General features: G+C 45.1%; 11 protein-coding genes and 6 non-coding genes across 23 annotated transcripts; 12 read left to right on the plus strand and 5 right to left on the minus strand.

The window, feature by feature from the left end:
- Positions 1-30,905: 30,905 nt before the first annotated feature.
- On the plus strand, positions 30,906-62,114 carry LOC119930863 (calcium-binding protein P-like). The gene is made up of 7 exons (XM_038749582.1): positions 30,906-30,990; positions 34,086-34,214; positions 48,403-48,474; positions 55,922-56,010; positions 61,220-61,277; positions 61,653-61,929; positions 61,982-62,114. Exons 1-7 carry the CDS (start codon positions 30,906-30,908, stop codon positions 62,112-62,114), a joined length of 843 nt encoding a protein of 280 aa, XP_038605510.1.
- Positions 62,115-62,257: 143 nt separating this feature from the next.
- Positions 62,258-112,108, plus strand: KIAA2012 (KIAA2012 ortholog). Its single transcript, XM_038749583.1, has 9 exons — positions 62,258-62,471; positions 75,306-75,399; positions 82,981-83,098; positions 85,000-85,126; positions 92,036-92,286; positions 96,009-96,214; positions 104,368-104,540; positions 108,891-109,110; positions 111,949-112,108. Exons 1-9 carry the CDS (start codon positions 62,423-62,425, stop codon positions 112,106-112,108), a joined length of 1,398 nt encoding a protein of 465 aa, XP_038605511.1. The 5' UTR covers positions 62,258-62,422.
- Positions 76,249-76,351, minus strand: LOC119931216. Its single transcript, XR_005452071.1, has one exon. It is a non-coding gene; the product is annotated as a U6 spliceosomal RNA (small nuclear RNA).
- Positions 112,109-118,771: 6,663 nt separating the features above from the next.
- SUMO1 (small ubiquitin like modifier 1) lies at positions 118,772-151,835 on the minus strand. Its single transcript, XM_038749094.1, has 5 exons — positions 151,696-151,835; positions 141,732-141,806; positions 139,266-139,343; positions 127,480-127,551; positions 118,772-119,618 (listed from the first exon to the last, which is right to left on the minus strand). Exons 1-5 carry the CDS (start codon positions 151,705-151,707, stop codon positions 119,550-119,552), a joined length of 306 nt encoding a protein of 101 aa, XP_038605022.1. The 5' UTR covers positions 151,708-151,835; the 3' UTR covers positions 118,772-119,549.
- An 8,109-nt stretch (positions 151,836-159,944) lies between these two features.
- On the plus strand, positions 159,945-190,725 carry NOP58 (NOP58 ribonucleoprotein). Its single transcript, XM_038749023.1, has 15 exons — positions 159,945-159,989; positions 162,640-162,716; positions 166,729-166,781; positions 168,937-169,061; positions 174,624-174,760; positions 176,725-176,789; positions 177,832-177,966; positions 179,791-179,936; positions 182,240-182,366; positions 183,962-184,125; positions 185,242-185,376; positions 185,548-185,609; positions 187,044-187,177; positions 189,501-189,613; positions 190,390-190,725. Exons 1-15 carry the CDS (start codon positions 159,945-159,947, stop codon positions 190,444-190,446), a joined length of 1,575 nt encoding a protein of 524 aa, XP_038604951.1. The 3' UTR covers positions 190,447-190,725.
- LOC119931243 lies at positions 166,887-166,975 on the plus strand. Its single transcript, XR_005452096.1, has one exon. It is a non-coding gene; the product is annotated as a small nucleolar RNA SNORD70 (small nucleolar RNA).
- Positions 169,704-169,792, plus strand: LOC119931244. The gene has a single exon (XR_005452097.1). It is a non-coding gene; the product is annotated as a small nucleolar RNA SNORD70 (small nucleolar RNA).
- On the plus strand, positions 179,996-180,078 carry LOC119931247. Its single transcript, XR_005452100.1, has one exon. It is a non-coding gene; the product is annotated as a small nucleolar RNA SNORD11B (small nucleolar RNA).
- Positions 182,523-182,605, plus strand: LOC119931246. The gene has a single exon (XR_005452099.1). It is a non-coding gene; the product is annotated as a small nucleolar RNA SNORD11 (small nucleolar RNA).
- An 82,455-nt stretch (positions 190,726-273,180) lies between the features above and the next one.
- On the plus strand, positions 273,181-565,274 carry BMPR2 (bone morphogenetic protein receptor type 2). Its single transcript, XM_038749003.1, has 13 exons — positions 273,181-273,256; positions 429,046-429,222; positions 429,868-430,038; positions 512,384-512,494; positions 514,207-514,298; positions 516,424-516,654; positions 520,060-520,174; positions 535,523-535,683; positions 538,278-538,425; positions 543,792-543,928; positions 547,888-548,060; positions 550,677-551,959; positions 557,880-565,274. Exons 1-13 carry the CDS (start codon positions 273,181-273,183, stop codon positions 558,149-558,151), a joined length of 3,147 nt encoding a protein of 1,048 aa, XP_038604931.1. The 3' UTR covers positions 558,152-565,274.
- A 13,104-nt stretch (positions 565,275-578,378) lies between these two features.
- Positions 578,379-580,535, minus strand: LOC119930869 (basic proline-rich protein-like). The gene is made up of 5 exons (XM_038749593.1): positions 580,420-580,535; positions 580,172-580,334; positions 579,525-580,111; positions 579,309-579,439; positions 578,379-579,253 (listed from the first exon to the last, which is right to left on the minus strand). Exons 1-5 carry the CDS (start codon positions 580,533-580,535, stop codon positions 578,379-578,381), a joined length of 1,872 nt encoding a protein of 623 aa, XP_038605521.1.
- A 156-nt stretch (positions 580,536-580,691) lies between these two features.
- On the plus strand, positions 580,692-687,552 carry FAM117B (family with sequence similarity 117 member B). The gene is made up of 9 exons (XM_038749594.1): positions 580,692-581,153; positions 581,247-581,370; positions 637,584-637,735; positions 660,881-660,973; positions 663,648-663,761; positions 673,018-673,161; positions 675,580-675,748; positions 679,772-679,892; positions 685,621-687,552. The coding sequence occupies exons 1-9, from the start codon at positions 580,692-580,694 to the stop codon at positions 685,937-685,939; spliced, it is 1,698 nt and encodes a 565-aa protein (XP_038605522.1). The 3' UTR covers positions 685,940-687,552.
- Positions 687,553-695,396: 7,844 nt separating this feature from the next.
- ICA1L (islet cell autoantigen 1 like) lies at positions 695,397-741,004 on the minus strand. 6 transcript variants are annotated; one of them, XM_038749283.1, is made up of 13 exons: positions 740,947-741,004; positions 734,334-734,502; positions 729,235-729,307; positions 728,835-728,958; positions 723,932-724,130; positions 716,485-716,610; positions 715,249-715,398; positions 711,841-711,939; positions 711,189-711,274; positions 707,677-707,726; positions 704,894-704,968; positions 699,124-699,369; positions 695,397-697,138 (listed from the first exon to the last, which is right to left on the minus strand). In XM_038749283.1, the coding sequence occupies exons 2-13, from the start codon at positions 734,493-734,495 to the stop codon at positions 697,023-697,025; spliced, it is 1,506 nt and encodes a 501-aa protein (XP_038605211.1). In that variant the 5' UTR covers positions 734,496-734,502; positions 740,947-741,004; the 3' UTR covers positions 695,397-697,022. The 6 variants fall into 6 exon arrangements, with proteins under 6 accessions (XP_038605211.1, XP_038605212.1, XP_038605213.1 ...); XM_038749284.1 differs by lacking the exon at positions 740,947-741,004 and adding an exon at positions 740,763-740,780; XM_038749285.1 differs by lacking the exon at positions 715,249-715,398.
- A 13,048-nt stretch (positions 741,005-754,052) lies between these two features.
- WDR12 (WD repeat domain 12) lies at positions 754,053-776,716 on the minus strand. Its single transcript, XM_038749611.1, has 13 exons — positions 776,510-776,716; positions 769,659-769,753; positions 768,763-768,857; positions 766,532-766,638; positions 765,261-765,376; positions 763,976-764,130; positions 763,165-763,210; positions 762,478-762,563; positions 759,861-760,001; positions 759,644-759,749; positions 759,309-759,441; positions 758,123-758,195; positions 754,053-754,417 (listed from the first exon to the last, which is right to left on the minus strand). Exons 1-13 carry the CDS (start codon positions 776,548-776,550, stop codon positions 754,340-754,342), a joined length of 1,272 nt encoding a protein of 423 aa, XP_038605539.1. The 5' UTR covers positions 776,551-776,716; the 3' UTR covers positions 754,053-754,339.
- Positions 776,717-808,258: 31,542 nt separating this feature from the next.
- Positions 808,259-866,303, plus strand: CARF (calcium responsive transcription factor). 2 transcript variants are annotated; one of them, XM_038749763.1, is made up of 15 exons: positions 808,259-808,343; positions 811,588-811,818; positions 813,626-813,746; positions 815,713-815,842; positions 818,911-818,995; positions 825,781-825,970; positions 826,963-827,083; positions 830,788-830,931; positions 841,724-841,957; positions 848,812-848,974; positions 850,694-850,769; positions 853,661-853,791; positions 855,351-855,735; positions 861,754-861,855; positions 865,928-866,303. In XM_038749763.1, exons 2-15 carry the CDS (start codon positions 811,603-811,605, stop codon positions 865,936-865,938), a joined length of 2,109 nt encoding a protein of 702 aa, XP_038605691.1. In that variant the 5' UTR covers positions 808,259-808,343; positions 811,588-811,602; the 3' UTR covers positions 865,939-866,303. The 2 variants fall into 2 exon arrangements, 1 of the variants encoding a protein (XP_038605691.1); XR_005451865.1 differs by lacking the exons at positions 808,259-808,343; positions 811,588-811,818 and having other exon boundaries at positions 813,711-813,746; positions 818,916-818,995; positions 861,754-861,983.
- A 26,252-nt stretch (positions 866,304-892,555) lies between these two features.
- NBEAL1 (neurobeachin like 1) lies at positions 892,556-1,101,914 on the plus strand. The gene is made up of 56 exons (XM_038748824.1): positions 892,556-892,658; positions 899,576-899,834; positions 921,153-921,244; positions 949,640-949,801; positions 952,106-952,187; positions 954,799-954,926; positions 962,608-962,690; positions 965,050-965,135; positions 974,980-975,286; positions 977,100-977,206; positions 984,915-985,001; positions 987,538-987,621; positions 992,371-992,469; positions 992,558-993,141; positions 1,005,402-1,005,534; positions 1,006,686-1,006,805; positions 1,009,279-1,009,582; positions 1,012,716-1,012,801; positions 1,014,500-1,014,589; positions 1,017,421-1,017,586; positions 1,020,163-1,020,296; positions 1,021,450-1,021,609; positions 1,021,724-1,021,826; positions 1,022,106-1,022,262; positions 1,023,170-1,023,328; positions 1,023,685-1,023,844; positions 1,025,617-1,025,705; positions 1,027,368-1,027,940; positions 1,029,340-1,029,515; positions 1,032,221-1,032,374; positions 1,032,669-1,032,797; positions 1,035,848-1,036,153; positions 1,036,247-1,036,396; positions 1,039,943-1,040,100; positions 1,041,253-1,041,377; positions 1,045,665-1,045,791; positions 1,048,842-1,048,990; positions 1,052,653-1,052,786; positions 1,053,900-1,054,001; positions 1,058,722-1,058,817; positions 1,060,578-1,060,702; positions 1,063,341-1,063,481; positions 1,068,360-1,068,490; positions 1,072,121-1,072,230; positions 1,073,196-1,073,313; positions 1,074,190-1,074,287; positions 1,079,815-1,079,931; positions 1,081,212-1,081,301; positions 1,081,877-1,081,986; positions 1,082,564-1,082,736; positions 1,083,091-1,083,185; positions 1,086,225-1,086,341; positions 1,090,366-1,090,527; positions 1,091,734-1,091,882; positions 1,095,112-1,095,247; positions 1,099,147-1,101,914. Exons 2-56 carry the CDS (start codon positions 899,784-899,786, stop codon positions 1,099,246-1,099,248), a joined length of 8,166 nt encoding a protein of 2,721 aa, XP_038604752.1. The 5' UTR covers positions 892,556-892,658; positions 899,576-899,783; the 3' UTR covers positions 1,099,249-1,101,914.
- Positions 984,054-984,126, plus strand: TRNAF-GAA. Its single transcript has one exon. It is a non-coding gene; the product is annotated as a tRNA-Phe (tRNA).
- Positions 1,101,915-1,108,629: the final 6,715 nt, after the last annotated feature.

Raw genomic sequence — 1,108,629 nt, forward strand, 5'->3', positions numbered from 1 at the left:
AAGCACTTACTATGTGCCAGGCCCTGTCCTAAGCGCTGGGGCAAGGGATGGGGGATGTTGGGGCGGGGAGGGCAGCGCGGACATGGGGCAGCGTTGGGTCGGTCCTGACGGTTGGCTTCTCCCTGCAGCAGGAGCGGCGGGAGCGTGGCCTTGGACCTCTGGGCAAGGCGGGCATCCTGGAGGGCAAACGGATCGGGCTGCGGACGGGCGGTGTCCGGACGGGCATCATCTGGCCAGGCGGCATCCGGGAGGGCATCCGGACGGGCATCATCCGGCCCGGGAGGCGGATCCGGCCCGGCCACTCGGCCAAGAGGCACCTGGTGGGCTGGTGTCGGGCCTGCTCTCCGGCCACGCTGGACAGGCTCCTCCAGGCAGGTTAGTGTGGACCCCCGGGCCACCGTCGAGAGGGTACACTGACGGGAGGGGACACCGGGGGACGGGGACACGGAGGGGCAGGGACACCGGGGAGAGGGGACATTCATTCATTCATTCATTCAATCGTATCTTTTGAGCGCTTACTGTGTGCAGAGCACTGTACTAAGCGCTTGGGAACTACAAGTTGGCAACATCTAGAGAGGGTCCCTACCCAACAGCAGGCTCACAGTCTAGAAGGGGAAGACGGACAACAAAACAAAACGTATTCACAAAATAAAATAAATAGAATAGTAAATAAGTACAAGTAAAATAAATAGAGTAATCAATCTGTACAAACATATATACAGGTGCTGTGGAGAGGGGAAGGAGGTAGGGCGGGGGGATGGGGAGGAGGAGAGGAAAAAGGGGGCTCAGTCTGGGAAGGCCTCCTGGAGGAGGGGAGCTCCCAGTAGGGCTTGACTTCCCAAGCGCTTAGTACAGTGCTCTGCATACAGTAAGCGCTCAATAAATACAATCGATTGATTGATTGATTGCTTTGAAGGGAGCACGAGGAGCAGGACAGAGAGTCGGTTAGATGGATAACAGGGTGGGAATTTTGCAATACCCTTCTCTCTCGGAGGTGTTTCACTTTTGGTCTTGTTAGTGGGCAAGCATGATTCTTCGAGACTGTGAGCCCACTGTCTTCTAGACTGTGAGCCCACTGTTGGGTAGGGACCGTCTCTATATGTTGCCAACTTGGACTTCCCAAGCGCTTAGTACAGTGCTCTGCACACAGTAAGCGCTCAATAAATACGATTGAATGAATGAATTTATTTCTCTTGATTTCTAACTGCACTTGAAATCTGTCTGATTCTTTGTTTCTCTGGCTGTACACCCAAAAATACAATAATAGGGGCACAACCCAGAGAAACGATCAGTGGTAGTGACTGCAGCTGGGTAAGACTGTTGATTGTTTGCAAAACAGTTTTTAGTTTCAGTTTGGCCGGAAAACTTTTGGTTGATCATCCAGACTAGGACACGAGAGGGGAAGGAATAATGAGATCAAGAAAAATGAAATTCAGTCTAATATCCTCTGAGTCCCTTTCCTGCTTCGCTTGACCATCCACATCGTTAAGCTGCAAAGTGGGTTGCCAATCAATCAATCAATCAATCGTATTTATTGAGCACTTACTGTGTGCAGAGCACTGTACTAAGCGCTTGGGAAGTACAAGTTGGCAACATATAGAGACGGTCCCTACCCCTTAGAGGGCTTGGAAAGGTTCTTTTAACTGCTTGTTCAAATACTAGCGCTTAGAACAGTGCTTTGCATATAGTAAGTGCTTAATAAATGCCATTATTATTATTATTATTACTATTTCACCGGGGAGAGGGGACACTGAGGGGAGGGGACACGGGGGTTTGGCAGATTGGGGGCGGGAAAACCGGGGATTGGGGCTGGCAGGGCGTGACCTCTGGGGATGGGGCCTCTAGAGAAGCAGCGTGGCTCAGTGGAAAGTGCCCGGGCTTTGGAGTCAGAGGTCATGGGTTCCAATCCCGGCTCCGCCACTTGTCAGCTGTGGGACTTTGGGCAAGTCACTTCACTTCTCTGGGCCTCAGTTTCCCTCAGCTGTAAAATGGGGATGAAGACTGAGACGCCTGTGGGGCAACCTAATCACCTTGCATTTCATTCATTCATTCATTCAATCGTATTTATTGAGCACTTACTGTGTGCAAAGCACTGGACTAAGCGCTTGGGAAGTACAAGTTGGCAACATATAGAGACGGTCCCTACCCAACAGTGGGCTCACAGTCTAGAAAACTTGTAACATCCCCAGCGCTTAGAACAGTGCTTTGCACATGGTAAGCACTTAATAAATGCCATAATTATTATTATTATTATTATTGTACTAATAAGGGCGGGGCTAGCAGGGAGTGGTCGGCTGGGGGGTCGGCCTGAGGCCCTGACCGGCAAGATGGCACCCTGAAGGAGGATGAGGACAATCTGCCCGCTTCCTCACGGACTGTGTGGCCAACCTGCCCGCTTTCTCACACGGAATGAGGGCACTTTGTAAGCTCAGGGAAACCTGTTCACTTCCTGAGGGAAGATGAGGACAATCTGTCTGCTCCCTGAGGGAGGAGGAGGAGGAGGACAACCTGTCCGCTTCCTGAGGGAGGATGAGGACAGTATGTCTGCTCCCTGAGGGAGGAGGAGGAGGACAACCTGTCCGCTTCCTGACAGGGGATGAGGGCACTTTGTAGGCTGAGGGCAACCCGTTCGCTTTCTGAGGGAAGATGAGGACAATCTGTCTGCTCCCTGTTGGAGGATGAGGGCAAACCGCTCCCTTCTTGACAGGGGATGAGGGCAATCTGAAGGCTGAGGGCAAACTGTCCTCTTCCTGAAGGAGGAATAGGGCAACCTGCTTGCTTCCTGAGGGAAGATGAGGATAATCTGTCTGCTCCCTGAGGGAAGATGAGGACAATCTGTCTGTTCCCTGAGGGAGGAGGGGGAGGAGGACAACCTGTCCGTTTCCTGACAGGGGATGAGGACAATCTGTCTGCTCCCTGAGGGAGGAGGAGGAGGAGAACTCGTTCGCTTCCTGAGGGAAGATGAGGACAATCTGTCTGCTCCCTGAGGGAGGAGGAGAAGGAGGAGGACAACCTGTCCACTTCCTGGGGGAGAATGAGAACAATCTGTCTGCTCCCTGAGGGAGGAGGAGGAGGACAACCTGTCCACTTCCTGAGGGAGGATGAGGACAATCTGTTTGCTTCCTAAGGGAGGAGGAGGAGGAGGACAACCTGTCCGCTTCCTAACAGGGGATGAGAACAATCTGTAGGTTGAGGGCAACCTGCTTGCTTCCTCAGGGAGAAGAGGACAATCTGTCTGCTCCCTGAGGGAGGAGGAGGGCAAACTGTCCGCTTCCTGACAGGGGATGAGGGCAGTCTGTCCGCTTCCTGACACAGGATGAGGGCACTCTGTAGGCTGAGGGTGACCCATTCGCTTCCTGAGGGAAGATGAGGACAATCTGTCTACTCCCTGAGGGAGGAGGAAGAGGAGAACAACCTGTCCACTTCCTGACAGGGGATGAGGGAAATCTGTAGGCTGAGGGCAACCTGCCCACTTCCTCAGGGAGAAGAGGACAATCCGTCTGCTCCCTGAGGGAGGAGGAGGGCAAACTGCCTGCTTCCTGACAGGGGATGAGGGCACTTTGTAGGCTCAGGGCAACCCGTTCACTTCCTGAGGGAAGATGAGGACAATCTGTCTGCTTCCTGATGGAGGATGAGGGCAAACTATCCCCTTCCTGACAGGGGATGAGGGCAATCAGTAGGCTGAGGGCAACCTGCCCACTTCCTCAGAGAGAAGAGGACAATCTGTCTGCTCCCTGAGGGAGGAGGAGGGCAAACTGTCCGCTTCCTGACGGGATGAGGGCAATCTGTCCACTTCCTGACACAGGATGAGCACACTTTGTAGGCTGAGGGTGACCTGTTAGCTTCCTGAGGGAAGATTGGGACAATGTGTCTGCTCCCTGATGGAGGATGAGGGCAAACTATCCCCTTTCTGACAGGGGATGAGGGCAATCCGCCCGCTTCCTCAGGGAGGAGAGGACAGTCTGTCTCCTCCCTGATGGAGGATGAGGGCAAATTGCTCGCTTCCTGACAGAGGATGAGGGCAATCTAAAGGCTGAGGGCAATCTGTCCTCTTCCTGAAGGAGGACGAGGGCTACCTGTTTGCTTCCTGAGGGAGGATGAGGGAAATCTGTCAGCTCCCTGAGGGAGGGTGAGGGCAACCTGTCCGCTTCCTAAAGGAGCATAAGGGCAACCTGTCCGTTTCCTGACGGTACGAGGGCAATCTGTAGGCTGAGGGCAACCTGTTTGCTTTCTGAGGGAGGAGGGGACAATCTGTCTGCTCCTTGAGGGACGATGAGGACAATCTGTCCACTCCCTGAGGGAGGATGAGGACTACCTGTCCCCTTCCTATGGCAGTATGATGGCAACCTGTCCGCTTCCTGAGAGGGGATGAGGGCAATCAGTCCACTTCCTGAGGGAGGATGAAGACAACCTGTCCGCTTCCTAACAGGGGATGAGAGCAATCTTTAGGTTGAGGGCAACCTGCTTGCTTCCTCAGGGAGAAGAGGACAATCTGTCTGCTCCCTGAGGGAGGATGAGGACAACCTGTCTGCTTCCTGAAGGAGCATGAGGCCAACCTGTCCACTTCCTGACAGGGGACGAGGGCAATCTGTAGGCTAAGGGCAAGCTGCCCGCTTCCTCAGGGAGGAGAGGAAAACCTGTTCACTCCCTGAGAGGGGATGAGGGCAATCAGTCCACTTCCTGAGGGAAGATGAGGACAACCTGTCCGCTTCCTAACAGGGGATGAGAGCAATCTGTAGGTTGAGGGCAACCTGCTTGCTTCCTCAGGGAGAAGAGGACAATCTGTCTGCTCCCTGAGGGAGGATGAGGACAACCTGTCTGCTTCCTGAAGGAGCATGAGGCCAACCTGTCCACTTCCTGACAGGGGACGAGGGCAATCTGTAGGCTAAGGGCAAGCTGCCCGCTTCCTCAGGGAGGAGAGGAAAACCTGTTCACTCCCTAAGGGAGAATGAGGGCAATCTGTCCACATCCTGAGGGAGGATGAGGACAACCTGTTCGCTTCCTGAAGGACCATGAGGCGAACCTGTCCATTTGCTGATTGGGGATGAGGGCAATCTGTAGGCTGAGGGCAATCTGCCCACATCCTGAGGGAGGAGGGGACAATCTGCCCACTTCCTGAGGGAGGAGAGGACAATCTGTCTGCTCCTTGAGGGACGATGAGGACAATCTGTCCGCTTCCTGAGGGAGGATGAGGGCAACCTATTTGCTTTCTAAAGGAGGATGAGGACGAATCTGTTGATTCTGGGAACATATTCAGTCTTTAAGGATCCGACACTGGTGGCATTCTTAACAACTCCCTGCTCTGGGGTTAATTAATTAATGATATTCACTGAGCACTTACAAGGGTGCTTACAAAGCACTTGAGAGTTGGTAATAATAATAATAATAATGGCATTCATTAAGCGCTTACTATGTGCCAAGCACTATTCTAAGGGCTAGGGAGGTTACAAGGTGATCAAGTTGTCCCACGGGGGCCTCACAGTCTTCATCCCCATTTTACAGATGAGGGAACTGAGACCCAGAGAATTGAAGTGACTTGCCCAAAGTCACACAGCTGACAATTGGTGGAGCTGGGATTTGAAGCCATGCCCTCTGACTCCAAAGCCCAGGCTTTTTCCACCGAGCCACGCTGCTTCTCTAGAAACGATTCCTACCCTCAGGGAGTCTACAGTTTAGCAGAACCGTGAGTTGGCAAGAGCCGAGGTTACTCTCGCTTTAGTATTTTTCTGCATCCCACAGACAGCCAAGACCCCGTGTCTACGGTTGGTAGACGAGGGCCTTGGTTCCTGACTCCCGGTTCACCTTCCGTCCACAGGTTATATCAGGGATTCTGTGCTTCTCCGGGAGAGTCTGCCGTTCATGCCACATCACACCAGGAGGCTGCAGGACCTGTCAACAACACCCCCCGAATACCACCTCCTGCCCATCTTCCCTGCCCTCCCTGCGTCTTTCAGGGCTCCGTTGGAGCAGAGTGTGGATCGAGGTATCGTTTTTCTTGAGGGGATGGGGAGGGGGAGAGGAAGGAGGGGCTCAGTCTGGGAAGGCCTCCTGGAGGAGGTGAGCTCTCAGTAGGGCTTTGAAGGGAGGAAGAGAGCTAGTTTGGCGGATGTGTGGAGGGAGGGCGTTCCGGGCCAGAGGAAGGACATGGGCCGGGGGTCGATGGCGGGAAAGGCGAGAACGAGGCCCAGTGAGGAGGTTAGCAGCAGAGGAGCAGAGGGTGCGGGCTGGGCTGGAGAAGGACAGAAAGGAGGTGAGGTAGGAGGGGGTGAGGGGATGGATGGACAGCCTTGAAGCCGAGAAGGAGGAGTTCTTGCTTGATGCGTAGGTTGACAGGCAGCCACTGCAGATTTTTGAGGAGGGGAGTGACGTGCCCAGAGCGTTTCTGTACAAAGATAATCCGGGCAGCAGAGTGAAGTATAGACTGAAGCGGGGAGAGACAGAAGGATGGGAGATAAAGATAGCATTGCTTGATTGTCTCGGTTCCACCCCGGGGCCTACTGTGTGGCCTGGGACAAATCATTCTTCTTGGTGCTTCAGTTTTCTTGTGTGTAAAATGGGGATAATCATACCCGTGCTCACTCCCTCCTATACTGTGAATCAGGGGTGGGGCCTGGACTGGGTCCTTCCTGATTGTCTTGTATTCACCCTGGGGCTTTGCACAGTGTTTGGCAAAGAGTAAGCCTAATAAGTACTAGTGTTATTATTATTCTGTGCAGACCACTGAACTGTACACGTGATAGAGTTCGGTAGAGTTAGTTGAGGAGTTTAATCAATCAATCAATCGTATTTATTGAGCGCTTACTGTGTGCAGAGCACTGTACTAAGCGCTTGGGATGTACAAGCTGGCAACATACAGAGACAGTCCCTACCCAACAGTGGGCTCACAGTCTAGAAGGGGGAGACAGACAACAAAACCAAACATACTAACAAAATAAAATAAATAGAATAGAGTTTACAGTCTAAGCAGAACAGGGAGAGTAACGAAAGTGTGTTCGTGTGTGTATGTGTGTTTGTGTGTGAAGCAGGAGAGTGTCACTAACCAGCTCCCCACTATAAGCTCTGATGGGAAGATGATAGTGGGAGTTACAGTATTAAGCACTTACTATTTGCATAGCACTGCACTAAGTGCTAGAAGCAGCATAGCGAGGTGGCTAGAGCCACAGCCTGGGAGTCAGAGGTTAGGGGTTAATAATAATAATAATAGTAATAATAATAATAATGGCAGTTATTAAGTACTTACTATGTGCAAAGCACTGTTCTAAGCGCTGGGGAGGTTACAAGGTGATCAGGTTGTCCCGCGGGGGGCTCACAGTCTTCATCCCCATTTTACAGATGAGGGAACTGAGGCCCAGAGAAGTGGAGTGACTTGCCCAAAGTCACACAGCTGACAATTGGCGGAGCTGGGGTTTGAACTCGTGACCTCTGACTCCAAAGCCTGTGCTCTTTCCACTGAGCCACGCTGCTTCTAATCCCGGCTCCTCCGCTTATCTGCTGTGTGACCTTGGACACGTCACGTCACTTCTCTGGGCCTCAGGGACCTCATCTGGAAAATGCGGACTGAGACTGTGAGCCCCACAAGGGATGGGGACTGTGTCCAACTCAATTTGCTTGTATCCACACCAGCGCTTAGAACAGTGCCTGGCACATAATAAGCATTTAACAAATACCACAATTATTATTATGATTATACAAAAAATCCATTCATTCTTTCAATCGTATTTATTGAGCGCTTACTATGTGCAGAACACTGTACTAAGCGCTTGGGAAGTACAAGTTGGCAACGTATAGAGATGGTCCCTACCCAACAGTGGGCTCACAGTCCACAAGCGAGAATTAGACCTGGTCACTGGTCTTCAAGGGAATCACAAGTTAAGAATCAAGGGTGAGAGGGAATTGGTGCCAGACACTTAAGGAAAGACAAATCACTGGGAAAACAAAAACAACCTAAAAAAACAAGGACATGGATAACTAGGAAAAATACTGTGTGCATGGAGAACCGTATGAGGCACTTGGGAACATATGATAGGAGTCCAATATGATCTCTATCTTTGAGGGGCTTACGGTCTAATGGAGGAGATGAGCAGGTACAAGTACAGATCCACAGCACATATGAATATATCTGTATATACCTTTAATTTAATAATTTATTTATCTATTTATTCATTTCTGTTAATGTGTTTCTCCCCCATGGTCTAGTATCTAGAGCACGGGCCTGAGAGACAGAAGATCATGGGTTCTAATCCTGCCTCCGCTCCGCCACTTGTCTGCTGGGTGACTTTGGGCAAGTCACTTCACTTCTCTGGGCCTCACTTCCCTCATCTGTAATATGGGGATTGAGACTCTAAGCCCCATGTGGGACAGGGACTGTGTCCAACCTGATTATCTTGTACCCCCATTCATTCATTCATTCAATCGTATTTATTGAGCGCTTACTGTGAACATATCACTGTACTAAGCGCTTGGGAACAGTGCCTGGCACGTGGCAAGTGTTTAACAAATACCACTGCTATTATTATTATTAGACTGTGAGCTCGTTGTGGGCAGGAATATGTCCATTTGTCGTAATATTGTACTCTTCTAAGTGCTTCGTACAGTGCTTTGCACACAATAAGCGCTCAATAAATGCAATCTAAGGAATGAAAGAAAAAGTCTTGCACAAACAGTGGGAACAGTAGTAGTAGTAATAATATATTAAGTGCTTACTATGTCGATGGCGCGACAAAGGGCCTGGGGTGACCCTAACCAGTGGGCTGCAGCTCCCAGAAATCCCAGTGTCATCATCATCATCATCATCAATCGTATTTATTGAGCGCTTACTGTGTGCAGAGCACTGTACTAAGCGCTTGGGAAGTACAAGTTGGCAACATATAGAGACAGTCCCTACCCAACAGTGGGCTCACAGTCTAAAAGGGGGAGACAGAGAACAAAACCAAACATATTAACAAAATAAAATAAATAGAATAGATATGTATATATCTGTATATACCTGTATATATGTTTGTACATATTTTTTGACTCTATTTATTTATTTGATTAATTTATTTGTACATATCTATTCTATTTATTTTATTTTGTTAGTATGTTTGGTCTCTGTCTCCCCCCTTTAGACTGTGAGCCCACTGTTGGGTAGGGACTGTCTCTATATGTTGCCAATTTGTACTTCCCAAGCGCTTAGTACAGTGCTCTGCACATAGTAAGCGCTCAATAAATACGATTGATGATGATGATGATATGTACAAGTAAAATAAATAAATAGAGTAATAAATATGTACAAACATATATACATATATACAGGTGCTGCGGGGAAGGGAAGGAGGTAAGATGGGGGGGACAGCTTATGTCCCCTAAGATGCCCCTGAAACACAAGTTGGCAAACATCTCCCAGAATCTCCTGCTTCTTGCCCAGCCTCACGTCATTTCAAGGTGCCGCCCGCTCCGAGACGAGGCGCTGAAAAAGGATCAGTCTCAGAGAAGAGTGAGGAATGGCTTGGTCCACCTCCCCTTAGCCGACGAAAGACATCCTGCCGGCTCCAGTCATCTTTTGACTCAAAGGCATCCCAGGGATTTTCATCCGTGCAGAAATTCAGATGAAGAAATTCAGAGAGGATGACAGGGGTGGCCCTGGAGGGAATAGGAGGCCTGTCCACCCGGGGAACTGGGAAACCGGATAGCTTTGCTGAATTCTGCTGGCTCTAGAGAAGCTCGAGGCTTGCAGGCGAGGCAGAAGGGAGGCCCCTGGGAAAGGCAGTGAGGCCTAATGAAGAAGCGTGGCTCATTGGAAAGAGAACAGGCTTTGGAGTCAGAGGTCATGGGTTCAAATCCCGGCTCCGCCAATTGTCAGCTGTGTGACTTTGGACAAGTCACTTCACTTCTCTGGGCCTCAGTTCCCTCCTCTGCAAAATGGGGATTAAAACTGTGAGCCCCCCCGGGGAAACCTGATCACCTTGCAACCTCCCCAGCGCTTAGAACAGTGCTTTGCACATAGTAAGCGCTTAACAAATACCACCATTATTATTATTATTGGAAAGAGCCCGGGCTTTGGAGTCAGAGGTCATGGGTTCAAATCCCAGCTCCGCCAATTGTCAGCTGTGGGACTTTGGGCAAGTCACATAATAATAATAATGATGGTATTTGTTAGGCGCTTAGTATGTGCAAAGCACTGTTCTAAGCGCTGGGGAGGTTGCAAGGTGATCGGGTTGTCCCACAGGGGGCTCACAGTTTTAATCCCCATTTTACAGATGAGGGAACTGAGGCCCAGAGAAATTAAGTGACTTGCCCAAAGTCACACAGCTGACAGTTGGTGGAGCACTTACGGTGGGCAAAGCACTGTACTAAGTGCTTCGGAGAGTACAATACACCAACAGACACGTTCCCTGCCCACAACAAGCTCACAGTCTATTGTCAGGCTGCTATTCATTCATTCAATCGTATTTATTGAGCGCTTACTGTGTGCAGAGCACTGTACTAAGTGCTTGGGAAGTCCAAATTGGCAACATATAGAGACAGTCCCTACCCAACAGCGGGCTCACAGTCTAGAAGGGGGAGACAGACAACAAAACAAGACATATTAACAAAATAAAATAAATAGAATAAATATGGGTAGGGACCGTCTCTATATGTTCCCAACTTGTACTTCCCAAGTGCTTAGTACAGTGCTCTGCACACAATAAGCACTCAATAAATACAATTGATTGATTGATTGATTAATTGATATGTACAAATAAAATAAATACATAAATAGAGTAATAAACACGTACAAACATATATACATATTTGCTATGGCTTCCAGCCCTGTTGGCCTCTGGGCCTTGGGTTTCATTCATTCATTCATTCAATCACATTTATTGAGCGCTTACTGTGTGCAGAGCACTGTACTAAGCATTTGGAAAGTACAGTTCAGCCACAAATAGAGACAATCCCTGACCACAACGGGCTCACGGTCTAGAAGGGGGAAGACAGACATCAAAGCAAGTAAACGGGCATCAATAGCATCAATATAAATAGAATTCTAGATATATACACATCATTAATAAGATAAATAGAATTATAAATATGTATATATGTATATAAATTATAAATATGTATATATACGTATATATGTTTCACTGATCCACCATTTATATATATAATATGTATAATATAAAATATCCACCATTCTATATATAGAATTATTAATATGTACATATATACGTATATATGTTTCACGGATCCACCATTTATATATATAACATATATAATATAAAATATCCACCATTCTATATATAAAATTATTAATATGTATATATATATATATACGTATATATGTTTCACGGATCCACCATTTATATAAATAATATATATATAATATAAAATACCCTCCATTCTATATATAGAATTATTAATATGTACATATATACGTATATATGTTTCACTGATCCGCCATTTGCCATTTGCCTTGCAGACCAGGATAGCCCCGAATCAGGAGAAGAATTAGAAGATGCCAGCCGCGCTGGAAAGAAAGACCCGGCTAGGAGAGTCGGGTTTGAATCTCCTCCGTTAGGGCAGGATGCATGGCAGATAAATGGAGCGAACGCACAGGTACAGTTTCTGGAAAAAAATTCTTATGACCGAAATAATAATAACAATAATTATTATTATGGTGCTTGTTTAGCGCTTACTATCTGCTAAACACTGGGGTCGATAATAATAATGATGGTATTTGTTAAGCGCTTACTATGTGCCAAGCACTGTTCTAAGCACCGGGGTAGATACAAGGTAATCAGGCTGTCCCACATGGGGCCCACAGGCTTCATCCCCATTTTCCAGATGAGGAAACTGAGGCCCAGAGAAGTGAAGTGACTGGCCCAAAGTCACACAGCTGACAAGGGGCGGAGCCGGGAATAGAACCCACGACCTCTGGCTCCCAAGCCCGGGCTCTTTCCACTGAGCCACGCTCCCTGTCCCACATGAGGCTCACAGTCTTAATCCCCACTTTCCAGAGGCGACTCTATTTATTTATGTATTTTACTTGTACATGTCTATTCTATTTATTTTATTTTGTTAATATGTTTGGTTTTGTTCTCCGTCTCCCCCTTCTAGACTGTGAGCCCACTGTTGGGTAGGGACCGTCTCTATATGTTGCCAACTTGTACTTCCCAAGCGCTTAGTACAGTGCTCTGCACACAGTAAGCGCTCAATAAATATGATTGATTGATTGATTGAGCCAGAGAAGTGAATTGACTTGCCCAAGGTCACACAACACACCTGTGGCGGAGCCGGGATTAGGTTCATTCATTCAATCGTATTTATTGAGCGCTTACTGTGTGCAGAGCACTGGACTAAGCGCTTGGGAAGTACAAGTTGGTGACATCTAGAGCCGGTCCCTACCCAACAGTGGGCTCACAGTCTAGAAGGGGGAGACAGAGAACAAAACAACGCATACTAACAAAAGAAAATAAAGAGAATAAATATGCACAAATAAAATAAATAGAGTGAGATCCCAGATCCTTCTGACTCCCAGGCATGTGCTATATAATAATAATGATGATGATGGCATTTGTTAAGCGTTAACTATGGGCAAAGCACTGTTCTAAATGCTGGGGAGGATATAAGATGATCAGGTTGTTCCGTGTGGGGCTCACAGTCTTCATCCCAGTGCTTAGAACAGTGCTTTGCACATAGTAAGTGCTTAATAAATGCCATTATTATTATTATTATTATTATTATTATTATTAATATTATCCCCATTTTCCAGATGTGGGAACTGAGGCCCAGAGAAGTGAAGTGACTTGCCCGAAGTCCTCCCCATCCCCCCCGCCTTACCTCCTTCCCCTCCCCACAGCCCCTGTATATATGTATATGTGTTTGTATGTATTTATTACTCTATTTATTTTCTTTGTACATATTTATTCTATTTATTTTATTTTGTTAATGTTTTGTTTTGTTCTCTGTCTCCCCCTTCTAGACTGTGAGCCCACCGTTGGGTAGGGACCGTCTCTATATGCCGCCAACTTGGACTTCCCAAGTGCTTAGTACAGTGCTCTGCACCCAGTAAGCGCCCAATAAATACGATTGAATGAATGAATGAATATTGTGTTCTCCCAAGCACTTGAATACAGTGCTCTGCACACAGTAAGCGCTCAATAAACAGGATTAACTGACTGATTGTCATTTCCTAGGACCCGGGGACCAAGGAGCACCAGGAAGCGCGAGCTTCGGAGGGAAGCAGAGGGCACCGGGGCAAGTCAGATCCCACTTTAGGGAGCGGCCTTGGCTTTGCCACGTTTGATACTTCTCATCTTCTGTGTGAGAAATCTCGAATTACATTCTATGGAGGCACGTTTCCCGACAGGAAGAAACCTCCCGGCGGTAAGAAGCCCAGGCCCTGGACTTCTAGATAACAATAATAATAGTAATAATAATGATGGCATTTGGTAAGCACTTACTATGTGCAAAGCACTGTTCTAAACCCTGGAGGAGGTTACAGGAGAAGCAGTGTGGCTCAGTGGGAAAAACCCGGGCTTGGGAGTCTGAAGTCATGGGTTCTAATCCCAGCGCCGCCACTTGTCTGCTGTGTGACCTTGGGCAAAACTTCTCTGGGCCTCAGTTCCCTCATCTGTAAAATGGGGATTAAGATTGTGAGCCCCAGTGGGACAACCTGATTACCTTGTATCTCCCCGAGCGCTTAGAACAGTGCTTGGCACATAGTAAGCGCTTAACAAATACCACCATTATTATTTTTATTATTCCAGGGTGATCAGGTTGTCCCACGTGGGGCTCACAGTCTTCATCCCCATTTTACAGCTGAGGGAACTGAGGCCCAGAGAAGTGAGGTGACTTCTATTTATTGTATTTTGTTAATATGTTTTAAAGCAGCGTGGCTCAGTGGAAAGAGCCCGTGCTTTGGAGTCAGAGGTCATGGGTTTGAGTCCCGGCTCCGCCACATGTCAGCTGTGTGACCTTGGGCAAGTCACTTAACTTCTCGGACCCTCAGTTCCCTCATCTGCAAAATGGGGATGATGACTGTAAGCCCCACGTGGGGCAACCTGATCACCTTGTATCCCCCCCCAGCGCTTAGAACAGTGCTTTGCACATAGTAAGCGCTTAACAAATGCCATCATTATTATTATTATTGTTCTCTGTCTCTCCCTTCTAGACTGTGAGCCCACTGCTGGGTAGGGACCGGATCTAGATGTTGCCAACTTGGACTCCCAAGTGCTTAGTACAGTGCTCAGCACAGAGTAAGCGCTCAATAAATACGATTGATGAATGAATGAATGAATGAATGAAAGAAACTGACAGTTCTCCCTGTCCAGTCCCGTCTTGGGCCCCGAGCTGGCTTTGACCTTCGACCTCTTCTCTCCACAGGGAAGCAAGAATTGATGGTGTCGGGGGAAGGCGGAGGAGACCGCACGATCCAGGAGCCCCCGGCGGAAAGATGCTCCTTCCCTCCTGCCCCAACTTCCACTGACCCAAAGCGGCGAGGGCCCAGAGAAGGGCAAAGCACAAAGGTTAATTCCCTCCATTCACCTGGACACAGGACACGGCAGAAGACTGGGGGATGCTTTTCTCGGGTTTAAAAAGAAATCCTTCATTTGGGTGGGAAATAATAATAGTAATGATGGTACTGGTTAAGCGCTGACTATGTGCCGAGCGCTGTTTTAAGCGCTGGGGTAGATACAGGGTAATCGGGTTGTCCCACGGGGGGCTCACGCTTTTAATCCCTATTTTACAGATGAGGGAACTGAAGCGCAGAGAAGTTAAGTGATTCGCCCAAGGTCACACAGCAGACAAGGGGCGGAGGTGGGAGTAGGTTTCAGTCAGTTTAGGTTTAAATCCAGTGAGAGTTCAGATTGGGTTCAAATCAGTTTAGGTTCAGATTAGGTTTAAATCTAGGGAGAGTTTAATGGGTGTAGAACACTGTACTAAGCACTAGGGAGAGTGCATTAGACTGTGCTTAGACTGTGCATTAGAGTGCGTCTAGACTGTGAGCCCACTGTTGGGTAGGGACCGTCTCTATATGTTGCCAGCTTGTACTTCCCAAGCGCTTAGTACAGTGCTCTGCACACAGTAATCGCTCAATAAATACGATTGAATGAATGAATGAATGTATTACAGCATAATTGGTAGTTTCCCTGCATATAAGGAACTTAGAGTTTAGAGGTTGGCTAAAATATTGGACTTAAATTGCAAAATTTGGGTGGAGGGTTATTTTCCCCAAACCTTCCCTTAATTCATTCATTCAGTCGTATTTATTGAGTGCTTACTGCGTGCAGAGCACTGTACTAAGCACTTGGAAAGTACAATTCAGCAGTAAAGAGAAACAGTCCCTGCCCACACCGGGCTTATAGTCTTGAGAAGCAGCGTGGCTCAGTGGAAAGAGCCCGGGCTCTGGAGTCAGAGGTCATGGGTTCAAATCCTGGCTCCGCCAATTGTCAGCTGTGTGACTTTGGGCAAGTCACTTCACTTCTCTGTGCCTCAGTTACCTCATCTGGAAAATGGGGATTAAGACTGTGAGCCCCCCGTGGGACAACCTGATTACCTTGTAACCTCCCCAGTGCTTAGAACAGTGCTTTGCACATCGTAAGTGCTTAATAAATGCCATTATTATTATTATTGAAGTGGGGAGACAGACATCAAAACAAGTAAAAAGGCATCAATATAAATAAATATAGATATAAATAAATATAATGCATAAATAATATATAATAAATATAAATTATATATATATAAATAAATCTCGTCCTTCTAGACTGTGAGCCCACTGTTGGGTAGGGACCGTCTCTATATGTTGCCAACTTGTACTTCCCAAGTGCTTAGTACAGTGCTCTGCACACAGTAAGTGCTCAATAAATACAATTGAATGATGAATGAAATAGACATAGTTATATACACATCAAAACAAGTAAACAGGAATCAATATAAATAAATAGAATTATAGATATGTCCATAAATACATAAGTGCTGTGGGGCAGGGAGGAGGGGAAGAGCTAAGGGAGCAACTTGGGGCGACACGGAGGGGAGGGGCAGTTGAGGAAAAGGGGGCTTAGTCTGGAAAGGGAGGAGGTGAGCCTTTAGTCTTCATTTTTCCCTCAACTTTCTTATTATTATTATCATTATTATTATCATTATTAATGGTATTTGTTAAGTGCTTTTCATATGTCAAGCACTGTTCTAAGCACTGGGGTAGATACAAGATAATCAGGTTGGACACAGTCCCCGTCCCACATGGGGCTCACAGTCTTAATCCCTATTTTACAGAGGAGGGAACTGAGGCCCATAGAAGTGAAGTGACTTGCCCAAGGTGACACAGCAGACAAGTGGCAGAGCCAGGATTAGAACCCAGATCCTTCTGATGCCCAGGCCCGGGCTCTGGCCATTAGGCTAGGCTGCATAAGTCAATCGCCGGCGTTTGTTTTCCATCTTCTGCGTGGCGACTCTAGACCGTCATTTCCCTGTGGGCCTGGAGTATCAATCAATTAATCAATCAATCAATTGTATTTATTGAGCGCTTACTGTGTGCAGAGCACTGTACTAAGCGCTTGGGAAGTCCAAGTCGGCAACACACAGAGACAGTCCCTACTCAACAGCGGGCTCACAGTCTAGAAGGGGGAGACAGAGAACAAAACCAAACATAACTAACAAAATAAAATCAATAGAATAGATATGTACAAGTAAGATAAATAAATTAATAAATAGAGTAATAAATATGTACAAACATATATACATATACACAGGTATATGTCTACTGGAGTATGATGGAGTAGGTCTACTTGTTGTTGTTTTATGGCTGTCGGGTTGTGACCGACCTGTAGCGACGCCATGGACACATCTCTCAGCGCATAGAACAGTGCTTTGCACATAGTAAGCACTTAATAAATGCCATTACTATTATTATTAAGAGAAGCAGTGTGGCTCAGTGGAAAGAGCCCGGGCTTTGGAGTCAGAGGTCATGGGTTCGAATCCCGACTTCGCCCACGCGTCTGCTGTGTGACCTTGGGCAAGTCACTTCTCTGAGCGTCAGTTACCTCATCTGTAAAATGAGGATTAAGACTGTGAGCCCCACGTGGGACAACTTGATCCCATTGTATCCCCCCAGCGCTTAGAACAGTGCTTTGCACATAGTAAGTGCTTAAAAAATGCCATTATTATTATTATTATTATTATTATTATTATTATTATATCTCCCAGAATGCCCCACTTCCTTCAGCTATCGTTCCGGGAGTGGGTCCATAGGGTTTTCTTGGGAAAAATCCAGAAGTGGTTGACCATCGCCTCTTTCTGCGCAGTCAACTCGAGTCTCCACCCTCGACTCTCTCCCGGGCCGCTGCTGCCCAGCACGGGGGAGTTTTGACTTGTAGCAGATTGCCAGTCACTCGCTAGCCACTGGCCAAGCTAGGAATGGAGTGGGTAGGCCTCTACTTCACTCTCCGTCCCGTAGTTGAGACTGGTAGAGGACTGGAAACCCTCCAGTTGTGACCCTGAAAGGGGAACAACACGTCTACTAACCCTGTTGTATTGTACTCTCTCAAGAGCTTAGTACAGTGCTCTGCATAGAGTAATCCCGCAATATACACCTTGGATTTTTTTTTATTGCAAAGCATGTACAAAGAGCTTGGGATATACAATGTGCATATATCTATAATTCTATTTATCTATTTTGTTGATATTGACACCCCTCTACTTGTTTTGTTTTGTTGTCTGTCTCCCCCTTCTAGACTGGGAGCCCGTTGTTGGGTAGGGACTGTCTCTGTTGCTGAATTGTGCTTTCCAAGTGCTTAGAGGGGAACACATCTACTAACCCTGTTGTATTGTACTCTCTCAAGAGCTTAGTACAGTGCTCTGCATAGAGTAATCCCGCAATATACACCTTGGATTTTTTTTTATTGCAAAGCATGTACAAAGAGCTAGGGATATACAGTGTGTATATATCTATAATTCTATTTATCTATTTTGTTGGTATTGACACCCCTCTACTTATTTTGTTTTGTTGTCTGTCTCCACCTTCTAGACTGGGAGCCTGTTGTTGGGTAGGGATTGTCTCTGTTGCTGAATTGTACTTTCCAAGTGCTTAGAGGGGAACACATCTGCTAACCTTGTTGTATTGTACTCTCTCAAGAGCTTAGTACAGTGCTCTGCATAGCATAATCCCACAATAAACACCTTGGATTTATTGATTGCAAAGCATGTACTAAGAGCTTGGGATATACAGTGTGTATATATCTATAATTCTATTTATCTATTTTGTTGGCAATGACACTCCTCTATTTGTTTTGTTTTGTTGTCTGTCTCCTCCTTCTAGACTGGGAGCCCGTTGTTGGGTAGGGACTGTCTCTGTTGCTGAATTGTACTTGCCAAGTGCTTAGAGGGGAACACATCTACTAACCCTGTTGTATTGTACTCTCCCAAGAGCTTAGTACAGTGCTCTGCATAGAATAATCCCACAATAAATACCTTTTATTTATTGATTGCAAAGCATGTACTAAGAGCTTGGGATATACAGTGTGCATATATCTATAATTCTACTTATCTATTTTGATGGTATTGACACCCCTCTACTTATTTTGTTTTGTTGTCTGTCTCCCCCTTCTAGACTGGGAGCCCGTTGTTGGGTAGGGACTGTCTCTGTTGCCAAATTGTGTTTTCCAAGTGCTTAGAGGGGAACACATCTACCAACCCTGTTGTATTGTACTCTCTCAAGAGCTTAGTACAGTGCTCTGCATAATCCCGCAATATACACCTTGGATTTTTTTTTATTGCAAAGCATGTACGAAGAGCTTGGGATATACAATGTGCATATATCTATAATTCTATTTATCTATTTTGTTGGCATTGACACCCCTCTACTTATTTTGTTTTGTTGTCTGTCTCCCCCTTCTAGACTGGGAGCCCGTTGTTGGGTAGGGACTGTCTCTGTTGCTGAATTGTGCTTTCCAAGTGCTTAGAGGGGAACACATCTACTAACCCTGTTGTATTGTACTCTCTCAAGAGCTTAGTACAGTGCTCTGCATAGAGTAATCCCGCAATATACACCTTGGATTTTTTTTATTGCAAAGAATGTACAGAGAGCTTGGGATATACAGTGTGTATATCTCTATAATTCTATTTATCTATTTTGTTGGCATTGACACCCCTCTGTTTGTTTTGTTTTGTTGTCTGTCTCCTCCTTCTAGACTGGGAGCCCGTTGTTGGGTAGGGACTGTCTCTGTTTTTTTTATTGCAAAGCATGTACTAAGAGCTAGGGATATACAATATGCATATATCTATAATTCTTTTTATCTATTTTGTTGCTATTGACACCCCTCTACTTGTTTTGTTTTGTTGTCTGTCTCCACCTTCTAGACTGGGAGCCTGTTGTTGGGTAGGGATTGTCTCTGTTGCTGAATTGTACTTTCCAAGTGCTTAGAGGGGAACACATCTGCTAACCCTGTTGTATTGTACTCTCTCAAGAGCTTAGTACAGTGCTCTGCATAGCATAATCCCACAATAAACACCTTGGATTTATTGATTGCAAAGCATGTACTAAGAGCTAGGGATATACAATGTGTATATATCTATAATTCTATTTATCTATTTTGTTGGTATTGACACCCCTCTACTTATTTTGTTTTGTTGTCTGTCTCCCCCTTCTAGACTGGGAGCCCATTGTTGGGTAGGGACTGTCTCTGTTTTTTTTATTGCAAAGCATGTACTAAGAGCTAGGGATATACAATACGCATATATCTATAATTCTTTTTATCTATTTTGTTGCTATTGACACCCCTCTACTTATTTTGTTTTGTTGTCTGTCTCCCCCTTCTAGACTGGGAGCCCGTTGTTGGGCAGGGACTGTCTCTGTTTTTTTTTTATTGCAAAGCATGTACTAAGAGCTAGGGATATACAATATGCATATATCTACAATTCTTTTTATCTATTTTGTTGCTATTGACACCCCTCTACTTGTTTTGTTTTGTTGTCTGTCTCCCCCTTCTAGACTGGGAGCCCGTTGTTGGGTAGGGACTGTCTCTGTTGCTGAATTGTACTTTCCAAGTGCTTAGAGGGGAACACATCTACTAACCCTGTTGTATTGTACTCTCTCAAGAGCTTAGTACAGTGCTCTGCATAGAGTAATCCCGCAATAAATACCTTGGATTTATTGATTGCAAAACATGTACTAAGAGCTTGGGATATACAGTATGTATATATCTAAAATTCTACTTATCTATTTTGTTGGTATTGACGCCCCACTACTTGTTTTGTTCTGATGTCTGTCTAGACTGGGAGCCCATTGTTGGATAGGGACTGTCTTTGTTGCCGAATTGGACTTTCCAAACGCTTAGTACAGTGTTCTGCACACAGTAAGCGCTCAATAAATACGATTGAATGAATGAATGAATATCTCCCCCAGCGCCTAGAACAGTGCTTGACACATAGTAAGCGCTTCACAAATACCATCATCATCATCATGAGACATGATTCCTGCCCACAAGGAGCCAACACTCCTCACCTGTGGGATTTAGCAATATTCCCGTTGTAATTTGGGGATTGGGAGCCAGGATAAAAAAAGGTTAAAGTTTGGCTTGTTCTCCTCACACCACCCTCGTTTCTCAGAAATAATATTTGGGGTCGCTGTACGAATTTCTGAATGTGCGCTTTGTCCGGCCCAATGGACGGTTTGTGCGGTCAATCAGACGCTCAGTTGCTAAGCGCCGGCCTCCCGCCCCATACAGGTCTCCAGGAGGATGGAGGGCGGCCAAAGCGCTGAGGTCGTGGCTTTCAAATGTTCAGACGTCGGGGGTTGAACCTCCATCCCGATTTCCCATCCAACTGCTTAGGAAGCGCAGGCTTCAGCGGAGCCATTTTTAAATTATTTTGAACTTTTGAGTGACAAAATGTGAGAGAGGTGAAAGTCCCCTGTTGGAAGTGCTCTAAATCTTGGAAACAAAATTCCTCCACCCAGAGAACGAATGACGAAAGTTAGAGGGCTTTTTACAGCAATTTATGAATAATTGGAATAGAAGAGGCAAATCTAGTACTGTTGCCTTTCCCCGGTGGGTTCAAAGGGGCCAGTTTGGGGTTGACTGGCAGCCAGCATCAGTCAGTCGTATTTATTGAGCGCTTACTGTGTACAGAGCACTGTACTAAGCACTTGGGAGACTACAATTCAACAGTAAACAGACACATTCCCTGCCCAAACTCAGGGATGTCTGTGATTCTGAGAAACAGCATTACTTAGTGGATAGAGCATGGGCCTGGGAGAAAAAAGGACCTGGGCTCTAATCCCAGCTCTGCCGCTCGTCAGCTGTGTGACCTTGGGTGAGTCACTTAACTTCTCTGTGACTCAGTTACCTCATTTGTAAAATGGGGATTGAGACGGTGAGCCCCACGTGGGACAGGGTCTGTGTCCTACATCCTAATAATAATAATAATAAAGATGGCATTTATTAAGCACTTACTATGTGCAAAGCACTGTTCTAAACGCTGGGGAGGTTACAAGGTGATCAGGTTGTCCCATGGGGGGCTAACAGTCTTCATCCCCATTTTACAGACGAGGTAACTGAGGCCCAGAGAAGTGAAGTGACTTGCCCAAAGTCACACAGCTAAGTGGCAGAGCGGGGAGTTGAACTCATGACCTCTGACTCCAAAGCTTATGCTCTTTCCACTGAGCCACGCTGCTTCTCAATTTGCTTGTATCCCTTCTAGCGCTTAGTTCAGAGCCTGGCTTGTAGAAAGTACTTAACAAATACCACAATTATTATTATTGTTATTATTATTATTATTATTATGGAGGATTGCTCGGGAGACGGGTTGGTCGATGCTCTGAAGAAAAGGGAAGATACCTCATGGCTACAGAAGAGGCAGAGGAAGCCTGGGGTCTAATTTTGGACTCAGCCACGATTGGTTAGGGACCGTCTCTATATGTTGCCAACTTGTATTTCCCAAGCGCTTAGTACAGTGCTCTGCACACAGTAAGCACTCAATAAATATGATTGAATGAATGAATGAATAGGCTGCTGCATGGAGAAGCAGCATGGCTCAGTGGGAAGAGCACGGGCTTTGGAGTCAGAGGTGAAAGGTTCAAATCCTAGCTCCACCAATGGTCAGCTGTGTGACTTTGGGCAGGTCACTTCACTTCTCTGTGCCTCAGTTACCTCATCTGTAAAATGGGAATTAAGACTGTGAGCCCCCAGTGGGACAACCTGATCACCTTGTAACCTCCCCAGTGCTTGGGACAGTGCTTTGCACATAGTAAGTGCTTAACAAATGCCATCATCATTATTATTATTATTATAATCCTGTCTCTGCCACCTGCTTGCTGTGTGACCTTGAGCAAGTCACTTCCTGCTCCATACCTCACTTTCCTCATCTATAAAATGGGGATTCAACAGCTGTTCTCCCTCCACCTCGAGACTGTGAGCCCCATGTGCTGAACTGTATGCTCCAAGCGCTTAGTCCAGTGCTCTGCACATGGTAAGCGCTCAATAAATATGATGGAATGAATCAGTGACTGAACGTGGGACAAGGATCGGGTCTGACCTGATTATCTTCTAGACTGTGAGCCCACTGTTGGGTAGGGACCGTCTCTAGATGTTGCCAACTTGTACTTCCTAAGCGCTTAGTACAGTGCTCTGCACACAGTAAGCGCTCAATAAATACGATTGAATGAATGAATGAATGAATCTTAGTACAGGCCTTGGGCACATAATTAAAAATAATAATAGTAATTGTTAAACGCTTACTACATACCAAACACTGTACTAAGCACTGGGGTGGGTACAGGATAGTTAGGTCCCACATGGAGCTCCTAGAATAAGAAGGAAGGAGAACAGGTATTGAATCCCCATTTTGTAGATGTGGGAACTGAGGCCCAGAGAAGTGAAGAGGCCTGCCCAAGGGCACACGGCAGACAAATGGCCGAGCCGGGATTAGAACCCATAGAATTATTTATCCTGATTTAAATTATATATTATAAATTAGTCTAAACTATTAATATGAACACTTTATAATTATTTAAATTGTATATTATAAAATATTTTAAATGAATGTCTGTCTCCCCTTCTAGTCTGTTAGCTCGTTGTGGATAATAATAATAATAATGATGGCATTTATTAAGCTCTTACTATGTGCAAAGCACCGTTCTAAGTGCTGGATAGGGAATGTACCTGCTAACTCTGCTGTATTGTACTCTCCCAAGCGTTTGGTACAGTGCTCCGCACAAGGTAAGCGCTCAGTAAGTACCACTGATTAATTGACTGATTGCTTGATTATTGTGGGTTAGCTCTCCTAGTTTCACTGGCCTCCGTATACACCAAGCAACCTCAGACATTCGCCACATTCACAGACATTCACAGAGAAGCAGCATGGCGTGGTGGATAGAGCACCGGAGTGGGAGTCAATCAATCAATCAATCAATCAATCGTATTTATTGAGCGCTTACTGTGTGCAGAGCACTGTACTAAGCACTTGGGAAGTCCAAGTTGGCAACATATAGAGACAGTCCCTACCCAACAGTGGGCTCGCAGTCTAGAAGGAGGAGACAGAGAACAAAACCAAACATATTAACAAAATAAAAATAAATTGAATAGATACGTAAGCACTCTGGTAGGTACCGGAAATCAGGCTGGGCACAGCCCTGTCTAATATAGGGCTCATGGTCTTAATCCCCATTTTACAGATGAGGTGACTGAGGCACAAAGAAGTTAAGTGACTTGTTCAAGAGCACACAGCAGACAAGTGGCGGAGAGGGAATTAGAACTCAGGTCCTCCGGTTCCCAGGCCCCTGCTCTATCCACTGGGCAACAACTTCTTTACATGGGGCGCCCACTTTTTACAAAACTGGCTCTGACTGAGACCCCAAGGCTGAGTCCCACGTAGGACAGGGACCGCGTCCGATCTGTTTATCTTATAGCTACCCCAGCGCTCAATAGAGTGCTTGGCGCATAATAAGTGCTTAACAAATACCACAATCAAAAGGTCATGGGTTCTAATCCTGACTCCACCCCTTGTCTGCTGTGTGACCTTGGGCGAGCGACTTCACTTCTCAGGGCCTCAGTTACCTCATCTGTAAAATGGGGATTGAGGCTGTGAGGCCCCATGTGGAACAGGGACCCGATTAGCTTGTATCCCCCCTCCTGGCGCATAGTACGGTGCCTGGGACATAGGAAGCACTTAACAAATACCACATTTATTATTATCCGCAAAATGGGAGCTCCCTGTTCCCGGCTGCAAGTTTAGATCTTGATTTTTTTTATCATCTTCAGGGATCCCATGCCTGGAAGTTACCACCCATCGCGGAAGGATCGCTCCGAGCCCGGATTCCCCCTAGGAGTCAGTTTAAAGAAAGGGAACCTCCCCGGGAGCTCTTGACTTTTCCGCTGGTCATTCAGTTCCACACTCGGCTTTCCTCCAAGAAGAAGAAGGCAAAAGAAGGTATTATCTGCTGTGACCGGGGCAATCCCGAGAAGCACGGGTCTGTGGTGAAGGTATAGAATGATGGTGGTAATGATAATGCCATCGTTATTATTATTGTTCATCATCATCATCATCAATCGTATTTATTGAGCGCTTACTATGTGCAGAGCACTGGACTAAGCGCTTGGGAAGTCCAAATTGGCAACATATAGAGACGGTCCCTACCCAACAGTGGGCTCACAGTCTAAAAGGGGGAGACAGAGAACAAAACCAAACATGCTGACAAAATAAAATAAATAGAATAGCTATGTATAAGTAAAATAAATAAATAAATAGAGTAATAAATCTGTACAGACATATATACATATATACAGGTGCTGTGGGGAAGGGAAGAAGGTAAGGTGGGGGGATGGAGAGGGGGACGAGGGGGAGAGAAAGGAAGGGGCTCAGTCTGGGAAGGCCTCCTGGAGCAGGTGAGCTCTCAGCAGGGCCTTGTTATTGTTATTATTATGATATTTGTTAAGTGCTCACAATATGCCAAGCACTGTTCTAAGCGCTGGGGTAGATACAAGGTAATCAGGTTGTCAGGTTGGCATTTATTAAGCACTTACTATGTGCAAAGCACTGTTCCTCTCCCCCTCGTCCCCCTCTCTATCCCCCCATCTTACCTCCTTCCCTTCCCTACAGCACCTGTATATATGTATATATGTTTGTACGTATTTATTACTCTATTTATTTATTTTACCTGTACATATCTATTCTATTTATTTTATTTTGTTAGTATGTTTGGTTTTGTTCTCTGTCTCCCCCTTTTAGACTGTAAGCCCACTGTTGGGTAGGGACTGTCTCTATATGTTGCCAACTTGGACTTCCCAAGCGCTTAGTACAGTGCTCTGCACACAGTAAGTGCTCAATAAATACGATTGATTGATTGATTGATTGTTCTAAGCTCTGGGGCAGATACAAGGTAATCAGGTTGTCCCACGTGGGGCCCACAGTCTTAATCCCCATTTCCCAGATGAGGTCACTGAGGCCCAGAGAAGTGAAGCAGCTTGCCCAAGGTCACACAACAGACAAGTGGCAGAGCCGGGATTAGAACCCATGTTCTCTGATTCCCAAGACCGGGCTCCTGCCGCTAAGCCACGCTTCTTCTCTGTATAGGCAACCAGAGATCTGAAAATGTAGCCAGAATAATAATGATGGCATTTATTAAGCGCTTACTATGTGCAAAGCACTGTTCTAATCAATCAATCAATCAATCATATTTATTGAGCGCTTACTGTGTGCAGAGCACTGTACTAAGCACTTGGGCCATGCTGCTTCTCTGTATAGGCAACCAGCGATCTGTAAATGTAGGCAGAATAATAATGATGGCATTGTTGCCAACTTGTACTTCCCAAGCGCTTAGTACAGTGCTCTGCACACAGTAAGCGCTCAATAAATACGATTGAATGAATAAATGAATGAATTTATCAAGTGCTTACTATGTGAAAAGCACTGTTCTAAGTGCTGGGTAATCACCGAGGTATGTGTTAAGCGCTTATTATATGCCAAACACCGTACTAAGGGCTAGAGTAATAATAATAATAATAATAATGGCATTTGTTAAGCGCTTACTATGTGCAAAGCACTGTTCTAAGCACTGGGGAGGATACAAGGTAATCAGGTGGTCACACGTGGGGCTCACAGTCTTAATCCCCATTTTACAGATGAGGTAACCGAGGCACAGAGAAGTGAAGTGACTTGCCCAAAGTCACACAGCTGACAAGCGGCGGAGCCGGGATTAGAACCCGTGACCTCTGACTCCCAAGCCCGGGCTCTTCCCACTGAGCCACTAATCTACCACTGAGGGTAGATTCAAGATAATCAGATCGGACACAATTCTCTGGCTCACATGGGGCTCACGGACTAAGGGGTGGGGGGGTGGGGGAGAACAGGTCCCGAATCCCCATTTTCCAAATGAGGAAACTGAGGCATGGAGAAGTTAATCAATCAATCAATCATCATCATCATCAATCGTATTTATTGAGCGCTTACTATGTGCAGAGCACTGTACTAAGCGCTTGGGAAGTCCAAATTGGCAACATATAGAGACAGTCCCTACCCAACAGTGGGCTCACAGTCTAAAAGGGGGAGACAGAGAACAAAACCAAACATACTAACAAAATAAAATAAATAGAATAGATATGTACAAACAAAATAAATAAATAAATAAATAGAGTAAAAAATATGTACAAACATATATACATATATACAGGTGCTGTGGGGAAGGGACTTGCCCATGTCACTTAGCAGGCAAGTGGCGGAGGCAGGATGAGAAATCCGGTGCTCTGTCTTCAAGGCCCGGGCTTTTTCCACATTCTCCCAGTGACACTTTATTCGAAAATCTCTTTTAATTTTAATATTATATAGGCCCAGTGTGCTTTCTCTCTTTGAACCAAGGTAACTAAGGAGCTTAAATCTGCCACCAACCTCAGGGCTTCGCTCCGTGAGCTTCGCGTGCCTTTCTGAAGCTCCCAACACGCTTTCGATTTTTGGCGAGATGTCAAAGGCTTAACTTTAAAATTACTCCTCAAATCACGCGGGGTTCGGAGAGCTTAGCGCTTGCGTTGAAACTGCCTGAGGCTGGGGGGGGGACATGGGTGGGAATGGGAAGGTCGGGGTGGGGAGGAATCTATATATACATAGATCTATATAAATATATATATATAGATATTTATATCTATATATATATTTATATAGATCTATATATATAGATCTATATAAACATATAACCTGTATATATGTTTGTACATATTTATTACTCCATTTATTTATTCATTTTTACTTGTACATATCTATTCTATTTATTTTATTTTGTTAGTATGTTTGGTTTTGTTCTCTGTCTCCCCCTTTTAGACTGTGAGCCCACTGTTGGGTAGGGACGGTCTCTATATGTTGCCAATTTGTACTTCCCAAGCGCTCTGCACATAGGAAGTGCTCAATAAATACGATCGATGATGATGATGAATCGTGATAATAATTGTGGTATTTGTTTAGCGCTTACAATGTGCCAGGCGCTGTCACTTCGCTTCTCTGGGCCTCAGTGACCTCATCGGTAAAATGGGGTTGAAGACTGTGAGCCCCATGTGGGACAGCCTGATTATCTTGTGTCTCCCCCAGCGCTTAGAACAGTGCTTGGCACATAGTGAGCGATTAGAGAAGCGGCGTGGCTCAGTGGAAATCAATCAATCCATCAATCGTATTTATTGAGTGCTTACTGTGTGCAGAGCACTGTACTAAGCGCTTGGGAAGCACAAGCCGGCAACATATAGAGACAGTCCCTACCCAACAGTGGGCTCACAGTCTAGAAAAGAGCCCAGGCTTTGGAGTCCGAGGTCAAGGGTTCGAATCCTGCCTCCGCCAAGTGTCAGCTGTGTGACCTTGGGCAGGTTACTTAACTTCTCTGTGCCTCAGCGACCTCATCTGTAAAATGGGGATTAAGACTGTGAGCCCCCCGTGGGACAACCTGATCGCCTTGTAAATTCCCCAGCGCTTAGAACAGTGCTCTGCACATAGTAAGCGCTTAATAAATGCCATTTAAAAAAGCAACAAATACCATCATTATTAGTAGTAGTAGTATACAAAAGAAGTAAAAGAAACTGATCCCACCTTTATTATTATTAATAATAATTATCATTATATAATATATTACATAATATATTATATAATATGGTATGATGCGATATATAATATAATAACATAACATAATATAACATAATATAATATGAAATATAATATATGATATAATATATAATATAATATAGTGTAATATAATATATGATGTTATGTTATATAATGTAATATATGTTATGATATAATAACAATTTATTATTAATAATAATAATGGCGTTTGTTAAGCACTTACTATGTGCGAGGCACTGTTCTAAGCACTGGGGTGGATACAAGGTGATCAGGTTGTCCCACGTGGGGCTCACAGTCTTCATCTCCATTTTACAGATGAGGGAACTGAGGCCCAGAGAAGTGAAGTGACTTGCCCAGAGTCGCATGACCCATGACCTTCTGACTCCCAGCCCTGTGCGCTTCCCATCCAGGCCATACTGCTTCCGACTCACTCATTCAATCGTATTTATTGAGCGCTTCCTGTGTGCAGAGCCCTGTACTAAGCACTTCCAATCTAACAGAGGGGCACAAGTGGACACAAATTGCCAACCTACAATAATAATAATAATAATAACAATAATAATAATAATAATAATAATATTGATCGAATATCCCCTGACTGCAGTGCCCTGCACTGAGTGCTTAGGAAAATGCCAAAGAGAGAAAGGGATTTTTCATGCCCACAAGGAGCTGACACCGTAATGGTGGAAAGGGACATAAAAGCATTTGCAAATCGAGTAATCCGATGGGTAGAAGAGTAAGAGAGATGAAACGGTCAAAGTCTGGAAGCCCACCGCTGTTCCAGAGGCTAAATTTGCTAAGTCGTCCCTAAATAAGAAAAACGAAGCCCTCTCAACCAGCAAAAACTGCATTCGCAAGCTTAAAATGCGTTAAGAAGGTCACCCCTCCCTCTAATAATAATAATGACATTTATTAAGCCCTTACAATGTGCAAAGCACTGTTCTAAGCGCTGGGGTAGATACAAGGTAATCAAGTTGTCCCACGTGGGGCTCACAGACTTTCTCCCCATTTTCCCAATGAGGTAGCTGAGGCCCAGAGAAGTGAAGTGACTTGCCCAAAGTCACACAGCTGACAGTTGGCGGAGCCGGGATTTGAACCCATGACCTCTGACTCCAAAGCCCGGGCTCTTTCCACTGAGCCACGCTGCTTCTCATGAAGCATATAGTAAGAGCTTAACAAATACCATTATTATTATTATTATTATTATTATTATTAATTGATCAGGTTTCTCCCCTTGGTTTTCTCTGAATTCTAGGGACTCCATGTGCTTTGCCCAAACTTCACACTGCTGAAGAGGGCTATTGGCAGGACCCCTCTCCCTGCCCAACGCTCCCAAGTCTGGTTCCAGGACATTGGCAGGGTCCGCCCCAGCCCAGCCTTGACGAGGACTCACCTGGCCCCCAAGGTAATCATCATCATCATCATCAATCGTATTTATTGAGCGCTTACTGTGTGCAAAGCACTGTACTAAGCGCTTGGGAAGTCCAAGTTGGCAACATCTAGAGATGGTCCCTACCCAACAGTGGGCTCACAGTCTAGTAGGGGGAGACAGAGAACAAAACCAAACATACTAACAAAATAAAATAAATAGAATAGATATGGACAAGTAAAATAAAGGTAATGATAATGGCTAATAGCTCTGGTAGTCACCAAGCGCCTTGTGCAGGCTGAGCCCTGCCTTATGATAATAATAATAATAATTATTTTTTTATTAAGCGCTGACTATGTGCAAAGCACTGTTCTAAGCGCTGGGGGGTTACAAGGTGATCAGGTTGCCCCACGGGGGGCTCACAGTCTTAATCCCCATTTTCAATCAATCAATCAATCAATCGTATTTATTGAGCACTTACTCTGTGCAGAGCACTGTACTAAGCGCTTGGGAAGTCCAAGTTGGCAACATATAGGGACAGTCCCTACCCAACAGTGGGCTCACAGTCTAGAAGGCAGAGCACTATACTAAGCGCTTGGGAAGTACAAGTTGGCAACATACCGCCTCGTCCCCCTCTCCATCCCCCTCATCTTACCTCCTTCCCTTCCCCACAGCACCTGTATATATGTATATATGTTTGTACATATTGATTACTCTATTTATTTATTTATTTCATTTTGTTAGTAAGTTTGGTGTTGTTCTCTGTCTCCCCCTTTTAGACTGTGAGCCCGCTGTTGGGTAGGGACCGTCTCCATATGTTGCCAACTTGGACTTCCCAAGCGCTTAGTACAGTGCCCTGCACACAGTAAGCGCTCAATAAATACGATCGATTGATATAGAGACGGTCCCTACCCAACAGTGGGCTCACAGTCTGGAAGGGGGAGACAGAGAACAAAACAAAACATATTAACAAAATAAAATAAATAGAATAGATATGTGCAAGTAAAATAAATAAATAAATGGAGTAATAAACAGTTCCAGATGAGGGAACTGAGGCCCAGAGAAGCAAAGTGACTTGTCCAAAGTCACACAGCTGATAAGTGGCGGAGCCGGGATTAGAACCCACGACCTCTGACTCCCAAGCCTTTTCCACTGAGCCACGCTGCTTCTCTCTCCAACTTTCTCTACTTATACCTACCCCAGCGCTTAGAACAGGGCTTGGCACAGATTAGGTGCTTAACAAATACCATAAAAACCAAAAAAAAAAAACAAAAAGAGCTGGAAAGCGGCCCAGGCCACCCTTTTCCCCCAGGGAACACAGAACGAGTTCTTCAAGGAAGCAAACACCGATCCCAGCCAGTCACTTACCACCGGGCCAAGATCATTATTATTATTATTATTATTATTATTATTATTATTATTATTTAAGATGGTATCTGTTAAGCGCTTCCTCTGTGTCAAGCGTCGACTTCTGCCAATCGCCATGAGCGATCCGATCTACCTGCCAGGAGAGTTCGGCCCGCCGTCCGTTGGGCGCAGCGTCTGTTTTCCGTTTTACGGGCATTCCGGTTTCCTTACTCATCCACTCAGGGAATCCAAAATGTTTGCACATGGGTCAGAAACTCTAAATAATAATGATGGCCAATTGTTGCCAATTTGTCCTTCCCAAGCACTTAGTCCAGTGCTCTGCACATAGTAAGCGTTCAATAAATACGATTGATGATGATGATGATGATGATGGCATTTATTAAGCGCTTACTATGTGCAAAGCAATCAATCATATTTATCGAGCACTTACTGTGTGCAGAGCACTGTACTAAGCACTTGGGAAGTACAATCAATCAATCAATCGTATTTATTGAGCGCTTACTGCATGCAGAGCACTGTACTAAGCGCTTGCAAGTTGGCAACATATAGAGACAGTCCCTACCCAACAGTGGGCTCACAGTCTAGAAGGGGGAAGCACTGTTCTAAGCGCTGGGGAGGTGACAAGGGGATCCGGTTGTCCCACAGGGGGCTCACAGTCTTCATCCCCGTTTGATAGATCATCATCATCATCAATCGTATTTATTGAGCGCTTACTGTGTGCAGAGCACTGTACTAAGCGCTTGGGAAGTACAAGTTGGCAACATATAGAGACAGTCCCTACCCAACAGTGGGCTCACGGATGAGGGAACTGAGGCCCAGAGAAGTGAAGTGACTTGCCCAAAGTCACACAGCTGACAATAGAGAAGCAGCATTCATTCAGTCATTCATTCAGTTGTATTTATTGAGCGCTTACTGTGTGCAGAGCACTGGACTAAGTGCTTGGGAAGTCCAAGTTGGCAACATATAGAGACGGTCCCTACCCAACAGTGGGCTCAAAGACTAGAGGACCGATCAGGGAGTTGAAAGCAGCGTGGCACAGTGGAAAGAGCCCGGGCTTTGGAGTCAGAGGTCATGGGTTCAAATCCCGGCTCCGCCAACTGCCAGCTGTGTGACTTTGGGCAAGTCACTACACTTCTCTGTGCCTCAGTTACCTCATCTGGAAAATGGTGAATAAGACTGTGAGCCCTATGTGGGACAACCTGATCACCTTGTAACCTTCCCAGCGCGTAGAACAGTGCCTTGCACATAGTAAGCGCTAAATAAATGCTATCATTATTATTATTAATTGGCGGAGAGGGATTCGAATCCATGGCCTCTGACTCCAAAGCCCGGGCTCTTTCCACTGAACCACGCTGCTTCTCTAGACGAGAGCATACACAGGCCCGCGTGCACGCACACGCAGCCGTGAGCTCCCACACACGCGTGTCCGCCCACGCTCACGGCCCCCACGGGGCGTCTGAGTCACACCCGGATTGTTCCAGCCGTAATTCCATGGAAATGAAGCCACGTCTGGCTTGGGAGCAGGGCAGCGTTGGGAAGGTGAGCTCCAGGCCACACCTGCGGAGCGGGGCAGGGGTGATGTTATAGACAGGCAGAGGGGGGAACCCCTGGCGCGGGCCCGGAGAGGGCTCCCCTCTTCTTCTCTCTGCATTTCAGAATAATAATAATAATGGTGGTATTTGTTGAGCACTTACTATGTGCAAAGCACTGTCCTAAGCGCTGCTTGTCTCCCCCTTTTAGACTGTGAGCCCACTGTTGGGTAGGGACTGTCTCTATATGTTGCCAATTTGTACTTCCCAAGCGCTTAGTACAGTGCTCTGCACACAGTAAGCCCTCAAGAAATACGATTGATGATGATGATGATGATGGGGGGGGATACAAGGTGATTAGGTAGTCCCACAAGGGGCTCACAGTCTTAATCCCCATTTTACAGATGAGGGAACTGAGGCGCAGAGAAGTGAAGTGACTTGCCCAAAGTCACACAGCAGACAAGTGGCGGAGCTGGGATTAGAACCCATGACCTCTGGGAGTCAGAAGGTCGTGGGTTCTAATCTCGGAGGCTCTGCCACTTTCATTCATTCATTCATTCATTTTTAGACTGTGAGCCCAATGTTGGGTAGGGACCGTCTCTATATGTTGCCAACTCGGACTTCCCAAGCGCTTAATACAGTGCTCTGCACATAGTAAGCGCTCAATAAATACGAGTGATGATGATGATGATGATGATTCCATTGTAGTTATCATCATCAATCGTATTTATTGAGCGCTTACTGTGTGCAGAGCACTGGACTAAGCGCTTGTCGAGCACTTACTGTGCGCAGAGCACTGTACTAAGCGCTTGGGAAGTCCAAGTTGGCAACATACAGAGACGGTCCCTACCCAACAGTGGGCTCACAGTCTAGAATACATATTTATTCATTCAATCGTATTTATTGAGCACTTACTGCATGCAGAGCACTGTACTAAGAACTTGGGAAACAAGTCGGCAACATCATCATCATCATCAATCGTATTTATTGAGCGCTTACTATGTGCAGAGCACTGTACTAAGCGCTTGGGAAGTACAAATTGGCAACATATAGAGACGGTCCCTACCCAACAGTGGGCTCACAGTCTAGAAAAGCAGAGTGGCTCAGTGGAAAGAGCCCGGGCTTTGGAGTCAGAGGTCATGGGTTCAAATCCCTGCTCCACCAACTGTCAGCTGGGTGACTTTGGGCAAGTCACTTCACTTCTCTGGGCCTCAGTTCCCTCATTTCTCAAATGGGGATTAAGACTGTGAGCCCCCCGTGGGACAATCTGATCACCCTGTAACCTCCCCAGCGCTTAGAACAGTGCACATATTAAGCGCTTAATAAATGCCATCATCATTATTATTATTATTATTGTTATTATGAGTTGTTATTGTTGTTATGGGAAGCAGCGTGGCTCAGTGGAAAGAGCCCGGGCTTTGGAGTCAGAGGTCATGGGTTCGCATCCCGGCTCCGCCACGTGTCTGCTGTGTGACCTTGGGCAAGTCACTTAACTTCACTGAGCCTCAGTTACCTCATCTGTAAAATGGGGATGAAGACTGTGAACCCCACATGGGACAACCTGATCACTTTGTATCCCCCCCCCAGAGCTTAGAACAGTGCTTTGCACATAGTAAGCACTTAACAAATGCCAACATTATTATTATTATTATTATTATTATTAATTTTAGAAGGGGCTCACGGTCTAGAAGGGACTCCCCGTCTTCCCACCCCCCGGCTGCAGCTGCTCTGTTGACCCTCCCCTCCCTTTGACTTTTGACCCCAAGGGGACGAGGAAGTCACAGGCCCCAACAACCTCCCATCGGATCCCGGCGAAGAAGGCCTCGGCCGGTCCCCCTGCACAACCGTCCATCACATCCACCTCCCCGGGCAGTTCGACCCGGCGTCAGGGGAAGGTAAGAAACGCTCTCCGAGTCGGCTCCCTCTTCCAAGCGGGGGAGGTTGAGGCCGGTGCTCCTCTGACTTTCCAGAGAGCGCAGAGACATCATTAAAAACAGGCAGACATCAATCAATCAATCAATCGTATTTACTGAACGCTTACTGTGTGCAGAGCACTGGACTAAGCGCTTGGGAAGTCCAAGTTGGCAACATCTAGAGACGGCCCCGACCCAACAGTGGGCTCACAGTCTAGAAGACTGCGTCAGCGCTCTCCCCCTCCTCTGCTCATTCATTCATTCATTCAATCGCATTTATTGAGCGCTTACTGGGTGCAGAGCACTGTACTAAGCGCTTGGGAAGTCCAAGTTGGCAACATATAGAGACAGCCCCTACCCAACAGTGGGCTCACAGTCTAGAAGACTGCGTCAGCGCTCTCCCCCTCCTCTGCTCATTCATTCATTCATTCAATTGTATTTATTGAGCGCTTCCTGTGTGCGGAGCACTGTACTAAGCACTTGGGAAGTCCAAGTTGGCAACATCTAGAGACGGCCCCTACCCAACAGTGGGCTCACAGTCTAGAAGACTGCGTCAGCGGTCTCCCCCTCCTCTGCTCATTCATTCATTCATTCATTTGTATTTATTGAGCGCTCACTGTGTGCGGAGCACTGTACTAAGCGCTTGGGAAGTACGAGTTGGCAACATATAGAGGCGGTCCCTACCCAACAGTGGGCTCACGGGTGTCTGCTGACAGCCAGCTCCTTCTGCCCGACAAGTTCCCGCACGCAGTCCGGCCTCCACTCCAGAGCTCCAGCGGGAGAAGTCGGGGGGGTCGGAGGAGGAGGCGTCAAGATGGGCTTGATAGGACATCATCCTCATTATCATCATCATCCTCATCATCATCCTCATCATCCTCATCATCATTATTATTAGAGAAGCAGCGTGGCTCAGTGGAAAAGAGCCCGGGCTTTGGAGTCAGAGATCATGGGTTCAAATCCCAACTCCGCCAATAATCAACTGTGTGACTTTGGGCACTTCTCTGTGCCTCAGTTCCCTCATCTGGAAAATGGGGATGAAGACTGTGAGCCCCCAGTGGGACAACCTGATCACCTTGTAACCTCCCCAGTGCTTAGAACAGTGCTTTGCGCATAGTAAGCACTTAACAAATGCCATAATAGTAATAATGATAATAATAATAATCCTCTTTCCCAGCCACTGCGGGAAGCTTGGGGATCGAATTGGAAATCAGCATGCCCTAACGGATGGAAAGAGCCCGGGCTTGGGGTCAGAGGATGTGGGTTCTAATCCCGGCTCTGCCACATTTTTCCTGTGTGATCTTGGGCAAGTCACTTCACTTCTCTGGGCCTCAGTTACCTCATCTGTAAAATGGGGGTAAAGACTGTGACCCCCCCCTTGGGACAACCTGATCACCTTGTAAACTCCTCAGCACTTAGAACAGTGCTTTGCACATAGTAAGCGCTTAATAAATGCCATCATTATTATTAATAATAATATAATAATTATATAATATAATAATATATAATAATATATTGATTAATAATAATAATAATAATGGGATTTGGTGCGCATTTACTGTGCATAAAGCACTGTACTGAATGCCGGGGTAGATTCTCCCCCTTCTAGACTGTGAGCCCGCTGTTGGGTAGGGACCATCTCTATATGTTGCCAACCTGTACTTCCCAAGCGCTTGGTACAGTGCTCTGCACACAGTAAGTGCTCAATAAATATGATTGAATGAATGAATGAATGAATGAATGAATTCCAGATAATCAGGTCGTTCCCAGTCCCTGTCAATTGATTAATCAGTCGTATTTATTCTCTGGGCCTCAGTTACCTCATCTGTAAAATGGGGATTAAAACTGTGAGCCCCCTGTGGGACAACCCGATCACCTTGTAACCTCCCCAGCACTTAGAACAGTGCTTTGCACATAGTAAGCGCTTAATAAATGCCATCATCATCATCATTTATTGAGCATCCACTGTGTGCAGAGCACTGCACTAAGTGCTTGGGAGAGGACAATAGAGAGCACAGGCCTGGGAATCAGAAGGTCATGAGTTCTAATCCTGGCTCTGCCACTTTCATTCATTCATTCAATCGTATTTATTGAGCGCTTACTGTGTGCAGAGCACTGGACTAAGCGCTTGGGAAGTCCAAGTCGGCAACCTATAGAGACGGTCCCTACCCAACAGCAGGCTCACAGTCTAGAAGCAGCTGTGTCTTAGTGGAAAGATCATGGGCTTTGGAGTCCGAGGTCATGGGTTCGAATCCCAGCTCTGCCACTTGTCAGCTGTGTGACTTTGGGCAAGTCACTTAACTTCTCTGGGCCTCAGTTCCCTCATCTGTAAAATGGGGACTAAGACTGTGAGCCCCATGTGGGACAACCTGATAACCTTGTATCTTCCCCAGCGCTTAGAACAGTGCTTTGCACATAGTGAGCGCTTAACAAATACCATCATTATTATAATTATTATTAGAAGGGAAAGACAGACAACAAAACAAAGCAAAATGTCTTCTGCGTGACCTTGGACAAGTCACTTCACTTCTCTGTGCCGCAGGACCTCATCTGTAAAATGGGGATTGAGACTGTGAGCCCCATGTGGGACAGGGACTGTGTTCAACCCAATTTGCTTGCATTCACCCCAGCGCTTAGTACAGTGCCTGGCACACAATAAGTGCTTAACAGATACCACAGTTGCTTATCAAATGCCATCATTATTGTTGCAGTGCCCGACACATAGTAAACAGAGAAACAGCATGGCTCAGTGGAAAGAGCCTGGACTTTGGAGTCAGAGGTCATGGGTTTGAATCCTGGCTCTGCCACTTGTCAGCTGTGTGACCTTGGGCAAGTTACTTAACTTCTCTGAGCCTCAGTTCCCTCATCTGTAAAATGGGGATAAAGACTGTCAGCCCCACATGGGACAACCTGATCACTTTGTATCCCCCCCCCCAGCGCTTAGAACAGTGCTTTGCACATAGTAAGCGCTTAACAAATGCCAACATTAGTATTATTATTATTATTATCAGTTGACAAATACCATTAAGAAATGTAGGGGAAAGTGTGGATGGACCCTATCCAGGCTATTATTTTTTTCATAGTATTTGTTAAGCCCTTTACTATAATAATAATACTAATAATGACGGGATTTATGAAGCGCTTAATATGTGCAAAACACTGTTCTAAGCGCTGGGGAGGTTACAAGGTGATCAGGTTGTCCCACGGGGGGCTCACAATCTTAATCCCCATTTTCCAGATGAGGGAACTGAGGCCCAGAGAAGTGAAGTGACTTGCCCAAAGTCACACAGCTGACAGTTGGCGGAGCCGGGATTTGAACCCACGACCTCTGACTCCAAAGCCTGGGCTCTTTCCACTGAGCCCCGCTGCTTCTCTATGTGCGAAACACTCTTCTAACCGCTTGACTAGATACAAGTAGATTAGGCTGGACACGGTCCCTGTCTCACACAGGGCTCGTAGTCTAAATAGGAGGGAGAACAAGTTTATAAGCCCCCAAACTTTCAGTGGAGGAAACTGAGGCACAGAGAAGTGAAGTGACTCTCCTTAGGTCACACAGCAGGCAACTGGCAGAGCTGGGATTAGTTGCCCTTGACTTGCTTCAAATCTTGGGGGATCTGTCTCCCCGCCCAGGGGACAGCGACCAAGTCAACCACTGTACTCTCCCAAGAGCTTAGTACAGTGCTCTGCACACAGTAAGCGCTCAATAAATACGATTGATTGATTGACTGATTGCTCCGCACACAGCAGGAACTCAGAAAAGACTATTGATGGCTCTCTCCCCCTTCTAGACTGTGAGCACGCTGTTGGGTAGGGACCATCTCTATATGTTACCAACTTGTAGTTCCCAAGCGCTTAGTACAGTGCTCTGCATACAGTAAGCACTCAATAAATACGATTGAATGAATGAATGAAATGTGTGATGGCAGCTCAAATTGTTGATTGATTGATAATTGATTGTCTCCCTCCAGAACAGTAATAATAATAATAACAATAATAATAATAATGATGGTATTTGTTAAGCACTTACTGGGTGCCAAGCACTGTTCTAAGCCCTGTGGTAAGTACGAGATAATTAATTTGGACACAGTCACTGTTCACATGGGGCTCCCAATAAAAGTAATAATAATAATAATAATATTTGTTAAGCACTTACTATGTGAAAAGCACTGTTCTAAGCACTTGGGCTTACAGGGTAATCAGGTTGTCCCACGTGGGGCTCACAGTCTTCATCCCCATTTTAATAATAATAATAATGGCATTTATTAAGTGCTTACTATGTGCAGAGCACTGTTCTAAGCACTAGGAAGGATACAAGGTGATCAGGTTGTCCCACGGGGGACTCATAGTCTTAATCCCCATTTTCCAGATGAGGGAACTGAGGCACAGAGAAGTGAAGTGACTTGCCCAAAGTCACACAGCTGACAATCGGCAGAGCCGGCATTCGAACCCATGACCTCTGGCTCCAAAGCCCGGGCTCTTTCCACTGAACCACGCCGCTTCCTTTGAGATTGTGAGCCCCACATGGGACAACCTGATCACCTTGTATCCTCCCCAGCGCTTAGAACAGCGCTTTGCACATAGTAAGCGCTTAACAAATACCAAAATTATTATTATTATTATGGGGCTCTCAGTCTCAATCCCCATTTTCCAGATGAGGTCACTGAGGCCCAGAGAAGTGAAGTGAGTTGCCCAAGGTCACACAGCAGACTAGGGGTGGGGCCGGGATTAGAACCCATTCATTCAATCGTATTTATTGAGCGCTTACTGTGTGCAGAGCACTGTACTGAGCGCTTGAACCCATGACCTTCTGCCGCCCAGGCCCGGCTCTAGCCACTACACCGTACTGCCTCTCCCTAAGGAGGGGGGGAAGGTCGTTGGCAGCGACTCTTCTGTTGATTGAATTCTGACTCATTTCAATTTATTTATTCTGTAGCAAGAAATGGATTCAGTGAAGCATCCTCCCTCCCCACCCCCCAGCTCCACCCAAAGTCAGCAGAGTTTTTTCAAGTTTCCAATTATTCATTCATTCACTTGTATTTATTGAGTGCTTACTGTGTGCAGAGCACTGTACTGAGCGCTTGGGAAGTCCAATTACCAGCAACTGTGCCCACAGAGGGACAGGTAGAGACACCATTCGTGGCCTAGTGGCAAGACTAGGGCTGTGAGCCTAGACTTTGTAGACTGTAAGCCCACTGTTGGGTAGGGACCGTCTCTATGTGTTACCAACTTGGACTTCCCAAGCGCTTAGTACAGTGCTCTGCACACAGTAAGCACTCAATAAATACGATTGAATGAAAAGAGGTCACGGGTTCTAATCCCGTCTCCGCCACTTGTCTGCTGTGCGTCTGTCTCCCCCTTCTATTCATTAATTCATTCAATGTATTTATTGAGCGCTTACTGTGTGCAGAGCACTGTACTGAGTGCTTGGGAAGTACAAGTTGGCAACATATAGAGACGGTCCCTACCCAACAGTGGGCTCACAGTCTAGAAGGGGGAGACAGACGACAAAACAAAACATATTAACAGAATAAAATAAATAGAATAGTAAATATGTACAAGTAAAATAAATAGAGTAATAAATATGTACAAACATATATACAGGTGCTGTGGGGAGGGGAAGGAGGTAGGGCCGGGGGGATGGGGAGAGGAAGGAGGGGGCTCAGTGTGGGAAGGCCTCCTGGAGGAGGTGAGCTCTCAGTAGGGCTTTGAAAGGAGGAAGAGAGCGAGCTTGGCGGATGGGCGGAGGGAGGGCATTCCGGGCCTGGGGGAGGACGTGGGCCGGGGGTCGACGGCGGGACGGGCGAGAAAGAGGCCCAGTGAGGAGATTAGTGGCCGAGGAGCGGAGGGTGCGGGCTGGGCTGGAGAAGGACAGAAGGGAGGTGAGGTAAGAGGGGGCAAGGTGATGGATGGACAGCCTTGAAGCTGAGAGTGAGGAGTTTTTGCCTGATGCGTAGGTTGATTGGTAGCCACTGGAGATTTTTGAGGAGGGGAGTAACAGGCCCAGAGCATTTCTGCACAAAGATGATCCGGGCAGCGGTGTGCAGTATAGATTGAAGTGGGGACGAGACAGGAGGATGGGAGATCAGAGAGGAGGCTGATGCAGTAATCCAGTCGGGATAGGAGGAGAGATTGAACCAGCAGGGTAGCCGTTTGGATGGAGAGGAAAGGGCGGATCTTGGCGATGTTGTGGAGGTGAGACTGGCAGGTTTTGGTGATGGATCGGATGTGAGGGGTGAACGAGAGAGCGGAGTCGAGGATGACACCAAGGCCGCGGGCTTGTGAGACGGGAAGGATGGTAGTGCCATCAACAGTGATGGGAAAGTCAGGGAGAGGGCAGGGTTTGGGAGGGAAGATAAGGAGTTCAGTCTTGGACATATTGAGTTTTAGATGGCGGGCAGACATCCAGGTGGAGATGTCTTGAAGGCAGGAGGAGACACAAGCCTGAAGGGAGGGAGAGAGAGCAGGGGCAGAGATGTAGATTTGGGTGTCATCAGCGTAGAGATGACAGTTGAAGCCGTGGGAGTGAATGAGTTTACCGAGTGAGTGTAGATAGAGAACAGGAGGGAAACGAGAACTGACCCTTGAGGAACCCGCACAGTAAGGGGATGGGAGGGGGAGGAGGAGCCCGCAAAAGAGACTGAGAATGACCGGCCGGAGAGATAAGAGGAGAACCAGGAGAGGACAGAGTCCGTGAAGCCAAGGTCGGATAGCGTGTTGAGGAGAAGGGAGTGGTCCACAGTGTCGAAGGCAGCTGAGAGGTCGAGGAGGATTAGGATAGAGTAGGAGCCGTTGGATTTGGCAAGCAGGAGGTCATCGGTAACCTTTGAGAGGGCAGTTTCCATGGAATGTAGGGGACGGAAGCCAGACTGGAGGGGGTCGAGGAGAGAGTTAGCATTGAGGAATTCGAGATAGTGTGCTTAGACGACTTGTTCAAGGAGCTTGGAAAGGAATGGTAGGAGGGATATGGGGTGATAACTAGAAGGGGAGGTGGGGTCAGGAGAGGGTTTTTTTAGGATGGAAGAGACGTGGGCATGTTTGAAGGCAGAGGGGAAGGAACCAGTGGAGTGAGCGGTTGAAGATGGAAGTTAAGGAGGGAAGGAGGTTAGCCCATTGTTGGGTAGGGACTGTATATGTTGCCAACTTGTACTTCCCAAGCACTTAATACAGTGCTCTGCACACAGGAAGCGCTCAATAAATACGATTGAATGAATGACTTGTACTTCCCAAGCTCTTAGTACAGTGCTCTGCACACAGGAAGCACTCAATAAATACGATTGAATGATTGAATGAACTTCACTTCTCTCTGCCTCAGTTCCCTCAAATAGTCCAGTGCTCTGCACACAGTAAGGGCTCAATAAATACAATTGAATGAATGACTGTAAAATGAGGATTGAGGCAGTGAGCCCCACGTGGGACAACCTGATTACTTTGTAGCTACCCCAGTGCTTAGAACAGTGTTGGGCTCATAGTAAGCACTTAACAAATGCCATCATTATTATTCAGTCATATTTATTGAGCTGGGTGCAAAGCACGGCACTAACACCTAGTAGACACCTCTCAGTGACCTCTCAGTCAGTCAGTGGATTAATCAGTGATATATTCTAGACTGTGAGCCCACTGTTGGGTAGGGACTGTCTCTATATGTTGCCAACTTGTACTTCCCAAGCGCTTAGTACAGCGCTCTGCACACAGTAAGTGCTCAATAAATACCATTGATTGATTTATTGAGTACCGCAAGGAGCTTGCCATGCGCTGGGGTGGATACAAGATAATCAGATTGGACACAGTCCGTGTCCCACAGGGGATCACAATCTTAAGCCCCATTTTCCAGATGAGGTCACTGAGGCCCAGAGAAGTGAAGCGACTTGCCCAAGGTCACACAGCAGACAGGTGGCGGAGCCGGGATTAGAACCCGGGTCTTCTGACTCCGATGCCCGGGCTCTAGCCACCAGGCCTGTTCTCTGTTCTCTGGTTTCCCTGCTGCGGGGGACGCGGCCATTTCTGAACAAATCGGTTGACGGATTGGGTAAATAAGGGATTTTATTTCCAACCAGTCTGAAAAGCGGGTTTCTTGGAAGATGTGAGAATTTCTTGGAAGAAGCGTGAATCAAAGGGCGGCGTTGTAAGCGTCGATGGGAATTGTTTACACAGCCACCCGCCTCACCCCTCCGCCCACCCCATAGACTGAGGTTTCTCTTTCATGATTGTTAGAGGCCCTCTTCCTACACCAATGGGATTCCTCAATCCTTTGTGGGAAAATGAACGTGCATTATGCTATTTATCCATTTTTTTATCCAGAGTATCAGTCTCCAAGGCCCATACTCAATAATTCATGTCTCTTCTTAATTTCTCCACTCCAGAGCATCTGTTTTTTGAACCAGGAGGGTCAATAAGACTAATTATGTCTTTCTCCTGTCCTATTTTCCAGCATTCCGTATTGCCGTGTTAATCCAAAATTTGCTGGAAGCGCACACGCGTGTGTGTGTGTGTGTGTGTTTGCATGAGAGAGTATGTGCATTTCTGTTTATGACCATATTCCAGATCAATCGTACTTTTCCTTTCAAGTTCTGCCACCATTTGCTAACCAGTGCAAATGGAAATATTTTTCCTGGCCGATTCATTAGGGAATATATTATCGGTGAGGGAGGAGAGGGGAGAACAACGATGCTTATTAAGAGGTGGAAAATGTTTATTAATGAATCTCCTCTCCTCCTTGATAATTGTGGTGTTTCTTAAGCATTTACAATGTGCCGAGAACTGTGCTAAGCACTGGAGTAGATTCAAGATAACAGATTAGTCACTGCCCCTACAGTGAAGGAGCCCCTTCATGCCTTGTTAGGACGGTTATTATATATTATTAGTATATTATTATCAATAATAGGGATGTCAGTGCACAAGTAGAGAAGCAGCATGACTCAGTGGAAAGCGCCCGGGCTTTGGAGTCAGAGGTCATGGGTTCGAATCCCGGCTCCGCCAGCTGTCAGCTGTGTGACTTTGGACAAGTCACTTCCCTTCTCGGGGCCTCAGTTCCCTCATCTGGAAAATGGGGATGAAGACTGGGAGCCCCCCGTGGGACAACCTGATCACCTTGTAACCTCCCCAGCGCTTAGAACAGTGCTTTGCACGTAGTAAGTGCTGAGCCACCAATCCTGGAAGGGGGAGGGGGGGGATTTGCTCTCCGAATTCACCACAAAGCCCGCAAATCATCTCTTGGATGGCGAAGATGCCATGAAAAGAATACTAATAGCCTGCCTTGGGAAAAAATCTCAGCCATGACCCTGAAAACCAGGGACTGTGTCTGTTTATTGTTGTATTGGACTCTCCCAAGCGCTTAGTACAGTACTTTGCACCTAGTAAGCACTCAATCAATACGAATGAATGAATAACTTCTGTCTTTTCCATTTGTGCCTGTCTTTTGAAGCTATTGATGCCTTTATATGTTGCCAACTTGTACTTCCCAAGCGCTTAGTACAGTGCTCTGCACACAGTAAGCGCTCAATAATTACGATTGATGATGATGATGCCTGTCTACTTGTTTTGTTGTCTGTCTCCCCCTTCTAGACTGTGAGCCCGTTGTAGGGTAGGGATTGTCTCTATCTGTTGCCAAATTGTACTTTCCAAGCGCTTAGTACAGTGCTCTGCACACAGTAAGCGCTAATAAATACGATTGAATGAAGGAATGAATGAATAAATGCCATTGTTATTATTATTATTATTATAAGTGGGTAGTTATTGCCAAAGCAGAAGTTGGCGGGGAGATCTAAGCTGCGGGGAAGAGGAATTAGGAATTAGTCAGGGCATCGCAGCCTGTTGTGGTCTGGGAACATGTCTACCAATCCTGTTGTACTTTCCCAAGCTCTTAGTAATAATAATAATAATAATAGCATTTATTAAGCGCTTACTATGTACAAAGCACTGTTGGAAGCACTGGGGAGGTTACAAGGTGATCAGGTTGTCCCACAGGGGGCTCACAGTCTTCATCCCCATTTGACAGATGAGGTAACTGAGGCCCAGAGAAGTGAAGTGACTTGCCCAAAGTCACACAGCTGGCAGTTGGCAGAGCTAGGATTTGAACCCATGACCTCTGACTCCCAAGCCCGGGCTCTTCCCACTGAGCCACGCTGCTTCTCTTAGTACAGGGAAGCAGCGTGTGCTAGTGGCAAGACCCCCCATCTTGGGAGTCAGAGGACATGGGTTCTAATCCCGGCCCTGCCACTTGTCTGCTGTGTGGCTGTGGGCAAGTCACTTAACTTCTCTGTGCCTCAGTGGCCTCATCTGAAAAATGGGGATTAAGACTGTGAGCCCACATGGGACAACCTGATTACCTTGTATCTACCCCAGCTCTTAGAACAGCACATTGGAAGTGCTTAACCAATACCATAATAATAGTAATACTAATAAGAACTCAATAAATGCCATTAGTTAACTTCTCTGTGCCTCAGTTCCCTCATCTGTAAAATGGGGGTGAAGACTGTGAGCCCCCCGTGGGACAACCTGATCACCTTATAACCTCCCCAGCGCTTAGAACATTGCTTTGCACATAGTAAGCGGTTAATAAATGCCATTAAAAAAAATGTCAGCTACGCCAATCTGGGACTGTCCTCACACCTCCAATTTGACGTTCACTGGCTAACATTCTTGACCCAGTAAAACTACTACCAATAATAATAATAATAATAATAATTGTGGTATTTGTGAAGCGCTTATTGTGTGCCAAGCACTGTGCTAAGGATTGGGGTAGACTCTGCTAATCTCCTCACCATACCTCGTTCTCGCCTGTCCCGCCATCGACCCCCGGCCCACGTCATCCCCCGGGCCTGGAATGCCCCCAATCCCTCTGCCCCTCCGCCAAGCTAGCTCTCTTCCTCCCTTCAAGGCCCTGCTGAGAGCTCACCTCCTCCAGGAGGCCTTCCCACACTGAGCCCCTTCCTTCCTCTCCCCCTCATCCCCCTCTCCATCCCCCCATCTTACCTCCTTCCCTTCCCCACAGCACCTGTATATATGTATATATGGTTGTACATATTTATTACTCTATTTTACTTGTACATATCTATCCTATTTATTTTATTTTGTTGGTATGTTTGGTTTTGTTCTCTGTCTCCCCCTTTTAGACTGTGAGCCCACTGTTGGGTAGGGACTGTCTCTATGTGTTGCCAATTTGTACTTCCCAAGCGCTTAGTACAGTGCTCTGCACATAGTAAGCGCTCAATAAATACGATTGATGATGATGATGATGATGATGATGGATAATCAGATCGGACACAGTCCCTGTCCTACATGGGGCTCGTAGTCTAAGGGGGAGGCAGAAGAGGTATCCTCAGTCTACCCCCCTTTTCAGAGGAGAAAACTGAGGTCCAGAGAAGTGAAGTAACCTGCCCAAGGTTACAGTGGGCAAGTGTCTGCCTTCTATCTCCCCTCCGTTCTGTCTTTCTCCAACCCAGTCTGCACCCTCCGCTCCTCTGCCGCTCACCTCCTCACTGGGCCTCGTTCTCGCCCGTCCCACCGTCGACCCCCGGCCCACGTCCTCCCCCTGGCCCGGAATGGCCTCCTTCCGCACATCCGCCAAGCTCGCTCTCTTCCTCCCTTCAAGGCCCTGCTGAGAGCTCACCTCCTCCAAGACGCCTTCCCAGACTGAGCCCCCTTTTTCCTCTCCTCCTCCCCATCCCCCCACCCTACCTCCTTCCCCTCCTCTCAGCACCTGTATGTATATATATATATATATATTTGCACAGATTGATTACTCTATTTATTTTACTTGTACATATTTACTATTTATTTTGTTAATGATGTGCAGCTAGCTTTAGTTCTATTTGTTCTGATGGTTTTGACACCTGTCTACATGTTTTGTTTTGTCATCTGTCTCCCCCTTCTAGACTGTGCGCCCGTCGTTGGGTAGGGACTGTCTCTATATGTTGCCGACCAAGCGCTGAGTACAGTGCTCTGCACACAGTAAGCGCTCAATAAATACAATTGAAAAGTGACAAAGCCGGAATCAGAATCCAGGTTTGCCCTCTCCTATCTTCCCTGGCGCACACACACCCCAACCGGCTATGTCTGTGTCTTTACCATAGAAGCAGCGTGGCTCAGTGGAAAGAGCCCGGGCTTTGGAGTCAGAGGTCATGGGTTCAAATCCCACTCCTCCACTTGTCAGCTGTGCGACTTTGGGCAAGTCATTTAACTTCTCTGTGCCTCAGTGACCTCATCTGTAAAATGGGGATGAAGACTGTGAGCCCCCTGTGGGACAACCTGATCACCTTGTATTCCCCCCCAGTGCTTAGAACAGTGCTTTGCACATAGTAAGCACTTAACAAATACCGTCATTATTATTATTATTATTACTGTAACCTCCCCAGCTCTTAGAACAGTGCCTTGCACATAGTAAGCGCTTAATAAATGCTATTATTATTATTATTATTATTACTATTATTATTATTATTTTATCCAACTATAGTTCTTGGGGCCAACTCCTCTCCAAACGTCCACACCAACAAGGTCTCCAAATGCATGGATTGTTTCCTGAATTGGAGACTGTAATCTAATGCAGTCATCAATCAGTGCTATTTACTGAGCACTGCGCTAAGAGCTTGGGAGAGTACAATGCAACAGAGTAGGTATAGGTGATCCTTGCCCACAATGAGCTTACAGTCTTCATGATGGGCAGGGAATGCATCTGTTTATTCTGTGTCGTACTCTCCCAGATGCTTAGAACAGTGCTCTGCGCCTAGTAAATGCTCAATAAATACCACTGATGAATGGCTGGATAGAGGCAGAGGCTGATGTTAATATAAATAAATAAATTACAGATATGGGCTGAAGTCCTATGGGGCTGAGGCGGGGATGGATATCAAGTGCCTCAAGGTTCCAGGTGCAAATCACCTATGGCCTCTCTCTGCTGCTCTGGGTGAGCAAGATAATAATGATAGCATTTATTAAGCACTAACTATGTGCAAAGCACTGTCCTAAGTGCTGGGGAGGTTACAAGGTGATCAGGTTGTCCCACGGGGGGCTCATAGTCTTCATCCCCATTTTACAGATGAGGTAACTGAGGCACAAAGTGAAGTGACTTGCCCAAAGTCACCAGCTGGCAATTGGTGGAGCCGGGATTTGAACCCATGACCTCTGACTCCAAAGCCCGTGCTCTTTTCACTGAGCCACACTGCTTCATGGAGGCTTGGAATAATAATAATAATAATAACAATAATAATAATAATGGTATTTGTTAAGTGCTTACTATGTGCCAAGCACTGTAAGCCCCACGTGGGACAACCTGATCACCTTTTATCAATCAATAATTGTATTTATTGAGTGCTTACTGTGTGCAGAGCACCGTGCATGGGAAGTCCAAGTTGGCAACATATAGAGACAGTCCCTACCCAACAGTGGGTTCACAGTCTAAAAGGGGGAGACAGAGAACAAAACCAAACATAATAACAAAATAAAATAAATAGAATAGATATGTACAAGTAAAATAAATAAATAGAGTAATAAATATGTACAAACATATCTACATATATACAGGTGCTGTGGGGAAGGCAATGAGGTAAGATGGGGGGATGGAGAGGGGGACGAGGGGGAAAGGAAGGAAGGGGCTCAGTCTGGGAAGGCCTCCTGGAGGAGGTGAGCTCTCAGTAGGGCCTTGCCGAGAGCTTAGAACAGTCCTTCGCACATAGTAAGCACTTAACAAATACTCTCCCCCTTCTAGACTGTGAGCCCACTGTTGGGTAGGGACCGTCTCTGTATGTTGCCAACTTGTACTTCCCAAGCGCTTAGTCCAGTGCTCTGCACGCAGTAAGCGCTCAATAAATACGATTGAATGAATGAATGAATGCTGGGGGAGGTACAAGGTTATCAGGTTGTCCCAGGTGGGCTCCCAGTCTTAATCCCCATTTTCCAGATGAGGGAACTGAGGCACAGAGAAGTTAAGTGACTTGCCCAAGGTCAATCAATCAATCAATCGTATTTATTGAGCGCTTACTGTGTGCAGAGCACTGTACTAAGCGCTTGGGAAGTACAGGTTGGCAACATATAGAGACAGTCACACAGCAGACAGGTGGTGGAGCCCGAATTAGAACGCCTGAACTCTGACTCTAAAGCCCAGGCTCTTTCCACTGAGCCATGCTGCTTCTCACTGGAAGGGAATCAGTGAATATTCCTTGTCCTTTTCTTTCCTCAGCGTGCCCGTCTGTGGATTCGGACGTCAGTTCTGAGGAAGAGGAGTCACCAGATGGTGCCCCCGCCATAAAGGGTATGTTTGCTTCCCGGAGTCCCTGGCAAAGCCCAAGTCGTGCGGTGGTAGTGGTACCAAGCGCTTAGTACAGTGCTCTGCACACAGTAAGCGCTCAATAAATACGATTGATTGATTGATTGGTAGTGGAAGCCAGGAAGCTCCCTCCCCTCCGCCCATGATGGACCTGCCTCCGTCCCTCCCCGACCTGCAGAGACCATTTTGGCTTGCCACAGTTCTGTCAGCCGGCCGGTTAGTCAGTCAATCACATTTACTGAGCGCTTACTGTGTGCAGAGCACTGTACTAAGCGCTTGGGAAGTCCAAGTTGGCAACATTTAGGGATGGTTCCTACCCAACAGCAGGCTCACAGTCTAGAAGCCCCAGACCTCAGCCCCACCCTGAGCCCCAGAAACGGTGGGGAGAAGGAGTCAATCAATCAATCATATTTATTGAGCGCTTACTGTGTGCAGAGCACTGTACTAAGCACTTGGGAAGTACAAGTTGGCAACATTTAGAGACGGTTCCTACCCAACAGCAGGCTCACAGTCTAGAAGCCCCAGACCTCAGCCCCGCCCTGAGCCCCAGAAACGGTGGGGAGAAGGAGTCAATCAATCAATCAATCAATCAATCATATTTATTGAGCGCTTACCGTGTGCAGAGCACTGTACTAAGCTCTTGGGAAGTCCAAGTTGGCAACATATAGAGACAGTCCCTACCCAACAGTGGGCTCACAGTCTAGAAGGGGGAGACAGAGAACAAAACCAAACATATTAACAAAATAAAATAAATAGAATAGATATGTACAAGTAAAATAAATAAATAAATAAATAGAGTAATAAATATGTACAAACATATCTACATATATACAGGTGCTGCGGGGAAGGGAAGGAGGTAAGACGGGGGGGATGGAGAGGGGGGATGAGGGGGAGAGGAAGGAGGGGGCTCAGTCTGGGAAGGCTTCCTGGAGGAGGTGAGCTCTCAGTAGGGCCTTGAAGGGAGTCGCCCATGACGACGTGGAGAACATGGACGTGGACATGATCTCGGGGAACCTAAGCTTGGGATCTGCCTGGGGAGCCCTAGGAAAGACAAAGCGGTGAGGCCTAGTGAAAAGCAGTAAGGTCTAATGAGTAGCCACCAGGTTTAGTGGAATGAGGCCAGGGGTGGGAATCAGAGGACCTGCATTCCCAGCCCAGCCCTGCCACTTGCCTGATTTGTGTTCTTAAGCAAGTCATTTCGCTTTTCTGGGCCTCGGTTGTCCCGTTTGTATTATTAGTAGGGCTAATTGCTGCCAAACTAAGAGAAAAACCAAATCATCCATTCACCCAGAGTTGTCCAAGGCAACAAAGGAAGGCAGCGCTGCGTAGTGGAAAGAGCAGCGGTGTCAGAGGACGACCCAGGTTCTAACCCCGCTCTGCCGTGGCAGGCTGAGGGACCCAGCGCAGGTCATTATTATAATAATAATAATGATGGCATTTGTTAAGCGCTTACTATGTGCAAAGCACTGTTCTAAGAAACAGGTATTTATTAAGCGCTTACTATGAGCAAAGCACTGTTCTAAGCGCTGGGGAGGTTACAAGGTGATCAGGTTGTCCCATGGAGGGCTCACAATCTTAATCCTCATTTTACAGATGAGGTAACTGAGGCGCAGAGAATTTAAGTGACTTGCCCAAAGTCACACAGCTGACAAGTGGCGGAGTCGGGATTTGAACCCATGGCCTCCGACTCCAAAGCCCAGGCTCTTACCACTGAGCCACGCAGAATTTATAATAATAATAATAATAATGATGGTATTTGTTAAGCACTTACTGTGTGCAAAGCACTGTTCTAAGCGCTGGGGAGGTTACAAGGTGATCAGGTTGTCCCACCGGGGGCTCACACTTTTAATCCCCATTTTACAGATGAGGTCACTGAGGCCCAGAGAAGTGAAGTGACTTACACAAAGTCACACAGCTGACAGAGCCGGGATTTGAACCCATGACCTCTGACTCCAAAGTCCATGCTCTTTCCACTGAGCCACGCTGCGTCAGTTTCCTCATCAGTAAAATGGGAAGATGATCGCTGCCCTCCCTCCTTCCTCTCCCCCTCCTCCTCCTCTCCATCCCCCGGCCTTACCTCCTTCCCCTCCCCACAGCACCTGTATATATGTATATATGTTTGTATGTATTTATTACTCTATTTATTTTATTTGTACATATTTATTATATTTATTTCATTTTGTTAATATGTTTTGTTTTATTTTGTTCTCTGTCTCCCCCTTCTAGACTAGTGAGCCCGCTGTTGGGTAGGTACCGTCACTATATGTTGCCAACTTGTACTTCCCAAGCGCTTAGCACAGTGCTCTGCACACAGTAAGCGCTCAATAAATACGATTGAATGAATGAATGAATGAATAACTCTTGGATTGTGAATCTCTTGTGGGACAGGGACTGAGTCCGGACTGATTATCCTTCATTCATTCAATCTTATTTATTGAGCGCTTACTGTGTGCAGATCACTGTACTAAGCACTTGGAAAGTATAATTCGGCAACAGATAGAGACAATCCCTACCTAACAACGGGCTCGTAGTGTAGAAGGCAGGGAGATAGACATCAAAACAAAACAAGTGGACGGGCCCCATTAACATCTATATAAATATATATATATATATATATATATATATATATATATATATATATATATATATACCTTGGATCTACCCGAGGCTTAGCCAAAATAAACACTGATTTATGAATGTAGAAATAATGCAGTGACTCTCACTTCTGAATTACTCATTTCGAAGGTCAGTAAGAGAGGAACAGTTTGCTGGTCTAATATGAAATGCATTTATAGAGTAAGGATAAGCACTTGGAAAGTATAATTTGGCAACAGATAGAGACAATCCCTACCTAACAACGGGCTCGCAGTGTAGAAGGCAGGAGATAGACATCGAAACAAAACAAGTAGACGGGCCTCAATAACATCTATATAAATATATATATATATATATATCTTGGATCTACCCCAGGCTTAGCCAAAATAAGCACTTATTTACGAATGTAGAAATAATGCAGTGAATCTCACCTCTTAATTACTCATCTTGAAGGTCAGAAAGTGAGGGGTAAGAGAGGAACAGTTTGCTGGTCTAATTTGGAATGTATTTATAGAGTAAGGATAAGCACTTGGAAAGTATAATTCGGCAACAGATAGAGACAATCCCTCCCTAACAACGGGCTCGCAGTGTAGAAGGCAGGGAGATAGACATCAAAACAAAACAAGTGGATGGGCCTCAATAACATCTATATATATATATGTAACAGAGTAACAGTAAGAGAGGAACAGTTTGCTGGTCTAATTTGAAATGCATTTATAGAGTAAGGATAAGCACTTGGAAAGTATAATTCGGCAACAGAGACAATCCCTACCTATCAACGGACTTGCAGTGTAGAAGGCAGGGAGATAGGCATCAAAACAAAACAAGTGGACGGGCCTCAATAACATCTATATAAATATATATATATATATATATATATACATATATATATATATATACATATATCTTGGATCTACCCCAGGCTTAGCCAAAATAAACACTTATTTACAAATGTAGAAATAATGCAGTGAATCTCACCTCTAAATTACTCATTTCGAAGGTCAGTAAGTGAGGGGTAAGAGAGGAACAGTTTGCTGGTCTAATATGAAATGCATTTATAGAGTAAGGATAAGCACTTGGAAAGTATAATTCGGCAACAGAGACAATCCCTACCTATCAACGGACTTGCAGTGTAGAAGGCAGGGAGATAGGCATCAAAACAAAACAAGTGGACGGGCCTCAATAACATCTATATAAATATATATATATATCTTGGATCTACCCCAGGCTTAGCCAAAATAAACACTTATTTATAAATGTAGAAATAATGCAGTGAATCTCACCTCTAAATTACTCATTTCGAAGGTCAGTAAGTGAGGGGTAAGAGAGGAACAGTTTGCTGGTCTAATTTGAAATGCATTTATAGAGTAAGGATAAGCTCTTGGAGAGTATAATTTGGCAACAGATAGAGACAATCCCTACCTAACAACGGGCTCGCAGTGTAGAAGGCAGGGAGATAGACATTAAAACAAAACAAGTAGATGGGCCTCAATGACATCTATCTATCTATCTATCTATCTATCTATCTATCTATCTATCTATCTATCTATCTTGGATCTACCCCAGGCTTAGCCAAAATAAACACTTTTTTATGAATGTAGAAATAATGCAGTGAATCTCACCTCTAAATTACTCATTTCGAAGGTCAGTAAGTGGGGGTAAGAGAGGAATAGTTTGCTGGTCTAATACGAAACGCATTTACAGAGTAAGGATCATTTTTTTCTTCCTCCGGCACAGTGGCCAGATAGAAATGACAGTTTTTCTGGAAACCTTTCAAGCTCTCTTTTGCTATTTCATTAGGAAACTTGACAGCTTTCCTCTTCAGTCATTTGTGTTGTCCTTCTCACCAGGACCAAAAGAAAGAAGGAATTTCCTAAGGCTTTTCTCTTTGATCTTTTCCTCCTCTCCTTTGCATCTTTCCCTAGGCCGGCTTTCCGCTCTTCTCTCTCTCCCTCTTGGTCTTTTTCCTCACTTCTTTCATGCTTCTCCCTTGGGCTGGAATAACATTCATTTGTTTACACTCTAGGTAGAGTAATTCCTCCTTGTAATCTTTTCACACAATCCACCCAGCCTCCCAACTGCTCATCTCCCCAACAGCAGTAGCAGCTGGCCCCGGCCATTTTCTTTCTAGCCGTTTTTGTTTTTTTAATATTTGATTTAAAACGGAAAGAGCCCGGAGACGGTCAGTTAGGAGTCCTGGCACCCTCAGCCCAGCTCCTCCAGTTTCCTGCTGTGGGACTTCGGGCAAGTCCCTTAACCTCTCTGGGCCTCCATTACCCCATCTGTAAAATGGGGATCAGATTCCTCACAGAGAAGTTGAGAGGTTTCAATGAGACAATGAGAAAAGCAGCGTGGCTCAGGCTTTGGAGTCAGAGGTCATGGGTTCAAACCCCGGCTCCACCACTTGTCAGCTGTGTGACTTTGGGCAAGCCACTTCACTTCTCTGGGCCTCAGTTACCTCATCTGTAAAATGGGGGTTAAAACTTTAAGGCCCCCCGTGGGATAACCTGATCACCTTGTAACCTCCCCAGCACTTAGAACAGTGCTTTGCATGTAGTAAGAGCTTAATACATGCCATTATTATTATTATCTTCTAGACTGTGAGCCCACTGTTGGGTAGGGACCGTCTCTATATGTCGCCAACTTGTACTTCCCAAGCGCTTAGTACAGTGCTCTGCACACAGTAAGCGCTCAATAAATACGATTGAATGAATGAATAATTAATGTGGTGGTAGCCCAGAGCTTAGAACAGTGCCTGGCACATATTAAGTGCTTAACAAATGCCACCATTATTCATTCATTCATTCATTCATTCAATCGTATTTATTAAGCACTTACTGTGTGCAGAGCACTGTACTAAGCGCTTGGGAAGTACAAGTTGGCGACATATAGAGACAGTCCCTACCCGACAACGGGCTCAGAGTCTAGAAGGGGGAGACAGACAACAAAACAAAACATGTGGACAGGTGTTGAGTCATCAGAAGGAGTAGAAATAAAACTAGATGCTCATCATTAAGAAAATAATAGAATTAGTAAGTATGTCCAAGTAAAATGACTGTGAGCCCCCACGGGGGACAACCTGATCACCTTGTATCCCCTCAGCGCTTAGAACAGTGTTTTGCACATAGTAAGCGCTTAACAAATGCCATCATCATCATCATTATCATTTTGTACAGACCTCAGTACCCTGTGAGTGCTCAATAAGTAATAATACTTAGTAATAATCATCATCATTATGGTATTTGTTAAGCGCTTACTATGTGCCAACCCCTCTTCTAAGTGCTGGGGTAGATACAAGGTAATCAGGTTGGACACAGTCCATAGCCCACGTTCATTCATTCATTCATTCAGTCATATTTATTGAGCGCTTACTGGGTGCCAAGCGTTGTACTAAGTGCTTATACTCTAAGCCAGGCACTGTACCAAGTGCTGGGGTAGATTCAAACTCAGCGTGGTTCAGTGGAAAGAGCCCGGGCTTGGGAGTCAGAGGTCATGGGTTCAAATCCCAGCTCCGCCACTTGTCAGCTGGGTGACTTTGGGCAAGTGGCTCAGCGGAAAGAGCCCGGGCTTTGGAGTCAGAGGTCATGGGTTCAAATCCCCGCTCTACCATTTGTCAGCTATGTGACTTTGGGCAAGTTACTTAGCTTCTCTGTGCCTCAGTTACCTCATCTGTAAAATGGGGATTAAGACTGTGAGCCCCCCGTGGGACAGCCTGATCACCTTGTAACCTCCCCAGCGCTTAGAACAGTGCTTTGCACATAGTAAGCGCTTAATAAATGCCATGATGATGATGATGATGAAGTCACTTAGCTTCTCTGTGCCTCAGTGACCTCATCTGTAAAATGGGGATGAAGACTGTGAGCCCCGTGTGGGACAACCTGATCACCTTGTAACCTCCTCCCCTTCCCATCCCCCTGCCTTACCTCCTTCCCTTCCCCACAGCACCTGTATATATGTATATACGCTTGTACGTATTTATGACTCTTTATTTTATTTGTACATATTTAGTCTATTTATTTTATTTTGTTAATATGTTTTGTTTTGTTGTCTGTCTCCCCCTTCTAGACTGTGAGCCCACTGTTGGGTAGGGCCCGTCTCTATAGGTTGAAAACTTGTACTTCCCAAGCACTTAGTCCAGTGCTCTGCACACAGTAAGGGCTCAATAAATACGATTGAATGAATGAATGAATGAATGTAAAATGGGGATTGACTGTGAGCCCCACGTGGGACAACCTGATTCATTCATTCAATCGTATTTATTGAGCGCTTACTGTGTGCAGAGCACTGGACTAAGCGCTTGGGAAGTACAAGTTGGCAACATCTAGCGACAGGCCCTACCCAACAGCGGGCTCACAGTCTAGAAGGGGGAGGCAGACAACAAAACAGAATATATTAACAAAATAAAATAGAATAAATATGTACAAATAAAATAGAGTAATAAATTCATTCATTCATTCAATCGTATTTATTGAGCGCTTACTGTGTGCAGAGCACTGTACTAAGAGCTTGGGCAGTACAAGTTGGCAACATATTCATTCATTCATTCAATGGTATTTATTGAGCGCTTACTGTGTGCAGAGCACTGTACTAAGCGCTTGGGAAGTCCAAGTTGGCAACATCTAGAGACGGTCCCGACCCAACAGCGGGCTCACAGTCTAGAAGGGGGAGACAGAGAACCTGATCACCTTGTAACCTCCCCGGTGCTTAGAACAGTGCTTTGCACATAGTCAGCGCTTAATAAATGCCATAATTATTATTATTATTATTATAAATAGTGTACCTATTGAGAACACCTGACAAAGCCTGCAATTCCTTCCCCCTCTGCTTTTCCCCGAAGCCGAAGTCGACCTCTCCTTCGAAGCAGGAGCCCGTCTTCCAGCAGATCTGAAAGGAAGCCCACCTTTGCCCCCAAAGCCCGACGAGAAGGTATGGACGTCGGTATTGATTTTTCGGGTTCGCTGGAGTCAGGGGAGAGTTTTTGTCCTAAGGCAGGGAGGGTGAGAAAAAGCTCCTCTCTTGCTTCACTCTGCATAAGCTCTGAAGCTGCCAAAATGCCTCAGAGAACAAGACTGGGACACAGGAGACCTGGGTTCTAATCCTGACACCAATTGTGTCCATCCCCCCCATCTTACCTCCTTCCCTTCCCCACAGCACCTGTATATATGTATGTATGCTTGTACATATTTATTACTCTATTTATTTATATATTTATTTATTTATTTATTTTACTTGTACATATCTATTCTATTTATTTTATTTTGTAAGCGCTCAATAAATATGATTGATTGATTGATTGATTGATTGATAAATACGATTGAATGAATGAATGAGTGCCCACAACGAGCTCACCGTCTACAGGGAAAGATGGTCATTGATATAAAGAAATAAAGCACACAGTAAGTGCTCAATAAATATGATTGATTGATTGATTGATTGATAAATACAATTGAATGAATGAATGAGTGCCTACAACGAGCTCACAGTCTAGAGGGGAAGATGGCCATTGATATAAAGAAATAAAGCACACAGTAAGTGCTCAATAAATATGATTGATTGATTGATTGATTGATAAATACGATTGAATGAATGAATGAGTGCCTACAACGAGCTCACAGTCTAGAGGGGAAGATGGCCATTGATATAAAGAAATAAAGCACACAGTAAGCGCTCAATAAATATGATTGATTGATTGATTGATAAATATGATTGTATAAATGAATGAGTGCCCACAACGAGCTCACCGTCTAGAGGGAAAGATGGTCATTGATATAAAGAAATAAAGCACACAGTAAGCGCTCAATAAATATGATTAATTGATTGATAAATACAATTGAATGAATGAATGACTGCCCACAACGAGCTCACAGTCTAGAGGGGAAGCAGCGTGGCTCAGTGGAAAGAGCCCGGGCTTTGGAGTCAGAGTTCATGGGTTCGAATCTCGGCTCTGCCAATTGTCAGCTGTGTGACTTTGGGCAAGTCACTTAGCTTCTCTGTGCCTCAGTTCCCTCATCTGTAAAATGGGGATTAAGATTGTGAGCCCCCCGTGGGACAACCTGATCACCTTGTAACCTCCCCAACGCTTAGAACAGTGCTTTGCCACACAGTAAGTGCTTAATAAATGCCATTATTAATAAATGCCATTATTAGAGGGGAAGATGGCCATTGATAAAAAGAAATAAAGCACACAGTAAGCGCTCAATAAATACGATTGAATGGATGAATCACTGCGAGTCTTCCTGGGATCCTGCGGCCCCTAAGTCCACCCTTGAAAAGCAGCAAGGATTTCTGCTACACCACAAGGAGACAAATCTCCTCCATCTCCAGAGGGACTGAGAAGGCGAGAGGGAGAAGCGATAACCTCAGTCACCTTCCCACGGGCGCTTGTGCCAGACAGAAACCGGCGGCAGCTGCTGGAATGTCCCTGGCTCTAAAGGCTGACAAACCTGCGGGGCGATAAGGAGAGGAACAAAGTGAGGGGCCACTTCCAAGGGAAATGAAGATAAAGTGCCAAAAAAATTAGAAAATGAAGATAAAGTGCCAAAAAAATTAGTAAATCATTCATTCCCTGACCTGCGAAGTCGGGGACTCGGTAGAAAATGCATGCGGCTGAAGGCTTAGGCCCGCCTCAGAAGGCCATATTTATTCTATTTATTTTATTTAGTTAATATGTTTTGTTCTCTGTCTCCCCCTTCTAGACTTTGAGCCTGCTGTTGGGTAGGGACCATCTCTATATGTTGCCAACTTGGACTTCCCAAGCGCTTAGTCCAGTGTTCTGCACACAGTAAGCGCTCAATAAATACGATTGAATGAACGAAGGCCAGAGGGGATACATGTATATATGTACATATGTTTGTACATATTTATTACTCTACTTATTTATTTTACTTGTACATATTTATTCTATTTATTTCATTTCGTTAATATGTTTTGTTTTGTTGTCTGTCTCCCCTGTCTAGACTGTGAGCCCGCTGTTGGGTAGGGACCATCTCTATATGTTGCCAACTTGTACTTCCCAAGCGCTTAGTCCAGTGCTCTGCACACAGTAAGCGCTGAATAAATACGATTGAATGAATGCTTAGAACAGTGCTTGGCACTGTTATTTCTTTATTTATTCATTTATTTTACTTGTACATATTCTATTCATTTCATTTTGTTAATATGTTTTGTTTTGTTGCCTTTCTCCCCCTTCTAGATGGTGAGCCCGCTGTTAGGTAGGGACCATCTCTAGATGTTGCCAACTTGTACTTCCCAAGCGCTTAGTCCAGTGCTCTGCACACAGTAAGCGCTCAGTAAATACAATTGAATGAACAAAGGCCAGAGGGGATATATGTATATATGTTTGTACGTATTTATTACTCTATTTATTTTACTTGTACATATTTATTCTATTTATTTCATTTTGTTAATATATTTTGTTTTGTTGTCTGTCTCCCCCATCTAGACTGTGAGCCCACTGTTGGGTAGGAACCATCTCTATATGTTGCCAACTTGTACTTCCCAAGCACTTAGTCCAGTGCTCTGCACACAGTAAGCGCTCAATAAATACGATTGAATGAATGCTTAGAACAGTGCTTGGCACTGTTATTTATTAATTTATTTGCACATACTTATTCTATTTATTTTATTTTGTTAATATGTTTTGTTTTGTTGTCTGTCTCCCCATTATAGACTTTGAGCCCGCCGGTGGGTTGGGACCGTCTCTATATGTTGCCAACTTGTACTTCCCAGGCGCTTAGTACAGTGCTCTGCACACAGTAAGCGCTCAATAAATATGATTGAATGAATGAATGAATGCTTAGAACAGTGCTTGGCACTGTTATTTATTTATTCATCTTACTTGTACATATTTATTCTATTCATTTTATTTTGTTAATATGTTTTGTTTTGTTGTCTGTCTCCCCTTTCTAGACTGTGAGCCCGCTGTTGGGTAGGTTCCGTCTCTATATGTTGCCGACTTGTACTTCCCAAGCGCTTAGTCCAGTGCTCTGCACACAGTAAGCGCTCAATAAATACGATTGAATGAATGAATGAATGAATTTGCTTGTATCCACCCCACTGCTTAGTACAGTACCCGGCACTTTGGAAGCTCTTAACAAATAACATAATTATTCATTCATTCAATCGTATTTATTGAGCGCTTACTGTATGCAGAGCACTGTACTGAGCGCTTGGGAAGTACAAGTTGGCAACATATAGAGACGGTCCCTACCCAACAGTGGGCTCACAGTCTAGAAGAGTGGGCTCACTTTATTGTTGTTGTTGTTGTTAGCGGAGAGAGAGTGTGAGAAAAAGTAGTTACAAGAGTTGTTGACCTGAGTGATTTAGTGAGGGGTCTTGGGGTCGGGAGGGAGGGGGCAAAGCCCAAGATAAAGCACAAAGCTCCCTGAGCTTATTGTTGAATTGTACTTTCCCAAGCGCTTAGTACAGTGCTGTGCACACAGTAAGCACTCAATAAATGCCATTGAAAGAATGAATGAATTTCCACCACATCTAATTCATTATGGGCTGGGAACATACCAACCAGCTCTGTTATATTGTATTCTCCCCAGCCCTTAGTAATAATAATAATCATAATAATAATGGCATTTGTTTAGCGCTTACTATGTGCAAAACACTGTTGTAAGCGCTGGGAAGGATACAAGGGGATCACGTTGTCTTAATCCCCATTTTACAGATGAGGTAACTGCGGCTCAGAGAAGTTAAGTGACTTGCCCGAGGTCACACAGGAGACATTATTTATTTATTTTACTTGTACATATCTATTCTATTTATTTTATTTTGTTAGTATGTTTGGTTTTGTCTCCCCCTTTTAGACTGTGAGCCCACTGTTGGGTAGGGACTGTCTTTATATGTTGCCAATTTGTACTTCCCAGGCGCTTAGTACAGTGCTCTGCACACAGTAAGCACTCAATAAATACGATTGATGATGATGATGATATGGGGAGCCAGGATTAGAACCCACGACCTCTGACTCCCAAGCCCGAGCTCTGTCCACTGAGCCACACTGCTTAGTACAGTGCTCTGCACACAGTAAGTGAAGCAGTACAGAAGCAGCGTGGCTCAGTGGAAAGAGCCCGGGCTTCGGAGTCGGAGGTCGTGGGTTCTAATCCCGGCTCTGCCACTTGTCAGCTGTGTGACTTTGGGCAAGTCACTTCACTTTTCTGTGCCTCAGTTCCCTCAACTCTAAAATAGGGATTAAGACTGTGAGCCCCACTTGGGGTAACGTGATGACCTTGTATATTAATAATAATAATGGCATTTGTTAAGCGCTTACTATGTGCAAAGCACTGTACTAAGCGCTAGGGAGGATATAAGGTGATCAGGTTGTCCCACGTGGGGCTCACAATCTTAATCCCCATTTTACAGATGAGGTAACTGAGGCTCAGAGAAGCTAAGTGTCTTGCCCAAGGTTACACAGCAGACTTGTGGCGGAGCCGGGATTCGAACCCATGACCTCGGACTCCAAAGCCCGGGCTCTTTCCACTGAGCCATGCTGCTTCTCCATCCCAGGGCTAACCAGTATCTAACGCAGTGCTTAGAACAGTGCTTGGCACATAGTAAGTGCTTAACAAATACCATTAAAAAAAGTCGCTTAACCTCTCTAGAACTCAGTTTCTTCTTCTGTAAAATGGGAACGAGAAACCGCTCTCTCTCTCTCTCTCTCTCTCTCTCTCTCTCTCTCTCTGTCTCTCTCTCTCTCTCTCTCTCTCTCTCAGATTGGTAGCCCCGTGTACAAAAAGGGACTGTCTTCTTATGATCGTCTCTCTATCCCAGCACTTAGCACCTAGTAAATGCCTAATAAATGCCATAATAACACCCACAGCTATCATTATTATTTATTATTATTATCATTATCTTTTAGACTGTGAGCCCACTGTTGGGTAGGGACTGTATAGGTTGCCAACTTGTACTTCCCAAGCGCTTAGTACAGTGCTCTGCACACAGTAAGCGCTCAATAAATACGATTGATGATGATTATGATTATCATTATTCTGTCCAGGGCCTAGGCCCCGGAAGGTATTTAATACATCTGAAGCAATGAGGAGAATTTCCTTTCCCAAGAGATGAGGGCAGCTGGGTGTGTTTCTGTTTTCTCTCCTATTGAACGTTCCCTGTGCTGTCATTAACCTAACAGGAAAGCGGAAAGGGACAAGGACACGGACGCATACTAGAGAATCTACAAGACAACAAAGGTACAGTTAGACGTACTTGGTTCCTTGATAATAATAATAATAATAATAATAATAATAACGGCATTTATTGAGCGCTTACTGTGTGCAAAGCACTATTCTAAGCGCTGGGGAGGTTACAAGGTGATCAAGTTGTCCCACGGGGGGCTCACAGTCTTAATCCCCATTTTCCAGATGAGGGAACTGAGGCCCAGAGAAGTGAAGTGACTTGCCCAAAGTCACACAGCTGACAAGTAGCAGAGCCAGGATTTGAACCCATGACCTCTGACTCCAAAACCCGGGCTCTTTCCACCGAACCACGCTGCTTCTCCTGCTTGATTTGGCCATTGGAAGGGCTGAACTGATCTCGAACAATATTGAAGTCTCGTTTCCTCCTAGGACCGGGAAGCCTTGTGCCAGAAGCCAAAAGACAGATTCCAGAAAGCCCAGGTGTGTCCCCGGAGCCGCCGATCCAGAATCCAGAGCGACCGGTTCGAGATCCAGAGCGGCCAGCCCAGGACTTAGGCCGGCCCACCCAATATTCAGAGCGGCCAACCCAGAATCCAGGGTGGCCGACCCAGTATTCGGAGCGGCCGACTCAGGATCCAGGACGGCCGAGTCGGGATCCAGGACGGCCAAATCGGGATCCAGAATGGCCAACTCAGGATCCAGGATGGCCAACTCGGGATCCAGGACAGCCAACTCGGGATCCGGGACTTCCAAATCAGGATCCAGGACGGCCAACTCGGGATCCGGGACGGCCAAATCAGGATCCAGGATGGCCAACTTGGGATCCAGAATGGCCAACTCGGGATCCAGGACGGCCAACTCGGGATCCAGAATGGCCAACTCAGGATCTAGGATGGCCAACTCGGGATCCAGGATGGCCAACTCGGGATCCAGGATGGCCAAATCAGGATCCAGGATGGCCAAATCAGGATCCAGCACGGCCAACTCGGGATCCAGGATGGCCAACTCAGTATCCAGGACGGCCAACTCGGGATCCAGGACGGCCAACTCGGGATCCAGAGCAGCCAGCCCAGAGCCCAGAGGGGCCAGAATCTCAGAATTCAGAGCGGCCGACCCAGAATCCGGAGCGTTCAGCCCAGAGGGCAGAGTGGGCTCCTCCGGGCTTTGACACCCCGTCTGGCGACCTTCCCCGTTGGGAAATGGGGATCCCAGGGAACTGGCAACAGATTGGAAGCAGCTCACTGAGAGGTGAGAGCGGCATCCCAACGCGCGCGGTGTTCGTTGGCTGTGGTTGTTGGGTAGGGACTGTCTCTATATGTTGCCAACTTGTACTTCCCAAGTGCTTAGTACAGTGCTCTGCACACAGTAAGCGCTCAATAAATACGATTGAATGACTGAATGAATGAATGTGGGGGCCCATAGCAAGCCCAGGGCATTCATTCATTCATTCAATCGTATTTATTGATGATGGTGGCATTTATTAAGGGCTTACTATGTGCCAAGCACTGTTCTAAGCGCTGGGGAGGTTACAAGGTGATCAGGTTGTCCCACATGGGGTGCACAGTCTTCATCCCCGTTTTACAGATGAGGGAACTGAGGCCCAGAGAAGTGAAGTGACTTGCCCAAAGTCACACAGCTGACAAGTGGTGGAGCTGGGATTTGAACCCATGACCTCTGACTCCAAAGCCCAGGCTCTTTCCACTGAGCCATGATGCTTTATTGAGCGCTTACTGTGTGCAGAGCACTGTACTAAGCACTTGCACTGTAGAGAAATAGCACGGGCTTTGGAGTCAGAGGTCATGGGTTCAAATCCCAAATCTGCCACATGTCTGCTGTGTGACCTTGGGCAAGTCACTTAACTTCTCTGAGCCTGTTACCTCATTTGTAAAATGGGGATGAAGACTGTGAGCCCCCCTTGGGACAACCTGATCACCTTGTAACCTCCCTAGCGCTTAGAACTGTGCCTTGCACATAGTAAGCAATTAATAATGCTATCACTATTTTATTACTATTTGACCTAGCATGGTGTAGTGGATAGGGCACGGGCCTGGAGTTGGAAGGTCATGGGTTCTAATCCCAACTCTGCCACTTGTCTGCTGGGTGACCTTGGGCAAGTCACTTCACTTCTCTGGGCCTCAGTGACCTCATCTCCCCCTCCTCCCCCTCTCCATCCCCCCTCCTTACCTCCTTCCCCTCCCCACAGCACCTATATATATGTATATATGTTTGTTTATTACTCTACTTATTTATTTATTTTATTTGTACGTATTTATTATATTTATTTTATTTTGTTAATATGTTTTGTTTTGTTCTCTGTCTCCCCCTTCTCAACTGTGAGCCCACTGTCGGGTAGGGACCATCTCTATATGTTGCCAACTTGTACTTCCCAAGCGCTTAGTCCAGTGCTCTGCACACAGTAAGCGCTCAATAAATATGATTGATTGATTGATTGATTGATCAAGGGGGCCACACCTCTCCCCATCTTCAATCATTCAATCATTCATTCATTCATTCATTCAATCATATTTATTGAGCGCTTACTGTGTGCAGAGCACCGGACTAAGCACTTGGGAAGTCCAAGTTGGCAACATCTAGAGACGGTCCCTACCCAACAGCGGGCTCACCATCTAGAAGGGGGAGACAGAGAACAAAACAAGATATATTGACAGAATAAAATAAATAGAATAAATACGTACAAGTAAAATAAATGAATAAATAGAGTAATAAATCCGTACAAACATATATACATATATACAGGTGCTGTGGGGAAGGGAAGGAGGTAAGGCAGGGAGGAGGGGGAGAGGAATTAATCAATCAATCAATCGTATTTATTGAGCGCTTACTGTGTGCAGAGCACTGTACTAAGTGCTTAGGTAGTACAAGTTGGCAACATCTAGAGACGGTCCCTACCCAACAATGGGCTCACAGTCTAGAAGCGGGAGACAGAGAACAAAACAAGACATATTAACACAATAAAATAAATAGAAAGGATATGTACAAGTAAAATAAATAGAGTAATAAATCCATACAAACATATATACATATATACAGGTGCTGTGGGGAAGGGAAGGAGATAAGGCAGGGGGATGGAGGGGGGGGGAGGGGGAGAGGAATCAATCAATCTATCTATCTATTGTATTTATTGAGTGCTTACTGTGTGCAGAGCACTATACTAAGCGTTTGGGAAGTCCAAGTTGGCAACATATAGAGACGGTCCCTACCCAACAGCAGGCTCACAGTCTAGAAGGGAGAGACAGAGAACAAAACAAGGCATATTAACACAATAAAATAAATAGAATAGATATGTACAAGTAAAATAAATAGAGTAATAAATCCGTACAAACATATATACATATATACAGGTGCTGTGGGGAAGGGAAGGAGGTAAGATGGGGATGGAGAGGGGGACGAGGGGGAGAGGAAGGAGGGGGCTCAGTGTGGGAAGGCCTCCTGGAGGAGGTGAGCTCTCAGTAGGGCCTTGAAGGGAGGAAGAGAGCGAGCTTGGCGGAGGGGCAGAGGGAGGGCATTCCAGGCCCGGGGGATGACGTGGGCCGGGGGTCGATGGTGGCACAGGCAAGAACGAGGCCTAACGGTGAGGAGGTTAGCGGCAGAGGAGCGGAGGGTGCGGGCTGGGCTGGAGAAGGACAGAAGGGAGGGGAGGTAGGAGGGGGCCAGGGGATGGATGGATGGACAGCCTGGAAGCCCAGGGTGAGGAGTTTCTGCCTGATGCGCAGGTTGATTGGTAGCAATCCCAACCCAGGCCCCCATCCTGCCTCAATGGACCACAAACCTCACCACATGGCCTTGTGAATAGAGCCCGGGCCTGGAAATCAGAAGAACCTTGGTTCTAATCCCAGCTCCTCCACTAGTCTGCTGTGTGACCTTGGGCAAGTCACTTCATTTCTCTGGCCCTCAGTTCCCTCATCTGTAAAATGGGGATTAAGACTGTGAGCCCCATGACGGACAGGGACCATAATTATTATTATTATTGTCATTCATTCATTCATTCATATTTATTGAGCGCTTACTGTGTGCAGAGCCCTGTGCTAAGCGCTTGGGAAGTACAAGTTGGCAACGTATAGAAAATGTCCGGGCTCACAGTCTAGAAGGGGGAGACGGACAACCAAACAAAATATATTAGCAAAATAAAATAAATAGAATAGTAAATATGTACAAATATGTATTATCCTGCCTGATTAGCTTGCATCTACCCCAGCGCTTAACAAATACCAAAAAAAAAAAAGTGGAATGGATTCCCAATCTGAAGGTGGGGGGCACAGAGTAATAATAATAGTTACAGTATTTGTTAAGCAATCTTTGTTAAGCAGAGAAGCAGCATGGCTCAGTGGAAAGAGCATGGGCTTTGGAGTCAGAGGTCATGGGTTCGAATCCCAACTCCACCACATGTCTGCTGTGTGACCTTGGGCAAGTCACTTAACTTCTCTGAGCCTCAGTTACCTCATCTGTAAAATGGGGATTAAGACTGCGAGCCCCACATGGGACAACTTGATCACCTTGTATCCCCCCCAGTGCTTAGAACAGTGCTCTGCACATAGTAAGCGCTCAACAAATGTCATTATTATTATTATTATTTATTAATAAAAATTATTATTATTATTATTGTTAGATTATTATTATCAAGGCCCTACTGAGAGCTCACCTCCTCCAGGAGACCTTCCCAGACTGAGCCCCTTCCTTCCTCTCCCCCTCGTCCCCCTCTCCATCCCCCCCATCTTACCTCCTTCCCTTTCCCACAGCACCTGTATATATGTATATATGTTTGTACATATTTGTTACTCTATTTATTTATTTATTTATTTTACTTGTACATGTCTATTCTATTTATTTTATTTTGTTAATATGTTTGGTTTTGTTCTCTGTCTCCCCCTTTTAGACCGTGAGCCCACTGTTGGGTAGGGACTGTCTCTATATGTTGCCAACTTGGACTTCCCAAGCGCTTAGTACAGTGCTCTGCACACAGTAAGCGCTCAATAAATACGATTGATGATGATGATGATACCAGGCATAGTACTAAGCGCTGGGTTGGTTACAAGCAAATCGGTTGGAACAAGGTCCCTCTCCCCCATAGGGCTCACAGACTTAATCCTCATCGTGCAGATGAGGTTTACTGAGGCCCAGGGAAATGAAGTGACTTGCCCAAGGCCACACAACAGACAAGTGATGGAGTCGGAATTAGAACCCATGACCTGGGTGACTTGCCCAAGGCCACTCAACAGACAAGTGATGGAGTCGGAACTAGAACCCATGACCTGAATTCCAGTCCCGTGCTCTAGCCACTCCGCCATGCTGCTCCTCTAGGATGTATCATCAATCATATTTATTGAGCGCTTACTATGTGCAGAGCACTGTACTAAGCGCTTGGGAAGTACAAATTGGCAACAAATAGAGACAGTCCCTACCCAACAGTGGGCTCACAGTCTAAAAGACGTCCATAGGACGTATGGTCGAAGTTGTTGGGAGCAGGGCCTCAGTTTACCTCGGTCCCCTCTCGCAGTCCTCGCGATTTCCTGGACGTCCATTCCATTGCAGCTGCCTGGAGTTGGGGATTTCAAAGTGAATCCGTCCCCTTTTGATGTTCATCCCTTCCTAGTTGCGGGAAACCCTTCAAGCCGCCTGGCAAATGTCCTTCGGATTCGCTGGGCGTCGGATTGTGGGGGGAAAAGCAATATTGTGTTAACCTGCCGGTCGTGTTTTCTCAGGTTTTTCTGGGTTTTTCGGAGGGTCTGCTCGCTTCCCATCCTCTTCCCAGCCCCAAACCACCCTCAAGGTCACTTTCAAGTGTAAATGAAACACAAATATGGGGATTCGATCCTCGTAAAAATATGCAGGCGTTGAAGCCCTAGGAGCCCAAGTTGGGGTTCATTCATTCATTCCTTCAATCGTATTTATTGAGCGCTTCCTGTGTGCGGAGCACTGGACTAAGCGCTTGGGAAGTACAATTTGAGAACAGATAGAGACGGTCCCTACCCAATGACGGGCTCACATTCATTCAATCATATTTATTGAGAACGTACTGTGTGCAGAGCACTGTATTAAGCGCTAGGAAAGTACAATTGGGCAACATCATCAATCGTATTTATTGAGCGCTTACTATGTGCAGAGCACTGTACTAAGCACTTGGGAAGTACAAATTGGCAACATATAGAGACAGTCCCTACCCAACAGTGGGCTCACAGTCTAAAAGGGGGAGACAGAGAACAAAACCAAACATACTAACAGAATAAAATAAATAGAATAGATATGTACAAGTAAAATAAATAAATAAATAAACAGAGTAATAAATATGTACAAACATATATACATATATACAGGTGCTGTGGGGAAGGGAAGGAGGTAAGATGGGGGGGATGGAAAGGGGGACGAGGGGGAGAGGAAGGAAGGGAACAACAGAGATGGTCCCTACCCACCAACGGGCTCACATTCATTTATTCACTCATTCAATCGTATTTATTGAGCGCTTACTGTGTGCAGAGCACTGTACTAAGCGCTTGGGAAGTACAAGATTTGCAACATATAGAGACGGTCCCTACCCAACAGCGGGCTCACATTCATTTATTCATTCATTCAATCGTATTTATTGAGCGCTTCCTGTGTGCAGAGCACTGTACTAAGCGCTTGGGAATTACAATTTGAGAACAGATAGAGACGGTCCCTACCCAGTGACTGGCTCACATTCATTCATTCAATCATATTTATTGAGCGCTTACTGTGTGCAGAGCACTGTATTAAGCGCTTGGGAAGTACAATTGGGCAACAGAGATGGTCCCTACCCACCAACGGGCTCACATTCATTTATTCATTCATTCAATCGTATTTATTGAGAGCTTACTGTGTGCAGAGCACTGGACTAAGCGCTTGGGAAGTACAAGATTTGCAACATATAGAGATGGTCCCTACCCAACAGCAGGCTCACATTCATTTATTCATTCATTCAATCGTATTTATTGAGCGCTTACTGTGTGCAGAACACTGGACTAAGTGCTTGGGAAGAACGTCAGCAACATGTAGACGGTGAGCCCACTGTTGGGTAGGGACCATCTCTATATGTTGCCAACTTGTTCTTCCCAAGTGCTTAGTCCAGTGTTCTGCACACAGTAAGCGCTTAATAAATACGAAATAAATAAATAAATAAATAAATAAATAATACAAGATTTGCAACATATAGAGACGGTCCCTACCCAACAGCGGGATCACATTCATTTATTCATTCATTCAATCATATTTATTGAGCGCTTACTGTGTGCAGAGCACTGCATTCATTCATTCAATCGTATTTATTGAGCGCTTACTGTGTGCAGAGCACTGCACTAAGCATTTGGGAAGTACAAGTTGGCAACATACAGAGACGGTCCCTACCCAACAGCGGGCTCACATTCATTTATTCATTCATTCAATCGTATTTATTGAGCGCTTCCTGTGTGCAGAGCACTGGACTAAGCGCTTGGGAAGTACAAGAGACTGTCCCTACCTGACAACGGGCTCACAGTCTAGAAGGGGGAAGCTGATCTGGACACAAAAGATTTGTACTTGTCCTTCCCAAGCGCTTAGTCCAGTGCTCTGCACACAGTAAGCGCTCAATAAATGCGATTGAATGAATTTGCCACGCAAATAATTCTGGACACAGACCAAAAGACCCCGTGACCCAACGACATGACTCACCCAACCCGACTTTTTCTTCTAAATTTCCAATCCACGGCGTGGGCGAGTTCCATACAACACGATGAGCTTCCCGTCTAAGCCAGGGTCATGGAAATTTGTGAAGGTTTAGGCGTTCAGGTAGCCATTCCCCCAGCCCGCATCCCATTTATTGGGCGCTTATTGGGCTTATTGGGCGCTTACTGTGTGCACAGCACTGGACTAAGCCCTTGAGAGATGACCAAGCAACAAAAAATAGACACATTCCCTGCCCACAATCAATCAGTCAATCAATCGTATTTATTGAGCGCTTACTATGTGCAGAGCACTGTACTAAGCGCTTGGGACGTACAAATTGGCAACATATAGAGACAGTCCCTACCCAACAGTGGGCTCACAGTCTAAAAGGAGCTGACAGTCTAGGGGGAGAGACGGACGTGAATAGAAAGAAATGAATGAAGGATGTGGACTTAAGTGGTGTGGGGCTGGGATTTGAACATATTTATTACTCTACTTATTTTATTAATGATGAGTCTATAGCTAGGATTCTATTTATTCCGAGGGTGTTGTCACTCGTCTGCTTGTTGTATTTTGTGTTGTCTGTCTCCCCCTTCTAGCCTGTGAGCCCGTCGTTGGGTCGGGACCGTCTCCGGATGTTGCCGACTTGTACTTCCCAAGCGCTTGGTCCAGTGCTCTGCACACAGTAAGCGCTCAGTAAATACGATTGAATGAATGAAGGAATACAGTGCTCTGCACACAGTAAGCGCTTAGTAAATATGATTGAATGAATGAATAAATGAATGTGAGCCTGCTGTTGGGTAGGGACCGTCTCTGTATGTTGCCAACTTGTACTTCCCAAGTGCTTAGTACAGTGCTCTGCACACAGTAAGCGCTCAATAAATACAATTGATTGATTGATTGATTACTCTATTTTACTTGTACATATCTATTCTATTTATTTTGTTTTGTTAATATGTTTGGTTTTGTTCTCTGTCTCCCCCTTCTAGACTGTAAGCCCACTGTTGGGTAGGGACCGTCTCTATATGTTGCCAACTTGTACTTCCCAAGCGCTTAGTCCAGTGCTCTGCACACAGTAAGCGCTCAATAAATACAATTGATGGATTGATTGATTGATTGATTCACCCCCATTTTACAGATGAGGGAACTGAGGCCCAGAGAAGTGAAGTGAATGAATGGGATGAAGACTGTGAGCCCCACGGGGGACAACCTGATCACCTTGTATCCCCCCAGTGCTTAGAACAGTGCTTTGCACATAGTAAGCGCTTAACAAATGCCATCATTATTATCAGGACAACAGGCCGGGGGATCCGGCGGGCTGGACGGGGAGTCTAGACTGTGAGCCCACTGTTGGGTAGGGACCGTCTCTAGATGTTGCCGACTTGTACTTCCCAAGCGCTTAGTCCAGTGCTCTGCACACAGTAAGCGCTCAATAAATACAATTGAATGAATTGGACAGATGGGAGATCCAGTGGGCGGGCCTCCTGGATGGGGGGATCCGGCAGGCGGGCTGGGATCACGCAGGAAACCCTGGGGTGCAGAGAGACTCCGAGGCCAAGGTGACTCCGAGGCAGGCGGACGGATGGATGGATGGACGGCTCCCAGCCCTCTGAGCGGCGAGACCGTCTCTATATGTCACCAACTTGTCCTTCCCAAGCGCTTAGTACAGTGCTCTGCACACAGTAAGCGCTCAATAAATACGATTGAATGAATGAATGACTGAGACCCAGCGGCCTTAGTTGGCATGAGGAATCGGAGGAATCCTCCAGCCCGGCCTCTCCACGTGGCCGACCCAAGGCCGCCATTCTGTGCAAAGGCCCGGCCCGAGGCCTCGACTGGTGCCTGGGGACCAGTGGGGGTTTCCTCGCCTTCCCCCGAGGGCAGCAGCAGTGGTGGCCTTGGTGGTAACATAATTTCATCTTCTCTTTATCTGGACCACCCCGCACCCTCCGCTCCTCTGCCGCTAATCTCCTCCCCGTACCTCGTTCTCACCCGTCCCGCCATCGACCCCCGGCCCACGTCATCCCCCGGGCCTGGAATGCCCCCAATCCCTCTGCCCATCCGCCAAACTAGCTCTCTTCCTCCCTTCAAGTCCCTACAGAGAGCTCACCTTCCCCCCTCCCATCCCCACAGGACTTACCTAGATCTCTGTCATTTTATTTATTTGTACTGATGTCCGTCTCCCCGTCTCCAGACTGTAAGCTCGTTGTGGGCAGGGAATGTTTATTGTTGTACTGTACTTTCCCAAGTGCTTAGTACAGTACTCTGCACACGGAAAGCACTCAATAAATACAATGGAATGAATGAATGAAAAAGCGATTTGCCCAAGGCCACACAGAAGACAAGTGGCGGGGTTGGAATGAGAACCCAAGTCCTTCTTACACCCAGGCCTGGGCTCTATCCACAAAGCCACGCTGCTTCTCTACATTGAATAATAATAATTCTATACGTCTATTCTATACGTCTCTATACGTTGCCAACTTGTACTTCCCAAGCGCTTAGTGCAGTGCTCTGCACACAGTAAGCGCTCAGTAAATACAATGGATTAACAAATACCATAAAAAAGAGGGAGGGTGGAGAGGAGAAATGAGGGCCTGAAAGGCCTCTTAGAGGATGTGTGACGTGTACAGGGCTTCGAAGGTGGTGGTCTGTTCGGATATGTTCTCCCTCACCATACTTACTATTCTATTTATTTTACTTTGTTAATTTGTTTTGTTGTCTGTCTCCCCCTTCTAGACTGTGAGCCCGCTGTTGGGTAGGGACCGTCTCTAGATGTTGCCGACTTGTACTTCCCAAGCGCTTAGTACAGTGCTCCGCACACAGTAAGCGCTCAATAAATACGGTTGAATGAATGAATGAATAATAATAATGGCATTTATTAAGAGCTTACTATGTGAGAAGCACTGTTCTAAGCACTCGAGAGGTTACAAGGTCGTCCCACGTCGGGCTCACAGCCTTAATCCCCATTTTCCAGATGAGGTCACTGAGGCACAGATAAGTCAAGTGACTTGCTCAAAGTCTCACAGCTGACAAGCCCAGAGAAGTGAAGTGGCTTGCCCGAAGTCACCCAGCTGACAAGTGGCGGAGCCGGGATTCGAACCCATGACCTCTGGCTCCCAAGCCCGGGCTCTTTCCACTGAGCCACGCTGTCCGTGTTTGGCTTTGCTCGGTCCTTGTGCTTTCTGAGGTGCAGGCCGCCCGTTCCTATGGAAAGAAAACCTTTGGCTCTGGGACAACCAGGGACTCCAAGGCGGAATCTCAGCCTCAGCAGGGAGCTGGGGGCGGTGAGTGGGAATGTTTAATCCAAGGGCTCTCTCTGCTGGTATTTTTGTGTCCTCAGCCCATTTTCTTTCTCTTTTGGAATGAGGGATCTTGCCCTCTTTCTTTCATTCACTCATTCATTCATTCATTCATTCATTCATTCAATCGGCCCACGTCCTCCCCCTGGCCCGGTACCTCGCTCTCGCCTGTCCCGCCATCGACCCCCGGCCCACGTCCTCCCCCGGGCCTGGAATGCCCCCAATCCCTCTGCCCACCCGCCAAGCTCGCTCTCTTCCTCCCTTCAAGGCCCTGCTGAGAGCTCACCTCCTCCAGGAGGCCTTCCCAGACTGAGCCCCTTCTTTCCTCTCCCCCTCGTCCCCCTCTCCATCCCCGTCTTACCTCCTTCCCTTCCCCACAGCACCTGTATATATGTATATATGGTTGTACATATTTATTACTCTATTTATCTATTTATTTATTTATTTTACTTGTACATTTCTATCCTACTTATTTTATTTTGTTGGTATGTTTGGTTCTGTTCTCTGTCTCCCCCTTTTAGACTGTGAGCCCACTGTTGGGTAGGGACTGTCTCTATGTGATGCCAATTTGTACTTCCCAAGCGCTTAGTACAGTGCTCTGCACATAGTAAGCGCTCAATAAATACGATTGATTGATTGATTGATTCCCAGACTGAGCCCCCTCCTTCCTCTCTCCCTCATCCCCCTCTCCATCTCCCCTCATCTTACCTCCTTCCCTTCCCCATAGCACCTGTATATATGTATATATGTTTGTACATAGTTATTACTCTATTTATTTTACTTGTACATATCTATTCTATTTATTTTATTTTGTTAATATGTTTGGTTTTGTTCTCTGTCTCCCCTTCTAGACTGTGAGCCCACTGTTGGGTAGGGATCATCTCTATATGTTGCCAACTTGTACTTCCCAAGCGCTTAGTCCAGTGCTCTGCACACAGTAAGCACTCAATAAATACGATTGATTGATTGATTGAGCGCTTACTGTGTGCAGAGCACTGTACCGAGCGCTTGGGACGTACAAGTTGGCAACATATAGAGACGGTCCCTACCCAACAGCGGGCTCGCAGTCTGTTAAGCGCTTACTATGTGCGAAGCACTGTTCGAAGTGCCGGGGGGAATACAAGGTGATCAGGTTGTCCCACGGGGGGCTCACAGTTTTAATCCCCATTTTCCAGATGAGGGAACTGAGGCCCAGAGAAGTGAAGTGACTCGCCCAAAGTCACACAGCCGACAAGTGGCGGAGCAGGGATTTGAACCCATGACCTCTGACTCCAAAGCCCGGGCTCTTTCCACTGCGCCACGCTGATTCTCAATCACAATATATTATTACCCAACAACGGGCTCACAGGCTAGAAGGTGGGGAGACAGACAACAAAATAAACCACGTAGGTAGTGTTCTTTCCGCTAGACCACACTGCTTCTCAAATGGTGGTGTCCCAGCCTGGGCGGCCTTGAGCCCGATGCCCAGCGACACGAGAAGGATCCTTCATCCCAGACCCGCTTCCCATCCGGAAGAGCTGGAATGATGATGCTTAGTACAGTGCTCTGCACATAGTAAGCGCTCAATAAATACGATTGATGATGATGATGATGATGATGGCATTTGTTGAGCGCTTACTATGTGCAAAGCACTGTTCTAAGCACTGGGGGGGGATACAGTGTGATCAAGTTGTCCCACGTGGGGCTCGCAGTCTTCATCCCCATTTTTACAGATGAGGTAACTGAGGCTCAGAGAAGTGAAGTGATGATAATGGCCTTTATTGAGCGCTTACTATGTGCAAAGCACTGTTCTAAGCACTGGGGAGGTTACAAGGCGATCAGGTTGTCCCACGGGGGGGCTCACAGTCTTAACCCCGTTTTACAGATGAGGGAACTGAGGCACAGAGAAGTTAAGTGACTTGCCCAAAGTCACACAGCTGACAATTTGCAGACCTGGGATTTGAACCCATGACCTCTGACTCTAAAGCCCGAGCTCTTTCCACTGAGCCACGCTGCTTCTCGAAGAGTAAACTCACACCAAACTCTTCAAATCTGCCCAATCCAGCCCCCTTTCTAAGCCACGCGCTTCCCCTGGCTTAGTGGATAGAGCCCGGGCCTGAGAGTCAGAAGGGGCATGGATTCTAATCCTGCCTCTGCCGCTTATCTGCTGGGTGACCTTGGGCAAGTCGCTTCACTTCTCTGGGCCTCAGTTCCCTCATCTATAAATCGGGGATTAAGACTGTGAGCCCCGTGTAGATAGGGACTGTGTCCAACCCAATTACCTTATGTCTAATAATAATAATGATAATAATAATGGCATTTATTAAGTGCTTACTAAGTGCAAAGCACTGTTCTAAGCGCTGGAGCACTGTTCTAAGAGCTGGCGCATAGTAAGCACTTAACGAATACCATAATATTGTGGTAGAGAGAAGCAGCGTGGCTCAGTGGACAGATAGGGGGCTTTGGAGTTAGAGGTTATGGGTTCAAATCCCGGCTCCGCCAATTGTCAGCTGTGTGACTTTGGGCAAGTCACTTCACTTCTCTGGGCCTCAGTTATCTCATCTGCAAAACGGGGATTAAGACTGTGAGCCCCGTGTGGGACAGGGACTGTGTCCAACCCAATTATCTTATGTCTAATAATAATAATAATAATAATGGCATTTATTAAGCACTTACTAAGTGCAAAGCACTGTTCCGAGCGCTGGAGCACTGTTCTAAGCACTTAACGAATACCATAATACTATGGTAGAGAGAAGCAGAGTGGCTCAGTGGACAGATCGGGGGCTTTGGGTTCAAATCCCGGCTCCGCCAAGTGTCAGCTGTGTGACTTTGGTCAAGTCACTTCACTTCTCTGGGCCTCAGTTCCCTCATCCGGCAAATGGGCATTAAAACTGCGAGCCCCTTGTGGGACAACCTGATCACCTTGTATTCCCCCCGGCACTTAGAACAGTGCTGTCTGTCTCCCCCTTCTAGACTGTGAGCCCGTTGTCGGGTAGGGGCCGTCTCTATATGTTGCCGACTTGTACTTCCCAAGCGCTTAGTACAGTGCTCTGCGCACAGAAAGCACTCAATAAATACGATTGAATGAATGAATGAATGTGGAAAGGAACGGTGGTCTTGGTTTCCCCAGGCGCAGAGGAGGCCAAGGGCGGCCTGGCCGGACTGGTCACCCCACCGCTGGACGAGCAGGACGTGGACTCCGGCGTGGGCTTCTCCCGGGAAAGGTACATTTGTCTCATGGGCGGCAGGGAGCCTGGCACCCACTCCTTCTTTCTCCTTTTCAAGGAGACTCCGCTCTCTCGTTCACCCCTCACATCCAAGCCGTCACCCAAACCTGCCGGTCTCACCTCTGCAACATCGCCAAGATCCGCCCTTTCCTCTCCATCCAAACCACTACCCTGCTCGTTCAAGCTCTCATCCTATCCCGTCTGGATTACTGTATCAGCCTCCTCTCCGATCTCCCATCCTCGTGTCTCTCCCCACTTCAACCTATACTTCACAACACTGCCCAGATTGTCTTTGTACAGAGACGCTCTGGGCATGTTACTCCCCTCCTCAAAAATCTCCAGTGGCTACCAAGCATCAGGCAGAAACTCCTCACCCTGGGCTTCAAGGCTGTCCATCCATCCATCCATCCCCTGGCCCCCTCCTACCTCCCCTCCCTTCTCTCCTTCTCCAGCCCAGCCCGCACCCTCCGCTCCTCCGCCGCTAATCTCCTCACCGTTAGGCCTCGTTCTCGCCCGTCCCGCCATCGACCCCCATCCCACGTCATCCCCCGGGCCTGGAATGCCCCCAATCCCTCTGCCCATCCGCCAAGCTCGCTCTCTTCCTCCCTTCAAAGAGTAATAAATATGTACAAGCATATATACGTATATACAGGTGCTGTGGGGAGGGGAAGGAGGTAAGGTGGGGGAGAGCAAGGAGGGGGCTGAGTGCGGGAAGGCCTCCTGGAGGAGGTGAGCTCTCAGTAGGGTTTTGAAGGGAGGAAGAAAGTGAGCTTGGCGGATGTGTGGAGGAGGGCATTCCAGGCCCGGGGGAGGACGTGGGCCGGGGGTCGACGACGGGACGGGCGAAAAAATATGGAACGCTTCACAAATTTGCGTGTCATTCTTGCGCAGGGGCCGTGCTAATCTTCTCTGTATCGTTCCAATTTTAGTATATGTGGGGCTCCGCTACTTAATAATAATGGCATTTGTTAAGCGCTTACTATGTGCGAAGCACTGTTCTAAGCTCTGGGGGGGATACAAGGCGATCAGGTTGTCCCACGTGGGGCTCACAGTCAATCCCCATTTTACAGATGAGGTGACTGAGGCTCAGAGAAATTAAGTCACACAGCAGACGTGGCGGAGCCGGGATTCGAACCCATGACCTCTGGCTCCAAAGCCCGGGCTCTTACCACTGAGCCACGCTGCTTCTCCTACTTGTCTGCTGGGTGACCTTGGGCAAGCCACTTAGCTTCTCCGTGCCTCCATTACCTCGTGTATTTGTCTGGAGCTCCAAGCAGGTGTAAATCAGGATAACAACCGCTGAGAGCAATTGAAGCTTTAATCTAGAGTGAGCCGCACACCTGGGAGTCATGGTAGGTTTCCGAGAGAGAGAGTTTCTTGTCCTGAATGAGGTTTGGAAGGCATAAAATAACCGTGCCTATGTGCCAAGCACTGTTCTAAGCACCGGGGGTAGATGCCAGGCAATCGGGTTGTCCCTCGTGGGGCTCACGGTCTTCGCCTCCATTTTCTAGATGAGGTAACTGAGGCACGGAGACGGTGAGCGACCTGCCCAAAGTCACACAGCTGCCAAGTGGTGGGGCTGGGACTAGAACCCACAACCTCTGACTCCCAAGGCCGGGCTCTTTCCACTAAGTCTGTGTAAGCTTGTGCCCATGATTAAGTAAGTGTGTGTGTGTGTGTGTGTGTGTGTGTGTGTGTAGTTGTGCAGCTCAAGGGCGAGGAGACCACCTGGGGTGTGATTTTTAATTCTATAATAATATAGAATAATAATAACATAGAATAATTCTATAATAATATAGAATAACAATAATAATATAGAATGATTCTATAATAATATAGAATAACGATAATAATGTAGAATAATTCTACAATTCTATTTATTCTGACAGTTTTGACACCTGTCTACTTGTTCTTTGTCATCTGTCTCCCCCTTCTATTCATTCATTCATTCAATCCTATTTATTGAGCGCTTACTGTGTGCAGAGCACTGGACTAAGCGCCTGGGAAGTCCAAGTCGGCAGCATCTAGAGCCGGTCCCTACCCAACAGCGGGCTCACGGTCTAGAAGAGGGAGGCAGACGACAAAAAGCAAGGCATATTAACCAAATAAAATAAATAGAATAAATACGTACAAATGAAATAAATAAATAGATAGAGTAATAAATCCATACAAACAGATATACACATATACAGGTGCTGTGGGGAGGGGAAGGAGGGATGGGGAAGAAGGGGAGAGGAAGGAGGGGGCTCAGTCTGGACTGACTGACTGACTTCTAGACTGTGAGCCCTCTGTTGGGTAGGGACCGTCTCTAGATGTTGCCGACTTGGACTTCCCCAGCACTTAGTACAGTGCTCTGCACACAGTAAGCGCTCAATAAATAGACACAAGTGGTGTGGGGAGGGGGGACGATGGAGAGGGGAGGAGGAGCAGAGGAAAAGGGGGCTCAGTGTGGGAAGGCCTCCTGGAGGAGGTGAGCCTTCAGTAGGGCTTTGAAGGGAGGAAGTGTGCTAGTTTGGACCCCCCGAGCAGGCCCTACTGAGAGCTCACCTCCTCCAGGAGGCCTTCCCAGACTGAGCCCCTTCCTTCCTCTCCCCCTCGTCCCCCTCTCCATCCCCCCATCTTACCTCCTTCGCTTCCCCACAGCACCTGTATATATGTAGATATGTTTGTACAGATTTATTACTCTATTTATTTATTTTACTTGTACATATCTTTTCTATTTTGTTAATATGTTTGGTTTTGTTCTCTGCCTCCCCCTTCTAGACCGTGAGCCCACTGTTGGGTAGGGACTGTCTCTGTATGTTGCCAACTTGTACTTCCCAAGCGCTTAGTACAGTGCTCTGCACACGGTAAGTGCTCAATAAATACGATTGATTGATTGATTGATTTGAGGAGGGAGGACATTCCAGGCCAGAATAGGAACAGAGCTGACGGGACGTTAGGATGTGGGCCAGAGACTGTGTCCAACCTGATTAGCTGGTAATAATAATAATAATAATGGCATTTATTAAGTGCTTACTTTGTGCAAAGCACTGTTATAAGCACTGGGGGGAGGAATACAAGGTGATCAGGTTGTCCCAGTCAATCCCCATTTTACAGATGAGGTAACTGAGATGCAGAGAAGTGAAGCGACTTGCCCAAAGTCACCCAGCTGACAATTGGCGGAGCTGGGATTTGAACCCATGACCTCTGACTCCAAAGCCCAGGCTCTTTCCACTGAGCCATGCTTCTTCTCTGGTACCCAGCTATTAGAGCAGTGCTTGACACATAGTAAGCGCTTAATGAATAAAATAATAATAATAATAATAATGATAATCCACTTGGTACAAGAAACATCTGCTTGTGACTCCAACCAGAGAGCCTTATCTGGTTGACCGTGAGCTCTTGGAGGGCAAGAACTGGGCTTCGCTAGGCTGGACATCCTTAAGCATTTAGAATAATAATAATAATAATAATAATAATGGCATTTGTTAAGCGCTTACTATGTGCAAAGCACTGTTCTAAGCGCTGGGGTGGATACAAGGTGATCAGGTTGTTCCACGTGGGGCTCACAGTCTTCACCCCCATTTTACAGATGAGGTAACTGAGGCCCAGAGAAGTTAAGTGGCTTGCCCAAGGTCACACAGCGTGGCTCAGTGGAAAGAGCCCGGGCTTTGGAGTCAGAGGTCATGGGTTCAAATCCCAACTCTGCCAATTGTCAGCTGTGTGACTTTGGGTGAGTCACTTCACTTCTCTGTGCCTCAGTTACTTCATCTGTAAAATGGGGATGAAGACTGTGAGCCCCCTGTGGGACAACCTGATCATCTCAGCACTTAGGACAGTGCTTTGCACATAGTAAGCGCTGAACAAATACCATCATTATTATTATGTGGTGGAGCCGGGATTCGAACCCATGACCTCTGACTCCAAAGCCCGGGCTCTTTCCACTGAGCCATGCTGCTTCTCTAACAACACTGTGTGGGCGGTAGATGCTTAGCATATACTATTGATCTACTACTGACACTTAGTAGATACTACTAGAGAAGCAGTGTGGCTCAGTGGAAGGAGCCCGGGCTTGGGAGTCAGAGGTCATGGGTTCAAATCCTGGCTCTGCCGCTTGTCAGCTGTGTGACTTTGGGCAAGTCGCTTCACTTCTCTGGGCCTCAGTTCCCTCGTCTGCAAAACGGGGATGAAGACTGTGAGCACCATGTGGGACAACCAGATCACCTTGTAACCACCCCAGCGGTTAGAGCAGTGCCTTGCACATAGTAAGCACTTGACAAATACCATTATTATTATTATTATTATTATTATTATTGTTATTATTATTGGTTGTTGGTGCTGGATGTGCCCAGGATCTAAGTCACTTAGCTTCTCTGTGCCTTAGTTACCTCATCTGTAAAATGGGGATTAAGACTGTGAGCCCCACGTGGGACAACCTGATCACCTTGTAACCTCCCCAGCGCTTAGAACAGTGCTTTGCACATAGTAAGCGCTTAATAAATGCCATCATTATTATTATTATTATTAGTAATTCGAGGTCGGACCTATGGCCTGGCAGGCCTGTGGTCATGGGAATGGGTTCCCTTTCCAAAGACAGCAGGGAGAGAGAGAGAGAGAGGAAAAAAAACTCTGGGAGTAGCTGATAGTCAAATTTACTGAGCGCTTCCTATGTGCAGAGCACCATACTAATCACTTGGAAGAGTACAATAGTAATTCATTCAATCGTATTTATCTTCTAGACTGTGAGCCCGCTGTTGGGTAGGGACCGTCTCTATATGTTGCCGACTCGTACATCCCAAGTGCTTAGTCCAGTGCTCTGCACACAGTGAGCGCTCAATAAATACGATTGAATGAATGAATGAGTTCTCTCTCCTCGACCCCCTCCAGTCTGGCTTCCGTCCCCTTCATTCCACGGAAACTGCGCTCTCAAAGGTCACCAATGACCTCCTGCTTGCCAAATCCAACGGCTCATACTCTGTCCTAATCCTCCTCGACCTCTCAGCTGCCTTTGACACTGTGGACCACCCCCTTCTCCTCAACACGTTATCTGACCTTGGCTTCACTGACTCCGTCCTCTCCTGGTTCTCCTCTTATCTCTCCGGTCGTTCTTTCTCAGTCTCTTTTGCAGGCTCCTCCTCCCCCTCTCATCCTCTTACTGTGGGGGTTCCCCAAGGTTCAGTGCTTGGTCCCCTTCTGTTCTCAATCTACACTCACTCCCTTGGTGACCTCATTCGCTCCCACGGCTTCAACTATCATCTCTACGCTGATGACACCCAGATCTACATCTCTGCCCCTGCTCTCTCCCCCTCCCTCCAGGCTCGCATCTCCTCCTGCCTTCAGGACATCTCCATCTGGATGTCCGCCCGCCACCTAAAGCTCAACATGTCGAAGACTGAGCTCCTTGTCTTCCCTCCCAAACCTTGTCCTCTCCCTAACTTTCCCATCTCTGTTGACGGCACTACCATCCTTCCCGTCTCACAAGCCAGCAACCTCGGTGTCATCCTCGACTCCGCTCTCTCATTCACCCCTCACATCCAAGCCGTCACCAAAACCTGCCGGTCTCAGCTCCGCAACATTGCCAAGATCCGCCCTTTCCTCTCCATCCAAACTGCTACCCTGCTCATTCAAGCTCTCATCCTATCCCGTCTGGACTACTGCACTAGCCTTCTCTCTGATCTCCCATCCTCGTGTCTCTCTCCACTTCAATCCATACTTCATGCTGCTGCCCGGATTATCTTTGTCCAGAAACGCTCTGGACATATTACTCCCCTCCTCAAAAACCTCCAATGGCTACCGATCAATCTGCGCATCAAGCAGAAACTCCTCACCCTGGGCTTCAAGGCTCTCCATCACCTCGCCCCGTCCTACCTCACCTCCCTTCTCTCCTTCTACTGCCCAGCCCGCACCCTCCGCTCCTCCACCACTAATCTCCTCACTGTACCTCGCTCTCGCCTGTCCCGCCATCGACCCCCGGCCCACGTCATCCCCCGGGCCTGGAATGCCCTCCCTCTGCCCATCCGCCAAGCTAGCTCTCTTCCTCCCTTCAAGGCCCTGCTGAGAGCTCACCTCCTCCAGGAGGCCTTCCCAGACTGAGCCCCTTCTTTCCTCTCCCCTCGTCCCCCTCTCCATCCCCCCGTCTTACCTCCTTCCCTTCCCCACAGCACCTGTATATATGTATATATGGTTGTACATATTTATTACTCTATTTATTTATTTATTTATTTATTTTACTTGTACATTTCTATCCTACTTATTTTATTTTGTTGGTATGTTTGGTTCTGTTCTCTGTCTCCCCCTTTTAGACTGTGAGCCCACTGTTGGGTAGGGACTGTCTCTATGTGATGCCAATTTGTACTTCCCAAGCGCTTAGTACAGTGCTCTGCACATAGTAAGCGCTCAATAAATACGATTGATTGATTGATTGATTGATTGATTGAGCACTTACTATGTGCAAAGCACTGCATTAAGCACTTGGGAGAGTATACTATTCATTCATTCATTCAATCGTATTTATTGAGCGCTTACTGTGTGCAGAGCACTGTACTCAGCGCTTGGGGAGTCCAAGTTGGCAACATCTAGAGACGGTCCCTACCCAACAGTGGGCTCACAGTCTAGAAGGAGGATTCATTCATTCAATCTTATTTATTCATACATTCAATCGTATTTATTGAGCCGTTACTGTACGCAGAGCACTGTGCTAAGTGCTATGATGATATAACAGACACATTCCCTGGGGAAAGGAGTACGGGAGTGTTTTCACATCCAGAATTAAAGTGCTTTACCCAGACTGAGCCCCCCTTTCTCCTCTTCTCCTCCCCATCCCCCCGGCCCTACCTCCTTCCTCTCCCTACAGCACCTGTATATATATATTTGTACAGATTTATTACTCTATTTATTTTACTTGTACATATTTACTCTTCTATTTATTTTGTTAATGGTGAGCATACAGCTTTAATTCTATTTGTTCTGACGATTTGGACACCTGTCTACATGTTTTGTTTTGTCATCTGTCTCCCCCTTCTAGACTGTGAGCCCGTTGTTGGGTAGGGACTGTCTCTATATATTGCCGACTTGGACTTCCCAAGCGCTTAGTACAGTGCTCTGCACACAGTAAGTGCTCAATAAATACGATAGAATGAATGAATGAATGAATAAGGACCGTCTCTATATATTGCCAACTTGGACTTCCCAAGTGCTTAGTACAGTGCTCTGCACACAGTAAGCGCTCAATAAATACGACTGGATGAATGAATGAATGAATGCCCACAATTAGCTTAATAATAATAATGATGGCATTTGTTAAGCGCTTACTATGTGCAAAGCACTGTTCTAAGCGCTGAGGGAATACAAGGTGATCAGGTTGTCCCACGTGGGGCTCACAGTCTTAATCCCCATTTTACAGATGGGGTAACTGAGGCTCAGAGAGGTGAAGTGACTTGCCCACTGTCACACAGCAGACATGTGGCAGTGTTGGAATTTGAACCCATGACCTCTGACTCCAAAGCCCGGGCCCTTTCCACTGAGCCTCGCTGGTTAGTCACCGCCGCCGCCGGGGACGGTGGCTTAAAGAGCGCCATCCCTTTGCTCTTTCCACAGGCCCGGGAACTCTGGAGCCACGGACCATCTTCCCGAGAAGCTACTTCTATCCGGAGAAAGTGGAGGAGAGGCCGGGCCGGGAGAGCTCCGAAAGCCAACTCCGGATGACATCAGCACCGTGAGAAGCAATAATAATAATAATGATGGCATTTGTTAAGCGCTTACTGTGTGCCAAGCACTGTTGTAAGCGTCCTGTGGGCACAGTGCCCTATCTCCCTCCACCTCCAAAAATAATACTACTAATAATAATAGTATTTGTCAAGCACTGTACTAAGCCCTGAGGTTGACAAGATCATCGGGTCAGACGCAGTTCCTGCCCCACAGTGGGTTCACAGCCTAAAGCAGGGTGGGGGGGACAGTGATCTCATCCCTATTTAACTGATAGGAAATTGAGGCCCAGAGCAGTTTAATGATCCGCTCAAGCTCACACAGCAGACAAATGGCAGGATTAGAACCCAGGTCCTCTGACTCCCATACTCAGGCTCTTTCCATGAGGCCACTTGCTTTTTTCCACCTCCCTTCACTTTCTTGCCCCCTCACCAACCTCCTTTCTCCCTCCTCCTACCCTCTTCCCTCCTTCCATCTCCCTCCTTCAACCTTCCACCCCTTTACTTCCTTCTCCCTTCCCTAACTATTCAGGGTGGATAATAATAATAATAATAATAGTAATAATAATAATATTTGTTAAGTGCTTACTATGTGCCAAGCACTGTTCTAAGCTCTGGGGTAATAATAATAATAATAATAATGGTGTTTGTTAAGCACTTACTATGTGCCAAGCACTGTTCTAAGCACTGGGGAGGATATAAGGTGATCAGGCTGTCCCACGTGGGGCTCACAGTCTTCATCCCCATTTTACAGATGAGGGAACTGAGGCACAGAGAAGTTAAGTGCCCAAGGTCACACAGCAGACAAGCGGCGGAGCCGGGATTAGAACCCATGACCTCTGACTCCAAAGCCCGGGCTCTTTCCACCGAACCACGCTGGGTAGACGCAAGGTCATCAGGTTGTCCCACGTGGGGCTCACAGTCTCAATCCCCATTTTACAGATGAGGTAACCAAGGCACAGAGAAGTGAAGTGACTTGCCCAAAGTTACCAGGGAATAGTAAATATGTACAAGTAAAATGGAGTAATAAATCTGAGCACTTGCGGTGTGCAGAGCACTGTACTAAACACTGGAGAGCACAGTACCACAATAACCCTGCCCACAACGAGCGTACAGTCCAGAGTAACCAGCCTACAGACTGGTTCTAATCCTCACTCTGCCCCTTGTCTTCGGCAGGATCTTGAGCAAGTTGTTTTTCTTCGGTGGGCCTCAGTTACCTCATCTGTGAGATGGGGATTAAGACCGTGCGCTCCGTGAAGGACACAGACTGTGTCCAACCTGACTAGAGAAGCAGCGTGGCTCAGTGGAAAGAGCCCGGGCTTGGGAGTCAGAGGTCATGGGTTCTAATTCCGGCTCCGCCAATTGTCAGCTGTGTGACTTTGGGCAAGTCACTTCACTTCTTTGTGCCTCAGTTCCCTCATCTGGAAAATGGGAATTAAGACTGTTAGACCCCCGTGGGACAACCTTATCACCTTGTTACCTCCCCAGCGCTTAGAACAGTGCTTTGCACATAGTAAGCACTTAACAAATGCCATTATTATTATTATTACCCAGCTGACAAGTGGCAGAGCCGGGATTAGAACCCACAACTTCTGACTCCCAAGCCCGGGCTCTTTCCACTAAGCCACGCTGCTTCTCCCAGTAGCTCCCACGGGGGAAGCTTGGAAGGAGCCCTGCCACCGCAGTGGGGTTTTTTTGTCACTTGTTTGTAACAAACAACCTGGAAATCCAGCTGGAGATGGAGGCACAGCTTCTTTATTTGGGTGGGCTGAGGGAACTGTACTGGGCAAAGCAGGTCAGGAAAAGCTCCAGCCTGTGTGGGTGGGGGCCCGAGTCCTGTGTGCGAGTTCTGATCCTGCGTGGGAGGGGTTTGAGCCTGTTTAGGCGGGTTCTGATTCCTCCCCATCTCCAGGGCAGAGAAGAGTCCGGGACACCGGGGAGAAGGAAGAGACACGGGGCGGCCCAGCCCGGCGTCCGGAGGAGCAGCCCCCGAGGAGCTTCGGGGGACCCGGGCCCCGGCAGAGCGGAGTTCGTTGTCGGTGAGGAAAGGAGCGCGTCTGAACAAGGGGGCGGCTCACAATCAATCAATCAATCAATCAATCGTATTTATTGAGCGCTTACTGTGTGCAGAGCACTGTACTAAGCACTTGGGAAGTACAAGTTGGCAACATATAGAGATGGTCCCTACCCAACAGTGGGCTCACAGTCTAAAAGGGGGAGACAGAGAACAAAACCAAACATACTAACAAAATAAAATAGAATAGAATAGATATGTACAAGTAAAATAAATAAATAAATACACAGACCCCAAATTAGAGGCCTTTCAAAGGGAGCCCCGAGATCCGAGAGTCCTGAGAACCCGAGGGCACAAAGATCTGACAGCCTCGAGAGCCGCTCCCCGAGATCCCGGAGTCCAAAGATACCAGCTCCCAAGAGCCCAAGATCCGAAAGCTCCGAGATCACAGAGTCCCTATATAGTAGATCCAAGAGCCCTGAGATCTGAGAGTCCCGAGATCTGAGAGCGCAAGGATCTGACGGCCTCGAGATCCGCTCCCCGAGATCCCGGAGTCCAAAGATGCCAGCTCCCAAGAACCCAAGATCCGATAGCGTGGCTCAGTAGGAAAGAGCACGGGCTTTGGAGTCAGAGGTCAGGGGTTCAAATCCCTGCTCTGCCAATTGTCAGCTGTGTGACCTTGGGCAAGTCACTTCACTTCTCTGTGCCTCAGTTCCCTCATCTGTAAAATGGGGATTAAGACTGTGAGCCCCACGAGGGACAACCTGATCACCTTGTAACCTACCCAGCGCTTAGAACAGTGCTTTGTACATAGTAAGCGCTTAATAAATGCCATTATTATTATTATTATTATTATTAAGAGCCCTGAGATCTGAGAGTCCCAAGATCTGAGAGCGCAAAGATCTGACAGCCTCGAGATCTGCTCCCCGAGATCCCGGAGTCCAAAGATACCAGCTCCAAGAGCCCAAGATCCGATAGCTCCGAGATCACAGAGTCCCTATATAGTAGATCCAAGAGCCCTGAGATCTGAGAGTCCCGAGATCTGAGAGTGCAAAGATCTGACGGCCTCGAGATCCGCTCCCCGAGATCCCGCAGTCCAAAGATACCAGCTCCAAGAGCCCATGATCCGATAGCTCTGAGATCACAGAGTCCCTATATAGTAGATTCAAGAGCCCTGAGATCTGAGAGTCCCGAGATCTGAGAGTGCAAAGATCTGACGGCCTCGAGATCCACTCCTCGAGATCCCGGAGTCCAAAGATACCAGCTCCAAGAGCCCAAGATCCGATAGCTCTGAGATCACAGAGTCCCTATATAGTAGATCCAAGAGCCCTGAGATCTGAGAGTCCCAAGATCTGAGAGCGCAAAGATCTGACGGCCTCGAGATCTGCTCCCCGAGATCCCGGAGTCCAAAGATACCAGCTCCAAGAGCCCAAGATCCGATAGCTCCGAGATCACAGAGTCCCTATATAGTAGATCCAAGAGCCCTGAGATCTGAGAGTCCCGAGATCTGAGAGCACAAAGATCTGATGGCCTTGAGATCCACTCCCTGAGATCCCGGAATCCAAAGATACCAGCTCCCAAGAGCCCAAGATCCGATAGCTCTGAGATCACAGAGTCCCTATATAGTAGATCCAAGAGCCCTGAGATCTGAGAGTCCCAAGATCTGAGAGCGCAAAGATCTGACGGCCTCGAGATCTGCTCCCCGAGATCCCGGGGTCCAAAGATACCAGCTCCCAAGAGCCCAAGATCCGATAGCTCCGAGATCACAGAGTCCCAATATAGTAGATCCAAGAGCCCTGAGATCTGAGGGTCCCGAGATCTGAGAGCGCAAAGATCTGACGGCCTTAAGATCCGCTCCCTGAGATCCCGGAGTCCAAAGATACCAATCAATCAATCAATCGTATTTATTGAGCGCTTACTATGTGCAGAGCACTGTACTAAGCGCTTGGGAAGTACAAATTGGCATCACATAGAGACAGTCCCTACCCAACAGTGGGCTCACAGCCTAAAAGGGGGCTCCCAAGAGCCCAAGATCCGAAAGCTCCGAGATCACAGAGTCCCAATATAGTAGATCTAAGAGCCCTGAGATCTGAGAGTCCCAAGATCTGAGAGCGCAAAGATCTGACGGCCTCGAGAGCCGCTCCCCGAGATCCCGGAGTCCAAAGATACCAGCTCCAAGAGCCCAAGATCCGAAAGCTCCGAGATCACAGAGTCCCAATATAGTAGATCCAAGAGCCCAAGATCCGAAAGCTCCGAGATCACAGAGTCCCAATATAGTAGATCCAAGAGCCCTGAGATCTGAGAGTCCCGAGATCTGAGATCGCAAAGGATCTGACGGCCTCGAGATCCACTCCCCAAGATAATAATGATGGCATTTCCTCTGGTCCTCAATCAATCAATCAATCAATCGTATTTATTGAGTGCTTACTGTGTTCAGAGCACTGTACTAAGCGCTTAGCACTCTTACCTCATCTCTAAAATGGGGGTGAAGACCGTTAGCCCCAGGTGGGACAACTTGATTACCTTGTAGTAATAATAGCAATAATAATGGAATTTATTAAGCACTTACTGTGTGCAAAGCACTGTTCGAAGCGCTGGGGAGGTTACAAGGTGATCAGATTGTCCCACATGGGGCTCACAGTCTTTATCCCCCTTTTACAGTTGAGGTAACTGAGGCATAGAGAAGTGAAGTGACTTGCCCAAAGTCACACAGCTGACAACTGGCGGAGCCAGGATTTGAACCCATGACCTCTGACTCCAAAGCCCAGGCTCTTTCCACTGAGCCACGCTCCACCCCAGCGCTTAGAACAGTGCTTGGCACACAGTAAGCGCTTAACATATACCATTATTATTATTATTATTATTATTATTATTTATTATTATGCACTTACTATGTGCCAAGCACTGTTCTAAGTGTTGTCTGAGATCCCCAAGATCCTTGAGTCCCCAGATCTGAGAACCTAGAGATAGTGGACGCGAAAGCCCCTAGATCCGAGAGCCCCAAGATCCCAGAGTCCAAAGATAGTAGCTCCAAGAGACCGAGATCTGAAAGTCCCGAGATCTGAAAGCCCAAAGATCCGAGAGCCTCGAAATGCAAAAAACTCCAATTTCCGAGAGTCCCAAGCTCCCAGAGTCCCAAGATAATAGATCTAAGAGCCCCGAGATTCCAGAGTCCCGAAATCTGAGAGCTCCAAGATCTGACAGCCTCGAGATCCGCTCCCTAAGATAATAATTATGGCATTTCCTCTGGGCCTCAGTTCCCTCATCTGTAAAATGGGGGTGAAGACTGTGAGCCCCACGTGGGACAACCTGATCACCTTGTATCCACCCCAGCGCTTAGAACGGTGCTTGGAACTTAACAAATACCGTTATTATTATTATTATTATTATTATTATGAGCTTACTATGTGCCAAGCTCTGTTCTAAGCGCTGTCTGAGAGCCCCAAGATCCTGGAGTACAAATATAGTAGCTTCATGAGCCCCGAGATCCAAGAGTCCCGAGATCTGAGAACCCGAATAATAATAATAATAATAATAATGAGGTATAATAATAATAATGGCATTTATTAAGCACTTACTATGTGCAAAGCACTGTTCTAAGCACTGGGGAGGTTACAAGGTGATCAGGTTGTCCCACGGGGGGCTCACAGTCTTGGTCCCCATTTTACAGATGAGGTAACTGAGGCACAGAGAAGTGAAGTGACTTCCCCAAAGTCACACAGCTGACAAATGGCAGAGCCGGGATTTGTTAAGTGCTTACTATGTGCCAAGAACTGTTCTAAGAGTTGGGGGATATACAAGGTAATCAGGTTGTCCCACGTGGGGCTCACAGTCTTCATCCCCATTTTACAGATGAGGGAACTGAGGCCCAGAGAAGTTAAGTGACTTGCTCAAAGTCACACAGCCGACAAGTGGCGGAGCCGGGATTAGAACCCACGACCTCTGATTCCCAGGCCCGGGCTCTTTCCACTGAGCCACACTGCTTCTCAACGATCCAAGAGCCTTGAAATTCAAGAGCCCCGCATTCTGGGAGACCCAAGATCCCAGAGTCCCAAGATACTAGATCCGAGAGCCCCAAAATCTGAGAGCCCCAAGATCCTACAGTCCCCAGATACGAGATCCAAGAGACCCGAGATCCGAGAACCCCAAGATCCAAGAGTCTCGAGAATCACGCCCTGAGATCCGAGGGCCCCAGATTCCCGGAGGCCAAAGATACTCGATCCGAGAACCAGTGCTCTGCACACCGTAAGCGCTCAATAAATACGACTGAATGAATGAATGAATGAGAACCAAAGATCCTAAAACCCAATCAATCAATCAATCGTATTTATTGAGCGCTTACTGTGTGCAGAGCACTGGACTAAGCGCTTGGGAAGTCCAAGTTGGCACCATATCGAGACGGTCCCTACCCAACAGTGGGCTCACAGTCTAGAAGGGGGAGACAGATAACAAAACAAACCATATCAACAAAATAAAATAAAATAAAAAGCTCTCCGGGCCCCAGGCCTCCCGGCCTCCCGATGGCCTACTGAGGCTCCCAGGCCAACTGTCCCCTCCAGCCTGGAACTGCGGGGTGGGGAGCGGGATGGGGACTGGATTGGGGGGGAGAGGGGGCAACTCATCCCCAGCCGTCTCGAAAACAGCATGGCTCAATGGAAAGAGCCCAGGCTTTGGAGTCACAGGTCATGGGTTCAAATCCCGGCTCTGCCACTTGTCAGCTGCGTGACTGTGGGCAAGTCACTTCACTTCTGGGAGGGGGGGCCTGGGAGGGAGGGCCTGGAATGGCCTCCCTCCCCACATTCGCCAAGCTAGCTCTCTTCCTTCCTTCAAGGCTCACCTCCTCCAGGAGGCCTTCCCACACTGAGCCCCCACCTTCCTCTCTCCATCCCCCCTGCCTTACCTCCTTCCCTTCCCCACAGCACCTGTATATATGTATATATGTTTGTATGGATTTATTACTCCATTTATTTATTTTACTTGTACATATCTATTCTATTTATTTTATTTTGTGAATATGCTTGGTTTTGCTCTCTGTCTCCCCCTTCTAGACTGTGAGCCCACTGTTGGGTAGCGGCCATCTCTATATGTTGCCAACTTGGACTTCCCAAGTGCTTAGTACAGTGCTCCGCACACAGTAAGCACTCAATAAATACGATTGATTGATTGATTCTCTGGGCCTCAGTTCCCTCATCTGGAAAATGGGGATGAAGACTGTGAGCCCCACGTGGGACAACCTGATCACCTTGTAACCTCCCCAGCACTTAGAACAGACTCACTAGACTGTGAGCCCACTGTTGGGTAGCGGCCGTCTCTATATGTTGCCAACTTGTACTTCCCAAGTGCTTAGTACAGTGCTCTGCACACAGTAAGCGCTCAACAAATATGATTGATTGATTGATTGATTATCTGGGCCTCAGTTTCCTCATCTAGAAAATGGGGATTAAGACTGTAAGCCTCACGTGGGACAACCTGATCACCTTGTAACCGCCCCAGCACTTGGAACAGTGCTTTGCACATAGTAAGCGCTTAATAAATGCCACTATAATTATTATTATTATTATGGGACAACCTGATCACCTTGTAACCTCCCCAGCACTTAGAGCAGTGCTTTGCACATAGTAAGCGCTTAATAAATGCCACTATTATTATTATTATTATTATTATTATTATTATTATTATTATTATTATTATTATTATTATGTCTCCCCCTTTTAGACTGTGAGCCCACTGTTGGGTAGGAACTGTCTCTATATGTTGCCAACTTGTACTTCCCAAGCGTTTAGTCCAGTGCTCCGCACACAGTAAGCACTCAATAAATACGGTTGATTGATTGATTGATTCTCTGGGCATCAGTTCCCTCATCTAGAAAATGGGGATTAAGACTGTAAACCCCACGTGGTACAACCTGATCACCTTGTAACCTCCCCAGCACTTAGAATAGTGCTTTGCACTTAGTAAGTGCTTAATAAATGCCACTATTATTATTATTATTATTATTATGGGACAACCTGATCACCTTGTAACCTCCCCAGCACTTGGAACAGTGCTTTGCACATAGTAAGCACTTAATAAATGCCACTATTATTATTATTATTATTATTATTATTATGTCTCCCCCTTTTAGACTGTGAGCCCACTGTCGGGTAGGGACTTTCTCTATATGTTGCCAACTTGTACTTCCCCAGCGCTTAGTCCAGTGCTCTGCACACAGTAAGCACTCAATAAATACGGTTGATTGATTGATTGATTCTCTGGGCCTCAGTTCCCTCATCTGGAAAATGGGGATGAAGACTGTGAGCCCTCTTGGGACAACCTGATCACCTTGTAACGTCCCCAGCGCTTAGAACAGTGCTTTGCACATAGTAAGCGCTTAATAACGCCACTATTATTATTATTATTATGGGACAACCTGATCACCTTGTAACCTCCCCAGCACTTAGAACAGTGCTTTGCACATAGTAAGCGCTTAATAAATGCCACTATTATGATTATTATTATCATCATCATCATCATCAATCGTATTTATTGAGCGCTTACTATGTGCAGAGCACTGTACTAAGCGCTTGGGAAGTACAAATTGGCAACATATAGAGACAGTCCCTACCCAACAGTGGGCTCACAGTCTAAAAGGGGGAGACAGAGAACAAAACCAAACATACTAACAAAATAAAATAAATAGAATAGATATGTACAAATAAAATAAATAAATAAATAAATAGAGTAAAAAATATGTACAAACATATATACATATATACAGGCGCTGTGGGGAAGGGAAGCAGGTAATGTCTCCCCCTTTTAGACTGTGAGCCCACTGTTGGGTAGGGACTGTCTCTATATGTTGCCAACTTGTACTTCCCAAGCGCTTAGTCCAGTGCTCTGCACCCAGTAAGCGCTCAATAAATACGATTGATTGATCGATCGATATTATCCGCAGGCCGTCGGAAGGAGGAGAGGAGAGCTGGGAAGAAGCGGAGTGCGGCCCCCAAGAGAGCGGAGGCGGCGGCGAAGGCGGGGGTCCAGAAGGGAGAGGGGGCAGCCAGAGGGCCCGAGACCCCTGATGCCCCAAGTCGGGGCGACGTGGACGACCCCCAACTCCACCATCCCCCTGCCCACGAGCCCCAGGGGCCCGCGGTGGCGAGGCCGAGCCCGGGGCCCGAAGAAGGCCCACGCGGCAGCACGGCAGAGGTAAAACCCACAAGCGAACACGAGGAACCCTTCAGTGACCTTAGAAATGCCCATCATCACCCGGTCACCTACCTTGTAACCTCCCGAGCGCTTAGAGCAGTGCTGTGCACATAGGAAGCGCTTAATAAATGCCATCATTCATTCATTCATTCATTCAATCATATTTATTGAGCCCTTACTGTGTGCAGAGCACTGGACTAAGTGCTTGGGAAGCACAAGTTTTTTTTTAATAGCATTTATTAAGAGCTTACTATGTGCAAAGCACTGTTCTAAGTGCTGGGGAGGTTACAAGTCCCACGTGGGGCTCACAGTCAATCCCCATTTTACATTCATTCATTCATTCAATTGTATTTATTGAGAGCTTACTGTGTGCAGAGCACTGGACTAAGCGCTTGGGAAGCACAAGTTTTTTTTTTTAATAGCATTTATTAAGCGCTTACTATGTGCAAAGCACTGTTCTAAGCGCTGGGGAGGTTACAAGTCCCACGTGGGGCTCACAGTCAATCCCCATTTTACATCCATTCATTCATTCAATCGTATTTATTGAGCACTTACTGTGTGCAGAGCACTGGACTAAGCGCTTGGGAAGCACAAGTTGTTTTTTTTTTTAATAGCATTTATTAAGCGCTTACTAGGTGCAAAGCACTGTTCTAAGCGCTGGGGAGGTTACAAGTCCCACGTGGGGCTCACAGTCAATCCCCATTTTACATTCATTCATTCAATTGTATTTATTGAGCGCTTACTGTGTGCAGAGCACTGGACTAAGCGCTTGGGAAGTCCAGGTTGGCAACATCTAGAGACGGTCCCTACCCAACAGCGGGCTCACAGTCTAGAAGGGGGAGACAGACAACAAAGCATATTAACAGAATAGAATAAATATGTACAAGATAAATAAATATGTACAAACATATAAACGTATATTCACTCACAGACTTAATCCCCATTTTCCAGATGAGGGAACTGAGGCACAGGGAAGTGAAGTGACTTGCCCAGAGCCACACAGCTGACAAGTGGCAGAGCCAGGATCTGAACCCATGACCTCTGACTCCAAAGCCCGGGCTCTTTCCACTGAGCCACGCTGCCTCTCTGTTGGCAAGTTGGCAACACCTAGAGACGGTCCCTACCCAACAGCGGGCTCACAGTCTAGAAGGGGGAGACAGACAACAAAATAAAACATATTAACAAAATATAATAAATAGAATATGTACAAGTAAAATAAATAGAGTAATAAATACATCATGCAAAAGATCCCTATGCTTAATTATGAAGTAGGATTTGTGCCCTGCCAAGCCCAAAATGAGAGTCAAGGGTCATAGTGGAAGCAGCGGGAAACAGCGTGGCTCGGTGGAAAGAGCCTGGGCTTTGGAGTCAGAGGTCATGGGTTCAAATCCCGGCTCCGCCAACAGTCAGCTGGGTGACTTTGGGCAAGTCACTTCACTTCTCTGGGCCTCAGTCACCTCATCTGTAAAACGGGGATGAAGACTGTGAGCCCCCCGTGGGAAAACATGATCACCTTGTAACCTCCCCAGCGCTTAGAACAGTGCTTTGCACATAGTAAGCGCTTAATAAATGTCATTATTATTATTATAGTGGAGAAGCAGTGAGGCCTAGTGGAAATACCAAATGCCTGAGAGTCAGAGGACCTCATCCCAGTTCTGCCACTTGTCTGCTGTGTGACCTTGGGCAAGTCACTTTACTTTTCTGTGCCTCAGTTACCTCATCTGTAAAATGTGTCCTTGGCTGTCCTCCTGTCACCTCAAATTTAGTAAGGCGAAAACCGAACTTCGGGTCTTCCCACCCTTATTATTATATATGATATATAATGATATTATATATCATTATTATTATAACTCATGTTGGTGTTTATTAAGCGCTTACTGTGTGCCAAGTGCGGGGGTGGATGCAGGGAATGTCACTGGTTATTGTTGTTTTGCACTCCCCCAAACGCTTAGTACAGTGCTCTGCACACAGTAAGCGCTCAATAAATACAATTGAATGAATAAAGGGGAAGCAGCGTGGCTCAGCGGAAAGAGCCTGGGCTTTGGAGTCAGAGGTCATGGGATCTAATCCCAGCTCTGCCACTTCTCAGCTGTGTGACTTTGGGCAAGTCACTTCACTTCTCTGGGCCTCAGTTCCCTCATCTGTAAAATGGGGATGAAGACTGTGAGCCCCACGTGGGACAACCTCATGGCCTTGTATCCCCCCCGCGCTTAGAACAGTGCTTGGCACATAGTAAGTGCTTAATAAATGCCATTATTATTATTATTATTATTATTATCTGTAAAACGGGAATGAAGACTGTGAGCCCCCGTGGGACAACCTGATCACCTTGTATCCCCCCCAGCGCTTAGAACAGTGCTTTGCACATTGTAAGCGCTTAACAAATGCCTTCATTATTATTATTATTATTATCCCCACAGCACCTGTATATATGTATATATGTTTGTACATATTTATTACTCTATTTATTTATTTTACTTGTACATATCTATTCTATTTATTTTATTTTGTTAGTAGGTTTGGTTTTGTTCTCTGTCTCCCCCCTTTTAGACTGTGAGCCCGCTGTTGGGTAGGGACTGTCTCTATGTGTTGCCAACTTGTACTTCCCAAGCGCTTAGTACAGTGCTCTGCACACAGTAAGCGCTCAATAAATATGACTGATGATTTATTTTTTTATTTATTTTACTTGTACATATCTATTCTATTTATTTTATTTTGTTAGTATGTTTGGTTTTGTTCTCTGTCTCCCCCTTTTAGACTGTGAGCCCACTGTTGGGTAGGGACTGTCTCTATATGTTGCAAACTTGTACTTCCCAAGCGCTTAGTACAGTGTTCTGCACACAGTAAGCGCTCAATAAATATGATTGATGATTTATTTATTTATTTATTTTACTTGTACATATCTATTCTATTTTATTTTGTTAGTATGTTTGGTTTTGTTCTCTGTCTCCCCCCTTTTAGACTGTGAGCCCGCTGTTGGGTAGGGACTGTCTCTATGTGTTGCCAACTTGTACTTCCCAAGCGCTTAGTACAGTGCTCTGCACACAGTAAGTGCTCAATAAATACGATTGATTGATTGTCTCTATGTGTTGCCAACTTGTACTTCCCAAGGGCTTAGTCCAGCGGTCTGCACACAGTAAGCGCTCAATAAATACGATTGATTGATTGATTATTATTATTACCCCGGCACTTGGAACAGTTCTTGGCACATAGTAAGCGCTCACACAGTAAGCGCTTAAATATTCCCTTTAGAGTGTGGGAGTATGCCATCATTCTTTCAAAACTTCTAGACCGTGAGCCCACTGTTGGGCAGGGACCGTCTCTAGGTGTTGCCAACTTGTGCTTCCCAAGCGCTTAGTCCAGTGCTCTGCAATCAATCAATCATATTTATTGAACACTTACTGTGTGCAGAGCACTGGACTAAGCGCTTGGGAAGTACAAATTGGCAACATCTAGAGCCGGTCCCTACCCAACAGCGGGCTCACAGTCTAGAAGGGGGAGACAGAGAACAAAACCAAACATACTAACAAAATAAAATAAATAGAATAGATATGTACAAGTAAAATAGAGTAATAAGCGCTCAATAAATACGACTGACTGATTGATTTGATTTCAAAAATCATCATCATCATCATCAATCGTATTTATTGAGCGCTTACTATGTGCAGAGCACTGTACTAAGCGCTTGGGAAGTACAAATTGGCCAAAAAATCTTGGTCTAGGCGCTCCCCGGGGACCGGCGGCAGCAGGACAAGACTTCTCGGGACAGGATCCGAGCAGAAAAAGCGGAGAAGAGGCGGCTGGAGGTGGAGAGGAAACGAAGGGAGCAGGAGGAACGGAAGCGGCAGCAGCAGGAGCAGCTGGAACGGATGGAGCGGATAAAAGAGGAATTTGAGCGCGAGCAACAGAGGAGAGCTGAGGACAACCGGTGCGTAGGCCTTGACCCCTTCTACCTGTATATATGTCTATATGTTTGTACATATTTATTACTCTATTTATTTATTTATTTTACTTGTACATATCCATTCTATTTATTTTATTTTGTAAGTATAATAATAATAATAATGGCATTTATTAAGCGCTTACTATGTGCAAAGCACCGTTCTAAGCGCTGGGGGATACAAGGTCATCAGGTTGTCCCACGTGGGGCTCACAGTCTTAATCCCATTTTACAGATGAGGTAACTGAGGCCCAGAGAAGTTAAGTGGCTCGCCCAAGGCCCCACAGCTGACAAGTGGCGGAGCCGGGATTCGAACCCATGACCTCTGACTCCAAAGCCCGGGCTCTTTCCACTGAGCCACGCTGCTTCTCTACATGTTCTCTTCTCTACATGCTTCTCTAGTATGTTTGGTTTTGTTCTCTGTCTCCCCCTTCTAGACTGTGAGCCCACTGTTGGGTAGGGACCGTCTCTAGATGTTGCCAACTTGGACTTCCCAAGCGCTTAGTACAGTGCTCTGCACACAGTAAGCGCTCAATAAATACAATTGATGATGATGATGATGATGATTAATTGGGTAGGGACCGTCTCTAGATGTTGCCAACTTGGACTTCCCAAGCGCTTAGTCCAGTGCTCTGCACACAGTAAGCGCTCAATAAATATGATTGATTATCAGGGGGCAGAGAGGAGGATTCTGGAAAATGGGGTTGTACATGTAAATATTTATTCATTTTATTTTATTAATAGGTTTTATTTTATCGTCTGTCTCCCCCTTCTAGACTGTGAGCCCACTGTTGGGTAGGGACCGTCTCTAGATGTTGCCGACTTGGACTTCCCAAGCGCTTAGTCCAGTGCTCTGCACACAGTAAGCGCTCAATAAATACGATTGATTGATTCTCTGGGGGCGGAGAGGAGGATTCTGGAAAATGGGGTTGTATCTTGTACATACTTGTACTTGTACTTGTACATATTTATTCATTTTATTTTGTTAATAGGTTTTGTTTTATCATCTGTCTCCCCCTTCTAGACTGTGAGCCCACTGTTGGGTAGGGACCGTCTCTAGATGTTGCTAACTTGGACTTCCCAAGCGCTTAGTACAGTGCTCTGCACACAGTAAGCGCTCAATAAATATGATTGATTGATTGATTGGGTAGGGACCGTCTCTAGATGTTGCCAACTTGGACTTCCCAAGCGCTTAGTCCAGTGCTCTGTACACAGTAAGTGCTCAATAAATACGATTGATTGATTCTCAGGGGGCACAGAGGAGGATTCTGGAAAATGGGGTTGTACATTGTACATACTTGTACTTGTACTTGTACGTATTTATTCACTTTATTTTGTTAATAGGTTTTGTTTTATTGCCTGTCTCCCCCTTCTAGACTGTGAGCCCACTGTTGGGTAGGGACCGTCTCTACATGTTGCCTACTTGTACTTCCCAAGTGTTTAGTACAGTGCTCTGCACACAGTAAGCGCTCAATAAATACGATTGAATGAATGAATGAATGAATGGGGTTCCCCAGAGCGACTGCTTGACGGCTTCCCTCCCTTGTCATTCATTGTCATATTTATTGAGCACTTTCTGTGTGCAGAACACTGGACTAAGCGCTTGGGTAGTACAAATTGGCAAAAAGCTGAACTAAATTCAGTACACTCTGAGATGCTCCCTGCCGTCTAGTATTGAATTCTGACTTTCCATCTGCTAGAACCACTAGAAACCTCATGGCCTAAATTCATTCATCCATACATTCAATCGTATTTATTGAGCGCTCACTGTGTGCAGAGCACTGGACTAAGCGCTTGGGAAGTCCAAGTTGGCAACATATAGAGACGGTCCCGACCCAACAGTGGGCTCACTCTCCCCCGGGTCAATCAAATCAGCTGCATTCATTCATTCATTCATTCATTCAATCGCATTTATTGAGCGCTTACTGTGTGCAGAGCACTGTACTAAGCGCTTGGGAAGTACAAATCGGCAACATCTAGAGACGGTCCCTACCCAACAACGGGCTCACAGTCTAGAAGGGGGAGACAGACAACAAAACATATTAACAAAATAAAATAAATAGAACAGTAAACATGTACAAGAGTACGTACATATATGTACTGAGCAAGCTACTGTGTGCAGAGCACTGTACTGACTGACTGAGCGCCTGGTACGCAATGAGTACTCAAAAACAAAACAATCGCAATAATAATGGCATTTGTTGAGTGCTTACTATGTGCGCTGGGGAGGATACCAGGTGATCAGGATGTCCCACGGGGGGGGCTCACAGTCTTCATCCCCATTTTACAGATGAGGGAACTGAGGCCCAGAGAAGTGAAGTGACTTGTCCAAAGTCACACAATGTACTTTGTGTACAATATGTAAAATAAATCATACCGCATAAAATAAATAAATAAATAAATAAATAAATGAATAAATGAATAAATGAAAATAAATAAATTATACCCCATGTACAGTATAAATTATACTGTATTATTATACAGTAATAAATCTGCCGCATAGAACATTTTCCTAAAAGCATAGCTTGGCCCACAGCTCTCTTTGCCTCTAAATCTTCCACTGGGTCCCCATATCTCTTCGTATCAAAAAAAAAATAACGCCTCACGATCTCCCCCCGGGGCTCTCAATCAATCAATCAATCAATCAATTGTATTTATTGAGCGCTTACTGTGTGCAGAGCACTGTACTGACTGACTGACTGAGCGCCGGGTGCGCGATGAGTACTTAAAAACAAAACAATCGTAATAATAATGGCATTTGTTGAGCGCTTACTCTGTGCGCTGGGGAGGATACCAGGTGATCAGGATGTCCCACGGGGGGGGCTCACAGTCTTCATCCCCATTTTACAGATGAGGGAACTGAGGCCCAGAGAAGTGAAGTGACTTGGCCGAAGTCACACAATGTACTTTGTGTACAATATGTAAAATAAATCATACCGCATAAAATAAATAAATAGATAAATAAATAAATAAATGAATAAGTGAAAATAAATAAATTATACCCCATGTACAGTATAAATTATACTGTATTATTATACAGTAATAAATCTGACGCATAGAACATTTTCCTAAAAGCATAGCTTGGCCCACAGCTCTCTTTGCCTCTAAATCTTCCACTGGGTCCCCATATCTCTTCGTATCAAAAAAAAAATAACGCCTCACGATCTCCCCCCGGGCTCTCAATCAATCAATCAATCAATCAATTGTATTTATTGAGCGCTTACTGTGTGCAGAGCACTGTACTGACTGACTGACTGAGCTCCTGGTGCGCGATGAGTACTTAAAAACAAAACAATCGTAATAATAATGGCATTTGTTGAGCGCTTACTATGTGCGCTGGGGAGGATACCAGGTGATCAGGATGTCCCACGGGGGGGGCTCACAGTCTTCATCCCCATTTTACAGATGAGGGAACTGAGGCCCAGAGAAGTGAAGTGACTTGTCCAAAGTCACACAATGTACTTTGTGTACAGTATGTAAAATAAATTATACCGCATAAAATAAATAAATAAATAAATAAATAAATAAATAAATGAAAGTAAATTATACCGCAAGTACAGTATAAATTATACTGTATTATTATACAGTAATAAATCTGCCGCATAGAACATTTTCCCAAAAGCATAGCTTGGCCCACAGCTCTCTTTGCCTCTAAATCTTCCACTGGGTCCCCATATCTCTTCGTATCAAAAAAAAAATAACGCCTCACAATCTCCCCCGGGGGCTCTCAATCAATCAATCAATCAATCAGTTGTATTTATTGAGCGCTTACTGTGTGCAGAGCACTGTATTAAGCGCTTGGGAAGTACAAGTTGGCAACATATAGAGACGGTCCCTACCCAACAGCGGCAGGCCTCACTTTACCTAATTGCTCTTTTCACCTGCTATTCTTCTCTCCTCCCAAACCAGACTCCTAGCTGTGCCTCGTTCTCAATCAATCAATCAATCGATCGTATTTATTGAGCGCCTACTGTGTGCAGAGCACTGGACTAAGCGCTTGGGAAGTACAAGTTGGCAACATCTAGAGACGGTCCCTACCCAACAGCGGCAGGCCTCACTTTACCTAATTGCTCTTTTCACCTGCTATTCTTCTCTCCTCCCAAACCAGACTCCTAGCTGTGCCTCGCTCTCAATCAATCAATCAATCAATCGATCGTATTTATTGAGCGCCTACTGTGTGCAGAGCACTGGACTAAGCGCTTGGGAAGTACAAGCTGGCAACATAACTCCCCTGTCTCTCCATCGCTTGCTTGACCGCCTCTTTGTGTTGCCGACTTGAACTTCCCAAGCGCTTAGTCCAGTGCTCTGCACGCAGTAAGCGCTCAATACATACGATTGATTGATTGATTCCTCGACTGAATGCCTCGGAGCTAATGGAAAAGGGTTTCAAACGGAGATGGATGGTCGACCACGGGAAATTTTTGAGGGGAAGAGAAATATGCGCAGAACGATTCTTTAGAAAAGTGATCTGGGATCACCAGTGAAGTTTGGACTAGAAAAGGGAGAGGCGAAAAGGTCGCCCCTCCCAGCCCCATTGCACAGATCCATTCATTAAGCGCTCGATAAATACGATTGATGATGATGATGATGATGATTAATCAATCAATCAATCAATTGTATTTATTGAGCGCTTACTGTGTGCGGAGCACTGTACTAAGCGCTTGGGAAGTACAAGTTGGCAACATATAGAGACAAGTTGGCAACGTATAGAGACAGTCCCTACCCAACAGTGGGATCATTCAATCGTATTGATTATTAATAATAATAATAATGGCATTTATTAAGCGCTTACTCTGTGCAAAGCACTGTTCTAAGCACTGGAGAGGTTACAAGGTGATCAGGTTGTCCCGCGGGGGGCTCACAGTCTTAATCCCCATTTTCCAGACGAGGTCACTGAGGCCCAGAGAAGTGAAGCGACTTGCCCAAAGTCACACAGCTGACAATGGGCGGAGCCGGGATTCGAACCCATGATCTCTGACTCCAAAGCGCGGGCTCTTGAAGCGGCGTGGCTCAGTGGAAAGAGCCCGGGCTTTGGAGTCGGAGCTCAGGGGTTCAAATCCCGGCTCCGCCACTTGTCAGCTGGGTGACTTTGGGCGAGTCGCTTCACTTCTCCGGACCTCAGTTCCCTCATCTGTAAAATGGGGATGAAGACTGGGAGCCCCACGTGGGACAACCTGATTACCTTGTATCATCTACCCCAGCGCTTAGAACAGTGCTTGGCACAGAGTAAGCGCTTAACAAATATCAACATTATTATTATTATCATTATTATTATTATTATTTCCACTGAGCCACACTGCTTCCCCGTGAGGAGGGAGGGCGTTCAGGCCACGGGCAGGACGAGGGGAAGGGTCGGCGGTGAGATTGATGAGACGGAGGTACAGTGAGAAGGTTGGCATCAGAGAAGCAGCGTGGCTCAGTGGAAAGAGCCCGGGCTTGGCAGCCAGAGGTCATGGGTTCAAATCCCGCCTCTGCCAATTTGTCAGCTGCGTGACTTTGGGCACGTCACTTCACTTCTCTGGGCCTCAGTTCCCTCATCTGGAAAATGGGGGTGAAGACTGTGAGCCCCCCGTGGGACAACGTGATCACCTTGTAACCTCCGCAGCGCTTAGAGCAGTGCTTTGCACATAGTAAGCGCTTAACAAATGCCATTATTATTATTATCATTATTATTATTATCATTATTATTATTCTTTGGGCCTCAATTCCCTCATCTGTAAAATGGGGATTAAGACCGTGAGGCCCCCCCATAGGACAACCTGATCACCCTGTATCCTCCCCAGTGCTTAGAACAGTGCTTGGCACATAGTAAGCACTTAACAAATGCCATTATTATTATTATCATTATTATTATTATCATTATTATTATTCTTTGGGCCTCAATTCCCTCATCTGTAAAATGGGGATTAAGACTGTGAGGCCCCCCCATAGGACAACCTGATGACCTTGTAACCTCCCCAGTGCTTAGAACAGTGCTTGGCACATAGTAAGCGCTTAACAAATGCCATCGTTATTATTATTATTATTATTATTATTATTATTATTATTATTATTATTATTATTATTTGAGCCTCAGTTCCCTCATCTGTAAAATGGGGATGAAGACTGTGAGCCCCCCATGGGACAACCTGATCCCCTTGTAACCCCCCCAGCGCTTAGAGCAGTGCTTTCCACGTCGTAAGCTCTTAACAAATGCCATCAGTATTCTTCTTCTTCTTCTCTGGGCCTCAGTTCCCTCATCTGTAAAATGGGGATGAAGACTGTGAGCCCCCCGTGGGACAATGTGATCACCTTGTAACCTCCGCAGCGCTTAGAGCAGTGCTTTGCACATAGTAAGCGCTTAATAAATGCCATTATTATTATTATTATCAGAGGGCGGCACGGAGGCCGGCAGTTCTGGGCAGCGGGCAGGGCCATCTCTGGAAGGTGGTGGGGCCGGGATGGGGAGACTGATGAATCCAGTTCACCAGGTGATGCCCACCTCTGGTGATGCCCACCTCCCAGTGATGCCAGTCCCCCAGGTGATGCCCACCTCCCAGTGATCCTCCAGTGATGCCCACCCTGGGGTGATGCCCACCTCCCAGTGATGCCAGTCCCCCAGTGACGCCCACCCTCTGGTGATGCCCACCTCCCAGTGATCCTCCAGTGATGCCCCCCCTACGGTGATGCCCACCCTCTGGTGATGCCCACCTCCCAGTGATGCCAGTCCCCCAGGTGATGCCCACCCTCTGGTGATGCCCACCTCCCAGTGATGCCTGTCACCCAGGTGACGCCCACCCTCTGGTGATGCCCACCTCCCAGTGATGCCAATCACCCAGTGATGCCCACCCTCTGGTGATGCCCACCTCCCAGTGATGCCAGTCCCCCAGTGATACCCACCCCTGGTGATGCCAGTCGCCCAGGTGATGATGATAATAATAATAATAATAATAATAATAATAGCATTTATTAAGCACTTACTATGTGCAAAGCACTGTTCTAAGCGCTGGGGAGGTTACAAAGTGATCGGGTTGTCCCCCAGGGGGCTCACAGTCTTAATCCCCATTTTCCAGATGAGGGAACTGAGGCCCAGAGAAGTGAAGTGACTTGCCCAAAGTCACACAGCTGACAAGCGGTGGAGCTGGGATTTGAACCCATGACCTCTGACTCCAAAGCCCGGGCTCTTTTCCACTGAGCCACGCTGCTTCTCGATGCCCACCCTGTGGTGATGCCCACCTCCCAGTGATGCCTGTCACCCGGGTGATGCCCACCCGCTGGTGATGCCCACCTCCCAGTGATCCCCCAGTAATGCCCACCCTGTGGCAATGCCCACCTCCCAGTGATCCTCCAGTGATGCCCACCCTCTGGGGATGCCCACCTCCCAGTGCTGCCAGTCCCCCAGGTGATGTCCACCCTCTGGCGATGCCCACCTCCCAGTGATCCCCCAGTGAGCCCCCCCCCTGTGGCGATGCCCACCTCCCAGTGATGCCAGTCCCCCAGGTGATGCCCACCCTGTGGTGATGCCCATCTCCCAGTGATGCCGGTCACCCAGGTGATGCCCATATCCCAGTGATGCCGGTCACCCAGGTGATGCCCACCCTCTGGTGATGCCCACCTCCCAGTGATCCCCCAGTGAGGCCCACCCTCTGGCGATGCCCACCTCCCAGTGATCCCCCAGTGATGCCCACCCTCTGGCGATGCCCACCTCCCAGTGATGCCCCAGTGAGGTCCACCCTGTGGCGATGCCCACCTCCCAGTGATCCCCCAGTGAGGCCCACCCTCTGGCGATGCCCACCTCCCAGTGATGCCGGTCCCCCAGGTGATGCCCACCTCCCAGTGATCCTCCAGAGATGCCCACCCTGTGGCGATGCCCACCTCCCAGTGATGCCAGTCCCCCAGTGATGCCCACCCTCTGGTGATGCCCACCTCCCAGTGATCCCCCAGTGATGCCCACCCCCTGGCGAGGCCCACCTCCCACTGATCCCCCAGTGAGGCCCACCCTCTGGCGAGGCCCACCTCCCAGTGATCCCCCAGTGATGCCCGCCCTGTGGCTATGCCCACCTCCCAGTGATGCCAGTCCCCCAGGTGATGCCCCCCCTGTGGTGATGCCCACCTCCCAGTGATGCCAGTCCAAGAGCGATCCCCAGGCCCCGGTGTTTCAGCTTCCAGAGGCAGAGGCTGGAGGAGGAGCAGCGGCGACAGGAGGCTGAAGCGGCCCAGAGGGAGCAGCAGGAGCGGGCAGCCCGGGAGCGGGCACTGCGCCAGCACCAACAATTCCTCCTGAAGCTGAAGGAAGCGCAGAGGAAGCGGCAGCAGGAGGAGGAGACCAGGGCAGGTGGGTGGACTGGGGGGCGGCGGGCAGCTGGGGGGGGCGGGGGGAGAGAGGACTGTCTCTAGATGTTGCCAATTTGTCCTTCCCAAGCGCTTAGTACAGTGCTCTGCACATAGTAAGCGCTCAATAAATACGATTGATGAGGAGGAGAGGGACCCAGGCGTCCGGCCCTTGGGAGCCCACTGATGGGTAGGGACCATCTCTAGATGTTGCCAACCTGTCCTTCCCAAGCGCTCTGCACACAGGAAGCGCTCAATAAATACGACTGAAAAACACAGTCGTTTAGACTGTGAGCCCACTGTTGGGTAGGGACCGTCTCTGTATGTTGCCAACCTGGACTTCCCAAGCGCTTAGTCCAGCGCTCTGCACACAGGAAGCGCTCAATAAATACAACTGAAAAACACAGTCGTTTAGACTGTGAGCCCACTGTTGGGCAGAGACCATCTCTCTATGTTGCCAACTTGTACTTCCCAAGCGCTTAGTCCAGTGCTCTGCACACAGGAAGCGCTCAATAAATACGACTGAAAAACACAGTCGTTTAGACTGTGAGCCCACTGTTGGGCAGAGACCATCTCTCTATGTTGCCAACTTGTACTTCCCAAGCGCTTAGTCCAGTGCTCTGCACACAGGAAGTGCTCAATAAATACGACTGAAAAACACAGTCGTTTAGACTGTGAGCCCACTGTTGGGTAGGGACCGTCTCTCTATGTTGCCAACCTGGACTTCCCAAGCGCTTAGTCCAGCGCTCTGCACACAGGAAGCGCTCAATAAATACGACTGAAAAACACAGTCGTTTAGACTGTGAGCCCACTGTTGGGTAGGGACCGTCTCTCTATGTTGCCAACTTGGACTTCCCAAGCGCTTAGTCCAGCGCTCTGCATACAGGAAGCGCTCAATAAATGCGATTGATGATGATGATGATGACTGAACGAATTGGTGTTCAATTCCGTGGAGCAGAGCCAGGCACCGACCTCCAAGGAGCCGACGTCAAACGTGCAGCAGGATGCGTGGCTCGGTGGAAAGAGCCCGGGCTTTGGAGTCGGGGGTCATGGGTTCGAATCCCGGCTCCTCCACGTGTCTGCTGCGTGACCTTGGGCAAGTCACTTCACTTCTCTGCGCCTCAGTTCCCTCATCTGGGAAAATGGGGATGAAGACTGTGAGCACCACGTGGGACAACCTGATCACCTTGCATCCCCCCCCCCAGCACTTAGAACAGTGCTTTGCACATAGTAAGCGCTTAACAAATGCCATAATTATTATTATTATTATTATTATTATTATTATTATCTGCAGCCCTCCAGGCTCAGGTGGTCATGGGTTCAAATCCTGCCTCCGCCAAATTCCAGCTGTGTGACTTTGGGCAAGTCACAACTTCTCTGGGCCTCAGTTCCCTCATCTGTAAAATGGGGATGAAGACTGTGAGCCCCACGTGGGACAACCTCATGACCTTGTATCCCCCCAGCGCTTAGAACAGTGCTTTGCACATAGTAAGCACTTAATAAATGCCATCATTATTATTATTATTATCTGTAAAATGGGAATGAAGACTGTGAGCCCCCGTGGGACAACCTGATCACCTTGCATCCCCCCCCACAGTGCTTAGAACAGTGCTTTGCACATAGTAAGCACTTAATAAATGCCATTATTATTATTATTATTATTATTATTATTATTATTAGCAGCAGCCCTCTAGGCTCAGGTGGTCATGGGTTCAAATCCTGCCTCTGCCAATTGCCAGCTGTGTGACTTTGGGCAAGTCACAACTTCTCTGGGCCTCAGTTCCCGGGGGGATGAAGACTGTGAGCCCCCCGTGGGACAATCGATCACCTTGTAACCTCCCGAGCACTTAGAACAGTGCTTTGCACATAGTAAGCACTTAATAAAGGCCATCATTATTATTATTCTTATTATTTGGTGAGCGCTTGCTATGTGCAGAGCACTGTACTACTACTACTACTACTAATAATAATAATGGCATTTATTAAGCACTTACTATGTGCAAGGCACTGCACTGGGGAGATTACAAGGTGATCAGGTTGTCCCACAGGGGGCTCACAGTCTTCATCCCCATTTTACAGGTGAGGCAACTGAGGCACAGAGAAGTGAAGTGATTTGCCCAAAGTCACACAGCTGACAATTGGTAGAGCTGGGATTTGAACCCATGACTTCTGACTCCAAAGCCCGGGCTCTTTCCACTGAGCCACGCTGCTTCTACTACTACCAGTGCTACTACTACTAATAATAATGATGATGGCATTTGTTAAGCACTTACTACGTGCAAAGCACTGTTCTAAGTGCTGGGCACTGTTCTAAGCGCTGGACTAAGTACTTAGTACTACTACTAATAATAATGATGGCATTTGCTAAGTGCTTACTATGTGCAAAGCACTGCTCTAAGCGCTGAAGACTGTGAGCCCACTGTCGGGTAGGGACCGTCTCTGTATGTTGCCAACTTATACTTCCCAAGCGCTTAGTCCAGTGCTCTGCACACAGTGAGCGCTCAATAAATACGATCGAATGAATGAATGAATGAAGGGGAAGCAGCGTGGCTCAGTGGAAAGAGCCCGGGCTTTGGAGTCAGAGGTCATGGGTTCAAATCCCAGCCCCGCCACTCGTCAGCTGTGTGGCTTTGGGCAAGTCACTTCACTTCTCTGGGCCTCAGTTCTCTCATCTGTAAAATGGGGATGAAGACTGTGAGCCCCCCGTGGGACAACCTGATTCATTCATTCATTCATTCAATCGTATTTATTGAGCGCTTACTGTGTGCAGAGCACTGGACTAAGCGCTTGGGAAGTCCAAGTTGGCAACATCTAGAGACAGTCCCTACCCAACAGCGGGTTCACAGTCTAGAAGGGGGAGACAGAGAACAAAACAAAACATATTAACAAAATAAGTAGAATAAACATGCCCAATAAAGGGGGAAGCAGCGTGGCTCAGTGGAAAGAGCCCGGGCTTTGGAGTCAGAGGTCATGGGTTCAAATCCCGACTCTGCCACATGTCTGCTATGTGACCTTGGGCAAGTCACTTCACTTCTCTGAGTTCCCTCATCTGTAAAATGGGGATTAAGACTGTGAGCCCCACGTGGGACAACTTAATCACCTTGTATCCCCCCCCCACAGTGCTTAGAACAGTGCTCTGCTCATAGTAAGTGCTTAACAAATGCCATCATCATTATTATTATTATTATGTGCGAGTAAAATAGAGTGATAAATACGTACAAACGTATATACAGGTGCTATGGGAAAGGGATGTGGACACAAGTGTTGGGTCCCCCTCTGCCGCCTTCTTGCCTGCCATCTTCTTGTCCCTGCAAAGTCCCTCGTGATTCCCTATAATAATGATGATGGCATTTATTAAGCGCTTACTATGCGCAAAGCACTGTTCTAAGCGCTGGGGACGTTACAAGGTGTTGAAGTTGTCTCCTGGGGGGCTCACAGTCTTAATCCCCATTTTCCAGATGAGGGAACTGAGGCCCAGAGAAGTGAAGTGACTTGCCCAAAGTCACACAGCTGACAATAATAATAATAATAATGGCATTTATTAAGCGCTTACTATGTGCAAAGCACTGTTCTAAGTGCTGGGGAGGTTACAAGGTGATCAGGTTGTCCCCTGGGGGGGCTCACAGTCTTCATCCCCATTTTACAGATGAGGGAACTGAGGCCCAGAGAAGTGAAGTGACTTGCCCAAAGTCACACAGCTGACAATAATAATAATAATAATAATAATAACAATGGCATTTATTAAGCGCTTACTGTGTGCAAAGCACTGTTCTAAGCGCTGGGGAGGATACAAGGTGATCAGGTTGTCCCCCGGGGGGGCTCACAGTCTTAATCCCCATTTTCCAGATGAGGGAACTGAGGCCCAGAGAAGTGAAGTGACTTGCCCAAAGTCACACAGCTGACAATAATAACAATAATAATAATGGCATTTATTAAGCGCTTACTATTTGCAAACCACAGTTCTAAGCGCTGGGGAGGTTACAAGGGGATCAGGTTGTCCCCCAGGAGGGCTCACAGTCTTAATCCCCATTTCCCAGATGAGGGAACTGAGGCCCAGAGAAGTAAAGTGACTTGCCCAAAGTCCCACAGCAGACATGTGGCGGAGCTAGTTTGTGGTACTTCTAGCCTGTGAGCCCGCTGTTGGGTAGGGACCCTCTCTAGATGTGGCCAACTTGGACTTCCCAAGCGCTTAGTCCAGTGCTCCGCACACAGTAAGCGCTCAATAAATACGATTGATTAATTGGTCCCTCCGCCCGAGGCTTCCCCGTTCCTGATCCCAACGGGGCCAGGTGTGTGCGACCCCCCAAGCGGTGCGTCCCCCCCGTCCCCCCGTCCCCGCGCTCTGTCCCGGCAGAGGCCGAGCGGCGGAGGCAAGCGGAGTGGGCCGCTCTCCTGGCCGAGGAGCAGCTCCGGCTGAGGGAGATGGCCCAGGAGGAGCGGCTGGAATACGAGAAGAGGAAACGGGAGGAGGGGGAGAAGGCCCGGCTGGAGGCCCAGGAGAGGAGGAGGAAGGAAGAGGAGGAGGCCAGGCGGGCTCTGGAGGAAGCCGAGGTGGAAGCCCAGCAGCTGGCCCGGTAACGACGTCCTCCCGCAGGCCGGGAATGCCCCCAATCCCTCTGCCCATCCGCCAACCTCGCTCTCTTCCTCCCTTCAAGGCCCTACTGAGAGCTCACCTCCTCCAGGAGGCCTTCCCACACTGAGCAAGCTCGCTCTCTTCCTCCCTTCAAGGCCCTACTGAGAGCTCACCTCCTCCAGGAGGCCTTCCCACACTCAGCCCCTTCCTTCCTCTCCCCCTCATCCCCCTCTCCTACCCCACCGTCTTACCTCCTTCCCTTCCCCACAGCACCTGTATATATGTTTGTACAGACTTATTACTCCATTTATTTTACTTGTACCTATCTAGTCTATTCATTTTATTTTGTTCATGCGTTTGGTTTTGTTGTCTGTCTCCCCCTTCTAGACTGTGAGCCTGCTGTGGGGTAGGGACCATCTCTATATGTTGGCAACTTGGACTTCCCAAGTGCTCTGCACACAGTAAGCGCTCAATAAATACGATTGATTGATTGACAAGGGGAGAGGCCGGGGCCGAGGGAAGTCGCTCACTCCACTGCCACGGGGCCGGCGGTCAGGAATCCCGGCTGCCGGCTCGTGGTTCCCGACCACCGGCCCCGGGCACAGAGGAAGGGTTGAGGGGTGGAAAAAGTTGACATGGGAAGTGGTGGACGAGAAGCAGGAGGAGGAGGAGGAGGAGGAGGAGGTACAGCGCTTAGTACAGTGCTCTGCACATAGTAAGCGCTCAATAAATACGATTGATGAGGTGTAGCTGCCACCTCTAGCATCATGGGAGGGTGAGTGGGCCATCCTATATTTTATTTTGTTAATATGTTTTGTTTTATTCTCTGTCTCGATCCCGATCACACACCTCTGGCCGCCGTCGACCCCCGGCCCACGTCCTCCCCCGGGCCTGGAATGGCCTCCCTCTGCCCCTCCGCCAAGCTCGCTCTCTTCCTCCCTTCAAGGCCCTGCTGAGAGCTCACCTCCTCCAGGAGGCCTTCCCACACTGAGCCCCTTCCTTCCTCTCCCCCCTCGTCCCCCTCTCCATCCCCCCATCTTACCTCCTTCCCTTCCCCACAGCACCTGTATATATGTATATATGGTTGTACATATTTATTACTCTGTTTATTTATTTATTTATTTATTTTACTTGTACATTTCTATCCTATTTATTTTATTTTGTTGGTATGTTTGGTTCTGTTCTCTGTCTCCCCCTTTTAGACTGTGAGCCCACTGTTGGGTAGGGACTGTCTCTATGTGTTGCCAATTTGTACTTCCCAAGCGCTTAGTACAGTGCTCTGCACATAGTAAGCGCTCAATAAATACGATTGATTGATTGATTGATTGTCTCCCCCTTCTAGACTGTGAGCCCGCTGTTGGGTAGGGACCATCTCTAGATGTTGCCAACTTGGACTTCCCGAGCGCTTAGTCCAGTGCTCTGCACACAGTAAGCGCTCAGTAAATATGATTGATTGATTGATTGATCCTATCTCCCCCTTCTAGACTGTGAGCCCACTGTTGGGTAGGGACCGTCTCTAGGTGTTGCCAACTTGGACTTCCCGAGCACTTAGAACCGTGCTCTGCACACAGTAAGCGCTTAGTAAATACGATTGAGTGATTGATTGATTGATCCTGTCTCCCCCTTCTAGACTGTAAGCCCGCTGTTGGGTAGGGACCGTCTTTATATGTTGCTGACTTGGACTTCCCAAGTGCTTAGAACAGTGCTCTGTACACAGTAAGCGCTCAATAAATACGATTGATTGATTGATTGATCCTGTCTCCCCCTTCTAGACTGTGAGAACTGTGCTCTGCACACAGTAAGCACTCAATAAATACGATTGATTGATTGATTGATCCTGTCTCCCCCTTTTAGACTGTGAGCCCACTGTTGGGTAGAGACCATCTCTATATGTTGCCAACTTGTACTTCCCAAGTGCTTAGTCCAGTGCTCTGCACACAGTAAGCACTCAATAAATACAATTGAATGAATGAATGAATGAATGAATAATCCCCATTTTCCAGGTGAGGTCACTGAGGCCCAGAGAAGTGAGGTGACTTGCCCCAAGTCACCCAGCTGACAGTTGGCAGAGCCAGGATTTGAACCCATGACCTCTGACTCCAAAGCCCGGCCCCCTTCTAGACTGTGAGCCCGCTGTTGGGTAGGGACCGTCTCTATATGTTGCCAACTTGTACTTCCCAAGTGCTTAGTCCAGTGCTCTGCACACAGTAAGCGCTCAATAATAATAATAATAATAATAATAATAATGGCATTTATTAAGCGCTTACCGTGTACAAAGCACTGTTCTAAGCGCTGGGGAGGTTACAAGGTGATCAGGTTGTCCCACATGGGGCTCACAGTCTTCATCCCCATTTTGCAGATGAGGGAACCGAGGCCCAGAGAAGTGACGTAATAATAATAATAATGATGGCATTTATTAAGCGCTTACTATGTGCAAAGCGCTGTTCTAAGCTCAATAAATACGATTGATTGATGGGTTGATTTCCACTGAGCCACGCTGCTTCCCCGAGGTGAACAGCAGAGGAGCCCATCATCATCATCATCAATCGTATTTATTGAGCGCTTACTATGTGCAGAGCGCTGTACTAAGCGATTGGGAAGTACAAGTTGGCAACATATAGAGACAGTCATCATCATCATCATCAATCGTATTTATTGAGCGCTTACTATGTGCAGAGCACTGTACTAAGCGATTGGGAAGTACAAGTTGGCAACGTATAGAGACAGTCCCTACCCAACAGTGGGCTCACAGCCCACCCTGGATAGGGCCTGGGCCCGGGAGTCGGAAGGTCATGGGTTCAAATCCCGACTCCACCACGTGCCGGTCCTGTCCCCACAGGCGGAGGGAGGCTCTGGAGAAGCACACGCGCTTCCAGCGGGATTTGGTGACGGAGGCCCGGGGCCTGGAGCGGGCCCAGGACATCTCCCGGCCCTGGGTTTACTCCTACTTCCAGCTCCTGCAGATGCTCAGCCTGGAGGAGGCAGCGGAAAAGCGCTAAGACGTGAGTCCCGGAATCCCGAAATCCCAGAATCCCGCAATCCCGGAGTGGGAATTGGGGTGGGAACAGATAGACGAGGAAAAGCAGCTGAGCTCTCCCTGCCCCGCCACACTGGGGAACTTAATTCATCTCCCCCGGCCTGCTCGTGGACCGTACCTCTCGACTCCAACCTGTCTTCTCCTCTATCTAATGACATTTATTAAGCGCTTACTATGTGCAGAGCACTGTTCTAAGCGCTGGGGGATTTACAAGGTGATCACTTCACTCCTCTGTGCCTCAGTGACCTCATCTGTAAAATGGGGATGAAGACCTGATCACCTTGTAACCTCCCCAGCGCTTAGAACAGTGCTTGGCACATAGTAAGCGCTTAATAAATGCCATCATCATCATCAGGTTGTCCCATGTGGGGCTCACAGTCTTCCTCCCCATTTTGCAGATGAGGGAACGGAGGTCCAGAGAAGTGACTTGCCCAAAGTCACACAGCTGACGAGTGGCGGAGCCGGGATTTGAACCCATGACCTCTGACTCGAAAGCCCGGGCTCTTTCCACGGAGCCATGCTGCTTCTCTGCCTCTAGACTGTAAGCTCGTTGTGGGCAGGGATTTTCATTCATTCATTCAATCGCATTTATTGAGCGCTTACGGTGTGCAGAGCACTGGACTAAGCGCTTGGGAGGTCCAAGTTGGCAGCTCGTGTGTTTATTGTTAGATTGTAATAATAATAATAATGATTCATTCATTCATTCATTCAATCGTATTTCTTGAGCGCTTACTGTGTGCAGAGCACTGGACTAAGCGTTTGGGAGGTACAAGTTGGCAACTTGTGTGTTTATTGTTATATTGTAATAATAATAATAATGATAGCATTGATTCATTCATTCAATCTTATTTATTGAGCGCTCACTGTGTGCAGAGCACTGTACTAAGCGCTTGGGAGGTCCAAGTTGGCAACTTGTGTGTTTATTATTATATTGTAATAATAATAATAGCATTTATTCATTCATTCATTCAATCGTATTTCTTGAGTGCTTACTGTGTGCAGAGCACTGGACTAAGCATTTGGGAGGTACAAGTTGGCAACTTGTGTGTTTATTGTTATATTGTAATAATAATAATGATAGCATTTATTCATTCATTCATTCATTCAATCGTATTTCTTGAGCGCTTACTGTGCGCAGAGCACTGGACTAAGCAATTGGGAGGTACAAGTTGGCAACTTGTGTGTTTGTTATGTTGTAATAATAATAATAATGATAACATTGACTCATTCATTTATTCATTCAATTGTATTTATTGAGCACTCACTGTGCAGAGCACTGTACTAAGCACTTGGGAGGTACAAGTTGGCAACTTGTGTGTTTATTGTTATATTGTAATAATAATGATAGCATTTATTCATTCATTCATTCATTCAATCGTATTTCTTGAGTGCTTACTGTGTGCAGAGCACTGGACTAAGCGTTTGGGAGGTACAAGTTGGCAACTTGTGTGTTTATTGTTACATTGTAATAATAATAATAATAATGATAGCATTTATTCATTCATTTATTCATTCAATTGTATTTATTGAGCACTCGTGTGCAGAGCACTGTACTAAGTGCTTGGGAGGTACAAGTTGGCAACTTGTGTGTTTACTGTTATATTGTAATAATAATAATAATGATAGCATTTATTCATTCATTCATTCATTCAATCATATTTCTTGAGCACTTACTGTGTGCAGAGTACTGTACTAAGCGCTTGGGAGGTACAAGTTGGCAACTTGTGTGTTTATTGTTATATTGTAATAATAATAATGATAGCATTTATTCATTCATTTATTCATTCAATCGTATTTCTTGAGCGCTTACTGTGCGCAGAGCACTGGACTAAGCAATTGGGAGGTACAAGTTGGCAACTTGTGTGTTTATTGTTGTATTGTAATAAGAATAATAATAATAATGATAGCATTTATTCATTCATTCATTCAATCATATTTATTGAGCGCTTACTGTGTGCAGAGCACTGTACTAAGTAAGCACTTGGGAAGTCATGTCTGCTGTGTGACCTTGGGCAAGTCACAATTTCTCCGAGCCTCAGTTATCTCATCTGTAAAATGGGGATTGATTGTGATCCCCATGTGGGACAACTTGATCACCTTGTATCCCCCCAGCGCTTAGAATAGTGCTTTGCACAAAGTAAGCACTTAACAAATACCGTTTTATTATTAGTAGTAGTATGGGTTCTAATCCCAGCTCCGCCACTTGTCAGCTGTGTGACTTTGGGCAAGTCACTTCACTTCTCTGGGCCTCAGTTCCCTCATCTGTAAAATGGGGATGAAGACTGTGAGCCCCTCGTGGGACCACCTGATCACCTTGTATCCCCCCCAGCGCTTAGAACAGTGCTTCGCACATAGTAAGCGCTTAACAAATGCCATCGTTATTATTATTATTATTATTATGGATTCTAATCCCAGCTCTGCCACTTGTCAGCTGTGTGACTTTGGGCAAGTCACTTCACTTCTCTGGGCCTCAGTTACCTCATTTGCAAAATGGGGATCAAGACTGTGAGCCCCCCGTGGGACAACCTGATCACCTTGTAATAATAATAATAATAATGATGGCATTTATTAAGCGCTTACTATGTGCAGAGCACTGTTCTAAGCGCTGGGGAGGTTACAAGGTGATCAGGTTGTCCCACGGGGGGGCTCACAGTTTTAACCCCCATTTTACAGATGAGGTAACTGAGTGACTTCATCATCATCATCATCAATCGTACTTATTGAGCACTTACTATGTGCAGAGCACTGTACTAAGCGCTTGGGAAGTACAAATTGGCAACATATAGAGACAGTCCCTACCCAACAGTGGGCTCACAGTCTAAAAGGGTGACTTGCCCAAAGTCACACAGCTGACAGTTGGCGGAACCGGGATTTGAACCCACGACCTCTGACTCCAAAGCCCGGGCTCTTTCCACTGAGCCACGCTGCTTCTCCCCCCGCCCCCCACCCCAGCGCTTAGAACAGTGCTTTGCACCTAGTAAGCACTTAACAAATACCATAATAACAATAATAATAAGCTAAAGACAGGGTCCCCGGCCTCGAAGGATGAAGTGTCTTAATGGAATTAGGCCAGACGACGTTCAAAACACGTTCCTAAATTGGGAATTCCCCAAGGTGACCAGCCTCCGGGATGGGTTGGCCCGGAAACCGGCCGACTGATTGGCTTCAGTGCCCTAGACTAGGCTAAAGGAAGGTAGAAATAGCATTTTTTAAGCACCCATTTAGTGGCGTGCACTGCTCCGTTCTCTCTTCTGGTATTTAAGCGCTTACCATGTGCCAAGCACTGTTCTAAGCACTGTTTACAGCACCCGGTATTCCCAGGAAGTCTCCCATCCAAGCCTGGTTAGCTGACTCAGCCCACCTGTCATCACCCATCGTATTTATTGAGCGCTTACTGTGTGCAGAGCACTGTACTAAGCGCTTGGGAAGTACAAATCGGCAACATATAGAGACAGTCCCTACCCAACAGTGGGCTCACAGTCTAAAAGGGGGACTTGCCCAAAGTCACACAGCTGACGGTTGTGACAGTTGTCCTCTTCTCCCACTCCCTTCGCCTTGACTTGCTCCCTTTATCACCCCCCCCCGACATTTCTTGCCTTCCCTTATGCTTTCCAGTCATAATAATAATAATAATGGCATTTATTAAGTGCTCACTATGTGCAGAGCACTGTTCTAAGCGCTGGGGAGGTTACAAGGTGATCAGGTTGTCCCACGGTGGGGGGCTCAGTCTTCATCCCCATTTTACAGATGAGGTCACTGAGGCCCAGGGAAGTGAAGTGACTTGCCCAAAGTCACACAGCTGACAGTTGGCGGAGCCGGGATTTGAACCCACAACCTCTGACTCATAATAATAATGGCATTTATTAAGCACTTACTATGTGCAAAGCACTGTACTAAGCGCTGGGGAGATTACAAGGAGATCAGGTTGTCCCACGGGGGGCTCGCAGTCTTCATCCCCATTTTACAGATGAGGGAACTGAGGCCCAGAGAAGTGAAGTGATTTACCCAAAGTCACACAGCTGACAATTGGCAGAGCTGGGATTCGAACCCATGACCCCTGACTCCAAAGCCCGGGCTCTTTCCACTTGGCCACGCTGCTTCTCTATATGTTCTGTCTTGTTGTCAAGACAGACATCTAGACTGTGAGCCCCGCTGTTGGGTAGGGGCCGTCTCTATATGTTGCCAACTTGTACTTCCCAAGCGCTTAGTACAGTGCTCTGCACACAGTAAGCGCTCAATAAATACGATTGAATGAATGAATGAATTTCGGACGCATAGCAACTCCGTGGACACCTCTCTCCCAGAACACCCCATCTCCACCTGCCAATCGTTCTGGTGGTGTACGCGTCTGTAATTTCATTTATTTATGTTAAATGTCCGTCTCCCCCTCTGGACTGTAAGCTCGTTGTGGGCAGGGGACGTGTCTGTTCATTCATTCATTCAATCATATTTATTGAGCGCTTACTGTGTGCAGAGCACTGTACTAAGCGCTTGGGAAGTCCAAGTTGGCAACATATAGAGACGGTCCCGTCCCAACAGTGGGCTCACAGTCTAGAACTAGTCTATAACTAGTCTGTTATATTGTATGTATATTAGTCTATATTATTTATAATTTATTTTTTGCATTTTTTAAGCGCTTACTATGTAAAGCACTGTTCTAAGCGCTGGGGAGATTACAAGGGGATCAGGTTGTCCCACGGGGGGCTCACAGTCTTAATCCCCATTTTACAGTTGAGGTAACTGAGGCACAGAGAAGGTGAGTGACTTGCCCAAAGTCACCCAGCTGACAAGTGGTGGAGCCAGGATTTGAACCCATGACCTCTGACTCCAAAGCCCGGGCTCTTTCCACTGAGCCACGCTGCTCCTATATATTAGTCTGTTATATGTTAGAGAAGCTGCGTGGCTCAGTGGAAAAGAACCCGGGCTTTGGAGTCAGAGGTCATGGGTTCAAATCCCGGCTCCACCACTTGTCAGCTGGGTGACTTTGGGCAAGTCACTTCACTTCTTTTAGACTGTAAGCCCCCTGTTGGGTAGGGACTGTCTCTATATGTTGCCAACTTGTACTTCCCAGCGCTTAGTACAGGCTCTGCACACAGTAAGCGCTCAATAAATACGATTGATTGAATGATTGATTCTCTGGGCCTCAGTTACCTCATCTGTAAAATGGAGATTAAGATTGTGAGCCCCACGTGGGACAACCTGATCACCTTGTATCAACCCCTTCTAGACTGTGAGCCCGCTGTTGGGTAGGGACCGTCTCTAGATGTTCCCAAGCGCTTAGTCCAGTGCTCTGCACACAGTAAGCGCTCAATAAATACACTTGAAAGAAAGAACCCGAGCACTTAGAACAGTGCTTTGCACATAGTAAGTGCTTAATAAATACCATTATTATTATTATTATATAGTACTCTCCCAAGTGCACATCACAGAGCTAAGCCCGCAGTGAGCGCTCAATAAATAGGCCTGACCGACTGACCTGACCCTGCTTAACTTCCGAGATCGGGAGCGTTCGGGATGCCACATGGTTGGGAAGTACATGATAGAGAAGTGACGTGCCCTGCCCACAAGGAGCTTACAGTCTAACTGGGAAGGCAGATCATCATCAATCGTATTTATTGAGCGCTTACTATGTGCGGAGCACTGTACTAAGCGCTTGGGAAGTACAAATTGGCAACATATAGAGACAGTCCCTACCCAACAGTGGGCTCACAGTCTAAAAGACTGATAGAAATATATAGAAAAATAAAAGACTGATGATAGAAAAATAAAGACTGATAGAAAAAAGGCAGATAGAAAAATATGTATAAGACTAACATTTGCTATTTAGGCGCAAGCTCCGCAGAGAATTAGGCCTCACCAAAATACTAAGGCGATACACACCCACACACAAATCCGTCCAGTAGATAAGAAAACGGGAGTTTACTCGGCCACTCTACTACCGTAATTAAGAGGTTTTGGTTTAAAATGGACAGAAGGGCATGGGAGGTTTAGAAATAGACTGTGAGCCCACTGTTGGGTAGGGACCGTCTCTAGATGTTGCCAAGTTGTCCTTCCCAAGCGCTTAGTACAGTGCTCTGCACACAGTAAGCGCTCAATAAATACGATTGACTGAATGAATGAAATAGACTTGACACTGAACAGGTGACAGAAGAAATGTTTGTTGTCCGAGTTTGGCTCAGGTGAGGTTTGCTTCCGACCCTAGTTGCTACGCGGCTCCATGGAAAGAGCCCGGGCTTTGGAGTCAGAGGTCATGGGTTCAAATCCCAGCCCCGCCAACTGTCAGCTGTGTGGCTTTGGGCCAGTCACTTCACTTCTCCGTGCCTCGGTTACCTCATCTGTAAAACGGGAATAAGACCGTGAGCCCCCTCGTGAGACAACCTGATCCCCTTTAAGCGCTTAGTACAGTGCTCTGCACACAGTAAGCACTCAATAAATACAATTGATTGATTGATTGTAACCTCCCCAGCGCTTTGAACAGTGCTCTGAGCATAGTAAGCGCTTAATAAATGCCATCGTTATTATTACTATTATTATTACTGCCTATGCTCAAGGATCTGGCTTTCTGTTCATTTTTAAGTTTGGCTCTAGCTTCTATTCCACGCACCTGAAAACAGAATTCCTGAAGTCCCTGTTTTTACAAATGTTTTTTTATTTTAATGAAGCTGGTACAGACAACGTCCATTTAAAACCCACGTCCCAGGCCAGAGAGTACAAATAAAGTCAAAATGAGCTTAGGAGCGCTCTGCTGCCAACAATTCTGCACGCAACCTCTGTTAACTGCTAGAAGGAATTTAGAATTTTTTCTGGGAATTTCGGCCGAGATTTAAAAAAACAAAACAAAAAAAATCTTAAAACATTTTCTGTGTCTCTTCGGCGAAGCCATCTCTGCAGGCCCCCCCCCTTTCCGATCCAGACCGCCAGGCTGGGCTTGAGACAGCTCCGGATTTTGGGAACGTGACTTCTCCGCATTTCAGTCCTCGGAAACCACTTCCGTCTCCCGTGGGAAGTTCCAGTCCAGGAGGGAAGCCAGAGGCCGGGCCCGGATGAAAGTCAATTAAAGAACACACATGCCGGTAGACCTGATCACCTTCAAGCGTGCAACGTGTGACCCTGGCGAAAGTTTGTGTGTTTCTGTATATGCATTTGGGTATTTTTTAAAATGGGGGGAGGAGGAGGAGGGGCCGCGGCTCGATCACAAGAGTTCAGCACAATGGAAACCAAATGATAGTGTATAATGAGCACGAGAATTCAAAATGCCAGACGCTCGGAAAGTCAGACTCTCGGGGACGGGGGTGCCAGTTTCAAACAGTGTTGAACACCACGTTACAAAAGAACTATCGTTGAAAAATAAAAAAGGATTGGGGGGGGGGGGGGAAGAAATAAACAAAAAACAAACTGGAGATCTAGACTGTCGAATGACCCCCCGTCTGTTCCTGATAAACTTCAATCACATCTTCCTCCTCCATTCCCAGCTGTGATTAAAAAAAAAGAGAGAGAGAGAGAAAGGGGAGACATTAGCAGCAACTGGAATAGAGGCCGTTAATCGGCCCGGTCGGACACGCTGGGAAAAGATGAGTTTCTCGGCCGCGGCGGGTTCCAGATGAAGAAAACGGGAGGGAAATGTTTGCCGGGGGGGTAGCCAGAGACGAAACCTCTGTGGCCGCTCTCTCTGAAAAAATAAAATCACTTTCCTTGTCCAGGAGAGTCGGCCCCATGTCTGAGCCCTTGGGCGCAGTTGGGGACTTTTCGTTGTTGACGTCCTGGGAAACTCAACGAGTTTCCAACAGCGATATATAGGTTCAGCCCCGAAATTTGATTAAGTCTCGCCACAGAAAATCCAAACGACGGGGTCTCAAGCTACCCGGCCGAATCCCTTCAGTGTCCTTTTCCAAAACGGGCTGGAAAAACGCCGCCTCGGGACACCGAACCCATCCGGGAATGGCACGGCTAACCAACCTGATTCGTTTAATCAATCATCAATCATATTTATTAAGCGCTTACTGTGTGCAGAGCACTGTACTAAGCGCTTGGGAAGTACAATATAGAGACGGTCCCTACCCAACAGTGGGCTCACAGTCTAGAAGGGGGAGACAGAGAACAAAACCAAACATACTAATAAAATAAATAGAATAGATAGGTACAAGTAAAATAAATAGAGTAATAAATATGTACAAACCTACATACATATATACAGGTGCTGTGGGGAAGGGAAGTTGCCACGCCAACTGGCCTACGGGACTAAGCGCTTAGTACAGTGCTCTGCACACAGTAAGCGCTCAATAAATACGACTGAATGAATGTGTACTTTCGGGAGAAAACTTTCTTGTACTGTACTCTCCCAAGCGCTTAGTGTAGAGCGCTCTGCATACAGTAAGCATTCAATGAATACCGGTGATTAGTAGTTGATTGACTGATTGAAAATAAATTCACCTGTCTGATCAGTTAACATTGACTAGTTAGACTGTGAGCCCACTGTTGGGTCAGGACCGTCTCTATATGTTGCCAACCTGTACTTCCCAAGCGCTTAGTACAGTGCTCTGCACACAGTAAGCGCTCAATAAATACGATTGATTGATTGATTAACACACGTCCGTGCTTAAAATCTCCCCGTGACCACCACCTCTCGCCAACTGGACGGCGACCCGAGACTTTATTTCTCCTCTTTTCCCCTTGAAAAGGACAGTGCTAAGCGCTTAGTACAGTGCTCTGCACATAGTAAGCGCTCAATAAATACGATTGATGATGATGAAAAGTTGCTTCCATTCTTACTCGTGGATTCGCCTCTTAAAGGCGAGGGGACGGAGGCGAGCAGCCCTGGGGCAAAAACCCCGAGAGGACACTTCGTTTTCCCCAAAATTGAGGCGACGGAGTTTTGTCACCCAAGAGCACTTCAATCATCATCATCATCATCATCAATCGTATTTATTGAGCGCTTACTGTGTGCAGAGCACTGTACTAAGCGCTTGGGAAGTACAAATTGGCAACATATAGAGATGGTCCCTACCCAACAGTGGGCTCACAGTCTAAAAGGGGGGAGACAGAGAACAAAACCAAACATACTAACAAAATAAAATAAAAAGAATAGATATGTACAAGTAAAATAAATAAATAAATAGAGTAATAAATATATACAAATATATATCCATATATACAGGTGCTGTGGGGAAGGGAAGGAGGTAAGATGGGGGGGATGGAGAGGGGGACGAGGGGGAGAGGAAGGAAGGGGCTCAGTCTGGGAGCAATGGGCAAGGATCCTCCCTGCCCTACTGGCCTGTAAGCCATCATGCCAACTTGTACTTCCCAAGTGCTTAGTACAGTGCTCCGCACACAGTAAGCGCTCAATAAATACGATTGATTGATTGATTGATTACCAGTGTTGGGCAGGTGGCTAGCTGTTGGGTAGGGGCCGTCGCTCTGTGTTGCCAACTTGTACTTCCCAAGCGCTTAGTACAGTGCTCTGCACACAGCAGGCACTCAATAAATACGATTGATTGATTGATTGATGGCTACTTTATCGGCTGAGGTTCTCGCGTTATTAGAAAGCAGCCAGACCATCTCACACGTGCTTCTCTTTCTAGAGGTTACGAGGGGCAGAGCCACAAAACAAGTTGGGAACAAGTACGAGATTAAAGCGTGGCTCAGTGGAAGGAGCCCGGGCTTTGGAGTCAGAGGTCATGGGTTCAAATCCCGGCTCCACCAATTGTCAGCTGTGTGACTCTGGGCAAGTCACTTAGCTTCTCTGGGCCTCAGCTACCTCATCTGGAAAATGGGAATTAAGACTGTGAGTCCCTCACTGGACAACCTGATCAACTTGTATCCTCCCCAGCGCTTACAACAGTGCTTTGCACATCATAAGCGCTTAATAAATGCCATTATCATCTTCATCATCCCAGCTCGGCCGCTTGTCAGCTGTGTGACTTTGGGCAAGCACTTCACTTCTCTGGGCCTCAGTTCCCTCGTCTGTACAATGGGGATTAAGCCTGTGAGCCCCCCCGTGGGACAACCTGATCACCTTGTCACCTCCCCAGCGCTTAGAACAGTGCTTTGCACATAGTAAGCGCTTAATAAATCCCATCATCATCAGAAGGAAAGCCGAGATGAGATTTTTCCCCCAGGCCATTTGGATGCAGGCAGGCAGGGAAGCTTTTCCAAACCCAGGGAGCAGCGTGGCTGAGTAGAAAGAGCCCGGGCTTGGGAGTCACAGGTCGTGGGTTCTAATCCCGGCTCTGCCACATGTCTGCTGTGTGACCTTGGGCAAGTCACTTCACTTCTCTGAGCCTCAGTGACTTCATCTGTAAAATGGGGATAATAATAATAATAATGGCATTTGTTAAGCACTTACTATGTGCAAAGCACTGTTCTAAGCACTGGGGGGATACAAGGTGATCAGGTTGTCCCACGTGGGGCTCACAGTCATCATCCCCATTTTACAGATGAGGGAATTGAGGCTCCGAGAAGTGAAGTGCCTTGCCCAAGGTCACACAGCAGACATATGGCGGAGCCGGGATTCAAACCCACGACCTCTGACTCCAAAGCCCGGGCTCTTTCCACTGAGCCACGCTGCTTCACTACTTCACTGCTTCAGATGAAGACTGTGAGCCCCACATGGGGCAACCTGATCACCTTGCATCCCCCCAGCGCTTAGAACAGTGCTTTGCACATAGTAAGCGCTTAACAAACGCCATTATGATGATTATTATTATCAGCTGTGTGTACTTTGGGCAAGTCACTTCACTTCTCTGGGCCTCAGTTCCCTCCTCTGTAAAATGGGGATGAAGACTGTGAGCCCCCCGTGGGACAACCTGATCACCTTGTATCCCCCCAGCGCTTAGAACAGTGCTTTGCACATAGTAAGCGCTTAACAAACGCCATTATGATTATGATTATTATCAGTTGTGTGACCTTGGGCAAGTCACTTCACTTCTCTGGGCCTCAGTGACCTCATCTGGAAAATGGAGATTAAGACTATGAGCCCCACGGGGACAACCTGATCACCTTGTATCCCCCCAGCGCTTAGAACAGTGCTCTGCACATAGTAAGCGCTTAACAAACGCCATTATGATTATTATTATTATCAGCTGTGTGACTTTGGGCAAGTCACTTCACTTCTCTGCGCCTCCGTGACCTCATCTGGAAAATGGAGATTAAGACTGTGAGCCCCACGTGGGACAACCTGATCACCCTACCATCATTCATTTCATTCATTCGATCGTATTTATTGAGCGCTTACTGTGTGCAGAGCACTGGACTAAGCGCTTGGGAAGTCCAAGTTGGCAACATAAAGAGACGGTCCCTACCCAACAGTGGGCTCACGGTCGTCATCGAGCCAAAGGCTTCCCTCCTTAGTGCCGGCTTCTCCTCCTGCCTGAGGCCCAGAGAATCGGGAGTTTTCCAGGAAGGTGGGATAGGGCAGGGTGACGGATAAACCGCAGGCCTCGGGCCGCCTGCCCAGATTCCCGCCATTCAGAGTCAGTCAGTCAATCAATCAATCAATCAATCAATCAATCAATCGTATTTATTGAGCACTTACTGTGCGCAGAGCACTGCTTCGCCTCAGAATTCATGGCAGGGCAAATCCCTCACGGCCCTCCTTTCCCATCTTTTAATCCACCAGTCAATGAAGCAGCGTGGCCTAGGGGACACGGCACGGGCCTTGGGGTCGGAGGGCCCTGGATTCTAATCCTGCCTCCGTCACTTGTCTGCTGGGCGACCTGGGGCAAGTCACTTCACTTCTCTGGGGCTCGGTTCCCTCATCTGTAAAATGGGGACAGAGACCGTGAGCCCCACGTGGGACGGGGACCGTATCCAATCCGATTTGCTGGTACCCACCCCAGCGCTTAGTAGTGTTTGGCGCAGAGTAAGAGCTTAATCAATACCATTCATTCACTCTTCATTCATTCAATTGTATTTATTGAGCACTTACTGTGTGCAGAGCACTGCACTAAGTGCTTGGGAAGTACACGTTGGCAACATATAGAGACGGTCCCTACCCAACAGCAGGCTTACAGTCTAGAAGGGGGAGGCAGACAACAAAACAAAACATATTAACAAAATAAAATAAATAGAATAAATATGTACAAATAAAATAGAGTAATTCATTCATTCATTCACTCAATCGTATTTATTGAGCGCTTACTGTGTGCAGAGCACTGTACTAAGCGCTTGGGAAGTCCAAGTTGGCAACATATAGAGACGGTCCCTACCCAACAGTGGGCTCACAGTCTAGAAGGGGGAGACAGACAACGAAACAAAACATATTAACAAAATAAAATAAATAGAATAAATATGTACAAATAAAATAGAGTAATAAATCTGTACAAACATATATACACATATACAGGTGCTGTGGGGAGGGGAAGGAGGTAAGGCGGAGGGGGTGGGGAGGGGGAAGAGGGGGAGAGGAAGGAGGGGGCTTAGTCTGGGAAGGCCTACTACTTTCAGTTCTCTGCTCCTCATTCACTCATTCAATCGTGTTTATTAAGCGCCTACTGTGTGCAGAGCACTGTACTAAGCGCTTGGGAAGTACCAGTCGGCAACATATAGAGACGGTCCCTACCCAACAGCTGGCTCGCAGCCCAGAAGCAGCGTGGCTCAGTGGAAAGAGCCCGGGCTTTGGAGTCGGAGGTCATGGGCTCAAATCCCGGCTCCGCACAGTGTCAGCTGTGTGACTTTGGGCAAGTCACTTCACTTCTCTGGGCCTCAGTTACCTCATCCGTAAAATGGGGATTAAGATTGTGAGCCCCCCGTGGGACAACCTGATCACCTTGTAACCTCCCCAGCGCTTACAGCAGTGCTTTGCACATAATAAGCGCTTAATAAATGCCATTATTAATTAATTAATTAGTTAGAAGGGGGAAGGAACTGTCCCTCCCTGGAGAGACCACAGAGACAGAGGGCTGGAGAGAGACAAAAGCACACAATAATAATAATAATAGTTGTGGTATTTGTTAAGCACATACTGTGTGCCACACACTGTACTAAGGGCTAGGATGGAAACAGGCAAATTGTGTTGGACACAGTTCCCGTCCCCTCTGGGGCTCCTAGTCTCAATCCCCATTTTACAGATGCGGTAACTGAATAATAATAATAATAATAATAATGATGGCATTTGTTGAGTGCTTACTATGTGCAGAGCACTGTTCTAAGTGCTGGGGAGGTACAGGGTGATCAGGTTGTCCCACGGGGGGCTCACCGTCTTAATCCCCATTTTACAGATGAGGGAACTGAGGCCCAGAGAAGTGAAGTGACTTGCCCAAAGCCACACAGCAGACAATTGGCGGAGCCGGGATTTGAACCCATGACCTCCGACTCCAAAGCCAGCTCTTTCCACTGAGCCACGCTGCTTCTCTGAAGCACAGAGACGTGAAGTGGCTCGGCAGACAAGTGGCGGAGTCAGGATTAGAACCTATGACCTGACTCTATCTTCTATGGCTGGCTCACACTCACACCCCCCCGCATCTTACCTCCTTCCCTTCCCCCCAGCACCTGTATATATGTTTGTACATATTTATAACTCTATTTTACTTGTACCTATCTATTCTATTTATTTTATTTTGTTAGTATGTTTGGTTTTGTTCTCCGTCTCCCCCTTCTAGACTGTGAGCCCACTGTTGGGTAGGGACCGTCTCTATATGTTTCCAGCTTGGACTTCCCAAGCGCTTAGTCCAGTGCTCTGCACACAGTAAGCGCTCAATAAATACGATTGATTGATCACACACAACTCACACACACACCAGCCCCTCCTTCTCCTCCTCCTCCTCTTCTGCTGGGCAGCAGGAGGGAGGAAGGGAGAGGTCAGGGTGGGGGCCGTGCCCCCCGGCCGCCAGTCATTCATTCATTCATTCAATCCTATTTATTGAGTGCTTACTGTGTGCAGAGCACTTGGGAAGTCCAAGTTGGCAACCTATAGAGACGGTCCCTACCCAAGAGCGGGCTTCAGCCGCCCCGCCACGGGCCGTCCCCAAGCCGAGACAGAGGTCAGAGCCGGCCCCATCCCGGCCGGGCGGGATGGAATCCCGTTCCGGGGTTGGGAGGCGGGAAAGGCTCCCGGTTCCCACGCCCTGGGGAGCCCATCGGGAACCGGTAGCACCGGCGGCGCCCCTGGAACGTGCCCGCTCGGGAGGCTCCATCCCTAGAGGCCGCATTTTAGGAGCCCAGCGACCCTGCCCGAGCCCCCGGGTGACACAGGAAATCTCAGGCAGCTGCAGGAGGCGGCAGCACCAGGTGGGACCTGTTGGTATTATAATAATAATAATAATAATTCTGGTACTCGTTAAGCACTTATGATGTGCCAGGCCCTGTTCTAAGCACTGGGGGAGATCCAGTGATGGCATTAAGCTCTGGCTGGAGATGAGGTCACTGAGGCGCAGAGAATCAATCAATCGTATTTATTGAGCGCTTACTATGTGCACAGCACTGTACTAAGCGCTTGGGAAGTACAAATTGGCAACACATAGAGACAGTCCCTACCCAGCAGTGGGCTCACAGTCTAAAAGGGGGAGACAGAGAACAGAACCAAACATACCAACAAAATAAAATAAATAGGATAGATATGTACAAGTAAAATGAATAAACAGAGTAAATAAATATGTAGAAGTGAAGTGACTTGACCAAGGTCACACAGCTGACAGTCGGCGGAGCCGGGATTCAAACCCATGAACTCTGACTCCAAAGCCCAGGCTCTGAGAGCTCACCTCCTCCAGGAGGCCTTCCCAGACTGAGCCCCTTTCTTCCTCTCCCCCTCGTCCCCCTCTCCATCCCCCTCATCTTACCTCCTTCCCTTCCCCACAGCACCTGTATATATGTATATATGTTTGTACATATTTATTACTCTATTTATTTTACTTGTACATATCTATTCTATTTATTTTATTTTGTTAGTATGTTTGGTTTTGTTCTCTGTCTCCCCCTTTTAGACTGTCAGCCCACTGTTGGGTAGGGACCGTCTCTAGATGTTGCCAACTTGTACTTCCCAAGCGCTTAGTACAGTGCTCTGCACACAGTAAGCGCTCAATAAATACGATTGATTGATTGATTGATTGATTAAGCGCTTACTATGTGCACATCACTATCCTAAGCGCTGGGGAGGTCACAAGGTGATCAGGTTGTCCCACAGGGGGCTCGCAGTCTTAATCCCCATTTTACAGCTGAGGTAACTGAGGCCCAGAGAAGCGAAGTGACTCGCCCGGCTGACAATTGGCAGAGCCGGCATTTGAACCCACGACCTCCGACTCCAAAGCCCGGGCTCTTTCCCCCCGAGCCACGCTGCTTTTGAGTGTTTCCGACGAAGGGAGGGCTGGGCTGCCTGGAACGCCCGAGCAAAATGGCACTCACCTCTTTTGGAGTATGATTATCGGCAATTCTCTGACCTTCGAAGAGAAACCTGAGTGAATTCATGGGGACGCCCTGGAAGAAAAAGAGGGCCGTGAATTCCTTCGGCAGATGCAGGGAGGAGAGCCCAGGCGGCACCCTGCCTCCAAAACCGAGGTTGACGTTTGGAGGGGTCGAAACTCCACAACTGGGCACGGGACTACATAGTTTTCCCCACACTTGCCGGGGCGGGCACCTGTCAAGGGCACGAGGCGTCCTTGAGCCTGGTGATCAGTGGTATCCCTTGACAGAGCCCGCTCCCCTCTCTGTGGAGAGGGCCCTTAATAAAAATAATAATGGGGTGCCCTCCCTCTGCCCATCCGCCAAGCTCGCTCTCTTCCTCCCTTCAAGGCCCTACTGAGAGCTCACCTCCTCCAGGAGGCCTTCCCAGAGTGAGCCCCTTCCTTCCTCTCCCCCTCGTCCCCCTCTCCATCCCCCCCATCTTACCTCCTTCCCTTCCCCACAGCACCTGTATATATGTATATACGTCTGTACATATTTATTACTCTATTTTACTTGTACCTATCTATCCTATTCATTTTATTTTGTTAGTATGTTTGGTTTTGTTCTCTGTCTCCCCCCCTTTCAGACTGTGAGCCCACTGTTGGGTAGGGACTGTCTCTATATGTTGCCAATTTGTACTTCCCAAGCGCTTAGTACAGTGCTCTGCACAAAGTAAGCGCTCAATAAATACGACTGATGATGATGATCTCCCCACCAACCTCCATCCGCATGCCCCCGAAAGCCATTAACCAGAAAATGGGCCTCTCCGCAGGCCTGCTGGTTTCTCTGGAGGCCGAGAATCCCCCTTGAGACTCCTGCTGAATTCCCAGATGGTAAAACCAGCGCCTATTTTCCGGCTGCGTTTCCTAGCGGCGGGGCCTTTCCAAGCCCCGACTTTCCCCCGGACCCGCAGGGCCGCGGCAGAATTCCGCCTCTCTCATCATCATCATCATCATCATCATCATCAATCGTATTTATTGAGCGCTTACTATGTGCAGAGCACTGTACTAAGTGCTTGGGAAGTACAAATTGGCAACATATAGAGACAGTCCCTACCCAACAGTGGGCTCACAGTCTAAAAGGGGGAGACAGAGAACAAAACCAAACACACTAACAAAATTAAATAAATAGAATAGATATGTACAAATAAATTAAATAAATAAATACAGTAAAAAAATATGTACTAACATATATCCATATATACAGGTGCTGTGGGGAAGAGAAGGAGGTAAGATGGGGGGATGGAGAGGGGGATGAGGGGGAGAGGAAGGAAGGGGCTCAGTCTGGGAAGGCCTCCTGGACGAGGCCGGGCACCCTCATAAACATCCGCCCTGACACCCATCTACCGATATCTGTGTTATACATTCACGCCGGCTGAGCTCCAAGATGGGAAGGAGATGCCCGGGTCGCCGCTAGCGGCCCGCTGGCTTTGCTCCGAGGCGGCGACAAGCAGCCGGTGTGTCTGCGAGGGGTCACGGGGCAGCCTGACAACCCTGGCGGGCAGGAAGCGACCGGCCCAGTCTCGGGGGAAGCCTGCCTCGAACCAGAAAATTCAAAACTCAGCGTCACTAACAAGGTGGTACGGGGCTTGAGGATCGCCCTAAACCTCTGCAGACACCCCAGGAAGAGACGAGCAACGGGCACCGGAGCCGAGCGGGGCGAGTGGAGAGGTGCGAAAGGAGACTAAACTGGGAGCGGTCCACCCTTCCTGCCCGGAGAGGAGACCCCTTGACGGTGGACGGGTTCTTCATCTCCTCCCGAATATCCGTCTCGGGATAGATTCTAGTTTTCCGGTCGCCAGGACAGTCATCCGCAACTGGGGGGTTGGAGCCCGCTTGCGCCGATTACACGGAAACAGTCCAAATCCGCTTCGGCTCTGCCCGCCTGCCTGGGACCTGGGCCTGGAGTTCGACGGTCTGACACTCAGTTTCTCCCTCTGGAAACATTTCTCAAAAAAAGTGGCGCCGAGTCGCCCTCCCTGCCCCGGACAAATTTTAATTTGAAAAACCGGCCAGTGCAGTCACTGATGTACCTCGTTCTTGCCTGTCCCGCCATCGACCCCTGGCCCACGTCATCCCCTGGGCCTGAAATGCCCCCAATCCCTCTGCCCCTCCGCCAAGCTCGCTCTCTTCCTCCCTTCAAGGCCCTGCTGAGAGCTCACCTCCTCCAGGAGGCCTTCCCACACTGAGCCCCTTCCTTCCTCTCCCCCTCGTCCCCCTCTCCATCCCCCCATCTTACCTCCTTCCCTTCCCCACAGCACCTGTATATATGGATATATGTTTGTACATTTTTATTACTCTATTTATTTTACTTGTACATAGCTATTCTATTTATTTTATTTTGTTAGTATATTTGGTTTTGTTCTCTGTCTCCCCCTTTTAGACTGTGAGCCCACTGTTGGGTAGGGACCGTCTCTATATGTTGCCAATTTGTACTTCCCAAGCGCTTAGTACAGTGCTCTGCACATAGTAAGCGCTCAATAAATACAACTGATGATGATGATGATGATGTCAGTCAAATGGCCAGCATTCAGGATGTGAGATCCGGAAGCCTTGGCCGTTTCTGAAAGCATCAGATATGTCTCTTTTCTGGTGGCCATCACCTTGCCTTGCTTCCAAAATAATAATGACGGTGTTTATTAAGCGCTTGCCGTGTGCAAAGCACTGTTCTAAGCGCTGGGGAGGTTACACGGTGATCAGGTTGTCCCACAGGGGGCTCACGGTCAATCCCCATTTTACAGGTGAGGTAACTGAGGCACAGAGAAGGGACTCTGCCCAAAGTCACGCAGCTGACAATTGGCGGAGCCGGAATTTGAACCCATGACCACTGACTCCAAAGCCTGTGCTCTTTCCACTGAGCCATGCTGCTTCTCCAAAAGAGCGGCCTCACCTCAAGGCGAGACTCGGCTAGCACTACTGGCGCTGGAATCAAACGAGAGCCTAAATTCTAACCGAATTTTGAAGGGAAGCCAAACTTCTTTATCACTGCTACCCCAGGAAGCCAGGGGACCGGTTAAACCGTTTCCACACTTGCACCTCAGACAGGAGAAACGTTATCCAAGACACACGGCAGAGCCTATGTCGTTACATGGGAAGCAGGAGCATAACTTAAAATAAACCCCCCGATTCTTTTATCATCATCAATCGTATTTACTGAGCGCTTACTATGTGCAGAGCACTGTACTAAGCGCTTAAACGCTTAAAGCTTAAGCGTCTTAAACGCTTGAGCGCTTACTATGTGCACAGCACTGTACTAAGCGCTTAAACGCTTAAAGCTTAAGCGTCTTAAACGCTTGAGCGCTTTTATATTTAAACCCGGTATTTGCCCCAATTAAAAAAAAAACACACTAAAAAACCAAAACAATTGTCACCCCATCTCCATTTTTTTAAAGCCCCCAGATAGTAATAATAATAATAAAGGTATTTATTAAGTGTTTACTATGTGCAAAGCACTGTTCGAAGCGCTGGGGGGGGGGATACAAGGCGATGAGGTTGTCCCACGTGGGGCTGTCTTCATCCCCATTTGACAGATGAAGTCACTGAGGCTCAGAGAAGTTAAGTGACTTGCCCCAGGTCACACAGCAGATACGTGGCGGGGCCGGCATTAGAACCCATGGCCCTTTTAGACTGTGAGCCCACTGTTGGATAGGGACTGTCTCTATATGTTGCCAACTTGTACTTCCCAAGTGCTTAGTACAGTGCTCTGCACACAGTAAGCGCTCAATACGATTGATTGATTGATTGACCTCTGGCTCCCAATAATAATAATAATAATAATAATGGCATTTATTAAGTGCTTACTATGTGCAAAGCACCATTCTAAGCACTGGGGAGGATACAATGTAATCAGGTTGTCACACGGGGGGCTCACAGTCAATCCCCATTTTACAGATGAGGGAACTGAGGCGCAGAGAAGTGAAGTGACTTGCCCAAAGTCACACAGCTGATAACTGGCGGAGCTGGGATATGAACCCATAACCACTGACTCCCAAGCCCAGGCTCTTTCCACTGAGCCACGCTGCTTCTCTAATCAGGTTGGACACAGTCTGTGTCCTTCACGGAGCGCATGGTCTTAATCCCCATCTCACAGATGAGGTAACTGAGGCCCACAGAAAAGAGGCAACTTGCTCAAGATCCCGCCGAAGACAAGGGGCAGAGCGAGGATTAGAACCAGTCTGTAGGCTGATTACTCTGGACTGTACGCTCGTTGTGGGCAGGGAACGTGTCTGTTTATTGTGGTACTGTACTCTCCAGTGTTTAGTACAGTGCTCTGCACACCGCAAGTGCTCAGATTTATTACTCAATTTTACTTGTACATATTTACTATTCTCTTTATTATGTTAATGATGGGCATCTACCTTTATTTCTACTTATTCTGACGACTTGACGTCTGTCCACTGTCTTGTTTTGTTGTCTGTCTCCCCCTTCTAGACTGCGAGCCTATTGTTGGGTAGGGACCATCTCTATATGCTGCCAAATTGTACTTCCCAAGTACATATTTATTACTCTATTTATTTTACTTGTACATATTCACTGTTCTCTTTATTTTGTTAATAATGTGCATCTAACTTCATTTCTACTTATTCTGATGACTTGACGCCTGTCCACTGTCTTGTTTTGTTGTCTGTCTCCCCCTTCTAGACTGTGAGCCTATTGTTGGGTAGGGACCATCTCTATATGCTGCCAAATTGTACTTCCCAAGTACATATTTATTACTCTATTTATTTTACTTGTACATATTTACTGTTCTCTTTATTTTGTTAATAATGTGCATCTACCATTATTTCTACTTATTCTGATGACTTGACGCCTGTCCACTGTCTTGTTTTGTTGTCTGTCTCCCCCTTCTAGACTGTGAGCCCGTTGTTGGGTAGGGACTGTCTCTACATGTTGCCAAATTGTTCTTCCCAAGTACATATTTATTACTCTATTTATTTTACTTGTACATATTTATTATTCTATCTATTTTGTCAATGATGTGCATCTAGCTTTATTTCTACTTATTCTGATGACTTGACACCTGCCCACATGTCTTGTTTTGTTGTCTGTCTCCCCCTTCTAGACTGTGAGCCCGTTGTTGGGTAGGGACCATCTCTATATGTTGCCAAATTGTACTTCCCAAGTACATATTTATTACTGTATTTATTTATTTATTTTACTTGTACATATTTACTAGTCTATTTTGTTAATGATGTGCATCTACCTTTATTTCTACGTATCCTGACGACTTGATGCCTGTCCACATGTCTTGTTTTGTTGTCTGTCTCCCCCTTTAGACTGTGAGCCCACTGTTGGGTAGGGACCGTCTCTATATGTTACCAATTTGTACTTCCCAAGTGCTTAGTACAGTGCTCTGCACACAGTAAGCGCTCAATAAATACGATTGATGATGATATTTATTACTCTATTTTACTTGTACATATTTACTATTCTCTTTATTTTGTTAATGATGTGCATCTAGCTTTATTTCTACTTATTCTGATGACTTGACACCTGTCCACATGTTATTCATTCATTCACTCATATTTATTGAGCGCTTACTGTGTGCACAGGACTGAACTAAGCGCTTGGGAAGTACAAGTTAGCAACATATAGAGACGGTCCCTACCCAACAGTGGGCTCACAGTCTTGTTTTGTGGTCTGTCTCCCCCTTCTAGACTGTGAGCCCGTTGTTGGGTAGGGACCATCGCTATATGTTGCCAAATTGTACTTCCCAAGTACATATGTATTACTCTATTTATTTATTTTACTTGTACATATTTGTTCTGTTTATTTTATTTTGGTAATATGTTTTGTTTTGCTGTCTGTCTCCCCCTTCTAGACTGTGAGCCCACTGTTGGGTAGGGACTGTCTCTAGATGTTGCCAACTGGTACTTCCCAAGCGCTTAGTCCAGTGCTCCGCACACAGTAAGCGCTCAATAAATACAACTGAATGAATGAATATATGTATACATGTTTGTACATATTTATTACTTTATTTTACTTGTACATATTTATTCTATTTTATTTTGTTAATATGTTTTGTTTTGTTGTCTGTCTCCCCCTCCTAGACTGTGAGCCGCTGCTGGGTAGGGACCGTCTCTATATGTTGCCAACTTGTACTTCCCAAGCGCTTAGTCCAGTGCTCTGCACACAGTAAGCGCTCAATACAATTGAATGAATGAATGAATATATGTATATATGTTTGTACATATTTATTACTCTATTTTACTTGTACATATTTATTCTATTTATTTTATTTTGTTAATATGTTTGGTTTTGTTCTCTGTCTCCCCCTTCTAGACTGTGAGCCCGCTGTTGGGTGGGGACTGCCTCTAGATGTTGCCGACTTGGGCTTCCCAAGCGCTTAGTCCAGTGCTCTGCACACAGTAAGCGCTCAATAAATACAACTGAATGAATAAAATCACACAGCAGACAAGTGGTGGAGTCAGGATTAGAACCCATGACCTTCTGACTCCCAAGCCCGGGCTCTGTCTACAATGCCACGCTGCATCTACATTAAAATTAAGGGTGTGAGTCCCGTGTGGGACAGGACCCGTGTCCAATCATTCGTTCATTCAATTGTAGTTATTGAGCACTTACTGTGAGCAGAGCACTGTACTAAGCGCTTGGGAAGTACAAATTGGCAACAAATAGACGGCCCCTACCCAACAACAGGCTCGCAGTCTAGAAGGGGCCAACAACCAAAAAAAACCAAAACCAGTAGACAGGTGGACAATCAGCTTAACTCATATCTACCCCAGTGCTTAGAACAGTGCTTGGCACATAGTAAGCGCTTAGAGAACCAGCGTGGCTCAGTGGAAGGAGCCTGGGCTTTGGAGTCAGAGGTCATGGGTTCAAATCCCGGCTCCGCCACTTGTCAGCTGTGTGACTTTGGGCAAGTCACTTCACTTCTCTGGGCCTCAGTTCCCTCATCTGGAAAATGGGGATTAAGTCTGTGAGCCCCATGTGGGACAACTTGATTACCTCATTTGTAAAATGAAGGTTACACTTCTCTGTGCCTCAGTTCCCTCATCTGTAAAATGGGGATTAAGACTGTGAGCCCCCCCCGGGGGACAACCTGATCTCCTTGTAACCTCCCCAGCGCTTAGAACAGTGCTTTGCACATAGAAGCGCTTAATAAATGCCATCATTATTATTATTATTATTCTCTGGGCCTCAGTTACCTCATCTGGAAAATGGGGGTGAAGACTGTGAGCCCCCCATGGGACAACCTGATCACCTTGTAACCTCCCCAGCGCTTAAAACAGTGCTTTGCACATAGTAAGAGCTTAATAAACGCCATCATTATTATCATTAAGTACCATAATTATTAGTTATTATTAGGGGGCTGTTCAATCATTCATTCATTCAATTGTATTTATTGAGCGCTTACTGTGTGCACAGCACTGTACTAAGCGCTTGGGAAGTACAAGTTGGCAACATCTAGAGACGGTCCCTACCCAACAGCGGGCTCACAGCTCTAGAAGGGGGAGACAGACAACAAAACCAAACATACTAACAAAATAAAATAAATAGAATAGATATGTACAAGTAAAATAGAGTAATAAATATGTACAAACATATATACAGGTGCTGTGGGGAAGGGAAGGAGGTAAAATTGGGGGGATGGAGAGGGGGCGAGGGGGAGAGGAAGAAAGGCGCTCAAGGTGATCAGGTTGTCCCACGAGGGGCTCACAGTCTTCATCCCCATTTTCCAGATGAGGGAACTGAGGCCCAGAGAAGTGAAGTGACTTGCCCAAAGTCCCACAGCTGACAAGTAGTGGAGCCGGGACTTGAACCCACGGCCTCTGACTCCAAAGCCCGGGCTCTTTCCACTGAGCCACGCTGCTTCAAAAAATCATGGCATGTGTTCATTCATTTTTCATTCATTCAATCGTATTTATTGAGCGCTTACTGTGTACAGAGCACTGTACTAAGTGCTTGGGAAGTCCAAGTTGGCAACATATAGAGACGGTCCCTACCCAACAGCGGGCTCACAGTCTAGAAAGGGGAGAACAAAACAAAACATATTAACAAAATAAAATAAATAGAATAAATATGCACAAATAAAATAGAGTAATAAATTTGTACGGCGCTTACTATGTGCAAAGCACTGTTCTAAGCACTGGGGGGAATGCAAGGTGATCAGGTTGCACCATGTGGGGCTCACAGTCTTAATCCCCATTTTACTGACAAGGTAACTGAGGCACAGAGAATTAATCAATCAATCAATCGTATTTATTGAGCGCTTACTGTGTGCAGAGTACTGTACTAAGCGCTCGGGAAGTACAAGTTGGCAACATATAGAGACGGTCCCTACCCAACAGTGGGCTCACAGGCTCACAGGGAAGGTGAGTGACTTGCCCAAAGTCACACAGCTGACAAGTGGCGGAGCTGGGATTTGAACCCACGGCCTCTGACTCCAAAGCCCGGGCTCTTTCCACTGAGCCACGCTGCTTCAAAAAATCATGGCATTTGTTAAGCGCTTACTATGTGCCAAGCACTGTTCTAAGCGCTGGGGGGGATGCAAGGTGATCAGGTTGTCCCACGTGGGGCGCACAGTCTTAATCCCCATTTTACCAATGAGGGAACTGAGGCCCAGAGAAGGTGAGTGACTTGCCTAAGGCCACACAGCTGGCAACGGGCGGAGCCGGGATTTGAACCCATGACCTCTGACTCCCAAATCCGGGCTCTTTCCACTGAGCCACCCCCAGGCACTGAAGCAGCTCCCAAACACGGGCATCCGGCCGGCTCCGGATGGGGGAGACCAGCCGCGCTGTGGTGGACCGGGAGGAAGGGGGGCCTCGGGCAGATTCATTCAATCGTATTTATTGAGCGCTTACTGTGTGCAGAGCACTGGACTAAGCGCTTGGGAACTCCGAGTTGGCAACATCTAGAGACGGTCCCTACCCAACAGCGGGCTCACAGTCTAGAAGGGGGAGACAGACGACAAAACCAAACATATTAACCAAATAAAATAAATAGAATAGATATGTACAAGTAAAATAAATAGAGTAATAAATACGTATATACAGGTACAGATACAAGGTAATCAAGTTGTCCCACAGGGGGCTCACAGACTTAACCCCCATTTTCCAGGTGAGGGAACTGAGGCACAGGGAAGTTAAGTGACTTGCCCAAAGTCACACGCTTTCTCTACCCCTCACCCCCTGCTCCCTCCCCAATTCCTCTTCTCCCCTTGACCACTTCCCTCCCTGTGGGAAAGAGAAAGGAAGCGGACGGAGGAAGGTTAAAAGGATCCCGGACTGAGCCCCCTTTTTCCTCTCCTCCTCCCCATCCCCCCCAGCCCTACCTCCTTCCCCTCCCCACAGCACCTGTCGATATGTTTGTACACATTTATTACTCTATTTATTTTACTCGTAATAATAATAATAATGGCATTTATTAAGCGCTTACTATGTGCAAAGCACTGTTCTAAGCGCTTGGGAGGTTACAAGGTGATCAGACTGAGCCCCCTCCTTCCTCTCCATCCCCCCAGCCTTACCTCCTTCCCCTCCCCACAGCACCTGTATATATGTTTGTACGGATTTATTCCTCTATTTATTTTATTTGTACATATTTATTCTATTTTATTTTGTTAATATGTTTTGTTTTGTTCTCTGTCTCCCCCTTCTAGACTGTGAGCCCGCTGTTGGGTAGGGACCGTCTCTATGTTTGTACGGATTTATTAGTCTATTTATTTATTTTATTTGTACATATTTATTCTATTTTATTTTGTTAATATGTTTTGTTTTGTTCTCTGTCTCCCCCTTCTAGACTGTGAGCCCACTGTTGGGTAGGGACCGTCTCTATGTTTGTACGGATTTATTAGTCTATTTATTTATTTTATTTGTACATATTCATTCTATTTTATTTTGTTAATATGTTTTGTTTTGTTCTCTGTCTCCCCTTTCTAGACTGTGAGCCCGCTAATGGGTAGGGACCGTCTCTGTTTGTACGGATTTATTAGTCTATTTATTTATTTTATTTGTACATATTTATTCTATTTTATTTTGTTAATATGTTTTGTTCTGTTCTCTGTCTCCCCTTCTAGACTGTGAGCCCACTGTTGGGTAGGGACCATCTCTATGTTTGTACGGATTTATTAGTCTATTTATTTATTTTATTTGTACATATTTATTCTATTGTATTTTGTTAATATGTTTGGTTTTGTTCTCTGTCACCCCCTTCTAGACTGTGAGCCCGCTGTTGGGTAGGGACCGTCTCTATGTTTGTACGGATTTATTAGTCTATTTATTTATTTTATTTGTACATATTCATTCTATTTTATTTTGTTAATATGCTTTGTTTTGTTCTCTGTCTCCCCCTTCTAGACTGTGAGCCCGCTAATGGGTAGTGACCGTCTCTAGATGTTGCCGACTTGTACTTCCCAAGCGCTTAGTCCAGTGCTCTGTACACAGTAAGCGCTCAATAAACACGATTGAATGAATGAATGAATGAATGAATCAGGTTGTCCCACAGGGGGCTCACAGTCTTAATCCCCATTTTGCAGATGAGGGAACTGAGGCCCAGAGAAGTGAATAATAATAATAATAATAATAATAATAATAATAATAATAATAATAGCATTTATTAAGCGCTTACTATGTGCAAAGCACTGTTCTAAGCTCTGGGGAGGTTACAAGGTGATCAGGTTGTCCCACGTGGGGCTCACAGTCTTAATCCCCATTTTGCAGATGAGGGAACAGAGGCCCAGAGAAGTGAAGTAATAATAATAATGATGGCATTTATTAAGCACTTACTACATGCAAAGCACTGTTCTAAGCGCTGGGGAGGTTACAAGGTGATCAGGTTGTCCCACGTGGGGCTCACAGTCTTAATCCCCATTTTGCAGATGAAGGAACCAAGGCCCAGGGAAGTGAAGTAATAGTAATAATAATAATGATGATGGCATTTATTAAGCGCTTACTGTGCGCAAAGCACTGTTCTAAGCACTGGGGAGGTTACAAGGTGATCAGGTTGTCCCACGGGGGGCTCACAGTCTTAATCCCCATTTTGCAGATGAGGGAACCAAGGCCCAGAGGAGTGAAGTAATAATAATAATAATAATGGCATTTATTAAGCACTTACTATATGCGAAGCACTGTTCTAAGCGCTGGGGAGGTTACAAGGTGATCAGGTTGTCCCACGGGGGGCTCACAGTCTTAATCCCCACTTTGCAGATGAAGGAACCAAGGCCCAGGGAAGTGAAGTAATAGTAATAATAATAATGATGATGGCATTTATTAAGCGCTTACTGTGCGCAAAGCACTGTTCTAAGCCCTGGGGAGGTTACAAGGTGATCAGGTTGTCCCACGGGGGGCTCACAGTCTTAATCCCCATTTTGCAGATGAGGGAACCAAGGCCCAGAGGAGTGAAGTAATAATAATAATGGCATTTATTAAGCACTTACTATGTGCAAAGCACTATTCTAAGCGCTGGGGAGGTTACAAGGCGATCAGGTTGTCCCACAGGGGGCTCACAGTCTTCATCCCCATTTTACAGATGAGGGAACTGAGGCCCAGAGAAGTGAAGTGACCTGCCCGAGATCACACAGCAGGCTAAGCGGCGGAGCCGAGATTAGAACCCAGGTCCCCTGACTCCGACTGCTTCCCAGACCTCGACGTCTAAGGACTGACAAGACTTGGTGCGTCCTTTGTCTTTTCCCACTGGAGAAGTCTCCATTCCCAACTCCTTCCTCCAAGGGACGTGGGAAAGGCGAGAGAGAACCATGCAGGTGATTGGGCTCTCGGGATTATTACCAACCTGTCTCTGACAGTACGATTCTTTGAGTTTCTTGAGATGCGTTGTCATTTTCACCTTGAAATGAATTTCACTGCTGTCCTAAGAACAGAAGAGAAAGAAGTTACCACTCTGTCAGATCTTTGGCGCGCTCACCGTGGGCAGAGCACTGTACTAAGCGCTGGGGAGAGTACAACAGGACAATAAACAGACCCATCCCCTGCCCGCAGCGGGCGTATTACAGTCCTTGTTGTCTTCGCTGCAAGCAACTGGGTCTGCTTCGCTGAACTCCTTATGTCAGTTGGTTAGAAAAATAAACTCGGAGGGACCCGAGTCTTTTAGACTGTGAACCTGCTACTGGGTAGGGACCGTCTCTATATGTTGCCAACTTGTACTTCCCAAGCACTTAGTAAAGTGCTCTGCACACAGTAAGCGCTCAATAAATACGATTGATGGATTGATTGACCCAGACAACGGGACCTCGGTTCTGCCGTGTCTTCTTCCCTCCCGGATAATAATAACAATAATAATAATGATGACGGCATTTGTTAAGCGCTTATTCATTCATTCTATCGTATTGAGCGCTTACTGTGTGCAGAGCACTGTACTAAGCGCTTGGGAAGGACAATTCAGCAACAAAGAGAGACCCTCCCTGCCCACGGCGGGCTCACAGTCTAGAAGGGGGGAGGACAGATAGCAAAACATGGAACAGGCATCATTCATTCATTCTATCGTATTTATTTATTTATTTATTTATTGGTGGCATTTGTTAAGCGCTTACTATGTGCAAAGCACTGTTCTAAGCGCTGGGGGGGGGAATACAAGGTGATCAGGTTGTCCCACGTGGGGCTCACAGTTTTAATTCCCATTTGCCAGATGAGGTAACTGAGGCCCAGAGAAGTTAAGTGGCTTGCCCAAGGTCACACAGCAGACATGTGGTGGAGCCGGGATTCGAACCTCTGACTCGAAAGCCCGTGCTCTTTCCACTGAGCCACGCTGCTTCTCTGAGCCCTTACTGAGCCCTTACTGTGTGCAGAGCACTGTACTAAGCGCTTGGGAAGGACAATTCAGCAACAAAGAGAGGCCATCCCTGCCCACAGCGGGCTCACAATCTAGAAGGGGGGAGACAGACAGCAATACAGGCATTAGAGAAGCAGCGTGGCTCAGTGGAAAGAGCCCGGGCTTCGGCATCCGAGGTCATGGGTTCTAATCCTGACTCCGCCAATTGTCAGCTTTGTGACTTTGGGCAAGTCACTTCACTTCTCTGGGCCTCAGTGACCTCATCTGTAAAATGGGGGTTAAGACTGTGAGCCCCCCAAGGGACAACCTGATCACCTACAGAGCACTGTTCTAAGCGCTGGGGGGAGGTACAAGGTGATTGAGTTGTCCCACGTGGGGCTCACAGTCTTAATCCCCATTTGACAGATGAGATAACTGAGGCTCAGAGAAGTTAATACCGTTAAGTTAATACGAACAAATACCGTAAAAAAGCAACAACCAACGAATGACATTATGGGTTTATAGTCTAGACGGGGAGACAGGCGTTTAGGTAAATGCATACAGTATGGATCTCTACATACTGTACTTGAGAGAAGCAGCATGGCTCCGCAGGTGGTGGAGGCGGGATTCGAACCCACGACCTCTGACTCCCAAGCCTGGTCTCTTTCCACTGAGCCACACTGCTTTAAGCACTTACTATGTGCCAGGCACGGTAATAATAATAATAATAATAATAATAATAACAATGATGATGGCATTTATTAAGTGCTTACTATGTGCAAAGCACTGTTCTAAGCGCTGGGGAGGTTACAGGGTGATCAGGTTGTCCCACGGGGGGGCTCACAGTCCTCATCCCCGTTTGACAGATGAGGGAACTGAGGCCCAGAGAAGTGAAGTGACTTGCCCAAGGTCACAGAGCAGACAAGTAGCGGAGCCGGGATTAGAACCCACGTCCGCTAACTCAAAGGCCTGCGTTCTTGTCGCCAGAGTACGGGATTCTGCCCTAAGGCAGACCCCGGCTGACCGGGCCGAGCCTCCCGACCACCGCCCTGTAAACCTCCCGGGCCACAGTTCCTACGATGGCATCGCTCCCCGAAACCCATGCTCCAAAAAAGACTCTCCAGGGGTCGGCCTTCCCACGTTTCCGCTTCTTCAGAACCGGAGTCCCGAAGGATCCGGGCGGTGAATCCCCATCAGTCCATTTCTACGCGCACAGAATTTGCCACCTTCCACATCCCGAACTAAAACGCTTCCCAGAACTAAGATCTATATCGGACCATGGTTTATTTTGCCTTAAACTTGGCCGCCTTCTCATCAACGGACGCACGGGGAGTGAAACAACAAATTGTCATTCCTTCCAACGCCCCTGGCACAAATCACACCTTTTCCCTGGGGTGCGGCCATTCACCAGGTTTGGGGAAAAGAAAACCAACCCCGACCATCTGGACGGGCACGTGCTAAAATGCACACTGGCGAAGCGGTGTAACTCACCTGTCCAATGACTTTGAGCTTAATGTATTCGCCTTCTTTCTTATCCCCCAAGTCTTCAGCTGAAGGTTTCGCTTCCTGAAAGGAAAAGATGATTAAAAAATCTCACTTCCTACCAGAAATTTTTTCACAAATACCAACATTATTATTTATGAGGTAACCGACGCCCAGAGAAGCGATGTAACTCGGCCAGAGTAATCCAGCAGACAAGCGGAGGTGTCAGGATTAGAACCCAGGGTCCTTCTGATTTTCCAGACCCACGCTCAAGCCACTTTAATAATAATATGGATGGCACTTATTAAGTGCTTACTATGTGCAAAGCACTGTTCTAAGCGCTGGGGAGGTTACAAGGTGATCGGGTTGTCCCACGGGGGGCTCACAGTCTTAACCCCCATTTTTACAGATGAGGGAACTGAGGCACAGAGAAGCGAAGTGACTTGCCCAAAGTCACACAGCTGACAATTGGCGGAGCCGGGATTTGAGCCCATGACCTCTGACTCCAAAGCCCGGGCTCTTTTTCCACTGAGCCGCCTCTGTGAGCAGTCCAGGACACGTTATATTGTTATGTATATACGTTTGTACATATTTATTACTCTATTTTACTTGCACATATTTATTCTAATTATTTTATTTTGTTAATATGTTTTGTTTTGGTGTCCGTCTCCCTCTTCTAGACTGTGAGCCCGCTGTTGGGTAGGGACCGTCTATGGTGCCGACTTGTACTTCCCAAGCACTTAGTACAGTGCTCCGCACACAGTAAGCGCTCAATAAATACGATTGAATGAGTGAGTGTATGAAGCACCCTGGGGATAAAATTATTAAGTGGCATAAAAACATCCTGCGCCATATCAGAATCAGTCACACAGGGGACAGAACAACTGTACAGACCCTCTAGACTGTACGCTTGTGGGGGGCAGGGAATGTATCTGTTATATTGTTATGTATATATATATATATATATATATTTGTACATATTTATTACTCTGTTTTACTTGAACATATTTATTCTATTTATTTTATTTTGTTAATATGTTTTGTTTTGTTGTCCGTCTCCCCCTTCTAGACTGTGAGCCCGCTGTTGGGTAGGGACCGTCTCTCTAGGGTGCCGACTTGTACTTCCCCAGCACTTAGTACAGTGCTCCGCACACAGTAAGCGCTCAATAAATACGATTGATTGAATGAATGAATGAATCCTCAGCCGGCCAAATACAGGCTTCGGGACTCCGGATGGACTCCGACAATTTCCTGCCATTTCCGGCCCCCTGGCAACTGGCAGGCACACCGACTAAAAACGGAACCGGTGACACTCGATCAGTCGATCAATCCTATTTACTGAGCGCTTACCGTGTGCAGGGCACTGTAGTAAGTGCTTGGCAGAGTACAACAGAACAGATTTGGTAGACACGTTCCCTGCCCGCCACGAGCTTATAGGCTAGAGGCGCAGGGGCAGACAATAACGTTCATAAATATATAAGTGCTGCGGGGCTGAGGGAGGGCTGAACAGAGGGCGCAAATAATAATAATAATGATGGCATTTATTAAGCGCTTACTATGTGCAAAGCACTGTTGGAAGCGCCGGGGAGGTTACAAGGTGATCAGGTTGTCCCACGGGGGGCTCACAGTCTTCATCCCCATTTTACAGATGAGGGAACTGAGGCCCAGAGAAGTGACTTCATCATCATCATCATCAATCGTATTTATTGAGCGCTTACTATGCGCAGAGCACTGTACTAAGCGCTTGGGAAGTACAAATTGGCAACATATAGAGACAGTCCCTACCCAACAGTGGGCTCACAGTCTAAAAGGGGGAGACAGAGAACAAAACCAAACATACTAACAAAATAAAATAAATACGATAGATATGTACAAGTAAAATAGAGTAATAAATATGTACAAACATATATACATATATACAGGTACTGTGGGGAAGGGAAGGAGGTAAGATGGGGGGGATGGAGAGGGGGACGAGGGGGAGAGGAAGGAAGGGGCTCAGTCTGGGAAGGCCTCCTGGAGGAGGTGAGCTCTCAGCAGGGCCTTGAAGGGAGGAAGAGAGCGAGCTTGGCGGATGGCGACTTGCCCCGAGTCACACCGCTGACAACTGGCGGAGCTGGGACTTGAACCCATGACCTCCGACTCCAAAGCCCGGGCTCTTTCCACCGAGCCACGCCGCTTCTCTTATCCAAGGGCAAGGATGACGTCGAAGGGAGTGAGAGAGAAGGAAGCGAGGGCCTAGCCGGGGAAGGCCTCTTGGAGGAGATGAGCCTTCAAAAAGGCTTGGGAAGCGGGGAAAGTGATCGTCTGATATGAGGAGGGAGGGTATTCCAGGACAGAGGCAGGAGGGGGGTGAGAGGTCGGGGACGAGATTAAAGACATCGAGGCACAGTGAGTACGTTGGAATCCGAGGAGCGGAGTAAGGAGTTCTTTAAAGCTGACGGCGAGAAGCTTTTAATTGATGCGGAGGTGAATGGGCACCGCCGGAGGTTCTCGAGGAGTGGGGAAACACATATTGAATGTTTTTGTAGAAAAATGATCCAGGCAACAGAATGAAGTATGGACCGGAGCGGGGGGAGACGGGAGGCAGGGACAGTAATCAAGGTGGGAGAAGACAAGTGCTTGGATTAACGCGGTAGCCTTTCGAGAGGAGACGATGGATTTGAGCAAGGTTGTGGAGGTTGAACCGATAGGAGTTAGTAACGGACTGAACAGGTGGGTTGCACGAGAGAGAGGAGTCGAGGATGACACTATACGGGCTTGTGAGGATGGTGGTACAGTGCTAAGCGCTTAGTACAGTGCTCTGCACACAGTAAGCGCTCAATAAATACGATTGATGGATTGGTATCATCTATGGTGCCCGGAAAGTCCCGAGGATACGATACGGGTGGGAAGATAAGAGACCCGTTGTTTGGGGTGTCGGTGGGACATCCAAGTAGAGACGTCGAAAATGTGAGACTGCGGAGGAGGAGAGAGATCAGGGTGGAGATTTGGGAATCATCCGCTACAGAGGTGGCAGTGGGAACGAGGTCCTCTCCCTTCCTCAGAAAGCGCTCCGTGAGAGGGGTTCGCTTGGGTTCTCGGTGCCACTCCTGGGCCACCGTGAGGTCACGAGCCGGGACCAAGAGACCGACAGACGAGATGGCATTAACAATAATAATGACAATGATGGCATTTATTAAGCGTTTACTACGTGCAAAGCACCGTTCGAAGCGCTGGGGCGGTTGCAAGGTGATCAGGTTGCCCCACGGGGGGGCTCACAGTCTTCATCCCCATTTTACAGACGAGGGAACTGAGGCACGGAGAAGTGACACAGTGACACAGCTGACAAGTGGCGGAGCCGGGATTTGAACCCACGACCTCTGACTCCAAAGCCCGGGCTCTTTCCACTGAGCCACGCTGCTTCTCCAATTAGAGGGGGAAAGTGTGTGGGCTGGGTGGTACCAGGGTGGGGGGAGAGGGCAGGGCGACCCCTGCTCCCCAAACTGGAGGGGGTGAAGGGGTGAGGCCGTACGGAAGGGCTCCCCGTGCCCGGCCCCCTGGAAGACACAAAAGACCCTTGCACACTGCTTCGATTTTCCGAGTCCGTTCCTAGAAAACATTCGGGCTCCACTGGCCTGTGTGCCATCATCGCATCGCAGTGGAAAGAGCCCCGGCTCGGGAGTCAGAGGTCGTGGGTTCTAATCCCGGCTCCGCCACTTAGCTGAGGGACTCTGGGCAAGTCACTTCACTTCTCTGGGCCTCAGTTCCCTCATCTGGAAAACGGGGATGAAGACTGTGAGCCCCACGTGGGACAACCTGATCACTCTGTATCCCCCCCCACGCTTAAAAGTGCTTGGCACGTAGTAGGCACTTAACAAATACCATCAATATTATTATTACAAGCCACGGGCGAGCTCGAGACATCTTTTCCAGCAGGAAAGGACGTGGACGAGTCTCGCGGGGGTCTTAAAGCTCGACGAGGCTGGGGGCAAAGGAAACGGAGCCCCGCCCGGCCGGATTCCCAACCCCAGTCACTTCCAGGCCCTGAGGAAAACGACGGCAGAGCCCTCGGAGTTCCTGGAGAGGAGGGGGGTGGTCCGCGGACCTGAAATGTGTTGGGTTCCCCTCTGAAAACAAGGGGGGGGCTTCCAAAGACAAGTTCTGGGCCGGGCCAGAAAACTGGGGCGCGGGAAGGAAAGAGGAAGGAAGACTAGGGATCGATTGTCTTCCCTACCCACTGCAGCCTCGTCGCTACAGCCCCTTCCTTCCTCTCATCATCATCATCAATCGTATTTATTGAGCGCTTACTATGTGCACAGCACTGTACTAAGCGCTTGGGAAGTACAAATTGGCAACATATAGAGACAGTCCCTACCCAACAGTGGGCTCACAGTCTAAAAGGGGGAGACAGAGAACAGAACCAAACATACTAACAAAATAAAATAAATAGAATAGATATGTACAAGTAAAATAAATAGAGTAATAAATATGTACAGACATATATACATATATACAGGTGCAGTGGGGAAGGGAAGGAGGTAAGATGGGGGGATGGAGAGGGGGACGAGGGGGAGAGGAAGGAAGGGGCTCAGTCTGGGAAGGCCTCCTGGAGGAGGTGAGCTCTCAGTAGGGCCTTGGATTGGCTTGTATCCACCCTAGTGCTTAGTACAGTGCTTGGCACATAGTCAGCGCCGTGAACAAATGCTACAATTATTATCCAAGGTGAATGACAATGGTCGCCCCGCCCTGAATTTGTACAACACCCATCAATGGCTTCATCTCGGCGGCCTCGGGGCTCTTGTCCTCCCTACTGATGGCAGGATGGTGATTGCCCCTGAGGTCAAGGAGCCACCCGGGCGATTCATTCAATGGTATTTATTGAGCGCTTACTGTGTGCAGAGCACTGTACTAAGCGCTTGAATGATGCCACTGGCCCCCAAGCCACCGGACTCCTGCTCTGGCCACCCTGCGGTTGGGCAGGCAGTGGGATCCGGCCGCGGAGGTGTGCCCTGGCAGTCCCAGCGGCCGGCCTGCTGAACGATAATAATAACGATGGCATTTATTATTATTATTATTAATAATAATAATAATAATAATAATAATGGCATTTATTAAGCGCTTACTATGTGCAAAGCACTGTTCTAAGCGCTGGGGAATTTACAAGGTGACCAGGTTGTCCCACGTGGGGCTCACCGCCTCAGTCCCCGTTTTACAGAGGAGGTCACTGAGGCCCAGAGAAGTGAAGTGACTTGCCCTAAGTCACACAGCTGACAAGTGGCAGAGCCGGGATTTGAACCGATGACCTCTGACTTCAAAGCCCGGGCTCTTTCCGCTGAGCCACGCTGCTTCCCAACTTCCCAAGCGCTTACTATGTGCCAAGCCCTGTTCTAAGCGCTGGGGAGCTTGCAAGGTGATCAGGTTGTCCCACGGCGGGGCTCACAGTCTTCATCCCCGTTTTATAGATGAGGTCACTGAGGCCCAGAGAAGTGAAGTGACTTGCCCAAAGTCACACAGCTGACAGTTGGCAGAGCCAGGATTTGAACCCACGACCTCTGACTCCAAAGCCTGGGCTTTTCCTAATGAGCCACGCTGCTTCCCAGATGCCAGGCAAACTTTAAGGGGCCGGCAAGATCACCCTCATCTGTCGGACTGAAAGCCCTAACTCTCCTCGTAATAATAACAATAATAATAATAATAATAATTACGGTATTTGTTAAGTGCTTACTGTGTGTCAACCACTGTTCTAAGCGCTGCGGTAGATACAAGGTGATGAGGTTGTCCCCCGTGGGGCTCACAGTCCTCCTCCCCATTTTCCAGATGAGGTCACTGAGGCCCAGAGAAGTGAAGTGGCTTGCCCAAAGTCCCACAGCTGACAAGTGGTGGAGGCGGGATTTGAACCCACGACCTCTGACTGCCAAGCCCAGGCTCTTTCTACTCACTGCCCAAAGGGGATGGTTTTTTCTGTAAAATGGGGAGGGAGACTGCGAGCCAGCCCCATGTGGGACAGGGCACTGTGGCCAACCCGACTGGCTTGTAGCCACCCCAGCGCTTAGTACAGAGCGTAGCTCAGTGGAAAGAGCCCGGGCTTGGGAGTCAGAGGTCATGGGTTCTAATCCCACCTCGCCACATCAGCTGTGGGACTTTGGGCAAGCCACTTCACTTCTCCGGGCCTCAGTTCCCTCACCTGTAAAAGGGGGATGAAGACTGGGAGCCCCACGTGGGACAAACTGATCACCTTGTATCCCCACCAGCGCTTAGAACAGTGCTTTGCACATAGTAAGTACTTAAATGCCATCATTGTTATTATTATTATTATTATTACTATTATTATTATTAGTATTAGCCAGCAAGGGGCTGCTCCCAGTGTGCAGTGGGCAGCGCTAGGCCCGGGCACGGGCAGGGATCCCTCCCCTAGCACACTCACACCCAGTCACCCTCACTCACACTCACACTTATGAGAAGCGGCGTGGCTCGGTGGAAAGAGCCCGGGCTTTGGAGTCGGGGGTCGTGGGTTCAAATCCCGACTCCGCCAACTGTCAGCTGGGTGACTTTGGGCAAGTCACTTCACTGGGCCTCAGTTCCCTCATCTGTAAAATGGGGATGAAGACCGTGAGGCCCCCCGTGGGACAACCTCATCACCTTGTCACCTCCCCTGCGCTTAGACCAGTGCTTGGAACATAGTAAGCACTTAACAAATACCATCTTTATTATTACACACTCACACACACTCCCACTCAGTCACACTCCCCCTTACACAGTCACTCCCACACACAGTCACACTCCCCCTTACACACACACTCAGTCTCACACTCCCACTTACACACAGTCACTCCCACGTTCAGTCACACTCCCCCTTACACAGTCACTCCCACACTGTCACACTCCCCTACACACACTCACTGTCTCACACTCCCCCTTACACAGTCACTCCCACGCTCAGTCCCACTCCCCCTTACACACACTCACTCGCAGTCTCACACTCTCCCTTACACAAAGTCACTCCCACACTCAGTCCCTCTAGACTGTGAGCCCACTGTTGGGTAGGGACCGTCTCTATATGTTGCCAACTTGTACTTCCCAAGCGCTTAGTACAGTGCCCTGCACACAGTAAGCACTCAATGAATGCGACTGAATGAATGCGATTGAATGAATGAATGAAACTCTCACTCACAGTCCCACACTCACACACACTCCCACTCAGTCACACTCCCCCTTCCAGTCACTCCCACACTCAGCCACACTCCCAGTTACACACACTCAGCCCCACTCACACACTGTCACACTGCCACTCATACGCACTCCCACTCAGTCACACTCCCCCTTCCAGTCACTCCCACACTCAGTCCCGTACTCCCCCTTACACACACTCACTCACGTTCCCCCTTCCACAGTCACTCCCACACTCAGTCCTGCACTCCCCCTTCCACACACTACCTGTCCCACACACTCAGTCCCGCACTTCCCCTTCCTCACACTCACTCCCCCTCCCACACTCCCACTCAGTCATATTCCCCCTTCCAGAATCACTCCCACACACACACACACACACACACTCCCACACACTCACTCCCACTCCCACACACACTCCCACACTCAATCCCGCACTCCCCCTTCCAGTCACTCCCAGTCCCACACACTCACTCACACTCCCCCTTCCACACAGTCACTCCCAGTCCCCCACGCTCACTCCCACTCCCACACTCAGTCCCTCACTACCCCTTCCACAGTCACTCACTGTCCCACACACTCACTCACACTCAGTCCCGCACTCCCCCTTCCAGTCACTCACTATCCCACACACTCACTCACACTCCCCCTCACACTCAGTCCCGCACCCCCCCTTCCACACAGTCACTCCCAGTTCTACAATCACTCACACTCCCCCTCACACTCGGTCCCGCACTCCCCCTTCCCACACACTCCCAGTCCCACACCCTCACTCACACTCCCACAGTCCGTCCCGCACTCCCCCTTCCAGTCACTCCCAGTTCCACAGTCACTCACACTCTCCCTCACACTCAGTCCCACACTCCCCCTTCCACACAGTCACTCTCAGTCCCACAGTCACTCACACTCCCCCTCACACTCAGTCACACTCCCCCTTCCACAGAGTCACTCCCAGTACCACACAGTCACTCACACTCCCACATTCGGTCCCGCACTCCCCCTTCCACACAGTCACTCACTGTCCCACACACTCACTCACACTCCCCCTCACACTCAGTCCCGCACCCCCCCCCTTCCACACAGTCACTCCCAGTCCCACACACTCACTCACACTCCCCCTCACACTAAGTCCCGCACCCCCCCTTCCACACAGTCACTCCCAGTCCCACAGTCACTCACACTCCCCCTCACACTCGGTCCCGCACTCCCCCTTCCACACAGTCACTCCCAGTCCCACACACTCACTCACACTCCCACACTCCCTCTCACACTCGGTCCCGCACTCCCCATTCCACGGTCACTCCCAGTCCCACACAGTCACTCACACTCCCCCTCAGTCCCACACTCCCCCTTCCACACAGTCACTCCCAGTCCCACACTCACTCACACTCGGTCCCGCACTCCCCCTTACACACACAGTCACTCCCAGTCCCACACACTCACTCACACTCCCCCTTCCACACAGTCACTCCCAGTCCCACACACTCACTCACACTCCCCCTCACACTCAGTCCTACACCCCTCCTTCCACACAGTCATGCCCAGTCCCACACACTCACTCCCACTCCCACACTCCCCCTCACTCAGTCCCGCACTCCCCCTTCCACAGTCACTCACTTTCCCACACTCACTCACACTCCCACACTCCGTCCCGCACCCCCCCTTCCACAGTCACTCCCAGTCCCACACACTCACTCACACTCCCCCTCACACTCAGTCCCGCACCCCCCCTTCCACACAGTCACTCACTGTCCCACACACTCACTCCCAGTCCCACACTCCCAGTCCCACACGCTCACTCACACGCGCCCTCAAACTCAGTCCCGCACTCCCCCTTCCACAGTCACTCACTATCAATCAATCGATCGTATTTATTGAGCGGTTACTATGTGCAGAGCACTGTACTAAGCGCTTGGGAAGTACAAATTGGCAACACATAGAGACAGTCCCCACCCAACAGTGGGCTCACAGTCTAAAAGGCTCAGTCTAAAAGTCCCACACTCCGTCCCACACAGTCACTCACACTCCCCCTTCCACAGTCACTCCCAGTCCCACACAGTCACTCACACTCCCCCTTCCACACAGTCACTCACTATCCCACACACTCACTCACACTCCCACACTCCCCCTTCCACACAGTCACTCCCAGTCCCACACAGTCACTCACACTCCCCCTTCCACACAGTCACTCACTATCCCACACACCCCCTTCCACACAGTCACTCCCAGTCCTACACTCACTCACACTCCCCCTCACACTCCGTCCCGCACCCCCCTTCCAAACAGTCACTCCCAGTCCTACACTCACTCACACTCTCCCTCACACTCAGTCCCGCACTCCCCATTCCAGTCACTCCCAGTCCCACACACTCACTCACACTCCCCCCTTCCCTACAGTCACTCCCAGTCCCACACTCACTCACACTCTCCCTCACACTCAGTCCCGCACTCCCCATTCCAGTCACTCCCCGTCCCACACACTCACTCACACTCCCCCTCACACTCAGTCCCACACTCCCTGTCCCACACACTCACTCCCAGTCCCACACTCGGTCCCACACTCCCCCTTCCACAGTCACTCACTATCCCACAGTCACTCACACTCCCACACTCCGCCCCGCACCCCCTCCTCCACCCAGTCACTCCCAGCCCCACACGCTCACTCACACTCGCCCTCACACTCGGCCCCACACGCTCACTCACACTCCCCCTACCACACGGTCACTCACTCAGTCCCACTGCCCCTCCGGCGCCCCCCCGCGGTGGGGGTCGGGAGTGTGTGCGCGCGGGCCGCATCGTTAGCGCCCGAGTGTGTGCGGCGGCCCACCTGGTCAGACATGTCGGCGGGAGGGGTGGGGGGGGGGGCCGGGTCTCCTCACTCCGCCGGTCGGTCGGTCGGTCGGTCGGTGGGTGGTGTCTCCTCACTCCGTCCGTCCGTCCGTCCGCCCCGGGGCTCCGCGATCCGGGCGCCCCCCGACCGCCGCCACCGCCACCACCGCCACTTCCGCCGCCGCCACTTCCGCCGCCGAGGCCTGCGTCACTTCCGCTCCCCGACCCCTCTCCCTCGCACACCGGCGGGAGGGGGCGAGTGGGCGGGGCTCGCAGTGCGGGGCGCGGCCGGGGATTGGACGAGGCCGGGGAGCGGCCCGGTGATTGGACGGGGCCGGCTCTGGGGGCGGGGCCTGGGACCGGGCCGGTGATTGGACGGAGCCGGAGAGTGGGCGGGGCCCGCTCTGGGGGCGGGGCCTGGGAGCGAGCCGGGGATTGGACGGGGCCGGCGCTGGGGGCGGGGCCGGCGATTTTACTATTCTATTTATTTCATTTTGTTCATATGCTTTGTTTTGTCGTCTGTCTCTCACTTCTAATAATAATAATAATGACGGCATTTATTAAGCGCTTAGACTGTGAGCCCGCTGTTGGGTAGGGCCCGTCTCTAGATGTTGCCAACTTGTACTTCCCCAGCACTTAGTAGTGCTCTTCACACAGTAAGCGCTCAATAAATACGATTGAATGAATAGTGCAGCGCTCTGCACACAGTAAGCGCTCAATAAATACGATTGAATGAACAGTACAGTGCTCTGCACACAGTAAGCGCTCAATAAATACGATTGAATGAATGAATAAATGAATGAATGAATCCCTCCTGCCTTACCTCCTTCCCCTCCCCACAGCCCCTGTATATATGCTTGTACAGATTTATTACTCTTATTTATTTTACTTGTACATATTTGCTATTCTATTTATTTTATTTTGTTAATACCTTTTGTTTTGTCGATTGTGAGCCCGCTGTTGGGTAGGGACCATCTCTATATGTTGCCAACTTGTACTTCCCAAGCGCTTAGTCCAGTGCTCTGCACACGGTAAGCGCTCAATAAATACGATTGAATGAATAGTACAGCGCTCTGCACACAGTAAGCGCTCAATAAATATGATTGAATGAATAGTACAGCGCTCTGCACACAGTAAGCGCTCAATAAATACGATTGAATGAATAGTACAGCGCTCTGCACACAGTAAGCGCTCAATAAATACGACTGAATAGTGCAGCGCTCTGCACACAGTAAGCGCCCAATAAATACGATTGAATGAATAGTGCAGCGCTCTGCACACAGTAAGCGCTCAAAAAATACGATTGAATGAATGAATGAATAAATAAATGAGTGAATGAATCCCCCCCCGCTTTACCTCCTTCCCCTCCCACAGCCCCTGTATATATGTTTGTACAGATTTATTACTCTTATTTATTTTACTTGTATATATTTGCTATCCTATTTATTTTATTTTGTTAGTATGTTTTGTTTTGTCGATTGTGAGCCCGCTGTTGGGTAGGGACCGTCTCTATATGTTGCCAACTTGTACTTCCCAAGCGCTTAGTCCAGTGCTGTGCACACAGGAAGCGCTCAATAAATACGATTGAATGAATGAATGAATGAATGAAAGGGAAGGGGCGGGGGCGGGGAGTGGGAGTGGCCCGTTTTGGGGGCGGAGCCTGGCAGGGAAAGGGGGCAGGGTGTGGGAGTGGGCGGGGCCGGGGAGCGGCCCGGTGATTGGACGGGGCCGGGGAGCGGCGCGGTGATTGGACGGGGCAGGCGCTGGGGTGGAGCCTGGGCAGGGAAAGGGGGCGGGGCGTGGAGTGGGCGGGGCCGGGGAGTGGCCCGGTGATTGGACGGAGCCGAGGAGCGGCCCGGTGATTGGACGGGACCGGGGAGCGGCCTAGTGATTGGACCCGGCCGGCGCTGGGGGCGGAGCCTGGGCAGGGAAGGGGCGGGGGCGGGGCCGGAGAGCGGCCCGGTGATTGGACGAGGCCGGGGAGCGGCCCGGTGATTGGACAGGGCCTGCTCTGGGGGCGGGGCCTGGGCAGGGAAGGGGCGGGGCCGTCCTGTCTCATCTCTAGGTATTTGTTAAGCGCTTAACAAATGTCAACAAAAGCACTTAGCAACTTGTTAGGCGCTTAACAAATAGTAACAAAAACACTTCGCAACGTGTTAGGCGCTTAACAAGTGTTAACAAAAGCACTTAGCGACTTGTTAGGCGCTTAACAAATAGTAACAAAAACACTTAGCAACTTGTTAGGCGCTTAACAGGTGTTAACAAGAGCACTTAGCGGCTTGTTAAGCTCTTAACAAATGATAACAAAAGCACTTAGCAACTTGTTAAGGGCTTAATAAAGGCCATAAAAACCAACAGAAGGGAAGGAGAAGCAGGGTGACACCGGCTGCTGCCCCCAGTCAGGATGGAGGGGCTGGGGTCATCATAATCATAATAATAATATATAGTATTATAATAATGATAACATAATCGATCAATCGTATTTATTGAGCGCTTACTGTGTGCAGAGCACTGTACTAAGCGCTTGGGAGGTACAAGTTGGCAACATATAGAGACAGTCCCTACCCAACAGTGGGCTCACAGTCTAACATCATCATCGATCGTATTTATTGGAGCGCTGACTATGTGCAGAGCACTGTACTAAGCGCTTGGGAGGTACAAGTTGGCAACATATACAGTCCCTACCCAACAGTGGGCTCACAGTCTAAAAGGGGGAGACGGAGAACAAAACCAAACACACTAACAAAATAAAATAAATAGAATAGCTATGTGCAAGTAAAATAAATAAATAAATAAATAAATAAATAAATAAATAATAAATAAAGTAATAAATCTGTACAAACATATATCCATATATACAGGTGCTGTGGGGAAGGGAAGGAGGTAAGATGGGGGGGAAGGAGAGGGGGGTGAGGGGGAGAAGAAGACATCACAACATAACAATTACTATATAATTGTGTTAATATATAATAATTATATATGATCATAATATATTATATTACATATTGTATGGTTATATATTATCCAATAATTATATTATTAATAGTATATAGTGATTATTGTAATAATTTATTATGATGATGATGATTGTATGATATATTATGATAATTTATTGTTATATATCATAACATATGTTGCCAACTTGTACTCTCCGAAGCGCTTAGTCCAGTGCTCTGCACACAGTAAGCGCTCAATAAATACGATTGAATGAATGAATGAATGAATGAATAAGGATCGCATTTGTTAAGCGCTTACTATGTGCCAAGCACTGTTCTAAGCGCTGGGGAGGTTACAAAGTGATCAGGTTGTGCCACGGAGGGCTCACAGTCTTCAGACCCCTTTTAAAGATGAGGGAACTGAGGCACAGAGAATAATAATTATAATAATAATAATGGCATTTATTAGGCGCTTACTATGTGCCAAGCACTGTTCTAAGCGCTGGGGAGGTTACAAGGTGATCAGGTTGTGCCACGGAGGGCTCACAGTCTTCATACCCCTTTTAAAGATGAGGGAACTGAGGCACAGAGAATAATAATAACAATAATAATAATGGCATTTATTAAGCACTTACTATGTGCCAATAATAATAATAATTGGCATTTGTTAAGCGCTTGCTATGTGCAAAGCACTGTTCTAAGCGCTGGGGAGGATACAGGGTGATCAGGTTGTCCCACGTGGGGCTCACAGACTTCATCCCCACTTTCCAGATGAGGGAACTGAGGCCCAGAGAAGTGAAGCAACTTGCCCAAAGTCACCCAGCTGACAAGGGGTGGAGCCGGGATTTGAACCCATGACCTCTGACTCCAATGCCCGGGCTTTTCCCAACGCTGCTTCTCCAATCACTTTTCTAAGCCCTGGGGAGATTACAAAGTGATCAGGTTGTGCCACGGAGGGCTCACAGTCTTCATACCCCTTTTATTCATTCATTCATTCATTCAATCGTATTTATTGAGCGCTTACTGTGTGCAGAGCACTGTACTAAGCGCTTGGAAAGTACAAGTTGGCAACATATAGAGACGGTCCCTACCCAACAGGGGGCTAGATTAATTTCTATCTACCTCAGCGTTTAGAACAGTACTTCGCAAGTAGTAAGCGCTTAACAAGTACCATAATTATTATCATTATCAGGTTTCTAATCTTGCCCCTATCACTTGCCTGCTGGGTGACTTTGGGCGAATCGCTGGACTTCTCTGGAACTCAGTTTCCTCATTTGTAAAATGGGGACGATGCATGTTTTCCCTCCCTTAGATGTGCTATCCACGTAGGTCTGGGCCTGTGGCCGACCTCTCATCTCTATCTAGTCACTTCTCTGGGCCTCAGTTCCCTCATCTGTAAAATGGGGATGAAGACTGTGAGCCCCCTGTGGGACAACCTGATCGCCTTGAAATCTCCCCAGCGCTTGGAACAGTGCTTTGCACATAGTAAGCGCTTAATAAATACCATTATTATTATTCTCTGTGCCTCAGTTACATCATCTGTAAAATGGGGATTAAGACTGTGAGCCCCCTTTTAAAGATGAGGGAACTGAGGCACAGAGAATAATAATAATAATAATAATAATAATGGCATTTATTAAGCGCTTACTATGTGCAAAGCACTGTTCTAAGCGCTGGCGAGGTTACAAAATGGTCAGGTTGTGCCACGGGGGGCTGACAGTCTTCATAACCCTTTTAAAGATGAGGGAACTGAGGCACAGAGAATAGTAATTATAATAATAATGGCATTTATTAAGCGCTTACTATGTGCAAAGCACTGTTCTAAGCACTGGGGAGGTTACAAGGTGATCAGGTTGTCCCCTGGAGGGCTCACAGTCTTCATCCCCCTTTTAGAGATGAGGTAACTGAGGCAAAAAGAATAATAATAATAATGCTGATGGGATTTGTTAAGCGCTTACTATGTGCAAAGCGCTGTTCTGAGCACTGGGGAGGTTACAAGGTGATCAGGTTGTCCCCCGGGGGGCTCCCAGTCTTCATCCCCCTTTTAGAGATGAGGGAACTGAGGCACAGAGAATAATAAAAATAATAATCATAATAATGGCATTTATTAAGCACTTACTATGTGCCAAGCACTGTTCTAAGCCCTGGGGAGGGATACAAGGTGATCAGGTTGTGCCACGGGGGGCTCGCAGGCTTCATCCCCCTTTTAGAGATGAGGGAACTGAGGCACAGAGAATAATAATAATTATTATAATAATAATAATGGCATTTATTATGGCATTTACAACTTGTACTTCCCAAGCGCTTAGTACAGTGCTCTGCACACAGTAAGTGCTCAATAAATACGATTGAATGAATGAATGAGTAAATACGATTGAATGAATGAATGAATGAATAATAATGATGGAATTTATTAAGCGCTTACTATGTGCAAAGCACTGTTCTTAAGCACTGGGGAGGTTACAAGGTGATCAGGTTGTCCCACGGGGGCTCACAGTCTTCATCCCCATTTTACAGATGAGGGAACTGAGGCGCAGGGAAGTGAAGTGGCTTGCCCAAAGTCACACAGCTGACAATTGGTGGAGTCCGAATTTGAACCCATGACCTCTGACTCCGAAGCCCGGGCTCTTTCCACTGAGCCACGCTGCTTCCCCCTCCCCCCTCCCCCTCCTCCTCCTCCCCATCCCCCCTGCCTTACCTCCTTCCCCTCCCCACAGCACCTGTATATATGTTTGTATGTATTTATTACTCTATTTTATTTGTCCATATTTATTCTATTTATTTTATTTTGTTAATATGTTTTGTTGTCTGTCTCCCCCTTATAGACTGTGAGCCCGTAGCTGGGTGGGGACCGTCTCTATTTGTTGCTGACTTGTACTTCCCAAGCGCTTAGTACAGTGCTCTGCACACAGTGAGCGCTCAATAAATACGATTGAATGAATGAATGAATGAATGAATGAACCCCACCCTCAGCCCTAGACTAGACTGTGAGCCCACTGTTGGGTAGGGACCGTCTCTCTATGTTGCCAACTTGGACTTCCCAAGCGCTTAGTATCAATCAATCAATCAATCGTATTTATTGAGCGCTTACTGTGTGCAGAGCACTGGACTAAGCGCTTGGGAAGTCCAAGTTGGCAACATCTAGAGACGGTCCCTACCCAACAGTGGGCTCACAGTCTAGAAGGGGGAGACAGACAACAAAACCAAACATATTAACAAAATAAAATAAAATAGAATAGATATGTACAAGTAAAATAAATAAATAGAGTAATAAATATGTTCAAACATATATACAGGTGCTGTGGGGAAGGGAAGGAGGTAAGACGGGGGGATGGAGAGGGAGACGAGGGGGAACATAGCACATAGCAAGCACTCAATAAATGCCATTATTAATATTATTATTATTACTGTTGCCACTGGGCCATGCTGCCAGTTCCCAGTGCTCTGCACACAGTAAGCGCTCAATAAATACGATTGAATGATTGAATGTTTTGCCAACTTGTACTTCCCAAGCGCTTAGTACAGTGCTCTGCACACAGTAAGTACTCAATAAATACGATTGAATGAATGAATGTGTTGCCAACTTGTACTTCCCGAGCGCTTAGTACAGTGCTCTGCACACAGTAACCGCTCAATAAATACGATTGAATGAATGAATGGGTTGCCAACTTGTACTTCCCAAGCGCTTAGTCCAGTGCTCTGCACACAGTAAGCGCTCAATAAATACGATTGAATGAATGAATGGGTTGCCAACTTGTACTTCCCAAGCGCTTAGTCCAGTGCTCTGCACACAGTAAGCGCTCAATAAATACGATTGAATGAATGAATGGGTTGCCAACTTGTACTTCCAGAGCGCTTAGTACAGTGTACTGCACACAGTAGGCGCTCAATAAATACGATTGAATGAATGAATGTGTTGCCAACTTGTACTTCCCGAGCGCTTAGCACACAGTAACCACTGCACACAGTAACCACTCAATAAATATGATTGAATGAATGAATGTGTTGCCAACTTGTACTTCCCGAGCGCTTAGTACAGTGTTCTGCACACAGTAAGCGCTCAATAAATACAATTGAATGAATGAATGGGTTGCCAACTTGTACTTCCAGAGCGCTTAGTACAGTGTACTGCACACAGTAGGCGCTCAATAAATACGATTGAATGAATGAATGGGTTGCCAACTTGTACTTCCCGAGCGCTTAGCACACAGTAACCACTGCACACAGTAACCACTCAATAAATACGATTGAATGAATGAATGTGTTGCCAACTTGTACTTCCCGAGCGCTTAGTACAGTGTTCTGCACACAGTAAGCGCTCAATAAATACGATTGAATGAATGAATGGGTTGCCAACTTGTACTTCCCGAGCGCTTAGTACAGTGTACTGCACACAGTAGGCGCTCAATAAATACGATTGAATGAATGAATGGGTTGCCAACTTGTACTTCCCGAGCGCTTAGTACTGTTCTGCACACAGTAGGCGCTCAATAAATACGATTGAATGAATGAATGGGTTGCCAATTTGTACTTCCCAAGCGCTTAGTACAGTGCTCTGCACATAGTAAGCGCTCAATAAATACGATTGATTGATTGATTGATTCTGCACACAGTAGGCGCTCAATAAATACAATTGAATGAATCAATGTGCTGCCAACTTGTACTTCCCGAGCGCTTAGTCCAGTGCTCTGCATACAGTAAGCGCTCAATAAATACGATTGAATGAATGAATGGGTTGCCAACTTGTACTTCCCGAGCGCTTAGTCCAGTGCTCTGCACACAGTAAGCGCTCAATAAATACGATTGAATGGAACGAACGAACGAACGAACGAACGAACGAACGAACGAACGAACGAACGAACGAACGAACGAACGAACGAACGAACGAACGAACGAACGAACGAACGAACGAACGAACGAACGAACGAACGAACGAACGAACGAACGAACGAACGAACGAACGAACGAACGAACGAACGAACGAACGAACGAACGAACGAACGAACGAACGAACGAACGAACGAACGAACGAACGAACGAACGAACGAACGAACGAGCACCCGAACGCACGAGCGCCTCGCGCGGCCGAAGGAGCCGAGTGACGCCAACACCGGAAGTGACGCAGACGCGCGGCCCAGAGGGACCGGAAGTGGCCCGGCCTGGGCCTGCCCACGTGGGTGGCGGGAGAGCGCGTGCGCGGGCTCTGCTAGTCCTCGTGCTCTTCCCCATCCCGGTGCTCCTCTTCCCAATCCCGGTGCTCCCCTTCCCGATCCCGGTGCCCTTCCCAATCCCACCCCCTTCCCACTTCACCATGTTGGTCCTCTTCGAGACGGCGGCCGGCTACGCCATCTTCAAGGTAAGTGGGAGCCCCCAGCCCGGCTTGGGCCTACCGTGCATTCCTTCTTTATTCTTTTTATTTTACTGGGTTTATCATCATCGATCGTATTTATTGAGCGCTTACTGTGTGCAGAGCATCATCATCATCAATCGTATTTATTGAGAGCTTACTATGTGCAGAGCACTGTACTAAGCGCTTGGGAAGTACAAATTGGCAACATAGAGAGACAGTCCCTACCCAACAGTGGGCTCACAGTCTAAAAGGGGGAGACAGAGAACAAAACCAAACATACTAACAAAATAAAATAAATAGAATAGATAGGTACAAGTAAAATAAATAAATAAATAAATAGAGTAGTAAATATGTACAAACATATATACATATATACAGGTGCTGTGGGGAAGGGAAGGAGGGGAAGGAGGTAAGATGGGGGGATGGAGAGGGGGACGAGGGGGAGAGGAAGGAAGGGGCTCAGTCTGGGAAGGCCTCCTGGAGGAGGTGAGCTCTCAGCAGGGCCCTGAAGGGAGGAAGAGAGCGAGCTTGGCGGAGGGGCAGAGGGATTGGGGGCATTCCAGGCCCGGGGGAGGACGTGGGCCGGGGGTCGATGGTGGGACAGGCGAGAACGAGCACTGGACTAAGCGCTTGGGAAGTACAAGCTGGCAACATCTGAGCCCCTTCCTTCCTCTCCCCCTCGTCCCCCTCTCCATCCCCCCATCTTACCTCCTTCCCTTCCCCACAGCACCTGTATATATGGTTATATGCTTGTACAAATTTATTACTCTATTTTACTTGTACATATCTATTCTATTTATTTTATTTTGTTAGTATGTTTGGTTTTGGTCTCTGTCTCCCCCTTTTAGACTGTGAGCCCACTGTTGGGTAGGGACTGTCTCTATATGTTGCCAATTTGTACTTCCCAAGCGCTTAGTCCAGTGCTCTGCACACAGTAAGCGCTCAATAAATACGATTGATGATGATCTAGAGACAGTCCCTACCCAACAGTGGGCTCTCAGTCTAAAAGGGGGAGACAGAGAACAAAACCAAACATACTAACAAAATAAAGTAAGAATGAAGTAAGTTTATACGTTTTATTTTGTTGTTTGGCTTATTCTATTTATTTTATCTTGTTAATATGTTTTGTGCTCTGTCTCCCCCTTCTAGACTGTGAGCCCGCTGTTGGGTCGGGACCGTCTCCTGATGTTGCCAATTTGTACTTCCCAAGCGCTTAGTACAGTGCTCTGCACACAGGAAGCGCTCAATAAATACGATTGATTGATTGATTGTTGGGTAGGGACCGTCTCTAGATGTTGCCAATTTGTACTTCCCAAGCGCTTAGTAAAGTGCTCTGCACACAGGAAGCGCTCAATAAATACGATTGATTGGTTGATTGGGTAGGGACCGTCTGTATATGTTGCCATCTTGGACTTCCCAAGCTCTTAGTCCAGTGTTCTGCACACAGTAAGCGCTCGATAAATATGATTGATTAATTGTTGGGTAGGGACCGTCTCTGTATGTTGCCAACTTGTACTTTCCAAGCGCTTAGTCCAGTGCTCTGCACACAGTAAGCGCTCGATAAGTACGATTGATTGATTGTTGGGTAGGGACCGTCTCTATATGTTACCAACTTGGACTTCCCAAGCGCTTAGTCCAGTGTTCTGCACACAGTAAGCGCGCAATAAATACGATTGATTAATTGTTGGGTAGGGACCGTCTCTATATGTTGCCAACTTGTACTTTCCAAGCGCTTAGTCCAGTGCTCTGCACACAGTAAGCGCTCAATAAATACGATTGATTGTTGGGTAGGGACCGTCTCTATATGTTGCCAACTTGGACTTCTCAAGCGCTTAGTCCAGTGCTCTGCACACAGTAAGCGCTCAATAAATACGATTGATTGTTGGTTAGGGACCATCTCTATATGTTACCAACTTGGACTTCCCAAGCGCTTAGTCCAGTGCTCTGCACACAGGAAGCGCTCAATAATAATAATAATGGTATTTATTAAGCGCTTAGTATGTGCAAAGCACTGTTCTAAGCGCTGGGGAGGTTACAAGGTGATCAAGTTGTCCCACATGGGGCTCACAGCCTTAATCCCCATTTTCCAGATGAGGTAACTGAGGCCCAGAGAAGTGAAGTGACTTGCCCAGTCACACAGCCGACAATTGGCCGAGCCAGGATTTGAACCCGTGACCTCTGACTCCAAAGCCCGCGCTCTTTCCACTGAGCCACGTTGTGCTGTTTTCACTAGGCCATGCTGCTTCTCAATACAAGTTTCACACTGCCCATTTTTAAGGATTGTAGAAACTGGCTTCTAAGAACGAAAGAGCGAAGCGACCGGCAACTTTTATTGAAAAATAGATGACTTGGTCTGGTTCGGGGGATGAGGGTACAGAAATGAAACATAGTTTGAGAGCTTTAAGAGGTTCAGTGAAATGGGAAGCCAGTTGGCCATGTGGCTAGCCATCTTGTTGGGGGCTAATCAATATGATATCTGCGGGAAGAATATTCAAATACCTGAACAGAATTGGGTGCACTTTTGATAAGCATATACAGAACTACTTAAATTAGCCTTTAACCCAATTACTTTGAGTCACTGACTACTGTGAGCATTAACTTTTCTCTCCTTTGTCAGAATATTAATAAATTGCCCGGCTTAACTCCCTTCTCCCAGGTGCTGAATGAGAAGAAACTTCAAGAGCTAGACAGTTTGTGGAAGGAATTTGAAACTCCGGAGAAAGCAAATAAAATGTAAGTGGTTTTTTGGGCAGTTCGTAAATCAGCCCCTAAATGAATGCTTACAGGGCACTTCTTCAGTTGGTTTTAACTTCATTATTCCCATTTCAGAGTAACTGGCCGGTTTTGTTTGTATCGTAAGATCGGGCTGCCGAACGGGAGGTTAATTTTTAGAAACGTGTGGCCTGTGGGGTTTAGTTTTATGTGCGCCTGTTGCAGGCAATGTTCCCTTTAGAGCAGGCTTAATGCAGAGGTGATTGAGGTTTAACAACACCCTATGCTAGAGAATAATCAATGATAATCAATGATAAAATAAGTAGGTGATGACATCACAGAGGGTAGTTAACAATTAAGAGGCTATTGCAATGATAAAAGCAGATGGGATCACGGAAAGCAGATAATAATTGATATGTGAGCCCTTTTAGACTGTGAGCCCACTATTGGGTAGGGACTGTCTCTATATGTTGCCTACTTGTACTTCCCAAGCGCTTAGTACAGTGCTCTGCATACAGTAAGCGCTCAATAAATACGATTGATGATGAATAATCCGTGGTATTTGGTCGATAACTTTGCCCAGTGGGAGCTTTCAAGCGGTAGTGTGAATGATTACTTCTGAAATTAGGGATCTAGAAACTGTCCAGAAGCGTTTTAGGCTTGATAAAAAAAAAATATTGGCTTTGGGGGCGTATTGTTTCCCCGTTACCGGTTTCCTTTTCACTTTGGAAGGAAGTCGCTTCGACACCTTACCCAGTGAAAGGAAGGAGCGGCCCGGCCCTGTCTTAGCCACTGTAAATTGTAAATTTAATTGTAAATAAAATTGTAAATTGTAAATAAAGGCCTGTAAATTCGGCGTGAGGAAGCCCGAGGAAGGACTGAGGTGTTGTGAGCTTGCCAGGAGGTGAAGTGGGAGACAGTCGTGGATGATGGAGATTGCCCTCCAGTTAAGAGCACTTTTCAGTTCGAGGGAAGGGACTACCCACAGAAGCTGTCGTGGGAAATCTTTTTTTCTCTATTTACTCCATTACTCTATTTATTTTACTTGTACATATCTATTCTATTTATTTTATTTTGTTAGTATGCTTGGTTTTGTTCTCTGTCTCCCCCTTTTAGACTGTGAGCCCACTGTTGGGTAGGGACTGTCTCTATATGTTGCCAGCTTGTACTTCCCAAGCGCTTAGTCCAGTGCTCTGCACACAGTAAGCGCTCAATAAATACGATTGATGATGATGATGATGATCTTTTAAATTCATTTTGTGACACGTGGTTTGAAGGGGCGGGGAAGCATAGTTTTCCACCACAGATAACCCTGAATTGGGCCGGCATGTAGACACTTTGGAAAGAAGGGGGGGCATGACATCAAATGGACCAGAAATGAGGAAAACCAGACTGAAATTCCACAGTGACAAAGGCCAAGTAGACTACAGTTAGGGATGACATTGGTAGCCACCCGAAAACAAGCTGAGGAAGGAGGAGTAGACATAAGTACAACAGAAAAAGGATACAATTTGAAGATGAGCCAGTTAAAGTAGCGCCTTCACTTAAACAAGTCAGCCCGCTGGTGAGTTGTTTCAGTAGGAGGGCAGTACGTGACTTAATTATGGTACTTGTTAAGCGGTTACTATCAGGAGGCCTTCCCAGACTGAGCCCCTTCCTTCCTCTCCCCCTCGTCCCCCTCTCCATCCCCCAATCTTACCTCCTTCCCTTCCCCACAGCACCTGTATATATGTATATATGGTTGTACATATTTATTACTCTATTTATTTTACTTGTACATTTCTATCCTATTTATTTTATTTTGTTGGTATGTTTGGTTCTGTTCTCTGTCTCCCCCTTTTAGACTGTGAGCCCACTGTTGGGTAGGGACTGTCTCTATATGGTGCCAATTTGTACTTCCCAAGCGCTTAGCACAGTGCTCTGCACATAGTAAGCGCTCAATAAATACGATTGATTGATCGATTGCCAAGCACTCTTCTAAGCCCTGGGGTAGATTCAAGCTAATGAGGTTGGACACACAATCCCTGTCTCACATGGGGCTCACACTCACCCCCATTTTACAGATGAGGTAATTGAGGCCCAGAGAAGCGAAGTGACTTGCCCAAGGTGAGCAGATCTGTGGTGGAGAGGGCATTAGAACCCAGGTCCTTCTGATTTCCAGGCCCATGCTCTATAATAATAATAATGTTGGTATTTAAGCGCTTACTATGTGCCAAGCACCGTTCTAAGCACTAGATTAAATACAGAGCAATTAAGTTGACCCACTTGGGGCTCACAGTCTTAACCCCCATTTTACAGATGAAGTAGCAGGCACAGAGAAGTTAAGCGACTTGCTCAAAGTCACACAGCTGACGAGTGGCGGAGCCGGGATTAGAACCCACAGCCTTTGACTCCCATGCCCGTGCTCTAACCACTAAGCCACGCTGCGTGTAATCTTATACTAAGCAACGGAGGGTATTGGGTCTTGTTTGGGCCGCTGTGTTTTTGGAAAAGGTGTTGGAGGAACAAGAAGAGCCCGGCAAAAGGAATGGTGAATGATTCCTAGAAGAACGTCCCAGGGGCTTGGAATTGTTCGCCCTCTCTCTTAAACTGTGATTTCCCCCCCGTGTGAGTCAGGGATTGTCCAACCTGATTCACTCAGCTCTACCGCAGCCCTTAGCACAGTGCTTGACCTATAGTAAATGCTGAACACCACCATATTTATTAATAATAATAATCATCATCATCAATCGTATTTATTGAGCGCTTACTGTGTGCAGAGCACTGGACTAAGCGCTTGGGAAGTACAAATTGGCGACATATAGAGACAGTCCCTACCCAACAGTGGGCTCACAGTCTAAAAGAATAATAACAATAATAATAATAATAATAATAATAGTGGTACTGGTTAAGCACTTACTATGGGCTGAGCACTGGGGTAGATACAAGGTCAGCAGCTTCTTTGTAGTCCCCGAGTGGAAGGGAGTGGGATTTAATCCCCATTTTTACAGAGGAGGTAACCGAGGCACAGAGCAGTGACTTGGCCGAGGTTAACGGCATCCGTGCGGCAGGGCCGGAATTAAAATCCACGGCCTCTGGCTCCCACGTCTGTGTTCTTTCCATTATCAATCAATCGTATTTATTGAGCGCTTACTGTGTGCAGAGCACTGTACTAAGCGCTTGGGAAGTCCAAGTTGGCAACATGTAGAGACGGTCCCTACCCAACAGTGGGCTCACAGTCTAAAAGGGGGAGACAGAGAACAAAACCAAACATACAACAAAATGAAATAAATAGAATAGATATGTACAGGTAAAATAAATAGAGTAATAAATCTGTACAAACATATATACATATATACAGGTGCTGTGGCGAAGGGAAGGAGGTAAGATGGGGGGATGGAGAGGGGGACAAGGGGGAGAGGAAGGAAGGGGCTCCCTGCTTTTCATCATACGATTATGTTTAGTCTGAAGGAAATCTGGTGGCATTGAAGCACTGTACTGGCCACTTGGGATCATGTGGTAAACGGGTCAGTGGGATTCTAAAGGGCTCCAGGGACAGACGGGGAATCGGAGGATCGAGTTATCGAAGGGAAAGATTCAGATGGACGAAAGGAAGAATTTGTTGGTTCTGATGTTGTGCCACACTTGTCAGTGCCGCAGTGTGCTTCTGACCCTGGCGATGGTTAAGGAAAGAGCACCATCGGTCCTGGATTGCTTATTGTGATTCAGGGGGCTCGATGAGATGCCCGCTAAAGTTCCTTCTTGTTCAGAATTCCGATTTTCCATTGATTTAAATTGTAAGCCAAAGGTTAAAATCCAGGGCCCCAAAGGACTGAAAGTGGCACCACTAAACTCAATTACGGTAAGAATCCATCGGTAGCATTTGAGCACTTCCGTGTGTCGCAGACTCTACTGAGCGCTTGGGAGAGTAGTTAATAGACATGATCCCTGCCCTCCAGGAGCTCACGGTCTAGCGAGAGGAATGCCTGCAATGGAGTTGCCGTCTAGAAAACCCTATTTCAAAATCCTAACGGTATTTTTTTTTCCCTCCCAGAGTGAAACTAAAACACTTTGAGAAGTTCCAGGATACAACAGAAGCGTTAGCAGGTAAAGAAAGAGCAATTCAAAACTCATGTGGCCTTTCCTATCTTTTTGATCCCCTTTCTTTATTCACACTTTATTTACTTCTGGGTTAGCCAGTCTCCCCAGCGCTTATCTGTTGTCAATGATGCATTCATGTTGAAACTGAATCCAAGTGATTTAAGTGAACAATTCGTCACTACCACTGAGACGACACAAAAACCGGCAAAATCGAATCAGACTCCTTTTTGTCTGAACGAAGCCAGCACTCATTCAGTCTTATTTACTGAGCGCTTCCTGTGTTCAAAGCACTGTACTAAGCGCTTGGGAGAGTACAATAGAACAGTAAACAGGTACGGTCCCACCCGGGCTGGCGTGGAGGCTTGGGGAGATGGTCTTTCTTTGAAAAGTGTGTGACATTGAGCCCCCGGCCCGTGTCGGTCCGAACTGTGGGTCGTAGACAAGGCCCCAAAGGTGGGAGCCCCGAGCCCCGACGCAGAGCCAGAGGGGGACGCGTAGGTCCGGCAGGCTCTCCGAGCCGCCCCGCTGGAAAACGAAGCTCCCTAGTCGCTTTGCACCCGGAATGATGTGCTGACAACGGAATATTTGCTAGTTTCACGAATACCCACGTGGAAACCCTGAGAAGTTTTTTTTTTAGTTTGTGTGTGTGGGGGGGGGGGGGTTTGCACCTTAAAATGAGGCTTTCCACCAGCTGATCATACCTACTGTCCACGGCGTGTTTTATACCATGAGTTGGGGAGAGTAGGGTCAGCTGCCCAGAGTCCAGGCTTTTGGGGTTTAAACCAACGGGGGCTTAGGCGGACAGTTTACGCCCTCCAAAAGTATCACTAGTCCAGTAATGTCAGAGGCTGGAGACCTGAAGACCTGAAGAATGCCACATTAAGGAAAACTTGGATTTGGGGGTTGGGCGTTCTTCCAACAACACCCCGTTCTCCCAAGGCCCCCGACGTAGGAAGACATCTTCTAGACTGTGTGCCCACTGTTGGGTAGGGACCGTCTCTATATGTTGCCAACTTGTACTTCCCAAGCGCTTAGTACAGTGGAAACCGAAGCTCCCCAGTCGCTTTGCACACAGAATGGTGTGCTGACAACGGAATATTTGCTAGTTTCACGAATACCCACGTGGAAACCCTGAGGAGTTTTTTTTTGGTGTGTGTGTGTGGTGGTGGGGGGGGTTTGCACCTTAAAATGAGGCTTTCCACCAGCTAATCAGACCTACTGTCCACAGCGTGTTTTATACCATGAGTTGGGGAGAGTAGGGTCAGCTGCCCAGAGTCCAGGCCTTTGGGGTTTAAACCAACGGGGGCTTAGGCAGACAGTTTACGCCCTCCAAAAGTATAATCACTAGTCCAGTAATGTCGGAGGCTGGAGACCTGAAGAATGCCACATTAAGGAAAACTTGGATTTGGGGGTTGGGCGTTCTTCCGACGACACCCCGTTCTCCCAAGGCCCCCGACGTAGAAAGACATCTTCTAGACTGTGAGCCCACTGTTGGGTAGGGACCGTCTCTATATGTTGCCAACTTGGACTTCCCAAGCGCTTAGTACAGTGCTCTGCACACAGTAAGCGCTCAATAAATATGATTGAATGAATGAAAAGTCCCCAAATTATCCCTCATGTTCTAGGAGGGGCATTACCTCCCTTCAAAGCCCTATTGAAGCCTCCAGGAGGCTTTCCCTAAGCCCTCCTTTCCTCTTCTCCCGCTCCCTTCTGCGCCACTCTGACTCACTCCCTTTATTCATCCTCCTCCCTGCCTCACAGCACTTAAGGACACATCTGCAATTTTATTTCTGTTACTGTCTGTCACCCCCTCTAAACTGTAAACTCACTGTGGGCAGGGAACGTGTCTGTTATATTGTACTCTCCCCAGCACTTAACACAGTGCCCTGCCCACAATAAGCCCTGGGGAAACTACGATTGACCCACTGACATGTGGTGATGAGCAGCGTTCAGCAATGCCTTCCATCTCCTTTTTCCTAAAGATCGGAAACCAAAAATTTTTGCTTTTCATTTGAATTATTTTACCCATTTTGGCATATTGGTGAGGGTATCACATCACTTTCTGAACTCTAGGGGAAGTGGTAGAGTTTGGAACCACTGTCTTTTCTTCTGTTTGATTTTCTTGAGATCCTTTCTGTGTTGTTTTTTTCCCCTTGCAAAGCTTCCACGGCTCTGGTGGAGGGCAAACTCAGTAAGAACCTGAAGAAGATCCTGAAGAAGATCGTAGCCAAAGAAGCCCACGAACAACTGGCAGTGGCTGATGCCAAGTTAGGAGGTGTCATCAAGGTAAAACTTCCTTTTGACCTGTCGCAAATGATCCTGAACAGAGATCGACTCTCTTGGGATTTCTAGCGGTGTTTTTATGCCGGCTGGGTTATGTCTGCCTCAGGTCTAGGAGTGGGGTATATGCAGATCAGGCGGGAGGAACGGATTGAATCAGAGTTCTTGGGTAATATCCTTTCATAGCAAAAAAAAAAATCTCACGGCATAATTGGAGAGGTGAGTTTTGAGTTACGTGCTTAACCTGGGTTTCATCAAAGGAGCCAACAGATAGTTTTCTCAGAGTGTTGCTCTGAAAGGTGAGTGGAAAATTTCTAACTTTAAGATAATCAGCTCTCTGTCTGTACTGAGCTCTGGAGAAAGCTTCCCAAAGTACCTCATCTTTGGAAAATGGCACTTCTTTCCCTTGCCATCTCCCTCACCATGGTTCTTTACCAATCAATCAATCAATCAATCAATCAATCAAATTTATTGAGCGCTTACTGTGTGCAGAGCACTGTACTAAGCGCTACCAATATTACCTGAAAGTACCACTGAAGCAACCTTTTAACTTATGGCATTTATTAAATGCTTTGTTGTATTAAACCATGCCATCTCCCTAAAGATGTATCTTTATTAATTACCAGTGAGTCATTTGAAGTAAGGTTCTTACCTGTTGTCAATGATGCATTCTTGTTGGAACTGAATCAGAATGATTTAATTCAACAATTCGTCACTACCACTGAGACAACACTGAAACTACGTAGAGTTGAATTCATTTCTTTCGGACTGTAGCCAATGCTCTTTGACTGTATCCGAATGGAGCCAAGGTATTTTTGAGAAATATTTTTTAAAAAATAGCAAAACTTGAGCGATTTTTTTTAAGTTTTGACTGTATTTTCAGACGTAGGGCTTTTGGGGGCCTGATGAATTTGCTGGCCTAAATTTAAGCCACTTTGCCCTCCCCTCTCCTTCTTCTACTTCCTGTCCCTTTTACTTACGTTCATTCCCTGCCATACCACCAGGAACGTGGTCTGTGTCATTTAATCAGGGGTAAATTTATTGAGTGCAGAGCATTGTTGTGGTAGAATACAAAACAACAGAGTTGGCAGACGTGTTCCCTGTCCACAGTGAGCTTCCCGTCTTGAGGAGGAAACCGATATTCATTCATTCAGTCGTATTTATTGAGCGCTTACTGTGTGCAGAGCACTGTACTAAGCGCTTGGAAAGTACAGGTTGGCAACATATAGAAACAGTCTCTACCCAACAACGGGCTCACAGTCTAGAAGGGGGTGACAGACAACAAGACAGAACATGTGGACGGGTGTCAAGTCATCAGAATAAATAGAAATAAAGCTAGGTGCACATCATTAACAAAATAAATAGAATAGTAAATGTGTATGAGTAAAATAAAGTAATAAATCTGTACAAACACTGAGGAGGGGAAGGAGGTAGGGCAGGGCGGTGGGGAGGAGGAGAGGAAACGGGGGGCTCAGTCTGGGAAGCAACATGGCCTAATCAATTAATCAATCAATCAATCAATCAATCAATCGTATTTATTGAGCGCTTACTATGTGCAGAGCACTGTACTAAGCGCTTGGGAAGTACAAATTGGCATCACATAGAGACAGTCCCTACCCGATAGTGGGCTCACAGTCTAAAAGGGGGAGACAGAGAACAGAACCAAACATACCAACAAAATAAAATAAGTAGGATAGAAATGTACAAGTAAAATAAATAAATAAATAAACAGAGTAATAAATATGTACAACCATATATACATATATACAGGTGCTGTGGGGAAGGGAAGGAGGTAAGACGGGGATGAAGAGGGGGATGAGGGGGAGAGGAAAGAAGGGGCTCAGTCTGGGAAGGCCTCCTGGAGGAGGTGAGCTCTCAGCAGGGCCTTGAAGGGAGGAAGAGAGCTAGCTTGGCAGATGGGCAGAGGGATTGGGGGCATTCCAGGCCCGGGGGATGACGTGGGCCGGGGGTCGATGGCGGGACAGGCGAGAGCGAGGTACAGTGAGGAGATTAGCGGTGGAGGAGCGGAGGGTGCGGGCTGGGCAGTAGAAGGAGAGAAGGGAGGTGAGGTAGGAGGGGGCGAGGGGATGGACAGCCTTGAAGCCCAGGGTGAGGAGTTTCTGCCTGATGCGCAGATTGATCGGTAGCCATTGGAGGTTTTTGAGGAGGGGAGTGATATGTCCAGAGCGTTTCTGGACAAAGATAATCCGGGCAGCAGCATGAAGTATGGATTGAAGTGGAGAGAGACACGAGGATGGGAGATCAGAGAGAAGGCTAGTGCAGTAGTCCAGACGGGATAGGATGAGAGCTTGAATTAGCAGGGTAGCGGTTGGGATGGAGAGGAAAGGGCGGATCTTGGCAATGTTGCGGAGCTGAGACCGGCAGGTTTTGGTGACGGCTTGGATGTGAGGGGTGAATGAGAGAGCGGAGTCGAGGATGACACCAAGGTTGCGGGCTTGTGAGACGGGAAGGATGGTAGTGCCGTCAACAGAGATGGGAAAGTCAGGGAGAGGACAAGGTTTGGGAGGGAAGACAAGGAGCTCAGTCTTCGACATGTTGAGCTTTAGGTGGCGGGCGGACATCCAAATGGAGATGTCCTGAAGGCAGGAGGAGATGCGAGCCTGGAGGGAGGGGGAGAGAACAGGGGCAGAGATGTAGATCTGGGTGTCATCAGCGTAGAGGTGATAGTTGAAGCCGTGGGAGCGAATGAGGTCACCAAGGGAGTGAGTGTAGATTGAGAACAGAAGGGGACCAAGCACCGAACCTTGGGGAACTCCCACAGTAAGAGGATGGGAGGGGGAGGAGGAGCCTGCAAAAGAGACTGAGAAAGAACGACCGGAGAGATAAGAGGAGAACCAGGAGAGGACGGAGTCTGTGAAGCCAAGGTCAGATAACGTGTTGAGGAGAAGGGGGTGGTCCACAGTGTCAAAGGCAGCTGAGAGGTCGAGAAGGATTAGGACAGAGTATGAGCCGTTGGATTTGGCAAGCAGGAGGTCATTGGTGACCTTTGAGAACGCAGTTTCCGTGGAATGAAGGGGACGGAAGCCAGACTGGAGGGGGTCGAGGAGAGAGTTGTTGTTGAGGAATTCTAGGCAGCGCGTGTAGACAACTTGTTCAAGGAGTTTGGAAAGGAATGGTAGGAGGGATATGGGACGATAACTAGAAGGTGAGGTGGGGTCAAGAGAGGGTCTTTTTAGGATGGGAGAGACATGGGCATGTTTGAAGGCAGAGGGGAAGGAACCAGTGGAGAGTGAGCGGTTGAAGATGGAAGTTAAGGAGGGGAGAAGGGATGGAGCGAGAGATTTCATAAGATGAGAGGGAATGGGGTCAGAAGCACAGGTGGCCGGAGTAGCACTTGAGAGGAGGGAGGAGAGTTCCTCTGAGGATACCGCTGGGAAGGATGGGAGAGTAGCAGAGAATGTTGAGAGTCAATCAGTCAATCAATCATATTTATTGAGCACTTACTATGTGCAGAGCACTGTACTAAGCACTTGGGAAGTACAAGTTGGCAACATATAGAGACGGTCCCTACCCAACAGTGGGTTCACAGTCTAGAAGGGGAAGGGCCTAGTGGATAGATCAAGGCCCTGGGAGTCAGAAGCACCTGGGTTCCAATCCTGGTTCTGGCATTTCTTCTGTGTGACCTTCAGCAAGTCGCTTCACTTCCCTAGACACCTCGGTTTCTTCATCTGTAAAACGGGGATTAAAACGGAGCCCTATGTAATACAGGCATTGGATCCAACCTGATTAGCTTGTATGGACCCCAGCACTTAAAACAGTGCCTGGCACATAGTAAGTGCTTAACAAATACCACTGTTGTTATTACTATCATTATTATTACATGAATATAAATAATCCTTAGAAATATCCATCAATGCTTTGGGGTTGGGGGTGGGATGAATTCCGAGGTCAGATCCAAGTGCATAGTTTAGCAAGTCGTCCGCTTTCCGCAGCAAGCAGAGAAACTTCCAGTTCCCCTGAAGACTTCACACCCTTCAGCTCCCACTGACTGGCCTCTTCAGTTAATTACACACGCTAATTCACATTTCCAAAACATTTTAAAGTCTTCCGAATTTTGCGTTATGCTCCCAGCAGTTAGGTTTCCTGTTAGATCTCATCCCCCCAACTCTGCAGGTGAATTGCTAACAGGTAATGATGATGATAATTGCATGCATTGAGTAGGTGGCAAGCGCAGTGCTAAGTACCGGGGAGTAGATCCAAAACGATGCTGATGAGAGCCTGGATTTCACGCAGCGCTAATAGCCAAGGAATTAGGGAGAGCTGGAAATTGAAATGTGGTAGTCTGAGGACAAGTGTCCTGTGGCCCCTTGTTTTGGCCAGTGGAGAAAGAACTTGAAATACCCTACACCAGCTGCGGGAAACTCAAAATTTGGTTACGGGCCAAAGTACTTTTAAAAACTAGTGGACTCATCTCTTCTCCGGCCCGGAGCCTGTCATTTTCCTCCCACCCCCATCCGCTTGTCTCATTCTAACCGGTAACTTAAAGGGAAGCATCCTGGCATTGTACATAGAGCCCGGGCCCAGGAGTCAGATGGCCATAATTTCTAATCCCAACTCTGCCGCTTGTCTGGTGGGTGACCCTGGGCAAGTCACTTAACTTCTCTGCGCCTCTGTTACCTCATCTGTAAAATGGGGTTGAGACTGTGAGCCCCACATGGGTCAGGGACTGCGTCCAATCTGATTTGCTCGTATCCACCCTAGCGCTCTGTGCGTTGCCTGGTACATAGTACGTACTTAGCAAATACCTTAATTATTATTAAAGGTGTGGTATTTGCTAAGCATTTAGTCTGTACCGAGCACTGTACTAAGTGCTGGGGTAAGGAAACTTTTTCAGATACGGTCCCTGTCCCATACCTGGGTTCAGAGTCTAAGACGGAGGGAGATCAGGGATTGCATTCTTGTTTTCCAGATGAGGTAACAGAGGCCCAGAGAAGAGAAGGGACTGGCCCAAAGTCACACGGCAAGCAAGTGTGGCTCAGTGGAAAGAGCACGGGCTTGGGAGTTAGAGGTCATGGGTTCTAATAAATGCCATTATTATTATTATTATTATAATCCCAGCTCTGCCACTTATCAGCTGTGTGACTTTGGGCAAGTCACCTTTCTTTGCCTCAGTTCCCTCATTTGTAAAAGGGGATTAAGACTGTGAGCCCCATGTGGGACAACCTGATTACCTTGTATCCCCTCCAGTGCTTAGAACAGTGCCTGGCACATACATAGTATGCACTTAACAAATGCCATCATTATTATTTGTTTTGTTCTCTGTCTCCCCCTTCTAGACTGTGAGCCCGCTGTTGGGTAGGGACTGTCTCTATATGTTGCCAACTTGGACTTCCCAAGCGCTTAGCACAGTGCTCTGCACACAGTAAGCACTCAATAAATACGATTGAACGAATTAAGTAGCAGGGTAGGGATTAGAGCCCAGGTCCTTCTGACTCCCGAGCCTGTAAGCGCTTTCCATTAGGCCTCATGGCTTCCCATGTCGTTAGTGATGACGCTGGATTAGGCCGGGCCGCCAAGTTCACCTTGTTGGAATTTTGCTTCCTGTAGGAAAAACTGAACCTGAGCTGTCTCCACAGCCCAATGGTCACGGAGTTGATGCGAGGGATCCGCTCGCAGATGGAAGGGTTGATCACCGGCCTGCCGTCCTCCGAAATGGCGGCCATGTGTCTCGGCCTGGCGCACAGGTAAGTAGTTGTTCCTCGGAGCGGGGGTCAGGCTGGGTGTAGGTCTTCCCCTTCCACGGGCCCCGCGGCCCTAGGGATCAGCATCCCGTGTTGGCCGGGATTTGGGCCCTGACTAAAACCCCGTACCTCCTCCCTGCCCCTCCGCTCTGTGTCAGCTCTGCACTTGGCCGCGGACCCCTTAAAGCGCAGCACTTAGGTCTCTATCCCTGTCCTCTACTACCTGGTTTTCACATCTGCCTCCCCCTCTAGACCATAAGCTCCCTGTGGGCAGGGACCGTGCCTGCCCATGCGGTTTTTTTCCCCCCAAGTGCTCAGCACAGCACCATCACCCAGTAAGCGCTCAGTAAATACCATTGACAGTGCTACGATTCAGGCTGGTAACTAGTGCCCATGCTTCCTTTTGCCTTGGGGTGTCTCCTCCCGAGGCCGTATCCCGACAAGTCAACCTCTGCATTCCCTCGAAACGCCAGGTTGGCATTGATGTGTGAAGTGCTTCAGTTTAGGGCGATGTTCAGTTATCCCTTGGGTAGGGACTGTCTCTATATGTTGCCAATTTGTACTTCCCAAGCGCTTAGTACAGTGCTCTGCACATAGTAAGCGCTCAATAAATACGATTGATGATGATGATGAGGGGCATCCCCTTCACAACTCACCCCCCACCCCTAATGTTTTTCATGTCGGAAGGGGCAGCGTGGCTAGCCACCTGCCCCAGCCCTTAAGATTTGCAAAAGAACCAGGAGTCAAGACGGTGAATCTACCTCTTCTTTTTTTGTTTTTATGGTGCTCGTTAAGCGCTTATGTGCCACGCACTGTACTAAGCGCTGGGGTAGATACAGGCCGATCAAGTCGGGCACAGTTCATGTCCCACGTGGGGTTCACAGTCTTAACCCCCTTTTCACAGACGAGGGAACGGAGAGAGATGATGCGACGGCGGACAGGTGGTGGAGCCGGGATTAGAACCGGTTCCGCCGGCTCCCGGGCCCGTGATCTTCTCCACGAGGCCGCGCTTCTTCCACTACAGTCCCTTCTAGACTGTGAGCCCACTGTTGGGGAGGGACCGTCCCTATATGTTGCCAACTTGGACTTTCCAAGCGCTTAGTACAGTGCTCTGCACACAGTAAGCGCTCAATAAATACGATTGATTGATAGTCTTTCTCTTGCCAGCTGATTTTCAGTTTCTTGTGGGTGGGGTAGGGGTCGGCTGCGGCCTGGGGGCTCCAACTGGAGCCGGACTAGGGTTCGAGTCTTTTTGGAGCCAGCGCGGAGCCGTGGCAGTGTCAAGACGGGTTGGGGGCGGAGGGTTTGTGGAGCCTGAGGGGCCCGGTGAGGCTCAGTTGTGAGGGTGATATTCCTTTTCCTCCTCACCTTCCCTCCTCTTCCTCCCTGCCCCCTTGAACCTCCACTCCCAAGGTCGTCCCCAAATCAGTCAATCAATCAATCAATCGTATTTATTGAGCGCTTACTGTGTGCGGATCACTGTACTAAGCGCTTGGGAAGTACAAATTGGCAATATATAGAGACAGTCCCTACCCAACAGTGGGCTCACAGTCTAAAAGGGGGAGACAGAGAACAAAACCAAACATACTAACAAAATAAAATAAATAGAATAGATAGGTACAAGTAAAATAACTCAACCCAAACTCAAAAAGAAAAGCTGCCCCCTCGAATTGCGCACCGTATGGTTTTCATAGCGGAAAAAGGGATAGAAGGAAGGGAACTAAACACAGAGAGTGTGTGAGTGTGGTTTCTCGGCCACAGGAATGGGTTTGTCGACTCTGAGGACTCTCAAGCGCTTAGTACAGTGCTCTGCACATGGTAAGCGCTCAATAAATGCGATTGAATTGAATTGAGGAAATGTTCAAGATCAGGTTTGGTCATCTGAATTCCAGAATTACAGTTTATGTTGCTTCTGACGTAGAAAAATGAGCTCTTCTGAGTGCTCAGTGTTCTGTTTATTTTCACAGTCTCTCTCGATACAAGCTGAAGTTTAGCCCCGACAAAGTGGACACGATGATCGTTCAGGCGATCTGTAAGTACTACCCTTGTGTTTTTAGGCTGAATTTTGCTTTTGGCTCTGCTCCGCGTGAAGCTTCTGCGTGGCTGTGGATTCTGAGTGGGTCTTGCGGGGTGGAGAGCGTCTCAGTGTCATCACTGAGGCCTTCGTGGAAGCTTTGCGGGGACCCCGGGCCAGACTTGGGAAAAGGAACTTCTGAATGGCCCCGAAATCCTCCTCCTCCGAAGAAACTCTTAAAGTATATCCAGGGCCAGGCTTTCTGGGACAGCCAGGAATGTTAGAGCCAAGCAGCCATGGGATAGGTAATGCCCGCCCCACCTCTTGAGAACAAAACCTGCAGAAAGAGGTATCAGAAAAAAATCCCTTTTGGTGATGTTGACTCTGAAGTCATTTGACTTCATAAGGGGGCTAACCATTGTTCCTAAATGGTGCTTTCTAGCGAGACAGGTGAACTGCTGAATTCCATACTTCTGAAGCAGCATAGCCAGTGGCAAGAGCTTGGATCTGGAAGTCTAATCCCGGCTCTGCCACATGTCTGCTGAGTGACCTTGGGCGAGTCGCGTGACTTCTGTACCTCAGTTTCCTCATCTGTAAAAGGGGGGGGGATTAATCCTACTCCCTCCTACTTGGTGACTGTGAGCCCTTTGTGGGACAGGGACTGTGACCAGCCTGGTATCTAGCCCAGTGCTTAGAAGAGTGCTTGGCACGTGGGGCTTTACGAGCACCAAAATTGTTATTATTCTGAAGCTACATAGCTTAGGTCTTCCTTTCAATTTAATGTGCAGCAGGAGAAGCATTTCCTAACCGGTAATCAATCAATCGGTGATATTTGAGGGCTTGTTATGTGCAGAGCCTCCCTTCCACAGGGGGTTGACTGTTGAAGTCACTCGAGTAGTTTGGGGTAAGAAAGAGAGCATGTTGAGCGGGGGAGTGAAAGAGGGTTGGAAGCAGATTTGGGGAAGATGCCTGGAAAACCGACTCTCGGATCTCTGCCTCGAAAGGGTGGGTTATTTTGGGGGTGGCGGCGTGCTGATTCTCTCCCCATAACTCACGGCAGCCCTGTTGGACGACCTGGACAAGGAACTGAACAACTACATTATGCGCTGTAGAGAGTGGTACGGCTGGCATTTCCCCGAACTGGGCAAAATCCTCACCGACAACTTAACCTACTGCAAGTGCTTGAGGAAAGTGGGTGAGTTGACCGCTAACCGTCCCTCTGGCCTCGAGAGCGTGTAGGGAAAGTTGGCGGTTTAAAAATTACACCAAAGCCAGGACTTCTTCACGCCGTATGTCTTGATGGGTCCCGGTCCACTCTGACCTGAGGAACCGAAATAGCCACTGGCTTGGTATTTGTGGTCCTTTGAGATGACCACGTGTATTGGGCTTGAGAATGGTCAGTGTGCAGGAAAGAATTTTTGAAAGTGACAGCTGAACCTTCTTGTGGGTGGAGAGAAGTAAGGGCTGTTAACGAGGCGCTTAGCACAGTGCTCTGCACACAGTAAGCGCTCAATAAATACGATTGAATGAATGTACGACACTTATGAATGGTCCCGAGTTCAGATGTCAGTGGGATTTTCAGATCTATATACCTATGTATATTTATATGTGCATGTGTTTTAATGGTGCTTGTTAAGTACTTTGGGACGGTGTCTACCACAAACCTTAGTACGGTGCGGAGCACAATCAATCACTGGTATTTATCGAACACCTTCTGTGTGCAGAGCTAAGATGAACTAAATGCTTGGAAGAGAAAACTGCAAGAGAGTTGGTAGACTCGGTAGTCACCCCTCTCCCTTCTCCATCCCCCCAGCTCTCAACCGTCTCCGCTCCCCTCCCATCCTTCCCAGCAGTATCTTCAGATGAGATCCCCTCCCTCCTCTCAAGTGCTACTCCATCCACCTGTGCTTCGGACCCCATTCCCTCTCATTTTATGAAATCTCTCGCCCCTTCCCTCCTCCCCTCCTTAACTCCATCTTCAACCGCTCACTCTCCGCCGGTTCCTTCCCCTCTGCCTTCAAACATGCCCACGTCTCCCCCACCCTAAAAAAAAACCCTTTCTTGACCCCACCTTCCCTTCTAGTTTACAGATGAGGAATCTGAGGCACAGAGAAATAAAATGACTTTCCCACGTTCACACAGCAGGCACGTGGTAGAGCCGGGATTAAAACCGAGTTCCTTTGACTGCAGGCCCAGGCTTTTCCCACTAACTCACCCGTGTTCGATTAGAAAATCACAATTCCAGTTTGTTCACCTCAGCGCATTTCATGTTTTTGGCCAGCTTTCGAACAATCCTTTGTGGTGGATCAACTTCAAAGATGTGCTCTACTGAGACTTTTTTTTCTCCTCACTCCCATTGAGTGAACTAGACAATTATCTAAATTTACATGTCCGTATTTTGGGAACCTCAGAATCAAACCCGGCTCTTGTCTTGGTTTTTTTTTTTTTTGACTCACCGTCTCTTTTAATAATAATAATAATAATTATGGCATTTATTAAGCGCTTACTATGTGCAAAGCACTGTTGTAAGCGCTGGGGAGGTTACAAGGTGATCAGGTTGTCCCATGGGGTGCTCACAGTTTTAATCCCCACTTTACAGATGAGGTAACTGAGGCCCAGAGATGTTGAGTGACTTGCCCAAAGTCACACAGCTGACAGTTGGCGGAGCCGGGATTTGAACCCATGACCTCTGACTCCAAAGCCCGGGCTCTTTCCACTGAGCCACGCTGCTTCTCATGTTTTTGGCCAGCGCAAACAATCCTTTGTGGTGGGTCAACTTTAAAGATGTGCTCCACTGAGACTTTTTTTTTTTTCCTCACTCCCATTGACTGAACTAGACAGTTATCTAAATTTAGGTGTCTGTATTTTGGGAACCTCAGAATCAAACCCGCCTCTTGTCTCGATTTTTTTTTTTTTTTTGACTCACTGTCTCTCTTCATTTTTTGCTGTTAGTTTTGGCTCCCCCCGCTCTTCTTTAACAATCATTAATCATCCCCTCCCTCCCCGTGCCTCTCAACAGGAGACAGACAGAACTTTGCCTCTTCCGATCTTTCTGAGATCCTGCCAGAGGAGATCGAAGGCCAGGTGAAAGCCGCCGCCGAGGTGTCAATGGGAACGGAAGTGTCGGAAGAAGACATAAGTAACATCCTCCACCTCTGCAACCAGGTATGGTCGCTTGTTACCTGTTGGATCTCAGCCCAGGTTCCCGCTTATCCCAGTTTTCTCGATGGCGATGATGATTTCTCGATTTTTGCTCTCCTGATGTAGCCGTGAGGGTGCAAAGTCACTACCTCATCTGATGCCATCTTGGGTTGCTTGTGTTAAAATACGAAGCAGGGGTGGGGGGCGGCTGAGTAAGGGGGTCTGAATGGCCAGGTCGTCGCGAGTACTCGTCAGTCCCTTGCCATTTCAAAGGGCGTCAGCGGGGAAGGGATTAGAGACGTGATTGTTTGGCTTTAGTGGTCATAATCAGCGTTGATAAATCGGGTACGATAAATCGCGGTAGCGCGGATCGCTAAAATCTAGGATCCAAAAGCCCTCTTTTTATCATGTGGCAGCCAGCTGCTCCTGAGGATGGGAGGTTTTTCCATCGTGCATTTCCCCATGCGACGTTCAGTCAGCACCCCAGTGAATTTAGGGAACCCTAGAGGGTGCCCGGCAAGAGGAAGAAAGAGGAGAAGCAGGGGCTGGGCGTCACCCATCCCAATTCATTCATTCAGTCATATTTTTTGAGCGCTTACTGTGTGCAGAGCACTGGTTAGCCATCTGTACAATACAGCCGAGTGGGTGGACGCCATCCCTGGCCACAGGGTGCCTCCCATCTGCAGCGGGAGACAGACGTTAAAGTAGATTAGCGATAGGGGAAATTGTAGAGTATAAGAATATTTACATATGTGTTGTGGGGTTGGGGTGAGGATCAAGGGATGCACAGTTGACACGGGAGGAAGAGCAGGTAGGGAAATAAAGGGCTCAGCCAGGGAAGCAGCGTGGCTCAGTGGAAAAAGCCCGGGCTTTGGAGGCAGAGGGCGTGGGTTCGAATCCCGGCTCCACCACAAGTCTGCTGTGTGACCTTGGGCAAGTCACTTAACTTCTCTGAGCCTCAGTTACCTCATCTGTAAAAATGGGGATTAAGACTGGGACAACTTGATCATATTGTATCCCCCCAGCGCTTAGAACAGTGCTTTGCACATAGCGCTTAACAAATGCCATGATTATTATTATTATAAGGCCTCTTGGAAGAGATTCATTCATTCATTCAGTCGTATTCATTGAGCGCTTACTGTGTGCAGAATACTGTACTAAACGCTTGGGAAAGGACAAATCTGAAAAATATAGAGACGGTCCCTACCCAACAAAGGGCTCACAGTCTAGAAGAGGGAGACAGACAACAAAACAAAGCATGTGGACAGGTGTCAGGTCATCAGAATAAATAAAAATAAAGCTAGATGCACATTATTAACAAAATAAATAGAATAGTAAATATGTACAAGTAAAATAAATAGAGTAATAAATCTGTACAAACATATATACAGGTGCTGTGGGGAGGGGAAGGAGGTAGGGTGGGGGGGATGGGGAGGAGGAGAGAAAAAAGGGGGCTCAGGAGATAAGTTTGGGGGGTTTGAAGGTGTGGAGAGAGGCGGACTGTCAGCTGTGAAGGGGGAGGGAATTCGGGGCCCTGGGGGAAAGCAGGGGTCAAGGGTCAGTGCTCCAGTGTTTGCTCCAAGACAGCCACCCACAAGCTTCCAGGTGTCGCTGGCCACACAGCTTTCCTGATTTTAGCACAGCACGGTTCCATCACACCCATCACCTTGCCAGACCCAAGAGTCTGAGTGTATTAATTGGGCTCTCATTAAGCAGTCGGTCCATCCCCATTGTTCCCCTGTGATTTTTGTCCCAGTCCTCCCACTTGCAGCGCCCTGATGTGATAGTTTGTAAATCATTCTTGTCAACCCACTTGGTTGTCAACTCCCGGGGCTGGGGTAATGATCGGGTGTGATGTTTCTGTGGTACTAGTCAGTCCAATGCTCTGCTCTCGGACGTGGATGACAATGGTGGGGATGATGGTCGAGGTTGGGGTGGGTCTTCCAGGATGAGTGGGCATCTTTAGGAGTCCTGTTCGTAGAACCGATTGGGTTCTTATAATTTCAGGTTGGAGTTTGGGACTCAGCGACCTTTTTTGAATTCACGTTTGGCTTCTCAACACACGGGGCCCTCTGTTGCCACGGTGGCTCGGAAACCTCTCGGCCCTCGGCCGATTATTTGCAGTGCGATTTTTCGCAAGTTTGAAGGCTCCCTGAGCCTTAAATTCCCAGCCCTGGGAAGGAAGGAAATACCTCCACCTCTTCCCACAGTCCTTGGTTTTCCAGACAAGGGGATGCGTCAGTTGCTCCGTGAATATGTCGGTCGGTTATCGGTCGGCCCCTTGTCACGCCGGGCCGTGACCGCTGCCGTTTGGGTGTTCGCTCCAGGTGATTGAGATCTCAGAGTACCGAAACCAGCTCTACGACTACCTGACCAACAGGATGATGGCCATCGCCCCCAACCTCACCGTCATGGTGGGCGAGCTGGTCGGAGCCCGGCTGGTGGCCCACGCGGGTAAGTCATGCCCGGTCAGCGCAAGTCTCGCCCTCCCGGTAATTTTGCCTCCGAGGACGGCGATCTTGCAGGCTTTGCTGCCCACTTCTTGACCGGAATCGAGTTCAAAAAGAGCTGTGTCCTTCGTAAGTCCTCGGGAGCCGGGGTGAGGGCCGAGTGATCGGTGATGATGTGCATTTGTTTGCCTGACTACCTTGTGGATAATGAAGGCAACTCAGTCACTACCTCTTCTGAGACACTTTGGACCCTTTGCTCAAACTGTTGGGATGCAAATTGAGCGATCCAAGCACTTTTGAAAAGGTGTATTTATCCATTTTTATGGTATTTATTAAGTGCTTAGTACGTGCCAGCCACTGCACCAAGCGCTGGGGTAGATACAAGCTAACCAGATTGGACACGGTCCATGTCCTATGTGGGGTTTGCAGTCTTAATCCCCATTTTACAGATGAGGTAACTGTGGCCCGGAGGAGGGATTTGACTTGCCCAAGGTTCCACCACCGACAAGTGGCAGAACGAGGATTAGAACTCAGGTCCTTCTGACCTGGCCCGGGTTCTATCTACTAGGCCGTGCCACTTGCAAATCTTAACTTCAGGGCTCCGTAAGCGACCGTCCCGAGGTGAATTTGAATTTCAGTCACGGGTCAGAAGTCCTTGCTTGAGCACTGTTTTCTCCGATCGGCTTTTGTTTGATGTGATAATAATAATAATAATAATAATGGCATTTATTAAGCGCTTACTATGTGCAAAGCACTGTTCTAAGCACTGGGTATTACAAGGTGATCAGGTTGTCCCACGAGGGGCTCACAGTCTTCATCCCCATTTTCCAGATGAGGGAACTGAGGCCCAGAGAAGTTAAGTGACTTGCCCAGAGTCACACAGCTGACAACTGGCGGAGCCGGGATTTGAACCCATGACCTCTGACTCCAAAGCCCGGGCTCTTTCCTTTGAGCCACGCTGCTTCTCTGATCTTAGTATGTTATCCACAAGAGAAGCAGGGTGGCTCAGTGGAAAAGAGCACGGGCTTTGGAGTCAGAGGTCATGGGTTCAAATTCCGACTCCACCACATGTCTGCTATGTGACCTTGGGCAAGTCACTTACCTTCTCTGAGCCTCCGTTACCTCATCTGTAAAATGGGGATTAAGACTGTGAGCCCCACGTGGGACAACTTGATCACCTTGTGTCCCCCCCCAACGCTTAGAACAGTGCTCTGCACATAGTAAGCGCTTAATAAATGCCATCGAAAAAAAAAAAGTCAGATGTGGGCTCCAGTTTTGTGTCCACCCTCCAGATGGTGCTGGGTTTGAAGGAGACTCGTGTGAGGTTGTTGGTCAGAGATTCCCCCCGAGGTTCCTCTTCCTCCTTCCCCATGTAGATGTCTACCCTTTCTCCTTGGGCACCAGAGCGGTGCTTCCTCGTGTAAGTGAATTCCCTGGCGAACACATGTTACTTGGCCTCTCCCTGCCCCTGGGGATGGAGTTCCTGTGTGTTGGGCTTGGGATGCCTGGGATCAGGGGGGTCCCGGATCCCGGCTCGGGGCTTCCCCGGTACGTCCAGTGTGAACTGGCCCCCTGACGCGACTGTTTCTTGACCCCCAGGCTCACTTCTGAATTTGGCCAAACACCCAGCCTCTACCGTGCAGATCTTGGGAGCCGAAAAGGCCCTCTTCCGAGCCCTGAAGACCAGGCGGGACACCCCTAAATACGGACTGATTTATCACGCCTCTCTTGTGGGGCAGAGCACCCCCAAAAACAAAGGCAAGGTGAGTTGTCAGGAGTAGACCCGTCCACGCCCAAACGTGGGGAACGCCCAGATTGCGTGCCCTGGCAGATTTTCCCTCCGCCTGCCTCGTAACCACCACGAGCCCCTGTATCTCGCGGACGGGTCCGGGCTTCCCTGTCCGTCATCGTCATCATCATCAATCGTATTTATTGAGCACTTACTATGTGCAGAGCACTGTACTAAGCGCTTGGGAAGTACAAGTTGGCAGCATATAGAGACAGTCCCTACCCAACAGTGGGCTCACAGTCTAAAAGGGGGAGACGGAGAACAAAACCAAACATACTAACAAAATAAAATAAATAGAATAGCTATGTACAAGTAAATAAATAAAGAAATAAATAGAGTAAATAGAGTAATAAATTGTCCACGGTCGATGATTGCCAGCTGAACTTTGTGCAAAAATTGATGGTGGAAATGGGTTTAAGGTCACCGCCGCTTCTTCTCGGCTTCCCACCCGATTCCAGTTGTTGGCCAGCCCGCGCGGCTCCCCGGCAGGGCGAGGGGGCTCCTCTCTGTTGCTCGTGTTGATTCCCTGGAAGAGCTTTGGGACGGGCCAGGTGCATGGTGGAGTCTTCCCTAACTGGCCTGGGAATAGCAACAGTGGCAGCCCAAGGGTCCTCACCCTCTTCTCAGTTGCCCAGGTTGCCACCCCTACCCCCCCACTCCTCTCAACCCTGAACCCACTGGCCCCCAACATTGTCCTGGGGCTTTGGCACAGCCAGAATTTACAAAGCAGCTTTCCAGCCTGATAAGCGGTAGGCGGGAGCAAGGTTAATTAAGGGTCAGGCACAATCCCTGCCGTCGAGGAGCTTTCAATCTAGCTGGGGAAGGCAGGCATTAAAATAAGTTATTTGTGGAGGGGAAGCAACCAAGTTTGAAGAGAGGTACAGGGGGTGAGGGGAGGGAGGGAGGGGGGGACCCGAAAAAATAAGGTGAAGTGCTGAAGCGGTAGTGGGGAGGGGAATGAGGTGGGAGATCAGAGATGGTTTGAGGAGGAAGCGCAACTGTGGCACTTGAGGAAAAATTTCTGCTATTAGCTGGTTCTCTCAATGGTTGGGGCAGGGATTCCTGCATTTATAACGTCCTCTCCTTCCAGATTTCCCGGATGCTGGCGGCCAAAACCGTGCTGGCCATCCGATACGATGCCCTGGGCGAGGACTCCAGTGCCGAAATGGGGGTGGAGAACAGAGCCAAGCTAGAAGTCCGGCTCAGGCACTTGGAAGAGAGAGGGGTAAGTAAGAGCCGTCACCTGCCCTGTTTGCCGTTGGAGCTGGGAAAGAAACCCCCAAACCGCAGCAGCTCCGATTGAACTTCTGGACGTTTTCCCGTCCATTTTAAGACCAACTATCGGTATCGTCGTCACTGGTGGTTAATTAGTAGCTGACATTTGCCTTTTCCTCAGCTGCGAAGAATAAGTGGAACCGGAAAGGCCCTAGCGAAAGCAGACCAGTATCTGAACAGGAGGTGGGTGCCGTGTCACTCTGGGGTTTCCATGCTCTTTGGGAGGCTGACGGGACAGAAACGCGCTTCACGAGTGTCGGCCAGGCTCTCGGCTTCCCCCGAGTCCCCTGACGGCACCTGGAGCCGGGGGTGACCAAGGGCAGTGAGAAGCTGTCTTCCTTCCTGGGAATTGGGAGAGAAATTTCCGTCTTGCCCCGGGGGCTCCACCCTGCCGTCGGGCGGGCCCCCTCTCCCCGGGCTGCGGGTGGGCACAGCCTGGAACCCCAAGCCAAGGGCAGGATGTAATCATTCATTCATTCATTCAATCGTATTTATTGAGCGCTTACTGTGTGCAGAGCACTGGACTAAGCGCTTGGGAAGTACAAGTGGTATTTGTTAAGCGCTGACTGTGGAAGCAGCGTGGCTTAGAGGAAAGAGTCCGGGCTTGGGAGTCAAAGGTCATGGGTTCTAATCCCGGCTCTGCCGCTTGTCAGCTGTTTGACTTTGGGCAAGTCACTTCTCTGGGCCTCAGTGACCTCTCTCCCCCTCTCCATCCCCCCATCTTACCTCCTTCCCTTCCCCACAGCACCTGTATATATGTTTGTACATATTCATTACTCTATTTTACTTGTACAGATCTATTCTATTTATTTTATTTTGTTAGTATGTTTGGTTTTATTCTCTGTCTCCCCCTTTTAGACTGTGAGCCCACTGTTGGGTAGGGACTGTCTCTATATGTTGCCAGTTTGTACTTCCCAAGCGCTTAGTACAGTGCTCTGCACACAGTAAGCGCTCAGTAAATACGATTGATTGATTGGGCCTCAGTGACCTCATCTGGAAAATGGGGATTAAGATTGTGAGCCCCACATGGGACAACCTGATCACCTCGTATCCTCCCCAGCTGATCACCTCGTATCCTCCCCACTTAAATACCAAAATTATTATTATTATTACTAATTATTATTATTACTTTTAGACTGTGAGCCCACTGCTGGGTAGGGACTGTCTCTATATGTTGCCAACCTGTACTTTCCAAGCGCTTAGTACAGTGCTCTGCACACAGTAAGCGCTCAGTAAATACGATTCATGATGATTGATGATGATCTATTTAGCCTCCTCCCAAAGCACCTGTGGCAAGTGGGCAGCTGGGGAAGAGGAGGCCGTTTGGGCCCGGCGGGGCTCCCACCCGTACTCGGGTCCCCTCCGAAGCATCCTGGGATGCCGGTGCCTGACAGGTTCATTGGCGGACCCCACCGGGAAGCCCTCCGTCCTTCCCTCCCCTGCCCCAGCTCACCCAACCTGGCTCCGTCCTGTGCCTTTAGGGCCAACGGTCATCTCCGAGCCCCTGACAGACCGATTTGCCAGTGTGAGTTTCTAACGCGTGGGGTTGGGTGGCGGCGGCGGCGGCCGCTGCTGCCCTTGCAAACCGTTAATTTCCGAGTCGCCTGTCGGTTCCAGCGAAGTGAAGACCTACGACCCGTCTGGGGACTCCACGCTGCCGGCCTTTTCCAAGAAACGCAAATTTGAGGAGGTGGAGGAGGAGGAAGTCCCGGCGGTCAAAATGAAAAAGCCCAAAATCACAGAGGTGCAAGGTGAGCGCGGCCTTGGTCCTCTCTCGCCGCCGGCGGTCGATGTGCCGCCTCGCTGTGAGGACGCTCTGCTGTGGGGCCCCGGGAGGGGCAAGGTCACCGGTTTGGGAATAAAGTATTCCGGCGCTGGCCTTGGAGAGGAGTCGGATGGCTTTCCTCCGACGGGGAAGCGGGCATTTAAGGATTCGAACCAACAGGATGCCCAGAGGGGTCCTGGATTCAGCCCAAGGCGGTTGCTGCCCTGTCTGCGTTTTGGCAAATTCATTCATTTGCCCAAGCAGCAGGAGAAGCGTCGTGGCTTAGTGGACAGAGCCCGGGCTTGGGAGTCAGAGGTCGTGGGTTCTAATCCCGGCTCCGCCACTTGTCTGCTGGGTGACCTTGGGCAAGTCAATTCACTTCTCTTTACCTCAGTTACCTCATCTGTAAAGTGGGGATTAAGACTGTGAGCTCCAGGTGGGCCTGTTTACCCAACCTGATTACCTTGTATCTGCCCCAGCGCTCAGAGTAAGCTCTTAACAAATACTGTAATTATTATTATTCTTCATTCCTTTGATCGTATTTATTGAGCACTTACTGTGTGCAAAGCACTGTACTAAGCGCCTGTTGGTTGCAACTCAGCCTCAGAGTCAGTAGCAAAATAATAATTAGTGTTTTTGGCACGTGTCTGATATGGACAGCCACTATGCTAAACATAGGGGTAGGTGCAGATAGGACAGTCCCTTTCCCTCATGGAGCTCACGGTTTAATAATAATAATGATGGCATGTATTAAGCACTTACTATGTGCAAAGCACTGTTCTAAGTGCTGGGGAGGTTACAAGGTGATCAGGTTGTCCCACGGGGGGCTCCCAGCCTTAATCCCCATTTTACAGATGAGATAACTGAGGCACAGAGAAGTTAAGGGACTGGCCCAAAGTTTAAGGGGGCAGAGCAGGCACCTTCCGGTTTTACGGGTGAGGAAACTGAGGTATAGAGAAGCAACTCACCTAAGATCACAAAGTGGGCCAGTGGCCGAGGCGGGATGCCAGCCCAGGTCTCCTGACTCCCAGCCCTGTGCTCTGGCCCCTGGGCCGCGGAGCGTTCTCCTGGGGAGTGGTCTGTGATGAGCGTTACCTGTCATTGCCTGACTCCTTTCAAAAGGAAGATGAAGGCAGTGTGTTAGTCACTACCTCTTCTGAGACCCTCCTCAGCAGGCCTCCAGCTCGGGTCTCTACCCCGGCGATGGGCGGGGTGGAGTCCCAGGATATCCAACCTTAACCGGGGGAGCTGGGCTGAAACAAGAGCGGGCCTCCCCCTCTCCTCTCTCCAAACGAGCAATCAATCAATCGTATTTACTGAGCGCTTACTGTGTGCAGAGCACTGTACTAAGCGCTTGGGAAGTACAAGCTGGCAACATCTAGAGACAGTCCCTACCCAACAGTGGGCTCACAGTCTAAAAGGGGGAGACAGAGAACAAAACCAAACGTACTAACAAAATAAAATAAATAGAATAGATATGTACAAGTAAAATAAATAGAGTAATAAATCTGTACAAACATATATGCATATATACAGGTGCTGTGGGGAAGGGAAGGAGGTAAGATGAGGGAGACAAGGGGGAGAGGAAGGAAGGGGCTGAGTGTGGGAAGGCCTCCTGGAGGAGGTGAGCTCTCAGTAGGGCCTTGAAGGGAGGAAGAGAGCGAGCTTGGCGGATGGGCTGAGGGATTGGGGGCATTCCAGGCCCGGGGGATGACGTGGGCCGGGGGTCGATGGCGGGACAGGCGTGAACGAGGCCTAACGGTGAGGAGATTAGCGGCAGAGGAGCGGAGGAGCAAGCCCTCCCCACAGACGGACAAATTCTGGAGAGACGCAGGGCGGGACGGGAAGCCCAGAGCGCTCTGCTTCGTGCGCCACCACCTCAGGCCGTGTGCTTCTCGTTGCCTCCACTTACTAATAACGATAATAACGGTGGCATTGTTTAAGCACTTACTGTGCCGAGCACTGGGGTAGATTTCCAACAAACAGGTTGGACACAGTCCCCACCCCTCAAGGGCGCACCGAGTCTAAAGTTTGGCTTGTGGGCCGTCCCCCATGCACCTGGGACAGGTTTTCAGGTCATCGCTGAGACCACTCCTGGGAGGGTGGGTCGTTTCATTGTAGGAGAGAAGGGAGGATCCGCGCCCTACGACCGTTGCCCGCACAGTCTCTTCCCCAGAGGACCTCACCACCTCCCACCCCTCTGAGAGGACATTGCCTTGGGGAGATGCCACAAGCTTACACCGGTTACCCGGCTTCTGGCCACCTGGGCTGATGAGACTCATCCCTGTCTGTGCTCTTGTCCTTAACAGAGGAGGTAGAAGAGGATGACACCCCCAAGAAGAAGAAGAAGAAAAAGAAAGATAAGAAGAAGACTGAAGAAGCCGCCTCTGAGGAAGAGGCCGCCACTTCGGTAGTAGCTGAAGTAAGATGCGGATTTGTTTCCATGAATCCCAGTTGGATCATTCATTCAATCGTATTTATTGAGCGCTTACTGTGTGCAGAGCACTGTACTAAGCGCTTGGGGTGTACAATCAATCAATCAATCGTATTTATTGAGCGCTTACTTTGTGTAGAGCACTGTACTATGCACTTGGGAAGTACAAGTTGGCAACATCTAGAGACGGTCCCTACCCAACAGCGGGCTCACAGTCTAGAAGGGGGAGACAGACAACAGAACGAAACATATTAACAAAATAAAATAAATAGAATAAAAATGTACAAGTCAAATAGAGTAATAACCCCAGCCCCGTCCCCAGATGGGTGGGATGATGTGTTAGCTGGCAGTGTGGGTCAGTGGTCCTGGTCTACATTGGTCTCACTACCATTTACTCGCTCTGGGTTGTAATGGGCCCCAACACTCGCAAACCAAAGACATGAAGGCTTTTAAAGCTACGAGGGGGCTTTTGTAAACCAGCTGACGCTACTTTGTAGAGCAGGCTTATCTTGCAGGTTACAAGGAGATAGGATCTGTGATGCTTTCATAGCAGAGTGTAATGTTGCCTTCCCGATGTGGATCAATCAATCAGTGGTGTTTATTGACCGTTTGCTGTAAGCACAGCCCTGTGCTAAGCGCTTGGGAGGGGACAGAGCAGCATTCGGTAGACTCGTTCCCTGCCCACAATGAGCATAACGGACTGTGGTAGGGGGAGCTTACTTGAACTCTGTCGAAATAATTCTTTTCTTTTTCAACTCTTGCAGACGCCAGAAAAAAAGAAGAAGAAAAAGAAGAAGAATAAAGCAGAGTCTGAAGACTAGTGAATAGTGCAAAGGAACCAAAGCTCTTAGGACAGATTTTGCTTATTTTCCCCTTGAAGTGCATTTCTGTCACATTTCCCACCAGATCTGTGCTTCGGAATATCAAGAGGGGAGAGAGAAAGAGCATCAGTGAGGTCATCTTTTCCCGCTCTCGGTCCGGAAAAAGACACTTACTTTGTTGCATACAGAACCATACCGGATCTTGTGGCATCTAGCTTCGCTGATGAGATCTTAATTCCTATTTGATAGACAAATAAAACTATTTTCTTTGTATCTTTAGTTAGTTGAATATTTGTTTTGTCTGGGACCCTAGAAATGGATTGGGGGAAAACCTTTCCGGGCCAGGTTAATGCCAAGATTGGGGTAGCCAAATACCCGTCGTCCTCTCCTCTCGGGCCAGTGCCCAGGATGGAAGCAGGACACGAGTTAGTACAGTGCTCTGCACATAGTTAGCGCTCAATAAATACGATTGATGATGAGTGGAAGATTCACCCCAGGACTTAGGCTCGACATAGAAGTGCCCAACAAGTACCACAATAATTAGTAAGGATGAGCACTTACAGTGGATGAGTAGAACCAATAATTAAAATGCTCATTTTTTTTGGATTAGGGTAAACTGGAAGAGTCATGCTCCAATTTTCCTGGTGGTACTCTTGTGTATATAACCAGCACTTAGAATAGTGCTTTGCATGTAATAAGTGCTTAATAAATGCCATTATTATTATTATTATAATTAAATCCCATAAGGTTAGGTAACCCCAAAATAACCATGCTTAAATAATCAAAAGTTTGCCGTTAGTCCAACAACCAGCAGAATTGGATTTTTTTAGTATTTCCTAATCAACGGTATTTACCGAGTGATCACTATGTGCAGAGCACTGTACTGAGAAGGAGTGTGGCTCAGTGGAAAGAGCCCGGGCTTGGGAGTCAGAGGTCATGGGTTCGAATCCCGGCTCCGCCGCTTGTCAGCTGTGTGACTTTGGGCAAGTCACTTCACTTCTCGGTGCCTCAGTTCCCTCATCTGTAAAATGGGGATTAAGACTCATGTGGGACAACCCGATCACCTCGTAACCTCCCCAGCAGTTAAAACAGTGCTTTGCACATAGTAAGCACTGAACAAATGCCATTATTATTATTATTATTACCAAGCACTTGAGAGAGTACAAATTGAGCACTTAAAGCAATTGAGTGCTTTCAATTGAGCACTTGAGCAATTAAGTGCTTAGTACAGTGCTCTGCACACAGTAAGCGCTCAATAAATACGATTGATTGATTGAGCACTTTCTGTGCAAAGCGGTCTATTAAATCTTCTAACTTTTCTGGGCTCTTTTTTTTTTTTTAAACGGAATTCGTGAAGTGCTTGCTATGTGCCAAGCACTGTACTGAGTGCTGGGGTAGATAACAAGTCATAAGGTTGGACCCAGCCCCTGTCCCACATGGGGCTCACAGTCAGAATCCCCCTTTTACAGTTGAGGTAACTGAGGCAGAGAAGTCAAGCGATTTTGCCCCAGTTCACACAGAAGGCAGGCGGGAAAGGGGGGTTTAAAACCCAGGTCTTTCTGACTTCCATCATCACCTGATAACTATCGCCGATGCTTCTTTTTGCCTTGGGGTGTCTCCTCCCGAGACTGTATCCCGACAAGTCAACCTCTGCATTCCCTCGAAACGCCAGGTTGGCATTGATGTGTGAAGTGCTTCAGTTTAGGGCGATGTTCAGTTATCCGTTGGGTAGGGACTGTCTCTAATGTTGCCAATTTGTACTTCCCAAGCGCTTAGTACAGTGCTCTGCACACAGTAAGCGCTCAATAAATACAATTGATGATGATGATATTGCATTGGGTAATATAGTAATAATAATAATGATGATGTTGGTATTTAAGTGCTTACTATGTGCCGAGCACTGTTCTGAGCATTGGGGTAGATACAAGGTAATCAGGTTGTCCCATATGGGGCTTACAGTCTTAACCCCCATTTGACAGATGAGATAACTGAGGCACAGAGAAGTCAAGTGACTTGCCCAGAGTCACCCAGCTGATCGGTGGCGGAGTCGGAATTAGAACTCACAAGCCTAGGCTCTTTCCACTGCTTCTCTATAAAAAAGGGTGCCGTCTCAGATGCCCACTCTTTAGAGCTCTGTGAGCCCACTGTTGGGTAGGGACTGTCTCTATATGTGGCCAATTTGTACTTCCCAAGCGCTTAGTACAGTGCTGTGCACATAGTAAGCGCTCAATAAATACGATTGATGATCATCATCAATCGTATTTATTGAGCGCTTACTATGTGCAGAGACTTGTTTGCTGTCCATTAGGCCACGTTGCTTCTCTAAACTGAGTAGTCTTGCTTGGAATTCCATGAAGTAGGAATGCCCCGGAAGGAGCGTATTGTACTTCCCAAGCGCTTAGTCCAGTGCTCTGCACACAGTAAGCGCTCAATAAATACGATTGAATGAATGAAAGGAGCGTGGCTCAGTGGAAAGATCCCAGGCTTTGGAGTCAGAGGTCAGGTTCAAGTGCCGGCTCCGCCAATTGTCAGCTGTGTGACTTTGGGCAAGTCACTTAACTTCTCTGGGCCTCAGTTCCCTCATCTGTAAAATGGGGGTGAAGACCGTGAGCCCCCCGTGGGACAACCTGATCACCTTGTAACTCCCCCAGTGCTTAGAACAGTGCTTGGCACATAGTGAGTGCTTAATAAATGTCAAAAAACTTTAGCCGTTTTACTGACACCTCATCATCATCATCAGCGATGTTCATTGAGCACTCACTGTGTGCAGAGCACTGTACTAAGCACTTAGGGGAGAACAATACAACAGAGTTGGTAATAGTAATAATAATAATGGTATGTTAAGCGCTTACTATGTGCCAAGCACTGTTCTAAGCACTGAGGTAGATACAAGGGGATCAGGTTGTCTCACGGGGGCCTCACAGACTTAATCCCCATTTTCCAGATGAGGGAATTGAGGCCCAGATAAGTGAAGTGACTTGCCCAAAGTCACACAGCTGATGAGTGGTGGAACTGGGATTCGAACCCACGTCCTCTGGCTCTCATTCATTCATTCAATCGTATTTATTGAGCGCTTACTGTGTGCAGAGCACTGGACTAAGCGCCTTGGGAAGAACAAGTTGGCGACATATAGAGACGGTCCCTACCCAACAACGGGCTCACAGCCCAGGCTGTTGCCCCTAAGGCACGCTGCTTCTGCGTGGTAATCATGTTCCCTGCCCTCAATGAGCTTACAGTCTAGAGGTGGAGAGAGGCATAATATCAATTAATAATGTGTAATTCATAAATATGTACTTAGTATCTCCCCATTAAGCAGTGTGGCTCAGTGGAAAGAGCCTGGGCTCTGGAGTCAAAGGTCATGGGTTCAAATCCCAGCTACGCCAATTGTCAGCTGTGTGACTTTGGGCAAGTCACTTCACTTCTCTGGGCTTCAGTTCCCTCATCTGGAAAATGGGGATGAAGACCGGGAGCCCCCCCCCGGGGGACAACCTGATCACCTTGTAACCTCCCCAGCGCTTAGAACAGTGCTTTGCACATAGGAAGCGCTTAATAAATGCCATCATTATTATTATTATTAATAAACCCACTGGTTTCCAAAACTAAAACCCCATGGTTCACCAACAGGGGGCTCCTTAAACGCTGTTAATGCACAGAAATTCAGAAGATATTTTTTGATTATAATAATAATGGCATTTATTAAGCACTTACTATGTGCAAAGCACTGTTCTAAGCACTGGGGAGATTACAGTTAGATCAGGTTGTCCCACGGGGGGCTCACAGTCTTAATTCTCATTTTCCAGATGAGGGAACTGAGGCACAGAGAAGTGAAGTGACCTGCCCAAAGTCACACAGCTGACAATTGGCGGAGCCGGGATTCGAACCCATGACCCCTGACTCCAAAGCCCGGGCTCTTTCCACTGAGCCACGCTGCTTCTTCGATTATATTATCAAGGCAGAGCAGCATATAAAGTATTAACTAAGTGACATCACTTTAGTGATCCACAGCTTTTTCCTCTAGCTGGTTTTCAGCTCTGCACATTAAAAAAAAAAAATCACTGCAAGCACACAAAATAATAATCATTAGAACCGTGGTATTTAAGCGCTTACTCTATGCCGAGCTCTGTACTAAGCTCAGGGGTTAATACAGGATAACCAGGTCTCTCCCTCAGCCCCACAAAAGATATGCATGGGGAAGCAGCGTGGTTCGGTGGAAAGAGCCCGGTCTTTGGAGTCAGAGGTCATGGGTTCAAATCCCAGCTCTGCCACTTGTCAGCTGCGTGACTTTGGGCAAGTCTCTCCAGGCTCGCATCTCCTCCTGCCTTCAGGACATCTCCACCTGGATGTCCGCGCGCCACCTAAAGCTCAACATGTCGAAGACTGAGCTCCTTGTCTTCCCTCCCAAACCTTGTCCTCCTCCTGACTTTCCCATCTCTGTTGACGGCACTACCATCCTTCCCGTCTCACAAGCCCGCAACCTTGGTGTCATCCTCGACTCCGCTCTCTCATTCACCCCTCACATCCAAGCCGTCACCAAAACCTGCCGGTCTCAGCTCCGCAGCATTGCCAAGATCCGCCCTTTCCTCTCCATCCAAACCACTGCCCTGCTCGTTCAAGCTCTCCTCCTATCCCGTCTGGACTACTGCATCAGCCTTCTCTCTGATTTCCCATCCTTGTGTCTCTCCCCACTTCAATCCATACTTCACGCTGCTGCCCGGATTATCTTTGTCCAGGAACGCTCTGGGCATATCACTCCCCTCCTCAAAAATCTCCAGTGGCTACCAATCAATTTGCGCATCAGGCAGAAACTCCTCACCCTGGGCTTCCAGGCTGTCCATCCATCCATCCCCTCGCCCCCTCCTTCCTCACCTCCCTTCTGTCCTTCTCCAGCCCAGCCTGCACCCTCCACTCCTCCACCGCTGATCTCCTCACCGTTAGGCCTCGTTCTCGCCTGTCCCGCCATCGACCCCCAGCCCATGTCCTCCCCCGGGCCTGGAATGCCCCCAATCCCTCTGCCCATCCGCCAAGCTCGCTCTCTTCCTCCCTTCAAGGCCCTATTGAGAGCTCACCTCCTCCAGGAGGCCTTCCCACACTGAGCCCCTTCCTGCCTCTCCCCCTCGGACCCCTCTCCATCCCCCCCATCTTACCTCCTTCCCTTCCCCACAGCACCTGTATATATGTTTGTACATATTTATTACTCTTTTTATTTATTTATTTTACTTGTCCATATCTATTCTATTTATTTTATTTTGTTAGTATGTTTGGTTTTGTTCTCTGTCTCCCCCTTTTAGACTGTGAGCCCACGGTTGGGAAGGGACTATCTCTATATGTTGCCAACTTGTACTTCCCAAGCGCTTAGTACAGTGCTCTGCACACAGTAAGCGCTCAATAAATATGATTGATTGATTGATAAGGCCACGGGCCAAGTCACCACTGCATCAGACCACTAGCCCTACCGGCCCAATTCGGTGTCCCTTGGTGACAGCGAGAGCCATCGTCATGATCGTGGAGGAGCCAACTGACACCTTACTCTGTTCCCTAAGGTGGATCTGTTGACCTTGAATTTTTCCGAACAGTTGTCAAACTACTATAATTTCAGTGGGTTCACCATCCTGGGGGGATGGGGGCCATATTCATTTATTCATTCATTCATTCAATCGTATTTATTGAGCGCTTACTGTGTGCAGAGCACTGGACTAGAAGGGGGAGACAGAGAACAAAACAAAACATATTAACAAAATATCCTTACGGTCTGCCTGTCAAACCAAATCCCGTGATTCCCCAGGGCTCTGAGGACCTCTCTCCAAAGCCCGATTGGAAGATGAATCGATCAATTAATCAATCTATCATATCCTCTAGACTGGAAGCTCATTGTATGTAAGAAATGTGTCTGTTTCTTAGCTCCCTCCTTCCTCTTCCCCTCCTCTGCCTCCCCATCCCCCGTTTTTCCTCCTTCCCCTCCCCACAGCACCTGTATATATGTATAGATGTTTGTACATATTTATTACTCTATTTTATTTGTACATATTTATTCTATTTATTTTATTTTGTTAATATGTCTTGTTTCATTCTCTGTTTCCCCCTTCTAGATTGTGGGCCCGCTGTTGGGTAGGGACTGTCTTTATATGTTGCCAACTTGTACTTCCCAAGCACTTAGTACAGTGCTCTGCACACAGTAAGCGCTCAATAAATACGATTGAATGAATGAATGAATAAATACGTGAATGAGTGAATGTCAATGAATGAATATTGTGCTCTCCCAAGTGCTTTGTACAGTGCTCTGCACACAGTGAGCGCTCAAAAAATACAATTGAATGAATGAATGAATTCCTGTATTGCACTCTTCCCAGCGCTTAGTACAGTGCTCTGTACACAGTGAGTGCCCAAAAAATGCAATTGAATGAATGAATGAATTCCTGCATTATACTCTCCCAAGTGCTTAGTGCAGCGCTCTGTACACAGTGAGCGCTCAAAAAATACAATTGAATGAGTGAATTCCTGTATTGTGCTCTTCCCAGCGCTTAGTACAGCGCTCTGTACACAGTGAGTGCTCAAAAAATACAATTGAATGAATTCCTGTATTGTACTCTTCCCAGCGCTTAGTACAGTGCTCTGTACACAGTGAGTGCTGAAAAAATACAATTGAATGAATGAATTCCTGTATTGTACTCTTCCCAGCGCTTAGTACAGCGCTCTGCACACAGTAAGCACTCAATAAATATGATTGAATGAATGAATGAATAAATACGATTGAATGAATGAATGAATGAGTGAATGAATGAATATTGTACTCTCCCAAGTGCTTTGTACAGTGCTCTGCACACAGTGAGCGCTCAAAAAATACATTTGAATGAATGAATGAATTCCTGTATTGTACTCTTCCCAGCACTTAGTACAGTGCTCTGTACATAGTGAGCGCCCAGAAAATGCAATTGAATGAATAAATTCCTGTATTATACTCTCCCAAGTGCTTAGTACAGCACTCTGTACACAGTGAGTGCTCAAAAACTACAATTGAATGAATGAATTACCTGTACTGTACTCTTCCCAGCGCTTAGTACAGCGCTCTGTACACAGTAAGCATTTGATAAATTGAGAAGCAGCGTGGCTCAGTGGAAAGAGCCCGGGCTTGGGAGCCCGAGGTCATGGGTTCTAATCCCGGCTCTGTCACTTGTCTTCTGTGTGACCTTGGGCAAGTCACTTCACTTCTCTGAGCCTCATCTGTAAAATGGGGATGAAGACTGTGAGCCCCACGTGGGACAACCTGATAGCCTTATATCTCCCCCAGTGCTTAGAACAGGGCTTCTGGACTGTGAGCCCGCTGTTGGGTAGGGACCGTCTCTCTATGTTGCCAACTTGAACTTCCCAAGCGCTTAGTACAGTGCTCTGCAATCAATCAATCAATCATATTTATTGAGCGCTTACTGTGTGCAGAGCACTGGACTAAGCGCTTGGGAAGTCCAAGTTGGCAACACATAGAGACGGTCCCTACCCAACAGCGGGCTCACAGTCTAGAAGGGGAAGACAGAGAACAAAACCAAATATATTGACAAAATAAAATGAATAGATATGTACAAGTAAGATAAATAAATAGAGTAATAAATATGTACAAACATATATACATATATACAGGTGCTGCGGGGAAGGGAAGGAGGTAAGATGGGGGGGTAAGCGCTCAATAAATACGATCGAATGAATGAATGAAGGCTTTGCACATAGTAAGCGCTTAACAAATGCCATCATCATTATTATTATAAATGCAACTGACTGACTGATTAACAGGAGGCTGGGTTGGACCGCTTTTTCCCTCAGTTTCTTCCTAGAAAGGAGAGCTTGGGAGTGGGGATTTCCTGTTGTCCAGACTCCCTGTAGTCTGGGAATTTCTCCACCCTGTTTATGTGACAATGGCCACTAACCGGCCCATTCTTCTTCCAAGGTCACAGTTCTTGAGGCTCATTCCACCCCTTGTCCTACCTCCTCCTCCCTTCCCCTGCAACTCCCCCCCTTAAAACTCATTCTCAGTCCCATCTCCAAGCGCAAGAATATCCCCACCCCAAGGTCCGGCCATTTAAAACCGCAGTAATAATAATAATAATAATAATAATAATAATAATAATAATAATAATAATAATAATAGCATTTATTAAGCGCTTTCTATGTGCAAAGCACTGTTCTAAGCGCTGGGGAGGTTACAAGGTGATCAGGTTATCCCATGGGGGGCTCACAGTCTTCATCCCCTCTTCTAGACTGTGAGCCCACTTTTGGGTAGGGACTGTCTCTATATGTTGCCAACTTGTACTTCCCAAGCGCTTAGTCCAGTGCTCTGCACACAGTAAGCGCTCAATAAATACAATTGATTGATTGATTGACCCCATTTTCCAGATGGGGTAACTGAGGCACAGAGAAGTGAAGTGACTTGCCCAAAGTCGCACAGCTGAATTGGCGGAGCTGGGATTTGAACCCATGACCTCTGACTCCAAAGCCCTTTCCACTGAGCCACACTGCTTCTCTACCTTAATACGGTCTTGTCTTATGCCGTCTAGTCATCTCCAACCCATAGTGACACCATGAATCAATCAATCAATCAATCAATCGTATTTATTGAACACTTACTGTGTGCAGAGCACTGGACTAAGCGCTTGGGAAGTACAAGATGGCAACATATAGAGCCGGTCCCTACCCAACAGCGGGCTCACAGTCTAGAAGGGGGAGACAGAGAACGAAACCAAACATATTAACAAAATAAAATTAATAGAATAGATATGTACAAGTAAAATAAATAAATAGAGTAATAAATCCGTACAAACATCTATACAGATATACAGGTGCTGTGGGAAGGGAAGGAGGTAAGAAGGGGGGGATGGAGAGGGGGACGAGGGGGAGAGGAAGGAGGGGGCTCAGTCTGGGGAACACATTCATTCATTCATTCGTTCATTCCATCGTATTTATTGAGCGCCATGCTACTTCCACACTTGCAACAGAGTTCAGAAATCTGAGAATTCCTTAAACCGTTCACCACATTCCTTGCTTCCCGAAAGATCCTCCATTGGTGGGAAAAATGGGAACAAGATGGAATGAGTGACTGAAGGATGAGCCGGCAGCTGAGATTTCTACTGATATCACCTACAAAGGGAGCAGAAGGGGAGGATGCAAGTCAACGCAATGAATGGAGAAATGGTGTTCGTCTAACCCCAGCTCTGCCACTTGTCTGCTGCGTGACCTTGGGCAAGTCACTTCGCTTCTCTGTGCCTCAGTTTCCTCATCTTTAAAATGAGAGTTCAATATCTGTTCCCCCGCCTCCTTAGTCTTTGACCCCCATGGGGGACAGGGACTGTGTCAGATCTGGTGATCTTTTATTTCCCCCGTTACTTCGTATGGTGCTTGGCACATAGTAAGTGCTTAACAAATATTATTATTATTTATTTTTTGTGGCATCTGTTAAGCACTTGCTATGTGCCAGGCACTGTACTAAGCTCTGGGGGAGATACAAGCTCATCAGATTGGACACAGCCCATGTCCCATATGGGGTTCCTAATATTAATCCCCATTTTGCAGATGAGGTAATTGGCCCAGAGCAGTGAAGTGACTTGTCCAAGATCAATCAATCAATCAATCAATCGTATTTATTCAGCGCTTACTGCGTGCAGAGCACGGTACTAAGCGCTTGGGAAGTACAAGTTGGCAACATATAGAGACGGTCCCTACCCAACAGGGGGCTCACAGTCTAGAAGGGGGAGACAGAGAACAGAACAAAACGTATTAACAAAATAAAATAAATAGAATAGATATGTACAAGTAAAATAAATAAATAAATAGAGTAATAAATATGTACAAACATATATACATATAAACAGGTGCTGTGGGGAAGGGAAGGAGGTAAGGCGGGGGGGATGGAGAGGGGGAAGATCATACAGCAGACAAGTAGCAGAGTCAGGATTAGAACCCAGGTCCTTCCAACTCCCTGATTGGTCTTCTAGACTGTGAGCCCGCTGTTGGGTAGGGACCGTCTCTATGTGTTGCCGGTTTGTACTTCCCAAGCGCTCAGTACAGTGCTCTGCACACAGTAAGCGCTCAATAAATACTATTGAATGAATGAATGAATGAATGAAAATGAATGAATGGGCTCACAGTCTAGAAGGGGGAGACAGGCAAAAAAACAAAACAAGCGCTCAATAAATACGATTGAATGAATGAATGAATGCTCTGTCAACTTGACCATATGATCATTATTAATTTTCCCTTGTTCTCCCGACTCTCAATGCTCTTCTCTCTCTTATTCAATCATTCATTCAATTGTATTGATTGAGGGCCTACTGTGTGCGGGGCACTGTACTGAGCGCTTGGAAAGTACAATTTGGCAACAGATAGAGACAATCCCTACCCAATAACGGGCTCACAGTCTAGAAGGGGGAGACAGACAACAAAACAAAACAAGTAGACTAGACCAGACTGTGAGCCCACTGTTGGGTAGGGACTGTCTCTATACGTTGCCAACTTGTACTTCCCAAGCGCTTAGTACAGTGCTCTGCACACAGTAAGCGCTCAATAAATACGATTGATTGATTGATTGAAGTAGACAGGCATCACCATCGGCCGAGCTTCCCACTTCATTGTGGCTCAGTGGAAAGAGCCCGGGCTTGGGGGTCAGAGGTCATAGGTTCGAATCCCTGCTCTGCTACTTGTCAGCTGTGTGACCTTGGGCCAGTCACTTCACTTCTCTGGGCCTCAGTCCCCTCATCTGTAAAATGGGGATGAAGACTGTGAGCCCCACGTGGGACAACCTGATCACTTTGTTTCCTCCCCAGCGCTTAGAACGGTGCTTTGCACAGAGTAAGCGCTTAACAAATGCCATCATTATTATCTCTTGCCAATCCCAGGAATTTCCTGCCCGCTCCCAAGTGTCCGTCGGCGCGTCCCAGCCCTGCGGATGTGAAGGGCCGGCCAGCTCCAGCCTTTTAGGGATTGTTTTCTCTGGAGGAAACGCTCTCTCGAGCTGCCAAAAATGAACAAAATGACGCCTACGACTCCTCACCCACTCCCTTCCTGTGCCCCTGCCACTGGAGAGGGCCAAAAACGAGATCTGAAAATCACACCGTTGAAAGGCGTTGGAAGAGGCGAGAACAATAATAATAATTATTATTATTATAGTAAGTGATAAGCACTTACTATGGGGGTGAGATAGGATAAGCAGACTGGATCCTGTTCCATAGTCCAGCGCTTAGAACAGTGTCCAGCGCTTAGAACAGTGCTTTGCACATAGTAAGCGCTTAACAAATGCCATTGTTTTTATAGTCATAAGCTCTCAAATTAGGGGATGGGGCAACAGGTATTGAATCCCCGTTTTAAAGATGAGGGAACTGAGGTATAGAGAGGTTAACAGTGCTTTGCACATAGTAAGCGCTTAATAAATGCCATTATTTTTATAGTCATCAGAGCTCTCAAATTAGGGGATGGGGCAACAGGTATTGAATCCCCGTTTTAAAGATGAGGGAACTGAGATATAGAGAGGTTAACAGTGCTTTGCACATAGTAAGCGCTTAACAAATGCCATTATTTTTATAATAATAATAATAATAATAATAATGGCATTTATTAAGCGCTTACTATGTGCAAAGCACTGTTATAGTCATCAGAGCTCTCAAATTAGGGGATGGGGCAACAGGTATTGAATCCCCGTTTTAAAGATGAGGGAACTGAGGTATAGAGAAGTTAACAGTGCTTTGCACATAGTACATGCTTAATAAATGCCATTATTTTTATAGTCATCAGAGCTCTCAAATTAGGGGATGGGGCAACAGGTATTGAATCCCCGTTTTAAAGATGAAGGAACTGAGGTATAGAGAGGTTAACAGTGCTTTGCACATAGTAAGTGCTTAATAAATGCCTTTATTTTTATAGTCATCAGCTCTCAAATTAGGGGATGGGGCAACAGGTATTGAATTCCCATTTTAAAGATGAGGGAACAGAGGTATAGAGAGGTTAACAGTGCTTTGCACATAGTATACGCTTAATAAATGCCATTATTTTTGTAGTCACTCAGAGCTCTCAAATTAGGGGATGGGGCAACAGGTATTGAATCCCCGTTTTAAAGATGAGGGAACTGAGGTATAGAGAGGTTAACAGTGCTTTGCACGTAGTAAGCGATTAATAAATGCCATTATTTTTATAGTCATCAGAGCTCTCAAATTAGGGGATGGGGGAACAGGTATTGAATCCCCGTTTTGAAGATGAGGGAACTGAGGTATAGAGAGGTTAATTCACTTGTCTAAAGTTATACACAGGCTCTTATTGTTATTATTATATTTCTTTAGTGCTTACTATCGTGGCTCAGTGGAAAGAGCCCGGGCTTTGGAGTCAGGGGTCATGGGTTCGAATCCCAACTCTGCCAATTGTCAGCTGTGTGACTTTGGGCAAGTCACTTCACTTCTCTGGGCCTCAGTTCCCTCATCTGGAAAATGGGGATTAAGACTGTGAGCCCCCCGTGGGTCAACCTGATCTCCTTGTTATCTCCCCAGCGCTTAGTACAGTGCTTTGCACATAGTAAGTGCTTAATAAGTGCTATTATTATTATTATTATTATTATTATTATTATTATTATTATTCTCTGGGCCTCAGTTCCCTCATCTAGAAAATGGGGATTAAGACTGTGAGCCCCCCGTGAGGCAACCTGATTTCCTTGTAATCTCCCCAGCGTTTAGTACAGTGCTTTGCACATAAGCGCTTAATAAATGCCATCAATATTATTATTATTATTCCCTGGGCCTCAGTTCCCTCATCTGTAAAATGGGGATTAAGACTGTGAGGCAACCTGATCTCCTTGTAATCTCCCCAGCACTTAGTACAGTGCTTTGCACATAGTAAGCGCTTAATAGACTGTGGGCTTAATAGACTGTGAGCCCACTGTTGGGTAGGGACCGTCTCTAGATGTTGCCAACTTGGACTTCCCAAGCGCTTAGTTCAGTGCTCTGCACACAGTAAGGGCTCAATAAATATGATTGATTGATTGATTAATAAATGTCATTATTATTATTATTACTATCTGTCAAGCACTGTCCTTAGTTAATCAGGTTAATCAGTTAATCAGATTGGACGCATTCTCTGTCCCACATGGGGCTCACGGTCTAAGTAGGCCGGGGGCCGATCTGGGATGAGAACTCAGGTTTTATGGGTCCCCGCCGTGTGCTCTAACCACTAGACAACACCGTTTGTCAGTGGATGAGGGCATCTCATCCATTATCCTGCCTTCGCACATACAATTCGTTCATTCATTCAATCGTATTTACTGAGCGCTTACTGTGTGCAGAGCACTGTACTAAGCACTTGGGAAGTCCAAGTTGGCAACATATAGAGACGGTCCCTACCCAACAGTGGGCTCACAGTCTAGAAGGGGGAGACAGAGAACAAAACCAAACATATTAATCAAAATAAAATAAATAGAATAGATATGTACAAGTAAAATAAATAAATAGAGTAATAAATCTGTACAAACATATATACATATATACAGGTGCTGTGGGGAAGGGAAGGAGGTAAGACGGGGGGATGAAGAGGGGGACGAGGGGGAGAGGAAGGAGGGGGCCCAGTCCGGGCAGGCCTCCTGGAGGTTAAGCGCTTACTACGTGCAAAACACTGTTCTAAGCGCTCGGGGGATACAAGGTGATCAGGTTGTCCCACATGGGACTTACAGTCTCAATACAAGCCATGCAACAAATGAGCCAAATAAAATGGATTCCCTCTCTGCTCACTCAAGGATTAAGGAGAGGGCTTCCTTAGCCCCGAGCATAGCCATGCCCTCCATCATCAATCGTATTTATTGAGCACTTACTGTCCATGGCAGCAGCGATAGGCGGGTGCAGCGTGGCTCAGTGGAAAGAGCACGAGCTTTGGTGTCATAGATCATGGGTTCATATCCCAGCTCCGCCACTTGTCAGCTGTGTGACTTTGGGGAAGTCACTTCACTTCTCTGGGCCTTAGTGACCTCATCTATAAAATGGAGATGAAGACTGTGAGTCCCACGTGGGACAACCTGATCATCATCATCATCAATCGTATTTATTGTGCGCTTACTGTGTGCAGAGCACTGTACTAAGAGCTTGGGAAGTACAAGATGGCAACATATAGAGACAGTCCCTACCCAACAGTGGGCTCACAGTCTAAAAGAGTGGGCTCACAGTCTCCTGATCACCTTGTAACCTCTCCAGCGCTTAGAACAGTGCTTTGCACATAGTAAGTGCTTAATAAATGCTATTATTATTATTATTATTATTATTATTATTATTATTATTATTATTATTATTATTATTATTATTATCCCCACCCCCAGGCTGTTGAGCGAGTTTCTCCGCCTCAGTCTAGGTCTTTGACAAGGCCAGAGAGTTTCCAGGCAGAACTGAAAAGACGCCTTCAAAATGGCAGCCTTCTGACCTGTTTGGTCTTCGAAGCCTGCTGTCTCCCCAAATCCCCTTGCCTTCTGCCTCCTCTTCGCTCCGGCCCTCACAGTGTAAAGTTGGCCCTTATCAATCAATCAATCGTATTTATTGAGCGCTTACTGTGTGCACAGCACTGTACTAAGTGCTTGGGAAGTCCAAGTTGGCAACATATAGGACGGTCCCTACCCAACAGTGGGCTCACAGTCTAGGAAGGGAAGACAGACAACAAAACCAAACGTATCAACAAAATAAAATAAATAGAATAGATATGTACAAGTAAAATAAATAAATAAGTAGAGTAATAAATCCGTACAAACATATAGACATATATACAGGTGCTGTGGGGAAGGGAAAGAGGTAAGGCAGGGGGATGGAGAGGGGAAGGAGGGGGAGAGGAAAGAAGGGGATCAGTCTGGGAAGGCCTGCTGGAGGAGGTGAGCTCTCAGTAGTACAGTTCCTGGCACACAGCAAGCACCTAACAGATACCAAAATTATAATTCACTTATATATTATAATTCTTCTAGACTGTGAGACGCCTGTTGGGTAGGGACCGTCTCTATATGTTGCCAACTTGTACTTCCCAAGTGCTCTGCACACAGTAAGCGCTCAATAAATACGACTGAATGAATGAATGGCCTGGCCCGACTGAGAAGACAGTCTGCCTCTCTTGGATATGGACCTATAATTTAATAGATTGGGAAGAGGAGTAGGTAGCTTATTTTGCCGCAGTCCTTTCCCCTGGTGAGCTACCTTTCCCAGAAACTCATGGGAGATCGTCATTATCATCATCAAACGTATTTATTGAGCGCTTACTATGTGCAGAGCACTGTACTAAGTGCTTGGGAAGCACAAATTGGCAACATCTAGAGACAGTCCCTACCCAACAGTGGGCTCACAGTCTAAAAGGGGGAGACAGAGAACAAAACCAAACATACTAACAAAATAAAATAAATAGAATAGATATGTACAAATAAATTAAATAAATAAATAAATAGAGTAAAAAAAATATGTACAAACATATATACATATATACAGGTGCTGTGGGGAAGGGAAGGAGGCAAGATGGGGGGGATGGAGAGGGGGGCGAGGGGGAGAGGAAGGAAGGGGCTCAGTCTGGGAAGGCCTCCTGGAGGAGGTGATGTGGAGATGTGGGGGAAGTTGGGAATCATGAACAAGCAAGATGTCTCCCCCTTTTAGACTGTGAGCCCACTGTTGGGTAGGGACTGTCTCTAAATGTTGCTGACTTGTACTTCCCAAGCGCTTAGTACAGTGCTCTGCACACAGTAAGCGCTCAATAAATATGATTGATTGATTGATGGAGAGAACATGTCCATTCAGGAGGTGGGAAGGTTGGGAGGGGCTGTGGTTCTCCCACTCCCCCACTGTCCCAGCCTTTGGGATATACAAGACTAAGACTGTGACTATTCATTCGTTCAGTCATATTTATTGAGCGCTTACTGTGTGCAGAGCACTGTACTAAGCACTTGGGAAGTATATGTTGGCAACATAGAGAGACGGTCCCTACCCAACAACAGGCTCGCAGTCTAGAAGGGGGAGACAGACGACAAAACAAAATATATTAACAAAATAAAATAAATAGAATAGTAATAATAATAATAATGATGGCATTTATTAAGCGCTTACTATGTGCAAAGCACTGTTCTAAGCGCTGGGGAGGTTACAAGGTGATCAGGTTGTCCCACACGGGCTCACAGTCTTCATCCCCATTTTCCAGATGAGGGAACTGAGGCCAAGAGAGTCATCATCATCATCGTATTTATTGAGCGCTTACTGTGTGCAGAGCACTGTACTAAGCGCTTGGGAAGTACAAATTGGCAACACATAGAGATGGTCCCTACCCAACACTGGGCTCACAGTCTAAAAGGGAGAGACAGAGAACAAAACCAAACATACTAACAAAATAAAATAAATAGAATAGATAGGTACAAGTAAAATAAATAAATAAATAAATAAATAGAGTAATAAATCTGTACAAACATATATACATATATACAGGTGCTGTGGGGAAGGGAAGGAGGTAAGATGCGGGGGATGCGCTTAGTACAGTGCTCTGCACGCAGTAAGCGCTCAATAAATACTACTGAATGAATAAATGAACAAGACGCTCCCTCCAAGTGTCAGTACCTTAGCTCAGGTCCAAGATGACGTCTGTGTTTACAGAATTCTCGGTGTTTATGGAAGGTGGGCGTGTGTGTTCACGAATATTTGGATGTTTATTGAACATTTAGGAATGCATAAACATTTGGATCCTTTCCCTTCTCTAAGTTGCTCTATCAAAACTAAATTCCTGCGGCGGAGACTTCTGCGGTGGTTTGAGAATCCTGGAGCCACCATGGATTATCTTCCGCCACCCGTCCCACTCGGGGCAGCAGATTTCCCGGCACGGCGCATGGATTAGATGCAATCCTGAAGCTCGGAATTTATGGGAGCTATTTTAAAGTCTTCTGTATCTAACGTGAGATTCCTAGGAGGGTTGTGGAATGGCTGGCTCCAGAGGCTGACTGGAAACCTTAGCTCCTTCCCGAGATAGTGATTTAAACGGGAGAGTTAGAGAAGCGGCCTGGTTTAGTGGAAAGAGCTAGAGGATTTGGGTTCTAATCCCAGCTTTGCCCCTTGTAATGATAATAATAATAATAATAATAATAATAATGGCATTTGTTAAGCACTTACTATGTGAAAAGCACTGGTCTAAGTGCTGGGGAGGTTACAAGGTGATCAGGTTGTCCCAAAGGGAGCTCACAGTCTCCATCCCCACTCTATAGATGAGGTAACTGAGGCACAGAGAATAATAATAATAATAATAATGGCATTTGTTAAGTGCTTACTATGTGCAAAGCACTGTTCTAAGCTCTGGGGAGGTTACAAGGTGATCAGGTTGTCCCAAAGGGGGCTCACAGTCTCCATCCCCACTCTACAGATGAGGTAACTGACGCACAGAGAGTAATAATAATAATAATAATAATAATGGCATTTGTTAAGCGCTTACCATGTGCAAAGCACTGCTCCAAGCGCTGGGGAGGTTACAAGGTCTGCTGAATGTCTGCTTGTCTGCTGAATGACCCTGGGCAAGTCCTTTCTCTTCTCTGTGCCTCAGTGACCTCATCTGTAAAATGAGGATTAAAGCTGTGAGTCCAGCGTGGCTCAGTGGAAAGAGCCCGGGCTTTGGAGGCAGAGGTCATGGGTTCGAATCCCTGCTCTGCCACATGCCCGCTGGGTGACCTTGGGCAAGTCACTTAACTTCTTGGAGCCTTAGTTATATGTTGCCAACTTGTACTTCCCAAGTGTTTATAATAATAATGGCATTTATTAAGCATTTACTATGTGCAAAGCACTGTTCTAAGTGCTGATAATAATAGTAATGGCATTTATTAAGCACTAACTATGTGCAAAGCACTGTTCTAAGTGCTGGGGAGGTGATAAGGTGATCAGGTTGTCCCCCGGGGGGGCTCACAGTTTTAATCCCCATTTTACAGATGAGGGAACTGAGGCCCAGAGAAGTGAAGTGACTTGCCCAAAGTCACCCAGCTGACAGTTGGCAGAGCCGGGATTTGAACCCATGACCTCTGACTCCAAAGCCCGGGCTCTTTCCACTGAGCCACGCTGCTTAGTACAGTGCTCTGCCCACAGTAAGCACTCAATAAATACGATTGATTGATTGATTGATTGATTGATTTAGTTACCTCATCTGTAAAATGGGGATTAAGACTGTGAGCCCCCCGTTGGACAACTTGATCACCTTGTATCCCCCCAGCGCTTAGAACAGTGCTTTGCACATAGTAAGCACTTAACAAATGCCATTATTATTATGTGGGGCTATGTTGTGGGAGCGCTGTACTAAGCCTATATTGGACTGTGTCCAACCTGATTAGCTTGTATAATAATAATGATGGCATTTGCTAAACGCTTACTATGTGCAAAGCACTGTTCTAAGCGCTGGGGAGGATACAAGGTGATCAGGTTGTCCCACGTGGGGCTCACAGCCTTAATCCCCATTTTACAGGTGAGGGAACTGAGGCCCAGAGAAGTGAAGTATTACTCTATTTATTTTACTTGTACACATTTACATTCACATTAATAGACTGTGAGCCCACTGTTGAGTAGGGACCGTCTCTATATGTTGCCAACTTGTACTTCCCAAGCGCTTAGTACAGTGCTCTGCACACAGTAAGTGCTCAATAAATACGATTGATTGATTGATTGATTTACTATTCTATTGATTTTGTTAATGATGTGCATTTAGCTTTAATTCTATTTGTTCTGATGACTTGACACCTGCCCACTTGTTTTGTTTTGTCGTCTGTCTCCCCCTTCTAGACTGTGAGCCCATTGTTGGGTGGGGACCGTCTCTCTATTTTGCCAACTTGGACTTCCCAAGCACTTACTACAGTGCTCTGCACACAGTAAGCACTCAATAAATACGATTGAATGAATGAATGAATCCCATCTTCTGTCATAAGGTTGCTCAGCTATGTGTAACCAGAGAGTTTTTGTGGTAAAGATAGGAAGTGGCTAGCAGCTAGAGCCTTGGAGTCATAAGGTCATGGGTTCTAATCCCACTCCCCCACCTGTCAGCTGTGTGACCTTGGGCAAGCCACTTAACTTCTCTGTGCCTCAGTTACCTCATCTGTAGAATGGGGATTAAAACTGTGAGCCCCGCTTGGGACAACCTGATGACCTTGTATCTCCCCCAGAGCTTAAAACAGTGCTTAGCACATAGTAAGCACTTATTTATTTTATTTGTACATATTTACTATTCTATTTATTTTATTTTGTGAATATGTTTTGTTTTGTTGTCTGTCTCCCCCTTCCAGACTGTGAGCTTGCTGTTGCGTAGGAACTGTCTCTATATGTCACCAACTTGTACTTCCCAAGCGCTTAGTACAGTGCTCTGCACACGGTAAGCGCTCAATAAATGCGATTGATTGATTGTACTTCCCAAGCGCCTAGTACAGTGCTCTGCACACAGTAAGCCCTCAATACATATGATTGAATGAATGAATGAATGAATGAATAATAAATACCATTATTACCTTCTAGACTGTGAGCCCGTTGTTGGGTAGGAATTGTCTCTATTTTTTTGCCGAATTGTACTTTCTAAGTGCTTAGTACAGTGTTCTGCACACAGTAAGTGCTCAATAAATGCAATTGAATAAATGAATGAATCAATCAATCATATTTATTGAGCGCTTACTGTGTGCAGAGCACTATACTAAGCACTTGGGAAGTACAAGTTGGCAACATATACAGACGGTCCCTACCCAACAGTAGGCTCACAGTCTAGAAGAATGAATGAAGTGGTATAATAATAATGATGATGGCATTTATTAAGCACTTACTATGTGCAAAGCACTGTTCTCAGCGCTGGGGAGGTTACAAGATGATCAGGTTGTCCCACGGGGGGCTCACAGTCTTAATCCCCATTTTCCAGATGAGGGAATTGAGGCACAGAGAAGTGAAGTGACTTGCCCAAAGTCACACAGTTGACAGTTGGCGGAGCCGGGGTTTGAACCCGCGACCTCTGACTCCAAAGCCCGGGCTCTTTCCACCGAGCCACGTTGTTTCTCTACGACGCAGTAAAAACTCAGGTCGCTGCCGTTGTCTTTGACTTTTTGACTCTTTTCCATACAGCTGCTGCCCAGCAGAGGTGAATCGACTTAATTGCTTAATTGTATCAACTTGATACAAGTTAATCTGGTGGGACGCATTTCGTGTCTCACCTGGGGCTCACATTCTTACCCTCCATTTTACCGATGAGGTAACTGAGGCCTAGAGAAGAGGAAAGACTAGCCCAAAATCACGTAGCAGACACATGGCAGAGCCGGGATTAGAACCCAGGTCTTTCTTACTCCCAGGCCGGGCTCCATAATAATAATAACAATAATAAATTCCCATCTCTGTTGACGGCACTACCATCCTTCCCGTCTCACAAGCCCGCAACCTTGGTGTCATCCTCGACTCCGCTCTCTCATTCACCCCTCACATCCAAGCCGTCACCAAAACCTGCCGGTCTCAGCTCCGCAACATTGCCAAGATCCGCTCTTTCCTCTCCATCCAAACCGCTACCCTGCTAATTCAAGCTCTCATCCTATCCCGTCTGGACTACTGCACTAGCCTTCTCTCTGATCTCCCATCCTCGTGTCTCTCTCCACTTCAATCCATACTTCATGCTGCTGCCCGGATTATCTTTGTCCAGAAACGCTCTGGACATATCACTCCCCTCCTCAAAAACCTCCAATGGCTACCGATCAATCTGCGCATCAGGCAGAAACTCCTCACCCTGGGCTTCAAGGCTCTCCATCACCTCGCCCCCTCCTACCTCACCTCCCTTCTCTCCTTCTACTGCCCAGCCCGCACCCTCCGCTCCTCCACCACTAATCTCCTCACTGTACCTCGCTCTCGCCTGTCCCGCCATCGACCCCCGGCCCACGTCATCCCCCGGGCCTGGAATGCCCCCAATCCCTCTGCCCATCCGCCAAGCTAGCTCTCTTCCTCCCTTCAAGGCCCTGCTGAGAGCTCACCTCCTCCAGGAGGCCTTCCCAGATTGAGCCCCTTCTTTCCTCTCCCCCTCGTCCCCCTCTCCATCCCCCCGCCTTACCGCCTTCCCCTCCCCACAGCACCTGTATATATGTATATATGGTTGTACATATTTATTACTCTGTTTATTTATTTATTTATTTATTTATTTTACTTGTACATTTCTATCCTACTTATTTTATTTTGTTGGTATGTTTGGTTCTGTTCTCTGTCTCCCCCTTTTGGACTGTGAGCCCACTATCGGGTAGGGACTGTCTCTATGTGATGCCAATTTGTACTTCCCAAGCGCTTAGTACAGTGCTCTGCACATAGTAAGCGCTCAATAAATACGATTGATTGATTGATTGATAATAATAATAGTGGCATTTATTAAGCACTTACTACATGCAAAGCACTTTTCTAAGCGCTGGGGGGATACAAGGTGATCAGGTTGTCCCACATGGAGCTCACAATCTTAGTCCCCATTTTACAGACGAGGGAACTGAGGCCCAGAGAAGTGAAGTGACTTGCCCAAAGTCACACAGCTGACAATTGGCGGAGCCGGGGTTTGAACCCGCGACCTCTGACTCTAAAGCCCGGGCTCTTTCCACTGAGCCACGCTGCTCTATCCACTAGGCCACCCTGCCTCTCAGCGAACAGAGGCCGGAGTGATAATAATCAGAATTATGGCATTTATTAAATGCTGAGGTGTCGTGCACTGTGGCAGAAACAAGATAATCAGAACAGACACAGCCCCTGTCCCACACAGGGCGCACAGTCCAAGAAGAAAGGAGAGGGAGGTAGCTTGTCACCAATAATAATAATAATAATGGCATTTATTAAGCGCTTACTATGTGCAAGGCACTGTTCTAAGCGCTGGAATAATAATGGCATTTATTAAGTGCTTACTATGTGCAAAGCACCGTTCTAGGTACTGGGGAGGATACAAGGTAATCAGGTGGTCCCACGGGGGGCTCACAGTCTTAACTTCCATTTTCCAGATGAGGGAACTGAGGCCCAGAGAAGTGAAGTGACTTGCCCAGAGTCACGCAGCTGACAATTGGCAGAGCTGGGATTTGAACCCATAATAATAATAATAATAATAATAATAATAATGGCATTTATTAAGCACTTACTATGTGCAAAGCACTGTTCTAAGCGCTGGGGAGGTTACAAGGTGATCAGGTAGTCCCACGGGGGGCTCACAGTCAATCCCCATTTTACAGATGGGGGAACTGAGGCCCAGAGAAGTGAAGTGACTTGCCCAGAGTCACGCGGCTGAAAATTGGCAGAGCCGGGATTAGAACCCATGACCTTTGACTCCAAAGCCCGGGCTCTTTCCACTGAGTCACACTGCACCGATGTAAAGATGAGGTAACTGAGGCACAGAGAGAGACGAAGTAACTAGTGTGAGGTGACTGGAGGACTCCTCCAGGAGGCCTTCCCAGACTGAGCCCCTTCCTTCCTCTCCCCCTCGTCCCCCTCTCCATCCCCCCCATCTTGCCTCCTTCCCTTCCCCACAGCACCTGTATATATGTATATATGCTTGTACATATTTATTACTCTATTTATTTATTTATTTTACTTGTACATATCTATTCTATTTATTTTATTTTGTTAGTATGTTTGGTTTTGTTCTCTGTCTCCCCCTTTTAGAGTGTGAGCCCACTGTTGGGTAGGGACCGTCTCTATATGTTGCCAACTTGGACTTCCCAAGCGCTTAGTACAGTGCTCTGCAAACAGTAAGCGCTCAATAAATACGATTGATGTTGAGGTGACACAGGAGCCTGGTGGCAAAGCGGGAAGAGAACCCGGGCCTCCTGATTCCCGGGTCCTGTCCTCGCTCCACTGAGTCACCCAAAAATACAAGAACGGGCAGGGAAACAGGAAATCTGCCTTTGTGGAGGTCAAAAAAAGCCTTTTCCTGCTACCCGCTTAACTGGAATCTCTTGGCCCTGAGAGCAACAGCTACAAGAAGCAACTGGGAACCCGATGCGAGCTCTTGATGGGAGCTCGTTCATTCATTCATTCATGCAATCGTATTTATTGAGCGCTTACTGTGTGCAGAGCACTGTACTACTATCAATCAATCGTATTTATTGAGCGCTTACTATGTGCAGAACACTGTACTACTATCAATCAATCGCATTTATTGAGCGCTTACTGTGTGCAGAGCACTGTACTAAGCTCTTGGGAAGTACAACCTGATCACCTTGTAACCTCGCCAGCGCTTAGAACAGTGCTTTGCACATAGTAAGCGCTTAATAAATGCCATTATTATTATGATTACAAGTTGGCAATAATAATAATAATAATGTTGGCATTTAAGCACTTACTATGTGCAGAGCACTGTTCTAAGCGCTGGGGGGGATACAAGCTGATCAAGTTGTCCCATGTGGGGCTCACGGTCTTAATTCCTATTTTACAGATGAGGGAACTGAGGCGCAGAGAAGTTAAGTGACTTGCCCAAAGCCACACAGCTGACAAGTGGCAGAGCCGGGATTCGAACCCATGACCTCTGACTCCAAAGCCCGGGCTCTTTCCACTGAGCCATTCTGCTAGAGATGGTCCCTACCCAACAGTGGGCTCGCTAATAATAATAGTAATGGCATTGGTTAAGTGCTTACTGTGTGCAGAGCACTGTTCTAAGCGTTGGGGGGGATACCAGGTGATCAGGTTGTCCCATGTGGGGGCTCACAATCTTAACTTCCATTTTACAGATGAGGGAACTGAGGCTCAGAGAAGTTAAGTGACTTGCCCAAAGCCACACAGCTGACAAGTGGCAGAGCCGGGATTCGAACCCACGACCTCTGACTCCAAAGCCCGGGCTCTTTCCACTGAGCCACGCTGTACTAAGTGCTTGGGAAGTACAAGTAGAGAAGCAGCGTGGCTCAGTGGAAAGAGCACTGGCCTTAGAGTCAGAGGTCATGGGTTCAAATCCCGGCTCCGCCAATTGTCAGCTGTGTGACTTTGGGCAAGTCACTTCACTTCTCTGGGCCTCAGTTACCTCATCTGTAAAATGGAGATTAAGACTGTGAGCCCCCCGTGGGACAATCTGGTCACCTTGTAACCTCTCCAGCGCTTAGAACAGTGCTTTGTGCATAGTAAGCACTTAATAAATGCCATTATTATTATTATTATTATTATTGCTTTTCACATAGTAAGCGCTTATTATTATTGCTTTTCACATAATAAGCACTTAATAAATACCATTATTATTATTATTACAAGTCGGCAACATATACAGTCCCTACCCACCAACGGGCTCACAGAGAAGACAGACAACAAAACAAAACATATGGACAGGTGTCAAGTCGTCAGAACAAATAGAAGCACAGAGCGGGGAATGTGTTTATGATTCATTCATTCATTCATTCAATCGTATTTATTGAGTGCTTACTGTGTGCAGAGCACTGTACTAAGCGCTTGGGAAGTACAAGTTGGTAACATATAGAGACAGTCCGCACCCACTAGCGGGCTTGATGTTATATTGTACTCTCCCAAGCGCTTAGTACAGTGCTGTGCCCACAGTCAGCACTCAATAATTACAATTATTAATAATACTAATAAATTACGGTATTTTTAAGCACTTATTATGTGCCAGACACTGTTCTAATCGCTGGAGTAGATACGAGGTAATTGGATTGGTTACAGTTCCTGTCCCATGTAGGGTTCACAGTCTTAACCCCCATTTTACGGATGAGGGAACAGAGGCACAGAGAAGTCAAGTGACTTGCCCAAGGTCACGCAGCTGGCAAGTGATGGAGCTGGGATTCATTCCAGACTGAGCCCCTTCCTTCCTCTCCCCCTCGTCCCCCTCTCCATCCCTCCCATGTTACCTCCTTCCCTTCCCCACAGCACCTGTATATATGTATATATGTTTGTACATATTTATTACCCTATTTATTTATTTTACTTGTACATATCTATTCTATTTATTTTATTTTGTTAGTATGTTTGGTTTTGTTCTCTGTCTCCCCCTTTTAGACTGTGAGCCCACTGTTGGGTAGGGACCGTCTCTAGATGTTGCCAATTTGTACTTCCCAAGTGCTTAATACAGTGCTCCGCACATAGTAAGCGCTCAATAACTACGATTGATGATGATGATGATGATGAGGGAACAGAGGCACAGAGAAGTCAAGTGACTTGCCCAAGGTCACGCAGCTGGCAAGTGACGGAGCCGGGATTCATTAATCGTATTTACTGAGTGCTTACTGTGTGCAGAGCACTGTACTAAGCGCTTGGGAAGTCCAAGTTGGCAACATATAGAGACGGTCCCTACCCAACAGTGGGCTCACAGTGTAGAAGACTGTGATTAAAAAATGGGATTAGAACCTGTGATCTTCTGACACCCAGGCCCGGGCTGTGCTTCACCAGAGAATTTTCCCAGACATCCAAAACATTCCCCTCTTAATAATAATAATAATAATGATGGCATTTGTTAAGCGCTTACTATGTGCAGAGCACTGTTCTAAGCGCTGGGGGTGGACACAAGGTGATCAAGTTGTCCCACATGGGGCTCACAGTCTTAATCCCCATTTTACAGATGAGGTAACTGAGGCTCAGAGAAGTTAAGTGACTTGCCCAAGGTCACACAGCAGACACGTGGCGGAGCCGGGATTCGAACCCATGACCTCTGACTCCAAAGCCCATGCTCTTCTCCACTGAGCCACGCTGCTCCCTCTTAAAGCGGGCATTGGTCAGAGTCGACATTACTCAAGCGTGCCCGCGCTGCCCCTGCTCTCCCCCCACCTCCAGTGGGCTGCTCTTTTTGTTTTTAGTCTTGGAGGTGCCCAGACAGACAGACACCATCTAATAAAAATAATAATAACAATCATTGTGGTATTTGCTAAACACTTACTACGTGCCAACACTTACTATGTATATATATATATACAGCACCTGTATATATGTACATATGTTTGTACATATTTATTACTCTATTTATTTTACTTGTACGTGTCAATTCTATTTATTTCGTTAGTATGTTTGGTTTTGTTCTCTGTCTCCCCCTTTTAGACTGTGAGCCCACTGATGGGTAGGGACTGTCTCTCCATGTTGCCAACTTGGACTTCCCAAGCGCTTAGTCCAGTGCTCTGCACACAGTAAGCACTCAATAAATACGATTGATTGATTGATTGGGAGGGTTGCCATTTTGGTGGGAAAGTAATTCTGTTGAAAGACAGTTGTTATTTCCTTGCCAAGTAGCAATGGACTCCTGTATATATGTTTGTACGTATTTATTACTCTATTTTATTTGTACATATTCATTCTATTTATTTTATTTTGTTAATATGTTTTGTTGTCTGTCTCCCCTCTCTAGACTGTGAGCCCGCTGTTGGGTAGGGACCGTCTCTATATGTTGCCAGCTTGTACTTCCCAAGCGCTTAGTACAGTGCTCTGCACCCAGTAAGCGCTCAATAAATGCGATTGATTGATTAATTGATTGAATAAATATGATTGATTGATTTGATTGCCAAGCACTGCACTAAGCGCTGGGGTCGATACAACATGAGAGAGAGAGAGAGAGAGAGAGAGAGAGAGAGAGCCCTTCTAGACTGTGAGCCCACTGTTGGGTAGGGACCATCTCTATATGTTGCCAACCTGGACTTCCCAAGCGCTTAGTCCAGTGCTCTGCACACAGTAAGTGCTCAATAAATACGATTGAATGAATGAATGAACGGGAGAGAGAGCAGGGATTGAATCCCCAGTTTTGCAGATGAGGGAACTGAGGCACAGAGATGCCCAAGGTCACCCAGCAGACAAGTGGCAGTGCTGGGATGAGAACCTGCCCATTTCAAAGTTCAGATCATCTTCACGTACGGCCCAGGGTGAGTCTCAGATTGTACCGATGGTACTTTCCGTGTGCCTGCACTGTGCTGGGCATTTGGTAGCATTTGAGAAGCAGCGTGGCTCAGTGGAAAGAGCCCGGGCTTTGGAGTCAGAGGTCACGGGTTCAAATCCCGGCTCCGCCAATTGTCAGCTGGGTGACTTTGGGCAAGTCACTTCACTTCTCTGCGCCTCAGTTACCTCATCTGTAAAATGGGGATTAAGACTGTGAGCTCCCCATCGGACAACCTGATGACCTTGTTGCCCCCCAGAACTTAGAGCAGTGCTTTGCATATAGTAAGCGCTTAACAAATACCACCACCACCATCATCATTATTATTATTTGGTAGAGACAGCAGAAGCGCTAGCCACCGTACGAAGAAAAATCATTTGCAAAGCAATCCTGAGCATTCTGAAACACAAAAACACCAGCCCTGGAGGGGTCGGGGGACTGAGAAGATTCCCCAGCCCTCCCCAATTCCTCATCAAGTCTGGTCCTGCTCAGAGAACAATGTGAGTGGTTTGTTTATAACTTGGCTTGAGTCACTAGTGGCAGCTAATTACTTTGCCAAAACAGGCCCAAATGTTCTGCTTTGTGAACAGCATAAAAGAGTCTGGGGTTTCGTTCATTCATTCAATCGTATTTATTGAGTGCCTACTGTGTGCTGAGCACTGTACTAAGGGCTTGGGAAGTACAAGTCGGCAACATATAGAGACGGCCCCTACCCAACTACCCACATTGAGCCTCCTTTTTCCTCTCCCCCTCCCCATCTCCCCCGCCTTACCTCCTTCCCCTCCCCACAGCACCTGTATATATGTTTGTACAGATTTATTACTCTATTTATTCTACTTGTACATATTTACTATTCTATTTATTTTGTCAATTATGTGCATCTAGCTTTACTTCTATTTATTCTGATGACTTGACACCTGACCACATGTTTTGTTTTGTTGTCTGTCTCCCCCTTCTAGACTGTGAGCCCGTCGTTGGGTAGGGACCATCTCTATATGGTGCCAACTTGTACTTCCCAAGTGCTTAGTACAGTGCTCTGCACACAGTAAGCGCTCAATAAATACGATTGAATGAATGAATGAATGAATAAATGAATGAATGGGCTCACAGATCTAGAAGGGGGAGACAGACAACAAAACAAAACATGTAGACAGGTGTCTGGCATAGTTACCCCATCAACAGGGGGATTACATTCACTGGAAACTCGAAGGGACTTTACTCATTCATTCAATCGTATTTATTGAGCGCTTACTGTGTGCAAAGCACTGTACTAAGCGCTTAACAATGGGCTCACAGTCTAGAAGGGAGAGACAGACAACAATACAAAACATGGAGACAGGTGTCTGGCATAGTTACCCCCATCAACAGGGGGATTACAGTCACTGGAAACTCGAAGGGACTTTACTCATTCATTCAATCGTATTTATTGAGCGCTTACTGTGTGCAAAGCACTGTAATAAGCGCTTAACAACGGGCTCACAGTCTAGAAGGGGGAGACAGACAACAAAACAAAACATGGAGACAGGTGTCTGGCATTGTTACCCCATCAACAGGGGGATTACATTCACTGGAAACTCGAAGGGACTTTACTCATTCATTCAATCGTATTTATTGAGCACTTACTGTGTGCAGAGCACTGTACTAAGCGCTTAACAACAGGCTCACAGTCTAGAACAGGGAGACAGACAACAAAACAAAACATGGAGACAGGTGTCTGGCTTAGTTACTCCCATCAACGGGGATTACATTCACTGGAAACTCGAAGGGACTTTACTCATTCATTCAATCGTATTTATTGAGCACTTACTATGTGCAGAGCACTGTACTAAGCGCTTAACAACGGGCTCACAGTCTAGAAGGGGGAGACAGACAACAAAACAAAACACGGAGACAGGTGTCTGGCATAGTTACCCCCATCAATGGGGGATTACATTCACTGGAAACTCGAAGGGACTTTACTCATTCGTTCAATCGTATTTATTGAGCGCTTACTGTGTGCAGAGCACTGTACTAAGTGCTTAACAACGGGCTCACAGTCTAGAAGGGGGAGACAGACAACAAAACAAAACATGGAGACAGGTGTCTGGCATAGTTACCCCCATCAACGGGGGATTACATTCACTGGAAACTCTAAGGGACTTTACTCATTCGTTCAATCGTATTTATTGAGCGCTTACTGTGTGCAGAGCACTGTACTAAGCGCTTAACAGCGGGCTCACAGTCTAGAAGGGGGAGACAGACAACAAAACAAAACATGTAGACAGATATCTGACATAGTTACCCCCATCAACAGGGGGATTACATTCACTGGAAACTCGAAGGGACTTTACTCATTCATTCAATCATATTTATTGAGCGCTTACAGTGTGCAGAGCACTGTACTAAGCGCTTAACAATGGGTTCACAGTCTAGAAGGGAGAGACAGACAACAATACAAAACATGTAGACAGGTGTCTGGCATAGTTACCTCCATCAACAGGGGGATTACATTCACTGGAAACTCAAAGGGACTTTACTCATTCGTTCAATCATATTTATTGAGCGCTTACTGTGTGCAGAGCACTGTACTAAGTGCTTAACAACGGGCTCACAGTCTAGAAGGGGGAGACAGACAACAAAACAAAACATGGAGACAGGTGTCTGGCATAGTTACCTCCATCAACAGGGGGATTACATTCACTGGAAACTCGAAGGGACTTTACAAAGTCAAAATGAGTCTGGCTGACTTAAAACAAACTTTTAAGACCCCAAACCCAATTATGCTTTGCCACCCATAACGACCCCCACAGATCTTGGACTTAAGCAGCTGGGAATGCGAGCTTTTCCGTGCAGAATGGGTATGGGAACCCACGCATCCCATCAATCAATCAATCAATCAATCAATCAAACAATCGTATTTATTGAGCACTTACTGTGTGCAGAGCACTGTACTAAGCACTTGGGAAGTACAAGTTGGCAACATATAGAGACGGTCCCTACCCAGCATTGGGCTCACAGTCGAAAAGGGGGAGACAGAGAACAAAACCAAACATGCTAACAAAATAAAATAAATAGAATAGATATGTACAAGTAAAATAAATAAATAAATAGATAGATAGATAAATAAATAAATAAATAGATAAATAAATAGAGTAGTAAATATGTACAAACATCCCACCACGGCACAATGCTAAAGGCTTCAGGAGTGGGTAGGCCGAGAGGAGGGCTAGGGAAATGCCAAAGTCGGAGTCTGTTTCTTTTTCCCAGACCCATCCACTGATTGTGGGGAACTTAGGGCAAATGTTTAGAGGGCGATGGGCGGCTGTGGGGCGAAATGTTTGGAGATCTTCAAACAAGAGCAACGTAAGGTATTTATTAATCATCAGTGGTACGTATTAGGGACCGTCTCAATGTGTTGCCAACTGGTACTTCCCAAGCGCTTGGTACAGTGCTCTGCACACAGTAAGCGCTCAATAAATACGATTGAATGAATAGAAGCAGCGTGGCCTAATGGAAAAATCTTGGGCCTGGGAATCAGAGGACCTGGGTTCTAAAGCTGGCTCTGCCACTTGCCTGCTGTGTTACCTTGGGCAAGTCACTAAACTTCTTTGGGCATCAGTTTCCTCAACTGTAAAATGAGGATTCAATTCCTGTTCTCTCTGCCACTTAGACTGAGCCCCATGTGAGACAAGGGACAGTGCCCAACCTGACTTTTATCCACCCCAGTGCTTATTCATTCATTTGTTTATTTATTCATTCATTTAGAGAAGCAGCGTGGCTCAGTGGAAAAGAGCCCGGGCTTTGGGGTCAGAGGTCATGGGTTCAAATCCCGGCTCTGCCACTTGTCAGCTGTGTGACTTTGGGCAAGTCACTTCACTTCTCTGTGCTTCATCTGTAAAATGGGGATGAAGACTGTGAGCCTCACGTCATTTTTAAGCGCTTACTATGTGCAAAGCACTGTTCTAAGTGCTGGGCCTGGGAGTCAGATGATGATGATGATGATGGCATTTGTTAAGTGCTTACTATGTGCAAAGCGCTGGGGGGATACAAGGTGATCACGTTGTCCCATGTGGTGCTCACAGTCTTAATCCCCATTTTACAGATGAGTTAACTGAGGCTCAGAGAGGTTAAGTGACTTGCCCAAGGTCACACAGCAGACACGTGGGGGAGCCAGAATTCGAACCCGTGGCCTCTGACTCCCAAGCCCGGGCTCTTTCCACTGAGCCACGCTGTCGCTCTAATGTCTTACCAATGTCAGATGTTGTACTATCGTTTCCGGTTTCTCTAGGAGAAACCGAGCGCTGAAACGTTTTCATTAGATGCTTGGATTAGGACCCCAAAACTGCGGTGAGGTCACTAGACCTCCCGGTGACATCATCATCATCATCATCATGGTCAAATACTCAAATCTGAGACCTCACCAACCACCCGGCTCTACTCTCCAGCCCTTCAGCCCTCCTTTCTGCCGGAGCAACAGCTCAATAAATAATACTGATGGATGGATTTGGCTCCTGCTCCCTAGGAGGATAATCCTGGCTGATTGATCCCTTGTGGAGAAGGAAGTTAAGATGGATAAACCCAGATAGGTACGCAACTCTCCTGTGTGTTTGCAGGATTTTTTTGCTAATCTGATTAGCTAACAGCCTCAGCTCCTGTCCAGCAGCTGATTTTCTCCGGGCTTTGGGCTACCTGTGTTTCTCTTTACCTAAAATCTTAGATCCCATCAAGGCTTCAGTGGGCTGGGCAGGGTAATCCCTTCTAATAATAACTGTGGTATTTGTTAAATGCATACTATCTCCAATAACAATTATGGCATCTGTCAAGTGTTTCCTATGTGTCAAGCGCTTTAACAAGTGATGGGGTGGATTCCAGATAATCAAGAACTGAACACAATCCAAGGGCTGTATTAAGCAGCGTGGCTCAGTGGAAAGAGCCCGGGCTTTGGAGTCAGAGGTCACGGCTCTGCCAACTGTCAGCTGTGTGACTTTGGGCAAGTCACTTCACTTCTCTGGGCCTCAGTGACCTCATCTGTAAAATAGGGATGAAGACTGTGAACCCCAACCTGATCACCTTGTAACTTCCCTGGTGCTTAGAACAGTGCTTTGCACATAGTAAGCACTTAATAAATGCCATTATTATTATTATTATTATTATTATTATTATTATTAAGCACTGGGGTGGATCAAAACAGGTTAGTGGCAGTCCAGTTTCACAGTCTAAAGGGGATGGAATAATAATAATAATAATAACGATGGTATTTGTTAAGCATTTACTATGTGCCAAACACTGTTCTAAGCGCTGGGATAGATACGAGGTAATCAGGTTGTCCCATGTGGGGCTCACAGTCTCAATCCCCATTTTAAAGATGAGGGAACTGAGGCACAGAGAAGTGAAGTGACTTGCCTAAAGTCACACAGCTAAGTGGCAGAGATTGTGGGATTCGAATCCATAATCTTCGAGACTGTGAGCCCGTTGTTGTAGGGACCGTCTCTATATGTTGCCAAATTGGAGTTCCCAAGCGCTTAGTACAGTGCTCTGCACACAGTAAGCGCACAGTAATAGAACCATCATTCTATTCTTCCCAGCCAGCCTATGGTCACCAACAGACAGAATACTGGGCTGGGTACTCCATTGGTCTGACCTAACAGAGGTGTTTCTTACGTTCATTTGAATTTCACTGTTGCTTTAGCATTTTATGTAAAAGAGTAAGTTAAATGATTTAATATTGTAATCATTATAATAATAATTATGGCATTTGTTAAGTGCTTACTATGTGCCAGGCACTGTGCTAAGCCCCGGGGTGGATACAAGTAATTGGGTTGGACACAGTCCCTGTCCCATATGGGGCTCACAGTTTCAACCCTCATTTTACAGATGAGGTAACTGAGGCACAGAGAAGTTAAGGGACTTGTCCTAAGGTCACCCAGCAGACAAATGGCAGAGCTGGGATTAGAACTCATGACTCTCAGGCCTGGGCTCTATCCACTAGGCAATGTGGCTTCTCATTTTTCAATCAATCCATCAATCAATCGTATGTATTGAGCACCTCCTGTTGCAGAGCACTGTACTAAGTTTTGGGTTGAGTACACTATGGCAGAGTCGGTAGACACGTTTCCTGCCCATAACGAGTTTACAGTCTAGAGGGAGAGAAAGACATTAATATGAATAAATGATGGCTATGCACGTAAGTGCTGTGGGACTGAGAAAGGGGTGAGTAAAGGGTGCAAATTCAAGTCCAAGTGTCACCCAGAAGGGAATGGGAGAAGAGAAAATGAGAATTTAGTTAGGGAAGGCCTCTTGGAGGAAATGTGCTTTTAATAAGGCTTAATAAGTCTTTGAAGGTAGGGATATCAACCAGTGATATCTACTGGTCACTTACTGTGAGCAGAGCACTTTACCAAGTGCTTGGGAGAGTACAGTACATTCGCTTACTGCCATTGTAGGTGGTTATAAGTTAAATATCCCCCCCACCTTACCTCCTTTCCTTCCCCACAGCACATGTATATATGTTTGCACGTATTTATTACTCTATTTATTTATTTATTTTACTTGTACATATCTATTCTATTTATTTTATTTTGTTAATATGTTTTGTTTTGTTCTCTGTCTCCCCCTTCTAGACTGTGAGCCCACTGTCGGGTAGGGACCGTCTCTATCTGTTGCCAACTTGTACTTCCCAAGTGCTCTGCACACAGTAAGCGCTCAATAAATACGATTGATTGATTGATTGATTGATTGATTGATATGGGCTGAGATTCAGATTCTCCTGATATAATATGATCCCTACGAGAGTATATATATATATAGTATATATATATACTATATATATATATTACTATATATATATTACTATATATATTATATATATATATTATATATATATATAATATTGACATATTAATATTATGTATTCTTTCTTGGGATATATCTATTTCCCGGGAATGCTGACACTGGGAATTTGATCCATGATCCCTTAAGTGACCCGGAGCCTATCTTTTCTGATTGATTGATTGATTGATTGATATGGGCTGAGATTCAGATTTTCCTGATGTAATATGATCCCTAGGAGAGCATATATATATATATATATAAAATATACATTAATATTATATATTATTTCTTGGGATATATCTATTTCCCAGGAATGCTGACACTGGGAATTTGATCCATGATCCCTTCAGTGACCCGGAGCCTATCTTCTCTGGCACCGTTTAAAGCTCCTTTTATTCCCTTTTCTGAAGCTGGCCAGTTGCAGTGCTGTGTTTACAAGAGAAATAACAGCTCATCTGTCATTCTCCTATTTCTCCCTAGTTGTTCTTGGAGAAGGGAACAGTTACTATAGAGTTTCCCTCGGACACAGCGGTCACTCCCTCCCCAACACTGAAGTTAACAGACTGGATGGGGTCGTGCAATCAATCGATGGCTATTTACCGGCTGCTGACCGTGTGCAGAGCACTGCAGTAAGCACTTGGGAGAGTATGACAGAATAAAGCCGGTAGAACCTGTTTCCTACCCACAAGGAATGAACAGTCTATAGGGGCGAGTCATTGTGATCGACTGCCCATTTTCAATCATCTCTTTACATTTAGCTAGTAAGTCCACCAATTGTCAGCTGTGTGACTTTGGGCATGTCACTCAACTTCTCTGTGCCTCCGTTACCTCATCTGTAAAATGGGGATTAAGACTGTGAGCCCCCCATGGGACAACCTGATCACCTTGTAACCTCCCCATCACTTAGAACAGTGCTTTGCACATCCTTGTTCTAGAATTTTCAAAGAAACTCTTACTGTAATCATTCTACCTGTAATCATCATTTGGTAATCATACTGTAATCATTCTAGACTGTGAGCCCATTGTTGGGTAGGGACCATCTCTATATGTTTCCGACTTGTAATAATAATAATAATGGCATTTATTAAGTGCTTACTATGTGCAGAGCACTGTTCTAAGCACTGGAGAGGTTACAAGTTCATCAGGTTGCCCCCCGGGGGACTCACAGTCTTAATCCCCATTTTTACAGATGAGGTCACTGAGGCCCAGAGAATTTAAGTGACTTGCCCAAGGTCACTCAGCTGACAATCGGTAGAGCCGGGATATTGCATTGGTAGAGACTTGTACTTCCAAAGCACTTAGTACAGTGCTCTGCACACAGTAAGTGCTCAATAAATATGACTGAATGAATGAATGAATGAATGAATGAATACCTTTTTATAATTTAAAGAACAGACAGTGGCTCTTTAGCTTGGCTAATGTGTAACCTGTCGCTAAACTTTACTTCTCTAATGTGGCTCCCTATTTCAGATTTGCCTCCGATATAAATGTACTCAACCATTTCCGATCATTTCAGTGTGCACTATGTGCTAAATGATAGCGTAGAAAGAATTCAACAGATCGGACACTGTCCCTGTCTCATATGGGGCTCACAGTCTAAAGAGGAGGGAGGAACAGCTTTGAATCCCTAGTTTACAGATGGGGAAACTGAGGCCCAGAGGGATTAAGTGTCTTGCCGAAGGTCACAGAGCAGGTTAGTGATGGAACAGGTTTAGAACCCAGGTCTCAGTTGATCAATCAGTCAATCAAACAATCAATGGCATTTATTGAGTGCTGACTGTAAGCAGCGCGGTGTACTAAATGCTTAGAAAGGTACCACACAATGCAGTCAGTAGACACAATTCCTGCCCAAAATGAGCTTTCAGTCTAGACGGGCAGAAGGACATTAAAATAAATTATAGACTGGAGAAATAGCAGAATGTAAGACTATGTACATAAGTGTTGGGGACTGAGATGGGGGTAAATATCAAATGCTCAAAGGGGCAATCAATCAGTCAATCATATTTATTGAGCACTTACTGTGTGCAGAGCACTGTACTAAGCGCTTGGGAAGTACAAGTTGGCAACATATAGAGACAGTCCCTACCCAACAGTGGGTTCACAGTCTAAAAGTCTGGGCAGAGATCCAGAGAACAGTGCTTTGCACATGGTAAGTGCTTAATAAATGCCATTATCACCATCATCATCCAAGCACATAAGCAACTCAGAATCAGGATGGCTTGGGAGTCAGAGGTCAAGGGTTCTAATCCCACCTCTGCCACTTGTCTGCTGTGTGACCTTGGGCAAATCACTTAACTTCTCTGGGCCTCAGTTCCCTCATTTGTGAAATGGGGATTAATATGATGAGAAGCAGCGTGGCTCAATGGAAAGAGCACGGGCTTTGGAGTCAGAGGTCATGGGTTCGAATCCCGGCTCCCCCACATGTCTACTGTGTGGGTCTGTGTGACCTTGGGCAAGTCACTTAACTTCTCTGAGCCTCAGTTACTCATCTGGAAAATGGGGATTAAAACTGTGAGCCCCACGTGGGACAACCTGATGCCCTTGTATCCTCCCCAGTGCTTAGAACAGTGCTTTGCACATAGTAAGTGCTTAACAAATGTCATTATTATTATTATTATTATTTTGAGACCTCATGTGTCCAACCTGATTAACTTGTATCTACCCCAGTGCTTAGAGTCCTAGTGTGTGGCACATAGTAAGTGCTTGACAAATACCTTAAAAAAGAGTTGAAGATTGTGGTCAGGGAGCAAAGAAGGGAGGGGGGAAAGGGTTTTGATAAGCTGGGAAGGGATGGGATAGGAGATGCAGATAGAGGGGGTGGAATTTGAAAGCAGGTGGGAAATGTCTTCTTGGAATGCTGCTGCAAGGGTGGGAGAGTCCAAGAAGGGGCAAGAGGAAGAAGGAATAGGAGAGATTATAGGGAGCCCATGCTTAATAGTTTTAATTTTATCGATGAAGTAAGCGAGTAGGTCATTAGGGGCGAGAGGTGCAGGGGATGAGGGAATAGGGAGTTTGAGGAGGGAGTTAAAAGCCTGAAGGAGTTGGCGAGGGCAATGGACATGGAAACCAAGAAGAACGGAGCAGTATCATAAATCGGGCGGAAGAGAGGTCAGGGTTAAAACAGGTGAGGATGAGGTTTAGATGGACAAGGTTGGCTTGGAATCTGAATTTCCTCCAGCAGTGTTCCACAGTTGGTGCGCAGAAGCAGAGGAAATGGTGTGCTTTCTACTAGACCACATTGCTTCTCTTATGACATTCTTCATGCTTTTGATTACATTATTCTTCCTTGTTAGTGGCTCTTTCATTCATTCAATCGTATTTATTGAGCACTTACTGTGTGCAGAGCACTGGACTAAGCATAACGTATAGAGACGGTTCCTACCCAACAGTGGGCTCACAGTCTAGAAGTGGGCTCTTCATTTGTTTATCTTTCAAAGCCCTACTGAGAGTTCACCTCCTCCAGGAGGCCTTCCCAGACTGAGCCCTCTCCTTCCTCTCCCCCTCCCAATACCCCCCCACCCTACCTCCTTCCCCTCCCCACAGCACCTGTATATATGTTTGTACAGATTTATTACTCTATTTATTTTACTTGTACATATTTACTATTCTATTTCTTTTATTTTGTTAATATATTTTGTTTTGTTGTCTGTCTCCCCCTTTCTAGACTGTGAGCCCATTGTTGGGTAGGGACCGTCTGTATATGTTGCCAACTTGGACTTCCCAAGTATAAGTTGGCAACATATAGAGACGGTCCCTACCCAACAGCGGGCTCACAGTCTAGAAGTGGGCTCACAGTCTAGAATCAGAGGTCATGGGTTCAAATCCTGGTTCCACCACTTTTCTGCTGAGCAACCTTGGGCCTCAGTTACTTCATGTGTAAAAAGGAGATTGAGACTGTGAGAGCCCCACGTGAGTGTGTCCAACCTGATTAGCTTGTATCCACCCCAGCGCTTAGTACAGTGCTTGGCACGAAGAAAGACTGTAGGCTCATTGTGAGCCTGTGAGCCCACTGTTAGGTAGGGATCGTCTCTATATGTTGCCAACTTGTACTTCCAAGCGCTTAGTACAGTGCTCTGCACACAGTAAGCGCTCAATAAATACAATTGAATGAATTGAATTAATTGCGGGCAGGGAACGTATCTATCAACTCTTCCAACTGCTTAGTATAGATTGTGAGCCCGTTGTTGCGTAGGGACCGACTCTATATGGTGCCCGTTTGTACTTCCCAAGTGCTTAGTACAGTGCTCTGCACACAGTAAGCGCTCAATAAATACAATTGATTGAATGAATGAATGAATGCTCTACTCACAGTAAGTGCTCAATAAATACCATTGATTGATCGATTGACAAGTACCATAAAAAATGCCTGATGCCGAAGAGATTGTATCTCAGTAAAAGAAGCTGATGCCCTCCAAGCCAAAGAAAATGCTGCACTGATCTCTTCTTTATAATAATAATAATGACAGTATTTGTTAAGCGCTTACTATGTGCAAAGCACTGTTCTTTCTGAATACACCACCAAGTACCCTATGTGGGAGGTGAAATGACCAATCAATCAATCAATCATATCAAATCTCTGATCTAAGGTCTATTTTTCAAAGCCCGCATTACCTAACGTAGAAGATCCTTAGAGCGGCTTTTCCGATGGGCTTGTGAATCGGGCCACCGATGAATCAATGTTTCAAAGAGCCAGACGTCTCTATGAATGCCGATCCTATCAGGGAATGGATCCTGGGAGAGAGACCGGCTCCATCAGCTCTGCTCTTGTTTCTGATCTCAGGATTCCTCTTTTTAATGGCCCACTGTATCTTGCAGGTCTGTGGAAAGAATCAATAGCATTCTGCCTCTACAGAAAAACATCCATGTTCTCGGAATGGTCTTCCAATATTTCCCCCTAGGGAAGCAGCGTGGCCTAGTGGGAAGCAGGGTGGCCTTGTGGAAAGAGTATGGATCTGGAAGCCAGAGGACTGGGCTTCTAATCCCGGCCTCACCGCTTGTCTGCTGTGTGACCTTGGCCAAGTCGCTTCACTTCTCTGAGCCTCAGTTTCCTCAACTGTAAAGTGGGGATTCAATACCTGTTCTCCCTCCCACTCAGACCGTAAGCCCCACGAGGGACAGGGACTGTGTCCGACCTGATTGATTTGTATCTACCGTAGTGCTTAGAACCGTGATTGGCACGTAGTAGGTAATAATAATAATAATAATAATGGCATTTGTTAAGCGCTTACTATGTGCAAAGCACTGTTCTAAGCACTGGGGAGGATACCAGATGATCAGGTTGTCCCACATGGGGTTCACAATCTTAATCCCCATTTTACAGATGAGGGAACTGAGGCCCAGAGAAGTGAAGTGACTTTCCCAAAGTCACACAGCTGACAAGTGGCAGAGCTGGGATTAGAACCCACGACCTCTGACTCCCAAGCCCAGGCTCTTTCCACTGAGCCACGCTGCTTCTCTCTTATTAGGTAATAATAATAATAATGATGGTATTTGTCAAACGCTTACTATGTGCAAAGCACTGTTCTAAGTGCTGGGGGGATACAAGGTGATCAGGTTGTCACCCATGGGGCTCACAGTCTTAATCCCCATTTTACAGATGAGGTAACTGAGGCACAGAGAAGTGAAGTGACTTGCCCAGAGTCACAAGCTTTATTTCTATTTATTCTGATGACTTGACACCTGTCCACATGTTTTGTTTTGTTGTCTGTCTCCCCCTTCTAGACTGTGAGCCCTTTGTTGGGTAGGGACCGTCTCTATATGTTGCCAGCTTGTACTTCCCAAGTGCTTAGTACAGTGCGCTGCACACAGTAAGCGCTCAATAAATACGATTGAATGAATGAATGAATGACAAGTGGTGGAGCTGGTATTAGAACCCAAGACCTCTGACTCCCAATCAATCAATCAATCAATCGTATTTATTGAGCGCTTACTGTGTGCAGAACACTGGACTAAGCGCTTGGGAAGTACAAGTTGGCAACATATAGAGATGGTCCCTACCCAACGCTGCTTCTCAATTATGGTATTTATTAAGCGCCAGCACTGTTCTAAGCACTGGGGTAGATTAGTAGGTGACTAACAAATACCATAAAAAAAAAAAAGCATGGACCAGGGGGCTAAAGGACATGAGTTCTAATCCCGGCTCTGCCATTTGCCTGCTGTGACAGTAAGCAAGTAACTTAGTGCCTCTGTGCTTCAGTTTCCTCATTTGTAAAATGGGGATTCGATTAGTCAAGCCGTCAATGGTATTTATTGAGCTCTTATTCTGTGCAGAGCACTGTACTAAGCATTTGGGAGAGTACAGTAGAGTAGCATGAGAAGCAGCGTGGCTCAGTGGAAAGAGCACGGGCTTTGGAGTCAGAGGTCATGGGTTCGAATCCCAGCTCCGCCACAAGTCTGCCGTGTGACCTTGGGCAAGTCACTTAGCTTCTCTGAGCCTCAGTTCCCTCATTTGTAAAAATGGGGATTAAGACTGTGAGCCCCACATGGGACAATTTGATCACATTGTATCCTCCAGCGCTGAGAACGGTGCTTTGCACATAGTAAGCGCTTAACAAATGCCATCATTATTATTATTATTATTAATTAGCAGACACATTCCCTGCCTTTAATAAACTGACAGTCTGTTCTCCCTCCTACTTAGACTGTGAACCTCATGAGGGGCAGGGAATGTGTCCAACTCTATTAGCTTCCATCCCCAGTGCTTCAAACAGTCCTTGACACATGTTAAGAGCTTAACAAATGCCATTTTTGACAGCAATGATTGAAATCCTCACCTGTATTAGTGCCTTTTCCTGAAATCTGGGACTTTAGGATTTATTTACAGATGAATCCATCCTCTTCTTCAGCAATTGGGTACCTGTGTCCGATCAACCGGGCAGTCAATTCCTAATTCTGACTGCTCTATTTGTAAACATTTTTTTGTCTTTTTTTACGGTATTTGTTAAGCGCTTACTATTTGCCAGGCACTATACTAAGCGCTGCGGTAGCTAGAAGATGATCAGGTTGGACACAATCTGTGTTCCACGTGGGCTCACAGTCTAAGTCTCTATTTTACAGGTGAGATAACTGAGGGTCAGGGAAGTTAAATTTCTTGCAAAAAGTCACACAGCAGACAAATGGCGGAGCCGGGATTAGAACGCAGGTCCTCTGACTCTCAGGCCTGTGTTCTTTTCACTGGGCCATGTGGGCTTCCCCGTTAAGACTGGAAAGTCCTCAGGCAGATAGATATCTCATTCTTCTGTTGTACTTTCCTTGATGCTTAGTACAGTACACTACACCCAGTGGGTGTCCAATAAATACCATCACTGCCTGCTGGGGAGAGGGAGGTGGCAGTGGCAGAGGGGCAATTTCCCTCTGCAGAGACTGATGGAGAAGAAGTGAATCAGGAGATTAGAAAAGGTCAAAGATTTCTTATAATAATAATAACATTTATTAAGCGCTTACTATGTGCAAAGCACTGTTCTAAGCGCTGGGGGGGATACAATGTGATCAAATTGTTCCACGTGGGGCTCACAGTCTTAATCCCCATTTTCCCAATGAGGGATCTGAGGCCCAGAGAAGTTAAGTGACTTGCCCAAAGTCACACAGCGGACAATTTGGTGGAGCCGGGATTTGAACCCGTGTCCTCTGACTCCAAAGCCCGTGCTCTTTCCACTGAGCCACGCCGCTCCTCTACGCTTCTCTTTTCTCCCTTACGGTGAAAAGTCAAAGGGGAATGTAGAGAATGGCGTCCCTTCTTATCATTCCTTTATTTTTCAATTTGAGGTGCCTTCGAGGCGCACGGAAAACCCAAACCAAGGGCACTGACCTAGAAAAGGGCCACTCCCCTTGAGCATTTGGAGATGGAAATTTCAAATAACGATGACGCCGTTGACCTCGCAAGGGGATTTGGCAAGGACTCCGCTCTCCCTTCTTCCTAAACCGTGGACCTCATGTGGGACAGAGACTGTCTCCGATCGCTCGCTTTATGTCTACTCCACTGCGGAGCACAGGGCTTGGCACAGGGTAAGCGCTGAATAGACACTCTAATGAATGAACGCCCAGTCTGCTTTCTTTTTAAAATAAACCCCTAGGATGTTTAATTAGGAGCCGAACACAACCCGAAAGCAGCATGGCCTAGTGAAAAGAGGCCAGGCCCGAGAGTCAGAGGACGTGGGTTCTAATTCTGACTCTGCCACTCGTCTGCTGTGTGGCCTTGGGCAAGTTGCTCAACTTCTCTGTACCTCCATTGCCTCATCTTGGGGTTGGGGATGCAATACATGGTCTCCCTCCTTTTTAGACTGTGAACCTCATGTGGGATAAGGGCTGTGTCCAACCTGATTATCTTGTATTTCCCCCAGTGCTTAAGACAGTGCTTGGCACCTAGTAAGCACTTAACAAGGTAATAATAATAATAATAATAATAATGTTGGCATTTGTTAAGCACTTACTATGTGCAAAGCACTGTTCTAAGCGCTGGGGGGGGATACAAAGTGATCAGGTTGTCCCATGTGGGGCTCACAGTCTTAATCCCCATTTTACAGATGAGGTAACTGAGGCTCAGAGAAGTTAAGTGACTTGCCCAAGGTCACACAGCAGACATGTGGCGGAGCCAGGATTCGAACCCATGACCTCTGACTCCAAAGCCTGGGCTCTTTCCACTGAGCCAAGGTATATATGTACGCATTTATTTAGTTATTTAAAAAAAGCCAAATCACTTTCCCTTGCATGCTTAGGGTTTTACCAAGTTTACCCAAGGAAATTGGGTATCCCAACTCTGCCAGTTGTCAGCTATGTGACTTTGGGCAAGTCACTTCACTTCTCTGGGCCTCAGTTCCCTCATCCGGAAAATGGGGATTAAGATTGTGAGCCCCCCATGGGACAACCTGATCACCTTGTAACCTCCCAGCGCTTGGAACAGTGCTTTGCACATAGTAAGCGCTTAACGAATACCATCATTATTATATTATTAAATTCCAGCAAGAGGAACAGCCAGGAAGAAGGAAGGAGGATTTTGATTCCCAAGTAGAGTGTGCTCACGTTAGAGCTTGTGAAACCATCAATCAATCAGTCATATTTATTGAGCACTTACTGTGTGTGGAGCACTGTACTAAGCGCTTGGGAGAGGGAAAAGAGGAAACGAGGGCTTAGTCAGGGAAGGCCTCTCGGAGGAGATGTGCCTTCATCCAGGATCAAGGCCCAAGGGAGAAACTCTATGTGAAGATTGTGAGAGTGGGAATGTAGGAGCACGTAGGGAGAGGAGGAGGAGGGAGAATGGGGTGGAAGGGGAGGGAGAGGAAGGGGGAAAGGAGAAAGGGAAAGAAATAAAACAGAATGAGAAAAGGGGAAGGCGGGGGAAGATCAATCAATGGTATTTAATAATAATAATAGTGATAATAATAATGGTATTTGTTAAGCTCCTTACTATGTGCCACACACTGTTCTAAGCGCTGGGGTAGATACAAGGTAATCAGATTGTCCCACGTGGGGTTCACGGTCTTAATCCCCCTTTTAGACTGTGAGCCCACTGTTGGGTAGGTACCGTCTCTATATGTTGCCAACTTGTACTTCCCAAGTGCATAGTATGGTGCTCTGCACACGGTAAGCACTTAATAAATACGATTGAATGAATGAATTGAATGAATAATACCATTATTCATTTATGTATTTATTTGGGGAGAGTACAATATAGCAATATAATAGACACATTACCTGCCCACAACAAGCTTTCAGTCTAGAGGGGGAGACAGACTTTCATCTTTATTTTACTTGTACACATTTATTCTATTTATTTTATTTTGTTAATATGTTTTATTTTGTTGTCTGTCTCCCCCTTCTAGACTGTGAGCCCGCTGTTGGGTAGGGACCGTCTCTATATGTTGCTAATTTGTACTTCCCAAGGGCTTAGTACAGTGCTCTGCACACAGTAAGCGCTCCGGGCTTTGGAGTCGGAGGTCATGGGTTCAAATCCGGGCTCCGCCGCTTGTCAGCTGGGTGACTTTGGGCAGGTCACTTCACTTCTCTGGGCCTCAGTTACCTCATCTGTAAAATGGGGATTAAGTCTGTGAGCCCCATGTGGGACAACCTGATTACCTTGTATCTACCCCAGCGCTTAGAACAGTGCTTTGCACATAGTAAGTGCTTAATAGATCGATCAATCAATCAATAAATACGATTGATGATGATGATGATGATCTAAATAACTAAATTACAGATATGGACTTGAGTGCTGTGGGGCTGCGGGGGTGACGGGTCAGGGGATGAATAAAGGGTAGAACAGTAGCTACTGATGCTGGATAAATTTCTGCCAGCAGACATTCCAGAGTGGTTATTTGGAGGTCGTTGCGAAGGGTCAGATAAGAATTCTTGAATACGAGGTCAAAAGTCTTCCCTGTTTCGTGGTATGGTAAGCTTGTGTATGCACGGCTCCAACCATTTTAGGGGAAGACCTGTGAGAACCTTAGACAAGCAGCGTAGCTCAGTGGAAAGAGCACAGGCTTGGGAGTCAGAGGTCATGGGTTCTAATGCTGACTTCACCACTTGTCAGCTGTGTGACTTTGGGCAAGTCGCTTCACTTCTCTGGGCCTCAGTTCCCTCATCGGGAAAATGGGGATGAAGACTGTGAGCCCCACGTGGGACAACCTGATCACCTTGTACCCTCCCCCGGGCTTAGAACAGGACTTGGCACATAGTAAGCACTTAACAAATGTCATTATTATTAATAATAATAATATTAATATTATTACCTAAATGGAAGAAGCTGGTGATGAAAAGTGGTGAGATCCCCTCCTTCCTCTCCCCCTCAGCCCCCTCTCCATCCCCCATGTCTTACCTCCTTCCCTTCCCCACAGTACCTGTATATATGTATGTATGTTTATACATATTTATTACTCTATTTATTTATTTTACTTGTACATATCTATTCTATTTATTTTATTTTGTTAATATGTTTGGTTTTGTTCTCTGTCTCCCCGTTCTAGACTGTGAGCCCACTGTTGGGTAGGGACTGTCTCTATATGTTGCCAACTTGGACTTCCCAAGCGCTTAGTACAGTGCTCTGCACACAGTAAGCGCTCAATAAATACGATTGATTGATTGATATATGGCACTGTGAAATCAATCAGTGGCATTTATTGATTGATTGATTGATTCATTCTTTCCATTGAATTGTATTTGCTGTGCGCTTACTGTGTGCTAAGCACTGTACTAAGCACTTGGGAGAGTACAGTAGAACAATCAACAGACATATTCCCTGCCCACAAGAAGTTTACAGTCTAGAGGGGGAGACAGACATTAATATCAATAAATAAAATGACAGATATGACATTAGATATGTCCAATGAACACTTGGACTAAGTACTTGAGAGGTATAATACAACGGAGAAGCAGCATGGCCTAGTAGTTAGAGCACTGGCCTGCGAGTCAGAAAGATGTGGGTTCTAATCCCAGCTCCACCACTTGTCTGCTGTGTGACCTTGGGCAAGTCACTTCACTTCCCTGGGCCTCAGTTACCTTATCTGTAAAATGGGGATTAAGACTGTGAGCCCTATGTAGGAAAGGGACCGCGTCTGACCTGATTACCTTGTGTCGACCCCAGCATTTAGAATAATGCCTAGCACACATTAAGGATTCAGTAAATGCCACGGACTGACTGACTGCCTGGTTTATTGGAAAAGAGCGAGGCCTGGTTAGTACAGTGCTCTGCACACAGTAAGAGCTCAATAAATACAATTGAATGAATGAGTGAGTCAGAGCCTTGGCTTTCAAGCATTCAATCAGCTCGCCCCCTCCAATCTTACCTTGCTGATTTTCTACTACCACCCAGCATGCTCATTTCAATCCTCTAAAGCCAACTTATTCACAGTACCTCGAACTCGTCTCTTTTGCTGCCGGACCCTCACTCACGTCCTGCCTCTGGCCTCCCGCTTCATAATAATAACAATAATAATGGCATTTGTTAAGTGCTTACTATGTGCAAAGCACTGTTCTAAGCACTGGGGAGGATACAAGGTGATCAGGTTGTCCCACGTGGGGCTCACAGTCTTAATCCCCACTTTACAGATGAGGGAACTGAGGCACAGAGAAGTGAAGTGACTTGCCCAAAGTCACACAGCTGAAAAGTGGCGGAGAGGGGATTAGAACCCACGACCTCTGATTTCCAAGCCCGGGCTCTTTCCAGTGAGCCACGCTACTTTTCTAATAAGGTACTCGGTAAACTTTCATTCATTCGTTCAATTGTATTTATTGAGCACTGACTGTGTGCAGAGCACTGTACTGAGCCCTTGGAAAGTGCAATTTGGCAACAGATAGAGACAATCCCTACCCAACAATGGGCTCACGGTCTAGAAGAGGGGAGACAGACAACAAAACAAAACTGAACAAATAGCCAGGCATCAATAGCATAGACAGGCATCGAAAGAACGTTAAACACTTTGTGTCAAGCGCTGGTCTAAATGCTGGAGTAGGGGCACAAGTTAATCAGGTTGGACAGAGATCCTGACCCCCATGGGGCTCACGGTCTAAGTAAGAGGGAGTAGGATTGAATCCCCATTTTACAGATGAGGTAACTGAGGCACAGAGAAGTTAAGTGACTTGCCCAAGGTCAAAGAGCAGACACATTGTGGAGCTGGGATTGGAACCCAGGTCCTCTAGCCATGCTGCTTCATAATTGACAGACTACCACTCTCTCCACATTCAATCAATATGGCTTTAATTCTATTTGTTCTGACGATTTTCATTCATTCATTCATTCAATCGTATTTACTGAGCGCTTACTGTGTGCAGAGCACTGTACTAAGCGCTTGGGTTGTCCAAGTTGGCAACATATAGAGACGGTCCCTACCCAACACCAGGATTTTGACCCCTGTCTACATGTTTTGTTTTGTTACCTGTCTCCCCCTTCTAGACTGTAAGCCTGTTGTTGGGTAGGGACCATCTCTATATGTTGCCAACTTGTACTTCCCAAGTGCTTAGTACAGTGCTCTGCACACAGTAAGCACTCAATAAATACAATTGAATGAATGAATGAATCTCTTTCAAGCAACCTTCCCCAACTCATTTCAATCTCCTCCCTCTTTCTTCTGTTATTCATTCATTCATTCAATCGTATTTGTTGAGCGCTTACTGTGTGCAGAGCAGAGCACTGTACTAAGCGCTTGGGAAGTACAAGTCGGCAACATCTAGAGACGGTCCCTACCCAATAATGGGCTCACAGTCTAGAAGGGGGAGACAGACAACAAAACAAAACATATTAACAAAATAAAATCAATAGAATAAATATGTACAAATAAAATAAATAAATAGAGTAATAAATACGTACAAACATATATACATATATAATATATATATATATATATATATATATAACATATATATAACATATATTCACTTCTCTGGGCCTCAGTGTTATCATGCTTGCACTTGGATTTGTGCCCATCATCTCTTGCTATTCACCGTACTCTTAGCTCCACGGCACTCATGTACATAGCCATAATTTATGCTGTTACACCTGTCTCCCCTTCTATTCATTCAATTCATTCAATTGAAATTATTGAGCGCTTATTATTATCAAAGCCCTACTGAGAGCTCACCTCCTCCAGGAGGCCTTCCCAGACTGAGCCCCCTTTTTTCTCTCCTCCACCCCAATGCCCCCACCCTACCTCCTTCCCCTTCCCACAGCACCTGCATATATGTTTGTACAGATTTATTACTCTATTTTACTTGAACATATTTACTATTCTATTTATTTTGTTAATGATGTGCACCTAGCTTTACTTCTGTTTATTCTGATGACTTGACACCTGTCCACATGTTTTGTTTTGTTGTCTGTCTCCCCCTTCTAGACCGTGAGCCCGTTGTTGGGTAGGGACCATCTCTCTATATTGCCAACTTGTACTTCCCAAGCGCTTAGTCCAGTGCTCTGCACACAGTAAGCGCTCAATAAATACGATTGAATGAATGAATGAATGTGCAAAGCACTGTACTAGCACTGCACTAAGCGCTTTAGACTTTAAGCTCCTTGTGGGGAGGGAATGTGATTACCAACTCTGTTATATTATACTCTCCCAAGAGCTTACTACGGTGCTCTGCCCAAAGTAAGTGCTCAATAAATACAACTGATTGATTCATTAATCCCGGCTCTAGCACTTGTGAGCTCTGTGACCTTGAACAAGTCACTTAACTTCTCTGTGTCTCAGTCACCTCATCTGTAAAATGAAAATTAAATCCTCCTCCTTCCTTCTTAGACTGTGAGCTCCAAGTAGGGCAAGGACTGTGTCTAACCTGAACCTACGGTATTCAGTACAGTGCCTGGCACATAGTAAGTGCTTAACAAGCCCCCTCCTTCCTCTCCCCATCCTCCTTGCCTTACCTCCTTCCCCTCCCCACAGCACCTGAATATATGTATATACGTTTGTATGTATTTATTACTCTATTTTATTTGTACATATTTATTCTATTTTGTTAATATGTTTTGTTTTGTTGTCTGTCACCCTCTTCTAGACTGTGAGCCCGCTGTTGGGTAGGGACCGTCTCTATATGTTGCCGACTTGTACTTCCCAAGCGCTTAGTACAGTGCTCTGCACGCAGTAAGCGCTCAATAAATACGATTGAATGAATGAAAGTCCAGTGCTTTAAACAGTGCTTTGCACATAGTAAGCACTTAATAAATGCCATTATAAGTACCATTCAAAAAAAAAAGGGACAGTCTCTCCTGTTGCTTTAGATGGGAGATGCAATCTTTTTCTTTTGTGGTATTTATTAAGCGCTTACTACGTGTCAAACACTGTTCTAAGCACCGAGGTAGATATTAGTTGAGAATTATTTGAGAAGCAGCGTGGCTCAGTGGAAAGAGCCCGGGCTTTGGAGTCAGAGGTCATGGGTTCAAATCCCAACTCCGCCAATTGTCAGCTGTGTGACTTTGGACAAGTCACTTCACTTCTCTGTGCCTGTTCCCTCATCTGTAAAACGGGGATTAACACTGTGAACCCCACGTGGAACACCCTGATCACCTTGTATCCCCCCAGAGCTTAGAACAGTGCTTTGCACATAGTAAGCGCTTAACAAATACCATCATCATCAGAGACGAATGAATGTATGAATGAATACGAGCTAATCAGGTTGGACATAGTCCAGGTCCTACACGGGGCTCACAGTCTTGATCCCAGTTTTCCAAATGAGTTAAACTGAGGCCCAGAGAAGTGATTTGCCCAAGGTCACACAGCAGATAGGTGGTGGAGCTGGGAATAGAATCCAGGTCCTTCTGCTTCCCAAGGCCACGCTCTATTCACTAGGCCATGATGCTCACAGTGAAATCAATCTGGATCTCGGATCATTCTTTCCAAACTCTGAATCAATGGAGCTTTTAGTCCTCGGAAGCGGAGCGAGCCCTAGAGACTGAAGGAGCAGATGAAGCTACCGTGCCAAATGAGTTGGCCTGATGCCTCTTAGCCAACATCCAATTTCAGTGGCAAAATAACATTTTTTGGTCTGGTGTAATTAACACAGAAGCATCCGTTTAGAGAGAAAAGTATTAGGATACCTCTCTTTTTGAAAATTGGATTGCTAATTATTCGCGTAGAAACTGAACCAGCCCTGAAGAGCTAGTAGTGAATGTCATTAAGGTAATTTATCATCATTATCAGTAGTATACATTGTGGGCCGAGTCCTCTGGGCTTCACTAAACTGCCGGCTGTTTCATGAATGAATTTAATATATTGGGAGCTTGGGTTACTTTAATTCAAAATGTAAGCTCACCCGAACAACAGGTAAATTGAGCCATCTTGATAAACTGATGAATATTTAGTGGCCTTGATTTTACCGACCTAAAAGAGTCTGTAGAATTATTATTATAAATATTATGCCACTAGTTAAAAAGCAAGGGGCAAAAGAGATATCTGCCAATAAACAAAATCGTGATGATAAATCCTATTCCCTCCACTTAGACTTGAACTCCACGTGGGGCAGGGACTGTGCCCAACCTGAGTATCTTGTACCTACCCCAGCACTTAAAACAGTGCTTGACACATAATAAGCGCTTAGCAAATCCCATAAAAAAAAGAGGAGCAGAAAGAAAAAAAAAAGAAAAAGAAGAAAATAAAATGTATCAAAAGTTTTTTTTAAAACCTTTAATTCAAACTTGATTGCAAAATACCCCATGCCCTTCATGCAGAATTTAGAGTTGAGGACTGAAATGTTTCTCACTAGCACCCTGATATTTGACCTGTTGATTTATTTTTCATTCATTTCTCAGATTACTGTTATTTTTGTTGTTAATAGTAGTGAGAGGATACCAAGAAATAGAAGCATGGCTAATTGTACAGCTTTTCCATTGTGCAGTCTTTTGCCCCCGATGATGACTGTGTCAATTTAAAACCGAACCAACATAAACATTGATGCCCACAAGAATGTTAAAATTCTTCCCCAAAGAAGTCCTAGAATTCTGATTTACAGGAAATGATGCAAGACGCACTTGGTAGTCAAAACTTTTGTGCCATTTTAGAACAAGGAATTTAGAGCCTATTTTGCTAAAGTTCCTGGATCCGTAAGAGAAGAAAAGGAAGAGGAAGGTGTAGAGAAACATACAACAAATGCATGTTTACTATATATATAAAGTATATATATAAAGTAAACATGTATTTGTATATTTACATACATACACACACACACATATATATATTCATTCATTCAATCAATCAATCATATTTATTGAGCGCTTACTGTGTGCAGAGCACTGTACTAAGCGCTTGGGAAGTACAAATTTGCAACATATAGAGATGGTCCCTACCCAACAGCAGGCTCACAGTCTAGAAGGGGGAGACAGACAACAAAACAAAACATATAAACCAAATAAAATAAATAGAATAAATATGTACAAGTAAAATAAATAGAGTAATAAATATGTACAAATATATATAATAATAATGATGGCATTTTTTAACTGTTTACTATGTGTAAAGCACTGTTCTAAGCACTGGGGAGATTACAAGGTGATCAGGTTGTCCTACGGGGGGCTTACAGTCTTCATCCCCATTTTCCAGATGAGGTAACTGAGGCCCAGAGAAGTGAAGTGACTTGCCCAAAGTCACCCAGCTGACAATGGGCAGAGGCAGGAGTTGAACCCACAACCTCTGACTTCCAAGCCCGGGCTTTTTCCACTGAGCCGCTTTGCCAAGAAATTCCCAAATGGTGTTTGGCAGTGAGGGGTAGTAGAATAAATCAATCAAGCAATCAATGGTATTTATCAAACATTTACTGTGTGCAAAGCACTGTACTAAGTGCTTGGAAAAGTATAATATAAAGAACACAGTACAATACAATATAGTTGGTAGACACGATGCCTGCCAACATTATGTTAAGCCAGACATTAACGTAAGGGAAATAGCCTACTTGTCTGGCATTTCATTCCCCTCAGGAATGCTGGTGTACTTGCATTATCCATTTTCAGTTCAACAAATTTTGGACACATTCATCGTCCTTCCCATTTAGCTGTTAAGATCTGTGATGGAAAAAACTGGGGTTTTCCGCAGAGTTCTTTATGCCTTGGAATCTTTGATAAATGTCTTCTAGAGGGAATATTGCCTGAAAAAGGTGCAGGTATGCTGCTCTCCTTCTTGGATAGCAGTTGGGATAGCACCAAAACTGGTGGGTGTTAAGTTTGTGAAGGAATGCTTCAGGATATTTTTAGGGTGGAAAACCTGTCATTCATTTGAATTTGCTAAGGAAAAGAATGCCATTTCTTGTTTCTACAGGAAGACTCGATGGAAAACTACATTTGTCAGGAAAAGTTGCCTGAACATAAGTGCTTTTTAGGATAAGTACAGGACAGGAAGTGTAATAATAGTAGTAGTAATAGTATTTATTTTGTTACTATGTTTGGTTTTGTTCTCTGTCTCCCCCTTTTAGACTGTGAGCCCACTGTTTGGTAGGGACTGTCTCTAGATGTTGCCAACTTGTACTTCCCAAGCGCTTAGTACAGTGCTCTGCACACAGTAAGCGCTCAATAAATACGATTGATTGATTGATTGATTGATATTAAGTGCTTATTGAATGCAGAACATTGTAGTAAAATGCTGGAAGAGACATTCATTCATTCATTCATTCAATCGTATTTATTGAGCACTTACTGTGTGCAGAGCACTGTACTAAGCGCTTGGGAAGTCCAAGTTGGCAACATTTAGAGTCGGTCCCTATGCAACAACAGGCTCACAGTCTAGAAGGGGGAGACAGACAACAAAACAAAACATGTGGACAGGTGTCAAAATTGTCAGAACAAGTAGAATTAAAGCCCTATGCACATCATCAACAAAATAAATAGTAAATATGTGCAAGTAATTACTAGAGTAATAAATATGTACAAATATATATACAAGTGCTGTGGGGAGGGGAAGGAGTTAGGGTGGGGGGGATGGAGAGGAGGAGAGGAAAAAGGGGGCTCAGTCTGGGAAGGCCTCTTGGAGGAGGTGAGCTCTCCATAGGGCTTTGAAGAGAGGAAGAGAGTTGGGGAGGATAGTGGTGTTGTCTACAGGGATAGCAAAGACAGGAGGAGAACAGGGTTTGCATGGGAAGAGAAGCACTGGTAGGGAGGGAGGCTGGGAGAGGATTGGGAGCACTGACAGGGAGAGTAGCTGGGAGAAGAGCAGGAGCACTCTCAAGGAGGGAGGCTATTTATTCTGTTGGTATTGAACACCTGTCTACTTTTTTTTTTACTCTTTCCCCCTTCTAGACTGTGAGCCCATTATTGGGTAGGGATCGTCCCTATATGTTGCCAACTTGTACTTCCCAAGCACTTAATACCGTGTTCTGCACACAGTAAGTGCTCAATAAATACAATTGAATGAATGAATGAATAGGAGAGGAGCGGGAGCACTGTCAAGGAGGGAGGCCATGAGAGGAGCAGGAACACTGACAGGGAGAGTGGCTGGGAGAGGATTGGGAACACTGACAGGGAGAAGGGCTGGGAAAGGAGCAGGAGCACTGTCAAGGAGGGAGGCTATTTGTTCTGTTGGTGTTGAACACCTGTCCACTTTCTTTTTTTGTCTGTTTCCCCCTTCTAGACTGTAAGCCTGTTGTTGGGTAGAGACTGTCCCTACATGTTGCCCATTTGTACTTCCCAAGTGCTTAGTACAGTGCTCTGCACACAGTAAGCGCTCAATAAATACGATTGAAAGAATGAATGAATGGGAGAGGAGCGGAAGCACTGACATGGAGGGAGGCTGTGAGAGGAGCAGGAACACTGACAGGGAGAGCAGCTGGGAGAGGATTGGGAACACTGACAGGGAAAGGGGCTGGGAAAGGAGCAGGAGCACTGTCAAGGAGGAAGGCTACTTATTCTGTTGGTGTTGAACACCTGCCTACTTTTTTTTGTCTGTTTCCCCCTTCTAGACTGTGAGCCCGTTGTTGGGTAGGGACCCTCCCTACATGTTGCCCATTTATACTTCCCAAGTGCTTAGTACAGTGCTCTGCACACAATAAGCGCTCAATAAATACGATTGAATGAATGAATGAATGGGAGAGGAGCGGGAGCACTGTCACAGAGGGAGGCCGTGAGAGGAGCAGGAACCCTGATGAGGAGAGCGGCTGGGAGAGGATTGGGAACACTGACAGGGAGAGGGGCTGGGAAAGGAGCAGAAGCACTGTCAAGGAGGGAGGCTACTTATTCTGTTGGTGTTGAACACCTGCCTACTTTTTTTTGTCTGTTTCCCCCTTCTAGACTGTGAGCCCGTTGTTGGGTAGGGACCCTCCCTACATGTTGCCCATTTGTACTTCCCAAGCGCTTAGTCCAGTGCTCTGCACACAGTAAGCGCTCAATAAATACGATTGAATGAATGAATGAATGGGAGAGGAGTGGGAGCACTGTCACGGAGGGAGGCCGGCTGGGAGTAAGAGTGGGGCAGAAGTTAGGGTAGCAACACTTGGATGCAGACTGGGTATTTCTCCTAGTTTGCACAGTATACACCCTCACGTATCCCATCTCTGCGGGGGGATTCTGTGGTTATTACCGGCCCCGGGGGCCGTAAAATCTTAGGCTGGTAACGAGAGCTAAAGTGACCCATTCTATGGCCCTTTTTGCCAACTTGTACTTCCCAAGTGCTTAGTACAGTGCTCTGCACACAGTAAGCGCTCAATAAATACGATTGAATGAATGAATGGCAAAGAATCTGGCCTTGGCACATCAAGTGTCTTTGTGTAAGTTTCAGCAGTGTGGCTCAGTGCCATCAACTTAACAAGCATTTAATTTTCCCCAGCCACATTCCAGCTAAATGGATGAGATGGGAATTTTCCCAGGAGTCGTTGCCTTTAAAGATTGATTTTTTTTTTTAAGCCACGGGATTTAAACGAGAAAGCACTTAACTATAAGCTATAACTATTTATTTTATTTTGTTAGTATGTTTGGTTTTGTTCTCTGTCTCCCCCTTTTAGACTGTGAGCCCACTGTTGGGTAGGGACCGTCTCTCTATGTTGCCAGCTTGTACTTCCCAAGTGCTTAGTACAGTGCTCTGCACACAGTAAGCGCTCAATAAATACGATTGAATGAATGAATGAATGAAATGAGAGTGACTTGCCCCAAGTCACACAGCAGGAAAGTGGAGGAACGGAGATTAAGACCCAGGTGCTTTGACTCCCAGGGCTGGGCTCTTTCCACTAGGCCGAATCACTAATTAACCCCCAAGCAGAGACTTCAGTGACATATTATATGTTGTCAACTTGTACTTCCCAAGAGCTTAGTATAGTGCTCTGCACACAGTAAGCGCTCAATAAATGCGATTGAATGAATGAATGAATGAATTTTGTTCATGACATTTTCAGGGTGTTAACTTGATTGCAGAGTTTCTGCAAAAAATTTATATGGCCAATTAAGTGATTCAGATTCCAAGTTCGAGTATCATCAACAGAGTGCTTTTGCCATAATTCATGATCTCTCTAGGGCACATCACATGCCATGGATTTTCAGTATCATTTTTTAAAATATTATATTATGGACGTGATCCCCTGGTTGTGTTGTTTTGTAACTGGAGCTAATAGTCTTTGATACCATAAAAGTGTCATACGAATTTTCCTTGAAAATTCTTACTAGCAATTTTTCATTCAGTGGAATGACCTTCCATACCAAACCGCAAGGCATTTTGATTTCCACCCTAACCCACCTTCCCGCTTGGAAAGGGTGCCTGTCCTTTGTTTGGAAGCATCTGCTGGGATTTGGGTTTCTCTGCTAGTGGATGTTCTTTTAATCAACCATTTCGACCCACCAAGCTGTTTCTAATGCTCCATCCTTCCACAGTCTTGGCAGGGTTTTTTAATGTTGAAGTCTCTAATTGTCTTGCCTTTTGTGTCAGATCTGAAGTCTATTTTTCCACCATGTTAAAGACAAACCACGCCTTCTTCATCTCCTCCTTGTCTTTTGTGAGTCCCCGCTTTTCATTTTGCTGTAATTGTACACTGGGATGATTTCTGATGTTTGGTCGCCCCGAGGCAGGGAAAAATGGTCTCCATCGTGACATCACACACACCATTTCGCGGAAGGCCGCAATCCAAACATTTCTCTACGGCCGCTGCAGCCTCGGCCTCCCAGCCCTCTCCCTACCACAAATGACTCCCAACCAAGCACCCACGTTGGTTGACTCGAAGATCTCTTGACTTCCACCCCACTGATGCATCACTTCCATCCTGTGTGACCCATTGCTACCCTCACCATCTTAGAGAGGGGCAGAGGCAACTGTAGCCCTTGTCCCCACCACCTGTGTGAGAGGCCTCTGCCGTCTTTAAGAGGGGCCTCCACCATCTTGTGATTGTCCCACCATTTTTGTGAAGGGCCTTTCCCATCTTGTGAGAGCTCCTCTCCCCACCATCCAAGTGAGGGACCTTCACCATCTTTGTGATCTTTGTGACCGTCTCTATATGTTGCCAACTTGTACTTCCCAAGCGCTTAGTCCAGTGCTCTGCACACAGTAAGCACTCAATAAATATGATTGATTGATTGATTGATTGATTGTGAGGTGCCTTCGTCACCTTGTGAGGCACCTCCACCGTCTTTGTGAGGGACCTTTCATTCATTCATGTATATATGTATATATGTTTGTACATATTTATTACTCTATTTATTTATTTTACTTGTACATATCTATTCTACTTATTTTATTTTGTTAGTATGTTTGGTTTTGTTCTCTGTCTCCCCCTTTTAGACTGTGAGCCCACTGTTGGGTAGGGACTGTCTCTATATGTTGCCAACTTGTACTTCCCAAGCACTTAGTCCAGTGCTCTGCACACAGTAAGAGCTCAATAAATGCGATTGATTGATTGATTGATTGTGAGGTGCCTTCGTCACCTCGTGAGGCACCTCCACCATCTTTGTGAGGGACCTTTCGTTCATTCATGTATATATGTTTGTACATATTTATTGCTCTATTTATTTATTTTACTTGTACATATCTATTCTATTTATTTTATTTTGTTAGTATGTTTGGTTTCGTTCTCTGTCTCCCCCTTTTAGACTGTGAGCCCACTGTTGGTTAGGGACTGTCTCTATATGTTGCCAACTTGTACTTCCCTAGCACTTAGTACAGTGCTTTGCACACAGTAAGCGCTCAATAAATACGATTGATTGACTGATTCATTCATTCATTCAATCGTATTTATTGAGCACTTACTCTTCATTCATTCAGCAGAATGAATGGAGAAGCAGCGTGGCTCAGTGGAAAGAGGCTGGGCTTTGGAGTCAGAGGTCATGGGTTCAAATCCCAGCTCCACCAACTGTCAGCTGTGTGACTTTGGGCAAGTCACTTCATTTCTCTGGGCCTCAGTTACCTCATCTGTAAAATGGGGATTAAGACTGTGAACCCCTCCGTGGGACAACCTCATCACCTTGTAACCTCCCCAGCACTTAGAACAGTGCTTTGCACATAGTAAGTGCTTAATAAATGCCATCATCATTATTATTATTATTATTCATTCATTCAATCGTATTTATTGAGTGCTTACTGTGTGCAGAGCACTGGACTAAGCGCTTGGGAAGTACAAGTTGGCAACAAATAGAGACAGTCCCTACCCTACAGCGGGCTCACAGTCTAGAAGGGGGAGACAGACAACTAAACAAAACATATTAACAACATAAAATAAATAGAATAGTAAATATGTACAAGTAAAATAAATAGAGTAATAAATCTGTACAAACATATATACAGGTGTTCATTCATTCAATCATATTTATTGAGCGCATACTGTGTGCAGAGCACTGTACTAAGCGCTTGGGAAGTACAAGTTGGCAACGTATAGAGACAGTCCCTACCCAACAGCGGGCTCACAGTCTAGAAGGAGGAGACAGACAACAAAACAAAACATATTAACCAAATAAAATAAATAGAATAAATATGTACAAGTAAAATAAATAAATAAATAGAGCAATAAATCCGTACAAACATATATACATATATACAGGTGCTGTGGGGAGGGGAAGGAGGTAAGGCGGGGGGGATGGGGAGGGGGAGGAGAGGGAGAGGAAGGAGGGGGCTGAGTGTGGGAAGGCCTCCTGGAGGAGGTGAGCTCTCAGTAGGGCTTTGAAGGGAGGAAGAGAGCGAGCTTTGCCATCTTTGTGAGGGGCCTCCGATCCAACGCTGCATCTGCCACTTCTTCCTTTCCTCCCCCTCCTCACCAACCCCCTTTCTGATCGAGCCCCCTGAGGACAATTTATGAAATCCAATCTTTTTCTCTTTCAGTCCATTTCCTCTATTATTCCCTGCATTTCTAAATTGTTCAATTCCTTTCTAAATTGTACGTTTCAAGTTAAGAGGTACATTCCTTTGAATGTAGTTCACAGAATGTAATCGTTTTTACTGTCTTATAGCGGGCATGTAACCCCGCTTTGTTTCCAAAACCCTTTTTATATATATTGTCCACATTGTTTACTCTCCTTCTCTACTGCTCCAGCAAGTTATTTAGTAACTCACCCTCCTTAAATGTGAGACTAGAATGTAAACTCTTATAGATCTTTTCTACCAACTCAACTATATTGTACTCTCCCAAGCAATACTTGGTATAGTGCTCTGTATGCAGTTTGTACTCAATTTATTGTTATTATTATTATCAGTATTATTGTTATGGTATTTTTAAAGGTTTACTATGTACAATTCTATTTTGTTAGTATGTTTGGTTTTGTTCTCTGTCTCCCCCTTTTAGACTGTGAGCCCACTGTTGGGTAGGGACTGTCTCTATATGTTGCCAACTTGTACTTCGCAAGTGCTTAGTACAGTGCTCTGCACACAGTAAGCGCTCAATAAATACGATTGATTATTACAATACGTCAAGCATTGTTCTAAGCGGTAGGGTAGATATGTTAATCAGTTTGGACACAGTCCCCGTCCCAGGTGGACTCACAGTCTAAGTAGGAGGGAGTAGGATTTTATCCCCATTTTACAGTCGAGGAAACTGAGGCCCAGAGAAATGAAGTGACTTGCCAAAGGTCCCACAGCAAGCCAGATGGATTAGAACCCAGTCCTCTGACACCCAGGACCGGGCTCTATCCACTGGACCATGCTGTTGCTCTCTTATGCTGTCGAATCGTGTCCACAGGGACGCCATGGACACACCTGTGTGCTCTGCACACAGTAAGCGCTCAATAAATACGATTGATTGATTGATTGATCTCTCCCAGAACGCCCCATCTCCATCTTCAATCGTTCCGGTAGTGGATCCAGAGAGTTTTCTCCTTCTCATAAATAACACCGTTGATTGGGTCCGATCGACCCAGGGCTCTAGACCGGAGACAGGTTAATTATTCAAAAGAGTCAGGCCAGATCGGCCCAGGATGGTTGACCTGAGAGACGAGTCACGCTCCTGCGGGACTGTTCTTGGACGGAGGCTAAACCCAGTTCCATCAGAATGGACTCTACTCAATCAATCAATCCATCAATCAAACAATCCATCAATCCATGGTCTGGAGGAGTGCTTACTGTGTGCAGAGCACCGTTACTAAGTGCTCGGGAAAGTACAGTACAGAAGAATTAATAATAACAATAATAATAATGGCATTTATTAAACGCTTACTATGTGCAAAGCACTGTTCTAAGCGCTGAGAAGGTTACAAGGTGATCAGGTTGTCCCACGGGGGGCTCACAGGCTTAATCCCCATTTTACAGATGAGGGAACTGAGGCACAGAGAAGTGAAGTGACTTTTTTTGGATGGCATTTATTGAGCGCTTACTATCAATCAATAAATCAATCAATCGTATTTATTGAGTACTTACTGTGTGCAGAGCACTGTACTAAGCGCTTGGGAAGTACAAGTAGGCAACACATAGAGACAGTCCCTACCCAACAGCGGGCTTACAGTCTAGAAGGGGGAGACAGAGAACAAAAGCAAACATACTAACAAAATAAAATAAATAGAATAGATATGTACAAGCAAGATAAATAAATAAATAGAGTAATAAATATGTACAAACATATATACATGTGCTGTGGGGAAGGGAAGGAGGAAAGATGGGGGAGATGGAGAGGGGGACTATGTGCAAAGCACTGTACTAAACCCTGGGGAGATTACAAGGAGATCAGGTTGTCCCACAGGGGGCTCACAGTCTTAATCCCCATTTTACAGATGAGGGAACTGAGGAACAGAGAAGTGAAGTGACTTTTTTTTGATGGCATTTATTAGGCACTTACTATCAATCAATCAATCAATCAATCATATTTATTGAGCGCTTACTGTGTGCAGAGCACTGTACTAAGCGCTTGGGAAGTACAGGTAGGCAACACATAGAGACAGTCCCTACCCAACAGCGGGCTCACAGTCTAGAAGGGGGAGACAGAGAACAAAACCAAACATACTAACAAAATAAAATAAATAGAATAGATATGTACAAGTAAGATAAATAAATAAATAGAGTAATAAATATGTACAAACATATATACATGTGCTGTGGGGAAGGGAAGGAGGAAAGATGGGGGAGATGGAGGGGGGACTATGTGCAAAGCACTGTACTAAGCCCTGGGGAGATTACAAGGAGATCAGGTTGTCCCACGGGGGGCTCACAGTCTTAATCCCCATTTTATAGATGAGGGAACTGAGGCACAGAGAAGTGAAGTGACTTTTTTTTGATGGCATTTATTAAGCGCTTACTATCAATCAATCAATCAATCAATCAATCATATTTATTGAGCGCTTACTGTGTGCAGAGCACTGTACTAAGCGCTTGGGAAGTACAGGTAGGCAACACATAGAGACAGTCCCTACCCAACAGCGGGCTCACAGTCTAAAAGGGGGAGACAGAGAACAAAACCAAACATACTAACAAAATAAAATAAATAGAATAGATATGTACAAGATAAATAAATAGAGTAATAAATATGTACAAACATATTTACATGTGCTGTGGGGAAGGGAAGGAGGAAAGATGGGGGAGATGGAGAGGGGGACTATGTGCAAAGCACTGTACTAAACCCTGGGGAGATTACAAGGAGATCAGGTTGTCCCACGGGGGGCTCACAGTCTTAATCCCCATTTTATAGATGAGGGAACTGAGGCACAGAGAAGTGAAGTGACTTTTTTTGATGTCATTTATTAAGCGCTTACTATCAATCAATCAATCAATAGTATTTATTGAGCACTTGCTGTGTGCAGAGCACTGTACTAAGCGCTTGGGAAGTACAGGTAGGCAACACATAGAGACTGTCTCTACCCAACAGCGGGCTCACAGTCTAGAAGGGGGAGACAGACAACAAAACCAAACACACTAACAAAATAAAATAAATAGAATAGATATGTACAAGTAAGATAAATAAATAAATAGAGTAATAAATATGTACAAACATATATACATGTGCTGTGGGGAAGGGAGGGAGGAAAGATGGAGAGGGGGACTATGTGCAAAGCACTGTACTAAGCCCTGGGGAGATTACAAGGAGATCAGGTTGTCCCAGATAGTCTTAATCCCCATTTTACAGATGAGGGAACTGAGGCCCAGAGAAGTGAAGTGACTTGCCCAAAGTCACAGAGCTGACAAGTGGTGGAGCCGGGATTTGAACCCATAACCTCTGACTCCAAAGCCCGGGCTCTTTCCACTGAGCCACGCTGCTTCCCTGTCCCTACCCACAGTCAGGGTCCCTACCCACAAGGAGCTTTCAGTCTAGAGGAGGAAGGGCAAGTAGAGCAGGGTGATCGTAGCGATCCGAGCAGCCTCCTCCAAATAAGAGGACCAGCTTTGCAGTGAGCAGAATCTTGGTCTCGAGAAGAGTAATAATAATTAATAACAGTGGCATTTATTAAGCTCTCACTATATTCCAAGTACTGTACTAAGCGCTGGGGTAGATACAAGATAATCATGTTGGACACAATCCCTGTCCCACATGGGCTCCCAGCCTCAATCCCCACTTTGCAGACGAGGTAACCGAGGCACAGAGAAATGAAGTGACTTGCTCAAGGTCACTCAGCAGATAAGTGGCTGAGCAGGATTAGAACCCAGGTCCTTCTGACTCCCAGGCTCGTGCTCTGCCCATTAGATCAAGTTGCTTCTGCTCCAGCTTGGTACCCGCTAGATTGTAAGCTTCTTGAGGGCCAGAGATCATTTCTGCTGACTCCATTGTACTCTCCCAAGGGTTTAGCACAGTGCTCTGCCCACAGTAGGAGCTCAATGACTAATATTGGTTGATGGGTTGGGTTGATGGCTATTATTATTAATAATATAATTGATATAATTATAATTATATAATCATAATTAATATAATAATATAATATATAATAATCATCATCAACCCAACCCATCAACCCATATTATATTATTATTATATAATTTTATAATAGAATATATTGTATAAAATACATAATAATTTATTAAATAAATGTTTATTTATCTCTATTTATTCATTTATTTATTTTACTTGTACATATCTGTTCTATTTATTTTATTTTGTTAGTATGTTTGGTTTTGTTCTCTGTCTCCCCCTTTTAGACTGTGAGCCCACTGTTGGGTAGGGACTGTCTCTATATGTTGCCAACTTGTACTCTCCCAAGGGTTTAGCACAGTGCTCTGCCCACAGTAGGAGCTCATTGACTAGTATTGGTTGATGGGTTGATGGGTTGGGTTGATGGCTATTATTATTAATAATATAATTATAATCATATAATTATAATTAATATATTAATATAATATAGAATAATCATCCACCCAACCCATCGACCCATATTATATCATTATTATATAATTTTATAATAGAATATATTATATAAAATACATAATAATTTATTAAATAAATATTTATTTATCTCTATTTATTTATTTATTTATTTTACTTGTACATATCTGTTCTATTTATTTTATTTTGTTGGTATGTTTGGTTTTATTCTCTGTCTCCCCCTTTGAGACTGTGAGCCCACTGTTGGGTAGGGACTGTCTCTGTATGTTGCCAACTTGTACTTCCCAAGGGCTTAGTACAGTGCTCTGCACACAATAAGCGCTCAATAAATACGATTGATGATGATGATGATGATGATAATAATAATAATAGAATTTGTTAAGCGCTTGCTATGTGCAGAGCACTGTTCTAAGCACCGGGGGGGATACAAGGTGATCAAATTGTCCCATGTGGGGCTCACAGAAGCTCTACCCCAGCGCTTAGTACAGTGCTTGGAATAGAGTGAGGGCTTAATAAATACCACCATTATTAATTATTATTACTCTTCTCGAGACCAAGCATCTGCTCACTGAAAAGCTGGTCCTCTTATTTGGAGGAGGCTGCTCGGATCGCTACGAACGTCCTGCTCTACTTGCCCTACTTCCCCTAGACTGAAAGCTCCTTGTGGGTAGGGACCCTGACTGTGGGTAGGGACAGAGAAGCAGCATGGCTCAGTGGAAAGAGCCCGGGCTTTGGAGTGAGAGGTCATGGGTTCAAATCCTGGCTCCACCACTTGTCAGCTGTGTGACTTTGGGCAAGTCACTTCACTTCTCTGTGTCTCAGTTACCTCATCTATAAAATGCGGATTAAGACTGTAAATAAGAGAAGTTAAGTGACTTGCCCAAGGTCACACAGCAGACATGTGGCAGAGTCAGGATTCGAACCCATGACCTCTGACTCCAAAGCCTGAGCTCTTTCCACCGAGCCACGCTGTATTGACTGTCAACCTGGAGTTCCAACAGGGAAACTTTGAATAGTTGAAGTGTCAGCCAGTGACCTTTACTGTTTTTAGCATCTGACCATTTGTTATGATCTCCACTTCCTTATTATTTTTTATATTTTTAAATAGTATTCGTTAAGGGTTCACTATCTGCCCGGCAATGTATTAAGCACTGGGATAGGTACAAGCTAATCAGGTTGGACCCAATCCACGTCCCACATGGGACTCACACTTTTAATCCACACTTTACAGATGAGGTAACTGAAGCCCACTAGGCAATGCTGCTTCTTTCAATCGTATTTATTGAGCGCTTACTGTGTGCAGAGCACTGGACTAAGCGCTTGGGAAGTACAAGTCAGCAACAGATAGAGACGGTCCCTACCCAACAGCGGGCTCACAGTCTAGAAGGGGGAGACAGACAACAAAACAAGACATATTAACAAAATAAAATAAATAGAATAAATATGTTCATTCATTCATTCATTCAATCGTATTTATTGAGCGCTTACTTTAAACTCTTATTTAGAGTAAGAAAAGTGGGACTTACAGGAAAGCTAGAGAAGAATCAATCGATCAATTAGTCAATCAACCAATCTATCAAAGACTAAAGAGGCAGTCTGGCAGGAGAGGGGTTCGTGGGAACACAAGGAGCAGGGTGGTCTAGTGGATAGAGCACTTGCCTGGGAGTCAGAAGGTCATGGGTTCTAATCCCGGCCCCACCACTTGTCTGCTGTGTGACCTTGAGCAAGTCACTTCACTTCTCAGTTGCCTCATCTGTAAAATGGGGATTAAGACTGTGAGCCCCACGTGGGACAACCTGATGACCGTGCATCTACTCCAGCGCTTCGAACAGTGCCTGGCACATAGTAAGAGATAACAAATACCATTATTACTATAAAGCAGCGTGGCTCAGTGGTAAGAGCCTGGGCTTTGGAGTCAGAGGTCATGGGTTCAAATCCCACTCCACCAATTGTCAGCTGTGTGACCTTGGGCAAGTCACTTCACTTCTCTGGGCCTCAGTTCCCTCATCTGGAAAATGGGGATGAAGACTGTGAGCCCCCTGAGGGACACCCTGATCACCTTGTAACCTCCCCAGCGCTTAGAACAGTGCTTTGCACATAGTAAGTGCTTAATAAATGCCATCATTATTATTATTATTATAAAGCAAAGGCTTGGGAGTCAGAAAGACATGGGCTCTAATTCCATCTATGCCGCTTGTCAGCTGGGTAACTTTGGGTAAGTCACTTCACTTCTCTGGACCTCAGCTACCTTGTCTGTAAAATGGGATTAAAACTGTGAGCCCCATGTGGGACGTAGACTGTGTCCAACCTGATTAGCCTGTAAGCTTGCATCCACCCCAGCACTTAGTACAGTGCTTGGCATATGAGAAAATTTAACAAATACCATTAAAAAAAAAAAAAACAAGGTCAGAGACCCCAAATCTAAATGTGAATGTCTTGAGACTAAGTCTAAATGTGGATGCAGACACACCTGGACCTGACAAGACTTTTGAGGCCTGAGATAGTTGTTGCATTGTATACTCCCCCAAGCACTTAGTACAGTGCTTTACACATAGTAAACGTTCAATAAATGCCATCGATTGATTGATTGATTGCCCTGTTCGTTCATTCAGTTGTATTTGTTGAGTGCTTACTGTGTGCAGTGCACTGTATTAATCAATCAATCAATTGTATTTATTGAGCACTTACTGTGTGCAGAGCACTGTACTAAGCGCTTGGAAAGTACAAGTAGGCAACACATCGAGATGGTCCTTACCCAACAGCGGGCTCATGGTCCAGAAAAGGGGAGACAGACAATAAAACAAAACAAGTAGATGGGCATCAATAGCAGCGGTGCCCGCAGCTTGCCAGTGATCTTGTCCCTACCACATGAAGTTGGCTTTCTGTCTGGCTGCTCTTTTTTTTTTTTAATGACATTCGTTAAGTGCTTACTATGTGCCAGGCACTGTTCTAAGCTCTGGGGGAGACACAAGCTAATCAGGTCAGACACCGTCTGCCACCTCTCTAGACCATAAGCTTGCTATGGGCAGGGAAAGTGTCATTCATTCATTCATTCATTCAATTGTATTTATTGAGCGCTTACTGTGTGCAGAGCACTGTACTAAGTGCTTGGGAAGTACAAGTTGGCAACATATCGAGCTGGTCCCTACCCAACAGTGGGCTCACAGTCTAGAAGGGGGAGACAGAGAACAAAACCAAACGTATTAACAAAATAAAATAAATAGAATAAATATGTACAAATAAAATAGAGTAATATGCGTCTGTTACATTGCTGTATTGTAATAATAACAATAATAATTTTGGTATGTGTTAAGCACTTACTATGTGCAAAGCACCATTCTAAGAACTGGGGAGGTTACAAGGTGATCAGTTTGTTCCATGTGGGGCTCACAATCTTAATCCCCATTTTCCAGATCAGGTAACTGAGGCACAGAGAAGTTAAGTGACTTGCCTGAAGTCACACAGCTGACAAGCGTACTTTTCCAAGTGCTCAGTCCCCTCTCAGGGTCTTACCTGGAGAGTTTCCAGTCCTCTACCAGTCTCGATGATGGGAGGGAGAGTCAAGCAGGGGCCTACCCATTCCATTCCTAGCTTGGGCAGTGGCTAGTGAGTGGAAGGTAGCGTGGCTCAGTGGAAAGAGCACGGGCTTTGGAGTCAGAGGTCATGGGTTCAAATCCCGGCTCCATCACATGTCTGCTGTGTGACCTTAGGCAAGTCACTTAACTTCTCTAAGCCTCAGTTACCTCATCTGTAAAATGGGGATTAAGACTGTGAGCCCCACGTGGGATGACCTGATTACCTTGTATCCTCCCCAGCGCTTAGAGCAGTGCTTTGCACATAGTAAGTGCTTAATAAATGCTATTATTATTATTATTATTATTATTATTATTATTATTATTGTTATTATTCTACGAGTCAAAACTTCCCTGTACTGGGCAGCGGCGGGATGGGAGAGAGTCGAGGGTGGAGTCTCGAGTTGACTGTGCGGAAAGAGGCAATGGTAAACCACTTCCGGATTTTTACCAAGAAAACTCTATGGATCATCATCATCATCATCAATCATATTTATTGAGCACTTACTGTGTGCAGAGCACTATACTAAGCGCTTATCCATTACCAGACCGGAACGATTATAGATGGAGATGAGGCATCTGGGAGAGATGCGCCCGTGGCGTCGCTATGGGTCGGAGACAACTCGACAGCATAAGACAAGATGAGCGCTCAGTACAGTGCTCTGTACACTGTAAGCCCTCAATAAATAGTATTGACTCTCTAATCACGGGGCACTCTAGCACCTTCCCTCTCCAACCCCCCCACCCACGGCTCCCTGGGCCCAAGATTTGCCTCCTCTTCCTCTCCCCGGGTACTGAACCTTTTAGACTGTGAGCCCACTGTTTGGTAGGGACTGTCTCTATATGTCGGAGACAACTCGACAGCATAAGACAAGATGAGTGCTCAGTACAGTGCTCTGTACACTGTAAGCACTCAATAAATAGTATTGACTCTCTAATCACGGGGCACTCTAGCACCTTCCCTCCCCAACCCCCCACCCACGGCTCCCTGGGCCCAAGATTTGTCTCCTCTTCCTCTCCCCGGGTACTCCCCCTTTTAGACTGTGAGCCCACTGTTGGGTAGGGACTGTCTCTATATGTTGCCAACTTGGACTTCCCAAGCGCTTAGTGCAGTGCTCTGCACACGGTAAGCGCTCAATAAATACGATTGATTGATTGATTGATTGATTGATTGAACCTTAGAAATCTGGGGGTGTCTGAAGTGTGACTGTTCAAAACGTCTGGTGACTTTCATGATTTGTAAATGTGGGTGCCCCGAGACTAGATTTTCAAGCTCCCCTGGGGCTGCTGCACTCCCGAATGACCTGTGATAAGCTTCATCAAAAGTATCATTTTCTTTTGGCAGCTTCTGCTTTCTGATGTGCGGGAGGAGGGCTGTAAGGAGGTAGTTGAGGACAAGGGGTGGAGTCTTCAGAGAAGGAGGGGATGGAGCGAGGGTTGACAGTTCCCTAAGAAACACCTTCCGGCTTTTAGACTGTGAGCCCACTGTTGGGTAGGGACTGTCTCTATGTGTTGCCAATTTGTACTTCCCAAGCGCTTAGTACAGTGCTCTGCACATAGTAAGCGCTCAATAAATACAATTGATGATTATCTGCGCTTCTGCCTGGATGGCAGATTGGCCATTTCCCGGGAAAATGTCAGCCCTCTGTCGCAGTTCCTGTATCCGGCGTCAGTGGCACAGGACGAGAGAGGGAGTGGGATTTAGACTGTGAGCCCACTGTTGGGTAGGGACTGTCTCTATATGTTGCCAACTTGAACTTCCCAAGTGCTTAGTACAGTGCTCTGCACACAGTAAGCGCTCAATAAATGCGATTGATTGATTTAGGCCGATCCCTTGCTTGGATGTTCAGGTTCCAGATCAGTGAATTGAGAATTCTGAGTTTCTGCCACCCTTCCTCTGCAGGGATGGAGGCCCCGCAAACTAGTGGAAAGGGCACAATATTGTCTGCTCGTTGTGGGCAGAAAACATGGCTATCAACTCCGTTGTACTGGACTCTTCCCAGCCCTTAGCCCAGGGGTCCGCACGCTGTAAGCACTCAATTAATACCATCGATTGGCAGTCAGAAGACCAAGATTTTAGTCAATCAATCGATCAATCAATCGTATTTATTAAGCACTTACTGTGTGCAGAGTCTGCTGTGTGACCTTGAGTGAATCACTTCATTCATTCATTCAATTGTATTTATTGAGTGCTTACTGTGTGCAGAGCACTGTACTAAGCGCTTGGGAAGTACAAGTTAGCAACTTATAGAGACGGTCCCTACCCAACATTGGGCTCACAGTCTAGAAGGGGGAGACAGACAACAAAACATATTAACAAAATAAATAGAATAAATATGTACAAATAAAATAAATACATAAATAGAGTAATAAATCCGTACAAACATATATATATATATATATATATATATACAGGTGCTGTGGAGAGGGAAAGAGGTAAGGCAGGGGGGATGGGGAGGGGGAGGAGGGGGAGAGGAAGGAGGGGGCTCAGTGTGGGAAGGCCTCCTGGAGGAGGTGAGCTCTCAGTAGAGCTTTGAAGGGAGGAAGAGAGCTAGTTTGGTGGCTGTGTGGAGGGAGGGCATTCAGGGCCAGGGGGATGACGTGGGCCGGGGGTCGACGGCGGGACACTTAGCTTCCTAAGCGCTTAACAAATGCCATTATTATTATTAATTTCATCATCTGCAAAATAAGGATAAAATCCATGCTCGCCCTCCCTCTTAGACTGTGAGCCTCATGTGGGACAAGGGCAGATTTAATGATATTGTTTCTTTTGCACTTGGACCCTACTTATACTCATCCTCAGAACAGGCTTGGGAGTCAGAAGGACCTGGGTCTAATCCCGGCTCTGCCACTTGTCTGCTGTGCGACTACTGTAGACGGCACTACCATCCTTCCCGTCTCACAAGCAGACAACCTCGGTGTCATCCTTGACTCCGCTCTCTCATTCACCCCTCACATCCAATCCGTCACCAAAACCTGCCGGTCTCACCTGCACAACATTGCCAAGATCTGCCCTTTCCTCTCCATCCAAACCGATACCTTGCTGGTTCAGTCTCTCCTCCTATCCCAACTGGATTACTGCATCAGCCTCCTATCTGATCTCCCATCCTCGTGTCTCTCCCCACTTCAGTCTATACTTCACACTGCTGCCTGGATCATCTTTGTGCAGAAACGCTCTGGGCATGTTACTCCCCTCCTCAAAAATCTCCAATGGCTCCCAATCAATCTGCGCATCAGGCAGAAACTCCTCACCCTGGGCTTCCAGGCTGTCCATCCATCCCCTCGCCCCCTCCTAACTCCCCTCCCTTCTGTCCTTCTCCAGCCCAGCCCGCACCCTCCGCTCATCTGCCACCGCTCACCTCCTCACTGTACCTCGTTCTCGCCTGTCCCGCTGTCGACCCCCGGCCCACATCCTCCCCTTGGCCCGGAATGCCCTCCCTCTGCACATCCTCCAAGCTCGCTCTCTTCCTCCCTTCAAAGCCCTACTGAGAGCTCACCTCCTCCAAGAGGCCTTCCCAGACTGAGCCCCCTTTTCCCTCTCCTCCTCCCCATCCCACCCACCCTACCTCCTTCCTCTCCCCACAGCACCTTTATATATGTTTGTGCAGATTTATTACTCTATTTATTTGACTTGTACACATTTACTATCCTATTTATTTTGTTAATGATGTGCATTTAGCTTTAATTCTATTTGTTCTGATGACTTGACACCTGTCCACATGTTTTAGACTGTGAGCCCGTTGTTGGGCAGGGGCCAACTTGTTGCCGACTTGCACTTCCCAAGCCCTTAGTCCAGTGCTCTGCACACAGTAAGTGCTCAATAAATAAAATTAAATGAATGAATGAATGAAATGAATGATGGCCGGAAAATGGACCGACCATCTTAATTGAGATTGAGTGACAGTCTTTATTGAGGGCCTGCTGTAGAGAGCCCTGTTAATAAATCCAGCTGGTATTAATTAACTTTTTAAGAGTGCATCACTTTCCAGACCCCAGAACCCAGCCTGAGCTGGAACCTCCTTTCCCCTCCAGTAGCCCTGTGGGTAGTGTACACAACCCTGTGTACACTATCCACTGTGTACGCTGTGTACCTGATCACCTTATAACCTCCTCAGCGCTTAGAACAGTGCTTTGCACATAGTAAGCGCTTAATGAATGCTATCAAATAAATAATTGATATTTATTTGAGCAGCGTGGCTCAGTGGGAAAAGCCCGGGCTTTGGAGTCAGAGTTCATAGGTTCAAATCCCAGCTCCGCCAACTGTCAGCTGTGTGACTTTGGGCAAGTCACTTCACTTTTCTGGGCCTCAGTTACCTCATCTGTAAAATGGGGATTAAAACTGTGAGCCCCCCCGTGGAACAACCTGATCACCTTGCAACCTCCCCAGCGCTTAGAGCAGTGCTTTGCACATAGTAAGCGCTTAACAAATACCATTATTATTATTATTATTATTATATTATTATTATTTACCCTGTCCCTTAGCACCTCAGCACTTATTTTTCATTCATTTATATTTATTGAGTGCTTACTGTGTGAGCTTATGTATGTACATGTAATATCATTTATTCCCATTAATGTCTGTCTCCCCCTCTAGAGTGTAAGATTGTTCTGAGCAGAGAATGTGTCCGTTATATTGTCATATTCTACTCTCCCAAGTGCTTAGTACAGTGCTCAGCACAATCAATCAATCGTATTTATTGAGCGCTTACTGTGTGCAGAGCACTGTACTAAATTCTTGGGAAGTACAAGTTGGCAACATATAGAGACGGTCCCTACCCAACAGTGGGCTCACAGTCTAGAAGACAGTAAGTGCTCAATAAATACAACTTTCTGAGTGGTCAGCTCGCCTCAAACTAGAATGCTGAGCAGAGAGGGAGCAGCGTGACTCAGTGGAAAGAGCCCGGGCTTTGGAGTCAGAGGCCATGGGTTCAAATCCTGGGTCCGCCACTTGTCAGCTGTGTGACTTTGGGCAAGTCACTTCACTTCTCTGGGCCTCAGTTCCCTCATCTGGAAAATGGGGATGAAGACTGTGAGCCCCTCATGGGACAACCTGATTACCTTGTATCTACCCCAGCGCTTAGAACAGTGCTTTGCACATAGTAAGCGCTTAACAAATACCAACATTATTATTATTATTAGAGGGAATAAAAGCGGTGTGGCCTAGTGGACAGAGCCGGGGCTGGGAATCAAAAGGGACTGGGTGGTAGTCCCAGCTTCACCACTTGTCTACTGTGTGACTTTGGATAAGTCACTTCACTCCTCTGTGTCTCAGTTACCTCTATTGATTTTACTTGTACATATTTACTATTCTATTTATTTTATTTTGTTAATATGTTTTGTTTTGTTGTCTGTCTCCCCCTTCTAGACTGTGAGCCCGTTGTTGGGTAGGGACCATCTCTATATGTTTCCTACTTGTACTTCCCAGGCGCTTAGTCCAGTGCTCTGCACACAGTAAGTGCTCAATACGATTGAATGAACGAATGAAATGAATCTGCAAAACGAGGATGAAAACCAGAAGTCCCATGTAGGACGTGGACTGTGTCCATCCTGATTAGCTTGTATCTACCCCATTGCTTAGTACAGTGCCTGGCACAGAGTAAGCCCTTAATAAAGACCATATAAAAGAAGAGAAGCAGAGTGGCTGAGTGGAAAGAGCCCGGGTTTTGGAGTCAGAGGTCGTGGGTTCTAATCCCGCCTCCGCCACTTGTCAGCTGTGTGGCTTTGGACAAGTCACTTCTTCTGTGCCTCGGTTACCTCATCTGGAAAATGGGGATTAAAACTGGGAGCCCCACGTGGAACAACCTGATAAACTTGCATCCACCCCAGTGCTCAGAACAGTGCTTTGCACATAGTAAGCGCTTAACAAATACTATCATTATTAGAAGCAGCGTGGCTCAGTGGAAAGAGCATGGGCTTTGGAGTCAGAGGTCATGGGTTCAAATCCCAGCTCCGCCACTTAGCTGTGGGGCCTTGGGCAAGCCATTTAACTTCTCTGTGCCTCAGTTACCTCATCTGTAAAATGGGGATTAAGACTGTGAGCCCCACGTGGGACAACCTGATCACCTTGTATCCCCCAGCGCTTAGAACAGTGCTTTGCACATAGTAAGCACTTAATAAATGCCATTAAAAAAAAGAATGCTGGGAAGAGTTGCTTAGAAGCAGTGTGGCTCAGTGGAAAGATCCCGGGCTTTGGGGTCAGAGGTCAGGGGTTCAAATCCCGGCTCCTCCAATTGCCAGCTGTGTGACTTTGGGCAAGTCACTTAACTTCTCTGTGCCTCAATTACCTCAACTGTAAAATGGGAATTAAAACTGTGAGCCCCACGTGGGACAACCTGATCACCTTGTAACCTCCCCAGCACTTAGAACAGTGCTTTGCACAGAGTAAGCACTTAATAAATGCCATTATTTATTTATTTAATAAACTGGGTCAAAGAAGAGGTTTATGTCAGAAGCCCAGACAATCTTGTCAGCCTTCCTAACTTGGTGAATCATTCAATCTTTACATTTTTCATCATTAGATTTTCAATTTTTCAGGCAGATGTCCGTGACCATAGATGGTCAGCTTCTCCAGGGCAGGGACCAGGTCTAATTCATTTCTTTTTTACCGCCCTCTGCTACGGTGCTCTGCAGAAAGGCACTCGATAACTAGGAGATGGCTTGACTGTTCAGTTTCTTGGCAAAAGGCAATACAAATAAACAAAATCGAAATAACTGCATCCTGCCAGGCAAGGAGTGGGGTGAGTTTGTTTTTTTTAAATTTGAACTAGCAGGGCCATGTTGAGGAAGGAAAAGCGAGCCAGTTAATTAATTTTCTGCAAACAGAGCACAGAAAACCCCCTTTCTGCGCGTCCCACATTGCGTTCCTCGGAGCTGACACAGTAGAGCAAAACCTTTCTCTGTTTTCATTTCAGACCATCTTTGGGGAAGTCGATGAAGTGAAGAAATCGGAGCGATTGCCCATTAAAGTAAAAACATGTTCCAGTGTGAGGTAGGTGGGATGTTGCTTCGTCTTAAACTGGGTAGTCAATGACCCTGACTCACTGACTCCCTGATGATTCCTGGATTTTGTGTTTTATTCTCATCAGGGAAGGAAACGGGGGGAGCGTCAGAGGATGCTGAGATCTGACAAGTGGAAGGGCTTTGATGACTCAGTTGTTGGAGTGGCCCCTGTGACATTTTTCTTTAATGGCATTTGTTAACCACTTACTATGTGCCACACAGTGTATTTATTCTCTCATTCATTCATTCAATCGTATTAATTGAATGATTAATTGAATTAATTAATTAATTAATTAATTGAATGTCCCTCTTGGGTAGGGACTGTCTCTATGTGTTGCCAACTTGTACTTCCCAAGCACTTAGTACAGTGCTCTGCACACAGTAAGCGCTCAATAAATACGATTGATTGATTAATTGAGCGCTTTCTGTGTGAAGAGCACTATACTAAGCGCTTGGAAAGTAGAATACAGCAGTAGAGACAATCCCTGCCCAAAATGGGCTCACAGTCTAGAGGTGGGGAGATAGACATCAATACAAGTAAACCGGCATCAATATAAATAAATAGAATTACAGATATATACATATATATATAAGGGCTGCGGGGCGGGGAGGGGGGGAAGAGCAAAGGGAGCTAGTCATTCATTCAATCGTATTTATTGAGCGCTTACTATGTGCAGAGCACTGTACTAAGCACTTAAAACTCAACATGTCCAAGACTGAACTCCTTGTCCTCCTTCCCAAACCCTGCCCTCTCCCTGACTTTCCCATCTCTGTTGACGGCACTGCCATCCTTCCCGTCTCACAAGCCCGCAACCTTGGTGTCATCCTCGACTCCGCTCTCTCATTCACCCCTCACATCCAAGCCGTCACCAAAACCTGCCAGTCTCAGCTCCGCAACATTGCCAAAATCTGCCCTTTCCTCTCCATCCAAACCGCTACCCTGCTTGTTCAAGCTCTCATCCTATCTCGTCTGGACTACTGCACCAGCCTTCTCTCTGATCTCCCATCCTTGTGTCTCTACCCACTTCAATCCGTACTTCATGCTGCTGCCCGGATTGTCTTTGTCCAGAAATGCTCTGGGCATGTCACTCCCCTCCTCAAAAATCTCCAGTGGCTACCAATCAATCTGCGCATCAGGCAGAAACTCCTCACCCTGGGCTTCCAGGCTGTCCATCCATCCATCCCCTGGCCCCCTCCTACCTCCCCTCCCTTCTCTCCTTCTCCAGCCCAGCCCGCACCCTCTGCTCCTCTGCCGCTAATCTCCTCCCCGTTAGGCCTCGTTCTCACCTGTCCCGCCATCGACCCTCGGCCCACGTCCTCCCCCGGGCCTGGAATGCCCTCCCTCTGCCCATCCACCAAGCTCGCTCTCTTCCTCCCTTCAAGGCCCTACTGAGAGCTCCCCTCCTCCAGGAGGCCTTCCCAGACTGAGCCCCTTCCTTCCTCTCCCCCTTGTCCCCCTCTCCATCTCCCTCATCTTACCTCCTTCCCTTCCCCACAGCACCTGTATATATGTATATATGTTTGTACATATTTATTACTCTGTTTATTTATTTATTTATTTATTTATTTATTTATTTTACTTGTACCTATCTATTCTATTTATTTTATTTTGTTAGTATGTTTGGTTTTGTTCTCTGTCTCCCCCTTCTAGACTGTGAGCCCACTGTTGGGTAGGGACCGTCTCTATATGTTGCCAACTTGGACTTCCCAAGTGCTTAGTACAGTGCTCTGCACACAGTAAGTGCTCAATAAATACGATTGATTGATTGATTGTAAACCTCCCAGCGCTTAGAACAGTGCTTTGCACATAGTAAGCGCTTAATAAATGCCATTAAAAAAAAACAGGAGTGGATGTGTGGGTTAGGAGGTGTCCAAGAGTGGGGATGGGGAGACAGAGAGAGAGAGAGAGAGAGAGAGAGAGAGAGAGAGAGAGAGAGAGATCTGCAAAACCTGCCCTAACCCCTCCCCTGCTGAGTGAGAGAAAGGACACAATGCAGCCAAGTACTTAGTAATAATAATAATAATAATGACATTTATTAAGCGCTTACTATATGCAAAGCACTGTTCTAAGCACTGGGGAGGTTACAAGGTCATCAGGTTGTCCCACGGGGGGCTCACAGTCTTAATCCCCATTTGACAGATGAGGGAACTGAAGCACAGAGAAGTTAAGTTACTTGCCCAAAGTCACACAGCTGACAAGTGGAGGAGCCGGGATTTGAACCCATGACCTCCGACTCCAAAGCCCGGGCTCTTTCCACTGATCCACACTGCTTCTCGAAGCACTTAGTACAGTGCTTGATGCTATTGATGCCTGTCCACTTGTTTTGTTTTGTTGTCTGTCTCCCCGCTTCTAGACTGTAAGCTGGGTAGGGACAGTCTCTATCTGTTCCCAAGTTGTACTTCCCAAGCGCTTAGTACAGTGCTCTGCACACAGTAAGCGCTCAGTAAATACGATTGAATGAATGAATTAATGAATAAATCCAGTTGGCTGAATGAGACTGCCTCTCTCTGGCGCTGGAGGCTGTTGTACTTCCCAAGCGCTTAGTCCAGTGCTCTGCACACAGTAAGCGCTCAATAAATACGATTGAATGAATGAATTAATGAATAAATCCAGCCGGCTGAATGAAACGACCCCTTTCTGGCCCTTTCGGCTGTTGTACTTCCCAAGCACTTAGTACAGTGCTCTGCACATAGTAAGCGCTCAATAAATAAGACTGAATGAACGAATTCATGAATAAATCCGGCTGGCTGAATGAGATGGCCTCTTTCTGGCTCTGGCAGCTGTTGTACTTCCCAAGCCCTTAGTACAGTGCTCTGCACACAGTAAGCGCTCAATAAATATGATTGAATGAATTAATTCATGAATAAATCTGGCTGGCTGAATGAGACGGCCCCTTTCTTGGCTCTGGAGGCTGGCAGCTTTCCCTCCTGGCCGCAACAATCCAAAGAGCATCTTTCTAATTCTTCATTGATCTTGTCTGTGATTCATGCATTCATTCAATCATATTTATTGAGCGCTTACTGTATGCAGAGTACTGGACTAAGCGCTTGGGAAGTACAAGTCGGCAACATCTAGAGACAGGTCCCTACCCAACAACGGGCTCACAGTCTAGGAGGGGGAGACAGATGACAAAACAAAACGTGTGGACAGGTGTCAAAATGGTCAGAACAAATAGGATTAAAGCTATTGAGCCCCCTCCTTCCTCTCCCCCTCGTCCCCTTCTCCATCCCCCCGTCTTACCTCCTTCCCTTCCCCACAGCACCTGTATATATGTATATATGTTTGTACATATTTAATACTCTATTTATTTATTTATTTATTTTACTTGTACATATCTATTCTATTTATTTTATTTTGTTAATATGTTCGGTTTTGTTCTCTGTCTCCCCCTTCTAGACTGTGAGCCCACTGTTGGGTAGGAACTGTCCCTATATGTTGCCAACTTGTACTTCCCAAGCACTTAGCACAGTGCTCTGCACACAGTAAGCATTCAATAAATACGATTGATTGATTGATTGATTAACAAAATAAATAGAATAGTGAATATGTACAAGTAAAATAGAGTAATAAATCTGTACAAACATATATACAGGTGCTGTGGGGAGGGGAAGGAGGTAGGGAGAGGGGGATGGGGAGAGGAAAAAGGGGGCTCAGTGTGGGAAGGCCTCTTGGAGGAGGTGAGCTCTCAGTAGGGCTTTGAAGGGAGGAAGAGAGCTAGTTTGGCGGATGTTGGGAGGGAGGGTATTCCAGGCCAGGGAGAGGATGTGGGATGGGGGTCGATGGCGGGACGGGCGAGAACGAGGCCCAGTGAGGAGGTGAGAGGTGGCAGAGGAGTGGAGGGTGCGGGCTGGGCTGGAGAAGGACAGAAGGGAGGTGAGGTGGGGGGGGGGGGGGGATGGAGGATGGAGCCTTGAAGCCGAGAGTGAGGAGTTTTATTGGAATGATCCTCCCTTCAAGGCCCTGCTGAGAGCTCCCCTCCTCCAGGAGGCCTTCCCAGACTGAGCCCCTTCCTTCCTCTCCCCCTCGTCCCCCTCTCCATCCCCCCATCTTACCTCCTTCCCTTCCCCACAGCACCTGTATATATGTATATATGGTTGTACATATTTATTACTCTATTTATTTATTTATTTATTTATCTTACTTGTACATTTCTATCCTATTTATTTTATTTTGTTGGTATGTTTGGTTCTGTTCTCTGTCTCCCCCTTTTAGACTGTGAGCCCACTGTTGGGTAGGGACTGTCTCTATGTGTTGCCAATTTGTACTTCCCAAGTGCTTAGTACAGTGCTCTGCACATAGTAAGCGCTCAATAAATACGATTGATTGATTGATTGATTGATTAATAGGAGTGATTATATGTAATACTCATGATATGTGTTCTAGACCGTGAGCCCGTTGTTGGGTAGGGACCGTCTCTATATATTGCCGACTCTTACTTCCCAAGCGCTCAGTTTTAATCATTCAATCGACAGGAGTCAGATGGATCTGGGTTCTAATCCCAGCTCAGCCACTTGTCTGCTGGGTGACCTTGGGCAAGCCGCTTAATTTGTCCGTGAATGGGGATTAATAATAATAATAATAATTTTGGTATTTGTTAAGTGCTTACTATGTGCCAAGCGCTGTTCTAAGCGCTGGGGAGGATACAAGAGAAGCAGCGTGGCTCAGTGGAAAGAGCCCAGGCTTTGGTCATGGGTTCAAATCCCGGCTCCACCACGTCTGCTGTGTAACCACGGGCAAGTCACTTAACTTCTCTGAGCCTCAGTTACCTCATCTGTAAAATGGGGATTAAGATTGTGAGCCCCACGTGGGGCAACCTGATCACCTTATATCCTCCCCAGCGCTTAGTACAGTGCTTTGCACATAGTAAGCGCTTAACAAATGGCATTATTATTATTTACAAGGTGATCAGGTTTTTCCATTTGGGGCTCACAATCAATCCCCATTTTACAGATGAGGTAACTGAGGCACAGAGAAGTGAAGTGACTTGCCCAAAGTCACAGGGAGCCCCATGTTGGCCATGAACTTTGTCCAATCTGATTAATTTGTGTCTATCCCCGTGCTTAGTACAGTGCCAGGCACACAGCAAGTGCTTAACAAATGCCTTAAAAAGGAATGGTCTTTGTTGAGGGTTTACTCGGCACACAGTAAGCGCTCAATAAATACCACTGAATGAATGAATGAATGTGTGGAGGTGCAGATAAACACTGCCATCCATTTCTTCCAGGAGGCCTTCCTTGATTCATTTGTCCTCTTCTCCAGTTCTGTCCCCACAGTGACCCTAACACTTTGTGCCAAGCGTGACTTGGCACAAGTCTTTTAGACTGTGAGCCCACTGTTGGGTAGGGACTGTATATGTTGCCAACTTGTACTTCCCAAGCGCTTAGTACAGTGCTCTGCACACAGTAAGCGCTCAGTAAATACGATTGATGGATTGATTGATTGACTTAGGTGCTCACCTGTAGCACTTTGTGTATACCCAACTAAGCCCTCTCCCACCTCCATATCTACCTTCGGTCATTTAGACATCTGCCTTCTAGACTGTGAGCCTGTTGTTGGGTAGGGACCGTCTCTATATGTTGCTGAATTGTACTTTCCAAGCACTTAGTACAGTGCTCTGCACACAGTAAGTGCTCAATAAATACGATTGAATGGATGAATGAACACACAGACACACACACTCATTTTTTTTCTCCGTCTCTCTGTCTTGTCTCTGTTTCTTTTACACTCAATCTTCATGGCCGATGACAAGTGTGGGTAGAAAAGCGGGATTCGCATCCCAGGCTGTCGGATTTTGGTGCGGTCCAGCCTTGATTTTGCTCATTTGTACAGAAAATAGTATATAGCTATAATTCTATTTATTCTAACAATTTTGAAATTGGCTAAAAAAGGAAGGCAGTATTAAGTTTGGGTTCAAAAGGAGTCGTCCAAGGATTTGGAACCATTTTTGTACTGGGCTGAGGAAAGATGAATTATTGAATGTATTCAGGGCTCCTTTCCACTGGCTCACCTTCTGTACATATTTATTACTCTATTTATTTATTTATTTATTTTACTTGTACCTATCTATTCTATTTATTTTATTTCGTTAGTATGTTTGGTTTTGTTCTCTGTCTCCCCCTTCTAGACTGTGAGCCCACTGTTGGGTAGGGACTGTCTCTATATGTTGCCAGCTTGTACTTCCCAAGCGCTTAGTGCAGTGCTCTGCACACAGTAAGCGCTCAATAAATACGATTGATTGATTGATTGACACCTGTCTACATGTTTTGTTCTGTTGTCTGTCTCCCCCTGCTAGACAGGGAGCCCGTTGTTAGGTAGGGACGGTCTCTATAGGTTGCCAACTTGTCCTTTCCCAAGCGCTTAGTACAGTGCTCTGCAAACAGTAAGCGCTCAATAAATACGATTGAATGAATGAATGAAAGAACACAGACACACACACACATTTTTTTCTCTGTCTCTCTGTCTTGTCTCTGTTTCTTTTACACTCAATCTTCATGGCTGATGACAAGCGTAGGTGGAAAAGTGGGATTCGCATCCCAGGCTGTTGGATTTTGGTGCGGCCCAGCCTTGATTTTGCTCATTTGTACAGAAAATAATATATAGCTCTAATTCTATTTATTCTGATGGTATTGACACCTGTCTCCTTGTTTTGTTTGGTTGTCTGTCTCCCCCTTCTAATAAAAATAATAACAACAATAATAATAATGGCATTTGTTAAGCGCTTACTATGTGCAAAGCACTGTTCTAAGTGCTGGGGGGATATAAGGTGATCAGGTTGTCCCACTTGAGGCTCACAGTCTTCATCCCCATTTTACAGATGAGGTAACTGAGGCACAGAGAAGTTATGTGGCTTGCCCAAGGTCACGTAGCTGACAAGTATGCCAACTTGTACTTCTCAAGTGCTTAGTACAGTGCTCTGCACACAGTAAGCGCTCAATAAGTACGATTGAATGAATGAATGAATGAATTATTATTATTGATGAGTGAATGAATGAAAGGGGCTCCGTGGCACGATCCACATATTATTATTATTAGACTTCTTCTTATTAGTCTTCTAGACTGTGAGCCCACTATTGGGTAGGGACCGTCTCTATATGTTGCCAACCTGGACTTCCCAAGCGCTTAGTACAGTGCTCTGCACACAGTAAGCGCTCAATGAATACGATTGAATGAATGAATTATTATTATTGATGAGTGAATCAATGAAAGGGGCTCCGTGGCACGATCCACATTATTATTATTAGACTTCTTCTTATTAGTCTTCTAGACTGTGAGCCCACTGTTGGGTAGGGACCGTCTCTAGATGTTGCCAACTTGGACTTCCCAAGCGCTAAGTACAGTGCTCTGCACACAGTAAGCGCTCAATGAATACGATTGAATGAATGAATTATTATTATTGATGAGTGAATCAATGAAAGGGGCTCCGTGGCACGATCCACATTATTATTATTAGACTTCTTCTTATTAGTCTTCTAGACTGTGAGCCCACTGTTGGGTAGGGACCGTCTCTAGATGTTGCCAACTTGGACTTCCCAAGCGCTAAGTACAGTGCTCTGCACACAGTAAGTGCTCAATAAATACGATTGAATGAATGTATGAATTATTATTATTGATGAATGAATGAATTATTATTATTGATGAGTGAATGAATGAAAGGGGCTCTGCAGCACGATCCACATTGTTATTATTAGTAGTAATGAGTGAATGAATGAAAGGGGCTCCGCGGCACGATCCACATTATTATTATTATTATTGGACTTCTTCTTATTAGTCTTCTAGACTGTGAGCCCACTGTTGGGTAGGGACCGTCTCTAGATGTTGCCAACTTGTACTTCCCAAGCTCTTAGTCCAGTGCTCTGCACACAGTAAGCGCTCAATAAATACGATTGAATGAATGAATGAATTATTATTATTGATGAGTGAATGAATGAAAGGGACCCTGCGGATGACCCACATTATTATTATTATTATTATTAGACTTCTTATTAGTCTTCTAGGCTGTGAGCCCACTGTTGGGTAGGGACCGTCTCTATATGTTGCCAACTTTTACTTTCCAAGCGCTTAGTCCAGTGCTCTGCGCACAGTAAGCGCTCAATAAACACGATTGAATGAACGAATGAATGATTATTATTAATGAGTGAATGAATGAAAGGGGCTCCGCGGCCCGATCCACTCCAGGTTTTGCTCCCTGCTGGGCCCGGAGTCCAGACCCAGCCGAACTACATTTCCCAGAGAGCATTGCGGCCCCCTCTTCCAGCCAATCAGCATTGAGGATCCCTCCTCCCTCCCCCGCCCTCCCTCGGGTGACGCCAACCCATCCTAAAAGAGGGGGGGGGAAAGGAGGGGCTCAATCCCTCTCCACCTTTCTCCCCGTCCAAAAATGCGTAAAAAAGGGAGACCCCGCAGGTGCTACATATTTATATAAACGAAGGGGGTGTTTGTAGTTATTTCTATCGTTGGGGATCCCTTCTTTAAGGTGACTGGAAGGGGAGGCTCCCCCCGTTGTAGGAATGGAACGGCCCGCCTCCCCCCCTTCGGGGGGCTGGAGGGTGGGGCGCGGCGGCGCAGGCGCAGTGCGTGCGGCCAACCGGTCCCCGACGGCGAGTCCCAGTCCGACGGGGCGGGCGGAAGGCAGGGCGGGGATGGGGATGGGGCTGGGGCCCGAGGGTCGGCCAGACCCGTCCTGACCGACGAGGAGACCACCAGGAGAAGGAGGAGGAGGAGGAGGAGGAGGAGGAGGAGGAGGAGGAGGAGCAGGAGGAGGAGCGGCAGGACCGGCTGCCCCTCCCGCTTGGCAGCGGCCCCCATGGCCTGGCCGGTCCTGCCCCTTCTTTGCCCCCTTCCTCTTTGCCCCCTTGCCTGCCCCGTTCCCAGCCCGGCTCCTCCCTCGCTAAGGGTCAAATCGCGGGGGAAATAATCCCCCCGGGGACGGGCCGCCGCCCGCAGCTCCACGGCGGCAGGAAAACCCATCTGGTTTAATTCCTTTTGCTTTTTGGGGGGACCCCCCCCCCCGAATCCCCATCTGGCTTAATTCCTCTTGTTTTGGGGGACCCCTCCAGAATACCCATCTAGCTTAATTCCTTTTGTTTTGGGGGACCCCCCCCCCAGAATCCCCATCTGGCTTAATTCATTCTTTTTAGGAACCCCCCCCCACCTCGAATCCCCATCTGGCTTAATTCATTTTGTTTTGGGGGACCCCCCCCAGAATCCCCATCTGGCTCAATTCTTTTTGCTTTTGGGGACCCCCCCCGAATCCCCATCTGGCTTAATTCCTCTTGTTTTGGGGGACCCCTCCAGAATACCCATCTAGCTTAATTCCTTTTGTTTTGGGGGACCCCCCCCAGAATCCCCATCTGGCTTAATTCATTCTTTTTAGGAACCCCCCCCCCACCTCGAATCCCCATCTGGCTTAATTCATTTTGTTTTGGGGGACCCCCCCCAGAATCCCCATCTGGCTCAATTCTTTTTGCTTTTGGGGACCCCCCCCCCCCGAATCCCCATCTGGCTTAATTCATTTTGTTTTGGGGGACCCCCCCAGAATCCCCGTCGGGCTCAATTCCGTTTGCTTTTGGGGACCCCCCCCCCCCCCCAATCCCCATCTGGCTTAATTCCTTTTTAAGGAACCGCCCCCGAATCCCCATCTGGCTTAATTCCTTTTTATAGCCCTCCCCCCCCCCCGAATCCCCATCTGGCTTATTTCCTTTTTTTAGGAACCCTCCCAGAGTCTCCATTTGGCTCAATTCCCTTTGCTTTTGGGGACCCCCCCCCCGAATCCCCATCTGGCTTAATTCCTTTTTTTAGGAACCCCCCAGAATCCCTATCTGGCTCAATTCTTTTTGTTTTTGGGGACCCCCCCAGACTCCCCATCTGGCTTAATTCCTTTTTTTAGGAACCCCCCAGAATCCCCATCTGGCTCAATTCCTTTTGCTTTTGGGGACCCCCCCGGAATCCCCATCTGGCTCAATTCCTTTTGTTTTGGGGGACACCCCCAGAATCCCCATCTGGCTTAATTCCTTTCGTTTTTAGGGACCCCCCCGAATCCCCATCTGGCTTAATTCCTTTTGTTTTGGGGGACCCCCCCCCCCGAATCCCCATCTGGCTTAATTCGTTTTGTTTTTGGGGGACCACCTCCGGAATCCCCACCTGGCTTAAGTCCTTTTGTTTTGGGGGACCCCCCCCCAAAAAAAAATCACCTCCCAGCGCTTAGAACAGTGCCCGGCACCTCCAGCTGCCCTCATCCTGATCCCAGGAGGAGAGACATGAAGGGGAATTTCTGCAGGGAAGCTCAGCTCTGCTGCCATTTGTCCTTGCAAACTGCTTTGTAAAAACCTCAAGACCACTCCAGGGAGGAGAAAAAAAAACCGGTTTTTTTCCCCCTGGTTTTATTTTTGTTTTTCCTCTCCGTATTTATTTTGTTTTTTTCCTGAATCCTCGGCCCCGCTGGCTGGCTCAGATATGATTGCCTGCAAGCAGCGGCTCAGGCCGGTTCCCCTGGTGCCCTGGATCCTCCTGCTGATCAGCACTGCGGCGGGTGAGTAGCCACCGGCTCCAATCCACTAGCCATTTCATGGCCAGGGGTGGGGAAAGAGGGATTGGCCCTCCTAATCCATCCTGCTGCCAGGGCCTGGTCACCCTTTGGGGAGAAACCACCCGAATTGGCCGAAATTCCCTCATTTTCAAGCCCATTATGGGCAGGGAATCACGTTATAATAATAATAACGACGATGATGGTATTTGTTAAGCGCTTACTATGTGCCAAGCACTGTTCTAAGCGCTGAATTATCCTCCCCCAGTGTCTTGCACCCAACCAGCGCTCAATAGATACCATCGTTCTTATTACCGTCCTAATCTTTAATGATCCCCCTATGGATCGTTTTTTCCCCTCCCGGGGAAGAGGGCCCAACTGGGTGTGGTGGCTTTACATTTTTAGCTGTGAGGTAATGCAGGAATTAAAAATACTGTTTTAATCACCCAACGACTGGTGTCCATTATGCGAGCGTTGGCAGGCGCTTCGTCTTTTTTAATTTTTCTTTTCGAGCACCGTTAGCGGAAAGAGGCGCGATGGGTTCTTGCTTCCTTCATTTCCAAGTTGGCCGCAAAATGTTGGTTGAGTTGAGGTTGCTTCCATTAATGCGAGGATGATTCCCGTGCAGGGAGTCTCAAGAAGGCTGTTGCTAGTTTGCTTTATTGCCGCGGTGTATTTTCTGGATATTTTGCCCTGAGGTTAACCAGTCATTGGTAATATGCTTTAAGGATTGCCTTTGGCTGGGGACAAAGCCATCTTCGTTACCCCGACTGGTGTGAAAAACTCTAGCGTCTACTGGTTTTCTAAACGCTGACAAATCTTGGACTTGGCTTGAGACCTAGGTGATTTGAGTCCTAAAAGCTGGCTTTGAAGTTTTACTGTGGCTTATTAGGTCATAGTAACTCCTCCTCCTCCTCCTCCTCTTCCTCCTACTCCTTTGTGTACTTTTTTTTTGGCTTCCAGTTTTTGGAAAGCTCAGAACACCCTCGTTGTTTCCAGACTCATTTGTATTTCCAACTTTAAAGCGATCCTTTGGACACTAGGTACCTCATGTAGTGAATTTGGATCTGAAATATTAAGCTAGTTTTAAAAGTTAAATCGTAAAGAAATATGGCATTTTAAGGTGGATTTTTTTCCTTCATTCTAAGTGGGCATTTTTGGCATGTTGGATAACTTTTCCAATCACCTTTTTTTCCCCTGCACTTGACTAAACACGGAGTGGCTTGTTTCTATTTCCACTGGGGCAGTGATCGAATCGAAATAATTGATAAGGAATATTTCTTAGGTCAGTATGACCTTTGGGTCACTGCTAACTCTGATTAATTCTTCTTTACGTTTTGGAAAAATGTAGACTTTTCAAGTGACAGTGGCCCAGACCAGCTCAGTTTTGTCCTAGAAATGATCACAAGTACTTCATCTTGTTTCCTCGTGTGTTTTACGCTCTGTTACAATGCGTTCTTATCAGTTCTTTTGTGCCCAATATATCATTGATTATTCAGTCCATGTAAATATGGACTTTTCCTTTTTCTATAGTGCTAAATGAATAAATTACTGAGATGCCTTCGTGGGGTTGGTCAGGGGACAGGACATGAGCAGGAAAACGGGACCCGGACCATTGGTGTTGAGGAACTGTCATGCCCAGCGGTAGACTGTTGTAGAATTGGGTTTGCCCTCCCCGTGAGGTGGGTGGCCGATGTGGGCAACCGAAGGGAGGGGCGGGAGACCGGAGCCCCAGAAGGGAAACCAGCTTTTGGCAATCCAGGACGACACCTGGCTCGGGCGGTGGTCCGGAGAGGAGAATCGGAATTCTTGGCTTGTCATGTAGAGGCTGATGTTCTTCCTTCAGCTCCGAAGGTGACGGAGCCTTTTAGGGGTGATAGGGTTAAATTTAAATTGCCGCATGTCATTTTGTCAACGTAAACGGTGAAATATGCCGAGTGAAGGCAACGCAGTCTAGTTAAGGCAGGGCTGGGAGTAATTCCAGAGTCTGGGAAGAATCTTTTGGATCCGGGCCCTTTGGCCACAGGGGTGAAAGAGGGGAGCTCAGGGGGAAAGGGGGATTGTAGAGTTTAAGGGCGGCTGGTGGGAAGGGATGGGAGCGTATCTGTCCCCAGCATTTCTGGAGCGGGGAGTTCCAGAAACCTGTTCAGAAAGCAGGCGGTGTTTCCAGGATTCCATGTCCCAGAGATGGTAGTGCAGAAGCAGTAAATGTTGTTGTCAAGTTCCATTATGGCTGTGTGGTTGCTGTCACATTTGTCGTGTGGTTGAGCAGTGCTATCGTGTGGCTACCATTTGGGGTATTCTCCTGCTCCCCCGACAAAATTCAGGCTCCACCTGAATTCCCAATCAGTCCGGCTGTACCTGGCCTCTGGTTGACTCCGGGGTCAGGCTGTTCTGTCTACTGACTCACTCTGGGCAATTACTACCTTTTTTTCTTTTTCTTACAGTTTCCCAATCAGAGTGGGCCAAGTATTTTAGGGGGAGGATGTGAATGTTAGAATCACAGAGCTGGAAAGGAATTTGAATGGTCATTTAATCCAGGTCAGACTTGTCTGTTCTTTCCTTCAAAATCAACAAGGATGGGCACTCCACAATCTCCCTTGGTAGTTTATCAAGTGACGTGACTTTAAAAAAAAAGTTCATTCGTATGTAAGACTGTAAGATTTTTGTGGGCAGGGAACATATCTGCCAGTTCTGTTATACTCTCCCAAGTGCTCAGTCCAGTGCTCTGCACACCATAAGCTCTCGATACTGTTGATTGATGTCCCATCAAAATCTCTCCTGCTTTAAGTTAAATTCCTTCTTCTTTGGTCTTTGCTATAAAAACACTTAATTTGCTTGAAGACCGTCATTACATTTCCCCATAGCCCTCTGTAGGCTATGCAACCCCAATTCCTTTTATCTTTCCTCAGAGGACTTGTTTTCTCACCCTTTCATCATTTTGGTTGCTGTTATCTGGATCTTGTGTATAAGAATGGAAAAGTCAAGTGGAGGAATCACATACCATGGACACCGTCATTGAAATGACTGAAACTTTTGCTTGTTGATAATGTAAATGGAAAATTGACTTCTTTAAGCTCCAGAAAGAGGTGATCTTTGACCTCCTAGCTGTTAGGGTTTTAGCTGACATTTCTGGGCCTTCTACTTTTCCTTCCGTTCTCATTCCTCTTCATTAATTTGCTGCTGTTAATTGGGCCACAGAGGGCTCTTCTTCCACCCCACCCAAATTATTCAGTGCTAATTGCATTGCTCGCTATTCATACCCTGGGAAAGCTAAGGGAGAAGAAATTGCGTGGAACTTGGTTGGCTTGCTAGCGATAATGTGGTAAGCCTTCCTATTACTTTGAGTTTGCCGTTACAAATGGTTCGGTCGGATGTAGGCTACTAAAGCGGAATTCACTTGCCTCACTTCATTTCATTTGGTTTTCACCTGTGAAAAGATAAGTCCCTTCGGAGCAGGCATGATGGATCCAGTATCAACATTGTGTATGCCAAGATCCTGTCAAATGGCAGTCCAACCTTCAGTTTGGCCAAGATGAGTGCCATTTCTTGGCACACTCCACCTCCACATGCTTTCCACTGGTTCTCCCTTCCTGCCGATTCCAGCAGCGCTCCCATTTCCAGCGTCATCTACGCCATTTGACTTATTCACCGTGTCGGAATAAACTGAACCGTTCTCCCTGAGTTCATTGTATTGTCTAAGATTCCCCTGGCTTCTCTTTCTGTTAGACTCCGGTAGTTGACGTAGCCAGATAAATACACCCAGCTCTGCGGTATTACAAGTTTTCAGATGTGATTTGGATAGAACATGGCGGGAGGAGTAGAGAACTTTCTTCCCACGCCACTACGCTGTTCTGGGTATAACCTGATCCACCAGCCCTTTTTATTTTAGTTCTTTTCTTTCCCCTCCCCTGGTCGATTTATGTTGCTTCCCCTCTTTTTTTTTTCTTTAAATCAAATCACCTTAGACTGTGAGCCCATTGTTTGGTAGGGACCATCTCTATATGTTGCCAACTTGTACTTCCCAAGCACTTAGTACAGTGCTCTGCACATAGTGAGCGCTCAATAAATGCGATTGAATGTAAGTAGATTCAGGATGGGCATAAGCATCAGTGGGCAAAGTGCACGGCGTCAGTGGTGGCGTGTTTCCACCCTGTTTCCTCGTTTTCTGTATCGACCCTTACTTTGCATCTTTCCAACTTTACACTATTTGACACAGAAAAAGAGCAATGAGGTCAGGGACTGAAGTACATTCAGTTGTATTTATTGAGCACTTGTGCAGAGCACTGTACCAGGCGCCTGGGAGAGTACAATACAGCCAGAAAGGACACATTCACATTCCCTGCCCACAATGAGCTTACGGTCTAGAGGGTGTTCTCTAGTGCTGGACATGATAATAGAGGAGTAGGTATTGAAATTGCAAACCACCTAACCCATTAATCCCAGCTGAATCCTTGTTTACAATAATAATTACTGTGGCATTTATTAAGTGCCTACTCTGTGCTAAGTGCCGAGTAAACACAGGGTTATAATATCGAATCCTGTCTCTGACCCTTGTGGAGAGCCCCAGCGTGTCTCATTCCTATTTTACAAATGAGACTGAGGCTCAGGCTAGTTAAGTGACTTGCCCAAAGTCACCCAATAGGCCAAGCTGGGACCTGAACTGCCAGTCGCGTGCCACCCGGCCTCAGTCGATCAGTGGGTATTTATTTGAGCATTTGCTTTGTGTAGAGCACTGTGTTAAGCATTTGGGAGAGTTCAGTACAGTAGAATTGATAGACGTGATCCCTGCCCATGAGGAATTTACAGTCTTCAGGGGGGCAGACATTAAAATAAGGTAAAAATATGGTAAATAGAATATGGAGGTACGTACATAACGGCTGTGGGGCTGGGGTGAGTATCAAAGGCTCACTGTGGGCAGGGAAGATGTCTACCAATTGTGTTGTATGGTAATCTTCCAAGCATTTCATACAGTGCTTTTCACCCATTAAGCACTCAATAAATGCGATTGATTAAGGAGTATACACGCAGGTGCGTAGGTGACAGGGAAATGGGGAATAGGGTGGGGAAGTGCGGCATTAAGCGGGAAAGGCCTCTTGGAGGAGATGTGATTTTTAGTAGAGTTTTGGCGATGAGGAGAGTGGCGGTCTGTTGGATACGAGGGGGAGGGAAGTCCAGTCCAGAGGAAGCGTGTGGGCAAAGGGTTGGCGGCGGACCAGACGCGATTGAGGTATAGTGAGTAATTGGCATTAGAGCAAAGAATGCAGGCTGGGGTGTAGTAGATGGGTGACACCGGTGTGAAGGGGGAGAGCTACTTTTTATGGGATTTTTTTTCCACACACCACTCCCCCAACCCCTTCAATAACACAGGTTCTGCAAGAAACACAATCCTCATATTTTAGGGAAAACTGCACATTGCACAGTGATGCAGGAATATTGACAGTGGTGTCACAAAAGGGGCTTATTGATGCAGCAAGAGTTCAGCTTACCTGGCAGGTAGTGCCACAATTTTTTTACTCCCAGTAATGCTAAGTGTACGTAACAACACTGTCTTCGCGTTTAGTCTGTGCCTATACTTGGGGATATAATAGTGCTATTTAATCCTAATCTCCTGTCAGTGAGTTCAATGCCACCTGCCGTATTTCAAGTGTCCCGTTTCCCCCCCTTTTAATAATAATAATAGTGATGGCATTTGTTAAGCGCTTACTGTGTGCAAAGCCGTGAGTTGATTGAAGCCGTTCCGTTGGCAATTGGGTTTGTCCCAACTGAAAATGGGAAAAAAAATTGTTCTGAATCAACAGGATGGCAAAAAGTAGAAGCCCAGAAGTTTCATTTGTCGGGTGTAGACCCCTCTAAAACCATAGTCCTGCAGAGGGTAGGGCCAAATGAGGGGGTAGCCCCATTCTGGAGGGGCAGGTAGGGCAGCCCCCCCACTCCTAGAGGAAGGAATATGAGCTGGCATGGGGGTGATAATGGAAAGTATGAAAGCCCCTGCCAACCTTGCTAGCGGTAGCTGGGAAGATGGGGAACAGAGGATGATGGAAAGGTCCGGCTGCCGGATACGATCCCTGTTTGCATCCTACGTGACCTCCCCCCATTACTGAGGCAGGAAGAGCAGCAGGTGGTAAATAGCAGAATATAGAGGTTCGTACGTAAGGGCTGTAGGGCTGGGGTGAGTATCAAAAGAGGGGATTATTCCACTATTCCACTCGGATTGGGGTTGAGCCAAAAGCACAATTTAGCCTTGGCAGAATGCTGAGTGAGCCCTTTGATTTATTTATTTATTTTGGTGAGACTTTACTAAGTATTTCATTCGCTTGGTTCGTCCCTCGGCACTTTCCTAGTGAGGACTATTGCATTAGCCCAACATCAATCAATCAATCAATCAATCGTATTTATTGAGCACTTACTGTGTGCAGAGCACTGGACTAAGTGCTTGGGAAGTACAAGTTGGCAACATATAGAGACAGTCCCTACCCAACAGTGGGCTCACAGTCTGGAAGGGGGAGACAGAGAACAAAACCAAACATACTAACAAAATAAAATAAATAGAATAGATATGGGAGAACGAGGAGAGCTCTCGGAGGAAACTTTAGAGGAAAGCTTTGTTACCCAGCATGTTGGGAAAGTGGGCGCTGTCTGCTGGGCAAGGAGGGGCAGGGACGACCACGTTGGGATCTGGCTCAGTCTTGGGGAGAGTTAGGGATAATTAGGAATAATGCATAATTAGGAGTGTCAGTGATGGTTACTTTATCTGTAAAATGGGGATTGAGACTGCAAGCCCCATGTGGGACAGGGGACTGTGTCCAAACTGATCTGCTTGTATCTACCCCAGCGTTTAATGCAGCGCCTGAAACGTAGTAAGCGCTTAACAGATACCACAGTTATTATTACTATGATGATGGGAAATAACTCGCCGATGAGCAGAATTCAAGCTTCCACATAGACTATAAGTTCATTGTGGGCAGGGAACGTGTCTATCAACTCTGTTATATTGGACTGTCTCAAGTGCTTAGCGCAGTGCCCTACACACAGTAAGCGTTCATTAAGCAGCATTGATTGAAGAGGTCCCTGAAAATCTGTCATCCTCCTGCTCCTCCAGCCAGCCTTAAAGAAAAATTATTAAGGACTGGACAATTTGCTAGGCAGATAAGCAGAGCACCTCAATGATAGCCTACCTAGGGTTGTCCAATCCATCAGGAGTGTTTATTAAGCACATACTGTGTGTAGAACACTGCTAAGCACTTGGGAGAGTTCAGTAGAATTATTATTCGTGATCCCTGCCCTCCAGGATTTTATTATCTTGCAGGTTGTCCAAAGATGGCGTGTTAGGAACCAGTCAATCAGTGGTATTTATTGAGTGCTTCGTGTGTAGAGCATTGTACTAAGCACTTGGGAGAATACAATATAACAGAGTTGGTAGACATGTTCCTTGCCCGCGGTGGGCTTGTTGGGAATCCTGCAGAGAGATTATAGTTTGCCCGAGAGGGAGAGAATGTATACACACATACGTATGTGTATCTATCTATCTATCTATCTATCTATCTATCTATCTATCTATCTATCTATCTATATATAATGTATATAAAGTTATATATATATATAAAGTCTACATGTGTATATATATATATATATATATATATATATATATATATACATGTAGACTTTATTAGCCCTCCTCTCGACCACTGGAAAGAACTCTCTGACCACTGTAAACTTTCTCCTCTGGGAGTGTTCCTCACAAGGAGGGATAGGTCAGCCAAGATTGCTTTTATATTGGGATTGCAACAATGATGGCTACTAGAGAGTCCAATTTTTTACCGTATCTACACCCATCCAAAGTGTTTTCCTCAGGAACATCATGGAATTAACCTTTTCACACTCTATTCTTCCAAAGTATTGGTTGTTTAGCAGTCCTTGCAGCTGTCAATAACTGTCACCATATTCTCTTCCAGGCCAAGCCATGGCTGCCCAAACCCAACTCTTTATACTCTTAGTTCTTTGGTTTTCTTCAAAATGGTAACATTAGTGGCAAATGATAGTGATGAGGGAGTTATTCCAGAAATTCTATGACTATATCAGCTGTAAGGCCCAAAGTTGGTTTTGGTTGTTTTTTTTTTTGAAGCCGGCTCAAATCTATTTCGTTCCCAGAAGTGTTGTCTTTTTTGGGAAAAAATGAGTGGTGATGAGTAAAGTCAATTTACCGGCTGGTCATTTTGACTTTCATATTCATCTCCTGAGTTGTGGTGGTACATTGAAACCAGGCTTCAAATTGGATTCTTCTGGATGTCAAGGCACTATTTCTCCTTAACTGCAATCACTAAATGCTTGTTCATTCTCAATGTAGTCAGAATTCCCAAAACAGCATTAGGGGGGGAAGTGTAGTGAAGATTAACTAGACTATTTTTCAAACCAAAAATCTTACCAAGGCTAGCTGGGGAGGGAAATGCTCCTAAAAATTCAATGTAATTCATGCCAGATCTCTGTTTTGAGTTATGTAATAGGATGACACCAACTCCCTTTGAAAGAAACGTAGAGTATCTTATCATTTCATTGGGAATAAAAAAAAAAAAGGTTATTTCAAGAGATGAAAATCAGAAACTGCCTGGCTCTCTACAAAAAAGTAGTAAAATTTGGGCGCCTAACCTAATTGCAATAACCATTTGGTGTTTTGATATTTCCCAGAATTGTGCTGAAATAGAACTAATGGAAAAAATGAATAGTAGATCAGGTCTTTAATGGGTATATAGTCAAAAGGGGGCTTGTTTCATTGAATACAGAGTCTCTGGAAAAGGTACTTGGCAAATGGGGGGAAAAATGAAAGGTACCAATCGCCTGAGTTTTTATTTGAAATAGCCTCTGAAAGAAGTTCAGTAATTAGAGTTCTCTTTCTTGGATCAGGATGCTGCAGCTGTTTTTCTGCTATGCTGCATTTTTGCTTTTAACTTAAACTTATTTTGTCGATAAGGTCATAATGCAGGCTTCATCTAGGGTTGAATGGAATGAATGGAAATATGATTTGTAAAATTTTTCCAAACCTTTGGGGTTGCATTAGTGCCACATCTTCTCATTTGAAGGCAAACAAAACCACTTTAGCTACTGAAGCATTTAAAGCTACGGTCTACCTTTTCTTCTCTCTTTGTTGCTCAACTTGTGTACAAACAAGAACGGAAAGAATTGTTTTTTGAAAGTCTAAGAATTTTCATTTCAGGCAATCCATCGGTAGTATTTGTGAAGACTTACTGTGAGCAGAGCACTGGACCAAGCACTTGGGAGAGAACAGTACAGTAGAGTTGTTAGACATGATCCCTGCCCTCGGGGAGCTTACGGTCTAATGATCCTTGTGGCCACAAGGACCTCAGAGGCGAAGGATGTGGCTCAGGCTTCCTGGGATGCGGAGATAGTGGTTGGGGAGAGCAAGAAGAGGAACCGCTGAACTCTCCCAAGAGAATGACGCCCATGAGGAAAAAGGGCAAGGGGAAGAGAAGGAGGGAAAGGGATGAAGAACTAAGCCCGTCCCTTTATCATCATCATCATCAATCGTATTTATTGAGCGCTTACTATGTGCAGAGCACTGTACTAAGCGCTTGGGAAGTACAAATTGGCAACATCTAGAGACAGTACCTATCCAACAGTGGGCTCACAGTCTAAAAGGGGGAGACAGAGAACAAAACCAAACGAACTAACAAAATAAAATAAATAGAAAAATAGGTACAAGTAAAATAAATAAACAAGTAGAGTAATAAATATGTACAAACATATATACATATATACAGGTGCTGTGGGGAAGGGAAGGAGGTAAGAAGGGGGGGATCACCTTGTAACCTCCCCAGCGCTTCGAACAGTGCTTTGCACATAGTAAGCGCTTAATAAATGCCATTATTATTATTATTATTATGAAGACGGCGATGAGGGCAGGTGCCTCTTTTATTTTTCTTTCTCCTCAACACGTAGTCCTCGAAGGGCAGGCAAAATCATTCAGAAGAGCAGGGGGATCTAGTGGAAAAAGCATGGGCTTGGGAGTCAGTACAGATTATTTATTTCATTTGTACATATTTATTCTATTTATCAAGCGCTTAGTACAGTGCTCTGCACACAGTAAGCTCTCAATAGATACGATTGATTGATTTTATTTTGTTAATATGTTTTGCTTTGTTCTCTGCCTCCCCCTTCTAGACTGTGAGCCCACTGTTGGGTAGGGACCGTCTCTATATGTTGCCAGCTTGTACTTCCCAAGCGCTTGGTACAGTGCCCTGCATACAGTAAGCACTCAATAAATACGATTGAATGAATGAATACAGTGCTTAGAACAGTGCCCAGTGCTTAGAACTATGTGCTTTACACATAGTAAGCACTTAATAAATGCCATCATTATTATTACAGTGCTCATCACATACTAAATACTTAGCAAATACCATTGTTATTATTATTTTTCATTAATGTTATTATTAAGTGCCGCCGAGTCGTTTCCAATTCACAGCGACTCCATGAATATACTTTCTCCAGAACGTCCTGTCCTCTGCCGTGATCCGCAGCCTTTCTAACTGTGCTTTCCTTATCGCCATTAGGGTCTCTATCCATCTAGCTGCCGGTCAGCCTCTTCCACGTTTTCCCTGGACTTTTCCTAACATTAGTGTCTTTTTTTTTAATGGCATTTATTAAGCACTTACTATGTGCAAAGCAGTGTTCTTCTCCAGAGAATTAGTCCTCCTGATTATGTGTCCAAAATATGCTCATCTAAGTCATCATTTGGCCTTCCAAAGACCACTTTGGTTTAATTTGCTCCAAAATCCATTTGTTTGTTTTTCGGGCAGTCCATGGTATTCACAAAAGCCTTCTCCAACACCACATTTCAAAAGAATCGATGTACTTTCTATCCAGTTTTTTCACCGTCCAACTTTCACATCCATCCATTGTCACTGGAAACGCCATAGAATTGGCAGTTTGTATTTTTGTGGCACGTTACGTCAGCACATTTCATGACTTTTTTCAGGCTCTTCATAGCAAGTCTTCCTAACATTAATCATTATTATTATTGGTGGTGTTATTTGCAACAAGGGTGGATGAGACAATTATCTTGGTAGAACAGTTCAGATGGCATTTCATAGGTAAGGTTTGCTTTTTAGCTTGTCAGTGTTTACCACAATCACCTGCCTAGACAAAGGGTTCTAGAGTTTCATTGAGGGTAGTGTGATGAAAGGTGGTGTAAATCCTCGGGAGTAACAAGCATTTGTGTGAAGGTCAAAAATCAGATACATTCAACTCTACATAATGCTCCGTGGCTTTACTATCATATGAGAACAGCTGGTGTTTTGTAAAGGGGTGTTAATATGCATTCTCTTCATTTCAGTAGACTGAGCCAGATTGATTCTGACCTTTCCTCTGGTTCCTCCCCTCTGCCCGTTTTGTTAATTTTTTATGTGGGGGGGAAAAAGCAGAAATTATCTGGTTTCTTAATATAGGTGTAGGAGCCCACGGTAACGTTTTCGTTATTATTGATGCGCGGTGTTTATTGATTTGGTCTTTCCATTCGAGAAAGCTAATATCTTACTACTTTATAGTAGAAAATTTTGACTCTTACTGTAACTTTTAAAATTATTTTAAAGTAATATACCATTTTTTTCAGTTGGTAACAGAAATTAATTCCTCCCCAAAAGGATTATGTTACTGTGTTGCCATAAAATACCTTTTTTACTCTAGATAAAAGCCCATATGCGGTAACTTTGGTCGGTATAATTACAGTTCTGACTAGTTAATTGGGCCATACATTCCTGTGCTGTTCTGTGTATGGTTAATCTGAAATTAGGCCTGCCTGAATTACGAAATCACTAAAAGGCATGTATAAATTCATCTACACGTTTTGTTTCGTTGTCTGTCTCCCCCTTCTAGACTGTGAGCCCATTGTTGGGTAGGGACCGTCTCTATATGTGGCCGACTTGTACTTCCCAAGCGCTTAGTCCAGTGCTCTGCACACTGTAAGCACTCAACAAATATGATTGAATGAATGAATCTACTGTAACTCAGGGTTTTTTATCGGGTTTTTTTTCCTCTATTTATTGTAGCAACTGACTAGGCCAGACATCCTTGAAATTTCTTTTTTTAATCTATTAAGAATTTTTTTTAATCTATTGTAGGCTTTCAAGACTGCTCCATTCTTTCAGCTCTACTCCCCCAAACTAAATTAGTGTTCAGTTTTTGTTCTCCATCCTGGTATAATATCAATCTTTGCTTGCCAACAAGGGTGAATGGTTTCTATTTGGGTTAGTATTGGCCAGGTCTTTTTAAGCCAGGGTGCTCTCATTTATCTTGGACTCTAGCACATGATGAAGGACCATTCATTCATTCAATCATATTTATTGAGCGCTTTCTGTGTGCAGAGCACTGTACTAAGCGCTTGGGAAGTACAAGTTGGCAACATATAGAGATGGTCCCTTGCATCTTGATAAGTGGAATGGCTCCGAGGCTGAGCAACTAAGGTACTCTATTAAAATCACCAGTGCAGAGTAGAATTTGAGCAAGCAAAGGCCCGTATGAAAATATCTTCAGTGGCAACAAAGCATAATGTACAAAAAAAGTAAGTGATAGGAGACGGTAATTGTGTTCAAATTTTATTTTGGCCCATGGAGTGGGAAACTTGCATTCCTGTCGTTAAGCAACTTCTGTCCACTCTTACTTTCATTTTAGGGTCTTTTTACAGGCTGCCACTCACTATCTGACTCCTAATCAATCAATCAATGGTATATATTGAGCACATATTATGTGCAGAGTACTGTACCGCTAGACTGTAAGCTCTTTGTGGACAGGGAATTTGTTGTTATATTGTACTCTCCCAGGGACGTAGTTCAGTGCTTTGCACACAGCAAGTGCTCAATAAATACATTTGGTTAAGCGCTTGGGAGAGTACATTCATTTATTCAATCGTATTTAGCCCTTACTGTGTGCAGAGCACTGTACTAAGCGCTGGGAAAGTACAATTTGGCAACAGATAGAGACAATACCTACCCAACAATGGGCTCACAGTCTTGAAGTGGGGAGACAGACGACAGCAAAACAAAGCAAGTAGACAGACATCAATAGCATCAAAATAAATAGAATTATACATATATACATTATTAATAAAATAAATAGAATAATAAGCATGTACATATATCCACAAGTGCTATGGGGCAGGGAGGGGGGTAGAGCAGAGGGAGGAAGTAGGGGTGGTGACCTCTGACTTTGGAGTCCGAGGTCATGGGTTCAAATTCCGACTCTGCCCATTGTCAGCTGTGTGACTTTGGGCAAGTCGCTTCACTTCTCTGCACGCTGTGTCAAGCACTGTTCTAAGCGCTGGGGCCTTCCCAGACTGAGCCCCCTCCTTCCTCTCCCCGTCCTCCCCATCCCCTTCCCCCCCGCCTTACCTCCTTCCCCTCCCCACACCACCTGTATATATGTCTGTACGTATTTATTACTCTATTTATTGATTTATTTTATTTGTACATATTTATTCTGTGTATTTTATTTTGTTAATATGTTTTGTCTTGTCTGTCTCCCCCTTCTAGACTGTGAGCCCACTGTTGGGTAGGGACTGTCTCTATATGTTGCCAACTTGTAACAATAATAATAATAATAATGGCATTTATTAAGCGCTTTCTATGTGCAAAGCACTGTTCTAAGCGCTAGGGAGGTTACACGGTGATCAGGTTGTCCCACGGGGGGCTCACAGTCTTCATCCCCATTTTACAGATGAGGGAACCGAGGCACAGAGAAGTTAAGTGACTTGCCCAAAGTCACCCAGCTGACAATTGGTGGAGCCGGGATTTGAACCCGTGAACTCTGACTCCAAAGCCCGGGCTCTTTTCCACTGAGCCACGCTGCTTCTCATAACTTGGACTTCCCAAGCGCTTAGTCCAGTGCTCTGCACACAGTAAGCGCTCAATAAATACGATTGAATGAATGAATGAATGATGGGGAAGGGAGGGGAGGAGGAGCAGAGGACAAGGAGGGGCTCAGTCTGGGAAGGCCTCCTGGAGGAGGTGAGCTTCAGTAGGGTGCAACAGAGTTGGTAGACACGTTCCCTGCCCTCAACAAGCTTATGGGCTGGAGGGATTCCTGTCCAGGTTCCATGTCTCGGATTGAGGTTGTGCATCATTAAACTCTTTCAAATGGTCTGTTTGGTTTGCCAAGCTGTCTTTGGAGCAGAATGTGGGCCCTTTGGATCATTTATTCCGTCTGGCACTCTGATTTTAGTCAGCGCCCTAATGTTTCAGGAATGTTCAACTGGAATCCAGGGCAGGTTCCCAAGGTATGGCTCCGCCTTTTTGGTTGCACTGTTAAGCAGTTTCTTGCCAACAAGTGTGGATCGTTGTCGGTTTACTGGAGTGTGGCTCGGGGGAAAGAGCCCAGGCATGGAAGTCAGAGGACCTGGGTTCTAATCAGGGCTCTGCCTCTTGTCTGCCATTCCCTCACCTGTAAAATGGGGTTTATATCATCATCATCATCAATCGCATTTATTGAGCGCTTACTATGTGCAGAGCACTGTACTAAGCGCTTGGGAAGTCCAAATTGGCAACATATAGAGACAGTCCCTACCCAACAGTGGGCTCACAGTCTAAAAGGGGGAGACAGAGAACAAAACCAAACATACTAACAAAATAAAATAAAATAGAATAGGTATGTACAAATAAAATAAATAAATAGAGTAATAAATATGTACAAACATATATACATATATACAGGTTTATATCCTGCTCCCTCCTATCAGTTGTGTTCATTGAGCGCTTACTGCGGGCAGGGCACTGTACTAAGCGCTTGTGAAAGTATAGTGTAACAGAGTTCCTAGACACATTTCCTACCCACAAGGAGCTTACATTATAGAGGGGGAGATAGACATTGCATCCTAATCCTCCTCAACCTGTCAACTGCCTTTCCCACTGTGGACTAACTAACCCCTTCTTCTGGAAATAGTCTCTGAACTGGACTAAACTAACAAATATCCTCTCCTGGTTCTCCTTCCATCTCTCTGACCTCTCCTCCTCAGTCTGTTTCGCAGGCTCCTCTGCCTCCCACCCCCTAACTGTGGGAGTCCCTCAAGGCTCAGTTCTGGGTCCTTTTCTTTTCTCCCTCTAAACCCACTCCCTTGGAGAACTCATTCACTCCCACAGCTTCAGCTACCAGCCCTGCACAGATGATTCCCAAATCTAACCTCTCCAGCCCTGACCTTTCTCCTTCTCTGCAGTCTCACATTTCCTCCTACCTTCAGGACATCTCTACTTTCATTCATTCATTCATTCAATCGTATTTATTGAGCGCTTACTGTGTGCAGAGCACTGGACTAAGCGCTTGGGAAGTACAAGTTGGCAACATATAGAGACGGTCCCTACCCAACAACGGGCTCGGTGTCCAGCCAGACACCTCAAATTTCACATGGCCAAAACAGAAATCCTCTTCTTCCCACCTAAGCCCTGTCCTCTCCCCAGCTTTCCCATTACTGTAGACAGCACTACTATCCCCTCTGTCTTGGCATTATCCTTGGCCTTATCCTCGACTCCTCTCTCATTCAATCCACAATTTCAATCTGTCATCAAATCCTGTCAGTTCTTACTTCGTAACTTTGTTAAAATCCACCCTTTCCTGTCCATCCAAACTGCTTCCCCGGTGATCCAAGCACTTATCGTATTCCACTTTAACTACTACTACATCAGCCTCCTTGCTGACCACCCTGCCTCTTGTCTCTCTCCATTCCAGACAATATTTCACTCTGCTGCTTAGATCATTTGTCTAAAAAAAAAAAATTCAATCCATGTCTCCCCACTCCTCAAAACCTCCAGTGGTTGCCCGTCCACCTCCACATCAAACAGAAACTCCTTACCCCCAGCTTTAAAGCACTCAATCAGGTTGCCCCCTCTTATTCATCATCAATCGTATTTATTGAGCGCTTACTATGTGCAGAGCACTGTACTAAGCGCTTGGGAAGTACAAATTGGCAACATACAGAGACAGTCCCTACCCAACAGTGGGCTCACAGTCTAAAAGGGGGAGACAGAGAACATTATTTCACCTTCCTGATTTCCTATGCCAACCCAGCCCACATACTTCTCTCTTCTAATGCCAACCTACTCTCTGTACTTCAGACTTGCCTGTCACTGCTTGCCCCTTGCCCACTCTGTGGTTTGGCACTCCCTCCCCCTTCATGGGAAGCAGTGTGGCTCAGTGGAAAGAACCCGGGCTTTGGAGTCAGGGGTCATGGGTTCAAATCCCAGCTCCGCCAATTGCCAGCTGTGTGACTTTGGGCAAGTCACTGAACTTCTCTGGGCCTCAGCTACCTCATCTGTAAAATGGGGATGAAGACTGTGAGCCCCCTGTGGGACAACCTGATCACCTTGTAACCTCCCCAGCACTTAGAACAGTGCTTTGCACGTAGTAAGTGCTTAATAAATGCTATCATTATTATTATTATTATATATGACAAATCTCCACTCTTCTCCACATTCAGAGTCCTACTACAATCACATCTCCTCCAGGAGGCCCTCATTTCCCCCCATTCCCTCTCCCTTCTGTATCACCTTTGCCCTTGAAGTTACTCTTTAAGCACTTGATATTCACCCCACCCTTAGCCTAACAGATTTATCTACATACCTGTAATTTATTTATATTAATGTCCATCTCCCCCTCTAGAATATCAGCTCATTGTGGGCAGGGAACATGTCTACCAACTCCGTTGAATTATACTCTCCCAAGTGCTCAGTACAGTCTTCTGCACATAGTAAGAGCTCAATATTCATTCATTCATTCATTCAATCATATTTATTGAGCGCTTACTGTGTGCAGAGCACTGTACTAAGCGCTTGGGAAGTACAAGTTGGCAACATATAGAGACGGTCCCTACCCAACAGTGGGCTCACAGTCTAGAAGGGGGAGACAGACAACAAAACAAAACATATTAACAAAATAAAATAAATAGAATAGCAAATATGTACAAGTAAAATAGAGTAATAAATATTCATTCATTCAGTCGTATTTTATTGAGCGCTTACTTTGTGCTGAGCACTGTACTAAGCACTTGGAAAGTACAAGTTTGCAACATATAGAGACGGTCCCTACCCAGCAGCGGGCTCACAGCCTAGAAGGGGGAGACAGACAACAAAACAAAACATATTAAAATAAAATAAATAGAATAGCAAATATGTACAAATAAAATAGAGTAATAAATATTCATTCAGTTGTATTTATTGAGCGCTTACTTTGTGCAGAGCACTGTACTAAGCACTTGGAAAGTACAAGTTTGCAACATATGGAGACGGTCCCTACCCAACAGCAGGCTCACAGTCTGGAAGGGAGAGACAGACAACAAAACAAAACATATAAACCAAATAAAATAAATAGAATAAATATGTACAAGTAAAATAAATAGAGTAATAAATATGTACAGACATATATACATATATACAGGTGCTATGGGGAGAGGGAGGAGGGGGAGAGGAAGGAGGGGGCTCAGTCTGGGAAGGCCTACAGGTGCTGTGGGGAGGGGAAGGAGGTAAATATCACTGATTAGATTGTGAGACCCATTTGGGACGGGGACTGTGTCCAACCTGATTTACCTGTATCTACCTCAGAGTTTGTAACAAGGACAGTGCATATAACTCTGCCCATTGTTTTTTTTTCTTTTCTGCCATCTTCTCCCATAAAGGAATAAACTAAATTAGCTTTTGATTTTACTGTATCAGTATAAACCTTTATTGATGATAATAATAATGGTATTTAAGCCCTTATTATATGCCAAGCACTGTACTGAGCTCTGGGGTAGATGTAAGATAATCGTATGCCGCGTGGGGCTCACAGTCTAGGTAGGAGGGAGAATGGGTGTTGAATATATGTTGCCAACTTGTACTTCCCAAGCGCTTAGTACAGTGCTCTGCACACAGTAAGCGCTCAATAAATACGATTGAATGAAGGAATGAATGAATCCTTATTTTGCAGATGAAGGAACTGAGGCACAGAGTAATTAAGTGACTGGCCCAAGGTCACAGTGTAGATAAGTGGCAGAGCTGGGATTGGAACCCAGGTCCTCTGACTCCCAGGGTTGTGCTTTTCCCACCACGCCATGCTGCTGCTCTTTTATTTACCAAAGATGAGTGGTTTTGATGTGGGTTGGTTTTGAGTCTTTATTAAGCAAGAGTATTCTCATTTATCTTATGTCCTCACCAGTATTCTAGTAGTTAATGAAAGGGCCATGCAGTAAACACTGTAGCAGCAGAGATGGGGAATGTCTCTGACCTCCAAGACATTCAGATCCTTCCTGAGATAAGCACAGGGTCGCATTCCTGCCGCAGTGAGAAAACTGGGGGGAAATTGGGGGGGAGAGGGGAGGGACTTGATGGTTTCTGCCCTTACTTAGGCAGTGAAGGTAGGAGGCACGTTTTACATATCCTGCAAGGTTGTTCAGGGTGTCGGAAATTTTTGTCTTTTAAATAATAATAATAATTGTGGTATTTAAGAGCTTGCTATGTGCCAAGCACTGGGGTGGATACAAGCAAATCGGGTTGGACATAGTCCCTTTCCCACATGGGGCTCACGGTCTCAATCCCCATTTTACAAATGAGGTAGTTGAGTCCCAGAGAAGTGACTTGCCCAAGGTCACACAGCAGACAAGTAGCGGAGCCGGGATTAGAACCCATGACCTTTGGACCCCCAGGCCCGTGTTCTTTCCACTTATAACATGCTGCTTCAAGCCCCGGGCTTGCTGGATCTTTGGTCCTGGCCCGTAGAGCTGCAAACCTAAACACTCATTCATTCAATCGTATTTATTGAGCGCTTACTGTGTGCAGAGCACTGTACTAAGTGCTTGGGAAGTACAAGTTGGCAACGTATAGAGACGGTCCCTACCCAACGGTGGGCTCAGTGCGACTTCAGGCAAGTCACTCGACTTCTCTGTGCCTCAATCAATCAATCAATCATATTTATTGAGCACTTACTGTGTGCAGAGCACTGCACCAAGCGCTTGGGAAGTACAAGCTGGCAACATATAGAGACAGTCCCTACCCAAAAGTGGGCTCACAATCTAAAAGACAGTTCCCACATCTGTCAAATGGGGCTTGAGATTGTGAGCCTCATGTGGGAAAGGGACTGTGTCCAACTTGATTATCTTGTATCCATCCCAGCTTTCAGTTCAGTGCCTGGCACATAGTAAGCGCTTAACAAATGCCATTATTATTATAATTATATTATATATTACTATATATGCTCCTTCGGCAAGGCTGTTGGGCCGTGTTTTGAAAGTGGAAGGCATTCTCTGCAAGGGTTTTCACATGGCTTTGGATAGTTTCGTTTTTTTTTTTTTTAAAGGAAATTAAAGTTGATCTCACGTAGCGTCCCATACAGAATCCTCTTGGAAAAGCGAACGGACGCGTTCTCTGTCCGATCCCAGATTTCAGATTGTCTTTCAGATGACAGCGTGGCGCCACGGACGTGCTCTCCGCCGCACCCCAGCTCCAGGAAAAGTGCCAGGAGCAGCGTCCAGACTGTCGCAGGGTTCATAGATCACACGCAAGCATTTGACACCACCGGGAGGTCTGGACTCCGGAAATTGGTTGGCTGCCCTAAAAAGTTCATTAAAATTCTGAGATGACTGTCCGATCGCTTGGCCAGACGGGGGCTAGTTATCCAGTACAGTCACGCCGGAGGGTGCAAATGAGCATGCGTAGGGGCACGAACACAAGAAGGCATGTTGAAATGGCATATATTATTATCATCAGTACCTACAGTATTTATTTTTCTTATGGTACTTGTTAAGTGTTTACTATGTGCCAGAGACACTAAGCTCTGGGATAGATACGTGCTAATCAGGTTGGACACAGTCCCCGTCCCACGTGGGGCTCGTAGTCTAGGTAGGAAGGACTAGGATTTAATCCCCATTTTACAGATGGGGTCACTAAGGCACAGAGAAGACAAGCGATTGGCCTAAAGTCACTCAAAAAGCTTAGAACGGGCTAATTCCCGGGTTCAGTACAGACAATCCAATCGGACACAGTCCCCATGCTTCATTCATTCAGTCGTATTTATTGAGCGCTCACTGTGTGCAGAGCACTGTACTAAGCGCTTGGGAAGTACAAGTTGGCAACATATAGAGACGGCCCCTACCCAGCAGCGGGCTCACAGTCTAGAAGGGGGAGACAGAGAACAAAACAAAACATATTCATAAAATAAAATAAATAGAATAAATACGTCTCCATGAGAGACATAGTCTCATGGAGCTTTTCCTGGAGCTGGGGCGTGGCAGAGAGCGCGTCCGTGGCGCCACGCTGTCATCTGAAAGACGATCTGAAATCTGGGATCTGATAGGGAACGCGTTGGCTCGCTTTTCCAAGAAGATTTTGGATGGGACACTATGGGAGATCAACTCCAAGTGGTAGTGAGAATGGCTGTCTAATCCCCATTTTACAGAGGAGAAGGTTAAAACACAGAGACATCCGGCAACTTGCCTATGGTTTCAGAGCGGGCCAGAGCCGGGTTAAAACCCGGATCTCCTGATTCATGGTACCGTGTTCTTTCCTTGGGCCGTGCTGTTTTTTTTTAACAATACGATGTCCTGGGTTTCACTAAGGCCTCAAAGCTGTGGATCTACTCTCCTACTTCAGCGCCTAGACTTCTGGATGGTTTTGATAAACCGAAGGAAAACATTTAACCCCATCAGCGGTTGAGGAGACTGCTTAGTAAATTTGGCTGCCCTGATAATCTCACAGAGATTCGGAGCCTGCTGACAGCACCAGTTGTGCCCCGTCAGAGCTTCCTTTTTCCCAGTGGTATGTATGTGCTTATGTGCCAGGCACTGTACTAAGCACTGGGGTATGTAAAAGCTAATCCAGTTCGATTCAATTCAGTTAAATTTATTGAGCACTTACTGTGAGCAGAGCGCTTTACTAAGCACTTGAGAGAGTACAATATAATAATAAACAGACACATTCCCTGCCCTCAACAGGCTTACAGTCTAAAGGGGGAGATTGGACACAGTCCATGTCCCACCTGGGGTTCACGGACTTAATCCCCATTTTGCAGATGTGGGAACTGAGTCATAGTGAAGGGAAATGACTCACCCAGGGCCACGTAGCAAACACGTGGCGGGGCTGGGATTCGAACCCAGGCCTGAACTCTTTCCATTGGACCCCTCTAGACTGTGAGCCCGTTGTTGGGTAGGGACCGTCTCCATATGTTGCCGCCTTGTACTTCCCAAGTGCTTAGTACAGTGCTCCGCACACAGTAAGCACTCAATAAATACGAAATATGATTGAATGAATGAATAAAGTAGGCTCCTGAAGCAGGGATTCTTAGGTGAGTCCGGTCCTGTTGGATTTTTTCCGTGTGGCCATGACGGACGGAGCAACAGGAGACCGGCTGCAGGTAGTAGACTACCCTTCCACCCGTCTGGGAGCGTCATCCCAAGGCAGTCCTGTGGAAATTGCTGTGGGCAGGTGACGGTCCCAGAGGGCTACATTGGAGTGACCGCATCCTGCACATGTCGCTAATTAATTGCTCACTCGGGTCATCCGGGACGCTGCAAGTCCTACTGCGATGTCCTCATGGATCTTGCTCCTGTAAATAGTGGACTGTCAGCTCATTGTGGGCAGTGCAGGTGCCTACCGACTCAGTTATATTGGACTCTCCCAAGAACTTAATACAATAAATAAATGCCATTGATTGACTCTGTAAACTGTTCAGTCACTCCTTGAAAGTGAATGGACATTTAAAAGCCACGCTCTGAATTTTTTAGATTTTTTGGGAGGGAGGGAGGGTGTCTTTTTTAGCGTTAGCTTTACCTGATTATCTTGTATATACCCCAGTCCTTAATACAGTGGTTGACCTATAGTAAGTGCTTAACAAATGACAGTGATGAAGATGATGATCATTTCTTACCCTTTAGAGTTTTTTTTAAAGTGGTTTGGTTTTCACGGTGGCTTTTCTTCCCTGCGTCTTTTTCCTATCATACTCTCCCCATCTTAAGTGTCAGTCGGATGACGGAGCGTCCAGTCAAGGCCACCGAAGTTCACTGAACACTTCAGTACGAATTGCGATGGCCGTCCATCAGAAACCAGTGGAGCAGGAATCTTTCATTTCCCAATGAGGCAAACGTCTCTGAAGAAGACGTGAAAACCAGTCTCGTCCCTTTCCGATCGGTTGTTAGATTAAGCGGTATCAGAAGGGACAAGGGGTCGCTTGGCTGGTCCAGTTCAGTCAGTAGTATTTAATCAGCTCCTACTCTGTGCAGAGCACTGCACTAAGTACTCAATCAATCAATCAATCAATCGTATTTATTGAGAGAGACTCGAGAGAGCACAGTAGATTTAAGAAATCTCAATAAATACGATTGATTGATTGATTGATTGAAGAAATGTCGTCTCTGGGGTCAGAATGTTTACAGTCTAGCCCTTCCTGATAATCAAGCTTCCTGTTTCCTTTACGACTCCCTTGCCATTCTGTGTTTCTCACAGTGATTGTAAGCTCTCTGAGGACAGGGATCATGTCAGCTAAATCTCTCAAGCACTTAGTCCAGTGCTCTGTAACCAATAAATACTCAATAAATACCACTGATGGACTGAATGCCCTGGACAGCTCTTATGTGCATATCCTTATATACATGGAGTACAACACAACAATAAACACACACATTCCCCACCCACAACGAGTTTACAGTCTAGAGTTCTGTAGAGGAGATGGACATTTATTTAGTTGGCCTGCTTTTACCGGGCAGTTCTTAGTTCAGTCTTAGTTTTTGCAACCTGGATTAAAGCCTAAAGGAGCAAGATGTGCGCTGAATCAGAGGATTAAGGAGGGTCAAGTTAAGGTTCAGGGAGAGTAGGTGGGGCAGAGAAGAGTTTACGGGAGTGGTGAGAAAGGTGGTTAGGGGAAGAAGCGAGAGTTAAGCCAGAAGAAACTGAGAACCAGAGTTCAAACCTGGGGGAAAGTTATGCAGTTCAGACATCAACTGTGGTCCTCCCTGCAAGGGTGACAAGATTTAACAAGAACAGTGCTTTGCACGTAGTAAGCGCTTAATAAATGCCATCATTATTATTATTATAGAGGTTATGGGTTCCAATCCCGGCCCCGTCACTTATCAGCTGTATGACTTTGGGCAAGTCACTTCACTTCTCGGGGCCTCAGTGACCTCATCTGTAAAATGGAGATTAAGACTTTGAGCCCCCCGTGGGACAACCTGATCACCTTGTATCCTCCCCAGCACTTAGAACAGTGCTTTGCACATAGTAAGCACTTAACAAATACCACAATTATTATTATTATTATTAGAATGGGGATTAAGACTGTGAGCCCCCCGTGGGACAACCTGATCACCTTGTAACCTTCCCAGCGCTTAGAACAGTTCTTTGCACGTAGTAAGCACTTAATAAATGCCATTATGATTATTATTATTATTTAATATCCAGCATTCAAGTGAGGATGGAGAATTTATGAGAAGTAAGTCTTTTTGTTAGTAATGATGTCTCGGTTTGGGATGGAGGATTTCCGTTGCAGAGCAAAGCCTAGCTTATTGGGCACTGTTCAAGTTGAATGCTCTAACTATTCTGGGATGGAATTCTGTCTACCATAAGATTTTATTTGGATCGACTGGCAGTCAGATTGCCTGGTTGTATTTTAACCTTTTCCCTAGTGGTAGTGTGTGCTTCATTGTGCTGACTTCTGCAAATTTTTTTTTTAAATAAAACTTAGCTGGGAAGAACTCAGAGCCATAAGTGTTCTTTAGTTGCTATTTAAAAATATCCTTTTCCTGGGTAAATTTTTTTTTTGCCACGTGTTAAATTCTCACAGTAAATTATAGACTGGCTTTGTGTTTTGGGCAGACTTTGGTGGATAAAGTTGGAACGCTTAATTAATGTTACATGTCTCCAGAGCTTGCAGTAAAGTTAATGGAGCTAATAACAGGTTGAACTTCCATTCACCAACAAAGAATCAAAATATCTGGAACGCCTAAGGAATTTTATTTAGCAAGTAGACCCAAAACCTGGCCCTCCTGGACTTTCCCATCACTGTAGACATTACCGCTTTCCTCCCTATCTCACAAGCCCGTAACCTTGACTTTGTCCCCGATGTGTGTGTCTCACTCAACCTACTGATCTAAAGCCACCGAATCCTGTCAGTTCTACCTTCACAGCATCACTAAAATCCACCCTTTTCTCTCCATCCAAGCTGTTACTGTGCTGATCCAAGCACTTATCCTATCCTGTCTTAACTAGTGCCATCTTCCTCCTTGCCGATCTCCCCGCCTTCTGTCTTTCCCCACTCCAGTCCACATTTCACTCTGCTGCCTGGATCGTTTTTCTAAGAAAGTGTTCAGTCCATGTCTTCCCCGCTCCTCAAGAACCTCCAGTGGTTGCCCGTCCACATCTTCATCAGACAGAAACTCCTTACCATCAGCTTTAAAACGCTCAGTTAGTTTGCCCCTCTTGCCTTTCCTCTCACCCACATCCTGCCTCAGGCCTGGAATGCCCTCCCTCTTCATATCCGACAGATGATCACTCTCCCCACTTCCAAAGCCTTATTAATTTCCTAGCTTCTTCAAGAGGCCTTTACTGATTAAACCCTCTTTTCCCTGGCTGTCTCTCCCTTCTGCATCATCTGTGCACTTGGATCTGAGACCTTTGGGCATTTGGAAGTTGCTCCCCCACTTCTCCCTGGCCCCCACAGAACTTATGTGACAATCTGTAATTTATCTCATAGACCGTCTCCCTCTCTAGACTGTAAACTCGCTGTGGACAGGGAATGTGTCTACCAACTCTTTTGTATTGTGGTTAGTACAGTGCTGTGCACACAGTAAGTGCCTCAATAAATACAGTTGATTGACTGGTAATCCAGTTATTGTAGAGAAAGTAGTATAGTCAGTGTTTCATGTGATTTTTGGAGCACAGAAAATGTTTCCAATTATACACAACTGGAAAAAATTGTGATGGCCCTTTAATAGAAGTCTTGGTAAATTAAAAATTAACACAGTGGTTAAGACTGGAAATGGGTCAGGACTTAGAAAAATAAGGTTTGACTAATTCTCACATTTTGAAAAGATAGAGGTGATGGATTTTTTTTAATGACTTCAGTCTCTTCTGTACAGCATTTGTCCAAGGTGAGATTCCATGGAAGTAGAAACTTAGACTTTCTTTTCTAGTAGAAACCCATTTTTATTTATCATCATCAGTGGTATTTATTGAGCTCTTCCTATGTTAAGGGCTCTGTACTAAGCACTTGGGAGAGTACAATACAGAGATGGTAGACAAGTTCCCTGCACACAACTAGCTTTCAGTCTAGAGGGGGAAACAGACATTAATATAAGTAAATAATTTATAATATGTAATTTACAGATATGTACACAGATGTACATATAGAAATGTTTGTTAGCTTGATGAAGACAAGAATAACTGTGGGAAAAAAACACTAGCAGCTCTTCATGTTGGTAAGTGCTATTTGGAGACCAGGAAGGAAATAAGAACTAAATTGAAGCATCAAGGAATCCAAGTCGGTTCCCTGAACAAAGCTTCCTGTAGAAACTGGTCTGATTTAGCCACAGTATCTACTCCAGTGCTTAGCACAGTACCTGGCACGTAGTACGTGCTTAATAAATGCCGTGAGGAAAAAAAAGTCTCTTCCATTTTTTCTTCACATTTATCTTCATATGTTTAAAAGTGGCCTCCGCTGTTCTGTTGCAGCTTTGGGTTTTCCTTTTGTCTCCCCCATGCCTGGCAGATTATGACTTCTCACCAAAAAGGAACTTCATACCTTTTGAAATTTAATACTTCCTCAGCTGGAATGTCGTTCAGTGTTGGATTTGTATTATCTGTTCAAAAGTCTTCTCTTGAGAAGACCCATAATAATTTGAAGCGTATTTGATTCACTAACTTGCCGTCTGAACTTCATGTCGTGTTGCCTTTGTTAGGTATCTTTTTGGAATGGTATGGGATCTTGTGTTGTTGATTCTTGGTCATTCAACTGTATTTGAGCACCTACTGAGTGCAAAGCGCTGTACTGAGCTCTTGGGAGAGTATAAAATAACCAGGTTGTCTCATAGATTTTTTAGTTTATTCGAAGTAAGTTTCAGAGGCAGATTGGCAGAATGGAGAGTCAGAAGAAAATCTTTGCCTCCTTCATCATCATCATCAATCATATTTATTGAGCACTTACTATGTGCAGAGCACTGTACTGAGCGCTTGGGAAGTACAAATTGTCAACATATAGAGACAGTCCCTACCCAACAGTGGGCTCACAGTCTAAAAGGGGGAGACAGAGAACAAAACCAAACATGGAACAAAACCAAACATCCTTGTTGGTTTTACATCGGAAAAATTGCTTTTTAACACGCTCCAAATTGCCAATGTGAGGAGAAATCAGACGGGCAATTTTGAAAATCAAAAGAACAAAGTAAAAAAAAAGCCAAGAGTTTGCAATGAGCTGTGGAACACTGAGGTCCTTCATCTGTATTAGAGAGCGATGCAGCAGATCGTTTCTGAATGTACCGTAGTCCGATATTTGTTTGGAAAAATACAAGGATAATCCATCAGTCAATCAGTGCTATTTATTGAGTGCTTACTGTGTGCAGAGCACTGTTCTAAGCACTTGGGAGAGAACAGTATAACAGAGTTGGTAGACCCGTTCCCTGCCCAGAACGGGTTTACAGTCTTTTGAGGCAGACATATGTGCCTCTGCCTTTATAGTAGTCATAGTAGTAGTAGTTATATTAAGCACTTACTGGATTCAGAGCACTGTACTAAGTATTGGGGGAGAGTAGACAGGTGAGAATTACACAGTAGTAATAGTATTAATTAATTATGTGTAAAACATTGTACTAACCTTGGGAAAGTTGCACAGATTAACTATAGGTGTGATCCCTGCCTCCACAAGGGGATCAAAATCTCAAAGGAGGAAAGGGCAGAAGGCATACTTCCCAACTCTCAATCAATCAGTAGTATTTATTGAGCACCTAGAGTACTGTAATAGACACTTGGGAGAGTACGATACAACAGAGATCCCTGCCCACAGGGAGCTTACAGCCTGAAGGTGGGAGGTAGACAGTGAAATAGATTAGGGATAGGGGAAATAGGAGATTATAGGGACCTTGGGCCTGGGAGTCAGAAGGTCATGGGTTCTAATTCTGGCTCCGCCACTTGTCTGCGGTGTGACTTTGGGCAAGTCACTTCTCTGTGCCGCAGTTCCCTCATCTGTAAAATGGGGATTAAGACTGTGAGACCTACATGGGACAGGGACTGTGCCCAACCCAATTTGCTTGGATTCACCCCAGGATTTAGTAGAGAAGCAGCGTGGCTCAGTGGGAAGAGCAGGGGCTTGGGAGTCAGAGGTCATGGGTTCAAATCCTGGCTCCGCCACTTGTCAGCTGTGTGACTTTGGGCAAGGCACTTAACTTCTCTGTGCCTGTTACCTCATCTATAAAATGGGCATTAAGACTGTGAGCCCCACGTGGGACAACCTGATTACCCTGTATCCTCCCCAGCGCTTAGAACAGTGCTTTGCACATAGTAAGCGCTTAACAAATGCCACCATTATTATTAAAGTGCCTGAACTCTTGTAGGTGCTTAATAAATGCCATTATTATTATTATTATTGTCCAGTGGGCAGCAAGACTGTCTATTCACTGTTTTACAACACTTCTTAGCCTAGATCTGTGTCTGTTAGAGACAATTGGAAGGGTGAATGCACTGAGCCCCCTCCTTCCTCTCCCCCTTCTCCCCCTCCCCATCCCCCCTGCCTTACCTCCTTCCCCTCTCCACAGCACCTGTATATATGTATATATGTTTGTACATATTTATTACTCTATTTTATTTGTACATATTTATTCTATTTATTTTATTTTGTTTTTGTTAATATGTTTTGTTTTGTTGTCTGTCTCCCCCTTCTAGACTGTGAGCCCACTGTTGGGTAGGGACCGTCTCTATATGTTGCCAACTCGTACTTCCCAAGCGCTTAGTACAGTGCTCTGCACACAGTAAGTTCTCAATAAATACAATTGAATGAATGAAGGAATGAATGAAAAATTCTGGAAGGGGATAAAGTGAGTTTTGTGGGAGGACTGCTGCTGGACCTTAGGTGTGTTATGGGCTGGGAACGTTTCTGCTAACTCTGTATTGTACTTTCCCAGTCCTCTGCATATAATAATAATAATTGTGGTACGTATTAAGTGCTTACTATGTGCCAGGCACTGTACTAAGCTCTGGAGTAGATGCAAGATAATGGGGTTGGACACAGTCCCTGTCCCACATGGGGCTTACACTGTTAATCCCCATTTTACAGATGAGAGAATTGAGGCGAAGAGAAGGGAGGTGACTTCCCCAAGTCACACATCAGAAAAGTGGCAGAGCTGGGATTAGAACCCAGGTCCTTCTGACTCCCAGGCTGTATCCACTAGGCCACACTGCTTCCCTCAGAAGCACATAGAAGCACATATGTTTGGTTTTGTTCTCTGTCTCCCCCTTTTAGACTGTGAGCCCACTGTTGGGTAGGGACTGTCTCTATATGTTGCCGATTTGTACTTCCCAAGCGCTTAGTACAGTGCTCTGCACATAGTAAGCGCTCAATAAATGCGATTGATGATGATGATGATGATGATGATGATGACATAGGAAGAGCTCAATAAAGCCTCAAAGCCTTATTGAAGGCCCTAGAGATCTTCCCAGACTAAGCCTCACTTTTCCTCACCTCCCACTCCCTTCTGCATTACCCTGATTTGCTCCCTTTGCTCTTTCCCCTTCCTGACCCCCAACCCCACAGCACTTATGTATTTACCTGTAATTTTATTTATTTGTATTGATGTCTGTCTCTCTTCCTGACCCCCCGCCCCCACCCCAGACTGGGAGCTCACTGTGGGCAGGGAGCTCACTGTTTATAGTTGTATTGTTCTTTTCCAAATGCTTAGTATAGTGCTGTGTACACAGTAAGCTCTTAATAAATGCGAGTGAATGAAAAAGTACCAATGATTGATAGATGACTTGGGTGAGCGAAGCCTTGGCAAGGGTGGTCTCGCTACCTGCCACACAGTTCTACTCTTTAAAGCCCCTTCTTAGTTTGGGGCTACAAAACAGCCCATATAGGTGAAAGGGCAGAGTGGAAGTTCTGCTATTTTTGCTCAGGGGGACTGTGGGTGGGCCACTGTTTGCCCTAATAATAATAATGATGGTATTTATTAAGCGCTTACTATGTGCAAAGCACTGTTCTAAGCGCTGGGGGGACACAAGGTGATCAGATTGTCCCACGTGAGACTCACAGTCTTAATTCCCATTTTACAGATGAGGGAACTGAGGCCCAGAGAAGTTAAGTGACTTGCCCAAAGTCACACAGCTGCCAATTGGTGGAGTCGGGATTTGAACCCATGACCTCTGACTCCAAAGCCCGTGCTCTTTCCACTGAGCCACGCTGCTTCTCTGATAGAGACATACTGAACGCAGCAGGAAATGTGAAATTACAGGAAAGGAGAGAATTGGAAGCTGGAGGTGTAGATTTGGGAATTATCTGCTTAGAGCCAGTAGTTGGAGGCATGGGAGCAAATGAGTTCTACAAGGGAGTGGGTGTCGATGAGGAATAGAAGGGGATCAAGAACTAAGTGTGGAGGGGCTCCTGCTGTCAAAGAAGGGGAGGCAGAGGAGGGGCCAGTAAAATGATGATGATGGTATTTAAGCGCTTACTACGTGCCAAGCACTGTTGTAAGTGCTGGGGTAGATACAAGGTAATCAGGTTGCCCCATGTGGGGGTCACAGTCTTAATCCCCATTATACAGATGAGGTAACTGAGGTTCAGAGAAGTTAAGTGACCCTAACATGCTCTGGAAACACCTGGTTCTCCTCCTCACTGGCCTGGAAGGGTGCTCAGGATTTTCCTGGATCCGAAGAAGGAGAGAAATCCAGAGCACCCCCCAAGAGTACCTGAGCCCCCCGTCTCGAACCACTGAATTTGTCAGACTCTAAGCCGTCCAATACGTCTCAGACTGTGATGCCAAGCAGATGTCCGCAGTGACTGTCCATATGGTGTTTAACGAGAATCAGGTGACAGGAAGAGGGGCCTGAGAGAAATTCGTGGTCGGCCAGACGCTTCCCAGCAACCGACGACCAGACAGAAATGGAATTTCAGTGCTCAAGAAGAGAAGGACGGGAAGCTAAACCAGATACAAATTTGCACTCCCCCCATCCCCCCCCCCCCCGATAAACAGGCTTCTCTAAACCCACAAAATCTAATACAACTTTACAAGCGTGTTACTTGGATGCACAGATAAAGTTCAGAGCTTGTGTACTCACAAACAGCATATGGCAGGATCTTCAACAAGGCAGTGCAACTCAGGAACACGAGAGAGATAGAGAAGCCGAGATGATCTTTGTGTACAAAATCGATCAGCCAATGAATTTACTGAGCGCTTCTGTGTACAGAGCACTTAGGAGGGAACAGTACACTAGAATTGGTAGAAACTTCCTTGCTCACAAGGAGCTTAAGACCTAGAGGGGGAAACAGACATTAAAATTTATTTTGGATATTCATTCATTCAATCGTATTTAAATCGGTGGTATTTATTGAGCATTCACTGTGTGTAGAGCAACTGAGAGAGTACAGTACAACAGTTAGGAGACCTGTTCCCTGTCCACAAGGAGCTTACATTCCAGAGATGTATATATAATTACAAAAGAATGGCAAAGGTACCACTCCTTAAAATGCCTCCTCCTCCTCTGGGTCAGGAAGGGGAACCTAAGCAGACACAGGAGCTAGAAATTTCTGGGCTCCATCCTGAGAGAAAACAGCAATCAATCAATCAATCGTATTTATTGAGTGCTTACTGTGTGCAGAGCACTGTACTAAGCGCTTGGGAAGTACAAGTTGGCAACATGTAGAGACAGTCCCTACCCAACAGTGGGCTCACAGTCTAAAAGAGAAGGCAGTACTGGTCGTCTAACTTGTTTCAACCTACCCTTCTTCCTCCATCTCTCCCCCTCGCCAAATTATGTCCCTGTCCTGCTCGTGGGGGACCTAGACGTATGTAATCAGAGCAGAACCCACAACTTGAATCTAACTCTATTTAAAAATGGTGTTTAAGCGCTTACTATGTGCCAGGTATTGTACTTAAGCGTAGGGGTAGATTCATTCATTCGTTCATTCAGTTGTATTTATTGAGCGCTTACTGTGTGCAGAGCACTGTACTAAGCGCTTGGGAAGTACACGTCGGTAACATATAGAGACAGTCCCTAACCAGTGACGGGCTCACAGTCTAAAGGGGGAGACGGACAACAAAACAAAACATGTAGAAAGGTGTCCAAACCGCCAGAATAAAAAGAATTATAGCTATATGCACATCATTAATAAAATAGAGTAGTAAATGTGCACAAGTAAAATAGAGTAGTAAATATGTACAAATATATACAAGTGCTGTGGAGAGGGGAAGGAGGTAGGATGGAGGGGATGGGGAGGAGGAGAGGAAAAAGGAGGCTCAGTTTGGGAAGGCCTCCTGGAGGAGGTGAGCTCTCAGTAGGACTTTGAAGGGAGGAAGTGAGCTAGCTTGGTGGATGTGTGGAGGGAGGCCATTCCAGGCCAGGGGATGGATGTGGGCTGGGGGTAATATTCATTCAGTCATATTTATTGAGCGCTTACTGTGTGCAGAGCACTGTACTAAGCGCTTGAATCTTATTAGATATAATCTAATCATGTTGGAGATAGCTCCTATCCCACCTGAAGCTCACAAGCCTTATCCCAATTTAACTGAGGCACAGAGAATAATAATAATTCATCATCATCATCATCAATTGTATTTATTGATGATGATGATCATCATCAATCGTATTTATTGAGCACTTACTGTGTGCAGAGCACTGTACTAAGCGCTTGGGAAGTACAAGTTGGCAACACATAGAGACAGTCCCTATCCAACAGTGGGCTTATTATTATGGTATTCGTTAAGCGCTTACTATGTGTGAGGCACTGTACTAAGCGCTGGGGTGGATACAAGCAAATTGGATTGGACACAGTCTCTGTCCCACGAGGGGCTCACATTCTCTATCTTCACTTCACAGGTGAGGTCAACAGGCCCAGGGAAGTGAAGTGACTGGCCCAGAGTCACACAGCAGACAAGTGGCAGAGCTGGAAGTAGAACCCATGACCTTCTGACTCCAAGCCCCGTGCTCTATCCATTCTGCCATCCGGCTTCTCTTTGCTACTTGTGCGATTGTCAGGTTCATCAGGATTTCAGGTTTAGATTTTTGTTTTTCAAGGGCTGTTTCAGTAGAGTCAGGGCACCGGTAACCCTGCCTTGAATATCAGGCATTATTTGAGGGGTGAAAGTTTCTGTTTCTCCTACTGTAACAATTCCAGTCAGACGGGAACAGTGCTAATGTCACGGTGAGTTGTGGATAGTTTTACTGTTTCCATCTGCTCTTGGCCACTGCCTGAGCCTGTTGGGTGTGAAGAGGGAGGTTTAAATGGAGTCTTTTCGTAAGGTCAGATGAATGATAAGAAAAGCGAGATTACACAGTAAGGATGGGTTCCAGAAAGAACGGAATTTGCTCAAGTAATTTACTACTGGAAAGTCCCGTTTGCCGAAAGATCGTTTCCAAGATTTTTTTCTCATTTTCCCTTAAAAGCCAGGGTGTTAGCTTGCTGACATGTTCTACAGAAGGTTCATCTCCAAATGCCATTTAGTCTTCAGCACTGACTTCCCCCTCCGCCCCCCCCATTCATCCAGCTGTTCTTGAATTATTGTTTGTCCAGCACTGAGTAAAAGTGGAATTATAAGCCGTAAATCCCTCTAAGTCCATAGTCAACTTTCTAGTTTCAAATCATTTTGTAGTTCATGCTACCCTCAGATTACTGTTTAGATTTTTTTTTTCCCCCTCTCAGGTGCAGTGCGTTATTTGCAAGGTCTCAGTGCAGTGGGTTTGTAGATATGAATTGTTTAATCTACATTTAGAAGCCAGCTTCCTCGCTATGAGTTGTATTTATTGAGTGCATACTTTGGGCTGAGCTTAGAACACTGCTTTGCACATAGTAAGTGCTTAAATACCACCATTATTATTATTACTGAGCACTTGGGAGAGTACGGTATAACAATCAGACATGTTCCCTGCCCATAATGATCTTATAGTCTGGGGGGGATGACATTAATATAAATAAATAATAATAATAATGACATTTATTAAGCGCTTACTATGTGCAAAGCACTGTTCTAAGCGCTGGGGAGGTTACAAGGTGATCAGATTGTCCCTCGGGGGGCTCACAGTCTTAATCCCCATTTTACAGATGACGGAACTGAGGCCCAGAGAAGTGAAGTGACTCGCCCAAAGTCACCCAGCCGACAGTTGGCGGAGCCGGGATTTGAACCCATGACCTCCGACTCCAAAGCCCGTGCTCTTTCCACTGAGTCACGCTGCTTCTCTAAAAAAATAAATATATTCCAGATGATGCCTGTCTACTTGTTTTGTCGTCTGTCTCCCCTTTCTAGACTGTGAGCCGGTTGTTGAGTAGGGATTGTCTCCATCTGTTGCTGAATTGTACTTTCCAAGCACTTAGTACAGTGCTCTGCGCACAATAAGCTGTCAATACGATTGAATGAATGATTGCAATGGGACTGGGAGGGGGGACCTTTTAACCTCTCCCTTTTCTAGTCCAAACTTCACTGGGATTCCCAGATCACTTTTCTAAAGAATCGTTCTGCGCACATTTCTCTTCCCCTCAAAAATTTCCAGTGGTTGACCATCCATCTCTGTTTAAAACCCTTCTTCATTAGCTCTGAGGCATTCAATCAAAGAAGCGGTGTGAGGAGAGACGGGGAGTCGAGAGCGAGGCACAGCTAGGAGTCTGGTTTGGGAGGGGAGAAGAATAGCAGGTGAAAAGAACAATTAGGTAAAGTGAGGCCTGCCGGTGGAGAAGCCGGGAGCAGATCGTGAGGCGTTTTTTTTTTATACAAAGAGATATGGGGACCCGGTGGAAGATTTAGAGGCAAAGAGAGCTGTGGGCCAAGCTATGCTTTTAGGAAAATGTTCTATGCGGCAGATTTAATACTCTATTTTACTTGTACATATTGTACACAAAGTACATTGTGTGACTTTGGGCAAGTCAACTTCTGGGCCTCAGTTCCCTCCTCTATAAAATGGGGATGAAGACTGTGAGCCCCACGTGGGACATCCTGATCACCTTGTATCCTCCCCAGCGCTTAGAACAGTGCTCTGCACATGATGATGATGATGGCATTTATTAAGCGCTTACTATGTGCAAAGCACTGTTCTAATTGCTGGGGAGGTTACAAGGTGATCAGGTTGTCCCACGGGGGGCACATAGTAAGCGCTTAACAAATGCCATTATTATTATTGTATTTACTATTTATTTTGTTAATGATGTGCATATAGCTTTAATTCTATTTGTTCTGACGATTTTGACACCTGTCTACGTGTTTTGTTTTGTTGTCTGTCTCCCCCTTCTAGACTGTGAGCCCGTTGTTGGGCAGGGACCGTCTCTATATGTTGCCGACTTGTACTTCCCAAGCGCTTAGTACTGTGCTCTGCATACAGTAAGCACTCAATAAATACGATTGATTGATTGATTGATTCTCTATATATCAGCTAGCCTGTCAGTACTATTTATTTTATTTTGTTAGTATGTTTGGTTTTGTTCTCTGTCTCCCCCTTTTAGACTGTGAGCCCACTGTTGGGTAGGGACTGTCTCTATATGTTGCCAATTTGTACTTCCCAAGCACTTAGTACAGTGCTCTGCACATAGTAAGCGCTCAATAAATACGATTGATGATGATGATTGAGCGCTTACTGTGTTCAGAGTGTTGTACTAAATTCTTGGGAGTGTACAGTACAATAGTGAACAGCCACATACGCTGCCCACAACCAGCTTACAGTCGAGATGGGGAGACAGACATTAATATAAATAAATAAATTACCGATTTTTACATAAGTGCTGTGGGGCTTGGAGGGGGCGGTGAATAAAGGGAGCAAGTCAGGGCGAAGCTGAAGGGAGTGGGAGAAGAGGAAAGGAGGGCTTAGTCAGGGAAGACCTCTTGGAGGAGATGGACCTTCAGTAAGGCTTTGAAGGGGGAGAGAATAATTGTCAGACATGAGGATGGAGGCTATTCCAGGCCAGAGGCAGGATGTGGGTAAGAGGTTGGCAACAAGATAGACATATATATTAATGTCTGACTCCCCCTCTAGATTATAAGCCTGCTTGTGGGCAGGCAGCGTGTCTGCCAACTCTGTTATATTGTACTCTCCCAAGCGCTTAGTACAGTGTTCTGCACACAGTAAGGCCTCAAAAATACCACTGATGGGTTGATTGACATCCAAGTGGACCTAATAATAATAATGATGGTATTTGTTAAGCACTTACTACTACTTTGTTAAGCGCTGGGGTCGATACAAGGTAATCAGGTTGTCCCCCCTGTGGGGCTCACAGTCTTCATCCCCATTTGACAGATGAGGGAACTGAGGCCCAGAGAAGTGAAGCGACTTACCCAAGGTCACACAGCTGACAAGTGGCGGAGGCGAGATTAGAACCCGTGACCTCTGACTCCCAAGCCCGAGCTCTTTCCACTAAACCACGTTGTTGTCCAGGAGGCATGAGGTGATGGGGGATTGCAAGTCAGATGAGAGGCCATGGCTAGTTAGATAATAATAATAATAATGATGGCATTTATTAAGCGCTTACTATGTGCAAAGCACTGTTCTAAGCGCTGGGGAGGTTACAAGGTGATCGGATCGTCCCACAGGGGGCTCACGGTCTTACTCCCCATTTTACAGGTGAGGTAACTGAGGCGCAGAGAAGTTAAGTGACTTGCCCAAAGTCACACAGCTGACAAGTGGCGGAGCCAGGATTTGAACCCATGACCTGTGGCTCCAAAGCCCGTGCTCTTTCCACTGAGCCACGCTGCTTCTCTGCAGATGTAGGAGCCAGCCACATAAAGATGATAGCTGAAGTTATGTGGTCTGATGGCCGAGTTTCTTACAATTTTGTCCTCCCCCCCACCCCAACTCATTGTCTTAGAAATTCAGAGTAGGTGAGATTTCAGCCTTTAATGTCATGATTTGAAGAAAAAAAAACCCTTGATTTCAAATGTGATATTTTTGTGATTTCCATAATCCTTTCTGTTTAAATTGTGTTAAATCCTAATAGATCCCAGACATACTTGTGTGGGGAAAATGGATTTAAGCCACATTAAGGAGCAGTTAAATCTTCAGATATATATACCAGGCATCATATTCTCATTAGACTTGTTCCGGATGTAGAAAATATCGGGGCAAGTGATATCAAATATTTACTTCCCAGATAATGGGTTTCTGTCCATCTCGGAATGATTCTCATCAAGCATATTTGATCTCAGCCGGTCATGAATAATAATTTGGACATACTGCATTTGTAGAGTGCTTTTCCATATAAAATGATGAAGCTCCTAATAATAAATTAATGTCTTCTGTAATGAATTAAGTATCTATTCTTTGCTGGTGACAGAAAGGCATGTGGCCTGCATCAACCTGAGAGTCCGTAGTGATGCATGTATTTTTATTTCTTTTAAAGAAACCACCTCACTTTCTGGTGAGGTTCTTGAGTACCTTTTGAAAATCTCTTCAAGTAGAGGAAAAATTTCAGTTGAATTTCTGGGTTGCCGATGTATTTGCTTGTGATTCTGACTTTTTCTGCCCAAGTTGTGGGAGTGTAAAAATGCTTCTGATTAAAGCTATTTGGATTTGGGGGCAGAAATCATCTGAACAGGGTACGTTCCTGGAAATCCATATCTTAGTCATCACCTGTAGCAAAATTGCTTTCAGTTATTTAGGAAGAAGACTAGGATCTTCTACCTTACCTCTCTACTATCCTACAACCTACTGTCCTGCTTGGGGAAGCAGCGTGGCGCGGTGGAAAGAGCCCGGGCTTTGGAGTCAGAGTTCATGGGTTTGAATCCCAGCTCCACCACTTGTCAGCTGTGTGACTTTGGGCAAGCCACTTAACTTCTCTGTGCCTCAGTTACCTCAGCTGTAAAATGGGGATTAAGATTCTGAGCCCCCCGTGGGACAACCTGATATCCTTGTAACCTCCCCAGCACTTAGAACGGTGCTTTGCACATAGTAAGCGCTTAATAAATGCCATAATTATTATTATTATTATTGTTATTATTATTACAACAGTCCAGCCCGCACACTTCACTCCAATTCCAACCTACTTACTGTACATCAACCTCACCTGCAGTGAAAAGAAGGTGGGCTTGGGAGTCAGAGGACATGAGTTCTAATCCCGGCTCCGCCACTTATCTGCTGTGTAACCTTGGGCAAGCCACTTAACTGCTCTTTACCTCAGTTACCTCATTTGTAAAATGAGGATCAATCAATCAATCAATCGTATTTATTGCGCGCTTACTGTGTGCAGAGCACTGGACTAAGCGCTTGGGAAGTACAAGTTGGCAACATATAGAGACAGTCCCTACCCAACAGTGGGCTCACAGTCTAAAAGGGGGAGACAGAGAACAAAACCAAACATACTAACAAAATAAAATTAAATAAATAAATTAATAAACAAATAAATAAAGGCTCTGAGCTGCATGTGGGACAACCTGATTACCTTGTATCTACCCCAGCACTTAGAACAGTGTTTGGCTTAACAAATGCCATCATTATTATCTATCTCGCTGCTGACTTCTGACCCACATTCTGCCCCTGTCCTGGGCACCCTCCCTCCTCATATCCGGCAGACAATTACTCTTCCCTCCCTTCAAAGCCTTATTGAAGGCACATCTCCTCCAAGAGGCCTTCCCTGAATGAGTCCTCTTTTCCTTTTCCTCCACGCCCTTCTGTGACATCCTGACTTAATCCTTTATTCATCCCTCCCCAGCCCCATAACACTTCTGTTACTCTTATTCTTATTATTATTATGTGCCGTCGAGTCCCAGACTGAGCCCCTTCCTTCCTCTCCCCCTCGACCCCTCTCCACCCCCCATCTTACCTCCTTCCCTTCCCCACAGCACCTGTATATATGTATATATGTTTGTACATGTTTATTACTCTATTTATTTATTTTACTTGTACATATCTATTCTATTTATTTTATTTTGTTAGTATGTTTGGTTTTGTTCTCTGTCTCCCCCTTTTAGACTGTGAGCCCACTGTTGGGTAGGGACTGTCTCTATATGTTGCCAACTTGTACTTCCCAAGCACTTAGTACAGTGCTCTGCACACAGTAAGCGCTCAATAAATACGATTGATGATGATGATGATGATGAGTCATTTCCGATTCATAGCTGCTCCATGGATATACTTTCTCCAGAACGTCCTGTCCTCTGCCGTAATCCACAGCCTTTCTAATGGTTCTTCCATTACTGTTGTTATTGCCTCTATCCTTCTAGCTGCTGGTCTGCCTCTTTCACGTTTTCCCTGGACTTTCCCTAGCATTAGTGTCTTCTCTAGAGAATTAATCCTTCTGATTATTTGTCCAAAATATGCTAATCTGAGTCAAGACATTTGGCCTTCCAAAGACCACTTTGGTTAATTTGCTCCAAAATCCATTTATTTGTACACTTCTGTACATACCCATAATTTATTTCTTTATATTAATGTCTGTCTCCCCCTCTAGATTGTAAGATCATTGTGGGCAAGGAATGTGTCTGTTATATTGTTCTGTTGTACTCTCCCAAGCGCTTAGCATAGTGCTGTGCACACAGTAAGTGTTCAGTAGTTACGATTGATTGATTGAGAAGCAGCTTGGCCTAGTGGAAAAAGTACAGGCCTGGGAGCTAGACGACATGTGTGACCTTGGGCAAATCACTTAACTTCTCTGTTCCTCAATTTGCTCATCTGCAAAATGGGTATTCAATACCAGTTCTCCCTTCATATTTGGATTGGGAGCCCCATGTGGGACCTCATTATCTTGTATTTTCCCTAGTGCTTAGTAATGTGCTTGGCACTTATTCATTGCTTAGCAAATACTACTGTTATTATTATTCTTTCTCACCCTTTTTAGCTCTCATTCAAGGAACCAGTTGTAGTAAATTTAAGCATGTAGATGAAGAATCAATCAATCAATCATATTTATTGAGCGCTTACTGTGTGCAGAGCACTGTACTAAGTGCTTGGGAAGTACAAGTTGGCAACATATAGAGACAGTCCCTACCCAACAGTGGGCTCACAGCCTAAAAGGGGGAGACAGAGAACAAAACCAAACATACTAACAAAATAAAATGTGAAATATTTCTCCTTTTTAAAAGCCAGCATGCATCTTTGTTCTGGCAGAGCACAATAATAATAATAATAATAATAATAATAATAATAATAATGGTATTTCTTAAGCACTTAGTATGTGCCAAGCACTGTTCTAAGTGCTGGGATAGTTACAAGATAATCAAATTGCCCCGTATGGAGCTCATAGTCTTAATCCTCATTTTGCAGATGAGGAAACAGAGGCACAGAGAAGTTAAATGACTTGCCCAAGGTCACACTGCAGGCAAGTGGCGGAGCAGGGATTAGAATCCATGAACTCTGACTAAACCTATGCTCTTTCCACTCAGCCACACTGCATAGATTGGTGGTTCATAGGTACAAATATTTTCATAGATTTATAAATCTACTGGGGTTGAGTTTTTTATTCTGGAATTTACACTTGAATGTGTTTTGAAAAATGAACACTGAAGTGTAGTTTCCTCAGTTGAGAATATTTATTTTTTTAATGGTATTTATTGAGTGCTTACTATGTTCCAGACACTATACTAAATGCTGTGGTAGAGTCCTGATTTGCTTGTATCTGCCCCAGCTCTTAGTACAGTGCCTGGCACATAGTAAGCACTTAACAAATACCATCATTATTATTATTATTACAGGGTAATCAGGTTGGACACAGGCCATGTCCCACATGGGGTTTACAGTCTTAATTCCCATTTTATAGTTGAGGTAACCGAGGCACAGAGAAGTTAAGTGACTTGCCCAAGATCACAAAGCAGACAAATGGCGGAGCTGGGATTAGAACGCAGGTACTTCTGAATCCCAGGCCCGCGCTCTATTCACTAAGCCATGCTGCTTCTTTGATTTATGAAGTCAATCCCAGTTGCTTGCTTGCAAATAATGCATATCTTTCCATCATCATCACAAGTGCTTGATTTAGAGATCCTTATGTTTTGTATTCTGAACATATAGGAATGAGAATCATAAAAGTGTATAGATTGAAAAAAACAGGGAGAAGCCAAGTGTTTTGCCCAAATTCACCCAGTGAGGACTGACAGGTCTAGAAAAGGGATCCAGGTCTCCCATTTCCTGGTTCATATTGCAGATCATTGGACACATTTTCTTTTTGGAGACACATTTTTCTTCAAATTTACGTATTAGGATGTCCCATTCTTAAGGCCCTTGAAACATTGGTTTATTTTAAAACATTTATGCGTAGTCAAGTTCTGTGAATCTCTTTCTGTCTGCACCTTTTAATTGATCCATACCCTTTTAGCTCTTGATATTCACTCCCCCATTCAGACCCATAGAATTTATGTTCACATCCATAATTCATTTATATTAATTCCTGTCTCCCTCTCTAGACTGTACGTTCCTTGTGGGCAGGGAACATGTCTGTCAACTCCCCGCTTCTAGACTGTGAGCCAACCGTTGTTGGGTAGGGACCGTCTCTATATGTTGCCGACTTGTACTTCCCAAGTGCTTAGTGCAGTGCTCTGCACGCAGTAAGCGCTCTATTTGTTGCCAATTTGTACTTCCCAAGCGCTAGTACAGTGCTCTGCACATAGTAAGTGCTCAATAAATAAGATTGATGATGATGATGATGATGATGAATAAATACGATTGAATGAATGAATGAATGAACTCTTTTGTACTGTACTCTCCCAAGTGCTTAATACAGTGCCGTGCACATAGTGAGCACTCACTAAATAGCATTGTTTAATAACATTATGCAAATCAAAGATCAATTTGATTGATCTTTGCCTTAAGCTGGAAGAAGCAGCCTGGCTCAGTGGAAAGAGCCCGGGCTTTGGAGTCAGAGGTCATGGGTTCAAATCCTGGCTCTGCCACTTGTCAGCTGTGTGACTTTGGGCAAGTCACTTCTCTTCTCTGGGCCTCAGTTCCCTCATCTGTAAAATGGGGATTAAGACTGTGAGCTCCACGTGGGACAACCTGATCACCTTGTATCCTCCTCAGCGCTTAGGACAGTGCCTTGCACATAGTAAGCACTGAACAAATGCCATTATTATTATTATTATTATTATTATACCAAAAGTGTACATCTCTAGTAACTTGAAAGATTTCTTGGCGGTTAACCCTCTCCTTCCTCAGTGTGTGTGGAGAGACAGGCCTGTGTCCCGTGGTTGCCGACTCCAATCTAATGTATTCACCTTGAGATAACCTTGAGAGCCTTGGGTTCTCCCAGTTCAACTCCGGGGTTAATGTGGTTTCACTTGAGGATCTATAACATCCGATGTAGAAAGCATTTTGTAAGTAGTGCAGCGAATTCCTTACAAAGGCAGGGTTCATTGGCGGTAGGCTCCCCTATTGTGGATTGAATGCTCCCTAAGGCATTGGAACAATTGGGGGCAGAATTAGAACGGAATTTAAATGAAGTAAAGATTTTTGGGCCCTCTGCCAGGAGAACTAGCCCAGCTCTCCGAAGCTGAGGCGGTAGTAGTAGAAATTTATGCTTTAAAGCTACTAGATTTAGTGTATAGGAAGCTAAAATGCCTGAGAACTGCAGCAAGCTTTTAAGCTGCCTCAGTGATGGTAGTAACCTTGCCTTCTAAAAAGACTTTTTAGATCTGTATTTAGATCTTTTTTTTTTTTTTTAACAAAGCCAGCCAACCTTTCTCTATCTAATCCTGGAGGGAGCTTCCCTTTAACAGGTTATTTCAAGAATGTTTTGCTATCTCCCTGTTTTTTTTTTTTCTTTATCCAATCTCCAGGAGAATTTTAGATTCTCTTCCAAGAGAGCATGCAATTTTTGTCATTAAATTGTACTTGCAAAGTGTCTCTTCCCCATTTCCAAACATTTGATTTCATTTGAAATGCAGTGATTATTTTCACATTCATTCATTGAATCGTGTTTATTGAGCGCTTACTGTGTGCAGAGTAAGCACACAGTACTTACTGATGCACACAGTAAGCGCTCATTAAATACGATTGATTGATTGATTGCAGAGCACTGTACTAAGCGCTTGGGAAGTCCAAGTTGGCAACATATAGAGACGGTCCCTACCCAACAGCGGGCTCACAGTCTAGAAGAGTTCACATGAGTTCGCAGAGTCATTTCCAGGTTACAGATCAGTTTTGGAAAGTCCGTCCATCATCATCATCAATCGTATTTATTGAGCGTTTACTATTTGCAGAGCATTGTACTAAGCGCTTGGGAAGTTCAAACTGGCAACATATAGAGACAGTCCCTACCCAACAGTGGGCTCACAGTCTAAAAGGGGGAGACAGAGAACAAAACCAAACATACTAACAAAATAAAATAAATAGGATAGATATGTACAAGTAAAATAAATAAATAAATAGAGTAATAAATATGTACAACCATATGTACATATATACAGGTGCTGTGGGGAAGGGAAGGAGGTAAGACGGGGGGGATGGAGAGGGGGAGGAGGGGGAGAGGAAGGTCCATGGATTCGTTTTTGATATTGAAATCCTACTGATATTTGATTTTTCTTTTTGCTTTGATTTCTCATTCAGTTGTGTGAAGCCTAGAGATAAAATCGAAAACAATTGAGGCATTTGAGGAAAGTATCGACTCCAGTGAGAAAGTGTTTTTAAAGACTTAACGGCTGACGTTGCCTAGTAATTCGGTCTGGACTTTTTCGAGCAACCATTTCAGTTCAGCGTAAAAGATAGCTGTGCCTGTGCTGCATCTTGCTCTGTCCAGAGTCTGTCTGTCTGTTTTCCTTCAGGTTCCCGAAGCGTATGTTGATTAGGAAATAGTTCTCTCAATTGATGGGGATCCCACACCCCATCTTCTGTCCCAGAGAAGTTGCTTTACCTTTCCACCGACCTGTTCTCCAAACAGCCTTGATTTAAGGTCCTTGTAGCTGCCTTTCATCCTCCACTAAATAGGAACAGCTTTAAAGCGACCGCACTGGGGAGTGGTTTGATGAGAGGCCTGAATGGCCTAAGCCACCTATTTCACTGCTGTTAAGCCTCCTGCTCAGCCCTCAAGCCCCATGTGACACAGGGATGGTGTCCATCCTGTTGTTTGTTGCTTTGTCTCGTTTATAGTATTTGTTAAACACTTACTATGCATCAGGCATTGTTCCAAGTGCTGGCACAGCTACAAGTTAATCAGGCTGAACACAGTCCCTGTTCCACGTGGAGCTTACAGTCTTAATCCCCATTTTACAGACGAGGGAACTGAGGCCCAGAGAAGTGAGGTGGCTTGCCCAAGGTTGGACAACAGACAAGCGGTGGAGTCGGGATTAGAACCCAGGTCCTTCTGTCTCCCCAGTCCACACTCTATCCACTAGGCTATAGTGCCTCTTTGCTAACCTGATTATCTTGTATCCCAGCACTTAGTTCAGCACTTGGCACAGAGTAAGCACTTGGATAGCCTGATTATTATTGTTGTTATTACCTTCTGTGTTTTGGGATATTAGTGAGACGCCTCTGCCACTCTTTCAAGCTCTGTTTAGGCCCAAGTTGGAGTGGAAAATTGCCTTTCAGATGCCCATAGAGTCACTGGTCTCCGATGGGGTCATCAGCCGTGCCCTACATTTATAGCAACCCAGGGGTGGCTCCTACCCTGGAAGAGCTAAGTCTGTTTCCCTCCAAAGCGGAATCTGACCTCCACATAATAATAATAAAAATAGTAATTGTGGTATTTAAGCGCTTACTATGTGCAAAGCATTGTTCTAAGCACTGGGGTAGTTACAAGGTAATCAGGTTAGATGCGGTCCCTGTCCCACATGGGGTTCACAGTCTTCATCCAGTCTTATAGACTGTGAGCCCACTGTTGGGTAGGGACTGTCTCTATATGTTGCCAACTTGTACTTCCCAAGCGCTTAGTACAGTGCTCTGCACACAGTAAGCGCTCAATAAATACGACTGATTGATTGATTCATCCCTATTTTACAGATGACGTAACTGAGGCCCAGAGAAGCAAAGTGACTTGCCCAGCGTCACAGAGCAGAGAAGTAGCAGAGGTAGGATTAGAACCCAGGTCCTTCTGATTCCCAGGCCTGAGTTCTATCCACTAGGCCAAGTTGCTTCTCCATCAAGGCTTCATCCTATCCATGTGTTTACCCAGCCGCTGTGGGAAGGGTGAGGGGGGTGGTCTGACTCTCCCCTCCCCTGTTTATTGGAAAAACCGTAGTTCCCTGCCAGTTCAGATCCCTAATCCTCAACCAGGGCAAGCAGCATACCCTCTTATGCCAACTTGTTGGGAGAATCCTCTCGAGGAGGACCGTCTCATGGCAGGTCTCAGGCTTTTTGGCTGGCCAAAGTATTTTATTTTATTTTGTTAGTATGTTTGGTTTTGTTCTCTGTCTCCCCCTTTTAGACTGTGAGCCCACTGTTGGGTAGGGACTGTCTCTATATGTTGCCAATTTGTGCTTCCCAAGCGCTTAGTGCAGTGCTCTGCACATAGTAAGCGCTCAATAAATACGATTGATTGATTGATTGATTTTTGGTAACTGGAAGGCCAAGAATCCTGAAAGGAATTCCCTGAGGAACCCTGAAAGAAACTGTCTCTACAGCGGAGTCAGAGAAGCCGCCTGCCCCGGTGGAAAGAGCACAGGCCTGGCGGGGGGTCAGAGGATCTGGGTTGTAATCCCGGCTCCGCCACTTGTCTGCTGTGTGACCGTGGGCAAGTCACCTCACTTCTCTGTGCCTCAGTTATCTGTAAAAGGGGGATGAAGACTGTGAGCCTTATGTGGGACAGGGGCTGTGCCCGACCTAATTAGCTTGTATCAGCCTTGGCTCTTGGTACAGTGGCACATACTAAGCGCTTAACAAATGCGTGTGATTTTTATTCATGTCACTACTACTGCTAGTATTTGTTGAATGCTTACTGTGGGCCAAGCAATGTGCTAAGCACTGGGGTAGATACAGGACAACTGTACAGTGCTCTGCACACAGTAAGCACTCAATAAATACGATTGATTGATTGATTGACAGCTCACACGCAGTCCTTGTCACTTAAGGGCTCACGATTTTAAAGGAAGCAGCATGGTGTAGTAGAGCACGGGCCCGAGAGTTGGAGTCATGGGTTCTAATTCCAGCTCCACCACTTGTCTGCTGTGTGACCTTGGGCAGGTCACTTAACTTCTCTGTGCCTCAGTTACCTCATCTGTAAAATGGGGAGGGAGACTGCGAGCGCTACATGGGACAGGGACTGGGTCCAATCCGATTTGCTTGTAACCACCCCAGCGCTTAGTACAGTGCCTGGCACATAGCACTTAACAAGTACCACAATTATTATTGTTAAGGGGCAGAGAAAACCTGTATTCCCCATTTTACAGATGAGGAAACTGAGGAACAGAAGTTTTCAGTCAGATTTAATGAAGGCTTACTATGTGCTTACTATGTGTTTTCACCTGTCTACATGTTTTGTTTTGTTGCCTGTCTCCCCCTTCTAGACTGTGGTTGGGTAGGGACCGTCTCTATATGTTGCCGACTTGTACTTCCCAAGTGCTTAGCACAGTGCTCTGCACATAGTAAGCGCTCAATAAATACGATTGAATGAATGAATGAAGAACACTATTTTAAGTGCAGGAATGTGTCTGTTTATTGTTATAGTGTACTCTCCCAAGCGTCGGGACTGTCTCTATATGTTGCCAACTTGTACTTCCCAAGCGCTTAGTACAGTGCTCTGCACACAGTAAGCGCTCAGTAAATACGAATGAATGCATAGTATGGTGCTCTGCCCACAGTAAGTGCTCAATAAATTGTACATGTACATATTTACTACTCTATTTATTTTGTTAATGATGTGCATCTAGCTTTATTTCTGTTTATTGTGATGACGACACCCGTCCGCATGTTTTGTTTTGTTGTCTGTCTCCCCCTTCTAGACTGTGAGCCCATTGTTGGGTAGGGACCGTCTCTAGATGTTGCCGACTTGTACTTCCCAAGCGCTTAGTACAGTGCTCTGCACACAGTAAGCGCTCAATAAATATGATTGAATGAATTGAATGAATGAATGAATGAATTCAGTGTAACAGACACTTTCCCTACCCTCAAGGAGCTTACAGTTTAGAGGCAGAGACAGACAAGTTGACTTGTCCAAGGTTACCCAGCAAGCGAGTGGCAGAACCCAGGTGCCCTGATTTCCAGGTGTACTCCCAGTCAGTGGTATTTATTGAGTGCTTATTATGTGCAGAGTACTGTACTAAGCACTTGGGAAAGTGCAGTACAACAGTGGTGTAGATGCGATCCCTGCCCTCTAGACCACCGGCTTATATGTACTATTAAAACTAATTTTCCCTGAATTCCTAGTTCATATTTGTGATGTGCTTCTCAGTGAAAAGAACACCCACTTGGTTCAGTGAGTCTTTGGAGATGTCAATTGTGGAAATTTGTTTAGTTCAACAACATTTCCCGAAAACACAGCTTTTTTTAACTAGGTTATGCCTGGACTGTGAATTCCATCTGAGCGCTCCAACGAGGAATTCGGTTGTTGTGACTATCAAGTGTTTCCTAATCCACTGTATTAGGAGAGTTGCCTTTGAAGAACGAGGATGAAAATTTTTTGAGAGAAATTCTGGAATGAAAATGCCCCAAATTTGATTAAATTCAACCAAAATATTGCAAAATGCTTTCTCTAAAGAACGAACGTTCCATGGAAAATGCTTTTCTTCCATCTCTACCCATTGATTTTCCTGTTTGTTTACAGAGCTTTCCAAAAGCCCATTTAATGGAGAGGAAATGTAAAAGTGGTTTTGTACGCCGAGGTTTGCACAACATCCTTGAAAGCTTGCAATAAAGTAGCTTTTCATGTGTAGTGGGGGCTGGGAGGAGGAAAGGATCTAAATATATGAAACTGAAAAATCCTTTTTTTTTTTTTTTCGCTTGCGAAGTATGCTTTGTTTTTCACTCCCCAGGCTTCAGATTCATATTATTTATGGTTCTAAAGTATATTTAAAATGCCAGTCCTCACCTGAAACCAGTTTTTTTTAATAGCATTTATTAAGCGCTTACTATGTGCAAAGCATTGTTCTAAGCGCTGGGGAGGTTACAAGGTGATCAGGTTGTCCCATGGGGGGCTCACAGTCTTAATTCCCGTTTTACAGATGAGGTAACTGAGGCCCAGAGAAGTTAAGCGATTTGCCTAAAATCACACAGCTGACAATTGGCAGAGCCGGGATTTGAACCCATGACCTCTGACTTCAAAGCCCGGACTCTTTTCTACTGAGCCACGCTGCTTCTCAGTTTTGTTTGTAAGGGTCCCTGAGCTGTTGAAGACCAGAGATGAGAAACCTTACAGGACTTCTAGACTGTAAGCCCACTGTTGGGTAGGGACTGTCTCTATATGTTGCCAATTTGTACTTCCCAAGCGCTTAGTACAGTGCTCTGCACATAGTATGCGCTCAATAAATACGATTGATTGATTGATTTACCCAAAGTAGCAAGAGTTCAGGTCACCCAGAGCTGCAAATATTGATCTCTAAGGGAAATCCAAGAGGCAAAATGCACAGACTCAGCTAATGGAGCTGGCAGTGTTTATTGTGAGAATCTGCAGAAAGGAGCAAATCTGGTAATTTCTATCATTCCCACCCAGAAGACGGACGCAAAAGCCGAAAGGCACTTCTGGAAGCAATCACTGTGGGACTGCAGTTTCCTTGCTTATAAAACAAACTTTGTTGCAAAAGATTAATGGAATGTTACTTTAAAATCATCCAACTTCAGTTTGGCTAGAAGCAAGGTCATTAGAGTTGCCTAGTGAGGTTCAGCTTTTAATTTTTTTTTTTTAGCCCCCAACTCTAAAGGATCATTCCTCCCCTTTCTTCCCTCTTCTCCCCCCGCAAGAAGGAAAGAACAGGCTCTTGGCGCAGCTGAAAAGGAGAGACAGATATCCTAGTTTTGTCTAGGAGAAGAAAATGGACCCGGATTTATTTTAACGTCTGCCTCTCCTGTTGGATCGTAAGCTCTTTAAGGGCCGGGATCCTGTCTACTTTATTGTCTTGTGTTGTACGTGCAGTAAGTGCTTAATAAATCCCACCGATTGGGAAAGAAGGACTGGGTGAGGAAGAAGGTGATAATGGAGAAGGGGATGGCAAGAAAGAGAAGCAGCGTGGCTCAGTGGAAAGAGCCCGGGCTTGGGAGTCAGAGTTCCTGGGTTTGAATCCCGGCTCCGCCAATTGTCAGCTGTGTGACTTTGGGCAAGTCACTTAACTTCTCTGGGCCTCAGTGACCTCCTCTGGAAAATGGGGATTGAAACTGTGAGCCCCACATGGGACAACCTGATCACCTTGTACCCACCCCAGCACTTAGAACAGTGCTTTACACACATAGTAAGTGCTTAACAAATACCATCATCATTATTATTATTATTATTAGCAGTGTGGCTCAGTGGAAAGAGCACGGGCTTTGGAGTCAGAGGTCATGGGTTCGAATCCCGACTCTGCCACATGTCTGCTGTGTGATCTTGGGCAAGTCACTTAACTTCTCTGGGCCTCAGTTACCTCATCTGTAAAATGGGGATGAAGACTGTGAGCCCCATGTGGGACAACCTGATCACTCTGTATCCTCCCCAGCGCTTAGAACAGTGCTTTGCACACAGTAAGCGCTTAACAAATGCCAATTATTATTATTATTATTATTATCATTATTATTATTATTAAAGAGAGATCTGCTCATGGTGTCAGCTCTGGAGCATTTTGTGGGATCTTGACCTGTGGTTTTTACAAGTCCCAATTCAATCAATCAGTCAATCAGTCGTACTTATTGAGTGCTTACTGTGTGCAGAGCACTGTACTAAGCGCTTGGGAAGTATAAGTTGGCAACATATAGAGACAGTCCCTACTCAACAGTGGACTCACAGTCTAAAAACAAGTTGATGATGATGGTATTTGTTAAGTACTTACTATGTGCAAAGCACTGTTCTAAGCACTGGCACAGCGCTGTACTCAACTTGTTTTGAGTGCCTTCATGTGCTGATCATTTTGGGTGGTCCCTGGTGGCCACTGGAATCATTCTTGACTGAAATAATTATAGTATTTGTTAAGCACTTCCTATGCGCCAAGCACTGGTGCAGACACAAGAGTTTCAGGTTATCAATCAATCGTATTTATTGAGCACTTACTGTGTGCAGAGCACTGTACTAAGCGCTTGGGAAGTATGCACTATCCCCTTCCGCCCATCGGGCTGACAGTCTTAACCCCCATTTGAGAGGTGAGGAAACTGAGGCTCAGAGAAGTGACTTGTTCAAGGCCACACAGCAGATGAGTGGTGGATCCAGGATTAGAACCCAGGTCCTTGAAGTCTCAGGGCCGGGCTTTTTCTACTATGTCATGCTGCTTCCCGTGCCTGTAAATTGCTTGGCTTCGCTTTGATCGTCCACATATGATGGTTCTCTAAGCTGCTGCCAGGGCTGCCCAGGGAGGTGATGATGATGATGGTATTTGTTAAGCACTTATTATGTGCAAAGCACTGTTCTAAGCGCTGGGAAGGTTACAAGGTGATCAGGTTGCCCCATGGGGGGCTCACAGTCTTAATCCCCATTTTACAGATGAGGTAACTGAGGCACAGAGAAGTAAAGTGACTTGCCCAAAGTCACACAGCTGACAACTGGCGGAGCCTGGTGGGGAGGAAGTGTACACATTGGTTTAATAATAATGATGGCATTTGTTAAACACTTACTATGTGCAAAGCACTGTTCCAAGCGCTGGGGAGGATACAAGGTGATCAGGTTGTCCCACATGGGGCTCACAGTCTTGATCCCTATTTTACAGATGAGGGAACTGAGGCACAGAGAAATGAAGTGATTTGCCCCAAAGTCACACAGCTGACAATTGGTGGAGCTGGGATTTGAAGCCATGACCTCTGACTCCCAACCCCGTGCTCTTTCCATTGAGCCACGCTGCTTCTCTAAGCAGGTTTAGGCAATCAGTCTTATTTATGGAGTGACTACTATCATCATCATCATCATCAATTGTATTTATTGAGCGCTTACTGTGTGCAGAGCACTGTACTAAGCGCTTGGGAAGTACAAGTTGGCAACATATACAGTCCCTACCCAACAGTGGGCTCACAGTCTAAAAGGGGGAGACAGAGAACAAAACCAAACATACTAATAAAATAAAATAAATAGAATAGATATTTACAAGTAAAATAAATAAATAAATAAATAGAGTAACAAAAATGTACAAACATATACATATGTACAGGTATATATATATATACATATATATACAGGTATACTACTTATTGAGCACTGTACTAAGCACTCTGGAGAGTACAGTAGAATTAGCAGACATAATCCCTGCCCTCAAGAAGTTGCTGTCTAATGGAGGACAGACATGAGAATAAACTGCATTCATTCATTCATTCATATTTATTGAGCGCTTACTGTGTGCAGAGCACTGTACTAAGCGCTTGGGAAGTACAATTTGGCAACATATAGAGACGGTCAAGTAAATTCTGTTGTTAAGTGCCACAAGGCAAGGTACCTAACGGTTTAGGTGGTCTGAAAGTCCTGAGATTGCGAGGGATGTAGGGTAGACAGATGAGAAATCAATTGGGAAAAATCTCTTGAAGGAGATGTAATTTCAGGAGGAGTTTGAAGATGGAGAGAATAGTGATCTGTGGGATCAATCAATCAGTGGTATTTATTGAGCGCTTACCATGTGCAGAGCACTGTACTAAGTGCTGCCTCTGGCCTGGAATGCCCACCCTCCTCATGGCCGACAGGCAATTACTCCCCCAAACTTCAAAGTTTTATTGAAGGCCCATCTCCTCCAAGAGCCCTTCCCTGATTAAACCCCCTCTTCCTTTTAATCAGTGATGGCATTTATTAAGCGCTTACTACGTGCAAAGCACTGTTCTAGGCGCTGGGGAGGTTACAACGTGATCAGGTTGTCCCACAGGGGGCTCATAGCCCCATTTTACAGATGAGGTAACTGAGGCACAGAGGAGTTAAGTGACTTGCCCAAAGTCACACAGCCGATAAGTGGCGGAGCCGTGATTAGAATCCATGACCTCTGACTCCAAAGCCCATGTTCTATCTACTGAACCACGCCGAGCTTTTCTTCAGCTCCGTTCTGCGTCGCCCTGACTTGATCTTTTTATTCATCCCTCCTCTGAGCCCCGCAACACTTATGTCCATATCTATAATATATATATTAATATCTATCTCCCCCTCGAGCCCTTACACTTGTTATGGGCAGGGAAAGTATCTGTTATATTGTTATTATTGTACTTTCCCAAGTGCTTAGTACAGTGCTCTGCACACAGTAAGTGCTTAATAAATCAGATTGACTGGGGAGAGTACAGTACAAGAGAAACGATTGATGTTAATCAATCAAGGAGGAAGTTCCTGGCAGGAGGAAGGGAAGCAGCGTGGCTCAGTGGAAAGAGCGCGGGCTTGGGAGTCAGAGGTCATGGGTTCAAATCCCAGCTCTGCCAATTGCTAGCTGTGTGACTTTGGGCAAGTCACTTAACTTCTCTGTGCTTCATCTGTAAAATGGGGCTGTGAGCCCCCTGTGGGACAACCTGATCACCTTGTAACCTCCCCAGCGCTTAGAACAGTGCTTTGCACATAGTAAGCGCTTAACAAATACCATCATTATTATTATTATTATTATTATTATTATTATTATTATGTAAGCAGAGCATTGCTAGGGCTGTGCATGCCAAACGGCTTGCTCTGGAAACGTCTTAACTGTGGAATGAAAAGAAAACTTGATGGTATAGTGACTTCATTTCTCTTTGAAGAGCTCAGAGTGCTTGGCATAGCAAAAGCATTAAAGTAATTCCTAATGTACATTGGGAAATCAAGTTTGAATTTGTATTTGAACATTTGCCCAGTAAAGTAAATGGCGGTGGTAACCCAGTTGAAAATGCCAAATTAAACCCACCTCTCTGGAGATTCAGTAATGCTGCTAGAGTTCGGATCACGAGAAGCAGCATGGCCTAGTGGGTAGAGCAGAGGGCTGTGAATCAGGAGGACCTGGGTTCTAATCCTGGCTCCGCCATTCATCTGCTTTGTGACCTTGGGCAAGTCACTTCACTTCTCTGGGTCTGTTAGCTCACCTGTAAAATGGTATTAAGACTGTGAGACCTATGTGGGACAGGGACTGTGTCCAACCTGATTTATCTTGTATCATCCCCAGCGCTTAGAACAGTTCCTGGCACAGTGAAGGCACATAACAAATACCATTTTTAAAAAAAGATCACAATTCCTGAACACTAGGCTTGTTGAGCGAAAGAAACTCAAGGGATTGGAAGGTCCCAAACATTGGCGGAGGGAGAGTGGAGCACCTACCTGAAGGAAAAAAACATAAGACTTTTTGTGCTGAGATAGACAATGTACTAGATATTTCAGTGTCCCATGCTTTTTGCCCAAATGGTATTGTTTAGGTCAGATGGATTCAATTGGGTCTTTATGCATCATTTTAAGATGTCAGCATTTTCCCCTCTGGAGACAGTCTGATTTTTTTGGGGGGGTGTGTGTGTGGAGGGGCTAGGTTAAAAAAAATTGATGAAGCACTGAGCTGCCTCCTGATAAATTCCAGAATTCTCTTTTCTATGCTATAATGAGGCTTTCTGGGAGCGTAGTGTACTCATAGCACTGTGCTCTATTGATTCATTCAATATTGATTGATTGATTCATTCATTCATTCATTCATTCATTCAGTTGTATTTATTGAGGGCTTACTGTGTGCAGAGCACTGTACTAAGCGCTTGGGAAGTCCAAGTTGGCAACATCTAGAGACGGTCCTTACCCAACAGCGGGCTCACAGTCTAGAAGGGGGAGACAGACAACAAAACAAAACATATTAACAAAATAAAATAAATAGAATAGTAAATATGTACAAGTAAAATACATAGAGTAATAAATATGTACAAACATATATACATATATACAGGTGCGCTCTCCCACTACATGTGTTTTCACTGTGCATTTTGGATAGGAGGCTGTTGGGGGAATTGGGGAACAATCTTCCAATAATTGAGAAGTAACTTTTAATAACAACAATCCGCATTAAGATGTATTTATATTTTTTTCATATACTATTAGGAAGATTCATTTAAAAAAAAGAAACCCCCCTTTAAACTCAGCAGTCCCACACACCGTTCATAGCACTTTTAGTTTTGTGAATGAACAGAAAAGTAAATGGAGCTCGATCAATCGATGATATTGAGTGTGTACTGTGTAGAGAGTACTGAGTAATGATTTTGTGCTTAATGTGTTTACTGTTGGAGCCGTCCCATTCCCACACCCTTGGGTTACAGGGCTTCTTGGGAGGAAAAGCAGCAGAGCCTCCCACTTTTAAAAATTAAAATTTATTTTTTTGGTGGTATTTGTTAAGCACTTGATAGGTGCCAGCCGCTATTCTAAACACTAGAGTAGATAAAAATGGTCAGGTTGAACCCAATCCCTTGTCCCGTATGGGGTTTACAGTCTAGGAGGGAATAGCATTTAATCCCCACTTCATAGATGAGGAAAGGGAGGCACAGAGAAGTGAAGTTACTTGCCCAGTGTCACACAGCAGACACGAGGCAGAGCCAGGATTAGAGCCCTGGTCCTCTGTCTCCTGGGCCAAGGCTCTAGCTATTAGCCCGCACTGCCTCTCCCGTTCCCCAAAATTGTCTTACTGTTTTATTTAATGTTTAGTCAAAATCGTTACCGCAGAATGAGATGCATCTGAAATGTTTCAAAGGCAGATTTTAATGAAACCCCCTCAGAAAAGCCAGTTTTGTTCGGGGTAATGATTGAGTAACTGATCTTACTATTAAAGCAGCGAGCAAAATCGGGAAGAGCACGCATTGCTTTCTCGTAGATTACCATCGAAGTGTGGATCCTTTTAAAATTTCAAATAGTAAATTTGGTAACCCAAAGTGTTTCTCATCCGTGAGACTGGAAAATGAACCTAAAATGTTGCAGTCATTAAGAAACCTTTTAGTAATCCTAGCTTCAGATTTGAGGAAGTTAGATTGAGTTGTAATTGTTTAGAAATCATTCAATTCCAATTAGCAGTTGACCCTTGTTTTACTTCATCGTCAGTTCATTTTTTTCCCTTTCAGCAGTGTCTGATTGCCTTCTGTGTTCAGAACAGTATTCTAGGTGTTTGGAAGATTGTAAATAAAAGTTAAAGAAAAGATACCGCTTGCAAGGGTTTTACAGTGTTGCTGAAATAGGTTTGTCTTTGGTTCTTTGAGGTAAATTTCTTTTTGTTGTTGTTAAACCTTGGTGGCTTTAGGCATTTTTATTTTCACTAATGTTGAAAGGCAATCTAATGCATTCATTTGCACCTATTCATTCCAATCCACAAAGCAAGAAAAACCTCTCACCGTGTTTCATACTTGACTTGTGTGGAACATTTTCCGAATTGTTTTTAAAATATTAAATCTGGTTTCAAAACTGAAAGGGTGAGCTCAGTCAACATAATCTTAGGCGAGGACAGTGTAAGAAAAGCATTACAGATGCTCCATTTTCTTTTCTCATTGGGTCGGAGAATGCGTCACGTTCTGATGAGGAAAAAACATTGGTTACTCAATCTAAATATGGGAACATGTACAACGAAAATTGGAGCTATTATGAGTTTCCTCTGTGACACAAAGTAATTATGAGGTTTAGTATCCATGTTCTGTGTCAACAACTGTAGGGACCGACTTAGTATATTTAGGTCCAACTTTTTAGAAAAATACAGATCACTGAAGGTTGCTGACAATTTAACTGCGCCTCTTTTTCTTTTGGAATTGTGGTTAGGAGGGATTAAACTGTTTGAAACCACAATGATCCGGTCCAATCTTGGGTCTACAACAGTCGAAAGGGGTTTGGGGTTCGAAGCACATAGTTTAGCGCGTTGCACACGGTAAGCGCTCAGTAAATACGATTGAGTGAATCCTTCTGCAAGTGGGTGCTGTTGACAAGTTCCACTGTGCCTGTGGTTTTTGTCTTGGAGGGAGCCAGTCTGTGTTCCTGGTGAAACATCTCAAAGGCCAGCCATGGCCAGGATCTCATTAAAAGTTTCTTGGATCCAGGCCAGACATTCATGGCAGTGGACAACAACATTTTTCCTGACAACTAAGTGGGGCATTTGGGAAAAAGCAGGGAGGGTAGTGAGAAAGGAAGAAAAGGTTGCTTTATCCATTAACTCTGTGTTTCACCGTGTTTGATGAATTTAACTGGGCTCTTGGAGTTATTTTGGCTCTTAAATACTCCAACCTCTTGTTAAGCGGAATCCGTATTACCTTTTTACGTGAAGGAGAGCACGTCTAATAATGTACCACGTGGTATAGGATACGGAATATGAAATCTGTATTGATTTGCTATTTTTTGCATAGTCTTAATTTATTTCCCGGGCTATCATTATTATTATTATTATCATTGTTATTATTAGTGTATTAAGGTTCAGTGCTTGGTCCCCTTCTGTTCTCAATCTACACTCACTCCCTTGGTGACCTCATTCGCTCCCACGGCTTCAACTATCATCTCTACGCTGATGACACCCAGATCTCCATCTCTGCCCCTGCTCTCTCCCCCTCCCTCCAGGCTCGCATCTCCTCCTGCCTTCAGGACATCTCCATCTGGATGTCCGCCCGCCACCTAAAGCTCAGCATGTCGAAGACTGAGCTCCTTGTCTTCCCTCCCAAACCTTGTCCTCTCCCTGACTTTCCCATCTCTGTTGCCGGCACTACCATCCTTCCCGTCTCACAAGCCCGCGACCTTGGTGTCATCCTTGACTCCGCTCTCTCATTCACCCCTCACATCCAAGCCGTCACCAAAACCTGCCGGTTTCAGCTCTGCAACATTGCCAAGATCCGCCCTTTCCTCTCCATCCCAACCGCTACCCTGCTCATTCAAGCTCTCATCCTATCCCGTCTGGACTACTGTACCAGCCTTCTCTCTGATCTCCCATCCTCGTGTCTCTCTCCACTTCAATCCATACTTCATGCTGCTGCCCGGATTATCTTTGTCCAGAAACGCTCTGGGCATATTACTCCCCTCCTCAAAAATCTCCAGTGGCTACCAATCAATCTGCGCATCAGGCAGAAACTCCTCACCCTGGGCTTCAAGGCTCTCCATCACCTCGCCCCCTCCTACCTCACCTCCCTTCTCTCCTTCTACTGCCCAGCCCGCACCCTCCGCTCCTCCGCCGCTAATCTCCTCACTGTACCTCGTTCTCGCCTGTCCCGCCGTCGACCCCCGGCCCACGTCATCCCCCGGGCCTGGAATGCCCTCCCTCTGCCCCTCCGCCAAGCTAGCTCTCTTCCTCCCTTCAAGGCCCTGCTGAGAGCTCACCTCCTCCAGGAGGCCTTCCCAGACTGAGCCCCTTCCTTCCTCTCCCCCTCGCCCCCCTCTCCATCCCCCATCTTACCTCCTTCCCTTCCCCACAGCACCTGTATATATGTATATATGGTTGTACATATTTATTACTCTATTTATTTATTTATTTATTTATTTTACTTGTACATTTCTATCCTATTTATTTTATTTTGTTGGTATGTTTGGTTCTGTTCTCTGTCTCCCCCTTTTAGACTGTGAGCCCACTGTTGGGTAGGGACTGTCTCTATGTGTTGCCAATTTGTACTTCCCAAGCGCTTAGTACAGTGCTCTGCACATAGTATGCGCTCAATAAATACGATTGATTGATTGATTGATTATTAAGCATTTACAGTGGGTCAAGCCCTGTTGTAAGCGCTGCAGTAGATACAAGTTAATCAGGTTGAATACCATTCCTGTCCCACATGGGCTTCAAAGTCCATGTAGGAGGAAGGATGGGCATTTGATCCTCATTTTACAGATAATAATAATAATAATGATGGTGGCATTTATTTAAGCTCTTACTATGTGCAAAGCACTGTTCTAAGCACTGGGGAGGTTACAAAGTGATCAGATTGTCCCACGTGGGGCTCGCAGTCTTAACCCCCATTTTACAGATGAGGTAGCTGAGGCCCAGAGAAGTGAAGTGACTTGCCCAAAGTCACACAGCTGACAATTGGCAGAGCTGGGATTTGAACCCACAACCTCTGACTCCAAAGCCCGGGCTCTTTTCCATATTTTATTCATATTAATATATGCTTCCCCTGATTAGACTGAGAGCTCATTGTGGGCGGGGAAACTGTCTACCAACTCTGTTACATTGTACCCTCCCAAGCGTTTAGTGCAATGCTCTGCACACAGAAAGCACTCAGTAAATATGAATGATTAATAATATGCAGAAAATCTACTGCTCCCAAGTTCTTCCAATTTATTTACCCTTACCACTGCTCAGCTGTATAGCATTTGGTAATTTTAATTTGCATGTAACTTAAAGAGACTCAACATAAGTACACGTCATTTTAGAAGGCATATTGTTAATCTTGTAATGTAACTGTTTAATCATATTTCCAAAAGTAAACAGCTTTACACACTATAATCAGACAGCTTAACTGATTACGTACACACACACACACACATATATATATATATCTGAAAAACAGAAACCTGTCACTAGAAATCACTCCCCCTTCTAGACTGTGAACCCGCTGTTGGGTAGGGACTGTCTCTATATGTTGCCAACTTGTACTTCCCAGGCGCTTAGTACAGTGCTCTGCACACAGTAAGCGCTCAATAAATACGATTGAATGAATGAATGAATGACTCCCAGGCCCGGACTCTATCCATTAAGCCATCCTGCTTCTCGGCCAATAGTCAGAAGTCTTATTAGAGCTTATGTGAGAGCCAGGATAAACATTTTTAATAAATGAAGAAAGTTTGTTTAGACTTTACATTTTAAAAGTGGCATTTTGTGGGTCATGTCATGATGTTATCTTACATTTTGAAATGACTCTTCCGTGGCATGATAGAAGCGCCCCTTTGTCAGAAATAATAATAATAATAATAATGGCATTTATTAAGCACCTACTATATGCAAAGCACTGTTCTAAGCACTGGGGAGGTTACAAGGTGATCAGGTTGTCCCACGGGGGCTCACAGTCTTAATCCCCATTTTACAGCTGAGGTAACAGGCACAGAGAAGTTTAGTGACTTGCCCGAAGTCACACCGCTGACAATTGGCGGAGCCAGGATTTGAACCCGTGACCTCTGACTCCAAAGCCCGTGCTCTTTCCACTGAGCCACGCTTGCTTCTTTCTCGGGGATGTTGTAACTGTCTTCAGCATAAATGGAGAATGAGATGATATGTAATTTCTTTATGACATAAGCAAGTTTGAATACTTTCATTTTTCTAAAAATTGAAAATCCTTATCCGGGTGGCTCTGGGTATTTAAATACATTGGTGATGGTGGCGCTTGCAGGACTGGTGGAGAAACACTTTTATATTGAGGATGGCTAAAATTATTGTCTTGGCAAAGGCTTTGAGCAACGCGCATGTAAAGTTCTACATCGAGGCCCTCTTGGAGTGAAGACTACTGAGACTTGTTCTTTAGCATTCAAGTACCCATGTGATTATAATATGAAATGATCTGATTGAATGGCTTGGGAGAGTGGATTACCTAAATATGCTTGTATCAGTCCTCCCTCTTTTTATGTCCTGTCCCAAAAAACTTCGAATGCTTGAAAAGGCTTAAAAATCAGTAAACCACTTGATATCTGCCAGCACGGTCAGCTAGCGAAGTGCTATTCAAGTTTTGAAAATTAATAAGATCGAGCTCTTCATACTGAAACATGTTTTTTTATTTCCGATATTTGAATTATGGACTAATTCTGGGAAGCATTAACAAAATGTATAAGGCCGTTGCCATGCGTTCACACAACCATCTCTGCTGTGGCTGAGCTCAGTCTGTGGTTATAGTGTATTTGAAAAATTAAGCTTCCGTTTTGCCATTTTTTAAGTTCTAATCCTTTTAAACCACTTTTTGAAAACAACTCATTTGTATTTATTCATTAGGACTTTGTCCTGGCATTTGGGAGAGTAAAAGACAATACTTTTTTTCTTAATGGTTTTTGCTAAGCGCTTACTATGTGCCAAGCAGTGTTCCAAGAGCTGGGGTCGATCGGATCGGACACAGTCCATATCATCATCGTCATCATCATCATCAATCGTATTTATTGAGCGCTTACTATGTGCAGAGCACTATACTAAGCGCTTGGGAAGTACAAATTGGCAGCATATAGAGACAGTCCCTACCCAACAGTGGGCTCACAGTCTAAAAGACCATATCCCACGCAGAGTTCACAGTCAATCAATCAATCAATCGTATTTATTGAGCGCTTACTATGTGCAGAGCACTGTACTAAGCGCTTGGGAAGTACAAATTGGCAACATATAGAGACAGTCCCTACCCAACAGTGGGCTCACAGTCTAAAAGACCATATCCCACGCAGAGTTCACAGTCAATCAATCAATCAATCAATCGTATTTATTGAGCGCTTACTATGTGCAGAGCACTGTACTAAGCGCTTGGGAAGTACAAATTGGCATCACATAGAGACAGTCCCTACCCAACAGTGGGCTCACAGTCTAAAAGGGGGAGACAGAGAACAGAACCAAACATACCAACAAAATAAAATAAGTAGGATAGAAATGTACAAGTAAAATAAATAAATAAATAGAGTAATAAATATGTACAACCATATATACATATATACAGGTGCTGTGGGGAAGGGAAGGAGGTAAGACGAAGGAGGCAGTCTTAATCCCCTTTTCACAGATGAGGGAACTGAGGCCTAGAGAAATTCATTCATTCATTCATTGATCGGATCAGACACAGTCCACATCCCACACAGAGTTCACAGTCTTAATCCCCTTTTCACAGATGAGGGAACTGAGGCCTAGAGAAATTCATTCATTCATTCAATCGTATTTATTGAGCGCTTACTGTGTGCAGAGCACTGTACGACTTGCCCAAGGTCACACAGCAGACAAGTGGAAGAGCCAGGACTAGAACCCAGGTTCTTCTGGCTCCTAGGCCTGTGCTCTATCCATTAGGGCACACTGCTTCTCAGTTTCTATTCTCAAAGAGTTTATAGTCTTACTAGGAAGTGACACAGTGATTTACAGACAGGAGGGAATGGACACATGATAGGTAAATTAATAAGATAGAGAAAGCAAATCGTGGTATGGTTGCCTGGAGGCAATGAGTGCTTGTCCTGTCTTATGCTGTCGAGTCATCTCCGACCCGTAGCGACGTCATGGACACATCTCTCCCAAAATCAATCAATCAATCAATCAATCGTATTTATTGAGCGCTTACTATGTGCAGAGCACTGTACTAAGCGCTTGGGAAGTACAAATTGGCATCACATAGAGACAGTCCCTACCCAACAGTGGGCTCACAGTCTAAAAGGGGGAGACAGAGAACAGAACCAAACATACCAACAAAATAAAATAAGTAGGATAGAAATGTACAAGTAAAACAAATAAATAAATAAATAAATAGAGTAATAAATATGTACAACCATATATACATATATACAGGTGCTGTGGGGAAGGGAAGGAGGTAAGACGGGGGGATGGAGAGGGGGACGAGGGGGAGAGGAAAGAAGGGGCTCAGTCTGGGAAGGCCTCCTGGAGGAGGTGAGCTCTCAGCAGGGCCTTGAACGGAGGAGGAGAGCGAGCTTGGCGGATGGGCAGAGGGATTGGGGGCATTCCAGGCCCGGGGGATGACATGGGCCGGGGGTCGATGGCGGGACAGGCGAGAGCGAGGTACAGTGAGGAGATTAGTGGTGGAGGAGCGGAGGGTGCGGCCAAAACACCCCACCTCCATCTGCAATTGTTTCTGGTAGTGGATCCAGAGAGTTTTCTTGGTAAAAATCCGGAAGCGTTTTACCATCACTTCCTTCCACGCAGTAAACTTGAGTCTCCACGCAGTAAACTTGAGTCTCCGCCGTCGACTCTCTCCCAAGCCGCTGCTGCCCAGCACAGGGGAGTTTTGACTCGGAGCAGATTGCCTGCCAATCAATCAATCTATCAATCAGTCGTATTTATTGAGTGCTTACTGTGTGCAGAGCACTGTACTAAGCGCTTGGGAAGTACAGGTTGGCAACATATAGAGACAGTCCCTACCCAACAGTGGGCTCACAGTCTAAAAGTCTGCCACTCTCTAGACACTGCCCAAGCTAGGAATGGAATGGGTAGGCCTCTGCTTGTAACCTTGTAACCTCCCCCAGCGCTTAGAACAGTGCTTTGCACATAGTAAGTGCTTAATAAATGCCATCATCATCATCTGTTTTATTTGTACTTATTTATTCTATTTATTTCATTTTGTTAATATGTTTTGTTTTGTTGTCTGTCTCCCCCTTCTAGACTGTGAGCCCACTGTTGGGTAGGGACTGTCTCTATACGTTGCCAACTTGTACTTCCCAAGCGCTTAGTACGGTGCTCTGCACACAGTAAGCACTCAATAAATACGATTGAATGAATGAATGAATGCTTGACTCTCCTTTGCAATAGTCAAGACTGGTAGAGCACTGGAAATTCTCCAGGTGCGAGATGGTATTTGGAAAAAGCACTGGGGCTTAAAGCACATTTCCCCTGAGTAGTCATTTGCTGGTTTTGGTGTAAGAAAAACATTTCAATGGTAATAATAATAATAATAATAAAAATAATAATAATAGCATTTGTTAAGCGCTTACTATGTACCAAGCACTGTTCTAAGTGCTAGGGAGGATACAAGATGATCAGGTTGTCCCACGTAGGACTCACAGTATTAATCCCCATTTTACAGATGAGGTAACTGAGGCACAGAGAAGTGAAGTGACTCACCCAAAGCCACACAGCTGACAAGTGGCAGAACTGGGACTTGAACCCATGACCTCTGACTCCCAAGCCCATGCTCTTTCCACTGAGTCAAGCTGCTTCTCTGATACTGGTACTTTCTGCCATTCATAAGACATTTTAATAATTATAATTATATTTTTTAAAATTTAGAATCAAATAAAATACAGTTTTATTTAGAAGAATAGTGGTTCTTTTTAAGCACTTACTACATGCATAGCACTGCATTCAGTGCTGGAGTAGGTCAGACACAGTCTCTGTCCTGCATGGGGCCCACAGTCTATAATAATAATAATAATAATTATAATAATTATAATGATAATGGCATTTATTAAGCACTTACTATGTGCAAAGCACTGTTTTAAGTGCTGGGGAGGTTACAAGGTAATCAGGTTGTCCCACGGTGGAGCTCACAATCTTAATCCCCATTTTACAGATGAGGGAAGTGAGGCCCGGAGAAGTTAAGTGACTTGCCCAAAGTCACACGGCTGACAATTGGCAGAGCTGGGATTTGAACCCATGACCTCTGACTCCAAAGCCCGTGCTCTTTCCACGGAGCCACGCGGCTTCTATGTAGGAAGGAAGATGGGTTTTAATTCGTCATTTTACAGATCATGAAACTGAGGCATGAAGACGGAAAGTGGATTGTCCAAGGTTACACAGTGGACAAGCAGCAGAGCCAGGATTAGATTCATTCAATCGTATTTATTGAGCACTTACTGTGTGCAGAGCACTGTACTAAGCGCTTGATTAGATCCCAGGTCCTCTGCCCCGTAGGAATTGGGTTCTTGCCATAAACCAGGCTGCTTCTCTTTGTTACCAAAGGTCAGATAGAAGCAGATCACAGTCGTTCAGAAGCTTCATTCTGTTAAATTTGAGAATGTACCTTGCAAAGGGAATCATTTGTGTCAGTGCATGTGTCTAGAGCCACTATAAGTTTTTGAAACAGAATTGAAGAATTAACCAGATGCAGCTTAAGTCCTTTTTGCATTTTTACTGTGCTAACACAGTTGTCCCCTTTATTCAAATTCATTCATTCATTCATTCAATCATATTTATTGAGCTCCTCCTTCCTCTCTCCCCCCTACCCCCCCACCTTACCTCCTTCCCTTCCCCACAGCACCTGTATATATGTATATATGTTTGTACGTATTTATTACTCTATTTATTTGTTTACTTTACTTGTACATATCTGTTCTATTTATTTTATTTTGTTAACATGTTTTGTTTTGTTCTCTGTCTCCCCCTTCTAGACTGTGAGCCCACTGTTGGGTAGGGACTGCCTCTATATGTTGCCAACTTGGACTTCCCAAGTGCTTAGTCCAGTGCTCTGCACACAGTAAGTGCTCAATAAATACGATTGATTGATTGAGTGCTTACTGTGTGCAGAGCACTGTACTAAGTACTTGGGAAGTACAAGTTGTCAACATATAGAGACGGTCCCTACCCAACAGTGGGCTCACAGTCTAGAACGGGGAGACAGAGAACAAAACAAAACATATTAACAAAATTAAATAAATAGAATAAATATGTACAAATAAAATAGAGTAATAAATACATACAAACATATATACATATATACAGGTGCTGTGGGGAGGGGAAGGAGGTAAGGAAATAAGTTCACCTATGAGGAAGGGCAGGTAATGTGTCTGTTGTGTTGTATTCTCCCGAGTGCTTTGTCCATTCATTCATTCAATCGTATTTATTGAGCGCTTACTGTGTGCAGAGCACTGTACTAAGCGCTTGGGAAGTACAAGTTGGCAACATATAGAGACGGTCCCTACCCAACAGCGGGCTCACAGTCTAGAAGGGGGAGACGGACAACAAAACAAAACATATTAACAAAATAAAATAAATAGAATGAATATGTACAAATAAAACAAATAAAGTAATAAATACGTACAAACATATATACATATATGCAGGTGGTGTGGGGAGGGGACGGAGGTAAGGTGGGGGGGGTGGGGAGGAGGGGGAGAGTGTCCAGTGTTCTGCACGCAGTAAGCACTCAGTAAATACAATAGATTGATGAGTGCTTGTGCGGTTGAAAAGGCCAATGTGGGATCCACAGTCCTGGCCACGTATGGCACACAAAAACATTGTCCCTTGTTGTGTGGCTATATCTAATGTTCATAGAGGCTGGTGTTGCCTCTGTGACTCTCTCTATGGAGGTCTAGCTGAAATAATAATAATAATAATTGTGGTATTTGTTAAATGCTTATTATTAGGCACTGTTCTACGCTCTGGTGTAGATACAAGCAAATCAGGTAGGACACAGTCCCTGTCCCACAAGGGGCTCACCGTCTCAATCCCCATTTTAAAGATGAGGTAAAGGAGGCTCAGAGAAGGGAAATGATTTTCCCAAGGTCACACAGCAGTCAGGTGGTGGAGTGGAATTAGAACCCAGGTCCTCTTGACTCCCAGTCTTGTGCTGTATCCACTAGGCCTTGCGAGCGAGCTACTCCCTTCTCAGTGGAAGTGCCACGCGGGTCTGTTCTCCACAGTCGATCCCAATAAAGTCGCCTTCCTGTAAAAGAGCCAGGCTGGAACAGGAGCCTCGCTGTTCCCTTTTCTGGAAAACCAAGTCACAGGGCACTGGAATATTTGTCATCAACTAGGATCGCGCTGATTAAACTATTGTGTTTTGACCCCCCGCTTTAAGGTGACTAGGGTGAACGATCAATGAGTAAGCAGATCTTTGGCTGCCTTACAGTGGCTTATTTTTCATTTTTATTAGGTTTGGCAAGAAGCATTCTGGAGTAGAGGTGTGGAGGGAGCGTAGGCATGAGTTTCTGGCGGGAGGTGGTGGGGATTTCTTACCAGGAAAGGGAAACCATCTGCTTTGCTCTCCCATATTTGGGGGCTCAGTCGTTTGTGGGCCTTGTTCTCCTTGGGTTTCTAGCAAGACTCCAGAGCCTCCAAATGGCTCTGTAAGGAGCAGAGTCTCGCTTGGGAAGCCCGAAAACCTTTCCCAAATGGGCTTTCCCTCCCTCATTTGGCATCTCTTGACTCCTTTTCACTGTACCTTGACCTTGTCTATCTTGCCTGTGACCTCTCACCCACATCCTGCCTCCCTCCTGGAACACCCTCCCTCTTCATATTCCTTCCTTCATTCAGTTGTGTTCACTGAGCGCTTACTGTGTGCAGAGCACTGTAGTAAGCGCTTGGGAAAGGACAAGTTGGCAAAATCCAACAATTGTCACAGAGCAGGCAAGTGGTACAGCAGGGAATAAAATCCACATCGCCTGACTCTTGGGCCCTTATTTCCCTGTTCCTGGACCAGTGAAGGCAGAGAGAAGCATACCGCTCATTTGGTCATTCATTGCATTGAAATTATTAAGCACTTAACTGTGTGCAAAGCACTGTACTAAGCATTTGGGAAAGTACAATACAACAACAGTGTCAATCCCTGCCCACGATAAGCCCACAGTCTAGAGGAGGGGAGACAGACATCGATATAGATAAACAGACATCAATACAAATAAATAAAATGACAGGTATATATATATATATATATAAAGTGCTGTGGGGCTTGGAGATGGGAGAAGAACAAAGGGAGCAAGTTAGGGCGAAGAAGAAGGGAGTGGGAGATGAGGAAAAATGGGGCTTAGTCTGGGAAGGCCTCTTGGAGATGGGCCTTCAGTCAATCAATCAATCAATCAATCGTATTTATTGAGCACTTACTGTGTGCAGAGCACTGTACTAAGCGCTTGGGAAGTACAAGTTGGCAACATATAGAGACAGTCCCTACCCAACAGTGGGCTCACAGTCTAGAAGGGGGAGACAGAGAACAAAACCAAACATATTAACAAAATAAAATAAATAGAATAGATATGTACAAGTAAAATAAATAAATAGAGTAATAAATATGTACAAACATATATACGTATATACAGGTGCTTGTGGCGAAGGGAAGGAGGTAAGGGGGGGGGTGGAGAGGGGGACCAGGGGGAGAGGAAGGAGGGGGCTCAGTCTGGGAAGGCCTCCTGGAGGAGGTCCAGTCTAGGTGAGTCCAATATTACCTGGGCTGTCTGCTGGTGCTTAGAACAGTGCTCAGCGCTTAGAACAGTGCTCGGCACAGAGTAAGCACTTCACAAATACCACACAAAAAAAGTCAGGGACATTGAGGAAGGCCAGGACTAGCTAGGAGGTTGGGGTGTGTGTGTGGGGGGGGGGGGGGGGGGGGGGTTGGGGGGTGTTCTGTGGGGAGAGACTATAAAAAGGGGCAGAAAGAGTGTGGGGGGATTGGGTTGTGAAGGGGAAAATCAAGCTGTCTGGGGAGTGACTACAAAATAAGTGGCTTTGAAAAATTTGGAAAGGCTAGTAAAAGGTTTATTTATGGTGTTTGTTATTATTATTATTATTATTATTATTATTAATAATAATAATAATAATAATAATGGTATTTGTTAAGCACTTACTATCCACAAAGCACTGTTTTAAGCGCTGGGGGAGATACAAGGTGATCAGGTTGTCCCACATGGGGCTCACAGTCTTAATCCCCATTTTACAGATGAGGCAACTGAGGCACAGGGAAGTTAAGTGACTTGCCCAAAGTCACACAGCTGACAAGCAGCTGAGCTGGGATTAGAACCCATAACCTCTGACTCCCAAGCCCGGGCTCTTTCCACTGAGCCACGCTGCTTCTCTAGCACTTATGTGCTAGGCACCGTACTAAGCGCTGGGTTAGAGCAAAGCTAATCAGGTTGGATGCCGTCCATGTCCCACATGGGGTTCACAGTCTTAATCCCCATTTTACAGATGAGGGAACTGAGGCACAGAGAAGTGAAGTGGCTTGCCTAAGGTCACACAGCAGACATGGAGCATAGCTGATATTAGAATCCAGGTCCTTCTGTCTACAGAGCCTGGGCTCTATCAACTAGGCCATGCTGCTTCTATGCTTTTCAGAAGTGTTAGACTGTGAGCCCACTGTTGGGTAGGGACTGTCTCTATATGTTGCCAACTTGGACTTCCCAAGCGCTTAGTACAGTGCTCTGCACACAGTAAGCGCTCAATAAATACGATTGATGATGATGATTTTAGTGGGCTGGTAGATTTTTCCAAAACATTGCTGCCCTGATCAGTGTGAACTTTCCTAAGAACAGTTTATTTCTCAGCCTTTCCCCTCAAAAAGAAAGTCTCTTTCTCTCGCTCTTTTTTGGTGTGGTATCGTCAACTTAACCAGACATAATTCTTTTTAAAAGGGGCACATATATTACTTGAATATGATTGATCACCCGTGCCTCCTTGCAAAATAGCCTATAAAGATTAAAGAGGAAGTAAGTATAAGTCAAACCACAGGCTAATTGTTACAGGCCACCCAGAAGCTGTCCTCGAAACCTGACGGCCTAATCAGGAAAATACAATTTCATGTTCAGAAATGATTTCCAGAGAATTTTTAACCTTGTTTGCTATCGCATTAAGCCTTTGTTTCTAAACTGTAAAATTCTTGAGAGCAGGGATTGTGTCTCCCAACTCTATTGTGTTGTACTCAGCACTCAGTACAGTGCTGTGCACATAGTAAGAGCTTACTAAATATCACTGATTAATAGTCTAAGAATGTGTAAAGACCTGAACACAATAGACGCCAGGCCAGCTGACTGCCAGGATTCTCTTGACAACCTCTAGACTCGTTGTGGGCAGGAAATGTCTGTTTTTTGTTATATTGTACTCTCTCCAGCGCTTAGTGCAGTGCTTTGCAGACAGTAAGCGCTCAATAAATGTGATTGAATGAATGAGTGACAACCCCATTCCCTTGATTTTTATTTGGAGAACATAGAGCAGTTTGGATTTATTATAAAAGCAATACTTCAGGTGATTTGGAAACTGAGGGGGGAAAGCAACATACACCATAAGGTCATTCGTTCAGTCATATTTATTGAGTGCTTACTGTGTGCAGAGCACTGTACTAAGCGCTTGGGAAAGTACAATACAGAAGTAAACAGTGACATTCCCTGCCCACAACGAGTTTTCAGTCTGGTGGGTGGGGAAGACAGGCATCAATACAAATAAATGAAATGCAAGTAAATAAAGTCACAGATATGTACATAAATGCCGTACATAAGTGCTGTGGCGCCGGGAGGGGGGAAGGGTCATCTTTTAGTGGGACCCGTTTCTCGGCTGCTAAGAAATAGAGAGATGAGTAAATCAATCAATCAATTGAGAAGCAGCGTGGCTCAGTGGAAAAAGCCTGGGCTTTGGAGTCAGAGGTCATGGGTTCAAATCCCGGCTCCGCCAACTGTCAGCTGTGTGACTTTGGGCAAGTCACTTCACTTCTCTGTGCCTGTTACCTCAACTGTAAAATGGGGATCAAGACTGTGAGCCCCCAGTGGGACAACCTGATCACCTTGTGCCCTCCCCAGCGCTTAGAGCAGTGCTTTGCACATAGTAAGCGCTTAATAAATGCCATCATTATTATTATTATCAATCAGTGGTATCTATCGAATGCTCCTTGTGTGCAGATCACTCTCCTAAGTGCTTGGTTGAGTATAATGCAGCAGAGTTGGTAGACACTTTCCCTGCCCACCAGGAGTTTTCAGTTTAGGAGGCAGGCAGACACTATTATAAATAAACAAATAAATTACAGATATGTTTACAAGTGCTATGGGGCTGAGGATGAAGTAAATATCAAGTGCTTTAAAGGTACAAATCCAAGTGCCTGGGCAACAGAGAAAAAAGAGGGAGTTGGGTAAAAGAGGGCGTAATCCAGGAAGGCTTCTTGGAGGCAGTGTAGTTTTTAAATAAAGTTTCTTTCTTGCTTTTTGTGTTAGAGATTAATGCCCAGTCAGTCCACAGATTAAAATTTTAATAACATAGTGAAAGAGAGAATGATAGATTAGGACTAGGTTATTTATTTCAAAACTTTTGTTGTGGATTTTAAAAATGTTACTTGAACACTTTTTTCTGGTATTTATGTGCTTGTATGTACCAGGCACTGTACATTTGAATGACATTGGGTGCAATCTGTAGATTCATTCATTCAGTTGTATTTATTGAGCACTTACTTTGTGCCGAGCACTGTATTAAGCGCTTGGGAAGTACAAGTTGGCAACATATAGAGACGGTCCCTACCCAACAGCGGGCTCACAGTCTAGAAGGGGGAGACAGACAACAAAACAAAACATATTAACAAAATAAAATAAATAGAATAAATATGTACAAGTAAAATAGAGTAATAAATATGTACAAACATATATGCAAATAAAAAAATCATGTGGACTTTAGGGGTTCCCAATTTAATAAGGATGACTAAAATTTCCAGAGGCCAGGAGTTAGAACATACCAAGGTGTGGAAAATGTGTGGAATCTTAGGATAAAAAGAGACAAACTGTTAATTTATCTCATCTCAATTAGTAGGGAGCATAATAAGCAGGCACAGTCGTGCAAGCGAGCGCTTGAGGCTTTTCCCAGGCTCTCTAATCAGTTTTCCATCTTAGATAAATGAAAGACTCCGGAAGCAGGGCGTAGGACCTTAGAGGAAGCCGGAAGGCTGCAGACATTTTCCTTTGGCATTCCATTTGGACTATCTCAGTGTCACACTGTAAAATATTCAGTTCTTCCAACAATAGCTGATAATACAGGGGGTGCATAGGGTCTCCCCTCATCTCGGAAGCGGGCCCAGGCTGCCTGAGAATTCTGCTGGGGGGGGACAGGAGTCGGGATTTGGCCTAGCACAAATGTGGATTTCTAGTTTGGAATTTGCACAGTCTGGGAAGTCAGTTCTGCCACTTGTTTGCTGTGTGATCTTAAGGAAGGCACTTAAATGCTCTGGGCCTCAGTTTCTTCATCTGTAAAATGGGGTTAGCCATACCTGTTATCCCTTTCCCTTAGACCGTTAGCCCTATGCGGAGTAGGGACTGTGCTCGACCTGATTATCTTGGCTCTGCCCCAGTGTCGAGTATAGTACTTGGCACGTAGCGTTTAACAAATGCCACGCATTACTATTATTACTAGATTCCCGCTAACTTTCTCTCTTCTACCTCTCGATTCCATTCTCTTTTCTCAGCAATCATCAGGGCGGTCAAAATAGCTGTATGCAGTTCATAATAATAATAATGGCATTTGATAAGCGCTTACTATATGCAAAGCACTGTTCTAAGCGCTGGGGAGGATATAAGGTGATCAGGTTGTCCCACGTGGGGCTCACAGCCTTAATCCCCATTTTAGAGGTGAGGTAACTGAGGCACAGAGAAGTGAAGTGACTTGCCCAAAGTCACACAGGGGACAGATGGCAGAGTTGGGATTCAAACCCATGACCTCGGACTCCCAAGCCCGTGCTCTTTCCACTGAGCCATGCTGCTTCTCAAGTCAGTGTAGATTTATTTATGTTCTGGGCTTTACTCTTTTATATTTTTCATAGAAGTAATGAATCTTGTTTTTGGTCATAGCAGTCTAGTGAGCATTTCTCTGGCCCTTTTCCCCAGGCGCAATAAAGATAGATGACCCCAAATCTTAGAGCATTTGAAATCCCTCTCCATTCGAACCCCAAGAGGCCAGAAAGACTGATCAAATGAATCTTCAAAAACTGATTTAAATGCAAAAGTTTGTAGCTTTTCGACCACTTCCCCACGGAAGTATCATAAGGTGGGGGCCTATATTGTTTGCACTTATATAGCTTTATTAATTTTTTATGACATTTGTTAAGCACTTACTATGTTCAAGCACTATCCTAAGCTCTGGGTAACTGAGGCCCAGAGAAGTGATGTGACTTGCCCAAGGTCACACAGCAGACAGTGGCAGAGATGGGATTAGAACCCAGGTCTTCTGCCTCTCAGGCTCGTGCTCTATCCGCCTGGTCATGCTACTTCTAAATAGTAATCATTTATTTTGATCACTCTTTGGTGAACATTTTTAAGTCTCTTCTCCCCCATTCTTCCCTTTCCTCCTTCCATTGAAGTGTGAGCTAATAATAATGATGGTATTTGTTGAGCGCTTACTATGTATCAAGCACCGTTCTAAATGCTGGGCTAGATAGAAGGTAGTCAGGTTGGACACAGTCTCTGTCCCATATGGGGCTCACAGTCTTAACCCCCAATTTTACAGAATGCTTAGACCAGAGATTTAGTGATAGACTGAATATACAGTTTGTGAGAGAAGAGGCCAGGATAATGCCAAGGCTTGTGAGACGAGAAGGGTGGTAGTGCTGTCTACAGTGACGGGAAAATCAGGGGGAAGCCAGGGTTTGGGTGGGAAGAAGAGGAATTGTGGGCATGTTAAGGCCCCAGTAGCATCACTGCAACCCCTCCACTGCAGTATAACTGCCCCAGCCAGACTGAAATGGCCCTTTCCATCCTGAACCCACTTCCCTTGTTTTTTAGCCCAAGCCTGAAGGTTAACAAAAACCCAAGCAGGGCTCCCTTCCCAACCACTCCAGCCCTAAACCTCTGACCTTCATCCCGTCTAGGCCTGTGCAGAAGATGAGGCTATTCCGCACCAGGAGAAGTTGGCCAAAAATAAAATATCCTCCTCCGCAAGTCATCGGAAACAGATTTGCCCAACTGAATGATATGGGCTCTGTCAAACTTCGGATGTTCGAAGTTGGGATTCAGAGCGACTTCCAGATGCTCTCTCTGCCTTGCTTTCCCACGGTCCCTTCGCTCCAGAACATAGGATGCTTCCTGAAGGATCCTGCTCAGTGAACTGATTTTTCAATCAGGTTGCTCTGGGGTCAATAATCTGAGCTCCAGGGTCTTGTCTTTTGAGGATTTATTCTTGCCATTTAAGTTTAAATATAAGTATATCGATTCTGAAGGCGACACTGATGGAGCTAATCAAGAAAATGAGTATTGATTAATTTTATTGAGCACCTGGCTCAGTAGTCAGAGAAACATTGTGGTCTAGTGGATTGAGCATTCATTCATTCTAGATTGTGAGCCCGTTGTTGGGTAGGGACCGTCTCTGTATGTTGCCAAGCGCTTAGTACAGTGCTCTGCACACAGTAAGCGCTCAATAAATATGATTGAATGAATTCATTAATCAGTGCTGTGAGCAGAGAACTGTACTAAGCACTTAGCGCAGGCCTGGATGTCGGAAGTACCTGGGTTCTAATCCTGGCTCCACCACTTGTATGCTGTGTGACTTCGGGAAAGTCACTTAACTTCTCTGGGCCCAAGTTAACTCATCTGTAAAATGGGGATAAAGACTATGAGCAACATCTCAGCTCCGCAACATTGCTCTCAGCTCCGCAACATTGCCAAGATCCGCCCTTTCCTCTCCATCCAAACTGCTACCCTGCTCATTCAAGCTCTCATCCTATCCCGTCTGGACTACTGCACCAGCCTTCTCTCTGATCTCCCATCCTCGTGTCTCTCTCCACTTCAATCCATACTTCATGCTGCTGCCCGGATTATCTTTGTCCAGAAACGCTCTGGGCATATTACTCCCCTCCTCAAAAATCTCCAGTGGCTACCAATCAATCTGCGCATCAGGCAGAAACTCCTCACCCTGGGCTTCAAGGCTGTCCATCCCCTCGCCCCCTCCTACCTCACCTCCCTTCTCTCCTTCTACTGCCCAGCCCGCACCCTCCGCTCCTCCACCGCTAATCTCCTCACTGTACCTCGTTCTCGCCCGTCCCGCCGTCGACCCCCGGCCCACGTCATCCCCCGGGCCTGGAATGCCCTCCCTCTGCCCCTCCGCCAAGCTGGCTCTCTTCCTCCCTTCAAGGCCCTGCTGAGAGCTCACCTCCTCCAGGAGGCCTTCCCAGACTGAGCCCCTTCCCTCCTCTCCCCCTCGTCCCCCTCTCCATCCCCCCATCTTACCTCCTTCCCTTCCCCACAGCACCTGTATATATGTATATATGGTTGTACATATTTATTACTCTATTTATTTATTTATTTATTTATTTATTTATGTATTTATTTTACTTGTACATTTCTATCCTATTTATTTTACTTTGTTGGTATGTTTGGTTCTGTTCTCTGTCTCCCCCTTTTAGACTGTGAGCCCACTGTTGGGTAGGGACTGCCTCTATGTGTTGCCAATTTGTACTTTCCAAGCGCTTAGTACAGTGCTCTGCACATAGTAAGCGCTCAATAAATACGATTGATTGATTGATTGATGAGCACCATTTGGGACAAGGACTATGTCCAATCTGATTAGTTTGTATCTACCCCAGCACTTAGTATGGTGCCTGGCATGTATTAAGTGCTTAACAAATACCATAAACCTCCCCCCTCTCCCCACCCAAAATAACCCAGAAATCTACTCTGCGTAGAGCACTTTCATTCATTCATTTGCATCAAACTGCACAGGTCAAGTACGCGGAGGTCAAGGAATCTGAGAAGAAAGGTGGAATTTGAGCTGGAGGAAAATACATGTAGGTAATACGAAGGGCATCTACGCAGGTCTGCCAAGCGTCAGTGTGTTAGGCACTTACAGGTTTCGTGTGGCTCTGTGCAAATGTGATTGTACCATCTGAATAATAATAATAATTCTGGCACTTGTTAAGCGCTTACTACGTGCCAAGCACTGTTCTAAGCACTAGGATAGATAGAAGTTAATCAGGTTAGACACCTGGCTATCCCACATGGGGCTCACACTCTTAATCCCTATTTTACAGATGAGGTAACTGAGGCCCAGAGAAGACTGAAGCGACTTGCCCGAGGCCACACAGCAGAGTCAGGATTAGAACCCAGGTCCTTCTGAACCCAACTAAACCATCTGAACTATCTGAGGGTTAGTTCCACTGCCCGCTTTGGGGATCCCAAGCTGTAGGGCCAAAAGAGAAGTTGTGCCAAGACAGACTCTCCTTAGACTGTGAGACAGAGATCATGTCCAATATGATTACCTATTTGTTCTGACGATTTTGACACCTGTCTAAATGTTTTGTTTCATTGCCTGTCTCCCTCTTCTAGACTGTGAGCCCGTTAGGTAGGGACCGTCTCTATATGTTGCCGACTTGTACTTCCCAAGCACTTAGTACAGTGCTCTGCACACAGTAAGCGCTCAGTAAACCCGATTGAATGAATTTATTGAGCACTTACTGGTTGGAAAACACTGTACTAAGCACTTGGGAAAGTACAAGTGCTTTAGAGAAGCAGCGTGGCTCAGTGGAAAGAGCCCGGGCTTTGGAGTCGGGGGGTCATGGGTTCGAATCCCGGCTCCACCAATTGTCAGCTGTGTGACTTTGGGCAAGTCACCTAACTTCTCTGTGCCTCAGTTCCCTCATCTGTAAAATGGGGGTGAAGACTGTGAGCCCCCCGTGGGGCAACCTGCTCTCCTTGTAACCTCCCCAGCGCTTAGAACAGTGCTTTGCACATAGTAAGCACTTAATAAATGCCATCATTATTATTATTATTACAATACAACAGCAAACCAACAAATTCTGTGCCCAAAACAAGCTCACAGTCTAGACAGAGCTCACAGGGTAGAGCACTGTTCTAAGCAAGAGTACTTCTAGACTGTGAGCCCACTGTTGGGTAGGGACGGTCTCTATGTGTTGCCAACTTGGACTTCCCAAGCGCTTAGTACAGTGCTCTGCACACAGTAAGCGCTCAATAAATGCGATTGATTGATTGATTGAATAATCATTCAATCAGTGATAGTTATAGAGTGCTTATTGTGTGTAAAGCACTGTACTAAGCCTGTGGGAGAATAAAACACAAAAGAGTAGGTGTAAAGGTGTAGGTGTGGGACAACCTGATCACAGTAACCTCATCATCAATTGTATTTATTGAGCGCTTACTGTGTGCAGAGCACTGTACTAAGCGCTTGGGAAGTACAAATTGGCAACATATAGAGACAGTCCCTACCCAGCAGTGGGCTCACAGTCTAAATGCTTGCACATAGTAAATGCTTAATAAATACCATTTTTTAATAGCATTTATTAAGCACTTACTATGTGCAAAGCACTGTTCTAAGCGCTGGGGAGGTTACAAGGTGATCAGGTTGTCCCATGTCTTCATCCCCATTTTATAGATGAGGGAACTGAGGCCTAGAGAAGTTAAGTGACTTAACTAAAATAAGTTGCCCAAAGTCACACAGCTGACAATTGGCGGAGCCGGGAATTGAACCCATGACCTCTGACTCCAAAGCCTGTGCTCTTTCCATTGAGCCATGCTGCTTCTTATTTTATTTTATTTATTATTATTATTATAAGGGGCTTACACACTGGAATATTCTATGTTTTTCACTTTGTACTGTCCAAAGACCACTGAGGGATCATGGTCCCATTCCTGAGGATGGTGTGGAGTCGTAACGATAACAGGAATAAGAAATTGGTATTCGTTAAGTTCTTATTTCCTGAGAAGCAGAATTCAGTGACCGTGGTGACCTCTTGGTTGTCAGCGAAGATCTTTAGTAGTGAGAAGCGTTTTCTGAGTGCAGGCTAGTAGGCTTCTGTTTGGGGCAATTTGTTAGTCCATGCAGTTCACCGATTTTTGCAAAGTGGTTCACAGTCATTGCTTATCTTGGGTATGTGTTTTTAGAACATGGCCCTCAGCTTCCAAACATGGCCCTCAGCTTCCAGCCAGCCAGTCTGACTACTTCAAGGATTTTCAGTTCTTCTTGTAGCCCGTTGAGATGGAAGAGGTTTTGTTTTTCTTGTTCGGAACTGGAAGCATTATTCTAGTCACCGGATTATATCTCCAGTATGGCTGGACCTGTGCTATTCCTTGATAAAGCCTTCCTCTCCTCTTCTCTCACTCCTTTCTGCATCACCCTGAGGTGCTTTCTTCATTCTTTCCCCCCTCCCAAGCCCCATGGCCCTTGTGAAAATATCTGTAATAACTTATTTCTTTCTTTCTTTTAATGTCTGTTTCCCCCTCTTAACGGTGAGCTTGTTGCGGGCAGGGAATGTGTCTGTTTATTGTTATATTGTACGCTCCCAAGCACTTAGTACAAGGCTTTGCACACAGTAAGCCCTCAGTAAATGTGATTGAAAGAATGAATGAATATTGGTGAACCCTGCTTTATTTTGCTAGATGTGGGGAAGGAATAATAATAATATTGTGTTAAATAAGGGCTTATCCCAAGGACTGTACTGAGTGTTGGGGTAGATGCAGCGTGGCTCAGTGGAAAGAGCCCGGGCTTTGGAGTCAGAGGTCTTGGGTTCAAGTTCCGGCTCTGCCAAGTGTCAGCTGTGTGACCTTGGGCAAGTCACTTAACTTCTCTGAGCCTCAGTTACCTCATCTGTAAAATGGGGATGAAGACTGTGAGCCCCACGTGGGACAACTTGATCACCTTGTATCCCCCCCAGCACTTAGAACAGTGCTGTGCACATTATTATTATTATTATTATTATGTGGGGTTCACAGTCTAGGGTAGGAGACAGTAGGATTTAATCCCCATTTTTCCAGATGAGGAAACTGAGGTTCAGAGAAGTGAAGCGACTTGCTCAGGGTACCCAGCAGACACGTGGCAGAGCTGGGAATTGGAAGCCAGTCCCTCTGAGTCCCGGGACCGGCCTGTCTCCACTAGGGCCCCGCTGCAGGTTAGTGGTGTTTTTCGGAAACAGATCCAGAAGGATGGAACTGTAAAGCCAGCCCAAAATCTGTAGCCAGGTAAGGAAGATTTAGCCATGCACATGGCACACTTCATTTCTTGCTCCTAGTGAAAACTGGAGAGTCAGTCAGTCATTTATATTTGTGTCATTCTCATTTATTGAGCGCCTGTTGTGTGCAGAGAACTGTAATAATAATAATAATAATGATGGCATTTGTTAAGCACTTACTACGTGCAAAGCACTGTTCTAAGCACTGGGGGATACAAAGTGATGAGAGTGTTCCACGCGGGGCTAACAGTTTTAATCCCCATTTTACAGATGAGGTTACTGAGGCACAGAGAAGTAAAGCGGCTTGCCCAGTGTCACACAGTTGACAAGTGGCGGAGCGGGGATTCGAACTCATGACATCTGACCCTCAACGCCGGGCTCTTTCCACTGAGCCACGCTGCTTCTCTACTAAGGGCTTGGGAGAGTACATTATAACAATATAATGGACACATTCCCTGACAAGAATGAGCTTACAGCCTAGAGAGAAATGTTGACTTGTGATCTGTGTTTTTAATTTTTTTAAAACACCTTGGGCGCCACAGTTCTTTTTGTGGCCCAGTGTAAACAATGTGGTCCGTAAATATCATTTTTCAAATTGTAGGAGCAAAGAAGAAGTAATTAGACTCTGTGACTTTATGGTTATTAAGTCTTCTGGACTGTGAGCCCACTGTTGGTAGGGACCGCCTCTATATGTTGCCAACTTGGACTTCCCAAGCGCTTAGTACAGTGTTCTGCACAGAGTAAGCACTCAATAAATACGATTGAATGAATGAATTAAAGCATTTGCAAATGTCCTTTCTTGGGCTATAGTTGCTGCTTTAATAATGATGATGATGATGACATTTGTTAAGCGCTTAGTATGTGCAAAGCACTGTTCTAAGGTGCTTTCTAATAGGTGCTATCATTACCCGATCTGGCCCCTGCTACTTTGTACGCTCCTCGGGGGCCGGGATTATGTCTTCAAATTCTCTTCTTCCCCTTAGACTGTGAGCCTTCCCAAGCGCTTAGTACAGTGCTCTGCACACAGTAAGCGCTCAATAAATACGATTGAATGAATGAATGAGCCAGCCCCAGGTGGGCCAGGGACTCTGTCCAGTCCGATTATCTTGTACCTCCCCCAGTGCATAGTAAACACTCAGTAAGTACTATCATGATTATTTTGATGGTATTTCCCAAGTTCTTCCTATTTGCTAAGCAGTAATTCATTCATTCATTCATTCAATCGTATTCATTGAGCGCTTACTGTGTGCAGAGCACTGTACTAAACGCTTGGGAAGTCCAAGTTGGCAACACCTAGAGACGGTCCTTACCCAACAGCGGGCTCACAGTCTAGAAGGGGGAGACAGACAGCAAAACAAAACATATTAACAATATAAAATAAATAAAATAAATATGTACAAGTAAAATAGAGTAATAAATATGTACACACATATATACATATTCATTCAATCTTATTTATTAAGCGCTTACTGTGTGCAGAGCACTGTACTAAGCGCTTGGGAAGTACAAGTTGGCAACATATAGCGACGGTCCCTACCCAACAGCGGGCTCACAGTCTAGAAGGGGGAGACAGACAGCAAAACAAAGCATATTACCAAAATAAAATAAATAGAACAAATATGTACAAGTAAAATAAATGGAGTAATAAATATGTACAAACATATATACATATTCATTGAATCTTATTTATTAAGCGCTTACTGTGTGCAGAGCACTGTACTAAGCGCTTGGGAACTACAAGTTGTCAACATATAGAGACAGTCCCTACCCAACAGTGGGCTCACAGTCTAGAAGGGGGAGACAGACAGCAAAACAAAGCATATTACCAAAATAAAATAAATAGAACAAATATGTACAAGTAAAATAAATGGAGTAATAAATATGTACAAACATATATACAGGTGCAGTGACCACCTTGTAACCTCCCCAGCACTTAGAACAGTGCTTTGCACATAGCAAGCGCTCAATAAATGCCTGATGATGATGATGATGATAATGGTATTTAAATGCTTACTGTGTATCAAGCACTGTTTTCAGGGCTGGGGAAGTTATGAGATAAACAGATCAGACATGGTTTCCGTCCCACACAGTGCTCAGAGTCTAAGTAGGAGGGAGAACAGGCTTCCAGGAGCCCCCCTTTCCTCTGCTCTACCCCCCTCCCCGCCCCACAGCACTTGTGTAGATATGTACATATTTATCATTCTATTTATTTTATTAATAATGTGTATATATCTATAATTCCATTTATTTTGATGCTACTGATGCCTGTCTACTTGTTTTGTTGTCTGTCGCCCTCTTCTAGACTGTGAGCCCGTTGTTCGGTAGGGATTGTCACCATCTGTTGCCAAATTGTACTTTCCAAGCGCTTAGTGCAGTGCTCTGCACACAGCAAGCGCTCAATAAATACGATTGAATGAATGAACGAACAGGTATTGAATCCCCGTTTTACAGTAGAGGAAACTGAGGCACAGAGCAGTTCAGTGATTTGCCCAAGTTTGCACAACAGGTAGATGGAAGAGCCGGGATCCCGCTAGACTGTGAGCCTGCTGTTGGGTAGGGACTGTCTCTATGTGTTGCCGACTTGTACTTCCCAAGCGCTTAGTACAGTGCTCTGCACACAGTAAGTGCTCAATAAATACGATTGATTGATTGATTGATTGATTAAAACCCAAGTCCTCGGACTCCCAGGCTCAGGCAGCCGAGCCCCGGACCACCACTTGACACCAGGCAAGATGGCCCGGTGTGCTCAGCTGAGGGTCCGACCCACCCCTGCTGGGTAGCCCCAGGAGGGCCTGGCCAATTTGAGATTAATTAATTAATTAATAATGGCATTTATTAAATGCTTACTATGTGCAAAGCACTGTTCTAAGCACTGGGGAGGTTACAAGGTGATCAAGTTGTCCCACGGGGAGCTCATAGTCTTAATCCCCATTTTCCAGATGAGGGAACCTCTGAGGCCCAGAGAAGTGAAAGGACTTGCCCAAAGTCACACAGCTGACAATTGGTGGAGCTGGGATTTGAACCCATGACCTCTGACTCCAAAGCCCGGGCTCTTTCCACTGAGCTGTGCTGCTTCTCTAATTAGATCACCTCCTCCAGGAGGCCTTCCCAGACTGAGCCCCCTCCTTCCTCTTCCCCTCCTCCCCCTCCCCATCCCCCCGCCTTACCTCCTTCCCCTCCCCACAGCACCTGTATATATCAATCAATCAATCAATCATATTTATTGAGCGCTTACTGTGTGCAGAGCACGGTACTAAGCGCTTGGGAAGTACAAGTTGGCAACATATAGAGACAGTCCCTACCCAACAGTGAGCTCACAGTGATATATATGTTTGCATGTATTTATTACTCTATTTATTTTATTTGTACATATTTATTCTATTTATTTTATTTTGTTAATATGTTTTGTTTTGTTGTCTGTCTCCCCCTTCTAGACTGTGAACCCGCTGTTGGGTCGGGACAGTCTCTATATGTTGCCAACTTGTACTTCCCAAGCGCTTAGTCCAGTGCTCTGCGCACAGTAAGCACTCGATAAATACGATTGAATGAATGAATGAGTGAATCCCTTTCCCTCCCTCTCTTCCCCTTGCCCTGTCTCCTCACGGGCTCCATTCTCTTGGCGGAGATCAGTCAATCAATCAATCAATCAATCGTATTTATTGAGCGCTTACTGTGTGCAGAGCACTGTACTAAGCGCTTGGGAAGTACAAGTCGGCAATACATAGAGACAGTCCCTACCCAACAGCGGGCTCACAGTCTAGAAGGGGGAGATCTGTGAATCCTCCCCTTCTATCACGATCTCAGCATCTCTGAAAGCTTGAATCACATCCTTCGCCTCTGAGGTCCTTGTGGCCGCCCGGCCCGCTAGACTGGAAGCTGCTTGAGGGCAGGGATCTTATCTGCCAACTCTAATGTACTGTCATCGTTATCATCAATCATATTTATTGAGCGCTTACTGTGTGCAGAGCACTGTACTAAGCGCTTGGGAAGTACAAGTTGGCAACATATAGAGACAGTCCCTACCCAACAGTGGGCTCACAGTCTAAAAGGGGGAGACAGAGAACAAAACCAAACGTACTAACAAAATAAAATAAATAGAATACTGTCCTCTCCTAAGCACTTGGTAACAGTAAGCGCTCAAATGCCATTCGTTGATTGGTCCCTATATAAATAAATAATGATAGATAATTCCCCTCCGCCCCCTTCCCCGTCCCTGCAGGCTGGCAGCAGCTGGCGAAGCTGCCCGGATCCATTGCTGGCATCTATCTATTGCTCACAAGCCTGCTGTCTTTCGCTGCCCGGTAAGTGAGGGGGTAGAATGTCTTGCATTCATTAGGAATAGGCCCTTAAACACTGGTGGTTGGCACCGTGTCAAGGAACCACTTATAAAAAGGTTTATCTTTAGTACAGGTGAGTGTGGACCTGATTTGGAAGGAAATTTTCAATGGAGATCAGTCTTGTCCTCACTGTGTAGTCCCTGTGCTGAGGCGAATTAGGTAAGGATGGAGTGGGAATTCATCTAGATTCCACGCATCCTCATGCCTCTGTGTGTTTAAGCAAATGTAATCTTCATTTTAGAGCTGTCTCTTTCGTTTTTAAGGTATCCCTGTCATTATCCCCATCAATCAGTTGGATCTGTACCATCATTATTCTTCTAGACTGTGAGCCCACTGTTGGGTGGGGACTGTCTCTATATGTTGCCCACTTGTACTTCCCAAGTGCTTAGTACAGTGCTCTGCACACAGTAAGTGCTCAATAAATATGATTGATTGATTCATTCATTCATTGTACCCATAAGAAGAGGATCTCTTCCTCCCTTCAAAGCCCTACTGAGAGCTCTCCTCCTTCAGCACTTAAGCGCTTAGTACAGTGCTCTGCACACAGTAAGCGCTCAATAAATACGATTGATTGATTGATTGATTGATTCAGGAGGCCTTCCCAGACTGAGCCCCCTCCTTTCTTTCCCCCTCTTGCCCCTTCTCATCCCCCTGGCCTTACCTCCTTCCCCTCCCCACAGCACCTGTATATATGTATATATGTTTGTACATATTTATTACTCTATTCTACTTGTACATATTTATTTGATTTATTTTATTTTGTTAATATGTTTTCTTTTGTTATCTGTCTCCCACTTCTAGACTGTGAGCCCGCTGTTGGGTAGGGACCGTCTCTATATGTTGCCAACTTGTACTTCCCAAGCGCTTAGTCCAGTGCTCTGCACACAGTAAGCACTCAATAAATACGATTGAATGAATCTGTACCCTTTAGGCATTTGATATTTGCCCTAAAGCACTTAAGAACACATCCTTAATAGTATATATATTTATTAATTTATACTAATGGCCGTCTCTCCCTCTAGCTCACTGTGGGCAGGGTTCATATCCTCCAACTCTTGAATTCTCCCAAGCGCTTAGTACAGTGCTGTGGGCAGCAAGCATTCCATAAACACCATTGATAAATCAAATCCACAGTTAAGATTTTTCTTTTAATGTCTCCATGTTCCATGTCTGTCCAGTGCTATTTGACCGTGGACTACTTACTGTTAATGTGGAAAAATTAAAACTCCAATTGGAGTCCCTAAGGCAGAGCTCTGGAACCAGAAGGGCATGATGTTTTTTCCTCCTGACCTATTCACCTTCTGTTTTCTCTCCCTCAGCAATGTCTGCCCTCAAGGGGCTGACAACCTAATTGGTGGTAAAAATGGGCACAATTACCAGCGCACAAAAGGGAAAGAGTAAGAGCATACTTTCAAATGAACAAAAACAAGAGTAGCCATCTGGCTGAATATGTTTGTTTCGGTGGATGATGGAGAGATGTGGCCAGGAAGTGGGAGATCAATTGGAGAAGGTAGCTTTTTCAGGGAGTTTGAAAGGTGGTTTGGTGAACCTGAGATGGAGAGAGTTTCATGCAGAAAAGGGGTGACAAACTGTTGGAAATGAAGAATCACGGGCAAGACACAGTTATTAGGTTGCCCTGGAGGAGCAAAGATTATGAACTGGAGTGTATTGGGAGAGTCATTCAGTCAGTTGTATTTATTGGGCGCTTACCCTGTGCAGAGTACTGTACTGCGTGCTTGGGAGAGTACAATATAACAATAAACAGACACATTCCCTACCCGCAACAAACTTACAGTCTAGAGGAATGATCGGTATGAGTGAGCCAGCCAGGAGACAACTTGAAAGACAAGGGTTAGGAGTTCTTGCTTAATGTGAAGAGTTGCTTAGGTTTTTGAGGAGGTGGGTGGGAAGATAACACGTAAAAAACTGACAGCTTGCAGCCAAACCTTAGTAAGATAATGCTGATTTTCCCCCCACCCCTTGCTGGTTTTTTTTTAATATTAAACTGAAAAGGCAGGAAATGAAATAGAAAACCAATAGAATGAGATCTCCAAAGATAGAGTGTGTTTCTTAGGGCTGTGCCTTAACACAGTTGAATTCTGTTCCACTGCTGGGTGAGCTAAGGTTTGATCCCATCAGTCAACTGAGATGCATCAAGTGGTGGCCGTAACTGACTCTCCAGAACCACAGAGTGACTCCAGACCTTTTTTTAAAGGGTACTTGTTATTTAATAATTATGGTATTTATTAAATGCTTACTATGTGCCAGGCACTGTTCTAAGGGCTATGGTGGATACAAGCAAATTGGGTTGGACATAGTCCCTGTCCCTTGTGGGGCTCACAGTCTCAATCCCCATTTTACAGATGAGGTAACTGAGACCCAGAGAAGTGAAGTGACTTGCCCGAGGTCACACAGCAGACAAGTGGCAGCACCAGGATTAGAACCCCTGACCTGACTGACTCCCAGCCCATGCTCTATCCACTACGCCATGCTGCTCCTCACTTAGTGTTTAATTAAGCACTTATTATATTCATTCATTCATTCAATCATATTTATTGAGCATTTACTGTGTGCAGAGTACTGTACTAAGCGCTTGGGAAGTACAAGTTGACAACATATAGAGACGGTCCCTACCCAACAGTGGGCTCACAGTCTAGAAGGGGGAGACAGAGAACAAAACAAAACATATTAACAAAATAAAATAAATAAAATAAATATGTACAAATAAATAGAGTAATAAATATGTACAAACATATATACATATATACAGGTGCTGTGGGGAGGGGAAGGAGGTAAGGGGGGATGGGGAGGAGGAGAGGAAGGAGGGGGCTCAGTCTGGGAGCACTGTACTAAGCACTAGGGACAATACAAGATATTCAGGTTGGACACAGTCCGTGTCGGGGCTCACAATCTTAATTCCCATTTTCCAAGTGAGGTAACCGAGGGCCAGAGATGTGAAGTGACTTGCCCAGGGTCACGCAGCAGACGTGTGGCTGAGCTGGGATTAGAAACCAGGTCCTTTGACTCTCAGGCCTGGGCTCTTTCCACAAGACCAAGCTCCTTCTAGACTGTATTCCAAACCCTTTACCCCACCTCTCCGGTGGCGAGCTTCCAGGGCTCCAGCTGACTGTTGCCCCTTCCTGCCAAATTGTGTGGTTTGTGGGTTCATCATCATCATCAATCGTATTTATTGAGCGCTTACTATGTGCAGAGCACTGTATTAAGCACTTGGGAAGTACAAATTGGCAACATATAGAGACAGTCCCTACCCAACAGTGGGCTCACAGTCTAAAAGGGGGAGACAGAGAACAAAACCAAATCTACTAACAAAATAAAATAAATAGGATAGATATGCACAAGTAAAATAAATAAATAAATAGAGTAATAAATATGTACAGACATATATACATATATACAGGAGCTGTGGGGAAGGGAAGGAGGTAATATGGGGGGGATGGAGAGGGGGACGAGGGGGAGAGGAAAGAAGGGGCTCAGTCTGGGAAGGCCTCCTGGAGGAGGTGAGTCTCAGCAGGGCCTTGAAGGGAGGAAGAGAGCGAGCTTGGCGGACGGGCAGAGGGAGGGCATTCCAGGCCTGGGGGATGACGTGGGCCGGGGGTCGATGGCAGGACAGGCGAGAACGAGGTACGGTGAGGAGATTAGCGGCAGAGGAGCGGCGGGTGCGGGCTGGGCTGGAGAAGGAGAGAAGGGAGGGGAGATAGGAGGGGGCGAGGTGATGGACAGCCTTGAAGCCCAGGGTGAGGAGTTTCTGCCTGATGCACAGATTGATTGGTAGCCACTGGAGATTTTTGAGGAATCTCAAAAGTTTTTGAGGTTGGGGATTGAGAAAAGAAATGGATGGTTCAGAAGCAAAATATGATTTCCAGTCTTACGTAAGCTGATGAGACACGTTTCCCTTTCACATAACACCAAGTATCCCACTGGATGAAATGCGTTGGTGAGCTTATTTCACATATTATTATTATTATTAGTATTATGATTTTCATCATTATCATGATTCCAATCAAGGAGAAACTCAGCTTCACATTCAGGCTCGTTCCCATAATGGTAGGCCACTGGAACGGGCCTTGTAGGGGTAGGATGTGTCGAGATTGGTGGCATTCTCTGTGACATCTTTGGGGGGGTCAGGGTTAGGAACAGGCCGGAGAGACTGCTGCTGCTGCTTCTCCTCCAAACTCGCTCAGAAAGTGTCCCTTCACCCACCCTCCCCCCAAGCGAACATCCAGTTGATGATGATTATGGTGTTTGTTAAGCGCTTACTATGTGCAAAGCACTGTTCTAAGCGCTGGGGGAATACAAGGTGATTAGGTTGTCCCACGTGGGGCTCGCAGTCTTCATCCTATTTTACAGATGAGGTAACTGAGGCACAGAGAAGTTAAGTGGCTTGCCCAAGGTCCCGGGATTCGAACCCATGACCTCTGACTCTAAAGCCCGGGTCTTTCCACTGAGCCACACTGCTTCTCCTCCAGTTGTCCTCCGAGGACGGCCAACTTGTACCCAAGATAACAACTGCACTTTGTGAAGAAAGATTTCATCTTTTTTAGATTCAAACATTGATTTCAGTTGTATTTATTGAGCACTTCTTTGTGCAAAGCACTGTACTAGGAGCTTGGGAGAATACAGCAGAACAACAAACAGACACATTCCTGCCCACAACAAGCTCACTGTCTAGAGGACCTAGCCGTCTATCCCCATGGGGCTCACGGTCTCAATCCCCATTTTACAGATGAGGTAACTGAGGCCCGGAAAAGTGAAGCAACTTGCCCAGGTCACTCAGCAGACAAGTGGCAGGGCTGGGATTAGAACCCATGCTTCTGTCCACTGCACCACGCTGCTTCTCGGGCGACAAGCAGTGAAGCTGTGACCAGAACCCAGGCCTTCTAACTCTCAAGCCCATGCCCTGTTGAAGCGGCGTGGCTCAGTGGAAAGAGCCCGGGCTTTGGAGTCGGAGGCCATGGGTTCAAATCCCGGTTCCGCCACTTGTCAGCTGTGTGACTTTGGGCAACTCACTTAACTTCTCTGTGCCTCAGTGACCTCATCTGTAAAGTGGGGATGAAGACTGCGAGCCCGCTGTGCGACAACGTGATCACCTTGTAACCTCCTCTTAGAACAGTGCTTTGCAAACAGTAAGCGCTTAATAAATGCCATGATTATTATTATTATTATTATTATTAGGCCACGTTGCTTCACCCGGAAATATGCTGTGCTGGCCAGGACGTTTGAGTTAGGCCAGCTGGTGGGAAAACGGTAGCGATGAGCAATAATGGGGTTCCAGACTCGGGCGGACGAATCCTCTGATGGTTGTTATTAGCTTGTCTCTGCTCCCCAAGACCTGTCCGGTCTTGCAAATGAGTGCTGAAGGATAGGATAGTGTGGGGAAGATTTCCAAAGTTCAGTGAAGCCAGCGCGTCTTGGGCAGGCTGGTAAGTCCGCGTAGGGGTTTTTGAAACTAATTTCTGATTGTAATTTAGCCCGCCCTTTTTTTATGAAAGGTAAATCAATTTGAATGGGTGTGGGAGCTGGTTCCTTGGTTCTTATCCACATTTATTACCATGAAAATCGCATCAGTCTCGGAACAGGGTGGCTTACTAGGAAGTTTAACATAATAGGGTATTCCTTATGCAACTATTCAAAACAGTAATTAAGGCTGATTCATAATCTCTGAGGTAGCATTTCATTTGCATTTATAACAGAGCACTTCAAACAGTAGGCATTTGTCAGAGAACCAAAATAATGTAGTGGAATACTAGCATTATTTATCTTGGTGAGCTTAAGTAAGGAACTGGGCAAGATTAAGTTTATCACAGGAATTCAGATGGTATTTATTGAGCACTTTTGGTGTGCAGAAGAGCACTCTGCCTGAGAGGTTGGGATAGTACTTCGATAGAACAGAGTTGTAGACATGTTCTCTGCCCACAGAGAGTTTACCTTCTAGCAGGAGAAGCTTACCGTCTAGAGAGGGAAATGAAATAGTGCTTGTTTTATAATAGGTATTAGACTAATTCACTTTTTTCCCAGACTGAGCCCCCTCCTTCCTCTCCCCCTCCTCCCCCTTCCCATCCCTCCATCTTACCTCCTTCCCCTCTCTACAGCACCTGTATATATGTTTGTACATATTTATTACTCTATTTTACTTGTACATATTTATTCTATTTATTTTATTTTGTTAATATGCTTTGTTTTGTTGTCCGTCTCCCCCTTCTAGACTGTGAGCCCGCTGTTGGGTAGGGACCGTCTCTATATGTTGCTAACTTGTACTTCCCAAGCGCTTAGTACAGTGCTCTGCACACAGTAAGCGCTCAATAAATACGATTGAATTGAATTGAATTTTACTTGGCACTACATCTCCTTTTTAAAAGTATTCTATTTCAGAGGTAATGAGGTAGAATTATTTAGTTTTCTTATTTGGTATTCAGAAAAAGCCACATTTGAAGCCTCAGTGTAGTACTAATCAGACTTTACACTCTGATGGAAGACAAACATAAAAATAGTTACTCTTTTAGTAACTGCGGTGTGACCTTGGACAAGTCATTTAACTTCCCTGTGCCTTAGTTCCCTCAGCTGTAAAACGGGGATTAAGCGCGTGAGCCCCATGTAGCACATGGACTGTGTCCAACCTGATTATCTCGAGTCTACCCCTGCGGTTAGTGCAGTGGATGGCACGTAGTGAACACTTAACAGATATCATTAAAAAAAGAAGAGTTCCAGGCCAGAGGAACAGAGACCGTGCAGAGAGGCAGAGGTAGGAGACTCCTCCAGGAGGCCTTCCCAGACTGAGCCCCTTCCTTCCTCTCCCCCTCGTCCCCCTCTCCATCACCCCCATCTTACCTCCTTTCCTTCCCCACAGCACCTGTATATATGTATATATGTTTGTACGTATTTATTACTCTATTTATTTATTTTACTTGTACATATCTATTCTATTTATTTTATTTTGTTTGGTTTTGTTCCCTGTCTCCCCGTTTTAGACTGTGAGCCCACTGTTGGGTAGGGACTGTCTCTATATGTTGCCAATTTGTACTTCCCAAGCGCTTAGTACAGTGCTGTGCACATAGTAAGTGCTCAATAAATACGATTGATGATGATTGATGATGACTCAAGGGTAAGAACCAAAAGACTAAACTGGAGCATTGCATGAGGAAAACGTATGTGGACAGTGAGGTGAAATGAAGGAAAGCCTTGAATATAAATTACTTATTTCTATTACTATCTGTCTTCCACTCTAGACTGTAAGCTCACTGTGGGCTGGGAATGTGCCCATGTATTGTTATATATTGTACTCTCCGAAGTACAGTGTTTTGAACACAGTAGGGGTTCGGTAAATAATAATAATCTGCTCTGCACACAGTAAGCGCTCAATAAATACGATTGAATGAATGAATAATAATAATGGTATTTGTTAAGTGATTACTATGTGCGAAGCACTGTTCTAAGTGCTGGGAGGCATACAAGGTGATCAGGTTGTCCCGCGGGGGGCTCACAGTCTTAATCCCCGTTTTACAGATGAGGGAACTGAGGCACAGAGAAGTTAAGTGACTTGCCCAAAGTCACACAGCGGACAAGTGGCGGAGCTGGGATTAGAACCCGTGACCTCTGACTCTCAAGCCCGGGCTCTTTCCACTGAGCCACGCTACTAAATATGATTGATTGAATGAATGAGTGCAGAAGCTAGAGGGGAAGGGGAAGAAGCTAGTGTAGTGAGGCCCCCGCTGAAGCTGACATGTGTCCCGTCATGATATTACTACAGCATGGTTCATGGTGGCAGCTATTTGGGTGGAGAGGAAAGGACAGACCTAAGAGACGTGTAGGAAGAACAGGCAGGATTTTGGTAGTAAATTAAATATGATTCAGTAACTAACTTTTTTTGGATCCGCGGAAGTAGTCGGCGACTTCCTCTGAAATGGAATAGAAATGAAGGAATATCTTGACATCTGAAATTGGGTATTTTTGATTTTTTTTTTGGACATTCTTGCATTTGCATGACAGGTTCCCCAGTGCATAAATCACGGGCCCTTTTAGAAGCTTCATTAATATTTTGGGGAATGATGTAGCAAATCAGAGCTGCTGAGTTCCCAGATGTAATCTATTTTTGTGGCTTTTAGGCTGCCCGAGGAATGTTACTAGTCATTCGTTTCCCAGATAATTAACTGTTTTATCCAGTGCCCCTAATAGCCCTGAAAATGGGCAAAACTCTTATGGAGTCCCAATTTTATCAAACGGTGTCCTGAAGAGTTAATGGCGCTTCTCAAAATGTGCAGATAAAATAATCCTGTCCAGCGCCTGGCATCTGACACCGTTTCTCCCTGGCAGTGCCACTGCCACACATTCGGCTCATCCAGCTTTCATTTAGACTGGCACCCATAAAAATGGAACTGGAGGCAGTAAAGGCTGTGGGGTGGTCATGGTGATGGTGGCACGATTACTGGCAATAGCAGCAGCGAGAGCCCTCTTGGCAGCAGGATTGGAGCTGACTGACGTGGCGGAAGTTTTCTGTGGAATTTTTCGAAGGCCAAATCCAAAAGACAGAAATACCTGAAGCAGTCTAAAAATCGCCTCATCGCACTCACGTGAGGACTTAGCCTGAAAAAGGTGATTTAACTTCCCCAAGTGCATAACTTGCCCCCAGGACGTAGCTTGTCATTTCCCAACTCTTCTATGTGAGCATTTACTCATCCACTCACCCATCTTTTCGTTCGCATCTTCTTCCTTTTTGTAAATTATTGAAGTGCCTCTCCCCCACTAAATTGCCAACTCTTTGAAGCAGAGATGTTGTTTTCTAACGCCGGTGCACTCTCCCAGGCACGTAGTTCTTTGTGTACATTATTTGATGTTCGGTAAATATTTTGGATTGGAGAAGTACGGCGGTTTTATTTCTAGTCTTTACATTTTGGTGGTTGGCTGCCAGTTCATTGTTCCATTTCCTTAGGATATTTCATGCTCTTCAAGGCTGCTCCGGGTGCTGAGAAATTCAGATCCACTCTTTCCTCACTCAAGTTTTCAATCCTCAGTTTTTTGTTTTTTTTTTTATGTACAGGACTTTGCAACCCTTTTCTTAGAAACAATACCCCCATGGCCTCTAGGTATCCTTAAAACTCAATCAGTCATGTTTGTTGAGTGCTTACTGTGTATAATAAGAGAAGCAGCATGGCGCAGTGGAAAGAGCACGGGCTTTGGAGTCAGAGGTCATGGGTTCAAATTCCAGCTCCAACAACTGTCAGCTGTATGAATTTGGGCAAGTCACTTAACTTCTCTGTGCCTCAGTTACCTCATCTGTAAAATGGGGATTAAAACTGTGAGCCCCCCGTGGGACAACCTGATCACCTTATAACCTCCCCAGTGCTTAGAATAGTGCTTTGCACCTAGTAAGCACTTAACAAATGCCATTATTATTATTATTACAGAGCATTGTATTAAGCGCTTGGGAGATTACAGTCTAGCAGAGTTGGTAGACATGTTCCCTGCCCACAATGAGTTTACAGTCCAAAGGGGAGACAGACATTAAAGTAAATAAATACATAAATTACAGATATGGATGTAATTGCTGTGGGGCTGAGGGAGGGGTGGATAATAATAATAATAATAATAATGATGGAATTTGTTAAGCGCTTACTATGTGCATAGCACTGTTCTAAGAGCTGGGGAGATACAAGGTGATAAGGTTGTCCCACGGGGGGCTCACAGTCTTCATCCCCATTTTACAGATGAGGTAATTGAGGCCCAGAGAAGTTAAGTGACTTGCCCAAAGTCACACAGCTGACAATTGGCGGAGCCGGGATTTGGACTCATGACCTCTGACTCCAAAGCCCGGGCTTTTTCCACTGAGCCACTCTGCTTCTCTAAGGGTGCAAATTCTAGCAGAAGGATGATGCAGAAGGGAGTGGGAAAAGAGGAAATCAGGCCCTAGTCAGGGAAGGCTTCTTGGAGGAGAGATGCCTTCAACAAGACTTTGAAGGCTGGGGGAGAGTGGTTGTCTGTTGAATAGAAGGAAGGAGGGTGTTCAAATGCTCCCTGCCAACCCCTCTTGCCCTGTGACATGACCCCCCCAATGTTTGATCCAGCTTCTCTCTCTCAGCCTTCTCCCCTTTTCATTCATTCATTCAATCGTATTTATTGAGCTCTTACTGTGTGCAGAGCACTGTACTAAGCGCTTGGGAAGTACAAGTTGGCAACATATAGAGACGGTCCCTACCCAACAGTGGGTTCACGTCTAGCACTTACTATGTGCCTTCATATATCTCCCCCGCAAAACACACGTACTCACTCTGTCTCTCTCTCCCTCACACACACTCGCTCTCTCACGTTCTCTCTCTCTCGCATTGGCACCACCTTCCTGGTGGAGCAAGGAGCCATGGAAAAAGGAGCCACAGATCCAGATCAGAAGAGAAAGTGACCCTTTTACCTTCAAGCTTGGCCCCCTAAGCAAAGCCTCCCCACTGGGGCTTCTGCATCTCTGCTGCTCCTGGTTCTTGCTGAGCTCTGGAGGTCCTCTTCTCTGCCCCTTTATTTTGTAATAACTCAACACTTTCACCTGCCATCCTCCCATCAGCATTCATGGGGAACCCCTGATCGACAAACTTGGATCTAGTATTGTTTTGGATTAACTGTGTTATTTGGTACACATTTACTAGGAGTAAGTTAGCGGAGGAGACGCCATCTCCAAGCGAAGGTTCGGCTGCTGTTTTTGGCGGGCAGATGCCAAGCCACGTGGGCTCATGGTGGGTTTTTCCCCAGCTCCTGCTCTTTCCTTCTCCTCCCCTACCCCCTTGGTGGAGGGCAGGGCTCCTGGATCATCCAAAACCCACTCTGCCACTTCCCGTCTTCGGCTCGGGGTCTCTGATCATCCCCGAGGGGCTTTCCCAGGGCTTCCGGGGCAAGAAGACCCACAGGGAGACTGATCAATCCATCAGTGGTATTTATTGAGTGCTTCCTATGTGCAGAGAACTATACTCTGTGCAGAGAAGCAGCGTGGCTCAATGGAAAGAGCATGAGCTTGGGAGTCAGAGGTCATGGGTTCTAATCCCGGCTCCGCCAGTTGTCAGCTGTGTGACCATAGGCACGTCACTTAACTTCTCTGTGTCTGTTACCTCAACTGTAAAATGGGGATTAAGACTGTGAGCCTCCCGTGGGACAACCTAATCACCTTGTATCCTCCCTAGCGCTTAGAACAGTGCTTTGCACATAGTAAGCGCTTAACAAATGCCATTATTATTATTATTACTAGAGTAGGTTGAAGCAAATTAGGTTGGACACAGTCCCTGTCCTAAATGGGGCTCACAGTCTCAATAGGAGCGAGAACAGGTCTTGGACCCCCATTTTACAGTTGGGGAAATTGAGGCACAGATAAATTAATTGACTTGCCCAAGGTCACCCGGCAGGTACATGGCAAAGCTGGGATTAGAACCCAGGTGCTCTCCTTCCCAGACCTGTGCTTTTTCCCCTGGGCCACGCTGCTTCTCTAAATCTTGCCTATGATTTAGCTTAACATTTACATTATTAAAATGAAGATGGTCGGCACTGTATTAAGCGACCCTTCCAAAATACAGCTTTGATTTCAGCACTGGAAGCTAGCCAACAAAAACCTCAGTATCCAAGTACCCTTTCTTTTTGACTCACAGTCATCAGATATTTGGGAATTGTCCCTGTGCCAACAGAATTTTAAAAAAATCAACAGTAAAGGCCAAGATTTGAGGTTGACTATGTGAAGTGAGTTCCTGGTTGTCACTTCCTGTGTTCAGAAGATAAAATTCCCTTGCCGGTTTGTTCTTTAAAAAAAAAAATCACCCCAAATCCATTCATCTGAATTTTGTTGGTCAGCATGCCTTGTCTCTCCAGGTGGTAGATTTGGGAGTCATGAAGTCATCTGACTAGATGAGGTCCCCAAGAGACTAAGTGTAGAGGGAGGAGGGTCTTGTCTTATGCTGTCGAGTCGTCTCCGACCCATAGCATCATCATCATCATCATCATCATCATCATCAATCGTATTTATTGAGCGCTTACTATGTGCAGAGCACTGTACTAAGCGCTTGGGAAGTACAAATTGGCAACATATAGAGGCAGTCCGTACCCAACAGTGGGCTCACAGTCTCTCCCAGATCTACCAGCTCTCCCATCTGCAGTCGTTCTGGTACTGGATCCGGAGAGTCTTCTTGGTAAAATTGTGGAAGTGATTTACCTTTCCCTCCCTCCACGCAGTAAACTTGAGTCTCCACCCTCGACTCTCTCCCGTGTCGCTGCTGCCCAGCGTGGGTGAGTTTGAACTTGTAGTGGAGATTGTCTTCCACTTGTTAGCTACCTCCCAAGGTAGGAATGGAATGGATATTCCTCTGCTTGACTCTCTCTCCTGCAGTCGAGACTGGTAGAGTATTGGAAACTCTCCAGGTGTGCCCCTGAGAGAGGGTAGTGAGGAGAGTTGGGGACCCAAAACAGAACCTCTTTGGTTACCCACAGTTTGGGGGGTGAGAATTATTCTTTAAGCGGTAGAAGAACCCGGCTCAAAGAGCGGGATAATAATATTATTATTCATTCATTCATTCATTCAATTGTATTTATTGAGCACTTACTGTGTGCAGAGCACTGTACTAAGCACTTGGGAAGTTCAAGTTGGCAACATAGAGACACGGTCCCTACCCAACAGTGGGCTCACAGTCTAGAAGCGGGAGACAGAGAACAAAACATATTAACAAAATAAAATAAGTAAAATAAATATGTACAAGTTAAATAAATGGAGTAATAAATACGTACAAACATATATACATACATACAGGTGCTGTAGGGAAGGGAAGGAGGTAAGGCGGGGGGGATAGAGGGGGGGGAGGGGGAGAGGAAGGAGGAAGTAAGCACTTACTATGTGCAATGCACTGTTCTAAGCGCTGGGGAAGTTACAGTGTGATCAGGTTGCCCCACGTGGGGCTCACAGTCTTAATCCCCATTTTACAGATGAGGTAACTGAGGCACAGAGAAGTTAAGTGACTTGCCCAAAGTCACACAGCTGACAATTGGCGGAGCGGGGATTTGAACCCATGACCTCTGACTCCAAAACCCCGTGCTGTTTCCACTGAACCACGCTGCTTCTCATCAGGGAGCTAGGAGGAGAATAGTAGTATTTGAATGAAAATACTTTCAAGTCACCCTCAAGTCAAAAGTGGAAAAATACGAGCATAGAAATGAGGATCTGGAAAGTTAGCTCCCACCTCTACCTAAGAACACATTCCCAAATATCCCCAGAATCCTCTAATAATAATAATAATAATAATAATTTTGGTATTTGTTAAGCACTTACTATGTGCAAAATACTGTTCTAAGCGGTGGGGAGGATACAAACTGATCAGGTTGTCCCATGTGGGGCTCACAATCAATCCCCACTATTGCAGGGATGGTGCTCTTACAGAACCTCAGATTAAAGAAAACCCAAATCGTTGTGTTCCCCCGTGTTTGCTGGGTGGCAGGCACATAGCCGTTCCTTCTGACGCAGTCCATATCTCACAGGGGGCTTACAGTCTTAACCCCCATTTTACAGATGAGGTAACCAAAGCGTAAAGAAGTTAAGTGACTTGGCCAAGGTCACACAGTGGACAAGTGGTGGAGCCAGAATTAGAACCCGGTTTCTTCTGCCACTATATCGTGCCATGTCCAGATCCTCTGTCATGTCTGGTCAGAGCTGCTGGGGCGAGAAAACCTTTGGTCCATAGGTCTTTACTGTTATTGTTTTCCTTGATGGGTTCTTAAAGCAAACCCCACTACATCGTTTGTGTTAATTGTCTCCTACATGGCGATTCCCCAGTAGCCAGGGATCGTTTCTGAATGTTATGTCTTCCCCAAGTGCTTCACACAGTAATGACAATAAAGGACAGTTCGTCGCGGGTGGGAAATGTGTCTACCGGTCTGTTGTATTGTCCCCTCCCAAGCGCTTAGTACAGTGCTGTGCACAAAGTAAGCATTCAGTAAATTCCATTGATTGCTTTCGAAAACTTCCCATTTGCTGTTTCAGTCTACTAGAAGGTTTATAATTTTGTGTACATTCAAGTCGCTTTTTAAGTAAGCACTCAGTAAATTCCATTGATTGCTTTCGAAAACTTCCCATTTGCTGTTTCAGTCTACCAGAAGGTTTGTAATTTCGTATACATTCAAGTCACTTTTTGATACTGGTAGAATGAATCTTTATGTGTGACTACTGAAGTTTTGAAGCCATCGAGGGGATTTCCGCATTAAAATAATAATGATGGTATTTCTTAAGCGCTTACTATGTGCGAAGCATTCCTGGGCCCTGCCTCAAAGGATCTGCTGCAACTGTATGAATGATTTCTGCTGCGTGCCTTTAGGCCTACGGTTAGAGTTTTATTTTTTGTGAGCTATTTTACAGTTAGACTTGAATGTTGCTGTTTTTGTCAGTAATGGGAGTCATTTATCCAATTCAGTGAATGAGCATTCTTCCCAACTACTTTAATTTTTTTCATCATGTATTTGGCATAAACAAGAAAAATGTTGAGGTTTCAACTCAGATTTTAGCAGGTGTCCTCCCTTCACTGTTAAAGAGCAAGGCCAAAGTCAAAGTAGGGTGCTTTAAAATGGCTGGCACGATTGTGGGGCGGGGAAGCAGCTGGCCTAGTGGAAAGAGCACAGGCTTGGGAGTCAGAGGACCTGGGTTCTAATTCAGACTCTGTCTTGTACCTGCCTTGTGACCTTGGACAAGTCACTTTGCTTCTGTGTGCCTCAGTTCCCTCATCTGTAAAATAGGGCCTCAATAGTCGTTCTCCCTCCTATCTAGGCTGAGAGTCCCAGGTGGAACCTGATTATCTTGTACCTAACCCAGCATACAGGACAGTGCTTGGTACATAGTAAGTGCTAAATAAATGCCACTATCATTATTATCATTACTATTAAAGCACATACTAGACCCTGTGATGCATTGTCAGCTGTGTGACTTTGGGCAAGTCACTTCACTTCTCTGGGCCTCAGTTCCCTCACCTGTAAAAATGGGGATTAAAAGTGTGAGCCCCCCGTGGGACAACCTGATCACCTTGTAACCTCCCCAGTGCTTAGAACAGTGCTTTGCACATAGTAAGCGCTTAACAAATACCATCATTATTATTATTATTGTGGCTGGTTTTACCTCCACCTTCCATAAGCTGTTGGGACTTTCTGTGTCGGACGGAGCCTAATTGTCAGGGAAAAGAAGGTTAGTTAAAACTTCCTGTGGTATGTTTTGCCTGCCTGCTCCCCTGAGACCCAGCAAGAAGAGATCTCTACCATGATGAAGTATTTATCTCAGATCACGCTATACCCAGGATAAAAGGGAAGCTAGGGCGAGTTAATTGGAGGGTTATCATAGAGCAAACCTCTTTTCAGACATTTCTCCCAGTAAAACCTTGAGTCACGCTTTATTGTTGAAGGACATGATGTCTGTTGGCCATTATTCAGGTTATCATGTTTGGCCCCTACAGTTTTGAAGCTCAGTGGCTTTAAATAATGAATTGCTTTGCAACGCAGTCCAGGGACATTTTCTGTTGTCCTTTACACTTTGTAGTGCTGATTAAATCCCCACGTTTTCTTGCTTGGGAATGTAGTTCAGCAGCAATTGCTGGGGCCTTCAAAGAATTGTCACCTGGGTCCCGGTTGGAGTTTTTAATCCCACCTTGATCCCTAATTTTGGTCCTAGTCTGAGGTTATTCAGATAAGGGGCCCCAACTTGGATCTCATGAAGCAAAAACCTATGATTTTTAATAGATACTCAGCTGAGCTATTTGTGGAAATAACTTCATTCGGTCAATCAAGTGTATTTGTCGAGCACCTCCTGTACCGGGCACTTGGGAGAGTACAACAGAGATAGTATACATAACTTGTGCCCTTAAAGAGCTTAAAATCAAGTGGGGAAAATAACTTACAGATAGGAGGAAGAAGAAATGGATATGTATATGAATTAGAGCTTGTAATTGATATGTAATCATTATAAAATTACATATAAAAATAGATGCTACGTGTGGTTGTGAGTATACAAGTGTATTACTTCACCGAGTACGCCCTATACATTTGAGCTAGTTTCTATTTAACTTCTTTTCTGAAAGTATTTCTTTGGCAATCAGATGTAATGGCCTTTCTGAATATTATGAAATGGTGGACGGTTGTGTTCACGTTAAGTGTTTTAGTAACTGTGTTGTTTGGCAGCTGTGGCTTTTTTCTGAAGCATAGCAAGTGTATAGAGACTCCTTAAAGTTGATTATCAGTACTGGTGTCGTTTAACGTTTACGTAGGTTCTTTATGAAACAGGGTATGAAACAGGGCTGGGTGCCCTGACAAATGCATTCAAGGAATTTGTGGAATTTGATGGGAGTAAGGCAGATATCTGGGAAGAAACACAGAACACTGATACGTATACACGTTGGCATTGACTTGAGCGGTTTTTGTGGGACATTTTTCAGGATGTTTTTGTAGGAAGTGATGGCAGAAGAAAAGTCTTGGGTTATTAGATCACCTGCCCACTCAAGTTTCCAGGCAGAAATGATTTCAGGAGGTCACCAGCGTTTTTTTTTTATTTTGTTTTATTTTTTAAAAAAAGATTGCACTGGGAGTGTGAAAATGTTAACTTGACCGGATGCTTTAGTTATTCATTTTCACCACAAGGATTTTTTTGTTCAGTTTGGATCTCCTACCCAACAACATATTTTTTTCACCACTAAATAAACTTCAGCCAGGGAGTGTGTATCTTTGCAAGAGCAATGAGAATATATTAGCTTGCTGAGTCACTGAGGAGGCCTTTCCCGTCTAGGCCCTTGTTACCTCTTCTCCCACGCCCTTCTGCATCACCCTGACTTGCTCCCTTTCTTCATCCCCGCTCCCAGCCCCACACCACTTAGGTCCCTAATCCCGCTTCTGCCACTTGTCAGTTGTGTGACTTTGGGCAAGTCACGTCACTTCTCTGAGCCTCGGTTCCCTCACCTGTAAAATGAGGTTGCAGCCCGTGAGCCGTACGTGGGACATCCTGATTACCTTGTATCCACCCTGGCGCTTAGAACAGTGCTTTGCACATAGTAAGAGCTTAACAAATGCCATCATCATCATCATCATCATCGCTCTCATTTATTTATTTATGTACATATCTGTCTCCCCCTCTAGAGTCTAAGCTCATTGTGGGCAGGGAATGATTTTGTACATATTTACTATTCTATTTATTTTGTTAATGACGTGCATTTAGCTTTAATTCTATTTGTTCTGACGACTTGACACCTGTCCACATGTTTTGTTTTGTTGTCCGTCTCCCCCTTCTAGACTGTGAGCCCGTTGTTGGGTAGGGACCGTCTCTAGGTGTTGCCAGCTTGTACTTCCCAAGCGCTTCGTACAGTGCTCTGCAGACAGTAAGCACTCAATAAATACGATTGATTGAATGAATGAAGGAATGATTCTGTTATATTCTACCCTCCCCAGCACATAGTACAGTGCTCTGCACACAGTAAGTGCTCGATAAGTCCGATTGACTGACTGGACCCAGGGGCTGAGATCTACCACTGGTTTCCCTTCCCTACAGCACCTGTATATATGTATATATGTATGTACATATTTATTACTCTATTTATTTATTTATTTTACTTGTACATATCTATTCTATTTATTTTATTTTGTTAGTATGTTTGGTTTTGTTCTCTGTCTCCCCCTTTTCGATGAGCCCAGTGTGAGCCCACAGTGTGAGCCCACTGTTGGGTAGGGACTATCTCTATATGTTGCCAACTTGTACTTCCCAAGCGCTTAGTACAGTGCTCTGCAAACAGTAAGCGCTCAATAAATACGATTGATTGATTGGTTTCTCACCTTGGCTAGTAGGAAACCTTTCCCCCTCCTCTTCCAGTCGTCTCTCACTTTCTCTCGCGCTTCGGTTTCTTTCCCTCATCTCCCCTTCCTCAGAGCACACCCGCCTACCCACACGCTCCCTGCCTGCTGCTGTCAATAATAATAATAATAATGATGGCATTTGTTAAGCGCTTACTATGTGCAGAGCACCCCCGCTTCAGAGGGAAGTGTCCTGTTCGGAATATTTATGTATTAATCTTTGAGAATTTCACCGTGGTACCGCCCCATTTCCTCAGACTTCCCAGCCCAACTAATGTGCAATTCACTTGACTGTACAACTGATTGAATGGTAATGCAATCAGGGTTATGGGAGAAATCATTTTTACTTCAGTGATTGGTTGGAGAAGCAGGATTGGCCTTTTCATTTTCTATTTCATCTATTCATTTATGTGTTGTATGCTGGATGAAGGGCCCAGTTTATTTATTGAAAAGTTAAAAAAATGGGAAGGGTAAATACGCTTTTCGTTTTGATTAAGGAAGACAAATATAAAAATAACACATATTAACAATTATAAAACAAATATAAAATTGAGAAGCAGAGGGGCCTGGTGGATAGAGCACGAACCTGTGAGTCGGAGGACTTGGGTTCTAATTCCGCCTCCGCCACTTGGCCGCCCTGTGACCTTAGGCAAGTCACTTAACTTTTTTGTGCTTCAGTTACTTCATCTGTAAAATAGGGATTAAGACTGTGAGCCCCACGTGAGGTACAGGCTGTGTCCAACCTTCTTGACTTGTATCTACCGCAGCGCTTAGTACAGTGCCTGGCACATATTAAGTGCGTAACAGACACCATGAAAAAAGACAAAATAGGCTTTCTCTGGAATGTCTCTATTTGTATACTCAGAGTAATTGAGAAAAGCATGCAATAAGATTGCTCAGAATTAATATTTTCACTACACATCTTAGATAAGACTGTTGCGGAATTAGGAAATTTTCTGCCTGGATTGGTTACAGCGCAGTGTCAGAAGAAGTGGTTGTTCTAATGCGTGTATTGATATTTAAGCATTTAGTATGTGACAAGCAGTATATCAAGTGCTGGGGTAGTTACACATAGGGCTCACAGTTCAAGTAGGAGTGCAAACAGGTTTGGGATCCTTTTTTTTACAGATGGGGAAACTGAGGACCATTCATTCATTCAATCGTGTTTATTGAGTGCCTACTGTGTGCAGAGCACTGAACTAAGTGCTTATGAAGTACAAGTCGGCAACATATAGAGACGGTCCCTACCCAACAATGGGCTCACAGTCTAGAAGGGGGAGACAGACAACAAAACAAAACATGTAGACAGGTGTCAAAATCGTCAGAACAGTTAGAATTAAAGCTATATGCACATCAGTAACAAAATAAATAGAATAGTAAATATGTACAAGTAAAATAGAGTAATAAATCTGACCAGTGAAGTGACTTGCCCAAGGTCACCTGGCAGGCAAGCCACCCATTCTATAATGTGAGTCTCTTCAAGAACGTAATCCCCGGAGTTTTAGAAGAAATGACTCTCTGTGCTCTGTGCTCTGTGCTCTCTGTGCTCTCAGTGCTCTGCACACAGTAAGCGCTCAATAAATGCGATTGATGATGATATCATACATACCATTAATAAATGTGCAGTGTGAGTGACAGAGATGCAGCATGGAAACAGTAGAGGTTTGGGGAAAGGAAATGCTCGAGATATTTCCTAACGGTATTTTTACCCTATCATCACCATCATCAATCGTATTTATTGAGCGCTTACTGTGTGCAGAGCACTGTACTAAGCGCTTGGGGAGTCCAAGTTGGCAACATATAGAGACAGTCCCTACCCAACAGTGGGCTCACAGTCTAAAAGGGGGAGACAGAGAACAAAACCAAACGTCGTCATCATCATCATCAATTGTATTTATTGAGCGCTTACTATGTGCAGAGCACTGTACTAAGCTCTTGGGAAGTCCAAGTTGGCAACATCTAGAGACAGTCCCTACCCAACAGTGGGCTCACAGTCTAAAAGGGGGAGACAGAGAACAAAACCAAACATACTAACAAAATAAAATAAATAGAATAGATATGTACAAGTAAAATAAATAAATAATCATCATCATCATCAATTGTATTTATTGAGCGCTTACTATGTGCAGAGCACTGTACTAAGCGCTTGGGAAGTACAAATTGGCAACATATAGAGACAGTCCCTACCCAACAGTGGGCTCACAGTCGAAAAGGGGGAGACAGAGAACAAGACCAAACATACTAACAGAATAAAAAGAATAGATATGTACAAGTAAAATAAATAAATAATAATCATCATCATCAATCGTATTTATTGAGCGCTTACTATGTGCAGAGCACTGTACTAAGCGCTTGGGAAGTACAAATTGGCAACATCTAGAGACAGTCCCTACCCAACAGTGGGCTCACAGTCTAAAAGGGGGAGACAGAGAACAAAACCAAACATACTAACAGAATAAAACAAATAGAATAGATATGTACAAGTAAAATAAATAGAGTAATAAATATGTACAAACATATATATATATATATATATATATATATACAGGTGCTGTGGGGAAGGGAAGGAGGTAAGATGGGGGGGATGGAGAGGGGGATGAGGGGGACAGGAAGGAAGGGGCTGACCCTAACATAACATTCGGAGGTTTAGTGATACGGTAAAATCCCAATCGTGTTTATTATAGGGCGATTGGCTTGTTTTTGTTCTGGGAAAGAAACTATTGCCTTGGTGACTTGCCCCATTACCGCAAGGTTTCCTGTGGTGTTTATTACAGATACTTCATTCTGACAGTTCAGATAAACAGAAGCCGAACAGACAGGCCTGTCCAACCCCCAACAATCCCTGAACTTCAATCCAGGGTGAAGATAAGACATTCAGCCTTCTCCGGTTCAGATAAATATACTCCGGCTACTGCAAAGAGGGCGTTTTGACTCTCAGATGGAGTAGAGAATACGTTCCCCTGTAGAAAAACGAGGAATACACCAGAGCACCTATTTTTATGAATCACATTTCGGCCGTATTCGTCTGTGGCTCAAATTATCTTTGCAGCTGTAATGCCACCACTCAACGAAGAGCGTTGAATTATTATGCTGGGGAAGCAGCGTGGCTCAGTGGCAAGAGTGAGGGCTTGGGAGGCAGAGGTCATGGGTTCGAATCCCAGCTCCGCCACTTGTCAGCTGTGTGACCTTGGGGAAGCCACTTCACTTCTCTGGGCCTCAGTTACCTCATCTGTAAAATGGGGATTAAGACTGTGAGCCCCAAGTGGGACAACCTGATCACCTTTTAGCCCCACCCCCAGTGCTTAGTACAGTGCTGTGCACACAGTAAGTGCTCAATAAATATGATTGAATGAATGAATGAATTACGAAATCACTAAAATGCATGTATAAATTCATCTACATGTTTTGTTTTGTCGTCCGTCTCCCCCTTCTAGACTGTGAGCCCGCCGTTGGGTAGGGACCGTCTCTATATATCGCCAACTTGTACTTCCCAAGCGCTTACTACAGTGCTGTGCACACAGTAAGCGCTCAATAAATACGATTGAATGAATGAATTACAAACTCACTAAAATGCATGTATAAATTCATCTACATGTTTTGTTTTGTCGTCTGTCTCCCCCTTCTAGACTGTGAGCCCATTGTTGGGTAGGGACTGTCTCTAGATGTCGCCGACTAGTACTTCCCAAGCGCTTACTACAGTGCTCTGCACACAGTAAGCGCTCAATAAATACGATTGAATGAATGAATTACAAACTCACTAAAATGCATGTATAAATTCATCTACATGTTTTGTTTTATCTTCTGTCTCCCCCTTCTAGACTGTGAGCCGTTGTTGGGTAGGGACTGTCTCTAGATGTCACCGACTTGTACTTCCCAAGTGCTTACTACAGTGCTGTACACACAGTAAGCACTCAATAAATACGATTGAATGAATGAATTACAAAATCACTAAAATGCATGTATAAATTCATATACATGTTTTGTTTTGTTGTCTGTCCCCCCCTTCTAGACTGTGAGCCCGTTGTTGGGTAGGGACCGTCTCTAGATGTCACCCACTTGTACTTCCCAAGCGCTCAGTACTGTGCTGTGCACACAGTAAGTGCTCAATAAATACGATTGAATGAATGAAAGAACAATTACCACCACTATCATTATTATTATTATTATTATTATGCCGATGTCTAAGTTTTCACTGGGTGCACCTGATAAAGAGTTTGTCCCCACCCCCTCGTCATTTCAGTATTCCCAGGCAGCAGTAAATGGGAAGCAAGAGCTTTTTGGCTTGTAGCGGAGGAATTTCAGCCTGCAGATGATTGAACTGTGAGCATTACAGTCATTTTCTCAGAGTAAATCCTTTGCCTTTCTGCTGCGTCTCTTCACTCCTTTTCCCACACTCCACAGTGTGGGCAGGGGTTAAGGGTAACCAGTGGTGAGAAGGTTGGTTGGGAAGCAGTATCTCAGGGTGAACCAGAGATATTACTCTATTTATTTATTACTCTATTTTACTTGTACATATTTATTCTATTTTGTTAATATGTTTTGTTCTCCGTCTCCCCCTTCTAGACTGTGAGCCCGCTGGTGGGTAGGGACCGTCTCTATATGTTGCCAACTTGTACTTCCCAAGCGCTTAGTCCAGTGCTCTGCACACAGTAAGCGCTCAAAAAATACGATTGAATGAATGAATGAATGAACCAGAGAAGCAGGGTGGCCTAGCAGAAAGAGCATGGGGCTGCGAGCTAGGAGACCCAAATTCCCCATTGTCTTCCCTATTAGAATGTCTACTCCTCCTGGACAGGAAATGGGTCACTTAATTGTTTTGTATTGTTCAAGCACGTAATCATCATCATCATCAATTGTATTTATTGAGCGCTTACTGTGTGCAGAGCACTGTACTAAGCGCTTGGGAAGTACAAATTGGCAACATATAGAGACAGTCCCTGCCCAACAGTGGGCTCACAGTCTAAAAGATCACAGTGTATTGCACACCAGTAGGTCTTCAAGTTCAGTAGGTATTGAAGCAGTGTGGCTCAATGGAAAGAGCCCGGGCTTTGGAGTCAGAGTTCATGGGTTCAAATCCCGGCTCCGCCAATTGTCAGCTGTGTGACTCTGAGCAAGTCACTTAATTTCTCTGGACCTCAGTTACCTCATCTGTAAAATGGGGATTAAGACTGTGAGCCCCCAGTGGGACAACTTGATCACCTTGTAACCTCCCCAGCGCTTAGAACAGTGCTTTGCACATAGTAAGCGCTTAATAAATGCCATTATTATTATTATTATTCAACAGATGCTGTTGCTGCTAGTACTATTACTGTCCCGCCACTCTTCTGCTGTGTGACCTTCATCAGGTTACTTCACTTCTCTGTGCCTCAGTTCCCTGCTCTGTAAAATGGGGATTAAGACCGTGAGCCCCATGAGGACAGGACTGTGTCCAACCTGATTTGCTTATATCCACCCCAGTGTTTTGTTCCGTACCAAGCACACAGTAAGTAAAATGGGGATTAAGACTGTGAGCCCCAAAAGGAACACCCTGATTACCTCGTATCTACCCCACCGCTTAGAACAGTGCTTGGCACACAGTGCAACAAATACCATAATTACTATTACCAAGTGCTTAACAAATACCACAAGTATTATTATTGTTATTTTTACTACTACTACAATTACTGGTATTTTCTGCAGGAATGTGCTCAAAGAATCCCCATAAGGATTCATTCAATCGTATTTACTGAGCGCTTTCTGTGTGCAGAGCACAAGGATCCGATTATAGCCCCAGCCCCAGGCTTTCCAGGGGTTCTGTCCATCTCTCCCCACTGCCATCATTGGCCTTTCCCGAGCCCCAAAAGGGACACCCTGATTCCCTTGTCTCTACCCCACCGCTTAGAACAGTGCTTGGCCCACAGTGAGCGCTTAACAAATACCATAATTACTATTACTAAGTGCTTAACAAATACCGCAAGTATTATTATTGCTATTTTTACTACTACTGCAATTACTGGTGTTTTCTGCAGGAATGTGTTCAAAGAATCCCCATAAGGATTCGTTGTCGTATTTATTGAGCGCTTTCTGTGTGCAGAGCACAAGGATCCGATTATAGCCCCAGCCCCAGGCTTTCCAGGGGTTCTGTCCATCTCTTCCCACTGCCATCATTGGCCTTTCCCGAGCCCCAAAAGGGACACCCTGATTCCCTTGTCTCTACCCCACCGCTTAGAACAGTGCTTGGCCCACAGTGAGCGCTTAACAAATACCATAATTACTATTACCAAGTGCTTAACAAATACTGCAAGTATTATTATTGCTGTTTTTACTACTACTACAATTACTGGTGTTTTCTGCAGGAACGTGCTCAAAGAATCCCCATAAGGATTCATTCAATCGTTTTTATTGAGTGCTTTCTGTGTGCAGAGCACAAGGATCTGATTATAGCCCCAGCCCCAGGCTTTCCAGGGGTTCTATCCATCTCTCCCCACTGCCATCATTGGCCTTTCCCGAGCCCCAAAAAGGACACCCTGATTCCCTTATCTCTACCCCACCGCTTAGAACAGTGCTTGGCACACAGTGAGCGCTTAACAAATACCATAATTACTATTACCAAGTGCTTAACAAATACCACAAGTATTATTATTGTTATTTTTACTACTACTACAATTACTGGTATTTTCTGCAGGAATGTGCTCAAAGAATCCCCATAAGGATTCATTCAATCATATTTATTGAGCGCTTTCTGTGTGCAGAGCACAAGGATCCGATTATAGCCCCAGCCCCAGGCTTTCCAGGGGTTCTGTCCATCTCTTCCCACTGCCATCATTGGCCTTTCCCGAGCCCCAAAAGGGACACCCTGATTCCCTTGTCTCTACCCCACCGCTTAGAACAGTGCTTGGCCCACAGTGAGCGCTTAACAAATACCATAATTACTATTACCAAGTGCTTAACAAATACTGCAAGTATTATTATTGCTATTTTTACTACTACTACAATTACTGGTATTTTCTGCAGGAACGTGCTCAAAGAATCCCCATAAGGATTCATTCAATCGTTTTTATTGAGTGCTTTCTGTGTGCAGAGCACAAGGATCTGATTATAGCCCCAGCCCCAGGCTTTCCAGGGGTTCTATCCATCTCTCCCCACTGCCATCATTGGCCTTTCCCGAGCCCCAAAAGGGACACCCTGATTCCCTTATCTCTACCCCACCGCTTAGAACAGTGCTTGGCACACGGTGAGCGCTTAACAAATACCATAATTACTATTACCAAGTGCTTAACAAATACCGCAAGTATTATTATTGCTGTTTTTACTACTACTACAATTACTGGTATTTTCTGCAGGAATGTGCTCAAAGAATCCCCATAAGGATTCATTCAATCGTATTTATCGAGCGCTTTCTGTGTGCAGAGCACAAGGATCCGATTTCTCAGTCTCTTTTGCAGGCTTCTCCTCCCCCTCCCATCCTCTTACTGTGGGAGTTCCCCAAGGTTCAGTGCTTGGTCCCCTTCTGTTCTCAATCTACACTCACTCCCTTGGTGACCTCATTCGCTCCCACGGCTTCAACTATCACCTCTACGCTGATGACACCCAGATCTCCATCTCTGCCCCTGCTCTCTCCCCCTCCCTCCAGGCTCGCATCTCCTCCTGCCTTCAGGACATCTCCATCTGGATGTCTGGATGTCCGCCCGCCACCTAAAGCTCAACATGTCGAAGACTGAGCTCCTTGTCTTCCCTCCCAAACCTTGTCCTCTCCCTGACTTTCCCATCTCTGTTGACGGCACTACCATCCTTCCTGTCTCACAAGCCCGCAACCTTGGTGTCATCCTCGACTCCGCTCTCTCATTCACCCCTCACATCCAAGCCGTCACCAAAACCTGCCGGTCTCAGCTCCGCAACATTGCCAAGATCCGCCCTTTCCTCTCCATCCAAACCGCTACCCTGCTAATTCAAGCTCTCATCCTATCCCGTCTGGACTACTGCACTAGCCTTCTCTCTGATCTCCCATCCTCGTGTCTCTCTCCACTTCAATCCATACTTCATGCTGCTGCCCGGATTATCTTTGTCCAGAAACGCTCTGGACATATCACTCCCCTCCTCAAAAACCTCCAATGGCTACCGATCAATCTGCGCATCAGGCAGAAACTCCTCACCCTGGGCTTCAAGGCTGTCCATCCCCTCGCCCCCTCCTACCTCACCTCCCTTCTCTCCTTCTACTGCCCAGCCCGCACCCTCCGCTCCTCCACCGCTAATCTCCTCACTGTACCTCGCTCTCGCCTGTCCCGCCATCGACCCCCGGCCCACGTCATCCCCCGGGCCTGGAATGCCCTCCCTCTGCCCATCCGCCAAGCTAGCTCTCTTCCTCCCTTCAAGGCCCTGCTGAGAGCTCACCTCCTCCAGGAGGCCTTCCCAGACTGAGCCCCTTCTTTCCTCTCCCCCCTCGTCCCCCTCTCCATCCCCGTCTTACCTCCTTCCCTTCCCCACAGCACCTGTATATATGTATATATGGTTGTACATATTTATTACTCTGTTTATTTATTTATTTATTTATTTTACTTGTACATTTCTATCCTACTTATTTTATTTTGTTGGTATGTTTGGTTCTGTTCTCTGTCTCCCCCTTTTAGACTGTGAGCCCACTATCGGGTAGGGACTGTCTCTATGTGATGCCAATTTGTACTTCCCAAGCGCTTAGTACAGTGCTCTGCACATAGTAAGCGCTCAATAAATACGATTGATTGATTGATTGATTGATTGATTATAGCCCCAGGCTTTCCAGGGGTTCTGTCCATCTCTCCCCACTGCCATCATTGGCCTTTCCCGCTCCGTGAACAAAAATATTGTCATCAGCCAACACGAACGGCCATGTCATGCATCAGTCGCAGTAATCTGGATCTCAGTAGAAGGGCCACCATCCTGATCAACCGTTGGTGGTTTTTATTAGCGAAGCAGCGTGGCTCAGTGCCAAGGGCCCTGGCTTGAGAGTCAGAGGTCGTGGGTCCTAATCCCGGCTCCGCCACTTATCAGCTGTGTGACTTTGGGCAAGTCGCTTAACTTCTCTGTACCTCAGTGACCTTATCTGTAAAAGGGGGATTAAGACTGGGAGCCCCATGTGGAGCAACCTGATTCCCTTGTATCTACCCCAGCACTTAGAACAGTGCTTGGCACATAGTAAGCACTTAACAAATACCATTATTATTATTATTATTATTATTATTATTATTATTATTATGCGCTTGCCAAGCTCCAGTGCCAACTATTGGGGCACATCCCAGATTAGCCGAGACCCTCATTCCACACCAGGCTCCCTATCATGGGAGCCATCTTCGTCTTGAGCTGGGGTAATTGGTCTCTATCCCCTGAAGCAGGAGAGTGAGCCCGCTGTTGGGTAGGGACCATCTCTATATGTTGCCAACTTGTAATAATAATAATAATAATAATGGCATTTGTTAAGCGCTTACTATGTGCAAAGCACTGATCTAAGCACTGGGGGATACAAGGTGATCAGGTTGTCCCACTGGGGGCTCACAGTCTTAATCCCCATTTTACAGATGAGGGAACTGAGGCTCAGAGAAGTTGTGACTTGCCCAAGGTCACAATCAATCAATCAATCAATCAATCAATCAATTGTATTTATTGAGCGCTTACTGTGTGCAGAGCACTGTACTAAGCGCTTGGGAAGTACAAGCTGGCAACATATAGAGACAGTCCCTACCCAACAGTGGGCTCGCAGTCTAGAAGGGGGAGACAGAGAACAAAACCAAACATACTAACAAAATAAAATAAATAGAGTAGATATGCACAAGCAAAATAAATAAATAAATAAATAGAGTAATAAATATGTACAAACATATATACATATATACAGGTGATGTGGGGAAGGGAACGAGGTAAGATGCGGGGAATGGAGAGGGGGATGAGGGGGAGAGGAGGGAAGGGGCTCAGTCTGGGAAGGCCTCCTGGAGGAGGTGAGCTCTCAGTAGGACCTTGAAGGGAGGAAGAGAGCGAGCTTGGCGGATGGGCAGAGGGATTGGGGGCATTCCAGGCCCGGGGGAGGACGTGGGCCGGGGGTCCATGGCGGGACAGGAAGGCTGAGTAGGTGCGAATGAGGTTGTCGTTAATGTAACTTGGTGATAACAAGGCACGTGTGGTGGAGCTGGGATTCGAACCCATGACCTCTGACTCCAAAGCCCGTGCTCTTTCCAGTGAGCCACGCTGCTTCTCTGCTTGTACTTCCCAAGCGCTTAGTCCAGTGCTCTGCACACAGTAAGCGCTCAATAAATACGATTGAATGAATGAGAGTGAGCTTTCCTCCTCCAAGAGAGCCCTCCTCTGGGTAAGCCGACCAGCTTCCGGAAGTGAAATGGATCTCCAAGGTGAAACTTGCATGGTTTTCCATCTCCAGTAGCAGTTAGGGTTAAGGGGCTGGCTTAGAAAACTGAGCGACACACAAACCCTCATGTTAAATTCATAGTAGGAGGTGCGCATTACAGAGCAAAATGCCAGAAAATTGCAAATACATTTAAAACCCTCTCTGACCTTCTTATTTCGACGTGCAATAATAGCGGCCCGTGGTACGTTGTCTTTTCAGCTCCTTCTTTCAGCGCTGACCGCCAACCAGACTAATATTGGGTGGAAGAAGAGAAGAGACATTAGCAGAAAATGAAATATTCAGAACTTTTTTCTTTCCATTTTATCTTAAAAGAAATTTGCCCCTAAGAGTCTGCACTCTCACTGTATGTAGGCTTTTATTTGTCAATCTGAAATGCACTAACTCTAATTTATGTTCTTTATTCTTCCCAGACTGGGCCCCCCTCCTTCCTCTCCCCCTCGTCCCCCTCTCCACCCCCCCCGTCTTACCTCCTTCCCTTCCCCACAGCACCTGTATATATGTATATATGTTTGTACAGATTTATTACTCTATTTATTTATTTTACTTGTACATATCTATTCTATTTATTTTATTTTGTTAATATGTTTTGTTTGGTTCTCTGTCTCCCCCTTCTAGACTGTGAGCCCGCTGTTGGGTAGGGACTGTCTCTATATGTTGCCAACTTGTACTTTCCAAGCGCTTAGTACAGTGCTGTGCACACAGTAAGCGCACAATAAATATGATTGATTGATTGATTGATTATTTGGATGTAAACCGATTTGCTTGTATCCACCCCAGTGCTTAGCACATAGTAAGCCCTTAATACCACAGTTACTATTATTATGAGTAGCAGCGTGGCTCAGTGGAAAGAACCCGGGCTTGGGAGTCAGAGGTCATGGGTTCTAATTCCAGCTCTGCCACTTGTCAGTTGTGTAACTTTGGACAAGTTACTTGACTTCTCTGGGCCTCAGTTACCTCATCTGTAAAATGGGGATTAAGACTGTGAGCCCCATGTGGGACAACCTGATTATCCTGGCTCTGCCACTTGTCTGCTGTGTGACTTTGGGCAAGTCACTTAACTTCTCTGGGCCTCAGTTACCTCATCTGTAAAATGGGGATGAAGACTGTGAACCCCCTGTGGGACAACCTGATCACCTTGTATACCCCCAGTGCTTAGAACAGTGCCTTGCACATAGTCAGCGCTTAATAAATGTCATTATTATTATTATTATTATTATCCCCCCCAGTGCTTAGAACAGTTCTTGGCACATAGTAAGCGCTTAACAAATGCCATCATTATTATTATGCAAACAAAAGGATGATGGGCTATATCAAGGTATGCATCGAAGTAGACTAAGAAATCATGATGTGCTGGAGTGTTACCAAGAACACCATGGAGTATCTTCTGAGTTTTCATTCCAATTAACCTCAGAATTTTAGGGAAGCTTTATCAGCATGACTCAGTCGAGCGGCTAGAAAAACGTACGTGTGAACTTTATAACGAACAGCACACTTAATATCTACAAAATGAATGTATTTATTTTGCCTAGAGCTGGTTGTAATGATTTGTGGATCTAATAGAGAATACGTTTCAGTATAGAACAATGGCGATTACACCAGAGCACATATTTTTAAAAAATCACATTTTAGCCGTATTGTTCTTTGGCTCAAATTATTTTTGTGTTTTTTGTTGTTGTTTTTTTAATGGTATTCGTTAAGTGCTTACTATGTAACGAACACTGTTTTAAGCTCTGGGGTAGGTAAAAGTGAAGTTGAACAAAGTTCCTGTCCTGCATGGGGCTCAAAAATCTAAGTAGAGTTGTTGTAATACCCACTCTAAGTAGAGTTGTAATGCCACCCACAAAAAGGAGAGCATTGAATTACCAGTTACCTCATCTGTAAAATGGGGATTGAGACTGTGAGCCCGCTGTGGGGCAACCTGATCACCTTGTAACCTCCCCAGCACTTAGAACAGTGCTTTGCACATAGTAAGCGCTTAATAATGCCATTATTATTATTATTATTAATTAAAAAGCCCTACTGAGAGCTCACTTCCTCCAGGAGGCCTTCCCAGACTGAACCCCCTCCTTCCTCTCCCCCTCCTCCCCTATCCCCCACCTTACCTCCTTCCCCTCCTCACAGCACCTGTATATATGTATAAATGTTTGTATGTATTTATTACTCTATTTATATATTTATTTTGCTTGGACATACTTATTATATTTATTTTATTTTGTTAGTATGTTTGGTTTTGTTCTCTGTCTCCCCCTTTTAGACTGTGAGCCCGCTGTTGGGTAGGGACCGTCTCTGTACGTTGCAAATCTTGTACTTCCCAAGTGCTTAGTACAGTGCTCTGCACACAGTAAGCGCTCAATAAATACGATTGAATGAATGAATGAAATGAATTATCCAAAACAGTTCTAATGCTGATTTCCAACTTGTCATCTGGTCCAGATGAGGAAGAATTTGGCTACTTTTGAGAAAGCAAAAAGAATGAGTTCAGAGGTGCAGGTAGAGAGGGGCATAGGTGGGAGATCCCTTCTTGATAGATAATAATAATAATGATAATGGCATTTGTTAAGTACTTACTATGTGCAAAGCACTGTTCTAAGTGCTGGAGAGGATACAAGGCAATCAGGTTGTCCCATAATAATAATAATAATAACAGCTATTAAGCGCTTCCTGTGTGCAAAGCACTGTTCTAAGCACTGGGGAGGTTACAAGGTGATCAGGTTGTCCCATGGGGGGTCTCCCAGTCAGTCCCCATTTTACAGATGAGGTAACTGAGTCACAGAGAAGTTAAGCGACTTGCCCAAATTCACACAGCTGACCAGCAGCGGAGCTGGGATTAGAACCCATGACCTCCGACTCCCAAGCCCGTGTTCTTTCCACTCAGCCACGCTGCTTCTCCTGGCCTAGAAGGAAGACAGAGTGGGTCAACCAGTGGTATTTATTGAGCGCTCACTGTTTCAGAGCAGTGTGAACGTGGGAGAGGGAAGAAGTTAGGGTGGTGAAGGGGAGACCGTAAGACACAGTAAGCGCTCAATAAATACGGTTGATTGATTGATTGATTGACTTCGAGGAACTTGTGCCTGATAGTTGGCCCCTTTCAGTGGTTCTTCCTTCTCTGCCCCTCAACCCCAAACAGGGCAGCCATTTCTTTAGTTGCCTTCTTCCCCCCACACCACATAGCACTGACAAGAAGTGACCTCTCACATGGGGTGAAGTGAAGTCCGTGGAGCTGGGGGTTGGGGGAGACCCAAATACTCACAACTGCTGAACTTCACCTGTGACCTCAGAGCAGTCAATCAATCAATCAATCAGTCGTATTTATTGAGCGCTTACTGTGTGCAGAGCACTGTACTAAGCACTTGGAAAGTACAAGGTGGGAACATATAGAGACAGTCCCTACCCAACAGTGGGCTCACGGTCTAGAAGGGGGAGACAGACAACAAAACCAAACATATTAACAAAATAAAATAAATAGAATAGATATGCATTTGGTGCTGGATAAACCCTCAGCCTCACAGCCCTTACGTACATATCTGTAAATTCTATGTTATAAATCCTTTTTTAAATGTCTTTCTCCCCGTTTAGACTGTAAACTCGACTGACTCTCTTGTGTTGTACTCTCCTAAATCCTTAATCCAGTATTCTGCCCAGAGTATTCTACTTTTGCCGCCTTTTAGACTGTGAGCCCACTGTTGAGTAGGGACTGTCTATATGTTGCCAACTTGTACTTCCCAAGCGCTTAATACAGTGCTCTGCACACAGTAAGCGCTCAATAAATACGATTGATTGATTGATTGAAAGCATTATTGAAGGCACAGCTCCTCCAAGAGGTCTTCCCTTTTTTCCCTAAGCCACCCTTTTTTCTTCTCCCTCTCCCTTCTGCATCACCCTGACTTGCTCCCTTTGTTCATCCCCCCTCCCAGCCCCACAACACTAATGTACATAGCTTTAATTTATTTATTTATATTGGTGTCTGTCTCCCCCTCTAGACTGTAAGCTCATTGCAGGCAGGGAATGTGTTTATTGTTATATTGTATGCTCCCAAGCACTAAGTACAGGACTGTGCACACAGTAAGCGCTCAGTAATTACGATTGAATTAAATGAATGAATTCATTCAATCGTATTTATTGAATGCACAAAATAAGCGCTCAGTAATTACGATTGAATTGAATGAATTCATTCAATCGTATTTATTGAATGCACAAAGTAAGCGCTCAGCAAATACCATGATGATGGTAGTGAACTGCAGTACCAGCTGAGAGCCTTGGGAATACCTTCTAAGTTCATGTAAAATCAACTCCTGCATTCTTTTCTCTTCCACTCATTCATTCTTTCATATTTTCAGAGAAGCAGCGTGGCTCAGTGGAAAGAGCCCGGGCTTTGGAGTCGGAGGTCATGGGTTCAAATTCTGGCTACGCCACTTGTCAGCTGTGTGACTTTGGGCAAGTCACTTCACTTCTCTGGGCCTCAGTTCCCTCATCTGTAAAATGGGGATTAAAACAGTGAGCCCCCCGTGGGACAACCTGATCTCCTTGTAATCTCCCCAGCGCTTAGAACAGTGCTTTGCACATAGTAAGCGCTTAATAAATGCCATTATTATTATTATTATTATTATTATTTATTGAGCACTTACTGTGTGCAAAACACTGTTCTGAGCGCTTGGGAGAGTACAATATAACAACAAACACACATTCCTGCGCACAGTGAGCTCACAGTCTTCCAGTTCCCTCTCTCTATCCCTACAACTTCCACAAGCCATAATGGATGACCACTACATGGACAGAAGGGAGTGAGGATCCAGTTCAAGTCCTCTAAAATGAGCGTAAAATATTACTCATTTTTAGGAAGCTTTTGGTAGTGGTATTTTGTTTTTTCTAATGGAATCTTGGGCAGTCCCCATCTGTAGTGGGTGTTTGTTGCCTGTAAAATCATAATTGCTCCAGGAACCTAGTATTAATACCCAAAAGGTAGCTTGCCAAAAAACAGGTGCCAAAACAAAATCCTTGGATACCCAGCCTCAGAAAATTTCCCATCATTGGTAAACCCTAAGCCTACCAAATAGTTTTTGGAACCAGATCTCAAGTGCAATAAAAATATTTTTTTTTTTGGCCTGCAAAAAAAAAAAGCAGGGCCGGGAAACAAATTTTAGTAACATGTGGCATGGTATTTCTCTGTCAGAAAGTGCTAGTCATAATTTTAGGATTTTATGCTGGATTAATTTTGAATTAATACTCTTCAGTCAGTATTAGATATACAGATAGAATAAAAGTGTTCCATAACAATGATGACAGATATAATTCCAATCACTTAAAACATGATCCAAATTAATTTAAGTCTTTAATAGAATTTCTGCCTTTTGGTAGAAGTGACTTCATTTCAGTTTTCAGTAGGCGAAAAGTTCTGTGCCCTCTTTTCAGACATCTTTACCATCTCTATCCCAGCCTGGTTTATCCCATCTTTATCTTAAGCATTAATAGCTTTGATTTAAAGTGAATATACTCAACTTCACATTTTCCCCTCTTACCTCTTCAGTCAATCGATCAATGGTATTTGAGCTCTCGGTTGGTTTGTAGTTACGATCCCTGCTCACATTTCCCTTGTTTTATTCAAGATGTGACATTTTTAAACACGACACTTATCCCTTCTACCTTTCTTGCTTATTCCAAGCGCTCATTTGCCTCTGTCTAAACCTTGGTTGTCATTTATAGTCCTGAACTTTGCTTCTACCCAATTTCCAAAATGTGTAAATTCGATTAACACCGAGGGCGTTCTGGCCAGCGTCAGTTGAAAGGAGTTGTTCTCACGAGTCGTCAAGCTGTGGCCGATTTTCTTGATTTAACAATTCCAAGGGTCCTTTGGCCACCAGTGTTCTGAAGCAGGGATGCAGGAGTGCTTCCAAAACATAAATCCGAGAAAGTAAAACATCCAAGAGGATTAATTATCAACACTGCCCATATACAGTGCTGCCTGGCTACTATCTCTTGCTGAAATCTTCCTTTGAAACCTCTTCCTTTGATTACTGCAACTCCCTTCCTTGTGTTTTCCTGATGTTCTGGTTCTTGGACTCTGTCTTATCTCCGATGTTACCACTCTCACTCACAGATACACAATGCGTCTGCCTTAATTCCATCTTTAATGCAACAATCACAGCTACTTCCACCCTTCTCTGACCCACCAGATTATCTTGTACATTGTAGAACTCCATTTTTTTCCCCCCCTTGCCAAATTTTTTTTTCAACTCACCCTTTGAGTCTCTCTTTTTTTTTTCTTCTAAAGCTCTTCTGGGAATTCCGTTTCTATTTATTTTTTCAAGCTCCCAGGCCATTTCCGCCAGCCTTGCAAATTAGTCCTAAAAGTCTGCCCTTTGAGTTTACTGGGTTTTTCTGTGGATCTAGCAGCAGTTGTAGTTGCCGTAGTTGTAACAGTTTTTGCAGTAGTAGCAGTGGTTGTTGCAGCAGTTACTGTAGTTGTAATAGTAGTTGTGGTAATAGTAGTAGTAGTGTGAAGCAGTGTGGTTGAGTGGCATAGAGAAGCAGTGTGGCTCAGTGGAAAGAGCCCGGGCTTGGGAATCAGAGGTCATGGGTTATAATCCCGGCTTTGCCACTTGTCAGCTGTGTGACTTTGGACAAGTCACTTAACTTCTCTGTGCCTCAGCTACCTCATTTGTAAAACGGGGATTGACTGTGAGCCCCATATGGGACAACCTGATTACCTTGTATTCCCCCCCCCCCCCCCAGTGCTTAGAACAGTGCTTGGCACATAGTAAGTGCTTAACAAATACCATTACTATTAGTAGTAGTAGTAATTGTGTATGACCTTGAACAAGTCACTTACTTTCTCCATGCCTGTTTCCTCATCTGTGAACTGGGGATTAAATACCTGTTCTCCCCCATCCATAGACTGTGAGCTTCCTGTGATGATGATGAGGATGGCATTTATTAAGTGCTTACCATGTGCCAAGCACTTTTCTAAGCATTGGGGAAGTTACAAGGTGATCAGGTTGTCCCTTGGGGGTCTTAATCCCCATTTTCCAGATGAGGTAACTGAGGCCCAGAGAAGTTAAGTGACTTGCCCAGAGTCACACAGCTGACAGTTGGCGGAGCCGGGATTTGAACCCATGACCTCTGACTCCAAAGCCCGGGCTCTTTCCATTGAGCCACGCTGCTTCTCAGTGTGGGACAGGAACTGTGTCTGATCCTATTGTATTCACTCATTCATTCAGTCGTATTTATTGAGCACTTACTGTGTGCAGAGCATTGTCCCTTCTAGACTGTGAGCCCACTGTTGGGTAGAGACCGTCTCTATATGTTGCCGACTTGTACTTCCCAAGCGCTTAGTACAGTGCTGTGCACACAGTAAGCGCTCAATAAATGTGACTGATTGATTGATTGTCCTAAGCACTTGGGCAGGTACAATATAGCAATGAAGAGAGACAATCCCTGCCCACAGCGAGCTCACAGACGAGAGGTGGGGGAGACAGACATCAATACAATCAATCATATTTATTGAGCGCTTACTGTGTGCAGAGCACTGTACTAAGCTCCTGGGAATACAAGTTGGCAACATATAGAGACAGTCCCTACCCAACAGTGGGCTCACAGTCTAAAAGGGGGAGACAGAGAACAAAACCAAACATACTAACAAAATAAAATGAATAGATATGTACAGGTAAAATTTAAAGTAATATTATGATGAATAATAAAGTAGGTAGTTTTTATTGTAAGAAGCAGTGTAGCTCCGTGGAAAGAGCCTGGGCTTTGGAGTCAGAGGTCATGGGTTCGAATCCCAGCTCCACCACAAGTCTGCTGTGTGACCTTGGGCAAGTCACTTAACTTCTCTGAGCCTCAGTTCCCTCATCTGTAAAAATGGGGATTAAAACTGTGAGCCCCACGTGGGACAACTTGATCACATTGTATCCCCCCCCAGCGCTTAGAACAGTGCTTTGCACATAGTAAGCACTTAACAAATGCCATCATTATTATTATTATTATTGGAATATATTTATACAGGTAAGGTGGAAATATGAAATCGTTCCTGCTTTTGAGGCGCTTACAATCAAATTAGGAAGGCAACTTCATGCAGGTTGACAAATTTACTCTAATAAATCAGTCAGTGGTATTTATTGAACACTTACTGTGTGCAGAGCACTGTACTAAATAATTGGGAGAGTACAACAGAACTACTGGTCACATTTCCTGCCCATAACGAACTTACGGTCTAGAGGCGAGGCCCTAAGGATCAGTTTTAAATCGGATAAATGAATGAAAGAAATGCTGAAGATGAGTCATGACTGCAAGAGGGGGCAACTAGGCAAGTGGAAGAAGTAGGATTAACAATATTTATTTAGCAATTTACTTTGTGCAAAGCACTGAGTGAAAAAATAGAGGATGGTCCCCATTCTCAAGAGGCTCACAATCTAAGATTGAGGGGTGGGGTGTTTCACAATCAGATGCATAAAGAGGTGCAAGGGGGAATCAAAACTACAGTAGACTCAGAATCAATCAATCAATCGTATTTATTGAGCACTTATGGTGTGCAGAGCACTGTACTAAGCGCTTGGGAAGTACAAGTTGGCAACATAGAGAGACAGTCCCTACCCAACAGTGCGCTCACAGTCTAGAAGGGGGAGACAGACAACAAAACCAAACATACTAATAAAGTAAATAGAATAGATATGTACAAGTAAAATAAATAAATAAATAGAGTAATAAGTATGTACAAACATATATACATATATACAGGTGCTGTGGGGAAGGGAAGGCGGTAAGATGAGGGGGATGGAGAGGGGGAGAGGAAGGAAGGGGCTCAGTCTGGGAAGGCCTCCTGGAGGAGGTGAGCTCTCAGTAGGGCCTTGAAGGGAGGAAGAGAGCGAGCTTGGCGGATGGGCAGAGGGATTGGGGGCATTCCAGGCCCGGGGGATGATGTGGGCCGGGGGTCGATGGCGGGACGGGCGAGAACGAGGCCTAACGGTGAGGAGATTAGCGGCGGAGGAGCGGAGGGTGCGGGCTGGGCTGGAGAAGGAGAGAAGGGAGGGGAGGTAGGAGGGGGCCAGGGGATGGATGGATGGACAGCCCGGAAGCCCAGGATGAGGAGTTTCTGCCTGATGCGCAGATTGATTGGTAGCCACTGGAGATTTTTGAGGAGCTACTGGAGATGCCCAATGGAAAAGGAACAGCAGAGCTTCTGGCACCTCACACCCAAGACCAGAATTCCCAGAAGTCCCACTTGCACCCATGCTGGCAACCTTGTCAACCAGTCAGTCAGCCACGTGGCTCAGTGGAAAGAGCCCGGGCTTGGGAGTCAGACGTCGTGGGTTCTAATCCCGGCCCCGCCACTTGTCTGCTGTGTGACCTTGGGCAAGCCACTTAACTTCTCTGGGCCTCATCTGGAAAATGGGAATTAATTCAGTCGTATTTATGGAGCGCTTACTGTGTGCAGAGCACTGGACTAAGAGTTTGGGAAGATCCACTCCCATGGGAACAGTCTTCATCCCCATTTTACAGATGAGGTAACTGAGGCACAGAGAAGTTAAGTGACTTGCCCAAAGTCACACAGCTGACAATTGGCAGACTTCAGATTTGAACCCATGACCTCTGACTCCAAAGCCTGTGCTCTTTCCATTGAGCCACTCTGTTACTCTAATTAGGACCGTGAGCCACACGTGGGACAACCTGCTTACCTTGTATCTACCCCAGTGCTTAGAACAGTGTTTGGCACATAGTAAGCCTTAAAAAATACCATAATTCTTATTTATTGAGCACTTACTATGTGCAGAGCACTATACTAAGCACGAGGGTGAGTATAGTACAAGTCAGCGTTCAGAAAGTGAAGGAAGCTCACCTGCTACAGATGATCAAGTCCTTCCCAACTTGTACTTCCCAAGCGCTTAGTACAGTGCTCTGCACACAGTAAGCGCCCAAAAAATACGATTGATTGATTGATTGATTCCCCAGGCCATGCAGGGAACCATGAGAACACCTTTGTCATGGGAGAAGGGCATTGTCATTTCCATGTGGCTGAGCCCTGGGGGAGACTTAATCAGGGAATTCCGCTGTGGGAGCTTTTTATTAGTGCTTAGAATGAGGGAGATGTCTTATTTGGTGAAATTAATTCATTCAGTAGTATTTATTGAGCGTTTACTGTGTGCCGAGCACTGTATTAACCGCTTGGAAAGTACAATTCGGCAACAAATAGAGACAGTCCCTACCCAACAACAGGCTCACAGTCTAGAAGGGGGGAGACAGACAACAAAACAAAACAAGACAAGACAGGCATCAGTAGCATCAATATAAATGAGTAGATTTATAGATATATACACATAAATAAAATAAATAGAATAATAAACATGTACATATATACACAAGTGCTGTGGGGCGGGGAGAGGGTTAGAGCAGAGGGAGGGAGTCGGGCGATGGGGAGGGGAGGAGGAGCAGAGGAAAATGGGGGCTTAGTCTGGGAAGCCACACAGCTGACAATTGTCACAATAGTCGCAATATAGTCACAATTGTCACAATAGTCTGGGAAGGCCTCTTGGAGGAGGTGAGCTTTCAGGAGGGCTCTGAAGGGGTGAAGCTGAATAGGGAGGACACTCCAGGTGTAGAGAATGGCCGAAACAGTTGTGCAGGAGATTAGAATGTGAAGGAGAATTGGGATGGAGTCAAAACAAGATGAGCTGGGACATAGATGTCCCAAGCGCTTAGTACAGTGCTCTGCACACAGTAAGCGCTCAATAAATACGATTGATGATAGATGTAGAAGAACACAAGTCAATGTGAGGAGCCACGCTAGCTAATTTCTTGAAGCTCATCAAAGAAGCCGCATGGCCTCGAGGGAAGAGCACGGCCTGGGAATCATAGGCTCTGGGTTGTAATCGTGACTCATCCACTTGTCTGCTGTGGGACGTTGGGTAAGTCACTGAACTTCTCTGGGCCTCAGTTACCTTACCTGTCAAATGTAGATTGACTGTGAGCCCCTTGTGGGAAATGGACTGTCCAACCTGATTGTCTTGTAGTCATTCATTCATTCAGTCGTATTTACTGAGCGCTTATTGTGTGCAGAGCACTGTACTAAGCGTTTGGGAAGTATAAGTGGGCAAAATATAGAGGACGGTCCCTACCCAACAACGGGCTCACAGTCTAGAAGGAGGAGACAGACAAGAAGACAAAACATGTAGACAGGTGTCAAAACCAATTCAATTTGTTCCCATGGGAGTGGGTCTTAGCCACCCCTCCGGGATCACCTGTGGGCCAGCGGATTCCCCTGCCTCCCAAAATTCCTTGGTCAGGGTTCCTGTGGATGCTTGGGAGCCCCGGGGTTTCATAACGATTTTGACAACTGTCAAAACACGTTTTGTTTCGTTGTCTGTCTCCCCCTTCTAGACTGTGAGCCCGTTGTTGGGTAGGGACCGTCTCTAGATGTTGCCGCCTTGTACTTCCCAAGCGCTTAGTCCAGTGCTCTGCACACAGTAAGCGCTCAATAAATACGATTGAATGAATGAATGAAATTGAATTATAGTTATATGCACATCATTAGTAAAATAGAGTAGTAAATATGTACAAGTAAAATAGAGTAATAAGTATGTACAAATATATACAAGTGCTGTGGGGAGGGGAAGGAGGTGGGGCGGGTGGAAGTGGGGAGGAGGAGAGGAAAAAGGGGGCTCAGTCTGGGAAGGCTTCCTGGAGGAGGTGAGCTCTCAATAGGGCTTTGAAGGGAGGAAGAGAGCGAGCTTGGCGGATGGGCAGAGGGATTGGGGGCATTCCGGGCCCGGGGGAGGACGTGGGCCGGGGGTCGATGGTGGGACAGGCGAGAACGAGGTACGGTGAGGGGATTAGCGGCAGAGGAGCGGAGGGTGCGGGCTGGGCTGGAGAAGGAGAGAAGGGAGGTGACGTAGGAGGGGGCGAGGGGATGGATGGATGGACAGCCTGGAAGCCCAGGGTGAGGAGTTTTTGCTTGATTCGTAGGTTGACAGGCAACCACTGGAGATTTTTGAGGAGGGGAGTCACATGCCCAGAGCGTTTCTGTATCTACCCCAGTGTTTAGTACAGTGCCTGGACCATAGTAAGAGACCTCCCCCCCCACCCCACAGCACTTACGTATATATATGTATATATCTATAATTCTATTTATGATGATGTCTGTTTACTTGTTTTGATGTCTGTCTCCCCCCTTCTAGACTGTAAGCCCCGTGTGGGCAGGGATTGTCTCTCTTTATTGCTAAATTGTGCTTTCCAAGTGTGTAGTACAGCACGCTGCACATAGTAAGTACTCAATAAATACAAATGTGTCTGTTTATTGTTGTATTGTATTCTCCCAAGTGCTTAGTACAGTGCTCTGCCCATAGTAAGCTCTCAATAAATACAAATATGTCTGTTTATTGTTGCATTGTAGTCTCCCAAGTGCTTAGTACAGTGCTCTGCACATAGTAAGCTCTCAATAAATACAAATATGTCTGTTTATTGTTGCATTGTATTCTCCCAAGTTCTTAGTACAGTGTTCTGCACACAGTAAGCGCTCACTAAATACAAATGTCTGTTTATTGTTGCACTGTATTCTCCCAAGTTCTTAGTACAGTGTTCTGCACACAGTAAGCGCTCACTAAATACAAATGTGTCTGTTTATTGTTGCACTGTATTCTCCCAAGTTCTTAGTACAGTGTTCTGCACACAGTAAGCGCTCACTAAATGCAAATGTGTCTGTTTATTGTTGCACTGTATTCTCCCAAGTTCTTAGTACAGTGTTCTGCACACAGTAAGCGCTCAATAAATACAAATTTGTGGCTGTTTTTGTTGCATTGTATTCTCCCAAGTTCTTAGTACAGTGTTCTGCACACAGTAAGCACTCACTAAATACAAATGTGTCTGTTTATTGTTGCATTGTACTCTCCCAAGTTCTTAGTACAGTGTTCTGCACACAGTAAGCGCTCACTAAATACAAATGTATCTGTTTATTGTTGCATTGTATTCTCCCAAGTGCTTAGTACAGTGTTCTGCACACAGTAAGCGCTCACTAAATACAAATGTGTCTATTGTTGCACTGTATTCTCCCAAGTGCTTAGTACAGTGTTCTGCACTCTGCGCTCAATAAATATGATGGAATGAATGAAAAAATGCCATTTAAAAAAATAATCAAGACTTTGTGTTTTATTGAAGAAGCCATGGGGAGCCATTAGTGGCTTTGGAAGGAGGAGGGTCATGATGATGTTCTTTGAAAGATGATTCATCCACTTTAATGATGGTGTGAAGGAAAGCCTGAAGACTGGAGACCAAGAGCCATTAATTTATTCATTAGGGCTCGGTTCAAGGTGGTAGTTGTGAGGTTGGAAGGACGAGGTGGCTCTGGGAATTGTTACTGAGAAAGAAACGATAAGATTTTTGAGAGCGCGATTGAATGTGGGAGATAGATGTGAAGTAGAAGTCGGATTGGGAAAGTTGTGAGCTCGTGGAGCAGGGAGCATGGGGCTCCGATTGATAATGAGGGCAAAATTAGGCAGAAGAGGTGGTGAAGAAGAGCGATGAGAAGTTTGGTTGTAGATATAATGAAGTTAAGAGGCAAGCATGGCACCAGACTGTTGTGTCCCAAAGGCAAAGGGAAGTAGGCAATTATTATTCATTCAATCGTATTTACTGAGCGCTTACTGTGTGCAGAGCACTGTACTAAGGGCTTGGGAAGTCCAAGTTGGCAACATATAGAGACGGTCCCCACCACACAGCGGGCTCACGGTCTAGAAGAGGGAGACAGACAACAAGGCAGAACATATTAACAAAATAAAATAAATAGAATAAATATGTACAAATAAAATAAATACAGTAATAAATCCGTACAAACATATATACATATATACAGGTGCTGTGGGGAGGGGAAGGAGTTAAGGCGGGGGAGATGGGGCGGGGGAGGAAGGGGAGAGGAAGGAGGGGGCTCAGTCTGGGAAGGCCTCCTGGAGGAGGTGAGCTCTCACTAGGGTTTTGAAAAGCACTGTTCATTCATTCAATTTGTATTTATTGAGAGCTTGCTGTGTGCAGAGCACTGGACTAAGCGCTTGGGAAGTACAAGTTGGCAACATATAGAGACGGTCCCTACCCAACAACGGGCTCACAATCTAGGAGACTGTTCTAAGCGCTGGGGTAGATACAAGGTAATCAGGTTGTCCCATGTGGGGGCTCACAGTTTCAGTCCCCATTTTACAGATGAGGGAACTGAGGCACAGAGAAGTTAAGCGACTGCCCAAGGCCACACAGCAGACCATTGGCGGAGCTGGGATTAGAATCCACGCCCTCTGGCTTCCAAGGCCGTGCCACTAACCCACACTGTGTGGCTCAGTGGAAAGAGCCCGGGCTTTGGAGTCAGCGGTCATGGGTTTGAATCCCGACTCATCCACATGTCTGCTGTGTGACCTTGGGCAAGTCACTTCACTTCTCTGAGCCTCAGTTTCCTCATCTGCAAAATGGGGATTAAGATTGTGAGCCCCACGTGGGGCAACTTGATCACCTTGTATCCCCCCCCCCAGCGCTTAGAATAGTGCTCTGCACATAGTAAGCGCTTAACAAATGCCATTATTATTATTATTATTATTATTATTTGAATGAGAAGTCAGAGTTCAGTTAATCAGTGGTATTTATTGAGCGCTCACTGTGTACAAACGCTGTACTAAGCACTAGGGAGGGTACAATTCCATAGGGTTGATTGACATGATTCCTGCCCACAAGGAGCTTACAGTCTGCAGGGGGAGATGTAAATTGTATATGGAGAAATGGCAGAGTTATAAGAATATGTACCTAACTGCTGTGGAGCTGGGGGTAGGGTAAGTATCAGAATCCTTTTGGGGTACACATCGAAGTATATAGGTGACCAACAGGGAGAGCAAATACGAAAGGAAATGATAAGCTAGTCAGGGAGGGCATCTTGTTGGATATGTCAATCAGTCTATTTATTGAGTGCTTACTGTGTGCAGAGCACTGTAGTAAGTGTTTGATAGAGTCTCTGCATACAGTAAGTGCTTAATATTTATTTATTATTTATTTTTATATATTATTTATATATATTCTTATATATTTTTTATATATTATCTATCTATTTATTTTACTTGTACATATCTATTCTATTTATTTTATTTTGTCAGTATGTTTGGTTTTGTTCTCTGTCTCCCCCTTTTAGACTGTGAGCCCACTGTTGGGTAGGGACTGTCTCTATTTGTTGCCAATTTGTACTTTCCAAGTGCTTAGTACAGTGCTCTGCACATAGTAAGCGCTCAATAAATATGATTGCTGATGATGATGATGATATGTTGCCAACTTCTACTTCCCAAGCGCTTAGTACAGTGCTCTGCACACAGTAAGTGCTCAATAAATACTATTGATTGATTGATTAATAAATGTGATTGAATGAACATAATATAGCAGACACATTCTCTGCCCACCAAGAGCCTACAGTCTACGAGGGGAGACAGACATTAACATACATAAATACATTACGGATAAATACAAATATTAAATTATTTTGTTCTCTGTCTCCTCCTTCTAGACTGTGAGCCCACTGTTGGGTAGGGACCGTCTCTATATGTTGCCAACTTGTACTTCCCAAGCACTTAGTACAGTGCTCTGCACACAGTAAGCGCTCAAAAAAAACAATTGAATGAAAAGTGCTGTGGGGCTGGGAAGGGGGAATGAATACAGGGAGCAAGTCAGGGCGATGCAGAAGAATCAATCAATCAATCGTATTTATTGAGCGCTTACTGTGTGCAGAGCTCTGTATTAAGCGCTTGGGAAGTCCAAGTTGGCAACATATAGAGACAGTCCCTACCCAACAGTGGGCTCACAGTCTAAAAGGGGGAGACAGAGAACAAAACCAAACATACTAACAAAATAAAATAAATAGAATAGATATGTACAAGTAAAATAAATAAATAAATAGAGTAATAAATATGTACATACATATATACAGGTGCTGTGGGGAAGGGAAGGCGGTAAGATGGAGGGGATGGAGAGGGGGACGAGGGAAAGGAAAATATGGCTTAATCAGGGAAGGCCTCTTGGAGAGATGTGCCTTCAATGAGGCTTTGAAGTGCTGGGAGAGTAATTGTCCGTCAGATATGAGGAGGAAAGGGGTACCAGGCTCAGAGATATGATTTTAGGAGGGTTTTGATGGAGAGAATAGTGGCCTGTCAGATCAGTAGGTCATATTTATTGAGTGCTTACTGTGGGCACAGCACTGTATTAAGGCTTGGGAGAGGACAAGAAAACAGAGTTGTTTCTCTGCCCACAAGGAGCTTATAGTCTAGAGGGAGTTCCAGGTGCAAGAGGGAGGATGTGGACACGGAGACTGTGGCAACACAGACGCACTCAAAGTTCAGTGAGTAGGTTCATTCATTCAGTCGTATTTATTATGTGCTTACTGTGTGCAGAGCAGTGTACTAAGCGCTTGGGAAGTACGAGTTGGCAACATATAGAGACGGTCCCTACCCAACAGTGGGCTCACAGTGTAGAAGGGGGAGACAGACAACAAAACAAAACATGTGGACAGGTGTCAAGTCATCAGAATAAATAGAAATAAAGCTAGATGCACATCATTAACAAAATAAATAGAGTAGTAAATATGTACAAGTAAAATATTAGAGTAGGTTGGCATTAGAGCAAAGTGTACAGTCTGGGTTGGAGTAGTAATAATAATAATGATGGTATTTGTTAAGCGCTTACTATGTGCAAAGCACTATTTTAAGCGCTGGGGAAGTTACAAGGTGATCAGGTTGTCCCACGGGGGGCTCACAGTCTTAATCCCCGTTTTACAGATGAGGGAACTGAGGCCCAGAGAAGTTAAGTGACTTGCCCAAAGTCACACAGCTGACAGTTGGTGGAGACGGGATTTGAACCCATGACCTCTGACTCCAAAGCCCAGTCTCTTTCCACTGAGCCACATTGAACTAAAGACAGAGGTGGCGAGCTCATGGAGTGCCTTAAAGCCTGTGGTAAGGAGTTACTGTTGGATGCAGAGATGGATGGGCAATGATTTTTTTGAGAAGTGAGGAGATGTGGACTGAATTTTTATTTTTTATTTTTATTTTTAGGTTTTTTGTAGAGAATTGATCCGTGTAGCAGAGTGAAGCACTGACTGGAGAGGGGAGAGACAGGAGGCAGCGGGGTCAGCAATAAAGATAGATGCTGTAGTCAAGACAGAATACTATAAGTGCTTGGCTCAGTGTGATAACAGTTAGGATGGAGGGGAAGGAGCAGTTTTTAGAGGTGTTGGGAAAGTAGAACCGACAGGATTTGGCGACAGACTGAATATGTGGGTTGGAAGAGGGATGAGTCAAAGATAATGTCAAGTGTTCGGGCTTGTGAGACAGGAAGGATGGTGGTTTGGTCTACAGTGAGGGGAAAGACGGGGAGGACAGGGTTTGAGTGGGAAGATGAGAAGTTCTGTTTTGGACACGTATAGTTGGAGGTGTCGGTGGACATCCAGGTAGAAGGCCGGAGGACCTATCTAATGGATAGAGCTTGGGCCTGGGAATTTGGAGGACACGAGTTCTAATCCTGTTCTTCCACCTGTCTGCTGGGTGATCATGGGCAAGTCAGTTCACTTCCCTGCGCCTCACTTACCTCATCTGTAAAATGGGGATTATTAAGGCCGTGAGCCCCAGGTAGGGTGTGGACTCTGTCCAGCCTGATTAGCCTGTATCTACTCCAGCACTTAGTACAGTGCCTGGCACATAGTAAGCGCTTAATACCATAAAAAAAAAGAATTGAAACTGCAGAGGAGGAGAGAGAGAGGTAGAAGTTGGAGAGATATAGATTTGGGAATCATCCGTGTAGAAATAGTAGTTGCAATTCAGGGCTGGAGATGTAGATTTGGGAATCCTCAATCAGTAAATAGTATTTGTTTTGTGCAGAGCACTGAATGCCCACTCCAGAGTATACTTCACTCTGGTGCCCCGGATCATTTTTCTACAAAAATGATTAGTCCATGATTCCCAGCTCCTCAAGAAGCTCCAGTAGTTGCCCATCCACCTCCGCATCAAACAGAAACTTAACCATCAGCTTAAAATCACTCCACCACTACCTCACCTCACTGCTCTTCTACTACAGCCCAGCCTGCATACTTCGCTCCCCTAATGCCAATCCTCTCAACTATGCGTCCATCTCATCTATCTTGCCGCCAACCTCTCACCCAGATCCTTCCTCTGGACTCTTTCTATCCGACAGAAAATTACTCTGCCCGCCTTCAAAGCCTTATTGAAGGCACATCTCCTCCAAGAGGCCTCCCCAGACTAAGCCCTCATTTCCTCTTTTCCCCCTCCCTTCTTGCTCCTTTTATTCACCACACCCCCCGCTCCACAGCACTTATGTGCATATCCATAATCTATTTACTTATATTAATGTCTGCCTCCCCTCTAGACTGTAAGCTCGTTGTGGGCAGGGAATGTGTCTGGTATATTGTGTATAATGTGTGCAGAGCACTCAACTAAGTGCTTGGGAGAGACCAAGATAACAATAAACAGACACATTCCCTGCCCTCAGTGCCTCAATAAATGTGATTGGTTATACATTCATACACCTGCAATGAGAAACACTCCCTTTTTGTGTCACTTTGTCACAGATATTTGACATCAGATTAGCCCTGAGGAGCTCATGCAATCTAATTTTATGGAATATTTCACTCTTGGCCCAGGAACAAGGTAGAGCTACGTGGTTGCAGTGCCTTCCAAGTGTAGATTCTCCACTATGACCCAGATTGTCTAAAGTGTCTAAAGGACTGCCTGGGGTTTTCATTTTTGTGCTTCCAAAAAGGCCTCTCTGGGTCTCAGGCTTGATACGAAGTGGTATTTCCGTGGCCTGAAAAAGATAACATGGCATTATTGGAAAGGGCCAAATTGGCTTCCAGAAATCTCTTGTCACACTGGGAGAATTTGGGTCAGTGCTGCTTCTAAAATTAACTTAAGGGTTAATAATAATAATAATAATTGTGGTATTTAAGTGCTTACTATGTGCCAAGCACTGTACTAAGCTCTTGGGCCCATATAAGATAACTAGGTTCTACACTGGGGCTCACAATCTAAGTAGGAGGGAGAAGGGCTGTTTAGACTGTGAGCCCACTGTTGGGTAGGGACTGTCTCTATACGTTGCCAACTTGTACTTCTCAAGTGCTTAGTACAGTGCTCTGCACACAGTAAGCGCTCAATAAATACGATTGATTGATCCCTTTTTGCATTCATTCATTGTCATATTTATTGAGCGCTTACTGTGGGCCAAGAACTGTACCAAGTTCTTGTACTAAGTGCTGCCCACAACGAGCTCACAGTCCGGAGGGATAATTATGGCATTTGTTAAGCGCAATTTGCCAAGCACTGTTCTAAGCGCTGGGGTAATCAGGTTGTCCCACATGGGGCTCACGGTCTTAATCCCCATTTTACAGATGAGGTAAATGAGGCACAGGGAAGTTAAGTGGCTTACCGAAGGTCACACAGAGACAAGTGGTGGAGCCGGGATTAGAACCCCTGCCCCCTGACTCCCAAGCCCATGCTCTGTCCACTATGCCACGCTGCAGATGAGGGGACTGAGGCACAGAGAAGCGACTTGCCTAGGGTCACACAGCAGATACATGGGAGACCCGGGATTAGAACCTAGGCCCTCTTGCCCCCAGGCCTGTGCTCTTTCCACTAGACCATGGTGTGCTCCCCTCCTCAAAAATCTCCAGTGGCTACCAATCAACCTACGCATCAGGCAGAAACTCCTCACCCTCGGCTTCAAGGCTGTCCATCCATCACCTCACCCCGTCCTACCTCACCTCCCTTCTGTCCTTCTCCATTGCAGCCCGCACCCTCTGCTCCTCTGCCGCCACTCACCTCCTCACTGGGCCTCGTTCTCGCCCGTCCCGCCATCGACCCCCGGCCCATGTCATCCCCGGGGCCTGGAATGCCCTCCCTCCACAAATCCGCCAAGCTCGCTCTCTTCCTCCCTTCAAAGCCCTACTGAGAGCTCACCTCCTCCAGGAGGGCTTCCCACACTGAGCCCCCTCCTTCCTCTCCCCATCCCCCCCGCCCTTCCTCCTTCCCCTCCCCACAGCACCTGTATATATGCTTGTACAGATTTATTACTCTATTTTACTTGTCCATATTTACTATTCTATTTATTTTATTTTGTTAATATGTTTTGTTTTGTTGTCTGTCTCCCCCTTCTAGACTGTGAGCCCGCTGTTGGGTAGGGACCGTCTCTATATGTTGCCAACTTGTACTTCCCAAGCGCTTTGGACAGTGCTGTGCACAAAGTAAGTGCTCAGTAAATATGATTGAATAATAATAATATTGGCATTTGTTAAGCGCTTACTATGTGCATAGCACTGTTCTAAGCTCTGGGGGGGATACAGCGTAATCAGGTTGTCCCACGTGGGGCTCACAGTCAGTCTCCATTTTACAGATGAGGTAACTGAGGCTCAGAGAAGCTAGGAGACTTGCTGCCCAAGGTCACACAGCAGACATGTGGCAGAGCCGGGATTTGAACCCATGACCTCTGACTCCAAAGCCCGTGCTCTTTCCACTGAGCCACGCTGCTTCTCTTGAATGAACGAAATGAATGAATGCTCAGACTCCTCCAGAAAATGGGTGGGTGTGGGTTGGTGTTTTTGCAGCTGTTTATGCCCTGGGATCAGCCAGCAGTCAGGTTAGAGCAGGTTAGAGATGGATTCCTGTGAAAATTGTGAGGAAGGGAAAGATCGGGAGACCTGTCTATCAAGTGTATAATTTAAATCGCTCCGTATTGCGGAAATCCCATGTAACATCAGACGGGAAAAACGGAAAGTCATCTTTCTTTTGTTCAGCTTGCACATCACCCTGATTTTAGAGCCAGCAAGATTTCTGTGAAAGCAAGTGGTGATCGCTTTTGAGTCAGAGGATTTGTTCCCCCTCCGCTCCCCCAAATCAGGCTACGTGTCTCAGCATTTGCAGAGCGAGAACTCTAATTTATCTCCACCGAGGCAGCACCCTCAGTTCAGTTTTCTTCACTGCCTAGCAATCGTCCATGTTAGAGTGGAGAATGCAAGACAGCTGAGTATTTGAGACGTGAAGCATCTGTTCCTGGAAATAAATTGGTTCCATGTGACTGGCAAACGCAGCGTATGCCAGCAGAAAATACCAGATCTTTGCCATTAGTGATTTAGCTAAATTTGTTTGCCTAAGGTTAAACATTAGGTAAAAAAGGAATCATTTCTGCTCTCCTGTACAAACTAATCAGGTTGTATGCAGTCCCTGCCCCTGGTGGCTCTCACAGTCTTAATCCCCATTTTACAGGTGAGGAAACTGAGGCACAGAGCGAGCCCCTTGTAGGACGGGGGTGGGATGTTTCCTGATTAGCTTGTATCTACCCCACGCTTAGTACAGTGCCTGGCAGAGACTGTGAGCCCGCTTTTGGGTAGGGACCATCTCTGTTGCAAACTTGTCCTTCCCAAGCGCTTAGTACAGTGCTCTGCACACAGTAAGCACTCAATAAATACGATTGAATTAATGAATGGCACATAGTAAGCACTTAACAAATACCATTATTATTATTATCTTCATTATTATTATTATTACCGCAGCTTTGGGGCTGCTGGGCAATTCAATTCAATTCAATCGTATTTATTGAGCGCTTACTGTGTGCAGAGCACTGTACTGAGCGCTTGGGAAGTACAAATTAGCAACATATAGAGGCGGTCCCTACCCAACAGCGGGCGCACAGTCTAGAAGGGGAGAACAAAAAACAAAACACATTAACAAAATAAAATAAATAGAATAAATATGTACAAGTAAAATAAATAGAGTAATAAATATGTACAAACATATATACATATATACAGGTGCTGCACCCTCTGTAAAGTCACTTAATAGACTGTAAGCCTCTTGTTGGGTAGGGACCATCTCTATGTGTTGCTGAATTGTACTTTCCAGGTGCTTAGTCCAGTGCTCTGCACACCGTAAGCGCTCAATAAATAAAATTGAATGAATGAATAGCTTTTTTCTCATTTGTAAATTTGGGGTGATAACACCTGCCTTTCCATTCTCAGGTTCAGCGTTGTGTGAGGATAAAAAAAGTACTAACTCTAAACCATAAACTTGTTGTCCGCAGGGACTGTCTATTGTATTGTACTTTCCCAAGTGCTTAGTACAGTGCTGTGCACACAGTAAGCACTCAATAAATGCGATTGAATGAATTGAATGAATGAATGACTGTATAACTGAAATGAAAGCACTGGGAAAAAGGAAAAGTACAGTGCAAATGCACAGTTTTGTTATAATGCTGTTTAGATGGCGGTAGCCCTCTCCTCTCTGGCTGGCATTTTAAGGGGCTACCACCATCTTAAAACACTTGAAGGTATTTTTATTTTTCATTTTTAAAAATCATGGTTCCAGTGAGTCATGCCCCAGATTAGGCAGGGCTCAGCAGACTTGAACCAGACTGTGCCAGTTCAGACAGATCCTAGATAGCTAGGCCCGTTGCTCGCTCTAATATGACAGTTCATAGAGGGATTTAATTCGTATTTAAAAATCAAAATAATGTGCAGTTTATAAAAAGGTTGGTCTTGCAAATTTTTAACCAGTTCCCTCTCCTTCCTTGCTCCACCCTCGTGTCTGCATGTTGCAAAAGTTGAGAATAGAAAGCATATGTGATCCCATATATATTTCTCTACACCAGAGATGGAAACTTTTCATTTTAAGTAAGGGGCAAAGAGGGGACAGAAGCTTTAAAAACTGTGCGGCCTAATGCATAGGGCACAAGCCTGGAATCAGAGGACTTGGGTTCTAATCTGCTCTGACACTTGCCTGCTGTGTGACCTTGGGCAAGTTACTTAACTTCTCTAGGCCACAGTTACTTTATCTATAAAGTGGAGATTACGGCTCCGAGCCCCTTGGGACAGGGAAATGTCCAACATCATTAGCTTGTATCTACCCCAGCTCTTAGAAGAGTGCATGGAACCTAGTAAGTGGTTAATAAATACCATAAAGCAAACAAAAATAGTAAGCACTTTTTGAAAAAAAGCTTTTGGGATAAGGAGCAACCTGAATGTGGAATCTGAACCGATTTGTGCCCAAATTTCCAAGAAATGTTGCCAGCAGAATTACCAAAAGGGGAGGGAGTTTATTCAATTTTTCTGAGTGATTTCCTTTATGCCCAACCCGATTAGTTGAAGGCATTGAGCACATAGGAACACGCTAATTGGCTGATAAAATCCATGTGTCCCTATTAAACATTATCTTCCAATTATTGTTGTGAAATACAAGGAAGGAGTCATGGTTACATCACAACAGCTGCTTTTCTCAAGATGTAGTTGAGAGTCCTAATGGGAAAGAAACAGCACTCATTCATTCAATCATTTATTAAGCGCTTACTGCATGCAAAGCACTGTATTAAGTGCTTGGGAAAGTACAGTACAACAATAAACAGTGACAGATTCCCTTCCCAGCACTAAATACTCCTCGTGGGCAGGGAACATGCCTGCCAACTTTGTCGTATTGTACTGATTCCGAAAGAGGTAGGAAGAGCTGAGAGGAATTGGCAAATCTCCCCCTCTAGACCGGAGAACGCGTCTGTGGTGTTGTCCTCTCCCAATCGCTTAATATCGTGCTGTGCACCTAGTAAGCATTCAATAAATTAATTATTATTAAGTGCCGTCGAGTCTTCCCAATTCAGCTGTCAGTCGTCAAGTATTTCAATCTTCTCTCCATCCACTGCAAATGTGTTAAAACTTCCAGTTGTCATGCTCTTTATTTTCTTGGCATGCAAATGTACAAAATATGTTTGTACATATTTTTTTTTACTCTATTTATTTATTTAATTTATTTGTACATATCTATTCTATTTTATTTTGTTAGTATGTTTGGTTTTGTTCTCTGTCTCCCCCTTTTAGACTGTGAGCCCACTGTTGGGTAGGGACCGTCTCTATATGTTGCCAATTTGTACTTCCCAAGCGCTTAGTACAGTGCTCTGCACATAGTAAGCGCTCAGTAAATACGATTGATGATATAGGCCCATCTTTTTGCTCCGTTCCTTAACTTTGAATAATAAGCCTTTCAAGTCTTCTGCCCTTCACTTTCAATAAATTACCTCATCTGTAAAATGGGGATTAGGACTGTGAACCCCCATGTGGGACAGGGACTGTGTCCTACCCAATTACCTTGTGTCTCCTCCAGCACAAAGCGGCGTTGCCTAGTGGTTAGAGCACAAGTCTGGGAGTCAGGTCACGGGTTCTAATCCTGGCTCCACCACTTGACTGCTGTATGACCTTGGGCAAGTCAGGGTGGCTCAGTGGAAAGAGCCCGGGCTTTGGAGTCAGAGGTCATGGGTTCAAATCCCGCCTCTGCCAATTGTCAGCTGTGTGACTTTGGGCAAGTCACTTAACTTCTCTGGGCCTCAGGTACCTCATCTGGAAAATGGGGATTAAGACTGTGAGCCTGATTACCTTGTAACCTCCCCAGCGCTTAGAACAGTGCTTTGCACATAGTAAGCGCTTAATAAATGCCATAATTATTATTACTTTTCTGGACCTTAATTCCCTCATCTGTAAAATGGGGATTAAGAGTGTGAGCCCCATATGGAACAGGGACTGTGTCCAACCTCACTTGAATCAACTCCAGTTTTTATAACAGTACTTGGCACATAGGGAAGCAGTGTGGCTCAGTAGGGAAGCGGCGTGGCTCAGTCGCTTGGGAGTCAGAGGTCATGGGTTCTAATCCTGGCTCCGCCGCTTGTCAGCTGTGTGACTTTGGGTAAGTCCCTTCTCTGGGCCTCAGTTGCCTCATCTGTAAAATGGGGATTAAGACTGTGAGCCCCACGTGGGACAACCTGATCACCTTGTATCCTCCCCAGAGCTTAGAACGGTGCTTCGCACATAGTAAGCGCTTAACAAATGCCATCATTATTGTATTAGTATTATTATTATAGTAAGTGCTTATCAAGTACCATAATAATCAAAGTAACAACAACAGTGTTTGGCACATAGTAAGTGCTTAACAAGTACCATAGATGGTACTTGTCAAGCGCGTACCATGTGCCCAGCACTGTTCTAAGCGCTGAGGTAGATACAAGGTAATCAGGTTGTCCCACCTGGGGCTCACAGTCTTAAAGCCCCATTTTACAGATGAGGGAACTGAGGCACAGAGAAGTTAAGTGACTTGCCCAGAGTCACAGAAATGACCAGCGGCGGAGCCGGGATTAGAACCCATGTCCTCTGACTCCCAAGCCTGTGTTCTTTCCACTAAGCCACGCTGCTTCTAACAACAGTGCCTGGCACATAGTAAATGCTTAACAAGTGCCATTGGTTTTATTATTATTATTATTATTATTATAAATACCATTGATTGATTTAATATTGGCCTGAAAGAGAGGTAGGAGTCAAAGATCATACCAAGAGAGGAGAGGGTATTGCCAATCAGTCAGTCATGTCAGCCGTGATGGGATTATTGAATGGAGGAGAGGATTTGGGAGGGAAGATGAGGACACAGTGGTACACAGAGGTCATGGGTTCAAATCCCGGCTCTGCCAATTGTCAGCTGTGTGACCTTGGGCAAGTCACTTAACTTCTCTGGGCCTCAGTTCCTTCATTTGTAAAATGGGGATTAAGACTGTGAGCCCCATGTGGGACCACCTGATCACCTTGTATCCCCCCAGCTCTTAGAACGGTGCTTTGCACATAGTAAGCGCTTTACAAGTACCATCATTATTATCTATATAGTGATGTCCACGAGGCAGGAGGAGTTGTGAGATTGCAGGGGAGGAGAGAGGTGTGGGCTAGTACGGTCCATTTTGGGGCCAGCGGTCACCCTGTGGCGGTGGCTGACACGGGAATGGATGTCTTTCTCCCTCCTCCCCAACACACTATACGCCCAGGACCCAATAATTAATTATGGTATTTGTTAAGCGCTTACTGTGTGCCAAGAATCATTTTAAGCGCTGGGGTAGATACAAGGTAAATGGTTCGGACACAGTCCCTGTCCCACATGGGGCTCACCGTCTTCAGCCCCATTTTACAGATAAGGTCACAGAGGCACAGAGCAGTGAAGCGACTTGCCCAAGGTCACACAGCAGACAAGTGGTGGAGCGGGATTAGAACCCAAGTCTTCTGACTGCCAAGCCCTCTGACACCCAAGCCCATATTCTTGCCACTATCAATCAATCAATCGTATTTATTGAGCGCTTACTGTGTGCAGAGCACTGGACTAAGCGCTTGGGAAGTACACTAGGCCATACTGCTGCTCAGGTTCTCATGTTCTCTCTCTCCATCAACAATAGCGTAACAGTGATTTTTTTTTTTAAGCACACTTCAAGGATCGCCTAGTTTGAACCCAAGGCACCTTGCCTGCCAGCCAAGTTTACAGTCAAAGGACGGTGGGGAATGGAGGGCAATCAGAGAGAAAATTTTCCACTCACCCTAACACGGATTCCTCTGAAAATCAGGCCAAACTGCCTTAGCAGATCAATCAGTGCATCCACACACCAGCGTATTTTCCTGAACCTTCCAGGGCTGAGGATTGACTGGTTACATAAAAAGCTCTTCAGTGAGTGAATCCATTAATGGGCTTTTCTCCTAGAGCCAGGCCACCAACGTGGGACAAGGCCCACATCCTCCCCCGGGCCTGGAATGCCCCCAATCCCTATGCCCATCCTCCAAGCTCGCGCTCTTCCTCCCTTCAAGGCCCTACTGAGAGCTCACCTCCTCCAGGAGGCCTTCCCAGACTGAGCCCCTTCCTTCCTCTCCCCCTCGTCCCCCTCTCCATCCCCCCATCTTACCTCCTTCCCTTCCCCACAGCACCTGTATATATGTATATATGTTTGTACATATTTATTACTCTATTTTACTTGTACATATCCAGCGCTTAGAACAGTGCTTTGCACATAGTAAGCGCTTAATAAATGCCATTATTTATTTTATTTTATTTATATCTATTCTATTTGTTTTATTTTGTTAGTATGTTTGGTTTTGTTCTGTTTCCCCCTTTTAGACTGTGAGCCCACTGTTGGGTAGGGACTGTCTCTATATGTTGCCAATTTGTACTTCCCAAGCGCTTAGCACAGTGCTCTGCACATAGTAAGCGCTCAATAAATACGATTGATGATGATGATGATGATGATCTTTCAGGAGTAGAAAATCCAATTTTCTGTCCGCCTCCCCAAGCTGCATGAAAAATAAGTGCTCTCTGTGAGAGTGATTTTGGGGTGCCAGTGTCCAGGCTTAGGGTTAGGGGCCACACAGCAGGGGACCCGACTTTGCAGAGAGTCCTTTCCCAAGCCTTTAAGCCTCAGGCAAATCTGTTGGGAGACACTAAATAATGATAATAATAATAATAATAATAATAATAATAATAGGAATAATAGGAATAATAATAATAATAATAATGGCATTTGTTAAGCGCTTACTATGTGCAAAGCACTGTTCCACGCGCTGGGGGGGGGATACAAGGTGATCAAGTTGTCCCACGTGGGGCTCCCAGTCTTCATCCCCATTTTACAGATGAGGTAACTGAGGCTCAGAGAAGTTAAGTGACTTGTCCAAGGTCACACAGCAGACATGTGGCGGAGCTGGGATTTGAACCCATGACCTCTGGCTCCCAAGCCCCTGCTCTTTCCACTGAGCCACGCTGCTTCTCTTGTTGTGGAAACAATAGATCAGGGAGGAGTTAGAGCCCAGGCTGGAAGCTGTCCTCCTTTCCTATTCCTCAATTATCATGCGCTAATGACCACCCCATCATCAAGAGCAAGCATTTTTTTTAAAATGGCATTTGTTAAGCACTTATTTTGTGTCAGCTTTATTGAGTGCTTACTGTGGGGCAGCACACTGTTCTAAGCGCTTGGGAGAGAACAATATAATGATAATAATAATAATAATAATAATAATACTGACATTTATTAAGCACTTACTATGTGCAAAGCACTGTTCTAAGCGCTGGGGGGGGATAGAAGGTGATCAAGTTGTCCCACGTGGGGCTCCCAGTCTTCATCCCCATTTTACAGATGAGGGAACTGAGGCTCAGAGAAGTTAAGTGACTTGTCCAAGGTCACACAGCAGACATGTGGCGGAGCTGGGATTTGAACCCATGACCTCTGACTCCCAAGCCCCTGCTCTTTCCACTGAGCCACGCTGCTTCTCTTGTTGTGGAAACAATAGATCAGGGAGGAGTTAGAGCCCAGGCTGGAAGCTGTCCTGGTTTCCTAATCCTCAATTATCATGCCCTAATGACCGCCCCATCACCAAGAGCATGCATTTTTTTAAAAATGGCATTTGTTAAGCACTCATTTTGTGTCAGCTTTATTTATTGAGTGCTTACTGTGGGGCAGCGCACTGTTCTAAGCGCTTGGGAGAGAACAATATAATAATAATGATGGCATTTATTAAGTGCTTACTATGTCCCCCTCGTCCCCCTTTCCATCCCCCCCTTCTTACCTCCTTCCCTTCCCCACAGCACCTGTATATATGTATATATGTTTGTACATATTTATTACTCTATTTATTTATTTATAATTTATTTTATTTGTACATATCTATTCTATTTATTTTATTTTGTTAGTATGTTTGGTTTTGTTCTCTGTCTCCCCCTTTTAGGCTGTGAGCCCACTGTTGGGTAGGGACTGTCTCTGTATGTTGCCAATTTGTGCTTCCCAAGTGCTTAGTACAGTGCTCTGCACACAGTAAGCGCTCAATAAATACGATTGATTGATTGATTGATTGATTATGTGCAAAGCACTGCTCTAAGCGCTGGGGAGGTTACAAGGTGATGAGGTTGTCCCTCTGGGGGCTCACAGCTTTAATCCCCATGTTACAGATGAGGTAACTGAGGCCCAGAGAAGTTAAGTGACTTGCCCAGAGTCACACAGCTGATAATTGGCGGAACCGGGGTTTGAACCCATGACCTCTGACTCCCAAGCCTGGGCTCTTTCCACTGAGCCACGCTGCCCTAATGACCACCCCATCATCAAGAGCATGCATTTTTTTAAAAATGGCATTTGTTAAGCACTTATTTTGTGTCAGCTTTATTGAAATTTAAAATTTCAATAAATTAATAAATAAAATACATTTAAAATTTATTTATTTATTTATTGTTGCCAACTTGTACTTCCCAAGCGCTTAGTACAGTGCTCTGCACACAGTAAGTGCTCAATAAATGCAATTGATTGATTGATTGAGTGCTTACTGTGGGGCAGCGCACTGTTCTAAGCGCTTGGGAGAGAACAATATAATAGACACATTCCCTGCCCACAAGGAGTTTACAGTCTAGAGGACAAACTTACAGTCTTGTTGCAGGGCCAGGCACTTTTCTAGGCTCCGGGGTAGAATCAAGATAGGCTGGACACAGTTTCTGGCCCACCTAGAGCTCACAGTTTTAACCCCATTTTACAGATGAGGTAACTGAGGCACAGAGAAGTGCAGTGATTTGTCCAGGGTCACACAGCAGACAAGTGGCAGAGCCAGGATAAGAACCCATGACTTTCCAACTCCCAGGACTGTGCTCTATCTACTAGGCCACACTACTTCCTCATGCTGGCCCCTACTGTGCGCCAGTCAATTGATGGTATTTATTAATAATAATGATGATGGCATTTATTAAGCACTTACTATGTGCAAAGCACTGTTCTAAGCATTGGGGAGGTTACAAGGTGATCGGGTTGTCCCACGGGGGGCTCACAGTCTTAATCCCCATTTTACAGATGAGGTAATTGAGGCCCAGAGAAGTGAAGTGGCTTGCCCAAAGTCACACAGCTGACAGTGGGTGGAGCCGGGATTGGAACCCATGACCTCTAACTCCAAAGCCCGGGCTCTTTCCACTGAGCCACGCTGCTTCTCTATTGAGTGCTTACTATGAGCAGGGGAAGCAGCGTGGCTCAGTGGAAAGAGCCCTGGTTTTGGAGTCAGAGGTCATGGGTTCAAATCCCGACTCCGCCACTTAGCTGTGTGAGTTTGGGCAAGTCACTTCACTTCTCTGGGCCTCAGTTCCCTCATCTGTAAAATGGGGATTAAGACTGTGAGCCCCCCGTGGGACAACCTGGTCACCTTATAACCTCCCCAGTGCTTAGAACAGTGTTTTGCACATAGTAAGCACTTAATAAATGCCATTATTATTATGAGCAGAGCTCTGTACTGAGCGCTTGGGAGAGCCCAAGGTAACCAAATTAGCAGACACATTCCCTGCTCATAATGAGCTTACAGGCTGGAGGAGGAAACAGGCATTAGTATAAATAATTTATAATATATAATAGGGAAGCAGCATGGCCTAGTGGTTAGAGCCCAGGCCCTGGGGGTCAGAAGGGTTTAGGTTCTAATCCCAGGATACAGGTTCTAATCCTGATTAGCTTGTATCTACCCCAGTATTTAGAACACTGCTTGACACACAATAATAATAATAATAATAATGATATTTGTTTAGCGCTTACTATGTGCCAAGTACTGTTAATAATAATAATAATGGCATTTATTAAGCACTTACTATGTGCAAAGCACTGTTCTAAGCGCTGGGGAGATTACAAGGTGATCACGTTGTCCCACATGGGGCTCACAGTCTTCATCCCCATTTTACAGATGAGGTCACTGAGGCCCAGAGAAGTGAAGTGACTTGCCCAAAGTCACACAGCAGACAGTCGGCGGAGCTGGGGTTTGAACCCATGACCTCTGACTCCAAAGCCCATGTTCTTTTCCACTGAGCCACGCTGCTTCTCTAAGTGCTGTTAATAATAATAATGATGGCATTTTTTAAGTGCTTACTATGTGCCAAGCACTGTTCTAAGCGCTGGAGGAGATACAAGGTTATCAGGTTGTCCCACGTGGGGCTCACAGTCTTAATCCCCATTTTACAGATGAGGTAACTGAGGCACAGAGAAGTTAAGTGACTTGCCCAAAGTCACACAGCTGGCAAGTGGCAGAACCAAATACTATCGTCATCGTATAGTTTAAGGATATGTACATAAGTGCTGCGGGGTTGAGGGTGGGGCAGATAGCATCATCAATCGTATTTATTGAGCGCTTACTGTGTGCAGAGCACTGGACTAAGCGCTTGGGAAATACAAGTTACATATCAGATGTCCAAGTGCATAAATGACATTAGAAGGGAGAGCACTGGGGAAAAAGGGGTTTAATTGGGGAAGGCCTCTTGGAGGAGATGAGATCTTCATCATCATCATCATCGATCGTATTTATTGAGCGCTTACTATGTGCAGAGCACTGTACTAAGCGCTTGGGAAGTACAAATTGGCAACATATAGAGACAGTCCCTACCCAACAGTGGGCTCACAGTCTAAAAGACTAAGTCTAAAATCTTAATAAAGCTTTGAAGGTGGAAAGACTGGTGGTCTGGCTTTTATAGAGAAGCAGCATGGCTCAGTGGAAAGAGCAAGGGCTTTGGAGTCAGAGGTCATGGGTTCAAATCCTGGCACCGCCACTTGTCAGCTGTGTGACTTTGGGCAAATCACTTCACTTCTCTGAGCCTCAGTTCCCTCATCTGTAAAATGGGGATTAGGACTGTGAGCCCCCCGTGGGATGACCTGATCATCTTTTAACCTCCCCAGTGCTGCTTAGAACAGTGCTTTGCACATAGTAAGCGCTTAATAAATGCCATCATCATTATTATTATTATTATTATGGAGGGGGAGGGAGTTCCAGGTTGTGGGGGGGACTTGGGAAAGGGGTCGGAGATGAGTTAGAAGAGTTCGGAGCTCAGGGAGTAAGCTGACCCTGGAGGAGTGGAGTGTTGTGGGCTGGGCTGGAATAGATTCATTCAATTCATTCAATCGTATTTATTGAGCGCTTACTGTGTGCAGAGCACTGGACTAAGCGCTTGGGAAGTACAAGTTGGCAACATATAGAGACGGTCCCTACCCGACAGCGGGCTCACAGTCTAGAAGGAATAGATGATTGGTGAGGTGTGATAGGCGCCAGTAGTAAGGAGTTTGATGTGGACTTGGGTGGGCAACCAGGGGAGGTTCTGGGGGAGTGGGGAAATGTGGCCTCTAGGAAATATAGCTTGTGGGATCAACATTATAATACAGAAATCATTCAGCTTTATTGTCTGTGCTGTAGCGATTAATGGTTGACTTCTCTAAATCAAACGGAGCTCTGGAAACTTGGATCCAAATTTGTGTGAGGAAGTGAAATAGCCTTCAGTGTGGTGTCAAGTTTGTCTTGGGGCTCTCCAGATATTTTCTAAAGTTTCCCCCTCCCCACCACTTTATCTCTCCTCTGCTTTTTCGTCTACCCCGGTACCACCCCAAATTCGTTCATTCAGTCGTATTTATTGAGCGCTTACTGTGTGCAGAGCACTGTACTAAGCGCTTGGGAAGTACAAGTTGGCAACATATAGAGACGGTCCCTACCCAACAACGGGCTCACAGGCTAGAAGGGGGAGACAGACAACAAAACATGTGGACAGGTGTCATCAGAATAAATAGAAGTAAAGCGAGATGCACATCATTAACAAAATAAATAGAATAGTAAGTATGTACAAGGAAAATAGAGTAAAAAATCTGTACAAACATGTACACGGGTGCTGTGGGGAGGGGAAGGGAAGGGAGGATGGGGAGGAGGAGAGGAAAAAGGGCTCAGTCTGGGAAGGCCTCCTGGAGGAGGTGAGCATTTAGTATGGGAATGATTTAGGGTTCACAAATAGTAATGAACTGAGAGGAAATTCATCCTAAATAAAAAGAAACGAATCCAAATTCAGATGACTCTCAAAATAGAAGTTTCAGAATTTTAGTGGTGGAATAAAGTTGGAATATGTTGCCAACTTGTACTTCCCAAGCGCTTAGTACAGTGCTCTGCACACAGTAAGTGCTCAATAAATATGATTGAATGAATGAATGAATGAAGGAATCCAAATCTCATTGTCAGTTGAAAGATTCGAAGTAAATGCTTAACATTTGCATTTAATAATAATAATAATGGCATTTATTAAGCGCTTACTATGTGCAAAGCACTGTTCTAAGCACTGGGGAGGTTACAAGGTGGTCATTATTAGTTACCCAGAGGCTCACTGTGGCAGTGTGTCTCCTCACTTCCAAATCTCCATTGTACTCTCCCAAGCGCTTAGTACAGCGCTCTGCACACAGTAAGCGCTTAACAAATATGATTGATTGATTGATTTTGGAGCCTGAGTGGCTGTTAATCTTGTGTTACATCTGTAAATGTAAATATTGAATAATAACGATAAATTCAGATTTTACACTTTTGGTTCTAAAAAAGCGCATGTATCACAAAATTCCTAAATATTTTTTCACAGATTAAACCATGGCTAGCTCATGGTGGAGATTCATTCCTATGATTTGATCCAGTTAAAAAAGAAAAAACCCAAAACAGTCTTAGGCCTGAATAAGCCAGCCTTTTGCAGTGTAGGCAGACAGTTTATAAATGTGAAATATTTAATTTCCCTCAGTGTTGTATATTCAGGTCTTGCCTCGTAATTAAAGTTAATTTTCAGACTAGTAGTACTTGTATGCTCTTGCTCTGTGCACCTGGAAAATATGTCAATCAGTGGTATTTAACGAACGACTTGCTGTGTGCAGAGCACTGTACTAAGCACTTTGGGGAGAACAGTACAATAGCAGAGTTAGTTGCAATCACTGCTTATAAGGAGTTTATCAAGGAGCAGGACAGGCACACATTAAACTACAGGTGGATATGTTCATAAATGCTGTTGGGGTGGGATGAAAATCAAAGTGGTTAAGGAGTAAAGGCTCAAGTGTGTAAGTGATGCAGAATCAATCATTCAATCATATTTGTTGAGCGCTTACTGTGTGCAGAGCACTGTACTAAGCGCTTGGGAAGTACAAGTTGCTCAGGGAGTTGCATAACTATGGAGCACTTAACTATATGCAGAGCACTGTGCTAAGTGCTCGGGAGAGTACAATAGAATTACGGACACATTCCATACCCATACCAAGGTTACAGTCTAGATGGGGAGACAGACATTAATATAAATAAATAATTTATAATTAAATTATAATATGAGTGTGGGCCCCATGTGGACAGGCTCTGTCCAATCTGATAAACTTCTATCTACCCCATTGCTTAGAAAAGTGCTTGACACATAGTAAGCACTTAACAAGTACCATAATAACTATTGTTATTATTAATATATATTAATAATAATGGTGGCATTTGTTAAGCGCTTACTATATGCAAAGCACTGTTCTAAGTGCTGAGACTGAGGGGAAAATGGCAACAACGTTTGTGGCCTGGCTCACAGTCCAAATATATAAAGGAGAGAAGACTGGTGACAGTTCCATAAGGAACTATGACATAATGAATGTCATTATTCATTATTCATTCATTCATTATTCATTCAAGTGCTTAGTACAGTGCTCTGCACACAGTAAGCGCTCAATAAATATGATTGATTGATAATGAATCACAAACAACCTTAAAGACGAAGACCGATCCACAAAATGAAAACAAAAGCCATTAGGATGCTGTGCTCAGAGGAGAAGTATTTCAGGCTCCTCATGGCTCATTCATTCATTCATCCAATCCATGGATTGATTGATTGATTGATCCAATCGTATTTATTGAGCGCTTACTGTGTGCAGAGCACGGTCCTAAGCGCTTGGGAAGTACAAGTTGGCAACATAGAGAGACGGTCCCTACCCAACAGCGGGCTCACAGTCTAGAAGGGGGAGACAGAGAACAAAACATGTTAACAAAATAAAATAAATAGAATAAATGTGTACAAATAAAATAGAGTAATAAACATGTACAAACATATATACATATATATAGGTTCAAAATCCAAGGCCCATCGGGAGCCACAGCAACTGCTAGAGCGAGGTGATGTGGAAGCTTCATGCTGCCTGTACTTCTTTCACTCTTGCCGGGGTCAGGGAAGGCAGGGCAGGATAATAATAATGATAATAATAATAATAATGGTATTCTTTGATAATAATAATGATAATAATAATAGTAGTGGTATTCATTAAGCATTTACATGTGCCAGGCGAAGCATTGGGGTGAATACAGGCAAATCCGATTGGATGCAGTCCCTGTGGGGCTCATCATCATCATCGTCAATCGTATTTATTGAGCGCTTACTAGGTGCAGAGCACTGTACTAAGCGCTTGGGAAGTACAAATTGGCAACATATAGAGACAGTCCCTACCCAACAGTGGGCTCACAGTCTAAAAGGGGGAGACAGAGAACAAAACCAAACATACTAACAAAATAAAATAAATAGAATAGATATGTACAAATAAAATAAATAAATAGAGTAAAAAATATGTACAAACATATATACATATATACAGATGCTGTGGGGAAGGGAAGGAGGTAAGATGGGGGGATGGAGAGGGGGACGAGGGGGAGAGGAAGGAAGGGGCTCAGTCTGGGCTCACAGTCTCAATCCCCATTTTACAGATGAGGGAACTGCGGCCTAGTGAAGTGATTTGCCCAAAGTTACGCAACAGACTGGTGGCGGTGTCTAGATTAGAACCCAGGTCCTTCTGACTCCCGGGCTCGTGCTCTAATCAATCAATCAATCGTATGTATTGAGCGCTTACTGTGTGTAGAGCACTGTACTAAGCGCTTGGGAAGCACAAGTTGGCAACATATAGAGACAGTCCCTACCCAACAGTGGGCTCACAGTCTAGAAGACTCTCCCCACTCGGCCATGCTGCTCCTCTCTGATCAATCAATCAATCAATCAATCGTATTTATTGAGCGCTTACTGTGTGCAGAGCACTGTACTAAGCGCTTGGGAAGTACAAGTTGGCAACATATAGAGACAGTCCCTACCCAACAGTGGGAGCCGGTGCGGGTCCTGTGGGGACACTGAGGACACATGGTTGTGGCTTAAATCAGCGCAGCCTCGCCCCCCCCAGAACATGCTTGGGAACAGGGACCCCGAGTTTGCTCCCCTTCGGTGGATGAGGAGGATGAGAGAATTTCGCTCTTCTCAGCCTCCATTCTTCTTAGCAAATTTATCATTCATTATCTTCAAAACATTAACTGCAGTCCAGGTAAAAGTTACTTATTTATATGTAGTTTTAGACTTTTAGACTGTGAGCCCACTGTTGGGTAGGGACTGTATATGTTGCCAATTTGTACTTCCCAAGCGCTTAGTACAGTGCTCTGCACATAGTAAGCGCTCAATAAATATGATTGATGATGTAGTTGAGTGGCGAATAGTCTGGACTCGCCAATCCACCCGCCAAAATGCTAAAAATCCTTACCTCGGAGAAACAGCGTGGCATAATGGATAGAGCACGGCCCAGGGAGTCAGAAGGACATGGGTCCTAATCCTGACACCGTTGCATGTCTACTTTGTGACCTTGGGCGAGTCACTTCACTTCTCTGTGCCTCAGTTATCTCATCTGTAAAATGCGGTTTGAGACCGTGAGCCCCATGTGGGACAGGGACTGTGTCCAACGCAATTTACTTGTAATAATGATTGCATTTGTTGCGCTTATATATATATATATATGTTTGTACATATTTATTATTGGGAAGTAAGTATAGGAAGCACTTAATTGCCGCAGTTATTATTATTATTACTACCACATTCATATCTTTTGGAATAGGCTTTCTCTGTCATTGTGTTGTATTTGGGGCCTGGAATGATTGTATTGGTACAGTTTCCCCCATTAGAGTGTAAACTCCCTAAGGGCAAGGAATGTGTTCCTTGCTTGTTTTATAGCTCCCAAGCACTTACTTACTTACAATAAATATTATTGTACATATTTATTTATTTATTTTACTTGTACATATCTATTCTATTTATTTTATTTTGTTAGTATGTTTAGTTTTGTTCTCTTTCTCCCCCCCTTTTAGACTGTGAGCCCACTGTTGGGTAGGGACTGTCTCTATATGTTGCCAACTTGTACTTCCCAAGCGCTTAGTACAGTGCTCTGCACACAGTAAGTGCTCAATAAATACGATTGATTGATTGATTGATTTGTTAAGTGCTTACTATGTGCAAAGCACTATTCTAAGTACTGGGGAGGATGCAGGGTGATCAGGTTGCCCCACATGGGGCTCGCAGTCATAATCCCCATTTTACAGATGAAGTAACTGAGACACAGAGAAATTAAGTGACTTTCCCAAAGTCACACAGCTGACCAGCGGCAGAGCCAGGAATTAGAACCCATGACCTCTGACTCCCAAGCCCCTGCTCTTTCCATTGAGCCACGCTGCTTGTATCCACCCTATCGCTCAGTACAGTGCCTGGCACATAGGAAGCACTTAACAATTGCCACAGTTATTGTTATTATTATTACCACCACGTTCATATCGATTGGAATAGGCTTTCCCTGTCATTGTGTTGTATTTGGGGCCTGGAATGATTTTATTGGTACAGTTCCCCCCATTAGAGTGTAAACTCCCTAAGGGCAAGGAATGTGTTCCTTGCTTGTTTTATAGCTCCCAAGCACCTAATAGGTTGCACCCATTGGCCGCTCAGTAAATACTACTAACCATGTTAAGATTAAAAAAGATTCCGTGTGACCAAATTTTTTAATTACCCAGCTTCAGCTTCATATCCAAACTTAAAAGAGAAAAGAAGAACATCACTATTATAATGCAACCCCTAAAGAATTAAAATATTTCTCTAGCCTGCAAGCAAGCATCATGGTGAAGTGAAGTGAGTGAGACTGTGAACCCAATGTTGGGTAGGGACTGTCTCTGTATGTTGCCAATTTGTACTTCCCAAGCGCTTAGTACAGTGCTCTGCACATAGTAAGCGCTCAATAAATATGATTGATTGATTGATTGAAGTGACTAGAGCATGGGTCTGGATTCTAATCCCAGCTGTGCCGCTTGTCCGCTCTGTGACCTTGGGTAAGCCACTTCACTTCTCTGTGCCTCAGTTACGTCATCTGTAATATGGGGATTAAAACTGAGCCCCATGTGAGACTGAGACTGTGCCCAACCTGATTTGCTCGTATCCACCCCAGTGCCTAGTACAGTGCCTAGCACATAGTAAGCGCTTAACCGTGCAGGAAGGTCCAGGATTTTACTTCCTGTGGCCTCTTAGTGTCTCCTTGACCTCCAACCTGACTTTTTAAACTCTGCAGGTATTGAGTGTTTCCCTGTAAATTTATTAAAATAATAATTAGGGAATTTAAGCGCTTACTAGGTGTCAATCCCAATTCTGAGCCCTGGGATAAATACAAGTTAATCAGACTGGACACAGGCCCTGCCTGACGCAGGGCTCATAGTCTAAGGAATGAAATCTAAGAAATGAAAGGAAAATGTCAGAAAAGAGTTTTCCCCTGAGTACGGTAGTATTTTTTTGAAAACATTTTAAGTTGTGAAGTCAGAGTAATGTTAACAATTACCCTTGGAAGCCTATTTTCTATCCACTAGTGAGTCAAGTCAGTAATGATATATTATGAATGACCCAAGAATATGCACCGAGTTTGCAGATAACACAAAATTGGAGGTTAGTTATTGCTTGGAGTGGAGGAATAAATTAAATGCGACCATGATAAATTAGAAAAATCGGGACAAAATAATAACAGGCTACGGAAAAAATGGCTAAACACAAGTACAACAAACAAAACCTTGAGATCATAGTTGACCGAAAGCTGAAGATGAGTCATCAGTATAGAGCCGCTGTATTAAAAAATCAACATGATGTTAGGGTTATTTGTAGGATATGCATGAGCCAGTAAATAATCCTTTTATTTGGCCCTGAATTGGTCAGAATATTATTTTTAGAGTTTGGGATCTGATATTCTTCCCCTAGTTTTCAGTAGGAAACCTGAAGTGGCCAGAGGAATGGACCATGGTTCCTTTGAGGTAAGCGCTTAGTATAGTGCTCCACACATAGTGCTCAGTAAATACCATTTGAGAAGAGGGAGGAGGAAGTGGAGCTGTTTATCCAGGGAAGGGAAAACTAAATGACGACTTAATAGCTCTCTTTTAAAAAAGGCATTTTTAGGTACTTACTATGTGCCAAGGACAGGGGCATATAATAATAATATTAATAATAATAATAATGATGGCATTTATTGAGCTCTTACTATGTGCACTCATGTGGGAGTCATCCTTCTGTGGAGAGGAGGTAGCTAAAGACTGTGAGCCCACTGTTGGGTAGGGACCGTCTTTATATGTTGCCAACTTGTACTTCCCAAGCGCTTAGTACAGTGCTCTACACACAGTAAGCGCTCAATAAATACGTATTTGAGAGCTTACTGTGTGCAGAGCACTGTACTAAGCACTTGGGAAGGACAAGTCCTTCCCCTCCCCATAGCACCTGTATATATGTATATATGTTTGTATGTATTTATTACTCTATTTTATTTGTACATATTCTATTCATTTTATTTTGTTAATATGTGTTGTTTTGTTCTCTGTCTCCCCCTTCTAGACTGTGAGCCCGCTGTTGGGTAGGGACCGTCTCTATATGTTGCAGACTTGTACTTCCCAAGCGCTTAGTACAGTGCTCTGCACACAGTAAGCGCTCAATAAATACGATTGAATGAATGAATGAATGAATGAGTGCACAGCACTGTTCTAAGCTCTGGGGAGGTTACAAGGTGATGAGTTTGTCTCACGGGGGGGTTCACAGTCTTTATCCCCATTTTACAGATGAGGTAACTGAGGCACGGAGAAGTTAAGTGACTTCATTCATTCATTCAATCATATTTATTGAGCGCTTACTGTGTGCAGAGCACTGTACTAAGCGCTTGGGAAGTACAAGTTGGTGACATATAGAGACGGTCCCTACGCAACAACGGGCTCACAGACTAGAAGGGGGAGACAGACACAAAACAAAACATGTGGACAGGTGTCAAGTCATCAGAATAAAGATTCATTCAGTCAGTCGTATTTATTGAGCGCTTACTGTGTGCAGAGCACTGTACTAAGCGCTTGGGAAGTACTGTATTAAGTGCTTGGGAGAGGACAAAATAACAATAAACAGATGCATTCCCTGCCCACAGTGAGCTTAGAGTCTCATGACTGTTCTATTTTCCTAAGCATTTAGTAGAGTACATAGCACTCCGAAGTCACTCAATAAATCATCATCATCAATCGTATTTATTGAGCGCTTACTATGTGCAGAGCACTGTACTAAGCGCTTGGGAAGTACAAATTGGCAACATATAGAGACAGTCCCTACCCAACAGTGGGCTCACAGTCTAAAAACAGTGGGCTCACAGTCTAAAATAAATAATAATAATAATAATAATAATAATAATATTATAAATAATTCATATAAATAATTAAAATAAATAATAATAATAATAACAACAATAATAATAATGACTTGCCCAAAGTCACACAGCTGACAGTTGGCGGAGCTGTGATTTGAACCCCTGACCTCTGACACCAAAGCCTGGGCTCTTTCCGCTGAGCCACGCTGCTTCTCAGATCAAGCAATCAATCAAGTATACGAGCAAATGAGGCCGTACAGAGTCCCTGTCCCACATGGAGTTCACAGTCCCAATTCCCGTTTTGCAGATGAGGTAACTGAGGCCCCGAGAAGTGCAGTGACTTGTCCAAGGTCACACGCAGACCTCATCATCATCAATCGTATTTATTGAGCGCTTACTAGGTGCAGAGCACTGTACTAAGCACTTGGGAAGTACAAATTGGCAACATATAGAGACAGTCCCTACCCAACAGTGGGCTCACAGTCGAAAAGGGGGAGACAGAGAACAAAACCAAACATACTAACAAAATAAAATAAATAGAATAGATATGTACAAGTTAAATAAATAAATAAATAGAGTAATAAATCCGTACAAACATATATACATATATACAGGTGCTGTGGGGAAGGGAAGGAGGTAAGATGGGGGGATAGAGAGGGGGACGAGGGGGAGAGGAAGGAAGGAAGACATGTGGCAGAGGCAGGACTTGAACCCACATCCTCTGGCTCCGAGGCCCATGCTCTTTCTGCTCCATTCACCTGCGTGCAGGGAGCTGGATCATCATTCAAAACTTCTTCCAGACCTGAGCTTCTCTTCTAAGGAAATCCTCAAAACCCAATATATAAATTATCCACAGACCTGAGGAGTCAATCTGTGATAATAAAGTCAGACTTCAACTGGGGGGAGAGGGAGAGAGGCATGCTATTGTATGTGTCAAATATAAGGCTGCCAGAACAGTGCTTTGCACATAGTAAGCGCTTAATAAATGCCATTATTATTATTATTATTATTTATTGAGTGACTTCAGAGTGCTATGTACCCTACTAAATGCTTAATCAATCAATCAATCAATCAATCGTATTTGTTGAGCGCTTACTGTGTGCAGAGCACTGTACTAAGCACTTGGGAAGTACAAGTTGGCAACATATAGAGACGGTCCCTACCCAACAGTGGGCCTAGGAAAATGGAACAGTCATGAGACTGTAAGCTCATTGTGGGCAGGGACTGCATCTGTTTATTGTTATTTTGTCCTCTCCCAAGCACTTAATACAGTACTTCCCAAGCGCTTAGTACAGTGCTGTGCACACAGTAAGCACTCAATAAATACGATTGAATGAATGAATGAATACTTTATTCTGATGACTTGACACCTGTCCACATGTTTTGTTTTGTGTGTGTCTCCCCCTTCTAGACTGTGAGCCCGTTGTTGCGTAGGGACTGTCTCTATATGTCGCCAACTTGTACTTCCCAAGTGCTTAGTACAGTGCTGTGCAGACAGTAAGCGCTCAATAAATACTATTGAATGAATGAATGAATGCTTTATTCTGATGACTTGACACCTGTCCACATGTTTTGTTTTGTGTCTGTCTCCCCCTTCTAGTCTGTGAGCCCATTGTTGTGTAGGGACCATCGCTATATGTCGCCAACTTGTACTTCCCAAGCGCTTAGTACAGTGCTCTGCACACAGTAAGCGCTCAGTAAATACGATTGAATGAATGAATGCTTTATTCCGATGACTTGACACCTGTCCACATGCTTTGTTTTGTGTCTGTCTCCCCCTTCTAGTTTGTGAGCCCATTGTTGCGTAGGGACCATCGCTATATGTCGCCAACTTGTACTTCCCAAGCGCTTAGTACAGTGCTCTGCGCACAGTAAGCGCTCAATAAATATGAATGAATGAATGAATGAATGCTCTGCGCACAGTAAGAGCTCAGTAAGAATGAATACAGTGAGTAAATATTCCCTTCCATCATTTACTGTATGCGGGCACTTATTATGTGCAAAGCACTGTACTAATCACTGGGGAAATACAGTATAAGAGTTGGTAGACATGACATGGTAGTGGAAATCAGTCAATCAATCATATTTATTGAGCGCTTACTGTGTGCAGAGCACTGTACTAAGCGCTTCAGAAGTACAAGTCGCCAACACATAGAGACGAAAGAAAGAGCACAGCTTGGGAGTCACAGGACTTGGGTTCTAATCCCGGTTCCGCCACTTTTCTGCTGTGTGACCTTGGGCAAGCCGTTTAACATCACTGTGCTTAAGTAACCTCCTCTGAAAAACGGGGATTAAGACCGTGAGCCCCATGTGGGACACCCCGATTACCTTGTATCTACCCCAGTGCTTAGAACAGTGCTTGGCACATAGTAAGCGCTTAACAATTAATTCTATTTATTTTGATGGTATTGACACCTGTCTACTTGCTTTGGTTGGTTGTCTGTCTCCCTCTTCTAGACTGTGAGCCCGTTGTTGGGTAGGGACCGTCTCTATATGTTGCAGAATTGTACTTTCCAAGCGGTACTACAGTGCTCTGCACACAGTAAGCGCTCAATAAATACAATGGAATGAAAGAATGAACAAATACCACAATAATCATAATAATAAACAACACAATAATATTATTATATATTAATATAATATACAATAATTATAATATAATATATAAGATATTATATAATAATATTATATTATTATTACGAGCTTACAATGTAGAGGGGGAGATAGACATTAAAATCAGGTGGGAGAATCAGAATAAAAAATGGAATATTCACTTGACGATATCTACACATATTACATACGGAGTAAGAGAGGGTGTCAGTGAATATGCTAGTGACAGAGGTGGCCATTGCTTTGATGCCACTCAGGGAGAAGCAGCATGACATAGTGGATAGAGCCTCGGCTTGGGAATCAGAAGGCCATTCATTCAATCGTATTTATTGAGCGCTTACTGTGTGCAGAGCACTGTACTAAGCGCTTGGGAAGTACAAGTTGGCAGCATATAGAGACGGTCCCTACCCAACAGTGGGCTCGCAGTCTAGAAGGGGGAGACAGACAACAAAACAAAACATACTAGCAAAATAAAATACGTAGAATAAATATGTACAAATAAAATAAATAGAGTAATAAATACATACAAACATATAGACATATATTCAGAACACTGGAACACAGTATATAGTAAGTGCTCAACAATACCTTAAAAATAAAAGGAGCTTCCACTTTAAATCGGGATGTTTATTTTCCTCAGTAATAATAATATCATTTATTAATCCCGGCTCCACCGCTTGTCTGCTATGTGACCTCGGGCAAGTCACTTCACTTCTCTGGGCCTCAGTTCCCTCATCTGTAAAATGGGGATTAAAACTGAGAGACCTATGTGGGACAGGGAACGTCCAACACAATTTGCTTGTCTCCAGCCCTGTGCTTCCTACAGTGCCTGGCACAGAGTAAGCGCTTAATCATAAGCACTTAGTACAGTGCCCTGCACACAGTAGGCGCTCAATAAATACAATTGAATGAATGAGTGAATGAATGAATGAATGAATGGCTTAGTGGTGTGGCTTGGTTTATGCAACCAATATTCTCTTCTGCTCTGCTCCCTAGCAAAGCCGTCCTTGTCCACACTATTACATTCGCAGGTATTTTGGTTTGATAGCATGTTAGCGTGGCTCAAGGGAAAGAGCACGGACTTTGGAGTCAGAGGTCATGGGTTCAAATCCCGGCTCTGCCACTTGTCAGCTGTGTGACTTTGGGCAAGTCACTTCACTTCTCTGTGCCCCAGTTACCTCATCTGTAAAATGGGGATTAAGACTTTGAGCCCCCCGTGGGACAATCTGATCACCTTGTAACCTCCCCAGTCCTTAGAACAGTGCTTTGCACATAGTAAGCGCTTAATATTATTATTATTATTGTTATTATTATTATTCTCATTAGCAACCCCAGATAAGTTGCTGTGGCGGTGCATAGGATGTTTGTGTGGTCTGTTTATGAGCATATTGAGGTCCTCAATTAGTCACGAGCACCTTCTGTGTGCAGAGCACTGTTCTTAGCATTTGGGAGAGCAAAGTAGGATTCCTCTCCTCAAGGAGCTTCTAGTCCAACAGGGGAGACAGATGGTTGAATGGGAGCAGAGCTAGTACAGATAACAAAATCCAGAAACTTCATTATAGCTAATAGTATACCTCATTAAATATTTTACTCATTCATTCATTCATTCAATCGTATTTATTGAGCGCTTACTGTGTGCAGAGCACTGTATTAAGCGCTTGGGAAGTACAAGTTGGCGCTCAAGTTGCTAGTAACAGATTTTATGATTTAAAAGTTTCATCATATCTTTGCCCACTCTTTGAAAGGTTTGTAAGCATTAAAAAAATAGAAAAGTAAACTCATCCTTACTCTTTTTGTATTTTTCTATTTTTTAAAATGTAGATAAAGTTAATCAGGTAGGACATAGTCCTTATAAAAATAATAATAAAAATAATGGTGGCATTTGTTAAGCACTTACTATGTGCAAAGCACTGTTCTAAGCGCCGGGGAGGATACAAGCAGCGTGGCTCAGTGGAAAGAGCCCAGGCTTTGGAGTCAGAGGTCATCGGTTCAAATCCCAGCTCTGCCACTTGTCAGCTGTGTGACTTTAGGCAAGTCACTTAACTTCTCTGTGCCTCAGTTACCTCATCTGTAAAACGGGGATGAAGACTGGGAGCCCCACGTGGGACAACCTGATCACCTTGTAACCTCCCCAGCACTTAGGACAGTGCTTTGCACATAGTAAGTGCTTAATAAATGCCAGTATTATTATTATTATTATTAGTATTGTTCTCTCCCAAGCGCTTAGAACAGTGCGCTGCCCCACAGTAAGCACTCAATAAATAAAGCTGACACAAAATAAGTGCTTAACAAATGCCATTTTAAAAAAAATACATGCTCTTGATTAAGACTGTGAGCCCCCTGTGGGACAATCTGATCACCTTGTAAGCTCCCCAGCGCTTAGAACAGTGCTTTGCACATAGTAAGCGCTTAATAAATGCCATCATTATTATTATTATTATTACAAGGTGATCAGGTGGTCCCACGTGGGGCTCGCAGTCTTAATCCCCATTCTACAGATGAGGTAACTGAGGCCCAGAGAAGTTAAGTGACTTGCCCAAATTCACACAGCTGACAAGTGGCGGGGCTGGGATTAGAACCCATGACCTCTGACTCCCAAGCCCAGGCTCTTTCTGCTGAGCCACGCTGCTTCTCGTGGGGCTCATCCCACGTGGGGCTCACAGGCAGGTAGGAGGGGAGCAGGTAATGAATCCCCATTTTACTGTTGAGGAAACTGAGGCACAGTTAAGTTAAATGTCTTGTCCAAAGTGACTCAGTCAGTCAGTCAAGTGTATTTATTGAGCGCTTACTGTGTGCAGAGCACTGTACTAAGCGCTTGGGAAGTACAGGTTGGCAACATATAGAGACAGTCCCTACCCAACAGTGGGCTCACAGTCTAAAAGGGGGAGACAAAACCGAACATACTAACAAAATAAAATAAATAGAATAGATATGTACAAGTAAAATAAATAAATAAATAGAGTAATAAATATGTACAAACATATATACATATATACAGGTGCTGTGGGGAAGGGAAGGAGGTAAGATGGGGGGATGGAGAGGGGGATGAGGGCAAATGGTATGATTAGAACCCAGGTGTCCTTTATCCACTAGGGCATACTGCTTTCCCTATTTCCCGTGCCTGGGTCTGTAGCCTTTAAGCACTTAATAATCACCCCACAGCAGTTACGTCCATCATCTATTTTAATGTCTGTCTTCCCCTCTAGACTTTTAAACTCATGGGCAGGAAGTGTGTCTACCATCTCTTTTTATTGTACTCTCGCAAACGCTCACTACAGTGCTCTTCGTACAGAAAGTGCTCAATAAATACCATCGATGTATTGACGGGAAGCAGCGTGGCTCAGTGGAAAGAGCCCGGGCTTGGGAGTCAGAGGTCATGGGTTCAAATCCCGGCCCTGCCACTTGTCAGCTGTGTGACTCTGGGCAAGTCACTTAATAATAATAATAATAATAATAATTGGCATTTGTTAAGCGCTTACTATGTGCAAAGCACTGTTCTAAGCGCTGGGGAGGATACAGGGTGATCAGGTTGTCCCACGTGGGGCTCACAGTCTTAATCCCCATTTTACAGATGAGGGAACTGAGGCCCAGAGAAGTTAAGTGACGTGCCCAAGATCACACAGCAGACATGTGGCGGAGTCGGGATTCGAACCCATGACCTCTGACTCCAAAGCCCGGGGTCTTTCCACTGAGCCACGCTGCTTCTCTAACTCAACTTCTAACTTAACTCTAACTTAACTTCTCTTGGCCTCAGTTGCCTCATCTGTAAAATGGGGATTAAGATTGTGTGAGCCCCACGAGGGAAAACCTGATCACCTTGTATCCCCCCAGTGCTTAGAACAGTGCTTTGCACATAGTAAGCGCTTAACAAATACCATTATTATTATTATTATTATTGATAGGTCAGTTGGTTAGGATTGGAGACCCGGTGAAGACAAGGAGCGTAGAGCGGTCAGATGTCTTGGGTTAGGAAATTAGGTTCTCCACTACGCGGATTATGGCCAAGGGGACTTCCTTTTTGGCCTATCCTCTTTGGCACAAAATACACCCGTACTTCCAGCTTTAGTTTTGAAGTTGCAGAGTTGCAGACCACCATAAGGATGATTTAACAACCCACAGTAGAAAAAACTAGGCAGATGGCATCAGAACAAGTGCAGTAATCTCCTCCGTTGAGGGGAGGGGGCAAAGTGGGTGTGGGGTGAAATTTTTCTTTCCCAGCTTTGATTTGCGCATGTGTTATATTGGTAAAAGGATGAAAACTGATTTTCCTTTGTTTTCTTTCAGGCTCGGCTTCCCAGAGCGAAGAGCGATTATGCGCGTTCAAGGACCCCTATCAGCAGGACCCAGGGATTGGTGAGAGTCGAATCTCTCATGAAAACGGCACCATTTTGTGTTCAAAGGGCAACACCTGCTATGGACTCTGGGAGAAATCGAAAGGGGACATCAACCTTGTGAAACAAGGCAAGTGCTGCATCTTTCATCCGTTCAATACTGAACTCTTGGGGATACGACAATAAGCAGACACATTCTCTGCCCACAGTGGGCTTACGGTTTAGAGAGGGGGAGACGGACATTAATAGAAATAAATAAATGACAGATTTGTAAATCAGTGCTGTGGGGCTAGAGGGGGGATGAATCAATCAATCAATCAATCAATCGTATTTATTGAGCGCTTACTATGTGCAGAGCACTGTACTAAGCGCTTGGGAAGTACAAATTGGCAACACATAGAGACAGTCCCTGCCCAACAGTGGGCTCACAGTCTAAAAGGGGGAGACAGAGAATAGAACCAAACATACCAACAAAATAAAATAAATAGGATAGAAATGTACAAGTAAAATAAATAAATGAATGACGGGAGCAAGTCAGGAAGACTCAGAAGGGAGTGGGAAAAGAGGAAAGTGGGGCTTAGACAGGGAAGGCCTCATGGAGGAGGTGGGCCTTCAATAAGACTTTGAAGTGCTTTTGTTTATTTGGTGTTGTGTTGGGTGCTGAATTAACCAGCATGGAACAAGAACTCACCTCCCTTCTAGGAAAATAATGAATATAAAACCCCACAAGGAATTAAAACCCTCTCCCGATTGTTTTATGAATGTTACTTTGTAGGTTGCTGGTCCCACATTGGAGACCCCCAAGAGTGTCACTACGAAGAATGTGTAGTAACAACCACCCCTCCCTCAATTCAGAATGGAACCTACCGTTTTTGCTGCTGTAGAACGGATTTGTGTAACGTCAACTTCACCGAGAATTTTCCTCCCCCCGACACAACACCTCTAAGTAAGTCAAGGCCTTCGGCTGTCATTGGTAAATCATTCCAATTTTACTGAAGAGACCAATTCTTTTCGAGCCTACCAAAATATTCCTTGTAAGTTCATCTACCAACCCATCGTCTTTATCGAGCGCCTACTCTGTGCACTTGGGAAATACTATTGATTGATGTACTTCTCACTAGTCCTTTTTTTGCATTTGTGTTCTCAGGCCAGAAGCAAAATCATTTTTTAATGTTTCATATTTTATTGATGCGTTTTTGTTTAAATATTTAAAACTCGTAGCAACTGTGAAAATCAGAATGGGCCACCCACCCAGGGCAAGACAGGAAGAATTTCGATTTGTTCTTCCATTTCCCATGCTACTCTTCCATTTATTTTTTTTTCTCACTTTTATTTTCTCTGGTACTTAAGTTTCTCTTTCTGGCCTTTCCTGACTTCCTGCACTTGTCCGCAGGAAGACAGGCAAGCAAGTGGTCCTCATCGATAAATATTAGAGAAGGAAATGGGTTTCTCTCTTTCTTAAAGTGAATGAATAAAAGAGTTTTATGTAATGTCTCACACCCCTTTGAGTGATGGTTAATACTGTTGTCACAGACAGCGTGTAGGCAGCATCAGTTTTCACACAGATAGGTTTGGCAAGATTCTGCTGGCGTGGTTAAATTTCATTTTTGTTGAGGAGAATCCAATTATGACTTGTGAGTCCAGCTACTTGAGGTGCCTCGTCTTGGCAGTCTTACGTGTTTCTTTACATTGGATGATTCACTTTGCATAACCAGTTGAGTGTCTGCTTTTTAAGTAACCTAAATAAGAATAGCTTGTTTTTGAATAGAATGTCAAATATTCAAGCAGCAAATTGGAAGTGTCTGGCCAAAAAGAAAAATAAGTTGCATGTGTAGGAGTTGGGAGAAAAGTGAAAATGAGACTGCTAAAAAGCAGAACGCTTCAGTTCCATCCACGAGGTAACTTTCCAAAGTGCAGAACACGTACTATGCTTGTTACTGAACGAGTAGTTAATGAGCATCTATCTAATGAACATCTGGAGGAAGAGAATCACTGAAATGCGATAACATTTTGTTAAGCAGGTAGCGAGACGCTAGTAATATTATTTCCCGAGGAAGAGGAGGACAACGCATACTGTAATCGCCATTGCAAAAAGCACCATGGTAACCACCGCCTTCCCTCCCATAAAGGAGGGTCTCCGCTCCAGGCGTCCTCCGTGCTTACTGGCCCGGGGAAAAAAGCTGTTCCCACATGTTTCCAGACTCCTCCATCCCATCCGAGAAAAACACCGTGGTAACCGCTGTCTTCCCTCCCATGGCCAAAGGTCCCCGCTCCCAGCACGCCTCGTGTCCGCCGGGCTGGGGCTAAAAGCTGTTCTTGTGTCCTCTCGGACTCCTCCATCCCCGCTGAAGCATTGAGCCCATTCTGAGTATTTGTTTGGGTTGTGTGTTAATGTTTCTTCGCTCCTGATGTGTCTGTCTCCAGTCCCTTCACCCGCATTTAGACTCTTAGACACCGAACCCAGCCAGGAATTGGGTCTAATTCCCACTTTTGTATTCTCTCCCAGCATGTGGCTCGCAGTGAGCACTTAATAACCACTATCATTACTACTCCCCCGGAACATTTCCATCCTTGGGTTGCAGTGGAAAACCCAAATCCCATTCCCGGGGCACGGTTTCCGCCAGAAATTCTCCTCGTGTCCCAGTTTTCCTTCCCCTTCTGAAATCTGTCCAAATCCCCTTCCTCAGAGGGGATGCCGAGCATGACGAGCCAAGCCGAAGGTTGGCTGTTGCCTTCAAGATCAGGATCGATAGCGTTCACTGAGGATGCAAAATTAAACGCTGCCACAAAATTCTGTGATATAAGGCGGCACACGGGCCGGGGATTTAATAACAGACGCAGAAGTAGAAAATCCAATCAAGGAGGCAAGCGTGCATAGCCCTTATGACTGCCTATGTGGTACAACTGTGGGATAATAATAATAATGGAATTTATTAAGCGCTTACTATGTGCAAAGCACTGTTCTAAGCGCTGAGATGAGGCCTTACCTCAATCTGAGGGCCTTCCGAGCTGCAGGGCTGCAAATCAGTGGTACTTACTGAGCATTTGTGTACAGAGCACTGTACTAAACCCCTGAGAGAGCTCAATATGACAGAGTTGGTAGATGCGATCCCTGCTTCTAAGGTCCCATTTACCTTTCCGAACAGAGAAGCAGCATGACTTTGTGAGAAGAGCACAGGCCCGGGAGTCAGTTGCTTGCTGTGTGACCTTGGACAAGTGACTTAACTTCTCTGTGCCTCGGTGTCCTCAACTGTAAAATGGGGGTGAAATACCCGTATCCCCCCCACACTTAGACCGAGACCCATGTGGCCCTTAATAGAGCTGCCGTTTCATATTAAGCCTTATTTCTAAAGCTTTATAATCAGCATGTTTAAATTTACATAAATTCAGAATCTGAGCTCGTAGTGTATTAGTCTGGAAGTCATTTGTATTATTAAAAACAAGAGGAAAGTAAATTGAAGGTCTTTTTTTTCTATCCAGGATCTAAAAAAAAAAGCAAATAACTTGGGCAGTATGTATTTCCATCTGTTCTTTGTACTTATGCATTTCAAAATAAAGCGAGGAGTCTTTCCAGTTTAAGCATAATTTTTTGTCCTTAATTAAAAATGCAGCATGGCCTAGTGGAGAGAGTGGAGTCTTTATCTTCTAGGCTGTGAGCCCATTGTTGGGTGGGGATTGTCTCTGTTGCTGAATTGTACTTTCCAAGCGCTTAGTACAGTGCTCTGCACACAGTAAGCGCTCAAGAAATACAATTGAAGGATTCCTGCAGGGAGGGTGAGAGGTTGGGAGCAGCTCCAGGATCCTGGTGCTGAGGAAGAGGCTCAGGGCTACATAGCATTAATAATAATAATGATATTTGTTAAGCACTTACTGTGTGTCAAGCCCTGTTCTAGGCACTGGGGTAGATACAAAATGCAGTCCCTATCCCACAATAGGGCTCACAGCCCTGTTTTACAGTCTTAATCCCATTTTACAGGTGAGGGAACTGAGGCCCAGAGAAGTGAAGCGATTGGCCTCAGATTACACAGCAGAGAAGTGGCGGAGCTGGGATGAGAACCCCGGTCCTTCTCACTCACGGGTCCGTGCTCTATCCACCAGGCCATGCTGCTTCCCAAAGTGGGGAGTTGTGGCGCTTCTGCCAGATTTCTGCTCCCACGTGTCTCTCATTCCCGGGGCGAGTCCCAACGGAGCGAGGTGAACAGGGGATTGGATGTGTCGGGGGGTCCGGGCTCACGCGAGAGGGGTCGAGGGAGAGGGAAACTAGAGCAAACTAGTCACTTTGGGCAAGTCACTTAACTTGGCTCAATGGAAAAGAGCCCGGGCTTCAGAGTCAGAGGTCATGGGTTCGAATCCCGGCTCCACCAGTTGTCAGCTGTGTGACTCTGGGCAAGTCACTTCACTTCTCTGGGCCTCAGTGACCTCATCTGTAAAATGGAGATTAAGACTGTGAGCCCCCCGTGGGACAACCTGATCACCTTGTAACCTCCCCAGCGCTTAGAACAGTGCTTTGCACATAGTAAGCGCTTAATAAATGCCATTATTAATTAATTAATTAACTTCTCTGTGCCTCAGTTACCTCATCTGTAAATTGCGGATTGACTGTGAGCCCCACGTGGGACAGCCTGATCACCTTGTAACCTCCCCAGCGCTTAGAACAGTGCTTTGCACATAGTAAGCGCTTAATAAATGCCATTATTATTATTATTATTATCTTCCCAAACAAAGCTCCCCCTTCTCCCCCCCCCTCGCCCCAACTCGCTCCCTTTGCTCTACCCCCCTCCCCGCCCCACAGCACCTGTGTATATATGTCCATATATATAATTCTATTTATTTAGATTAGTGCCTGTTTTACTTCTGCTGTGTCTATAAGTATCTCTGATTCTTTTTATATTGATGCTATTGATGCCTGTTTACTCTATTACATGTCTATTACATACATTTACATATCTATTCTATTTATTTTATTTTGTTAGTATGTTTGGTTTTGTTCTCGGTCTCCCCCTTCTAGACTGTGATCCCACTGTTGGGTAGGGACTGTCTCTATATGTTGCCAACTTGGACTTCCCAAGCGCTTAGTACAGTGCTCTGCACACAGTAAGCGCTCAATAAATACAATTGATTGATTGATTGATAGAGCAGCTGGGACCCCTTCTCATTCGGCCTCGGCGGCTGCCAGGGGAAAACCATCATCCGCTACCAGATTTAGAGAAACGATGAGAAGGGAAAGCTTCATGGTGATGGAGAATCTGGACCAGAGAAGTCAAACAACTAGTCTGTAGGCAGTATTCGGACTGTATTAGACTCCCATCCAGACAGATTGGGATGTATTTCTAAAATACAGCCCGAGTGACCTGAAAAGAGAAGAATAAAGAGGGGTGATGGAGAAAAGTAGAAGTCAGGGCAGCCTGATGTTTCCCGTAGATTAGCTGAGAATTCCAAAGGAATATTCAATTAGATTTCTTAGGCAATTCGGGGTGGCGGGGGGTGCTTTTTTCTACCCATCTCTTCCTTTTCTGCTTTTCAGCCCAATCAATCAATCAATCAATCATATTTATTGAGCGCTTACTGTGTGCAGAGCACTGTACTAAGCACTTGGGAAGTACAAGTTGGCAATACAGAGAGACAGTCCCTACCCAACAGCGGGCTCACAGTCTAGAAGGGGGAGACAGAGAACAAAACCAAACAGGCTAACAAAATAAAATAAATAGAATAGATACGTACAAGTAAGACAAGTAAGCCCGAGCCAGTTTACCAGAATTTTCCTAAACCGAAATTTGGCCCTCCGGCCTGACACTCTAAATCCCAGTTTCTTGGCTTGTGAATGAAGCATGTCCCCTGGGAAAGAATCAAAAGCTTTCCTGAATGGAATAGTCAGGACATCTGTTACTGTCTCCCCTGCTACAAGGGCAGTCACTGTAATATGGGAGACGAGATTGATTTGACATAATGTGCCTTTCAGAAATCTATGTGATAACCTGATTCCCTGTGATCCACAGTAGTAATTGACAAGATAGGCCCCCTGACCTGGATCTGGCCCAGTTTTAGCCTTTCTGGACAAATGTGGCTCTGGAAATGAAGATGGGTGAGTGAGCACGGGGTTTTGTCAAGATCTTCACTCATTCATTCAGTCGTATTTATGGAGCACTTACTGTGTGCCAGAGCACTGTATTAAGCGCTTGGGAGAGTACACTATAACAATAAAAAGGCACATCCCCCGTCCTCATCGTTCTTACAGTCTAGAGGGGGAGACAGATAATAATAAATAATAATAATAATGATGATGATGGTATTTATTAAGCGCTTACTATGTGCAAAGCACTGTTCTAAGCGCTGAGATATGCACATAAATGCTGTGGGGCTGGGAGTGGGGACCTGAAATATCCCCATGCGAAGGTCAGCCCAAGTTCTCAGACTGGGCATCTAGATATACCCAACAAGCCTGTCCCTGCCCGTTTGCTGTAGACTTCTTACCCTTGAGGAGTAGTGGATGGAGCACGGGCCCGTCAGTCGGAAGGTCATGGGTTCTAATCCCGGCTCCACCCTGTGTCGGCTGCGTGACCTTGGGCAAGTCACTTCACTCCTCCGTGCCTCAGTTACCTCATCTGTAAAATGGAGATTGGGAGTGTGAGCCCCACATGGGACAGGGACTGTGTCCAACCCGATTTGCTTGTATCTACCCCAGTGCTTAGTACAGTGCTGGCACATAGTAAGCAGTTAATAAGTACTATCAGTATTAATAATAATAATATTATATTAATTAATAATATAATTATATAATTACATTGTTATATATGATATAATTATAATAATTATTATTAATCATTATTAATAATGATGGCATTTATTAAGTGCTTACTATGTGCAAAGCACTGTTCTAAGTGCTGGGGAGGTTACAAGGCAATCAGGTTGTCCCACGGGGCTCACAGTCTTAATCCCCATTTTGCAGGTGAGGTAACTGAGGCACAGAGAAGTCAAGTGACTTGCCCAAAGTCACACAGCTAACAATTGGTGGAGCTAGGATTTGAACCCATGACCTCTGACTTCAAAGCCTGGGCTCTTTCCACTGAGCCACGCTGCTCAGTGTAGCCCTTGGTTAGATCCAGTCCCTGTCCCATATGGGACTCACAGATTAAGAAAGAAGGAGAATAGGTATTTAATCATCATTTTACAAATGAGGCACAGAGAAGTGATATCAATCAGTCAATCAATCGTATTTATTGAGCGCTTACTGTGTGCAGAGCACTGTACTAAGCGCTTGGGAAGTCCAAGTTGGCAACATATAGAGACGGTCCCTACCCAACAATGGGCTCACAGTCTAGAAGGGGGAGTTATGATTTGTCCAAGGTCACATGGCAAGTGGGAGAGTCAGGATTAGAACCCAGGTCTGCTGACTAGTAGGCGTGTGCTCTTTCCATTAGGCCACGCTGCTTCTCTGTCTCCACATCGGGGCAGAACAGCTGATTCAGATGGCCACGCCAGGAGGGAAGGTGTTTTAAAGGTTAGACTTTAGTGATTAAACCACTGAGTGAGACCTCCTTTCATTTATATGTTGCCAGCTTGTACTTCCCAAGCGCTTAGTACAGTGCTCTGCACACAGTAAGTGCTCAACAAATATGATTGATTGATTGATTTATAGAGCTGTGGATCAATCTGGCAGCTGGGTGCCTTGGGATAAACCAACACCTCCAGCCGTGAATAGTGGCCCCAACAGTCTAATTATCAATCAATCAATCAGTCATATTTATTGAGCGCTTACTGTGTGCAGAGCACTGTACTAAACGCTTGGGAAGTCCAAGTTGGCAACATATAGAGACGGTCCCTACCCAACAGTGGGCTCACAGTCTAAAAGGGGGAGACAGAGAACAAAACCAAACATACTAACAAAATAAAATAAATAGAATAGATATGTACAAGTAAAATAAATAAATAAATAGAGTAATAAATATGTACAAACATATATACATATATACAGGTGCTGTGGGGAAGGGCAGGAGGTAAGGCGGGGGGATGGAATGACTAGCATATACAGAGAATACGCAGAGAAGCAATGTGGCCCAGTGGAAAGGCTTGGGATTCAGGGATCTCGGGTTCTAATTCTGGCTCCGCCACTTGTCAGCTGTGTGACTTTGGGCAAGTCACTTAGCTTCTCTGGGCCTCAGTTCCCTCATCTGGAAAATGGGGATGAAGACTGTGAGCCCCTCATGGGACAACCTGATTACCTTGTATCTCCCCCAGCACTTAGAACAGTGCTTTGCACGTAGCGCTTAACAAATACCAACATTATTATTATTATTATTCTCTGTGCCTCAGTTCCCTCATCTGTAATCTGTAATCTGTAATCAAAATAATTTTAATTTTAGGGATTTGTGAGGGACAATGCGGAACAATTACTCTATTTACTCTATTACTGTATTTGTTTATTTGTTTATTTTACTTGTACGTATCTATTCTATTTATTTTATTTTGTTAATATGTTTTGTTTTGTTCTCTGTCTCCCCTTTCTAGACTGTGAGCCCGCTGTTGGGTAGGGACCGTCTCTAGATGTTGCCAACTTGGACTTCCCAAGCGCTTAGTACAGTGCTCTGCACACAGTAAGCGCTCAATAAATACGATTGATTGGTAGATTAAAATGGGGATTAAGACTATGAGCCCCATGTGGGACAACCTGATTGCCTTGTAGCCCCCCATCAGCTTAGAACAGTGCTCGCATATAGTAAGCACTTAACAAATACCATCATCATCATTATTATTATTATATTCATTCATTCAATCGTATTTATTGAGTGCTTACTGTGTGCAGAGCACAGTACTAAGCACTTGGAAAATACAATTCAGCAATAAAGAGAGACAATCCCTGCCCACACCAGGCTTACAGTCTAGAATGGGGGAGACAGGGATCAAAACAAGCAACAGGCATCAATATAAATAAATAGAATTTTAGCTATTAGACATATATACATAAGTGCTGTGTAGTGGGGGAAGAGAAGCAGCGTGGCTCAGTGGAAAGAGCCCGGGCTTTGGAGTCAGAGGTCATGGGTTCAAATTCCGGCTCCGCCAATTGTCAGCTGTGTGACTTTGGGCAAGTCAATTCACTTCTCTGTGCCTCAGTTCCCTCATCTGTAAAATGGGGATGAAGACTGCGAGCCCCCTGTGGGACAACCTGATCACCTTGTAACCTCCCCAGTGCTTAGAACAGTGCTTTGCACATAGTAAGTGCTTAATAAATGCCATCATTATTATTATTATTAAGAGCCAAAGCAGAGAGTCGAGGTGACGTGGTAGACAGGGGGAGCTTATGATTATTATTTTTGGAAATTATAAAACCAACCAAAGTTGCCCGGATGAGCGAGGCTAAACTCGGTGATTTTGTTGTTTTAAAGGTGGCAGATGGGATGGATGGGAGAGAGGGTCTCTGTCAGGATTTCCCCGGAGCCAACAACTCTGGGAAAGTGGAGGGAGGGGGCCATCATCATCATCAACATCAATCGTATTTATTGAGCGCTTATTGTGTGCAGAGCACTGTACTAAGTGCTTGGGAAGTACAAGGTGGCAACATCTAGAGACAGTCCCTACCCAGCAGTGGGCTCACAGTCTAAAAGGGGGAGACAGAGAACAAAACCAAACATACTAACAAAATAAAATAAATAGAATAGATATGTACAAGTAAAATAAATGAATAAATAAATAAATAGAGTAACAAATATGTACAAACATATATACATATATACAGGTGCAGTGGGGAAGGGAAGGCTATTTATCAGGGCTCCTTGAGTTCTCAGAATTACAGCGGAAATCTTGATTCACATGAATGAACTGCAGTGCAAATCTCATGATGAGAGGGAGGGAAGACAAAGGAACTATTGTATTAAGCAGCCACCTGATTAAGTTGGATTTAATGAGCCCTAATTTGGAGGAGTATTTGGGGGGGAATTTATGAATGCTCAACTTCAGGTTTCACCCCTCCTAGTTAGTGGCCCAAGATAGTAAGGCTATGCAGTGCTGTTATCAAAAGAGAAACTGAGAAAATCAAAGACTCTGCAATCCCAATTTGCAGGACAGGTATCGAATAATAATAATAATGATGGCATTTGTTAAGCGCTGACTATGTGCAAAGCACTGTTCTAAGCGCTGGGGAGAATACAAGGTAATCAGGTTGTCGCACGGGGGGCTCACAGTCTTAATCCCCATTTGACAGATGAGGTCACTGAGGCCCAGAGAATCAATCAATCAATCAATCGTATTTATTGAGCGCTTACTGTGTGCAGAGCACTGTACTAAATGCTTGGGAAGTACAAGTTGGCAACATATAGAGACAGTCCCTACCCAACAGTGGGCTCACAGTCTAGAAAAGTTAAGTGACTTGCCCAAAGTCACACAGCTGACAAGTGGTGGAGCCGGGATTTGAACCCATGACCTCTGACTCCCAAGCCCGTGCTCTTTCCATTGAGCCACACTGCTTCCAAACCGCTACCCTGCTCATTCAAGGTCTCATCCTATCCCGTCTGGACTACTGCACCAGCCTTCTCTCTGATCTCCCATCCTCGTGTCTCTCTCCACTTCAATCCATACTTCCTGCTGCTGCCCGGATTATCTTTGTCCAGAAACACTCTGGGCATATCACTCCCCTCCTCAAAAATCTCCAGTGGCTACCAATCAATCTGCGCATCAGGCAGAAACTCCTCACCCTGGGCTTCCAGGCTGTCCATCCATCCATCCCCTGACCCCCTCCTACCTCACCTCCCTTCTGTCCTTCTCCAGCCCAGCCCGCACCCTCCGCTCCTCCGCTCACCGTTAGGCCTCGTCCTCGCCCGTCCCACCGTCGACCCCCGGCCCACGTCCTCCCCCTGGCCTGGAATGCCCCCAATCCCTCTGCCCATCCGCCAAGCTCGCTCTCTTCCTGGAGAAGCTCTGGAGAAGCTGCTGTGGCTCAGGGGAAGGAGCCTGGGCTTTGGAGTCAGAGGTCATGGGTTCACATCCCAGCTCTGCCAACTGTCAGCTGTGTGACTTTGGGCAAGGCACTTCACTTCTCTGTGCCTCAGTTACCTCATCTGTAAAACGGGGATTAAAATTGTGAGCCCCCCCGTGGGACAACCTGATCACCTTGTAACCTGCCCAGCGCTTAGAACAGTGCTTGCACATAGTAAGCGCTTAACAAATGCTATTATTATTATTATTATTACAGGCGGCTAAATCCCATCACCGGCCTCCCCTCTCCTTCCCGCCGGCCTGCCGGGCCAGCGTTGCCGTAGCCCATCTCAATCAATCAATCAATCACTCAATCTTATTTATTGAGCGCTTACTGTGTGCAGAGCACTGTACTAAGCGCTTGGGAAGTCCAAGTTGGCAACATATAGAGACAGTCCCTACCCAACAGTGGGCTCACAGTCTAAAAGGGGGAGACAGAGAACAGTCTCCTTCGGAACTGGGCCCGGGAGAGCGGCCAAGGCCAGGCCGGGGGCGGGATGGGGGGAATTGCCAAAGTTCCCAAAGTCCCTGCTTTCAGCTGTGGCACCAGGGAGCCCAGCGCTGAGAGGAGCAATGACAGCAGGTAAGATAAGCGTCGCCCTTTGTCCCTCCATTTCCCTGGTCATGGCTCTGTCCCTCCGTCCATCCTTGTCTCTGCCTTCTTTCCCTCCCACCAACCCCTGTGTCTCCCTGACGCTCCCCCCAGCCACCATCCTCCCTTCGCCCCCACCCTCATTGGGAGTGCTTTTGTTAGTAGCGATGAGAGGCATCTCACTGAAAACCGTAATTATGCCAAGTTTCTGGAATGTGTTTCAATCAATCAATCAATCAATCAATCGTATTTATTGAGCGCTTACTTTGTGCAGAGCACTGTACTAAGCGCTTGGGAAGTACAAGTTGGCAGCATATAGAGACAGTCCCTACCCAACAGTAGGCTCACAGTCTAACATCATCAGTCTTTTAGACTGTGAGCCCACTGTTGGGTAGGGACTGTCTCTATACGTTGCCAATTTGTACTTCCCAAGCGCTTAGTACAGTGCTCTGCACATAGTAAGCGCTCAATAAATACGATTGATGATGATCATAGGGATAGCTCTCCCCCAGAAAAGTAATCCGTTTCAGCTTTGAGGAATTCTGGCAGGATGGTTCAGCATTCCACTAGTTGTATTAAGATCTTGTTGTAGTAGAGAAGCAGCGTGGCTCCGTGGAAAGAGCCCGGGCTTTGGAGTCAGAGGTCCAGGGTTCAAATCCCGGCTCCACCAGTTGTCAGCTGGGTGACTTTGGGCAAGTCACTTCACTTCTCTGGGCCTCAGTTCCCTCATCTGTAAATGGGGATTAAGCCTGTGAGCCCCCTGTGGGACAACCTGATCACCTTGTAACCTCCGCAGCGCTTAGAACATTGCTTTGCACATAGTAAGTGTTTAATAAATGCCATTATTATTATTATTATCTTTTTCCATATTATCCTAAATGAAAATAATATGGATAAGCTAAGTTAAAAGTCTCAAAAAAAGTGACGCCTTACCAACCGTAGCATGGCCTAGTGAATAGATGTGTCTGGGAGTCAAAGGGACCTGGGTTCTAATCCTGGCTCCGCCACTTGTCTGCTGTGTGACCTTGGGCAAATCACTTCACTTCTCTATGCCTCAGTTGCTTCATTTGTTCATTCATTCATTCAATCGTATTTATTGAGCGCTTACTGTGTGCAGAGCACTGTACTAAGCGCTTGGGAAGTACAAGTTGGCAACATATAGAGACGGTCCCTACCCAACAGTGGGCTCGCAGTCTAGAAGGGGGAGAATTTGTAAAATGGGGATTAAGACTGTGAGCCCAGTGTGGGACAGGGACTGTGTCTAACCCAATTACCTTGTATCTACCCCAGTGCTTAGCACAGTGCCTGGCACATAACACTCAACAAACACCATTATTTTTATCATCATTATTATTATTATCCTCTGTATAATGAATTTGGGAATTCTTGGCTAAATGTCACTGTATAAGTATCAAAGGATGCAATTATTTACTTGTGTTTGGATTATTCATTAAGCTGGTTTTTAGGTCAAATTTGTGAAAATCAGGCAGCATTTTGATACAGGGACATTTTGAAAAGCTGGATTTTAATTGATGCCACTGTGAAGTCTAGAAATATTAGTCTTCGTAGAGTCTTCTGGATCGTATGCTCATTTTGGGCAGGGAATGTGTCTGCTAATTCTGCTGTATTTTACTCTCCCAAGAGCTTAGTACAGTGCTCTGCACATAGTAAGTGTACAATAAATACCACTGATTTCTTGATTTGTCTGTAGAAGCAATGTTGGGCATCTCACCCCTACCTCACCAAGAGGGCAAAATTTTATTCTGAAGTTACAGTTGACTTAAAAATAACAATCAGTGTTTGTTCTTACTGAGGTTTTGTTTATTTCTGGTTTAATGAAATGATTCATATAGGTTAACAGCTAGGTCGGAAATTGCACATTGGAAAGTGACAGATAAATTGCACGGAGGGCAAAATTCTAAATATTTTACATAACCAGCGGCATGGACTAATGGAAAAAACACAGGATTTAGGAATCAGCAGAGCTGAGTCCTAATCCCAGCTCTACTATTTGTCTGCTGTCTGATCCTAGGCAAGTGGGAAGCAGCATGACTCAGTGGAAAGAGCCTGGGCTTTGGAGTCAGAGGTCATGGGTTCAAATCCCGGCTCCGCCAATTGTCAGCTGTGACTTTGGGCAAGTCACTTCACTTCTCTGTGCCTCAGTTACCTCATCTGTAAAATAGGGATGAAGACTGTGAGCCCGCTGTGGGACAACCTGATCATCTTGTTACCTCCCCAATGCTTAGAACAGTGCTTTGCACATAGTAAGCGCTTAATAAATGCCATTATTATTATTATTGACTTCTCTGTGTCACAGTTTCCTCATCTGAGAGCTCACCTCCTCCAAGAGACCTTCCCAGACTGAACCCCCTTTTTCCTCTCCTCCTCCCCATCCCCCCCACCCTACCTCCTTCCCCTCCCCACAGCACCTGTATATATGTTTGTACAGATTTATTACTCTATTTTATTTGTACATATTTACTATTCTATTGATTTTGTTAATGATGTGCATTTAGCTTTAATTCTACTTGTTCTGACGATGTGACACCTGTCCACGTGTTTTGTTATGTTGTCTGTTTCCCCCTTCTAGACTGTGAGCCCGTTGTTGGGTAGGGACCGTCTCTATATGTTGCCAACTTGTACTTCCCAAGCGCTTAGTCCAGTGCTTTGCACACAGTAAGCGCTCAATAAATACGGCTGAATGAATGTATAGTGGGGCTTAAAATCCCAGTCCTCCCTCTCCTTAGTCTCTGAGCCCCGCTGTGGGACAGAGACTTTTCAATGAGATTGTTATTTATCTATCCCAGGCACAATCCTTGGGACCCAGTGAGCACTTATCATCATCATCATCATCAATCGTATTTATTGAGCGCTTACTATGTGCAGAGCACTGTACTAAGCGCTTGGGAAGTACAAATTGGCAACATATAGAGACAGTCCCTACCCAACAGTGGGCTCACAGTCTAAAAAATATTAGTCTAAAAAAATAAAAAAATTAAAAACACATCAAATATTACAATCATATTAGTACTATTAGTACATAGAGGAGGGGAATAACCAAGGATAATATAATTTAGTAAATTATATAAATTCCCCCGCCTTAATCTCAACTGCTCATGCTGTCACTCATCTTTTCAAGTGATAAAACTGTACTTTACAGTCAAATTCCTCGATTCACACTGCACTTGAATATGTTCTTCCTCCCCTTTATAGCATCCCCAGCTGCTACTTCAAAACTTTCACACCACCTAAGCACTAGGGAAGTTTTTATACATGTCTTATAGACTCCCTTATTCCTCACTGCTGTAACTTAAGTGTTGGTCTTCCTGACTAGACTAGGTTGTAAACTCCTTGAGAGTAGGGACTGTGCCTTCCAACTTTGTGGGACACTCCCAAGCCCTTAAATACGGGCTTAGCACACAGTTGGGGCTCAATTAATGTGATTGGTTTTGACTGACGAACCAGTTTTTTTAGTACCATTCAGACTAGCAAAAAAAAAAATCACAAAGTCAGAGCAAAGCTTTTGGACATAACTAATTTCATTAGCCAAGAGCATTTTACATTTGTACTATGAAATCCCATCCTCAATTCTATGCAAGGTCAAAATCCACTTTCTTTAGAAAGTGGAAATTGAATAAAGATTAGGAAATAATTGGTTTCCTCCAGAGTGACCCTTCCCTTCCATGGTCTTCCAGTTCCAGAATTGCTCCTCTCTCTCTGGTTCTCCCTAACACACAGCACATGCAGTTTCCTATCTTTTCACCGTATTTTTTCATTTGGAAAATTTGGATAGGCTGAATAGTCAATATCTGCATGATACACGAAAGCATTCAGAATCAAGCTTCACTTTGAATTATAAGAGCAATTTACCTGCCTCTTCAACAGACGGTTAAATCAGTTTCTGGCAGGCTTGAGTATAGACAGGTTTAAGATACCCATTTTTAACTCCCTTTGGTGTGAAGGTTTTGAAAAGACATTTTGCAATCGTTTAGAACCAACCTAGTTCTAAAATAGCTCCACCTGAGATGAATAGAAAGTTCCCGCAGACCTTTGCTTTTTGGTGTGTCCTCCACTAATCCCTTTGCCTTGCCAAAAAAAATTCTCCTCAGTGTTTCTCATCTTTTCCCGCACATGGAGGAGGAGGAGGAGTTTTTTCAGTCTTGTTTGTGGCTGTGGCTCCTTTGCTCAATCGAAGGAAGGGTTGAAACAGGAAAGTGAACTCTACCCTGCTTTTTTGTCCCAAATAGTGAAAGAGGGCTAGGATTTCCTGCCTCTCAATAGCAGTGAAATGATTGATTCTGTTTAAATACTCCTCTTAACCGAAGGAGAGATGAGGCAGTGTGGCGGAGTGAGCGAGTGGTTTAAAACCGACGGTGAGGAGTTTCTGTTTGATGCAGAAGTGATGGGAAACCACTGTAGGTTCTTTTGAAGAATGGGGAAACGTGGCTTGGATAGCTTTTTAGGAAAGATCTGGGCGGCAAAAATGAAGAATGGACTGAAGGGGGGAAAGAAAGGAGGCAGGGAGGTCTCAGTCCTATGAGAAGGACTGAGTAGTAGGAAACCCAAATTTGAATCCCACCCCTACCATTGGCCTGCTCTGGTCCCTTGAAAGTGGCATTATTATTATTATTATTATTATTACAGTGTTATTATTATCATAACAACAATAATAACAATTATTATTGTTGTTGTTGTTGTTATAATTGTACTTGTTAAGCACTTATTATATGCCAAGCACTATTCTAAGCACTGAGGTAGATACAAGTTCATTCATTCAATCATATTTATTGAGCGCTTACTGTGTGCAGAGCACTGTACTATCAATCAGTCAATCAATCGTATTTATTGAGCACTTACTGTGATCAGAGCACTGCACTAAGCGCTTCGGAAGTACAAGTTGGCAACATATAGAGACGGTCCCTAACCAACAGTGGGTTCACAGTCTAGAAGGGGGAGATGGAGAACAAAACCAAACATATTAACAAAATAAAATGAATAGAATAGATATGTTAAAGTAAAATAAATAAATGAATGGAGTAATAAATATGTACAAACGTATGTACATATATACAGGTGCTGCGGGGAAGGGAAGGAGGTAAGGCTGGGGGGATGGAGAGGTGGAGGAGGGGACTGTACTAAGCACTTCTTTAATCAGGTTGGACACAGTCCCTGTCCCGCACGGGGCTTACACTCTTAATCCTCATTTTACAGATGAAGTAACCGAGGCCCAGAGAAGTGAAGTGACTTTCCCAATTTCACACAGCATACATGTGGCAGAGCCGGGATTAGAAGCCTTCCCTGGCTAATCCTTCATGTCCCCTACTTGCTCTCCTTTCTGTGTCACCTATGCAATTAATATGCATATACATACATATACATATATTCTGCCGTTTTCCTTATCTGTAATTTATTTTAATGTCAGTCCCCCCTACTAGATTGTAAGCTCCTTGAAGGCAGAGATCTTACCTTCCAACCTTATTGAATCATACTCTCCCAAGCCCTTAGTACAGTGCTGTGTACCCAGTAAGTACTCAGTAAGTACCATTGATTAATTAATAATTTCGGTATTTGTTAAGTGCATATTAGGTGCCAAGCAAATGACTAGGTTGGCTAGAGAGGAGCATAGCATTTGAGCTGGGGTGCAGTGGGAGAGGAGCAAGAATAAGTCAAGGAGAGAGAACTGATTGAGGTCCTGGGAGTCAGAAGACCCGGGTTCTAATCCTGGCTCTTCCAATCTCTTGCTGTGTGACTTTGGGCAAGTCACTTAACTTCCCTATGCCTCAGTTCTCCCGTTCTCCTTCCTATTTAGACGGTGAGCCCCATGTGGGACAGGGACTGTGTCCAACCTAATTCACTTGTATCCACCCCAAAGCTTAGAACAGTATTTGAAACAAAGTAAGCATTTAACAGGTACAATAATAATAATAATAATAATAATAATAATGGCATTTATTAAGCGCTTACTATGTGCAAAGCACTGTTCTAAGTGCTGGGGAGGTTACAAAGTACTGTGCTCAACATCATCATCATCAATTGTATTTATTGAGCGCTTACTGTGTGCAGAGCACTATACTAAGCGCTTGGGAAGTACAAGTTGGCAACAGTGAGTGGAGTTGTTGCCACATAATAATAATAATAATAATGGCATTTATTACACTTAGGTATAAGTTCATCAGGTCAGACAGAGTCCCCCCGTCCCGTATGGGGATCCCAATCTAGGTGGAAGGGAGAAAGGCAGGGATGTTAGATGGCCTCTTCAGAGCCATCACACAGGCTCCTCAAGCAGGCTTGGCTACCCTCGGAGGCAGAATCTTGGGCTTAATGGACTCCTGTTGTAAGTCTACGACAGTGGTTCTTTTCCTCTTCATGTACTTATGGGAAACAACTTGGCCTAGTGGGAAGAGCACTGGCCTGGATGTCAGAGGGCCTGTGTTCGAATCCCGGCTCTGCCACTTGTCAGCTGGGTGAGATTTTGGGCAAGTCACTTCTCTGCGCCTCAGTTCCCCTCATCTGGAAAATCAATCAATCACAGTTATTGAGCGCTTAATGTGTGCAGAGCACTGTACAAAGAGTTCACTGTAGCACAGTTGGTAGACACATTCAGTCATTCAATCAGTCATGTCTGTTGTCTCCCTATGTCATGTCTATGTCTCCCCCTTTTAGACTGTGAGCCCACTGTTGGGTAGGGACTGTCTCTATATTTTGACAACTTGTACTTCCCAAGCGCTTAGTACAGTGCTCTGCACACAGTAAGCGCTCAATAAATACGATTGATCGATTGATTATTGAGCACTTACTGTGTTCAGAACACTGTAATAAGCGCTTGAGAGAGGGCAGTACAACAATAAATAGAAACGTTCCCTGCCCACGGTGAGCTTACAGTCTGGAGTGGGATTCCATCCCTGTTCTCCGTTTTACTTAGACTGTGGGCCCCACATGGGCCTGAGGATCTTGTGCCTATCATTCATTCATTCAGTCGTATTTATTGAGCGCTTACTGTGTGCAGAGCACTGTACTAAGCGCTTGGGAAGTACAAGTTGGCAACATATAGAGACGGTCTCTACCCAGCAGCGGGCTCACATTCTAGAAGACTGTCTAGCAGCCTATCCCAGCTCTTAGTACAATACTGGGCCCAGAGTAAGCAGAGTGGCTAGAGCCCAGCCCGGGAGTCAGAAGGTCATGGGTTCTAATCCTGGCTCCACCAGTTGTCTGTTGTCTGACCATGGCCAAGTCACTTCACTCCTCTGTGCCTCAGTTGCCTCATCTGTCAAATAGGAATCAAGACTGTGAGCCCCACATGGGGCAGGGACTGTGTCCAACCTGATTTGCTTGCATCCAGCCCAGTGCTTAGTACAGTGCCTGGCACATAGTAGCACTTAACAAACACAATTATTACTATTAGAGAAGCAGCGTGGCTTAGTGGAAAGAGCATGGGCTCTGGAGTCCTAATCTGGGTTTTCATCCTGGCTCTGCCACTTATCAGCTGTGTGACTTTGGGCAAGTCACGTAACTTCTCTGTGCCTCCCTTATCTCCTCTGTAAAATGGGGATTAAGTCTGTGAGCCCCATGTGGGACAATCTGATTACCTTGTATCTACCCCAGCGCTTAGAACAGCTTGGCACATAGTAAGCACTTTACAAATACCATCACTATTATTTATTACTATCGTTTATTATTATTAGTGCAGTGAGAAGACACCTCACAGGCAGCCAGTCTGTGCGGTCCCTTGAAAATGTGACCACCAGAAATAGTGATGCCTTGGGATCTTTTTTCCCCATAGATTTCTCCACAGCTAGTGAAACTCTGCTCTAGAACCAGCCCTGATATACAAGCCCTGCCCTACAGGTAAATACAAATTACCCTAAATCCTTCCCCACCTCTCAGCCCTTTTCTCTCCCCTGCCCCGAGCAGCTTTCCCCCCAGTCTTTCGTTTTCCCCACTTGGTCTGATCTTTTCTGCACTTCAGTTTCCTCAACTGTAAAATGGGGATTCAATCCCTGTTCTCCCTCCTACTTGGATTGTGTCCAGCCTGATTAATTTATGTCTACCCTAGCATTTAAAACAGGGCTTGACCCAGACATAGTAAGCACTTAACAAATACCATAATGATGGTAACGTCAGTCCCAGCTGCCGGTACCACACTGAGCATGAAAGGGATGGCCAGGTTCATGCAGCTGGAAGCCAACCCCACCTCCAGTAATTGGATATAACATCACTGTAGACAGGACTACCATCCTCTCTGTCTCACAAGCCCATAACCATGAGAAGCAGCGTGGCTCAGTGGAAAGAGCCCGGGCGCTGGAGTCAGAGGTCATGGGTTCCAATCCCCACTTCTCCACTTGTCAGCTGTGTGAATTTGGGCAAGTCACTTAACTTTTCTGGGCCTCAGTTACCTCATCTGTAAAATGGGGATTAAGACAGTGAGCCCCCCGTGGGACAACCTGATCACCTTGTAACCTCCCTAGTGCTTAGAACAGTGCTTTGCACATAGTAAGCGCTTAATAAATACCATCATTATTATTATTATGGCATTATCCTTGGTTCCTCTCTCTCATTCAACCCACATAGTCAGTCTATCACTAAATCCTGTCGATTCAACCTCCTCAGCAGGGCTTAAAATCCTTCCTTTCCTCTCCATCCAAACTGCTACCATGTTAATCCAAGCACTTATCCTACCCCGCCTTGATTATTGTATCATTCTCCTTTGCTGACCTTCCTGCCTCCCCTCTCCCCCAACTCCTGTCCATACTTCACTCTGTTGCCCAGATCATTTTCCTACAAAAACGTTTAGTTTATGTTTCCCCACTCTTCAAGAACCTTCAGTGGTTGCCCATCCACCTCCACATCAAATGGAAATGGCTTTAAAGCACTCTGTCAGCTTGCTCCCTCCTAGCTCTCGTCGGCACCCTCCTTCTACAACCCAGCCCAAACACTTAGCTTTTCTAATGCCAACCGATTCCCTCTACCTCAGTCTCATCCGTCTTACCACCGACCTCTCACCCCCATCCTGCCTCTGCCCTGGAACTCCCGTCATCTTCACGTCCGACGGACAACGATTCTCTCCCTCTTCAAAGCCTCTTTAAAGCCCATCTCCTCCAAGAGACCTTCCCTGACTAAGCCCTCTTTTCCTTTTCTTCCACTCCCTTCTGCCCTTCTGTATCGCCCTATCTCATTCCCTTTATTCATCCTCCCTCCCAGCCCCACAGCACTTATGTACTATTGGTAATTTATTTATATTAATGTCCGTCTCCCCCTCTAGACTGTAAACTCATTATGGACAGAGAATGTGTCTATTCTGTTGTATTCTCCCAAGCACTTATTACAGTGCTGTGCACACGGTAAGCACCCAGAAAATACGATTGATTGGGCGGGGCTTACCGTTGCTGGGGTAACAGCCGACATCATCATCATCATCAATTGTATTTATTGAGCGCTTACTGTGTGCAGAGCACTGTACTAAGCGCTTGGGAAGTACAAGTTGGCAACATATAGAGGCAGTCCCTACCCAACAGTGCGAACGTATCCCTGGGTAGGTGTAACTTGCATTTTTCCTGCATGGAAAAATGAGAGGGTGGGCTTGCTTGGGTTGGACGCGGGGAAAGCCGTGATACAGGAGAAAGTGGAAATAAAGACTGGGATTAAACAGTTCTGAATTATTCACCGACTAAATGGTCCATGGGCTCTCCAGACTCTTGGAATTTCTTCATCCTTCCCTCCCATTGTCCATCTTGACACTTCACTCACTGCTTATTGGCACTCTAACCAGAGAGAGATACGGTGAAAAGGAAGGGGAAGAAGGGGAAGGAGTTAAAATTTCAATTTGATATTTTTGTCACTTCATCAAATAATAATAATAATGATGGCATTTATTAAGCGCTTACTAGGTTCAAAGCACTGTTCTAAGCACTGGGGAGGTTACAAGGAGATCAGGTTGTCCCACGGGGGGCTCACAGTCTTAATCCCTATTTTACAGATGAGGGAACTGAGGCACAGAGAAGTGAAGTGACTCGCCCAAAGTCACACAGCTGACAATTGGCAGAGCCGGGATTCGAACCCATGACCTCTGACTCCAAAGCCCGGGCTCTTTTCCACTGAACCACGCTGCTTCTCTGTTAACGGTTCCAATGCTCATCTGTTAACGGTTTGGTGGAGAGAACGTCAAATTTATTGGCTGAAATAAGATTTGGGGATTAACTCTGGATTCCTCCTTCCCTCCTTCTGTCAACTATTGCCACATGTAATTGAGGGTTGTCTGAACCAAACTTCACAGTATTTAACTGTATTTTTTATCTTTATTCCAGTTTTGCCTTTTTTTTCGATTGAAAAGCTATCAAAACCAAAGTTAATGTGGGAAGGGTGTTTTTTGTACATTTGACCCAAAAGCAAATCAGACTTGCTCTTTTCTCCTTCTTTTGGAAGTGTGCGAGCCGAATGTGAATGTATTTAGGATAACTCTTTCTGGTATTTATTTTCATTTTCTGATAAAAGCTCTTTATCTTGCTCTTGTTTTTAGACATTTGCTTTAAATGTTTATTTTTTTAATGCAGCACTGCAAATGCTGGCGATTAAAAGGCACAGCTTTTGTAGGTATTAGCTCTTAGAGTGAAGGCAACGATTTGCGGTTAGCTGGTATCAGTTTCTAACCCTCAGAATATTGGTTGAAAAATTGGTAGAACGTTTTTTGCCCTTTTTTTTACCATTCAATTCTGGGCCTCAGTTTTCTCATCTGTAAAATGAGGATTCAGTGCCTGTTCTTCCTTCTACTTAGACTGTGAGCCCAGTATGGGATGGGGACTCTGTCCAACCTTATTATCTTGTATCTACTCCAGCGCTTAGAACAGTGCTTGGCATATAGTAAGTACTTGACACGTAGTAAGTGTTTAACACATACAAGAATAATCATCATCATCATCATCAATCGTATTTATTGAGTGCTTACTGTGTGCAGAGCACTGTACTAAGCGCTTGGGAAGTCCAAGTTGGCAACATATAGAGATAGTCCCTACCCAACAGTGGGCTCACAGTCTAAAAGGGGGAGACAGAGAACAAAACCAAACATACCAACAAAATAAAATAAATAGAATAGATATGTACAAGTAAAATAAATAGAGAATAATAGTAATTATCATTTAGTAATTCTGCAGCGTAAATAAAAGGATTGGTGGGAAAGGTGTTCAGTCCTATTTGTTGAGCATTCACTCAGTTCAGGGTACTGGGGGAGTCCAGTAGAGTTAGTAGGCATGATACCTGCCCTCAACTCTTTGACTTTATTTATTCATTCACTTCAGTCGTATTTACTAAGCGCTTGCCGTGTGCAGAGCACTATACCGAGCACTTGACAATGTATGGGGTTCTTGGGAAAATGACAACAGGGTAGGGGGAGAGGGGTGGGGATAGGATGAAGAGCTTAAAGCTGAATCAGAGCGGGCCTCCTGGAGGAAATGGGATTTCAGATGGGCTTTGAAGATGGGGAGAGCGATGGTCTGTCCTGTATGAAGAAGTAGGGGCCATGAGGAAGTTGACAGCAAGAGAGATTAAACTGGCAGGGTGAGTAGGTTGACTAGAGAAAAGCAGCGTGGTTCAGTGGAAAGAGCCTGGGCTTTGGAGTCAGAGGTCATGGGTTCAAATCCCAGCTCCGCCAGTTGTCAGCCAATTGTTGCCAATTTGGGCAAGTCACTTCACTTCTCTGGGCCTCAGTTACCTCATCTGTAAAATGAGGATTAAGACTGTGGGCGCCTCCGTGGGACAACCTGATCACCTTGTATCATCGTCATCATCATCAATCGTATTTATTGAGCGCTTACTGTGTGCGGAGCACTGTACTAAGCGCTTGGGAAGTGCAAGTTGGCAACATAGACAGTCCCTAACCAGTAGTGGGCTCACAGTCTAAAAGGGGGAGACAGAGAACAAAACCAAACATACTAACAAAATAAAATAAATAGAATAGATGTATACAAGTAAAGTAAATAAATAAATAGAGTAATAAATATGTATAAACATATATACATATATACAGGTGCTGTGGGGAAGGGAAGGAGGTAAGATGTGGGGGATGGAGTGGGGGACGAGGGGGAGAGGAAGGAAGGGGCTCAGTCTGGGAAGGCCTCCTGGAGGAGGTGAGCTCCAGTGCTTAGAACAGTGCTTTGCACATAGTAAGCGCTTAATAAATGCCATTATTATTATTATTATTATTATCACCTTGTAACCTCCCCAGAGCTTAGAACAGTGCTTTGCACATAGTAAGTGCTTAATAAATGCCATTATTATTATTATTACTATTAGAGAGGAGCGTAGCATTTGGTAGGCATTAGGAGAGAGAACCGATTGAGGGCCTTCAAGCCCATGGCGAGAAGTTTCTGCAGGATAATAATTATAATTTTGATACTTGTTAAGCATTTACTACATGCCAAGCGCTGTTCTAAGTGCTGGGGTAGATACAAGCTAATCAGGTTGGACATCCCTGTCCCACAGGGGACTCACACTCTTATCCCCACTTTTTTTTTTTTTACAGATGAGGTAACCGAGGCACAGAGAAGTGAAATGACTTGCCCAAGGTCACCCAGCAGGCACGTGGCAGAGCTGGGATTAGAATCCAGGTCCTTCTGACACCCAGGCCCGTGCTGTATCCACTAAGCCATGCTGAGGAGTGGGGAAATGTGTTCAAAACATGCACAGCTGCAGGTGTTAAAAACTATTGGTTAAAATGTTGAGCCCACTGTTGGGTAGGGACCATCTCTATAGGTTGCCAACTTGTACTTCCCAAGTGCTTAGTACAGTGCTCTGCACACAGTAAGCACTCAATAAATACGATTGATTGATTGATTTGATGAATAAACTGTGTCTTTCTTAGACTGAGAGCCCCTTGTGAAATCCCGGCTCCGCCAATTGTCAGCTGTGTGACTTTGGGCAAGTCACTTAACTTCTCTAGGCCTCAGTTACCTCACCTGTAAAATGGGGATGAAGACTGTGAGCCCCCCGTGGGACAACCCAATCACCTTGTAACCTCCTAAGCACTTAGAACAGTGCTTTGCACATAGTAAGCGCTTAATAAATGCCACCATTATTATTATTATTGTGGACCAGGGACTGTGTCCTACCGGATTATCTTCTAGACCGTGAGCCCGTTGTTGAGTAGGGACTGTCTCTACACGTTGCCAATTTCTACTTCCTAAGCGCTTAGTACAGTGCTCTGCACACAGTAAGCCCTCAATAAATACAATTGAATGAATGAATGAATGAATTATGTTATATCTCCTCCAGAATTTAGTACGGCATGAGGCACGTAGTAAGCACTTAACAAGTACCACAATTATAATTATTTGTTGTCAGGTCTGCTGTTTCCATCCCCCCCCTCTTAGCAGAACAGACCATGGCAAACTGGCTGTGCTTGTTTCACTGATTCGAGTTGCAGACTTTGGAATCGAGGCCCAAGTACTGCTATTGCAACTTATCCATGTGCTAAATATTTATTCTTGAATATTTGGCACACACCGAGGTCTGGACTCTCAGGAAGGGTCAGTAGGGTGGCTGGAGCCGAAACTTAAAGCCCTTTCACCCCTGCCTCAGCTCTTGGCCGGCCCTGATTTGGCTAATTGGTCAGCGGGGCCGTGACATAATCACCAGTCCAAACAGACTGACTAATCAACTCCACCAAGGAGGCTTCCCCAGGATTTTAATGTAGTCTTGTTTTTATGAACTTCCTTTATCGGGTGGGTTTTGGGTTTGGTTTTTTTTTAATTTTGTCAAAACAAGATGAAGAAAAACCTCACCATACACCATTCCGGTTCCAGATAAACACTCAACTCTAATAAGATAACTGGGTCTAGGCTGCTGTTCAGTCATGTCTCCCCAAATTAAAGGCATGTGCCATCTCAAGCTCTGCGTGCACTCCCGTAATACACTAGCGCAGACCGCACGGCAGTCAGAGCCGGCACTTTGAAGAATTAGTAGCAAATTTGATTAGATAATCATCAGGAACGTTCTTGTTTTCAATCTACAGATTCAGAGCAGTGAGGAAGAACAGTGCCTCCCTCATAAACACATTGGGGGTTTTTTTTGCATTATTTGAGAGCACACACGCTCTTCCAAGGAGAACAAAGGATGCCCATGCTTACCACATCCCTGGTGGGTAGAGAGGAGCAATGCCTCCACTTGGAAGATGGGGACCCTAAGAAAGAGGTTTGAAGGTGCTCAGGTCTGCGCAAGATTTCACAGATAGACCAAAACCATAAATTGATATGGTGCTTTTGATTTTCCATAGTATTTTCACATTGTTTTGCTAATTTTGTTCAAAAAGTATCAGCACATTTCCATGTGAAGAGAAGCAGAGTGGCCTAGTGGAAAGAGCACAGGCCTGAGAGTCAGAGGACCTTGCTGCTAATCCCGGCTCTGCTACTTGGCTGCAAGGTGACCTTGGACAAGTCACTTCACTTCTCTGTGCCTCAGTTTCCTCATCTGTAAAACGGGGATTGAAATTGTGAGCCTCAGATGGGACAGGGACTGTGTCCAACCTGATTTGCTTGTATCCACCCGAGCACTTGTACAGTGCAAGCACATAGTAAGTGCTTAACAAATGCCATTATTATTATTTTTTTATTCATAATAATGCTTGGCACATAGTGCTTAACAAATTCATTCATTCAGTCATATTTATTGAGTGCTTACTGTGTGCAGAGCACTGTACTAAGCGCTTGGGAAGTACAAGTTGACAACATGTAGAGACGGTCCCTACCCAACAGTGGGCTCACAGTCACTGTTATTATTATTATACAAATGAAGAGAGGCTAAATGACTTACCTGAGCTGACATAACAAGCCTGGGGAAGTCATCTAACTTCTCTGTGCCTCAGTTTCCTCATCTCTGAGGTGGAGATTAAATCCTACTCCCTCCTACCTTGACTGTGAGCCCCATGAGGGACATAGTGCGTCTAGCTCGATAACCTTGACAGTCAGTTCGTCATATGTATTAAACACGTACTTCGTGCTGAGCTCCATGCTGAGAACTTGTACAGTACTATAGTGTTGGTAGACACATTCCGTGTCCATAAGGAGCTCAGTTTCCCGCAAAACTGAAGTGACAGTTTTGTGCAAAATAGGGGGTGGAAATGAGGGATTAATCAGGGAAGGCCTCCTGGAGGAGATGGGTTTTCAGAAGGCCCTTGAAGATAGGGCCTTCTGTTACGCAAAGTTACGCGACCCCCCGAGCAGCCCCCTTTTTCCTCTCCTCCTCCCCATCCCCCCCGCCTTACCTCCTTCCCCTCCCCACAGCACCTATATATATGTTTGTACAGATTTATTACTCTGTTGTACTTGTACATATTTATTATTCTATTTATTTTGTTAATGATGTGCATCTAGCTTTATTTCTATTTATTGTGATGACACCTGTCCACATGTTTTGTTTTGTTGTCTGTCTCCCCCTTCTAGACTGTGAGCCTGTTGTTGGGTAGGGACCGTCTCTACGTGTTGCCGACTTGGACTTCCCAAGCGCTTAGTCCAGTGCTTTGCACACAGTAAGCTCTCAGTAAATACGATTGAATGAATGAATAGGGAGAGCAATGGTATGCAGGCGTCTGCTGGATGTGAAGGGGAAGGAAGCTCCTAGTGAAAAGGAGGGTGTGAGCAGAATGTCAGTGATAGGAAAACAAGATTGGGGCACAGTCTTGAGACATGAGAGGAACTAAGGGGGGAAGCTGGGGTGTAGTGAGAGAGGGTTGAGGATAAGTTGTAGGGAGGCAGCTGATTGAATGCCCTAAAGCCAGTTGTCAGTCAATCAATCAGTGGTATTTGTTGAGCGCCGGCTGTCTGCAGAGCACTGTTCTAAGCCCTTTGGAGAGTACAGTGCAACAGACACATTCCAGGAGTGTTTGCTATTGTATCATACTCTTCCAAGCACTTAGGACAGTGTTCTGCATGTAGAGTGCTCTGCACTTAGTAAGCTCTCAGTAAATACCGTGGATGATGACGATGATGGTGTGGCAGCAAAGGGGAAACATGGGCGGTATATGAGGAGTGAGGAGACGTGCCCAGCGTGACAGTTTCGGAAGAGCGGGATCATCATCATCATCATCATCAATCGTATTTATTGAGCGCTTACTGTGTGCAGAGCACTGTACTAAGTGCTTGGGAAGTACAAGTTGGCAACATATAGAGACGGTCCCTACCCAACAGTGGGCTCAGAGTCTAAAAGGGGGAGACAGAGAACAAAACCAAACATACTAACAAAATAAAATAAATAGAATAGATATATACAAGTACAATAAATAGAGTAACAAATATGTGCAAACCGGAGGCAGGGAGGCCTGACAAGAGCCCGGACCAGTATGGTGACAGGCTGGATAGAGAGGAAGGTGGACTGTAGAGGTGTTGGGAAAGAACACCTCTGGATTTGGCTGGATAACTTTGTCAGGCTGGATTTGGTGCCAGCCTGAATGCAGAGGCTAAATGAGACGGGGAAGTCAAGGTGAACATCATGATTCTGCTGTTTATCTCCTCCTTTCCCATTTTCTTTTTTAGTGGTATCTATTAAGCATTTGCTATGTGCCAGGAACTGTGCTCAGCTCTGGGACAGATGTAAGCTAACCAGGTTGGGGACAGTCCGCGTCCCGCCTGGGGCTTGCAGTTTTTGTCCCCATTTTACGGATGCAAGACCTGAGGCACAAAGAAGTGAATTGCCCAAGGTCACACAACAGATAAGTGGTGGACAAGTCCCTTCCCCACGTCATCCCCCTGGCCTGGAATGGCCTCCCTCCGCACATCCGCCAAGCTAGCTCTCTTCCTCCCTTCAAGGCCCTACTGAGAGCTCACCTCCTCCAGGAGGCCTTCCCACACTGAGCCCCTTCCTTCCTCTCCCCCTCGTCCCCCTCTCCGTCCCCCACTTCACACCTCCTTCCCTTCCCCACAGCACCTGTATATATGTATATATGTTTGTACATATTTATCACTCTATTTATTTATTTTACTTGTACGTATCTATTCTATTTATTTTATTTTGTTAGTATGTTTGGTTTTGTTCTCTGTCTCCCCCTTCTAGACTGTGAGCCCACTGTTCGGTAGGGACCGTCTCTCTATGTTGCCAACTTGTACTTCCCTAGCGCTTAGTACAGTGCTCTGCACACAGTAAGTGCTCAATAAATACGACTGATTGATTGATTGATTCCCCTAGCCCACCCGGCTATGAATTGTTGCCTTCCCAGGGCCACCGACCCAGTCTTTCTCCCCTTTTCATGCTCCAGTGGCTTTCAAGTGTGGTGATTTGACAGTTTCCTTTCTTGTCTCACCTGAGACCTATCTTTTTTTTAATGATCTTTGTTTAGCACTTTGTCAAACACTGTTCTGAATGCTGGAGTAGATACAAAATTTGTGGCCTAGTGGATACAGCATAGGCCTAATAATAATAATAATTATTATTATTATGGTATTTGTTAAGTGCATATTATGTGCCACGCATTGTTCCAAGAAGCAGCGTGGCTTAGTGGAAAGAGCCCGGGCTTTGGAGTCAGAGGTCATGGGTTCGAATCCCAGCTCCGCCACATATCTGCTGTGTGACCTTGGGCAAGTCACTTAACTTCTCTGAGCCTCAGTCACCTCAACTGTAAAATGGGGATGAAGACTGTGAGCCCCACGTGAGGCAACTTGATCACCTTGTATCCCCCCCAGCACTTAGAACAGTACTTGGCACATAGTAAGCAGCATAGAAGCAGCGCGGCTCAGTGGAAAGAGGCCGGGCTTTGGAGTCAGAGACTCATGGGTTCAAATCCCGGCTCCGCCACTTGTCAGCTGTGTGACTTTGGGCAAGTCACTTCACTTCTCTGGGCCTCAGTTACCTCATCTGTGAAATGGGGATTAAGACCGTGAGCCTCCCGTGGGACAACTTGATCACCTTGCAACCTCCCCAGTGCTTAGAACAGTGCTTTGCACATAGTAAGTGCTTAATAAATGCCATTAAAAAAAACTGGGATGAATATGAGCAAATCGGGTTGGACACAATCTCAGTCCCCATTTTACAGATAATAATAATAATAACAATAATTAGGGTATTTGTTAAGTGCCAAGCACTGTTCTAAGTATTGGGGTAGATATAAGGAAATCAGGTTGTCCCATATGGGGCTCACAATCTTAATCCCCATTTTCCAGATGAGGTAACTGAGGCAAAGAGAAGTTAAGCGGCTTGCCAAGTGGTGGAGCTGAGATTAGAACCCACATCCTCTGACTCCCAAGCCCGTGCTCTTTCCACTAAGCCACACTGCTTCTCAAGGCACAGAGAAGTGAAGTGACTTACCCAAGGCCACAGAAGGACCTGAATTCTAATCCCAGCCCTGCCACTTTGCTGTGTGACCTTGGGCAAGTCACTTCACTTCTCTGTGCCTCAATTCCCTCATCTGTAAAATGGGGATTAAGACTGTGAGCCCCATGTGGGTCATGGACTGTGTCTAACCTGATTAGCTGGTTTCGGCCCCAGAGCTTACAGAAACTGGCACATAGTAAGCACCCAGTGCTTAGAACAGTGCTTTGCACATAGTAAGTGCTTAACAAATGCCATTATTATTATTATTATTATTATTATTATTATTATTATTATATACCAAGAAAAAAGAATCAGGTCAGACACACATGTTCTACATGAAGCTTACAGTATTAAGTACTGAATACCCATTTCACATTTGAGGAAACTGATGAAAAGTAAGTGTTACCTTAGGTCACACAGCAGGCCAGTGGCATTAGCCAGGATTAGAACCCCGGTCCTCTGCTTCCCTTTTGGGATCATCTGCTTTATTTTGGACTCATTGCTTCTTGTCCTAGGACTCCTAACTTTCTCCCCCCAGAATTTTAAACTAACATATGTGACCTCACTATGCTTTCTCTCCTGAGGAAAATTAAAACCTTTGACCTTCCATAAAATTAAATATTTCCATTAATCCTTTGAGTCTTTGCATTTTCCCGCCAACCATCTTAGCCCTGCAGAAGAAGTCTGTATGAACTTTAAGCGTTACCATAGTAACTTGATGAGGATGTGGCCAGGAAAGGTTTTTCAGGGGCAAAGACTGAGAGCCTTATAAAACTAGACCTGTGTTGTCATAGCCGCCTTTTTTACACCTTTCCTATCCACTGCTTGTGGATGCTGCTTCTTCACTGCCTTTTAGCATCCGCTCTGCACAAAATGAGATTTTTAAAAATGCACCCATTCAAGTAAAGCAGCAAATCGCATCTGCTGTTACGATTCAGCAGGGTGACCCTGCAGTTCAGTTTGGGTTTTGAAATGTGGAAAGAACTGACAAGCTTTCAGTCGCAGAAACCATTTCAGTCATTGGATTAATTGGATGGCGCGCCTTAAGACAACCAGGGAGAGATCTGAGAGACACCGATTGCTTGGATAAACAGAAAATCTTTCCTTGGGTCTGCTCTCAAAAGATGAGGGATGGGTTTGGTTTAAGATTCTAGTAGACGATGCTAGAGAAGGGAGTTGATATCCTTTTAAAGCACTTGATATTCACTCCACCCTTAGCCCCACAGCCCTTATGTACATTCCATAATTTATTTTAATGCCTCCTTCTGTGGACTGTAAGCTCCTTGTGGGCAGATGATGATGATGATGGCATTTATTAAGCGCTTACTATGTGCAAAGCACTGTTCTAAGCGCTGGGGAGGTTACAAGGTGATCAGGTTGTCCCACGGGGGGCTCACAGTCAATCCCCGTTTTACAGATGAGGTAACTGAGGCCCAGAGAAGTTAAGTGACTTGCCCAAAGTCACACGGCTGACAATTGGCGGAGCCGGGATTTGAACCCTTGAGATAATGTATGTACCAACTCTGTGGTATTATAGTCTCACCAGCGCTTAGTACAGTGCTCTGCACACAGTAAGCACATGGTGTAATGGATGGAGCACGTCCCTGGGAGTCAGAAGGTCATGGGTTCTAATCTGGGCTCCACCATTTGTCTGCTCTATGGCCTTGGACAAGTCACTTCAATTCTCTGTGCCTCAGTTACCTCACCTATAAAGTGGAGATTAAGGCTGTGAGCCCCATGTGGGACAGGGACTGTGTCCAAACCGATTTCCTTGTATTCGCCCCAGCGCTTAGTAACAGTGCCTGGAACATAGTGAGTGCTCAACAAATTCCACAGTTACTATTATTAATAATAATAATGATGATGGCATTTATCAAGCGCTTACTATGTGCAAAGCACTGTTCTGAGCGCTGGGGAGGTTACAAGGTGATCAGGTTGTCCCACGGGGGGCTCACAGTCAATCCCCATTTTACAGATGAGGTAACTGAGGCCCAGAGAAGTTAAGTGACTTGCCCAAAGTCACACGGCTGACAATTGGCGGAGCCGGGATTTGAACCCCTGAGATAATGTATGTACCAACTCTGTGGTATTATAGTCTCACCAGCGCTTAGTACAGTGCTCTGCACACAGTAAGCACATGGTGTAATGGATGGAGCACGTCCCTGGGAGTCGGAAGGTCATGGGTTCTAATCCGGGCGCCACCATTTGTCTGCTCTATGGCCTTGGACAAGTCACTTCAATTCTCTGTGCCTCAGTTACCTCATCTATAAAGTGGAGATTCAGGCTGTGAGCCCCATGTGGGACAGGGACTGTGTCCAAACCGATTTCCTTGTATTCGCCCCAGCACTTAGTAACAGTGCCTGGAACATAGTGAGAGCTCAACAGATTTCACAGTTACTATTATTATTATTAATAATAATAATAATGGCATTTATTAAGCACTTACTATGTGCAAAGCACTGTTCTAAGCACTGGGGAGGTTACAAGGTGATCAGGTTGTCCCGCGGGGGGCTCACAGTCTTAATCCCCATTTACAGATGAGGTAACTGAGGCACAGAGAAGTGAAGTGACTTGCCCAAAGTCACACAGCTGACAAGTGGCGGAGCCGGGATTTGAACCCATGACCTCTGACTCCAAAGCCCAGGCTCTTTCCACTGAGCCACGCTGCTTCTCTATGGATTGAAGAAGAAAGCTCCCAGTGCCAGCCTTGCGGTTGAGAGGAACTAAACACACATGAGCCTCCATAAAGAAAAGCTGATCTAGTGAAACTTGGATTTACTAAGACTGTCTCTATATAATCTGAATTTTTAAGCTCATTTTCAATGGGGAGTGTCTGACTAGGTTTCTTAATGCTGCTGCTAATATTGATTGGGCTTGGAAATTAGATTGTGTTGATCTGTAGAAAGTTCCGGGAAGATTGCTTCGGTTCCTGCACCTGCTTAATGGCCTCCTTTCCCTTTCCAGTCAAACTGTGCCCAGCACTGCTTCCTCGAGAAGTTTCCGGCCATCTCATCTTCCCTCACCTTGGCTGCTTCTGAAACATCCCCATTTCTTTCTGGTCCTTCAGATAATAATAATAATAACAACAACAACAATAATAATAATAATAATAATAATAATGGCATTTGTTAAGCGCTTACTATAATAATAATGGCATTTATTAAGCACTTACTATGTGCAAAGCACTGTTCTAAGCACTGGGGAGGTTACAGCGTGATCAGGTTGTCCCACGGGGGGCTCACAGTCTTAATCCCCATTTCCCAGATGAGGTAACTGAGGCCCAGAGAAGTGAAGTGACTTAATAATAATAATAATGATGGCATTTGTTAAGCGCTTACTATGTGTAAAGCACTGTTCTAAGCGCTGGGGAGGATACAAGGTGATCAGATTGTCCCATGTGGGACTCACAGTCTTAATCCCCATTTTACAGATGAGGTCACAGGCCCAGAGAAGCTAAGTGACTTGCCCAAGGTCACACAGCTGACAATTGGCAGAGCTGGGATTTGAACCCGTGACCTCTGACTCCAAAGCCCGGGCTCTTTCCACTGAGCCACGCTGCTTCTATGCTGCTTACTATGTGCAAAGCACTGTTCTAAGTGCTGGGGGGGATGCAAGGTGATCAAGTTGCCTCACGTGGGGCTCACAGTCTTCATCCCCATTTTACAGTTGAGGTGACTGAGGCTCAGAGAAGTTAAGTGACTTGCCCAAGGTTACACAGCAGACATGTGGCGGAGCTGGGATTCGAACACATGACCTCTGACTCCAAAGCCCGGGCTCTTTCCACTGAGCCACGCTGCTCTTAACCCTGCCCATTCCCCCGCCCCAACCCCCATCAATCGTCATCATCAATCGTATTTATTGAGCGCTTACTGTGTGCAGAGCACTGTACTAAGTGCTTGGGAAGTACAAATTGGCAACATATAGAGACAGTCCCTACCCAACAGTGGGCTCACAGTCTAAAAGGGGGAGACAAAACCAAACATACTAACAAAATAAAATAAATAGAATAGATATGTACAAGTAAAATAAATAAATAAATAGAGTAATAAATATGTACAAACATATATACAGGTGCTGTGGGGAAGGGAAGGAGGTAAGATGGGATAAATAAATAGAGTAATAAATATGTACAAACATATATACAGGTGCTATGGGGAAGGGAAGGAGGTAAGGTTGTCCCACGGAGGGCTCACAGTCTTCATCCCCATTTTGCAGATGAGGGAGCTGAGGCCCAGAGAAGCGAAGTGACTTGCCCAAAGTCACCCAGCTGACAATTGGCGGAACTGGGATTTGAACCCGTGACCTCTGACTCCCAAGCCGGGGCTCTTTCCACTAAGCCACACTGCTTCTCCCCCACCTACACACACAAACACAACACACACAACACACACACACACCCCTCCCCAGAATTCTCCTCTGCATAGCTACGGGCAAGGAACATGCCCGCCAACTTTGTTGTATTGTAATAACGATGGTATTTGTTGAGTGCTTACTATGTGTCAAACACTGTTCTAACTGGCTGGTAGATACAAGCTAATTAGTTTGGCTACAATCCCTGTCTCACATGGGGAATCACAGTCTTCATCCCCGTTTTACGGATGAGGTAACTGAGGCCCAGAGAAGTTAAGCGACTTGCCTAAGGTCACAAAGCAGACAAGCGGCAGAGCCGGCATTAGAACCCAGGTCCTTCTAAGAGAAGCAGCGTGGCTCAGTGGAAAGAGCCCGGGCTTGGGAGTCAGAGGTCATGGGTTCAAACCCCGGCTCTGCCAGTTGTCAGCTGTGTGACTTTGGGCAAGTCACTTCACTTCTCTGGGCCTCAGTTACCTCATCTGGAAAATGGGGATGAAGACTGTGAGCCCCCCGTGGGACAACCTGATCACCTTGTAACCTCCCCAGCACTTAGAACAGTGCTTTGCACATAGTAAGCACTTAATAAATGCCATTATTATTATTATTGTTGGGAGTCAGAGGTCATGGGTTCAAATCCCAGCTCTGCCAATTGTCAGCTGTGTGACTTTGGGGCAAGTCACTTCACTTCCCTGGGCCTCAGTTACCTCATCTAAAAAATGGGGATTAAGACTGTAAGCCCCACGTGGGACAATCTGATCACCCTGAATCCTTCCCAGCACTTGGAACAGTGCTTTGCACATAGTAAGCGCTTAACAAATGCCATCATTATTTTATTTTTATTATTATTCTCACTCCCAGTCCCTTGCTCTATCCAGTAGACCATACTGCTTCCCAAGTGCTCTCCCAAGGGCTTAGTGCAGGGCTCTGCACACAGTAAGGGCTCAATAAATAGACTGAGCCCCCTCCTTCCCCTCATTCATTCATTCAATCGTATTTATTGAGCGCTTACTGTGTACAGAGCACTGGACTAAGCGCTTGGGAAGTCCAAGTTGGCAACATATAGAGACGGTCCCACCCAACAGCGGGTTCACAGTCTAGAAGGGGGAGTGATTTCTAGTGACAGGTTCTCGTCCTCCTCCCCCTCCCCATCCCCCCTGCTTTAATCAATCAATCAATCAATCGTATTTATTGAGCGCTTACTATGTGCAGAGCACTGTACTAAGCGCTTGGGAAGTACAAATTGGCAACACATAGAGACAGTCCCTACCCAACAGTGGGCTCACGGTCTAAAAGGGGGAGACAGAGAACAGAACCAAACATACCAACAAAATAAAATAAATAGGATAGAAATGTACAAGTAAAATAAATAAATAAATAAATAAATAAATAGAGTAATAAATATATACAACCATATATACATATATACATGTACCTCCTTCCCCTTTACCTCCTTCCCCTCCCCACAGCACCTGTATATATGTATATATGTTTGTATGGATTTATTACTCTATTAATTTATTTTGTACATATTTTTCTATTTATTTTATTTTGTTAATATGTTTTTTTTTTATTGTCTGTCTTCCCCTTCTAGACTGTGATCCCACCTGTGACCCCTCCTCAAATCCAACAAATGCTCTCCCCACCTTCAAAGCCTTATTGAAGGCACATCTCCTCCAGGAGACCTTCCCTGACTAAGCCCTGTTTTATTTTTCTTCAGTTCCCTTCTGCCCTGCCTTGACTTGCTGCTTTTGTTCATCCCCCTCACAACCCTACAACCCTTAATAATAATAATAATAATAATTTTGGTATTTGTTAAGTGCTTACTATGCGCCAAACACTGTTCTAAGCACTGGGGGAGATACAAAGTAATCAGGTTGTCCATCCGGGGCTCACAGCCCTAATCATCAATCGTATTTATTGAGTGCTTTCTGTGTGCAGAGCACTGTACTAAGCGCTAATCCCCATTTTACAGATGAGGTAACTGAGGCACAGAGAAGTTAAGTGATTTGCCCAAAGTCACACAGCTGATAAGTGGCGGAGGATTAGAACCCACGACCTCTGACTCCCAAGCCTGCGCTCTTTCCACTGAGCCACGCTGCTTCTCTACCTTGTGTACCCTTGTGTACTTATCTGTAATTTAATTATTTATATTAACGTCTGTCTCCCCGTCTTGACTGTAAGCTCGTTGTGGGCAAGGAGTGTGTCTGTTTATTCATTCCTTCATTCCTTCAATCGTATTTATTGAGCGCTTACTGTGTGCGGAGCACTGTACTAAGCGCTTGGGATGAACAAGTTGTTATATTGTACCCTCCCAAGCGCTTAGAACAGTGCCCCGCACACAGTAAGCGTTCAGTAAATAAAATTGACTGACTGACAGGTCTGTTTAAGCACTTACTATGTTCCACACACTGTACTCAGCGCTGGGGCAGATAAAAAAAAACAGGCTGGGCACAGTCTCGGCCCCACATCGGGGTCACAGTCTCAGTGGGTATTGAACAATCAATCAATCAGTGAATCAATCGTATTTATTGAGCGCTTTCTGTGTGCAGAGCACTGTACTAAGCGCTTGGGAAGTACATGTTGGCAACATATAGAGACAGTCCCTACCCAACAGTGGGCTCACAGTCTAAGACCACGTTCCTGGCATTCTTGGATGAACAATCACGTGGTCAGTCTGTACAACCGTGTCGTTTTTTGGGAGGGTGGGTTGATGGTATTTGTTAAACGCTTACTATGTGCGAAGCACTGTTAGGCCTACCATTTCCTCCATCAAGTTCAGTGGCAGCTTTTGTAATAATAATAATAATAATAATGATGGCATTTATTAAGCGCTTGCTATGTGCAAGGCACTGTTCTAAGCGCTGGGGAGGTTACAAGGTGATCAGGTTGTCCCGCGGGGGGCTCACAGTCTTCATCCCCATTTTACAGATGAGGTCACCGAGGCCCAGAGAAGTAAAGCGACTTGCCCAAAGTCACACAGCCGACAACTGGCGGAGCCGGGATTTGAACCCGTGACCTCTGACTCCAAAGCCCGGGCTCTTTCCACTGAGCCACGCCGCTTCTCAATCTTTTCCAGTTTTTATTCTCTGGGTAGGGCTCCACCGACTCCTGACTCGGGTTGGGGCTCTTCGTATTTCAGCCAAAACAGTTCCCAAGCCTAATCCCTAATTGTAAGCCTGCATGGAGCCTTGAATAATAATGATGACATTTATTAAGCACTTACTATGTGCAAAGCACTGTTCTAAGCGCCGAGCACACCCACCACCCTTCCTTCCGCATTTCCTTAGTCAATGACCTGATTTCATCCCTCTCGAACTCTCCTGCGTCGTGCCTGGGGAGAACTCCATCCCCCACCAGCCTTACCTCCTTCCCCTCCCTACAGCACTGGTATAGATATAGATATAGATATATAGATATATATCTATATAGATATAGATATATATCTATAGATCTATAATCTATAGATCTATAGATATAGCTATATATAGATATATATAGATATATCTATATATAGATATATATCTATATATAGATATATAGATATGTATATAGATATATATATCTATATATAGGTATATATAGATATGTATATAGATATATATAGATATGTATAGATATATATCTATATATAGATATATATCTATAGATCTATAATCTATAGATCTATCTATATATAGATATATATAGATATATCCATATGTAGATATCTATAGATCTATAGATATATCTATACATATCTATAGATATATGTTTGCACATATTTATTACTCTTTATTTATTTATTTTATTTGTACAGGTTTATTCTATTTATTTTATTTTTTTATTTTATTCTATTTATTTTATTTTGTTAATATGTTTTGTTTTGTCGTCTGTCTCCCCCTTCTAGACTGTGAGCCCGCTGTTGGGTAGGGACCGTCTCTAGACGTTGCAAACCTGGACTTCCCAAGCGCTTAGTACAGTGCTCCGCACATAGGAAGCGCTCAGTCAATACGATTGGATGAATGAATGAACTCTTTCACTGGAAGCCAACAGCTCATTAGGGGATTTTGGGAAAGCAGCGCTTGATTATAGGGTTAACCTTCGTGCAAGGAGACTTGCCATGTTGCTATAGAGACCGAGATTGGAGCTAAGCCGGGAGAGAAAGAAGTGGTTTCCTTTATTTAGGTTTCCATCAGGCCTGACAGGGGGATGGAAAGTTTGACATTTTGGGGCTCTTTATTGTCGGAGTTTCTGTCTACCTGGGATGTTTCTGTCCTGCTACCCCTGTGATGGTTTGACTATAGGACAGCTGCCTTAAAATACAATTTAGGAGCTAAATAGAGGGAGATTAAGAATTAGTGATTCCTCCCTTCAGAGCCTTATTCATTCAGTTGTATTTATTGAGTGCTAACTGTGTGCGGAGCACTGTAATAATAATAATAATTGGGGTATTTTTAAGAGCTTACCATGTGCCATTAGAGAAGCATTATGGAGAAGCATTATAACCTTACCATTAGAGAAGCAGCGTGGCTCAGTGGAAAAGAGCCCGGGCTTTGGAGTCAGAGGTCATGGGTTCAAACCCTGGCTCCGCCAACTATCAGCTGTGTGACTTTGGGCAAGTCATTTAACCTCCCCAGCGCTTAGAACAGTGCTTTGCACATAGTAAGCACTTAATAAATGCTATCATTATTATTATTATTCTCTGTGCCTCAGTGGCCTCATCTGTAAAATGGGGATTAAGACTGTGAGCCCCACGTGGGACTACCTGATCACCTTGTAACCTTCCAAGCGCTTAGAGCAGTGCTTTGCACATAGTAAGCGCTTAATAAATTCCATCATCATTATTATTATTATTATGTGCCAAGCACTGTACTAAGCTCTGGGGTGGATATAAGCAAATCGGGTTGGACACAGTCCCTGACCCTCTTGGGGATCACAGTCTTAATCCCCATTTTACAGATGAAGGAACTGAGGCCCATTCATTCATTTATTCAGTCGTATTTATTGAACGCTTACTGTGTGCAGAGCACTGTACTAGCGCTTGGGAAGTACAGTTTGGCAACAGAGACAATCCTACCCAACAACAGGCTCACAGTCTAGAAGAGGGTGACAGACAATAAAACAAAACAAGTAGACAGGCATCAATAGCATCAAAATTAATAGAATTATAGATATATGCACATTATTAATAAAATAAATAGAATAATAAATATGTACATATATACATAAGTGCTGTGGGGCGGGGATGAGGGTAGAGCAGAGGGAGGGAGTAGGGGCGATGGGGAGGGGAGAAAGAGCAGAGGAAAGGGGGGGCTCAGAGAAGTGAAGTGACTTGCCCAAGGTCACACAGCAGACAAGTGGTGGAGCCGGGATTAGAACTCATGACCTTCTGATTCCCGGGCCCATGCCCTATTTGCTATGCCATGCCACTTCCTAAGCACTGAATGAACTAATAATAATGATGATGGCATTTATTAAGCGCTTACTATGTGCAAAGCACTGTTCTAAGCACTGGGGAGGTTACAAGGTGATCAGGTTGTCCCACGGGGGGCTCACAGTCTTAATCCCCATTTTACAGATGAGGGAACTGAGGCACAGAGAAGTTAAGCGACTTGCCCAAAGTCACACAGCTGACAATTAGCGGACAATTTTATTTTGTTAATATGTTTTGTTTTGTTGTCTGTCTCCCCCTTCTAGACTGTGAGCCCGCTGTTGGGTAGGGACCGTCTCTAGATGTTGCCAACTTGGACTTCCCAAGCGCTTAGTACAGTGCTCTGCACACAGTAAGCGCTCAATAAATACGATCGAATGAATGAATGAACTGGCAACTAAGCACAACGCACATCTCTGACGACGCCCCACCTTTCTTCTTCTCCTACTCCCATCTGCGTTGCCCTGACTTGCTCCCTTTATTTATCCCCCACGTCCCAGCCCCACAACACTTATGTCATTTACTCATAACTGTCATTTACTCATTTATACTGATGTCTGTCCCACCCTCTAGACTGTAAACTCGTGGGCAGGGAATATGTCTATTGTTTTATTGTAATAATAATAATAATAATAATGATGGCATCTATTAAGGGCTTACTATGTGCAAAGCACTGTTCTAAACTCTGGGGGGGTACAAGGTGATCAGGTTGTCCCACGGGGAGGCTCACAGTCTTCATCCCCATTTTACAGATGAGGGAACTGAGGCCCAGAGAAGTTAAGTGACTTGCCCAAAGTCACACAGCTAAGCGGTGGAGCTGGGATTTGAACCCACGACCTCTGACTCCAAAGCACAGTGCTTTGCACATAGTAAGCGCTTAATAAATGCCATTATTATTATTATTATTATTTCCACTGAGCCACGCTGCTTCTCCCAAGCAGAGCTTGTACTCCCCCAAGCTCTTAGTACAGTGCTCTGTGCATAGTAAGCACTCAATAAAGATGTTTAAATGAAGGAATGGGGGCAAAGTAGATGATTGAGTTCTTTAAAGCCGGTGGTACGGAGTTTCTGTTTGATGCGGAGACCACTGAAGGGTCTTAAGGAGTGGGGGCCTAAACGATTTTGTCATTCAGTCGTATTTATTGAGTGCTTACTGTGTACAGAGCACTGTAGTAAGCACTTGGGACAGTACAATATCATATGTTTTGTTTTGTCATCTGTCTTCCCCTTCTAGACTGTGAGGCCACTGTTGGGTAGGGACCGTCTCTATATGATGATGATGATGATAATGATGGCATTTGTTAAGCGCTTACTATGTGCAAAGCACTGTTCTAAGCGCTGGGGGGGGATGAAGGGTGATCAGGTTGTCCCACGTGGCGCTCACAGTCTTAATCCCCATTTTACAGATGAGGTAACTGCGGCGCAGAGAAGTTAAGTGACTTGCCCAAGGCCACACAGCAGACACGTGGAGGAGCTGGGATGCGAACCCAAGACCTCTGACTCCAAAGCCCGGGCTTTTTCCACTGAGCCACGCCGCTTCTATATGTTGCCAACTTGTACTTCCCAAGCGCTTAGTACAGTGCTCTGCACACAGTAAGCGCTCAATAAATGAATGAATGAATGAATAATATAGCAGACACATTCCCTGCCCACAGTGAGCTTACAGGCTAGAGGGGCTCACAGTCTGTAATCCTTACAGATGGGGTCACTGAGGCACAGAGGAGTGAATTAACCGTGGTCGAAGAGCAGGCAAGTAGCAGAGCTGGGATTAACACCCAGGTCCTTATGACCCCCAGGCCCTTGGTCTATCTAGTAGGCCACACTGCTGCTGAAGTTATATTTGCATTCTTAGAAAAGAGCCGTTGGTCATTTACTGTAAATATAGAAGTAGAAGGTTACGGACACAAGAATAAAAGCTGCCCATTTTATATGGGATGTTGTGGTTGGCTGGCCTTGCAGTTAGCAATCCAGAAACAGCTGTCATATAATGTCTGGAGTTCCCATTAAGGACAACTTCCATTATAATAACACTTGCGGTATTTGTTGAGCACTTACTATCTCCCAAGCACCGCACTATGCGCTGGGGTGTGGCCACGTCATCCCCCGGCCCACGTCCTCCCCCGGGCCTGGAATGCCCCCAATCCCTCTGCCCATCCGCCAAGCTGGCTCTCTTCCTCCCTTCAAGGCCCTGCTGAGAGCTCACCTCCTCCAGGAGGCCTTCCCAGACTGAGCCCCTTCCTTCCTCTCCCCCTCGTCCCCCTCTCCATCCCCCCCATCTTACCTCCTTCCCTTCCCCACAGCACCTGTATATATGTATATATGTTTGTACATATTTTTTACTCTATTTATTTATTTATTTTATTTGTACATATCTATTCTATTTATTTTATTTTGTTAGTGTGTTTGGTTTTGTTCTCTGTCTCCCCCTTTTAGACTGTGAGCCCACTGTTGGGTAGGGACTGTCTCTATATGTTGCCAATTTGTACTTCCCAAGCGCATAGTACAGTGCTCTGCACATAGTAAGCGCTCAATAAATACAACTGATGATGATGGTGATGATGGGGTAGATATGAGACAGAAAGGCCGGACACGGTCCGTGTCCCACAAGGGGCTCACAGTCTTATTCATTCATTCATTCATTCAATCGTATTTATTGAGCGCTTACTGTGTGCAAGGCACTGTACTAAGCACTTGGGAAGTCCAAGTCGGCAACATCTAGAGACGGTCCCTACCCAACAACGGGCTCACAGTCTAGAAGGGGGAGGCAGACAACAAAACAAAACATGTGGTCAGGTGTCATCAGAATAAATAGACGTAAAGCTAGATGCACATCCTTGACAAAATAAATAGAACAGTAAATATGTAAAAGGGAGGGAGGTGGGTATTGAATCCCCATTGTGCAGATGAGGAACTTGAGGCACAGAGAAGTTAAGTGATTGACAGTATGCAATGTGGGAAGATTGTTTTTTAATTCCCTAACAGTGTCCCATCCCAAATGTGTAGCGAAAACACTGAGTGTACTAAATAGATTAGTTTAGATTAGTTTAGACTGTGAGCCCACTGTTGGGTAGGGACTGCCTCTGTATGTTGCCAACTTGTACTTCCCAAGCGCTTAGTACAGTGCTGTGCACACAGTAAGCGCTCAATAAATACGATTGATTAGTTCATAGAGTAATAATAATAATAATGATGGCATTTATTAAGTGCTTACTATATGCAAAGCACTGTTCTGAGCGCTGGGGAGGTTACAAGGTGATCAGGTTGTCCCACTGGGGGCTCACAGTCTTAATCCCCATTTTCCAAATGAGGTAACTGAGGCACAGAGAAGTGAAGTGACTTGCCCAAAGTCACACAGCTGACAAGTGGCGGAGCCGGGATTTGAGCCCATGACCTCTGACCTTATTTAAATATTCAGTTCCCTTTAAAAAGATGTAATTCCATAAAAGACTCACAAATGTTGAAAGTTGGAATTTTTTGTTCTACAGCGTTTAGTACTGTTACTTTCCACATAGTTGGCTTAATCCAGCCTGCTAATAAGTGGAAGGGTGGTAGAATCTGCTTTGATGATAGTTCAGTGTCTGATGAAGACAGTGATTTTTTTTACATGGTGCTGAGCCTGTTTGGGCTGTTGAAACTGCAACTCATCAGTCATGAGCTAACTCAGATTTTAAAAACAGAAACAGTTTGGGGGCAGATTCAACCTTTATTTTCAGTCTCCCGTTGAAGAGGACTGAAAGACATCAGAAGTTCAGTGTAAGGAGCAGTCTAGTACACCAGATACTAAAATGTATTTGTCATGTAAAAATGTGGTATTTTTTGGTTGAGTTGACAGCATACGGAACTGATTTTTTTTTCAAGTTGTAATGGCCTCTTTTCTTAGAAAGCCTCACTTTGTTGATAGGGAATTTATTTGATAGCTGTTAAAATAATAGAAATTTCCATTTCAGGCATTCCACTGGATTTCTGAGTGAGAATGCACAACACCTCATGAAAATCTAGTTCAGAACGTAAGCCATGAAGAATTCAGCTAATTAACTGAGAGAAAAAAAGTTTCTGTTATAGTGCACATGGACTGTGAGTCTTATGCAAGACAGGGACTGTTTCCAACCTGATTATGTTATATGTACCCCAGTGCTTAGCAAGGGGCTTGATACATAGCCCTTGACAAATACCTCTACCATTAGTATTATCTATAAATATGACATATATATTGTAATGTACCTCACTATGCCTCGATCTTGTCCATCTCGCCGCCAACCCTTCATCCACATTCATTCATTCATTCATTCATTCATTAAATCGTATTTATTGAGCACTTACTGTGTGCAGAGCACTGTACGAAGAGCTTGGGAAGTACAAGTTGGCAACATATGGAGACGGTCCCTCCCCAACAGCGGGCTCATTCATTCATTCATTCATTCAATCATATTTATTCATTCATTCAATCATATTTATTCATTCATTCAATCGTATTCATTCATTCTGTCATTCATTCAATCATATCCACATCTTGCCTCTGGCCTGGAATACCCTCCCTCCTTAAATCTGACAGCCAATTACTCCCCCCCTTCAAAGCTTTATTGAAGGCCCATCTCCTCCAAGAGGCCTTCCCTAAGACCCCCTTTCCTTGTCTCCCACTCACTTTTCCATCGCCCCGACTTTCTCCCTTGTTTCGTCCCCCCTCCCAGCCCCACAGCACTTACATACATATCTGTGATTTATATTGGCGCTTAGAACAGTGCTTTGCACCTAGTAAGCGCTTAATAAATGACATCATTAGTATTTGCTTATATTAATGTCTGTCTCCCCACCGCCCCCCGCTCCTGAGACTGTAAACTCGTTGTGGGCAGGGAATGCCTGTTTATTGTTGCAGTGTACTCTCCCAAGCGCTTAGTGCTGTGCTCTGCACAGAGTACTCAATAAATGCAGTTGAATGAATGAAGGAATACCAAAGGACACCAAAATATTTCACCCATTAAGCTAAGGTAGTTACAGCCCCCCCAAATTGGTAGCTGTCAGTTTAAGCAGAGCCATGGCCAGACAGGAGGGAATGGAAGAAACCCAGCTTAGTACGGTGCTTGGCGCACAGTAAGCACTCAGTAAATACTCTGACCTCTGACTTGGGAGTCATAGGTCATGGGTTCGAATCCCGGCTCTGCCACACATCCGCTGTGTGACCTTGGGCAAGTCACTTCTCTGAGCCTCAGTTCCCTCATCTGTAAAATGGGGATTAAGACTGTGAGCCCCACGTGGGACAACCTGATCACCTTGTATCCCCCCAAGCGCTTAGAACAGTGCTTTGCACATAGTAAGCGCTTAACAAATGCCATTATTACATTACATTACCACTGAGAAGAAGCATGGCCTAGTGGATGGAACACAGGCCTGGGCGTCAGAAGGACCTGGGTTATAATGCCGACTGCGTGACTAGTCTGCCGTGTGACCTTGGGCAAGACACTTCACTTCTCTGGCCCTAAGGTCCCTCATCTGTAAAATGGGGGTTAAGACTTTGAGCCCCATGTGGGACAGCGATTGGGTCCAACCTGATTAACTTATCTGCCCCTGTGCCCAGTACATAGTAAGTGCTTGAACGAATGAACAGAACAAGGGTAGACCCAGAGGTGATGGCATGGTTTCCCCTAGGACTGGGCAAGTTCTCAAGGCAAGGAAACTATATTGCATCAGCCTCCTTTCTGATCTCCCATCCTCCTGTCTCTCCCCACTTCAGTCTATACTTCACTCTGCTGCCTGGATTATCTTTCTACAGAAACGCTCTGGGCATGTCACTCCCCTCCTCAGAAATCTCCAGTGGTTGCCTATCAACCTTCGAATGAGGCAAAACTCTCGGCTTCAAGGCTGTCCATCACCTCGCCCCCTCCTACCTCACCTCCCTTCTCTCCTTCTCCATCCCAGCCCGTACCCTCCGCTCCTCTACCACTAACCTCCTCACTGTTCCTCTTTCTCGCCTGTCCCGCCGTTGACCCCCGGCCCACGTCCTACCCCTGGCCTGGAATACCCTCCCTCCACACATCCTCCAGACTAGCTCCCTTCAAAGCCCTACTGAGAGCTCGCCTCCTCCAGGAGGCCTTCCCAGATTGAGCCCCCCTTTTCCTCTCCTCCTCCCTCTGCCCTACCCTCTTCCCCTCCCTGCAGCACTTGTGTATATTTGTACATATTTAGTATGTTTGGTTTTGTTCTCTGTCTCCCCCTTTTAGACTGTGAGCCCACTGTTGGGTAGGGACTGTCTCTATATGTTGCCAATTTGTACTTCCCAAGCGCTTAGTACAATGCTCTGCACATAGTAAGCGCTCAATAAATACGATTGATGATGATGGTGATGATGATGATTTATTACTCTATTAATGATGTGTATATAGCTATAATTCTATTTATTCCAATAGCATTGACACCTATTTGTTTTGTTGTCCGTCTCCCCCTTCTAGACTGTGAGCCCGTTGTTGGGTAGGGACCGTCTCTAGATGTTGCTGATTTGTATTTCCCAAGTGCTTAGTACAGTGCTCTGCACACAGTAAGAGCTCAATAAATAGGATTGAATTAATGAATAAATGATGGCCAACGCGGGCAGCATGCCCAGAGACTGAAGGACCATCCGGCCCACTGGGTCGGGGTGGCCGGTGGCTATATCCTGCTGTCTCTTTTGTGCTTCCCAATAAGTACAGTTTCAGGTGGGGAAGTGGATAACAGCCAAGCCGGTGACCCCAGTGAGCTGCTGAAGAACACTGGGAAATCAGGATGAGAGCAAACAAAGACATCTTGGATAAAGCAGTTGTAGGAAGGACAGGCCGGGAAATAGCGCAAATGGATAAATGAAGAAGTTCGTTTAGACAGCCAGTGTAACGTCCCACCTTTCACTTAGAAATTGCAAGATGTAATTAGATGCTAGCTATGGTACGCGCATTAATGGAATGCATGACCTTCATTTTATACCATATCCAATTTACTCCTCAGTTGCATTGCCAGGCAACTGAGAGAGGGAGGGAATGTTTTCGCTATGTTTCCTGGACCCAGGAGAAGCAGGGTGGCCTAGCGGAAAGAGCACAGGTCTGGGGCTCTGGAGACTTGGGTTCTAATTTCGGCTCCATCAGTTGCCTGCCGAGTGGCCTTGGGTGAGTCACTTAACTTCTCTGTGCCTCAGTTTCTTCTTCTGTAAAAAGAAGATTTAATACTCGCTCTCCCTTCCTCCTTGGACAGGGAGTCCCACGTGGGACTTGATCTTCTATTTATTTTATTTTGTTAATATGTTTGGTTTTGTTCTCTGTCTCCCCCTTCTAGACTGTGAGCCCACTGTTGGGTAGGGACTGTCTCTATATGTTGCCAACTTGCACTTCCCAAGCGCTTAGTACAGTGCTCTGCACACAGTAAGCGCTCAATAAATACGATTGATTGATTGATTGATCTTGTATTGAGTGACTGTGAGCCTCGTGTGAGACAGGGAAGATGTCCAACCTCCTCCTTCTAGACTGTGAGCCCACTGTTGGGTAGGGACCGTCTCTATATGTTGCCAACTTGTACTTCCCAAGCGCTTAGTACAGTGCTCTGCACACAGTAAGTGCTCAATAAATATGATTGAATGAATGACCCCGAGTATCTTAATAATGATAATAATCATGGTATTTGTTAAGCGCTTAGTATACACCAGACACTGAACGCAACCCTCGGGTGGATACAACCAAACCGAGTTGGACACAGTCCCTGTCCCGTGTGGAGTTCACAGCCTCAATCCCCATTTTACAGATGAGGAAACGGAGACACAGAGAAGTGAAGTAAGTTACCTAAGGTCACACAGCAGACAAGTGGTGGAGCCAGGATTAGAACCCATGACCTTCTGACTCCCAGTCCTGTGCTCCATCCCAGTTCTTAGCATGGTGCTTGAGACTTACTAAGTCCTCAACAAATACCACTATCATTATTATTATCTATAAATGATATATTGCAAATTATTTATGCCTATAAATGTCTGTTTCCATCTCTAGACTGCAAGCTCATTCTGGGCAGGAATGTGTCTACCAACTGTGCTGTATTGTAGTGTCCCAAGTGTTTCGTGCAGTGCTCTGCACACAGTAAGCGCTCAATAAGTGTCATTGATCATATTAATAATGAAACAGGAAGTTTTTCTGATTTGCTTAGAATTTCCATCTGGTCTAATAATAATAGTAATTATGGCACTTTCTAAGTGTCTAATAATAATAGTAATTATGGTACTTTCTAAGTGTCTAATAATAATAGTAATTATGGTACTTTTTAATTGCTTACTCTGTGCCAAGCACTTTTCTAAGCACTAGGGTAGATAAAAGTTAATTAGATTAGACACAGTCCCTGTCCCGTGTGGAGTTCACAGCCTCAATCCCCATTTTACAGATGAGGAAACGGAGACACAGAGAAGTGAAGTAAGTTGCCCAAGGTCACACAGCAGACAAGTGGTGGAGCCAGGATTAGAACCCATGACCTTCTGACTCCCAGTCCTGTGCTCCATCCCAGTTCTTAGCATCCTGCTTGAGACTTACTAAGTCCTCAACAAATACCACTATCATTATTATTATCTATAAATGATATATTGCAAATTATTTATGCCTATAAATGTCTGTCTCCATCTCTAGACTGCAAGCTCATTCTGGGCAGGAATGTGTCTACCAACTCTGCTGTATTGTAGTGTCCCAAGTGTTTTGTGCAGTGCTCTGCACACAGTAAGCGCTCAATAAGTCATTGATCATATTAATAATGAAACAGGAAGTTTTTCTGATTTGCTTAGAATTTCCATCTGGTCTAATAATAATAGTAATTATGGTACTTTCTAAGTGACTAATAATAATAGTAATTGTGGTGCTTTTTAAGTGCTTACTCTGTGTCAAGCACTTTTCTAAGCACTAGGGTAGATAAAAGTTAATTAGATTAGACACAGTCCCTGTCCCGTGTGGAGTTCACAGTCTCAATCCCCATTTTACAGATGAGGAAACGGAGACACAGAGAAGTGAAGTAAGTTGCCCAAGGTCACACAGCAGACAAGTGGTGGAGCCAGGATTAGAACCCATGACCTTCTGACTCCCAGTCCTGTGCTTCATCCCAGTTCTTAGCATGGTGCTTGAGACTTACTAAGTCCTCAACAAATACCACTATCATTATTATTATCTATAAATGATATATTGCAAATTATTTATGCATATGTCTGTCTCCATCTGTAGACTGCAAGCTCATTCTGGGCAGGAATGTGTCAACCAACTGTGCTGTATTGTAGTGTCCCAAGTGTTTCGTACAGTGCTGTGCACACAGTAAGCGCTCAATAAGTGTCGTTGATGATATTAATAATGAAACAGGAAGTTTTTCTGATTTGCTTAGAATTTCCATCTGGTCTAATAATAATAGTAGTTATGGTACTTTCTAAGTGTCTAATAATAATAGTAATTATGGTACTTTCTAAGTGTCTAATAATAATAGTAATTATGGTACTTTCTAAGTGCTTACTCTGTGCCAAGCACTTTTCTAAGCACTAGGGTAGATAAAAGTTAATTAGATTAGACACAGTCCCTGTCCCACATAGGGCTCACAGTCTGATTAGGAGAGAGTAGGATTTACTCCCATTCATTCATTCATTCAGTCAGTCAGTCGTATTTTACAGATGACGTAACTGAGGCACAGAGATGTGAAGTGACCTCCCAAGGTCACACAGCAGACAAGTGGCAGAGCCAGTTTTAATAATAATAATGATAATAATGGCATTTATTAAGCACTTACCATGTGCAAAGCACTGTTCTAAGCGCTGGGTCCTCTGATTCCCAGGCCTGTGCTCTTTGCACTAGGCCATGTTGTTTCCCTAATTGCATTTTTCTTCTCCAGCAGCATGGAGTGGTCGAATTTGAATTTTCTCGATGCATTCTCACCCCTATTTGAGCGCCAAAGCATTGATAATGTAAATGCTTTTCGTGACTCTCAAAACTGCTGTCAGTAGTCTGAAACTTCATTGTGGTCATGAAAAAGGAGGAAAATGAATCTGGTTAGTTCAAGCACAGCAGACAAGCAAATATTTAGAAATAGATGTACACAAAAGTGGATTCTGAAGCACGGGGTAAAATGTGGTTAGGCAGTTTTAGTTTCTAAAACATTTGCCACAAGGAATTAAGTTTCATCAGTTATTTATCTTCATGCTATTTCTACACTTCTGATTAAAGAGGGTATATTTTCAGACTAAATGAAATTTACTTGGATATTTAAAATATATATATATATATATATATATATATATATATATATATATAAAACAGTGCTGATTAAAATGGAGGGGTTTTTTGAAGTTTGGAGAAATCAAAAGCATACAGGACTATACAGCTAACTGGTAGGAGACAAAAATGATGTGGATTTTCCCATCTAAAGCTGTGGTTTCACCCCAGTCCAGTCCCTGTCCCTCTAATTTTTTCATTCATCTCTTCCTTCTGGTATTTGTTTCCCTCCTGAGATTGTTTTCTTGGCTTTTGGAAAATGAATATCCTCAGCATGTTTTTAGGTAAGACTGTTTATGTTGAAGAAAGACTTAAATTAAGGGTTTAGTTTTTATATTTCTATTTATATGGTCATGGGTTCAAATCCCAGCTCCGCCAATTGTCAGCTGGGTGACTTTGGGCAAGTCACTTAACTTCTCTGTGCCTCAGTTACCTCGTCTGTAAAATGGGGATTAAGACTGTGACCCCTCCGTGGGACAACCTGATCACCTTGTACCTCCCAAGCGCTTAGAACAGTGCTTTGCACATAGTAAGCGCTTAATAAATGCCATCATTATTATTATTATCATCATCATCAATCATATTTATTGAGCGCTTACTGTGCTAAGCGCTTGGGAAGTACAAGTTGGCAACATATAGAGACAGTCCCTACCCAACCGTGGGCTCACAGTCTAAAATTATTATCATATTTTAGTATCAAGAAAGAAAACAGCCTTCCTTGGGTTTCCTTTTACAAAATTGAATCGTCAGTTCGTCATCAGTGTATTTAAATTCCCGGGACAGATGAATCTACACTGCATTTCTGGATCTTAGAGACACGCTTATGGACATTTGAATCAATCATCCCCCCCAAAATGCAGATATTTTGACAAAGAGTCATCATCATCAATCATCATCATCATCATCAGTCGTATTTATTGAGCGCTTACTATGTGCAGAGCACTGTACTAAGCGCTTGGGAAGTACAAATTGGCAACATAGAGAGACAGTCCCTACCCAACAGTGGGCTCACAGTCTAAAAGGGGGAGACAGAGAACAAAACCAAACATACTAACAAAATAAAATAAATAGAATAGATATGTACAAATAAATTAAATAAATAAATAAATAGAGTAAAAAATATGTACATACATATATACATATATACAGGTGCTGTGGGGAAGGGAGGGAGGTAAGATGGGGGGATGGAGGGGGGACGAGGGGGAGAGGAAGGAAGGGGCTCAGTCTGGGAAGGCCTCCTGGAGGAGGTGAGCTCTCAGCAGGGCCTCGTATTTATTGAGCGCTTACTATGTGCAGAGCACTGTACTAAGCGCTTGGGAAGTACAAATTGGCAGCATATAGAGACAGTCCCTACCCAACAGTGGGCTCACAGTCTACAAGAGTCGTATATTAGGATCATTTCACTGGGGAAACAGGCTACCGTTGCCTGTTTTGATGTGAATAAGCACCTGTTCATATGTATATATGTTTGTACATATTTATTACTCTATTTATTTTATTTGTACATATCTATTCTATTTATTTTGTTAGTATGTTTGGTTTTGTTCTCTGTCTCCCCCTTTTAGACTGTGAGCCCACTGTTGGGTAGGGACTGTCTCTCTATGTTGCCAACTTGGACTTCCCAAGCGCTTAGCACAGTGCTCTGCACACAGTAAGCGCTCAATAAATACAATTGATTGAATAAAACGCCCTCCGCCCATCTATTTAAAGCGTATCGCTGCTTTAATCCGATCCTCGTGTCTCTCTCCACTTCAATCCACACTTAATGCTGCTGCCCGGATTATCTTTGTCCAGAAACGTTCTGGGCATATTACTCCCCTCCTCAAAAATCTCCAGTGGCTACCGATCAATCTGCGCATCAGGCAGAAACTCCTCACCCAGGGCTTCAAGGCTGTCCATCCCCTCGCCCCCTCCTACCTCACCTCCCTTCTCTCCTTCTACTGCCCAGCCCGCACCCTCCGCTCCTCCACCGCTAATCTCCTCACTGTACCTCGCTCTCGCCTCTCCCGCCATCGACCCCTGGCCCACGTCATCCCCCGGGCCTGGAATGCCCTCCCTCTGCCCCTCCGCCAAGCTCGCTCTCTTCCTCCCTTCAAGGCCCTGCTGAGAGCTCACCTCCTCCAGGAGGCCTTCCCAGACTGAGCCCCTTCCTTCCTCTCCCCCTCGTCCCCCTCTCCATCCCCCCGTCTTACCTCCTTCCCTTCCCCACAGCACCTGTATATATGTATATATGTTTGTACATATTTATTACTCTATTTATTTATTTATTTATTTATTTTACTTGTACATTTCTATCCTATTTATTTTATTTTGTTGGTATGTTTGGTTCTGTTCTCTGTCTCCCCCTTTTAGACTGTGAGCCCACTGTTGGGTAGGGACTGTCTCTATGTGTTGCCAATTTGTACTTCCCAAGCGCTTTGTACAGTGCTCTGCACATAGTAAGCACTCAATAAATACGATTGATTGATTGATTGATTGATTAATAATTTACCTGGCATCAGAAGCTTGTGAAAGGAATAGGGTATGTGTGGGGGGCATGTGGAGAGGGCCTGTAAAGCTCGCTTCACCCTCAGTTGCCTACACAGCACCATGGAACATTTTTCTCGCTTTGACGGAGACCCAGACAAAGGCTGAGTGTAGCAAGGAAGCAGACAGACGGACGGACAGACAGCCCGCCTCCAGGCAAGGCCCCAGCCTGGCTCCGGCATTTGTAAACAGAAACATCCCAGGCCCCAGCGAGCCAGACAGCAGCTCCGCGCCTGATCCGTCCGCAGGAAGGCCTTGCTTTTACAAGCCCAGCCATCACACATCGCACGGTTGAAGTTCGGCTCCGGGCGCCGGCAAAAACGTTCACGGGGCGGGCGGGAGGAGTGGCTGTTTCATGTACAGGAACCGAGAGTTTTCCGCCACCCGGGGACTTCCAAGGCGAGGAAGTTTCCGCTGAAAAGGCGGGCAAGGTTGGAGGACGCACGCGCGGCGTGCGGGAGAAATGTTTTTGCCGGCCGTTTTCGGTGGGCGCTGATATTTGGAGACCCGGGTGACGTACCGTATGTGCCAGGGATCGCGCCCTTTGGTACGCCTGATGTGCGAGATGACCGAACTCGACTCTGAGTAGCCTGGGGAGCACAGCGTGGTTTTTAATCAATCGATCAATTGTATTTATTGAGCGCTTACTGTGTGCAGAGCACTGGACTAAGCGTTTAGTTGAGCCGGTTTTCCTTTACGCCTTAGCGACCGAATGCCGTGTCTATGGAAGGATCCTTTTTTCAATCCAGATGGGAGTAGGGATCTTGAACTTTTAATGCCTTTCTCTAGGATTTTTCTGCAGGGGGAATGTTGCCTTTCGGATTATCCCCAGTTGATGACGTATTTCTTTACCAAAACTGAAATAGTTACGGAAGTCCTTGTGGTGTACTGATTTGCATCTCCCAGAGCAGAGAGAGGAGAACGGGCAAAATGAGAAGCAGCATGGCCTAGTGGAAAGAGCGAGGGCTTTGGAGTCAGAGGTCATGGGTTCAAATCCTAGCTCCTCCGCTTGTCTGCTGGGTGACCTTAGGCAAGTCACTTCACTTCTCTGGGCCTCATTTCCCTCATCTGTAAAATAGGGATGAAGGCTGTGAGCCCCATGTGGGACAACCTGATCACCTTGTATCACCCCCCAGCGCTTACAGTGCTTTGCACATAGTAAGCGCTTAATAAATGCCATCATTATTGTCATTATTATTATTATTATTGTCTGCTGCGTGACCTTAGGCAAGTCACTTCACTTCTCTGGCCTCATTTCCCTCATCTGTAAAATGGGGATTAAGATTGTGAGTCCCATGGGGGACAGGGACCGTGTCCGACGTGACTAGCTTGGATCTACCCCAGTGCTTTGAACAGCAGCTGGGAAATAGGAAGCGCTTAACAAACACCATTAAAAAACAAACCAAAATGAACCAAAAAAACGGGAATTGTTCTTTCAAGTCCTCTGGTGTTGGGTGGTCCCCTGGCAGCGGGGCTTGTGGGTGGAGGCCGCAGCTGTGGGGAGCTGGTGGCTGCAGCAGGGTCAGTTGTCGTCTCTCAGCCAAGCTGGCTTCCTGTTGGCCGTGGTGACCCCAGCCTAGTCTCTGGAGCGACAGCGCTTCTGCGCTTATCAATCAATCAATCATATTTATTGAGTGCTTACTGTGTGCAGAGCACTGTACTAAGCGCTTGGGAAGTACAAGTTGGCAACATATAGAGACGGTCCCTATCCAACAACGGCCTCACAGTCTAGAAGACTTACTATGAGACGGTCCCTACCCAACACCGGCCTCACAGTCTAGAAGACTTACTATGTGCCAAGCACTGTTCTAAGCGCGGGGGTAGATACAAGGTAATAATAATAATATAATAATGACATTTATTAAGCGCTTACTATGTGCAAAGCACTGTTCTAAGCGCGGGGGCAGATACAGGGTAATAATAATAATATAATAATGACATTTATTAAGCGCTTACTATGTGCAAAGCACTGTTCTATCAGGTAATCAGGTTGTCCCACGTGAGGCTCACAGTCTTCACCCCCATTTTACAGATGAGGGAACTGAGACCCAGAGAAGTGAAGTGACTTGCCCAAAAGTCACACAACTGACAAGTGGCGGAGCCGGGATTTGAACCCATGACCTCTGACTCCAAAGCCCGGGCTCTTTCCACTGAGCCACACTGCTTATCCCCCTGCCACCCAGGCGTGCCGCCGGGGCCTTGGGGCTGGGACCCCCTGTCAGAGGTGGAGGTGTGTGAGAGGAGAGCCTGGCCCAATAAGTCGCAGTGGCGGCATGGACCTTGCTTGAGCTGGCTTATGTCAATCAATCAATCAATCAATCAATCATATTTATTGAGCACTTACTATGTGCAGAGCACTGTACTAAGCGCTTGGGAAGTACAAGTTGGCAACATAAAGAGACAGTCCCTACCCAACAGTGGGCTCACATTCTAAAAGGGGGAGACAGAGAACAAAACCAAACGTACTAACAAAATAAAATAAATAGAATAGATATGTACAGGTAAAATAAATAGAGTAATAAATATGTACAAACATATATACATATATACAGGTGCTGTGGGGAAGGGAAGGAGGTAAGATGGGGGCATGGAGAGGGGGATGAGGGGGAGAGGAAGGAAGGGGCTGAGTGTGGGAAGGCCTCCTGGAGGAGGTGAGCTCTCAGTAGGGCCTTGAAGGGAGGAAGAGAGCGAGCTTGGCAGATGAGCGGAGGGAGGCCATTCCAGGCCCAGGGGATGACGTGGGCCGGGGGTCGACGGCGGGACAGGCGAGAACGAGGCCTAACGGTGAGGAGATTAGCGGCGGAGGAGCGGAGGGTGCGGGCTGGGCTGTAGTGTGACATTATGTGTGACATTCTGGTGGACTTTTCCCCCCTCCCCCTTTCATTCATTCATTCATTCATTCATTCATTCAGTCGTATTTATTGAGCGCTTACTGTGTGCAGAGCACTGTACTAAGCGCTTGGGAAGTACAGGTTGGCAACATATAGAGACGGTCCCTACCCAGCAGTGGGCTTACAATCTAGAAGGGGGAGACAGACAACAAAACAAAACATGTGGACAGGTGTCAAGTCATCAGAATAAATAGAAATAAAGAATAAGTAGCCGACAAGGTCTTATCTTATGCTGTCGAGTCGTCTCTGACCCATTAAGGCACCTCTTCCAGAATGCCCCACTTCCAACTACAGTCGTTCTGGTAGGGATCCATAGAGTTTTCTTGATAAAAATCCGGTAGTGGTTGACCATCGCCTCCTTCCACGCAGTAAACTCGAGTCTCCACCCTCAAGTCTCTGCACATAATAAGCGCTTAATAAATGCCATTAAAAAAAAAGTCTCTCCCATGCCGCTGCTGCCCAGCACAGGTGAGTCTTGACTTGTAGCAGAGATTGCCTTCCATTCATTCAATCGTATTTACTGAGCGCTTACTGTGTGCAGAGCACTGTACTAAGCTCTTGGGAAGTACAGGTTGGCAACGTATAGAGACGGTCCTTACCCAACAGTGGGCTTACAGTCTAGAAGGGGGAGACAGAGAACAAAACATAGTAACAAAATAAAATAAATAAATAGAATATGTACAAGTAAAATAGAGTAAATAAATATGTACAAACATATATACAGGTGCTGTGGGGAAGGGAAGGAGGTAAGGCGGGGGGGATGGAGAGGGGGTGGAGGGGGAGAGGAAGGAGGGGGTTCAGTCTGGGAAGGCCTCCACTTCCACTTGCTTGCCACTCACTGGCCAAGCTAGGAGTGGAATGGGTAGACCTCTGCTTGACTCTCCTTCCCGTAGTCGAGACTGGTAGAGTATTGGAAATTCTCCAGGTGCGGCCCTGAGAGGGTGCCAACAAGGTGCCCTAGTCTAAACTGGTGCTGCCACCGTCTCCTACCCACAGCAGGGAGAGGCCACAGCCCCCCTGAACTGACTCGGGGCAGGGGCAGGGAGGACCAACCCCCCCGTGCTAGGGAAGGCACAGCGCGTCCTTGAATAATAATAATAATGGCATTTATTAAGCACTTACTACACGCAAAGCACTGTTCTAAGCACCAGGGAGATTACAAGGTGATCAGGTTGTCCCACGGAGGGCTCACAGTCTTAATCCCCATTTTACAGATGAGGGAACTGAGGCACAGTGAAGTGACATGACTTTCCCAAAATCACACAGCTGGCAATTGGCGGAGCCGGGATTTGAACCCATGACCTCTGACTCCAAAGCCCGGGCTCTTTCCACTGAGCCACGCTGCTTCTCAGCATCCTTCTCAGAATCCTCTGAACAACCTCGTGCGTTGTCATGGCAACCCATCCCCCACCCCGCACCAGACTGGAGCTGGCGCTCCCCCGGAGTATTTAAAGTTGAACAAAGAAGTGGGTGGCGTTTGCAAAATTTAAAATCGGCTGAAGATCCCAAATCAGTTTTGAAAATAATAGTATTTAATAGTAGACTGAAAGCAGGCCACATATCTCATCTGCCAACTATTGCCTTTTTTTGTTGTTGTTGAATAAAAAAAATTATGTACACAACTAATTGTGTCCACAGTAGTTTTCTTGTGAATTCTGCCGATCCTTTGCTTTTGGCTTTGAGTATCTGGGGGGCCACATAAACCCTCCCCAGTATAGAACGTCTCTATATGTTGCCGACTTGTACTTCCCGAGCGCTTAGTACAGTGCTCTGCACACAGTAAGAGCTCAATAAATACTATTGAATGAATGAATAAGGGAAGTAGTGTGGCCTGGCGGAAAGAGCATGGGGTTGGGAGTCGGAGGACCTGGGTTCTAATCCCGCTCATCTGCTTCGTGACCACGGGCAAGTCGCTTAACTTCCCTCATCTTCAAAACGGGTGTTCAGTACCTGTTATTCCTTCTACTTAGCCTGTGAGCCCCATGTGGGACCTGATTATCTTATATCTATCCCAGCTCTACAATTATGAATTATCAATCAATCAATCGTATTTATTGAGCGCTTACTGTGTGCAGAGCACTGTACTAAGCGCTTGGGAAGTACAAGTTGGCAACATATAGAGACAGTCCCTACCCAACAGTGGGCTCACAGTCTAGAAGCGGGAGACACAGAACAAAACCAAACATACTAACAAAATAAAATAAATAGAATAGATATGTACAAGTAAAATAGAGTAATAAATATGTACAAACATATATACCTATATACAGTAGTGTTAGCAGTAGTGTTAGTAGTAGTAGCAGTGTTAAGGCTGGCCTAAATATTGGACCCCAAGAAGTTATCAGAACAGAGCTTCCACCTTCAGACTCCTTAATGTTTCTTCAATCGGGGGTATTTATTGAACACCTACTGCGTGCAGAGCTCTGTACTAAGCACTTGGGAAGGTACGGAACAGAGCTGGTAGACGTGATCCCTGCCCACAAGTCTACAGGAGGAGACAGATAAAATAAATTTCAGATGAGGGAACTAGTAGAGTGTAAGGATGTATACATAAGTGCCGTGGGTTGGGTGGGCATCAAAGCGCTTAAAGGGTACATTAAGGCAGCATCGTAGTAGAAAGCGCCCAGGCCTGGGACTCAGTTATTCAGTGGCATGGTGGATAGAGCATGGGCCTGGGAATCAGACAGTCTTTTAGACTGTGAGCCCACTGTTGGGTAGGGACTGTCTCTATATGTTGCCCATTTGTACTTCCCAAGCGCTTAGTACAGTGCTCTGCACATAGTAAGCGCTCAATAATTGCGATTGATGATGATGATGATCATCAGGAGGTCATGGGTTCTGATCCTGGCTCTGCCACTTGTATGCTGGGTGACCACGGGCCGGTCACTTCACCTTTTTGGGCCTCAGTTCCCTCATCTGTAAAATGGGGATTGAGACTGTGAGCCCCACAAGGGACAGAGACTGCATCCAACGCGATTTGCTTGTATCCACCCCAGAGCTTAGTGCAGTGCCAGGCGTATAGGAAGCACTTAACAAATACCATCGTCATCATCATCAGTGACCCCTTTCACGTCAGACAAAGGTTAAGTGGAGTCTGCCATCTGCCGTCCTGGGCCGCGCACTCAGCGAAGGTGACTTTGACCATCGAGTCCCACTGATTTTGTCTCCCCCTTTAATCAATCAATCAATCAATCGTATTTATTGAGCGCTTACTATGTGCAGAGCACTGTACTAAGCGCTTGGGAAGTACAAATTGGCATCACATAGAGACAGTCCCTACCCAACAGTGGGCTCACAGTCTAAAAGGGGGAGACAGAGAACAGAACCAAACATACCAACAAAATAAAATAAGTAGGATAGAAATGTACAAGTAAAATAAATAAATAAATAAATAGAGTAATAAATATGTACAACCATATATACATATATACAGGTGCTGTGGGGAAGGGAAGGAGGTAAGGCGGGGGGATGGAGAGGGGGACGAGGGGGAGAGGAAAGAAGGGGCTCAGTCTGGGAAGGCCTCCTGGAGGAGGTGAGCTCTCAGCAGGGCCTTGAAGGGAGGAAGAGAGCTAGCTTGGCGGATGGGCAGAGGGAGGGCATTCCAGGCCCGGGGGATGACGTGGGCCGGGGGTCAATGGCGGGACAGGCGAGAGCGAGGTACAGTGAGGAGATTAGTGGTGGAGGAGCGGAGGGTGCGGGCTGGGCAGTAGAAGGAGAGAAGGGAGGTGAGGTAGGAGGGGGCGAGGTGATGGACAGCCTTGAAGCCCAGGGTGAGGAGTTTCTGCCTGATGCGCAGATTGATCGGTAGCCATTGGAGGTTTTTGAGGAGGGGAGTAATATGTCCAGAGCGTTTCTAGACAAAGATAATCCGGGCAGCAGCATGAAGTATGGATTGAAGTGGAGAGAGACACGAGGATGGGAGATCAGAGAGAAGGCTAGTGCAGTAGTCCAGACGGGATAGGATGAGAGCTTGAATTAGCAGGGTAGCGGTTTGGATGGAGAGGAAAGGGCGGATCTTGGCAATGTTGCGGAGCTGAGACCGGCAGGTTTTGGTGACGGCTTGGATGTGAGGGGTGAATGAGAGAGCGGAGTCGAGGATGACACCAAGGTTGCGGGCTTGTGAGACGGGAAGGATGGTAGTGCCGTCAACAGAGATGGGAAAGTCAGGGAGAGGACAAGGTTTGGGAGGGAAGACAAGGAGCTCAGTCTTCGACATGTTGAGCTTTAGGTGGCGGGCGGACATCCAGATGGAGATGTCCTGAAGGCAGGAGGAAATGCGAGCCTGGAGGGAGGGGGAGAGAGCAGGGGCAGAGATGTAGATCTGGGTGTCATCAGCGTAGAGATGATAGTTGAAGCCGTGGGAGCAAATGAGGTCACCAAGGGAGTGCGTGTATATTGAGAACAGAAGGGGACCAAGCACTGAACCTTGGGGAACCCCCACAGTAAGAGGATGGGAGGGGGAGGAGGAGCCTGCAAAAGAGACTGAGAAAGAACGACCGGAGAGATAAGAGGAGAACCAGGAGAGGACGGAGTCTGTGAAGCCAAGGTCAGATAATGTGTTGAGGAGAAGGGGGTGGTCCACAGTGTCAAAGGCAGCTGAGAGGTCGAGGAGGATTAGGACAGAGTATGAGCCGTTGGATTTGGCAAGCAGGAGGTCATTGGTGACCTTTGAGAGCGCAGTTTCCGTGGAATGAAGGGGACGGAAGCCAGACTGGAGGGGGTCGAGGAGAGAGTTGTTGTTGAGGAATTCTAGGCAGCGCGTGTAGACAACTCGTTCAAGGAGTTTGGAAAGGAATGGTAGGAGGGATATGGGGCGATAACTAGAAGGTGAGGTGGGGTCAAGAGAGGGTTTTTTTTAGGATGGGAGAGACATGGGCATGTTTGAAGGCAGAGGGGAAGGAACCAGTGGAGAGTGAGCGGTTGAAGATGGAAGTTAAGGAGGGGAGAAGGGATGGAGCGAGAGATTTCATGAGATGAGAGGGAATGGGGTCAGAAGCACAGGTGGCCGGAGTAGCACTTGAGAGGAGGGAGGAGAGTTCCTCTGAGGATACCGCTGGGAAGGATGGGAGAGTAGCAGAGAGTGTTGAGAGCCGGGGGGTTGGAGAAAGGGGGGAAGAGACTTTGGGGAGGTCGGACCTGATGGATTTAATTTTGTTAATGAAGTAGGAGGCCAGATCGTTGGGGGTGAGGGAAGGAGGAGGGGGAGGAACCGGGGGCCTGAGAAGGGAGTTGAATGTACGGAAGAGCTGGCGGGGGTGATGGGCATGGGTGTCAATAAGGGAGGAGAAATAGTTTTGTCTGGCAGAAGAGAGGGCTGAGTTAAGGCAGGAAAGGATAAACTTGAAGTGAACGAGGTTGGCATGGTGTTTAGACTTTCGCCAGCAGTGTTCAGCAGCTCGAGCATAAGAGCGAAGGAGGCGGACAGTGGCAGTGATCCAGGGCTGTGGGTTAGTGGTGCGAGAGCGGCGAAGGGAAAGGGGAGCGAGCGAGTCTAGCTGAGTAGAAAGGGTAGAGTTGAGAGCAGTAATCTGATCATCAAGACTGGGTAGAGAGGAGAGGGCGGCGAGGTGGGGTGTGAGGCGCTCCGAAAGATGGGTGGGGTCCAGAGAGCGGAGATCTCTGTGAGGGAGTAATTAAGACTGTGAGCCCACTGTTGGGTAGGGACTGTCTCTATATGTTGCCAACTTGTACTTCCCAAGCGCTTAGTACAGTGCTCTGCACACAGTAAGCACTCAATAAATACGATTGATGATGATGATTACTGAGGAAAACCCGGAATTGTGCCGGTGATGGACAAGACTCCAAAACCAGACTTTCCTCTGGGGTTCCTCCTCAGCTGCTGTACACACACGGTTGACTCTCAGCCCCTGCTTTCGCTTGAGGAACAGGGATGACTCTACCAAACCTTCTTTCAACGGCCATCTCTTCCCCAGAAGGCTTATCTGGAGATAAATAGTCCTAGAGAAGCAACGTGGTTCAGTGGAAAGAGCACGGGCTTGGGAGTCGGAGGACATGGGTTCTAATCCCGGCTCCGCTACTTGTCTTTTAGACAGTCTTTTATCATCATCATCAATCATATTTATTGAGCGCTTACTATAATAATAATAATAATAATAATGTTGGTATTTGTTAAGCGCTTACTATGTGCAAAGCACTGTTCTAAGCGCTTGGGGGGATACAAAGTGAATCAGGTTGTCCCACGTGGGGCTCACAGTCTTAATCCCCATTTTACAGACGAGGTAACTGAGGCCCAGAGAAGTTAAGTGACTTGCCCAAGGTCACACAGCAGACATGTGGCGGAGTCGGGATACGAACCCCTGACCTCTGACTCCAAAGCCCGTGCTCTTTCCACTGAGCCACGCTGCTTCTCTATGTGCAGAGCACTGTACTAAGCACTTGGGAAGTACAAGTGGGCAATATATAGAGACAGTCCCTACCCAACAGTGGGCTCACAGTCTAAAAGGGGGAGACAGAGAACAAAACCAAACATACTAACAAACTAAAATAAATAGAATAGATATGTACAAGTAAAATAAATAAATAGAGTAATAAATATGTACAAACATATATACATACATACTTTTAGACTGTGAGCCCACTGTTGGGTAGGGACTGTCTCTATATGTTGCCAACTTGTACTTCCCAAGCGCTTAGTACAGTGCTCTGCATACAGTAAGCGCTCAATAAATGTGATTGACGGTTGATGCGTGACCTTGGCAAGTCGCTTAACTTTCTGTGCCTGTTAGCTGATCTCTAAAACGGGGATAAAGACTGCGAGGTCAATGTGGGACAACTTGATTCCCTTCTATCTACCTCAGTGCTTAGAACACTGCTTGGCACATAGTAAGCGCTTAACAAATACCACAATAATAATTATCCTTATTCAGAGAATAACAATAATAATAATATAATGTTGGTATTTGTCAAGCGCTTACTACTGCTAAGCACTGGGGGAAATACAAGGTGATCAGGTTGTCCCACGTGGGGCTCACAGTCGTAATCCCCGTTTTACAGATGAGGTAACTGAGGCACAGAGAAGTTAAGTGGCTTGCCCAAGGTCACAGCTGACAAGTGGCTGAGCCGGGATTCGAGCCCCTTCCTTCCTCTCCCCCTCGTCCCCCTCTCCATTCCCCCATCTTACCTCCTTCCCTTCCTCACAGAACCTGTATATATGTATATATGTTTGTACATATTTATTACTCTATTTATTTATTTATTTATTTTACCTGTACATATCTATTCTATTTATTTTATTTTGTTAGTATTTTTGGTTTTGTTCTCTGCCTCCCCCTTCTAGACTGTGAGCCCACTGTTGGGTAGGGACTGTCTCTATATGTTGCCAACTTGGACTTCCCAAGCGTTTAGTACAGTGCTCTGCACACAGTAAGCGCTCAATAAATACGATTGATTGATTGATTGATGACCTCTGACTCCTGAGCCCACGCTGTTGACACTGAGGAAGGAGGAAGAGCTCAGCCGGTCTCGGAGCCAGCTAGAGGACCTGGGATTTAATCCTGGCTCTGCCACCTGTCTTGGGTGTGGCCTACATTGTTCATTCATTCATTCAATCATTTTTATTGAGCGCTTACTGTGTGCAGAGCACTGTACTAAGCGCTTGGGAAGTACAAGTTGGCAACATTGTGCACGTGTCGCTTCCCTTCTCCGTGCCCCAGTTCCTCACCTGTAAAGTGTGGATTCAGTATTTGTTCTCCCTCCTACTTGGATTTCGAGCCCCATGTGGGACCTGATGATTCTGTAGCTACAGTGTTTGGCGCATCGGAAGCACTCAACAAATGCTATTATTGTTGTTATTATTATTCAGGGCGGCCGGCTTTTCAGGACTTCAGAGGATACTTGCCTCAGTCAAGTCATATTTATTGAGCGCTTACTGTAACAGAGTGCCCTACCAAGCACTTGGGAAAGTACAATAGAACAATAGAACAAACACATTCATTTCCCAAAATGAGTTTACAGTCTAGAGGGGGAGACAGACATTAATATAAATAAAATTACAGATATGGACGTAAGTGCCGTGGCTGGGAGGGGGACAAAGCTAGGCACGGAGAACTGATTCCACTTAGCCGCGGGGGCCATTTTCTTGCTTGCTTTTCATTCATTCATTCATTCAATCGTATTTATTGAGCGCTTACTATGTGCAGAGCACTGTACTAAGCGCTTGGGAAGTACAAGTTGGTAACATTCATTCATTCGATCGTATTTATTGAGCCTTTACTGTGTGCAGAGCACTGTACTAAGCGCTTGGGAAGGACAAGTTGGTAACATTCATTCATTCAATCGTATTTATTGAGCCTTTACTGTGTGCAGAGCACTGTACTAAGCGCTTGGGAAGTACAAGTTGGCAACATTCATTCATTCAATCGTATTTATTGAGCCCTTACTGTGTGCAGAGCACTGTACTAAGCGCTTGGGAAGTACAAGTGGGCAACATTTAGAGACGGTTCCTACCCAACAACGGGCTCACAGTCTAGAAGGTGTGTTTTCCCTCGCCAGCTGCCCTGGCCCTAATGCTAAGAAATGAAATACGTTTTTAGACTTATTTTCTTTTCCATTAGCCCAGCTCTGCTGATTTTTTTTAACCTAACGTGAGCTCACACGACAGGTTAAAGTGATGTTTCTTTTCAAATTTGCCCTACAAAGTAGAACCGTTTCAGAATGAGAAAAAATAACCGAGCACTGGAGCAGAGCCGCAATAGTTTGGGCCCGATGGAATAGCTGAAGGGCGAGGTAGCTGACGGGAGTGCCATTACCGATTCAATCAATCAATCAATCGTATTTATTGAGCGCTTACTGTGTGCAGAGCACTGTCCTAAGCGCTTGGGAAGTACAAGTTGGCAACCTATAGAAACGGTCCCTACCCAACAGTGGGCTCACAGTCGAGAAGGGGGAGACAGAGAACAAAACCAAATAAGTGAGCCCACTGTTGGGTAGGGACTGTCTCTATATGTTGCCAATTTGTTCTTCCCAAGCGCTTGGTACAGTGCTCTGCACATAGTAAGCGCTCAATAAATACGATTGATGATATTAACAAAATAAAATAAATAAAATAGATACGTACAAGTAAAATAAGTAAATAGAGTAATAAATCTGTACAAACATATATACAGGTGCTGTGGGGAAGGGAAGGAGGTAAGACGGGGGGATGGAGAGGGGGACAAGGGGGAGATTCAGAATCAATCAATCAATCGTATTTATTGAGCGCTTACTATGTGCAGAGCACATAGTAATTCAGAAGGATTCAGAAGCCTTCCTAGTTGCTCTCAAGACCGCATTTGCAGGCATGGAGCATTCAAGGCAGGGCAGGTAGACGCTCAGCTCCCTTTTACCAGGAAAAGGAGCCAGTTGGGTTGAAAATGGCAAACCCAAGACCAACAGTTTGGACCAACCGGTTGGCATAGCAGCCAATACCAAACAGGCTCTTCTCGGCATTCCCACACCCAAACAATCACTGGTACTTACTGAGTGCTTACTGTGTGCAGAGCACTGTACTAAGCATGCGGGAGAGTACAGTATTAACGAAGGTGGTCGATGTGCCCCCTGCCCTCTTCCCGAGGTCTATAACTCTCCTCTAAAATGGATCTTAACTGAATCCAGCCCACAACTGAAGCCGCGTCTGTTGTTCTTAATCAGCCGACGTTTTCCTTGGTTTGAAACTAGGTCTGGACCCTGAAAGAATGTACTTCTGCCTAAAGAAATATTTGGTTTCCATTTGATTAGAGATAAGGAAGAAGCTGACCTATTTTATCTTTACGGCCCGAGTGCCTGGCTGCCAGGAAAAAGAAGCATGTTGCCACAAATAAAATGTACTGCAGTCGACAAAATTTATTGTATTGATTTCCCACTGTTGGGTAGGGACCGCCTCTGTATGTTGCCAACTTGTACTTCCCAAGCGCTTAGTACAGTGCTCTGCACGCAGTAAGCGCTCAATAAATACGATTGAATGAATGAATGAATGAATTTCTAACCTTTACATGTAATTCCAAAAAAATTAAAATAATAATAATGATGGCATTTATTAAGCGCTTACTATGTGCAAAGCACTGTTCTAAGCGCTGGGGAGGTTACAAGGTGATCAGGTTGTCCCACGGGGGGCTCACAGTCTTAATCCCCATTTTACAGATGAGGTAACTGAGGCCCAGAGAAGTGAAGTGACTTGTCCAAAGTCACACAGCTGATAACAGGCAGAGCCGGGATTTGAACCCATGACCTCTGACTCCGAAGCATGGGCTCTTTCCACTGAGCCACGCTGCTTCTCTAAAAAATGCTACAGTACTCTTATTGTACACTTTGGGACTAAACTGTTACACGGCAGAGTAAAACACTGTTATGATGAGTGTGATAGGTTCAAGAAAGACATCGTCATCAGCAATCGTATTTATTGAGCGCTTACTATGTGCAGAGCAGTGTACTAAGCGCTTGGGAAGTACAAATTGGCAACATATAGAGACAGTCCCTACTCAACAGTGGGCTCACAGTCTAAAAGGGGGAGACAGAGAACAAAACCAAACATACTAACAAAATAAAATAAATAGAATAGATATGTACAAGTAAAATAAATAAATGAATAAATAAATAAATAAAAGACATCTTGCTATAGGTGAATTCTATAAACTGGATTCAAAAATAGCCCTAAGGGGGATCTCTCGAGATCTGAGAGTGACCAGAATAATAATATCAATAATAATGGTATTTGTTAAGCACTTATCTGAGAGTGACCAAAATAATAATAATGATGATGGCATTTGTTAAGTGTTTACTACGTACTAAGCACTGTTCTAAGCACTGGGGGAGATACAAAGTTATCAGGCCGTCCCAGGTAGGGCCCACAGTCTTAATCCCCATTTTCCAGATGAGGTAACTGAGGCACAGATAATTTAAGTGACTTGCCTAAAGTCACACTACTGACAAGTGGCGGAGTCAGGATCGGAACCCATGACCTCTGGCTCCCGCGCCCATGCTCTTTCCATTAAGCCACGCTGCTTAGAATTGTAATAATAATAATAATAATAATGGCATTTATTAAGCGCTTACTATGTGCAAAGTGCTGGGGAGGTGACAAGGTAACTGTACTTTCCAAGCGCTTAGTACAGTGCTCTGCACACAGTAAGCGCTCCATAAATATGATTGATTGAATGAATGAAGAGGGGGAATAGAGAAAATATGAGAAAAAGACAGAGGAGGTTTTATTTTGTTAATATGCTGTGTTCTCTGTCTCCCCCTTCTAGACTGTGAGCCCACTGTTGGGTAGGAACCGTCTCTATATGTTGCCAACTTGTACTTCCCAAGCACTTAGTACAGTGCTCTGCACACAGTAAGCGCTCAATAAATACGACTGACTGAATGAATGAATGCTCTATCTACTAGACCACACTGTTTCTCTAAATAAATTCATTCATTCATTCAGTCGTATTTAGTGAGCGCTTACTGTGTGCAGAGCACTGTACTAATCAATCAATCAATCAATCGTATTTATTGAGCACTTCCTGTGTGCAGAGCACTGTACTAAGCACTTGGGAAGTACAAGTTGGCAACATCTAGAGACGGTCCCTACCCAACAGTGGGCTCACAGTCTAGAAGGGGGAGACAGAGAACAAAACCAAAAATACTAACAAAATGAAATCAATCAATCAATCAATCATATTGATTGAGAGCTTATTGTGTGCAGAGCACTGTACTAAGTGCTTGGAAAGTACAATTCAGCAACAGATGGAGACAATCCCTACTCAACAACCGGTTCACAGTCTAGAAAGGGGAGACAGACAACAAAACAAGTAGACAGGCATCATCTGGAGTATATTTATTTTTTTAGAGAAGCAGCGTGGCTCAGTGGAAAGAGCCCGGGCTTTGGAGTCAGAGGTCATGGGTTCAAATCCCGGCTCTGCCGGGTACATGGCAGGGCCAGGATTTAGAACCCACGTCTTTGGACTCCCATACTGGCACTCTTACCACTTGGGAAGACGTACACTGCCAAATGTGTAATTAGGGAGGGTACAGGTTCCAGAGATAAAATCAATCAATCAATCAATCGTATTTATTGAGCGCTTACTGTGTGCAGAGCACTGTACTAAGCGCTTGGGAAGTACAAGCTGAAAATTAGAGGTCAGGGAGGGGGAGGAAAACCTAGGAAGGTGGAGAGATTGAGCCTGGGGCGTTCATTCATTCATTCATTCAATCATATTAATTGATCAAAATCAAAAGCAAATGAACAATTCTATATGAATAAGCAGATCGACACATGAGTGCTTTCAGAGATAACAAGGCAGCATCACCAGAAAGGGGTACTTTCGGTAGGAAGGAGTGCAAGATGGATGAAGTCGGTTTCAAACAACATCCTTAAAACGGTGGGAAATATTGTTGGACTTTTTGAAGGTGACATAAGCCTTTCTTCGTCGAAGCTGACACCCTCAACTGATACGTGTGTTTCCCTGTTCTCGGCGTCCTTTGAAACTCATTCAAGGGCAAAACAGAAGCTCTTCCCTCAGATGTGTGCCTAGGGTCACGGAAAATAATTAAAAACAGTACAGTTTTTGTGGAGCCTCTTGTTGATCCATAAGTAGCTTCAGTCGTAGACTCTGGGAAAACTCAACTAGGGCATTTCACTGCTAACAATAGTAATTATGGTATTTGTTCAGTGCTTACTATGTGCAAATCGGGTTGAGCACAGTCACTGTCCCACTTGGGGCTCACAGTCTCAAATCCCCATTTTCCAGATGAGGGAACTGAGGCCCAGTGAGGTGACTTGCCCGAGGTCACACAGAAGACAAGCGGCGGAGCCGGGATTAGAACCCATGACCTTCTGGGTCCCAGGCCCATGCTGTGTCCTCTATGCCATGCTGCTTCTCATGCTAGTGGTTAGAGCGTGTGGAGAGGTTGACTGGATAAGCGAAGCAATGTGGCCTAGTGGAAGCGCTTAATAAATATTATTATCATTATTATTATTATTATTATTATTGTAGAGTGTAAGCCTGGGATTCAGAAGGACCTGGGTTCTAATCCCAGCTCCACCACTTGTCTGCTGTGTGACCTTGGACAGGTCACTTCATTTCTCTGTGCCTCAGTTACCTCATCTGTAAAACAGGGATATGGGACTGTGTCATCATCATCATCATCATCAATCGTATTTATTGAGCGCTTACTGTATGCAGAGCACTGTGCTAAGTGCTTGGGAAGTACAAATTGGCAACACATAGAGACAGTCCCTACCCAACAGTGGGCTCACAGCCTAAAAGGGGGAGACAGAGAACAAAACCAAACATACTAACAAAATAAAATAAATAGAATAGATATGTACAAGTAAAATAAATAAATAAATAAATAGAGTAATAAATATATACAAACATATATACATATATACAGGTGATATACATATATACAGGTGTCCAACCTGGTTAGCTTGTATCTATCCTCTCTGCTTGAGAAGTAGCATGGCTTAGTGGGAAGAGCCCGGGCTTGGAACTCAGAGGTCATGGGTTCTAATCTTGACTCTGCCGCTTGTCTGCTGTGTGACCTTGGGCAAGTCACTTAACTGCTCTGTGCCTCAGTTACCTCATCTGTAAAATGGGGATGAAGACTGTGAGCCCCACATGGGATAACCTGATTACCTTGTATCTACACCAGTGCTTAGTACAGTGCTTGGCACATAGTAAGCACTTAATGAATACCAATATTATTATTACTATTATTATCATTATTATTACCACAGCACTTAGTACAGTGCCTGGCACATACTAAGTGCTTAACAAATACCATTAAAAAAAACATAAGAGCTAAGTCCTTAGACATTGCTTCTGATGGAAGGGTAAAAATCGAGACAGTCGCTTTTTATTTTAAAGTTTTATTTTATCTGTGAAGCCCGTGACTTTCACTGAAGGCTGAATGCGCCATGCTGTTTGCAATTACATGCACATTTAAATAAGGATATTTCAATTTAGCACCATTCACCAAGAATAGAATCACAGCAAAATCATTGTAAAGGTGCAGAAGCTTCTTTGACTTTAACTTCACATTTGTGCAGTAGTAATTTGGGGGATTGTAAACATTTAAAATTCCCTTGTGAAACATAGAAAAGAAAGTCACTCACTTCTCTGTGCCTCAGTTACCTCATCTGAAAAATGGGGATGAATACTGTGAGTCCCAGGTGGAATATGGACAGTGTCCAACCTGATTAGCTTGTATCTATCCCAATGCTTAGTTCAGTGCCTGGCACATAGTAAGCCCTGAACAAATGCCATTAAAAAACAAAAGGCGGCTACTCAGACTCAGTGCGGCATTGAAAAGCAGCGTGGCACAGTGGAAAGAGCCTGGGCTTTGGAGTCACAGGTCATGGGTTCAAATCCTGGCTCCACCAATTGTCAGCTGTGTGACTTTGGGCAAGTCTTCTAGACTGTGAGCCTGTTGTTGGGTAGGGACCGCCTCTATATGTTGCTAACTTGTACTTCCCAAGCGCTTAGTACAGTGCTCTGCACACAGTAAGCGCTCAATAAATACGATTGAATGAATTAAGTCACTTCTCTGTGCCTCAGTTACCTCATCTATAAAATGGGGATTAAGACTGTGAGCCTCCTGTGGGACAACCTGATCACCTTGTCACCTCCCCAGCGCTTAGAACAGTGCTTTGGACATAGTAAGCACTTAATAAATGTCATTATTATTATTATTGAAAGTCAGGTAGAGAATGAAGTAAAAGTCAGATGGCCTGGACGTTGCCATACTGACTCTGAGTCTTTTCAAGAGTGAGGAAAGGTCAGTTAGGGGTTTTCCCTCCACCTCACGCCTAACTAACCCTGAGGGGCTCATTGCCTGCCCTCAACTCCAATCATTCGGTGTTTATTAAGCGCTTACTGTGTGCCTGGCACTGTACTAAGCGCTTGGGAGAGACCAGCCCAAGCAAATGAGTCTCTAGATGTTGCCAACTTGGACTTCCCAAGCGCTTAGTACAGTGCTCTGCACACAGTAAGCGCTCAATAAATACGATTGAATGAATGAATGTACTTCCCAAGCGCTTAGTACAGTGCTGTGCACACAGTAAGAGGCCTTCCCAGACTGAGTCCCTTCCTTCCTCTCCCCCTCGTCCCCCTCTCCATCCCCCCTTCTTACCTCCTTCCCTTCCCCACAGCACCTGTATGTATGTATATATGTTTGTACATATTTATTACTCTATTTATTTATTTATTTATTTGTTTTACTTGTACATGTCTATTCTATTTATTTTATTTTGTTAGTATGTTTGGTTTTGGTCTCTGTCTCCCCCTTTTAGACTGTGAGCCCACTGTTGGGTAGGGACTGTCTCTATATGTTGCCAATTTGTACTTCCCAAGCGCTTAGTACAGTGCTGTGCACATAGTAAGCGCTCAATAAATACGATTGATGATGATGATGAAGAATAAATACGATTGAATGAATGAATGAATGAATGAGTGGTTCTGAGCCAGACAGTGGTCAGAGCGGCCCCTAGTGGTAACTGCCCCGTTGGGGTTTTCCAGCATTAAGAGTAAAAATAATAATAATGATGATGGTATTTGTTAAGCGCTTACTATGTGCCAAGCACTGTTCTGGGCGCTGGGATAGATACAAGGTGATCAGGTTGACCCACGTGGGGCTCACAGTCTTAATCCCCATTTTACAGATGAGGGAACTGAGGCCCAGAGAAGTGAAGTGACTTGCCCAAAGCCACACAGCTGACAAGTGGCGGAGCCGGGATTAGAACTCATGACTCCCAAGCCCGGGCTCTTCCCACTAAGCCTTGCTGCTTCTCTAGGGATATTGGAGGCCTTTCCAGACTGAGCCCCTTCCTTCCTCTCCCCCTCGTCCCCCTCTCCATCCCCCCATCTCACCTCCTTCCCTTCCCCACAGCACCTGTATATATGTATATATTTGTACATATTTATTACTCTTTTTATTTATTTATCTTACTTGTACATATCTATTCTATTTATTTTATTTTGTTAGTATGTTTGGTTTTGTTCTCTGTCTCCCCCTTCTAGACTGTAAGCCCGCTGTTGGGTAGGGACTGTCTCTATGTGTTGCCGACTTGTACTTCCCAAGCACTTAGTCCAGTGCTCTGCACACAGTAAGCACTCAATACATATGATTGATTGATTGATTGATTGGTTTAAAACCCTGAGCTTCAGGTATGCCGTTTGACCCAGGCTTTAAGTCAGAATAATATTGCTGTGGCAGCCCTCCCTAAAGGTCGAACTGTTTGGGCTTTATTAATATTACTAGCAATAATAATAATAATGGCATTTATTAATCACTTACTATGTGCAAAGCACTGTTCTAAGCGCTGGGGAGGTTACAAGGTGATCAGGTTGCCCCACAGGGGGCTCACAGTCCCAATCCCCATTTTACAGATGAGGTAACTGAGGCCTAGAGAAGTGAGGTGACTTGCCCAAAGTCACACAGCTGACAATTGGCAAAGGCGGGATTTGAACCCCTGACCTCTGATTCCAAAGCCTGTGCTCTTTCCTCTGAACCACACTGCTTCCCCAAATGATAGTGATATTTGTTCTTTCCTATGTTCCAATCAATCAATCAATTAAATTGTATTTATTGAGCACTTACTGTGTGCAGAGCACTGTACTAAGCGCTTGGGAAGTACAAATTGGCAACATATAGAGACAGTTCCTTCCCAACAGTGGGCTCACAGACTAGCACTGGAGTAGATATGATTACCAGGTGAAACACAGCCCCTGTCCCACGTGGAACTCACAGTCTAATTAGGAAGGAGAACAGGTATTTTATCCCGATTTTACAGATGAGGGAACTGGCACAGAGGCACAGAGAAGGTAAGCGACCTGTCAGAGGTCACCCAGCAGTCAGTCAGTCGTATTTATAGAGTGCTTACTGTGTGCAGAGCACTGTACTAAGCGCTTGGGAAAGTACAATATAACAATAAAACAGACACATTCCCTGGAGAAGCAGTGTGGCTCAGCGGAATAGAGCCCGGGCTTTGGAGTCAGAGGTCATGGGTTCAAATCCCATCTCCGCCACCTGTCAGCTGTGTGACTTTGGGCAAGTCACTTCACTTCTCTGGGCCTCAGTTCCCTCATCTGTAAAATGGGGATGAAGACCGTGAGCCCCCCGTGGGACAATCTCATGACCTTGTATGTCCCCAGCGCTTAGAACAGTGCTTTGCACATAGTAAGCGCTTAATAAATGCCATCATCATCATCATCAAATTACAGATATATACATAAGTGCCGTGACACTGAGCGGGGGTATTTATTTTTATTTATTTATTTTACTTGTACATATCTATTCTATTTATTTTATTTTGTTGGTATGTTTGGTTTTGTTCTCTGTCCTCCCCCTTTTAGACTGTGAGCCCACTGTTGGGTAGGGACTGTCTCTATATGTTGCCAATTTGTACTTCCCAAGCGCTTAGTACAGTGCTCTGCACATATTAAGCGCTCAATAAATACGATTGATGATGATGATGAATGATGGGCAACGCAAAAGGGAGAGGAAGAAGAGGAATGGAGGGCTTAGACAGGGAAGGCTTCCTGGAGGAGATGGGCCTTCAGGAAGTCTTTGAAGGAGGGGAGAGTCGTTGTCTGTCGGATTTAAGGAAGGTGATGGGCTTTCCAGGCCAGAGGCAGGGCGTGGGCGACAGGCTGGTGGCGAGATAGATAAAAGCGAGGTACAGTGAGAAGGTTAAGCGTTAGAAGAGCCAACAGTGCAGGCCTGGTTAGAAGGAGAGTAGTAATAATAATAATAATATCATTCATTCATCCATTCAATCGTATTTATTGAGCGCTTACTGTGTGCAGAGCACTGGACTCAGCGCTTGGAAAGTCCAAGTTGGCAACATATAGAGACGGTCCCTACCCAACAGAGGGCTCGCAGTCTAGAAGGGGGAGACAGACAACAAAACAAAACATATTAACAAAATAAAATAAATGGAATAAATATATACAAATAAAATAGAGTAATAAATCCGTACAAACATATCTACATATATACAGGTGCTGTGGGGAAGGGAAGGAGGTAAGGCGGGGGGGAGGAGGGGAATATGACACTTTGTCTCCTTGTTTTGTTTTGTTGTCTGTCTCCCCCTTCTAGACTGTGAGCCCGTTGTTGGGTAGGAGCTGTCTCTATCTGTTGCCAAATTGTACTTTCCAAGCGCTTAGTACAGTGCTCTGCACACAGTAAGCGTTCAATAAATTTGATTGAATGAATGAATGAGTAATAATGGCATTTGTTAAGCACTTATGTGCCAGGCACTGTTCTAAGCGCCGGGGTGGAAACAAGCAATGGTTGGACACAGTCCTTATCCCATGGGGGGCTCATGGTCTCAGTCCCCATTTTATAGATGAGATAATCAATCAATCAATCAATCGTATTTATTGAGCGCTTACTTTGTGCAGAGCACTGTACTAAGCGCTTGGGAAGTACAAGCTGGCAACGTATATTAACAGTCCCTACCCAACAGTGGGCTCACAGTCTAGAAACTGTGATAACTGTGGCCCAGAGAATAGTAATAATAATAATAATAATGGCATTTATTAAGCACTTACTATGTGCAAAGCACTGTTCTAAGCACTGGGGGGTTACAAGGTGATCAGGTTGTTACACAGGGGGCTCACAGTCTTAATCCCAATTTTACAGATGAGGTCACTGAGGCCCAGAGAAGTGAAGTGACTTGCCCAAAGTCACACAGCCGACATTTGGCAGAGCCGGGATTCGAACCCCTGACCACTGACTCCAAAGCCCGGGCTCTTTCCACTGAGCCACGCTGCTTCTCAGTGGAAGTAGCAGAGGTGGAATTAGAACCCAGGCCCTTTAACTCCCAGGCCTGTTCTCATTCCTCTAGGGCACGGTGCTTCTTTATATACTAATTATTCTAATTTATTTTAGAATAATGAATTTCGTATTTCTAGTCAAAACAGTAGTGGATACATAGTGCAGAATTAGAAATGCTTTGTGAGAATCTTAAAATAAAGAATAGCTGGAATTTGTTGATAGACTTGCCTGTGGTCTCCTCAAGTGCCAAATTTGAGCCGAGCTATCCATGACTAATTTATATGTCGTCTCACTGTTATTACATGTGGAAACATTTCAAATTTAAACCGGATTTTATGGGGTAGAAACAAAATATAACTGGCGCTTGAGTGCGTCCAGTTGTTGAAGTAAAGCTAGTGGGAAGTTCGTTGTAATTCGAGCAGTGATTCTTGTTTCTCAGGAGAGTGGGTATCGTTAATTCTTACATATTATTACAAATAAAATTTGTCCAGAATACAGAGTTGGACAGTACCTCACAACGTCATGCAAATAACATTCAAATGTCTGTCTCCTCGGTGAGATTGTAAGCTCCTTGTGGGCAGGGAAGGAGTCTCCTGCTTCTGTTGTACTTTCCCAAGTGCTTAGTGCAGCGTGTTACCCCCAATGGGTTCTCAATAAATGCCATCGTTAATAATAACAATAATAATGGAATTTGTTAAGCGCTTACTATGTGCAAAGATAATAATAATAATGGTATTTGTTAAGCGCTTACTATGTTCAAAGCACTGTTCTAAGGCTGGGGGGATGCAAGGTGATCAAGTTGTCCCACGTGGGGCTCACAGTCTTCATCCCCATTTTCCAGATGAGGGAACTGAGGCCCAGAGAAGTGAAGTGACTTGCCCAAGGTCACACAGCCGACAATTGGCAGAGCTGGGATTCGAACCCTTGACCTCTGACTCCAAAGCCCGGGCTCTTTCCACTGAGCCACGCTACTTCTCTAATCATAATGGAATTTGTTAAGCACTTACTGTATGCCGGGCACTGTACTAAGTGTTGGGGTGAGTACAAGCAAATCAGGTTGGATACAGTTCCCTGTCCCACGAGTCTCAATTCCCGTTTTACAGATGAGGTAACTGAGGCCCAGAGAAGTGAAGTGACTTGCCCAAGGTCACCCAGCCGACAATTGGCAGAGCCGGGATTCGAACCCTTGACCTCTGACTCCAAAGCCCGGGCTCTTTCCACTGAGCCACGCTACTTCTCTAATCATAATGGAATTTGTTAAGCGCTTACTGTATGCCGGGCACTGTACTAAGTGTTGGGGTGAGTACAAGCAAATCAGGTTGGATACAGTTCCCTGTCCCGCGAGGCTCAATTCCCGTTTTACAGATGAGGTAACTGAGGCCCAGAGAAGTGAAGTGACTTGCCCAAGGTCACCCAGCCGACAATTGGCGGAGCCGGGATTCGAACCCTTGACCTCTGACTCCAAAGCCCGGGCTCTTTCCACTGAGCCACGCTACTTCTCTAATCATAATGGAATTTGTTAAGCGCTTACTGTATGCCGGGCACTGTACTAAGTGTTGGGGTGAGTACAAGCAAATCAGGTTGGATACAGTTCCCTGTCCCACGAGGCTCAATTCCCGTTTTACAGATGAGGTAACTGAGGTCCAGAGAAGTGAAGTGACTTGCCCAAGGTCACCTAGCCGACAATTGGCGGAGCCGGAATTCGAACCCTTGACCTCTGACTCCAAAGCCCGGGCTCTTTCCACTGAGCCACGCTACTTCTCTAATCATAATGGAATTTGTTAAGCACTTACTGTATGCTGGGCACTGTACTAAGTGTTGGGGTGAGTACAAGCAAATCAGGTTGGATACAGTTCCCTGTCCCACGAGTCTCAATTCCCGTTTTACAGATGAGGTAACTGAGGCCCAGAGAAGTGAAGTGACTTGCCCAAGGCCAGACAGCAGACACGTGTCCGAGCCGGGATTAGAACCCTCCGTCTTCCGGCTCCATTCATTCACTCAATCGTATTTATTGAGCGCTTACTGTGTGCAGAGCACTGTACTAAGCGCTTGGGAAGTACAAGCTGGGAACATATGGATACGGTCCCAGGTCCGAGCTCTCTCCCCTAGTCCCTGCTGCTTCTCCATATCAGTTTAAAATTAATACGGAAGGAGCGGAGTCCGAAGGGAGTCCGAAGGGCTGGGTTCTAATCCCAGCTGTGCCGTGCTCTTGCTCTGTGACTTTGGACAAGCCACTTCACGTCTCTGGGCCTCAGTTACCTCATCTGTAAAATGGGGATTAAGACTGTGAGCCCCCCCGGGGGACAACCTGATCACTTTGTCACCTCCCCAGCGCTTAGAACAGTGCTTTGCAATCAATCAATCAATCGTATTTATTGAGCGCTTACTGTGTGCAGAGCACTGTACTAAGCGCTTGGGAAGGACAAGTTGGCCACATATAGAGACAGTCCCTACCCAACAGTGGGCTCACAGTCTGGAAGGGGGAGACATAGTAAGCGCTTAATAAATGCCATTATTATTATTATTACTCAGATTAAGTGTACTAGTTGTGTACTCAGATTAATTTGTCCTTTACCGTTCACTGTGTTATCACTGGTTCATTCATTCAGTCGTATTTATTGAGCGCTTACTGTGTGCAGAGCACTGGACTAAGCGCTTGGGAAGTACAAGTTGGCACTGGTTGTTCTCTCTTTTTTTTAATTTATGGAGTACTAAACTTTTGGATTAGAATTTGCTAGTAGAGTGTAGGTGGGTTGTTCAGTCTCTTGGGAAGAATGTTTGATTTCTCTGCAGAGAGATTACGGATGAACTTCTAGTGTAATGGAGCATTTTGGATTTGATTCCATTGTTCTTTTGTCAAATGGGCCTCAGCACATTTGTTTGTAAGGATGAAAGCACAATAAGTATCTGCTTGAATATGCATGCTCATTATGCTAATGGAAGCTCTGTTTTGTTCTGTATTTTTTTTTCATTGAAAAATGTAAGAAGGGTTGGCCTGTCATAGGTACGGCAGAATTTCTGACAGATTTGTGCTCCATTTTTGACAGCACTGCATAGTACCGCTTCTGACTTTTCTTTTTTGACAAATCTCAACGCATGGAACTACCGGCTCAGTGGAAAGAGCCCGGGCTTTGGAGTCAGAGGTCATGGGTTCAAATCCCGGCTCCACCACTTGTCAGCTGTGTGACTTTGGGCAGGTCACTTCACTTCTCTGGGCCTCAGTTCCCTCGTCTGGAAAATGGGGATGAAGACTGTGAGCCCCACGTGGGACAACCTGATCACCTTGTAAATTCCCCAGCACTTAGAACAGTGCTTTGCACATAGTAAGCACTTAATAAATGCCATTATTATTATTACCATCCTTACCATAGAGGAGCAGAGTAGCTCAGTGGAAAGAGCCCGGGCTTTGGAGTCACAGGTCATGGGTTCAAATCCCAGCTCCGCCGATTGTCAGCTCTGTGACTTTGGGCAAGTCACTTCTCTGTGCCTCAGTTACCTCATCTGGAAAATGGGGGTGAAGACTGTGAGCCCCCCGTGGGACAACCTGATCACCTTGTATCCCCCCAGCGCTTAGAACAGTGCTTTGCACATAGTAAGCGCTTAACAAGTACCATTATTATTATTATTATTATTAAACCTGCACTTACTTCCTCTCTGCCCATCTGCCAAGCTAGCTCTCTTCCTCCCTTCAAGGCCCTACTGAGAGCTCACCTCCTCCAGGAGGCCTTCCCACACTGAGCCCCTTCCTTCCTCTCCCCCTCGTCCCCCTCTCCATCCCCCCCATCTTACCTCCTTCCCTTCCCCACAGCACCTGTGTATATGTATATATGTTTGTACAGATTTATTACTCTATTTATTTATTTTACCTGTACATATCTATTCTATTTATTTTATTTTGTTAGTGTGTTTGGTTTTGTTCTCTGCCTCCCCCTTGTAGACTGTAAGCCCACTGTTGGGTAGGGACTTTCTCTCTATGTTGCCAACTTGTACTTCCCAAGCGCTTAGTACAGTGCCCTGCACACAGTAAGCGCTCAGTAAATACAATTGATTGATTGATTGGTACAGTGGAATGTGGCATTATGGACTATCCCTACCATGAGATCAGATTCCACCGTAATTAATCTGAAATGTCATTAGAATTAGATTGTCACATTGAAATACCCAGGTTGAAGGAACAGACACTTTCCCTACAGACCAGTGATCACCAGCACCGGGGGAAGGAGATGAAGAAGTGAATGTTGTCTAAAGTAATGAACTTCGCTGTTGCCTTTACAACATACTATTTTTAATGTTATCACATCTAGTTGTATGTAACCCGATTCCACCGTGACATGAGTTTTCAATGTGCATTTTGGCTGGAATTCCATATGGGAATCGGAGACCGTACTTCCAACAGCGGGAAGCTGATTTGGATGCAGAGTGGTGGTGTGAGGTAGATTGCGAACTCCCTGAATAATAATAATAATAATGATGGCATTTATTAAGCGCTTACTATGTACAAAGCACTGTTCTAAGCGCTGGGGAGGTTACAAGGTGATCAGGATGTCCCTTGGGGGGCTCACAGTCTTTATCCCCATTTCACAGATGAGGGAACTGAGGCACAGAGAAGTGTAACCTTCATTTTACAAATGAGGTAAGTGCAGTACAGAGAAGTGAAATAATAATAATAATAATAATGGCATTTATTAAGCGCTCACTATGTGCAAAGCACTGTTCTAAGCGCTGGGGAGGTTACAAGGTGATCAGGTTGTCCCTCGGGGGTCTCACAGTCTTCATCCCCATTTCACAGATGAGGTAACTGAGGCACAGAGAAGTGTAATCAATCAATCAGTCGTATTTATTGAGCGCTTACTGTGTGCAGAGCACTGTACTAAGCGCTGAGGGCAGGGATGATGCCCACTGACTCTATTGTACTCTCCGAAAGACTTAGTAATAAAATAATAATAATGATGGCATTTATTAAGCGCTTACTGTGTGCAAAGCACTGTTCTAATAATAATGATGATGATGGCATTTATTAAGCGCTTACTATGTGCAAAGCACTGTTCTAAGCACTGGGGAGGTTACAAAGTGATCAGGTTGTCCCACGGGGGGCTCACAGTCTTAATCCCCATTTTACAGATGAGGTAACTGTGGCACAGAGAAGTGAAGTGACTTGCCCAAAGTCACACAGCTGACAATTGGCGGAGCCGGGATTCGAACCCATGACCTCTGACTCCAAAGCCCGGGCTCTTTCCACTGAGCCACGCTGCTTCCCTCAATGCTCTGCATAAATTCTAATGATCGATTGATTGTTGAAATATTCAATCAATCAATCAATCGTATTTATTGAGCTCTTAATGTATGCAGAGCACTGTACTAAGCACTTGGGAAGTACAAGTTGGCGACATATATCATTCGAACACACACAAATGGCATTGGACTGTAAGCTCGTTGTGGTCAGGGAACGTGCCTGCCCACTCTTTTGTATAAGCCTCCCCCAAGCACTTAGAACAGTGCTCTGCACATAGTAAGCGCCCAGTAAATATCATAGATGATGATGGACTCAGATGAGAACAGAGAGAATCCAGTACCACTTGGTCTGGTTCATCATCATCATCATCATCATCATCATCAATCGTATTTATTGAGCGCTTACTGTGTGCAGGGCACTGGACTAAGCGCTTGGGAAGTACAAATCGGCAACATATAGAGACGGTCCCTACCCAACAGTGGGCTCACAGTCTAAAAGGGGGAGACAAAACCAAACATACTACAAAATAAAATAGAATAGATATGTACAAGTAAAATAAATAAATAAATAAATAGAGTAATAAATATGTCCAAACATATTGTACATTGTGTTCGAACACAATCCTCAAATTAAGGGACTAACAAGTGTGGTAGGTTGGTTGTAGTGTTATCTGTAATAATAATAATAATAATGATGATGGTATTTTTTAAGCTCGTACTATGTCCCAAGCACTCTTCTATGCGCTGGAGTAGATACTAGGTAATCAGGTGTCCTACATGGGGCTCACAGTCTTAATCCCCATTTTACCGATGAGGTAACTGAAGCATAGAGAAGTGAAGTGACTTGCCCAAGGTCACACAGCAGACAAGTGTGAAGCAGCAGCGTGGCTCAGTGGAAAGAGCCCGGGCTTTGGAGTCAGAGGTCACGGGTTCAAATCCCCGCTCCGCCAATTGCCAGCTGTGTGGCTTTGGGCAAGTCACTTCTCCCCCTTTTAGACTGTGAGCCCACTGTTGGGTAGGGGCTGTCTCTATATGTTGCCAATTTGTACTTCCCAAGTGCTTAGTACAGTGCTCTGCACATAGTAAGCGCTCAATAAATACGATTGACGATGATGACTTCACTTCTCTGTGCCTCAGTTACCTCATCTGTAAAATGGGGATTGACTGTGAGCCCCCCGTGGGACAACCTGATCACCTTGTAGCCTCCCCAGTGCTTAGAACAGTGCTTTGCACATAGTAAGTGCTTAATAAATGCCATTATTATTATTATAAGTGTCGGAGTCAGGATTAGAACCCACCTCCTCTGAGTCCTAAGCCTGGGCTCTTGCCACTAGGCCATGCTGCTAGTCAGTACCTTCTGTTTTGTTTTATTGTCTGTCTCCCCCTTCTAGGCTGTGAGCCTATTGTGGGGTAGGGGCCGTCTCTATGTGTTGCCAACTTGTACTTCCCAAGCGCTTAGTACAGTGCTCTGCACACAGTAAGCGCTCAGTAAATACAATTGAATGAATGAATGAATGAATGAGAAGTTGTGTAGCATGAAGCTTGTTAGGGGCCGGGAATGCATCTGCTAATTCTGTTGTACTGAACTCTCCCAAGTGCTTAGTACAGTACTTGTTTGGACAATACAGGTGAGAACGAGGCCCAGTGAGAAGGTTAGCGGTGGCAGAGGAGTGGAGGGTGCGGGCTGGGCTGGAGAAGGAGAGAGTAATAATAATAATAATAATAATAATAGCATTTATTAAGCACTTACTATGTGCAAAGCACTGTTCTAAGTGCTGGGGAGGTTACAAGGTGATCAGGTTGTCCCACAGGGGGCTCACAGTCTTTATCCCCATTTTACTGATGAGGTAACTGTGGCCCAGAGAAGTGAAGTGACTTGCCCAAAGTCACACAGCTGACAATTGGCAGAGCGGGATTTGAACCCATGACCTCTGACTCCAAAGCCCGGGCTCCTTCCACTGAGCCACGCTGCTTCGCATGAGCAGAAGGGAGGTGAGGTAGGAGGGGGCGAGGGGATGGAGAGCTCTGAAACCAATAGTGAGTTTTTGCGTCATACAGAGGTTCATTCTTTCATTCATTCAGTCGTATTTATTGAGCGCTTACTGTGTGCAGAGCACTGTACTAAGCGCTTGGGAAGTACAAGTTGGCAACACATAGAGACGGTCCCTACCCACCAGGGGGCTCACAGTCTAGAAGGGGGAGACAGAGAACAAAACAAAACATATTTACAAAATAAAATAAATAGAATAAATATGTACAAAGAAAATAGAGTAATAAATACGTACAAACATATGTACAGGTGCTGTGGGGAGGGGAAGGAGGTAAGGTGGGGGGGGGTGGAGAGGGGGAGGGGGAGAGGAAGGAGGGGGCTCAGTCTGGGAAGGCCTCCTGGAGGAGGTGGTTGATAGGCGACCACTGGAGATTTTTGAGGAGGGCAAGTGACATGCCCAGAGCGTTTCTCTGCAGAGCATCGTACTAAGCGTTTGGGACAGGACAGTTTCATCCCCCTCCAAATAAATGTCCGTTATTAGAAAAAGAGAATAGAGGCTACGTTCTTACTGGGCTAGGTCAGTCTAGCCCAGCGTTCCAGCTCTGACAGAGGCAACAGGAAGCTTGGAGGAAGAGGGTGATGATCGCTTGCTTTCTTTCCGACTGCATGATTAGTTAGGGATGAACCTTCTCCCAGCTTGAATCTTTTAGCAACCTCTCAAAATCAGTTAGAGATCTCAGCCCCTTTCATTCATTCAGTCGTATTTATTGAGCGCTTACTGTGTGCGGAGCACTGGACTAAGCCCCTTGTCCAAATCCTGCATCAGGCCTTGGGAATCAGCCATCTGGACTATTGCAGATAGCTTGGAAACAATATCGGGACATGAGCCGAGGCCTGTCTGAGAAGAATTCAAATCCATATGCTGTGAGCCCACTCTTTTAGACTGTGAGCCCACTGTTGGGTAGGGACTTTCTCTATATGTTGCCAGCTTGTAGTTCCCAAGTGCTTAGTACAGTGCTCTGCACACAGTAAGCGCTCAATAAATACAATTGATTGATATGCTCAGTATTTTCCTCTCCCCCTCTTCAAAGCCTTATTGAAGGTACAACTCCAAGAGACCTTCGCTGACCAAGCCTTCTTTTCCTTTTCTTCAACTGTCTTCTGTGCCACTCCCAGTCCCACAGCACTGATGTCCATATCTGTAATTTATTTACTTATATTAATGTCTGTCTCCCCCCTAGAATGGAAACGTGGTGGGCAGGGAATATTTTTGTTTTATTGTCCTTTTGTACTGTACTAAGCACAAGCCTTCTTTTCCTTTTCTTCAACTATCTTCTGTGCCACTCCCAGTCCCACAGCACTTATGTCCATATCTGTAATTTATTTTTTGCTTATATTAATGTCTGTCTCCCCCTCTAGACGGGAAACTCGTGGTGGGCACTGAATGTTTTTGTTTTATTGTCCTTTTGTACTCTCCCAAGCGCTTAGTACAGTGCTCTGCACGTTCATTCATTCAATCGTATTTATTGAGCGCTTACTGTGTGCAGAGCACTGTACTAAGCACAAGCCTTCTTTTCCTTTTCTTCAACTATCTTCTGTGCCACTCCCAGTCCCACAGCACTTATGTCCATATCTGTAATTTATTTACTTATATTAATGTCTGTCTCCCCCTCTAGACTGGAAACTCGTGGTGGGCAGGGGATGTTTTTATTTTATTCTTTTGTACTCTCCCAAGCGCTTAGTACAATGCTCTGCACGTTCATTCATTCATTCAATCGTATTTATTGAGCGCTTACTGTGTGCAGAGCACTGTACTAAGCGCTTGGGAAGTACAAGTTGGCAACAAATGTGCTCAATAAATACGATTAACTGACTGACTAGAATAGGCTCCTAAATGCTCTCTCTGTTTCCGAAGAAATGCGCATGTGCAAATGTGACATAGCAGCCTCTGTTTATGACTTCTCCCTTTTATCTCTTATTAGTTTTCTGGTTTTATTGTTTTTAATTTTGACTCCTGCTAAAGCAAATGCAATGTTCCTCATGTGTTTTCTTTTAGGTCCACCTCATTCACTTCACCGGGATGAGACCATAGTCATTGCCTTGGCTTCAGTCTCCGTCCTGGCTGTCTTGATTGCCGCCCTGTTCTTCGGGTACCGGATGCTGGGAGGTAAAACTTGAGTTTCCTTCCTCTTGTTGTCAGAACATTTTCCGTGTCATTTTTTGGAGTTAATAATAATGCTAATAATAATGGTATTTGTTAAGTACTTACCACGTGCCAGGCATTGTACTAAGCGCTTGGGTGGATACAAACTAATCAGGCTGGTCACAGCCCCCATCCCACTGGGCTCCCAATCCCCATTTTACAGACGAGGGAACTGAGGCCCAGAGAAGTGAAGTGACTTGCCCAAGGTCACACAGCAGACAAGGGGCGGAGCCAAGATTAGAACCCAGGTCCTCCGGCCTGGGCACTTTCCACCGGGCCACGCTGCTTCCCCTTCCCCTGGATTAATAATAATAAGAATAATGATGGCATTTATTAAGTGCTTACTATGTGCAACGCACTGTTCTAAGCGCTGGGGAGGTTACAAGGTGATCAGGTTGTCCCACGGGAGGCTCACAGTGTTAATCCCCATTTTACAGATGAGGTCACTGAGACACAGAGAAGTGAAGTGACTTGCCCAAAGTCTCACAGCTGACAATTGGCAGAGCAGGAATTTGAACCCATGACCTCTGACTCCAAAGCCCAGGTTCTTTCCACTGAGCCACGCTGCTTCTCAATTATAGGCAGTCTCAGTTCCCCCCGGCCTGGAATGGCCTCCCTCCACTCATCCGCCAAGCTAGTTCTCTTCCTCCCTTCAAAGCCCTACCGAGAGCTCACCTCCTCCAGGAAGCCTTCCCACACCGAGCCCCCTTTTTCCTCTCCTCCTCCCCATCCCCCCCCACCCTACCTCCTTCCCCTCCCCACAGCACCTGTATATATGTTTGTACAGATTTATTACTCTATTTATTTTACTCGTACATATTTACTATTCTATTTATTTTGTTAATGGTATGCATCTAGCCTTATTTGTATTTATTCTGATGACTTGACACCTGTCCACATGTTTTGTTTTGTTCTCCGTCTCCCCCTTCTAGTCTGTGAGCCCGTTGTTGTGTAGGGACCATCTCTATGTGTTCATTCATTCATTCATTCAATCGTATTTATTGAGCGCTTACTGTGTGCAGAGCACTGTACTAAGCACTTGGGAAGTCCAAGTTGGCAACATATAGAGACGGTCCCTACCCAGCAGTGGGCTCACAGTCTAGAAGGGGGAGACAGAGAACAAAACAAAACATATTAGCAAAATAAAATAAATAGAATAAACATGTAAAATTTAAATAAATAGAGTAATAAATCCGTACAAACATATATACAGGTGCTGTGGGGAGGGGAAGGAGGTAAGGCGGGGCGGATGGGGTGGGGGAGGAGGGGGAGAGGAAGGAGGGGGCTCAGTGTGGGAAGGCCTCTTGGAGGAGGTGAGCTCTCAGTAGGGCTTTGAAGGGAGGAAGAGAGCGAGCTTGGTGGATGTGCGGAGGGAGGCCATTCCGGGCCGGGGGAGGATGTGGTCCGGGGGTCGACGGCAGGACAGGCGAGAACGAGGCCTAATGGTGAGGAGATTAGCGGCAGAGGAGCGCAGGGTGTGGGCTGGGCTGGAGAAGGACAAAAGGGAGGTGAGGTAGGAGGGGGAGAGGGGATGGACAGCCTTGAAGCCCAGGGTGAGGAGTTTTTGCCTGATAATGTTGCCAACTTGTACTTCCCAACTGCTTAGTACAGTGCTGTGCACACAGTAAGCGCTCAGTAAATGCGCTTGAATGAATGAATGTTCTGAATCCCTCCAGGGGACCGTAAGCAAGGGCTGCACAGTATGAACATGATGGAGGCCGCCACCTCGGAGCCCTCTCTAGACCTGGATAACCTGAAGCTGTTGGAGGTAAGGCTCACGTAGCCGGTGCTGCTTGGACTCTTCAATTCCATCTTCTGGGCGGGAAATGTGTGTGTTAGATCGTAATAATGAAAATAATAATTGTGGTATTTGCTAAGAGCTTACTATGTGCCAGGCACTGTACTAAATGCAGGGGTAGATAATAATAATAGTAATAATAATGGCATTTGTTAAGCGCTTACTATATGCAAAGCACTGTTCTAAGCACTAGGGAGGATGCAAGGTGATCAGGTTGTCCCACGTGGGGCTCACAGTCCTAATCCCATTTTACAGATGAGGGAACTGAAGCCCGGAGAAGTTAAGTGACTTGCCCAAAGTCACACAGCGGACAATTGGCGGAGCCGGGATTTGAACCCATGACCTCTGACTCCCAAGCCCGGGCTCTTTCCTCTGAGCCACCATGCTTTTCTAATACAAGATAATAGGGTTGGACCCAGTCCCTGTCCCGCATAGGGCTCACAGTCTTAATCCCCATTTTACAGATGAGGGAACTGAGGCCCAGAGAAATGAAATGACTTGCCTAAGGTCACACAGCAGTCAAGTGGCGGAGCCGAGATTAAAACTCAGGTCCTTCTGACTCTCGGACCCGGGCTCTAGCTACTAGGCCACACTGCTTACCCACTGATAGTCTGTGAGCCTGCTGTTGGGTAGGGACCGTCTGTATATGTTGCCAACTTGTACTTCCCAAGCGCTTAGTACAGTGCTCTGCACATAGTAAGCGCTTAATAAATACGATTGAACGAATGAGTGAATATCTGTGTTTAGATACAGGGAAGTGGCTCTGTTTCAGGGGGCCAAGGTGCACCCTTTTTGTTAGACTGTCTGCAAAGGAGAAATGGGGGCAGAGAGTGAACGCAGCCCCCCGAAGCAGTTTAGACGGGAATGGAAGAAGTGGGGGCTGGTTGCTACTTTAGAGCGCTCAATAAATACGATTGATGATGATGATGAGAGGACAGGGGGATCCAGAGAGGTTTCTTTTCAGTAGAGGGGAGAATCCATCATCTGGAAAACCCGGGGGCTAGCTCTAAAGGCTGGGAAAAAGTTGAACATGGGAGTTAAAATAAGGAGAATCAATCAAACAGTGGCATTTTTCGAGTGCTGACTGTACTAAGCGCTTGGGAGAAAACAATACGACAGTTTGTAGATACGCTTCCTGCCCACAAGGAACTTACAGTCTAGAGGGGGAGACAGGCATTAATATGAGTGAATAAATTATGGCTGTGTAAATAAGGACCGTGGAAGTGAAGGTGGGGTGGATATCATGGGCTTAAAGGGTACAGATCTAAGTGTAGTGGCGATGCAGAACGGAGAGGGAGTAGGGAAAGAGAGGGCTTAGTCGGGAAAAGCCGTTTGGAGAAGAGATTTTAATAAGGGAAGGTGGGGAGAGCAGCTGTCCATCGGGTATTCATTCATTCAGTGGTATTTATTGAGTGCTTACTGTGTGCAGAGCACTGGACTAAGCGCTTGTATGAAGGAGGGAGGGAGTTCCAGGCCAGAGGCAGGACGTGGGCGAGAGGTCGACAGCGAGGGGGACCAGATGGAGGCACAGCGAGTAGGTGGGCATTAGAGGAACCAAGCGTGCGGATGGGGTTGTCGTGGGAAATCAGTGAGAAGCAGTGTGGCTCAGTGGAAAGAGTGCGGGCTTTGGAGTCAGAGGTCATGGGTTCAAATCCCAGCTCTGCCAAATGTCAGCTGTGTGACTTTGGGCAAGTCACTTAACTTCTCTGTGCCTCAGTTACCTCATCTGTAAAATGGGGATTAAGACTGTGAGCCCCACGTGGGACAACCTGATCACCCTGTAACCTCCCCAGCGCTTAGAACAGTGCTTTGCACATAGTAAGCGCTTAATAAATGCCATTATTAAATCATTAAATCAACGGGTTGAGGTTAGAGGGGGCAAGTGGATTGAGTGTTTCAAAGTCAGCAATAAGAACATTGGAGTCTCCCAAGCACAGTAATACAGTACGGTAAGCACTCAATAAATAGGATTGATTGATGTCTATTTCCATCCACCACGCAGGATGGGTGTCAGACATCCCAGGAAAACAAGGCGACTCTGTCATCGTGTACCGTATCTGACTTAAACGCCCCGATGTCTTTCCACTTTTCCCAGCTGATTGGCCGAGGCCGATACGGAGCCGTTTACAAAGGTTCCTTGGATGAGCGTCCGGTGGCCGTCAAGGTGTTTTCCTTCGCTAACCGTCAGAACTTCGTCAATGAAAGGAACATCTACAGAGTTCCCCTGATGGATCACGACAACATCGCTCGCTTCATTGTTGGGGACGAGAGATTCACGTCGGATGCCCGCATGGAGTATTTGTTGGTCATGGAATACTATCCCAATGTAAGTACTTTCCTGTGGGCAGGGAACGGGTCTCCCGACTCGGATGTATTGTACTCTCCCAAGCACACAGCCCTCCACAAAACACCACTGACTGATAAAGAAATGGGCAGAGGCAAAATTTGAATTTTAAAAGCTCCCCCAATTTATAATTTTATTTCTCAGCCCTTTAAATAAAGGAAAACTTTCTGGCTGGAAAGAGTAGACAGCTTCTCGGGGGGAATAATAATTACAGGGATGATGGTGTTCCATTCAGTCATATTTATTGAGTGTTTGTTGTGTGCAGAGCACTGTACTAAGTGCTTGGGAAGTACAGTTCAGCAACAGATAGAGACAGTCAATCAATCAATCGTATTTATTGAGCGCTTACTGTGTGCAGAGCACTGTACTAAGCGCTTGGGAAGTACAAGTCGTCAACACAACACACACAACACAGTCCCTATCCAACAACGGGCTCACAGTCTAGAAAGGGGGAGACAGACATCAAAACAAGTAAACAGGCAACAGTAGCATCATTTTAAGTAGGTAGAATTATAGATATATACACATAATTAATACAAATAGAGTTATACATATGTATGTATATACACAAGAGCAGTGGGGCGGGGAGGGGGTAGAAAAATGGGAGCGAGTTGGGGTGATGGGGAGGAGAGGGAAGCAGAGGAAAAGGGGGGCTTAGTCTGGGAAGGCCTCCTGGAGGAGGTGAGGTTTTGTTAAGCGCTTACTATGTGCCAGGCGCTGTACGAAGCACTGAGGTAGCTACAAGGTCATCAAATTGGACATAGACCCCGTCCCTCTTACAGTCTAAAGCTTACAGTCTAAGTGGGAGGGAGAATGGGAATCAACAAATCCCCATTTTACCAATGAGGAAACTGAGGCACAGAGAAGTTATGACTTGCCCCCGAGTCACACAGCAGGCAGGTGGCTGAATCAGGAATAAAGCCAAGGAGCCCTGATTCCCAGGTCTGTGCCCTTCCCATATCCCACAGTCTTAGGGGATTAAGACTGTCAGCCCCCCATGGGACAACTTGATCACCTTGTAACCTCCCCAGCGCTTAGGACAGTGCTTTGCACATAGTAAGCGCTTAATAAATGCCATCATTATAGAGAAGCAGCGTGGCTCAGTGGAAAGAGCACGGGCTTTGGAGTCAGTGGTCATGGGTTCAAATCCTGGCTCCACCAATTGTCAGCTGTGTGACTTTGGGCAAGTCACTTAACTTCTCTGCGCCTCAGTTACCTCATCTATAAAATCATCAATCATATTTATTGAGCGCTTACTATGTGCAGAGCACTGTACTAAGCGCTTGGGAAGTACAAATTGGCAACAAATAGAGACAGTCCCTACCCGACAGTGGGCTCACAGTCTAAAAGGGGGAGACAGAGAAACATACCAAACATACTAACAAAATGACTGTGAGCCCCCCGTGGGACAACCTGATCACCTTGTAACCTCCCCAGCGCTTAGAACAGTGCTTTGCACATAGTAAACGCTTAATAAATGCTATTATTATTATATCGTAGTAGCCTCATTCTTGGACTTGATTCAGAAGGACCTGTGTTCTAATCCTGGCGTCGCCACTTGTCCATTCTGTGACCTTGGACAAGTCACTTCCCTTCTCTGGGCCTCCATTACCTCATCTGTAAAATGGGGATGGAGACTGCGAGCCCCATATGGGTCAGGGACTATGTCCAACCCGATTTCCTTGTACCGATCCCTGTGCTTATTACAATGCCTGGCGCATAATAGCCATTTCACAAATACCACAATTGTTATTATTATGTGATAGTGGGAGTGTCTGCAAAACAGTGTGTGACTGTGTACTTGTGTGTCCCTATTCAGGGCTCTGTACATGCAGATTTAATTCATTAGTTAAACCAAAAAAAAACAAACCCTCGGGTCAGGGCCAGTACTCTTTGTCTTTGTGGGCTGATTTGTTTTAATTGTTTGTTTACCCACTTGACTTTTGTTTGATCTTTTATTCTCAGTGCCAGGCTCCTTTCCAATTCAGTGTATGCTACCTGTTTGTCAATATTGATTCTTTTTCACTTTGTCACTTCAAGTAAATGAGAATGTGACATCTGTGTGCAGTGTTTGTTAACGCTAGATGTTAACATAAATAAAAAATTTTTGGTGCTATAAAAATTATAAAAATTTCATTTTTGAAAGTTCAAATGACTAAAAATGATGTCCTTTGAGTTTTTATTCATTTCAGTGATTTGGACATACTTGTTTTTCTTCTAATCCCCGCATGTGTTAAGGTTAAAAAAGTATGCTCACATGCATCAAGCGCTTAGTACAGTGCTCTGCACATAGTAAGCGCTCAATAAATACGATTGATGATTGATGATCATTTTATTTTCTGTTTGTTGAGTAATAGTATGAAGCATTTCCAGCTAAACTTCTGTTGAAGATTTATCCGAGTAGCTGAAACATTTTCATTATTCCATATTCTTGATAGGTGAAAGAGCCTCAAGACCCACCCAAATATATATAAATATATATCTGTAAGCAGCTTTTTTTTCTAAGTTTCCAGACTTCATAAACCACTCCAAGAAACTGCCTGTAGTATTTGGTTTGTGCAGTCTGGAAACTTATTTTTAAAAGCTGCTTTTTCTCCGTATAGTCTTCATTTTATGCCCTATGGCAAGGAAGAGTGTGTTTTGTCTCCGGATCAGCTCGTCTGGGAAAGCATTTCTCTTATTGCTCTGCACATAGTAAGCGCTTAACGAATGCCATCATTATTATTATTATTCCTTGTATTTCTAAATGCACTGAATTCTTTTATAGCACTTGCTTTTATTATTCTTTTTGTACCGATTCCTGTGAGAGGATTAAGGAACATTCTTCCCATTCAGCGCCCGTGTCTGGATACACCACCGTGATGGAAGAAACCGTTTTGCTTAAGCTCACGGCATGAATACTATTTTGAGTTTTCTGTAACGGGAAGTTCTACAGGACCACAGTTTCCTCATTATAGTAGGACAGACTTGTCCGTCTAACGTAAGCGGTCCGTTTCCTGGAACAAAAAGGGCAGAAGGGAAAAGAGCTAACTGTTCCATGTCCATTCACTCAGTGATTTCAGAAATGCTGTAATAGAATCAAAAGACATTGCCCCTTCCTTAATCCTTGGGTTTCTATGTCACCTTTTAAAATTTGCTCTCTCGCCCTCATTCTTCTGGCTAACTCATTTATTTCCTGAAGAAAGTCTCTGAGGAGAAAGATCATTTTACCTTGAGGGATCTTGCCTGGCTTTTTGAAACGCTCCCTCCTAAGCATCTTCAAACGTACTTTAAAAGTTGGAAAAGCAGAGTTAGGAAATTCTGACCTTTGCCAACCATGTAGAGATTAATTGGCTTCCCCCTTTCCATAGCTGAAACTGAATTTCTTGGGTTTTGTTCTGTCCCCAGGGATCTTTGTGCAAGTATTTGAGTCTCCACACAAGTGACTGGGTAAGCTCTTGCCGTTTAGCCCATTCAGTGACCCGAGGCCTGGCGTACCTTCACACTGAATTACCACGAGGAGGTAAGATTGGCGCTGACAAGGCTTCTGGAAAAAAGAGCTGGGCATGGTGTTACTTTGTAGGAAATCATCAGTCGTATTTATTGAGCGCTTACTGTGTGCAGAGCACTGTACTAAGCGCTGGGAAATACAAGTTGGCAACATAAAATATACTATGTATAGGCCCATAGCCAGACTGTATGCTCATTGTGGGCAGGGAATGTGTGGGTTATATTGTACTCTTCCAAGCACTTAGTACAGGCTTACAGTCTGAGCCTGTAAGTGCTCAATAAATGCAGTCGACTCCTCCAAGAAGCCTTCCCTGACCAAGCCCTCCTTTCCTCTTCTCCCATTCCCTTCTGCATCGCCGTGACCTGCTCCCTTTATTCGTCCCCCTTCCCAGGCCCCCAGCACTTTATATATCTGTACATTTTATTTATTTGTATTAATCTGTCTCCCCCTCCAGATAGTAAGCTTGTTTTGGGCAGAAATGTGTCTGTGATATTGTTAAATTGTACTCTCCCAAGGGTACAGTGTTCTGCACACAGTAAGCGCTCAATAAGTCCGATTGACTGACTGATTGACTGACGGGCACTGTACTAAGCTCTGGGGGAGAGTCACGCTAATTGGGTTGGACACAGTCCCTGCCCACATGAGGCTCACAGTCTTCATCCCCATTTTACTGATGAAGTAACTGAGACCTAGAGAATAATAAGAAGAATAATGGTATTTGTTAAGCCTTCCCAGACTGAGCCTCTTCCCTCCTCTCCCCCTCGTCCCCCTCTCCATCCCCCCATCTTACCTCCTTCCCTTCCCCACAGCACCTGTATATATGTATATATGTTTGTACATATTTATTACTCCATCTATTTTACTTGTACATATCTATTCTATTTATTTTATTTTGTTAGTATGTTTGGTTTTGTTCTCTGTCTCCCCCTTTTAGACTGTGAGCCCACTGTTGGGTAGGGACTGTCTCTAGATGTTGCCAACTTGTACTTCCCAAGCGCTTAGTACAGTGCTCTGCACAAAGTAAGCGCTCAATAAATATGATTGATTGATTGATTGATTAAGCGCTTACTATGTGCCAAGCAATGTTCTAAGCAGTGGGGTAGTTACAAGGTAATCTGGTTGTCCCACATGGGGCACACAGTCGTAATCCCACAGATGAGGTAATGGCGGATGGAGAAGTGAAGTGGCTTGCCCAAGGTCACAAACAGACCTGTGGCGGAGCTGGGATTAGGACCCAGGTCCTCTGTCTCCCAGGCCCGGCCTCTTTCCACTAGTCCATGTGAGAGACGGCTCTTGCTCAGTGGAAAGAGCCCGGACTTTGGAGTCAGAGGTCATGGGTTCAAATCCCGGCTCTGCCAATTGTCAGCTGGGTGACTTTGGGCAAGTCACTTCACTTCTCTGTGCCTCAGTTACCTCATCTGTAAAATGGGGATTAAGACTGTGAGCCCCCCGTGGGACAACCTGATCACCTTGTAACTTCCCCAGCGCTTAAAACAGTGCTTTGCATCTAGTAAGCGCTTAATAAATGCCATCATCATCATTATTATTATTATTATTATTAATGGAAGAGGGTATATTACAGGTGGTGGGTTTCAGTGCTCTTTGGGCCTACTGAAAGAATGTAATGGGGAGGAGTTCCGGGGGGGCAACAGGTTGGACCAGAGAGAGGATGAAGTGAAAGATGTGCATGCGTGGCAGACATTCCTTCACATAATAGTAATAATAATAATGGCATTTATTAAGTGCTTACTATGTGCAAAGCACCCTTCTAAGCGCTGGGGAGGTTACAAGGTGATCAGGTTGTCCCACATGGGGCTCACAGTCTTACTCCCCATTTTACAGATGAGGTAACTGAGACACAGAGAAGTTAAGCAACTTGCCCAAAGTCACACAGCCGACAAGTGGTGGAGCCGGGATTTGAACCCCTGACCTCTGACTCCAAAGCCCGGGCTCTTTCCACTGAGCCAAGCTGCTTCTCTATGCACATATCCATCTGTAACTGAATTTCACATCTCTTGCCTGTAAGCTCCGTGTGGGCAGGGATTTTGTTTCTTGTAATGTACTCTCCCAAGTGCTCAGCACACAGTAAGCACGCTACAAACACTATTGATGGATCGATTTTCCCTCCCTTTACTCTGCTCCTCTCTTCTCTGTCACCCCAGCAGTTCAGCATCAACTATACCCTAAGCACTTAAGTATTCACAACCGTCCTTAGCACTTCTCTGCCTATCTTACTCATGCTATTACTTTAATAATAATAATGTTAGTATTTGTTAAGCGCTTACTATGTGCCAAGCACTGTTCTAAGCGCTGAGGGAGATACAAGGTAATCAGGTTGTCCCCCACAGGGCTCACAGTCTTCATCCCCATTTTACAGATGAGGTAACTGAGGCACAGAGAAGTGAAGTGACTTGCCCACAGTCACACACAGCTGACAATCGGCGGAGCCAGGATTTGAACCCCTGACCTCTGACTCCAAAGCCCGGGCTCTTTCCACTGAGCCACGCTGCTTCTCTAATACTGTCTCCCCCTCTAGACTGCAAGTTCATTATGGGCAGGGAACGTGTCTGCTAATTCTGTCATACTCTCCCAAGTGCTTAGTAGCTTGCTCAGGAGAAGCAGCGTGGCTCAGTGGAAAGAGCCCGGGCTTTGGAGTCAGAGGTCATGGGTTCAAATCCCGGCTCCGCCAATTGTCAGCTGTGTGACTGTGGGCAAGTCACTTAACATCTCTGGGCTTCAGTGACCTCATCTGTAAAATGGGGATTAAGGCTGTGAGCCCCCCGTGGGACAACCTGATCACCTTGTATCCTCCCCAGCGCTTAGAACAGTGCTTTTCATTCATTCATTCAGCCATATTTATTGAGCGCTTACTGTGTGCAGAGCACTATACTAAGCACTTGGGAAGTACAAGTTGGCACATAGTAAGCGCTTAATAAATGCCATCATTATTATTAGTAATAATCTAATCCGTCACCAAAACCTGCCGGTCTCACCTCCGCAACATCGCCAAGATCCGCCCTTTCCTCTCCATCCAAACCGTTACCCTGCTGGTTCAAGCTCTCATCCTATCCCAACTGGATTACTACATCAGCCTCCTCTCCGATCTTCCATCTCCTGACTCTTCCCACTTCAATCTATACTTCACGCTGCTGCCCGGATCATCTTTGTGCAGAAACGCTCTGGGCATGTTACTCCCCTCCTCAAAAGTCTCCAGTGGCTACCAAACAACCTACGCATCAGGCAAAAACTCCTCACCCTGGGCTTCAAGGCTGTCCATCACCTCGCCCCTTCCTACCTCACCTCCCTTCTGTCCTTCTCCAGCCCAGCCCGCACCCTCCGCTCCTCTGCTGCTAATCCCCTCACCATGCCTCGTTCTCGCCTGTCCCGCCATCCACCCCCGGGCCCACGTCATCCCCCTGGCCCGGAATGGCCTCCCTCTGCCCATCCGCCAAGCTCGCTCTCTTCCTCCCTTCAAAGCCCTACTGAGAGCTCACCTCCTCCAGGAGGCCTTCCCACACTAAGCCCCCTCCCCATCCCCCCCCGCCCGACCTCCTTCCCCTCCCCACAGCACCTGTATATATGTTTGTACAGATTTATTACTCTATTTATTTTACTTGTACTTATTTACTATTCTATTTATTTCATTCTGTGAATATGTTTTGTTTTGTTGTCCGTCTCCCCCTTCTAGACTGTGAGCCCGCTGTTGGGTAGGGACCGTCTCTGTATGTTGCCAACTTGTACTTCCCAAGCACTTAGTACAGTGCTCTGCACACAGTAAGCGCTCAAGAAATGCGATTGAATGAATGAATGAATGAATAAATGCTATCATTATTATTATTACACTATAACAGTAAACACACAAGTTGCCAACTTGTACTTCCCAAGCCTTAGTACAGTGCTCTGCACACAGTAAGCGCTCAAGAAATACGATTGAATGAATGAATGAATGAATAAATGCTATCATTATTATTATTACACTATAACAGTAAACACACAAGTTGCCAACTTGTACTTCCCAAGCGCTTAGTACAGTGCTCTGCACACAGTAAGCGCTCAAGAAATATGATTGAATGAATGAATGAATGAATAAATGCTATCATTATTATTATTACACTATAACAGTAAACACACAAGTTGCCAACTTGTACTTCCCAAGCCTTAGTACAGTGCTCTGCACACAGTAAGCGCTCAAGAAATACGATTGAATGAATGAATGAATGAATAAATGCTATCGTTATTATTATTACACTGTAACAATAAACACACAAGTTGCCAACTTGTACTTCCCAAGCGCTTAGTACAGTGCTCTCCACATAGCAAGCACTCAATGAATACCACTGATTGATTGGTAGCCCACAGAGACATTCGTCCGGGGTAAAGCTGGGAAATCTCTCCCCAGGGAGATTTTTCTTGTCAAAGTCAAAGGGGTAGGCTACCTGACTTCTGTGGGACTCTTTCCACCCTATGGTGGTAAATAAGAGACTCAGCCATCAATAAATCAGTCTTATTTATTGAGCACTTATTGGGTGCAGAGCTCTGTACTAAGTGCTTGGAAGAGTTGTCGATGTGGTATAATCAATCAATCAATCAATCGTATTTATTGAGTGCTTACTGTGTGCAGAGCACTGTACTAAGCGCTTGGGAAGTACAAGTTGGCAACATATAGAGACAGTCCCTACCCAACAGTGGGCTCACAGTCTAGAAGGGGGAGACAGAGAACGAAACCAAACATATTAACAAAATAAAATAAATAGAATAGATACGTACAAGTAGAATAAATAGAGTAATAAATATGTACAAACATATATACATATATACAGGTGCTGTGGGGAAGGGAAGGAGGTAAGACGGGGGGATGGCGAGGGGGGTGGGGGGAGAGGAAGGAGGGGGCTCAGTCTAATATAATAATATTATATCAGTCAATATAATAATAATTGTGGTATTTGTTACATGCTTACTATGTGCCAAGCCCCGTACTAAGTGCTGGGGTAGATACAAGATAATCACGTCTCACATGGGGCCTCACAGTCTAAGCAGAAGGAAGAACAGGTCTTGAATCCCCATTTTGCAGATGAGGAATCTGAGGCACAAAGGAGCGATGTGACCTGCCCTAGGTCACACAGCGGACAAGTGGGAGAGCTGGCAGTCGAACCCAGGTCCTCTGATTCCCAGGCCTGTTCGCTTTCTACTAGGCCACACTGCTTCTCTACAAAAGCGCAGTATGTTGTAAATTCTTTATATTAATGTCTGTCTCCCCCTCTAGACTGTCAGCTCGTGGTGGGCAGGGAATGTATCTGCCAACTCTGTTGTGCTGTACTCTCCCAAGCACTTAGTAAAGTGCTCTACACACAATAAGCGCTCAATAAATACAATTGAACGAATGATAAAAGTGTTGCTAGACATGTTCCCTCAAGAGGGAGACAGACATTAAAATAAATTTTGTAGCTATGCACAAGTGCTGTGGGGCTGAGGAAGGATGAATAAAGGTTACAGACCCAGATGAAATAATAATAATAATAATGGCATTTATTGAGCGCTTGTTCTGAGTGCTGGGGAGGTTACAAGGTGATCAGGTTGTCCCACGGGGAGCTCACAGTCTTAATCCCCATTTTGCAGATGAGGGAACCGAGGCCCAGAGAAGTGAAGTGACTTGCCCACAGTCACACACCTTTGAAAGGGCAACACCGAAGGGAGAGGGAATAAGGGAAAGGAGGGCTTATTGAAGGAAGGCTTCAAGGAGGAGATGTCTTTTAGACTGTGAGCCCACTGTTGGGTAGGGACTGTCTCTATATGTTCCCAATTTGTACTTCCCAAGCACTTAGTACAGTGCTCTGCACATAGTAAGCGCTCAATAAATACGATTGATGATGATGGTGATGATTCTAATAAGGCTGTAAAGGTGGGGAGAGTGATGGTCCTGGCGGATATGAAGAGGGAGGGAGATCCAGGCCGGGAGGAAGATGTGAACGAGAGGTGGGCGACGAGATGGGCAAGATCATCATCAATCGTATTTATTGAGCGCTTCCTATGGGCAGAGCACTGTACTAAGCTCTTGGGAAGTACAAATTGGCAACAATTGGCAAGATGGAAGTACAGTGGGTAGGTCGGTGTTACAGGAGTGAAGTGAGCCTGCTGGGCGCTAGTAGAAAATCAGCAAGGTAATATTGAGTGATTGAGGGCTTTAAAGTCTGTGGAAAGAAAATCTGTTTGATGTGGAGGTGGATGGGCAACCACTAGAATAATAATAATAATAATGGCATTTATTAAGCGCTTACTACGTGCCAAGCACTGTAATAAGCTCTGGGGAGGTGACAAGGTGATCAGGTTGTCCCACAGTCTTAATCCCCATTTTACAGATGAGGTAACTGAGGCCCAGAGCAGTGAAGTGACTTGCCCAAAGTCACCCAGCTGACAAGTGGCGGAGCCGGGATTTGAACCCATGACCTCTGACTCCAAAGCCCGGGCTCTTTCCACTGAGCCACGCTGCTTCTCAACTAGAACTAGAAGTTCTTGAAGAGTGGGGAGACGTGGACGGATCTGTTTTAGAAATGTAATCAGGACAGCAGAGTGACGTATGGGCTGAAGCGGGGCGAAACAGGAGGCAGGAAGGTCAGCAAAGAGGCTGATCCGGTAATCAAGGTGGGATCGGAGAAGTGCTTGGATCAGCGTCGTTGCGGTTGGGATCTTAGGACAGTGCTTTGCACATAGTAAGCGCTTAACAAATACCATTATTTATTTTATTTTGTTAGTATGTTTGGTTTTGTTCTCTGTCTCCCCCTTTTAGACTGTGAGCCCACTGTTGGGTAGGGACTGTCTCTATATGTTGCCAATTTGTACTTCCCAAGCGCTTAGTACAGTGCTCTGCACATAGTAAGCGCTCAATAAATACGATTGATGATGATGATTATTATTATTTTTATGGAGGGGCAGATTTTAGCAAAGCTGTGAAGGTTGAACTGACAAGGTTTGGTGACAGATTTTTTTTTAATGACATTAAGCGCTTACTATATGCAAAGCACTGTTCTAAGCGCTGGGGAGGTTACAGGGTGACCAGGTTGTCCCACAGGGGGCTCACAGTCATAATCCCCATTTTACAGGTGAGGTAACTGAGGCCCAGAGAAGTGAAGTGACTTGCCCAAAGTCACCCAGCTGACAATTGGCGGAGCCGGGATTTGAACCCATGACCTCTGACTCCAAAGCCCGGGCTCTTTCCACTGAGCCACGCTGTGGGTTGAGTGGGAGAGATGAGCCGAGGATAAAGCCGAAGTTATGGACTTGTGAGAGAGGGAGGATGGTGGTGCCGTCTACAGTGATGGGAACGTCGGGGGAGGATTAAGTTTTAGAGCAATATTCGTGGACCCCTCCTTGAGCTCCTCAGTTGGCTATAGTGGCTCAGAGGAGAGAGCCCGGGCTTGGGAGTCAGAGGTCATGGGTTCTAATCGCGACTCTGCCAACTGTCAGCCATGTGACTTTGGGCAAGTCACTTAACTTCCCTGTGCCTCAGTTCCCTCGTCTGGAAAATGGGGATCAAGACTGTGAGCCCCGTGTGGGACAACCTGATTACCTTGTATCCCCCCAGCGCTTAGAACAGTGCTTGGCACATAGTAAGCGCTTAACAAATGCCATCATTATTATTTCTAGCCTACTTCAGATTCGTTAGTCCGGTTTTTTGTGCTTATGTGAAATCAGAGGCAAAAAAAAAAAAAAATACAAAACCAGTGCCCATGATGGAATAACAGAATTGCACAATGCTCCTGTGTCTTAGCAACTGGTTCGTAAAAACCCTGAAGGAGCTGACTCATTTTAAAGGAATCAAATGAATATAATATGTCTGTTTTTGCAGTACAAATGTATTTTTCCGAACAAAGCGTCTCTTCACTCATGGGATTTTTTTTCCACGGGCGTGGAAGGGTAAAGTCACATTTTCTGTTTTACTCCAGTTTCCTTTTCATGTTTGAAATGGGCCTTGCATCAAGCAACATCAATGCAGCCGACCGTTCCTTTTTCCCTTCCTTCTCGTACGGCTCCAGGAGTGCTTTACTAGAGAAAGTTTGGGGTTCATCATCATCATCATCAATCGTATTTATTGAGCGCTTACTGTGTGCAGAGCACTGTACTAAGCGCTTGGGAAGTACAAATTGGCAACATATAGAGACAGTCCCTACCCAACAGTGGGCTCACAGTCTAAAAATAATATATAATAAATATATATAATATATATAATAAAAATGTGCAGAGCCCTCTAAAAGGCATCAAGGTTGCCAGACTGCAGAGGTGTCACCTGTTTGAAGTCGAAGGAGGAAATACCACAACCTCCGAAAGAGATTATCAGTGGCATGTTTGTATTTGAGGATGTACTGGAAATGCTGCAAGCAGGGAGGGGATTTTCTAGGCGTCTGACCGGAGGTAGAATTTTTGAAATGAATAATAATAATAATGGTATGTGTTAAGCCAGTTATCAACTTGTGACCTTAGGCAAGTCTCTTCACTTCTCTGTGCCTCAGCTCCTTCATCTGTAAAATGGGGATTAAGACTGTGAGCCCCCCCGTGGGACAACCTGATCACCTTGTATCCTCCCCAGCGCTTAGAACAGTGCTTTGCACATAGTAAGCGCTTAACAAATACTATTATTATTATTATTATTCTTAATAAGCGCTTTTATGTGCCAAGCCGTGTACTAAGCTGGGGTGGAAACAAGCCAATTGGGTTGGACACATTCCCCGTCCAATGTGGGGCTCACGGTCTCAATCCCCAGATGAGGTAACCGAGGCTCAGAGAAGTGTAGTGACTTGCCCATTTATTTTATTTTGTTAGTATGTTTGGTTTTGTTCTCTGTCTCCCCCTTTTAGACTGTGAGCCCACTGTTGGGTAGGGACTGTCTCTATATGTTGCCAACTTGTACTTCCCCTGCGCTTAGTACAGCGCTCTGCACACAGTAGACGCTCAATAAATACGATTGATGATGATGATGGTGAAGCGCTCAATAAGTATGATTGAATGAATGAATGAGCGCTTAGTACAGTGCTCTGCACACAGTAAGCGCTCAATAAATACGATTGATTGAATGGTATTTGTTAAGCGCTTACTATGTGCCAAGCACTTTTCTAAGCACAGGGGTAGATCCAAGGTAATCAGGTTGTCCCACACAGGGCTCACAGTCTCAATCCCCATTTTACAGATGAGGTAGCTGAGGCACAGAGAAGTTAAATGACTGGCCCTAGTTCACACAGCGGACAAGTCTAGACTGTGAGCCCACTGTTGGGTAGGGACCGTCCCTATATGTTGCCAGCCTGTACTTCCCAAGCGCTTAGTACAGTGTGCTGCACACAGTAAGCGCTCAATAAATACAATTGAATGAATGAAAGTGGCAGAGCCGGGATTAGAACCCACGTCCTCTGACTAACAAGCCTCTCCTCTTGCCACTAGGCCATACTGCTTCAAGCATTGTCTGTTCCTCCCTCCGCCCCCCAACCCTCGCCTTCAATGGGATCCAATCCACCCAACTCTTTTCTCTTCTTATCCCTCTCTACTGTGTCAATCAATCAATCAATCAGTCAATCAATGTCATATTTACTGAGCGCTACGCTTTGGTTCTGCACCCCGTAACTCAGTCCCTCAATCAGTTTCTAGGCTGTGAGCCCGCTGTTGGGTAGGGACCGTCTCTATATGTTGCCAGTTTGGACTTCCCAAGTGCTTAGTACAGTGCTCTACACACAGTAAGCGCTCCATAAATACGATTGAATGAATGAATACTATTTATTGAGCACTTACTAGATGCGGAGCACTGTCTTAAGTGCTTGGGATAGGATAAAACAACAGAGTTGTTAGACACCTTCCCTGCCCCTGAGATGCTTACAGTTTTAAGCCCATGATAGTCAGCCCACCCCCTGGCCCACAGCACTTAGGTAATAATAAATAATAATAATAATAATAATAATGACATTTATTAAGCGCTTACTATGTCCCTTCAAAGCCCTACTGAGAGCTCACCTCCTCCAGGAGGCCTTCCCAGACTGAGCCCTCATTCCCCTCTCTCTCTTCCCCCTCCCCACCCCCCCCATGTTACCTCCTTCCCCTCCCCACATCACCTGTATATATGTATATATGTTTGTATGAATTTATTACTCTATTATATTTGTACATATTCTATTTATTTTATTTTGTTAATATGTTTTGTTTTGTTCTCTGTCTCCCCCTTCCAGACTGTGAGCCCACTGTTGGGTAGGGACCGTCTCTATTTGTTGCCAACTTGTACTTCCCAAGCGCTTAGTACAGTGCTCTGCACACAGTAAGCACTCAATAAATACAATTGAATGAATGAATGAATGAATGCAAAGCACTGTTCTAAGCGCTGGGGTGGTTACGAGGTGATCAGGTTGTCCCATGGGGGGCTCACAGTCTTAATCCCCATTTTACAGATGTGAGCCCATTGTTGGGTAGGGACCGTCTCTAAATGTTATCGACTTGTACTTCCCAAGCGCTTAGTCCATTGCTCTGCACACAGTAAGTGCTCAATAAATACGATTGAATGAATGAAAGGTAACTGAGGCCCAGAGAAGTGAAGTGACTTGCCCAAAGTCACCCAGCTGACAATTGGCGGAGCCGGGATTTGAACCCGTGACCTCTGACTCCAGAGTCCGTTCTCTTTCCACTGAGCCACGCTGCCACATTGTATAAGGCTGTACATAGCCTTATAACCTGCCATTTCCCCCTGTCTGTCTTTCTGGAGAAGCAGCGTGGTTTAGTGGAATCAGAGGTCATGGGTTCTAATCCTGGCTCCACCACTTAGCAGCTGTGTGACCCTGGGCAAGCCACTTAACTTCTCCGTGCCTCAGATACCTCATCTGTAAAATGGGGATTATTCATTTATTCATTCAGTCGTATTGAATGAGCGCTTACTGTGTGCAGAGCACTGTACTAAGCGCTTGGGAAGTACAAATCGGCAACATATAGAGACGGTCCCTACCCAACAATGGGCTCACAGTCTAGAAGGGTTTGGTTTTGTTCTCTGTCTCCCCCTTTTAGACTGTGAGCCCACTGTTGGGTAGGGACTGTCTCTATATGTTGCCAACTTGGACTTCCCAAGCGCTTAGTACAGTGCTCTGCACACAGTAAGCGCTCAATAAATACGATTGATTGATTGATTGATAGAAGGGGATTAAGATTGTGAGCCCCATGTGGGCCCCATGTGAGACCTAATTACCTTGTATCTACCCCAGCACCTAGAACAGTATTTGGCACATAGTAAACACTTAAAAAATGCTATAATAATAATTATTATTATTATATTATTATATTATAATAATGTATATTATTATATATTATATATTTGGCAATTATATATTATTATTATTATTATTTTTGAATGTCTGTCTCCCCTTCCAGACTATAAGCTCCTTGTGGGCAGATATTGTGTCTACCAAGTCCGTTGTGTTGTATTCTCTCAGGTGCTTAGGACAGTGATCTGTGCACAGTAAGTGCTCAATAATCAATTCATCATATTTATTGAGCACTTACTCTGTGCGGAGCACTATACTAAGTGCCTGGGAGAGTACAATATAACAGAATCGGTAGACACGTTCCCTGCTCCCAACAAGCTTACAGACTTAAGGGGGAGACAGGCATTATTATAAATAAAGAAATAAATTACGGATATGAACGTAGGCACGGTGGGGCTGAGGGAGGGGTGAATAAAAGGAGCAAATCCAAGCACAGTGGTGACGTAGGTGCCAACTTGTACTTCCCAAGTGCTTAGTACAGTGCTCCGCACACAGTAAGCGCTCAATAAATACAATTGATTGATTGATTGAGGCGATGAGGACTTAGGGAAGGCCTCTGAGGAGATGTGTCTTCAATAAAGTTAGCAAAAATCGTTGATGAATTGATGTAGGTCTAAACCGATGCTGCTGAATTTGTCATCTTTGGTCCAAAGAACACTGGCTCACCTGGTTTTAAGGTTGGCCTGGGGGTATAATGGGAAGATAAAGATTAATGTATTCGAGAGGGTGTTCCTTTGACTTTCATACAGTAAAATCCCAAAGTTGAATTAAAATACTACTGCTCAGCCAATTGGCATTCTGAACTCTACTAACGGTAACAGTCTATTTGAGGTTAATACATTCTGTTCTTTTTTATTTAATGGTATGTGTTCAGCATTTACTATCTGCCAGACACTGTACTAAGAGCTGGGGTAAATACAAGCTAGTCAGGTTGGACACAGTCCTTGTCCCTCACAGTCTTAATCCCCATTTTACAGATGAGGGGACTGAGCACAGAGAAATAATAATAATAATAATAATGGTATTTGTTAAGCGCTTACTATGTGCCGAGCACTGTTCTAAGCACTGGGGGGATACAAGGTGATCAGGTTGTCCCACGGGGGGCTCACAGTCTTCATCCCCATTTTACAGATGAGGGAACTGAGGCCCAGAGAAGTGAAGTGACTTGCCCAAAGTCACCCAGCTGACAATTGGCGGAGCTGGGATTTGAACCCGTGACCTCTGACTCCAAAGCCCGGGCTCTTTCCATTGAGCCACGCGGAAGTGACTAGCCCAGGGTCATAAATAAGCAAGTGGTGGAGCCAGGGTTAGAACCCAGGTTCTTCCAACTTCCAGGCCTATGATCTGTCCAGTAATAATAATAATAATAATAATAATGGCATTTGTTAAGTGCTTACTATGTGCAAAGCACTGTTCTAAGCGCTGGGGGGATACAAGATGATCAGGTTGTCCCATGTGGGGCTCACAGTCTTAATCCCCATTTTACAGATGAGGTAACTGAGGCTCAGAGAAGTTAAGTGACTTGCCCACGGTCACACAGCAGACACGTGGCAGAGCCGGGATTCGAACCCACAACCTCTGACTCCAAAGCCGGGCTCTTTCCACTGAGCCATGCTGCTTCCCCAGTAGGCAACACTGCTGCTTCTCTTGTATTTTTTCCAGTGCCCGGTTCAACACTCTACACCCAGGCGCTCATTAAATGCCCTCAGGAATCAATCAGTAGTATTTATTGAGTACCTACTGCGTAGAGAACCCTACTACTAAACACAATAAAAGAAGAAGTCAGAGCCCTGTGTACACGGAGCTTACAGGCTATTTGGGGAGGCAGACAAAAATCAGTCATAAATAGGAGGAAGAAGGACTCAAAGAGGAGTCCCCCTCTCCATCCCCCCATCTTACCTCCTTCCCTTCCCCATAGCACCTGTATATATGTATATATGTTTGTACATATTTATTACTCTATTTATTTATTTTACTTGTACATATCTATTCTATTTATTCTATTTTGTTTGTATGTTTGGTTTTGTTCTCTGTCTCCCCCTCTTAGACTGTGAGCCCACTGTTGGGTAGGGACTGTCTCTATATGTTGCCAATTTGTACTTCCCAAGCGCTTAGTACAGTGCTTGGCACACAGTAAGTGCTCAATAAATACGATTGATGATGATAAAAGAGGATAATCTGTCACTGTGTGCAGTGAGAAATAGTGAAGGCCAGAGTGCGAAGGTGTGACCTAGGGAGAAGAAAAATTAATTGGGGGAGGCCTCTTGGAGAAGATGGGATTTCAGGAAGGTTGTGAAGATTATTTATTTTGTTAATATGTTTTGTTCTGTTGTCTTCTAGACTGTGAGCCCGTTGTTGGGTAGGGACCGTCTCTATATGTTGCCAACTTGTTCTTCCCAAGCGCTTAGCTTTCATTCAGTAAATACGATTGAATGAATGAAAGAAAGATGGGAAGAGCCGTAGCCGGGCAGATTTTGAGGAGGAGGAATCCCTTGTGCAGGAGGAAGGGCGTGAGGATGGAAGATTGAGAACGGAGCACAGCGAGGAGGTGGGAGGAATGGAGAGCGCGAGCTGGAGTGTGGTAGGAGAAGAGAGTGGGGAGTTCATCATCATCATCAATCGTATTTATTGAGCGCTTACTGTGTGCAGAGCACTGTACTAAGCGCTTGGGAAGTACAAGTTGGCAACATATAGAGACAGTCCCTACCCAACAGTGGGCTCACAGTCTAAAAGGGACTGAGGGAAGCAGCTGAAGGACTGCCTTAAAGCCAACAGGCAGGAGTTTCTGTTGGTTGCAAAGGGAACAGATAACCATTGTCACTTCTGGAGGATTGGAGAGGTGTGTAAAGAAGGACCTTTTAATGATGATAATAAATCAAGCATTGACTGAAGAACATCCGACCTTTCAAGTTCCCTCACTCTGCACAAACACACCATTTTGTCTTAATGGGATTTGTTAAGCGCTTACTATGTGCCAGGCACTATACTGAGCGTGGACCATTTATCTCCATTTGCATAATCCTTCACTTAGGCCTTCCTAAATTCAGAGTCTGTGTTCCCTACTCATTCCATCAAACAAGATCACTTTGTTGTTACTTTTCATTGCATGGAATATTTTTCTCCGCCCTTGGTTTCTTTTTTCTTGCACTTTGGTGGAGTAGTTCACATTTGGTTCAGGATCATCATCATCATCGGCGGTATTTATTGAGCACTTACTGTGTGCAGGGTACTGTCCTAAGTGCTTGGGAAAGTACAATACAACAGAATTGGTAAACCCATTCCCTACCCTCGACAAGCTCACAGTCTAGAAGACTCAGAAGCAGCAGCCTGCTTGCTTATTAGCCTTAGCCAAAGAATAACTCCACGCCTGTTAGTTGGTGGAGTTCTATACGTTATTTATATTGTAAATTCTTTTTTTGTAGCAATATCTCTCTCCCCCTCTAGACTATAAGCTCATTATGGACAGGTAATCATCATCAATCATATTTACTGAGCGCTTACTGTGTGCAGAGCACTGTACTAAGCGCTTGGGAAGTACAAATTGGCAACATATAGAGACAGTCCCTACCCAGCAGTGGGGTCACAGTCTAAAAATCATCAATCATCATCAATCGTATTTATTGAGCGCTGACTATGTGCAGAGCACTGTACTAAGCTCTTGGGAAGTACAAATTGGCAACACATAGAGACAGTCCCTACCCAACAGTGGGCTCACAGTCTAAAAGGGGCTCACAGTCTAAAAGGTCTAAAAATGTGTCCACCAACTCCGTTGTAAGCTCATTACGGACAGGTAATGTGTCCACCAACTCCGTTGTATTGTACTCTCCCACGTGCTTAATTAGTCCAGTGCTCTGCACACAGATCGATTGATTCTAGCAAGTAAGAAGAATTATAAATTCATAATTATCATATTGGGGAGCATGATGATCTGAAACTTTCTGTGTGCCTGTACACAGAGAGGGAAGAAAACAAACACGAACCCTTTTCTTCCCGCCTCTCTATCTATTAACGCGGACTCATTGCCGGGGTGCTGGCTTGGTTTGTTCAAGCATATTAATACGAATTTCCATGTGTTAAACAGATCATTACAAACCTGCAATTTCCCACCGGGACTTAAACAGCCGGAACGTCCTCGTGAAGAACGACGGAGCCTGCGTTATCAGTGACTTTGGGCTGTCCATGAGGTTAACCGGCAACAGACTCGTGCGTCCGGGGGAGGAGGACAACGCAGCCATAAGCGAGGTGAGCGGGTCTCAGAGTCACCCAGCTCAATCAATCAATCAATCAGTCATATTTATTGAGCGCTTCCTGTGGGCAGAGCACTGTACTAAGCGCTTGGGAAGTACAAGTTGGCAACATATAGAGACGGTCCCTACCCAACAGTGGGCTCACAGTCTAAAAGACTCACAGCTCGAGCCCTGGGCCTTCAAGGGACCGGCATGAAGAATCCCTAAACCATCCCTGACCTCCCTCCCGATCCCTTCCCACTTTTCAACTCCCCCTCTAGGCTTTAAGCTCGTTGTGGGTTGGGAATGTGTCTGGTTATTATTATATCGTACTCTTCCCAGTGCTTAGTACAGAGCTCTGAACACAGTAAGCGCTCAGTTAATAATAATAATAATGGCATTTATTAAGCGCTTACTATGTGCAAAGCACTGTTCTAAATGCTGGGGAGGTTTCAAGGTGATCAGGTTGTCCCACGTGGGGCTCACAGTCTTAACCCCCATTTTACAGATGAGGGAACTGAGGCCCAGAGAAGTTAAAAGTGGCTTGCCCAAAGTCACACAGCTGACAGTCGGCGGAGCCGGGATTTGAACCCATGACCTCGGACTCCAAAGCCCGTGCTAGAGAAGCAGCATGGCTCAGTGGAAAGAGCCCGGGCTTTGGAGTCAGAGGTCATGGGTTCAAGTGCCGGCTCCACCACTTCAATCAATCAATCGTATTTATTGAGCGCTTACTGTGTGCAGAACACTGTACTAAGCGCTTGGGAAGTACAAGATGGCAACATAAAGAGACAGTCCCTACCCAACAGTGGGCTCACTTGTCATCTGTGTGACTTTGGGCAAGTCACTTCACTTCTCTGGGCCTCAGTTCCCTCATCTGTAAAATGGGGATGAAGACTGTGAGCCCCCCAGGGGACAACCTGATCACCTTGTAACCTCCCTAGTGCTTAGAACAGTGCCTTGCACATAGTAAGCGCTTAATAAATGCTATCATTATTATTATAATTATTATTCCAATGAGCCATGCTGCTTCTCAAATACCATCATTAACAAATACCATCATTATTATTGTTGTTATTAAGGACAAGGAACCATATGGGGGCTGGTTCTGTTAAACTCTGAGGTGAAGAGCCGGTGACCAGCGATGGGCGAAACGGGTCGGTGCTGAGTCGCCTGTGGGGAAATGCTGAAGACCCCAACTCATTCAGTGGGATTTATTGGGCTCTTACCGTGTGCAGAGCACTGTACTGAGCGCTCAGGAGAGTACGCTACAGCAGCAGTTAATACGGTTGTATGAGTGAATGAATATCCCCTACTTGGTGGAGGAGGAGGAAGTCGAGTCCGTGTTCTGATCCTTAAATATCTCCTTTCATTCATTCATTCATTCATTCAGTCGTATTTATTGAGCGCTTACTGTGTGCAGAGCACTGGACTAAGTGCTTGGGAAGTTCAAGTTCGCAACGTCTAGAGACGGTCCCTACCCAACAGCGGGCTCACGGTCTAGAAGGGGGAGACAGACAACAAAACAAAACATATGAACCAAATAAAATGAATAAATATGTACAAGTGAAACAGAGTAAAAAATATGTACAAACATATATACAGGTACCAAAGAAATTGTACAGCGTATGCCGTCTAGAGCACTGGCAGGGACCTAGTTTTGAGGAATCTTACGGGCACTAAAACCTTATTGGGAGTGTGGTTCTGTGACCAGAACAGGGTCAAAAGGAAGGATCTGTGACTACCTTAAAAGTCGGCGTGAGCGTCAGTGTCAGGCTTTGAGAAAGCTCCACAAGGCGTACATATCATGGGAAGCTACGGAAGTATTCCCTCTGCATCTCCTTGAAGAAGAACTCAGGAGAAGCAGCGTGGCTCAGTGGAAAGAGCCCGGGCTTCGGAGTCAGAGGTCATGGGTTCTAATCCCGGCTCCGCCACTTATCGGCTGTGTGACTTTGGGCCAGTCACTTCTCTGTGCCTCAGTTGCCTCATCTGTAAAATGGGGATTAAGGTTGTGAGGCCCACGTGGGACAACCTGATCACCTTGTGTCCCCCCAGCGCTTAGAACAGTGCTTGGCACATAGTAAGCGCTTAACAATGCCATCATTATTATTATTATTATTATTAAGGACAAGGAACCATATTGGGGCTGGTTGTGTTAAACTCTGAGGTGAAGAGCCGGTGACCAGCGATGGGCGAAACGGGTCGGTGCTGAGTCGCCTGTGGGGAAATGCTGAAGACCTCAACTCACTCGGTGGGATTTATTGGGCTCTTAGCGTATGCAGAGCACTGTACTGAGCGCTCAGGAGAGTGCGCTACAGCAGAGTCGTTAGACGCGTTCCTTGCCCACAGCAAGTACGGAATCGACCAAGAGTGATTATCCCTTGAATTTATGTCATCTTTCCCAGTAAGCCCATTTGGTTTCTCCTCAAAGCAACCGGATGAGTTAGAGAAGGCAGACGGAAAACCGGAATCCGAGGATGGTTCAGTGGAGGTCACCCCTCAAACGAGGGACGGGACGAGAACCCGGCCTCTTGGCTTCCAGCTCCCGTGTTCCTCCCCCGTGCCCCCCGCAGCTTTGATTTCTGACTCGGACCCCGAATCTACCCGCAACAGGTCGGCACGATTCGCTACATGGCTCCGGAAGTGCTGGAAGGGGCCGTGAACCTGCGGGACTGTGAGTCGGCTCTGAAGCAAGTGGACATGTACGCCCTCGGCCTCATCTACTGGGAGATATTTATGAGATGCACCGACCTCTTCCCAGGTAAGCACCCAAATCCTGGGGAAATGAAATCTGCAGTAATAGAGAGAGAAGATCTTTTGTCTTCGTTCGGAATCGTTAGCGCATTGCCACCTAGTATCCTGAAATGCCGATGACATTTGGCTTGAAATCCCAGGAAGGACATCACTCCAGGAGCCAGAGATACTCACTGGGCGCCAGTTGGCTCCCAATGGCTGCCATATTGGAAATGTATCGTGCCTCCTCCTCTAAGCCTTCCCTGATTGATTTCCGGCACGTATGACGTCCCCCCCATGGCCCGGAACGCCCCCAATCCCTCCGCACGTCCGCCAAGCTAGCTCTCTTCCTCCCTTCAAAGCCCTACTGAGAGCTCACCTCCTCCAGGAGACCTTCCCAGACTGAGCCCCCTCCTTCCTCTCCCCCTCCCCATCCCCCCGCCTTACCTCCTTCCCCTCCCCACAGCACCTGTATATATGTTTGTACAGATTTATTACTCTATTCTATTTTACTTGTGCATATTTACTATTCTGTTTTATTTTGTTAACATGTTTTGTTTTGTTGTCTGTCTCCCCCTTCTAGACTGTGAGCCCGCTGTTGGGTAGGGACCGTCTCTATATGTTGCCAACTTGGACTTCCCAAGCGCTTAGTACAGTGCTCTGCACACAGTAAGCGCTCAATAAATACAATTGAATGAATGAATGAATTTATTTAGCGAAACTGTGGTCTAGTAGATAGAGCATTCATTCATTCAGTCGTATTTATTGAGCGCTTACTGTGTGCAGAGCACTGTTCCACAACTCCCTCTTCACCCTTCCCAGTGGTGAGATGGGGTCAGGCTTTGGTCTTGGGAGGATTGATTTTATGAAGCAAGGGAAGCCGTCCCAAAGTTTCTTCAGTGGAATCCTCTCACGCCTATGGGTACTTTTAGAATTGCCTGTTGTCGGGTAGGGACCGTCTCTATATGTTGCCAACTTGTACTTCCCAAGTGCTTAGTACAGTGCTCTGCACACAGTAAGCGCTCAATAAATACGATTGAATGAATGAATACTAAGCGCTTGAGAAGTACAAGTCGGCAACATATAGAGACGGTCCCTACCCAACAGCGGGCTCAGGGTCTAGAAGGGGGAGACAGACAACAAAACAAAACATGTGGATAGGTGTCAAGTCATCAGAATAAATAGAAGTAAAGCTAGATGCACATCATTAACAAAATAAATAGAATAGTAAAAATGTACAAATAAAATAATTAGAGTAATAATCTGTACAAACATATATACAGATGCTGTGAGGAGGGGAAGGAGGAGAGGAAAAAGGGGGCTCAATGTGGGAAGGCCTCCTGGAGGAGGTGAGCTCTCAGTAGGGCTTTGAAGGGAGGAAGAGAGATAGCTTGGCGGATGTGCGGACGGAGGACATCCCAGGCCAGGGGGAGGACACAGGCACAGAGCACACGCCTGAGAGTCAGAAGACCTGGGTTCTAATCCTGGCTCTGCCACCTCTGCTGTGTGAGCTTGGCAAGTCACTTTACTTCTCTATGCCTCAGTTACCTCACCGGTAAAATGGGGATTAAGAGTGTGAGCCCCACGTGGGACAAGGACTCTGTCCAGCCTGACTGTAACTTGTATCTACCCCAGTGCTTAGAGCTGTGCTTGGCACTTAGTGCTTAACAAATACCGTAATTATTATTACTATTATTTCCAGCACATATGAACGTATTTACACCATGCTTAGGGCTCGCGTGTCTCTGCGTGCTCACTTATTTTGACCCTTCGAGTAATAAGTACTTTGATTTTCCTCTCCCCTGTTAGAATGTGAGCTCCCTTTTGGGCAGGGAACAAGTCACTTCTTTAGGTACTTCCCAAGCCCCCAGTTCAGTGCAAGTGAGTTCTCCATAAGTGCAACTACAATTATTACTACAGTGTCATTTATTGAGCACACACTGAGGGACAGTAAAATACAACAGATTGGATCAGTGTGATCCCTGCTCAGGGGCCTGTTCTGCCAAAGTTTCAACCTCAAAATCTTGTCCAACCTCTGCCAGAAAACTTGCATTTGAAGCTTATTTAGACAGTTCTTACAAGCTACTTGTGTCCAACCTGATTATCTTCTACGTACCTCAGCACTTAGAACGGTGCCTGACACATTTTAAGCATTGGACAGATGCCATAAAAGAGAGTATTTATTGAGCCCCTCCTGGGTCAGAAAAAAACAGCTGTGTGTATATATATTTGTACAGATTTATTACTCTATTTATTTTACTTGTACATATTTACTATTCTATTTATTTTGTTAATGATGTGCATATGGCTTTAATTCTGTTTGTTCTGACGATTTTGACACCTGTCTACATGTTTTGTTTTATTGTCTGTCTCCCTCCTTCTAGACTGTGAGCCTGTTGTTGGGTAGGAACCGTCTCAATATGTCGTCGACTTGTACTTCCCAAGCGCTTAGTACAGTGCTCTGCACACAGTAAGCGCTCAATAAATATGATTGAATGAATGAATGGGTCCTGAGCACTGCACTGTTGAGGAAACCGTAAGCTCTTTATGGGCAGGAATATGTCTATCAACCAAATTGCATTTTCTATAATAATAATAATTACGGTATTTGTTAAGCACTTACTGTATGCCAAGCACTGTTCTACGCGCTGGGGTCGATATGAGGTAATCAAGTTGTCCCTCATGGGGCTCACAGTCTTAATCCCCATTTTACAGATGAGGTAACTAAGGGACAGAGAAGTTAAGTGGCTTGCCCAAGGTCACACAACAGACAAGAGGTGGAGCCGGGATTAGAACCCATGTCCTCTAACTCCCAAGCCTGTGCTCTTTCCACTAACCACTCTGCTTTCCCTCCCAAGCTCTTAGGACAGTGCTCGGGACAAAATAAGAGCTCAATAAATACCATTGATAATGGATTTGCAGTGTACTCCCGAAAGCTGAGATATTGCAAAACACCGAATTTTACCCTGCAAAATGTATTGAACCACCTGAAATGAATTGAATAACCATCCACCCTATCATCTGTGGCAGACTTTGGCTTCTCCTGTAATGGATATACGGAAGCTGAATGCAACCTAGTGAGAAGCCGAGTGACCTGTTGGATAGAGCCTGGGCCTCGGAGTCAGAAGGACCTTCTGGCTCCGTCACTTGTCTGCTGTGTGACCTTGGGCAAGTCACTTCACTTCTCTGTGCCTCAGTTACCTCATCTGTAAAGTGAGGATTGAAAATGTGGGCCCCTTGGGAGATTCAGATTGTGTTCAACCTGATTGTCTTATAGCCACCCCAGCGCTTAGGGCAGTGCCTGACATATAGTAAGCATTTAACAAAATACCATTAAAAAAATATTCAATTGGTTGGAAGGGGCAGGAGCGGGTAAGAGAGGGAGGGTCAAAGAGAGCAAAGCAGAAGGAAATGGGTTGGAGAGGAACATGGGAGGAGTCTCCAATCCCTGGAATCTTAAAAATGCAGGAGAGACTGGGAAGTATTATAGAGTCCTAGTTCTAGTGCTTTTTCACTCCTTTTTTCTTGTACATTTGGTCTTCTGATCAACTCAGCAGCTTCTGTTTTGGGGCTAAAGAAGGCCTCCCTCCACCCACTGTGTCCCCTTTGGCTCTGTCAGAATCCTAAGGGAGATTGTAGGGTTTTAAGCTCATTATGGGCAGGAAAAATGTCTACCAACTCTATTATTTTGTACTCTCCTGAGCGCTTAGTATAGATCTCTGCACTAACTGAGTGCTCAATAAATAGACTCTATTATTTTGTACTCTCCTGAGCGCTTAGTATAGTTCTGTGCACTAAATGAGTGAGTGCTCAATAAATAGGATTGATTTTAATCTAATCCCTTCCTCAAGCAATAAGTATATATTAGAGGTATGTCAGTCAATCAGTGAGTGGTAGCTATTTAGTGTTTATGCTGTAATAAGCACTTGGGAGAGTACAATAGAGTTAAGTTCCCTGCCCAGAGTGAGCTTTCATATTATCTGTCTTCACTCCTCTTAAATCTACTGTTTTGAATAAAATTAAGTAATATTCAAAAATGCTGCATCATCCTGAGCACGACATTGTCTTTTGCAGCATGTTTTCAGATTGATTGGGAATCCCTTCTGGTAGTCTTGCTTCAAGCAGTCGTCCTTGTCAGCCATGAAGGCCCGCGGCCTTATTTTCATTTTGAGCACCCGGGGGGATGAACCTGTGGTGGGAACGTCCAGGGGCAGGACAGGAGTCATCCCTGGAGCCGGGGATCCAAACCAGCAGCCAGAGAGCCTCAGAGATGCATTTGGAGATGGCACCCTGAGACTCAGAGCCAGGGTGGGGCAGATCAACCATTGATTGATTAATTGATTGACATAATTATACCTCCAGTGTATTCATTCATTCATTCCATCGTATGTATTGAGCGCGTACTGTGTGCAGAGCACTGGACGAAGCACTTGGGAAGTACAAGTTGGCAACATACAGAGACGGTCCCTACCCAACAACGGGCTCACAGTCTAGAAGGGGGAGACAGACAACAAAACAAAACATGTGGACAGGTGTCAAGTCGTCAGAACAAATAGACTTAAAGCTAAATGCACATCATTAACAAAATAAATAGAATAGTAAATATGTACAAGTAAAATAAATAGAGTAATAAATCTGTACAAACATATATACAGTGTATATACATACATATATACAGTGTATACTTATTGCTTGAGGAAGGGATTAGATTAAAATCCATCAGTCATATTTATTGAGCACTTACTGTGTGCAGAGCACTGTACTAAGTAGTAATAATAATAATTGTGGTATTTGTTAAAGCGTTTATTATGTTCCAGGCACTCTACAAAGCACTGGGTGGATACAAGCAAATTGGGTTGGACGCAGTCTTCGCCCCACATGGGGCTCACGGTCGTGATCCCCATTTTGCAGATGAGGTAACTGAGAAGTGAAGTGACTTGCCCAAGGTCACGCAGCAGACAAGAAGTGCTTGGGAAGAGTACAAAATTACAGAGTTGGGAGACACATTTCCAGAGAGACCTGAAGTGGAAGGTTCTGGCACGTGGAGGAGACTTTCAGACAGATCGGGGAGCTGTTTCCCCTCCGCCCCTCCTCCCAATTCTTGCTTGGGTCTTCTCCTGGAGTGGAAGCCAGCCAGCATAGGAAGGATTTGGAAAATCCACTTCAGGAAGAGCGTATGGGAAAAAGGCCCAGGAAGCTTGTGACCTGCCAGCTCTCTCCCAACCTTGCCCTCGGGTGGGAGAGAGCCCAACTTGCCCCACGACCCTAGAGCCTCCCCTCGCAACCCCCCAAAAGTGCGCATACATTTTGCTGACCCGCTGCCCCCCGTCTGTCTCTGACAACTTGCCCTGTCCGGAGTTTTTTTCTGGATTAACAATCTCCCCTTTCCAACAGGTGAGTCCGTGCCAGAATACCAGATGGCTTTCCAGACAGAAGTCGGAAACCATCCCACTTTTGAAGACATGCAGGTCCTGGTGTCTCGGGAAAAGCAACGACCCAAATTCCCAGAAGCCTGGAAAGAAAACAGCCTGGTGAGTTACGGTAAAAATGGAAAAAAAAAAAAAAGAGTTGGCTTGGGCTGACAAGAAAGGCCGCAATAGCGAAAGGTTGAAATGTGTTAAATTTCCATAGTGTAAAGTTAACCTTTTAACCGGGTTCTTTGTGTTCAGAATTGAAAGTGATCCAAAACAGTCCGTCACACCTGTATTTTAATCATCCAGCTAAGGGGTTGCACTTGGAGAAGCAGCGGGGCTCAGTGGAGAAAGAAGGCTTGGGTTCTAATTCATTCATTCAATCCATCGTACTTTCATTCAGTCGTATTTATTGAGCGCTTACTGTGTGCAGAGCACTGTACTAAGCGCTTGGGAAGGACAAGTTGGCAACATATAGAGACGGTCCCTACCCAACAGTGGGCTCACAGTCTAGACGACTAGAAGAATTCCATGCCAGTACCTTCCACTTCAGGTCTCTCTGGAAATGTGTCTCCCAACTCTGTAATTTTGTACTCTCCCAAGCACTTCTTGTCTGCTGCGTGACCTTGGGCAAGTCACTTCACTTATCCATGCCTCAGTTACCTCATCTGTAAACCTCCTGTTACCTCATCGTCCCATGTGGGACGAGGACTGTGTCCAACCCAAGGCTTGGGTTCTAATCATCATCATCATCATCAATCGTATTTATTGAGCGCTTACTGTGTGCAGAGCACTGTACTAAGCGCTTGGGAAGGACAAGTCGGCAACATATAGAGACAGTCCCTACCCAACTGGGCTCACAGTCTAAAAAGTGGGCTCACAGTCTAAAAAGTGGGCTCACAGTCTAAAAAGTGGGCTCACAGTCCACTTTTCAGTCTAATTCTAATTCCAGTCTAATTCCACTTGTCTGCGGTGTGACTGTGGGCAAGTCACTTAACTTCTCTGTGCCTCAGTTACCTCATTGTAAAATGGGGATTAAGATGGTGAGCCCCACGTGAGACAACTTAATCACCTCATATCCCCCCCAGCGCTTAGAACAGTGCTTTGCATATAGGAAGCGCTTAATAAATGCCATCATTATTATTATTACTACCAGATGAGAGGTATTTTATTCTGGCTGTCACCCTCAGAGAGGCTTAACAGCATCACGGGGACCGAATTAATATCACCTGTTAAGCCTCTGAATGAAAGTTTTCTTCCTTGACTATGCCTTGCCAGTGGACTGCCTGCTAGGAGGTGGCTTGTTTGAAGCTAAAACTGCAGCCGTCTCACCCGTCCATTGGAAATCCAGCTGTCAACAGTTCCTCTTTACCTCCCGTGAGAATATAATCTCCCTGTAGGCAGGCAACAACTCTTTCTTTTGGCCCAGTGGAAAGGTCCCAGGCCTAGGGGCCAGAAGACCTGGGTTCCGATCCCTCTGATCCCACATCTGCCACTCTCCTGCTGTGTGACTTTGGGCAAAGGTACTTCCCTTCTCTGGGCCTCGGATGCCTCATCTGTAAAACGAGGATTCATTAATTGTTCTCCTTCCTACTTAGACTGTGAGCCCCGTGAGGGACAGGGACTGTGTCCAACCTGAATATCTTGTATCTGCCTCAGCGCTTAATGCAGTGTTTGGCGCAGAGAGCGGGTATGCACTTAAGTACCAGGGCTGTAATTATAATTTTTATTACTATTGTCAGTCATATCTACTGAGCGCTTACTGAGTGCAGAGCGCTGTACTAAGCACTTGGGAGAATACAACAGAAGCAGCGTGGCGGAGAAGCAGCGTGGCTCAATGGAAAGAGCCCGGGCTTTGGAGTCGGAGGCCATGGGTTCGAATCCCGGCTCCACCACTTGTCAGCTGTGTGACTTTGGGCAAGTCACTTCTCTGTGCCTCAGTTACCTCATCTGTAAAATGGGGGTGAAGACTGTGAGCCCCGTGTAGGACAACCTCATCATCTTGTATTCCCCCCAGCGCTTAGAACAGTGCTTTGCACATAGTAAGCACTTAATAAATGCCATCATCATCATCATCATCAATTAGCAGACATGTCCCCTGTCCATAACGAGCTTACGGTCTAGAGGATCACTTCCAAGTAAGCGCACTGTGCTCCGTGAATACTCAAAGCAAAACCGGAGAAAGCACATTCTATCTGTTGTTCTCCCCGTAATTTTCCTTCTCATCTTTTTTGTCCTCTCGCTCTCCTCCCCATCCTGCCCTTCACCCCCTTAAAGGGAATGGTTTGGCCGCCAAGTTGGTCCTGTTTATGTGGAAGCAGCCTGGCTCAGTGGAAAGAGCCCAGGCTTGGGAGTCAGAGTCGTGGGTTCTAATCCCAGCTCTGCCACTTGTCAGCTGTGTGACTTTGGGCAAGTCACTCGACTTCTCTGTGCCTCAGTTACCTCATCTGGAAAATGGGGATTGAAACTGTGAGCTCCACTTGGGACAACCTGATTACCTTGTATCCCCCATAGTGCTTAGAACAGTGCTTGGCACACAGTGAGCGCTTAACAAATACCATTATTATTATTATGTGGTATTACAGCAGGAGTTGGCTGGCAGGTTCATTATTAGTATCATTATTATTATTTGTCGTTATTGTTGTTATTAGCATTACCTTTGTTAAGCACTTCCTATACGCCAAGCGCTGCACTAAGCGCTGAAGTAGACACAAATGATCAGAGCCAACACAGTCCCTGTCCCACATGGGGCTCACAGAGTAAGTAGGAGGGAGGATTGGTATTGAATCCCCATTTTACACAAGAGGAAACTGAGGTCCAGAGAAGCTAAATGACTTGCCCAGGGTCACACAGCAGGTAACTGACAGAGCCAGGATTTTTCACAAATTTTCCAGGCGCTTATTATATCCTGGCTTGATTATTGTATCACCTACCACCCAGATCTCCCTGCTTCCTCCAGTCTTTCCCCCAGCTTTAATTTTCTCCGCTGCCCAGATGATTTTTCTCAAACATTGCTCCACACACATCCTCCCCACCCCCACTCCACTCCTCCCAAACCTCCCACTGTCACCCATTCTTGTCCACATCAAGGAGCAATATCTCACCACTGCCCCAAGCCGTCCTATCAGTGCTTTGTTTTTATGGTACTTGTTAATCTCTTACTATGTGGTGGGCCCTCTAATGAGTGCTGGGATAATCAGGTGGACAGAGTCCCTGTCCCACATAGGGCTCACAGTCCAAGTCGAAAGGAGGAGGATTTGCTTTCCTTTTTACAGGTGAGGTAACTGAGGCAAAGAGAAGTGACTTGCCCGAGGTCATCGAGCAGAGAATTGGTCTCACTTATTCCCCCCAACCCTTCCCACTACATCCCAGCTCACATTCTTCCATCCTCTCAAGCTAACCTACTCATTGTGCCTTATTCTTACACTGCACCCCTTCTCCAGTCCTTTGCTCTCACCCTTCCTCCTGCCCCAAGCTCTTCCCTCCCCTTGAAATCTTCCCATCCAACAGCTCTTTCTCCTTCAAAGCCCCTCTGAAACCCCATCTCCTCCAGGAGGTCTTTCCTGATCAACGCTTCTTCCCCGCCTCACCCTCCCCTCCCGGCCCCCTCGCCGACTCAGCTCTCCTGCACCCATGTCCCCACAGCACTTGGGCCTTGGGCCAAGCACTTCGCTTCTGTGCCTCGGTCACCTCATCTGTAAAATGGGGATGAAGACCGTGAGCCCCAAGTGGGACAGGGACTGTGTCCAACCTGATTACCTTGTATCTACCCCAGTGCTTAGAATACTGCTTGACACATAGTAAGCGCCTAACAAAAATCTTCATCGTCATCACTCCTGCAGATTCCACCAATAATAATAGCCTATTATTTAAGGTTTTACTCTCCCACCCATCCGTTCCTCCTCTCTCTTCTCTGAACATAACCTTGGGTCCCTCTCTGATATCCACTCAGCTCCCTGCATGTGGAGAGCACGTCTTCCTCCTCTTTTGTCCCCTCCGAAGCCCGGACCCTTGGGCTCTGCCCACGAGACGGGCTCTGCGCACACCTGCGGCTAACCGTGAAGTGGTTTCGGTTACAGGCCGTGCGGTCCCTCAAAGAGACGATCGAAGACTGCTGGGATCAGGACGCCGAGGCGAGACTGACAGCACAGTGTGCGGAGGAGCGGATGGCTGAGCTCATGATGATTTGGGAGAGGAACAAGTCCGTGAGCCCCACTGTCAATCCCATGGCTACCGCGCTGCAGAACGAGCGGTAAGAAGCATCCGAATAAATCGGTCGGTTGTATTCATTGAGCGCTTTACTGTGTGCAGAGCACTGTACTGAGCGCTTGGGAGAGGACAAGCAGCGGCCCGGGCGGCTGTGATGGGATTCAGGCCCCAGGGTGGGCACCAGGACTGGGGCAGAGCGAGGGCTTTAGGGTCTTCAGAAATATGAGCCAGCTTGAATTGGTATTTGGGTGTTCATTCATTCATTCAGTCGTATTTATTGAGCGCTTACCGGGTGCAGAGTTGTTGTTTGGGAGTCTCTGACTGGAATCACTTTGTGGTATTGGTTAAGCGCAACCCATGTGTCGAGTACTGTTCTGAGCCTGGGGGTAGATAGATAGGAGGGAATCAGGTGAGACACAATCCCTGCCCCACATGGAGCTCACATTCCAAGTAAGATTTAATCCCCGTATTATAGATGAGGAACTGAGCCATGGAGAGGTGAAGTGACTTGTTCAAGGTCACACAGGAGGAATGTGGTGGAGCCGGGATACGACCCAAGGTCCTCAGACTCCCAGTTCTGGGCTCTTTTCTCTAGGCCGTGCTACTCCTGATTTGCTTAGGGGAGTGGCCGATTATTAGGAGACCAAAGCCCAAATCATTGCGTGGGGGCCGGGGAGTGGTTGTTGCAACAAACCATCCATCCTCAGAGTTTTTCTATACATCCTTATCATGATGAAGGTAACGGTAACTTCCATCAGAGCAAGATGCTTAAAATGTTTCCATAATAATAATAATAATAATAATGATGGCATTTATTAAGCACTTACTATGTGCAAAGCACTGTTCTAAGCACTAGGGAGGTTACAAGGTGATCAGGTTGTCCCACGGGGGGCTCACAGGTTTTTTAAACCCCGTTTTACAGATGAGGTCACTGAGGCCCAGAGAAGTGAAGTGACTAGCCCAAAGTCACACAGCTGACAAGTGGCGGAGCCGGGATTTGAGGTTACAAGGTGATCAGGTTGTCCCACGGGGGGCTCACAGGTTTTTTAAACCCCATTTTACAGATGAGGTCACTGAGGCCCAGAGAAGTGAAGTGACTAGCCCAAAGTCACACAGCTGACAAGTGGCGGAGCCGGGATTTGAACCCACGACCTCTGACTCCAAAGCCCGTGCTCTTTTCCACTGAGCCATGCTGCTTCTCCATTCATGTATTCATTCAGTCGTATTTATTGAGTGCTTACTGTGTGCAGAGCACTGCACTAAGCGCTCTGGAGAGCACAATACATCAACAAACAGGCACATTCCCTGCCCACAGTGAGCTCGCAGTCTGGAGGGGACCGTGTTATATATTCTCAAGAGCCATCCCAGGAAGTTTAGTGGGAGGTTTGAGTTTGTCCATGTTTGATTCGGGAGAGATCGGGCCACTTGCCCAAGATCAGCCTGCTCTTGAGTGGGAAATCCTGGGACTGTGCTCTTGAGTGGGAAATCCTGGAACTACCCTGGTTAGCTGAAGAGACCGAAATCTGGTGAGACCGAAATCTGGCGAGGGCTTGGGCCCTTCAGAGCCAGCCATCCTTCGTCCCCAACCACCCTCCCCTGCCCGTCTCGCTCCAGGGTCCCGTGTACTGCCATTTAAACTTCGTCATCTCAATCTGCATTTAGCGGTAAATCTCAATGCGGAGGAGGAGCCAGTAGCCAAAATGGTGAACTGACCCAATTTGTTGTAAGAAATGAATTTTTTCTGGGGTTTGATGGGTGCTTGCTATGTGTCTAAGCGCTGGACTGCGAGCTCACTGTGGGCAGGGAATGTGCCTGTTTGTTGATGTATTGTACTCTCCAGAGCGCTTAGTACAGTGCTTTGCACACAGTAAGCACTCAGTAAATACAACTGAATGAATACGTGAATGGAAACATTTTAATCATCTGGCTATGATGGAAGTTACCGTTACCTTCATCATGATAAGGATGTATAGGGGAAGCAGCGTGGCTCAGTGGAAAGAGCCCGGGCTTTGGAGTCAGAGGTCGTGGGTTCGAATCCCAGCTCTGCCAATTGTCAGCTGTGTGACTTTGGGCAAGTCACTTAACTTCCCTGTGCCTCAGTTCCCTCATCTGTAAAATGGGGGTGAAGACTGTGAGCCCTCAGTGGGACAACCTGATCACCTTGTAACCTCCCCAGCGCTTAGAACAGTGCTTTGCACATAGTAAGCGCTTAATAAATGCCATCATTATTATTATTATTATTATAGAAAAACTCTGAGGATGGATGGTTTATTGCAACAAGTTAATCAGGTCAGACAAATTCCCCGTCCCAAACGGGGCTCACGCTCTTAAGTAGGGGCGAGAACAGGTATTGAATCCCCATTTGACAGTTGAGGAAACTGAGGCCCAAGATCAGCCAGCATGCAAGTGGTAGATTGGGGTTAGAACCTAGGTCCCCCGATTTCCAGGCCCACGATTTTTCCACCATTTCCCAGTTCACCAGGCCCCACCACTTCCCAGTTCACAATCACTCACTCGAAATCGTCCCGGAAACGCCCAGGGCGCGATTTGCGGCGTTCTCCAGAGAGCCCCGTTCCCCAGATTCCGAGATCCTAGACGTCCAGGGCCCCAACTGCCACAGAGCCAGATTTCTCCACGTGCCTTTTTGTCTTTCTTGAAGGAACCTGTCGCACAGCAGGCGGGGGCCCAAGATGGGCCCTTACCCAGACTGCTCGTCCTCCTCCTACATAGAAGACTCGATCCACCCCAACGACAGCCTGGTGAAGAACCTGTCCTCGGAGCAGTCCACGTCCGGTACGCCGACGACCGCCGGGGAGAAGAATCGAAACTCCATCAACTACGAACGCCAGCAGGCCCAGGCCCGGATCCCCAGCCCGGAGACGAGCGTCACCAGCCTGTCCACCAACACCACCGCCACCAACACCACGGGCCTCACCCCCAGCACGGGCATGACGACCATCTCGGAGCTGCCCTCCTCCGAGGAGGGCCACCCCCGGGCCGCCCCCGGGGCCCCGCCCGCGGGCCCGACCCCGGTCTGCCTGCAGCTGACGGAGGAGGACCTGGAGACCAATAAACTGGACCCGAAAGAAGTGGATAAGAACCTGAAGGAGAGCTCCGACGAGAACCTGATGGAGCACTCGCTGAAGCAGTTCAGCGGGCCCGACCCCCTGAGCAGCAACAGCTCCAGTCTGCTCTACCCGCTCATCAAGCTGGCGGTCGAGGCCACGGGGCAGCAGGACTTCCCGTCGGCCGCAAACGGGCCGACGCCGCTGGTCCCCGACGTCCCCTCGGCCCAGGCGTACCCGCTCCCCAAGCAGCAGAACCTCCCCAAGAGGCCCACCAGCCTGCCCCTGAACCCCAAAAACTCCACCAAGGAGCCGCGCCTCAAGTTCGGCGGCAAGCACAAGTCAAACCTGAAGCAGGTGGAGACGGGCGTGGCCAAGATGAACACCATCAACGCCGCGGAGCCCCACGTGGTGACGGTCACCGTGAACGGGGTGGCCGGCCGGACCCACGGCGCCCACTCGCACGCGGCGCCGGCCCCCTACGCCAACGGCGCGGTGCCCGCCGGCCAGGCGGGCGGCTCGGCGGCCCACCGGGCCCAGGACCTGCTGCAGAGCCAGTTCGGCGGCGAGGACGGCCGGCTGAATATCAACCCCAGCCCCGACGAGCACGAGCCCCTGCTGAGGCGAGAGCAGCAGGCCGGCCACGACGAGGGGGTCCTGGACCGCCTGGTGGACCGGAGAGAGAGGCCTTCGGACGGCGGCCGCACAAACTCCAATAACAACAACAGCAACCCGGCCCCCAGGCGAGAGGCCCTCGGCCCCGGCTCCCAGGGCCCGGCGGCCGGGGGGCCCGGCCAGACGCAGCCCAGGAGGGCCCCCAGGCCCAATTCGCTGGATCTCTCCGCCACGCGAGTCCTGGGCGGAGACGGGGGGCACTGTAAGTGCGGGGAGGGAGGTGTCGAGCCTTTCCTTCTGTCTGTATCTGTGTGGATTTTGCTCTGTGATATTTGTTAAGTGCTCACTGCGTGACCGGCACTGGGGTAGATGCGAGCTCGACAAGCTGGCCACAGTCCTCTCCCATACGGGGCTCACGGTCTCAATCCCCATTTTACAATCAATCAATCAATCGTATTTATTGAGCGCTTACTATGTGCAGAGCACCGTACTAAGTGCTTGGGAAGTGCAAATTGGCAAGACATAGAGACAGTCCCTACCCAGCAGTGGGCTCACAGTCTAAAAGGGGGAGACAGAGAACAAAACCAAACGTACCAACAAAATAAAATAAATAGGATAGAAATGTACAGGTAAAATAAATAAATAAATAAATAAATAGAGTAATAAATATGTGCAACCATATATGCAGGTGCTGTGGGGAAGGGAAGGAGGTAAGATGGCGGGATGGAGAGGGGGACGAGGGGGAGAGGAAGGAAGGGGCTCAGTCTGGGAAGGCCTCCTGGAGGAGGTGAGCTCTCAGCAGGGCCTTGAAGGGAGGAAGAGAGCTAGCTTGGCGGAGGGGCAGAGAAGGGAACTGAGGCCCAGAAGAGTAACAGTAATAATCGGGGTAGTTGTTAAGCGCTTACTACGTGCCAGGCACTGTTCTAAGCACTGGGGTGGATACAAGCAAATCGGGTTGGACAGGGCCCCTGTCCCACCTGGGGCTCATCGTCTTAATCTCCCTTTTACAGAGGAGGGAACTGAGGCCCGGACAAGTGAAGGGTTTTGCCCAAGGTCACACAGCAGGAAAGTAGCGGAGCCAGGATTATTAATAATAATAATAATAATGGCATTTATTAAGTGCTTACTATGTGCAAAGCACTGTTCTAAGTGCTGGGGAGGATAGAAGGTGATCAGGTTGTCCCACGGTGGGCTCACAGTCTTCATCCCCTTCTTCTATCATCATCATCAATCGTATTTATTGAGCGCTTACTATGTGCAGAGCACTGTACTGAGCGCTTGGGAAGTACAAATTGGCAACATATAGAGACAGTCCCTACCCAACAGTGGGCTCACAGTCTAAAAAGGGGAGACAGAGAACAAAACCAAACATACTAACAAAATAAAATAAATAGAATAGATAGGTACAAGTAAAATAAATAAATAAATAAATAGAGTAATAAATCTGTACAAACATATATACATATATACAGGTGCTGTGGGGAAGGGAAGGAGGTAAGATGGGGGGGATGGAGAGGGGGACGAGGGGGAGAGGAAGGAAGGGGCTCAGTGTGGGAAGGCCTCCTGGAGGAGGTGAGCTGTCAGCAGGGCCTTGAAGAGAGGAAGAGAGCTAGCTTGGCGGAGGGGCAGAGGGAGGGCATTCCAGGCCCGGGGGAGGACGTGGGCCGGGGGTCGATGGCGGGACAGGCGAGAATGAGATATGGTGAGGAGATTAGCGGCAGAGGAGCGGAGGGTGCGGGCTGGGCTGAAGAAGGACAGAAGGGAGGTGAGAGAGGAGGGGGCGAGGGGATGGATGGATGGACAGCCTGGAAGCCCAGGGTGAGGAGTTTCTGCCTGATGCGCAGATTGATTGGTAGCCACTGGAGTCTTCTAGACTGTGAGCCCACTGTTGGGTAGGGACTGTCTCTATATGTTGCCAACTTGGACTTCCCAAGCGCTTAGTACAGTGCTCTACACACAGTAAGCGCTCAATAAATACGATTGATTGATTGATTGATCCCCATTTTACAGATGAGGTAACTGGGGCACAGAGAAGTGAAGTGACTTGCCCAAAGTCACGCAGCTGAGGATTGGCGGAGCCGGGATTTGAACCCATGACCTCTGACTCCAGAGCCCGGGCTCTTTCCACTGAGCCACGCTGGGTAGATACAAGGCAGTCAGGCTGGACACTAGTCCCTATCCCACACAGGGCTCACAGTTTCAATCCCCATTTCACAACCCACATCCTCCCGACTCCCGGGCCCGGATTCTATTCACTGGGCCACACTGCTGAGGCCACTGTTTATTAATAATAATAATAATAATAATAATAATAATAATGGCATTTATTAAGCGCTTACTATGTGCAAAGCACTGTTCTAAGCGCTGGGGAGGTTACAAGGCAATCAGGATGTCCCACAGGGGGCTCACAGTCTTCACCCCCATTTTACCGATGAGGTCACTGAGGCTCAGAGAAGTGAAGTGACTTGCCCAAAGTCACCCAGCTGACAACTGGCAGAGCCGGGATTTGAACCCACGACCTCAGACTCCAAAGCCCAGGCTCTTTCCACTGAGCCACGCTGCTTCTGTTTAGGATGAATAGAGTGCGTGTTGGATAGTGGTAGTGAAAATAAAATGAGACTCACCCCAAGAAGGAAGCCCATCACTCCTGAGCGTAAAATGGGGCAATTACCGACCATGAGCAGGTGTCACTGCCGATGAGCAGCGTTAAGACAGAAGTTGAAAACCAGCGGCGGGGCCCAGCGGCCCCCGTAAGCAGGCCCTAGTCGTGGAATTTGGGGAATCGTTCAGCGATGGGGGAATCCATCCGTCGATTGGTGGTATTTACTGAACGCTCTCTGTGTGCAGAGCACGGGGACAGTAGAGTAAAACTGGCAGTCATGATCCCCGTCCCCAAGGAACTGACTCGGTTAGGGAGAAGCCAAACGAAACCGTGGTTTGCCTTCTGGGGAGTTTCTGGGACTGAATTTCAGGCCGGGAAAAAAAGTAAAGCCATAAATTGGATATGCCGTAAATGTTGAACGGATTGCTTCGTGAAGGTATGAATTAACTTCTTAGACCAAGCCTTCGGGCACCGAGAATATTCAGCAGAACCGTTCGAAACCACAAGCGCACTTTGGGTTTCCTTGTATTATTGTCATTTTATTGTATTATTGTACAATACAATTTTATTGTATTATTGTCATAGAGAAGCAGCGTGGCTCAGTGGAAAGAGCCCGGGCTTTGGAGTCAGAGGTCATGGGTTCAAATCCCGGCTCCGCCAACTGTCAGCTGTGCGACTTTGGGCGAGTCACTTCACTTCTCTGGGCCTCAGTTGCCTCATCTGTAAAATGGGGATTAAGATTGTGAGCCCCCCATGGGACAACCTGATCCCCTTGTAACCTCCCCAGCACTTAGAACAGTGCTCTGCACATAGTAAGCGCTTAATAAATACCATTATTATTATTATTTTCAAGAGCACGGATCTGCGACTCAGCACGCTCAGTCCTGGATAGGCACCGTCCTCGTTCCGTCAGAGCTGACGAACCCAGAGAGAAGCTTGGCAGAAAGGGCCTGGAGTCCCTCCTGGTAGCTAGTTCTGACAAGGAGAGTGGAAAAGTGTGAGATTGTCTTATTCTGCCCATTCTAATGAAAGAACAGCTTTGAGTCTGCCTTTAGCGGGATGTGCCGTTCGTGGATTTTTGAGCGAGCCAGGCTTCGGGGTGAAGAGCAGCCTCATCCTGTCCCATCCCGATCCTCAGTTTTCTCATCGGCGTTCCCGCCGGATTGTTAGTAAGAAACGCAAAGAGGGTCTAGCAGCCCCAGCCAGCACCTCCGTGGTGGCTCTGAAGATGATACTTGTCTCTGCCCACTCTACTCCCCTTCCCCGTTTCACCCATTCTGCCCAAAATCAGCTCTGGGGCAGATTTGAGGCCCCCTAGGTCTCCTGAGCCAAGCCTTAAGTCATGGCTGTGCCAACGCAATAAAGTCAGAGGAGGTGGGCAGCTTTGCCAAGACAAAAGCTGTGATAAAATGATCGTATTTGTTAAGCGCTTACTGTGTCAGTAAGCGCTTGGAGTCAGAGGTCATGGGTTCAAATCCCACCTCTGCCACTTGCCAGCTGTGTGACTGTGGGCAAGTCACTTAACTTCTCTGGGCCTCAGTTCCCTCATTTGTAAGGGGATTAAGACTGTGAGCCCCACATGGGACAACCTGATCACCCTGTAATAATAATGATGGTATTTGTTAAGTGCTTACTATGTGCAAAGCACTGTTTTAAGCGCTGGGGGGGATACAAGGTGATCAGGTTGTCCCACGTGGGGCTCACAGTCTTCATCCCCATTTTACAGATGAGGGAACTGAGGCACAGAGAAGTTAAGTAACTTGCCCAAAGTCACACAGCAGACAATTGGCAGAGCCGGGATTTGAACCCATGACCTGGGACTCCAAAGCCCATGCTCTTCCCACTGAGCTACGCTGCTTCTCTTGTAACCACCCCAGAGCATAGAACAGTGCTTTGCACATAGTAAGCGATTAATAAAGCCATTATTATTATTATGTGTCAGGCACTGTTCTAAGCGCCGGGGTAGACAAAAGCTAATGAGGTTGGACATAGTCCATCTCCAATATGGGGCTCACAGTCTTAATCCCCATTTTGCAGATGAGGTAAAGGAGGCACAGAGAAGTGAAAATACTTGCCTAAAGTCTCACAGCAGACAAATTAGAACCCAGGCCCTTCCGATTTCCAGGCCCGGGCTCCATCCGCTAGCCCATGCTGAGTTTGCCGAGCTGCTGGAACTTGAGATAATATGGCAGTCTTCCAGCCCCACAGCCCAAAGAAAGAGGGCATAATCAAAGCATATTATCAGGGAATAAGGAAATATTCAATTATCTAGGGTGACTGCTGCATTTTGGGGGCGTCTAGTTGGCCGAGCCCTGTCTGACCTGCACGCCCATGTCTCTTTACTCCAAGGTTACTCCCTGTCTCTTTCTAGAGTGAACCTTGCTGGGGTTAAAGATCTTTTGATTCCTGGGCATCTGAGAGAGTGCCAGCTTTGGGGTGGGTACAGGAATACCTGGCCCTAATCTTGAAAGTACAGCCAGGAGAGGCCTTGAAGGAGGAAGCCACCGATCTCCGTGTGGCATTTATCAGGGATCACGCCCCTCATCGCACCCTTGCATTAAGCCGGCTGGCGGACCCATAAAAAGAAATCCAGATTGCTAGGCTTGTGGTAATTCCAGCATTCCTTGGTTGGGGTTATATTCTAACGTTCTTGGAAACCGGTTCTGATAAGAGTTGGGCAGTGTCCAGGTCAGGGTTTGCAAAGCCATCTCATCAAAAGCCTTTTATCTTTTAAAGTTTGTACCTAGGAATCTAGGTAAGTTCAAGTTTGGCTCTGAAACTCCTTTCTAAGTTTTTTGGTTTTGTAATATACACGTCCTGCTTTCTTTTGCAGTTAATCAGGCTTACTTGTACGTATCTATTCTATTTATTTTATTTTGTTAGGGTGTTTGGTTTTGTCTCTCCCTTTTAGACTGTGAGCCCACCGTTGGGTAGGGACTGTCTCTATATGTTGCCAATTTGTACTTCCCAAGCGCTTAGTACAGTGCTCTGCACACAGTAAGCGCTCAATAAATACGATTGATGATGATTTATTGCATACTTTCTTTGTACGGAGCACTATACTAAGGGCTTGGGCGAGGGCAAGCCCTGCATACTTAATGAAGAGGGTGTTCCCTCAAACCCTGTTGAGTTACTGTTATTTAAGAAGGAGCCAGTCACCAGGACCACCCAATCTGGAGATTGGTTTTTCCCGGTGTGGAACTCCGGGGAGGGAAAATCGGGGAGGGCAGGAAGTGAGCCCTTTCAGAAGGCAGGCCGGGCTTTGACCATCCAGATTCCCGTCGGAGTGGACTCTACAATGCTCCTTCTCCCGGCCCCGGTCCTCCTCTTGATTCCCCTAGCCACGCCAGCGAGGCTCAACTCCCTGGAGGACCCCCCCTCACACCGTTATCATCATCATCATCAATCGTATTTATTGAGCGCTTACTATGTGCAGAGCACTGTACTAAGCGCTTGGGAAGTACAAATTGGCAACACCTATCGTTAAGGAAGCGTTATCCCTTTCCATCCCCTTCCCCCTCCCGGCTGCTACCGCCTCCTCCTCCCGCTGACCTCCACTTCTCTGCTCTTTGGTTTCCAGTAGGCGAGTCGGCCCAAGACGGCAAGCCGGGATCCGGGGAAAAGATCAAGAAGCGCGTGAAGACGCCCTACTCGCTGAAGCGGTGGCGTCCCTCCACGTGGGTCATCTCCACCGAGCCGCTGGACTGTGAGGTCAACAACAACAACAGCAGCAGCAACGGGCGGGAAGAGCGCGGGCCGCATTCGAGGGCCGGCACGGCCGTGGTCCTGGCGGGCGGGGGCACCGCCACCACCCTGCTGCAGGCCCAAGACCCTGGGATCAACTGCCTGTGAAGCCCGTTCAGTCCGAAAACGACTCTTTTTGCATCATCTGAAATCAGCGTGCGGAAGATGTTAAGAAAAAAAACTGCTTTCTCCCCCCCTGTCGGCGTTCCCTCCCGAGGACTTGCTTTAAATAGATTTCAGCTATGCAGAAAATTTTTAGCTTATGCTTCCATATTTTTTTTTCATTTCGTTTCCCCTTTTTTTGAATGTTTTTGCACTTTTATTTAGTCTCGCTCAAGTCTGTCATGACCACCGACTTATATATATGTGTATCAAAGAAAGGTGGTCTCAAAATATTTTTTTAAAAAAAAGTATGTATTGTGGATAATCAGTTTGGACCCGTTTCTGAAGGTCACTAAAAACAAGCAGACTCTTAAGACAGGTTGGACTGCAGTGGTGTCTTGTAATATTCATGTTTTGATTTCTGTGCACAAGCTAGTTTGTAAGTTTCTACCTTCCCCAAGTGTAGCCCCTTTGGAACACCCTCCTTTTCTGTGTTCTGTTGAAACGTGCAATAGTCCGTAGGCCACAGTACGCTTTCTTGAAAAGTGTTTCTAAACTCCAAGTTAGGGATTCTCCCGAAGGCAGTCCTTTCTTTCCGAAGAGTTCGGTCGGCCAGTCTCAACCGGGGGGGGGGGGGTGAACCCATGCACAACTCTCAGCAGTCGGAGAAACCGGTTTCTCATTTCTCCTCAAGGGACTCTCTGAGAAGGCGGAAGCGTCGCCCGAGGGGTCGGAGGAAGGCAGGAAAGAAGCTTGATGTAAAATGACATTCCTCTCTTCCTTCCAGATCTGTCTCGTTTCCTCCGAGGCCTTAAGAAACCATTGATCTGATACTGGTCTTGGAAGGTTTAGAAAAGAAAGCCTTGAGAACATAATGTAAGACAAGAGAGTGCGTGCGGTTTGTGTCATTTTCTCTGAATGAATTTTGCCGTGTTCGTGTGTGTAGATACATTTTTCCCAATTCATCCGCATTAGTAATGTGTATTTCAGGCTTTTTTTTTTCCCGAAACTGTAAAGAACTTTGTTACCCCAGTGTTCCTAAAATAGGTCATCTCCTTAGTCGTGTGAGCCATTTCGATCGCAGCCTTCTGACTGGTCCATTTCTCACCCAGGAGAGGTCAATTTTCAATCAGTCAATCGATGGCATTTTGTGAGTGCTCACTCGATGCAGAGCTCTGCACGAAGTGTTTGGGTGAGTCGGTAGACACGTTCCTGGTTAAAAGCTGATGAAATGGGTAAGGGGGTCACCGTCAGCAAAGCCGTAGTGCCTCACTCTGCTTCCTCTGAAAAGGGTTCCCTTCTCCAGACCTCAGACACTGTGTGGAAAATGATTCAGTCAGCCTGCCCATTAAGGTCACCCTCTCACCTGCCTGTCTTTAAGCCGATGGATTGTGAGCTCTCCTTTCAGAGACAGGCTGTTTGTTATAAGCTGCTCCTAGGGTTCATCTCCTTGACCCTTGCTGTTCTAATGATTCCCCGAAATTATATTCCCCGGTCCCTGAATCCTTCCTAGTTCCCTTCCTTAAAACTCAGTAGCCTCCGCATTGTGATTTCTCAAAAAACAAGAGCCTTTTCTCTTCATCAAGGACACCATTTTTCTAAACACAACTTGGAGAATCTAATAGAACCAAAAAACCAAGACAGGACTTGACTTTTCCACATAGCTTCCAGGGCTTTTACCGAGAGCAACATCATCAATCTAACGTCCTCAGGGTTATAGAAGGGGAAGAGCGGAGCTCAGAACTCAAATCTCCCGATTTCTGCCTTACCCATTACCCCCACACCTTTTTCCTGCTTCCCATCCCATTCTGTGCAGGCTTCTTTGTTTAGCTAAAGAGGCATCCGCCCCTTCCCAATTTGCATTCTCCCCTCCTTGTTCCTTGGGCTGGCCTCTGTGGTCTGACAGCCAGGAGCTATTGAAACAGTTGCCAGGTTTTCGTTTCGAGATCAGGTACCCAGGTCTGAACTCTCGGCCCTCATGGCTTTCGGGTCCCCAATTGATTTCTCTTGGCTAAGTTCTCCACACTTTCTCAAGTCTCTGAATAACTGCCGATAAAACTGTTTTCTGCGATGATTTCTCCATTTACCGGCGTAATGAAAATGATTCCCCACTCTTCCGGTGTCTTTTCCCTTTGGAGGTCTCTATTCCACAGTTCAGGGAATTATCATTCAAAGGCATCTGCGAGGCATGCCAACTTCTCTCCATTGGCAAACCCTGGGAAAAACATCAAGGATTTTTGTACTTTTTCTCTTCCTGCCAGGGTAGGAATCATTCCATTTCCCCTAGCCATCCATCCATCAAGAGGGCTCCAGCATCTTAAAAGGCCTGATGCAATCAATAGATGGAATACGGTTGATGGCAGAGAGAGACATACTCTGATATTCTCCAGCTTTGGAAGGTGAATTTTTACAGGAAGGCACATCACCTTTAGTGTAATCCCAAAAGATAAGTTTGCTAAAATGCCTCTGACATTTTATTTCTAGCAACTTCCATCTTCTTGAAACGGTTTACAGTCAAATCCAAGAACTTCATTTGTTGATAAAGTTTCACCTGGGTCCATTGGGCAGAATCCAGGGACCGAAGAATAAATTGTTCCTTGATGCTGATAAATAACCAGTAGCCCATTATCTGGCTTTCACTATATAGCTTAAGCAAAAAAGCCTAGAAGCAAAAGGGTAGAAATGGTGATAACTCAAATCACTAGTGAGCACCTGCTAAGTGCTAGGCACTGCTGGAAAGAGCACAACAACGATAAGACACACAATCAGTTTCCTGCAGGATCGATCAGTCGGGAATTTATTGTGCACTGACTGTGTGCAGAGCGCTGAGCTAGGTGCTTGGGAGAGGACAATACAACAGAATTGGAAGCCACGATCCCTGCCCACAAGGAGCTTACAGTCTAGAAGGGAGTTTAGGCGCTTGCCTTCCAGTGGAGTGGGAGAATGGTGGTCCAGCAACCCTAAAAGAACCAACCTTAAGTAATCTGGTTTTAAAGTATTTCCTCTCAACTAAGCTTTCACAAATGAACAGAAAATTAATCGATCAATCAATACAGTCAAAGCACTGTACTAGGCACTTGGGAGAAAACAACAGGATTTGCAGACACTTTCCCTGCCCATAACGAGCTTACAGTCTAGAGGGGGAGACACTATTCATAGTCATTTTACTTCTTTCTTTCTGAATAAGTTTCGGTCATAATGAAATCATGACGTTCATTTTCCTCTTTCTAATGTGCAGCACAAAAGTATATTATGTGGATAAAATGACAGTGTAAATAATGATGGATTGTGCCAATATTCAGGCAATGACTGAATGGTTGGTATGTTGACTTCCGGTTGGGAATTTGAATACTCCATCACACTTGCGGCTGATCTGTAGTACAGCCAAGATCAACTACTTTAATCATTTTAGAAGTGTAAATGCTAGAATCTAGGCATGCGTCAGTAGGCATGGATAGACATGGATGTAGTGAATTTTTCCTAATTAAAAAAAAATGGTTATCTATTTGGAATGTATGTCTAATTCAAAGAAAAAAAATCCATCCCAGTCTTGCCACTAGGAATCCTAAAGGAATCTTGCTTGTACAGTCTGAGAGATTCTTACACTGCCAAGCTAAACATAAGTGTTTTGGAGAAAATGAGTGAATTATCGAAATCAAGAGATTTTCAAATTCGTTGAGTTTCAGTGTACAATGCAAGTAAATCTTTTTAGCGTCTTTCAGGCTCACTGATTCTGTAACTCTCATCTGGGAAAAGATCTGGTTTCAGTGGCAATGACATTAAACTGTTTTTATTAAAATAAGCTGAGGCAGTGACCAAAGTGAGTAGGCTTTTGGACATAATTCAGGGTTAGTTACCAATGCCCTTTTGAAGGTTTTGGAGCTGAGGGCCCCTCCGACACCCCCGTTTTCCAGAAAAGCTAACCACTCTTGAATGCCAAATGAACTGAAAAGAGAATGAATATTCAATAACCTCAAAATCGGGCAAGAGGCGTATTCTTCTTCCCAAAATGTGATTCCGAAAGATCATCCAAGGTCACTTTTGGAGCGGAGGAGTCCATATTCGCTGGGGTTTCCAGCCCCACTAATATCCCCTCAGAGTCATTTTGTGTTGGAGGAAACCTCTCCTGAACTGTGAAACTGGATTGGTTTTCTCCCCTCGTGTGTGTGGAAATTAATTCTCAAGAGGGAGTAATTTCTGGTTGAAAGATCTCAAAGTCTCCTGTTTCTCTTTATTCTTCAAGGTACGTCCATAGACCATTTTCTTCCCAACCATTTTCTGGGGACCGACCTGCGTGTTTTGGCACGTTTGATGCTCTTTCAAGCACTTCACTCTGCAAGGTCCTCTATCCTCACCGAATCCCCACTGACGGAGGCAAACTCCAGCCTTAACAGCATTGGCTCTTTCCTTGTTGGCAGAAAAACAAGGTTGCTTAGCATTTTTTCCGAATCCTTTTCATACCGAGAAGGGCAGCAAAAAAAAAAAAAAAGCGTAGATTTATAGGATGGGTATTCATTAATTGTGGTATTCGTTAAGCGCTTACTAGGTGCCAAGCACTGGGATGGATTGCAAGATAATCAGGTCAGGCTGAGAGAAGTTTCTAGAAGGCAACTAGTCCAACACCCTCCCACGCAGATGTGCCTATCCCTAAAGCTAATCCCGCCCTAATCTACTCTTAAAGAACTCCACAGAAGGAGATCCCAGATCTTCCCTTTCTGGTATCTTGCAACCTCGCTCTCAGGAAACTTTTCTCATAATCCTCCTCTTGCATTTTAAGTCAGGTCCCTCCTGACGTCAAGGAAAGCAGAGAACAGCAAATTCCCATCTTGTTTCTAGCGTTCCTACATTTAAAGGTAGGAGGGCTCTCTTGGTCGCCCTTCTCCTGTTTTCTACTCCCTCTCCAACTTATACTTGGAATCTCTTCAACTGTTACTCAGCGCTTCAAGCCTAGAGCATGATGATATAAAACACTCGAGTCTTTTGACTATTTTTCCTCCGTTGGATTCAGCTTTCCGTCAGGGGTAAACTGAGAGCTTCCACCACAGTTCCAGATAGCGCTGTCAGAACGGCGACCGATAAGCCCTTGAGCTTGGACCAGTGAGCACCATTTGCCGCCCGTGATCTGCGTGAGCGGAAATGGAAAAGTCACGGGCGAAGAATTGTGTCATCTGTCTTTGGTACCCGTCTACCACAGTTTCAGTACTTCTCGACCAAGCTAAAGGGAACTGTGAGAACCACGTACATTCCCAGATCATCGTCCGTCGTACATAAAGATGTCACCCCCAGTGGGCCATAATCCTATTTTTACAAATATTTGATCATGTGTCATTTCCATCACTCGCTGCAGGTTTGATTCCCGCGGCACTGTCCCTAACCAGTCAAGAATGACCTTGTTTCGTTGGGCCACTTTGGAACTGCCCATTGGTGTGGCGTGCCAGAATGGAAGGACAGTTCCACCCGTTTCCTTTCTTGGGGTTTAATTATCTCGGGAAGCTCTGCTCCTCCAGGGTCTTTTTAAGGATCGTGTGACTCTCCTGCGAGAATGGCCGAGGAATTCAACCGGCCACATTTTAAAGGAAAACCTTCACGAGAACTCAACTGGGTACTAAGATGCCTGAAGTCAGTGTGAGTTACCCAGAAGAATACTTGAATTCAGTTCCTTTACTCTTTCTTTAAAGTGGGTTCGGGTCAGAGTTAATGTGGGCATTTGTGTTGTAAACGAATCGCATCCTTCTTTGCACATCTAATCGTTCAGTTGTTGACACCCAGGCAGTCAGAGGCAACCGAGCGATTGTGCGTGGCGTACACAATATTTGTTTAAATTGCCCTTGTGTTGTAGAACGTTTGATTTCACTCGTGTAGGTACAGTATAAAAAACAAGCCAGCCTCCTAAACACTTCATGTCATGCAGAAAACACTTGTCCGGTTCGAGTTACCTGTAAGATTGGAGTGGCTTTGGAAAGGAACAATCTGTGGCATGAAATGAGCCAAGGGTAGCTAGATGGGAGTGGCTCAGCCTCCTTTGAGGTGGGATGTGCTCAGTCGGAACGAAGAAGTTGTATGGAGTTCCTTCTTTCCCTTTTAGCTCTGAAAGACCACCCGGGTTTCCCATCTATTCAGCGGGAATTTCCTAGATCCCATATGGTTTGATCCAGGGAGCCCCGAGTTTGTGGTCCTTACATCGTTGGCCTTTAGAGAACTCCAGAAGGGGCCAGAGTTAAACCCCACAATGAAGTGATCTGCCATCCATTTCCCCTTTTCCCCAGGCCATCCGCCCTGCTACCGACCTTTCATACTTGCGAGTACATTTAATTGGAAACACTGGGCTTAAAAAAAGCTCACTAAAATAACTGACCTTAAAGAAACCCTTCAAGTAGCTCGTTTAGCCTGCATTTTGGACCTGGAATGTCCCGGCTAATGTGGCTTTTCTTTGCTTCCATTAACTAGCTGATATTTATTTAAGCTTCGTGTATTTGTTGTCTTTCATCTCCATAGCTCATGTTCGGTTATAGCTGTTTCTCAAATGAGTATGCGTAAGTGACGGTAAAATACACTAACTTTTAGGGTTTGGGGTTAGGAGAAGCCAGACATGGAAGGGGTGAGACTGCCCTACTTTGAAAGGAAAAGGAAAGACGCGTAAGTTAAAGAGCATTCATTTCTGAGTAAGCTTTTCTGGAAAAGAGCCTTGAAAATATCAGTCTCCTCAGAGTCCTCTCGTTCACGGGTATTTTTTGTTGGTGTTTTTTTCCTCTTAAATTACCAATGAAATATCATGTATGAATTTATAAATAATTTTAGTTATTTTGCTTTGAAATAAGCTGTTTTGAGACCTTGCTTCGCTGGATAAGTCGTGTTTGGAGCAATGTGAGTATGAAATAAAGCAAATGACTTTTCTCCTTTTTAATCATCTATGGATGCCACTACGAAAGATGACATTAAGCCACTACAGAGTTTTTCTATGAATACTTGTAAGTAAAATGCTTTGATATATATAAACCTAAATAAAGAGATTGTATTGATAGAGATGTTGGATAGGAAAATTTAAAGACATTCTTTAGGTTTAAAAAAAAAGGCTTGCTGTAAAATGGTGCGTTATTCCATTTATTAAAGATCATATTAAGGACAAGAAGTGTGGGTCTGTGCCTTTGTTAGGACGGTAGGAATTGGGTTCTGTGCCCAGCGCAGAGCAAAACGCTCCTGCTTTGAAATTTGCTTTTATCTTTCCCATTAGCCTCTGGAGGGTTGGTACTGTTCCACTCGGGTTGTGTTAATAATTGTAGTATTTGTGTAGCACGTCCTCTGTGCCAAGCACTGTGACTCACAGCCTGGTGGGGAGGGAGAACAGGTTTTGAATTCCCCCTGAGAAACAGAGAAGTTCAGTGACTTTCCCAAGGTCCCTCAACGGGCAGGTGGCAGGGCTGGGATTTGAATCCACATCCGAGAAGCAGCGTGACTTAGTGGAAAGAGCCCGGATTTTGGAGCCGGAGGTCATGGGTTCAAATCCCCAGTCTGCCAATTGTCAGCTGTGTGACTTTGGGCAAGTCACTTCACTTCTCTGGGCCTCAGTTACCTCACCTGTAAAATGGGGATTAGGACTGTGAGCCCTTCGTGGGACACCTTGTATCCCCCCAGCACTTAGAACAGTGCTTCGCACATAGCGATTCACAAATGCCATCATTATTATTATTGTTACTAGGCTGCTTCCTAGCATTGTATTGTAAAATCATCACGATTATGGTATTTGTTAAGTGCTTGCTATGTGTTGAGCATTGTCTGGGGTAGAGACAAGTTAATCAGGCCCCACATGGGGTTGGGCTCACGGTCTAAAGGTGAGGAAGAACAGGTATTTAATCTCCATTTTATAGATGAGTAAACCGAGGCCCGGAGAAGTTAAGTGGCTTGCCTAAGGTCACCCAGCAGGCACGTGGTGGAGCTAGCATTAGAACCCAGGTCGTCTGATTCCCAGGCCTGGGCTCTTTCCGCTAGGCCATGCTGCTTCCTTAATGATGCTATGGATTTTCCTTGGGGAGCTCCCAGATGACAGGAAGCCAAAGTTGGAACGGGATAGGGCTTTTAGCGGGGGGAAACTTGAAGGCTATTTGCAAATTCACCTACTCCAAACTCCTGCCTGATTTCAAGCTAACAACCACTGTGGAAGGAAAAATAAGTCCCCGCCTTCACGCCCAAAAGCCAGGGGATTCATCCTTCTTCCTCCTCCTCTCCCTTCTCTCTCCTCCTCCTCTTCCTTCTCACTCTCCTCCTCCTCTGCACCTTCCATTTCCTTCTCTCTCTTTCCCCTCTTCTCCTTTCCCTTTCTTTTTTCTCCCGATCCTTCTTTTTCTGTTCTTGTGGACGGTTGCTTTCACGCTAACCACCCCAGCCTTAGACTTTTTAAATTTTTGGGGGTAAATGGTTTTTGTTAAACTACGCGCCAGGCGCTGTACTAAGCTCTGGGGTAGCTACAAACTAATCAGGCTGGGCACAGTTCCCATCATCATCATCATCATCAATCGTATTTATTGAGTGCTTACTGTGTGCAGAGCACTGTACTAAGCGCTTGGGAAGTACAAGTTGGCAACATATAGAGACGGTCCCTACCCAACAGTGGGCTCACAGTCTAAAACCCATCCCACATGGGTTCTCAGAGTCTTAATTCCCACTTTCCAGATGAGGTAACGGGCACAGAGAAGGGCAGTGACTTGTTCAAGGTCACACAGTGGACAAGTGGCGGAGCCGGGATTAGAATCCCGGTCCTTGTGTCTCCCAGGTCTTCATTCTATCGAGTATTTCATTCTCACCTTCCAGATGATGGGGTAGAAGCCCCAAAGGTGAGACCCCCCCCCCAATCTTTTGTGGGTCCCTTTAAGGCTGCCTAGGGTGACAAGGAGGCCTTCCCAGGCTGAGCCCCTTCCTTCCTCTCCCCCTCGTCCCCCCTCCATCCCCCCATCTTACCTCCTTCCCTTCCCCACAGCACCTGTATATATGTATATATGTTTGTACATATTTATTACTCTATTTATTTATTTATTTATTTATTTATTTATTTTACTTGTACATATCTATTCTATTTATTTTATTTTGTTAGTATGTTTGGTTTTGTCTCCCCCTTTTAGACTGGGAGCCCACTGTTGGGTAGGGACCGCCTCTATATGTTGCCGACTTGTACTTCCCAAGCGCTTAGTCCAGTGCTCTGCACACAGTAAGCGCTCAATAAATATGATTGATGATGATGACAACAAGTGGTTTGACTACAGCTGATTGTTGCAGAGCAGAGGCCTGGCAAAGACCAGCCAAAACAACAACGGGGTATGGAATATGCCTACCAACTCTGTTCTGTTGTACTCTCCCAAGCGCTTAGTACAGTGCTCTGTACGCAGTGAGCGCTCAATAAATATGAGTGATTGGCAACAGAATTACAAACACAGCATCACCTAATAATAATAATAATAATAATGGTATTTGTTAAGTGCTTACTATGTGCAAAGCACTGTTCTAAGCACCTACTAAATGCATAGGCAGACAACAAGCTCTCATACTGCCTGCTTTGTTGTTCATTCATTCATTCAATCGTATTTGTTGAGCGCTTACTGTGTGCACTATACTAAGCGCATGGGAAATACAAGTCGGCAACACAACAGGCTCATAGTCTAGAAGGGGGGAGACGGACAACAACACAAAACATGTAGATGGGTGTCAAAATCATCACTCATTCATTCATTCGTATTTATTGAGCGCTTACTGTGTGCAGAGCACTGTACTAAGAGCTTGGGAAGTGCAAGTCGGCAACATATAGAGACGGTCCCTACCCAACAGCGGGCTCACAGTCTAGAAGGGGGAGACAGACAACAAAACAAAACATGCAAACAGGTGTCAAAATCAGAACAAATAAGATTATAGCTATATGCACATAATTAACAAAATAAAGAGAATAGTAAATGTGTACAAGTAAAATAGAGTAATAACAATAATATTGGCATTTTTAAGCGCTATGTGCAAAGCACTGTTCTAAGCGCTGGGGAGGATACAAGGTGATCAGGTTGTCCCACGTGGGGCTCACAGTCTTCATCCCCATTTTCCAGATGAGGTAACTGAGGTACAGTGAAGTGAAGTGACTTGCCCCAAGTCACACAGCTGGCAAGTGGCAGAGCTGGGATTTGAACCCATGACCTCTGACTCCCAAGCCCGGTCTCTTTCCACTGAGCCACACTGCTTCTCTAAATACATTTAGAGAATAATAATAATATTACAAATATTATATATATTTGTACAGATCTATTACTCTATTACTAGTACATATTTACTATTTATTTTGTTAATGATGTGCATACAGCTTTAATTCTATTTGTTCTGACGATTTTCACACCTGTCTACGTGTTTTGTTTTGTTGTTTGTCTCCCCCTGTGAGCCCGTTGTTGGGTAGGGACCGTCTCTATATGTTACCGACTTGTACTTCCCAAGCGCTTAGTACAGAGAAGAGTACAGAGTACAAGAGAAGCAGCGTGGCTCAGTGGAAAGAGCCCGGGCTTTGGAGTCAAAGGTCATGGGTTCAAATCCCTGCTCCGCCAACTGTCAGCTGTGTGACTTTGGGGAAGTCACTTAACTTTTCTAGGCCTCAGTTACCTCACCGGTAAAATGCGGATTAAGACTGAGCCTCCGTGGGACAACGTAATCACCTTGTAACCTCCCCAGCACTTAGAACAGTGCTTTGCACAAAGTAAGCGCTTAATAAATGCTATTATTATTATTATTATTATTATTATTATTATTATTATTATTATTATTATTACAGTGCTCTGCACACAGTAAGCGCTCAATAAATACGATTGATTGAATGAATGAATGAAATAATATTTGTACAGACTCATTCATTCATTCAATCGTATTCATTGAGCGCTTACTGTGTGCAGAGCACTGGACTAAGCGCTTGGGAAGTACAAGTTGGCAACATGTAGAGACGGTCCCCACCCAACAGCGGGCTCACAGTCTAGAAGGGGGAGACGGACGACAAAACAAAACATATTAACAAAATAATATACATAGAATAAATCTGTACAAGTAAAATAAATAAATAAATAGAGTAATACATATGTACAAACATAAGTACAAGGTGATCAGGTTGTCCCACGGGGGGCTCCCAGTTTTAATCCTCATTTGCCAGATGAGGGAACGGAGGCCCAGAGAATGATGGCATTTATTAAACACTTACTATGTGCAAAGCACTGTTCTAAGCTCCGGGGAGGTTACATATATATATGTATATATGTATATATGTTTGTACATATTTATTACTCTATTTTACTTGTCCATATTTATATATATATACATATATATATATATATAGGTGCTGTGGGGAGGGGAAGGAGGTAAGGTGGGGGGGATGAGGAGGGGGAGAGGAAGGAGGGGGCTCAGTCTGGGAGGAGAGTAATAAATCTGTATAAATATATACAAGTGTTGGCTCTGCCCATTCTCAGCTGTGTGACCTTGGGCAAGTCACTTGGGAAAGTGGGTGCACATAGTAAGCGCTTTATGGATGCCATCATCATCATCATTATTATTATTATTAAAGAGCCCGGGCTTTGGAGTCAGAGGTCATGGGTTCAAATCCCGGCTCCACCAATTGTCAGCTGTGTGACTTTGGGCCCACTAGACTCACAGTCTTCTAGACTGTGAGCCCACTGTTGGGTAGGGACCGTCTCTATATGTCGCCAACTTGTACATCCCGAGTGCTTAGTACAGTGCTCTGCACACAGTAAGCGCTCAATAAATACAATTGATTGATTGATTGATTTGATTTTGTTAATATGTTTTGTTCTGTTGTCTGTCTCCCCCCTTCTAGACTGTGAGCCCACTGTTGGGTAGGGACCGGCTCTAGATGTTGCCGACTTGTACTTCCCAAGCGCTTAGTCCAGTGCTTTGCACACAGTAAGCGCTCAATAAATACGATTGAATGAATGAATGAAGTGTTATTGAGTTGAAGGAGATGGGGAAGTCGGGGCAGTAGCTGAGTTAAGTAGCTAAGTCTGATTTTTCCCAAGTCTCTTTTTAATTGACCGAATCGGACTAGCTGGAGAAGCAGCGTGTCTCAGTGGAAAGAGCCCGGGCTTTGGAGTCAGAGATCATGGGTTCAAATCCCGGCTCCGCCAACTGTCAGCTGTGTGACTTTGGGCAAGTCACTTCACTTCTCTGGGCCTCAGTGGCCTCATCTGTGAAATGGGGATTAAAGCCGTGAGCCCCCTGTGGGACAACTTGATCACCTTGTAACCTCCCCCAGCGCTTAGAACAGTGCTTTGCACATAGTAAGCGCTTAACAAATGCCATCATCATCATCATCATCATCATCATCATCTTTTCTGCAATATTTATGCCATAGTGCAGGGGATGGGGGGGGGGGAGAAATGGGCAACTCTGTTATTTTCAGGCGTGGCCACCAGGGGGCTCCCTTTTCATGGGCTAAAGGCCTCCTTAAAAATCTCTTTTAAAAAAAGAGGTACCTGCTCTCTGGCTTTTTTTTTAATTTAATAGTAATAATAATAATAATGATAACGGCATTTATTAAGCGCTTACTATGTGCAAAGCACTGTCCTAAGCGCTGGGGAGGTTACAAGGTGATCAGGTTGTCCCACGAGGGGCTCACAATCTTAATCTGTGAGCGCTTAGAACAGTGCTTTGCACATAGTAAGCGCTTAACAAACACCAACATTATTATTATTATTATTATTATTAATCCCCATTTTCCAGCTGAGGGAACCGAGGCCCCGAGAAGCGAAGTGACTTGCCCAAAGTCACACAGCTGACAGGTGGCGGAGCTGGGATTTGAACCCGTGACCTCTGACTCCAAAGCCCGGGCTCTTTCCACTGAGCCACGCTGTTAATTGTGACTTGCTCTACTGGATCTTACTTTCCCAAGCGCTTAGTACATTATCGGTCCCGAATGAATGCTCAACAAATACCATGGATGGGTCGATTATGCCTTTTACAGGGCCAAGATTCCCAGGGTAACACTGAAGTTGAATTTTGCCGGTTTCAGGGTGGGCTGCTAGTGGTGTTGACAAAGGAGGAGGCAAATGAGAAGCAGTGTAGACTAATGGTTGGAGCGTGGGACTGGGAGAACGAGAATACTGGTTCTAATCCTGACTCTGCCACTTGTCTGCTGTGTGACCTTGGGCAAATGACTTAATTTCTCTGTGCTTCAGTTACCTCATCTATAAAATGGGGATTAAGGCTGGGAGCCCCATGTGGGACAGGGACTGTGTCCAACCTGATCACCTGGTATCTACTTACTAACGGCTGGGATTAAATACAAGTTAATCAGGCCGGATGCGGCCCCTGTCCCACGTGGAACTCTCAGTCAAGTAGGAGGAAGACCAGGTATTATAATAATAATAATTATGATGATGATGGTATCTGTTAAGCGTTTACTATGTGCGAAGCACTGTTCTAAGCGCTGGGGAGGTTACAAGCTGATCAGGTTGTCCCTCAGGGGGCTCACAGTCTTAATCCCCATTTTACAGATGAGGTAACTGAGACACCGAGAAGTGAAGTGACTTGCCCAAAGTCACACAGCTGACAATTGGCGTGGCCGGGGTTTGAACCCATGACCTTTGACTCCAAAGCCCGGGCTCTGTCCACTGAGCCACGCTGCTTGTTAGGGGATCAATCAATCAATCAATCGTATTTATTGAGCGCTTACTGTGTACAGAGCACTGTACTAAGCGATTGGGAAGTACAGGTTGGCAACATAGAGAGACAGTCCCTACCCAACAATCAATCAATCAATCAATCATATTTATTGAGCGCTTACTGTGTGCAGAGCACTGTACTAAGCGCTTGGGAAGTCCAAGTTGGCAACATATAGAGACGGTCCCTACCCAAAAGTGGGCTCACAGTCTAGAAGGGGGAGACAGAGAACAAAACCAAACATAACCAAACCAAACCACAAACCAAACCAAACACCAAGAGAAGCAGCGTGGCTCAGTGGATAGAGCCCGGGCTTTGGAGTCAGAGGTCATGGGTTCAAATCCCGGCTCCCCCACATGTCCGCTGTGTGACCTTGGGCAAGCCACCTAACTTCTCTGAGCCTCATTTACCTCATTTGTAAAATGGGGATTAAGACTGTGAGCCCCACCCGGGACAATGTGATCACTGTGTACCCCCCCACCCCAGCGCTTAGAACAGTGCTTTGTACATAGTAAGCACTTAATAAGTGCCATCATTATTATTATTATTACATTAACAAAATAAAATCCACTAGGCCATGCTGCTTTTCTCTACCCAAAATAACCCCTCACTCCCACAGCTGATAATCAGGCGGAAGAGAAGGTCAGCTTGTGGGGAACAGATAATAACAGCAACAATAATAATAATATCTGTTAAGTGCTACTATGTGCCAAGCACTGTACTAAGCACTGGGGCAGATCCAGTACAACTGACCGGACGCAATTCCTGTCCCACGTGGGACTTCACAGTCTGAGGGAGGGAGAACAGGCCTCTAATCCCCATTTTAGAGAGGAAATAACTGAGACCCAGAGAAGTGAAATGATTTGCCCGAGGAGAAATAGCAGGTAAATGGCAGAGGGGTATTAGGACCCAGGTCGTCCATCTCCCAGGCTCGTGCTCTTTTCAATCAATCAATCAATCATATTTATTGAGCGCTTACTGTGTGCAGAGCACTGTAGTAAGCGCTTGGGAAGTACAAGTTGGCAACATATAGAGACGGTCCCTACCCAACAGTGGGCTCACAGTCTTTCACTGAGGCCACGCAAGAGTGGGCACTGAGAATTTAGTTCCAGGAGAGGGTCTTCAACTCAATAGAAGACCAAATATGTTTGGTTTTGTTCTCTGTCTCCCCCTTTTAGACTGTGAGCCCACTGTTGGGTAGGGACTGTCTCTATATGTTGCCAATTTGTACTTCCCAAGCGCTTAGTACAGTGCTCTGCACATAGTAAGCGCTCAATAAATACGATTGACGATGATGATGATAATAGATCGATCGACCGGTCATTGTATTTATTGAGCACTCACGGTGTGCCGAGCACTACAAAGCAGTGCGGCTTAGTGGAAAGAACACAGGCTTGGGAGTCAGAGGTCGTGGGTTTTAATCCCGGCTCCGCCACTTGTCAGCTGTGTGACTTTGGGCAGGTCCCTTCACTTCTCTGTGCCTCAGTTACCTCCTCTGTAAAATGGGGATTAAGATTGTGAGCCCCAAGTGGAACAACCTGATGACCTTGTATCTATCCCAGTGCTTAGCACATAGTAAGCACTTAACAAATACCATCGTTATTATTATCATTATTATTATATTAAGCGCTTGGGAGAGTACAACACAATAGTAATAATAATAATGATGGCATTTATTAAGCACTTACTATGTGCAAAGCACCGTTCTAAATGCTCGAGAGGTTACAAGGTGATCAGGTTGTCCCTCGGGGGGCTCACAGTCTTAATCTCCATTTTACAGACGAAGGAACTGAGGCCCAGAGAAGTGAAGTGACTTGCCCAAAGTCACACAGCTGACAATTGGCGGAGCCGGGATTTGAACCCATGACCTCTGACTCCAAAGCCCGTGCTCTTTCCACTGAGCAACGCTCCAAAGTTGATAGACATAGTCCCTGCTCACAACTAACTGCCAGTTTAGAGGATGAGTTTACGGTTTAACTTACTGAGCATTCAGTGTAAAAGGTAATTTATAGACTATACCTAAGTCTTTATTACTATAAGGCCACATATTGAAGTTTTCTTTTTCTCCCAAAGAGAAATCAGGTCTTACGACGGAATAGATGGTCATGAGTTTCTGCCTGAGGCAGAGAGGACTAGGTAGCTATTGGAAGCTTTTGAGGAGTGGGACACATGTACAGAATGTCTCTGGGGTAATAGTAGAAGCAGCGTGGCTCATTGGAAAGAGCACGGGCTTTGGAGTCAGAAGTCATGGGTTCAAATCCCGGCTCCGCCAATCGTCAGCTGTGTGACTTTGGGCACAAAGGACTGGGACTTTATTCTGCTAACTTGACCCCTGTCCACATGTTTTGTTTTGTTATCTGTCTCCCCCCTTCTAGACTGTGAGCCCGTTGGTGGGTAGGGACCATCTCTATATGTTGCTGACTTGTACTTCCCAAGCGCTTAGTACAGTGCTCTGTACACTGTAAGCGCTCAATAAATACAATACCTCTATATATATATATATACCTGGCTTCAAGGCTGTCCATCCCCTCGCCCCCTGCTACCTCACCTCCCTTCTCTCCTTGTCCAGCCCAGCCCGCACCCTCCGCTCCTCCACCACTGATCTCCTCACCGTACCTCGCTCTCGCCTGTCCCGCCATCGACCCCTGGCCCACGTCCTCCCCCGGGCCTGGAATGCCCTCCCTCTGCCCATCCGCCAAGCTCGCTCTGTTCCTCCCTTCAAGGCCCTGCTGAGAGCTCACCTCCTCCAGGAGGCCTTCCCACACTGAGCCCCTTCCTTCCTCTCCCCCTCGTCCCCCTCTCCATCCCCCCCATCTTACCTCCTTCCCTTCCCCACAGCACCTGTATATATGTATATATGTTTGTACATATTTATTACTCTATTTATTTATTTTATCTGTATATATCTATTCTATTTATTTTATTTTGTTAGTATGTTTGGTTTTGTTCTCTGTCTCCCCCTTTTAGACTGTGAGCCCACTGTTGGGTAGGGACTGTCTCTATATGTTGCCAACTTGTACTTCCCAAGCGCTTAGTACAGTGCTGTGTACACAGTAAGCGCTCAATAAATACGATTGATGATGATGATGATTATATATGTATATATGTTTCTATGCATTTATTACTCTATTTTATTTGTACATATTTATTCAATTTATTTTATTTTGTTAATATGTTTTGTGCTGTCATCTGTCTCCCCCTTCTAGACTGTGAGCCCACTGTTGGGTAGGGACCGTCTCTATATGTTGCCAACTTGTACTTCCCAAGCGCTCAGTCCAGTGCTCTGCACACGGTAAGCGCTCAATAAATACGATTGAATGAATGAATGAATAAATACGCTTGAATGAATGAATGACATAGGACTAGGACTTTATTCTGATGACTTGACACCTGTCCACATGTTTTGTTTTGTTGTCTGTCTCCCCCTTCTAGACTGTGAGTCCGTTGGTGGGTAGGGACCGGCTCTAGATGTTGCCCACTTGGACTTCCCAAGCGCTTAGTACAGTGCTCTGCACACAGTAAGCGCTCAATAAATACGATTATTGAATGAATGAATGAATGAATGAATGAATGAATGAATGAATGAATGAATGAATGAATGAATGAATGAATGAATGACTCCCCAGCCCGGGCTTTGGCCACAAGGTGGCGCTGAGCCCCGTGGCCGGCGGGCAGTAAGCGATTAGCAAATACCGTAATTATCAGTATATCTAGCCCCTCAGGGGGGATCGGGGGCGCCCCCTGCTGGCCGGGGAGGGAGCCGCCAGCCCCAATTCCGTGGCCGCTTCGCCGGGCCGTATTCTTCTCCCCCACGGCGGCGGCCTGGGGGCGGGGCCTAACGGGGGCGTGGCTTCTCCTGGGGGCGGGGCCTGGAGGAGCAGCCAATCGGCGCGGAGGAGGGAGGCGGAGCGCGGACGGCCGGAGCCAATCGGACAGCCGGGAGAGGAGGGGGCGTGGCCACCGGGGGGGGGCACTATTATTGATGAAGAGGCCTTCATCAATAGGAGGCCTTCCCAGACTGAGCCCCCGCCTTCCTCTCCCCCTCCTTCCCCTCCCCACAGCACCTGTATATATGTATAGATGTTTGTACGGATTTATTACTTTATTCATTTATTTTATTCGTACAATTTATTCTAATTATTTTATTTTGTTAATATGTTTTGTTCTCTGTCACCCCCGTCTCTATATGTTGCCAACTTGTACTTCCCAAGCGCTTAGTACAGTGCTCTGCACACAGTAAGTACTCAATAAATACGATTGAATGAATGAATGAATGAATGAATGAATGAAAGAATGATCTACACGCACTCCCTTGGTGACCTCATTCGCTCCCACGGCTTCAACTATCATCTCTACGCTGATGACACGCAGATCTCCATCTCTGCCCCTGCTCTCTCCCCCTCTGTCCAGGCTCGCATCTCCTCCTGCCTTCATCACATCTCCATCTGGATGTCTGCCCGCCACCTAAAGTTCAACATGTCGAAGACTGAACTCCTTGTTTTCCCTCCCAAACCTTGCCCTCTCCCTGACTTTCCCATCTCTGTTGACGGCAATACCATCCTTCCCGTCTCACAAGCCCGCAAACTTGGTGTCATCCTCGACTCCGCTCTCTCATTCACCCCTCACATCCAAGCCGTGACCAAAACCTGCCGGTCTCAGGTCCGCAACATTGCCAAGATCCGCCCTTTCCTCTCCATCCATGCCGCTACCCTGCTCATTCAAGCTCTCATCCTATCCCGTCTGGACTACTGCATCAGCCTTCTCTCTGATCTCCCGTCCTCGTGTCTCTCCCCACTTCAATCCATACTTCATGCTGCTGCCCGGATTGTCTTTGTCCAGAAACGCTCTGGGCATGTTACTTCCCTCCTCAAAAATCTCCAGTGGCTACCAATCAATCTGCGCATCAGGCAGAAACTCCTCACCCTGGGCTTCAAGGCTGTCCATCACCTCACCCCCTCCTACCTCCCCTCCCTTCTGTCCTTCTCCAGCCCAGCCCGCACCCTCCACTCCTCTGCCGCTAATCTCCTCACCGTTAGGCCTTGTTCTCGCCTGTCCCGCCATCAACCCCCGGCCCACGTCATCCCCTGGGCCTGGAATGCCCCCAATCCCTCTGCCCCTCCGCCAAGCTAGCTCTCTTCCTCCCTTCAAGGCCCTGCTGAGAGCTCACCTCCTCCAGGAGGCCTTCCCAGACTGAGCCCCTTCCTCCCTCTCCCCCTCATCCCCCTCTCCATCCCCCCATCTCACCTCCCTCCCTTCCCCACAGCACCTGTATATATGTTTGTACATATTTATTACTCTATTTATTTATTTATTTATTTTACTTGTACATATCTATTCTATTTTATTTTCTGGTATGTTTGGTTTTGTCTCCCCCTTTTAGACTGTGAGCCCACTGTTGAGTAGGGACTGTCTCTATATGTTGCCAATTTGTACTTCCCAAGCGCTTAGTACAGTGCTCGGCACACAGTAAGCGCTCAATCAATACGATTGATGATGAAGAGTCGGAGCAGCCGTGGCGGCCTGGGGGCGGGACTTAAAGAGGGCGTGGCTTCGCCTGGGGGCGGGGCCTGGAGGAGCAGCCAATCGGCGCGGAGGACGGAGGCGGAGCGCGGCGGGCTGGAGCCAATCGGAGAGCGCGGGGGCGGAGGGGGCGTGGCCAGCGGGGGGGCACTACTGCTGATGAATCAATCAATCGATCTATCATATTTATTGAGCGCTTACTGTGTGCAGAGCACTGTACTAAGCGCTTGGGAAGTACAAGTTGGCAACATATAGAGACAGCCCCTACCCAACAGTGGGCTCACAGTCTAAAAGGGGGAGACAGAGAACAAAACCAAACACACTAACAAAATAAAATAAATAGAATAGATACGTACAAGGAAAATGAATAAATAAATAAATAGAGTAATAAATATGTACAAGCATATATACATATATACAGGTGCTGTGGGGAAGGGAAGGAGGAAAGATGGGGGGATGGAGAGGGGGACGAGGGGGAGAGGAAGGAAGGCACAGCCAATCGGCGCGGAGCTGGTGGGGCCCGGAGCCAATCGGAGAGCGCGGGGGGGGAGGAGGAGGCGTGGCCATTCGGGGAGACACTATTGTTGATGAAGAGCCGGAGAGGCGGGGGCCTAAATCAATAAATCAATCAGTCAATCAATCAATCGTATTTATTGAGCGCTTACTGTGTGCGGAGCACTGTACTAAGCTCTTGGGAAGTACTAGTTGGCAACATATAGAGACGGTCCCTTCCTAACAGTGGGCTCACAGTCTAAAGGGGGCGTGGTCACACGCGGGGCACGGCCTCCAGGGGGCGTGGCTTCTATTTAAAGCGCGGCGGCCCGAAGGCCGGCCCCGCCTATTCCCGGCGGGCGCAGCCAATCGGCGCGGAGCAGGGGGCGGAGCTGGTGGGGCCCGGAGCCAATGGGAGAGCGCGGCGGGGGGAGGGGGCGTGGCCAGCGGGGAGACACTATTGTTGATGAAGAGCCGGGGTGGCGGGGGCCTAAAGGGGGCGTGGCCATACCTTGGTATGGCTTCCAGGGGGCGTGGCTTCCATTCAAAGCGCGGCCGTCCTGAGGGCCGGCCCCGCCCCTTCTCGGCGGGCGCAGCCAATCGGCGCGGAGCTGGTGGGGCCCGGAGCCAATGGGAGAGCGCGGCTGGGAGGAGGGGGCGTGGCCATCGGGGAGCCACTATTGTTGATGAAGTCCCGGAGCGGAGGCGAGGGCCTAAAGGGGGTGTGTCCACACACGGGGCACGGCCTCCAGGGAGCGTGGCAACACACTGTTATGGCTTCCAGGGGGCGGGGCTGCCATTTAAAGCGCGACGGGCCTGAAGGCCGGCCCCGCCCCTTCTCGGCTGGCGCAGCCAATCGGCGCGGCGCTGGTGGGGCTCGGACCCAATCGGAGAGCGCGGTGGGCGGAGGACGCGTGGCCAGCGGGGAGCCACTATTATTGATGAAGAGCCGCTGCGGAGGCGAGGGCCTAAAGGGGGCGTGTCCACACACGGGGTACGGCCTCCAGGGGGCGTGACTTCTATTTAAAGCACGGCGGTCCCGAAGTCCGGCCCCGCCCCTTCCCGGCGGGCGCAGCCAATCGGCGCGGAGCTGGTGGGGGCCCGGAGCCAATGGGAGAGCGCGGCGGGGAGAAGGGGGCGTGGCCAGCGGGGAGCCACTATTGTTGATGAAGAGTCGGAGCGGAGGCGAGGGCCTGAAGGGGGCGTGCCCACACACGGGGCACGGCCTCCAGGGGGCGTGGCTTCTATTTAAAGCGCGGCCGGCCCCGCCCCTACCCGGCGGGCGCGGCCAATGGGCGCGGAGCAGGGGGCGGAGCTGGTGGGGCCCGGAGCCAATGAGAGAGCGCGGCGGGGAGGAGGGGGGCGTGGCCAGCGGGGAGCCACTATTGTTGATGAAGAGCCGGAGCGGTAGGCGAGGGCCTAGAGGGGGCGTGTCCACACACGGGGCACGGCCTCCAGGGGGCGTGGCTTCTACTTAAAGCGCGGCGTCCTGAAGTCCGGCCCCGCCCCTTCTCGGCCGGCGCAGCCAATCGGCGCGGAGCTGGTGGGGCCCGGAGCCAATCGGAGGACGCGGGGGGCGGAGGGGGCGAGGCCAGCGCGGAGCCACTATTGTTGATGAAGAGCCGGAGCGGAGGCGAGGGCCTAAAGGGGGCGTGTCCAATCAATCAATCAATAAATCAATCGTCCACACACGGGGCTCGGCATCCAGGGGGCGTGGCTTCCATTTAAAGCGCAGCCAATCGGCGCGGTGCTGGTGGGGCCCGGAGCCAATGGGAGAGCGCGGCGGGGAGGAGGGGGCGTGGCCATCGGGGAGCCACTATTGTTGATGAAGAGCTGGAGCGGAGGCGAGGGCCTAGAGGGGGCGTGTCCACACACGGGGCACGGCCTCCAGGGGGCGTGGCTTCTATTTAAAGCGCGTTGGTCCCGAAGAACGGCCCCGCCCCTTCCCGGCGGGCGCGGCCAATGGGCGCGGAGCCGGGGGCGGAGCTGGTGGGGCCCGGAGCCAATGGGAGGGCGCGGCGGGGAGGAGGGGGGCGTGGCCAGCGGGGAGCCACTATTGTTGATGAAGAGTCGGAGCGGAGGCGAGGGCCTGAAGGGGGCGTGTCCACACACGGGGCACGGCCTCCAGGGGGCGTGGCTTCTATTTAAAGCGCGGCCGGCCCCGCCCCATCCCGGCGGGCGCGGCCAATGGGCGCGGAGCAGGGGGCGGAGCTGGTGGGGCCCGGAGCCAATGAGAGAGCGCGGCGGGGAGGAGGGGGCGTGGCCAGCGGGGAGCCACTATTGTTGATGAAGAGCCGGAGCGGTAGGCGAGGGCCTAGAAGGGGCGTGTCCACACACGGGGCACGGCCTCCAGGGGGCGTGGCTTCTACTTAAAGCGCGGCGTCCTGAAGTCCGGCCCCGCCCCTTCTCGGCCGGCGCAGCCAATCGGCGCGGAGCTGGTGGGGCCCGGAGCCAATCGGAGGACGCGGGGGGCGGAGGGGGCGAGGCCAGCGCGGAGCCACTATTGTTGATGAAGAGCCGGAGCGGAGGCGAGGGCCTAAAGGGGGCGTGTCCAATCAATCAATCAATAAATCAATCGTCCACACACGGGGCTCGGCATCCAGGGGGCGTGGCTTCCATTTAAAGCGCAGCCAATCGGCGCGGTGCTGGTGGGGCCCGGAGCCAATGGGAGAGCGCGGCGGGGAGGAGGGGGCGTGGCCATCGGGGAGCCACTATTGTTGATGAAGAGCCGGAACGGAGGCGAGGGCCTAGAGGGGGCGTGTCCACACACGGGGCACGGCCTCCAGGGGGCGTGGCTTCTATTTAAAGCGCGTTGGTCCCGAAGAACGGCCCCGCCCCTTCCCGGCGGGCGCGGCCAATGGGCGCGGAGCAGGGGGCGGAGCTGGTGGGGCCCGGAGCCAATGAGAGAGCGCGGCGGGGAGGAGGGGGGCGTGGCCAGCGGGGAGCCACTATTGTTGATGAAGAGCCGGAGCGGCGGCGGCGGTGGTTGTGCGGGTCCCGATCCGGGCCCGGGCGGCCCCCCCCCCCCTCCATCCCTCCCCCCGTCGTTGCCGTGGCGATGTCTCAGCGGGGAGCGCGGCGCCCGGGCTCCCCCGGCCCGGCCCCGGCAGGCGGCGCGGCGGCGGCGGCGTCGGCGGGCGCCGGCCTCGGCCGCCCGCAGCCCATGCGGGCCACGGTTCCGTTCCAGCTGAAGCCGCAGCCGCACGGCAGCCCCACGCGGGGCGGCGCTAACAACGGGGGCGGCCCGGGCGGTCCGGGCGCGCGGCCGAGCCCCGCGGTGGGCACGCAGACGGGAGCGCCCGCGCCGCCCGCGGGCCCGGTGTCCTCTCCTCCCCCCCCTCCCCCTCCCCCTCCTCCCCCTCCTCCTCCCCCACCGCCTCCTCCCGCTCCGCCCGCGTCGTCGCCCCCGCAGGGTCGTCCGGCCGAGTGCCCCCCGGGGGCCGCGGGCCGGGTGCGCCCCCCGCGCCGCTCCCCGGAGCCCCGCCGCGCCTCCCCGGACCGGAAGAGCCCCGCGGCCCCCGCCGCCAGGACCGCAGGTACCCCGCACCGCCGCCGGGGGGCGCGAGCGGGCGGGGGGGGCGCGCGCCTGCGCGCGCCGGGAATCCCGGGGGCGCGCGCGCGTGCGTGGACGTCGTCGGGGGGCGGGGCCCTCCTCCCCCCCCCTCACGCATTCATTCATTCATTCACTCCATCTTATTGGGTGCGGGGCACTGTACTGAGCGCTTCGGAGAGGACACGTCCTCCTGTAGTCATTCATTCATTCACTCAATCGTATTGATGGAGCGTGTATTGGGTGCGGGGCGCTGTACTGAGCGCTTGGGAGAGGACAAGTCCCCTTGTATTCATTCATTCACTCCATCGTATTGAGCGCCTGCTGGGTGCGGAGCGCTGCACTAAGCGCTTGGGAGAGGACAAGTCCTCCTGGAGTCATTCATTCATTCATTCGCTCAATCGTATCGATGGAGGGGCACTGCACTAAGCGCTTGGGAGAGGACAAGTCCTCTTGTACTCATTCATTCATTCATCCACTCAATCGTATTGAGAGCTCACAGGGTGCTGAGCACTGCACTAAGCGCTTGGGAGAGAACAAGTCGGCTGGTATTCATTCATTCATTCACTCACTCAATCGTATTGATGGAGCGCTTATTGGGTGCGGAGCACTGCACTAAGCGCTTGGGAGAGGACAAGTCTTGCTCTTGTACTCATTCATTCATTCATTCATTCATTCATTCACTCCATCGTATTGATGGAGCGCCTACTGGGTGCGGAGCGCTGCGCTAAGCGCTTGGGAGAGGACACGTCGGCTGGTATTCATTCATTCATCCGTTCCATCGTATAGATGGGGCGCTCACAGGGTGCGGGGCACTGTACTGAGCGCTTGGGAGAGGACAAGTCCTCCTGGAGTCATTCATTCATTCATTCATTCACTCTATCGTATTGATGGAGCGCTCACACGGTGCGGGGCACTGTACTGAGCGCTTGGGAGAGGACAAGTCGGCTGGTATTCATTCATTCATTCACTCACTCAATCGTATTGATGGAGCGCTTATTGGGTGCGGAGCACTGCACTAAGCGCTTGGGAGAGGACAAGTCCTCCTCTTGTACTCATTCATTCATTCATTCATTCATTCACTCCATCGTATTGATGGAGCGCCTACTGGGTGCAGAGCACTGCACTAAGCGCTTGGGAGAGGACAAGTCCGCTTGTATTCATTCATTCATTCCATCGTATTGATTGGAGCGCTCACAGGGTGCGGGGCGCTGCACTGAGCGCTTGGGAGAGGACAAGTCCTCCTGGAGTCATTCATTCATTCATTCACTCCATCGTATTGATGGAGCGCTTATTGGGTGCGGAGCACTGCACTAAGCGCTTGGGAGAGGGCAAGTCCTCTTGTACTCATTCATTCATTCATCCACTCAATCGTATTGAGAGCTCACAGGGTGCTGAGCACTGCACTAAGCGCTTGGGAGAGGACAAGTCGGCTAGTATTCATTCATTCATTCACTCACTCAATCGTATTGATGGAGCGCTTATTGGGTGCAGAGCACTGCACTAAGCGCTTGGGAGAGGACAAGTCCTCCTCTTGTACTCATTCATTCATTCATTCACTCCATCGTATTGATGGAGCGCCTACTGGGTGCAGAGCACTGCACTAAGCGCTTGGGAGAGGACAAGTCCGCTTGTATTCATTCATTCATTCCATCGTATTGATTGGAGCGCTCACAGGGTGCGGGGCGCTGCACTGAGCGCTTGGGAGAGGACAAGTCCTCCTGGAGTCATTCATTCATTCATTCACTCCATCGTATCGAGGGAGCACTCACAGGGTGCGGGGCGCTGCACTAAGCGCTTGGGAGAGGGCAAGTCCTCTTGTACTCATTCATTCATTCATCCACTCAATCGTATTGAGAGCTCACAGGGTGCGGAGCACTGCACTAAGCGCTTGGGAGAGGACAAGTCGGCTGATATTCATTCATTCATTCACTCACTCAATCGTATTGATGGAGCGCTTATTGGGTGCAGAGCACTGCACTAAGCGCTTGGGAGAGGACAAGTCCTCCTCTTGTACTCATTCATTCATTCATTCATTCACTCCATCGTATTGATGGAGCGCCTACTGGGTGCAGAGCACTGCACTAAGCGCTTGGGAGAGGACAAGTCCGCTTGTATTCATTCATTCATTCCATCGTATTGATTGGAGCGCTCACAGGGTGCGGGGCGCTGCACTGAGCGCTTGGGAGAGGACAAGTCCTCCTGGAGTCATTCATTCATTCATTCACTCCATCGTATTGATGGAGCGCTCACAGGGTGCGGGGCACTGCACTAAGCGCTTGGGAGAGGACAAGTCCTCTTGTACTCATTCATTCATTCATCCACTCAATCGTATTGAGAGCTCACAGGGTGCTGAGCACTGCACTAAGCGCTTGGGAGAGAACAAGTCGGCTGGTATTCATTCATTCATTCACTCACTCAATCGTATTGATGGAGCGCTTATTGGGTGCGGAGCACTGCACTAAGCGCTTGGGAGAGGACAAGTCCTCCTCTTGTACTCATTCATTCATTCATTCATTCATTCATTCATTCACTCCATCGTATTGATGGAGCGCCTACTGGGTGCAGAGCACTGCACTAAGCGCTTGGGAGAGGACAAGTCCGCTTGTATTCATTCATTCATTCCATCGTATTGATTGGAGCGCTCACAGGGTGCGGGGCGCTGCACTGAGCGCTTGGGAGAGGACAAGTCCTCCTGGAGTCATTCATTCATTCATTCACTCCATCGTATCGATGGAGCGCTTATTTGGTGCAGAGCACTGCACTAAGCGCTTGGGAGAGGGCAAGTCCTCTTGTACTCATTCATTCATTCATCCACTCAATCGTATTGAGAGCTCACAGGGTGCTGAGCACTGCACTAAGCGCTTGGGAGAGGACAAGTTCTCTTGTACTCATTCATTCATTCACTCAATTTTATTGGGTGCTGAGCACTGCACTAAGCGCTTGGGAGAGGACAAGTCGGCTGGTATTCATTCATTCATTCACTCACTCAATCGTATTGCTGGAGTGCTTATTGGGTGCGGAGCACTGCACTAAGCGCTTGGGAGAGGACAAGTCCTCCTCTTGTACTCATTCATTCATTCATTCATTCACTCCATCGTATTGATGGAGCGCCTACTGGGTGCGGAGCGCTGCGCTAAGCGCTTGGGAGAGGACAAGTCCGCTTGTATTCATTCATTCATTCCATCGTATTGATTGGAGCGCTCACAGGGTGCGGGGCGCTGCACTGAGCGCTTGGGAGAGGATAAGTCCTCCTGGAGTCATTCATTCATTCATCCACTCAGTCGTATTGAGAGCTCACAGGGTGTGGAGCACTGCACTAAGCGCTTGGGAGAGGACAAGTCGGCTAGTATTCATTCATTCATTCACTCACTCAATCGTATTGATGGAGCGCTTATTGGGTGCGGAGCACTGCACTAAGCGCTTGGGAGAGGACAAGTCCTCCTCTTGTACTCATTCATTCATTCATTCATTCATTCACTCCGTCGTATTGATGGAGCGCCTACTGGGTGCAGAGCACTGCACTAAGCGCTTGGGAGAGGACAAGTCCGCTTGTATTCATTCATTCATTCCATCGTATTGATTGGAGCGCTCACAGGGTGCGGGGCGCTGCACTGAGCGCTTGGGAGAGGACAAGTCCTCCTGGAGTCATTCATTCATTCATTCACTCCATCGTATTGATGGAGCGCTCACAGGGTGCGGGGCACTGCACTAAGCGCTTGGGAGAGGACAAGTCCTCTTGTACTCATTCATTCATTCATCCACTCAATCGTATTGAGAGCTCACAGGGTGCGGAGCACTGCACTAAGCGCTTGGGAGAGGACAAGTCGGCTGGTATTCATTCATTCATTCATTCACTCACTCAGTCGTATTGATGGAGCGCTTATTGGGTGCGGAGCACTGCACTAAGCGCTTGGGAGAGGACAAGTCCTCCTCTTGTACTCATTCATTCATTCATTCATTCACTCCATCGTATTGATGGAGCGCCTACTGGGTGCGGAGCGCTGCGCTAAGCGCTTGGGAGAGGACAAGTCCGCTTGTATTCATTCATTCATTCCATCGTATTGATTGGAGCGCTCACAGGGTGCGGGGCGCTGCACTGAGCGCTTGGGAGAGGATAAGTCCTCCTGGAGTCATTCATTCATTCATCCACTCAGTCGTATTGAGAGCTCACAGGGTGTGGAGCACTGCACTAAGCGCTTGGGAGAGGACAAGTCGGCTAGTATTCATTCATTCATTCACTCACTCAATCGTATTGATGGAGCGCTTATTGGGTGCGGAGCACTGCACTAAGCGCTTGGGAGAGGACAAGTCCTCCTCTTGTACTCATTCATTCATTCATTCATTCACTCCATCGTATTGATGGAGCGCCTACTGGGTGCAGAGCACTGCACTAAGCGCTTGGGAGAGGACAAGTCCGCTTGTATTCATTCATTCATTCCATCGTATTGATTGGAGCGCTCACAGGGTGCGGGGCACTACACTGAGCGCTTGGGAGAGGACAAGTCCTCCTGGAGTCATTCATTCATTCATTCACTCCATCGTATTGATGGAGCGCTTATTGGGTGCGGAGCACTGCACTAAGCGCTTGGGAGAGGGCAAGTCCTCTTGTACTCATTCATTCATTCATCCACTCAGTCGTATTGAGAGCTCACAGGGTGTGGAGCACTGCACTAAGCGCTTGGGAGAGGACAAGTCGGCTGGTATTCATTCATTCATTCACTCACTCAATCGTATTGATGGAGCGCTTATTGGGTGCGGAGCACTGCACTAAGCGCTTGGGAGAGGACAAGTCCTCCTCTTGTACTCATTCATTCATTCATTCATTCACTCCATCGTATTGATGGAGCGCCTACTGGGTGCGGAGCACTGTACTAAGCGCCTGGGAGAGGACAAGTCAGCTGGTCATTTATTCATTCATTCGTTCCATCGTATTGATTGAGCGCTCACAGGGTGCGGGGCGCTGCACTGAGCGCTTGGGAGAGGACAAGTCCTCCTGGAGTCATTCATTCATTCACTACATTGTATTGATGGAGTGCTTACCCGGTGCCGGGCACTGTACTGGGCGCTTTGGAGAGGACACGTCCTCTTCTGTTCATTCATTCATTCACTCCATCGTATTGAGCGCCTACTGGGTGCGGAGCGCTGCACTAAGCGCCTGGGAGAGGACAAGTCGGCTGGTAGTCATTCATTCATTCATTCGTTCCATCGTGTTGATGGAGCGCTCACAGGGTGCGGGGCGCTGCACTGAGCGCTTCGGAGAGGACAAGTCCTCCTGTAGTCATTCATTCATTCATTCACTACATTGTATTGATGGAGCGCTCACACGGTGCCGGGCACTGTACTGAGCGCTTCGGAGAGGACAAGTCCTCCTCTGTTCGTTCATTCATTCATTCACTCCATCGTATTGATGGAGCGCTCACAGGGTGCCGGGCACTGTACTGAGCGCTTGGGAGAGGACAAGTCCTCTTGTATTCATTCATTCATTCATTCGTTCCATTTTATTGATGGAGCGCTTATTGGGTGCAGAGCACTGCACTAAACACTCGGGAGAGGACAAGTCCGATGGTATTCATTCATTCATTCACTCACTCAATCGTATTGATGGAGCGCTTATTGGGTGCGGAGCACTGCACTAAGCACTTGGGAGAGGACAAGTCCTCTTGTACTCATTCATTCACTCAATCGTATTGAGCACCTACTTGGTGCAGAGCACTGCACTAAGCGCTTGGGAGAGGGCAAGTCCTCTTGTACTCCTTCATTCATTCATTCATTCAATCGTATTGAGCGCCTACTGGGTGCGGAGCGCTGCACTAAGCGCTTGGGAGAGGACAAGTCGGATGGCATTCGTTCATTCGCTCGTTCCATCGTATTGATTGAGCGCTCACAGGGTGCGGGGCGCTGCACTAAGCGCTTGGGAGAGGACAAGTCCTCCTGTAGTCATTCATTCATTCACTACATTGTATTGATGGAGCGCTCACACGGTGCTAGGCACTGTACTGAGCGCTTCGGAGAGAACAAGTCCTCTGTTCGTTCATTCAGTCAGTCACTCCATCGTATTGATGGAGCGCTTATTGGGTGCGGAGCACTGCACTAAACGCTTGGGAGAGGACAAGTCGGATGGTATTCATTCATTCATTCACTCACTCCATCGTATTGACGGAGCGCTTATTGGGTGCGGGGCACTGTACTGAGCGCTTCGGAGAGGACACGTCCTCTTGTATTCATTCATTCATTCATTCATTCACACCATCGGATTGAGTGCCTACTGGGTGCAGAGCACTGCACTAAGCGCTTGGGAGAGGACAAGTCCGCTTGTATTCATTCATTCATTCCATCGTATTGATTGGAGCGCTCACAGGGTGCGGGGCGCTGCACTGAGCGCTTGGGAGAGGACAAGTCCTCCTGGAGTCATTCATTCATTCATTCACTCCATCGTATTGATGGAGCGCTTATTGGGTGCGGAGCACTGCACTAAGCGCTTGGGAGAGGGCAAGTCCTCTTGTACTCATTCATTCATTCATCCACTTAGTCGTATTGAGAGCTCGCAGGGTGTGGAGCACTGCACTAAGCGCTTGGGAGAGGACAAGTCGGCTAGTATTCATTCATTCATTCACTCACTCAATCATATTGATGGAGTGCTTATTGGGTGCAGGCACTGCACTAAGCGCTTGGGAGAGGACAAGTCCTCCTCTTGTACTCATTCATTCATTCATTCATTCACTCCATCGTATTGATGGAGCGCCTACTGGGTGCGGAGCACTGTACTAAGCGCCTGGGAGAGGACAAGTCGGCTGGTCATTTATTCATTCATTCGTTCCATCGTATTGATTGAGCGCTCACAGGGTGCGGGGCGCTGCACTGAGCGATTGGGAGAGGACAAGTCCTCCTGGAGTCATTCATTCATTCATTCACTCCATCGTGTTGATGGAGTGCTCACACAGTGCCGGGCACTGCACTGAGCACTTCGGAGAGGACAAGTCCTCTTGTATTCGTTCATTCATTCATCCACTCAATCGTATTGAGCGCCCACAGGGTGCGGAGCACTGCACTAAGCGCTTGGGAGAGGACAAGTCCTCTTGTATTCATTCATTCGTTCCATCGTATTGATTGAGCGCTCACAGGGTGCGGGGCACTGCACTAAGCGCTGGGGAGAGGACAAGTCCTCCTGTAGTCATTCATTCATTCACTCCATCGTATTGATGGAGCGCTTATTGGGTGCGGAGCACTGCACTAAACGCTTGGGAGAGGACAAGTCGGATGGTATTCATTCATTCATTCACTCACTCAATCGTATTGATGGAGCGCTTATTGGGTGCGGGGCACTGCACTAAACGCTTGGGAGAGGGCAAGTCGGCTGGTAGTCATTCATTCGTTCCATCATATTGATGGAGCGCTCACAGGGTGCGGGGCGCTGCACTGAGCGCTTGGGAGAGGACAAGTCCTCCTGTAGTCATTCATTCATTCACTCAATCGTATTGATGGTGCGCTTATTGGGTGCGGAGCACTGCACTAAACACTTGGGAGAGGACAAGTCCTCTTGTATTCATTCATTCGTTCCATCGTATTGACTGAGCGCTCACAGGGTGCGGTGCACTGCACTGAGCGCTTCGGAGAGGACAAGTCCTCTTGTATACATTCATTCAGTCATTCACTCACTCCAACGTATTGAGCGCTTATTGGGTGCGGAGCACTGCACTAAACGCTTGGGAGAGGACAAGTTGGCTGGTATTCATTCATTCATTCATTCGTTCCATCGTATTGATTGAGCGCTCACAAGGTGCCGGGCACTGCACTGAGCGCTTGGGAGAGGACAAGTCGGCTGGTATTCATTCATTCATTCATTCACTCCATCGTATTGATGGAGCGCTTATTGGATGTGGAGCACTGTACTAAGCGCCTGGGAGAGGACAAGTCAGCTGGTATTCATTCATTCGTTCGTTCCATCGTATTGATTGAGCGCTCACAGGGTGCGGGGCACTGCACTGAGCGCTTGGGAGAGGACAAGTCAGCTGGTATTCATTCATTCGTTCGTTCCATTGTATTGAGCGCTCACAGGGTGTGGAACACTGCACTAAGCGCTTGGGAGAGGACAAGTCGGCTGGTATTCATTCATTCATTCACTCAATCGTATTGAGCGTTTATTGGGTGCGGAACACTGCACTAAGCACTTGGGAGAGGACAAGTCGGCTGGTATTCATTCATTCACTCAATCGTATTGAGCGTTTATTGGGTGCGGAACACTGCACTAAGCACTTGGGAGAGGACAAGTCGGCCGGTATTCATTCATTCATTCATTCACTCAATCGTATTGAGCGCTTATTGGGTGCGGAACACTGCACTAAGCGCTTGGGAGAGGACAAGTCGGCTGGTATTCATTCATTCATTCCATCGTATTGATTGAGTGCTTACTGGGTGCAGAACACTGCACTAAGCGCTTGGGAAGTACAAGTCGGCTGGTATTCATTCATTCATTCACTCCGTTGTATTGAGTGCTTACTGTGTGTGGAGCACTGCACTAAGAGCTTGAGAGAGGACAAGTCAGCTGGTATTTATTCATTCATTCATTCACTCCATTGTATTGATTGAGCACTTACTGGGTGTGGAGCACTGAACTAAGCGCTTGGGAGAGGACAAGTTGGCTGGTATTCATTCATTCATTCACTCCATCGCATTGATTCAGCGCTTACTGGGTGCGGAGCACTGCACTGAGCGCTTGGGAGAGGACAAGTCAGCTGGTATTCATTCATTCATCCACTCAATCATATTGAGCGCTTACTGGGTGTGGAGCACTGTACTGAGCGCTTGGGAGAGGACAAGTCGGCTGGTATTCATTCATTCATTCACTCCATCGTATTGATTGAGCGTTTACTGGTGTGGAGCACTGCACTGAGCGCTTGGGAGAGGACAAGTCGGCTGGTATTCATTCATTCAGTCATTCCATCGTATTGATTGAGCGCTTACTGGATGCAGAGCACTGCACTAAGCGCTTGGGAAGTACAAGTCGGCAACATGTAGAGACAGTCCCTACCCAACGACGGGCTCACAGTCTAGAAGGGGGAGACAGACATCAAAACAAAACATGTGGACAGGTGTCAAAATGGTCAGAACAAATAGAATTAAAGCTAGATGCACACCATGAGCAAAATAAACAACAGTAAATATGTGCAAGTAAAATAGAGTGATAAATCTGTATAAATGTATATACAAGTGCTGTGGGGAGGGGAAAGACGTAGGGTGAGGGGGATGGGGAGGAGGAGAGGAAAAAGGGGGCTGAGTCTGGGAAGGCCTCCTGGAGGAGGTGAGCTCTCGGTAGGGCTTTGAAGGGAGGAAGAGAGCCAGTTTGGCGGATGTGTGGAAGGAGGGCATTCGGGCCAGGGGATGGACGTGTGCCAGGTGTCGATGGCGGGACGACTCCTCTGTAAAATGGGGGTGAAGACTGTGAGCCTCATGGGGGACAACGTTGATTACCTTGTATCCCCCCCAGTGCTTAGAACAGTGCTTGGCACATAGTAAGCGCTTAGCAAATACCAACATTATTATTATTATTATTATCTCACTGTCTCGCTGTCAACCCCTGGCCCACATCCTACCTCTGGCCTGGAATGCCCTCCCTCCTCTAATCCACCAATTACTCTCCCCCACCCCAAAGCCCTACTGAGAGCTCACCTCCTCCAAGAGGCCTTCCCAGACTGAGCCCCCCCCCCTTGTCCTCAGCTCCCCCTCCCTTCTGCGTCACCCTGCCTGCTTCCCTTTGCTCTTCTCCCCCTCTCCCCACCCCACAGCGCTTGTGTATAGATCTGTCATGTTATTTATTTGTATCGATGTCTGTCTCCCCCTCCCGCTTCCCTCCATGCTGAGCTCGTTGTGGGCAGGGATTGTCTCTATTGCTGGAGTGTTTTTTCCCAAGTGCTTAGTACAGTGCTCTGCACTCAATAAATATGATTGAATGAAAGAATGGACACAGTGTAACAGACACATTACTGCCCACAATGAGCCCTCGTCTCCCTCCTCTCCCTCCTCTCCCTCCTCTCCCTCCTCTCCCTCTTCTCCCTCTTCTCCCTCTTCTCCCTCTTCTCCCTCTTCTCCCTCCTCTCCCTCCTCTCCCTCCTCTCCCTCCTCTCCCTCCTCTCCCTCCTCTCCCTCCTCTCCCTCCTCTCCCTCCTCTCCCTCCTCTCCCTCCTCTCCCTCCTCTCCCTCCTCTCCCTCTTCTCCCTCCTCTCCCTCCTCTCCCTCCTCCCCCTCCTCCCCCTCCTCCCACCAAACCCTTGCCATGAAACGAGTTGGGGTTGAGGGTCTTAACTCTGTCGGCCTTGTTTAATCAAACGGCTAAGATTGTGTTAGCCTAATGAGCCTCCTGACCTTCTTCCTCCACAGTATCAAATTCAGGATCTTAAATGCCCCAGCAGAGCAAACTTTGATCCATGGAGGGAGACTTTAATAAATAAAAAAAAAAAAGCAACCCAAACCAGGTGCTGTAGAAACTTCTCCCTTATCAGTTGTTGATCTCCTCAACAACTTGGGAATTTGTACTTCCCAAGCGCTTAGTACAGTGCTCTGCACACAGTAAGCGCTCAATAAATACGATTGATGATGAGGAGAGGAGGATATCAATCAGTCGTATTTATTGAGCGCTTACCGTGTGCAGAGCACTGTTCTAAGCGCTTGGGAAGTACAAGTTGGCAACGTATAGAGACAGTCCCCTTTGGTAATGGAGAGGCAGGGAGAGAGAGCTGAAGGCAATTAGAAAGATGTGTCCATTTCCCAGAGTGAAACTGTCCATTTCCCAAAATGAACCTGGCATCCATAAGCTATCCATCAGTAGGGTTGACTGAATGCCCGCCAGGCGCAGAGCCCCGCAGCAAGCGCTTGGGAGAGTACGATGGTAGAATTAGACAGAGGCCGAGATGAAATTCAGGTGGGAGGAACTAATAGAGGGTAAAGATACGTACCTAGATGCCGGGGAGGTGAGCGATTAATTTGGGAAAGCTTCCCGGAGGAGGTGTGGTGTCAGAAGGGCTTTGACGAGGGGGTGGGAGAGGAGTTTCTGTTAGAAGGGGGGAGCAGGAGGTCAGCAGGGACAGAGATGAGAACAAAGCCCAGTGAGTAGGTTGGCTTGACAAGGAAAAGAGAGCATGCGAGCTGGGGTGTGGTGGGAATGGGAGTGGAAAAATAGGTCCAAGAGAGCTGATTAAGGGACTTGCAGTATTTACGTGCTGATTTCCAGATTTGTGGCCGGTCATAGCAATCAATCAATCAATCAGTCGTAACTTATTGAGCGCTTACTGTGTGCAGAGCACTGTACTAAGCGCTTGGGAAGTACAAGCTGGCAACATATAGAGACTGTCTTTTAGACTGTGAGCCCACTGTTGGGTAGGGACTGTCTCTATATGTTGCCAATTTGTACTTCCCGAGCGCTTAGTACAGTGCTCTGCACATAGTAAGTGCTCAATAAATACGATTGATGATGATATAGAGACAGTCCCTACCCAACAGTGGGCTCACAGCCTAGAAGGGGGAGACGGAGAACAAAACCAAACATACCAACAAAATGAAATAAATAGAATAGATAGGTACAAGTAAAATATAAATAGAGTAATAAATATGTACAAACATATATACATATATACAGGTGCTGTGGGGAGGTAAGGAGGGGGCGGAGGGGATGGAGAGGACATTTCAGAGAATGTGTCTGTGTTATGGTACTCTCCCAAACGCTTAATACAGAGCTCTGCACACAATAAGCGCTCCATCAACCCGAGCGATTGGTTGAAGGTGCAGAACTGCACAGGGGATAGAATGCAGTTAATAATAATAATAATGATAATAATGATGGCATTTGTAACGCGCTTACCATGTGCAAAGCACCATTCTAAGCACTGGGGAGAATACATGGTGTTCAGGCCATCCACGTGGGGCTCACAGTCTTAGTCCCCAGATGAGGATTAAGCAATATACCTTCAAGTAAGTACCTACGAATCCAATTTGCTGTCGGTCCACGTGTTGTCGTTTTCATTTTGTATTCAGGCTAGGCATTCACTTGCCCCTCTTTCTGTTTGATTCTTCCACTTCTGTGTTCGGGGCTCCGTAGATACACTTGACCTAGAAGCGGCGTGGCCCAGTGGAAAGAGCACAGGCTTGGGAGTCAGAGGTCATGAGTTCCAATCCCGGCTCCGCCGCTTGGCAGCTGTGTGACTCTGGGCAGGTCACTTCACTTCTCTGCCCCTCAGTTACCTCATCTGTAAAATGGGGATTAAGATCGGGGACAACCTGATCACCTTGTATCCTCACTAGCGCTCAGAACAGTGCTTTGCACATAGTAAGCGCTTAACAAATACCAAAATTATTATTATTATGAGTAAAAAAAATCAAGCCTGACAAGTGGAGTAATCATACTTGTAAGAAACCCCTAGAAGGCAGAAAGATAGTGAGCTAGAAGATCAAAGAACAAGCCAAGGGTGGCACTCATCATCATCATCAATCATATTTATTGAGCGCTTACTATGTGCAGAGCACTGTACTAAGCGCTTGGGAAGTACAAATTGGCAACATCTAGAGACAGTCCCTACCCAACAGTGGGCTCACAGTCTAAAAGGAGGAGACAGAGAACAAAACCAAACATACTAACAAAATAAAATAAATAGAATAGATATGTACCCAATAAGCGCTCCGTCAATACGACAAGGCAGGGTACTCTTGTTTGAACTAAGCCAACCTTGGGCTGAGCTCTTCTGGTTTTTGTGAATCCTTTCTACAAATGGTGGGGAAGCAGAGGCAGTTGCCAAAAGAGAGTGAAAGAGGCGAGGAGAAGAGGCCCAGGGCTGATGGGAGGGATAATTGAAGAGGAACAACAGAAGAAATATTGAAAAAGGATGACTGGAGAAAGAGCTTATAATAACTCTGGTATTTAAGTGATTACCATAATGATGATGATAATAATAATGCTGGTATCTGTTAAGCACCTACTGTGTGCCAAGCACTGTTCTAAGTACTGGGGTAGGTACAAGGTAATCAGCTTGTCCCACGTGGGGCTCACAGTCTTAATCCCCATTTTACAGGTGAGGTAACTGAGGCACATAGAAGTGAAGTGACTTGCCCAAAGTCACGCAGCTGACAAGTGGCGGAGCCGGGATTCGAACCCGTGACCTCTGACTCCCAAGCCCGGGCTCTCTCCACTAAGCTGCATGTGCCGAGCCATGTACTAATCAGGTCCCCGTGGGGCTCACAGTCTAAGTAGGAGGGGAAACAGGTAGTGAATCTCCATTTTGCGGTTGAGGGGAAGTGAGGTACAGAGAAGTGAAGCGACTTGCCCAGCGTAGCACAGCAGGTAAGTGGTGGAGCCGGGATTAGAACCCCAGGTCTTCTGATTTCCGGGCCCGGGCTCTGGCCACTAGGCCAAGCTGCATCCCTTTTTAAGGAGTTTGGGATTGCCACAAGAGCCCACTAATGATTTTTTCCTCCCCTTGCCCTAGTGAATGACCGACTGAATGTTCAGTGTGTTTTAGTAGCCTGAAATACCGATTTTACACACATTTCTAGTCCCTCTTTTCCTTTCCCTCGGGGGCCACACTGGAAACTGTCCTGGTTCCGTGGGAATAAAGATGCCACTAACCAGTGCTGGTCGACTGTTCCAGACTAAACAGGCATCTCGGAAGTTTTTAAGGGAGAACCTTGGAGAATAAAATATTTCTTGCTTCCCTTTGGGAACGTTTGAGGGTTTGGGTGCATTTTTATATGAAAACAGATTCTGAAATAGTACCAACCTGTTGTCAATCAATAGTATTTATTGAGCACCGCACTAAGCGCGCAGGCGAATACAACAGGTTTGGAGACTTGGTCCCTGCCTAGGAGGAGCTGGCTTTTAAATCTCAGATCCTCTCAGGAAGCGTTTCCAGTTTGCCCCCACACTTGCTCCAGGGGGTCAGCCCGCCCACCCTTCCCCCTCAACTCCTACGGTATTACCCGGTGACCTATCATTATTATTATTATTGCAATATAATCCGGTGGCATATTTATTGGGGTTTTCGAACGCCTTACTTCCCGGACAAGACGGACACTCCTTTCTAGTAGGCTCCGTGCCTGCTCTTTAATGTGGAAACCAAGTTACGCACCCTCTGGGCACCCAGTGGGCATGTCTTCATAGGCAGCCGTATCATCCCTTGGGATCATAATTTACGGTCCCAACGGTGAGTTCCAAGTGTGTTTCCCAGGCATTTGGGTCACGTGGCCCAACGGAGCGGGGAGCAGCCAGGACTGACTAATGCAGTGAGCGCTGGTGGCCCGGCCCCGGTTCTGAGTTGTGAGCACAGAGCCTCTGACTGTGGATTCGCCACTCTGGTTTTTGGCTAGGCGGGCGGTCCCTTTGGTGGGCCGCCTTCCCCAGTGGCCCAGCACCCTCTTTCCTTCCTCTGAACAACTCCCGACCCCTTGATTCGGTCTCCAGCTTGGAAGCCCCTTCCTTAGCCCGGGCCCTGTTCATCCTCTTTCTGTCCTCAGTGTGTGCCACCCTACTCCTTTCCATTAGACCTCGATGCCAAAGCCAGTCACCCACTCCGTGACTGACAAACCATAACCTGTGAACTTGGCTTTCTGCTCTGGGGTTAAGTCCAAGACCCTCACTATAGCTTCAAAGCGCTCAGCAGGACGGCCTGGACCCCTCGTCTCCACACAGATACCACAATTATTATTATCATTATCTCCCTTGTGACTCCCCTGGGTCCGTTCCCTTCACTTGCCAGGCTGCCCCGTCTCAGTTCAGGAAGCTCTTCCTCAGCAGACTTCCAGTCCTCCCCCATAATCAAATCAGCCAGCGGTATTTATTGATTGAGTGCTTACCATGCGCAGAGCACCGTACTAAGCGTTCGGGAGAGAATATATTGGAGTCGGCAGACACGTTCCCTGCCAACCAGGAGCTGGCAATCTTGAAGGGGAGACAGGCATTAAAATGTTTACGAACTGGGAAATGGCAGGGTATATCATTCATTCAATCATATTTATTGAGCGCTTACTGTGTGCAGAGCACTGTACTAAGCGCTTGGGAAGTGCAAGTTGGCAACATGTAGAGACGGTCCCTACCCAACAGCGGGCTCACGGTCTAGAAGGGGGAGACAGGCAACAAAACAAAAAATATTAACAAAGTAAAATAAATAGAATAGTAAATATGTACAAGTAAAATAAATAGAGTAATAAATCTGTACAAATATATATACAGGTGCTGTGGGGAGGGGAAGGAGGTAGGGCGGGGGGGTTGGGAGGGGGAGAGGAAGGAGGGGGCTCAGTCTGGGAAGGCCTCCTGGAGGAGGTGAGCTCTCAGTAGGCCTGTGTTCTCTGTGTGCATTAACTGCTGAGGGTGGGGTGAACATTAAGTGTTGAAAGGGCATAGACTGTAAGGTCCTTGTGGGCACGGAATGTGTCTGCCAACTTTGTTAGGGTATACTCTCCCAAGAGCTGAGTACAGTGCTCTGCACACTAATCAGTCAATCAGTGGTATTTATGGAGGGCTTACCATGTGCAGAGCACTCTACTCAGCCCTTGGGGAAAGTACGGTGCCACAGTGTTGGTAGACACATTCCCTGCCCACAGCGAGCTTACAATCTAGAGGGGCAGACAGGCATTGATATAAGTACTTGTTTTAATAAATACGATTGATGGGTAGAGGTCCCAGTGCATACGTGACACAGGGAGAGGGAGTAGGGAAATGAGGGCTTAGTTGGAAAAGGCGTCTTGGAGGAGATGGGATTTAATAAGACTTTGAAAGTGGCGGCCTATCTGATACGGAGTATGTAGAGGGAGGAGGAGAAGGGGGAGAAATATTCCAGGCCCGAGGGAGGAGACGGATTAAAGGTCGGCAGCAAAGACAGATGAGATCGCGGTACAGCGAGTAGCTTGGTGTTGAAGAAGCGGAGGATGTGGGCTGGACTCCAGTAGATCGGTGAGGTGAGGTAAGAGGGGGCGAGCCGATCGACCGTCTTAAACCGGACGGTAAGAAGTTTCTGTTTCATTAACCACCCGACTTCCTTTGCACCACTACCGCCCCACCTCCTTCCCCACCCACAGCATGTAAATACTGGCCTTGAATTTGGGTATAGCTAATTGCTCATGTGTTCTTAATGGTCTCTGCAGCAACTCCTAGCAAGGAGGGACCATGTACTTTAAAATTGCTTTGTGCACTGCCTGGCATGATGTGATACCCAAATGAGGGCTTAATAGATGCTTTTGCTGACCATGCGGGTGACACCAGAATGCTTAAAAAGAAAACCCCAGGCTTGTAATATGCTTGTCACGGTACCCTTTTAATGGAAACGGTGAGAAACACTGTTCGCCTGCTCTGTTTCCCACAAAGGTTGCATTCTGCTGAGGAGCACTTGATACGTATTCATTTAAAAATGTGTGAAAACCGCTCCATTTCGAAGTTGGGTTCTTGGAATGGCCGGGCCTGCCGTTCGGGCAAATCCAAGCGAGGCCTACCGAGACTCTCACGTTACAGTTTGAGAAGAATGAGCGCGTTTTCCTGTATTGTGACGAAGGACGGAGAACTGGTGTGTCAGACTGGATTTCTCCGAGCCTGGGTCCTTCCCTTTTTTTCCAGGCAGCCTGCAGCGATAGGCAGGGCAAATGGCTTTTGTCAAGGTGGAAGATGAGAAGACGGTAGAAGGCCGGTGTCGGGTCATGCCGGCTGGGGCCCGTGTTTGGCTGCCCAGCACGGGGCTGGAGCTTATGGCTACCTTTGTCTACACTCCTCGAGACTGTGGAGTTCACTGCACGATGTGGGGGACGTTTCTACCAACTACATCGTGTTATCCTCTTCATCATCATCATCAATCGTATTTATTGAGCGCTTACTATGTGCAGAGCACTGTACGAAGCGCTTGGGAAGTACAAGTTGGCAACATATAGAGACAGTCCCTACCCAGCAGTGGGCTCACAGTCTAAAAGGGGGAGACAGAGAACAAAACCAAACATACTAACAAAATAAAATAAATAGAATAGATATGTACAAGTAAAATAAATAAATCTATAAATAGAGTAATAAATATGTACAAACATATATACATATCATCATCATCAATCGTATTTATTGAGCGCTTACTATGTGCAGAGCACTGTACTAAGCGCTTGGGAAGTACAAATTGGCAACATATAGAGACAGTCCCTACCCAACAGTGGGCTCACAGTCTAAAAGGGGGAGACAGAGAACAAAACCAAACATACTAACAAAATAAAATAAATAGAATAGATATGTACAAGTAAAATAAATAGAGTAATAAATATGTACAAACATATATACATATATACAGGTGCTGTGGGGAAGGGAAGGAGGTAAGATGGGGGGATGGAGGGGAGACGAGGGGGAGAAGAAGGAAGGGGCTGAGTGTGGGAAGGCCTCCTGGAGGAGGTGAGCTCTCAGCAGGGCCTTGAAGGGAGGAAGAGAGCGAGCTTGGTGGATGGGCAGAGGGATTGGGGGCATTCCAGGCCCGGGGGATGACGTGGGCCGGGGGTCGATGGTGGGACAGGCGAGAACGAGGTACGGTGAGGAGATTAGCGGCGGAGGAGCGGAGGGTGCAGGCTGGGCTGGAGAAGGGAGGTGAGGTAGGAGGGGGCGAGGGGATGGACAGCCTTGAAGCCCAGGGTGAGGAGTTTCTGCCTGATATCCAAGCGCTCGGTACAGTGCTCTGCACACAGGAAGCGTTCAATAAGTACCATTAATGGCATGGGGCTGCCAACTGAAGGCCGCGCTGTTGCCGTGATGCCCCATCCCCTGGCACTCCTTGGACTTTCAGACTTCACACTCCTGCCCCTCAGCACCCGTATTCACTCATGCATTCATTTATTCAATCGTATTTATTGAGCGCTTACTGTGTGCAGAGCACTGTAATAAGCACTTGGGAAGTACAAGTTGGCAACATATAGAGACGGTCCCTACCCAACGACAGGCTCACAGTCTAGAAGCGGGAGACAGACAACAGAACAAAACATGTGGACGGGTGTCAAGTCGTCAGAATAAATAGAAATAAAGCTAGATGCACATCATCAACAAAATAAATAGAATAGTAAATATGCACAAGTTAAATAGAGTAATAAATCTGTACAAACATATATACAGGGGCTGTGGGGAGGGGAAGGAGGTAGGGCGGGGGGGTTGGGGAGGAGGAGAGGAAAAAGGGGGCTCAGTGTGGGAAGGCCTTCTGGAGGAGGTGAGCTCTCAGTAGGGCTTTGAAGGGAGGAAGAGAGCTAGCTTGGCGGATGTGCGGACGGAGAACATTCCAGGCCAGGGGGAGTGACTTTGGGCAAGTCACTTAACTTCTCTGGGCCTCAGTTACCTCATCTGTGAAATGGGGATTAAGACTGTGAGCCCCCTTGGGGCAACCTGATCACCTTGTAACCTCCCCAGCACTTAGAACTGTGCTTTGCACATAGTAAGCGCTTAATAAATGTCATCACTATTATTATTACGTTATTATTATTAAACCGGAGGGGTAGACAGGGCTGTGGGGGCTCCACTCATTCATTCAATCGGACCTATTAAGTGCTTGGGAGAGGACAATAATAATAATGTTGGTATTAAGCGCTTACTATGTGCCAAGCACTGTTCTAAGTGCTGGGAGGGGACACAAGGTAATCAGGTTGTCCCATGTGGCAAACAGTCTTCATCCCCCTTTTAGAGATGAGGGAACTGAGGCCTAGAGAAGTGAAGTGACTTGCCCAAAGTCACACAGACTGAGCCCCCTCTTCATCCCCCCCACCTTACCTCCTTCCCTTCCCCACAGCACCTGTATATATGTATATATGTTTGCACTTATTTATTACTCTATTTATTTTACTTGTACATATTTATTCTATTTATTTTATTTTGTTAATATGTTTTGTTTTGTTCTCTGTCTCCCCCTTCTAGACTGTGAGCCCGCTGTTGGGTAGGGAGCGTCTCTATATGTTGCCAACTTGTACTTCCCAAGCGCTTAGTACAGTGCTCTGCACACAGTAAGCACTCAATAAATACGATTGATTAGGAGGGGGCCAGTTTCTATTCGATGTGGAGGTGGATGGGCAGCCACTGGAGGTTTTTGAGGAATGGGGAATCGTGGCAGCTGTGACATCACCCTGTGGCACCTTGATCCAGTAGCCGTTCTGAGATTTAGATGAATTCCAAAGGAGACTAACTTTGGCAAAAGGTACTATTACGTTTCAATAGTAATAATAGTAATACAATCTTCTAGACTGTAAGCTCGTTGTGGGGCAGGGAATGGGTCCGTTACATCGTTATAATGTACTCTCCCAAGCACTTTGTGCAGTGCTGTGCACACTAAGCGCTCATTAAATACAATTGACTGACTAGTAACGATGGTATTTAAGCACTTACTGTGTGCTAAGCACTGTACTGGGTGCTGGAGTGGGTACGAGATCATCAGGTTGGACACGGTCCCTGTCCCATAAGGGGCTCCCAGTCCGTGGGAAGGGTACAGGCATTTCATCTCCCTTTAACAGAGGAGGAAACTGAGGCACAGAGAAGTGAAATGACCTGCCCAGGGTCACATAGCAGGCAAGTGGTGGAGCTGGAATCAGAACCCAGGGCCTCCGATTCCCAAACCCATGCTCTTTCCATTATTCATTCGTTCAGTATGTATTTAGCACTTACTGTGTGCAGAGCACTGTACTAAGCACTTGCGAAGTACTAGTTGGCAACATATAGAGATAGTCCCTACCCAACAACAAGAGTCTAGAAGGGGAAGACAAACAACAAAACAAAACAAGTAGACAGGTGTCAATACCATCAGAATAAATAGAATTATGGCTATATACACATCATTAATAAAATAAATAGAATAGTAGATATGTGCAAGTAAAATAAATAGAGCAATAAATCTGTACAAACATATATGCAGGTGCTGTGGGGAGGGGGAGGAGGAGAGGAAAAAGGAAGCTCAGTCTGGGAAGGCCGCTTGGAGGAGGTGAGCGCTCAGTAGGGCTTTGAAGGGAGGAAGAGAGCTAACTTGGTGGATGTGTGGAGGGAGGGCATTGGACTGTGCTGCTTCCCATTCTATAGGAGAATTCCTTTGAAAAGAATCCAAGCTTCACCTGATGAAAATGAAGCCTGGAAGAAAAAAAGCAGAGGAAATCATTTAGATTGAAGAGGAGCCTAAAACAGTGGCATGGGGGGGACCCAGCAAGAAAGCTAGGAGAAGGATCCCTTCGTTCCCTCCCCAAAAAGGAAGCGGTAGCCTGCAACGTGGAGGGCTGTCCTGGGTACCCCACGGGGCACCCGTCACTCAAAAATAGGATGGCAGCGGCCACAGCCAGTGTGCCTGCTGTCGAGCCAAAGATGATGCCCCCCCCCCCCCCCCCCCCCCCCAACGTCCTGGCACTCCACGGCCGCCACAAGGCTGCGGGCCGGGGGGCCGCTCCCGTCCCCATTCCCCATCTGGTTCTCTGGCCCTCATACCACACTTCTGGATGGGCACTAGACTTTCTAAACGGAGCATGACTTGATGTGCCATTGACATGGTGCAAGAAACCAAGATGGTGTTTTGGCTCTAAGGCATTCCTCTTACTTAATCACACTCTTCTCCTACTACCCTCCCTCCTCTTTCCCTCCTCCTCTCCCTCCTCTGAAGATAACCCACTCACTGTGCTTCATTCTTGGCTCTTCCATGGCCCACCTCTTGTTCAAGGCCTCCCTTTCCCCAGCCTGGAGCTCCCTTCCACACACTGATTCACCTCACTTCAAAGTCTTTTTTAGAGCACATATTTGCCAAGAAGTCTCCCCTGTCTTCACCTTTTAAATTCTCCAGATTATATAACTCCAACTGCTACTTCAAACCCTCGACCCCACCTATCACTGGGGGTTTTGCACTACACCCCTTCCACCAAGCACTTATGTTTTACCTTACATACTGTATTAAGCACTAACTCGCATAACACCTCTTAATTCTTCCTGTCTCTAAATTATTTTAGTGTGTGTCTTTCCCACTACATAATAATAATAATTGTGGTATTTGTTAAGCGTTTACTACAATCTTTTAGGGCAGGGATCACACCTACTAATTTGATTGCCCTCTCCCAAGTACTTAGTTCCCTGCCCTAAAGAATTGTAGTCTTGCAGGGGATTGATTGATTGATTGTATTGGAAACACCAGAATGACATACTGAGCTTGCACAGCAGAATCAAAGGTTTTTATGGAGCTCTTTACAATATGCTGAGCACTGTAGTAAGCACTTGGGAGAGTACAGTCTAGTAGAGTTGGTACACAAGGTTAGGTTTTGGGTCCCCTTCATCTACATCTAAACCCACTCCCTTGGAGAACTAATTTGTTTAGGCAGCGTGGCAAAGTGGATAGAGAACAGGCCTGGGAGCCAGAAGGTCGTGGGTTCTAATCCTGGTTCCCCCACTTGTCTGCTGTGTGACCTTGGGCAAGTCACTTCACTTCTCTGGGCCTCAGTTACCTCGTCTGTAAAAAGGGGGAATGAAACTGTGAACCCCAGGTGAGACAGAGACTGTGTCCAACCCGATTTGCTTGTACCACCCCAGTGTTTAGTACAGTAGTGCCTGGCACCCAGTAAGTGCTTAATAAATACCACAGTAATGATTTCAACTACCACCTCTATGCAGGTGATTCCAAAATCTTCATCTCCAGCCCCCATTTCTCTCCCTCCCTGCAGTCTCACATTTCCTCCTGCCTTCAGGACATCTCTACTTGGATGTCCCACGAGCACCTCGAACTAAAATATTGTCCAAAACAGAACTCCTTATCTTCCCGCTCAAACCCTGTCCTCCCCGTGACTTTCCCATCAGTATAGACGGCGCCATCATCCTTCCTGTTTCACAAGCCTATAGCCTTGGTGTTATCCTTGACTCATTTTCCTCATTCAGCCCACATATTCAATCTGTCATCCCTAAATCCTGTCAGTTCAACCCTCACAACATCGCTAAGATCGGTCCTTTCCTCTCCATCCAAACTGCTACCACATTAATCTGGGCACTTATCGTATCCCGCCTTGATGACTGTATCAGCCTCCTGTCTCTCTCCTCTCCAGTCCATAGTTTGCTGCCTGGATCATTTTTCTACAAAAATGTTCAGTCCATGTTTCCCCTCTCAAGAGCCTCCAGAGATTGCCCTCCCACCTCTGCATTAAACAGAAACTCCCTGCCACCTCAATCACCTTGCCCTCTCCTATCTCACTGTCTTCGCTCCTGTGTTGCCAACCTACTCACCGAACCTCCATCTTTTCTATCTCACCGCCAATCTCTCGCCCATGTCTTGTCTCTGGCCGGTTGCACCCTCCCTCTTCACATCCTACAGACAATGGCTCTCCCCCCTTTCAAAGCCTTATTCACTCACTCTTTCATTCATTCATTCAATCGTATTTATTGAGCGCTTACTGTGTGCAGAGCACTGTACTAAGCGCTTGGGAAGTACAAATCAGCAACATCTAGAGATGGTCCCTACCCAACAACGGGCTCACAGGCTAGAAGGGGGAGACAGACAACAAAACCAGTAGACAGGTATCAATACCATCAGAATAAATAGAATTATAGCTATATACAAATCATTAATAAAATAGAGTAATAAATATGTACAAATATACACAAGTGCTGTGGGGAGGGGCAGGGGGTAGGGCAGAGGGAGGAGTGGGGGTGATGGGGAGGAGGAGAGGATAAAGGGCGCACAGTCTGGGAAGGCCTCCTGGAGGAGGTGAGCTCTCAGGGCTTTGAAGGGAGGAAGAGAGCTAGTTTGGCAGCTGTGTGAAGAGAGGACATTCCAGGCCAGGGGAAGGACGTGGGCCGGGGGTCAAGTGAGGAGGTTAGTGGCAGAGGAGTGGAGGGTGCGGGCTGGGCTGTAGGAGAGAAGGGAGGTGAGGTAGGAGGGGGCGAGGTGATGGAGAGCCTTGAAGCCGAGAGTGAGGAGTTTTTGCTTGATGCGTAGGTTGACAGGCAGCCACTGGAGATTTTTGAGGAGGGCAGTGACATGCCCAGAGCGTTTCTGTACAGAGATAATCCGGGCAGCAGAGTGTAGTATAGACTGAAGCGGGGAGAGACAGGAGGATGGGAGATCAGAGAGGAGGCCGATGCAGTAATCCAGTCAGGATAGGATGAGAGATTGAACCAAAAAGGTAGCGGTTTGGATGGACAGGAAAGGGCGGATCTTGGCGATGTTGCGGAGGTGAGACCGGCAGGTTTTGGTGACAGGTTGGATGTGTGGAGTGAACGAGAGAGCGGAGTCAAAGGTGACACCAAGGTTGCGGGCTTGTGAGACGGGAAGGATGGTAGTACCGCGTACAGTGATGAGGAAGTCAGGGAGAGGACAGGGTTTGTGGGGGGAAGATAAGGAGCTCAGCCTTGGATGTGTTGAGTTTTAGATGGCGGGCAGACATCCAGATGGAGATGTCCTGAAGGCAGGAGGAGATATGAGTCTGGAGGGAGGGAGAGAGAACAGGGGTGGAGATGTAGTTTTGCCTTATTGGAGACACATCTCCTCCAAGAGGCCTTCCCTGACTAAGCCCTCATTTCCTCTTCTCACACGATGCCCTGATTCGCCCTCTTTATTCACCTCCCCACACCCCTCAGCCTCACAGCACTTCTTATGTACATATCTGTAATGTTTTGTCTATATTAATGTTTGTCTCACCCTCTAGATTGTAAAGTCACTCTGAGCAAGAAGTGTGTCTCTTGTATTGTGCTCTCTCAAGCACTTAATGCTCTGTTTTCAGTAAGCGTTCAATAAATACCATTGATTAAAATACATTACAGATAGGTGACTTGAGAGAATAAGTGCTGTAGGGGTGGGGTGAATATCAAGCGCTAAAGGGGATAGGATGTGAGATTAGGCAGCGTTTTTATGTTGCCTAGGTACAAAGGAAGGAAGCATAATGAATGCTCATTTACTAAAGTAATGAAAATAATCATTGTGATATTTACATGCTTACTATGTGCCAGGCACTGCTGGGGTAAATACAAATTAATCAGGTCCCGCATGGGGCTCTCATTCTAAGTAGGAAGGAGTACAGGGGATTAATTCAATCCCTATTTTGCATATGAGAGAACCAAGGCACAGAGAAGTGACGTGACTTGCCCAAGGCCACACAGTAGGCAAGTGGCCGAGTCAGGTTTAGAATCCAAGTCCTCTGACCCCCATCCCATGCTCTTTCCACTAGGTCATGCTGCTTCAAAAATAGGAACTTTATTCAAATGGTAGTATTTACTGAGTACCTACTGTATGTAGGATGCTGTACTGAGCCCTTGAAGAGTATGATAAAATTAGAAGATGTGATCCTTACCCTCTCAGAACTTACAGTCCTAATGGCAGAGAGAGATAATAAAATAAATTACAGATCGGAAGCAGTATTAGAATATAAAGATATGTTTATAAATGTTTTGTGAAGCTGTGATACGTGGCTCAGTGGAAAGAGCACAGGGTTTGGAGTCAGAGGTCATGGGTTCAAATCCCGGCTCCCCCAATTGTCAGCTGTGTGACTTAGGGCAAGTCACTTATACTTCTCTGTGCCTCAGTTACCTCATCTGTAAAATGGGGATTAAGACTGTGAGCCCCCCGTGGGACAACCTGATCGCCCCATAACGTCCCCAGTGCTTAGAACAGTGCTTTGCATATAGTAAGCACTTAATAAATGCCGTCGTTATATGGGTTCTAATCCCGGCTCCACCACTTGTCAGCTGTGTGTCCTTGGGCAAGTCACTTTACTTCTCAATTAAAGCAGCGTGGCTCAGTGGAAAGAGCACAGGCTTTGGAGTCAGAGGTCATGGGTTTGAATCCTGGCTCCGCCGCATGTCTGCTGTGTGACCTTGGGCAAGTCACTTAACTTCTCTGAGCCTCAGTTACCTCATCTGTAAAATGAGGATTAAGACTGTGAGCCCCACATGGGACAATGTGATCACCTTGTATCCCCCCCAGCGCTTAGAACAGTGCTTTGCACATAGTAAGTGCTTAACAAATGCCATTATTATTATTATTATCATTATTATTATTATTCTCGGGGCCTCAGTTCTCTCATCTATAAAATGGGATGAAGACTGTGAGCCCCACGTGGGACGACATGATTACCTTGTATCCCCCCCCCAGCATTTAGAACAGTGCTTGGCACATAGTAAGCGCTTAACAAATGCCATCATTATAAGCGCTTAGTACAGTGCTCTGCACACAGTAAGCGCTCAATAAATACGATTGAATGAATACGTAAGTGGCTAAATTGCGTAAAGTACTGAAATGGCAGGTGGGAGTGTAATGTGCTGAGATTAGAAATCAATCAGGGAAGGCTTCAGGAGGAAGTGTGATTTTTTTTTGTTGAGAGGATCCCAGATTGTGAGAGGAGCAAAGTAGGAGGGAGAGAGCTGATCAAATGCCCTAAAATGAATGAGTTTTTAGTGCCCAATAAAGATTGATCTGACTCCCAGCTCCCTCACAGATGGTTTGGCGCCAGCACCAGATAGACCGTAGACCATAAGTTTCTTGGCGGCAGGGATCGTGTCTCTCCACTTTGTTGTCTTTTACTTTCCCCAGGTTTTATTCAATACAGTGCCCTGCACTGAGGAAAAACACCCTTATGTCTCCCCCGCCCCTCCACCCCAAGTGGTTTAATTGGAAAGAAGGTGACAAGGGAACAGAGTCCTGGGAAATACTACGTCAGGCAAACCCACATGTGGTAATTAGGAAGAGCTTCATCAAACCCCCCAAACCCTTCCAATTAGTGGTGATTCTCCTCACACAGATATTTTGGGAAGATTGGGAAAGTGGGGTGGATTTAAAAAAAAACAAACAACAACAGTGGTCTCCGCAAGCGGTAAATGTGTCAGCACAGCAAGGGAAGACTTTGCCCGCGCCGAGTGTTGATTACAGATAGATCTCTTCAGGCACGCTGATGTGCCCAGATGGCGCCTCACCTTCGAACGTAATAACTGCCAAAGGATGGATTTATAAATAAGAGAAGCTCCCCCGTTCACGACAAATATCTTGCACTGTTGCGCTCTCGGTGCAACGTTCACGACCGTAAGCTCATTCAGGGGAGAGGACATGTCTGCTAACTCTGTTGCATTGTACTCTCTCAAGTGCTTAGTATGGTGCTGTGCACATAGTAAGCACTCAATAAATACCAGTGATTGATGAAAATGTCTGTGATGTCATCTGACATGCTCATACTCTCCCGAGCACTTAGTACAGTGTTTTGCACACACTGGGTGCTCAGTAAATGCTGTCCATTGATTGATGGATGTTAAGCAATGGGGCAGCTGCTCCTACTTCTGGTCTTTCTCCAGTGGTGGGCAAGAAGAATTTTTTGATGTTACAGGATTTATGTCGGCTACTCAGTATGAGTAAATTTAAAACAGGGCATACAGTAATAATAATAATAATAACAATAATAATAATAGTAATAACCTGTATATATGTATATGTGTTTGTACATATTTATTACTCTATTTTACTTGTACATATCTATTCTATTTATTTTATTTTGTTAGTATGTTTGGTTTTGTTCTCTGTCTCCCCCTTCTAGACTGTGAGCCCACTGTTGGGTAGGGACTGTCTCTATATGTTGCCAACTTGTACTTCCCAAGCGCTTAGTACAGTGCTCTGCACACAGTAAGCGCTTAGTAGATACGATTGATTGATTGATTAATAATAAAACTTGTGGTATTCTTTAAGCATTTACTATGTTCCAAGCACTGTCCTAAGTACTGGGGTAGGTAGAAGCTCATAAGGTCCTACATGGGGCTCGCAGCCTGTGTTGGACAAAGAACAAGTACTGAATCCCCATTTTGCAGATGAGGGAACAGAGGCCCAGAGAAAGGAAGTGACATGCCCCAGGTCCCCCAGCAGGCAAGTGGTGGAGCGGGATTAGAACCCAGGTCCTCTGACTCCCAGCCCCGAGCTCTTTTCCGCCAGGCCACGCTGCTTCTCTATGTCTGTGTTTATGAAGAATTAGGTTTAGCCACTTTGGAAAATGAAGTTTAATCGCCCATCACCATGTCTCCACTTTGAATTTTGGCGAAGCAGGGCATAGCATTTGTTCCTCCGCTGCTCAGATGAATTTGGGGGTAGATGTTTCTTAGTGGCCATTGAGGCCAAATGTTCTCCTGAAAGCAGAGAAGGGTTTTCTTCTCCCGGGGTTGGGTAAAGGCACGATATCCTCCCGAAAGGGGAAGGAAACATAGTTACGTTGCCACTCCAGTGAAAATCTATTGAAAGAATTGACTCCGGAAATTCCCCATCACCAACAAAATCTGTCAGTCGTCTCTTCCCCGTCCTTGGTCATCTCCGGGGAAGAGTTCCGATTCGCTCTGTCTTTAGTCTGTGATCTAGTTTTCCCAGACACCGCATGCTTTTTTTTTTTTTTTTCTGGTCCACAAAATGTAAACAGCTTTAATCTGGAATTGATCATGAGCGTGGCGGGTTTAGGGATTTCTCCCTTCCATCTGCTCCCTCTCCTCAAAATACAAACAGTGTTAATCAGGGGCTGTGAGGAAACATAATTGCTCCATTATGAAAGAATTGGACGGATTTTTTTTTTTTCCCCAAGGCAGCGGGTGTTGGGGGGGGCAAAGCTAAGACTTGTATTTGCCGATCGCATCCAGGGTTCTTCCCCTCTCCCTAACCCCCCAGGCTTCAGGCAAATAAGATGGAGGCAGGGGAGAGAAACACAAAATGTCTCAATTCGAACTGCACGGGTCAAGTACGGGGAGGTCACGGAATCTGAGAAGAAAGGTGGAATTTGAGCTGGAGGAAAATACGTATAGGTAATACGAAGGGCATCCATGCAGTTCTGCCAAGTGTAAGTGTGATAGGCACTTACAAGTCTCGTGTGGCTCTGTGCAAATGTGATTGTACCATCTGAATAATAATGATAATTCTGGCACTTGTTAAGCGCTTACGATGTGCCAAGCACTGTTCTAAGCACTAGGGTAAATACAAGTTAATCAGGTTAGATACAGTCCCTATCCCACATGGGGCCCACACTCTTAATCCCTATTTTACAGATGAGGTAACTGAGGCCCAGAGAAGTCTGAAGCGACTTGCCCGAGGTCCCACAGCAGACACTCATTCATTCATTCAATCGTATTTATTAAGCACTTTCTGTGTGCAGAGCACTGGACTAAGCGCTTGGGAAGTACAGGTTGGCAACATATAGAGACGGTCCCTACCCAGCAGTGGGCTCACAGTCTAGAATCAATCAATCGTATTTATTGAGCGCTTACTGTGTGCAGAGCACTGTACTAAGCGCTTGGGAAGTACAAGTTGGCGACAGAAGGGGAAGGCAGATGACAGAACAAAACATATTAGCAAAATAAAATAAATAGAATAAATATGTACAAGTAAAATAGAGTAATAAATATGTACAAACATATATACATATATACAGATTAAAACTCATGTGGACTTTAGGGGTTCCCAATTTAATAAGGATGACTAAAATTACATATACATATATTATGTATATATGTTTATACACATTTATTACTCTATTTTACTTGCACGTATGTACTATTTTATTTCGTTAGTGATGTGCATCTAGCTTTATTTCTATTTATTCTAATGACTTGACACCTGTCCACATGTTTTGTTGTCTGTCTCCCCCTTCTAGACGGTGAGCCCGTTGTTGGGTAGGGGCCGTCTCTCTATGTTGCCGACTTGTACTTCCCAAGCGCTTAGCACAGTGCTCTGCACACAGTAAGTGCTCAATAAATACGACTGAATGAATGAATTTAGAGGAGTTTGCCTCCACACTCCTAATTTGGCCCCTTCGTCACCTGACTACCTTCATCCTACCCCTTCCCCCATCATTTAGAACAGTGCTTTGCACATAGTAAGCGCTTAACATATGCCATCATTATTATTATTATTATTATCGTTTTTCTCTTTTTTTCTTTTTTTTTTACACCAGTGAAGACACCTCCCAGCTGCTGGCAGAGAGCTTCAGGAATTCAGGGAGGGAGGTATCCTGGTAGCAGCCCCGGCTCTGGGGGCTTGGGATTCCTGGGGCCGGCTGTGGTGTCAGTGGAACCCGGGCTCCAGGGTGTAGAGATGGGAATCAGACAGGAATTGCGCAGGGCAGCCGCTTCCCCATCCTTGGAGTTTAGCTACCGGGAGGGAGAACCTCCACTGGCCTTGCCTTGCCCCTTTCAGATGGCCATGGTCACAGGCCGTCGTTCGAGGGGGGAGCTGCAAGTCTCACCAACCGATCCCTCCCACCCACCCCCAAAAATCCCCGAGGTTCCCATGAGGGAGGGTGAGATTGGAGTGTATGGAGTGAGGAATGTCCCCCCGGAATAGTGGAGGGGAAGGGATGAAGGGTCAGGATTCATTCATTCATTCATTCAATCGCATTTATTGAGCGCTTACTGTGTGCAGAGCACTGGACTAAGCGCTTGGGAAGTACAAGTCGGCAGCATATAGAGACGGTCCCTACCCAGCAACGGGCTCACAGTCTAGAAGGGGGAGACAGACAGCAAAACAGAACGTGTAGACAGGTGTCAAAATCGTCAGAACAAATGGAATTAAAGCTATATATACAGCATTCACAAAATGGAATAGTAAATACGTACAAGTAAAATAGAGTAATAAATCTGTACAAATATATATATATATTTATATATTTATTATATATATGTGTGTGTATATATGTATGTGTGTGTGTATATATATATATACATATATATATACATATATATATGTATGTATATATATATATATATATATATATATATATATATATGTATATATATATATATATATATATATATATATACAAGTGCTGTGGGGAGGAGAGGGAAAAGGGGGCTTAGTCTGGGAAGGCCTCTTGAAGGAGGTGAGCTCTCAGTAGGGCTTTGAAGGGAGGAAGAGAGCCAGTTTGGCGGATGTGTGGAGGGAGGGCATTCCGGGCCAGGGGAAGGACGTGGGCAGGGGGACTGACAGAGAGGGATCGATCTGAGGTGTCATCTTGTACTTCCCAAGCGCTTAGTACAGTGCTCTGCACACAGTAAGCGTTCAATAAATATGATTGAATGAATGAATGAATGAATGAATCTTGACCTGCCTCTAGGCTTCGGCTTAAATGCTGGGACTGGTCGTGGCCCGGACCTTAGAGATGGGCGTGGAAGGGCAGCGTGATCCTGCTAAGCTACTGTAGAAAGAGCGCAGGTCTGGGGAGTCGGAGGCCCTCCTTGGCCACTGGCCCGCTGGGTGACCTTGGGTCATTCGCTCGACCTCTCTGGACTTCGGTCTCCTCATCTGTCGAACGGGGATATGATGGACTCCTCTCCCCGTCTTGTATCGTGAGCCCCGTGTGGGACAGGGATTTTGTCCAATCTGATACTTTGGTAGCTCCCTCAGGGCTCAGGGCAGGGTAAGTGCCTCATAAATACTTCCATTATGATTATCGTCCAGCTGTGGAGAACCCATGCCCATTTTTGAGGACCATTGAGGTTGGATTGAGCCCCCTCCTTCCTCTGCCCCTCCTCCCCCTCCCCATCCCCCTCATTACCTCCTTCCCCTCCTCACAGCACCTGTATATATGTATAAATGTTTGTATGTATTTATTACTCTATTTATTTATTTTACTTGTACATATTTATTCTATTTATTTTATTTTGTTAATATGTTTTGTTGTCTGTCTCCCCCTTCTAGACTGTGAGCCCGCTGTTGGGTAGGGACCGTCTCTATATGTTGCCAACTTGGACTTCCCAAGTGCTTAGTACAGTTCTCTGCACACAGTAAGCACTCAATAAATACGATTGAAAGAATGAATGAATATATGCCTATGTGAGCAATAGTTCCCCCCAAAAGGCTGATGGCTCTGTTATCAATCAGTCGTATTTATCGAGGGTTTACTGTATGGAGGGCACTGTACTTAGCACTCGGGAGAGTGCAACATAACAATATTATAGATACATTCCCTGATCACAGTGAGCTTACAATCTTCTGGGGGTCGGGCTGGTGGGGGGAGAGAAAGAGAGAGACAGAGACAGTCCCCTCTTCCCCTCCTATGTTTCTGTTGCAAGGCATGGGTGCACGACATCAACTTCCTTATCAATTTTCAAAAATAAGAGAAATTATTTTCTTAAGCTTTTATTTTTATTAACTTTCATGCCACAAATTAGCACCATTCCCTTTTTTGTATTATTCAGAAACTTGCAACTTGCTGCTCTTGGTGTTATTAGTGGGGAATAATCAATAATATTATTGCTGATGGGCTCTTCTAGGTGACTGTCTTAAGGGTAGGACCAGGCTATAAATGTGCATTTTTCACTCATGCATTTCTCCATATTCATTCATTCATTCAGGAGTATTTATTGAGCGCTTACTGTGTGCAGAGCAATATGAAGTTGTAGACAAATCTTAGCAGCTCCTAGCCTGAAATTGTGTATGACATCTCTTACTATTCTTATCAAGCATTTGATTTTCTGTGAAATGGGAATTTATCAGGGGGTTTTTTTCAGCCTCAGTTATCTCACAAAGATGTAGTCCAAATGTGCTAGTGTTTGGAGGTAGAAAAGAGCTAAGATTTCAGATTGGATTGAGATTTTGAGCTTGAAAGGAGTTAGTTCTGCTAATTTTTCACTTTTTTATGGTGCTTAAATGCTTATTATGTGCCAGGCACTGTATTGAGTGCCAGGGTAGATACAGGCTAATCAGGGTGGACACAGTCCCTGTCCCGCCAAGGGGCTTACTAATACTAATGTTGGTATTTGTTAAGCGCTTACTATGTGCCAAGCACTGTTCTAAGCACTGGGGTGGATACAAGGTAATCATGTTGTCCCACGTGGGGCTCACAGTCTTCATCCCCATTTTACAGATGAGGAAACTGAGGCACAGAGAAGTTAAGTGACTTGCCCAAGGTCATACAGCTGACAAGTGGCAGAGTCAGGATTATAACCCACGACCTTTGACTCCCAAGCCCGGGCTGTTTCCGTTCAAGCCACTCTGCTTCTCAGTCTTGATCCCCACTTTACAGATAAGGTAACTGAGGCTCAGCAAAATGAAATGACGTGCCCAAGGTCACAAAGCAGGCATGTGACCAAGCTGGGATTAGAACACAGGTCCTTCTGACTCTCATGTTCTGAGAAGCAGCGTGGCTCAGTGGAAAGAGCCCGGGCTTTGGAGTCAGAGGTCATGGGTTCAAATCCCGGCTCGGCCACTTGTCAGCTGTGTGACTTTGGGCAAATCACTTAACTTCTCTGGGCCTCAGTTCCCTCAGCTGTAAAATGGGGATGAAGACTGTGAGCCCCCACGGGACAACCTGATTACCTTGTAACCTCCCTATCGCTTAGAAAAGTGCTTTGCACATAGTAAGCGCTTAATAAATGCTGTCATTATATATTATGTTCTATCCACTAGGCCACACTGCTTCCCAGAGTGAATAAAGTTTTGATAACAGGCCAATATGGTCGGCCTCACCTGGCCTAGAATGAGCCATTTTGGGTTTATCATCTACTTTAGTCCCATTGGGATGCTAGAGGGTTGAGCAGAGTGCAGTTCAGTCAATCAATCAATCAATCAATCGTATTTATTGAGCACTTACTGTGTGCACAGCACTGTATTAAGCGCTTGGGAAGGACAAGTTGGCAACATATAGAGACAATTGGGACCAGATTGTGAGAAAATCCTGACTCCGGCCCGAGCTGTGTTTTCTCTCCCTGAGGAGACCCCGTGCCCCACAAAGCACACCTACTTAAACATTCCCTGTTCATTACAAGCCTGGTTCAGATGCTGCCCAGAGATGGGTTCAGGAAATTCCACCGACAGCTGGCAAGTCATAATGATGGCATTTGTTAAGCCCTTACTATCAATCAATCAATCAATCGTATTTATTGAGCGCTTACTGTGTGCAGAGACTGAGCATTCTCAGTCTCTTTTGCAGGCTCCTTCTCCCCCTCCCATCCTCTTACTGTGGGGGTTCCCCAAGGTTCAGTGCTTGGTCCCCTTCTGTTCTAGATCTACACGCACTCCCTTGGTGACCTCATTCGCTCCCACGGCTTCAACTATCATCTCTACGCTGATGACACCCAGATCTACATCTCTGCCCCTGCTCTCTCGCCCTCCCTCCGGGCTCGCATCTCCTCCTGCCTTCAGGACATCTCCATCTGGATGTCTGCCCGCCACCTAAAACTCAGCATGTCGAAGACTGAACTCCTTGTCTTCCCTCCCAAACCTTGCCCTCTCCCTGACTTTCCCATCTCTGTTGCGGCACTACCATCCTTCCCGTCTCACAAGCCCGCAACCTTGGTGTCATCCTCGACTCCGCTCTCTCATTCACCCCTCACATCCAAGGCGTCACCAAAACCTGCCGGTCTCAGCTCCGCAACATTGCCAAGATCCGCCCTTTCCTCTCCATCCCAACCGCTACCCTGCTCGTTCAAGCTCTCATCCTATCCCGTCTGGACTACTGCATCAGCCTTCTCTCTGATCTCCCATCCTCGTGTCTCTCCCCACTTCAGTCATCATCAACATCAGTCGTATTTACTGTACAGTGCTCTGCACACAGTAAGCGCTCAATAAATCCGATTGATGATGATGATGATGTACTAAGCACTTGGGAAGTCCAAGTTGGCAACATATAGAGACAGTCCCTACCCAACAGTGGGATCACAGTCTAAAAGGGGGAGACAGAGAACAAAACCAAACGTACTAACAAAATAAAATAAATAGAATAGATATGTACAAGTAAAATAAATAAATAAATAGAGTAATAAATATGTACAAACATATATACATATATACAGGTGCTGTGGGGAAGGGAAGGAGGTAAGATGGGGGGGATGGAGAGGCCGACGAGGGGGAGAGGAAGGAAGGGGCAAAGCACTGTTCTAAGCGCTGAGTAAGGGTTGGGTTAGAGCCAAGCAGTGGGAAATTGAAGCAAAAGTAGAAATTAGTTTTGAAAATAATGGGGCAATCTTGCCCACAAAAAGTCTCGATGGAGGTCAGTAGGCCCAATGGTTGGCCAAAAAAAAAAAATCTGCTCTCCACTAGTAAAGAAGCAGCGTGGCTCAGTGGAAAGCGCCCAGGCTTGGGAGCCAGAGATCATGGGTTCTAATCCTGGCTCCCGTACGTGTCTGCTGTGTGACCTTGGGCAAGTCACTTAACTTTGCTGAGCCTCAGTTACCTCGTCTGTAAAATGGGGATTAAGACTGTGAGCCTTACGTGGGACGTGATCACCTTGTATCCTCCCCAGCGCTTAGCACATGCTTTGCACATAGTAAGCGCTTAACAAATGCCATCATTATTAATACTTGGCGCTAGAACTATATTTAGATTCACACATATAAAGGCTGGTATAGAACCAAAATGTGCAGCACATTCATTGAAGTTTAAATTGACTTGTAAGAATCTGGAGGACATGCAAGAAGTAAAGAAAAATGTACGGTTGGAATAATTTCATATTCCAAGGACTCCTTAAGTGAAAAATTTGTGAGTTATAACATGCCCTGTGAATAGTGTGCTTTTCCGTAAGCTTTAGTTTTGTGTGGGGACCATGTCTACCAACTCTGTTGTAATGTCCTCTCCAGTGCTGTGCACACAGTAAGCGTGCGATAAATGTCATTGATTAATATCCTGTACTTAGGCTGGTAACAATGTGCTTTGATAGGAAGGAACCTACATAGCATGATAATAATAATATTAATTGTGGTGTTTAAGCATTTCCTATGTGCCTGGCACTGTACTAAGCACTGGGGTAGATACAAGATGGTCGAGTTGGACACAGTCTCTGTCCCCCATGGGGATCTATTTATTTATTACTCTATTTATTTATTACTCTATTTATTTATTTATTTATTTATTTTACTTGTACATTTCTATCCTATTTATTTTATTTTGTTGGTATGTTTGGTTCTGTTCTCTGTCTCCCCCTTTTAGACTGTGAGCCCACTGTTGGGTAGGGACTGTCTCTATGTGTTGCCAATTTGTACTTCCCAAGTGCTTAGTACAGTACTCTGCACATAGTAAGTGCTCAATAAATACGATTGATTGATTGATTGATCACATTCTTAATCCCCATTTTACAGATGAAGTAACCGAGGCACAGAGAAGGGCAGTGACTTGCCCGAGGGCACACAGCAGCCAAATGGCGGAGCTGGGATTAGAACACAGGTTCTCCTGGTGCTGGTCATCCTTTTTGTAGGATGCTGAATTAATTTTTTTTTAAAAAAAGTACCTAACTAAATTGTGTTTATTGAAGGGTCTTTGGAGCCCAGCTACTGGACTTTTTCTAAAAAAAATTTTTATTCCTGAAGCCCAAGAGCCATAAGTGGTTAAAGTTGTTGGCTTGCACTTCCTCACTTTCAGATGCCCCTTCTTTTCAGGGCATGACTCAGCCGTTGATTCATATCTTGCTGTCTTTGTTGCTCATCACATATCCTGCCCTCTGAAAATCCCCCTATCTTGTCCGCCTCTCCACTGAGGGGAGGCTCCAGAAATCTCTGACCTTGATTCTGCGATGGACAGGGGAAGAGAAATAGATCCCTCATAACTTAATCATGAGAAGCAGCATGGCCTAGCGGAAAGAGCGTGGCCCTGGGTTCTAATCCCAGCTCTGCCAATTGCTTGCTGTGTGACCTTGGGAAAGTCGCTTAAGTTCTCTGGGCTTCAGTTCTCCTGTTCACCCTCCTACTTAGACTTTGAGCCCCATGTGGGACAGGGACTGTGTCCAACCTAATTTACTTGTCTATGTACAAGTAAAATAAATAAATAGAGTAATAAATATGTACAAACATATATACGTATATACAGGTGCTGTGGGGAAGGGAAGGAGGTAAGATGGGGGGGATGGAGAGGGGGACGAGGGGGAGAGGAAGGAAGGACTTTCCCAAATGCTTTAAACAATGTTTGACACATAGTAAGCACTTAACAGATCAATCAGTGGTATTTATTGTGTGCTTACTATGTGCAAAGCACTGTACTAAGCACTTGGGAAAGTCCTTCCTTCCTCTCCCCCTCGTCCCCCTCTCCATCCCCCCCATTTTACCTCCTTCCCTTCCCCACAGCACCTGTATATATGTATATATGTTTGTACATATTGATTACTCTATTTATTTATTTTACTTGTACATATCTATTCTATTTATTTTATTTTGATAGTATGTTTGGTTTTGTTCTCTGTCTCCCCCTTCTAGACTGTGAGCTCACTGTTGGGTAGGGACGGTCTCTATATGTTGCCAAGCGCTTAGTAAAGTGCTCTGCACACAGTAAGCGCTCAATAAATATGATTGATTGATTGATAGAATACAACAAATACCATAAAAAGGCGCATTCTCTGACTTCTCTTTCTGGCTTTTAGCCTTCATGTCCAGTCAGCAATTATTACTAATAATAATTATGGTACCTGTCTAGCGGTTGCTATGTGCCAGGCACTGTACTAAGCGCTGTGTCCACATTGGGTTGGACACAGTCCCTGTCCCACATGAGGTTGAAGGTCTTAATCCCCATTTTACAGATGAGGTCACTGAGGCGCAGAGAAAGTCATGTAGCAGACAAGTGGCAGAGCCGTGATTAGAACCCTGGTCCTTCCGACTCGGCCCATTGTCTGTCCAGTGGACCACGCTACTACTTCTTGATTTTTCTCTCCAAAGCATCTTGCGAATCTGCTCTTCCCTTTTTAGATTGTCGGCTCCCCTGAGGGGCAGGAACCCTGACTATTTTCTATCTGTGTATTTTTCCCCAACGTTCAGTACAGTGGCTGCACACAAAAAGTGCACAATATATACTACCAATAATAATAATAATGGCATTTATTAAGCACTTACTATGTGCAAAGCACTGTTCTAAGCACTGGGGAGGTTACAAGGTGATCAGGTTGTCCCACGGGGGGCTCACAGTCTTAATCCCCATTTTACAGATGAGGGACCTGAGGCCCAGAGAAGTAAAGTGACTTGCCCAAAGTCACACAGCTGACAATTGGCAGAGCCGGGATTTGAACCCATGACGTCTGACTCCAGAGCCCGGGCTCTTTCCACTGAGCCACGCTGAGCTACGGCCCCGGGACAAACTCTGGCCATCTAGGCAGCGTGGTCCGTTGAAAGGATCAGGGAATCAATGGTGTTTATTGAGCACTTACTATGTGAGGAGCACTGTACTGAGCGTGTGGGGAAAGTGGTAGGCGCTCTCCCTGCCTACAAGGAGCTTGCAGTCTCAAGAGGAACCTCGAGTTCCAGCCCTAGCCCTCCCACCGGCTTGCTGCATGACCTTGGACAAGACTGGGTATTGTATCCCCATTTCACAGTTGAGATGTATCCCCATCTTACCTCCTTCCGTTCCCCACAGCACCTGTATATATGTATATATGTTTGTACGTATTTATTACTCTATTTATTTATTTATTTTATTTGTACATATCTATTCTATTTATTTTATTTTGTTAGTGTGTTTGGTCTTGTTCTCTGTCTCCCCCTTTTAGACTGTGAGCCCACTGTTGGGTAGGGACTGTCTCTATATGTTGCCAATTTGTACTTCCCAAGCACTTAGTACAGTGCTCTGCACATAGTAAGCACTCAATAAATACGATTGATGATGATGAGATAACTGAGGTGTAGAAAAGTGAAATGCCCTGCCCAGTGGTCACACAGCAGGCAAGTGGCAGAGCCAAGATTAGAACCCAGGACCTCTAGAATTTTCAGCCCGTGCTCGTTTCACTAGGCCACGGTGCCATTTGAAGTTGAAAGTTGTGAACGCCACAGGTTAAACTGCCCGAAAAGCCAGATCTCTCTTGGTAGAAAATCCCAGTCTCAGAGAAATCTAGAAGGAGGTCCGACACATATTGTACATATTTATTACTCTATGTATTTATTTATTTTACTTGTACATATCTATTCTATTTATTTTATTTTGTTAATATGTTTGGTCTCGTTCTCTGTCTCCCCCTTCTAGACTGTGAGCCCACTGTTGGGTAGGGACCATCTCTATATGTTGCCAACTTGGACTTCCCAAGCGCTTAGTACAGTGCTGTGCACACAGTAAGCGCTCAGTAAATACGATTGATTGATTGATACAGTTGACTGGGGACTGGGCTGCCTATGGAACAGAATTCAACGGTACAACTAAGCTCGGTGTGGCCGTCGTGCGTAACGTTTCCCTCAGGCAGGTTGGTATATAAAGTCAGTATTTAGGCTGAATGTCAGAGCGCAGCACTGTGCAGACTCTGTTCAGTGATTCATAAATCTGCCTATCAGCTCACCTATGTACCTCCAAAACAGTCATCAGCCTATATTAGCTCTTGACAAACAGCCTCAAAAATTGTTGATAATGCTCAGGGACTGTTGAATTGGAAGAATTCCCCAACGATTTGGGAAGGCTAGCCTGATTTCCACATAGTCTTGTTTATCCTCAACCCGGACGGTGTAAAATAGGTGTTAGAAAGAATTGACCACCAAAAAGCCATAACATTTTGAAGACCTCACCTCCAAATCATAGGTCATTGATAAACTGTTCTTCCAACTTCAGCCTAGATGGGCTAAAGGGTGCCCATTTTTTAAAGAGGGTGGTAAAGGGAGACATTCTGGATGAGGAACATTTTTATGATATTTAAGCACTTTGTTCATTCATTGTCATATTGAGCGCTTACTGTGTGCAGAGCACTGTACTAAGCGCTTGGGAAGTACAAGTTGGCAACATATAGAGATGGTCCCTACCCAACAACGGGCTCACAGTCTAGAAGGGGGAGACAGACAACAAAACAAAACATGTAGGCAGGTGTCAAAACTGTCAGAATAAATAGAATGATAGCTATATGCACATTATTAGTAAAACAGAGTAGTAAATATGCACAAGTAAAATAGAGTAATAAATATGTACAAATAATAATAATAATGATGGCATTTATTAAGCGCTTACTATGTGCAAAGCGCTGTTCTAAGCACTGGGGAGGTTACAAGGTGATCAGGTTGTCCCACAGAAGGCTCACAGTCTTCATCCCCGTTTTACAGATGAGGTAACTGAGGCACAGAGAAGTTAAGTGGCTTGCCCAAAGTCACACAGCTGACAATTGGCAGAGGCAGGATTTGAACCCATGACCTCTGACTCCAAAGCCCATGCTTTTTTCCACTGAGCCACGATATACAAGTGCTGTGGGGAGGGGAAGGAGGTGGAGGGGGGGCGATGGGGAGGGGAGGAGGAGAGGAAAAAGGGGGCTCAGTCTGGGAAGGCCTCCTGGAGGAGGTGAGCTTTCAGTAGGGCTTTGAAGGGAGGAAGAGAGCTACTTTTGCTAGTTACATTTACCAGGCACTTTATTAAATGCTGATAGTGTGTGTATATCTCTAATTCTCATATTATATCTCTAATTCTCATATTTGAAGGTGGTCTTGGGAGGGTTCTATTAATGGGGGAGAGACCCTCCTCCCACCTATGCTAAATGAAAGTCCTAGGCCCAAGATACTGGATTTTTTTGTTTTGTTTTAAGTGCTAAAGAGGCAGCAGTGATAGCCATCTTCCGGGTGTTTGCGCCTCCTGTCCCTTTCCCCATTTTTTCTTCTTGGTGTGTGGTAGATTCTTTTTCCTTCGCTCTTTCAAACTTCCCATGTAAGGTTCTTCTCAAACATATCTCCCCGGCATAGCGAAGCAGCGTGGCTCAGTGGAAAAGAGCATGGGCTTTGGAGTCAGAGGTCATGGGTTCAAATCCCGGCTCCGCCACTTGTCAGCTGTGTGACTTTGGGCAAGTCACTTCACTTCTCTGGGCCTCAGTTACCTCATCTGTAAAATGGGGATGAAGACTGTGAGCCCCCCATGGGACAACCTGATCACCTTGTAATCTCCCCAGTGCTTAGAACAGTGCTTTGCACATAGTAAGCACTTAATAAATGCCATTATTATTATTATTATTATTATTATTATCATTATATTATACCGTGTCAGATTTTAAGTCCTCATTTCCGAATATGTAGGCAGGAAATGAAAGAATCCAGCGCTTGGTTCAGTCATGATCAGTGCCACCCTGAGTAGTCACTGACGAACAGTGGCTAGAGCCCGGGCCTGGGAATCAGAAGGACCTGGGTTCTAATCCCAGAACCGTCACTTTTCTGCTCTGTGACTTTGAAAAGTAAGGCACTTAACTTTTCTGTGCCTCAGGTACATCATTTGTAAAATGGGAATTCAGACTATAAGCCCCATGTGAGACGTGGACTGTGTCCAACCTGATTAGCTTGTATCTGCCCTATCTCTTAGTACAGTGCCTGGCATATAGTAAGCACTTAACAGTTACCATAAAAAGCACTTATTCTGATGGAGGAGGCCTGAGAAATGGGGCTCGGTGATCTTTTTGTGGGTTCAGTGCAGAAGAGACTGTATTCTTCACACACACACACACATTCCATGGAAAACATTTGAGTCAGTACTTCTCTTAATGTTTTAATGGAACAATTATCAAAGCAATGAAGGAAATTAATTTGCACTGGGCTCTTGCAAACCGATAACTTCAAAGCAGCAGGAGCAAATATTTTTTCCACAAGGTCTTGGGCCCAAAAACACCCTTCCCCTCGATCTACCCTTCATCCGTGCTAGATGAAGGAGTCAGTCCCTTTTCTATATATACATATATATGTTTGTACATATTTATTACTGTATTCATTTATTTTACTTGTACATATCTATTCTATTTTATTTTGTTAGTATGTTTGGTTTTGTTCTCTGTCTCCCCCTTTTAGACTGTGAGCCCACTGTTGGGTAGGGACTGTCTCTATATGTTGCCAATTTGTACTTCCCAAGCGCTTAGTACAGTGCTCTGCACATAGTAAGTGCTCAATAAATACGATTGATGATGATGATAACTTCTGGAGGAGAGATGGGTGGCATAAAATTAAGGCAGCTTCCTTTTGAAAATAATTGGTATGCAGTGTTCAGCTCCCTCAAGAATGTTTAGTCAGGGTGCAAATCCTTTTTTAATACCCCATGTTTAGTCAGATTTATGTAGTTTTTACCTGGAGGAAGAAAGTTAAGTAAAGCACTTAGCTTGTTGCTTTTTTTTACCCCCTCACAGAAGAGGGGATATGTTTTAGTTCTTCTGAAGAGGAACTATATTTTCTCTTTGCAAAGGATTTAAAATAGGATTTGACTTAAAGGGAAGCAGTAAATGCTGATATGTTTCTTATTTACCACAGCTCAGCATTGTTTCAGGGAAATAATTATGCTACTTAAAATGTGACTCCCTGTAGACTGAAAGCTCATCGTGGGCAGGGATCACATCTACCAGCTGTAATGTACTGTACTTAAATAAGCGCTTAGTACAGTGCTCTGCACACAGTGAGTGCTCAGTATATACCACTGATTGATTTGACCCAATGTCTAAGACCTGTCTATTCAATGCAGTCGTTTTTATCTTGGAGCAGCTAAGCTGCCGTAAATGTTATCTGAGTGGGAGCAGACCTCTTTGTTATATTGGACACATCGCAGGAACAAGTAGCCAAGCCATTGCCCTAGAAACCGTCCAAACAGTGCAGAAGAATATACACTGTAGACAACTACAAAGGTGAAACTAGACTGTTCTGAGTTATACGTTGATAATGCCCACTATACAAAGGAGTACAGTGGAATTTAAAGACTGTGAGCCCATGTAGGACAAGGACTGTGTCTAACCTAATAAACTGCTGTTTCCCACAGCGCCTATTACAGTGAGTGGCACATAGGAAGTACTTAGCAAATACCATTTTAAAAAAATTGAAATGGAATTTAACAATAGTCTTAGCGGGGAATGTTTGGGCGCATTCAAAATGCAATGAGCAGGAACACCCCTTTATCGGGGGAAAACTGTATCTTTTCTATGGTTAGATGAGGAAAAATCTTGTGCCGCCATCTTGTGCTTCCTAGGCACTGATATTTTCAGAAAAACAAATGCTTTGGAGCCAATTTGTCAGTAGCACTATTAATTAGGGAGTTATTAATGGTTTTGAATCTGGGCTCTGTACTTAATTTCACAGTTGGAAATTGAACTCCAGATTGTGAGGGATTTTTTATTTAAACATTATTTAGTATTTAAATTTAAAGTATTCAAAAATTACCATTTGCATGCCGAAAGCTTCTGAAATGAGTTTTTTTTTTTTAAGCCAAACCAATTTTACAGATAACGCCAATGACCTCCTTTGGGTTCCAGGCTTTCCAATCTTCTAGGAGATCTTTGGGCACTGCCACTCCTCCCTTTCTGCTCCTCGCTGAATACGGTGAGGTTTTCCCTTTGAGTGTACAGCTCTAGGAAACCCCAGAATCTCTGTGGAAACCAACACATTCATTCATTCGTTCAGCCGTCTTTAAGGAGCACTTACTGTGTGCAAAGCGCCCTTGGAAAGTACAATTCAGCAACAGAGACAATCCCTGCCCATAACGGGCTCGCAGTCTAGAAGCGGGGAGACAGGCATCAAAACAAGTAAACAGGAGTAAGTATAAATAAATAAAATGATAGAGATATATATATATATACACATCATTAATATAAATAAATGGAATTTTAAATATGTACATATATACACAAGTTCTGTTGGGGGGTGGGGGAGAGCAAAGGGAGCGAGTCGGGTCAATGGGGAGGGGAGGAGGAGCCGAGGAAAAGAGGGCTTAGTCTGGGAAGGCCTCCTGGAGGCGGTGAGTCTTCAGTAGGGCTTTGAAGGGGGCAAGTGTGATTGGCGGATGTGAGAAGGGAAGGCTTTCCAGGCCAGAGGTAGGACGTGGGCCAGGGGTCAACGGCGGACAGGTGAGAACGAGGCACAGTGAGAAGGTTAGTGGCAGAGGAGCGGAGTGCGAGGGCTGGGATGTAGAAGGAGAGAAGGGAGGTGAGGTAAGAAGGGGCAAAGTCCTCTCCCCTATGTGGAAAACTCTTTCCTTGCTTCAGTGGTGGGCAGGGGCAGGAATTTCTGTAATCCCAAGTGACTTGGTAAGGGCAGGGGTGAGGATTTCTGCTAACCCAACTGTGGTGCATTTTTTGACTCCTCTCCCCGTCTTTCAGCCTTCACATCCTGTCAACTGCTATTTTCCCCTGCCTTCAAGACAGCTCTACTTGGAGTCCTCCCTTCATCTCAAACTTAATATGTTTAAAACAGAACTTCTTATCTTCCCACCCAAACCCTGTCCTCCCCGTGACTTTCCCATCGCTATAGGCAGCACCACCATCCCTCCTATCTCACAAGCCCATAGCCTATGTGTTATCCTTCTCGTTTCTATGCGGATGACACCCAATCTATATCTCCTCCCCCGTTCTCTCTCCCTCCCTCCAGGCTCGCATCTCCTCCTGCCTTCAGGACATCTCTACCTGAATGTTCTTCCGCCACCTAAAACTCAACATGTCCAAAACAGAGCTCCTTATCTTCCCTCCCAAACCCTGTCCTCTCCCTGACTTTCCCATCACTGTGGATGGCACAACCATCCTTCCCGTCACACAAGCCCGCAAACTTGGTGTCATCCTTGACTCCACTCTCTCATTCTCCCCACATATCCAGTCCGTCACTAAAGCATACTGGTCTCATCTTCACATCATCAAGATCCACCCTTTCCTCTCCATCCAAACCACTACCATGTTCGTACAATCTCTCATCCTATCCCGTCTGGATTACTACTGCATCAGTCTCCTTTCTGACCTCCCAACCTCCTGTCTCTCCCCACTTCAGTCCATATTTCACTCCACTGCCTGGATTATCTTTCTAAAGTAACTTTCTGGGCATGTCACCCCTCTCCTGAAAAGTCTCCAGTGGTTGCCTATCAACCTCTGTCTCAAGCAAAAATTCCTCACTCTCAGCTTCAGAGCTCTCCGTCACCTCACCCCCTCCTACCTCACCTCCCTTCTCTTCTTCTATAGCCCAGCCCGCTATACTCCACTCCTCTGGTGCTAAACTACTCACTGTGCCTCGCTTTTTCCTGGCCCACATCCTAACTCTGGCCTGGAATGCCCTCCCTCCTCAGATCCTCCAAACAATCACACTTTCCCCCTTCAAAGCCCTACTAAAGGCTCGCCTCCTCCAAGAGGCCTTCCCAGACTAAGCTTTTCCTCAGCTCCCCCTCCCCTCTGCGTCACCCTGACCCCTCCCTTTTCTCTACCCCCTTCTCCGTGTCCCACAGCACTTGTATATATATGTACATATCTGTAATTCTATTTATTTGTACCTCGTTCTCCTCTCTGTGCCTCGTTCTCACCCGTCCCGCCATCAACCCCCAGCCCACATCCTCCCCCTGGCCCGGAATGCCCTCCCTCCACACATCCGCCAAGCTAGCTCTCTTCCTCCCTTCAAAACACTACTGAGAGCTCACCTCCTCCAAGAGGCCTTCCCAGACTGAGCCCCCTTTTTCCTCTCCTCCTCCCCATCCCCCCGCCATACCTCCTTCCCCTCCCCACAGCACCTGTATATATGTTTGTATAGATTTATTACTCTATTTTATTTATTTTGTTAATGTGCATCTAGCTTTATTTCTATTTATTCTGGCGACTTGACACCTGTCCACATGTTTTGTTTTGTTGTCTGTGTCCCCCTTCTAGACTGTGAGCCCGTTGTTGGGTAGGGACTGTCTCTATATGTGGCCAACTGGTACTTCCCAAGCGCTTAGTACAGTGCTCTGCACACAGTAAGCGCTCAATAAATATGACTGAATGCATGAATGAATGATGCTGCTTTACTTGTTTTGATGTGTGTATATCTATAATTCTATTTATATTGATGCCTGTTTACTTGTTTTGATGTCTGTCTCCCCCCTTCTAGACTGTAAGCCCATTGTGGGCAGGGATTGTCTCCATTGCTGAATTGTACTTTCCAAGCTCTTACTACAGTGCTCTGCACACAATAAGCGCTCAGTATTACGATTGAATGAGTGACTCTTTGATTCCTCTCTCTTTCAACCCACCTATTCAGTCCATCACTAAATCCTGTGGTTTCCATCTTCAGAGCATCGCTAAAACCCACCCTTTCCTGCCCATCCAAACTGCTGCCACATTAATCCAATCTCTTATCCTATTCCACCTTGATTACCCTATCAGCCTCCTTGCTGACCTCCCCGCCTCCTGTCTATTTCATTCAATCGTATTTATTGAGCGCTTACTGTGTGCAGACCACTGTACTAAGCGCTTGGGAAGTACAAGTTGGCAACATATATAGACGTTCCCTACCCAACAGCGGGCTCACAGTCTAGAAAGGGGAGACAGACAACAAAACAAAACATATTAACAAAATAAAATAAATGGAATAAATATGTACAAGTAAAATAAATAGAGTAATAAATATGTACAAACATATATACATATATACAGGTGCTGTGGGGAGGGGAAGGAGGTAAGGCGGGGGTTGGGGAGGGGGAGGAGGGGGAAAGGAAGGAGGGGGTTCAGTCTGGGAAGGCCTCTTGGAGGAGGTGAGCTCTCAGTAGGGCTTTGAAGGGAGGAAGAGAGCTAGTTTGGCAGATGTGTGAAGGGAGGGCATTCCAGGCCAAGGGGAGGACGTGGGCGGGGGGTCAGCGGCGGGACAGGCGAGAACGAGGCCTAACGGTGAGGAGATTAGCGGCGGAGGAGCGGAGGGTGCGGGCTGGGCTGGAGAAGGACAGAAGGGAGGTGAGGTAGGAGGGGGCGAGGGGATGGACAGCCTTGAAGCCAAGGGTGAGGAATTTTTGCCTGATGCGTAGGTTGATTGGTAGCCACTGGAGATTTTTGAGGAGGGGAGTAACATTCCCAGAGCGTTTCTGCACAAAGACGATCCAGGCAGCGGCGTGAAGTATGGACTGAAGTGGGGAGAGACAGGAGGATGGGAGATCTGAGAGGAGGTTGATGCAGTAATCCAGTCGGGATAGGATGAGAGATTGAACAAGTAGGGTAGCGGTTTGGATGGAGAGGAAAGGGCGGATCTTGACGATGTTGCGGAGGTGAGACCGGCAGGATTTCCACTCTAGTTCATACTTCACTCTGCTGCCTGGATCATTTTTCTACAAGAATGTTCAGGCCCTGTATCCCCACTCCTCAAGAAACTCCAGTGATGGGCTACCCACCTTCTCATCCAACAAAAACTCCTCACTACTCTTTTAGACTGTGAGCCCACTGTTGGGTGGGGACTGTCTCTATATGTTGCCAACTTGTCCTTCCGAAGCGCTTAGTACAGTGCTCTGCACACAGTAAGCGCTCAATAAATACGATTGATTGATTGATACTCGATCACCTTGCCCCCTCCTACCTCACCTCGCTACTCTCCTACTACAACCCAGCTTGCACACTTTCCTCCTCTAATGATAACTTTCTCACAGTACCTCCATCTTGTCTGGCTCACCGCCAGCCTCTCACTTACATCCTGCCCCAGGCCTGGAATGCCCTCCCTCCTCAAATCCAACAAACTGTTACTCTCTCCCCCTTCAAGGCCTTATTGAAGGCACATCTCCTCCAAGAGGCCTTCCCTGACTAATCCCTCCTTTCCTCTTCTTCCCCTCCCTTCTGCTTCGCCCTAACTTGCTCCCTTCATTCATCCCCATATGTATATGTGGTTGTACATGTATATATGGTTGTACATGTATATATGGTTGTACATATTTATTACTCTATTTATTTATTTATTTATTTATTTTACTTGTACATATCTATCCTATTTATTTTATTTTGTTAGTATGTTTGGTTTTGTTCTCTGTCTCCCCCTTTTAGACTGTGAGCCCACTGTTGGGTAGGGACTGTCTCTATATGTTGCCAATTTGTACTTCCCAAGCGCTTAGTACAGTGCTCTGCACATAGTAAGCGCTCAATAAATACGATTGATGATGATGATGATGATGATCCCCCCCCTCCCCGCCCCATTTATTTATTAATTTCTGTCTCCTCTAGACTGTAAGCTCCCTGTGGGCAGGGAATGTGTCTGTTTACTGTTGTACTCTCCCAAGCACTTAATACAGTGTTCTGCACACAGTAAGCGCTCAATAAATACAATTGAATGAATGAATGAAATATGAATGAATGAACCTTAACGTCTTAACATCTCCTTAACATCTTCCGGACATACTCCTTCATCTCTACTCAGAGAGCTAGTACCCTGGTCCAAGAGGTCCCCAGCTTTCCCTGTGGAAATTCCATATATTTGGCCTCATGACTCTCCAGCTCTCTTCATGGTCCTGCTCTCCCTCTCTGCCCCACCAATCTCCCTTCCTAACTGTATCTGGCCCTCGATTCTCCCCCCATCCAACCAGGAGCTCGAGTGTTTGCCCAGCATCAGAACGCCTTTACCCACAAATCTGCCCTCCCCATCTTTAATCCCACCGCTTTGGGAAGCCTTCTCTGATTAATTTACATCATCAGACCAACGCCCTTACCCCACCACCACCATAGCGCTTGTGCAAAGCGAGGGAAGAGGAAGGGGAGAAATACAAGGAAGAAGTGAATGCCAGGCAGGTCTGGGGGCTGGGGGAGAGGGGCAGAAAGGGAAGCAGAAAGATAACAAGAAAAGGAAATCATAAATTCGGCAAATATGTCAAAAGTCCCTACCGGACTTCTAAACGAAGCTCTGTCGGACTGCAACTGAGTGTGTGTGGTCAGAATAGAAAGATGGCAGCGCTTTGGGAAGCGGGCAGGTGTCAGGAAGAGGTCCAGTGGGACATCCCAGAGCTGGGAAGCAGTGGGGAGCAACCGGATTTATTAAACGAGCCTGCTGCCAGGTGAGGAAGACTCAGAGAACCTGGTTGGGGTAGAAGCGCCCATGCCTTCTGTCAGGAGGTAGTCAGTCCTTGGGGAAAATGAGAACAATTGCTTCCATCCCTCAGGGAACTTGTGCTTTAAAATAGAAGTGACACAAGTACATACGGTGGAGGAGTACAAGAGATTTCACGAATTCCTAGCAGGACTATCTGTGTGTTGCATGGTGGAAAGAGAAGCTACATTCAATCATATTTATTGAGCACTTACTGCACGCAGAGCACTGTACTAAGTGCTTGGGAGAGTACAATATAATAATAATACTAATAATAATGGCATTTGTTAAGCGCTTACTATGTGCAAAGCACTGTTCTAAGCGCTGGGGGGGGATACAAGGTGATCAGGTTGTCCCATGTGGGGCTCACAGTCTTAATCCCCATTTTACAGACGAGGTAACCAAGGCTCAGAGAAGTTAAGTGACTTGCCCAAGGTCACACAGCAGACATGTGGTGGAGCCGGGATTCGAACCCATGCCCTCTGACTCCAAAGCCCGGGCTCTTTCCACTGAGCCATGCTGCTTCCCAGCAATAACAATAAACAGACACATTCCCTGCCCACAGTGATTAATGTTTCATAGAAGATGAAGTGATAAAATCCCAGCTCTGCCAATTGTCAGCTGTGTGACTTCGGGCAAGTCACAACTTCTCTGTGCCTCAGTTCCCTCATCTTTAAAATGGGGATTAATTTAATTTAATAATGGCATTTATTAAACGCTTACTATGTGCAAAGCACTGTTCTAAGCGCTGGGGAGGTTACAAAGTAATCAAGTTGTTCCACGTGGGACTCACGGTCTTAACCCCCAGATCACCTTGTAACCACCCCAGCGCTTAGAACAGTGCTTTGCACATAGTAAGCACTTAATAAATGCCATTATTATTATAATAAGGTTGTTCCAGCAGGAATACAGTATGCTGGAAGTTAAGCAAGCCTAATATCAATAAAAACCTGTCTCTCCCCGTCCTTCCCACCACCAGGCTGTGAACTCATTGTGGGCAGGAATTGTCACCCTTTATTGCAGTATTGTACTTTCCCAGGTGCTTAGTACAGTGCTGTGCGCACAGTAAGCACTTAGTAAATACAGTTGAATGACTGAAAAGACAATTTTCTTGATCTTACAAAAAAGTGAGGTAGGGAAAGCACAAGAAAAAACCCAGTGCATTTTTGTAAAAGTGCTTAAAGTGTTGAGAGAGTAGCAGTAGGAAACAGTACTTACTTGCATAATTGCCCCACCTCAGTTTTGGAGAAAATAAAAGATAATTTTTTTGTAGCACCTAATGGGAAGCAGTCATGGTGGTGTGAGAACACGGCGAAACAGGAGTCCCTTCATTGAGATTAGAGTGAAGGGGGAGGAAGAGGAGAAGGGTGAAATTATAATGAACTGGGTCGCACGGGATGAATTCATTGGGAGCTAATTATGTCCAGCACTTGGGAGAGTACAGTGGAAGTAAGAGATGTAGACTCAAGTGCCCTTTTACCTTCCTCCTTGCCTCCATTTTTTCTTTTCCCCTTATTTTATCTCATAGATGACTCCTGCATGCTTTGGTGTAACAAAAATCACCTGTTAAATTGTGGAGCAATTATGGAAGTAAATATGGTATTTCGGCCTTAGATTTATGAAAAAGAATCAAACCAACGAAGCTCTCGATAGCTTTTAAAAGTGGGAATTTTCGTATCGATAGGAGCAATGGTGGGTGTTGGAGGACTGCATGACTACAAAGCTCTCTGGGAGCTAAAAATGTTTTCTTGGAGAGAGCTTGGAGGTATGAAAAGGCAGGTTCTGCACAGAAACATCATAGGCTGTAAGAGGGAACTGAAGCATTCCTTATTTCCTTCCCCCATTAAGCCCTCTTTTCGTTCTGCGTCATGTATACACTTGGATCTGTGACCTTTGAACATTTGATATTTGTCCCAACCCCACAGCTCTTAGGTACACATCTTTAAATTATGTATTATAAATTACTTTATTAATTTCTGTCTCCCCCTTCTAGACTGTAAGCTTGTTATGGGCTGGGCACATTTCTGTTAATTCTGTTGTACTCTCCCAAGCACTCTATTGAGTGCTCTGCACATAGTAAGAATTCAATAAATACAATTGATTGATATTTAGCAGTAGTGTAAATAGAATTGTGGTAAAGTAGAGATAAATAAGAACCTAAGAAATAGGTCAGCCTGACAGTGGCACCAGAAAGCTTGGAGGAAATGTATGATGGCTGCCCTCTTTGATATCTTTTAATGTCTAAAGATGTACCAAGTAATAGCGTGGCCTCGTGGAAAGAGCGCAGGCTTGGGAGTCAGAGGATGTGGGTTCTAATCCTGCCTCTTGCCCCATATCTGCTGTGTGATCCAGAGCAAGTCACTTCACTTCTTTGTGCCTTAGTTCCCTCACCTGTAAATTGGGGATTAAGACTGTAAGCCCCATGTGGGACAGGGACTAGCTCTCATCCTATCCCGTCTGGACTACTGCACTAGCCTTCTCTCTGATCTCCCATCCTCGTGTCTCTCTCCACTTCAATCCATACTTCATGCTGCTGCCCGGATTATCTTTGTCCAGAAACGCTCTGGACATATTACTCCCCTCCTCAAAAACCTCCAATGGCTACCGATCAATCTGCGCATCAGGCAGAAACTCCTCACCCTGGGCTTCAAGGCTGTCCATCACCTCGCCCCCTCCTACCTCACCTCCCTTCTCTCCTTCTACTGCCCAGCCCGCACCCTCCGCTCCTCCACCACTAATCTCCTCACTGTACCTCGCTCTCGCCTGTCCCGCCGTCGACCCCCGGCCCACGTCATCCCCCGGGCCTGGAATGCCCCCAATCCCTCTGCCCATCCGCCAAGCTAGCTCTCTTCCTCCCTTCAAGGCCCTGCTGAGAGCTCACCTCCTCCAGGAGGCCTTCCCAGACTGAGCCCCTTCTTTCCTCTCCCCCTCGTCCCCCTCTCCATCCCCCCGTCTTACCTCCTTCCCTTCCCCACAGCACCTGTATATATGTATATATGGTTGTACATATTTATTACTCTATTTATTTATTTATTTATTTATTTATTTTACTTGTACATTTCTATCCTACTTATTTTATTTTGTTGGTATGTTTGGTTCTGTTCTCTGTCTCCCCCTTTTAGACTGTGAGCCCACTGTTGGGTAGGGACTGTCTCTATGTGATGCCAATTTGTACTTCCCAAGCGCTTAGTACAGTGCTCTGCACATAGTAAGCGCTCAATAAATACGATTGATTGATTGATTGATTGATTGACTATGTCCAACCTGATTACCTTGTATCTACCGTAGCATTTAGAAGAGTGGCACATAGTAAGCACTTAATAATAATAATAATAATAATAATAATAATAATTTTGGTATTTATTATCCTTACCTTTCCCACTAATTACCCATTATGATCAGCTGGTTCTCTTGACCCTACTGGTGTTTTTGACTAACAAGGCTTCCCAGAGAGACTGATTTCATAGGGTTGCCACCTGCTTGGCGGAGAAGTTTTTCCTTCCTTCTGGCCGATTGGATCCTTTCTCCAGCAAGCAAGCTTCCCATGGGTGTCCCCCAGGCCCACTTGCAGAGAGGTTTGGTGATCTTGGTCGAATCCTTTAACTTCTCTGGACCTCAGTTACTATATAAATAATAATAATAATAATAATGTTGGTATTTGTTAAGCGCTTACTATGTGCCAAGCACTGTTCTTGGTTAGTACAGTATAAGTACTTGCTTAGTACAGTATATACTATACAGTTCTTGCATAGTACAGTATATCTGTAAAATGGGGATAAAGACTGTGAGCCCCATATGGGACAGGGACCGGGTCCATCTTGAATAACTTGTATCTACCCCAGTGCTTAGTACAGTGCCTGGCACATAAAAGCGCTTAACAAATACCATGAAAAAACAAACCAGAACAAAGAATACCAGTTGCTTGTTTACCCTGTCTTCATTCATGAGTTTGTACTCTCTAGTTATTTCCCCCTTCTTCATCTTTCTAGATTGGAATCCTAATCTTTTCCGTCTACGCTCTGTAGAAAAGAAGGAGGTGCCCCAAACTCCACCAGAATGCGTGTATTTTGCCAAGCATTTTTGACCAGAACGCGGTTAGGAATTGGGAAACGATCTCCCAACTAAGGCGAGCCTGTTTGGATATAGAGTACCATGTGATGTTGGAAGAGGGCAGCATGGGTTAGTGGATAGAGCATGGGCCTGGGATTCAGGATGACCTGGGTTTTAATCCTGTTTGCTGTGTGACCTTGGACAAGTCACTTCACTTCTCTGGGACTCAGTTCTCCTGTTTTCCCTCCTAATTAGACGGGGAGCCCTAAGCGAGACTGTGTCCCCAACCTTATTAGCTTGTATCAACCCCAGCACTTAAAACAGTGTTTGACACAACTGTAAGTGCTTAACAAAACCATAAAACAAACCAAAAAAAAAGGGTCTGGAAGCCCAAATGAGATGAGGTAGTGAAAGCACAGGAGAGCACCATTGTCTTGTCGTATGCCGCCGAGTCGTTTCCTACTCGTGTTGACTCCATGGACACATTCATTCATTCATTCACGCTTACTGTGTGCAGAGCGCTTGGGAAAGTGCAATGCAACAATAAAGAGTGATAATTCCTACCCACAACGAGCTCACAGTCTAGACCCCTCTCTCCCAGAACGTCCCACCTCCATCTGCAATCATTCTGGTAATGTATCTATAAAGTTTACCCGGTAAAAATATGGAAGTGGTTTACCAGTGCCTTCTTCCATGCAGCAAACTTGAGTCTCCCCCCTCGACTCTCTCCCATCCCGCAGCTGCCCAGTACGGGGGAGTTTTGACTGGTAGCAGATTACCTTCCACTCACTAGCCACTGCCCAAGCTAGGAATGAAATGGGTATGCCTCTGCTTGACTCTCCCTCCCGGAGCCGAGACTGGTAGAGCACTGGAAACTCTCCAGGTGTGATTCCTTTATTCATTCATTCATTCACTCAAATTGTATTGAGCGCTTACTGTGTGCAGAGCAATGTACTAAGCGTTGGGAAAGTACAATTCAGCAATAAAGAGAGACAATTCCTCCCTACACTGGGCTTATAGTCTAGTTAGAACAGTGCTTTGCACATAGTAAGCGCTTAACAAATGCCATCATTATTATTATTATTAGAAGGGGGGAGACAGACAAAAAAACAAGTAGACAGGCATCAATATCAATAAATAGAATAATAATAATAATAGTAATAATAGTATTTGTTAAGTGCTTACTATTTGCAGAGCACTGTTCTAAGCCCTGAAGAGGTTAAAAGGTGGTCAGGTTGTCCCACAGGGGGCTCACAGTTTTAATCCCCATTTTACAGGTGAGGTAACTGAGGCCCAGAGAAGTTAAGCGACTTGCCCAAAGTCACACACCTGACAGTTGGCGGAGCTGGGGTTTGAACCCATGACCCCTGACTCCAAAGCCCGGGCTCTTTCCACTGAGCCATGCTTCTTCAATTATAGACATATGCACATTAGAACAAGTAAACAGTCAAATATAAATAGAATTATGGATAATATACATAAATGCTGTGGGGTGGGGAGAGGGGTGGAAGGACAAAGGGAGGGAGTCGAGATGACGAGGAGTGGAGGGGGAGCTGAGGAAAAGGGGGGCTTAGTCTGAGATTCTGAGCGGGGAGGAGAGCACCCTACCATCATCTAAAAAACAGCAGATGGGTTAATAAAAGTCACCAAAATTGCCAACAGGAACCATTTTCGCCAAAGAAAATAAGTTCTAAAAAGAAAACAGAAGTGTGCACGTTTTAAAAGAGCATAAAAGGAATGAAAACAGAGGTAGAAGAGGAAGTATGAAAGGTAGGATGGTCGACAGTAGAAATCTAGGTACCCCCTTGTAGTGGCGCAAATTTGCAAGATCTGTAGGTCAGAATGCTTCTGGAAAGGGATAGGAAAATACAATTCAAATAATAGGTAGAATGTTCATAAAGGCAGCAGTGACCCAAAGATAAAATGACAATAAAGTTCATAAACAAACCCAGTATGCCAAAATCAGTAGAGATTGGAGCAAGGGAAATGATGATTGATGATGAGACTATTTGTTAAGCGCCTACTCTGCACTGTGAGCCCATCTTCTAGACTGTAAGCCCGTTGTTGGGTAGGGACTTTCTCTAGTGTTGCCGACTTTTACTTCCCAAGTGCTTAGTACAGGGCTCTGCACAAAGTAAGTGCTCAATAAATACGACTGAATGAATCAAGCACTGTTCTGTGGACAAGCTAACCAGGTTGGACACAGTCCCTGTCCTGCATGAGGCTCACAACTTTAATTCTCATTTTACAGATGAGGTCACCGAGGCACAGAGAATAATAATGAATTGTGGTATTTGTTAAGCACTTACTGTATGCCAGGCACTATACTAAGGACTGGGGTGGATAAAAGAAAATCGGGTTGGACACAGTCCCTATCCCATGTGAGGCTCACATTCTCAATCCCCATTTTACAGATAAGGTAACTTAGGCACAGAGAAGTGAAGTGACTTTCCCGAGGTCACACAGCAGAGAAGCAGCGTGGCTCAGTGGAAAGAGCGTGGGCTTTGGAGTCAGAGGTCATGGGTTCAAATTCCGGCTCTGCCAATTGTCAGCTGTGTGGCTTTGGGCAAGTCACTTCACTTCTCTGGGCCTCAGTTCCCTCATCTGTAAAATGGGGATTAAGACTGTTAGCCCCCCGTGGGACAACCGGATCACTTTGTAACCTCCCCAGTGCTTAGAACAGTGCTTTGCACATAGTAAGTGCTTAGTAAATGCTATCATTAAAGTGGCAGAACCCCGGCCTGGGAGTTAAAAGGACATAGGTTCTAGTCCCACTCCGCCACTTGTCTGCTGTGTGACCTTGGGCAAGTCACTTCACTTCTTTGTGCCTCAGTTACCTTATCTGTAAAATGGGGATTGAGAATGTGAGCCTCACATGAGATAGGGACTGTGTCCAACTCGATTTTCTTTTATCCACCCCAGTGCTTAGTACAGTGCCTGGCATATAGTAAACGCTTAACTACCACAATTAATTATTACTCTCTGTGCCTTGGGTCCCTCATCTATAAAATGGAGAGGAAGATTGAGCCCCATGTGGGATATTGACTTTGTCCATCTCAATTAGCTTGTATCTACTCTATTTAGTAATTCATAGTAATAGTAATTATTATTTAGTAATTCATAGTAATAGTAATCTGTTTATTACTCTTTATTTTATTTGTACATATTTATTCTATTTATTTTATTTTGTTAATATGTTTTGTTTTGTTGTCTGTCTCCCCCTTCTAGACTGTGAGCCCACTGTTGGGTAGGGACCATCTCTATATGTTGCCAACTTGGACTTCTCAAGCACTTAGTACAGTGCTCTGCACACAGTAAGCGCTCAATAAATACGATTGAATGAATGAATGAATGAATCTACCACAGTGCTTAGAACAGAGCCTGGCACATAGTATGCACTTAACAAATGCCACAAGAGAAGACTTATATTTATGCTCAAAGAATGCCTTTCAAATGTAGGAAAGGCACAGGTGAAAAATACTCATGTCTAGTATTCCTTTATTTGATTTAGGAAGTCTTAATTGTGTTACATGCTTCCACACTGACTGACTGTCCCCTCCTTTTGAACAAGCAAGATACTTAATTCCAGCAGGATTCTTCTAGGAAGCAGGTTGCTTATGTGAATTAACGTGGCATTTCTTTAAAAAAAAAAAAAAGGGCAAGTGTGAAGAATGAGGAGTTGCATAAAAGACATCGTGTATTTCCATAATTACAATAGTGGTATTTGGTATGGGCTTCCACTGTGCTAAGTACTTTACTAAGTGCAGGGTAGGTACAAGATAATCAGGTTGAACACAGTCCCAGTTCACTATGTGTTAGTTCCTTTCTGGTTTATGTAATTTGTAGATTTTCTCACTAGGAAAGGTGCAGTTATCTCCTCCACCTTTCCTAGTGAGAGAATCTACTAATGTGTTTGTGTATGTATGTATATATATGTAGGTTTTCTCACTAGAAAAAGGTACAGATATATATACATATACACACACACACACATATATATAAAACATTCATTCATTCAATCATATTTATTGAGCGCTTACTATGTGCAGAGCACTGTACTAAGCACTTGGGAAGTACAAGTTGGCAACATATAGAGACGGTCCCTACCCAACAGCGGTGTCACAGTCTACAAGGGGGAGACAGTCAACAAAACAAAATATGTAGACAGGTGTCAAAATCGTCAGAACAAATAGAATTAAAGCTATATGCACATCATTAACAAAATAAATAGTAAATATGTACAAGTAAAATAGAGTAATAAATCTGTACAGATATATATATATACAGGTGCTGTGGGGAGGGGAAGGAGGTAGGGTTGGGGGATGGAGAGGAAAAAGGGGGCTCAGTCTGGGAAACATGTAAACTTGAAGGTTAATAAGCCTTGAGTAAGAGATTTCTTTGTGTTCTTCTGTATTTATTTTTTCGGCAGACTTTGAGACTTCTGTACCTGCATTATTTGAAAGATGCAGTCAGTACCAAGAAACCAGAATCCACCTTTTTATTTTCCCTGCAGATAATTCCATCCTGAATGATGCCTTTTGTCTTTCGTCTAGTTGACAAACAGCGGCCACCGCCGTCAAGCCCTTCCAGTATTATCCGACGCACTTCCTCATTGGACACCCTCGCTGCCCCGTACCTGGCCGGACACTGGCCTCGGGAAAACCCCGGCCAGGCGGCTCCCTGCATGAGGGACAAAGCTACACAGGTAAGGCCGCTGTGTTGTGAAGACTTTTTTTTTTTTTCGGTCCCCTGACCCCCTTCCTTGACATCTCTGCTCAGATTTTTCTAAGGCTTTCATTCTGGAATAGGTGGACTTAGAGATGTCCACATGGGATATTATCTCGCCTCAATGCCCGAATTGGCGGGGAATGCGGGGAGACTGGAAGAGAGGTGAAAACTTTGGGCGGGCTGTTCATATTATCTCTTTATCTTCTCAAAGCCCAAATTTGTGGGGGATGCGGGAAGGGAGACTGAGAGAAAGAGAAGCAGCATGACCTAGTGGAAAGCTTACGGGCTTGGGAGTCAGGGACCTGGGCTCTAATCCCACCTCCGCCGCTTACGTCATCAGTCGTATTTATTGAGCGCTTACTATGTGCAGAGCACTGTACGTGACCTTGGGCAAGTCACCTCCCTTCTCTTTGCCCCCACTCCCTCACCTGCCAAATTGGGATTTAATACCTGTTCTCCCTCTTCCGTAAACTGTGAGCCCCTCCTGGGTCCTGATTATTTTGTATCTACCCTAGAATATAATGCAGTGCTTGGCACATAGTGAGAGCTGAATGAATACCACTGTCATTTTTATTGTCGTTAATGATAATATCATTAGAGAGAGAGACTGGAAGAGGAGGAGAGTAGATGCCATCTTTGGCTTCCAAAATGCCCAGTAGTCATTGGATCTGCAGCGTCGGTTCAATAAAGGTGAATGACTTGGTCGCTGCACCTGGTGATTCTTAGAGGCAGCCAATTCTCTCGTGAATTCACTTGAACATTTTTGTCGGAAAGCCTACCTCTGACAGTGCTATAAAGCGAGGCTTCTGCCTTCTATTCGAGCAGAGGAATTAGGGTGGTTTAGTCACGTTGTGGTGAGTGCCGAACAGGTCCCAGCATCGGCCCTGACCCAGCCGGAAAACTATCTGAGGGCTCCTGTGAAGACATGCCCTCCTGAAATGTTCACGCACAAATTGTCCTCTGAAGATAACCAGCCGCAGATCCATACTTGAGTTTGGGCTATGATCTCAGTCACGTCTAAAAAAGCTGGAATTATTTGCACCACCCAAGGGGAAGATGAACCGTATAAACGTCTTGGGGTAGAGAACATACAACCCCTCTCTTTCCAGTTCATTTGTCATTTTACAAAGAGAAGAGAAGGTGGCCCCTCCTTTGACCTCAGAAATCTCTTGTAAGCGCCTAACCAATCGAAGCTTGTCTTCAGGAAATAGTGCCATTCGTCCGCCGCGCGACGAGTTCTCCATGCTTCTCTTAATCAATCGTATTTACTGAGCGCTTACTGTGTGCAGAGCACTGTACTAAGCGCTTGGGAAGTACAAGTTGGCAACATAGAGACAGTCCCTACCCAACAGTGGGCTCACAGTCTAAAAGGGGGAGACAGAACAAAACCAAACATACTAACAAAATAAAATAAATAGAATAGATATGTACAAGTAAAATAGAGTAATAAATATGTACAAACATATATACATATATACAGGTGCTGTGGGGAAGGGAAGGAGGTAAGATGTGGGGGATGGAGAGGGGGACGAGGGGGAGAGGAAGGAAGGGGCTCAGTCTGGGAAGGCCTCCTGGAGGAGGTGAGCTCTCAGAAGGTCAAACTTCATTTAGGTGAAACAGTCCTCATTGGCTGGGGAAAAATGGGAAGCAGGACGAATGTTTTCAAGGTGGGCTCGGGGCGTAGGACAGGTTGACGCAGTAGGATCTGTGATCCCGATCCGGCCAACTAATGGATCCTTTCCGGCCCGAGGCTGCAGAGGAGCTGCTGAAGGGAGATAGAGGTATCAGCTCGGAGCTGGGTGCACAACCCCCGCCCTGCAGCTTTGGGGGAGCTGGGCCTGGAAATAGGGCGCTGTCTCAGATCTGACGAGGTACAAGCGTGGGCATTTCTACCTCTTGAGTCCGCTTTCCTTCCTTCCTTCCTTCATTCATTCATTCAATCGTATTTATTGAGCGCTTACTGTGTGCAGAGCACTGGACTAAGCACTTGGGAAGTACAAGTTGGCAACATCTAGAGACGGTCCCCACCCAACAGTGGGCTCACAGTCTAGAAGGGGGAGACAGAGAACAAAACAAAACATATTAACAAAATAAAATGAATAGAATAAATATGTACAAATAAAATAAATAGAGTAATAAATACGTACAAACATATATACAGGTGATGTGGGGAGGGGAAGGAGGTAAGGCGGAGGGGATGGGGAGGGGGAGAAGGAGGAGGGTTATCCACCCCTGTGGATAACAATAGTAATAATAATAATAATATGGTACACGTTAAGAGCTTACTGTGTGTCAAGCACTGTTCTAAGTGCTGGGATAGATACAAGTCAGTTAGGTTGGACACAGTCCCTGTCCCAGAAAGGGCTCACACTCTTCATCCCCATTTTACAGATGAGGTAACTGAGGCCCAGAGAAGTGAAGTGACTTTCCCAAGGTCACACAGCAGGCACGTGGCAGAACCGGGATTAGAACCCACGACCTTCCGACTCCCAGGCCGGTGCTCTAACCAGTAAGCCACGCTGCTTCTCCAGCCAGGGTCGGATTTGGAGGATTCCTTAAGAGGATTCCTTAGAGAAGCAGCGTGGCTCAGTGGAAGGAACACGGGCTTTGGAGTCAGAGGTCATGGGTTCAAATGCCGGCTCCGCCAACTGTCAGCTGTGTGACTTTGGGCAAGTCACTTCCCTGTGCCTCAGTTACCTCATCTGTAAAATGGGGATTAAAACTGTGAGCCCCCAGTGGATCAACCTGATCACCTCGTAACCTCCCCAGCGCTTAGAACAGTGCTTTGCACATAGTAAGCGCTTAACAAATACCGTTATTATTAAGAAACCGTCCAGCACACCTGGCCTCTCTCCTCCGGCCAGTGTGGATAATGGACTGCTGGGATCTCCTCTGGTCTCTAAGGGGCCATCAGAGAGGCAGGGGCCAGCCTGATGAGCACGACAGGGACCAGGGCTCGCCCCTAGAGAGAGGGACAATACTGCTCTGGCCTTCTTCGTCACATCTTTTAGACTGTGAGCCCACTGTTGGTCCCTATATGTTGCCAACTTGTACTTCCCAAGCGCTTAGTACAGTGCTCTGCATACAGTAAGCGCTCAATAAATACGATTGATCTTCATTCGAGGGTAAAATCTACACTGTGGCGAGGCGACGAGGGTAGCCAGGAAGTGGTGAAGAGGGCAGCGGGGCTTGGGAGAGGCAGGAATGTTGGCTTTCTCATCCTAGCCGTTCTGTTGCCGCTTCTTGACGCTTCCCAAGTATGTCCTCCCTCCCTCCCTCCCTCTCTCTGGCACGGGATGGCAGGATGCTGATTCGTCCAACTCCTGCCCCTGAATGAGATTTGGAGGAGCACATAGTGGACGTTCACATGTTGGGGCTCCCGTAGCATATCGGCCTTTTATGCTGTCCCATTGTTCCTCCTGAGCTGGTGATTTCTTGTGGCGTAATGTCGCTGTCTCAAAGGGAGACGGGAAGAATTAGAATTCCCACTATTGTGGCCCCCAATCCCAGCTACTCTGTCGATGGGAAAGGATTCCTGCATTTCAGAACGTAAAAAGTCTTGTTGAGTTGCAGTCTAAATGTTTGTTTTTCTAGACAAAATTCCTATCTCTAGGCTGAAATGAATCAATCAATCAATCGTATTTATTGAGCGCTTACTGTGTGCAGAGCACTGGACTAAGCGCTTGGGAAGTACAAGCGCTTTATAAAGCTCATTATGGGCGGGGAACAAGCCTGCCAACTCTGTTGTGCTGTACTCTCCCAAGTGCATAGTACAGTGCTCTGCATATAGTAAGCGCTCAATAAATGCCATTGATGGTCATGATCCATGGTCCCTCTGCCCCTCCGCCAAGCTAGCTCTCTTCCTCCCTTCAAGGCCCTGCTGAGAGCTCACCTCCTCCAGGAGGCCTTCCCAGACTGAGCCCCTTCCTTCCTCTCCCCCTCGTTCCCCTCTCCATCCCCCATCTTACCTCCCTCCCTTCCCCACAGCACCTGTATATATGTATATATGTTTGTACATATTTTTTTACTCTATTTAATTTATTTGTACATATCTATTCTATTTATTTTATTTTGTTAGTATGTTTGGTTTTGTTCTCTGTCTCCCCCTTTTAGACTGTGAGCCCACTGTTGGGTAGGGACTGTCTCTACATGTTGCCAATTTGTACTTCCCAAGCGCTTAGTACAGTGCTCTGCACATAGTAAGCGCTCAATAAATACGATTGATGATGATGATGATGGTGATTGCTTAGGTCAGCTTTGACTACTGAATCACCATCACCTGTAATACTGATTGAAGAAGGAATATTCCTACAAAATAGGGTTTCCTATCTTGAATGTTTTCATAATTCCCAGAGGAGAGGGGAATCCATAAAGTAATGGGGTGATCATTTTTTAGTGCAACCTTCCACACTAGGCAGCATGGCTTAATGGAAGGAGCACAGCCCTGAGAATCAGAGGATCTGGGTTCTAATCCCAGCTCTACCAGGTACCTATTGTGTGACTAGGGTAAGTCACTTAACTTCTGTGCCTCAGTTCCCTTATCTGCAAAATGGGGATTCCAATGCCTGTTCTCCCTCCAACTTCAATTAATCAGTTGTATTTATTGAGCGCTAACTGTATGCAGAGCCCTGTACTAAGCATTTATTATTATTATCACTTGCATTATAATTTTATTATAACTGTATTTATTATTATAACTGTATTTATTGAGCACTGACTATATGCAGAGCCCTGTACTACACATTTATTATTATTATCGCTTGCGTTATAATTTTGACAGCCTAACCCTGTAGGAGGGAGGCACCTATGTTGAAGACAGCCAAAGAAGCCCATTCATTCAATTGTATTTATTGAGTGCTTACTGTGTGCAGAGCACTGTACTAAGCGCTTAAAGCCTTGCTAGCCTCTCCCCAGCAGTTGGCAGCAGAATGGGAAGCAGCGTGGCTCAGTGGAAAGAGCACGGGCTTTGAAATCAAAGGTCATGGGTTCGAATCCCGGCTCCGCCACGTCTGCTGTGTGAACTCAGGCAAGTCACATAACTTCTCTGCGCCTCAGTTACCTCATCTGTAAAATGGGGATTAAGACTGTGAGCCCCCCGTGGGACAACCCGATCACCTTGTAACCTTCCCAGTGCTTAGAACAGTGCTGTGCACATAGTAAGCACTCAATAAATGCCATCATCATCATTAGAATGGCAGTATACGATAAAATAAGACTTTAATCTGTAGGAGAGGCAGTTTTGGACGTCACTCAGTTCTGCCCTGATTCACGTTTTCACAATTAGTTTGGGCTAAAATGATGATAGGGACTTCAGTCATCCAGCACCATGAGGCTGTTCCCTTCTACTTAGTCCGTGAGCCTCAAATGAGACAGACGCTGGGTTCAACCTGGATAAATTGGATCTAACCCCAGGGCTTGGCACATTTGTCTTGTCTTTTGTGTAGGGACTGTCTCTATATGTTGCCAACTTGTACTTCCCAAGTGCTTAGTACAGTGCTCTGCACACAGTAAGCGCTCAATAAATACAATTGATTGATTGCCTTTGGCTGTCGAGTCGTTTCCGACTGATAAGCGACTCATACCTCATGCTGCTGCCCGGATTATCTTTGTCCAGAAACACTCTGGGCATATCACTCCCCTCCTCAGAAATCTCCAGTGGCTACCAATCAATCTGCGCATCAGGCAGAAACTCCTCACCCTGGGCTTCAAGGCTGTCCATCCATCACCTTGCCCCCTCCTACCTCACCTCCCTTCTGTCCTTCTCCAGCCCAGCCTGCACCCTCCGCTCCTCCGCCGCTAATCTCCTCCCCGTCCCTCGTTCTCGCCTGTCCCACCATCGACCCCCGACCCACGTCATCCCCCGGGCCTGGCATGCCCTTCCTCTGCCCATCCGCCAAGCTACCTCTCTTCCTCCCTTCAAGGCCCTATTGAGAGCTCACCTCCTCCAGGAGGCCTTCCCAGACTGAGCCCCTTCCTTCCTCTCCCCCTCGTCCCCCTCTCCATCCCCCCCTTCTTACCTCCTTCCCTTCCCCACAGCACCTGTATATATGTATATATGTTTGTACATATTTATTACTCTATTTATTTATTTTACTTGTACATATCTATCCTATTTATTTTATTTTGTTAGTATGTTTGATTTTGTTCTCTGTCTTCCCCTTTTAGACTGTGAGCCCACTGTTGGGTAGGGACTGTCTCTATATGTTGCCAATTTGTACTTCCCAAGCGCTTAGTACAGTGCTCTGCACATAGTAAGCGCTCAATAAATACGATTGATGATGATGATGACTCCATGGATTCATCTCTCCCAGAACGCCCCACCTCCACCTGCAGCTGTTCTGATAGTGTATCCATAAAGTTTGCTTGGTAAAAATATGAAAGTGGCATACTGTTGTCGTCTTCCATGTAGTAAACTAGAGTCTCCACCCTGGCTGCTGCCCAGCACAGGGGAGTTTTGATTTGTAGCAGATTGCCCGCCACTCGCTAACCTCTGCCCAAGCAAGAGTATGCCTCTGCTTGACTCTCCCTCCCATAGCCAAGACTGATAAAGTACTGGAAACTCTCCAGATGCGATTCTGAGAGGGGCCTTGGCACATAGCAAGCGCCTAACAGATATTACTCTAATTAACAATAATAATAAGGCTTTCCACATCAGCAGAAGGAATGGCAAGCATGCGATCACGCAGCATAGGAATGGTTGAGAACTGTAGCAGAAATTTTCCTCATTACAGGGCTCTTGCAAGAATACAGCCCTCAGGTTATTGACCCAGGTGGACTTTTCACATTGTGAGTTTAACAGCTCCGATCCCGGCCCTACCACTTGTCTGCTGTGTGACTTTGGGCAAGTCACATCACTTCTCTGGGCCTCAGTTACCTCATCCGTAAAATGCGGATTAAGACCGTGAGCCCCATGAGGGACGGGGACCGTGTCCGACCGGATTAGCTTGTATCTACCCGAGCATTTAGAACAGTGCCTGACACATTGTGTTTAAAAAGAAATGCCATTAAAAAAAAAAGTTTACCTACACTATTGGGAGGCAGTATGGCCTAGTGGAAAGAGCATGGGGTAACTATCGGCGTCATTGGGCATTATCATTTGAAACTCGATTCCATTTTCCTAGTCCTTTGTTGTCGGTTAGAGCAACGTTATTTTCCTGGAGGTGGAAAATTATTCTGATCAAATAGCCGACCCTACGCATCTGTTTTTACGCTTGATTAGTTCACACTCGTCCATTTGGGATCTGAATCAAATTGGTGAAGTCATTCCTTGAGCACTCTTTCCCCCACTGTGTGATAAGCCACCGAATGGGATTCAGTTTAAGTAAATGAGATTTAAGGCATTTTACTCAGAAGACAGCATGCAAACAGCATTGTCAACCGTCGGTTACATTTGCCAGATTGCCTCTGTTGTCACAGAGAATGCAGAGGGAGAAAAAAGAGGATTCAGAAGAGATTTTCAAAGACCGGAACCTTGATTATTTTCTCCGAGAAACTGGTTCTCCAGGCGATTCAGGCCCCTTTGGGGCTGAAACACTTGTGGTCAGTTCTCCTGTAACGTGCGTATTTTGACTTTGCTTCGAAAACCAGTAGGGAATTAGGGAACATTCATCCTACTGCTGTGTGACCTTGGGCAAGTCCCTTAACTTCTCTGGGCCTCAGTTCCCTCATCTGTAAACTGGGGATTAAGAGTGTGAGCCCCATGTGGGACGGGGACTGTGTCCCACAGATTAACTTGTCATAATAATAATTATGGTACTTGTGAAGCACTTACTGCGTGCCAAGCACTATTCTAAGCGCTGGGGTAGATACAATCCAACTTGTACTTCCCAAGCACTTAGTACAGTACTCTGCACACAGTAAGCGCTCAATAAATATGATTGAATGAATGAAAGTACAACTTAGATACAACTTGCAACTACCGTAGCACTTGGAACAGCGCTTGGCACTTCGTAAGGGCTTAACAAGTACTATTATTATTATAGAAATGCAATCTCCCCATTATCGGAGAACTCAGCTGTTTTTTCAGGGACATTTTTACACCCAAACAGGACCACTTGGAGCAACACTAAGCTTTTGGGATTGGATGCCGGTGATGGGAAGGATGGATCTCTTCCATCCAGTGTGAGCCCACTGTTGGGTAGGGACTGTCTCTATATGTTGCCAATTTGTACTTCCCAAGTGCTTAGTACAGTGCTCTGCACATAGTAAGCGCTCAATAAATACGATTGATGATGATGATCTCTCCTGCGCTTAGATCAGAGCCATTCCTTAGCCATTCCCCAAGGCTGTGATTCCAGACAAGGAAATGCATGCCCGTTTTACCAGGCACCTAATTCCAATCGATCGATCAGTCAGTCAGGAAGAAACTCTCCAGATTCTTGGAGTTTTTGTTCTCTGGATCGATCCATGCCTGTTCCCCATCAATCTGGGTAAATGAGGTTGTCAATTATCAGTCAATCGATTGTATTTATTGAACGCTTACTGTGAGCAGATGGGTGAGAACAATATAAAGAGTTGGTAGACACGTTCCCTGCCTGTCCTGCATAAATAAAGTGAAATTTTAAAACCTGTCCTATATAAATAAACTGAAATTTTAAAAATCCCTCCCCAGCCCCCACCAAGCAATGATCTTATGGGTTGGGCATAATTGGAAGCCATCAACACTGGGGGAAAAAAGAGATAAAAGAGCAAAGTAAGGAGGGAAACTTGGAGAATCTCCTCTTTGAATGCCAGCTCTCTGTAAGTACATAGAGCACTCTGGGGACATTCATTCATTCATTCATTCAATCGTATTAATTGAGCGCTTACTGTGTGCAGAGCACTGTACTAAGCGCTTGGGAAGTACAAGTTGGCAACATAGAGAGACGATCTCTACCCAACAGCGGGCTCACAGTCTAGAAGGGGGAGACGGATGACAAAACAAAACGTATTAACAAAATAGAATAGTCAATATGTACGAGCAAAATAGATTAATCAATCTGTACAAACATATGCAAACAAAACATATTAACAAACTAAAATAAATAGAATAAATATGTACAAATAAAATAAATAGAGTAATAAATACGTACAAACATATAGACATATGTACAGGTGCTGTGGGGAGGGGAAGGAGGTAGGGCGGGGGGGAGTCATTCATTCAATCGTATTTATTGAGCGCTTACTGTGCACAGAGCACTGCACCAAGCACCTGGGAAGTACAAATTGGCAACATCCAGAGATTGGGACTCCATCCTACTTTGTTGTGCTGTATATATGTGTGTGTATATATATATATATATATATATATATATATAATATGTGTATATGTATATATGGTTGTACATATTATTACTCTTTTTATTTTGCTTGTACATATCTATTCTATTTATTTTATTTTGTTAATATGTTTGGTTTTGTTCTCTGTCTCCCCCTTCTAGACTGTGAGCCCACTGTTGGGTAAGGACCATCTCTGTATGTTGCCAATTTGTACTTCCCAAGCACTTAGTACAGTGCTCTGCACACAGTAAGCACTCAATAAATACGACTGATTGATTGATTGATGTGCTCCTTCTAGCACTGAAGGACAGGGAAGGGAGTGTGGGCCCATAGTGAACACTGAGGATTACATTAGTGGTTTGGTTTTCAAGATGCTATCAAGTTTGGTGTACCTGCATTGGAACAAGACATTTTCTCTTTTAATAATTGAGTGTTTCGGTGTGTAATTGGGTCATGAAGATAGTCCACAGGCCTGGAAGTCAGAATACCTGGGTTCTAATCCTGCCACTCGCCTGCTGTGTGATTGGGAAGCAGCATGGCTTCAGTGGAAAGAGCACAGGCTTGGGAGTCAGAGGATGTGGGTTCTAATCCCGGCTCCGCCACTGGTCTGCTGTGTGACCTTGGGCAAGTCACTTCACTTCTCTGTGCCTCAGTTACCTCATCCGTAAAATGGGGGTTAAGACTGTGAGCCCCACGTGGGAACAACCTGATTGCCCTGTCTCTGTTCCAGTGCTCAAAACAGTGCTTGGCACATAGTAAGCGTTTTAACAAATACCATAATTATTATTATTATTTGAGCAAGTCACCTAACTTCACTGGGCCTCAGTTTCCCCATCTGTAAATTGGGGATTCAATGCCTGTTCTCCCTCCTTCGACTGCGAGCCCCTGTGGGACAGGGACTGTATCTGGCTTGATTACCTTGTATCTCCCCCAGCACTTAGTATGGTGCTTGGCACATAATAAGCACATAACAAACACTATTATTATTAAAATTTGGGAACTTTTTTCACCCATCAAATTGAAACAGTTTCTAGAACAGATAATTCCTTTTTTTTAATCCTTTAGGGAAGGAGGTGAATTTTCACTGAGCCAGAGAGAAAGTAAAGTTTTAAGACCACACTTGTACCTCAGGCATGTGAAAACTCATTCCTGGGTTGGCCAAGAATGTGGTTTGACATTTGCCCATTGGGCTGCCCTCATAAAAAATCAAAATCAAAAATCAAAACCCTACAAATTACTAATGAAGTCTTTGTAAATAATAATAATGACGGCATCTGTTAAGCGCTTACTATGTGCAAAGCACTGTTCTAAGCGCTGGAACTTATTGGCACCCAACACATCATGGTTAAATAGAACACCAGGAAGTTGGACAGTAAAACTATAATCCTTAATGGCTTTGTAGACTCTGAGGGAAGGGAGGAGATGACGGAAAGGTGGGCGAGAAACGTGGTAGGAATGATGTGGCAGAGTGGGGCAAAGTGGAGAGGCATTCTCGATCAATCAATGATATTTATTGAGTGTTTACTGTGTGCGGAACACTGTTCTAAGCCCTTGGCTTCAGGTCACAGTGTGACACCGCAGACATGATCCTTCCAGCCTTATAATAATAAAAACTATTAGGGAAGCAGTTTGGCCCTGTGGGAAGAGCGTGGGCCTGGAAGACAAAGGACCTGTTTTCTAATCCTGGTTCTGCCACATACCTGCTGTGGGACCTTGGGCTCTAATCCCAATTCTGTCACCGGTCTGCCGTGACCTTGGGCAAGTCACTTCTGTGCCTCTGTTCCCTCATTTTTTAAAATGGGTATTAAGACTGTGAGCCCACTGTTGGGTAGGGACTGTCTCTATATGTTTCCAACTTGTACTTCCCAAGCGCTTAGCACAGTGCTCTGCACACAGTAAGCGCTCAGTAAATATGATTGATTGATTGGGTGGGATAGGGACTGTGTCCAACCTGATTGTCTTGTGTCTACCCCAGCGTGGCTCTGTGGAAAGAGCACGGGCTTTGGAATCAGAGGTCATGAGTTCAAGTCCCCGCTCCGCCACTTGTCAGCTCTGTGACTTTGGCAAGTCACTTCACTTCTCTGTGCCCCGGTTACCTCATCTGTAAAATGGGGATTAAGACTGTCAGCCCACCGTGGGACAACCTGGTCACCTTGTAACCTCCCCAGTGCTTAAAACAGTGCTTTGCACATAGTAAGCGCTTAATAAATGCCGTCCTTAAAATGGGGATTAAGTCTGTGAGCCCACCGTGGGACAAGCTGATCACCCTGTACCCTCCCCAGTGCTTAGAACAGTGCTTTGCACATAGTAAGCGCTTAATAAATGCCATCATTAAAATGGGGATTAAGTCTGTGAGCCCACCGTGGGACAAGCTGATCACCCTGTAACCTCCCCAGTGCTTAGAACAGTGCTTTTCATCATCATCATCAATCGTATTTATTGAGCGCTTACTGTGTGCAGAGCACTGTACTAAGCGCTTGGGAAGTACAAGTTGGCAACATATACAGTCCCTACCCATCAGTGGGCTCACAGTCTAAAAGGGGGAGACAGATAGTAAGCGCTTAATAAATGCCATCATTAAAATGGGGATTAAGTCTGTGAGCCCACCGTGGGACAACCTGGTCACCTTGTAACCTCCCCAGTGCTTAGAACAGTGCTTTGCACATAGTAAGCACTTAAATGCCATCATTAAAATGGGGATTAAGACTGTGAGCCCACCGTGGGACAACCTGATCACCTTGTAACCTCCCCAGCGCTTAGAACAGTGCTTTGCACATAGTAAGCACTTCAGAAATACCATCATCACCATTATTATTATTACAGTGCTTGGCAGACAGTAAAGGCCTAACAAGTCCCACAATTATTGCAACACAACAGAATTGGAGGACATGTCCCCTGCCCACAAGGAGATTACAGTCTAGAGGGGGAGCTAGGCTCTCTCACTCAATCGTATTTATTGAGCGCTTACTGTGTGCAGAGCACTGTACTAGGCGCTTGGTAAGTACAAGTTGGCAATCCCAGGCACGGTTCTCGTTCTCTCCCGGGAGCTGTGGCTGCCGTCTCTGAGCCACGCTCTGACCCTCCTGGGCTGGAGGCCCCTCCTTTACTCCCCATCAAATCCACCAGTAGTATTTATTGAGCACTTTCTCCATGCAGATCGCTTTGGGGGAGTCCATCTCTTCCCTGGAGGGACAGGACAGCACCTCTAGCTGCCCCCTCAGGAGTCCCCCCATGGGCGGGCCCGAGGGTGAGGTGGAAGGCTATTACATGTGTCTGTACACACACACACACACACAAATATATATATGTATATACACGCACACACACACACAATATGCATCTATCCATGTGTTGCCAATTTGTACTTCCCAAGCGCTTAGTACAGTGCTCTGCACATAGTAAGCGCTCAATAAATACGATTGATTGATTGATTGATTGATATATCCCTGTATATATGTATATATGTTTTTTACATATTTATTACTCTATTTTACTTGTACATATCTATTCTATTTATTTCATTTTGTTAGTATGTTTGGTTTTGTTCCCTGTCTCCCCCTTCTAGACTGTGAGCCCACTGTTGGGTAGGGACTGTCTCTGTATGTTGCCAATTTGTACTTCCCAAGCGCTTAGTACAGTGCTCTGCACATAGTAAGCGCTCAATAAATACGATTAATGATGATGATGATGATGATCCCTCTTTTTCCTTCTCTCTCTTTCTCCTACCTCTCCCTCTGCCTCTTTCTCCCGCTCTCCCCCTCTTTCTCCTCCTCCTCCCTCTCCATCTTTCTCCCTCTCCCTCCATCTTCCTCTTTCTCCCTCAGGCCGCCCTGGGGGGAAGAGGGTGACACAATTGTGTCAGCCCCTTCCCCCTCATCCTCCGTGTCAGCTAGCGGCCCATGTCCTTGCCCCAGGCTGGGGGGTGTCACCTCCACCAGGCTGTTCTCAGGGACTTGGGCAGGACACCGCCCATCCAGATCTTGGCTGCCGCTGCTGCCAGCCGGCTGTTAATCAATCCTGTGGGAACTGTCTGGAAGGCAGGCAGGACTCTCTCACAGCCCTCTTTTGTCCTCTTCTGGTCAAGCCTAAAGATTAATAATAATAATAATAATAATAATAATGATATTTGTTAAGCACTTACTATGTGCAAAGCACTGTTCTAAGCACTGGGGAGGTTACAAGGTGATCAGGTTGTCCCATGGGGGGCTCACAGTTTTAATCCCCATTTTCCAGGTGAGGGAACTGAGGCCCAGAGAAGTGAAGTGACGTGCCCAAGGTCACACAGCTTACAGTTGGCAGAGCTGGGATTTGAACCCATGACCTCTGACTACAAAGCCCCGGCTCTTTACACTGAGCCACGCTGCAACCAAATGGTTTGGGACTCCATTAGCAGTAGACTCCCTTCCCCACAGCACCTTCCCTTCCCCACAGCACCTGTATATATGTATATATGTTTGTACATATTTATTACTCTATTTATTTATTTATTTTATTTGTACTTATCTATTCTATTTATTTTATTTTGTTAGTATGTTTGGTTTTGTTCTCTGTCTCCCCCTTTTAGACTGTGAGCCCACTGTTGGGTAGGGACTGTATATGTTGCCAATTTGTGCTTCCCAAGCGCTTAGTACAGTGCTCTGCACATAGTAAGCGCTCAATAAATACGATTGATTGACAATAATAATAATGGTGGCATTTATTAAGCGCTTACTTTGTGCAAAGCACTGTTCTAAGTGCTGGATTCATTCATTCATTAAATCGTATTTATTGAGCACTTACTGTGTGCAGAGCACTGTACTAAGCGCTTGGGAAGTACAAGCTGGCAACATATAGAGACGGTCCTTACCCAACAGCGGGCTCACAGTCTAGAAGGGGGAGACAGACGACAAAACAAAACATATTAGCAAAATAAAAGAAATAGAATAAACGTACAAATAAAATAAATAAATAAATAGAGTAATAAATCCATATATATATATATATATATATATATATATATATATATATATATGCAGGTGCTGTGGGGAGGGGGAGGAGGTAAGGCTGGGGGGGATGGGGAGAGGAAGGAGGGGGCTCAGTCTGGGCTCTAATCCCACTCAGTCTGAAGTGACTTGCCCAAAGTCACACAGCTGACAGTTGGCGGAGCTGAGATTTGAACCCATGACCTCTGACTCCAAAGCCCATGCTCTTTCCACTGAGCCACGCTGCGACCAAATGGTTTGGGACTCCATTAGCAATAGATAATAATAATAATAATAATGGTGGCATTTATTAAGCGCTTACTATGTGCAAAGCACTGTTCTAAGTGCTGGATGAAACATACCAGCGAACTCCTACCATCATGTATCCCCCTCTCCATCCCCCCCATCTTACTTCCTTCCCTTCCCCACAGCACCTGTATATATGTTTGTACATATTTATTACTCTATTTATTTATTTATTTATTTATTTTACTTGTACATTTCTATCCTATTTATTTTATTTTGTTAGTATGTTTGGTTTTGTTCTCTGTCTCTCCCTTTTAGACTGTGAGCCCACTGTTGGGTAGGGACTGTCTCTGTGTGTTGCCAACTTGTACTTCCCAAGCGCTTAGTACAGTGCTCTGCACACAGTAAGTGCTCAATAAATACGATTGATTGATTGATTGATGAAATAGGAAAGGTCTCCTAATCATGATCACTGAGGTATTGGTAAAGTATTTACCGTGTGCTAAGCACTGGGGTAGGTACAGGTTAATCGGGTTGGACATATCCCTTGTCAGTATTGATTACCGCTTTTGGGTTGTATTTCTATCCTTGAAGTCTAAGCGCTTAGTACAGTGCTCTGCACACTGCAAGTGCTCAATAAATACGATTGAATGAATGAATAACAGTGTGGAAAGAGCACCTGCCTAGAAGTCAGAAGGACCTGGATTCTAATCCCAGCTCTGCCATCTGCCTGCTGTGTGGACTTAGACCATTCACTTCACTTCTCTGGGCCTCAGTTACCTCATCTGTCAAATGGGAATTAAGACTGTGAACCTCATGTGGGACAGGGACTGTGTCTAACCCAATTTGCCTGTGTTGATCCCTGCACTTAGTACAGTGCCTGACACATAGTAAGCACTTAACAAATACCATTTTTATTTTAAGAGGGTAACACATTGGAAGATGCTGAATGTACAAAAGTGGAAAGAGCCCGGCCTTGTGAGTCAGAGGTCACGGGTTCTAATCCCAGCTCTGTCACTTGTCTGCTGTGTGACCTTGGGCAAGCCACTTTACTTCTCTGTGCCTCAGGTCCCTCATCTGGAAAATTCATTCAATCGTATTTATTGAGTGCTTACTGTGTGCAGAGCACTGTACTAAACGCTTGGGAAGTACAAGTTGGCAACGTATAGAGACGGTCCCTACCCAACAGCGGGCTCACAGTCTAGTGGGGATTAAGACTTTGAGGTCCACATAGGATGCGGATCGTGTCCAACCTGATTAGCTTGTATCTTCCCCTGGTGCTTTGTACATTCATTAATTCATTCATTCAATCGTATTTATTGAGCGCTTACTGTGTGCATAGCACTGTACTAAGCACTTGGGAAGAACAGCATATAGTAAGTGCTTAAAAAATACCATCTAAAAGAAAATGTTCATTGGTGACACTGTTTTGAGGTAGATCCATAAAGAGTATGGCATGAGATTTAAGAACACAGCCTGTGAAATGTTTATAAAGCCTAAGAAGATTTTAATAAAAGGAAATGTTCTTATTTTAAAGGGAATTAATCAATAGGTGGTTAAGTAATGGGTCATAAGAGAAAATATGCAGGTAGTTTGCAAGCTCCTGGGAGGCAGAGAATGTGTCTACCACCTCTATTTTGTTGTGCTCTGCTCTCAGTAAGCACTCAATAAATGCGTTGTTTCATTGATTGATTGAAACATGATCAGTGAAGAGCAGTTTAGCCCCTTTCATTATTCATTCATTCATTCAATCATATTTATTGAGCGCTTACTGTGGACAGAGCACTGTACTAAGCGCTTGGGGAACACAGGTTGGCAACATATAGAGATGGTCCCTACCGAACAACAGGCTCACAGTCTAGAAGGGGGAGACTGACCACAAAACAAAACTTGTGGACAGGTGTCAAGTCATCAGAATAAATAGAAATAAAGCTAGATGCACAACATTAACAAAATAGAATAGTAAAAATATGTACAAGTAAAATAAATAGAATAATAAATCTGTACAAACATATATACAGGTGCTGTGGGGGGGGGGAGGAGGTAGGGCGGGGGGATGGGGAGGAGGAGAGGAAAGGCCTCCTGGAGGAGGTGAGCGCTCAGTAGGGCTTTGAATCAATCAGTCAATCAATCAATCGTATTTATTGAGCACTTACTATGTGCAGAGCACTGTACTAAGCGCTTGGGAAGTACAAATTGGCAACACATAGAGACAGTCCCTACCCAACAGTGGGCTCACAGTCTAAAAGGGGGAGACAGAGAACAGAACCAAACATACCAACAAAATAAAATAAATAGGATAGAAATGTACAAGTAAAATAAATAAATAAATAAATAAATAGAGTAATAAATATGTACAACCATATATACAGGTGCTGTGGGGAAGGGAAGGAGGTAAGACGGGGAGGAAGGGAGGAAGAGAGCGAGCTTGGCGGATGTGCGGAGGGAGGGCATTCCAGTCTCCAGGGAGATCATTAAGGACAAGAATGTGTCTGTTCATTGTGATATTGTACTCTCCCAAGCGCTTACAGCAGTGCTGTGCACACGGTAAGCGCTCAGAAAATACGATTGACTGACAAGAAGGCATTGGGCATCCTTTTGGAAAGACCACTGTAAATCTGGGACCTGAAACCAATTCTTTGTGGAATGCAGTTTCAAGTGGGCCACGATGAGGGATGAATGTCAGAGTTAGATAGGAATGAAATATTGATTTAAGTAGCCTGGAGGTTAAAACATTTTTATTCTAGAAGCAGCGTGGCTCAGTGGAAAGAGCCCGGGCTTTGGAGTCAGAGGTCATGGGTTCAAATCCCAGCTCCGCCACTTGTCAGCTGTGTGACTTTGGGCAAGTCACTTCACTTCTCTGGGCCTCAGTTCCCTCATCTGTAAAATGGGGATTAAGACTGTGAGCCCCATGTGGGACAACCTGATCACCTTATGTCCCTCCAGCGCTTAGAACAGTGCTTTGCACATAGTAAGCGCTTAACAAATACCATTATTATTATTAAGTGAAATTAGAATTTCAGCAGGTGTTTCGAAATAAGGACTAGATTGGCATTCTTATGGCAATATGGATCAGAATAGAGATCAGCAGCAAACATACCAAAAGTCTGTGACAATGGCAGAGACATTAGGATCAAATTCCAAATTAATGGCGCCTGCCTTGGTCAGCCGAGACTGTTGCCTCTGCACCCTCAATTTCACCTTTCCTATTCCTTCCTTAAAAAACACATCTAATTTCACTGTGGTCAGGGAATATGTCTACCCGTGGCTCAGTGGAAAGAGCCCGGGCTTTGGAATCAGAGGTCAGGGGTTCAAATTCCGGCTCCACCAACTGTCCGCTGTGTGACTTCGGGCAAGTCACTTCACTTCTCTGGGCCTCAGTTACCTCATCTGTAAAATGGGGATTAAGACTGTGAGCCCCCCGTGGGACAACATGATCATCTTGTAACCTCCCCAGCACTTAGAATAGTGCTTTGCACATAGGAAGCACTTAATAAATGCCATCATGATAATAATGACTATTATTATTATGATTACCAACTCTTTTGGATTTTCCCAAGCACTTAGAACAGTGCTCTGCACCCAGAACACACTCTAAATATGATTGATTGAAATTTTTTTTTAAATACTGGGTTGGTTGGATGTTCACTTGTTAGCTTTTTGAACCAGGGGGCTTTTTTCAGTGCCTTCTTCTGGGCAGCCTAGATTTCCAGTGTTCCACCTTATCCTGATTAAGGGAATTTGCATTCACCAGGCCCTGCCCTGTAGCCCCAGAGTAGATTCAAGCTAATGTGGTTGGATATAGTCCCTGTCCCACATAGGGCTCACAGTCTCAATCCCCATTTTGCAGATGAGGTAACTGAGGCACAGAGGAATTGAAGTGACTTACCCAGGGTCACACAGCGGACAAGTGGCAGAGCTGGAATTCGAAACCTGGACTCTATCCACTAGGCCACGCTGCTGCTTTTTTTTTTTTTCCTTCAAGTAAATTGTTTGGAGGCATGGACATTGATAGGGAATCCTGTACTGGAGAATTTCAGAAGATACCGTCTCTATATGTTGCCAACTTGTACTTCCCAAGTGCTTAGTCCAGTGCTCGGCTCACAGTAAGCGCTCAATAAATCCGATTGAATGAATGAATGATTGTACAGCAGTTTCCAGTCAGCTGGTGTTTATAAGCATCTCTCCTAATCAGATTAATTTTGGATCCCAGGCTCTTGCATAAGCTTTTGGCTAGTCATTAGGCGGGCAACTGTCTGGCAAAGTGGTTTCCTGAATAAACTGCAGAAGGGGCTGCCTACAGACTGGTTACATTCATCTTGGTATTTACCGAGTGCCAACCATGTGCCAAAAACTCGACCAAGCTAAAAGAGTGTGGAGCAGTGCTGTAATTTTTTTTTATAAGGGAAGACAGTACCATTATTGTATGCAATTTAGCCTTCAAACTTGTCGAATCTGAAATGACTCACATTCTTTTTGCAGTGGCTGTAATAGAAGTAGCCTGAATTTTCAGCTTCAAGGGTCATTTGAATGTAGACCCTTTTAGACTGTATGTATGTAGACACTTTTAGACTGTGAGCCCACTGTTGGGTAGGGACTGTCTCTATATGTTGCCAACTTGTACTTCCCAAGCGCTTAGTACAGTGCTGTGCACACAGTAAGCGCTCAATAAATACGATTGATGAGTTGAATGTAGGTTTTTTTTCCTTTTAAGATGCAAGGGACAGAAACGAAGTGACTTTTAAAGGCTCACTATAGTGAGTAAAATAAAATGGATTATTTTAAATAACTTTTTCCTCTAACTCCAGATTGTAATTTCTCTTAAATTGACTTAAAACACCTTGCTGTTTTTAAGTTGTCGCCACCCAAACAGCTACTACCTTGCTTCAAGCCCTTGTTATAGCCCAGCAGGACTTTTGTATCATCCTCACTGGTCTCTGCTTCCCACTCTCAATCTATACAAAGCACTGCTGCCCAGCCTCTCAGCTTGAAGCATCAGTTAATCAATTATATTTATTGAATGCTTTCTAACACGTAACATATCTCCCTTCTCTTCAGATTTTCTGCAAATGGCTTTCCATGTCCTTTTGCATCAAGTAAAACTCCTCATAATTGGGAAGTGGTATGGGCTCGTGGAAAGAGCAGAGGCCTGGGCCTTGAGAGTCAGGAGACCTGAGTTCTAATCCCAGCTCTTCCACTTGGCCGATGTGTGACTTCGGGCCGATCACGTAACTTCTCTGTGCCTCAATTTCCCCAACTGTAAAATGGGGATTCATTACCTCCTCTCCTTCCTCAAATGGGCAGGAAATATGTCTGCTACTTCTGTTGTACTCTCCCAAGTGCTTTGTACAGTGCTCTGCACATAGTAAGTGCTCAACAAATACCATTAATTGATTGATTGATTCCTACTTGGACCTTGAGCTCCGTGTGGGAGAGGGACTGGGGCCAATCTGATTCACAGGGGAGCAGCATAGCCTAGTAGATAGACTCAGGCCTGGGAGTTGGAAGGCCCTGGGTTCTAATTCTGGTTCCGCCACTTGCTTTTGTGTGAACTTGGGCACATCATTTCACTTATCTATGCCTCAGTTCCCTCATCTGTAAAATGGGGTTAAAATAGTGAGCCCCATGTGGGGCATGGACTGAGTCCAACCTTAAGTCCCCAGCACTTAAGACAATACCCAGCACATAGTAAGTGCTTAGCAAATGCCATTTTAAAAAATCAGCATGTTCTTACCCCAGCAGTAAGAACAGTGCTTAACAGTTGTAATATAGAGAAGCAGCGTGCTCAGTGGAAAAGAGCCCGGGCTTTGGAATCAGAGGTCATGGGTTCAAATCCCGGCTCCACCACTTGTCAGCTGTGTGACTTTGGGCAAGTCACTTAATAACTTCTCTGGGCCTCAGTTCCCTCATCTGCAAAATGGGGATGAAGACTGTGAGCCCCCCATGGGGCAACCCGATCACCTTGTAACCTCCCCAGTGCTCAGAACAGTGCTTTGCACATAGTAAGTGCTCAATAAATGCCATTATTATTATTATTATTATAGTAATAATAATTTATTATTTTTATTATAGACTAATGGGTTCTCCATGACTCTTGTCCAGCACACGTATCAATTTCTTCACTCATTGCTTCCCAGTTGGTCCTCTGTTCCTCCTAACAAAACTTTCTAAGTGATTTCTGCCCTCAGTTCTCCCACTTCCACCCTCCTGCTGCTTCTGCTGCCCAAGCCTTGAATGCCTTTTACCCTACAAGTTTGACAGGCCCCAGCTCCCACCATGTTCAAAGTTCTCCTAAAAATCAACTGCCTCCGACAAGCCTTCCTGGATTAACTCCCAACACGTGGAAAAAAGCAGCCTCAGAGCACCCTCTAGCACTTAACAGATTCGCCTATCCCTTTCCTGAGCAATTGTGCATGTAATGTATGATCCTTCATATAGCCATTAATTTATTCTACTTTAGTTGTGAATATTTTTACACCTCAGAGGAAAGAGCCCGGGCTTTGGAGTCAGAGGTCATGGTTTCAAACCCTGGCTCCGCCACTTGTCAGCTGTGTGACTTTGGGCAAGTCATTTAACTTCTCTTTGCCTCAGTTACCTCATCTGTAAAATGGGGATTAAGACTGCGAGCCCCCCGTGGGACAACCTGATCACCTTGTACCTCTCCAGTGCTTAGAACTGTGCTTTGCACATAGTAAGCGCTTAATAAATGCCATCATTATTATTATTACTAGAGTGCAAGCCCCTTATGAGTAGAGCTTCTGCTGTACTTTCCCCTGCACTTAGTCCTGCATGTTCTCAAATAGCACTATGAACTGATGGTGATGTTCAGTTGATAATTTTTTGAAATGCAATAAATAACATCAATTTTAGTAGGCTTCACTAATAAATTGTATACTTTGGGGGTGAAAAGTGTTTTGCTTAATCTTTGTTGCTTTCTGCTTTCAAAGAGTGAGCCTGTAATCCTGTATATATGTATATATGTTTGTACATATTTGTTACTCCATTTATTTTACTTGTACATATCTATTCTGTTTATTTTATTTTGTTAATATGTTTGGTTTTGTTCTCTGTCTCCCCCTCCTAGACTGTGAGCCCGCTGTTGGGTAGGGACTGTCTCTATATGCTGCCAACTTGTACTTCCCAAGCGCTTAGTACAGTGCTCTGCACACAATAAGTGCTCAATAAATATGATTGATTGATTGATTGATTAATAATGTAAGTTTTATGAATTTGGATCGAGAGATAGCTGAGGTTTAAGAATTTGGTGTAAGTGCATCATTGTAAATTTTTAAAAGGTAAGTTATGATTCAGAACTGCTCTGTTCTGTTTTTGGTTGGGTTGAGGCCATTCAGTTGTATTGCAAACTGTCCAAAAGAGCCAAGGTGAACCCTTGATGTTTCTGATTTGCTACTTAAAATGTTTTAGAATTTTGTAATTAAAGAAACTGGAGAAAGCTCCCTTTAAATCAGAGATTAGATGAATTTTAAACGTTTCTAAATGTGCTAATTGTTTTCATTGCATCTACCTTTTGAATATGCTACAAGAACCTTAGTTTGGTGTTTCGTTCAGAGGACTTGTGTGTTGTTCATTCATCCACTCAGTCGTATTTATTGAGCGCTACTGCAGAGCACTGTACTGAGCACTTTTGTTGGTCTTTGTCCCCTGTTGGGACTGAGATCACTCATTTCCACCAAGGGGATGTGAGCACCTGAGAAAACAACAGAGGATGACATACACTGCTTCCCCTCGCAAGGTGCATGCGCCTGCACCTGATTTAATTTGAATAAATGAGCTTTTTAATATGCTGAGCTGATTGGAACTGATGACCGAGCCGTTTTCCTTCCCATCTGTAGTCTCCGAAACATTCCAGCTCAGGGTGCATAGTCTAGGGAGTTCATTCATTCATTCAATCGTATTTATTGAGCGCTTACTGTGTGCAGAGCACTGTACTAGGCGCTTGGGAAGTACAAGTTTTCTTGGGTGAGGGTTTGTTTCTGGGGCCTATCTGCCCTCTCCCTCATGGAGATCTGGGGGCCAGAAAGCTGGGGTCCCTCCAGCTTCCAGAAGGCCGGAGCCATCCAGGAGATGATCAGTATATTTTAACGAAACTTAAGCCCCTATTGACATTAGAAACCAGACTGTTTTAATAGAAGAACACAGTATAGCAGGTTAAATTAGAGTAGCGAGACAACAGAGAAGCAGCGTGGCTCAGTGGAAAGAGCCTGGGCTTTGGAGTCAGGGGTCATGGGTTTGAATCCCGGCTCCGCCAATTGTCAGCTGTGTGACTTTGGGCAAGTCACTTCACTTCTCTGGGCCTCAGTTCCCTCATCTGGAAAATGGGGATGAAGACTGCGAGCCCCCCGTGGGACAACCTGATCTCCTTGTAACCTCCCCAGCACTTAGAACAGTGCTTTGCACAAAGTAAGTGCTTAATAAATGCCATCATCATCATCATCAACAGGGTAATGGATTTCTGACTGTAGGTTTGAAAAGCCAATGGGAGGTGGACTGCATCTTATTTTTTCTTGAAACTGAATTTTGTTATACCCAGAAATTCATTGTCTGCGCTTGTCTTTTCCTCAAGAACGATCACTTGGCTCATTTTCAAACAACTGAAAAACTTTGCTCCTTTTTTGTTGTTGTTGTCGTTGCTGCAGACAGAGTGTGCCTGGTCTGAAGACTACTTGGAAAAAAAGAAAGGCTCTCACAAGCGTTCAGCCTCTTGGGGAAGCACGGACCAACTCAAGGAGGTTAGGAAACCTTGGTCTGGGGTCAAATGGGGTAGGTTTGTGTCCCTCTGACTCATTTCCATGAAGCTTGTGACTTGTGTGCCCCTTGAGAATGGACACAGGTGAGTGCTTGTTTAGGCTGGGGAAGTTGAAGACTGTTATCTAGTCTTCCCTCCGTCCCCCCCCCCTCCCCTTCTTTTTTTTTCCCCATTTTTTAACCCCACACAAAGTTGTCATCCTAATTTCAAGTGAAGCTTCCAAATGCAAGCGACTAAAGGAAACAGACCCAAGGAGGCCTTGGCCAAGAGCGACAGTGGAAAAGGAAATTAAAACGCAATCCTAAGGGGTCAGTTTGCAGTCAACTCCTGATCATTTGGGAGTAGATTATCCATTTTTTTGTAGATCACCTGTGGCAGCAATCGAAGCTCTCACTAGCTGCAGTTTGCCTGTTTTTCTGATCTCCCTCACTGCAGCACCCAAAATCGTCACCTCTGGCTTTCTCTGAACTCTCCTGGCCCAGAACTGTTTTTTAAGGTCTGGATACTTGCTCTTTCTGATATCTGAATCCCAGGCAGCCTCCCTTCCCTGTTCTATATGACGCATTCCACATCTTCCCCCCATTAGCACAGATAATGAAGAGTTGAATGCATGAATATATGCTCCTGGATGGTCTGGAGCTGGTGTCCAGTTCTCAGCACTCTGCTTATCGTTCAGTATGGGCAGGATGCGGTGCCTAAATGAAATGATGAGGAAAATGTGGTCCCTGTCCATTGGGCTGACAACTGAATTAGAAAACACAGGCAAGGAACAGGATGAAAGTACCTCAAGGGAGTGTTAGGTGCGGTCAAGGAGAAGCCAACAGGTTTTTCATTTAGCCTTGGGTATGGGCCTCCCCCGCAAAATGTGATTTGTTTGAGACTCGGGTGAACTGTCCTGAAATCCTGGACATATGTTCTGTAGCATAGTTGCTCTTAACGTGCATTTTTCTTTCCGAGGAAACTGTGAAGAAATTGATTAGGGAGTCTCAAACGTTTGAGCGTAGTCAGTACTGGAGTTTCGTTTTATCCGCTTGGGCAATTGATAATTTAACGATAATAATAATGGCCTGGAACGCCCTCCCTCCGCACATTTGCCAAGCTAGCTCTCTTCCTCCTTTCAAAGCCCTACTGAGAGCTCACCTCCCCCAGGAGGCCTTCTCAGACTGAGTCCCCTTTTTCCTCTCCTCCTCCCCACCCACCCTGCCCTACCTCCTTCCCCTCCCCACAGCACCTGTTTGTACAGATTTATTACTCTATTTTATTTGTACATATTTACTATTTTATTTATTTTGTTAATGATGTGCATCTAGCTTTATTTCTACTTATTCTGATGACTTGACATCTGACCACATGTTTTGTTTTGTTGTCTGTCTCCCCCTTCTAGACTGTGAGCCCGTCGTTGGGTGGGGACTGTCTCTATATGTTGCCAGCTTGTACTTCCCAAGTGCTTAGTACAGCGCTCTGCACACAGTAAACACTCAATAAATACGATTGAATGAATGAATGAATGAATGAATGAATGAATGAATAATAGTGCTTTCTGTGTGTCAGGCCCTGTTCTAAGCACCAGGAAAGGTACAAGAAAATGGGACGGTCCCTGTCCCACACAGAGTTTACAGTCCGAGGAGGGAGAACAGGTTTTGAATCCCGCTTTGACAGATGAGGTAACTGAGGCACAGAGAAATGAAGTGACTTGTTCAGGGGCATACAGCCGGTCAAGTGGCGGAGCCACTATTAGAATCCAGGCCCTCTGACTTTGCCCCCTTTGGCTCAAATGAAAACTAAAAGGGAAAGTTGTTAACCTGCCTGCTCCTCTGTGTAATCAGTAGAGACCAAAATTGTAAAAGTCGATTGAAGGATATGAAGCAACAGTACACTAAGGTTCTCTATACCCCAAAGGACATTACAAAGAGTAATTTCACTTCAAAGTGATTTGAGAGTAAGTTCTCATTAGAGAAGTTGATGATTCAATAGACTTCTTTGTAGATGCTGAAAAACAAAGACCAAGCTGGGTCATTTAATGACTGCAAAAAGAGGTCATTAAAAGGGAACATCACTATCCTAGAAATTGCCTCCAAGATTCAAGTCAGTGCTCCCCTCTTTTATTTTTCCTAATACTTGATGATTTGAAAATATTCCCAGCTGCCTTTTTGGATTTCACTGTCACGGATGCGTTTGAGGTCAGAGCTTGTCTTTTTTTAAAATAAAAAGAATATTTTTAGAGGGAGTAGAGTGTAAATTCTTGGATGCCAGGGAATGTGTGAGTTGCATGTTTTGTACTTCCCACTCAGAACCGCACACCCGCGCTTTGCACCCACTAAGTGCTCAGTGAATGCAGTTCATACTACTGTTATTTAATAGCTGCAGCAAGGGAAAAGATGTATGAGTTTTTCGGGAAAGAAGCGAGAAGAATCGGTTCCCCTGGTGACTTTCCCTTCGGCTTAAATTTTGCATTGAATACATTTTCACGGCTTAATAGGTACAGATTTCTTTTCTAGCCACAAAATTACCGGTTTGGCGGCGCCGCAATGGAGACGCCTCAGAGAGTATTAGCCAAGCGGTCGATGAAACGTCGCGTGCTCTCACTGGCTCGAGGACCCAGCGGTACCAGGTTTTCCAAAGTGACACTTGGTTTCCTTTTTTGCTGTCTCCTTCAGATTGCAAAATTACGGCAGCAGCTCCAGAGAAGTAAGCACAGTAGCCGCCACCACCGAGATAAGGAAAGGCAGTCTCCATTCCACGGCAACCACGCCGCCATTCACCAATGCCAGGTACGGACGCGGCAAAGAGGCGCCGCCGTTCAGCGGTGGGGCATGGGAAAGGGTGATGGATAACCGTCTGAGTACATCTGAGGGGGAGAAGAGAAGTCAGCCTGGGGTAACTCGAAATAACGACTGAATAATCCAATCAGTTGCCCACTCTGCCTTCTGGGAGCAGCTAGGCCCCGGCACACCCCTTGGCTACCTCATAAGGAAGGGACCTGCTTTAGACAGAGGAGCAGTGAAGCCCAGTGGCTAGAGCCCAGGCCTTGGGCCAAGCCCAAAGAAGAGCTCATTAAAAGAAAATATTGCTATCCTAGAAATTGCTTCCAAGATAATAATAATAATGGTATTTGTTAAGCGCTTACTATGTGCAAAGCACTGTTCTAAGCGCCGGGGAGGTTACAAGGTGATCAGGTTGTCCCACAGGGGGGCTCGCGGTTTTAATCCCCAGTCTACAGATGAGGTAACTGAGGCCCAGAGAAGTGAAGTGACTTGGCCTAAGTCACACAGCTGACAGTTGGCGGAGCCTGGATTTTGAAAATCCTCAAAAATCTCCAGTGGCTACCAATCAATCTGCGCATCAGGCAGAAACTCCTCACCCTGGGCTTCAAGGCTGTCCATCCATCACCTCGCCCCCTCTTACCTCACCTCCCTTCTCTCCTTCTCCAGCCCAGCCCGCACCCTCCGCTCCTCCGCCGCTAATCTCTTCACCGTTAGGCCTCGTTCTCGCCCGTCCCGCCATCGACCCCTGGCCCACATCATCCCCCGGGCCTGGAATGCCCCCAATCCCTCTGCCCATCCGCCAAGCTCGCTCTCTTCCTCCCTTCAAGGCCCTACTGAGAGCTCACCTCCTCCAGGAGGCCTTCCCAGACTGAGCCCCTTCCTTCCTCTCCCCCTCTCCATCCCCCCCACATCTTACCTCCTTCCCTTCCCCACAGCACCTGTATATATGTATATATGTTTGTACATATCTGTTACTCTATTTATTTATTTTACTTGTACATATCTATTCTATTTATTTTATTTTGTTAGTATGTTTGGTTTTGTTCTTTGTCTCCCCCTTTTAGACTGTGAGCCCACTGTTGGGTAGGGACTGTCTGTATATGTTGCCAACTTGTACTTCCCAAGCGCTTAGTACAGTGCTGTGTACACAGTAAGCGCTCAATAAATACGATTGATGATGATGATGATGATGATTTGAACCCATGACCTCTGACTCCAAAGCCCAGGCTCTTTCCACTGAGCCACGAGATTCAAGTCAGCGCACCCCTTTTTATTTTTCTTAATTCTTGAAGATTTCAAATCCCGGCCCAACCATCTTCTTGTTTGTTTAAACGCCTAATGTATGTCAAGGACTGTTCTAAGTGCTGGGGTAGATTCAAGTTAATTGGGTCAGACACAGTCCCTGATTCACATGGGGCTCACAGTGTAAAAAGGAGGGAGAAGGGAGATTGACTACCCATTTTACAGACGAGGAAGTGAAGTTACTTGCCCAGGGTCACTTAGCGGAATGTGGCAGAACTGGAACTAGATCCCTAGGACTTCTAATTCCCAGCCCGTTCTGTTTGCACTAGGCCATGCTGCTTCTCTGTCCTTGATCTGGAATGCAACTGAAAGAAAACCGTTTTTTCAAAATGTGGATTGACTTTTTGTAATTTTTCCAAGCACCTTGGCCTTCCCAGCAGTGTCTATCGGCAGTGCAGACCTGAAGTTCTGAGGCCTTGCTGTGAACCCTTTCCCCCAAGTCTCTACCCTGTATTTTGTTATTATGTTTGGTTTTGTTCTCTGTTTCCCCCCTTCTAGACTGTGAGCCCGCTGTTGGGTAGGGACTGTCTCTATGTGTTACCGACTTGTACTTCCCAAGCGCTTAGTACAGTGCTCTGCACACAGTAAGCGCTCAATAAATACGATTGATTGATTGGGGACTGAACCTGCCAAAAGAAATGAAGCTTTTACCAAACTGCTGAAATTTTTGGTTCCAAAAGACCTGAATCACTTAAATTTTTTCTTCTAATGACATTATTCTGAGGAGGAAAATATTTTTCGATAGGTTACCACCAGTTCTCTAGTACAAAATGCTTAACACTTGAGTGGTTTCATGTCAGTATTCACCAGCACTCTCTTTATGTCCAAAGAAGGAGACACTTAACACAATACATAGAATTTGCAGTTAGCGTGAATAGTTGAGCGTTCGTTATACGATCAGGTTCCTTTAGACAGAACTAAGTTTCCTTTTCCTAAGTTGCTTTTGAAACTTTGGAGTTTGGAAAGTTTGCCATTATTGGCAGAGAAATTCAGGTTGGGGAGGTTTTCTTGTGCCAGGCCTTGACCTTTCTGCTGAATGCCAAGATCAGCTCTGGTCTTCTGACTCGCCTGTGTGGGTCAAGTTGGTAAACCCAGTGTCTCACAAGCTTTTAGCATCGTGCAATCTTTTCTCATGGCTTCCCTTCTCTTTTTCTTTCTTTCTCTCTCTCTTTCTCTTTCTCCATATCCCTTCTTCTCCCCCTGAAAAACACCCAAGATCTCTGAGAAGCAGGAGAATGCAAGAGAAACAACCATTTTTTTTTGTTGGTTTGACTAGAGAGCTATTCAGAAGGAGGGGAGAAGTGGTCAGGGGAGCCAGTGTGGCTGGAGAAAGTGGGGGTGAGTGGTATTTTTGTGGGAGAAGGCTGGACTCCTGAACCTCAAAGCTCTTGGTCTCCACAAAGCTCCAGAGAGTCTCTAAACCCCGTTGGAGAGACCCTTTTCATCCTAACCCATTCTCTGGAAACAGCCATGGTGGTGCTCTTTGATTAGGTAAGCAGTTGTAGAGATTTCTAATGGCCCAGGTTGTGATTCTTGTCAGAATACTTGTTTTTCCACTTGGATGTTGGCTTAAAATGCTGGTGAGTTGAGCAAGTTGACTCACCTGTGCTAGTAAAGTATATACATGTGGAGTGTATTTGTAGGGAAATTAAATTTATACCGTCTTACTTTCCCGGAACGGGGAACTGCAATTTTCTGAGAAGAGACTCCCAGGCATTACCTATAGCCTTTCATTTTTTTCTCACTTATGTTTTCACATTCTAATTCTCCCGATTCTGTTGTAACCTTTGCTGCACTACAATATTCGTGACCCTATTCTCTAACTATAGAATTCTAACTAACTCTAACTAGTTAGTTCTAACTAACTCTAACTAAAATTCCCCCTTTTAGACTGTGAGCCCACTGTTGGGTAGGGACCGTCTCTATATGTTGCCAACTTACACTTCCCAAGCGCTTAGTACAGTGCTCTGCACACAGTAAGCGCTCAATAAATACAATTGATTGATTGATATAGAATTACACCTCCTCCAGGAGGCCTTCCCAGACTGAGCCCCTTCCTTCCTCTCCTCCTCCTCCCCCTCTCCATGCCCCCCGCCTTACCTCCTTTCCCTTCCCCACACCACCTGTATATATATATATTATAAACATATATATATGTTTGTACGTATTTATTACTCTATTTTACTTGTACATATCTATTCTATTTATTTTATTTTGTTGATATGTTTTGTTTTGTTCTCTATCTCCCCCTTCTAGACTGTGAGCCCACTGTTGGGTAGGGACCTTCTCTATATGTTGCCAACTTGTGCTTCCCAAGCACTTAGTACAGTGCTCTGCACACAGTAAGCGCCCAATAAATACGATTGATTGATTGATTGATTGCTCCGGAAGACAAGCCAGCCACCCTGCATACTGCACTAGGGGGTGTGTGTGGGCGGGGAGAATCCATCAAATCGTCATCATTATCAAAGCGACTTAATGAACACCTCCAATGCACGGGAGTCTGCCAACCCGCTGAGGGTCATGTGGCTATATTAGCCGTCGGAGGCTGCTTTCCAAACTGAGGCTTTTTGGAGGTCTCTGCCCCCAAACTCGACAGACCTGGGGAGAGGGGGAGTTGGCGGGGCCATCCTGGGCCACTAAGAAGTACGCCCGGCCCCCAAATACTCCTCCCTGTCCCTCTGGGGATATCTCTTTTATTTCTACCTAGGCAAAATGCACTTTTCGGTTCTTGGTTATCGGTCTTTTAGACTGTGAGCCCAGTGTTGGGTAGGGACTGTCTCTATATGTTGCCAATTTGTACTTCCCAAGCGCTTAGTACAGTGCTCTGCACATAGTAAGCGCTCAATAAATATGATTGATTGATTGATTGGCTTTGGTCTATCCAAGTTACACGGGGTTATCTATACCTTTCCCTGGCATGAGGATGGAGGTGAGGGGGCGGGCACGCCTGAGCTGAGAGGATCCTGGCCTCTGCTTCCAGAGCCTGGGAATATTGCCCTCCTTCTCCTCCTTCTCCTCTCTCTTCTCCTGCTCCTCCTCACACCCACCCACATAATAATAATAATAATGATATTTGTTAAGCGCCTACTATGTGCCAAGCACTATTCTAAGCACGGGGGGCAATGCAGGGTGATCAGGTTGTCCCACGTGGGGCTCACAGTCTTAATCCCCATTTTACAGATGAGGCAACTGAGGCACAGGGAAAATGAAGTGGCTTGCCCAAGGTCACACAGCTGACAAGCGGCGGAGGGGGATTCGAACCCATGACCTCTGACTCCCAAGCCCGTGCTCTTTCTACCGAGCCCTGCTGCTTCTCTATCACATTGATCACCCATTGTGTCAGCTGCGGGGAGGGAGTGTGTCTGCCCACTCAGTGGCATTGTAATCTCCCAAGCACTTATTTCAGTAAGAGTTCAATAAATGCTACTGATTGATTGATTAATAGAATAATAATAATAATGGCATTTATTAAGTGCTTACTATGTGCAAAGCACTGTTCTAAGCGCCGGGGAGGATATACGATAATCAGGTTGTCCCGCAGGGGACTCACAGTCTTAATCCCCATTTTCCAGATGAGGGAACTGAGGCGCAGAGAAATGAAGTGACTTGCCCAAAGTCACCCAGCTGACAAGTGGCGGAGCTGGGATTTGAACCCATGACCTCTGACTCCCAAGCCCGGGCTCTTTCCACTGAGCCACGCTCATAGAGGGTTGGAGGGTTTTGGTCTAGAGAAGCGGCATGGCCTAGTGGAAAGAGCATGGGCCTGGGAATCAGAGGACCTGGGTTATAATCTCCTCTTGGCCACCTGTCTGCTCTGTGACCTTGGACAAGTCATTTCACTTCTCTTTGCCTGTTACCTCATCTGTAAAATGGAGGTGAAAGCTAGATTGTGAGCCCAATGTAGGACAGGTACTGTTTCCGACCTGGTTATCTTCTATCTTCCCCAGCACTTAGTACAGTGCCTGGTACAAAGTAAGTGTTTAACAAATACCACAATTAGTATTATTATTATTGAACAAACCACCGATAGCATGCCCCAAAAGAGGAAACTTCCAGCCTCCACTGCTTGCCGCCTTTTTTTATGGGCGACTGTAGTGAAAACTTCCTCAGGAGTTGGAACTCCACGCTGTGGAGCAGCAGCGTGGCTTTGTGGAAAGAGCACGGTCTTGGGAGTCGGAGGTCGTGGGTTCTAATTCCGACTCCGCCACTTGTCAGCTGCGTGACTTTGGGCAAGTCACTTAACTTCTCTGTGCCTCGGTTACCCCATTTGTAAAATGGGGATCAAGACTGTGAGCCCCAAGTGGGACAACCTAATAACCTTGTATCTATCCCAGCGCTTAGAGCAGTGCTTGGCACATAGTAAGCGCTTAACAAGGCCCTTCAAGGCCCTACTGAGAGCTCACCTCCTCCAGGAGGCCTTCCCAGACTGAGCCCCTTCCTTCCTCTCCCCCTGTCCCCCTCTCCATCCCCCCCATCTTACCTCCTTCCCTTCCCCACAGCACCTGTATATATGTATATATGCTTGTACATATTTATTTCTCTATTTATTTATTTATTTTACTGTACATATCTATTCTATTTAATTTTCTTGGTATGTTTGGTTTTGCTCTCTGTCTCCCCCTTTTAAACTGTGAGCCCACTATTGGGTAGGGACTGTCTCTATATGTTGCCAGCTTGTACTTCCCAAGGGCTTAGTACAGTGCTCTGCACACAGTAAGCGCTCAATAAATACGATTGATGATGAACAAATACCAACATTATTATTATTATTGTTGTTATTATTATTATTTATTATTATTATTATTATTATTATTATTAACGGGCCTTGATGTGTTGACAGGTGGGAGGCCCGTGCTTTGTAGACCCTCAGTTAAACTAGTAGAAAGAGTGTTTTCGCAAGAGAAACCCCAACTTTCCTTCTGGTCTGGATCGAGGGAGCCTCTTAATTCTGAATTAGGATAGTAGGAGCCCACATACCTTGTTGAAAGATGTTTAGAGAAGCAGTGTGGCATAATGGATAGCGCCTGGGCTTGGAAGTCAGAAGGACCTGGGTTCTAATTCCCGCAAGGGAAATGTCTGCCCACTCGGTTGTTTTGGGCTCTCCTAAGTGCTTAGCACAGTGCTCTGCACCTGGTAAGCACTGTGAGCCCACTGTTTTAGACTGTGAGCCCACTGTTGGGCTCTGTGTACAATATGTACAATATGTACAAACATATATGCAACATATATACTGTTGTATATATGTTGTATATATGTATATATGCAATATATATACTGTTGTATATATGTTTGTACCTATTTATTACTTTATTTATTTCACCTGTACCTATCTATTCTATTTATTTTATTTTGTTAGTATGTTTGGTTTTGTTCTCTGTCTCCCCCTTCTAGACTGTGAGCCCACTGTTGGGTAGGGACTGTCTCTATATGTTGCCAGCTTGTCCTTCCCAAGCGCTTAGCACAGTGCTCTGCACACAGTAAGCGCTCAATAAATACGATTGATTGATTGATTGTTGGGTAGGGACTGTCTCTATATGTTGCCAACTTGTACTTCCCAAGCGCTTAGTACAGTGCTCTGCACACAGTAAGCGCTCAATAAATATGATTGATTGATTGATTGATTGTTGGGTAGGGACTGTCTCTATATGTTGCCAACTTGTACTTCCCAAGCACTTAGTACAGGGCTCTGCACACAGTAAGCGCTCAATAAATACGATTGATTGATTGATTGTTGGGTAGGGACTGTGTCTATATGTTGCCAACTTGTACTTCCCAAGCGCTTAGTACAGGGCTCTGCACACAGTAAGCGCTCAATAAATACGATTGATTGATTGATTGATAAATCCCACTGATTGATGGGACTGCGTATTCCCCATCAGGATGCTGCCAGATGGCAGAGTTGCTTCTTCAGTGACCAGATGGCCAGTATCCCGAGCCCCCTGCTTGGGTTGGACTTGTGTTCAGCATCAGCTGAGTTGGATTTTGTAGAGAAATCACAGCCTACGGGGGAAGGCCGGCCCATTTGCAGAAGTCAAATAAATACCTGGAAATACACCGCTACCCTAAAAACCACCCGGCAGAGATCACGAGCACGAACCGCCTTCCATCCCTCATTGGCATGCTAGCCACAAAGCAGAATGAGAACACACAGTCGGCTTGTGGGGCTGGGATGACCTGGGAACCGGGGCTTGGGCTTTTTGCAACTTGTTAAATGCTTACTATTCATTCAGTCAGTCAGTCGTATTTATTGAGCGCTTACTGTGTGCAGAGCACTATAGTAAGCGCTTGGGAGTACATTTACTATGGGCCAGACACTGGACTTAGCACTGTGGAGTGGATCCAAGCTAACCATCATCATCATCAATCGTATTTATTGAGCGCTTACTGTGTGCAGAGCACTGTACTAAGCGCTTGGGAAGTACAAATTGGCAACACATAGAGACAGTCCCTACCCAACAGTGGGCTCACAGTCTAAAAGGGGGAGACAGAGAACAAAACCAAACATACCAACAAAATAAAATAAATAGGATAGATATGTACAAGTAAAATAAATAAATAAATAAATAGAGTAATAAATATGTACAACTATATATACATATATACAGGTGCTGTGGGGAAGGGAAGGAGGTAAGATGGGGGGATGGAGAGGGGGACAAGGGGGAGAGGAAGGAAGGGGCTCAGGACACAGTTCTTTCCCACGCGGGCTCACCGTCTTTCAGACTGTGAGCCCACTGTTGGGTAGAGACCGTCTCTATATGTTGCCAACTTATACTTCCCAAGCGCTTAGTACAGTGCTCTGCACACAGTAAGCGCTCAATAAATACGATTGATTGATTGATTGATTGATTAATCCCCGTTTCCCAGATGAGGGAACTGAGGCACAGGGAAGTGAAGTGACTTGCCCTGGGGGGGGTTAGTCATGAGATTGATTTATTCATACCAATGTCCATCTCCCCCTCTAGACTGTACGCTCATTTCGGGCAGGGAACGGGTCTGCTAATTCTGTTATATTTTACTCTCCCAAACGCTTAGCACGGTGCTCTGCACATAGTAAGCACTCCATAATTATGATTGGTGGATTTGATTGTAAATTGTGGGAGGACGGAGACCTTGCCTTGTACTGAACTCTCCCAAGCTCTTAGTAGGGTGCCTCAGAAGTCACCAATAAATATTACTGATTGAGTAGATATGGAATCTCTTCTGAAGGACGGGCTTTTAAGGAGGGTTTGCAGGAGGGGAGAGATGTGGTTTGTTGGAGCGGAGTGTCTCTATATGTTGCCAACTTGTACTTCCCAAGCGCTTAGTACAGTGCTCTGCACACAGTAAGCGCTCAATAAATACGATTGAGTGAGGAGAAGGTTGTTCTGGATGGAGGGTGGGAACGCTGTGAAGGCGGGGCAGAGATGGGAGAGTTATGAATTTGGTTGGAGGTGGGCTTTGTTCACAGTGAGATTATAAGTGAAAATTACCAGACCACAAAAACCGAAAAGCTTTCTTCTTGCTGTATTTCCATCAGATAGGGATTTTAAATCTGTTTCTTCAACTAGAGTGTTTTCCGTCTCACTTACTAAATCAAATGTTTCTGTTTGCTTTCTGATGCGACAAAGACTCGTCGTAGGAAAGGGTTTTAAAGTTGCATTCCGAGAGAGCTGGATCTAATCCAAACTCGGCTGACAGAGGGGAAGGATGCCCTCTTAAACGCTTCTCCTGTGTGTTTTTTCCTCTCCTTACAAACTTTCGAAAACCCACCACCCGTGTCCGGAGTTGTGTCCAAAACTCTGCTCTATGTCACAGCAAAAAGGTTGCCTAGAGGTTTAATGTTTGTTGTTTTGGGGGCAGATTTATAGGTTGGTCCCCTTTCTCAGCAGATTGTGAATTTCTGTTGCTGCGACTTTTCGAGCCAGTCAATTCACCACAATCCCTAACCCTCGCTTCTCCCTCCATTTGGGTTTTCCAGGCTCCAATTCCAAAGAGCGTACTCATCCCAGTGATTCCCATCACCAAATCAACGGGAGCGCGGTTTCGGAACAGCGTGGAAGGGCTCAACCAGGAGATTGAAATCATAATTAAAGAAACCGGAGAAAAGGAAGAGCAACTTATTGTAAGTACCGCCTAACCTCAAAATCTTGTTTTCTCGATGAAGTGGATTTCTAAATTGCCTCCTGAGTAGTCTCGTGATGTAGTTTCCCCCGTTCTTGATTATCATTAGGGTTTTGGTTTGTTTGTTTTTTTTTCCAAAACTCACTGACGGTTTCGGGAAGAAAAACCAGTAAACCGAAGAATGAGAGTTCTTTATCCCTTCCACTTGCTTTTCCTTCATGAGAAAAATTTAAGCCCACACAAGGTTAATGAAAGATTATGGGTGGGACAGGGCTTGGGGCAGAAATAATTGAATTATTAGTCTCCTATCCAAGAGTCTATAATTTCTTCCCTTTTAAATTGGCTAAAAGTTGAGCTTGTTGAACACATGTAGACTGTAAGCTCCTTATGGGCAGGAATTGTGTCTACCGTCTTTATTGTACTGTATTTTCCGGAGTGCTCTGCACACACTAAGTGCTCAATAAATACCATTGATTAATTGATTGATCACAGGACTCATTTCCAGCAAAAGCTTTGTTGTTCAACACCCCACCACCCAGAAAGCCCTTATTATAATAATAATAATAATGGCATTTATTAAGCGCTTACTATGTGCAAAGCACTGTTCTAAGCACTGGGGACGATACAAGTTGATCAGGTTGTGCCACGAGGGGCTCACAGTCGTAATCCTCATTTTACAGATGAGGTAACTGAGGCACAGAGAAGTTAAGTGACTGGCCCAGAGTCACACAGCTGACAAGCGGCAGAGCAGGGATTTGAACCCATGACCTCTGACTCCAAAGCCCGTGCTCTTTCCACTGAGCCACGCTGCTTCTCTACTATGTGCAAGCACTGTATTACCAGGGCGTAGGGTGTAATAGAAATATCACTCAAGCTCTTTCTTTTAGTTTGACATCTGTTTGGTGGCCATGAGGGGAATTGGTACAAATAATGATAATAATTATAATAATAATAATAATGATGGCATTTATTAAGCGCTTACTATGTGCAAAGCACTGTTCTAAGCGCTGGGGAGGTTACAAGGTGGTCAGGCTGTCCCACGGGGGGCTCGCAGTCTTAATCCCCATTTTACAGATGAGGGAACTGAGGTACAGAGACGTTAAATGACTTGCCCAAAGTCACACAGCTGACAATTGGTGGAGCTGGGATTTGAACCCCTGACCTCTGACTCCAAAGCCCGGGCTCTTTCCACTGAGCCACGCTGCTTCTCTAACTTCCCAAGCACTTAGTACAGTGCTCTGCACACAGTAAGCGCTCAATAAATACAATTGATTGATTGATTGATAGTAAGTGCTTAATAAATGTCGTCATTATTATTATTATTAAGTGCTGTGGGATGAGTCAAGGGATTAAATCAGGGGGACGGGGACTTGCCCAGAGTCACACAGCTGACAAGTGGCGGAGCCGGGATTTGAACCCATGACCTCTGACTCCAAAGCCCGTGCTCTTTCCACTGAGCCACGCTCATTATACTGTTCGTTATGCACTATTCTGGGCTCTAGGGTATACAGATTGACAGGTGAGGAAGCACAGAGCAGTTAAGGGACTTGCCCAGGATCACCACAGCAGGCTGCAGGTAGGAGAGGGATTAGAACCCAGGTCTTCTGATTTCCGGGCCTGTGCTCGTTCCACCGGGCCACGCTGCTTCTGTCAAGTGGGACAAGGCCTTGGCTTTAGAGCTGGGGAAGAAGTGCGTGCTTTTGTGGGGGGGTGGCCGGGAGGCCCGGCTACAGGGGCCTCTTCAAGTCGCCGATGAAGCCTGAAATGGGATTTTCTCAAAAATCTCCAGTGGCTACCAATCAATCTGCGCATCAGGCAGCAACTCCTCACCCTGGGCTTCAAGGCTGTCCATCCATCCCCTCGCCCCCTCCTACCTCACCTCCCTTCTCTCCTTCTCCAGCCCAGCCCGCACCCTCCGCTCCTCCGCCGCTAATCTCCTCCCCGTACCTCGCTCTCGCCTGTCCCGCCATCGACCCCCGGCCCACGTCATCCCCCGGGCCTGGAATGCCCCCAATCCCTCTGCCCATCCGCCAAGCTCGCTCTCTTCCTCCCTTCAAGGCCCTACTGAAAGCTCACCTCCTCCAGGAGGCCTTCCCAGACTGAGCCCCTTCCTTCCTCTCCCCCTCGTCCCCCTCTCCAACCCCCCCATTTTACCTCCTTCCCTTCCCCACAGCACCTGTATATATGCTTATACATCTTTATTACTCTATTTATTTTACTTGTACATATCTATTTATTTTATTTTGTTAGTATGTTTGGTTTTGTTCTGTGTCTCCCCCTTTTAGACTGTGAGCCCACTGTTGGGTAGGGACCGTCTCTATCTGTTGCCAACTTGGACTTCCCAAGCGCTTAGTCCAGTGCTCTGCACACAGTAAGCGCTCAATAAAGACGATTGATTGATTGATTTTGTGTCCACCAGCCCCAAGATATTCCGGACGGCCACCGGGCCCCTCCGCCCGTGGCCCAGCGCAGCAGCAGCACCCGCAGCATCGACACCCAGACGCCCGGCGGAGCCGACCGGGGCAGCAACAACAGCAGCCGATCCCAGTCCGCCTCGCCCACCTCCTTCCTCGCCATCTCAAACGAAGGTAGTGAAGGGAGCCCGGGCTCCGCCGGTGACCTTCTCGGTGATCCTGGTGCTCCGCTGGCCCCAAAGCTGGTTTCGGGGTTCTCCGTGGGTGTGGGTGTGCCCGCGCACCCCACTCATTCATTCATTCAGTCGTATTTATTGAGCGCTTCCTGTGTGCAGAGCACTGGACTAAGCGCTGGGGAAGTACAAGTTACAGCTCACTTTCTAGCAGATGGCATAGGGGCTTACTTTTCTTATGCACCGTGTTCAAGAGAACCTTGGGCTTCTCTGATTTCTTGGTGGTCTTTAGTGCAAAGCGATATCATGTGCCCCCGAGGGCAGCAAGAGTGTGGCGTGTGTGTTTGTGTGTGTTTGTGTCTCTTTTCCCCCACCCCCATCAGGCTCCTGGTCCAGGGCTGTGCACACTGTCGGCGCTCCACCAGGGCCGGTGCCAATGACCTCACTGTACCTCATTCTCGCCCGTCCCGCCGTCGACCCCGGGCCCACATCCTCCCCCGGCCCGGAATAATAATAATGGCATTTATTAAGCGCTTACTATGTGCAAAGCACTGTTCTAAGCGCTGGGGAGGTTACAAGGTGATCAGGTTGTCCCACAGGGGGCTCACAGTCTTAATCCCCATTTTACAGATGAGGGAACTGAGGCGGAGAGAAGTGAAGTGACTTGCCCAAAGTCACACAGGAATGCCCTCCCTCCACACATCCACTCTTCCTCCCTTCAAAGCCCTACTGAGAGCTCACCTCCTCCAAGAGGCCTTCCCAGACTGAGCCCCCTTTTTCCTCTCCTCCTCCCCATCCTCCCCCTCCTACCTCCTTCCCCTCCCCACAGCACCTGCATATATGTTTGTGCAGATTTATTACTCTATTGATTTTACTTGTACATACTTACTATTCTATTTATTGTGTTAATGATGTGCATCTAGCTTTAATTCTGTTTGTTCTGACGACCTGACACCAGTCCACATGTTTTGTTTTGTCGTCCGTCTCCCCCTTCTAGACTGTGAGCCCACTGTTGGGTAGGGACCGTCTCTCTATGTTGCCGACTTGTACTTCCCAAGCACTTAGTACAGTGCTCTCAATAAATACGAATGAATGAATGACAGAAAGAGCTCAGTCTCCTCCCACTCCCACCCACAGACTTATTTGTGGAAAGTGAATGTCCGGCCAGTTTTCCCAGAGGCTGTGTTTGTGTCGGTGGGGCGAGTGGCCGCTTGCCAGGCCTGTGGGCACCGCAGCTCTGCCACCGGGCCTCAGACATTGAGGAGTCGGGTGGGGGTCATTTCTCTGGGGGCTTGGGTCATTCATTCATTCAGTCGTATTTATTGAGCTCTTACTGTGTGCAGAGCACTGTACTGAGCACTTGGGAGAGTATACTACAACAATAAACAGACACGTACCCTTCCCACAGCAAGCCTACAGTCGAGATGCGGGGAGATAGCATCAATACAACTAAATAAAATTACCGGTCTGCACCTCTCCTGTCCACGAGGACGGGGAGATTTTCCTTTCCTTCAAGGGCCTCTGTGTCCTGTTCTCCCACTGGCGGGGGATGGAAATGAGAGCGGTAGAAGAAGGAAGCCACTGTTGTTGGTTTGCCCAGGTTTTCCCGGCAGGGCTCGTGCCCAAGCTTCTTTCTAGGGAAAGCGGTACTTGTGCCAGGAGCATTTGAGGGAATGCAAGAAATCTTCTGTTCCTTCTTCCCTTCCACCTCAAGTTGCAACTTCCCCACATCGAGGTGGGAAGTGCGGTGGTGTGAGAGTTCTGCCCTGGAGCCGAGAGGCTGTCCACGGTCTTCGGGGGTTCGTTCTTCTCCCCAGGCAGGTCCCAGGACCAAAAGCCAAAGATTAGGGTGGAGATCGGTAAGCTTTATGGGCTGCCGCGTTTTACAGAGGAATGCTAGGATCCTTTTTCCCAAACGTCTGGGCTGGGGTTTGGTTTGAAGCTTTAATGCAGTATTTCCATGAGCCCTCCCACTCCTGACACCACATCAGAGCCCCCTCATCCCTCTGTCTGCCGGTGACCTCCTGTATGTGTGGGCAGGTGAGGCTGAAAAGGCCACATGTCTCCAAATCAATCAATCAGTGGTATTTATTAAGCACAAGTGCTGTGGGTCTGAGGGGATGATGAATAATGGGAGCAAATCAGGGTGACACAGAAGGGATTGGGAGAAAAGAAAAGGAGGGCTCCGTCGGGAAAGGCCTCATGGAGGAGATATGCAATTCAATTCTATTTATTAAGCACTTACTATGTGCAAAGCATTGTACTAAGCGCCTTCAATAAGGCTTCAACCGTGGGGGCGCATAAAGATTTGCCACTGGCAGCTTCTGTTACTCTTTTCTTGGCCTCCCAACCTTTCCAGTGTATCTGCTCAAGGAAGACTAAACTTAATCACAAAGCCTCCAAACTTCTGGAACTCTTGGGGATCATCAGTATAGGCCACCAGCATCAATCACATGGTGATTACTATAAACGAGCTTTATCTCGCCATGTGGAAGCTGTCATAGCTCGGAGCCCAGAGCTAAGTAAAGCGCCAAGTATTTATAAAGTGTGGGCCTTGGCACTGTGAACAATTGAGAATTTCATGCACTGCTTTGACTGCGTACAGAGGAATTGTAGTTTCAAGGCTAACCAAATTAGTACCGAGAAATGTGTTGGACAAATTCGATTTGGCCAGGATGATGGTATGCTAATGACTTCATTGTTGATTCCCCTTTTCTTCGCAGAAACTGAAATTTGAATGTGCTTAACATTGTAAATGACAAGCACATTTCCAGTCCATGACTGAATCCGCAAGAGCGGTCTTCAATCAATCAATCAATCGTATTTATTGAGCGCTTACTATGTGCAGAGCACTGTACTAAGTGCTTGGGAAGTACAAATTGGCAACACATAGAGACAGTCCCTACCCAACAGTGGGCTCACAGTCTAAATGGGGGAGACAGAGAACAGAACCAAACATACCAACAAAATAAAATAAATAGGATAGAAATGTACAAGTAAAATAAATAAATAAATAAATAGAGTAATAAATATGTACAACCATATATACATATATACAGGTGCTGTGGGGAAGGGAAGGAGGTAAGATGGGGGGATGGAGAGGGGGACAAGGGGGAGAGGAAGGAAGGGGCTCAGTCTGGGAAGGCCTCCTGGAGGAGGTGAGCTCTCAGCAGGGCCTTGAAGGGAGGAAGAGAGCGAGCTTGGCGGAGGGGCAGAGGGAGGGCATTCCAGGCCTGGGGGATGACGTGGGCCGCGGGGTCGATGGCGGGACAGGCGAGAACGAGGTACAGTGAGGTCTTCGATTTCCAGATCTTCCGCTGCAGATTTATCTGGAAATAGGCGAGACAAATCAATATTTTATTGCGATAGTCACCCTGGAACTGTAGTGATGCCAAAAACCGTTCCAAGTAGGGAGGAGGTCGAAGCCCATTGTTGCTGTCTCCTTGGGGGCAGAGATTGAGTTTAGGGCGTGCGCCTGGGGGTGGTGGGGAGGATGGAGAGGGTGGGAATTCCCCATCCAGAGACGGGGAGGTGAAGGCAGCAGGAGGATCGGATAGGAAGGAGTGAGCAAGCTGGAGGAAAAGGAAGCCAGAGGTGTTGCTTAGGACAACAGTGATATGGGTTGGGCTTGGGGCAGAGGAGGGGAGAAGAGAGCAAAGGAGAGGAGTGGAAGGAGATGACTCCCCTATCCCCATTGTGGAACATTGTCAGGAATGTCGAGGAAGCCGGGCACGCTCGCCCAATGAGACCCAGTCCACCGTCACCCTTCCGGACCGCTCTCTTCTCTCCCTGCCAGCTGCCTCTTCTTAGGTTTTTTCCCAAGAAGGAATTCAGCCCCCCTGCAAATAGGAAAGGGATCTCGCAGGATAGCGTCCTCGGGAGAAACCGTCGTTTCCTACGTTGATGGAACGAAACCCGACGATCGTTTTGGAGATGCCTGTTGCCGGAAACCGTCTCATTATTTTGCATATTAAGGGGTCGGCCAGGCCACCTTGTAAGGTCATCTCGTGTGTTTTCCTTACAGACAATGGGAACAACTCTCCGGTGCCCAAATACGCCACGTCACCAAAACCTAATAACAGCTATATGTTCAAACGGGAACCTCCAGAGGGCTGTGAAAGGGTGAAAGTATTTGAGGAGTGCTCGTGAGTATCCTTCATTTACACGGATGGGTATCCCTCCTTCTTGGGGAGGCGGGGAGGGCTCTGCGATCAGGTGATTTTCTTAACACTATTAGACACTATAATTAAGAAAATCACCTGATCGCAGAGCCCTCCCCGCCTCCCCAAGAAGGAGTGTTTAAGTGCTTATTGTGTACTAAGCACTGGGGTACATAGGCTATAAGCAGATGGGACACTGTCTCTGTCCCACATGGGGCTCACAGGGTAAGGGAGTGTCATGGGGAGGAGGAAAGAACGGTGATATTTCATCCTTCTTTTACAGATGAGGTAACTGAGGCTCAGTGAAGTGACTTGCCCAAGGTCACACAGCAGACAAGCGGCAAGGCTGCTCCTTACCATCCATTTCTCCTAAGCTCCCTAATAATAATAATGTTGGTATTTGTTAAGCGCTTACTATGTGCAAAGCACTGTTCTAAGCGCTGGGGTAGGTACAAGGTAATCAGGTTGTCCCACGAGGGGCTCACAGTCTTCATCCCCATTTTCCAGATGAGGGAACTGAGGCCCAGAGAAGTGAAGTGACTTGCCCAACGTCACCCAGCTGACAAGTGGCGGAGCCGGGATTTGAACCCACGACCTCTGACTCCAAAGCCCGGGCTCTTTCCACTGGGCCACGCTGCTTCCCCTAATGCTCATGTGCCCTGATTGTTATTTCCTTTCTTGTCAGGGGATAGAATCTTAATTCAGGTGTATTTTTCGGGCATTGTCTCTCATTAGAGGCCAGAACATATTAGAGCCGAAAGCTCTAAGGAAATAAAATAAAAAAAACTAACAAACTTGGGTTTTATTGGAAAAATGGTTCCGTTTTCAGGAAGGAAGAGTAGTGAGCTAGAGCGGTACAGCCCCAGCCCTGGGGAACGTACTATGGAGCACTAGTCATCATCATCATCAATTGTATTTATTGAGCGCTTACTGTGTGCAGAGCACTGTACTAAGCGCTTGGGAAGTACAAATTGGCAACATATAGAGACAGTCCCTACCCAACAGTGGGCTCACAGTCTAAACGGGGGAGACAGAGAACAAAACCAAACATACTAACAAAATAAAATAAATAGAATAGAATAGATATGTACAAGCTCTCCGGGATGGAAATGGAAATGTGGGCGTCCAGTTCTGGTACAGTACAAAACGATCGCGTAGCCAGTGTAAAACTGCTAACTTTATATTCTCGCGGTTGGCTGTAGACCAACGCACACCCGAAGCATGGATGAAGTTCCCCATCCGAGATGCCGTCTTGTTAAATATGTCCCACTTGATCATGTTGTGCATAAAACAGTGCTTGGCACATGGTAAGTGCTGTAAATTCATTGTGAGAAAGGAACCGGTCTACCAACTCTTTTATATTGCACTCTCCCAAGCAGTGCTCTGCATACAGTGAGTGCTCAATAAATACTATTGATTAACAAATACCATCATCATCATTAATTAATAATAATAATTGTGGTACTTGTTAAGCACTTACTACATGCCAAGCGCTGTTCTAAGCCCTGGGGAAGATATAAGTTAATCAGGTTGGACATGGGGCTCACACCCTGATCCCCATTTTTCATAGATGAGGTAACTGAGGCCCAGAGAAGTGAAGTAACTTGCCCAAGGTCTCACAGCAGACGTGTAGCGGATCCGGGATTAGAACCCAGATCCTTCTGACTCCGAGGCCCGTGCTCCATCCACAAAGCCGCACTGCTTCTTAATTAAGCACCACAAAATCCAACTGATAAAGCAGCCTAAATGCAATAAGAGCTGTATTTCCACGGTGTTTTGCATTTACAGGGGAGATTTCTGGAAAGGTGGATTTGAGGGGTTTTGGTTTTTTTCATAGCCACTTTAAACAGCAGCCAAGAATTGACTATTACGGTTCTGATTTCAAGCTAGAAAATTAGAAAACAGTAATTCCCACCTTCCTTCTGGGAATTATTGGGATAATACCTTGTGTCCCACCCTAGTGCTTAGAGCAGTGCTTGGCACACAGTAAGTGCTTAACAAATACCGTCGTTATTATCATTATCAAAGGCCACCTCCTTCAGAGAGCCGGAAATCTTGGATTCCCCAGGGGACTGTGCCATGGGATGGGGAGGAGAGAGAGGGCTGGGGGTTGGGGGAGGATGCTGTCTCCCCCAGTCCCTCCTGACCAGCCGTTCTCTGACAATCAATCAATCAATCAATCAATCGTATTTATGGAGCGCTTACTGTGTGCAGAGCACTGTACTAAGCGCTTGGGAAGTCCAAGTTGGCAACGTATAGAGACAGTCCCTACCCAACAGCGGGCTCACAGTCTAGAAGGGGGAGACAGAGAACAAAACCAAACATACCAAGACCTGAGACTTCCCAGTCAGAGCTGAGTAAATCCAAAATGGAAATGCTCTGGCCTCGTGGCTCTTCGAAACCTGCCCTCACTTCTCGTGCCCGAATCTTCCTCTTGTCAGGATGGATGAATGGTAGATGGAATTTTTAAAAGTTGTATTTCAGACCTCATGCAGGGGGTTCTGGATGGATTTTGGTTCGGCATCAGTGAGTTTATCTCCTGGCATGAGATCACACTGTCCGGAAACCCTCTAACGGGCCACAAATGGATTGGCAGCGGGCCGTGACAAGCTGTCGGGCTCTGCGGGAAAGAGTGTTGCCACCCCTCCCTTTACCCAGTCGAAGGAAGCAGTGCAAGGTGAATCAGGTTGAAGTGAGTTGAGGGGGGAAGGAAGACTGACAAGGGCCCCCAGGCGCAAGGAAAGCAGCTTATTCGGCCCGCGGAAGGGCCGTTAGGATTTCAGAGGCCTAAGATGGCAATCTAGAGGTGAGTGCAAAGGAACACCTAAATCTGTAAAGTAAACCCAATTCCGTGGAAGAGGAAGCCTGGGATCCCAACAGCCCAGCCTAGTGGGCTTTTAGACTGTGAGCCCACTGTTGGGTAGGGACTGTCTCTATATGTTGCCAATTTGTACTTCCCAAGCGCTTAGTACAGTGCTCTGCACGTAGTAAGCGCTCAATAAATACGATTGATGATGAAGGGGCACAGGCCTGGGAATTAGAGGACTTGGGTTCAAAGCCCGACTCTACCCTTCGCCTGCTGTGTGATCTTGAGCAAGTCCTTAAGTTCTCCGTGCCTCGGTTCCCTTATCTGTAAAATGGAGGTTAAATCAATCAATCAGTCAGTCGTATTTAGTGAAATAAAGCCTCCTCCCTCCAGTCAATCGCTCAATCAACCATATTTATTGAGTGCTTAGCCTGGGCGGAGCAGAAGACTAAGCGCTTGGGAGAGTGCAGTAGAGTTGGTAGACATAGTCCCTGCCCACAGTGAGTTCCCAGTCCGGAGGGAGAGATAGGCATCAATATATATATAAAAAAATTATGGATCTGTACATAAGTGAGAAGCAGCATGGCTTAATAGAAAGAGCATGGGCTTTGGAGTCAGAGGTCATGGGTTCAAATCCCGGCTCCGCCAATTGTCAGCTATGTGACCTGGGCAAGTCACTTAGCTTCTCTGGGCCTCAGTTCCCTCATCTGTAAAATGGGGATTAAGACTGTGAGCCCCACGTGGGACAACCTGATCACCTTGTAATAATAATAATAATTACAATTATAATAATGCACTTATTAAGCGCTTACTTTGTGCAAAGCACTGTTCTAAGCGCCGGGGAGGTTACAGGGTGATCAGGTTGTCCCACGGGGGGCTCGCAGTCTTCATCCCCATTTTACAGATGAGGGAACTGAGGCCCAGAGAAGTGAAGTGACTTCATCATCATCAATCGTATTTATTGAGCGCTTACTATGTGCAGAGCACTGTACTAAGCGCTTGGGAAGTACAAATTGGCAACAAATTGCCCAAAGTCACACAGCTGACAAGTGGCGGAGCCGGGATTTGAACCCATGACCTCTGACTCCGAAGCCCGGGCTCTTTCCACTGAGCCACACTGCTTCTCTAACCTCCCCAGCGCTTAGAACAGTGCTTTGCACATAGTAAGCGCTTAATAAATGTCATCATTATTATTATTATTATTATTAAGCGCTGTGGGGCTGAGGGAGGGATGAGTCAAGGGATTACATCTGGGGGACGGAGAAGGGAGTGGGAAAAGAGGAAATGAGGGTTTAGTCAGGGAAGGAGGAGAGGAGGAGGAGGAGATAGGCCTTCAAAAAGGCTTTGAAGGGGGGGGAGAGTAATTGTCTGTCCGATATGAAGAGGGAGGGTATTCCAGGCAAGAGCTCAAAGATAGACGCGATTGAAGTGAAGTAGGAGGGAGCAATCAATCAATCAATCAATCGTATTTATTGAGCACTTACTGTGTGCAGAGCACTGTACTAAGCGCTTGGGAAGTCCAAGTTGGCAACATATAGAGACGGTCCCTACCCAACAGTGGGCTCACAGTCTAGAAGAGCCTAGAGCAAGGAGATTGAATGCTTTAAAGCCAGTGGTAGGAGTTTCTGCTTGATCATCATCAATCGTATTTATTGAGCACTTGCTGTGTGCAGAGCACTGTACTAAGCGCTTGGGAAGTACAAGTTGGCAACATATAGAGACGGTCCCTACCCAACAGTGGGCTCACAGTCTAAATGTGATGTCAAGGTGGGTGGGCAACCACTGGAGGTTCTTGAGGAGTGGGGAGACATGAACTGAACATTTTTGTAGAAAAATGATCCGCATTAGACTGAGCCCCAAGTGGGGCAGGGACTGTGTCCAATCCGATTATCCTATGTCTACCCCAGTGCTTAGTACAGTGCCTGGCCTGGGTTCTAATCCCTGTCCCGCCACTTAACTGCTGTGCGACCTTGGGCAAGTCACTTAACTTCTGTGCCTCAGTTCCCTCATCTGCAGTCGGGGGATTCAGTACCTGTTCTCTCTCCTGCTGAGACTGTGAGCCCCACGTGAGCCCTGATTATTTTGTATCGGCCACAGCCCTTTGCGTAGTGCTTGATATGTAGCGAGCACTTAAAGCGTAGCACGATAATTATTTTTGTAAGCACCAGTAATTGCTTAACGAATACCGTTTAGAAAATAAACAAGAAACAAGACGGAAGCAAACGCTCCATGCAGGCATGAATAAAAAGTTCTGGGGTTATGGCATGGCCAAAGGGGAGCCCAGGCTCTTTGAATGGCTTTCATTCATTCATTTATTCATTCAGTTGTATTTACTGAGCTCTTACTGTGTGCAGAGCACCGAAGTAAGCGCTTGGGAGAGTAAAGTATGACAATAAACAGACATATCCCCTGCCCACGATGCACTTATAGTCTAGGGCAGGGGGAGACAGGCATCGATACAAATAAATAAATGACAGATATGTACATAAGTGCTGTGGGTTTGGGAGAGGAGGAGAACCAAGGGAGCAAGTCAGGGTGACACGGAAGAAGGTGGGGGGTGTAGTCTGGGAAGGCCTCTTGGAGGAGATTTGTCTTCAATAAGGCTTCAGTTCACGCAGGGAACTCTAGAAGACTTTGTACTTCACAATGATATTAGAAACATGGTATCGTACCTGGTCTTTTTGTGTTCTCCGTAAACTGGCTTCATTTCCTCCTTACGGAGGACCAGGAGTTCCAGCCACGGGGATGACTCCTGAGAGAGGATGTAGGCTCCAAGCGTCTCTTAACCTGGTTCCATTTGGCAAATGCCTTTAGTTCGGTAAATGTCTCTCTGGGTATTTTCAGAAAGAGATGGCACCTGAATTGTCAGTGTTGAGCTTGAAAGCCATCTCTGTCTTACGCGTACAGGCCGAAGCAGCTTCACGAAATCCCAGCCTTCTACTGTCCCGACAAGAACAAAGTCAATTTTATCCCCAAGAGCGGCTCCGCGTTCTGCCTCGTCAGCATCCTCAAGCCCCTCCTCCCCACCCAAGATCTCACGCTCAAGGGGTCGAGCCACGGCCTGACTGTGTCCCCCGGCGTGGGCCCCACCCTGCTGCAGCCCGTCGCCGTGGCCTCCCAGTCGACCAACACAGACCAAGAGCGGATCTCCCGTGGGACGAGCACGCTCCTTTCGCAGACCTGCATCCTCGAGCAGCCGGGACCCATCGAGGAAGCGGAGGAGTAGGGGCCGCCCGGGCCCAGCCCGGCCCCCGCCGGGATCCCCGGAGTCCTCGGGACGCGGCCCCGTAGGGAGACGGGGGCGGCGGGGTGGGTCACGCCTCCCGATGTCACCAGACTGACGGTGCCGGAAACCGTTCAGCGACACGGTCCGGTCCTCCGTGACCGACTGTCGCCGGGCCGGGGGAGCGTCTGGGAGAAAGCGGGCGGCTCCGGCGCTGGCGGTCGGCAGCTTGGGGGTGGCCCGAGTTCCGTCCATCCCCCCCATTTTGAAGCAGTGGTCACCCCCGCCCCGGGGGCTCCGGCCCCCAATCCAGGACCAGCCTCACCGCCTTCCCCCTTTCGGGTCCAAATTAAGTTCCTTCGGAAGAGAGCAACTGACTCTGGCCTTGCAGATGTCATCGCCCGTGCTGCGGGAACCACCTTCCCTTGTTTCTTTTTCTGTCTTCTTCTTTTTTTTACAAAAATAACTATTTTATAGTAACTGGATTTTCCGTGTTCTGATCCGTAGCAGACAGTAGGATGTTCCAAAATCATTCCCCTGGCCGGTGTTTCTCGTTGCCCTCCGTAGGTGTGTGCTTTCCTCAGCCGCGGGGACCAGAGGTACCGTTGAGATTCCGCAGTGATGAAGCCTCTCGACGGCGCGCCTCCCCTCTCCAATAAGAGTAGGAAAATAAACACATTGGAATTGTACGTGGGAAAACACAGAGAGCGATACCAGTCCCTCGCGGATCGTTTCTGGAGCTCGGAAGTTGGGGCCGGGGAGAAACGGCTATTCCCGTGGCTTCTAGGAGTTGAGGACGAGTCGTACCCCGGGACCAGAAAGACCCTTTCTTGCGTCCGCAGAGTAGAATCACCCCATCGGTGCTCTGCGGTTTGTCTGCCCCTGACACAGACTCTAGGCATGGTTCCTTTCCCTTCCCACCTCCCTTCCCCCTTGAACGCTCTTGGCGGTTTGTTTAAGTTGGATTTGTTTAAGTTGGTCATTAACCTGGAGTGGAATTACTGCCCAGCTGTCAGTTGCCACCCCCCTATCGTAATGCTCTCCTCCTCTGTTAGATTGGACTCTCCCAAGCGCTTAGTCCAGTGCCCCGCACACAGTGAGCCCTCAGTAAAAACCACCGATGGACTGATGGATCTAGCAGTGGGCCGGCAGTGTCGAACAACAGCCTGGACCCTGCTTGCCGCCTGCGGCTTGTGCCGGCTAGCCATTTCGCATTCCCTTGGAAGGAAGCCCGCTCCGGAGTCTTCCTCGCCCGTTGAAGAATTGCCGAGGGGTCTCGGAGCAGTCAGGCCCAAATTGAGCGGAAGCCAAGATAGGGGTGATGGGGCGGGGTTGCCAAAGCCATTTTGTACGGTTTAAAAGAACTCAAAGATCAGAGCGGTGGGATGGAGGCATGAGAGACGGCTATTTGAAATCACGTCAGAGGGCGTTTCTAAACTCTTAAACTGTCATAGTTTCATATACATATATATCTGTATATTTTGGCCAGAATCCAATCACAGGCACTTAGAACAGAGGAAACACTTGAACATTTGATTAATCGTAGTTTCTCTGCACTTAAAATGCTTAATCAATCAATCAATCGTATTTATTGAGCGCTTACTGTGTGCAGAGCACTGGACTAAGCGCATGGGAAGCTGGCGACATATAGAGACAGTCCCTACCCAACAGTGGGCTCACAGTCTAGAAGGGGGAGACGGAGAACAAAACCAAACGTACTAACAAAATCAAATCAATCAATCAATCAATCGTATTTGTTGAGCGCTTACTGTGTGCAGAGCACTGTACTAAGTGCTTGGGAAGTACAAGCTGGCAACATATAGAGACAGTCCCTCCCCAACAGTGGGCTCACAGTCTAGAAGGGGGAGACAGAGAACAAAACCAAACATACTAACAAAATAAAATCACTCAATCAATCAATCGTATTTATTGAGCGCTTACTGTGTGCAGAGCACTGTACTAAGTGCATGGGAAGTACAAGCTGGCAACATATAGAGACAGTCCCTACCCAACAGTGGGCTCACAGCCTAGAAGGGGGAGACAGAGAACAAAACCAAACATACTAACAAAATAAAATAAATAGAATAGATAGGTACAAGTAAAATAAATAAATGGAGTAATAAATACGTACATACATATATACAGGTGCTGAGGGGAAGGGAAGGAGGTAAGATGGGGGGGGATGGAGGGGGGACGAGGGGGAGAGGGTAGAGACCGTGACACGTCTAACGGGGAATTACTGATAGTAGCAATAAATTTATTGGGTCCCAACTGAACCAGTCCCACTCCTTAAAAGCAAACCCCAAAAGATCTATGACACAACAAAATGCAAGGTACAGAATGGTGAATTGATAAATAAACAAGTAGCTCCCTTCACCAGTCTGCTGACGAGGGCTATCTGGCCCCGCCAACCCTCCCGTTTGTCCCAAAATTTGCTTGATTGTTCCAGGGTTGATTGTCCAGGGAGAAGTTTCTCCTCATTCTGCTGACGCTTTCACCTCTCCATTAGCCCCTCTGCCAGAAGTTGGGCCGGGCTAAAGAGAAGGCCCAACTCAAACCATTCGGTTTGAGCCCTGCACCTCGACAGAGGCTCTGGGGAGGAGGTTTGGCAGGGAAGGAGGTGGCAAAAAAGGGAGCTTGGCTTTGCATTTTGCTGAGGCATTCCCTCCACCCGCCCCAGGGTTGATTTCCAGTAGAACACCTCTTTAGAAAGAAGTTTGCCCTCTCACCTATTTTAAACCGCCTTGCCTCCTCGTGGGGTGTCCCGTAGACACCTGGCTCCTCTTCAAGTCAACGGAAACGCGTTTCACGTTTGTATCGTTTGCCCGGGCTCGTAATTTAAACCAAACCATCTGATTCTTGGCACTTTGGAGAATTCTCAGGTAGACTGACTGCTTTCCCGACCCCCAGAACAAACCAACCCCTCACGCTTTTCTGAGCTCCTTCAGCGACGCCAAGCAAGCCTGCAGTTGTGGCTTCTCAGTGTCAAAGGGCTAATTTTAGCGTAGAAGCTTTCTTGGGCACCGTGAGCTCTTTGAGCTGCAGGCTGCTTAGCCCCTAAGTCGTGGGCCCTCGATGAATTTGGAGCAGGTCCCATCTCAAATGACTAGGCGAGTTCCTTTCCAAGTCCTTTGTTGAGGGAGCTCACCCGATTGAGTGAGCCCAGTTTGTGAGATTAAGAAACACTAATCTAGGATCAACCCTTTTTTTATATATTTTACAAATATTTTTCAAGAATATTTTCCATTCGTTGGGTGTCATAAATGGTTTTCATGTTTTCCGCAATTGTCCAACAACTGGGGCATATTCACCTGCTTAGTCATTTGGAGATGCAAATCTTCCTCTCCTCACCTTTCCCCCTTCTCCCCTACCTTGGGGCAAATTTCTCCTTGTGGTCCAACACGCTTCAGAAACGTGCAGCTTCGGACCATTAGCAAGAATAGATGTGTCTGCTCAGAGCCTTCCTGAGAATCGTTTTCAAAAAGCACTTGTTTTCCACGTAAACGTAAATCAAAAAAATTGTTCCCCGGCTAGATTCCTTGGGAGAATCTAAATCTTACCTAGTCCGCTAATCCAGTTAGTCCCTTTAGAAGCTGCAATATTGAGGAGATGTTTTTGTATCATCTGTGGAATAAATATGATTGGTGAAATCAAAGGCGTTGTTGTCTTTTCCTTGCTGGGAGAAAGACGATGGTGTTGATAGGGGAAGGTGTTGATTTTTTATTTTCTGTCTGCGAAGGAACATCCTTGCTGTGGATCACATGGTCATCTCAACGTTCATTTTATCGTGACGTTTTCCCCCAAATGCCAGGACATCTAGAATTCCCAATTGAGCCCCACCAGTTGCTCAGAACTTGAGAATTTGCTAGTAGGACTGAACCTTCCCAGCTCAGCACTTCAGGGTCTTCCGAAAGCAGTTACATTAGCCTGTTGATTTCCAAAAAACAGGCAAGGCGGTGAAAGGTGGTCAGCGGGTTGAGGTTTTCACTTTCTTGGTTGGCAAAAGCAGGTAGAACGAGGAGAATCATCATCAATCGTATTTATTGAGCGCTTACTATGTGCAGAGCACTGTACTAAGCGCTTATCTCTGTGTCTCATGTCTGTTGTAAGGGGCACCAGCGATCAAAGTGCAGGTTGCTTTGTGGAAAAAATTCTTCTGGTTTACCAGCCAGCGGCAGGGAGAGCTTGAAGACGTTCCGTTGAGGCAGCGATTCCTGGACCAAACAAGATGGGGTGGACGTGGCGATTTTAAGATCAGTCAAGAAGGCGCTGAAGGGAATTTGAAAACTTTTTAGTCCCAATTATTTCTTCTCTGTTGTGTTTTCAGTCAGGTGTATTTGAGTGTTTCCTGTGCACTTGGGAAGAGCACCATATAGCAGACATTCCCTGTGCACAACGAACTCACAGTCTAGAGGGGAAGACGTGAGGAGGTCGGTGCCGACCAGGTGATGACTAGAAGATCCTTGAGGGTAGGGATTGTGCCTTGCCCTCCCCAGTCCCTGCAAGGCACAGTGTGACACGGCTCAGTTTTTGCCAGCCTGGTGTGGTCACAACAGGTGGACTTGGAAGCGACAGGGCCTGGGGATTCAGATGTGGCCTCCATCCGGCATCACTGCTCCCAAAGCACCCGGCACTTGCGCCCACAAATTACAGGATTTTTTTTGGTCTGCCCCAAGGTTAGGGGCCGCGGCTCCGGTCCTATTTAGCCCGTGCAGCTGGCTGAGCCTGGGCGCTACTTCCCGTGCGAGGAATCGCGAGGAAAGAACCGTTCTTCCAAGAGAAAGGTTAACAGTCCCATTTTTATTTTCACTCTCGGATCCCCGCGTGAGTGAGTTCGGGCCACTCTTGACAAAGTTCCAGGTACTTGAACAGTATCGATCGAGTAACAAATCTTAAGAAAGAATTTGACAAAATACACTTTTTGAGCTGCTGCTTTTGGTCCCCTGGGGTAGCAACCTCAGAAAGGAAAGCGGATACGTTAAGACAAAGTTAAAATCTATCAGAGGGATATGGGTATTTATTTCACACCACGAGCACTTGTCTTCAGTGAACAAATACTGTAATATCTATTTGCTAGTATGGTAGTTTTATCTATTATACAATTCGACATTTAAAAAAGTTTTGACTTGATCCCAATTTTGCTCGCACCATACTTTTACACTAAAAAAACAGCCGGAATGTACGCCCAGGTTCCCTTTGCCACTTGCAAGGGTTGGTGCCTGAAGATGCCATTGGAATAAATAGGTTTAGGGGATCTGTGGCTTTAGTCACACGGGGGAGAGTTGGAGATTTCTGACTGTCAAAAATTGGCCTTCCAAGCCAGCACTTAGCATGCTAAATATGAATAATACAAGATCACACTGTGTGTTTGTGTAGATATTTGTCAATATATATATATATATATGTGTACATCATTTTACCTCTGTGATAGTTATACAAATATGAATTATTATGGAAAAATAGACATGTTCCCCATTATAAAGTTTACTTTTCTGCCCTTTTTGCAAATTGCTCACTTGTCTTTAACTTTCAGGCCGTGAATAAGGGCAGAAATCACCATAAAAACCAAGAAAAATGCAGGATCTGAGACTGAGCTGGAAGGCCGGAGACTGGAAAGGGTAGATGGAGGCTGACCCATGGCCCCTAATATGGATCCGGGATGAACCCATTCAATTCAATGGAAGAGGTTGAGTTTGCTTCTCTTACGGAACCGATGACTAGGCGCCTATCAATCAATCCATGGTATTTATTGAGCGCTTACTGTGTATCGAGAACTCTATTAAGCACTTGAGAAAGGTACAATATAGCAGCTGGTCATGGTTTTCTTTTGTGTACACTTTGTTCCTTATTATGTTTTCATTCAAACCGAATGGCTGCCGATCGATCGCCTTTAGCACTCTAGGTTATTTTTGCAACAAAGTCCACGTCTATATCCTTCTACCTGGCCAAGACAAACCCTCGGGATGAGCTTCGTGTCAAAGAAAGAAAAAGCATCTATTTTAATGACAGAAAAGTTTTCTCAGGTTACACCACGTACACTTCCAGTGGCCACTTTCTGTTTTGCTTAGCGAATAGAGCCTAGGCCTGGGAGACAAAAGGACTTGGATTCTAATCCCGACTCCACCACTTCTGCTGTGTGACCTTGGGCAAGTCAATTCACTTCTCTGTGCCTCAGTTACCTCATCTGTAAAAATGAAGATAAGAGGGTGAGCCCCATGTGGGCTGTGTCCAACCTGATTAACTTGTATCTACCCCACTACTTAGAGCAGTGCTTGGCACATAGTAAGTATTTATTCATTCAAGAACACTGTACTAAGCACTTGGGAAGTACAAGTTGGCAACATAAAGTACCATAATCATTATTACTATTTTTGATTAGCAGAGATATTCCAAAGCAAGCTTGACAAGTTCGCTAATGGATTTGGCTCCACACTTCAAAAGTACCTCGGGGTCTAAGTGTGGAAAGAGGAAAGTTTGCTCTTGTTTTACAGGATTGCTCAGAACTCAAGGTGGGGTTGGTTGGAGTCTTTTGAGGACTTAGTAAAACCAAAACTTAGTATTTCACTCTTGCTATTTTGAACCAGGCCTGGGTATCTTTGGCTAAGGATCTGAACCAAACCTCAGGGGATAAAACCCTGAACTGAAGTCCCCTCCCTTCCCTCAGAGTTGCTGGGGAGGACAGAGGGGAAAGAAGTTCTGTGGGAGCTAGGGGTGAGATGATTTGGAGGTTTCCCTGAGACCTACAGAGAGGTGGGGTGGGCTGTTGGGAGGGTCATTAGCTAAAAGGATAAAAGGTTAAACTTTTAAACTCTAGGCAGTAGGTTCATTGTGGGCCTGGAATGGGTCTGCCAACTGTTACATTGTATACTAAAAGGTTATAAATAAGAAAACCCTAGCTCGTCGTGGACCTGGAATGGGTCTGCCAACTGTTATATTGCATACTGTTACATCTCCCAAGCGCTTAGTACAGTGTTCTAATAGTAAGTGGTCAATAAATGTCATTGGTAATAATGGCTGGGAAGAGATTATGGGGATTCCAGGCTGTCTTCTAATTTCATTACAAGTAGAGACAAGCCCTCGTTCAGTCCAGTCCAGGAAGGCTGAGATTTGGCTTCTGGTCTCCTATCTCCTACACCTGGGAATTCTCTTGGGTTTCCTTCCCTGCGCTGCTTCTTCCACGGTCTGAGTTCTTTCTCCTCCTCTGCCTCTCCTTTCTTCAGTCCTGAGTAGGGAAAGTGTCTACCAACTCTCTTGTACTCTCCCAAGCGCTTAGTACAGTGCTCTGCACCCAATATGCACTCAAAAAATACCATTGATTGATTGCTGGGCTGAGCTCAAGCTATTCCGGCACTATAAAGATCTTTCCTCCCCCCTCCAACCCCTAACCCTGTCAGGCTGCCCGAACATGCTGAGTTTCACCACTTCTGTCTTACATAACCAAAGGGAATGCTAGAAAGAGGCTAGCAGTGTGCTTCTGCTGTCAAGGCCCTTAACTCTGTATAAGCTGGCGGGCCTGTGGTGCTGAAATGAGGAACCTGGCAAAAGCACACCAAAGTAATCACTTTAAGCAAAAATAACGGGGAATAGGCACCTGAATCTCTGTCATCAATTGAGATAAATTCTAAAGACCAGAGGCAAGTGATCAACACACAGGAGGTGTGGAGTAAAGTGAAGGGAGGAGGAATGAACACTTTTTCCATTGGTAAAGCATCAGATTTTAGGGAATGTTGTAAATTCAGGATTGATTAGATTCAGAGCAATATGATGTCATTCTTGGCCCTTACCTGTAGCAGAATTTTAAAAAGAGTTTGGGTATGCAGTGTTGGTTTGGGAGAGGTGGGCTCTATATTATGTCAGGGGAGAGAAGCACAAAGGGACTTCCAGCTCTAATTCTCACCTTCAAGTCTTTTGGGAATCAACCTCTCCATCAGTTCTTTGGTATTTGTTAAGCACTTACTATGTGTCAAAATCCTTGAATTTGCACATCCTACTAGTTTTCCAGAAAGAATTGGCAAGAGGTGATTTGCACATAGTAAGCGCTTAATAAATGCCATCATTATTATTATTATTATTTACTTCTGACACTCTCCTCTTTAAATGCAACACTAGTTTGCTATGGGAACCCTAATCAATGGTATGTATTGATCGCTTATGGTGTGCAGAGCACTACTAATCACTTGGGAGAGTCCAATACAACAGGATTGGTAGACAAGTTCCCTGCCTTCCACAAGTTTATAGTCTAGGAGGATGGAAGAATACATTTTTATGGTATCTAAGCACTCACTATGTGTCAGACACTGTTGTAAGCACTGAGATAGGTTCAAGTTAATTAGGTCAGAGGCAGTCGAACTCGGAGGGAGAACAGTTATTTATTCCCCATTTTATAGTTGAGGGAACTGAGGCACAGAGAAGTTAAGTGACTTGTCCAAGGGAACGACTGGCAGAGCTGGGAATAGAACCCAGATCCTCTGAATCCCACGCCTGGGCTCTTTCCACTAGACATGACGCTTCTTAAATCTGACTTCTTCAAACTGATTCTATGAAGGATGAGCTTCACTTCATTTTTGCAGCACCTCTACTTAACATTCGGGGTACGAATTCTGGGTGTTTGTAAGCCAGGTTTAAAATGGAGCACGAAGAATCCTTAGGGAACGGCATCACTAGAATTCCTCTCAGGAAGGATGTTGGCGGTGGATATGGCGGAGGAAGAAGGAAATATGGAAACGGAATTATGGATAAAAAGTAACCTAAATGCTATGGCAGGAGCAAGATAAAAAAAAGTAAGGTAAATATTTCAAACAGTACATAGCATGTGTTCAAGCAGTATTCATTCATTCAATCATATTTATTGTGTGCAGAGCACTGTACTAAACTCTAAGGAAGTGCAGTATGTTCCCTTGCTACCGCTTACAGTATCTTACACAGAATTGCTTGTTTAAAGTAACCGGCCCCAAGTAGCTATAAAATTCTAAATCTACTTATTTGTATTGTGAAGTTTTTGTTGACAAAACTGAATTCCAACAGATGGAATATGAACAGCAGAGCCACCAAGGAAGTGACTCCCAGACGGAGGAATGGAAGGGTAAAACTGAGCCACTCATCTTAATTATACATATCTAAAAATACTGCTTTACTTTGTAAGTCAAAGTTAGGAAAATTGCTTTTCAATTCTAAGCTTCCATATGGTTTCAGGATTGCTCAGAATGATCCCCTGAAATGATACACCTATGTCGGTACGGGGCTACGATTTGGCAGGAGGGGATACTTATGGGATTCTGGGGTGTATACACAGAGTCTGGGGCGTGTACAGGTGGGTATACACAGAGTCTTTCCAGTCATCGGGGAAGAAAGGGCGCTTGGCAGAGGGACGGGTTGAGGTGAGAGACGGGACTGTGAGCCCCACATGGGACAACCTGATCACCTTGTATCCTCCCCAGCGCTTAGAACAGTGCTTTGCACATAGTAAGCGCTTAACAAATACCAAAATTATTATTATTATTATGCGGAGGCAGGTTCTGACCGTATGAGCAGCAGGCTCTAGACACAGAAGGAGCCGCTCTTGATGGAGTCGGCTGCCCTTCTGCAACTAGTGGAGGCCCGCTAAATCTGGCAGTCCCTATCTTGCCCACCCCTGGGCTCAAGGTAAGGGATGGTTATTTCTTTTTCTGTTCTGGAGCGAATCCAATCTACTGCTCCAGCGATGTGCCCTAAAATGAGGACTGAGGAAAGCCACACTGTTTCCATGACTTCTGTGTTTTCCTGTCACTCTGTGGTTGTGAGTTTGGAAGGTGGAAGAAGACCTCAACTTCAGTGAAGGGATGAGATAAGCAGAGTCCCCTGACTGTTGGGCCTTCGTGAATTACTGGTGGGCCTTCGTGAATTGCCGGTGGGCAAGGCCCCATCTTGGATCGTACTTTGTATGTTTGACGTAGAGCTGAGTGTTTGCCCTTTTAAGTTCCCAGGCCCAGGAGCTGAGCTCAGGCTCACGATCTGGGAGTTGGATGAGTTTACAGCCAACACGGAAAAGGGAGGAGTTCCCACTTTCTCATCATCCGAAGAGACAAATGAGGGTGGGGGAACAGCTTTGGGGGCTTGTACAGGAACTTAGTGGCCCCAGACGTTACCCTCCCACCCTGTGTACAGTCTCCTATTTAGGCCTCCAGCATGTAGTCTGGCAGTCTACAGTCTTTTCTAGGATCACAATCAGCCTGCTGTAGTGGTCCCTGAGGACTTCTGAGACCAAAGGGAAGGAAGGAGAGAGAGGTGTGTGCTCAGGCACTATTCAAATGCTGGTGGGAATGTCACTTGAAGGAGGGGAAAAAATGTGTCCCATAATGGAAAAGTTGGGCGAGTTAAAGCTCTTTACCTACTCTGCTCTTCTCTCCTGTTTCAGTCGTAGGAAGATCACCTGTCCCTGGGTGGAAGGTAAAGAAATTACTTGAAATGTTGGCCTCACATGAAAAGGAAAAGAATGACTGAGAGTCAGTGCATTTCTGCCCCACCCTCAGAGGTCACGGAGACCTCAAACTAATTCCCCCTTACTGTTAGAATGGATCACGCTAACTCAGCAGCCAAGGCCGGTCCTCTTCGAAAAATGCACATTCCATTTACAAGATAAATCAAATCCATGCCTCCATGTAGATGGAGCTTTCGCAGACAACACTGATTACACTTGGGGAGGATGAAAGGCACCATATGACCCAAAAATGTGTTCTCCTGAATAGGCTGTTTCCTTGGAAACATAAGTAAATACGCTTATTAACGGAGAAACTCTTCAGCTTCTGTTCAGGAACTTTGAGAATTGAGAGACTCGGATGATTCAAAATAGCCTAATAGGTTTTCCACACAATACTGACGACAGTCACGAAACAGCTGCATTAAAGACAGGACAGCTTCTTCCCAGTGGTCTTGACCAGGCCTTTACCTCAGGAGAGTAGGGGGCTCAAGCAGTATCACAATCTCACATGCCACACTTTGGGTCTGGGTCACAATCTGAACTCTGCCAGGAAAGCAAGATGATAGAGAGGTCAGTGTCTCACGGCCACTGCCGGCACAATATAAATGATTGTCTACTTAGAAACTCCAGTCAAGCGTTAAGGAGTTCATCGTCTGAGTGTCCAATAGCATCTGGGTTTGAAAGGGGATCCAGGTCAGCAAACAGATTGAACCAGGCTGACTTGTCTCGGTTGCTGGTTTCTGGGGCTGCAAGCAAGAGAAGATAAAATAACATTGGGTGTGACTGAAAAATCGGCAAAAATCTGTCCTCTCTTTTAATTAGTTTGGCAAGGCCAATTTCTTGTTGTTCTCTATGTGGTTATTTGCTGTTTCCTTTAGTTAACGGAAATTAGAGCCAATCGAAGGTAAATGATCAACTGCGCCCATCTGGAACCATCAGGCAAGCTCCCCCAAAGCTCTCCCCGTTCACCTCTTTGGTTCCCTCCGTCCCGTATTTCCATTTGCTCATCCTTTCCAGCCGTTCCGAGATCTCCTGCCTGCTCTCAAAATCTCCTCCCTCTGCCTGTGCCTCTGATCCCAGGCCCTGCCACCTCCTAAAAAACACCCTGCTCCTACCTTTCTTCCCTCCCTCACCTCCACCTTCAATTGCTCACTCTCCAGTGGCTCCTTTCTCGACCCAGAAACACGCTCAAGTCTTCCCCTGCGCTAAACAAAAGCCTTCCTGGGAACCCAGTGCATTATCCAACTGCTGCCCTATTACTCGGCATCTATCTTTCCCCTGACCCCTTGAATGAGTTGCATGACACCTACTAGGAGAAGCAGCGTGGCTCAGTGGAAAGAGCCTGGGCTTTGGAGTCAGAGGTCATGGGTTCAAATCCCGGCTCCGCCAATTGTCAGCCGGGTGACTTTCGGAAAGTCACTTCACTTCTCTGGGCCTCAGTTCCCTCATCTGTCAAATGGGGATGAAGACTGTGAGCCCCCTATGGGACAACCTGATCATCTTATAGCCTTCCCAGCGCTTAGAACAGTGCTTTGCATATAGTAAGCACTTAATAAATGCCATTATTATTATTATTACTACTATCCCACAACCTTTTTAACCCACTACAGTCTAGTTTCCGACCCCATCGCTCCACTGAGGCTGCCCTCTCCAAGGTCACCGATGACCTCCGCCTTCCCAAATGGCCTGGACTTTTTGTAAACCCTCCTTGACTTCTCGGCTGCCTTTTGTTACCTTGGATGGTTCCCTCCTGGAAATGGTGGCTAATCTTATTTGTGCCACCTCCCCTCTTTCCCGATTTTCCTCCCACCTTTCCGGCTGCCCCACAGTTCCTATTGCTGGCTCCTCTTCTCTCAACCCCTAATTGTGAGTCTCCCCAACAAGATTTATCCTGGAACCCCTTACTTTTCTCCCTTTCAACTCACTCCCTTGGGGAGTTATCCAGTTCCACAGCTGCAGCTACCACTTCTACGTGGACAGCTCCCAAATCTCTCCCGCTCACCCCAACCCCTCTCCTCACCTGCTCTTGTATTTGCTCTTGTCTGAGACCTAGTTCCAAATGGATGTCCCACTGGCTCTTCTAACTCAATATTTTGACGATGGAACTAATTTTCCACCACCAAATCCTCTCCTCCACCTGACTTTCCCATCACAGTAGACAATACTGTAAGGAGACCACCCTCCTTGTCTCCAAAGCCCACTCCTTCATGTGCCTGGCAAACAGTAAGTGCTTAACAAATACCAGAATTATTATTGACCCTGACTTGTTGGTCTCTTCAACGTTCGCGTCGAGTCTGTCACTGGATCCTGTCAGTTTCTCCTCCACGAAATTTCCCCAATCCTTCCCTTTCTCTCCATCCAGGGTCTAGGTGCTTCCCTCTCAGTCTCCACACCTGGTCTCCCAACCTCCAGCTGCTCCCCTCTCCAATCCCTATTCATCCCAAATTAACCACAACCTGCAAGATGCCAGAGTCTCTGCTCTCACAGACTTTAGGTGAGGTCGTGGTAAAGATTTTTCTAATATCTACGAAGTCTAGACAGTCAATATAAAAAAGTGGGGTCCCAGTCACCTGAACATTTATGGACAAGTTCCTCACTGAGCACCTAAGCTTATCACTGCAAAGCCCGGACGGTACTGTTGGGATGACGTTTAAAGAAGTTGGGTGTAATTTGAGTATTCTCCTTGTCAGGTTTTAGGAGGAGCAACTTAATGGACACCTATGGCACTTACTCTTGAAACCCCCAGCCGTCTGGCGACCCAGGTCAAGGAGCTGTGAAGGGAGGAATCCGGGCAAATTTGCGAGCGTCTCTGACTCCGAGGAAGCCATCTGTGTCGGGAAGCTGGACCCGGGCTGGCCAAATGCAGTCTGGCGTTCCTGAGTGGACTCCGCAGGTCCTGAGGAACCGGGGCTCAGGAAGGAGAACTCCTTTTCAAAATCTCTTCCTTCCAGCGAATCCGCAAGTAGGTCTTTGATGACTGTCAAAGAAGGATGAAGAGAGATGCTAAAGGAGCACCGACGTCCACTTGCACTTCAGTAACCACAGACGGCCTAATTTACCTGGGAACAAACAACTGAAGATTTCCAGGTAATGGATTGAGCATTCTTTTTGCTTGAGCTTTTATAATCTTGGCTCCAAAGAGTCTTATTAGAAATCACAACTGCAAATGTCAGAAAATAGGGTGACGAGAACAAAAATATTAATTTCGAACAAAAGAACCCCAAGCAACTGATCAAAACGTAGATAGCCAAAGAGGTCAATTTTGGAAAATTAATACTGGGTCTGTTTGGGGTTGTTGGTTTTCTTTTGCTCCACAGCTGCTTGTTCTCAAGTTATGGCAAAAGTAGAGCTCTGATGAGGAGTATTGTCAGGCCAAGAAGAAACCACTTTGTTTCTTAAATCAACAAATATTGATTTTATCTTGCATTATCTAACGCCCGTCCGTCGCAAGTGAGATTGTTTTTCAGCAAGTTGCTTTGATTTAAACTGTATCATCAGTTTTCCATTAAAGGAAGTCCCAGACTCTACTGTGGAGAAGCTGTATTATAAGAATAAAGCCTAGTAAAAGGCTACATTCATCATCATCATCAATCGTATTTATTGAGCGCTTACTATGTGCAGAGCACTGTACTAAGCGCTTGGGAAGTACAAATTGGCAACATATAGAGACGGTTCCTACCCAACAGTGGGCTCACAGTCTAAAAGGGGGAGACAGAGAACAAAACCAAACATACTAACAAAATAAAATAAATAGATATGTACAAGTAAAATAAATAAATAAATAAATAGAGTAATAAATATGTACAAACATATATACATATATACAGGTGCTGTGGGGAAGGGAAGGAGGTAAGATGGGGGGTTGGAGAGGGGGACGACGGGGAGAGGAAGGAAGGGGCTCAGTCTGGGAAGGCCTCCTGGAGGAGGTGAGCTCTCAGTAGGGCCTTGAAGGGAGGAAGAGAGCTAGCTTGGCGGATGGGCAGAGGGAGGGCATTCCAGGCCCGGGGGAGGACGTGGGCCGGGGGTCGATGGCGGGACAGGCGAGAACGAGGTACGGTGAAGAGATTAGCGGCGGAGGAGTGGAGGGTGCGGGCTGGGCTGGAGAAGGAGAGAAGGGAGGTGAGGGAGGAGGGGGCGAGGGGATGGATGGACAGCCTTGAAGCCAAAGGTGAGGAGTTTCTGCCTGATACGCAGATTGATTGGTAGCCACTGGAGATTTTTGAGGAGGGGAGTAATATGCCCAGAGCGTTTCTGGACAAAGATAATCCGGGCAGCAGCATGAAGTATGGATTGAAGTGGAGAGAGACACGAGGATGGGAGATCAGAGAGAAGGCTGATGCAGTAGTCCAGACGGGATAGGATGAGAGCTTAAATGAGCAGGGTAGCGGTTTCATTCATTCATTACATTCATTCATTCATTCAATTGTATTTATTGAGCGCTTACTGTGTGCAGAGCACTGTACTCAGCGCTTGGGAAGTACAAGTTGGCAACATATAGAGATGGTCCCTACCCAACAGTGGGCTCACAGTCTAGAAGGGGGAGACAGAGAACAAAACAAAACATATTAACAAAATAAAATAAATAGAATAAATATGTACAAGTAAAATAAATAGAGTAATAACAAGTAAAATAAATAAATAAATAGAGTAATAACAAGTAAAATAAATAGAGTAATAATAAATAGAGTAATAAATAAATAACTAGAGTAATACATCACACCTGAAGTTCATAAAAACAAGAAAATGATTACAATCGATCGATCAGTGGTATTTACTGAGCACTTGCTGTGTGCAGAGCTCTGTAGTACGTGATTGGGAGGATACAACACTACAGAGTTGGGAGACACATTCCCTGACCACCAGAACCTTCAGTCCGGAGTGGGAAGGAGCTGCCTTGGACAGCCGGGCCAACCCCTTTTTTTCCTCTGCAACATTATCCAACCTTGCCATCACTGACACTGTCCTGTCCGGATTCTCCTCCTATCTCTCCGACTGCTCCTTCTCTGCCTCTTTTGCAGGCTCCTCCTCTCCTTCCATCCTCTAACAGTGGGAGTCTCTCAGGGTTCAGTTCTGGGCCCCTTTCCCTTCTCAATTTACACCCACTCCCTTGGAGAACTCATCCGCTCCTTTGGCTTCAACTACTATCTTTATGCAGATGGTCTTACCCCCATGTTACCTCCTTCCCTTCCCCAAAGCACCTGTTTATATGTATATATGTTTGTACATATTTATTACTCTATTTATTTATTTATTTTACTTGTACATATCTATTCTATTTATTTTATTTTGTTAGTATGTTTGGTTTTGTTCTCTGTCTCCCCCTTTTAGACTGTGAGCCCACTGTTGGGCAGGGACTGTTTCTATATGTTGCCAATTGGTACTTCCCAAGCGCTTAGTACAGTGCTCTGCACACAGTAAGCGCTCAATAAATACGATTGATGATGATGATGATGATGGTCTCCAAGTCGACTTCTCCAGGCCTGACCTCTCTCCTTCTCTGCAGTCTTGTAGTTCCTCCTGCCTTCAGGACATCCCTACCTGGGTGTCCAAAATGGATCTCCTTATCTTCCCACCCAAGCCCTGTCCTCCCCAGGCCTTTCCCATTACTGTAGACACCACCACCACCACCATCCCTGTCGCACAAGCCAGTAACCATGGCATTATCCCTCCCACCCCCCACAATAATAATAATAATAATGGCAAAGCACTGTTCTAAGCGCTGGGGAGGTTACAAGGTGATCAGGTGGTCCCACGGGGGGCTCACAGTCTTCATCCCCATTTTACAGATGAGGTCACTGAGGCACAGAGAAGTGAAGTGACTTGCCCAGAGTCACACAGCTGACAATTGGCGGGGTGGGATTTGAACCCATGACCTCTGACTCCAAAGCCCGTGCTCTTTCCACTGAGCCACGCTGCTTCTCAACACTTATGTACCTATGCTTGGTGGCAGCTGCTTCCTCTACTTGTAATTTATTTTGAATTTCTATCTCCCCACTAGTCTGTCAGCTCCTTGGGAGCAGAGACCGTATATACTTATTCTTTTGTACTCTCCCAAGTGCTTAGTACAGAGTTCGGCACACTATAGATTGTAAACTCCTTGAGGGCAGGAATCAAGGGCTTAGTACACTGTTCTGCAGAAAGAAGTGCTCAGGAAACACTACTGACGGAGGTTTAGTATTTCAGTGGAAACATCCGGCAGGGAATGGGTCGCTCTCTTGTTTTGTACTTCCTGAGCACTTAGTAGAGTGCCCTGTGGTCAGTGAGTTCTCCATTCAGGCTATTACTCTCCCCCTTTTAGACTGTGAGCCCACTGTTGGGTAGGGACTGTCTCTATATGTTGCCAATTTGTACTTCCCAAGTGCTTAGTACAGTGCTCTGCACATAGCAAGCGCTCAATAAATACGATTGATGATGATGATGATGATTACTCTTACTGTGACTGCTCTTCCTACAAACACAGCATGGCCTAGTGGAAAGAGCACAGGCCTGAGAGTCAGAAGGACTTGGGTTCTAGTCCCAGCTGCTGGGTGACCTTGGGCAAGTCGGTTAACTTCTCTGCGCCTCAGTTTCCCTTTTTATGGTACTTGTTAAGCGCTTATTATGTATGGTCCAGGCAGTGTACAAAACAGTGTACATGTTTTGTTTTGTTGTCTGTCTCCCCCTTCTAGACTGTGAGCCTGCTGTTGGGCACGGACCGTCTATATGTTGCCAACTTGTACTTCCCAAGCGCTTAGTACAGTGCTCTGCACACAGTAAGTGCTCAATAAATACGATTGAATGAATGAATGAATGTACTAAGCACTGAAGTAGATACAAGGGAATCAGGTTGTACACAATCCATGTCTCACAGGGTGCTCACAGTCTTAATCCCCATTTTACAGATGAGGTTACTGAGACATAGAAAAGTTAAATGATGATGATGATGGCATTTGATAAGCACTTACTATGTGCAAAGCACTGTTCTAAGTGCTGGCGAGGATACAAGGTGATCAGATTGTCCCACGTGGGGCTCACAGTCTTCATCCCCATTTTACAGATGAGGTAACTGAGGCACGGAGAAGTTGAGTGACTTGCCCAAAGTCACCCAGCTGACAATTGAGAGAGCCGGGATTTGAACCCACGACCTCTGACTCACAAGCCCGGGCTCTTTCCATTGAGCCACGCTGCTTCTCTAATGACTTGCCCAAGGTCACGTGGCAGACAAGGGGCAAAGCCAGGATCAGAACCCAGATCCCTCTGATTCCCAGGCCTGTGCTCGATCCACTAGGCCTTGCTGCTACCTCAGAGGGAAAATGGGGATTCAAAACCTGTCCTCCCTCCTATTTACACTGTGAGACCCCCATAGGACAGGCAACTACTGTGTATGACCTGGTTAAACTTGTATCTACCCATCATCATCAGTCGTATTTATTGAGCGCTTACTATGTGCAGAGCACTGTACTAAGCGCTTGGGAAGTACAAATTGGCAACATATAGAGACAGTCCCTACCCAACAGTGGGCTCACAGTCTAAAAGGGGGAATAATAATATAATAATGGCATTTATCAAGCACTTACTATGTGCAAAGCACTGTTCTGAGCACTGGGGAGGTTACAAGGTGATCAGGTTGTCCCACAGGGGGCTCACAGTCTTAATCCCCATTTTGCGGATGAAGTGACTGAGGCCCAGAGAAGTGAAGTGACTTGCCCAAAGTCACACAGCTGACAGTTGGCGGGGCCGGGATTTGAACCCATGACCTCTGACTCCAAAGCCCACGCTCTTTCCACTGAGCTACGCTGCTTCTCTAGGCACGCTGCTTTACCGAGTGCTTACTGAGAACACTTTCTGTGGCAGTGTCCTGCACCAAACACCTGGAAGAGTACAACATCATCATCATCATCATCAATCGTATTTATTGAGCGCTTACTGTGTGCAGAGCACTGTACTAAGCGCTTGGGAAGTCTTAGGTTCGCACCGGGAGAGTTTCCAGGAATTTACCAGTCTCAGTTACGGGGTGGAGAGTCAAGCAGAAGCATACCCGTTGCATTCGTACCTTGGGCAGCGGCTAGTGAGTGAAGGCAATCTGCTAAAAGTCAAAATTCACTTGTGCTGGGCAGCAGCGGCTCGGGGAAGAGTCAAGGATGGAGACTCACATTCACCGGGCGGAACAAGGCAATGGCAAACCGCGTCCGGATTTTTACCAAGAAAACTCTACGGATACACTACCAGAACGAGTGCATTCAGGGGCATTCAGGGAGAGATGTGTCCATGGAGTCACTATGGGTCGGAGACGACTCGACAGCATAAGACAAGACACCCGGTGCTCAGAACGGTACCTGACACGTAGTGAGCGCTTAACAAAATGCCGTAAATAAAATACAAAACCATGCTTGGTTTCCGGTATAGTTTCTGTGTTGCTTCTTGAAAGTGGGCAAGTAGAGCAATTAAATAACAGCAAATAAAACTGAAGCTTCTATGATAATACAGAAAAGTCTTGAGAGAGTAATATTGAAAGGTCTTACCATTGTCGGGGCCAGAAAGCTGAGATGGTCCAAATTGACTCATTTGAAAAAGGCTTTCTTTGTCGTCTTCAGGAGCTGGGATAAAGGCATAAAAACACAATGAAAAAGTGGTAAAAAGCCCCTCTAGACTGTAAGCCCTCCTCTAGACTGGAAGCTCCTTGGTAGGCAGGTAGGCAGGGAATGTGTCCATCAACTCTGTTGAACCGTACTCTCTCAAGTGCTTAGTACAGTGCTCTGCACACAGTAAGAGCTCAGTAAATACCACTGTTGATGACGATAAAATTCCAAAGAGTAGGTTTAGGACCACCGGGATTTATTTTTTCAATCATTACGGTCCAAATGCAATTATCTGTAGGTTTTCTTGTTTTTTAATCTGTGTGGGTTTGGTGTCATTCCACCACCATCCCAACTGTATCATGGCTGGGGGAATCTGTCTTGTTCTCTTCGTTCTATTTCAGTTTTCTGCATTCTCCAGATATTCATGGTGCCATCCTGGACACTGCCTTCATTCTCCTGTCAAATAGGCTGCATAACATCCCATTCATATTCCAGGCCTCAGGCTGGTTGCAAGTTGAGAACCTGCCCAGAGGACAAGTCTGTTTGGGTGTGTGTATACACGTATGTACATGTGCTGAGTAAGGGGAGGGGTGTGCGTGTGAATGCGTGCTAAGCAGGGGTGGTGGTGAGTGTGTGTTTGCATTCTGAGCAGGGGATCATCATCATCAATCGTATTTATTGAGCACTTACTGTGTGCAGAGCACTGTACTAAGCGCTTGGGAAGTACAAGTTGGCAACATATACAGTCCCTACCCAATAGTGGGCTCACAGTCTAAAAGGGGATAGGTATGTATGCATGCTAGGGGGGATGTGGGTGTGTTTGCAGAGAAGAGGGTGGGGGAAAGCATCCGCTGAGCAGGGGAAGGTGCACGCTGAGCAGCCGTGGTGGTGGATTAGAGCAGGGTTTGTGTGCACAATGAGCAGAGCATGTGCGTGTGTGTCTGTGCATCCTGAGCACAGAGTAGCGTGCCTGCCAAGCCAGGGGTGGGTGCATTATCAGCGGAGGGAGGGAGGGAGTGAGAGAAAGAGAAAGCATCCTGATCAGGGGATAGGTGTGCATAATAATAATAATGCTGTTGGCATTTGTTAAGCACTTACTATTCATTCATTCATTCATTCAATCGTATTTATTGAGCACTTACTGTGTGCAGAGCACTAGACTAAGCGCTTGGGAAGTCCAAGTTGGCAACATACAGAGACGGTCCCTACCCAACAGCGGGCTCACAGTCTAGAAGTACTATATGCCAAGCACTGTTCTAAGCGCTGGGGGAGATACAAGGTAATCAGGTTATCTCACGTGGGGCTCACAGTCTTCATCCCCATTTTACAGATGAGGGAACTGAGGCCCACAGAAGTTATGTGACTTGCCCAGGGTCACACAGCTGACAAGTGGTAGAGCCGGGATTAGAGCCCACAACCTCTGGCTCCCCAGCCCGGGCTCTTTCCACCGAGCCACGCATGCATGCAAGGCAGAGGGGAGGGTGTGCCTGCTGAGCAGGGAGTGTGTGTGTGTGTGTGTATATGGGTGTAACTGGGAGAGTACAATAGTTCAAAAAGTGCATACTGTACTAAGTGCTTAGTACACTGCTCTGCATATAATAATAATAATAATAATAATGGCATTTATTAAGCACTTACTATGTGCAAAGCACTGTTCTAAGCGCTGGGGAGGTTACAAGGTGATCAGGTTGTCCCACGTTGGTCTCACAGTCTTAATTCCCATTTTACAGATGAGGGAACTGAGGCACAGAGAAGTGAAGTGACTTGCCCAAAGTCACCGGGATTTGAACCCCTGACCTCTGACTCCAAAGCCCGGGCTCTTTCCACTGAGCCACGCTGCTTCTCCTTCTCCTTAAGTAAACACTTAAAAAATATCATTGACGCTGCTTCTCCTTCTCCTTCCGCTTAAGTAAATACTTTAAAAATATCATTGATTGAGTAAATATTATCCCTGACCTCAGGGATCTTACGCTCCAGAGGGGAGACAGGCACTAAAATGTTTGCAGAGAGAAAGTTCTTGGGGTGCTATATGGCTACATCGTAGCAGGGGAAGGGGTGTGAGCCCCCAAATCCTTAGGGGGTGAAGTGTTGGTAGGGTTATAGATTTTAAATCCAATACGGAAGGCTTCCTCAAGGCAGTGTGTTTTCAGAATTTGAAAATGGGGAGAGCAGCCGTCTGTCAGATGTTAAGGGGGGAAGATGTAAGCAAAAGGAAGGTAGATGGGGTGACCCAGTGAGTGAGTGAGCGAGGCCCCATGATGCGGTTATTTTGGAAGAAATGAAGGATACGAGCTGGGGTAGAGTGGGAGAAGAGAGTGGCTAAATATATATATATATATATATATATATATATATATATATATATATATATATATATATATATAATGGCATTTGTTAAGCGCTTACTATGTGCAGAGCACTGTTCTAAGCGCTCGGGGTGGATACAAGGTGATCAAGTTGTCCCACATGGGGCTCACAGTCTTAATCCCCATTTTACAGATGAGGTAACTGAGGCTCAGAGAAGTTAAGTGACTTGCCCAAGGTCACACAGCAGACATGTGGCGGAGCCGGGATTCGAACCCATGACCTCTGACTCCAAACCCATGAGCCACGCTGCTCCTCAGTAGGAGGGAGAGGGCTGATTGAGAACCTTCGGCTAAGGCCGAGGATTTCCGGTGAGTGAGAAGTGGGGAGACAGGGTTCGCTGCAGAGATTTGACACCTTACCTCGATCGGTCCCCGGACCCACGGGGGATTCTTCATCCAACACAATTAGCCTGGGTGAATAGAAAAGTACAATTAGACTCTGCCGCCTGCAGTGAGTTTTCTGAAATGTATGTGATTCGGCTTCAACCCAGAGTTGCCTCAAAATTACAGAGAAAGAGAAAACCTCCGATGAATGGACCGTGGGACGCTAAGGTCTATAAACATTTTGCCCGTGATTGGATCCAGACGGACTGCCGCCTGCCCGCTGGATTCTGCCATCCACGATTGCTGGAGATAGGAGGAATCGCCTAAAAACCCTACGATTAAGGTGAAACAGACACTTCTTCGCTAACCTGGCATTCGATAAGAAGCTAAGTTATTTTAATATGAAGAAGGATATTGTTTGGGGTGGGGGGGTTGTTATTTGTTAGGTGCTTACTATGTGCCAGGCACTGTACTAAGCGCTGGGATATATACAAGCTAATCAGGTTGGACACCATCTTTGTCCCACATGTCCTTCACAGGATTAATCCTCATTTTTACAGACGAGGTAACTGAGTCACAGAGAAGTGAAGTGACTTGCCCAAAGTCACACAGCAGACAAGTGGGGGAGTGATTATTATCATTATTCTCTATATGTTGCCAATTTGTACTTCCCAAGCGCTTAGTACAGTGCTCTGCACATAGTAAGCGCTCAATAAATACGATTGATGATTATTATCATTTCTATTATTATTAATAATGTTGGTAGTTGTTAAGCGCTTACTCTGTGCCAAGCACTGTTCTAAGCGCTGGAGTAGATATAAGGTAATCAGGTTGTCCCACATGGGGCTCACAGTCTTCATCCCCATTTTACAGATGAGGGAACTGAGGCCCAGAGAAGTGAAGTGACTCGCCCAAGGTCACACAGCTGACAAGTGGCGGAGCTGGGATTTGAACCCACGACCTCTGACTCCAAAGCCCGGGCTCTTTCCACTGAGCCACGCTGCTTACTATTTGCTCACTGTGTGCCAAGCACTGCACTAAGCGCTGGGGTAGTTAGAAGATGATAGATTGGACACAGTCTCTGCCCCACACAGGGCTCATAGCCGAAATCACAGAGAGTAGGATTTAATCCTTTTACAAATGAGGGAACGGAGGCACAGAGAAGGTAAGTGATTTCCCTGAGGTCACACAGCAGATAAGCAGCCTAGCCTACTGGAAAGAGCTTGGGCATGAGAGTCAGAGGACTTGGGTTCTAATCATGACTGTCACTAGGCTGCTCTGTGACCTTAGACAAGTCACTTCACTTCCCTGTGCTTCAGATTCCTCCTCCGAAATGAGGAGGTGAGGATTCAATACCTGTCCCCCATCCCTCCCTCTGCCCTACCCCCTTCCCTCCCCACAGCACTTGTATATATTTGTACATATTTATTACTCTGTTAATTTTATTTGTACATATTTACTATTTATTTATGTATTTATTTTACTTGTACATATCTATCCTATTTATTTTATTTTGTTAGTATGTTTGGTTTTGTTCTCTGTCTCCCCCTTTTACACTGTGAGCCCATTGTTGGGTAGGGACTGTCTCTAAATGTTGCCAATTTGTACTTCCCAAGTGCTTAGTACAGTGCTCTGCACATAGTAAGCGCTCAATAAATACGATTGATGATGATGATGATACTAGATTTATTTTATTAATGATGTGTATATAGCTATAATTCTATTTATTCTGATGGTATTGACACCTATCTACTTATTTTTTTTGTCTGTCTCCCCACTTCTAGACTATGAGCCTGTTGTTGGGAAGGTACCGTCTCTATATGTTGCCGATTTGCACTTCCCAAGCACTTAGTACGGTGCTCTGCATACAGTAAGCGCTCAATAAATACGATTGAATGAATGAATGAATGAATGTTCTCCCTCCCACTTAAACTGTAAGCTCCATGTGGGATGGGGACTGTGTCTGACTTGATTAACTTGGGCTTATCCCAGCGCTTAGTACAGTGCTTACCACATATTAAGCACTTCACAAATACCAGAAGCAGCCTGGCTCAGTGGAAAGAGCCCGGGCTTTGAAGTCAGAGGTCATGAGTTCAAATCCCAGCTCCGCCAACTGCCAGGTGTGTGACTTTGGGCAAGTCACTTCACTTCCCTGTGCCTCAGTTTCCTCATCTGTAAAATGAGGATTAAGACTGTGGGCCCCCCGTGGGGCAACCCGATCACCTTGTAACCTCCCCAGAGCTTAGAACAGTGCTTTGCACATAGTAAGCGCTTAATAAATGCCATCATTATTATTATTATTAAGTAGTAGTAGTAATAACAGCATTTATTAAACTTTATTATTGCATTATATTATTCACTACAGCCCTCTAGACTATAAACTCATTGTAGGCTGGGAATGTTTCTACCAAGTCTGTTTTATGGCCCTCTCCAGGAGCTTGGTAAAAATAATAATAATAATAATTTTGGTATTTGTTAAGTGCTTACTATGTGCCAAGCACTGTTCTAAGCTCTGGGGGTAGATACAAGGTAATCAGGTTGTCCCACATGGGGCTTACAGTCTTAATCCCCATTTTCCAGATGAGGGAACTGAGGCACAGAGAAGTTAAGTGACATGCCCAAAGTCACACAGCCGAGTGCCCCTCAGCACTCAAGTCCATATCTGTAATTAATGTATTTATATTAATGTCTGTCTCCCCCGTGTACACTGTAAGCTCACTGTGGGCAGGGAATGTGTCTTTTTATCATTATATATCATTATATATGTATCATTATATCGTTATATTGTACTCTCCCAAGCGCCTAGTATGGTGCTTTGCACACAGTAGGTGCTCAATAAATGACTGAACAAATGAATGAGGTGAAAGCAAAGGACTAGGAAATATAGCCTAATTCAGCGCTTAGAACAGTGCTTTGCACATAGTAAGCGCTTAATAAATGCCATTATTATTTTTTATTATTATTATATAGCCACTGAAGGCTTCAAAATAAATACAAAGGGTTTTTCTCAGAGCTGCCTATAAGCCTCGGGTCACTACTAAGCTCATTTCTTCAAGATGCTTGAGGGTTTGCAACTGCAAAAGCCTTGGGGTTGAACTTTCTCCTAGTCCCTTTCCCCCTCCCCAGCCAGGAGTCCATGTTTCCACTGGGATCGAGTCCATCAGGAAGGACTCCGATGGGGAGGGATGTGGCCTGTCATTCATTCGATCACATTTATTGAGCGCTTTATGCAGAGCATTGTATTAACAGCTTGGGAGAGTACAATATAACGATAAACAGACACATTCCCAGCCCACAACATGCCAGCCTTGAGGTTTTTGCAACTAGCGTGCTCAAGCACAGCTTAGATGGTATGTCCCAGGACTGCTGTGGAGAACTGGAGTTCAAGTTACCTACCTTTTTGCCTTTTTGTGGGGCAAACAATGTAGAAAACTGTTCATAAGTGATCTCCTCTGACTTAGAAAGCAAACATCCTCCTACAAAGATGCCAGATGAACATGACAAGTTGCCAAGTAAGAGCTTACAAGAGCCACTTTTTTTCTACTTACTCCTCAAAGTTTTCAGGAAGAGAATCGTTTCCTATTTTTTCCTCTTTTTGTTCTTCAGCAAGTTTAGCTGGGGGCTCGTGAAGTCGCTATAAAAACAGAAATTTTCTTTAAAAGCTATGAAAAGATGATTTATTTCCCAGCTTCTAAGGAAAAAGAGAATCATGTTTGCACCAACAATGCCCTAATAGAAAACAGTGGTGGGAATCTAGAAATTCGGTTCTCAGAGTTATAAGCTGTGCTCTTTTCACTAGATTGTCCGATATTTTTCCCCAAGGGAAGGGGAATAAAAAGGGTTAGTGGAAAAATATTTTGATCATGTACTATCAATTAATATTTACTGAGCATCTATTGTGCCACTCTGCTTCTTGGGGAAGACTTCTTGGAGGAGATATAATTTCAGGCGGCTTTGAAAATGGGGAGTAGTGTAGGTCTGGGATAAGAAGGGGAGGGGAGTTCCATGCAGAAGAAAGAGCGTAAGCAGAGGCAGGAGACTGATGGCGGGAGAAGTGTGAAAGAGGCACAGTGAGTATGTTCGCTTGAGAGCAACAAAGAGGGTGCGTTGGGGTGTAATGGGCTTGGGGACTGCATATTTATATTTAAAAAATAACACTGAAGAAAATAACATGGAAATATACATCACCAAGGTCTGCACCTTAAGCACCACAAAGTCATACGGATGGACATCTGTAAATTCCTCATGAATTCGGGACATCATTCGAGCTGTTTTTTCCCAGAATCCTAGGAGAGTTCTCTGAGGAAAAACATAAAGAGACAATTCCGCTAAAATTCCCAAGAACATTTTACTAACAAGAGTTAAGACCGAGATCCCAGAAAACTCAGTTCTGCAGAGACTTAGCATCAAAAGAGTTGTACAGAATGGCGTTTGTTCTGTGTTGGTAGACATTCATGACGATAAAGGGTTACTAAAGAAAGACATCGTGCATTACTGCTAAGAGAATGGAAACTTCTAAGATGCAGCAGAACTTTATTGAATCAATCAATCAATCGTATTTATTGAAGGGATACATCAGTAAAGAAGGACTCAGGTAATGGTCACTGAACAATCAATCCTATTTATTGAGCACTTACTATGTGTGCACAGCACTGTACTACGTGCCAGGGCAAGTATAATATTACAGAGGTTTTTTATGGCATTTGTTAACCGTTTACTATGTGCCAGGCACTATACTAAGTGCTGGGGTAAATACAAGCTAATCTGGTTGGACACAGTCCATGTCCCACATGGGGCCCACAGTCTTAATCCCCATTTTACAGATGAGGTAACTGAGGCACAGAGAAGTTAAGTGACTTGCACAAGGTCACACAGCAGACTAGTGGAAGAGCTGGGATTAAAACACAGGTCCTTCTGAGTTCCAGGCCTATGTAATGCACTGAATTACAATAATAATGGCATTTATTAAGTGCTTACTATGTGCAAAGCACTGTTCTAAGCACTGGGGAGGTTAGTGATCAGATTGTCCCACGGGGGGCTCACAGTCTTAATCCCCATTTTACAGATGAGGAAACTGAGGCACAGAGAGGTTAAGTGATTTGCCCAAAGTCACACAGCTGACAAGTGGTGGAGCTGGGACTTGAACCCATGACTTCTGACTCCAAAGTCCATGCTCTTTCCACTGAGCCATGCTGCTTCCCACAATTGTACTGTGAATAGTTGTAACGTGGACAATGTTTTCCAATAAACCTATATAACATTTCATTCATTCAATCGCATTTATTGAGCACTTACTGTGTGCAGAGCACTGTACTAAGCGCTTGGGAAATACAAGTTGGCAACATATAGAGATGGTCCCTACCCAACAGTGGGCTCACAGTCTAGAAGAACATAAATTGGAGTCCTTTCCAGAACAACCAGAAAAGTAATATAATAATAATAATAATGGCATTTATTAAGCGCTTACTATGTGCAAAGCACTGTTCTAAGCGCTGGGGGGGTTATAAGGTTATCAGGTTGTCCCATGGGGGCTCACAGTTTTAATCCCCATTTTACAGATGAGGGAACTGAGGCACAGAGAAGTTAAGTGACTTGCCCAAAGTCACACAGCTGACAATTGGCGGAGCCGGGATTTGAACCCACGACCTCTGACTCCAAAGCCCGGGCTCTTTCCACTGAGCCACACTCATTCTCTGAAATTCCTTTATGTGCTACATACTGTAATTATAAACAATTGTTTATAAGGTTTATAGGGTGGTGTGAGAGTACAATACAATAGTTGATAGACTGTAAGCTCACTGTGGGCTGGGAACATGTGTTACCAACTCTGTTAAATTATACTCTCCCAAGCACTTAGAACAGTGACCTACACAAAATGTTCAACAAATACGATTGATTGATAAATATGATCATTTTTCCTAACGGTATTAGTTAAGCACTTATTATGTGCCAAACACTGTACTAAGACCTGGGAGAAATACAAGAGAATGACACTGGGCTCACAGCCTTAATCCCCACTTTACAGATGAGGTAACTGAGGCCCAGAGAACTGAAGTGACTTGCCAAAGGTCAAGCAGGAGACAAATGGCGGAGCTGGAATTAGAACTCAGCTCCTCAACTCCTTGCACTAAAGGAGTTTAAAATTTCCTGGGGGAGATAGATAATAAAATAAGCTACAAGTTGGGGGAAGCAACAGATTTTATAAATAAATACCAAAAGCCCTAACAGCGCAGAAGAGTGAGTATCCAAGTACTAGGAGATGCGGAAGTGATAATAATAATAATAATTATAGCATTTATTAAGCGCTTACTATGTGCAGAGCACTGTTCTATGCGCTGGATAGCATTTATTAAGCGCTTACTACATTCAAAGCACTGTTCTATGTGCTGGGGAGGTTACAAGGTGATCAGGTTGTCCCACGGGGGGCTCACAGTCTTCATCCCCATTTTACAGATGAGGTAACTGAGGCCCAGAGAAGTGAAGTGACTTGCCCAGAGTCCCACAGCGGGCAATTGGCGGAGCCAGGATTCGAACCCATGACCTCTGACTCCAAAGCCCGGGCTCTTCCCACTGAGCCACGCTGCTTCTCTGATGAAGTGATGAAAAGGCAGCAGACCAGGGAAATATGGTGGGGAGATGAGATGAATCAGGGAAGACACGCAGGAAGAGATGTGATTTCAGAAGAGCTGTGAAAACGTGGAGAGCTGTAGTCTGCCGGATATCATCATCATCAATCGTATTTATTTAGCGCCTACTATGTGCAGAGCACTGTACTAAGCGCTTGGGAAGTACAAATTGGCAATATATAGGAAGAGGAAAAGTGGGAGTAAGAGATCAGTGGCCAGAGAGACAAGAATGAGACATTGTTAGTAGGATGGCCTTAGAGGAGTGTACTAAGGGTTCTGTACAGTGCTCTGCACACAGTAAGTGCTCAGTAAATACTATTTATTGACTAAAGAGTGCAGAATGGGTTTAGCGGGTAAGCAGAGAAGCAGCATGGCGTGGTGGACAGAGCATGGGCCTCGGACTCAGGTCATGGGTTCTAATCACAGCTCTGCCATTTGTCTGCTGTGTCACTTGTCACTTCACTTCTCGGTGCCTCCGTTACCTCACCTGTAAAATGGGGATAGGGACTGCGGGCAACTGGTTTGCTCGCTCCGCCACATGTCTGCTGTGTGATCTTGGGCAAGTCACTTCACTTCTCTGAGCCTCAGTTACCTCACCTGTAAAATGGGGATAAGGATTGTGAGCCCCACTTCATCATCATCATCATCAATCGTATTTATTGAGCGCTTACTGTGTGCGGAGCACTGTACTAAGCGCTTGGGAAGTACAAGTTGGCAACACATAGAGACAGTCCCTACCCAACAGTGGGCTTTGGGACAACCTGATCACTTGTATCCGCCCCAGTGCTTAGAACAGTGCTTCGCACATAGTAAGCACTTAACAAATGCCATCATCATTATTATTATTATTATTATTATTATCCACCCCAGTACTTAGTACAGTACCTGGCACTTAGTAGGCGCTTAACAAGTCCCACATTATTATTACTGTTATTATTATTATTATTGTTCTTTAGGAGGGGGAGAGCTTACTGAGACGTACCTTAAAGCCTACATCATGAGTTTCCGCTTGATGCCAGGAGGAATGGGCAACCATAAGAGGTTTTTGACTGACGGGGAGATGTGCACTAAATGTTGCTTTAGAAATATAAACTGGGCAACAGAGTGAATTGCGGACTCGAAGTAGGCAGATCTGTGAGAAGGTTGAGGCATTAACTGAATCAGGATATGACATATTTTCATATGAGACTAGCTTGAATGGATTAGAGTGCTTCAGTATGAAAATACAAAAACATGGCTGTGATTGAATTTTATAAATTCGTGAAGGTGTGGGAAGGGCGAGCGTGGAATTACGATTATCAAATTCACACACCCACTGAGGCTTGAAGATAGCAGTTTCAAAATAAACAGGGGCAACATTTCTTCACACACTGGATGATGAACATGAAACTTGTCATCAGAGGAAAACTGTACAGGCAGAAGAGATCAATAGTTTCAAAAAGGTTTGGGATAAATTCATGAGCAAGATGTCCATAAACGGGTTTTCAGAAGGAAAGCTAGACGTTTTAGCATGGGGATCGCTATGTTAAAGGGCATAACATCATATGGTTCTCTTAATTTGAATTCTGTCTTTCATCTAAAGCTTTTAAATTAAATTAAATTAAATTAAGCTGTTGTATACAATCAGCTCTTGATTATTCAGAGGGGAATTTTATAGGATGTTCACTTTGCCGTCTCCCTGCTGTTTTGTCCAAATTTTGTCCACTTGACGATTAATCAACACTTTGGCCAGAGGGTAGCAGGGAAAAGAAATAAAATTCAAATGAATTAATATCAGCTATTGATTCTCAAGTTTCCCATTAGTCCAACTACTGGTCTGACTCCTTGGAGTCCCTATCCTAGAGTCTAATTGTGATGTTACCCATTGATAATCTATTGTGCTGTCAACTGAAATTCAACATACAGCTGCCAATTTTAACTTTTGCAACCAGGAACTTAAAAGGAAATCTTCCTCAGTTCTAGGGGGAGTGCCAAATGGATCCATTATCCCATTGCTCCAAATGGGAGAATTTCTTTTATTTTAGAGAAAAGAAAAGCAGAAACAGGAAGACTTCAAAGGCTACAAAGCAGCTCAGTTACAACACAGTCAAGAAGATCCGGGTCACTGAACTGTTCTTGCCGTTCAATTTACTTTTGTTTCACCCCTTAGACAACTTTAAAAAAGAAATCTCACCACTCCTCTTTACTGCAAGGACATGCTGACCATGGAGTTGGGTACCTGGTAAGCCGCGAGGGAATGCGATAACATATTGCAGCGACTCGCCCCAAGCAGGTCCACCTTCTGACAAACATCCATCTTTAACTTGTCAAACTGGGTTTTGGTGTTTCTCACCTCGACCTGCACCTGGAATCATAAAAGGACTAATATTTATTATTATTATTATGGTATTTGTTAAGTGCTTATTATGTGTCAGGCACTTTCTAAGCGCTGAGGTAGATATGAGATAATTGGGTTTGACGCAATCCCTGTCCCACTCGGGCTTCACAGTCTTAATCTCCATTATACAGATGAGGGAACTGAGGCACAGAGAAGTCAAGTGACTTACTCAAGGTCACAGAGCAGAAAGGGGTGGAGCCAGATCTTTAGGCAGATGACACCCAAATCAATATCTCCTCCCCTGTTCTCTCCCTCCCTCCAAGCTCGCATCTCCACCTGCCTTCAGGACATCTCTACTTGGATGTCCTCCCACCACATAAAACTCAACATGTCCAAACAGCTGCTTATCTTCCCTCCCAAACCCTGTCCTCTCCCTGATTTTCCCGTCGCTTTGGTCGGCACTACCATCCTTCCCATTTCACATGCCAAGCCTGCAACCTTGGTGTCATCCTTGACTCCACTCTCTCATTCACCCCACATATACAATCCGTCACCAAAGCCTGCCGGACTCACGGTCACAACATTGCCAAGACTCGCCCTGTCCTCCCCATCCAAATGGGTACCATATTATTCATTCATTCAATCGTTATTCATTCATTCAACCATATTTAGTACATTAGTACATTGGTATAATCGCTCATCCTATCCCAACTAGATTACTGGATCAGCCTCCTTTCTGACCTCCTAACCTCCTGTCTCTCATTCATTCATTCAATTGCATTTATTGAGTGCTTACTGCGTGCACAGCACTGTACTAAGAGCTTGGGAAGTACAAGTTGGCAACATATAGAGACGGTCGCTACCCAACAGCGGGCTCACAGTCTAGAAGGGGGAGACAGACAACAAAACAAAACATATTAACAAAATAAATAGAATAGTAAATATGTACAAGTAAAATAAATACATTCATTCCTTCAATCAATCATATTGAGCGCTTACTGTGTGCAGAGCACTGTACTAAGCACTTGGGAAGTACAAGTTGGCAACGTATAGAGATGGTCCCTACCCAACAACGGGCTCACAGGCTACAAGGGGGAGACAGACAACAAAACAAAACATGTGGGCAGGTGTCAACTCATCAGAACAAATAGAATTAAAGCTAAATGCACATCATTAACAAAATTAATAGAATAGTAAATATGTACAAGTAAAATAAATACAGTAATAAATCTGTACAAACATATATACAGGTGCTGTGGGGAGGGGAAGGAGGTAGGGTGGGGGGATGAGGAGGAAGGAGGGGGCTCAGTCTGGGAAGGCCTTCTGGAGGAGGTGAGCTCTCAGTAGGGCTTTGAAGGGAGGAAGAGAGCTAGCTTGGTGAATGTGCAGAGGACGTGGGCCGGGGGTCGATGACGGGACAAGCGAGAACGAGGCACAGTGAGGAGGTTAGCGGCAGAGGAGCGGCGGGTGCGGGCTGGGCTGTAGAAGGAAAGAAGGGCGGTGAGATAGGAGGGGGCGAGGTGATGGACAGCCTTGAAGCCGAGAGTGAGGAGTTTTTGCCTGATGCGTAGGTTGACTGGTAGCCACTGGAGATTTTTGAGGAGGGGAGTAACATGCCCAGAGAGTTTCTGCACAAAGATGATCCAGGCAGCAGCATGAAGTATAGATTGAAGTGGGGAGAGACAAGAGAATGGGAGATCAGAGAGGAGGCTGACGCAGTAATCCAGTCGGGATAGGATGAGAGATTGAACGAGCAGGGTAGCAGTTTGGATGGAGAGGAAAGAGCGGATCTTGGCGATGTTGCGGAGGTGAGACCGGCAGGTTTTGGTGACGGCTTGGATGTGAGGGGTGAACGAGAGAGCGGAGTCGAGGATGACACCAAGGTTGCGGGCTTGTGAGACGGGAAGGATGGTAGTGCCGTCAACAGAGATGGGAAAGTCAGGGAGAGGGCAAGGTTTGAGAGGGAAGATAAGGAGTTCAGTCTTGGACATATTGAGTTTTAGATGGTGGGCAGACATCCAGATGGAGATGTCTTGAAGGCAGGAGGAGACACGAGCCTGAAGGGAGGGAAAGGGAGAGCAGGGGCAGAGATGTAGATTTGGGTGTCATCAGCGTAGAGATGATAGTTGAAGCAATGGGAGCGAATGGGTTCACCGAGGGAGTAAGTATAGATAGAGAACAGAAGGGGACCAAGAACTGACCCTTGAGGAACACCTACAGTAAGGGGATGGGAGGGGGAGGAGGGGCCCACAAAGGAGACTGAGAATGACCAGCCAGAGAGATAAGAGGAGAACCAGGAGACGACAGAGTCTGTAAAGCCAAGGTTGGATAGCGTGTTGAGGAGAAGGGGGTGGTCCACAGAGTGGAAGGCAGTTGGGAGGTCGAGGAGGATTAGGATAGAGTAGGAGCCGTTGGATTTGGCAAGCAGGAGGTCATTGGTGATCTTTGAGACGTCAGTTTTGGTGGAATGTAGGGGATGGAAGCCAGATTGGAGAGGGGCGAGGAGAGAGTTGGCGTTGAGGAATTCGAGGCAGCGGGTGTAGATGATTCGTTCAAGGCGTTTGGAAAGGAATGGTAGGAGGGAGATAGGGCGATAACTAGAAGAGAAGGTGGGGTCAAGAGAGGGTCTCTCCCCACTTCAGTCCACTCTTCACTCTGCTGCCCGGATTATCTTTCTACAGAAACACTGTGGGCATGTCACCCCCGTCCTCAAAAATCTCCAGTGGTTGCCTAGCAACCTCCATATCAAGCAAAAACTCCTCACTATTGGCTTCGAAGCTGTCCATCCCCTCGCCCCCTCCTACCTCACCTCCCTTCTCTCCTCCTACAGCCCAGCCCGCACACTCCACTCTTCTGGTGCTAACCTTCTCACTGAGCCCCGTTCTCGCCTGTCCCGCTGTTGACCCCGATCCATGTCTTACCTCTGGCCTGGAATGCCCCCCCTCCTCAAATCTGCCAATCATACCTTCCCCCTTCAAAGCCCTACTGAAGGCTCACCTCTTCCGAGAGGCTTTCCCAGACTGTCCCCCTTTCCTCAGCTCCCCATCTCCTCACCATCGCCCCGACTCGCTCTACACCCCCTCCCCACCCCACAGCACTTGTGAATACATGTACACATCTTTAATTCTATTTATTTATATTAATGTCTGTTTTGATGTGTATATATCTACAATTCTATTTATACTGATGCTATTGATGACTGTTTACTTGTTTTGATGTCTGTCTCCCCACTTCTAGACTGTAATCCCACTGCGGGCAGGGATTGTCTCTATTGCTGAATTGTACTTTCCAAGCGCTTAGTACAGTGCTCTGCACTCAGTAAGTGCTCAGTAAATGCGATTGAATGAATGAACCCATGACCCTCTGACTCTCAGGCCTGTGGTCTATCCACTAAGCCATGCTGTTTAAAAACAAAGGCTCAGCTGCATGCACAGCATATGCAGACCTTGGTAAGCAGCCCAGCCCAGTGGAAAGAGCATGGGCCTGGGAGTTGGAAGACCTGGGTTCCAATCCTGACTCTGCCATGTGCCAGCTGCGAGACCTTGGGCAAGTCGCTTCACTTCTCTGGGCCTCAGTTCCCTCACTGGCAAAATGGGGATTCAATCCCTGTTCTCCCTCCTACTTGGACTGTGAGTCTCACGTGGGACCTACCCCAGGGTTTTCTACAGTGCTTGATCATAGAAAGTGCTTTCTAACAAACAAAATACCAATAATAATAATAATAACAAAAGCCATTATTATTGTTAATAACATTAATATTATCTATATACACTCAATTAACAAAAAGATCAGTCTGTTTCCACCACATTATGCTGTTCCTGTATGAAACATCCAGTGTGGGGCCAAAGGGAGAGCCTTCAACCGCTTAGCTAAGTTTTTTTTCAAATCTTAGAGAAATTTTGCACAAATGTTATTTATGTATTGATGTTTTGACATATCATATAAATCAGCTTTATACTCAAGTTTTTACCGTGCGGAAGAAGGCAACGGTAAACCACTTCCGTATCTTTACCAAGAAAATTCTACGGACACACGGACCAGAATGACTTAATGATAGAAGATGTGACGCTCTGAAGAGGGTGTGTCCATGGAGTCGCTATGAGTTGGAAACGACTTGATGGATTTGAAGGTAAATAAGCTTTAAGAGGGAACTGATGCAGAGGAATCCTATTCTTTAAAACCTCTTCCAGTTTCTGCATTATTTTAATAGTTGATACTCCAATCCAGCTTGAACCTCCAATCCTTAGTATGGCCTGCAGTGTGATCTTGGGCAAGTCACTTCACTTCTCTGTACCTCATTTTCCTCAACTGTAAAATGAGGATTAAATGCCTGTTCTCCCTCCGACTTAGACTCTAAGCCCCATGTAGGACAGGATCAGAGTATCTATTTCAGTCCATGATTTACTGCAGAAGGGCTGCCACTGGGCTGTGGACCCTTCTTCCTTGTTTGTTTTTATTGTCTTGTTTTCACTATGAAAAAGACATATCAAAGTCTTTTTAGCCAGTCATATGTTGTGGTTTCACTGCCCTGCTTTCAATGGGCTGTTTTTTGCATGTTGACCTTCTGGAATCAAGGAGTGCTCACATCTCTGAATTGTGTCATTAAAGAGAAAGGAAGGGGAGAAGCAGGAAAGGAATAGGAGACAGAATAGAATATGAGGAGAGAGGAGATTTGGCTGTTTTCCTGCAGTGGGGGAGGACCCCCCCCCCCGCCCCAACTAGCTGCCATTCTGGTTCAAGCTCTCCTCATAGCACAGTTGGATGATCGAATCAGCCTCCTCAAAACTGGTATCCTCTTCGTGCTGCTGCCCAGATCTTCTTCCTGAAACAACACTTGCCAAAGATTTCTCCCCTCCTCAAAAGTCTCCAATGAATATTTCTGCACTCCTCCTTTCCTCCATCGATCACTCAATCAGTGGTATCTATTGAGCGTTTACGGTGTGCCGAGCACTGAACTTAGCACGTGGGAAAGTACACGACGAATTCTCCCCTCCAAATCCACCAGACCACAATTCTCCCCACACTTGAAGCACTCCTAAAACTCCACCTCCACTCAGAAGCCCTTCCTTAATTCATTTATAATTCCCCAAGTCAAATCAACCCAAAAGTCATCCTTAGCGTATCTGTTTTATGTATTTTATTCCCACCCTCAATACGTATATCCCTATATATTGTCAATTATTTGCTCACTATTTCATCCTGATATATTCATGCCACTAGCTGTTATATCTTTGCTCTTCCTCCTGTTCCCTCTGTTTGTATGTCATTTTTGTCTGCCCCATAAAAGTGTTAACTTTTTTTTCCCTTCCACTGAACCCTGCCAGGAGCTTAGTGGTGATAATAACTGTGGTATGTATTTAGCAGTTACTATGTGCCAAGGACTGTACTAAACACTTGGGTAGATACAGGATAATCAGGTTGGACGCAGCCCCTGTCCCACAAGGGGCTCACAGTCAAAGTTGGAGGAAGAACAGGCATTGAATCCCTATTTTACAGATGAGGAAACTAATGCACAAAGAAGTGAGGTGACTCGTCTAAGGTCACACAACAGGCAAGCGGCAGAGATGGGATTATAACTCAGGGCCTTTGACTCCCAACCCCATGCTCTTTCCATTAGACCAAGCTACGCTGCTCTAAGTACCAAACCCCACTGACTGACTGATTAATGGAGTGCCTCCCATTTCATCTGTGGACCCCAACCTCCCTACCGAAGACTGCTCAGGAGGGACTGTCAGGGCCAGAACTTTGGGCATGCCAGCCCTGAGCTGAGACCACCACAGAAAGAAATTTAATAATAATACTAACGATAATAATAGTAATGGTATTTAAGTGCTTACTACGCGCCAGGCACTGTATTAAGCAGGGGAGGATCCAAGCAAATCGTGTTGGACACAGTCCCTGTCCCACGTGGGCTCCCAGTCTCGATCCCCATTTTACAGATGAGGTAACTGAAGCACAGAGAAGTGAAGTGACTTGGCCGAGGTTACACAGCAGACAAGTGGCACGGCTGGGATTGTGAGTGCAGTTGCCACTGCCACGACTTGTGGACTACAGCTTGAAGGCTCTGAGCCAGGCAACCACGTGGCTTCTCCATGGAACCAGTGACCATGGCTGTGACAGCTCCCTTCCTCCATTATTCATGCTTGGATTTGAGGCAGGTCTGTCAGTCTGGCGGGCAGGGAAGAGGTGAAAGAGAGAGAGGCCATGCATGCATCCACACACAGGTCTATAAGTGAAAGTGGATGATTCTGGGGATACCCGTCTGCACAAATCGGTCAGTCCCACCCCGCTTGCCTGAGAGTCTTCAGTTCTCTTTCTGGGGGTCTTCCTGAGTCCCTTTCCTACCTCTTTTCCCTTTTCCTTGACTTCTCCCTCTCCCCACCACATGCTGGGGCCAGTGATCCCACTTTTTGTCCCGCTTTGAATTGCAAAAGAGTATCTCCCTTCCCAGAGTGGGCTGAAAGGAAGAATAATTGTTTGAGGGGGGAAGAGACAGAACTGGGGAAAGGACTGTCAAAAGAAAAAGACAGAGAATCTTTGAATGAGAAATAAGCTATCAGAGGGCTAGGTGACAGGGACATTGGAAAGATTTTCAGGAAGAAAAGACAAGGGATAGGTAGGGAGATGCTGTATTTTTCCTCTTTACTAGCCTGGGTGAAGACAGGGCGGGCAGTCCAGCTAGTTTGATGTAAATTGGTTCTACTTAGTCATAAACAAGTAAGGTGAGATCACCTATTAGCTTACAACTTGAATTGTTTCACCAATGGAGGCAATTACATTATTCCAGATGATGCGGTGCTTTGCTCAAGTGAACTGTGAATTCCTAGGCATTTGATACTCTTCTGTTTCAATTGGAGCAATGCTGTTTTCTACATTAGGCCTCTAGGATCGTAGCTTTCAAACGGATGATTAAACATGGATTTTCCACAATCCACTTGATTTCCAGCTACGATTCCAAAATTAAGTTTATAGCTAACAAGGGGGTTAACAATAATAGATCCCAGAAATAATATCGGCCCCGTGACATAATGCCAACTACACTAATCCTGCCAAACTGATTCCATTTTCTGTTGGCTTACAGGCCTGCATCAGGTATCAAACTGAATACCAGAAAGTGGACACATCCCTGGAATATTCCTCTTCCTAACTGCCTGTATAGTGTTTCTTTCTTTAATCACCAAGGAAACAGGTTGGGAACTTAGTTCTTTCATTCCAAATAAGTAATGATCTGAGATTCCAAAGGACTTTAAGTTCTAATAAAGGCATTGTGGTTTCTAGGAATCAAAGGCCTTTTCATGGATTGGGCTTTATAAATATATCAAGGAAAGAGAGAGCTCCATTCTCATACTTTTCTGAATTTCTCCAGTTGTTTGTAGGTGTCCGGATCCAGTTCTTGAGAGACGTCCTTCATCCACAGCAAGGCCCCCCTGTATTCCGTGCGAGCTTGCTCCATCCGGTTAATTGTCATCAAGGTATCTGACACAGCTCTTTGACTAAATGTTGCCACTTCTTGCTCCAGGCGAGTCAGTGGAGTGTACAGGGCTAACCTGAAGGGAAAAAAAATCAACTCTCAGTCAGAGGCATTTCAGTCCCCCATGACACAAGACTTGGAGGACGAGAGGACCAACCTAACTCTGAATCACACTACAGCCACTGTGCCTAATTCGGCCTATCAACCTAAAGATTACAGGGATTCTTTCTTCTTGTGATCAAGGCACAAACTCAAATGGCAGAATTAGCCTTAAGTATTACGGTAATAATCACATTCTTGGATTAATTCTAGTAATTTCAAAATACAAGATCTAGGATCAGAAAGGATGTAGGGAAGCCTCTAATCAGAAACTGGCTAAACTATAGAAAGGAGTTAAAAAGACAAGGATGCCCGTAATATACAATTAGAGATTTTTCTTTTTTCACCTCAAGGGTATGAGGTTTTAGTCCTCCTTTTTCTTAAGCGTAGTATTTTTGCAGTGCTTTTGAAGCCAGCCGAATCAGCCACATTTTAAAAACGGCACCCAGGGCTAGTAAAAAAAAAAATGTTCATGAGGTGATTGAAATGCCCGGGCAGCCCAGCGATGCCCCTGACCAAGCTCTGCCTTCTTGGAGCCAACCTTTTCCCAGCCCTTCACAGGTCAGCTGTCAATACTCTTCATCGTCATCAATAGTATTAATTGAGGACTTCCTGGGTGGAGAGTCCTGTTCTAAGCATTTGGGAGAATACAATTCGCTCTTTGCGTCTCTAGCCCACGACTAAGCCCAGTTCCCAATGGACCTCACCCGAAGGGCCCAGGAAGGAGAGAAAGCAGCAGCATCCCCTGATAATAATAATAATTGTGATATTTCTTAAGCACTTACTATGTGCTAAGCTCTGGGGTAGACAGGTGATATTCATACCCGATAGAGTCCGGGTCCCACATGGGGCTTGCAGTCCAAAGGGGAGGCAGAAAAGGGCCTGGAATGCCCCCAATCCCTCTGCCCATCTGCCAAGAAAGCTCTCTTCCTCCCTTCAAGGCCCTGCTGAGAGCTCACCTCCTCCAGGAGGCCTTCCCAGACTGAGCCCCTTCCTTCCTCTCCCCCTCGTCCCCCTCTCCATCCCCCCATCTTACCTCCTTCCCTTCCCCACATCACCTGTATATATGTATATATGTTTGTACAGATTTATTACTCTATTTATTTATTTATTCTATTTGTACATATCTATTCTATTTATTTTATTTTGTTAGTATGTTTGGTTTTGTTCTCTGTCTCCCCCTTTTCGACTGTGAGCCCACTGTTGGGTAGGGACTGTCTCTATATGTTGCCAATTTGTTCTTCCCAAGCGCTTAGTGCAGTGCTCTGCACATAGTAAGCGCTCAATAAATACGATTGATGATGATGATGATTTAATCTCCATTTATAGATGAGAAAATCGAGGCACAAAGAAGTAAAGTGACTTACCTAAGGTCCCACAGTAGCAAGTGGCAGTGCCGGGGTTAGGACCCAGGTCTTCTGACTTCCAACTCTATGCTCTTTCCATTACTAATAATAATTGTGGTATTTGTTAAGCACTTACTAGGTGCCAGGCACTGTACTGATTGCTAGGGTCCCACTGCCTCTACACACTTTTAGTTCCCAGGAGGTAATAATAATAATAATTTTGGTACTTGTTAAGCACTTACTATGTGCCAAGCGTTGTTCTAAGCACTGGGGGAGATACAAGGTAATCAGGTTGTCCCACATGGGGCTCACAGTCTTAATCCCCATTTTCCAGATGAGGTAACTGAGGCACAGAGAAATTAAGTGACTTGCCCAAAGTCACCCAGCTGATAAGTACTCCAAAGTCCCATCATGGTCCACCCTACTGTTCCACGTAGCACTCAGAAATAGGGGTAGGAGGTGGAGTTTGGAGTTGGAACTGTGCCTGGGCCGAACTTCTAGGGCTAACCTGATTTCCAGATAGCCAGAGGAGCAGCGTGGCTCAGTGGAGAAGAGCACGGGCTTTGGAGTCAGAGGTCATGGGTTCGAATCCCAGCTCCGCCACATGTCCGCTGTGTGACCTTGGGCAAGTCACTTAACTTCTCTGAGCCTCAGTTACCTCATCAGTAAAATGGGGATTAAGGCTGTGAGCCCCACGTGGGACAACTTGATCACCTTGTATCCACCCCCAGCGCTTAGAACAGTGCTCTGCACATAGTAAGCGCTTACCAGATGCCATCATTATTATTATTATTTCTAGGACGGGGAGGAAGGATTCATGAAATGCATGCCTTATTATACACAGGCGATTGTCCTGATTTGATGCCAGCATTTGTATTCTGGCATCACGGAGAAGAACCACGGAGAAGCAGCGTGGCTCAGTGGAAATTTGTATTCTGGCATCATTGAGAAGCAGCATGGCTCAGTGAGCCCACTGTTGGGCTCTGTTGGGCACTGTTATTACTTTATTACTCTATTTATTTATTTATTTATTTATTTATTTTACTTGTACATTTCTATCCTACTTATTTTATTTTGTTGGTATGTTTGGTTCTGTTCTCTGTCTCCCCCTTTTAGACTGTGAGCCCACTGTTGGGTAGGGACTGTCTCTATGTGATGCCAATTTGTACTTCCCAAGCGCTTAGTACAGTGCTCTGCACATAGTAAGCGCTCAATAAATACGATTGATTGATTGATTGGTTGATTGTTGGGTAGGGACCGTCTCTATATGTTGCCAACTTGTACTTCCCAAGCGTTTAGTACAGTGCTCTGCACACAGTAAGCACTCAATAAATACGATTGATTGATTGATTGATTGAGCATGGGCTTGGGAGTCAGAGGTCATGGGTTTGAATCCCGGCTCTGCCCCTTGTCAGCTGTGTGACTTTGAGCAAGCCATTTAACTTCTCTGTGCCTCAGTTACCTCATCTGGAAAATGGGGATTAAGACTGTGAGCCCCACGGGGGACAACCTGATCATCTGGTATCCCCCCAGTGCTTAGAACAGTGCTTTGCATATAGTAAGCACTTAACAAATACCATTATTATTATTATTATTACTATTATTATAATGGGAGCACTTTGATTCTTGTGCCACATGGCATGGCTCCACTCGGCTCTCCGGGAGCTATAGTACTCCCCAGCCTCTCCTTTATTTGTTTAAAAAATTAGTCAATCAGTCAATCGAAATTATTGAGCGCTTACTGTGTGCAGAGCACTGTACTAAGTGCTTGGGAGAGTATGATGGAGCACGGGCCTGGGAATCAGAAGGATACAAGTTCTAATCCTGGCTCCTTTTGTCTGCTGTGTGACCTTGAGACAGTCACTTCACTTCTCTGGGCCTCAGTTCCCTCATCTGTAAAATGGGGATTGAGACTGTGAGCCCCACGTGGGATAGGGGATTGTGGAAGCAGCGTGGCTCAGTGGAAAGAGCCCGGGCTTTGGAGCCAGAGGTCAGGGGTTCAAATCCCGGCTCCACCACTTGTCAGCTGTGTGACTTTGGGCAAGTCACTTCTCTGTGCCTCAGTTACCTCATCTGTAAAATGGGGATGAAAACTGTGAGCCCCTCGTGGGACAACCTGATCACCTTGTAAACTCTCCAGCGCTTAGAACAGTGCTTTGCACATAGTAAGCGCTTAATAAATGCCATTATTATTATTATTATTGTTATAGGGACGGTGTCCAATCCGATTTGCTTGTATCCACCCCAGTGCTTAGTACAGTGCCTGGCACATAGTAAGCAAAAGAGCCCGGGCTTGGGAGTCAGAGGTCATGGGTTCAAATCCCGGCTCCTCCAATTGTCAGCTCTGTGACTTTGGGCAAGCCACTTCACTTCTCTGTGCCTCAGTTCCCTCATCTATAAAATGGGAATTAAGGCTGTGAGTCCCATGTGGGACAACCTGATCACCTTGTATACTCCTCAGTGCTTAAAACTGCGCTTTGCATATAGTAAGTGCTTTACAAATGCCAACATTATTATTATTAACAAACACCAGAATTATTATTATTACAATATAACGTTACAACAGACACATTCCCTGCCCACAACAAGCTTATAGTCCAGAGGGGCTGCTGCCCAGCCAAAGCAAAGCAACTGCTCTTTTCTTTTCCACTGGGCAGGCCTGTTCCCCAGCAATCCTGTCCAAGGTGTTGAAGCCATCCATCCACTCCTGGCTGGAGACTGCACCCCCTCTCACACCCTATTTCCAGAGTTTCCAAAGCCCGAAAAGCTTTTTTGGTGCGGAAAGAAAGGCTGGCAGCGGTGCTCGTAAGTTAGGGCCATTCAGTGGTTGATTCCAGATGGCTTGGGCAAGAGAGATCCGACAGACAAGGACAGAATAGAAGCGGGGATGAAAGTGGAAAGGGGGCCAGCTGGACCGAGAGCCACTTAGAGCCGTGGAGAAGTGGCACTGTTTTGTTTAATTGTTGTTGTTAAGTCCTTATCATGTGCCAGGCCCTCTCCTAAGCGCCAGAGTAGATACAAATTAATCAGGTTGGACACGGCCCCTGTCCCACGTCAGGCTCACGGTCTCGATCCCCATTTCACAGATGAGGTACAGGGAAGATGAGTGACTTGCCCAAGGTCACACAGCAGTCAAGCGGCAGAGCCGGGATTAGAACCCAGGTCCTCTGACTCCCAAGCCAGTGCTCTTTTTGCTAGGCCACTCTGCTTCCATTGCTGTATTTGTTTCTAAAAGGATTCTGAGTGCTCGACCGTATTAGTTATAATGCCGATTATATTTTCATGATTCAGGCTGGGTATAAAAATTCAAGCGTTATTAACTACTGTGGGCTAACCTTTGCTTGGCAGAGGAACAGAGAGTCTTCCCAGTGGCATCCATCATTTTTCTCGCTTGAGTTCCATCCTGCTCTGCTTGAAACTTTAAAAAAAAACCCAGTTCATTTTCCTCCTCGGAAAGGGCTGGGAACAAAACAAAGTGAGAATTAGGAGATTGCTTTTTTTAAATTCCTTTCTTATGCAAAAAATCCAAAAGTAAATAAACATTCGCGGGTTGGCACTCGGACTTCCAACGGGAAAAGTAAAAACATTTATCAACTGAAAGAATATTACTGTGAACGAGACCTTAATTTAACTCATACATTAGGTGTTTTTAAAAAGGAAAGGTAATGCATAATAAAATGCCATCTCAAAAGGGAGGATTAAATGCACTGCAGATATACTTGTGCCGTTACGTACCGTTGAGTCTCTGCTGGTACTTCTCGACAATCTTTAGGAGTTCTGTGCAAGTTTCTTGAATAGAGTGAAAAACCTTGGAATATAAATTTATTTTAGGACATTAGTTGATCGAATTTTGAAAAGGACACAAAATGTCAACATTCTAGAAGATCTCTGTCTCTTTTCCTATGATAAGATATAAATTCCCTTACATGAGTTATTGTTTGCTTTTAAGGAAAACGGTTAAATGTCTCTTTAGGAAAGGGGAGGTAGCACAAAGGTAAGTCCACTAAAACATTATCCTATCCATTCAGTTTGTCTATATTCATTCATTCATTCAATCAATCGTATTTATTGAGTGCTTACTGTTTGCAGAGCACTGTGCTAAGCGCTTGGGAAGTACAAGTTGGAATGCAGGTTCGTACTACATGTTTTGGGGTAGATTGGAAAGGTATAATTGGGGAACGTGCTGCCAACAACACGTGTCTGAACATACAATCAATCAATTGTATTTATTGAGCACTTACTGTGTGCAGAGCACTGTACTAAGCGCTTGGGAAGTACAAGCTGGCAACATATAGAGACAGTCCCTACCCAACAGTGGGCTCACAGTCTAGAAGGGGGAGACAGAGACCAAAACCAAACATACTAACAAAATAAAATAAATAGAATACATAGGTACAAGTAAAATAAATAAATAAATAGAGTAAATAAATATGTACAAACATATATACATATATACAGGTGCTGTGGGGAAGGAGGTAAGATGCAGGGGATGGAGAGGGGGACGAGGGGGAGATATTTGATATTTGTTAAGCACACTCTATGTGCCAGGCATTTTACCAAGCGCTGCGGTAGATGCAAGCTATCAGGTTGGACACAGTCCATGTCCCATTTGAGGCTCACAGTGGGAAGCACAGAAGTCAAAGACATGGTCCCTGCCTTGAAGAGCTGCTCTGTTCAGATAAAACACTGTTTTCCCCGATCCAAAACTATCCAATGGCCAATGAACAAGTCTCCGTTCCAAATTTTTCAGAGATTTCAGCTGCCTGAAGTACAGTATGTAACATTGGCCAATTAGCGTTGGTAGCTGTGATACAGCCTCTTCTTAGAACTTGATCTGCCTCTCCGAGAAAATTACGTTATTTAATTCAGAGATTTTTCTGTTAGGAGATTACAGCAAATTCTGCTTCCTAAATGACCAATCCACATGTGGATAAGCAGGGGGGGCCCCGGGACCCTCTCTGGATCCACCACAGTTGCTTTTCAGGCCCAGCCATTCTGTCCTACGGAGGGTGAGAAGGCTGACCCAAGCTGGGAGGAGGGCCACAGTTTGCCACCCATTCCTCCGCTCACCCCAACGGGCACCAGTTACTTGCCACCTCACTCTCGACTCACATGCGAGGACCAGAGATGAGGCAGACTAAGGAAGTACGGGAAGAAGCGGAGCGAAACTCTCCAGGGTACAAATTTCCCAGGTCAGCTTGGGGAGTCTTGTCAGTCTTGATGATGACAAGGCCAACAGGAGAGAGGGAAGATGTGAGAGAGAGCGTCTGCTTTTAATGGTACTTATTAAATGCTTATTTTGTTCCAGATGCTGGACTAAGTGCAGGGTAGATATGAGATAATCCATTTGGGCACAGTGCCGGTCCCATGTGGGGCTCACGGTCTAAGTCAGAGGGAGGAAGATTTAATCCCCATTTTACAGACGAGGTAACTGTGCCTCAGTTAGAGAGAAGTTAAGTGACTTATCCTAGGTCACACGGAAGAAAAGGGGTGGAGCTGGGATTAGAACCCAAGTCCCCTAACTCCAAGGCCCGTGCTCTCTGCGCTAGGCCATACTGCTTCCCAGCCTGAAATATAGAAATAAACTATTTCTATTATAGTTTCCCATAGCTAATGTCAATTTGCAATGATCCTTTGAAATCCACCTCAATCAATCCATAGGGGAAGCCACCATATGAAATGAGCAGCTGTTTGAGGCTTTTAAGGGACCGCGACACTTAACTCAATCAACCAGTGGTATTTATTGAGCACTGTAGTAAGTGCGTGAGAAAATACAATGTAACAGAGTTGGTAGACACAATCCCTGCCCACAACATGCTTACAGCCTAGAAGGAGCACTAAAGCCAGTCAGTTCTCTTTTTTCCCTTCAGAACCATAGGTGAATTAGGGAGTTATGCTCCCCTGTCTATCCTTTAGCTGAGGTGATTCAAACTGCACCACTTGGCCTTAGAAAAAAGAAATTAGTGCCTGCATTGTGCGCAGAATCATTTTTGTTGAAAGGGCAGAGGATGGACCTGTTTTGAAGGAATTGGTTCAAGAGAATGTCCTTTAATATTGAGGCTCTGCTCTATCCCCATTGGAAGAGTCTATGTACTTACAAATATTATGGTGTGTTGAGAGACGTTGTTTTGTGTGCCTTCCTCTTAGGGGTGGATGGGGGAGAACTCCCATTTTTAGCAGGGTAGACGTGTGCGTGACTGGATTTGCGTTGCTCCTCAGTGAACTGTTTTGGTTATTGTTGAGTCTGATGGCCCTGCTTAGTGTCCCGGGTTCAGTTCAACAAGGAACCACTCCTACACTCATAAGGACCCCCCTCCTTCCTTCTCCGCTTCACCGTCTTCTCTTCCCTTTCCTTCCCTTTGCTTCTTAGAGAAGCAGCGTGGCTCAGTGGAAAGAGCCCAGGCTAGGGAGCCAGAGGTCGTGGGTTCTAATCTCGGCTCTGCCACTTGTCAGCTATGTGACCTTGGGCAAGTCACTTAACTTCTCTGGGCCTCAGCTCCCTCATCTGTAAAATGGGGACGAAGACTGTGCGCCCCATGTAGGACAACCTGATTACCTTGTATCTACCCCAGTGCTTAGAACAGTGCTTGGCACATAGTAAGCGCTTAACAAATACCATTATTATTATTATTATTATTATTATTATTATTATTATTTGGAGTCAGAGGTCATAGGTTCAAATCCCGACTCCACCAATTGTCAGCTGAATGACTTTGGGCAAGTCACCTAACTTCTCTATGCCTCAGTTCCCTCATCTGTAAAATGAGGATTAAGACTGTGAGCCCCACATGGGACAACCTGATCACCTTGTATCCCCCAGTGCTTAGAACAGTGCTTTGCACACAGTAAGCGCTTAACAAATACCATCATTATTATTATTATTATTACTCTCTCAGGGCTTGCCCAGAACAAGATACTGCTAAATCATTGGCTTTACGGTGAATGAGAAACAAGGGGAACAGTCACTTTGCAGATGAGCCAAAGAGACTTCATCAGTGTATTCACTGCTCACGATCATTTAGATTTGTTACTGGTAAACTCTGGCACAACCAGAAGCAAAGGAGGGGGAGCCAAGCAAGGAGGCCTGGTGAAGGTGGTGGTGGGGCCCAGGTGAAAGTGAGGTTGGACAAGTGAAGGAATAGAGCAAAAACCCCCATACCTCACCTTCACCTGGGCCCCACCTCCAGCTCCATATTCAGTCTCCCTCCCACCAGGAGCAGAGAGAAAGAGAACAAGAGGGACACAGAAAGAGAGCACGTGTGAGTGCACTTGGTATCAGAATATCTGCATTTTTTATATTTTAGGTATTATGTCTTCAGTTTCTATGGGACGGTCAAACGACCCCATCTTCAACATGACAGCTGTTGGAAACTGAACAGCAGAAAATAATTTTCTAAAATCCACCCCCTCTTCAAGATATTCCTAAAACAGAAACAGAATCACCAATTTAAACCCCATACTTCTCTTAGGCAATAAAATGCATAAGGACTAAAGCTAATGACTCTGTGATGCGAAAAGTGAGAAATAATAATAATAATAATGGCATTTATTAAGCACTTACTATGTGCAAAGCACTGTTCTAAGCGCTGGGGAGGTTACAAGATGATCAGGTTGTCCCCCGGGGCGCTCATAGTCTTAATCCCCATTTTACAGATGAGGGAACCGAGGCCCAGAGAAGTTAAGTGACTTGCCCAAAGTCACACAGCTGACAACTGGCAGAGCTGGGATTTGAACCCATGACCTCTGACTCCAAAGCCCGGGCTCTTTCCACTGAGCCACGCTGCTTCTCTTAGTAGTAGTCTATTGGACGGAGCATGGGCCTGAGAATTGTACTGTCTAAGAACTTAGTACAGTGCTCTGCACACAGTAAGCACTCAATAAATACGATCGAATGAATGAGAGTCGGGGGCCTGGGTTCTAATTTTGGCTTTGCCACTTCTCTGCTGTGTGACCCTGAGCAACTCAACTTTTCTGTGCCTCAGTTACCTCATCTGTAAGCCCCATGTGGGACATGGACTGTGTCCAACTTGATTAGCTTGTAATCTACCCCAGCGCTTAGTACAGTGCCTGGCACATAGTTTTTTTAATGGTATTTGTTACATACTTAGTCAAAACTCTGAACTTGAGAACAGTACAAGAATAACTGCATTCGGACATTAACGTTAACCCATTTGGGCTTGGAAAATCATTTTAAGAAATGGAACTCTTTCAATTTAAAAGAGAAATGTAAGTAATTGAGGGGACTGTGAGCCCACTGTTGGGTAGGGACTGTCTCTATATGTTGCCAATTTGTACTTCCCAAGCGCTTAGTACAGTGCTCTGCACATAGTAAGCGCTCAATAAATACGATTGATGATGATGATGATGATGACTGTCATCTAACCAGTGGAATTAAGACTGGACACATGTGAATTCATTAACAAATTATAATAATTACGGTACTTGTTAAGGGCTTACTATGGGCCAAGCGCTGTTTTAAGCGCTGGGGTAGATACAAGTTAATCAGGTTGGGCACAGTGTCTGTCCCACGTGGGGCTCAGAGTCTTCATCCCTATTTTACAGATGAGGTAACTGAGGCCCAGAGAAGTAAAGTGACTTGCCCAGAGTCACAGAGCAAACAAGGGGCGGAACCGGGATTAGAACCTAGGTCCTTCTGACTGTGCTCTAACCACTAAGCCATGCTGCCTCTCTAAAGTCTTCCTGCGTATGTCAGGAAATTTAATTTCTGTCTTAGTAGTTTTCAAGATAAAGGAATTTTCCCATCCACACCAGATGTCTGACCAGTCACCAAAAGCAATTCGGTGTCCTGGCTCTTCCAGAATCCTCAGGGCTACCTCTAGCTTGGCATCCAGTTCCGCATCCGACGCCACCACATGTTCATCCTCTTTCTTTCCTGTTGCTTTGATTAGGACCTGCTTGGTTTTCCAGTATTTCTTCTGCATCCTGCTGACTACTGATTGCTCATCTTCTGACTTCGGTTGCCAGAAGGAATCCATGGAGTCCCTACATGGAAAAAACCAAACTCAAACTTCTAGATGGCAGAAATTGGATAAGACAAGAGTTTACAGGCAAACCGATTGGGAGAATACCCAGGAGATCAATTTAATTCGTTAAAAGCCCCAACTAAAGTACTGTACCACTGGGGTGGGGTGAGAGGGGAATTCATCCGACTGTTGCCGAAAGCTTGAACAAATATTGGGCAGGGAGGGAAGTAGAGAAGAAAGCGTTCCGTGTCAGTTATGGAGCACAGCAGAACTAATAACTCACAGTGGGGTTTTGGCACTAACAAAACAAATGTTTTCATTTCTTTCTTTGTAAAAATGAACAGAGTCTGGAATTCACCCGCAGTAATTGTCTCCAAACCACTGCACAGACCCGGTTTTTGAGAAGGAAATACAAAGATGCTTTCGGTAAGCGGTGGTAGTGGCGTTTGCTGGGGTAGGGAGAGGAGGAGGGTCAGGATCCTCATGCCACAAAGTTTTCGTTTCGGAAGTGTCGGCTTGGTGGAGTAAGACGTGGGGTAAGATCAGAACGGCTAGCTTCAGGCAGGCTGGTACTGTGGGAGTTTCATCTTTGAAACGTGCCTAGGCCCTGGGGTAAAACAAGGAGAAATGTGTGTGTGTCTGTCTGTCTGTCTGTCTGTCTGTGGGTAGGGGTGTTATCATAATTAATTGAAGGCCTATTGGTCTGCAGTGCTTGGTAGAGTGAAATAGAAGAGACTTTCTCTCAAGTGCCCTCTTGCCTTTTTCTGCCTTCTCACCTCCTTCCCTTCCTTTTTCCTTCTCAATTTTTTTTCTCCCGCTCCCCTTATTGCTAGTTTTAATTTCCCGGGTAATATCCTCTCCTCCTGTATGGGGCTGAAAAAGCTGTGTAGAAGAGTGGAGCAATTATGCAAGCAGACATAGTATTCCCTTTTGGATAAAATTTTGACCCTAAACCGCTAAACCGCATCTCCTTGTCTAAGCTAATCAAAAAGTTCATCTAAGGTGTTCCGTAATGGTTGGATTGAATTAAATATTTTAGGGGTAGACAAAATTAAACCAAACAAAGCATCATAAAGTTTTCAGGCATCTATGAAAATAATCCCAGAAGACTTTTGAAATAAGGCCAAATGCAAGCTCGCTGCTCGATATGGTTAAGTTTAATTTAGACGGTGCATTAAATATTTTATCGTAAGAGCCTTACTGGTTATAATGATGCCTAAGCCAAATACCCTGGTCAATTGTAAAGCTCATTCATTTCTATCAAAATTTAATGGTGGTAGTAGTAGTAGTAGAATTTGGATGCTCACGGTGCAATGTACTGCCCTTAGAGGCCTGGAGAGTACAGAATAAAGAAGTGACACATTTTCTGCCCATGAGGAGCTAACATTCTAATAGAAAAGATAAACACAAAACTATTTCCAGGAATAATCAAAATAAGTAACTGAATGCTCACTGAATAAACATATATGCAAGAGTACCGGGGAGGGATACGCCACCAGAATGATTGCAGGTGGAGTTGGGATGTTCTGGGAGAGATGTGTCCATGGACTCACTATGGGTAGGAGATGACTCGACAGCATAGGACAAGATAAGACTGAGGATGGGAATAAATAAATTCAAGGAGTTGGCTGATGGATTTATATGACTTAGGGTGGTGGGAGATTACTTGGGAAAGACATGCATAAAATAAGAGCATAAGACAAGATAAGACTGAGGATGGGAATAAATAAGTTCAAGGAGTTGGCTTATGGATTTATATGACTTAGGGTGGTGGGAGATTAACTGGGAAAGACATTTTTAGAGTTAGGGTTTGAAAATGGAGAGCGTTATGGTCTGCTGCATTTGAAAATAATAATTATAGAATTTATTACACATTTACTACATGCCAGGTACAGTACTGAGCTCTGACAATCAGGTCTAACGTAGTGCCTGTCCCATATGGGCCTCAGAGTCTCAGGAAGAGGGAGAATGGGAATTTAATTCCCATTTTACAAAGGAGGAGGTTGAGGCACAGAGAAGCGAAGTGACTTGTTTAAATTCAAGTGGTGGACCCAGAACTAGAATCCAGGACCTGTGACTCCCAGGCTGGTCCTCCATCCACTCAGACACGATGAGTTCCATGCCATCATGAGATGTCATGTAGGAAGATCTAGCAGGATTTGCCAGGGGACTGAATGTAAGAGTTGAAAGACTGCAAGGAGTCAAGGACAACACCGGGGATGACAGGGAGGATTGGTAATGGTATCAACTTTTTGCTCCGCCAACATATACTGTACTGCAGCAGCCATGAAGCGGGGAGGTGAAAAAAACAAAAGCTTAAAAAGGAAATTATTCTAAAATTACACCAAAGACTTTATAAGACCAGTCCCTATAAGGGGTAGATCACCGTAAGTAAATCACTATAATGCCATCTGGAGATTGCAGACATGAAAAAAATTAACTCTCAGTAGAGTACCAGGCACCCCTGGGGCTCTGTAAATATTAGTTGATGATGATGATAATGATGAGAGTGAAGAGAATAAGATGACTTCATTTTAGAGCATTACCTATGTCGGAGGAAAAATACAACTGGAAAATGTTTTTACCATCATCAAAATTATTTATTGAATACCTACTGGGTGAAAGCACTGAAGTTAACTGCTCGAGAACATACCGAAAAGTAAAAGCAGGATAAAACCAGTAGCTCAAATCTGTACTTTGCCTTTATTTTTCCAAAACAATTTTGCATAACTTACCTCATTTTTGTCCTCCCCACATCCCTGTGAAGTGGGGCAAGGCAGATCCTACCATCCCACAATAATGTTTACTGGGTGCCTTCTTGTGTGTAGAGCATAGTTTTAAATGTTTGGGAGAATACAATGAAGTTATATGACATGATCCCTGCCCTTAAGGAGCTCACAATCTAGACACAAAATAATTTACAAATAAGAGAAATAAAAATGTGTAGTTATAGTAGTAGACAATTATTCTCCCCCAGTTTCAAAGCCTTATTAAAAGCACGCCTTCCTTGGCTAAACCCTCTTTTCCTTTTCTTCCACTCCCCTTTGTGCTGCCCTGATTTGTTCCCTTTATTCAGAGGTCGTGGGTTCAAATCCCAGCTCTGCCAACTGTCAGCTGTGTGACCTTGGGCCAGTCACTTAACTTCTCTGTGCCTCAGCTACCTCATCTGTAAAATGGGGATTAAGACTGTGAGCCCCACGTTGGACAACCTGATCACCTTGTATCCTCCCCAGCGCTTAGAACAGTGCTTTGCACACAGTAAGCACTTAACAAATGCCATTATTACATTATTATTATTATTCATCCCCCCTCAAAGCCTCAATGCACTTGTGTATATCTGTAGTTGTATTTCTTTATATTAATGCCTGTCTCCACCTCTAGATTGTAAGCTTGGTATGGGCAGGGAATGTGTCTGTTATATTGTACTTTCCCAAGCGCTTAGTACAGTGTTCTGCACACAGTAAGCGCTCAATAAATATGATTGACTGACTGATAGCCTACTTGGAATAGTGTTTTGTAATGGGTACTTCGGCAGCTCAGCATAAAGTTGTGCCATTCTCTGCTTCGAGGGGCTTGCACTCTAATGGGGTTGACACATCAAAATAGGTACAACCTGAGTGGTCAAAATTGATTACACGTGTATTCGAGAGAGCAAAGAAGGACGTAAATGAGTTCATAAATGATAGGTACCAAAGTGCTATGGTTGGTTGTGAGTGAATAAGTCCTGAAGTGGTGGTTGGGAGGAAATGAACTGGGGAGAGGAAAAATGAATTGAGGAGCATTGTACTAAGCGCTTGGGAAGTACAAGTTGGCAACATATAGGGACAGTCCCTACTCAACAGTGGGGCTACTTCACTTCTGTTTATTCAATCAATGGCAGGGACTGTTCCTATTTTCTAGGAAACATGGGTGGCAGCGAGTGTTCATCGAAGGCTTACACCTTATCCGTTCACTCAGTCATATTTATTAAGCGCTTGTGTGCAGAGCACTGTACTAAGTGCTGGGGAAAGTACAATATAGCAATAACGTTTCTGTAGAAAAATGATCCAGGAAGCAGAGCGAAGTGTGAACTGTATATATGTTTGTACATATTTATTACTCTATTTTACTTGCACATATTTATTCTATTCATTTTATTTTGTTAATACGTTGTGGTTTATTTTTGTCTGTCTCCCCCTTCTAGACTGTGAGCCCGCAGTTGGGTAGGGACGGTCTCTATATGTTGCCAACGTGTACTTCCCAAGCGCTTAGTACAGTGCTCTGCACACAGTAAGCGCTCAATAAATACGATTGAATGAATGAATGAAAGAAATTCTCCTGGAGCGGGTGAGGTTTCGGGAGGGCTTTTACAGATGAGAAGGCCAAAGTAGGCCGTTTGAAGAAAAGAAGCTGTAAGTAAAAGTAGACAGATCCCTCTGGATAGACTGTATGCTTGCGGACAGATTTAGCTGGATAGACTATAAATAATAAATACAAATAAATCAATAATGAATGAATAAGCACGGGTCCTGAGATTATGACCAGTAAAGGCAATTAGGGGGATTCCTATGAATTATGCCTGTCTACTTGTTGTGTTTTGTTGTCTGTCTCCCCCGCGCTTCTAGACCGTGAGCCTGTTGTTGGGTAGGGATTGTCTCTGTTGCCGAATTGTACTTTCCAAGCGCTTAGTCGAGAAGCAGCGTGGCTTAGTGGAAAGAGCCCGGGCTTGGGAGTCAGAGGTCGTGGGTTCGATTCCCGGCTCTGCCACTTGTCTGCTGTGTGACTTTGGGCAAATCACTTAACTTCTCTGTTCCTCAGTTACCTCATCTGGAAAATGGGGACTGAGACTGCGAGCCCCTTAACAAATACCATCACACAGTAATGCACACAGTAAGCGCTCCATAAATATGACTGACTGAATGAATGAATCTTGTAACTACTCGACAGTATTAAGTGCTTAGGACAGTGCTATGCGCTTAGTACAGTGCTCTGCACATAGTAAGTGCTCAATAAATATGACTGACTGACTGAATGAATGAATGAATCTTGTAACTACTCGACAGTATTAAATGCTTAGTACAGTGCTATGTGCTTAGTACAGTGCTCTGCACACAGTAAGGGCTCAATAAATACGACTACACCCGTCTACATGTTTTGTTTTGTTGTCTGTCTCTCCCTTCTAGATTGTGAGTCCATTGTTGGGTAGGGATTGTGTCTATATGTTGCCGACTTGTACTTCCCAAGTGCTTAGTACAGTGCTTTGCACACAGTAATAATAATAATAGTATTTGTTAAGCGCTTACTATGTGCAAAGCACTGTTCTAAGCGCTGGGGGGATACAGGGTGATCAGGTTGTCCCACGTGGGGCTCACAGTCTTAATCCCCATTTTACAGATGAGGGAACTGAGGCCCAGGGAAGTGAAGTGACTTGCCCAAAGTCACACAGCAGACAATTGGCGGAGCCGGGATTTGAACCCATGACCTCTGACTCCAAAACCCGTGCTCTTTCCACTGGCCCACGCTGCTTCTCAATCAATACATTATTGATAATAATAATAATAATAACGGCACTTATTAAGCGCTATGTGCTTCTCAGTAAACACGTGGCTCAGCGGAAAGAGCCCGGGCTTTGGAGTCAGAGCTCAGGGGTTCAAATCCTGGCTCCGCCAATTGTCAGCTGGGTGACTTTGGGCAAGTCACTTCACTTCTTTGGGCCTCAGTTCCCTCATCCGGAAAATGGGGATGAAGACTGTGAGCCCCACGTGGGACATCCTGATCACCTTGTATCCCCCCCGGTGCTTAGAACAGTGCTTTGCACATAGTAGGCGCTTAACAAATACCATCATTATTATTAAACGCTCAATAAATTCGAATGAATGAATGAATGAATGAATGAATGAATGAACAAATCCAATGGTTCTGGACATGAGGATGAGCTTGGTGGCCTAGCAGCAGGAATGCTACTCCCTTTCCTGTCAAAGGGACAACACGGCACTGCTGGCCAGGTGCCATGATGGACGTCTTTTCCCTCCATTTTCCTCAGAAGGACCGTCAGGTTTACCTGACTCCCTGCCCAGAAAAGGGTCCCTCCCCATCCCCCCGACTTTAACAACAAGCTGGACACAACAAGGCCTCCCGCTGGGGACCGCGCGAGAAGATGGCCAATTCACAAGGGGGGGGTTAGGCAACGTCATTTTGTCAGACATTTTTGGGGGGGGGGGTGAGGGAGGGTAGATTTTCTTGTCAATTTCCAGGGGTGACGAAGGCCCGAGAATATGACTGACTGACACTAACACTGACCGACTGACTGACAGGATTGGGGAGGCCTGCGGCCCACCATGGCTGAGGCGGGCCGCGGGGCAGGCCGGGAAGGCGGGCCTCGGTCAAGGGGGCCCCTCGCCTCAGCCGTGAGGCCCCATCGGCCCGCGTTTCCATGGAAACCGGGCCTCCCAACGACAGGGGGAAGGGGACGGGGAGCCCTCACCAAGCCGGTCCCGGGCCCTCCTCTTCCTCCTCCGCTATGGTGGGGCGAGGCCCGGTGGCAGCCGCTCGGCCCCGTGTCCTCCTCCTCCTCCTCCTCCTCCTCTTCCTCCTCCTCTCCCGGCAGCCAATCCCCCGGCGGCGGCACGTGGAGGAGCCGGGACCGGCCCGCGGGAAACTCAAAATCCAGCCCGGGCCTCAGTTCCCCCATCTTAATGAGGCCTCGGTTCCCTCATCCCTCATTATTAATGGGGATTAATCAGTCATTTAGTCACTCAATCGTATTGACTGAGCGCTTATTGGGTGCAGGGCACTGGACTAAGCGCTGGGGAAGTACAAATTGGCAACAGTTAGTTCCCTCATCCCTCATTATTAATGGGGATTAATCAGTCATTCAGTCATTCAATCGTATTGGCTGACCGATAATTCATTCAGTCATTCAATCGTATTGATTGAGCGCTTACTGGGTGCAGGGCACTGGACTAAGCGCTGGGGAAGTACAAGTTGGCAGCAGATAGTCAGTTCCCTCATCCCTCATTATTAATGGGGATTAATCATTCATTCTGTCATTCAATCGCATTGCTTGAGCAGTAATTCATTCAGTCATTCCATCGTATTGATTGAGCACTTACTGGGTGCAGTGTACTGGACTAGGCGCTGGGGAAGTACAAGTTGGCAACAGATAGTCAGTTCCCTCATCCCTCATTATTAATGGGGATTAATCATTCATTTAGTCATTCAATCGTATTGACTGAGTGATAATTCATTCAGTCATTCAATCGTATTGATTGAGAGCTTACTGGGTGCAGGGCACTGGACTAAGCACTGGGGAAGTACAAATTGGCAACAGTCAGTTCCCTTATCCCTCATTATTAATGGGGATTAATCATTCATTCAGTCATTCAATCGTATTGACTGAGCAATAATTCAGTCATTCAGTCGTATTGATTGAGAGCTTACTGGGTGCAGGGCACTGGACTAAGCGCTTGGGAAATACAAGTGGGCAACATAGTTCCTTCATCCCTCATTATTAATGGGGATTAATCATTCATTCAGTCATCCAATCGTATTGACTGAGCAATAATTCATTCAATCGTATTGATTGAGCACTTACTGAGTTCAGGGCACTGGACTAAGCACTGGGGAAGCACAAGTTGGCAACAGATAGGCAGTTCCCTCATCCCTCATTATTCATGGACATTAATCATTCATTCAGTCATTCAATCGTATTGATTGAGCAATAATTCATTCAGTCATTCAATCGTATTGATTGAGCACTTACTAGGTTCAGGGCACTGGACTAAGCACTGGGGAAGTACAATTTGGCAACATAGTTCCCTCATCCCTCATTATTAATGGGGATTAATCACTCATTCAGTCATTCAATCGTATTGATTGAGCGCTTACTGGGTGCAGGGCACTGGACTAAGCACTGGGGAAGTACAAGTTGGCAACATAGTCAGTTCCCTCATCCCTCATTATTAATGGGGATTAATCATTCATTCAGTCATTCAATCATTGATTGAGCAATAATTCATTCAGTCATTCAGTCGTATTGATTGAGCACTTACTGGGTTCAGGGCACTGGACTAAGCACTGGGGAAGTACAAGTTGACAACAGGTAGTCAGTTCCCTCATCCCTCATTATTAACGGGGATTAATCATTCATTCAGTCATTCAATAGTATTGATTGACAGCTTACTGGGTGCAGGGCACTGGACTAAGCATTTGGGAAGTACAAGTTGGCAACAGATAGTTCCCTCATCCCTCATTAATGGAGATCATTCATTCAGTCATTCAATCATATTGATTGAGCAGTAATTCATTCAGTCATTCCATCGTATTGATTGAGCACTTACTGGGTTCACGGCACTGGACTAAGCGCTGGGGAAGTACAAGTTGGCAACAGATAGTCAGTTCCCTCATCCCTCATTAATGGGGATTAATCATTCATTCAGTCATTCAATCGTATTGATTGAGCGCTTACTGGGTGCAGGGCACTGGACTAAGCGCTGGGGAAGTACAGGTTGGCAACAGATAGTTCCCTCATCCCTCATGATTAATGGGGATTAATCATTCAGTCATTCAATCGTATTGATTGAGTGCTTACTGGGTGCAGGGCACTGGACTAAGCGCTGGGGAAGTACAGGTTGGCAACAGATAGTTCCCTCACTCCTCATTATTAATGGGGATTAATCATTCATTCAGTCATTCAATCGTATTGATTGAGTGCTTACTGGGTGCAGGGCACTGGACTAAGCGCTTGGGAAGTACAAGTTGGCAACAGTCAGTTCCCTCATCCCTCATTATTAATGGTGATTAATAATTCATTCAGTCATTCAATCGTATTGATTGAGCGATAATTCATTCAGTCATTCAATCGTATTGATTGAGTGCTTACTGGGTGCAGGGCACTGTACTAAGCGCTGGGGAAGTACAAGTTGGCAACATAGTCAGTTCCCTCATCCCTCATTATTAATGGGGATTAATCATTCATTCAGTCATTCAATCGTATTGATTGAGTGTTTACTGGGTGCAAGGCACTTGACTAAGCGCTTGGGAAGTACAAGTTGGCAACAGATCGTCAGTTCCCTCATTCCTCATTATTAATGGGGATTAATCATTCATTCAGTCATTCAGTCATATTGATTGAGCGCTTACTTGGTGCAGGGCACTGGACTAAGCACTGGGGAAGTACAAGTTGGCAACAGATAGTCAGTTCCCTCATCCCTCATTCATTCATTCAATCTTACTGTGTGCAGAGCACTGTACTAAGCGCTTGGGAAGTCCAAGTTGGCAACATCTAGAGACGGTCCCTACCCAACAGTGGGCTCACAGTCTAGAACGGGGAGACAGAGAAGAAAACAAAACATATTAACAAAATAAAATAAATAGAATAAATATGTACAAATAAAATAAATAAATAAATATAGAGTAATAAATACGTACAAGCATATATACATATATACAGGTGCTGTAGGGAGGGGAAGGAGGTAAGGCGGGGGGAGGGCGAGAGGAAGCAGGGGGCTCAGTCTGGGGGGCCTCAGTTCCCTCATCCCTCATTATTAATGGGGATTAATAATTCATTGTCATTCAATCATATTGATTGAGCGCTTACTGGATGCAGGGCACTGGACTAAGCACTTTTCATTCAATCGTATTTATTGAGCGCTTACTGTGTGCAGAGCACAGGACTAAGCGCTTGGGAAGTACAAACTGGCAACATATAGAGATGGTCCCTAACCAACAGTGGGCTCACAGTGTAGAAGGGGGAGACAGACAACAAAACAAAACATATTAACAAAATAAAATAAATAGAATATGTACAAATAAAATAGAGTAATAAATACGCACAAACATATATACATATATACAGGATTGGGAAGTACAAGTTGGCAACAGATATAGACGGTCCCTACACAACGACGGGCTCACAGTCTAGAAGATAATAATCTCGCAGTCTATAATAATAGTGATGATGATGGCGTTTGTCAGAGAAGCAGTTCTAAGCGCTGGGGAGGTTACAAGCTGATCAGGTGGTCCCCCGTAGGGCTCACAGTCTTAATCCCCATTTTCCAGATGAGGGAACTGAGGCATAGAAAAGTTAAGTGCCTTGCCCAAAGTCACTTATATTGATTTATTCATTCATTCAATCATATTGATTATTTCCAGCGCTTAGAACAGTGCCTTGCACATAGTACGTGCTTAATAAATGCCATTATTATTATTATTAAGTGACTTGCCCCAAATCACACAGTTTACAAGTGAGGGAGTGAGGATTTGAACCCACGACCTCTGACTCCAAAGCCCGGGGGGCTCTTTCCACTAAGCCATGCTGCTTCTCTGACAAATACCATCATCATCAACATTATTATTATTATTATTAAGCAGCGTGGCTCAGTGGAAAGAGCACGGGCTTTGGAGTCAGAGGTCGTGGGTTCTAATCCTGGCTCTGCCACTTGTCAGCTGCATGATTTTGGACAAGTCACTAAATAATAATAATAATAATAATGGCTTTTATTATGCTCCTACTATGTGCAAAACACTGCTCTAAGAGCCGGGGAGGTTACAAGGTGATCAGGTTGTCCCACAGGGGGATCACAGTCTTAATCCCCATTTTACAGATGAGGTAACTGAGGTACAGAGAAGTTAAGTGACTTGCCCAAAGTCACACTGCTGACAATTGGCAGAGCTGGGATTTGAACCCATGACCTCTGACTCCAAAGCCGGTGCTCTTTTCACTGAGCCATGCTGCTTAATAATAATAATAATAACGATGATGATGATGGTATTTGTCAGAGAAGCAGCGTGGTTTACTGGAAAGAGCCTGGGCTTTGGAGTCAGAGGTCGTGGGTTCTAATCCCAACTCTGCCACTTGTCAGCTGTGTGATTTTAGGGAAGTCACTTAATAATAATAATGATGATGGCATTTTTTAAGCACTCACTATGTGAAAAGCACTGTTCTAAGCGCTGGAAATAATGGTTGTATTTGTTAAATACTTATGTGCTAAGCACTGTACTAAGCGCTGGAAATAATGGTAGTATTTGTTAAGCACTTACTATGTGCCCAGCACTGTTCTAAGCGCTGAGGGGGAATACAAGGTGATCAGGTTGTTCCACGTGGGGCTCACAGTCTTCATCCCCATTTTACAGATGAGGGAACTGAGACCCAGAGAAGTGAAGTGACTTGCCCAAAGTCACACGGCTGACAAGTGGCAGAGCCGGGATTAGAACCCATGACCTCTCACTTCCAAACCCGGGTTTTTTCCACTGAGCCAGGGAAAGGGACAACTTCTCTGTGCCTCAGTTACCTCATCTGTAAAATGGGGATTAAGACTGTGAGCCTCATGAGGGACAACCTAATTGCCTTGTATCTCCCCCAGTACTTAGAACAGTGCTTGGCACATAGTAAGTGCTTAAAAAATACCAACATTATTATTATTATTAATAATATTATTTGTTCATTCATTCAATCCTATTTATTGAGTGCTTACTGTGGCAGAGCACTGCATTAAGCGCTTGGGGAGTACAAGTAATAATAATGGCATTTATTAAGTGCTTACTATGTGCAAAGCACTGTTCTAAGTGCTGGGGAGGTTACAAGGTGATCAGGTTGTCCCCCATGGGGCTCACAGTCTTAATCCCCATTTTACAGATGAGGTAACTGAGGCACAGAGAAGTTAAATGACTTGCCCAAAGTCACTTGTATTCATTCTTTCAATCGTATTGATTGAGTGCTTACTGTGTGCAGAGAACTGCACTAACCGCTTGGGAAGTACAAGTCGGCTTGTATTCCTTCATTCATTCCTTCATTCATTCTTTCAATCATATTTATTGAGCGCTTACTGTGTGCAGAGCACTGCATAAGTGCTTGGGAAGTACAAGTAATAATAATAATAATAATGGCATTTATTAAGTGCTTACTATGTACAAAGCACTGTTCTAAGTGCTGGGGAGGTTACAAGGTGATCAGGTTGTCCCCTGTGGGGCTCACAGTCTTAATCCCCATTTTACAGATGAGGTAACTGAGGCACAGAGAAGTTAAGTGACTTGCCCAAAGTCACTTGTATTCATTCTTTCAATCGTATTGATTGAGCGCTTACTGTGTGCAGAGCACTGCACTAAGCGCTTGGGAAGTACAATCAATCAATCAATTGTATTTATTGAGCACTTACTGTGTGCAGAGCACTGTACTAAGTGCTTGGGAAGTACAAGTTGGCAACATATAGAGACAGTCCCTACCCAACAGTGGGCTCACAGTCTAGAAGTTGGCTTATATTCATTCATTCATTCATTCAATTGTATTTATTGGGCGCTTACTGTGTGCAGAGCACTGCACTAAGCTCTTGGAAAGTACAAGTTGGCTTGTATTCATTCATTCAATCGTATTGAACACTTACTGTGTGCAATCAATCAATCAAATTTATTGAGCGCTTACTGTGTGCAGAGCACTGTACTAAGCGCTTGGGAAGTACAAGTTGGCAACATATAGAGACAGTCCCTACCCAATAGTGGGCTCACAGAGCACTGCACTAAGCGCGTGGGAAGTACAAGTCGGCTTGTATTCATTTATTCATTCAATCGTATTGATTGAGCGCTTACTGTGTGCAGAGCACTGTACTAAGCACTTGGGAAGTACAAGTCGGCAACATCTAGAGACGGTCCCTACCCAACAGCGGGCTCACAGTCTAGAAGGGGGAGACAGAGAACAAAACAAAACATGTAGACAGGTGTCAAAGTTGTCAGAACAAATTAGAGTTAAAGCTAGATGCACTTCATTAACAAAATAAATAGAAAATATGTACAAGTAAAAAAATAGAGTGATAGGTCTGTACAGATATATATACAAGTGCTGTGGGGAGGGGAAGGAGGTAGGGCAGGGGGATGGGGAGGAGGAGAGGAAAAAGGGGGGTCAGTGTGGGAAGGCTTCCTGGAGGAGGTGAGCTCTCAGGAGGGCTTTGAAGGGAGGAAGAGAGCGAGCTTGGCGGATGGGCAGAGGGAGGGCATTCCAGGCCAGGGGGAGGACGTGGGCCGGGGGTCGACGTTGGGTAGGGACTGTCTCTATATGTTGCCAATTTGTACTTCCCAAGCGCTTAGTACAGTGCTCTGCACATAGTAAGCGCTCAATAAATACGATTGATGATGATGATGATGATGACAGGTGAGAACGAGGCCCAGTGAGGAGGTGAGCGGCGGCAGAGGAGCGGAGGGTGCGGGCTGGGCTGGAGAAGGACAGAAGCGAGGGGAGGTAAGAGTGGGGATAGAGAAGCAGCGTGGCTCAGTGGAAAGAGCCCGGGTTTGGGAGTCAGAGGTCATGGGTTCTAATCCTGGCTCCACCTCATGTTTGCTGTGTGACATTGGGCAAGTCACTTCACTTCTCTGAGCCTCGGTTACCTCCTCTGTACAATGGGGATTAAGACTGTGAGCCCCACGTGGGACAATCTGATCATCTTGTATCCCCCCCACAACGCTTAGAACAGTGCTTTGCACATAGTAAGCCCTTAACAAATGCCATTATTATTATTATTATTATTACTAGGTGCTCAGGTTGTCCCCCGTGGGGCTCACAGTCTTCATCCCCATTTTAGATGAGGGAACTGAGGCACAGGGAAGTTAAGTGACCTGCCTAAAGTCACACAGTTGATGGTATTTGTTAAGCGCTTACTATGGGCAAAGCACTGTTCTAAGCGCTGGGGGGGGGGGATACAAGGTGATCAGATTGTCCCATGTGGGGCTCACAGTCTTAATCCCCATTTTACAGATGAGGGAACTGAGGCCCAGAGAAATGAAGTGACTTGCCCGAAGTCACACAGCTGACAAGTAGTGGAGCTGGATTAGAACCCACAACCTCTGACTCCTTAGCCCGGGCTCTTTCCACTGAGCCACGCTGGTCATGGGTTCTAATCCTGGCTCCGCCACTTGTCAGCTGGTGACTTTAGGCCAGTCACTTCACTTCTGTGGGCCTCAATGACCTCATCTGTCAAATGCGGATTAATGATAATAATGATGGTATTTGTTAAGCGCTTATCGCCTCCGCTCCTCTGCCGCTCATCTCCTCACTGTGCCTCGTTCTCGCCTGTCCCGCCATCGACCCCCGGCCCATGTCCTTCCCCTGGCCCGGAATGGCCTCCCTCCGCACATCATCATCATCATCAATCGTATTTATTGAGCGCTTACTATGTGCAGAGCACTGTACTAAGCGCTTGGGAAGTACAAAGCTCGCTCTCTTCCTCCCTTCAAAGCCCTACTGAGCACTCACCTCCTCCAAGAGGCCTTCCCAGACCGAGCCCCCTTTTTTCCTCTCCTCCTCCCCATCCCGCCCCGCCCTACCTCCTTCTTCCCACAGCGCTTGTATATATTTGTACAGATTCATTACTCTATTTATTTTACTTGTACACATTTACTGTTCTATTTATTTTGTTAATGATGCACATATAGCTAGAATTCTATTTGTTCTGATGACTTTGACACCCGTCTACTTGTTTTGTTTTGTTGTCTGTCTCCCCCTTCTAGACTGTGAGCCCGTCGTTGGGTAGGGACCGTCTCTAGATGTTGCCAACTTGTTTTGTTTTGTTGTCTGTCTCCCCCTTCTAGACTGTGAGCCCATCGTTGGGTAGGGACCGTCTCTATATGTTGCCAACTTGTACTTCCCAAGCGCTTAGTACAGTGTTCTGCACACAGTAAGCGCTCAGCGTGGCTCAGTGGAAAGACCCCGGGCTTTGGAGTCAAGAGGTCGTGGGTTCAAATCCCGGCTCCACGACTTGTCAGCGGTGTGACTGTGGGCAAGTCACTTAACTTCTCTGGGCCTCAGTTACCTCATCTGGAAAACGGGGATTAAGACTGTGAGCCTCCTGGGGGACAGCCTGATCACCTTGTAACCTCCCCAGCGCTTAGAACAGTGTTTCGCACATAGTAAGCACTTAACAAATGCCATCATTATTATTATTAAATGAATGAATGTTCAAAGCACTGTTCTAAGCCCTGGGGCGGATACAAGGTGATCAGGTTGTCCCCCGTGTGACTCAGTCTTGATCCCCATTTTACAGATGAGGGAACTGAGGCACAGAGAAGTTAACTTGCCCAAAATCACACATCTGACAAGTGGCAGAGTTGGGATTAGAACCCATGACCTGAATCCCAAGCCCATGCTCTTTCCACTGAGCCACACTGCTCTAGTGCTGTTGGGCATCTACAAGCCCATGCATTCACCAAGGGAGAAAGTTAGTACACAGTCACTCCCTTTCCAAACTGGAGGTAAATTTCAAGGGATGGCCCGACAAAAATTATCGTGCGCCAAAGCCTTGTGCTAATCTTTGGGGTGGATATAAAATAATCATTTTTGGGCAGGTGTTCCACAATGGATTCACCAATTGAAAAGTTAGGAATGGCAGGTGGTATACCCCTAGGGGAGGAATCTGAGGCAGAAAATGGTTAAGTGACTTAACCTCCTTCCCTTCCCCACAGCACCTGTATATATACATATGTTTGTACATATTTATTACTCTATTTATTTATTTTACTTGTACATATCTATTCTATTTATTTTATTTTGTTAGTATGTTTGGTTTTGTTCTCTGTCTCCCCCTTTTAGACTGTGAGCCCACTGTTGGGTAGGGACTGTCTCTATATGTTGCCAACTTGTACTTCCCAAGCGCTTAGTACAGTGCTCTGCACACAGTAAGCGCTCAATAAATACGATTGATTGATTGATTAAAGTCATACAGAAATTGGGACCAGACCTGGGACCCAGAATCTGGGTCTCTAAGGTGCCTAGTCTCCTGCTCCTTGCACTAGGCCACACCATCTCCTGAACCTGCATTTACACTTGCCCACAATTCTCCAGAGGTTCCTGCTTTGCTTGTTCATCTGCCTAAAATTCTTTTCTTCTATTTTATTCAACAGAAATATGTTGGCCTACATTTTATATGGTATGTTCAAACCAGAAGAAATTGCAGTCGCTCTCAAAAGTTAATTGTAACCCAATTAAGGACCAGCAGAAATGGGAAAGACAAAGAAAAAACGGGAAATCATGGCACTAAAGGTACAACACATTATTAATAATAATGATGATGATATCTGTTAACTGCTATGTGCCAAGCACTGTTCTAAGCGCTGGGGTAGATACAAGGTAATCAGGTTGTCCCATGTGGGGCTCACAGTCTTAATCCCCATTTTACAGATGAGGTAACTGAGGCCAGACATTAAAGGACTTGCCCAAAGTTACACAACTAAGTGGAAGAGTTGGGATTAGAACCCCATGACCTCTGACTCCCAAGCCACGCTGCTTCTCATTAGACAGAATAGTTTGAGTGGGGTTTTTTTGTTTTTTTGAAGAAGAGTGATGCCTTTAAAAGTTACCATATGAACAAGGGGCAAATCCTTTCAAGCCACTGTTTGACAGCAGGAAAATGTAGAAATACTCTCTTTACACAGTGAGGTCACTTCAGGATGTTAGGCAGAGGTTATCTAGGGTGAGAGAAGTATTTCCTCATTTTTGGCAAAAACAGCCCTAGAACTGAAACAGGAGTGGTAAAAGTTGTTTCTATTCTTCAGTGTCTTTTTCATCTCAATTACAAAGGATTATTGTCTCTGGGAGAGGATGGTTAATTCCAAAATGAAGTTTTCCATAGAGCTTATTGAGTGCTTACTCTATGCAGAGCAATGTACTAAGTGCTTGGGGAAATACCATATAACAGAGTTGGCAGATGTGTTCCCTGCCCATAACGAGCTTACAGTCTAGAAGGACGAGCCAAAGGACTTGAGTGGCCATCATCTTGAACAGACATTATTATTATGGCTGATTCTAGGGTGAGAAACCTCTTTGGAAGGGAGTTTTGCTTCCAATTCCGGCTCTGTTTTGAATGTGTTCTTGCCTAACCAGAAAATTTTCCAATAGTCCCCCTATGTCAATTCAATTCTCTAATTTGAGGCAAACTTTAAGGCTCTGCCCTCCTTGAATCCTGCACATTAAGAAAACAGTGCAACTCCTTCAGATGAGCAAACTTTTGAACCTAAGGATATGGAAACATCTCCATTGCTTATGGCTAATTTATTTACTTTGGTAATTAGGTGTTCCTATTAGAGGAAATGAGGACCCTGGTTTCTAAGAGCAGCCAGAGTTGATTTATGGTGACGGTATTTATCATTTCTTTGCATAAGGGACAAGAGAATTGCATAAGAGAATTAATAAACTCCCTTGGTAAATTCTGAGCTATCTGATGAGTGTAAAAGAAAATAGTTGCATATCATTCCTATAAAATGGTAGACGATATTGTTATTCCCAGTTCTTTTCCCTTGTCAAAAAAGTCCCCAAACTCACCCTAGCTGAAAGTTCAAGAAGTCAAAGGGGCTGATATTTTCAATGATGTTGGTCACAAGGACAAGAGCTTGGAAAGCGAACATTGGGGAAATAACTTTTTTATGGAGGCAGAACAAGTGTGGTCCATCAAAATCTCCCCATCAATCCCTTGCTCCTCTGATTACTGGCCCTTAATGAGGATTTGAGCAATGAGATTATTGCAAAGACTATCCCTGTTAAGATTTTAAGCTCCTTGAGATCAGGGATTGTGTATACCAACTCTATAGTACTGTACTCTCCCATGCACTTAGTACAGTACTCTACAGAAAGTGCTCAATAATAATAATAAATAATGATACTAATAATAATAATGGCATTTATTAAGCGCTTACTATGTGCAAAGCACTGTTCTAAGTGCTGGGGAGGTTATAAGGTGATCAGGTTGTCCCACAGGGGGTTCACGGTCTTCATCCCCATTTTACAGTTGAGGTAACTGAGGCACAGAGAAGTTAAGTGACTTGCCCCAAGTCACAGACCTGACAATTGGCAGAGTCGGGATTTGAGCCCATGACCTCTGACTCCAAAGCCCGGCCTCTTTCCACTGAGCCGTGCTGCTTCTCCAATAAATAAAATCAATGAAAATCAATAAAAACCACTGATTGCTTAATTTATTCACACCTCCCACTTTGAGAATCAGCTCTGTTTTAAGTCTTTCTACAGGAAAAGAAAAACAGGTTAGTTATCAGATTTCAGAGACAAGAACTAAGGTTGTTATTCATCCAACATTCTTGTCAACATAAGAACTAAAGCAGCCAATCCAGTGCCCATCTTAAAAGAATCTAGGACTCTCTTATTTACATTATACGAAGCACTGAATAAGGTATAAGCATTTTTAATTCTCTGTCAAACATAAAATGAAATACTGAAGACAACTAACCTACAGTTACATTTGTTGAATACATAAAATGTTTCTGGGTGACCAAAACCCAGATTCCATTTATTGCTCAATGAACTCATTGTGACTCACGACACACATAAATTGTACATTTGAAAATGTAAAAATAAATAGCTCTCAAAAATGAATTATTCTTCATATAAGGCAGATAAGCATCTATATAGTTTAGGTTTCAAACCTAAAATCAGGAGGTTGGGACCCAAAATCTCCAGGCTGAGACTGGGATAGATGTTTAGCAGAATCCAAGATGGTGTGGCACTCCACATTTCCAAGGAACACCAAGGTAACCAGAGCAGAAGAACTGGGAATACTGCCTTAAACTGGCTCCACATGTTACCACTGTGGGATAACTGGTTGTGCTAAGCATTGCCCCAAGTCCTAATGAATAGTAACCCCATTAAAAAAGCAGAGTGGCTCAGTGGAAAGAGCCCAGGCTTGCGAGTCAGAGGTCATGGGTTCTCATCCCGACTCCACCACTTGTCAGCTGTGTGACTTTGGGCAAGCCACTTCACTTCTCTGTGCCTCAGTTACCTCATCTGTAAAATGGGGATGAAGACTGTGAGCCCCAAGTGGGACAACCTGATTACCTTGTATCCCCCCAGCGCTTAGAACAGTGCTTTGCACATAGCAAGCGCTTAACAAATGCCATTATTATTAATTATTGTTAAAAAGAAACATGAACTTTGCAGGTATTTGTGAGCAAGATCATTTGTTCAATGCTCGGAAGGTGAATGCATTTAGCAGTGTTGATATACCCCAACTGCATAATTGACAATGATAATCAGGGAAACTTAATCGCACAGACTCCTTCCATTACTATTTATAATGTGACCCCAAAATACGGGATGACTGTGAAACTGTAGACCTGAATTGGGCCAAATAGAATACTAAATTAACAAGGTACTATTTTGATAAGGACTGTAGTTGGGCAGTAGGATGGTAGGTTCCGTATTTCTGTATAAAATAACCCTTGGGTCTAGCTCCATTAATTCCTGGCTGAAAGGTATTGCATTATGTACCAAAAGATCTAGACTCATTCTAAAATATTCCTATTAAACTGGTTATGGTCTGCTGTGTCCTGCACCATCTGTCAATTGCTGACTCAAAAAGATTACTCAAATTTATGGGCACAGGGAGGCATCACTTAAGTCAAATGGATAAAATCGCTCTGCTGCACAAAGCATCTCTGTAAAGCAATTTAACTCCGTTTTGCTCAGCAAGAAGAGCATCAGCTTTACATGAGGGACATCTAGAAAGAATAATAATGTAAATATAAAACAAAAAAAAAAACCGTCGCAGAAAAAACCGGGACTTCTCTTTACCGTCCTTCAAACGTATGTCTGAATTCAAAACAAAGTTTCTAGTGGGGGAAAAACCCCAGCAGTTTTAATGTAGTTGCTATTCAATACAGTGGGAGAATCTGGCCATCTTTCATTTATTAACACAGATTATTATCCTATAAATACCCCAAAATTAAAGGGAAGAAATAAAATGTCAGTACTCTCGGCTGACAGCCAGGTAGAGAGGATACTGTTCGTAGAAGGCTGCTTTCTGAAAGTTTGACCTGGTCAGTTGACCGTTCTGCTTAAGGATTTCCCTTAGGCTGTAGACCGAGACACTCTAAATCCTCGTTGATATTCACTTTCACGCTCCAACATCAGACATAGTTGCTGAGTATCTGTACGAATATAGCTTGTTGTCTGCTCCCCCGCTTAACAGCAGCTGAATGAAAAGGGAAAAAATATTACCAAATCAAACAAAAAATAGTTTCATAAGATGACAACAAATAATCAATACTTTCTGAACTATCACAGGATGAGAAAATCTGAACGACAGAACTGAACTGTGATCATGGACAAATCATGTCACCAACTGCACCTGTCAAAATACTAAGTTGAGCTAAGAAAGGAGAGCGGCACTTTAGAAATCCAGATAATCTTCTTTTGAACAAGGCAAATAGGATCAATAATGGGAGTTTTGTTTAATAAGGTTTTTGAGTGGGGTTATTTTAAAGGCATTTTGATACATGGAAGGACTGGTGGGGGAGAGGCAGTGGGAAATTTCTTCATATAAACTTGGTTACAAAAGAGTTCATAAAGACATTTTACTAAATTAGAATGCTTTCCTTTAATCTAATTAGGTTAGTAAATGTTTGTTTCCCTTTTAATACCAGTAAAAAGCATTATTTTGTAGAATCCCAAGCATCAAACCTGACATTGCCAAGTCAATAGATCAGAAAGACCACCAAGCCTGTTGTATTAATGTCTATCTTTGAACTGAGGAAAACCAAATGTTTTTGTCCACTCCATGCTTTTCAGCTGGTATTCACATTGTGGCAGGTACCAGTGGACTCCAGTGCTCGATTTGAGATCTTATCTAGGTGGATAACTGACCATCCACTTCAGACACTGTGCACAAGACAATCTTTTGCCACGGTGGTACATTTACTATTTGCCAGTGGCTGGCACAGGCTTCACATCTGGCTCCTGATCTCACCATGTTCCTGAAACCTGTTTGAGGAAATCCACCTCTTGGCTGAGCCTGGTTATACAAATGTTTAGGCCTCTTCTAGAAGAGGAACTGGAGGCAGAGGGGATTGAAAAAGGGGTAGAAGATTGATCTTTGTAGCTCCCTCCTACTGCCAGGTACATTTCCCCCAAAAAAGCTGGGAAATGGGCTGGTTTTATCCTGTCGACAAGTTGAAAATTCAGAAGAGAGGCTCTGCCACACTGTCTCACCTTGATTCATCTAGATTCTCTAAAGTGCAATTTAATGATGGTATTTGTTAAGCACTTACTATGTGCCAAGCACTGTTCTAAGCACTGGGATAGATACAAGGTCATCAGGTTGTCCCATGTGGGGTTCAACATCTTAATCTCCATTTTACAGATGAGGTAAATGAGGCATCGAGAAGTAGTGATTTGCCCAAAGTCACAAAGTTGATAAGTGGCGGAGCTGGGAGTAAAACCCATGACCTCTGACTCCCGAGCCCGGGCTCTTTCCACTAAGCCACTCTGTCTAATCAAAAGATCATGACTATACAAAAGATCATGACTATACACGTTCAGACAGAAGCCAGTGTGTTCATTTCCTTTGTACATTTATGAAAGTTTGCTTGGATGCTCAAGAAAGCTGGATATTGAGCTTGCATAACTAGGGAAGTCCAAGTTCCAATTCTAAGTCGCCTTTCCCCCTTTATCCCCTGCATATTTTTTTCTGGTATCTGTTAAGCACTTACTATGTGCCAGGCACTGTGCTAAGTGCTGGGGAACATCATCATCATCACCATCATCATTGAGCATTTACTACGTGCAGAGCACTGTAGATACAAGCTAGGACCCAGTCCATGTCTCACATGGGGCTTAAGACTCTTAAGCCTCATTTTACAGATGAGGTAACTGAGGCACAGAAAAGTTCAGTGACTTGCCCGAGGTCACGCCGCAGACAAGTGGCAGAGCCGGAATTAGAATCTGGACCCTCTAACTCCTGGGCCCGTGCTTTAATATTAAAACTACAATTCTGCCTAATATTTCTGTGGTAGCTTGAGGATTGAACTGTCATGACTTTCTCCTTTGTTTGTACACTGCATTCAATGATTTTCTTTTTTTTACTGAAGCCTATAAGGATTATAAATGGCAATCCAATAATACGGAATTTGGACCAGAGCTTTATTATCAACAACGCCCTTCAACCGACTCACCTAGTGTGTAGCAATCTACTGCATCACTTGAGGTTGTGCTTCAAAGTATCACTGAAACATCTATCTTGCTCTTCCTTTTTGAGTACATCTTTCATCCCACCATTCGGCAACTGCAAAGATATTCTACACTCATCTATTCTTCTCCCGTATCCTGCCCGACGAAACTGTACTGGGATGAACGTCTCCTCAATGTTGGTAATCCGTTGTTACGAATGACTTAAAGGCAACACAATGAAGCTGCTCATATGGAAGATAATCCTTGACTTAGGTCCAGGTCTTCCTGCCATATGGAAGGTTGAATAAGACCACCATTTTAAAGGTCATCTGTTTGGTCTGAGCTTTGGGCCACGTTGTTGTCAGATTCTGTCAGTCTCCCAAAAGTCATAATTGTTTTCTACTTGGTCTAATCAACAGGCAAATCAATCGTATTCATCGAGTGCTTATTAGGTGCAGAGCACTGAACTAAGTGCTTGGGAGAGTATATTCAAGCACCGCTGAACACTGCCTAAGTAGCAGATTTCAGTCATGGAATTCAGTTCTATGTTGCCAGTGAAAATCTTTGGTTGAGTGTAGGGTTTCCAGTGTGGGATTGATGTTTAATAACCTCCATCTTCCTCAGATGTATTTTCTGCTAATACCAGTACTGATTCTGCCAAGTGATGGCACCTTCTTCTTTAATAATAATAATAATAATAATAATGATGGCATTTATTAAGCGCTTACTATGTGCAAAGCACTGTTCTAAGCACTGGGGAGGTTACAAGGTGATCAGGTTATCCCACGGTGGGCTCACAATCTTAATTCCCATTTTCCAGATGAGGTAACTGATGCACAGAGAAGTGAAGTGACTTGCCCAAAGTCACACAGCTGACAATTGGCGGAGCTGGGATTCAAACCCTTGAACTCTGACTCCAAAGCCCATGCTCTTTCCACTGAGCCACACTGCTTCCCTGCTTCATTAATGCCAAGTGATGGCACACATCTTCATTAATATGTCTCTCCAGACTGCTTATTAGCTTACAAGTGCTCCTCCAAGACTCTCAAGGACTTTCAATGCCGCTTATAGCCAGGTGAGTGGCAAGTTTCCTCTGAATTGAAAACACACCTACATTTTCTTCAAAGACCTGTGCCACATCCTCAAATAGGAGTATCAATGAAGGAACTGAATATGGATGGCCCCAGTAAAAATAATAATAATAGCATTTATTAAGTGCTTACGATGTGCAAAACACTGTTTTAAGCACTGGGGAGGTTACAAGGTGATCAGGTTGTCCCACGGGGGGGGCTCACAGTCTTCATCCCCATTTTATAGATGAGGTAACAGGCACAGAGAAGCTAAGTGACTTGCCCAAAGTCACACAGCTGACAACTGGCAGAGCCGGGGTTTGAACCCGTGACCTCTGACTCCAAAGCCCAGGCTCTTTCCACTGAGCCATGCTGCTTCTCTAGTACACAACATTTATTCTATTGGTGATAAAGAAAAGACTGTATTGGCCATGTTATCGTAGAGTAACTTTTAGATGTTTGTAAACTTCTGGAAGTTGCCTCTCTACTTCTCCTGCACTTGTCACGCTGCAAAGATCGAGTATATTGTTTTCTAAAGCCACATTACCATTCAGGAGACAAGGCTTCTCTAGAGGAATGGGAGTGGTGATGGGTGGGGAGAGAAATGTAAGCATCCAACACTACTTCTTGAGAGCGTAAAATTGTATTCATAAAGTTCTTACCCCTGTCTCTGTCCAGTCCACGCTAAAAACTTTGTCTTCGTGAGCAGCCAAATCATAGAGAGGTGCTTTGCAACTAAGAAGAGAGGTTTATCACATTAATAGGCAACACATATCAAATGGGATGAAGATTCTCTGGAATACAGTGTGACCTCCCACAACTGAACACCCCTCTCCAGTGGGCATCTGATTTGGAGACTGACAGGTACCAAGTAGGGGATGGGGATTCCCTTCTCTCCAGTTCTGAGAGGTCCTGAGGATCTTCTGCTCCACTGCCCAAGACTTCAAGCCCCACCGCTAACATGGAAGGGGAACATAGGCTCTGCTAGATTGCCACCACCTAACAGGCTCAGAAAAAAGCCCATCGTTTACAGTTTCTTCACAGAAACAATCCTCTTTGAAAAGACATTAGGAAAGAGGCCATTTTAAAAACTTTTAAATCAGGACTGAGGCACATATATGTATTCATACCTCTAGGAGGTCCTTAAAATTAAATTTTACATCATGGGTGGAGTACACATGGCATTTACCATAAAAAGGTTTGGAGGCAGAAAATATGAATAGGTTCACAAAGGATTTGAATGAGAAGCCAGTCATTAGTTTCTTGTGAAAAAAGAGATTACATTACGGGCAGGGAACGTGTCTGCTAATTCTACTGTACTATGCTCTCCCAAGCGCTTAGTACAGTGTTCTGCACAGAGCAAGCACTCAAATAACACTGAGACTGTGAGCCCACTGTTGGGTAGGGACCGTCTCTATATGTTGCCAACTTGTACTTCCCAAGCGCTTAGGACAGTGCTCTGCACACAGTAAGTGCTCAATAAATACGATTGAATGAATGAATGATTAACTGATTAGCGGGAAAAGCTAGAATGCTCAAGGAGGGTTGATAGATTAATGGGCAACATATTCACAAAGGGAAAAAAAAACTAAGCAAAATCTTTAGTGATCCAATGAGTGTCAATCCAAAAATACTTGTAATTATTAGGGGGAAAAGAAAGAATGGGAGAACTAAATTTGAAAATAATATGCATTCCACAAAAAAAAAACCCCACCCCACTATCCTTTGTCTCAGGATCTTCCGCTTTTATCTTATTACAGCACAGTTTTTTTTATATACTTTTGCTTTCAAGACTCACTTCTCCTCCTTCTTTTCTCATGGAAACAGGAAAACGGGAATACAAGTTACCTCCTCGTATCCCAGAGCTTGACCATGTTGTCCAGGGAACCTGAGATCAGCTGTTGTTCATGCATGGGAGACCATTTCACCGAAGTGACCCAACCAGTGTGAGAGGTCAGAGAGAGTAACACCAATGAACCATCTGAAAAAAACAAAAATAACTATATTGACTGCTTAATCTTAGCATCAACTAAGGAAGATGGAGAGAGAAAGGGGAGTTAGGGACAGAAAATTTTGTGTCAAATGCCAACCCAAACATGGGGACCAACTGAGAGAAAAGAGAGTGTAGTGCATTTTCCCACTCTCCCACTCACATCCATTTTTTTCTAGTTTGCTTTACTCACCTTTAGTGCGGGGATCCCATAGCCGGATGTGTCGATCGGTGCTCCCAGATGCTAAACGTTTACAAAGTGGAGAGTAGGAGATACAGTTAAACACTTTGTTTCCCGTCTGAAAAACAAAAGGGAAATAACTTAAAGATGTTAGGCATATTGCCTCCTTGGGGAAAAAAAAGTTTAAAACAGAAGAGGCAGGTGGCAAACGAACAAAATGCTTTCTCACCAAAGTTGACTTGACACTTCCCGTCTCTGCATCCCACACCTTAATTGTGTGGTCCCATGAGGCACTACAGATTTCTTCAGCATCTGACCACAGCACTGAGGAAATGGCCTCATTATGGCCTGACAGGGTCACTATGGGAGTCTAAAAATAAAAGAGGAAGATTGAATTTCATGGTAAAGGAAGTCAGCTCTTGCCCCAGGCAACACACACCTTCTCCAGACTAGTAACCGGGGAGGTTAGACTATTAAGGGAGTCCTGTCTAAGCCGAGTTACCCTCCAGGGAATAACCAACAGATCGGAGTAGACTTTCCAGAGGCGGGGTTCGGACGAAAGCTTGGTGAGCCAAGGGGGCAAGAATTTTCTCTGGGCTCATTTTCCAGCCACAAAACACCACACTGAAAGGGACGGATTTCTTGATTAGAAAAGACAAGTCACTGGGCCACATCTACACCAACTAACTTATAAGCTAGGATCTCATAATATAGCTCCTCCGGATAGTTCAGACTAATGTAGTCATTAGGACATAAATCTGGAAAAATTGGTCGTGCCTGCCTCGCCTAAAGAGTGTCTGAGATGGTATGAGACTAACGCTTAGCAAAATGGCTCAATGAATACGCCTACAAAACACACATAGTACAGCTTTAAATTCAGAAAGGGATTTGAGACTTGGCACATTAAGGCACTCCCAAAACTTCAGAGAAAAGTTCAATGGGAGAGTCTGTGATCGCCAAATTTCACTCTGATAGGTGATATTTCAGGAGACTGGAAAAGTTAAAAAAAAAAAAATTACATGCCATTCCCTTCAGTGCAGCGGTCACACCTAGGCACTGTGCTTATTATTGGGCTCGCAAGGAAAGAAGACTTCCTTTTCAGCCCTCCTAAAAAAACACCTATTCCACATGGAGATCCCAAATTAATATCCATTTCCCTGGTCATATCATCCCTAGAATTTATGGGTAAATCTATTACTCCTCAGCTATCAATCCATCAATCAATGATACTTGAGTGCTTACTGTGTGAAGAGCACTGTACTAAGCACTTGGGAGAGTACAACAGAGTTGGCAGACACATTCCCTGCTCACAACAAGCTGACGGTCTATCCACTCTAATTACCCTATACAACTTGTGTGTGCCTGTCTTCCAGATAAGAGGGTGATGCTCCTTGAAGACGCTCCTTCTGCTTTTCACACGTCGGCAGTACAATATTCTAGGCGGCAATCAAAACTGATGATGTTGAACAAGAACCTTTATGATTAGAGGAGCTAGAGCAGTTCCTCTTTGAGCCAAAGTTGCAGCGAGGATTAAGTCCACGAAATCATGAAGGGTTTGGGCAGGACGATCAGGGAATTGCTGTTCACCAAATCCCGTACCACCATGACAAGGACTCATCTGCTAAAGGAGGTAGGTTCAAGACCAACAACAAGAAACGGTTCTTCAAACCGTGGGCGGTAATTAGAATTAATTACCATAAGAAACTGCAAGCAGAAAATATCAATTAGCTCAGGTAGTGGAAAGAAATTCTTGTCTTTTCCTGTTAATCTACCCTGGGCCTATAATCCACATAGATAGCTGAATGAGTTGGTTCTGTATTTTGAGTGTTCACTACTCTTTTGTTCAGTACTTTTCACTACTACTCTGCACACAGTAAGCGCTCAATAAATACGATTGATTGATTTTGGACTAGAATGTTGTTGCAGATTAGGGAAGGTCCTTCCGGCAATGTGGACAAAACCTGATTGAGATGCTGGAAGAATCAGTTGTGTGCAGCGGTCAAAGCTTAAGTCCTAAAATGCAAAATTTCCTTTACACAAGGTTCTTCACGAACAAACCTCCATGGTCTAGGAGAACTGACAGGGAAAAGATAGGGACGTCAGAAAGCTTGAGACAGATTCAACTATCTTCACGGACGATAGGCCCAGGCTGGATTATTAACAGGGAAAGACAATGCTAGAAAGTACATTGTCTTTTAGTCTTTTAGACTTTGAGCCCACTGTTGGGTAGGGACTATCTCTATATGTTGCCAACTTGTACTTCCCAAGCACTTAGTACAGTGCTCTGCACACAGTAAGCGCTCAATAAATACGATTGATTGATTGATCCTTGGATGTCATGGAGGTAACTACCTGTTCCTCCAGCAGTCTTTTGGGGCCACTGTCAGAGGAAGATTATTCACTTGGAAGGTCTATTAGCCTGATCCAACAGGGTTGTTTTGGTTTTTTTAATGTCCTCAGCCCAGGTTCTGGTAGTTTTGCCAGGAAAACTGCACTACAACTTAGAACAGAAGTGTCTCTGTAAGGGATCCAGAGTCTTCTTCCTTGAGAACCCAGATTCCAGGACAAACAGCAAGCTGCGACACCCCACGACTTCAGGTTGTGCAGGAATGTGGTGGAGGAGGGGGAAGTTCATCCTACCCCATTGGGAAAAACATTTTTCCCATTCAGATGTAAGAATCCCAACCCCAAAACCAGCTCTTGGACATCCAGAAAAGTGAGCTAGGACTACAGAGAAGGCTATTTGGGCTCCTACTTTGTGGTCAAAATGGTTGGTACATTCACCCATATAAAAATCCTGTTTTTCCCCAAGTGATCATGTCCAATACCACAGAGCAAAATCCTACCCTTGTTAGTCCCAACTGCTCCGTTTTCTGTTTCTTTCTAGGTCGGTTTGTTACTTCTTCCATTTCATCGTCTTCATCCGTAGGAACTTCAACATGTACGGGATAAGAGTAAGCCTTTTCTTAATACGCATCTAATTTTTTTTAAGTCCCCACCCAAATGCTTATCCTGTAGAGCAAGTATTTAGTTGAGAAATCTAAATGCTTTATAGAGATTCTGACCATTTACTGTCCTTCACATATCTAGTGTTAAAGAAAACAAGACAAATTCGGTACTTTGCTCCTTAAAACTCCATCCCATTTCTTTCAAGACTTTTCCTTTCTACATCAAATCTGCCACCACCCATTTACACTGCATTTCTTTCCAAGCTATTTAAAATCTTCCCAAGTGTCTCTCATTTATCATCACGAACTGGTGAAGCAGACAGGCACTGATGCTACCATCCTTTCTTGTGGATGGGGGTGTGAGTATCCTTCCCAAAAGCCACAGCTTGTCAGAGGCAAACCTGGAACTAGAATTCCAGTTCAGCATCTTTATCCTCAGTGTTAGTTTAAAAACAAAGTAAACCCCAGACAATGCTATGGACTAATTTGTTTAATGAAATGAGAAAATTCAGTTGGTTTCATTAAAGAATAAAATCCCCCTAAACCAGGACTAAAACTGAAAAATAAAGGAAATAGGCACTTTACCTGCAGACCAGATCTTTAACATCTTATCCCAAGAGCCACTGCAAAACTAGAATAACAAAGGTCTTGTCACAGAAGGAGAAATTATGTAACATTGCCCCTAATTTTCTCTCACCCACACTGTCTGATTCATACTGTTGAGCAGAAGAAATTTGGCAAGCTACGTATGGCTTCAGAATACTACTTTTGACTTATGCCACTGAGATATGTAGCCTGCCTTCCTTCTGGTTAGGTAATCTTCGATGAAAAAAGCTATTATTTTTTTCATGCCGCCAATGTTTACATACACTTACTGTGTAATAAGTAATCAATCACATTTATTGAGATCTTCCTGTGTGCAGAGCACTGTACTAAGTGCTTAGGAGAGTGCGATATGACACAGTTGGTAGACACGTTTACTGTGTACAATGAGCTTGCGGTCTCGAGGGTGGGTACTGAATCCCCATTTTGCAGATGGGGGAACTGAGGCACAGTTGAAGTGAAGTGATTTGCCCAAGGTCACACAGCAGGTAAGTGGCAGAGCAGTGATCAGAATCCAAGTCCTCTGCCTTCCAAGCCTGTGTTCTTTCCAGGAAGGCCGTGCTGGTTCTTTATATTTATATTCTTCTTATCTCCCACTTTTGTCTACATCTAATCCCGGCCTATAACTCAGTCCTCCAAGCGCTTAGTACAGTGCTCTGCACACAGTAAGCGCTCAATAAATACGATTGATGATGACGATGAAATTAGCTGTGGGGGTGTTGGGGGGGAAGCGAAAGATTTGAGCAGAAATTCTCAAATCCCAGTTTAATACCAAAACCCACCAGGGACTTACTTTACTTCCTGTGCTATCGACGGCTATAGAATCCACACTCCCAGCATGGCCCCTGCAGCAATGTAGGGCTTTCACTTTGTTTCTTTCCGCGTTCCACTCCCACAGCACGATCGTCTGATCCATGGAGGCAGTGACGAGCAGGCAAGACAGACCGTCTGCGGAGGGAAGGCGAGGACACGGCCCAAGTAAAAATAATGGTTTGAGATACAGTGTAACCTGGCACCAGAGAATTATTTCTGTTTATGAATAGTTCAACGGCAGTCTGGTTACATAAAATACTATTCAGGACTTGCCGGTAAACTGTACCACCCAAACAACCAAATTCTAAAATTCTGTACATTGCACTTTCCTCTCTAAATGACAGGTCGTTCAAAAAGTGTGACTATGTCCAGTGTGCCCATTTTTGCCAACAAGCAGCTGGAGGGCAACTGTGTTGACAGCTGCCCCCACAGAGTCTTTATGCCCCAGGGACAGGTCGGCTGCGATTCGTCATCAATGGCACTTACAGATTTGATTTCAATCAATCAATCAATCAATCGTATTTATTGAGCGCTTACTATGTGCAGAGCACTGTACTAAGCGCTTGGGAAGTACAAATTGGCATCACATAGAGACAGTCCCTACCCAACAGTGGGCTCACAGTCTAAAGGGGGGAGACAGAGAACAGAACCAAACACACCAACAAAATAAAATAAGTAGGATAGAAATGTACAAGTAAAATAAATAAATAAATAAATAAATAGAGTCTGACAGCTTAGTTTCTGAACTGACCCCGACCGAAACACATTTTCTCCGTCAAATTCACGGGCAGCTAATTTTTTGATTTATGCAGATCACGGTCATAAAAACCTTAATATTTTGAGCTTAAATGTTCTTTTAAATTTCCACCACATCACAATTCTGGAGTAGAATTTCTTTGCCACTGGACTTTCAATGGCGATAAATTTAACCAAATGGCAATCAACTTCGTCGACTTCTCTAAGACAAAAGGCAAAGCTAATGCAAAGATAAACGTTGGGGTATTAACAGTATAGCATTTGCTGTTTTACCCTTATTACCGGCTCAAAATGGTGAGGGCCCCTGCTTTTGCTAACAATCGATCAATGGTATTTATTGAGCGCTTACTGTGCGTACAGCACTAAACTAAGCCCTGGGGAGAGTACACAATAACAACTTAATGGAGTTGGTAGCATACACTCCCCGCCCACAACGAGCTTCTAGTCTAGAGCACACAGTTTCTATTCACAATCAGGGCTTCCCAATAACCCAACCTGGAGCTACTAACCCTTTTTCACCCAGGCCACATCTTTCACCACTTCTGAATGTCCAGCAATTGTCATAATGGACTTTCCTTCCAAGGACCATATCCGAGCTGTCTTATCGTAAGAGCCGGTCAAGATCCTAAGGGACACAAAAACAGAAACGTGTTTTCCCGGCCAAGCAACTGTACCACCCAGGACACCGTCGCAGAGCAGAGCTTTGTGGTGAACTACAATGAAATTCAAAATGCAACCTGAGAGCTTTAAACAATACTGGTTGGGCCTGGCTCACAAAAAGCTGCCCTGAAATCTGTGAACTCTCACTCTGCGCAGGATGAAAAACGGTGAAACAAATTCCTTCCTGGCCTTGCCAAGTTTTACTGTTTAACTACAGCACTCAAAGGAAATCCTTCTCATTAAATCCCCAAGCTTGCTTTATGAAAATATTGTCGCCTCTTCACAGGGAGACGGGAGAAAAAGGTCTTAGAAAAAGTCTGCCACTCATGAAAACTGGACAGTTGAGTATTGGCAACAGATCTCAAAATACACTGCAAACTATACAGAAGAATAATTTCAGTCAATCAATGGTATGTATTCATCACCATCAATGGAATTTATTGAGTGCTCACTATGTGCAGAGCACTGTATTAATCGCTTGGGAGAATAACTACAACAGAGTTGGTAGATATGTTCCCTGCTCACAGTGAGTTTACAATCCAGAGGGGGAGATTAGATATTAATATAAAATTTCACTGAGTGTATACTGTGTGCAGAGCACTCTACTAAGTGCTTGGGAGGGGTACAATGCAATAGAGCACTGCCCACAAGGAGCTTACAGTCGTCTTCTTCTGCCAGTGACCAACCATCGTTTTTTCTTTTAATTAGTTACCAAATCCACAGAACAGTGAGCTATGTTTTAGGATGACAGGATTGAGATGAAGTGAACAAAAAAGTCAAACAGATAGGATTCAATTTTAAGACAACCTGAAGACAGAACTTGTTACATCTCAGGCAAAGATCACAAGCCAGTCAATCAATCAATGGTACTTATTGTGCTGTTTCCTCTAGACCGTAAGTTCATTGTGGGCAGGGAACATATCTTCCAACTCTGTTGTACCCTCCCAAGTGCTCAGTACAGTGCTCTGCACATTCTCAGTGCTCAATACTTACCATTGATTGAAAGGGGATTAGCAATGTAACTAGGAAGGACCAGTACATAGGTGGTCATAAAGGAAGCCTGATGGTTGGGAAAAAGTTGAAAGGAAATTTAAGAAAGGTTTGATTTCTTTGGCAGTACCATTCTTCTGTCGCTTCAATTGAACTGATCCAGTCATCATGGAGCATACACTCTTCGGGCTGAGGCGCTGTATATTTCTCCACGTACTCTATCTCCACCACATCTTCCTAAATTCCCGGAAGACAAGAAGCTGGTCAGCGAATTAGCGAGAAAAGGGAATCGTACTGTAAAGGTTCCCAACTTTCTGGACAACTCACCTACTTTACTAGACCTGACACTTTTAGACTGTGTAAGTTTCATTCTAGGAACACTGTTAAAAGATCAAGATTGAAATGGGAGCTGATAAACCAACGTTTAAGCTGAGGCTTCATTAAACTTTGCCACAAATAATGGTAACAGTACTCTGAAAGTCACAGTCTCAGGAGGCTTATGCTGAAGATGAGTGAGGAAGATAATAAGGGACTGATGACCGGAAGCCCTCTAGACTTTAAACTCATTATGGGCAGGGAACGTATATCCTAAATTCTGTTATACTGTACTCTCCCAAGTGCTTAGTACAGTGCTCTGCACATAGCGCTCAATAAATACCATTGATTGGCTGATAAGCCACATTAAATATCTATGAGAAGCAGCGTGGTTTAGTGGATAGAGCACAGGCTTGGGAGTCAGAGGACGTGGGTTCTAATCCTGGCTCCGCCACTAATAATAATAATAATGGCATTTGTTAAGCGCTTACTATGTGCAGAGCACTGTTCTAAGCGCTGGGGAGGGGTTACAAGGTGATCAAGTTGTCCCACGTGGGGCTCACAGTCTTAATCCCCATTTTACAGATGAGGGAACTGAGGCTCAGAGAAGTTAAGTGACTTACCCAAGGTCACACAGCAGACATGTGGTGGAGTCACTAGTCCGCTCTGTGACCTTGGGCGGGCCACTTAACTTCTCTGTGCCTCAGTTACCTCAACTGTAAAATGGGGATTAAAACCGTGAGCCCCACTTGGGACAACCTGATTACCCTGCATCGACTCCAGTGTTTAGAACAGTGCTTGGCACACAGTAAAGCGCTTAACAAATACCGGAATTATTACTACCTAAAGAAGCATATGGATAGTTTTGTAATCACTTCCTAAACGTTGCTATGTGAAAAGGTAACTCATCTCAATCCGGCAGTGGTGATCCTTGACCCCCAAAGAAAGCTGGAGGGTTGTGCTAGGTTATTCTGCCAAGCTCATCAGCCTCTGGTCCCAACCCAAATTAGGGCCTGCACTGCCACTCTGCCATTTTGGGGTTCCTGCCATCAGCCCAGACTTCCCTTCAACTCTTCCCCCATCTATCAGTCAATCATCCTACTGTTTTGTTTTTTCGAATGTTTTTTGTTAAGCTTTTTCCATGCATCAGGTGCTAGACCAAGTGTGGGGGAAGATACAAGCTAATCAGGTTGGGCTCAGTCCCTGTCCCACGAGGGGCTCACAGTCGCAATCCACATTTTACAGAGGGGCTCACAGTTGTAATCCCCATTTTACAGACAAGGTAACTGTGGCACAGAGAAGTGATTTGCCCAAGGTCACACAGCAGGTACATGGTGGAGCAGGGACCCAGGTCCTCTGACTCATAGGCCTGTTCAACTAGGGCACACTGCTTCTTTGTGTTCAGAGCACTGAACTAAGTACTTGGAAGGCTAGAGTAGAAGACAAGTCTAAGACCCAATGCCTGTTCTCCAGGCGTTTACAACATAGTCTTATACCTACCCCTTCTCTGGTACCAAGACCACTGCGAGAAGACTCGGGAGCCAAAATAGAAGGGCAAATCGCTGCCCCTGAGCATCAGCCCAAGCTTCAACCCCTTTCTGTGTGCCCCATTTTGTACAAGCACAGACACAAATATCAACAGGGCCTGTTCTGACCGCTTTCCTTCGCTTCCTTGCTAAACTTCCCAGAAATCTCACGATCCTCTTTGTTTACCCACTCACAGGAGAGAAGTGGGGAGAGTTAAGAGGAAAGGAACAGTGATAGATTTTAATTTTTTTTTGAGAGGAGGAAAACAAAGAGGAAGAGAACACTGGATGCTGCAGGGGAATACAGCAGACTAGATTAATGGCTTCCAAGAGACAATACCTGACGAGTACAGCAAACAGGGATCGTGTCGCGCAGCCTCTGGAAGAGCCCACTGGAGGGGAACCCAATTAAGATCCTCAATGAAAAATAGTGGGTTCTAGCTATACTCAGCATTACCAAAATAAAATGAGTCAGACTCTGTGACCAGAAAAATCAACAACGACAGTTGGAAGAACTCACCGTTGAAACATTCTCTAGTTCCATATGTCTGACCAGTGTCATCCGCAGGAACTGACCTCGGATAAGAAAATCAAACTCCACGTGCTTGTGGGCACCTGAGGCAAAGAAGAAATCATTTTTTACGCTTTGGTTTTCCATGGTGGTATTTGTTAAGTGCTTACAGCGTCAAGCACTGTTCAAAGTGCTGGGGTAGACGCTGTCATAAAGCTACACGGTATTACAAGTTTTAAGAGATGATTATGAGTTAGATTACAAATTCATTGCAGTAAGATCACAGAAAGTTGAAAAATGCTCCTTTTAAGGAGTACCTTCTCCTCGCCTTCCTCTTTTTCGCTTTCCTCCACTGGGTATAGCATCATCAATCAGTACGGCTTTTGTCTTCTCCCATCCAGAGTTTCTTGCTGTTAATTCTTACTTTATCACCCATACTCAATGTTTGACTATTAGGACCTGATTATCTGTTTTTACATGCCAGTACTTTCTTAAATTATAACAATGGTGGCATTTAAGAGCTCACTGTATGTCTAGCACTGTTCCAAGCACTGGGGTAGATACAAGAATCAGGACAGCCAGATTCTGTCCTACACAAGGCTCAGAGTTTGAGTAGACAGGAGAACAAGTATTGAATCCCTATTTTACACATAAGGAAACTGAGTCACAGAAAAGTTAATTGACTTGCCCGGGGTCATACACCAGGCAAGTAGGAAAACCAGGATTAGACGGTCAGGCCTGTGCTTTTCCAGTAGGCCACGATGCTTCCCTGATTTATGAACTCTGTAACTTTACATTTTTTACATCAGGACTGTCAATGTTTTCATACGCTTCCACATGCCTGGCATCACACCCATCTACCATTTCTTCCAGGTCTTTGGGATGACAGGCGTTGGCCCACTTACCATTTTTGGCTTCCAGCAGTTTATTGATAACATTACTAAGGTCGGTGATTTCGGAGGTCGCGGGGATAGAGAAGGGAACATCGTCCACTGCATATCTGCAGAGAGAGATGGCGTTGCATATGTTGAGATCAACTGAACAGGTTGAAAATGCATTCATTTGAAAAAAGCTTCCCTTTGGAAAAGGGTATTACTAGTATATTCCTAGAAATGTCTTCAGCCAAGTGGTGAAAGTACCTTCTCTTACCCCTCCACCCACACTTTTTTTAACTTTGCTACAAAATACATTTCTGGGTTTAAGGCCAAGCAAAGTCTTCCCTTAAGGGCTTGGGATAGTGCAGTTCAATGGATTTGGTAGACATGATATCTGCCCACGAGGAGCTTACAGTCTAGCAGGGAAAACAGTGGTTAAAAAATAAATAGACAGGGGAAATGGCAGAGTGTAAGGATATGGACACGAGTGCTGCGGGACTGAGGGTGGGGTGAATATGAAGTGCTTAAAGGGTACAGAGCCAAATGAAGAGGTGACGCAGAAGGAACAACAAATGGACGAAATGAGGGCTTGTTCAGGGAAGTCATCTTGGAGGAGATAGATTTCCCCCACTATACTCTGCCACACCCCCATGGAAGGGTATAGAGTCCTGTGGGATGGGCAGAAGTTATACAACAATATTATTGACCCACTGGAGGTCAGAGGGGTATGACGAGTAGAACCATCCGCCTCCCCACACCTTCAGGACCAGTGAAGTCCTGTCCTACAGACACATAATAACAATAACAACAATAATAACAGTATTTGTTAAGCGCTTACTTTGTGCCAGGCACTGTACTAACTGCTGGGGTGGATACAAGGGTTGGACAGTCCCTGTCCCATATTGGACTCACAGTTCTAACTCCCATTTTACAGAGGTAACTGTAGCTCAGAGAAGAAGTGACTAGCCCATGGTAACCCAGCAGACAAGTGGCAGAGTTAGGATTAGAACCCAGGTCCTTCTGATTCCCAGGCCAGTAGGCCACACTGAAACAAGCAGAAGTGACAGTTCAGGCTGCTGGCGAGGTTGTGACCGTCAGTTTAGGCCCCGCTTGAATGGTGAAAACTGCTCCTTTGGCACTAATGGCCTGGGCAAAGGTGGTTGTTGCTTTGGGTTTTTTTTTCCTTTTCTTTAATTAGGTTATTTCTTTTTTTAGGTGCCTGTCACAATTCCTTCAACCCTAACCCTGTTTTAGGGTAGGAGCCCTGGATCAGTATCGTTCTCGCCTGTCCCGCCATCGGCCCCCGGCCCAGGTCCTCCCCCGGGCCTGGAATGCCCCCAATCCCTCTGTCCATCCGCCAAGCTCGCTCTCTTCCTCCCTTCAAGGCCCTGCTGAGAGCTCACCTCCTCCAGGAGGCCTTCCCAGACTGAGCCCCTTCCTTCCTCTCCCCTTCGTCCCCCTCTCCGTCCCCCCATCTTACCTCCTTCCCTTCCCCACAGCACCTGTATATATGTATATATGCTTGTACATATTTATTACTCTATTTATTTATTTATTTTACTTGTACATATCTATTCTATTTATTTTATTTTGTTAGTATGTTTGGTTTTGTTCTCTGTCTCCCCCTTTTAGACTGTGAGCCCACTGTTGGGTAGGGACTGTCTCTATATGTTGCCAATTTGTACTTCCCAAGCGCTTAGTACAGTGCTCTGCACATAGTAAGCGCTCAATAAATACGATTGATGATGATGATGATGATGATCGGTATTGCCTTTCCCCAGCACTTAGCAGAGTACTTTGCAGAAAGTCAGTACAAAATGTATGGCTGTGGTAGATGCAAGACAATCGGGTCGGATGCAGTCCCTTTCCTCGGCGGGGAGAGAAAAACAGCTATTTTATTACCAATGAAAATAAAAATCACAAACAGGCAAATGACAGAGCAGGGTTTAGAGAACCTGGGTCTCCCCACTCTCCGTCCCGTTCATTCAGTCATTCAGTCGTATTTATTGAGGGCTTACTGTGTGCAGAGCACTGGACTAAGCGCTTGGGAAAGTTCCATACAATAAACAGACATTCCCTGCCCACAACGAGCTTACACTCCCGTGCTCTTAATAATAATAATATTTATTAAGCACTTACTATGTGCAAAGCACTGTTCTAAGTGCTGGGGAGGTTACAAGGTGATCAGGTTGTCCCACGGGGGGCTCACAGTCTTAACCCCCATTTTACAGATGAGGGAACTGAGGCCCAGAGAAGTGAAGTACTTGCCCAAAGTCACACAGCTGACAAGGGGCGGAGCCTGGATTTGAACCCATGACCTCTGACTCCGAAGCCCGGGCTCTTTCCACTGTGACACGCGGATCTTTCCACTAGGCCAAGCTCCCTCCCAATTAATATCGGGGTACTCACACCACAGCACCGAATCTCCTGGGAAGTCAAAATGTTTTTGCACATAATAGTAATGATGGCATCTGTTATGCGTTTACTATGTGCAAAGCACTGTTCTAAGCGCTGGGGAGGATACAAGGTGATCAGATTGTCCCACGTGGGGCTCACAGTCTTCATCCCCATTTTACAGATGAGGTAACTGAGGCACAGAGAAGTGACTTGCCCAAGGTCACACAGCTGACAAGTGGCAGAGCCGGGATTTGAACCCATGACCTCTGACCCCCAAGCCCGGGCTCCTTCCACTGAGCCACACTGCTTCTCAGAGAAACAGCTGCTTCTCTGCGTCTTAGGGTTCTAGTCACATGTCTGCTGTGTGACCTTAGGCAAGTCACTTCACTTCTCTGGGTCTTGTAAAATAGGGATTAAAACTGTGAGCCCCACGTGGGACAACCTGATCACCTTGTATTCATTCATTCATTCAATCAATCGTATTTATTGAGCACTTACTGTGTGCAGAGCACTGGACTACGCGTTTAGTAAGTACAATTCGGCAATATATAACATTGTAATAATAGTGATAATAATAATAATAACGGGATTTCTTAAGCGCTTACTACGTGCCAAGCACTGTTCTAAACAATCAATCGTATTTACTGAGCGCTTACTGTGTGCAGAGCACTGGACTACGCGCTTAGTAAGTACAACTCGGCAATATATAACATTGTAATAATAGTGATAATAATAATAATAACGGGATTTCTTAAGCGCTTACTACGTGCCAAGCACTGTTCTAAACAATCAATCGTATTTACTGAGCGCTTACTGTGTGCAGAGCACTGGACTACGCGTTTAGTAAGTACAATTTGGCAATATATAACATTGTAATAATAGTGATAATAATAATAATAACGGGATTTCTTAAGCGCTTACTACGTGCCAAGCACTGTTCTAAACAATCAATCGTATTTACTGAGCGCTTACTGTGTGCAGAGCACTGGACTATGCGCTGAGTAAGTACAACTCGGCAATATATAACATTGTAATAATAGTGATAATAATAACGGGATTTCTTAAGCGCTTACTACGTGCCAAGCACTGTTCTAAACAATCAATCAATCGTATTTACTGAGCGCTTACTGTGTGCTGAGCACTGGACTACGCGCTTAGTAAGTACAATTCGGCAATATATAACATTGTAATAATAGTAATAAGAGTGATAATAATAATAACGGGATTTCTTAAGCGCTTACTACGTGCCAAGCACTGTTCTAAACAATCAATCAATCGTATTTACTGAGCGCTTACTGTGTGCAGAGCACTGGACTACGCGCTTAGTAAGTACAATTCGGCAATATATAACTTTGTAATAATAGTGATAATAATAATAATAACAGGATTTCTTAAGCGCTTACTACGTGCCAAGCACTGTTCCAAACAATCAATCAATCATATTTACCGAGCGCTTACTGTGTGCAGAGCACTGGACTACGTGCTTAGTAAGTACAATTCGGCAATATATAACATTGTAATAATAGTGATAATGATAATAATAACGGGATTTCTTAAGCGCTTACTACGTGCCAAGCACTGTTCTAAGCAATCAATCGTATTTACTGAGCGCTTACTGTGTGCAGAGCACTGGACTATGCGCTAAGTACAACTCGGCAATATATAACATTGTAATAATAGTGATAATAATAATAACGGGATTTCTTAAGCGCTTACTACGTGCCAAGCACTGTTCTAAACAATCAATCATATTTACTGAGCGCTTACTGTGTGCAGAGCACTGGACTACGTGTTTAGTAAGTACAATTCGGCAATATATAACATTGTAATAATAGTGATAATAATAATAATAATAACGGGATTTCTTAAGCGCTTACTACGTGCCAAGCACTGTTCTAAACAATCAATCAATCATATTTACTGAACGCTTACTGTGTGCAGAGCACTGGACTACGCGCTTAGTAAGTACAATTCGGCAATATATAACATTGTAATAATAGTGATAATGATAATAATAACGGGATTTCTTAAGCGCTTACTACGTGCCAAGCACTGTTCTAAACAATCAATCGTATTTACTGAGCGCTTACTGTGTGCAGAGCACTGGACTACGCGCTTAGTAAGTACAATTAGGCAATATATAACATTGTAATAATAGTGATAATAATAACGGGATTTCTTAAGCGCTTACTACGTGCCAAGCACTGTTCCAAACAATCAATCAATCGTATTTACTGAGCGCTTACTGTGTGCAGAGCACTGGACTACGCGCTCAGTAAGTACAATTTGGCAATATATAACATTGTAATAATAGTAATAATAGTGATAATAATAATAATGGGATTTCTTAAGCACTTACTACGTGCCAAGCACTGTTCTAAACAATCGTATTTACTGAGCGCTTACTGTGTGCAGAGCACTGTACTAAGCGCTTGGGAAGTACAAGTTGGCAACATATAGAGACGGTCCCTACCCAACAGTGGGCTCACAGTCTAGAAGGGGGAGACAGACAACCGACAAAACAAAACATATTAACAAAATAAAATAGAATAAATCTGTACAAGTAAAATAAAGTAATAAATACGTCCAAATGCCAACTACAGCCGGTCCCTCCCCAACAGCGGGCTCACAGTCTAGAAGGTGGAGACAGACCACAAAACACCACATTAGAGAAGCAGCATGGCTTAACAGAAAGAGCATGGTCTTTGGAGTCAGCGGTCATGGGTTCAAATCCCGGCCCCGCCAACTGTCAGCTGTGTGACTTTGGGCAAGTCTCTTCACTTCTCTGGGCCTCAGTTACCTCATCTGTGATATGGGGATTAAGACTGTGAGCCCCACGTGGGGCAACCTGATCACCACGTAACCTCCCCAGCGCTTAGAATCGATCAATCGTCTTTATTGAGCGCTTACTGTGTGCAGAGCACTGTACTAAGCGCTTGGGAAGTACAAGTTGGCAACATATAGAGACAGTCAATCAATCAATCGTATTTATTGAGCGCTTACTGTGTGCAGAGCACTGTACCAAGCGCTTGGGAAGTACAAGTTGGCAACATATAGAGACAGTCCCTACCCAACAGTGGGCTCACAGTCTAGAAGGTTAGAACAGTGCTTTGCACATGGTAAGCATTCTGTACTAAGCGCTTGGGAAGTACAAGCTGGCAACATATAGAGACAGTCAATCAATCAATCGTATTTATTGAGCGCTTACTGTGTGCACAGCACTGTACTAAGCGCTTGGGAAGTACAAGTTGGCAACATATAAAGACAGTCCCTACTCAACAGTGGGCTCACAGTCTAGAAGGTTAGAACAGTGCTTTGCACATGGTAAGCGCTTAATAAATGCTATTATTATTATTATATCAACCAAATATTTATTCTATTTTATTTTGTTAATATGTTTTGTTGTCTGTCTCCCCCTTCTAGACTGTGAGCCCACTGTTGGGTAGGGACTGTCTCTATATGTTGCCAATTTGTACTTCCCAAGCGCTTAGTCCAGTGCTCTGCACACAGTAAGCGCTCAATACGACTGATGATGATGATGTTGTGTAGGGACCGCCTCTATATAATAATAATAATAATAATTAGCATTTGTTAAGCGCTTACTATGTGCAAAGCACTGTTCTATTATTATTAATAATGCTGGTATTTGTTAAGCGCTTACTACGTGCAAAGCACTGTACTAAGCGGTGGGGAGATTACAAGGAGATCAGGTTGTCCCACGGGGGGCTCACAGTCTTAATCCCCATTTTACAGATGAGGGAACTGAGGCCCAGAGAACTTAAGCGGCTCGCCCAAGATCACACAGCAGACCTGCGGTGGAGCCGGGATTGGAACCCACGACCTCTGACTCCAAAGCCCGGGCTCTTTCCACTGAGCCACGCTGCTTCTCTATATCATCATCATCAATCGTATTTATGTGCAGAGCACTGGACTAAGCGCTGGGGAAGTCCAAATTGGCAACATCTAGAGACAGTCCCTACCCAACAGCGGGCTCACAGTCTAAAAGGGGGAGACAGAGCACAAAACCAAACATACTAACCAAATAAAATAAATAGAATAGATATGCACAAAGAAAATAAATAAATGAGTAAAAAATATGTACAAACATATATACAGGTTCTCTATGCTTCTCTATCAATCTAAATACGATTAGACTTTTAGACTGTGAGCCCCCTGTTGGGTAGGGACTGTCTCTATGTGTTGCCAATTTGTACTTCCCAAGCGCTTAGTACAGTGCTCTGCACATAGTAAGCGCTCAATAAATACGATTGATTGATTGATTGATGATGATGTTGCCAACTTGGACCTCCCAAGCGCTCAGTCCAGTGCTCTGCACATAGTAAGCGCTCAATAAATACGATTGATTGATTGATGATGATGTTGCCAACTTGGACCTCCCAAGCGCTCAGTCCAGTGCTCTGCACACAGTAAGCGCTCAACAAATACGATTAAATGAATATTATTATTAGTTTGGGGACACTTACTGCTTGTTGTCAGTGAAGAAACGGGCCTGCAGTTGAGCCATGGCTGGGGCCTATGTAGTATTTATCCAGGGATGAAAGGATGGATCGCGTTTGGGGCTGCTGATTGATCCCCGACGTGGTGATGTACTGGACTGTTGGGCGATGAATAAATAGCAGCTCCTTCCCAGGCCCAAAGGGAGGGCAGGCCAGGACTGCAGAGCACGTGGCCGCGGACCGAACTCATCGATCGCCTCGATCGGCCATCGATTCCCCGGGCCTGGCCTTAAAGCAGACAAACCGTCGCTGCCCCACCCCTAGAAAACATCACGGACAAATCATTCATTCAGTCCTATTTATTGAGCGCTTACCGTGGGCAGAGCACTGGACTAAGCGCTTGGGAAGTCCAGGTTGGCAACATAGAGAGACAGGCCCTACCCAACAGTGGGCTCACCATCAATCAATCCTATTTATTGAGCGCTTACTGTGTGCAGAGCACTGGACTAAGCGCTTGGGAAGTCCAAGTTGGCAACATCTAGAGACAGTCCCTACCCAACAGTGGGCTCACAGTCTAGAAGGGGGAGACGGAGAACAAAACCAAACATATTCACAAAATAAAATAAATAGAATAGACATGTACAAGTAAAATAAATAAATAGAGTAAAAAAAATGTACAAACATATATACATATGTACAGGTGCTGTGGGGAAGGGAAGGAGGTGAGCGCTTACCGTGTGCAGAGCACTGGACTAAGAGCTTGGGAAGGACAAGTTGGCAACATCTAGAGACGGTCCCTACCCAACAGTGGGCTCGCAGTCTAGAAGGGGGAGACATAACTAAATCAATCAGTCGTATTTATTGAGCGCTTACTGTGTGCAGAGCACTGGACTAAGCGCTTGGGAAGTCCAAGTTGGCAACATATAGAGACAGTCCCTACCCAACAGTGGGCTCACAGTCTAAAAGGGGGAGACAGAGAACAAAACCAAACATACTAACAAAATAAAATAAATAGAATAGATATGTACAAGTAAAATAAATAGAGTAAAAAAAAAAATGTACAAACATATATACATATATACAGGTGCTGTGGGGAAGGGAAGGAGGTGAGCGCTTACTATGTGCAGAGCACTGGACTAAGCGCTTGGGAAGTCCAAGTTGGCAACATCTAGAGACGGTCCCTACCCAACAGTGGGCTCACAGTCTAGAAGGGGGAGACACAACTAAATCAATCAATCAGTCGTATTTATTGAGCGCTTACCGTGTGCAGAGCACTGGACTAAGCGCTTGGGAAGTCCAAGTTGGCAACAGATAGAGACAGTCGCTACCCAACAGTGGGCTCACAGTCTAGAAGGGGGAGACAGACAACTAAATCAATCAATCAATCAATCGTATTTATTGAGTGCTTACCGTGTGCAGAGCACTGGACTAAGCGCTTGGGAAGGACAAGTTGGCAACATCTAGAGACGGTCCCTACCCAACAGTGGGCTCACAGTCTAGAAGGGGGAGACAGACAACTAAATCAATCAATCAATCGTATTTATGGAGCGCTTACCGGGTGCAGAGCACTGTACTAAGCGCTTGGGAAGGACAAGTTGGCAACATATAGAGACAGTCCCTACCCAACAGTGGGCTCACAGTCTTTCGCTCAATTGCATTTATTGAGCGCTTACTGTGCGCACAGCACTGGAGCCCACTGTTGGGGAGGGACTGTCTCTATATGTTGCCAACTTGGACTTCCCAAGCGCTTAGTCCAGTGCTCTGCACACAGTAAGAGCTCAATTAATACGATTGATTGATTGATTGATTAAGCGCTTGGGAAGTACAAGTTGGCAACATGTAGAGACGGTCCCTACCCAACAGTGGGCTCAGTCTTTCATTCAGTCGTATTTATTGAGTGCTTACTGTGTGCAGAGCACTGTACTAAGCGCTTGGGAAGGACAAGTTGGAAACATATAGAGACGGTCCCTCCCCAACAGTGGGCTCACAGTCTTTCATTCAGTCGTATTTATTGAGTGCTTACTCATTCGTTCATTCAATCGTATTTATTGAGCGCTTACTGTGTGCAGAGCACTGTACTAAATCACTGTACTAAATCAATCAATCAATCGTATTTATGGAGCGCTTACTGTGTGCAGAGCACTGTACTAAGCGCTTGGGAAGTCCAAGTTGGCAACATCTAGAGACAGTCCCTACCCACCAGTGGGCTCACAGTCTAGAATGGGGAGACAGAGAACAAAACCAAACATACTAACAAAATAAAATAAATAGAATAGATATGTACAAGTAAAATAAATAAATAAATAGAGTAATAAATATGTACAAACATATATACTATGTAGTATACATATATACTACATATATACATGCATATATATATATATACACACATACATATATACAAACATAAATACTAAGCGCTTGGGATGTACAACTTGGCAACATCTAGAGACCGTCCCTACCCAACAGCAGGCTCACAGTCTAGAAGGCGGAGACAGGCAACAAGACAAAACATATTAACAAAATAAAATAAATAGAATAGTAAATATGGACAAGTAAAATAGAAGAGAGTAATAAATCTGTACAAACATATATACAGGTGCTGTGGTGGGGGGGAGAGGAAGGAGGGGGCTCAGTGAGGGAAGGCCTCCTGGAGGAGGTGAGCTCTCAGTAGGGATTTGAAGGGAAATACAGCCGGTCCCTCCCCACCAGTGGGCTCACAGTCTAGAAGGGGGAGACAGACAACAAAACAACACATATTGACAAGATAAAATAAATAGAATAAATATGTACAAGTAAAATATATAAACTTGTACTTCCCAAGCACTTAGTCCAGTGTTCTGCACACAGGAAGCGCTCAATAAATACGATTGAATGAATGAATGAACATCTAGAGCCGGTCCCACCCCAACAGCGGGCTCACAGTCTAGAAGTGGGAGACAGACAACAAAACACAATACGTTAACAAGATAAAATAAATAGAATGAATATGTACAAGTAAAATCAATAAATACATAAATAAACTTGTACTTCCCAAGTGCTTAGTATTAACAAGATAAAATGAATAGAATAAATATGTACAAGTAAAATAAATAAACTTGTACTTCCCAAGCGCTTAGTATAGTGCTCTTCACACAGATAGCGCTCAATAAATACGATTGAATGAATGAATGAACATCTAGAGACGGTCCCTCCCCAACAACGGGCTCACAGTCTAGAAGGGGGAGACAGACAACAAAACAAGACATATTAACAAGATTAAATAAATAGAATATGTACTAGTAAAATAAATAAATACACTTGTCTTTCCCAAGTGCTTAGAACAACAGACAACAAAACAACACATATTAACAGGATAAAATAAATAGAATAAATATGTACAAGTAAAATGAATACACTTGTCCTTCCCAAGCACTTAGTACAACAACAGACAACAAAACAACACATATTAACAGGATAAAATGAATAGAATAAAGATGTACAAGTAAAATAAATAAATACACTTGTCCTTCCCAAGCGCTTAGTACAACAGACAACAAGACAACACATATTAACAGGATAAAATAAACAGAATAAAGATGTACGAGTAAAATCAATAAATACACTTGTCCTTCCCAAGCGCTTAGTACAACAACAGACAACAAAACAACACATATTAACAGGATTAAACAGAATAAAGATGTACAAGTAAAATATATAAATACACTTGTCCTTCCCAAGCGCTTAGTACAGCAACAGACTACAAGACAACACATATTAACAGGATAAAATTAATAGAATAAATACGTACAAGTAAAATCAATAAATACACTTGTCCTTCCCAAGCGCTTAGTACAACAACCGACAACACAACAACACATAGTAACAGGATAAAATAGAATAAAGATGTACAAGTAAAATATATAAATACACTTGTCCTTCCCAAGCGCTTAGTACAACAACAGACAACAAAACAGCACATATTAACAGGATAAAATAAATACAATAAAGATGTACGAGTAAAATCAATAAATACACTTGTCCTTCCCAAGCGCTTAGCACAACAACAGACAACAAAACAACACATATTAACAGGATAAAATAAACAGAATAAAGATGTACGAGTAAAGTCAATAAATACACTTTTCCTTCCCAAGCGCTTAGTACAACAACAGACCACAAAACAACACATATTAACAGGATAAAATAGAATAAAGATGTACAAGTAAAATCAATAAATACACTTGTCCTTCCCAAGCGCTTAGCACAACAACAGACAACAAAACAGCACATATTAACAGGATAAAATAAATAGAATAAATACGTACAAGTAAAATCAATAAATACACTTGTCCTTCCCAAGCGCTTAGTACAACAACAGACCACAAAACAACACATATTAACAGGATAAAATAAATGGAATAAATATGTACAAGTAAAATCAATAAATACACTTGTCCTTCCCAAGCGCTTAGTACAACAACAGACAACAAGACAACACATATTAACAGGATAAAATAAATAGAATAAAGATGTACAAGTAAAATCAATAAATACACTTGTCCTTCCCAAGTGCTTAGTCCAGTGCTCTGCACACAGGAAGTGCTCAGTAAATAAGAAAGAAAGAAAGAAAGAAGGAAAGAAAGAAAGAAAGAAAGAAAGAAAGAAAAAGAAAGAAAGAAAAAGAAAGAAAAAAAGAAAGAAAAAGAAAAAGAAAGAAAGAAAGAAAGAAAGAAAGAAAGAAAGAAAGAAAGAAAGAAAGAAAGAATGAATGACACTGAATGAATGAATGGATGGATGGATGAATGAATGGATGAATGAATGAATGAATGAATGAATGAATGAATGAATGAATGAATGAATGAATGAATGAATGAGGCACAGCGCTTCTACTTCCGGCTTGGGCCGGCGGTGAGCTACGGCGGCCGACGGGGGCCGCGCCGCGCCCGCTGTTGTGGACGGCGTTTTCCTGCCGGCCGCGCCTGCGCAGTGCGCCGGACTCCGGAGCGGCTCCGCGGAGCGCAGACGAGGTTGAGTAGACTGGTTTTTATTTTTGTCCCGTCCCCTCCCCCGTCCCCCGCTTCGCCGCCTTCCCGGGTTGCCCCGCGGGCGCCCCCTGGCGGCGGGGCCCGGAGGGGCCGGGCCTCCCCTCGCCTCAGCGCCCTTCGCCCTCCTCATTCATTCATTCATTCATTCATTCATTCAATCCTATTTATTAAGTGCTTACTATGTGCAGAGCACTGGACTAAGCGCTTGGGAAGTACAAGTTGGCAACATTCATTCATTTAGTCTTATTGAGCACTTACTGTGTGCAGAGCACTGTATTAAGCGCTTGGGAAGTCCAAGTTGGCAGCATTCATTCATTCAATCGTATTTATTGAGCACCTACTGTGTGCAATCAAACAATCAGTCGTATTTATTGAGCGCTTACTGTGTGCAGAGCACTGTACTAAGCGCTTGGGAAGTACAAGTTGGCGACATATAGAGACGGTCCCTACCCAACAGTGTGCAGAGCACTGGACTAATCAATCAATCAATTGGATTTATTGAGCGCTTACCGTGTGCAGAGCACTGTACTCAGCGCGTGGGAAGTCCAAGCTGGCAACATATAGAGACGGTCCCTACCCAACAGTGGGCTCAAGCACTTGGGAAGTCCAAGCTGGCAACATTCATTCACCCAGTCGTATTTATTGAGCACTTACTGTGTGCAGAGCACTGGACTAAGCGCTTGGGAAGTCCAAGTTGGCAACATTCATTCACTCAGTCGTATTTATTGAGCGCTCACTGTGTGCAGAGCACTGGACTAAGCGCTTGGGAAGTCCAAGTTGGCAACATTCATTCACTCAATCGAATTTATTGAGCACTTACTGTGTGCAGAGCACTGGACTAAGCGCTTGGGAAGTACAAGTTGGCAACATTCATTCACTCAATCGAATTTATTGAGTGCTTACTGTATGTAGAGCACTGGACTAAGTGCTTGGGAAGTACAAGTTGGCAACATTCATTCATTCAATCATATTTATTGAGCGCTTACTATGTGCAGAGCACTGTACTAAGCACTTGGGAAGTCCAAGTTGGCAACATTCATTCACTCAGTCGTATTTATTAAGCGCTTACTGTGTGCAGAGCACTGGACTAAGCGCTTGGGAAGTCCAAGCTGGCAACATTCATTCATTCAATCGTATTTATTAAGCGCTTACTATGTGCAGAGCACTGGACTAAGCGCTTGGGAAGTCCAAGTTGGCAACATTCATTCATTCAGTTGTATTTATTGAGCACGTACTGTGTGCAGAGCACTTTACTAAGTGCTTGGGAAGTCCAAGTTGGCAACATTCATTCATTCAATCGTATTTACTAAGAGCTTACTATGCAGAGCACTGGACTAAGCACTTGGGAAGTACAAGCTGGCAACATTCATTCTCTCATTCGTATTTATTGAGCGCTCACTGTGTGCAGAGCACTGGACTAAGCGCTTGGGAAGTCCAAGCTGGCAACATTCATTCACTCAGTCGTATTTATTGAGCTCTCACTGTGTGCAGAGCACTGGACTAAGCGCTTGGGAAGTCGAAGTTGGCAACATTCATTCATTCAATCGTATTTATTAAGCGCTTACCATGTGCAGAGCACTGGACTAAGCACTTGGGAAGTACAAGTTGGCAACATTCATTCATTCAGTTGTATTTATTGAACACGTACTGTGTGCAGAGCACTTTACTAAGCGCTTGGGAAGTCCAAGTTGGCAACATTCATTCATTCATTCATTCAATCGTATTTATTGAGCACTTCCTGTGTGCAGAGCACTGGACTAAGCGCTTGGGAAGTACAAGTTGGCAACATTCATTCGTTCAGTTGTATTTATTGAGCGCTTACTGTGTGCAGACCACTGGACTAAGCACTTGGGAAGTCCAAGTTGGCAACATTCATTCATTCAATCGTATTTATTGAGCGCTTACTGTGTGCAGAGCACCGTATTAAGCACTCTGGAAGTCCAAGTTGGCAACATTCATTCATTCAATCATATTTATTGAGTGCTTACTGTGTGCAGAGCACTGTACTGAGCACTTGGGAAGTACAAGTAGGCAACATTCATTCATTGTCGTATTTGTTGAGCACTTACTGTGTGTCGAACACTGTACTAAGCACTTGGGAAGTCCAAGTTGGCAACATTCATTCATTGTCGTATTTATTGAGCGCTTTCTGTGTGCAGAGCACTGGACTAAGCACTTGGGAAGTCCAAGTTGGCAACATTTATTCATTCAGTCGTATTTATTGAGCACTTACTGTGTGCAGAGCACTGTACTAAGCGCTTGGGAAGTACAAGTTGGCAACATATAGAGACGGTCCCTACCCAACAGCGGGCTCATTGAGCACTCACTGTGTGCGGAGCACTGTACTGAGCACTTGGGAAGTCCAAGCTGGCAACATTCATTCATTCAATCGTATTTATTGAGCGCTTACTGTGTGCGGAGCACTGTACTTAGCACTTTGGAAGTCCAAGTTGGCAACATTCATTCATTCAATCGTATTTATTGAGCACTTACTATGTGCAAAGCACTGTACTAAGCGCTTGGGAAGTACAAGTTAGCAACATATAGAGACGGTCCCTACCCAACAGTGGGCCCACAGTCTAGAAGACTAGACTAGACTCCTCACCCACCTCTCTGTGGGAAGCAGCCCGGGCTTGGGAGTCAGAGGTCGTGGGTTCGAATCCCAACTCTGCCCCTTGTCAGCTGGGTGACTTTGGGCAAGACTCTTCTCTGGGCCTCAGTTACCTCATCTGTAAAATGGGGATTAAGACGGTGAGCCCACGTGGGACAACCTGATCACCTTGTATCCCCCCCCAGTGCTTAGAACAGTGCTTGGCACATAGTAAGTGTTTAACAAATACCATCATTATTATTATTATTACTATTTGGGCAAGCCACTTCACTTCTCTGGGCCTCAGTTCCTTCAGCTGTCAAATGGGGATGAAGATTGTGAGCCCCACATGGGGCAAGCTTATCACCTTGTATCCCCCCAGCGCTTAGAACAGTGCTTTGACCATACTAAGCGCTTAACAAATACCATTATTATCATTATTATTATTATTATTTGGGCAAGCCACTTCACTTCTCTGGGCCTCAGTTCCCTCAGCTGTCAAATGGGGATGAAGATTGTGAGCCCCACATGGGGCAACCTGATCACCTTGTATACCCCCAGCGCTTAGAACAGTGCTTTGCACATAGTAAGCGCTTAACGAATGCCATTATTATTATTATTATTATTATTTGGGCAAGCCCCTTCACTTCTCTGGGCCTCAGTTCCCTCAGCTGTCAAATGGGGATTAAGATTGTGAGCCCCACATGGGGCAACCTGATCACCTTGTATCCCCCCCCAGCGCTTAGAACAGTGCTTGGCACATAGTAAGCGCTTAACAAATACCATTATTATTATTATTATTATTATTATTATTATTATTATTATTATTTGGGCAAGCCACTTCACTTCTCTGGGCCTCAGTTCCCTCAGCTGTCAAATGGGGATGAAGACTGTGAGCCCCATGTGGGACACCCTGATGACCTTGTGCTACCGCAGCAGAGTGGCTCAGTGGAAATCAATCAATCAATCAATCAATCGTAATTATTGAGCACTTACTGTGTGCAGAGCACTGTACTAAGCGCTTGGGAAGTACAAGTTGGCAACATATAGAGACAGTCCCTACCCAACAGTGGGCTCACAGTCTAGAAGGGGGAGACAGAGCCCGGGCTTGGGAGTCAGAGGTTGTGGGTTCGAATCCCTACTCCACCACTTGTCAGCTGGGTGACTTTGGGCAAGCCACTTCACTTCTCTGGGCCTCAGTGATCTCATCTGTAAAATGGGGATGAAGACTGTGAGCCCCACGTGGGGCAACCTGATCACCTTGTATCCCCCCCCAGCGCTTAGAACACTGCTTGGCATATAGTAAGCGCTTAACAAATGCTATCATTATTATTTTTATTATTATTATTATTCGACCCCCAAACTTCAACCTGGATTCAATCCCAGCTCCGCCACTCATCTAGTGAAGCAGCGTGGCTTAGTGGAAAGAGCCCGGGCTTGGGAGTCAGAGGTCATGGGTTCAAATCCTGGCTCTGCCAGTTGTCAGTTGTGTGACTTTGGGCAAGTCACTTCACTTCTCTGGGCCTCAGTTCCCTCAGCTGTAAAATGGGGATGAAGACTGTGAGCCCCCCGTGGGACAATCTGATCACCTTGTATCCTCCCCAGCGCTTCGATCAGTGCTTTGACATAGTAAGTGCTTAACAAATGCCATTATTATTATTATTATTATTATTATTATTATTATTATTATTATTATTATCTGCTGGGTGACCTTGGGCAAGTCACTTCATTTCTCTGGGCCTCCGTTACCTCATCTGGAAAATGGGGATGGAGACTGTGAGCCCCATGTGGGACAACCTGATGGCCTGTGCTACCACAGCAGAGTGGCTCAGTGGAAAGAGCCCGGGCTTGGGAGTCAGAGGTCGTGGGTTCAAATCCCGGCTCCACCAATTGTCAGCTATGTGACTTTGGGCAAGTCACTTCACTTCTCTGGGCCTCAGTTCCCTCATCTGGAAAATGGGGATGAAGACTGTGAGCCCCCTGTGGGACAATCTGATCACCTTGTATCCTCCCCAGTGCTTCGATCAGTGCTTTGCACATAGTAAGCGCTTAACAAATGCAATTATTATGATTATTATTATTATTATTATCTGCTGGGTGACCTTGGACCAGTTACTTCATTTCTCTGGGCCTCCGTTACCTCATCTGGAAAATGGGGATGGAGACCGTGTGCCCCACGTGGGGCAGGGATTGGGAAAAACTGGATGAGTTTGTCTCTACCCCAGAGCTTAGAATAGCGCCTGGTGCGTAGTAAGCGCTTAACAAATACCATTTTTTACAAAAAGATAGAACGGCTCAGGGAGCAGCCTTCCAGGGCCGGTTCTCAGGCAGGGAGAGGCCCGGGGCTTGATTAAATTTCATCATCATCATCATCATCAATCGTATTTATTGAGCGCTTACTATGTGCAGAGCACTGTACTAAGCGCTTGGGAAGTACAAATTGGCAACACATAGAGACAGTCCCTACCCGACAGTGGGCTCACAGTCTAAAAGGGGGAGACAGAGAACAAAACCAAACATACCAACAAAATAAAATAAATAGGATAGATATGTACAAGTAAAATAAACAAATAAATAGAGTAATAAATATGTACAACCATATATACATATATACATAACCAACATTTCAGTGTTGGTTAGGAGGGCTGAATAATAATAATAATAATAATAGCATTTATTAAGCACTTACTACGTGCAAAGCACTGTTCTAAGCGCTGGGGAGGTTACAAAGTGATCAGGTTGTCCCACGGGGGGCTCACAGTCTTCATCCCCATTTTACAGATGAGGTCACTGAGGCCCAGAGAAGCGAAGTAACTTGCCCAAAGTCACACAGCTGACAATTGGCCGAGTCGGATTTCGAACCCATGACCTCGGACTCCAAAGCCCGGGCTCTTTCCACTGAGCCACGCTGCTTCTCAATAATCTGAAGTTTGTGCTAAAAAGATACTCCAGGTCACCATTACAGGGTGGCAGGGTAATCAATCAATTTTTAGACTGTGAGCCCACTGTTGGGTAGGGACCGTCTCTATATGTTGCCAACTTGTACTTCCCAAGCGCTTAGTACAGTACTCTGCACACAGTAAGCGCTCAATAAATACGATTGATTGATTGATTGATTGTATTTACTTACCTGTGTGACCTTGGGCAAATAAATTAACTTCTCGGTGCCTCAGTTACCTCATCTGTAAAATGGGGATTAAGCTTCTGAGCCCCACGCGGGACAGAGATGATGTCCAAATTTATTAGCTTGTATCTACCCCGGCAGTTAGCACAGAGAAGAGAAGCAGCATTGCTCAGTGGAAAGAGCCCAGGCTTGGGAGTCAGAGGTCTTGGGTTCCAATCCGGACTCCACCATTTGTCAGCCGTGTGACTCTGGGCGAGTCGCTTAACGTCTCTGTGCCTCAGTTCCCTCATCTGTAAAATGGGGATGAAGAGTGTGAGCCCCACGGGGGACAACCTGATTACCTTGTCTCTACCCCAGTGCTTAGAACAGTGCTTGGCACATAGTAAGCGCTTAACAAATACTATCATTATTATTATTATTTCAGTGACTGGCACGTAGTAAATTCATTCATTCATTCAATCAATCGTATTTATTGAGCGCTTACTGTGTGCAGAGCACTGTACTAAGCGCTTGGGAAGTACAAGTTGGCAACATATAGAGACGGTCCCTACCCGACAGTGGGCTCACAGTCTAGAAGCGCCTAACAAATACCTCATAAAATCGTTGAGTGCTTCAGATTGTAAACTGGTTGTGGTCAGGGAACAACACGTCTGCTAATTCTTTTACATTGTACTCTCCCAAGTGCTTAGTACAGTGCTCTGCACACGGTAAGCGCTCAATAAATGATTGATTTTTAGACTGTGAGCCCACTGTTGGGTAGGGACTGTCTCTATATGTTGCCAATTTGTACTTCCCAAGCGCTTAGTACAGTGCTCTGCACATAGTAAGCGCTCAATAAATACGATTGATGATGATGATTGATTCCTGAGGGCATGAAAGAGGACAATACAACAGAGTTGATAAGATGTGTTCCATGCCCATGAGGAGTTTACGTCTAGAGGGTAGTGTGCAAAAATAACTCTATTTATTTATTATTTATTTTATTATTACTCTATTTTATTTGTACCTATTTATTCTATTTATTTCATTTTGTTAATATGTTTTGTTGTCTGTCTCCCCCTTCTAGACTGTGAGCCCACTGTTGGGTAGGGACCGTCTCTATATGTTGCCCACTTGTACTTCCCAAGCGCTTAGTACAGTGCTCTGCACACAGTAAGCGCTCAATAAATACAATTCACAGCACCTGTATATATGTATTTATGTTTGTACACATTTGTTACTCTATTTATTTTACTTGTACATATCTATTCTATTTATTTTATTTTGTTAATATGTTTGGTTTTGTTCTCTGTCTCCCCCTTCTAGATTGTGAGCCCGCTGTTGGGTAGGGCTGTCTCTATATGTTGCCAACTTGGACTTCCCAAGCGCTTAGTACAGTGCTCTGCACACAGTAAGCGCTCAATAAATACGATTGAATGAATGAATGAAAAATTCACTGGATTAGAAGGGTTTTAATCTGCTCTAACCCAGTAATTGCCTCCAAAATCACTTATTTGCGTAACCTGGAAAACATTTTTTTTATGATTTCAGTGGCCACAGTGAATTTAGGTGAATTTGCTAATCCATTTTAATTATGTCACAGTTGACTAAATCCGTTTAAGGCATTCATTTGATGAATCCCCAGTATTCAATCAATCAATCGTATTTATTGAGCGCTTACTGTGTGCAGAGCACTGTACTAAGCGCTTGGAAAGTTTGTCAATGGAATATACGAGTACTTTGGATCATGATGTCCGGAAGGTTTATTCACCTGTAAAACGTCTTTTTTGTTGGTTTTGTTTTCTGAGGGATTTCCCTTTCCATGCTGCGAATAATCGGGAGTTTGATTGAGGAGCCATTACCTGTGGTCAGGTTTTTTCCTCCTGAGCGAATGTCATCATTCCCGCTCCAGTAAAAAAAAATTACTTGAAAATTAAGATTTGGATATTGTTTAATTTTGGATTGATCCTGAAGGCTGATTCTTCATATAAGAATTGTGAGAAGCAGTGTGGCTCAGTGGAAAGAGCGCGGCCTTTGGAGTCAGAGGTCATGGGTTCAAATCCCGGCTCCGCCAATTGTCAGCTGTGTGACTTTGGGCAAGTCACTTAACTTCTCTGGGCCTCAGTTCCCTCATCTGTAAAATGGGGATTAAGACTATGAGCCCTCCATGGGACAACAAGATCACTTTGTAACCTCCCCAGTGCTTAGAACAGTGCTTTGCACATAGTAAGCGCTTAATAAATGCCATTATTATTATTATTATTATATAAGCAAGCTTGCATTAAATGCTATCTGTGCTAACAAGTGAATGTGATGTCAGGAGTTTACTTTGACAGTTATGTTTGCGTCCACTTAGACGGTAGTGACATTATCAAAGAAATATTGGGACTGGAGATATGGTTGTAGGTGAATCATAAAATAAAACTAAAAACCCAATGTTTAACTCTAATTTTAGGAAAATAAAATCATCTCCAAGTTCCTTTTTGTAACTCCAAAAATCCATATTCTACTTATGTTCCGCACAGCTGTGTTATGTCAATTCACTCAATTATGCCATAAGGCATGTTTTCACTATGCATTTTGGCTAAAATGCTGTTAGGGAATGTTTGGCCGACAACACGAGCCTCTTTGAATTTGTTCCATGGTGTTGGGAGAAACCGCTTTTGTGCACGTGTGTGTGTGTGTTTTGTTTTTAAATGGAGGATTTGCGAGAAAGCGACTCTTGCATTACAGGAGAGCTGGGTGTACTTTTTTTAAAGAAAGTTAAACAACGTAGTGATGGCACAGACGACCGTCTCTATATGTGGCCAACTTGTACTTCCCAAGCGCTTAGGACAGTGCTCTGCACACAGTAAGCGCTCAATAAATATGATTGAATGAATGAATGAACCCCAAACTCAAAGGTGGCAGCAGTGATGTTCAGAAATGTTATTTGTCTCTTTTTCCGTACAATATGAATATGTTTTCCCTAGATGCAAAATAATCAAGGAATTGGAATAAAATGGAGACCTATAGAAATGAAAAGGGGGAGTTCCGGAGAGGCCAACTTTTTCATTTGAGTGTGTGGAAGTGAGAAGGGATCGGGGTGGGGAACAACCGGTAAAATGGAGCTTGGAAATGGGGACAGGCTTTGAAGAGTTAATGGATTCATTCAATCGTATTTATTGAGCGCTTACTGTGTGCAGAGCACTGGACTAAGCGCTTCGGAAGTACAAATCGGCAACGTATAGGGACAGTCCCTTGCCGGCCAATCTAAATTCTGACAAATCGAGCCATCTGTTTAGGGGGTTTTAATGGATCCCAAAGTCACAACTCTGGATCTCATTAGCCTTGCTTGGAAGCCCTGATTGATTGAGATGGTGAGGCTGGGATTCCATCCCAAATGAGGGATGCAAACAGTGACTTAGTCTTCACAGCTGGGATCTCACGGGCCATTATTTCCATCGCCTCCAGCGAGTTGGCCTCAATGAAGGTCAGTGATTCTGTAGAATTGGGCGGCCATTTAGAATCATCTTTCAGTGCCAGGAGCCACTTTTGTTAGTTGTATTGGCGAGGCGGTCTTTGAAATGAACTCAATGAACTAGAGAAATTGATATTTTTGGCCTTTTAAAAATTCAGTTTGAACCAGTAAGACAGAAGGGTCAAAGTAGAGCCCTTCCCATGTCCACCGTAGAAGAAAAAAGGGAAGCGTCTACTTTTAGATCGTTCACCATTCGAAGATGGATTGTATCTCGCTACTGTGGCCTGTCGTCCGTTTTGAACAAATTCAATTAAAGCTCATTTCTCCAAAACTCAGGGGACCAAGAAAACACTCTCTGAATAACTTGGCTTGCATTGACTCTTTTCTCTTTGAGGAACGAAGGCTGGAGGATAGCGGTTGCTTTGGTTTACGTGCTGTTACTCAGAATAAGATTAATTGGCAGTCAATGGAGCCAAGAGACAAGGTGCCAGATATTTTAACAAAGTAAGGCAGTTTGATATAAAATGACAAATTTAAAATTGGAGAATGATCAGCTCTTTTATATTGTTTTCGTTTTGCTCTTGGGGGTGATAAAACAGGTGTTGAACAGTATATTCTGTACCAGTAGAAAAAGCAAGCCATTGTAATATCCTACAAGTCCTACGTAGCTCAAGAAATAGTTCCTTCAACTACCTTAGTTCTTAAAGTTATTTAGAAGAAACTCTTTCATCAGAGAAAATAGTCAATGTGATTGTTACAGAAAATACTCAATTTTTTACACCTGTTGGAAGACGTGTCAATACATAGAACTGATATTACTAAGTGGTAGACGGCTTGAATTTTTTTTATAACAATGGCAGGAACAGGTATATAAAACAATTTCCCAGCAACTGGGCCTCCATTGTTTTAAATCAATCAATCAATCGTATTTATTGAGTGCTTACTGTGTGCAGAGCACTGTACTAAGCGCTTGGGAAGTACAAGTTGGCAACATATAGAGACGGTCCCTACCCAACAGTGGGCTCACAGTCTAAAAGGGGGAGACAGAGAACAAAACCAAACATACTAACAAAATAAAATAAATAGAATAGATATGCACAAGTAAAATAAATAGAGTAATGAATATGTACAAACATATATACATATCATCATCATCATCATCAATCGTATTTATTGAGCACTTACTATGTGCAGAGCACTGTACTAAGCGCTTGGGAAGTACAAATTGGCAACATATAGAGACAGTCCCTACCCAACAGTGGGCTTACAGTCTAAAAGGGGGAGACAGAGAGCAAAACCAAGCATGCTAACAAAATAAAATAAATAGAATAGATATGCACAAGTAAAATAGAGTAATAAATATGTACAAACATATATACATATCATCATCATCATCATCAATCGTATTTATTGAGTGCTTACTATGTGCAGAGCACTGTACTAAGCGCTTGGGAAGTACAAATTGGCAACATATAGAGACAGTCCCTACCCAACAGTGGGCTCACAGTCTAAAAGGGGGAGACAGAGAACGAAACCAAACATACTAACAAAATAAAATAAATAGAATAGATATGTACAAGTAAAATAAATAAATAGAGTAATAAATATGTACAAACATATATACATATATACAGGTGCTGTGGCGAAGGAGGTAAGATGGGAGGGATTGTTTTGGCTCTTTTTAAATTTCTGTTTCCATCTCCTATCTTCATTCCTCTTCTACCTTAAATATTTCCTACTTTCTTTTTGCCTCCCCCTCAGTCGTGGCTTCCAAGCTCAACCTTTGTCCCCTTTGGATTTGGGATTGACAAATCAATTCCAGATCATTTCCCCCTCGGCCTCAGTTTCCAGGCAGGCCGTGACCTCAGCGGGGAATGAAATCCTTTGAAATGAAATGAAATGAAATGAAATCAGCTGCCGCCGCTGCTGCTGAGCTGCGATGAAGAAATGCTGCTTCTCAGCACCACTTTGTAGTGAGCAGTTTGGGCCCAAGCCCAAGCAGCGTGGCTCAATGGAAAAGAGCCCAGGCTTTGGAGTCAGAGGTCATGGGTTCGAATCCCGGCTCCGCCACTTGTCAGCTGGGTGACTTTGGGCCAGTCACTTCACTTCTCTGGGCCTCAGTTCCCTCGTATGTAAAATGGGGATGAAGACTGTGAGCCCCCCGTGGGACAATCTAATCACCTTGTATCTCCCCCAGCGCTTAGAACAGTTATTTATTTATTTATCTATTTATTTTACTTGTACATATCTATTCTATTTATTCTATTTTGTTAGTATGTTTGGTTTTGTTCTCTGTCTCCCCCTTTTAGACTGTGAGCCCACTATTGGGTAGGGACTGTCTCTATATGTTGCCAAATTGTACTTCCCAAGCGCTTAGTACAGTGCTCTGCACACAGTAAGCGCTCAATAAATAAGATTGATGATGATGATGATGATGCTTTGCACATAGTAAGCGCTTAATAAATGCCATCATTATTATAAAGCCATCAGGATGGCCTCTTCTCTCCACGGAGCAGGTGGCTAGTGGGAGCATGGAAGCATGGATGCAAGCCAGGCTGTCCCCACTTCTGCTGTTCATTCAGTCGTATTTATTTATGGTGTGTGGAGCACTCTACTAAGCGCTTGGGAGAGTACACTACAACAATAGACCCATCCCCTGTCCACAATGAGTTTACAGTCTAGAGGGGGAGACGGACATTACTGTAAGTAAATAAATGACAGATATGGCCAGAAGCACTGGAAGCAGCGTGGCTCAGTGGAAAGAGCCCGGGCTTTGGAGTCAGAGGTCATGGGTTCGAATCCCGGCTCCACCAATTGTCAGCTGGGTGACTTCGGGCAAGTCACTTCACTTCTCTGGGCCTCAGTTCCCTCGTCTGTAAAATGGGGATGAAGACTGTGAGCCCCCCGTGGGACAATCTGATCACCTTGTAACCTCCCCAGTGCTTAGAACAGTGCTTTGCACATAGTAAGCACTTAATAAATGCCATTATTTATTATTGTAATTGTCAGCTGTGTGACTTTGGGCAAGTCGCTTCACTTCTCCGGGCCTCAGTTACCTCATCTGGAAAATGGGGATAAAGACGGTGAGCCCCCCGTGGGACAACCTGATCAGCTTGTAACCTCCCCAGCGCTTAGGACAGTGCTTTGCGCATAGTAAGCGCTTAATAAATGCCATCATTAATTAATTAATTAATTACTGTGGGGCTGGGAGGGGGATGAATAAAGGGAGCAAATCAAGGCAATGCAGAAGGGAGTGCATTACTCTATTTATCTTGTACATATCTATTCTATTTATTTTATTTTGTTAGTATGTTTGGTTTTGTTCTCTGTCTCCCCCTTCTAGACTGTGAGCCCGCTGTTGGGTAGGGACTGTCTCTATGTGTTGCCTACCTGTACTTCCCAAGCGCTTAGTACAGTGTTCTGCACACAGTAAGCGCTCAATAAATACGATTGATCGATTGAGCGGGAGAAGAGGAAAGGAGGGCTTCTGCCATCTGTCTCCTCCTTAGTTTGGCTCTGCCCTGGCTGTGAGGGGCTCCTGCTGTTAGGGGAAATCATCATCATCATCATCATCAATCATATTTAGAATCATTTATTTATATTAGAAGTGGCATGGCCTAGTGGATGGAGTAAGGGCCTGGGAATCAGGTCATGGGTTCTAATCCTAGCCCTGCCACCTGTCTGCTGTGTGACCTTAGGCAAGTCGCTTCACTTCTCTGGGCCTCAGTTACCTCGTCTGTAAAATGGGGATTGAGGCTGTGAGCCCCCCGTGGGACAGGGACTGTGTCCAACCCAGTTTGCTGGTATCCACCCCAGTGCTTAGAACAGTGCCTGGTGCATAGTAAGTGCTTAACAAATGCCATAATTATTATTATTATTATATTTATTGAGGGATTACTGTGTGCAAAGCACTGTACAGTTCAGTAGAGTTCGTAGAGATGTTCCCTGCCCACAGTGAACTTCGAGTCTAGAAGGGGAAATGGAAATTAGTATAGATCATCATCATCAATCGTATTTATTGAGCGCTTACTGTGTGCAGAGCACTGGACTAAGCGCTTGGGAAGTCCAAGTTGGCAACATATAGAGGCAGTCCCTACCCAACAGTGGGCTCACAGTCTAAAAGAATAGATAATTTAGATAATTAAATTTAAATTTACAGTACAGTAAATTGTACAGTACAGTACAATTTAATTAAAATTAAATTTAGATAAATATAGATAATTTGTAACTATAAATTAATAATTTGGTTTTCATTAAGCGCTCACTCTGTGCCGAGCACTGTACTAAGCACTGCTGTAGATATAAGATTGATCAGGTTGGACACTCTCCCTCACTGGGTTCGTGGTCTAAGTAGGAGGGAAAACAGGTATTGAAACAAGTAGGAAGTACAAGTATTGAAACAGGTATTGAACAATCCCCATTTTACAGATGAGAAGCAGCGTGGCTTAGTGGAAAGAGCCCGGGGTTTGGAGTCAGAGGTCAAGGGTTCAAATCCCGGCTCTGCCACCTGTCAGCTGTGTGACCTTGGGCAAGTCACTTAACTTCTCTGTGCCACAGTTCCCTCATCTGTAAAATGGAGATTAAGACTGTGAGCCCCACGTGAGACAACCTGATAACCTTATATCTACCCCAGCATTTAGAACAGTGCTTTGCACATAGTAAGCGCTTAACAAATATTCATTCATTCAATTGTATTTATTGAGTGCTTACTGTGTGCAGAGCACTGTACTAAGCGCTTGGGAAGTACAAGTTGGCAACATCTAGATACGGTCCCTACCCAACAGTGGGCTCACAGTCTAGAAGTTCATTCATTCATTCATTCATTCAATCGTATTTGTTGAGTGCTTACTGTGTGCAGAGCACTGGACTAAGCGCTTGGGAAGTCCAAGTCGGCAACAGATAGAGACGGTCCCTACCCAACAACGGGCTCACAGTCTAGAGGGGGGAGACAGACAACAAAACAAAACATATTGACAAAAGAAAAGAAATAGAATAAATGTGTACAAGTAAAATAAATAAATAAATAGAGTAATAAATCCATACAAACATATATACATATATACAGGTGCTATGAGAAGCAGCATGACTCAGTGGAAAGAGCACGGGCTTTGGAGTCAGAGGTCATGGGTTCGAATTCCGGCTCTGCCAATTGTCAGCTGTGTATCTTTGGGCAAGTCACTTAACTTCTCTGTGCCTCAGTTACCTCATCTGTAAAATGGGGATCAAGACTGTGAGCCCTCTGTGGGACAACCTGATCACCTTGTAACCTCCCCAGTGCTTAGAACAGTGCTTTGCACATAGTAAGTGCTTAATAAATGCCATCATTATTATTATTATTATTATGGGGAGGGAAAGGAGGTAAGGCGGGGGGTAGGGGGGAAGGGAGAGGAAGGAGGGGGCTCAGTGTGGGAAGGCATCCTGGAGGAGGGGAGCTCTCAGTAGGGCTTTGAAGGGAGGAAGAGACTTCCCCCCCTTCAAAGCCCTACTACTACTAATAATAATGGCATTTGTTAAGCGCTTACTATGTGCAAAGCACTGTTCTAAGCGCTGGAGGGGGATACAAGGTGATCGGGTTGTCCCACGTGGGGCTCACAGTCTTAAACCCCATTTTCCAGATGAGGTAACTGAGGCTCAGAGAAGTGAAGTGACTTGCCCAAGGTCACGCAGCAGACATGTGTCTCCTCCTCGTCCTGCTCTCTCCCCCTCGTCCCCCTCTCCATCCCCCCCATCTTACCTCCTTCCCTTCCCCACAGCACCTGTATATATGTATATATGTTTGTACATATTGATTACTCTATTTATTTATTTATTTTGCTCGTACATATGTATTCTATTTATTTTATTTTGTTAGTATGTTTGGTTTTGTTCTCTGTCTCCCCCTTCTAGACTGTGAGCCCACTGTTGGGTAGGGATTGTCTCTATATGTTGCCAACTTGTACTTCCCAAGCGCTTACTGCAGTGCTCTGCACACAGTAAGCGCTCAATAAATACGATTGATTGATTGATTGATTGTGTCAGAGCTGGGATTCGAACCCATGACCTCTGACTCCCAAGCCCGGGCTCTTTCCACCGAGCCACTCTGCTTCCCAACTGGAGGGTACCGTGGGGTGAAGGGAGGGTTTTTTAGGACAGGAGATGCACGGGCAAGTTTGAAACCAGCGGGGAAGGAGCCATACGAGGGTGACTGGTTGAAGATTGTGGTTGGGGACGGAAGAAGGAAAGGGGCAAACAATTTAATAAGGGACCAAGGGATGGGGGCGGAGGCACAGGAGGAGGGAGTAGTTTTCAAAAGGAAGAAACTCTCTTCTTGAGAGTCAGCAAGGAAGGATGAGAGTCAATGAAGGGGCAGGTTGAGCTCTGGTAGCTCCTCAGTCTTTCTTGCCAGCTCTTCCTCTGCTTTCCACCCATCCCCTAACGATGATGATGGCATTTATTAAGCACTTACTATGTGCAAAGCACTGTTCTAAGCGCTGGGGAGGTTACAAGGTGATCAGGTTGTCCCACGGGGGGCTCACAGTCTTAATCCCCATTTGACAGATGAGGGAACTGAGGACCAGAGAAGTGAAGTGACTTGCCCAGAGAAATGAAGTGACTTGCCCAAAGTCACCCAGCTGACAATTGGTGGAGCTGGGATTTGAACCCATGACCCTCTGACTCCAAAGCCCATGCTCTTTTCCACTGAGCCACACTGCTTCTCGTGGAAGGGACCCTCAAGGCTCAGTTCTGAGTCCCGTTCTATTCTCCGTCACCATCCTTTCTCCCCCTTTTAGACTGTGAGCCCACTGTTGGGTAGGGACCGTCTCTATATGTTGCCAACTTGTACTTCCCAAGCGCTTAGTACAGTGCTCTGCACACAGTAAGCGCTCAATAAATACGATTGATTGATTGATTGATTGAAGAGCTCATTTGCTCCCAAGGCTTCAACTACCATCTCTATATAGATGACTCCTGGATCTACATCTCCGGCCCCAAGTTCTTTCCTCCGCAATCCCACATTTCCTCTTGTCTTTAGGAATTTTTATTTGGATATCCTGCTGACACCTCAAACCTAATATGTCAAACAGAAATTCTTCATCTTCCCACTCAAGCCCTCTCCTCTTCCCGCCACCTGACTTTCCCATCACTTCTGACAGCACCGCCACCCTCCCTACCTCACCAGCCCACAAACGTGGCATTATCCTCAAATCATCCTTCTCACTCAACCCACATATTCAGTTACTCACCATTCATTCATTCAATCGTATTTATTGAGCACCACATCTTGTCAATTTTACTGTTCCATCACCTATAGAATCAACCCCTCTCCTCTCCATCCAAATTTGCTACTATGGTAGACTTCACTGCTGCCCAGATCATTTTTCTAAAAAATTATTCTGCGCCCGTTTCCTCACTCCTCAAAAACCTCCAATGGTTGCTGAAGGCTCACCTCCTCCAAGAGGCCTTCCCAGATTAAGCCCCCCTTTTCATTCATTCAGTCGTATTTATTGAGCGCTTACTGTGTGCAAAGCACTGTACTAAGCGCTTGGGAAGTACAAGTTGGCAACATCTAGAGACGGTCCCTACCCAACAGCGGGCTCACAGTCTAGAAAGGGGAGACAGACAACAAAACAAAACATATTAACAAAATAAAATTCCTCAGCTCCCCCTCCCTTCCTCATCACCTCAACTCTCTCCCTTTGCTCTTCCCCCCCCCCACCACACAGCACTTATGCATTTCTGTATATATGTATAATTCTATTTATTTATATTGATGCCTGTATACTTGTTTTGATGTGCACGTATCTATAATTTTATTTCTTTATATTGATGCCTGTTTACTTGTTTTATGTCTGTCTCCCCCCTTCTAGACTGTAAGCAGGAATTGTCTCTCTTAATTGCTGAATTGTAGTTTCCAAGCGCTTAATACAGTGCTCTGCACACAGTAAGTGCTCAATAAATGTGCTCCTCCCCATCCCCCCGGCCCTACCTCCTTCCCCTCCCCACAGTACTTGTATATAATAATAATAATAATAATAATGATGGCATTTATTAAGCGCTTACTATGTGCAACGCACTGTTCTAAGCACTGGGGAGGTTGCAAGGTGGTCAGGTTGCCCCACAGGAGGTTCACAGTGTTAATCCCCATTTTACAGATGAGGTCACTGAGGCACGGAGAAGTGAAGTGACTTGCCCAAAGTCACCCAGCTGACAAGTGGCGGAGCCGGGATTTGAACCCATGACCTCTGACTCCAAAGCCCGGGCTCTTTCCACTGAGCCACGCTGCTTCAACAGATTTGTCACAGATTTATTACTCTATTTACTTGTACATATTTACTATTCTATTTATTTTGTTAACGCTGAGAAGCGGCGTGGCTCAGTGGAAAGAGCCCGGGCTTTGGAGTCAGAGGTCATGGGTTCAAATCCCGGCTCCACCAACTATCAGCTGTGTGACTTTGGGCAAGTCACTTCGCTTCTCTGGGCCTCAGTTCCCTCATCTGTAAAATGGGGATGAAGACTGTGAGCCCCCCGTGGGACAACCTGATCACTTTGTACCCTCCCCAGCGCTTAGAACAGTGCTTTGCACATAGTAAGCGCTTAATAAATGCCATTATTATAATAATTATTATTATATAGCTTTAATTCTATTTGCTCTGACGACTTTGACACCTGTCTACATGTTTTGTTTTGCTATCTGTCGTGAGACCGTTGTTGGGTAGGGACCGTCTCTATATGTTGCCGACTTGTACTTCCCAAGCGCTTAGTACAGTGCTCTGCACACAGTAAGCGCTCAATAAATATGAATGAATGAATAAGCTGCTAATCATTTTACACATTTATTAGTTATCTGCAGCATTTAAGTGGGACCCCCCGACAGGAATTAATTTGACATGATGGATGATAAAATTGTCACAGTGAAATTTATTAGTCAGTTTTCTTCCTTAAGCCTACTACTCAGTGGTAGTAGGCTTCTATTCTATTTATTTTATTTTGTTAGTATGTTTGGTTTTGTCTCCCCCTTTTAGACTGTGAGCCCACTGTTGGGTAGGGACTGTCTCTATACGTTGCCAATTTGGACTTCCCAAGCGCTTAGTACAGTGCTCTGCACACAGTAAGCGCTCAATAAATACGATTGATGATGATGATGGTATTTGACTTCTTACTTTACGCTGAGCAATGTATTTAAGCACTTGGGAGAATACAGTAGAGTTGGTGGACACGATCCCTGCCCTCAAGGATCTTAAAATCTAGTGGGGAGACGGACTTAAAAATTAGATTAGATAGGGGAAGCAATAGAGTGTAATAACATGTACAGAAGTGCTCTGGGGGTGGGGTGAATATCAACGTGTTCAAGGGATATGATCCTACTGTGTGTCCTTTATTCACAGGTAAATTAAATTGAAGAACTGAATGATCTAATTGGTAGGAAAAATCTGCACTGCAGCTAATTCTAATTTCAAAAGGGAAGAAGCGTGGCTCAGTGGAAAGAGCATGGGCTTGGGAGTCAGAGGTCATGGGTTCGAATCCCGGCTCCGCCACATGTCTGCTGTGTGACCTTGGGCAAGTCACTTCACTTCTCTGGGCCTCAGTTACCTCATCTGTAAAATGGGGATTAAGACTGTGAGCCCCACGTGGGACAACCTGATCACCTTGTATCCCACCCCCAGCGCTTAGTACAGTGCTTTGCACGTAGTAAGCGCTTAACAAATGCCATCATAATTAAAAGGTTTGAAATTAGCTATGTTTCCATGTGCTGAAAAAACCAAAATATACATTTTTCTGATACATGAAGACCCTCCTCAATTAATTTCTCATTGCACCATTCTGTATCAGTGGTATTTGAGCACTAAACTAAACACTTAGGAGAGTTCAATTCTACAGAGTTGGCTACATGATCCTCCCCCCAACTTCCTTGGCAATTATGAACATGTCTTTACATTATTATATCCACTCTATAATTTATCTTCTAGACTGTGAGCCCGTTGTTGGGTAGGGACCGTCTCTATATGTTGCCGATTTGTACTTCCCAAGCGCTCAGTACAGTGCTCTGCACACAGTAAGTGTTCAATAAATGTAATTGAATGAATGAATTTCCCTACTCTGTAAGATCCTTAAGGGCACGAATCTCGTGTGCTCATTTTATAATACTCTCCAAAGTGTTTAATACAGTGCTCTACCCAGAGAAGCAGCATGGCTCAGTGGAAAAAGCACGGGCTTTGGAGTCAGAGGTCATGGGTTCGAATCCTGGCTCCGCCACATGTCTGCTGTGCGACCTTGGGCAAGTCACTTAACTTCTCTAAGCCTGAGTTATCTCATCTGTAAAATGGGGATTAAGACTGTGAGCCCCACGTGGGACAACTTGATCACCTTGTATCCCGCCCAGCACTTAGATCAGTGCTCTGCACATAGTAAACGCTTAACAAATGCCATTATTATTATTATTAATAAGTGCCATTGATATATCAATCTGAGTATAGAAGTGGGGTCATTCCCTCAGGTGAAAGCAATAACCACTTGGAGAACAGCATTAGAGTGAATAGTCTTGTGAAGGTATAATTTATTGATATCTGACTTGCTGGCTCCTAAAGGTAGTAATAATAATAATAATAATGGCATTTATTAAGCACTTACTGTGTGCAAAGCACTGTTCTAAGCGCTGGGGAGGTTACAAGGTGATCAGGTTGTCCAACGGGAGGCTCACAGTCTTAATCCCCATTTTACAGATGAGGGAACTGAGGCCCAGAGAAGTGAAGTGACTTGCCCAAAGTCACACAGCTGACAAGCGGCAGAGGCGGGATTTGAACCCATGACCTCTGACTCCAAAGCCTGGGCTCTTTCCACTGAGCCACGCTGCTTCTCTGCGCTAGGGATGGCTATTTAGTATTCATTAGGGCTAATGAGCAAATTGGGTGTTTTTATTTTTTTCCCAAATATATTACATCAATTTAAGATGATTTTGAAAGCTGCTGTTGGAGAAAGACCAGAATGGCCTGAAGAGCCTGCAGGTAAATGACTGAAAGAAAGGAGTGATCAAGGGAGAAGGAACCTTTGTCCATGTGTTGGAAAATACGTTTGAATTTTACCTTTCAGAGAACAACAACAACAACAACAAAAAATGGGGGCAGAGAAAAAGCAGAGGAACACTAAAATAACTTGTGATATGAAAAGCTATACACATATTTAAATCTTATTTTTTTTTTCAATTAGGTTCATTCTGCTTACTAAGCACTTGCGAGGGTGCTTTGACATAAACTTAAAGGGGCTTTTTAATCAATCAATCGTATTTAATAATAATAATAATAATAATAATAATAATGACATTTGTTAAGCGCTTACTATGTGCAGAGCACTGTTCTAAGCGCTGGGGGTGGATACAAGGTGATCAAGTTGTCCCACATGGGGCTCACAGTCTTAATCCCCATTTTACAGATGAGGGAACTGAGGCTCAGAGAAGTGAAGTGACTTGCCCAAGGTCACACAGCAGACATGTGGCGGAGCCGGGATTCGAACCCATGACCTCTGACTCCAAAGCCCGTGCTCTTCTCCACTGAGCCACGCTGCTCCTCAATATTGTATTTATTGAGCGCTTACTGTGTGCACAGCACTGTACTAAGCGCTTGGGAAGTACAAGTTGGCAACATTTAGAGACAGTCCCTACCCAACAGTGGAAATGGTATTAAAGTGTGTACTATGTGAAAAGCCCTGTTCTAAGCACTGGGGTAGGTATGTACTTTCCAAGCGCTTAGTACAGTGCTCTGCACACAGTAAGCGCTCAATAAATACGATTGAATGAATTAATGAATTAATTAATTTGTATCTACTCCAGCACTTAAGAATAGTGCTTGGCACACAGTAAGTATTTAATAAGTACCATTATTATTAATTATTGTTAGGTCCTCTGACCCAGTGTCTTTCCACTAGGCCACACTGCCTTGTCTTCTGCTCTTTGTGGTTCTCAATTAGTTCAGTTTTATAGAAGTTCAAGGGATGTTACTGAGAACTTCAGGAAAGCCCCTAGCATTGAGCAGTAACTTTGCTGAAACCTGTTTTTCTGTTTTAGCTGGAGAATTATTATTAGGACAGCTGCTTTCATCGCCTAAATTCTCCAGTGTTTTAAGGTGAATATTGAGAAAAACACTTCAATCCAAGTTCAAGCGGGCTTTCGCTGTAGGAAAATGGATTTTAATAGATCTCTAATCTCACTGAAAAACATTTTCAACTATATCTGTTCTGCTTCAAATATATTGGATTATAGCTCACTTGAAAAAATAAATATATTTTCTTAGGCAAGAGGGGGATTTCTTTAAACCAGTCAATTAATGAAGGGTATTTATTGAGCGCTTATTGTGTGTAGAGCATTGTACTACACTCTTGGGAGAATATGGTACAGAAGAATTCAGTGACAGTCCCTACCTAAATCAATCAATCAATCAATCAATCATATTTATTGAGCACTTACTATGTGCAGAGCACTGTACTAAGTGCTTGGGAAGTACAAATTGGCAACATATAGAGACAGTCCCTACCCAACAGTGGGCTCACAGTCTAAAAGAATACCTAAAGGAATGTACACTGCCCTTTAGAAATTGCAGTTGAGAATGAGAATTATTTCAACTACACACCTCAACCTAATTTACAAATAAAACCTTGTCAGATCAGTTTTTTCTCGAGATATAACAGGTTTAAAGTCATATCAGTCAATAGTATTTATTACGAGCCTACAGTGTACAAAGCACTTTACTATGTGCCTGGGAGAATACAATAGAATTAGCATAAATAATTTCTGACCTCAAGGAATTTACTATTAATAGAATTTAGTCAACATTTTGAGGGCTAGAGCTTATGTTTTTAAAAGTCAAGGTGAAATTCTTTCAGAATATTGCTGAGTTTTATGGTTTCAGACACACAAACTTCCACTGGTCTTTCACGTTATTTCTAGAATTGTGGCCAATCCCATTAATATTGGTCCATTGATGACAGCCAATGTTTAATTTCAGTTTGCAAAATGGATTTGTCCTGCATTTTCAGCTGGTCATGGCATCGTCGTAGTCTTCCCAGGAAACCTAAATCCGAGCTTCCGTATTTGCATGCATTTAGGTATTTCAGAGTAAAATAATCAGTGGCCTCTAACAGCCCTTCAGGGATTCCTGCGCCCGTTACCTTTCTCAAGGTTATTTCTGGTATTTCCTTTAAAGTGCTGGACACTGAGAGACAGTTTCTTCATTGTCTAGATTTTGGGGAGTCTGAAAGCAATTTCATTTCTTCGGTTGTAGAACTCTATTGTACACCAAGACTTTTGTGGAATTGTTAGGATGAGCATGTCAGCTAATGGTCGTCATGACTGGCATATTTGGCCCACAACCTCAAATATCCTGTATGGTTTGGTAATTTAATGAAGTGCCAATCTCAATTCAGTTTATATTTCCAGATGAGCAGTTGTTAACCAACCCCTCTCCCCCATAACACTCCCCCCCACCCCTCCCCGCAACACAAAACCCTCCATGTAGTTGGCTTTATTAAAGTTTTCATTTGGGCATCTTAGTTTTTTGTTTTTGTTTTTTTTGGTGTTCTGAAAACTGATGGCTTTGTCATCATTTATTTTGTTATTTTCTATTTTCCTTTTTGGTTATCTGAATAAGTTGCTGAAATATATCATCATTACTGTTAACTTTGCTTGTCTGTTTTCCTTCTAATATTTCCTATTTCCTGCCATCTTCCTTTAGTTTTCTACCCCTCTGCCGTGTTTTCTCTGTGTTTCTTTGTCTCTTGCTCTTTTGTGTGTGGCAAATGTTAATAACGTTAACTGTGGTATTAATTAATATGTACCAACCTCTGGGGTATCAATCAATCAATTGTAGTTATTGAGCACTTAATATGTGCATATGGTATATATGCATATATGGTTGTACATATTTATTACTCTATTTATTTATTTATTTATTTGTTTTACTTGTACATTTCTATCCTACTTATTTTATTTTGTTGGTATGTTTGGTTCTGTTCTCTGTCTCCCCCTTTTAGACTGTGAGCCCACTGTTGGGTAGGGACTGTCTCTATGTGATGCCAATTTGTACTTCCCAAGCGCTTAGTACAGTGCTCTGCACATAGTAAGCGCTCAATAAATATGATTGATTGATTGATTGATGTGCAGAGCACTGTATTAATGCTGCTCTGGAAAGTACAATACAACAGATTTAGCAGACTGCCCATAAAAGCTTACAGCCTAGAGGGGAGACAGATTAAATATGAATAAATAAATAATTTATAATATATAATTTAAAGATTTGTACATAAGGACTTTGGGGTTGGGAGTCGAGTGAATATCAAGTGTCCAAAGGTGACAGATTGAAGTGCATGGATAATGCAGAAGGAAGAGTGAGCTGGGGAAAAGAGAGCCACTGTTGGGTAGGGACTGTCTCTATATGTTGCCAACTTGTACTTCCCAAGCGCTTAGTACGGTGCTCTGCACAAAGTAAGTGCTCAATAAATATGATTGATTGATTGATAGATATAAGATAATTAGATGGGACATAGTCCCAGGCCATAGGGGACTCACAGATATGGGGAGAACCGGTATTTTATCCCTGTTATCTGTAAAATGAGATGTTTCTAAAAAGTTCATTTCACAAGGTAATATCTTTCCTAAGCAACAGGGAAATTCAGAGGACCAGTGTTGCCTAAAGAAAACTCTTCGATTCTAACCTTTTCTCTGCCAGTCACTCATTCTACAGCATGGGGCAAGTCTGTTCATTTCCTCATCCTAGTAAGTAGAAATAATGATACTCAGAGCTCAATAATGCGTGAACAGTTACTTTTCATATAGTCCCCAAACACAAGTGAAAGCTTTGTTTCGTGGCACTTTGCCAGGTAGAAAGGTCCAGTAACCTTTATTACTGATAACTTCTGCTGGATGCATTAGGGGATAGCTAGGTTGGTCAGGAATTGTTAGAATTTCTTCCCCTCCCCAACCTCCCCGTGTTAGGGAGAAGACTAACATCTCATTTCCCTGGATATATCTGCAAAAGCGCACCTCGGAAGTCTTGGGCAGTGTGAGATAGGCAAGCCGAGAGGTGCTCTGATGATCGGAATAGCAAACATTTGTTTGGGCTAGTCCTCCATTTGACTAAAACCCTACCCCAGGTCTCCTTGCTTCACCTGACCTGAGAAGCAACATGGCCTAGTGGAAGGAGCTTAGTAGACTGTCTAAAAGTAGACTTTTAGACTGTGAGCCCACTCTTTTAAACTGTGAGCCCACTGTTGGGTAGGGACTGCCTCTATATGTTGCCAACTTGGACTTCCCAAGCGCTTAGTACAGTGCTCTGCACACAGTAAGCGCTCATTAAATACGATTGATGATGATGATGAAGGAGCGTAAGCCTGGTCTGAGGACCCGGGTTCTAATTACGGCTCCGTCACTCACCTGCTGTGTGACCTTGGACAAGACTCTTACCTTCTCTGGGCTTCATTCATTCATTCAATCGTATTTATTGAGCCCTTACTGTGTGCAGAGCAGTGTACTAAGCACTTGGGAAGTACAAGTGGGCAACTTCTCGAGACGGTCCCTACCCAACAACGGGCTCACAGTCTAGAAGGGGGAGACAGACGACAAAATAAAACATGGGGACAGGTGTCAAGTCGTCAGAACAAATAGAACTAAAGCTAAATCTGTAAAATGGGGATGAAGACTGTGAGCCCCACGTGGGACAACCTGATCACCTTGTATCCCCCCCAGCACTTGGAACAGTGCTTTGCACATAGTAAGCGCTTAACAAATGCCATCATTATTATTATTATAGATCTATAAGTCTATTTATCTATTTTGATGGTATTGACACCTGTCTGCTTGTTTTGTTTTGTAGTCTGTCTCCCCCTTCTAGACTGTGAGCCCATTGTTGGGTAGGGATTGTCTCTGTCTGTTGCCGAATTGTACTTTCCAAGCGCTTAGTACAGTGCCCTGCACACAGTAAGTGCTCAAGAAATACGATTGAATGAATGAATGAATAAATGTACATCATTAATAAAATAAATAGGATAGTAAATATGTACAATTTTCCGATTCCCCATCTATAAAATGGGGATTCAATACCGGCCGTCCCTCCTGCTTAGATTGTGAGTGCCTTGTGGGTTAGGAGCTGTGTCCAGCCTGATTACCTCGTATATAAAGTACTCTGCACACAGTAAGCGCTCAATAAATACGATTGAATGAATGACTACCTCAGCCCTCAATCCCGGGCTTGGCACATAGTAAGCTCTTAACAAATACCACCATCCTCATTATTAATAGTTAACTGGGCATTTTAACGCACTGACCTCTCCCACATTTTGGCAAAGCTGTTATTGCACAGTCAGTTCTGCCATAACAGAACTTAGTACAGTGCCAAGCGCTTAGTACAGTGCTCTGCACACAGTAAGCGCTCAATAAATACGATTGATTGACAACACATGCTTTCACTGAGCATTTTGGCTAGGATACTGTTGAGGATTTAGGTGCCGTTCTTCCAGTAACCCATGCTGATTTGAACGCTTTGCAGGGTCGGAAGAAACAGTTGTGCGAATACACCATGTCAGGTGCAGCAGGAGGAATGGGATTTCTCCTTAATGCTGGGTTCTTCAAGAACACAACAGCCATGTTAAATGAGAACTGATTAAAATTGTAATTAATCAAGTATTTGGGTTTTTTTAGGGAACCATGGAATGGAAGAAAATAGAGCTGACCATGAGGTCAGCATGGAACAACATGGTAATTTATTAGAAAGCAACTGTCCTAACACAGAAGAATTGGAAGCAGGTGTTTCAGGTGGGCTACATTGATAAACGCCCTTTTTTGCAATCCTTTGTGTCATGGTTTTTACTCTGCCTCTTTTTGGTTAATTTTAACACAGAAATTGCAACATGAGAAAAAACTTCGGGCGGTTCATAAATTAAATTTTTAAATGAAGTTTTTAAATGAAGTTGTGTAATATTTTATTAATTTTAAAAAATGTAAAAGGTGTTTTAAAATTTGAAATAATGCTTTCCTCAATTACTACAGATATTTAAGCCGTAGAATAATCAATTGTTCCAGGGTATTATTTTGGACAGTTATTTTAAAATATCAGAATGTTGACAGTCACGTAAAGGACAAGGATGTAAGATCATCTGGGTGTTTCCCTTATCTTTCCCTTACTTAAGGCTAATGTAATAGTTCTACAGTGATATCTCTCTTTTTCTAATGGTTAATGAAAGAAACACAAGGCTGAATGGTCCTGAAATTCCAAAACCATTAGTATGTCAGAGTAGGTGATGTTTGCTGCTGCTTTAAGGAGAAGATGCTGAAGAACAAGGTGTTTTTTCTTTCCAATTTATACCTGATTTTAGGTTGTGCTAAGAAATGTGTTCATTAATATTCATCCAGGAAACAGGCTGAATATGAATTTGTGGTTCTTTTGGCACACTATCCAGAATAATATTTTCCATTTCGTAAAGAGGGAGAATTTATTCAAGTTCCAAAATATAAGTATGTGAAATATTAATATGTGAAATTCTGGCAGTGAGCTATGTCTAATTCAGGGTGGTCTAAGGCAAAGAGCCCTCCCCCATTCATTTCATTCTTTTTTTTTCTTTTAGAACTGTCATTCATGAACACACTGAAGTGTGTCCGCAAATTTAAACTAGTGTAAACCTGTTTGAACAAGTCTAAATGGTGTCTAACATTCATTGGGGAGGTAAGTGTAATGCAGTGCAAGTTATTGTTTTATGAAAAAGCTAATGGGGTTTCTTCATTTTGTCCTACCCTGTATATATACACTGGTAATTGTGCCCCTTGCAATCTGTCAAAAAATACAAAACAAAAATTGAGGGATGAGATTATTCGAGTAATAGTTATATTGTAAAAATGTTCAATAACCCTGGTTACACTGAGGCCTGAATATGTACCCTATGCAAGAGAAAAGGCGCTGGGTAAGCTCGTTATGGGCAGGGAACACGTCTACTAATTCTGTTGTACTCTCCCAAGCGCTTAGTACAGTGCTCTGCATATAATAAGCACTCAATAAACGCGATTGATAAATTGCATTTACAATAACATTATGTAAATCTGGTTTTGAGAACCAAGCTATTTTAAAATAAAAAAACCCTTAAAACTTGTAACAAGAGAATTAATTGAAACTGCTGAAAAATGAGTTGCTTTCAGTAGATAAGATGTTCAAATGATATCATTGAAAAATAGGGAGAAGAAGCTGTATAGGTTAGCTGCCTTTTGTCATGTTTTAATGAAATTCTGGTCATCAGAAAACCCGTAGTATTTACTGAGTGCCTACTGTGAGCAGAACATGGGGCTTTTATTCATTCATTCAATCATATTTATCGAGCGCTTACTGTGTGCAGAGCACTGTAGTAAGCGCTTGGGAAGTACAAGCCGGCAACATCTAGAGACGGTCCCTACCCAACAACGGGCTCACAGTCTAGAAGGGGAAGACAGACAACAAAACAAAACATGTAGACAGGGGTCCAAATCGTCAGAACAAATAGAATTAAAGCTATATGCACATCATTAACAAAATAAATAGAATAGTAAATATGTACAAGTAAAATAAATGGAGTAATAAATCTGTACAAATATATACAAGTGCTGTGGGGAGAGGAAGGAGGTAGGGTCAGGGGGGTGGGGAGGAGGAGAGAGGAGAGGGTCTTAGCACTTAGGAGGGTAAAATAGAGTTAGAAGACATAACAGTGGCCCTCAAGGAGCTTACTATGTAGCCAGGAAGACAGAAATAAAGGAGGAAGTGCTTAAATAGTGTATTTAGTCAAAGGGTGCAGAAGGACTTTGATAGGGAGTGAATGCTTAAGTGCATAATTGGTGTAGGAGCACTGAAGTGGAAGTTTGGGATTCATAGAGAAGCAGCGTGGCTCAGTGGAAAGAGCCTGGGCTTTGGAGTCAGAGGTCATGGATTCAAATCCCTGCTCCGCCAATTGTCAGCTGTGTGACTTTGGGCAAGTCACTTCACTTCTCTGTGCCTCAGTTACCTCGTCTGTAAAATGGGGATTAAGACTATGAGCCCCACGTGAGACACCCTGATCACCTTGTATCCCCCCAGTGCTTAGAACAGTGCTTTGCACATAGTAAGTGCTTAACAAAACCATCATTATTATTATTATTCATTCATTCAATCATATTTATTGAGTGCTTACAGTGTGCAGAGCACTGTACTAAGCGCTTGGGAAGTACAAGTTGGGATAAGACACAGGGAAAAGACAACTTAGAGAACTCCTGGCGGGTTGTGCTTTCAGAAGGGGTTTCTGAAGGACATGAAAGAATAGAAGAGCAGTGATCTGGTGGATTTGAAAGGGATGAGAGAGATCTATGGCAGGAGAGATGAGAACGAAGTACAACAAGTCAGTTGGTTCGCGAGGAACGAAGAGTACTAGCTGAGGGAGATGGGAGTGGATAAGTAGGAGGGAGAGAGCTGATGGAATGGCTTGAAGGAATGGTTAGGAGTTTAAGCTTCATGTAGAGAAGAATGGGTAACCATTGAAGTTTTTGAGAAATGAAGGACATGAGTAGAACGTTAGAAAAATGTTCTGGGCATAGAACGAAGTCTGGACTGAAGAGGGGAGAGGCTGGAGTCAGGCAGCGAGACCGCCGATAGAGCATCCACGCTAGGACACGACAAAGTGCCTGAACCAGGATGGTGGCCGTTTAGATGGAGAGGAAGGGCCTGATTCGACAAACATCTTGAAGGAAAACCAACAAGATATAATAACAGACTAACAGACTAACTATGAGAGCTAAAAGAGAGGGAGGAATCAAGGATAACGGTGAAGCTTGGGCTTGAGGGTCAAGGAAGGTGTTGGTGTTTTCAGCTCTGATGGAGAAGTTAGGTGTAAGAAACGATTTGGGGTGGGAGTCATGAGGTGTTCAGTTTTAGACATATTGAGCCTCATATGCCAGAGGGACATCCATGTGGATATGTCTTGGAGGTAAGAGGAAATATAGAGAAGCAGCGTGGCTCAGTGGAAACAGCATGGTTTTTGGTGCCGGAGGTCAGGCTTTCAAATCCCATCTCTGCCAATTGTCAGCTGTGTGACTTTGGGCAAGTCACTTAACTTCTCTGGGCCTCAGTTACCTCATCTGTAAAATGGGGATTAAGACTGTGAGCCCCCTGTGGGACAACCTGATCACCTTGTAACACCCCCCCCCCCCCCCCCCGCCCAGCGCTTTGAACCGTGCTTTGCTCAAAGTAAATGCTTAATAAATGCCATTATTATTATTATTATTATTATTATTGTTAAATATGAGCTTGCTGGGTTGCTAGGAGGTTAAGGTGAGCAAGGTAGAATCAATAGATATTCACATAGAGATTATAGTGAAAGCCATGGGAACTGATGAGCTTCCCAAAGGAGCAAGTGATGGACGAAAAGAGAAGGGGAACCATGTGGGACAGGACTGTGTCCAACCCAGTTTGCTTGTATCCATCCCACTTCTTAGTACAGTGCCTGGCACATAGTAAGTACTCAACAAATACCATTATTATTATTATTATTATTAATAATAATAATAATAAAAGAGCCAACACAAAGTGAATGATTGAAGATGGTGGTCAGGGAGGGGAAAAAGAGGGTGCTTAGCATTTTTAAGAGGTGAGAGGGGATGGGAATCAGTAGCCAGGTAGTGGCTTTGGATTTTGAAAGCAGGGGGAGACTGCTGTTCCTTTAGAGATCTCTTTAGAGACAGGGTGAGAGAGAAAATGTGTACTCCTTTCTAATCCATGATAATGAAATCTGACCTGTTGTTGGGTTACTGAAGGGCCCATCAAATACAAATCACCAACTCGCCGATAGAGTATCACTGAGGGAGAGGAGAGAATTAATTTATGTATTTGAGAGTTCTTGAGGATATGAAGTGCAATAACAAATCTTAGTAAGAGTGGGAGTGTCTCTCTCTCTCTGTCTCTCTCTTTTTCTTTCCAGAAGCACTTACCCTGCATGGATTCCAGAGATCCATCATTTGGACAGAATGATTCACTGGCAACTTTGCCGATCACAGTGCGCATAGCAGAAAATTCCCTTCCATCCCAGAATGCTCCAGCAGAGTTGTCCCAATCTCGATCTCTTCTGCCCGAGCAGTTCCATCTAATAGATCAGAACGGACAACCCATCCAGTATGAACTACAGACCTTAGGGGATTCTAATACACAGGTGGTGAGTGAACTTAATGTTACCCAGGTTTTGTTTTGGTCTTCAACAGAGATTGCCAAATTTTTAGAAACCAAATCCCTTTAGCTGCCGGATTTAATATGAAACACCTCCTTCCTCGCATTCAGCTCCATCCTCCACTCACTTAAATAGTCCCTGGATCTGAACTTAGATCCCACTGGTGAAGCAGGGCAGTAGCAGAGTGGGTGAGAAAAGAAACTTCCGGCAGTGGCCCCTTTACTGAAACCTGAGCCTTAAAAAAAGCAATAGAAAAGTGTCTAAAGAAAAATGAAATTGTGTGCTACTAGCCCAAGTGGGGCTGGAGTCTTTGAAATATTCTTCCACCCCATAGAAAGCCCACTCGCCCCCTCTTTAGGGGAGAAAATTAATTGGCATTTTAAGAGTGAAAAGTGTGGTATGTTTGAAGAAAATCTGTAACCAAATAGGACATTCGTCTTAATGATTTAATAATAATAGTAATAATTGTGATATTAAGTACTTACTATGTGCCAAGTACTATACTGAGTGCTGGGGTAAATACAAAATAGTATTCTGTAGTAGTAGACACAGACCCTGTCCCACCTGGGACTCACAGTCTAAGTAGGAGGGCTATTGCTAGTGAATTCCCATTTTACAGATGAGGAAACCGAGGTCCAGAGGAAAAAATGACTTGCCCAAAGTCACACAACAGGCATCTGACAGACATAGCAGAAAATAGAACCCAAGTCCTCTGACTCCCGATCCATTATTTTTTTCACTGGGCCATGTTAAATATCCTTTGGTACTATGGTCAGAGGCAGAGAATTGAACTAGATGGATTATTGGTGCTACCATGTATGCTGTTTCTCATGCTTTTATGTAAATGTGTACTATTTAACCTGATCACCTTGTAACCTCCCCAGAGCTTAGAACAGTGCTTTGCACATAGTAAGCGCTTAATAAATACCATTATTATTATTATTCCAGGATTTGAGAATAGCCTCTTGGCTCCTTTCTTAGTCTCCAACTTTGTGGAAATCATGTACGTTAAATAGGTCATCTTAGTTTCACAAGAAAGGGAGAAGGAGGTAGAGGGAAATCACAACTTCCCAGCGAGGAAGCCTTATGGGTAGAGATAAAGTGTGATTATCAAAAATCATAATAACACTGAGTCCAATTATCCACAAGCAAGTTTTCATATCTTCAGTAGCGCTGACCCTACAACTATCAACCAGTGTTCTTTCAGTTAAAACCGTTGCCCCAAGGTATGTTCATTCAATCGTATTCATTGAGTGCTTACTGTGTGCAGAGCACTGTACTAAGCGCTTGGGAGAGTACAGTATAGCAATAATACAACAATATCAGGATACGGAGTCTAGCTGGAATAATCGAAGAGTTGAAATGTTTAGCCTAAGAAACTTCAACGGCTCATAAAAAACTTTTCTTATGTCTTAAAGGTTATTTTTTCAATCTAAAATAAAATGGAGGGGTTTTGGAGGGGGGTAAGGGAAATTTAATGATGTAGACACAGAAAGGCTGTAAAGAATGAGCAGCTTAAAGTGGATTGTCAGCCAATTGTATTTAACACTTTTTGTGTAAAGAGCACTGTAATAAGAACTTGGGGAAGTACAGTATAACAATAAAACAGACACATTCCCTGCCCACAGTGCGCTTACAGTCTAGATAGGGAGAAATCACAGGTGGAGATGCCAGGGATTGAAACTGGAGTGTTTTCATAAGTTTTATTCTTTATTTTCAAATAATTAGACCCATTAACATTGAGCAGATTATTCAGGCTATAGAATAAACCTTCATTTGATTCTTATGTTTCAAGATGATTGTTGCCAGCCAGTCAGAAAATGGACAGGTGCTTCATGTAATCCCATCTTCCCAGCCAGGAATGGCACAAGTGATGATTCCTCAGGGGCAGCTTTTGGATGTGACAAATTCTCAGGGTGAGTATTACTTGATGAAGTTGGGGGATTAAGACTTTTTTGTTGTTTTTTTTTATGGCCCAACAGATTTCAGAAAGCCAACTTTATGAACTGAGTGCTAAACCTAAATTCTTAATTGACTCTAAAAGCTGAATTAGCAAAGAAGTATGGGCATAAAAAAACCAAGTTCTTATTTCACTTGGTGACCAAATTAACCCTCTACTTTGGCTGGGAATTCTGTCAAGCAAAGTTGGCTCCAGCTTCCTTCTTAAATAACCAGCAAACATAAAACCTTGATGATGATGATGAAGAAAATTATAATTTCTTTTAAAATGGTAACAGAATCAACTAGATCTAACAGCTCCTGGGGATGTTTTTATTTTCTTGGTAAGTGCATCAAAGGCAAGGAGCTTTTCCTCCTGTTAAACTCCTTCATACAATGGTCCATACTGATTAGGCAAGTGGTAGATTTTGAGTGATTACCATGGTAATTGCACAGTTAAATCCCATTTGTCTGGTGTATCTTTTCTCCAGCCATTCATTCCTTTCTCTATTTTCATCGCCATGTTTTACCCTGCTCTTCACTCCTGGTGATATTATGTGCCTGGAACTGGAATGAAGAAACTGAGTTCCCACTTCCGGAAAGGTTCTTGGGCTGATCACTCTGGCTTGGCAAAGACTGCATGGCTCCTTGTCAATCAATCAATCAATCAATCGTATTTATTGAGCGCTTACTGTGTGTAGAGCACTGTACTAAGCGCTTGGGATGTACAAGTTGTCCATCAGAAAAGGACAGTCCGGCTACTCCAAGAGGACACAGAGAATCATCATCATCATCAATCGTATTTATTGAGCGCTTACTATGTGCAGAGCACTGTACTAAGCGCTTGGGAAGTACAAATTGGCAACATATAGAGGAGAATGCATTTATCCTTAATGAGTTTGATTCAGGCTTGTACTTTAGACTGCCATTTACCAGATTTAGGGAGCATGGCAACTGACAAAGTTAACCACAACCTTTTCAACCCAAGCTTTTAATCTTCACATTTAACGTACATATCTGTAGTTTAATTTGCTTATATAAATGTCTGTCTCCCCTTCTAGACTGTAAGCTCGTTGTGGGCAGGGAATACGCCTGTTTATTGTTATAGTATACTCTCCCAAGCAGTTAGTACAGTGCTCTGCACAGAGTAAGTGCTCAGTAATTACGATCGACTGACAGACCGACATAGAGAATGCACCTGTCCTTAAAGAGCTTGGTTCAGTCCTATACTTTAGACTGGCATTCGCCTGATTTAGAGAGCTATTCAACCAAGATTAACCACAACCTTTTAACCCGGTCGTTTAATCTTCACACCTCTTTGGTTTTCTTTCCTTTTTTTTCTACTTTGCCCTTCTAGTCGAAAGAAGCATCAAGCCTCTCCATGGAATTTTCTTCTTTGTTGCTCCTCTCTTCGCTTCCCCCTTTCCTTTCTGTTATCTTCCTTTGTCATAATTCCACTGCCTTCAGGAGCACAATTCTTCCACCTCTCTAGGCCATCCCACTCTTCCATCATTTTGTCTGTTCTTGTTTGCCACCCTAATGATAGCTCATGGTTGAGTGGAATTGTGAGCTGAGAGAATTCAGCGCATGATTTAATTTTAGTTTCATTGTCCTTTATTTTCAAAAGGATGATTTAGTACAACTTCATGAACAAAGTTCATGAAGAAATCTTTGAGAGCGCGTCAACTATGAAGGATTAGACTTTTGGATTTATTCCCATTGAGTTAGGTAATTATTAATAAACAACTCTTTTTACCTTTTTACACAACAGTGTTTAACTTTTTAGTGTTCTAAATTAAAACTTTGCCTCTCCACTGCCTTCGGTAGCATGTTCTGTTAAGACTTTTAAGTTATTTTCTTAGCTATGATACAAGCAGAGATAAATTATGGTTAGGTATATCTTCATGTTGTTATTACAGGAGTTTTTTTCTTCTTGTTGTCAAGGTGTTTCGGAAGAGAGACCCAAAGATGGGAATTTTCAGACAGTAGCGGTGGCTGCAATCGCCGACAATGCAAGTAGTTACATCCTTCATCCACAAGCATCCCTCATGTTGCCTAAAAAGGCAGGAAACAGGTAGGTCAGTTGAAAAGATGAGATCATCTAATACTTAATCTTGCAGACATCTTTTTAAATACATCTGTATTCCAGGAAAAATCACTTAGTATGGTAAAGTCAATTAATTCAAAGGGTAAGATTTACTCATAATTATGTTACTCTTGATTTATTATATGGAAGGCATTTGGGAAATATCTTTGGGAAGATGTCCTGGATAATATAAATGGGTGAAGCCTGCTGATTTGCCACTGAGATCATCTAGAGACCTTCTGTTACGGAGTTTTCAGGAGGGTGACATAAAGGAATAGATAGTTAATCTATATTCTAAAAAAAATGACTAAATTGTTTCTCCTCAGATTGAATTCCTTTGTGATAAACTTTTTTAGATGTGTGTGAGTTTAAATATCACTGTCTCTGGAATAATGAAGAAACGATTCTTATGTTTTCTTTTTTAAAACTTTTTTTTCCTTCTCTTGGGTAAAGAAAATATCACTCCCATAGCTACTTTATCCTTAGTGTCGGAATATAAAACTGATTTATAAAGTCAGATTTACTGCCCTGCTTAGTGAAGCAAGTTTTTAGGTTGATGTTAGAAGGAAATTGTGAGTAAAGGATTAAAAAAGTTGACCTTTGAGAGGCAGACATGTAAAATGCTTAATTTTGTTAGGAGTCAATTTCTGTTTAATAGGGATTGATTTTTGAATTGACAATCCCAGAATCTGAAGCTAGTAAAAAACCTAAAATGTAAAGGCCAAGATACTGGAGCCCATATTATCTTTCAGTCATTATAACAAATTATATTTAAAACATCCCACATTTCTATAGTAATCTGTAATTTTTTACTGAATGTAGCCTGTTGAACATTTTTACAAGTTAAATCTCCATCCAACTTCTGCTTCTTTAATCGATTGGTCCAATGAGTGGCAATAGCCAAAAGGACCAACAGAATATTGGACATCACTAGAAAGACTATAGAAAATGAAACAAAAAAACAGTTTTAATAATAATAATGGTATTTCATTCATTCATTCAATCGTATTTATTGAGCGCTTACTGTATGCAGAGCACTGTGCTAAGTGCTTGGGGAGTAAAAATCGGCAACGTATAGAGACGGTCCCTACCCAACAATGGGTTCACAGTCTGTAAGGGGGAGACAGCAACAAAACAAACAAGTAGACAGGTGTCAATACCATCAGAATAGATAGAATTATAGCTACATGCAAATTAATAAAATAAATAGAGTAATAAATATGTACAAATATACAGAAGTGCTGTGGGGAGGGGAAGGGGATAAGGTGGGGCGGCGATGGGAAGGGAAGGAAGAGACCTTCCAATTCCCAGGCGCGTGCTCCTTCTACTATGCCTTGCTGCACTGTACTTGATATTCACTCCACCCTCAGACCCACGTGGCTCAGTGGAAAGAGCCCGGGCTTTGGAGTCGGAGGTCACGGGTTCAAATCCCGGCTCTGCCAACTGTCAGCTGTGTGACTTGGGGCAAGTCACTTCCCTTCTCTGGGCCTCAGTTACTTCATCTGTTATTATTTACATTTATGTAGTTCATAATAATGTCTGTCTCCTCACCTAGACTTTATGCTCCTTATGGGCAGAGGATGTGTCTACCAACTCTCTTGTATCAATCATTGGTATTTGAGTGCTCACTATGTGTACTATTATACTATCCCAAGTGCTTGGTACAGTGCTCTGTGCACGGTAAGTGCTTAATAAATACCATTGGCTGATTGAAGGTGGTACACTCCAAGGCAATGAAAGGAAAATGTTACAACACTGTGGTTAATAAATTATATGGAATCGTCTGCTAAAGCAAATGGAGTGAGCATAAAATATCTCAAGGTTTGAGAGTGAGTGGATAAATTAATGTTCAAAGAGTCAGTGGAACAGGAGTGGGAAAAATGCTACTAGAAGACTCAAATTCTAAGTGTGATTATTCATTCATTCAATCATATTTATTGAGCACTTATTGTGTGCAGAGCACTGTAATAATAATAATAATAATGATGGCATTTGTTAAGTGCTTTCTATGTGCAAAGCACTGTTCTAAGTGCTGGGGGGGTACAGTGGGATCAAATTGTCCCATGTGGGGCTCACAGTCTTAATCCTCATTTTACAGATGAGGCAACTGAGGCTCAGAGAAGTTAAGTGACTTGCCCAAGGTCACACAGCGGACATGTGGCGGAGCCGGGATTCGAACCCATGACCTCTGACTCCAAAGCCCGTGCTCTTTCCACTGAGCCATGCTGCTTCACTAAGCGCTTGGGAAGTATATTATTCATAATAATAATTATAATAATGACATTTGTTAAGTGCTTACTATGTGCATAGCACAGTTCTAAGCACTGGAAATCGGCAACGTAGAGAGACGGTCCCCACCCAACAACGGGCTCACAGTCTAGAAGGGGGAGGGAGACAGACCACAGAGCAAAACAAGTATATTATAAGGATGATAACTAGATGGTCTCCCATACTCATGGAAAGTCCAACTATCACACCCTTCAAGGCCCTGCTGAGAGCTCACCTCCTCCAGGAGGCCTTCCCACACTGAGCCCCTTCCTTCCTCTCCCCCTCGTCCCCCTCTCCATCCCCCTCATCTTACCTCCTTCCCTTCCCCACAGCACCTGTATATATGTATATATGTTTGTACATATTTATTACTCTATTTAGTTATTTATTTTACTTGTACATATCTATTCTATTTATTTTATTGTGTTAGTATGTTTGGTTTTGTTCCCTGTCTCCCCCTTTTAGACTGTGAGCCCACTGTTGGGTAGGGACTGTCTCTATATGTTGCCAATTTGTACTTCCCAAGCGCTTAGTACAGTGCTCTGTACATAGTAAGCGCTCAATAAATACGATTGATGATGATGATGATGATGATGATCACACCAGGCCTCCAAATGCTGATTGTTGCCATTGTCAGGGAGAGAATTCTTAGTTGGGAGCTCATTGAACAGGCCCAGTGGGGAATTTCTTATCTTATTAAAACCATTTTCTGATTCTGGACATATATAAAATACTGTGATGCAGCTGAACGTGTATTCCCCCTTTGATTGATTTGTGTGTTCTTTTAGAATAGTGGAAGACCCCTTTCCTGTTCCTCTCCAGGCACTTCCTCCCAACACTCCTCCGTGGGCCCGGCGTCTCAGGAACTGTGAGGTGGGCTGGAAACAATCCTAACTTTGGTCAGTTCATCCATAGTAAGAAAGCTCTTGGCGAGATTTATCCTGTGTATGTATGTGTGTGTGTTGTTTGCCAATGTAGGTGAATAACCCTAAACTGATGATCACAGAACTACTTGCCCGCCCCAATATATCCAACGTACTCTCACATTCATTGACATCTAATGTTTTTATAATCTCTAAACTTGCTTATTGTTCTATTGTACTCTCCCTAATGCGCTCAGTAAATACGACTGAATGAATGAACTTGTACGTATTTATTATTCTATTTATTTATTTTATTTGTACATATTCTATTTATTTTATTTTGTTAATGTTTTGTTTTGTTCTCTGCCCCCCCCCCCCCCCCCCCCCCGCCCTTCTAGACTGTGAGCCCGCTGTTGGATAAGGACCATCTCTATATGTTGCCAACTTGGCCTTCCCAAGCGCTTAGTACAGTGCTCTGCACACAGCAAGCGCTCAATAAATACGATTGAATGAACTTGTACATATTTATTACTCTATTTATTTACTTTATTTGTACATATTTATTCTATTTATTTTATTTTGTTAATATGTTTTGTTTTGTTCTCTGTCTCCCCCTTCTAGACTGTGAGCCCACTGTTGGGTAGGGATCATCTCTGTATGTTGCCAACTTGGCCTTCCCAAGCACTTAGTACAGTGCTCTGCACATAGTAAGCACTCAATAAATACGATTGAAAGAATGAATGAATGAATGAATTACAGTGCTCTGCACATGTGTCGCCCTGACTTGCTCTCTTTATTCATCCCCCTCCCAGCCCCACAGCACTTTTTCACTCATTCATTCATTCAGTCGTATTCATTGAGCGCTTACTGTGTGCAGAGCACTGTACTAAGCGCTTGGGAAGTACAAGTTGGCAACATATAGAGACGGTCCCTACCCAACAGCGGGCTCACTTAAGTACGTTATCTGTAAATTATTTATTTCTATTACTGTCTATCTCCCCCTCTACACTATAAGCTCACTGTGGGCAGGGAATGTGTCTGTTTATTGTTATATTATATTGTCCCAGCATTTAGTACAGTGCTCTGCCCACCGTAGGCACTCAATAAATATGAATAAATTGAATTGTAAGAATGTGATTGACTACTTCTGTTGACTCATGGGAGAAGCACCATGACCTAGTAGAAAGAGCACAGGTATGGGAGTCAGGGGACATGGGTTCTAATCCTGACTCCGTCACTTGCACGCTGTGTGATCTTGAGCAAGTCACTTCACTTCTTCGGGCCTCAGTTACCTCAGTTGTAATATCAATCAATCAATCAATCAATCAATCGTATTTATTGAGCGCTTACTATGTGCAGAGCACTGTACTAAGCGCTTGGGAAGTACAAATTGGCATCACATAGAGACAGTCCCTACCCAACAGTGGGCTCACAGTCTAAAAGGGGGAGACAGAGAACAGAACCAAACATACCAACAAAATAAAATAAGTAGGATAGAAATGTACAAGTAAAATAAATAAATAAATAAATAAATAGAGTAATAAATATGTACAACCATATATACATATATACAGGTGCTGTGGGGAAGGGAAGGAGGTAAGACGGGGGGATGGAGAGGGGGACGAGGGGAGAGGAAAGAAGGGGCTCAGTCTGGGAAGGCCTCCTGGAGGAGGTGAGCTCTCAGCAGGGCCTTGAAGGGAGGAAGAGAGCTAGCTTGGCGGATGGGCAGAGGGAGGGCATTCCAGGCCCCGGGGGATGACGTGGGCCGGGGGTCGATGGCGGGACAGGCGAGAGCGAGGTACAGTGAGGTGATTAGTGGTGGAGGAGCGGAGGGTGCGGGCTGGGCAGTAGAAGGAGAGAAGGGAGGTGAGGTAGGAGGGGGCGAGGTGATGGAGAGCCTTGAAGCCCAGGGTGAGGAGTTTCTGCTTGATGCGCAGATTGATCGGTAGCCATTGGAGGTTTTTGAGGAGGGGAGTAATATGTCCAGAGCGTTTCTGGACAAAGATAATCCGGGCAGCAGCATGAAGTATGGATTGAAGTGGAGAGAGACACGAGGATGGGAGATCAGAGAGAAGGCTAGTGCAGTAGTCCAGACGGGATAGGATGAGAGCTTGAATGAGCAGGGTAGCAGTTTGGATGGAGAGGAAAGGGCGGATCTTGGCAATGTTGCGGAGCTGAGACCGGCAGGTTTTGGTGACGGCTTGGATGTGAGGGGTGAATGAGAGAGCGGAGTCGAGGATGACACCGAGGTTGCGGGCTTGTGAGACGGGAAGGATGGTAGTGCCGTCAACAGAGATGGGAAAGTTAGGGAGAGGACAAGGTTTGGGAGGGAAGACAAGGAGCTCAGTCTTCGACATGTTGAGCTTTAGGTGGCGGGCGGACATCCAGATGGAGATGTCCTGAAGGCAGGAGGAGATGCGAGCCTGGAGGGAGGGGGAGAGAGCAGGGGCAGAGATGTAGATCTGGGTGTCATCAGCGTAGAGATGATAGTTGAAGCCGTGGGAGCGAATGAGGTCACCAAGGGAGTGAGTGTAGATTGAGAACAGAAGGGGACCAAGCACTGAACCTTGGGGAACCCCCACAGTAAGAGGATGGGAGGGGGAGGAGGAGCCTGCAAAAGAGACTGAGAAAGAACGACCGGAGAGATAAGAGGAGAACCAGGAGAGGACGGAGTCAGTGAAGCCAAGGTCCGATAACGTGTTGAGGAGAAGGGGGTGGTCCACAGTGTCAAAGGCAGCTGAGAGGTCGAGGAGGATTAGGACAGAGTATGAGCCGTTGGATTTGGCAAGCAGGAGGTCATTGGTGACCTTTGAGAGCGCAGTTTCCGTGGAATGAAGGGGACGGAAGCCAGACTGGAGGGGGTCGAGGAGAGAGTTGTTGTTGAGGAATTCTAGGCAGCGCGTGTAGACAACTCGTTCAAGGGATATGGGGATGCAAACCTTTTTCCCTCCCCTACTTAGACTGTGAGCACCATGTGGGACAGGGGCTGTGTCCAACCTGATTAACTTGTCTTTACCTAAGCACTTAGAGCAGTGCTTGACGCATAGTAAGTGCTCAATAAATACCATTAAAAAATCAGATTTCATCCATCTTCTCTCCCTATTAAATTCTGAGCTCCTTCCAGGCGAGAAATGTAAAACTTAAATTTTGTAAATTGCTGAGGCACCTAGTACAGTGACCTGTACTACATGGGCACTGATTAAATATTTGATGCTTATTTCCAGCATAAAAATGTGTGACAGTTTTGCAGTGGCAACATACAGGAGGAAAATCTCTATGTTTTTCATGTCTTGATATAGTGTTTAGCCTTGGAAAAATTTTACAATCAAGTTCTCTGGGGGCTGTTATTTTAACAGAATAATGAACACAATGAGAGATGCAGAAATGAGTCAGAAGGACCTGGTTTCTAATCTGGCTGCACAGTTTATCTGCTGTGTGACCTTGGGCAAGTCACTCAGCTTCTCTGTGACTCAGTTACCTCATCTGTAAAATGGGGATTAAGACTGCGAGCCGTATGTGGGACGGGGACTGCGTCCAACCTGATTAGCCTGTATCTACTCTTATGCATTGTACGATGCCTGGCATACAGTAAGCGCTTAACAAATTCCATTAAAAAATAATTACAATAATGTTTGCTGTCTTGTAAGTATGTAAGACATTCTTGCCCCTTCGTGGTTTTGCAGGTAGGCTGCTTTTCCTTGTATTTATTCAGTTCATAACTGTATTTGCTGACTTCCTGTTGCTTAGGTATTGCCTTTATTAATGAAGAAATTTTTTCTGTTTTTTTTTCATTTTTATAAATGCCTGTTAATGCTTCCTATTCATCTTGTTTTAATCCTTTTGATGAATTTGTTTTCATAAGGTGTATTAATTTGTTTCCACAGATACATAATTGGTAAAATTGTAACAGTAGTAGTACAACGTGGCTCAGTGGAAAGATCACGGGCTTTGGAGTCAGAGGTCATGGGTTCAAATCCCAGCCCCGCCAATTGTCAGCTGTGTGACTTTGAGCAAGTCACTTAACTTCTCTGTGCCTCAGTTCCCTCATCTTTAAAATGGGGATTAAGACTGTGAGCCCCACGTGGGACAACCTGATCACCTTGTATCCCCCCAGCGCTTAGAACAGTGCTTTGTACATAGTAAGTGCTTAACAAATACCATCATTATTAGTAGTAGTAGTAGTAGTATTTATTGAGCACCCACTTGGTGTGGTGTCCTGTCCTGTCTAGGCCCTTGAAAGTGGCAGCTCTTCCTCAGAGAGGTCAGATGGAGAAAGTTAGTACCACCGCTTATCAACTGTGTGACTTTAGGCAAGTCACTTAACTTCCCTGGACCTCAGTTCCCTCATCTGTAAAATGGGGATGAAGACTGTGAGCCCCACGTGGGACAACCTGATCACCTTGTATCCCCCCAGTGCTTAGAAAAGTGCTTTGCACATAGTAAGCGCTTAACAAATACCAACATTATTATTATTATTATTACTAGCTCAGTGAAATCCAGGCCTGCTAGTGTTTTGCGTGGAAGGAGTGGTCCTCAACTTGAAAAGGTGTAAGGCTGAGGAGAATCAGGATGGAGTAGAATCCTTCAGACTTGGCTTTATGGGTGCCATCGGTGACCTTAGAGAGCACGGTCATAGTGGGATGAAGGGGTCGAAGGTCAGGCTGCCGAATGTCATCATCATCATCATCAATTGTATTTATTGAGCACTTACTATGTGCAGAGCACTGTACTAAGCGCTTGGGAAGTACAAATTGGCAACACATAGAGACAGTCCCTACCCAACAGTGGGCTCACAGTCTAAAAGGGGGAGACAGAGAACAAAACCAAACATACTAACAAAATAAGATAAATAGAATAGATATGTACAAGTAAAATAAATACATAAATAGAATAATAAATATGTACAAACATATATACATATATATAGGCACATAGAAAGCACTTCACAAATGCCACAACTATAACAGCGAATGTCCAGAAGGGAGTTCATGGAGAGAAAATTAAGGCAACGGGTTGAGTGAGACCCGGAGTGGCCCAGTTTGTTAGCTTGAATAGATTAGGAGATACACAGTAAATGCAAAATGAAGAAAATTTTTTATAACCTGTTGCTATAAGCCTTATTTCAATGGTACCTAATCCTATTGTCCTGATTCAGGTAAACCTCTCATCGGAAAAACTGTGAGTTCTACCTCCTTTAAGAAAATAAGCTTGATCGTAATTGGATTTTCATCCCCCTACATTTCTTTACGTTGAGTCTGTGGGTTAGACGTGTCCCGGTAGAAAAATTTCAGAAACACAATCGTGCCATTCATTCTTAATGATCCTTACTATGGCTATATTATTATAGCAGCATTATTTGTCATTATTAAAAGGGGATCGGATTTACTAGAAACAAGACAGTAGAAATGCAATTACTGGATCAGTAATAATGGTGAATAGTAGGTTCTTACTATGTGCTGAACTCTGCACCAAGCACTGGAGCAGTTAGAAAACCACCAGATCAAATGTCGGTGAATGACTCTTGTCCATTCAACACTGGCAATAGGATCCTGAGCTGATGGAGTCTAGGGAAATTGATGATGGTTTCCTCCTCCTCCTCCTCACTGATCCTTATGAGTGCCCTTTTTTATTAATATAAGACTGCTTCTGAAGGAAGATTTTAATATCACACCAAGTGCTAGCTCAGCGAGAATGGGAATGACTGTATATTTTGACAATTTTTGTCACTAACTTGTGCAATTTGCAAAATTTCCCCCTCAAAGTTAAAGCAAGTATTCTCGGTCCCCATTAATATTACCCCATGATTTGAGCCATGCATGGAGCAGGCTGCAATTTTGGGTGATTGTCCTTCTCCCCAGTTCCTCTGGCGTACAGCAAATCTGAAAGGGGAGGAGAATAGATCTTAATAGATGAGGGATTTGGGGGTGAGACTAGCCTTTCACTGGTGGATAGACTCAGAAATCACTATCCTGAAGATCATAAAAATAATGATAACTGGTATTTAAGCTTACTCTGTGCCAACCATTGTACTGAGTGCTGATGTAGTTATAATATATTCAGATCAGACAAAGTACCTGCCTCACCTGGAGATCACAGTCTAAGGGGAGGGAAAAAAAAGTAGTGAGTCTTCATTTTATACTTGAAGAGACTGAGGCACAGAGAAATTAAGAGATTTGTTTAAATTTTCACAGTAGACAAATGGAAGAGCTGCGTTTGGAATCCAGGTCTCTTGACTTTGAGTCTTGTGCTCTTTCCATTAGACCACACTCTTCTCAATAATCTCTGATATTATTAGGAAGCAAGTGGCCCTCAGTCAGCAGGTGGTTTGTGAGGTGTTTTTTTTTCTGTTCCTGGACAAAGGCCATAGCATCCAGTCCCGTTCTAGTTTAAAACCATTTTTCAGTTAAACCACTCTTTGAAAACCTTTGTGCTAAAGCACTTGCCTCTCATCATGCCTTGTAGATAGGATGTTGCGCTTTCTCAATTTACAGCCTTTGTAGGTAAATCTTTTTCTTCTAAGGTAAAATAGTCTGGTTCTTATGCAACTCCAACAGGAAATCATTTCTACTTCTGGTAGATTACAGTACCAAAATCTCTTACCGTGTGGATTTTTTGTGTTCTTCAATCGATCAATGCTATTTATTTAGTGCTTTCCATTTGCGGATCATTGCGCTATTTGGGAAAGCCCAGTAAAATCGAGTAGGTAGATGCAATCCCTGCCCTCAAGGAGCTTACAGTCTGCAAATGAGCAATCACCTAAGGAAATTCTTCTAATTATTTTTTTGGGCCCTCCAGAAAATTGGGGATTCATTCCGTGGCTTCTGCGTGAGTGAGACGGAGTTAGAAAGTGTGCTCACAGTTCACAAACAGCAAACCCAGAGTGTGTGGGGGACCCGCCAGTCTCCAAGCCCAGCCAAGCCTGCTACACGGTTGATGTGGAAATCCCAATATGTCCCATACGATGGAATCCCGTTTGTCAATGCAGGTGACTCTTTTGTTTGAAACTCTTTTCACAGTTTCAACACCTACAGATAATTTGGCCAAGTGCTATTGTCATTCAGTTATACTTTCATTTTTGCAAGTTGTTCCTAAATACTGGTAATCAAAAAAAAAAAGAGCATTCTAAAAACTGTTGCCGACATTCTTAAGAAGTGAATGCATAATAAATACTCTTGGGGGAAGATTAGACCCATATCTTTAAAAATGCAGAACTGTAAAATAATGGTGATAATTGTGGTATTTGTTAAGTGCTTACTATGTGCCGAGCATTGTTCCAAGCGCTGGGATAGATGCAAGATAATCAGTCCCCGTCCCACATAGGACTCACAGTCTCAATCCCCATTTTACAGATGAGGGAACTGAGGCACAGAGAAGTGAAGTGACTCACCCGAAGTCACACAGCAGACAAGTGGCGGAGCTGGGATTAGAACTCAGGTCCTTCTGACACCGAGGCCCGGGCTCTATCTACTAGGCCATGCAGCTTCTCTGAAAAAGAATGAATGAAAAGATTTGATTTCTACATGTTTACATATCTACATGTTTTGTTTTGTGGTCTGTCTCCCCCTTCTAGACTGTGAGCCCATTGTTGGGTAGGGACCGTCTCTATTTGTTGCCGACTTGTACTTCCCAAGCGCTTAGTACAGTGCTCTGCACACAGTAAGCGCTCAATAAATGCAATTGAATGAATGAATTTGATTCAGCGCTCCATCACATGATAAGCTAGTGTTTAGGGCGATGTAAAATTTATTCATTGTTGTGTCTCCAAGAAATTAGAGCCCAAAATAAGCTTCATCCAGGCTTGACTTATGGAAGCATCTCTTCCCAATTCAGATGGGCGCCTCCTTGCTTAATCTTTCCCTAAAAAATGATCTTTGGAAGGGAAAATTCAAACCACTGTTCTTATCAATTATTTTTAATGTAGTGACTTCAACCGCTGAGCTCACGGATAAATACATAACAGTTGGCTTCTGTCTGCAGGAAGCAGAGCCATAGTGATGGAATGTCAATATGGACCAAGGAGAAAAGGTTTTCAGCCCAAAAGAACTGGCGAACAGGAAAACACTTCCTGTCAGCATTACAAAGCTACTTGTCCAGCACGGTAAGCTTTGTTAAGTAACAGTGTCTCTGTGGTTGTACCCTCAAAACAGATTGCCACTATATAAATTGCAAAGATATCTGTATTGACATCTTCCCATTCATTTTGTTATGCTTTGAAGTGCTTTTGATAGATAGTCGATTTCGATAATTGAAATTTTATGTACTTCCAGATTGTTTTATTGTGGTAATCGAGTTCATTTTCCACAAACATCCGTGTTCTGAAGGGGCTCTTAAGCTTAGTTTATGGAATTTTTTTATTTTGGACAATAGTCAGTGCTCCTAAAACCCAGGAGTTGCGTTCTTAAAAAACTCACAATAAGAACTCATGATATAATACAGCTCGACCAACATCTAGGGTGACCACTGGCGATATCGTGGACGCCAGACAAGAAGATGCACATGACATCAAATGTATTGCTCCATTCAGTCAATCTATCGTATTTATTGAGCACTAACTATATGCAGAGGATTGTACTAAGCACTTGGGAGACTACAGTACCACTGAGTTGGTAGACATGTTCCCTGCCCTCAACAAGTTTATAGCTTCAAGAAAGAGACAGATATTAATATAAATAAATTTGTAAATATGTACTTAATTGTTGTGGGGCTGAAGGAAGTGTGAACTGCAAATTCCCAAAGGGCGCAGAAGGGCCATTCGTGACCCTGATTAAGGAGATGGAGAAGCAGCGTGGCTCAGTGGAAAGAGCATGGGTTTTGGAGTCAGAGGTCATGGGTTCAAATCCCGGCTCTGCCAATTGTCAGCTGTGTGACTTTGGGTAAGTCACTTAAATTCTCAGGGCCTCAGTTACCTCATCTGTAAAATGAGGATTAAGACTGTGAGTCCCCTGTGGGACAATCTGATTGCTTCGTATCCTCCCCAGTGCTTAGAACAGTGCTTTGCACATAGTAAGTGCTTAATAAATGCCATTATTATTATTATTAAGTCCTCTTTTCCCTAGCTCACTCTCCCTTCTGCATCGCATGCGCACTTCAGTCTGTGGCCTGTGGACACATTCATTCATTCATTCATTCATTCAATCGTATTTATTGAGCGCTTACTGTGTGCAGAGCACTGTAGTAAGCGCTTGGGAAGTACAAGTTGACAACATATAGAGACGGTCCCCACCCAACAGCGGGCTCACAGTCTAGAAGGGGGAGACAGACGACAAAACAAAACATATTAACAAAATAAAATAAATAGAATAAATATGTACAAGTAAAATAAATAGAGTAATAAATATGTACAAACATATATACATATATATAGGTGCTGTGGGAAGGGGAAGGAGGTATGGCAGGGGGATGGGGAAGGGGAGGAGGGGGAGAGGATGGAGGGGGCTCAGTGTGGGAAGGCCTCCTGGAGGAGGTGAGCTCTCAGTAGGGCTTTGAAGGGAGGAAGAGAGCTAGCTTGGCGGATGTGCTGAGGGAGGCCATTCCGGCCAGGGGGAGGACGTGGGCCGGGGGTCGACAGCGGGACAGGCGAGAACGAGGCCCAGTGAGGAAGTGAGCGGCGGCAGAGGAGCGGAGGGTGCGGGCTGGGCTGGAGAAGGACAGAAGGGAGGCGAGGTAGGAGGGGGCGAGGGGATGGACAGCCTTGAAGCCCAGAGTGAGGAGATTTTGCCTGATGTGTAGGTTGATTGGTAGCCACTGGAGATTTTTGAAGAGACATGATATTAACCCCAACACCACAGCACTGATGTACATATCTTCGTATATTATAAATTGCCCTCATCCCCTTCTTCTCCCGCTTGCTCCAGAGGTGTTACAATAATTGCAGCATTTGTTAATTAATTAATTAATTAATTAAATCATATTTATTGAGCACTCATCTGTCTCCCCCTTCTAGACTCTGAGCCCGTTGTTGGGTAGGGACCATCTCTATATGTTACCGCCTTGTATTTCCCAAGTGCTTTCCCAAGCACACAGTAAGCACTCAATAAATACGATTGAATGAATGTGCAGAGCACTGTACTAAGCGCTTGGAAAGTACAATTCGGTAACAGGTAGAGACAATCCCTGCCCAACAACGGGCTCGCAGTCTAGAAGGGGGAGACAGACAACAAAACAAGTAGACAGGCATCAATAGCATCAAAATAGATAACCAGAATTACAGATATGTACACATCATTAATCAAATAAATAGAATAATATGTACAAATATACACAAGTGCTGTGGGGTGGGGAAGGGGGTAGAGCAGAGGGAGGGAGTAGGGATGAGGAGGAGGAGCAGAGGAAAAGGGGGGCTCAGTTTGGGAAGGCCTCCTGGAGGGGGTGAGCTCTCAGGAGGGCTTTGGAGGGGGAAAAGAGCTAGTTTGGCGGAGGTGAGGAGGGAGGGCATTCCGGGCCAGAGGTAGGACGTGGGCCGGGGGTCGACTGCGGGACAGGCGAGAACATTGTGCCAAGCCCTGGGGTAGATACAAGGTACTCAGGTCAGACGCGATTTCTGACCCACGTAGGGTTCACAGTCCAAGGGGTGGGGAATAGGATTTAATCCCTTTTACAGATGAGAAAACTGAGGCACAGAGAAGGTAAGTGACTTGCCCAGTAGCGGAGCTGGGATTAGAGAACCCATGCCCGAGCCTGTTGCATTAAGCCACGCCGCTTTTCAAAGTTCTCCTGCTTCCTTTCCCTCGTCCCTCTGAATTCCAGGCCCGCCCTGGGCACCGCTTCAGAGCCAAGGAACTTGAGGGCAGGATTTAAGGTGGAGGGAGGCCTGTAACGATTTAAATGTGGCCAGAGTTGTATGTGGTTTGGATAGGGGACATGCCAGCTGAAAATCGGGCTGCGCAGGATGGAAACGCTCACTGAGGAAAGAATGTGCCCTAATTCTTCAGGAATGTTGTATCCGAATCACACCATGAAAGCACGCATTATGGCAGAACTGACTGTTTTGAAACCTTCTCTAAAAGGAGTCTTTTTACTGCTCTCTAAATTTAAAGGGTATGAAAATCAACCTTCCGTGCCTTTCTCCGTGAATAAGTCAAGCTTGAGAAAATAGCTGTGAGGGCAAAGAGATAATCTCCTGTTCCTCAGGTCTTCTAAATTAGAGCCCCGGATGGATCTGGGCCCAATTGGGATTGCGCAGTTTGGGCTATGTGCCCTCTCCCTGCCACCTTTCGGCATCAATGATGATTGATCATGATCAATGATTGATAATTGATGATGATGGTGATCATCATCAATCGTATTTATTGAGCGCTTACTGTGTGCAGAGCACCGTACTAAGCGCTTGGGAAGTACAAGTTGGCAACATAAGTTGGCATCTTGACCTATGGAGAACCACGGGTCCTGACGAGCAGGGGGTCGGTAGCAGTGCCACGTGTGGGCATACGATGGGCACGATGCTCCTCATTTCTGAGTAGCAGCATAGTTGGCATCTTGTTGTTTTGAATTCATCACTCTACGCGTTCCCTTGACCAGAAGCAGGGTTAGGCCCAGCGGGTGTGTCTGGTCCAGAATGGATCTCCCTCTCCTCGGGTTCGGTTCTGGCTGGGCCGTGATCCGTGCATTTATGAAATGAGTTAGCAAGAGTGAACGTTGTGAAAGTCACGTAGGCCATTATAGAGCTGTCTCTTGAATTTGAGGACCACTCCACTGTTGTGATGGCACTTTCTGCCGTAAACTCTTGATGGTATAATTGTATCACTCATGAGAGAGGAATCGAACGAACGTGTAATGAACCTTCATTATCCTTTCTTCTTAAAGGATCTACATTAAGAAGGTCCAAAAGTTTCCAGAATATAGAGTTCCCACTGACCCCAAAATTGATAAGAAAATCATAAGAATGGAGCAGGAAAAAGCCTTCAATATGCTGAAGAAGAACTTGATAGCTGCTGGAGGGGTTCTCAGGTATAATTTTCACACACTTTTTACCGACTCCATTTACCTTCATGCTCACTTAAAGAACATCAATGGACCACTAAGTACTCCACCTTTCCTAGTAATTTTCCAAAAAATATATATCTTAAAGATAATATTGTTAAGCCTGAGGTTTTTGAGGCCTCTGTTGATTTGCTTTTGAATTACACTGTGGATTTCCAATGCTGAACTAGAAATCACAAAAGAACTTTCAAATTTCAATCTAAATTTTTTCAAGACAATCACGTGGGGAAGCAATGTGGCCTGGTGGAAAGAGCAGCATGATCCTGGGAACCAGAGGACTTGGGTTTTAATCCTGGCTCTGCCACTTGCCTGCTGTGTGACCTTGGGCAAGTCACTTATACTTCTCTGAGCCTCCGTTTCCTTGCGTGCACTGAAGCAAATTTCCTTGTTCCCCCTTCTACTTAGAGTCTGAGCCCCATATGGGACCAGGGCTGTGTCTGACCTGAATATCTTGTATCTTCCCTAGTGCTTAGAACAGTGCTTGACACATAGTAAGCACTTAACAAAGACAGTAAAAAAGAAAAGTGTATTCTGGGTTTTCATAACTCTAGATAATTTTTGCTAGAAGAAATTCTTGGCCTTGGATTAGATAGGCAATGGTTGTCACATGCTTTCTGCCCTCCTATTCCTCTCTCTTCTAGTGTTCTGCGTATAGGTATATATGAGTGTGTAGTAGTGGTAGTAGCAATTGTATTTATTAGGTGCTTATTGTTACCAGGGAACTGTAGTAATTATTCAATTGTAGTTATTGAACACTTACTGTGTGCAGAGTAGTAATCAGTGGGAGAGACTAAATAATGATAATAATAATAATGGCATTTACTAAGCGCTTACTATGCACAAAGCACTGTTCTAAGTGCTGGGGAGGTTACAAGGTGATCAGGTTGTCCCACGGGGGGCTCCCAGTCTTCATCCCCATTTTACAGATGAGGGAACTGAGGCCCAGAGAAGTGAAGTGACTTGCCCAAAGGCTGACAATTGGTGGAGCTGGGATTTGAACCCATGACCTCTGACTCCAAAGCCCGGACTCCTTCCACTGAGCTACGCTGCTAATATACTCACTGATCCTCAGGATCTCACAGTCTAAAGGTAGTGGGGATGGTGTATGGTGGTATGTAAGTACATTGTGGGAAGGTCTGTGTATATGTACATGTACAGTATGTGGGGGAAAGTATAATTATATATTTGTGGTGGAGTGTATATAGAAGGCTAGAATTATTTATATTAATGTCTGTCTGTTTTTAGACTGTGAGCCCACTGTTGGGTAGGGACTGTCTCTATATGTTTCCAACTTGTACTTCCCAAGTGCTTGGTACAGTGCTCTGCACACAGTAAGCGCTCAATAAATACGATTGATTGATTGATTGTCTCCCCCTCCAGACTGTAAGTTCATTGTGGGCAGGGAACGTGTCTACAACTCTGTTGTATTGTACTCTCCTAAGTGCCTAGGACAGTGCTCTACACAAATTAGAAGCAGCACGTCTTAGTAAGTAGAGCACAGGCGGGAGACAGGAGGTCATGGGTTCTAATCCTGGATCTGCCACTTTGCTGTGTGAATTTGGGCAAGTCACTTCACTTCTCTGTGCCTCGGTTACCTCATCTGTAAAATGGGGATTGAGACTGTGAGCCCCATGTGGAACAGGGACTGTGTCCCATCTGATTATCTTGTATCTACTCTAATACTTAGAACAGTGGTTGGCACATAGAGCTTAACAACTACTATTATAATTATTATTTTTGTAAAACTGTTGATGATGATGGTGAGAGTAGGGGAGACCGATTCTTTGTTTGAGGGGGAAGGTGTAGAGGGACGCTTGCGTGTGTGTTTTCCAGCTCGGCAACCCCAGATATCACCATTTTCTTCCCACCTAGGACTCTACCCCATTCTTGCCTTTCTCTCTCCACTGGATTTGGACCTAATCCAGAGTCCAGAGCCTCCGGAGTCCAAATCAATCAATCAATCAGTCAGTGGGATTTATTGAGTGCCTATTAGGTCCCAGGTGGTCCCAGTCCTAGGTGGGAAGAAAATGGTGATATCTGGGGTTGCCAAGCTGGAAAACACACACGCAAGCGTCCCTCTACACCTTCCCCCTCAAACAAAGAATTGGACTCCCCTACTCTCACCATCATCATCAACGGTCTTACAAAAATAATAATTATAATAGTAGGCACTATTATTTATTATTGAGTAGGCACTATTTATTGAGTAGGCACTCAATAAATCCCACTGACTGATTGATTGATTGATTGATTTGGACTCTGAAGGCAGAATGAGAGCATTAGCAGATGGTGCTCAAGGGTTTTGAGCCTCCACCTCACTGCTTGGTTCCTTCTTTCCAGGGCTCTCCTTATCCCAGTCCCCACCTCCAACCCCAGCCTTGACTCCTCTCCTGGCTCGGGGCTGTCTTTGTCCCTCACTCTCTCACACTCCCTCCTCTTCTCCCCCTCCTGACTCTGCTCTTTCTCAATCAATCAATCATATTTATTGAGCGCTTACTGTGTGCAGAGCACTGTACTAAGCATCATCATCAATCGTGTTTATTGAGCGCTTACTGTGTGCAGAGCACTGTACTAAGCGCTTGGGAAGTACAAGTTGGCAACATATAGAGACAGTCCCTACCCAACAGTGGGCTCACAGTCTAAAAGAAATAATAATGGCATTTATTAAGCGCTTACTATGCGCAAAGCGCTGTTCTAAGTGCTGGGGAGGTTACAAGGTGATCAGGTTGCCCCACGGGGGGCTCACAGTCTTCGTCCCCATTTTAGAGATGAGGTCACTGAGGCCCAGAGAAGTGACGTGACTTGCCCAAAGTCACCCAGCTGACAATTGGCGGAGCAGGGATTTGAACCCATGACCTCGGACTCCAAAGCCTGGGCTCTTTCCAATGAGCCACGAAGATCCAAGCGCTTGGGAAGTACAAGTTGGCAACATATAGATACAGTCCCTGCCCAACAGTGGGCTCACCCACCCTACCCTATCCCCCAGCTTCCATCCCTCATTTTATCCTGGCCCTGCCCTAACTCCGTTCATTCATTCATTCAGTCATATTTATTGAGCGCTTACTGGGTAGAGAGCACTGTACGAAGCGCTTGGGAAGTCCAAGTTGGCAACATATAGAGACGGTCCCTACCCAACAGTGGGCTCACAGTCTAGAAGGGGGAGACAGAGAACAAAACAAAACGTATTGACAAAATAAAATGAATAGAATAAACATGTACAAATAAATAAATAGAGTAATAAATCCGTACAAACATATATCCATATTTACAGGTGCTGTGGGGAGGGGAAGGAGGTAAGGCGGGAGGGATGGGGAGGAGGAGACTTAACTCCATCTCTCCAGAGAAGCACTGCGGCCCAATGGAAAGAGCCCGGGCTTGGGAGTCAGAGGTCATGGGTTCTAATCCTGGCTCCGCCACTTGTCAGCTGTGTGACTTTGGGCAAGTCACTTAACTTCTCTGGGCCTCAGTTCCCTAATCTGTAAAATGGGGATTGAGACTGTGAACCCCACCTGGGACAACCTGATTACCTTGTATCCCCCCCAGTGCTTTGAACAGTGCTGGTACGTAGTAAGCACTTAACAAATACTATTATTATTATTATTATTATTATTATTATTACCATCTCTACCACACTGCCCCTGGAGTCTGCACATGCACAGTCTCTCTATACCTTCCAGCCTCAATCTGTCCTGTTTTGACCCCTGTCTACATGGTTTTTTTTGTTGTCTTTCTCCCCCTTCTAGACTGTGAGCCCGTTGCTGGGTAGGGACCGTCTCTAGATGTTGCCAACTTGTACTTCCCAAGCGCTTAGTACAGTGCTCTGCACACAGTAAGCGCTCAATAAATACGATTGAATGAATGAATGTTACATCCTTGCCCTACTCTATTCCCTGAGCCAAGGACACTTTTACTCCCCAAACCCATTTTCAATTCAATTCAATTGTATTTATTGAGTGCTTACTGTGTGCAGAGCACTGTACTAAGCGCTTGGAAAGTATAATTCATTCCCTTTCCCTTCCATTCCCTTTCCTCCCGCCGTCCTTACCTCAGCCCCTCTCCCCGCCCAACATTTTTCCCATTTTCAATTTCCTCCCAATTCCCCCTGACTCTCCGCAAAGTCCTTTGAGTTTTGACTTTCTTTCCTTCCCTTTCGGCTGTGATTGCCACAGGCTTCCCTTGAAAGTGGTCCAACGGATGGAGCCATAGGATTGCGACTCTCCTGTCTCAAAATCATGGGGTATCCTCGCTTGGAAAGGCAAAAGGGAGTGGGAGAAAAACACGGGATGCACAATTTGGGCATTTCTGATATTCAGCCATTCCCACCCAAGCCAGGGGAATGTCTGAGCACTGGAGCAGCCAAAAAGAAGGCTAGAAACCGGCTACTACGCTGTGTGGTTCTTTGTTCTTCCATATATAGCAGCGTGACTCAGTGGAAAGAACACGGGTTTGGGAGTCGGAGGTTATGGTTCTAATCCCGACTCCGCCGCTTGTCAGCTGTGTGACTTTGGGCAAGTCGCTTAACTTCTCTGTGCCTCAGTTACCTCATCTGTACAATGGGGATAGAGACTGTGAGCCCCATGTGGGACAAACTGATCACCTTGCATCCCCCCAGTGCTTAGAACAGTGCTTTGCACATAGTAAGCGCTTAACAAATACCATCCTCATCGTATATAAATTATAAAAATCTGTGTCACCTAAAGAAAGGATGAAAATAGGAAATGAATAATCAATCAATCAATCAATCGTATTTATTGAGCGCTTACTGTGTGCAGAGCGCTGTGCTAAGCACTTGGGAAGTACAAGTTGGCAACATATAGAGACAGTCGCTACCCAACAGTGGGCTCACAGTCTAAAAGGGGGAGACAGAGAACAAAACCAAACATACTAACAAAATAAAATAAATAGAATAGATATGTACAAGTAAAATAGAGTAATAAATATGTACAAACATATCATCATCAATCGTATTTATTGAGCGCCTACTATGTGCAGAGCACTGTACTAAGCGCTTGGGAAGTACAAATTGGCAACATATAGAGACAGTCCCTACCCAACAGTGGGCTCACAGTCTAAAAGGGGGGAGACAGAGAACAAAACCAAACATACTAACAAAATAAAATAAATAGAATAGATATGTACAAGTAAAATAAATAAATAAATAGAGTAATAAATATGTACAAACATATATACATATATACAGGTGCTGTGGGGAAGGGAAGGAGGTAAGATGAGGGGGATGGAGAGGGGGACGAGGGGGAGAGGAAGGAAGGGGCTCAGTCTGGGAAGGCCTCCTGGAGGAGGTGAGCTCTCAGTAGGGCTCAAAGTTGTTGTTTCCTCTGAGTCTGTCCCTATGCTAGGGTCTCATATCACGCAAGAATTAGAGCGTCATTTCTAAGGTTTAATTCTTCCTGCTGCCGTTGGTTGGAAGCGTAAACAGCAAAAGAAATCCCGGTGAAACATGACATTCTGCCAGAGATGCTTCTAGGTTTAGACAAGAGGGAACATTAGTGTGAATGACAAAGTTCTCATTGTCTAAATATCAATTTGGGTTGCTAGGTTATAAGCTAGCAGCTTATAACGCTGGTTATAAGAAGCAGCGTGGCCCAGAGGAAAGAGCCCGGGCTTTGGAGTCAAAGGTCATGGGTTCAAATCCCGGCTCCGCCAATTGTCAGCTGTGTGACTTTGGGCAAGACACTTAACTTCTCTGTGCCTCAGTTATCTGTAAAATGGGGTTGAAGACAGTGAGCCCCACGTGGGACAACCTGATCACCCTGTATCCTCCCCAGTGCTTAGACCAGTGCTTTATACGTAGTAGGCACTTAATAAATGCCATTATTATTATTATTATTAAGCTCCTTTTATGTTTGTACATATTTATTACTCTATTTATTTATTTTACTTGTACATATCTATTCTATTTATTTTATTTTGTTAATATGTTTGGTTTTGTTCTCTGTCTCCCCCTTTTAGACTGTGAGCCCACTGTTGGGTAGGGACACAGTAAGCGCTCAATAAATACGATTGATTGATTGATTGATTGACTGTCTCTATGTGTTGCCAACTTGTACTTCCCAAGCGCTTAGTCCAGTGCTCTGCACACAGTAAGCGCTCAATAAATACGATTGATGATTAAGCTCCTTGAGGGCAGAGATTATCGTCTACTAATTCTAATGCTCTCCAAATCAGTTAGTATGGTAGTCTGAACACAGGCGCTCAATAAATCTCATTCACACAGATTTTGAACGTTAGCTGACTGTGTTGCTACAGAATATCTATTTCACAGTGACCCGTCATTGACCTAGGTTAGTGAAAAATAAGGAAAGGGATAGGGGCACACTCCAGTTTCTGATCCGCTCTGTATGATTCCACGCGTCATTTTTCATTTCAGACAAAACCCGGTTACTGCAAGTGTGTTAGTGTGAAAGTAACTTGCCTAACTTCCAGACTGAGCCCCTTCCTTCCTCTCCCCCTCGTCCCCTTCTCCATCCCCCCCATTTTACCTCCTTCCCTTCCCCACAGCACCTGTATATATGTATATATGTTTGTACATATTTATTACTCTATTTATTTATTTATTTATTTTACTTGTACATATCTATTCTATTTATTTTATTTTGTTAGTATGTTTGGTTTTGTTCTCTGTCTCCCCCTTTTAGACTGTGAGCCCGCTGTTGGGTAGGGACTGTCTCTATATGTTGCCAACTTGTACTTCCCAAGCGCTTAGTACAGTGCTCTGCACACAGTAAGCGCTCAATAAATACGATCGATGATGATGATGATGATTTGAACATGTTTATTCTATTTATTTTATTTTGTTAATATGTTTCGTTTTGTTCTCTGTCTCCCCCAATAAATACGATTGAATGAATGAATGAATGAATGAATGGAGTTAGGGCAGGGCCAGGATAAAATGAGGGATGGAAGCTGGGGGATAGGGTAGGGTGGGTGAGCCCACTGTTGGGTAGGGACTGTCTCTATATGTTGCCAACTTGAACTTCCCAAGAGCTTAGTACAGTGCTCTGCACACAGTAAGCGCTCAATAAATACGATTAAAAAAAAAAGGTAACCGTTAAAATGCTATCCCTTCAGGCTGATTCATTTGCGGGGGGTCAGCTGTCTACACTGCCATACAAGAGACCTGAATTTCCTTTCCATTTGATTCTCTCACGCACTGGGCCATCAGGAGCTGGGGGTGCGTTGAGCCTTTGGCAGGGGAAAGCATTTCATGTAATACGGCATTAACAGTCTACAAATCATACCCATTCTTGGGATGGAAGGGCGGGAGGTGCGATGAAAAAGCCTACTTGTGGGTGGGTTCAACCAGTGGTATTTATCGAGCGCTTAATGTGGGCAGAACACTATTCTAGGTACTTGGGAGAGTGAAATAAAAAAAAGAGTGGGTATAGGGAGTCTCTATCCACAAGGAGATGAGCTAGAAGAAATGAAGACATTTGTGCCTGGTTCAAAAGTTGCCAATCTGCTTGGTTCAGTGGCTAGAGCATGGACCTGAGAATCAGAAGGTCATGGGTTCAAATCCTGACTCCACCACTTGGCCGTTGTGTGACCTCGAGCAAGTCACTTCGCTTCCTCGGGCCTCAGTTACCTCATCTGTAAAATGGAGATCGAGACTGTGAGCCCCACATGGGACAGGAACAGTGTCCAATCTGATTTCCTTGTATTCACCCCAGCGCTTAGTACAGTGCCTAGCACATAGTAAGTGTATAACAAGTACCACAATTATTATTATTCTATTATGAGATGAAGGATCTGCGATTAGATCTTCACAAGAGTGCTTTTATAAAAGTGTATGAATTTTCAGTATTTCCTCAATTTTATGCTGACTTTGAACATTAGCGGTAACTGATTTTTTAATGGAATTTAAGTGCTCGGCAGTGTACTGTGAGCCCACTGTTGGGTAGGGACTGTCTCTATATGTTGCCAACTTGTACTTCCCAAGCGCTTAGTACAGTGCTCTGCACACAGTAAGCGCTCAATAAATACGATTGATGATGATGATGATGATACTAAGCGCTAGGGCAAATGCAAAACAGATCGGACACAGTCCGTATCCCACATGGGGATCTCAGCGTGGCTCAGTGGACAGAGCATGGGCTTGGGAGTCGGAGGTCATGGGTTCGAATCCCGGCTCCACCACTTGTCAGCTGTGTGACCTTGGGCAAGCCACTTAACTTCTCTGTGCCTCAGTTCCCTCATCTGTAAAATGGGGATTAAGACTGTGAGCCCCACGTGGAACAACCTGATCACCTTGTATCCCCCAGCACTTAGAACAGTGCTTTGTGCATAGTAAGCACTTAACAAATACCATCATCATCTCAGTCATTTTGTAGATGAGGAAATGGAGGCACAGAGAAGTTCATTAATTCATTCATTCAATCATATTTATTGAGCACTTACTGTGTGCAGAGCACTGGACTAAGCGCTTGGGAAGTACAAGTTGGCAACATATAGAGATGGCCCCTACCCAACAATGGGCTCACAGTCTAGAAGGGGGAGACAGACAACCAAACAAAATATATTAACAAAATAAAATAAATAGAATAGTAAAGTGACTTGCCCAAGGTCACAGCAGATGTGTGGCAGAGCTGGGATGAGGTAACCCACGTTCTCTGACTTCCAGCCTCAGGCTTTTTCCACTAGGTTAAGCTGGGGAGAGGGACTTAAAAATTAGATAGGAGAAGCAATAGAGTGTAATAACATGTACAGAAGTGCTCTGGGGGTGGGGTGAATATCAACCTGTTTAAGGGATATGATCCTACTGTGTGTCCTTTATTCACAGTTAAATTTAATTGAAGAATTGAATTATCTAATTGGTAGGAAAAATCTGCACTGCAGCTAATTCTGCTTTCAAAAGGTTTGAAAATTAGCTACTTTTCCATGTGCTGAAAAAAACAAAATATGCACTTTTCTGATACATGAAGACCCTCCTCAATTAATTTCTCATTGCACCATTCTGTATCAGTGGTATTTGAGCACTATACTAAACACTTAGGAGAGTACAATTCTATAGAGTTGGCTGTATGATCCTCCCCGCAACTTCCTTGGCAATTCATTCATTCATTCAATCGTATTTATTGAGCGCTTACTGTGTGCAGAGCACTGTACTAAGCGCTTGGGAAGTTCAAGTTGGCAACATATAGAGACAGTCCCTACCCAACAGCGGGCTCACAGTCTAGAAGGGGGAACATTATTATGCCCTTTCTATAATTTATCTTCTAGACTGTGAGCCCATTGTTGGGTAGGGACCGTCTCTATATGTTGCCAATTTGTACTTCCCAAGCGCTTAGTGCAGTGCTCAGCACACAGTAAGTGCTCAATAAATACGATTGAATGAATGAATGAATGAATGCTTCTCTTTTCATCTAACTTGGAAGGATAGAAGTTTCTAAGGACAACGCGTAGAAAAATTTGGTCCCAAAGTTTTGAACAGAATTGAGAAGCAGCATGGTATGGTGGATACAGCACGGGCGTGCGAGTCCGAAGGGCATGAGTTCTAATCCTGGCTCCGCCTCTTCCTTCCTTCCTTCCTTCCTTCCTTCCTTCCTTCCTTCCTTCCTTCCTTCCTCTCCCCCCAACCCCCTCTCCATCCCCCCATCTAACCTCCTTCCCTTCCCCACAGCACCTGCATATATGTATATATGTTTGTACAGATTTATTACTCTATTTATTTTACTTGTACTTACCTATTCTATTTATTTTGTTAGTATGTTTGGTTTTGTTCTCTGTCTCCCCCTTTTAGACTGTGAGCCCCCTGTTGGGTAGGGACTGTCTCTATATGTTGCCAATTTGTACTTCCCAAGTGCTTAGTACAGTGCTCTGCACACAGTAAGCGCTCAATAAGTATGATTGATTGATTGTCTGCTATGTGACCCTGGGCAAGTCACTTCCAACTGAGCCCCCTTTTTCTTCTCCTCCTCCCCATCCACCCCCACCCTACCTCCTTCCCCTCCCCACAGCACCTGTATATTTGTTTGTATGGTTTTATTACTCTATTTTACTTGTACATACTCACTGTTCTATTAATTTTGTTAATGATGTTCATTTAGCTTTAATTCCATTAATTCTGACGACTTGACACCTGTCCGCATGTTTTGTTTTGTTGTCTGTCTCCCCCTTCTAGACTGTGAGCCCCCTGTTGGGTAGGGACCATCTCTATCTGTGGCCGACTTGTACTTCCCAAGCACTCAGTACAGTGCTCTGCACACAGTAAGCGCTCAATAAATACGATTGATTGATTGATTGATTTAGGTTTAATTCTATTAATTCTGACAACTTGACACCTGTCCCCATGTTCTGTTTTGTTGTCTGCCTCCCCCTTCTAGACTGTGAGCCCGCTGTTGGGTAGGGACCGTCTCTATGTGTCGCCGACTTGAACTTCCCAAGCGCTTCGTACAGTGCTCTGCACACAGTAAGCGCTCAATAAATACGACTGAATGAATGAATGAATGAGTGAACTTCTCTGGGCCTCAGTGACCTTATCTGTAAAATGGAGACTGAGAATGTGAGCCCCATGAGGGACAGGGACTGTGTCCAAACTGATTTGCTTGTACTCACCCCAGCGCTTAATACACTGCCTGGCACGTAGTAAGCGCTTAACAAGCATATTATTATTATTATTAATAACTGTGCCGTCACACAGACTTCTTTTCCTACTAGATTTATTCCCGTTCTTACTGATGAATCAGTAATAAGGATCATTTATGGACTTTGCGAGTTTGACCTGAAAATTTTCTTCCATCAGGTGGTACGTGCAGTTACCCACCCAGCAAGCTCACCAGTATCACGAATTAGACACCTCCTGCCTTCCATCTTCACCCTCCCCATTCCCCGTGTCTGCCGCCGAAGAAGAGGAGGAGGCGAATCGAGACGAAAACGGCCTTCTACCTTCCCGCCTGCACCCGCAAGTGGCAGATAAGATCCGAGAATTGGTGTCTCAGGGAATAGAGCAGGTCTATGCTGTGAGGAAACAGCTAAGGTCCGGCATCGCCTGTTCTTTTTTAACTGCAATCTGTGTGAATTCGCATGAGGTTTGTCTGCTGTAGACTGGCTCCGATTGACGAGGGTGTTTTCACCGCAGGCCGGAGCGGAGATGGGGACGGAGCCTTAGCTGCTCCTTTGCCTCGGAGGGCTGCCTGGGGGACACAGAACAGCCTCCAATCCTCCCACCCAGCCCCTTTCAGCTTCAAAAGGAAGCTGTGTTAGCAGGACCTCCATAATAATAATAATAATAATAATAATAATAATAATAATAATAATAATAATAATCCATATATTTCATACAGTAATATTCATTATCTATATAATAATATATAATAATAGATTATAATATGATATAAAATATAAATATTTATTATTTATAAATAATATATTATATAATGTATAATAATTGATTATATCATATCATATTATAGTATAGTATAGTATAGCTTATATCATTTCATATTATATTATATTATATTATATTATATTATATCATCATATTATATATTATATCATAATATATTATATTATATTATGTTATGTTTTATGTTATGTTATGTTACGTTATGTTATATTATATTATGTTATGTTATGCTATGTTATATTATATATTATATGATATCATATTATATTATATTACATCGTATCATATCATATCATATATCATACCATATATCATATCATATCTTATATTAATTATATTATACTATGATATATTATATTATATTATATTTTATATTATATTACATCGTATTGTATATGTCATATGTCATATCATACATCATATCATATATTATATCAATTATATTACAATATATTGTATCATATCATATTATATTATATTATATAATATTATATTATATTATATTGTATTGTATTAGCATATCACATTATATTATATTGCATTATATATTCATCATTCATATATAATATATTATATAATATATTATATAAATAAAATGCATTATATAACATAATATATTATATTATAATCTATTATATATTATAATAATTATATTATAATATATTATAATTATATTCTATGATAATATAATAAAAATAATGGCATTTATTAAGCACTTACTATGTGCAAAGCACGGTTCTAAGTGCTGGGGTGGTTACAAGGTGATCAGGTTGTCAACCGATCAATCAGTCAATCGTATTTATTGAGCGCTGACTGTGTGCAGAGCACTGGACTAAGCGCTTGGGAAGTACAAGTTGGCAACATATAGAGACGGTCCCTACCCAACAGTGGGCTCACAGTCCCACGGGGTGGGGGCTCACAGCCTTCATCTCCATTTTCCAGATGAGGTAACTGAGGCCCAGAGAAGTGAAGGGACCTGCCCAAAGTCACACAGCTGACAAAAGTGTGAAGCAGAAGCAGAGAGAAGCAGAGAAGGAGCGTGGCTCAGTGGAACGAGCCCGGACTTTGGAGTCAGAGGTCATGGGTTCGAATCCCGGCTCCACCACAAGTCTGCTGTGTGACCTTGGGCAAGTCACTTAACTTCTCTGAGCCTCAGTTACCTCATCTGTAAAAATGGGGATGAAGGCTGTGAGCCCCACGTGGGACAATTTGATCACATTGTATCCCCCCAGTGCTTAGAATAGGGCTTTGCACATAGTAAGCGCTTAACAAATGCCATCATTGTTATTATTACAAATGGCAGAGGCGGGATTTGAACCCGTGACCTCTGACTCCAAAGCCCGGTCTCTTTTCCACTGAGCCACGCTGCTTCCCTAATGCCGCCACACCCGCTTTCACCACTTACTGGGGCATCCCAGCTCCACCACAAGTCTGCTGTGTGACCTTGGGCAAGTCACTTAACTTCTCTGAGCCTCAGTTCCCTCATCTGTAAAAATGGGGATGAAGACTGTGAGCCCCACGTGGGAAAACTTGATCACACTGTATTCCCCCCCAGCGCTTAGAACAGTGCTTTGCACATAGTAAGTGCTTAACAAATGCCATTATTATTATTATTATTATTATTATTATTATTATTTGTGCCCCTGTCATGAGTCCAAAGGCGCCGTGTTTGAGGTAACTGCATATGCGTGACTCTGTTGGAGGTCTCAGTCTGTGTGCAGCAGCAGTGGGTACCTTGGGCTTGCAGGGTTATGTGTCACCAAACCAAAAAAATTCCAGAATTCCGAACCTTCACTTTAATAATAATAATAATAATAATAATGGCATTTATTATTCATTCATTCATTCAGTCGTATTTATTGAGCGCTTACTGTGTGCAGAGCACTGGACTAAGCACTTGGGAAGTACAATTTATCAACATCTAGAGACGGTCCCTACCCAACAGCGGGCTCACAGTCTAGAAGGGGGAGACAGACAACAAAACCAAACATAGTAACAAAATAAAATAAATAAAATAAATATTAAGCGCTTACTATGTGCAAAGCACTGTTCTAAGCGCTGGGGAGGTTACAAGGTGATCAGGTTGTTCCATGGGGCTTCCTAGTGGAGGAAGCAGCATGGCTCAGTGGAAAGAGCCCGGGCTTTGGAGTCAGAGGTCATGGGTTCGAATCCCGGCTCTGCCACATGTCTGCTGTGTGACCTTGGGCAAGTCACTCAACTTCTCTGAGCCTCAGTTACCTCATCTGGAAAATGGGGATTAAGACTGTGAGCCCCACGTGGGACAACCTGATCACTTTGTATCCCCCCAAGCGCTTAGAACTGTGCTTTGCACATAGTAAGCGCTTAACAAATGCCAACATTATTATTATTATCCCCATTTTACAGATGAGGGAACTGAGGCCCAGAGAAGTGAAGTGGCTTGCCCAAAGTCACACAGCTGACAATTGGCGGGGCGGGGATTTGAACCCATGCCCTCCGACTCCAAAGCCCGGGCTCTTTCCACTGAGCCACACTGCTTCTCTAATTATCCACTTTCTTTTTCAATTATGAATACCTTAATAATAATAATAATAATAATGATGGCATTTGTTAATCAATCAATCGTATTTATTGAGCGCTTCCTGTGTGCAGAGCACTGTACTAAGCGCTTGGGAAGTACAAGTTGGCAACATATAGAGACAGTCCCTACCCAACAGTGGGCTCACAGTCTAGAAGGTTAGAACAGTGCTTTGCACACAGTAAGCGCTTAATAAATGCTATTATTATTCTTATTGTGGAAAATAAACCTAGTAATAATAATGATAGCATTTGTTAAGCGCTTACTATGTGCCAAGCACTGTTCTAAGCACTGGTGGGGTTTACAAGGTAGTCAGGTCATCCCCCGTGGGGCTCACACTTTTAATCCCCATTTTCCAGATGAGGTAACTGAGGCCCAGAGAAGTGAAGCGACTGGCCCAAAGTCACACAGCTGATCAGTGGCGGGGACAGGATTAGAACCCACGACCTCTGACTCCCAAGCCCAAGTCACTTCACTTCTCTGGGCCTCAGTTCCCTCATCTGGAAAATGGGGATGAAGACTGTGAGCCCCCAGTGGGACAATTTGATCACCTCGTAACCTCTCCAGCGCTTAGAACAGTGCTTTGCACATAGTAAGCGCTTAATAAATGCCATTATTATTATTACTGAGCCACACTGCTTCCGATTATTAAGTAGCACAGCCCTTCAGAAAGCATTCCTATTTGGTAACCAGGGGCCCTGCTGTGCGGCTACTGTGAGGACAGTCACAGGTTGGAACGAAACAGTCCCAGCTGGACACCCCTGTGCCCGTCCCAATCAATCAATCGTATTTATTGAGCGCTTACTGTGTGCAGAGCACTGTACTAAGCGCTTGGGAAGTCCAAGTTGGCAACATATAGAGACGGTCCCTACCCAACAGTGGGCTCCCAGTCTAAGCTCAGCGGCCTTCGGTTCCATCCCCGTGAAGCAGCGTGGCTCAGTGGAAAGAGCCCGGGCTTTGGAGTCAGAGGCCGTGGGTTCAAATCCCGGCCCCGCCACTTGTCAGCTGGGTGACTTTGGGCAAGTCACTTCACTCCTTCTAGACTGTGAGCCCACTGTTGGGTAGGGACCGCCTCTATATGTTGCCAACTTGTACTTCCCAAGCACTTAATACAGTGCTCTGCATACAGGAAGCGCTCAATAAATACAATTGAATGGATTCACTCATTCCTTCATTCCATCGTATTGACCAAGAGCTCCCTGTGTGCACAGCACTGGACTAAGCGCTGGGGAGAGTCATTCATTCCTTCCACTGTATTTTTGAGCACTTACTGTGTGCAGAACACTGTACTAAGCACTTGGGAAGTACAAGTCGGCAACATAATGAGTCCAGTTCATTCATTCATTTATTCAATCATATTTATTGGGCACTTACTGGCTCAGTGGAAAGAGCCCGGGCTTTGGAGTCAGAGGCCGTGGGTTCAAATCCCAGCCCCGCCACTTGTCAGCTGGGTAACTTTGGGCAAATCACTTCACTCCTTCTAGACTGTAAGCCCACTGTTGGGTAGGGACCGCCTCTCTATGTTGCCAACTTGTACTTCCCAAGCGCTTAGTACAGTGCTCTGCACACAGGAAGCACTCAATAAATACGATTGAATGGATTCACTCATTCCTTCATTCCGTCGTATTGATCGAGGGCTCCCTGTGTGCACAGTACTGGACTAAGCGCTGGGGAGGGTCATTCATTCCTTCCACTGTATTTTTTGAGCGCTTACTGTGTGCAGAACACTGTACTAAGCGCTTGGGAAGTACAAGTCGGCAACATAATGAGTCCAGTTCATTCGTTCATTTATTCCATCGTATTTATTGAGCGCTTACTGGCTCAGTGGAAAGAGCCCGGGCTTTGGAGTCAGAGGCCGTGGGTTCAAATCCCGGCCCCGCCACTTGTCAGCTGGGTGACTTTGGGCAAGTCACTTCACTCCTTCTAGACTGTAAGCCCACTGTTGGGTAGGGACCGCCTCTCTATGTTGCCAACTTGTACTTCCCAAGCGCTTAGTACAGTGCTCTGCACACAGGAAGCGCTCAATAAATACGATTGAATGGATTCACTCATTCCTTCATTCCGTCGTATTGATCGAGCGCTCCCTGTGTGCTCAGCACTGGACTAAGCTCTGGGGAGAGTCATTCATTCCTTCCACTGTATTTATTGAGCGCTTACTGTGTGCAGAACACTGTACTAAGCGCTTGGGAAGTACAAGTCGGCAACATAATGAGTCCAGTTCATTCGTTCATTTATTCCATCGTATTTATTGAGCGCTTACTGGCTCAGTGGAAAGAGCCCGGGCTTTGGAGTCAGAGGCCGTGGGTTCAAATCCCGGCCCCGCCACTTGTCAGCTGGGTGACTTTGGGCAAGTCACTTCACTCCTTCTAGACTGTTAGCCCACTGTTGGGTAGGGACCGCCTCTCTATATTGCCAACTTGTACTTCCCAAGCGCTTAGTACAGTGCTCTGCACACAGTAAGCACTCAATAAATACGATTGATTCTCTGGGCCTCAGTTCCCTCATCTGTAAAATGGGGTTGAAGACTGTGAGCCCCTCGTGGGACAACCTGATTACCTGGTATGTACCCCAGCGCTTAGAACAGTGCTTTGCACATAGTAAGCGCTTAACAAATACCAACATTATTATTATTATTGTGTTCATCGTTCCACTTAGTTACCGCAGCGCTGCTAGTTGGAACATGCTTTCCGGGCCCTTCTGCATTCTCCAAGTCTCCATGACTGGTTTGAGGCTCATCGGTCATTGGTGATGGCAGACTCATCATCATCATCAATCGTATTTATTGAGTGCTTACTGTGTGCAGAGCACTGTACTAAGCGCTTGGGAAGTCCAAGTTGGCAACATATAGAGACAGTCCCTACCCAACAGTGGACTCCATGGCTTATCAATCGTATTTATTGAGCGCTTACTGTGTGCAGAGCACTGTACTAAGCGCTTGGGAAGTACAAATTGGCAACATATAGAGACTGTCCCTACCCAACAGTGGGCTCAAGAGCACGGGCTCGGGAGTCAGAGGTCATTCATTCATTCATTCAATCGTATTTATTGAGCGCTTACTGTGTGCAGAGCACTTGGGAAGTCCAAGTTGGCAACATCTAGAGACGGTCCCTACCCAACAGCGGAGCTCACAGTCAAGAAGGGGGAGACGGACAATGAAACAAAACATATTAACAAAATCAAATAAATAGAATAGTAAATATGTACAAGGTCATGGGTTCTAATCCCAGCTCCGCCACTTCTCAGCACCACGAGCTGTGTGCTGTGGCAAGTCACTTCACTTCTCTGTGCCTCAGTTCCCTCATCTGTAAAATGGGGATTAAGACTGTGAGCCCCGCATGGGATAACCTGATTACATGGTATCCACTCCAGTGCTTAGAACAGTCCCTGGCACATAGGGTTTAACAAATACCGTCATTATTATTACTATTATTATTATATGCCTGGTACTCTTCTGTTCATTGGGTTGAAATCGGATTTTTTTTTAATTTTTTAGGGTGTTTTTTTAAAAAATTTCGGCATTATCAAGCTTTTAAACTTCCATTTGCCCCTGGTGTGTGGAGTACGGTTATGAGAGGTGCATGTCTGCTTCTAGACTGTGAGCCCGTTGTTGGGTAGGGACGGTCTCTAGATGTTGCCAAATTGTACCTCCCAAGCGCTTAGTAAAGTGCTCTGCACTCAGTAAGTGCTCAATAAATACGCTTGAATGAATGAATGAATGTGGGTTAGGGTGTTTGTATGTGTCTGTAGAGGTGAATTCACTCTCTGAGGCATTCAAAGAGAGTGGGCTTTGAGATATGGTGACGGGGGAGAGATAACTGAAGCGAAAAGCAAGGAGTTGAAAGGTCATAAACCATGCTTTTGCTTTTAAAAGGACTTTTTGGGGATCGCAAAGCACACTAATTCAAATAACCTTTCAAATACCCTCTAGGAAGTTTGTAGAACGAGAACTGTTCAAGCCAGATGAGGTACCGGAAAGGCACAATTTGTCCTTCTTTCCAACTGTGAATGATATAAAAAATCATATCCACGAGGTGCAGAAGTCATTGAGAAACGGAGAGCTGGCGTTCGACTCGGAAACAATTCCAGCAACGGTATGATAAAAGTTGCCTTTTCAATTTCAGATTTCTTTCCTTCTGTTCTCTCCTTTTTGGAAGCTATTTTAACAGTAGGATCCACAGTCAATGCCTCTGAGGGTGGGGGATGAATAACTGATATTTATAATTTGATTAATCCTGGGAAGTCAAATACGAAACATTGAGCCTCTTCTCCAGTCACTTTGGGAGGAGCATTTATTCTTTCAAACCTCTAGTGTCTGCTTAGTACGTTGCTACTCTCCTTTGGATTAAATTTGTGTCAATGAATTCTAAACCCAAACACTGCGATAAAAAACAGTGTGATTCTTTAATCTCGTCCAGTTGCTCTCTTGAACAAATACGGAGACTTGTTTATCGCGTATGGCGATTTTGGCCCTTTCTTGTAACAAGCCATTTGAACATATCAGTAGCAAAGTTGATTGGCGAGCCGGATGGGACACAGAAATGTGTAGTTTTTGCAAGCGGTGAGAGGTATAACCTCTTTCTTGGAGAAGCAGCGTGGCTCAGTGGAAAAGAGCCCGGGCTTTGGAGTCAGAGGTCATGGGTTCGAATCCTGGCTCCGCCACATGTCTGCTGTGTGACCTTAGGCGAGTCACTTCGCTTCTCTGAGCCTCAGTTACCTCATCTGGAAAACAGGGATAAGACTGTGAGCCCTACGTGGGACGACTTAATCACCTTGTATCCCCCCCAGCGCTTAAAACAGTGCTCTGCACATAGTAAGCGCTTAACAAATGCCATTATTATTATTATTATTATTATTATTTCTTTGCCAATTCTCGTTCCTTCATCACCATGGACACTTAAGGACGAAAAGTCATTGACAAGGTAAAAAATCCACTTCTGTCAGCACATAGAATTTTATGCTATTAGGTTTCCCCCATTTAGTATTTCCCCCATTTAGTATATTTCCCCCATTTAGAAGCAGCGTGGCTCAGTGGAAAGAGCACGGGCTTGGGAGTCAGAGGTCATGGGTTCTAATCCCGACTCCGCCAACTGTCAGCTGTGTGACTTTGGGCATGTCACTTCACTTCTCTGGGCCTCAGTTACCTCATCTGCAAAATGGGGATGAAGACTGTGAGCCCCACGTGGGACAACCTGATCACCTTGTATCCCCCCAGTGCTTAGAAAAGTGCTTTGCATCATCATCGATCGTATTTATTGAACGCTTACTATGTGCAAAGCACTGTACTAAGCGCTTGGGAAGTACAAATTGGCAACATATAGAGACAGACCCTACCCAACAGTGGGCTCACAGTCTAAAAGTCTTTGCACATAGAAAGCACTTAACAAATACCATCATTATTAGTAGTAGTACTAGTATAGGTGAACTCCTAAATCTAGCAATAAAAATAGTGCCACTTATGATGTATAACTTTTAGGGAAGCTAAAGTCTATGAGTTCAATGTTATAGCATTCTTGTCACAAATTTGAATAATATTCCCATCATTTTTCCAGTGGGAAAACTGGAGTTGAAAGGTAGCTCAAGGAGACTTTGGTGTAAGTCCAACTTTATAGCCTGCTGGCTAATATTAATTATTCATATGTGATTGTCTCTAAAGAAACAGTTACGTCTACTACGACTGACTTAGTGGCACTTAGGCAAGAAAGCAGTAATCAACTACAGTATGCAGGGTGATGTTTGAGTATTGATGATTTGTAAATATTATTCGGTTGCCGTGGTTCAGTTTTCCTGAATGGGGCTACTTTTCCTTTCAGCTTCAGTGGACCACCGATGGTGGAAACGTTCTCACAGAGACTGTCACCGTTACATTTGCATCACCGCCCAGAGAGGGTAAGGTCGTGTTGCATGCAATGAAAAGATGTTCTCAACTATGTGGGAAACGGTGCAACAAAACTAATGGGTGTTTGAGGATTTTGGGGAAGCAGCGTGGCACAGTGGAAAGAGCACGGGCTTTGGAGTCAGAGGTCATGGGTTCAAATCCCGGCTCCTCCAGTTGTCAGCTGTGTGACTTTGGGCAAGTTACTTAACTTCTCTGGGACTCAGTTCCCTCATCTGTAAAACAGGGATTAAGACTGTGAGCCCCACGTGGGACAACCTGATCACCTTGTAACATTTCCAGCGCTTAGAACAGTGCTTTGCACATAGTAAGTGCTTAATAAATGCCATTATTATTATTATTATTATTTTGGCACTTTCCTTGTAACTAGCCACTCAAACGTATCAGTAGGAAAATTCATTGGCATTCATATCAACGTTCTTTGAGCCAGAAATGTGTAGGCTTTGCGAGCTATAAGAGGTGTTTCCTCTTTCTCTGCCAAATCTCATTCCTTAATCTACATAGGTTACTTAAGGAAACTGTTTGGGCCGTTAAGTATTTTTGCTGCAGGCAAGAATGACAACATGATGTATAAGATTTAAATGGAAAGATTTGTGCAGGATACAAATCTTGAGGAGCAGCGTGGCTGAGGAGCAGCATGGCGCAGTGGAAAAAGCACGGGCTTTGAAGTTAGAGGTCATGGGGTCAAATCGCCCTCCTCCCCCTCCCCATCCCCCTGCCTTACCTCCTTCCCCTCCCCACAGCACCTGTATATATGTATATATGTGTGTACATATTTATTACTCTATTTTACTTGTACATATTTATTCTATTTATTTTATTTTGTTAATATGTTTTGTTTTGTTGTCTGTCTCCCCCTTCTAGACTGTGAGCCCGCTGTTGGGTAGGGACCATCTCTATATGTTGCCAACTTGTACTTCCCAAGCACTTAGTACAATGCTCTGCACACAGTAAGCGCTCAATAAATACGACTGATTGATTGATTAGAGGAGTGAAGTGCGTGGGCTGGGTTGTAGTAAGAAATTAGAGAGGTAATTTAGGAGGGGGAGAGCTGATTGAGAGCCTTAAAGCTAACGGTAAGACATTTCTGTTTGACGTGGAGGAGGAGGAAGAAGAAGAAGGAGAGCAGTCTCTCCTCTCCCCTTCCTTGCAGCTGTGTCACTGCTGCTGCCACTGTCTTAATGATCACGGGCCTCCCACGATGCCGACTGAAAGCAGGACTTCGGTTCATCCCCTCTCTGAGCTACAGAGATGATCTAGTTACCTTAATTTAAGCTTTAGGGCTAATGAACAATTCTCAAGGAGTGTCTTCTGAGAATATTGGAAAACAAGATAAATTTTCACCTGTAAGTTCCTTGAGGTCAGAATCATTTCTACAAACTATATTCATTCGTTCAATCGTATTTATTGAACTCTTACTGTGTGCAGAGCACTGTACTAAGTGCTTGGGAAGTACAAGTTGGCAACATATAGAGAAGGCCCGTACCCAACAACGGTCTCACAGTCTATGACGGGGAGACAGGTAACAAAACAAAACATGTGGACAGGTGTCAAGTCATCAGAACAAACAGAATTAAAGCTAGATGCGCAACATTAACAAAATAAATAGAATGGTAAATATGTACAACTAAAATAAATAGAGTAATGAATCTATACCAACATATATACAGGTGCTGTGGGCAGGGGAAGGAGGTAGGGTTGGGGGGTGGGGAGGAGGAGAGGATAAAGGGGGCTCGGTGTGGAAAGGCCTCTTGGAGGAGGTGAGCTCTCAGTAGGGCTTTGAAGGGAGGAAGAGAGCGAGCTTGGCGGATGTGTGGAGGGAGGGCATTCCAGGCCAGGGGGAGAACGTGGGCTGGGGGTCAATGGCGGGATGGGCGAGAACGAGGCCCAGTGAGGAGGTTAGCGGCAGAGGAGCGGAGGGTGCGGGATGGGCTGTAAAAGGAGAGAAGGGAGGTGAGGTGGGAGGGGGCGAGGTGATGGGCAGCCTTGAAGCCGAAAGTGAGAGTTTTTGCTTGATGCATAGGTTGATTGGCAGCCACAGGAGATTTTTGAGGAGGGGAGTAACATGCCCAGAGCATTTCTGCACAAAGATGATCCGGGCAGCAGCATGAAATATAGACTGAAGCAGGGAGAGACAGGAGGATGGGAGATCAGAGAGGAGGCTGATGCAGTAATCCAGTCAGGATAGGATGAGAAGATTGAACCAGCAAAGTAGCTGTTTGGGTGGAGAGGAAACGGTGGATCTTGGCGATGTTATGGAGGTGAGACCAAGACTGACTATATGGTACTCTCCCAAGTGCTTAGGACAGTGCTGTGCATCCAGTAAGTGGGTAAGAAATGCTCCTGATTGATTGATCGATCCGAAGTGGCTTAGGGGTCCCTACCTGCAATGGACTAGCTGATCTGAGAACCCTTTCTAGCCCAAAGATTCTAGACTGTGAGCCCACTGTCTTCTAGACTGTGAGCCCACTGTTGGGTAGGGACCGTCTCTATGTGTTGCCAACTTGTGCTTCCCAAGCGCTTAGTACAGTGCTCTGCACACAGTAAGCGCTCAGTAAATACGATTGGTTGATTCTATTTTCCCCCAATGAACTCAGCTAATAAGATCCCAATGTAAATTGTCTTCAGCTCACTGTGGGCAGGGAACTCTGTCATTCATTCATTCATTCAATCAATCGTATTTATTGAGCGCTTACCGTGTGCAGAGCACTGTACTAAGCGCTTGGGAAGTACAAGTTGGCAACATATAGAGACGGTCCCTACCCAACAGTGGGTGTAGCGCACTCCCCCAAGCGCTTAGTACAGTGCTTTGCACACAAGAAGCGCCCAGTAAATACCACTGATTGATTGCTTAACTGTTGATTGGTGGTGTGATGTGTTCTAGGAAACTCACCAGGGGAATCGGTTGTCACCAAAGTGGAAGCAAATCAGACGGGGGAATCTTTGTCTACAGAGACAGCCCAGTTGCTCTCTTCCCTCTCCTCTCTTCAGCCCAAAATATTTGCACAGTTACAGGTAAGTGTCCAATAGATCCGTCAGTTTTAATTGCTTCCACGCAGGTTTTCAGTGTTTTGGTTTTGGGTTCTTTTGCTGTGTTTCATAATGGAAAAGATGGTGATCATTCCCATTATGAATCGTCATTGGGAAAGTATCCTAGCACCTTTATCTGTAGTAATTGGAGCGATAAATTCCAAATGAGCTACGAGTTACAAAAGCTTAAATTTGCATGTAAGTGCTGTCAGAGTTTGTTGTACTACCCCTCAACTCAACTCATATTTTCCTGTATACAGTAGTCTTATTTCAGCAAGCAATTATGTATTATAATAATGGTATTTGCTACGCACTTACTATGTGCCAGGCACTGTATTAAGCTCTGGAGTGGATATGAGGCAAATTGGGTTGGACACAATCTCAATTCCCATTTTACAGATGAGGTGACTGAAGCTCTGGAGCGGATACGAGCAAATCGGGTTGGACACAGTCTCAATTCCCGTTTTACAGATGAGGTAATTGAGGCACAGAGAAGGGAAGTGACTAGCCCGAGATCACACAGCAGGCGAGTGGAGGAACCGGGATTAGAACCCATGACTACACCCTGCTGCTTCCCGTGGTTCTGGTTCTGGGCCAGGACTTAGTTCATTACGATCAAGGAGTGTGGAAGCAGTGTGGCCTAGTAGAAAGAGCCGAGGCTTGGTTGTCGGAGGACCTCGGTTTTAGTTCCGGCTCCGCCACTCGTCCGCTGTGTGACCCTGGGTGAGTCACTTCACTTTTTCAATCAATCAATCGTATTTATTGAGCGCTTACTGTGTGCAGAGCACTGTACTAAGCGCTTGGGAAGTCCAAGTTGGCAACATATAGAGACAGTCCCTACCCAACAGTGGGCTCACAGTCTAAAAGGGGGGAGACAGAGAACAAAACCAAACATACTAACAAAATAAAATAAATCCTCTGTAAAATGGGGAGTCCTTGTTCTCCCTCCTATTTAGACCGTAAGCCCCATGAGGGACGCGGATTGGGCCCGACCTGATTATCTTGTATCTCACCCAGCGCTTAATGCAGCACCTGACACAGAGTAGAAACTTCACAAATACCTTAATTAATCAATAATTCATTCATTCATTCATTCAATCGTATTTATTGCGCGCCTACTGTGTGCAGAGCACTGTACTAAGCGCTTGGGAAGTCCAAGTTGGCAACATATAGAGACGGTCCCTATCCAATGACGGGCTCACAGTCTTAGAGAAGCAGCTTGGCTCAGTGGAAAGAGCCCGGGCTTTGGAGGCAGGGGTCATGAGTTCAAATCCCGGCTCCGCCAACTGTCAGCTGTGTGACTTTGGGCAAGTCACAACTCCTCTGTGCCTCAGTTCCCTCATCTGTAAAATGGGGATTAAGACCGTGAGGGACAACCTGATCACGTTGTAACCTCCCTAGCGCTTAGAACAGTGCTTTGCCCATAGTAAGCGCTTAATAAATGCCTTTATGATTATTATTATTAAGACCTGAAGGTCAGCATCATCCCTTATAAGTCGAACAGGGAACAAAGCGGGGATGACGTGTCCTTTTCTCTTTCAAAGGGTTTCCATTTGCAGCCGACATTCCCCCCGACCGACGGAGCGACCGCGTTGATCTCAGTGAACCTCCCGCCCCGGCCGAGGTCCGCAAGTCTTCTGGAGGCCGCGGGGAATGCCAGAACTTCCCGTTCTCTGATCCTCAGTCAGGGCCGTAACCTCCAGGGTGGAGCAGGAGCTGGTCTGAACCAGACCAACAGGACTCGGGCCTCCTCTGGCCGGAAAAAATTAAACCTTCCAGGACCGGATAAGAGCCCAGTTGCAGTGGGCCAGCTGGTGGCAGTTGGAGGGGTGGAGGACTCGGGAAGCCTCGAGGGAAACGTTCATCAGATTTTCCTGGGGGACGTGCAGGCCATCCCAGTTCGTATTGTAGACGGCCATCCCGTGCTCGGTAAGTCTAAATCATCATCATCATCATCATCATCATCATCATCATCATCATCATCAATCGTATTGAGAGCTTACTGTGTGCAGAGCACTGTACTAAGCGCTTGGGAAGTACAAACTGGCAACATATAGAGACAGTCCCTACCCAACAGTGGGCTCACAGTCTCAAAGATCGATGTTATCGTCCTTTTTTGAATGGCGATGAGCTCGAGCCTGGCCCGCCGTCGATATGTTGCCAACTTGTACTTCCCAAGCGCTTAGTCCAGTGCTCTGCACACAGTAAGCGCTCAGTAAATACGATTGATGATGATGATGATGACCCCCGGCCCACGTCCTCCCCTGCACATCCGCCAAGCTGTCTCCCTTCCTCCCTTCAAAGCCCTACTGAGAGCTCACCTCCTCCAGGAGGCCTTGCTGGACTGAGCCCCCTCCTTCCTCTTCCCCTCCTCCCCCTCCTCATCCCCCTCGCCTTACCTCCTTCCCCTCCCCACAGCACCTGTATATATGTATATTCATTCATTCATTCATTCAAATTTATTGAGCGCTTACTGTGTGCAGAGCACTGTACTAAGCGCTTGGGAAGTACAAGTTTCGGCAACATCTAGAGACGGTCCCTACCCAACAGCGGGCTCACAGTCTAGAAGGGGGAAACAGACAACAAAACAAACATATAAACCAAATAAAATAAGTATATATGTTTATACGTATTTATTACTCTATTTTACTTGTACTTGTACACACTGCTTCTGTAGAGAAGCAGTGTGGCTCAGTGGAAAGAGCACAGGCTTGGGAGTCAGAGGTCATGGGTTCGAATCCTAGCTCCGCCACTTGTCAGCTGGGTGACCTTGGGCAAGTCACTTAACTTCTCTGGGCCTCAGTTCCCTCATCTGTAAAATGGGGACTGAGACCGTGAGCCCCATGTGGGACAACCTTGATCACCTTGTATCCCCCCTAGTGCTTAGAACAGTGCTTGGCCCATAGTAAGCACTTAACAAATACCACCATTATTATTATTACATATTCATTCTATTTATTTTATTTGGTTAATATGCTTTGTTTTGTTGTCTGTCTCCCCCTTCTAGACTGTGAACCCGCTGTTGGGTAGGGACCGTCTCTATATGTCACCAACTTGTACTTCCCAAGCGCTTAGTACAATGTTCTGCACACAGTAAGCGCTCAATAAATACGATTGAATGAATGAATGAATCAAGCGCTTAGTACAGTGCTGTGCACACAGTAAGCTCTCAATAAATACGATTGAATGAATACAGACAGGGCTCTAATCTGTTGGCAAGGCAGGAGAAAAATCAGTCCCTATTCAGTGTGCTTATAGCATAAATGTGACAAATCAACTAAGATTCCAAGAGGGTGGAGAACAAACTCACAATTTAGAGGTAAATTCCGAAGTAGAGTGAAATTAGCACATTTCTTTCTCTCTGACGTTGATTTGCTTTTTTGTTCTACCTCTGCCTTGAAACAGTGTGGCTCAGTGGAAAGAGCCCGGGCTTTGGAGCCAGTGGTCGTGGGTTCAAATCCCGGCTCCGCCAATTGCCAGCTGTGTGACCTTGGGCAAGTCACTTAACTTCTCTGGGCCTCAGTTACCTCATCTGTAAAATGGGGGTTGACTTTGAGCCCCCTGTGGGACAACCTGATCACCTTGTATCCCCCCCAGCGCTTAGAACAGTGCTCTGCACATAGTAAGCGCTTAATAAATGCCATAAAAAAAAGTGGGCCATCAGAGAAGGGTATCTGCCGACTCTTTTATTGTATTCTCCCAAGTGCTTAGGACAGTGCTCTGCAAATAGTAAGCACTCAATAAATATCATTGATGATGACGATTAATACCGTGTGGATCAGAGTAGATTCGATGTGAGATATAAAAAAAGTAGAGGAAAGCAGTTTAGCAGACATTAAGGGAGAGATTTTCATTCATTCATTCAATAGTATTGATTGAATACTGTGTGCGGACCACTGTGCTAAGCACTTGTGGGGAGTACAAAATGACAATAAAAAGACACATTTCCTCCCTACAGCGAGCGTACAGTCTAGGGGGAGAAGCAGCGCTTAGAACAGTGCTTTGCACATATTAAGCACTTAACAAGTGCCATTCTTAATATAAGCAAATAGATTTCAGATATGAACACAAGTGCTCTGGGGCTGGAAGGGGAGAAGACAAAGGTAATGGAAAGATGCGTTGTAGAAGAACTTCCAGAAACAAGAGATGGATAATTGTACAGATTCAAGCGCTTAGTACGGTGCTCTGCACACAGTAAGTGCTCAATAAATACGATTGATTGATTTATTACTCTTTATTTTACTAGTACATATTTACTATTCTATTTATTTTGTTAATGATGTGCATCTAGCTTTACTTCTATTTATTCTGATGACTTGACACCTGTCCACATGTTTTGTTTTGTCGTCTGTCTCCCCCTTCTAGACTGTGAGCCTGTTGTTGGGTAGGGACCGTCTCTATATGTTGCCAACTTATAATAATAATAATGGCATTTATTAAGCGCTTACTATGTGCAAAGCACTGTTCTAAGCGCTGGGGAGGTTACAAGGTGATCAGGTTGTCCCACAGGGGGCTCACAGTCTTAATCCCCATTTTACAGATGAAGGAACTGAGGCCCAGAGAAGTGAAGTGACTTGCCCAAAGTCACACAGCTGACAAGAGGTGGAACTTGTACTTTCCAAGCGCTTAGTATTCATTCGTTCATTCAATCGTATTTATTGAGCTCTTACTGTGTGCAGAGCACTGGACTAAGCGCTTGGGAAGTCCAAGTCGGCGACATCTAGAGACGGTCCCTACCCAACAGCGGGCTCGCAGTCTAGAAAGGGGAGACAGACAACAAAACAAAGCATATTAACAAAATAAAATAAATAGAATAAATATGTACAAGTAAAATAAATGGAGTAATAAATATGTACACACATATATACATATATACAGGTGCTGTGGGGAGGGGAAGGAGGTAAGGCAGGAGGGATGGGGACGGGGAGAAGAGGGAGAGGAAGGAGGGGGCTCAGTCTGGGAAGGCGCTCTGCACACAGTAAGTGCTCAGTAAATATGATTGAATGAATGAATGAATGGTGGGCCCAGTTTCCTGCCTCCCTCAACCCAACTTTACTACGAATCAGTCAGTCAGTCGTATTTATTGAGCGCTTACTGTGTACACTGTACTAAGCGCTTGGGACACTACAATCAAACAGACACATTCTCTGCCCACAATGAGCGTAGAGTTTAGAGGGAGAGACGGACATGGATAGAAATAAATAAATGACAGATAGGGATATGTGTCGTGGGTCAGGGAGGGGGGTGAATACAGGGAGCAAGTTCGGGTGTCACAGAAGGGAGTGGACGATGAGGAAATGTGGGTCTTAGTCTGGGAAGGCCTCTCGGAGGAGATGGGCCTTCAGTTAGGCTTCGATAGATTCCAGGGCGGCTCAGCCAGACCCAAAATTGGTTCTCTGTTTTCTCTCACCCATTAGTTGGTGGAAGCCTTTGCCTGTCCCACCATTGACCCCCGGCCCACGTCCTCCCCCTGGCCCGGAATGCCCTCCCTCCGCACATCATCATCATCATCAATTGTATTTATTGAGCGCTTACCATGTGCAGAGCACTGTACTAAGCGCTTGGGAAGTACCAAGTTGGCAACATATAGAGACAGTCCCTACCCAACAGTGGGCTCACGGTCTAAAAGGGGGAGACAGAGAACAAAACCAAACATACTAACAAAATAAAATAAATAGAATAGATATGTACAAATAAAATAAATAAATAAATAAATAGAGTAATAAATATGTAAAAACATATATACATATATACAGGTGCTGTGGGGAAGGGAAGGAGGTAAGATGGGGGGATGGAGAGGGGGACGAGGGGAGAGCACATCGGCCAAGCTCGCTCCCTTCCTCCCTTCAAAGCCCTACTGAGAGCTCACCTCCTCCAGGAGGCCTTCCCAGACTCAGCCCCCTCCTTCCTCTCCCACTCCCCATCCCCCCTGCCCTACCTCCTTCCCCTCCCCACAGCACCTGTATATATGTTTGTACAGATTTATTACTCTATTCATATTTACTATTCTATTTATTTTATTTTGTGAATATGTTTTGTTTTGTTGTCTGTCTCCCCCTTCTAGACTGTGAGCCCGCTGGTGGGTAGGGACCGTCTCAGTATGTTACCAACTTCAAGCGCTTAGTCCCGTGCTCTGCACACAGTAAGCGCTCAATAAATACAATTGAATGAATAAATATGATTGAATGAATGAATGAATGAATGCTCCCGCTTCTTATAATAATAATAATAATAATGGCATTTATTAAGCGCTTACTATGTGCAGAGCACTGTTCTAAGCCCTGGGGAATTTACAAGGTGATGAGGTTGTCCCACGTGGGGCTCACAGTCTTCATCCCCATTTTACAGATGAGGGAACTGAGGCCCAGAGAAGTTAAATGACTTGCCCAAAGTGACACAGTTGACAAGTGGTGGAGCTGGAATTTGAACCTATGACCTCTGACTCCAAAGCCCGGGCTTTTTCCAGTGAGCCACGCTGCTTCTCTCCCCTTCTCTCTCTCTTAGAGGACAGCTTTTTCTTTTGTCCCCCACATTCATTCGTTCATTCATTCAATCGTATTTATTGAGCGCTTACTGTGTGCAGGGCACTGTACTAAGCACTTGTGGAAGTACAAGTCGGCAACCTATAGAGACGGTCCCTACCCAACAACGGGCTCACAGTCTAGAAGGGGGAGACAGACAACAAAATAAAACATGTGAACCGGTGTCAAGTCATCAGAATAAATAGAAGTAAAGCTAGATGCACATCATTAACAAAATAAAATAAATAGAATAGTAAATATGTACAAGTAAAGTAAATAGGGTAATAAATCTGTACGAACATATATACAGGTGCTGTGGGGAGGGGAAGGAGGTAGGGTGGAGGGGATGAGGAGGGGGAGAGGAAGGAGGGGGCTCAGTCTGGGAAGGCCTCCTGGAGGAGGTGAGCTCTCAGTAGGGCTTTGAAGGGGGGAAGAGAGCGAGCTTGGCAGATGTGTGGAGGGAGGGCATTCCGGGCCGGGGGAGGATGTGGGCCAGGGGAAGTTGGCACCTCTACTCCCTGTCAGAGGGAGCACAGGCAGTGGCCCAGGCACCTTCCAGTTCTCTAATAATAATGATAATAATAATAATAATAATAATAATAATAATAATAATAATAGTGGTATTCGTTAAGCACTACCAATTGCCAGCTGTGTGACTTTGAGCAAGTCACTTCACTTCTCTGGGCCCCAGTTCCCTCATCTGCAAAATGGGGATGAAGACTGTGAGCCCCCCGTGGGACAACCTGATCACTTTGTAACCTCCCCAGCGCTTAGAACAGTGCTTTGCACACAGTAAGCGCTTAATAAATGCTCTCATTATTATTATTATTATCACTACGTGCCAAGTACCATTCTAAGCACTGGGGTAAATACAAAGTAATCAGGTTGTCCCACAGGGAGCTCACAGTCTTAACCCCATTTTCCAAATGAGGCAACTGAGGCACAGAGAAGTTAAGTGGCTTGCCCAAGGTCACACAGCAGACGAGTGGCAGAGCCAGGATTAGAACCCACGTCCTCTGTTTCCCATGCCCGGGCTCTTTCCACTTCACCACGCTGCTTCTCTCTTCTGCTGTAGATGCTCAGATTGATAGGCATCTATCTGCTAGGAAATATTCTTATGGACCCTAGAGGTTATTTTCTCCAGTTATTATTTATTTCCAAAAAAATTGCCTAGGAGGAGACCACTTCCCCTTCCCTTATTTTATTATTAGAATCATATTAAAATAATTAAAATTGATCTTTTCTGACCCCCAAATAAAAATTGCTTGCGTCGCTATTATAAAGTGATGGAAATGCTCATTTTAAAAAGCTGGGAGCCGGTTTTATAAATGACCGTTCACTAAACTACTGTTATTATGCTTCGCCTCTATAGTGCTAACGGCTATCACTAGAACGCAAACTTTAATGTTTTTCTTTTGTTCCAAAGTCGAAGAAAATCCGGAGGGAGCTATCTGCATAAGCCGAGTTAAGCAAGAACCCAGCGAACAAGCGCTGTCCATGGAAACAGAAAAAATCCTGGACTGCCAAGGTGCCGCCTCCATTTAAATTTCAGAAGGCTTTTAAAGGTCTGCAGTTTGGGGGACTTTATTCTGGAAGAGGAGGCAGATGTTCTCAAAAAAGCACCATTCTTCACGATGGCATGATGAGGTTTTCATTGTAAGTGACTTTGCAAGGAAAGTCGCTCTGGTTTACAGTGGATGTGTTGCACTCTCTGTTCCAGTCTCTCATTTCTCCTCCTCTCCTTTCCAGTTCTGGGTCATTTTGATATTTTCAGATTCCGGTATTTCTGGAAGTAGTTTGGGATGAAATTCCTTTGCGTAACTAGGCATTTCTCACACTTGCCCTATGGGAAGCCTCAGCCGATTTGGGGGGAGTCAGAGCCAGCAAAACTTGTCCTTGAGAACATCAATAGTAACACATTTATTGTTTCCCACCCCTTTTTGAGAACCTAAATCTGGGTGGAAAAACACTGAAGAACCCACTCTGATCAAGTCTCTGAATAGCACCAATTCACTTTAATGATGCAAAGATGAAGGAATTTAATGTGAGGGAGAGGATCGTATTGCAGGCTGAGAGGAAGTTGAGGGAGAGCATATAGACTGCAAGTGTGAAATACAAAGAGTCTTATGCTTCGAAGATTACTTTTAATATCATGGTTGAACCATCTCCTTCGCTTGCGTATTTGGAAAGAAAGAACCACCAGTAATATTCCAGTTATTTTCTACAGCTGCACCTCTGGAAAAGCCGATCAAATAGTATGATGTTGATGGATACTTCTAGTGTTATTCTACATATGTAGAATATTCTATCTTTAAATAACTTGGGTTATTCATAGGGATAGTAGAAATATACATAGCACGTGTAGGCAGAATACGATCCCGGAGGGATGGGGAGAGGGGAGACACACAGGGAGAAAAACAGAGCGAGTCAGGAGGAAAAAAAAAGATAGTTTTCAGATATTTACAAGTCTATCTGTACGGCTTTTTGAATGGGCGTTAAAGGATTCTTTGAATTTCACTGAAGATTTATCCATGGTGGTAGCGGAGTTTAACGTATCTTTTCCCGTGCCAAAGTTCTTAACAAATTGCTGATGGTTTACGAATATAATAGTTATACTTAAAACTTTAGCACCTAAAAAGGTAAAGTAAACCTAGTAGCTGGTATCAAACACGGAACACTTTAGCATGTTGAATGCATCGGCAATTATTAGGGGAGGCAGCGGGATGCGGGGAAAAGTGCTGTTCTGAAAGCCAGCAGACCTAGGTTCTAGTCCAAGCTCTCCCACCTGCTTGCTGTGCGACCTTGGGCAAGTCACTTAATCTGTCTTTACCTCAAGTGTCCTCGTCTGCAAAATGGGGATAATAATACCTCCTTTCTACCTACCTCACAGGGCTGTTGTGAGGGCGAACTGGAGCTAAGTTACATGAGAGTGCTTTGGGAATAAGTGCTCCGTCAAAAAACTAAGGTGTGATTATTATTGACTTTCTTAATTTGAGCCTCTATTTTCAGCGGTTGGCAACTCAGCCGTACAAGATCTCGGCCTATTTTTTATTTAAAAACACTTTACTATTTTTTCATTTTTTTTTTCCCACAGCAGTATAAATACGGATTCATCAGTGTTAGGGCCTTGTGTGTATTCAGGATCCAAAATTGAATGTGGTATCTAGTGTTAATATTCAAATGCAACATATCCAAGGCAAAATGATGCTTAATGGTTATAATCTGACATCATTCTGAATCACTTTTTGTATATTTCAAACTAGGCTCCTAGCCATAACCCATATCTATATTTTGCAGTAGTTTTGGGGAGTCTCGAAATGTGGGGAGCTCTTACATTCTCAGCGGACAAAGTGTGGAGCCTCGGTGTTGATTCTAAATGTCTTTGCTCCCATAGATTATAGTCTCTCCCCCGAAACATTACTGAAATTGTGAAGATGGTGCATTAGACTTTTCAGTAAGGGTCAATTCTCCTTTCCTGGGAAGCTTTTCAGTATTCCGTGTGGGAATTTGTAGATGTACCAGTTCTGCCTAATTGAATTCTGTTACCCAAAACTCAAATCTTGTGATGGGATTTGATACACATCTCCTCTGGCAAGGTCAGTGATAAACTGTCTTAAACTAAAAGTAAGGGGCGTTTTATCTAGCTCCTTCCCACTTAATTTGGAGCTTTGATGCATCCTGAGTGCAACTCTACCCTCTCCCTTCCCAGCTCCTTGGTAGGAGAACAAATATTTTTGCCCAATGTGTCATTCAAAGTGCTTTATCTTTCCCTCCTTCCCAAGATTTGAGCTAGCCTTCTAAGTCTCCAATGGAGCGATCAGGGATGCTGCGAGGTGTCAGCACTGAGGTGAATTTGTTAAAACTGTGCACTCACTGTATCACAGACCCTAAAAATAGAGAAGCAGCGTGGCTCAGTGGAAAGAGCACAGGCTTGGGAACCAGAGGTCATGGGTTCTAATTCCGGCTCCACCACTTGTCTGCTGTCTGACTTTGGGCAAGTCACTTAACTTCTCTGGGCCTCAGTTACTTCATCTGTAAAATGGGGATTAAGACTGTGAGCCCCTTGTGGGACAACCTCATCACCTTGTATCCCCCCCCCCCAGCGCTTAGAACAGTGCTTCGCACATAGTAAGCGCTTAACAAATACCACCATTATTATTATTATTAAAAATAGCTGCTATTATTCTCTCCCAATTATTAATGGATTAGAAAACACTGGGCAAGGCAGGAAAGCCAAAGAGCACGGAGTGGAAGGCCCCGCGTTCCAAGTTCGACAGAACCCCAAATCCGTCCTCCGTTCTTGAATTGGCAGTGATCCCAATACGACTGTTGAAGAGAAAGTCTGTTCGTATCCCAAACCAAACATTCCCCCAATCCTAACCCTCCTGGCCATATTGGGGAGGAGTAAGTGGACTAGATTTAAGCCTGCCCCAACCTTGAGAGCAGGGATCGCGCAGTTTCTCTGGGTCATAAATGCAGCTAAGGGGAAGTGGATAGATGTAGGGTAAAGGTCCAGCAGCTTCATCAGGGATCAGAGGAGCAAGGGGCCTGAATTTAGCGTGCCTTCTCCTCCGAGAATGGGCGGTGCAGATCCCACAATCTCTTGGGGTCACCGTTCCCCTCACCTCTCTCTTCATCAGTACTATCTCTGTTCCTGTCCCGGTCACCCATCCTACTCCTAGTCACCTTCTCCCTCACCCTTCTTTCTCCAGGCCTAGCCAATAATTGGGGTGATGGATTTTTCAACTGCTGGGTCAGTTCTCAACAAGTCAACGCGTGAGATGTGGCCTCTTCTTGCCGTTACTTTGTGCCGAAGAGATCTGTCACGAGGCCGAGAGCTTTGTTTGTTATCGTGGAGAGTTACAGAAATATTCCCTTCAGCCCTTTTGACTGAGTAGTATCTTTCCTCACACTCTCCTCCCCTGAAGGATAGGAAATTACAGAATACCTTCAAAGGGAACCTGAAGAAGGAAGCTTTAAATCCTTCATTGAGCACTCCGTTTCCTCTTTTGGTTTTCTGCTTCAAAATGGAAGTCCCAACGTTTTTATGCCACTCCTTTGAGTAGTATTCTCCTCCCCTGAAGGATAGGAAATTACAGAATACCTTCAAAGGGAACCTGACGAAGGAAGCTTTAAATCCTTCACGGAGCACTCCGTTTCCTCTTTTGGTTTTCTGCTTCAAATCGGAAGTCCCATCGTTTTTATGCCACTCCTTCGGCAGTTTTTCACGGTGGAGTGCCTTGCAAATGAACGTGTAATTTCTAAGGCCTCTTCGTTCTTTGTCAATAGGGCATCTGCCCCAAGTTATATCGGTATTGTATTCAGGGTGGGCCTCTGGTAGAAAGCTGTTTTCCGGTTTGGTCACAAAGTTGCCACCACAAACGATGACCTGGTAGAGAGGGACAAAAGATTTCAGTGACCGAAATGTCCGTTGTATGAGCCGTTCGACAACCGACGTCTATAGTTGCTCTCTGGAGCCGTGGTTTCTCACTTGGGCAGACTGTCAAAGGGTAATAATGAACTACACATTCGAAAGAAGCCGACAGACTTCCGAACTGCTGCTTTATTTTTATTTTCGCTCTCCTGTGCCAACTTTTCAGGTCCACAGTAGGCAACTAAAGATGGCAAGCCTGTGGTCAGCCTTCCTCTCAGTGACAGAGTCTTCCGAAGGCTGTTCAGGCCTCTGAGAGTGGGTGAACGCATGCGAAAGCTGTCGACTCAAACACAGAGAAGTGATGTAGAATACGTGGGTCTTTGGTTCTGGTGCTGCTTCTAATAATGATGCTGACCAAGCCCATGTGTCTTCTGTTTTTTTTGTATATGCTGTAAAGAAACACACTTCGTCATGTGGAAAGGAAGATTGTGTTTCAAACTGTACAGAAATGTATATTTACTGTAACTGAATGTATAGTGTTCTTGTTATGTTCTCTTGTACACTTGTTTTTAAAGAAACAGCCTGTTATTTTTTTAAAGCATGTTCAGTTTCCTTTTTTTTTTTCCTCTTGAGGTTGAGGTGATGGTTGTTTATTTTGATAACGTAAATTAAACACCTTGTTCCCTGAGGTCTTTGATCAATCAGTGGTATCTATTGACTGCTTACTGTGTGCAGAGCATCATGCTAAGTGTTTGAGAACATTCAATAATCATAATAATAATAATAATGGAATCCCCCCATCTTACCTCCTTCCCTTCCCCACAGCACCTGTAGATATGTTTGTACATATTTATTACTCTATTCATTTATTTATTTATTTTACTTGTACATATCTATTCTATTTATTTTATTTTGTTAGTATGTTTGGTTTTGTTCTCTGTCTCCCCCTTCTAGACTGTGAGCCTGCTGTTGGGTAGGGACTGTCTCTATATGTTGCCACCTTGTACTTCCTAAGCGCTTAATACAGTGCTCTGCACACAGTAAGCGCTCAATAAATACGATTGATTGATTGATTGATTAAGTGCCTACTATGTACAAAGCACTGTTCTATACGCTGGGGAGGTTACAAGGTGATCAGGTTGTCCCACGGGGGGCTCACAATCTTAATCCCCAATTTACAGATGAGGTAACTGAGGCCCAGAGAGGTGAAGTGACTTGCCCGAAGTCACACAGCTGACAAGCGGCGGAGCCAGGATTTGAACCCATGAACTCTGACTCCAAAGCCCGGGCTCTTTCCACTGAGCCACGCTGCTTCCCCAATAAGACAGAGTTGGTAGATGGGATCTCTGCCTTCAAAGAGTTTACCATCCGCAGAGGGAGACAGATGTGAAAATCAATTACAAATTGGGGGAGATAGTAATAATAATAATGATTATTAGCTAGAGATAGATAGCTCTATAGGGTAGAGATAGAGAGAGATAGAGTAGGGAGATAGAGCAGGGACTGTTGGATTTGGAACTGGGAACGTGGAAAGCCTTTCCGGCCACAATAACTGAAGTCCTTGGGTAGGATCAGCCTCGCTCATAGATTCTCAAGGCAGAGTTGGTGATGTTAAGCGCTTACCGTGTGCGAAGCACTGTTGTAATTGCTGGGGGGGATACAAGGTGATCATATATGTATATATGTTTGCACGTATTTATTACTCTATTTATTTGCCCATCCGCCAAGCTAGCTCTCCTCCTCCCTTCAAGGCCCTGCTGAGAGCTCACCTCCTCCAGGAGGCCTTCCCAGACTGAGCCCCTTCCTTCCTCTCCCCCTCGTCCCCCTCTCCATCCCCCCCATCTTACCTCCTTCCCTTCCCCACAGCACCTGTATATATGTATATATGTTTGTACAGATTTATTACTCTATTTATTTATTTATTTTACTTGTACATATCTATTCTATTTATTTTATTTTGTTAGTATGTTTGATTTTGTTCTCTGTCTCCCCCTTTTAGACTGTGAGCCCACTGTTGGGTAGGGACTGTCTCTATATGTTGCCAATTTGTACTTCCCAAGCGCTTAGTACAGTGCTCTGCACATAGTAAGCGCTCAATAAATACGATTGATGATGATGATTTGTACATATTGATTCTATTTATTTTATTTTGTTAATATAACAATAATAATAACAATAATGGTGGTATTTGTTAAGCGCTTACTATGTGCCAAGCACTGGTCTAAGCGCTGGGGTAGATACAGAGTAATCAGGTTGTCCCACAGGGGGCTCACAGTCTTAATCCCCATTTCGCAGATGAGGGAACTGAGGCCCAGAGAAGTGAAGTGACTTGCCCAAGGTCATACAGCAGACAAGTGGCGGAGCCGGGGTTTGAACCCATGACCGCTCACTCCAAGGCCCGGGCTCTTTCCACTGAGCCACGCTGCTTCTCCCAAGGGCTTAGTACAGTGCTCTGCACACAATAAATGCTCAATAAATGCCACTGATTGACTAGATAATTTACAGATGATCCCATAAATGTATATATACACCTGTATATATGTATATATGTTTATATGTATTTATTGCTGTATTTATTTATTTATTTTATTTGTACATATTTATTCTATTTATTTTATTTTGTTAATATGTTTTGTTTTGTTGTCTGTCTCCCCCTTATAGACTGTGAGCCCGCTGTTGGGTAGGGACCGTCTCTATGTGTTGCCGACTTGGACTTCCCAAGCGCTTACTACAGTGGTCTGCACACAGTAAGCGTATTATCCCCTTGGATCATAATAATGATGGCATTTGTTAAGCGCTTAGCATGTGCGAAGCACTGTTGTAATTGCTGGGGGGGGGATACAAGGTGATCATATATGTATATATATGTATATATGTTTGTAAGTATTTATTGCTCTATTTGTTTATTTTATTTGTACATATTTATTCTATTTATTTTATTTTGTTAATATGTTTTGTTTTGTTGTCTGTCTCCCCCTTCTAGACTGTGAGCCCGCTGTTAGGTAGGGACCGTCTCTATGTGTTGCCGACTTGGACTTCCCAAGCGCTTACTACAGTGCTCTGCACACAGTAAGCGTATTATCCCCTCGGATCATAATAATAATAATGACGGCATTTGTTAAGCGCTTAGCATAATAATAATAATAATAATGTTGGCATTTGTTAAGCGCTTACTATGTATAAAGCACTGTTCTAAGCGCTTGGGGGGGATACAAAGTGATCAGGTTGCCCCACGTGGGACTCACAGTCTTAATCCCCATTTTACAGATGAGGTAACTGAGGCTCAGAGAAGTTAAGTGACTTTCCCAAGGTCACACAGCAGACATGTGCAGGAGCCAGAATTCGAACCCATGACCTCTGACTCCAAAGCCCATGCTCTTTCCACTGAGCCATGCTGCTTCTCTCTGCATGTGCGAAGCACTGTTGTAATTGCTGGGGGGGATACAAGGTGATCATATATGTGTGTGTGTATATATATATATATATGTATATATGTTTGTACGTATTTATTGCTCTATTTATTTATTTGATTTGTACATATTCATTCTATTTATTTTATTTTGTTAGTATGTTTTGTTTTGTTCTCTGTCTCCCCCTTCTAGACTGTGAGCCCGCTGTTGGGTAGGGACTGTCTCTATGTTGCCAGCTTGTACTTCCCAAGCGCTTAGTACAGTGCTCTGCACACAGTAAGCGCTCAATAAATACGATTGAATGAATGAATGAATTCCGCCAACAATCTGGGGAAATTCCAGGAGGGAGATAGAAGTCAGTGGTGCTCTAAGCAGCTATTTGTTTGCAGTGGCTACTAGCATACCGTTTCCCGACTTTTATGGCCGTGGTTTTCCTGCTGAATCCTGTCTCTTGACAAGAGACAGTGTAGAATACTTACTGAACCCCATGTCAGAGGGAAGCTCTTTCTTGTTAATGTTACCCCCACTGGAGCTGAGCCATAATCCAAAGTCTAATGACAAGAAAGCCTCAATTTTTTAAAAGGGAGGACCAGCTGGAGAAAGGAGGGCTGTTCAATCAATCAATCAATCATATTTATTGAGCGCTTACTGTGTGCAGAGCACTGTACTAAGCGCTTGGGAAGTACAAGTTGGCAACATATAGAGACAGTCCCTACCCAACAGTGGGCTCACAGTCTAAAAAGGGGGAGACAGAGAACAAAACCAAACATACTAACAAAATAAAATTAATAGAATAGATATGTACAAGTAAAATAAATAAATAAATAGAGTAATAAATCTGTACAAACATATATCCAGATATACAGGTGCTGTGGGGAAGGGAAGGAGGTAAGATGGGGGGATGGAGAGGGGGATGAGGGGGAGAGGAAGGAAGGGGCTCAGTCTGGGAAGGCCTCCTGGAGGAGGTGAGCTCTCAGTAGGGCCTTGAAGGGAGGAAGAGAGCGAGCTTGGTGGATGGGCAGAGGGACTGGGGGCATTCCAGGCCAGGGGGAGGACGTGGGCTGGGGTCGATTGATCAATCAATCGATCAGTGGTGCAGAGCACTGTACTAGGCGCTTGGGAGAATATAATCCCAATATATAATAATCACAAAAATAATTGTGGTATTTGTTAAGTGCTTACTATGCACCAGGCACAACACAAACTGCTGGGGTGGAAACAAGCAAATCGGGTTGAACACACCGTCCCTGTCCCACATGGGGCTCTCAGTCTTAATCTCCACTTTACAGATGAGGTAATTGAAGGACAGAGAAACCAAGTGACTTGGCCAGGGCGAGAATTAGAACCCATGACCTTCTGACTCCGAGGCCTGCGCTCTATCCACTATGCTATGCTGCTTTCTCTAAGTTGGTAGGTGTGATCCCTACCATAATGAGCTTACAGTCTAGTCGGAGAGACAGATATTGAAATATATGACAGATGGGTATATATCCTAGGGCGGTGGTGCTGGGGGAAGGGTGACTATCAAAGTGTTTTGAGGAAACAGACCCAAGCAAAGAGGTGACACAGAAGGGACAATAATAATAATAATAATGGCATTTATTAAGCACTTACTATGTGCAAAGCACTGTTCTTAGCGCTGGGGAGGTTACAAGGTGATCAGGTCATCCCACGGGGGGCTCACAGTCTTAATCCCCATTTTGCAGATGAGGGAACTGAGGCACAGAGAAGTGAAATGACTTGCCCAAAGTCACACAGCTGACAGTTGGCGGAGCCAGGACTTGAACCCATGACCTCTGACTCCAAAGCCCGGGCTCTTTCCACTGAGCCGCGCTGCTTCTCAACAACTTAGGGAAGAAAAGCAGCATGGCTTAGTGGCTACAGCATGGGATTGGGAGTCAGAAAGTCATTTGTTCTGATCCCAGCTCTGCTCTGTGATCTTGAGCAAGTCACTTGGCCTCAGTTATCTCATCTGTAAATGGGGGATTGAGTGTGAGCCCTATGTGGGAAAGGGACTGTGTCCAAAAAGCCCTACTGAGAGCTCACCTCCTCCAGGAGGCCTTCCCAGACTGAGCCCCCTCCTTCCTCTTCCCCTCCTCCCCTTCCTCAACCCCCCCGCCTTACTTCCTTCCTCTCCCCACAGCACCTGGATATATGTATATAGGTTTGTACGGATTTATTACTCTATTTATTTTACTTGTACATATTTATTCTATTTATTTTATTTTGTTAATATGTTTGGTTTTGTTCTCTGTCTCCCCCTTCTAGACTGTGAGCCCGCTGTTGGGTAGGGACCATCTCGATATGTTGCCAACTTGTAATAATAATAATAATAATAATAATAATAATAATAATAATAATAATGGCATTTGTTAAGCGCTTACTATGTGCAAAGCACTGTTCTAAGCACTGGGGGGGATACAGTGGGATCAAGTTGTCCCACGTGGGGCTCACAGTCTTCATCCCCATTTTACAGATGAGGTAACTGATTCTCAGAGAATAATAATAATAATGGCATTTGTTAAGTGCTTTCTATGTGCAGAGCACTGTTCTAAGCACTGGGGAGGATACAAGGTGATCAGGTTGTCCCACGTGGGGCTCACAGTCTTCACCCCCCATTTTACAGATGAGATAACTGAGGCCCAGAGAAGGGAAGTGACTTGCCCAAAGTCAAACAGCTGACAAGTGGCGGAGGCAGGATTTGAACCCATGGCCTCTGACTCCAAAGCCCGGGCTCTTTCCACTGAGCCACGCTGCTTCTCTAGGAGAATGGAGCTTCAGTCAATCAGTGGTATTTATTGAGTGCTTACTATTTTCAATCAATCAATCAATCAATTGTATTTATTGACCGCTTACTGTGTGCAGAGCACTGTACTAAGTGCTTGGGAAGTACAAGTTGGCAACATAGAGAGACAGTCCCTACCCAACAGTGGGCTCAACAGTGCTGTGCACATAGTAAGCGCTTAACAAATACTGTTATTATTATTATTATTAGAGGGAGGAGAACTGTAATTCAGAGCACTGTACTAAGCACTTGGGAGAATACAACACAATTAGCAGTTATGTTCCCTGCCCACTTTCATCCTGGATGTGAGGATTTTTTTAAAAATCGTATTTAAGCACTTACTATGTGTCAGGCACTGTACTAGGCACCAGGGGAGATACAAGATAATTGAGTTGGATACAGTCCCTGTTCCACATAGCACTCACAGTATTAATCCTCATTTAACAGATGAGGTAACTGAGGCACAGAAAACTTAAGTGAGTTACTCAAGGTCACACGGCAGATAAGTGGTGGAGTGTGGATTAGAACCCAGGTCCTTTGACTTCCGGGCCCATGCTCTGCTTGAGAGAAAAAGTGGGCGCTTGGCATATAATAATAACAATGGCATTTATTAAGCATTTACTATGTGCAAAGCACTGTTCTAAGCACTGGAGAGGTTACAAAGTGATCAGGTTGTCCCACTGGGGGCTCCCAGTCTTAATCCCCATTTTACAGATGAGGTAACTGAGGCACAGAGAAGTGAAGTGACTTGCCCAAAGTCACACAGCTGACAATTGACGGAGCTGGGATTTGAACCCATGACCTCTGACTCCAAAGCCCGGGCTCTTTCCATTGAGCCACACTGCTTCTCGGCATATGGGGTTTAATAATGAAGATCATCATCATCATCATCAATCAATCAATCAATCAATCGTATTTATTGAGCGCTTACTGTGTGCAGAGCACTGGACTAAGCGCTTGGGAAGTACAAGTCGGCAACACATAGAGACGGTCCCTACCCAACAGCGGGCTCACAGTCTAGAAGGGGGTGACAGAGAACAAAACCAAACATACTAACAAAATAAAATAAATAGAATAGATATGTACAAGTAAGATAAATAAATAGGGTAATAAATATGTACAAACATATATATATTAGATCCAGGTAAGTACCATGTCATGACATTTAGGACTATAAATTGTCACTCCGTAAGATAAATAAATAGAGTAATAAATATGTACAAACATATATATATTAGATCCAGGTAAGTACCCTGTTGTACTTGTACCCTCCTCCAAGAGGCCTTCCCAGACTGAGCCCCCCCATTTCCTCTCCTCCTCCCCATCCCCCCCCGCCCCACCTCCTTCCCCTCCCCACAGCACTTGTATATAGATTTGTACAGATTTATCACTCTATTTTACTTGCACATATTTACTATTCTATTTATTTTGCTAATGATGTGCATATAGCTACAATTCTATTTGTTCTGATGATTTTGACACGTGTGTACATGTTTTGTTTTGTTGTCTTTCTCCCCCTTCTAGACTGTGAGCCTGTTGTTGGGTAGGGGCCATCTCTGTATGTTGCCAACTTGTACTTCCCAAGTGCTTAGTACAGTGCTCTGCACACAGTAAGTGCTCAATAAATATGATTGAATGAATGAATGTAATACATCGAGAAGGTAATAATAATAATAATAATAATAATGATGATGGCATTTATTAAGCACTTACTATGTGCAGAGCACTGTTCTAAGCTCTGGGGAGGTTACAAGGTGATCAGGTTGTCCCAAGGGGGGCTCACAGTCTAAATCCCCATTTTACAGATGAGGGAACTGAGGCACAGAGAAATGAAGTGACTTGTCCGAAGTCACCCAGCTGACCAGGGGCAGAGCGGGATTAGAACCCACGGCCTCTGACTCCCAAGCCTGGGCTCTTTCCGCTAAATCACGCTGCTTCCCTAAGGTGACACAGGATCTCAGAGATACCGCCATCATCACCACCTTCAAGAAGGTTGATTGGTTGATTGACCAAAGTTCTCGCCTCTCCCTATTTAAAGCAAACTGAATGTTGTTCATTCATTGATTCAATCCTATTTATTGAGCTCTTACCGTGTGCAAAGCACTGTACTAAGCGCTCAGGTGAGTGTCTTATAAAAACAGACACATTCCGGCCCACAACGAGCTCACAGTCCAGAGGTGGAGACAGACAATAACGTAGATGAATAGACAAATAAATAAATCAAGTCCCTCTTCTTTCCCCACTTTCCCACCCTTCTGCATCGCCTAAATTGTATTTATTGAGCGCTTACTGTGTGCAGAGCACTGTACTAAGCGCTTGGGAAGTACAAGTTGGCGACACATAGAGACGGTCCCTACCCAACAGTGGGCTCACAGTGTAGAAGTGGGAGACAGAGAACAAAACCAAAACCAAACATATCATACATACCTGTACATATCTATTCTATATTTTATTTTGTTAGTATGTTTGGTTTTGTTCTCTGTCTCCCCCTTTTAGACTGTGAGCACACTGTTGGGTAGAGACTGTCTCTATATGTCTCCAACTTGTACTTCCCAAGCGCTTAGTACAGTGCTCTGCACACAGTAAGCGCTCAATAAATACGATTGATGATGATGATGATGATATTAACAAAATAAAATAAATAGAATAGATATGTACAAGTAAAATAGAGTAATAAATATGTACAAACATATCTGTGGGATGGGGGAATTGGGAAATTGGGAAACTGGTGTGCGATGTGAGGAACCACCTATAAATCCTACCAGATAAGAAGAGTACCATGCAAAACCTGGGGACAGAAAATCTATAATTAAACAAGAAAATGACTGTAGTCGAACTACTGTAGATGGGTCCAAGATGAGGAAGTGGAACAGGAAATGTTGGACGGTTTGAGGAAGTTGCGGAACAAGGGAAAGTGATAATAGCGAGAGACTTCAATTACCCTCACGCAGACTGACTGGTTAGAGAACTTACTACCTCAGTTAATGAACCATCTTACCTCCTTCCCTTCCCCACAGCACCTGTATATATGTATATATGTTTGTACGTATTTATTACTCTATTTATTTATTTTACTTGTATCTATCTATTCTATTTATTTTATTTTGTTAGTATGTTTGGTTTTGTTCTCTGTCTCCCCCTTCTAGACTGTGAGCCCACTGTTGGGTAGGGACTGCCTCTATATGTTGCCAGTTTGTACTTCCCAAGCGCTTAGTCCAGTGCTCTGCACACAGTAAGCGCTCAATAAATATGATTGATTGATTGATTGATTGATCTGGGAACAAAAGTCCCTTTATGCAAAGTTGGCTGCTTGAAAAAGATCCACACACTTTAGAAATAATATGAAGCAGCGTTAGCGTGTGGTGAGAGACAGATGGATGCCCAGGGCCAGCTCTGCCCACTGCAAATATTGTAACAGGAGACTTGAGGGGTTTTTTTGTTCTTTTTTTAAGGTGCTTTTTATGTGCTTTTTTAGGTGCAGGCATGCATTGCATTACCAGAAGCCAGGTGCATGAGTTAGTGTCTTCCTCACTTCCTTCCTCTCCCCCTCGTCCCCCTCTCCATCCCCCCCGTCTTACCTCCTTCCTTTCCCCACAGCACCTGCATATATATTTGTACATATTTATTACTCTATTTATTTATTTTACTTGTACATATCTATTCTATTTATTTTATTGTGTTAATATGTTTGGTTTTGTTCTGTGTCTCCTCCTTGTAGACTGTGAGATCTGTCAGATCCTCTTATTTATCCGTCAGATCCTCCTATTTACTGAGCGCCCCTAAATCCGTCAGATCCTCTTATTTACTGAGCGCCCCTAAATCTGTCAGATCCTCCTATTTACTGAGCGCTTTCGGCAGTTTGTCAACGGTGGTACCTGTTAAATGCTTACTAGGTGCTGAGCATTGTTGTAAGCGCTGAGAAATCGTCATGACTGAACCCCTTAAAATCAGCCTATTTCCCGAGAGCTTTCGTAAATCTGTAAAGTCGGCTATTTACTGAGCGCGCCTAAATCTGTAAGATCCTCCTGTTTACTGACAGCTTTTGGAAATCTGTCAAATCGTCCTAGTTACTGAGAGCTCGGAAAAGCCCTAAAACCGTAATGACTGAGCACTTTCGTAACTTTTTAAAATCAGCCCATTTACTGAGCGGTCTCGCAAATCCCTAAAATCAGCCTATTTACTGAATGCTTTCATAAATCTGTCAAATCGTCCTATTTACTGAGTGCTCTCATAAATGTTTTGTTGTCTGTCTCCCCCTTCTAGCCTGTGAGCCCGTTATTGGGTTGGGACCGCCTATAGACGTTGCCCACTTGGACTTCCCAAGTGCTTAGTACAGTGCTCTGCACACAGTAAGCACTCAATAAATGCGATTGAATGAATGAATGAATGTGAGCCCACTGTTGGGTAGGGACTGTCTCTATGTGTTGCCAACTTGTACTTCCCAAGCGCTTAGTACAGTGCTCTGCACACAGTAAGTGCTCAATAAATACGACTGATTGATTGATTGATTGGCCCGATCAGTAATATGCTTCCCATCCTGCCTGCCTCTGGCCTGGAATGCCCTCCTTCCGCATATGATGATGATGATGATGATGGTATTTGTTAAGCGCTTACTATGTGCAAAGCACTGTTCTAAGCGCTGGGGAGGTTACAAGGAGATCAGGTTGTCCCACAGGGGGCTCACAGTCTTAATTCCCCTTTTACAGATGAGGGAACTGAGGCACAGAGAACGATGATGATGATAGTATTTGTTAAGTGCTTACTATGTGCAAAGCACTGTTCTAAGCGCTGGGGAGGTTACAAGGAGATCAGGTTGTCCCACGGGGGGCTCACAGTCTTAATCCCCATTTTACAGATGAGGGAACTGAGGCCCAGAGAAGTCAAGTGACTTGCCCAATGTCATACAGCTGACAATTGGCGGAGTCAGGTTTTGAACCCATGACGTCCGACTCCCAAGCCCGGGCTCTTTCCACTGAGCCATGCTGCTTCTCAGCGTAATAAGCACTGCTTACTAGGTCTCAAATACTGTTCTAAAACACTGGGGTAAATTCAAATGAATGGGTTATGTTGCCAACTTGACTTCCCAAGTGCCTAGTGACAGACAATTACTCTTCCCGCCTTCAAAGCCTTATTGAAGGCACATCTCCTCCGAGAGGCCTTCCCTGACTAAGGCCCCCCAACCCTTTCCTTTTCCTCCACTCCCTTCTGCATCACGTTTGGTTTTGTTCTCTGTCTCCCCCTTTTAGACCGTGAGCCTGCTGTTGGGTAGGGACCGTCTCTATATGTTGCCAACCTGGACTTCCCAAGCGCTTAGTACAGTGCTCTGTACACAGTAAGCGCTCAATAAATACAATTGATTGATTGATCCCCCTGACTTGCTCCCTTTATTCAGAAGCAGCACGGCTCAGTGGAAAGAGGAGCCAGAAGTCATGGGTTCTCCTTCCTCTCCCCCTCCTCCCCCTCCCCATCCCCCCGCCTTACCTCCTTCCCCTCCCCACAGCCCCTGTAAATATGTATATATGTTTGTACATATTAATTACTCGATTTATTTATTTATTTTACTTGTACGTATTTATTCTATTTATTTTATTTTGTTAATATGTTTTGTTGTCTGTCTCCCCCTTCTAGCCTGTGAGCCCGCTGTTGGGTAGGGACCATCTCTAGATGTTGCCACCTTGTACTTCCCAAGCACTTAGTCCAGTGCTCTGCACATAGTAAGTGCTCAATAAATACGATGGAATGAATGGGTTCTAATCCCGGCTCTGCCACTTGTCAGCTGTGTGACTTTGGGCCAGTTGCTTAACTTCTCTGGGCCTCAGTTACCTCATCTGTCAAATGGGGATTAAGACTGTGAGCCCCACGCGGGACAACCTGATCACCTTGTATCCCCCCCCCCCCCCCAGTGCTTAGAACAGTGTTTTATATCTATTCTATTTATTTTATTTTGTTAGTATGTTTGGTTTTGTTCTCTGTCTTCCCCTTTTAGACTGTGAGCCCACTGTTGGGTAGGGACTGTCCCTATATGTTGCCAACTTGTACTTCCCAAGTGCTTAGTACAGTGCTCTGCACACAGTAAGCACTCAATAAATACGATTGATTGATTGATTGATTGTTTTGCACATAGTAAGTGCTTAACAAGTGCCATTATTATTATTATTATTATTATTATTATTATTATTATTATCCCACCTTCCAGCCCCACAGCACTTAACGTCCATAACTGTCATTTACTTATTTATGTGAATGTCTATCTCCTGCACATTTTGCTCTTCTAGTGCCCACCTTCTCACTTTGCCTCGATGTCATCTATCTCTCTGCCAACCCCCTCACCCAAGTCCTGCCTCTGGCCTGGATCTCCTCAGATAATAATAATAATAATAATAATAATAATAATAATAATAATAATAATAATAATGGCATTTATTAAGCACTTACTATGTGCAAAGCACTGTTCTAAGCGCTGGGGAGGTTACAAGGTGATCAGGTTGTCCCATGGGGGGCTCACAGTTTTAATCCCCATTTTCCAGATGAGGGAACTGAGGCCCAGAGAAGTGAAGTGACTTGCCCAAAGTCACACAGCTGACAGTTGGCGGAGCCGGGATTGGAACCCCTGACCTCTGACTCCAAAGCCCGGGCTCTTTCCACTGAGCCACGCTGCTTCTCAGATAATAATGTTGGTATTTGTTAAGCGCTTACTATGTCCAAAGCACTGTTCTAAGCGCTGGAGATCCGACAGACAATTTCTGTCCCCCACCTCAAAGCCTTACTGAAGGCCCATCTCCTCCAAGAGGCCTTCCCTGACTAAGCCCCCTTTCATTCATTCATTCATTCAATCATATTTATTGAGCGCTTACTGTGTGCAGAGCACTGTACTAAGCACTTGGGAAGTCCAAGTTGGCAACATACAGAGACGGTCCCTACCCAACAGCGGGCTCACAGTCTTCTCTTCTCCCGCTCCCTTCTACGTCGCCCTGACTCACCCCCTTTCTTCTTCCCCCGTCCCAACTCCACATTACTTATCATCATCATCATCAATCATATTTATTGAGCGCTTACTGTGTGCAGAGCACTGTACTAAGCGCTTGGGAAGTACAAGTTGGCAACATATAGAGACAGTCCCTACCCAACAGTGGGCTCACAGTCTAAATACTTGTGTATCTATCTGTCATTTATTTATTTATATTAATGTCTGTCCCTGTCCCGGGCCCCCACATTGTAAGCTTGTTGTGAGTGGCGAATGTGCCTGTTTAGTGTTATAGTGTAATTCATTAATGATGGCATTTGTTAAGCGCTTACTATGTGCAAAGCACTGTTCTAAGCGCTGGGGAGGTTACAAGGTAATCAGGTTGTCCCACGGGGGGCTCACAGTCTTAATCCCCATTTTACAGATGAGGTAACTGAGGCCCAGAGAAGTTAAGTAACTTGCCCAAAGTCACACAGCTGAAAAGTGGCAGAGCAGGGATTTGAACCCATGACCTCTGACTCCAAAGCCCTTGCTCTTTCCGCCGAGCCACACTGCTTCTCTATTGTACTCTCCCAAGTGCTTAGTACAGTGCTCTGCACACAGTAGGCGCTCAATAAATATGATTGAATGAATGAATGAATGTAAGGTCGTTATGGGCAGGGAATGAATGTGTCTGTTTATTGTTATACTGTACTCTCCCAAGTGCTTAGTACAGTGTTCTGCACACAGTAAGCACTTGAGGAATGTGACTGATTGAATGAATGAACACTGGAAGGAATTGAGTTGAAAAACCTATGTTCTAATTTTGGCTCCACCACTTGCCTTAGAGAAGCAGCGTGGCTTAGTGGAAAGAGGCCGGGCTTGGAAGTCAGAAGTCATGGGTTCTAATCCTGGCTCTGCCACTTGTCAGCTGTGTGACTTTGGTCAAGTCACTTCACTTCCCTGGGCCTCAGTTCCCTCATCTGTAAAATGGGGATGAAGACTGTGAGCCCCACGTGGCACAACCTGATCACCTTGTATCTACCCCAGCTATTAGAACAGTGCTTGGCACATAGTAAGCGCTTAATGAATGCCAACATTATTATTATTATTATTATTATTCTCTGGGCCTCAGTTGCCTCATCTGTAAAATGAGGATTGAAAATCCTCCCTTCAAGGCCCTACTGAGAGCTCACCTCCTCCAGGAGGCCTTCCCAGACTGAGCCCCTTCCTTCCTCTCCCCCTCGTCCCCCTCTCCGTCCCCTCCATCTTACCTCCTTCCCTTCCCCACAGCACCTGTATATATGTATATATGTTTGTACAGATTTATTACTCTATTTATTTATTTATTTATTTTACTTGTACATATCTATTCTATTTATTTTATTTTGTTAGTATGTTTGGTTTTGTTCTCAGTCTCCCCCTTCTAGACTGTGAGCCCACTGTTGGGTAGGGACCGTCTCTATATGTTGCCAACTTGTACTTCCCAAGCGCTTAGTACAGTGCTCTGCACACTGTAAGCATTCAATAAATACGATTGATTGATTGATTGACTGTGAGTCCCATGTGGTACATGGATTGTGTCCAATCTGGTTACCTTGTTTCCACCCCAGCGCTTAGAACAGTGCCTGGCACATAGTAAGTGCTTAACAAATACCATCAAAAAAAACCCAAAACTTAAACTTTGGTCTCTGAACCTCTCCTTTTCAAGATCATTTTACTTCCAGGTTTGGAGTCTTGGGCCCAAAACTATTTTTTCCTCATCCCTTCCAGCACTTAGAACAGTGCTTTGCACATAGTAAGCGCTTAATAAATGCCATTATTATTATTATTCCCACCCCTCCAGCAGTGAAGACATACAACTATGACTGCCAGCTCCAACCTCCCCTACTCTTTTTGTACCCAGTCACCCAGAGATAATAATAACAATAATAATAATGATGGTATTTGTTAAGCGCTTACTATGTGTAAAGCACTGTTCTAAGCACTGGGGGGATACAAGGTGATCAGGTTGCTCCATGTGGGGCTCACAATCTTAATCCCCATTTTACAGATGAGGGAACTGAGGCACAGAGAAGTGAAGTGGCTTGTCCAAAGTCACCCAGCTGACGAGTGGCGGAGTAGGGATTCGAACCCATGACCTCTGACTCCCCAGCCTGGACTGGGGTGGGTGAGGAGGGCGAAGGGCACTGAGGCGAGGGGAGGCCCGCCCCCGCCGCCAGGGATCCATTTACTACATTGAAATTGTTGTGTACCCTAAAAGTGTGGGTGGCTCTTATAAACCATAGGTCTTTCATTAATGAATAATAATCAATCAAGCACCCAATCAATCGTATTTATTGAGCTCTTACTGTGTGCAGAGCACTGTACTAAGCGCTTGGGAAGTACAAGTTGGCAACATATAGAGACAGTCCCTACCCAACAGTGGGCTTACAGTCTAGAATAATCATCCTCTACGTTATTAACACAATCCAACAATGGTATTTATTGAGCGATTTCTGTGTGTTGCCTTTGCACTCGGAGTTTCACCCTTCACTCACCCCTCCTTCAGCCCCAAGGCACCTATGAACATATCTACAATTTATTTCTTTATATTAACCTCTGCCTCCTCCTGCAGACTGTAAGCCTGCTGTAGACAGGATACATGTCTATCGACCCTCCCAAGCGCTTAGTACAGGGCTCTGCGCACAGTAAGTGCTCAATAAATACGATTGTTCTACTGATCGCAGGACACTGTCCTAAGCACTTGGGAATGTAGAATGCAACAAGGATGTGGCTTAATACTGTAAGCACGCATATGAGACAATAATAATAATAATGTTGGCATTTGTTAAGCGCTTACTATGTGCAAAGCACTGTTCTAAGCGCTTGGGGGGATACAAAGGGGCAAGAGTTTCTGGACAATCAATATTCGGGACAGAAAGGGCTAGGGGAGAGAGATGTGGGGAAGGAGAGAGGGAGATGGAGGTGGAAGGCGGGATGGCATTTCTTGTGGGAATGTTTCTTGCTATTCCTCCCCCAAATTCCTCCGTTACCATTTCTGTCTTCCAGTCCCTGTCACCAACACAGCTTTCACCACAGATTTCTTTCCTCCGCAGAAACCCTTTCCCTTCTACCCTGTAGAATCCCTCTGTAGAGCCCTCACAGTTTTACACTTTATCCTAGTTTGGGTATCGGCAAAAGCAGCGAATGCATTCCGGAGGTGCCCTTTGCGGAAGGGCGCGGCGTCTGAAATAGGTTTCCCAAAAGTCAGAGGAATGTCCAGTTGATGCACAACTGAACATTTAAACACAAGTGATGTCACTGAGTCAGTTGTGAGATGGCTTGTTGATTATATATAATATAATAATACAATATAATTAATATAGTATAATATAATATAATATAATGTAATATAACATAACATATAATATAATATAATATATAATATAACATAACCTAATATAATATAAAATATAACACAATATATGATATAATTGCTATAATATAATATATCATGTAACTAATATAATATAATATGATATAATTGATATAATATATAATACAATTAATAGAATTAATATAATACAATATAGCATAATATAATATAACAATATAATATAACATAACATAATATAACCTAATATAATATAATATAAAATATAGCACAATATATGATATGATTAATATAATATAACATATCATATAACTAATATAATATACTATGATATAATTGATATGATATATAATATAATTAATATAATGTAATATAAAATATAATATAATATAGTATAATGTAATAATATAATATAATACAATATAATATAAAATATAATATAATATAATATAATATAACATAATATAATATAAAATGCAATATAACATAAAATAAAGCAATATAAAATAATATAATATAGTATAATATAATATAATATAATAATATGCAGTGCAATATAATATGATATAATTAATATATAATATAACAATATAAAATATAACATAACATGATATAACATAATATGATATGATATGAAATATGATATGATATAATATATGATGTGATACAATTAATGTTATTATAATATTATATACTAATATAATATAATATAAAATTAATGTAATATAATATAATATAATATAATATAATATAATATAATATAATATAATATAATAATAGTATTTGTAAGCACTTACTATGTTCCAGGCACTGTACTAAGCGCTGGACTGAATACAAGCAAATTGGGATGGACACAATCCCTGCCCTACGTGGGGCTGACAGTTTCAATCCCCAAATTGTACAGATGAGGGGACTGAGGCCCAGAGAGGGAAGTGACTTGCCCAGGGTCACACAGCAGACAAGTGGCGGAGTCAGGATTAGAACCCACGACCTTTTGACTCCCAAGCCTGTGCTTTATCTACTCGCCATGCTGCTTCTGTGTGTGTGTGTGTGTGTGTGTGTGTGTGTGTGTGTGTGTATTTCTGTGTGAGAGAGAGAAGGAAAGATATGTATATAAATCTATATAATGAGCTTGCCTTTAGTTAATTGCTGTGGTGTCTTCAATCTTCACGCTGGAGTCTTCTGCCAAGATTGGCAGACAAATTTTGGTCCTAAAATTTCAGGATTGAGAAAATGTGGGTCAGAATTGATTCTAGTCCTGGCGGTCTGCTTTGGACCAGTTTCTCATAGCAAACTTCAAAAATTAAGTTTTTAAATGTGTCGACTTTGAATTGCACTTCCCCCATTCCTTCTAGATTTTCCTAGAAACAAAGCCTTTGTCCTTTTCGCCATTTCATTTCTCCAGCACTGCAACTAATCATGTGACAAACTTAAGCTGATGATTTCTACAGAGGGGAATAAATATGACAAACAGATGGAATTCTCGAGGAATAATGATCTTTTTTCCACAGTTGTCCACTTTAATGAAAATACTAGACGTACAAGCAATGTAAGAAAATATTTAGATTCGTTTGGAAAGCCATTTCCAAAATGTGCAGAAAATATGAGCCTAGTGTAAATTGTTGAGTAACTTTATGGGTGGATATTTCATTCAGTTCTACTCCACATTCAGGCTCCCTCCTTTTTCTCAGTTACAAAGGACTTGATTCTAGTGAGATCTCTATGGATCAGATCGGATTAGATACGATATCGAAAAACTACTAGGTTTTAGGAAGATTCAGTTGGAAAATTCACTTTCAAATATCTTAGGGGAAGGGAAGTTGGTCCCGTTTATACACTACTGAAGATCTGAATGAACATGAAATGGAAAAGTATTTATTTTGTTTTGAGTAATAAATCTATAAATGAGTTTCCTGTGTGTTGTGGTCCTTTATCATTTAGGGTTATTAGTATGGCTCCCAGAAGAAAAGGTTTTGAAAGTGACCCCGGGAATTAGAGGACTCACTACTACAGACCAGACAAATTGGTAGAATCACTAATCATCATCAATCGTATTTATTGAGCGCTTACTCAAATTTAGGATCAGGATCATTTAGACAACTTGTTGGGGACATTTCTGTTTCTTGGACCTTGGAAATAGAATAAAGGAGGGGTCTAAACTGCGCAGTGGGACTTTTTAGGCGATTTTGCTTAATTTTTGATATGCAATTTTTAATGCTTAATTGTTCCTTTTTTCTGTTTAGCTCCGATTCCCCTGCATTATGAGCTTTTGTGGGAAGAGGCTGACTTTCTAACCCAAAGCATCTACTGCAGCACTTTGAACATTATAAGAGTTCAGTAGAAGGTTTATGATTTGATAATGCTGATGAATTTTTTTAAAAAGTATGCCTTTCTAGCCTGCCGGTGTTTTTTGAAGACTCCGATGGATAGAGAAGAACCAGTGGATATCGGAAACTGACTAAAGATAGGAAATAAAGGATAGTAATAGTCTCTATATGTTGCCAACTTGTACTTCCCAAGCGCTTAGTACAGTGCTCTGCACACGGTAAGTGCTCAATAAATACGATTGATGATAATAGAAGACCTCTTTGGGGGGAAGAAGAAGCATAAATAGTATAGTAGTTACTTAAGGCTTGGCATTAGGGCCAGTTTTATTTGATAGTTTCATAAATAGAGAAGCAGCGCGGCTCAGTGGAAAGAGCCCGGGCTTTGGAGTCAGAGGTCATGGGTTCGAATCCCGGCTCCACCACTTGTCAGCTGTGTGACTTTGGGCAAGTCACTTCACTTCTCTGGGCCTCGGTTACCTCATCTGTCAAATGGGGATTAAGACTGTGGGCCCCATGTGGGACAACCTGATCACCTTGTATCCCCCGCAGTGCTTAGAACAGTGCTTTGCACATAGTAAGTGCTTAATAAATGCCATTATTATTATTATTATTATTATTATAAATAATCTGAAGGAAGAAGTTTACAAGTGAAATCAGGATAAAGCATGGGCCTGGAAGCCAAAGGACCTGGGCTCTCTCTCTCTCTCTTCTTCTCCTTTCTCTCTCCCTCTCCCTTCATCTTGGATTTTCACTTGGATCGCGACCTTTGGGTATTTGGTATTTGCCCCACCCTCATAATAATAATAATAATGATAATAATGGCATTTGTTAAGCGCTTACTATGTGCAAAGCACTGTTCTAAGCGCTGGAGGGATACAAGGTGATCAGGTTGTCCCCTGTGGGGCTCACAGTCTTGATCCCCGTTTTACAGATGAGGGAACTGAGGCACAGAGAAGTTAAGTGACTTGCCCAAAGTCACACAGCTGACAAGTGGCAGAGCCGGGATTTAAATGCTCATCCCCACAGCATGTATATATTTACCTATAAATTATGGATTACAAATTATTTAAACTAATGCCTGTCTCCCCCTCTAGACGGTAAACTCGCTACCGAGTTTGGAGAAACAGCGTGGCTCAATGGAAAGAGCCCGGGCTTTGGAGTCAGAGGTCAGGGGTTCAAATCCCGGCTCCGCCACTTGTCAGCTGTGTGACTTTGGGAAAGTCATTTCACTTCTCTGGGCCTCAGTTACCTCATCTGTAAAATGGGGATTGACTGTGAGCCCCTTGGGACAACCTGATCACCTTGTAACCTCCTCAGTGCTTAGAACAGTGCTTTGCACATAGTAAGCACTTAATAAATGCCATTATTTTTATTTTATACCGGCTCTGGGTGTATTGCGCTCTCCCAAGTGCTTAATACGGTTCTCTGAATGCTCTAAGCACTCAATAAATACCACCACTGATTGATTGATTCTAATCCCTGCTCTGCCACTTGCCGCTGTGTAACCTTGGGCAAGAGATTTAACTTCTTTGTACCTCAGTTTCTCAGCAAACTGGGGATTCAATACCTTAATACCTGTTTTCCCTCTTACTTAGATTATGATTCCCATGTGGGACAGGCACTGTATCCTGCCTGATTAACTTGTATCTACCCAGTACTTAGTGCTGGACACACATCAGTTGGTCAGTCAATAATAATAATAATAATAATGGCATTTGTTAAGTGCTTACTATGCACAAAGCACTGTTCTAAGTGCTGGGGGGGATAAAAGGTGATCAAGTTGCCCCACATGGGGCTCACAGTCTTAATCCCCATTTTACAGATGAGGTAACTGAGGCTCCGAGAAGTTAAGTCGCTCACTGTGTGCAGAGCAATGTACTAAGTGCTTGGGAGCATACGATACCACAATAAACAGACACAGTCCCTGCCCACGATGAGCTTACCGTCTAGATGGGGGGAGACGGACATTAATATAAACTACAGAAAAGTACATAAGTGCTGTGGGGCGGAGAGGGGGGATGAAAAAAGGGAGCAAGTCACGGTGACGCAGAAGGGAGTGGGAGAAGAGGAAAGGAGGGCTTAGTCAGGGAAGGCAACTCCAAATTGGAAGATGATATTAATCTCTTCTGGGTGGTGAAATGCTGTGCAGATGGGACAAAGCTGGTGGAAGACTATCCAAAGCTGGATGAAGGGGCAGATAAATTTCAGTGTGAGCAGATGTGAGGTGATGCAACTAGAGAAAACAATCAATCAATCAATCAAATTGATATGATCAAATTGATCGTATTTATTGAGCGCTTACTGTGTGCAGAGCACTGTACTAAGCGCTTGGGAAGTACAAGTTGGCAACATATAGAGACAGTCAATCACATGATGATGGGTCCTGCACTAATCAGTAAACTCTGGAAATACTCTCAGAGTCGCTCTTGATTGTCCCATCACAAAACCGATCCAGCGTAGGGTTACGGGCCAAAAGGCGAATCGCCATGTTAGGCACCGTGAGGAAGAGTTGAGAAAACGAAAAAAGAATGTCTGCATCTGAATTGCTTTGTGCCATTTTGGCCATCACTTCGTAGGACATACAACAGAGCTGGAGGAGGTACAAAGAGGAACGACCGAAATCAATCAATCAGTCGTATTTATTGAGCGCTTACTGTGTGCAGAGTACTGTACTAAGCGCTTGGGAAGTCCAAGTTGGCAACGTATAGAGACAGTCCCTACCCAACAGTGGGCTCACAGAGCCTGGGCTTTGGAGTCAGAGGTCGTGGGTTCAAATCCCGGCTCCGCCACTTGTCAGCTGTGTGACTTTGGGTATGCCACTTCTCTGGACCGTCTCTATATGTTGCCAACACGTACTTCCCAAGCGCTTAGTACACTGCTCTGCACACAGTAAGTGCTCAATAAAAACAATTGATTGATTGATTCTCTGGGCCTCGGTTCCCTCATCTGGAAAATGGGGATGAAGACTGTGAGCCCCCCGTTGGGACAACCTGATCACCTTGTAACCTCAGTGCTTAGAACAGTGCTTTGCACATGGTAAGCGCTTAATAAATTCATTCATTCATTCAATCGTATTTATTGAGCGCTTACTGTGTGCAGAGCGCTGTACTAAGCGCTTGGGAAGTACAAGTGGGCAACAACTTGTTGTCATCAGTAGTATTAGTGTAACCTCGGGCAAGTCACTTAACTGTTCTGTGCCTCAGTTATCTCACCTGTGAAAAATAGGGGTTAAGACTGTGAGCCCCATGTGGGATAAGGATTGTGCCCAACCTGATTAACATGTATCTCCCCCAGCGCTTAGAACAGTGCTTGGCACATAGTAAGTGCCTAATAAGTACCATAATAATAATAATAACATGGGAAGCAACGTGGCTCAGTGGAAAGAGCCCGGGCTTTGGAATCAGAGGTCAGGGGTTCAAATCCCGGCTCCGCCACTTGTCAGCTGTGGGACTTTAGGCAAGTCACTTCACTTCTCTGGGCCTCAGTTACCTCATCTGGAAAATGGGGATGGAGACTGTGAGCCCCCCGTGGGACAACCTGCTCACCTTGTAACCTCCCCAGTGCTTTGCACGTAGTAAGTGCATCTCGCTGGGGCCTCTATAGCCTCGCCTGTTTTTGCAGAGAAGCAGAGTGGCTCAGTGGAAAGAGCACTGGCTTGGGAGCCAGAGGTCATGGGTTCAAATCCCAGCTCTGCCAATTGTCAGCTGTGTGACTTTGGCCAAGTCACTTAACTTCTCTGTGCTTCAGTTACCTTACCTGTGAAATGGGGATGAAGACTGTGAGCCCCCCGTTGGGACAACCTGATCACCTTGTAACCTCCCCAGTGCTTAGAACAGTGCTTTGCACATAGTAAGCGCTTAATAAATGTCATCAGTAGTAGTAGTGTAACCTTGGGCAAGTCACTTAACTGTTCTGTGTCTCAGTTATCTCACCTGTGAAAAATAGGGGTTAATAATGATAATAATAATGATGGCATTTGTTAAGCGCTTACTATGTGCAAAGCACTGTTCTAAGCGCTGGGGGGGGGGGGATACAAGGTGATCAGGTTGTCCCACATGGGGCTCACAGGCTTCATCCCCATTTTACAGATGAGGTAACTGAGGCTCCGAGAAGTTAAGTGACTTGCCCAGGGTCACACAGCAGACACGTGGTGGAGCCGGGGTTCGAACCCATGACCCCTGACTCCAAATCCCGGGCTCTTTCCACTGAGCCACGTTGCTTCTCATTAAGACTGTGAGCCCCATATGGGACAAGGATTGTGCCCAACCTGATTAACTTGTATCTACCCCAGCGCTTAGAACAGTGCTTGGCACATAGTAAGTGCCCAACAAGTACCATAATAATAATGATAATAACTATTATTATTATTATCGGAAGGCTTAATGGCTTTGGCACTTTCCTTCCCCTCGAGGTGAAGTGCCACGGAGATGACGGCCACGTGACAGTCGTTTGGACATTGGGGACGTTGATGATGAGGATGGATCAATCAATCAATCGTATTTATTGAGCGCCTACTGTGTGCAGAGCACTGTACTGAGCGCTTGGGAAGTCCAAGTTGGCAACATATAGAGACGGTCCCTATCCAACGGTGGGCTCACAGTCTAGAAATATCGCATTGTCCTCTCCCAGGTGCTTAGTATAGTGCTCTGCACATAGTAAGCACTCAATAAATACCACTGATCGATCGATTGATTGACTGAATAGAGACCCACTAAAATCATGTCAAGTGAAGATGAGAGTGCGGGAGGGCGTAACTTGTGCCCAGGAGGGAATGACAAATCTCGGCTTGTCTAGAGAGGCAGCGTGGCTCAGTGGAAAGAGCCTGGGCTTGGGAGTCAGGGGTTCGAATCCCGGCTCTGCCAGTTGGCAGCTGTGTGACTTTGGGCAGGTCACTTCACTTCTCTGGGCCTCAGTTTCCTCATCTGGAAAATGGGGATGAAGACTGTGTGGGACAACCTGATCACTTTATATCCTCCCCAGTGCTTAGAACAGTGCTTTGCACATAGTAAGTGCTTAACAAATGTCATTATTATTATTACATCATTGATAGAGCAGGGGCCTGGGAATCAGAAGATCATGGGTTCTAATCCCACTCTGCCACACGTTTGTTGTGTGACCTTGGGCAAGTCACTTCACTGCTCTGGGCCTCAGTACCTCATCTGTAAAATGGGGATGAAGACTGTGAGCCCACCGTGGGACAACCTGGTTACCGTGTATCTACCCCAGCGCTTAGAACAGTGCTGGGCACATAGTAAGCCCTTAACAAATACCAAAATTTTTATCGTCATCATCACTCTCTGGGCCTCAGTTACCTCATCTATAAAAAGGGGATGGAGACTGGGAGCCCCATGTGGGACAAGGACTGTGTCCAACCCGATTTTCTTGTATCCACCCCAGCACTTAATACAGTGCCTGGCACACAGTAAGAGCTTAAGAAAGCCTGCCTTAGTGGAGAGAGCCCGAGCTTTGGAGTCAGAGGTCATGGGTTCAAATCCCACCTCTGCCACTTGTCAGCTGTGTGACTTTGGGCAAGTCACTTCACTTCTCTGGGCCACAGTGACCTCATCTGTAAAATGGGGATTAAGACTGTGAGCCCCATGTGGGACAAGGACTGTGTCCAACCCGCTTTTCTTGTATCTACCCCAGCACTTAGTACAGTGCCTGGCACACAGTAAGAGCTTAAGAAAGCCTGCCTTAGTGGAGAGAGCCCGGGCTTTGGAGTCAGAGGTCATGGGTTCAAATCCCACCTCCGCCACTTGTCAGCTGTGTGACTTTGGGCAAGTCACTTCACTTCTCTGGGCCACAGTGACCTCATCTGTAAAATGGGGATTAAGACTGTGAGCCCCATGTGGGACAAGGACTGTGTCCAACCTGCTTTTCTTGTATCCACCCCAGCACTTAGTACAGTGCCTGGCACATAGTAAGAGCTTAAGAAAGCCTGCCTTAGTGGAGAGAGCCCGGGCTTTGGAGTCAGAGGTCATGGGTTCAAATCCCACCTCCGCCACTTGTCAGCTGTGTGACTTTGGGCAAGTCACTTCACTTCTCTGGGCCACAGTGACCTCATCTATAAAATGGGGATTAAGACTGTGAGCCCCATGTGGGACAACCTGATCAACTTGTAACCTCTCCAGCGCTTAAAACAGTGCTTTGTACATAGTAAGTGCTTAAGAAATACCACAATCATTATTATTAAGAGCCCGGGCTTGGGAGTAAGAGATCATGGGTTCAAATCCTGACTCTGCCACTTGTCAGCTGGGTGACTTTGGGCAAGTCACCTCACTTCTCTGGGCCTCAGTTCCCTCATCTGTAAAATGGGGATGAAGACTGTGAGCCCCACGTGGGACATCCTGATCACTTTATAAACTCCCCAGCGCTTAGAACAGTGCTTTGCACTTAGTAAGCGCTTAATAAATGCCATTATTATTATTCCTCTGGGCCTCAGTTACTTCATCTATAAAATGGGGATGAAGACTGTGAGCGCCCCCATAGGATATCCTGATCACTTTGTAATCTCCCCAGCGCTTAGAACAGTGCTTTGTGCATAGTAAGCGCTTAATAAATGCCATTATTATTATTTCTCTGGGCCTCAGTTACCTCACCTGGAAAATGGGAATGAAGACTGTGAGCCCCCCATGGGACAACCTGATCACCTTGTGTCCTCCCCAGCGCTTAGAACAGTGCTTTGCACATAGTAAGCACTTAATAAATGCCATTATTATTATTATTATTTCTCTGGGCCTCAGTTCTCTCATATGGAAAATGGGGATGAAGACTGTGAGCGCCCTGTGGGACAACCTGATCACTTTGTATACATCCCAGCACTTAGAACAGTGCTTGGCATGTAGTAAGCACTTAATAAATGCCATTATTATTATTATTATTTCTTTGTGCCTCAGTTCCCTCATCTGGAAAATGGGGATAAAGACTGTGAGCCTCCCGTGGGACATCCTGATCTCCTTGTAACCTCCCCAGAGCTTAGAACAGTGCTTTGCACATAGTAAGTGCTTAATAAATGCCATTATTATTATTATTATTTTTATTATTTCTCTGAGCCTCAGTTACCTCATCTGTAAAATGGGGATGAAGACTGTGAGTCCCCTGTGGGACAACCTGATCACCTTGTGTCCTCCCCAGTGCTTAGAACAGTGCTTTGCACATAGTAATCGTTTAATAAATGCCATTATTATTATTCTTATTTCTCTGGGCCTCAGTTCCCTCATCTGGAAAATGGGGATTCATTCAATCGTATGTATTATTTCTCTGGGCCTCAGTTCCCTCATCTGGAAAATGGGGATGAAGACTGTGAGCCCCCCCTTGGGACAACCTGATCACCTTGTAACCTCCCCAGCGCTTAGAACAGTGCTTTGCACACAGTAAGTGCTTAATAAATGCCATCATTATTATTATTATTAGTAGTAGTAGCCTTCTAGACTGTGAGCCCACTGTTGGGCAGGGACCGTCTCTATGTGTTGCCAACTTGTACTTCCCAAGCGCTTAGTACAGTGCTCTGCACACAGTAAGCGCTCAATAAATACGATTGATCTATTTTCTTTTGTTAGTCTGTTTGGTTTTGTTCTCTGTCTCCCCCTTTTAGACTGTGAGCCCACTGTTGGGTAGGGACTGTCTCTAGATGTTGCCAACTTGGACTTCCCAAGCGCTTAGTACAGTGCTCTGCACACAGGAAGCGCTCAATAAATACGATTGATTGATAGTAGTATCATGAGGCCAGCTGCCCCGAACCTAGGCCAGACTTCGCCGCCCTCAGTTAAGATGGCGGTGGCCGGAAATGACGTCATATGGACACGCTCCGGCTCCCCCCCTCCCTCAGTAGGCGCGGCGACGCCTGGAATGCGGACGGACCGGTGTGGGGGAGGAGCTCTAAGAGGCCACGCCCCCATTCCAGGAGAAGCCAATCAGACGACGCGGAGGCCGCCGTGGGGGGCGGGGGGATGGAAGGGCCGAGCCTATTGGCCGCCGGGGGGAAGCCACGCCTACGGAACACGCCCCCTTCCTCCGGGCCCCGCCCCTCGGGCACTGCGCAGGCGCACTGACGGATGGACGGGCGGTCGGGCGGACGGAGCGGAGTGAAGTGGGCGCGAGCTCCGCGGCCCTGAAGGTGAGCGGGGGGGCAGGAGGTCAGAGGTCAGGGGCGCCATCGGAGTGGGGGGGGGGCCGGCCGTGGGCCCTTCCAGGCCTGGGAGGGGCCGCCGATCAATCAATCAATCAATCAATCGTATTTATTGAGCGCTTACTATGTGCAGAGCACTGTACTAAGCGCCTGGGAAGTACAAGTTGGCAACATATTAGCGACAGTCCCTACCCAACAGTGGGCTCACCGTCTAAAAGGTCACTTTTAGGTCACAGCCGGTCACTTGGACTCTTCATTCATTCATTCATACATATTCATTCATTCACTCCATTGTATTTATTGAGCGCTTACTGTGTGCAGAGCACTGGACTAAGCGCTGGAGAAGGACAAGTTGGGCTTGGGAAGTACTCCTTCCTCTCCCCCCTCCTCCCCCTCTCCATCCCCCCGGCCTTACCTCCTTCCCCTCCCCACTGCACCTGGATATATGGATATATAGTATGTATATAGTATATATAATATATATTAATTCAATCGTATTTATTGAGCGCTTACTGTGTGCAGAGCACTGTACTCTATATATAGTATGTATATAGTATATATGCTATATATGCCATATATAGTATATATGCTATATATAGTATATATACTATATACATACTATATATAGAGAGAGAGTCCAGTGCTCTCTCTATATATAGTATGTATATAGCATATATAATATATATATATACTATATATGGCATATATACTATATATACCATATATAGTATATATATGCTATATATAGGATATATATACTATATACATACTATATATAGAGAGAGAGAGTACAGTGCTCTGCACACAGTAAGCGCTCAATAAATACGATTGAATGAATGAATGAAAGAATGAATGACGTCCAAGTCGGCAACATAGAGAGCCGGTCCCTCCCCAACAGCGGGCTCACAGTCTAGAAGGGGGAGACAGACAACAAAACAACACATATTAACAAAATAAAATGAATAAATATTCATTCATTCAGTCGTATTTATTGAGCGCTTACTGTGCGCAGAGCACTGGACTAAGCTCTTGGGAAATACAAGTTGGGCTTGGAAAGTACTCCTTCCCCCGCCTTACCTCCTTCCCCTCCCCACAGCACCTGGCTATATGGATATATAGTATGTATATAGTATAGAGAGAGAGAGAGAGAGTACCGTGCTTTGCACACAGTAAGCTCTCAATAAATACGATTGAATGAATGAATGAAGTCCAAGTTGGCAACATAGAGAGCCGGTCCCTCCCCAACAGCGGGCTCACAGTCTAGAAGGGGGAGACAGACAACAAAACACAATAAAATGAATAAATATTCACTCATTCATTCAGTCGTATTTATTGAGCGCTTACTGTGCGCAGAGCACTGGACTAAGCGCTTGGGAAATACAAGTTGGGCTTGGGAAGTACTCCTTCCTCTCCCGCCTTACCTCCTTCCCCTCCCACAGCACCTGTATATATGGATATATAGTATGTATATAGTATACATATATATAGAGAGAGAGAGAGTACAGTGCTCTGCACACAGTAAGCTCTCAATAAATACGATTGAATGAATGAATGAATGAATGAATGAATGAAGTCCAAGTCGGCAACATAGAGAGCCGGTCCCTCCCCAGCAGCGGGCTCACAGTCTAGAAGGGGGAGACAGACAACAAAACAACACATATTAACAAAATAAAATGAATAAATATTCATTCATTCATTCAGTCGTATTTATTGAGCGCTTACTGTGCGCAGAGCACTGGACTGAGCGCTTGGGAAGGACAAGTTGGGCTTGGGAAGTACTCCTTCCTCTCCCCCTCCTCCCCCACCTTACCTCCTCCCCCTCCCCACAGCACCTATATATATGGATATATAGTATGTATATAGTATACATATATATATATAGAGAGAGAACAGTGCTCTGCACACAGTAAGCTCTCAATAAATACGATTGAATGAATGAATGAATGAAGTAAGTCCAAGTCGGCAACACAGAGAGCCTGTCCCTCCCCAACAGCGGGCTCAAAGTCTAGAAGGGGGAGACAGACAACAAAACACCACACATTAACAAAATAAAATGAATAAATATTCATTCACTCAATCGTGTTTATTGAGCGCTTACTGTGTGCAGAGGACTGGACTAAGCGCTTGGGAAGTCCAAGTTGGCAACATCTAGAGACGGTCCCTCCCCAACAACGGGCTGACGGTCTAGAAGGGGGAGACGGAGAACAGAACAAAACATATTAACAAAATAAAATAAATAGAATAAATATGTACAAGTAAAATAGAGTAATAAATACGTACAAACATATATATGTGCTTAGTACAGTGCTCTGCACATAGTAAGCGCTCAATAAATACGATTGATGATGATGTGTATATATATGTTTATATATATCTATATAAAGGTGCTGTGGGGAGGGGAAGGAGGTAAGACCAGGGGGATGGGGAGGGGGAGGAGGGGGAGAGGAAGGTGTACTTCCCAAGCCCAACTTGTACTTCCCAAGCACTTAGTACAGTGCTCTGTTGACAGTAAGCGCTCAATAAACACGATTGAATGAATGAGGGAGGGGCTGCTGGTCACTTGGACTCTTCATTCATTCATTCATATTCATTCATTCATATTCATTCATTCATATTCATTCATTCATATTCGTATTCATTCATATTCATTCATTTATATTCATTCATTCATATTCGTATTCATTCATTCATATTCATTCATTCATATATATTCATTCATAATAATAATAATAATAATAATAATGACATTTATTAAGTGCTTACTATGTGCAAAGCACTGTTCTGAGTGCTGGGGAGGTTACAAGGTGATCAGGTTGTCCCCCCGGGGGGCTCACAGTCTTCATCCCCATTTTCCAGGTGAGGGAACTGAGGCCCAGAGAAGTGAAGTGACTTGCCCAAAGTCACCCAGCTGACAATTGGCGGAGCTGGGGTTTGAACCCATGACCTCTGACTCCAAAGCCCGGGCTCGTCCCACTGAGCCACGGTGCTTCTCATTCATATTCATTCATATTACTCTATTTATGTATTTTGCTTATACATATTTATTCTATTTATTTTATTTTGTTATATGTTTTGTTGTCTGTCTCCCCCTTCTAGACTGTAAGCCCACTGTTGGGTAGGGACCGTCTCTGTATGTTGCCGACTTATACTTCCCCAGCGCTTAGTACAGTGCTCTGCACACAGTAAGCGCTCAATAAATACGATTGAATTCATTCATTCATTCATTCACATAATAATAATAATAATAACATTGGTGTTTACTACTACTAATACTGATGGCATTTATTAAGTGCTTACTGTGTGCAAAGCACTGTTCTAGCCCCCTCCTTCCTGTCCCCCTTCTCCCCCACCCCACCGCCTTACCCCCTTCCCCTCCCCACAACACCTGTATATATGTACATCTGTTTGTACGTATTTATTACTCTATTTATTTATTTTATTTGTACATATTCTGTTTATTTTATTTGGTTAATATGTTTTGTCATCTGTCTCCCCCTTCTAGACTGTGAGCCCGCTGTTGGGTAGGCACCGTCTCTAGATGTTGCCAACTTGGACTTTCCAAGCATTTAGTACAGTGCTCTGCACGCAGTAAGCGCTCAATAAATACGATTGATGAATGAATGAATGTTCTAAGCGCTGGGGATGTTACAAGTTGACCAGGTTGTCCCTCGGGGGGCTCACAGTTTTAATCCCCATTTTACAGATGAGGGAACTGAGGCCCAGAGAAGTGAAGTGACTTGCCCAAAGTTACACAGCTAACAAGTGGCGGAGCCGGGATTTGAACCCATGACCGCTGACTCCAAAGCCCGGGCTCTTTCCACTGAGCCACACTGCTTCTCTTACTACGTGCCAACCACTGTTCTCTCCCCCTCCTCCCCATCACCCGCCATACCTCCGTCCCCTCCCCACAGCACCTGTATATATGTTTGTACAGATTTATTACTCTATTTATTTTACTTGTACATATTTATTCTATTTATTGTATTTTGTTAATATGTTTTGTTGTCTGTCTCCCCCTTCTAGACTGTGAGCCCACTGTGGGGTAGGGACCGTCTCTAGATGTTCCAGACTAGTACTTCCCAAGTGCTCTGCACACAGTTAGCACTCAATAAATACGATTGAATGAATGAATGAATGAATGTTCCAAGCACTGGGGAGGTTGCAAGGTGATCAGGTTGTCCCACGTGGGGCTACCAGTCTTCATCCCCATTTTACAGATGAGGGAACTGAGGCCCAGAGAATAAATAACAATAATAATGGCATTTGTTAAGCACTTACTATGTGCCAAGCACTGTTCTAAGCCCTGGGGAGGTTACACGCTGATCAGGTTGTCCAACGGGGGGCTCCCGGTCTTCATCCCCATTTTACAGGTGAGGTCACTGAGGCCCAGAGAAGTGGAGTGACTTGCCCAAAGTCACACAGCTGACAATTGACTGAACCGGAATTTGAACCCATGACCTCTGACTCCAAAGCCCGGGCTCTTTCAGCGGAGCCACGCTGCTTCTTCATTTATTCGTTCATATTTATTGAGCACTTACTATTGTTAAGCACTTCCTATTTGCCAAGCACTGTTCTAAGCGCTGGGGTGATAATAGTATTTATTGAACGGTTACTACTAACAAAAACAACGTTGGTATTTGTTAAGCGCTTACTATATGCCAAGCACTGTTTTAAGCGCTGGGGTAATAATAATAATGATGGTATTTAAGCGCTTACTATGTGTGAAGCACTTTTGTAAGTGCTGGGGTAATAATAATATGTTGCCGACTTGTACTTCCCAAGCGCTTAGTACAGGGCTTTGCACACAGTAAGTGCTCAATAAATGCAATTGAATGAATGAATGAATGAATAATAATAATGGCATTTGTTAAGTGTTTATTATGTGCCAAGCCCTGTTCTAAGCGCTGGGGAGGGGATACACTCAATCAATCAATCGTATTTATTGAGCGCTTACTGTGTGCAGAGCACTGGACTAAGCGCTTATACAAGGACACAAGGTGATGAGGTTGTCCCATGTGGGGCTCACAGTCCCCATTTTACAGATGAGGGGCCTGAGGCACCGAGAAGTGAAGTGACTTGCCCAAAGTCGCACGGCTGAGAAGTGGCGGAGCCGGGATTTGAACCCACGACCTCAGACTGAGCCACGCTGCTTGTCCCACATGGGGCTCACAGTCTTCGTGCCCATTTTCCAGATGAGGTCCCTGAGGCACAGAGAGTAATGACAATAATTTGGGTATTTGTTAAGCGCTTAGTACAGGGCTCTGCACACAGTAAGTGCTCAATAAGTACGATTGAATGAATGAATAATAATAATGGTATTTGTTAAGTGTTTACTATGTGCCAAGGCCTGTTCTAAGCGCTGGGGAGGGGATACAATCAATCAGTCAATCAATCGTATTTATTGAGTGCTTACTGTGTGCAGAGCACTGTACTAAGCGCTTATACAAGGACACAAGGTGATGAGGTTGTTAATAATAATGGCATTTGTTAAGTGTTTACTATGTGCCAAGCACTGTTCTAAGCGTTTGGGTAGATGCAGGGCAATCAGGTTGTCCCACATGGGGCTCACAGTCTTCATCCCCATTTTACTGTTGAGGTGACTGAGGAACAGAGAATGAAGTGACTCGCCCCAAGTCACACAGCAGACAAGTGGCGGAGCCGGGATTAGAACCCATGACCTCCGACTCCCAAGCCCGGGATCTTCCCACTAAGCCACGTTGCTTACTGTGTAAAGCGCCTAGTCCAGTGCTCTGCACACAGTAAGCACCCGATAAATACGATTGAATGAATGAATGCAGAGCACTGGGCTAAACGCTTGGGAAGTAAAATGGGGTACTCACTGGGTTGGGTTTAAGACCCCCCCCCCCCAAAAAAAAAATCCAAAAAATCCCTCCTTTCGGCAGCGCCCCGCAAATCAGAATATTTTATTTTTGGGGGGGGAGGGTGTTGGTGAGAGAAAAATGAGGATATTCACTCCCTTTGAACGTTTGGTAGGCAGACCCAACCGTCACAACATTTTGACCATGTCTGCTAATTCCGTTGAGGTGTACTCTCCCAAGCGCTTAGTACAGTGCCCTGCACAGAGCACCGTGGCTCAGTGGAAAGAGCCCGGGCTTTGGAGTCAGAGGTCGTGGGTTCAAATCCCGGCTCCGCCAGATGTCAGCTGTGTGACTTGGGGCAAGTCACTTCTCTGGGCCTCAGTTCCCTCATCTGGAAAATGGGGATTAAGACTGTGAGCCCCCCGTGGGACAACCTGATCACCTTGTAACCTCCCCAGCGCTTAGAACAGTGCTTTGCACATAGCGCTTAATAAGCACTTAGACTGTGAGCCCACTGTTGGGTAGGGACTGTCTCTATATGTTGCCAATTTGTACTTCCCAAGCGCTCAGTACAGTGCTCTGCACATAGTAAGCGCTCAATAAATACGATTGATTGATTGATTAATAAATTCCATTATTATTATTATTATTATTGTTTGAAGCATCCCCAGAACAGGCACTTAGTCCAGTGCTCTGCACACAGTAAGCGCTCAGTAAATACGATTGAATGAATGGAATGAACAAGCCGAAGGGAAAATGCGTCCCGTCATTCCTCCCGTGCTGCTGCACAGATTAATTTTTTTCCCCCTTTAGGGGAATTATGGCCATCAATAATCCCCATTTTTACTCACCCTGTTGATCAATTTTGGGCCCTGTGGCGACTTTAATTCGGACTTGGCGGCTTGCTAAGTGATTTCAAGGTGTGCTCCCGTGGTCTTTAAATGAATGTTTAGCTTAATGTTCGTTCTCCGGGGATTTCAGAGGTATTAAATTTCTCCTCACCGTTGTCGAGGGAGCCAGGCTTTTTATTTGGACCCATAGCACCCTTTTTGCGGCCCGAACCTAAGGGCGTTTTCTCTTTCGCAGATTTATTTCACCTCCGAAGCGCCGCTGGGGAAGAAGTCGGAGAAGCGGTTGCAACTACCCGGGAGACGCGGCCCGTTTCTTCTCGCCACTGTGTTGAGTTTTTGCTGTAAACACTGGGAAAGTGGAAAATAAAATGAACGTGGTAACATCTTGAATACTTTTTTTTTTTTTTTTCTGGAAAAACTAAACTGGAGGAGGTAAAAGAGGAATGGCATCCAGAGAGAGGCTCTTTGAACTTTGGATGCTTTATTGTAATAAGGTAACTACTTTTTTTTTATTTCTTAATTTAAAGCTATTTGACCGTTTTCTGACGTGGCCTGACTTACCAACCGCAATTACAAGGACGTTTGGTGGAAATGTGTTGTTTTGGAAGTGTCGGTAACTGAAGGCTTGTGAGCCCACTGTTGGGTAGGGACTGTCTCTATATGTTGCCAACTTGTACTTCCCAAGCGCTTAGTACAGTGCTCTGCACACAGTAAGCGCTCAATAAATACGATTGATTGATTGATTGATTGGAGCAAATTACGTTCTCCGATTTTTTTTTCTTTCCTTCTGATTCCGTTGCCACACTTCAGACGACCCCCTTGCCCACCTTACCTATTAAAAAGCATGATGTGATTTTTTTTTAACGCTTGGATTCACACAAACCTAGTGAATTTGCAACTTGAAAAGGAAAGTGTATTTTAGTCTGTATTTTCTTCCTCCCCAAGTGGGAGTAGATGGAGATATCTTGGAAGAAGTGGGGAATATCTCTTTTTTCAATTCTTTAAAAATTGTTTTCTTACATCTCTACTTCTCTCCCACCCTTGTCTGCTCTAGAGTTTCCTTAGGATGTTAGTCATTCAGTGTGCATATTTTTTAAAAAAATCAAAGTTAATAGCTGCGGTTTAGGAGGGGCTGGCAGTGGATACAGAGCAATGCCCTATTTTGATCCCTGCTTCTAAGTACATAGTTCCTAAAATATTTATTCAGAACAGTACGTGGGAACCAAACCAAGTCCTGCTGGCGCGGATGAGGTTGCACATCATCCATAGAGTTGACAGGGCCCTCCATTGCCTTTCATTTCTTAAAGGAATAAACATATTTTGTTAGTGGTGAATAATATGACCGTTTTGGGATTCATTCTGGGATTTGTCTTCCTGGTTCAAGATGCTACTAGCGTTGCAAAAAAAATATATTAAACTTGCTATAGTAGACTTCAAATGACTGTTGAATTTTGTGTAATGTCTGAAAGCTTCTCTAATTTGTAAAAGAAGTACTGGTGTTCCCATCTTATTAATAATGAAAAAGTAATCTAATACTCAGGATGATTTAGAAGCCTGGAGCTGAGGAACTTCGTTATTGGTTGCGAGTTTCGCCGTTAGAAATAACAATGCATTTCTGCCGAGCTTGAAAAGCAATCATAAAATGCTGTTGTCGGGGCTACTAATAATAATAATGATGGTATTTGTTAAGCGCTTACTATGTGCCAAGCACTGTTCTAAGAGCTAGAACGAAAATGTTGCTAGAGCTAAGCAGTATTAATTAATTAATGATGGTATTTGTTAAGCGCTTACTATGTGCAAAGCACTGTTCTAAGCGCTGGGGGTGGGGATACAAGGTGATGAGGTTGTCCCATGTGGGACTCACAGTCTTAATCCCCATTTTCCCGATGAGGTAACTGAGGCACAGAGAAGTTAAGTGACTTGCCCAAGGTCGCACAGCAGACATGTGGCGGAGCCGGGATTCGAACCCATGACCCCTGACTCCAAAGCCCGGGCTCTTTCCACTGAGCCACGCTGCTTCCCCTGTCCTTGTCTTAATTTCCATTTCCCTATCAAATATATGAAAGTGTGTTTCATTCTCTTTGTGTTTCTCATCCTTTTTAGTGATCTTAAGTTCAAATTTGAAACCTCCCCATATCTTTGAAAAGGTTTTGATTGTTAATATATTACGTGTAGCATTTGATTGTGAAGTGGTGTTATGTCTGCCTGCTAAAACCTTGCAAATTTAGTGCGAAGAAATGACCGAGTAGGCTTTCCTGGTTCCCCAATAATAATAGTGATGGCATTTAGTAAGCGCTTACTATGTGCAAAGCACTGTTCTAAGCGCTGGGGAGGTTCCAAGGTGATCAGGTTGTCCCACGGGGGGCTCACAGTCTTAATCCCCATTTTACAGATGAGGTAACTGAGGCACAGAGAATAATAATAATAATGATAGCATTTATTAAGCGCTTACTATGTGCAAAGCACTGTTCTAAGCGCTGGGGAGCTTACAAGGTGATCAGGTTGTCCCACGGGGGGCTCACAGTCTTAATCCCCATTTTACAGATGAGGTAACTGAGGCACAGAGAATAATAATAATAATAATGATAGCATTTGTTAAACGCTTACTATGTGCAAAGCACTGTTCTAAGCTGCTGGGGAGGTTACAAGGTGATCAGGTTGTCCCATGGGGGGCTCACAGTCTTAATCCCCATTTTACAGATGAGGTAACTGAGGCACAGAGAAGTGAAGTGACTTGCCCAAAGTCACACAGCCGACAACTGGCGGAGCCGGGATTTGAACCCGTGCCCCCTGACTCCAAAGCCCGGGCTCTTTAGTCTGCCAGAAAATACCCCCTTGCTTGGGAAATTTATAAGTGGTTTAAGTCAGTAGTATTTACTGAGTGTCTATGGTGTGTAGAGCACTCTTCCAAGGGCTTTTACAAGCGCTTAGTACAGTGCTCTGCACACAGTAAGCGCTCAATAAATACGATTGATTGATTTTCGTTCATTCATCAATCATATTTATTGAGCACCTACTGTGTGCAGAGCACTGTACTAGGCGCTTGGGAAGTCCAAGTTGGCAACATATAGAGACGGTCCCTACCCAACAGTGGGCTCACAGTCTAGAAGGGGGAGACAGACAACAAAACAAAACATATTAACAAAATAAAATAAATAGAATAAATATGTACAAATAAAATAAATAGAGTAATAAATACATACAAACATAAGGGCTTGGATGCGTACAAGAGAGTACAGAGAAGCAGCGTGGCTCAGTGGAACGAGCGTGGGCTTGGGGGTCAGAGGTCATGGGTTCTAATCCCGACTCCGCCACTTAGCCGCTGTGTGACTGTGGGCAAGTCATTGAACTTCTCTGTGCCTCAGTTATCTCATCTGGAAAATGGGGGTTAAGACTGTGAGCCCCACGTGCGACATCCCCCCCATCTTACCTCCTTCCCTTCCCCACAGCACCTGTATATATGTATATATGTTTGTACATATTTGTTACTCTATTTTACTTGTACGTATCTAATCTATTTATTTTATTTTGTTAGTATGTTTGGTTTTGTTCTCTGTCTCCCCCTTTTAGACTGCGAGCCCACTGTTGGGTAGGGACTGTCTCTATATGTTGCCAACTTGGACTTCCCAAGCGCTTAGTACAGTGCCCTGCACACAGTAAGCGCTCAATAAATATAATTGATGATGATGATGATGACAACCCGATTGCTTTGTATCTCCCCCAGTGCTTAGAACAGTGCTTGGCACATAGTAAGCACTTAACAAATACCAAAATTATTATTATTACTGCAGTAAAATGAGCAAACAGGACCCCTGCCCTCAAGGAGCTTACTGGAGACAGCCATCAGAGTACATTTCAGGGAGGAGGAAGTAAGAGAGGACATAAGATTGTGAGCCCCACTCTGAGCCCCACGTGGGGCAACTTGATCACACCGTATCCCCCCCAGCGCTTGGAACAGTGCTTTGCACATAGGAAGCGCTTAACAAATGCCATCATTATTATTATTATTGTTATTATTTTAAGATTGATTGATTGATTGGGGTAGATACAAGTTAATTCCCAGACTGAGCCCCCTCCTTCCTCTCCCCTTTCTCCCTCTCCCCCCCCACCTTACCTCCTTCCCCTCCCCACAGCACCTGGATATACGTATAGATGTTTGTGCATATTTATTACGCTATTTATTTATTTTACTTGCACATATTTATTCTATTTATTTTATTTTGTTAATATGTTTGGTTTTGGTGTCTGTCTCCCCCTTCTAGACCGTGAGCCCGCTGTTGGGTAGGGACCGTCCCTATATGTTGCCAACTTGGACTTCCCAAGCGCTTAGTACAGTGCTCCGCGCACAGTAAGCGCTCAATAAATACAATCGAATGAATGAACGAATGACTACATAAGTGCTACCAGGAGCAGGGGCAGGAGGGGGATCGGGAGCACATTAACAGCTCAGGTGGGATGAAATTCCTGCTGGGGTTTGGGGGGTTATAAGGTAGGGGGATTAATTTCTCATCAGGGAAGACTTCCATTCATTCATTCATTCAATCGTATTTATTGAGCGCTTACTGTGTGCAGAGCACTGTACTAAGTGATCTGGCAATCAATCAATTGTATTGAGCGCTTACTGTGTGCAGAGCACTGTACTAAGCGCTTGGGAAGTACAAGTTGGCAACATAATAGAGACAGCCCCTACCCAACAGTGGGCTCACAGTCTAAAAGGGGGAGACAGAGAACAAAACCAAACATACTAACAAAACAAAATAAATAGAATAGATATGTACAAGTAAAATAAATACATAAATGAGTAGAGTAATAAATATGTACAAACATATATACAGGTAATGGCAAATACAGTGTCTGAGAGCATCTTTAACCTTCAGTGGGGATGCGACGTTCATCGCTCATCGTTGTCTCTCCCTTCTAGACTGTGAGCCCACTGTTGGGTAGGGACCGTCTCTATATGTTGCCAACTTGGACTTCCCAAGCGCTTAGTACAGTGCTCTGCACACACTAAGCGCTTAATAAGTATGATTGATTGATTGATCGAAAACGAACACCAGCAACTAAGGCAAGTGGCGAAGAATGAGGAGCTCCCATTTTAGGTGGTCACCCATCCATTTTGTGGTGTTGGGACTCTCGTTTCCGTACTCCCCACTACCAATTCCTCAAGTTTTCCTCCTCCTCCCACTGTATCTGATTTAGTTCTAGAAAAATCTCCCAGTGGATTTTTAGCTCCTTATGAGCAGGACCAGACGGCACCGCTCAAGCCCTGTGAGTTCAGAAGGGCTTGAAGATGACTTACAAGTCAGCAGCGTGCTGTAGAAATGGTGATTTGTTTCCTGTTCCAAAGGTGAAACGGATGTAAGCCAACTTGTACTTCCCAAGCACTTAGTACAGTGCTCTGCACACAGTAAGTGCTCAATAAATACGATTGATGATGGTGTAAGCAAGAAAATCCTTTCACCCCGGAAATAAATGGGACCAGTGGCCAAAAATCAATCACTCAATCAATCAATCGTATTTATTGAGCGCTTACTGTGTGCACATCACTGTACTAAGCGCTTGGGAAGTACAAGTTGGCAACATATAGAGACAGTCCCTGCCCAACAGGGTATGGTCCAAAAATGGACCATGCGATTTGATTTGAATTTTCTCTGTGGCTTTTCCTGTATATATGTTTGTACATATTTATTACTCTATTTTACTTGTACATATCTATTCTATTTATTTTATTTTGTTAGTATATTTGGTTTCGTTCCCTGTCTCCCCCTTCTAGACTGTGAGCCCGCTGTCAGGTAGGGACTGTCTCTATATGTTGCCAACTTGTACTTCCCAAGCGCTTAGTACAGTGCTCTGCCCACCGTAAGTGCTTAATAAATACGATTGATTGATTTTCCTTTTTTCTCAGTTCTTCTCTGCTTCTTTCTGCTTCGCAGAAGCAGCGTGGCTCAGTGGAAAGAGCCCGGGCTTGGGAGTCAGAGGTCGTGGGTTCGAATCCCGGCTCCGCCGCTTGTCAGCCGTGCGACTTTGGGCAAGGCACTTCACTTCTCGGCGCCTCAGTTCCCTCATCTGGAAAATGGGGATTAAGACTGGGAGCCCCACGTGGGACAACCTGGTTACCCTGTATCTATCCCAGCGCTTAGAACAGTGCTTGGCACATAGTGCATAATAAATACCAGCATTATTATTATTCTCTGACTCATCTCCCTAATTCTTCTTCCAACTGGCCAGAGAAACCAGGAAATAGCAGATTTATCACTAGGTCCTTGCTGTTCTCCCTGTAGCATTCAGTTCCACAGTCCTTGCCTGGATTCTTTCTCAGGCTTTTAACCCCGCTGTGTTCATTCATTCTATCGTATTTATTGAGCGCTTACTGTGTGCAGAGCACTGTACTAAGCGCTTGGGAAGTACAAGTTGGCAACATATAGAGACGGTCCCTACCCAACAACGGGTGTGGCCTTCTAGATCTCCCCCCCCCCCCTCCTGTAGACTGTGAGGTCATTGTGGGTGGGGATTGTCACTCTTTATTGTTGTAATAATAATAATAATAATAATGATGGCATTTGTTAAGCGCTTACTATGTGCAGAGCACTGTTCTAAGCGCTGGGGGGGGATACAAGGTGATCAAGTTGTCCCACGTGGGGCTCCCAGTCTTAATTCCCATTTTACAGATGAGGGAACTGAGGCTCCGAGAAGTTAAGTGACTTGCCCAAGGTCACAGCAGACATGTGGCAGAGCGGGGATTCGAACCCATGACCTCTGACTCCAAAGCCCCGGCTCTTTCCACTGAGCCATGCTGCTTCTCTAATGTCCCAAGCGCTTAGTACAGTGTTCTGCACCCAGTAAGCGCTTAAAAAATGCAATCAATCAATCAATCAATCTATCGTATTTCTTGAGCGCTTACTGTGTGCAGAGCACTGTACTAAGCGCTTGAGAAGTACAAGTTGGCAACATATAGAGACAGTCCCTACCCAACAGTGGGCTCACAGTCTAAAAGGGGGAGAATTGAATTCATTCATTCATTCAATCGTATTTATTGAGCGCTTACTGTGTGCAGAGCACTGTACTAAGCGCTTGGGAAGTACAAGTTGGCAACATATAGAGACGGTCCCTACCCAACAACGGGTGTGGCTTTCTAGATCTTTTTTTCCCCCCCCTCCTGTAGACTGTGAGGTCATTGTGGGCGGGGATTGTCACTCTTTATTCTTGTAGTGTACTGTCCCAAGCGCTTAGTACAGTGTTCTGCACCCAGTAAGCGCTTTAAAAAATACAATCAATTAATCAATCAATCAATCGTATTTATTGAGCGCTTACTGTGTGCAGAGCACTGTACTAAGCGCTTGGGAAGTACAAGTCGGCAACATATAGAGACAGTCCCTACCCAACAGTGGGCTCACAGTCTAAAAGGGGGAGAATTGAATTCATTCATTCATTCAATCGTATTTATTGAGCGCTTACTGTGTGCAGAGCAGTGTACTAAGCGCTTGGGAAGTACAAGTTGGCAACATATAGAGACGGTCCCTACCCAACAACGGGTGTGGCCTTCTAGATCTCCCCCCCCCCCCCCCCGTAGACTGTGAGGTCATTGTGGGCGGGATTGTCACTCTTTATTGTTGTAGTGTACTGTCCCAAGTGCTTAGTACAGTGTTCTGCACCCAGTAAGCGCTTAAAAAATTCAATCAATCAATCTATCATATTTATTGAATGCTTACTGTGTGCAGAGCACTGTACTAAGCGCTTGGGAAGTATAAGTTGGCAGCATATAGAGACAGTCCCTACCCAACAGTGGGTTCACAGTCTAAAAGGGGGAGAATTGAATTCATTCATTCAGTCATATTTATTGAGCACTTACTGTGTGCAGAGCACTGTACTAAGCGCTTGGGAAGTACAAGTTGGCAACATACAGATACGGTCCCTACCCAACAACGGGTGTGGCCTTCTAGATCTCCCCCCCCCCCCCCCCCCCCCCCACAGTGTGAGGTCATTGTGGGCAGAGATTGTCACTCTTTATTGTTGTATTATACTGTCCCAAGCGCTTAGTACAGTGTTCTGCACCTAGTAAGCACTTAAAAAGTACGGTTGAATTCATTCATTCATTCAATCGTATTTATTGAGCGCTTACTGTGTGCAGAGCACTGTACTAAGCGCTTGGGAAGTACAAGTTGGCAACAGATGGATATAATCCGTACCCAACAGTGGGCTCACAGTCTAGAAGGGGGAGACAGAGAACAAAACCAAACATATTAACAAAATAAAATAAATAGAATAGATATGTACAAGTAAAATAAATAAATAAATAGAGTAATAAATACGTACAAACATATCTGTGAAAGGGGGATTCAATACCTGTTCTCTGTTATATTTTATTTTGTTAGTATGTTTGGTTTTGTTCTCTGTCTCCCCCTTTTAGACTGTGAGCCCACTGTTGGGTAGGGACCGTCTCTATATGTTGCCAACTTGTACTTCCCAAGCGCTTAGTACAGTGCTGTGCACACAGTAAGCGCTCAGTAAATACGATTGATTGATTCAGGGATGTATGGAAATCACGGGCTTCATGGCAGCCTTGGAAAACTCTTCAGTTTTGACATCCAAATTGCATGTTAAAATTAAATCAAGAAGAAACGGTGTGGCCTAGTGGAGAAAGCATGGGCCTGGGGGGGTCAAAGGTCATGGCTTCTCATCCCTGATCTGCTAATGGCTTGCTGTGTTACCTTGGGCAAGTCACTTAACTTCTCTGGGCCTCAGTTCCCTAAACTGTAAAATAATGATGGCATTTGTTACGCACTTAATAATAATTTTGGAATTAGTTAAGTGCTTGCTACGTGCAAAGCACTGTCCTAAGAGCTGGGGTGGATACAAAGGTGATCAGGTTGTCCCACATGGGGCTCATAGTCTTAATCCCCATTTTACAGATGAGGGAACTGAGGCACAGAGAAGTGAAGTGACTTGCCCAAAGTCACACAGCTGGCAAGCGGCAGAGCTGGGATTAGAACCCATGACCTCCGACTCCCAAGCCCGGGCTCTTTCCACTAAGCCACGCTGCTTGCCCAAAATAGGGATTTAATATCTGTTTTCCCACCCACTTAGAGTGTGTGACCCCACGTGGGACAGGGACTGTGGCTGACCTAATTAACTTCCACCCACCCCACCGCTTAGAACAGTGTTTGACACATAGTAAACGCCTAACTTGCCATAAGAAAAAAATCAAATTCATTGAGGGCCTATTGGGTGCAGAGCATTGTATTAAGCACTTAGTAGTATTTACTGAGCCCTTGGTGCCGAGCATTGTATTAAGCACTTAGTAGTATTTACTGAGCCCTTACTTGTGATGGACAACTGTACTAAGCTCTTGGGAAAGTACAGTTCAATGGAGTTGGTAGGATCCCTGCCCTCAAGGAGCTTACAGATGATATCGATTGACAAATTTCTGTATGCAGAGACCTGTACTAAGGCATTTGTGGGCATCCAGTATAATAGAGTTTCTAGACATAGCAGACAAAGGAAAGTTCAATCAATCAACTCAAATCAGTGGTATTTATTGAGCCCTTACTGTGTACAGAGCAATTGTACTAAATGCTTGGGAAGTTAATAATAATAATAATAATAATAAATACGATTGATTGATTGATTAATAGCATTTATTAAGCACTTACTATGTGCAAAGCACTGTTCCAAGCGCTGGGGAGGTTACAAGGTGATCAGGTTGTCCCACGGGGGGCTCACAGTCTTAATCCCCGTTTTACAGATGAGGTAACTGAGGCCCAGAGAAGTTGTCAGTCATTCATTCATTCAATTGTATTTATTGAGCGCTTACTGTGTGCAGAGCACTGTTCTAAGCGCTTGGGAAGTACAAGTTGGCAACGTACAGAGATGGTCCCTACCCAACAGTGGGCTCACAGTTGCCCAAAGTCACACAGCTGACAATTGGCAGAGCCGGGATTTGAACCTATGACTTCTGACTCCAGAGCCCGGGCTCTTTCCATTAATCAATCAATCAATCGTATTTATTGAGCGTTTACTGTGTGCAGAGCACTGTACTAAGCGCTTGGGAAGTACAAGTCGGCAACATATAGAGACAGTCCCTACCCAACAGTGGGCTCACAGTCTAAAAGGGGGAGACAGAGAACAAAACCAAACATACTAACAAAATAAAATAAATAGAATAGATATGTACAAGTAAAATAAATAAGTAGAGTAATAAATATGTACAAACATATATACATATATACAGGTACATTAAGCCACACTGGTTACAATATAACAGATTAGGTAGACGTGTCCCCTACCCGAAAGGAGTTTACAATCTACAGGGTTAGAAAATACGGTCCCTGCCCTCAAACGTTCCTCAATTTGTAATTGTGTAATAATAAGACAAAACTAAGTTTTCTCTTCACAACTTTAAAAAAAATTTTCATTCCGTATTTTGACAAAGTATGAAATGCTGGTAAGGGTGTGGTAGATTTATTGTTCTTCACTAATGATTTACAGAAGTCAGTTTTACTACAGGAATGGCAATGTAATACCGCATGGAAGTGATAATCATGACTTCAGAGAAATTAAATATAATTGTGGTTTCCTTTTGAACCAGTTGGAATCTATGAGGCAATTGGCCTCTGACAGCTTGAGAACTTGTCAAACTGGTAACCTTTAACTCTGCCATTTTTATTCATTCCCTTGAAATTGCCTCCTTCAAAAAACGGGATTTATGTTCTTAATGTATTATATGGTAATTCTTATTGATCACTCAGTGTATGGCTTTGTAGGACATAAGGCCTACAAAGGCATACACTTCCCTTCCCCACTGCACCTGTATATATGTATATATGTTTGTACATATTTATTACTCTATTTATTTATTTTACTTGTACATATCTATTTTATTTATTTTATTTTGTTAGTATGTTTGGTTTTGTTATCTGTCTCCCCCTTTTCGACTGTGAGCCCACCGTTGGGTAGGGACTGTCTCTCTATGTTGCCAACTTGTACTTCCCAAGCACTTAGTACAGTGCTCTGCACACAGTAAGCGCTCAGTAAATACGATTGATGATGATGATGATGTTGATAAGGCTTTCTGCCTTCCAGGTGTTTACCCCGTGACAGCATATGATCATAGAAAAAAATCATTCCCTTTTTATATTTATATTATTTTAGACAGTACGAAAGGTTAGTGTTTGTATTGGACCGTTGAACCAATATTTAGCACTTTGTGACATTGCTTTGGGTTGTTGGCTGATTAAATTGCTCGAGCCAGATTATGTGGGAGCTAGGAGAGCTAATTTGTGTTCTTTCAATAATTACAACACTATCAATCAATCGGTGGTATTTATTGAGTATTCACTGTGCAGAACACTGTACGAAATGCTTGGGAGAGTACAAGTCAACAGAGTTGGTAGACTTGTTCCCTGCCCAAAAGGAGCTTACCATCTAGAGTAAATAAATTACAGATATGCACTTAAGTGCTGTGGGGCTGAAGGGGCGGTGAATAAAAGGGGAAAATCCAAGTTCACTGGCAAAACAGAAGGGAGTAGGGGAAATGAGGGCTTAGTCGGGGAAGGCCCCTTGGAGGAGATGAGACTTTTAGGAGGGCTTTGGAGGTGAGAGTGGTGGTCTGTTGTATACTAAGTGCCAGGCCAGAGGAATTTGCAGGTCCGTGAGCACTTTTGCAGTCCATTTTCATGCAGCTTTCAGGAAACTTTAATTTTTTATGACAGTGGTCCACTTTCATGCAGCTTTCAGGAAACTTTAATTTTTTATGACAGTGGGAGCGTATTTTCTTCAAGTGGTTTGTAAAGATGATGACCTATTCTATTTATTTTATCTTTTGTTAGTATGTTTGGTTGTGTTCTCTGTCTCCCCCTTTTAGACTGTGAGCCCACTGTTGGGTAGGGACTGTCTCTATATGTTGCCAGTTTGTACTTCCCAAGCGCTTAGTACAGTGCTCTGCACACAGTAAGCGCTCAATAAATACGATTGATTGATTGATTGATGATGATGATTTCTTGTTCTCACTCCCTGTATACTTTTTATTTTTCTCATCTTCCATTTGGAGTGGATTTCTTTAATACTTGCCCCTCTCTCTGTCCTCCAGGGTTGTCCTTTTTCTTATGGCTTCTTTCCCCTCTCTCTGTCTCTCCTCCTCTGACTTTCCTTTTCTCTGCTGTCCCTGTAAATTTGTCTTCTTTGCTGCCGATCCCCTTTCATCCTTTTCAGGTCCTATTTGTATTCTCTTCTGCATTTTTTGTTAATCACATCCTCCTTTCACCCCAGCTTCCTCTTTTCCGGCTTCTCATCCACCTTTGGCCTGTTTATACTTGAAATGGGACCTAGGCGTGTCTGGGTTAACTGAGGTTTCAGGCTGCAGTGGGATGGAGCCTAAAGGGAACCCCCTTCTTCCCAAGAGAGGAGAGGGAGGGCCCTTGACTCTTTTTTATACCATAAACTTATTCTATTTCTTTCCACAAATGGCAGTGAATTTGTTTTCACCGACCCCTCACCAAACCGTTTGAGTCTGTGAAATCTCAAACTGTCACTGGAGAGTCTTGTGAGCTTTTCACAGGTGGTTGCCTATTTTAAGTACTGTACTGGATTTTTTTTCCCATTCTTTCTTTCCTTGGGACTCTAGACTGTGAACCCACTGTCTACCAACTGTGATATATTGTACTCTGCCAAGTGCTTAGTACAATTCCCTGCACACTGTAAAGCGCTCAGTAAATACCACTGATTGACTCACTGATGTTCTGTTTCCTTTCGCTGCTCACTGTCCTGTAACTCTGGAGCAAGACTGAAAGAGATCTTAGGTGAGCAAGATTAGATCTTCCTTGAATAAAAAGTTGGGCAGTTATATTTATGGATTTATACAATACATCGATTGTATTTATGAAGTAGCATTGCCTAGTGGAAAGGGCACGACCCTGGGAGTCAGGACTTGGGTTCTAATATCAGTTCTGCCACGTGTCTGCTTGGGCAAGTCACTTCTCTGTGTCTGTTACCTCATCTGTAAATTGGGGATTAAATCCCCCTCCCTCCTTGGGCAAGTCACGTAACTTCTCTGGGCCTCAGTTCTCTCATCTGTAAAATGGGGATTAAGACTGTGAGCCCCACATGGGGCAGCCTCATCTCCTTGTATTCCCCCCAGCGCTTAGAACAGTGCTTTGCACATAGCGCTTAACAAATACCAACATTATTATTATTATTACCGTGAGCCCCATTTGGGGCATGGACTATGTCCAACCTGATTATCTTATATCTGCCCTAGTGCTTCAACAGTGCCTTAAGTGCTTAAAAAATCCAATAATTATAGTGAAGAAAGTTGCAATTATCCAGCTTAGATGAAATCAGAGTAGACATGCTGTAGGGTTTTTCTTCTTGTTGTTGTTTAATTAAAGTCTTAACATTTTCCTAGTGCAGCGGCAGAATCATATTAGGTTTCTGCTTTATGAGTGAAGGGGCAAGATGATTTTTTTTAATCTATTACACACGTAGTTTTAAATCACCATTTAGGATTTTCTGAGGCATTTGAGACTTCTGTTGAATATGTTTACACAACTGATAATAGACGTAGATACTTTCCCAGTTTATTTTAATGTTAATGTCCCCCTGTAGACTGTAAGCTCCTCATGGGCAGGGATCCTGTCTATCAACTCTATTATTATGTTGTTCTTTCCCAAGCTCTCAGTACAGAGCTGTTCACACCGTAAGCACTCAAAAACTGCCGTCGACCCATTACGCTTTCTGTATGTACCATGCATTAGTTGCTTGCCCAAAGGGTTTTTCTTCTTGTTGTTGTTTAATTAAAGTCTTAACATTTTCCTAGTGCAGCGGCGAAATCGCATTAGGTTTCTGCTTTATGAGTGAAGGGGCAAGGTGATTTTTTTTAATCTATTACACACGTAGTTTTAAAACACCATTTAGGATTTTCTGAGGCATTTGAGACTTCTGTTGAATATGTTTACACAACTGATAATAGACGTAGATACTTTCCCAGTTTATTTTAATGTTAATCTCCCCCTGTAGACTGTAAGCTCCTCATGGGCAGGGATCCTGTCTATCAACTCTATTATTATGTTGTTCTTTCCCAAGCTCTCAGTACAGAGCTGTTCACACAGTAAGCACTCAAACCGCCATCGACCCATTACGCTTTCTGTATGTACCATGCATTAGTTGCTTGCCCAAAGGGTTTTTCTTCTTGTTGTTGTTTAATTAAAGTCTTAACATTTTCCTAGTGCAGCGGCAGAATCGCATTAGGTTTCTGCTTTATGAGTGAAGGGGCAAGATAATTTTTTTTTAACTATTACACACATAGTTGTAAAACACCATTTAGGATTTTCTGAGGCATTTGAGACTTCTGTTGAATATATTTACACAACTGATAATAGACGTAGATACTTTCCCAGTTTATTTTAATGTTAATCTCCCCCGTAGACTGTAAGCTCCTCATGGGCAGGGATCCTATCAACTCTATTATTATGTTGTTCTTTCCCAAGCTCTCAGTACAGAGCTGTTCACACAGTAAGCACTCAAAAACCGCCATCGACCCATTACGCTTTCTATATGTACCACGCATTAGTTGCTTGCCCGGAGTCACACAGCTGACAAGTTGTGGAGTTGGGTTGTGTTGCCAGGGTTAGCCCCACAGCACTTAGGTACATATCTGTAATTTATTTATATGAATATCGGTCTTCCCCCCCTCTAGACTGTACGCTCATTGTAGGCAGGGAATGCGCCTGTTCTTGTATTGTACTCTCCCAAGCACTTAGTACAGTGCTCTGCACACAGTAAGTGCTCAATAAATACAAATGAATGATTTTAAATCCTCATTTTACAGATGAGGTACCTTGGGACCAGAGAAGTGAAGCAACGTGCCCAAGGTCACCCAGCAGACACGTGGTCGAGCCGGGAATAGAACCCAAGGCCTTCCGACTCCCAAGCCCGTGCTCTTCAGTACATCTGCTTTTAGCAGTCTAATGCAAATGAGCACAGTTTTGAGTTCAAATCAGCCTAAAACTATCAAGCTAGAGGGCCCAAAATGTAATTATAGGCCCCCTTTTTGATTCCCCCTCCCCCACAATTGCCCACTAGTTACGGCCAGTTGGCCCACTGCTGTCCTCCGCTCTAAGCATTCAAAAATGCCATTATTATTATTATTATGATTAGTGAATGTTAAAATAACTTAATCCTTTGAATTCCTGTTTTTATTTTGCTTTTGATTCCATTTTTTTATTATTTTTTTGTTTGTTTTTTCAATTTATTTTTACCGGAGTTTAAGACGACCAGAATTTAAAAAAAAGTCTTCTAAATTTCAAACTAACTCTTTAAATTAGGGAGGACGTCAAGGAGATTGTGGGCTTCTGGGGCAGGGAGGCTGTGGTGTTGTCAACTAAGATGGGAAATAATAGTAATAATAATAATGGCATTTGTTAAGCGCTTACTATGTGCAAAGCACTGTTCTAAGCGCTGGGGAGGATACAAGGTGATCAGGTTGTCCCGCGTGGGGCTCACAGTCTTAATCCCCATTTTACAGATGGGGTAACTGTGGCCCAAAGAAGTTGTGACTTGCCCAAAGTCACAAAGCTGACAATTGGCGGAGCCAGGATTTTTTATTTTTGACGACATTTATTAAGCGCTTACTATGTGCAAAGCACCGTTCTAAGCGCTGGGGAGGTTACAAGGTGATCAGGTTGTCCCGCGGGGGGGGCTCACAGTCTTAATCCTCATTTTACAGATGAGTTAACTGAGGCACAGAGATGATTCAAAAATGCCATTATTATTATTATTAGTGAATGTTCAAATAACTTAATCTTTTGAATTCCTGTTTTTATTTTGCTTTTGATTCCATTTTTTTATTATTTTTTGTTTGTTTTTTTTAATTTATTTTTACCAGGGTTTAAGACGACCAGAATTTTAAAAAAGTCTTCTAAATTTCAAACTAACTCTTTAAATTATTTTAAACCCATCATTCCACTTCTAGACTGTGAGCCCACTGTTGGGTAGGGACCGTCTCTAGATGTTGCCAACTTGTACTTCCCAAGCGCTTAGTACAGTGCTCTGCACACAGTAAGCGCTCAATAAATACGATTGAATGAATGAATTTCAGGAGGACTTGGGATGTTCAGACCTGCCTCCCTGTGAACAGGTTCATTCATTCAATCGTATTTATTGAGCGCTTACTGTGTGCAGAGCACTGGACTAAGCGCTTGGGAAGTCCAAGTTGGCAACATCTAGAGACGGTCCCTACCCGACACCGGGCTCACAGTCTAGAAGGGGGAGACGGACAACCAAACAAAACATATTAACAAAATAAAATAAATAGAATAAATATGGACAAATAAAATAGAGTAATAAATACGTACAAACATATATGTATATATCCAGGTGCTGTGGGGAGGGGAAGGAGGTAAGGCGGGGGGGGGATGGGGAGGGAGAGGAAGGAGGGAGCTCAGTCTGGGAAGGCCTCCTGGAGGAGGTGAGCTCTCAGTAGGGCTTCTCTTCTTCTGTAAAATGGGGATTAAAACTGTGAGCCCCACGTGGGACAACCTGATCACCTTGTAACCTCCCCAGCGCCTAGAACAGTGCTTTGCACATAGTAAGTGCTTAACAAATGCCATCATTATTATTATTATTGTATCACCCCCCCCCGTGCTTAGAATAGTGTTTTGCACATAGTAAGCACTTAACAAATGCCATCATCATCATCATTATTATTATTATCTTGTATTCATTCAGTTGTATTTATTGAGCGCTTACTGTGTGCAGAGCACTGTACTAAGCGCTTAAACACAGTCTGAATCCCCATTTTTACAGATGAGGGAACTGAGGCACAGGGAAGTGAAGTGACTTGCCCAAAGTCACACAGCTGACAAGTGGCGGAGCCGGGATTTGAACCCATGACCTCTGACTCCAAAGCCCGGGCTCTTTCCACGGAGCCACGCTGCTTTTCTACCCCAGTGCTTCATATAGTGCCTGGCACATAGTAAGCGCCTAACTAATGCCATCAGAAGAAAAACAATCGGTAGACGTAATCCCTCTTCTCAGGGAGTTTACAGCTTAATGGGGAGGACAGACATTAAAATAAATTACAGGTAAAGGTAAAAATGGAGTATTAGGAGATGGACATCGAGTGCCGTGGGGGTGGGACTAAGTTCATGGGAGAGGCAGTAGGGAGGACGTCAAGGAGATTGTGGGCTTCTGGGGCAGGGAGGCTGTGGTGTTATCAACTAAGATGGGAAATAATACTAATACTAATACTACTAATAATAATAATAATGGCATTTGTTAAGCGCTTACTATGTGCAAAGCAGTGTTCTAAGCACTGGGGGAGGATACAAGGTGATCAGGTTGTCCCGCGTGGGGCTCACAGTCGTAATCCCCATTTTACAGATGGGGTAACTGAGGCGCGAAGAAGTTGTGACTTGCGCAAAGTCACACAGCTGACGATTGGCGGAGCCAGGATTTTTTTTTTTTTTTTGACGACATTTATTAAGCTCTTACTATGTGCAAAGCACCATTCTAAGCGCTGGGGAGGTTACAAGGTGATCAGGTTGGCCCGCGGGGGGCTCACAGTCTTCATCCTCATTTTGCAGGTGAGTTAACTGAGGCCCAGAGATGTTAAGTGACTTGTCCAAAGTCACCCAGCTGACAATTGGTGGAGCCGGGATTTGAACCCATGACCTGTGACTCCAAAGCCCGGGCTCTTTCCACCGAGCCACACTGCTTCTCTAGGAAAGTTAGGAGTAGGCTGGGAGAGAAAGATGATTAGTTCCCAGGTGGGTGAAGCCAAGTTCCTCTTTTGGTTCTAATTTGACCCAGGCCAAACCCGGTTTTCATAGCCCTGGGGCTCAGCTTGGGCTGGGTTGGGTTAAAGAGAACCCAGAGAAGCAGCATGGCTCAGTGGAAAGAGCCTGGTCATGGGTTCGAATCCCGGCTCCGCCACTTGTCAGCTGGGTGACTTTGGGCAAGTCATTTGACTTCTCCGGGCCTCAGTTCCCTCATCTGTAAAATGGGGATGAAGACTGGGAGCCCCACGTGGGACAACCTGATCACCTTGTATCCCCCCAGTGCTTAGAACAGTGCTTTGCGCATAGTAAGCGCTTAACAAATACCATCATCATTATTATTGTTATTAAAGCAGCGTGGCTTAATGGAAAGTACCCGGGTTTGGGAGTCAGAGGTTGCGGGTTCTAATCCTGGCTCCGCCATATGTCAACTGTGTGACTTTGGGTGAGCCATTTAATTTCTCTGTGCCTCAGTTATCTCATCTGTAAAATGGGGATCAATCAATCAATCATATTTATTGAGCGCTTACTGTGTGCAGAGCACTGTACTAAGCGCTTGGGAAGTACAAGTCAACAACACATAGAGACTGTCCCTACCCAACAGCGGGCTCACAGTCTAGAAGGCGGAGACAGAGAACAAAACCAAACATACCAACAAAATAAAATAGAATAGATATGTACAAGTAAGATAAATAAATAAAATAAATAAATAGAGCAATAAATATAAATAAGTCCCTCCCAGGGCTCCCAGTCTCAATCTCCATTTTGCAGATGAGGTAACTGAGGCCTAGGGAAGTGATTTGCCAAGGTGGTGCAAGTTGGGGGAGTCAGGATTAGAACTCAGGTCCTTCTGACCCCCAGGCCCCTGCTCTATCCACTAGGACACTCTGCTTCTGGTCCTCCTCTGGAGCTCCACAGTCAACACCCAGCGGCTCCGAGCCCAAACTCCCATGGAGCGTTTTGGCCTCAATAGTCACCCCCTGTCCCTCAGCAATCAATCAATCAATCAATCAATCAATCAGTCGTACTTATTGAGCGCTTACTATGTGCAGAGCACTGTACTAAGCGCTTGGGAAGTCCAAGTTGGCAACATATAGAGACAGTCCCTACCCAACAGTGGGCTCACAGTCTAAAAGACTACTACTGAAAGACTACTACTACTAAGACGACTACTACTACTACTACTACTACTACTACTACTACTACTACTACAGAAGCAGCGTGGCTCAGTGGAAAGAGCCCGGGCTTTGGAGCCAGAGGTCATGGGTTTGAATCCTGGCTCCACCCCATGTCTGTTGTGTGTGACCTTGGGCAAGTCACTTAACTTCTCAGAGCCTCAGTTACCTTATCTGTAAAATGGGATTAAGACTGTGAGCCCCACGTGGGACAACTTAATCACCTTGTGTCCCCCCCCAGCGCTTAGAACAGTGCTGTGCACATAGTAAGCGCTTAACAAATGCCATCATCATCATCATCATTACTACTAAAACACTACGGCCCTGTTACCCAGCTCTGTGAACCTGTTGTGGTTTTACTGGAGGAATAGGCAAAAAAGAAAAAAGAAACAAAAATGAGCCTAGAAGATAATAACGATAATAATAATAATAATGATGATGCTGTTTGTTAAGCGTTTACTATGTGCAAAACACTGTTCTAAGCGCTGGGGGGGGATACAAGGTGATCAAGTTGTCCCACATGGGGCTCCCAGTCTTAATCCCCGTTTTACAGATGAGGTCACTGAGGCTCAGAGAAGTTAAGTGACTTGCCCAAGGTCACACAGCAGACATAGGGCGGAGCCAGGATTCGAACCCATGACCTCTGACTCCAAAGCCTGGGCTCTTTCCACCGAGCCACACGGCGCATGGACAACTCTGATTTCGGCTTCAGAAGGGAAGAGATCTCCTAGTGTAAATTTACATGTAATAAACCTTTCAGAAGACTCGGGAGCTAGGGAAAGGGCAGAATCAGGGCTGAGATTTGGATGATTATTCTATTTATTTTATTTTGTTAATATGTTTTGTCTTGTTGTCTGTCTCCCCCTTCTAGACTGTGAGCCCACTGTTGGGTAGGGACCGTCTCTAGATGTTGCCAACTTGGACTTCCCAAGCGCTTAGTCCAGTGCTCTGCACACAGTAAGCGCTCAATAAATGCGATTGAATGAATGAATGAATGATTGGGACTGCAGGCATAAGAACCACGCTAGTGTGTAAGCTCTATGTGGGCAGGGATCACCTCCTCTGTTTTATTGGACTCCCACAAGCGCTTAGTACAGTGCTCTGCACACAATAAGCACTCAGTAATACCACTGGTTGACTGGCGAAAAGACCCACGATGCCTTCCATCAGTGAAGGGGTGGCAGACTTGCGGGGTGAACTCATCTTACCTCCTTCCCTTCCCCACAGCACCTGAATATATGTATATATGTTTGTACAGATTTATTACTCTATTTAGTTATCTTGTACATATCTATTCTATTTATTTTATTTTGTTAGTATGCTTGGTTTTATTCTCTGTCTCCCCCTTCTAGACCGTGAGCCCGCTGTTGGGTAAGGACTGTCTCTATGTGTTGCCGACTTGTACTTCCCAAGCGCTTAGTACAGTTCTCTGCACACACTAAGCACTCAATAAATACAATTGATTGATTGATTGATTGATGACCGGTGGCTCCATTGATGTATCTTTGTCTCCAGGACTCGGGGTCTGTTAGTATTTCGTCCTTTGTGTCGGCTTTGTGGCGCTTTTAATTTTTTCCCTCATAACGATTCAGGGCAAAAGGAAAATTAACTGTTGGAAAATCTCTCCCCCAAATATGCTTGTTTTGTATTAGCACATCTATTGCTTGAAAGGTGAGCCGGAATGATGATATTTAAAGTCCGAGTGGGAGATCTCTGTCTTTGTCTTCTAATTTCTCTAAGTACGGATGTGACTCCGTCTCATTTTTATCGGAACATGCATTTGTATCTTAAATCATTATAAGGATTATTATTATTGTATTTAATAATAATAATAATAATAATGGCATTTATTAAGCGCTTACTATGTGCAAAGCACTTTTCTAAGCGCTGGGGGGGATACAAGGTGATCAGGTTGTCCCATGTTGGGCTCTATGTGTCGAGCACTGTTCTCACTGCTGGGATAAGTGTAAATAATAATAATAATAATGTTGGTATTAAGCGCTTACTATGTGCAAAGCACTGTTCTAAGCACTGGGGGGAATACAAGGAGATGAGGTTGTCCCATGTTGGGCTCACAGTCTTAATCCCCATTTTGCAGGTGAGGGAACTGAGGCACAGAGAAGTGAAGTGACTTGCCCAAGGTCACACAGCAGACATGTGGGGGAGGCGGGATTTGAACCCATGACCTGTGACTCCCAAGCCCGCGCTCTTTCCACCGAGCCACGCAATCAGATTGGACACCAGCCCTGTCCAAATGGGACTCACAGTTTAAACAGGAGGGAAAAATTTGAATGTCCTGCTAGATGGTAAACTCCTTGAGGGCAGAGATCGTGTCTACTTTTTTTTATCATCATCATCATCATCAATCGTATTTATTGAGCGCCTACTATGTGCAGAGCACTGTACTAAGCGCTTGGGAAGTACAAATTGGCAACATATAGAGACAGTCCCTACCCAACAGTGGGCTCACAGTCTAAAAGGGGGAGACAGAGAACAAAACCAAACATACTAACAAAATAAAATAAATAGAATAGATATGTACAAGTAAAATACATAAATAAATAAATAAATGGTATCTGTTAAGCGCTTACTATGTACCAGGGCACTGTACTAAGTGCTGGGGTGGATACAAGCAAATTGGGTTGGACACAGTACCAATCCTGCGTGGGACTCGCAATAAATTAATCCCCATTTTTACGGATGAGGTAACTGAGGCACCGAGAAGTTGTGACTTGCTCACACTACCTACTCTGTTGTGTTGTACTCTCCCTGGTGCTTAGTACAGTGTCCGCCACACAGTAAGCGCCGAATAAATACTGTCGATTGCTTCCTGAAAGATAGGTTGCTAATCCTTTTCCTTTCATTGTAGAAAGACCCAGATTACCTGAAATTATGGCTGGACAGTTTTGTATCCAGCTACGAGCAATTCTTGGATGTGGACTTTGAGAAACTGCCCACCAGGTAAGAGGAAATGGGCCGAGCCTCGTTCTACTTAATTGAAATATCAATCTGGTCTCTAGCTTTGGCTTTAAGAATAAAGTCGTTACCTGCTCCTCATTATTTTAATCCACGTATGATAGCTTTCATCAAAGGGCCACTTTCGGCTTTGAGATTTCACCGAAGAGGAGAAAAACCGAAGGCATCAAGTCGTATCTCTCGGGTCTTCGTTAGACTGCCAGTGATATTTGCAAATCAGACCGCGTTGGTCGTGGTATTTCTTCCTGCCGTAGTTCGGCTGCTCGCACTCCTGCAGTGTTGATACACCCACACATATTGCTGCAAAACAATTCCGTTACTTTTTCTAAAATGGAAACCGCCAGCTTCAAAGTCACCACCCTTCTGTCCTCTGTCCAAATCCTCTTGTTTTTAACCATCGGGTCTAAAAATGGTCATTATTTCAGGCATATGCAGCTTTAATGATGGAGACCCAATCTGCCTTCTGAAAGTTTACCATCATTAGGGCTTTCAATTTGGGCCTAGCTGAAACTTCTAACTTCACTACCCTAAAGTGATTTTCTCCTTCCCTTTTGTCTACACAGAGGCATCCATAAGTTAAATTACCCGGCAACTTTTCCAAATCTCTCCCCATTCGGAAATTGTATTTTTTTGTTTCCGTGAAAACCGCTTCCTTTTTTACATTGTTGCTTACTGCTTTTCTCATTCGTTCTGAAGCCCCTCAGAAAACACAAAAGTGCAAGAAAGAACAAATGAGTGCTAGTCATTCCTCATGAGCAACCTATTAAGTTCTCCTTTAAGAACAGTTTGGGAGTAGAAGTAAGGTTTTGTGCGATTCATTTTTTTTTAAAGTACTTGAAGAGGCAAAGTGTCCACAGAATTTTTCCTACAATTAACTGAGGACTTGGAAATTATTTGTAAAAATGAAGGTTTCTTGGACCCATTGTTCATTAGAACCATTTCTCTAGTTTGAGGTAAATGGAAGTAAATTTTCACTCCTGTTTAAAATCAGATTTTCTTGACAATAATTGAAAACATGGCTAAATAGAATCTCCTAGGAGGCTTTTATTGTTTGCTTTATTCACTTAATCCACAGCAAACAAATGCTCACTAACATCAAATGGCAAGATGGGATCCCAAGACGGGATGGCTGTTCAATCAATCAATCAATCAATCGTATTTATTGAGCGCTTACTATGTGCAGAGCACTGTACTAAGCGCTTGCTTAGTACAGAGAAGCGGCATGGCTCAGTGGAAAAGAGCCCGGACTTTGGAGTCAGAGGTCATGGGTTCAAATCCCAGCTCTGCCAATTGTCAGCTGTGTGACTTTGGGCAAGTCACTTCACTTCTCTGGGCCTCAGTTCCCTCATCTGGAAAATGGGGATTAAGACTGTGAGCCCCCCGAGGGACAACCTGATCACCTTGTAACCTCCCCTGCGCTTAGAACAGTGCTTTGCACATAGTAAGCGCTTAATAAATGCCATCATTGTTATTGTTGTTATTATCCCAAACATCGAAGTTCTGGAATTCATTCATTCATTCATTCAATCGTATTTATTGAGCGCTCACTGTGTGCAGAGCACTGTACTAAGCGCTTGGGAAGTACAAGTTGGCAACGTATAGAGACGGTCCCTACCCAACAGTGGCCTGAGTTCAGGCTCTTAGCAAGGGAGCTAGACTCATCTCACCACACTGCTGGGCGGGATGTGTGAGGACAGAGGATGACAGCAGGAATTCCCAAATTCCCAATTTCTGCATGGAGAGCAGAAATCGAGGAACCACAAGCAGGGAGGGCAGAGGAAACGTGCTAGGCCTCAATTACATCATCTTGTAAGATGGGAATTAAGATAATAGTAGTTGTGATATTGAAGTGCTTACTTTGGGCCAGGCTCTGTACTGAGTGCTGGGGCGGACAGAGATAATTGGAGTGGACATCATCATCATCATCATCAATCGTATTTATTGAGTGCTTACTGTGTGCAGAGCACTGTACTAAGCACTTGGGAAGTACAAATTGGCGACTTATAGAGACAGTCCCTACCCAACAGTGGGCTCACAGTCTAAAAGGGGGAGACAAAACCAAACATACTACAAAATAAAATAGAATAGATATGTACAAGTAAAATAAATAAATAAATAAATAGAGTGCTAAATATGTACAAACATCTATACATATATACAGGTGCTGTGGGGAAGGGAAGGAGGTAAGATGGGGGGGATGGAGAGGGGGACGAGGGGGAGAGGAAGGAAGGGGCTCAGTCTGGGAAGGCCTCCTGGAGGAGGTGAGCTCTCAGCTCTCACACGTCATCATGTAAGATGGGAATTAAAATAATAGTCGTTGTGATATTGAAGTGCTTACTTTGGGCCAGGCACCGTACTGAGTGCTGGGGCAGATACAGATAATTGGATTGGACACGGTCCTGGTCCCACATTGGCCTCACAGTTTTAATCCCCGTTTACAGAGGAAGGCACTGAGGCACACAGAAGTCAGGTGACTTGCCCAAGGTCACACAGCAGACCTGCGGTGGGGTAGGATTAGAACCCAGATCGGTTTTCCAGGAGGCCTTCCCAGACTGAGCCCCCTCCTTCCTCTCCCCCTCCTCCCCCACCTTACCTCCTTCCCTTCCCCACGGCACCTGTATATATGTATATATGTTTGTACATATTTATTACTCTATTTATTTTACTTGTACATATCTATTCTATTCATTTTATTTTGTTGATATGTTTTGTTTTGACATCTCTCTTCACACCTGTATATATGTATATATGTCTGCCCATATTTATTACTCTATTTATTTATTTATTTTACTTGTACATATCTATTGTATTTATTTTATTTTATTAATATGTTTGGTTTTGACATCTCTCTTCACACCTGTATATATGTATATATGTTTGTCCATATTTATTACTCTATTTATTTTACTTGTACATATCTATTCTATTCATTTTATTTTGTTAATATGTTTTGTTTTGACATCTCTCTTCGCACCTGTATATATGTATATATGTTTGTCCATATTTATTACTCTATTTATTTATTTATTTACTTGTACATATCTATTGTATTTATTTTATTTTGTTAATATGTTTGGCTTTGACATCTCTCTTCACACCTGTATATGTGTATATATGTTTGTCCATATTTATTACTCTATTTATTTTACTTGTACATATCTATTCTATTTATTTTATTTTGTTAATATGTTTGGTTTTGACATCTGTCTTCACACCCGTATATATGTATATACGTCTGTACGTATTTATTACTCTATTTATTTATTTATTTTACTTGTACATATCTATTCTATTTATTTTATTTTGTTAATATGTTTGGTTTTGTTCTCTGTCTCCCCCTTCTAGACTGTGAGCCCACTGTTGGGTAGGGACCATCTCTGTATGTTGCCAACTTGTACTTCCCAAGCGCTTAGTACAGTGCTCTGCACACAATAAGCGCTCAATCCCGGCTCCGCCACGTGTCTGCGGTGTGACCTTGGGCAAGTCACTTGACTTCTCTGAGCCTCAGTTCTCGCAACTGTAAAATGGGAATGAAGACTGTGAGCCCCCCGTGGGACAGCCTGATCACCTTGTATCCCCCCAGCGCTTAGAACAGTGCTTTGCACATAGTAAGCGCTTAACAAATGCCATCATTATTATTATTATTATAATAAATACGATTGATTGATTGATCTCTCATCATTGCCTCATCTCATTCTCCTTTCTATCCACCCAGAGCGCTAGCTCTGGGAGACCTGCTACTACATTTGTTAATTTAAAAAATAAAAAGAAGTATGAAGCCAGAAGTGCCTTTATCAGGACCGATGAGCGTTTAGTTAGCTTAGTTTCAAATTCTTAGTTACAAGGGGGGTAACTTTGATCCCAAGCGCATAGTCCAGTGGTCTGCACACAGTAAGCGCTCAATAAATACGATTGAATGAATGAAGGAATGCTGTTGGGTAGGGACCGTCTCTATATGTTGCCAACTTGTACTTCCCAAGCGCTTAGTCCAGTGCTCTGTACACAGTAAGCGCTCAATAAATACGATTGGTTGATTGATTAGGAGGCCTTCCCAGACTGTGCGCCCTCCTTCCTCTCCCCATCCCCCCCGCCTTACCTCCTTCCCCTCCCCACAGCACCTGGATATATGGATATATGTTTGTACGTATTTATTACTCTATTTATTTTATTTGTACAGATTTATTTTATTTTGTTAATATGTTTTGTTGTCCGTCTCCCCCTTCTAGACTGTGAGCCCCGCTGTCGGGTAGGGACCGTCTCTAGATGTTGCCAACTTGGACTTCCCAAGCGCTTAGTCCAGTGCTCTGCACACAGGAAGCGCTCAATAAATACGATCGAATGAATTGAATGAATGAATTCCATCCAGTCCAAGTTATCTTACCATGGGGAGCCACTAGCTTTGCAGTAGGAGTTGTGTTCACAAGCTTGAGAAAATCTGCTTACTGCATAAGAAAGGCACGCCGTTAAAGAATCCAAAACAAACAAATGCAGTACTTTTCTTTCGCATTCATGACATTCTTCAGAAGATTACTCCAATTGTGTCCCAGAACTGTTCCTTTTATGTGATCTTAGGGTTTGGTTTTTTCCCCTACATATCTATTCTGTTTATTTTATTTTGTTAATATGTTTGGTTTTGTATATGTATATATGTATATATATATAAATATATAAATATGTATATATGTTTGTACATATTTATTACTCTATTTTACTTGTACACATCTATTCTATTTATTTTATTTTGTTAATATGTTTGGTTTTGTTCTCTGTCTCCCCCTTCTAGACTGTGAGCCCGCTGTTGGGTAGGGATCGTCTCTATGTGTTGCGAACTTGGACTTCCCAAGCGCTTAGTACAGTGCTCTGCACACAGTAAGCGCTCAATAAATACGATTGATTGATTCCCCTGAGAAAAAATCTGTTTAGCAACAAGGGACCAGCCAGATGTACAGTGACCATTCATCCTAGGCTGAGTTCTCAGTCTTCAAACTTAAATAAGCGCTGCTCCCTTGTCCGGTGGTGTTTGACTTAAGGGAACTGCAATTCCCCTTCCAAACCGTTCACACATTCATAATAATAATAATAATGGCATTTGTTAAGCGCTTACTATGTGCAAAGCACTGTTCTAAGCGCTGGGGGGGATACAGTGTGATCAAGTTGTCCCACGTGGGGCTCACAGTCTTAATCCCCATTTTTACAGATGAGGTAACTGAGGCTCAGAGAAGTTAAGTGACTTGCCCAAGGTCACACAGCAGACTTGTGGTGGAGCTGGAATTCGAACCCACGACCTCTGACTCCAAAGCCCGGGCTCTTTCCACTGAGATTATGTGGACGTGATTTTATCCATTTCAATAGGGTCTTTTCGGCCTTCTCTGTCTTGCCCAAGGTCACACAGCTGACAATCCCGGCTCCGCCAATTGTCAGCTGTGTGACCTTGGGCAAGTCACTTAACTTCTCTGGGCATCAGTTACCTCATCTGTAAAATGGGGGTTGACTGTGAGCCCCCCGTGGGACAAGCTGATCACCTTGTATCCCCCCAGCGCTTAGAACAGTGCTTTGCACATAGTAAGCGCTTAATAAATGCCATTATTATTATTATTATTGACTGAAGAGTCTTAATGTTGTTCTCTAAACCCGTAACCAAGCCCCTCTAGCTCTGGCCGTCTATCATCATCATCATCAATCGTATTTATTGAGCGCTTACTATGTGCAGAGCACTGTACTAAGCGCTTGGGAAGTACAAATTGGCAACATATAGAGACAGTCCCTACCCAACAGTGGGCTTACAGTCTAAAAGGGCGGGCCCTTCTGCGTAACTCTTCCAGTTTGATAACACCCTTTCGAAGATCCAGTGACCGAAATTTCACAGCGTGGCTCAGTGGCAAGAGCCCGGGCTTGGGAGTCAGAGGTCATGGGTTCAAATGCCGGCTCCGCCACTTGTCAGCTGTGTGATTTTGGGCAAGTCACTTAACTTCTCTGGGCCTCAGTTACCTCATCTGTAAAATAGGGATTAAGACTGTGAGCCCCATGTGGGACAACCCGATCACCTGGTATCCCCCCAGCGCTTTGAACAGTGCTTTGCACATAGTAAGCGCTTAACAAATGCCGTCATTATTATGTAGCCATCCAGATGAGGGGGAATCGGGAGCCCTTTTGGATGCGGCTGTGCATTGGGCTGGCATCCCTTCCCTTTGTTTTCTTTTCTTCTCCCCCTTCTAGACCGTGAGCCCACTGTTGGGTAGGGACCGTCTCTATATGTTGCCAACTTGGACTTCCCAAGCGCTTAGTACAGTGCTCTGCACACAGTAAGCGCTCAATAAATGCGATTGATTGATTGATTTTCTTTAGCCAGCTGTCTGTCCGTGCCAAAACATACCTGCAAGTCCTGAGATTTTCCGAAAAGCTTTGGGGAGAAAATCTTGTCAAAGGCATTTAGAAAGGCCCACTATCAATCAGTCAATCAGTATTTGGTATTTATTGAGTGCCTATTGTGTACAGAGCTGTGTTCTAGGTGCTTGAGAGACTACAATATAGTAGAGCTTTTTTTTTTTTTGGCAGGGGTGGTGGTTAATGGTGTCACGCTTACTGTGTGCCAGGCACTCTACTAAACACTGGGGTAGATAATAATGATGACATTTATTAAGCGCTTACTATGTGCCAGGCAATCTACTAAACACTGGGGTAGATTCATTCATTCATTCAATTGTATTTATTGAGCACTTACTGTGTGCAGAGCACTGTACTAAGCGCTTGGGAAGTGCAAGTTGGCAACATATGGAGCCGGTCCCTATGCAACAGCGGGCTCACAGTCTAAAAGGGGGAGACAGACAAGAAAACCAGACACACAAACCAAATAAAATAAATAGAATAAATATGGACAAGTAAAATAGAGTAATAAATATGTACAAACATATATACATATATAGAGGTGCTGTGGGGAGGGGAAGGAGGTAAGGCGGGGGGTGGGGAGCGGGAGTAGGGGGAGAGATGAGGTAACAGGCACAGAGAAGTTAAGTAACTTGCCCAAAGTCACCCAGCTGACAAGTGGTGGAGGCAGGATTAGAACCCACGACCTCGGGCTCCCAAGCCCGGGCTCTTTCCACTGAGGGTACATTACTAAGTGTTTGAAGGGGTACAGAACAGTTGACAGAAGTGCTTGCTCCCTACCCGTAAGGACTTTGAAAACAGTGGGGGAGCCAGACATGAAAGTAAACTTGGGGAAGAAGCAGCGTGGCCTGATGGCGTTTATTAAGCGCTTACCTTGTGCAAAGCACTATTCTAAGTCGGCAGCATATAGAGACGGTCCCTACCCAACAACGGGCTCACAGTCTAGAAGCGGGGAGACAGACAACAAAACAAGTAGACAGGCATCAATAGCGTCAGTATAAATAAGTAGAATTCTAGATATATAAACACATCATTAATAAAATAAATAGAATGATAAATATGGACATATATACACAAGTGCTGCGGGGGCTGTGTGACTTGGGGCAAGTCGCTTGAGAGAAGCCGCCTGGCTCAGTGGAAAGAGCCCGGACTTTGGAGTCAGAGATCATGGGTTCAAATCCCAGCTCCGCCACCTGTCAGCTGTGTGACTTTGGGCAAGTCAATTCACTTCTCTGTGCCTCAGTTCCCTCATCTGTAAAATGGGGATTAAGACTGTGAGCCCCCCGTGGGACAACCTGATTACCTTGCATCCTCCCCAGCGCTTAGAACAGTGCTTTGCGCATAGTAAGCGCTTAACAAGTGCCATCATTATTCTTCTAGACTGTGAGTCTGCTATTGGGTAGGGACCATCTCTATGTGTTACCAACTTGTACTAAACACTGGGGTAGATAATAATGATGGCATTTATTAAGCGCTTACTATGTGCCAGGCACTCTACTAAACACTGGGATAGATAATAATTATGGCATTTATTAAGCGCTTACCTTGTGCAAAGCACTATTCCAAGTCGGCAGCATATAGAGACGGTCCCTACCCAACAACGGGCTCACAGTCTAGAAGCGGGGAGACAGACAACAAAACAAGTAGACAGGCATCAATAGCGTCAGTATAAATAAGTAGAATTCTAGATATATAAACACATCATTAATAAAATAAATAGAATGATAAATATGGACATATATACACAAGTGCTGCGGGGGCTGTGTGACTTGGGGCAAGTCGCTTGAGAGAAGCAGCGTGGCTCAGTGGAAAGAGCCCGGACTTTGGAGTCAGAGGTCATGAGTTCTAATCCCGGCTCTACCACTTCTCTGGGCCTCAGTTCCCTCATCTGTAAAATGGGGATTAAAGATTGTGAGTCCCCAGTGGGACAATCCCGGCTCTACCGCTTGTCAGCTGTGTGACCCTGGGCAAGTCACATAACTTGTCTATGCCTCAGTTCCCTCATCTGTAAAATGGGGATGAAGACTGTGAGCCCCCTGTGGGACAACCTGATTACCTTGTATCCTCCCCAGCACTTAGAACAGTGCTTTGCACGTAGTAAGCGCTTAACAAATGCCATCATTATTCTTCTAGACCGTGAGTCCGCTATTGGGTAGGGACCATCTCTATGTGTTACCAACTTGTACTAAACACTGGGGTAGATAATAATGATGGCATTTATTAAGCGCTTACTATGTGCCAGGCACTCTACTGAACACTGGGATAGATAATAATGATGGCATTTATTAAGCGCTTACCTTGTGCAAAGCACTATTCTAAGTCGGCAGCATATAGAGACAGTCCCTACCCAACAACGGGCTCACAGTCTAGAAGCGGGGAGACAAACCACAAAACAAAACAAGTAGACAGGCATCAGTAGCGTCAGTATAAATAAATAGAATTGTAGATATATAGACACATCATTAATAAAATAAATAGAATAATAAATATGGACATATATACACAAGTGCTGCGGGGACTGTGTGACTTGGGGCAAGTCGCTTGAGAGAAGCAGCGTGGCTCAGTGGAAAGAGCCCGGACTTTGGAGTCAGAGGTCATGGGTTCAACTCCCGGCTCCGCCACTTGTCAGCTGTGTGACTTTGGGCAAGTCACTTCACTTCTCTGGGCCTCAGTTCCCTCATCTGTTAAATGGGGATAAAGATTGTGAGTCCCCAGTGGGACAATCCCGGCTCTACCGCTTGTCAGCTGTGTGACCCTGGGCAAGTCACATAACTTCTCTGTGCCTCAGTTCCCTCATCTGTGAAATGGGGATTAAGACTGTGAGCCCCCTGTGGGACAACCTGATTACCTTGTATCCTCCCCAGTGCTTAGTACAGTGCTTTGCACGTAGTAAGCGCTTAACAAGTGCCATCGTTATTCTTCTAGACCGTGAGTCCGCTATTGGGTAGGGACCGTCTCTATGTGTTACCAACTTGTACTAAACACTGGGGTAGATAATAATGATGGCATTTATTAAGCGCTTACTATGTGCCAGGCACTCTACTGAACACTGGGATAGATAATAATGATGGCATTTATTAAGTGCTTACCTTGCGCAAAGCACTATACTAAGTCGGCAGCATATAGAGACAGTCCCTACCCAACAACAGGCTCACAGTCTAGAAGCGGAGAGACAGACAATGAAACAAAACAAGTAGACAGGCATCAGTAGCGTCAGTATAAATAAATAGAATTGTAGATATATAGACACATCATTAATAAAATAAATAGAATAATAAATATGGACATATATACACAAGTGCTGCGGGGGCTGTGTGACTTGGGGCAAGTCGCTTGAGAGAAGCCGCCTGGCTCAGTGGAAAGAGCCCGGACTTTGGAGTCAGAGGTCATGGGTTCAAATCCCGGCTCCACCACTTGTCAGCTGTGTGACTTTGGACAAGTCACTTCACTTCTCTGGGCCTCAGTTCCCTCATCTGTTAAATGGGGATAAAGATTGTGAGTCCCCAGTGGGACAATCCCGGCTCTACCACTTGTCAGCTGTGTGACCCTGGGCAAGCCACATAACTTCTCTGTGCCTCAGTTTCCTCATCTGTAAAATGGGGATTAAGACTGTGATCCCCCTGTGGGACAACCTGATTACCTTGTATCCTCCCCAGTGCTTAGAACAGTGCTTTGCACATAGTAAGCGCTTAACAAATACCATCATTATTCTTCTAGACTGTGAGCCCGCTACTGGGTAGGGAGCATCTCTGTATGTTCCCAACTTGTACTTCCCAAGCGCTTAGTACAGTTCTGTGCACACAGTAAGCGCTCAGTAAATACGATTGAATGAATGAATGAATGACTATACACCCCAGAGCTTAGAACAGAGCGTCGCACGTAGTAAGCGCTTAACAAATGCCATCATTATTATTAGTAGTAGTAGTAGTACAGTGCTGTGCGCATAGTAAACACTTAATAAATACCACTGATGTTGATGAAAAGAGGCTCCCCGGTGGTCTGGAGGGTGGCGGGCTGGGGCCTGGAGGAAGAAAGCAGGAAGAGAAATAATAATAATAATAATAATAATAATAATAATAATCTGTACATATTTATTACACTATTTATTTATTTTACTTGTACATATCTATTCTATTTATTTTATTTTGTTAGTATATTTGGTTTTGTTCTCTGTCTCCCGCTTTTAGACTGTGAGCCCACTGTTGGGTAGGGACTGTCTCTACATGTTGCCATCTTGTACTTCCCAAGCGCTTAGTACAGTGCTCTGCACACAGTAAGCGCTCAATAAATACAATTGATTGATTGATAATAATAATGGCCATTTGTCAAGCGCTATTTGTTAAGCCCGCTATTGGGCAGGGACCATCTCTATATGTTGCCATCTTGTACTTCCCAAGCGCTTAGTACAGTGCTCTGCACACAGTAAGCGCTCAATAAATACGATTGATTGATTGATAATAATAATGGCCATTTGTTAAGCGCTATTTGTTAAGCCCGCTATTGGGCAGGGACCATCTCTATATGTTACCAACTTGTACTTCCCAAGCGCTTAGTACAGTGCTCTGCACACAGTAAGCACTCAATAAATGCGATTGATTGATTGATAATAATAATGGCCATTTGTTTAGTGCTATTTGTTAAGCCCGCTATTGGGTAGGGACCATCTCTATATGTTACCAACTTGTACTTCCCAAGCGCTTAGTCCAGTGCTCTGCACACAGTAATCAATCAATCAATCAATCAATCGTATTTATTGAGCGCTTACTATGTGCAGAGCACTGTACTAAGCGCTTGGGAAGTACAAATTGGCATCACATAGAGACAGTCCCTACCCAACAGTGGGCTCACAGTCTAAAAGGGGGAGACAGAGAACAGAACCAAACATACCAACAAAATAAAATAAGTAGGATAGAAATGTACAAGTAAAATAAATAAATAAATAAATAGAGTAATAAATATGTACAACCATATATACATATATACAGGTGCTGTGGGGAAGGGAAGGAGGTAAGACGGGGGGATGGAGAGGGGGACGAGGGGGAGAGGAAAGAAGGGGCTCAGTCTGGGAAGGCCTCCTGGAGGAGGTGAGCTCTCAGCAGGGCCTTGAAGGGAGGAAGAGAGCGAGCTTGGCGGATGGGCAGAGGGATTGGGGGCATTCCAGGCCCGGGGGAGGACGTGGGCCGGGGGTCGATGGCGGGACAGGCAAGAGCGAGGTACAGGGAGGAGATTAGCGGCAGAGGAGCGGAGGGTGCGGGCTGGGCTGGACAAGGAGAGAAGGGAGGTGAGGTAGGAGGGGGCGAGGTGATGGATGGACAGCCTTGAAGCCCAGGGTGAGGAGTTTCTGCCTGATGCGCAGATTGATCGGTAGCCATTGGAGGTTTTTGAGGAGGGGAGTAATATGTCCAGAGCGTTTCTGGACAAAGATAATCCGGGCAGCAGCATGAAGTATGGATTGAAGTGGAGAGAGACACGAGGATGGGAGATCAGAGAGAAGGCTAGTGCAGTAGTCCAGACGGGATAGGATGAGAGCTTGAATGAGCAGGGTAGCGGTTTGGATGGAGAGGAAAGGGCGGATCTTGGCAATGTTGCGGAGCTGAGACCGGCAGGTTTTGGTGACGGCTTGGATGTGAGGGGTGAATGAGAGAGCGGAGTCGAGGATGACACCAAGGTTGCGGGCTTGTGAGACGGGAAGGATGGTAGTGCCGTCAACAGAGGTGGGAAAGTCAGGGAGAGGACAAGGTTTGGGAGGGAAGACAAGGAGCTCAGTCTTCGACATGTTGAGCTTTAGGTGGTGGGCGGACATCCAGATGGAGACGTCCTGAAGGCAGGAGGAGATGCGAGCCCGGAGGGAGGGGGAGAGAGCAGGGGCAGAGATGTAGATCTGGGTGTCATCAGCGTAGAGGTGATAGTTGAAGCCGTGGGAGCGAATGAGGTCACCAAGGGAGTGAGTGTAGATTGAGAACAGAAGGGGACCAAGCACCGAACCTTGGGGAACTCCCACCGTAAGAGGATGGGAGGGGGAGGAGGAGCCTGCAAAAGAGACTGAGAAAGAATGACCGGAGAGATAAGAGGAGAACCAGGAGAGGACGGAGTCTGTGAAGCCAAGGTCAGATAGCGTGTTTAGGAGAAGGGGGTGGGCCACAGTGTCAAAGGCAGCTGAGAGGTCGAGGAGGATTAGGACAGAGTAGGAGACGTTGGATTTGGCAAGCAGGAGGTCATTGGTGACCTTTGAGAGCGCAGTTTCCGTGGAATGAAGGGGACGGAAGCCAGACTGGAGGGGGTCGAGGAGAGAGTTGGTGTTGAGGAATTCTAGGCAGCGCGTGTAGACAACTCGTTCAAGTAAGCGCTCAATAAATACGATTGATTGATTGATAATAATAATGGCCATTCGTTAAGCACTATTTGTTAAGCCCGCTATTGGGTAGGGACCATCTCTATATGTTACCAACTTCTACTTCCCAAGCACTTAGTCCAGTGCTCTGCACCACACAGTAAGCGCTCAATAAATGCGATTGAATGAATGAGTGAATTTCTCCACGCCTCAGTGTCCTCAACTGTAAAATGGGAATGAAATGCCTTCTCTCCCGCTAGACTGTGAGCCTCATGTGGGACAGGGACTTTGTCCAAACCGATTAACTGGCATCCACCCCAGGGTTTAAAACAGTGTTTGACGCAGAGTAAATGCTTGATAAATACCATAATAATAATTATAATACTAATCTGACCTAAAAAAAAAATTAGCTGTGGTATTTGTTTGGTGTGAGCCCTTTTAGACTGTGAGCCCACTGTTGGGTAGGGACCGTCTCTATATGTTGCCAATTTGTACTTCCCAAGCGCATAGTCCAGTGCTCTGCACACAGTAGGCGCTCAATAAATACGATTGATGATGATGATGATTTGTTAAATGCTTAATAAGTACCATACTAATAATTATAATACTAATCTGACCTAAAAAAAAATTAGCTGTGGTATTTGGTGTGAGCCCTTTTAGACTGTGAGCCCACTGTTGGGTAGGGACCGTCTCTATATGTTGCCGATTTGTACTTCCCAAGCGCATAGTCCAGTGCTCTGCACACAGTAGGCGCTCAATAAATACGATTGATGATGATGATGATTTGTTAAATGCTTAATAAGTACCATAATAATAATTATAATACTAATCTGACCTAAAAAAAAATTAGCTGTGGTATTTGTTTGGTATTTGTTCAATGCTTTCCACATGCCAGGCACTGTACTAAGGACTGGAGTAGGTACATTCCTGTTTCACTTGGAGCGGACATTCTTAACCTCATTTTTCAGATGAAGTAACTGTGGCAAAGATAATTTAAGGGACTCGCCCAGGGCCTGAAAGATCCTTTTGGGCAGGAATTCGGCCTTGCGACTCTGAAGTGTAGTGCACTCTCCCAAATGCCCAGTAATAATAATAATAATAATAATAATAATAATGATGGCATTTATTAAGCGCTTACTATGTGCAGAGCCCTGTTCTAAGCACTGGGGAATTTACAAGGTGATCAGGTTGTCCCACGTGGGGCTCACAGTCTTCATCCCCATTTTACAGACGAGGGAATTGAGGCCCAGAGAAGTGAAGTGACTTGCCCAAAGTCACACAGCTGACGAGGGGTGGAGCCGGGATTTGAACCCATGACCTCTGACGCCAAAGCCCGGGCTTTTTCCACTGAGCACAGCAAAGCCATTAAATCCCCTTGATCGATAGATGGATTACATAGGAATAGCCCACTGTTGTTGGGTAGGGACCGTCTCTATATGTTGCCAGCTTGGACTTCCCAAGCGCTTAGTACAGTGCTCTGCACACAGTAAGCGCTCAATAAATACGACTGATTGATTGATTGAATCCTTCTAGACTGTGAGCCCACCGTTGGGGAGGGACTGCCTCTGTTGCCGAACTGTGCTTTCCAAGCGCTTAGTCCAGTGCTCTGCACACAGTAAGCGCTCAATAAATACGATTGATTGATTGATTGAAGGAAGCGCTTAACAAATACCACGGTTGCTCTGCACTTATTTCTTTCTCCTCTTCCCTCTCCTAATTGACGTGAGCAAAAACCATAAAAGCTCCAGCAGTTTCCTCGAAAGGGAGGATTTCCTCCACCGAAAGCGTACCCTTTTGGGTATATATGTATATATGTCTGTACATATTTATTACTCTATTTATTGATTTATTTTACTAGTACATATCTATTCTATTTATTTTATTTTGTTAGTATGTTTGGTTTTGTTCTCCGTCTCCCCCTTTTAGATTGTGAGCCCACTGTTGGGTAGGCACTGTCTCTATATGTTGCCGACTTGTACTTCCCAAGCGCTTAGTACAGTGCTGTGCACACAGTAAGCGCTCAATAAATACGATTGATTGATTGATTGATTGATTGATTAGTAATCATTGTGGTATTGTTAGGCACTAATGTGTCGAGCATTGTTCTAAGCACTGGGTTAGTTACAATAATAATCAGGTCGGACACAGTCCCTTTTTTATGGTATTTATTAAATGCTTACCATGTTGCCAATCACTGTTCTAAGCGCTGGCGTAATAATAATAATAATAATAATGATGGCATTTATTAAGCGCTTACTATATGCAAAGCACTGTTCTAAGCGCTGGGGAGGTTACAAGGCGATAAAGTTGTCTCACAGGGGGCTCATAGTCTTAATCCCCATTTTACAGATGAGGGAACTGAGGCCCAGAGAAGTGAAATGACTTGCCCAAAGGCACACAGCTGACAATTGGCGGAGCCGGGATTCGAACCCACGACCTCTGACTCCAAAGCCCGGGCTCTTTCCACTGAGCCACGCTGCTTCCCAGCCCCACAGCACTTATGTATATATCTGTAATTTTATTTATTTGTGCTGATGGATGTCTCCCCCCACCCTCTAGGCTACAAGGTAATCAGGTTGCCCCACGTGGGGCTCCCATTCTTAATCCCCATTTTATAGATGAGGTCACTGAGGCACAGCGAAGTGAAATGACTTGCCCAAAGTCACACAGCTGACAAGTGGCGGAGCTGGGATTAGAACCCACGTCCTCTCACTCCCAAGCCCAGGCTCTTGCCACCAAGCCATGCTGCTTCCCCATCGGGGATCAAAGAAGCAGCGCGGCTCAGTGGAAAGAGCCCAGGCTTTGGAGTCAGAAGTCATGGGTTCAAATCCCGGCTCCGCCAACTGTCAGCTGTGTGACTTTGGGCAAGTCACTTCACTTCGCTGGGCCTCAGTTACCTCATCTGTAAAATGGGGATTAAAGTTGTGAGCCCCCCACTGCGCTGTGGGACAACCTGATCACCTTGTAACCTCCCCAGCGCTTAGAACAGTGCTTGGCACATAGTAAGCGCTGAACAAATGCCATTATTATTATTATTATTATCAAAGACGAACGTGATGAAGAGGTTCACTTTGTACAAATTGAAAGAGGCATATCTTAACTAGCAAGAGTCATTAGGCATCTAGACTGTGAGCCCACTGTTGGGTAGGGACCGTCTCTCTATGTTGCCAACTTGGACTTCCCAAGCGCTTAGTCCAGTGCTCCGCACACAGTAAGCGCTCAATAAATACGACTGATTGCATGAATGAATGAATGAATAAGGTAGCTTTTCCCTATAGCAAGGCAGCTTTTCCCTATATTTTGCACAACTTCTATCTCTGTAGATAAGTTCTTCTTTGCCATGAATTTTCTAATCACTTTTGCCAATGTCGAGGAAAGGAGAGTGTAGGCCTTTCGTTTTCAGATAAATTTTGAGAAGTCGTAACTTTGCCTTTTTCCCAAGGGATTTAAGTTCACTGAACTTAATTCCCCTTCCTTAGTGAGGTGACAGTGCAAACCGACAGTCCGAATTTGAACAGACTAAGGAATCTGGATATTACGGACACAGTGCTGCTCACCTCATGGAATTCTTTTCATCTCCAAGGCTTTAGAGAAGCAGCGTGGCTCCATAGGAAAGAGCCCGGGCTTTGGAGTCAGAGGTCACGGGTTCAAGTCCCGGCTCCACCAATTGTCAGCTGTGTGACTTTGGGCAAGTCACTTCACTTCTCTGTGCGTCAGTTACCTCGTCTGGAAAATGGGGATTAAATCTGTGAGCCCCACGAGGGACAAGCTGATCACCTTGTAACCTCCCCAGCGCTTAGAACAGTGCTTTGCACATAGTAAGCGCTTAATAAATGCCATTATTATTATTTAACAAGGGTTAACTGATGCATCCTTGCTCTGCTTTTATGAGGCCTGTAGGATGGGCGAGGGGTTTGTGGAGTTCCAGAATAATAATAATAATAATAATAATGGCATTTATTAAGCGCTTACTATGTACAAAGCACTGTTCTAAGTGCTGGGGAGGTTACAAGGTGATCAAGTTGTCCCACGGGGGGCTCACAGTCTTCATCCCCATTTTACAGATGAGGTACTGAGGCACAGAGAGGAGTTGGATCATCAAAATATTCCTATCGTCGGTCTCTAGGTGTGTCAAATTGATATCTTGCCTAGGGTTATCATTCTGCCAGTTGAGGGGTGTAGGAAGAAGAGAAGCAGCGTGGCTCAGTAGAAAGAGCCCGGGCTTTGGAGTCAGAGGTCATGGGTTCGAATTTCGGCTCCTCCAATTGTCAGCTGGGTGACTTTGGGCAAGTCACTTCACTTCTCTGGGCCTCAGTTCCCTCATCTGTAATATGGGGGTTAAGACTGTGAGCCCCTGTGTGGGACAACCTGATCACCTTGTAGTCTCCCCAGCGCTTGGAACAGTGCTTTGCACATAGTAAGCGCTTAATAAATGCTATCATCATCATCATCAATCATATTTATTGAGCGCTTACTGTGTGCAGAGCACTGTACTAAGCGCTTGGGAAGTACAAGTTGGCAACATATGGAGACAGTCCCTACCCAACAGTGGGCTCACAGTCTAAAAGAATGCTATTATTATTATTATTATTATTATTATTATTATTATTATTATTAAAAGCATCTTTTGGAAAAAGTGTGCTCGTAGGCTAAAGTCAAAGTCTAGGGGGAAGGATTGGCCTGGGGAGGTGACAATCCGTTAGTTCACAGGGAATTGACACTGTCCCGCCGCAGCATTGTAAACTTCCGATCTCCTAGGTGACAATTTGCTTAGTGTCTGCCCGTTATCCTTCCCAGCACAGGTGATATAACTGTTGGTTGCACAATGAAGTAACTTTTTTGCAAGCTTTTTTTTTCCTTGTTCATTCATTGTCGTATTTATTCAGCGCTTACTGTGTGCAGAACACTGGAGTGAGCGCTTGGGAAGTGCAAGTCGGCAACATCTGGAGGCGGTCCCTCCCCAACAACGGGCTCACAGTCTAGAAGGGGGAGACAGACAACAAAACATGTAGATGAATTTATGCATGCATTTTAGTGATTTTGTCATTCATTCATTCATTTATTCAGTTGTATTTATTGAGCGCTTACTGTGTGCAGAGCACTGTACTGAGGGCTTGGGAAGTAAAAGTCGGCAACATATAGAGGCAGTCCCTCCCCACCAATGGGCTCACAGTCTAGAAGGGGGAGACAGACATCAAAACAAAACATGTAGACAAATTTATGCATGCATTTTAGTGATTTTATCATTCATTCATTCAATCGTATTTATTGAGTGCTTACTGTGTGCAGAGCACTGGACTAAGCGCTTGGGAAGTACAAGTTGGCACCATATAGAGATGGTCCCTCCCCAACAAAGGGCTCACAGTCTAGAAGGGGGTGACAGAGAACAAAACAAAACATGTAGATGAATTTATGCATGCATTTTCATCCTATCCCGTCTGGACTACTGCACTAGCCTTCTCTCTGATCTCCCATCCTCGTGTCTCTCTCCACTTCAATCCATACTTCATGCTGCTGCCCGGATTATCTTTGTCCAGAAACGCTCTGGACATATTACTCCCCTCCTCAAAAACCTCCAATGGCTACCGATCAATCTGCGCATCAGGGAGAAGCTCCTCACCCTGGGCTTCCAGGCTGTCCATCCATCCATCCCCTGGCCCCCTCCTACCTCACCTCCCTTCTCTCCTTCTACTGCCCAGCCCGCACCCTCCGCTCCTCCGCCGCTAATCTCCTCACTGTCCCTCGCTCTCGCCTGTCCCGCCATCGACCCCCGGCCCACGTCATCCCCCGGGCCTGGAATGCCCCCAATCCCTCTGCCCATCCGCCAAGCTAGCTCTCTTCCTCCCTTCAAGGCCCTGCTGAGAGCTCACCTCCTCCAGGAGGCCTTCCCACACTGAGCCCCTTCTTTCCTCTCCCCCCGTCCCCCTCTCCATCCCCCCATCTTACCTCCTTCCCTTCCCCGCAGCACCTGTATATATGTATATATGGTTGTACATATTTATTACTCTATTTATTTATTTATTTATTTTACTTGTACATTTCTATCCTACTTATTTTATTTTGTTGGTATGTTTGGTTCTGTTCTCTATCTCCCCCTTTTAGACTGTGAGCCCACTGTTGGGTAGGGACTGTCTCTATGTGATGCCAATTTGTACTTCCCAAGCGCTTAGTACAGTGCTCTGCACATAGTAAGCGCTCAATAAATACGATTGATTGATTGATTGATTTTAGTGATTTTGTCATTCATTCATTCATTCAATCATATTTATTAAGTGCTTACTGTGTGCAGAGCACTGTACTGAGCGCTTGGGAAGTAAAAGTTGGCAACATATAGAGGCGGTCCCTACCCAACAACGGGCTCACAGTCTAGGAGGGGGAGACAGACAACAAAACAAAACATGTAGATGAATTTATGCATGCGTTTTAGTGATTTTGTCATTCATTCATTCAGTCGTATTTATTGAGCACTTACTGTGTGCAGAGCACTGGACTAAGTGCTTGGGAAGGACAAGTTGGCACCATATAGAGATGGTCCCTCCCCACCAACGGGCTCACAGTCTAGAAGGGGGAGACAGAGAACAAAACAAAACATGTAGATGAATTTATGCATGCATTTTAGTGATTTTGTCATTCATTCAATCATATTTATTGAGTGCTTACTGTGTGCAGAGCACTGTACTGAGCGCTTGGGAAGTAAAAGTTGGCAACATATAGAGGCGGTCCCTACCCAACAACGGGCTCACAGTCTAGGAGGGGGAGACAGACAAAAAAACAAAACATGTAGATGAATTTATGCATGCATTTTAGTGATTTTGTCATTCATTCAATTGTATTTATTGAGCGCTTACTGTGTGCAGAGCACTGTACTGAGCGCTTGGGAAGTCCAAGTTGGCAACATATAGAGACAGTCCCTCCCCAACAACGGGCTCACAGTCTAGAAGGGGGAGATGGGTTGCAAAACAGGTGGTAGTCCGAAGAGGATGGATAGTCAAACCGATAGCATTTATGCACATCTTCGAAATCTCTCGCTTCCCCTTCCTTGTGACATATTTCATGGTTTTCATTGTCTCCACCACTAGACTGTAATAATAATAATAATAATGGCATTTATTAAGCGCTTACTATGTGCAGAGCGCCGTTCTAAGCGCTGGGGAATTTACAAGGTGATCAGGTTGTCCCCCGTGGGGCTCACAGTCTTCATCCCCATATTCCAGACGAGGGAACTGAGGCCCAGAGAAGTGAAGTGACTTGCCCAAAGTCCCACAGCTGACGAGTGGTGGAGTCGGGATTTGAACCCATGACCTCTGACTCCAAAGCCCGGGCTCTTTCCACTGAGTCACGCTGCTTTCCGATGGCATAATAATAATGCCAATTATGGTACTTAAGTGATACTTCTGCCAAGCTGTGAACTTTGCACTGGGGTGGATAGGTGAGGCTCCTTGAGGCCCGAGATTGTCCACTAACGTTCATTCATTCATTCAGTCGTATTTATTGAGCGCTTACTGTGTGCAGAGCACTGGACTAAGCGCTTGGGAAGGACAAGTTGGCAACACATCGAGACGGTCCCTACCCAACAGTGGGCCCACTCCCAAGTGCATAAAATAGCGCTGTACATGTAGTGAGTGCTCCGTAGAAAGAATTGCTTGATTTCGTGGCTGACTAGCCGGGGTTATCATCCATCCCAGACTGAGCCCCTTCCTTCCTCTCCCCCTCGCCCCCCTCTCCATCCCCCCCATCTTACCTCCTTCCCCTCCCCACAGCACCTGTATATATGTATATATGTTTGTACGGATTTATTACTCTATTTATTTATTTTACTTGTACATATCTATTCTATTTATTTTATTTTGTTAGTATGTTTGGTTGTGTTCTCTGTCTCCCCCTTTTAGACTGTGAGCCCACTGTTGGGTAGGGACTGTCTCTAGATGTTGCCAATTTGTGCTTCCCAAGCGCTTAGTACAGTGCTCTGCACATAGTAAGCGCTCAATAAATACGATTGATTGATTGATTGATTGATTTGTTCTAATCCCGGCTCGGCCGCTTGTCTGCGGTGTGATCTTGGACAAGTCACTTCACTTCTCTTTTATTTTACTTGTACATATCTATTCTATTTATTTTATTTTGTTAATATGTTTGGTTTCGACATCTCTCTTCACACCTCTATATATGTATATATGTTTGTCCATAACTATTACTCTATTTATTTTACTTGTACATATCTATTCTATTTATTTTATTTTGTTAATATGTGTGGTTTTGACATCTCTCTTCACACCTGTATATATTAATATATGTTTGTCCATATTTATTACTCTATGTATTTATTTATTTTATGTAAATAAATATTTTATGTAAATAAATCTATTCTATTTATTTTATTTTGTTAGTATATTTGGTTTTGTTCTCTGTCTCCCCCTTTTAGACTGTGAGCCCACTGTTGGGTAGGGACTGTCTCTATATGTTGCCAACTTGTACTTCCCAAGCGCTTAGTACAGTGCTCTGCACAAAGTAAGCGCTCAATAAATACGATTGATTGATTGATTGATTGATTTTACTTGTACATATCTATTCTATTTATTTTATTTTGTTAGTATGTTTGGTGTTGTTCTCTGTCTCCCCCTTTTAGACTGTGAGCCCACTGTTGGGTAGGGACCGTCTCTCTATGTTGCCAATTTGTGCTTCCCAAGCGCTTAGTACAGTGCTCTGCACATAGTACGGGCTCAATAAATACGATTGATTGATTGATTGATTGATTTGTTCTAATCCCGGCTCGGCCGCTTGTCTGCTGTGTGATCTTGGACAAGTCACTTCACTTCTCTTTCATTTTACTTGTACATATCTATTCTATTTATTTTATTTTGTTAATATGTTTGGTTTCGACATCTCTCTTCACACCTCTATATATGTATATATGTTTGTCCATAACTATTACTCTATTTATTTATTTTACTTGTACATATCTATTCTATTTATTTTATTTTGTTAATATGTGTGGTTTTGACATCTCTCTTCACACCTCTATATATGTATATATGTTTGTCCATATTTATTACTCTATGTATTTATTTATTTTACTTGTACATATCTATTCCATTTATCCTATTTTGTTAATGTGTTTGGTTTTGTTCTCTGTCTCCCCCTTCTAGACTGTGAGCCCCCTGTTGGGTAGGGACCGTCTCTATATGTTGCCAGCTTGTACTTCCCAAGCGCTTAGTACAGTGCTCTGCACACGGTAAGCACTCAATAAATACGATTGATTGATTGATTGATTCTCTGGGCCTCAGTTACCTCCTCTGTAACATGGGGATTGAGACTGAGCCCCACGTGGGGCATTCATTCATTCATTCATTCATTCAGTGGTATTTATTGAGCGCTTACTGTGTGCAGAGCGCTGGACTAAGCGCTTGGGAAGTCCAAGTGGGCAACATCTAGAGCCGGTCCCAACCCGACAGCGGGCTCACAGTCTAGAAGGGGGAGACAGACAACAAAACAACACATATTAACAAAATGAAATAGATAGAATGGTAAATATGTAGGCGCTCAATAAATACGGTTGAATGAATGACTTCTCTGGGACGTCATCTCAGGAACGCGAAAGGGGTCAGGGAGCGTATTGGCCGTGCGGAGCGCGGTGCGGGGGGGAGACACTTTGTCTCCCTTAAGGCCAGGCCAGGGTCATTCAGTCATTCATTCAATCGTATTTATTGAGCGCTTACTGGGTGCAGAGCACTGTACTAAGCGCTTGGGAAGTACAAGTGGGCAACAACTAGAAACAGTCCCAACCCAACAGCGGGCTCACAGTCTAGAAGGGGGAGACAGACAACAAAACAGCACATATTAACAAAATGAAATAGATAGAATGGTAAATATGTAGGCGCTCAATAAATACGGTTGAATGAATGACTTCTCCGTGACATCATCTCAGGAACGCGAAAGGGGTCAGGGAGCGTATTGGCCGTGCGCAGTGTGGTTTGGGAGGGAGACGCTTTGTCTCCCTTAAGGCCAGGCCAGGGTCATTCAGTCATTCATTCAGTCCTATTTATTGAGCGCTTACTGCGTGCAGAGCACTGGACTAAGTGCTTGGGAAGTCCAAGTGGGCAACAACTAGAAACAGTCCCTACCCAGCAGCGGGCTCACAGTCTAGAAGGGGGAGACAGACAACAAAACAGCACATATTAACAAAATGAAATAGATAGAATGGTAAATATGTAGGCGCTCAATAAATACGGTTGAATGAATGACTTCTCCGGGACGTCATCTCCGGGACGCGAAAGGGGTCAGGGAGTGTATTGGCCGTGCGCAGCGCAATTGAGGGGGAGATGCTTTGTCTCCTTTAAGGCCAGGCCAGGGTCATTCAGTCATTCGTTCAATCCTATTTATTGAGCGCTTACTGCGTGCAGAGCACTGGACTAAGCGCTTGGGAAGTCCAAGTGGGCAACAACTAGAAACGGTCCCAACCCAACAGTGGGCTCACAGTCTAGAAGGGGGAGACGGACAACAAAACAGCACATATTAACAAAATGAAATAGATAGAATGGTAAATATGTAGGCGCTCAATAAATACGGTTGAATGAATGACTTCTCCGGGACGTCATCTCAGGAACGCGAAAGGGGTCAGGGAGCGTATTGGCCGTGCGCAGCGCGGTGGGGGGGGAGACGGTTTGTCTCCTTTAAGGCCAGGCCTGGGTCATTCAGCCATTCATTCAATCGTATTTATTGAGCGCTTACTGGGTGCAGAGCACTGTACTAAGCGCTTGGGAAGTCCAGGTTGGCAACATATAGAGACGGTCCCTTCCCAACAGCGGGCTCACAGTCTCGAAGGGGGAGACATCCAACACAACACCACATATTAACAAAATGAAATAAATAGAACAATAACAGGGGCCATGTCTAATCCGATTTGCTAGTATCTACTCCATTCATTCATTCAGTGGTATTTATTGAGCGCTTACTGTGTGCAGAGCACTGGACTAAGCGCTTGGGAAGTACAAGTTGGCAACATATAGAGACGGTCCCTACCCAACAGCACTTAGTACAGTGCCTGGCACATAGTAAGTGCTTAACAAATACCGTAAGTATGATTTTCCCATCTAGATTGTGAGCTCGCTGTGGGCAGGGTTTGTCACTATTGTTTTATTGTGTTTTCAGTCAATCAATCAATCGTATTTATTGAGCGCTTACTGTGTGCAGAGCACTGTACTAAGCGCTTGGGAAGTACAAGTTGGCAACATATAGAGACATTTCCCAAGCGCTTAATACAGTGCTCTGCACACAGTAAGCACCTAATAAATGACTGACTGAATGAATGAACTTGGGAGCTATCATAATAATAATAATAATAATGATGGCATTTGTTAAGCGCTTACTATGTGCAAGGTACTGTTCTAAGCGCTGGGGAGGTTACAAGGTGATCAGGTTGTCCCACGGGGGGCCTCACAGTTTTCACCCCCATTTTACAGATGAGGAAACTGAGTCACAGAGAAGTGAAGTGACTTACCCAAAGTCACACAGCTGACAATTGGCAGAGTCGGGATTTGAACCCGTGACCTCTGACTCCAAAGCCCACGCTCTTTCCACTGAGCCACGCTGCTTCCCGCTTCCGTGGTGGGCCAGCACACTTTTCTCAAGCTTTCCATGATGTTTAAGCCTACATCGGGAAGCAGCATGGCTCAGTGGAAAGAGCCCGGGCTTTGGAGTCAGAGGTCATGGGTTCAAATCCCGGCTCTGCCACTTGTCTGCTGTGTGACCTTGGGCAAGTCACTTAACTTCTCTGAGCCTCAGTTACTTCATCTTTTAGACTGTGAGCCCACTGTTGGGTAGGGACTGTCTCTATATGTTGCCAACTTGTACTTCCCAAGCGCTTAGTACAGTGCTCTGCACACAGTAAGCGCTCAATAAATACGATTGATTGATTGATTCATCTGTAAAATGGGGATTAAGACTGTGAGCCCCACATGGGACAACCTGATCACCTTGTATCCACCCCAGCGCTTAGAACAGTGCTTTGCACATAGTAAGCGCTTAATAAATGCCATCATTATTATTACAGTGCTCTGCACACAGTAAGCACTCAATAAATATGATTCAATGAATGAACTGGCTCACAGCCTAGAAGGGGCACACAGTGTTGACCAACTCTGTTATATTGTACCCTCCCAAGCGCTTAGTACTAAGCGCTTAGTATAGAGAAGCAGCGTGGCTCAGTGGAAAGAGCCCGGGCTTTGGAGTCAGAGGTCATGGGTTCAAATCCCGACTGTGCCAATTGTCAGCTGTGTGACTTTGGGCCAGTCACTTCCCTTCTCTGTGCCTCAGTTCCCTCATCTGTCAAATGGGGATTAAGGTGGTGAGCCCCCTGTGGGACAACCTGATCACCTTGTAACCTCCCCAGCGCTTAGAGCAGTGCTTTGCACATAGTAAACGTCTAATAAATGCTATTATTATTATTATTATTATTATTATTATAGTACAGTGAATTGCACACAGTAAGCGCTCAATAAATATGATTGATTGTGAGACCCAGATCTCCTACAGATGGCCTCCCCCTTCTAAACTGTGAGCCCGTCGTTGGGTAGGGTCCGTCTCTCTCTGTTGCCTACTTGTACTTCCCAAGCGCTTAGTACAGTGCTCTGCACACAGTAAGCGCTCAATATGCCTGAATGAATGAATGAATGACTGGTCAATGACCTGTATATATGTTTGTACATATTTATTACTCTATTTTATTTGTACATATTTATTCTATTTATTGTACTTTGTTAATATGTTTTGTTTTGTTCTTTGTCTCCCCCTTCTAGACTGTGAGCCCACTGTTGGGTAGGGACCGGCTCTAGATGTTGCCAACTTGGACTTCCCAAGCGCTTAGTTCAGTGCTCTGCACACAGTAAGCGCTCAATCAATACGCCTGAATGAATGAATGAATGACCGGTGAATGACCTGTATATATGTATATGTGTTTGTACATATTTATTACTCTATTTTATTTGTACATATTTATTCTATTTATTTTACTTTGTTAATATGTTTGGTTTGGTTGTCTGTCTCCCCCTTCTAGACTGTGAGCCCGCTGTTGGGTAGGGACCGTCTCTATATGTTGCCAACTTGTACTTCCCAAGCGCTTAGTCCAGTGCTCTGCACACAGTAAGCGCTCAATAAATAGGATTGAATGATTGAATGAATGAATGAATTAATTAATTAACTATTTAGACCGTGTCCAATCCTGCCACCTACAGGCCACACTTGATATTACAGGAGCAACGCTCCAGTGCATAACAACTTCATAATAATAAGATAATGATGGCATTTGTTAAGCGCTTACTATGTGCAGAGCACTGTTCTAAGTTCTGGGGGGGATACAGGGTGATCAAGTTGTCCCCCGTGGGGCTCACAATCTTAATCCCCATTTTCCAGATGAGGTAGCTGAGGCTCAGAGAAGTTAAGTGACTTGCCCAAGGTCACACAGCAGACATGTGGCTGAGTCGGGGTTCGAACCCATGACCTCGGACTCCAAAGCCCGGGCTCTTTCCACTGAGCCACGCTGCTTCCACATATCTAGGATATTTATTTTATTTTGTTAATATGCTTTGTTCTCTGTCTCCCCCTTCTAGACTGTGAGCCCACTGTTGGGTAGGGACCGTCTCTAGCTGTTGCCAACTTGGACTTCCCAAGCGCTTAGTACAGTGCTCTGCACACAGTAAGCGCTCAATAAATACGATTGATTGATTGATTGGCCAACTTGTACTTCCCAAGCGCTTAGTACGGTGCTCTGTACACAGTAAGCGCTCAATAAATACGATTGATTGATTGATTGGCCAACTTGCGCTTCCCAAGCGCTTAGTACGGGGCTCTGCACACAGTAAGCGCTCAATAAATACGATTGATTGATTGATTGGCCAACTTGCGCTTCCCAAGCGCTTACTACAGTACTCTGCACACAGTAAAGCGCTCAATAAATACGATTGAATGAGTGAACAAGTGAGTATTGAGAAATCCTAGAGGCGTTTGAAGAAGTGCGGCAAAACAGAGTTTGTCCACGTGTGCTTACACTTTGTTGGAGTTTAGTTGGAAGTTGATCAGTCACGAGAGAGAGTCGAGGGTGGAGACTCCAGTTTACTCCGCGGAAGAAGGCGTTGGTAAACCGCTTCTGGATTTTGACCAAGAAAGCTCTATGGATCCAATCAATCAATCAATCAATCATATTTATTGAGCGCTTACTATGTGCAGAGCACTGTACTAAGCGCTTGGGAAGTACAAATTGGCAACATATAGAGACAGTCCCTACCCAACATTGGGCTCACAGTCTAAAAGGGGGAGACAGAGGAAAAAAAAAACAAACCAAACATACTAACAAAATAAAATAAATAGAATAGATATGTACAAATAAAATAAATAAATAAATAGAGTAATAAATATGTACAAACATATATACAGGTATCCATTCACTCATTCATTCAATCGTATTTATTGAGCGCTTACTGCGTGCAGAGCACCGTACTAAGCGCTTGGGAAGTCCAAGTTGGATCCACTACTAGAGCAACTGCAGATGGAGGTGGGGCGTTGTGGGAGAGGTGTGTCCATGGTGTGTCATTCATTCATTCAGTGGTATTTATTGAGCACTTACTGTGTGCAGAGCACTGTACTAAGCGCTTGGGAAGGACAAGTTGGCAACATATAGAGACGGCCCCTACCCAACAGTGGGCTCACAGTCTAAATGGGGGAGACAGAGAACAAAACCAAACATACTAACAAAATAAAACAAATAGATTAGATATGTACAAATAAAATAAATAGAGAAATAAATATGTACAAACATATATACAGGTGCTGTGGGGACGGGAAGGAGGTAAGATGAGGGGGATGGAGAGGGGGACGAGGGGGAGAGGAAGGAAGGGGCTCAGTCTGGGAAGGCCTCCTGGAGGAGGTGAGCTCTCAGTAGGGCCTCTCGTCACCCAGGTGGGAAATTCTCACGGATAAGGATACGGAACCGTAAAATCCTAATCCTCCTGGACCGCTCAGCTGCCTCGGACACTGTTGACCTCCCCCTTCTCCCAGAAATGTTGCCCAGCCTCGGCTTCCCTGACGCCGATCTATCCGCCAAGCTGGGCCGCTTCTCAACGTTTGGGGGAAGGTGGTGATGATGATGATGGTATTCGTTAAGCGCTTACTATGTGCAAAGCACTGTTCTAAGCGCTGGGGGGGATACAAGGTGATCAAGGTGTCCCACGTGGGGCTCACAGTCTTCATCCCCATTTTACAGCTAGGGGAACTGAGGCTCTAAGAAGGTCACACAGCAGACATGTGGCGGAGTCGGGATTGGAACCCATGACCTCTGACTCCAAAGCCCGGGCTCTTGCCACCGAGCCACGCGGCTTCTCACAGCGTGAGAAGGTGCGCACCCTAGCCCAAGTTTTCCATAATTCCGGCTTTGTCGGCAACACGACGCCTGCGTTATCGGAGACCCGACTGTATTTTCCCCCCTCTCGACTCTATAAACTCCCTTTGGGTAGCGAGCGTGTCTGTCGACTCCGTTGTATTGACCAGTGCTGTGCACACAGTAGGCGCTCAAGAAATACCACCGGTTGATCGATTCTGAAATAATTGCGGCCAGTTGGACCCCATCCTGACCTCTTTTTTATTTTGTATTTTTTTGTCTCCCTCTGTACTTGTAGGGTAGATGATGTACCGCCTGGAATCTCCCTCCTTCCGGATAATATTTTACAGGTTCTGAGGATTCAGCTGCTACAATGCGTCCAGAAAATGGCAGATGGGCTAGAAGAGCCCCAACAAGCCCTGTCCATTCTGTTGGTCAAGTTCTTCATCATCCTTTGCAGGTATCTTTCCTTAGTACTTAGTCCAGTGCTCTGCACACAGGAAGCGCTCAATAAATACGACTGATTGATTTCCTCAAAGTCATTTTCTAGACTGTGAGCCCACTGTTGGGTAGGGACCGTCTCTATATGTTGCCAAGCGCTTAGTACAGTGCTCTGCACACAGTAAGCGCTCAATAAATACGATTGATTGATTATTATTATGATGATGTACCTTCGAGTCGTTTAATAATAATAATAATGGCATTTATTAAGCACTTACTATGTGCAAATCAATCAATCAATCGTATTTATTGAGTGCTTACTGTGTGCAGAGCACTGGACTAAGCGCTTGGGAAGTCCAAGTTGGCAACGTATAGAGACGGTCCCTACCCAACAGTGGGCTCACAGTCTGAAAGGGGGAGACAGAGAACAAAACCAAACATACTAACAAAATAAAATAAATAGAATAGATATGTTCAAGTAAAATAAATAAATAAATAAATAGAGTAATAAATATGTACAAACATATGTACATATATACAGGTATATATGTACAGTGCAAAGCACTGTTCTAAGCGCTGGGGAGGTTACAAGGTGATCAGGTTGTCCCACGGGGGGCTCACAGTCCCAATCCCCGTTTTACAGGTGAGGCAGCTGAGGCCCAGAGAATAATAATAATAATAATGGCATTTATTAAGCGCTTACTATGTGCAAAGCACTGTTCTAAGCGCTGGGGAGGTTACAAGGTGATCAGGTTGTCCCATGGGGGGCTCTCAGTCCCCATCCCCATTTTACAGGTGAGGCAGCTGAGGCCCAGAGAATAATAATAATAATGGTGGCATTTATTAAGCACTTACTATGTGCAAAGCACTGTTCTAAGCGCTGGGGTGGTTACAAGGTGATCAGGTTGTCCCACGGGGGGGGCTCACAGTCCCAATCCCCATTTTACAGGTGAGGCAGCTGAGGCCCAGAGAATAATAATAATAATAATAATAATAGCATTTATTAAGCACTTACTATGTGCAAAGCACTGTTCTAAGCGCTGGGGAGGTTACAAGGTGATCAGGTTGTCCCACGGGGGGCTCACAGTCCCAATCCCCATTTTACAGGTGAGGCAGCTGAGGCCCAGAGAAGTGACTTGCCCAGAGTCACACAGCTGACAGTTGGCGGAGCCGGGATTTGAACCCATGACCTCTGACTCCAAAGCCTGGGCTCTTTCCATTGAGCCACGCTGCTTCTCTTACTAAGTTAAGCACTTACTAGGTGCAAAGCACTGTACTACGCACTGGGTTTGGCACAAGATAATCAGGTTGGGGACAGTCTCTTTCCCAGATGGAGTCCATGTGAGCCAAATGTCTCATCTTGGCCTTGCTTGGCTCCCTCGGTGGTCCGGAATTTCTCTCCGAGAAGCCCGTCTAATGGAATGGTTTGCAAATCAGGATTTTCCGGGATAACTGAATGTTGGTTTGGTGCAGTCACTGTCTGTCAGCAAAACTTCTCAGGGAGGAGCTCCCTGCTCCGTTTATCAATCAATCAATCATTTTATTGAGCGCTTACTGTGTGCAGAGCACTGTGCTAAGCGCTTGGGAAGTACAAATTGGCAACATCTAGAGACAGTCGCTACCCAGCAGTGGGCTCACAGTCTAAAAGGGGGAGACGGAGAACAAAACCAAACATACTAACAGAATAAAATCAATCAATCGTATTTATTGAGCGCTTACTGTGTGCAGAGCACTGTGCTAAGCGCTTGGGAAGTACAAATTGGCAACATCTAGAGACAGTCCCTACCCAGCAGTGGGCTCACAGTCTAAAAGGGGGAGGCAGAGAACAGAACCAAACATACCAACAAAATAAAATAAATAGGATAGAAATGTACAAGTAAAATAAATAAATAAATAGAGTAATAAATATGTACAACCATATATACATATACACAGGTGCTGTGGGGAAGGGAAGGAGGTGTCATCAGCGTAGAGATAATAGATATAGATATGTACAAGTATATATATATATATATATATGTATATATATATATATATATATATATAAAAATAGAATAGATATGTACAAGTAAAATAAATAAGTAGAGACTAGACAAGCATCAGAAATCGCAGCTTCTCTGTCTTTTCAGTAATGTGGTTGACTACCTCTCTGATTTCCTTAAATGAACAGAAAACCTTTGACATTCTGTGTTTTGAAGGCGTTTTACAAATTAAACTTTTTATATGTGACTATGGGAACATGTCCTTATCATTGTAAAATAACGTTATATTAGCGTGTTGCATATGTCTTTATAAAATGACACGGGTTTGGTTTCTTCTGCAGAAATCTGTCAAACGTGGAAGAAATTGGTACCTGCTCCTACATTAACCATGTCATCACCATGACAACGTTTTACGTTCAGCAAGTAAGAATGAAGGACAATCTTTCCCCCTTTCTGCATTTCTAGGAGGAAACCTAGTAGAAATTCAGATATTAAGATTTATTGTAGTAGACTGACTAAAATATATGCAGAAGAGATTAACTGAGAAAGACAAGGTAATCAATCAATCAATCAGTTGTATTTATTGAGCGCTTACGGTGTGCAGAGCACTGTACTAAGCGCTTGGGAAGTACAAGTTGGCAACATATAGAGACGGTCCCTACCCAACAGTGGGCTCATAGTCTATAGAAGGGGGAGACAGAGAACAAAACCAAACATATTAACAAAATAAAATAAATAGAATAGATATGTACAAGTAAAATAGAGTAATAAATATGTACAAACATATATACATATATACAGGTGCTGTGGGGAAGGGAAGGAGGTAAGACGGGGAGGTGGAGATGTACATGGAGATGCAGGTAACAATAATAATAATAATAGCATTTATTAAGCGCTTACTATGTGCAAAGCACTGTTCTAAGCGCTGGGAAGGTTACAGGGTGATCAGGTTGTTCCACGGGGGGCTCACTGTCAATCCCCATTTTAAAGATGAATGTACATGTAATGAAATGTATGTAATGTACATGAAGCCACAATATTGCTGTTCATTTATTCCTTTTAAATAACCAGCATTTGATTTTTATGATTTTGAAGGATGTTAGGCTTTCCAAAAAAAAAAAAATCTATCATTTTTTTCAAAATTCAGTTTGTTTTTCTTCCGGATCACCGAGGTTATATATTCAACTCCTCAAATAATACACTAAAACTCCATTTGGTTTTGTACCGCGTTGGAGAACTCTTCAGTCTTCTAGACTGTGAGCCCACTGTTGGTTAGGGACCGTCTCTATATGTTGCCAACTTGTATTTCCCAAGCGCTTAGTACAGTGCTCTGTACACAGTAAACGCTCAATAAAAATGATTGATTGATTGATTGATTCATCCCCACTTTCCAGATGAGGTAACTGAGGCATAGAGATGTTAAGTGACTTGCCCAAAGTCACACAGCTGATAATTGGCGGAGCCGGGATTTGAACCCATGACCTCTGACTCCAAATAATAATAATGATAATGATGATAATAATAATAATAGTATTTGTTAAGTGCTTACTATGTGCAAAGCACTGTTCTAAGCACTGGGGAGGTTACAAGGTGATCAGGTTGTCCCATGGGGGGCTCACAGTTTTAACCCCCATTTTACAGATGAGGGAACTGAGGCCCAGAGAAGTTAAGTGACTTGCCCAAGATCACACAGCAGACATGTGGCAGAGCCGGGATTTGAACCCATGACCTCTGACTCCAAATAATAATAATAATGATAATAATAGTATTTGTTAAGCGCTTACTATGTGCAAAGCACTGTTCTCAGCGCTGGGGAGGTTACAAGGTGATCAGGTTGTCCCACGGGGGACTCACAGTCTTCATCCCCATTTTCCAGATGAGGTCACTGAGGCCCAGAGAAGTGAAGTGACTTGCCCAAAGTCACACAGCTGACTCTTGGCGGAACCAGGATTTGAACCCATGACCTCTGACTCAAAAGCCCCTGCTCTTTCCACTGAGCCACGCGGAATTGTTAGGCATGTTACCTGCCTGCAAGGATCTTGTGGTCTAGAGTGTTACTACTCTTTCAATTATCATTATTATCATTATTATTATCACACTCAGTCTGTCTTTATTGCCCACTCTTGGCCCTCTCCGACTCTCCGATTTTATCATTCATTCATTCAATCGTATTTATTGAGCGCTTACTGTGTGCAGAGCACTGTACTAAGCGCTTGGGAAGTACAATTTGGCAACATCTAGAGACGGTCCCTACCCAACAGTGGGCTCGCAGTCTAGAAGGGGGAGACAGAGAACAAAACCAAACATATTAAAATAAATAGAATATGTACAAGTAAAATAAATAGGGTAATAAATACGCACAAACATATATACAGGTGCTGTGGGGAGGGGAAGGAGGTAAGGGGGGGGGGGATGCGGATTCATTCATTCAATCGTATTTATTGAGCGCTTACTGTGTGCAGAGCACTGTACTAAGCGCTTGGGAAGTACAAGTAGAGAAGCAGCATGGCTCAGTGGAAAGAACCCGAGCTTCGAAGTAAGAGGTCATGGGTTCAAATCCTGGCTCTGCCAATTGTCAGCTGTGTGACTTTGGGAAAGTCACTTCATCTTCCTTGGTTTTATCGAACCCATCCCTGGGACCCACTACCCTGCCCCACTTTGAGCTGTCCAAAATCCCATCTTAAGATTTTATATCTGAAGATGGCTTATCTTGAGAGGAATAACTGTTACTTGCATTCTGAGTTGAGACACATTACAGCACCTGTATATATGTTTGTACATATTTATTACTCTATTTATTTTACTTGTACATATCTATTCTATTTATTTTACTTTGTTAGTATGTTTGGTTTTGTTCTCTGTCTCCCCCTTTTAGACTGTGAGCCCACTGTTGGGTAGGGACTGTCTCTGTATGTTGCCAATTTGTACTTCCCAAGCGCTTAGTACAGTGCTCTGCACTTAGTAAGCGCTCAATAAATACGATTGATTGATTAATAAAGCTCCGTTGCATTCACGTCTTTGTTTTTTTCCTCAGTTGAAGAGCAAAACGAAGGAGAAAGAGGTGGCTGATCAGACGGCGGTTGAAGAATTTGTCAGACATGCCCTGGCTTTTTGTGAGAGTCTCTATGACCCATATCGCAATTGGAGGCAGAGAATTGCAGGGTATGACATAAAACAATGGTTTATTGTAGCACAATTGGATTTTCTTTGGTCCTATATCCACTAGGCCAAGCTGCTTAAGTTTCATTCATTCATTCATTCATTCAATCGTATTCATTCATTCATTCAATCGTATTTATTGAGCACTTACTGTGTGCAGAGCACTGCATTAAGCGCTTGGGAAGTCCAAGTTGGCAACATCTAGAGCCGGTCCCTACCCAACAGCGGGCTCACCGTCTAGAAGGGGGAGACAGACAACAAAACCAAACGTATTAACAAAATAAAATAAATAGAATAAATCTGTACAAATAAAATAATTAAATAAATAGAGTATACAAGCATATATACAGGTGCTGTGGGGAGGGGACAACAAAACAAAGCATATTAACACAATAAAATGAATAGAATAAATATGTACAAATAAAATAGAGTATACAGATATATATACAGGTGCTGTGGGGAGGGAACAACAAAACAAAACATATTAACACAATAAAATAGATAGAATAAATATGTACAAAGAAAATAAATAAATAAATAGAGTATACAAACATATATACAGGTGCTGTGGGGAGGGGACAACAAAACAAAACATATTAACACAATAAAATAAATAGAATAAATATGTACAAAGAAAATAAATAAATAAATAGAGTATACAAACATATATACAGGTGCTGTGGGGAGGGGACAACAAAACATATTAACAAAATAAAATAAATAGAATAAATATGTACAAAGAAAATAAATAAATAAATAGAGTATACAAGCATATATACAGGTGCTGTGGGGAGGGGACAACAAAACAAAACATATTAACAAAATAAAATAAGTAGAATAAATATGTACAAAGAAAATAAATAAATAAATAGAGTATACAAACATGTACAGGTGCTGTGGGGAGGGGACAACAAAACAAAGCATATTAACAAAATAAAAGAAGTAGAATAAATATGTACAAAGAAAATAAATAGAGTATACAAACATATATACAGGTGCTGTGGGGAGGGGACAACAAAGCAAAACATAGTAACAAAATAAAATAAGTAGAATAAATATGTACAAAGAAAATAAATAAATAGAGTATACAAACATATACAGGTGCTGTGGGGAGGGGACAACAAAACAAAGCATATTAACAAAATAAGTAGAATAAATATGTACAAAGAAAATAAATAAATAGAGTAATAAATATGTACAAACATATATACATATAAACAGGTGCAATGGGGAGGGGAAGGAGGTAAGGTGGGGGGGGATGGGGCGGGGGGAGGAGGGGGAGAGGAAGGAGGGGGCTCAGTCTGGGAAGGCCTCCTGGAGGAGGTGAGCTCTCAGTAGGGCTTTGAAGGGAGGAAGACAGCGAGCTTGGCGGATGGGCAGAGGGATTGGGGGCATTCCAGGCCTGGGGGAGGACGTGGGCCGGGGGTCGATGGCGGGACAGGCGAGAGCGAGGTACGGTGAGGAGATTAGCGGCGGAGGAGCGGAGGGTGCGGGCTGGGCTGGAGAAGGAGAGAAGGGAGGGGAGGTAGGAGGGGGCGAGGGGATGGATGGATGGACAGCCTGGAAGCCCAGGGTGAGGAGTTTCTGCCTGATGCGTAGGTTGATTGGTAGCCACTGGAGATTTTTGAGGAGTTTCTTCAGTATGGTCGATACTGATACCCTAGTTCCACCTTTAGAAAATCAATTCCTCCCCCTGGCCCGGAATGCCCTCCCTCCGCACATCCGCCAAGCTGGCTCTCTTCCCCACTTCAAAGCCCTACTGAGAGCTCCCTTCCTCCAGGAGGCCTTCCCACACTGAGCTCCCTTTTTCCTCTCCTCCTCCCCACCCCCCCGCCCTACCTCCTTCCCTTCCCCACAGCACCTGTATATATGTTTGTACAGATTATTACTCTATTTATTTTACTTGTATATATTTACTATTCTATTTATTTTGTTAAGGATGTGCCTCTAGCTTTATTTCTGTTTATTCTGGTGACTTGACACCTGTCCACATGTTTTGTTGTCTGTCTCCCCCTTCTAGACTGTGAGCCCGTTGTTGGGTAGGGGCCGTCTCTATATGTTGCCAACTTGTAGTTCCCAAGCGCTTAGTCCAGTGCTCTGCACACAGTAAGCGCTCAATAAATACGATTGAATGAATGAATTGCTTCTGCCTTTGAAGAATTGCCTGTAAGTTAAGGAAAGGGACTGTGAGCCCGTTGTTGGGTAGGGACCGTCTCATACATGTTGCCAGCTTATACTTTCTGAGCGCTTAGGACAGTGCTCTGCACACAGTAAGTGCTCAATAAATGTGATTGAATGAATGAATGAATGAATGAATGAATGAATGAAAGTAAAGTAGAAGTGCACTCATTCCAACGCTGTCTCAGAAGCAAAGCTCTTAAGACTTGTTTTAATTTTCTAAATGTAATAGGGAATTGGAACAAATTTCATTACAAAATTCTTAGGCCCGTAAGGAAAAGGTGCTTCTAACTGACATTTTTCCACAGTCCATCCGGGTATATTATCAAAGCAGCCTGACAGGAAATAAAAGGGCAGGGAAAAACTAGCTTAGCGTAGAATAAGTGATGTATGACAAAGTAACCAACCATTTTGAAATAAATGCTTTTTCTATCTGGAAATCCAAGCACAGCTGTGAGTCAGTTGAAGGGGACTCTATTACTCTATTTATTTATTTATCTTACTTATACATATCTATTCTATTTATTTTATTTTGTTAGTATGTTTGATTTTGTTCTCTGTCTCCCCCTTCTAGACTGTGAGCCCGCTGTTGGGTAGGGACTGTCTCTATGTGTTGCCGACTTGTACTTCCCAAGCGCTTAGTACAGTGCTCTGCACACAGTAAGTGCTCAATAAATATGATTGATTGATTGATTGACCGGGACTCTCCTTTCATTCATTCATTCATTCAGCTGTATTTATTGAGTGCTTACTGTGTGCAGAGCACTGTACTGAGCGCTTGGGAAGTACAGGCTGGCAACATATAGAGACAGTCCCTACCCAACAGTGGGCTCACAGTCTAAAAAGGGGAGACAGAGAACCAAACCAAACATACTAACAAAATAAAATAAATAGAATAGATATGTACAAGTAAAATAAATAGAGTAATAAATATGTACAAACATATATACATATATACAGCAACACCTGATAGGTTCATTCACTGACTGACTGCCCGCTCCAAATTACTTTATCGATAAAAATCTCATGTTTCAGGACATCGAATCTCTTCCACAACCTCTGCTTCAATTCTTTGAGAAATCCCTGCTTTGGTTACTGAATTTAAAATGAATAACAAATAGAAAAAGGGGTGGGAAATAATTTCAAATCCATTAAAGGGTAAACTTCTGCAACTTGGGAGAGTACAGTGTAGCAACAGACACATTCCCTGCCCACGAGATCACGGTCTAAAGGAAGAGACAGATGTTACTATAAATAAATAAAATACCGATATATTCAGATATCTGCTGTGGGGATGGGAGGGAGAATCAACGAAGGAGCAAGTCAGGGCGACATAGAAGGGAGTGGGAGAAGAGGAGAGCTTAGTCTGGGAAGGCTTCTTGGAGGAGATCTGCCTTCAATGTGACTTTGAATACGATTCAAATACGATTGATGATTTGAAATCAATCAGATTTTGTGGCATCAAAATACGATTGATGATTTGAAGTGGGGGAGAGCAATTATCTGTCTGATATGAGAAGGGGGAGGGCATTCCAGGCCAGAAGTAGGGTGTGGGTGAGAGGTTGGCGGTGAGATAGATAAGATGGAGATACAGTGAGAAGGTGAGCATTAGAGGAACGAAGCGTTCTGGCTGGGTTGTAGTTGGAGAGTAGCGAGGTGAGGTGGGAGGGACAAGGTGATTAAGTGCTTTAAAGCCAATGGTGAGGAGTTTTATTTGATGCAGAGGTGGATGGTCAATCAGTAGAGTTTCTTCGCGAACGGGGAAACATGGTCTGAACATTTTTGAAGGAAAGTCCTCCCCCTTTTAGACTGTGAGCCCACTGTTGGGTAGGGACTGTCTCTATATGTTGCCAACTTGTAACAATAATAATAATAATAATAATGGCATTTGTTAAGCACTTACTATGTGCAAAGCCCTGTTCTAAGCGCTGGGGGGGAATACAAGGTGATCAGGTTGTCCCACGTGGGGCTCACAGTCTTCATCCCCATTTTACAGATGAGGTAACTGAGGCTCAGAGAAGTTAAGTGACTTGCCCGAGGTCACACAGCAGACATGTGGCAGAGCCGGGATTCGAACCCATGACCTCTGACTCCAAAGCCCGTGCTCTTTCCACTGAGCCACGCTGCCTCTCTTGTACTTCCCAAACGCTTAGTACAGTGCTCTGCACACAGTAAGCGCTCAATAAATACGATTGATTGATTGTGTATATATATATATACATATATAAACATATGTATATATGTTTGTACGTATTTATTACTCTATTTATTTTACTTGTACTTATCTATTCTATTTATTTTATTTTGTTAGTATGTTTGGTTTTGTTCTCTGTCTCCCCCTTCTAGACTGTGAGCCCACTGTTGGGTAGGGACTGTCTCTATATGTTGCCAACTTGGACTTCCCAAGCGCTTAGTACAGTGCTCTGCACACAGTAAGCGCTCAATAAATACGATTGATTGATTGATTGATTGATTGAAAGTGATTCGGGCAGCAGAATGGAGTCTGGACTGGAACGGGGAGAGACAGGAGACAGGGAGGTCAGCAAGGAGGCCGTTACAGTCATCAAGGTGGGATAGGATAAAGTGCTTGCATTAATGTGGTAGCAGTTTGGGTGGAGAAGAAGGGGGGATTTTGGTGATATTGTGAAGGTAGATCTGACAGGATTTAGTGACGCCTTGAATGCATGGGTGGAGCGAGAGAGAGAGGAGTCAAGGATAATGCTAAGGGTACAGGCTCGTGAGACAATGGTGGTGTCATCAACGGTGATGGGAAAGTGAGCAGGAGGACGGGGTTTGGGTGGGAAGATAAGAATCAATCAATCGTATTTATTGAGCGCTTACTGTGTGCAGAGCACTGTACTAAGAAGTTCAGTTTTAGCCATATTAAGCTTGAGGTGACGAGAGGACTTCCAAATAAAGATGGCTTGAAGGCAGGAGGCAATGCAAGACTGCAGAGGGGGAGAGAGATCCTGTCTATAATTATTATTCTTATTGTTATTATTATTACACCATAACTATTAAGTACTAGAGAATCAATCAATCCATCAATCGTATTTATTGAGCGCTTACTGTGTGCAGAGCACTGTACTAAGAAGTTCAGTTTTAGCCATATTAAGCTTGAGGTGACGAGAGGACTTCCAAATAAAGATGGCTTGAAGGCAGGAGGCAATGCAAGACTGCAGAGGGGGAGAGAGATCCTGTCTGTAATTATTATTTTTATTGTTATTATTATTACACCATAACTAGTAAGTACTAGAGAATCAATCAATCCATCAATCGCATTTATTGAGCGCTTACTGTGTGCAGAGCACTGTACTAAGAAGTTCAGTTTTAGCCATATTAAGCTTGAGGTGACGAGAGGACTTCCAAATAAAGATGGCTTGAAGGCAGGAGGCAGTGCAAGACTGCAGAGGGGGAGAGAGATCCTGTCTATAATTATTATTCTTATTGTTATTATTATTACACCATAACTATTAAGTACTAGAGAATCAATCAATCCATCAATCGTATTTATTGAGCGCTTACTGTGTGCAGAGCACTGTACTAAGAAGTTCAGTTTTAGCCATATTAAGCTTGAGGTGACGAGAGGACTTCCAAATAAAGATGTCTTGAAGGCAGGAGGCAATGCAAGACTGCAGAGGGGGAGAGAGATCCTGTCTATAATTATTATTCTTATTGTTATTATTATTACACCATGACTATTAAGTACTAGAGAATCAATCAATCCATCAATAGTATTTATTGAGCGCTTACTGTGTGCAGAGCACTGTACTAAGAAGTTCAGTTTTAGCCATATTAAGCTTGAGGTGATGAGAGGACTTCCAAATAAAGATGTCTTGAAGGCAGGAGGCAATGCAAGACTGCAGAGGGGGAGAGAGATCCTGTCTATAATTATTATTCTTATTGTTATTATTATTACACCATAACTATTAAGTAGTAGAGAATCAATCAATCCATCAATCGTATTTATTGAGCGCTTACTGTGTGCAGAGCACTGTAGTAAGCGCTTGGGAAGTACAAGTTGGCATCATGTAGAGACAGTCCCTACCCAACAGTGGGCTCACAGTCTACTAGAGAAGCAGAGTTGCTCAGTGGAAAGAGCCCGGGCTTGGAAGCCAGTGGTCATGGGTTCTAATCCCGGCTCTGCCACTTGTCAGCTGTGTGACTTTGGGCAAGTCACTTCACTTCTCTGGGCCTCAGTTACCTCATCTGTAAAATGGGGATTAAGACTGTGAGCCCCACGTGGGACAACCTGATTACCTTGTATCCCCCCCAGCGCTTAGAACAGTGCTTGGCACATAGTAAGTGCTTAACAAATGCCATCATCATTATTATTAGTATTACTATCATTAATAATATGTATTAAAGCATTTAGTATGTACCAATCAATCAGTCAATCCTATTTATTGAGCACTTACTGTGTGCAGAGCACTGTACTAAGCGCTTCGGAAGTACAAGTTGGCAACATATAGAGATGGTCCCTACCCAACAGTGGGCTCACAGTCTAGAAGGGGAATAGTACTAGAATAGTACCAAGCACTATACTACACACTAGGGTAGATACAAGATAATTAGGTTGGAATAGTCTCAATTTTTCCAAAGATACTTCCCTGCTTCCTTATATGAGTCTGAAATTAGGAGACCATTGACCTTTATCGCTCGAGATCTTACGGAAAAGAGGACAATGTGATGTCCAGGCCCATTCTAGAATCATTAAACCATTTTTATGTAATATTCAGCAGTGCTTGTTACCTTCTTGGACATCATACAGGGTTAGTTGTCAGTTATCTGTTCTCCAAGAACTTAAAATCTAATGAAAATCATGTAATCGATTTCAATTCAATTCATGCAGTTACAGAAGTTTACCCTTTAATGGATTTGAAATTATTTCCCACCCCTTTTTTTTTTGTTGTTATTCATTTTAAATTCAGTAACCAAAGCAGGGATTTCTCAAAGAATTGAAGCAGAGGTTGCGAAAGAGATTCGATGTCCTGAAACATGAGATTTTTATCGGTAATTTGGAGCGGGCAGTCAGTCAGTGAATGAACCTATCGGGTGTTGCTGTATATATGTATATATGTTTGTACATATTTATTACTCTATTTTACTTGTACATATCTATTCTATTTTATTTTGTTAGTATGTTTGGTTTTGTTCTCTGTCTCCCCCTTTTAGACTGTGAGCCCACTGTTGGGTAGGGACTGTCTCTATATGTTGCCAACTTGGACTTCCCAAGCGCTTAGTACAGTGCTCTGCACACAGTAAGCGCTCAATAAATACGATTGATTGAGTTGTTCTTATTATCTGTAGGTTATATCTAACACAGTAGTAATTTAGACTACTGGTATGAATTTTGGTTTCAAGTGTTCATATTGTTAGGATGGCAAACGTCTAAGGTTACGGATGACATTTCGGTGGTATCTTTGGGATGATCTGAGAAACCTGTGCCGTCTCAAAATGTTCGTCTCAATATTGCTTGTATTTTTCTTTTTATGTCCAACTTCAGAAGAATCCTGAGTTCGGTAGAGAAGAGCAGACAGAAATATAAACCAGCCTGCCTTACAGTGGAGTTTATCCCCTTTTTTTACCGTAAGTTTAAACTCTCGTGGATCCAATCCCAGAACGACTGCAGAAGGAGGTGGGGCGTTCTGGGAGAGTATGCGCTTAACAGGTACCATAATTCATCATCATCAATCGTATTTATTGAGCGCTTACTATGTGCAGAGCACTGGACTAAGCGCTTGGGAAGTACAAATTGGCAACATATAGAGACAGTCCCTACCCAACAGTGGGCTCACGGTCGAAAAATATACAAGAGTCAGACACAGTCCCTATCCCACATGGGGCTCACAGACTGTGTGGGAGAGAGAACTGGTATTTAATCCACAGATGAAGAAACCAAGGCACAGGGAATTTAAGCGACTTGCCTGAGGTCACAGAAGTAGGATTCGAACCCGAATCCTCCGATTGCTAGGCCCCCCCCCCGCCCCGGGCAGTTTTCACCAAGTGGGAAGCAGCGTGGCTCAGTGGAAAGAGCCCGGGCTTTGGAGTCAGAGGTCATGGGTTCAAATTTGGGCAAGTCACTTCACTTCTCTGGGCCTCAGTTACCTCATCTGGAAAATGGGGATGAAGACTGGGAGCCCCCCCGTGGGACAACCTGATCACCTCGTAAACTCCCCAGCGCTTAGAACAGTGCTTTGCACATAGTAAGTGCTTAATAAATGCCATTAAAAAATATATATATAAGTGGTGCTGCTTCTCAGCTTAAGTCCGTCTCCGAGTTGATCACCTTCTTCAGGACTTTTCGGAGGGTAGAATGTGGCAATGTGGTATTAAAGGAGATTGATTTCTTTCTTCTTATAATAATAATAATAATGATAGCATTTATTAAGCGCTTACTATGTGCAAGGCACTGTTCTAAGCGCTAGGGAGGTTACAAGGTGATCAGGTTGTCCCACGGGGGGCTCACAGTCTTCATCCAGCTGTGTGACTTTGGGCAAGTCACTTAACTTCTCTGGGCCTCAGTTCCGTCATCTGTAAAATGGGGATGAAGACTGTGAGCCCCCCCGTGGGACAACCTGATCACCTTGTTGTAACCCCCCAGCTCTTAGAACAGTGCTTTGCACATAGTAAGCGCTTAATAAATGCTATCATTATTATTATTATCCCCATTTTCCAGATGAGGTAACTGAGGCCCAGAGGAGTGAAGTGACTTGCCCAAAGTCACCCAGCTGACAAGTGGCGGAGCCGGGATTTGAACCCATGACCTCTGACTCCAAAGCCCGGGCTCTTTCCACTGAGCCACGCTGCTTCTCTTCTTTCTTCTGTGGACTGGGAGAAAAGGGAAAATAGCAATCTTTCTTGGATATATTGAATTCATGATTGCCTGGAGAAAGACTGGTAAAATATGTGGCTTTTCATGACTTCTCCAGCCCTTTTGCAAGTGTGTAATTATAACAAACCGTAATTATCATCATCATCATCAATCGTATTTATTGAGCGCTTACTATGTGCAGAGCACTGTACTGAGCGCTTGGGAAATACAAATTGGCAACAATTACTGTGTCAGGGCCAGTAAAATTGCACTTTTTTCCCCAATTGTTCAAGTTTGGCAGGTCATCTGTAAAAGAGAGCGTTGCGGTGATGCTGGTTTTTAACACTGAGGTGTTCGCGCAATTATTTTTTGTCCTATGCAAAAATAATCTTTTGTGGATTTAACTGTGGTGCTGTAAGATTATTTCTACGGCAACAGCAGTCCAGTTAATGTTTATTTCCACCAGGAATTTAAGATGCTGTGTCTGTATGGGATTCACAGTAGATATTATAGGGGCAAAGATGAGGAGTAAAGGGTATGTTTAGGGAGCTAAAGACTTTAACACACTGAGGCCTCTCCAATATAGGGAAATGTCCATTTTTAACTTGTGAATTTCAGTCATAGAGCTAATTAGCTGGTAAGAAGTACCGTCATCCTTACTATTGTCCAAATTGAGAAGTATTATTATCAATAATAATGTCAATCATTATTATTAATAATAATCATTATCAAGAAGCAGCGCGGCTCGGTGGAAAGAGCCCGGGCTTTGAAGTCAGAGGTCATAGGTTCAAATCCCGGCTCCGCCAGTTGTCAGCTGGGTGACTTTGGGCAAGTCACTTCACTTCTCTGGGCCTCAGTTACCTCATCTGGAAAATGGGGATGAAGACTGAGCCCCTCGTGGGACAATCGGATCACCTTGTAACCTCCCCAGCGCTTAGAAGAGTGCTTTGCACATAGTAAGCCCTTAAGTGCTATTATTATTATTAATAATAATAATATCACTATATTAGAATCTAATAGTATTTTATAGAATGAGCTTTGTAGTAATTATTAATACTTCTCATCCTTTAGCGTAAAGAATGAGTAATAGGTCTATTTTCTTGTGAGAAACTTTTTTTTCTCTTTGATTTCTAGAGTGTTTTCAGGAAAGTGAGCATCTCAAGGAAAGTCTCAAGTGTTGCTTGTTGCATCTCTTCGGAGCCATTATAGCCGGTGGTCAGGTGAGCCAAACACAACACCAACAGAATAAAATCTTCACCCTTTCAAAAAAAGTGGCACTGATCTGCACACAACCCAGAACAATTCACCAATATCTGTACAGAGTTTCTGAGAAGCAGCGTGGCTCAGTGGAAAGAGCCCGGGCTTTGGAGTCGGACGTCATGGGTTCGAATTCCGGCTCCGCCAACTGTGGGCAAGTCATTTCACTTCTCTGCGCCTCAGTGACCTCGTCTGTAAAATGGGGATTAAAACTGTGAGCCCCACACGGGATAACCTGATGACCTTGTAACCTCCCCAGCGCGTAGACCAGTGCTTTGCACGTAGTAAGTGCTTAACAAATACCATCGTTATTATGAGGATGATAATCAATCAATCAATCAATCGTATTTATTGAGCGCTTACCGTGTGCAGAGCACTGTACTAAGCGCTTGGGAAGTCCAAGTTGGCAACATATAGAGACAGTCCCTACCCAACAGTGGGCTCACAGTCTAGAAGGGGGAGACAGAACGAAACCAAACATACTAACAAAATAGAATAAATAGAATAGATATGTACAAGTAAAATAAATAAATAGAGTAATAAATATGTACAAACATATATACAGGTACATTAAGCCACACTGGTAACAACAAAAACACACATATTAACAAAATAAATAGAATAGATATGTACAAGTAAAATAAATAAATACATAGAGTAATAAATATGTACAAACGTATATACATATAAAAATAATAATGGCATTTATTAAGCACTTACTACGTTGATGATGATGAAGGCAAACGTAAAAATAATCACGATTTCAACGGATAGTGCAAATCGGTTAATATCATGCCTGTCTGATGTTCACGGAGGTTACCCTGCAGGCTTTCGGTTCAGAGCCCTTCCCTGAAGCAGATTCTGAATATAGTCTCCTAGGAGGAGAAATAATTTATATTTTTGCAAAGCAGTCTGATTGATTAATTATGTCTCTCCTCACCCAGACAGTGAAATTCTCAAGGAACTTCTCAGCCCCTTTTCATATAAACTTAGTGTTAGCAACTATAAAGCGTAGATCAATCAATCAATCAATCAGTCGTATTTATTGAGCGCTTACTGTGTGCAGAGCACTGTACTAAGCGCTTGGGAAGTACAAGTTGGCAACATATAGAGACAGTCCCTACCCGACAGTGGGCTCTGCAGCTGCCCTTTTTTTCAGGCCAGTGAAGCAGTGAAATGGTTGGAGTGAGCCTGTCGGCCTTTCAGAGTTAACTGAAGGTACCAATCAATCAATCAATCAATCAATCGTATTTATTGAGCGCTTACTATGTGCAGAGCACTGTACTAAGCTCTTGGGAAGTACAAATTGGCAACACATAGAGACAGTCCCTACCCAACAGTGGGCTCACAGTCTAAAAGGGGGAGACAGAGAACAGAACCAAACATACCAACAAAATAAAATAAATAGGATAGAAATGTACAAGTAAAATAAATAAATAAATAAATAAATAAATAAATAGAGTAATAAATATGTACAACCATATATACATATATACAGGTATATATACTTATATACATATATACATGTATACATATATACATATATCATTGGTATATACATATATACCAGTGAGAAGCAGGGTGGCCTAATGATCAATCAATCAATCAATCGTATTTATTGAGCACTTACTGTTTGCAGAGCACTGTACTAAGCGCTTGGGAAATACAAGTCGACAACACATAGAGACAGTCCCTTCCCAACAGCGGGCTCACAGTCTAGAAGGAGGAGACAGAATGGATAGATCTCAACCCTGGGAGTCAGAAGGACCTGGGTTATAGTCCCGGCGCCGCCACTCATCTGCTGTGTGACCTTGGGGAAGTCACTTCACTTCACTTTCCACCGAGCAGCGTGGCTCAGTGGAAAGAGCCCGGGCTTTGGAGTCAGAGGTCATGGGTTCGTATCCCGGCTCCACCACTTGTTAGCTGTGTGACTTTGGGCAAGTCACTTCACTTCTCTGGGCCTCAGTTCCCTCATCTGGAAAATGGGGATTAAGTCTGTGAGCCCCACGTGGGACAACTTGATTACCTTGTATCTACCCAAGCGCTTAGAACAGTGCTTTGCACATAGTAAGCGCTTAATAAATGCCATCATTATTATTATTATTACTTCACGTCTCTACACCTCTGTTCCCACATCTGTAAAATGGGGATTAAAACTGTGAGCCCCATGTGGGACAGGGAGTGTGTCCAACCTGATTACCTTATAATAATAATAATGGCATTTGTTAAGCGCTTATTACGTACAAAGCACTGTTCTAAACCCTGGGGAGGTTACAAGGTGATCAGGTTGTCCCACGGGGGGCTCACAGTCTTAATCCCTGTTTTACAGATGAGGGAACTGAGGCCCAGAGAAGTGAAGTGATTTCCCAAAGTCAAACAGCCGATAATTGGCAGAGCTGGGATTTGAACCCATGACCTCTGATTCCAAAGCCCGGGCTCTTTCCACTGAGCCATGCTGCTTCTCTATCTTGTATCTTGTACTTTGTATTGAGAAGCAGTGTGGTTCAATGGAAAGAGCCTGGGCTTTGGAGTCAGAGGTCATGGGTTCAAATCCCAGCTCCGCCAATTGTCAGCTGTTTGACTTTGGGCAAGTCACTTCACTTCTCTGGGCCTCAGTTCCCTCATCTGTAAAATGGGGTTGAACCCTGTGGGACCCCCACTCAGAGCTTAGAACAGTGTTTTGCACATAGTAAGCGCTTAATAAATGCCATCAATATTATTATTATTGTATCTACCCCAGCACTTAGAATAGCGCCTGGCATTCATTCACTCCTTCATTCATTCAATTGTATTCATTGAGCAATTACTGTGTGCGGAGCACTGTATTAAGCACTTGGGAGAGTATAATACAACAGTAAGTGGACACATTCCCTGATCACAACAAGTTTATTTTCTAGATGGGGGAGACAGGCATCAATACAGATAAATTACAGATATATATTTAAGTGCTGTGGGGTTGGCACGTAATAAACTCTCAACAAGTACCTTGTTGAGGTACATGTCAGTATTTCTGCACTGAAAGGCCTTTAGGATTTGCACATGTGGAAACATTTGTGCTTTCTCACACTTGGGAGAGTATAATACAGCAGTCAGTGGACACATTCCCTGATCACAACGAGTTTATTTTCTAGATTGGGGGAGACAGGCATCAATACAGATAAATTACAGATATGTATTTAAGTGCTGTGGGGTTGGCACGTAGTAAACTCTCAAGAAGTACCTTGTTGAGGTACATGTCAGTATTTCCGCACCCGAAAGGCCTTTAGGATTTGCACATGTGGAAACATTTGTGCTTCCTCGCACTTGGGAGAGTATAATACAGCAGTAAGTGGACACATTCCCCGATCACAACGAGTTTATTTTCTAGATTGGGGGAGACAGACATCAATACAGATAAATTACAGATATGTATTTAAGTGCTGTGGGGTTGGCACGTAATAACCTCTCAACAAGTACCTTGTTGAGGTACATGTCAGTATTTCCGCACCCGAAAGGCCTTTAGGATTTACACATTTGGCAACATTTGTGCTTCCTCGCACTTGGGAGAGTATAATACAGCAGTAAGTGGACACATTCCCTGATCACGACGAGTTTATTTTCTAGATTGGGGGAGACAGACATCAATACAGATAAATTACAGATATGTATTTAGGTGCTGTGGGGTTGGCATGTAATAAACTCTCAACAAGTACCTTGTTGAGGTACATGTCAGTATTTCCGCACCCGAAAGGCCTTTAGGATTTACACATGTGGCAACATTTGTGTTTCCTCGCACTTGGGAGAGTATAATACAGCAGTAAGTGGACACATTCCCTGATCACAACGAGTTTATTTTCTAGATTGGGGGAGACAGGCATCAATACAGATAAATTACAGATATGTATTTAAGTGCTGTGGGGCTGGCACATAGTAAACTCTCAACAAGTGCCTTGTTGAGGTACATGTCAGTATTTTTGCAACCGAAAGGCCTTTAGGTTTTACACATGTGGAAACATTTGTGCTTCCTCGCACTTGGGAGAGTATAATACAGCAGTAAGTGGACACATTCCCTGATCACAACGAGTTTATTTTCTAGACTGGGGGAGACAGGCATCAATACAGATAAATTACAGATATGTATTTAAGTGCTGTGGGGTTGGCACGTAATAAACTCTCAACAAGTACCTTGTTGAGGTACATGTCAGTATTTCTGCACCCGATAGGCCTTTAGGATTTACACATGTGGCATATTTGTGCTTCCTCGCACTTGGGAGAGTATAATACAGCAGTAAGTGGACACATTCCCTGATCACAACGAGTTTATTTTCTAGACTGGGGGAGACAGGCATCAATACAGATAAATTACAGATATGTATTTAAGTGCTGTGGGGTTGGCACGTAATAAACTCTCAACAAGTACCTTGTTGAGGTACATGTCAGTATTTCCGCACCCGAAAGACCTTTAGGATTTACACATGTGGAAACATTTGTGCTTCCTCGCACTTGGGAGAGTATAATACAGCAGTAAGTGGACACATTCCCTGATCACAACGAGTTTATTTTCTAGATTGGGGGAGACAGGCATCAATACAGGTAAATTACAGATATGTATTTAAGTGCTGTGGGGCTGGCACATAGTATACTCTCAACAAGTACATTGTTGAGGTACATGTCAGTATTTCCGCACCCGATAGGCCTTTAGGATTTACACATGTGGAAACATTTGTGCTTCCTCGCAGCCCTTCATTGGGATGTATAATTAAGGCCGTATTTGTGCAGAGCAATGGAGTTGTGCTCTCGGAAACCAAGTTTCTGGAGGGTCACGCCGTCAGGTCAGGGGTGGATTGAATTTCACTTGAATTCCTCTTTTTCCCGGTGAACACCGTTGCCTGACTTATTGCCTTCCTCACAGCCATCTCTCCGCCTATTGAAAAAGAAGCGTGTGATGTTTAGTTGATGGTAGCGGGCAGATATTGGAGTGTGTTTTCCTGAAAACAGTTTTGACATGGAGACCTCGTAGAGGGACTCTTCAGGGTGCGCAGCCGCAGAGGAGGGGCTCCGGGCGTAGTCATGGCGGGTAGTAATAATAATAATAATAACGATAATAATAATAATGAATAATGTTGGTATTTGTTAAGCGCTTACTATGTGCCAAGCCCTGTTCTAAGCCTTGGGGGAGATAGAAAGTAACCTGTCTACAACAGTGCTTCGCACATGGTGAGTGCTTAACAAATGCCATTATTATTATTATTATCATTGTTATTATGTTTTGTTTAGTTTTGTTGTCTGTCTCCCCCTTCTAGACTGTGAACCCGCTGTTGGGGAGGGACCGTCTCTAGATGTTGCTAACTTGGACTTCCCAAGTGCTTAGTACAGTGCTGTGCACACAGTAAGCGCTCAATAAATACGATTGAATGAATGAACCTCGGAAAGCTAGTGGCTGTGGTAGCTAGTGCTGTGGGCTCTGAATCACGAGGAGAAATTCCTCCTTTCTAACCACAGCTTTCTACTGACTTCTTTGTTTTGATTTTGTGTATCCTTTGTCCCTTATGCTGTTTTTAATGTTTTAGTGTTTCTTTGTTTATAGAAGCAGCGTGGCTCAGTGGAAAAAGCCCAGATTTGGGAGTCAGAGGATGTGGGTCCAATAATAATAATAATAGAATAATAATGGCATTTATTAAGCGCTTACTATGTACAAAGCACTGTTCTAAGTGCTGGGGAGGTTACAAGTGATTAGGTTGTCCCACGGGGTGGGGCTCTCAGTTTTAACCCCCATTTTACAGATGAGGGAACTGAGGCCCAGAGAAGCGAAGTGACTTGCCCAAAGTCACACAGCTGACAATTGGCAGAGCCGGGATTTGAACCCGTGACCTCTGACTCCAAAGCCCGGGCTCTTTCCACCGAGCCACGCTGCTTCTCTAAACAGTGAAACACTAAAACATTAAAAGCAGCATAAGGGGCAAGGATGCACAAAATCAAAATAAAGTCAGTAGAAAGCTGTGGTTAGAAAGGAGGAATCGTTCAGTGAAAAGAGCCCGGGCTTTGGAGTCAGAGGTCGTGGGTTCAAATCCCAGCTCTGCCACTTGTCTGCTGTGTGACCTGGGGCAAGCTGCTTAACTTCTCTGTGCCTCAGTTACCTCATCTGGAAAATGGGGAATAAGACTGAGAGCCCCATGTGGGACAGTCTGATTACCTTGTATCTACCCCAGTGCTTAAAACAGTTCTTGGCACATTGTAAGCGCTTAACAAATACCATAATTATTAATTATTATTTTTGCTCCTAATGGATTGGTTTCCTCTCCCCCCACCATCTATATTCATTGATTGTGAGAGCCTCAAGGGACAGGGCCTGTGTCTAAATCGTACCTGTATATACTTTCCTGATGCTTAGTACAGTGTTCTGCACATAGGAAGTGCTTAATACTTCCCAGACTGAGCCCCTTCCTTCCTCCCCCCCTCATCCCCCTCTCCATCCCCCCCATCTTACCTCCTTCCCCTCCCCACAGCACCTGTATATATGTATATATGTTTGTACAGATTTATTACTCTGTTTATTTATTTTACTTGTACATATCTATTCTATTTATTTTATTTTGTTAGTATGTTTGGTTTTGTCTCCCCCTTTTAGACTGTGAGCCCACTGTTGGGTAGGGACTGTCTCTATATGTTGCCAATTTGTAGGAATACTACATAGGAAGTGCTTTATACTTCCCAGACTGAGCCCCTTCCTTCCTCCCCCCCTCATCCCCCTCTCCATCCCCCCCATCTTACCTCCTTCCCTTCCCCACAGCCCCTGTATATATGTATATATGTTTGTACATATTTATTACTCTATTTATTTATTTTACTTGTACGTATCTATTCTATTTATTTTATTTTGTTAGTATGTTTGGTTTTGTCTCCCCCTTTTAGACTGTGAGCCCACTGTTGGGTAGGGACCGTCTCCATATGTTGCCAGTTTGTACTTCCCAAGCGCTTAGTACAGTGCTCTGCACACAGTAAGCGCTCAATAAATATGATCGATTGATTGATTGCTTAATAAATGCTACTACTATGACTTCCATATGGGATGCTTTCATGATCCAGGAAAACCTTTAGCAGAGAAAGAATTTCTGAGCTGAAGAGACCAAGAACTAGGTAGGGATTTGGAAAGAGAAAAGCTCACTGTGGGTTCCACAATTACAGTATATGTTAAGCACTCTGCAGTTTGCCAAGCACAGTACTAAGCACTGGAGAAAGTAAGGTGAAGTTGGTAGACCCAAGCTCGCAATCTAAAATGGGGAAAGACAACCTAAAATGGGGAAAGACAGAGGCACACAAGCAGAGAAAACACCCAACTCCCCAGATTCACTGATAATGGCCATAGTCGAGAGTAATCGTGTAGTGTAGTAAAGTAAAGTAGTAGGGGGAAGCAGCGTGGCTCAGCGGAAAGAACGAGGGCTTGGGAGTCAGAGGTCACGGGTTCGAATCCTGGCTCCGCCACTTAGCTGTGTGACCCTGGGCAAGCCACTTTATCAATCAATCAATCAATCAATTGTGTTTATTGAGCGCTTACTGTTTGCAGGGCACTGTACTAAGCGCTTGGGAAGTACAAGTTGGCAACACATAGAGACGGTCCCTACCCAACAGCGGGCTCACAGTCTAAAAGGGGGAGACGGAGAACAATACCAAACATACTAACAAAATAAAATAAATAGAATAGATATGTACAAGTAAAATAAATAGAGTAATAAATATGTACAGACATATATACAGGTGCTGTGGGGAAGGGAAGGAGGTATGATGGGGCGGATGGAGAGGGGGACGAGGGGGAGGGGAAGGAAGAGGCTCAGTGTGGGAAGGCCTCCTGGAGGAGGTGAGCTCTCAGTAGGGCCTTGAAGGGAGGAAGAGAGCGAGCTTGGCGGAGGTGGGGAGGGAGGGAAGGACTGTACTAAGTGCTTGGGAGGGTACAAAACAACAGAATTGATGGACACACAATCCCTGCCCAAAATGAGAAGTAGCACGGCCTAGTGAATAGATCTGGATTTGGGAGTCAGAAGGAACCTGGGTTCTAATCCCGGCTCCGCCACTTATCCGCTATGTGGCCTTGTGCAAGTCACTTCACTTCTCTGGGCCTCAGTTATCTCATCTATAAAATGGGGATTGACTGTGGGCCCCATGTGGGACATGGACCACATCCAACCTGAAGCAGTGTGGCTCAGTGGAAAGAGCCCTGGCTTTTGAGTCGGAGGTCGGAGGTTAAAATCTCAGCTCCACCACCTGTCAGCTATGTGACCTTGGGCGAGTCACTTCACTTCTCTGGGCCTCGGTTCCCTCATCTGGAAAATGGGGATTAAGACTGCGAGCCACAAGTGGGACAACCTGATCACCTTGTAGCCCCCACCAGCGCTTAGAACAGTGCTTTGCACATAGTAAGCGCTTAACAAATACCACCATTATTATTATTATTATTAAAGGAAATCAGTAGCGACAGGTCAGTTTGAACAGTCAACAGACCTTTCAGGACCAACTCCATCCCAGAGCCCTGAAGGTTCAAATTCATCACTAGATTCCACAGATTTTCCCCACTTTACTGTGCAGGTGGGTGAGAGGGGAAACAATCACTTCTTTTTCCCTAGTTGGATAGTAGGGGATGGGAGGCCCAAGATTCCAGAGTCCCTGACTGGCTTCTTAATCTTTTTTCCCCAAAGCTGTGGAATTAGAGACCCATTCTCTTCTCCCAGTTGGAGGTGGAGGGAGAAGGAAACAGTACGGGGAGCGTGGCAATCAGTGGTATCTGAGCACTCACTAAGTGCAGAATAATAAAAATAATAATAATAATGGCATTTGTTAAGCGCTGACTATGTGCAAAGCACTGTTCTAAGCGCCGGGGAGGGGAAACAAGGTAATGAGGTTGTCCCACGTGGGGCTCACAGTCTTAATCCCCATTTTTCAGATGAGGGAACTGAGGCTCAGAGAAGTTAAGTGACTTACCCAAGGTCACACAGCAGACATGTGGCAGAGCCGGGATTCGAACCTATGATCTCCAAAGCCTGTGCCCTTTCCACTGAGTCACGCTGCTTCTCCAGAACACTGTACTAAGCGCTTAGGAGCGTACACTACAGTACGTTCCCCGCCCGTAACGGGTCTGGAGGATGGCAGGGTTTCCTTTCTTCGCCTGGCACCTCTCGTGGAGCGGCGCAGTCCCCGAGTTCCCATCCCCACAGCACCTGTATATGTTTGTACATATTTGTTACTCTATTTATTTTACTTGTACATATCTATTCTATTTTCTTTTGTTAGTACGTTTGGTTCTGTTCTCTGTCTCCCCCTTTTAGACTGTGAGCCCGCTGTTGGGTAGGGACCGTCTCTATATGTTGCCAGCTTGTACTTCCCAAGCGCTTAGCACAGTGCTCTGCACACAGCAAGCGCTCAATAAATCCGATTGATGATGAGTTAAGCGGGGCCGCCACTCAAACTTGACGCCGCCGTTCAACGCCCTCGCATTACAGTGCCCCTTCTGTCCTCTCCCCCTCGCCCCCCTCTCCATCCCCCCATCTTACCTCCTTCCCTTCCCCACAGCACCTGTATATATGTATATATGTTTGTACATATTTATTACTCTATTTTATTTGTACATATCTATTCTATTTATTTTATTTTGTTAGTATGTTTGGTTTTGTTCTCCGTCTCCCCCTTTTAGACTGTGAGCCCACTGTTGGGTAGGGACTGTCTCTCTATGTTGCCAATTTGTACTTCCCAAGCGCTTAGTCCAGTGCTCTGCACATAGTAAGCGCTCAATAAATACGATTGATGATTACAGTTGCCGCGTTTTCTCGGCCGTTTCAGAGGAATGCCCTCCAGGCCATCTCCCCAGCCACCATGGAGGTCCTCATGCGAGTCCTGGCCGACTGTGACACCTGGGCCGACAGAGATCCCGAGGAAGTGGGCAAAAAGGCAGAACTGACCCTCAGGTGCCTGACGGAAGTGGTGCAGATCCTCCTGGCCAGCAGCTCGGATCAGCGGCAGGTGGAGACCGGCACGCTCCTGGAGTTCTACTTCAAGCTCTTGAACTCAGACCAGGCCGCCCTGCCCAAGCAGAGGAGGTCCAGACAGTGGGAGAGCCGCTTCATAGCCCTGCAAGTCCAGATGTTAAGTGAGTAATTCACTCTCGCTCTGCGCCGTCCCCCTCGCTACGACGGGCAGATGGAATAAACTGGAGAATCAGTGGAGCGGGAGTTAGATGATCACGGGTCCTCATCCCGGCTCTGCCGCTTGTCCGCTGTGTGACCTTGGCCAAGTCACTTCGCTTCTATTTATTTATTATTTATTTTACTTGTACATATATGTTTGGTTTTGTTCTCTGTCTCCCCCTTTTAGACTGGGAGCCCACTGTTGGGTAGGGACTGTCTCTCTATGTTGCCAACTTGGACTTCCCAAGCGCTTAGTACAGTGCTCTGCACACAGTAAGCGCTCAATAAATACGATTGATTGATTGATTGATTGATTGATTCTTTTAGACTGTGAGCCCACTGTTGGGTAGGGACTGTCTCTCTATGTTGCCAACTTGGACTTCCCAAGCGCTTAGTACGGTGCTCTGCACACAGTAAGCGCTCAATAAATACGATTGATTGATTGATTGATTCTTTTTGACTGTGAGCCCACTGTTGGGTAGGGACTGTCTCTATATGTTGCCAATTTGTACTTCCCAAGCGCTTAGTACAGTGCTGTACACATAGTAAGCGCTCAATAAATACGATTGATGATGATGATGATGATGATTCTCCGGGCCTCGGTGACCTCATCTGGAAAACGGGGAGTAAGACTGTGAGCCCCCCGTGGGACAACCTGATCACCTTGCATCCCCCCAGCGCTTAGAACACTGCTTTGCACATAGTAAGCGCTTCACAAATGCCATTATTATTATTATTATTAGAGAGTTTCTGAGGTGCAGTTTCTCTCTTTCCCTTGCAGTTTTTTTTTGAAGAGCACCCCAGGGACGACGACTCCTCCGTTAACAAAAAAATATGGCTTCTAAGCCATCAAAATTCCCACCTCCCCACTTCCTTCTACTTCCCCTTCTTCCCAAGGAAGGCAGCCGTGGGCAGGGAGTGTGTCTGTCTGGCGTTGTATCAGACTCTCCTAAGCGCTCAGTACAGTGCTGTGCCCGCAGTAAACGCTAGATAAATACGATTGAATAAAGGAAGGAATTCCAAGGGCACACCGGCCCGTCAGAGCCTCCCTCGGCAACCGGTCGTATTTATCGAGCGCTCGGCGCGTGCAGAGCCCTGCCCTGAGCGCGAACTGGACCGGATCCTGGCCTTTGTCATATATGTATATATGTTTGTACATATTTATTACTCTATTTATCTATTTATTTATTTTACTTGTACATATCTATTCTATTTATTTTATTTTGTTAGTGTGTTTGGTTTTGTCTCCCCCTTTGAGACTGTGAGCCCACTGTTGGGTAGGGACTGTCTCTATATGTTGCCAACTTGTACTTCCCGAGCGCTTAGTCCAGTGCTCTGCACACAGTAAGCGCTCAATAAATACGATCGATGATGATGATGAAAATGGGGGTTGACACTGTGAGCCCCAGGCACTGTGTCCAGCCCAATTTGCTTGGTACAGTGCCTGTGAGCCCGCTGTTGGGTAGGGACCGTCTCTATATGTTGCCAGCTTGTACTTCCCAAGCGCTTAGTACAGTGCTCTGCACACAGTAAGCACTCAATAAATATGATTGATTGATTGGTAAACGCTTAACAAATACCGTAATTATTATTATGCCACCTGATTAGTTTTCTCTTTCTTTTCACAGATACCATCACAGCTAGATTAGATTGCACAGCTCTATAAGATGGTACCTGATTAGTTTTCTCTTTCTTTTCGCAGATACCATCACAGCTAGATTAGATTGCACAGCTCTAGAAGATGGTACCTGATTAGTTTTCTCTTTCTTTTCGCAGATACCATCACAGCCATGTTAGATTGCACAGACAGGCCTGTCCTTCAGGCAATTTTCCTAAACAGTAACTGCTTTGAACATCTCATTCGGCTACTGCAGAACTGCAAGGTACCTTCCCTTTTATTAATCGTATTCCGGGTTCTTTTTTCCGAGCCCGGCGAGGTGCCATTTGGCATTCTCGTTTCTGGCTCTAAGTACACCCTTGACCGCCGGCGAGAGTCGAATCGGTATTTTAGGTTGAAACTTGTGTGCGAGTTTCAACAAAGTATCCGGATATTGAATTTACATTGACAATTGATTGGATAGCCAGTTAAACAAGTATCCAGATATTGAATTTACATTGACAATTGATTGGACAGCCAGTGTCTGGACAATTTAAATGACACGAGAAACTTCCTTTTTATAACTGAGCAGATTTTCCTGCAAAGTAGAGTATGCCATGCTCAGTGCCCGGATGAGCCAACCTGGAAGTGATTCTGGCGATATAGACTGATTCCCGAGAAAACGAATTGCTTTTAGACCGGACTTATGCTAAAGTGGGGACTCCCATCGTGCTCCTGAACAAACTTGCTTGTTCCTGCTACCTCTAATAACAGTAATACTACTACTGAAGCAGCGTGGCTCAGTGGAAAGAGCACCGGCTTTGGAGTCAGAGGTCATGGGTTCGAATCCCTACTCCGCCACACGTCTGCTGTGTGGCCTTGGGCAAGTCACTTAACTTCTCTGAGCCTCAGCGACCTCATCTGTAAAATGGGGATTAAGACTGTGAGCCCCACGTGGGACAACCTGATCACCTTGTATCCCCCAGCGCTTAGAACAGTGCTTTGCACATAGTAAGCGCTTAACAAATGCCATTATTATTATCATTATTACTACTACTACTACTACTACTACTAATAATAATAATAATAATAATGGCATTTGTTAAGTGCTTACTGTGTGCCTGTTCTAAGCACTGGGGTAGATGCTAGATAACCAGGTTGTTCCACGTGGGGCTTGCAGTCTTAATCCCCATTTTACAGGTGAGGTAACTGAGGCACAGAGAAATGAAGTGGCTTGCCCAAGGTCACACAGCCGACAAGTGGCGGAGCTGGAATTAGAACCCACATCCTCAGACTCCCAAGCCGCTTCTCTGCTCCAAGCAGCGTGGCCTAGTGAAAAGAGCATGGGCTCGGGAGTCAGAGGGCCTGGGTTCTAATCACGACTCTGCCACTTACCTACTGTGTGACTTCTCTGTGCCTCAGTTCCCTCATCTGCAAAATCAATCGTATTTATTGAGTGCTTACTGTGTGCAGAGCACTGTACTAAGCGGGGATTTACCTCCTTGTTCTCCCATGTGGTAGCTGATTTTCTTGTACCCCCTCCAGTGCTTGGCACATAGTAAGTGCTTAACGCAAACCACAATTATTATTACTCCGTGAGGAGTCGTTCAGTCATAGATATTTTATCTCTATTTCTCTCCGTGCCCCCTCTCCCTCCACCCATCTATTCCATCTGTTTATTTTATTATCCATGCAGAACTAGATACATAATTGAATCAGCAAAGAAGCGGCTCGTTGTTTGTAATGTTTGTCATGACTCCGGTTTTTGGGTGGCTCACCTGCCTTAAGCAGAGGCGTGCTTAATCAATCAGTCGTATTTATTGAGCGCTTACTGTGTGCAGAGCACTGTACTAAGTGCTTAACTACTGTATTGGAAAATGATATTCATAAGCTCTGTGCAGTCTCCTTTCTTCAAACGTAGCGGCTTCATCAGTGGCAGTTGATGCTGTTGTTGAAAGAAACAGTTAAATGAATTACGTTGTTTAAATGTACTCACTTTGCTGTCTACCTGACTTGTTTTTGTAGCTGTGGTGGTTTGCGTTTTGTTGAGTTAATGAAATAATGTCATTTTAGTTGTGTAGCAGTGGGGTCTGCTGGAAAGTCGTCTTTGGTCTGACAACTTGACACCTGTCCACATGTTTTGTTGTGTTGTCTGTCTCCCCCTTCTCGACTGTGAGCCCGTAGTTGGGTAGGGACCGTCTTTATATGTTGCCAACTTGTACTTCCCAAGCGCTTAGTACAGTGCTCTGCACACAGTAAGCGCTCAGTAAATACAATTGAATGAATGAATGAATGAAAGGGCATAGATGTCAGAAAATCTGAGTCTCAGTACGGTCTTTGTCTCTGGTACTGCACAAGTTGTTTAGCCCCTCTAGGCCTCCATTTCCTAACCGGTAAAATGGGCAAAATAATCCCTGACTCACAGGGATGTTGAGTGGCCAGGATGAAATCATCGATATGAAAGGGCTTGGAAATCATTTCAAAAAGCACAGTCACATACTGCTAGAACGTCACATCTTCTGGGCAGTTGGTATTTCAGTCAATCGATCAATCAATTGTATTTATTGAGGGCTTACTGTGTGCAGAGCACTGGACTAAGTGCTTGGGAAGTCCAAGGTGGGAACATATAGAGACACTCCCTACCCAACAGTGGGCTCACAGTCTAGAAGGGGGAGACAGAGAACAAAACCAAACATACTAACAAAATAAAATAACGTTTTGACATTACATTCATCTTAGTGAGCTCATTGGTAGTGTTCTTCCACTATTAAGCTGTTTTTTCCCCTGCTGCCTCTCCCTTCCGTGTCACCCATGCGCTTGGATCTGTGCCCTTTAAGCACTTGATATTCACCCCTCTCTCAGCCCCGCGACACTTATGTACATGGCCCTAATTCATTTATTTCTATTATTTGTTCCCCGCTCTAAACTGTAAGCTCCTTGAGGGCGGAGGATGGATCCACCGACTCTGTCGTATTATACGCTCCCAAGTGCTCAGAACTGTACACCAAGCACTCAATAAATACCACTGATTGCTTGTTCTCTGAAATGCTGCCAATTCCAGGGCTTCTGCAGCAGGCAGCACTCCCCATTCTCAGTGCATCATATATGCATATGTATATGTTTGTACATATTTATTTCTCTATTTATTTATTTATTTTACTTGTACATATCTATTCTATTTATTTTATTTTCTTGGTATGTTGGGTTTTGCTCTCTGTCTCCCCCTTTTAGACTGTGAGCCCACTGTTGGGTAGAGACTGTCTCTATATGTTGCCAACTTGGACTTCCCAAGCGCTTAGTACAGTGCCCTGCACACAGTAAGCGCTCAATAAATACGATTGAGGATGATGATGATGATGAGGCAGTGATGCAGAGAGACAGCGTTTAGATAAGGTAGGAAGTAGGAGTCCCTGGAAGAGGGATGGAGAGAGGAGGGATCTAGTCGACTCGATTGCAGATGTCAACAGGCTGTTGGGACTTAAAATAGATGGTAGGTCAGATGCTCAGGGAAGAGATTCTGGGGTCATTGTTAACTGTTCGATTGATCGACACCTTCCCTGCACTGTTCGATTGATCGACACCTTCCCTGCCCAAAATGAGCCTACGTATAGAGGGGGAGATAGATGTTATATAAATAAATAAATTACAGATATGTGCATGAGTGCTGCTGAGAGGTGAATAAAGGGTGCAAATCGACGGGCAAGGACGACGCACATTTGCAGCGTGGCTCGGTGGAAAGAGCCCGGGCTTTGGAGTCAGAGGTCACGGGTTCAAAATCCCGGCTCCGCCAATTGTCAGCTGTGTGACTTTGGGCAAGTCACTTCTCTGTGCCTCAGTTACCTCATCTGTAAAATGGGGATGAAGACTGTGAGCCTCCCGTGGGACAACCTGATCACCTTGTAACCTCCCCAGCGCTTAGAACAGTGCTTCGCACGTAGTAAGCGCTTAACAAATACCGACGTTATTATTGCTATTATTAAAGGGAGGGTAGGGACTGTCTCTGTATGTTGCCAACTTGTACTTCCCAAGCGCTTAGTACAGTGCTCTGCACACAGTAAGCGCTCAGTCAATACGATTGATGATGATGATGGAGTGGGAGATGAGAAAATGGGGGCTTAGTTGGGGAAGGCCTCTTGAAGGAGATGGCTTACTATGCACGACCTTCCCCTCCCCACAGCACCTGTATATATGTATATATGTTTGTATGTATTTATTACTCTATTTATTTATTGTATTTGTACATATTTATTCTAATTATTTTATTTTGTTAATAAGTTTTGTTTTGTTCTCTGTCTCCCCCTTCTAGACTGTGAGCCCACTGTTGGGTAGGGACCGTCTCTAGATGTTGCCGACTTGTACTTCCCAAGCGCTTAGTCCAGTGCTCTGCACACAGTAAGCGCTCAATAAACACGATTGAATGAATGAATGAATGTGCAGAGCACTTTACCAACACTTGGGAGAGTAGAGTACAGCAGAGTTGGTAGACGTTCCCTGCCCACAAGGAGCTTCCAGTCCAGAAAGTCTCATTATTCATTCATTCATTCATTCAATCGTATTTATTGAGCACTTACTGTGCACAGAGCACTGTACTAAGCGCTTGGGAAGTACAAGTTGGCAACATAGAGAGACAGTCCCTACCCAACAACGGGCTCACAGTCTAGAAGGGGGAGACAGACAACAAAACAAAACATGTGGACAGGTGTCACATCATCAGAATAAATAGAAATAAAGCTGGATGCACATCATTAACAAAATAGAATAGTAAATATGTACAAGTAAAATAAATAGAGTAATAAATCTGTACAAACATATATACAGGGGCTGTGGGGAGGGGAGGGAGGTAGGGTGGAGGGGATGGGGAAGCAGTGTGGCTCAGTGGAAAGAGCGCGGGCTTTGGAGTCAGAGGTCATGGGTTCAAATCCCGGCTCCGCCACTTGCCAGCTGTGTGACTTTGGGCAAGTCACTTAACTTTTCTGTGCCTCAGTGACCTCATCTGTAAAATGGGGATTAAAACTGTGAGCCCCCCCATGGGACAACCTGATCACCTTGTAACCTCCCCAGCGCTTAGAACAGTGCTTTGCACATAGTAAGCGCTTAATAAATGCCATTATTATTATTATTATTATTATTATTATTATTATTATTATGGGGAGGAGGAGAGGAAAAAGGGGGCTCAGTTTGGGTAAGGGGGCTCAGTCTGGGGCTCATTACTCTTTGCTACCAGTGAACCCTGACCAAAGTGCATTGTTCTAAGCACTTGGGAGAGTACACTATAACAGAGTCTGTAGACTGGTTCCCTGCCCACAGTGTGCTTGCAGTCTTGAGGGGGAAACAGACATGAACATCAATAATAGAATTTAATCCAATCCAGTTCTTTCCTGATTTGGATTATTTTGTGGTTCTTCCGTTACTTGCAGTACCACTTCTTTTTCTCGTCTCTTGAGCTCTGCTCAAAAATTAGTTTGCATCTTCATTTTATATTTAATATCTTTTAGACTGTGAGCCCACTGTTGGGTAGGGACTGTCTCTATATGTTGCCAATTTGTACTTCCCAAGCGCTTAGTACAGTGCTCTGCACACAGTAAGCGCTCAATAAATACGATTGATGATGATATAGGTGTGGGGGGAGATAGAAATGAAGTGTTTGCATTGCCCAGTGATCTGACTCAGAAGTAGCTCCAATATAGTGGTGGCCTGGGGGGAAGATTGGGCATGGCAGAGGTAAGAGCAAGGCAAGGGGCAAGGCCAATGAACTAGGGAGAGCAGCAGCGTGGCTCAGTGGAAAGAGCCCGGGCTTTGGAGTCGGAGGTCATGGGTTCGAATGCTAGCTCTCCCAATTGTCAGCTGTGTGACTTTGGGCAAATCACTTAACTTCTCTGGGCCTCAGTTACCTCATCTGTAAACTGGGGATGAAGATTGTGAGCCCCTGCGGGACAACCTGATCACCTTGTAACCTCCCCAGCGCTTAGAACAGTGCTTTGCACATAGTAAGCGCTTAATAAATGCCATTATTATAATTATAAGAGGAGGAGCGAGGTGAGGATGCAGGGCAGTTGGAGGAGAGGAGATTCATTCAGTCGTATTTATTGAGCACTTACTGTGTGCGGAGTACTGTACTAAGCGCTTGAAATAATGATTTGTTAAGCACTTACCATGTGCCAAGCACTGTTCTAAGCGCTGGGATAGATATAGGGTTATCAGGTGGTCCCACGTGGGGCTCACAGTCTTAATCCCCATTTTACAGATGAGGGAACTCAGGCTCAGAGAAATTAAGTGACTTGCCCAAAGTCACACAGCAGACAGGTGGCAGAGCCGGGATTAGAACCCACGACCTCTGACCCCCAAACCCGGGCTCTTTCCACGAAGCCACGCTGCTTTGAGTTCCCTCTTGAGGAAGGAAGACCATTTGAGGGAGGGAGGAGTGAGAGGCAGGGACGGCTGTAATCACAGGGGATTGTAGTTATTAGGTGAAAGGAAAATGGACACAAATGGGTATTAGAGGGCACCAGTACAGTGGATTTCAGGTACAAGTTCAAGGCCATATGTAACTATTTGCTAATAATGGGCCCTAGAAGTAATATGGCTTACACCTACCTAGAAAGAAGCTTTGATTTCATGATGATGATGGCATTTATTAAGTGCTTACTATGTGCAGAGCACTGTTCATAAACCATACAACTTGAGGGTTACATATAGAAATGTGTATACATTACATATCTTGTGCCCTGGAAGGCTCCAAGCCCCAAAACAACCTCTGCAGAGAAGCAGGCTATTTAGATTCCATGTACACAGGGTACCGGTGAGGTTTTCTAGGTTTTTGAAGAATTGGAATTGTGGAATTGTAGGCCACCACATATTTTGGGGCAGGTCAGATGTTGGGGCTTGATTTCTCGAGGACTGTTTGTTGAGAGGTGTATTAATAATAATGATGGCATTTATTAACTGCTTACTATGTGCCAAGCACTGTTCTAAGTGCTGGGGGGGGGTTACAAGGTGATCAGGTTGTCCCACGGAGGGGGGCTCACAGTCTTAATCCCCATTTTACAGATGAGGGAACTGAGGCAAAGAGAAGTGAAGTGACTTGCCCAAAGTCACACAGCTGACAATTGCCGGGGCCGGGATTTGAACCCATGACCGAAATAGCTCAGTTGGGAGAGCGTTAGACTGAAGATCTAAAGGTCCCTGGTTCGATCCCGGGTTTCGGCATGTGTTGTATCTTACATCTCAGCATATCCTTAAAGCGCTTAGTATCATCATCATCACCAATCGTATTTATTGAGCGCTTACTATGTGCAGAGTCCTGTACTAAGCGCTTGGGAAGTACAAATTGGCAACATATAGAGACAGTCCCTACCCAACAGTGGGCTCACAGTGCTCTGCACACAGTAAGCGCTCAATAAATACGATTGATGATGATGATGACCTCTGACTCCAAAGCCCGGGCTCTTTCCACTGAGCCACGCTTTCATTCAATCGTATTTATTGAGCGCTTACTGTGTGCAGAGCACTGTACTAAGCGCTTGGGAAGTACAAGTTGGCACCATATAGAGATGGTCCCGACCCAACAGCGGGCTCACAGTCTAGAAGACACGCTTCTTTCCCTTAGCTGATAAAGCCGATCTAAACATTGTCTTTCGCGCCATAAATATTATTTTCCCTTTGGAAAAGTCCTCCTGGCTACTCGAGCAGTGAAGCTCCCTTATTCTTTCTGCTCAGAGCTGCATGTCTTTGTTCCAGCAATTGTGAAATCGGAGATTCTCCCGGGAAAGAAGCCTATCTCTTGATATTAAGGCGGTATCGATTAGAAAATAGTGAAAGCATTCGTTAGCAGAAAAGAACTAATCAGGAATGTCTAACAGTGATAGAACTAACTAGTGGGCATTCTTGGCTTTCTTGCCCGGAGAATCAGCAGTCCATTCAAGCCTCTATACCTTGGCTGGCAGGTAACTATTTACTGCTTTTCTCTTCATTATTCTTGTCTCTGTTTTTAACAGCTATTTTTAAATGCTAACAATAAGGTGGCAGACAAGAACGAAAAAGACCTTGCCAACAAATTACTGACAGAAATGAATGAGGACCAGGTATCTACAGAGCCTGCATTTGGCTTCAGCTAAGTCCAGACCCAGTCAGTTGGAGTAACTATTCCTGTACTTTCCCTCTGCCGTCTTAAAGCGAAGCACATTCCCAAATCTCCCCCACCTGGAATAAAGTGTTTGCGTATTAACCTCTGAGAGATGCAAACAGTAAAACCGCTTGTATTGGAAGCCTACTGGAATGCTTTTCAAATTGAAATCCGTAAATTGGAGAATCTTCATTGCCCCATGTGCTTGAGGAGATGCGAAGTACAGAAATAGGATTTTAATATTCGTGCTGTCAGCCTGGTGGTGATTTTTCTTTCCCCCTTTTTTTTCTTTTTTACTCGTTTATCTAAGCACCATGGTGAAATGGGATCCTAGGGCTTTGTTTGCGAGTCTGTGTAGTCGGTTTTCACATCTTGATTCTCCGCTTCTTGTGGACAACCAATGATCATTATGCAATGGACACACTGAATCTGGGAGGAAGGGTCAACTTTTGGCCTGCTCACCTTTTGAGGTTTTTCTTTTTCAGTAGGCAACAGAAGCCATCGGACTTGAAGTTTCGTTGGATTTTTGGTAGACTTAGTCACTCAATTCCAAATGGGTAAACCAGGGTAAGACTAGTTAAAGCATTTCTAGGTTAACGACAATCGCATTTAATTGGGAAAACAAAATCTGTGTAAGCCAGTCAGCTCACCTGTTGCTCGTTACCTCTTAAAACTTTAGAGCCTGATATCTGTCCTACATGCATTGTCTTTGTCTTAATGTCCCGGTTTAGAGACCATAAGTAGAAATCATTTTCTGTTGGAAACGATTTCTTTGGAACCAGAAACAATTAGTAGCAAAAAAATCGGAGTGGCAGTGGATAGCTTCGCTTCACTCGGCCCTTGTTAACTAGTCCCCGTTATATTCCTCTGTTCCGTAAAATAGATGTAAAGCTCGGTCCATATAGAAGGTAGTTTGAAAAAGGACTAAGGTTTCGTGATCAGTGGTTGCACTTCGGGATCTCTAAAACAGCAACAGTCCAGCCTCCACACTTTGTTTTCCAAACTGTGGGGCCAAAAATTGTTTATTGAGATCAACGAGGCCAAGTGGAAAGAGCAGAGGCCTCGAAACAGAGGACCTTGGTTCTGATCGCGGCTCCGTCACTTGTCTGCTGTGTGACCTTGAGCAAGTCACTTCATTTGTCTGTATCTCAGTTTCCTCATCTCTGTAAAATGGAGATTAAATCACTCCCTCTTACTTAGAGCGTGAGCCCTATGTGGGACAGGGACCGTGTCCAACCTGATTAGCTCGTATCTACCCCAGCACTTAGGACAGGGCTTGGCACATAGTGGATGCTTAACAAGTACAGTAATTATTATTAATTAATAAGAATTATTATTGCAAGACTGACCAGAGGTCTGATCCGTTGCTTGTTGACTTCTGTGCCTCTTAAAGGGTGTCAGTTCTTTCATCCTTGGGTACTTCTGCAAATCACAATTACAGATTTGGCTTCATGCAATTTGTCATTCCCAATGTGTACCTGAAACACTGGTGTACAGCACCCAAGCCCTGAAAGGGACCCCCCACCTTAGTTGCATCAGAGTTGAGGGACCAATCAGAGTTTGTAACACTTGAAGTTAATGAACTTTTGGCCTGCCAGGTTAAATTCTCAAAGGCCTGAACAATATTTACACACCTGAAAAGAACTGAATGTCCCCCTAGGGCCTGAAAGCCCAAATTCTTTCCATGTGCAATAGATGTTTAACTGCTCAGTTCTCTAACTAATGATCCGATTGGCGCGGGTCAATGCCATTTCATCCTTTACAAAGACACAGGCTTGACGAGAGCGGTAGATGCGATCGGGGCCATTGGTTCTGAAATCCTTTCTGGAGAAATCCAGGTGGGAAGGTCTGAGAGCAGGGAAGGGGAACAGGTGCTTTAAGAGCAGCAACGTCCCAGTTTAGGATGGTTGCGCTTCTCCAGCTGACTCTGAGTGGCTCCTTAATTTCCCCTAAGAGGAAGTAAAGGAAGCAAGGATTCCCAAAATAAGCTCTTAGTGCAGTGCTCAGCGCTCAGTACAGTGCTTTGAACACAGTAAGTGCTCAATAAATAAGATTGAATGAAGTAAAGAGCCGTTCAGGGGCAGGCAAGGCTTACGTGGCCCACACGGGCTCGGGCAGAGATCCGCTCGGAGTTTCTCGGGCCGGTTCAGCCCTGGATATAACTCATTATAAGGACTGCACCTGCCTTGGAAAATTTAGCCTAGACAGTTCAAGGGTAGTGTTAACTGGAAATAAAATCTCTTACCATTTTCTGCCACACCTCCCTCCCTCTTTGAGTTGGTCCATTCAAAGCATGTACTGTACGATTATAACCTCCCGCTTTCATTTATTTTGGTCGAGTGATCTTTCCTACAGGCTGCGGTATCCTGACGTGCGCTCTGTGGGGAAAAGAATCACGGTGCACGTTAAATGTAAAGGAGCCGAAGGACACGGGCCGGCCTGCCGGGTGAAATCTTTCAAGTCCTGGCGTTTGACCGTCCCTGCTTCCGTTCCAGGTGTTTCAGGAGCAGTTGGATAGTCTGGCCAGATCAGCCATTCAGGCCTTGACTGCAGTGATGCACAAATCCCCTGCTGCTAAGGTGAAGCACCTACTTACCCAGTTGTATTTAATTATTTCAGTCTTGAGATGTTAACCAGTTAGCCCCTCTTGAGGGACACCTCAGTATGCAAGGTATCAGTGGAGTTTCATCACCAAAATGAATGAATGAATCGATCAATCAATCAATCAGTCATATTTATTGAGCGCTTACTGTGTGCAGAGCACTGTACTAAGTGCTTGGGAAGCACAAGTTGGCAGCATATAGAGACGGTCCCTACTCAACAGTGGGCTCACAGTCTAGAAGGGGGAGACAGAGAACAAAACCAAACATACTAAAATAAATAGAATAGATATGTACAAGTAAAATAAATAGAGTAATAAATATGCACAGACATATATACATATATACAGGTGCTGTGGGGAAGGGAAGGAGGTAAGATGAGGGGGATGAAGGGGGGAGAGGAAGGAAGGGGCTCAGTCTGAGAAGTTACCAGTTGATTGATTGACTGATTGATTGATCGATCAATCGATCGAGAAGCAATGTAGCCTAGTGGAAGAAGCACGGGCTTGGGAGTGAGAAGGCCCCGGGTTCTAGTCCCGGCTCTGCCTCTCGTCTGCTGAGGGACCTTGGGCACTTTATTTCTCTAGGCCTCAGTTACCTGATCTTTCAAATGGGAATTAAGAGTGTGAGCCCCATGTGGGACAGGGGCTGTGTCCAACCTGATTAGCTTGTATTTACCCCAGTGTTTAATTCAGGGCCTGGCACATAGTAAGCACTTAACAAAGACCATTAAAAAAAAATCAGTAGGATTTATTGAGTGCCTTTTGAGTGTTATATTAAGGGATTGGGCGAGCAAAAGCCATGTCAAGGAAATGATTCCTGCCCTCACAGAGCTTTCAGTCAGTTTCCCAGTGACGATCTTTATTTGGAAAGTGGTACTTGACTGAGCATAGCGTATCCCAAAATAATGCTGGGACAACAGGATATTTGTGGGTGGGATGCTATGACCCTTGTGGAAATAAGTTTCTTTTAGACTGTGAGCCCACTGTTGGGTAGGGACTGTCTCTATATGTTGCCAACTTGTACTTCCCAAGCGCTTAGTACAGTGCTCTGCACACAGTAAGCGCTCAATAAATACGAGTGATTGATTGATTGAAGCTTTCTACAAAACAATACAGTCTTCTGCAATATACAAACAGCCACATATTGACTGCTGCAAAGAGGATTAAATTTAAGTGATTCTTCAATTCAGGGGCTTAAAGTGGAATTATATTTTTACGGTCAAAACATAAAATTACTTACGAGCAGCCATGCACTGCGCCGTCCAAGCCAAAAATATTAGTAAAGTGTAGTACAGTTCCTGGGACATAGTGAATGCTTAACAAATCCTATTATTATTATTAGCCTGGACATTGCAGTGCATGGCAGTTTTAAAACCATTTTATTAATAAAGTGTACTAACATTTTGCAGTTAACTATTTGGGAAGAGACAAGACCCAGGTGCCTAGCCGAGAAAGAAACCACATGACTTGGCGAATAGTACATCATGCCAAACCCAATTGAATGTCCTTCCAAAATAATGAGAGATCAGGTAAAGGGAACACAACAGTTGTAGCCTACAGGAAGACATTGATTCTGGTACTGACAAATAGGATGTCATTAAAATACAGCTTTAAATGTAGTATGGCGTCACACCCAAATGGATGTTACATTGGCTTGGCGTCAACCTAGATCTTCAATGAATTTATTTAAGAGAACCAGCAGAGATCAGTACTGGGGCTGGTTCTCTTATTCTTGATTTGGTTGGAGGAATCAGGATTATACTCGACTCATTGCCGAGTGGCATAAATAAAATTCAAAGTGACACTGACCAAGTTCTTTTAATGGTACTTGTTAAGCACTTAGTATGTGTCAAACACTGTTGTAAGCGCTGGGGAAGATGCAAGTTAATTAGGTTGGACACAGTCCCTGTCTAGCATAGGGCTCACAGTCTAAATACTCATTCAGTTGTATTTATGGAGCCCTTACCGTGTGCAGAGCAGTACGCTAAGCACTCCGGAGAGTACAATGCACCAATAAACAGACTCGTTCCCTGCCCTCGTCAAACTTACAGTCTAGAGGAGTGAGGAAAGGAGATCTGAGGCATGGAGAAGTTGAGTGACTTACCCAAGGTCACACAGGAAGCATTTGGCAGAGGTGGGATTAGAATCCAGGTCCTCTGGCTCTCAGGACTATGCCAATCTGCTACAAAACAGCATCAATCTAGGGTATTTACTGATTTTTTTTACTGTATCCAGAGCTCTGTACCAAGCACTTGGAAGAATTCAACAGAGTGGTAGCCACAGTTCCTGCCCTCAAGGAGCTTAGAATCTAATGGAGGAGACAGACATTAAAATACATGGCAGTTAAGGGAAGCAACAGACTATTTTTACATACATAAATGCCGTGCTGGTGTGGGAAATATCAGAGTGCTTAAGGGATATAGTCTTAAATGCCTGGGCAGTGCAGATGGAGGGAGAATAGAGTGGAGAGGTGAGAGGTTAATCAGGTAAGTCTTCCAATCTATCAATCAATGGGAAGTATCATCATCATCATCAATCGTATTTATTGAGCGCTTACTGTGTGCAGAGCACTGTACTAAGCGCTTGGGAAGTACAAGTTGGCAACATATAGAGACAGTCCCTACCCAACAGTGGGCTCACAGTCTAAAAGGGGGAGACAGAGAACAAAACCAAACATACTAACAAAATAAAATAAATAGAATAGATATGTACAAGTAAAATAAATAAATAAATAAATAGAGTAATAAATATGTACAAGCATATGTACATATATACAGGTGCTGTGGGGAAGGGAAAGAGGTGAGATGGGGGGATGGAGAGGGGGACGAGGGGGAGAGGAAGGAAGGGGGAGTGCCCTAGTGGATAGAGTCCTTTGGAGTGAGAAGGACTTAGGTTTTAATCCTGGCTCCACCAGTTGTCCGCCGTGTGACCTTAGGCAAGTCACTTCACTTCTCTGTGCTTCAGTTGCCTCATCTGTAAAATAGGGTACCTCATTCGCACCTACTCAGCCTTCCTGTCCCGCCATCGACCCCCGGCCCACGTCATCCCCCGGGTCTGGAATGGCCTCCCTCTGCCCATCCTCCAAGCTAACTCTCTTCCTCCCTTCAAGGCCCTTCTGAGAGCTCATCTCCTCCAGGAGGCCTTCCCAGACTGAGCCCCTTCCTTCCTCTCCCCCTCGCCCCCCTCTCCATCCCCCGCATCTTACCTCCTTCCCTTCCCCACAGCACCTGTATATATGTTTGTACAGATTTATGACTCTATTTTACTTGAACCTATCTATTCTATTTATTTTATTTTGTTAGTATGTTTGGTTTTGTTCTCTGTCTCCCCCTTCTAGACTGTGAGCCCACTGTTGGGTAGGGACTGTCTCTATATGTTGCCAGCTTGTATTTCCCAAGTGCTTTGTACAGTGCTCTGCACACAGTAAGCGCTCAATAAATACGATTGATTGATTGATTGACTGAGTCCAGTGTGGGTCAGGGACTAAGTCCAACCCAATTACCGTATATCTACCCCAGTGCTTATTTCAGTGCCTGGCCCATAATAAGCGCTTAACAGATACCACAGTTATCATTACTAAGAAGGTGACTCACAGTCTAAAAAGGAAGGAGTAGGATTTAATCCCCACTTTATGGCTGAGGAAACTGAGGCTCCGAGAAGTGAAATGACTTTCTCAAGGTCACACAGCAGACAAGCCAGGATTAGAAACCTGGTCCTCTGACTCCCAAGCCTGTGCTATTTCCACTCGGCCACGGTGCTTCTCAAGTCTCTTTAGCAAAGTAGCCTAACTCTCGGGTTCCCAGGCATTCGCAAAGGACTCTCTATTTCTAAACTCATTTGGCCGACACCATCAGAGAATCCCAGCTTCAGGGGCAGAACCCAAATTTTTCTGGGACAGTGATTGAGAGGCAAAGGAGAGGTAGGGAAGGGACAAAATTTGGCAATCAATCAATCAATCAGTCGTATTTGTGCAGAGCACTGTACTAAGCGCTTGGGAAGTCCAAGTTGGCAACATATAGAGACAGTCCCTACCCAACAGTGGGCTCACAGTCTAGTAGGGGGAGACAGAGAACAAAACCAAACATACTAACAAAATAAAATAAATAGAATAGATATGTACAAGTAAAATAAATAAATAGAGTAATAAATATGTACAAACATATATACATATATACAGTCCAGAAATGTCATGAAGATAAGCTATAATAATAATAACAATGATGGCATTTATTAAGCGTTTACTATGTGCAAAGCACTGTTCTAAGCACTGGGGGTGACACAAGGTGATCAGGTTGTCCCGCGGGGGGCTCACAGTCAATCCCCATTTTCCAGATGAGGGAACTGAGGCCCAGAGAAGTGAAGTGACTTGCCCAAAGTCACACAGCCGACAGTCGGCAGAGCCGGGATTTGAACCCATGACCACTGATTCCAAAGCCCAGGCTCTTCTCCACTGAGCCACGCTGCTTCTCCTAAGCTTCTCCTAAGCTAAGCTATACTATCAGTCTTAAATGGTCATTTCCAGTAGTCGCTACTGACCTTTGACAGTAACACCCGGCAAAAGAAAGCTTGGCTTCTTTTCCCCGTGTGTCTTGTCGTCAATGTGCACGGGACTCTACAAGTCATAATTTTCGGGAGTAAATTGCAGAGTGTGACTCTTAGCTGGTGACCAGTATCTATTTGCCTCTGGATCCCGCCGAACGGGTTGTCAATTTTCTCTTCCTCTCAGGAGGTGTTCAAAGAACGGATCGGTTACGCCCACATGTATGAGGTACTGAAATCCCTGGGCCCGCCTTCCCGAGAGCTGCTGAAAGAACTTATGAACATGGTGAGGCGGGTTCGATTCTCCTCCTTTTTGGCGGCGGCCGCGTGACCCTTTGGCCCCACTCAGCTCTGTCCGGTGTGCTCCTTTCCAGGCCGTGGAAGGAGACCACACCTCAGTTGGGATTCTGGGCATTAGCAACGTCCAGCCCCTGCTGCTGCTTGTTCGGTGGCTTCCGGAGCTCCAGCCGCCCGACTTGCAGGTCTTCATCTCCGACTGGCTGAAGCGGATCTGCTGTATCAACAGGCAGAGCCGGACTACGTGCGTCAACGCCCACATGGGCGTCCGAATCATCGAGACCCTGGGCGCCCACGCCTCCCTCCATCGCCTGTGCGCGGAGAACCTGATCGCCCTCCAGGGCTCTCTGGGGAGCCAGTCGATGAGTTCCGAAGAGCTCCACAACTTCATCCGGCTGCTCCGGGTTGACGAGCCGAAGCAGCAGGGTCACCCGTACGCCGTCCCGGTGATGCGGGCCCTCCTGGCGATGGCTCGCAGGCAGAGCCTGGAGAGCGCGCTGCAGTATTTCGACCTGTCCCACGGCATGGCGGGCATCTCGGTGCCGTCCATTCCGAGGTGGCCGGGCTCTGCTTTCTCCTTCAATGCTTGGCTGTGCCTCGACCAGGACCAGTTGACCGCTGGCCTTTCCGGCAAGGGCGGAAAGAGAAAGCAACTGTACAGGTAGCCGGCGGCGTGAGTTGTTTGAGGCGACGGTTCCCAAGGACAGCCAGTTCTGTTCTGGGCATCCTGCTCGCCCATTCCACTCCTCTCAAGTCAACCTACTCACTGTCTCCCATTCTTGTCCCTCTCATCCTCTCTCCCTCCTGGAACTTCCACCCTCTTCATATCTGACGGTCCACCACTCTCCGTCTTCACAGCCCTCCTGAAATCGTACCCCCCTCCAGGAACCCTGCCTCTGCCACTTGTCTGCAGTGTGATCTTGAGCAAATCAATCAATCAATCAATCATATTTATTGAGCACTTACTATGTGCAGAGCACTGTACTAAGCGCTTGGGAAGTACAAATTGGCAACATATTTCAGCAAATCATTTCACTTATCCGGGCCTCAGTTATCCCATCTGTAAAAATGAAGACTGAGTGTGAGCCCCATGTGGGACAGGGACTGTGTCCAACCTGACTGACTTGTGTCTACTCGAGTGCTTAGAACAGTGTTGGCACATAGTAAGCACTTCTGAGTACTGTTATTATTATTATTATTATTATTTTTATTGTTAATCCTGGCTCCACCACTTGTCTGCTGTGGATCCTTTGGGCAAGTCACTTCACTTCTTTTTGCCTCGGTTACCTCATCTGTAAAATGGGGATTAAGAGCGTGAGCCCCATGTGGGACAGGGACTGTGTCCAACCTGATTGACTTTACTCCAGTGCTTAGAAAAGTGTTGGCACATAGTAAGCACTTCTGAGTACTGTTAGTATTATTATTATTATCATTATTATTTTTATTGTTAATCCTGGCTCCACCACTTGTCTGCTGTGGTTCCTTGGGCAAGTCACTTCTCTTCTTTGTGCCTCAGTTACCTCATCTGTAAAATGGGGATTAAGAGCGTGAGCCCCATGTGGGACAGGGACTGTGTCCAACCTGATTGACTTGTGTCTACTCCAGTGCTTAGAACAGTGTTGGCACATAGTAAGCACTTACAAGTACTGTTATTATTATTATTATTATTATTGTTAATCCTGGCTCCACCACATGTCTGCTGTGGATCCTTGGGCAAATCACTTCACTTCTTTGTGCCTCAGTTACCTCATCTGTAAAATGGGGATTAAGAGCGTGAGCCCCATGTGGGACAGGGACTGTGTCCAACCTAATTGACTTGTGTCTACTCCAGTGCTTAGAACAGTGTTGGCACATAGTAAGCACTTACAAGTACTGTTATTATTATTATTATTATTTTTATTGTTAAACCTGGCTCCACCACTTGTCTGCTGTGGATCCTTGGGCAAGTCACTTCTCTTCTTTGTGCCTCAGTTACCTCATCTGTAAAATGGGGATTAAGAGCGTGAGCCCCATGTGGGACAGGGACTGTGTCCAACCTGATTGACTTGTGTCTACTCCAGTGCTTAGAACAGTGTTGGCACATTGTAAGCACTTACAAGTACTATTATTATTATTATTATTATTATTATTATTATTATTGTTAATCCTGTCTCCACCACTTGTCTGCTGTGGGTCCTTGGGCAAGTCACTTCACTTCTTTGTGCCTCAGTTACCTCATCTGTAAAATGGGGATTAAGAGCGTGAGCCCCATGTAGGACAGGGTCTGTGTCCAACCTGATTGACTTGTGTCTACTCCAGTGCTTAGAACAGTGTTGGCACATTGTAAGCACTTACAAGTACTGTTATTATTATTATTATTATTATTATTTTTATTGTTAATCCTGGCTCCACCACTTGGCTGCTGTGGGTCCTTGGGCAAGTCACTTCACTTCTTTGTGCCTCAGTTACCTCATCTGTAAAATGGGGATTAAGAGCGTGAGCCCCATGTGGGACAGGGACTGTGTCCAACCTGATTGACTTGTGTCTACTCCAGTGCTTAGAAAAGTGTTGGCACATAGTAAGCACTTCTGAGTACTGTTAGTATTATTATTATTATCATTATTATTTTTATTGTTAATCCTGGCTCCACCACTTGTCTGCTGTGGGTCCTTGGGCAAGTCGCTTCACTTCTTTGTGCCTCAGTTACCTCATCTGTAAAATGGGGATTAAGAGTGTGAGCCCCATGTGGGACAGGGACTGTGTCCAACCTGATTGACTTAGGTCTACTCCAGTGCTTAGAACAGTGTTGGCACATAGTAAGCACTTACGAGTACTGTTATTATTATTATTATTATTATTATTATTATTATTATTATTATTATTATTTTTATTGTTAATCCTAGCTCCACCACGTCTGCTGTGGATCCTTGGGCAAGTCACTTCACTTCTTTGTGCCTCAGTTACCTCATCTGCAAAATGGGGATTAAGAGCGTGAGCCCCATGTGGGACAGGGACTGTGTCCAACCTAATTGACTTGTGTCTACTCCAGTGCTTAGAACAGTGTTGGCACATAGTAAGCTCTTACAAGTACTGTTATTATTATTATTATTATTATTATTATTATTATTGTTGTTAATCCTGGCTCCACCACTTGTCTGCTCTGGATCCTTGGCCAAGTCGCTTCACTTCTTTGTGCCTCAGTTACCTCATCTGTAAAATGGGGATTAAGAGCGTGAGCCCCATGTGGGGCAGAGAATGTGTTTGAATAGAGGTCAATGCGACAGTTCCCAAGGACAGCCAGTTAGTCGATCAAATTTATTGAGCGCTTACTGTGTGCAGAGCACTGTATTAAGTGCTTGGGAGAGTAAAATGCAACAATAAACAGACACATTCCGTGCCCACAACGAGGGCGTGGTGTGTTAGGAGGTGGGGAGGCAGACATTAAGATAAATAATAATAATAATACTGATGGTGTTTCTTAAGCACTTACTGTGTGCAAAGCACTGTTCTAAGCGCTGGGGAGATTACAAGGTGATCAGGTTGTCCCACGGTGGGGCTCACAGTTTTTAATCCCCATTTTACAGATGAGGGAACTGAGGCCCAGAGAAGTGAAGTGACTTGCCCAAAGTCACCCAGCTGACAATTGGCGGAGCCGGGATTTGAACCCATGACCCCTGACTCCAAAGCCCGGGCTCTTTCCACTGAGCCACGCTCAATGACAGATATGGACGTTAAGTACTGTGGGGCTGGGAGCAGGGTAAAGGGAGCAGGTCAGGGTGACACAGAAGGGAGGGGTAGAAGAGGAAAAGTGTGCTTAGGTTAATTACTATTTATTGGCAGGCTTTTTTACACGCATGAGTGTTGGCAGAAGCATTAAGAACTGTAGTGTGCATTAATCAATCGTATTTATTGAGCGCTTACTGTGTGCACAGCACTGTATTAAGTGCTTGGGAATAATAATAATAATGGCATTTGTTAAGCACTTACTATGTGTAAAGCACTGTTCTAAGTGCTGGAAGTACAAGTTGGCAACATATAGAGACAGTCCCTACCCAACAGTGGGCTCACGGTCTAAAAAAGTGCTTACTATGTGCCAAGCACTGTAATAAGCTCTGGGGTAGATTGTCCGTCTCCCCCTTCTAGACCGTGAGCCCGTTTTTGGGTAGGGACCGTCTGTAGATGTTGCCGACTTGGACTTCCCAAGCGCTTAGTCCAGTGCTCTGCACACAGTAAGCGCTCAATGCATACGATTGAATGAATGTATGAATACAGTAAACACAGATCAGTCAATTAATCAATCGTATTTATTGAGCGCTTACTGTGTGCAGAGCACTGTACTAAGCGCTTGGGAAGTACAAGTCGGCAACACGTAGAGACAGTCCCTCCCCAACAGTGGGCTCACAGTCTAGAAGGGGGAGAAAGAGAACAAAACCAAACATACTAACAAAATAAAATAAGTAGAATAGATATGTACAAGTAGATAAAGCAGCGTGGCTCAGTGGAAAGAGCATGGGCTTTGGAATCAGAGTTCATGGGTTCGAATCCCGGCTCCGCCAATTGTCAGCTGTGTGACTTTGGGCAAGTCACTTCACTTCTCTGGGCCTCAGTTACCTCAACTGTAAAATGGGGATTAAGATTGTGAGCCCCGCATGGGACAACCTGATCACCTTGTAACCTCCCCAGCGCTTAGAACAGTGTTTTGCACATAGTAAGCGCTTAATAAATGCCATTATTATTATTATTATTATTATAAATAAATAGAGTAATAAATATGTACAAACATATATACAGTTGCTGTGGGGAAGGGAAGGAGGTAAGATGGGGGGATGGAGGGGGGACTAGGGGGAAATCAGAGAGTCCCAGTCCCACACGGGGGTCTAAGCTGGAGGGAAAACACTGAATCCCCATTTTACAGGTGAGGAAATGGAGGCTCAGAGAAGTGAAGTGACTTGCCCAAGGTCATCTAGCAGGCTAGTAGCAAAGCAGGGCCTCTGGCACGCAGCCCCATGCTCTTTCCACTACTCAGTCGAGTTTGTGAGGGTGGCAGCAGAAGCAGTCCCTTCCTTGGTAATCAATCAATCGTATTTATTGAGCGCTTACTGTGTGCAGAGCACTGTACTAAGTACATATATAGGTAACATATAGAGACGGTCCCTACCCAGCAGTGGGCTCACAGTCTAAAAGACGGGTAAGCGGCATGGCTTGGTGGCCAGAGCCCAGGCTGGCAATCCGGAGCGTGGCCTGGTGGAGAGAACACTGGCTTGGGAGTCAGGAGGACCTGGGTTCTAGCCCTGGCTCTGCCTCTTGTTGCTGTGTGACCTTGAGCAAGTCATTTCACTTCTCTGGGCCTCAGTTATCTCACCTGTAGAAATGAGGATTAAGAGTGTGAGCCCCATGTGGGACGGGGACTGTGTCCAACCCAGTACTTAGAACAGTGCTGGCAATCAATCAGTGATGATGATGATGGCATTTATTAAGCGCTTACTATGTGCAAAGCACTGTTCTAAGCACTGGGGTAGATACAAGGTAATCAGGTTGTCCCACGTGGGGCTCACAGACTTAATCCCCATTTTACAGATGAGGGAACTGAGGCCCAGAGAAGTTAAGCGACTTGCCCAAAGTCACACAGCTGGCAAGTGGCGGGGCTGGGATTTGAACCCATGACCTCTGACTTCAAAGCCCGAGCTCTTTCCACTGAGCCATGCTGTTTCTCTAATCAATCAATCAATCATATCTATTGAGCGCTTACTGTGTGCAGAGCACTGTACTAAGCGCTTGGGAAGTACAAGCTGGCAACATATATAGAGACGGTCCCTACCCAACAGTGGGCTCACAGTCTGGAAGGGGGAGACAGAGAACATAGTAAGCACTTACAAGTACAGTTATTATTATTATTATTGTTAATCCTGGCTCTACCACTTGTCTGCTGAGGATCCTTGGGCAGGTCACTTCACTTCTGTGTGCCTCAGGTACCTCATTTGTAAAATCAATCAATCACTCAATCATATTTATTGAGCGCTTTCTGTGTGCAGAGCACTGTACTAAGTGCCTGGGAAGTACAAGTTGGCAACATATAGAGACGGTCCCTACCCACCAGTGGGTTCATTCATTCAGTCGTATTTATTGAGCGCTTACTGTGTGCAGAGCACTGTACTAAGCGCTTGGGAAGTACAAGTTGGCAACATATAGAGACGGTCCCTACCCAACAGTGGGCTCACAGTCTAGAAGGGGGAGACAGACAACAAAACCAAACATATTAACAAAACAAAATAAATAGAATAGATATGCACAAGTAAAATAAATAGAGTAATAAATACGCACGAACATATATACATATATACAATGGGGATTAAGAGCGTGAGCCCCATGGGGGACAGGGAATGTGTTCACCATGATTAGCTCATATCTACCCCAGTGCTTAGAACAGTGCATGGTAGAGAAGCAGCATGGCTCAGTGGAAAGAGCGTGGGCTTGGGAGTCAGAGGTCATGGGTTCAAATCCTGGCTCTGCCACTTGTCAGCTGTGTGACTTTGGGCAAGTCACTTCACTTCTCTGGGCCTCAGTTACCTCATCTGGAAAATGGGGATTAAGACTGTGAGCCCCATGTGGGACAACCTGATCACCGTGTATCTCCTCCAGTGCGTAGAACAGTGCTTGGCACATAGCGCTTAACAAATACCAAAATTATTATTAGTATTATTATTATTAAATAGTAAGTGCTTAACAAGTACTATTATTATTACTGTCATCATCATCATCATCTTTTAGACTGTGAGCCCACTGTTGGGTAGGGACTGTCTCTATATGTTGCCAACTTCTACTTCCCAAGCGCTTAGTGCAGTGCTCTGCATACAGTAAGCGCTCAATAAATACGATTGATTGATTGATTGATCATTATTAATATTACCTCGCCTGTTCTGGCTACCTGCTTCCCCTTCTCTCTGGGATCCCCGGAGTTTGGGCCTGTTCAAGAGGAATCCAGTACGAAGTTGCTCCGCAAAGCCAGAGTGCTGCTTCTGCTACCACTGCTGCTATTATGACGATTACGTGTACTCACCTTAAAATAATAATAATTAATCAATCGATATTTACTGAGCTGTCATTGTGTGCGGAGCCTGTACTGCGTACTTGGGGGAAGACGGTATAACAGACACATTCCTTGCCCACAACGAGCTTACAGACTAGAAGGAAAGACAGGCATTAGTATCACTGAATAAATTAACGGCTGTGCACGTATGTGCTGAGGTGCCGGGAAGGGGGATGAATAAAGGGAGCAAGTCAGGGTGACCTGAAAAGGAAAAGAGGGCTTAGTCATGGAAGACCTCCTGGAGGAGGTGTGCCTGCAGTAGGACTTTGAAGGGAGGGAGAGTAATTGTCTGGCAGATTTGAAGAGGGAGGCCGTTGCAGGCCAGGGGTAAGACCTGGGCGAGACGTCAGCGATGAGATCGAGGAAATCGAGGCACGGTGAGTTGGTTAGCATTAGAAGAGCCAAGTGTGAAGGCCGCGTTGTAGCAGAAGAGTAGCGAGGTGAGGTGGTAGGAGGGGGCAAGGTGATTGAGTGCTTTAAAGCCGACGGTAAGGAGTTTCAGGGAGTTTCTGTTTGATACGTAGGTGGATGTAAGCGCTAGCGGTTCTTGACGATTGGGGAAGCATAGCAAGGTGAGGTAGGAGCCGGCAAGGTGATTGAGTGCTTTAAAGCCAACGGCAAGGAGTTTCAGGGAGTTTCTGTTTGATACGTAGGTGGATGTAAGCGCTAGCGGCTCTTGATGAGTGGGGAAGCATAGCAAGGTGAGGTAAGAGCAGGCAAGGTGATTGAGTGCTTTAAAGCCGACGGTAAGGAGTTTCAGGGAGTTTCTGTTTGATACGTAGGTGGATGTAAGCGCTAGCGGTTCTTGACGAGCGGGGAAGCATAGCAAGATGAGGTAGGAGCCGGCAAGGTGATTGAGTGCTTTAAAGCCGACGGTAAGGAGTTTCAGGGAGTTTCTGTTTGATACGTAGGTGGATGTAAGCGCTAGCGGTTCTTGACGAGTGGGGAAGCATAGCAAGGTGAGGTAGGAGCAGGCAAGGTGATTGAGTGCTTTAAAGCCAATGGCAAGGAGTTTCAGGGAGTTTCTGTTTGATACGTAGGTGGATGTAAGCGCTAGCGGTTCTTGACGAGTGGGGAAGCATAGCAAGGTGAGGTAAGAGCAGGCAAGGTGATTGAGTGCTTTAAAGCCGACGGCAAGGAGTTTCAGGGAGTTTCTGTTTGATACGTAGGTGGATGTAAGCGCTAGCGGTTCTTGACGAGTGGGGAAGCATAGATTGAACGTTTCTGTAGAAAACTCATCCAGGCAGAAGAGTGAAGTATATACGTCTATATGTTTGTACATATTTATTACTCTATTTTACTTGTACATATTTATTCTATTTATTTTATGTTGTTAATATGTTTTGTTTTGTTGTCCGTCTCCCCCCTCTAGACTGTGAGCCCGCCGTTGGGTAGGGACCGTCTCTAGATGTTGCCAACTTGTAATAATCATAATAATAATGGTATTTGTGAAGCGCTTACTATGTGCCAAGCACTGTTCTAAGCGCTGAGGGTATACAAGGTGATCAGGTTGTGCCCCACGTGGGTCCCCCAGTCTTCATCCCCATTTTACAGATGAGGTCACCGAGGCACAGAGACTAATAATGGTATTTGTTAAGCGCTTACTATGTGCAAAGCACTGTTCTAAGTGCTGAGGGTATACGAGGTGATCAGGTTGTCCCACGTGGGTCTCACAGTCTTCATCCCCATTTTCCAGATGAGGGAACTGAGGCCCAGAGATGTGAAGCGACTTGCCCCAAGTCACCCAGCTGACAATTGGCGGAGCTGGGATTTGAACCCATGACCTGTGACTCCAAACTCTGGGCTCTTTCCACTGAGCCACGCTGCTTCTCTGCTTCAATCAGTAAATATGATTGATTGATTGATTGAAACCCCGGGCTCTTTCCACTGAGCCATGCTGCTTCTCTGCTTCAATCAGTAAATACAATTGATTGATTGATTGATTGAAGCAGCGTGGCTCAGTGGAAAGAGCCCGGGCTTTGGAGTCAGAGGTCAGGGGTTCAAATCCCGGCTCCGCCAACTGTCAGCTGGGTGACTTTGGGCAAGTCACTTCACTTTTCCGGGCCTCAGTTCCCTCATCTGGAAAATGGGGATTAAGACTGTGAGCCCCATGTGGGACAACTTGTACTTCCCAAGTGCTTAGTCCAGTGTTCTGCACACAGTAAGCGCTCAATAAATATGATTGATGATGATGATGATGATGATGATGATTGAATGAATGAACTGGAGCGGGGAGAGACAGGAGTCAAGGGAGTCAGCAAGGAGGCTGATACAGTCATCGAGGCGGGATAGGTTAAGTGCGTGGAATAGCCTGGTAGCCGTTTGGATGAAAGGGGCAGATTTTAGCAATATTGTGAAAGTTTTACTGACAGGATTTAGTGATGGATTGAATGTGTGGGTTGAATGAGAGAGAGGAGTCAAGGATAAGCGCTTACTATTGACTGCCAAGCCTGTACTAAGCGCTGGAGTAGATACACGGTATTCAGCTCAGACAGTCCCTGCCCCAACCAGGGTGCTCATTGTAAGTACGAGGAAGAATGGGTATTAACAGATATTTGAAATACCCCAGTGGTATCTGTACCCATGGTGCAAATACGCACAAACATATATACATATATACAGTGGGAATTAAGAGCGTGAGCCCCATGTGGGACAGGGAATGGGTCCACCATGATTAGCTCATATCTACCCCAGTGCTTAGAACAGTGTGTGGTAGAGAAGCAGCGTGGCTCAGTGGAAAGAGCGTGGGATTGGGAGTTCAGAGGTCATGGGTTCAAATCCTGCCTCTGCCACTTGTCAGCTGGGTGACTTTGGGGAAGTCACTTCACTTCCCTGGGCCTCAGTTACCTCATCTGGAAAATGGGGATTAAGACTGTGAGCCCCATGTGGGACAGCCTGATCACCTTGTAGCTCCTCCAGTGCTTAGAACAGTGCTTGGCACAGTGCTTTGTTTTTTTTTTTTGATGGCATTTGTTAAGCGCTTACTATGTGCAGAGCACTGTTCTAAGCGCTGGGGGGGGATACATGGCGATCAAATTGTCCCACGTGGGGCTCACAGTCTTAATCCCCATTTTACAGATGAGGTAGCTGAGGCTCAGAGAAGTTGTGACTTGCCCAAGGTCACCCAGCAGACATGTGGCGGAGCCGGGATTTGAACCCATGACCTCTGACTCCAAAGCCCGGGCTCTTTCCACTGAGCCACGCCGCTTTTGGAGAGAACCCCAAGGCTGTTAGAAGAATTCCACCCGTTCCTCTTTGGCTAATATGTTAACCACACGGAGCTTGCTTTTTTAAATTCTAATTAATCATCATCATCAATTGTATTTATTGAGTGCTTACTATGTGCAGAGCACTGTACTAAGCGCTTGGGAAGTGCAAATTGGCAACATGTAAAGACAATCCCTACCCAACAGTGGGCTCACAGTCTAAAAGATTAATGTGAATACTATCGGTTGTGTCCTTTCTAATTAATTATTCTGCTGACTTTGACAAGCATTTTCAACCGTTGAAATGCTTTTATGTTTTACAGGATTTGTATGTGCCACCTAGCTACCTTTTGGCTCAAGTTCAAACCACCTTCACTAATTTGATTAATAATAATAATAATAATAATGATGATGGCATTTATTAAGTGCTTACTGTGTGCAAAGCACTGTTCTAAGCGCTGGGGAGGTTACAAGGTTATCAGGTTGTCCCACAGGGGGCTCACAGTCTTAATCCCCATTTTACAGATAAAGGAACTGAGGCCCAGAGAAGTGAAGTGACTTGCCCCAAGTCACACAGCTGACAATTGGCGGAGCCGGGATTTGAACCCATGACCTCTGACTCCAAAGCCCGTGCTCTTTCCACTGAGCCACGCTGCTTTTGGAGAGAACCCAAGGCTGTTTGAAGAATTCCACCCGTTCCTCTTTAGCTAATATGTTAACCACACGGAGCTTGCTTTTTAAAATTCTAATTAATGTGAATACTATCGGTTGTGTCCTTTTCTAATTAATTATTCTGCTGACTTTGACAAGCGTTTTCAACTGTTGAAATGCTTTTATGTTTTACGGGATTTGTGTGTGCCACCTAGCTACCTTTTGGCTCAAGTTCAAAGCACCTTCACTAATTTGATTATTAATAATAATAATAATAATAATGGCATTTATTAAGCGCTTACTGTGCGCAAAGCACTGTTCTAAGCGCTGGGGAGGTTACAAGGTGATCAGGTTGTCCCACGGGGGCTCACAGTCTTAATCCCCATTTTACAGATGTGGTAACTGAGGCAGAGAGAAGTAAAGTGACTTGCCCAAAGTCACATAGCTGACAATTGACAGAGCCGGGATTTGAACCCATGACCTCTGACTCCAAAGTCCATGCTCTTTCCACTGAGCCATGCTGCTTTTGGAGAGAACCCACGGCTGTTTGAAGAATTCCACCCATTCCTCTTTAGCTAATATGTTAATTACACGGAGCTTGCTTTTTAAAATTCTAATTAATGTGAATATTATCGGTTGTGTCCTTTTTTAATTAATTATTCTGCTGACTTTGACAAGCGTTTTCAACCATTGCAATGTTTTCATGACGCGTTGCTGTGTTTCGAGGTGGTGGTGACGAAGATAGCTATGGAGTCTGCTTGTCTCTCTGGGCGGTTTCCTCCCAGAACGTATAGATTCTGATGATGATGATAATAATAATTTTGGTATTTGTTCATTCATTCATTCATTCAGTCGTATTTATTGAGCGCTTGCTGTGTGCAGAGCACTGTACTAAGCACTTGGGAAGTACAAGTTGGCAACGTATAGAGCTGGTTCCTCCCCAACAACAGGCTCACAGTCTAGAAGGCAGGCCCTACTGAGAGCTCACCTCCTCCAGGAGGCCTTCCCTGACTGAGCCCCTTCCTTCCTCTGCCCCTCGTCCCCCTCTCCATCCCCCCATCTTACCTCCTTCCCTTCCCCACAGCACCTGTATATCTGTATATATGTTTGTACGTATTTATCACTCTATTTATTTATTTTACTTGTACATATCTATTCATTTTATTTTGTTAGTAAGTTTGGTTTTGTTGTCTGTCTCCCCCTTTTAGACTGTGAGCCCACTGTTGGGTAGGGACTGTCTCTATATGTTGCCAACTTGGACTTCCCAAGTGCTTAGTACAGTGCTCTGCACACAGTAAGCGCTCAATAAATACGATTGATTGATTGAGTGATAGATGGGGGAGACGGACAACAAAACAAAACATGGAGACAGGTGTCAAAAGGGTTTGTGGGGGGCAGGCCTGGTTTGGACGCCCCCGCCCCCCGCGCCACATTGGAGAAAGGACCGACCCTTCTCCTTGGAGAAGCAGCATGGCTCAGTGGAAACAGCCCAGGCTTTGGAGTCAGAGGTCTTGGGTTCTAATCCTGACCCCTCCACCTGTCAGCTGGGTGACTTTGGGCGAGTCACTTCACTTCTCTGGGCCCACTTCTCTGGGCCTTAAATTTGTTAAGAGTTTACTGTACATCAAGCACCAATCATCAATCAATGAATCATCAATCAATCATCAATCAATCAAGCACCATACATCAATCAATACATTGATTACTACTAGGCTCTGGGGCTGATACAAGATCATCAGGCCTCACATGGGGCATGCAGTCAAAATCAGACGGGGGACAGGTATGGAATCCCCATTTTGCAGAGGCAGGAAAACTTAGGCACAGAGAAGTTGTGACTTGTCCAAGTTCACGCAGCAGGAAGGGGGTGAAGCCAGGCTCCGAACCTAAGTCCTCTGTCTCCCAAGCCTCTGCTTTTCCCACTAGGCCGTGCTGCCTCTCTGATGCAGTAGAACGGACCGATTGATCTGAACAAATTTCTTACGACATTTTTTCCGGCAGTTTTTTTACAGGAAATGGCATGGGTTTTGAAGCCTTTATCACTACTTCTGGAATGCTGGTGGTAGCGGTGTGTACCAAAAGAGAGTATGCAACAGTTGTCCTTCCTGAGCATAGTTTCTGCGACTCCCTCTGGGTAAGGATTCTGTGTGCCTGCTGGGTGTAACTTTTTAATTCGTCTACTTCAAGAGATGCATCAACAGCTTTTTGACCACTAAATTTAATCTTTTGGTACGGAACATATTAGTGTCTGAGAACTCTTTCCAAATGGCTTCGTTTTCTGAACTCTCCTTCCCAAGGTCATTCCTTGAACTCTTTATTGAGCTTAATTTATAATTGGGAATCCCCCCCACCGTTCCCCTTTACGGAAGAGAGGATGGATGTATTGTGGATTCTTCCAAATTTTCTAGAAGGGCACTTCAGTTTCTTTAAACAAAACTGAGCATTGCCAAGATCCACCCTTTCCTCTCCATGTATATGTTTGTACGTATTTATTACTCTAATTATTTATTTTACTTGTACATATCTATTCTATTTATTTTATTTTGTTAGTATGTTTGGTTTTGTTCTCTGTCTCCCCCTTTTAGACTGTGAGCCCACTGTTGGGTAGGGACCGTCTCTATATGTTGCCAACTTGTACTTCCCAAGCGCTTAGTACAGTGCTTTGCACACAGTAAGCGCTCAATAAATACGATTGATTGATTGATTGAACATCATGTTTGGTTTTGTTCTCTGTCTCCCCCTTTTAGACTGTGAGCCCACTGTTGGGTAGGGACTGTCTCTGTGTGTTGCCAGTTTGTACTTCCCAAGCGCTTAGTACAGTGCTCTGCACATAGTAAGTGCTCAATAAATATGATTGATTGATTGATTGATTGAACATATAAGGCTACAACGAAAGTTATTAGAAGTCAAGCTGCTCTCTCCTCATTGACACATCTGCACCTGCAAATAATGCCTAGAGACTTTGGGAGTGCCATTGCAGTGCTTCGTTATCTTGGTGTGTCTTGGAAATATTTTGAGGGCTCTTTAGCCGTAGTAGAAAATGCCTGGAGACTTTCGGAGTGCCGATGCAGTGCTTCGTTATCATGGTGTTTCTTGGAAATTTCTTGAGGGCTCTTTAACCATAGTAGAAAAGTTGCTTCCCTTGGCCTACTCCTAAAATACAATTGATTACATTTAAAGGCGACCTTTTTTTTTCCATTTGGTTTTCCAACTGCCACTCGTAAATTTCAAAGGGGGATTGGGCGTTCAGAGCTTTCTAACTGGATCCCGCTATTCCTTCATCAGCACAACATCACGATTGTTCACATGCCGGGCAAGAGGCCCTTTGGTCAGAGCCTTGTCTTCATCTACGTGAACGGACAGCAGAAGGTCTCTGCTCCCCTCAGGTTTCCGGCCATGAATGAAGTGAGTATCCCAAATCCCCCCTGGCAATTCTTAGACCATTGATAGATTTTTCTCCAATTAGAATGTACTTCCCAAGCGCTTAGTACAGTGCTGTGCACACAGTAAGCGCTCAATAAATACGAATGAATGAATTAATGGAAACTCCTGAGTCACTGTCATTTAATATCTTTGTTGTAATGTGTACTCCACATATAACTATTAGGGACACGTGGCGTTGGGGCTGGTTGGCGACTCTTGCAGACTGAGTTGATCCCAGGAGTCATTCATTCTGTCAATCGTATTTATTAAGTACTTTCTGTATGTAGAGCACTGTACTAAGTGCTTGGGAAAGAACAGTGTAACAAAAACAGTGCCAACCCCTCACCACAACAAGCTCACAGCCTAGAGCAGGGGAGAGAGACATCAGTACAAATAAATAAAATTATGGGGAGTAGCGTGGCCTAGGGGATAGAGCACACAGGCTCGGGAGTCAGAAGGACCTGGGTTCTAATCCCGGCTCTGCTGCTTGTCGGCTGTGTGACCTCAGGCAAGTCACTTAAAATATTTGTGCCTCAAGTTCCTTCGTGTGTAAAATGGGAATTAAGGCCGTGAGCCCCATGTGGGACAGGGACTGTGTCCAACGTGATTATCTTGTGTCTACCCCAGTGCTTAGAAGAGTAACTGGCACACTGAAAGCGCCTAAGCAGCGTGACTTAGTAGAAAGAGCACGGGCTTTGGAGTCAGAGGTCCTGGGTTCTAATCCCGGCTCCGCCACATCTGCAGTGTGACTTGAGGAAAGTCACTTAATTTTCCTGTGCCTCAGTTACCTCAGATGAGGGATTAAGACTGTGATTACCTTGTATCTACCCCAGTGCTTAGAACAGTGCTTGGCAAATAGTAAGCACTTAACAAATACCATTATTATTGTTATTATTAATTTAAAAAATGCCTTTAAAAGTGACTCTAAACAGAGAGCCACTAGGAAAGGCTTTCAATCCGGTGATACTTTCTTTGTTCCACTTGCTTGGTGGACCTGATTTGCCTAGCTCCCCTGAGTATTGCATTTGCTTTAAATAAAAACCCCAAATGAAGGTGATATTTAGAAGTGTTTGGACTGTGCATGCAATAGTTTAATTTGTTAAGACTGCTTATTAACTCAGGACCCACAGTTAATTTGTTCAACTGCTGATTTGAAAGGTGTTTGGAGACTGACCTTTTTTTTTTCTTTATCTCCACTGGGGAAAGAACAATACTATTAAATTTTAGGATAGGGTATCAAAGGAAGCTAGATTGCCTTGAATTTGTAGAATATCTTTATTTTTCCCAAGCATTTCCATGTTATCACATTTTCATCTCACACCATTCCTGAGAGGTAGGGAGAGACAAGGATTAATTAACCTTATTTACGTGACGGAACCTAAGCTGTGAGGTTGTGATTTGCACAAGATCTCACGTCAGACCAGTAGCAGAGCTGTAGAACCTCTAATTCAAACCAGTCCCCTCTCCTCTACGACCCACTTCATTCATTCAGTCGTATTAAGCGCTTACTGTGTGCAGAGCACTGTACTAAGCGCTTGGGAAGTACAAGTTGACAACATATAGAGACGGTCCCTACTCAACAACGGGCTCGTAAGAAGGTTGAGTCTTTCTTCCTCTGAGATTTTTAGTAGACTAGATTTTCATCTTTTTCTCTGTCTCAGTCTCTCTGTCTCCCTCTTTCTCATTGTGTAGCCTGAAGCAGGTGGAATGAAAAAAAAAAAAGAAAAAATCAGTTATAGATTTGTCTGGTATATGAAGTCCCTGGTGTGACTTGTCTTCCCAATCCAAGTCGGAATTACATAGGACTAGGACTTTATTCTGATAACAAGCAGCGTGGCTCAGTGGAAAGAGCACGGGCTTTGGAGTCAGAGGTCATGGGTTTGAATCCCGACTCTGCCACATGTCTGCTGTGTGACCTTGGGCAAGTCACTTAACTTCCCTGAGCCTCAGTTACCTCATCTGTAAAATGGGGATTAAGACTGTGAGCCCCACGTGGGACAACTTGATCACCTTGTATCCCCCCCCAGTGCTTAGAACAGTGCTCTGCACATAGTAAGCGCTTAACAAATGCCATCATTATTATTATTATTATTATAACTTGACACGTGTCCACGTGTTTCGTTTTGTTGCCTGTCTCCCCCTTCTAGACTGTGAGCCCGTTGTTGGGTAGGGACCGTCTCTATATGTTGCCGACTTGTACTTCCCAAGAGCTTAGTACAGTGCTCTGCACACGGTAAGCACTCAATAAATGCGATCGAATGAATGAATGACTAATAGACTATCGAAAGTACTGTCCTTCCTCGGCACTGTGGGAAGACTATTTCACTTCCATTCCCTGTTGCCTAGGAATAAAAATGAAAGGCAGGCCTCTTTAAATGGGATAAGCTCCGCTCGTTTCGAGAAAGTTAAAATGATGCTGCAGCCTCTCGGGGTTTCCTGGTGTTTCTGCCTGCAGCCCTTTACTTCGTGCTGCATCGGCTCCGCCGGGCAGAGGACCACCACTCCTCCTCCGTCCCAGATCCCCGACCCTCCGTTCTCTTCCCCCGTCACCCCTCACCGGACGTCCTTCGGAGGGATTCTGTCCTCGGCCACCTGGGGTGGGACGGTTGAGAAAACAGAAGCGATCACCAAATTGATCTCAGCCGGGACCCAGGACAGCGAGTGGGGCTGTCCCACATCCCTCGAGGGTCAACTTGGATCGGTCATCGTCTTCCACGAAGCACTGCAGCCCCCTCAGATTAAGGCCTTGTATTTGGCAGGTGAGTGTGGGCGAGATAGGCTAACTCGCGGGCTCATTGTGCTGCCTTTTGGTCATCGTCATCATCATCAATCGTATTTACTGAGCGCTTACTATGTGCAGAGCACTGTACTAAGCGCTTGGGAAGTACAAATGGGCAACATATAGAGACAGGCCCTACCCAACAGTGGGCTCACAGTCTAAAAGGGGGAGACAGAGAACAAAACCAAACAAACTAACAAAATAAAATAAATAGAATAGATATGTACAAGTAAAATAAATAAATAGGGTAATAAATACGTACAGTTAGAGATGCCAAGTATTTGTTGAGCGCTTACTATGTGCAGAGCACTGTACTACGTGCTTGGGAGAGTACAGTACAACAGAATTGGGAGACCCATTTCCTGCCCATAATGAGCGTACAGTTTAGAAGGGGAGACAGGCATTCATATCAGTAAATTACAGATACGGATGTACTGTCCTGTCCACGTGTTTTGTTTTGTTGTCTGTCTCCCCTTTCTAATAATAATAATAATAATGATGACATTTGTTAAGCGCTTACTATGTGCAGAGCACTGTTCTAAGCGCTGGGGGGGAATACAGGGTGATCAAGTTGTCCCACGTGGGCCTCATGGTCTTAATCCTCATTTTACAGATGAGGTAACTGAGACTGTGAGCCCGTTGTTGGGTAGGGGCCACCTCTATATGTTGCCAACTTGTACTTCCCAAGCGCTAAGTACACACAGTAAGCGCTCAATAAGTACGATTGAATGAATGAATGAATGAATGAAATGCTTGGGACTGCACACAATAAATACTTAAATAGTGATTAGGAGGCCAAGAAAAATATTTACAAACTGGGATAGACCTGTAGGGACACAGAAGCAAGGTATTTGTCTCTTCCTAGAGAAAGAGTTGGTCTGGAGTTTGTCGAATGTACTGTAAAGTTAGATGTTGAGTTTAGTAAAGGAACTAGAAATAATGTAAACTAATATTGGAAATCTTTCAAGTTTACTCTGTCACTGAGCCTGTAAATGATCCAAATGGCAGCCAGAGCACTTTGGGATTATCCCCGACTCATCTGTCTCATTTCAACCCACGTGTTCAGTCAGTCACCAAATTGTGTCAGCCCTACCCTCACAACGTGGCTAAAATTGGCTCTTTTCTCTCCATTCGAAGTGCTACTACGCAGATCCCAGCACCTCTAGACTGTAAGCTCACTATGGGCAGGGAATGTGACTGTTTATTGTTGCATTGTACCCTCCCAAGCACTTATTATAGTGCTCTGCACACCCCAGGAGCTCATTCATTCATTCAGTCGTATTTATTGAGCGCTTACTGTGTGCAGAGCACTGTACTAAGCGCTTGGGAAGTCCAAGTTGGCAACATATAGAGACGGTTCCTACCCAACAGCGGGCTCACAGTCTAGAAGGGGGAGACAAACAACAAAATATATTAACAAAATAAAATAAAGAGAATAAATATGTACAAGTAAAATAGAGTAATATGTATAAACATATATACGTATATACAGGTGATGTGGGGAGGGGAAGGAGGTAAATACTATTCAATGAATAATATCCTAGCTCACTAAATACTATTGAATGAATAATATCCTAGCCCTCCTAGACTACTGCATCAGCCTCCTTGCTGACCTTCCTGCCAGTCTGCAGTCCATTCCTTACTTCACTCTGCTGCTCACTGTATTTTTCTAAAAAAGAGTTCATTCCACTTTTCCCCACTCCCCAAGAACCTCCCAATGGTTGCCCGGTCACCTCCGCATCAAACAGAAACTCCGTGCTGTCAGCTTTCATCATCATCAATCATATTTACTGAGCACTTACTATGTGCAGAGCACTGTACTAAGCGCTTGGGAAGTACAAATTGGCAACATAATGCTTTCAAGCACTCAATCCCCTTGTCTCCTCCTACCTTAAATCACTGATTTCCTGCTACAAGCCACTTCGTTCCTCATACGCCAAGCTACTCTCTATACCTCCATCTCGCCCCTGACGGTTTGACCTCATCCTCCCTCTGGCCTGGAACTCTCTCCCCCTTCATATCAATCAATCAATCATATTTACTGAGCGCTTACTGTATGCAGAGCACTGTACTAAGCGCTTGGGAAGTACAAGTTGGCAACATTTAGAGACGGTCCCTACGCAACAGTGGGCTCACAGTCTAAAAGGGGGAGACAGAAAACAAAACCAAACATACTAACAAAATAAAATAGAGTAGATATGTACAAGTAAAATAAATAAATAGAGTAATAAATATGTACAAACATATATACATATGTATATATAGACTGTGAGCCCACTGTTGGGTAGGGACTGTCTCTATTTGTTAGCAACTTGTACTTCCCAAGCGCTTAGTACAGTGCTCTGCACAAAGTAAGCGCTCAATAAATACGATTGATTGATTGATATATATATATTATTCATATATGACAGACTGCCACTCTCCCCACCTTCCAATCCTTATTAAAATCATGCCTCCTCCAAGAAGCCTTCCAGCTAAGCCTTCATTTCCTCTAATCCCTCTCCCTTCTGCATCCCCTATGACCTTGGATCTGTATCTTCTAAGCATTTGCTATTTACCCCAACCTCAACTCCGCAGCACTCGTATCCATATCCGTAATTTATTTTCAAGTCTGTCTCCTGCTCTGGTTTCTAAGCTTCTAGTGGGCAGGGAATGGATCTGCTAACTCTGTTGTATTGCACTTTCCCAAGCAGTACAGTGCTTTGCGCACAGTAAGCTCTCCATAAATACCATCGATCCGTATATATTATCAGGCAAAAATATGATCAGGATTTAGCAGTTGCAGATAATCCACTTCAAAATGTATGGGTGAGAGTTCTAGAATAATTGATTAAATTTTAGAGCGAAAGGAATAATGCAACAATCCATGGTGAAGGATGTGGATTAGAAGAAGTGTATTAGCTCTCTGTGGGTAGGGAATAGCTCCACCAACTCTACCGTCAAGTGTTTAGTACAGTGCTCTGCACTCAGTAAGCAATCAATAAATACGATTGGTTTATTGAAGTCACAAAAAAGTCTGATTTCCTCATATTTTTTGGCTTTGATTTTAAATGAATTTGCTAAACTGCTAAGTGCTGAAGTGTGATTTTTTTTTTTTATGAACTAATTTTCAGGCCCAAACTGTTTAAGTCCTTGGAAATTCCAAGAGTCCGAAGCGGCAGATCTGCCTAATAAAGTGCTTCTACACTACACACCAAAGGTTGGAATTGCTCATTTCTAGCCCCTTGTTTCCTGGGTGGTAACTTCATCCGAAGATCCAAAAGTGTTAGAAATGTAATTCTCTGTGTGTATGTTGAACTGTCTAGTGGGTACTCTATTTATTTATTTATTTTACTTGTTATTACTCTATTTTACCTGTACATATCTATTCTATTTATTTTATTTCCCAGACTGAGCCCCTTCCTTCCTCTCCCTCTCGTCCCCCTCTCCATCTCCCCAATCTTACCTCCTTCCCTTCCCCACAGCACCTGTATATATGTATATATGGTTGTACATATTTGTTACTCTATTTATTTATTTTACTTGTACATATCTATTCTATTTATTTTATTTTGTTCGTATGTTTGGTTTTGTTCTCTGTCTCCCCCTTCTAGACTGTGGGCCCACTGTCGGGTAGGGACTGTCTCTGTATGTTGCCAACTTGTACTTCCCAAGCGCATAGTACAGTGCTCTGCACACAGTAACCGCTCAATAAATATGATTGATTGATTGATATAGAGACGGACAATAGAAAGGACTTAGTATAGTATAGTATAGTGCTCTGCACACCGTAAGTGCTTAGTAAATATGACTGACTGTGAGCCCGCTGTTGGGTAGGGACCGTCTCTATATGTTGCCAACTTGTACTTCCCAAGCGCTTAGTACAGTGCTCTGCACACAGTAAGCGCTCAATAAATACGACTGAATGAATGAATGACCGACTAGTTATGTGTTTACTGAATGGTGAGGTTTTTGATGGGTTTTTTTTCCCCATCACATGGCAGGCTGCAGGGCCAGTTTTGGGACAGTAAGCCTGCTGTGAGCTGGGAATATGTCTACCAACTTTGCTGTGTTGTACTCTCCCAAGCGCTTAGTACAGTGCTCTGCACACAGCAAGTGCTCAGTATATACCATCGATTGGTTAAGTGACTGATTGATATGATGTAGGGGAAACTTTCTAAGCTCAAACCTCTAGCTCTTCCCTTCATCGTGTGCACTAATGCCGTAATTCATCTTGGAATTTTCTATGAGAAGCAGCGTGGCTCGGTGGAAAGAGCCCGGGCTTTGGAGTCAGAGGTCATGGGTTCAAATGCCGGCTCTGCTAATTGTCCGCTGTGTGACTTTGGGCAAGTCACTTCACTTCTCTGTGCCTCAGTTACCTCATCTGTAAAATGGGGATTAAGATTGTGGGACAACCTGATCACTTTGTAACTTCCCCAGAACAGTGTTTTGCACATAGTAAGCGCTTAATAAATGCCATTATTATTATTATTATTATTATTGAGCCAAGCCATTATGTTTACATGAAGTATACCCACTTCAGAGAAGGTGTGAAGTATCCTGCTAGCCTTGTTTGAAGGCACATCTCCTCCAAGAGGCCTTCCCTGATTAAGCCCTCCTTTCCTTTTCTCTCACTCCCTTCTGCATCGCCCTGACTTTCTCCCTTTATTCATTCCCCCCTCCCAGCCCCGTAACACTTACCTATATACCTGTAATTTATTTATATTAAAGTCTGTCTCCTTCTCTAGATGACAGTCCCATTGTGGACAGGGAATATGTCTGTTTATTGTTATATTATACTCTTTCAAGTGCTTAGTACAGTGCTTTGTACATAGTAAGTGCTCAGTAAATCTAACCATATGAATGACTTATCAGTTTTAGAGATAGTAACGGAATTTACATTTTTCCTCTCTCCCAGGCCTGCAAAAATCCAATCTGCCTCGATCTGTCCATCAATTGTTTACATGGAAGATTAACGGGAAACAAAGTAGTGAACTGGGACATCAAGGTAAATTCCTAAGTGTGCTGTAATAATAATAATAATGGTATTGAAGTGCGTATTATGTGCAAGTCACTGTACTAAGCACTGGGGTGGATGTAAGCAAATTGGGTTGGACATAGCCCCTGTCCCACATGGGGCTCACAGTCAGAATCCCCATTTGACGGATGAGGCAACCGAGGCCCAGAGACGTGAAACGACTTGCCCAAGGTCACACAGCAGACAAGTGACGGAGCCGGGATTAGAACCTAGCTCCTTCTGACTCGTGGGCCCAGGCTGTATCCCCTAGGCCATGCTGCTTCTCAGATCCCTAGAGAAGCAGTGTGGCTCAGTGGAAAGAGCCCAGGCTTCGGAGTCAGGGGTCATGGGTTCAAATCCCAGCTCCGCCAATTGTCAGCTGTGTGACTTGGGGCAAGTCACATCACTTCTCTGGGCCTCAGTTCCTTCACCTGTAAAATGGGGATTAATGAGAAGCAGCGTGGCTCAGTGGAAAGAGCCCGGGCTTTGAAATCAGAGGTCATGGGTTCGAATCTCGGCTCTGCCACATGTCTGCTGTGTGACCTTGGGCAAGTCACTTAGCTTCTCTGAGCCTCAGTTACCTCATCTGTAAAATGGGGATTAAGACTGTGAACCCCACATGGGACAACCTGATCACTTTGTATCCCCCCCAGCGCTTAGAACAGTGCTTTGCACATAGTAAGCGCTTAACAAATGCCAACATTATTATTATTATTATTATTATTCTCACAAATATTAAGGACCTTGCTAGAGATAGTTCAGCTAAAGCACCTGGAGCTGAGGTCATCCTACCCTGTTTTGGTTTTGTTTGCTTTTTATGTTATTTTTTAAGCGCTTACTATGTGCCAGTCACTGTACTGAGTGCTGGGGTATATCAGTCAAACAATTGTATTTATTGAGTGCTTACTGTGTGCTGAGCACTGTCCTTAGCAATTCTTAACAGACACATTCCCTGCCCACAGTGACCTTACAGGCTAGAGGGGGAGACAGACATTAATATAAATAAATAAATTACCGGTATGTACAGAACTGCTTTGGGGCTGGGAGGCGGGGGATGAAGGAAAGGAGCAAGTCAATCAATCAATCAATCATATTTATTGAGCACTTACTGTGTGCAGAGCACTGTACTAAGCGCTTGGGAAGTACAAGTTGGCAACATATAGAGACAGTCCCTACCCAACAGTGGGCTCACAGTCTAGAAGTCAGGGTGATGCAGAAGGGAGTGGAAGAAAATGAAAAGAGGGCGTAATTAGGGAAGGCTTCTCGGAGGATATGTTGCCAATTTGTACTTCCCAAGCGCTTAGTACAGTGCTCTGCACATAGTAAGCGCTCAATAAATACGATTGATGATGATGATATGCCTTCACTAAGGCATTGAAGGCAGGGAGAGTTATTGTCTGTCAGATATGAAGAGAAAGGGCATTCCAGGTCACAAGCAGGATGTGATACAAGCTTATAGTATTTGTTAAGCATATACTATGTGCCAGGCACTGTAGTAAGCGCTGGGGTAGGTACAAACTAATTCATAATAATAATAATGATGATGATGGCATTGATTAAGCACTTACTATGTGCAGAACACTCTTCTAAGCACTGGAGAGGTTACAAAGTGATCAGGTTGTCCCATGGCGGGGGCTCACAGTTTTAATCCCCATTTTACAGATGAGGTAACTGAGGCACAGAGAAGTCAAAGTCACCCAGCTGACAAATGGCGGAGCTGGGATTTGAACCCATGACTTCTGACTCCAAAGCCCGTGCTCTTTCCACTGAACCACGCTGCTTCTGATTAGTTGGACACAGTCCTTGTCCCATATGGGGCTCGCAATCTTAACCCCATTTTACAGTTGAGGGAACCGAGGCGCAGAGCAATCAATCAGTCAGCGGTATTTATTGAGCACTTACTGTGTGCGGAGCACTGTACTAAGCGCTTGGGAAGTCCAAGTTGGCAACATATAGAGACGGTCCGTACCCAACAGTGGGCTCACAATCTAGAAGCAGAGCAGTGAAATGACTTGCCCAAGGTCACCCAGCTGACAAGTGGCGGAGCTGGGATTAGAACTGTGGGCGGGGAATATCATCATCATCAATCGTATTTATTGAGCGCTTACTATGTGCAGAGCACTGTACTAAGCGCTTGGGAAGTACAAATTGGCAACATATAGAGACAGTCCCTACCCGACAGTGGGCTCACAGTCTAAAAGCTCACAGTCACAGGCAGAATATGTCTGTTTATTGTTGTCTTGTGCTCTCCCAAGCACTGAGCACAGCGCTGTGCCCACGGTAAGCGCTCAATAAATATGAATGAATGAATGATCTGACTCCCGAGGTCCACACTCTATCCACTTGGCCACACTGCTCCTGGTGATGTAGCTTCTTGCCGTCACCATTTGCATTCAGTATCTGCCTCGGGATTTCCTCGTGACCACTTAGGGGACAACGAGGCTAAATTCGGTCGTAAACCTTGAAAATCCAATATTCCCAAGGTTTTTCTGTGGATGGGTGCTCGGAAACAAAACCTGGAGGCCAGAGGTATCCAGATCCGAAAACGTGACCCGTCAAAGTAACTCCCAGCCCTCTGTGATTCTCTAGTTTGCATGAAGTTTTCCCCCCTTCTGCATTCGTAATAAAAATCATTTAACCATTCAGGGCTCAAAATCAAATCACTAAGGGTTGGGTTAAAGAAATGGGCTTTAATTTCAGCGTAAAACTGGAAATGGTTCCGACTGGAGGAAAATTGGTAGTGGGTTAGGAGCATCTAGACCTCTTCTCTCTGGCGTTCACTTTCAGCGGGAAAAAATGGGCTCTTGAATTGTTTTTTTCAGGATATGATCAACTGCATAGGTGGCTTGAATGTGCTGTTCCCACTTTTGGAGCAAATCAGTGTTCTTAGCGGACAGATGCCGGAAAAAAACCGGGAAAGTATCACCCCTGAACCAGCCACCCCCATTGAAGGGGATTGGGTGGTGTTATCTTCCACAAAGGCCTCAGGTATTGGGAAAATAAGTGATCTAACATAGTTTCTGGCAACTGGAAATTGAAGTGGGGATTTGGCTTTAGTCTGGTGTCAGGTAATCGGCGGTACGATGGTTATATTTTATTAGACATTTAGTTTTATCAATCAGTGTCGTTCATTGAGAGTCCACAAAGGCCTCAGGTATTGGGAAAATAAGTGATCTAACATAGTTTCTGGCAACTGGAAATTGAAGTGGGGATTTGGCTTTAGTCTGGTATCAGGTAATCGGCGGTACGATGGTTATATTTTATTAGACATTTAGTTTTATCAATCAGTGTCATTGATTGAGAGTTTACTGTGTGCAGAGCGCTGTTTAAGTTCTCTCCCCAAGGGTATGCCAGAACTGAATTTACAACTGTTATTAAAATATTGAAACTGCCTTGCATTTAAGCCTTCATGGATCTTGCAGCTATTGGGTGGTTATTAAAATGGATGGATGCTGATAAATTGTGGCTTTAAGAGTTAGAAAGTATGTGCTGATGAGTAGAAAACCAACAGATTTTAAAGGTTTTTTTTAACATTTATTGCAGCTGTTAAGCATTTTTTATGGGTCTAAGGCATGCCCTCAGAAGAGTATAGGAGTAACAATTCAGACCTGGGGCAGCTGGATCAGGCGCTTGTGGAAAGATTAACTTGATAAAGGAAAAAAACAATAAATGAATAACAACTGTTTCAATAAGAGCTGCTGCACATTGCTGCTTAAAGGAACTGTTTTAGGCTTATAATAATTCAGACCTGGAGTAGGCTGGATTAGGCACAAGTGAAAAGATTTATGCGATAACGCAAAAAAATTAAATGAATTGGCAGCAATAGTAATAATAATAATAATGTATTGAAGTGTCTACTATGTGCCAGGCACCGTTCTAAGCACAGGGGTAGATACAAGATAATCAGGTTGGACGCAGACCCTGCCCCACATTGAGCTCACAGTCTAAATCCCCATTTTACAGATGAGGGAACTGAGGCCCAGGGAAGTGAAGAGATTTGTCCACTTTCACACAGACAAGGGATGGAGCCAGGATTAGAACTCAGAATAATAATAATGGTGGTATTTGTTCATTCATTCATTCATTCAATCGTATTTATTAAGTGCTTACTATGTGCCAAGCACTGTTCTAAGCGCTGGGGTAGATACAAGGTAATTCATTCATTCATTCAATCGTATTTATTGAGCGGTTACGGTGTGCAGAGCACTGTACTAAGCGCTTGGGAAGTACAAGTTGGCAACATATAGAGACGGTCCCAACCCAACAGCTGGCTCACAGTCTAGAATCAATCAATCAGTCGTATTTATTGAGCGCTTACTGTGTGCAGAGCACTGTATTAAGCGCTTGGGAAGTACAAGTTGGCAACATATAGAGACAGTCACTACCCAACAGTGGGCTCACAGTCTAAAAGGGGGAGACAGAGAACAAAACCAAACATACTAACAAAATAAAATAGAGTAGATATGTACAAGTAAAATAAATAAATAAATAGAGTAATAAATATGTAGGGGGAGACAGGCAACAAAACAAAACATATTCACAAAATAAAATAAATACATAGAATAGTAAATATGTACAAGTAAAATAGAGTAATTAATCTGTACAAACTTATATACATATATACAGGTGCCGTGGGGAGGGGAAGGAGGTAAGGCGGGGGGGATGGGGAGGGCGAGCAGCGGGAGATGAAGAAGGGGGCTGAGTCTGGGAAGGCCTCCTGGAGGAGGTGAGCTCTCAGTAGGGCTTTGAAGGGAGGACACTTGTTAAGCACTTAGTATGTGTCAAGCACTCTTCTAAGGGCTGGAGTAGATAGAAGGTAATCAGGTTGTCCCATTTGGGGCTCACAGTCTTAATCCCCATTTTACAGATGAAGGAACTGGGGCACCGAGAAGTGAAGTGACTGGCCCCAAGTCACTCAGCCAATAAGTGCCGGAGCCGGGATTAGAACCCATGACCTCTAACTCTCAGTCCCGTGCTCTATCCACTAGGCCATGCTGCTAGCTTCCTCACGTTGCTGCTAAGGGGACCGTTTTCAGGTTAAAATATTTCAGGCCTGGGAGGGCTTAATCAGGCATCTGTGGAAAGATTAATGTAATAGAGGAAAAAAATCATAAATGAACAGCAACAACAGTAATGAGAGCTGCAGAAGACTGCTGCTAAAGGGATCATTTTCAAGTTGTTTAAGTTTCCAGTAGGGCTGTCCCCAGTCACGTAATTATGAGCTTTTTCAGATGTTGCTACCGCCACGGCAACTACTACTCCCTGGGCCGCATCAGCATAACGGCTCGATCCCAGCTATTGAGGGGATTTGGGGGGCAGCATATCTTCACAGACCCCCAAGGCTCAGCTGGAGAAAGAGGCCCTGGGGTCCATGTAGCTGCCGTGGCTGCTTCTCTCTGTCCATGGGAAAAGTTCATCTGTTGTGCTGTAACCTAGAAAGCTAGTTCCAAAAGGCTGAAGCGTAGGATGTTTTTTTAATACAAGGGGAGAGAAGTGACTGAAAGGAACCGAGTTGGGATGCAAGTAATTGCAATAATTCAATAAATATGTTCCCAAATCCACAGAGTCACGGCTGGAGAAGAATTTTGTGGCCACTTTTATCTTAATGGTGAAGCACTTTATTCAAAGACACCCCATCAATCAGGAGAACCTCATTCACTCCCACGGTGTTGCCACTCTAGGGGCCTTGCTGCAGAAGGTGAGCAAACTTGAGACTATAATTCAGCCCTCGCTGCCGATATCTTCTGTCCGGAAAGCAGTTCGGTTTACTGAAGCGCTCAATAAATATGATTGAATGAAAGAATGAGTGAATGAATGAATAAATGAGGCATCGATATAAGTCTGTAAGAGTTCTTGAGGCAGTTAGTGTGATGCCATACAGCAGTATGGTGTACCTTCTCATTCAAGAACGGGAAACAAGTTGTTTTCCTTCAAACTCTTTGGCAAAATTTGGAGGAAATCAGTTTATGCAGGAAACTTTTATTAAAGTAATATCCTGTGACCTAACAGTCTGGAGAAGGGAGTATGATCTTTTAGTGCTGATGTTTGCAGTTTTAGAGACTAATATTGCACTGTCTGTTTGTTATTTTAAGCAGCAAATGGCAACCATAAAAACCAGATCAATCAGTAGTGTCTATTGAGCACGCTGTGTGTGCGGGAACTGTGCTACATCCTGGGGAGAATGCAGTAGAGTTGATAAATATGATCTCTACCCTCAAGGAGCTTACAAACAGAGGAGATACACATAAATAATTACAGATAGGAGTAAAAAGAGAATGGAAAGAGGGATACGGGTGGCTGAGTATATGCTTAAAAATTAGAAAAAGTCGATATATGTGGGTAGTTGTGAGTCTGTGAATGCTCTGGTGATGGTTGGGAGAATATGATCTGGGGAGAGGAAATATTGTGGAAAATCTCTGGAGGAGGTTTGATTTCAGAAGGACCTTGAAAAATGGGGAGAGGTCAAGTCTGGTGGATGGGAAAGGAGTGGGTTACTAGCAGGGTGAAGGGCAGAAATAAGAGGTCGACAGTGGGAGAATGAAGTACAGAAAGTAGGTTTGATTGAGAAGAATAAAGAGCGCGAGCTGGGGTGGAGTGAGAGAAGGGTGTGGATAAGTAAACGGGAGAGTGCCTACTTTAAAACTGGTCATCAGGCATTTCTGCTGGATAAGGAGCGGCAGGAAAGCATCTGACTTCAAGGCTTTGAGAGTTTTCCAGCTCAGCTGAAAAATAAGATAACTAAGTGTCACCGTAAGCAGTGAATGAACTGATGAATGACTGACTTTTTTAACGGAACTATTTACTCTCCTTTTTAAAAAATTCATTCAACACTGCCGATGACTGGAATTTAGGTACCAAGCAGCTTGATGGATGTGAATGTTTTAGTGGCTGTGCAGCTACTAATTGAACAGGTTTCAGTGGAGAAAAACATGCAACTTCTGCAGCAGATGTATCAGCACCTACTCTTTGACTTCCGTATCTGGAATCGTGGAGATTTTCCCTTTCGGATCGGTGAGATTTGACTGGTCAAATTATGTGTAACTCTGTGAGATTTAACTACCTAGGTCATTTTCTTGTAAGTAAAATATGGGATTTGAATCCTAAAAACCAGTTTTCTATTTTTAGGACACATACAGTACCTTTCCACCATCATCAAAGACAGCCGGAGGGTCTTCCGAAAGAAATTTGGTGTACAGTTTCTCTTAGACACGCTCAGGATTTATTATGGGTATGATGCCCCCGTTTCCTCTCGGTCTGAACGTTAGGCCAGTGCTCTAAGATTTTCTCTCATCCCTAAATGGGTTTCTCTTTCTTATTTTGGTTCGCGTACCACCCATTTCCCCCCAACTCTCATTAGAATGTTTTCTGACAGAAAAAAATGTCAAATTACCCTGAGTTGTTACCAAATTGAAACTATCAAGTGTAATGTTAAACTCTTTTTAATGATCACGTATGTGCCCTGAAAGTGTGTTTCTCTGACATCTGACTCCTTCCTTTTTAATAACAGGAGTGTCTTCAAAGAGAACGAACTGTCTCCGGATGATATCCGAACCATAAGAACTTCTCTGTATGGATTGATCAAATATTTCCTAAGTAAAGGTGGGACTCATGAAGAAATACAGAGCGTCATGGGATACATAGCTGCCACCAGTGATGAAGAACAGGTAGAGAGGCCGACTTTAATTCTGCTAGAACTTATCGGGGTTGTGGCCAGACCGATCTGGACGATGTTGGGCCAAATGTCAGTTGAATCTTGACTTCAGCTGGGGAATCTTGACTCCAGGTTAGCCTTTCAGGAGACTGTATTAGGCCTGGAGTCCCTGCGAAGTTTGGAAATTTTTTTTTATGGCATTTAAGCACTTACTCTGTGCCCGGCCCTGTTCTGAACATTGGGGTAGATCCAAGTCAATCAGGTTGGATTACCTGATGTACAAGTAAAATAAATAGAGTATTAAATCTGTACAAACATATATACAGGTGTTGCGGGGAGGAGAAGGAGGTAGGGCGGGGGGGGATGGGGAGGAGGAGAGGAAAAAGGGGCTCAGTGTGGGAAGGCCTCCTGGAGGAGGTGAGCTCTCAGTAGGGCTTTGAAGGGAGGAAGAGAGCTACCTTGGCGGATGTGCGGAGGGAGGGCATTCCGGGCCAGGGGGAGGACGTGGGCTGGGGGTCGATGGCGGGACAGGTGAGAACGAGGTACAGTGAGGAGGTGAGCGGCAGAGGAGCAGAGGGTGCGGGCTGGGCTGGAGAAGGAGAGAAGGGAGGTGAAGTAGGAGGGGACAAGGTGATGGACAGCCTTGAAGCCGAGAGTGAGGAGTTTTGTACCATACTCTGTACAGTAAGGTCACTGGAGACAGGGTGTGTGTCTACCAACTCTATTATACTCTCCCAAGCATTTAGTACAGTAAGTGCTCAATTAATACGACTGTTTGATTCCCCAAACCCAGTCTACGCCTAACCCACTATGGGGTTTTATGCTGGTTTTAGAGATGTTTTCTCTGTAGGGCTTAGTTTAGTAACTTTTGCCAAGATGATGGTTTTGCTTAGGTGTGACTTCTGGTTTTTATTTTCAAGCTTTGTGGGATTCTGGATATTCTCTTCAACCTGCTTCATACCAGCCCTACTCGAGATCAGCTTTTTTTATTGCTCTTTGAGCCAGGAAACGCTGATATCCTCTATGCCCTGCTGTTAAATCAACGATACTCTGATAGACTAAGAGAGTACATTTTTAAGGTACTAAAATATGTCTCCTTTCATTTACATTGTCTGAAATTAAAATACAACTAGGCAATTAGAATCCATCTGAATTTATTTAGAATGTATTTGTGGAATCTACTCTTGATTTTAACGCAGGCTGGCTTAAAATTAGTGTCAGTTCTAACATTTTTATCATCAGGTTTGTGAAAATAGTATTCTTTTTCGTGATATGGTAGTTGGAACATTGAGAATTTTTTTCTGGGGGAGCAGAACAGAACATTTTTAAAGCACTGCAGTGATGCATCAAATTTCCAGCACTCAGTACAGTGGTCTGCACTTAGTAAGCGCTTAATAAATGCCTTTACTACTTCTACTACTTGCATTTGTTACAGATTGTGGAGCAGATGCTGAAATGCACTAAAGTATATGAACGGAGTAAGCAGAGAATTAGACTCAGAGAAGTGGGTTACTCAGGGCTGGGACTCCTGCTGAACGATGCACCAATTCATATTTCGCTTATAAAAAGCCTTCTTAATCAAGTCCTCAATACAGGTATGATGAATAAGGATAATGGTATGTTTTCTAGTTGTGTTTATGAATGTGGTTAAAGGTATATCTGATGCATATTGACTGTACCTTAAAGCGCTTTTCGCTCAGGTCCACGTTTGAAGTGACTCAGACTTAAAAGTGAAGCGTCGATTCCACCTTCACAACATCATCATCATCATCATCATCATCAATCGTATTTATTGAGCGCTTACTATGTGCAGAGCACTGTACTAAGCTCTTGGGAAGTACAAGTTGGCAACATATAGAGACAGTCCCTACCCAACAGTGAGCTCACAGTCTAAAAGGGAGAGACAGAGAACAAAACCAAACATACTAACAAAATAAAATAAATAGAATAGATATGTACAAGTAAAATAAATAAATAGAGTAATAAATATGTACAAACATATATACAGGTGCTGTGGGGATGGGAAGGAGGTAAGATGAGGGGGATGGAGAGGGGGACGAGGGGGAGAGGAAGGAAGGGGGTCAGTCTGGGAAGGCCTCGTGGAGGAGGTGAGTTCTCACTAGGGCCTTGAAGGGAGGAAGAGAGCTAGCTTGGTGAATGGGCAGAAGGAGGGCATTCCAGGCCCGGGGGATGACGTGGGCCGGGGGTCGATGGCGGGACAGGTGAGAATGAGGCGTGGTGAGGAGATTAGCGGCAGAGGAGCGGAGGGTGCGGGGTAGGCTGTAGAAGGAGAGAAGGGAGGTGAGGTAGGAGGGGGCGACATCGCTAAAATCCTCCCTTTCCTCTCCATCCAAGCTACTACCACATCAAACCAATCACTTATCTTACCCCACCTGTGTCAGCCTCCTTGCTGACCTCCCTGCCTCCTGTCTCTCCCCACTCCAACTCATACTTCATTCTGCTTCCTGGATCATTTTCTACCAAACGCTCAGGCCGTGTTTCCCCACTCCTCAGGAAACTCCAGTGGTTGCCCATCCACCTCCGCATCAAACAAAAACTCCTCACCATTGGCTTTAAAGCAGTCGATCAACTTGCCCCCTCCTGTCTCACCTCTCTACTCTCCTCCTACAATCCAGCCTGCACACTGCGCTCCTCTACTGCTAACCTTCTCACTGTACCTCGATGTCGTCAATCTCACGGCCGACCTCTTGCCCATATCCTGCCTCTGCCCTGGAGCACCCGCCCTCTTCGAATCTGACAGACAATTACTCTTTCCCCTTTCAGAGCCATATTGAAGGCACATCTCTTCCAAGAGGCCTCCCCTGACTAAGCCCTCCTTCCCTCTCCTCCCTCTCCCTTGTGTGGCTCTGACTCGCTTTCTTTATTCATCACTCTTCCCCCCAGCCCCACAGCACTTATGTACATATCTGTAATTTATTTATTTTATTAATGTATGTTGCCCTCTCTGGATTGTAAGCTCGTTGTGGGCAAGGAATGTGTCTGTTTATTGTTATATTGTACTGTCCCAAGCACTTAGTACAGTGCTCTCCACACAGAAAGCACTCAATAAATACAGTTGAATGAATGAATGAATGAATTCTTTCCCAAAGTTTGATATTCTTTTAGTCAGGAACAAAGATTCATTGATCACCTGCATAGCGAGAGGGCATCGTACAGAATACATACAGAGTCCCTGTCCTCCCATCTTAAAGGATCTTGTAGGGAAACGTTAAACTCATTTTCCGTTTTTTAGTCATTTCCATTTCTACGTTCTTCATCTCTGTAAAACCGTTGTTCACGTTTACCTGGTTTTATTATTTTTGTCGTTGATCTGCCTTTAAAGTTTGTAATTTTGTTCTACCCACAGACCCAGCTGTGAATTTTAAAGACCTTCTAGCCGTAATATATTTGTCCCATCGAACAGCTGTGAACTTCAGGGTGGCTATCTGTAGAAAGGTTGGTATACTTTTTTTCAAGCAGCAGCATTTGAAGGCACAGAGACTTTCATTTTGTTCATGTAACTAATAAAGGAATTGCTCGTTATACACTGGGCTCCAGGGAGTAAATTGAAATAAGTCGAAAGAACTTTAGGGGTGCTCGGATATTACTTTGAGAATGATGTCTTTCAGGTTACAGATATTTCTTTTTGTCCCAGAGGAATTAATACTTTAGTGAAGGGTTTACTCCCCGAGTGTAATTAGCTAGGCAAAAAGTCAGCTTATGAGCAATATAGTCAGCTAATGTGAACCCCAAAGTTTTTCTTCATTGATTGATTGATTTGAACCCAACCAATTTCAGGATTTCCGAATACACTGAAATCAATATACGTCAAGTCTTGGACTTGTTAGGAGGAACATCTGTTGCTCTCTAGTTTATCTTTGGATCTTTCAATAAAAAGCATCTCAAATATTAGTTAGAGAACATTTTTGAATGTGGGGAAGGAGATTGTATATTGCTATCTAAGGAATGTTTTAAAGTTATCCATGGTAAAATGATATGTAGATAGAGAATTTTTGTACCGATATGGTCTGATTCTTGGGTATTCAATGGCCTTAAGAAGTGGACACAATCGTGTTCACTGTCTGGTTTAATATTCTTTGTTTATTGTAATTTATTTATTGCAACATTGTGAATAGGGACATTTTGCATGTGTGGAATTCATTGCCACAAGAAGATAGGTAAGCAGAAAATATCAATTTGTTCAATAAAGGGTTCGATGTATTCATGTAGGTTGGGAATGTTACAAGGTACCTCCCTGATTGCGCAGTTGGGTTTCAAGGAGAGCAACCAGAATATTGTACTTCCAAGCATCCATTGTCCGGTATTTCTATTTTATCTATCAGTGGTGCTTATTGAGCGCTTACCACGTGCAGAGCACCGTACAAGGCACTTGGGAAAGTGTGGCACAGTAAAGTTGGGAAACATGATCCCTGCCTACGAAGAGCTTACAGTCTACAGGCCACTAGTCGAGAGGCCAGTAGTGGTACTTTAGAGGAGCATGAAATCATGATAACATATGTAGCTTAATTCAGCTAAGGCACTCTTTCCAGGAATCAACATTTTCAGTTAATTTTTAGGCTAAGGATCTCATTGCACTTTTGAAAGTAAGCTTAGACTAAACTTATCTCTTAGAGAATTAGATTATCAATTTTCATAGTATGTCACCAAGCTTGTCCTGACATAATTGTTTTCTTGATATATAATACATCGTGGACATGTCCCAAGTCGTATCTGTCAGGGACCGTTTCGGGATAGTAAAACACTTCACTTAATTCTCGAATATGACACAAAGAAATCTTAATGGGATGCTCAGTTTAGTCTCTGGGAAGTCAAAACTGTATCGAGTGCTTAAGCTGGAAAGATTGACCATTTTCACAGAGTGTATTTGTGAAATGGTTTTTGCTACTACGAAACGCTACTATAGTCTTTTAGACTGTGAGCCCACTGTTGGGTAGGGACTGCCTCTATATGTTGCCAACTTGTACTTCTCAAGCGCTTAGTACAGTGCTCTGCACACAGTAAGCGCTCAATAAATACGATTGATGATGATGAAATGGCCAATCACATTCAGAACTTCGGTTTACCGATCTTCAGAGTTTGTTCTTGCTTTTACTGTAGGTTTTACAGATTTTGCGGTTGCAACCGGATGCAGCCCAGCAGATCTCTCAACAAGTGGGTTGGCAGGAGACTTTGGTTCGACTTTTCCTCAAAGAAAATTTTGAAACCCGAAACACCCTCAAGCAAAGCAGAACCGATCCCGGAAAGGACGAAGACCAGAAATTAGCTGTTGAAGACTTCCAGAAGCATTGCATTGAAAAGGGAGATCGGGAAAAAACCGGCAGCTTTACCTCAACTAACGCGTCCTTGGATCGGTGGTCCTTGGAAGATGGAGCCTCCTTGGACTCAAATGCTCACGGGTTGGTCGACGATAACTCCGGGGCCGAGACGCCTTACCGATCAGAGGACCGAGAAGAGTTGTGGCATAATAATCCTTCTCGGTTGAGCTTAGATCTCACCGGAATGGACTCGTATGAATTAAGTGATAGTGGAAGTCAGATACCCGACAGTTTACCTAGCACACCATCACCGGTAGAGTCTTCTAAACCCTTTTCTCTGCAACCTGAAAAAGAGTCCAGCGTCACGGATGATCTGGGATTCGGCGATGACCTTTCATTATTTGAGAGCTCAGAGGTAAAAAAAAAAAATCCTTTTCTTATGAGCAAATAGGTTTTCAGTCATTTCTAAAGCTGTTTTAATCATTCCAGGACCCTAGGAGAAAAGGCAGTTGAATTAGCAGTTGAGACTGCCCGTATCAAATGAAGCAGTTGTTCTTTGGTTTGCTAGTTAAGATTAGCATTTAATAATAATAACATTTATTAAGCGCTTACTATGTGCAAAGCGCTGTTCTAAGCGCTGGGGTAGATACAAGGTAATCAAGTTGTCCCACGTGGGGCTCACAGACTTAATCCCCATTTTCCAGATGAGGTAACTGAGGCACAGAGAAGCTAAGTGACTTGCCCAGAGTCACACAGCTGAGAAGTGGTGGAGCCGGGATTTGAACCCGTGACCTCTGACTCCAAAGCCCGGGCTCTTTCCACTGAGCCACGCTGCTTCTCTGGTGGAGTAGATAACGCCACTAATTTCAAAAATCAAGTAGACAATTTGGATACCAACTCTGTTGTACTCTCCCAAGCACTTAGTACAGTGCTCAGCCCACAGTAAGTGCTCAAAAAATACCATTGATTGATTGATATCTTCCCCATATTTCTCTCTCTGGCTTCAAGGGGACATCGTATCCCCCCCTTAGACTATCTCCCTCTCCCTCTCCACCCCGCTCCAGACCGTAAACTCATTTTGGGGCAGGGAATGTGACAGTTTAATTGTTGTATTATACTCTCCCAACTGCTTAGTAGAGTGGTCTGCACACAGTAAGCCCTCAATAAATATAGCTGAATGAAGGAATTATACCCCAATCAGGAAGTAATGATGATAATAATAATTATTATGGTATTTGTTAAGTGCTTACTATGTGCCAAGCACATTTCTAAGTGCTGGGGAAGATACAGGTTCATCAGATTGTCCACATTCCCTGGCCCACATGGGGCTCACAGTCTTAATCCTCATTTTACAGATGAATAACTGAGACCGAAAGAAGTGAAGTGACTTCCCCAAGGTCAAAGAGCAGACACGTGAGGAGCCGTAATTAGAACCCAGGTCCTTCTGATTCCTAGGCCCGTGCTTGATCAACTAAGCCTCACTGCTTCTCACTGTAAGGTGGATGTCAAGGAGACACTGTTCTCCCTGTCGTCTCTGTCAGAGAGAGAACTTTAGGCTGGATAGATCATTGACATGGGCCAGAATTGGCATTTCTGCTTATTTATTACCCAGTTCGAGTCATCATGTAGACCCTAAAGCTGCCAGAAAATACAAAATGTTTGTGCTGTAACTGCTTAGACTGTGAGCTCCAGTCTACCCTAGTGCTTAGTACAGTGCCTGCCCCATAGTAGCCACTTAAATGCCATTATTATTGTTGTTATTAATAATAATAAGGATTATTATTATTAAAGCCACATTTTATCTCCTTTCCTAGGGATGTGAAGAAGAGCTTCTGCGCATCCTGACAAATATCCTGCATTGTGTCATGTGCAAAGGATTGGAGAAGTCTGACGCTGCCGCTTGGATAGAGAGGGGACAAGTGTTTTCTGCGCTAGCTAAACCAGGAATCTCCAGTGAGCTTCTGCGACCTTCAGATGAAATCAAACTCAAGTAAGTGGTCAAGTCGCGGTTTCCGCTTTCCGGAAGAATGGAGCTGGAGAAATTCTTGCCTTCTTGAAAGTCTTTTTTCCTGTTAGATGTAAGTTGCCGAAATCCATAAATTTGTTGATGTTTTAGGTGAATTGTCAAAATAAGTAATGGGGTGGGCCCCAATATTCTAGTTTTCCGCACACCATCCATTTTTATTTTATAGAAACCCTGCTATTCGCTTGTTTCGCCAGACACTGATATCAAAGTTGCTGGTCTCTTCTCCCATGTAGATTGCTCTTCCATCCCCCCTCCACACCCTGTAGACTGTAAGCTGCCTGTGGGAACGGTTCATGTGTTCCACATATAGTAAGCCCTCAGTAAATATGAATCAGTAAATACTGATTGATCATATTATTAATTATAATTATTATGGTATTTGTTTAGCGCTTACTGTGTGCCAAGCACTTTTCTAAGCATTGGGGTAGTTACAAGGTAACTAGAGAAGCAGTGTGGCTCAATGGAAAGAGCACGGGCTTTGGAGTCAGAGGTCATGCGTTCAAACCCCGTCTCCGCCAGTTGTCAGCTTTATGACTTTGGGCAAGTCACTTAACTTCTCTGTGCCTCAGTTACCTCATCTGTAAAATGGGATTAAGACTGTGAGCCCCAGAGGGACAACCTGATCACCTTGTAACCTCCCCAGCGCTGAGAACAGTGCTTTGCATATCGTAAGCGCTTAATAAATGCCATTATTGTTATTATTATTATTATTAAGGTAATCAGGTTGTCCCATGTGGGGCTCACCGTCTTAATCCCTGTTTTACAGATGAGGCCCAGAGAAGTGAAGTGACTTGCCCAGGGTCACACAACAGACAAGTGGAGGAGCCGGGATCAGAATCCACATCCTCTGACTCCCAAGCCCGGGCTCTTTCCACTAAGCCACGCTGCTTCTCAAGAGAATCCGATTTATCCCGGTCCCTGAACCACATGGGGTCACAGTCTAAGAATATATCAATCAATCAATCGTATTTATTGAGCACTTACTGTGTGCAGAGCACTGTACTAAGCGCTACTGTACCAAGTATAAGTCTAAGAATATACAGATGGGAATTCAATAGGCTCTCTGACCCTCGAGGGGCTCGTAGGGCCCCATGTAATAATAATAATAATAATAATGGCATTTGTTAAGCGCTTACTATGTGCAGAGTACTGTTCTAAGCGCTGAGCACCGTTCTAGTCTGGTTGGATATGGGTCCAGTCTGGCTAGCACCAACTCTCCGTAAGTGGACAGGACAAGACTGAGCCCGCTGTTGGGTAGGGACCGTCTCTATATGTTGCCAACTTGTGCTTCCCAAGCGCTTAGTACAGTGCTGTGCACACAGTAAGCGCTCAACAAATACGACTGATGGATTGATTAAAATGAGGGTTAATAATAATGGTGGCATTTATTAAGCACTTACTATGTGCAAAGCACTGTTCTAAGCGCTGGGGAGGTTACAAAGTGATCTGGCTGTCCCATGGGGGGCTCACAGTCTTAATCTCATTTTACAAATGAGGGAACTGAGGCCCAGAGAAGTGAAGTGACTTGCCCAAAGTCACACAGCTAATTGGCAGAGCCAGGATTTGAACCCATGACCTCTGACCCCAAAGCCCGTGCTCTTTCCACTGAGCCACGCTGCTTCCCTAATATGAGCCCCATGTGGGACATGGACTGTGTCCAACATGATTTTTTTGTATCTATCCCAGCACTTAGAACAGTGCGTGGCCCATGGTAAGTGCTTAAAAATGCCATGATTATTATTACTATTATTACTTTGAATCATATGATAATGACAATAGTAATAATACAGTACAATAGAAGCAAAAAACGGGGCCTCTTCCATCAAAGAAATTACAGTCTACTGGGAGGAAATAAATAAATCCAAGACACTTTGAGTAGAGTAAGGGAATAGCCCTGCTGCTTTAAGTCCTGGGGCCTTTGGCTCCTTTGAAGCATTTCCACATTTACGTGAGAACTGCCAACTTGTACTTCCCAAGCGCTTAGTACAGTGCTCTGCACACAGTAAGCGCTCAATAAATACGATTGGATGAATGAATGAGAACATTCCCTTACCTCAGGGACCATAAATGCTGACAAGTGACAGCTTCAAACTTGTACTCCAAGCTCCTAGGCCAACAGACATGGATGGAGCCTCTCAAAGCAGCCTCAGCCTCCCGCAAATGAGCTGTAGGAGCAGCTGTGTGTCAAGAAAATATTGTGTCCTGGCTTTCTGAAGCCGTGACCTTCTGCGTAAGATTATGGTGGTCTAACATAGTACCACCCAACAGAGCTATTCAGCTCCCTGGGGACTAATTTTCAAAGCCTGTCTGCATGTTTTGTTTTGTTTTGTTGGCTGTCTAGACTGTGAGCTTGTTGTTGCGTAGGGACTGTCTCTATTTGTTATCGACTTGTACTTCCCAAGCGCTCAGTAAAGTGCTCTGCACACAGTAAGCGCTCAATAAATACGATTGAATGAATGAATGAATGAAAAGCCCATAGGGGCCCGAAAACCATCCATTTCTGTGATTGTTTTACAAATGTGCAAGGGGAAATAAGATGGTTTTTGTTCAAGCTACCCTGGGATTCCAATTTAACATCAAAAGCCTTCAAGGAATTAAATGTTCAAATCCAACTCATTCTCTGGACTGGTAACGGGAAAGCTAAAGGGCATCTGTATATTCCCAATCAGCTTGCTAGAGAAGATGTTGGAGTGGGCCGTCTCCGAAAACAGGGAGACCAAAGTCAGCGCCGCAAACGCCGAAAATGCGTATCGACTTCTGCTCATCGTACAGGATTTTCTCCAGGCCGAAGGACTTGTCAACACAAGCCTGTGGAGTGAAAAGGTATGGAAATTGCCACCTTGACATGACTTAATACATAGGCAGGAATAAACCTGGGGGGGCGGGGGGGATGTTGTGCGTTTTTCATTGTTAATAAAAATTTGATCTTCAACAGAGATGAAGGAAATAGGATGTGTGGAGCTGACCTAACCAATAATCAGATTCATTTTGTGGATCTTCTTGTCATAAAAACGCACTGACGATTTCTGACTTGTGACTGTGTAAACTTTGGGGGGAAGGACATGTTGGTTTTTGAAATGAAATGCTGCCTTTGTTTCTCTCACTCTTGTGTAACAGCTTTTAGAAGAAATGATGCCACTGTTTGACAGTTTGGCAGCCTGGTATTCTGAGAGCCCAGAGTGGGTGAAATTGTCTCAGGTCCAAATCCAACTGCTTCTTGGATTCATTGAGAAGGATAATTTGCAGGTTAGTAGTTTCCTGACAATGAATTCTAAGACTGTCAGCTCATCCCTAAAGACTGTAAGCTGCTTTGGTCAGGGGACATATTATATTCTACTGTGCCAAGCTCTTAGTACAGTGCTCTGCATACAGTAAGTGCTCAATAAATACCATTGATCGGTTGATTAAAATGAAATGACTTCCAGTGGATTGTATCATATTCCTCTGAAACCAAGGTCTTGTTTTTAAAGATTTTTTTTGGATTTTCACTCAAAGAACCAAGGCCTCATTTTCCATTTCCTGTGGCTGGGTCATCTTTTCCACCTGTGATACCTAAGCAATCAGAAATTGCAGAATAATAGACTACAAGCCTCAGATGGGAGAGGGGCTATGTCTGTCCTGATTATCTTATATCGACCCCAGCTCTTTGTAAGCTGCTTGGCACTTAGTAAATACTGTTATTATTTGTATCAGTATTATTAGTGGGGAAATTTTCCATGTGTTAAATCCACCTCTACCAGCCAGTTACTATCCATTGCATTTCTTCTTGCAACTGGTGCTTTGGTAAGACTCCCAGATTCAACCTGCTGATCATTTTTTCTTTAAGAACTGCATGGCTGTGTAGGGAACTAAATGGGCTCATGTCAACTCAGAACCACAGCTCAAAGCAGGAAATGTTTTGCTGTATGCTGCATCAGAGCTACATGCTTACTTTAAAGGAGCCACCACCTCACAAGGAAAGACCAGTTTTCTTGAATGCTGAGCTTTTTGAAGGCCTATCAAGGATGTTCTAAGTGAATAATTATCCAAGCAGCAGTAAAGTGTGGACTGGAAGTGGGGAGAGACAGAAGATGGGGAGGTCAGTCAAGGTGGGATAGAATAAGGGCTTGGATTAACATAGTAGTAGTTTGGATGGAGAGGAACAGGTGGAGTTTAGCAATATCGTGAAGGTAGGGAACTGATAGGATTTTTTGAGAGGTTGAATATGTGGGTAGAATGAGAGAGATGAGTCTAGGATAATGGCATGGCAAGGTTATGGGCTTGTGAGACAGGAATTCTGGTGCTGTCTACAGTGATGGGAAAGTCAGGGGGAGGACAAGTTTTGGGTGAGAATATGAGTTCTGTTGGACATTTTAGGTTTGAAATGTCAGCGGGACATCCAAGTAGAGATATCCTGAAGGCAGGAGGAAATATGAGACTGCAGAGGAGATGTAGATTTGGGAATTATCCGCCTAGAAATGGTAGTTGAAGCCATGGTAGTGATTAAGTTCTCCAAGGGAATGAGTGTAAATGGAGAAGAGAAGGGTGGGGGGGACGCACAACTGAACCTTGAGGAATTCCCACAGTCAGAAGGTGGGAGGCAGCGGCCAGAGAGATAGGAGGAAGACCATGAGAGGACAGTATCGGTGAAGCCAAGGTTGGGTAAGGATCCCAGGAAAAGGGGAAGGTCCATAATGTCGAAGGCAATTGAGAGATGGAGGAGGATTAGGACGAAGTAGAGACCGTTGGGTTTGACAAGGATTTGGTTGATTTCAGTCTTTTGATCGCAGCTCCCACTCCCAGTAGGCCAAATAGTACCAGCTGGCTGGATAGAGCCTTTAATATCAATCCTTGTGATATTTGTTAAGCAGTTACTATATGCCAAGCACCCTGCTAAGCTCTGGAGTGGAAGTAATTTAAGCAGTTTGGACACAGTCCCTGACCCACGTGGGACTAAGAGAGACGTTGAGCATCTTACTCCTGTAGCCCTCCATTTGAAGAACAAATTAAAGCTGATGCCGGGAGTCATTCTCAGTCTGTGTTTATCTCTTGATGATGATGGTGATAATGATGCTGTCTGTAAAGCGCTTACTGTGTGTCAGGCCCTGTCCGAAGCGCTGGGGTAGATACAAGCTAATCAAGCTAATAAATATTTATTTATTTATTTTGTTTGTACATATCTATTCTATTTATTTTATTTTGTTAGTATGTTTGGTTTTGTTCTCTGTCTCCCCCTTTTAGACTGTGAGCCCACTGTTGGGTAGGGACTGTCTCTATATGTTGCCAATTTGTACTTCCCAAGCGCTTAGTACAGTGCTTTGCACATAGTAAGCGCTCAATAAATACGATTGATGATGATGAAGTCGAACACAGTCCCTGTCCCACATGGGGCTCCCAGTCTTAATCCCCATTTTTCAGATGAGGTAACTGAGGCCCAGAGAAGTGAAGTGACTTGCCCAAGGTCACACAGCAGACACAAGTGGCCAAGCCAGGATTAGAACGCATTTCCTTCTGACTCCCAGACTGGTGCTCTATTCATTCATTCATTCAATCAATCGGTCGTATTTATTGAGCGCTTACTGTGTGCAGAGCACTGTACTAAGCGCTTGGGAAGTCCAAGTTGGCAACATACAGAGACAGTCCCTACCCAACAGCGGGCTCACAGTCTAGAAGGGGGAGACAGACAACAAAACAAAACATATTAACAAAATAAAATAAGTAGAATTAATATGTACAAGTAAAATAAATAGAGTAATAAATCCGTACAAACATATATACATATATACAGGTGCTGTGGGGAGGGGAAGGAGGTAAGGTGTGGGGGGATGGGGAGTGGGAGGAGGGGGAGAGTCAGTCAAATTTATTGATTCAGTCAGTCAGATTTATTGAGCGCTTACTGTGTACAGAGCACTGTACTGAACAGTTGGGAAGTACAAGTCGGCAGCATATAGAGATGATCCCTACCCAACAACGGGCTCACAGTCTAGAAGGGGGAGACAGACAACAAAACAAAACACGTAGAGAGGTGTCAGAATCGTCAGAACAAATAGCATTATAGCTAGTTGCCACATCATTAACGAAATAAACAGAATAGTAAATATGTACAAGTAGAATATATAGAGTAATAAATCTGTACAAATATATACAAGCGCTGTGGGGAGCGGAAGGAGGTAGGGCCGGGGGGATGGGGAGGAGGAGAGGAAAAAGGGGGCTCAGTGTGGGAAGGCCTCCTGGAGGAGGGGAGCTCTCTATCCACTAGGCCTCGCTGCTTCTCTTGCCTCATCAGCTCTTGCTCATGGAATAATTTTTCCCTCCAGGTTTGTGCCATGGCGTCAGCCAAGCTCAACACCCTTCTGCAGACCAAAGTGATCGAGAACCAGTCCGAGGCCTGCTACCTGTTGGGGAAGCTGGAACACATCCTGAGGCGATCCATCAAGGAACAGACAGAAATCTACTCTTTCCTGATCCCCCTGGTCCGGACCCTAGTGTCGAAAATTCACGAGCTGCTCTTCATGTACCTTCACCTGCCCTCCCTACCTCTCACCAACGGTAGCCCCTCATTTTTTGAGGACTTCCAGGAATACTGCAGATCAAGCGAATGGCAAGTTTACATCGAGAAATACGTAAGCATTGGCTCCTGGAGGCGTCCTCTTCGGCCGGGCTAGCATTCCTGGTTTTAGGATTTTTGAGGTTTGGGGGTTATTCTGTCATTTCAGATTGTTCCGTACATGAAGCAGTTTGAAGCCAGCACCTTCAGTGATGGACAGGAGAATATGGCACGCTATTGGAAAGACTGTTATGAAGCTTTAATGGTAAATATGCACAAGCGAGACAGAGAAGGAGGAGAAAGCAAACTGAAATTTCAGGTAAAAACCTTTCGGATCTTATTCAGTGCTGCAGATATTCACGAGGATTTAATCGTTAGTGTACAAGTCAGAACTCTAGACAGCAGAGTGTAATTGCAGCGCAGTTTTTAGGTACCCAGAATTGACTTCTCTGTAGACTATTTTGGTTACATAATTAATCTGGTTACAGCCCCGTAGACCTAGCTCTTCTGAGAAATGTAGTGAGAAACATATTTCACGTACAGTGGAAACTTTTGGGTACTACTTAGTAGCTGAAAGGTGTTTTTTCATTCTTTCAGTTGTACTTATTGAGCGCTTACTGCGGGCAAAGTAATATACTAAGCGCTTAGGAGAGTATAATGCAACAGCAAACAGACACATTCCCTGCCCACAAGGAGCTCACAGTCTAGAGGGGGGGACAGACATTAATATATAAAAATAAATCAATTATATCTATACACATGTGCTGTGGGGACATGAATGAAGGGAGCAAGTCCGGGCAATGTGGAAGGGAGTGGAAGAAGAGTAGAGGAGGGATTAGGGAAGGCTTCTTGGAGGAGATGTTCCTTCAGTAAGGCTTTGAAGTGGGGGAGAGCAATTATCTGTCTGCTATGCTATGTTTTACTGCATATTTTTGAAAAGTGTTTCTTCCTTATCGTTAGTGTCCCTGATGGATGAGTCCACAAAAGACATTAATATATAAAAATAAATCAATTATATCTATACACCTGTGCTGTGGGGACAGGAGGGAGAATGAATGAAGGGAGCAAGTCGGCAATGCGGAAGGGAGTGGAAAAAGTAGAGGAAGGCGTAGGGAAGGCTTCTTGGAGGAGATGTGCCTTCAGTAAGGCTTTGAAGTGGGAGAGAGCAATTATCTATCTGCTATACTATGTTTTACTGCATATTTTTGAAAAGTGCTTCTTCCTTGTCATTATTGTCCCTGATGGATGAGTCCACAAAAGACATTAATATATAAAAATAAATCAATTATATCTATACACCTGTGCTGTGGGGACAGGAGGGAGAATGAATGAAGGGAGCGAGTCAGGGCAATGCGGAAGGGAGTGGAAAAAGAGTAGAGGAAGGCATAGGGAAGGCTTCTTGGAGGAGATGTGCCTTCAGTAAGGCTTTGAAGTGGGGGAGAGCAATTATCTGTCTGCTATACTATGTTTTACTGCATATTTTTAAAAAGTGCTTCTTCCTTGTCATTATTGTCCCTGATGGATGAGTCCACAAAAGACATTAATATATAAAAATAAATCAATTACATCTATACACCTGTGCTGTGGGGACAGGAGGGAGAATGAATGAAGGGAGCAAGTCAGGGCAATGTGGAAGGGAGTGGAAAAAGAGTAGAGGAAGGCGTAGGGAAGGCTTCTTGGAGGAGATGTGCCTTCAGTAAGGCTTTGAAGTGGGGGAGAGCAATTATCTGTCTGATATGTTTTACTACATAGTTTTGAAAAGTTCTTCTTCCTTATCGTTATTGTCCCTGATGGATGAGTCCACAAAAGTATAATATGATCTTGGCTATTAGGCAAAATCAGTTTTTTTAAAAGTTCATTTTTTGGTGTGATTGTTTTTTTTTCCTGAAGACTTTCTCCAAGGAGGATTTACCGTCTTTCACTGAAAATATGTTTATAGCACAGTTGTCAATCAGACATACTGAGTATAAAGTACTACATTCTTGAGAGAATACAAGAAAAGCAAGATGTTTCCTAATAATAATCATAATAATAATTGTAATAATAATAATAATAATAATAATGGTATTTGTTAAGCACTTACTATGTGCGAAGCACTGTTCTCAGCACTGGGGGGATACAAGGTGATCAGTTTGTCCCATGGGGGACTCACAGTCATAATCCCCATTTTACAGATGAGGTAACTGAGGCCCAGAGAAGTGAAGTGACTTGCCCAAAGTCACATAGCTGACAAGTGGCGGAGACAGGATTTGAACCCATGACCTCTGACTCCCAAGCCCGGGCTCTTTCCGCTGAGCCACGCTGCTTCTCCAAGTGTTGGAGTAGATAGAATGCAATTAGTTGTTAATAATAATAATGATGATGATGATGATGATGGTATTTGTTAAGTGCTTACTGTGTGCCAAGCACTCTTCTAAATGCTGGGGTAGATGCAAGGTAATTAGCTTGTCCCATGTGGAGCTCATAGTCTTAATCCCCATTTTACAGATGAGGTAACTGAGGCACAGAGAAGTGAAGTGACTTGCCCAAAGTCATACAGCTGGACAAATGGTGGAGCCAGGATTAGAACCCACGACCTCTGACTCCCAAGCCCGGGCTCTTTCTAGTAAGCCACGCTGCTTCTAGTTCACATGCGGTCCCTCACAATATAAAGGGGAGTGGGAGAAGACCGGTAATTCCCATTTTACAAGCGGGAAACTGAGGCATAGAGAAGTTAAGTAACCTGCCCTAGGTCGCAGTGCTTAGAGAGGTCAGTCCAGAGGTATCTCAGGGCTTCCGGCCATAGTCTTTAGCGTGGCTCAGTGGAAAGAGCCCGGGCTTTGGAGTCAGAGGTCATGGGTTCTAATCCCGCCTCCGCCAGTTGTCAGCTGTGTGACTTTGGGCCAGTCACTTCACTTCTCTGGGCCTCTGTTCCCTCATCTGTAAAATGGGGATTAAAACTGTGAGCCCCCCGTGGGACAGCCTGATCACCTCGCAACCTCCCCAGTGCTTAGAACAGTGCTTTGCACATAGTAAGCACTTAAAAATCCCATTATTATTATTATTATTATTAAGTTCCAAATGGCTGCAGCCTCCTCTGGGTCCCAATAGAAAAGTAGTGTGGCCTACTGGAGAAGAGCCCGGGCTTTGGAGTCAGAGGTCATGGGTTCAAATCCCGGCTCTGCCAAATGTCAGCTGTGTGACTTTGGGCAAGACACTTCACTTCTCTCTGCCTCAGTTCCCTCATCTGTAAAATGGGGATGAAGACTGTGAGCCCCCTGTGGGACAACCTGATCATCTTGTAACCTCCCCAGCGCTTAGAACAGTGCTTTGCACATAGTAAGCGCTTAATAAATGCCATAAAAAAAACCCAATACTTGTCTCCCTCCTACTTAGACTCTGAACCCCAGTCGGAACTGGGCCTCTGTCTGATCTGATTAACTTGTATCTGCCCCAGCCCTAGAACAGTGTTTGATGCATACTAAGTGCCTAATCAATCAATCAATCAATCAATCATATTTATTGAGCGCTGACTGTGTGCAGAGCACTGAACTAAGCACTTGGGAAGTACAAGATGGCAACATATAGAGACGGTCCCTACCCGACAGTGGGCTCACAGTCTAGAAGGGGGAGACAGAGAACAAAACCAAACATATTAACAAAATAAAATAAATAGAATAGATATGTACAAGTAAAATAAATAGAGTAATACCGTCCAACAAAAGCAAAAAATGTAGCCGTCTTCTGAATCGTCCTGTCTTTCTCCGTGCTGTCCCAGCTGAATACAGTAAGCCCATTGACCTCGGTTCAATAACACGATGTCACGGACCGCTGGGAGCCTGGAAATGGGTCTTTGGAAATGATTAATCGTCAGTAATTCTTTCAGGAATGTTTTGTGGAGCCATTTACCCGGAAAGCGCGCCAGGAAAACTTGCGGTACAACAGCATGCTTAAACAACTGAGCAGCCAACGCGTAGCTACTCTGAGGCAATGGAAGGCAGCCCAGCTCTATCTGACGTGCGATCAGGGCCCCTGGGCTGAAAGGTAAGATCATAATAATAATAATAATAATAATAATAATAATAATAATAATGGCGTTTATTAAGCGCTTACTATGTGCCAAGCACTGTTCTAAGCACTGGGGAGATTACAAGGTGATTAGATTGTCCCACGGGGGGCTCACAGTCTTTAATCCCCATTTTACAGATGAGGGAACTGAGGACCAGAGAAGTGAAGTGACTTGCCCAAAGTCACACAGCTGCCAAGCGGCAGAGCTGGGATTTGAACCCACGACCTCTGACTCCAAAGCCTGGGCTCTTTTCCGCTGAGCCACGCTGCTTCTCTAGCGCTCACCCCCCTTCTCCCATATCACACGCGTGGCAGAGCTTCCATGAGCAATCTAGACTGCGAGCCCGCTGTTGAGTAGGGACCGTCTCTATATGTTGCCAACTTGTACTTCCCAAGCGCTTAGTACAGTGCTCTGCACACAGTAAGCGCTCAATAAATACGATTGATTGATTGATTCTCTGCGCCTACAGTTCCCTCATCTGTAAAATGGGGATGAAGACCGTGAGCTCTCCGTGGGACAACTTGATCACCTTGTAAACCCCCCAGCGCTTAGAACAGTGCTTTGCACAGAGGAAGCGCTTAATAAATGCCATTATTATTATTACTATTATTACTTGGATCACAATGAATTTTTCTATAGCGGTTCATCTCTTTATTTTCAGTCATTCTTCAAGACGCGGAGTACTTAGGGAGTCAGGCAAAGCAGGAGAGGCTAGCCGTAGCAAGGGATGCTGGATGGCTGCTTCCTTCTCCAAATTTCCCAATCCCTTTTCCAGGGAAGAAGCAGAGCCATGGCATCTCAGTTCTTTCCCTGTAAATTTCCTCTCCCCAACTCCTCCCACACCCATTTCTGACCTATTTTCCACGGTCGCCACGACCTTCGGTCAGGATGCCGCGTAGTGGCGTTCGCACGATTATTTTCCAAGTTGACGTTTATTTGGCAAGGCTTAGAAACAGTTTAAGGCAGATCTCACTCGAGCTTTGTGAATTAAGTGACTATTATATATGAAGAGATCTATGGTTTCTCCCTGGAGCTCTGTTTGTGAACACAAAGTCATTAGCTCACTGAAGTTCGGGGTTTGTCGGCCCATGAAGTGGATTTCACGTGGATATCCTGATTGCCTTTAGGAAACAGAATCCTATTCACTGGAAACTTGCCAATGTGGAAAACTATTCCCGCATGAGGTTAAAACTGGTGCAGAATTACAACTTCAACACTCACCAAGAGGCCAGCGATCTGAGAGACAATCTAGGTGAGTTCCAAAGCCACCGTGAAATCACATGGTAATGTGGATTTTCACACTTTGAAATGAGTAATTATTAGCATCCTTTCGTATATAATAGTTTTATCACTACATAGTGCAACACTAAAGGATATCCTTTTAGACTGTGAGCCCACTGTTGGGTAGGGACTGTCTCTATAGGTTGCCAGCTTGGACTTCCCAAGCGCTTAGTACAGTGCTCTGCACACAGTAAGCGCTCAATCAATACGAATGATTGATTGATCACTGAAGTGATCAAGGCCCTACTGAGAGCTCACCTCCTCCAGGAGGCCTTCCCAGACTGAGCCCCTTCCTTCCTCTCCCCCTCGTCCCCCCCTCCATCCCCCCCATCTTACCTCCTTCCCTTCCCCACAGCACCTATATATATGTATATATGTTTGTACATATTTGTTACTCTATTTATTTATTTATTTATTTTGCTTGTACATATCTATTCTATTTATTCTATTTTGTTAGTATGTTTTGTTTTGTTGTCTGTCTCCCCCTATTAGACTGTGAGCCCAGTGTTGCATAGGGACTGTCTCTATATGTTGCCAACTTGGACTTCCCAAGCGCTTAGTACAGTGCTCTGCACACAGTAAGCGCTCAATCAGTCCGATTGATTGATTGATCACTGAAGTACCCAGCATACAAACCACCTGCCGAGGTGTCTGTAGTTAAATGAAAAAGGAATGATTCTTATCCTCTGGATAGGCTTTCATTTTAATAATAATTGTAATTATGATACTTGTTAAGCACTTACTAGATGCCGCCCTACCTCCTTCCCCTCCCCACAGCAGCTGTATATATGCTTGTACAAATTTATTACTCTATTTATTTTACTTTTACATATTTACTATTCTATTTATTTTGTTAATGATGTGCATTTAGCTGTAATTCTATTTGTTCTGACGACTTGACACCCATCTGCATGTTTTGTTTTGTTGTCTGTCTCCCCCTTCTAGACTGTGAGCCCGTTGTTGGGTAGGGACCGTCTCTAGATGTTCCCAAGCGCTTAGTACAGTGCTCTGCACCCAGTAAGCGCTCAATAAATGCGATTGAATAAATGAATGAATAAATGCCAAGAGAAGCAGCTTGGCCTCCTGGGTAGGCCACTGGTGGATAGAGTATGGGCCTGGGATTCAGAAGGACCTGGGTTCTAATCTCGGCCCTGCCTCTTGTCTGCTGTGTGACTTTGGGCAAGTCACTTCACTTCTCTTTGCCTCAGTGACCTCATCTGTAAAATGGGGGTAGACTGCGAACCTCATGGGAGACAGGGACGGGGTCCAACCTCATTAGCTTGTACCTATCCCAGTGCTTAATACAGTGCTTGGCATATTGTAAGCACTTAACAAATACCATAAAAGAAAGCACTGTACTAAGCGCTGGGATAGATACCAGATAATCAGATACCAGATAGCAGCGTGGCTCAACAGAAGAGAGCCCGGGCTTTGGAGTCAGAGGTCATGGGTTCAAATCCCAGCTCTGCCAATTGTCAGCTGTGTGACTTTGGGCAAGTCACTTAACTTCTCTGTGCCTCAGTTACCTCATCTGTAAAATGGGGATGAAGACTGTGAGCCCCACGTGGGACAACCTGATTACCTTGTAACCTCCCCAGCGCTTAGAACAGTGCTCTGCACATAGTAAGCGCTTAATAAATGCCATTATTATTATTATAATCAGGTCGGACAGAGCTCCTGTCCCACGTGGGGCTCTTCGTCTAGGTAGAAAGAAGTAGTATCTAACATTCCCATCACCCCCCCACCGCCTTACCTCCTTCCCCTCCCCACAGCACCTGTATATATGTATATATGTTTGTAGGGATTTATTACTCTATTAATTCATTTATTTTATTTGTACATGTTTATTCTATTTATTTTATTTTGTTAATATGTTTTGTTTTGTTCTCTGTCTCCCCCTTCTAGACTGTGAGCCCACTGTTGGGTAGGGACCGTGTCTATATGTTGCCAACTTGTACTTCCCAAGCGCTTAGTACAGTGCTCTGCACACAGTAAGCGCTCAATAAATGCGAATGAATGAATCTAACATGCATTTTAAAGATGAGAAAAATGAGGCCTGGAGAATTCAAGTGATTTGCCCAATACCACACAGAAAGTAAATGATGGAGCTGGGATTAAAACCCCGGTCTCTGACTCTGAGACCAATGCTCATTCCACGAGGCCATGCTACTCTCTACAATCAATCAATCAATCGTATTTATTAAGCGCTTACTGTGTTCAGAGCACTGTACTAAGCGCTTGGGAAGTCCAGGTTGGCAACATATAGAGACAGTCCCTACCCAACAGTGGGCTCACAGTCTAAAAGGGGGAGACGGAGAACAAAACCAAGCATACTAACAAAATAAAATAAATAGAATAGATATGTACAAGTAAAATAAATAAATAAATAGAGTAATAAATATGTACAAACATATATACATATATACAGGTGATACATATATACAGGTGTGTATCTACACCATACTCCTTCATATACATCAAGTTTTTTGTACGTTTTGCTTATTGGGAATGCATTGTATTCTTGTAGAAAGCAAAGAGGGTAAACTGGATGATGATAATAATAATAATAATATTGTTCTAAGCGCTGGGGAGGTTTGATCCCACTGTTGGGTAGGGACTGTCTCTATATGTTGCCAGCTTGTTCTTCCCAAGCGCTTAGTACAGTGCTCTGCACACAGTAAGCGCTCAATAAATACGATTGATGATGATGATGATCAGGTTGTCCCACGGGGGGCTCACAGTCTTCATCCCCATTTTACAGATGAGGTCGCTGAGGCCCAGAGAAGTGAAGTGACTTGCCCCAAGTCACACAGCTGACAATTGGCGGAGCTGGGATTTGAACCCATGACTTCTGTCTCCGAAGCCCGGGCTCTTTCCACTGAGCATGGGCGTGGGTTTCAGTTAGAGAAGGGTGTATGGAAATCTGGAAGGCAGGACCAGGTAAAATGGGCAGGAGGAAGGGGAACAGAGGTGCAGGAACCATAAGGGATTAGAATAAAAAGGGAGTGAGGTCAGAAGGCAGTGTTAACTCTTAGAACCTAAGGGCACCTGCCCTTCTCTGCCCCGTACAGAGTTTAGAAACTGGAGGAGCCTTGCTTAGAATAATAATGATAATAATAGCGCTTTTTCTTAAGCTTCTTCTCCATGCCAAGCACTGTAGAAGCAGCATGGCCCAGTGGAAAGAGCATGGGCCCGGGAGCCAGAGGACCTGAGTGGTTCTAATCTCGGCTCTGCTGCGTGTAACCTTGGGCAAGTCACTTCATTTCTCTGTGCCTCAGTTATCTCATCTGTAAAATGGGGATTAAGACTATGAGCTCTCTGTGAAACATTCATTCATTCAGTCGTATTGAGCGCTTACTGTGTGCTGAACACTGTACTGAGCGCTTGGGAAGTACAAGTTGGCAACATAACTTGGACTGTTTCCAACCTAATTACCGTGTATCTACCCCAGTTGTTAGTAAAGTGCCTTGCATAGAGTAAGCGCTTAACACATACCTTAAAAATATACAAAGGCCTGTTGTTGGGTAGGGACCGTCTCTATTTGTTGCCGACTTGTACTTCCCAAGCTCTTAGTACAGTGCTCTGCACAGAGTAAGCACTCAATAAATATGATTGAATGAATGCAAAGTACTGGGGTGGATAGAAGATAATTGGGTCAGATAGAGTCCCTGTCCCACATGGGGCTAAGTCTAAGAGGGAGGGAAAACAAGTATTGATATCCAGCTGCTAACCCCCAAGGACTAAGCCAAGCGCTTAGTACAGTGCTCTGCATCATCATCAATCATCAATCGTATTTATTGAGCGCTTACTATGTGCAGAGCACTGTACTAAGCGCTTAAGTACTGTGTGCTTACTCTGCACACAGTAAGCGCTCAATAAATACGATTGATGATGACTGGGGCGAAATTTCCGGACTTCCCTGTCAGGGAGAGGTTAAAATCAGCAAGTAAACTTCTTTTGTGCCTCTCCAGGACCTTCTTTGAACATTCATCCTTTTCAATGCTTATGCTCACCTCAACACATGCTTTTCTTCCAAATTAGTGAAATCTTTACGGTTTGAGGAAGATAATCAAGTCAGGCCAACATTCAGCACTGCATTGTCCTCTCCCAAGTACTTAGTACAGTGCTGTGCACACTGTAAGCACTCAATAAATATGAGTGATTGACACAGACAGTCCTAGGTTAGTCCCAGGCATCAGGGTGATGGAATCCAAATGATATTTGGCTTCGAGTTGATCGGGTTTTTGTGTCCCAAAAGGAGTCCCGCAGTCCCAGCCCTCGAGCGAGTCACTGCTTCTGGAGGTGGTGAAACAGGTCAAGGTCAACGATGTGGAAGAGGATCAATTAGACCTTCCCGAAGAGGATATGACAGCCAGAGCCAACGTGTACGGAGAATTGTCAGAGAGGGGTTTGGATACCTCGTGGGGCGGGTGGTCATTTACTCTGGAATCGGGACTGTTGCTGCCGGGATTAAAGGAGGGGGGCCGCGTCCGGGAATTTGGGCCCCATTCGCGGCTTAATCACTTCCCCCCATCTTACCTCCTTCCCTTCCCCACAGCACCTGTATATATGTATATATGGTTGTACATATTTATTACTCTATCTATTTATTTATTTATTTATTTTACTTGTACATTTCTATCCTATTTGTTTTATTTTGTTGGTATGTTTGGTTCTGTTCTCCGTCTCCCCCTTTTAGACTGTGAGCCCACTGTGGGGTAGGGCCTGTCTCTATGTGTTGCCAATTTGTACTTCCCAAGCGCTTAGTCCAGTGCTCTGCACATAGTAAGCGCTCAATAAATACGATTGATTGATTGATTGATGGATTTGGGAATGACATGTCCACATCCTCATTTTCCCTCCCTTTTGATCCGTGGACTGCCTGTGGTCTACTTGGGCCTTAAATCTCATATGAGATTAGTATCTCTATTCTCATTTCTCATTAGAGAAGCGGCGTGGCTCAGTGGAAAGAGCCCGGGCTTTGGGGTCAGAGGTCGTGGGTTCGAATGCCGGCTCCGCCACTTGCCAGCTGTGTGACTTTGGGCAAGTCACTTCACTTCTCTGGGCCTCAGTTCCCTCATCTGGAAAATGGGGATTAAGTCTGTGAGCCCCACGTGGGACAGCTTGATTACCTTGTATCTGCCCCAGCGCTTAGAACAGTGCTTTGCACATAGTAAGCGCTTAATAAATGCCATCATTATTATTATATGGCCAAAACCGAACTTGTCTTCCCTCCTAAAACCTTCCTTCTTCCTCAGAAGGAAAGGTAGAGAGAGAAAGAATGGATATCCTTTTACTTTGGGTCTCTGCCCCATCCCTAATTGGACACTACCAGCCAAGGGCCAGAGGGTGCCTGGGCATCCACGTGCCTGAAATAATATTAATAATAATAGTATTTGTTAAGCGCTTACCATGTGCGAAGCACTGTTCTAAGCACTTGGGGGGGATACAATAATAATAATAATAATAATGATAGCATTTATTAATCGTTTACTATGTGCAAAGCACTGTTCTAAGCACTGGGGGAATACAATAATAATAATGATAGCATTTATTAAGCACTTACTATGTGCAAAGCACTGTTCTAAGCACTGGGGGGGATACAATAATAATAATGATAGCATTTATTAAGCGCTTACTATGTGCAAAGCACTGTTCTAAGCACTGGGGGGGATATAGTAATAATAATGATAGCATTTATTAAGCACTTACTATGTGCAAAGCACTGTTCTAAGCACTGGGGGGGATATAGTAATAATAATGATAGCATTTATTAAGCGCTTACTATGTGCAAAGCACTGTTCTAAGCACTGGGGGGGCACAAGAATAATAATAATGATAGCATTTATTAAGCACTTAGTATGTGCAAAGCACTGTTCTAAGCACTGGGGGGATACAATAATAATAATGATAGCACTTATTAAGCGCTTACTGCATTTATTAAGCGCTTACTATGTGCAAAGCACTGTTCTAAGCACTGGGGGGATACAATAATAATAATGATAGCATTTATTAAGCACTTACTATGTGCAAAGCACTGTTGTAAGCACTGGGGGGGATACAATAATAATAATGATAGCATTTATTAAGCGCTTACTATGTGCAAAGCACTGTTCTAAGCACTGGGGGGGATACAATAATAATAATGATAGCATTTATTAAGCACTTACTATGTGCAAAGCACTGTTCTAAGCACTGGGGGATACAATAATAATAATGATAGCATTTATTAAGCGCTTACTATGTGCAAAGCACTGTTCTAAGCACTGTGGGGGATACAATAATAATAATGATAGCTTTTATTAAGCGCTTACTATGTGCAAAGCACTGTTCTAAGCACTGGGGGGGATACAGTAATAATAATGATAGCATTTATTAAGCGCTTACTATGTGCAAAGCACTGTTCTAAGCACTGGGGGGATACAATAATAATAATGATAGCATTTATTAAGCACTTACTATGTGCAAAGCACTGTTCTAAGCACTGGGGGATACAATAATAATAATGATAGCATTTATTAAGCGCTTACTATGTGCAAAGCACTGTTCTAAGCACTGCGGGGGGATACAATGATAATAATGGTAGCATTTATTAAGCGCTTACTATGTGCAAAGCACTGTTCTAAGCACGGGGGGGATACAATAATAATAATGGTAGCATTTATTAAGCGCTATGTGCAAAGCACTGTTCTAAGCACTGGGGGGGATACAATAATAATAATGATAGCATTTATTAAGCGCTTACTATGTGCAAAGCACTGTTCTAAGCATGGGGGGGATACAATAATAATAATAATAATGATAGCATTTATTAAGCGCTTACTATGTGCAAAGCACTGTTCTAAGCACTGGGGGGATACAATCATAATGATAGCATTTATTAAGCGCTTACTATGTGCAAAGCACTGTTCTAAGCACGGGGGGGATACAATAATAATAACGATAGCATTTATTAAGCGCTTACTATGTGCAATACACTGTTCTAAGCACTGGGGAGGTTACAAGGTGATCAGGCTGTCCCACAGGGGGCTCACCATCTTAATCCCCATTTTCCATATGAGGTAACTGAGGCCCAGAGAAGTTAAGTCACTTGCCCAAAGTCAGCCAGCTGTCAAGTGGCGGAGCGGTGATTTGAACCCATGACCCGACTCCCAAGCCCGGGCTCTTTCCACCGTGCCATGCTGCTTCTCTGAGAGGGTAGTCATTGGAGGCATTTTTGAGTGGAAGGGGAGAAGGGAAAATATTCCTCACAAAACTAGAGACCACCAGGAGGGAGTCCGACTGCCATCTTGTAGAAGGCCACAACAGATCCCATCACCCCGGTTAGTGGGCCTCCGTCGACTCGTGGGTGTCCCGTGTTCCCATTTCCCTGGGCAAGGAGGTTTTCCGTCCCTTTCCGTCGGAGTGAGTGAAAGTATTAGTTTTCTCTCGGCAGAGATGAGAAGGATGAAGAGAGTCAGAAAGAAAAACTGATGCTGTCGGAAGACTGCGAACTCATCACCGTTATCGACGTGATCCCGGGCCGATTAGAAGTCACCACTCGGCACGTCTACTTCCACGATAGCAGCATTGAAAAAGAAGACGGTGAGTTGATTGAGGAAGATGGATTGTTTTCCGAGTCGTGCCATTTCTCTGAAATGGCCAAAGCAGTGCAATAGATCGGGAGTAATGAAATTACAGTCGCTCGGTAGGCTTGGGCAGTGTGTTTTTAGACTGTGAGCCCGCTGTTGGGTAGGGACTGTCTCTGTATGTTGCCAACTTGGACTTCCCAAGCGCTTAGTACAGTGCTCTGCACACAGGAAGCGCTCAATAAATGCGACTGATTGATTTTAAGAGAACAATAGGAAAGTAATAGAAAACAGAAGATTTTAGAATAAATTCTAAAAAAAACCAAACGAACCAAAAAATGGCCAAATGAGGGAGCCAAATGGATATCTTCAAACCAGGTCTTATTTACAGTATAGGTATGTTCTTTCCTGATGATGTAAAAGGTTGAACGGAGAGAGTCAGTAGAAATATAAAATAGACTCTGAACTTTGTATTCAGAATGATTCCATTTCTTTGTAAGAGACAAGTGAAGAGCAGTTGCAGAATATTTTCGGTTGTCTTGTAAGGAGGACGTTCAGCCATCTTAAGCTTCCAACCTCTCCGGTGTCCTGTCCATGTTTCACTGTGCTGCCCAGATCATTTTTTCATTTATCTTCCTCTTATCTGTAAATTACTCTGTGTCTGTCTCTTCCAATTAGATTGTAAGGCCCTTGAGAGCAGCGCTCAATAAATACGATTTATTTATTTATTTATTTATAAAATTTATTTATTATTTATTTAGTTATTTTACTTGTACATATCTATTCTATTTATTTTATTTTGTTAGTATGTTTGGTTTTGTTCTCTGTCTCCCCCTCTGTCTCCCACAAGCTTACTCTGTGTCTGTCTCTTCCAATTAGATCGTAAGCCCCTTGAGAGCAGCGCTCAATAAATATGATTTACTTATTTATTTATTTATTTACTTATTTATAAAATTTCTTTATCACTTATTTATATATTTTACTTGTACATATCTATTCTATTTATTTTATTTTGTTAGTATGTTTGGTTTTGTTCTCTGTCTCCCCCTTTTAGACTGTGAGCCCACTGTTGGGTAGGGACTGTCTCTATATGTTGCCAGTTTGTACTTCCCAAGCGCTTAGTACAGTGCTCTGCACATAGTAAGCGCTCAATAAATACGATTGATGATGATGATGATACGATTGAATGAATGAATGAACAGTGCTCCCCCTCCTCCCCCTCCCCACCCCCCACCCCCCACCTGACCTCCTTCCCCTCCCCACAGCACCTGTATATATGGATATATGTTTGTACGGATTTATTACTCTATTTATCTATTTCATTTGTACATATTCAGAGAAGCAGCGTGGCTCAGTGGAAAGAGCCCGGGCTTTGGAGTCAGAGGTCATGGGTTCAAATGCCGGCTGCTGTGTGACCTTGGACAAGTCACTTCACTTCTCTGAGCCTCCGTTACCTCATCTGTAAAATGGGGATGAAGCCTGTGAACCCCCGTGGGACAACCTGATCACCTTGTATCCCCCCCCCAGCGCTTAGAACAGTGCTTTGTACATAGTAAGAGCTTAACAAATGCCATTATTATTATTATTCATTCATTCAGTCGTATTTATTGAGCACTTACTGTGTACTAAGCACTTGGAAAGTACAAGTTGGCAACATATAGAGATGGTCCCTACCCAACAACGGGCTTACAGTCTAGAAGGGGGAGATTATCTACCTAAGTTGCGCTCTTCCAGATGTGTAGTGGTAGTATTTATTGAGCACTCACTCAATCACCTCACCTCACCTCACTACTCTCCTACTACAACCCATCCCGCTCACTTTGCTCCTCTGATGCCAACCTTCTCTCTGTGCCTCAGTCTCATCTATCGTGAGATATCAGTGGCGCTGACCTCTCGCCCCCCTCCTGCCTCTGGTCCGAAATGCCCTCCCTCCTCGTATCCGACAGACAGTTACTCTACTTCCCGCTTGAAAGCCTTATTCATCATCATCAATCGTATTTATTGAGCGCTTACTATGTGCAGAGCACTGTACTAAGCACTTGGGAAGTACAAGTTGGCAACATATAGAGACAGTCCCTCTAAGTCTGTAGGTACTCACTCTACTCTCACAGCACTTCTGAACGTGACCTGATCAACGTCATCCTTATCGGTGGTATTTGTTGAGCGCTTGCCGGGTGCAGAACACTGTACTAAGCGCTTGGGAGTGTAAACACAACAGGGTTGGTGGACAACGTTCCCTGCCCTCGTCGAGTTTGCGGTCTAGAGGATTCTCAGTTTTTTCCTCTAGCTGTTATTTATTCTGACGTCTGTCTCCCACGCTATATTGTAGGGTCTTTGAAGGCAGGGATCAGGTCTACTTATACTGTTGTACTCAGCGCTTAGAACAGTGCTTTGCACATAGTAAGCATAGTAAATCTTTTAGACTGTGAGCCCACTGTTGGGTAGGGACTGTCTCTATATGTTGCCAATTTGTACTTCCCAAGCACTTAGCACAGTGCTCTGCACATAGTAAGTGCTCAATAAATACGATTGATGATGATAGTAAGCGTGTAATAAGTAATAATAATAATAATGATGGCATTTATTAAGCACTTACTATGTGCAAAGCACTGTTCTAAGCGCTGGGGAATTTCCAAGGTGATCAGGTTGTCCCACGTGGGGCTCACAGTCTTAATCCCCATTTTACAGAGGAGGTAACTGAGGCCCAGAGAAGTGAAGTGACTTGCCCAAAGTCACACAGCTGACAAGTGGCAGAGCCGAGATTTGAACCGATGACCTCTGACTTCAAAGCCCGGGCTCTTTCTGCTGAGCCACGCTGCTTCCCTAAGTACCATTATTATTAAATTAATTAAATTAAAATTAATTAATTAAATTATTATTATTAAGTGTTATTATTGTTATTATTATTGTTATTATTATCAAGAACATAGAGAAGCAGCATGGCTCGGTGGAAAGAGCCCGGGCTTTGGAGTCAGAGGTCATGGGGTTTGAATCCCGGCTCTGCCAATTGTCAGCTGTGTGACTTTGGGCAAGTCACTTCACTTCTCTGGGCCTCAGTTACCTCATCTGGAAAATGGGGATTAAGACTGCCAGCTCCAAGTGGGACAACCTGATCACCTTGTAACCTCCCCAGTGCTTAGAACAGTGCTTTGGACATAGTAAGCACTTAATAAATGCCATCATTATTATTATTATTATTATTATTATTATTATCAAAGAATTTAGTACAGTGCTGTGTACTCAGTAAGCACTTAATAGATAACATTAATAACCTGATCACCTTGTAACCTCCCCAGTGCTTAGAACAGTGCTTTGGACATAGTAAGCACTTAATAAATGCCATCATTATTATTATTATCAAAGCATTAAGTACAGTGCTGTGTACTCAGTAAGCACTTAATAGATAACATTTATTGATTGAGTGATACCAAACTAAGAGGGGTTCCTTGCCCACCAGGAACATGCCGGGGAGAGAAATGTAAAAAATATGTATAAATACAATGCAGTGCCCTGCATATTATTAGTATTATTGACTGACCGGTTTCAGCAAAAGCCATTCTCCAACCCAGCATGAAATCTGAGCTAATGCCTCAGCGGGAAGGCGCCAGAAAATGGTCAGGGGTTATTTTTTCTGCGTTTCTTATGACCCTTCAGTCATGGAGATCTTTGTGCTTGCAGGGATAGGGTTTGATTTCAAATGGCCCCTCTCTCAAGTCCGAGAGATCCACCTGCGGCGATACAACCTGAGAAGGTCCGCCCTGGAGATCTTCCTCATCGATCAGTCTAACTGCTTTCTCAATTTCAAAAAGGAGGTAAGGATAGGCATAGTGGGGGATACTTCTATAACTCTGGACGGGGGGCTGGGAGGATGCCTTATTTCCAAGATTTGATGGCATGTTATGCTGCAGGATATCCCTAGAGCAGAAGGTTTTTGTATTTCCTTTCACGGAACGAGCGGAGGTCTGGTGAGAAAGTCCGAAAAGACTTTTTTTTAGTGTGTTTTTAGTGTGTTTTTTTTAGTGTGTTCCTTCAAAGTGTCTCGGGAGTTGCTCATTTCTGCATCCAGAGCAAGACTTAGTAGAGAGAGCTTACTCCCTTCCGAGCCAGGTTAAAGGTAATGAAACTGTTCTAAAAGGAAAAAAAGCCACTTTTTGAAAGACTAGGATAAAGCATAGAGATTAGGCGATGTTATTCACCGGTCCAAAAGTATGATTCTTTTCCTTTTGGTTGATCTTGTTCACCGTAACTCTGTAGCTTGAGCTCAGAGGACTTGAAGCAGAAGAGTTCAGTCCTGATGAGTCTAACAAAAATTGGTTAAAAATAGAAAACAATAGGATCTTCCTACTACATGGTCATGCCTAGGAACAGAAGTTTTCCATCGGAAACTTTTGGTAGTTTAAGGATAATGCATTTCAATAGAAGTGGGATTTTATGCAACCGAAGAAAGCTTAAAATAAGCAGAATTATGTTCATTTTACTTGCCAGCTGAGTGTACCATATCTCATATCCACTGTAACCCAAATGTGAAAATGGCTTATTTTAGGTGAATGTGAAATACGAATCTGAAAATGAGTCATTTTAGTAAAAGATCTAATTTTACTGAGCATTTTTAGGCTTAACACTGAGGTTTCTGTAGATCTACTATAATAAGGGAGTTTTTTGAAGTGCTAGGAGCCATAAGCACAGCCAAGAATGTACATTATGCAACAACATTTAGTGGTCGTTAGAGGTAGATTTTCATCTTTCAGCTCAGAACACGGCTAAACAGGCCAGTGGGGAAAACATTTTCCTAACCAAATTACAGGAGGGTGATTATACTCAAACCATCTTATTTTTAAGATGCTCCTCGGCATAAAAAAACAAGATATCTCTGCTAGGATTTGTAACCATCACATAGTCATTGTAAAATGTTTATCTTGTAACAGGTCAGAAATAAAGTGTACAGTCGACTTTTGTCTCTTCGCTCCCCAAATATTTATGGGACCCGATCACCTCAGGAGCTATTTAAAGCATCAGGATTGACACAGGTAAGAACTCGTAGACTGTGAGCCTGCTGTTGGGTAGGGACCGTCTCTATATTTTGCCAACTTGTACTTCCCAAGCGCTTAGTACAGTGCTCTGCACACAGGAAACGCTCAATAAATACGAATGAATGAATGAATCATCATCATCATCAATCGTATTTAGTGAGCGCTTACTGTGTGCAGAGCACTGTACTAAGCGCTTGGGAAGTACAAGTCAGCAACATTTAGAGACAGTACCTACCGAACAGTGGGCTCACAGTCTAAAAGGGGGAGACAGAGAACAAAACCAAACATACCAACAAAACAAAATAAATACAATAGATATGTACAAGTAAAATAAATAAACAAACAAATAGAGTAATAAATAAGTACAAACGTATATACATATATACAGGTGCTGTGGGGAAGGGAAGGAGGCACGATTGGGGGATGGAGAGGGGGACAAGGGGGAGAGGAAGGAAGGGGCTTAGTCTGGGAAGGCCTCCTGGAGGAGGTGAGCTCTCAGTAGGGCCTTGAAGGGAGGAAGAGAGCTAGCTTGGCGGATGGGCAGAGGGACTGGGGGCATTCCAGGCCCGGGGGAGGAAGTGGGCCGGGGGTTGATGGCGGGACAGGTGAGAACGAGGTACGGGGAGGAGATTAGCGGCGGAGGAGCGGAGGGTGCGGGCTGGGCTGGAGAAGGAGAGAAGGGAGGTGAGGTAGGAGGGGGCGAGGGGATGGATGGATGGACAGCCTTGAAGCCCAGGGTGAGGAGTTTCTGCCTGATGCGCAGATTGATTGGTAGCCACTGGAGATTTTTGAGGAGGGGAGTAACATGCCCAGAACGCTTCTGGACAAAGATAATCTGGGCAGCAGCATGAAGTATGGATTGAAGTGGGGAGAGACACGAGGATGGGAGATCAGAGAGAAGGCTGATGCAGTAGTCCAGACAGGATAGGATGAGAGCTTGAATGAGCAGGGTAGCGGTATGGATGGAGAGGAAAGGGCGGATCTTGGCAATGTTGCGGAGCTGAAACCGGCAGGTTTTGGTGACGGCTTGGATGTGAGGGGTGAACGAGAGAGCGGAGTTGAGGTTGACACCAAGGTTGCGGGCTCGTGAGACGGGAAGGATGGTAGTGCCATCAGCAGAGATGGGAAAGTCAGGGAGAGGGCAGGGTTTGGGAGGGAAGACAAGGAGTTCAGTCTTGAACATGTTGAGTTTTAGGTGGCGGGCAGACATCCAGATGGAGATGTTCTGAAGGCAGGAGGAGATGCGAGCCTGGAGAGAGGGGGAGAGAGCAGGGGCGGAGATGTAGATCTGGGTGTCATCAGCGTAGAGATGATAGTTGAAGCTGTGGGAGCGAATGAGGTCACCAAGGGAGTGCGTGTAGATCGAGAACAGAAGGGGACCAAGCACTGAACCTTGGGGAACCCCCACAGTAAGGGGATGGGAAGGGGAGGAGGAGCCCGCAAAAGAGACTGAGAATGAACGACCGGAGAGATAAGAGAAGAACCAGGAGAGGACAGAGTCTGTGAAGCCAAGGTTGGATAGCGTGTTGAGGAGAAGGGGGTGGTCCACAGTGTCAAAGGCAGCTGAGAGGTCTAGGAGGATTAGGACAGAGTATGAGCCGTTGGATTTGGCAAGCAGGAGGTCATTGGTGACCTTTGAGAGGGCAGTTTCCATGGAATGTAGGGGATGGAACCCAGACTGGAGGGGGTCGAGGAGAGAGTTGGTGTTGAGGAATTTGAGGAAGTGCATGTAGACGGCTCGTTCAGGGAGTTTGGAAAGGAATGGTAGGAGGGAGATGGGGCGATAACTAGAAGGTGAGGTGGGGTCAAGAGAGGGGTTTTTTAGGATGGGAGAGACATGGGCATGTGTGACGGCAGAGGGGAAGGAACCAGTGGAGAGTGAGCGGTTGAAGATGGAAGTTAAGGAGGGGAGAAGGGATGGAGCGAGAGATTTCATGAGATGAGAGGGAATGGAGTCAGAAGCACAGGTGGCCGGAGTAGCACTTGAGAGGAGGGAGGATAGCTCCACTGAGGACACTGCTGGGAAGGATGGGAGAGTAGCAGAGAGTGTTGAGAGCCGGGGGGTTGGAGAAGGGGGAGAAGTGACTTTGGGGAGGTCGGACCTGATGGATTTAATTTTGGTAATGAAGTAGGAGGCCAGATCGTTGGGGGTGAGGGAAGGAGGAGGGGGAGGAACGGGGGGCTTGAGAAGGGAGTTGAATGTATGGAAGAGCTGGCGGGGGTGATGGGCATGGGTGTCAATAAGGGAGGAGAAATAGTTTTGTCTGGCAGAAGAGAGGGCTGAGTTAAGGCAGGAAAGGATAAACTTGAAGTGAACGAGGTTGGCATGGTGTTTAGACTTTCACCAGCAGCGTTCGGCAGCTCGAGCATAAGAGCAAAGGAGGCGGACAGTGGCAATGATCCAGGGAATGAATGAATGAACTTCAGCAGTAGGGGCAAGTGAATGTCGTTTATATTGTGAGCAATAACCAAAATGAGTTGCTTAATACTTTTGAGGGTAATAATAGTAATAGTGATGATGGTGGTATTTGTTAAGCTCCTAGTGTGTGCCAAGTACTGTACTAATTGTGGGGGTGAGTAGGTGGGGCTCACAATCTCAATCCCCATTTTCCAGATAAAGTAACCGAGGCACAGAGAATAATAATAATAATAATAATGGCATTTGTTAAGCGCTTACTATGTGCAGAGCACTGTTCTAAGCGCTGGGGAGATACAAGGTGATCAAGTTGTCCCACGTGGGGCTCACAGTCTTAATCCCCATTTTACAGACGAGGTAACTGAGGCTCAGAGAAGTTAAGTGACTTGCCCAAGGTCACACAGCAGACACGTGGTGGAGTCGGGATTCGAACCCATGACCTCTGACTCCAAAGCCCGTGCTCTTTCCACTGAGCCACGCTGCTTCTCTAAGAGAAGTGAAGTGACTTATCCGAGGTCACACAGCAGACACGTGGCAGGGCCGGAATTGGAACCCGTGGCCTCCTGATTCCCTACCCCTTGTTCTATCCATAATTTCGTGCTGCTTCCAGCATTGATTATGTTATATGGCCTGGGAATTTGATTCTCTTTTCCTTGATCAGTGAGAGGAGGAAAGCAGCGAGGCAGTGATGGGCTTGGTTCCAAGTGATGGAATCAATCAGTGGAATTTCTTGAGTGCTGTGTGCTGAGCATCATCATCATTCGTATTTATTGAGCGCTTACTGTGTGCAGAGCACTGTACTAAGTGCTTGGGAAGTACAAATTGGCATCATATAGAGACAGTCCCTACCCAACAGTGGGCTCACAGTCTAAAAGGGGGAGACAGAGAACAAAACCAAACATAGTAACAAAATAAAATAAATAGAATAGATATGTACAAGTAAAATAAATAAATAAATAAATAAAGAGTAATAAATATGTACAAACATATATACATATATACAGGTGCTGTGGGGAAGGGAAGGAGGTAAGATGGGGGGGATGGAGAGAGGGACAGGGGACTGCGCACTGCACTGGAGTAGGAGAAAGAAAGGAAGGAAGGAAGGGAGAGAGGAAGGACTTGTACTTCCCAAGCACTTAGTACAGTGCTCTGCACACAGTAAGCGCTCAATAAATACGATTGGCTGATTGACTGACGGGGATTTACAGCCCTGGGAGTGAGAAGGACCTGGGTTCTAATCCCAGCTTTGCCACTTGTCTGCTTTGTGACCTTGGGCAAGTCATTTCATTTCCTCTGTGCCTCAGTTGCCTATCTGTAAAATAGGGATTAAGGCTGTGAGCCTGATGTTGGGCAGGGTCTCTGTCCAACCCTATCAGCTTGCTTATTCCCTCCCAGTTCTTAGTAGAGTGCCCGGCACATAGTAAGTGCTTAACAAATGCCACAATTAGTATCGTTATTGTTGGAGAATCAGCGTGGCTTAGTGGAAAGAGCACGGCTTTGGAAGTCAGAGGTCGTGGGTTCTAATCCTGGTTCTGCCACTTGTCAACTGTAAGACTTTGGGCAAGTCTCTTAACTTCTCTGGGCCTCACGTGGGACAACCTGATTACCTTGTAATAATAATAATAATGATAGCATCTATTAAGGGCTTACTATGTGCAAGGCACTGTCCTAAACGCTGTGGAGGTTACAAGGTGATCAGGTTGTCTCACATGGGGCTCACAGTCTTAATCCCCATTTTACAGATGAGGTAACTGAAGCACAGAGAAGTTAAGTGACTTGCCCAGAGTCACACAGCTGGCAATTGGCTTCTAGACTGTGAGCCCACTGTTGGGTAGGGACCGTCTCTGTATGTTGCCAACTTGTACTTCCCAAGCGCTTAGTACAGTGCTCTGCACACAGTAAGCACTCAATAAATATGATTGAATGAATGAATGAATGAGTTGGCGGAGCCAGAATTTGAACCTTTGTCCTCTGACTCCAAAGCCCGTGCTCTTTCCACTGGGCCATGCTGCTTCTCTATCTCTCCCAGTGCTTAGAATAGTGCTTGGCATATAGTAAGCGCTTAATAAATACCATTATTATTGTTGTTGTTGCTATTATTATTATTACTAATAAGCACTTGGGAAAGTGCAATATAACAGATGTAGTAGACATGTTCCCTGCCCTCCAGGAGCTTACAGTCTAGAGGGGAGATGAGCCACTTTGCCTGTAGCAGATGCTCGTCCTCTGGGATCCCTGGAGCCACTCCAGAGGGCAGGCATTAGATGATTTCTGATTTTTGCCCTTTCCTTCGCCTTATAGAAATGGATCAACAGAGAGATATCAAATTTTGATTACCTCATTCAGTTGAACACTATGGCAGGACGAACTTATAACGACCTTGCCCAGTATCCTGTGGTAAGTTGTTCACTTCTCCTTCTGTCTTCTGGGGTGGTTTTAAGCCGATGGAAATAATAATGTTAGCACCGCTAAGAGATTCCCAGACGAGGGATAGATTCATAAAATGAGCCGTATTTCGTCTCTCCTGTTACAGAAACGTCACCTTTTTCTCACCGTTCCCATCCCTCCCCTTTTTAGACTGTGAGCCCACTGTTGGGTAGGGACTGTCTCTATATGTTGCCAATTTGTACTTCCCAAGCGCTTAGTACAGTGCTCTGCACACAGTAAGCGCTCGATAAATATGATTGATGATGATGATGATGATCCCTGCCACAATAAGCTGCGTGGCCTAATGGAAAGAGCACGCACGTGGGAGTTAGGGAATCGGAGTTCCAGTCCTGATCCACCTGCTGTGTGACCTTGGGCAAGTCACTTAACTTCTTTGTGCCTCAGTCTCCTCAACTAAATCCTCAATACAATCCCATGTTCCTAGTGAATTTCCTTCCCACTGAATTTCAAGTCTAAGTAGTTCCACTGACTGCATTATTGATTAAAATGCTGAACATTTTTTTCCACTCTTACTGTCTACCACCAGGAGATAAGTTTGGCCATAAAGCACCTGTTTCCTCTCCTCCTCCCCTCCTTCTCCTTCCCACAGCACTTGTATATATATAGTTTATTACTCTATTTTACTTATACATGTTTACTATTCTATTTATTTTGTTAATGATGTGCATATAGCTTGAATTCCATTTGTTCTGACGATTTTGACACCTAATTTACATGTTTTGTTTTGTTGTCTGTCTCTCCCTTCTAGACTGTGAGCCCGTTGTTGGGTAGGGACTGTCTCTATATGTTGCCGACTTGTACTTCCCAAGCGCTTAGTACAGTGCTCTGCACACAGTAAGCGCTCAATAAATATGATTGAATGAATGAACGAACTGAAAAATAGGAATTCAAGGTCTGTTCTCCCTCCTACTTAGTCCGTGATCCCCATGTGGGACAGGACTGAGTCTGACGTGATTATCTTGTATCTACCCCACTGCTTAAAGCAGTGCTTGGCACAGAGTAAGTGCTGAGCAAATACCAAACGATTATAATAATTATTTAAATACCCATGTGAAGATCAAATGCTTTTATCTCCCACTTCATAAGTTTTAACACATCAACATTCTTTCACTGATGAGGCCAGATTTATCCAAATATCATGTGCTTTCCTCCCCAAATTGAGAAGCAGGGTGGCTTAGAGTAAAGAGTACAGAGTTGGGAATCAGAGGACCTGAGTTCTAATCCTAGCTAAGCCAATTTGTCTTCTGTGTGGCCTTGGGCAAGTCAGTCCACCTCCTCTGTGCCTCAGTTACTCCATCAATAAATGGAAATTAAGACCGTGAGCCCCCTGGGGGACCCGATTATCTTGTATTTACCCCAGCACTTAGTACAGAGCCTGGAGCATAGTAAGTACTTCACAAATACCATCAAAAAAAAATTGGGGGCAGCTGTTTTTAAATCAGTTTGCTTTGGAGGAAATCACGGATAGGATATTTCTTGGATTCCATTTCCCACCCTGAGGATGGGGCTTCAGCGGCTCCAGTTTGAACCTGCCCCTGATTCAGGAGCATTAGCATTGGAGTAGCAGGCACATCCCGACTTTTGTAAAGAAAAACTAGACACACATGTGGGAATAGCGTACGGACCAAAATGGTAAAATAAGTCTCCGCTGCTGTGGATGCCACGTGTCTCCAGATGGAAACGATGGTTCCTTTTGAATTATTTTCCAGTTTCCTTGGATCCTGCGGGATTATACTTCCGAAGAGTTGGATTTGAATAACCCCGCCGTGTTTCGAGACCTCTCCAAACCCATTGGGGTGGTGAATGAAAAGAACGCCAAAGCTATGCAAGAAAAGTAAGACCGTTGTTCCTCTTCGTTAGCCACCTGGTAGTTCGCTGTCGTCAGCAGAATACGCGGCACGTTATTTGGAACCGCGGTATACACATTCTGCAAACTGCGGAAGCGAGAACTGTGGATAATGCGCTGAAATGAGAGCTGCTAAATAGCCATCCACAAACTAGTGAGCTGCTAGCGCCTGGAGGAGCAAATGTTGAATTCTCATAGTTGTGCCTGTGAAGATCTAATGTAGCGGCATTTTGACTCGTTAGAGTTTTGACTACTTAGAGGAGTGGTGTGTGTGTGTATATATATATAATATATATGTGCCTCCCAATACCAATTTGTTGTCTGTCTCCCCCTTCTAGACTGTGAGCCCGTTGTTGGGTAGGGACCGTCGCTATATGTTGCCAACTTGAACTTCCCGAGCGCTTAGTACAGTGCTCCGCACACAGTAAGCGTTCAGTAAATACGATTGAATGAATGAATGAAAATACCAGCGACTGTATATTGTATACAGTGCTCTGCACATAGTAAGCGCTCAATAAATACGATTGATTGATCTAGTCCAGAGCGTAGTATGGTGCTTGGCACGTAAGTGCTGACAAGTACCGTCGTTATCATGATTATTCCCTCTCCCGTGGTTTGCTCTCCGAAAGCTATCCCGTGGGAAATGGCCGTTAGGAAAATGAGTTGGCCAGGCATTCCGGGATTCTCTTCCAGCGGTAAGTTTTTAATAGGATATTTTGAAATGGACAACAGCTTTACATTTAGCTTTCAAAAGGGTTCTTTAGCTTTTCGGAGATTTGGGGCCCTTTTTTTGGTTGTTTTACTGATTCTTTTGCGCAGGATTTTCTTATTGCCTCTGCAGACTAGGGAGGCATCTGTGTAATCAGGCATCTTTTCCTTAACAGTTTCCTTTCTCTTCATCAGGCAAAGTCACAATCCAGTTTTGGTGGTATCTGGCTGATTTAGGAAAGTAACATGTCTAGTGAATGGGGCGGTTTCCATTTATTCACAGAGGAAGCCATAATAGGAATGAGATTTTTCCATGAGCGAACAGTTCAGTGGGATTTTTCTAGCTTGTTCCAATTCTGTGCTAGTTCAGCTTCATTGTGTGCATGGGTCGTCATCATCATCATCATCGGTGGTATAGAATGATAGAAAAACCGAGTGGCTTAATGGAAAGAGCCTGGGCTTAGGAGTCAGAGGTCATGGGTTCTAATCCCGGCCCCGCCACTTGTCAGCTGTGCGACTTTGGGCAACTCACTTAACTTCTCTGGGCCTGTTACCTCATCTGTAAAATGGGGATGAAGACTGTGAGCCCCACGTGGGGCACCCTGATGACCTTGTATCTACCCCAGCGCTTAGAACAGTGCTTGGCGTATAGTAAGCGCTTAACAAATACCATCATTATTATTATTATTTATTGAGTGCTTACTATGTGCAGAGCACTGTACTAAGTGCTCAGGAGAGTACATTCCAATACATTTGGCAGACACATTCCCTGCCCACAGTGAGCATACACTCTAGAGCGAGAGACAGACTTTAGTATAAGTCATTTATAATATGTAATTTAAACACCCGTTGTGGGCAGGGGTTCTCTCAATTTTTTGCTGAATCGTACTTCCCAAGCGCTTCGAAGAGTGCTCTGCACACAGTAAGTGCTCAGTAAATATGATTGAAAGAAAATAAATAAGAAATAATGATGAAATTTATTAAGCGCCTACTAAGTGCAAAGCACTGTTCTAAGCACTGGGGAGGTCGCAAGGTGATCAGGTTGCCCCATGGGGGGCTCACAGTCTTCATCCCCATTTTACAGATGAGGGAACTGAGGCCCAGAGAATCAATCAATCAATCGTATTTATTGAGCGCTTACTGTGTGCGGAGCATTGTACTAAGCGCTTAGGGAAGTACAAGTTGGCAACATATAGAGACAGTCCCTACCTAACAGTGGGCTCACAGTCTAAAAGGGGGAGACAGAGCACAAAACCAGACATCCTAACAAAATAAAATAAAGAGAATAAATAAAGACAATAAAATAAAATCAAATAAAAAGAGAATAAAGAGAATAAAAAATAAAAGAGAAGTGAAGTGACTTGCCCAAAGTCACACAGTCGACAATTGGCAGAGCCGGAATTCGAACCCATGACCTCTGACTCCAAAGCCCGGGCTCTTTCCACTGAGCCATGTAGGTACAGAATGAATGAATGAATGAATGAATGAATGACGGGCCTGTGGACCCTGTTGGGGGTTGGCTCCCCAACCGCCGCCCCACTAGACTGTAACAACAACACAGATTTATTACTCTATTTATTTTACTTGTACGTATTTACTATTCTATTTTATCAGCGTGTTTTGTTTTGTTGTCCGTCTCCCCCTTCTAGACTGTGAGCCCGCTGTGGGGTAGGGACCGTCTCTATACGTCGCCGACTTGTACTTCCCAAGCGCTCAGTACAGTGCTCCGCACACAGTAAGCGCTCAATAAATACGACTGAATGAATGAATGAGTGCTGTGGGGTGGAGGGTGGGGCGAATATCATGTGCCCAGAGGTCACAGGTGAGATGATGGGTATTAAAAAGTTCTTTCAATCAGTCAATCGTATTTATTGAGCGCTTACCGTGTGCAGAGGCAAGCTATTGATCTCCTCTGTAGGTATGAAAATTTTGAGGACCCCATGGGGACAATTGACAAGTTTCACTATGGAACGCACTATTCCAATTCCGCCGGGGTCATGCATTACCTGATTCGCGTGGAGCCCTTCACGACGCTGCACGTCCAGCTGCAGAGTGGCAGGTGAGTTGCAAGTAAAACGCATCCCGTCTCCTTTATTAGAGAAGCAGCGGAAAGAGCCCGGGCTTTGGAGCCCGAGGGCGTGGGTTCGAATCCCGGCTCCTCCACCTGTCAGCTGTGTGACTTTGGCCAAGTCACTTCGCTTCCCTGAGCCTCAGTTCCCTCATTGGTAAAACGGGGATTAAGACCGTGAGCCCCACGTGGGACAACCTGATCACCTTGTATCCCCCCAGCGCTTAGAGCAGTGCTTTGCATATAGTAAGCGCTTAATCAATCAATCAATCAATCGTATTTATTGAGCGCTTACTGTGTGCAGAGCACTGGACTAAGCGCTTGGGAAGTACAAGTTGGCAGCATAGAGAGACAGTCCCTACCCGACAGTGGGCTCACGGTCTAAAAGAATAATAATGATGGCATTTATTAAGCGCTGACTATGTGCAAAGCACTGTCCTGGGGGGCTCACAGTCTTAATCCCCTTTTTACAGATGAGATAACCGAGGCTCAGAGAAGTTAAGTGATGAGGATGATAGTAATGATGGTAATGATGATGGAATTTGGTTTTTTTATGGCATTTATTAAGCGCTTACTATGTGCAGAGCACTGGACTAAGCGCTTGGGAAGTACAAGTTGGCAACATAGAGAGACAGTCCCTACCCGACAGTGGGCTCACGGTCTAAAAGAATAATAATGATGGCATTTATTAAGCGCTTACTGTGTGCAGAGCACTGTTCTGGGGGGCTCACAGTCTTAATCCCCTTTTTACAGATGAGATAACCGAGGCTCAGAGAAGTTAAGTGATGATGATGATAGTAATGATGATAATGATGAGGGAATTTGTTTTTTTTATGGCATTTATTAAGCACTTACTATGTGCAGAGCACTGGACTAAGCGCTTGGGAAGTACAAGTTGGCAACATAGAGAGACAGTCCCTACCCGACAGTGGGCTCACGGTCTAAAAGAATAATAATGATGGCATTTATTGAGCACTTACTATGTGCAAAGCACTGTTCTGTGGGGCTCACAGTCTTAATCCCCTTTTTACAGATGAGATAACCAAGGCTCAGAAGTTAAGTGATGATGATGATAGTAATGATGATGATGATGATGGAATTTGTTTTTTTTATGGCATTTATTAAGCGCTTACTATGTGCAGAGCACTGGACTAAGCGCTTGGGAAGTGCAAGTTGGCAACATAGAGAGACAGTCCCTACCCGACAGCGGGCTCACGGTCTAAAAGAATAATAACGATGGCATTTATTAAGCGCTTACTATGTGCAAAGCACTGTCCTGGGGGGCTCACAGTCTTAATCCCCTTTTTACAGATGAGATAACCGAGGCTCAGAGAAGTTAAGTGATGATGATGATAGTAATGATGATAATGATGATGGAATTTGTTTTTTTTATGGCATTTATTAAGCGCTTACTATGTGCAAAGCACTGTTCTAAGCGTTGGGGTGGTTACAAGGTGATCACATTGTCCCACGGGGGGGCTCACAGTCTTCGTCCCCATTTTACAGATGAGGCCACTGAGGCACAGAGAAGTTAAGTGACTTGCCCAAAGTCACAGAGCGGGGATTTGAACCCATGACCTCTGACTCCAAAGCCCAGGCCCTTTCCACGGAGCCACGCTGCTTCCTCAAATACTATTATTATGATGATGATGATGATGATGATTATTATTATTATTATTATTAATTAGACCTCGGGGGAGCCACCCGACGTGCTAGGTAACGCCGTAACCTCTTCTTGTCACCCGCTACCTGCGATGCTTGGTTTTGAAATAGAGCCACGTCTATCACAACCAAGGGTTTCCGGCCTCTCGGCACCATAGAGGACCGTCTTGGAGCGTAGTCACTCGTATTTATTGAGCGCTTACTGTGTGCGGAGCGCTGTACTAAACCCTAGGAAGAGTACAATACCCTACTAAACCCTAGGAAGAGTGAAGCAGCCTGGCTCAGTGGAAGGAGCCCGGGCTTTGGAGTCAGAGGTCATGGGTTCAAATCCCAGCTCCGCCACTTATCAGCTGTGTGACTTTGGGCAAGTCACTTCACTTCTCTGTGCCTCAGTGACCTCATCTGTAAAATGGGGGTGAAGACTGTGAGCCCCCCGTGGGACAACCTGCTCACCTTGTTAGCCGCCCCAGCGCTTAGAACAGTGCTTTGCACATAGTAAGCGCTTAATAAATGCTATCATTATTATTATTATTATTACAATTCTGAGAGAAGCAGCGTGGCTCAACGGAAAGAGCCCGGTCATGGGTTCGAATCCCGGCTTCGCCACGTGTCTGCTGTGTGACATTGGGCAAGTCAGTTAGCTTCTCTGGGCCTTAGTTACCTCATCTGGAAAATGGGGATTAAGACTGTGAGCTCCCCTATGGGGCAACCTGATCACCTTGTACCCTCCCCAGCGCTTAGAACAGTGCTTTGCACATAGTAAGCGCTTAATAAATGCCATAAAAAAACAAATTCCCTCATCATTATCATCATTACTATCATCATCATCACTTAACTTCTCTGAGCCTCAGTTATCTCATCTGTAAAAAGGGGATTAAGACTGTGAGCCCCCCGTTGGGCAGCCTGATCACCTTAATCCCCCCAGTGCTCAGAACAGTGCTTTGCACATAGTAAGCGCTTAACAAATGCCATAATTATTATTATTATTATTATTATTACAATTCTAGGAGAAGCAGCGTGGCTCAGTAGACAGAGCACAGGCTTGGGAGTCAGTGGTTCTGATCCCGGATCCGCCGCTTGTCAGCTGTGTGACTTTGGGAAAGTCACGTAACTTCTCTGTGCCTCAGTTACCTCATCTGGAGAATGGGGATTAAGACTGTGAGCCCCACCTGGGACAACCTGATCACCTTGTATCCACCCCAGTGCTTAGAACAGTGCTTTACACATAGTAAGCGCTCAACAAATGCCATCATTATTATTATTTTAATAATTATTACAATATAACAGAGTTGGTAGAGACGCTTCATGCGCACAAATAGCCTACAGTCTAGAGGGGGAGGCAGACATTAATAATAATTATGGCAATAATAATAATAATGATGGCATTTATTAAGTGCTTACTATGGGCAAAGCACTGTTCTAAGCGCTGGGGAGGTTACAAGGTGATCAGGTTGTCCCACTTGGGGGCTCACAGTCTTAATCCCCATTTTACAGACGAGGGAACTGAGGCCCAGAGAAGTTAAATGACTTGCCCAAGGTCACACAGCTGACAATTGGCAGAGCCGGGATAATAACAATAATAATAATAATAATAATAATAATAATGATGGCATTTATTAAGCACTTACTATGTGCAAAGCACTGTTCTAAGTGCTGGGGAGGTTACAAGGTGATCATGTTGTCCCACATGGGGTTCACAGTCTTCATCCCCATTTTATAGATGAGGGAACTGAGGCACAGAGAAGTTAAGTGACTTGCCCGAAGTCACACAGCTGACAATTGGCAGAGCCGGGATTTGAACCCATGACCTCTGACTCCAAAGCCCGGGCTCTTTCCACTGAGCCACGCTGGTATTTGTTAAGCACTTACTATGTGCCAAGCACTGTTCCCTAGTGTGGTCAGGATCTACTTGGGCCTTTTCAGCGCCTGCGTTTGGGTAAATTTCACCATCGGTGGTGTCACTTTCCAATGCAAAGGACACCAGCCGTTCTTTTGGAGTAAAATATGCTGGAACCAACGGAATCTGGTACCTCGGAGCAGCGTGGGCTAGTGGAGCGAGCATGGCCTTGGGAGTCAGAGGTCCTGGCTTCTAGTCCTTGTTCCCCTCCTGGCCTGCTGTGTGACCTTGGGCAAGTCACTTAACTTCTCTGGGCCTCAGTTCCCTCATCTATATAATAGTGATTCATGGCCTCAGTTCCCTCATCTATAAAATAGTGATTCACGGCCCGTTCTGCCCCATGAGGAACAGAAATCGTGTCCGGCCTCTTTAACTTGTATCTATCCCAGCACTTAGAAAAATGCTCGACACATAATAAAGCTTAACCAATGCAGTAAATAAGAATAATAATAAACCAGGGTTGTTCCAGGGGTAATCACTGCTCTCTCCTTGGGTCATCCTGATATTCTTTTTTGACTTTCACTCTGCGAAGCTATATCCAAGGAACTTTTCAGAGGCTCTAACACGGAGTAGTGGGTAGAGCACATGCCTGGGGGTCAGAAGGTCATGGGTTCTAATCCTGACTGTGCCACTTGTCTGCTGTGAGACCTTGGGCAAGTCACTTCACTTCTCTGTGCCTCAGTTCCCTCATCTGAAAAATGGGAATCGAGACGGTGAGCCCCGTTTGGGTCAGGGACCGGGTCCAACCAGATTTACCTGTATCCACCCCAGTGCTTAGGCCCCCTTTTAGACTGTGAGCCCACTGTTGGGTAGGGACCGTCTCTATATGTTGCCAACTTGTACTTCCCAAGCGCTTAGTACAGTGCTTTGTACACAGTAAGTGCTCAATAAATACAATTGATTGATTGATTGATTGATAGTACAGTGCCAGGGTACAGAGTAATTGCTTAAGAAATACTCCAATTATTATTACGTTAGATAATGAATTACTGCCCTTCCCTTTTGTAATTACATTCCAGAAATTTTCCCATTCTATATGAATCAATCCCTTAATAGGTCTCTTCACCCCTACATGAAAGCAGTTGGCCATTGTGATTTGGGCTGTGTGGTATTTCAACATGTAGGACCTAAAGAGGAAACCGAGAAGATAATTATTGATCATATCTGTGGGGGAGGAGAGCAGAGGAAGAAGAGAGAAGTTCTCATCATAAAGGAGATAAAGGATGGATGACTATCGATTTTGTTCCCCCCCGTTTCCTCGTATTGGGATTTTTTCCTCTGTCCGTCTCACCGGTCTCCTGCTTTAACAGGTTCGATTGTGCGGATCGGCAGTTTCATTCTATTCCTGCCACGTGGCAGGCTCTTATGGATAACCCGTACGATGTCAAAGAGCTTATTCCTGAATTCTTCTACTTCCCAGAGTTCTTGGAAAATCAGAATCGTAAGTATGGGGCTTGGGGATTTGTGAAATGAAAAATTCATCGGGGCACCAGAAGAGCGTAACTTTTACTACTGAGCCTCCTACAGAGGGGTCCACACCAGGAGAAAAATACCGCTTTTCATCTTTCTGCAGAGTCCACAGCCTCGTTACGGTGCCCTTATGAGTAGCAGGAGATAAATTTGTGCTGTTGAGGCTGGAATATTTTTATTGTGTTCTGAGAATTGATTAGCCATAAGGAGGTAATAATAATAATGATGGCATTTATTAAGCGCTTACTATGTGCCAAGCACTGTTCTAAGCACTGGGAAGTAAATTTGTGCTGTTGAGGATGGAATATTTTCATTGTGTTCTGCGAATTGATTATCCCTAGGGGAGTAATAATAATAATAACAGTGGCATTTGTTAAGCGCTTACTATGTGCCAAATACTGTTCTAAGCGCTGGGGGGATACAAGGTCATCAGAGTGTCCCACGTGGGGCTCACAGCCTTAATCCCCATTTTCCAGATGAGGTAACTGAGGCACAGAGAAGTTCAGGACTTGCCCACAGTCACACAGCTGAAAGGTGGCGGAGCCAGGATTAGAACCCATGACCTCTGACTCCCAAGGCCGGGCTCTTTCCACTGAGCCACGCTGGACAGCCCTTTCATTCATTCATTCATCCATTCAATCGTGTTTATTGAGCGCTTACTGTGTGCAGAGCACTGGACTAAGTGCTTGGGAAGACCAAGTTGGCAGCATCTAGAGACAGTCCCTACCCAACAGCGGGCTCACAGTCTAGAAGGGGGAGACAGACAACAAAATAAAACATATTAACAATATAAAATAAGTAGAATAAGTATGTACAAGTAAAATCAATCAATAAATAGAGTAATAAATACATACAAACATCTATACATATATACAGGTGCTGTGGGGAAGGGAAGGAGGCAAGGCAGGGAGGATGGAGAGGGGAAGGAGGGGGAGAGGAAGGAGGGAGCCCTGTAGAAAAGTGGCTAGGGCATCTGGAGTGAAGGAAGGTTGGAATCAGTGGGTGATACCATCGTAGAGACATTACGATTAAGGAAGGAAGATCTACTTCCACTATTCACCGTGCTGCAGTCCCACTTCAACCCTTCTCTCTGATCTCCCATCCTCGTGTCTCTCCCCACTTCAATCCATACTTCATGCCGCTGCCCGGATTGTCTCTGTCCAGAAACACTCTGGGCATGTTACTCCCCTCAAAAATCTCCAGTGGCTACCAATCAATCTGCGCATCAGGCAGAAACTCCTCACCCTGGGCTTCAAGGCAGTCCATCACCTCGCCCCCTCCTACCTCACCTCCCTTCTCCCCTTCTCCAGCCCAGCCCGCACCCTCCGCTCCTCCTCCTCACCGTACCTCGTTCTCGCCCGTCCCGCCATCGACCCCCGTGCCACGTCATCCCCCGGGCCTGGAATGCCCCCAATCCCTCTGCCCATCCGCCAAGCTCGCTCTCTTCCTTCAAGGCCCTGCTGAGAGCTCACCTCCTCCAGGAGGCCTTCCCAGACTGAGCCCCTTCCTTCCTCTCCCCCTCGTCCCCCCTCCATCCCCTCCACCTTACCTCCTTCCCTTCCCCACAGCACCTGTATAGATGTATATATGTTTGTACATATTTATTACTCTATTTATTTATTTATTTATTTTACTTGTACATATCTATTCTATTTACTTTATTTTGTTAGTATGTTTGGTTTTGTTCTCTGTCTCCCCCTTTTAGACTGTGAGCCCACTGTTGGGTAGGGACTGTCTCTATATGTTGCCAATTTGTACTTCCCAAGCGCTTAGTACAGTGCTCTGCACATAGTAAGCGCTCAATAAATACGATTGATGATGATGATGATGATCCTGACTCAGCCACCTGTCTGCTGTGTGACCTTGGGCAAGTCACATAACTTCTCTGAGCCTCAGTTACCTCATCTGTAAAATGGGGATTAAGATTGTGAGCCCCAAGTGGGACAACTTGATCACCTTGTATCCCCCCCAGCACTTAGAACAGTGCTGTGCACATAGTAAGCGTTTAACAAATGCTATCATTAGTATTATTATTGATAGAATGGGTAACCAGTGAAGGGTTTTGGAAAGTGGAGTGCTGAATGTTGTTTTCCATTTTTCCCCTCATCATCCATAAGAAAAAATAACATTCCAGTTTTGACTTCTGGCCTAAAGTTATAGACCCAAAAGGTCGATAATCATCTATTTAAAGTCTTACCTAGCAATCATTGTTTGATTTTTTTTTTATTCTATTACCTCTTTTGTTAATCTGATTTTCTGTGTTGGTAAATATTGATTTGATTTAGCCATTATAACCTCTGTGAGTATAACATTCATAAGTTAATTTAAAATATAAGGCAATGTTGCTGTTGTTCATTTCTGAAAAATCAACTATTACTCCAAAAATTGAGGCACTTGAACGTGTTCTTGTTATGTAGTAATTCCATCTAATGTGACTTCTGGCAAGTTTCACTGAACTTTTAATTGCAAACTGAACCTGAATGAGTAATTTATCTGCATAAGTGGAAAATTCAAATAATCAGAGGAGATAGGAAGTTCAGAGTATATTTTTAAGTAGTGAAACAAAAAAACTGGAGTCTGTTTATAAGACTAAATGACATGTTTAGGTTCAGTTTTAAAGACCATTAAGCCTTTGTGATTTATGTTTCTTAAATTGTCCATGAGGGTTAGGGCATTATTTCCTCTCATGATTTTGAACGTAATGGAAAGTGGGTACATTAATTTGCATTTCTAGTCAATTGGAATGAGAACTAGGTAACTTATTTCTTTTCATGCTTCACTAAGTAGCCTCTAATAAACCACTATTCAGACTCCTGACTCATCCTATAAGAATTGTCTTAGAACAAGATTTTGATTTTCATATTCCCAGGAGAATCCGCAATTTTAAAATATTTTAAAGAGCTTATTCTGGGATACTTCAAGCCTTATTTCCCACTGACTTTTCTCCTTGTCCTTTCACTTCAATTAATCACATTTATTGAGCACTTACTGTTGTCCAGGACACTGTATTAATTGGGTGGGAGAGTACCATTTAACAGAGTTGGTAGTCATGTTCCTTTCCCACGGTGAGGAGACAGGCAATAATGTAAATAAATTGTGAATATGGACATAAGTGCTGTGGGGCTGAGCGAGGAGTGAATAAAGAGTACAAATCTAAGCACAAGGGTGATGCAGAAGGGAGTGGGAGAAGAGGAAATGAGGGCTTAGTTGGGGAAGGGCTCCTGGAGGAGATGTGCCTTTAATAAGGCTTTGAAGTATTTCCCAAGCGCTTAGTACAGTGTTCTGCACACAGTAAGCGCTCAATAAATACGATTGAATAAATGAATGGACGAGATGGAGGTACAGTGAGGAGGTTGGAATTAAAGGAGGGAAGTGTGCCAGCTAAGTTATAAGAGGACAGCGGCATCGTAGGTGAGGTAGGAGGGGGCAAGGTCACTGAGTTACTTAAAGCCGACGGCAAGGAGTTTCTGTTCGATGTCGAAAGAGAAACACTTTGCTCAGAGGTTGGGAGGTGACTGGATATTTGCTTCGTTCTTGTGATTGATGTTCAAGATGTCTAGACATTATTTATCCTTAGCCCCGTATGCTTCATACTCCACAGAATTTAATTTGGGCCGACTGCAAGTCTCCAAAGAACTAGTGAATGATGTGGTTCTCCCCAAGTGGGCCCGTTCACCTGAAGATTTCATCTACAAACATAGGAAAGCTCTGGTAAAACCATTTTTATTTTCCTGCTCGACCCTGTAATGAGAAAATAATTCTAATCCCAGCAACTTGGTAAAAGGCCATTTGGAATGAGTTATTGGTGTGAGACCGATTCAGGGAATGTGTCCGTTTACTGTTATAGTCTCCCAAGCGCTTAGTACAGAGAAGGAGCGTGGCTTAGTGGAAAGAGCACGGATTTGGGAGTCAGTGGTCATGGGTTCTAATCCCAGCTCTGCCACTTGTCAGCTGTGTGACTTTGGGCAAGTCACTTCACTTCTCTCTGCCTCCTTTATCCTCATCTGTAAACCGGAGATAAAGACTGTGAGCCCCACGTGGGACAACCTGATTACCTTGTATCTACCCCAGCGCTTAGGACAGTGCTTGGCACATAGTAAGTGCTTAACAAATGCCATTGTTATTATTACAGTGCTCTGCACACAGTAAGCGTTTAATAAATACAAATGAATGAATTTTGTGGACAGACAGTTCACCTCTGTATTCCTGCTTGTCTGATTATTAATGCATAGAAAATGTCACAACTTCTGTGGCAGGGATTTAGTGTGTTAGGTTTAGACTGTGAGCCCAGTGAGGAACGGCTTATGTCCGTCTGGTTATCTTGTATTTAACCCAGTGTTTGTACAGTGCTTGGCATATAGTAAGCCCTTAAAAAATACCAGTTATTAGGTTTCATTTCACTGAGGGCAGTTATCATTGGCACTGGACTGATTGATTGATAGGATTAGGTGAACAGACAGACCCCCCCCCAGCCAGGGCTAAAAGTAAAAATTAAGTCAAAAGATTTGTCTCATTCATTTAATACCAGCTCGGTTGTTTTCCGGGGTAAACTCTCATAATCCTGACCAGTGGGCACAGCATTCCCAAGTCTCACCCACCTCCCTCAGAAAAGTAGATTGTGAACTTTAAGTGAGGTGGAAAGTACTTCTTATTAATGAAAAGTTTTCCTGTCCTAGGAATCAGAGTACGTCTCTGCTCATCTCCACGAGTGGATAGATTTAATTTTCGGCTATAAACAGAGGGGGCCGGCTGCAGTGGAAGCCCTCAATGTGTTTTACTACTGTAGTTATGAAGGTACAAGTGGTTTTTCTTTTTCATCATAGCTGTGGGAGGGAAGAATCATTTGTAGGGAAGAATCATTTGTGGGAGGGAAGAATCAGAGAAGATCATCTCTGTCTTCCCCTTTTAGACTGTGAGCCCACTGTTGGGTAGGGACTGTCTCTATATGTTGCCAATTTGTACTTCCCAAGCGCTTAGTACAGTGCCCTGCACCTAGTAAGCGCTCAATAAATACGATTGATGATGATGATGATGATTTGGGAAGGTTTCTCTGAGCGTTTGTGAAATTCTGCATAACAAGAGCAAGGCACGAGAAGTGTTGTTTTTGAAGATACACCTTAAGGCATTAGTTTTCTAAGCAGAGCACCAGAATTGGTGCCTGGGAATCAGAGAACCTGTATTCTAATCCCTGCTCCAGCTGTGTGATCTTGATCAAGTCACTTAATGTTTCTGGGCCTCAGTTACCTCATCTGTAAATGGGGATTAAGATCGCGAGCCCCACGTGGGACATAGATTGTTTCCAACCAGATTATCTTGTGTCTACCCCAGCACTTAGAACAATGCCTGACTCATAGTAAGCGCTTAATAAATACCATAAAAAATGGCTATTTCTTCCTCTGAAAATACAGAGATTTTCATACAGCTTGTATATGCGTGTATATAGTTCCCACTGTAGTTTATGAAGGTTTTATCCCCCCGGTATTTGTGATTCAAAATGTATTTTGCATTAACTTTTCCATGCATGCAATGTTTGAAGAGCATCTCACTAAAACATTAAGAATCGAAAGACCAATGTTGATAGTTTAAAGGAGGGCAGATGTTGTTTCAGAAATCCCACACACTGTTATTTCTCTCCTTATTGTTTTTGACTTTGACTACTTGTGGTTCTAGGAGCTGTGGATCTGGATGCCTTAACTGATGAGAAAGAAAGGAAAGCTTTAGAAGGGATGATTAATAATTTTGGGCAAACACCCTGTCAGCTGTTAAAGGTAAAGAATGTTATTTCTTGATTTCCGTGGGTGCCTTAATGCGTGTTGCCAAGAGACAGCGCAGCTTCCTTTTCTAAGGACTTTATCATGTAAAGATCTGATTTTGCGAATAATTACCATATTGAAGATTTTTTTTTCTGTGTTTTGGCTTCACGATAAGCAAAAAGGAAGCAAGAACTTAGCTGGCTTAATAGTCAGTTAGTCTCCTGTACTGGGCTTAATCAGGTTCAGTTCATAATTGTGCATTCTGCAGGCCCAGAAAATGATTTGGTTCCCCCAAAATGCCACTGGATTCATTTTCATGGGAAGGGTATTCCTTCCCCTCTGTGTAACCCATTCGCAGCTTATTCATTGATTTTAACATCTGTTTCCTCTACAAGAGTGTAAGCTTTTTGAGAGCAGGTAACATGCGTATCAGTGTAGTGGATTGTATTCTCCCAAGCACTTAGTTCAGTGCTCTGCACACAGTAAGCGCTCAATAAATGCCATTGATTGAACGTTTCCAAGTGCTTAGTGCAGGTGCGGTGCTCCGCAAACAGTGAACGCTCAGTAATTCCCATTGATTGATTGAACCCTTCCAAGCGTTTAGTGTAGTGCTCTGCATGTAGTAAGTTCTCAGTAAATGCCATTGATCGATTGAGACCATCTCGCAGTAGAATGCCGTGTAAAGGGGTCAGATGACATTTTCCACTGAAAGCTGTTTAAATCTGTGCTACGTTGCGGTTGTAGATGAGCTGGATCATTCATTCATTCATTCAATCGTATTTATTGAGCGCTTACTGTGTGCAGAGCATTGTACTAAGTGCTTGGGAAGTACAAGTTGGCAACATATAGAGACGGTCCCTACCCAACAATGGGTTCACAGTCTAGAAGGGGGAGACAGACAATGAAACAAAACATGTGGACAGGTGTCAAGTCATCAGAATAAATAGAAATAAAGCTAGATGAACATCATTAACAAAATTAATAGAATAGTAAATATGGACAAGTAAAAATAGAGTAATAAATCTGTACAAACATATATACAGGTGCTGTGGGGAGGGGAAAGAGGTAGGACGGGGGAGATGGGGAGGAGGAGAGGAAAAAGGGGGCTCAGTCTGGGAAGGCCTCCTGGAGGAGGTGAGCTCTCACATCTTCTCTGCAGAACACGTCGCCTGGGGAAATCAAATTTGGTCCAGAGGGATTTTGTTGAGTGTGGACATGGAAAGACGGAAATCTACCAGTCCACAAGATAGTTTTTTTTTTTCATAGTACCTGTTAAGTGCTTACTATGTTGCAGGCACTGTACTAAATGCCGGGGTAGATGTAAGCTAATCAGGTTGGACATGGTCCATGTCCCACATGGGGCTCACAGTCTTAATCTCCATTTTACAGGTGAGGCAACTGAGGCCCAGGGAAGTGAAGTGACTTGCCCAAGGATGTACAGCAGACAAGTGGCAGAGCTGGGATTAGAACCCAGGTCCTTATGAGGCCTAGCCTATCAAGTAGGCCATGCTGCTTCTCTAGTAGGTAGTTCTACTCTCATTCAATGTGATCTGACTGGTTACCTCCTTTTCTGCTCTAATGGAAAGAGCACAGGCCTGGGAGAAAGAGGACGTGGGTGCAATCCTTGCTCTGCCGCTTGCCTGCTGTGTGATCTTGGCCAAGTCACTTAACTTCCCAGTGCTTCATGTGTGCGTATTTATTATTCTATTTATTTTAGACTGTGAGCCCACTGTTGGGTAGGGACCGTCTCTATATGTTGCCATCTTGTACTTCCCAAGTGCTTAGTACAGTGCTCTGCACACAGTAAGCGCTCAATAAATACAATTGATTGATTGATTAATGATGTGTATTGATCTACAGTTCTATTCATTTATATTAATACTATTGATGCCTGTCTACTTCTTTTGTTTTGTTGTCTGTCTCCCCCCTTCTAGACTGTGAGCCCGCTGTTGGGTAGGGATTGTCTCTATTTGTTCCCGAATTGTACTTTCCAAGCGCTTAGTACAGTGCTCTGCACACAGTAAGCTCTCAATAAATACGATTGATTGATTAATGATGTGTATAGATCTACAGTTCTATTCATTTATATTAATACTATTGATGCCTGTCTACTTGTTTTGTTTTGTTGTCTGTCTCCCCCCTTCTAGACTGTGAGCCCGCTGTTGGGTAGGGATTGTCTCTATTTGTTCCCGAATTGTACTTTCCAAGTGCTTAGTACAGTGCTCTGCACATAGTAAGTGCTCAATAAACACGATTGAATGAATGAATGAGTGAATGAATATATGTAAACTGGGGATTCAATAACTGCTCTCTCACTTACTTAGACCGTATGTCCCTTGAGGGACAGGGACTATGTCTGACCTGATTAACTTGGCTTTATCCCAGGACATAATATAATGTTTGGCATCTAGTAAGCATTCAACAAATGTTACAGTTATACCTCTTCCTTTCTCCTCTTACTCCCTCTGCCACTACAAGTGTGATACCTACAGATGCAAAGTATCAACTTAGCAAAAATAGATGTGGCTCTGTATTTGCAACAGGTCAATAAGAAAAAAACAGTCATGATGAGTAGGTAGCTTTATCAGTCAATCGGTGATATTTACTGAGTGCTTACTGTGTGCAGAGCGTAGTACAATGCGCTTGGGAAAGTAGAGTATAAAAGAGGTGGTAAACGCAATGTCTTCCCACAAGTTTACAGTGTGAAGCACAGGAATTAACTAGTAATCTGGTTTAGTGCTGCTAATCCGTGTGGTTCACACTGTAAACTTGTTGTGGACGGAGAACGTGTCTACCGACTCTGTTTTATCGTATCAATCAATCGTATTTATTGAGCGCTTACTATGTGCAGAGTATTCTCCCAAACGCTTAGTACAGTGCTTGTGCACATGGCAAGCACCCAGTAAATACCACTGATTGATTGATTTGATGTACCCACTCTGTTATATTGTACTCTCCCAAGGGCTTAATACAGTGCTCTGCACATGGTCTGCTAGACTGTGAGCCCGTTGTTGGGTAGGGACCGTCTCTATATGAGACGGTCAGTCTATACGATCTACCCACTGTTGGGTAGGGACTGTCTCTATATGTTGCCAACTTGTACTTCCCAAGCATTTAGTACAGTGATCTGCACACAGTAAGCGCTCAATAAATACGATTGATTGAGTCAATAAATATGATTTATTGAAATACGATTGAATGAATATATATTGCCGACTTGTACTTCCCAAGCACTTAGTACAGTGCTCTGCACACAGTAAGCGCTCAATAAATACGACTGAATGAATAAATGGTAAGCACCCAATAAATACCATTGACTGATTGATTATACCCTCTTGGTAGTCCCAAACTGTGGCTTGTAAATTGGTTCTGGCTCCTCCTCCATATGAGGACTGACAGTTCTGAATCATCAACGTCATCATCAATGGTATTTATGGAGCATTTACTGCGTGCAGGGCACTGTACTAAGGGGCTGGGAAAGTACAGTGCAACAGAGTTGTTTGAAACATTCCCTGCCCACAGCGGGCAAGAGTCCAGCAATGCTGTACCGAAGGTCTCTGGGGGCTGCAGAAGACCCTGGGAGTTTAGTAGTGGCAACTACCTACGACTAGAAGGATGACTTTTCTGCTCACAGTGAGCTCTGGTTCTGGTAGTGTGACTCTTATAATCAATCAATCAATCAATCGTATTTATTGAGCACTTACTGTGTGCAGAGCACTGTACTAAGCCCTTGGGAAGTACAAGTTGGCAACATATATTCATTCAATCATATTTCAATCATATAGATTGACTGTCTCCATTCATTCATTCATTCATTCAATCCTATTTATTCATTCATTCATTCAATCGTATTTATTGAACGCCTACTGTGTGCAGAGCACTGTACTAAGCGCTTGGGAAGTACAAATCGGCAACATATAGAGACGGTCCCTACCCAACAGCGGGCTCACAGTCTAGAAGGGGGAGACAGACAACAAAACAAAACATATTAACAAAATAAAATAAATAGAATAGATATGTACAAGTAAAATGAATAGAGTAATACGTACAAACATATATACATATATGCAGGTGCTGTGGGGAAGGGAAGGAGGTAAGGCGGGGGGATGGAGAGGGGGAGGAGGGGAAGAGGAAGAGGATGCTCAAGTATTTCTTTATAATACAAAGAAACATTCATTCATTCATTCAATCGTATTTATTGAGCGCTTACTGTGTGCAGAGCACTGTACTAAGCGCTAGGGAAGTACAATTTGGCAATATATAGAGACGGTCCCTACCCAACAGCGGGCTCACAGTCTAGAAGGGGGAGACAGACAACAAAACAAAACATACAACAAAACAAATGTTTTCCCTTGCCCGGGACCAAGCTACAACACGACAGTGGTTGCCTGGCAACTGTAAAGCAGAGCTCTGAGCAGAAACCTGTTTCCAATGAGCATTCTGAACAGAGTCAGTTTTTCATCTGTTTTTTTCTTTGCCGTTCAGGCCGGCAGGGTAGGGTGATGGTCCCGTCTGTGTCTCCACCCATGTCTATCCGGGATGGAGACGGAAGAATCATTTCAGGCAAATTGGCTGTCTCAACTTGTACTCTTCTGATGTTCGTGTCATGGAATATGGCTTCCCAGACTAAGCCCCACTTCCTCGTCTCCCACTCCCTTTTATATCATCCTGACTTGCCCCCTTTGCTCTTAATAATAATGATGATGGCATTTATTAAGCGCTTACTATGTGCAAAGCACCATTCTAAGCGCTGGGGAGGTTCCAAGGTGATCAGGTTGTCCCACGGGCGGCTCACAGTCTTAATCCCCATTTTACAGATGAGGGAACTGAGGCACAGAGAAGTGAAGTGATTTGCCCAAAGTCACACAGCTGACAATTGGTGGAGCTGGGATTCGAACCCATGACCCCTGACTCCAAAGCCCGGGCTCTTTCCACTGAGCCACGCTGCTTCCCAGCCCCACAGCACTTATGTATATATCTGTAATTTTATTTATTTGTGCTGATGGATGTCTCCCCCCACCCTCTAGGTTGTAAGACCGTTGTGGGCAGGGGCTGTGACTGTTTATTGTTGTGATATACTCTCCCAAGAGCTCTGCACATAGTAAATGCTCAATAAATATGATTGAATGAATAAGAGCTCTGCACATAGTAAATGCTCAATAAATATGATTGAATGAATAAATGAATAGATCTTCTTGGGGTTTTGTGGGGGGTTTTTGTGTGTGTTGTTTTCAGAATTCTACCTCTTCTTGCCTTGTCCCTGAAATTGCAACTCTGATACATTAGAACCAAAAAGACTTGTAAACTTTTCATTTCAGCTGATAGTTTGAGGAAGGAAATAGAGTTCAGTGCCCACTTGTTTTTCCATGTAATCTTAGAAATCTTTTCTGGAAAATGAAGTCTCCACACTTGAAGATTCAGCTAAATGCTAACTTGACTCTCTGTTTTGAATGCTCAAACATGATCTCATTTGTTTCGGTGCCAATTTTTGCTTTATGTTGAAATGGAAATCTTTTTTTTTTTCTTTAAAATGATTCTCTAGGAGCCTCACCCTCCAAGATTATCGGCAGAGGAAGTAGTGCAGAGACAGACTAAAATAGACGTCTGTACCCTGAACTTATTCCAGCACCTTCCTGAGCTCAAGTCATTCTTCATAGAGGTAACAACTGATGCCCTCAAAAATCATCAGAAATATTCTAGTTTGAGGTTTCTCCCAGAAAAGATGGCTTCGTTTTCCATATTGCCTAAATAAGGAGAAGAGTAACAACAGTGGTATTGAAGTGCTTACTATGTACCTAGCCCCGCACTAAACACTAGGGTAGATGCAAAATAATCGGGTCAGTCACAGACCCTGTCCCTCATGGGGCCCACAGTCTGAGTGGGAAGGAGAACAGATATTGTATCTCCATTCAAGCTCTCATCCTATCCCGTCTGGACTACTGCACCAGCCTTCTCTCTGATCTCCCATCCTCGTGTCTCTCTCCACTTCAATCCATACTTCATGCTGCTGCCCGGATTATCTTTGTCCAGAAACGCTCTGGGCATATCACTCCCCTCCTCAAAAATCTCCAGTGGCTCCCACTCAATCTGCGCATCAGGCAGAAACTCCTCACCCTGGGCTTCAAGGCTGTCCATCCCCTCGCCCCCTCCTACCTCACCTCCCTTCTGTCCTTCTCCAGCCCAGCCCGCACCCTCCGCTCCTCCGCCGCTAATCTCCTCACCGTTAGGCCTCGTTCTCGCCTGTCCCGCCGTCGACCCCCGGCCCACGTCATCCCCCGGGCCCGGAATGCCCTCCCTCTGCCCATCCGCCAAGCTAGGTCTCTTCCTCCCTTCAAGGCCCTGCTGAGAGCTCACCTCCTCCAGGAGGCCTTCCCAGACTGAGCCCCTTCCTTCCTCTCCCCCTCATCCCCCTCTCCATCCCACCATCTTACCTCCCTCCCTTCCCCACAGCACCTGTATATATGTATATATGTTTGTACATATTTTTTTACTCTATTTATTTATTTATTTTATTTGTACATATCTATTCTATTTATTTTATTTTGTTAGTATGTTTGGTTTTGTTCTCTGTCTCCCCCTTTTAGACTGTGAGCCCACTGTTGGGTAGGGACTGTCTCTATATGTTGCCAATTTGTACTTCCCAAGCGCTTAGTACAGTGCTCTGCACATAGTAAGCGCTCAATAAATACGATTGATGATGATGATGATGATGATGTTTATTGATTACCAGTGCTAAATCCTGAATAGCATAAAAGCAATCATGAGTATTTGGAGGAATTTATCTCCTGGAGGTTTATTATTTTGTGCAGGGCTAGAGATGCCTTATCCATTTTGTTAGTTGGTCAGAATGCGAGAGCGGGTACGTATTCCTCCCTCTCCTATTTCACAGGAAGATGGTGAATTAATGATTAAAATCTTCCTCCTTCTCTCTCCTTTTAGGGAATCAGTGACGGTGTTCCATTAGTGAAGGCTGTTGTCCCCAGAAACCAGTCTCGTTCTTTTATGTCTCAGGGGAGCCCAGAGCTATTGGTGAGCTTTTTTTTTGGGTTTACATCTTGCATCTTTTATTTTGTTAATATGCTTTGTTTTGTCGTCTGTCTCCCCCTTCTAGACTGTGAATAAGAGTCAATAAGAGAAGCAGCGTGGCTCAGTGGAAAGAGCCCGGGCTTTGGAGTCAGAGGTCGTGGGTTCAAATCCCGGCTCTGCCAATTGTCAGCTGTGTGACCTTGGGCAAGTCGCTTGGCTCCTCTGTGCCTCGGTTGCCTTATGTGTAGAATGGGGATTAAGACTGTGAGCCCCGTGTGGGACAACCCGATCACCTTGTAACCTCCCCAGCGCTTAGAACAGTGCTTTGCACATAATAATATTATTATTATTATTATAATTATTATATTGATAAAGATACAGTGCCTCTCTGTCGAGTAGAGGTAGTCTTAGTATTTATTGAGCACTCACTTGGTGCAGTTCTAAGTGTTGGTGAAATGCGGTCCCATTCTCCAAGCAGTAAATGAATACAGCAAAACTAGGCGAGTGCATTTAGGATCGCCGACTTTCCCCTTCTTCATGCCTTTCCTGTAATTTCTTTCACCCTGTGCTCTTTCCAGGTAACCGCCAGCATGAACTGCATTATTGGGACTCATGGGTGGCTGCCTTACGACCGAAATATCTCGAACTACTTTACTTTCATCAAAGATCAAACCGTAACAAACCCGAAGTAAGTAAACGGTGTAGCTAAAATACAGCCGTCACAGACCGGAGGAGCTTTAGATCCCTTTATCGCCTTATGAGACATGATGGCAAGCCCGCCAGCGAAAATAATTGAGTGAATTGGTGAAATGTATTATTTGATGGTGAAGGATTCTTTTTTTCCTAAAAGTTAATGGGACTAATTCCGGTAATTTTACATGGAGGTAAAGTTACAAACCTGTACTTGCCAAGTAGGTTCTAGAGATCACCTGTTTCTTTTTCAGTGTAACTTAAAAGTAAGAGAGAAATATCCATTACACCTGTGATATTTCCTGTCAGTTCATGTTAACATAATGCTAATTGTGGTATTTGTTAAGCATTTGAACTCCGTGCCAACCACTATACTAAGTGCTGGGGTAGATACAAGAGATTCAGGTTGGAGATTCAGTTGCCCAAAAGATAAATCCAGATTGAAGTGGAAAGATCCAAATGACCCGGATGTCTGCCAGATAGGTAGAGATGGAAGTAGAAAGAGCTGATACTTCATTTTTCTTTTTAAAGAGGAGAAGGTGCTTCATTAAATGGTAATTATTGACTCATTCCAGAACCCAACGAAGCATGAACGGGCCTTTTGCGCCCGGGCTGGAGATCACGTCCAAATTATTTGTGGTTTCCCATGATGCAAAGCTGCTGTTCAGTGCAGGACATTGGGACAACAGCATCCGAGTGACGTCGCTCACCAAAGGCAAATTGATCGCACAGCACGAGAGGCACATGGGTAAGGAATGAATGTTTTTGTCTTTGGAGGCCTTGTTCTCCTAGGGGTTCTCCTGCCCTGGACACAGGCTCAGGCTGGTTTAAAGGAGTGGTGGTATCAGTTCACTAAAGCAGCAGGAATTCTCATCGACTTCTACTATCTGAAATTATAAAAGTTGAAAAAGATCCCATTCCTGTGGATTATGTTTCTCAGGGCTACTTGTGCTCTCTGAAGTATTGTCACGTGATGCTACTAATCTTGGGCGGGTCACATTTGGCCTGGCAAATCTAAAATGATGTCACCTTGTGGAGTCACCTCCCCAGGATTAACGGGTTCTTTGAGCCTTGTCATTTACCCAATTTCCTTGCTTTACAGATGTGGTGACCTGCTTAGCTACAGATTACTGTGGGATACATCTGATTTCCGGTTCCAGAGACACAACGTGCATGATTTGGCAAATTGCCCAGCAGGTAACCAAACCTCAAAGAACAGAATTTAAGATGTTTTTCCTTTAGACCATCTTAACCATATAGTTCAGTTCACGAGCGAATGGCATATCCCTTCAGAATTACTGTCTGGGCTCATAAAAAAACTTAATTGAGAGTGCAAAGCATTACGGAAAATCAGCTCATCCCATCCTACCTCACCTCACTGATCTCCCACTATAGCCCTGGCTACACATTCTGCACTTCTTTTAATATTATTATTATTATTACGTGCCATCGAGTTGTTTCCGGTTCATAGTGACTTCATGGATTTACTTTCTCCAGAACATCTTGTCCTCTGCCATAATCTGCAGCCTTTCTTATAGTTCTTCCATTATCGTTGTTATGGCCTCTATCCATCCAGCTGCTGGTCTGCCTCTTCTGCATTTTCCCTGGACTTTTCCTAGCATTCTCCAGAGACACTATTAGTCCATTAGTGTCTGCTCTTCTAGATCCAATTTATTCACTGTGCCCCAGTCATGTCTGTCTTTTCTCTGACCCCTTTCTTACGTCCTCCTCCTAGCCTGGATCTCCCTCCCTCCCCATATATGCCAGACCACCGCTCTCCCCAACCTCAAAGCCTTATTTAAGGTCACATCCCCTCCAAGAGGTCTTCCCGGATTAAGCCTTCTTTTCCCCAGCTCACTGTCCCTTCTGCATCATCTTTGCACTTGGATCTATGACCCCTGGGCATTTGATATTTCCCCCAACCCCACAGCACTTATGTACATATCTTTGCATATTATAAATTCCTGTGTATATTAATGTCTGTCTCCCTCTCTAGACTGGAAGCTCATTATGGGTAGGGGATATGCCTGCTAATTCCATTGTGTTGTACACTCCCAAGCACTTACTACAGCACTTTGCACATAGTAAGCACTCAATTAATACCATCAATTGTTTGGTATTATTATATTATAGCCCAGTTTTTTTTTAAAGACCGCTGCCCTGTCTCTATTTTCTTTCTGGAAGAAGAATCATTTTCAAATGATTTTACCTCTTAGGTGGCAGGTGGTTGTGCATTAATATTTATGTCCAACTGGACAAGGAAAAAGTTGAACGGGGCAGAGGAAGGTAAGAAAACAGGATAGTAGGAAAAGCAGAAGGCGCCTGCAATCTATTTTCACTGAATCTTTAGGTGTTTTTCACCTTACATGGTCAAGAGCCTGTACAAAATGTGTGTTATTAAATTTCCATTTTGGGGAAAAAAGAAGCAAATATCAGTATTTGAGCACCTGTGTCCAGAGCACTGAATTAGGTGTTTAAAAATGTGCAAAGACATGTGCAAATATGTTTCCCTAACTTCAAGGAGCTTATAATCAAATGGGAAAACTGAGACAATTGATGAATAGCTAATTCAATCAGTCATATTTATTGAGTGCTTACTGTTGGGACAGTTCACTAATCCCTTTCTAATGTTGGCAGATCAATTGGTAAGAGGGCTTGTTATTGGCAAAATTAGCATTTGAGAACTGCTGACGTACAAAGAATAAGGAAATGATTGGACACGCTTCGTGTCTTGTCTCTTTGGGTAAATCACTTTGGTTTGGCACTGATTTTTTCTTTTTAAATGATACCACATTTTGACATATCGATTTTGCGCTAGATCCATATACATGATATACACAGCCTTTAATGATTTGTTTCCTCTCAACAACAAATACTGAGTTCCCCCAGGAAAAGTAGAGCGATGCTAAGTTCTCTATCTGGTTTTCAAAATTGAAGTAAATATAGGTCCCTACCCAATGAGGAATTGTTTAGTTAACTGAAATGTGGAGACCAAGTGGTCTGATGTGGGGTTAACATTCTTAAGAACCCAGGTTAGACACACAGTCCCTGTCCCACTTGGGGCTCACAGTCTTAATCCCCACTTTACGGATGAGGTAACTGAGGCTAATACTTGTACATATCTATTCTATTTATTTTATTTTGTTACTATGTTTGGTTTTGTTCTCTGTCTCCCCCTTTTAGACTGTGAGCCCACTGTTGGGTAGGGACTGTCTCTATATGTTGCCAATTTGTACTTCCCAAGCGCTTAGTACAGTGCTCTGCACACAGTAAGCGCTCAATAAATACGATTGATAATGATAATATAATTTGAGTGACTTCCCTGGGGTTACACATCAGACAAGTGGCAGAGCTGAGATTAGAAACCAGGTTTTGTTTTGTTGTATTCTATTTATTTTATTTTGTTAGTATCTTTGGTTTTGTTCTCTGTCTCCCCCTTTTAGACTGTGAGCCCACTGTTGGGTAGGGACTGTCTCTATATGTTGCCAATTTGTACTTCCCAAGCGCTTAGTACAGTGCTCTGCACATAGTAAGCGCTCAATAAATACAATTGATGATGATGATGTATGTTTTGTTGTGTGTCTCCCCCTTCTAGACTGTGAGCCCGCTGTTGGGTAGGGACCGTCTCTATATATTGCCAACTTGTACTTCCCCAGCGCTTAGTACAGTGCTCTGCACACAGTAAGTGCTCAATAAATACGATTGAATGAATGAATGAATAAATTATTTGCTAGCCAGTGGTCAGAACAGTGCTTGGCACCTAGTAAAGTGTTTAACAAATACCATCACTATTATTATTAGCCCAATTTTAGACTTTACCTCCTGATGTCTTGCGCTACCTGTATATATGTATATATGGTTGTGCATATTTATTACTCTATTTATTTATTTATTTATTTATTTATTTTACCTGTACATTTCTATCCTACTTATTTTATTTTGTTGGTATGTTTGGTTCTGTTCTCTGTCTCCCCCTTTTAGACTGTGAGCCCACTGTTGGGTAGGGACTGTCTCTATGTGATGCCAGTTTGTACTTCCCAAGCGCCTAGTACAGTGCTCTGCACATAGTAAGCGCTCAATAAATACGATTGATTGATTGATTGATTGATGTCTCTTTTCCCAAATAATCCCCCCTGCTGCCCACCAGCCCGATCTCTTGGCTGCTGCTGTCTTCCAGCTATCCACAAAGACTGTAGGAGACCCTCACCACCTTGGCTTCTTCTCTTTTCATCCCAGGGAGGCGTTCCGGTGGGTTTAGCCACTAAACCCTTTCAGATACTCTACGGACACACAGATGAAATATCGAGCGTTGGTATCAGCACTGAGCTAGACATGGCAGTGTCAGGAGCAAGGGTAAGAGTGCAATTTCTTTTTATTTATTGGAGAAGAAATTTTTATTATAAGGGCTAGGACGGTATTCACTAGAAAAATTGTAGGGTTTTATTTTCAGGGATTAAGGAAACCAGTCTTTCCTTCAGGAAACTAAAAGGAAAGATTAATGTGGATGACATACTGGAAATTCGTTTTTTAGTGATACTTCTTGGGCACTCTAATAATGATGGCATTTATTATATATGTTTGTACATATTTATTACTCAGTTTATTTATTTTACTTGTACATATCTAGTCTATTTTATTTTGTTAGTATGTTTGGTTTAGTTCTTTGTCTCCCCCTTTTAGACTGTGAGCCCACTGTTGGGTAGGGACTGTCTCTATATGTTGCCAATTTGTACTTCCCAAGCGCTTAGTACAGTGCTCTGCACATAGTAAGCGCTCAATAAATACGATTGATGATGATTTATTAAGCGCTTACTATGTGCAAAGCACTGTTCTAAGCACTGGGGAGGTTACAGGGTGATCAGGTTGTCCCACGGGGGGCTCACAGTCTTAATCCCCATTTTACAGATGAGGTAACTGAGGCTCAGAGAAGTTAAGTGACTTGCCCAAAGTCACACAGCTGACAATTGGCGGAGCTGGGATTTGAACTCATGACCTCTGACTCCAAAGCCCGTGCTCTTTCCACTGAGCCACGCTGCTTCTCTACCACTCTACTAAGCCCTGGGGTAGATACGTGATAGTTTCAACACATTCTCTGTCCCCCATGGGCCTTATCGGTGGGAGGGAGTAGGACGTAATCCCTGTTTCCCCCAACGATCTGGCCTCCTACTTCATTAACAAAATTAAATCCATCAGGTCCGACCTCCCCAAAGTCTCTTCCCCCCTTTCTCCAACCCCCCGGCTCTCAACATTCTCTGCTACTCTCCCATCCTTCCCAGTGGTATCCTCAGAGGAACTCTCCTCCCTCCTCTCAAGTGCTACTCCGGCCACCTGTGCTTCTGACCCCATTCCCTCTCATCTTATGAAATCTCTCGCTCCATCCCTTCTCCCCTCCTTAACTTCCATCTTCAACCGCTCACTCTCCACTGGTTCCTTCCCCTCTGCCTTCAAACATGCCCATGTCTCTCCCATCCTAAAAAAAACCCTCTCTTGACCCCACCTCACCTTCTAGTTATCGTCCCATATCCCTCCTACCATTCCTTTCCAAACTCCTTGAACGAGTTGTCTACACGCGCTGCCTAGAATTCCTCAACAACAACTCTCTCCTCGACCCCCTCCAGTCTGGCTTCCGTCCCCTTCATTCCACGGAAACTGCGCTCTCAAAGGTCACCAATGACCTCCTGCTTGCCAAATCCAACGGCTCATACTCTGTCCTAATCCTCCTCGACCTCTCAGCTGCCTTTGACACTGTGGACCACCCCCTTCTCCTCAACACGTTATCTGACCTTGGCTTCACAGACTCCGTCCTCTCCTGGTTCTCCTCTTATCTCTCCGGTCGTTCTTTCTCAGTCTCTTTTGCAGGCTCCTCCTCCCCCTCCCATCCTCTTACTGTGGGAGTTCCCCAAGGTTCAGTGCTTGGTCCCCTTCTGTTCTCAATCTACACTCACTCCCTTGGTGACCTCATTCGCTCCCACGGCTTCAACTATCACCTCTACGCTGATGACACCCAGATCTACATCTCTGCCCCTGCTCTCTCCCCCTCCCTCCAGGCTCGCATCTCCTCCTGCCTTCAGGACATCTCCATCTGGATGTCCGCCCGCCACCTAAAGCTCAACATGTCGAAGACTGAGCTCCTTGTCTTCCCTCCCAAACCTTGTCCTCTCCCTGACTTTCCCATCTCTGTTGACGGCACTACCATCCTTCCCGTCTCACAAGCCCGCAACCTTGGTGTCATCCTCGACTCCGCTCTCTCATTCACCCCTCACATCCAAGCCGTCACCAAAACCTGCCGGTCTCAGCTCCGCAACATTGCCAAGATCCGCCCTTTCCTCTCCATCCAAACCGCTACCCTGCTAATTCAAGCTCTCATCCTATCCCGTCTGGACTACTGCACTAGCCTTCTCTCTGATCTCCCATCCTCGTGTCTCTCTCCACTTCAATCCATACTTCATGCTGCTGCCCGGATTATCTTTGTCCAGAAACGCTCTGGACATATCACTCCCCTCCTCAAAAACCTCCAATGGCTACCGATCAATCTGCGCATCAGGCAGAAACTCCTCACCCTGGGCTTCAAGGCTGTCCATCCCCTCGCCCCCTCCTACCTCACCTCCCTTCTCTCCTTCTACTGCCCAGCCCGCACCCTCCGCTCCTCCACCACTAATCTCCTCACTGTACCTCGCTCTCGCCTGTCCCGCCATCGACCCCCGGCCCACGTCATCCCCCGGGCCTGGAATGCCCTTCCCTCTGCCCATCCGCCAAGCTAGCTCTCTTCCTCCCTTCAAGGCCCTCCTGAGAGCTCACCTCCTCCAGGAGGCCTTCCCAGATTGAGCCCCTTCTTTCCTCTCCCCCTCGTCCCCCTCTCCATCCCCCCGCCTTACCGCCTTCCCCTCCCCACAGCACCTGTATATATGTATATATGGTTGTACATATTTATTACTCTGTTTATTTATTTATTTATTTATTTTACTTGTACATTTCTATCCTACTTATTTTATTTTGTTGGTATGTTTGGTTCTGTTCTCTGTCTCCCCCTTTTAGACTGTGAGCCCACTATCGGGTAGGGACTGTCTCTATGTGATGCCAATTTGTACTTCCCAAGCGCTTAGTACAGTGCTCTGCACATAGTAAGCGCTCAATAAATACGATTGATTGATTGATTGATTGTTTCACAGATGAGGTGACTGAGGCACAGAGAAGTGAAGTGACTTACCCAAGGTGACAGAGCAGACAAGTAGCAGAGCCTGGATTAGAAAGCAGGTCCTCTGCCTCCTGGGGCCAGCTCTTTCCACTAAGCCACACTGCTTCTCTAGTTTGGGTACTAATCCTAGCCGTGCCATTTGTCTGCTGTGTGCTTTTGGGCAAGTCCCGTCATTTCTCTGTGCCTCAGTCTCCCCATCTGTAGACTGGGGATTAATACTGTGAGCAGCGTGGCTTAGTGGAAAGAACACGGGCTTGGAAGTTAGAGGACGTGGGTTCTAATCCCAGCTCCGCCTCTTGTCATCTCTGTCACTTCTCTGTGCCTCAGTTACCTCATCTGGAAAATGGGGTTTAAGACTGTGAGCCCCACGTGGGACAACCTGATAAGCTTGTATCTACCCTAGTGCTTAGAACAGTGCTTGGCACATAGTGCTTAACAAATGCATCATCATTATTAGTATTATTCCATGGCCTGTGTCTGATCTGATTAGTTTATACCTACCCCAGCATTTAGTATAGTGCCTGGCACATAAGAAGAGAAGCAGCGTGGCTTAGTGGATAGAGTACAGGCTTGGAAATCAGAAGGACATGGGTTCTAATCCCGAGGCCACCACTTTTCTGCCCCGTGACCTTGGGTAAGTCACTTTGCTTCCCTGCACCTCAGTTATCTCATCTGTAAAATGGGGGTTAAGACTGTGACCCTCATGTGGAACAGGGACTGACAACTTTGTATCTTCCCCAGTGCTTAGTACAGCGCCCGGGACATAGTAAGTGCTTAACAAATACCATAAAAAAATACCAGGAAATTAAAAACTTCAGCTTTAATTGGGCACTTTCGGGCTTCTGGTTGGGAAATTGATGGTCCTAGGAGCTAAAAAGTAGGAGAAACGTCTCCTTGAGTGACAAGTTTTCCGGGTGGGGATGTGTCAGAAGATATGGATCTATGTGGTGGGATTCTTCCCTCTGCTTTTCTTGCCACTCTCATCAATCATCATCAATCGTATTTATTGAGCGCTTACTGTGTGCAGAGCACTGTACTAAGCGCTTGGGAAGTACAAATTGGCACCATATAGAGACAGTCCCTACCCAACAGTGGGCTCACAGTCTGACCTCCTTCACCAGGTCTTTGCTTACGCTGCCTGTTACCTCCCACCCAGATTTTCAGAGATTCTTCTCTTTGCAGGATGGCACTGTAATTATTCATACCATTCAGAAGGGCCAATATATGCGGACTTTGCGACCACCCTGCGAAAGCTCTCTGCTGCTGACCGTCCCCAGCTTGGCTCTGTCGTGGGAAGGGCATATTGTTGTCTGCACCAGCGTAGAAGGCACGACCAACTTCAAGGTATCTAGCACTGAACAGATTAACACAATAGGGTTGGGAGTCAGAGAACCTGGGTTCTCATTCCAGCTCCTCCACATGTCTGCTGTCACCTTGAGCATGTCACCAGATTTCTCCGTGCCTCAGTTACCTCATCTGTATAATAAGGATTAAGACTGTAAACCCCAGGTGAGACACAGATTGTGTCCAACCTGTTTATCTTGTATCTACGCCAGCGCTTAGCATGGTGCCTGGCATATAATAAGTGCTTAACTAATGCCATTTAACAATCAAAAACTGGAACGTCTCAAGGAGGATCCTCCTTCCCTCAGTTTGCCATTTTGAGGACAGAACATTTTGGAGAGGCGCTTTCCTTCCTCCCTGCAGTGAATAATAATAATAATAATAATGATGGCATTTATTAAGCACTTACCATGTGCAAAGCACTGTTCTAAGCGCTGCCGCTTATCCACACTGTAACACTTCTGACCCTCAGTAAAGCATTCATGTCATCCAGAAGCTTCAAGAACTTCTGTCAGACAGTCCTTGGCCTTAAAGATGTATTTTGACCCGTACGATTATGCACATTTAAGATGCTCTAGAGTTTTAAACGTTTTAGGGGGAAAAAAAATCTTATTGGGTGTTGAGATGAATCTACATGTTGGAAAGGCACCTTAATATTTAATTCATTCATTCAATCGTATTTATTGGGCGCTTACTGTGTGCAGAGCACCGTACTAAGCGCTTGGGAAGTACAAGTTAGCAACATATAGAGACGGTCCCTACCCAACAGCGGGCTCAATCAATCAATCAATCGTGTTTATTGAGCGCTTACTGTGTGCAGAGCACTGGACTAAGCGCTTGGGAAGTACAAGTTGGCAACATATAGAGACAGTCCCTACCCAACAGCGGGCTCACAGTCTAGAAGGGGGAGCACATTTGCCGCTCAAATAGGGACCGATGGGCATCCTGACCTCCATGACATTTCAGATCTTTTTTTCTAATCATCATCAATCGTATTTATTGAGCGCTTGCTATGTGCAGAGCACTGTACTAAGCGCTTGGGAAGTACAAATTGGATCGCCTCGCCTCTAATCCATATTCTCCAAGACCTATTAATCCTTCCATGCCTTAGTTGTAGCGTAATGGTCTGGGTGCAGATAAGTAGAACAGCTGAGAATGAACTCTTTTACTTTGGACCCTAAGAAGATCCCAATTTGCTCTCTGCAGGATAAGAATGCTTTACACCTATTTTCGGTAAATGGAAAGTATCTAGGCTCTGAGAGCTTGCAGGAAGAAGTGTTGGATATGTGTGTAGCTGGAGAGCACATCGTCATGGGCAGCTTGCAAGGCTTCCTCTCCATTCGCAACCTCCACAGGTAACAAATCCACACCGCTGGTCGACGAAACATTCACTGTCACGATTGTTTGCTGTGTTTGTGAGGGGAAGTGAATGTCACTCAGGGGATTGTGGAATTTGGTCATCTTCAGAAGTAACATTGTCTTGAGAAGCAGAGGGGCCTAGTGGATAAAGCACAGGCCTGTGGAGTGAGGGGACTTGGGTTCTAATCCCGGCTCCACCCATTGTCTGCTGTGTGACCTTGGGCAAGTCACTTCCCGTCTCTGTGCCCCAGTTCCCTCATCTGTAAAATGGGGAGTAAGACGTGAGCCCCATGTGGGACACGGACTGTGTTCAACCTATTTGCACCTAAGCGGCGTGGCTCAGTGGAAAGAGCCTGGGCTTTGGAGTCAGAGGTCATAAGTTCAAATCCCGGCTCTGTCAGTTGTCAGCTGTGTGACTTTGGGCAAGTCACTTCACTTCTCTGGGCCTCAGTTACCTCATCTGGAAAATCGGGATTAAGACTGTGAGCCCCCTGTGGGACAACCTGATCACCTTGTAACCTCCCCAGCACTTAGAACAGGCTTTGCACATAGTAAGTGCTTAATAAAAATGCCATTATTATTATTATTATTATTATCAATTAGCTTGGATCTACCCCAGTGCATAGTACAGTGTCTGTCACATAATATGAGCCCGCCGTGGGACAAGAACTGTGCCCAACCCAATTTGCTTGTATCCACCCCAGTGCTTAGCTCAGGGACTGGCCCTTAGTAAGCACTTAACAAATAACCATTATTATTATTTTTGCCATTATTATTACATAAGTGCTTAGTAAATACCATATTAAATAATAGATCCCGGTTTACGAACACTGGAGAATTTGTGTTGCGGCAGACACAGTGTGTGCAGTTGAACTTTCTAAGGTTGGGGAAAGATGAACCAATTTAGCACTAAGTTGTAGATGTTACATTGAACACTCCATGTCCACTATTTATGAAAAATGCTTCAACAACTCTATGGGGAAGGAACATGAAGACATCTTTGGTTAGCAAATGGAAGATTGTCAGAGGCCCACCTCTTCTCATTGTAAGGTCATGGAGTCGGGATTCAGAGGCCAAGTTGTGGAAATAGGCAGATTTGTGAGAGGGGCTTTTAGAGTCCCTAAATACTTAATTTTTTCAAACCGCCTGTGATGTTTTCTGAAACAGTGTGTTTTAATTGAGTAACTGTTCGTGGGGGTGGTTGTTGATTATTTAATTGTATAACCCGGTTGAAATAAATTCCGTCAGTAGGCCAAAAAAACGTACTGGCCTGCCCACAAGACCCCCTTTTCCTTCTCCGTTTGCCGTACTGACTGTCTACACTCTGGTGGAAACCCAACAGTGGTATTTATTAATAATAATGGTAGCATTTATTAAGCGCTTACTATGTGCCAAGCACTGTTCTAAGTGCTGAACAGTGCTTGCAGTTCTGAGCGTAGTTATTGAGCACTTACTGAGTGCAGAGCACTGTATAAGCGCTTGGGAGAGTAGAATACAACAGAGTTGGTAGGCACATTCCCTCAAGGAGCCCTCAGTCTAGAGGGGGAGACAGACATTAAAAAAAAATTGATGTGTACATGAGTTAGGGGATAAATAAAGGGAACAAATCAAAGTGCAAGGGCAACACAGAAGGGAGAGGGAGTAGGGGAAATGAGGGCGTAGTAAAGGAAGGCCTTTTGGAGAAATGATTTTTAACAAGGCTTTGAAAGTGGGGAGAGTTGGGGTTTGTCAGATATGAAGGGGGAGGGAGGCCAGAAGCAGGATGGGGTCTCAGCCAACTCCTTGGGTCACTTCCCATCCCTCAGTAATATAAACCTTTCCCAAACCCCAACTTTCCTCCTCCCAGATCCCCAACTCCTCTTTAAAGTCACCTAGCCTCTCACCGCCTCAGCCCTCCCCCTCCCACTTGCCCACCCAGAAATACTTTCTTGTGTCTAACTCTCGTCTTAGTTCTCATTCATCCGGAGATAACAGTGGACCTGGAAGGAGTAGTTGGGATGCCATAGTGGTGGGAAAATGGGCAGGGACGGGATGAATGTAGGGATACATTCCTACATGTACATGCAGGGATACTGGATGAATGTAGGGAATGTAGGAGCAGCTTGACGCAGTGGAAAGAGCACGGGCTTTGGAGTCAGAGGTCATGGGTTTGAATCCCTGCTCCGCCACGTGTCTGCTGTGTGACCTTGGGCAAGTCACTTAACTTCTCTGAGCCTCTGTTCTCTCATCTGTAAAATGGGGATTAAGACTGTGAGCCCCACGTGGGACAACCTGATCACCTTGTATCCCCCTCCAGCGCTTAGAACAGTGCTTTGCACATAGTAAGCGCTTCACAAATGCCATCATTATTATTATTATACCTGGAGGGGCCTGAGAAGCAACTTCAAAAGCTGCTTAGACCACCAGACCCTCGTGCAGAGAGCAATCCAGGTGTTCTTCCTCTCCTCAGTTCTGGGGCTTTGTGGCCTGAAAGTAGAATAGTACCTGAATTCATGCATTCATTCAGTCGTATTTATTGAGCGCTTACTGTGTGCAGAGCACTGTACTAAGCGCTTGAGAAGTACAAGTCGGCAACACATAGAGACGGTCCCTACCCAACAACAGGCTCACAGCCTAGAAGGGGAAGACAGACAACCAAACAGAACGTGTAGACAGGTGTCAAAATCATCAGAACAAATAGAATTATAGCTATATGCACATCATTAACAAAATAAATAGAATAGTGATTTCACTATCATCAATCAATTGTATTAATTGAGCACTTGGTGCAGAGCACTGTACTAAGCGCTTGGGAGAATACTAGAGACTGAAAATTGGAAATATCTTGGGTGTCTTGGAAGGGGAAGCAGTGTGGCTCAGTGGAAAGAGCACGGGCTTTGGAGTCAGAGGTCGTGGGTTCGATTTCCGGCTCCGCCCACATGTCTGCTGTGTGACCTTGGACAAGTCACTTAACTTCCCTGAGCCTCAGTTACCTCATCTGTAAAATGGGGATTAAGACTGTGAGCCCCACGTGGGACAACCTGATCACCTTGTATCCCCCCCAGCGCTTAGAACAGTGCTTTGCACATAGTAAGCGCTTAACAAATGCCATTATTATTATTATAATATGAAGTAAGACTACTGTATTGTCACAGTAGAAACAGAGTTTGTATTGAGGTAATCCAGCTGCTAATCACGTATCATTTCATTTTGATAATGTGTTTTTTCAATCCAATTCTCTTTTAGCTTGAATCTCAGCATCTCTCCGTTAGCCATGAGACTACCCATCCACTGTGTTTCGGTTACCAAAGAGTACAGCCACATCCTTGTAGGACTGGAAGATGGCAAGTTGATTATTGTTGGCGTTGGCAAACCAGCAGAGGTAAAACTCCCACCAAGAACTTTATGTCCCAAACAGCTGGGGAATCCCTTAGCCCGCCTTCGTCCCAGTTGAGCCTCAGGTCATCATCGTCATCAATTGTATTTATTGAGCGCTTACTGTGTGCAGAGCACTGTACTAAGCGCTTGGGAAGTACAAATTGGCAACATATAGAGACAGTCCCTGCCCAACGGTGGGCTCACAGTCTAAAAGGGGGAGACAGAGAACAAAACCAAACATACTAACAAAATAAAATAAATAGAATAGATATGTACAAGTAAAATAAATAAATAAATAGAGTAATAAATATGTACAAACACATATACATATATACAGGTGCTGTGGGGAAGGGGAGGAGGTAAGATGGGGGGATGGAGAGGGTGACGAGGGGGAGAGGAGGGAGTGGTTGGGCAATTAAAGAAGCAGCATGGCCTAGTGGATAGAGCCCGGGCCATGGGTCCTAATCCCGACTCCGCCACATGTCGGTTGTGTGACCTTGGGTTGTGTCTGATTATCTTGTATCTACCCCAGAGCTTAGAACAGTGCCTGGCACATAGTAAACACTTAACAAGTACCATTACTATTACAATAATTAATAATAATAAAAATAATAGGTTAAATAGTATCATTATTATTAAACAATTTTGGTGGGAAACAAGTGGAAATGTACAAGGAGGCTGGTGATTCAGACTTCTCTATTCTGCGTTAAAGTCTGTTGGAGAATAAATATTAAGGGTATTTCTAAGAGGGCTGGGTGTGACCCCAAGATCTTAGAACGCCCTCATCTGAATGTGTTGCAGTGCCCTTTCTCTCTCCGAAAATTAAATTTAAATGCAGTCACCCTGGGCGTGACTGGGTGCTGCCCATCTGGTTATAATGATCCTTTTCCACTCAGCTGATGGAATACGGCTTCTGGACAACTCGTGCGCTTCCTGTGGTTGATGGAAATTGCCTGACATGGGCTCGCCGGGTACTGAAGTACTAAGCACTGCTTAGTACAGTGCTCTGCACACAGTAAGCGCTCAATAAATACGATTGAATGAATGAATGAAGGCACACTTGTCAAATAAATATCCTCTTGTCTTGGGAAAAGCAGTGGTTGGGCTCCAAGTGGTGTCACAGCTCTGCCGGGGAATGCTGGTATGATTCTAAATTGTCACAGATGAGGAGGGGCATCATTAATCTCCACAGAGCCACAGTCTGCCCCAGTTGAGCAATATGACAGTGACACCTCCTGGAATCACTTCAAACCATAACATTGCATTAATTAATTCATTCAATCGTATTTATTGAGCACTTACTGTGTGCAGAGAACTGTACTAAGCACTTGGAAAGTACAGTTCGGCAACATGTAGCCCCTTCCTTCCTCTCCCCCTCGTCTCCCTCTCCATCCCCCCCATCTTACCTCCTTCTCTTCCCCACAGCACCTGTATATATGTATATATGTTTGTACATATTTATTACTCTATTTATTTTACTTGTTCATATCTATTCTATTTATTTTATTTTGTTAGTATGTTTGGTTTTGTTCTCTGTCTCCCCCTTTTAGACTGTGAGCCCACTGATGGGTAGGGACTGTCTCTATATGTTGCCAACTTGTACTTCCCAAGCGCTTAGTACAGTGCTCTGCACACAGTAAGCGCTCAATAAATACAATTGATTGATTGATTGATTGATATGGAGACAGTCCCTACCGAACAACGGGCTCACAGTCTAGAAGGGGGAGATAGACAGTAAAACAGAAGAAGTAGACAGGTGTCAATACCATCAAAATACCCTCAAAACATTTCCACCTGACCGCCAAGAGCCATGGGGCAATTGTTTTGTTTTCTTGACTTTTGAAGACTTCCTCAGAATTTAGCTGGCTATTTTTAATTAGCTGGAACTTCTTTCATTAGAATAGTAGGCCCTGGGAGTCAGAGGACGTGGGTTCAAATCCCAGCTTCACCATTTGTCTGCTGAGTGATCTTGGGCAACTCACTTCACTTCTCTGGGCCTCAGTAACCTCTTCTGTAAAATGGGGATTAAGACTGTGAACCCCATGTGGGTCATGGACTGTGTCTAACTTGTATCTACTCCAGTGCTTAGTACAGTGCCTGGCACGTAGTAAGCGCTGAACAAATACCATTAAAAAAAGTAGGCTCTTGGGGGCAAAAGCGATAAAGGATCTTGTAATTTGAATAGCAAGATAGCAATTTCTTTGATTCTTTGGATTTCCAGCTTTTTTCAGGACTCCCACCCGCCAGGCAAGAAACCTCAAGCGCTTAGTACAGTGCTCTGCACATAGTAAGCGCTCAATAAATACGATTGATGATGATGATCAAGTGGTTCTTCGGTCAGAAACCTTCCCTACTTATGACGTAAATGTTTCCAACCACCACCCCCACCTGCCTTCCATGGTCGTGAGGATTTACTTCCCCAGAAAACACATTGGATTTTAAATAGATCGTTTTGAATGTAAAGGCTCAAACCTGTCCTTCAATGGATTTTTAACCATTCAGCAGTTTCCTAAGCTGCAGGGCTCGTAGGAAATACACTCTTAAACTGCAGTGCAGAGCAGGCTGCTCTCCCCAGAGGACAGGGAGCAATAGGAGACCAGTGATGGGCTTTGGTCTCTTCCCTCTTTCTACCCTCTTCCCTCTCTCCACCACCTCCTTAACTGATGCTGAGCTAAAATACCCCAATTAGTTTCAGGAAGAGGTAATAATAATAATTATGGTATTTAAACGCTTACTACGTGCCAAGCACTATACTAAGCGCTGGGGAAGATACAAGATAATCAGGTTGGACACGGTCCCTGACCCACACAAGGTTCACAGTCTTAGTTCCCATTTTACAGATGAGGTAACTGAGGCACAGAGAAGTGAAGTGACTTCCCCAGGGTCACACAACGGACACGAGTTGGAGCCAGGATTAGAATTTAGGTCCTTCCGATTCCCAGGCCCGTGCTCTTTCCTCTAGGCCAAGCTGAGAGAGTGAAATTTTTACTCAGACCCTTTAATATGGCATTAAGAAGCTCATGGAAATGGTGTAAATCAAAATGCAAAGGGATTTGTAACCATTTCTGAAGGTAGTCTTAGCATCAGATTATTTACTTAAATTAATCAGTAATTTAACAATAGAATAGTCACTATAGAATGTAGATTAGGTTTGGAAAGAAATTCCACTCTTTTGTGCAAAGCATTAATCTTTTTGCTAAATGGAAATTGGCAAAATTGAGGAAGTTTTTTCCTCATATATCTTTTCCCACCCTCTTAGCAACAAAGCAGCTTTAAAAGCCCTCAAGCACTCTTGCTTTCTAAATTACTGTTTTAGTCCCCACTGTGAGTTTTGGCACCTTTTCTTTTCACTCTTAAACCATCATCATTAATCAATCACTGGTATTTATTGAGTACTTACTGTGTGCAGAGTACTGTCCTTGGCTCTTTGGGAGAGTACCATAGAGTAAGTAAATGCAATTCAAGCCTTCAAGGAGTTTACTTATTAGGTAAAAATTTCGGTTTTTTTCCCTTGGCATGTCATTATCTTGGTAATTTGTTGCCAGCTTTGTGGATGATGGAAGGCTTATTCCAATAAACAAGAGGAAATCACATTTAATAATATGAAGAAGCTAGGAGTGGAAATCATTTTTGATGCAATTATATGTGATTTTTAAGCAGGGACTTAAAACGTAGGAATTTCAAAAATTTAAGTAGAATATTTGGCTTCTTATTTGGTGTTGTCAACTTCTTATTCGTGTGGAGAGATCATGAAAGCACCATTTTCCTTTTCATGTCTTAACCAGAAGCCATGGAAAAATGAGCTTTTTCTGCTAAGGAAATTGTGCATTTTCACCGTTGTTCCTGATAATGCCTTTTTTGATACGTCTTTTCTCCACTGTGTCTCTGAATTACTTTGAACAGGTGCGTTCGGGTCAGCTATCCCGAAAACTCTGGGGCTCCAGCAAGCGACTCAGCCAGATTTCAGCCGGGGAGACGGAGTATAACACTCAAGAGGCCAAGTGATTGCTGCTTCTGTCGTCTGCCTAACACCTAGAAACTTGATGTATTTGCTAGTCGCTTTAAACATATCTCTCAACTTCCTGATGGCTGTTTCAGGGTGTGATCACATCAAAATTTGGCACGTGCCTAGTACGTTTAGAAGCACGCAGGCTGTATTGTCACGTTTTACACTTTGGGCCTGATTTCCTTGAACCCAAATGCTTTTCCAAGTTACAGTGAAGTCTGAGATGACTTGAAGGGTGTGACATTCCCCATGCTAGTCAGACACTTCCAACTTTCTTCAAGTACAGCAGAAGAAAGTGAACAAAATGCCTCCCTCAGCTAGGTAGGTACCTCACAGCCCAGGCGGGAAATTTGCAATTACTTCAACAGTTAATGTCTCGATGTCTCTGGGTTGGTGGAGAGATGTGAATTGAAACGTGTTCTGCCGGCTGATCATCTTGCTGTTCTCTGATCACGTCACTAGTTTAAGTCTTCCTTTCCGTGGTTCTGCTGCTAGATGTTCCCAAACTGTATTTGTTTAGTTAAAGCCCTAGGATGATTGAGTGAACCAAAAGGAAACGAAGAACAGAGACAGGTGTTCCAGCCTACTCTGGAAAAGTATCTCTGAGTACTCAAGTGTGTGGAGGATTCTGAAACGAAAAAAAAAGCAAGGTACATTTTCAAAATTGATGTTTCGTCTCCTATATGCAATAGTTGCTAGATCTGTTTTTGGCCTATCAACTGTATTGCACTTCTGGAAGGGTATGGGAATTCTGGGTTCTGTATGTATTAAGCAATTAACCCATTAACAGAGGTTTGTTAGATTTTTGTCCACCTCGTCATTGCTTGTAAATCTGTTAGAAAGCCGTGAGCCTGAATCTTGCCATCGCACAGAAAGTAATTCATTGGAATTCCAGACAGCAATTCCCAGTGGACAATATTCATGTTTGATTTAGGTATACGGTTAATCTCATTACCTTAGATTTTCAGAAACCGAAGACTAAGTATTTCCTTCTCACGAATTTCAGTGAGGAGTTCATTTGGGATGGAAAGGCCTTAGTTGTTGAAACTAATGATCACTTAGGGTCCAACCCTTTCTGATTTACTGCAGTGTGCTGCTTTTACATTTAATTGAAAAGAAGTCATTTGCCTAGTGATGTTCTTCCAATTACCCTGCAAGGCCTTACCTCTTAAATGTAGTTAGTTCCTTCTGGGATACCTTTTCCCCCCAAAAGACTCCGCTGTGTCCACAAGACATTCCCATTCCAGAAATTTGAAAATAAAGGCTGGAAGCTTGATAGCTGATTATGAATTGTCATAATATCCAGGAATTGACCACCACTATGGAGAGCTAGCCACAAGGATCAGACTTAGAGCGTGGAGGAGTGCTATCTTGGGAGGTCTCCGTCCGGAGTTCAGAAACCAAACACGATTCTGTAAAATTGGTTCTGGGCTTGAGGAGAGTGGAGTAGGATCCGGTGAGAAAATGCGTTATTGCTTATTGTCATTTTCTTGCCAAATGGCCGTGTTTGTAAAGAGGTGTCCAAACAGAAATCGGCCAAGAATCACGGTTTGGGGAGGGAGAGATGTTGTTTCCAACAATTTATTGTGTTCTCATTTTCCAAGACCTTTTTAAGTAGTCTTACTTTGGATTTCAGTTTTAATGTTTTGGTTTAAGAGAAGGTTAGAAGCCAGCATACTCCTGGTGGTTGATTTCAACTTAAATGAAAGATGGGTATGCTCAGCAGATATTTAATTAAATCTCTGAAGATTTTCTTTTGGTCATTATAAAGAGAAATTGAAGGGTGCCTAGGTTATAGATCTGTTATTTATTTTGGTTGCCTGTAGAAATTAGTGAAGGACGTTGACCCGAGGTTAGCAGGGTCGTTCACAAAGATTTATCTTTTGACATGGTGGTACATCGGGCTTTTGTAGCATAAAGGTCAGATGTGTTTTTGCAGTTCAGTTGGAGAGAGATGATTCAAGACTACACAGAAGTAGGCACCTCAAGCCTCAGGTATTTGACGGCATTGAGGGGTCATAGGGTGGAAGAGCAGCATGGTATTCGGAGGCTGGAAGGTGGGGCCATCCCTGAGGCAATGCTGCAGGGACTGTAAGCTCCTTGAGGGTGGGGATCATAGCTACCAACTCTGTCATACTGTACTTTCCCAAGCGCTTAATACAGCGCTCTGCTCACAGTAAACACTCAATAAAATGCCAGTGATAACGCTGACAGACTCTCCCAGCCCATCTCATTAGCCCCAGGGGGTTCTCAGACTCACACTGGGACTCCTCAACCGATAGATCAATCAGTGGTGTTTATTGAGCGCTTACCGTGTACCAAAAACTGTACTCAATGCTTGAGAGCGTACGATGCAATAAAGGAGGCAGACCTCATTTTTGTCAAAAGGAGCTTTCAGATGAGTGAGACAACCTGATTACCTTGTATCCCCCCAGTGCTTAGAACAGTGGTTGGCACATAGTAAGCACTTAACAAATGCCATCATTATTATTATTATTATCTTGAGTGGGGGAGATAGGCATGAAAATAAGTTACAGATGGGAAGATACATAAGGGCTGTCCGAGAAGATTTTTGTATAAGTCAAACTGGGGTCCTCTTCAAGTCTGAGATAATAGTAATGGTACTTAAGCGCTTACTGTGTGCCAAGCACTATTCTAAGTCCTGGGGTAGATACAAGTTAATCAGGATGGACGCATTTCCTTCTAGATTGTAAGCCTGTTGTTGGGTAGAGGCCATCTGTATATGTTGCCGACTTGTACTTCCCAAGCGCTTAGTACAGTGCTCTGCACACAGTAAGCGCTGAATAAATATGGTTGAATGAATGAATTGCCTGACCCAGGTGGGGCTCACTGTCTTCATCCCCATTTTACAGATGAGGTCACTGAGGTCCAGAGAAGTGAAGTGACTTGCCCAGGGTGGTGGAGCCAGGATTAGAATCCAGGACCTTCTTACTCTCGGGCCCATGGTTTAGATCCACATGGAATGATTGCTGATCCTCCCGTCCTGTTCCCTGGGGAGCCAGCAGATTAGCAGGGCGGGACGGGGAGCTCCAGCATCTGTTGGTGTTGGGGGCGTTTATCCCGGGGCCCAAGTTGCAGTGCCACACCTCCAGAAGGCCGCTGGGACCTTCTGCTCAGAGCAGCACATTCCTCCAAGATCCCCCCTCCTCTGCGATGCTCGTCAACTAAGCCTACACAAACAAGGTCACTCGCTTCAACTAGAGCTGCAATTCCAACCCAGTGAGGAAAGTAAGAATCAGATAAAAGATGACAGGGGTAACTTCCATCCTTTCTTCATCCCGGAGGTTAAACCAGACACACTAAGCAAGGTAGTGTCTTACGTAGAAGACAAAGTACCATTAGGTAAGATTTAGAATATGTAACATTAAAATCTTCTAAAGATATTCCCTCACACCCCCAGGAAGGTAGCCTCCCTGGTTTTTAATGTTTTTTTCAGATGGGGATTACTGCTTTAAAAATTGGGGTGAAGGCCTTAGGAGAGGGTCAGAAAACTGCCCAGTTAAATCCCCAGCCAGCCCCCTGAAGTCCTAGACCCCAGAAACTTTGAGCCTTTGAATGCCATACACCCACATGTTTTTTTCACAACATCATAACCCAAAACAGGTAAGGAATTTGGATAAATAGAGCAACCGACAAAGCCCAGCAGATGCAATCTCTGTCTAAAGGGAGGCAGGGCTAGCCCTAATCACATCACATACTATATGTATTACAAACTGTATACACTGTTATATTGTACTCTCCCAAGTGCTTACTACGGAGATCTGCACCCGGTAAGTGCTCAGTAAATATTGATTGCTTGATTGACTGATCACACTCCTTGGAAGCATCATTCTCTGGTTTCCACCCAATAAGCAAGACAGCCACAGGTGTTGTGGAGGGGAGGGACCATCTGGAACCACAAGAAACACTCAGTCATATTTATTGAGCACTTACCAAGCACTTGAGAGGCTAAAATCTGAGAGGCATATTCCCTGCCCTCAGCGAGTCCAGAAGGGGAGGCAGACATTAATATAAATAAATTACAAGCAATTAGCAGTGGCTAGGAGCTATCGCTGACCTCTCCTTTCCACATTCAGTACCCCAAGTAGCCTCCGGCATCTCCCCCCAGCTCCCTGGAAGTCAGCCAGGCTGTAAAAAGCCATCCAAGATCGGTAGTCAGAGACTTGCCCAGAAACTTTCAACTCTGGCCACTAAAAATCTGCATTTCAGAACATCCCAGCTCTCTTGCTCCTGGGAGCTGTCATGGAGAAAACGAAAACCCCGGGTCTTAGAAGGCACTCCACGTTTCAATTCTACATGGGTTCCAAAGGTGAGAATGGCTGAATATGTATTAAGTGCTGAGTTTGGCTGCCTTGTTCCACCAATTCAATTTTGATCTCTTTCTATAGCAAAGCCCTCAGGAGGAGTCTGATGAGGTTATAAGAAATTCAGTTTTCTGCCTGCCTTGTCTCAGATCTCAGCAGGAACCAGACTTCTCAGTCATCACTCACCAGGAAGGAAGTGTAAGCGTTTTGGGATAGCTAGGGTGGCTTTTATGGTTCATTTTTAATTTATCAGCCCTAGGAGACAGGAAACTGGGTTTTATAGTTGAAAGAAAGATGGTGCTGGAATGCTGTTCCTACTTAGTTAAGTAATTAATAAAAAGAAAACCTTCGGAAGTGTAGTGGCTGAAGAGGCTTTCGACTCTAACCAGATCTAGAAATGTGACAGCATTTTAATTCACAGCTATACACGTGCATATTCATGTATGCATACATTAAAAACATCACATGCTGCCATGTCTTGGTTGATATAGATATTATATTGTCCACCAGTCTGCTGTAGAACTTCTCCCAGGTAATTACTGTAATTTCAAAATCAGGTACCTTCTTAGTTCAAGTGAGCGTTCCTTATTTTCAGGCTTTAGAGTGATGCCGACCAAAGAGTCATTCATTCTTTCATTCAATCGGATTTATTGAGCACTTACTGTGTGCAGAGCACTGTACTAAGCGCTTGCCAAACTCAATTTCAGATTGGGATTCTTTGAGAGAAGGAAGAAACCTCGTAAACGGAGATGATTTTCAGGTCCCCAGACCAAGTTTTCTGCCATTTTTAAATTGATCCACTGGAGTTGGGAACCAAGGAATAAATAGATCACGTTTGAAAGCCCAGAGTGTCTTTTAAAATAATACCAGGTGTAGTTAAGCCCACTCCTAAGATCTGGGTCAGGCCAGGCCTGTCGGAAACTTCGTGTTGGTTAACAACAGTCTGGATCCAGATCATGGCTGTCTTAATGCCGTTCATCATCAGACAGGGAAGGGATAGATTTTATTTTAATTATTTGTGACTGGAAAAGCAATGCAGTAAAGATGTAGAGTATGAATTTATCTCTTGGGTCCCAGTCCCTCATTATCTCCCCTGGAGAGGAAACCCGGCTTTGTGTTTCCCAGAGCACAGGTTAGGCAGGCCGTGAACTGTTTCTAGGTAGTTTCCATAAAAACGATCTCTGCATGTGCAATTAGTTGGCAGTGGCTGAGTCCCAGCCCTCTTAAGGGAATTTGTCTACTTCTTCAATTAGAGCTGTTCAATCAAGCCCCAATATCCCATTCATTTCATCTCAACAGGAGTAGGCACCGGGAAATATGAATTTAGTATTTCCTGACCTAATTTTCTTGTATCTACCCCAGTGCTTAGCACAGTGATTGGCACATAAATGCATAGCAAATACTATTCTTATTATTTTATTTTGTATTGCCAATACAGAACTCCCGTGATTGGTAGCACCTTGCCTCACAAAATCTCCAAATAGATGCTCATCGGTGTTTATAGATTTTTATCCCTTCCGATGTTTATGTCCCCCTGAAGTTAAAATGCAGTTATGTAGATTTGGGGAAGGTGTTGTCTGAAGATGGTGCTTGGTTTGTTCTCCCGAAGCCCGGTCAAGCTCTTTACCTTCCAGCTGGTTCTCATTGCCATCTACCACACCCCCATCTGGAGCCGTGACAACTAGATTTACAATTTTTGGTTTTAAATCCCGGCCTGCCCTCTCAACCGTTAAATCCTGTTTCCTTTTTTCTAGAAACAGTTCAGTCCCTTTTCTCCCTCCGGACGGCCTTCCCCAGGTGCTGAATTGATCCACTAGCTAGGATCTGGGTTGGGTCCAGCTCTTCCCATACTTCAGCACAAAATCCTTTAGCTAAAAAATCTTTTTAAGTGGCCCTTACAGGCATTTAACCGACATTTTCCTTCGCATGCCAAAGACACAGAGCGGAGGCATCTGATGGTGGAAAGCAGAGGGTGATCAGTCGGTGAATAGCGTTTTCTGATTTTCTTACAATTCTTACTTGGCCACAGCCAAATTTCTTTCACGCTAAGCCTGACTTTTCTTCAGAACCACCCTCGTGTCCGTGACTGTTTTAAAATGTGCGTCCTCTCCAGGCTTTGCTCATCTCTAGACAGTCTTCTAGACTGTGAGCCCGTTGGTGGGCAGGGACCGTCTCTATATGTTGTCGATTTGTACTTCCCAAGTGCTTAGTACAGTGCTCTGCACACAGTAAGCGCTCAATAAATACGATTGAATGAATCTCTAAATGTTTCTGCACTGCTCGATTCAAGAAAAAGGGTTGAGACTTCCCAGTCTTTCAACCTGCGTGTTTTCTGAGGCTTTTCCGATATTAATGATGAGGCATTGATGCATTCCCAAACAAATTCTGACGCTGGACCGGAGGATCAGCCGAGGCCTCACAGGCAGAGATGGAGTTGTCTGTTGCAGTTTGGTGCGAGGGAGTTGCTAGAGCAGAGCACATGCAGGTCGGAGAAACGGTTGCCAGTGTGCTGGGCGGGCCCTCCTGAAAAGAAGCTTATTTAACAGAACCAAATTTCCTTTCGGCTACTGCGTTAGCCTCGCACTGATCACAAACATGTCGGGGCAGCTCAAAAACTGCCTGTGTTCTCTGACACACGGGATACCGTGATGTCGGTGGTAGACATTTTGCCAATTGGCATTACTCTGTACCTTTCAGATTCAAAATCCTAGAGTTGGGTGTAGTAGATTGGCCTAATAGGCTGAAAATCCATTCATTCATTCATTCATTCATTCAATCGTATTTATTGAGCGCTTACTGTGTGCCGAGCACCGTACTACGCACGTGGGAAGTACAAGTCGGCAACATATAGAGACAGTCCCTACCCAACAACGGGCTCAAAGTCTAGAAGGGGGAGACAGACAACAAAACAAAACATGTAGACAGGTGTCAAGACCGTCAGAATAAATAGAATTCTAGCTTTATAATTTGAAAATCAAAGCAATCAGTTGTGGCTTTGGCTGCAGCTTGTATGTGTCGTAAAACTGTCAGCATTCCATAGATTTTAGGCCTAAAATTGGAGGCCATTTGATTTCCATCCTTTTCAGTATTGATCTGTTCGTAAACATCATGGAAAATCAGTATTTACTCATTTTATTTTGAAAAAAAGTGAAAATTCCGGAGTTGAAAGTAAACTCAACTAAGGGAGTCTCACTGTCAAGGTTCCCATATTGTGGGTTCGCCCTTCAGGTTTAAAAGGGGAAAGGCCAAGAAACGTCATGGATCCGAGAATGTGTTTGAGGAGCCTGAGTTTGTTTTTTTTTTAAAGAATAGAGAAGGATAGCTAAATACAATAATATTAATCTTAAACTGAGGAATCTTGAGGTATTTAAGATAAAGTGGAAAAATATTTTCCTTCATGAACTATCGAGTATTTGCTATTGCCAGTGATTTTGGTTTAAAATGCTTCTAAGGAACGTTAATTCCTGAGTTTATTCAGAATTCACAAATATGCTCTTTTCCAGACACTCACCCACTCAATTTGAAAGAGATCTGGCAGGTTATTTTTCTTCCTAAGTTCCCACATGTTTTTCAAAGTAGAAAGGATCAGTTCTCTACTATCAGAAGACAAGTAATAATTAGTGATGGGAGGCAGGAGACCTTGCAGCAGAAAAGGGAGAATTTTAGAATTTTAAGAAAAAGGAGAACTTAGAAATGATCCCCATTTGGGCCTCCAAGGTGAACCTCTGAAGGCAAGTTAGAACTTCAACTTCGTTCTCTGGAACTCAGAATTAAAATTTAAACCCATTTTCTTCTGGAAATATATATTTTTAATCTCCTGTTTTCTTCTAGGGTGGTCAAGGGCCAATTCTATCAGCACTATTTCTCTGCTTTTGCATTCTGGGGAAATCCAATTTCACTTTTGGTCAGATTCTGGGGTTTTCCACCCAGAACTGACCACGTGCTGCCATGAGCCCTTTATTTAGGGATTGAGGAGCACAAACTTGCTTCCAGTTTCCTTTTCATCCACCCACCTGCCGAAGTTTCCCACTCTTCATTTCTCCTGCCTTTCTAGGAATCTGGAGAGAATTTCAACAAGACCCCACTGTTAGGAATTCTGTTACTCCTCTAAAATCTAAATTTTTCTACTTTCAGTTTCTTTCAGTTAAGTGAAGTTTTCCGTGAGCAGTCAGCAGGCATATTCTTGGCGGGTACTGCTTGGGCCCGCTCCCGAAAATGAACAATACCTAACCACCTGCTTAGATTGTACTCTCGTTGTGGGCAGGTGACTTTATATTGTTCTTTCCCAGGCGCTTAGCATACAGTGCTGTGCACACAGTAAGTGCTCAATAAATCGTATTGACTGACTAGGTTCTTTCTTTCCAGCCAGTAAGGGGTAGATTCAGTAAGTCTGCTTCCTTGAGCACGTTTTTGGGTAGAAAGTGGGCACATAGGCAGGAACATTTGCTGGGGTCACGGGACAACTGTTCCAGAGGGAATCATTGTTCTAGAAGTGATTCCATGCAGATGGTACTTGATTGATTGCAATTATTAGTCTGTCTGGGATCCAGACTTAAAGGATGTGACTTCAGCTCTACTGCAGAAGGTCAGGATGCCTTGCCAAAATCATTATTTTGCCTACAGGCTTCATCTGTTTCCTTCTATCAAGCCACTGAAATTAAACTGAAAGTTACAGTTTTGTTCGGGTAACGTATTTCTGCGCTCTAATCGCGTATCCCAGCAGAAGGAGCAGGGGAGATTCAGTGATATCGTCTTTATAGAAAAGCTTAGAAATACTTTTGAGTTTAAAAACTACATAAAACGTGCCTCAACATTTGCTTAATTTCCCAAAATTGAAATTGGAGGGAAAAAACTCTAAAGCCTTATTTATGTTCATTATTGAATTGTGCAGTTGCGACTAAATGTTTTTTTATGCCCCCAAAAGCCTTCGAAGTCAAGCAGGTTTGAGTTGTGAAGTGTGAATATACTATACTGACTTCTGATTGAGACCCTTCAAGTCATCGTTATGAAGTCGCCGTTAGCCTTGTGCAATACGTTCTTCCCCTTCCTTTTGCT

Source organism: Tachyglossus aculeatus, chromosome 7 (assembly GCF_015852505.1).
Source record: "Tachyglossus aculeatus isolate mTacAcu1 chromosome 7, mTacAcu1.pri, whole genome shotgun sequence".
NCBI lineage: Eukaryota > Metazoa > Chordata > Mammalia > Monotremata > Tachyglossidae > Tachyglossus > Tachyglossus aculeatus.

Bases quoted from the DNA above. Each gene is read 5' to 3' on its own strand.
- SUMO1 (XM_038749094.1), bottom strand. The intron at 139,344-141,731 runs GTGAGTTACACC...TTCTGTTCTTAG, and splicing joins AGCTCAAAGTCATTGGACAG to GACAGCAGTGAAATTCATTT. The intron at 127,552-139,265 runs GTTGGTAATAAT...TTTTTCTTCCAG, and splicing joins AATCGTACTGTCAGAGACAG to GGCGTCCCCATGAATTCACT.
- ICA1L (XM_038749283.1), bottom strand. From the start codon at position 734,495: ATGGATTCCTTCTGGCAACCGAAGTCAGAAGATGAGCAATCAGTAGTC. The intron at 724,131-728,834 runs GTTAGCCCACAG...TTTTCCCTTCAG, and splicing joins TGTTCCTCTGCCAAGCAAAG to GTTAGCCCTGTACACTCCAC. The intron at 711,275-711,840 runs GTGCAGACCTTG...CTGTTTTTATAG, and splicing joins ATGACTTTGTGGTGCTTAAG to CGACTTCACGAGCCCCCAGC.
- CARF (XM_038749763.1), top strand. From the start codon at position 811,603: ATGGATTCCAGAGATCCATCATTTGGACAGAATGATTCACTGGCAACT. The intron at 813,747-815,712 runs GTGAGTATTACT...CTTGTTGTCAAG, and splicing joins GGATGTGACAAATTCTCAGG to GTGTTTCGGAAGAGAGACCC. The intron at 855,736-861,753 runs GTAAGTCTAAAT...TTTGTTCCAAAG, and splicing joins AGACGGCCATCCCGTGCTCG to TCGAAGAAAATCCGGAGGGA.
- BMPR2 (XM_038749003.1), top strand. From the start codon at position 273,181: ATGATTGCCTGCAAGCAGCGGCTCAGGCCGGTTCCCCTGGTGCCCTGG. The intron at 430,039-512,383 runs GTAAGTCAAGGC...GTTTTCTTTTAG, and splicing joins CCCCGACACAACACCTCTAA to GTCCACCTCATTCACTTCAC. The intron at 551,960-557,879 runs GTAAGTGCGGGG...TTTGGTTTCCAG, and splicing joins GGGCGGAGACGGGGGGCACT to TAGGCGAGTCGGCCCAAGAC.
- FAM117B (XM_038749594.1), top strand. From the start codon at position 580,692: ATGGGCGCGGAGCAGGGGGCGGAGCTGGTGGGGCCCGGAGCCAATGAG. The intron at 581,154-581,246 runs GTGTCCTCTCCT...TCGCCCCCGCAG, and splicing joins CCGCGCCGCCCGCGGGCCCG to GGTCGTCCGGCCGAGTGCCC. The intron at 679,893-685,620 runs GTGAGTATCCTT...TTACGCGTACAG, and splicing joins AAAGTATTTGAGGAGTGCTC to GCCGAAGCAGCTTCACGAAA.
- LOC119930863 (XM_038749582.1), top strand. From the start codon at position 30,906: ATGAGCGATCCGATCTACCTGCCAGGAGAGTTCGGCCCGCCGTCCGTT. The intron at 34,215-48,402 runs GTAAGAAACGCT...TTCTTTCCTCAG, and splicing joins CGACCCGGCGTCAGGGGAAG to CGTGCCCGTCTGTGGATTCG. The intron at 61,278-61,652 runs GTACAGTTAGAC...GTTTCCTCCTAG, and splicing joins GAATCTACAAGACAACAAAG to GACCGGGAAGCCTTGTGCCA.
- NOP58 (XM_038749023.1), top strand. From the start codon at position 159,945: ATGTTGGTCCTCTTCGAGACGGCGGCCGGCTACGCCATCTTCAAG. The intron at 162,717-166,728 runs GTAAGTGGTTTT...TTTCCCTCCCAG, and splicing joins CCGGAGAAAGCAAATAAAAT to AGTGAAACTAAAACACTTTG. The intron at 179,937-182,239 runs GTATGGTCGCTT...TGTTCGCTCCAG, and splicing joins TCCTCCACCTCTGCAACCAG to GTGATTGAGATCTCAGAGTA.
- KIAA2012 (XM_038749583.1), top strand. From the start codon at position 62,423: ATGGGGATCCCAGGGAACTGGCAACAGATTGGAAGCAGCTCACTGAGA. The intron at 62,472-75,305 runs GTGAGAGCGGCA...TGGTTTCCCCAG, and splicing joins TGGAAGCAGCTCACTGAGAG to GCGCAGAGGAGGCCAAGGGC. The intron at 83,099-84,999 runs GTGAGAAGCAAT...CCCCATCTCCAG, and splicing joins CTCCGGATGACATCAGCACC to GGCAGAGAAGAGTCCGGGAC.
- WDR12 (XM_038749611.1), bottom strand. From the start codon at position 776,550: ATGGCTCAACTGCAGGCCCGTTTCTTCACTGACAACAAGCA. The intron at 769,754-776,509 runs GTAAGTGTCCCC...CTCTCTCTGCAG, and splicing joins TTCTTCACTGACAACAAGCA to ATATGCAGTGGACGATGTTC. The intron at 759,442-759,643 runs GTGAGTAAAGCA...TGTTTTTTTCAG, and splicing joins ATGGGATCCCCGCACTAAAG to ATGGTTCATTGGTGTTACTC.
- LOC119930869 (XM_038749593.1), bottom strand. From the start codon at position 580,535: ATGGCCACGCCCCCTCCTCCCCGCCGCGCTCTCCCATTGGCTCCGGGC. The intron at 580,112-580,171 runs GTGTGTGGACAC...CATCAACAATAG, and splicing joins CCCCCTGGAGGCCGTGCCCC to TGGCTCCCCGCTGGCCACGC. The intron at 579,440-579,524 runs GTGTGGACGATT...CATCAACAATAG, and splicing joins CCCTGGATGCCGAGCCCCGT to TGGCTCCGCGCTGGCCTCGC.
- NBEAL1 (XM_038748824.1), top strand. From the start codon at position 899,784: ATGGCATCCAGAGAGAGGCTCTTTGAACTTTGGATGCTTTATTGTAAT. The intron at 1,036,154-1,036,246 runs GTAAGCATTGGC...CTGTCATTTCAG, and splicing joins AAGTTTACATCGAGAAATAC to ATTGTTCCGTACATGAAGCA. The intron at 1,081,302-1,081,876 runs GTGAGCTTTTTT...TGCTCTTTCCAG, and splicing joins AGGGGAGCCCAGAGCTATTG to GTAACCGCCAGCATGAACTG.